The sequence below is a fragment of the Ambystoma mexicanum genome, chromosome 6p (genome assembly GCF_040938575.1).
Source record: "Ambystoma mexicanum isolate Mex_15411 chromosome 6p, UKY_AmexF1_1, whole genome shotgun sequence".
NCBI classification, from domain to species: Eukaryota; Metazoa; Chordata; class Amphibia; order Caudata; family Ambystomatidae; genus Ambystoma; species Ambystoma mexicanum.
In genome coordinates, this window is record NC_090935.1 from 1002029306 (window position 1) to 1003182738 (window position 1153433).

At 45.9% G+C, this 1153433-nt stretch overlaps 2 protein-coding genes and 1 long non-coding RNA gene across 13 annotated transcripts; 1 reads left to right on the forward strand and 2 right to left on the reverse strand.

Annotated features, from left to right (window-relative positions):
• Positions 1–161567: 161567 nt before the first annotated feature.
• On the reverse strand, positions 161568–731625 carry LOC138510139 (uncharacterized). Its single transcript, XR_011280325.1, has 5 exons — positions 731475–731625; positions 565684–565942; positions 515507–515573; positions 385502–385755; positions 161568–161803 (listed from the first exon to the last, which is right to left on the reverse strand). It is a non-coding gene; the product is annotated as an uncharacterized lncRNA (long non-coding RNA).
• On the reverse strand, positions 566493–597703 carry LOC138511093 (uncharacterized). The gene is made up of 4 exons (XM_069626584.1): positions 597391–597703; positions 596272–597189; positions 595337–595511; positions 566493–566612 (listed from the first exon to the last, which is right to left on the reverse strand). Exons 1-4 carry the CDS (start codon positions 597633–597635, stop codon positions 566493–566495), a joined length of 1458 nt encoding a protein of 485 aa, XP_069482685.1. The 5' UTR covers positions 597636–597703.
• A 72-nt stretch (positions 731626–731697) lies between the features above and the next one.
• On the forward strand, positions 731698–968241 carry CTXN3 (cortexin 3). 11 transcript variants are annotated; one of them, XM_069625611.1, is made up of 4 exons: positions 731715–734156; positions 743992–745341; positions 854809–854952; positions 967460–968241. In XM_069625611.1, exon 4 carries the CDS (start codon positions 967531–967533, stop codon positions 967795–967797), a length of 267 nt encoding a protein of 88 aa, XP_069481712.1. In that variant the 5' UTR covers positions 731715–734156; positions 743992–745341; positions 854809–854952; positions 967460–967530; the 3' UTR covers positions 967798–968241. The 11 variants fall into 11 exon arrangements, 9 of the variants coding, with proteins under 9 accessions (XP_069481712.1, XP_069481714.1, XP_069481719.1 ...); XM_069625610.1 differs by having other exon boundaries at positions 731716–734156; positions 854809–855070; XR_011280324.1 differs by lacking the exon at positions 743992–745341 and adding an exon at positions 789089–789237 and having other exon boundaries at positions 731789–734156; positions 854809–855070; positions 967460–967701.
• Positions 968242–1153433: the final 185192 nt, after the last annotated feature.

The window sequence follows — 1153433 nt, forward strand, 5'->3', positions numbered from 1 at the left end:
GTTGGTATACATAGAAAATATTTAATTCCATGTTGTTGTTTCTTTTTTTTCATGATAGGGTGTGGCAGGAAATCCTATGGTTAAGTCGGTTCTTGATAAAACAAAGCACTCTGTAGAGACGATGATTACCACGCTGGATCCGGGCATGGCTCCATACATCAGTAAGTGCGCAGAGGAAAGGACGATTTTAAAATCCTTGCAACTCTAATACATAAAGCTGAATGTATGTATGTGTATGTCTGTCCGGCTATACAAATCCACACCGTTGAGCCCACTGCTATCGAGTTTTGCATGGATTCCTCATTTGTCTGGGGCAAGATTGTAGTCTGTTTGGATGCAAAAAACTCACTCCGTAGACACCCTCATTTACTGATGCTCACTACGAATCACTACAGTAGGTTGTAGGAGGCAAAATTTGGAAAAATGTCTGAAGCAAAATGTTCGATGTGTTGGTTATTCCTTTGAAATGTATTACTAATGTATATAGTTCGAAAGTGTTTATTAAAGCATTTTTAAAGGGAATTTATCATGCCATTCGAAGTATGGGAAATGGCAAGGTTACAGTTTACTACGTTCTTTCATGAGAAGAGAACACAATGAATCGGTCTTTCTTGGACATTTTCTCTGCACAAAAAACGAGCATCACTTGGAAAAGCTCCATCGGATGCAAAGCGAAAATCTGTAACAAGAGCTTCTGAAACGCAACAACAAACAGCAGCAGGACTTGCCGACCAGAGGACTAGAGCAACTTTCTCCAGGGCAAATGAGATGCCAGAGCAAACTAAAGCAAGACTTGCTGACAAGAGAAACATCCTCCAGGGCACATGAGACACCACTCGATCAGGACACTGGCAATGCTGGGTACCCCAGCAATAGTCTCTGAAGTTCATTGCAGAAAAATTTTGTTAGTCTTGACCGTTGTACGGGTATTATGGATAGATGTGGATAGATGAGCACACTTTAGCCATCTGTTTTATGACTATCTTGGAATTTCAGAGTTTCCATTCAAGTTCAGAGATTACTTTGTACCTCTTCTGCTTTCCACTTGACAGATGCAACCTGCTGATAATGTGCATGTGAATACAGCTTGGACAAGGAAGATTAAGGGGATTGTAGCAAGTGCATAAATCTGTGGACACATTGCACACATTAGAAGTCTTCTCTTTATCACGCCAGAATATTTTTAGAAATGCTCATTAATGATGGGTAACCAGCACATAAGTGTTTCTTAGTGCTGCTGTATACGTTAAAAAGCACACAAAAGACATTGCAAACTATTGGTTGCAGGGACCTCATTCCAGAAAAGGTAGTGGGCAGTGGAAGTGACATCACACGCCCAATGACATCACATAAAGTTAAATTGCATGTTCTTTCACCCAGACACACCAGGAAGTGATGTCATGTGACCCTGATGACATCACAGGAAGTGGTATTCCTGAAAGGAAAAAATACATTAAGTGCCAAGTTAATACAAATACAAAAGGTTCTTGAAACTGACAAAATGGCATTTTAGTAATCAGTTAGGGTGTGGCCTTTATTTGCATGTCGTGCCGCCATGTATGGAAAGCCACACAGGCCAGTGGCACTACCTTCATATACCTGTACACAGTTACTGCCCTCCTATGCCATTTTAGCCTTTTAGTAGTCAAATGCAAGGTACAGGTACATATTCCAAGATGTTATTTCAAGTGCAGCCTCAAATGGCGAATTATGACAATGCTATGCAAGATGTTGCCTCATGACCGCTATAGTCCTCATTTGTAACCTGCTGTCTCTGAGGTCTCCAGCTGTGACCCTCAATGCTGCCTTAAATGCCTAGTTACTGTCATTTGATGGCAGGTAAAAGCCTCATATAACGATGATAGTCGTCAGATCGGAGGTATAGCGTCCAGCCCAAGTGCTAGCATCATACAGCCTCTCTTGTTATACTACTTATATGCTCAGCAACAATCCTCTTACACCAAGCATTGCCAATAGATTGTACCTGGTCCTAGAGTGCTGCACTGGCCACTCAAGCCAGGGTCTGGGAATGACATTAGCATACTTTTCTACTCAGATCTAACTTCATGCAAGGTCCTCATCCCCTTCTCCTTTCTCTGACTTGTTTCGCTATTTTTACCAAATCTCATGTCAACTTTAGTAGGAGTACCTTAATTTCCTAGACATGTACAAGAGAGAAATAACCGGCCTGTCTTTCGTCTTCGTCTTCTCCAGCTCAGCGGCAACGTGCTCGCCTTGGAAGCAAGCCGACACAGAGCAACACAGTTTCGATCCCTGGGTCCACGCTTGGAAACCTCTGGGTATTAAGCCCGTTATAAATAACATATCATAACTGCATGACTGCCAGACACAATGAAATAAACTGCATGTTTTGGGCTGAAGGATACCATAATTTATTTATTTGTTTATTTATACCGCGCCGAAGCCCGCAGGCATCAGGGCGTGAACAAAAAGACAGTCAAACAAAATTATGGCAGACTAATCGTTTACTTTAGCAGTTCTTTGTCACGATGGGTAAGTAATTTATTTAAACAGAAGTGTTTTCAATTTCTTCCTGAATATCAGGTAGTTGGATTCTAGTCTTAGGGGGTTTGGTAGTTCATTGCACTTAGTTGCCGTTTTTGTAGCGAAAGAATAACCAAGTCCATTTGCTTTTTTGCGCCAATATAATGGTTTGTTAGACAAGAATTCCCTCACTTCTTTTATTTTTTTAACTTTTATTTTAAATCAACGTACTGTGGCTACAGAACAACGTGAACAACAGGCAGATACCAGACAATTCGGTGACAGCGTATCATGAAGCAAGTTAGAATGCAATATGAAACAAGCACCAGCCTCCCTCACACCCTTCATAGACCACATCAATCCACTCGCCCCCTTCAGGATCAGACTGTTTTACAGTGATGAGAAGTGTTGCAATAAGGGGGGCTTGACCACAATCACTGGGCAAGTATCTGCAAAGTCAATAAATGGGGGCCAGACAGAGACATATACCGTCCTTCACACAGTGCTTTAATTTTCTGAGCAATCAGAATGTCCCAGATGTTAACCCACCACATCTGAACCACCGGGCATCCGATGGATTTTTAGTTTCGAGCTATGGTCGGTTTCGCCGCCAAGAGAAAGTGTCCATTTAGTGGGGCCAAGGGGCCAGTAAGGGGAACTGTCCAGAGTCTGTGTCACCCAGTATTACCACCCGTGGGTCCATGGGGAGTGCAACCCTGTAATGTCCTTTATTTTGGAGAGCATCTCCTTCCAGCCATGTACGGTAGGCGCACCACCGGGTCCCCTGTGAGACAAACCAGCTACAGACCAAAAAGGCAAGTACCCCTTTAGTCAAGACAGTACCTTAGATTGGAAGAAGAGTATTCACCTGGCTTATGTTCAGGTTGCATTTCCTGGGTTCCAGTGCCTCAGTCGTGGAGACAAGAGGGAGGACGTTTGGAGGACTTCTGCACTGCAGTTTGAAGATCAGCGACAATCAGTAGTTTCCAAATCAGTGGCACTTCGCGTTTTCAGCTACTGGTCAATAGCACCACAGCGGTTCTTGGACACCTTGTGGGCTACTCTTGCTTCTGGGATACAGCACTCTGAGCTGGCTCAGGCTTGGGTCGTCCTGCTTCGGGAGGGTCCTTAAGATCTTCCTGGAGCTCGGGTCTGGATTAGACGATGCACTCGTTCTGGAGGTTCTGACCCTTGGCACTCGTTCCAGCAGCAGCAAGGAAGTACAGCCAGCAGGGAAAAGGTTTCCAGGCAAGTTCATTTTGGGTCAGTTGGTCCCACCAACCCAAGGGAAGAAGTCACCCCTTCTCAGTTTCTCTAGTCAATGCGAAGTTGGAGCTTCAGCACTGCAGCAGGGCGTCACCGGGCAAACCAATGGTCCAGGAGAGTGCAGCAAGCTTCTCCAGTTTCTTTCTTCAGATTCTTTGTCCAGTGGTCGACTCTGCTTTCTGTCCAAGAGACCTCACCTTTTGTGCAGGTTTCTCCCATTCAGGCACAGCCTAGCTGTCACTCACACAGCGGGGTGGCTGTCCTCCAAGGACACGAATGTGGGGGAGGGAGGCACAACTTTGTCAATCGGGCATTAAACCTATAGTAATAATTTCAATGGTCAAAACCACTTAATTGTCTTGCTAACGTAAAAGTTGTTCAGGTGCAGAAGGGGAAAGTCTCAAGGCCATCCGAGACTTGGAAAAAAGATACACAAACAAAACCGGTTGTTGCCAACCGGTAACCCTTGTGTGCACTCCTAGAGGACATAAAGTCCCAAGTCGTTTCAAGGTGTTAAGTGATTCCCACGGACAAGGTATCACTTATACGCCTATATAGTGAAAGAATTCCTATATGGAAATTTCGGTAAACTGCAATCTCAACCACCATTTTTCAATACTGAGGGCCCGATTCACAGAAGCATTTTATGAAGGCGCAATCCCATAGGAAACGCTCTGTGAATCGGGCCCTAAATCTCAAATAGACTCAGAGATGTCAAACCATATTCACACATTAGCAATGAGTGTTTAGATATCGTCCTTAAAGAATACCATCAGTCATTAATGAATTTCAGAATTGGAATCAAATTAGCGTAGTGTTAAATACATATAGAAAATTCATGTAAAGACATAATTCATGTGAGGAAACAAAATGATTGTAAAGAAAAAACGGTTTACACATCCAAAGATAATTACATTTATATGTCATGTATAACCAGCCGTTCTAAAACATTCATATGATAGATTGTGTTACTTTAATCACACAATGTAATTTGGAAACATCTAACAATTAAACAATTGTAATCCTTTTATAGGCTCCACTTAAGATCACAGTTGCCAACGCGTTTCGGATTTTGAAAAATCGTTCTTCAGTGCTTGGGAGCTCTTAGTTCCATAACATTTTAACAGTAGCATTCTATTTTCACAACCACGTAAAGGGTAATAAGTAGACTAACTTAGTCCAGTTGTATACAGTATGTTCAATATGCAGCTATATAGACTCAGTATGGTGAAACGCTAACCTTGATTCCCCTTGTGTGTGGGACAGAGGTTGCTGCAGATCCCTGCGTGTCAAGGACATTGATATCAGTAATTCAAGAATGGTGTCAATTTGCTAACAGCTATATCTAGAATGTGGGCTAAACCAACTGATTAAGAAAATGTCTACTCACCCGGCTGTCGCATAGACTGCACTGGCCGGGGGACGATATGGTTCGGCTGCTACGTGAGTAGCTGTAAGCACTGCTGTGTTATTAAAGGAGAGTAAAAAAGATAATGAGGTAGCGTCCTCGAGCGGATTGTGCCGCAAGCAATCAAATATATTGATGACAGTGCCTAAAGAATTCCAAACATTGGCGCACACTGGGGCTATGCAGTAATCGTGCACACATTGTAAATAGCGAGTGACTGCAGTAGCGCGGTCACTTGGAGTCTAAATGAAGGAGCCCAATCAGGTCCGTGATACAAGCTATCTAATATCCAACTACTGTTGCCTAAAAGATTATATACACTTGCACACACTAATCTCGTGTGTGGATCTTGTACCTATTATGGATGGCAAGTGCCAGCATTAACGCGGTCACTCAGCGTCGTAGTGAGCATTCCCTGATGTAAAGACGTTAATCGTTGGTAAGAACAATGTACTTAACCGCCAGATTTCTGTCCTAGATCAGAGCCGACCATCTCCATGACCCACTCCCCGATTGCACATTGTCTATATGGTTTCCAAGGCACAGTCATGCATGTGTGTCGGTGCCACGCGTTACTATACACCATCTTGGTGTGGGAATGTAATGGTTGCTAAAGGTGACTGTTACTCAGTGTTAAAGTGGCGCCTGTTGCGCCTCCAAATCTCCACACTAGTGGTGCTACATAAAAGAACGTTGCTGATAAAGGTGTGTGAAAAAGATCTGGTCCCATGATCAATGGGAGATGCTGCCTGCGGAAAGTGAGGTGACGGTCGCCAAAAGCATTTGGCTAAGTAACCCACTACTGCAGCAGTACAGTGTGTCATAAATAACATGTTTCTAGATAACCGTCCTGCAATCTAGCAGACTTTGAGGAAAAATGAATGGCAGGCAGAAGTACATGCCAGCCGAATAAATTCGGTTGGGTGCCCCGCATTTGCCATTATTTAAAGAATGTTAAAAGTAATTTGAGTTGGATATGTGGCATAGCTGCCGAAAGATTCCGGTAAACTGCCCACATACCACTGTGATTAGATAGGGTTTCAATCATCGGTGTTACTTTTGTTAAATGATAGTTCAATTCAAACCCCATTTCGTACTCTTACCTGGTGTCAATCTAGTGCACCAAGGGAAGGGATTTACGCATGAGGTAGGGCATGTTTGCTGAATCAATCCAGCTTGGTGCCTCACTCATGCAGTGGGTAAAGGAAACTATGGTAACCCATGGCCGTAAGGTCCTGTATAGCCTCAGCTTGTAACCAGTAAAGACTAACCCATCATTCAGAGTGGACTTCGTACCAAACATGGTAATGTGAAGCAGTTATATCGTGACTCAACTGTCTTTGATCAAAAGGGCTATCCATGTTAGTGGTCTCAGTGTAAGTATTTACATTCCAAAAAGGAGATAAGACAACTCTCCTGATATAGTAGTACTCCCTCACATGGATGGAGCACCCAACTCTCTGATATAAATCCGCTCACAATCTGTTTTACTTCACTTTAAGAAGTAGAACATTGAGTTAAACCATTCCATCGTTCAAGCATTGCACAGTGAACCCTCATAGGTTTCCACCTATTTACACTCTTGCATCACCGGTTGTGTTCCCAAAGTGACAGAGCCAGGTTGAGTTCTACAAAACACATTAAATCAAATTTGCTATTCATTCCTCGCGGATGAAGTGAGTCAAGAAGGTCAATCCAAAGAATTTCCCTTTGCAACAGTCTCTTATGTAGGGCCCCACCTCCATTACCCAGTTTGACCTGTTCAAGAATCACACATTTAAGTTGTGCAACTTTGTGTCGCTTCAGTAAAGTGCATGGCAACAGGGGATTTCAGGTTCTTTGTGCGAATGTTAGACTTGTGTTCAATCCATCTTGTTTTTGCTTTTCTCATCATTATACCTACGTAGTAAAAACTACAAGGACACTTTAGTGCATATACTATGTTAGTTGAATCGCACGTACATGAATGTTTAAGCCAAATGGCTATCCCAGAGTGGGGATGTGTGATGCTATTACCTGTATTATGTTGCCACAGTGTTGACAATTGTGGCCGGGTTGTGTCCCCTTGTATTGAATGTTACATGCTTGGACAGTATGGTCTCCACTCTCACTAGACCATTCCGTAGTGCGTTACTGTTTCGGTAAGCAAAGGGGTGGCGGTTGATGAAACAATGGTTGTAGTTGTGGATCCATTTGCAACATGGGCCAATTCCTCTTAATGATATTCTTAATCTTGCGACTTTGAATAGAGTGTGTCGTCATGTAGACCAGTGCTTCACTCTGTTTTGGAGGTTTGGTGGTTAAAAGAGTCTTCCTGTCAATTGTTTCAACTTTTTCCGCAATATTTGATCTGAGGGTGGGACTATATGCCCTCGTCAGAAATTTCTTTTGCAGTGAGGTGGATTGTCTTACATTCCTCTGTCTCAGAGATATTTCATCTATATCTGAGGAATCGACTTGGGGGCATACTATCGATGGTGCGTTGTGGATGGGAGCTAGTAGCAAGGGCAAGCTGTTCCTATCTGTGGCTTTCGTGTAGATCCTTGTGGCCAAATTGTGGCCCTCACTGTAAATCTCCGCATCCAGAAAGTTGATGAATGACTTGCTGGTTTGAGTTGTGAATGTAATTATTGAGTGCATCCCGTTCATCATCACAAAGAAATCCTAAAGCTCCTCTGCGGGACCTGTCAAAATGCCAAGATGTCATCAATATAACGTACAAAGATTGAAAGGTATTGCATCCCTCTCGGCATGGTGACCACATGTTCATTCTCCAAATATAACATGTATGTATTGGCATACGTGGGTGCCATGGCGGCCCCCATGCTTGTGCCGGAAAGTTGTAAAAAATGTCTTGCAATTTGAAAAAGTTATTAATCAAAACTAATTTTAGCAATGTTAGCATGAAAAGCCTATCTCCCTGGCAGTTTTCAGATCGCAACAATAGCCATTAAACCGCTTTCAGGCCTGCTTTGTGTACTATGTTAGTATAGAGAGAGGTCACATCCATGGGGAACGTGTCTCTCCCATTAACAAATTGTGTTTCTTTAAGTCTTCGCAGGAAATGCATGGTGTCCTTGATGTAAGTAGCAGTGTTCTGGATCAGTGGCTGTAAAATCCTGTCCAGCTATTTGGCCAATGGTTCCAGTATGCTCTCTGTGGCCGCTATGATAGGGTGTCCTGGAGGTTTTGAGTCTCTTATGAATCTTGGGGATGATGTAGAATACCAGAGTGATGGGGGGTGTATTCTCGAGAAATGTACGAGATTTATCTGAGATAACTCCTCTGTTCAATGCTTCATCCAAAACCTCTTGGATCAGCGTCCGCACCTTCTCAGTGGGGTTAAATTGGATCTCTTTATACGTCTCTGTATCCATAAACTGTCGCACCATCTCCTCAAAATAGTCTAGTTTGTCCATAAGGACCAAGTCCCCTCCCTTGTATGCATGCTTGAAGATGATGTGAGTGTTGTCAAGCATATTTCTAAAGGTCCGTCTTTCCCTGCAGGTGAAATTGCTGTGTTTCTTTAAATTAAGAGATTTTCTTAAAACCCTCAAACACTGTTTTCTCAAAGACGGTAAGTACGTGATTCTTAATAGGCGGATTAAATGAGCTTTTGGGGTCCAGCTCGAGATATTCAGAGGGTTCCGCTAATGTGGACTCCTCCTCGAGGGAATCGAAGAAGACTTTTAACTTGAGCTTCCTCATAAGCTTGAAAATGTCGATCATCTCTCTCAGCAGGTTACTACTGTGTTCTACTGTGTTGAGGAACAAATGAGACCTTTTCTTAGTACCTGTAATTCTAAATGAGAGAGTGAGTAGAAGGAGATATTCACTACTAGGTCGTCTTCTTCCCAAGAGAAAGTAAAACACATGATTGAAACCCTATCTAATCACAGTGGAATGTGGGCACCTTACCGGAATCTTTTGGCAGCTATGCCACATATCCAACTCAAATTACTTAAAAAAAAAAAAAATGTTTAAATGGCAGGTGCGGGGCACCCGACCAAATTTATTCGGCTGGCATGCCCTTCTCCCTGCCATACATTTTTTCTCACAGTCCGCTAGATTGCAGTACTGTTATCTAGAAACAAGTTATTTATGACACACTTTACTGCGGCAGTAGTGGGTTACTTAGCCAAATGCGTTTGGCGACCGTAGCCTCACTTTCTGCAGACAGCATCTCCCATAGATCATGGGAACGGATCCTTTTCACACTCCTTTATGAGCAACATTCTTTTATTTAACATCACTAGTGTGGAGATTTAGAGGCGCAACAGGCATTGCTTTAACGCTGAGTAACGGTCACCCTCAGCAACCATTACATTCCCACACCAAGATGGTGTATAGTGATGGGTGACACGGACGTGCATGCGCGACGGTGCCATGGAAACCTTATAGACAATGTGAGATTGGGCTGTGCTTCATGGAGACGATCGGCTCCGATCTAGAACAGAATCTCGGCGGATAAGTACATTGGTCTTACCAACGATGAACGTGTATACTTCAGGGAATGCTTAGGCATGCTCACTAGGATGCTGAGTGACCGCGTTACAGCTGGCACTTGCCATCCATAATAGTTTAGTTTATTATTTGATAATGCGCTCCAAACCCTGGGGTAGCTGGGCGCAACGGTAACAAGAATATTTAAGCTTGGTTACATACATTAGTTACAGTACATGATTATTACAGTATTTACAGTACATATATACAAGATATGGGTACATAGCATCACAAAGAAAGGAAGAGAGATGGTCTATAGTACATGTTTCAGGAAAATCATGATAGTTACGTGCAGAAATCCAGGATGAAATGAAGGGGAACAGTTTAATGGGCATCATTGGTCCAGAGCCAAGTTATCCTGTTACATCTGAATCTAGAGTAGGGCTGATCAGATCTCAATGCAGTGGGAAGTGTATTCCAGGCACATGCAACTCTGACAGGGAAGCTAACTCCACCCGCTTTTGTTAGTCTAAATCTGGGAGTTTCTAGTGAGAGATGGTTAGAAGCTCTGGTGTGGTGACTAGAGGATTTTCTAGTCAGTCTAGCAGAAATATATGGGGGCGCAGTATTGTTCGGTCCTTTATAAGTGAGAGATACCGTCTTGAAGAGTATTCTATCACTATTTTTTAACCAGTGGTGGTCTTTCCTGATATCAGATATATGCTTTCTACGGGGTATGTCCAAGGCTGCTCTAAGAGCATTATTCTGCAATATTTGCATTTTGTTTATGATAGTTTTGTTGGCACCTGCATATAGGGTGTTGCAATAGTCCAGTTCAGACATTATTAAAGTATTGGCTAGTGTGATAAGGTTGGTTTTAGAGAGGTAGGGTCTACAGGCCCTAATCAATTTACAGGTATAGGCTGTAGAGGAAGCCAAAGAGCTGACTTGTTTTTTGAGAGATAGTGTGGAATCGAGGTAGAAACCAAGTGTTTTTACCTCGCTTACCACCTTGATTACATTACCATCTATATTAAAGGCAATGTAACTGGGGCTAAGTTTAAGGTTGGAGTCGGAACCCAGGATCAGTATCTCAGTTTTGTCGTCATTCAGGCAGAGGCAGCGAGAGGCCATCCATGCCTGAATGAGGAGGTAAATCTTATTTACTAGAGCTGCGTCTTCGACAAAGTTGCCAGATAATGCTATGAGGATCTGCGTGTCATCCGCATAGTTAGTATAGGTTCCCCCCCAATCTGTTAAGTTTGTCGAAGAGTGGCTTAGTGAAGATATTGTACATGTTGGGGAGACACATGAACCTTGTGGGACGTTACAGGTGATTTGTATTGGGTCCACTGAAGCTAAGGGGGAGAACACTCTCATCGTACAGTTAGCTAGGAAGGATTGTACCCATGCTATAGCTTCACTTGAGAAATGGGCGGCAGACGCTAGATGCTTGCATAACACTGCATGGTCCACCAGGTCGAAGGCCGCTGATAGTCGAGGAGGAGGAGCATAGCTGTTTTGCCTTTATCCTTCAACTCGTCGATTTGTGTCTTGAGGTCAGTTAAGGCCGTTTCAGTACCGTGTTGTGGTCTGAATCCAGATTGGCGTGATCCTAGTAGTTGGTTAGTCTCCAGATGGTTTTGGATCTGGAGGTAGGCTACTCTGTCAATAATTTTGAGGAGGAATGGGACCGTAGTAATGGGCCTATAAGTAGTTGGGATAGCTGGGTTGGGGGCCTGTTTTTATGGAGAGGCAGTACCCAGGATTCTTTAAGGTTAGTAGGCACAGTACTTGATTTAAAGGAGGCATTAACAGGTATAATAGCATTAATAGAATAAATAGGTACAAGATCCACACACAAGCTTAGTGTGTGCAAGTGTATGTAATCTTTTAGGCAACAGTAGTTGGATATTAGATAGCCTGTATCATGGACCTGTTTGGGATCCTTCATTTAGACTCTGAGTGACCGCGCTACTGCAGTTACTCGCTATTTACAATGCGTGAACGATTACTGCAGAAGCCCAGTGTGCGCCAGTGTTTGGAATTATTTAGACACCGTAATCAATATATTTGATTGCTTGCGGCACGATCTGCCAGAGGACGCTACCTCATTATCCTTTTTACTCTCCTTTAATAATACAGTGGTGATTACAGCTACTCATGGAGCAGCCGAACCATCTCCTCCCCCGGCCAGTACAGTCTATGTGGCAGCCAGATGAGTAGACATTTTCTTAATCTGTTGGTTTAGCCCACATTCTATATATAGCTGTTAGCAAATGGACACCATTCTTTGATTACTGATATTAATGTCCTTGACACGCAGGGATCTGCAGCAACCTCTGTCCCACACGAATAGCTGCATATTGAACATGCTGTATACAACTGGACTAAGCTAGTATACTTATTACCCTTTAGGTGGTTGTGAAAATAGAAAGCTACTGTTGGAATGTTAAGAGCTCCCAAGCCCTGAAGAGGGATTTTTCAAAATCAGAAACTCGTTGGCAACTGTGATTTTAAGTAGAGCCTATAAAAGGATTACCATTGTTTCATTGTTAGATGTTTCCAAATTACATTGTGTGATTAAAGTAACACAATCTATCATATGAAGGTTTTTAGAACGGTTGGGTATACACAACCTATAAATGTAATTACCTTTAGATGTGTAAAACGTGTTTTGTTTACATGAATTTTTTTTCTTAACATGAATTATTTCTTTACATCAATTTTTGATATATATTAACACTCTGCTAATTTGATTATAATTCTTAAATTCAATAATGACTGATGGTATTCTTTAAGGACGATATCTAATCACTCATTGCTAATGTATGAATATGGTTTGAAATCTCTGCTTTCAGAGTCTATTTGCGATTTAATATTGAAAAATTGTGGTTGAGATTGCAGTTTTGCCGAAATTTCCATAAAGGAATTCTGTCACTATATAGGCGTATAAGTGATACCTAGTCCGTGGGAATCACTTATCAACGACTTGGGACTTTATGTCCTTGAGGAGTGCACACACGGGTTACCAGTTGGCAAGAACAGGTTTTGTTTGTGTGTCCTCCAAGGACAGCCAGCCAGACAATCATCTATGGATGCATTCAGATAACCAAGGAGACTAAGGACAGGGAGTTTCAGGCACCTCCCTCGCTTCCTCCCCTGCCAGACACACTGGAGCCCGAGGCGGCCTTCAGCACTGAAGACCGCCAAAGGCAAAATGAACAAAAAGGTTAAACCTGGTTTGGCGCACAGAGTAAAACCAAAGAAAGACCTCACAAGCAAGAAATGGCAAAAAAGTAGACCGGGGCCATTTTGACAAAGTGGGCACCCATGGGTGCAATACTGCAGCTGAGATTCAGCCTGTGGTCAAAATGCACAATGGCAGGAAAATTAAACCACTGCAAGCAGCCATTAAATGTAGTGAGGGTAACATAAAAAAATGTTACATAAGTAAGTAGGAAAAGAGGCTGCTAAGTAACCCCCCCAGAACTTCTATATAAGATGGGGTGTACTGGACCTACATAGGAAAATAGTAATGTAAAGTCAATTTCACTTTACTACTCTTGGGAACAGTAGTTTACCCAAGAGAAGATATTTAAACCTTAAGAGAAATCCGAAGGACTTCTCTGTGACACTGCACTGAAGGTGCTGGGTGTCCCAATGCAAAAGGTGATGCCTCTGGAGTAAGTCAGACTACAAAACCAAAAGAAACAGAGTCCAAATCAGATCAAAAATACATGAGTGAGAAAAAGGTCTCACTCACTCAAAGATAATGTAAAGTCCTAAACTCCAGCAAAAGAGCTGGGGATCTCTAAGGTTGAAGGGAATTAGCACAGAAATTAGAATTCTCCCGAACAGACTCCCAATTACAAGAAACACTCCAAAGCTACACAGGAATCCCAAGAGACTAAGTAATTCCCAAGCCAACACATCAGCACAGAAGAAGAGTTTGCAGCAGGAGGGCTTCAGGATCTGCAGCCAAAAACCTGGTCACTGCATTCCTTGCCATGAAGACTGAAGACAGGACCATGGAAGGATTTCTGAAGCAAGGATCAACAGGGAAGGCTCCAGGCAAGAGTTTCTTCGTGGTTGGATGTGGTTCTGTGCTTTTGGTGCCCTTTTCAGGAGCCAGAAGAAGACTGAATATCGCTGGTCGGATTCTCGTTTTTTGGAAGGTCCAGCACTCTGGTCAGGGGACCTTTCGGACTTGATTCAAAGTCTCTGGAGGACCAGCAGAATGCCCACAAAGTTTCAGCAAGATTCGTAATTTGGAAGACTGCACTGCACAATGGCTCAAGGTCTCAGGGAATTGAGGTATTAGAGCCCCGCAAGGTCACAGCATGATGTGGGATGGCTCAAAATGCAGGTCTTCTTGAATCTAGTGGGTCTTGCCATGCTCACGATTGGCGTCATCCATTTTGGGATCCCTACGTCAATTGGAAGGAATGATAACAGCAGGTTCCGGTTACACAGCAAGCTCTACGGTCGCTGGAAATGGTCTCAGCCGGATTCTCATCCTCTTCGGTTTCAGTTCCAGTGGTCGACTACCTCTTTTGCTTCCAGGATCAGACTTTTATTCAGGAACCCAGCCAATCAAACAGCCATGCAACATTCAAATTGGGGTGGGGGTTGGTTTGACAGTCCTTTCAGGACAGTCAGCCACCCAGATTGAACTGGATGCTCGCAGTCAGGCTGGAAGACAAAGGGGTGCAAGATTTTGGACTCCTCCCTCGCTTCCTGCCTTCACAGAAACTCTGGAGCCTCGGCGGGGAATGCAAAGGATTCCTGCTGAAGATTAAATTGACACACAGGATTTCCTCTCCCTGGAGGTCAGGGGAAGGAACAAGAACGGACTAGGAACACTGAAATGGCGAAAAAAGAAGACCGGAGCAATTTTGGTAAAATTAGCACCCATGGAAACCGCTCATGGTAAAGGTGCACCAAATTAATAAAAAGGTTCACTGCCACCAGCCATTAAAGGAAAGATTGTCCTTGTAACATAAATGTTACATTTAGAATGAGAAGGGGGATACCCAGCATCTCCCCAGCATGCCACATACGGTGGGGGGTGCTGGTTGCGGTTGTATATGAATTGTTCGAACTACAATTGTTCGAATTACAATTTACCTTTGCACAATTGACCGAATTGTGAAGATCAATTGTTACATATATGTGGGGGGAAACCCCCTCAACCCCTGATTTTCTTTATATATATATGGTCAATTTGGACCCTTGACTTTCGGTCAATTCGGGCATTCGAACAATTTGGGTAATACCGCTGATTGCATCTAATAAAATGTAAACGGGATCCAAAGATCCTTTCTACCCTTGGGAACTGTCGTTCTCACAAGGTTAGCCAGAGAAGGTTAAAAGCCCCAAAGTTGTCAAAGAGGATACAATTAAAAAGCCACTATGGAGAGTCTTAAAAATGACACCCAAGAAAAGAGTGAAATATTCTGAGAGTGTGGAAAAAGGTTCCCACTCACTGAGTGTTAGGGAGAATTCTCAGAAATGTGCTAATTCCCTTCTACCAGGGACCTACAGCCCTTTTGCTGTACTTTAGGACTTTTCATTTTTAACCTGGAGAGAGTGAGACCTTTTTCCCACTCTCTCATGTATTTTTCTATGATTTGAACTCTGTTTCTTTTGGTTTTGGAGTCTGACAAACTCCATAGGCATCATCTTTTTACATTGTGGCACACAGCACCTTCAGCGCAGTGGCACAGGGAAGTCTTTCAAATGCATTCTCTTGGTTTCTTACATTTTGTAACTTTCTAGACCCAACACACACTATCTTACAATAGGGTGCTGGAGGGGTTACTTAGTATCCCCTTTGTCTAGCTTCACATGTTACATTTTTATGTTACCCTTTCTACAATTAATGGCTGGTGGCAGTGGTTAACTTTTTCCTACCATTGTGTGTTTTTACTGCGGGCTGCGTTCGCAGCTGCATTAAGGCACCCATGGGTGCCCATTTTGTCAAAATGGAACCCGGTCGTCTTTTTCCACCATTTCTTGTTGGAAAGGTCCTTCTTGAGATTTACTCTGTGCGCCAAACCAGGTTTGGTCCCTTTGTTCTTTGGTGGGATTCACTGCTCAAGCCCACCTCTGGCTACAGCTTGTCTAGCAGGGCAGGAAGTGAGGGAGGTACCAAAAACTCCCTGTGATTAATCCCCTTGGTTACAGAAATGCACCCAAAGATGATTTGCTGGCTGGCTGTCTGTGGCGGGCAGCCACCCTGCTATGTGATTGACAACTAGGCTGCGAATGAATGGGAGAAACATGCATAAAAGGCAAGGTATTTTGCTTGGAAGGCAGAGTCGACAATGGACGAAAGAATCCGAAGAAGAACTCCTGGACCATTGGTTTGCCCGGTGAAGCCCTCCTGCAGTGCTGAAGCTCCGAATTCGCCTCGACTAGAGAAGCCTTGCAAGGACGACTTCTCCCCTTGAGTTGGTGGGACCAAATAACTCCAAAGTAAGCCACCTGGACATCCTCTTGAAGCTGGTTGAATTTCCACTGCAGTCGCTGCTGGAAACCGTAGAGCCAGGCAGAGGAACACCAGATCGTGTGCTTTGCTTTTAAGTTGGCCAAGAGCTCCAGGAAGATCCTTCGGACTACCAGGAAGCAAGACTGACCGAACCCTAGCCACCTCAACAGAGTGCTGGACCCCAGATGCAAGGAACGCCCATCTCGACAGCCAAGAGTCTGCAGTGTTGCTATTTGCTGAGATGCAAGGAGCTGGAACCGCAAAGTGCAACTGAACATAAATTGGTCCTTTTCTGTCGCCGACCGTCCCGGTTCCAGTGCTAGAGTCCTCCAGACGTCCTTCCTCTTGTCCCCACGACTGAGGGCCAGGAACACAGGATGTGCAGAGCTGCACAGGAACAGAAGCCAGCTCGAACTGTTTTTCTTCTAACCAAAGGTACTGTAAAGTCTAAGAACTTACTCTTGTTGTGTAACCTCACTTGTTCTCAGTTGAGACTTGTCTTGATTGCTTCTGTAGAGTTGCCAACAGCTTCTTTACCTCACAAGCCTTAGCAGCTTGTGGCCCTGCTTTGATATCATCTTTTCTACAAAGACTTCTAAAGCATTATGCAAGACTTTAACTTACCTTCAAGAATTGCTTCAGCTCACCTACAGTTTTGCCCAATTGACTTTGGCCTGGCTCCCTGAATGACTCTTCTTCCCTCTGACATTGTGTTTTGTCTTCCTTCCAGGAAGGGGTTAACTTACTTTGCATTGGGGGTTACCAAAAGTACTTACCTGCTTCGGAATAATTGTGAGTTCTCTTGTTTTGTTCTAATAACATTTTCTTTGATATAGTATTGCCCTAAATTCAACAGTGACATATTAATGTCCACAGTGTCCTAGCTGTTTGTCACCTGAGGGTGAAGTGTCTGTGTGCTATCCAAAATGGGTACTTGCCGATTTAGTGAAACTAAGAGTGTTTATTTTGGAGTGTATTTGTGTGTTACTATTATATTGCCACTTCTGAAGAAGGCTTACTCAAACTGACTGTTAAATTAATAATTGTGTAATCAAGAAACCTTGTGTGTAAGAGTTTATTTGAATACCTGTCACTGTGAATCTCTGTGTAACTCCCCTACAGCTCACATTGACCCCTCTTGAGAAAAGCCTGGCTGCGCAACACGCTACCAACCTGTGTAGTACAGACTTATACCAAATGTTGGGTTCCTATTGCCCCTAGATCAGGGTTGTTGTAGTGCACCAAAGGGTACTACAAACAATCTTGCCTAACAGATCCAAAAAGTTAGCAAAGGCTGCTGACTTGTGGGTTGCCAACAAGGCCATTCATCAGGATTCTTGGGCCACTTACAAAAAGGATGAGGTGAAGCAGCACAAGAAAGGTGGAAAAGAGAATTCAAATTCCAACCACCCAAAAGAGGGCCACAAACAGAAGAAGGATAAACGCCATGGGAAACCAGGTCAGTCTATTGAAACCTTTTGGTGCTAAAAAAGAGGGAGGTCAGATGAAGCCCCCATTCCAAAGAACATTTGATAACTGTTATGCTTGTGAGTCAACTGACTATGAAAGAGGATCCCAGATGCAAGGGTAAACCTTCAGTGGTCCATACTGCTTCCTTCATCCCTGAGGGAGATGTTCATATGGCAAGTGGAAACTTTCATCTGTTGGCTGAAGACCCCATTGGAGTCTCAGACAGTGTTTCTTTAGTGTCCCTGGGTATGTGGGAACAACGTAATGTAGATGTGAATAACTCTTATTTCAGATAACACAAAAGATGATTACAAGGACAGTGTACTTGTGAATGGTCAGGAAACCCCTGCCATTAGAGACACTGGGGCCAGCATCACAGTTATTGAGATCACCTTTTTCAAACGTGAAGATGTTGCTAAGGCAACCAAAGGCCCCGCTAAGCTCGACGGAGGCCCTGTCCAGATGGTTCCAAGACTACCAGCTCTCATCCAGTGCAACAATATAACTGTAAGAATACCTGTCAGTGTACAAAATGAGGTGACTGGGACACTCCTGTTGGGGGATGACTTAACAGCTCTTGGAGTTGTATCAAGCACCCCCAGGCCTTCCAGTAAAAGGAAGCAGGAGCAGACTAGAGAGGCAACTTTAGATGATTCTCAATGGGTAGTTGCAGAAGTACCTATAACTCCCAGTCCACAGGAAGGACCTCCTTCTAATTCCAGGACAATGAAAGCGACAAAGTGGAAACCAAAGGTCTCAGGAAAGAAGAAGGGTATCGCACAAGTTCATAGGGCAAGGACATCCCCGAGAGGTCAGTCCAAGGACACACCTGTGACCCCCCTCCACCAGCTGAGGCTGAGTGGGAGGATCAACCAGAGAATGGGGAAGCAGCTACTGGTGAAACAGAGCTGAAAGAAACCATTCTCTATGTTGGATATCTGGATCCTAAAGACCATCCTGATCTGCAGACTTTGACCTTGGCTGAAGTCTGCCCTAGAGGGTCCACCTTCTGCAAGCAAAGGGTGTCCTACTCTTGAAGCACTTTGCTAACAGGCAGCTTCCCAGCTGGAAGGGCAAGAGCCAGGGAAGCACGGGTTGTACTGGGAGGATGGCCTCCTTTACAGTGAGCCTATTGAGTCTACCCAAGGGGACTACAGAAGACTTGTAGTACCTCGGGTGGTAAGACCTAATTTTCTACAGCTAACCCATGAGATTCCTCTAGCTGGTCACTTAAGTTTTAAGAAGACCAAGGAGAGGCTTTCTCTGTATTTCTAATGGCCCAAGATGGGGTCTGATGTAGATATATTCTGTAGAAGCTGTCACACTTGTCAGACTTCTGGCAAGAGTGGAGCCAAGAACGTGGCACCCTTGGTGTCTCTCCCAGTGGTGGGAGTTCCTTTGAGAGGGTAGGGATTGACATTGTTAGTCACCTAGACCCTCCCACATATTCAGGCAACTGATTTATATTGGTTCTGGTAGACCATGCTACCAGGTATCCTGAAGCCATACCTATGAGGACTGCTACTGCTCAGGCAGTGGCTAAGGCCCTCCTTTGTATTTTTACCAGGGTTGGTTTTCCTAAGGAGGTTATCTCGGACAGGGGGACCAATTTTATGTCACACTACATGCAGGCCATGTGGAAAAACTGTGGAGTGACCTACAAGTTTTCAACAGCTTTCCAGCCCCAGACGGATGGGTTGGTGGAGAGGTTTGACAGAACTATGAAGCGCATGATTGGTGATTTAGAGGAACCCCTCAGAAGAAAGTGGGACCTTCTACTGCCATACCTTAACTTTGCTTATAGAGATGTCCCTCAGGAAGGGGTTGGTTTCAGCCAGTCCCTTTGAGATCCTGTATGGTCATCCGGTTAGAGGTCCATTGGCCCTAATCAAGGAAGGGTTGGAGAGTGCTGCCTCCCTCGAGCCAGTGAGAGTCACAAACTATGTGTTAGGTCTCCGAAGGAGAATGACGCAAATGATGACAGACGCTTCTGATAACTTGAAAGCAGGTCAGGCTCTGGTTAAACATTGGCTTGACCAGAAGGCCAACCTGGTGGAGTTCACTCCAGACCAGCTAGTTCTAGTTATGGTACCTACAAGGCAGAGGGCCTTACAGGACAAATTGATTGGACCTTTCAAGGTTGTGGGCAAACTTGGAGAGTTAAATTATTTGGTGGACTTGGGCAATCCCAAGGAGGCCCCCAGGGTCATTCACACAAACCGCCTAAAGGCATATGTATCCAGACCAGAACTGGGAGCTTTGCTCCTAGCCTTTGACCAAGAGGAGGAGGAGAGCGAGCCTCTACCTGACCTCCTCAGGGGACAATCTTTAGATGGAAAGATAGGAGTTAATCTCTATTCGGATCTGACTCTGGAACAACAGGAGGAGTGCAAACCTCTGTTAAATCAGTTTGCCCCTCTGTTTTCACTATCACCAGGCTTGACCCCTTGGGGCCAGCTTGAGATTCTCATTGGTGACTGTCTCCCTGTCAAAAGTAGGGGTTACAGAATGTCAGACCATGTAAGAACCCACATAAAGGAAGAGGTCAAGAAGATGCTTGATCTTGGGGTAATGGAGCCCTCTACCAGTCCATGGGCTAGTCCAGTTGTACTACTGCCAAAAGCAGGATCCAAGGATTTGAGATTCTGTGTGGCCTATAGAGCTCTTAATGCAGTCACCACGACTGATGCCCATCCTTTACCTAGGACAGATGAGCTGGTGGCTGAGCTGGTGGACAAACTTGGTTCAGCCAAGTTCCTCAGTAAACTTGACCTAACATCAGGCTATTGGCAAATAACTCTGACAGACATGCCAAGGAGAAAACTGCATTTACAACCCCAGGAGGCCTCTGCCAGTTTAAGGTTATGCATTTTGAACTAAAGAATGCACCTGCTACATTCCAAGGATGGTGAATCATGTTTGGGATGGAGGACTTCTGCATGGCATATTTGGATGACATTGCAGTGTTCAGCCCTACTTGGTGGACAGAGCATATTGAGCACCTAGGATATGTTTTGCAGGCTCTTGAGCAGGCCAATCTGACCATAAAGGCAAGCAAATGTCAGATTGATCAGAGTAAAGTGGTCTACCTTGGACATGAGGTAGGAGGAGGTGAAATAAGGCCATTGCATAGCAAAGTACAAGCTGTACAAGACTGGGCCACCCCTACTACTCAAACCCAAGTGATGTTACTATAGGAACCTCATTGGTAAGTATGGGACCAAAGCTTCTCCCTTGAATGTGATCTCCTCACCCAAATTCCCCAAGAAGGTCAGGTGGAATGAGGACTGCACAAAGAAAGCCCTTTGTCAAGCTCCAGTCTTAAGAGCTCCTGACTACAACCAATCCTTTATTGTACAAACCGATGCTTCCAATACGGGTATAGGTGCAGTTCCGAGTCAGCTGGATGAGAAAGGCAGGGAACACCCAATCTGATTTGTCGGTAGGCAACTGAAGGACCCTGAAACAAGGTGGGCCACCATAGTCTTGTGGGGAGAGGGGATGAGTGTTGGGGAGAATTTTCAGAAATGTTAATGTTAAAGGATATTTGTACCGCGCACTTTCGCCACCGGAGTGGTCCCCATGCGCTTTGGCGGCTCCGAAAAGGGAGGAGGGTGAGTTGGTGGGAATAAGCCGGACAAGGTTCAAGAGAGCTGCAATGTGCCGTTGGCAACCTCTTCCCGGTTTACACTGTTCGCTGGGCTTGCAGTGTTTTCCGAATGGTAGCCGCTGTGGAATTGTTAGTGGGTTGGTTATTGGCATCGCTGTCTAGAAGTGATATGCTAAATGTCCACGTTCTCTCTGGGTGTGGTGCGTGAACATCTCTGCACCTCCTATCTAGATCTGGCACTGGCCGACATTCACTATCCCTTCCATGTATGACGCCCACCAATATTCACAACTGTGGCCAAATTCGGCCCCTGCCCGGTTTAAAAAAAATAAAATAAACACCTTTCTATATTTGAGGCAAGCTAGTGTTCGCGATCCCATCCAAATCTGGCCTCGATAGCATTGCCAATGCCGTCCAGACGCGGCATTGGTTAACAACTGCTCCTCTATCCAGATGTGGCAATGGTCGACATTCAAAATCCCATCCAGTTGTTCATGCAGGCTACTGTTCACAATCTTATCCAAGCGTGGCACATACCAAAACTCACAACTATGTCCAGGCGCCATCATTCATAACTCAGTCCGGGCCCTGTGCATTATAACGTCCACAACTCGGTCTGCATGTGGCAACTGCTAACACAATTCCATCCAAGTATAGCACTGGGTAGCGTTCATGGAGTGAGTGAGGTTGTTGGATGGAGTTGGGCAGGGATGCTAAAATCCATCCTCATGGGGTTGTCGCTTGTGTCATATTCCACCTAGTGTCGTCTTTCTTGTTATTGTTATTGTAGGAGTTTCTCTTAGTCGGTTCTGGGTGTTGTTTGTGCCACCTAAATTCTGTCAGCCTGTTTTTTGTGTTTCCTGTTTGATTGTTTAGTTTCAATTTGATTCTGTGGTGTTGAAGAGCCAGGTTTCTAGATGTTTTCTGAATTGTAGGTGGTCTTTGGCGTTACTTATTTCTTTCGGGATGTTGTTCCAGGTTTTTGCGGCCAGGTGGGAGAAAGAGGAGCCCCCTAATTTTTTCTTGACATATGGTTTTGGTTCTAGGCGGATTTCATTGCTTGATCTGAGGAGTCGCGTTGGCTTGTTTGTAGATTATTTTCTTTTGTGGTAATTCAGCTCCATGTCCGCTGATTGCCCTGTCTGTTATGCACATAGTTTTGAAGGTGATGCAATGTTTGACTGGCAGCCAATGTAGAATTTCTAGTGCTGGAGTGATGTGGTCTCTTCTGGATAGTTTGAGGAGTCTGGCTGCTGCATTTTGGATGCGTTGTAGTTTGTTCAGGAGGTATTCTGGCATCCTGGGGTAAAGACTGTTTGCGTAGTCAATTCTTGACATGATGTGGGCGTCGATTGTGTTTTGTGGGTGAAGGACAATAAAGGTAAGATTCTTCTTGTGTGAAGAAGGAAGAAGCATTTCTTCATAATTGCGTTCATTTGTGGTTCTAAAGTTAGGGTGTTGTCCATCAGGAAGCCCAGATTGTTTTCCTACCTTAGAAGGTGTGGACGCGGTTCACATTTCCGTCGGCCAGGGAATGTAGGTGTTGGTCTCTTGGTTTTTGGAAATAATCATGATTTCTGTCTTTCCTTGGTTGATTTTCAAGTTGTTGGCGTTCATCCAGTTAAAGACTTCTTTTAGACACTCAATTAGGGTTGAGTGATCGGCTTGAGTGTCTTCGATTTTGGAGATGATTTGAGTGTCGTCTGCGTAGTTGTAGCATGTAATTTTGTATTTATTGAAGATTATGAATGCTGGAGTCTGGTAGATCTTCAAGTATAGTGGTGATAGTGAGGATCCCTGTTGTACTTCAGTCGTTAACTCATGGAGTAGATTTGAAGGGTTTTATCCATACGGTTTCTGTTCGGTCTGCTAGGAATGATTTAATCCAGAGAAATTCCATGTCCTTTATGCCTATATCGTCCAATCTTTTAGTTAGGGTGTCATGGCTTACTGTGTTGAAGGCTGCAGAGAGATCGAGCAGAATCAGAGCTGAGGTTATGTTGGAGTCTGCGTCTGCGTTTGCTTTTAGGTCGTCCCAGATGGATAGAAGTGCCGATTCTGTTCCTCTTGTGGGTCTGAAACCAACTTGTGCTTGGTCTAGCAAGTGGTGGTTTTCTACACGTGCTAATTCCTCGCTCCCTTAAAGATCCCAAGCACTTTTGCTGGACTCTAGGACTTTTTAATTTCTTAACTGGAGAGAGTGAGACCTTTTTCCCAATCTCTCACATATTTTTATGTGATTTAAACACTGGGTTTCTTTTGGTTGTGGAGTCTGACAAACTCTATATGCATCATCTTTTTACATTGTGACACACAGCACCTTCAGTGCAGTGGCATAGGGAAGTCTTTCAGATTTCCCAAAGGTTTAAATACCTTCTCTTGGACAAACTACTGTTTCCAAGAGCAGTAAAATGAAATTGACTTTACTTACATTGTAACTTTCTAGACCCAGCACACATTATCTTACAAAAGGGTGCTTTAGGGGTTACTTAGTATCCCCTTTGTCTAGTTTCTCATGTAACATTTTTATGTTACCCTTTCTGCGATTAAATGGCTGGTGGCAGTGGTTTACTTTTACCTACCATTAGGGGATTTTACCGCAGACCGCCCTCTCTCTTTCCAGTAATTCTCCTCGGAATACTAGAGCTCGTACTGGTAGGGCATTATTTTAGCCATTGTGTGGTAAACAAACGAAAATAATTTATAGCGATGGTACTGGTATCTGTTCGCAGTGGGCTGCAAGCAACGAAGGTAGCTGACCAGAGCACAGAAACAAGTCACAGAATACTCAAAGAAATAAAGTGAGAGGAATGGAATAGAAAATCTGATGCTGTGTGTTGTGAAACGGTCTGTTTATACTTATTGAGGAAAGAGGCGTCCTGCCATTTCCATGGCGACATGTCATTAGCTGAAGCGCCGAGAATGTTGACACAAGACGTGCTTTGGCGTTGTGAAATGGGCAGTACGCGTCTAGTGATGTCAGGCTCAGGGGCGGGGGATATGATTTAGTGCCGCAAAGGCAGTCCACCCAGGGCGATGCGTCAACTGATAAGATTATCACAAGATGTTCATGCCCTGCTGCCTGATTTCAATTGTGTACAAAAGATGAAAATTCCAGTAAGGTGCATAGGAAATGTTTGTACGATCAGTCAACGTATGGTTAAAAGCACATGGCCGAACCATAGGGACGATAATATTTCTGACCGCACCATTCCTTTAAACTGGAAAGACTGGCAGTGGAGGGAGTCAATTTAATGTCGATGGTTCTTCACCGTAATTACGAGGCTGACTCCTTACCTGACCCGGTTTCAACCACACTGCTGGCGTGAAGGCGCATACTCCAGCCAGAGTCCCAACCGCGCCCCTACTATAAATGGCTCTCCATCTGGAGATTTCCGGGTCTTGAGCCTACGCACGATAGACCTACGCACGATAGACTCCTTTCTGAACACTGGCTAGGGTTGGGATACCAAGCACTGACAGATCTATTCCCTGAGGGCAAGTTAATCACTCCACAGACCTGGCGCTCTGGCCACTCTGGATTGGCATCGGAGATGCTGCAGTATTAGACTGCGGGCTGTGGTGCGCACTATGTGGTCATCGTACCCGGACGAGCCCCCAGATACGCCCGAAATACAGTACATAGCCAACTCTACTACTAGCCGGGGTGTAGTCTCCTCCCTATACAAATTACTGATAACCAAGTCTTCGGATCAGCCCCCCAGGGCACGGAATGAATGGGTGAAGGAGCTAGATCTCGAGATCACTGATTAGCTTTGGAGGAAAATCTGCACGCACACGCAGAGTCTCCCTTAATTCTAGGCTCCGTTGCATGCAGTACTTCCTGAATAGGCTATATTATACCCCATACAAATAGGCTACATTTGACCAAAACCAAGCTTACGCTTGCCTGAGGTGCCACTCTGAAAGCGCTGATAACATACATATGTTCTGGTCATGCAGGGCACTTAACACATTCTGGGGTGAGACCCTTAAGGCTTTATCTGAGATTGTTGGAAGCGCAGTTAATCCGGATCCGATTGGTGTATTATTTGGGATATGTGTAGAAGTCAACTGATGTCAGCCTTTGAGCAACTAAGAGCGATTCTATGCTTTTTTGGGCTAAATTGGAAAATAAAGAAAATTGATAAAGGTTGAAAGGCTGCACTCTGATTTCCTAATACTGAGGCTGATCAGTATCAGAAATTTTGCACAAAGAAAAAAAGGAAATGGAGATCAAGGAAATTGCGCCAGTGAACTATTTATTCAATATGCCGTTTTTTAAAAAATTTGGAATAATTGTATTTATATATGCAATTTCTTCAATTGCTTCAATTTTGAGTACATATGAAATTAAATTCCTTTTGGGTCCCTCTATTAAGTTGCATAGAGGAAATTTTTCATAAGAAATGCTGTTGGCAGATTAGATTCCTTTAGTTCCCTCTATTTCGTTGCATAGAGGAAATAGTGTTTGGTTTACTTTCAGGTTAAGAATTTGCTAAATTTTGTATTCATTTTAACTTGCAGTGTCCTCTACTATATAAACTGAGTTGTTACTGTCCTTTAGATTGGCAAAGTCCTTAAAAAATCCTCTTTACTCAATTTTTGTTGCACTTGGTCTTAGAAAGTCCTCTAATAATTTGGCAAAATTGTGCTGACTTTTAAATTCAGAGTCCTCACAGTCCTCAATTTTTGTTGCACTTGGTCTTAGAAAGTCCTCTAATAATTTGGTAAAATTGTGCCAGCTTTTAAAGTCCTCAACATGTGTTTCCCCGTTGAAGATTACAGCGGTTCTCCAGGAGGATGATGGATTTGAATCCCTAGGCTTTGAAACAGATTCTCACTAAGGGTTAGTGCTTTTCCTTGTATATGATGAAAGGGAAGTGGCCCCAATGCAATTGTAGTTATTCGTTTTTCCCGGGTTGTAAGCCCAGATAATTATTTTGTTTGTTTTCGATCCATTTGTCTGCATTGGAATGAGAAAGGCATGCTAACCAGGAAGGCATGCTAACCAGGAAGTCAACTTAATAGAGGAAACTAAAAATAATCTAATCTGTTTACAGCATTTTTTATGAAAAATGTCCTCTATGCAACTTAATAGAGGGACCCAAAAGGAATTTAATTTACTATGTACTCCAAATTGAAGACATTGCACATATAAATACAATTATTGCAAACTTAAACTGCATCTTGAATAAATAATTTACTGGCGCAATTTCCTTGATCTCCATTTCCTTTTTTTATTTTTTATTTGGGATATGGAATGGAGATGAGGTCAAGAAAAGGTCAACATTTCTAAATGTAAGCAGTATGGTTGCTAAGAAATGTATACTAGTGCACTGGAAACGCCCTTCCCCTCGCACATTCACTATGTGGCTGAATGCACTCACCTGGACTCAGACCTGCGAAGAGGAATACAACAACTCCCTCCCCATGCACTCTCGCCCTAAGAATGTTTGGACTGCCTTCTGTAGTTACCTCAACAAACCGTATGATGACAAAGCGGAACTCCCTAATTCGCCGCCCAAGCAAAACCGGTCCAGCTCTTGACAACATTAGTTCAAGACATGCTAGGCAAATATGCCCATATATGTCATTTATTGATATAAGAGAAGTCTATCTGTGTATGTAAACAAAAATTGGTTGCACTGTGTAACTGTTACTAACTTCTGCCAATAAATAAAAGGTCAAAAAAAAAGGGAAAAAAAGTCGATAGCCCGTCCCAACCATGCCTCTTCCGTTAACCATGACCAACGACCGTCCACACACATCAATTTTAACCATGGTTTAATTAAAACTAACGCCACACTTTAACAAGAAACGTCAGACTTCGCTCGAGACTGACTAGACTCCATGAGCCACCAGTCAGTACCATATTTAACACACTCTCCAAGAGAGACTGCCCACCTGACAAACCTAATGCCAAGAAAAAAGATAATGACCGAACTACCCCACTCACCCCTAAGATTGTCAGTCACACCTACAAAAAACTACTGAGCGAACTACCCACCTTATTACCTGCCAAAGAAGTAAGCCAGGGTAAACCCATGAACCCTCTGCCTAGCAACAATACCCCAGGCATTAAGGGCGTTTTAATCAACGCCAGATCCCTGGTAGCGCATGCAATCGAGATAGCCGATTTAATCTGGGCTAAAGACTATGGGCCTCATTACGACCCTGCCGGTCCGGAAAGAACGGTGGTGGTAAAACCGCTGCCACCGTTCTTTCCGGACCGGCTGATTGAGTCCTGCAGGCAGGAGGTGTCACTCCTGCCAGATGACCTGGCGGGTTTAACACCACCCGCTTGCAGGCGGACATGGAAACACCGGCTCTGTCATAGACGGAACTGGTGTTTCCATTGTCCCCATCCACATGGAGTCCTATGGGGCTCCATGGGAATGGGGACTTGCACAATTCCGCCTCCGGAATTCCCGGGTCACTGGGGTAGTAATGCCCCGGTGATTCTGGGAATCACAGAGACGGAATGGTAATACGGGTCCGGCGGTAACCTGGCGGTTTTTCCGGCTCGGTTACCGCCGGACTCGTAATGAGGCCCTATGACTTTCTAGCCATAACAGTCATGACAACACACAGCAGCAGGCCCTGCCCTTCTGCTTGCAGTCCCAGACAATTATACTATACTCAGATCAGACATGGTCAACTCTAGAGGAGGAGGAATAGCTCTCATAGCTAAATCCAATCTAGCCATGAGACTAGCCCCGTCACTAGATATTAAATCATGTGAATCTCTTACTGTTTTCTGACTCCCAAACACTCACTATTCATCTTGTCTATAGACCTCCAGGCCCCATTGGGACATTTCAGGAGGACATCTCCATAATCTTATCGGACAACATGAGAACTACCTCTCAAATCCTTTTATTGAGGGATCTCAACTTGGGCTTCAACGACCACAGCAGTATCTAATGTGCTGGCTTTACCCGAAGAGTGACTCTGCCCACACACAGCAAAGGAAGAATTCTAGATTGGGTGACAGATCTCAATTGCAATGCCGCAATCACCTCCATAACTCCCCAACTATGGACTGACCATTACATCTTATCCTTCACACTCTCAGCTAAAATTCTCACCACTAAAAATAACCTAGCAGCTCCTCCCATCATCACTAGGAACAAAAAGAACATCACCGCGGATAAGCTCCTACCACTCATAATACCCATCCTTAACTCTTTGCCAGACACCACTGACCCGCTACACTAGTAGACGAATATAACAGTACCATGACCAAAGCCTTAGATATTATCGCCCCACTAAAAATGTGAAAAAGTAAACCTAGAGTTCACCTGAACTCCTGGCTCACTCCACACCTCAAAACCTTGAGAGCCGAAAAAAGAAAATGTGAAGTCATCTGGAGGCACCTGCCCACTGATGAAAACAAAACTAACCGTATCAATATCTCAGCCCTCTATAAGAAAAAAGTAATACTTACCAAACAGGAAACGTAGAACAGGATTCTTCAAGCAAACTCGAGCACAAAGGAACTCTTTGTAATTCTAAAAGAGCTAGAAGCCCCTATTCCCCTGACAGACAACTGCCTGAAGGACAAACTAATATACAAAGTGCCTTATCTAATAAAATCACCCTTCTCCAGAACAAGATTGCTGAGAAAAAGCAAACCTACCTAACTCCGACTCACCGGCCAGTACCCCTAGGCATTCCTGTAAACCGTCACAGCGCTTCAGTTTTTCAAGAGTTTCTATCATCGAAGTTGAGAAAATCATTCTATCCTTAAAACCATCTAACTGTCAGGGAGACAAGTGCGCAGCCCAAATTATCAAAGATGCAGGGAGAGACCTTGCACCTTTATAACCAAGCTAATTAATGCCTCTTTTTCATCTGGCACCATCCCAAGAAATTTAAAGGAGTCTTGGCTCCTTCCCCCCTCCTCAAAAAACAATCACTAGATTAATCCATGCCCACTAACTACTGGCCTATCACGACAGTGCCATTCTTACTTAAAATTTTAGACTGGGTGGCCTATCTCCAGATACAGGAGTACTTGGAGTCCAAACAGCTCCTGGGAAGCCGCCAATCTGGCTTCAGGCACCAACACGGTGCTGAAACGGCACTGATCGATCTCAAAACCCAGATCATCGAACTTAAGGATAAAGGGAACACAGCCTTGCTACTTCTCCTTTATCTTTCGGCCGCCTTTGATCTGATGGACCATAAAGTACTATGCAATCACCTTGACTCAGCTGCTCACTTTTCACAGGATGCCATAGTATAGATGCAATCCTTTCTGAGCAACAAGACCTTGAGTCTTCTCGCCATCTGCGGCGGCAGACCCCATTCCTATTACATGTGGTGTGCCGCTAGGTTCCTGCATCTCACTGACAATGTACAATATATTTGGTAAGCCCTTATTCGATGATCTGGACCTTCTGGGTCTCACCTACACTAACTATGCAGATGATTCCCAGATCCTCATACCGCTTACCAGGGATTATGACAAGGATCTGGCCTTAGTAAATAAAATCTATCTCATCATCCAAGCATGGATGGCTGCCCACGGTCTATGCTTGAATGGTGACAAAACAGAGCTCCTCATCCTTGGAACAGCATTTAACCTCAACAAACCCGTCCACAAATACTCCTCCTTTAACATCGATGGCAACTTCATTAAAGTTGCAAAAGAGGTAAACACTCTAGGTTTCCACCCTCACTTTTGCTAAACAGGTCAATGCCATGGCCTCTTTATCCAAAGATAGCTGCACCATTCTGGACCGAGCCCTGATTTTGTCCAAGCTGGACTATTGCAATTCCTTGTACTTGGGCGCCAGCAAGCATATTTTTAACAAAATCCAAATTCTCCTGAACAATGCTCTGAGAACGGCACAGGGCATTGCTAGAAGGGAGCATATCTCTGAGGCAAGGAGACAGAACAAATGGCTGTCCATCAGCGACAAAATCCTGCTCAAAACGGTCTTGCTAACACACAAATGACTTAACAATGCAGCCCCTCGCTCCCTTGGGGAGAGAATTACTAGAAAATCTACCAACCGACCCACTAGGATTGGTAACTCAGATTGCCTAATTGTACCTAGGTTTAAATTATCTAAAGCCGGAGGGAATAGCTTCCTGGTCAAAGCTACGCAGTTATGGAACTCCCTCCCACCCCCCATGAGGGAGGATCAAACCTTCCTTAACGTCAGACAAAACACCATTAAACGGCTGAGAGAAAATGGCAACTAACCCACCCCTGTGCCTTGTCCTCCTCTGCTAGTATCCTATCATCACCCCCGATCTGACTGTATATAGCCATTGCAAACTCTTGAAAATATGTTGTATATCAACATTGTAAATTATGTAATTATATACCGTATGCTCCATATTGTATGCATGTATCTAGTACTCAGATCCATAATTGTATATCACTTATTAACTGTTGTACGTGCCTTTTTGTAACCTGTGTTACTATACGTTGAAAGTATTCATATATCCTTCTTCTGTACTCTGCGCCCCGATACCCCCGGGTCTGGTGCGTATTACAAATTAATAAACAAACAGGTTACTATAAGAACTTCATTGAGAACTATGGGACCATTGCTTCTCCCTTGAATGTGATCCCACCCACATTCCCCAAGAAGGTCATGAGGGATACACAAAGGCATTTGAAGGACTTAAAAAAGTCATTTATCAAGCTCCAGTCTTAAGAGCTCCAGACTCCAACCAATCCTTTATTGTTCAAACCAGATGCTTCCAAGACAGGTATAGGTGCAGTTCTGAGTCAGCTGGATGAGAAAGGCAAGGAACACCCAATCTGCTTTATCAGTAGGAAACTGAAGGACCGTGAAACAAGGTGGGCGACCATAGAACGTGAATGTTTTGCCATTGTGTGGTCTTTGAAGAAGTTTAGACCATACTTGTATGGATCTACTTTAGTAATTCAAGCAGGCCACTAACCCTTGAGATGGTTAATGCAGATGAAGTGGGAGAATCCTAAATTGTTAAGATGGTCTATCAGCCTTCAGGGATTTCATTTTACGATAGAACACAGGTCAGGGTGTAATCACCAAAATGCTGATGGTCTCTCCAGAAAGTATGACTGACTGGAGTAAGGAGATTCATCCAGGGGTGGATTAAATCCCCCTGTCCCTTAGTCTGGGGAGGGGAAGTGTTGGAGAGAATTCTCAGAAATGTGCTAATTCCTCTCTACCTTAGAGACCCCCAGCACTTTTGCTGGGCTCCAGGACTTTTTAATTTGTTACCTGGAAAGAGTGAGACCTTTTTGCCAGTCTCATGTATTTTTATGTGATTGAAACACGGTTTCTTTTGATTGTGGAGTGTGACAAACTCCGTAGGCATCACCCTTTTACATTGTGACACACAGCACCTTCCGTGCAGTGGCACAGGGACGTCTTTCCGATTTCCCAAAGGTTTAAATACCTTCTCTTGGATAAACTACTGTTTCCAAGAGCAGTAAAGTGAAATTAACTTTACTTACACTTGTAACTTTCTAGACCCAGCACACACTATCTTACAATAGGGTGCTGGAGGAGTTACTTAGTATCCCCTTTGTCTAGTTTCTCATGTAACATTTTTATGTTACCCTTTCTGCGATTAAATGGCTGGTGGCAGTGGTTTACTTTTACCTACCATTGGGAGTTTTTAACGCGGTCTGCATTCGCAGCTGCAGTAAAGCACCCTTGGGTGCCCATTTTGTCAAAATGGCTCCAGTCTTCTTTTTTCGGCATTTCTTTGTGGAAAGGTCCTTGAGACTTACTCTGCGTGCCAAACCAGGTTTGGTCCCTTTGTTCGATTGGCCTTGGCGGGATTCACAAGCGAATCCCGCCTCTGGCTCCAGTATGCCTGGCAGGGGCACGAAGTAAGGGAGGTGCCCGAAACTCCCTGTAATTAATCCCCTTCGTTACAGGAATGCACCCAAAGGTGTTTGGCCAGCTGGCCATCTGGCAAGGACAGCAGGAGAAACCTGCATAAAAGGCGAGGCTTTTTGGCTTGGAAGGCAGAGTCGACCACTGGAGGAAGGAATCTGAAGAAGAACATGAAAGAGACGCCTACTGCAACTCCTGGACCGTTGGTTTGCCCGGTGAAGCCCTGCTGTTGTGCTGAAGCTCCGAATTCGCCTCGACTAGAGAAGCCCTGCAAGGAGGACTTCTCCCCTTGAGTTGGTGGGACCAATCCACTCCAAAGTGAACTCGTCTGGACATCCTCTCGGAGCTGGCTGAACTTCCTTGCTGTTGCAGGAACCGAAGCGCCAAGGAGAGGAACACCAGATTCGGAGTGCATCACCTTTAAGTCAGATCAGAGCTGCTGGAAGATGCTCCGGACTCCAAGTAAGCAAGACTGACCAAGACTGAGCCACCTCAAGAGTGCTGGACCCCAGATGCGAGCAAAGTCCGAAGTGGTATCCGAGAGTCTGCAGAGGGGGTATTTGCTGAGACGTGAGGAGCTGAAACCACAAATTGCCACTGAATAGAAGTTGGTCCTTTTCTGTCGCTGATCGTCCCATTGCAGTGCTGGAGTCCTCCAGGGGTCCTCCCTCTTGTCCCCACGACTGAGGCTCAGGAACACAGGATCTGCAGAGCTGCACAGGACCGGAAGCCAGCTGGAACCATTTATTCTAACCAAAGGTACTGTACAGTCTAAGAGAACTTACCTCTTGTTGTGTAGCCTCACTTGTTCTCAGTCGAGACTTGTCTTGGTTGCTTCTGTAGAGTTTCTAACAGTTTCTTTCCCTCACAAGCCTAATCAGCTTGTGGCCCTACTTTAATTTCTTCTTTTCTGCAAAGACTTCTAAAACATTGTGCAAGACTTCTATTCACCTACAAAAAGTGCTTCAGCTCACTTAGACTTTTGCCCAATTGACATTGGCTGACCTGGCTTCCTGAATAACTCGTGTCCTCTGACAGTGTTTTGCCTGTCCTTCCAGGAAGGGGTTAATCTACTTTGCATTGGGGCTTCAGATGTACTTACCTGCTTCAGAACATTTGTGTGATCTCTTGTTTTATTCTATAACCCTTTTCTTTGATATGCTTCCACGTATTGCTCTAAATGCTACAGTGATTTATTAATGTCCACAGTGTCCTAGCTATTTAAGTCACCTGACGGTGTAGGAAGTGTCTGTGTGCCATCCCAAAAGGGTACTTGCTGATTTAGAGAAATTAAGAGTGTGTATTTTGGAGTGTATTTGTGTTACTATTATATTGCCCCTCTGAAGAAGGCTTACTCAAACTGACTGTTAAATAAATTAATATTGTTTAATGAAGAAACCTTGTGTGTAAGTGTTTATTTTAATACTCGTCACTGTGAAGCTCTTTGTAACTACCCTACTGCTCACATTGACCCCTCTTCAGATACGCATGGCTGCTCATCACGCTACCAACCTGTGTAGTACAGACTCAAAGGTTGGGTTCCTATTGCCAGGAGGTCAAGGTTGTTGTAGTGCACCCAAAGGGTACAGCTCGAAATCTTACCCATCGGACAAGTACTGGCTGTTTGAATGGTGCAGATCCTTACCTTTGGTGTGCTTGTACTTGCTTCTTGCACAGATTTTGGATAAGAAGGGGACCTCTGCAACCATTTCGTCAGATCATCTCTGGAGCCAATAATCGCTCAAAGAACAGCCTGCTGAAGAAGACTCCTGAAGTAGCCCAGCATCCCTTCCTTTGTCCGGCCCATTGAAGCTCTGTTTGACTACCTGATCTCTGAAGACCCTGAGGGGTGCTTAAGCCCTTGGACCAGTGGAACCAACTAGTCTCAACAACTTGTCAAGAATCTTGCCCTTTTGAGACTTCGGAAGTGGCCCTTGACTACTCGGTGGTTTATGGTCTTTCCATCTAAAACTTTCCAACGAAAGTTTTTGCATCGAAAACTCAATCATCGAAAATATTTGCATTGAATGCATTATTTTTTTGGGGGGTCCCCCCACAACTCCTTTTTTACCTTTAAAAAGCCACCACAATAAAAATTAACCCTTTACCCATCACATATATGCATTCGATGCATATAGTTTAGATGGAAAAGGTTTAGTCAGAAACCTTTTCAATGGAAACACTAGATACCCTACCCGGTTGACCTACCTGCTCTGTCGTGGGCTACCTCGCCAGAATCGCCACTCCGCGTTGGAATCCACAACTTCTGTGGTCGCCAGCTTGGGCCACAAGTCACCTTCTCCCTGAATTTCAGCAGGTCAGCCTCAAGGGATCATGTCCTGGAGCAGCTTGTTTGAACGTGACTGGAAGGACGCCTGTCGTCGCCTGTGTGCGCAGACTGTCACGGGAAATAGTCTTTCTCCAACTTGTGAAGTGTCCTGAGGAGGACTGAATCAGTGTTTCTTTCATTTCTTCATTGACCGAGGTTGCATCTTTCAGCTTCACCTGGCCGGAGTAATCCTCTGACCCGCAACACTTGGGCACCTCTCACTCTTTCGGTGAAAGATCGAGCCCCCATCGATGCCCAGACGATCCACATTCATCTGGGAGTCATGGGGATACGTAAAGGCATTGTATATGCCCCTCATCCCCATTCTTGGTAGCATAGAGAACAGCTAGGCTTATCTTAGGAGGGAGAGAGGGCCATAGGAAAGTACAAAGAACCTGTAGCATACAAATGGTTCAACAGAAACACTTACACCAAGAAGTATTATGAAAAATAGAAGTTTATTATAAATACAAGTAGGCTAAGGTAAATCTTGTGGGTTTTGTAATTGGTCATATAATCATAAACCCAGTATAAAAACACAACACAATGCTTAAGGTACAGAGACCAAAGCATGGTAAACCTTGTTCAGAATAACTAACAGTAATTCTAGGTAGGGCAGTCCCTAGTTCTAGGTAGGTCAGTCTCAATTATACATATTTAGAACAGAACTCGCCTTTTTAGGGAGGTAAAACCACAGGTTGCTTTTAGATTGTTTTCTGTAATTCAAGGGTAGTTGACCCTGTCATTCATGCAGTGACACTCAGTTAAGAAATCACATAGTAAACTGTCCCCGTTACCAGGATACTTTTCTGAATAGTGGAACACTAATTCATGGAGCAGTATGAACCTATCCTTCAGGATAATCCCCAGTTATACTAGGTGAATAAGACCTAATGTTATAATAAACTATTACAGTTGCTTTTCAGATTAGTGGAACACAGACTAAGGTAAGAATTAACTGTTTACACTATTTTAGGATTGCACAAAGCAAACCAATATAAGTAAAACCCACAGTACCTTTATTAAGAATGGCACACAGCTATTCAAGCTAGGTAAAACCCAAGGCAAACTTATTCTAGACAGGCTATACAGCAGGTCACGGGAAGCAAGACCCAGTTGGTAAACATATAGACTTATTTTCTGAAAGAAATAGTTAGGTGAAGCCAACAACATTACTTTTGGAAAGGTGGGGGAACCAATTCACAGGTGAGTAAAATAACCTTATATATACTTTTAAGAATGGCAAAACACACTCAAAGGATAGTAAGAACTTTTGTAACTACTCAGATTTCGGAGGGACATCTAACAAACCAACTCTTTTACAAGTAACATTTTAACGCTTTTTACATTTCTAGGCAAAACTCGAGTCTTTCCCTATTCTTGAAGCATGAGTGTTCTCAGTGACAGGAGGGGTTCACTAGTGCTCTAGTGGCCAACAGACAGGTCAGGATAGGCGCAGATGTAGGAAAAGCCAAGTTCCTGAGGAAAGCTCTTCAAAACAAGTACGTTTTTCTCTTTAGAGTTGTTGAAAGGTTCCAGGGACTTCAGAGAAGACGCCCTAGAGGAATTCCAGCATTGGGCCTGGGCGAACTGGGTGAGGGATCTCCCAATCACATGAATCTCCCAAAAGCTTCACTGAAATCACACAAGTGATACCCCATCCAACACAGTACCTCAGCAGAGAAGAGTAGTTTGAGCAGGAAGTCTTCTGGATCTGCAGCCGAAAACCCGGTCCTTCAATTCCTTATTGTTGTGATGGAAGAAAAGGGCACTGGAAGGGAATTTGCAGCAGGTTTCAACAGGGAAGGCTCGAGGTAAGAGTTTCTTCGAGGCTGGTCGTGGCTCTGTTGTTTTGGCACCCGTTTTCAGGAACCAGGATACAACTGAATATCGCGGTCAGATTCATCAATCTGGTGAGGGGACTTCAAGGACTCAAATCAAATCAAATCTCTGGGGGTGCAGCAGGATGCCCCCAAAGTTTCAGCGAGATTTGGAATTTGGAAGATCGTGCAACGCACAATGGCTTGAGGTCCCAGGGTAATGGTGTATTGCAGCACGGCAAGGTCGCAGCACGTCGTGGGATGGCTCAAAATGCAGAGCTTCTTGGATTGGTGCATCTCACCAGGCTCTCGGACGGGGTTGTTGTTTCCGGGACCCACAGGTCACTTTGAAGGAAGGGTAACAGCAGGCTCTGGTTACACAGCAGGCTCTCCGGTCGCTGGAAATCATCTGAGCTGGCTTTTCTTTATCTTCCAATTCGGATTTAGGTACAGTGGTCGACTTGTCAGTAGCTTCCAGGTTCAGAGTATTATCAGGAAATACAGCACAACTTCTGTAATCTCTCCCTGCAATTTACATAAAGGGGGCGGTCTAGCTGTCCAATCAGGAGAGCCAGCCCCCATTGAGACTGGGCTCCGTTCAGGCAAGGTAAAAGACCAAGGGCTGCAGTGGTTTGAACTCCTCCCTCTTTTCCTACCTTCTCAGAAACTCTGGGGCCTTGGCAGGGAATACAAAGGATTCCCACCAAAGACAAAGCTCCCACTGAGGTTGTTCCCACCTAGAATCATAGGGGAAGACCTCAAACTACAAGCAAACAAGATATGGTGAACAAAGGAGCCCATAATATTTGCAAAATGGTGGCCCTTCTGTGCATTACGGGGGCTGATTTAACAGACTGCGGGTAATAGGACTAAAATGACACCATAGCAAAACCCACTGCCATCAGCCATTCAGGTAAACTTGCAGTTGTAACAAAAATGCTACAGGTAAGTAAGCAAGGGGATACGTTGTATTTCACCCCCCCGCACCTCCCAGCACTCCACATAAGGTGGGGTGTGCTGGCTCACTACATAAACTGTAAAGGGGGTGAAATAATCCCTTTTTACCCCTTGGGAACAGTAGTTCACCCAAGTACATTAAAGATAAATTGCCAGGGATGCCCAATAGGGCAACCCACTCTAAGCCCAAATGTTATAGGGAACTGTAACTCTAACCATACACTATGGCGAGACCTGGAAAGGTCCCCCATAAAAAGATTAAAAGACTAGGTGAGCGGGGAAAACGATACCCACTTACCTAGGGACAAGGTAAAATAATTACCAAGTCCAAGCAAAAAGTTCTGGGGTAGTCACAAGTCAGGAAGATTTATCATAATTATGAAAATCTTACCCTACAGGCTTGGTCGCCAAGGTGTAAAGAGGGCTTTTCATCCTCTTTAAATTTATTTTAGTGAGCCCGCACACCACACCTTATGTAGAGTGCAGGAGAGATACAATATTTATCCCCTTTCTCTTTTATCAGTAACATTTTTGTTACAATTGCAAGTTTACTTGAATGCTGGTGGCAATGGTTTTATCTTAGTGACTTACCTGTCTTATTACTCGCAGGCAGTTAAATCAGCCTCGGTAATGCACAAAAGGTGCCAGCATTCTGCTAGATTGGTGGGCTCCTTTTTATGCCATTTTTCATTTGCTTGTTGTTCCTGAGGTCTTCCTCTGCCATTCTAGGTGAAAACGACTTTAGTTGAAGTTTTGTCTTGGTGGGAATTCTTGGTATTCCCTGTAGAGGCTCCTGAGTGTCTGTAGAAGGCAGGAAGCAAGGCAGGAGTCCAAAACTCTGCAGCACTTTGTTTCTCGCCTTGCATGAAAGGAACCATGTCCCAATTTGAGGGCAGGGGGGCTGGCTGTCCTGATTGGACAGCCAGACTGCTCATTTCTGTAAACTTCAGGGAGAGTTTGCAGAAGTTGTGCTGTAGTTCCTGATAAATGCTCAGATCCTGGAGGCTGCTGACAAGTCGACCACTGGAGTTGAATCCGAAGAGGAAGATTAAGGAAAGACGTCTGTAGCGATTTCCAGCGACCACAGAGCTTGCTTTGTAATTGGAGTCTGATGTAACCCTTCATTCCAATCGACATCGGAGTCCCTAAAACAAATACTCCTACCCAGAGGCTAGTGTGATCCACTAGTCTAAAGATAACCTGCATTTTGAGCCATCCCATGATGTGCTGCGACCATGCTGGGCTGCAATACCCTAATTCTCCAGCATGGGGTCTGGCATGGATTCACATGCTCATGAATATTCCCCGTCGTCAGGCTGGGAATCCTCGGTAAAGAAAAAACCAGTATCAGTTTCGTTTCTGATCTGTCTTTCGTAGCAATAACCAATCACTGGTCTCTGCGTCATACTGACCACAGCCAATGACTGCCCTCTACCTAAGCACCGCCTCTGGCAGCCATCTTCAGATTTTTACCGCACGTTCATGTGTTGGGATCCTCGTGCTATTGCTCTCGAGCGTTAGTCCTATTTTTTCACGTTTTTTCTCAAAAACTTCGTTTTTTCGGTCAAAAGAGCCTCAAGCTCCACCGACTCTCCATCCGATCAACGGGGACCTGTGTCGGATTCGTCTGCGCCCCTCAAGGGTGAAGATTCCGTCGAGCTACGCTTTTGGAGGATTCCAGAAGTTTCTCAGGCCCGGACATGGCCCAGGAGAAGGGAAGCTCGACGCCCGGAAAGCTGTTCAGGATCTGCCCTGGATGCCAGCTGCAGAACGTCTTTAAGGAGGACGAACACTCCTTTTGTCTCTACTGCTTACATGAGGACAAGACGCACGTGGAGAAGGACTGTGCGTTTTGCGGCAACATGTCGGAGCGGACCATGAAGGACCGCCATCAACGTCTCGCCAACTGGCTGGAAGGGAAGAGCCCGTCAGGCAAGAAGAAGAGGAAGAAATCCAAGCGGTCTTCTAAGACCTTTGAGGACGCCCCGGCGACGGGGGTCCAACACAAGACCAAGCACCGCGAGTCCGCTGGCACCGGGAGCGCCGAACGGTCGGGCTCTACGGGCGCCAGGCAGGGCGCACCCTCCCTGGCACCTTCAGCCACGAGCCAACACTCTGGGTCGGGTAAGAGGAAGGGCGAGAACCCGGCGAAGCTACTGGAGAGGCCCCGGTCGAGCTCGAAGGCCCCATCGGAGGGGGAGCGAGGCAGTGTCCCCCCCCCTCAAGGATAAGGCGGTGAGCGCACCTAAGGTGGTGAAGCCCTAATCCATCCGGCCAAGCCCTCTATCGATACTGTCGCGGCGGCCCTGGCTCAGCCTGTGGAGGCTACACCAGTGGTGGCGACCTCGGGGCTCGGAGTCTCCCTGCCACCTCAGAGGGAGTCCTCTTTTGTGCCCATCGATAGGACCCCCGTGAAACCCCCGGCGGGGAAGAAAAAGGGGGGGCAGGGCGTCGTCGTAGATTCGGCCTCAACCTCAGAGGAAGAGTTGATCGAGGTCTTAAGCCACGGCCTTGGCGTGGAAGAAGACCGGCCCGTCGGGATGGATCCCGACGCAGGTGACGACATCGTCGAGGGTACAGACGGGGCCCCTGATCGCCCGTCGGATTCCCCTCTGCCAGCGCCGCAAGACAACTCGGCGGCCATTTTGTTGGCTATACAGTCCTTATGCTCAGAGATAAGGACGAGACTACCGTTGCCGACGGAGGAACCTCTCCCGTCGGGGGATCCTGAACCGGGACCTTCTGGCGCTCCCCCGCACAAGAAAAGAAGGATTCACCCTCCACCTCCTTTTCAGCCGTCGCGCCCCGTCCAACCCTCCTCCCCGTCCACCCGAGGGGATGATACGGGGACTGACACGGCAGCGACGGGTACGGACGACGAGGTGTACGACGAGGATCTACCGTCGTCACCTCCCACCAGGGTTTCTCCTCCCGACGAGATTGGATCGTTCCACTCCATGATCGCCAGGGCATCCGAGCTTTTCCAACTCTGCCCTGAGGAGAAGAAAAAGGAAGGATTCCTTTATCAACGGCGCGAGGCCAAGAGGAAGACAGTCCTCGCGGTGCCTCTACTGGACGACATTTGGGATGAGGGCCTCGCCCTCCTCAAGAACCCTTCCACGACGCCAGCTAGAAGAGACCGGTACGAGAAGAAGTACCGGGTCCCGGACGCGACCCCCCTGTGCCTCCGGGCGCAGCCTACCCCGGACTCCGTCGTCTCCGCGGCGGCCAGGAAGAAAGCGGGGGGGGGTGCGGCCTCCACATCGACTTCCCCACCGGACGGCGAGGGAAAGAAATTGGACGCTATGGGACGCAGGGTCATCTCGTCGGCAGTTAAAGCGGCCAACGCCTTGGCTATCGTGGCCCGCTACGACAGGGAGCTATGGTACAAACTGGCTCCCCTGCTGGACTTTCTACCGGACGACAAGAGGGCGGATGCCCTGGAGATCCTACAGGAAGGCGAGGTGGCGTCTGACCACGCCATCACTATTGCGACGGACATCGCCGACACTGGGTTTCGCCAGTTGGGCAACGGCGTGTGCCTTAGGCGGCGTGGATGGCTCAAGGCTACGGACTTCCGTCAAGACGTACAGACCAGAGTCCTGGACATGCCGTTCGATGGGAACAACCTGTTTGGGAAAACAGTGGACGATTCCCTCCAGGCCATTAAAGTGGACACTGAGACGGCCCGGGCCCTTGGGGTTCTGCAGCAACGACGGACGCCCTTTTGGAGCAGCGGAGGCAAGGGTGCCTCCAAAGGTTCCGGCGGCGGTTTCTCCACCTACCGTCAAGCGGCCCGCTCGTCGTCTCAGGAGGCCTACAGAGGACGAGGCAAGTCCGGCAGACCCCGCCGTCGTCGCCAAGGAGGTCAAGGCGGCAAAGCCTCGTCGAAACAGGATTGAACCGGCCATGGGGTCGGGCCCCCACCGAAGCACCCCGGTGGGAGGCCGGCTGGCGAGCTTCGTCAGCGTGTGGGAGTCCATCTCCACCGACCGTTGGGTGCTGGACGCCTTAGCCCGGGGACAGGCGCTCGAGTTTCAAAGAAGGTGCCCGCGCGTCCCCCCCGTGGCCAGGAAAGAGCTTCACGTCCCTCAGCTTCTCCTGGAGGTAAAGGCGATGCTCAGGAAGGGCGTCATCGAACTCGTCCCAAAGAGGCTTCGGGGCTCCGGAGTTTACTCAAGATACTTCCTCGTGAAGAAGAAGACGGGAGGATGGCGCCCCATCCTAGACCTGCGACGTCTGAACAAATTCATCAAGGCGCAGAAGTTCCGGATGGTCACCCTCCAGCACGTCCTGGGTCAGCTGGAGGAAGGAGACTTCCTGTCGTCGTTGGATTTGGAGGATGCCTACTTCCATATTCCCATCCTAAAGGGGCACCGAAAATTCCTCAGGGTTGTGGTCCAAGGGCGTCACTACCAGTTCAAAGCCCTCCCCTTCGGACTACGGTCGGCACCCAGGGTATTTACCAAGTGCCTTGCACCGGTGGCGGCGCAGCTGCGCCGCGAGGGGATCCACGTCTACCCCTACCTGGACGACTGGCTCATCCGAGCCAAGACGAGGGAGCTCGCCGTGGAGCACACGGCGAGGACCGTCCAACTTCTCACAGACCTGGGATTCTCCGTGAACTACGCCAAGTCCCACCTGGTACCCGCGCAAAACGCACTGTTTCTGGGAGCAAAGCTCGACACAGTGTCCCTTCTGGCCTCCCCGTCGGAGGAAAGGACCAGGTCCATCCTGGGCAAGGTACAGCGGATGTTGGTTTCCGACGCGGCCAAGGTGAGGTCCATCAAGTCCCTCCTCGGAATGATGTCTTCTTGCATCTACCTCATTCCCATGTGCAGGCTCCGGATGCGCCCGTTGCAGGAGTTCCTGGATGCGCGCTGGATCCAAACGACGGGCGGCTTCGAGGAAAGGATCACTCTCGACGAGAGTTTCCGCCGAGCGGTCCGGTGGTGGGGCACCCGCGCGCATCTGACGGCGGGCATGGACTTCCAGACCCCAGACCACCAGGAGACAGTGACCACGGATGCCTCCCTGGAAGGGTGGGGAGCGCACACCGAAAATCTGCACGCGAGAGGCCTTTGGCTCCCGACGGAGAAGTCCCTCCATATCAACGTCCTGGAGCTCCGTGCAGTGTTCTGGGCCCTCAGGTCCTTCCTTCCGTCCCTCAAGGGCAAGGTGGTGAGGATCTTCACCGACAACACCACCACCATGTTTTACATCAGGAAACAGGGCGGAACCAGGTCCCCAGCACTGTCCAAGGAGGCGCAGGACCTGTGGCATTGGGCCGTCGCCCAAAGGATGTTTCTGGTGCCGTTTCATCTGGCAGGGATAAAAAACACCATCGCCGACTCACTCAGCAGGGAGCTGCGCTCGTGCCACGAGTGGGAACTACGGCAGGATCTAGTGGATCGCCTCTTCCGACGGTGGGGCACACCCCAGATCGACCTGTTCGCGACGGCGACGAACTCCAAGTGCCGGAGGTTCGCCAGCAGGTTTCCCCAGGCGAGGAGCATGGGCGATGCTTTCTCGTTCCCCTGGGAGGGCCTGTTCCTCTACGCGTTCCCTCCTTTGCCACTGCTAATCCAGCTCGTCAACCAGCTCAAGAGGTCACGGTGCAGGATGATCCTCGTCGCACCTGCGTGGCCGAGGCAGATATGGTTCCCGGACCTTCTGGACTTATCAGCGTCCCCGCCAATCAAGCTGCCGGTGGACGCGGATCTACTCTCCAGGGAAGGAGGCGCCATCCTCCACCACGACCCGAAATCGCTGAACTTGCAGGCCTGGCTCCTGCAGCACTAGAGTTTGGAGGATACGACATACCGGCCGACTGCAGAGAGGTTCTTGCAAAGGCCAGGGCATCCTCGACTCTTAAATGCTACGGACACAAATGGAAGAGGTTCTCTGTCTGGTGCCACGCACAGAAGATTAACCCTCTACGGATTACGGCTCCCCAGGTACTGCCGTACCTGCTGACGCTGGCCAAAGCTGGACTGGCACACGCGTCCATCAAGATTCATCTTGCTGCGATCTCCCGATACACCAGAACCACGGGCCGGACGTCCTTGTGGTCTCATCGTCTGGTGAAAGAGTTCATGAAGGGACTGTTCAGATCGTTCCCGCCGGTGAAGGCTCCGGCCCCGGCGTGGGAGCTCAACGTGGTGCTGACCAAGCTCATGGGACCTCCGTTCGAGCCTCTGCACTCGGCCCCGTTGAAGTTTCTGTCGTGGAAAACAGCGTTTCTTGTGGCCATCACCTCCGCACGACGGGTGGGAGAGATCCAGGCCCTTTCCTGCAAGGCCCCGTACTTGACTTTTCACGACACGAGGGTAGTGCTCAGGACGCACCTTTCCTTCATGCCCAAGGTACCGTCGGACTTCCATCTCAACGAACCCTTGGTGTTGCCTGTGTTCTTCCCGTCGCCTTCGTCGCCGGCTGAGAGGACTTTGCACTCGCTGGATGTGGCTAGAGCGCTGAAGTTCTACGTGGACTGCACGAAGTGTTTTCGGAAGACGTCACAACTCTTTGTGAATTTTGGACCTGTCAATCAGGGGAAGGCTCTCTCGAAGGCTTCCATTTCCAGATGGCTCTCCGGCTGTATCATGTACTGTCATCGGTTGGCAAACCGACCGCTGCCTGGCCGTCCGAGAGCCCATTCCACCAGAGCGATCGCAGCCACCACGGTGTTCCTTTCTGGTGTGCCCCTGCTGGACATATGCAGGGCTGCTACGTGGAGGTCGACGCACACCTTCACGAAATTCTACTGCGTCGATCGGGATTCCAGGGAGGAGTCCAGGGTCGGCCAAGCAGTGCTGCGCAACCTGTTCGCCTGAGGTGAGCCTGGTGAGGAGGTAAGGTGCTTAATGTTGGGTTTGATGTAATGCTTAATGTTGAGCCTTTGCCACCTCCCGTGGTTGTGCATGTGTGTACTGCTATGCATTCTTTATTCATGAGCATGTGAATCCATGCCAGACCCCATGCTGGAGAAGGAACAAGTTACTTACCTGTAACTGTTGTTCTCCAGCATGGGTCTGGCATGGATTCACATGCGAACCCTCCCGCCTACCCCTCTGCGGCTCTTCACTTGGTCATACTGCCACTTCACGTGCTTCCAAATCTGAAGATGGCTGCCAGAGGCGGTGCTTAGGTAGAGGGCAGTCATTGGCTGTGGTCAGTATGACGCAGAGACCAGTGATTGGTTATTGCTACGAAAGACAGATCAGAAACGAAACTGATACTGGTTTTTTCTTTACCGAGGATTCCCAGCCTGACGACGGGGAATATTCATGAGCATGTGAATCCATGCCAGACCCATGCTGGAGAACAGCAGTTACAGGTAAGTAACTTGTTCCTAACCTGGGACCTCGAGCGAGTGTGCAGTGCATGGTCTTCTGAAGTCTGAATCTGTCCAAAACGTTGGTGGACTTCTGCTGGATCTCCAGAAGCACAATTCGAATCCTTGAAGACCACAGAGTGCAGGACTAGATTAGTGAAGAGAATCTGACCAGCGATATTCGTCAGGTACCTGTAAAAGGGTGCCAAATCCACAGAGCCGCAAGAATCCATGAAGAAACCTTTGCTGGGAGTCTCCTCTGAAAACTGCTGCTGCAAGTTCCTACCCAGTGTCCAGTTCTTCTTTTGTGTCCAGACCTAGAATCCAGTGGCAGGGGCCTTTGCTGCTGCATCCTGAAGGCATCCACTTGGAATCTCTTCTTTTCTCCTAAGGTACTGTGTTGGCTTGGGTTATACGTACCTGAAGTGTTTCACTACTGTGAGGCTGAGTGGGTGATTTGTGTGGTTGGAAGTTTGCCCATACCACTTGCCCAGCCCGAATGCTGGAACACATATAAGGGAGCCTTCTGTGAAGTCCCTGAACACTGTAACTAACTCTGAAGCTAATACTTACTTGATTAAGAAGATATCCTCTGGAACCTTTACTTTTCTGCAATTGAACCTTATCTTGGCATTCCTACAGCTGGCTCCTAAACCATTAGGATTTGTGAGGGGTCAGTAATGTGAGGCGGACAACTGCTTGTAAATTTCTCAAAATATGCCATTTCATTAAAGAAAATATAGTTAGAAAATACATTGCTTGGCCTACTCTACCGAGGAATTCCCTACCCTAGGCTAAGGGGACATTCTCTAGCATGGGTTAACTGGCCCGCACACTAAACAAGCAATATACAAAGGAAATTATATAACACAATGTAAGAAACCATATTAACACATTATCATAATGGCTTTCTCCTCGCCCGGGTAAGATCCCTTCCCCAGGCTTTCACTTCAAAATGTTCAGCAAAAGAAAAGAAGGTTTTTAACCCAGTTCTTGAAAGTTCAAAGTCAAAACAAATGTTCAACAACAGAAATCCGCTGGTAACAATTCTGTGTTCCTGGGTGAAAAGATACCCGTCCAACTTCCAGAAAGAAAATAACACCAATGCTAATCTTGGTTATGATGATCAACTGTCTCTGTTTATGGATAAATTGCCACAGCTCAACATAAAGTGTGATATTCCTCAATCTCAATAATATACACTTCATTACAACTTCTTCGGTTAGAACTTTACATTTGGTATATTTGCCAGGATGTTTTCTCTCTACTGCTGCTTCTGTTTCCAACAACAACACTTCCACTGTTCGTACTATGAGAAAAGTCACTTTTGTCCCACAGTACGTTACTGCTTCAACCGCTTCAGTGTGACATCCGCTGACAATTCTATACACCACCAGAGCTCAAGTGTAACTAGTACTTCTTCAGTACTTGGAAACTATTTGATTTTAAGCAGACATTCAACCTCTTCAGGTAGGCAAGGCACTCCTTCCTTTTAATGGCTTTCTTAAAAGGGATAGCCTCTTTGCCTCTTCAGTCTAACTACCACAAACATGCTTCCGTTCACAAGACACCATTGCTTTTAGCTTCAGCAGTCTGTTGCACCACAGGTTGTCTTCTACTTCAAGATAGTCTTCACAAGCATCTGTCTTCCCTTGCCCAGCTCTGTTCCAACCTTTGCAGCAGGTATTAACCCAAGGAATTACCCAGAAACTTAAGTGCCACTCTCTTAGCTTCGGATAACAATGGGGTACTTGATTCTTATGTCACTTAATTGTTAACAGCTTTACAAGACTGATAGGTGGTTTTTTACTGCTTGGCAAACCAGATTTCACTTTGAAAATGTGAAGTCTACTGGCTTGGGTATTGCTTGTTCTTCTCTTCAAAGCTTTAGACTCTTTACTTCTGTAAATAGAATAAATGTCAATTCTGGATACAGTATAGACTTTAGTCTTCGAGATGAAAACACAATAGGGCATACACAACCTTTCTTTCAAACAGTTTCTAAGGTTTAATGTTGAATACTATCTTGCGTACATATATGCTGATAAAGAATGAAGTTCAGACTTCCTTTGGTAATGGCAACTAAGCACACACAATCTCCTTTTGTTATAGTTTTCACTCTGCTACTTGTAACTCGTATACAACCAAGGTTCTGTATTCGGTAACATTTAGAAAGCTTTCTCGCAGCTTAATTAGAGAAACATGGCCGCTTCGTTATACAGCAAGCAGTCTTGGATATACCAACAATGGGGTTTCAAGTGCTTTTGCTTCTCACACGAACAATGATCTTCAGCGTTATACGCGAGACCTACAATTCCATTGATGGGATGACTTCTGCTACAACAAACAGCTTTTCCTCGCATTAACTCTAATGCAAGTCAATTAGGAATTGGTTACAGTTACTGGCGAGGCTCACGCATTATACCTGAACGCTGTGCTTCACAAACCGGCTTAAGTGACACTGGTCCTATGGGTCGCACTGTTTCCCCGACTTACTCTGCTTCTTCTACTACTTCTGGCTTGATGTGGACCAACACCCTTCTCCAGCATGGGCGTCTTTGGTCCAGCCACCTGATGTGGGAGTTTCCTTTTCTGCTGAGGCCCTAGGCTTGCCTTCAGCTTCTGGCCTTAGTCTCCTGCACTTCTACAACTCTGCAATGACTGCAACATGGTTCACATGTGGAAAACACAGCCTCCTGCATGTCTTCTGATGCTCAACCTCTACAATTGAAAGTTTGACAGAAAAGGACTTTCTCAGAGCTTGCAGATGAAATCTGCTGTCTCCACACTCCGGTATCCCTTCTATTTTGTGTCTTTCTTGTGATTTGCCAGCCTATTGCGTTTCCTCTACTAGTGCTTCTACAGCCAGCCTTCCAGTCCGCAGTCCAGCTCCTTCTACTCCCTCTTTCCTGCTGGGCTCTTTTATGCCTCACAACTTGTGCAATAGGCTTCAGGTGTGAGCCATTAACTTCAATTGCTTGACTCCTGCAATGGCTACCAGGCCTAATTGCCTGACTACTGCATCTACATGCCTCTCCAGCCCCTTTCCTCGTCTCAGTCACTCTACGATTCTGGGACCTATAGTTTGTTCTACAAAAGTTGTTTTTTCAACTTCTACATTCTTTTTAAAGGTAAATGTTATTTCCTTAACATTTGTCACAGAGGGGTTGTGAGGTTTAACTTTCACAGAGCAAGATGGTGTCAAGACGACAACCTTTCCATGATCCTTTATCTTGCACCTTTGGGGTTGAGGAGGGTATTGTGCTTGGGACACCAATAAGGTTCTTGCTTTTGGTATAATGTGCTCTGAATTTATGATCTTGGAGTTCACAACCTTAGGTCTCATATAAGGTTGTGAGATATTACAATGACAATAAGCTATGATCTCCTTGACTTCAGTGGTAAGAGTCTCACTGTCAGCAGAAAAATACTGTGCCTTATCCCACGGGATGCCCTCACCGCCCTGGGCCCTGTCTCCTCCCAGGTGATCCTCCCGCAGTACACCACCCCCAGGGTTGGGGGATCAGGAAGCTTCTGCCTTCCCCTGGCCACCTGGGAGGAGATGTTAGATAGAGTTTCAGTGAGGGATCCGCAGGGTTCTTCACAGGTCCCTCTTCTGCCTCTGAGAAAACTCATGCTATAGACTAAGGACTTTGATGATAAGGATTCTGTCTGGGAATTATAACAACTATAAAAGTACTTACTTACAAGTTAGTGTTGTAACTGTAACATTTGGTAGTGCAAGCCACTACTATTTAAACAGCGGAACTTTCATTACTGTAATTTTGCCATAACAGTTGTGGGTACAAGCCACTACTATCCAAGCAGTCACATTTGAAGTGTATGTTGGTACTGTTTTATTCTTCTTAACTGAATGATTGTAAAAGCTTACCGAAATGGGTTACCTACCTTGGATAACAGATTGTCATTTTTAAAGTGTACCATTGGGGTTTGCTTTCCCCGATCTGTTTTATACGGATCTAAAACAATCTTGAAGTTAATACTTGTCTTACGAGTTGCTTGTAGCCCCTCTTAAAAGTATATGGTTTTATTTACCTTGAATAGCGGCTGCTCTTCTAAACTTGTAACACTGGGTTGTGCTTTCCCTGAATTGCATTAGTGCTATTCTAAAATAGATTTAAAAAGTCTTATTTTCCTTAGACACTGTATTGTAAACTTAAAAGTATGCTGGGTAGAACTAGCTATTCGTTAATGGATAGTTATGTACCAATAGGCCAATTACTAGTCTTGAAATACATTTCTTAAAGGGTAATTGGGTTTTGCTTTCCCTGAATTGCTTAGTGCATTCTAAAGTAGTTGTGTGCTCATACGTATCATAGAGTAGATTAAGGCCCCTCCAGAAAGTAGGAGTTACATTACTAGGTCCGAACTGTCTTCTACAAAGTAATTTCTGTTACAAAGTGTATACTTGTAACAGGGTTGGCTCTTTAAATGATTTCTGTAACTGTGTCACTGCATGATTGACCGGGTCCACTACCCTTCAAATGCTAATTGTATTCTAAAAGTATACCTAACCTGGTTTTACTGCCCAAGAATAGCCATTCTGAATGTGTTCTAGGTTTGACTCACTGTGTGCTGCTGATCGCTATTCTCAATAAGGTTATACTTTGGGTTGCAACCCATAAGTAATGAGATTTTTTTTAAATAATTGTTTCTATATGAGATGTTATAGTACTTACTTTATCTTGGCCTACTTGTATTTAAATACCCCTTTATTTTTTTACAATACATAGTGTTTCAGTGTTTCTTTGGACCAAATGTATGCTACAAGTTCTCTGTGCCAAGCCACAGCCCTCTATCCCGCCTAAGATAAGCCTGGCTGCTCTTTCCATGCTACCAACATTCTCAGATGGTGTAGCCTTATACTAAAAGTGGAGCTTATTTACTGTCTCAGATGTATGGTTTTATTAAGCTTTTAGTTGGACTTGAAAAACTGTCCTAACACTGTTGGCATGTGCTGGGATCTGTGTAGATTGGATTAAACTGATTATTGAGATACTTTGTGTCTAAAGGAAACCATCCAGTAGGTTTGGTTTAGCCAAAGAAAGTGCACTTATTGTATTTGCAATTTAAAACTAACACTATTGTCTAATTTAGGCATCGAGGACTACTCACTTGTCAATAGAGACCATGTGTGAATTCTGTAAAGAATTTGGCCTTCTTGATAAAGGAAGTAAGCTGGATTTGATACAAAGTTTGTGGGACAATAAAGTGTTGTTCCCCTCACCTATGACTACTCCTCACAGCAATGATAAGAGTGAAGATGAGGATGTTTTTGGCACCAGGCAAAATTCCTCTGAGAATGAAATAGAAGGTTCTGATGAAAAGGATGATGTTAGCTTAACCCCATCTCCTTCTCCTGTCACTCTCTTGCCCTCTGATATAACTAGTGGTATATTCGTGGTACTCAACCAAAGGAACATTCTAAAATATTGAACAAGAGTCTAACATATCTATGGAAAAGGATTATTTGGACTGTACTTATTTTTCAGGTTGTTTTAAGTCTGAATCTTCCAGGATTAATTGCTTGGGAGTGTGATATTGTTGTATAGCTGAAAACATTTGACTGCGCTTGTAAAGTTTGGTTTGAGTGAGAAAAATCAGATCCCCTGGGTTCTCATTAGGCTTACCAAGAGTGACTACAATGTGATCTTGAATATGAATGAGGTTGAAAGATGTAACTATAGTTTGGGGAGACAAGCTCTCGTTACTAGATAGGAGAAGACACCTTCTCCATATATAAACCCGTTAAGGGAACATCAGACAAAAGATAGGTCGGCAAGTCCTATCTCTGTGTATCCTGTAGGGCCTGTTACCAGTGAGTGTAGCAGAAAAGCTGTTACATTAGACTCAGCCGAGCCACCGTGTAAAAAGGTTGAGGCTCTTAACCTTGAAGCAAGAGAGGTCACCTTAGGGGACCCCTCCTCAGAGATAAAGGGCATTACCTGCCACTCTATATGGTACTTGGGTGAAAAACCCATAGCTTCAAATAGGGACCAAACCCCTAGGCCCACAAAACTAGAGGTCACTTCTGTGAACCCACCTTTAGTTAACTCTGAGGGGAAAATAGCCCCTTGAAAACCTACCTACAGCAGAAGTGGTTCAACCTGTAGACCTAAACTGTTGCTGTCCCATCCCTAATATGGTGTAATGCCATTAAAGAGTTCACTGAGCTGACCCAACCTTTAGTTGACCCTAAAGTAATTGGACTATCTGAAAATCCACATACAGTGGAGATAGTTAACATAGTTAATAAAAACCTAAGTGTTTCTATTAAACTGGTACTTTAGTGTTCTACCACTGTACATGTCACTGATGTGACTCCTCCTTCAGCTGAGGCTGAGGTGACTAAATTCCCTGAAACCTCACAGGCTGTGGAGGTGGTCGTTGAATCTCAAAACCTGGACTATCGCTCCCAACTTGTGGAGGCAATTCAGAGGGCTGACAAGCACTTAGTTGTTTCTGTCAGAAACTAAGAGTGGTGTCATGCCATTGACACAAAGACACTTGCAGTTAACTATTAAGTGGATGAACCAATTGAAAATCCACTTACAGTGGCGGTGATCTAGAGGGATGACCAGAACTTAGGTGTTCTTGGTCAACATAAAAGGACAGGGGGGTAAACCTGACCCAAAGGTAGGAATTTTGTTTTCTCCTTTATTGGTTCAGAGTGCCAATAAGGAAACTTGAGGCCTGAAAAGCTGACCTAGAAAAATAGTTTGTTTGTTTGTTTGTTTTATTTAGTATAGCGCTCCAGACCCAGGGGTAAATGGGCGCTTAAGGATAGGTTACATAATTACAGTAAATAATCAGTTATACAATTGTGGCGTTAAGATGCCAAATATAGAGTATACAGGCAGGCAGTAGGAGCATTTCAAGGTATGTACAATATATACAGTTGGTACAGATCTAAGACAATCATCTATTCAAGGTATGTACAGTAAACGCAAGTGGGACTGAGCTTAATTTATCTGGGGCTTTCCTTCTCTAGAAGCCAGCTAATGACTGATCTTCTGAACAGTTGGAAGGATTTGGTCAATTTAATACTCAGTGGCAAGGTGTTCCAGAGTTGAGGGGCAAGGACACTAAAGCTTGAGCCCCCCGCTCTTTTGGCGGAGAATCTGGGCACGGTGAGGCAGAGAGTATTGGATGATCTGGTGAGTCTTGTGTTAGGCTTGAGGGAGAGTTTGTTGGTGAGGTACTGGGGGGCAAGGTGATTTAGGGCTTTATAGGTGAGGCAGAGGGTTTTCAAGTCGATTTTTTGTTGGATAGATAACCATTTGCAAGCTAGTCTTATGTGTGAGATGTGCTCTCTCCTGGGAATGTTTAGAGCTGCTCTCAGCGCATTATTCTGGAGGATCTGAAGTTTCTTGATTATAGCTTGGTTGGCACCAAGGTAGAGGCTGTTGCAATAATCGAGCTTAGATTGTATGAGGGCCCTCGCCAGAATGAGGCAGCTGTTTGTAGATAGAAAGGGTTTACAAGCCCTAATTAATTTCCCCGTGTAGGCGGTAGCTGAGGCGGTCATATTAACTTGTTTGGAGAGGTTGGTATTGGCGTCTAGGTAGAAGCCTAGGGTTTTCACATGGTTTACAACTGGAATGATGTTGCCATCTATGATGAATTTGGAGTAGTCAGGGCTGAGTTTCTGTAGGTTATTGGGGGAGCCGACCAAGAGGAGCTCGGTCTTCTCATCATTCAGGCAGAGGCTGTGTATGGCCATCCATGCCTGAATGATGGCGAAGATTTCGTTGATCCTGGTGGCGTCAGTGTTGTAGTTGCCGGTGATGGTGAGGAGTATCTGGGTGTCATCCGCGTAGTTAGTGTAGGTGACACCCAGATGGTCCAATTTGTCAAAGAGGGGTTTGGTAAAGATATTGTAGAGGGTAGGGGAGACGCAGGACCCTTGTGGGACACCGCATGTGATGGGGATGGGGTCTGCTGCAGCCAAAGATGAAAAAACCCTCATGGTTCTGTTGGCTAGGAAAGATTGTATCCAAGTGACAGCAGAGTGTGAGAAGTGGGCAGCAGATGAAAGGTGGTTACAGAGTATTTTGTGGTCAACCAGGTCAAAGGCTGCTGAGAGGTCTAGGAGGAGTAGGATGGCTGTTTTGTTGTTGTCCTTGATGTCATCAATCTGGCTTTTGAGGTCAACGAGGGCTGTTTCTGTTCCGTGTTGAGGACGAAAGCCAGATTGATGCAGGCCTAACAGTTGATTGGTCTCCAGGTAATCTTGGATTTGCAGGTAGGCGACTCTGTCGAGGATTTTTAGCAGGAAAGGGACCGTAGTGATGGGTCTGTAATTGGTGGGTATGGCTGGGTCGAGAGATTGTTTTTTTAAGAGGGGCAGAACCCAGGACTGTTTCAGGTTGTTAGGTACAGAATTGGTTGAGAATGAAAGGTTTATTAGTTTGGAGATGAAGGGGGCTAGGTCTCGTGCAGCATCTTTGATGATCTGGGCGGGGCAGCTGTCCCCTTTACAATTAGACGGTTTGAGGGATGCTATGATTTTTTGGATTTCAGGAATAGTAACCGGTTTGAAAGTGAAGCCAGAGGTGTTATGGGTCGGGGTGGGTGCGCTAGGAGTGAGGGCATTGCTGTTGGCGAGTTGTTGTCTTTTGGTTTCAATTTTGTTTTGGAGACCAGTAATTTTATTGGCGAGGGCATTTTGGATACTGGTGCACCAAGGCTTGTCCTTCACGCAGGTATCGGTAGGAGGGTTAGGGTTTTCTAGTTCCTTCAGGATGGTGAAGAGTTCTTTAACCGACGATTGGGCATTATTTATTCTAGTATTGTAGGTTTCCTTTTTAGTGCGGATTATCTCTTTCTTATAGAAGGAAGAGATGGTTTTGAGATTAGATTTGTTTTCTGCAGTGGGGTTGGATTTCCATAAGGCTTCCATCTTGGCTTTCTTTTTTCTTATGGATTTGAGTTCTGGTGTGAACCAAGGGTTCAAGTGGGCTATGGGTTTACCTTTGCGTTCCTTTAGGGGAGCGACAGTATCAATGGCGCTGGTGAGGGCATCATTGTAGGTGTTGACTAGAAGGTTCAGGTCGGCAGTGGCAGGCAGTGTGTTTAGCGAAGGGAGGATCAGAGGTGTGAGGGTCTCTGCTGAGATATTGCGCTTGTTTCTAGACAGGCAGGCTGGTGCACAGGGGCTCTGTTTGGGGTTGGGATTATTTAGGTTGATTTCAAATGATATGAGGGAGTGGTCAGTCCATGCGAGTGGTTGTGGGGCTTTGCAGGTGATATTACAGTTGTGGGCTGCAATCCAATCTATGGTTCTACCTTTCTGGTGGGTGGGTAGTGTAACGACTTGAGTGAAGTCGTGCTCGGATAAGGCGTTGGCCAGGGAGGCAGCTGGAGAGTCGTTAGGGTCATTAAATCCTAAGTTGAAGTCTCCTAGAATGATATTTTGGGAGTGGGGTTTGGTGTTCTCTGCTATGAGAGTGGTAATGTCTTCCTCAAAGGATCCTGTGGGGCCTGGGGGTCTATATATTAGTTGCACAGTAATGGTACTCTTTGGGGTAGTTTGTACTTTGTAGGTGAGGTGCTCGCAGGACTTTAGCGGGGGGGAGGTGATGTGTCTGAAGTCGAGTGAGGATTTGAAAATGATAGCTACACCTCCTCCGCGAGCATTAGGTCTGTCTGCTCTGAGGATGGAGTAGTTGTCGGGGAGGGCCAGAGTGAGGTAGGGTCCTGCTGCTTCATGTAACCAAGTTTCTGTAGTGGCAAGGAAGTCGAGGTCTCCTGAGAGGATAATGTCAGCAATTTCGGTGGGGTGGGCTACTAGAGATCTAACATTGAGTAGTGCACCTTTTAGAGCAGTTGCGTTAGTGGTCATGGCACTATCCTTAGTGGTTGAAGTTTTAGTCATAGGTTTGGTAGGCAGTTTGCTAGAAGTGGTGGGGAGTCTAACGCCAAGTCTATTATTGCGGTCTTGGAAGGTGGGGTAAGTTGTGGGACAGTGATCTAATAGGTTGGGAAGGAGAAGGATGGAGGCAGTATGGTTGGCATTTGTTGAGTTGGTACTGTTAGGTAGGATGTTGGCTGGTGTGGCCTTACTTTTAGCGAAGAGTTGTTGGTGGGGGGTGTGTGAGAAAGGTGGAAGGGAGGGGAGGAAGGGTGTGGGGCAGGGGATGGGGTGGTGCCTAGGGCAGCCTAGTTTGGCTAGTCCATTGTTGTATGGTATGTAGCTGTTATTGCTACATGGAGTGTTATTGTTTAAGATACAGAAAGGGAACATGGTGAGTATGAGCCAATGGATCATAATTGGAATTGAGGAGAGCGTGGGTAGTTTGGTTGTTGGCGCAGTAGGATAGGCAGGGGCAAGATTTGAACTAGCTGGTGTGGTGCGGAGACGGGCAATTTTAATTAAAGCACAGCCGAGGTTATAGATTGAAGTTGCTGTTATAGTGCAGAAAGGGCAGTTTCAGTAATACCGCTACAGATGGCACAGGCTAAAATCGAAGTTGTAGCTAGGGTGCAAAAGGGCAGTTCAAATAAAGCCAACATAGGTAGGCACAGGCTAAATGCGAAGTTGTAGCTAGGGCAGTTCAAATGAAGCAAACACAGGTAGGCACAGGCTAAAATCGAAATTGTTGCTAGGTGCAAAAGGGCAGTTCAAATGAAGCAAACACAGGTAGGCACAGGCTAAAATCGAAATTGTTGCTAGGTGCAAAAGGGGAGAGGGAGCAGCCAAAGCTCCTGCTCTAAGAAGAGGGTCTGACAATGCCGTGACGTTGGCCTGAGCCGGATATATTGATGGGACAGGTTACCGTATTTTCTTTGATGCTGAAAAGATCATAACATATCGTGGTAGAGTCATATTTCACAGCGTGCAGAGGTAGTGCAAACAACAAATGAACTATATGAACTAGCATATAACTGGCTAGGCGCGGCAAGAGGCACCGGCCTGATCACAGGTGAGTAGCTATTTGGCGCGACACAATTCAGATGTGGTCTGAAAGCGACCATAAGGCTCAGCATCAATATGGACAAGTGTGAGTGACAGAAATTACGGGTGAATTGACCTGGCAAGTCTCCTGGCTCCGAGATCAGTAATGCTGTTCATGTCCACAGAGTGACGGTAGTCAGGATGGCGTGTAAACCGAAGGATAGTACCTGAGGTGTGCCGCAGGGACGTGCAGGCTGGATAGGGCAAGGCAGGGCCAGTTGTGTCCGTGTTGGTGCGTGAGGGCGCAGGAGTCAAGTATGATGGCGACGCCTGACCGCTGCGACCCGGGGCTCACAGGGGAGGAACAGGGCCTTTTCCCTCGGGCCTTCTCCCGAGGTGTCGGCTCCCGCCTATCGGTGCCGGGGATTGGGCAAAGAAAGACCAGGTTGCCTAGCAGCAGTATGCAGCCTCGTTTTCGGGCCGCGCTGCGCCCGCCATTTTAGGGTCAGGCCGCTTGCTTAGGACAAGATGGTGGATCTCCACCATGGATGAGCGCAGGTGCCCCGGTGGGGCTCTGGTGGCCAGCAAGGCTCGGATGGTGTCCCAAGTGGTGGTAAGAGTGGGCTGTTTATGCAGGCAGGCAGCTCACCAGTGATGTGGATTCCGTGGTTGCTGCATCAGGGGGTCAGGCAGCCCGAAGTGTAGTCCGAGGCTTCGTGCTTCGGTATGCTCGAGGGGACAGGGGAGGGCTCCAGCCCTCACACCCTTTCAGGTGAGCAGATTCCGCCGAGTGGGGCTCACTGGGGAGGAACAGGGCCTTTTCCCTCGGGCCTTCTCCCGAGGTGTCGGCTCCCGCCTATCGGTGCCGGGGATTGGGCAAAGAAAGACCAGGTTGCCTAGCAGCAGTATGCAGCCTCGTTTACGGGCCGCGCTGCGCCCGCCATTTTAGGGTCAGGCCGCTTGCTTAGGACAAGATGGTGGATCTCCACCATGGATGAGCGCAGGTGCCCCGGTGGGGCTCTGGTGGCCAGCAAGGCTCGGATGGTGTCCCAAGTGGTGGTAAGAGTGGGCTGTTTATGCAGGCAGGCAGCTCACCAGTGATGTGGATTCCGTGGTTGCTGCATCAGGGGGTCAGGCAGCCCGAAGTGTAGTCCGAGGCTTCGTGCTTCGGTATGCTCGAGGGGACAGGGGAGGGCTCCAGCCCTCACACCCTTTCAGGTGAGCAGATTCCGCCGAGTGGGGCTCACTGGGGAGGAACAGGGCCTTTTCCCTCGGGCCTTCTCCCGAGGTGTCGGCTCCCGCCTATCGGTGCCGGGGATTGGGCAAAGAAAGACCAGGTTGCCTAGCAGCAGTATGCAGCCTCGTTTTCGGGCCGCGCTGCGCCCGCCATTTTAGGGTCAGGCCGCTTGCTTAGGACAAGATGGTGGATCTCCACCATGGATGAGCGCAGGTGCCCCGGTGGGGCTCTGGTGGCCAGCAAGGCTCGGATGGTGTCCCAAGTGGTGGTAAGAGTGGGCTGTTTATGCAGGCAGGCAGCTCACCAGTGATGTGGATTCCGTGGTTGCTGCATCAGGGGGTCAGGCAGCCCGAAGTGTAGTCCGAGGCTTCGTGCTTCGGTATGCTCGAGGGGACAGGGGAGGGCTCCAGCCCTCACACCCTTTCAGGTGAGCAGATTCCGCCGAGTGGGATTATATTAGGTGGGACTATAAGAAGTCTAAACATAGCGTTCTTACTAGGCCTTCTAATAAAAAGCCTGTGACTCCCAACTACTCCTACAGTAGAGATGGAAAGGAAATCTGAAAGGGCTACGGTCTCTGCTTCAAGAGACAACTCTAAATCTGTGAGATCCTCTACAGAGGACCCTACTGTAAGTCCTAATGTTAGCAGGCCAACCTCTAACAAAGGCAACCCAAAAACTAGAATTAAAGGGAAATGGGAGCCTAAACCATGCAATACCATTTAAATTCCAGATATAAAGCCTTTGACCTGCACTGCTTCCGAGTAAGTGGTGGTTAGAAATAGTGGAAACCTCTCTAGGCCTTTTGGGGGCTGCTAAGTTCCCAAAGCTGGTGGAAAACCAGAAAACGTATAAACACCTTACCTTGAGACTGCTGGATCTTTTACTGGAGACCCAGTATTAAATCCTAGTGTTAGGAGGGAGACTTCTAACCAAGGTAAACTGAGATCTCAGAGGAAGTGGAAGCATGTACCATGCCTTGCCACTACTGCTCCAACTAAGATACCTGATACCCAACCTGCTGCAGAGGAAGAGGTGGTGAGTAATCATGGATACCCCTCTAGGTCAACGGGATTTCTTTATAAGAACTCATTTAAAAAGACTATTGCAGGTTCAGGAGCTGAAACCTCTCCTGCGGGACTGTTAATGCAGACCCCTTCTTTTCAAAAGAGGACATTGCCTTGCAGGTCCTATAGTTTGTTAATATACTTTCCAATTAATTACAAAAAGACTTGTGATGGGCTCCACAGTAGGTTTAGCCGCCTGCGACATGAGATCCATCCAGAAGACAATTCGATCTTCCTGTCCCTTCGTCTGTGAGGGACGGGTGTTGGGTAATATTTTCATATTCATGATAAATCTTCCTGACCTATGTCAACCCCAGAACTTTTTGCTTGGACTTGGTGATTATTTTCCCTTGTCCCTAGATGAAGGGGAATCTTTTTCCCATCTCACCTAGACTTTTACTCTTTTTACGGGTGACCCCTTAATGTCTCTCCATATTCTGTGATTTAACCCTTTAAGTGCCATGGGTATTCCCCCCCCCCCCAGTGCCAAGGCCTTTTTTGGTGATTTCGGTATGTGGTCATTCATTGGCTTGTAACTTTATTGTTAAATGAGATATCTCGGCCAAATTTGGCTACTTTTTTCCCCACATGTAGGCGGTCGTAACGCCACCCAGGAATCCTAGGTTGCTGTAGGGGGGGTGAGCGAAAATAAGCAAAAAGGGCGAAAATGTTGTGTTTTTTCAAACAATGCCAATAAAATGATGTACAAAGACGCCTGTGTTTTTTTCCTTGTAAGAGCTAGGAACAAATGGTTTGCTGTGCTGAATTCCCCAATTTCCTGGCTTTCAGGAATAGGTTAAGTGGAAACGAAAAAACATTATTTTGATGTGGTTATCAACTGTTTTGTGAGAGGTAGCCGATTTTGGCCATTTTTGCCAATTGGACATGCGTGGAAGGAATGGAAGAAAAGGGTAGGAAAGCCGAATTGGAGGACAGAAAGTCATATATTTCTCTGAAAATTACATAAAATTCCAAGTTTAGGATGAAGCTGATTTGCATAGGTCGGGCAACAACTAGGTAGGAGAAAATGCCATAGATTGGGGGAAAAGCTGAAAATGACCGACAAAAAGGTATGTGGTGGAAATTGTTGGCTTGGTACAGCAATGGCTTCTATGAATTTTGAGAAAAGCAATGCTCCGCTACATTCCCTCGACTCCTGCAGTTAGGAAAGCACACATTTTTTGTAGTGTTTTACAAAACAAGCAATACCACAAGCCAAACACTGAGCCATGGTACACAGGAGTTGTATGCTTACGGCCTGAACAGACGCATTTAGCATGTGTAAATCAGGGAAACCAATGTGGTGAGGAACAGCAGGCATACTTTTTTTGAAAGAGCACAGGCAGACCTTTTCAAGGTTAGGTGACTTGTGCAGGTTACAAAAGTGTATGGTGCCTAAAGCAGCGACTAAATGTAGGGCACATTTGGGAAATGAAAGGGTTGTGTGACAAAAGGCACCAGCAAATGGGTCAAAACGTAATGAAAACCACACAAGCACTACAAATGTTATACCTTCCCTCGTTCCCACAGGTGTCCCGATGAAAACGGTACCTCACATGTGTGGGTGCATCTACCTGGGCGCCAAGGGGAAAGCCTAAAACACAGGTAACCCCAAGTCTGTTTTGACACCTGAATTTCACACTTTCTCCAGATGGGCACACCATACAGATATGGGCCTCGGGTGTCCAAGCCACCAAGGAAATCAGGGAACCCCATGCATTTCCGAAAAGAGGACACACTTGGGAATCCACAAAGGTCTGCCTTGCGCAAATTTCCCCAGTTTTTATTAGCCGCAATCCCTGATAATCCATATTTGGTGGGGAAAAAACACAATGTTCACTTTGTCTCGGGTTCTGGGTAATAAATTCTGGGCCACTTCGCGCAAGTCAGACATTTGTGGATTCCCACGTGTGTCCTCTTTTGGGAAATGCATGGGGTTCCCTGTTTTCCTTGCTGGCTTCGACACCCTAGGCCCAAATCTGTAGGTTGCCCACATGAACAAAATGTTGTGTGGCGAAAGGCTTGCCGTTACCAGCGGGTTACCCTTTTCCTTTTGCGCCCCCGGTAGGTGCACCCACACATGTGAGGTACCGTTTTCGTCGAGACACCTGTGGGAACGCGAGAAGGTATGACATCTATTGTTGGCAACGTGTTTCGGTAAGTGGACACAGGGAAATGTCTCTGAAATTGGCTGGAAATTAAGACAATTCTCAGACATTTCGCTCTGGTCACCCACCGAAACGCACCGCCAACAACACATGGCCTACCTTCCCGCGTCCCCACGCGTGTCCCGATTTAAACAGTTGAAAGACACTGGCTGTGATCGTGCTAGAGCCACCACTCGCACACCTTCGGGCTTGGGTGGTCGGCGTGATCATCAAGCACCTTCGAGGTCTTGGATCGGACAAGGCGGATCGTTCTAGACATGCCCGCTCCAGGTCCCGGTCCTCGACGCCTTCGAGACCGTCGGAGCCTGTGAAGTCTTCAAAGAAGACATCGGCGCCAAGGTCGTCGAGGGACTCTCTCGAGGCTCCGCCTCCGAGGAAGCCGTTGACACCATCGGCGCCCAGGCTGTCGAAGGACACGCTCGGGGCTCTGCCCTCGAGGACTGTGTCGAAGCCGTCAGGGCCACGCTCGACGTCGACGCTGATTCCATCCTCGACGCCTTTCGAGACTGCTTTGTTGGAGGTACCCCTTGGCATGGTGGATGCCCCTAGAAAGGCTCTGGCCAAGTCTAAAAATGTCTTTGCCTCTTTTTCTGTGCCCCCATTTCAGCCTCTGGATTATATTTCTGAGGTGGAAGAAGGGTCTGAGGAAGGTTTCGTTCCTGAAGAGGTACCTGACAAGATTATGTCTGGTTATAGCCAGATTGAAGACCTACGTCAGTCGTTGCACAACGCCAGTGGTCTGGACAAATTTCTGGAGGAGGAGTTTGGTAGGCCTGAGCTTGGCACCCACGCCGAGTCCTCGTACTGGCGCCTTATGTCGAGGGTTACGGAATACTTGGGGTGGTCTGCGCCACCTGTGGATTTTCTGCAGGATGACCTGACGGATATCCTTGACCAAGGTCCACCAACTGACCCGGTATTGCCATTCGATATGGCCTTGCAGAGAATGGTGGCAGCGGCTTGGACTGCTCCGGAGAGTCTCCCGGCAGTGAGCAAGTCTTTGCCAAAAAAATATCATCCAGCCAGTAACGACCCCAGCTACTTGACTACGCACCCCACTCCAGAGAGTTTGGTGGTGCAGGCGGCTACGGCCCCGGCAAAACAGGCGTCATACCCTACCATCCCTCCTGATGGGGACAACAAACGTTTTGATGGCTGGGCGCAGAAAGTGTTTTCTTCAGTGGGTATGGCTTTACAGGCAGCCAACTTCGTGTGTGCCTTAGCACGTTTCACTCATACTCATTTCTTGCTCTTGTTCAGGATGGCAAGGATGCCAAGGATGCCATGTGTGAATACGTTCGGTCGGGTCTGGACATGGCAGATTGCGTCAGCCGGTCCATGGCGGCGAGCACCTTAATACGCAGATTTGCGTGGTTGTGGAAGTTGGGGTTTGCTCCTGATGTGCAAAGTCGGCTTCTCAACATGCCCTTTGATGGTGAACAACTTTTTGGCAGCAAGGCTGACGAGAGCCTTGAGAGGTTGCAGGCCTTCAAAGCTGCAGCGAAGTCGTTGAGTGCTGCAGTTCGCCAACCTCTGCCTTTTCGTCCTAGGGGACATCAGTGGAGGGGAGGTTCCTTTCGATATTACTCATCCTTTGGTAGATCGAGAGGAGCTGCAAGTCAAAGGGGCCACCGTAGGAGTACCACTGGTGGAAAACAAGGTACTCGAGGTGCCAAGGCCGCTCGGGCAGTTGCCTCTTTACCGTCAGGCAATGCCGCAGCCGCTTCAGCTCAGTCATGAGGCCATGTCCCATGGTTCGCCGGTTGGGGGAAGGCTGGCGCAGCCTCTTGTAGAATGGCGTGCCATTACTTCAGATGGGATGGTCCGATGACGTATTCCATATCGCTCCCTCCCTGCCTGCCCCGCTACAGAATTTCTTATGCAATTGCAGCTTATGTTTCCGCAAGGCTTTCTGTGGTCATACTTGCAGAAGATTGGTGCCACACGTTCTGGGGGAAAATACTACAACTGAGGCTACGGGCGTCCTGCGTCCTACTTATAACATCCGGTGACGTCGGCTCGACGGAGGCCCTCGAGGACAGCGTATTGAAGTCATTGACGCAGGACGCAGACGCCGAAAATTTTCCAGCACAGCTGTGGTGTTTACCTGTCTTAGATATGGAATTCGTCGTCAGACCATCCCATCGAAAGAACGTTACCAGGTCACAGAGTAACTTGTTCTTCTCACTTATCTCTAACATTTTTGTTACAATTGCATGTTTACTTGAATGGCTGGTGACAGTGGTTTTACCGAGTGGCTTTTTAGTTTTTACTCGCAGGCTGTTGAATCAGCCTTGGTAATGCACAAAAGGCCTTCCATTCTGCTGGAATGGTGGGCTCCTTTGTTTTTTGCCATTTCTCATTTGTTTGTTGTTTGAGGTCTTCCCCTGCCATTCTATGTGGGAACAACCTCGGTGTAAGTTTTGTCTTTGGCGGGAATCCTTTGTATTCCCCGCAGAGGCTCCTGAGTGAGAAGGCAGGAAATGATCACCTTTCCTGAAAGTAACCGGTTCCCAATGGGATGGGCTGGCTTTCCTAATTGGACAGCCAGACTGCCCTTTTCTGTAAACTGCAGGGAGAGATTACAGAAGTTGTGCTGTAGTTCCTGATAAATACTCCGAACCTAGAAGCTGCTAAGTCCACAACTGGTGCTGAAACCGAAGAGGAGGATGAAGAAAAGACGTCTGTAGCAATTTCCAGTGACCGGGGAGCCTGCTCTGTAACTGGAGCCTGATGTAACCCTTCCTTCCAATTGACCTGGGGGTCCCGAAAATGACGACTCCTACCGAGAGGCTGGTGAAATCCACTAGTCTCAAGAAGACCTGCATGAAGATCTGCATTTTGAGCCATCCCAAGATGTGCTGTGACCTTGATGGGCCCAATACCCTGGGACCTTGAGCCATTGTGCGATGCATGGCCTTCTTTGGTGGCCTCCTCCTGGCTCTCCAGAGACACGATTCAAATCCCTAAAGTCTCCTCATCAGAGTGCTGAACCGAGCGAGTGAAGAGAATCCGACCAGCAATATTCGTTCTTCATCTAGCTATGGAAAAAGGTGCCAAATCCAGGAGAAAGCATGAAGAGTCCATTGCTGAAAGCTTCCTCTGACGGCTGCTGCTGCAAGTTCCCATCCAGTGTCCAGTTCTTTCATCTCCAGGCAAGAATCCAGGGACCATGTCCTGTGCTGCTGCATCCTGCAGGCATCCACTCCGAAGCTCTTCATTACTCCTAAGGTACTGTGTGGGCCTGGGTACTACTTACCTTAAGTCTAGTGTGCATTCTGTGAGGCTGAGTGGTTGAACTTGAAAAGGCAAGGTACGATGCCAGTAATACAGTGGTCCGGCACTGTGAATGTGCTCAATTGAAGGTCTCTGTAAGGTATCCCGCCAAGAGAAATGAAAGTAGAAGATTGAGGAAAACAATTGTGTGAAGTGAATCAAAGTGGTCCTGCCACGGTTTAAGCCAAACCCATCGCACATTCGAAAGTCATCGATTCTGGTAGAAAGCCGTTCCGAGCATGAACGAGGGAAGTTCATGGCCTGAGCCCGAAAGAGGTAGACCTAAGTGTGAACGTTGTGATAAAAGGGCGTCTCAGCTTGAAGAGGGAGACCCATGATGAACATTGACAATGAGAACTTGTGCATGGGAAAATCCTAATAGGAATGGAACTTTGAGACTTTGTTTTTAATGACAGACCCTGTGCGGTAAGAGACTGTTATTGGAAAAGAGGCTTTGGCAGAAGGCCCTGGTGTCTGTGCTTTGAACTGTATCCTCGTGGCCGAGAAGCCAGTGTGTGCGAAGCTCGAACGTGCCGCCTTGCCCTGTGCAAAAACGTGGGGAAGGGCCGCCAACTGCTCAATTGTCTTGACATATTATTTCTTGAACACTTTTTTCGTTTTGCATACACCATTGTCCCACACCCGTTTTTATTTAGAAGTAAGGATTGGCAATAGGTTTATAAGTATAGGCCCTTTTGTTTTGATAGACTCGACTAGGACTGCGTTATTATTTTATGGTCGTAGCTTGCTCCCATCCCTAGATTTAAGTGTAGATAGGCGTTCAACCAACCCATTTAAAGTTCAGTAAACATCCTTGAACTGTGATCACTTGTCTGTCTTGACAGTTTGATACCATGCCTTCCTTACACCTGCCCCTACATCGATTCTATATTTCAGGACTAATGTTGGATAAGCTACAATCTTCCCATTAAGTATCCTCGGGACCCTGTGCTCAACCCTGTATCTACCTCTGGGAGCAATGTACATATCTTCGGTACTGTACAGGCCGAAGCCCACAGTTTATAGGGTTGTATCTGTGACATGTGTGGGACTCAGTCACTTTGAGAGATGCATCATAAGACAGACGGCAGACCTCCAGTAAGAGCCTTGTGGATTGCACTTCTGACACAAAGCCAAGTGGACTCCAAAGAGGGCAAATCTGAAAAGGTTTGGTTTCCAGAGTTTTATCACGGATTATATCCCGAGAGGATAGCTCAGCGGCAATGTGTTCGCCTGGGAAGCAAGACGACGCGAAGCAACACAGGTTCGATTCCCGGGTCTGCGCTTGGAAACCTCTCGGTATTTAAGCGTTTTATAAATACGCAACTAAGACAGGGCTGAGTGAGCGCTTTACAAAATATGCAAAATAAAATAAATAATAAAATAAAAAAATATAGAATTCAGGGACAGCTTGAATGTCACAAATGGCATATGTGACTTCCTTCTTTCTCTCTGGTGCAAAACAAAATGTTGTCTTTTAAAATAGTATGCATCTCTCCATGACATTACTCTTGTCAAAAGTTACCCAGAAATGGCAGTCCTGGCAAGTGGATTGGTTCTCCTTTGGCAAGTCGTGGGTGAGCATTGCAGGCATATTTCAACAGGTCACCATGGAGTTCCTCAGTTCAGGTCTACTGCTCTTCCCAACTCTTTGGACTACCTACATCTCACCTTCTTAAATCCATCTACCACTCTGCTGTTCGTACCCTCTGTCTCCTTACCTCGCGTGACTCCATCTCTACTTCTCTCTCTTACCTTGGCTGGCTTCCATTTCACTCCCAACTTAAATTTCACTTTCTCTGCCTTGTCTTCAAATCTCTCCATGGTCTTGCTCCCCCTTATCTCTCCTCCCTTCTCTCTTTCTACTCCCCCTCCCGTTCCCTTCGGTCCGCTGACCATTTCCTTCTCACTGTACCTCTGTCCCCCTGTGCCTCCTCCCATTTCTGCTCCTTCCAACTCCTAGCGCCTCTGCACTGGAACTCCCTTCCTCTTGCAATCCGCTCCACCTTCACCTCATTCCGCACGTCCCTTAAATCTCTCCTTCTCCATTCTCCTCCTTGAAACCCCTTGCCTCTTCTGCATACCCTTCCTCCTTATTCTTTCCCCTTGACTATCTCCCTCCCCTGCCTCCCCTCTCTCGCCCTTCCCCTTCCCTCCTCCTACTCATCACCACCCCTCCCCCACTATTCTCCCTATTGTTAAGCTGTGCGTCCCGAGGACGAGGCGTACCTGTATCTCCAGGAGTCTTGCGTGCCGAGGTAGCCAGGTCGTGGTAGGTGTAGACAGGTAGCTGATGAAGAGAAGTGACGCAAAGAACCGACCCCGGACCCGTCCTGTAATACAGGATTGAACAGGGGCCAGCTCCTGACGCCACGAATGACACTTCCCGATATTAACGTGGCATCAGAACAGTGCAAGCACTGATTGGGAAGGTCATAGATGTTACTGGCAAAGACTGGCAAAGTATCCCGGATGGCGAAGGTTCAAGGTAGCCAGTATGGGTAAGCAGAGAGTCCAAGGTACCAATGTAGGTAAGCAGAGAGTCCAAGGTACCAGTGCAGGTAAGCAGGGAGTTCAAGGTACCAATGTATGTAAGCAGAGAGTCCAAGGTACCAGTGCAGGTAAGCAGGGAGTCCAAGGTACCAATGCAGGATGATGAACAGGGATCCACGGAAGCCAGAGAAGCGGACCAGGACCACAGGAACCCCAGCAGGAGGCGGGCAACACGGGCAAAGGAAAAGGAGCGGGAAGGGGAACCAGGGGGAAGAGACCAGAGAACACAGGGGAACAGGTAAGGGCAGGAGGAAAGGCAGCCTGACTAGAGGAGGAGCAGAAGGACCCAGCCCAGGATCAGGACCAAATAACCCCAGAACCAGAGGAGCAGAGCGGAAGGGAACCAACCGCGTTGAGACGCGATGAAGAACAATTCCGAATCGCTTAAGTAGCGGTCCTGCGCGAAACCGAGGCTTGAACCGCGCTGCAATGCGCATGCGCGAATGGGTGTCGCCGCGCGAACGAGGCTCGAAACGCAAACTCGCTCGAACAGCTACACGAACGACACCCGTGCCCTACACGGGTCAGGACGGAGAAACATCGCCGGGGAAATGCGCCCAGAGCGGCGCGTCGTCTCCACAACCTGAGACGTGGGTACAACTGCCAGGAACCAGCACGTCCCCCAGAGCCCCGTCACCCCGCACAGGTAGGTGTTCTAACACCTATCCCCTTCAGTTAATTGCTCTTCTCACTGTTTTGTTGATTGATTCATATTGTCATTTTGCTTCCACAGTTATATTGTTTGTTTTTATGTATTAATTTGTTCCACTGTACAGTGCTTTGGTGTAAAGCGCTTTATAAATCAATAAATACAAATACAGTGTCCACAGTTCCTCCCAGAGGTGTGGTTGCCTGGAAGGGTCTATTGCTCACTAACAGGCTCCTCAGCGATCCCAAAACCCAGGAAGCTGATCTACGTAGGCCCTCCCTGTTCTTACATTTCTCCTCATCAGACTCCCACTCACTCATGCCCATTGGTCTGAGCTCGAACTCTTTTAAAATGACCCCTTTGATGCTACACCATTGATTCATTTCTCCTAACACCTTACCGCCACTGTTAAGTAAGGATTTGTAGAGTCCAACTGGTGTGGGACTTTACAAGACTTCTCTCTTGGTATTAGGTAACCCACTTTTTATTATAGACCTGCACTACTCAAGTTGGTAGAGTGACTGAGCAGCAAGGCTTATCTTAAGAGGGATAATGTGAACTGTACAATGAAATTAGTAAATATAGGTATCCAAGTAAACTCTTACAAACTTATAGTATAAATATTTATTTATATATACACAAGGATAATAAGACTATCTTTAAAAAGCAGCAACTAATAATATTAAATCAAACTTTAGGATTCAGTTCAACAAGAGCAATAAAGGAGGTGAGTAAACTTTTCTTATGCTAAACATGTTCCAGCACACTTCGTGACATCATTTGAGGTCAGTATTGGCACTTATTTGTCATCACCATTACAATATTGATTTTCAAGGAGGGAAAAGTTAGTCCGGTCAGAGCATACTTTGTAAGTAGTGTGAGAAACCAGAAGGTGTCTCACCCACCAGTACCCCCCACCCCCGTTTTTACAACACAAACACTTTCACACAGACAGCCCGCTATGGGAGAAAACAGATAATACCCGAGCAGTATACCTGAGGTGTCCCAATACAATGGTCAGGTAATATGACCATCACACACACACACACACACCTGACTTCCATTAAGCTTCCCCACATTGATAAAAGGGGAGCACGAGAGCACACTCTGAGCAAGGCAAAGAACATGTGGAAACAGCAGTTCTGAGACAGCAGCTGAACGAGAGACGAAAGATTGCAAAACAGAAGGGGATAGCAAGGAGGGAAATTTCCTTGAACCTTCCGACAAGGAACCGTTACTTTCAAGAGCCCTCAAAATTAGAAAGCGTAGTGTACAATGTCAGACAAATGAGATGTGGCTAAAAGGTGTAGATTTCAGAACATCGTATCAAGGTCTTTTTGTGGTCCATAACTTTGTCCATAATTAATGTTGTTGAATGCCCATAACAAGTTAAAGGTAGGCTGTTGAGAAAGCAATAACACAAACGATATAGCTTCACTTCCGGGAATGATTATGCGGCGGCCCCGCACATCCTCTGAGCAAGAGGACGCTGTGGAAGTTGTTCAGATTTCCTGGTTGTGCAATGAGCTCAGGTGGCAGGTCATTCTTGTTCTCGCTTTCCAAAGGCTAATTGTGGCTTCGGCTTTCCCAATCGGTCACATGTCATAAGAGTACACCCGGAGGCCATCGCTCTGCTGCTGCTATTAAAGAGGGACACGCCGACCTCAAGGGAAAGGGAAACTTGCATCGAGGGGCCCATTCACCCGTGGGCTATGCAGCTTGGTGGGGTAAGCTTTGTAATTTCTTGTGGCTTACCGTGCCGGTTTGGCATTTTGAAAACTTTGCATCTAAATTCGAAACTTGGTGCTTCTCCATGTACCACTGCAACTTGAGCACTCACCTGGCTGAAAAAACCCGTTTGCAGGGTTTAGGACCATTTTTGCTGCACTGCCTATTTGATTCACCTTGCGGTTTTGGCCTTTCAAGATGGCCGGACCGCATCACTGCAGGCATGCTTCTTCCTTTGTCGGGCCTGATTCCCCCTCCCATTGGTTGCCTTAAACTAGACCAGTCGCGGCATCCGGGAGGCGGGAGCCGGCCCTTGATGATGAAGGCCCACGAAGAAGGCCCCCGTCCGCTTCAGTACACTTCCCCACCCATCTCTGGAGCCCCGTGACATTGCTGTGTGCCCCCCACCCCCTCTGATCCCCTGTGACATTGTTGTGTGCCCCCACCCCCTTCTGGTCCCCCATAACATTGTTGTGTGCCCCCCATGCCTCTGGTCCACCACTGATATCCTTCCTTCCCCCCTACCCCTGTGTCCTTACCTTATCTCTTCTCCCTCCTCCCTCTTTCCCCTTCCTCCATTCCCACCCACCCCCCAATTAATTGCTGGAGTTGTCTAGTCTCAGGAAGGGTTCACCATCAATGACCTTTTCGCTAACGCTTGGATTGACTCTTGGACATATTGACTCTTGGGGCTTCACCCTCTCAACTCTGATGCTGGACCTTTCCTGGATCTCCCACTCATGTTAGCCCTGGATATTGCTGTGCCCATTGTCATCATGAATCCTTGCCTTCATTTTCTGTTTCCTTACAACATCATGTGCCTCACTGACCTCTGCATCTTTTTGCTCTCCCTTCTACTTCTTTTGCTTTTTCACTGCTCTCTTGATTCTCTTCTCCTTTCTCTTCCCCCTTCTCTCTCTCCTCCCCCTCCTACTTTTTTCTATGCACTTACTCTCTGAATGGTCCCTGGAACTAGTATGACAGTAACTTTGTTAGTCTCCCTCCCCCTCCTTACTTGTTATCCCCCCCACCCCCAGCACTATCTGAAATGTTGTCAGGCCTAGTACGATAGTCACTTGTTTTGTTCCACTTTCCCCTTTCTCCTCCCCTCTCCCCCACCTTGTGTAATTCTCCAGCTCTACCAGAAATGTCATAGGCCCTAGTACTGTAGTCGCCTCTCTGTTTCCCAAATTCTTTCCTATCTGTGTCTTAGCACTTGCACTGACATGTTTCATGGCCTAGTATGGTAGTTAATTGCACATTCTTGTTTATGGCCTGCAAGATTGTTTGTATTTTTCCCTTATTCCCTCCCTTGTCGTGAAGCGCTTTGAAACACATTGTGTATAGGCGCTATATAAATAAACATATCATATCATATCAAGACCAAGAAACCAGGCTGAAGAATCCTGCATTGCGTGTCGGAGATACCCGGGCCCTCCCAATAATCCTGGTGGGGAAAAGCAGCAGCCAATGTGCGATTGTCCTTGGCTCCAAGAACAAAGCAGCATCCGTGAAATCAACACAGCCGGTGATTGGGGAGACCATACAAACCGGTCTGTTGAAGCCAAGGTTGCAAGCAGCAACATTGTATGGCGAGCGCTGGAAAGAACATTGTTAAAACACGTGTGATAAAAGATGCAAGTAAAATTGAACTGCTGATGAGTGATTGAACTGTAAAAGCAAGATACAATACCTTTGACAGAGTGGTCCGACACCATGTGGGTGCTCTCGAAGGTCTCTGTAAGGTATTCAGGTGAGAAGTGGCATAAGTGAAAGTTAAAAGGGTTACATTAAGAAGAGAATAACGAATTGGGAATCAAAGTGGTCCTGCAACAGGTCGAGCAAAGTCCTGCGCACAGTCAAAAGTCTTTGATTTTGATAAAGTAAAGAAAGTCTGGGAAATTAGATAAATTTGGTCCGAGCCCGATGGAGGGAGACCAATCGAAGGTTTTGTGTTAAATCACCTGAGAAGTTGTACATGTGAAATCCTGAGAAGAAAGTAACTTTAATGTCTGTTGTGGTTCATCAGGCCCTCTGAAATAAGCGACTTTGAATGGCAAAGAGACTTTGGCACAGAAGGCCCCGATACTGAGGTTTTGAACTGCATCCTCGTGCTAGAGAAGCCAGAGAGTGTGCTAAGCTTGACTGTGCTGCCTTAATCCCATGCTGAAAACGTGGCGAAGGGAAGCCAACGGCTCAAATATCCTGACCTATCATTTCCTGAACACCTTTTCTTTTGCATAACATTGTTTCCAGCACTATTTGTTTTTAGAAGTAAGGATTGGCAATAGGTCTATTAGTATAGGCCCCTTTATTTTGACAAGACTCTACAAGGACTTTATTATTATTTGATGGTCGCAGCTTGCTCCCATCTTTAGATTTAGGATTAGATAGACGTTTTTCAAACCCAATTGAAGTTCAATAAACACCCTTGAATTGTGATCACTTGTGTCTGTCTTACTGTTTTATACCATGCCTTCCTTACAGTAGTATAACAGTTAGATTCTCCCAGAGGGATGTAGGCAGTCTTTTATCCCAGCAATAACAGTGTTCAACAATTAAAACCTGTGAGTGAACACGCACTACCAAAGCCAATAGGTTCTGAAGAGGAGCCTTTAGAGAGCCAGTTCAGCCAAAGTCAATGAGCCAGTTCAGCCAAAGTCAATGGGCCAGTTCAATTTTCTGATGCCCTCTTGTTAGAAAATGGTTTAAAATAGTAAGTAGTTCAGTAGAAAAATCACAGAAGCTCAGAAGGAGCCCCCTTGAAGAAGCACAAGCAGTGAGGCCATTGCAGGTGAGTTGAGGTCAACGCAAAAGGGTTTAACATTGTACTCCCAAGGCTAAGAAGCACGATAAATGGCAAAAGGTAGATGTACCGCAAGCACCACAGTACCTGAGAATCGAAGAATTGGTTCCAGCTGGATGCCTTACTGTTGCAGTGTAGCAGATCCGTGTTCCTGGTCCTTGGTAGTCGGGACGAAAGGGAGGACGTCTGGTGGGCTACTGCGGCAGCACTCGAGAGAGGGAGTCTGCAGCAATGGATTCTCCTGGAATCAGCAGCCTATTGTGGTTTCAGTGCCTTTTTCTCAGCACCAAAGACGAACCAACAGCTCTGGTTGGAAGTTACTTGATCCCTCGGTCCTGGACCCCAGGACAGGGGACTCTGGATGAAGATTTCCTGCTTCTGTAGGGGCCTCTGGATGCCCACAAAGTGTTGGTCGGATTCGCACTTCCGAAGACAATGCACTCGATGATGGGCAGGGGTCCCTGGGCATTGGGATTCTGCAGCTTTGGAAAGTCACAGCAAGTTGGGGGTTGTGCAAAAATGAAGTTTGTCTCGAGGCTAGTTGGTCCCACCAAGGGAGGAAGTCGTCCCTTTCGGGTCTTCCCAGTCGAAACGAAAACAGGGTCAGCACAGCTGCAGGGCTTCAAAAGGCACTTTGCGGTCCAGGAGGATGCTGCTGGCATCTCTTCATGTCTTCTTCGGATGTTGTCCTCCAGTGGTCGACTCTGCCTCTAGTCTCAAAAACCTCACCTTTTAAGCAAGTTCCCATTCATTCACAGCCCTAGGGCTGTTCATCACCCAGCAGGGTGGCTGTCGTTGCGGACAGCTAGCCGGCCAATCAGAACTGCTTTCACTTGGTTACACCTACAGACAAAGGACAGGGAAGTTTTGGGACCCTCCCTCACTTCCTGCCTTTCAAGACACACTGGATGGGCTTCAGTGCTGTAGCCTGCCAAAGGCAAAATGCACAAAGGACTCAAACCTGATTTAAACAGAGTAAAAGCCCCAAAGGAACTAACTGACAAGAAATGGGGAAAAAAGAAGACTGGCCATTTTGTAAAAATGGTCACCCTTGGGTGCTGTACTGCAGCTGAGGAATCAACCTGCAGATACATGGCACACAGGTAGTAAAAAAGAAACTGTCATGATCTCTGCTTCCAAAAGGTCAGGGTTTTCCCAACTCCCTTGGAAGCAGATCCATAACCCAGGTTCCGAGTGCCAACCAGTCCCAATTGGGACCTTTTGGACCCAGTCCTGGCGCCAGTGGCACCAGGCTCATAAATATGCCCAGTCCCAGCGCTGGAAGCGCCGGGCTCATAATGCTTGGGTGGACTTACCTGCAGCAGACCATGCTGCTTACTTGCCTGCCAGTTGAGCCTCTGATCCTCTTCTGTTTGGAACTACTTTTCCTGTTGGGTGGGGCAGGAGCCACTCCCTAGATTCAGAACACTGGAACTCTTCTGGAAAGCAGGAACTCTTTTCTTACCTAGGCGTGGCTGTGGAAGGAGACACCTAAGCACTACAGGAGGCTATTTAAACCACACCCGATGGATGAATCTTGCTTTGCGTTATTCTGCATCCTCTGCAGCAGAACGCTCATCGTGTCTTCTGCATCTGATCCTGGGCCTAAGGAAAAAGGCTTACCAGCCTGAATCCAGTCTTCAGCAACACCTATAAAGACAAGAAAGAACAGGTTAGCATTACGGTCTTCAGTGACAGCTCTTCACTTACCTGGTCCATCGGCTGTCACCAACGCCTCGCGCTGCATTCCGGCATCTGAAAGACAAAGGCTTACCTACTCTTCGTGCGCTCCGGAGGTCTTCACACTGCATTCCGGCATCTGAAAGACAAAAGCTTACCAACTCTTCGCACGCTCCGGAGGCCTTCGGCGCTGCATCCCGCATCTGAAAGACAAAACAAGGTGCGTTTAAAGACATTGGGGAACTTTAATACTCACGTGCCATTACTCCTTTCCACATCTAACCCAGTGGGTATTCCGGCACCCTACAGCCGCTCCGAACTTGTACCTGCAAAATAAAAAGACAGTTAGAGCGCATCGTGAAGCAGGCAACTAGCGCTTACTTACGTGCTTCCAGGCGCTTGTATTCATCACACGGGCTCCATCTTCAACTCACTTCAGCCCGTCATCCGCCATCGCCGGAACCCTGCAAAACAAGAAAACATCATTACTAAAGACTTTAAAGACATTAGAATTACTCGAAACTTACCGTTCGTGCAGTAAACGACGGACAGCAGTCCTCTGAAGTCAAGAGGCCTGCTCCCCTTATCCAGTGAAGAAACTGGTTACAGCACCCTGCCCCGAGGCAGATGGAGAGCACGGCGTTCACTTACCTAAGGTGAGAGCGTTAACCTTTGGGGTTCTACAGGAGAAGAGAAAGGGAAGAAGAGAGAGACATTCGAGTCAGACATACAGTGCACAGAGGTCTAGCCCAAAGAGCCAGCCGTGTGTTACACATCACCTTTGAAGATACGGTATACGCCCAGTCAAGACCGGCGCCTCTACGGGAATCAGGTGAGCGTTACAGAAACCACTGCCACCAGCCATTCTAGTAAGTTAGTGTAACAAAATGTTAAATGAGAAGTGAGATAAGGAGTTACTAGGTAACCCCCTATCACTCCACATAGGGTGGTGTGTGCTGGACTCAAAAAAGAAAAGGTAAGTAAGGCAACATTCAGGGGACTTCTCAGTGGCACTGCACAAAAGGTGTTGTGTGTTACTATACAAAAGGCAGATGCCTATAAAGTTTACCAGACTCCATTAAACAATAAGAAACCAAAGATCCTAGTCAGAAAAACACATGAGAGCGTAGGGGGAGAAAGTCCCACTCACTCAGGAGTAAAAATTAAAAAGACCGGAGTCCAGCAAAAGAGCTGGGGGTCTCTAAGGTTAAATTGGAATTGGCACAGAAATGAAAATTCTCCCTAACAGCCACAACATGAACATGAGAACTTAAGTGATGCATTTCCCTCACTGGCACTCATTGTGTTTCCAAGGAAGCAAGCCATTACTCTCTTCCCTTAATAATCTTTCCATCACGTCCTCTTGTACTGTTGTAATTTCTCCCACTGCTTAGATTCAGGCTTCCTCTGTCTGGCCTCATTACCAGCTCCTCTCCCATTCTAGCTTTACTTCTCCTCTCCCCTCTGGTCTTCCTGTCTTCAAGCTCCCCACAACCTCTCTTCTCCCCTCCGGTTGTTCTCTTTACTCTTAGACCTCCACCAACCTCTCTTGTTTCCTCCACATCCATCTATTCTTCCAGCCTCACCCCCTGTTTCTCTTTTCCACCACCAACTTCTCCTGCACCTATGACATCACATCTGCCAACACGGTTGCTGCTCTTCTACTCGAAGCACCCATACTTGTTCCGGGCACCTTCTGCATTATATAGGCCCCTGTCTCACCACTGGGGCAGAGCTACAGCAAAAGGTTTGCATATGTGTGGTATTATTGGGAGTGGGGGATAAGCTCAGTGAGTAACTCTTAGTTAAATCTGCTGTACCCCTTACTGGGCCAAGCCTACTAGAGGTTGGTCTGCCATCTTGCTTCCCTCATTGCCGGACATGCGCTTACTACTTAAAGGAATAGCTTCATCCCGGACCCTCTTTTGACAAACTCCTGTTCTTGTCCATGGTAAGGAGGGGGAGACCGAGGGATCCTCCCCTTGCCACGCAATCACATAGTTAGTGGTGGTGCCTAGTTCCTTGAGTAAATCACACACACACTGCAAAGGTCAAACAGAGGATATAGTTGCAGCTCTCAGTCCACCTTCTAGGGCTCTGGCTTCCTTGTGATGGTTGTCATCTGTATGCGTCTCCCCAGCTGCCCAAGTCCGTTTGACATTCCATAAAGAAGGCTCTAAAAATGACATATTTAAAAGGAAAAGATAATCAAGTTGAATTTTGATCAATCTGGTATAGTCAATCTAAATAGAAGCGAGTGAACTCTCTCTAATTAGTTTGCATTTACACAAGTAAGTCATACTGTACCTTTTTATACAACGTGGACATATCATAATTTGATACTTTTAAATGTGACTCCACAAGCCACCTGCAAGCAATTCAGCATTGACCACAGGCTGTCTTCATGTATCGGGTGACCATCACTTTTATTTTGAGATAACATCATTGATAGGCATTTGTTTAGTGCCTTCCAAATTATATAGTCAATCATGAACTTCAGCAGAAATGTATCAATATAGAAAAACAGTATGAAAAAACCTATCTGTATTTTAAGAATGTCAAACCAGAGAAAATGTAGTTGTGCAAAATTGTTCACAAAAGGGTATTATCACTAGGTGATTGTTTTCATTATTTTTGTGACTCTTTAGAAGCTATGTTTTTGATTGCTGTTTTTCAATATTGTATTACATTTGTATAAAGCTAATCAAATGTATTGATATTTTCAACATTAACAGGATTTATTTTGGTTATCTGTAGGTTGTGGGGAAAATTATTTAGTTTTCCTTATTTGTGGTTGTAAAATGTTAAGATGTATAATCTTCATTGAAAGTAAATGGTGAAGAGCAACATTTGTAAGTAAAGAAACGTTTATTACGCCTGCACCCAACAGGTGTGGATACACCTCCCAAATTAATAAAACATTCCACATTGCTAGGCCCTTAATTCTTATCCTTTCACCTAAACCGAACAGAAAAAATACTGCACATTTGTGTACAACTAGCTTATGATTGCTTCATGTTGCAGAGGGCATTCTTAAGACGACATCTTTAAATTATGGTTCATTAACTAAGACAGACTTGAAGAGTTATTGTATTGTACTGATATTTAATAAAGCGTGAGCAAGACCAGTTAAGGCATCAAGGCGCTAGAAGGAAGTGAGGAAGGGAGCACAGAGGAACACTAAAATAAAAAGGTTTTTAAACATTTGCAGAAGGAGAGAAAGTGAGAAATGTTGCGCATTTCAGCAGGAAGACAATTCCATAAGGTAGGAGCGAGCACAGAAAAAGATCTTCCTCCTGCACAAGTCTGAAGGAAGCGAGGAATACAGAGCCGAGAAAGATTGGCCGAACAGAGAGAGCCAATTTGGATTGCAGGAAATGCAGTCCAGCATTGTGAATGGCTTGATGGACGAGACAGAGAGCTTTAAACTTGATGCAGCTTTTCACAGGAAGCCAGTGGAGTTGGCAAAGATGCTCCTGTGAGTGAGCCAGTCTTGGAGCATTCAAAGTAAGATGAGCAGCCGAGTTCTGAAGAATCTGCAAACGTTGAAGCAGAAATTCAGGCTGGCGGAGGTAGATACTGTTACAGTAGTCAATAGACCCCATAATAGAGGCCGTAACAATTTTAGATCTAGAGTGAATCTGGAGAAAAGGGAGAACCTTTTTCAAAAGTTTGAGTTTGACAAAACCGGTTTGGCAAATTGCTGAGACTTGAGCTGATCTGGACTCAGAGGGCATGATTTTTATGCCTAGGCTTTTAACAGAGGCGGGTTCTGGGCATGGGCCGAGGCAGGGGGCAGAAATCAAATGTCCAGGATGAACTGGAACAGGCAGCACCAACCAACAAAACCTCGGTTTTGGCAACGTTGAGTTTAAGCCAGTTTTTTTTACATCCTGTCAGCAACTGCATAGAGAACATGTTTGAGTTCATGAGATGGGTCAGTGGATGGGGCATTAAGTCGAAAAATAATTTTTGTGTCATCTGCATAGGAAAAAAAGTGAATGCCGTGACTAGAGGTAAGTTTTGCAAGAGCCAGCATATAGAGATTAAACAGAAGAGGAGAGAGAGACGATCCCTGTATGACTCCAGAGTCCAAGGTGATGGGAGAAGAGGTAATAGGAGGAAAAGAGACAGTATGGACTTGGTTCTAGAGAAAAGATGAGAACCATTTAAGAGGGGTTCCAGAAATTCCAACCTCATGAAGACAGTGAAGAAGTATGTGATGGTCAACAGTGTCAAGGTCACAGAGAGGTCAAAGAGAATTAGAGCTCCAACCAAGAGGAGAAATCACAGCGTGTTTGAGTGAGTCAGGGATATATCCAGTCGAGAGAGAATTTTGAAGAGCGGAGGTGAGAAGGGGAACAAGTTTATGAGAAAGGGAATGTAAAATACAAAGTGGGATCGGGTCAGTGGGAGAGGCAGATTTAAGTTTGAGAAGCATAGTAGACACCATGGTATCCGTCACTGTTATAAGCTCAAAACTGTTAGCTGTAGACGGGGGTGAGAGAAGGGAGACCTCAAACAGGACGTTAGGAGCTTGTCTTTCAGCACATAACTGCTCTCTAATTTTACAGATCCTTTCCTTGAAGAAAGCAATTCGGTCACAATGAGTTTGTGTAAGCAGGGGGGAGGGGCAGATCTGAGTGCTAAGCTCCTTGGCCACCCGGAACAGTTCTCAATAAGAGCAAGTAGCATTCAGGTTGCGATCAGCAAAGTGTTGGGCTTTAGCATTTTTTATGGCACTTTGATAAACTTTACGTGCTGATCCAATTTAGCAGGGGGATCAAGAGAACAGTGACATCTACGTTCAGCTTGCCTGCTTCTTTGCTTCAATGTATGTAGTTCAGAGGAATACCAAGGGGCAGTTTTTTTTGGAACGAATGATGGAGAGCTTAGAAGGGGCTAGAGAATCTGCAGTGGATTGTAAAGCCTCAATCAAGGATTTATAAGGATTGTCAGTAAGAATACCGTGATGGGTGAGCGTTTCAATGGACATAGCAATGTTTTCAGGAGAAACATCAAGGCATTGGCGTTGGAACTTGTCTAGGGGGGTCGGCCTGGTTCTAGGTTGTGCAAGGGGAATGGAAAAAGGCACCAGAAAGTGATCAGACCAAAGCACTGGCAGTGGGGCAAAAAGAGAGAAGATCAGAAATATCTGAAAAAATTAGATCAAGCTGATTACCAGCCAAGTGGGGAGGGCTGTGGTTTGTAAGGTGCAGCCCACAATCAGTAAGAAACAAGGTCATTTTAGCAGCTTGCTGGTCAAAAGGATTGTTTGGATGGAGATCTGAAATCTCCCAGAATAATTAATCTGGGGTGTATCAGAGAAAGAGCAGCCATTAGTTGGGTGAAGCTGCTAAGAAGACCATTCATGGCATAGTAGGGCGGGCGATAGACAATAAGAAAGTGAAAAGACTGTTCAGGTTTATGATTCAGTTCAATAGTGGAGCAGCCCAAGGGTTTTTTAAACACAATGGCCACTCCACCACCATTTCTAGGAGTAGGCCGATCCAACTGGAGAATGTCAGACTGGGCGGGAAGCATTTGAACCATATCGGGCCCAGAGGCGGCATTAAACCAAGTCTCTGTATGGGATTGCACGCAGGTGACAGCGATCGGTCTTAGTTTTCTGGGCCCACGGCCCATAGTGGTCCCGGACGGGCACAGACTGGTTTGCCTTAAGCGTGCTGACGGCGTGCCCGCTGCGCTCATCTGCTGCGTGGGCGTTCTCTCTAGCACATTTATGCCAGAGGGAATCCACAACGAGGCATGTGTAACGCCGTAAATAACAATTGAATGAGGACTCATGCTGAAGGAAGCAGAGCCTTCAGGAGGGATAGATCACAACAAAAAAGAACACAGTAAAATTACAGTAGGTAAAATGTGGTCCGACAATCAGATGAGCGCAATAAAAGCAGTTAAAACAAATACATTTCATCGATCCTGCGAGTGGCTTTAAAGTGGCAGTCTCAGGGGTGCAGCCTCACCTCTCGAGTTATGTTCCTTAAAATGTAGAAAAGCCCAGCCCGATCACCTGTTGGCCGATAGCTTTAAATGCTTTGCGTTCTAGGACCTTTTTGTAGATTGCAAAGCCCACACTTGTGGTTAGTATTGGGGCTTGTGCCTGCTGAAGCCGTCCACAGAGCTGCAACCTGGTCGCTGCAAACATTTTCTGGACACTAATTCTCTAGCAGCAGCTATTTCTGTTTGGGGTGCATTTACTTGAACAAATGCAGGGTTGCACTTGCTTGAACAAATTCTGTTGCAACTTACTTTACCTGAGCCATTTGCTGTAAAATTGAAGAGCGTATATTCTATCCAAGAAGCGTCTGTCCACAGAGAAAACAATTTGAGGGAAGAGCTGGTTTCATACCCAGAATAAAAGTTCTCAAACTTATGGATTCACATGTCCTTGTCTTGTACTTGGTGGAAAAGTCTTGCTTGCAGTGTTGTAGCGTCCAATTACGTAACATAGGTACTTGCGTTATGGGTGGACCAATCGCAGTACCTCTTTTTAAAAAGTGTTTGTGGCAACACTGCAGGACGGCTATTCAAGAAGTGGGACTGTATTAAATATGCCACTAGCTAGAATATATCTCAATGAGTAACTAGTTCTTTTCTGAATTCTGAGCACATTTATTTTAGGTTTCACAGGTCATTCTTGTATAAAACTCTAAAATGGCCTATTGGAAAGTGAGACCAATTCTAAGAAAAAATTCTGAAGAGGGTCCGAGTTTCTTACAAATGGAGCTTTGCACTGGGATTGCCTTGTTGACTTAATAGAAGCCACTTTTGTAGTGATCTTTGCAATTGGAAAGGAGTCTCTACGATAAATTAGCAGCAGAATGTTCTCCCTTTGACTGGTGCAAGAGTAATGTATTTTTACATATTGCTGTTCAATTGGTTTTACAGGGTCTGGTGGGGAGCTTGACATTGTGGTGACGTCTAACAAAGAAGTGAAAGTTGCTGCTATTCGAGATGCTTTCCAGGAGGTTTTTGGCTTGGCAGTAATAAATGGAGAAGCCGGACAATCTAATATTGCACCACAGCCTGTGGGCTATGCTGCTGGACTGAAGGTGAGTTGGTACTTTGCAGTGAACAGGAGAAGGCTTCAAAACCACGTGCACAAGCTTTGTGGCATAGTATACGTTTTGATTAATCAAGAGTAATTGGATGGGTAGAACAGTTTGAAGACTTCTGAAAATGCTAGGTCAGATTGGTCTCCTTAATATTTTTGCAGTTTTAAAAGATATTGTCATATAGGTGCTAAAATGTTTGATGTAAATGGCCTTGATTAGGTTTGAGCATTACTTCATTACCCTGGTAGTCTCCTGAAATTTTCGTAAGTGTCTCTTAAATTTGTGTTATCTTATCAGACATTTGTTTTTCTGCTTACATCTGTTTGGAATTATGATTTTAGAAAATCAATGAATGTGCTACAGTTGCATGTAGTTCTTATTACCATAATCCCTTCCTAGCTAAAAGCCAGTACTTGTTTCAGAACTCTGTCATAGTAAGGCCAGGGAGAGGTTTTTGAAAAGCAGGCCCTGATCCACAGATTCTCAAAGGTGGAGGGGGAGGAGGGAAGTAAATGGTGCGTAAGGGAGAAGGCATTACAAGATGCATTGGATCCCTAAGCTCAGGCAAAGGTAGAAACAGAGGCAGTCCAGTCTCCAGGCCAAGTCTGCTCCTTGAGCCCCACAACAGATGTTCAGAACAAACTCTGAACATATTACCCACACCCATTTAGATTCACAATATAATCGAATTTCTTTTCTGCGGATATCCTGAAAAGACAGAGTGGATTGAGCTTTTAAGGGCTGCACATCGAGACCTTTATGTTAACGAGGTGGTTTCCCCAACAGAGCAGGGAACCATTGAGGATGTGGCTGTGGATCTAATGGAGAGGGACTGAGACCAGCAACTCCTCCGTTGATTAACCCCACTCCCTCCCTCTGCCTCTTCTCTTCCGTGCTTGCCTGTCTCTGTGCCTGCCTCTCCCTTTCACTCTGTTTCTGCTTCCTCGCGATCCCTTCGTTCAGGCCTGGCCATCCTTATTCCGGGCGAGGGGATGATTTTATTCTGTTGTCACTTGTATAGTTCACATCTGCCATTACTGTAGTGCATTCAGTTAGTCTGGTGGTGCATCACAGCACAGCCCCCGTAATGTGCCTGGTGTAGGAGTATAATGTGCCCTATAAGGGGGCATGCATGGGGGTTTGCATGACCTGCCTGTCTCTCCCTATGCCTGTACCTGTGTATCCACCTGTCTCTTCCCCTCTCTGCCTCTCTGTCCACTAATATATATGTATGTATATGCACCAACATGTGTTTACTCCCTCTGTCCCCACAGGCCATCCCCACCCCCTCTGGTCCCCCTGTGATGTTCCCTTGAGCCCCCCCTTCTCGCACACAGGTGTTGCCTTTTTTGCTCGATTCTTCTATCCTGCTCCCCATCCCCTTCCTCCAGCCTACTTGTGCAGGAGTCTGTCCTGATGCATTCTGGTTTCACCATCACCGTCTTGTGGCCAATGCTGGATTTTACTTTTATGGACTTCATTCATTCACGGTACGTCACCCTTTCTCAACTCTCATGCTGGATTTCCTTTGCATCGTGTACTCATGGTGGCCCTGAATCATGCTGTTCCCATCTTCATCTTGTATCCTGGCTGGCAACATTATGTGTTACTACTAACTTCTGCAATTGTATTTGCTCTCCCCTCTTTCTTCTCCACTCTTTTTGACTGCTTACTCTCTGTTGTCTCCTCCTCTCCCTCTCTCCTTTTCCCTATCTGCTCCCCTCATTCCTTACTTTCTTCTATGCACTTACTCGATTAGAATTGTCCCTGGACCTACTATGATAGCAATCTTGTCTCTTTCACTCCCCTTACTTGTTTTTTTTCCTCCCCAACCCCTCCAGCACTATCGGAAATGTTGTCAGGTCTAGTATGATAGTAGCTTGTTTTGTTCCTCCCCTCCCTTTTTGCACCCCTCTCCCTCACCTTTCTGTTTTTTTCCAGCTCTACCAGAAATGTTATCAGGCCTAGTACGGTAGTCACCTGTCTGTTTCCTTCACACTCTCTCCCTCCCTCCCTTCCTTATCTATGTCTTAGCTCTTGCACTATCTGAAATGTCACCAGGCCGAGTACGATAGTTAATTTCACATACTTACTGTTCTTTGCCTGTAAGAATGTCGTATTTTCTCTTGTTCCCTCCCTGGCCTTGAAGCGCTTTGAAACACATTGTGTATAGGCGCTATATAAATAAACTATCATATCATAGTCTCCCTTGCAGTAATAATTTGAGAACCATGGGCCATCAGCTAATAAAAGTTGAAACTGCCCAGATGGTTGCATCATATGTGTGTTCTGCTGATGCACGCAGTATATGTTGCTGCTTCCCCCACCCCCTTAACTGCACTCATTCTTCTATTATGAATATATAATGTATGTTGAAAGTGTTACTCTGTGGCACGGCTGAGTCAAGATGGTGGATGGCCACTCATCTCTGGCAAGCGTCCAAGTTTGTGGAGTACAAATAATTAAAATATTATGCGTAAATAGCTTTTCTTTACTTCAGTCATCTGGCCCATTTCCATTCCAGAACATATTACCAGTAGTGAATGCTTGAAGGACTCAACCGATTATGCCTGGTCTGCCACAAGTTAAACCGATTAAGAAGAAGTACCTAGATAATGACCTTTTGCTATCAAGGGCTAAATCCAGTGAGCTTTCTTTATGAAAAGCAAATGACTTCCATGCAGATTTCAGGAATAGGACTGTGTTTTATGAAAGCCAGATACATTGGTTATTCTCTGGTGTAATGAACATTAACTGCCTCAGCCTTCTTTTCTGCTTTGCTCTCTGATAATATTGCCCCCCCCCCCCTTCCACCAACCCAACCTTACTCTGGGGAGCTGGGGACCTTTTCAGTTCTCAACTTCCCCGATTGATGCAAAGATGGACATGGGCACTGTAGACACTGACAAATATTCTGAGTAGACCCATGACTAAGGGTACTTTTCCAATGTGAAATTCTGGCACATGTTTCTGGATAATGCCATGGGCTCCGTGGACCAAAATCCGGTGAAACCTTATATAACAAAAAGGGTGGCTTCTCTTTTGGCCACATGAAAAACCTCCCCAACTGCCATGCAGATGAAAGTCCTCGAAGAGCTGCACAATTCATCTGCAGTTGACTTGAAGAGTTGACTATCAATTCAGAGCTCCATTTGATGAGGTTGTGCAAATATCTTTGTACCCTTTGGCACATTCCTATGTTTGCCTGCTGTTATTGACAGTGACAAGGATCCCGATTCTTGGTCATCTGCCATACTTGACAAGGAAGCGAGGTAGGTCTGCTTCATATGAAAGTCTCAGCACTCCTCTCTCCATTATCAATAGGCAAACACTGATGTAGTGCACTCAAGAGGGAGTGTTAAGATTTTGAAGCAAAGGTTTGTAGACCCTCTTCTCTAGATAAATCTGCTTCTTGTCCTGCTCCTTGGTCATGTGGCCATGTTGGTTGGGGGCATGGCCTTGGAGGAAATGTCCTAACCAGTCTCCGGGTGACCCATCAAACCAAGAGTGATCATCCTGGCCCCCCATTTAGTTTCCTGGCTTAACTAATGACTGTGAAAGGTAAGTCAGATGCACCAGTTGTCAGAGGCCTTGGATTTTGGATCCGAGCAAATGTTTGGTTTGGACAATTAATGGTTCAAAACCTATTTGGCTAGGCTACTGGAGTATCTAGCTACCGCCAGTAATTTTTGTTTCTGTATGCTTTCCTACTAGTCGGATGGAATGGATGTGGAATAGGTAGCTGCACTTGTACTGATATATCCTATTCCTCTATACTGCCATCCTTGTTCCACATTTATGTACAGAATGATTTAGATGAAGAAAAGAAACTGGCCTGGGGAGTACTGACATGTGGATTGGGGCGCAGGTGGGTTTATGCAGGAGCCTAAGCCTACAGATAGCTTTTACTTTATGCTCTGCCAAAATTACCTGTTCTTCCGTACCCCGTCGTCAGGCTGGGAATCCTCGGTAAAGAAAAAATCAGTATCAGTTTCGTTTCTGATCTGTCTTTCGTAGTAGTAACCAATGAGATGACCCTGCGTCCCATAGCGTCCAATTTCTTTCCCTCGCCGTCCGGTGGGGAAGTCGATGTGGAGGCCGCACCCCCCCCCCCCCCCCCGCTTTCTTCCTGGCCGCCGCGGAGACGACAGAGTCCGGGGTAGGCTGCGCCCGGAGGCACAGGGGCCTCGTACCGGTCTCTTCTCGTACCGGTCTCTTCTAGCTGGCGTCGTGGAAGGGTTCTTGAGGAGGGCGAGGCCCTCATCCCAAATGTCGTCCAGTAGAGGCACCGCGAGGACAGTCTTCCTCTTGGCCTCGCGCCGTTGATAAAGGAATACTTCCTTTTTCTTCTCCTCAGGGCAGAGTTGGAAAAGCTCGGATGCCCTGGCGATCATGGAGTGGAACGATCCAATCTCGTCGGGCGGAGAAGCCCTGGTGGGAGGTGACGACGGTAGATCCTGGTCGTATACCTCGTCGTCCGTACCCGTCGCTGCCGTGTCAGTCCCCGTATCATCCCCTCGGGTGGACGGGGAGGAGGGCTGGACGGGGCGCGACGGCTGAAAAGGAGGTGGAGGGTGAATCCTTCTTTTCTTGGGCGGGGGAACACCAGAAGGTCCCGGTTCAGGATCCCCCGACGGGAGAGGTTCCTCCGTCGGCAACGGTAGTCTCGTCCTTATCTCTGAGCATAAGGACTGTATAGCCAACAAAATGGCCGCCGAGTTGTCTTGCGGCGCTGGCAGAGGGGAATCCGACGGGCAATCAGGGGCCCCGTCGGCACCCTCGACGATGTCGTCGTCACCTGCGTTGGGATCCATCCCGACGGGCCGGTCTTCTTCCACGCCAAGGCCGTGGCTTAAGACCTCGATCAGCTCTTCCTCCGAGGTTGAAGCCGAATCTACGACGACGCCCTGCCCCCCCTTTTTCTTCCCCGCCGGGGATTTCACGGGGGTCCCATCGATGGGCACAAAAGAGGACTCCCTCTGAGGTGGCAGGGAGACTCTGAGCCCCGAGGTCGCCACCACTGGTGTAGCCTCCACAGGCTGAGCCAGGGCCGCCGCGACAGTATCGATAGAGGGCTTGGCCGGATGGATTAAGGCCTTCACCACCTTAGGTGCGCTCACCGCCTTATCCTTGAGGGGGGGGGGGACACACTGCCTCGCTCCCCCTCCGATGGGGCCTTTGAGCTCGACCGGGGCCTCTCCAGGCGCTTCGCCGGGTGCTCGTGGCTGAAGGTGCCGGGGAGGGTGCGCCCTGCCTGGCGCCCGTAGAGCCCGACCGTTCGGCGCTCCCGGTGCCAGCGGACTCGCGGTACTTGGCCTTGTGTTGGACCCCCGTCGCCGGGGCGTCCTCAAAGGTCTTAGAAGACCGCTCGGATTTCTTCCTCTTCTTCTCGCCTGACGGGCTCTTCCCTTCCAGCCAGTTGGCGAGACGTTGATGGCGGTCCTTCATGGTCCGCTCCGACATATTGCTGCAAAACGCACAGTCCTTCTCCACGTGCGTCCTCATGTAAGCAGTAGAGACAAAAGGAGTGTTCGTCCTCCTTAAAGACGTTCTGCAGCTGGCATCCAGGGCAGACCCTGAACAGCTTTCCGGGCGTCGAGCTTCCCTTCTCCTGGGCCATGTCCGGGCCTGAGAAGCTTCTGGAGTCCTCCAAAGCGTAGCTCGACGAAATCTTCACCCTTGAGGGGCGCAGACGAATCCGACACGGGTCCCCGTTGATCAGATGGAGAGTCGGTGGAGCTTGAGGCTCTTTTGACCGAAAAAACAAAGTTTTTGAGCAAAAAACGTGAAAAAATAGCACTAACGCTCGAGAGCAATAGCACGAGGATCCCAACACATGAACGTGCGGTAAAAATCTGAAGATGGCTGCCAGAGGCGGTGCTTAGGTAGAGGGCAGTCATTGGCTGTGGTCAGTATGACGCAGAGACCAGTGATTGGTTACTACTACGAAAGACAGATCAGAAACAAAACTGATACTGATTTTTTCTTTACCGAGGATTCCCAGCTTGACGACTGGGAATATTCATGAGCATGTGAATCCATGCCAGACCCATGCTGGAGAACAACAGTTACAGGTAAGTAACTTGTTCCGAGCCCACTATAAACTGCATTGAGGGGCTTTTACTACTGCCTGTGCCTTAAGCTACATAATAACCCTGATGAAAGCCATACCTCTGGTATTTCCCTGATATTTCCCTGATATTCTCCATTATGTAACATGCTTCAGAGGACACAATATGGAAACTGCCCGTGTTCTTGTCTAGCCCTGAAGTTTATGATCAGGATTAATAATCTGGCTCATTCTTTCACTTATAAATTACATGGATCCCAATCACACTGATTGATGACCTTTGCTAGGGACATGTATGGGGCACTTTGAAATATCCTTACATCTTTGTTATGGGTTTCTATTAGTTAACTTATTACAGATGCTAATTCCACTTGACACTGTGAATTTGTATATTTCCTCCTAAACATGCTAGCTTTCTTGTTTCCCCTCCTGCTATATATCCCCAAGTCTACACTGCAGTGGATTCTCACAGTGCAAAATATTTTGACAAAATTAGAAAAATCTCAGCTGCAGTAGAGTTGAGGTAAACATATGGAGTACTTTCAGTGTATCACGCTTTACACAGACCTAGGAGTAGAAATAGGGAAAAGATTACACAAATCAAGAATTGCAGGGAAAGGAATTGAAGAGTGAACATAAGAAAGATGAAGATTAAAATCACCCAAGAGAATGAGTACATGACTGGAAACAAGAAAGCAGGACATCCAAATCGTCGCAAAAGGTGACTTTTTTGCTTAATGTTCTACTGTTGCAATTCACAAAGAATAAGGTTTCGTAAACGTAGTATAGGAGTACTCCAAGAAAAGGAAGGAAATTACAGAGACAGAATTGGGGACACACGAGAATTGATTAAAGAATACCAATACCACCACCACAACCAGACGGACAGGGGGTGTGTAGAAAAGATGTGGCAGAAGTAGAAAAGAAAGCAGGAATAGCTGTGTTAGACGGAGAACATCAAGTCATGGTAATACACAAGAAGTGAAGATCAAGGTACAGAAATGTGTTCAGAACTGAGTGAGGTTTGTTGCAAAGAAAACACATTCTAGAGGGCATGGTTAATTGGAGGAAAATGAGAAGAAGCGGGACACAAGATTATTGCGCATAGAAAAATAGGGAGTAGGAACGTGAGAAGAATAGGAAGGTGGAATTGAGAAAGTCATATTGACTGAGAAGACAGGAACGGAACTATGACACTGTTGTGATCGATCCCAGTGCCTATGGGGTGTGAGCAATGCTAATCCAAACTGGAAAAAGAAATGCACACTGTTGCATTATCATCTAAAGCATTAACCAAGATAGAACTGCATTAATAAGTCGCTGAAAGAGAAATGTTAATTCAGACTCTAGGCTGCCACAATTAGTAAATATATTCAAACCCAGGAACACTGGAAGTCAAATGCCATGATTAGCAAGCCTAGCACCTAAGCTGCAAAAGTTCAGTTTACAAAATGAACACATACCAGGGTGACTAAATCACCAAGCTGACTGCTTGTCGAGGCATACTTGTAAAGAAAGACACCAATGACTCGGGCCTGAAAGAAGAGTGCATTGTGGCCATAACTGGCAGAGGAGATCGAAGAATCGCACAAGGACCTACAAGCCAACATAATATTGCACAGAGTGGTAGAATTTATGGAAAATGAATGGTCAAAGAAAAATCACTTAGTCGGGTGATGGAGCTACTGGAAAGTGTCAGCAGAATTGTCAGCAATGGAATTGTCATGAGAGGGAACATGACGATTCCTAGCAAGAATTATATATGAGGCATGGACAGACGCACTGGAGCCAACAAGACAAAACGCTGGGTATGAGAACAATATTGGTGGCCTTTTAATTAGACTAATGGATACCTCCACTGTATACAAAGGTCATAAAAGGTTGGTGACCATTCCCGCTCCTCTCAAGAATGTAATTTGGCAAAATGAACCATAGACTCAAGTAGGAGTCGACCTCGTAGGACCAATTGATTACATACCAGAAGATCACAAATCTGCCACCACACATTGAAATAGAGTTGATATTTATGAGAACGATCACGACCAAGAAAATAGGTTTTTGGTGAGGTGTTTAGAAGATAAAGCAATCTTAAATACCTAGTAATCGACAACTGTGTGAAGTTTACATCTGAAGACATAGGGCCTGAAAAGAAATGACATAAAGCAGAAACAAGCCACAATCTACCATCCCCATGGGAACAGCAAGTTGAAAGAATGAAAACGTATCAAAAAGGAAAACTACAACCAGCATATTGCAGTGGATTGGACTGTGAAGTTGCTCTCGAGAGTGTTTGTGATCTGCCACTAGCTTAACAGTGTGAAAACTGTGTCCCCCTTCGTCATGGTGTGGAAAAGACAAGCCCACAACACATTGTCACCTGCCTGGATCGACACCAGAAATGGACATGAAACTAACAGAGAAGAAACCAGAGAAAGGGTGCATGACTTACAAAGGAAAATAAAATACATTCATGATGCGAGAAGAGCAGTGAAGACACATGGTCTACTAAGCTGAATTGGATTAAAATGAAACTGCCACACAATAACCGGGTGACTCAATTTCTCTATAGTGCCCCATTCAGATAAGCAGAGCAAGAGAACACTATGTGAAAACTGCCAATGGGAAAAAATGGATCATAGAGGAAATAGCATTATGTCAACATAATGGACTAGAGATTCCAAGACAACGGTGCCTTGGGCAAAAGGAATATTTTGGAAACAACGAAGTTTAAGAAAACGAAGATTCAGCGACCTGTATGCAAAACTCAAAGGCTGTTGAAAACAGACCCTCAGAAGCAAGAGACTCGAGACGCGGTCTGCACATATATCCCTGAAGAACGAAGAGTCATAGTTTCAACTATTCCTGAGACTGACACATGACAGAGGGAATACACAATGACTGACCTCGGAATAAAGTTTAAGGGTTTTACTAAGCAAAACTAAACAATAACTCTATTGCATGGAAATTGTTTCAGGATGGCTGTAACATAAAGGTTCTTGGAAAGTCCTTGAAAGCAGGATTATATATGAAGGATGGCAAATGAAAAGGCATATGGAGCGTACACAAATAAAAAGAAAAGGCATATGGAAAGTTCCAGACTGGAAGGTCTCTGGCTTAGTGATTTCTAGAGCTCCATTCTTATCCTTTCTTCTGGGGACCACAAAGGCTTTCCGCCTATTTTAGGATTTTAAGGCTTCCTCCCTTTGCCAAGTGTCCCAAAAGTTCTCTCCCCCTCTGTTGCACATCTCCTCTCCTGGCGATCAGCCACTCTTTCGCTTCACTGTAGCACACTTCTCTTTTGGGCTACTGGGTCTTTCCTCCCCCTCTGTGGAGCACACCCGTCCTCAGGAGGACAAGCGGCTCTCCTCTTCTGTCACATATGTCACATATCCCCTCTTCCGGTGATCAAAGTGACTCTCTTACTACTTTTCACCCCCCCCCTGTATTGAATCTGGGATCTCTTTCTACTGTACTGAAGGAGCTCTCTTCTCCCTTTCACTGGACCACGCCCCTCTTGTGGGGCTCAAGAGGCTCTTCTCCCCTTCACTGGAGCGCCCCCCTCTTCCCAAGGCTCAAGGGGCGTCCTTCCTCCCTAAAAAGTGCATGTGTCTTCTGGGCTCAAGAGATTCCCCTTCTCTGATGCTCTCCTGATTGATCAGCAAACTTCTCAGTCACCACCCAACACAGAGGCACTGTGATTCTTAGCCTCAGTTTTAAAACCTTCTGCCCCCTCCCCCCCCCCGCCATTGGTGAGGCAAGCTTGTAATTGTATTGGCTAATTGGTTTCCTATTCCAAGCCAGTGGAGGGAAATCTTTTATAAAGCTTTCTGCCATTTTGGATTTCTTTCAGTGCGTTTCTAGTGCCGGAGCTGGTGTGTCTGCTGCTCTGCTCTTGCCTTTCCTCCTGGCTGTCACTCTGCACAGAAGTTGGTTTTGTGGGTTTCTGGTTTTTAAATGTCCATCACAACGGACAGGAAAAAATACAGTAAGTTTCCCACCTGCGCAAAATCGTTTTTCCTTTGCAAAAGGGGAAGGAAGTATTTTTTTCCTTTAAATGATGCAGGGGAGAGAAACCACAATGCTTCACAAGCTGCTACGAGGGGCAGAGGAGGATTGGGCTATTAGGTTTTATCTTTCGAGGGCCCGCACTGTGGTCTAAGGGGCCCCTTTGGATGTGCTTCGGTTTCCCCATAGTATATATTTTTCTGAAACCGTGGAAGACATTCTGGTATCCCTTTAGGCTTCATATTTCTAAACCAGATGCCTCCTGGGAGATGCAATCCCGAATACTGTTTCTTTGCCCCCGATTGCTTTCTCGGGGGCTTTGGGAATAGTTCTGGGATGATCTGGTCTGTCCTACTCTGAGGGACAGTTGGCACTTTGACTTTGCTTGCAGTTCTTTCTCCGATCTCGGTCTTGTGACAGTCCAAGCAGGCCCACTGGAGGGGTGGGGGGAGAGTTCTGGAGAGGTACAAAGACTAAAGTTATTTATTTTTGTAACGAAAGTGGTAATGTAGTGATGCAACACCGAGTGGCAACAAGCAGCGACGTGAGAGAAGTCGCATGGGGCGGGCCTTAATAGGGCACGCCACGTACCAAAACGGCAGAACATGTGTAAAAGAAGCAGCAGGAAGTTCCCATCATCTCCCTTGTGTTATAAAATAATTTCAGATCAAATTAATACAATAAATAACACCCACTGTGGGAGAATCATTTATCAAGCCTGTATACACGATACACTGCTACACCTTTGCTTATAGTCTCCCATCCAAAATGTGCCCACCTCCCTCCGCACCTATTTATTGTGACCTCTTGTTTTCTGAAATCACCTGAGCATGTGCTATGGGAAGTGTTCTGCTCTGCTGCAACGCAGAGACTAAAATAGATTCTCATTGGAGCCGTGCGTGATTTCATTCTGTGTTATTACTGTTCCAGCTGGGATATTGGACATGTGAATTGCCTTTCGCTTTAGTAAGGATTTAGGAAAGTTTACGATTCCCTCAGATTTTGGCAGCGCCCTGCAACCGGTATGCAGCAGCATTATTCATTATCGCCACTAAGTGGCAGCAGTACGCCACGTTTTCAGCTCCGTGCCAAAAGCAGTTCATACATTGCGGTTTTACCGCGCGAAAAAGAATCAAACCGCCTTTTATTAAAAGTGCAGTGAGTCTTCACATTGCTTAGTCTTCACTCTCCCTAGGTGTTGACAGACCCCGGTTCAGAAACTTGTTTTCCCCTTCATAAATGTAAAACGGGGACACCCACTAATACATGGGACGGTGGGATTCCAGTGGGAAATGTCATTTGCAAGCTAAAACGCAGTCAGAAAATCAGTTTGGATGCTCTTCTTTTAGTACACCATTCAGCTTCCATGGAGCGATTTCAAATATTCCATGGTCGGCAGAAATATTGGCACCCCCATTCTCCTCACACCCCACCTCCTGCGCGTGCCACCGACGCTAGGCCCTCCTGCATAATACTGGCACAGGCAGAGAGCTATGTGGGTATGGTGCATACATATGTGGCATTGTAATAATAATCAGAGTTCGTCACTTCACGATGTTCGTGTTATAAATGAAGTTTATTGCAAAGGAAGTCCCCAGGAGGGCCAACCTTCAACAGACGTTCATCTTCGTGTATAGTTCTGGAATCCCCATTCCAGAACCATACACGAATCCATGACGTGGTGTACAACTTTATACATCATAAAGTTGGCTACATTATAACATCTCCTCCTCCACATTCATTTCATAATCAAACAAAAGAAAAGCATAACAGCCATGCATATAAATGAACTGTTTCAATAAAGAGAACATTTGATAATAAAAATGGTATAATGCTAAATAACCAAAAAGTAATATCACAACAACACTTTTAAAGGATATAAACAGCTGTGGCGACACTCTCAAAAGTGATTGCTTCAGTTTGACTCCATCAATGTTCAGTAATAGATAAAATCCTACTTGTAATTCCGCAAAATTCTCCTAGATCTCGAAGACATATAATTGTTCCCCAACATCTCTCCAGAAGACCTTTGAGTTGTCTACTCCGCTGCATCACCATCACTTGCAGGTATGACATCTGACATCTCTTGAAAACAATTGATTGTCCTTCAACATATCTCCAGTGGGACTTTGACTTACATTACTCCTCCCTTCCTTGCAAGTATGACATCATCACAAGACCACTTTTTGCCATCATCTAAAAGTACTGACATCCTTGAACATTCCATCACTCTTTGAGGAGCACAATATTTTGACTCTCCTTTCATTATTTTCTTGGGTTCCTTAACCCTAATCCAATCTCCTTTCTCAATCCTGCTTTCCAACACATGCTTTTGCTTATCATAATATTTCTTATATTCATCTTGTCTTTTCTTTACTTTCCTCACGATCTCCTCCAAATTAATTTCTTTATTCTTTTTTGATATCAGCTAAGCAGGTCTAAGTCTATTAGGGGCAATTCTCCCTCTCATAAGAGTGGAATGGTTCCGCCTCAGTCACAGAGTGTGGAGTGACCCTATACGTGTTGAGTGCTTCTTTGAGCGTCTCCTTCCATGGCAATTTATTAGCAATGGCCAATTGAATGATTCCCTTTTATAAACCGGTTCATCCTTTCTACTAAACCATTTCCCATGGGATAGAAATTGAACTCCATTATCAGATATTAGTTATTGTGGGTCACCTTCCCTGCTGAATGTTTCCTCTAAAAACGTCATGACTTTCATAGCCGTCACAGATCCTTCAATAACTCCACACTCCACCCACTTAGACATATAATCTACCAACACAATGAAATAAACTTTTTGAGGTTCAAGTGTCTCATAGGGGCCAGTTATGTCAATGGCCAACTTCGTCCAAACTGAACTAGGTATTCCTACAGTTTGCAGTGGCGTTTTCCGGGTCAATTTTCCTTTATCACTTACTGCGCACGCAGTACACTCTTTGACCAAAGCTTCTAACTCACTCCACATGTTGGGCCACCAGTAGGCTTCTCTCACCCTTCTCTTCGTTAAGCTTCTTCCCACATGGCCTTCATGGGCGATTTGCATAATTCTCTCTCTCAACACCACTGGTGGAATTATATGATCACCTTGGTAAATACATGTGTTGTCACAGGAGATCTCATCTTTTATCTTCTCCCACAACTTAATGTCTGGATCCACATCTTTCCAACCATTTCCAATTGCTCTCCTCAGGTGTTCTTGTTCTGCATCTTCCTTCATGGCCTTGACCCATTCCTCTGTCGAGAAACTGGGATGTATATGTGCTATAATACATTCCGCTCCTTGATCGTCTGTTAATTCATCGGTATTGTTATGATCAGTATCGCATGGTAACCGAGAAAAAGAGTCAGCCACAACATATGTTCTTCCTGGGGTATACTTTATTTTAACATTGTATTGCATGATGACTAGAGTCCACCTCCTAATTCGTGGAGATGTCAAATGTGGGTTTTTGGAATTCAATACATGTATGAGCGGATTATGATCAGTCTTGTGGTCTACAGGAATACCCCAAATGAGTCCTTTAAAATGTTCTAAAATCCATTTGACTCCTAAAGCCTCCTTTTCGATGGTTGAGTAGTTTCTTTTTGCCCCTCTCAAAGTTCTGGAGGCAAAAGCAATTGGAACCACTAATCCTCCCTGCACTTGCTCCAAAACACCCCCCAAACCTATGTTGCTGGCATCTACTGATGTCATAGACTTGGCGCTATAGTCAAACATTTTAAGGGTTGGTGCTCTATTTATCAAAGTTTTGATCATATTGAATTATTTTCTGCATTCTTCAGACCAGGAACATCTTGTACCTTTGCACATCAAATCCCTCATATGCTTTGTCTTGTCCGAGTAATGGTCCACAAATTTGAAATAATACTCCGTCAGACCCAAAAAACATCGGAGCTGGTCTTTATTGATCGGATCTGGAATTTTAAGAATGGTGTCCACTAATGCTTCCTTAGGTTTTATGCCATCAGCATTAATACAATGACCCAGGTAAGTTACTTCTTTCCTTTTTATTTTACATTTCTCAATCTTGAGTGTAAGGCATTTCTGTTGAATAACTTGTAGTACACCCAGCAATTTCACATCATGTTCATCTTCAGACATAGCAGATACCAGTATGTCGTCTTGAAAATAGTGTACCCGTTGAAAGCCATTAAACAGATAATGCATCACCCTTTAAAAGACAGCAGCTGCTGACGCTAGCCTGAATGGCATCCTTTTGTACCTAAATTTTCCTAATGGTGTAATGAAAGATGTGAGATGCCTAGATTCTTCATCCAGTACCACTTGATGATATGCAGAAGATAGGTCTAATGTTGTGAAAAACTTTGCCGGTTTCATTGTGGTGAGCATTTCCCCAATGTTTGGTAGTGGGTGGCGATCCACCCATATACTGCTGTTAAGGTCTCTCAAATCAACACACATCCTGATCGACCTATCTGGTTTTTGCACAATGACAATTGGGGATAACCATTCGGAACTCTCAATTGGTTCTATTATGTCTAGTTTACATAACTTTTCTAACTCATTTTGTAATGCTTCTCTAGTACCAATCGGTAAATTCCTTACCTTACTGGCTTTGCCACTCTTAAGTACGATGCGATGTTTGAATCCTTTTAAAATATCAATGTTATCATTGAATACTTTGGGAAAGCCTCTAGCCACATTTTCAGGGGTGTCGCAACTGTTTTCTGTTATGCTGAAAATGGGTACATTTTCACCAGGATGTATCCTAATTCTCAACGACGCTTGTTCCCACCAACTATGGAGAACCCATTTTCAGCCACATATAACCTGCAGTAAGTTTTCCTTCCTTCAAAGTCCAAATGTACCCATGTGTAACCTATAATGTTAATAGGTGTCTTGCCATAACCAGTCGCTCTTACTTTAGTTAATTGTAAGTCTTCCATCTTCCCTTTTAGAACATTCAGAAAAGTCTCCACATCCACCATTGTATATGGAGAACCAGTATCAACCATAACCTGCAATGTTATGCCATTGATAAACATAGGTACCCATGGACCAACAATGCATTCAGTTGGTGTAAAAGCCGGTATTTGTACTTCTTCCTCAAATCCATTGGTGATTGCCAGTAAACTGCTTGGACCACTTATCTCTTCCAAAGCCTTTATGCTTGTCATGTTGCCTCTTCCAAAGCAACCAGCATTCCTGTGTACATTGCTCATATAACATGAATTAAACCTGCCTATTCCCCTGCTGTTTCGACAAACTTTGCCGAAATGACCCACCTGGCCACATCTGTAGCATTCTGCTGAGAGTGCTGGACATTCCTTTTCTGCATTCATGTGTTTATACCAACCACACTTGTAGCATCTTCCCTGTATCCTGTTTGTAGTCTCTTTATCTTGTCTGGGACCCATACCAAAATCAGATTTGACTATTTTCTTTACAATAGCAATTAAAGCCTCCTCGTCTGTATTATATCCTCCATCATGGACATCTTGAACAGACTTTACTTCACCACACTCTGTTTTGTTCTGAACTTCTCTCATACATTTCTCACCCAGTTCCATTAATCTGGTTATTTCAACTGCTTGTTCTAGCGTCGGATCTTTCGCCTGCCATAAGCGCTGTTGAATTCGGGGATCTGCCACATGCAAAACCAGTTGATCCCTTAAATATTCGTCTGCCACTCCCGTAAAGTTGCATGATGAAATAAGACCCCTTAGTGCAGCTATATTTGTGTCAACACTTTCTCCCTTATATTGTTTCCTAGAGAAGAACCTATATCGTTCCAGAACAATGTTGGTCTTATTTCCAAAATGTTTGCTTAATTTTGCCATTGCAGTTTCATATTTTCTGACGCTGCCTGCAGAGTCTCCAGAGCCTTCCTCAGTATCTGTTAATTCAGGCAATGTCCTAAAAATCCTCAGCATTTCTGGACGCACACAATTAAGCAATGTGGCTTCCTTCAAGTCATCATTATATTTAGCCCCTCCAATTGCTCTTAAGTACACCTGGAAACTGTCCAGCCATTGTTCCCACGTGCAAATAGGATTCCCAAGGTGTGCCAAAAAATTGAACTGGGGCTGCAATGTTCTGCATGTTGCAGAATATATTTCTTGTCAATATTCACCCACTTTTATTAGTTCCTCTTGTTGTGGCATTAATATGATCACTTCCAGACAATTTGACAAACGTTGAATAATGCCTTGCAAATTATTGTTTTTATTTTTCCAATGTTAGTTCTGCATCTGAACTTGTAACTTTGTCATACACCGGGCCTTTAATTATGCATTTGTTATGGAAATGGATTAGTTCACTTCTCCATTGCACCCTTGTACGACACTTAGTTACACAACGTGCTTTCGTTTACACGGTAGGAATGGCAACGTATGTCTGGGGAAATGGATTCATTCACTTCTTCGTTGCGCTCGCGTACAACACTTAATCACACAAGGTGCTTTCATTTACACAGTAGGCATGGCAACATATGTCTGTCCACAAGATGGTGGCACGCAATCCACGTTATCCATGTGCATGACTCTAGTAATCACCCAGGGTGCATTCAATGTCCCAAAATGGCGGCACACATCTTACGCTTCAAGGTGCTTTACTCTAGCGCTGTGTCCGTTGGCCCTTGCGTCTCGTGCACCATCCGTAAGATGCAGCTTACAATAACTATACTGATTGAAGGAACCTTTTTTTTTTTTTTTATTGTTGATCAGCGCCGCACTCGCTATGTCCTTGGCTCCGTTCCTTGATGTACGCGTGGTGTCCAAAATATCACGTTTAACACCTCTCCATCAATGTTTGCATTGTGCCTTATTGAAAGCTCCTCATCGCCAATTGTAATAATAATCAGAGTTCGTCACTTCACAATGTTCGTATTATTGCAAAGGAAGTCCCCAGGAGGGCCAACCTTCAACAACCGTTCATCTTCGTGTATGGTTCTGGAATCACAATTCCAGAACCATACACGAATGCATGACGTGGTGTATAACTATATACATCATAAAGTTGGCTACATTATAACAGGAATTGTTTGGGTTTGAAAGCTCACGTGTCCTTGCAGAAAATCAATTCCTTTCTGATCCACTATTGCCAATCTGACGATGGGGAAAAAGGGAGGTGTCTATTCCGCTACAGGGTGGCACCATTTCTTGGGCATCATGGGAACGTGCAATGCCGAAGCCCTGTGCATGTTTGGCGTAATCGCATGAGACACTTTGTTTCTCATCTGCCCGCTTTTTGCTCTCTTCACTAAAGCGCAAGCTCGAGCAGCACCGCATAGAGAGCGGACATGTCCTGTCTCAGTTTGAAAGGGTTTCCTTCAGTTCTGACCGCTTTGCGCATTCCCAGCAGTTCAGCAAAGCAAATGCCAGAACAGCTGTCTTGTCTGTCCAGCACAGTCCTTTCCCTTGGACTCTTCTTTTCTTGTAAATTTGAGAGACTTGAAATATGGCATACCAGCAGAAGCCACCCTGTCACTGCTGAAGTTTTTGCATTGCACTTTTTCCTGAAACCTGTAGCAAACGCCAGTACATTGTTGTTGAACCGTCGCTGCTTGTTGATCCTACTGTGCTTTCTGACGCAGTATAGGAATTACTACACTGAGTAGCTTTTTCTAATGTCTAATGTCTAACGTCATTTTCTTTTCAGCGCGAGGCATTCCCTCCAGTTAAAGCACCCTGTAAGATATTCTTTCAAGATATTCTGAGTGTTAAGATTTAAATAATTCCACTGGATATCTACAAAGTGGAAGAGTGGTTACTTTGAAAAAGCAGCTTGCCTAAAGTATGTGGATGTGTCTCGCTTTCATTTTTTTATTTTTGCGGCCCTGGTGCAATTCCGTATCCAGAATGAGTATTTGGGTTTATATTCAAGGTTCTTGATCCTGTCATTGAGTGTTTACGTTTGACCCTACTGAATTAAGTTATTGTTTCACTAGCCCATCTGCCTGCATAGTTGTCCCTATATCTTGTCCAAAAATCCATAAAATGTCAATATGCTGTTATTATTCCGCTACAGGGTGGCACCATTTTTTGGGCATCATGGGAACGCGCAATGCCAAAGCCCGGTGCTTGTTTCAGGGAGCTTCCACTTAAGCTGAGAAATGAAGACCACTTTGTGAATTCAGGGTTTGGATTGGCTCACTCTCACATGTTCTTATTTCCAGATTTGACCACTTAAGTGTTTTTATAATAAACGTATGTATGAGTATCTCATTGACTTAGTATTGTGACGAAGAGTGGTTGATTCTTCAGATTGCTGTTCTTGCATGTTTTTGTGTGACCTGGAACATTCTGTCATTTTGCAGGGGGCCCAGGAAAGAATTGACAGCTTGCGTCGCACTGGAGTGATTCATGAGAAGCAGCCAGCCGTGTCTGTGGAGAACTTCATTGCGGAATTACTTCCTGACAAGTGAGGAACTTTCATACAATGTATATTAGCACATGGTAGCCATTGCTAGTTGTACTCTTGAACCACAATAGCCCTATTCATCCAATCACTCACAGATATACACTCAATTTACATCGCACATTTATTCTCAGTCTTGTACATAATGAGAAAAGTGTACAAAAAGGAAACCGAGCAAAGGAAGAGATGGCTGGTAGAGAGGTGCAAAGAGAAGTAGGCACGTGCAGTGTTATGTACACATTTAAATTCAATGCACACTAAGCGAAAGTGCTATCGATAAGGAATTTGAAGCCCGTGTATGTGAATCCAATATGTAAAAATGTGTGAGGGATAGGATAGCCCATAAGGAATGAGTAGGGATGTGGGCTGTTGTGAAGACCAACTTAGAAGTAGAATAGTTTAAGCTCCACAGAAAGGGTCTGTAGCTAAAGTTTGGCTGAGGAGAATGTGAGAGTTGAACAGATTAGTTTTATATTAAACGGAGGAATCCAACAAGATCTGGTATTGCGTGCTATTTTTTTCCTGAAATGAGATTCCTGAACGTTCGAGCTCCAGAGGAGACAGTAGTGAGAGAGGAAACTGGCTAGAAGGTGGTTTCATAAGCCAACAACCAAAGGCTGAATACAATCCGAAAAAGCAGCAAAAGAAAATTAGATCGTGTCACCCTCATAAAAATGACAAAATCCCAAATAAGTTAGAACAGAGTAAATAGAAATAAGGAGCAGGCCAAAAACTTACTTTGCTTGACTACATAACAAGACGAGCTTAAAGCAGAGAAAGTACCTTCCTAGGAAACCAGACCATATTGACCGGTAGGAATAATCACAGGTGAGCAACAAATGATGTAGAGAGGTCTAGCCTAGCACACTGTAGTGGCCAAGGACATGTCCTACTTGCAGAGTGAGTTTGGAAGGCATTGGTTATCAGAGCATTTTAAAAATCCCCCGTGCATGCAGAGGCCCACACCAAGTCCTGCGGTAAGGGGCAGTAGCAGGTGGTAGAGGGTAAGGCAGCAACATGTCTTCACTTCATTCCCAATGCCTTATGTTGGGAAATTGTGCTATCCTGGCTGTAGGCGCTTGCTTGAGTGACCCGCTTTACGCTATGCATCAATGGTTGCGCTGTTGCTGGTATCTTGTGTTTATTTCGCTATGGTCCAGGCCCCAGCTTGCTCAATTGTAGCCCCGAGCAACAGGACTCTGTACATTCATTTCTCTTGAGTTCTCATAAAGTGCCCAGCAGCTGGTGTTCTAAGGTAATACAAATCCAAAATCCCAAAGAAGTCCAGGCTATTTCCTGGAGGGCAAGCCTGGAAAAAACGTTATACCGGTCCCATTTAAGTCCTACTTGCTCATGTGGAGATTTGGAAGGCCCCATGATGAAGACAATCTTGGCATAAAGGAGGCTGTATCCGTGTTAGGACACCATTTCCCAAATATATTGACTGGAAAGCTGTTTGGTTTTCAGGCTGTTAAAAGGAGTTGGTTATGGTACACTATTTTAGGGTCTTCTACAGGATGCAAGAACACTGTATTTTATTCGCAGTCATGTTTGTTCCCGTGAGAACATACTGAATCCCATACAGCATAATGGCGGCACCAGAGCCAAACGCATTTATGCTGAAGGAGATAGTGCCACTGAGCGGGGAGGGGGGATCGGCGGTGTGGGGGTCGGGCTAAGGCCAGCAATACATTTCATGTCAGGGGTGATAACCTCAATTTTGAATACTTGTAGGGCATAGTACCCATCATTTTACCTGCACTGGGAAATAAATGGCTCATTAATATCAAATGTCTGTGAAACAAAATCTGTTTTGCCAATTACATTGGGTTCCTGCTTATACGTCCCTAGATACTGCTAATATTATGATGTTCACATGTGCCAGCCTTCCAGGGTTCCCATACAATTATGCACAAGTTCTGCTTAACATCTCTTGGAAAAGGGGTTGATCAATAATGTTGAAATAAATCAAGGGGCTGACTGCTATATCGGGATTGTTCGAGGAGAGAGACGTTGCTCACAGTGTTTGGCTGGCTTCAGGTTACTTATAACCCATACATTTCTTATTTTAAGAATTCAGGACCCGGCTCAGACGGTACAGCAAATTGCTGTCCCTGCTTCACCACGCTCTCGGTTAAGTTCCCATTGCAAGACCATTTCCCGATAGCAAAGCCATGCACTGGCCTAGAATGCAAATAACCATTGTCATCCCAATATCCACATTGGCCTGTATATTGATAGCACAATTGCCATTGTTCTCCCAGGTAAGTAAATCGCAGTTACCCATGTCAGAGCTTCCACATTGCTCCCAAGTCGGTACATTGTCAGAGATCCCATGGTCTTTCACTCCTCCCCCAAGTATGTAAAGCACCACTACTCATGTTAGCATCTGCACTGCTAAGGAAGTTTTTAAATTGCCTCCAGCATGGGATTTAAGTGGGCCAGGTCCCTTTTGGGTCATAGCCCAAGCAAAGCTCTCTGGACAGCTCAAAAAAGGACCTTCAGATTGGACCTTGCTTGGCATATATTTCAGTGCTCTGAAAGGCCACAAACCTAGAAGTGTTGCTTATCCCGATCAATCTTTTGAACCCCCGTTCTGTAATTAAAAGCATTAACACCTGTGTGATATTACAAAAGTGATACTACCCTTTGTTCCTAGTTGTGGAAGAGGGTTTTATGTGACTGACAAGTCGGGGCAAGTCATTCAGAATTTAAGTGCTTGGGTTTGGGAGTACAGATATTTTTTATTTTTTTTTACTTGATTTAATTGTTAAAAACAATTTTTACAAGATTGGTTCCCTTAAATAACAGGAGGATAGGATAAAACCATGAAAAAGAAAATCCTATTCGATTCTCATTCTCTTTTGAATGCAATGTACTTGGTGTCTCCAACAGAAGCAAACGGTGTGATCAGTGTGGGCTTTTACTATCCCTTTCTTATTGAGTTATTAATCCAGTATCTCGGAAAAAGCCCACCACTGCGATGACCCAAGTCGTCTTTTCTCCACTGATTAGTCGACACCACCATTCATCTTCATCGTAAGAATGTAAATTTCTGAACAAGGGTCCGAGATGTAATGTGTGAGAAGCCAACACCCCTGGACAATTCATCAGCAGGTGTTTGATGGTTTCCACCTCATCCCGGAGCTGACAGAATCTGCTAAATTTTTCTTCCGACTGTTCCCATCTTGATAAAACTTCCTTCGTGTGTATGATGTTCAACCGAATTCTCAGGAAACACTCTCGAACTTTCTTGTCAGGACATTTTGACAAGTAAGGTTTTAGAGAGTTGACTTTCGGCCAGATCAAAGGTAAATCGTGTATCAGTTTTGTAGTCGAAGCCTTGTCCAGCGTATCAATCCAGTCTCTTTCTATAATACGCTGTTTTACCTTTACAGGATTGTTGATGAGTTCCTCATTGGAACTACCCGCCCAGTGTAGCAAAGTTTGTATCCTTAGTGACCAATCAGACAACATTTTGCACGATCCTAACATTATTTCCTGATGTATTTCCTTCAGGATCAGCGGCGGAGAGGGTAACAAAGTTTTGCGATAAAGCATAATTTCATTTCGAGGAACCAATGGAACTCAAAGATTGAAGCGACAGCTCCCTCCTCCTCATTACGATTGGAAGAGACTGTGGGACATTAAGGACCTTTTTCCAATAGTCCCTCTACTCTTGCCCAGAAGTTCGTTGGAATGCTTGGTAGTGCTTCAGCTCCATAAGTCAAGCTGGGTACTACCATCGTTCTATAGAAGGTCAGTACTGGTAGTAGTGTGAAGCGCCCAACTTTGTTCGCCACTGCACACGACTGGGCTATGAGGAGACGAGTTCTCGTCATTGTTTTCTTGCATTGGGACTTCTTTAATAGTTTTATTTAAGATGATGCCAAGGTACTTGAAGTTGGTTACATTTTCCAGCTGTTTGTTATCCACTGACCAAACACATTTCTCCACAAACCGGGGCGTCTTTCCAAAAGTCATTACTTTAGTTTTATCAAGATTCATCTGAAGCTGATTTTCTTTGAGGTATGCATTAAGATTGTTGCTCTGCCTCTGTAGGCCTATAGGGGTGAGGTCCATGAGGGTAATGTTGTCTGCGTATAGAAGCCTTGATATTTTACTTGTTCCCAATGTCGGGGGGAAAGAGCGGACTCTATCCTCATAGTACTTGTAGTCCGCTATATAGGCGTTGTACAAAGCCGGGGCCAGTGGGCATCTTTGTTTAACCCCTCTGTCTGTCTTGATCCAAGAAGAAAGCCGACCCAAGTTGTTTAAGCGCACACACATTGAGGTTTCTGAATAGAGTGCCTTTATTGGATCCAAGATCTCAGAGGGACAGGCATGATGGTGTAATTTGGCCCACAGTAGCATTCTATCTACTTGGTCAAAGGCCTGTAACAGATCAATAAATGCCATGTATATTTTAGGCCGGCCCTCTGATACCTTTGCTTTCAGTGTGCTCATTGCCAGGATATTTGCAGTCGTCCCAATGTTTTTCACAAAGCCTCCCTGTAGTAGATCAAACAGGGCTGATGTAGATATCCAGGATTGTAGATTGTTTAAGACCAACACCCCAAAATGTTTTCCTATTGTGTCCAACAATGCTATGGGGCGATAATTCGAGGGGTTGTCTTTTGAGCCCTTTTTGGAAATTGGCACCACTATTGCCTTCTTCCACGACGGTGGAATCTCTGGGAGCTTGACACAGATCGTGAATACCTCTTTGATGAAAATGGACCAAGATTTCAGATTTTTTTTCAGGTCAAAGTTTGTAATGCCATCGGGGCCCGCTGCTCTAGAACCATTAAGCTTTTTGATTTTCCATTGGATCGTCTCAAGATCAGTTGGAATAGTCCAGGAGTTCTTTTGTCTGGTTGTCTGAAGATTTTTAGATGATGCTGGGACACCATAAAGATCACTGAAATGAGATACCCATCTTTGGTCACTTATTGAATTTTGCAAAGCTTGGTTCAGCACTTTGGAATCCCCCTTGATTAGGGACCAAAAGTCCTGCGCGTTCTTTCCACAAATGGTTCGTAGCATGGCCTCGGCATCATCTTGAGCACGCTGGAATTTCGATGTCCTTAGCCAGGATTTATAGTTATTAACCGCCAAAATTGCTTCTTCTTTTTTCTGTATAGACTTAAAAGTCGCTGCTGCACGTTTCAATTTTCTCACCCATTTTCTACGTTCAACTAGCTATGCGTTGAATACATGCTTGGTTGGGATTGCAGACGACAGCTTCTTTCCCTTCGTGGAGGCAAATATTGAGAGAACTGGGACATAATCTGCCGATACATTGACCCCGGTTGGTTTCGTACTTTTTTCCTCCATGTACAACTGTGTCAGCTGAACAATTGCGGTTTCAGGCAGCCTCAACCTTATACCACTTTGGTTGACTTCCAGGTTAGAAGTTGTGTAATAAGCTTCCAGTCTTGGTGAGGACCAGGTAAAGCTTAAAATATTATGGTCACTATACTTGGTCCTAGTCACCTCAAACGATTCCTTTACTGTTAAAAAGCTACGTGAAACCTGAATGTAGTTGATGATGGCAGTTTGATTTTTTCGCTCCCATGTGGGGATATGGTCTTCTTTAGAAACTGGTCGCTGTAGGAGATTATGTATGTCTCTCGACTTTATTAAGTTTGTCCATCTCCGGGCTCTCCCCATAGGAGACTTTAGTCCTTTAGTTAGATCGATATTCAAATCTCCCACCAGGATGATATTGTTGGAGTTGCTCGATGTTAAGTGATCATCAATTATAGTCTCCATTTGTGTGATATAATGATCACTGGTCACCCGTTTTGAGTTCCAGTATGTATTCACCAGCAGTATCTCAACCTGAGAGTCATTTCCCCTGCAATTTGGGGTGGGGCCTCATGCGATGGTTACTGCAAGTATAAACTCTGTTGTTTTAAGCACCTTTATCAGGTTGAGACCACTTCCCGATCTGATGGCAATAATGAGTCCTGATCTGGGTCTACCCTTATTTTCTTTAAATGCCGGTGAATGTATCAGTTGGTAGCCATCTAGGGTGGGTTTCTCCCTCAACCATGTTTCTTGTAGGCACAGCACATAAAAGCTTGTAAGATCAACATCTGACTTAGCTGTCAGGTGCTTAAAACCCTTGGTGTTCCACGAGCCTAGCTTTAAAGAAGCAGAATCACGTACCAAACTCGTCTTATCGTCCTCAAGTCTGTAATTAGTGCTTGTAATGGCTACTTTCTTCTTTGTTGTCCTCTACTGACTTCAAGCCTCGTTCAGCAAGGGTTGACCTACGTGACCTTAGATCGTCCAGTGGTGGTTCTACTAGTTGAAAAATTCGACGAGTAGATGGTACAAGATTCTTTTCTGCGTCCTTTGCAGTCTCTTTTCTGCCTCTTCCGGGGGCTATTTGCTGAGTGCTGCTTTTATGTGAGGGTACAAACTCCTTCTTGCCAGTACCAATTAAACCTCCCTCTTCATTACGTGATTCGTGCCTTCGTCTCCTTTGGTAGTCGGGCCTCTGGCATCCATAGTCTTGCCCCTTTGCCATGTGGCTTGTCAGATTCAGTGGCAACAACTCTTGCGGTGGTTTGTCCGTAATGATTCCTTCCGCAACATGAGATAATTCAAATCCCAGTTTGAGGAAGTTTTCCCTTGCCCTCCAGATCTGCTGTTGAATGTAGTTTGAATCTATATGGAGATAAGAGCTGTGCTTTCTTCCATTGGGGTTTGGCTCTAGGATGTTGATATCCTTTTTAATATTAATTTGCGAAAGGTGCATCTCGTTGAATAGTTTCGCTAAGGCCCTACGGTTCAGGGTCCAGCTGTCATGCTTTTCTTTAACCCTTTGGAGTTTGAAAGTTCTGGTGGTATTTTCTTTTTTTCTCCGAGCCAAAGAATCCTTCCGCGGCTGTCCCCCCCGTCAAGGCTCCACCATCATTCCTCCTATGATCGTGGACTCTAGATTTGTAGGGCACATTTTGTCCATCAGGGGAGGCTTTTGAAGCCTTTGTTCTCTCCTTTCGATCTCGTTCTTCGTTCAACACCCAACCTCTTATTTCTTGGAAGGCACTTGTGTTATCACTATAAAGCTTTTTCCTATTATTTTGTTGCGGGGTTTGCCGGCCATCCCTAGACTTGTGGGAGTTTTTCTCCTTACTGTATCTCTGCCCCTCGGAGACGCAAATAAGACCGGACCCCAGTGAGTGCACCATTGCCCTACGGATGTGCCGATTTGCACCAGGAACACACGGGTTAGCCACCCTAAAGGCTGCAAGGTGGGTGCTGCAAGCTGGAACACAACACCCTGCTTCATCCTGCTGGGGGCCTCCACCATCCCCGCTACTTGTCTACACCCAGTGAGACTGCCTGAATATAAGCCTGCTCTGCCCCCCCCCCCAACTCTCTTTGCCCACGGGTACTGTGAGGCCCGCGGTTTACGCGCTGGAACTAGCTTGCCTGTCACTCCTTTGCCACCCCAGCAGCTCCACATACTCGCGTGCGGGGGGTTCTCACACCACGTTTCTGGGACTCTCAGGGTGCTAAAGAAGGGGGAAGCACCTTACTTTCTCAACGCACGCAGATGAGGACAGTGTTACCCGATTATCCCAGGGAGGAACCCTACCTGCCTCACTAACGGCTCATCACCTTGCGAACCCAGGCATACTCCAAAGTGACACTGATCACACCGAACCTTCCGGACCTTCCCCAGCTTGCTCCACCTGTGACGACTGTGGCCACTGCGAGGCCCCAGCGAGGCTCACTACTGTACGGCCCACCAGGCTATGCGCTAGCCACTGCTGCTTCCTCATAAACGCCTTGTCATATACCAGCCCCCTCTATCAGGCTGTGACAACATCAGCCCCACCGAGCGCGATATACCTATACGCTGCCACTGCTGACCTCCTATCTTCCCCTCTACGAGGTCCCAGCCTCTGCTCGACACCTACCTCACCGAGTCGGTTGCGGTTCTCCTCCGTAGCAATGTCCAACAGAGCGCGAGGCGCTGGCAAGGTGGGGGCCATGGACAAGTTCACCAAGGCGGCCCCTAAGGGAGACCAGGCGTCCTCCTCTGCAGCGCAGGAGGAGGGCGACGACCTGCCGGACCCCCCGCAGCCTTTCATGAAAAGCTGGATGACATCAACGCGAATGTGGCTTCTATAAGGGCTACGCTTGACCAACACGGGCCAGTATTACCGAAGCGGAGCAGAGGGTGGGAACCAACGAGGACAATGTGCATACCCTACAAAACAGTTTCAGAGCTTGTCCGAGACATGAAACAGGTTAAAGCCAAATGTGACGACCTCGAATCGAGGTCGCGAAGAAATAACATTTGCATAATTGGGGTTCCCGAATCTGCGCTTAAGGGGCGCATTGAGCTTGCGGTCGAAAAACTCATCAAAGACCTCCTAGATGACCCTGATCTCTTGCCATTCTTCACGGTTGAAAGAGCTCATCGCTCATTAGCACCTCGGCCTAAGCCAGGAGACTTCCCCAGATCAATAATAGCAAAAATGCTCAGCTACAAGGACAGGGATCACATACTCCGATTGGCCAGGGAGAAAGGGGAATTAAGGCTGGATTCGCAAATAATCAGGATCTTCCCTGATTTTTCGGTGGGGGTGCAGATGGAGAGACGCCGATTCAGTGGGGTGAAGAAAATGATAAGAGATAGGAAAATCGAGTATGCAATGCTTTTCCCTGCCCGCCTAAAATTCACCCATCAAGCTCTACTTCTTTACGGTCCCTGACGAGGCTGTTAAGTTCATTGAGGTGCAGATCCCACTGGCAGATCCCCCCCCCCGAGGAACTGATGGGCAACGACTAGTACCGGACACATGGTCTCCTCTTGCGAACCCCCAATGGCAGCGGTGGGTGAGCCGAGGACTCCCCTGTGTGTCTAGGGGTCCCCCCTCATTGTCCCGCTGCGAGGCTCCATGGCCCTACACTAATATATTGGGAACACTGCTCCCTGGGGGGGGGGCTTGCCTGACAATGATGCCAAATGTGGGGCCCGTGCGCCGAGGACCGAGCTCCGCCATCATGTGATGGACCACGCCAATTCCATCTATGACCTTGATACTCTTGAGTATGTGTATCCTCGCTTTGCAACCTTACTTTCATCAGCCGATCTTCAGATTTATGTTATATTATCGAAACTTGTATTACTATTTGTGGGCAGAACGGCAGCGGCAGCCCCCGTTGCAGCTGCAATTCCCTTTGAGTCTAAATGTTTGTTTTAGCCCCGGTTGGGCGATTTCCCAGGCGTTGCCGAGTTGGGGATGGCACGCAGTTGTTCACTCTAAGGGTGGGTATCTACACACTGCTGGCTGGGACAGGGCGGTGAGGGTGGGGGGGTGAAGAAGTTGGGGTAGGTTATATACAAAATGGCGGGAAGGTTGAGACCAGTTCTAAAGGGAGGCACTCTTATGCCATTGCAGCACACATGGCGTCTGTCAGAGGCAGATCCTTTGCTTGGGGTGTCCCATAAATTGTCTGTATGGCGATCAAAATGATGACATGGAATGTTCGGGGGCTGACAAATTTCACAAAGTCTCATAGGATCGCGGCTTATGCACAAAGGCACGGGGTCAAGGTCCTCCTATTACAGGAGACACACGCTCTGAAACACTTATCGTCTAACATAGCACAGACCTGGGGTCTCAATAGATACTATACCCAATACTCCACTCAAGCTAGGGGAGTTCTGACCCTTATCCATAAGTCGGTAAACTTCATACTCCCCACATCTCACATCGACACGGAAGGCAGATATGTGATTCTACACTGCACTTTGGCTCACGAAGAATGCTTGCTGGTTAACTTGTACGTGCCCAATACTGACTCCCCCGAGTTTGACTATGTGACCGCCATTCTTATGAGATATCTAGATGTCCCCATCATATGGGGGGGACATGAATCTGATACTTGATAATGTCCTAGACAGAACAACGACCACTCGCAGTGCCACAACTCGAGCCGCCAAGCGACTCCTCATACACATGGACTCTCTGAATTTACACGATATATGGAGAACGCTCCACCCCCATGAAAGGGATTATACTTTCTATTCAACGGTACACGATAGCTCCTCAAGAATAGATCGGTTCCTCTTGTCTGGCAAATTTGTGGGTAGGGTCTCTAATGTCAGGATCCTCGCACGCACGCTATCTGACCATTCCCCTGTGCTCCTACAGATCCAACTCGGCAACACCAAAGTCGTCGCGACCCGCCTGGCGCTTTAAATCCGCCGCCCTATCTAACATTGTCTTCAAAGCTGAGACCCTAGCGGACATAACCACATTCTTTGAAAATAACAGGGCATCTGACACATCTGAAGGGATAAGATGGGAGGCATTTAAGGTTTACATCAGAGGGATGTGCATCTCTAGGGAAGCTGGAGTCCTGAAAGCTATAAGGCAAGCCCTAAACAATTCTGAAACTAAGCTTAAAGCCCTAGAACAGGAGCACCACTCCACTCCGACCCCAGTAACCCTAGCTGGGATCAGATCAGAACTGGAACAGTTTGAGTCACATGCCATGAGAGAGGTGCAATACTATGCTTGCCCTGTTGCTGCCCGTAAATATGGGGAGGGAGACAGACCGGGCAGAACCCTGGCCAGGCTGGTGTGTGCGGAGGGTGGTAAGACCCGTATTGATAGCATTATAGATGAGAATGGGCTGAGGCACTGGTCAGACCAGTCCATTCTAGACACCTTCGCTACCTTTTCTGCAAATCTATATGGTTCCCAGCCTGAACACTCAGCCCAGGACTTGGACGACCTGCTGGAAAGCATTCCTATGACCCTTATCTCCCAGGATACCAGGGAGCGACTGGACACTCCATTCACCTTGGATGAGATAGTCCAGGTGATATCAGACCTTCCCAAAAACAAGGTGCCTGGCCCGGATGGGCTCACTTCGGAGTTCTACCAGGAGCACGTGGCCATATTGGTGCCTGCTCTACACAGGGACTGGGCCGAATCACTTCGATTAAACATCCCCCCCCCCCTCCTTAAGGGAAGCCTTAATAACGGTCCTCCCCAAACCCGGAAAACCCCCGGATGAGTGGGGGTCCTACAGGCCCCTATCCCTTATTAACACTGACATGAAAATCTTTGCCAAGGTAATCGCAAACAGGTTCCTCCCTTTCATGTCCAACATGGTCCATGCGGACCAGAGTGGATTAATTCCCAGTCGATCCACGGCACTCGACATCCGCCGCCTATTTAATGTGATGTCCAGAATTGACTCGAACGCTGATGCTGTGGCGGTAACAGTAGATGCCCAAAAGGCTTTTGATATGGTCTCATGGCAATATCTATGGGGCGTGCTGGAGTAAATGGGAGTGGGGCCAAATATGATCTCTTACATAAAACTCTTATACATGGGTCCACTAGCTAGGGTCCTTGTAAACTCTGTTCCCTCCTCCCCCTTCACGCTACACTGTGGTACTCGCCAGGGATGCCCATTCTCCCCCCTACTTTTTGCACTCGCTATCGAACCCATGGCTGACCATGTAAGAGGGCGTCACATCAATAAAGGCATTCGGTTACTGGACACACCGGAAATCATCTCACTTTACGATGACGTTCTCTTGTATATTAGAAACCCCTCCACATATCTGGACCCGATCATCCGCGACATTACCAAAATAGGCACGCTCTCCGGTTTCACAATCAACTATTCTAAATCTGAAATTTTCCCTCTCACTATAGCAACTCAACAGCCGGCATGTGAGTACCCCCTACGCTGGTCCCCGGGTGGTGTCCGGTATCTCGGGGTACAAGTGTCGCTAACCAAACCTTCCCTATTGACGGACAACTATGAAGCTATGGCTCAGCTCGTCGTCTCCAAGGACCGGAACAACCCACGTAAGAACTCATTCATCAGCCAGTAGGACCACAGGGATGGCACCTCTGCGGAGCGGTTGTACCTGGAGATTGCAGCCAGTGAAGGCTCTGCCTGAAAGCCTGTGTCAAAATGATGCAGTTGTTCCAAGACTCTGAGGCTTGTATCCAACGGGCATCCAGGAATTCCTGCACCAGCCACATGTGTATCCTGCAGTGAGTGATCATCAGGATGCAGGATGACCGCATCCCCAGCAAAGACTTGTAATTGCGGACTGGAGTCACCTGGGCAGCAGAGCCGCTACCCTTTCTTCCGAGGGCCTGGCGGTGCAGGTTTGGGTGTCGAGTTTTGCTCCGAGATAGAGTGCCTGTCTTGATGGAACCAGTTGCGACTTTGGGAAGTTTATGGAGAAACCCAGTTGCTGCAGATGCTGGATTGTTGCTATGGTGTTGAATTCTGCCAGTGTGTAGGAGGGGGCTTTCACCAACCAGTCATCTAGATACAGCTATGGATGCTCCTCTGCCGCAGGTGTGCCACCACTGGTGCGAGGCATTTGGTAAACACCTGTGGAGCAGAACTCAGGCCGAAGGGAAGGGCCTTGAATAGATAGTGCACTCCCGCCACCACGATGCGTAGGTACTGCCGGTGGTTGATAGGGACGTGAAAAGTGTCCTCGAGGTTGAGGGCCATCAATAAATCTCCTTGCTGTAGCTGGGACGGAACCTGTTGTAGTGTCACCATACGGAATGTTTGTGCCTTAATGAATTTGTTGAGCACTCTTAGATCTAATATGGGCCTCCAACCCCGTGACTTTCTGTGCAGTGCCTTTTTTCTTACCAAGAAGTAGAAGGAGTAGACTCCTGTGTCCACTTCGTTCTTTACCACCTTCTCCACTGCCCCTTTTTGTAGCAGAGCCCGCACCTCTTGCAGCAGGAGGTGTTGCACCTTTTCTGGCTTGTGTGCAGGAGGAATATCTGGTGGAAATGCTACAAACTCCAGCGAGTGACCCTACTGGAGAAGAGATGGCACCCATTCGTCAATCATGATGTTCCAACATTCCTCGACGAATCTTGATAGTCGCACACCCACTGGGGTGCTGAAGCGCAGGGATCTGGCCCTGGGCTGGTCATGGTTGCTTGCTGGACTGGCTTCTAGATTGGAAAGAGCCACAGCAGCGCTGCGAACCCCTGTAGGGTTGGGACCTTTTTCTATAATGGTCCCCTGAGGAGTACAGTGTCTTGTAGGAAGACAAAGACTGGTATGTGGAGCGGTTGTCCTGCAAAGTTCTACCAACACCCTTAACCAGAGCAAAAGGACTGGTGCCTTTTATTGTAGCATGCCCATGGAACAAGTGGTTTCTGTGCCTGTTTTAATGGACTAAAGCTTCAGCCACCTTCTTCACGAACAGATCTTATCTGTCGAAGAGCATATCTATGACCCGGGATTGGACATCTGGTCAAAAGTCTGTGGCTGTGAGCCATCCTTGTCTGTGCAGGATTGCTCCATTCCTAAACTGGCGAAAACCAGTGTCGACGATGCCCACTGAGACCGTGATTGCATGTCTGAAGCCAATTCGCCCTCATGGAAGATGTCCATGGCTTCCTGTTTCTTGTCATCCGGCAGCAATTCAAGTATGGGACCCATCTTGTACCATCCGCTGTGATGAAATCTTCAAATTTGTCTGTGTGAGATGAATGTGTGCAAGCCATGTCATGCAAGTGGTCGGGATCTGTGTCCGTCCCTGTATCAGATAGTTGCTGGGGCCTTGACTGGCAGTCACCTCTCCGCAGAGGGGGTGGGGGAGCTTGGAATTTCATCCTCCCTGGATAGTCCAGGGAAATCTGCCTGGGGCCGTCTAGGCGGTACCGGAATTGGAGCTGGTGCAGGGAGCCTTTGTTGCAAAGTTGCCACCAGTGTGGTTAAGGTGGATAAAATGTCCAGTGACATGTCCCTCTGGGGGGGGGGGGCAATGATGCTGGCTGCATCCGAGGCAAGTCGTCCATAGCAGATGTGTGAGGGGTGGTAATACTGGCAGTCTGATTAGGCTTGCCTCACCCCGTTGAGAACTAGATTGACGTCCAGAAGATGGTGTCCTGCGTGATGGGGAAGATGGCAGTGACATGGCAGCCTCTTCCTCCCGTTCCTCTGCACTCGGAGGAAGAAAGACTTGGCTCGACTACAATGGTATCTTCAGGCAGTACAACCACTCAAGTTTAGGTATGATGCCCGTGGGGGTATCGGAGACATTTGTCACTATGGTGGTGGTGGTAATCATGTGAGAAACCCCAGTTTTTCCCATTGACAAGGGTATCCCAGTAGTCGATGTAGTTACTGTAGCGTGCCTGCTTGTTGCCGTGGTTTTGCCGTTGACTGTCTCGTCGGCGGGGTGCTGGTGGGCAGCGTCTATGGTCTCTGCATAGACGACCCGGAGGCAGTCCTGGGCATCAACGAGGACTTACTCTGCACTGATTTTGAAGACCATGTCGATGGGGTAGCTTTTGCTGCCGAAGATGAAGAGTGACTAGTAGACTTGGACGTGGACTTCGCTGATTTGGTAGTTTTCCTGGGGCGATGGAAAAGGCCTTGGCTGCTCTTCTCTATAGACACACCCTGGGCACTGTCCTTTGGTGAAGACCTGTCCTTTTGCGAGGGCCTGGGGTTCTATGTGATATTACCGCACTTTGAAGATCAAACACAAAAAAGACATATTTGTTTTGGTGTCACTTTCAAAATGACGTAATATCACATTGTGCCCTAACCCTTGCTCTGCGCTCGGTTTTACCCCCCGAACCCTGCTTTCACGCCCACCCTCCTGTCCCGCACCACACTTTCCCATCACACACTTGGACCATTCATTACATTTTAACTTGCGCCCGCACCCTCCCATTCCCACTACATACATTCACACACCTCTCTCTCACATACATGTACAAGCACATGAACACCCCCAAACACTTGCCTTACTTCCACGACATCCCTCGCCCGTCTGCGCCTGTCAGCACCTGCGTGCACTCGTGTGCGTCTCAGTGGGCAGCTGTCATTCCCAAAATGACACACACAGAGAGGAGGACAATGTTGACAGAGCAAGGTAAGTGCGGGTAGGGGTGAGGGGGTGAGTGGAGAATGGAGTTTGAGGTGGGTGAGAGGGGTTTTAGGATCGATTTTAGAAAGACTGGATTATCGATTTTATTTTTTCTTTTTAAATCCATCATTTTTTGGTTCGCTCTGTAGAAAACTGATTTCACCTAACGGATCTGGGCTCGTCGTCGGAAGCTTCCTTGTGCTTCCTCTTGCACGGGAAGAGTTGACCTGGTATCAGTAGAGTTAAGGGATTCACTAGCAAGGTCACTTTTTCACAAACTGTCCTAATCTGAATGTTCCCCTGGGGCAGTTGGTGTGGTGCTTTAGGTGGGGTCGGCGACATCTGTGTTTGGATTGGGAAACCGTGCATTAGGAAATGGGGTGAACATTTCTTTTGACGTCTATTATGATTTTCAAACTTACAATAAAAATGCAGAGATACTATTTGATATTACAACTTGAATGGCACCACAGTTCCTCTTCCTTGGCCCCTCCCATATTTATCAAGCCAGAGCCTTGTCCACTGCTCTGGAAACACTTACTGTGATGCCATACGTATTCCTCTACGCTTCTGCTCCTGGCAGGATTCCCAGTGATTTGCTACAGTTATTGATTCCACCAGCGGTTTAGTCTGCTAGCCGACACAGGTAACCTTCAGCTGTTCCTCCATGGATTCTTGTAACCCATAAACGTAAAGCATCTTTGATTGCTTCTTACCTAGTGTCTGTCTATTAATCCCAGAATGCTAGTCAAAGGTAACTTTGTCCAGAAATCGGCTTAAGACTCCTATTTTGCTTGCAATTGTGAATCTTTGCCCAATCTGTTCTCTTGAACAACCTCAGGGATCACTGCTATTAAATGATCGCTTGCAATGTTCAGTTGTGCGTTTTTACCCAGGTCTGTTACTCTTCAGTTTCTACATTCAACTAAGCATCTCACACTTAGGTTGGCAAAATGATTTGCATCAGTGGATTCATGTCTGCCCAAGACTGATTATAACACTGTGTTACAGTCTGTATTTCCTCTCTATAATGCTCTGCTTCTTGTGTTATGTTTGGGAAATCTTAAGACAAATGTCAACGGTCCCCTGTGATCTGTGAGGCATGTGCATTTAACAAATGTGTTCCATCCTCTGTGTTCTATTGGTAGAGGGGGACAAAAGAGGCTATCCACTCTCTCCCCCACCTTGGGGAATATGCCAGAGGACTTGAGAGTAAGTGCATAGCGACACCATTTGTGACTGAACGGGGGCTTATTGGGCCTGAACAGGCTTGTGAGCTAGTGCAGCCTGCTGGGTCTTTTTGGCGGGCAAAAAGAGTCAACTGTTTGCTCCCCTTTTGTTTCCTTGACTAACTGGGGGTAAAGTAAAGCAGGTTACGAAGCATAGGAGGTCAGCTGCTATGTATGCTGCAATGCTATCTTTTGGATTATATTTGGAATCTTTTAAGCTCCCCTTTTGAAATGAGATGACGCAGAATTTCAGTAATCCACCCCAACTTTGAAATGTCCTCAAAATGTCACACTTGACGCTGAAGAGGAGGATAAATACATGACAAAGATATCTGGGTGGTTCTTTATCAAATGCCTAAAAACATTCCTCACTTTGCTCCTAATATTCAGTTTCACCCAATAGTAATCATTTTACTCAGAGCACTGATGAAGCCTAGTGTCAGATTCCTGAGCAGACCGAGTCCTCAGGAACTCTGCACCTTTTACTACCTGTCTTGCTCAGATTCAGGCAGGAGTTTGGGCGTGCTTCAGCTCTGGTATGGTCTGGTCTGGCCTGGAATCTGGCTCGAAAATACTGGGTTGACATAGGGTGGCCACATGGCTGAGGGGCGTGGCTAACCGCCATGTAGGAGAGACATGTTCGGTGCAGCTCCGTGTGATACGTTTAACGATCCGCCGCCAACTACTGCTTTTTCCGACTACAAACACCTGAAAACCGCACACAAGCCGTGCGAAAGCCTGATCCGCCCGCTGTCGAAGTTTGGAAGTCCTGCGTCCCTCCGTTGGCCCGCAACGACGTGAAGAAAAGAACGCCATGCGGACACAGAAAATGGCGGCCATTGTGAGTCCCGGCCCGATGCTGTAAGCGGAGCACTGCGGCCGACCCAGAGGGAGCTCGCCGAGGGCCTGGGCACCCGACCAACGGTGATCCGTAGAGGGCTGCCTGCACCCGCGGGGCCCGGACCTGCACGCCCGAGCCCCAGGCCGTCGGTGGGGGAGTCGGAACGGCCTCGGAGGAAATCGGACTGAGGCGGCTGCGGTGGCCTCTGCTGGGATCTGCACTCCCAGAGCTATGAAGGAAAGCGGTAAGGAGTCGGAGGGGGGAGCGCCTGGCGCGGCCTTTACTACACTCCCACTGGACCCGAGGCAGGGGCCTCAAAGCCAAACTGTACCCAGCCACCTTGCCGAGCAGCTGAGGCGCCCACACTTCGCTGACATTGCCCGGTGGGCCGATGACCCATATCTCGTCGGCACCCTGAGCAAGGCATAAGGACAACTAGTGCTCGAACACGTCCACCGGGAGACAGGCCCCTTGGAGCGTGAAAGCTTCCCCCCACACTAGCCGGCCGAACCGGCCCCGACGACACACGCAGGACTACCCATTCCGGGCATCCCTCGCACGACAGCAAACCATCGGCACAACCAGAGGCTACAGACCGCACAGTGCCTGCCGAGGACTAGGGGGCCTCGCGGCGGGGACATGACCACCAAGGGCGCCCGAAGCAAACGCCGTCAAACCACCATGGAGTCCTTCGCGGCCGCCGGAGCGACTGGGCCCGAGGCGGCTCCCGCCCCTGGAGAGGCGCCGAGACGCCGGAGCCGGCCAACTCCCAGCTACTAGAGGCCATCATGACACTTCAGAAGACCATGGAGAACAAAATAGACGTGGTCGCCATTGACCTGAACTTACTGCGGCAGGATGTGTGCTCCATCGCCAGCAGAACGGACGCCCTGGAGATCCAAGTTCGGGACAACTCTGAAACCAAAACACAGCTTTTAAAGGAAGTGGACATTTTGGCGCAAAAGGTGAAGAACCTGGAAGACAGGGCCGATGAAGCCGAAGGACGGGCCCGCAGAAATAACATTAGAATCATCGGCCTGCCCGAGGGCATCAAGGGCAACGACCCCACTAATTACATCGAGGACCTCCTCATACACGAAATTGGGGCCGGGAAATTGTCACAGGGCTTTACCAAAGAAAGAGCCTACCACTCCCTAGCCAGGCGGCTCCCTCCGGGGAACCCACCCAGACCTATAATAGCCAAAGTCCTCAATTACAAGGACAGGGAAACCATCTTGGCCTTCTCCAGAATGGGTGGCTCTATACAGAGGGACGCTGCAAAGATCGCAATATACCCCGATTACACCCTGCAGATTCAAAGGAGTAGGGCCCAGTTCCACCACACCAAAGCCAGACTCAAGAACGCAGGCCTGCGCTATTTACTCCTCTACCCGGCTAGACTGAAAGTCCTGCGCAATAACAAGGCACACTTATTCGACACCGCCGCAGAGGCCTGCGAATGGATGGACAGAGAACAGATCCCAGACATTGAACTGAAGCAACACAGGCCCTAGCAGCCCGCAGCGATGGTTCCTTCCTCACTTCTCTTGTGCAGCACCCATTAAACACACAGCTACACGCCAGCAAAGGCGGTGACACCAATGGTACCGGAGCGGCACCAGACACGGCATACCTCTTGATAATATCCCCGGAGGCAACCCCTCCCCTACCCCCTGACTAGTTTGGGTGAGTTCACCCGCCAGTAGGGCACCAGAAGACCCAGGTCCGATGGGGCAGAAACGGGAAAGTCAGAACAAGGGTAACCTCGCTAGACGTGTTGTGTTTAAAGTTAAGTTAGACGTTATTATTCAGTTCTCCACACACCAGACCGGGACCACGCGCAACGGAATCGCCACCAGGCTGACCAAGTTTGTTAAAAACCTCAACCTCAGACTGCCCACAGCCCCACGACCACATCCAGACTATGGCTGACAAGATCAGAGTCATGTCCTGGAACGTCAGGGGACTAAATAGCTACATCAAACAGCGCCGCATCCACGCCTACATGAAACGCCACAGAGTTGGAATCGCCCTCCTTCAGGAGACCCACCTAAGCGCCCCCAAGCTAGCAGCGCTGGCCAAAGTCTGGAGAGGAACCCTGGTGGGCTCCTCGTACTCCACATACTCCAGAGGAGTCTTGATATGGATTGCCCCCTCCGTCCCTGTCTCGCTGACCCACACCAAAACGGACAACGAAGGCAGAATGGCCCTGGTACAGGGCACCATAGAAGGGCGCGATATACGCCGGATCTGAACCTATCCCCCGAATCATGATGCAACTGTCTTCTTCCGCTCGCTGTACACCCGGCTGTCCCCGAGTAACGAATGCATAACAATATGGGGAGGCGACAACAACTGCACCTTAGACCCTCGCATAGACAGATCGGATAGTAAGCATGGCGACCCCTCCCCACCCGCCAGAATACTGAATGCCCTCATGCAGCAATACGCCCTGAAAGACCTGTGGAGAGCACAAAACCCCGAAACCAGAGGCTACTCCTTTTACTCCCCCCCACATAAGGTTCACACCAGAATAGACTGTTTGTTCGTTAGTGAAGAGCATGCCGCCAGATTTGAGGACACGCAGTACCTGGCCAGAGTGCTATCGGACCACTCCCCCCTGATGACCTCATGGGCGATCACAGCCCCTAGACCCCCCCATCCCGACATGGAAACTGAGAAGCGAAGCGCTACTAGACAAAGCCTTTAACGAACAAATCAGGGAGAGCACCACACACTACTGGCAAACCAACATTGATAGTGTCCAACACATAAGTACAGCATGGGAAGCCTATAAAGTGGTAACAAGGGGGGGAAATGATAGCCGCTGCTGGAGGGGCCCTAAAACACATCACGTCCCAACTAGCGCACACCGAAGCCGAACTCCAAGCCCTCGAAGCAACACCATCCCTTGACACCATACCTCTCGCCGGCGTGAGCCACGAGCCGCCCATACTATTGCTAAAGTAAGCGCCCCCATCTTAATCAGTTGACATCTCCCGTGCTTTATCACGGTCCCTGCACCACCTGCAAAGTGGTTATGAGTACGCCTTACCCATTCCGAAAGAGGTATATGGCCCACGCTCAGCCTACTGTCTCTGCGCAACCTCTCCCAGACACTTGTGAATACCGCCCGCTGAACTTTATATCCCTGAATCTATGACTCCTGAAACATTTGTGTAACCTGCTATTGATTGTTGCTATTAGCCCATAAATGCCCAGCTATCGTCTAGTGCATTCCGCCCTTATGTGCAGTTGAACCCGATGCCAATATGCTTAATTATTCCCCCTACATGTAACCTACTTACTATGCCCCTCGCTATCTAAAATGTCCTAACCTGCGGTAATCAGATTAAGCAATTAAGGTATGCCCTTTCTGTATTCACGGCTTAGTGCTGCCCTAGTACGAGCACCTCCAGTGCACACTTTGAGTGCTAACCCCTAGCACCGCTAATCGCTGTACCCCGAGTCATTACGCACTTGTCACTCTGTACCTGTACAACGTACATTTACTCATTGCGTCCCTCGCTCACCTGTCTAACAACATTTAGGCGTTGGTAGCTATATGCACCCATTGTACCTTGCTCTGCACTTCTATGTCTTATAACGTTTAGTCTCTGCTTAGCACTTGCACCCAGGATGCTGCTTAGATCCTTTGTGTGACTACATTTGGTCTTTGTTAACCCCTGTACTCACTATGCCGGCCTAGGCCATTACATGTCGAATGTAACAGCTAATTAATATTAGACTTTGACAGACTCATCCTGTCGCTTTAGGCTGCTAGGTATTATCTGCTGTAATTTTTCCCGGTCTGCCCAGTGTAACTACTAGCTTCCTCCCTAGATTACGATGTATTGTGCCCTTAGATCACACCTGCACATCCTAGCCTCACATGCCTGTGCCTCAAAGTTTACACCTCGGCCTAACCTTCAACTCGCCTCCTACACACTGCTCACCATCTTTGCCCTATTTGGCCCACAGCTCTACCACACTACTGCCCGACACCTCACACCATTTTCAACCACAATGCACAAAACCATGCTGCCCACTCTGATTGCCAACCTACCGGGTGCACCTCCGTCATACGACACAACTCTGGCTAATCCATACCTAAATGCCCCTGCCCTGTGGCTACAACACTTCACCACCAAACCTACCCCGAACCAACCATGCCCCAGTAGCACTAGGAATGCCAGACTTGGCTCTCGCCTTTACAACAGCAACGCATCAAGTGCCTCGCATAAACATACACTGTCTCCTCAGACTACATTAACCTCACCGAACCTCCCGAAGCAACCTTGTGACACCTCTGTTAGAAACCAAAGACTAGCTTCCAGATGCCATCACTGGTCCTATCATACGAGCATTTCTAATATGGAAAAAACCAAAAACACCTCTTCTCCTCTGGCACCATCAACTGGCGTAACCCCCACTGATAACTCTCCCAACATTGTGACCAAACTCAAAGGTGCACTTATCAACGCACGCTCTGTCCCTGCCCACGCCTTAGACATCGCTGATTTCATCACGACAGAAAACCTAGACTTCTTAGCTATCACGGAAACCTGGCTGCACGCAGCCTCGGGGCCTGCCCTGACCTTAGCCATCCCTGACAACTACTCTCTTATTAGATGCGATAGGGACACTAACTAAAGGGGGCGGATTAGCATTTATTTTCAAGAGCTCACTCAATCTTAGAGTGGACAACACTCTGCAACTGCCATCTGCTGAACTACTTTCTATTAAATTACCGATCTCGCCCAATCACACAGCCTCAGTGCTTCTCATATACAGGCCACCCGGCCCCACCTCCACATTTGCTGAGGACATCTCATCCATTTTAGCCTCAAGCATTAAGCCAAAATCGCAAATCATCATACTCGGCGACTTCAATCTGGGATACAAGGACACGAATGACACCAAAGCCAACGACATAGCCACTGTTCTGTCTGACTTTAGTCTCACCCAACATGTGAACGAACCCACTCATATCAAGGGACGTACCCTTGATTGGGTCGCAGACATGAACTGTGCACTAAAGGTAACCTCTGTGACTCCCTGTGCTTGGTCGGATCACCACAAAATAATATTCTCCATTAACTCCAGCCCTCCCATTGACAACCCCAACATTGCACCACCCACCTTTACTAGAAACAAAAAGGATATTACAGTTGAGAAACTTCTCCCCCTCATCCTCCCGTTACTGAACCCAACCTCCCCCACTTGCTCAGACCCCACTGCCCTCGTTGATATTTACAACCGCGCCATGCTAAAAGCCCTTGACACTATTGCCCCTCTCAAACTACGCAAACAAAAACCTTGCAAACATCTTAATTCATGGTTCACCCCTCACCTACGCGAACTACGCAAAGCAAAAAGAAAAGCTGAGTCACATTGGAAAAGCTCACCTACTCTCGCCAATAGAAATAACCTTACAGCCGCCTCCATCACCTACAAAGAAGCTATCCTAACAGCCAAAAAAGAAGTGTACAACATCAGGATCACACAGGCACAATCCAACACCAAGGAACTCTTCAAGATCCTGAAGGAACTAGAGTCCCCAGTAGCTCCATTGGTTACATGCACCCCGGACGCTGAATGGTGTTCCAATATACAAAAAGCATTACTAAACAAAATTGCCTTGCTCCAAGTTAAAATCAATAGCAAAAAAAGCCTCCTCTCGGATTCAGCGGGTAACCCCCAGTTCTACAATGCCCCCGCTCCAAAACACTCATTCAAACCCTTCTCATTCTCACCCCTCTCCATCAAGGAAGTTGAAAACATCATTATGAAACTCAAGCCCTCCAACTGCCAAGGAGACGTCTGCCCCGCGCCGGTAGTAAAGGAAGCAGCTCATGACCTCGCTCCCTTCATTACCGCCTTTATCAATTCCTCATTCGAATCGGGCACAGTACCCGATACCCTTAAGGATGCATGGGTCATCCCCTTAATCAAAAAACCCAACCTTGACCCCAGCAATCCTACCAACTACAGGCCGATTACCACGGTGCCTTACCTACTTAAAATTCTGGATCGTGCAGCCTATCTCCAAATCCAGGATTACCTGGAGACCAACAACCTATTAGGGCTTAGACAATCTGGCTTCCGTCCAAGACATGGTACAGAGACAGCCCTGTTAGACTTAAAAACCCAAATCGAGGACTTGAAAGACAAGGGCAAACTAGCTCTCCTGCTCCTTCTTGACCTCTCTGCCGCATTTGATTTGGTCGACCACCAAATCCTCTGCCATCACCTCAAGATAGCCGCCCACTTCTCTGACACAGCTACCTCCTGGATCAGCTCCTTTCTGGCAAATAGATCTATGAGGGTCTTCTCCGCCTCTGCCGCAGCCGATCCAGCACATGTCCCTTGCGGAGTCCCACAAGGCTCCTGTGTATCGCCCACGTTGTACAACGGGTTTACTAAACCGCTCTTTGATATTCTTGACTATCTGGGTGTCTCTTACACAAATTATGCTGACGACACCCAGATACTCATCCCTATCACTGGTGACTATGTAACCGATGTCAACGCACTCAACTCAGTCTACTCAGTCATCCAGGCCTGGATGGCACACCACGGGCTTTGCCTCAACGATGAGAAAACTGAGTTACTCATCCTAGGCTCTCAGCCCAAACTCACTAAACTTGACCCTAAATATAATTCCTTCATTATCGATGGAAATGTCATTAAAGTCTCCAACGTCACGAAAACACTAGGAATCTATCTAGACTCCACGCTCTCTCTCAACAAACAAACCAATTCAGTAGCTGCAGCCTCATCGTACACTTGTAAACTCATCACAGCCTGTCGCCCCTTCCTCACTACTGACAATTGCCTGATCTTAGCCAGAACCCTCATCATGTCAAAAATTGACTATTGTAACGCCCTCTATTTAGGGACTAGTCAAAGAAATCTTGATAAACTTCAGGTTATCCAAAACAATGCCATCAGGGCTGCCCTCAATATACCCAGGCGTTCACACATTTCCTCTACTAGGCGCAACCTACACTGGTTACCCATTACACTCCGTATATCACTCAAAACACTTGTTCTAACACACAAAGCACAAAACAATGCTGCACCTGCTTACTTGTCCTTGCGCTTTACACAACATACAGCAGTTAGACCACTGAGATCAGCACAGGTGCACACATTAACCATCCCTAGCTTCAAGCTTCAGACAGCTAGGGGCTCGAGTTTCCCAGTCCTGGCTGCTAAGCTGTGGAATTCCCTGCCCAATGGCCTCAGGAATGTACCAGCCACCCAATCCTTCAAAAATAGAACTAAACGTTGGCTTCATGAACAAGATGCACTGACCTCCGCCTTGTAAGTCTCACAGCGGTCACCTGAAACCAGGCCTCCCACTGTACATACTGTATATTTGACCTCTCTGCCAGTCCTTGCATTATCTATGATCGCTGGTACTGTTCTTGCTTTAAATCTTGTATATATAATGTAATGTATTATTTGTACCTATCTTTGTAACACTCTTTGGCAACTACCTTTCTAAACATGCGCCCTGATGCCTTCGGGCAGGTTGCGCAATACAAATAAACAAATACTAAATACTAAATACACAGCCCATATGCACAAATTGATCGAACTCAAACAAACATGCCTGACACACTGGGAGACACTGGGGAAACTAAGCTATACCAAATATACTGAAAGGAACCACGCCCTAGGCGATCAACCTGGGAAACTACTCGCGTGGCGTTACAAGCGGGAAACTCCCAGGAACCCCATCTGCTCTATCCGTAACATAGATGGCCTGACCTTCCACACGCAAGTGGGGATCAATGCAGCGTTCAAGGAATATTATCAAACCCTCTATTCCGATCCCGCACCGCCCCCAGACTCCGCAATTGAAGATGTCCTGGACATCATCAGACTCCCATGCCTAGACGACCACCTCGCAGATCCCCTCGGAAGCCCCGTCACCCCAGACGAGGTCATGGCCACCATCAGATCTCTACCCTCTGGGAAAATGCCGGGACCAGACGGTCTCCCAGGCGAATTTTATAAAGCCTACGAGGACATACTAGCCCCCCTATTGTCCAAAGTATACAACGAGGCATACGAAAAAGGCCACCTCCCCGACTCCATGGCTGAAGCCACCATCCTCCCTTTACGTAAACCCGACAAAGATAGCACTGACTGCGGCTCATATCGTCCCTTGTCCATGCTAAACGTAGATAACAAAATCCTCACAGCACTACTGGCCAGAAGGCTTCAAGCAGCATCCCACACCTCATACACCAGGATCAAACGGGTTACGTGCAGGGCCGTTCCATCTCAGAGAACCTGTGCAGGCTGCACCACGTCATACACAGCACAAATAGTGTACCTGGCAAATACGCAGTTGCGTCCCTCAACGCTTCTAAGGCCTTTGATTCGGTCCGATGGAAATGGCTCTACGCCGCCCTATCCAAGATGGGGATCGGTCCGGCCTTCATGAATTGGGTCAAACTCGTCTACACCAATCCCACCGCCAGAGAGCGAACCAATAACACCTTTTCAGAAAAATGGAGCCTGGCCAGAGGCACCCGGCAAGGGTGCCCCCTATCCCCTTTTCTCTACATCTTAGCGATCGAACCAGTGGCGGCATACCTCAGGCAGGAGTACGGAGACGAGGGTATAATGATAAATGGGGTGAACCACCTCGTTTCCATGTACGCGGACGACATGCTCCTCTACTTAAAAGATCCCAAACACATCCTCCCCTACATTCTTGAAACCCTAGATGGGTTCCACAGATGCACCGGGATCCAGATCAATCACAGTAAGTCTTGCCTATTCCCCCTGGCTGCCCTCAGCGAGACCAAGAAAGAACACCTCCCCCCTCTAGCCCTCAAATGGGAACCCACCACATTTAAATACCTGGGCGTTATGATCCACCGCAACCCCGTAGCCGAACACGCACTAAACACCAGCAGGGCAAAGGAGGGCCTGGCTAAATCAATTGACTTCTGGTGCAAGCTGCCCCTCTCGATGGCTGGCAGGGCGGGACTCCTTAAAATGGTGGCACTCCCGCGCCTCCTACACTTCTTCACCAATGTCCCTTACAATATCCCGCAACAATTCTTCAGAGACCTGAATAAACTTTGTAGGAAACTTCTATGGCGGGAAGGAAGGCACAGAGTCGCCCTAGACATAACACAGAGACCGTACGATAAAGGAGGCCTAAAAACCCGTAACTTTGAGCTCTACTAATATAGCAGCCCAGCTCAAGCACGTGATTCAGTGGATGGCTGATGACGCCTCAACGGACACACGCCTCTTACAGCCCCCAGACGCACCCTGGTTGCTCAGGGACCTTCTCTGGGTCAAACCAGCGCCAAAAACGCATAATGCACACCTAATCCGCCTGGGCACCCAGGTCTGGAATCGGGCCTGCAAATCGGTCAAGCTGACTGACCCTTACACCCCACAAATCCCAATAGCTGCTATCATGTCCACCAGACCAGAGGACCGAAAGGCGATACGGAACATATGGGAACCCTCTGGCATCGCCACCCTGGGTGACCTGGTGGATGACCAGGGCATCCACACATTCCCTGAGCTGCATGAGTTGACAGGGGTCAGTTCCTTCTACACGGGGCGGTGTTGGAAAAGCTCAAGAAGCGATGGCCAGATGCAGAATCCCTCTGCGCCGCGCACGAGGCCATCGAAAACTTGCTGAGCGTTGCAGAAGGGGGGCACGAAACCTCGAGGCTCTATGAGATCCTAATTGACAACACCACACATGACGAACTCAAATGTAAAGGCAAATGGGAATCTGAACTAAACACGCAGTTTGGAGACACGGAATGGGGAACCATAACGCATTACCACAAAAGAGTTTCCAGGAATGCCCGATTCCAGCTTACTCAATTCTACATCATCCACAGAGCCTACCTTACCCCAGCTGTCATTTCAAGATTCAGCGGCACCGGTGTAGTGACGTGCCCCAAGTGCCAAGAACCCGCAGCCACACTGACCCACATGTTCTGGGCCTGCCCGGCCATACAGACCTTCTGGTCCCAGATTCAAGCTAGGGTAGCAGAAGAGGACATAACACTGGACGTGCAGTCCCCCAGGGCCTGCATATTGGGCTCATACCCGCGAGGCAAAAAGAACAAGCCCCTTAACAGACTCAAGGATTTAATGTACATCCTGGCAAAAAGACGTATCGCCATGGCCTGGAAGCGCCCTAGAGCCCCTAGCCTCACAACATGGTGGGAAGACCTCCGTAGATGGACCGTGACCGAAACCGGGGCCTGGGAGCTGGCGCACCGACAACAAAAAGTTGGCGACTCTGAGGACCTTTTACAATGGATAGCCCTCACAGCAGCTCTGTTCCGCCCTAAAGAAGACAGCTCCTCAGGCGAGGACCTGGACAGGCCAGGCTCACCTTAGCGCAAACAGTAGACAGCCCAATGTCCCGGTCTGGGTTTGCATTGGGGGGGAGAGCAGGAGGGGAGTTACTATTGACACATAACTGATTACTATGTTGATGATGCTGGTCGTATTGTATTTTAAAAAACAATAAATATATTTAAAAAAAAAAAAAAGGGTGGCCACATGGCTAGGCTCAACTGGACTGGCCTGTTGGGATGTAACTGGCTTAGGGTAGGGGGTGCATTCATGCCAAGGTGCCCCATACCATTTGGGAGATGCTAGTCTAGTCCTGCTTTTTTCTTTGCATTGTGGGAATGGCAATCATGAATTTATAGTGGAGAGATTCACATCTAAAAGTCCAAGAATGTAAAGTAGAAACCAGGACTGACAGGCTTCTTCTGTATGGATTGGGGTATTGAGCAAGTATGCTGCCGGTGGACTGCACCGGGCTAAATGATGTGTTATTTTATCTTCAGGACGAGGCTTTGGAGAGAGTGCAGACTGTGAAAAGCAGCTCAGAGAACAGGGTTGATCTGTGGGCAGGATTTTGTTAGGGGCATTACTGTGCTTGTCACAGGGATGGCTTATGGACAGGGGTTGTCTAGGTACAGCTGTGGGATGTGGCATGGGCAAAGCTCCTTGGCTGAGTGTAGTGAGGGCTGGGCAGAGATGTGCATGGAAACAGGCTCTGGATAAAGCTAGGTTTCAGGCATGTATGATCTGTGGAAATACCCGATTCGAGATTGGGGCTGGGCTGAGTCCTGAAACCATCTGTGACAGGGACATAGCTACTCTATGAACAGGCCTGGTTTGGGCTCTAAACCTGACCCTGGCCTTCGCCAGAATCTTGACTGGTCAGGTTACCAAACTTTTAACGGCTCTGGACAAGGGTGGGCTTTGGATTGTGGAGAGGTCTGGACTTTGGGCAAACTGCAGCTGGGTTTCGAACAAGGGTGGGCTCTTTCAAGATTGAGTCGGGGACAGAGCTAAAGATCGTCTGTCCTCTGGATAGTGTAGAGTGTCAGGCTGCTGACAGACCAGCGTCATGCTACATTGACTCACAGTAGTGCTGGATTTCTTAAAAAGCTGGGTTAGTTTGGACGTAAGACTGTAAGCCAGTCTGGGCTGTGAATTGGACAGCACTGGGGCCCTCATTACGAGTATGGCGGAGAAGTAGAGAATTGGCTGTAACGGAATTACTGCAACTTAATGCCTCCAACTTTCTGCTGAAAAATCAGCATAATCATTGGAATTACTGCCATGGAGTCGAACTCCGCCTACCGCCACTTGAAGTCCACCGGATCAAGTGGCAGTAACAGTAATTCTGTTTGCCGGTATTACAGTGGATTTACTGCCAGAAACCCACCAAGCACGTAATGAGGGCGTTGGTCCAGAACCAGAGAGCAGGGTTGGTTAGGTTGTGGGCAAAGATGTTTTTTAGGTAGGCCCTGGCTCTGAGCAGGGCTGGGTGGGAATGAGGGCTGGGGTGTGCTCTCAGCAGGATTGCCATTTTAACACGCTGCAGAAAGGGCAAATATTGGGTTGTGGGCATGGATGGACAGCTGTCCTAGTGAGAGGGCTACTCCGCGCCAGGAACAACTGCAGGCCTGCAGTGGATGGGTCTGGGCTAGGATCTGGAGCGGGCAATTAACCAACATTCTACTGAACATCAAGCAAATAATTATCTGTAGCAAACTCACTGTGTTCTACTCCACATTTTCTTTGATTTCAGAGACGGAAACAATTTTAATTTCATGCAGCCATTTGATAATTGTTGTCACATTATTGCAAGGCCCATTTGTCCTGACGTTCTTCATCCCAACGGCAGACCTAAAATGCAGAGTGCCTGATGATGGTAAGATCTGGCCTCGGTTCCATTTTCTAATGGTACATTTGGTATTGATGTTAAGAGCCAGGCAAATGCACGATTGCAAAAATGGCTTCGTGGATTGCACGGTATGATCATAGAGGGTTTCAAGACTGAATGGCTAATGCCATTGCTGTCATGTTTAATTGTAATACTTTCCTGTGGTAATGTGACGAGGGGTGTGAAGATGATTAGTAACTTTTAGTAAGTAGTCTGAACACGAGCACACTTAAGGGGTTCTCTAGCTGTGATTTGTTACAAAATGTTTTTAAAATCCTTTGTGGCCTCAGATGATGTGAATCAGATCAATCTGCCATTAGGCACAGGGCATATGGATGAGCAACCCTTCGGAGAAAGATTTGAAAAATCAAGCATGACTAGTTTAGATCTGCATTGCTCCAGAACAGGAGAATGATGCACTTGTTTGCCATGTAGCACACATTTCAGTAGCCCTCTTCAAAATGGCATCTCAGGAAGAGCTTTGTGGAAATCAATCTTGACAATATGCAAGTTGGATCCTGCATCTTCGATCCGATCACACTGCACTAAACTAGGAATCAATCATTGGAGTGATGCTTTTTTGCAACATCTAAGACTGGTCTTTGTGCTCTTGCAGGTGGTTTGACATTGGTTGCCTGATTGTCGATGATCCTACCCATGGAATTCATCTTGAGAGCTTCACGCAAGCCACTCCATTGCCTCTGGATTATGTACAGCAGGTCAGTAGCATGTCTTCCCTCTTTTCTGATACGTGTGCGTGGGTTTGCCTTCGTTTCAGTTCAGATGGTGTAAAGTAACTCTTTAATAGCTCTCAACACCTTCGTGTTCAAGAATATGAGAGCTCTGTGTGATATCCCAAGATAATATCCAGTTGAAAAACAACGTAGGCAAATGTGGGATCCTATAAGAACAGTGCAAACGTATTCATATACAAAGTGGGTACAATTTATGTTTTGGTTCTACTTGCAAACATAAGATTCGGATGGAAACCTTGCCCACCCCTTTCTATCCAATGTGCGCACCAATAAGTGCATTATATTCAAGGGAAGCAACCTCCGCACCCTCTGATCAGCTCTTTCTCCAGGGTGCTAAACTTTATCCTGCACCTCTTTAAATTCGGGGTAAACCCAATACTTTATCTGACTTCTGAGGTATGCACTGTTACAGTAAAATTACATTTTTTGTGGGGGGGTGGGGGGAGTCTGCTGTTCTCTTTATGGCACCCCTAAATGTCTTTGGTTTCCTAAAGTCTCTGGCTGTTTTGGTCAAAGTGGCTTCAACTAAAATCCCCCTGCCACCGTCATCTATTTTTACTATATATGGTCCGTTAGTAGTCCATGTGGTTCCTAGCACCCGGGTGCCTTTAAGCACACCATTTTGACCCTATATTGGTTTTTACCCTACCCTGGTTTTGTGGAGTAAGTTTGTTGCAGCTGTTATTTAGTTTTGGCTTCACCAGGGGTGCCATCAATGCTACTGCATTAGAAGTCCAATTATACCATTTGGTTACTATGTATTTTAGTTAAGTCCTACTCTCTGCCATTTTGTTTTTGGGCCATTTCATTGTTTGGAGAAACCACGAGGCAGGCATGCAGGCATAAAATGGTTGTTGTGCAAACATGAGCTCACTCTGAGGCCAGCCCTGCTCCCTCTGCAGTGGTTTCAACTGGTCCCTATTGTGTGGGAATGAATGGTGACTTTTAGGGCCAGCCTGATTGGCCAAAACCTTTTGCATGACTGCCTTTTGTGGATTTGAAGGGCTGGCTTCGGCTGGCCCACAAGTGAGTGGCTGTATCTAGGGGAGACCAGTAATACTGGAATACTGGAACACCAGCAAATTCCCAGCAGAGTTTTCCGCAAAGCAGTACTGCTGAAACTGCGGAGCCAAGTTTGGCCATATTGGCTTATTTTTGCATCAGCAGTATAAAATGTAGACATATTAACATTTAATTTTTTAATGTGCAAATATGTGTACTAAAATAGTAAACATGTTTAAGTCCAACATCCTTGTCCCATATGAACGTTTAATTCAAAGTAATGCATACACTATCCCCAGAGTAGGTGGCTGTTGCTATCAAAATTGTTCCAACTTACTCAATACTTCGTACTCAATAGTTGTACTAATATTAGAACTACCTTAGTTATTGAACTAGTTGAAAATGAGTCCACGGCAGAAAGCAAATGTTGCGTTAGCTGTGGTTCCAAGATCGCTGTTCCCTGGTCACTACTCTAAAGTGCACCATCGAAATGTGCAGGACCAGTTTTGTAGGTTGGGAAAGGTGAGAAGGGAATCAAAGTGCAGGTGCAAGTCATGTTGCTCCAAGGCTCTCAGCCTTCCAGTTGCCACAGAAAAGTATGCTGTAAATGAATAACTCTGCTTCCTGATCCAGGTCACAGTTTAAGTAACCGGTCCAAACAGCAGACAAACTGCTATGGTCAAGTCACCACTACAGTGTCGCAAATCCCCACAAATTCAGGTGCAGGGCGTGTGAGGAGTGCGTATTTAGGGCAAATAAGATTTTGATTCAATTAGCATTCTATTCGCTGTGCAATGCTGTTCAAAATGCCTGCTTTCCCACTTCTTCCCTTCCTTTTTCCCATTCGCTTAGTGCCTATTTTATGTGCAATGCTGATCAGAATGCTTGCTTCTCATTTCCCTTCCTTTTTCCCATTTGCTTAGTGCCTATTTGCTGTGCAATGCTGATCTGAATGCCTGCTTCCCACTTCTTCCCTTCCTTTTTCCCATTCGCTTAGTGCCTATTCGCTGTGCAATGCTGGTCGGAATGCCTGCGTCCCACTTCTTCCCTTCCTTTTTCCCATTCACTTAGTGCCTATTCGCTGTGCAATGCTGATCAGAATGCCTGCTTCCCACTTCTTCCCTTCCTTTTTTCCCATTCGCTTAGTGCATATTCGCTGTGCAATGCTGATCAGAATGCCTGCTTCCCACTTCTTCCCTTCCTTTTTCCCCATTCGCTTAGTGCCTATTCGCTGTGCAATGCTGGTCGGAATGCCTGCGTCCCACTTCTTCCCTTCCTTTTTCCCATTCGCTTAGTGCCTATTCGCTGTGCAATGCTGATCAGAATGCTTGCTTCCCACTTCTTCTGTTCCTTTTTCCCCATTTGCTTAGTGTGTATTCGCTGTGCAAGAATGTCTGCTTCCACTTCTTCCCTTCCTTTCTCCCAATTCGCTTAGTGCATTTTCGCTGTGCAGTGCTGATCAGAATGCCTGCTTCCCACTTCTTCCCTTCCTTTTTCCCTTTCGCTTAGTGCCTATTCGCTGTGCAATGCTGATCAGAATGCCTGTTTCCCACTTCTTCCCTTCCTTTTTCCCATTCGCTTAGTGCATATTCGTGTGCAATGCTGATCAGAATGCTTGCTTCCCAATTCTTCTATTCCTTTTTCCCATTCGCTTAGTGTCTATTCGCTGTGCAGTGCTGATCAGAATGCCTGCTTCCCACTTCTCTTCCTTTTTCACATTCGCTTAGTGCCTATTCGCTGTGCAATGCTGGTCAGAATGCCCGATTCCCACTTCTTCCCTTCCTTTTTCCCCATTAGCTTAGTGCATATTCGCTGTCCAATGCTGATCAGAATGCCTGCTTCCCACATCTTCCCTTCCTTTGTCCCCATTCACTTAGAGCCACTCCAATAGAGATTCTAAAATCCACAATCCCATAACTGAAAGATAGAAACAGTATGTAGGTCGATGTCTCGTCATGAGTCGGGTGTGGCCAGTATTCAGGCTAACTCCTATATACTGGTTTTCCATGTGTGGGTATTCCCAGAGGATGATCTCTGCCTGCTGGAAATCAGCAAGTCTCCTGGGAAAAGGCTGTTACTGAAATAAGAAAGCCTTCCTCAAGAAAAATGGATGGCTACAAAAGGAAGAGATTGTAGATGTTGGTTGCAGGAGGCAACATTGCACCTTTTTTATTGATGCATGCTTACGTTTTTACAGTTAACTTAACGTATTACCACCACCAAACTTGGCCATGCCTCCATATTGGCCAAGCAAGCGTCTTCTGTTTAGTCTTCAAATGCGCTCAAGAGTTGATAGTAAAATATGCCCCACTGCTGCATGTGCATGACATGTGCTGCCCACCCTCATAGTAATGTAGAGGAGGGGGGTCTGCTGAAGTGGTAAGTGGTTTAGAATCTAAGATCCCTAATCCCGAGCAGGGCATTTATTCTACAAACCAATCATTTTATAATGTAAGGAGAGGGTGTTTTACAAGGCCTGACTTGTCTTTTTAGCTCTCGCGCTGTGATTTCTGCTTCTCCAGATCAATCTGTATGCCTTGGGCCGGATTCCAAATATTGCACTGTGCCGCGTGAACATTTATTGTTTTGCTAAATTACACAACTGAATATTGCATACATTGGTGGTAGGTTTGTACCAGGTGGCATCTCTGTGATATTTCGTATTCTGAGATACTGGTCATCTCTGTGATATTTTTGGTGTTTCGATGTCTACAACAAGAAAGAGGAAACCATCTCACAAGTGGAATCTGTCGCCTGTTCACATTTACCACCACAATGTGCAAAGTTCACTTATGTAGTGTGGCACCACTGGAGCAAAATAACACAATTACAATTTTGCACAATGATCTGAACTGCAGAGGATGTGGCTGGCCACGTCTTTACAGCAGCCGCTTTCATTTTGGGCCTGCCCTGTTGTCGTTGGTTAATACTGCGACCGAGATGCACCACACAGCACTATTCATGCTCGTATTCTGCGGTTTGAATTTACAGCCATTCATTTATGGAAATAGTGGGCAATTCTATGAAACGTGTGTTTGAGTTATAACAATTCTTCCTCTTTAGATCCACCAATATATGTTCTTTATAACACAAGGTCTCTACCTTATTCCCCCAATAAAGCCCTGAGCCCAATGGCTTTCATTGGATTTTAGCCTTTTTTTGTTTTTGTAATTGTGCCAAATTGAATTTTGGTTACATTTGATTGGTGTGTGAAACGCGACTGATGGATATGTGATCAGAACTGTACAATTGTTATAACGTACGCAACTTGTGTTTCTTCATAGGCCCAGAATCTTACTCCTCAGGACTACAATCTGCGTTGGTCCGGTCTCTTGGTGACAGTGGGTGAAGTAATCGAAAGGAATTTGCCGCACGTGAACAAGACTGACTGGCACTTGGCTTTCACCGGCATGTCTCGCCGACAGATGATCTACAGCACAGCCAAAGCACTGGCAGGAATGTACAAACAGTGCCTGCCACCCAGGGCCTCATGAAAGGCGGCTAGCTGGCACACTACAGAGGACTCTGATCAGCTCCATGTCAAAGAACAGATTGCATCTTCAACTAACTTTTCTAGCTATCACCGGATAGGGTAGAAATGTGAAATCAAATTGTATAATATAACGTGTATATCAAAGGAAAGCTAAAGGTACCATTTCATAAATGGCCACATTTGTAATTTTGACGGTTTCAAAATTATTCTCCAAATTGTTTTGTACAGATTTAGTGCTTTCGTTCCAATTTATGTTGTCCTTTGTGGTTTACAGGAGACAATCGCTGGAAGGGCTAGTGGGTTGTATTCAACCCAACCTCTTGAAATATCTTAAGCATCCCTATCTTTTCTAGTTATCTGAAGGGGCACTCTGAGAGATCCTGTGCTGTCACCGAAGTATCGTCTTCATCCATGTGGCCAATGTGGTTCGACCTTTTCACAAAACCGTTCTAATTTGCAAGCCAAAGAAAGTAGATTTTGGGCCCACGCTTCCAAAGATTAAAGAACTAGCATAAAAGCAAATGCTCTAAAATCTGGCGAATCTGCCGAGAATACCGCAGTTCCTGCAATGCGTTTTTGTTGAAAGTGCTGTATATGCATGTATGATCCAACAGCGCGGATCGTGTATCCATGGTAGACCATATTCATGGAGCACATAAACTAGAGAGATTTTTGGACTGATTCCTCACAGCAATATTTAAACTGACCAACCTCAAAACATAGCATTGAGACAATCTTAATGGCCTTTGGTTTTTACCAGCAAATGTCTGATAAAAAAGGCTTTTTTAACTAGGGTGCAATGGGTCAGATAAAGTTGCCTTACATAGATATATGCTAATGCTTTGAGTGTTGTCCTTATTTCACTGTTATTTCTTCTGGATGGTTGAACTAACTGACAACGCCTGCCACTAGAATTTCTCACTAGAAGGAGCTTGCCATTGGATCTCTCTGCTGCCTAGAATGCCCCTCTTTAGCCGTCCTTTCTGTTTGCCAAACTATAAGTTAATTGGATAGTAGTTATTCACTTAAGTTAGGCTGCCATCCAACAAGCCTTTATTTGAAGTGCCAATTGCAAGGCACACTGAGACTGTCCTTTCACATGAGACTAGGGATTCGTTTAGGAGCATTTACCATACTCTTCATCCAGTTACCATAAACCTGTTGTGGGCATTACGTTCCTTACAGTAAATGTGGCCCCAGCCTTTACACATCTGGCTTTAATGTATGCAAGTCGCTTGGGAGAGATGTTTCTCTTCTTTCAGTTTTCATTAGTTTTTTTTTTTACATTTGGTAAGTGTAGAAAATGTAGCCCCTGCTCGCTTCCCATAAAAGCCCCCACTGATTGTAGAAGACACCTTTGATAATAGTCAGTTGAAATTGCCCAGAAATGAATGTCCATATTTCTCCAATGACCGCGATGTTGTGCACCAATAGCAACAAACACGGTTACTAGGAAAATCCAAAATGTGCCTTTTTCCTTCCGGCGTCTTTCCTGTGCCCTGCACTGGGAAAGGTGCAGTTTGCAGGTCTCTGGTGTCCATTTCCACAAAAGCAGCCTTGTTCGAAATTGGGGGACACAGTTATAGCAACCTGATGCGTGTGGCCATACATGTGGCGGTCTAAAGGTCGATGGTGAATCCGGCATGTCTGGGGCATTAACAGATGCAATAACACAAGTCCTGCACAGCCTGTATCTGGATTTTTAAGGGAAGGGACATGATACAAAGCAGCAACAGAAAGTAATTATTGCTTACTCTGGAAAAACGAGCACCAGTTTGCTATTGCCTTAAGTACGAACAGCTTATGCTGCTCAGCATTTCTATTTTCTACTAAGCTGTTTAATGATCTTTTGTAGGCTGTACTTTGTGTCCACCTTAATATATTTGTAGTCGGAGGAAACCGCTCGCCCTCATTCTCCCATAATCTATTTGGCAGTTTTGTCTACTTATGTAACTTGTAATTAAATAAATGTTTTTACAATACTTTTGTGACGTTTTTTGTAATGGTGTATATTTTTAGTGCATAAATGATTCTGAATATATTTTTTACATTTTTTCACATATCGGAATACATTTTAGGTATGGACATTTGCATGATTCAACATACATACAGCGGTTACAGTATTGTGCATGATGGATATTTGTCATTTCATGTCTAGTTAGTAGACGCAATATTGCCCACGTAAGAGCGGCAGCCCACCCAGGCGTCACAAGGTCTGGAGAGGGTAGGTAGGGTAGAGATATACAGGTCTTCACATTCCTGAACCCAAGTCCGTGCCGCCAGCCATTCTTTCATACTTGGGGGGGGGGGGGGAGGTTTGTCCTTCCATTTTAACAGGATAGTTCTCTTGGTGATCAAGCAGGCTATGTTCACGAAACGAAAGCACGCTGACTTTTACTGTGGATTGTCGGCCACATGTAAAAAGGGATCCCAATGGATTTTTTGTTCCAATGGGCTGCTCAGCACTTCTGATATTGGGTCTATAACTCTGTCCCAAAAATGCCTTATCCGGGGGCTTGACCAAAACATATGCAGGTGGTTAGCCGGGTGTAAGAGAGAATTCTCAAAATGTGCTAATTTCCCTTAACTTTTGAGACCCCCAGCAACTTTGCTGGATTTCTAGGATTTGATTTTTTTTACCTGGGAAGAGTGTGAGCCTTTTTTCCCACTCTTCCATGTATTTTGATGTGCGTTTTACTTTTGTGTTCTTTGGTTATGGAGTTTTAAAACAACTCCATAGGCATCATCTTTTTCTGTGTCACACAACACCTTCAGTGCAGTGGCACAGGGATGTCTTTCAGACTTCCCAAGGTTTAAATACCTTCTCTGGGACTCACTACTGTCTCCCAGAGCATGTAAAGTTAAATTGACTTTACTAGTTGCTTTAAATTTACACACCAAGCACACACTATCTTACAATAGAGTGCTGGAGGGGTTGCCTAGCTTTCCCTGAGTCAAAACACTCATATAACAGTTAAATGTTACCTTTTCCTACTTTAAATGGCTGGTGGTAGTGGTTTAGATCAAGCTACCATGATTTTTCCCGACCGCTAACAACAGTAGCTAAAAATCGGGTCAGCCATGTTGTTCAATATGGCGCCCAAGAGCTATCTGTAAATACAGACTCCGGTCATCTTTTTTCGCCATTTCTTTTAGGAAAAGTCCTTCTTGTGTTTTTCTCTGCGCGCCAAACAAGGTTTGGTCCCTTTGTTCGTTGGCCATTGGCGGGCTTCAGTGCTGAAGCCCTCCTCTGGTGCCTGAGGGAGGTGCCTGAAACTCCCTGTGCTTAGTCTCCTGGGAGACCTGAATGCACTCTGGCGTGATTGGCCGGCTGGCTGTCGGGCAAGGACAGACACCCTGCTGTGAGTGACAGCCAGGCTGGAATGAATGGGGGAAAACTGTTTAAAAGCAGGTCTGTGGGACTTGGAAAGCAGAGTCGACCACTGCAACGAAAGAACCGAAGACGAGCTTGAGGAGGAAGACTGCTGCAACTCCTGGACGACCGGTGAAGCCCTGCTGCAGGTCCGAATTGCCTGAAACTCCATCCACAGAGAAGCCCTTCAAGGTTAACTTCTTCCCTTGAGTTTGGTGGGAACAACCAACTCGCAAGCCACCTGGATACTGTCTCCATCTGGCCGAATTTTCATCAGAGTGCTGTTGAGAACCGGATAGGCAGAGGGAAGGAAACAAACTTGTGGACTTTAAGGCACTCGCACCTTAAAAACGACTTTTTGCCAAGCTTGTGGCCTCATCCCTGGGCAGTGCAGAACCTCCCAACGTCCTCCTTTTTGTCCCCACGACTGAAGCTCAGGAACAGCGAGACCTGCTCGAATTGCCAGGAACAAATGCCTCAGCTACAGCTTTTCTTCACTAACAAGGTACTTTGCAAACGCGGTCCGGGAAATCTTTTCGGCCACTGCCAAAGTTCGTGGAACGTTCCCAACTTCAAAGGCTTGTCCTTCCCTAAAGATTCGTCAAACTTTTCGCCTAGCCAAATTCTTCTAAATTCTGTGACAAAGACTAAACAGTTTACTACCAGAACTGTGCTATCCTATACCAAGACTCTGAACCATTGACTTTGGCCCAGGCCTGTGAACTGAATTAGCTGGTGTAGTTTACTGAAACCCTTTGCCCTGCTTATGGATGTATTTGGGCTGCCTATTCTTATAACCACGCCTTTCTACCCCTTTATTAAGTATCTGAAGTGCCATTTTGCTCCCACTTCAGGGGAGCTAAACTTGTTCAGTTACTTACCGGTTGTGTATTTGTAGTTTATTAGTGTATGATATTGAGCTGCTCTTGCTATTGTAATGTTAAGTGTTAGTTTGAATCGCTGTATTAGTTGGTCCTTTGTGTAACTTGTTCTACTGCTCACCGAACTCTTGAGATAAGTCTGGCTGCTGAGCCATCGCTACCACTTTACTGTGCAGTACAGGCTTGTACCAAAGGGAAATTGTGCTTACGCTTGTAGTCTTAATTACATGTAGTGTTCCCAAAGGGTACTGCAGGTGATTCTGCCCAACACATGGTGTACCGACGTCTGGGGCAGAAGTGTGACTCAGCATGGGCCATTTTGGACAGTCTGGCATGAGTATAAATAATATAGTCTGTTCAGTAGTTTCAATTGTATAAATTTAAATCTAAAGTTAATTGAGACTCTCTTGGTGTGCGTGCACATGTGGCCCCATTGATCGTCCGTGAGTTCAAAACCTAGTTCCCGGCACCATCCCTTCCCCCTGCGTGTGAGGTGGAGGGTGAAGTGGTGTCTAGCATCATCTTTTAAAGTATGGATATGATAGGTCTGCAGTCTCCAGAGTTTGCGATGTAGGCCAAGCAAGTGGTTTCTGCGGGCTCTGCTGGGTAGCACAGCCATCTAGCTGAGATGGCCGCCCGTATCCTGTAGTATTGAAGTTGATCCCCGCCTGCAGTCCCATGCCCAGGTTTCCAAGTGCAGGGTGTGATAAAATCACTGTCTGGAAAAATATCAACCAGTGTTCTGTAGCCGAGGTTTTCCCACCTTGTCTGGATTGCCCTGTCCCATGTTGGATTCAGCCCATGAAATTTCCACTGGGGCAGTCATCGGTAGAAGGGTTTTTTGTTCCCCGTGACAGTGAATATTGTGCGCCATACGCGTAACGTGGAGGCGACCGGGTCGATTTGACAGTCATCTCTGTAGTGTTGGTCGAGTATTAGCGATTTTCGATCAGAATCGGCTGCAGCTTGCAACTCTAACCTGACATGTGGAGGGGGTGATGTCATGGGATACCAGAACATGACAAATTCCTCTTGGGCAGCTAACCAGTACAATTCTAGATATGGGGCAGTAAATACCCCTTTGTCGTATGGGTATGTCATCTCAACCTACTTTTTACAACTGTACCGGAGTGCCATAGGAACTGGGCAAGTAATTTGTGTATTTTGGCCAAGTATGGTTTCCCTGGCCATATTCGGACATTAGTGAATGTGTATAGCATTTTTGGGAGTAGTGAATGTGTATAGCATCTTTTGGTCATCTTGGTCAGTGAGAGTCTAGCGGCTGGGGATAGTGGGAGGGACTTCTGAGTGCAGCATAGTTGTCCTGGAGTAGGGAAGCCCGGGACCTCGGCACCACCACTCCTAAATATTTAATTCGGTCAGGGGACCATTTTAAAGATGTAGCTCCTAGGCAGTCTTGGCTGTCATTTGTAAGCAGGAATATTTCCGATTTTGAAAAGTTGATTGTAAAGCCTGAGAATTTGCCAATTCGTATGATTTCTTAGACGTTGGTGCCAGATTGATTAGGGGGTCTCTGACATATAATATCACATTGTCCGCATATAGAAATATGATCTCTGGTGGATCAATTGGCCGGATTCCACACTGGCGGTGATGTTTCCTAATGTATTCCGCCATTGGCTCAATGGCCAGGGCAAAGAGAATAGGTTAGAAGGGGCATCCTTGTCGGGTTCCCCTTCCAAACTGGAGAGTCGTGGAGGTGCATGAGTTGACGAGAACCTTGGCAAGTGGTTGTGTATACACTAGTTTGATGTATTGTAGCATATTGGGTCCAAATCCCATCCTTTCCAAGAGTATGAATAGAAAATCCCAGGCCACCATATTGAAAGCCTTTTACACCCACTGCTTGTGCCCCCGGATCAATTCTGCCCATAATATTGAACAACCGCCAGATGTTAAGTGCAGTGGACCTCCCTGCAATGAACCCGGCCTGATCAGGATGGATCAGGTGTGGCATCAGCGGGAGCAGTCTGTTGGCCAAGACCTTAGCGTATATTTTAGTGTCACAATTAATGAGGAACAAGGGCCTGTATGAGGCGCATTCCTTGCTGGGTTTATCCGGTTTTAGCAGTATGGTGATTATGGCCTCCATTAGGGATTTCGTCAGAATTTGGAAACAAAGGGATTCCTCCCATACCAGCAGAAGAACGGGGGCCAATGCAGGTGCGTACTCCTGATAGAACTCGGCCGTCTGGACCTGGGGCCTTGCTTTTGGGCAAGATAGATATGACTGCCATGATCTCCTCAGTGGTAACTGAGAGTTCCAGTTCCTCCTTGGCTTGGGCGCTAAGGGAGGGCAGTGGGATGTCTTGCAGGACTGCATGAATAGCGGTTTTCCCTTTTGGTTGTGCTGCTGTATACAATGTCTGATAAAAGTCACGGAATACTGCCACCACGTCTGCGTTAGACGACTTACTATTCCCCTGTGCATCCAGGATGCAGTCCACCTGATCTCTGCCATGCTTGGATTGGACCACCGTCACCAGCGTCCTTCCCGGTCTATCCCCCTCACTATATTCCCTAGCAGCCGTCGGGTGGGAAAAGTACTGGGTTTCTCTTGTGGCGAGGCGTTCAAACCTTTCCAGCTCTGCACAGATTTGTGCTAGCACCTAAGGGTCAGAGGCTTGGGCATGCTCTTGTTCAAGGTTTTTGAGTGTGGATTCAGATTCCTCGATGTCCCTTCTAATGCACTGAACTACCACCGCTTCTCTAGATATCGGCATGCCCCTGATTATACACCTTGAAAGCCTGCCATCTAACGCTATTAGATGTAGTGTCTGGTGGATTGGTGGCAAAGTACTTGTTGTCGACCTTAATGTCTGCTCGAAAGACTGTAGCATGCAATGCGGTGGACTTTAACCTCCAGGTGCATCCGATCGGGTTATCCCTTAATTTTAGACTTAATAAGATTGGGGAGTGGTCGGATAGTGTGCGAGGTCCGATTTCAACCTCACGCAATTTGCCCATTAGCGAGCTAGAGATGAGGAAATGGTCTATCCGGGATGTAATGTCATGTACCAAAGAATAGAAGGTATGTTGTCATGATGAATGGTGGGTGGTCCGCCATGTGTCTCTTGTATGCCTGCATGAGGGATAACAGCTGACGGGCTCCCCGTGTTTGGGGGCGAGGGGCTTTGTTGGTCCTATCAAGTGTGCGATCTAGTATCGGGTTCATCTCGCCTCCCCATATTTGAGGTAACCCATAATACCCGGCTAGGAGTTCCTTCAGAAGATCGAAGAATTCTGGGGAATCAATGTTGGGGCAGTGGGTGTTTATAGGCATGGTCTCTAGGCCCTCCAGTATGCAATGTATCACAAAGTATCTCCCCTCTGTATCTACATGCGTCCGTTTCGCCACAAATTTCAAGGACTTGTGGACAGTTATCATGATGCCTCTGGATTGGGTGGAGTATGACATGAAGGATCTGTTTCCCTCCACGACAGGGCAATTTTGTGGCATATACTTTCTTTGGCATGGATTACTTGTAAGCATAATATGTAGCTTTTTGTCTGTGGACATAGGATAGGATTTTCTGAGATTTGGTGAAATTCCCAAGACTCCGGACATTCCAGCTCAATATCTTCACTTGTTTGTCATACCCCCTTTACTGGTTTAGGTCTCTCATGTATGTACTCATGCAACTTCTGTCAGCGTGATCTGCCTCACTTGGACCTTTGCACCCAATCGCCAGATTTTTATTAGTTTCTACCCAACTTCCCTTTTGTTTAGTGCAACCGGTGCCCTTATTACCTTCGGGGTCAAATTTGGACCCTGTAACCCCCCTCTTACCCCCCACCCTCACTGCCACCCCAACCCAGCAGTGTATTTTCCATTTCCGCTCCACCCCCCAAACATCCCCTTGTGCAAACAGGGCTAGTGGTAAAAAAAATAATTCACACAAGCAATTGCAAATGGGACCGCTGTTACAGCACGGCTTGTACCAACAAAGAAGACATTCACGTCATAATCATAGCAAGTGTCTAGGTGGCTTAAACTATAGTGGATTGCTATCAGCTCATATTACTGCAATGGTCATGGGCAATACATTTTAGCGCCGGTGCATAAGTGCATCAGCCTGTCACAATCTGCTTGTTCGATGGCAGGGCCGGTTAGCAGGATTTGTGCTTTGATGAATTTCAACGCTTCACTGGGCACAGTAAAACTTGCCCCAGAATTGTAGTTTGTCATGCCGGGAATAACATTGTGTATTGTATGTTTCCCTCACGAAGCATCTTTTTGACCCTGATAAATTGGTGGTGTTCTAGCTGTACTGGGATGGAGAAGTCCACGAATATTTGGATGGTTTGGGACCCCAGTCTTAATTCTTTCTTTTCCCAGGCAAATCGAAGGAGTGCATCTCTGTCCCGTTGCTAAATATTTTGGCTATTCTAGGCCTGTGGAAGTCTCCTGGTTTCAGCTTGGGTGAGAGCGCACTGTGTGCCCACTCCACAGCAAACAATGGGGAAAGGGCAGGGCAATCCAGCAGGTCCTTGAGGAGGTTTTCAAAAGCCAGTTCCATATTACCAGTCAACGTGTCTCCTGGAACGCCCACTGTCCTTATATTATTTCTCCGGGAGCGCGATTCAAGGTCATCGCACTTGCTTTGACTTGTTTCATGTCTTTGGTTAGGGTAGCTACTGTGTCCTGCAGTGTACAGATGTTGTCTTAGTTAGTGCCGATTCTGTCTTCTGCTTCAGTTATCTGGCCACCCTCTTGGGCTAGTTGGGTCAGCATTGAGGCCACACTTGCAGTAATGTCGTCCAATTTTTCGTGTACCGCCGCAAACCCCTTCGCCATCGCCTCCATCATGCCTGAGAGGTCTGGCACGTGTGGAGGATCTGGAGCTGAGGTGGCTGGTTCTGTTGGGGCTTGTCGCTGTTGCTCTGGATCATCTCACAGGGTCGCTTTTGTAAACTTGTCCATTGCGCCTGCCTTTTTCCCACCAACTGAACTTTTGGTCATCTCCGAGTGTAGTGGAGTGGAGCAAGAGTACAACTTACCCATGGTCTTGGTGATGTGGACCCCTTATGGTTCCCACCCCTCAACAAGGTTTGACCACAGCACTGGGGTGCCAAGCGCCCATCTCCTGTAGGGGAGGTAGGGGTGGTGCAGTGGTCCAGTGGTTCTTTGTGGTATCCAGGTCGTGGCCCTCCTTGCTCTTGGGAGCTCAGAGTTATCTCCGCATTATGCTTAGTCCGTGGTATCCTGGGGGAGGGGAGAGGTCCCCAATCCGCTGTGCTCTGGGGGTTGTGTTCTGCACTCGATTGGCTCAGTAGATATGAGTAGGCTCAGGGCTATAGCAGTTGCCTTCAGCGTGGGGGGGGGGATCACTCTACAATCAATATGTGCGTTTTACCTCCCACTAGCGGCTGTACGTTGAGGTATAAAAGAGTGTACCAGGTGTACAAGATATTCTGTATTCTTAGAGGGTCTGGTGTTAGTGTGCGCAGTTCATGGGTTTTATGCATCTCTATGGGAACCACCTCATGTTGGTTTGGCGATAGAGGTGCAGGCGGCCGTCCCTTTGACCTGTTGTGGTATTTGTGAAGTGTTTGATGGATCTGGCCAGGGTGCAGAGTCGACCCACCCCCTTCCCCCCGCCACACCGGGCCATAGGCTGGAGAGGATTCCGACCCATCTTCGATATGAGCAGGGTGGGGGGGGGCTGTTATGTGGATCTGTTGTGTACACCCCTGATGTGTAGTGGAGGGGCCAGTGTTCCTGTCTCCCACATGGGAGGTATCAACAGCGTGAGGAGCTCCTATATGGGGCAGCCCAGTGGAGGCAGCACCTGAGGATCGGATGGCTGCGATGTCGGGAGGGGGAGGGTCTCGCCGCCTGGGCAGCCTCTGTGCCATGTGTCGGCAGCTCTTCAGGTCTGCGGGGGGGGGGGAGCATTATATAGCTGGATTATTGTTCTCCCCACAGGCCTCTCAATGTGTTAAGGCTCCGCCAGGGTGTCGCCGATAGCACAGCTTTCTCCGGGGGGTGAGGGGCAGCCGCCACCTCAGCCACCCGCTGCAGCTATGGGTTGTTTTTCAGTATATCCGTGCAGCTCTAATTTGGAGCGGATGACGACAGGGCCCCAGTTCCGGGCTAGGTACGAGGATGGTCTCCCAGGTCAGGCCGGCGGCTCCTGCATCCCAAGACGTCCCAGTCAGCCACAGGGGGGTGGGGGGGTGAGAGGCGGATAAGGTTGTGGATGTGGCACTCTGGGATCGTTCACTGTCTCCACTGGGATACCAGTGCTTCCACTATGAGCACCGCAGGAGACTGTGGCCAGCCCGGCCCTTTCAGGAGATTGAGGCCTCTGCTGCACCCCTGCATAGTGTAGATTGTGCCCCCACCTTGTCCAGGCAGCTCTCAGCTAATCCCCAACAAAGGAGAATGGTATTGTTAGGGCCCCAGCATGGGCCAATCGCCAGAGGTGTCTGTCTGCAGTCGATGTCGCAGTGGTATTTCCCACGCACTGCTCCCAGGTCCGGAGGTAGTCCACTTGATCAGGCAGCCAGGAGTGGGTGGAGTATCCCGGTAGTGGAAGCGGCGCACAGGAGCCCAGTCGCACCCGCCAAATTTTCTGTGCTTTCGCTGTGATCATCACGGGCATCCTCCGCGGATTAGTATGTAGCAGGCAGACCCCAAAGGTGTGGAAGGAGGGTCCTGGGTGCCGGTTTGGTCTGCCCTGGGCTTCTGCTGCTCACGTGGGCGTGGGATTTTACTGTGCCTCCATTATCATCACCGCGCAGGCCCGCAGTGCGCAGTGGTCCCTCCTCCCCACTGGGTCGGCCTCCCGGCTCAGTCAGACGTATCTTAGTGGAGCGGGCCCACTCCAGCCGGGCACTCCTCAGCGGTTCAGCAGCCCCTACATGCCTTTTTTATAGTTTGTGAAGACTTAAATCTGCCACATTGTTATGCAGTATTCCGCTGTGTTACGGAGCGCAGTGGCTAAGCGGCCATGTTTGTTGGCTGTTCAACAGTGCTCCCCGGTTCAGAGCCATTTCCAGTAGATCTTCGCTTAATGAACTCGGTCCCCTTGGCCTTGCTGAGGGACGCGCAACACTCCCTTGTCCCACTCAAGTAAGGAGCTAAGTCGTCAGTCAGCAGGGGCCCTTGTTTCTGAGGATTAGTCAGGTGGGAGTCATAGGAAGCACCCTCCTAGTGGTCTCTTCATTTTTTACTTCTGAACTCATTTTCCATCACCAGTGGCTGCTCGCAATATTATTGTGGCGTTAGGAGAGAACGGCTGAATATCTGTGACCTTTGCTCTACTCAAGATGTTGTGCTGCATATCTCCATTATGAAATTGCCAGCCATTTTTGTTGCTATTAAAAGCCTTTCTACTGTTGCTGTGAAATGAAGAGGTGGTAATTTTAATTGAAGCATGGCTGCGCTGCTGTAATCAACCAGTAGGCACCCATTCGTACAATTTATGTCTCCTTGCTGTGATGTTGTTCCCACAAAATGATGCAGTTAATGTTTTTTCATCATTGCAACCGACTTCATCAGCAAGCAGACCTACATGCTGCTGAAGTGGAAGCTCAACTCCTTTGGCTTCCTCCCTTTTCAGCCAGAAAACCATTTAGTTTGTGAGCTTCCAAATGTGCATGGTGTAGGTCTGCAAGCTGAGGTTTATTTATTGGGCATTTGTAAGGCGCTTATACATCAAGAAAATGTGTTTTTCAAAGCGCCCACAGGGCAAAGGCAGGGGAACAAGGGAAAAGAGCAAGACAATGGAATATGCAAAATGCAAAAAACAGTCCTACTAGGCCTTGTAAATGTTTGGATTGTGCAAGTGCAGAGAGAGAGAGAGAACCGACAGGGGAGGAGGGTAAGTGCTAGAGGATGAGTTGGTATTTTCTTTTACTGTGGGACACAAGTTATCACATATGGAAGTGCTCTATACCTTTTGCCTCTTCCTCTGCTCCTCAAATTCTAGAAAAGGTTTGAGGTACCACAGAGGATCCTTGAACCTGGTAGCCCCCTTTTGACCCCACCAATTTTGATTTCGTGACCTCCTGTCACTCGCAATGAAGCATTTTTGGGACTCCCTACCGCTCCAGAAGAAGGTCTCCTCCATCACGGAGAGCCAATACCTCATCCTTGCCCTCTATATATCGGAATTAATTTGCCACATTTCTGTTCTTTGTATCTTACCTTGTTCTATTTGGAGTATAAGGTGAATTTTTTAGGTCCCATCTCGTATTAATATAGGCCAATAGAGCCTTTGGGAATTGAACTTTTTTTTTTCTTCTTAGTTCTTAGACAATACTGTTTAGAGCCACTTTGATTGGCTCCTGCAGCTTCTCCTTCCTATCAGGAAGTACGTCTTGCACTAAAAAGTTGTCCGGTCTGTCTAGCCTAAAGGTCTTTAAATCACAGGTACTATGCTCCTGCAGTCTTCAAGTGTGTTTCATGAAGACTCATGGTTCCTCAGACACAGCATTTGTTTTTCTCAAGGTCCATCCCAGTTCCTTAATAATCCAGCCACTAACTTTGAACCTTAATCTCTGATGCTGAGTGAATGCTTCATCATCTGGGTATTGGCCGGTCTCTTAAATGTTATGTATCAAGACTCTTCGCCAGTAAAAAAGCATCAAAGACTCCCAATCACCTATGGGGTGGTCTCTTGCATCATGAATGTTACAAGATGGATGGTTTGCCTATTTCAGAAGGAATACAAGCAGATGACTAAAGGGCCAAGGTGCCATGTGTTGCTTTCAACTGTGTCACCTTTGTTGCCCTCCGTAGAGCCGCGATGCAGGATTTTCTTCATGAATTTTGCTATGGCTAGCCCGTCGATCTTGTACAAGTCTGATGCTCATTTTGAACAGACTCTCTTGAAAAATGTGTTTGACCTCGTTTGTCATCTAGTTGCCTTCCCCTGTCAGAATGAATGTTTTTCAGTTTGGCTATGAGTCTGGAGAAAGAGTGACTGTGATCAATACCCTCATTTTTATAGTGGATGACCCCTGCTTAAAAGAAGTTCCGTTTTTTTCTTCTTCATCGTTACATTGTTAAACTGTTTCCATACGATTTCCCAACACCGGTGTGGGTATCATGTGCTGGGGTTTACATGTGAGGATCCCGCAGTAGTGGAGGAAATGCAATGGAATCGCCATTCGAATACCCACCGAATTAGTTGTTTTTTTACAGATTATGCCAGGTTTTTCTCGTTAAAGCAAACACCATGCACAGTGTATAAAAACCAATGTGGCCGTGGTGGGTGACATTTTCATAAGGGCCCACCATTGCTTTTTGTTTTGCGGTGTGCATCTGCCAACTGTGGAGAACACCTCAGGAATGTCTGCGTTTTTCAGGAAGAAAATCCATTATTCCACAAGTTGTGTCATTGGGGGAAGTTGAAGCAATAATAATTTTGCTTTGGGGAGAACGTAACGGGACAAAACGTGCATGCTGGAATAAATATACTACTCCTGAACCAGCGGATTATGAGCTGGGCAGGAGCCAAGTGCTTATTATGGCACTAAGAATATGCGGTAGAGCAGTGCGATGATTCAAATGAGTAATAGGGAATAAAGTCTTAGAAAAAGTTCAGTAACTTGCCTATGAGGGAATTATGGAAAATAGTGACATTTACTTACTTGCAACTTAGACAATTATTTGAAATTGATTTTGTCCTTCCATGTATTCCTCATCTTCAGATATCTTCGCTTCCAGCTTCATCTGCTTTGGAATATTTTTTTGGCAGAGGGCGCTGTGCGTCGGTACGGTCTTCTCAATGTCCCTTGAGGTCCTCCGTCTCAAGGTCAGCATCATCATGGGTATATAAAACGCGCACAGTCCCCGTTGACTTCAGTTCTGTTTTTCCATGATAGCTAACCCTTTGAAAATTATGATATGATAGTTTATTTGTATTGCGCTCGTACACAAGTGTTTCAGAGCGTGACAAGGTAAGGGAGGGGAACAGGGGAGAACACAACGATCTTAATAGGCCCGCTGTGCGTTGATGCGGTCTTCTAAATGTCCCTTGAGGTCCTCCGTCTCGAGTCCTCCGTCATCATGGGTATATAAAACACGCACAGTGCCCGTTGACTTCAGGTCTGTTTTTCCATGATAGCTAACCCTTTGAAAATTATGATATGATAGTTTATTTGTATCGCGCTCGTACACAAGTGTTTCAGAGCGTGACAAGGCAAGGGTGGGGAACAGGGGACAACACAACACCGATCTTAATAGGCCCAGTAAAATTGAGAATGCGCAAGTGCATGGGAAAAGGAAAGGGGGAAAGTGCATGGAAGGGAGAGAGAGAAAAGTGCAGAGGAGAACAGATAAATAATAATACATACAAATAAATAGATAATGGAGGCAATAAACAGTGGTAGTGCAGCCAACAAGTTGGTTAATGGCACGCTTTGGTTTCCTCAAACTACAACATATCGAAAAATGGCCTTGTCATCGGCTTCATCAACCCCGAAGACCGGGTTTCAGAAGTGTCATGACTGCAGCACCAAGATGTCTATTACAGATCCCCATGGGGAGTGTCTGTGGTGTCTCAGTGTCAAACACAGGACCGTAGACTGTGGGTCTTGCCAGTCCATGACAGGTAAGGCATTGAAGGAGCGTAAGGGGAAGTTAGCAGCAGGTAGGCACCCTACGAAATCCCCCTCAACTACACTGCCGAAAAGGTGCTCGTCAGATGAGTCGAAAGGCGACTCTCGAAGGAAAAGGTCCAAGATACACCTCTTCATCCTCATCGAGAAAGATGAAGGAAATGCGCTATAGGACTACTTCCACTTTCTCTGAATTCCCCACCCGAGAGGAAAATGGCCTGCCCAAGTAAGTCAGCTACTCCAGCCAAATGGGAGGTATTTAGGCAGAAAATGCTCAATCTTTGAGAAGGCGTCCCCGGCCCGCCTCGAAGGAGAAATCAAAAAGTCATGCTTCTGTCGTGCCGTCAAAAGCCAACAAGGAAAAGTCTAAGGACAAATCCTGCGCGCCCGTGAGCCCAGGAGACAAACCACTGACCCCTTGAGAACCGTCCAGGTCTTGACTCGACGACCGTACTAGGCCTCGTCCGTTGAAGATTCCACTGAGTCAGTGGTCGATTCTTTCGAGGACTCCATCACCTTTTGGCGTCGAAGCCTGTGATGCCAAAACAGTCAGTCATTGACGCCATCATCGTCAAAATCATCGATGCTGTTACTGTTGAAACCTTTGATTCCAGCGAAGGAATTGGAGAAGTCAAAGAAATCCTTTCTAGGAAGTGGTTTATAGAAGGTCTTGTCCCCCATTTATGAAGAACATGAACCATCTGACCAAGATACTCCGCCCTTCGGACTAGAGTTTGGAACTACTAATGGTCCTGAGGCCCTCATTTCGGTGGAATCCAGAATGAAGGACCTTTATGAAAATGTATAGTCAGCAAGTGGCATAGATACATCGCCAGAGCTGTAATTTGGCAGACCAGGCCCAGCAAAGCATGCAGATGCTTTATACAGACACTAATGTCTAGGGTGATTGCATTTTTGGGATGGGGCATGCCTGCTCCTCTATTTGAACAGGTCGACCTTTCCGATACTTTGGATAAGCGACCACAATAAGATGCTGTATTAGCTTTTCACATTGCCCTACATAACAGGGTTAAAGCAAATTGGGAGCCACCTGCTACACGTCCGGCTTTTAACAAGAACCTTACCAAGAAATGCAGGCCCTCAAGTAGTGATCCAGACTACTTATCTAGACACCCGACACCAGAAAGCCTATTAGTTCAAGCAGCTACTTCCATGTTCATGCAAGCGGCGTACCCTACCATACGGCCAGATAGGGACGATATGCGTTTTGACGCAATGGCGAAAATGTTGTTTTCTGCCGGAAGCATGGTGCTAAAATGAGCCAATGTCACTTGCAAAGGTCTTGTTCACCTTGTAGGACTGCATCTCCATGGCGGCTGAACAAATTTGCGAAGGGGAAGAGAGAGGCAGCATCCTGAACATTGTGAGAGACTGAAGGGAAGCAATGTGCGAGTCTCTCCAGTCAAGCTTGGACTCTGCAGACAGCATCAGCAAAGCCATGGCGGCGTGCACAGTGATATACAGGTTTGCATGGTTCAGGAAGTCTGGATTTGCACCGGATGTTTAGTGCAGACTGCTCAACATACCCTATGACGGCACTCAGCTGTTTGGCAGCAAGACTGACGAACGCCTGGAGAAGCTGCAGATCTCGAAGGCGACGGCCAAATCACTTGCTGCCGCTATCATACAGCCACAACCGTCAAATACCAGTGGACCAGTTTGGAGGGGTATGTCCTTTCATTACTACTACTCTTTTGGTAGTGTGAAAGGACTGCCAGTCAAAGGGGCTAAAGAAAGTTTGCTCGTGGTGGACGGCGGAGAGGTTCCAAGTCCGTCAAAGCAATGGCTTCTTTACCCTCATCTGCTGCTTCAACCACCTCAAAACCTCTCTGAGGCCTTAACCCACAAAACCCTGGTATAAGGCAGACTCTCGGCATCTGCAAGAATGGTGTGGCATTACTTCAGATGCGTTGGCATTGAAAACAGTAGCCTAGGGTTACCACCTCCCATTTTTAAGAAGAACTCAGGATCATCCACTGGGGAGCCACTCATTCAAAAATATGGATCCATTCCTTTTGCAGGAGATTGCGAGCCCACTAGAAAAAGGTGCTATAGAACCAGTACCTCTGACAGAGAAGAACACAGAATGGTACTCTCCCTGTTTTCTAGTCCCCAAGAAGGATGGGGGTTTGAAAGTCATCTTGGATTTTAGATGCGTAAACAAGTTTCTCAAAAAAGGACAAGTTCAGGATGGTCACCCTTTCTCAGATCCTTTAGGCCCTCCAGCTTCAGGATTGGATGGTGTCATTGGACCTTCAGGATGCTTACTTCCATGTGCCTATCCATCACAAGCACAGGCAGTACCTAAGGTTCGCCGTTGGCGGTTCACATGATCAATTTTGAGTTCTGCCATTCGGACTGACCTCCGCCCAAGGGCTTTTACCAAGTAGATGTAGGTGGTGGCAGCGAGTCTCAGGAGAGGGGGGTTCACGTCTACCTCTACATGGACGATTGACTGATCAGGGCCCGTTCCCCCTGAACAGGCCCCGGAGCATCTCAGCATGACCTGCCACTCTCTCCACAGACTAGGCTTCTCCCTCAATTACAAGAAGTACCACATCATACAATCTCAAAGGCTCCAGTTCATCGAAGCAGTCCTGGATGCATCCTTGGGAAAAGCCTCGCCACCTTAGGTGAGGGCCAACACATTCTGAAGATGGTCACCAAATTCCAGAGTGCCCAGCGTCTTCCAGCCCTTGACTTTTTGAGGTTGCTCGGCCTCATAGCATCCTGCATTTTGAGGCTCGTCTGAGAATGAGAACCATCCTATGGGCCTTCAGGATACAGTGGTCTCAATTCTTGGGCAAGATGCCAGATCTGCTTCAGATTCAGAGCAGGGTCACACAGAATCTCCTGTGGTGGGCCTGCCAGGACAACATTCTGAAGGGGGAACCTTTTTGGCAACCCTGGCCGGAGATCACAGTAATTACGGAGGCCTCACAGGGTGGGGAGCCCATGTAAATGATCTGCCCGTCAGTGGTCGATGCTTTCCAGGGAGTCCAAACTACACATCAACCTTTTGGTGCTAGCGCTGAAGGCCTGTTTGACATCTATACGGGGAAAGAATGTCCTGATAATGACGAACACAGTGGCCATGTGCTATCCCAACAAGAAAGGAGGTGTAGTGTCACTACCGCTATGCAGCGAGGAAATGCAGCTCTGGTTCTGGGCAATTCAAGAAGGAATCTCTCTATCAGCAGTTCACCTGGAGAACACGGCTTTGAACACAGTGTCAAATTCTTCACGCGCCACAAGCCCGTAGGCCTCGGGCGCAAAAGGGAAGAGGACAGATACGTCAAGAGACAGGGTCAAGCAGTAAAGAAGAGAGTGTTTAATCAGCCGAATTAAAGAAGAGTGTTTTGATGTCATTTTTGAAGATCAGAAGTGAGGCAGAGCGTTTGCACTCCAGGGGGAGAATATTCCACTCCTGAGGTGCACAGACTTCAAAACAAGTCCTGAGTCCTAGTCTTTCTTGTGGCAGTCCTTACACACATAAGGCCCTGCCGCCTCTTGACAGTTTAGCCAAACTACCTTTCCCAACATGCACTGGGTGATGGGGCTTATTTTTCCTCAGTCTTTCCTCCATGTTTGTTTTTTCTATAAAGACTCCTATATTCCCCCACCCTGTTTTATACGGACGGACGGACGGACGGAGGGAGATAGGGAGTTAACGAGGGACAGTTTGGGACTTTAAAAAGGAAAACTAAGACTTGTGATGAATATTACCAGTAAGTAATTTGGCCATTTACCTCTTGCCTATCTTTCTCATCACAGTCCTTACACATGAAGATGTACCCAGCATAAGCCAGGAATACAGTCATGCAGTAACCCACGCATCTGCTTCAATAGAGCATTATTCTAAATTTGTAAGTGATCATGGAAGACAACACTACTACACCAAGGTCACCTCAATGACCATCCTTCACCAGTAGTTCATAATGTTTGGTAAATATAGCTGTCGCCCATATGGCTGCTTGACAAATCTCCTACATAGAAGCCCTCTGAACTCTGTCCACAAAGCTGCCACCACCTGAGTGGACCTGTACTCGATCGAAGAGGGCAGTGTGGACTCCTTAGAGACTCATGTGGTTGCAAACTTGATCCATTTTCTCAATGTCAGGGGGGTGGGGGAACAGGCGAGTGCCCTGTTTGGCTATGCAGGTGGTTAATAGTTCTTGAAAGTACCCATTCTGTACCTACTAATAAGTGTGATGATCCCACTACACTGAGTCTCCTGGTAATATGGGGAGAATCATTTCTTGGGATTCATGAAAAGAGAACAACTTTGGGTCTGAAGGAGGCCGATAACATGAGGATTGCCCTGTTTGGGAAAGAAGAGGATGAAGGGTTCCTGAAACAACCCCTGAAACAAGAACCCCAAACACCCCAATTTATCTCCCTGAAGTTATGGCAACCAAGAATACCACCTTTGTGGAGAGACTCTTTAGGGACACGTTTTCCCAATGCTTAAATTGCGCTTTCTGCTACACCCTGAGAACCTGTGGTAGGGCCAAGGGGGAACCATAGATCTGGGCACAGCACATGTTATTTCGAAGCTCTAGAAGATCCTGATGAGCGCCCACTGACATTGGAGCATTGGGGGCCAGGTTCAATCTCCTGCAGAAGGCAAAACACACTCTGTGATCTTGGCAGAGTGCCTCTCGTAGGTAAGAAGAGAGGCAGGCTTCCTAGCTGCTTGCATGCAGATTGCCAACCCCTTTGGCCACCCCAGCTGTTGCAACTCTATCCGCTTTAGATCCATGCTAGTGGTTGGAGACACTCTGGTGGGTGGTTCTGAGAAGACACACAATAGGATTAGAAGGGGATGCAGGGGAATGACCATGGATCGTCTTGTGCCACCGGTAAGAGGAAAGGGTTCCAGGACCTCCTGGGCCAACCGTGAACTATTACCAAAACTGAGGCTCTCTGTCGACACCTTCTTGAGAATACTTGGAATAGTGGGAAATGTATATAGCTATTCCCTGGGCCAAGGTACTGAGAGGGTATCCATACTCTGTTTTCCGGGAGGGGAGCAGAGGTGTGAATATTGGAATTGATGGTCCTGATCAGAGGCAAAAAAGGTTGCCTGCTGGAGGCCTGAACAGTAGAGCTGGAGAGTGCCTGGACTCGGAGAGGGCTGAAGATGATGGAGGACTGTGGAGGAGAATATTATGCTGAGGTGGACTGCAAGCATTTTCTCCCTACCTAGAAGTTAGGCTGCTGAGAGTCTCTAAATATTGGCTTCCCTATCCATTTTGGAGGCTATGCAGGCTAATGGCTTGCACCTTGCGCCTACTGTACGATTTAGGTAAATGATTGATCTGATGTTGGTGCATACTAATATTTTGTGGTGTTGAATGGATGGGTGAAGTGTAACCGAGCCCCCTGCGCTGCTTTAAACTTACACTGATTTCAGTGAGCTGCCACCCCCCAGGTCCATCACCCAGAACCACCACACCCTCCCCTGCTTGCATAGGTCGTGATCACTGAGGGAGAGGGAGGACAGTGAAATCCCTTTCACTGGATTTGCAGGTTCTAGCCACTATTGGATGTCAAGGTCTACAAGATACAAGTCCCCCTACTGTCACGATGAGGGGAACTCAAAAGATTGGAGACTTAGGATTTAAAATGGTGATACACCCACAGGACAACCTGAGTTGTTGCTAACGCTTTCCCCTGCATCCCAACCATTCCAAGCTCACATGGACAGGCTGTGTTTTGGAGACATTGGAGCCCAGTTGTCCTGTTCTGGGGGCAACAAAACCTACCTCACTATAGTGTTAAAACTTGCTCCAATAAAGAGGAGTACCTGTGAGGGGGAAAGGTGGCACATGAAAACTTGTGCAGAATATTGCCACATCCTGATATGCCTTAAAAAGCAGTGGAAATTAGCGCATTATCTGGCTAGAGAAATACTTTGATATCCAATTTATGCAAATCGCCTCCCACCGCAGCTAAGATTTTTGTAAACAATGGGGAGTGGATGTGAACTGGATGGGTTGGCCCTGGTTAAGGAAGCATAGGTATTGGTAATATGTTGTCTGAACTGGTACATATGTAGATAGGTGTCCCTCCGATCTATAGAAGCTAACCAATTGCCTGGGTGGATAACAGGTATTCTGCACTGTTGTGTGTACAGAAATGGCCTGAATGTGCCTGATGCCTTCATAACGAAGAACAGGCTGGAATAGACTCCAGTCTCTGTTCCTGCATGGGTACAGGTGCAATTGCCTTCTTTATTAGTAAGAAGGGTTGGCAAGGACCCAGTCTGCTGCAGCGCTGGACCTTGAGTATTACGACTAGTTGGGTAGTATGTCAAGAGCGAGTAAATGATAAGTCTTGTCACTTCAGTTTGTTAAAAGGTTGTTGCTTTATTGGCATATAGTTGCCATGATCTTTGAGCACATATAGGGCCTGATCACATATAGAGTGCTGACACGTTTTTCGACCAGAAGGTCTTTGTCAAGGCAGGTCAGAATAGTACTTGGTTTTAAATCTTGATAGAAGTTACCAATTGTATTGGATGCTGGATATCAAACTGTCAGGCCTGTGAAGGATCCCTCATCTTTTCTCCGGAGGCCTCAAACTTTTCAGTTGGGTCCAGTAATGTGGCTTCCTCAGAAGTGACCAACGTTTGAGTTGGGTGTTTCACACACCAAGGGAATTACTCTCAGCACTGGAAAGGAATTCTACCTCAAATTCCATTAGGGGGAATGGCCTCCATATGAAGATGGGTAAGCATAGGTTTGTTTCCTTCCATTGCTTAGGAGCAGTGACCTTGCATCCTTGTGAATTGGCCGTCTCACTAGATCTCCAGCCACAAAATCCCCAAAGAGGTTGTCTTCTGGATCTACAGGGACTGCTTCTGGTAAGTGTAGCACCTCTGTAATGTACTGGAGGGCCCTTGTCAGTTGCTCTCACTGGAGATATCAGGCCTTCTTTTGAGGAGGATTAACCTGCTCTGAGGGCTTTGAGTCCTCTGCTGGATTTTGGAGTGTATCTTCTCAGGGCTGTCACCACTGCTGATGCAAAGTGCCTCAGGAACTGTATTTTATTCCATCATAATAAATGCAGACTGAGCAGCTGGGTATGGATGTTCCTGCCCCTGAGGTGGCACTGGGGAAATTGCACAGGGAGCTAGCTCTCATGATGGGCTGCACAAACGCCTTTTTTTCAGCAGTCTGCCCATACAGGAACAACAAGAAAGGACAGCGGCCATCCAAGCCTGGGGCAGGAAGCTCACCAGGACAAAAGCCAGAGCAGGCCCTGTCCCAGATGTGGGGAGCAGGAGTTAAGGGAGTGGTAGTTCCTAAAACCCTCCCATGTGCCACAAATGTCATCAATGGGTACTTCCCTTTGCCAATTAATGCCACCTGTCACTCTTTCTGGGCCATGTTTTCTTTTTCTGTTTCGGCACAACAACTCCCAGAAGGCATGTAGGATCAACCAATAAAACCTGGACCAGAGCCAAGAGAACGGAATCCAGAACAGCTTGAAAATGGACTGAATGTCCCTGCCAAACAGAAATGACACCCAACATCTGAGCTGCCAACCGCAGACGGGTGCAAGGCAAATGGTGGGGCAACAGAAAACCAACAGGTAGTAAATAGAGACTGCAGGGGCAAAGGAGAGACAAAGAACCCCTGCCCCCAATCGAATTTGTAACAAAACTCACCTCGACCTGAGGAAAGCCACAGGTAGCTCCTGGCTGCTACCACGCCACCCGAGACTACAAACACAACCGTGCTGGAAAAGGGGCATGGATTTACAGGGGTATTTAAAGCCCCACCTATGTAACCTGGAGATAAACTGGTACATATTGTTTGCTAGAGTCAGGTGGGCGCTGCAGCCATGGGAAGGGGGAGGAGGGAAGACCGAACCAGCAGCACTGAAGTATAAAAATAGACCAAAGGAGAGTTAAACTGTGAGTTTCAGGGGTGAGGTCAGGAGGTGTAAAGGTGGTTGGAGGGACCAGGTGTGTGGTGTTAGGAGGGGTGGGCTGAGTAAAAGGTGAGGGAGACCGAGGGAGACCAAGAAAGATAGAGGAGGGGAAGTGTAGGGGGAATGAGAGTGCATGTGGGGGAAGTGTGTGTATGGAGAGTGTGGAGAGACTGCAAGGCAGCAGTTTGAGTAGAGGTGTTGGCAGAGTGAAGTAGGAGGGGTGTGTAGTGAGAGGTGAGAAAGGTGGTGTAATGAGAGGTGGGCAGAGTGGTGTAGTAAGAGGTGGTGAAAGTGGTATAGTGACCAGTAAGAAGAGGTCAAGGAGAAAGTTGAGTGAGAAAGGGTATGTGAAGGCAAGAGGGGGTTGGAAGGTAGTGGAGATAGTTGGAGAAAGGAAGGACAAGTAAGATCAGGGGAGGAGAAGAAAGGTAGCAACTGAGGGTGAGACGGAACCAGAGTATCTGAGATTGGCACTTTTCCCATCAAGCCCCATTGGCAATCCTGGGGAGTGGTAAAATCGGGCATCTCTCAAAAATCCATCAAGGGAGACCGATAAGGCTGTTGCATTTAGGCCTTCCTTACTAGCTAGACCTAGATGGTAGTGTTCCCGATTATAGGCTTACAACACTGGAATTTAAGGACACCTGGGCTAGGAAGGTGAAGGCACACAGGAAAGGTGCCACCCTATAATGTACCCCCACCTCTCCAGCCCATTGCGTAGACGTTGAACATCTGCCTATCGTAACACCTTAATACCTGAACATTGAATAATCTGCACAATTCGTTGAAAATAAAAACCCTTGAACTCTCTTGGAGATTCTGCACATTCTTAAGGCCATCTTTCACACATGATGTCATCACAGGATCATCCAGGCCCCATTATATAGGCCACCCACGGCCCAAGGAGATGTTAGACCGCAGCACCTGGATTGCAAGGTTGAAGACCAGAACTACCATCAGATCACAGTTCTGGGATTTGCTTGCAGATGAGGATGTAATGATCCAGCTGAAATTTAAGGAATTGTTCAAGAGAAGTCTTGGCATAGAAATTCCTCCAGGCATCTGCAGAAGAATTGTTCCGGGGTCCAGTTTAGCATACAAAAGCGCACAAGACATGGGAGCAGAGATGGGGGGGGGGGGCTAACAGACTTGTGTGGCGGAAGTGAAGATCGCCCTCCTCAATCTGGGGAAACACACCCATGTAATCGAAGTGGGCCAACCCATTGCCCAACTAGTGTTGGAGAAGATCCTGGTCCCAGACATTGAGGTTGTGGAGCAGGAAGGGGCAGAGAAGACTAAGGTACAGTTCTGTGAGATAGCGGAGAACCCCAAAGAGACCAGAACTCAGGGTGATGAGACCCTGTATTTATGGGCATCACTGTGAGGTGTGAAGCAGGGCTTGAGTAAATGGAAGCAGAGCAAGAGGAAGCCCAGTTACCACTGCCAGGCCCCACAATGGTAGAACAGGCCGAACCCCAACCATGAGACCCCTGTGCCTACCTGAACAACATCTGGAGAAGAGACAGAATCGAACTCGGAGGGCACTGAGGAAATGTAGCCTCCTAGTGATCACCACAGGAGGAGAATAAAACTGCACTTCTCCCTCAGGAGGACCATTCTCATGCCTCATCTGGTGAGGTGAAGCATGGGCTTCAGGAAGGATTCCTTCAGATGCAGAAATAGAGCTGGGATGCCATCAGTAGGTCTGGCAGATGTTACAGACTCGGTTCAGATGGAAAGGAAGCCTTGAAGCCCCCTGATATTATAGGGGTATACTGGGGAAAATGTAGACCACAAGCACCTGCTCCCAGTCCTAGTCCAAGGAATATTGACCAACACCTTATTGGACCCAGGTAGAAAGAAAACAACCATTGATCCTGACCTAATATCCCCAGAAGATTTGCACCCGGGGCTCCTACCTCAAAGGACTGGTGTTCCCGGCAATGCCAAATTATATCCCCAGATGAAGGCGGATATTTGAGTGCTAGCACAATGCCTCAGAGCCCCCATGCTCAGTCTACCTGAAGAACTACTACTTGGGACAGACTTCCCCCTTTTCAGGAATGTCTGAGGAAGCTACAGAGTTGGGAGAAGTCTCCAAAACATTTTAACCTGCTGGTGATTTCAAAGAGAAGTGGAGAATGGGTAGAGGCATGTGACAGTGACGGCATCATGACCCTGTCAACAGGAGGCAGGGACCCCTCCCAAGCAGTGGTAGCATGCTCATAAGGACAAATATCTGCCCTGTGTCCGGTGAAGGGAGTGGAAACTCAGGAAGGGGGCCCAATACCTAAACCCCTGTTCAACAGTGTGCCACCAATGTCATCAATAATAGCACTCTTTGTCAGGCAATGCCTCCCGGTAATCTTTCTGGCCCATTCTCTTTTAGGACAACAACTCCCAGAAGGCACCTCGGAGCAACCAAGAAAACCCAGATTGACTAGGAATTTCCCTGCCAAACAGATATGAGACCTGCAAACCTCAGACAGATCCCAGGCAAATAATGTGGCAACAGAAAAGGAACAAAGTGAGGAGAGACTACAGAGAGAAATGAGATGGTTGAGGGTGTGGCGAGAGTGCAAGGTGGTATTGGGAGTATCGAAATGATGCAGAAAAAGGGGTGATGGTTGTGGTAAGAGGCAGAGAGTGTAGCAAAGGGTAGACAGAATAGGGGTTTAGTGAGAGGTAAGATAAGAGGTGGAGCAAGAGGTGAGGATGGGGTAGTGAGAGGTGAGGAGAGGGGTTTAATGAGAAGTCAGAAGAGGAGTGTAGTGAGAGGTGGTAAGAGTTGAGTAGTGACATGAGGGGGAGGAGAAAGGGGAGCGAGAGAGAATGTGTAAAGATTGGAAGGAGTAGGAAGGAAGAGGAGACCGTGGGAGAAAGGAAGGAGGTAGTAAGATCAGGGAGATGAGTGAAAGGGAGTGACTGAGGGTGATATTGAACAAGAGGATGTGAGATTACAGAGGAGTAGCTGACAATTCTTTGATTTGGGGGATATCTAGGCTATGTCGCGGTTTATTAGGTGGTCACACTCAACTTGGGAAGTTCCTCCCCACTCCGCCAAGCAAGGATGCACACACACACACAGCTCCTATACAGATTCAACTTGATTGAGGCCTCCAACCCGTCTTGCACCAACCCCAACAAATAACCTATGTACCACTAATAAGCTAGGAAACGGGCTGGTGAATAGTAAGATATATTTATTTAAGGTTTGACAAAGAAGACCAGGCACCAACATCAACCGCCAATGCTGTGGCACTACACAATATCACAAATCCAAATTACTTTCCATTTTTAAAACATAACAATTAGAATTTTGAAATATGCAGTCACAACTTACATCAAATAACCAAATTAACCAATAGAAAACAATCACAATGCAATGGAAACATCGTTTTGGCTTTATTTTGAGAAAGGCAATGTTTGGAAAAGGAACTCAAATGGGAAACCATTTTTTTTAGGCTTTTATTTGAAAGGCAAGGTTGGGGAAAGGAACTCAATGGGAAAATCGTTTTGGCTTTATTTTTTTAGAAAGGCATGGTTGGCAAAAGGAGCTCAATGGGAAAATCGTTTTTCAACACACATTCAAAGGACATGCAGTGATTTGGGATTCTGGTTTGGGAGCGCAGGAATAAATGGGAAATTTAATTTTTCAACACACATACAATTGAGATGTAATGCTTGGTAATTCTGGTTTGGGATACAAGGGAATACATGGGGAATTTAGTTTTGCACCTCTACATTCACTTGAATAGCAGCGTTTCAGGGTTACTTATTTTGGGATTATGGCCACCCCCCTTCGGTATAAAAGGCAGGGGTTTCAGAAACATAGTCACCCAAGTACTTTATTGTCTATACTGGCTCTAACATACTGCGCATGAACTTTGTTAGTTTCGAAATTCTAACAACACTCATCCTGTGATTTTCCATATGGGAATTAATTGATTCATCTTCAATTCAATGCGCTAAGGATCTACGCAGCTTCCCCCCTCCCCACAATTTAATGGGAAGGATAAAGGCGAACTGTTCCCAACACAATTCAATTTAAATGGATAGGGTGATTTTCTCTGGATTTAATTAAATGTGCCAAGGGTCTTCCCAGTACCACCTCCCTACCTGCTATGCGAGATGGAGATTAAGGCTGGCAGCCCCCTTTCACCCCACCCACACATTTGATGGCTTTGGGATATCTCTACTTACATGGGAGGCTTTAGTTACGTGGCATCCACGGAAACAGCAGGGCTTCTCTGAGGACAGGACAGATCTGGTCAAGGGCTTCAGTCAAGGATTTTCTCCTGCACCCAGACTTCCTCTGCTCCTCTGATGGGGGTCCCAGCTAGCTTCTATATTTCCCTGTCACTGTCTCCGTCTCCAATGAAAGGATTGAGGCCTCTCTGCTAGTTGTTCCTTGCAAGAGAGAGTCAGGGAGTAGACTATCTCCAGGAATAAAGTGAAAAAACCCTGTTCTGATGCAAAATTGACCTCTTCTAAGGCTGATGACACTCCTACATTATCATATTTCCCATGGTTACAAGTGGTTAACACTCTCCCTTCACCTCCCACCTAGACGCCCACTGGCTGCTGATAGGACCAGAAGTGGGGAGTTATGGGTTATGGAAGCTGAAGGAGGAGGAAAAATACGTCATCCCAAAATGATGGGTGGGTTTTACCTTTTTGGGTTCTGAAAACCCAACATGGCAGCTATGCTCATTTTTTCAGATAACGACATAAATCTACATATTTTCAAATTCTACATTTTATGGTGGAAATACAAATTATATTTCGGCACTCTCTCCCTGGGCAGAGCCACCATAGTTCACGGTTTGCTGCTGCCCCGAAATAGTTAAAAAGGGGACACTTCCCAATTCAAACATTAATTTCACGGTCTAAAACTTCACCAATTTTCCAGTTGCTCGTACTTGTGAAAATGCCAGAATCATAATTTTGATCATAACTAAAGTTATGTACATCACAGCAATGTCATTGTTACTTGGTCCAAACTGGTGTTTTATCCTCTTTACAATGAGTCTATGGTGAGCTCAGGGAAACAACAATGCTCTTTTTATTTAGGAAAATGTGTTCAATGTTAAACATATGGCAGTGCATTACATGAGAGGTAGTTTCATTTCTCCTTTTCCCCCCTCTAAGTTTCCATTTCTCCTTAAACATGTGACCAGGCCACTTGCTCGGGCCTGTGTTTTTTCTACCCTCTTCTCCCATGCTTCAAAAGGTCTTTGTTCAGTGCTAATGCACACTTTATTGAGGACCTGACCTTAAAGGCCATTTTTGTGGGTCATGTAATCTGTATTAACATAGTTCCAATCTCTCTTGCAACATTTCTTATATTGTTAACTGAAGCTCCAAGCCAGTTTCCTTGATAAACCCAGCCCAAAGGTTTGGGGGGGGGGGTCACAGTTCCAGATACCACCAGTTCAGTTACATGCACAATTCTGAGAAAAAGCATTTAAATTTAAGAAACATATTTACACATGACATTTTGTATTGCATCCAGGCTTGCTGCAAGAAATAAACTATTTCTTTACAAAATGCTTGAACAGAAATAAGTCCAGTCTTGGTATTTTTTACACAGATAGACCATAGTTACAAAACAATCCAGTGTTCACTGCCACAAAAACAAAAATGGGCCTTTCTCTTTACAGGCTGTCATTTTATATGATGAAAATTAAGTCTCTTTATTCCTGATAAATGCAATCTGTCATTCGACTTTAATTCTTAAATTTAAGGCAACATTCCCCCTTTTTAGCTTTCCAAATGTCCCGTGTTTAAAATGTATCTTTTCTTTCCCTGTGCACTGTTGCAGTTTTTAATCTGTCACATGGTCCTTTACATGAAGTTAGCATCTGCAAGGCCACATGTCTTTTTGGAATCCATTGGACAATGTTAGTAATATTTCAGTTCTGAGTCACACTTTTCTTCAGCTGAAGCCCTGTACATTTTAACGAAAGGGAGCGAGGCCCATTCTCACTCATTCATTAGGCCTCAAGTTGAAATCATTGTTGTTTTGTACTGGCTTTTATATTTCAATGGAACTCCACACTTAGCCAGCTTCACTTTCACAATGGGGCTTAGCATGGCCTCTGTCACTCCGGATGTCTTTTTACCCCACAAGCCCCCCCCCCCCCAACCCCCCCGGGTCTTTGACTCGGTTGACCTGTAGAAAAGAGCAAGGGAGAGTGGGGTTTTGGTTTTCTTTTTGCTTTGGCTCATTCCATGAATGTCCTTATTTGAGCATGTCTTCTCTTTTCCTGTCCCGAGGGAGCGGCTCTCTTGACTGAACTCCACTCTTTTCAGATTTTGGGGTTTTGGTCCTGTATCTCTCACTTTTTAGAAATTCCAACCTCCCCAGCTGTGAAGTTAAGGAGTTATTGAATCTGCCAAGAGTAAAATATAGGTTAATTATGTTATACAGTACATCTTTACATGGCAAATAGGAATACCAATTGATAACAAACAACAGTTTATACATTGTAACCAAATGTTAACATTGATTTCAGTTTACATACACAATTCAACAACATTATCTTTCTCTATTTTTGGTACATTCCTTGTAAGTATGAATAGTTTTATTCCCTCTAAATGTGATATTCTCCATCTGGGGTTCTCTTCTTTCCTTTCATTCTTCAGATGGTTCCTTGGCTCTACCCTCACTGGGTTCTTCAATCAGTCATAGTACCTGTCTGGGATGACAGCTCTTCAACTGATTGGTATGGACCCATTTCTCTTCTGTATGTTCTCCTTTGGGGATGCTGATCTCATAGGCAACAGGTGAGATTTAATTGACAATTTCAGAGGCACCATGCCAAAAGGAGAGAAACCTCTGCTCCTTGGTCTGGTTTCTTTAGAAATTGTACAGGTAGACTCTGTCTCCTACTTATTACTCCTTCTTGGTAGTTTTTAAGTCATAGTGGGCTTTCATTCCCTCCGCTGTCTTTTCTAAATTGCACTGAGCGTAAGCAAAAGCATGCTGGAGATGTTTCTGTAAATTCTCAATGTACTCATGGGTAGTGGACGCATTGATCAAGGTCTCTTCTTGAGTTCTTTAGAGCAGATGCTGAGTTTGCACCATTTTTCTTCCAGTCGTGAGCTCAAATGGAGACATTTTAGTTACAGAAGAGGGCGTGGACCTAATGGCCATTAGGACAAGTGGTGGTAGGATGTCCCAACTTAGTCCAGAGTCCACCACAAACTTCTTCAAGATGCCCACAGTTGTTTTATCGTGCTTCTCAACTCTCCCTGGGTGTTAGGCAATGTGGTGTTTTCTCATTGTCCCTAGTGTCTCCCACATCTTGGTCATCACCTCGCTGATAAAATTACTTCCGCAGTCCAACTCAGTCCTTTGGGGCAGGCTAAAACAAGTGAGGATGTGTTTGATCATTAGTGCGGCAGCTGTCTCCGCCTTATAATTCGGGGCCGGAAGACCTTCTACCCACTTGGTAAACCAGCATGTCACAGCCCACATGTACTTGTTTCCTCTAGAGAAGTGAATAACTGGCCCAATGCAATCGACTTGCAAATCTGACCAAGGCAGCAGCATTTCATTTTTCTGTAGGGGAGCTCTGTGTGTGTGAGAGAACTCTGCTGAAACTGAGCACACACAAGACACCCCTTGAAGTAGCTGTCGAGGTCCTGGCCCATGTGTGGCCAATATGCCACCTCGTGCAAGATTTCTAATGTGGAGCCCCGTGAATGGCTCCGGTTTTAGCCAAATGGTCAGCCAAGTAATTTCCCTGTTTGTCGGGTCCCTCTTTTTTGGAGTGGCCTCAGCTCTTTTTCCAATAGATTTTCATCTCCTTAGAGGTTACCAGATCATCAGTTGATTGGATTAATTTCCTGTGCTTAAGTGGTTTGTTATTCGCACACAGCATGTCTTGATTATTCCAGTTAATCAGGTGTTCCACAAACCCATTCCTGACATAATCAGAGTCCGTGATTATGACCAGTTCTTTGAATTGGTGTTTGCATGGCAGTGAGGATGGCTTGATGTACCACCATCAACTCTGCCACCTGACTACTTCAGGGACCTATTTTGTACCCAGCAGATGGCTCTGGGGCATCATTCACCTAGGCATTCCTAATGCCAGCCACTAATTATTTTTCCCTGTGATTATCAACATGGTAGGAGCACCCATCCACATAAACTGTGGGTATCCCCTGACACGTGTAGACATTGTGTGGGGAAGTAAAGTACACCCCTATATTGTCGTTGGTCCTTTGACTTTTGTCCTTGAGCACAGTCGTGCAAGTCAACCAATCCTTGCGCTAGAGGTCCCGTCTTGTTTTTTGCCATATCTGACAGCCACAGGAAAGCCTTGCATGGACAGAATCCAGGAAGTAAGTCTGGAATTACGTTCCCTGTTCGGATTAGGTTGCTTTGGAAGTATTGCAAGAGTTGGTGAGGAGTCTCCACTATGATGTAGTCCCCCTGCATGAATGGGCGGTAATTCTTCAACACCCACACAGTTGCCAGGGGTGCCTTTTCACAATTGTTGATTTTTTCCTCCACAGGGGACAGTCTTGCTCGCGTACGAGATTACTGTGTTGACCTGATTGTGCTTCTGATAAAATACTGCTGTTAAGCAAGTATCTGAGAATCCTGTCTCCAAGAACTCCTTATTCTTTATGGGGTAAGCCAAACAAGGGGCTTCGAAAAAATGCTTTTCCTTACTTGTTTTACTGCCTCAGATTGTTCCTGATCCCACTCCCACTTGACCCTGGCCTTTAATAAATGGACCAAGGGTGGTGTGACCTCGAAACATTCTACTATAATTAGTGAGTCCAGGAAGGCTTCTTAGTTCTCGCAGAGTAGTAGCGTCTTTCAATTTCAATAATACTTCAACCTTTTTTGCCTGGGGACTGAGACCCTCAGGGGTGATTTCGTGTCGTAAGAAGTTCATGCGAATCCTACACCACTGTGCCTTCTGAAAGGACAGTTTTACTGCGGCTTTCTGCAACTGGGTCAGAACATAGCATATTTATGCTATATGTTCCTCCACAGTCTAGCTCTTGATTACAACATCATCTACATAGGTCCGGTTTCCCTTTTCACCCAAATAGGGTATGGCCTGATGTAGAAAGATATTACATTCATGGCAGGAGTTTATGTATCCAAAGGGAGTTCAGATCCATGTGTATTGATGCTCCCGAAGGAAAAGGCCAGCTTGTATTGGTCTTCCCTACTCACGGGTTCTGTTCAGGAACCGTTGGGCAGGTCAATGGCGGGATACACCTTTGACCCTTGGATCTGGGCCAGTCCCTGATCGATGTAGGGAAGGGGCCATCTTGACATGTGCACCCGTTTATTTAACTCCCTTAGGTCTGTCCATTGGCCATTGGGGTTGAATATCCCCAGTACCGGGTTGTTAAAGGGACTGTGGATTGGACAAATTATCCCACAGGATTCAAAGATTATAATCTCCATGAGTGACTCCATAGACGCAAGAAATAACCTGTATTGTTTCACAAATACTGGAGCCATCTCAGGGTCTGTGGTTATGATGTTTGAATGCATCTCTGTGTGTCGAGAATCATATGAATCCACTGCAATGATATCCTGCGACACCAGTTTCAGCTTCTGTTTTTGCTCCTCGATCTCGCATGTATCCGAAAGATTGATTTGTTCTTCAAACATCTGCTTAAAGCCTGGAAAGACCTTGGGCTTGGAAATTTTGGCAGTATCCTCCAGTTGGATGGAGAGATCGCTTGTGAAGGTGTTGGCCTGGACGTGAGGTTTCAGGGATGGGAGGTAGTCACTGTTGACTCGCAATACCACCTCATCCTTCCTGATGTCACAGGCCACCTCTTCTCCACCATAAGGGCAGGAAGAGTACACCAAGGGATTCCCCCCCCCCTTGCCTGGTTGAAATCTTTTCTGGAGGGATAACGTCAGCAATATGGAAGCAGTCCTTTGGAATTGGTCCAATGATCTCAATACCTAAATCAATAGAATAATGTTGTGCATCAACTGACATTCTAATAAAGGTGCCTGTGCCCAAAGTGATACTATATTAAAATGTTGTTTGTTTTAGGTTAACTAGGGGTGTCGGATGTAAAGACAAACCTTGTTGTTGGAGATAATTCAAATTTATTTAGGCATACTGGTTTTTGAGGTTATGTCCTCGCTTAATTTTTAGAGGAATTGAAAATTGTTGCACCTGTCCTGGGATGGTAACCTCTTCTCTCACTTGAAGTTCAACCACATACGGGAGCAATTGCGCTGACTGTAATGCTTTATCTGTGTTGTCAAAGCCCATGGGGTTACCCCCCAGTTGGGACCAGGCCTTGTTAATAATTTGGTCCAAATTAAATGCGAATCGATTGAGGATGTCACTGCCTAAGTAAAAGGTGGAGGGGACATCTCTCACAACCCAACAATCATGTTCTATGTTGTTGTCGCCAATGGACATTTTTAGCATACATCTTCTAGGCAGGAGATGTTTGGAATTAGAAGTTTCCAGGCCCATTTCCCACTCATCAATCAATTTAAATGTGAGAATGGTCTGATTATTTTGGGAGTTTCCAGAAAAATTCTTCGCTGATGAAGCTTCTTCCGTTATTGAGGCATACTCTGACGAGAACAGGCTCCTTCCCCTCATGTGCCTGAATGGGGAAGACCAGCTGTTCACTCTTTATCTGGATGTCGGTCAAACTTTGAGCTGGTTTTTCATTTTGTCATCGAATTTGGGTTTTCCTCTGAATGTGGATTGGTATAAAACTACAGAGTATTCCATCCAGCGTGGAATGCCACTGAAAACTGGGAGGAAGGCTGATTTTCAAGAATTGACAAGGGTTCCCATCACCAGTTTGCACTCCTACAGAGATGATGGTGATGTCAGGGACTTGATTGTTCCTAAAATGGAATTCTATTTTGTCGGACCGTTGTTCAATCATGTGGCATGTGCAATTCAAACATAATTTGTACTTTGTTTTAATTTGATTTGCCAGTTAGTCTGAGTCCAGAGGACCTTGTTCACGCAGTGAATCAGGGGTGCTAACCTCCAAAGGAGGTAATTCCCCAGTAGACAAGCTGTGACCTCTGTAGTGACAACTATCACTGGGTGTTTCACCCTATGTTGCCCAATTTTGATCTCCAGATGCTCATTCCATTCGGCGGATATATCTTTCCCATCGAAGTTTTGGAGTTGTCCGGGAAGAGGTTTGATGGGAATTTGGTGAATCTTCCCCCTTCCTGAATTTAGTTGGTCGAAGGCCTTTTTAGACAAGAGGGTGGCTTGGGATCTTGTGTCCACCAGCGCTGATAATGCACGCTGACCCTGTACCTTGCTGGAAGCATTCCAATCTTCCTTCTCTCTCCTCAAGGGGGCAAAGAAAATGTGCATTCTGTGCCAGCTTGGCGGTTAACCTTTTTATATTGAACTCCGACACTGTGTGATTTCTGACAGTTTCCTGTGTTAGAGTCTGGAAATCTGTAAAAAAAAAAAAAAGAATTTTGCACCCAGAAACAGGTATATTTGGGAAGTCCCCTGAACCCGATTCTTTGCTGTCCCCCTTTTCCTGTAGACAGTTACCCAAACCTCTTTGGGGGGAGGGATACCGCTGTGATTGCTGGATCCTCTGGCTGACATTGTTTGGGTCTAAGAGCTTCTTGCTCTTGGATGGTTTCCATACTCATCCCGTTGACATCAGGGTCTTTTGGGACTCATTCTTCCTTGGGAGGGATCCCTCCATCTCTGAATCCCCCAGGGATTCTTTTCCTTCGAAAGTCATGATACCGATTTCCTCCACAAAGTGGGTTGTCTTTGACTTTTGATTTCTCCTACATACCCTTTGTTCTTTAGGTTCTAGCTTTTCGGGGATAGAAGATTTATGTTCGGGTTCAGAGGTTTTGTTCCGGTGTGAAAGAAAGCTTCCTCTAGGACTTTGCATCTCCCGTCCAGCCAAGCCCCTTCCTCTGGAACCTATTGGTTGTCAGAGGTTTCTTCGCATCATTGCTCCGGGGCACCAGACCCAGGTGTCGAGTTATTCTGGGCAGCAGTTTACAGTGGAGGGTTCTGCTGAGCCCTCAACATGCCACCCAGGTCTTCAGTTGTTGGACTTGTTGCTCCAGTTGTGACATTTTTTCTGGTTGGTAGGGAGGTCTTGATTCATACCTTTGCTGCTCCCGGAAAGGGTAGCTGTCCCTTCTTCCAGAGTAGCTCTGGTATTGGGAGTTTCCTTGATAACCTGCCATCCTAGGTCTCCCTTCTCGCGTATTTGGGAATCTAGTGTCCTGAATGTGGGGAGAGAGAGGAGGATTGCCCTGGTAATTGGGGTTTTAAGGGTATTTGGGAAAGAAATTTAGGTTGGGGGTGGAGTATTTCTTCCCTCCTGAGGGAAGTTTGGAGGAAGGTTTCCTGGGGCAGTACTTACCTGATTGAACCCTGCCAACCCCCTGTGCCGGGGGAGTCCATATATACCCCAGGATGGGTCTGTTACCCTTGTATCTTGGACTGATGTAGGTGGCAGGGTCAGATGGAGCATTGTACTGGTACCCTGCCTGGCTACCACCCGATTGGGTTAGTTCTGTGGGTCTCCTCTGTCTCTCATTCTGCTTGTTGGTGGGAGGAGTATTTTTAGGCCCCCCCATCTCCAGTCCAATGTGGGAGTATATTTAATCTCCGCTACCTTTAAAGCAGGAGGTGTGTATGATGGTTTGGGGTCTTTAGGGTTGGTTTTGTTTTCAGAGGGCTTTTGGACCTCATAAATCCGGGTGACCTGCTCTCTCTCACCCAATCCAGGTTCCTACGCTCATGGAAATCCCTTGCTAGTTGGGTCATAATGTATTTTGGGAGCGTATGGAAGTATGTGTTGATGAACTCCCGGCTATTGGTGTTCACCCGCCTAGAGGTCTGTGCAAATGCACATTTCAGCTCCTGCTTGAACTCTCTAGGCGCTTGGTCTTCCTCAGAGTGCAGGTTGTAGGCTTCCTTACAGGCATCCTGAGGGTTCCTATGAATGGAGAAGTGTTTCAGAATGACTGCCTTGTAGGTGGACCATTTTTGGTGATCTCGGTCCTCCAGCCTGGCAAGGAAGCTGGGGTATTCAGGGGAAAATATCCATTTGACAAACTCCATGGAGTTTCTATCATTCTTAATACCAAATGAAGTCCTCATTTGGTCATAAATCTCTGGATGCTCCCATGCTGAATATTTGGCATTCTTATGGTAGGGAGTCATAAAGCTCTTTATGGCCTTTATCTGCCGAATTGGGTCTGTCACCAGACCCCTCTTCTGTTTGGTCGACTTTCTTTTTCGCTGCACCTAAGTCCACTCACCCTCTGACTCGGATCTGCTGTTATTGATTGTCCATTCCCTGCCCTCTAGGTGCCCCGTACCTCTGTGAGACTGGGAAACCTCCCAGAATGATGGGGTCTGGACTCTTCTCCCCTGCAATGCTGTGGGCTCACAGTCATTTCCTTTGTACTCATCCTCTTCATCCCTCCTTCCAGGTATGGTGGGGAATTTCCCCCCACCTCCCTGAATTTGTGGAGGTTTTTAAGATGCTCTTTTGAGGCCTAAACTCTGGTCCTTCTCTTTCTGCAAAGTGGACCAGGTGGTCCCTTTGTAACTTCATTTTCTGCCAGTCCCACTCTCTGATCTTTTCATCATAGGAGCCCTCCTGGTCAGAAGTACCTGCCAGGGTATTGTGTAAACTCCCAGAGGCCACTGGTCCGGCCACCTTCCTTTGTACTTGGTAGAGATTAATATTCATCAATATCTCATTAGGACTGGCCTTCTGACTCAATTTGACCATGCCTGGGTGAGTCCAGCTGCCTCATGTTTCCCTGTTCTTGAGAAGCGGTAGATATGAAGTCGGCTACACTCTGCACATATGAGGCGGTGAGTTGGCTTTAGGTCCCTGGTAAAGAGGTCATCACTCCGTAATCGGTGTGTGCTTTTCCATACCCTGACTAGTCGAAGTACCTCAAAGCCTGTTTATACTTGGTTATTTCACTTTCCAACCTCTCACATTTGTTTTTCTCAGTGCCTATCTCTTGGTGATATGCAGAGGCCTGAGTTTTCAATTCTGACACCAGTGCTTGAGTGGCTTCTAGCACTTTATTTTGTGCCATTAATCTGTGTCTTAGTCCCTTGTTCTCTTCACAATAGGTCTGATTTTCCTTCTGTGAAGCTTGTATCGGATGCATATATTCAGATTGTTTGTTTTACCGGAGACTAATCTCCTCCACTTGTGCAATTTTGGCCTGTGTTGCCTGCTCTTTATCAACCTCTGCTTGCCCCACATGTTCCATTAATTTAGCATTTTCTAGCCTCATATTAGTCCATTCCTGAGAACATAACTCACTTTTCTCCACGTCCACCCTTAACTGACACACGTCCTGACACTAGGCACTATTCTCTTGACTCAATTTACTTTCTTCCCTCAACTGCTCTCTCTACTTTTTAAAGGTGTTGAGATCTTGGTGCATCTGATTGAATTTACCCTGAGAATGAACCTCCTTAATGATTAACTGGCTGTTTTCAGCTTTCAGTTGTTTAAACTGTGCTTGAAATGTGAAAATGTCCTCTAAGCAGGCTCTATTGTTAACAACCTGCTCATTTAATTTGTGTTGACTTGTGCTCAAATGTTCAACACATTCTTTATACTCCCCTTGCAGTGCAGAAAATTGAGCCTCTCACTCTGCATTTGCTTGCTGTTGTTTTGCTAAGTCATCTTTTAGCTGTTGAATAATATTTTCTAATTTTGACTGTACATTTTGGCTCTGTTGCGCTTTTGCTTCTAATTGTTTCAACTTCCTCTGGGCTTGATTCAAAAGCTCAGCCTGGTTTTGCACAGAGGCCCACACTATCCTGGTGTCTTTCTTCCATGATAAGCGTATGAAAATACATATATGCTTTATGCTGAGTCATTTTAGTTTACCCATCTTTGCTGGTCTGTGTCATGAAAAGGTTTGTCAGGGCCTGATGTAACACCCCATTATCCTGCTACATGTCAACATTTGCAGAGGTAACCTCCATCATCATTCTGACTTGCCACATCTTGTTCTACCCGTTCACCTTTAATAAATAATTCGGAAATGTGTTCTGCACCTTATATACTCTCTATGCAAGAGCAACATTCTCAACCCGGTTCCTGCTTAGTTTTCACTCACAATGACAACGCAACACAACTTTCTATCCACTGCAATGCGATTACACTCAATTGAATAGTCTTCTGCTATTGAACTGTCACAAGTGAAGACTCAACCAAAACCCTTCCAGGGGCCCCCAGCTTTGTTGTGGTTTATTAGGTGGTCACACCCAACTCGGGGATCCCGGACTTGTATATTTGTTACTCCTTGTCTGTATCTTGTAGTGCCCTCACGCCCTCGGGTTCATGGCTGCGCTATATAAATGTATTAAAGTAAAGTAAAGGGAGTTCCCCCCAAACCCCCAAGCTATGTGGCGCGCACCCAAATCTCACATATAGATTTAACTTGAGTGCAGCTTACAACCCATCTCGCACCAAACCCAACAAATACCCTATGTACCACTAATAAGCTAGGAACCAGGTCGGTGTATAGTAAAAATATATATTTATTTAAGGTTTGACAAAGAAGCCAATCAATCAACATCAAACACCAATGCTGTGGCACTACACAATATCACAACTCGAAATTACTTTCTGTTAATAAAACAATACAGGTAGAATTTTGTAGTATGCTGTCACAACTTACATCAGATTTATTTGCAAATTAACCAATAGAAAACCTTCACAATACAATGAAAAAATCGGTTTTTGGCTTATTTTGAGAAAGGCAATGTTTGAGAAAGAAACTCAATGGGGAAATCGTTTTGGCTTTATTTTTAGAAAGGCACGGTTGGGAAAAGGAACTCCATGGGGAAAATTGTTTTAGCTTTATTTTTAGAAAGGCAAGGTTGGGAAAAGGAACTCAATGGTAATATCATTTTTCAAAATGCTTTCAAAGGACGTGCAGTGCTTTGGGATTCTGGTTTGGGAGGCATTTCGTTATGCATCACTTGAATAGCAGTGTTTTAGGATTACTTATTTTGGGATTATGGACACACCCTTCGGTACAGAAGGTAGGGGTTTCAGAAAGATGGAGTCACCCAACTACTTTGTTTGCTATACCAGCTCTAACACACTGGGCATGAACTTGGTTACTTTTGAATTCTAACAACACTCGTCCCGTGATTTTCTATATGAGAATTCATTGATTTAACTTCAATTCAATGCGCTGACACAGCTCCGCCACCCTCACAATTTAATGGGAAGGATTAACATTGGGCTGTTCCCAACGCAATTCAATTTAAATGGATAGGGTGATTTTCTATAGTGGAACTAATTTTAATTGGATTTAATAAAATGTGCCAAGTCTCTTCCCACTACCACCCCCTACCCGCTATGCGAGATAGAGATAAAGGCTGGCAGTTTTCATCGCCCCACACATTTGATGGCTTTGGGATATTTCTACTTTGATGGAGGTCTTGGTTATCTGGCATCCACGGAAACAGCAAGGCTCCTCTAAGGACGTCAGATCTGGTCAAGGGCTTCAGTCAAGGATTTTCTCCTGCACACAGACTTCCTCTGATGGGGATCCCAGCTTGCTTCTAGATTTCCCTGTCACTGTCTCCAATGCAAGGATTGAGGCTTCTCTGCTAGTTAGTCTACTGCTGGACTCTTGCAAGGAACATCTCCAGGAATAAAGTGAAAAAGCCCTCTTCTGATGCAAAATTGATCTCTTATAGGGCTGATGACACTCTTACATTATCATAATTCCCACGGCAAGGATTGGTTAGCACTCTCCCTTCACCTCCTATCAAGACACCCACTGGCTGCTGATAGGTCCAGAGGTGGGTAGATATACCTTATGGAAGCTGAAGGAGGAGGAAAAATGCATCCTCCCAAAATGGCAGGTGGGTTTTACCTTTTTGGGTTCTGAAAATCTAACAACATGGCAGCTATGCTAATCTTTCAGATAACTACATACATCTATATATTTTCGAATTCTACATTTTATGGTAAGTCAGAAAATACACATTTTATTTTGGCATGTCCTTCCTGGGCGGATCCACCATTTTTCGCGGTTTTCTGCTGCACCAAAATAGCTAAAAATGGGACACTTCCCAATTCAAAGATTAATTTCACTAGCTAAAACGTCACTAATTTTCCAGTTCCTCAGACTTATGAAAATGCCAGAGTCATATTTTTGATCATAACTTAAGTTATGTACATCACAGAAATTTCATTTTTACATGGTCCCAACTGGATGTTTATCCTATTTAAAATGAGTTTGTGGGGAGCTGAGGGAAACGCACAATGCTTTTTCTATTTAGGAAAATGTGTTCAATGTTAAACAAATGGCAATGCATTATATGAGAGTTAGTTTCATTTCTCCTTTTTCCCCTCTAAGTTGCCATTTCTTCTTAAACATGTAACCAGGCCACCTGCTTGGGCCAATGTATATTCTACCCTCTTCTCCTGAGCTTCAAAGGGTCTTTGCTCAGAGATAATGCACACTTTATGGGCTACCTAACCTTAAAGGTAATTTATGTTGGTAATGTTATCTGTATCACCGTAGGTCCAATGTCTCATGCAACATTTCTTATATTTTTAACTGAAGCTCCAAGCCGGCTTTCCTTGATAAACCCACCCCAAAGGTCTGGGGGGGTCAGAGTTCCAGATACCACCAGTTCAGTTACATGCACAATTCTGAGAATAAATTTAAGAAACCTATTTACACTTGACATTTTGTATTGCATGCAGGCTTGCTGACAAGAAATAAACTCTTTCTTTACAGAATGCTTGAACAGAACTAAGTCCACTCTTCATGGTATTATTTACACAGATCGATCGTAGTTACATAAGAAACCAGTGTTCACTGCTACAAAAACAAAAATGGGCCTTTCTCTTTACAGGCTGTCATTTTATATGATGAAAATTAAGTCGCTTTATTCCTGATTAATGCAATCTGTCATTCGACTTTATTTCTTAAATTTAAGGCATCATTCCTCCTTTTTAGTTTCGAAATGCCCAGTGTTTAAAATGTATCATTTCCTTCCATGTGCACTGTTGCAGTTTTGAATGTGTCACATGTGCCTTTACACAAAGTCAGCATCTGCAAGGCCACATGTCTTTTTGGAATCCATTGCACAATGTTGGTAATATTTCTGTTCTGAGTTGCACTTTTCTTCAGCTGAAGGCCTGTACAGTGTAACGAAATGGACAGAGGCCCATTCTCGCTCAATCACTAGGCCTCATGTTGAAATCACTGTTTTGTACTGGTTTTTATATTTTAATGTAACGCCACACCTAGCTAGCTTCACTTTCACAATTGGGCTCTCATAATGGGGCCTAGCATGGCCTCTCCACCTCTGTTGCTCTGGGCCTGTCTGTTTTACCACACAGCTAGGGAAGTGGAAGACCATGGAAGATAAGAGAGGGATGCCCAATAATGTACCCCTCTCCCCTTCTCCAGCCCAGAGTGTTACATTGAACATCTGCTTATCTTAACATTGAACAACCTAATCATTGTAACATTGAATAATGGGCACAATTTATGTTTAAAAAAATATCCTTGAACTTCCTTAATGATTCTGCAAATTTGTAAGGCCATCCGTCACATCTAGCAACCCTACTTAGGTCTTTAAGAGATTGTCATAATGACTCTCTTCTAAGACTACGGAGCATGAGGTCTGCGGTGTGTGTGAGAGGCAGGAGCATGGAACCTGTGCTTGTTCTGCTACACACTGCAAAAATCCCAAAGCAGAACTCTGGCCTCTTCCTGCTCTGCTCCCAACCAGCGCATTGGCCCTACTTCGGTGGCTCCGGTTCACTTGGTCTACCTTGCAGTACCTGTACAATGAGGCACCTCTCCTCTACATCAATCTGCCTGGCAGTATCGTTCGATAAGATATAAAACTTGTTGAACCTAGCACTACCAACCTGGAAAAATAGAACAGCAAGAAATGCAAACAAATACTTAATTTTCTGTGTGGCAAGGGTCGAAGACCATATATGGAAGACAGAGAAAAAAACAGGATGGGGACGGGAGGGAGGATCCTTTATATTAACAAACAAGGAGAAGTCATTGTGGAAAAATAAGCCCCATTGCCCAGTGTGTGTTCGGAAGGGTAGTTGGTACTGATTAGAGAGGGGGATCTTATGTGTGTAAGGATTGTGATGAGGAAAAATGGCAAAGGGCTAATGAGGTGTTATCAATGTTCTTAGGATTCCATCAGCAAGAGGTAACATTACGCTTTCACAGCGAGAGAGGAACGACTAAATGAACAGCAAAAAGTCTGAATCCTACACCAAACGCAATGTATTGGACTGCATGTTTCATGAGTGAAAACTACTGCAACTGTGCTTATTTATTAGTTCAGTGGATCATCAGTAATCTCTGTGTAGCTTTTCTGAAGATAGAAATTTCACCAACTGGGCCTACAGTTCTAGCATAGGATAGTTGTATTCCCTGAGGCCATATAATGATATGGGCGGACATGTTATTAGTGGTCATTAGCGAGCAAGTGATGTGCAAATACTGATCCGGAATAGCCAAAAGCAAGCTTTCAATGAAAGCCTGGCCCCTTAAGATAATGTTTAAAGTGATAATGCTAAATGGCGCATTTTAGGACACAATGTTCAAAAGAAATTAATGCAAGTCAGAGGATTTACATGTAGTTCTGAAGGGGAACAGGTGAGATCCTCCTATGCTTTGGAGGCGGGACCTGCCACAGCTCACAGGAGTTTATCAGCATCAGAAAATCATGCATGTGCCCAGCTGAAAATTGTGCACCTGTGAGAAATTTTGGATGCACAGTAGACAAATGTTTGTATTACATCAATCGTATGGCATTGAAAATGGCACCAGTTTTTCTACAATGTTGCATTTTCAACTAACATCCATCTATTTCATTCAATTTGCCAATCCAAGAATCTTAGTGAGGCATCTAATATTAAAGTTAAAATCAAAATCGGTCTACGTGAAAAGAAAATGACTTCTCCCCTTCCAAATATACAGCCTTAGGATGTAACTCATCTGAATGGCAATGGTTAATATCGATACAATCAATACATTATTCGATTTCACACGAACTTTACAAACACCTACAAATATCTAAAATAACATAAACGAAAACGGTTCCATGTATTAAAATCGTGGCAAAAATTGCAGTTTGCAAAAAAATCGCGGCAATAAGGCCCTGGTTTTGCCGCCGCAATCCATGTAAAGGATGCAGGGGACACCCCCGCAATCTCCGGACCCATTATATCATGGAAGGGGAGCGGGGGACACCCCTGCACCCCCGCTCCCCTTAAATGGTATAATGGGGTACACCTTTAGCGGGTCAAACCACAACATTTTTTCCACTATTTTTTTGTGCTGACGACTTTTTTGCCGCGATTTTATTACTGAATGCCACGAAAACATCATAATTAATAGATCATTCCGTGTTTGAGAAAAGGGTCCTCATCTGGATTACCCTGGATAAATTACGGTAAAACCCTACGTTTTTCAAAATGTACAGGTGTGGGAGCCTACACTGAACCATGAGTAAATCCTCTACCAAGCCAGCATCCTATCGTTGTACCCTGCGAAAGTGGGTGAGGCTCAGATGTTGCCATATATGGTCATGGCATGTGCCTCCTTTGAAAAGTGATGGGTACAGTAGTAAGAGCCAGACACAGTGGGATGATTGACTGTTGTCTGTAATTGACTTCTAGTTGGTGAATGGCTACAACTTCAAGTTCATGAGTGGAGCCCCATCTGAGCTCCCAGTTTCCTTTGTTACCCAAGGGCCTGCCCTCATGCAGTACTTTGTCAATCCTGGGGACAAGTGCTGTTGAGTTGAAGAATCAACCTAAAGAGTTATGTGGAAACTTTGTCAGACTGCATCCTTTCAAGACCACTGAGGGCAAAGCAATATCATTCACCTTACCAAGAGAGGCTCTGCGTGATGCTCTCTTCCCTTGATCCAATGGGCACAGTTTAGACACCTACTCTAAGAACCTTTGCTTCCCAACAGCCTTGACGCTGCTCCAACATGCATCCTGCTTGAATCCGCACCACAGAACACTTCATTTACTAGATAGTCTGTAACTTGCAGTGATGTAATGCTGATAAAATGTGCTCCTCGAAAGTGGATCTATACATTCATTAAGGCAAAATGACTTACCCATTTTTAGTGTAAAAGGAAGTGGTATAGTGAGATGGAGTTGGAAGCAACAAATGAAGACTATAGGTCTTATGTGTCCTTTGGGTTCACCCCCTCCAACTTCTCCAAGTTCACCCATGCCAACTTTTTTGCTGAGCTGACCATGTCTTCAGAAGAAGGTGACATTGTCGAGGGAAAGGAGGGCCTCATATAGTTGGTGACCCACAGGACTGTGAAACACAGAGCTGAAGTAACCTGTGCCTTACTTTACTGCCAGTTCTCACACTATCGGGGAGGCTTTGAGCACCCAATGTTCCCCTGTTTCACCAACAATGGCAGCTGGGCTCTTGAATCACACCTTCCCCTGCTTATCTCCAAGCTGTAGATGGTAACAGGAGCATGGAACTGCAGGAAAGCCCAGCTCCATCCTAATAGTCTCTGAGCAACCTGCCCACCTCCCTGCTTTTCCTGTGACAGCGGTGACACCAGTGATGCAGGCAGTTTTGGGAGAGCACAGTAAGACAACTATATTCTGCTTCTTATTTAATGGAAATGGTATCAACATGTATCACTCTCACGCATTGCCAGTTAAGAGGATCCACGGATGCTGGTAAAGTATTGAGGAGGGACTAATGTATTCCAACCTTTGGAAGTGAGGCAAGTGACTAGGTACTAAATTAGAATGTGACAAGTAGCTGGGAACTTCGTGGCAATTCTTGGCAAATGTCCAAGTCTCTGGGCAGTTGTTGGTAGTCTGTGGGAATGTCGCCCATGCCTGGGTATTTTATGGCAATTGATGGTAATCAAGCATTTGATGGCAATCTATCACAATGGGCCAAGTACCTGTGCATTTAACTAAAATCCTTGGAACAGAGGTGTGTCTGGCCATTAGATGCCAATCTCTGGCAGTGGGTGGGTACTTGGATTTTTAATGGCAAACCTTGTTAATAGAAGAAGTATCATAGAATTTGAGGTTAATTGTTAGCAGTTGGGCAAATAGCTGGCCACGTGACGGATAGTAGGAATTCAGAGAGGCCTAATCAGCTCCCATTATTCGTTTACCTATGTTGGGGCCAGACGCATCCTACAGGGAAATAGCAGGTAGTGAGATACTGGCAACTGCACCCCTGCTGGCAGATTCACTGGTGACAGCAGAGCATCCAAGCTACATGGAAGTCAGGCAGGTATCTGACGTGACATGTGCACGCCTGACTCCCGGCCACTGCCTCCCTGAGTTCCTTAAGAGATCTGCAGCTGAATGAACAACAACAGTGGTAACATATAAAGGCAGAATACCATCTTTGCAAAAACTTCCAATCAGTCCAAAGCGGGCAGACCATGCAGCTACTTAGGATATGTTGTGTATGAACCTCTACTTCTTATTTTTCTTCAGGTTCACCGCCGATATTGACCAAGGTACTTGTTCTTTGGATGATCTTAATTCTATACCCTTCTTCTTTCCACCTGCTCTATCCACAGGGATGCTTTGTGCCATTTACCCTGGTGGGGGTAATCAACCTTTCTCCTTTCATTAGCTATGAGTGGGAAGGTACTCTCTGTACAGGACTAAGGTACCCTGCAGAGGTCCACCACTTGACTTAGCTTTGATTTAGTTTTATTTGAAAGATTTGTAACACGTTTAACACTAAGTGCTGCGTATCAGGGTTGTTAGGTGCTACTGGTCAGTGTTAGGAAAAACTTTCTTTTTGTAACATTTCCTCCATCGTTTTGTATGGAACCCCATACATTTTTGCTCTGGTTTTATCCTGTCCTGACTTTTTGAAGGGACATTAAGCAATCAGCTTAACTTCTCCTGCCATTACCTAATTTGTTATGGGGAAACTGATCAGTTCTTCAGACTATAGGGGAAACTTTGTTTCCCTTTTGAATTCTTGTATTTTAATATTGCACATGGCATCTTACAATGCAGTGCAATGGGGATACTTTTGTATCACCTTAACTTTTTAGACATGGGATTGTTGGTTACTTTTCTATGTGCCTGAAGACAAGCTGGTGGCAGCAGTTACATTTGTACAATTTTTGCATTATTTTCTAGTGGGCACATTTGCATTTATCACGTATGGCAACTAAACGGGGGTAGTGCACTAAAATGGCCATGAAATAAGATGTTCATTTGTTTTTAGGCCATATTGTAGTTTGGTCTTCTTCCAGCCTTCTTGGGTCAGGAAATCCATATAAGGTCATGCACTTGACGGGTAAAGCTGCTGCTTCTTTGCGAGCTAGTGAGCCTTTGTGTTTGTGTGTGTCCCAGGAAGGGGGGACATCACTGGACATCACTGGTGATTGAAAGTCTGCTACTGGGACGGATGTGTCCCTGATTGGACAACTACTCGCTGAATGGAGCAAATCCTTACCATCAGTCTGCTTGGGCTTGCTTTCAAACCAGAATTTGGATAAGAGTAGGACACCTTCCGCCATTTCCTCAGCTATACGTTGGAACCAGGAATCCCTCGAAGAAGAGCGGCCCGTTAATGACACACAGACAACTCCTGAAGGTGCCCAGCATCCACTCCAATGTCCAGTACGGTGAACCCCTCCTCCTTTGCCTGATCTGTGAAGACCCTCTGTGGTGCTTCAGCCCTTCGACTAGTGGGACCAACTAGTCTTGATGCCTCCTCTACGATCTCCAGCCCTTTAGAGCCTTTGGAAGTGTCCCTGGACTGCTCAGTGGACTGACCTGCTCTCTCTTGGGCTACTTCACCCGAACCATCGTCGTTCCAAGTTTGAGTCCGGAGGCTTGGTGGTCGCCAGCTTGTGCCACAAGTCGCCCTCACCCCAAAATCCAGCTTCCTATCTTCAAGGGAACCTGTCCTGGAAACAGCTTTGGTGACTGGAAGCATGCATTTTGTCACCTGCAAACTGTGATAGTCACTGAAACGTGCCTTCCTCCATCCTGTGAAGTGTCCTGAAGAGGTGTACATTATGAGATTCTGCATTTCTTTGCCGACAGATTGCATGTTGCAGTTGCACCCAAACAGAAGAATCTTTGAATCTGCATCCTAAGTAAGCATATCTGCGCCTGTGCCCCCTGTCCTGCATAGGATATCTTTCCGAACAAGCCCCTGTGTCTCATATCTCATTTCCACTCACCTCTTGTCGTCGAACCTGGGTCGGGTATACGGCCCCTGGATTTGCCTTGGGTCTGGAAGAAAGGAGAAAAGATGCATATCTGCTGGTAAATTGTTATTGAACTTTTAATTAGTTTGAAACTAATCACTGCCACAAGCCCATTGCATCCTTTCTGAAGGGAACTCATATCTGTGAGAAACCTTTGTGTTGGAAGCTGTGACTTTTGGGCACAAGGCCCCATTCATTTTAGGGTTTGGGCTTCTATAAGTTAGGATACTGTAATTGTGACTGGTTCCCATCATATTACTGCATTTGCATTAATTGCCTGCATTGTTTGGTTGTGTTACTTGATGAAGTATATTAATTGAACATGCTGGTGATTGTATATATGTGTATTATAGAGTTATGAATGATATTACTACCTGCTAGTTTCATTTTTTAGTGTGTGCTGAAAGCCTAATTAAATAACTGTATTTTAATAACTGATTGTCTAAACTGCATTATTGTGTATTATACTGTGTGGACTAATAGAGGGCCACAAACAACACTCGCACTCTCCTGAGACTAAAACTTGACCACTCTGCACTCTACCTTGACTGGGATTTGGCTAATCTCTGAGCTCCCTGATCACTATGACTAGAGTGGCCTCCTAAAATCTAATCTATCCTCCAGGCCAGATTCTAGAAATCCATCTCAACAGTCAGCAGTAGGAATTCTGTCTTTGATGGGTTGAGCGTCAGGTAAGCACTGGACATCCAGGACTGGATCAATGTGTGTGTGGATGTCTTTGATGGAGGATATCTTAAGGTAGAGCTGTGTGTCATCTTCATATCAGTGGATATAAATTGGTAAGTCAAGATTTGAGAAGTTGTCGGCGTATGGGCAGGAGCCCACTCACCCAAACAGCAGCAGGAGCAGCTGTTCGTCAGAGGAAGCACCACCATATGACCGGCGTGCCACATGCTACAATCTACTTTATTGCGGCCACTGTCTTTTGCTGGCATTTACAGGTAGCCCCTCAGCACCTTTCTGTTGGCTCCCCTGATGGTCAAAGCCCCTGTTTATTCTCTCTGTGTGTTTCCAAGTGTGCACCTGCATTGCTTATCGCTTCTGGCCACAGTGCGAGTGAGCTAAAATGGCCGCCACCTATCCCAGTAATGTTTTTTGAGATGGGTTGCCTAGCACCCACCCCGACGACGCCACATAGGCTGATCCGTTTGCCAGAGGTGGAAGCTGGCCCCCCACACCTAAAGCTCCCTAACCAAAGGCCAGATCCTGTCTGTGCCCATTGAGAAGTCGTCAGCTTAAGGGCAGGAGCCCCCTCGCCCAAACAGCAGCAGGAGCAGCTGTTTGTCGAAGGAAGCACCACCATATGATTGGCATGCTACAATCTACTTTATTGTGGCCACTACCTTCTGCTGGCATTTCCAGGTAGCCCCTCAGCACCTTTCCGCTGGCTCCCCTGATGATCATAGCCCCTGTTCATTCTCTCTGTGTGTTTCCACATGTGCACCTGCATTGCTTATCGGTGCTGGCCACAGCGCGAGCGAACTAAGTTGGCCGCCGCCTATCCAGTAATGTTTATTGAGCTGGGTTGTCTAGCAACCACCCCCGATGACGCCTCATAGGCTGATCTGATCGCTGGAGGTGGAAGCCGGCTCCCCACACCTAAGGCCCCTTAACTGAAGGTCAGATCCTGTCTGTGCCTGTCCGGGCCTAAGGGCCGTAGGCCCACTGACTTTGCCTGTCTACACGGTTTACCGTAAGCGAGCGCCCTGAACTGGTCTTTCCTGACATTTCCTATTATGCATTGTAAGTACTCCCGCACGACTTTGTGAAGTACATTATGTTCTATAGCATTTCGCTGTTATTTTTTAAATCCTAGCCACATATGCCACCATAATTAATGTCACACCCCTGTAACAAAGGTGATCATCTATGCTTGCATGCATACTATTTTCATTGCCGTATCTGCACGTATTAATACCTTTCATGGATCAACCTAATGTACGTCTCCATGCGAGTAACTTGACCGGATTATAGCAATGTTAGACCTGCATGCTGCCCTGCACGGCACTGCTTATCCTTCTGTACCTCCCCTTACAGTACACTAATACCTCTATCTACTAGGGGGTATCCTCTTCATGATGCATTATAGCCGTCCATGATTGCAGATATACTTAGCGGTGTCCGTTCATTTGGTCGAAAAAAAAAGATTGAATGACCATTTGGTCGAAACCAAATGGCAAAAAAAAAAATGGTCGAATTTTTTTATTTATTTATTTATATATTTTTTTGTTTTGTTTGGTTAAAAAAAAATAATATATAAAAAGGGGGGTTGGGGGGGAACCCCCCCAAAAAAAAAAAACATTTGACCATTTGGATTTCGACCATTTGGTTGTCGACCAAATGACTGGTAGCCATACTTACCGACTCTGCTTCTCGTTGCACCTTGATGTTGATGTACATACTGTACCTATTGGCCCCATACCCAGATCTTCTGCATATAGCTGCTCCTTAATGTGGATCTTGCTGCTCCTCTAATGCTGATATACGTAGTGCATTTGTACATATTTGCTCCATTACTGTGGTTCTAGTTGCTTTATTATCACCGATGCACATACTGCCTCCGATTATAATTGTACCTCAATGTGAACCTAGCTGCTCCAGTAATGCTGATCTATATACTACCGCAGAATATAATTGCGCCTGCTATATTGTGTGCAGCTACTTCATCACATGTAAGTAGCCTCTAAATATTATATGTCATATATTGCTATGACAGGCCAGACAGGGCCCTTACTGATGTTGCTGCTCCCAATACTACAACTGCTAGCCCAACCTAACTACTGCCAGGTGAAACGTCCACACACCAGTCCCAGTATGGATTTATCCATAGGAAAAGATATGCCCTGCACAGCGGGTGCCTATGCACAGATAGGAATAGGCCTCGCGAGCCTATGGTGTGACTGCCACCACCCCATCCCCTGTCCCACTCCTTTCCTTAATACTACGGCACCCTTCCCAGTCTCCCCATCCAACCTAATAGCCCCCCTATAAACAACACAGTAAGATTATACCACTATTCTACTGCCTACCCAATAACCACTCTCCCACCTGACAGTCTGAAAAGATCATACCATCTATCTGTGCAGACAGCCCAGAGATAATCCGTAGTACATTCACCCCTGGGCCACCCCACTCAGAAAACTGGGTCTCTTGACCTACAAACTACTCTATCCCTCCTCCATCTTCACGTCCTATTGTAGGACTTGTTAGAAGATTCAGGCTATCCTCACGTTCCCATCTACGTATCAACAAGCCACAAACGATAGTCAACCCCAATCAACAAAAGTCCAAGGCGCACAGCTACCCTAGCATAGCACCAGCTCTGCACCTCAACAACAATCTAGCTATCCCTGTTGAACCTTCCAGCCCTACCTTAAACCAACCTATGCCATACTTACCAGATGACACAAAACACCTTACAGATACTAACCCACTCACTAATTAGACCTTACTAAAAGGTGCACTTGTTACGCCAGATCTATCACCGCACATGCACTTGATATAGCAGATGTTATCAAAACAAATTACCTTGACTTCATAGCAGTCATCAAAACGTGGCTCCACGCTGCTTCTGGCCCTCATCTTTCCCTCGCCATTCTGGAAGGGTACTCCGTTTTCAGGAAGTATAGAACCACATCAAAAGGAGGTGGAGTAGCCTTATTAGCCAACGAAGCCCTGAACATAAGAATCTTTCCTGAACTCCTCTTTACCACAGGCAAAATCATCACACTAAAAATCTACCTCACTCATACTTGCACTCTCACGCTACACATTATCTATAGACCCCCGTCTCTACATTTGAAGACAACTTTACATCTCTCCTGGCACATAATATGAAACCACACTCCAAAGTCATTATTTTGGGCGACTTCAACTTAGGCCTGAATGACCCTCTGGATACCCATGCTGACCTACTGGCCAACTCTATGAAAGCCCAAGGCTTTACACAGAGTCTGCTCACCCACCCATGAAAAAGGACGTACCTTAGACTGGATAGCTGACACCAACTGTATCACTGGCATCCTCTCTAACACCCCTACGCCCTGGTCTGATCATAACACACTATTCTTGACCACTACTATTACCACTTAAACAACCAAACATCCCATATTAGCACTAGCAGCACTATCTAGAAATATGAAAAATATTAAACGAGACAACATGATACCACTCCTAAAACCTCTACTGGGCCCTTCGAACACTGATAAGGCCCCTACCATACTGGTCAGTAATTATAATAAAGTTATGTAGTCAGCCATTGAAATAGCAGCCCTGTTGAAAAGTAAAAAAGCCAAACTCTCCGCACATATCAATTTGTGGTTTAACCCTGAACTAAATACCATGCGTGCAAACAAAAGATCTGCAGAAAACACCTGGCTAAAATTGCCAACACAGGCAAACAAAGCCATCTCCCAGACACTAACTAATAACTACAAAAAATAAATCATCAGAGCAAAGAGTTAAGTATACTACCAAAGAATCTCTAACGCCCAGTCCAACTCCCGAAAATTATTTACAATTCTCAGAGAATTGGAATCACCTGCACCTACTCCAGACCACACCATCAAAAATGAACAATGGTGTCCTAATATCCAAAATGCCCAACAGCCAAGGTTTCTCTATTACAACATAAAATTGCTCTAAAAAAAATCTAAACTCCGCATCAATCCTTCTACCCCATTGGCACCTCCTCCTTTAGAACTACTGAAGGATAATAAATTTGCCTTCACGCCACTATCCATCTCAACACCATTAATATTATCAAAGGTCTGAAACCCCCTAGATGCAAGGGCGACAGCTGCCCTGCATCCCTAGTAAAAGAATGTGCGTCAGAACTTGCACCTTTTATCACAAGCCTGATCAATAGCTCATTTGCTACTAACACAAACCCGAAGGACTTAAAACATCTTGGGTTCTACCACTACTCAAAAAACCCACATTAGACCCAAACATCCGTACTAATTTCCACCCCATCACGACAGTACCGTTCTTACTAAAAAATTTGGACCATGCAGCTTACCTGCAGGTCCAAAAATTCTTGGAATTTAACAATCTCTTGGGCCTAACACAATCGGGCTTTAGACCAGGTCATGGAACAGAAACAGCCCTACTGGACTTGAAAACACAGATGGATCAATACAAAGACAAAGGCAACTTGTGGATCCTCCTATTTGTAGACCTCCATGCAACCTTTGATTTGGTCAATCACAACATATTGTGTCAACACCTTGAAACTGCAGCCCATTTCTCCCCTGAAGCTATCCAATGGATCAAATCCTTTCTCTCAAATCATACCATGAGGGTCTTCTATGACACCATAGCAGCCCCACCCATTGCTGTGACCTATGCCATACCACAAGGGTCCTGCTTCTCGCCTACACTTTAAAATGCATTAATTAAACTTCTATTTGACAAGCTAGACAAAATGGGTATCATGTTTACAAATTATGTGGATGATATACAAATACTCATCCCAATTACTGGGTGTTATGACACCGATTCTAAGTATCTAAATGAAATATACCTTGCTATCCAGGCCTGGATGGCTCTCAATGAATTGTCTTAATGATGACAAGACCAAGTTGATTATAGTCGGAAACAAAACTAAACTAAGCAATCTCCCACAAGAGTATAAATCATTTCACATTGATGGCAATACTATCAAGGTTGCCAACAAAATAAAAACCCTTAGGGTCTACATCGACTCCTCCCTCACCTTGAATAGACAGGTTAACACCATAGTATCATCGGCTGCCTATACTTCCAAATTTATAAGAGCTAGTAGACCCTTCCTATCACCAAACAATTCCATCACCTTGGCTAGAGCTTTGATACTTTCCAGGATCGATTATTGTAATTCACTGGAACTAGTATGAGAAATATCAAAAAATTACAAACTGTACAAAACAACGCTATCAGAACAGCTCTAAATAGCCCCATCAACGAAAATATCTCGTCCTCCAGGAGAAATATCCATTGGCTCCCCTTTCATGACAGGATCAAATTTTAAGTTCTCAAGCTCACACATAAATGCATCTAGAACAAGGCGCCTGCCTACCTCAGTAACTTGATTAGCAAACCTCAATCCAACAGACCCACTCGATTCTACTATACTAACTTGTTCTCCACCCCGATATATAGAAGGCAGAAAGCGGGAGGCTCAAGCTTTCCGGTTATTGCACCAAGACACTGGAACGCTCTCCCCTCTCAACTTAGAAATGACACTTCCTTCTGGTCATTTAGGAAAAACTTAAACGCCCTACTATTTAAGTCTGACCCCTCATTACAGACACCAGGCCTCTCAGCCGCCTTGCTAATGAATAGACTGCCACCAGGACATACACCAAGTTTACCTAGCCAGTGTAACTCTAGCTGCTCCTTGTTTGCAACTCTTGTATGTGTAACGATTATGTATGCCTACTGTGTAAATGTTTTGCAACAGTATTTCTTTGTGGAAACATTTGTAACCAGCGTCTCAAGTTTGCTTGTAACTCTTGGATGCGTAACGGATAATGATCCTGACTGTGCAGAAGTATTATTCCTACTGTGTAAATGTCTTGCAACAGTATTGTTTTTGGGAAAACTTTATAACCAGCATCTTAAGTTTGCCTGTAACTCTTGGATATGTAACAGATATATATCCCGACTGTGTAAAAGTATTGCAACTTTGTTTTTATGGAAAAAACTGTAACCATATTCTTAAGTATTAGCGCCTAGTTACCTTTGGGCTTTGCATGCTCTACAAATGTACAAATAAATAAATAAATGTTTTGTATTTCTTTTGCATTTATTGTGTTTATGTGGAGTGAAGAGGGTTCAAAGCAGTTCCTGTAAAGATTGATGATCACAGTGACTGACCACAAAGAGTAGCTGAAACTAAAACGCAGCTGCTGCCAGCCTAGTTCACAACAAACTTCCAAGGTGACAAATTCAAACAAGGAGGACAATTCGATGTTAGAAAAAAGCCTTCCTACCCTGGAAATCATAAAAGATAAGAGTAGCACACCAGAAGGTCGCAGTGGCAAATGGACTTCAGGTGAGGCCCCTCTCACCACAAAAGTAAAGTTTAAAGAAAAAAGGAAATCAGCAAAATGTTTAGAGGACCCATCCAGTTGGACTGTGAGAACCCAAACAATGAAAATCTGCCTAAAAAGCATTGCTATTCTACATTTTGTCTCTCTTCACCGATAGGCATTTTTCACCTGCAGTGTTGTATCCAAACCTAGGGGCTGTCAGCGTTGAGGCTGTGGAGGAGCAAAGCATCCTAGAGGGGAAATGTTTGAACAGAGATTTAGAATATTCAGGACGTTTATAATACAGTCCGTTGTGCACTTGATATGACATTTTCAAGACGTCTGTGTTTACAACAGAAGCCAATAGTTTTGTCAGAATAGTGATCGTACATGTGTGGAATGAGCATTCAAAGCAATTTGGGAAATAATTGCAGTAGAGAGGTAGTAATCTTGGGTTCACCTACATAGGAAGCTGTAAGAATGTAATGGGAAGCCAATTATGGCTCTAGCTATAGAAGCTAGAGAGGCATGTTGTTAAATTTGTTGCAATGGCTCAATTATTTTGCAAAGTCGTAGGTAGATGTGCTACTGATATAATTAGCGTGGGTATTAATGTTTAATTGTGAATCAATACAAATGTTTCACCTTTAGGCAGAATGGAAATATTCTGTGAATGATCAGAGCCTTTGCGATTGTTGACTCCATCAGTGATCATTATAAACTGTATTTGGGAAGTGTTTAGGAAAAGCCAGTCATCCACCTACCATAACGTGGTACAGCCAAACGATTAATCAAATGTTTTAGAGCACCCACTGTGTAGTTACCTGTGAATCTGAAGCAGGAAACAGGGCTAGGAGTTGTCTGCTGTTTCAAGATCTATTAAAATCATGAAAAGGTGTAGCAGTAAGTTCAGAAGTAAATGGGTTAATGGATATGCCTGTCGCACTCCTCATTCAAATTTTGATGTATTCATCACCACTCCTTTTAGTCCAACTGTGATAAACCAGTCTGAACGATAATTTAAAACATAGGTCTAGCATAATCAAGAGTGTATTTTGTTGGAATCCACACGCCAGAGCAATTCCACTCTTCTTTCCAAAAGTCCTGTCACAGTACTGCTGGTTGGGTACAAACTTAACTGTTTATCTCCCAACACTTTACTTCAACAAATTCCTGCAAATACCCCTTTATCCTGGATCTTGGCTAGAAAGTTAACTAGATGGCATAACTGGATTGAAGCAGGGTTTTAAAATAATAACATAATCATGAAGTTTTAGGATTATGCTGTACAATTCCTTGTTCTAAAGAATTACCAAAATGTATGAGATGGGATAGGAGATCCCTTTGTACACTTCTTCACTACTAAAGTCGGTCAGGGGTTGGCTGGGCATGAAGTAATATTTATGGTCTTTAGAAGCAGATGCAGATCTTTGGTTGTGACTTTCCAAATAGAGGCTGTTGGACAAGGTTGATGTTTTTGTGGGCCTAGAAATGGCAACTCAATTTCTTGAAGTTCATGAGCTGATAAAGGTTGTGGAGTTAGGGTGGCTAGTTCAATGTTTCACGAATGGTTTGAAGCCATTCCAAGGTAATCGGCTTAATAGGTACAACAATTGGCTCATTTTAAAACTTTGAAAAGCTCAGAATCTTTGTTTTCATGAATTTGAAGCAGTCTCCATAATCTTTGAACAGTATAGCTTTTTTTGCTTTCATAGTGGCTAGTTGATAGCTTAGTCTAATTTTCATACACATTACTTTATTCTCTAGGCTTTTATAAAACTAGCTCTGTTGGACTTTCCATAATGATTTACAGATGAATTTAGGATTGGAGGTGTACTGCGTGTGTTGCATAGTTGTAGACAACTGGAATGGAATGGTTGTAGAATGCGAGAGAAGATGGAACATTAAGGGAAGCACTTGGAAAGGGATGGTGGCAAGAGCAAGTTGATTGGGTGCCAAAGGTTGTACAAAGAAATGTCTTAAGGGTTACCTGTCTGAAGTACCATCTGTCATAGTGGTGACGAGTGGGAGCTGCACCCCATTGGAACCTTTACAAGTAATTTCCTGAAGTGGAACTGCACTCCTTATGGTGTAGTGACCTAAAGGATGCAAGTGTCAGCAAAGAACTCTGAACGACTTGCAGAAAGCTTCATGCAGGTGAGAGAACCTTAGCGTTGACAGTTCAGCCCTTTTAAGAAAAAAAGAAGAAATAAGTCATGCTGACACATCACGTGCATGCCATCCTTAAGCCGTTGCACCCCAGAGGAAAGAACCACACAACGTGCCTGTACGAGCAGATTGAAGCTCTCACGAGCTAACCCTCACCTCCAACAACAATAAAGTTGAATGCTGTGTATGCAAGGCTGCATTTGGCAAAAGCATTAAAGATATGGAGAAGACAATTCTAAATGAGTGTAGTGCTTGGAATCACATCCAAGAAACGCTATTGATCACTGCAAGCAGCAGTCAGTATTGTAACAGTTCTGGATTATAAATCACAATTTAATGCAACCCAAATTACGCTGCTATACTATGACATGTATTAGCAATCAAACTAAGGTCAGTGAAGGTAATTTCAGTGGTAAATACTTCTATTTGCTCAGCAGATCAGCGAATTTACATTGTGAACATGCAAAGTGTAAGAGACACGCCATGTTTCCGCATCACTCAAAATGAACTACCAATCCTTTGAAGGAGGTGGAAAAGAATGTATGAGACTAATGTGCAGTGAATGCAGGCCAGAAACAGTTTCAAAATATTTGTAATTTAAACAAAGCAGAAGCTCATGGACTAAATGAATATGAAAAATGCATACAAATGCTTGACAAACATGAAAAGAAAGTCGGCATAATTCTGGAGCACTATCACTTTGAACAAATAACTCAATGGGATGGGTAATCTGTGGAGCAATATGTGGCTGCACTATGAGGACTCGTATTGTCATGTGAGTTAGGGAACAACCTAGAAGAGAGATTAAGAGACAAGCACATGTTAGAATGTCATGAAAGCAAAGTGAGCAATGTGATGTGGACTAAAGGTAACCCAATTTTAGATTGAGTCATAAGAGCAGCCAAAGAAGTGTGCAAATGGGCTTGAAAAAATAGTTAATCTGGCAGGGAAACCAAAAGAGACTTCAAGCACATCTGAAGTTTTAGCAATGCAATGGAAACTGAGGTTTTAGAATAAAAGAATTCCGGCTAGGAAGAAATATTATATACATGAGAAACCTGAGAGAGGTGAAAGGAGGACATTTTATAGTGGTGACAGTCCCTTTCTCTTATCCAATAGTGATCAATGCCCTGCTTTGAAAATAATCTGCAAAAGATGTAATAGAAGCTGATATTCATCCAATTGTTGTTGCACTACCATAACATCAATGAAGTGCATAGAGGAATTATGCGAGGAGATGAATGAGTCAATGGGGGTCATTACGACATTGGAGGTAACCATGCCGCAATTTGCGGCATGGTTACCCCCTTACCTGCTACTGGGTCCGGGTTCCTTGAATGAGGAATTACCGGGCCATTCCAACCTTGTATGACCCGGTAATTCCTCATTTAAGGAACCCGGACCCGGTACATCCCCATTCCCATTCGAGCCCCCATAGGGCTCAATGGGAATAGGAAGGGAGCTAACAACGGGCATGTTAATAACAGGCCCATTGTTAGCTCCATGGTCTGCTAGCGGGACCCACTAAGGGTGCCTTGTTTTACCAGGTGCCCTTTGTGGGTCCCACGAGTAGACTCGTAATGGGGCGGTAAGGGGTTGACGGCTCCGGCACCGTTAACCCCTTACCATCAACCTTGTAATGACCCCCAATGTATAGAGAAGAAGATGTATTGTAAACAGAAAATAAAAACAATGTTTCTGAGAAAGCTGATGAAGATTTGGACATGAAGAAACCCCTGGCAGTGATTAAAATGGCAAAAGAGAATACACATATAGTCATAGGTTCTGGGGTCAAATACACACTGCTGCCTAAAAGAATATATGAAAGTGTTCAAAGAAGAATGGAAACTTTATCAAATTGACATCAATCTAGATTCTCACGGAGGAAAAAGATTTGATTGAGTCAGTTGGTTTTGGGTGGAATTAGAATTAAAAAAATCTCAACGCAGTGGGCAAAGTTTACATGTCTCTTAAAAGGCAATGCAACCTTTTCTCAGTTGGTCACACCAGAAAATAAAATTGGACCCAACCACTGATTAATCAGTATTTACATCTGAGGCAAGCAATAAACATCTCATAAAGAAGAGGATGGTGAGGTGAGCAGAAATGTGGATGCACATGGCATATTCAGAGAGCAACAGGTTTGCTTTTAAAGGATTTGCACATCGAATAAGAATTAAAGATCTTTCTGTGCCAGTATTATTTGGGATGACAAGTATGAGACTGAAAAGGCTTGTACCCAAGCTCCATCTCAAAAAAACGTTCAACAAAATAGGACGAGCACCATAACCAAAGATGCAAGTAATCAAGGTTTGAAAGCTGTGCTCATTCAGAAAGGAGAAGCTGGAGAACACATTATGCATCCAGGATACTAAAAGAAGCAGAAAAAAGACTCAGTGAAAACATTTCGACTGTTTTTTTCGGGCACTCAATTTCCGATACATTTGCATCATAAACCATTGAAGGAAATTATGGATAGCAAAGGTCTGGTGCCAAATACACAAAGGTCTGGACAGAGTGTCTTTCTGCAAGAAAATGGATAAACGATCTACAAGAGTACATTTGGAATTTTGAGTACCTTCCGGGTTGCAAAAATAAAGCAGCTGATTGTCTATCAATACTAACAAAAATTAGAAGAGGAACAAGAAGGTAATGAAGAGGAACATACTTTGTGAATAGAACATCAAATTATGTTAAAAGAAAGGTGGCAAGCGGCTATGATGGAAGATGAAGCATTCGGTGCTATTTAAATAATGGTTCAAGAAAGAAACTATGATAAAGAAGAACTACAAACTATGAATAAATACTGAAATTAAAAGATGAGTTACGCACAGAAAATGATCTGGTGCAGAGAGGTCATTGCATAATACCACTACATGGAGTTAGGAATACATTAATTAACTTGGCACATAAAGGTCATGAAGGCATGGCACATAAGAGTCACCAAGGAATGACACAATTGAAACAGAGGATTAGGCAAGATTATTGGTGGCCTGCCTGTGATGTTGAGATTGAACTGAAAATCAGGGATTGTGCCACATGTGAACAGAGTGAGAAAGCGTTCATGGCATGATCGAATCCTATGACCATGATGCACACTCCCAACATGCCCTGGCAAAGAGATGGTCTAGACATAGTAGGACCCATTAAAGGAAAAGCAACACAACAGCACTGAATTGTTTTCGTACATCTGCTCACAAGATGGGTGGAAGTGAGTATTTTAGACATTTGTACCAAAGATGTTTTTTTATTGTTTGCTTGTTAGGTGCTTATACAATAAAAAAATACTGTTTCAAAGCGCCCACAGGACAGTGAGGGAGCAAGGGTGGGAAATGCATGGAAACACAATATTTAAGAGCAGTGGGGGAAAAAGGTAGAAGGAACGAACCTACCATGCCTTGTGAGTATTCAGAACGTGCAAGTGCAGCAAGGAAGAGGGAGTAAGTGCTGGGGAGTCTGAGCTCATGGGTGAGCCACAGATGAAATGCTAGGGATTTTGAGTGCTACCCGGACTGGGGCTGTGGGATGTGTAAGTGCGAACCTCCAGGGTGCTTGGTGTGCAGATGCAAAATGTTTCTAGACAAGGCATTCAGGAGAGAAGGGTATCCCACTATAGTGCTTACGGACAACAGCGTACAATGGAAATGATCAGAAATGGAAAGGTACTACAAACTAATGGCATAAAACATTGCACGTGTTCCATATATCATCCCCTAACTAATGATATCGAGGAATGCTTTAACACATTCGTAGAGAATCAGATGTATACATCATTTATAGTGCCCACCCCCACAGTCCCAGCACACTAGAACAAAAAGAAAGCACTGTGTTTGTCACCTGATATCATTTCAATACCCCATTGAGAGACGTTTTGCACTCGGACAACAGTTTGGAATATACCCTCAAACTGATGTGGTAGACATGAGCCTGCTGACGCCACTGTACATAGAAAAACTATTAGTAAAGTCTGGCAAATATACAGTGATGTCACTAAAGAGAAAAGATAAGTGGACACGCTGAACTCGAAGTATGAATATCTAAAGAATGAAGTAAACATATATATGAATCACTACAAAAAGCTTAGTTGAGGGGACGTTATGGTTAAATTTCCCTAACAAAAACCTGTATACTTCACTAAAAAAAACTTTCCTCCTCCCCTTTATGCTTCAAATTCAAACCGAAAAACCCCTGAAATTCGACAGTTATGGTAAAGTAAGCCCCCAACCCTGCCACCACCCCTGTGCACTGCTAACACTAACACCCAGACCATGAAAGATGTCATCTCAAATGTCAATGACGACATCACTTGTTTAGCCCCCTTCTTTTCCTTCCATGCCATACATATATATGTGCATTCATTAAAAAAATTTCACTAAAGCAATGTTATACATCACAGTGCAACCAAACACCACTGCACATTCCCACATTATAGTAAGCTAAGCAACCATAACTCGCACCATCTACGTACATTACTAAGACTAACACCGAGGACATCAAAGATGACATCACAAATATCATTGATGACATCACTGATGGCATCACATGTGAAAATAATATTCCTAAAAAGTCCCTGCCTACAAGGGGTTCTTTTTATTATGTTGGTAGCAAGATGTCAGGTGTGATTGTGTAATGTTACACAACATGTTTTTACAGGTTTTTGTTAGGGCAACTTAACCATAACGTCCCCTCAACAAAGTTTTTTTTGTAGTGAATTTCACTGGTTTTTGGGAGGGCAACTTAACCATAACGTCCCCTTAACAAAGTTTCTTTTATAGGGAATTGTATAGGTTTTTGGAAGGTGGAACTTAAGCATGAAATTGTGGCAATGAAGTTGTTGAGCAGAATATACACTGTAATCATGTGATTTTGAGAGATATGTAGTATAATCTACGTACTTGACATACATTTAACATAGAACATACAGAACCCCCCCCTATTGATATTGGAAAGGGATGGACTGAGCGCCTGTTTGCGGACGGGGTTGGACAGGATCAACATTACCCAAAGAGGCGGGGGATAGCTGAAAATGTACTATTGTCTTACACAAAAAGTGTGCAACGTAGAAGAAGGACATAAAGGTATAATAAGTAGCAATAAGTGAATATGGAAACCTGAAGCTGGGAAAAGAAAACAACACATTTAATAACCATGTAGAATGAAGTGGATGGTACCATAAAAAAGAAAGGATGCCTCCAGCGTAATCACTTCACAGAAACTCGGCAGCCTGGAACGACAGTGGACGGACGCAGAAGGACGAAGGGAGATTACAGCAAAAGAGTGAGTGCAGGTCATTTTTTTTATATGGGTGAGGTTTGTTTTGTGGTATGTGGTGCACAAATAATAATTTCTTTCTGTTGTTTTGACTCAGAAATGGCTAGTACTCTGGAGTGGCTGGAGGAGTATTTCCCACATGAGGAAATGTCTGAAGACGGCGACAATAATGGTACACAGTGCTCTGCATATGCAAAATAGTGACCAGTATTTTAGAGGAATTCAATTTATGTATTTTTTTTTAACAGACCAGGAAAGAAAAGAAGAAAGGGCAACAAACGAGACAGAAGAAGACAGGATAAAAAGGATAGAGCAGAAAATGGACATATTGAACGACAATTTTTAAAGTTTACGGGAGTTTGTGGAGGACTGTGTGAGAGGAGAGGAAAAGTTTGTTATCATTTCCCACCTGCACCTGCCATGCTTCTCCATTCCCTGGTGAACCATCCCCAAACCAGGAAAATAGACGTTTTGACGAAATATCCATCCCTTCTTCCCCTCACAAATCTTCTCCTCATAACCAGCCCGTGTTGAATCCTAATTCCCCCATATTTGTTTCAGTGTCCGCTTCCCCCGCTATTTCTTCAGATTGATGTGTGTGTGTGTGTGTTTGAAATGTTTTTGTACAGTAGTTGTAGAGAAAGAGTTTGTGTGTAGAATTCTTTTTTTCAAAAAGACGTAAAATGTTTGCGAACAGCGCGCCTGTTCGACCTATCCGCAAGGAATAGAATGTGGGTGCTCTCTAATGTCAAGTAAGACGGATGTGATGTGTGGCTGCACCATCTGTTGAAATTGTGCGTACATAAACAGAAAGGGGTGTCCAAAGGATATACTACCTCGCCGTACCGCTTGGAAACGAGATAATATATGTTTGTAGAACACACCAGATGTCTGGAATGGGTGTAATTGAGGAAAATGGGAGTGTGTGCAGGACAGTATAGTGGTCCGTATCGGGCGCAGCCAAAATGGTGCCGTCCTTAGAAAAGGCGCGGTGGCCGGCAAGTTCGTAGGCAAACAAAATGGAGTTGTCCTAAGGACACTGGAACTGTCCGTACAGTGAACATAGCATGCGTGCACATGCGCAGTAGAAACCTAAGTATTGCGAACATCGCGCCTGTTCCTAACTGTCCATCTCACTTGTGTCGCACTTTGAAGTAGTTTGAGAACCCGAACACTGTCTGTAGGACACTTGTGCGCATGCGCACGTTTGATTCTTTGCATTTGCTGTCCAGGGGACTTTCATTACTGGGCCGGATGTGTTGAGGATGTCATCATGTGACCGCACCTATGCTGAGCATGGGGACTAATTTCCGCGGTTTGTGTGCTTCTGCAACAATACAAATGAACTTGTAGACACAAGGCAAAGTATTGTAGAGTGTAAAAATGTAATTTCACACATCCCAGACAATAGGGCACCTCAGGACTTGCTGTGTAAAATTTGTGTACCGCTTTGTAGGGATGAAGACGGTCATGAGGTACACTCCTGCACCCCTACAAAAGGCCACACCCCCGAGCGCATCTTCATTGTCCTTCTAGCTATAGCAGATTGAGGTGTGCTGCCTTTACTGCTGTAGTGACCAAAAGGAAACTAATCGGTATGGCTTCCATTGCTGCTGTTGGATCATTAGCCTCTGCACCACCCCCAAACCCGCCACCACCACCACCACCTCACCAAGGGCCTGCAGAGAGATATATGGGTGAGGATGTAGAGATCGAGGAAGAAGAGGAGGAAGAGAATGAAGTGGAGGAACACCGCACTAGGAGCACTCGGCGGGAGTCGTGGGTGTGGCGGTTGTTTTCCGTTTATGGGAAAGTACCAAAAGCATGTGCAAACCTGGTGAAGTGTAACCAGTGCGAGGTGGTGTTGAGTCGCGGGAGATTTGGAGCATACAGTTTTGGTACGACAACCATGAAGCGACACCTCACTTCGTTCCACACTGCGGACATTCGCAAGGTGGTGCCATGTGAAGAGCGTAGTCGTTTGAGTTCCTCCACAGCATCTTCGGTACATGATCCTCCCAACCCAAGAGACACTCCTGTTGGGGACCGCCTCGCTCCAGCTGCCTCACAAGCCATTCGCAATGCTGTTGACCCTTACCTTTCAAAGGTGAAAGTAGTGTGGGAGAGTTTTCGAAGTGCTTTTGAGGCTGCAGTCACCGAGCACCAGAAGATCTGCTCCTTACCTAAATAAAGCTCACCCTAAATCGTTCTCTGTTTAATTGCCTTTTTTTTATCCCTGTGGCTGGTGTCCCTTCCTTACCCTCCTTTCGCCTCTTCTCCTAGTGTGCCGTGTGCTGTTAAGCAATGAACGTAAAACCAACATAAATTACAGAAAAGGCTCTTTTCAGAGCCACCTTTCTCAGTATAACAATAGAACTATGAAGTGACGGTCGTAGACCCCTGCAGAGTTCTGAAATGTTCGCGGACAGTCGTAGAGGAAAAAAGGGAGGGTCCAAGTGGAGCAAACGCAATAAAGTGTACGTTGGGAGTAAGTGGCGGCTCTGAAAAGAGCCTTTCAGTGGTTTGTTGTGTGGATCAAAAACAGTGGAATGGGGAAAACGGATTGTCAGATAGGTTAGTGTGATTGCAAAAGAGTTTGCAATGCATTTTGTACATTGCGAATAAAAATGTGATTGCCAGCATATGTTCGGTGGACTCCATCTCTGCGGAAAATGAAAGTGCTGCAATACAAAATGTTTTCATTGTGGAAAGAGGACATGCCAACATCTCTTAAAAATGCACACACAGCCTTATTCACATTGCGTCTCGTTTTCTCCATTTGTGGACCAAACGCAGGACAACGCAGCCATATTTGTCTTTGGGCAATACGGGAAAAATGTATTTGACAATTTGGAAACATGTCCATGAGCGTCGCGAGTCCTTCCTTCATTGCAAATTGCAATGAAATTCAAGATACATGGCCTAAACTGTTTCCTCCACAATGAATGATCAGTATATCTGGAGGACGCTCGGTCAGTAAAGTAACACAGAGAGGTACCAAGTCCAGCCATCTCATGCCACGCATGCCATGCCAGTGCACTTCCGCATGAGGAAATCCGAGATTTGTAGATAAACTGCAGCTTTCTGCATGCACCTTCAACCAATGTATCCATGAGTCTCCCAAAATCCAGATAATCTGTTTTCGAGCATGGAAAGCCATGGCTGTGTGGTCTCCTGTGAAGGAGAAGACGGTCTTACTAAAGTACATAAGTCAGTACACAGCTACTGAACTTTATGGACCAGTCCCTAGCTCCGCTCATTCTCATTTACATGCGGTTCCACCCTTGAATCCCCGGTGGTGATATGTGCTGGCTGCTAACTACCGCTATGTTCACGGACAGGACATGTACAGGATCAGAGTGTGACAACGGTACATTAAAGTGCTATTCCCCTTTTTCCCCTTTAAGGTAGGCTCTGAAAAGAGCCGTTTTTTTTTTTTTTTTTTGGCCAGATACCATGAAGACATCTGGTATTTTATGTATTTTTTTGTATTTTTGTCCTTGCTTTACTCTTGCAAACATTACAGAACCTTCTCTAAAGCAAGCCTTACGTTCCAAAAGAACATTGCATTTCCCAAAGAAGATAGTGCAACACCATCTCCTTCAAAGTAATGCGCATTGCTTGGATCAATGTTATCGTGGCTACAAAAAAACATACCAACACGTAGCATGAATGCACGCATACCGCGATTGATGATACACCTCCCGATGCTTTGATCTCGACAGAAAACAGAAGTGTTGTTCCATTGTACTCTCGGGAGTAAAGCAGAAAAAAATACTTTCGTTGTTGGGAAGATGGTCAGGAGTGCTTCAACCAACTGTGCCAAATCTGCCAACAAAGTATGTGAGGTCACATATCCCAAATGGCAAGCACCGTAGTGCAAAATTACCACATGAGGAGTGGTCATTCTATGCATGTCTCTACAAACTTGCAGAATTGCCGCAGCATTGACATCAGTGTCAGCGCTCCACACCACCTCCACTCCTCGCACATCGAAATGGTGTGCCACATGCCTACTCTCGGCATAGTGTTGTAAGCCTTGCACAAAAATGTCTCCAAGTATCAAAACCCTGACCCTCTCCACCTGTGCCATCTTCAGTGTGCGCACCGTATTTCGACACAAAAGAGTAATGTGAACATCTGATTGGCTGATGCCTACAGTCTCCTATCCATGCAGGATTTGCTGTAGAAACCTGCATGTGACACGCCCTACCAGCGGACAAGCGTTGCCTACGTGCGGCACGTAACTCTTACCCAGTCCTACACCCTTTCTACAGCAGTACCAAAGTGAGTCCCTCATTAGACACAACTAAGCGGTCGCACAATCATCCACCAATCACATAGAACATTGCTAATTTTAACTCCGCCATCAACATTGCGCACTTCAAAATTACTGTCAATGATTCTGAATGGAAGTCCCATAGCAAAGCACCTACTTCACAAGCTACTGTGCAAGGATTGCAAATTTCTACGTACAGCTCCATGCATGTCCACATGCATCAGTATAGAGTACAGGTATGTGTATTTTAATCGGAGAACATGTGGAAGCCTTATGATTTAATTTAGACAAAATAATGCTGCTAAATGTCCATAGGGAATACATAACAACGCTCCCCCTTTAAAGTGCAAGATTGCCGATTTGTCATTCACAAATCGCACGACTGCTTACTGTCTTCCGCATAACCTGTACATACGTTGCAAACATGCCTATTTAGGGCAGACCTCAATTTTGTATGTGAGAATGTCGTAGTTGTGTACACTGTACGGCCTACAGTAATGCTACTTGCAATGTGATCGTATGAGAATAGTAAGCGCTCCCAATTGTAGTGGTGACATTTCCTTCTGAGGGTCTCCTGATTTTTCGATATCGTGCTTTTCACATTAACAAGTACAAAATGTTTCCCCATCTAGTACTATGCCCTATCGCTTACAAACCTCTCTCCTATGCATATTATACTTTGTAAACAACAAGGCATTTCCATACCCTTAAAAGTTTGTTATTTTGAAGGACTTTCAAGTACCATATTGCAAGTAATATGCAAAGACTGCACTGAGTGAAGTGAGATGTGCACGTGCACTGGGTTGAAATATGAAAGTTCAATGCTCTGATGAAAGAAGCACAAATAATGTCTGCAGTATCATCACTGCTGCAAACACAAAGTAATTGATTTTGTTTTTTTAATTCGCAGTGAAGACTACTCTCCTGAGAATTGACAGCATCTACACTGCAGATGACATATCCGAAGAAACCTGGTCATCTTGCACAAAAAAGTAAGTACAGTACAACCTTTATATTGTAACTACTCCTTAAAGAGGCTGCGTGGGTTATTTGTTTATTTTGGGCACCAAAGCAAGCATTGATTTGTAAACCATTCTACCTACAAATATCCATTTATCGAACAAAGAATAACAGGCAGAATGGCTGGCAAATCCCTGTGTGTTTGGTACTCAAATAACATAGGTAATCCTTAGATGGTTAGATTGTGAAAAGAAGTTGCTGTAGCAAGTTTTTGGCATTTCGGTTATTAATAATGGATCTCGTCACAAGTAGGCCACTTTGTACTCTCATCTGAAGCACATTGTAGTAGTATACAAACAGTAAAGTAGCCTTACCAAATCATTGTTAGAGTTCACTGTACGTTGACACACCATGACAAAGAGCTTCCCCATCAGACGTATGCACACATGCACACTGCACACATACATTGGACAACCGACCAAAGTATATTTTTTTTCTCAACAGACACCAAAGAATGCCTACCAAAAAGCAACTCCGTAGAAAGGAACGCAGAATTAGAGCAAATAAAAACAAAGCTGCCCAATGTAAGCATCCACCTGTTGTAGAGTTTGTAGAGAATCTTGGTACAAACCAGCTAATGCAGTTGGGTAACAAAAGTCTCAACTACCGAAACTTGTACCTCCTCCATCAAAAAGTGTCCCAAAACACAGAAATGTTGTCAAAAAACAGCTGCAAGTACAGCTAACAATGTTCCTAATAATCCTGATAGTGTAAGAAGAACCCATAGTAAAAAAAGTATTTTAGCAAAAAGGTTTCGTCACACAGTCCTTCAGAATCTACTAAGAAGACAACCAAAATCATCCTCACCCCTTAAAACGTACAGTAGAAAGGTAATTCTACAAGCACTCGTGGACAGTGCCATCCTTCTCAAAAGGAAGTTGTTCCTATTAGTGTTAAATAGGATGAAAGCACTAACAAAACTAAGTACCAAACTACAAAACAAACTCGGCAGTAAACGGAATGTGAACAAAAATAATTTCTTGCATGTTTGTGGTGGTGAATGGAGTCACACAACAACCAGAGAGCCATATTTTAATGAGGAAGCATACAAATAAAATCAAACAAACACAATTGCCATCCATAGCAGTGGACGAGGGTATGAGAAAATCAATACTACCATCATGGAACAAGAAACACTGCTTACAAAACTATCTCCTGAAAACTCAGAATTACCTCTCTATTCAGCAGCAGAACCACACCGTCCAGTATACAAATGGGGGTGCACATCAATGTGTACCATTCCAAACAAAGCTTTCAAATCTTTACGTCAGTTCCTCAAACAATATGTAAAAGGTAGAGACAAAAGTAAAATGAAAGTGCTGCAAAATATGGATTTTTGTGCAGTGCGGAAAGACACAGGACTAAAAGGACATTCATTAGCCTGCATTTCTGGGTTTATTTGCAAAAGTACCTTCCATGATATCAAAAGAATATCAGTACATCATTCCAATGTAAGAAATTTAGTGTATAAAATATACTTTGCAAAAAGTCCAGCTTCAGAATTAGGCGATTTAAATACCACTGTTCTGCATGGTACACCAAAATACTTACAAGAAGAAATGGACCGTATTCAGAAAAAGTATTTTGGAAGTGAGAGCCACGTAGAAAATGCAACAGTTTTAGAACACAGTAGCAACAATTCTGCACATAGCAACCTTCTATTACACACATACAGAAAAGAAATAGTAACATTTAAAAGGTCATGGGCTGAAGTACTAAATCATGTGTGTGTGTGTTGCCGCAGAACGTTTTACAAAAGGAACACAAAAAATGTGGACATAGCATACAAAAAAGAAAACAATGAAGACTCTAAATGGTTTGAATTAGCTTTGTACCTTTTAGCTGAAAACAAATATGAAATAACTGAACGTTTAATATGTTGCAGTTACTGTACTGCAAAATTAGACAACAACCACACTCCTTCACGTGCTATTACAAATAATTTGGAATAGTTTCCATTACCAAAAATCCTGCAACAGCTCCATTTGTATGAGAGCATAATAATTCAAACAGTTCACCCATTTCAAGCAATTATACGCCTTCATCCAAAAACAGCAAAGTTACCTTCCTCTGAATTGGTGAAAGGCATTCGTGGCAAAGTAGTTTACTTGCCATTAGATCTAACGGAAAATGTACACAGTCTAGGAGTGGAAGGTTCAATAGAGCATTCTTTAATAGTCTTGGTAAATGGAGTACCAACAAAGGACAAAAGAATTTGACAACAATTAGTGGACTTACACAAAGTTAGACAAGCATTGCAATATCTAAAAGACAATAATGAGTACTACAAGGAAATAAATATTGATGAAAGCTTAAGGCAAACAACTAAAATAATTCAAGGGCCATCAGAAACTGGACAATTCGAACTGCTGGATCCAGCTACAGTATCCACTCTTTTGGACCATTAAACAATTCATCCATTGCATTCCAATGAAAGCATAGATGATGCACTAGAAACTTACCAAATGCGACAAACCAAAGGGTCACCAATGAGTATTTGGGGAAAAAAGTATAGATGCACGTGTTTTTCCACTGCTATTTCCTACTGGCAAAGGTGGAAGATACGATGATAGACCCACTCAGATTGGGGCATCAGAATACCACTCATTACGAATATATTCGCAAGATCCCAGATTTAGACAAAATGTGGAATACATATTCCACCTACTCTATGAAAGTGAATTAGCAGCACTATTTTATGGAGTTGCACACATTCTTAAATCTGGAACGCACTTTCAAAATATGTCAGCTATGCAGTTAATACAAAAAGTACAAGAAAAAGATGAGTTTTTACAATCAAGTATAACAAATTTGTTTGCAAACATGCGTGGTACAAAGGAATACTGGTTCAGACGGCACAGAGACGTGCGTTGCATGATCAGAAACCTTGGACCACCAACTTGGTTTGTTACGCTAAGTTGTGCAGAATATGCATGGGAAGATTTACATGAGTTCCTACGCATAGCGAGAAGCAACAAAAACAACATAGATATATTAACACCTGGAGAACTTTGCTCTCTAGATCCAGTTAATGTTTCAAGATATTTCCATCATCGTTTCATTGCAATGCTACACTTTATTTGCAATAAAACTGTTCCTCCCCTTGGAGAAGTGCAACACTTATTTTGGAGAAAAGAATATCAAGCGAGAGGAGCACCACATATTCACATGCTGTTATGGATCAAAGGTGCACCGAAATTTGGGCACGACAGTGATAGCACTGTTTTGCAGTTTATCCAAGAATATGTCACATCTGAAATCCCTTCACAACAGACACATAGAGAGTTGCATGGGCATATTTTACAATTTCAAAGACACAAATGTGGCAAATATTGTCGCTGCAAATACAAAAACAAAGATAAATACTACACCAAATGGCACTTTGATTTCCCTAGACCAGTTACAGAAACAAGTGAAGTAAACAACTTCATTTCTTCAGTTCGACATAGTGTTAAAGGTAAATCACCTAAAAACATGTATTACATAAAAAGAAGGGAAGAATCAAAATATATCAATGATTACAATGCAATCATTGCCCTATTATGGAATGCAAACATAGATGTGCAATACATTGCAGACAATTCAACTGCTGTTGCACGATATGATACAGCCTACTTAACAAAAGCAGAAAAAACAGAGCTTCAAGACCTCTGGCATGACCTATCACAGAAATAGTACAGCCTAGGCATAAAAATGCTCTCTCATAGAGAATGTGGGGCCTATGAAGCAGCAGATCGTTTAACCGGCACTGCTTTGTATGGAAAATCAGACAACATAGTATGGCTCAGTCTTGGTCCTGCAAAATCTATAAAAAGAGTGCTAAAATCATATGAGGACATAGAAACAATTGCCAGAAATTATCGCAACAGCCAAGACATTCTAAAAAACAATTTACTGGACACATACTATCCGAACAGAAGTACCACTCTGGAAAGCATGTGTCTATACCACATAGCTCAAAACTTTGCATACAAAAATAATGTAAAACCCGATGAAAGCAAACGTAGATATAGAGTGACCGATTGTGAAGGGAGCTTAGTGAAACTTAACAAACGAAGCTTAATTAATCATGTGAAATTGTCATTAAAAACTCCTCAACACAAAGAACTATATTACATGTCTCTGTTACAACGTTTCAAACCATGGATTCCAGCCACCAAAACCAGCCGTGGCGCACAGTGGCGCAGCGACCCTGCAGCAGCGCCAGTTACACCCCCAAGAACGCCTCTCGCGCAGGGAAAAGCCATCAATATACCCAATCCAGCGCAAAGGGCTGCGCTAACCCTGTACCAGCACAGCAAGCGGGCTACGTGTATCACTGGGGTGCGCGGGAAGTACCTCACGCGATTGGCCCCGTGCGAGCAGGGTACGTGTATTTCAGGGGTGCGCGGGAAGTTCCACACGCGATTACATCAGGGTACGTGTATGTCGGGGTGCACGTGAAGTTCCACACGCGATATCAGCAGGGTACGTGTATTTCAGGGTGCAGGGGAAGTTACACACGCGATTTCCGCAGGGTACGTGTATATAAGGGGTGCGCGTGAAGTTCCACACGCGATATCAGCAGAGCACGTGTATTTCAGGGTGCAGGGAAAGTTACACACGCGATTTCTGCAGGGTACGTGTATTTCAGGGGTGCGCGGGAATTTCCACACGCGATTGGGCCCGTGCAAGCAGGGTACGCGTATCTCAGGGGTGCGTGGGAAGTTCCACACGCAATTCCATCAGGGAACATGTATTTCAGGGTGCGGGGGAAGTTCCACATGCGAAATCAGCAGGGTACGTGTATTCCAGGGGTGCGCGGGAAGTCCCACACGTGATTCCATCAGGGTACGTGTATTACAGGGGTGCGCAGGAATTTCCACACGCAACTGGGCCCGTGCGAGCAGGGTACGCGTATCTCATGGGTGTGCAGGAAGTTCCACACGTGATTCCATCAGGGTACGTGTATTTCGGGGTGCACGTGAAGTTCCACACGCGATATCAGCAGGGTACGAGTATTTCAGGGTGCAGGGGAAGTTACACATGTGATTACCGCAGGGTACGTGTATTTCAGGGGTGCGCGTGAAGTTCCACACGCGATATCAGCAGGGTACGTGTATTTCAGGGTGCAGGGGAAGTTACACACGCGATTACAGCAGGGTACGTGTATTTCAGGGGTGCGCGGGAATTTCCACACGCGATTGGGCCCGTGCGAGCAGGGTACGCGTATCTCAGGGGTGCGCGGGAAGTACCACACGCGATTCCATCAGGGTACGTGTATTTCAGGGTGCGGGGGAAGTTTCACACGCGAAATCAGCAGGGTACGTGTATTACAGGAGTGCGCGGGAAGTCCCACACGCGATTCCATCAGGGTACGTGTATTCCAGGGGTGCGCGGGAAGTTCCACACGCGATTCCATCAGGGTACGTCTATTACAGGGGTGCGCGGGGAGCACCACACGTGAATTGCACGTGTGAGTCCTCCGAGGTGTTCCCTCTACACCCTCCACGGCCCCTGCAGGTGGCTCACACCACAGGGGCCTACCCTGCACATGTCCTGCAGGCACACCATCCACCATGGCCATGACCCCCAGACAACCCACATGTCAACTTGCACTACTGCCCACCAAAGCATGTCCCCCTGCACCCCCAGTCACCAGGGGCACCCTCCACCAGGCCCCACCCATGTCTCCCACCACCCCCACCCCCCAGCAGTGCAGGGGCAGCCTCCACCAGGCCCCCACCCATGTCTCACACCACCCCCACTCCCCCAGTCACCAGGGGCAGCCTCCACCAGGCCCCCACCCATGTCTCACACCACCACCACCCCCCCAGTCACCAGGGGCAGCCTCCACCAGGCCCCCACCCATGTCTCACACCACCCCCACCCCCCAGCACTGTGGGGCACCCAACTCATGTTCCCCACCACTCCCACCCCTCAGCACTGTGGGGCACCTGCCAGCAGGCCCCACCCATGTCTCCCACCACCCCCACCCCCCAGCCACCAGGGGCAGCCTCCACCAGGCCCCCACCCATGTCTCCCACCACCCCCACCCCCCAGCAGTGCAGGGGCAGCCTCCACCAGGCCCCCACCCATGTCTCACACCACCCCCACCCCCCCAGTCACCAGGGGCAGCCTCCACCAGGCCCCCACCCATGTCTCACACCACCCCCACCCCCCAGCAGTGCAGGGGCAGCCTCCACCAGGCCCCCACCCATGTCTCACACCACCCCCACCCCCCAGCACTGTGGGGCACCTGCCAGCAGGCCCCCACCCATGTCCAACTCATGTTCCCCACCACCCCCACCCCCCATCAGTGCAGGGGCAGCCTCCACCAGGCCCCCACCCATGTCTCCCACCACCCCCACCCCTCAGCCACCAGGGGCAGCCTCCACCAGGCCCCCACCCATGTCTCCCACCACCCCCACCCCCCAGCAGTGCATGGGCAGCCTCCACCAGGCCCCCACCCATGTCTCCCACCACCCCCACCCCGCAGCACTGTGGGGCACCTGCCAGCAGGCCCCCACCCATGTCCAACCATGTTCCCCACCACCCCCACCCCCCAGCACAGTGGGGCACCTGCCAGCAGGCCCCCACCCATGTCCAACTCATGTTCCCCACCCCCCCACCCCCCAGCACTGTGGGGCACCTGCCAGCAGGCCCCACCCATGTCTCCCACCACCCCCACCCCCCCGCCACCGTGGGGCAGCCTCCACCAGGCCCCCACCCATGTCCAACTCATGTTCCCCACCACCCCCACCCCCCAGCCTGTGGGGCACCTGCCAGCAGGCCCCACCCATGTCTCCCACCACCCCCACCCCCTAGCAGTGCAGGGGCACCCACCAACACGCCCCCACCCATGTCTCACACCACCCCCACCCCCCAGCAGTGCAGGGGCAGCCTCCACCAGCCCCCCACCCATGTCTCCCACCACCCCCACCCCCCAGCACTGTGGGGCACCTGCCAGCAGGCCCCCACCCATGTGCAACTCATGTTCCCCAGCCAACATGTCATCACAATCTAGATCCCTGGTCCCTATGGTCAGCTTCCAAATGCAAAACACCCACCCGAGTATTGCATCCACCCACTCATAATTTACAATTACATCACAGAACACCAATTGCAAGTTCCGAAACAAACACATTTCCCTCACATACACCCAATGGGTGTCAGTGAATCTCAAAACACATATCATGAAATGCATGAAACCAATGAGATACCACACATTGTAGTTCACCAAAAATAATATGTATTAAAGGAAACATCAATAGAATAAAAAATGAAGAAACAGAAACGTGAATGTACAAAAATGAAAAGAAGCATGTCCGTCAAAAAAAGCAAAACCAAAAATAAAAATCCAAAGTAATGTCCAAAGTCAATGTCCACAAAACAAAATCCAATGGGAAATAAAAAAGAAAGCCATTGCTCCATGGTTAAAAATAGAAAAAAAAATACAATCCAACTGTCAACTATGTACATGGGAACAATCCAGGGTCCATTATCCCAACAAAATAAAGGAAACCTATCTAACTACACTAACTAATAAAATAAACTATATACAAAAATGTGGCCAATGTCCGAAAGGTCCAAATAAAATAAAAACAAAAATGAAACCTAACACTACCTAGAAACTATGTACAAGGGCAGCGGGCTAGTTTCACGGCTCACTTGTGGATGTTCCGGGCCAGGGCATCATCGAACTCCTCCTCAATGTCCCGGAGGCGGTCCTCCTCCATGGCCCCGAGGGTCCGCAGGGCCGTCGAGGTCTCCACCCCCAAAACCCTGCGGATTGCCTCGAGGCACTATGCCCGCCTCAGGTAGCCCTCCGCATGGAGTTCTCCGCCCTGACCATTGTGAGCCGTGCCTCTTCCGCCCGCTGCCGCTCCGCATCTATGGCGTGGCCCAACTGCTGCCACACGGAAGACACTCTCTGTCCTGGGTCCTCCTGCCCTCCGGCCGATGCCTGCCACTCCGATGTCAAAGGCCCCGAGCCTTCATGGCTCCCACCACGTTGCTGCTGCTGCTGTGCCTCTGCCCGTGCACTGCCTCCTGCTGCCTGCACATCCTCCGCCGGCTGGGGTGCAGTCGTAGATGTGGCCACCCCTGCTGGACGTCCGACTCCCGACTGTGGCAGGGATGCCTCCTCCACCAGCCTGGCCGCACCGTCAGAGGCAGCTCCACAGGACACCCAGGTGACTGATGGGTGGGAAGATGGCACAGAGGACGACTGGCGCGTAGGGGGTCCAGTTGAGGAGGGGGTCGGAGCAAGCCCCATCAGACGGAGGAATCCGGCCTGGGTGACCTGTCCCAGCAGGCTGACGTGGTCAACGAGCCATTCGAGATGACGTGCAGTCTCTCCATGAAAAGACTGCAGGTCACCTCGCATGGCCCGTTGACGCAACGCTACACCAGCCAGGACAGGCTCAACCCGGACCTGGATAGCCACGTCCGCAGGCAGAGGAAGGCCAGTTGACGTGAGCTCATCCCCTGCCTGAAAACGGGTCTGGACGTAGGCATCCCTGCTGGTGCAAGATGATGCAGGGACAGGATCGGGGACAGGATTGCACACAGGCACCTCCGCGGCGGCCTGTGCTGCCTCCTGTCCCTGGTCCTGCACTGCACTACTAGCACCAGTGAGATCCCCACCTCCAGACCCCGTCTCTGGTGCTTGCACGGCCTCCTCCTCCACCAAACCCCCCACCAACCTGGATGACTCCGTGCCATCTTCCCCTGTTGGGCCCTGTGGGGTCCCAGCTGCCCCTTCTGCTGCCGAGGAGTCCAACTCCAACCTCCGCCTCTTGGACCTCCCCCCGGCAGCTGCGGCCTGGGACGCGGCACCGGACTCCTCACTCCCCGACGAGATGACAACCTGGGAGGGGAGCCGGGCCTTGCCTCTCCGGCTGGCGGTCGGATCCCCGCCGCTGTGCTCCACAGCACCTTCTCCGCCCTCTTCATCAGTTGACGCTGCAGACAGGGAGAAACAAAACACAGGCATCAGGGCACTGTACAATGGACACATAAACACATGACAGTTGTACATGAGTGGCATTGGCAAACCTCAGACATGTCATCACAATCCCCAACACACATGTCATTACAACTCGCACACATGAGCCATACCACAGCCATATCGCAAATACTACCACCATCCATACACCTACAACAGCCAAAGGTGAGCCAGACATCACATGCAACACAGGAAGTGCACCACACATGTACACACACCACCACACTTGCATGCATGTGAACACCTCTGCCAAGTGTCGCACTGTTCAGACAGGCATCCATGTCACATCTGCCAATCAGGCTTCCACATACCGCTGTCACATGCATCCATGTTGCATCACTGTTGCACCCTTGTCAAATACACACACATGCACATGTACACAGTGCTGATACATGCAGCCGAAAACAACATACATGCGTGACATCAAGGACATGTCTACTTACATACACATTCATCCAAACATGTGTGCCCACACAACTGCATTTGGCATGCAAGCCTACACACACAAGCACCATCCATGTCTCACACGTTACAGCCCTCGCATGTGTCAGCCCCACGGCCCTGTACACCCCCACCCATACTCGACCCCATACAAACAGATGTGCAACCTGCACACTACTGAATAATCACCACACGCACTGCTCACAATCAGGATGCATGTACACTCACCGCTCGACTCCAGACGGGTCTGCTTCTCAAGGACCTGGACGTGGAGCGCTGGGGATATGCGTTCCAGGACCCTCATCTGTTCTTCCGACAAGTGGCCCCGGCGCCCCTTGGCATCCGCTGCCTTCAAGAGGCGCCGGGGCTTGTTCAGGGTCCTGGACCTGAAGTCCTCCCATCGCTTCCTGACATGTTGTAAGTCGCGGACTGCCACCCCCTCCGCGTTGATGGCAGTCACGATGTCAGTCCAGATCTGAGTCCGTCCTTCCTTGTCGGCGCGGGAACTTCCGAAGAGGGCATCATACTGCCCCAGGACTTGCTCCACCAGGACACCAACTTCGGTGGCACTGAAGCTGGTGCCCCTCTGCCTCTCTGGCCGGAGGTTGTCATTGGTCACAGATGGTGTTTGCCCCGACATGACAACCCCAGAGGCAGGAGTGGGTGGGCAACTGGGTCCTGGGGCTGGGCTGTGGAGCGATGGAATCCCAGTCGGGAGTCTTCGGTTCCAGCAGGGGTGGTCACAGCAACAGCACCCCTGGCTGATGTGCAGGCAGCAAATGGCAGTGCACATGGGCAGCAGGCAGTCAGGCAGCAGCAGATGGCAGGTGGGAGCTTGCTCGGGGTTCTGGGGGGCAGTAGTTCGGCCTTCTGGGAAGGAGCGTGGTCTTCCGTGTGCTTACGCGTGGCCAGCTTGATACGGAGTGATTTGGCACGTGAAAAATCTGCACGTCAGCGTGTAATTCGAGGAAAGGCCCTTAGCGCGTAAGCGCGTCTGCACGCATATGCATTTTCATTGTCAGAAGGCCCCTCAAGCGCAAGCGCCCCTGTGACGTGACGCGTACAGACGTGCATGGGCATTTCAGCGCGCGTGAAAAACTGCACGTCCGCGTGTAATACGAGGAAAGGGCCATGCGCGTAAGCGCGCGTGGAAACTGCACGTCCGCGTGTAATACAAGGAAAGGGCCCATGCGCGTAAGCGCGCGTGAAAAACTGCCTGTCCGCATGTAATACGAGGAAAGGGCCCATGCGCTTAAGTGACGTGACGCGCGCGTGTGTTTCCCTCAGCGCGGGTTAAAGGTGAGCGGGCCCAGCAGTTCGCTGTACGTGCCTTTCGTGGAGACCGACGTGTGTTGCTGCTTCCTGTTGTTTCGCGCGCCATCACAACTTCACAGCTATCAAGGACGTATCTCTTCTTTTGGCGGGGTTATTGGCTACGCGTGTTTTTCTGCATTGCGCTAGTCAGACGGTGAGTCGCACACGCTCTTTTTCCCACTGCGGGTGCCCCTGTGTATCGCACCCATTTTCGATGGCATCGTAGCCTGCGTGTCCCACGCATACGCGTTATTCGTGTTACTGTGTGCCACCGCGTACTGCGGGAGGTTGAATCCACGCACGTAGGCTGCAGGGTTGCGTGCACGGTTTTACTGCAGTTTTGGGGTGCCTGAGCGTTGCGTGACCCGTCACCACATCACCGGGGTCACATACAGCCTTGCAGGTGCAGGGGGACTGTTAACATCTTGCTTCCCACCCCCTTCACCCCAATTGCCCAGGTCAATTGTGGTGTACACCTCCCATTGGCACCACTCCATCTGTGCCAGCACTACTACATCTGTGCCATGGTTGGGAGGCCACCAAAGGTGAGGGGCGCCTCAGCTGGGCATACTCCTCGTGGCAGGCGTGGTCGGGGACGTGGCCGTGGTGACCAGGGAGTAGGGGGACTCCAGGGTGTCCAGGGCAGCCACAGAGGGGGAAGAGGCAGGGGTGCGCCACTTGAGCACAATGTTGTGCCATGTGTCGGTGCAGCCATGTCACCACCCCCTGTGGTTCCGGGGATGCAGCTCCTGCATCTGGCACTGACACCCATATGACCCGGCAGTCCGTTCCATCGACTGCCACGGGCCCAAGGGTAGTGGTAGCTGCAGGTGCAGCTGTGGACACCGCCACCCAGGCTCAGGGTCTGCCAGCGCAGGCTGCATTGGCACTTGAAGAGCCCTTGGTAGATCTCCAACAGGCCAGGGGGGAAACCATAGGGGCAGGCCGGGCTGCTCAGACCAAGACACGTGTCCCTGGGGCAGTCATGTCATCTTCTGCCCGAACAGCCGGGTGTTGGCAAGTGCAGGGGCAGATGCACCCAACAGCACCCCGGTTGTGAGTCTGCCAACCAGGACCGTTGCGGCCAACGACCCTGCCACAGCTGATGTTGCTGCGCAGGGTCCATTAGTGGGCACCCAGCTGCCACTGACACAAGTCAGGCCTTTGGTCATCCCTCCACCTGCCACTCCCTTGGCTCAATCCACCGAACCCACTGGCCATACTGGTCAGGGCGGCATTAGCCAGCCAGGGTCTGCGCCACAGTCCAAGAGGAGGAAGGTTGCACCTGCAGCACAGGCTGGGACCCCACACACAGCCACGACCTCCTGCACATCGAGGAAGAAGCCTTTCTGTAAGCAGGAACTGGACTTCCTCGTGGACTACGTGCGGGACCACAGCCGTGACATGCTAGTGGGTGCCAATAGTCAGACCACGGCTGCCCAACGTGACACCCACTGGAAGCATGTTGCGGAACATGTCAGTTCATTCGGCCATGAGGTGCGCACGGCGCAGGAGTGCAAAAAGCGTTGGAATGACATCAAGCGCAACACTAAGGCCAAGCGTGCCTCAAATTACAACTTGACTCTGGTGACTGGAGGTGGGCGTGCACCAGAGGAGGAAGAACTCACTCCGCATGAGGCTCTCGTTGCGGAGTTCATACCGCCTGAATTGGTCGAAGGAGTGGGAGAGAAGCTGGACTTTGATGCCCAGTCCAGTGAGTGTTGATACGTGTTTGTTGAGGATGTGTGTGTTTCACCTGTGGGATGTGTTGTGCATGATTGCTGCTACATGTGACGTGTACATGGTTCTGATGTGTAAGTAATGCAATGCTACCGTCATGCATGTCTCCTCTGCCTGCATGCGGGACTCCATGTAGGCATGCTCCCTTGCCCCTCCTCCGCCACTCTGCACCCCAGTTCCACCTTTGCACTGGTCTGCTTCAATCTTGCCAATGTGTACTTTCTTGTTCATGTGTCCTGTGTAGATGCTAACTTCCAGCGTAGAATCTGCCAGACATATGACGTGTGGTACAGCCTTAGTACTCGATGCAGGGTATCTCACTTGTACTGTGCATGGGTCAGATGTCCCACAGGGACATGAGTGCCCATTCATGCTCCATGTGCATTGCACGCATGCCCCTATGTGTCCTTGACTGGATGATCACTGTAATATAAGTCCTTAGTTACATACATTGCCTGCCATCTCATCAGCCTTCCCATGTCAACTGTGGCTCAGTCCTGCGTTGCACACATGTTTAGGCTCTGACAATCTGTGTGGCTCACAGGCCTCAGCCTGTTCAATGGCCAATGACTCTGTCCAACTCTTGTTGTGTCTTCTTCACACGTGGGCGGCCTCCGGAGTTTCCATCATGTGTCCTGCCCACTGTCCCAGCATCATTTGCAGTGTTGTAATTTGAATCACATCAAGCTGTTGATGCCAGTCAACACTGCCTGTCAATACACAGGTGTATGGTCAGCCTTTTGATACTAGTCATCCCTGCTTTGGTACTGGGGTGGAGGGGTGCTTGGCTTCTAGACATGGTACACATTGAATGCACAATGCACGTGATGTCTGAATTTGACATTGCACTGCCTTCACATTTCCTGGCACACACCATGTAGTGCTTGTACATGTAGGTAGTAAGTGGCGTACACATTTTCTGCACTGCATAGACCCACTTCCATGGAAACTGCCACCTTTCAACAGGTCTGATCACAGAAGCTATTCAACGTAGACCCAGCATGCATGCCAGGTCATATGTTGTGTGTCACATGTCTGCCGGATGCCTTTGCTGTCGGTGTGTGTGTGTGTCGTGTGCTTCTGACATGTGTATTGACCTTTTTCTCTCTATTTTTCAGGTGATGATGCAATGGAGGCAGAGGATGGTGTTGTCATGCCAGACACAGGGTTGGTATCGCCACATCAAACCGGCACTAATGGGGGTTGTGGAGTGGTAGGCCACGAAAACCCCCAAGTGCTGCAGTCCATCTTGTTTCTGGCTGCCTACGAGTCCAGCCTTGATGACGACTCTGACGTCCATGTTGAGTTGGATGAGCATCAAGTCCATGTGTCAGGGGTGAGTGATTCTGATGTGGACACTCCTCTGTCTGCGACACCTGCACTGAGGGATCAGACAGTCTTGGTTCCTCCGCCCGTGGTGGATCAGGATGCAGGGTCACCCTCCACACCAGTCACTGATGTGCCTGGGACATCACGTCGACGGGGGCATGTAGTCGTGCAGCCGCAGGCGGTGCCAACACAGCGAGGACCCCCGGTCCTTGGGTCCCGCAGGGGTCAAGCCCGGCAACGCGGTCGCCGCGCGCAACCGCTGTATACTGAGTGGGAGCAAGACATGACTGCCAATTCCGAACGGCAGGGGGCAGCAATGGAGAACATCGCTGAGAGCATGGAGCGTGTGGCCCGATCTGTGCTCCCCCCTGCTAGGCAGGTGCTTCTCCAGCAGCAGGCGGCATGGTCCACGGCCCGCTCACTCAGGCTGGGCATGGCGGCCTCAGACAGGGCACGCCAGGCTGAAATGTTGTCTCTACGTCAAGCAATTACTGCTCACGCAGAGGCGCACATGGATGCCCTGAGGGAGGAGTATGCTTCCCTCAGATCCACTCTGGGTGTCCTTATGATGTCCCAGAGGCAGCAGGCAGAGGAGAGGTTTGCACAGCTTGAGCGTACCATCTCGGCTGAGCTACAGGCTTGCCGGGGGGTGCAGCGGTTGTCCAGCCAGGCCTTGCAGGAGGAACTCTGTGTTACACGTGCTACCTTGCAAGAGGAAGCACGTGTATCACGGGAGGTTCTGCATGCAGACCTACGTCACATCGCCACACAGAACCAGGCTCACCCGTCCGGCAGACTTGCTGCCGACGAGGGGCAAGCTGCGGCTAGGCGTGGCCAGGCTACTGTGCCACGTCCTCCTTTCCAGGATGAGCCAGACTCGGACGACCATCTATCTCCCACATAGGTCGTGCTGTGCAGGCGTTGAGCCCATGGAGGATTTTTTTTTGGCTCAGCATCATCGCATGTGGATGTTGAGCAGCACCCTGTACCTCCCCCCTCCTGGGTGCCTCCCCTCCCCCCCGGGTCGTATGTGGCCATTTTTGATTTTTCTTTTAGTTTAGTTAGTTAAGTTTCTGTTTGATAGTTAGTTAAAATAGGTAATGTAGGTTTTCCATAGTTAGTGTAATTAGTTAATAGTTGATTTAGTTTAAAATTGCTAGTCTATTGTGCTTTCATGTGACGGTGCAGTGCTTTGTGGCTTTTGAAGGCATCCACTGTCTGTTCCAGCTGGGCCCTTCATGGTTGTCTTGTGTATGTGTTTGCTGCTTGGGTTCCTTGACTCACATATGCCACTCCTGCCTCCCTTATCCATGGGCTCGCAAGGATGGTTCGGTGTTACAGCATTTTACACAAGGGCTTTGGACTGTCATATCTGTGGCATGTCTGGTGCTGTGTGACTTGTGTTGACACCCCTAGTGAGGATGATTTGGGTGTCATTGTCCACTGTTCAGCTTTTGCTAGATGGGGTGTGTCATGATTAATGTGGACATTGATTGCTATGCATTGTGTAGTATGTTTCATATCTTTCCTGTACATGTGCCTGTTGCAATTCATGCTGTAGATAGTGTACCACACTTTGGAGGTGAAAGACGGACTGATGGCGTGATTTGTGATGTGACTCTCTGACATGGTCAAGTAATGAGATGCCTGATGAGACACACACAGATGACTTTGAAGCATTAATCATGTGTTTCATGCCCTTTCTGCAGGGGGATGAGCCTCCAGAGCACCTTTGCCAGCAGACATGGCCCATTGGACGACGGAATTCTGGACCCGTTTGTTGGTGCCCACATGCACATGTGTGCAGAAGCAGAGGCACAGTGATTGCAGACCCACATCCTAGAACTGCTGACATGTTCCAAGGAACTCCAGGCAAGGTGAGCATCACAGGGGGGCCACGACACAGCAAAGCTTGCACCAGGCGAGTTGCACATGCAGGCTTAGTCACAGCACTGAGGGTGAGCTTAGACGAATATTGGTGTTGAAGCACACAATGCAGCTCAGATGTGTTTGTGGACTGATGGCTGCTGATAGTAGGGTTGTCTGGGACACATGCAGGGGCAGTGGCACATACCCTCCGGTACACCAAGGTCCATTGAGCCACTTGTATCAACCATGTAGCCGTCCGAGACATGGAAAGGGGCAGCTCACAGGGACATACAGCAAGGGACATACTCGGGTGCAGTGCATGTCTTTTCCACGTACTTCATGATAAATGCACTGCCAACTTTGTTTCGGTCATGGTGGTACGCAACTTGCTCTGTGGTCATGGCTTGCTATATGGGTCTGTCTGCTTACCCAGGGAACATTGCATGTTGTGTGAATTGTGACACATTGGTGTTCCATTTGCCACGCACCCAGCAGCGGCTGCCTTACTACATTGACTGTATGACCCGTCACAGGGGTGATGTTATATATGGGTACGAAGCATCAACCACAGATTGTCTGTTTGTAGAGTAGTCTTTTGCTATGGGGCATGTTTGGTGTTGTGTTTTTGTGCAATTGGCACGTACAGTTTGTTGACTGTGTCTCTCTTTGCAGCATTGCAGTGCTCCTGTAACCGGACCTGAGAGAGCGCAGGCAGGAGGCCAGCACTCAAAACCAGAGCTAAGTGTCTTGTTGTTTTTCTTACGAACTGCTCTGCATAGGCTTGCTGGGGAGTGTACTGATGCATGGATGTATGTGTGGTTCAATTTGGTATGTTTTTTTCTCCCTAATCACCCGTGATCCTATGCAATTTTGAAACCTGTACCCTCTACCCGGTGTTCCTGCTTCCCGTGCCTATCCAAGCAACGTTCCCTGACCCTCTTTCCCCACTGGGGTTGCGGATGCCTGTGTAAGCCCCGAACTTGCAGGCGCCAAAACCCTAGAGGGGGTGGTTGGTTCGTACCACTCCTGAGCCTGGACTACAGAAGGCCATGACAATGATGTCCAAGTCTGTTTGGATTGTGTATGTGTTCATGCAGGTTGTACATTTTCGTGCATTCCCTAGTTTCATGTGTCATTCCTCCTCCCCTCTCCTGCCGCTCATTCCAGTCATCCAGTGTGTCAACACCTGTCCCGACTGCATATCCCTGAACCTCCTTCCCCACCAGGGTCTCAGGGTCCTGTGTGAGTCTGACCTTGCAGGCATCCGGGACATGGTGGGGGTGGTTGTTTCGTGACATCATTGTGGTAGTACTTGGCCTTTGTGAGGTACTGCTACGTCAAGTCATCTACTGGAGGGTGTTCGGGTTCGTTTTTATGCCTTGGATTTTGTGATTTTGGAAATGAGTGTGGATTCTGAGGTTTCAGGCATCTTTTTACACACAAGGTGGGAGATGGTGATGAAGGGTAAAGGTGATCCTGTGGCAAGGTGGAATTGAGGTTTGGAGGCTCCATGACCCAGGTGCAGTTGTTCAGTGGGTCATGGTCATTTGTGAGGGAGGGGGGGGTTGTTGTTGATAGTTGCCTTGCCCTGCAGTGTGATGGGAACTCTGACATAGTAATGGTGGTATCCTATGTACATGTTGTGTTCTGCTGATCAATGCCTGTTCATGTGTTGTGTTTTCCTTTCAGGTGCGAGGGGATAGTTGTGGTTTGACATGCTGGGGTGTACACATGGTGGATGTTCACATGTGATGTGTAGGGAACACTGATGGTCACTTGAGTGCACATGCATATGTGGAGTGCATGTCCTTGCAGAACCACACACTTGCACTCTGATGCACTACATGTACTCCCACCCTTGCATATCCACGTGTACACTGTTTGCCTTCTGGTGCCCACTGTGTCCCGGCAGCACATGTTCTGTGACCGATCATGGATCCAGTACATGCCTAATTTGATGTTTGACGTGGTCTGTCACTTAGATGTGATGCTCAGGGTGTGCATCACACACAATGGCTGTTCACTGTGCTGTGCGCTGAGCAGTGTGATGCAGGAGTAGGACACTGCACACATGAGCTGCAGTGTTGATTTTGCAATGCATAATGTGCATGTAGACAGGCATTCATTGTGATGTTACGTCTACGACTGTTGTAATGCATTTGGAAATGACTTATTTTGGGTGGGAGGTTGTTGGTCTGTCATTTCATCTGATTCCGGGTCAGGCAGCAGTGTCCGATGCCACTGTGCATTTAGGACATGGCAATGTGTACCTTATCGTTACTGCATTGGTGTATGGGTATTGCGTGCCATGTCATGTTGATGTTTGGGAGGGTTTGAGTGACATGACAGTGATGGCCATGGCCTGGTTTGCAGGTGTGTGTGATGCACACCTTGCATGTCCGTGTCATCCGCTTCTCAGAGCAACTAGCTGGGGGTAGATTTCTCTCCGCAGCAGGGCCCTCCCCCTGGAACAGACTTCCGGCCTGACTTGAACTTGAGGGGAATCATCTCCAGTTCTGGAAGCACCTCAAGACCTTCCTCTTTGCTTCTGCTTACTGTCTGCCTCTCCCTTGCAGAATTCTCCACTGGAACTGCACAGGAGCTGCAACTGGGCCACTCTCACCGACCTTGGTCACTGGCCCAGCCACTCTCCACTTGCACTGCCTCCCTGGCAACCCCTGCACTGCAGTAGTGTCTCTCTATCCCTACAGCCCTCCCTTCCCAGCACTTGTCTGCACTTACCTTTGTAGTTGCCACCAGGCGACCTATGTATTTTTTTGGGCTACTTCCCCTGTACTGGACTCCCCCCAACCCTTCCCCTTGCACTTTTCCCATTCCCCCTACCCCTGCACTTGCACGATCCCAATGACACCTGGCCTAGTAGTACCGTTCTCTGTGTTCCCTTGTTCCCCCCTCCCTGCCTCATTGCGCCTTGGAATACTTGTGTATGGCCCATATCATGTCATATGTCATATGTGTGCCTTTTGGTCACACAGGATAGCTTGTGTTTAAGTAGCTAGGGATGCAGACGATGTGGCACTTCCATGGCAACTTTCTCAGGGTGGTAGGGTTGTGACAGTTAACTGTCTCTTTGTCATCATCGATTGTCACCTGGTATGTGCCAGGCCTGTGTGCACTCCGCAGGGGTGGGAGTTGAGGTGAAAAATGTGGCCACAAGCTGGGTCCGGGCTTCCTCGCCACGTGCCCTGTCCCCTCCCATGGGCAGCGCCTGTGCCTGTGGTTGGGGATTTGGGGGCACCACCATGTCCACCGGGACACCCTGCCGTGTTGCAACATTGTGCAGGACACATGCTGCCACAATGATCCTGCACACTACTGGTGGTGCATAGAGTAGTTGCCCACCAGAGCGGTCAAGGGAGCGGAAACGTGACTTGAGCACTCCGAATGTGCGCTCCACTATGCCCCTGGTTGCAATATGGGCGGCGTTGTATCTTACCTGGGGTGGTGTGGTGGGGTTCCGGATTGGCGTCATCATGTGGTTGCTCAGAGGGTAGGCACTGTCCCCTGGGGAGGTGATAATAGTTGAGATTATTAGGGTTTGGATATTTGTCTGTGTGTGACTTGCATGCATGTGCAAGGGCATTTGTACTGACCTAGGAGCCATGTGTCGCCATGCTGCCCAGCTTCCAGGGCCCGGCTCAGGGCGGACATTCTGTATATGAAACTGTCATGGGTGGAGCCAGGGTAGTTTGCATAGACAGAGGTGATGATTCCCTTTGCATCACATACCACCTGTACATTGATGGAATGCCAGTGTTTGCGGTTTCGGTAAATGTGCTCAATGGCCCTAGGTGGACGTAGGGCCACATGGGTGCAATCTATGGCACCGAGCACTTTGGGGAAGTGTGCCACCCTGAAAAAATCCAGGACAACGGCCTGCCTTTCTGCGGGTGTTCTGGGCATGTATATGTGCCTGCGGACTGAGGGGCGCGCTGTCATGATTGCCAGTACCTGGTGTAGGCAGCGTGACTCCGTGGCCTGTGAGACCCCCCACTATGGCAGTGGTCCGCTGAAATGACCCAGTGGCCAAAAAATGCAGGACATTGAGCAGCTTCTCCAAGGGGCTCAATGCTTGGGAGCAAAGGGTGGGGGATGTGAGGTCATCTTCTCACTCCCTGACCAGGTCTAGGATGATATGTGGTGGAAACCTATACCTGCCATAGACCTGGTCGTCAGGCATCCCAAAAAGGCTTGTCCGTGGTGCGAAAATGCGTGCCCTGGCTATTCTCCTCCTCTTGCGGTGTCCCACGATCAGTGCAGCGACAAATGGGGCATTCATCGTAGCTGTATATACGCATTTGTTGTTTGCGCGCACTTTTATGCTGTGCGCGGGGACACTTCCGCCTGCCTTCGTGTGGCAGACGCGTTGACGCCTGTGCACGTCTTTTGCCGTGCGCGGGTTTCCCGTATTCGGATACGGTCCGAGTGTCATCGCGTGTGATCGGAGGGGAGTGAGCGTACACGCAACTGGCCTGGGTACGTGTGTTTCGGGGTGCGCGGGAAGTTCCACACACGATTAGCCTGGGTACGTGTGTTCCGGGGTGCCGGGAACTTTCACACGCGATTGGTGGCAATCCACGTGTGTTCTGTCATCACGTGCAATGAAGGAAACACCTGTGCGCGTCACGTCACAGACGCGCTCACGCGCTAAGGGTCTTTGGTCCAATGAAATCGCATATGCGTGCTGCCGTGCATACGCGCTAAGGCCTTTCCTCGTATTACACACGGACGTGCAGTTTTTAACGCGCGCTGAAATGCCCATGCATGTCTGTACGCGTCACGTCACAGGGGCGCTTGCGCTTCAGGGGCCTTCTGTCCAATGAAAATGCATATGCGTGCAGACGCGTTTACGCGCTAAGGGCCTTTCCTCGAATTACACGCTGACGTGCAGATTTTTCACGTGCCAAATCACTCCGTATCAAGCTGGCCACGCGTAAGCACACGGAAGACCACGCTCCTGCCCAGAAGGCCGAACTACTGCCCCCCAGAGCCCCGAGCACGCTCCCACCTGCCATCTGCTGCTGCCTGACTGCCTGCTGCCCACGTGCACAGCCATTTGCTGCCTGCACATCAGCCAGGGGTGCTGTTGCTGTGACCACCCCTGCTGGAACCGAAGACTCCCGACTGGGATTCCATCGCTCCACAGCCCAGCCCCAGGACCCAGTTGCCCACCCACTCCTGCCTCTGGGGTTGTCATGTCGGGGCAAACACCATCTGTGACCACTGACAACCCCCGGCCAGAGAGGCAGAGGGGCACCAGCTTCAGTGCCACCGAAGTTGGTGTCCTGGTGGAGCAAGCCCTGGGGCAGTATGATGCCCTCTTCGGAAGTTCCCGCGCCGACAAGGAAGGACGGACTCGGATCTGGACTGACATCGTGACTGCCATCAACGCGGAGGGGGTGGCAGTCCGCGACTTACAACATGTCAGGAAGCGCTGGGAGGACTTCAGGTCCAGGACCCTAAACAAGGCCCGGCGCCTCTTGAAGGCAGCGGATGCCAAGGGGCGCCGGGGCCACTTTTCGGAAGAACAGATGAGGGTTCTGGAACGCATATCCCCAGCGCTCCACGTCCAGGTCCTTGAGAAGCAGACCCGTCTGGAGTCGAGCGGTGAGTGTACATGCATCCTGATTGTGAGCAGTGCGTGTGGTGATTATTCAGTAGTGTGCAGGTTGCACATCTGTTTGTATGGGGTCGAGTATGGGTGGGGGTGTACAGGGCCGTGGGGCTGACGCATGCGAGGGCTGTAATGTGTGAGACATGGATGGTGCTTGTGTGTGTAGGCTTGCATGCCAAATGCAGTTGTGTGGGCACACATGTTTGGATGAATGTGTATGTAAGTAGACATGTCCGTGATGTCACGCATGTATGTTGTTTTCGGCTGCATGTATCAGCACTGTGTACATGTGCATGTATTTGACAAGGGTGCAACAGTGATGCAACATGGATGCATGTGACAGCGGTATGTGGAAGCCTGATTGGCAGATGTGACATGGATGCCCGTCTGAACAGTGTGACACTTGGCAGAGGTGTACACATGCATGCAAGTGTGGTGGTGTGTGTACATGTGTGGTGCACTTCCTGTGTTGCATGTGATGTCTGGCTCACCTTTGGCTGCTCATGCTGTTGTATGTGTATGGATGGTGGTGGCAGTTGCGATATGGCTATGGTATGGCTCATGTGTGCGAGTTGTAATGACATGTGTGTTGGGGATTGTGATGACATGTCTGAGGTTTGCCAATGCCACTCATGTACAACTGTCATGTGTGTATTGTACAGTGCCCTGATGCCTGTGTTTTGTTTCTCCCTGTCTGCAGCGTCAACTGATGAAGAGGGCGGAGAAGGTGCTGTGGAGCACAGCAGCGGGGATCCGACCGCCAGCCGGAGACGCAAGGCCCGGCTCCCCTCCCAGGTTGTCATCTCGTCGGGGAGTGAGGAGTCCGGTGCCGCGTCCCAGGCCGCAGCTGCCGGGGGGAGGTCCAAGAGGCAGAGGTTGGAGTTGGACTCCTCGGCAGCAGAAGGGGCAGCTGGGACCCCACAGGGCCCAACAGGGGAAGATGGCACGGAGTCATCCAGGTTGGTGGGGGGTTTGGTGGAGGAGGAGGCCGTGCAAGCACCAGAGACGGGGTCTGGAGGTGGGGATCCCACTGGTGCTAGTGGTGCAGTGCAGGACCAGGGACAGGAGGCAGCACAGGCCGCCGCGGAGGTGCCTGTGTGCAATCCTTTCCCCGATCCTGTCCCTGCATCATCTTGCACCAGCAGGGATGCCTATATCCAGACCCGTTTTCAGGCAGGGGATGAGCTCACGTCAACTGGCCTTCCTCTGCCTGCGGACGTGGCTATCCAGGTCCGGGTTGAGCCTGTCCTGGCTGGTGTGGCGTTGCGTCAATGGGCCATGCGAGGTGACCTGCAGTCTTTTCATGGAGAGACTGCACGTCATCTCGAATGGCTCGTTGACCACGTCAGCCTGCTGGGACAGGTCACCCAGGCCGGATTCCTCTGTCTGATGGGGCTTGCTCCGACCCCCTCCTCAACTGGACCCCCTACGCGCCAGTCGTCCTCTGTGCCATCTTCCCACCCATCAGTCACCTGGGTGCCCTGTGGAGCTGCCTCTGACGGTGCGGCCAGGCTGGTGGAGGAGGCATCCCTGCCACAGTCGGGAGTCGGACGTCCAGCAGGGGTGGCCACATCTATGACTGCACCCCAGCTGGCGGAAGATGTGCAGGCAGCAGGAGGCAGTGCACGGGCAGAGGCACAGCAGCAGCAGCAACGTGGTGGGAGCCATGAAGGCTCGGGGCCTTCGACATCGGAGGGGCAGGCATCGGCCGGAGGGCAGGAGGACCCAGGACAGAGAATGCCTTCCGTGTGGCAGCGGTTGGGCCACGCCATAGATGCGGAGCGGCAGCGGGCGGAAGAGGCACGGCTCACAATGGTCAGGGCGGAGAACTCCATGCGGAGGGCCCTGAGGCGGGCCGAGTGCCTCGAGGCAATCCGCAGGGGTTTGGAGGTGGAGACGTCGACGGCCCTGCGGACCCTCGGGGCCATGGAGGAGGACCGCCTCCGGGACATTGAGGAGGAGTTCGATGATGCCCTGGCCCGGTACATCCACAAGTGAGCCGTGAAACTAGCCCGCTGCCCTTGTACATAGTTTCTAGGTAGTGTTAGGTTTCATTTTTGTTTTTATTTTATTTGGACCTTTCGGACATTGGCCACATTTTTGTATATAGTTTATTTTATTAGTTAGTGTAGTTAGATAGGTTTCCTTTATTTTGTTGGGATGATGGACCCTGGATTGTTCCTATGTACATAGTTGACAGTTGGATTGTATTTTTTTTTCTATTTTTAACCATGGAGCAATGGCTTTCTTTTTTATTTCCCATTGGATTTTGTTTTGTGGACATTGACTTTGGACATTACTTTGGATTTTTATTTTTGGTTTTGCTTTTTTTGACGGACATGCTTCTTTTCATTTTTGTACATTCACGTTTCTGTTTCTTCATTTTTTATTCTATTGATGTTTCCTTTAATACATATTATTTTTGGTGAACTTCAGTGTGTGGTATCTCATTGGTTTCATGCATTTCATGATATGTGTTTTGAGATTCACTGACACCCATTGGGTGTATGTGAGGGAAATGTGTTTGTTTCGGAACTTGCAATTGGTGTTCTGTGATGTAATTGTAAATTATGAGTGGGTGGCTGAAATACACGTAGCCCGCTCCCCCAGGGCGGATCGCGTGAAAAAGTTCACGCGAACCCCTGATATACACGTAGCCCGCTCCCCCAGGCCCGATTGCGTGAAAAACTTCACGCGAACCCCTGAAATACACGTAGCCCGCTCCCCCAGGCCCGATCGCGTGAAAAAGTTCACACGCACCCCTGAAATACACGTAGCCCGCTCCCCCAGGCCCGATCGCGTGAAAAAGTTCACGCGAACCCCTGAAATACACGTAGCCCGCTCTCCCAGGCCCGATCGCGTGAAAAAGTTCACGCGCACCCCTGAAATACACGTAGCCCGCTCCCCCAGGGCCGATCGCGTGAAAAAGTTCACACGAACCCCTGAAATACACATAGCCCGCTCGCACAGGCCCAATTGCTGTATGTTGCCACTTTTGTAATGCGCAGGGACGCTACCGCCTGCCTTCGTGTGGCGGATGTGTTTCGGCTTGTGCGTGTCTTTGGCTGTGCGTGGCTTTGCCCTATTCGATTCCATGAATACGTGTGGTTCGAGTGCGTGTGGGCGTTCCGTCTGCTTCCCTGCAGTACATCCCCAGTTACGCCCTTATTTTCGCGCGTTGTTCCCCATTCCGCGCGTTATGCCCCGTGTCCCGCCCACTTTCTGGTGTATACGCCGAGGTTGTGCGCTTTCACTGTGCGCGTCGCGCACGCCTTTCGGGATGTTGCAGTGACTTGTGCGCCATGCACGGGTTTGGCGCACATCCCGGGGTGTACACGCGCAGGGACTTCCATGGATCGCACGCGTGCGCCTGTTTTTTTCCACTTGCGCCTGCTTGCGCCTGCGAAGATTTTCAGCGCACGTTTGTTCCATGAATCGGCCCCACAGTGTTCATGGAGTAAGGCAACAATTGGATGACTGTGCTGGAATGGTGAGAGTCACTATGAACTCACAAGAAGATCCATAAGAATTTCTAATGTACATACTATTAGTATTGGAAAACAAAAGCATACCTGGAAATGAAATCTTCCAAATTTCATATATGTGGAAACATACATGCACTCTCTGTAGCAAAGTGATACAGGAAGAAATCCCAAATGAGCGATTTGTGTATGTTTCCATTCCATTCCATTTCAGCAACTTGTACAAAATGCAAACCATGGCAGACTATGTAGTATTTGCAATTCAGACAATCGCTCCACCTTACTGATACAATCACATAGTGCCTACATAATACATATGCTTCTATGTTATAATGCAGATGGCACCAAAAACAACTGCAAACTGACTTGATTCACACATGGTCAAGTGTCACTTGGAAAGAAAACCTTTACAACAGTAGGAATAATCTACCATGCAGGAGCTACAAGCAATGCAGGTCTCTACACTGCATACATTAAAAAGAATTCTGGATGGTTTGAATGTAATGGTAGCATCATCACTCTAAAGCAGATGTTGCCAGCTAACCTAACAAATGCATATTTAATGTTCTTGAAGCCAACATTTACGAAATATTGTGTACTTCAAGATTGTCAGCAAATTATGTGAAAGACTACAAACAGTTAGAATACGCCCACAGGCATCTAACTACCCAACAGGATGGAAGAATGACACAAATAAATGATTATCACAGATCATTGGAAACAAATGCATAGGTAGAATACGCCTATAGGTATCTAACTGTTGTTAAAAATCGGCAGGAAGGCAACAAACAAAACATTAATGGGAAAGATGAAGGAAACAGGATATAACAACGACACAAATGAATGAGTATCACATATATTTAGGAACAAATGCACAGTTAGAATACGCCTACAGATATCTAACTGTTGTTAAAAATGGGCAGGAAGGCAACAAACATAACATTGATCTGAAAGATGTAGAAAACACTGAAAGGAAAAAATGAAGTAGTTGGTACCATAGGAAATGAAGGTTTTTTTTAATCCGACAAGGATTTTTTTCCCCAGACCCAAGGATTAGAAAAGCAAACACAGAAACCGAGCGCAATGTACAATACACTGGTTTGTAAACTAAATATGAGGGTAAAAAAATAAAGGTTAACCGTCTATTATGCAATGTAGTACATTTAAAAAAAAATGCAAACACTAACACACCTTTTTCTTTCATCACAGAAATGGAAAAAGTGATACTTCCGCCAAGTACGATAGCCAATTAAAAAAATGTATGTGGATTCTGAACAAAGTAAGGAGTAAGTATATTGGCAGGCATTTTCTACACATGGGAATCTACACGTCTCATCTATGGTACTAATATGCTGCAGTGCCTGTAGGCTGCCCTTCCATCTTCGGTGAGTAACCTACCACCTACGCCTTACAACCAAGGTACAAGGAGTATAGTTCCTATCCACAACCATCGCTGCATATGAAAACCATGGTCCTTGTAAATTAGCTGCTTATAAATTTACTTTTCGGACCATCGTGTGCAGCTATGAAGTTAAGACACTAGAGCATCAACACAACTAGCGCATTCTACCACACCCATATTGACTTGTAACTCCACTGATTATGACTTCAGTCTTGCGTGCATGGGCTTTAGCCATGCACCCAAGAGTGCAGGGTCTCCCCACAACCACCTCGGTGATGTGTGGTAGTGGGGGTTATTCTATAGGTGTGTTATCCTTCAGTACCTCTGCCCAGAGGCTTCCCTCCTAGCTGTATGTTGTAGATCATATATGGGATGGGTGTGCAGTGTCTTCCAAGTCTAGTACTTACCACTTTGTTCTTGGTATGCGGCGGTGGTTGTGGCCAGGGCCTACAGTCTTGGAAGTAAGGCCTTCGGCCTTCGGCCATGCATCCAAGACTCTAGGCCCTGGCCACAACCACCGTAGCATGTGCCACACATGGCGACGTACTAATGAATATAATAATAGCCAATGGAAAAAATAATGCATTCACGGCATGTTGTCAATTTCAATGTTCCCTAACACCTCACGTGTCCTTACAAATGTAACAACTCCCCCATGCACTGCACAGGCTGAAATACTGGCCTTATTGGACCCCTCATTTTCTGTGCGTACAAGGAGGCCATAGAACATACGTCATTGAGTAGGTATAAGTGTATTATTGGGTGCATGGCCATCGGCCCTGCACCCAAGAGTGCAGTGTCTCCCCACAACCACCTCAGTGATGTGTGGTAGTGGGGGTTATTCTGTAGGTGTGTTATCCTTCAGTGCGTCTGCCCAGAGTCTTCACTCCTAGCTGTATGTCTGTGGACCTTACATGGGGTGGGTGTGCAGTGTCTTCCACGTCTATACTTACCAATTTGTTCTTGGGTGCATGGCCTTTGGCCATGCACCCAAGACTGCACACACTCCTTACAACTTGCCAATTAAAATGCAACACTACAGGTGTATGCATGGGTGGCACATGCAGCAGTGGTTGTGGCCAGGGCCTACAGTCTTGAAAGTAAGGCCTTCGGACTTCGGCCGACGGCCATGCATCCAAGACTCTAGGCCCTGGCCACAACCACCGTAGCATGTGCCACCCATGGCGGCGTACTAATGAATATAATAATAGCCAATGGAAAAAATAATGCATTCACGGCATGTTGTCAATTTCAATGTTGCCTACCAATTCACAAATTTCCTGTCCGCTACATGGACTGAAGTGCTATCGTTATTACACCCCACATTTACTGTGCGTACAAGGTGTCCATAGAAATTACACCATGACGACCGAAGAACAAATGCATTGATCACCCATTTCTTACTGTCTGACCCTTTCCCAATGCTCTGTGACACAGCAAAATGGTTTCATGAAAAAATCATGTGTACGCTGGTTGTTGCTCCTCTTTCCACGGATCCAAGATGTCGGGCGCATCCAAACCATTTGACGCAGAACACGTCTCGCAGCAGCCAATGGGAAGAGAAGTTGCGTGTCCCCGTTCATGCCCGGTCATGCCAGCCCCTTAGCCAATCGGTATCTTGTTCGTCGACCGAACATGGAAGTGTGACCATGGAGCGAACATAGATATCACTATTTTTTTCAGACCTACTTTTTGATAATTATAAAGAAAAATACTGCACGGATGGTGACCAAATTTACAAAAGCACACTTTCTGGACCAAGCCCATGTACCTGCCGCAGATATCGTCAAAATCCATCCAGCGGTTTCACCTGTAGCCGTGCGCAAAGTTTTTCCCCCTTTCAGTCTATGGGAAAAAAAGAAGTTTTGGAACCCCCTATAACTTTGCCCCCACTGGCCCAAACATCTCCAAACTTTGCAAGAATTCAGAGTGACCCATATACTTTTTTTGTGAAGTTTGGTGAGGATTCGTCCAGGGGGAGCAGAGTTATAAGCTGCCCAAAAAGTGCTCTTCCTATGGAAACAGCAATTTAACCATAACTACATGGCCACTACCTTGGCCGTGTAATACGAAGAAAACCATATACACTAAGAAGATAAGTGACAAGAGATGCAATAAATGTATAAATGAAGAAACGCGAGGTAGTTGAGACGTATAGAAGCTTGCTAAAGAAGAAAATGGAACGCGAGCAAAGCAGCCATGCTAAGAAAATGGACGTCGGCATTGCATAATAGTAAGCAAGAACACTTTCCAATCATCGCTAGTTTATGCTTGCAGACCTGTTTTCTGAGTCTAGTTTCTACTGGAACGCTGCGGATTAACTCGCAACAAAATCGTCTGTCTTGGAATGAAAGTAACATTGGGGCTGCCTACTCTATAGCTTGGACTATTCTCGGGGGCTACATATCAGCTTTCTTGTTTTTCGAAATTCAATCTTCCCCTGTGGCTGTCTCTCTTACTATTGTGACTTATGAAAGATGCATTGAAGATATTACGATCAATACGTCCGCGAAATTGGCTCAAGGCCAATGCTGTAAATGGCTTAAATGGCATACATTTCAGGTTCAGGTTCAGTGTGCTCAATGGTGGGAACTGGTTCATGCATACAATACCAATAATACAACATTGCATTGGAAAATCATCAATGGTAATAAACCAATGACCAGAGACATTAATGGGGTCTCAGAACAGGCCTGGAAGGACTATGTTGAATTATGTCTTGCCGGAGGTGAAACTCCAAAAATTGCGATTGACAACATCTCACCTGATTGGCATTTTTTGAAAAACATAAACAATAATCACAGACTCATCGTGGACAGAAAATCATTTCGTGCCCCAGGTCCTGACGCCATTTGTAACCTATTATTAAAAACTGATTTGGGAAAATGGGCAACTGCCTTATGCTGGTTTTTCCATTGGATTAGCATGACCCAGAACATAAAACCATCTTGGCGGGACAGCATTATGGTCCCTGTCCATAAAAGAGGGAGTCACATTGACCCTGGCAGCTATCGGCTGTTGGCTATGTTGGATGCCCTGGCCCAGATCTTTACCAGGTCCTGTTAGAAAATTTAAGAGCCATCATTTCATATAATCTTTTTATTTTATTTGATTTGTATTTGGTTTACAAAGAAACCTTTACAATTATTTATCAAAATCAAAATACATAGAATAAAGGAAATAATAATTTCAATCGCTATTTCCATCAGCCGCCAACAAAGAAAACAATTTCCATCCCCGTACCACATCCTAAAAATGCACATACAAAAATCGGTATAAATTAAGACTAAGTTAAAAGAAGAACAGCAAAAACAAGTATACAAAACCACTTTAACATTAACAAATGTCTTAGTAAAACACTTGCAATACAAAAATGGTTGTAGCAAATACATATCTAAAAAAAGTCACAAAATTGGTGGGTAGTAAACTATACCACCAACATAAATGAAACATAAATCATCGGGGGAGAATAGTCATCATATCATATGTACTTGATAGATCACACCTTTAGATATAGACAAAAACTTGAAATACGAGCTGTGCAAGGTGTCATCCAGTTGATACGACCATGTCTTAGAACAAATACAAGCCTCCAGGATATTCCTAACCAAGTTTAAACTTAAAGATACATTCATACAGGTTAGATCTGACTCAATTTCATCAACAGATCTTCAATTTTAGACAAAAGTGTAGTTAGTGCCAATAAGAAGCATGACGCGCTAAGGTGGTGGGCTCTGGATCATAAATGCCCAACCCTTTGTAACAGTCCTGTTCGAAATAAGGACAATATACAACTAAATGTTTTAGTGTTTCCTGGTGGTCAGCTAAAAGGGAAAATCGACATAATGTCATATTCGATGACACTGCGGAATCACGATATTGAATCTGCTCTGAAGTAGAAAACTGGTTTAGTTTAAACCGCATCTATGTTCTCCTAGCTTTTTCACACGGAAACTTCTGTATGTAAATAGCCCGCTGAGATCTTTTTCTGGGAAATGATGCATATTCGAGATATATGTCTTATATGTGTGATTGATTTCGATAGTCTTAATCCAATCCGTTTCATATAGTTTAGCCTTTACGTTCGGGAGTCCTAGGGCAAGATCTTCAACTGTGGAATTTATCTGCACAAGAGTAGCCTTCATTTGTGTATCAAACAATACCATTGAAGACACATTGCGTTCCACCAATAGTTCATTGAGATCCTGATACATTGAGTTCCGAGGTGGAGCTAGCATTTTGGCATAGGCAGTTAACTTACGCCGTGCGAATCTTGAAGACAAGGATAACAGCCCTAGTTTGTGCTGTATAATAGAATTAGGGACGGCAAGCGCAAGGCCCAAAGTATGTTTCCATAGTTGACCTTGTATAGTGTTCAAGACATTGTCTACATTTCCCAGACATACATATCTAAACCAAACAATAAAGTCGGTTCCACCTTCAATTAATAAAAATCAATGATGGGTAATAGGGAGACTTTTCCATATTTTTTAAATATAATTCTCATTTGTGAGAGCAGGGGACAAGCCTAGGCCTTTAGACCCATGGTCCAAGATTTCAGAGAGTTGGAATCAGAGATGGAATAGCCATGATATCATATAGAATTAACACGTCAAATTTGTGCTCCATCTATATTCCAATGATATGCTTTAATGCGCTTTTTATTAGTGGACTTCATGATGTTAGACTTCAAAGAATTGGCTTGCAAGTTATGTATATTGGCAAAGTTTAAGAATGCGTTTAACTTATGCTGCAGGCCAAAGGGGGTCCTATCAAGAAGTAGGATATCATCTGCAAAGCACATGCAGTGCAGATGTAATTTGCCCAATCTCGCCGGATACATTGCTGAACCCGTCCATAAGATGTCCAGGTCACATAAGTACAGGTTAAACAATGTAGCAGCGAGATTGCAACCTTGCTTTACACCTGTTGCAGTTGGAATACAATGAGTAAGAACTCCCTCTTGATTTACCCGCACTTGAAAAGTGGTATTCATGTGTAGCAATGCCAAAAGCTGCACAAGTCGGCGAGGAAAGCCCAGGTTCAGCATCTTATACCTTAATCATTTTCTAACCACAGAATCAAACGCAGATGACAAATCTAGCGCTGACGTATATATGGCCCTGAGTTGGAAGATTTTGACATTGCAAGCAAATGAGCTATAACAGTAGCATTAAGAGAAGTGCTCATTTGCTTTCGAAAGCCAACTTGATATTTTGAGTAAACATCATGTTCGACAATAAAGTTCTTGAGAAGCATAAGAAGGAGACTAGCAAACACCTTGGCAACCAAATCCATAAGGGCTATTGGTCGAAAGCTGGCAGGATCGTGTGGATCTCCCTTCTTCTCTAACACTGCATCAAGATTGTCAAAAAAGTAATCGAGCGTAGATTTAGAAGAATTAAAATAAATACTTATTATTAGAAAAATAACCTGAGGAAAGTTAGACTAACAATACTCTATTACCAGTATTTCATCCACACAAGATACCAAAGATGATTGAGCGTACACTATACTATTGACTAATACTGCCAATCCACCAGAGGGATTGCCAGATGCTCCCTGAGCAGCAGGAAGACAGTAAGTAAGTAGTGAAGCTGTCTACTCCAAATGACTTGATGCTCATAGTTTCTTGGATGACTAGTATTATAGGTAACTCATCATTTGAGAGTGCTCCAAGCCAGCGTTTAAGATTCACATAGCCACAACAGTTCCATGATATAATTTTCAGTGGTAGCCAGCTACAGTTGTTTACTGGCTTTTGCAATTTCAGAAATTGTGGCTAGTAGAGGAGCAAGCCACGATAGACTTGCAGCATTAGCAGCCAATGGTGACAATTGCGGTATAACGTCGCTGGTAGGTTGGACAGTCTCGACTTTGCTAGTCGAATTTTCAGAAATTGGTGCTGCAATCGGCAATTGTAGATCTAGAAATTAATTTGCATCGTCCACCGACTGAAACAATCGAAGAGATAGACCTCGCATTGCAAAGTCAGCTCTGTGGTTCCGTAATAGTTTAATAATTATATTTGAGTAGGGGCCACATATCATCTGATAATTATTATGGTTAGATAGTCGAATCCATTCAATGTTGTCAGAGTGCAAGGTCCGGAGCAGGGGACTGTGTTTAAATGTATTAAATAAAAAGGATCGATTAATTCTTTGTTGACCATTTATCCCCCAGTCACTTGTCCATCCTAAAATATTCGGTACGTCCATAGAGACCTCAGTTTCCTCCTCAATGGAATTGAGATATACATGCAGAGGAAGTTGCACTGTAAAAGATGCTATAGCATTGCTAGAATTTGAGGCAACATAGTTGACACCTGAATGTTTAGACACAAGAACACCATTCGGACCGAAGTTGTTAGGCGGCATAACTTGAGTTGTTTCAACCAGCGGTTGATGACCACCTTGATGTGATTGTGGACCTAAAGATTGATGTAAGTTGTTAGGTGGCACAACCTGAGAAGTTTGAACCAACTTTATGTGGCCAACCTGGAGTAGTTGAGAGTCTGCTGTGGGGGATTATTAGGTAATTTAACCGCATTAGATCCTCCAGTGTTTACAGGAGCATATAATCGGATACATTTGCAATAACTGCGTTTGGTCAGAATTTACATTAGGATTTACTTTGAGTCACCGCTGCAGAAACAGGCAGAACAGAGGTAGGTGGAGTTCTGTGATTATCCTCTCTATTAGAGTGCAGGATGCCAGTACACATGGGGCCTCATTACGAGGTGGGAGGTAAGGGATTACCGGCACCGGTAAGGGCACTGGTGCCGGTAATCCCTTACCTCCCTACTACGAGTTCCCTTTGCGGGTCCTTCCTTAACGCCTAGTTTTTGAAGGCATGAAGGACAGGACCCGCAAAGGGACTCTAGAGCTAATAACGGTACCACAATTTGCGGTACCGTTCTTAGCACCTTCCCCATTCCCATTGAGCCCTCTGGGGGCTCAAATCGGAATGGGGAATGGCCCTCGTGAATGGGGAATTACCGGTTCCTCCGATCTCGGACGGAGTCGGAAGGTTTTTGGAGGCAGCCATGGAGCTATTAGTCCCATGGCTACCTCCAACCCCGTAATGAAGCCCATTATGTTTTTGGTTGGGAACTCACTTTTTTTAATTTTTTTTCTGCATTCCTTCCTGTTTATCTACCGCCAAAAGAGTTTTGGATTCTTCACTTAATTGATCAAGGTCGATAATTTTGGCATCCTTAGAAATGTGACGTAGATTGTTAATATTCGAAATTGTGACCTAGAATTCTAGTAACAGGTTGGTTTTTAGATTTTTTTTCTTGGGGCTTATTGTTTTTCCTAGCATTGTTCTTGCATTTCAAAGCTCTTGCATGCTCCCGCTTAAGCTTACAGGAATATAACCTCCCACTAGACTCAAGAGAATTGTTGGAATTACTAGAGTCATTACCGATAAACTCATTGATTTTGTCTATTTGAAGTTGTTCAATGATCTCGATAAGCGGCGACAGACTATTGGGCGCCTCACCTTGCACTATATGGGCAGAAAGTTGATTATCAACCTGGGTATTGTTATCCCTTGTCAGTCCATATTTCTTTGGCCGCTCGGAGTTAGAAATCTCTGAACATCATCCAGTTTAAGAGCCTTTAGATTTACTGCATCCAGCACAAGAGCAGCATATGTGTTACCCTCACCAACACACTCTACGTCATCACCGGAGACTGCTTGAGCATAGGTTCTTAAAACTAGAGGCCCAGGGCAAACGCGAGTGCGTTTGCGTGGATTACATGCTTTATTTGGTAGACTAAGCACCTGTAATTTTCCAATCAGAGAATCTAAGGTCATGATTTTATCCATCTGAAACTTTGCATGGGCAAACAAGAAGCCCTGCAGTTTGCTCAATTTAGTAGTTAGGTCACCAATCACTAGTTTGATGTTGTCAAGGTATAAGTGGGATTTTTCGTGGCCTTTATTGAGAAGATTCAAGATTCGAGTAATCACCGGAAAAGATAACGTTTCTGGGAAATTGCACGGATCAGGACCAAGACTATTAGTGTGGTTTGCAGAACCATTTTGACCATTAAACACAGGATGTGGCCTACTCTCCGGATCTTTGGGTAGGTTATGAGTATAGTCATGAACTCAGTGATCAGTTCTCAATTTGGAGCTATTGGTAGGTGAAGTGGGGGAACTCGTGGAAGGACGGTCAGCTGTAGATGCATGCAACCTACCATGACGCACACAATGACCCTGCGCATTTCCTCTCTGAAAACTATGAAAACAAATCTCTTCAACCTCAGATGGCAGAACTGAAACACAAGAAGAGTGCCCAAGAAAAACTCTGAAGCGCTAACTCCATTCTGCCTGAAGAGTCCGCACCAAAATTGAAACATCAGAATATACAGTTATTGAAGTGTTCCTCCTGACTCAATACAGCTGTCGAGTTTGGCAAAAGGTTAGAGGCCATAACACCAAGAGAGTGAGCAGGAAGAGAGTCGTACATTGGATGACCTGAAGATGCCAGCGATTTTACATTAATCTGTGCCAAGGTCAGGGAAGACTGAGAGCAGAATATGTCATTTGGTTCCACAGCAAGAGATTGAAGACTATACAGTGCAGTGTCAGAGTTCATGACACGGTCAGCAAGCATTGAGTGTTTGATCATTAATTGATGAGTAAAATCAGCCCGCACATCATCATTGGATTCGTGAAATTGTATGGGAGTGGTATTATTGAGGGTGGTTTGTAATCTTCCCTCATTAATACACTTCCCACTGCGCAGACTGCCCACCATGTTCGCAAGGGGTAACAGTGCCTCTCTAGTAAGTACATTAGCAACGCGTAGTCTGTCTACAAAATACTGCGAGTAAGGAAGAGTGTCTGCCTTTAAGTATACGTGAGAAGACCAGAGGATAAACAGAGGTGTTCATAAATAATAATGCCCACAGACACAAATGCAGGCAAGAAACTGCGTAACATTTCGTTTCACTCCTTGCAATAGGGCAGAGCTAGAAGACAAGACAGCACATTAATTGCTTTCCTTTGCACCCGCCCTTGAAGTAATCCAGCAAAAAAGATCAAGTTCCACAAGCAAATATACAGCAACCCCACCTGTTTAACAACGCAGCATAAACCCACACAGGCGAGAGATGAGTGGTGTTCTGCGGGCCGTGGAAAATGAGACCTATGGATTTATGCAGACTTTATGAAACCACCGTGACGTTAGAAGAATAATCCGCCCACCTGCACCCCCTTACCGCCAAACAGCCCAACAGCGGCACACTTTTGCACACCTCCGGCGCGCATGCGCAGTGTGCGCTCCCAGGGCTGAAATAGAATCCTGGGCGGCGGTGGGTGGGCCGGAGGGCATAGCTGCTATCAAACAAAGGGAGAATTAGGCATTTTGGCAGTAGGAAACACAGTCGCAGCCCAAGTCCCAGCACACGTCCCTAAGTCCCTAAACAGGTCGAGGTAACACTAACATAATAGTTACTCTTTGCAAAAAGCTGTCAGTTTATGAATGTTTCCATGTCCAGTGAACTTCTCCTCACAGACGGCAAGACCTGCAGCAACAGGTCAGTGGCACAGTCAAATAACATGCAAACAGCCAAACAGCGGCATACTTTCGCACATTTCCATATAATCAAATAGGGTTTCAGTTGGGCCTAAACACCACCACTAACTGCTTAGCCTTAGCCACTATTGTCCAACAGGCCTGGCTAATTCGTAAAACCGTGGTTAGGGGCAGGCTATGGAAGCTGCGCTCATGGAACATACCTCTTGGCCTGTTAAACATGATCATCTCCCTACACGAGCAGATTAGAGTCAGAGCACACACACACACACACACACACACTCTCTCTCTCTCTCTCTCTCCCTCTCCCTCTCCCTCTCTCTCCCTCTCTCTCTCTCTCTCTCTCTTTCTCTCTCTCTCTCTCTGCTCGTGGGTCAGATATGGTATTTTCTACTAGACATCTATCATAGATAGATAAAATGTACCTGTTTCAAGGTGGCTCCTTCCATTTATTGATCAAGGCCTTGCACAGCTTCACGGCTCAAAGCTTCACTCGCTACTGACAACTGTCTGGGCATTACAACATTTCCGTCCCATAATTCAAGGGGAGCAGGTAATTGTTGAAACAAATCACCAGCCTCTACAATTTTTGTAAAGTAAGAAGATCAGATCAGTGAATTTGGCCCAGTCAAGAATCACTTTGGGGACATTAGCACTTCAGGGATTTCCAGTAGAAGTGAGATATGCACAAAATAAAAAGAGCCCAGTTGCTCAAGGGCTAGTGGAATTACATGATTGTGCAGCTGCCTGTGCACCTGATAACACAGAGCTAGAGATGAGTTTAAATGATTTTGAGAAATCCCCACACAAGGCTTTCAACGAAAGAACATGTAAGGATTTACTGACTGTGTGGTTTAAATGCAATGGCATTCCAAGGGGGAGCATGAAGATAGGCCCCAAAGCAGTCAAGTTGCAGAATTGGCTGCCATTTATAAGGCAATATCTACAGCAGTAGAAAATAGACTTAAATAATTGTTTTAGTCACTTATTCTTATTATGTGTGAAATAGTTTTGTGGAGTATTTACCTGGCTAGAAGGTGAAAGGTATGCTAGCATATAGCAAGAATCCACTTAAACACGGCAAGAAGATTCAAGCTATAGGCAAACTTGTGTCAGAAAATGACCTGATAATCCATTGGAGGAAAATACGTGGTCATTTGAAAACACCAGGTGAGGATAAGGAAGGAGACAATAAGGCAGATCAATTAGCCAAAATTGGAGCTGTAATGGGAGAGTTATTGTCTATGGAACACCTGCTTGGTGAAATACAGGTGGATGCAATAACACACTCCAAAACACAGAAAACAGTTGAACAGCCTGTGGCACAATACAGTTTTTATGCTCCAGATCAAGAGTTGATTAAGGCACAAAAGGAGGATCTTAATCTAGGCCCATTTTACAACCATTTGGTAGATGCAGAACAAAATCCTCTGACTGAAGAGGACTGAAAAGGGAAAGGGGAATTGAGGGTGTTATTGAAAAACAAAAGAGAATTAGGTTACAAGATGGACTGATGATTAGAGAATCTGTGACAGGCCAAATCCAATGGGTAGTGCCTTTGTCATTTCAGGGATTGATGTTACATCATGCCCATGATGCCATAACTGCAGGCCACAGAGGTTCACAGAAAACATTGGAAATTTTAAAAGATTATGCCTATTGGCCACACATGTCCCAGGATGTTGAGCTCTACACCAGAGGGTGTTTAGTGTGTGCACAGTTTCAGCCTGCATCACCAGCTCATAGAACACCATTCATGAAAAGGGGTTGACACTCCCATGGTCCGATCTACAAGTAGATTTTATAGGGCCTGTGCAGAGATCAGCAAGGGGAAACAGGTACAGGTTAACAGTAATTTCTTTAATGTCTAAATGGGTGGAGTGGATTCCAGCTCCAGACTGTAGTGTGCAAACAGCGGCCACTTTACTTGTGAATCATATTTTTTCAAGATTTTATATATCTCAAAGAATAGAATCAGACTGTGGAAGTCATTTCACTAGTGCAGTAATGACACAAATGTGGCAGATCTTGGGCATGAAGAGGAAGCTACACATTTCTTACCGGCCCTCCTCTTCAGGGGCAGTGGTACGGTGTAACAGATCAATAGTTGACATGTTGAAAAATTGTGTAGCTGAAGCAGGATCTAGCTGGGATCTGGGACTTCCTTTGGTATTAATGGCTCTCAGGTCGATGCCATCTAAATCAGCAAATATCAGCCCCCACGAGATTTTAACAGGTAGGAAAATGGTTTTGCCTCAACACTTGCTCTACAGACAAAATGCACAAGTTCTTGTAAATGCATCCACAATCCATGTATATGTGAAAGAACTGAGAAAGCACTTGCAATATGCTTTTGCATTTGCACAGCAAAATTTGGAAAAGGCCACTGACTGGTCAAAGTCATATGGCGTTAGGAAGACATCTGTGAGAGAATTTGAGATAGGAGACCAGGTCTACAAATTCAACTTTAAGAAGGGTAAGCATAAAAACTCTACATTTCTTGCAGCCTGGCACAGGCCACATAGAATTGTAGATAAGGTTTCACCTATGGTCTACAGAATTGCTAGAAAGGAGGGAGAATTAACAGTGGAACAGTTTGACCATGGTCATCGGTTTAAGCCCTTCCAACCGAAAAAATTAGGTGAAAAGGCTAGAGCAAATTGAGACTAGCAGGGAGTGAAACGTGATTGCATGAAAATAAAGTGCTTATATATTAAATAGACTTTCCATAGCAGGTGAATAGGTGTAAATGGTTTGAAAATATCAAAATGGGGTTTAAAGGGATGAAAAGGGAAAATATATCTTTATAATGATATGTGGGAAAAACCCAAAGTATTTAGGAACTCAACAAATATAAATAGATAACTAAGAGAAAGGGGTATTGTAAATAGGTAAAGGATTAGTTAATTTGCATTATTTTATTAGCTGCTGTGTTGAGATTGGTTGTGTTTGAAACAGTTGCCTGAATAGGTGCCGTGTTATATTAGTTTGTTTAATTTATATTATTTTCAGATGGTCATGAAGCGATGTCCTTGCTGCATAATTTATGGTATTTTGTGTATAATGTGTATTTGTGTGCATAATTAATTTTGATTTCAGATATCCAAATGAAAAGGGAAAAGTAAAGGGATTGAGGTACTTGATTCTCAAGTTGCCTTTTTCTCTTTGCCTTCGAAATTAACTAATTATCCCGATAGCGCTCTGGGAGTTGGACTGCACCGGATCCCTGGAAGCCTGGGATGCCTGGAGCATGCCACTAGAATGGAGTCCCATGGAAGACCCCATGGACCGAAAAAAGAGGGTATAGATGATGACCCCATAAAGAAGTCCCATCTACAGAGGATGTGATTTCACTGTTAAACATATTTTATTTTTTTGACAAACATTGATTTTTGGATCAGACTGAGACCCCTAGCACAGTTGTATTTATTTATGGTTGCTTAGAAATTAATATTATCTTCTTTCAATGGTTTAAAATAAAAGATACAAAAAATTCCATTAAAAAAATCAAATAGGAGATCACCAATTAAAAGAAGATAGAGGTGATCAGAAGATTCAAATATAGGATTTAAAAAAATCTAACATATCACAAAATAATCTTTAAAAAAATAAAAACACAAGTGTTTCTAGGTGTGACAAGAGAAGGAGGGGGAAACAAAGGGAGGACAAAATAATGATCTCACTAGGCCTTGTGTCATTCAGATCACGCACGTGTGGGGAAGAGAGAAGGGGAGAAGTTCCAGCGGGTAGGGGAAGGTGGAAGGCAGTTAACTTACAAGTGCAGCCAGCGGGTGGCCCTTAAGTGCAGAGAGAAGGCACTGTAGGGTTGCAGATACAGACCCTTAAGTGCTGGGGAACCCGAGGCAGTGCAAGGGCAACTGGAAATGAAAGAGCCTGGGCACGAGTTCAGAGGGTGACCAGGTGACCAGTACGCAGAGCAGTCAGGTGCATCAGCAGTGCAGAGGAAAAGAGAATGCAGAAGCAAAAAGGAAGGTCTTGAGTTGCTTCCGGAACAGGATGTGGTTCTGCTCAAGTTTGAGAGAGGCAGGGAGACTATTCCAGAGGGGTGCCCCAGTCAAGGAGATAGATCTGTCCCCAACTCTCTGCTTGGAGAAGCTTCTGATCCTCAGAGTGTTGGAGGTGGATGAGCGGAGAGTGCGAGAAGGAAGATGTTTTGGAAGAAAAGTTTGGAAGTCGAGCAGTCCCAGGCCCCAGAAAGCATTGTGGATGATGCAGAGCGGCTTGAGGTTGATCCTTGCAGCCATGGGGAGCCACTGAAGAGATTTCAGAGCTGGAGAGATATGTTTCCTTTGGCTTGAGGCCAAGGACAAGTCTTGCAGTCCAGTTCTGGATAGGTTGTAAAGGTCAAAGAGTAGAGGCAGGAAGATTTAGAAAGAGGCTATTGCAGTAGTCTGGCCTAGAGAGGACCTTACTGGCATTAAGGCAGAGATCATTGGTGGCAAACCATTCCTGAATTGCGGCCAGACCATCTGGTATGAGAGAAGAAGCAGAGGTGGCTGAGGGGAGCCTCAAGGAGAGCTGAGTGTCATCTGCATAACAGTGAAAATTGGAACAGAAAGTAGTGATGCAGTGGGCAAGAGGTGCCAGGTAGAGGTTGGAGAGCCAGGGAGAGAGGTTAGACCTCTGGGGAACACTGCAAGTAGAGAGAGGGATAGAAGAGAGGAAAGACCCCAGTTGGACCTGAGAGGATTGGTCTGTGAGAAAGGAGGTCAGCCAGGCATGGGCCTGATCAGTAATACAAAGGTTGTCGCGGATATGATTGAGCAGGATGGCATGGTTGAATGTGTCTGAAGCAGAGGATAGATCGAGGAGAATGAGGACAGAAGGAAGATTAGAGTTAGGATTGGAGAGCAAGTCTTAACGGGTGTTCAGGAGATACGTTTCCGTGCTTCTGGCAGCTCTGAAGCCAAACTGGTGGTCATGGAGGCAACCAACATATTCAGTATGCAGATTAAGCTGGGAGATGGCCAGCTTTTCCAAGGAAGGGGGTGCACAAGAGAGTTCTTAAGGGGGAAGGGGAGTTCCAGTGGCAAGGGAGTGATTGCAGAAATCGGCCAAGGCTGGAGAAAGGGTGTCGATGTGGTCCTTGATTGTTCTGGATGAGCAGCAAAGAACTTGCTTTGACGAGACTTTCATAGATTGGACTTGTCTAGAAACATTGTCAGGGGTGAACAGGGGAAAGGAGGAAAAAGGAGGAGGAAAGCCAGCCTCAGGCAGACCTGGAGTGATTAGTGGAGGAGGAAGAGGAGTTAGAGGAAAAGAGGGTGGACAGGATGTCCTGAGTTTTATTAGTGAAATGAGAGGCCAAGGCCATGCAGAATGCCTGGGAGGGAACAGGAGAGGTAGAGACTGCAGCAGGATTGGCCAGCTCCTTGCATATTTTGAAAAGTTCAGCTGAGTTGTTAGATGCTGCCGAGGTGCTGGCTTTGATGTAGGCCCTCTTCATAGAGAGGGCAGAGGGTCTGTACTGCCTTTGGAACAGGCAGCAGGCTAGTTTGGCAGCGGGTGCGCCCAATGCCCTCCACTTCCCTTCCAACACCCTACACTTGTATTTAAGGGTGGCAAGGGCGGAATTGTACCAAGAGTTGCACTTGGATTTGGGCTTGAAACAGATCCTCATGACAGGGGCAAGGACATCCAGAGTGTTAGAGATAGAGAGGGGAACGTTAGAGAGGGCTGTGGCAGGGTGTGAGTCAGCCAAAGGTGCAGGAGGAGGAGAGAAAGTAGCAGCAAAAGCCTCAACTGACACACGCTTCATGTGTCGGATGACCTAGAAGGTATGTGGCAGTGCTGGTGTTGGCTTGACAAGTGGGGGAGAGAGAGAGGTGGGAAGAAAGGAGAAAGTGATCACTCCAAGAGAGAGGAGTGGTGGGAGGGTTAGAGAAGGGGACGTCCAAGGAGATCAGAACATCCAAGGTGTGCCCTGCAGACTGAGTCGGGCCAGAGGGAAGAATAGAAAGAGAGAGAGAGAGAATTGCAGAGGTTGCGAAAGAGTCCTAAAGAAGGGCTGGTAGCATCCAAGTGGATATTCAAGTCTCTGAGGAGGAGAAGCTGAGAGGTAGAGGCAAGGAGTGAGGAGGAGAGGTCAACCCACCAGAGAGGAAGAGGGCGACCTGGCCATTTGGCCTGTAGATAGTGACCACAGTGAGAGAGAGGTCAGGAGAGAAAGAGAGCCTGCAGACCAGGCATTCAATGGAGGAGTAGTGCTGCATTAGAATGATAGAAGCAGAGATCCACTCCAGGAAAGTCAAGGCTACACCCCTACGGGACGGTTGGTCCTGGGTTTGGAGAGGATCTTGTAGCCATCAGGAAGGAGAGTGTCGAAACTCGTGACAGAGCTGGCCGTGAACCAAGTCTGGGTGAGACCGAGTACATCCAAATCAAGCTCTTCCAGGAGACAGCAGATGTCAGAGGAGTGTTTGACAGCTGAGCGAGAGTTGAGAGTAACGATGTGGAGCAGGTTGCCACATTTGAAAGTCTTCCGGGGAGGGGTACAGGCCAGAGGTACACCTTGCGTTTTTGAGCACAGCACAATACAACACACCCAGATTTGACTTTCCTAGAAGGGGGAAAAAGGCTAGGTTTTCAATCACGGCACAATACAACACACCCAGATGCGACTTACCTGATCAGTCGCTGCAGGCTAGGTGCTACCGGAGCAGACACCGGCAGACACCACTGGAGCTGTCCTTAGCCTCTGGTCCTTAGCCGAGGGGGCTGCCACGGCAGGAGGTGGCTTGGGTGCTGTGGGTGGCTGATTTAAAGGGCCCACCAACCAATGGGAACGCGGTGGGTGGGGAGAACCAACAAACAAGGAAGCATCTGAGACAAAGGGAGGGGGGAGCGTGCACACATGCGCTGTGGCGTGAAAATACAACTTTTACAAATGTTATGTTATGTTATTTGGCATTTTTATAGCACTCTATATATCATTGGTATGACCTGAAAGCGCTGGTAGGTTGAACGCCCTCAGGGACCATGGTCCAGGTCAGTTGAGAGAGTAAGGTGGCGTAGGGTGCATGGGAGCACTGATTATGTGTGCAGCTGAAGCTACTGCGCGTTGGTAGCTGCATCCTAGCATTAGGTGTGGTGGTATTTGATATCAGTAGAATGTGTGCAGTCAGGGTGATGGTCACCAGGACTGGTCTTTGGCTGAGTTAGGCATGTTTAGGATGCTTATGTATGCAACTAGGCCAAATTCGAGGGGTATAGCTGCTTTTTATCAGAGTGTTGAGGAGTTCATGAGGTAGTGTTCTTATGTGAGCAGCTAGGCCGAATTGATCGAGTGGTGTAGCTGCATTCTAATTGTGTGTTGGTGTAGAGAAGAGAGTAAGCATAGCGATAGGAGAGGTGAGTGTATGGGAGGGTTTGTTCTAACAGGCTTGATATGATATGATATGATATGATATGGCATTTATAATGCGCCTATACACAAGTGTTTCAAGGCGCAACGCGGCGGAGGGAGGACAGACAGCGATCCTTCTAGGCCAGGTGTCATTCAGATCGCACAAGTGCATGGGAAGGGGGCAGGGAACAGTGCAGTACATGGAAATAGATAAACAGTAAGTAACGGCCAGCATGTGGCAAGTGCAAGGATAAGTGCAAACATCGGGTGTTAAGAGCTGGTAGGGGGGACTGTCCCCAAGTGCGGGGGTTGCCGGGAGGGCAGTGCAGGTGGGTGACGCTGGCGGAGGGGCCCTTGGGCCTGAGATCAGCGGGTGTCCAGGTAGCCAGTGCAGTTCCGATAGCAGCCAGGAGGTCAGCAGAGGAGAGGAGGAGAATAAGCAGAAGAAAAGAGAAAGGCTTTGAGGTGCTTTCAGAACCGGAGATGGTTCTCCTCAAGTTTAAGGGAGGCAGGGAGGCTGTTCCAGAGGGAGGCACCAGCTGAAGAAAGAGATCTACCACCAACTTGCTGCATGGAGAAGCGACTGACCTTGAGGGAGTTGGAGGCGGTTGAGCAGAGAGCTCAAGAAGGAAGGTATTTAGGGAGAGAGAGTTGAAGTTATTGAGGCCCCAAGCCCCAGGAGGCCTTGTGGACGACACAGAGGGTTTTGCACTTAATCCTCAAAACCACTGGGAGCCAGTGCAGAGATTTCAGTCCTGGAGAGATATGATCCCTGGGCTTGAGGCCAAGGACAAGTCTCGCAGTCCTGTTCTAGATAATTTGAAGAGGGCGGAGAGTAGAAGAAGGCAGATTTAGAAAGAGGCTGTTGCAATAGTCCAGCCTAGAGAGAACCAGATCTCTGGAGACAGTGAGCTTCTGGGGGAAGGAGAGCAAAGGAAGAATACCTCTGAGGAGGTGCAGCTGGTAGTGTGACTTCTTAGAGACATCGGAGATGTGAGGGGAGAAGGAGAGTGTGGAGTCGAAGATGACCCTGAGGTTTTCTGCCTTGCAGGTGGGAGCAGGAAGAGAGTCAAGAGAGGCCGGCCAGAGAGCTGCAGAAAAGGAGGAAGCGGGTGTGCCGATGAGGAGAATCTCAGTCTTACTGGCATTAAGGCAGAGATCATTGGATAGCAGACAGACTGTCAGAGATGAGGGAAGGAGAGGAGGAGGCCGAAGGTAGCCTAAAGATGAGCTGGGTGTCATCCGCATAGCACTGAAAGTTAGGGCAGAGAGCGGCGATGCAGTGGGCAAGGAGTGCCAGGTATTGGTCGAATAGCCAGGGAGAGAGGTTAGACACCTGGGGACACCACAGGTAGAGAAAAAGATAGCAGAGAGGAAGGACCCAAGTTGGACCTGGGAGGGTCGGTCAGAAAGGAAAGAAGTCAGCCATGCCAGAGCCTGACCAGTGATACCCAGGTTCTCATCGAGACGGTTGAGCAAGATGGCATGGTTGACAGTGTCAAAGGCAGAAGAGAGATCAAGCAGGATGAGGACGCAAGAGGTGTTGGCGTCAAGGTTGGAGAGCAGGTCTTCATGGATGTTCAATAGAGCAGTTTCCATGCTTCTGGCAGCTCTGCAGCCAGATTGATGATCATGAAGACAACCAACAGATTCAGTGTGGAGATTAAGCTGGGAGATGGCCAGTTTCTCCAGGTGCGTGCCCAGGAAGGGAGTGATGGAGATTGGGCAATAGTTAGCCGGACAAGAGGGGCCAGCAGAGGGTTTCTTAAGAAGAGGATGCACAAGGGAGTGCTTCAGGGGGGATGGGAAGACTCCAGTGGCAAAGGAGTTATTGCAGAAATCAGCCAGGGCAGGAGCCAGGGAGTCGATGTGGTCCTTGAAAGTTTTGGAGGAACAGGGGTGAACCTGTTTCGACGAAACTTTCATAGGTCAGACTTGTCTAGAAACCTTGTCTGCGGAGAAAAGTGGAAAGGCAGAGAAGGAGTGAGGAAAGGTGGCTCCAGAAGGACCAGAGGAAGAACAGGGAGTAGAGGGAGAGAGGGGATATGAGGAGAGTGAGGATAGAATGTCCTGAGTTTTAGAGATGAAGTGAGACGTCAGTGCTGTGCAGAGGGCCGGGGAAGGGGCAGGAGAGGTCGAGACTGTGGCAGCATTGGCCAGTTCCTTGCAGATTTTAAAGAGTTCAGCCGAGTTGTTAGATGCCGAAGAGACACGGCTTAGATATGAGCTCTCTTCTTGGTTAGGACAGAGAGCCGGTATTGCCTTCGGAGTAGACGGCAGGCCAGTTTGTCAGAGGATGTACATAAAGCACGCCATTTCCTCTCACCCACCCTGCACTTGCGTTTTAGGGTGACGAGGTCTGAGTCATACCATGAATTGCACTTGGCTTTGGGTTTCAGGCAGAACCTCATGACAGGGGCAAGGATATCAAGAGCATCAGATATAGCAGAGTGGGGCGTGGAGATGGCTATGTCAGGGTGAGAGTCAGCCAAAGGTGGTGGGGGGGCAGAGAAGGTGGCTAAAGCGCTTCATGGGTTGCATGACCGAGAAGGTAGGTGGCAATGATGTGAGTGGCTTGGCCTGAGGAGTAGGGAGGGTGAGGTGGGAGGAGAGGAGAAAGTGATCACTCCAGGAGAGAGGAGTGGAGAGAGGGACAGAGAGGGGAAGGTCTGAGGAGATCAGAACATCCAGAGTATGCCGTGCAGAGTGAGTTGGGCTAGAGGGGAGAATAGTGAGTGAGAGAGAGTCGCAGAGGTCACAAACTGTCCAGAGGGAGGACAAGAGGCATCCGGGTGGATGTTGAAGTCTCCAAGAAGGAGGAGTTGAGTGGTTGAGGCCAGGAGTGAGGAGGTGAGGTCCGCCCACTTAGAGAGGAAGGGTGAGATCAGACCAGGTGGCCGATAGATAGTATCCACAGTAAGTGAATGGCTAGGGGAGAGTTCCGGAATTAAGTTTTGCGTTTCCGATTGCCGCATTCAGAGTGAACTTATTAGTAATTTATTAGCCGTCTTCAGTGGCATTATTGCTCAGGATTTCTGAATATTTGTCATCAGGTAGCAAGGTTTCAGTAGTTTTAGATGGCCAAATTGGGCTTTACAGGTTTTCAGAATTTTGCTAAAGGCCATGTAGTTGTGGGTGTGTTGGATATGAGCGGGGAGAGAGTTCCACAGAGTAGGGGCTAAGGTTGAAAAAGCGGATCCTCCGATCCTGGCACAGTTGGAGGCTGGAATTGCTAGAAAGAGGTCAGTGTTTGATCTGAGGGTGCGTGATGGGAGCTAGGGTTTTATCTTTTCTTGTAGGTTTGTTGGGCCGGTCTTATGCACTGCACGGTGGGTAATGCCAGTGGAGAGTTCGAAGAGTGGGAGAGATGTGGTCTCTGTGTCCCAGGGCAAGGAGGTGTCTGGCGGTGGCTTTTTGGGCTCTTTATAGTTTGTTGAGTTGGTATGCCGGTGCTCCCAGGTATAAGGAGTTGGCATAGTCTAGTCTTGACATAACAATGGACATAACGGCAGTGAGTCTGTTTTGGTAGGAGAGGTAGGGGAAAACGTGTCTTAAAGTTTGAGGTGACAGGGACAACATTTTGAAACGTTATTGATCTGGCAGGAGAAGGTTAGGGCTGAGTCCATAGTACAGTCAAGGGTTTTGACTATATCGGAGGAAGGGGGAGGGAGGCCATGGGAGAGGTTGTGGGAGAAGGGCGGTATTGCTGCACACCTTGATTTTGGTTTTATTGCGGTTCAAAAGGAGGTGATTACAAGTCATCCATCTGTCAATATCACAGAGACAAGCTTCTAGGTCAGGACGAGGGTTGGTGTTAGTCTTGGGGATTCTTAGGATAATTTGGATATCGTCAGCGTAATTGTAGCAAGAGTGGTTGTGCGTGCAGATGATTCCTGGTAGAATGGTCAGATAGAGGTTGAAAAGGAGAGCAGAGAGGCATGCCCCCTGGGGTACTCCAGTGTTGACGGGCGAGCAGTTGAGAAAAAAGGGGGAAAGAAGACAGTTTTTTCCTGTTGCTGAGGAAGGAAGCAATCCATTTGAGTGCCGAGCCATAGATTCCTAGAGAGTGGAGGCGGCCAAGGAGGATAGAATGGTTAACGGTATCAAAGGCTGCAGAGAGATCGAGGAGTATCAGTGCTGTGCATTCCTCAGAATCTGCAGTGACCTTGAGATCATCCCAGATCGAGATCAGAGTGGTTTCAGTTCCATGTCGGGGTCTGAAGCCTGATTGTGCAGGGTCAAGGAGATTGTTAGATTCTAACAAGCTGTTGAGCTGGGAGTATGCAGACTGGTCAATGAGTTTCGCTAGAAATCTGGTGTTGGAGATCGGTCTGTAATTCTTGGATTCAAGTGGGTCGAGGGATCCCTTTTTTAGAAGTGGCTTGAAGTGCGCTGTTTTAAATGCTTCTGGGAAGAGGCCAGAATTGAGGGAGTCATTAAGTATAGCTCTTGCATGTTCACCTGCGCATGTATAGGAGCATATTTCTTTCAGAACAGAGTCGGGGCAAGGGTGAAGGGGTGTTCGGGAGGGTCTGCTGGCTGTTAATAGGTCCAGGAAATCATCTCTGGAGATGGGTTTGAAGGAGTCGACGGTTGGTCGAGTGGGTGTCGGGTTAATGGGATCAGGAGGGGTCAGTGTAGGGTAGGGTTTCAGCAGGGACAGTTTGGAGCGAAGAGTTGCCGTCCGGTCAAGTGCTATGTTGTAGAGATGTAGCAAGATGGAGTCGCAGAGTGATTGTGTGGGAGTGGATTGGGCGGAGGTGCAAGCAGGTTTTACAAATTCAGAGATTATCTTGTGCTGCTGCTGCCACAGTTCAGAATTTGTTTATTGCAATAGGCTTTTTTGGCCTTACGGATCTCAAAGTTGTAGTTGCACTGGTGGAGGGCAAACAAGGATCTGGTGGGGTTGGTTTTAGAAGTTCGCCATTTGCATTCAAGAGAGTTATTTTGTTTTTTGAGTGTCCTCAGGAGAGGAGTGAACCATTTGGGCGACAGTCCTTTGCGTGATGTTGCAGGGTGCGAGGGGGTGAGCAGAAATTAGAGATTCTTCAAGCCAGGAGTCAAATGATTTGATGGGGAAGGGTCTACCAAAGGACAGCGCTGCAGGGGGCGAAGTAGCAGGGCTTCAGCTAAGTCGGGGAGTACTTTGACTCTGTTCCAGCATATGTGGACATGTGCAGGGGCGGGGGCGAGTGTGGCCGCAGGAGGTTGGATTGGTGTGTGGATTAAAAAAGGGATGGCAAAGTGGTCTATCTAGATAAGTGGTTTGGGACTGGATATAGAGACCAGGTGATAGGAGCTGAAGATCGCATCAAGAGTGTGCCCACCTGAGTGGGTTGGACCAGTTGTATGTAGGGAGAGGTTAAGTGAGTCGAGATTGTCGACCAGCGGATGGGTCCTGCGGTTGTTGGGCATATCAAACCAGATATTGAAGTCTCCCAGGAGTGTAAGGGATGGGTGCATTACCTGAATGGTGGCAACAGAGTCGCAGAGATCATTGGCGAAATGTCTTTCGTATTCAGGGGGTCTGTAGATGAGTAGGAAGCTGTGGGTGAATGTTGATGGTAGAGATAGTTTTACCAGTAGGGATTCACAGGAGGAATGTCTGGGTTGCGATGAGTGGGACGGAGAAATGGGGTTTGTAGATGTTGCCACTCTGCCACCCCTGCAGGGTCTATTGTGGGGGATTAGCGAGTAGCCAGGGGCAAAGGCCTTGTGTAATACTGCCGCAAAATCATCAGAGAACCAGGTTTTGGTAATAGAAATGAGGTTGGGATTGTCAGAGGAAAGGCGGTCAAAGATGCTGTGTCTGTTACGTGCTACGGAGCGGGCATTAGACAGGGTGCATGTGAGGGGAGGTGGATTTTTTGGCGCTCTTCACGGGGGTGTTTGGGGAACATGGGTGCCGGACAATGAAGGGGCTGTGGGAGGGTCATTCTGGGTGGTGGAGACTGTGAGAGGGGGTTTTGAAGGGGGAATGGCTGCATGTGCACCTTGGGTGATGTGAGAGGGTAGTTAGGTTGGGTGGAGGGGAAAAGTAGGCAGGCGGTGGTAGGTATGTGAGAGGTCAGGGGGGAGTGTATGGGTGGTGAGTGAAGCACATGAGATGGGGGTTTAGGTGCATTGCTTGTGGTTCGAGTCTGGTGGGCACCGGCAGTTTAGGAGTGCTGGATGAGAAGTCAAGGGCGAAGGGGCCGAGAGTGGGAGAGAGGGGCGGAGAGGGACTGGAGGTAGGGGTGGGAAAAGCTGGTTGGTTGGTCCGATTGATAAGGGGTGAGGTGTGGACGGTCGAGGGAGAGGACTAGTCATTCTTTCTGCATTTTTTGGCATTTGGTGCCATAGGAGTGTTTCAGAGGGTAGAGGGATCAGGGGGGGGAGGAGGATGAAGCAACAGTTCTGGAGAGGGCGAGGTGAGCTACTTTCAGAGAAGGGAAGGGATATGAAGCGGGGGGTCTGTCAGCGGGGGTAGAGTAGGGGTTGAGGGGGAGGGAGGCATTGGAGGTTGGGTGAGAGGGTGGGGAGCTTCTTGATGGGCATAACAGTGGCATGTTAGTGGGGAGGGGGGAATAGGGAGGCACGGAAGGGATGGGAGGTAGAAAGAGAGGGTGAGGAGTTCCAGTGTGGGGAGAGGGATGGAGTGCTATTGGAGTGGGACTCGTGATGTTTGGAGCGCCAGAAAGCTCCCCTGGCTTGAGAGTTTGATATTGCGCGCAGTGAATGGATGGGGAGTGAGGGGATGCTATCATTGAATGCAAGAGGGATGATGGGTGGTGGTGTGTTTGGTTGGGTTGAGGGGTGCTCGTGAAGTTTGGAGTGCCAGAGAGCTCCTCTGGTTTATGAGTTTGACACTGCGGGGGGTATGGCCGGGTAGTGGGGTGTTGTTATCACTGGATGTACGAGGGATGATGGGCAGTGGTGTGTCTGGGTGGGTTAAGAAGCGCTCGTGAAGTTTGGAGCGCCAGAGAGCTCCTCTGGCTTGTGAGTTTGACATTACGCAGGGTGTATGGATGGGAGGAGAGCGGATGTTCTCAATAGATGTTAGAGGGAGGGTGGAGTTGTGTTCTGAAGGGCTGAGGAGAGGGGGATGAGCGTTTGAGGGGACTGGGGCATTACACGCCAGAGGGGTCCTCTGATCTCAGAATTGGGGGTGGGGAGATGGTGGAGTGGTGTGCAGGTGAGTTCCGGGTGGAGTGGAGTTTGGGGGATGGGTTCATGGGTTGTGGGCTGACATGAGATGTAGGGGTGGTTCAAGAAGTTGGTTGCAAGGGCGCGGGCCGTGCGCAGGGGAGGATGAATAATGGAGAGGGTAAAGTTTTAAGAGGCTGGGAATGAGGGGGGTAGGTGAGGAAGGTTTTGTTAATGTAGGGTCGCCATCCTGGGGGTTGTCAGGGGCAGCGCGTAGAGTCTGAGGGACCTGTGCCAGCTAATGCATTGGCCGTGTATGTGATACCAGTGTCTAGAGTTGGGATCAGGACAGAGATAAAGGTTCAAAGGGGCAACAGAAGTTGCAGGAATTCCAGGTGCACTAGCAGTGCCTAGATTTGGGATGTTTGGATAGAGGGGGAATGACCCAATGTGGGGAGAACCCTAGAAGTAATAGTGGTACCTAGACTAGAAGCACTTGGATAGCGTGGAAAAGCCTAACACAGGGACAACTGTAAATGGGGAAGCAAGTAATCTATGCTATCCCAAGTTGAAACAGTAGCGCTTAGATTTGGGATACCAGGGTGAAGGGAGGAAGGTAAAACACAGGGACAACAGAATTTACTAAGCGTGAGGTAATGCAATGCAATCAATTTTCAAAGTGTGAGTCAATGGGCCTCATTATGACCCTGGCGGTCCGGAAATAACAGTGGCGGTAAACCCGCCGCCACCGTTGTTTCCGGACCGCCTGATCCCGACCCCTGCAGGCGGGAGGTGATGTTCCCGCAGGTCTGACCTGGCGGGTTTAACACTGCCCGCCTCCAGGCGGACGAGGAAACACCGGCAGCATTACAAGATGCTGCCGGTGTTTCCATGATCCCGATTCCCATTGAGTCCCATAGGACTCAATGGGAATGGGGATTTACACCATTCCGCCTCCGTGATTCCCGGAAAACCGGGGTTGTAATGTCCCGGTAATTCCGGGAATCACGGAGGCGGAATGGTAATACGAGTCCGGCGGTAAACAGGCGGTTTTACCGCCGCGGTTACCGCCGGACTCGTAATGAGGCCCAATATATTGCTTCTATTTTTCTAAGTGTGCCACTCAGGCTAGTAAAGTCACAGTGCTATCACAGAGGGCACTTTCTAGGTTTGAGTGAATGCAATGCTAACAATTTACTATGTGTGAGTCAAATGCAATGCTAACAATTATTTAAGAGGGCTACACAGGCTAATAATTCACAGTATTATCTCAGTGTGGCATTTTCTAGGTCTGAGTTAATGCAATACTAACAATTATTCTAAGAGAGCAGCACAAACCTGTTCAGATGGTAGGTAGAATGGCGGGGCTACCGGAGTACAGGTATTGCTCTACTCCACAGCCAGGCCACACTTGCCTTGATAGTCGCTGCTGGTTGACGCTGGCCACTGGCTTCCCCTGCTGACACCTGCAGACACTTAGCCACAGGGGCTGCAAGGGGAGAAGGCTGCTTTGGGAAGGTGAGTTTTGAGTACCGATCTGGCCCATCAGGGGCCAGATCTGCTGCTCCAGATAGAACAGAGCGTACTAGGTGCTGCGCGGTGACTTCACCAGGCAAGGCAGATAGAAGTTTCCAATCATAGTCAGGGGGCGGGCTAGGAGGCGGGAGGAGGGAGGGAAAGGGAAGTGGAGATGCCGGGGAGAACGCAGTACACAGGCCCGGCCAGGGGCTACAAAAAACGGGCAAAGTAACAACAACAAAGGCCCAGGAGGGTCACTAGCAAAATGAACTCCCTTGCTGCTCCAGATGGAACGGAGCAAGCTAGTTGCTGCGCGGTGACTACACCAGGCAAAGTGACCACAACTAAGGCCCAGGAGGGTCGCTAGCAAATGTAACTTGCCTGCTGCTCCATGTGGAACGGAGCAAGCTAGGTGCTGAGTGGTGGCTACACCAGGCAAGGCAAATAGAAGTGGCCAATCATGGTCGGGAGGCGGGCTGGGAGGTGGGAAGAGGGAGGGAAAGGGAAGTGGAGATGCCAGGGAGAATGAAGTGTACAGGCCAGGCCAGGGGCTACAAAACAACAGGCAAAGTGACTTCAATATATACCCAGGAGGGTCGCTAGCAAATTTAAACTCACCTGCTGCTCCAGATGGAACGGAGCAAGCTAGGTGCTGCACGGTGACTACACCAGGTAAGGCAGATAGAAATGCCCAATCACGGTCGGGGGGCGGGCAGGAAGGCGGGAGGAGGGAGGGATACGGGAAAGGGAAGTGGCGATGCAGGGGAGAACGAAGTGCGCAGGCCGGGCCACGGGCTACAAAACCATGGGCAAAGTGACTACATCAAAGGCCCAGGAGGGAGGAGGGTCGCTAGCAAATTTAACTCACCTGCTGCTCCAGATGGAACAAAGCGTTCTAGGTGCTGCGCGGTATCTACACCATGCAAGGGAGATAGAAGTGGCCAATGACTGTTGGGGAGCAGGCTGGGAGGCGGGAGAAGGGAGGGAAAGGGAAGTGGAGATGCCAGGGAGACCGAAGTGTGCAGGCAGGACCAGGGGCTACAAAACAATGGGCAAAGTGACTACAACAAAGGCCCAGGAGGGTCGCTAGCAAATTTAACTCACCTGATGCTCCAGGTGGCACAGAGCAAGCTAGGTAATGCGCGGTGACTACACCAGGCAAAATGACAACAACAAAGGCCCAGGAGGGTTGCTAGCACATCTAATTCACATGCTGCTCCAGATGGAACGGAGCAAGCTAGGTGCTGTGCAGTGACTACACCAGGCAAGGCAGATAGAAGTGGCCAATCAGAGTCGGGGTGGGTTTGGAGGTGGGAGGAGGGGGGGAAAGGGAGGTGGAGATGCCGGAGAGAACAAAGTGCACAGGCCGGGCCAGGGGCTACAAAACAATGGGTAAAGTGACTACAACAAAGGCCCAGGAGGGTTGCTAGCAAATTTAACTCACCTGCTTCTCCAGACGGAACAGAGCAAGCTAGGTTCTGTGCGGTGACTGCCCCAGGCAAAGTGACTACAACAAAGGCCCAGGAGGGTCGCTAGCAATTTTAACTCACCTGCTGCTACAGATGGAATGGAGCAAGCTAAGTGCTGCGTGGTTGCTACACCAGACAAGGCAGATAGAAGTGGCCAATCACGGTCGGGGTGGGTTGGAAGCTGGAGGAGGGAGGGAAAGGGAAGTGGAGGATCCAGGGGAGAACAAAGTGCGCAGGCCGGGCCAGGGGCTACAAAAAAACGGGCAAAGTGACTACAACAAAGGCCCAGGAGGGTTGCTAGCAAATTTAACTCACCTGCTGCTCCAGATGGAACATAGCGAGCTAGATGCTGCGCGTTGACTACACCAGGCAAGGCAGATAGAAGTGGCCAATCATGGTTGGGGGGCAGGCCGGTAGGCGGGAGGAGGGAGGGAAAGGGAAGTGGAGATGCCAGGGAGAACGAAGTGCGCATGCCGGGCCTGGGGCTACAAAACAACAGGCAAAGTGACTACAACAAAGGCCCAGGAGGGTTGCTAGCAAATTTAACTCACCTGCTGCTCCAGATGGAAAAGAGCGAGCTAAGTGCTGCGCAGTGACTACACTAGGCAAGGCAGATAGAAGTGGCCAATCACGGTCGGGGCGGGCTGGAAAATGGGAGGAGGGAGGGAAATGGAAGTGGAGATGCCGGGGAGAACAAAGTGCGCAGGCCAGGCCAGGGGCTACAAAACAACTGGCAAAGTGACTACAACAAAAGCCCAGGAGGGTCGCTAGCAAAAATGCACAACTTACTGTACCCCGTAGCACCTGTACTCAACCCAGCACTGAAGAAGTTGATGTTGGCAATGACTGCTGATGGTGCAAATGGCCTGTGGGACAGAGGGAGCAAACACATGTTGGTGCATGCTTACCTGCTGTCTGAGCAGGGGTTCGGGCCCTAGGTCGTCCTGGAGTGAACAGGTACAAACAGGAATTTCTCTTTTCTTTGTCTGCCCTTCGCTTCGGACGCCCAAGCGAGAGACACCCTTGATCTAAGAGTTAAGAGCAGAAAGGAAGCAGCAGAACTAAGAAGGTGGGTAGTGATTAGGCCAGTCGACCGAGATCCACTTGCACCTGCTCCTCATTGCATGTTTGTTTTTTCCTGCACTGATTTTGGTTGTGTCCCAGCAGACAAAAAGTAGGGTGTGTAGGGAAATGTATTCTGAATTTCAAGAAGGGTAGCTCTACATTTCAGTATCCACATTTTAGCAAAGGTCTGAATTTTAACTAGGTCCAGAGGTGAGAGACTCATGTGTGTGACTCATGTGTGTGACTCATGTGCGAGACTCAGGATGAATCTAATATATGCCAATATTGGGAATGCACAGAACACGTGCTAGCAAAATTATCACTTTGCACCATGATACCACGGTTGTGGGCTGAGTTGCACTAAAATAAAATAGGCGCTGTATAAATAAACAACACCATACCCTACCATACCATACTAACATGAAACAAACATACTATTTTATCTTATCTATTTAACATATAACAGATTTCCATACTAACATTTAGTGCAAACCAGTCCATGCCGGTTCTATGAGCTTGGTAAGATTGATGGAAATGCGTTGTAGTTTGGAAATTAAATAAACTAAACGTACAGGCTTAAAGCTGCGTGTACTGTGTCTGAATGCGGGCGTGACTAATCAGAGGTGTTGAATGTGAGATACGTTCTGCTAAAGACATTGCATTGTTTAAAAAACCTTTCAGACCAGGAAAACAGCACTGAGATGTAGCTATTGCTTCCATTCCTAAGCAATCCAGAGTGACATGGTCAGGACATCCTTGGATTAGCTGATTGACTAAAAGGGAGGTGGTTTTGATGCCAGGTCTCCGAAAAAGGCTTACAGGGCCTGGGTTTTTTCCTCTCACTCACTAGCTCGGGAGCTGGCAGCTGTCTAAGGAGAGGTTCCAAGCGCTCTTTTCCTTTGACTGACTTCGGGAGAAGCGTGTGGCAGAAAGGATGGTAGAGGGTTCGTTCCAGGCCAAAGGGAGTGGACCAGATAAAGAGTTCTTCTGTCCGACAACTAGATTGGGGTCGCAGGCAGTTCAGGACACATTTAAAGAGGTTATCCTTGTTCATTTCAGATAATGTGAGGAGCGAGCTGATGTGTGAATGATTTGTGATTAGATAGTGTAGAGTGGTGTAAATCATGTCATTTGTAGGTGCTGCACAATGATATTTTAAATGTGTATGTATAACTGTGTTCATGTTTCTCTAAGTGATGTTACAAAACAACTCAGATGTGACAGAAGCCTGTGTTCTGCCAAGTTTTGTTGTGAGGTTCAAGGCCAATGTTGGCAGAACTCTGGTCAGTATAGCGAATAGAATGTTTTGAAACCCATTGCGGCAAAGGATTAGTTTATGTTTGAAATACAACGTGGATGCACATGTTATTCTGTGTAACTTGCATATTTCTAACTTCTGATAGAGAATAACAATGTGGAAAAAGATGAATTAGCCTCAATGTACTTATTCTGTGCTCAGCTTTATTGGAGTGGCATACAGAGAGATGCAGAATGTGTTTTAAAACATTAAAGCAAAGTTAGTCACTGTAAATTGTGTTGTTCTGAGAGGCTCTGAATGAATGTTCATGTTTCATTCACATGATAAATATATTCTGAGATGCAAGCCAAAAGGACATAATGTGGTATTGCAGATAAGATACCACGAAGGGGATAAGTTAATTGTTCAGTGTGTACTAAGTCCAGAATTTGCTTACCATTAGTGATTCCGGTATAAGAAAAATGATCAGGCGTTACTCTGAAGTTGGGCTCACCACTACACCACAAAGTACCAGAAATACCACTATATCTCAAAAATACCATGAAATACAAAACATATAGCCAAAAATATCTCTTACAGAGTAGTATTGATGAGTGGAGAAGGCGTGACCACACAAAAGTTACAGCCAGCCTATCAGAGCAATGCAAGGTACCCTTTAGATCGAGGTGGGTATAATTGTTGGCCATGAGCTACAGGGAATGGACCTAGAGGACGAGGCAGATTTCAAAACCATCAAGGAGGGTTTAATGGAGGACAACTATAGCAATGTTGGAACTGTGGGAGGACAGGACATATGGCCCACACATGTAGAAATAGAGGGGGCTTGCAGCTGAATTGGCAAGCTCCAAGAGGGGGGATGGGCTATTCTCCACAGTATAATACAGAACCGCAGGAATATTATGCCCAAGATCACATGCAGCATCAGACACGTGTGCTCCAAATGAAGCAAATGCAGCAGATCCTACTGCAGCCACAGCCACCACAAGGGTTACCACAGCAAGCGCCTATGCAAACACAACAAATAAAGACACTACAACAGCAGTCACTCTGACTCAACAGACAGTACCACAATGGAATGTGAATGCGGGAGTCCAACAAGTACCCACACCCAAGTTAGGGAGTTTGACAGTAGTGGGAGGGAATCCTTTTACGAGTACAGGGATGAATTTATATCCACAATAGGAAAGCCCACGGCATGACTTGATGTGTTCAGTACTATCTGTGACACTAGACCCACAAGAGGAACTAAGGGTCAGAGTAACAATAGGAGGCAAGACATTTTCGTTCTTTGTAGACACAAGAGAAACACGCTTTGTGTTCGAGAGGGAAAGAACCCAATGCCTGGCATTTCTATGAATGCGCAGGGATTCTCTGGGGCTACAAGTTTGGTTCCTTTTACTGACAAATTATCAATTTCAATAGAAGAACGTTATGTTCCTATACCACTATTATATTCATGGCAGACACCAGTTAATATATTAGGACATGAATTGATGACAAAACTTAACATGACAATCTCTTTCACTGACAAAAAGATAGCGTGTTCCACTCCAGTAATACACTACATAAATATAGGAAAATGTACATATATACATTCACAGGAAAAAAGGCATTGTAAGGTGTTCATCTAGACACAGGAGTATTTTTGTATGGAGTAAACATTTTGTTGACATGGCTTCCTAGATTGGTAGGTACATTTTTGTGAACACCTGATTAATTTTTTTTCAGGCCGGCAATACCTATGGATGATAAAGACGGACAGGTTATCACCGTACAACTAGAAGAAGCAGTGGTAAGAGAGGAAAGGGTTGTTGTTCATGGGACAGATGATGAGGGAAGAGGATGGAGAGCAGTAATAGCTGTTGGCGAAGTATACAGATGAACAGATTTGACAGATGAAGAATTATTCAGAGATTATTATACAGATCATGAATTAGTATTTTTCATAAGTCTCACTTATTGGATTAAAGTTGAAAATATGGAGATACCACAGAGAATGGCATTGGTGAAAAAGAAACTGTAATTTTCCCATGAAGATTTAGAAAAGGTGCCAAGCATCTTATTGACCAGTACTCCATATGACGTGGGTCTATTGAGTGGATCAGAAGCAGTTAAAATAAAACTTAAACCAGGAGTAATTTCTCCACAAGCAAAACAGTAACCCTGTGTCCAGAGAAGCAGATGAAGGCAAATTCAAAACCATTTCCGCTTTAATAAATCAGGGAATATTGGTGCCATCAGAATCCCCATGTAACACGGCTGTACACCCGTTGAAGTAAGCAGCAGGTAGGTTGTAGAGATTTACTGTGGATCTACGCACTCTAAACAATATTGTTGAAGCAGAGTTTCCGCTGGTTCCGAACCCAGCTACAATATTATATAATATCCCAGCTAAAGCTAAATAATTTACAGTCATTGGGCCTCATTACGACCCAGGCGGTAAGTTACCGCCTGGGCCGTGACTTTACCACCATGGCGTAAACTATGTTTACGCCATGGTGGTTGGCGGACTTACCGCCCCATTCCGACCTTGGCGGGGCGGTAAATCCCCAATCCCCATTTACCCTTCCCCATTCCCATTTTTGCCCCATAGGGCATAATGGGAGTGGGGAAGGCGTTAATTACGCCACCGTAAATTACGGTGGCGTAATTAACTCCATGGTCCCTTAGCGCCATGGATTTTAACACCTGCTAAAAGCAGGTGTTAAAAGCGCCATGGCGCTAAGGGACCTCGTAATTGGCGGTAAGGGGTCGGCGCAGCTAACGCTGGCGTAAACCCCTTACCGCCAGGGTCGTAATGAGGCCCATAGATTTAAAAAATGCTTTCTTTTCAATTCCCCTTCACGAAGACTCACAAGATTTGACTTAGTTTTTGCATAGGAATGAGCGCAGGAAACATACAAGATTACCTTTGGGGTACTGTGAGTCCCCATCTATCTTCAATAGGGTTCTTCATATGGACCTAGGTAACATAGAACTTGGGAGCACAATAATTCAGTACATAGATGATATATTAGTGTGCAGTGAGACAGAAAAAAGGTGCAGCGAAGACTCAGTTCGACTAATGACAATACTAGCAGAGAAAGGATACAAGGTAGATAAAGAGAAACTACAATATTGCCAGGAAGAGGTCATGTACATAGGACAATTAATCTCTCAAGCGGGAAGAAAGGTGACACTTGAGAGAGCAGAAGCGATCATGCTAACTTCAAAACCTGAGACAGTAAGGGAAATGCAACAACTTTTAGGCCTATGAAATTATTACAGGGCCTGGGTTTTTGATGACAGTGCATATATTTGACCACTTTTAAAAGGACTGAAGGAAGCACAGATAGGTAAAGGTAAAATAACATGTACAGATGAGATGACTGAAGGATCTGAAGAATTAAAAAGGGTGATTTGTAAGTATCCATTGTTAGGGATTCTGGATTATAATGAGGAGTTTTATTTATTCTCACATTCAAATGGAGACGTGATTACAGCAGTTCTCACGGAGAAGACAACATTAGGACATGGACATAAACCATTAGCCTATTATAGTGGAATTCTAGACCCAGTAATGAAAGGACATTATCCTTGTGAACAAGCGTTTTCTGCTGCTACTGCTTTCATGATTGAAAAGGCTGCAAGAATTACAATGGGGTGATCAATGACGTTATCTGTGGAACATTCCTTAGTTGCCATTTTGGAGAAACCTAAAAGTACATGGACTACGCAAAGAGCATCAGAGTACGATGTTAGATGTAGAGTAGTGAATCCAGCGACATTTATAGCAGAATCAGCAGGGAAGTGGGATTATGTACATGGCTACACAATGTATACTGAGTTCTATGATGATATTCTCCATGTTAGAGAAAATACTCTCGGTGGGAATTCTTTTTATTGATGGTTCTTCAGAAATTGACCAGACGGCAGGAGAAAGACATATGGGATCAGCAGTAGTGAAGATAAAAAAGAATGGTGAATTTGAAGTAGTGACAAGTGCAAGATTGTCTTCACATAGTTCAGCACACTCTGCAGAATTATTCGATTTTATCGCTGCAATCCAGAGATATCTGGATGAGGAAGTGACAGTGCACTCTGACTTGGCTTATGTTACATCAACCGTACATGCAGGAATGTCACTCTGGAAAAGGAGGGGTTTCCTCCATGCAGACAGCACACCAGTGTAACATGTGCTGCTATTGGATTAGCTCATTAAGGTACTTAAGCTCACATTGGCTATCACTGTGGTGAAATGCGCAGCCCATACTATGGGAAAGACATGGTTTCTCACAGTAATGAAGACCTAGATGTTGAAGCCAACAGGGCAGCACATGTTCCAAATATTTCTAATTTTGAAGTAGAAGATGTTAAACAAATATCAGAATGTCACGTGCTGATACAAGAAGGTTTTAATATGTTATCCAATGTACAGTTAATTGAGTTGCAAGGTTGAGCTCCACAGGAAGAACAGGTTTTATGAAAGAGACAGGAGTGTTCTTTATCCCCAACTGAAGCTATATGGAGACAAGCTAGTACTGGAAACACAGTTTTGCCTCTAGCATTATTGACGGTGCCGCTGGAGCAGCTTCACTATCCCATGCACGCAACTAGAGAGAGTCTTGCTGCCATGATCGCAGAAGATTGGTTTTCACCAAATTTGTTGGGACACGTTGCACAGTTTATAGTGAACTGCATTGTCTGCCAGAAGTTCACAACAGGGCACAACTTGCGAACATTAAGAGGAGCAATTCCTAGATAAAATGGTCCTTTTCAGCATCTGCATGTGGATTATGTGGATATGTTGCAAACATGCAATGGTTACAGATACATGTTAGTGGAAGTATGTCCCTTTTCCAGATGGATTGAGGCAGGTCCATGTATGCACCCTGATGCCACAAGTGCTGCCAGGTTTCTTGTGCATGAGGTGTTTCCTAGATGGGGTGTGTGCGAAGTCCTATGGTCTGATAATGGGCCACATTTTGTAAATGAATTGTTTGAACAAATAGCGCTTCTATTAGGCATAAAGCACACATTTTCGTCTGCTTATTGCCCACAGGCAAATGGTATTTGTGAGAGGCTAAAGAGAATCCTTAAAGAAAGGATAGCTAAGATCAAAATTACTTCGTAGAAGGGATGGCTACATTGCCTACCCCTTGCTCTGTTTGCCCTGACAAACCAGCCTGGCTCAGATCACCATCTAACTTCTCATGAGTTGGTGATTGGACGCCATCTGAGTACCCCTTGCTCTTATACTCATATAAATATGAATGCCCATAGTGTAGCAAAAATATTAGGGGATGAGATGCGTGATTATTTAACGAATATGACTGCTAGTGTTTCTTTTATTTTTCTCAACAGTTAAAAAATGAGAGGGAAGGGTTGAAGAAGATTGATAAAGATAGCCAAAAAATTGATCCTATAGACTTACTAAAGCAACATCTTTTGTACCTAGGGGACCAGGTGCTTGTAAAGAGTTTTGTACGCACTTGGAATAAGCCTCACTTTGAGGGACCGCACCTAGTAGAGGGGGTCACTCCCACTGCTGTAAAACTTGAAGGAAGAAGAGCTTGGCTGCACTTGAATGACATAAATATTTACTTTAAGTAGAGACCCTCACCCCTCCTGTGCCCACTGACAGTGAAGCAAAAGAAGAAATTCCGTGAATGCAGACGCGAATGGCTACTAGGAGCCAAAATAAAGCACAGATTAAATAAATAATTTGAACAGTTGTTTTTCCCAAGTTCCAGTTAGGTTAAAGAGACAATGCATTGACCAATAAAGAACACAAAGATTGCACACACCATTTTATGTTGCCTGAAATGTTACATGCATTTTTGTATGCTGTTTTCCTATAAATACTTTGATCTTATCCAGCTTTAATGAGACGACACGTTGATGTTGCCACATTTTGTGGAAATCCTAAAAACAGTCCTATCATTTGCAGAATCATTATTGCAATCATTTTTCAATTTCTGTCATAAAAATGTGTGGTTTATAAAAGTGACAGAAATTACACATTGACTTAAAGAAAATGGGAATTTTCCAATTTATATGAGACATGTTGCCAGCAAGAAGATCGATACATTCTTCTGCAATACTTCTTGTAACCTCATTCTGTACAATGTTTTGTCTTTTCTTTCTTATTATTATGTCATTTTGTCAAATAATGTTCTATGATACAGATGAAGTGTCTAGCAATGAGACATCTATTTTTATCCCAACAAAAGCATGAGTGATATTTTTCCTGATATTTCCAAGCAAATTATCCGATTTAAGAGAGATGCTCAAGAAGATCATGAGGATATAAACTCTTATCTTGATAATTCAGCCCATTTAAAGAATAACATGTGGTATCAGCACATGAAGGAGGTGGGTAGAAGGATGTCAGATGAGAGCTGTTATATGTGTTCTCTCATCCCTTATGCAATGAGCACAGCCAGAACATTTGTCGCAAGAGAAATACCTATACATGATGCAAGGTGTCTCAGCCATCTAGCAGTGTGCACAACAAGAGGACAGTTTGAAGGAAGATGGGCAACCCTACGATGTAAGTTGAAAGGACGTTGCCATATGAAGATGCATATATAAAAACAATGGAAAAAAACCCAGATTGGAAAAGCAGAATGCTCCTATATTCATTCAGTGGTATGACTGGAGAACAGATAAGGACTGTTGAACAAAAGAGACTGGGTTGTGCAGACACATAGGAAGCACCAGGATTTCCAGGATGCTGGGAGAGACCTCGGCTATTGATATAAGGATGAGTGGCCACCAGTGCAGGATTGGAAGATGGAATGTTAGCATACAGTACAAATCTATTGATGACAGCACCAGATAGTGCAAATAGTGAATGATGAATACCTGAAAGAATGGGCCAAGTATTTGAAATTATTAACATCGGTTGAAAATGAAGCAGGACCTCTACCCATACTGCCCATAGTTCTACTATTATCTGCATTGTACTTAGTTAGAGGTAGTTTGAGGTGTGCCTTCTTGATAAGGGGCAGCCAATGATGTTGCTAACCCCTAAATAAGCTATATGTATATATGTTCCCTTAACATTTCCCCAGCCTGATAGGTTTTTCCTATTTGCCACGTAGGATGACGTCATAGCTGACGTACATTGAGGCATGAAGCCTTTGTGTAACTGAAATGTGAGCTACGATTTGCTATGCTTGCCAGATTTCCCTACTTTATTGAACTGATAATAAAGCAATGCATTGCGATATTGTTTCAGCCTGTCTGCTTATTTGGGCCTAAAATCAGTTATTCTGGTAATCTCTTCCTGATATGCTCCAGGTGCTACTGCACAGTATCAAGCATTGGCGGCCAATATTGGAGAGTAAGGGTTGTCGATTATAAAAAGCATACACGGATGCTGGCCGTACAAGATAAAAAAAGAAGATGAACCAGTGGCAGATTGTGGGGTGTTGTTGTAAGCAAATTTGTCCATACATAACATTGTAAGTTATGTGTCTTAATGTTGTAGACACAAACAATGCAAGAATTGTTCTAAGTTTTGGTTCAAATGTTCGGTTTGTCTGTCCATTTCTGGCTGGTAGGCCGAAGAGTACCGTGCGTCTGTACTTAGAAGAGAAGTCAAGGCTTTCCAGAAGTGAGAAGTAAACTGAGACCCCCCATCAGACACGATGATAGATGAGAGACCGAATAGACAGAAGACATGTTGGAAATACAGGTCAGCCAAAGTGGGAGGAGAAAGGATGCCTGAACAAGGAATTAACAGAGCCATTTTGGACAAACTGTCCGCAACCACCCAAATAGTGTCCTGTTTCTGTAACATGAGAAGGTCTGTAATAAAATATATAGTAACCATATGTCATGGTTTGTGCAGTACCAGCATAGGTTGTACCAACCCCATGGTTTTGCCTCTACTGTTCTTACTTTGAGCGCAAATCACACATGTCATGACATAATCGATTGTATGTTGTCTCATTTTTGGCCACCAACACCAATGCTGAAGTAAGAACAAAGTCTTATTCTGGCCTGGATGTTCAGCGATTTTGGCATTGTGGGGCCATTGAAGTGCTTGTTGTCCGCTGTGTTCAGTGGGAAGAAACAAACGTCCCTGAATGAATGGCAAGCCATCATGATATATCACATCCTGCTCGTTAAGAGTGGTGGGATGTTGGGTTATCCTTTGCCTGATATCGGTCACGAGATCCAGGGATGAAGAGCAGAGAAAAACAAATTGTGATGCTTTTAGCTACAATTAAGGCTTCTCCTCCCGATTGGCGTGAAAGTGAGTCAGACTTGCCATGGCGGGTACCAGGATGATGTTTAATGATGAAGTCATAGTCAGAAACAAATAAGTGCCAACAGTCCTGGCACCTGTTGATGTATTTGAGGGACGCCATGTTTACGATGTTCCAATGATTGGAATAAATGCTGACCGGATGTTTGGCACCTATTAAGTGATGTCTCCAAGCCTGAAATGCATCTTTGATGGCTAAGAGTTTGGCGGAGGTTAATTTACGAGAGTGGAAAGCTCTGAAACATTTGTGTATGGGCGCGAAACAAATAAAATATCATATCATATCACTGGATGCAGGTGACAGGTAGTGAGCCACTAGTGTGATAGAATCGCTCCAAGAGCAAAGGAAGAGGCATATGCTTCAACTATAAATGGGGAATCAGGATCTGGATGACGCAAGATAGGGCCTGCGGTGAAGGCTGATTTTAACGAATCAAAGGCCTGTTGTTTTTCAGTGTACCAATCAAAAGACACATTCGGTCTAGTCAGTCTTGTCAAGGGTGCTGCTATAGTGGAGAACCCAAAAATGAAACACCTCTAAAAATGTGTGAAGTCAAGAAATGTTTGTAATGCTTTGGACCGGCCAATTCATAACTGCAGTGACTTTATTTATGCTCATGGAGAAACCTTTGGCCGACAGGTTGTAATCCATAAATTCTACTTCTGGGACATGAAACAAACATTTCTCCTATTTGGCAAACAATGCGTTTTGTCTCAGTAGTACTTCAGAAACATGGATGACATGCTCTGCATCAGAGGAAGAACAAATCAGTATGTCTTCCAGATAAACTGCAACATAAGCGTGTATGATGTTGTAAAAGATGGTATTCATACATTTCTGGAAGATTGCTGGGGTGTTGCACAAACCGAACGGCATAAAAAAATATCCATGAAAGCAATACCTGGTGCAAAAAGCAGTTTCCACTCATGCCCTCGTCGGATCCTCACCAATTTATAGGGTCTGCGTCGATCCAATTTAGTAAATATGGTGGAATGATTTAGCTGATCTAACAGGACCGAGATAAGACATATGGGATACCTGTTCTTGATGGTTGTCTGGTTGACCTGCCTGTAATCCACACAGGGCCCTAGATCTCCCTCCCTCTTAGGAAGAAAAAGATGGGGCTCGCAGCCGGTGACTGGGAAGGTCGAATATGAGCGTTGCATAAGGCCTTTTTGATGTAATCCTTCAGAACTAAGTCTTCTTTGGGAGTCAATGAGTACATCCAGCAGCATGCACTGGCGCAACATGGAATGAAATTGATCAGGCAATCATAGGGCCTCTGTGCGGGAAGAAGTTCAGACTGCCGTTTGACAAAGATGTCCAAGAAGGACATATACTCTGAGGGTATAGCATTCAGGACAGCCCCCACCAGATGCCCAACAGACAACAGAGCCTAAAACAGTGTGCATTCCCCTTCTGAAGACAGGTTTCCCCGACAAAAAGGGGACAAGAAGGCGAACGAGCGCCGTTCCCAGCCAATAAACTGATTGTGTCTAGTTAGCCATGGAATCCCTAGGATGATATGAAACTTAGGTGCTGCATTCAGGTGAAAGGAGATTAATTCCGAGTGATCCGGTAACAAGGTTAACAGAAGGTTTCTTGTTTGTTGTCTGAAAGGACCAGACACCAGGGTCGTACCATCTACCGCTCTGACAGGCTCTGGAGTAGTTTTATCCATCTAGGGTAAGGCAAAGAAAGAGGCAAACCCGATGTTAATGTAATTTCCTGTAGCTCTAGAGTCTAGTAGCACCAAGATGTGAACAGCATCATGACCAGGGACAGCAAGAAGAGCCTCCACACAGAAATGGTCAGTGGATTCCAAAGATCGGTTCTTGCTGTGTGTTTTGTGGATAAGGCTCATTCATGACCCTCTATCTCAGGAGGAGCCTTCTGAAAATCCATTGATTTCTTTTTTTTCTTAGGACATTCCTTTACAACAATAAAAACAGGCATTAGAAGAACAACGTCTTTCTCTTTTGACAGTGGCCTACAAACACTCCCTATATGCATTGGAGCAGATTCAGAAGATGTAGAAGTAGTAGGAGGGGATGCAAAGGGAAAAGGACCGAACCTTTGTGTTTCCCCTCGATGCTCAGACCTCCTAGAATCTACTTGTGGGGCTAAGTCAACCAGATCAGATGATTGAGTGGGCAAGGCCAGCAAAACAGCCAAATCGTCCTTCAGGACATCACTAAGGCCCTTACAAAAGATGGCAGCCTTCTTTTGTTCTGGCCAGGCTGCCTCCGCAACCAACTGATTGAAACGACTGAACTATTCAACAAGACCATATTTGCCCTGAGCTAACTCTAGCAATTAGAAGTCATGTGCTTGTACCTTGAAACGTGTCAAAAACCTTTGTCATTTCGGACACCAACAGGTCAAAATCATATAAAATGGGGCTATTCCCTTCTGGCAATGCTAAATGGAAGGGAGTAGGAACAAATCCGGTGTGTGGGGCTAAGTGTACTGGAACCGTATTTGGGGAACAGAGGGAGCATGGACGGCTGCAACCATGTCTTCAGTCCCGTCATCGGGGGTAACGGATGATGACCCGCCTGAATTAGATCCAGACAGTGATGTATGGCCGCATTGGCAGTGGTCATGTCATCCCTAAGCATGGAAATAGCCTGCATCAAGGGGTCTAGTCGATCCACAGCGGCATCCATATTGTTCAGGTGGGATAAGGTTGCTTCTCAAATTGTAACAAACATATCCCCGGTGAATAATACCACTTTCTTCCCTATGGACGAGCCAGAGGAGGAAAAAAGCACTCTTGCCAACCGATTAATCAAAAGGGACCCAAAACAGAAGTACCACCAGGGACAAGCCAGCTGCAAGAAAACAAACCAGGGTTAAACAATATACAGAGAAGGGAAGACAAAATAAGCACAAGGTACAGAAATGGACGCACCTCCACAGGCTGAACCTCCAGGAAACAGGGACCAATGGAGGAGTAAACTAGTCCCGAACAGAACGAGGCCGCAACTAAAGGCAGGGGTATCCCAGGTGTCACTAGGGTGCAAAAGTGAAGGGACAAGGAAAAATAGTAGGGGAAGCGTAGGTCCGTAGACAATTCTTGGATGGATCCAATAGTCAAGAATCTTAGTCTTTCTACTAACAGTCAAATTTGTGATAAGTTTATGCGATTCAGATTCAATCCTTTACCTCAAAAAGAGATCAAAGTTAGAGGGGGTTTGCTCAACCAGTCCTCTGTAACTTGTCGCTATTGTAGGGTTGTGGATTGTATTGAGACTTTGAAGCATGCTGCGATTAATTGGCCAGTATTATACTTTTAAAAGGATGAAATATTTTAGACATTTGATTTTTAGGACTAATTTTATTGATTATGATGCTTTGTGGTCTTACTTCTTGCATGGTCATTCTTATCAAGCAATATTTGCACTTTACGAGTTTATGAATGATATTAAACTGAATTTGGATGATGATTTGAAAAGATAGATGTATTTTATTCATTTTTTTGTTGGTGAAATCTTTTTATGTGACTGTTTTATTATCTTACTGTTTTTTCTTGTATTGTAATGATGTGTGAAAAGTTCACTTATTGAACTGTAACTACAATACAATTTTAATAAATACAAAAAATAAAAAAAAACAGTCAAGAATCAAATCCAATGCAAAGTACAATCCAGGGCAGCACACATGAAATCCAAAATGTTCAAAGCCATAGGCCCAAGAAAAAAAAAAGAAAAAGCATTCCAAAAGTGTTCCAGAAGCACCAAAATCCAAGGTAAATCCAGATACGAGGTATCCAGGCAAAGCAGAGGGTCGAGACACAAGATCCAGGAAGTCAAAGTTTACAGCAAATGGCTTTATACAGTTGAATGGCAGCATCCCATGCATCACGTGACCGAGAAGCGAGTCATATGATGTTGCGAATGCCGGTGACGTGTGACGTGAGAATGACGCTGTTGCGGGGCACCGGCCAGCGGCCAGCAAAGTTTTAGTGGTTTCCGTGACTGCAGGAGCAGCCTCCATGGAGAGCACACCTGGGGAAGGTGAGATGAAAGACAGAAACTTTGGGCCGCTGCATCTGCGACCAGGGAGGCAGCGAGGAGCACCGGTAAAGCAAGGTAACTGGTTTGAGGGCAGGTGCCAGGGAGCGTGTAACAAAATGCCTCTGGCGGTTTCCTCTCTACAGATCAGAATAACTGACGAGGATGGAATTAGGGATGACATGCTATGCTGCAGGATAGTATGCAATGCTCGCTTTATCAGAACCCCCAATTGCTATCAGCAAGAGGGAATCTACTATGATTATCTGGTTGGCAGCCCCACCACTCCAAGGCACTCTTATACACATCTCAAGCCCTTCACACATTGTAACATGACAACGCAATATCACCACCACACTTGCAACTACATGCATGAATGAATAAGGGAAGTTCTTGTCAATTCTTTCATTTACATTTTCTTCTGGTCAAAATGCTAAAGCCTATTCAATCATTCCAACAATCACTATTGCTCACTTGTGTTTTCATTTCCTTACATGTTGTGAGTTGACTCTGACCATTTTTGTCTCGCTGCCTTACCACACTCTTTTTCTTTCCCGCCCCGCAATATGCTTAAATTCAACGGGTCCCCACATCTGATCTGAGGTCGTAGTCGGGGAGCCAAAGCTCGGGCGGCCGGCCTCGGGCCCAAGGCTGTACGGGGGTTGCCTCAGCCCAGCGCCTCTGTCACGGCTGAGTGTGTGCGAAGCCCACCTGGTCACGAGGCCCACGCTTCAGGGCAAACCCGCACCAGCAGCCGTGGGACACCACAGACAGCCACACGCAGCACGACCAGGTTCCCTCAGGGTAGGGTGAAGGGATGCTGTGAGCGGGGTCACAATTTGCCTTACACAGACAACGCTCAGTGATTTAAAACCACTATGGTGGTGATGTGAACAGTATATATTATTTTTAAAAGCATGTTGGGTATGGCTAATCAGCTGAGCATGGGCAGGGCGATTTATGGCGAGTAAGACAGAGGGCTTGAGTTTCTCATGGCCATGCATTAGAAAGACATCCAGTCCTGTTTGCTTGGAATTCTGGGGCTTCCAAAAAACCACAAGTTCATGAATCCAATTGGAAAAATAGGACTGGATGGCCTTCTCCCGCATCGCCACAGGGATACATGGGAGCTCTGTAAGGGTGGAGTTGTACAGTAGTTCGTTTTGTTGAAGGTAACCACGATAGGGGAAACATTGGATGTGAGGGCACATTGCACGTCAGCCTGGGTTACGAATATCCATGACGAGTGCTGCACGTTGTTAACAAGATATGCTCGGGTGGACGTGCATTTCGAAATGCATATCCTAGAAATGTGAGGATCATTGCCTTGGGACATGGTTACTAGTCTGAAGCCTAAAGAAATGAGTTGTGATTTGCAATAACTGCAATAGAACAACGTGACGGGCGCCATGTGCAGCTAGTAGTTTAGTGGCTACTGCTTTCAAAATGTTGCAAAATAAGAGAGAGAAAGATGTTTGCTAGTGCAGAGGAGCCATCTAGCCTGGACAGACAAGAGGGAGGCTCGAGCGCTTCAGGAATATAACACTGCATGTGTTCAGCGAGGCAATATTCGTGTGGGCACTGTGTGGGGGAGAGGCAAGAGCCCTTCAGTAAAAGGACACCTGATGCCAGCCAGCATGCCCACACCGCAAGAGCTGGCAAGTGCTGCATCGGATAGCTGGGCGCAGTGAGTGGATAGCAACAACAGTGGTGGATCATTAGAGCAGGCACACATCCAACAGGCCGGGAGGCGGCCCACCAAAGGGAACACACGCAGAAAAACGGTGGGCAGCACATGCAAGGCCTTCAAATGATGATCCACTTTGGGCCCGCCCTTTTCATGGAAATCTTAGTGCGGTGTACAGTGACTTTGCACTAACTTTGCACTGGCGCAAAGTCAGTTTGCAGTGCACAAATACGTTTTGCGCCACTCTGTGAATCAGGGTGTTTGTTGGCAGTGCAAAGTAACTTTGCACCCTGTTCAAAATTCCATGAATCGGGCCCTTTGGCTTCTAAGTCCCTGGGTTGGGTTCAACTCTACTTGATTGTCACTTTCACCTATTTCCAAGAGCAGCCCTACCAAAAATGGTGCATTAAAATGGCGCAAAGTCTGGTGATCTTCATCACACGGTCTTCCTTCTTTTCAGTTTCTTAAAGCGAGGAGCAAAGTTCCTCTTGCATCTGCCCTTGCACCTTTCACATGTATGTCCTCATGTTAACTAGGGGTTTCCCTGGAGGAGGATAGCTGCAGACGCAGAGGCCGCGCAGCTATCCCCATCATACATATGTAAGTGTTGGCTGCGCTACCCAGTGCCCACCAATGCAATGACCCGCTGCAACCACGTCGGTGAAACATCATGAAACATTCACCTCGTCTTTGGTATACTAAAAAGTATTGCGTGATTTTATGGGTATGCAGCGTTTTGAGCGCTTAAACAATTTCTTGTCCCTGTCTCCCCATTGGAATCTGGAAAGTTACCCTCTTGGAAATGAAACTTGGCTCCTCCTCAAATTCTTCCCCTTCTCAGTGGATTGATCAAGAGACTCCCACTTTGGTAGAGAGAATCAATCTGGTATCTCCTCACTCTTATTGCTCCTCATTCATTGGGCCAGAGAAGACAAAAGGAAGGGTCCCTTTAAACACTGCAGAGGCCCATATATCAGCTACCTCTGTCTCATCAATGTCCAGACCTCTGAGATGTCTGCTACATTGAGTGGAATGAGCTGTCCCTGCTGAAGGCTACTTCTGTCCGATATTCTATGATGAGACCTGACACCTGTTTGTCTTTGAGGATTATGAAGGAATTATACCCTCCTGGAAGTAGACGAAGATATGGGCTTGCTTTGTAATGGAATGAAGTGCTTCTGTTCCTTGAAAAGCTTCTGCCCCTTTTTTGGTGCAGATTTCCAAAAGGCTTTGTTCCCCCGGAACAGCGTTTTCAGGACGGTTTTCTTTTTTGGCCGAGTGTGTACATCAGGCTCTGAAATCAATATAACTTTCTGGCTGCTATCATTTACCCTCCAAGCCAGTACCAGAACGCTGACTGTGTCGAAGGCCAAAGGCAAGAGCAGAACTACCTGCAATTCCAGGCCCTCTGGAAGAGCAGAGAATTCAAGCGCTTTCTCCTGCGGCCTGACTAGAGCCCTAACTGCTGCCAGAAGAGGCAGGGATGTACATACCTCATGGATTCGGGCCTCACAACCTTTTGTGCCAAACGGATTCCACTAGAATGTACACTAGGTGAGGAATCCTCTACTGGAAGGATCACTTTTCAGGTTTAATGAGGCATCATATTTTCACAGTAACTGGGCTAGTATCTTGGGACCCCAGAAGCGGATACTGCTTTGCCACAAACCTATGGAGAGCTTAATTCCAAACTGATCAATGCCAGTAAGCCTTTCCTCTCCATACCCAATTGCCTCACAATTGCCAAAGCCATCAGCCGGGCTAAGTTGGGCTACTGCAATGCCCTCTTTGCTGGCACTTCGGAACGCAATCTGATAATGTTACAAATCATCCAAAACAATACCCTCCGAGCTGCCCACGTACTTATCAAAAACGCTCATGTCTCAGAAGCCAGAACAGACGCCCATTGGCTGCCGATCCGAGAGCAGATCAACCTCAAAATCCTCTCCATCGTTCACAAGTGCCTCTCCGAAACTGCACCTGCCTATCTTTCTAAGCATGTGGAAAAATACACCCCCTCTCGCCCATTTAGGTCCTCACACGACAACTTGCTCAAAGTGCTCAGCTTCAATCGCCAATCTGCAGGAGGTTCAAGCTTCCCTATCATCGCCGCCAAGCTGTGGAACAATCTCTCCTTGTTCTTGAGAATGGAACCCTCCTATTGGTCCTTTAGGAGAAACTTGAAAACCTCTCTTTACGCCTAAGCTCCTCGGAGCCAAGGCACTATATTACTGCTGAACGTCCTGAATATACGCTTCCTACTTTCCCTGTACACCTCTTCGCCATTCCCTAATGTAACTAGTGCCTAGAGACCTGAGGGTTCAGTGTGCTACTACAAATGCATAAATAAATAAATAAATAAATGTTCTCAGTCCCACAATTCTTTCGAGATCACCTACTGGACTTCCTGATGCAGTATGATCATTATAATGTGGGTTGACAATACTTTCTACAACTTGAAGCCAAGGATGACCCTGGGACATTTACAGCTGGATACTCGGTATCCTCTCTCTCACTCTTTCACATCTATGGTCAGGGTTTCCTTATTGATATTAGGTGCAGAATAGAAAGGTAGAACTTTACGTGAGCGGCGCTTTCATTGGCAAAAAACACTTCCAGCACTTGTCTCCTTTACCATCTGTATGATTCCCAGATAAAAAGACTCTCCCCTGAGTATTGTCACAGGGTTCCAACAGGGATCAAGAAGGACAATCGGCCAGATGTCATATTTTGTATATTTTATTAAAGGTGTGCACAAGGTTGGACAGTGTAAAATAAATATGTGAGATCTTCGAAAAACTAAATAAGTGTCTGGATTGTTTCTCTTTAATAGGCTTTGGTCCTTATCTCCTGCGGAACCTCTCCTTGCCCAAAGTCTCTTCCGTGGCATGTGGATGACGAGGCTCACTCGGCCACACAGGCAAATGTCACATTTCAAACAGTTTAAGACAGTTTTCTTCATCCCTCTCTGGCATTGCAGGATTTAGGGAGACCCAAACCCTTCTTCTTCTTGCCCTGGTCTGGACGCATGTGTTCCAGGGTCTCCTACCCCACGTATCACTTTATTGTAGATTCATGTAAGCAGGCGAGCTGGTGGACATGGATTACAAAGAGGGATGAAGAAGGCTCCCTGGGGTGTCTCTGGACTTCCTTTTGGTCTTTCTTCCCCCACCTTTCTAAACATTAAACTCTCACTTCCCAACTCATACCTACTTCCCCATCTGGTCTTCCCTAAGGTCAACTGGGCCTGCCAAAACCTCCCTGCTCTTACTAGCTAGCTGTTCGCTGATGACTTTCCCTGCGTTTGATGTTCCTGTCCCGACTATCCTTTCTCCTTTTAATGTTATACCTGATGTCTCATCTGGGGAAGGGGATACTCGCATTACCATGTAGGGATTAGCAAAGGTTTGGGAGAGAAGTGGGCTGCCCCAGTAGACCAGGGGGTTGGGCTAGGTATAGTCTGTCCAGACTAACTTGTGGTGGGAAACTGTGATTGACCCCTGTCACATGACAGGGACCAAGATGAGGTGACCAGAGGATCCTCACTGTACCACACCCTGCCCAACATCCACTAGCTCAAGATGGCACCTGGCTCCCTGAGTCAACACCTTACCTGAATACCAAACCAGGCAAGGGACTTGTATTTTTGTATTTATTTGTTTTTTATAAAGCGCTTTACACCAAAGCGCTGCACATAAGAACAACAGTACAATAAAATGAAATTAACATTTGAAACACAGCATATATCTGCGGTTACAATAACCTTCATTAACCAGTCGAGAATAGGTAGGATCACAGAGAGACACAAAAAGATAAATTAAAAGTGATGGAACGAAGAGAGAGTGGGAGAGCATTCCAATGTAAAGGTGCCAAAAGAGAGAAAGAACAGAAGCGAGATTGAGCATAGGGAGGGCGAGGAACCATAAGAAGGAAATGAGAAGAAGAACGAAGTGAACGAGAAGGAGAATAAAATGAGATAAGAGAAGAGAGATAAAGAAGTGCAAGGCCATAGAGGGATTTAAAAACTTGACATAGAACATTACATTTTACACTATTATGAAAAGAGAGCCATCCTAGATCAGTCACAGAAGAAGAAATATAATCATGAGGAGCAAGAAGACAGAGAACATGAATACAGGCATTAAATCCAGATTTCAGAGGAGCAAGACGAGATAAAAGAAGTCCAAAGAGTGTGGAAGAACAGCTGAAAAGCCATGAGAAAATTAGGGCAGACACCAACAGTTGAGTTGCCTTAAAAGTCATGAAAGGACTGACGTTTTGATTGACTGGAATGGGCAGATAATGAAATATAGTGACTGAAGGAAAGATCTCAATCAAAATAAAGACCGAGATTACGGGCCACAGAAGAAGTAGGCAACTGGGATGGAGGAATTTATATGAATGAAGGGAGCGGAGAAGGAGAAATAGTGGTGGAAGGAAATAAAATAACCTCGCTTTTAGCAGCATTGAGAGCCAGGAAGTGGGCTGTCATCCAAGACTGAATGGCGGGGAGACAGGCGCTAAGCTTAAGGTGGATGTCATCAGTGAAGTGCGGAAAGGAAAGAAAGAGTTGTGTATCATCAGCATAAAAGTGATGAGAGAATCCAAAGGGAGAAATAACCCAGCAAGTGAGGAAGTATTAGTAGTGGAAGGCTTAGTAGCAAATCAGACATCTTTAGCAGTGAATAAGACCATGACCAATGAATGAGACAATAAACAGTGAATGATGCAAGGTGAGCAGTGACTAGGGGTCACTGACCAGTTTATGAGGCAGGATACTGAGTAAATGAGGCATGAGGCCAGATGAATGCCCAGAAGAATCAATTCTTGATAATGTCTATCTTCACTCAAAATGTGGCAGTGACCCTGAAGTTCTGAGATGTCTTTGACCCATTGCAAGAGAATGTGCAGAAAATTAAAACACCATTTGAAACACTGTAATCGTTCAAATGAAGAATCAGAATTCGATAGAATCAGGAAGATTGGTTATTATCTGTCAGGTTCAGGGGGGCCCAAGACCCTGTGGTCCTTCTTGACTCAGACATAGAGGTGACCTCCAGAGGAGGTCAACTATGCAATAGAACCAGACATATGTGGGGCAGCCGAGAGGCGCAACACCTTTCTGAGGAAAAGAACTTGACCCCAATGACCTCAAGCTCAGTTTTGAATCCAGGATCAGACATCTAGGTAGTATGCATATTATCTCTTGAATCTTCATGAGGAAATGTGTTGTGTCTCATACAAAAGTGAGAGTGGGCATCCAGAGAGAGAGAGAAGAAAGGAGAGAGCCGGTGTCCTAATGAGGAGGATCTCAGTCTTACTGCCATTAACGCAGAGATCATTGGTCGGCACACCATTCCTGAATTGTGGCCTGACAGTCTGGTATGAGAGAAGAAGCAGAGGTGGCTGAGGGGAGACTGAAAGAGAGCTGAGTGTCATCTGCATAACATTGAAAATTGGAGCAGAAAGTAGCGATGATGTGGGCTAGAGGTGCCAGGTAGTGGTTGAAGAGCCAGGCAGACAGGTTAGATCTCTGGGGAACACCAGAGAGAGATAGAAGAGAAGAAAGACCCCAGTTGGACCTGGGAGGGTCAGTCGGTGAGAAAGGAGGTCAACCAGACCAGGGTCTTATCAGTAATACCAAGGTTGTTGCAGAGACGATTGAGCAGGATGGCATGGTTGATTGTGTCAAAAGCAGTGGATAGATCGAGGATAATCAGGTCAGAAGGGAGATTAGAGTCAAGATTGGAGAGCAAGTCATCACGGGTGTTGAGGAGAGCAGTTTCCATGCTTTTGGCAGCTCTGAAGCCATATTGGTGGTCATGGACGCAACCAATAGCTTCAGTATGTAGATTAAGTTGGGAGATGGCCAGCTTTTCCAAGAGTTTGCCCAGGAAAGGAGTGATGGAGATCGGGCGATGGTTAGCCGAAGAGGAAGGATCGGCCGAGGGCTTCTTTAGAAGGCGGTGCACAAGAAAGTGCTTAAGGGGGAGGTGAAAGTTCGAGTGGCAAAGGAGTAATTGCTGAAATCGGCCAAGGCTGGACCAAGGTTGTCGATGTGGTCTTTGATTGTTCTGGATGAGCAGGAGAGAACCTGCTTTGACAAGACTTTGGTAGATCGGACTTGTCTAGAAACATCGTCTGGGGTGAACAGGGGAGAGAAGGAGAAAGGAGGAGAGACGGCCTCAGACAGGCCAGAAGTGGTAAAGGAGGAGGAAGAGGAGGTAGAGGAAGAGAGGGTGTACAGGATGTCCTAAGTTTTGGTAGTGAAATGAGGGGCCAAGGCCGTGCAGGGGGCCTGGGAGGGAACAGGTGAGGTCCGAGACTGCAGCAGGATTGGAAAGCTCCTTGCTGATTTTTAAAGGTTCGGTTGAGTTGTTAGATGCCACAGAGATGCGGGTTTGGATGTAGGTTCTCTTCTTTGAGAGGACACAGAGTCTGTATTGCCTTTTTTAGCAGGCGGCAGGCCTGTTTGTCAGGGGGTGCACCCAATGCCCTCCGCTTCCTCTCCGCCACCCTATACTTGCGTTTAAGGGGTGGCAAAGTCAGAATCGGACCAAGAGTTATACTTGGATTTCGGCCTCAAGCAGGTCCTCATGACAGGGGTGGCTCGTATTATGTTCAAGTGGCGTTGTCTTGTCTTGTTTACAAGTATAGTGCTGCTACCAAACTAAAAGATCTCTTACATGAGCAAAACGTGTCCTCTTTTATCCATAGAAGCCTACAGGCTTTCTTGCTGGGGGCCAAGCTATGGAATAAACATCCCTATGCCGTACAGACCACAGATGAATATGTGGGTCATGAACCTTCTCAGGGCCCAATTCTTTTAATTCTCTGGCTGGTAATTGGAAGAACAGCACATTGCACAATATTACCTTATATCAAGATAAGGAGGTGCACTTCTTTCCTGCATTACCTCTGTGTCACTGTTCCTCATTACAGCACTAACTTTGGAGGTAGCCTACGACCAGATAGGAACCTTTTTCTTTATATTACTTGCAAAAATGTACACATTTTTGCTTTTTGTGGTACTTTTTACTTGGAAGGCATAAAGGTTTCTTTTCCCCATAATTCTCTTGGAAAATGCTCCTGTCATCCATGACAGACACCTACAGAGCTGCTGGGTAGGCTTCTATTCTGCATATGAGCCTACATGTAGACCTCCAGCCGGGGTGGAGGATTTCCCTGTCACATTATCAATGCTTGTTTTCCTGGGCTGGATCCGGGCATAACCTTGTCAGGGGTTCTTTGATCATGAATATTATGAGGGAATCCTAATGTATGATTCTTCATCCATAATCCACCTGAGGTCCAGTTGAAGCTCTGGTCTGGTATTCTAAAAAGTAAAGCTTCATGGGATAGCAGGCGGGGTCTCTACTGTCCACCCTCCTTAGCCTACACATAGGGGCAGAATGCCAGAAGAGAGACAGTCGAAATCAAGCAGAGATAATACATTCCCTGAGGTGACTTGATACAACTAGGGATTAGAGTCACACAGCAGATGGTATAGTCGCAGAGATAGGGATCTCTGTTTACCATTTATCTATGACACCGGGAGACCATGGAGCAGCAACCCCGCCCACCCACACACATATAGCCGGGTTCCCTGCGCTAGCCGGGCTCCATGAAACACCTCCTCGTGGGTAAGGACAAGCTCGGGAAACACTAATTTCTAAATCTACTTCTTTTTTCTTACCATATTACAAAGAGACACAGTCCGCCAAATCAATTGCCAGGTTTCAGGCCACTCTGGTACAAATCAGGGTACAGAGTATTCCTTTAATATGTGCATGTTGGGCTTCCCTGGACCATACACCCTCATTCTGTGAGATCAGTTTAAAAAGGGGCGGCAACAGAGGGAAGGCTGAACAGGTACTTTCTTACAACCTTCCAATGCAGACTACAACTATACATCCGAGAAAATGTATAGAAGGCACACCTGGGGCAGCTTTAAATCTTGTTCCTCCTCGTCTCCATCTTCATCCAAACCTCTCACAGGGAAATTGGGACAAAGAAGGCTAAAATGTACAACTTTTTTGCAAAAAAGGAAGCAAAAGTACACATTTGATGAAGGAGCTATCTGAAGATGTTGCTGTTCTCAAAAGAAAGAAACGGCTTTCCATGACCGGTCCTCTCCCACCTCATCCATCTCCTCAACCAAGAGAGATGAAGAAGCCCTCAAAGTAAAACACTTGATCAGGGAAAAACGAGTGAGGGTCTTCTCTCACGAGATAACGATGATAGGCATCAAGCCAGCCACAGTCCCAGAGTTGGAAGAAGGCCGCAAAATCAGGAAGTAGGTGCTGACAACGTGTCAAGGATTTTCTTCCATAAAGTTCTGTATTTTATTGAAAATATCTGGAACCCCTGACTAGTGAAGACAAGTTCTGTTCATATGGATATTTACACCATGCTTTGAAGCTCCACCAGTCACTCCATGGCAGCAAACAAATCCTCCATTAGTAGACAAGCTTCTCCCTTAGAGTCATCAAATAAGCTTGAACCTGCATTGAAGGAATCATATGCTGTGAGCCCCCTTGCATTGCTATCTACTGTCTATGCCACCTGTACTGCAGAATCCCTCCTTATAGACTTTTCAGACTCATACAAAGTGATAGAACACGGCATGGCATGCTTTTCCCTCCTTAAGAACATGCAAAACCGAGTAGCGTTCTGTCAAATCCAGACAGGTCCACATACATGACTGGAAACCTGCACCCTCTAAAAAATATACAGCCAATAAGGATCAACTGTGCTGTGGAGAAGGTACCTCGTATCTTCAAAAATGACAAACACACAGATAACGTGAAGAAGAAATATAGGCCTCAAATAGAAGGCCAGAAACTCTAATTTCATCCACCCTCCTGTGTTCACTTCTTATCCTCCAGGGAAAAATTCTGATCTCAAGGCAGGACAGGCTACTCACCCTTTACAAAGCCCAATACTTCCCAAGAAAACCAACAGTGGACCTGGCTATGTTAAGAGGACTGTCTGGCCAATGGACTGAGGGGGTGGGGGATATACCACTTCAGGATGATCTGGGAGGGGCTCATCCAAGATCTACGTGTTCTGAATATTTGCAAATAGGGATAGACCTACAGTTCATCAATCATACTCCCTTTGACATGTTCCACAGCGATTCAGATTCCCCGCTATCCGGAACAGAAATCAGTTCTGATTCAGGGTATTCTGGGACCTTGAGAAGAAGGGCACAATAAAGGCAGTTCCACCACAGGAAGGCGGTTCCGGGGAGTAGTCCATCATTTTTGCCATTCCAAAGATGACAAGAGGTTTCAGACTGATTTTGCACCTCGAGGATATGAATACCTTAACAGTGACTGTCACTTCATAATGAACACTGTTCAACCTATTGCATCTTTCCTTGCCAAGAATGGCTTTTTCAGCATCTCTAGACTGGATGAATGCCTACCTTTATGTGCCTTTCTGGAGCGAGCATTCCAGATTTCTATGCTTTGCTACAGGGACATGTCGTTTCCTATTTGTAGTTCTTCAATTCGGCCTGAAAGCATCAACAATGATCTTCACAAAGGTAGTGGGACTAGTGATTGCACACCTTCATCAGGAGGGAACATCAGTCTAACCCATTGTGACAAAATGACTAGTGCTCTGCAGAGTGCAGGGTTGAATAGTGGCTACACTGCTTGCTCAGCTCCAGACTACTACTAAACCAGCAGTGATTCCAGTCATATAGGTGAAACAGGCCCAGCACCTAAGGTATACCTCCTTCACCTCTTTTGGTAGTGCAGGCTTTGGGTAAGCTATATTTTCATGAGGGGTGTGAGCTGATAACAGAAGCAACCCAACTAATCCAAGTTTTGTTAGGTTACGCCTGTTACATTGTTGCTCACACTTGTTGTAGGAGACATGGTTTAGTGAGCTTAATTTTATTGATCCCTTTACTCATCTTTTTGTTCCAACAAATGGGACATTTTTGTTTTTCTTAATATCCAGGAGTGAATTATAGATGATCCTCGAGCCTACTATCTAGTTGGTGAATAAAGCTATGTGAAACTCCCCTATGCAGTACCCATCTTGAGAACACTTTTCAGACAGGACTAATCCAGTATACTTGTCTGAAATCACCACCTATTTGATTTTTAAATATCTTTCCTAGAACTCATCCAGTGCGTTATTGGGTATTAGGGACAGTTTTTCTTCTGCTATCCCTTTTAGATAGGTGGCGCACCAACGGTAACCTAGGGAGAGCCTTGCCTGACAGGGTCAGGGTGTGCTTCCTTTTGAGGGACAGCTTGAGTGGTCTTTCCACAATGTTTTTGCATGATAATGTACATGTATGATGGTATGTTGAAGATAGTGCTCCACAGTCCGTTGTGATGTGTTGAACAGTTACGGGATGTAACCGTAGGAATGCAATTGTTTTCCCATTTGGATTTGTAATCATCTACCCTGTTTGTTTTCTATTGGCCTACAGCTGTTCACCCCAATGTTCCCTGGGGATGTGTAAGGTACAGAGCTCTCCTCTGCCTTGGTTGCCTTCTATCTTCAACTCTATGTCAGCGGACTTTGAAGCAGGCTGTACTCCAACAGCAGTCAAGTGAATCCTTCATGTCCTTGTAGGAGTATGAAGGTGAATCAAAGATTGAAGAGGTACTCCTTTACTTATAAGGCCAAGATGTCACAGGGGATTGGTCAAAAGCAAGCCTGCTGCATCGCTTCAATCCCTGTTGTTTTAACAAGTGACCCACTCCTTTTTACATCATACCCAGAATGTTTTTCCTGCAGGAAATGAGGGTGGGAGTAGAACGTTGTAAAGAGCCCTAACACTAATGAAGATGGTGGGACCCCTCTCTTTGTCTACCTCTACCACCACCCCTTCCATGTCTGCATACTTCAAAGGCACTCCAGTGGTCAACATTCTAGTGTATGTTTGGCTTTGTTATGTCAGTGCTGCCTTTGAGGCACCACTTCCAAGGAGATCTCCTGGGGATTGTGTTCCTGGGCCCAGTGAGGAAGGTATTGCCCTTCCTGTAAGGGGATAAAAAGGCTCTAGCCTGGCCATTGTTCCATATGGCAGCTGTGGAGACAGTCAGACCAGACAGTACTACACATCAGTCCTATCATAGCTGGACCCAGCCAACAGCGCTGACACTAGTGCGATATCAAATTGGTGTGGCTGCATGCGTGCTCCTAGCTGCCACCATGCCCCATGCTGGAATGGTATATATTTAAAGATTTACAGCCAGACAGGCTAAGAAATACTTGTTTTACATTTTCTTTTTTAATGTTGTAGTTTTATTCAAAACTTTTCATTTATCCATATAGCCATACAATTCCAAAATTTAGAATACCATGTTTTTTTTCAACATAAGCATTCTTTCATTAACCGTACTCTCCATACTATCTTATTTCATTTTCCTTACTACTTTAGATACTGCTATAAGTCCACCATTACAGATGTTTATGTACTCTTCATCATAATAATATGATTCCAAAATTGAATTATGACAGTAGTGAGAATCCTATTATTCCCTGAAGGTATTAGGTTCCATCTGTCCTGGCTATTGAGTTTGTTTCCAGATGTTGATATCATTTCTCAAAACCAGTTTCTTTTTTCAGCTAAGGCAGGGCAAATCATGATGATATGATAGATAGTTTCAAGCATCTGTTTGTTCTCACAAAATCGACAAAATGCTTCCTCTTTCGAGATTTGCCTGTTATTTGCCATGAGTTCACGTGTTGGTAGTTGATTCAATCGAAGTCTAATGAATTGATCCCTAATCTGCCTATCCGGAAATTGCTTCAGATACGCAGGTAAGTCATTAAGTGCACGGTTGTCCAATTCACAGTTCTGGTCCATCTGGTATCTTAATTTATCTGTTAGAGTACATATCTAATCATTTTTCTGTAGTCTTTGTTTAGCGCATTGAGGGCGATTCACAAGCATCTCCATTGTTATACTATTTGCTGCCATCACGCCATTCATGACGTTCTTCCATAATGCTAATGCCGTGTTAGCCACTGTTTTATTTCTTTGCTGGAATAGTTTATATGCTGGGATTTCGTCCTCATTAATCATCTTTCTATACAAGTCGATTTTTTTCCACTCGACTATTGATCTTAATGATTGGGTCGCGATCTCATGTCTGATTCTTTTGATCGGGAATGAATTCGATAACCCAAGGATTTTCCTCCAAAACAGGCCTTCTAAGATATCCCAAATTCATTGGTCGATATTTATCATAGACTCACTCCCGTAGCTAAGAATCGCAGTCACTTTTTGTCGATAAAATATGAGGATCGGTTGTAAGGAGTATTTTCCAAATTTTTCTATGTATAAATAGCCCTTGTCTCCCCAATTAAGCTGTTTTTGTTCTTAAGTGATTTATCCAGGGTGTTTCAACTTCTGTTTGATTCACTGGGACTCCCAGGTATTTGATTGCTTTTACCGTGGTCAATTTTTGTTCATTCATGTAAAATCGAAAGGGCTGTTGATTTCTTTTTTGTCCTTTTTTTGCTGAGAGTGGCATGATTCTTGTTTTGGCAGTGTTTATTTCTAAGCCATTTTCCAACATGTAAGTTTCCAACTCCCGTAGAATTCTTTGTAGCCCTAACTCTGTTTTGTCTAAGATGACAATGTCATCTGCATACATCAAGTGCTGAATCTGGTGGTTGTTTATTTTAGGTGGATTCGCCTTCTGAAAACGAGGAGGATCAGGGAGATCCATGGTATACAGCTTAAACAGTGTTGCTGCAAGAGGACAGCCCTGTTTAAGACCATTTTCCGCTTCAATGGGTGCCGACAATTGACCTTGTTGTGAGAGTCTAATTCTTAGAGTGGTATTGCTATATGGTTGCTTGATAGGTTCCAATAGCGTCAATGGACAATTCCACTTCTTTAGTTTTCCCAACAGTATTCTCCTATTTACCATATCAAAGGCCATATGCAGGTCTATGAATGCTGCATATGTAGTATGTTTGTTAACCAATGCCTCCTGTTTCAATAGATTCATGATCATTAGATTTACATGAATACCCGTACTCGTTGTGAATCCAGTCTGCCTGATATCAAATTGCTTGTTTTCCTTGATCCATATATTAAGTTTGTTAAGTAGAAGCATTGCAAAAATCTTCACAATCGGATCCAAAAGTGCGATTGGTCTGTAGTTTGTAGGTAGTTGCCTATCACCTGCTTTATATATTGGGATCAAAATTGCTGTTGTCCAAGTAATGGGTATTTGTTTCCCTTTCTCAATTGCAGAAAATAGATTAACGTAGAATTTAGCCCAATCCTCTGGATGTTTCTTTATGAGCATATTACTTAGGCCGTCTGGGTCTGGTGCCCTTGATGAATTGAGCTTCTTTATGATTGTTAAGATATCCTCCAATGTCCAGGAGTTTGTCCAGACAGTCGTTTCATTCTGCTCCATTCTGATGGAGTGATTTCTCGCTGTACATTTGTAGATGGCCTTAAAATGATTAATCCATGTAGATTCTGCAATCCCTTGGATTAGTTTATGGTGGTTATCCATTTGCAGATTTAATAGGTTCCACAATCCTCGCGTATTGTTGGTTTTCAAGAGGGCTAAGATTGCTTCTGCATCTTGTTGTAGGAGCAGTGCTTTTGCATTCTTTGTCCAATTTCTGTAACTTTGTTTTGCTTGTCGAATAGCATTCCATGAATTGTCCTCATTCTTTCTTTTTATTTCCGTGATCGTTCTCCGCAGTTCTTTTTTTTTTGTTTACTACTTGTAAGTTGTATGCATGGGTGTGGCTTTTCTTAAAGGACTCTTGTTTATGGCTCTTTCGTAAGAATGGTGAGAGTATCCATTCATAGTTTATTTGTTCCATGCCAAACACCGCAGAACTGGTGTATGTACTTACTAGTTTCTTCATTTGATTGTCGTTGATACGCAGTCGGATGACTGGGGAATTAGTTTCCATGTGAGGTAGATGAATTTCTCTACTTTCACAATACGGTGCTTTCCATGGAATGCTGATAATATGATGATCACTATTATCTGAGCTTGTATTGTCTTGGGCCTTTACTTTGGAGATTAAAGTTGGCGACATATAGATGTAGTCTAAAGTGGCTGAGACTTTTCCATTTGTCCAAGTCGTACTTTTTGGACTGCGGTTCAGTTGATTGGTACAGTAGAGCTGTCGCCATGTGGTTTCTTTATTCCATATTTTCGCTCTCGCTGAGAGTTGCGTTTTCTCAATCGCTAATCCTTGTTGGTCAAATAAATGTATATTAAGGTCACCACATAGGATTATTTCAGTATCGTCTGATTTCAGCACTACTTTATCTACGGCGGAGAATAAGGTATCAATGAATTCTTCCATTTGGATCACTGCCTGCTTCCAATATATATGAAATATTGCTAATCTCTGAGCCGGCACTTGCACCCGGATTCCAGATGTCATTTTAGCACTCAAGATTTCTACTATTGTTAATTGAATCCACGGTGAGATGTTAGTAGAATCTGCCACTTGGATATTTTCTTCCATTTTAATCAAAGTTAAGAGTACTGCTGATGGACGTCCTTTTTTACGGGATATAGCAGGATTCATGACCACTGTGTACCCGTCACATCCGGGCATAATGTCAATCCATGTTTCTTGTAAACATATAAAATTATATTTACAGAGATCATCCGTAGTTAAGCGAAATAGATGAGAAAATCCTCTGGTATTCCAAGTACACAGAGTCAGTGTAGTAGTAGATCTTTTAAATGATGTTTATGAATTGTTTTTTCTCATTGATGTCATTGTCCTATTTGAGGTTTCCTCCTCTCTCCAGAATGGCATGTTAGTAAAATGTACTCGTGTATATTTATTTATCACTCTTTCTGCTGAGCTGACCATTCTGCTTTTTATAGAGATCCCTGGGGAATGTGAACCAGCATTTCCCCCTCTCTGCTGTTTTATTGATCTCTTCACATAATGCTGATGTTCTCATGTTGGTTTCCTCGTATTTGTTGTTACAGCAGTACATGAGAACCCCAATTTCAAAAAAAGGTGTGCCTCATTCATAATCTTTCCAATATTCTCTGTATTAAGAAAATGTACGAGAATCACATCTGAATTCTTTTCATCCTTGAATTCCACCACTTTTATGTGTCCTGTGTCGACCCATCTAAGCGCGGGGATTGCGTGTATCAGTTACAAAGTATTTGTTCTATTTAATATCAGGTCATGTTGGTAGTTATCATTTTCCACTTGCTCAATTTTTAATTTTATGGTTTGTAGAGTATCCATAGGATTAAGAAACAAAGATTGCAGCAGTTTAGATCTATTACCTGTGTCTACACTATTTTCTGATTTGTTGGTTCTTTGACTCCTCTCCGAATATTGCGATGTAAAATCTTCGCTATCTGAAACTGATTCCACACTAAGTCTAGACGTCTCCAGCTCTAGATCAGAAATGTCTTCACAGCTAAGGTCTGTGTAGATGGACTCTATGGTGTAGCCTTCTTCATAACAGTCAACAATAATTAAAGATTGATCATTGGTAGAAGCTTGCGAGTCCCAGTTACTGTCTTGCTCTTCTTTAGAATAAGTAGAGAGGTTCAACAATGCTTCTTGACTAAGTGCATCTCTTCGCTGTCGCTCTTTGTTTGTATCAGTTGTCATATCATCCATCATAGTAATATCTATTTGTATCCTTTCGGTCATATTAGATTTTTGTGGCTCCACTGTCCTACTTAGCATTACATCTTTTTTTTATCCTTGTTGTGTATTTTTGTTCGCTTTAGGGGTTGTCAAATTGCATAGGAAGGCTCTAGACCAATTTATTTTCTTTTTCTTTGTTGATTTGGTATTTTTCTTCTGTGTTTGTTGTGAAATATTGGCGATGTTCTTATTGTTGTCAAAAATGGCAGAATTTTCCATTGGCTTTTCAGGTAAGGAAGTCAGAACCTCAGTGATTTCAGTCGCATTCCCACCTAGTTGGGTAGAGTCCAAGGTCAATGTGTCGAATCTACCCTGCCCAAGTTCTAACTGTGCATGCGCTATTGTTTGTGACACAGGTTCCTTTTGTCCAGTTACATTTTGCGATTTGACACTAGGCGGCAGGTGCCCCTTTGCTATGATTTCCATCATACCTGATGTCAATGTTGCCTTCTCTTCATGTTCTCTTCTCGCTATTTCAAATAGCCTGGACTGCCATTGGGAACTTGTTTCTGCCTCTTGATTCATTCGGTTGTGTATCATAGTTATAAAAGACTCCACAAAAATCTGTTTTGAGTGGATGAAAGCCAACAAAGTAGCTTGATCTTTTTGCGCATCGCGATTACTTCCTAGTAGCTTCATGAATGGTATCATCGCCTATGAGGTTATAGCTAACAGCAAGTTTTGTAAGTCTAACATAGTTGTGGGTATCGCTTCTGTTATTTTTGTCAGTGATACGTTTGGTTGGCATTGACAGAAGTACTTGTTCGAGGTATGATCTGTTGTTGGGGAGCTACCTCCAGGTTGCCTGCTATTATTTACTGTAGTGGATGTTTAATACTCCTTTGTCATCACGTCAGGGATTAAAACTCATGGTGTTGATGCTAACCAGGACGGCTCTCCCTTTATGTTTGTCTGCAGGTTAAATACTTTGTTTCTTTTAACCTGATTCGTCATCAAATCCTCAATTTCTGTAATGTCCATCGATAATCGAGGTTGCCTGTTGTTTTTTCTCTGGAAGCTCTTGTGTCCGACATCTCCTAGCAATTTGGCCTTTGTGTATGCCAGCTACCAACTTTTTTTGCCGCGATTGCTTTTTCCTTTTGTGATAGTTGCGGCTCACGTGTTTCTGTCTGGATCTTGTGTACATGATTTGGGAGATGGCCTGTCATTATTGAGTCTTTATCTGGATAGACCGGATCCTTACTAATCTCGGAATTAGTATTACTTTCCTGATTATTGTCATCCAAGGTGTTCACTGGTATCGATGTATCTCATTTTATAATCAATGCTTGTGAAGTCTCGGCTAGTATGTTTTCATCAGGATGACTAATTCCAGGGGACATCAGTTCAACTGTAGTACCAAGTTTGTTCTTAGATCTAGTTGGAAGTCTCGTCCCAATCGCCATCAATAGGGATGTTTACAAGCAAATTGTGCCAATTTCAAATATAACTTTTTCACTCCGCTTGTTGCCACCAAGTTGAGCAGACAGCAGCAGAGTGTCTTTTGTGATATAATGTGGCCCAACTCACCAGAAGGATCAAAGGCCTTAGACCCGCAGCCTCCTGCTTCTGATGGCCCACTCCCACCACACAGTTAATCGCACCCAGACACACTCTGCAGTGGTTAGCACGCAGCAGCAGAGTGTCTGTTGTGATATGGTATGGACCAACTCACCAGCAGGATCAAAGGACAAAGTCCTGCAGTCTCCTGCTACTGATGAAACACTCCCACCACCCAATTAATCCTCTAAATTTTGTCACTCAGGCACTGGGAGAGTTAAAGGAGCCACTCCCACAGTCTCCTCCTTTTATTTGATGGGTATCCAAGGTTACTACTATTTACCTTGGCTCATTTTCCGGATTAGATGAAAGAGGAGAGAAAAAAAAATAATAATAAAAATAAAAAAAGGAAAAAGTTAGTTGCCCCTGTTTCAAATTCCAGGTTATGCCCCAGGTAATGAACCTTTCCTGGAGTGCTCTTGCTGAGCGAAGGTCTTGCACTTTCTACCTGATCGTGCCGTAAAATGACTCACGCAGTCAATCTCCCACAGGCAGCAGCAGGGGGAGAACCGGGAGCGACCGCAGAGTTAGCAGGGGCGGAACACCGCTCCCATGTCTGCAGTCTCCTCGGCGTGCCCGACCTACAAGCTGCTACAAGCTTACTGAAACTGCACTGAATCTGCAACGGGGCCACTTACCTATCCCGGTCCGCGGCCCTGCCACTCTCCCCTGCACTGCCTCCCTGGCAACCCCTGCACGGTGGGACTGTCTCTGTATCCCTACAGCCCCTCCTCCCAGCACTTGTCTGCGCTTATCCTGCACTTGCCACCAGCTGGCCCTTATTATTTATCTTGTTCTACTAAACCTGTACTGCACTTCTCCTCTCCCTTTCCTCCTTGCACTTTTCCCTTCCACTCCACCCTGCACTTGCGCGATCTGAATGACACCTGGCCTAGTAGGATCGTTGTCTGTCTCCCCTTGTCCCTCCTCCCCTGCCTCGTCGCGCCTTGAAACACTTGTTTATAGGCGCGTTATAAATGCCATATCATATCATATCATATCACTCCGCGTGTGTCCCGGACCAGGAAAGGTAGGAGCATGGAGAAGGGAGTCAGGGATGGGGGGGTTAGGCTCACGGTGCACCGCAGCAGCCCGGCGGTGAAAGTCACAGCAGATGTACAGGGTGCCGATACCTGGAGCAAAGTTAAGTATATTGGCACCAGGAGGGCGACTTCTCATGGGCTTCCCAAGGAATCGTGCCTCACAGGGGCAAAAACAAGCGTACACACTTGCAATGTCAACGCCCAGCTTGTTCGCGCTTTAAAAGTTAACAGTTTGCAGTTGGTCACTACAACACGCAATTGTTGGACAACAATAGGTTTTCCTGGGATCCATGATCAACGAAGTTTTGAGTAGCGTCTTAGCATCAGCCCAGCAGGCCCAGCAGACCAGAGACTAGAGACTCTGCAACCCGACTCCGTGGCCCGCTCTGCGGCCAAGTCAGGGTTTTAAAGAGTCAGCTGATGCTATAGCAGCAATAGTGAACAGACTGCAGCTCATCTCAGGAAACAAGCATCCAACGCAGACAAGAGACTCTGCAACCCGACTCCGCGGCCCGCTCCGCGGCCAAGTCAGGGTTTTAAAGAGTCAGCTGATGCTGTAGCAGCAATAGTGAACAGACTGCAGCTCCTCTCAGGAAACAAGGATCCAACGCAGACAAGAGACTCTGCAAACCAACTCCACGGACCGCTCCGCGGCCAAGTTAGGGTTTTAAAGAGTCAGCTGATGCTGTAGCAGCAATAGTGAACAGACTGCAGCTCCTCTCAGGAAACAAGGATCCAACACAGACAAGAGACTCTGCAACCCGACTCTGCCTTTACATTTGAAAACAGAGATGCAGAAGATACAAAAGCCACCACTGCCTGCAGGAATGTGGTATTCCAGCAGCTGTCAGGAATGCCCATGTGGCATTTGAACCTGCCCTGTGCCACTATTTCTATAGATGTGAGGAGACTGGTACAGCAAAGGGCACATTGGTGCACTGTGCCTTTAGCATCAGGGACATCATGTACGGGTTGCCAGGGGTCGCAAATATGACCCCTGAGGTCTCCTTTGCTACCCCTAAAAAAACGAAAAATAAAAAGTAGTCTTTTTTTTTTCTTTTTTTTTTGCCATGTGGCTCTTTGCTTCTGGAGTGGCTGACTTTCTTGTCCAGGCATCCCAAAACACAAGTCTAACACTTTCACTAGTGACCCTAAATAAGAAATAATATGAATACCAAATAATTTGTCTTTCTGGAATTCTATACAATAATTGCTAGACTCATTAAAGGTTTATTTTAGGCACACTCCAGGGGGTGAGTCACTGATTTAGTCTGTTCTTAAACACCTCAACTCAGCCTTCCATCCTTCTGAGGTTAATAAATGAGTACCAACACAGGTTTGGTGATATTGGGTGTATATTTTTTCTATATAAAGGACTTAAGCGTAAGTGCTATATAATAACACATCATTATCATTTGGCCAAGGACGTCTGCTTGCATTCACAGTAAGTTGTTAATATGAGCCTATACACACTTATCTTAATGATAGATATGACGATCCATTCTTGTATGACATTTATATCACTTTATAGTGATATTGTAACCATATTTTTCGTAGTGTACTTAGGAACAATGCTATGTGATGCCACTTGCTGTTTTATCAAGGGGTGAAATGCTGTGTTCCATCACTTCCCGCGATATCACTTCGGGGTGGGTTAAATGACGTCACGTCCTGTGATGTCATCAGAGGTCAAGGGTCGTGTGATGTCATTTCCGCTACCCCTGGCAATTTGGTGAAATGACGTCCCTGTTTAGCATGGAGATTGATGAAGTGGGCGTGGTTTGCAGACATCCCTTTCAGAAGGAGAATGACCCACATACATTGATGCAATACAAATCAAAAAAGCTTGGCCTATCCTGTCCTCCTGAGATGGCATTCTGCCAAACTGATATATGGAGAACTAGTGTGTTCAGTCTAAGGACCCTGGTCTAACCTGGCAACAGAATGATTGATCAAGTTGCTGCAAGATCTGGTGTCTTCCTGCACTGGGACAAATCGAATGTAACACCTTACAATGACCTGGCATTCATAGGAGCAAGGTTTTGGAAATGAAGTGCCCAGTACTGCTCCTGCATAAACATGTGCAATGGCTCCACCAGCACTTGCCAGATCGTCTTCATCTCCAACGTACTCCAGGGAGACAATTACTGCAAGTGCAAGGTCACGTGACTTCCTGCGTGTTTCTAGTTCCATGAGGAGAAAGGCCCACCTCTGGTCACTAGGCTCATATTTCAACAGGAACTGGTCTCTGTGACATTGGCCTGCAGCTCCTTATTGGCAGTTCCCATTGTTTCTTCAGGTTTGTCGGTGCTGACTGGTCCCATCCCACATATGAAAGGGGTTTTCTCCACCCTCTCGCCCTTGGTCCTCACCAGAGAAGGAAGTCATCTGGATCGGGGGGGATATGGGGGGCAGTTCTGGGGGACTAGTCTTCTTATGGCCATTCACTCTGATTTGAGGCGCAGGGCCCTCTAACTGGAAAGAGGTGACTGCTACCTGGAGAGCTCTGGAAGCCTTTGCTCTCTCCTTGGTGGGAAGGGCAGTCTTGGTGCTGACAGACAATACAGAGTCCCTCTCCTAAATCGACAGGCAGGCCAGTGAAGGTCATATCTGTTGGAGGTCAAAGCAACAATCATATCTTCCTACGAAGAATTGCACCTCCTGTCTTGGAGAGCAAGTCACATAACGAAAATTGTCAACATGCAGGCAGACACTCTCAGAAGGCCCTTTCCCACTTTCCAGGACATTAGGTTGAATCCCCTTGTCGTTCCCCTGATTTTTCAACGGTTCTGTCAAAAATAGCTCAGTTACTTGAGCGCTCGCTGCTGCGATCTGTGCGTGATCTGCAGATCGCAGGTTCCGATCCCGACAAGGCCAGCTCAGCCTTTCATCCTTCCGAGGTCGATAAATGTGTAGCAACTTCGGTTGGGTGATATTGTATGTAAATATGTTCTTTGTAAAGCACGCTGGCAAACGCGCTATATAAATAACACATCATCATCAGCCGTGGATGGATTGATTTGCCTCCCAGGGGAACATGCTCGTGCCACCTGGGAGTGTGCTGGTGGATTCCATATCCGTTCCAGGTCTTCTTTATGTATTCATCCTGTTCCTCAGCTGAACATGTCCTCCTCAAGCTCAGACAGCAACCGGTAGACTTGATTAGAGGAATCCCCTTTTGGCCCAACAGGCCCTGGCTTCCGATCCTCATACAATTCTCTTGCCTTCTGTTGACGCCTCAACTGCCAAGTTGGCCTTTTTGTTTGGAGGTTCAGAGGCAGGGGCTCCAAAAATTAGACATTCCCATAGAGATGGCTCTTCATATACAGCAATCAGGCTGACCACGTGCCTTAAAGGCCTAGTCAAGAAGATTGGGATAGTTTGTTTCCTGGTGTTCCCCAGCGGCTTGCAATGCAACATCTCTTCTCCCATTCCTCCAGGATGCTGGTGGGCTGGCTGCTTCTAAATTCTTCATCGCCCACCTATAGGTCAGGAAACGGATACCTCTTTGGCATCGTCCCCAGGTCCTGTCATCTCTGCAAGGCCATCCCTTTGAGCCGATCTCTGACTGTGATCTCAGGTTTCTGACATTCACAGTTGCCAGAACGTTGGGGGAACTCAGCTCTCTTCTCTACTCCACTCCCTTCCTATATTTTATGGAAATTTCCGATGTGACTCTTCATTCAAACACGTGGTCATCTGGGAATTGCATATGGGCCAATACAATCGCAAGGAAGAGGCCTGACTAACTTTGGATTTGAAAAGAGGCGCTATAATCTACTTTAACAGTTCAGACTCATTTAGAGGTTCTTGGGATCTTTTCATGACCGCTGCGGTGTCAGCGCTGGGAAGAAAGCTTGTGCAGCATCTCCTATCATTGTTTGAGGTACACCATAAGCACAGCCTACACTTTACTTGATCTCCTTGCTCTATCGAACATCCAGGTCCATTCAACCAGAGGCATGGCGGCCTCCTGGGCAGAATTCCAGGGGGATTTGCATTCACAAGATTTCCAGGGCTGAAATTTGGGGCCCCCCTCATTCAACACTACTGCCTCCATGTAGATGAGGATTTATTCTACTCTTTGGAGAAGGGTGTTCTTGAGTAGGTTTCAAGGTGACTCACTCTTGATCTGCTTTATTACAAATTAAATCTCTTCTCTGTGTTCACATAGGGCATCATGGCTTTTCTTGGCAATGCAATATATGCCTACATTGTCCCTTTCAGCCAACATGGCCCCTTGCATTTGTGAGATGTTAGTCCAGTCCTTTTTTCTTCGCATTCTGTGACTTTTAGTCCTGTATTATAATTGGTAAAATATGGGACTGCAAGTTCCAAAATGCAAAGCAAAAACAAGCACTGGCAAAGCCAACAGTTTGGCTTTTTTTGTAGGCATGTGATAGGCATTTTCCAGGCAGGGCCATAATGGTACTACCTGACCATAAGAAGGCAACACCTGGAATATAGTGTGAGTATCTGGGCATATGATGTTGGTGCCTGGCAACTGTCTGTGCAATACAAATGCACAAGTCAAAACTATGTTGGCTATGCCAATGCTTGTTTTTAACAGGCGATCAGTGCAAGTGACAGATGCGAGGCAAGACATATTGCCTATCTATCAAGTGGTTGAGGGCACATTTGGTTAAGACATTTTTATTACCAAAGAAGCTTGTTTACGGCTGTAATTAAGCTATTGACTCTGAGAAGACTGCTTGTTAATAGCACTGGCAGTTTGAAGACAGCACAAAGTTGGATGTTACTGCTTGATAGAACTAGCTCAAAGAGATTCCAGGAAGATGTTTTGGGCAGTGAGTGTTAGGAAGTGGGCGGGAAAGGCCCCAGGGATTAGCATGTCAATGCGTAATAAATGGATGGGTAAAAAAAAAAAAACAACAACATCCACACGCTGTGTTTCCTTCCTCACATCCCATCTCCTTCCTACCTGTAATCCAATGTAATAGATTTGGTTTATAGGTGGCGCTAAAGTGGCATCTAACAGACAAAAATAGCAGGATTGGAGTAGCTTCTCCCACATGGAATTGGTCGTGCTGGTAGGTACGATATGGCAAAGGTAGGTCTTGGCTACTCCTCTAAAGTAAATTCTGAGATGAAGAAGGGTAGGTTTAAGAGTAATTAGAGCAATGAAGATTACTGGTGAGTAATTAAGGCATTCATTAATGGTCTCAGAGCACAGAAACATTTTATCTCACCCTCCTATGTACGTAATGTAATGGACCTTCCAGACGCAGAATACAGTGTCCTGGAGAGAATACCATTGAATCTTCTGTTCCCTATCGTTAATTTTAAGCCAGATTCTAAACTATTACAATTCACATTCATCAAAAGCCCTTTTAATCGCGTGCAAATTAGTTTTAATGAGCACATCGCAGTCAGTTTTAGCAGCAGCTGCTCCTTTCTCGATGAATCAAGTGAAATCGATCTCAATGCTGTGTGTGCGTGGTCAGGGTCTCGAAGGCTTGTCCTTTGCACGAGGACTTTATAACACAAATATCTTATGTAAAATGCACCTATCCTGTCATTAATTTCCTACAGCTAACATTGTATCTATTAAGAGTACGTGGAGGGTGAGGAGTGATGAGTGAAAAAACACATCTTGAAGACTTGTCTGAGGCCAAAACCAATTAAATGTTAAATGCTGACAGGGACATGACTCATTCGACGCGCGAGAACAGTTTATATCACTTCAGCAGATAAGGTCACAGCAATTAACACAAATTCGGAGGGGACCTCCCCACTAATAGGCAGTCTATCTAGTGGCCGTAAAGGGCCAGCGACTGGTCGTCCCAGCCGCTCTTAATAGATAAAGGAAGTGGAAGAACACATGTTACTGCCTCTTCACATTCAGACATATAGGAAGGGCTGGACACTGTTTTGCAATTATCCGAGACAGTGCTGTCTTATTTCCAGCTGCACCATTGCTGTGCTCCTCTGTCTGTGTGCCCTGTGGATCGAAAAATCCCGAGCAATGGATCAGATGCCAGCTCATCTCGCCGCACAAGATGACATGGTTTTCAGTTGGATAGCCAAAATAAGGCTTCCAAAAGCTCTACTTACCCAGTGTTGTATGGGCGGGGGCCTCCTGAGACCCTCGCCGGCACTCACACGCACTGACATATGCGTACCGCATGGACACACACGGGAAGCGTGTTGACTGCTCAGGTCCCCGGCAGCAACTGCCGAGTGGGACCGTCTTTATTAACTGAGCGCATGCGCGAGCCTCGTTATGGGCCGCGCATGCGTAATACAGCGTAATCACTACGCAACATCCCTCCTTTTTCCCCAAACAAGAAACAGTTCTAACATGTGCACACAACAATAGCACTTTAACAGTTCACGAACAGTCCTCCACCTGTTACGATGCAGTGTCCATGATAAAGTCTTGGAACCTCTGCGGTGGCTTGCACCCAGCCCGACTTGGGTACCTTCTGGACTCCTCTGGAGGTGTCTCTGGTGTCCCTGGGGCCTCTGGCGGTCCCTCGTCCCTTGGTGGAGATCCTGCCCTGGTCCAGTTCCAGGCACGTCATGCATCACGGGGGAAGGCGCCGCCTCGAACCGCTTGAAGAACGACACATTCAGCGTGACGGTGCCTCTGGCATTGGCCGTGGTGATCATGGACCCCTTGACATGGGTTACTCCCAGTGGCTGTGCTTCGTACGGGAGTGACAGCTTCCCCTCCGGCCTGCAGTTCCGGACCAGCACATTGTCCCCTACTGCAATCGCCTTCTCCGTCCGGCAGGTTCCGTCGGGAGCTCTCCCGCCCGTTGTGGACGGCCCTTTCTGCCCGCACTCGGTCATTGTCGATCACTCCCGGGCGGCGTCCCTCTACTTCGGGTAGTAGTCCTCTGGGAGCCCGTTTGAAAAGGGCCTCGGTTGGCACGACCCCGGTGGGCTGATGCGGAGTCGTACCGTACTCGCGCAGAAATTCAAAGAGGTTCCGGCGGAGATCCTCCCCTCCATTCAGCGATATTCGGAAAACTTTGTTCAGCGTCCGCATAAAGCGTTCCACCTCCCCATTTGCCCGGGACCAGAGTGGGGTGACCTTTCGGTGCTTGATCCCCCTTTCCTCACAGTACTGGGCAAACTGCTGCCCTTGGAACGGCAAGCCGTTATCTGAACAAATCTCGATGGGGAACCCTTGGGTGGCAAACATCTTCTCCAGGGCCAGAATGGTGTGATCGCTGGCCGTCGATTCCACCAACTCTACCTTGGGAAAGCATGACCACTGGTCTACCACTGCAAGAAAGTACATTCCTCGGCCTGTGGACCCAAAGTCAGCATGCACCGTCCCCCACGGTTGTTCGCTTCTTTCCATGGCCTGGATGGGTGGTCCTCTCTCCGCCGGGCTAGCTGCCTGTCACGGTATGCATGCCCGTACAAATTCGTCCACCCTGCTCTCCAGGTCCGGGAACCACACCTTTAACCTTAGGCGTGCCTTTGTCTTTGCCGTCCCTTGGTGACCTTTGCGAGCGGGCTGCAGCACCTTTCTTACCAGCGCTCGTGGGATGACGATTTGGCACCCCCTCAATAGGAGGCAGTCGTCGGCGACTGACAGCTCATGGCGTACCCTCTATAGTGCCTGGAGGGCTTTCCGTGCCCCATAATCCATTCTGGCATTGTTTATGAGCACTTCACGCCACTCTCCACTGTCCATGGCGTCCTTGATGACCAGGAACACCTCATCCACATTCAATGCATCCGCTATCTCTTGGCGCGCCAGGGCCACCGGCAATGCTGACTCCACCATGTGTTTCACCAACTCCATGCAGCCCGCTACCTCTGCAGAGGCTCGTGGGCACCCTGCCCCCGGGTGACGGGACAGATAGTCCGCTGGATTGTGCATGCCCGGGCGATACTGTAGCTTGACTCCATATTCCATGAGCGACAGCATCCATCTATCGATGCGCGGCGGGGGCTTGGACGAGGCCCCGGACATGATTGGAATCAGGGGCTTGTGGTCTGTTATGACAACTACGGGCTTTCCCAGGATGTAGATCCAGAAGTGCTTGCAGCCCCATAGGATGGCCAGGGCCTTGCGCGCAATTTGCGAATAGCGCTTTTCAGTCTCTGTTAGCGCCTTGCTGGCATAAGCGATGGGCCGCATGGTCCCCTATGGGTCAGCCTGCATGAGGACCGCACCCAACCCTACTGGGCTGGCAACTACCACTATTTCCAATTCCCTATCCGGATTAAAAAACACCATGGTGTCCTAACCCGACAGGGCGTTCTTGATCTCGGCGAACACCCTCTGTTCCTTCTCATTCCAGGCCCACGCCATGTCATTCCTAGTCAGAGCCCGCAGTGGTTCCGACAGCGAGGCCAGGTCACGAATAAATCGTCCACAATAATTGACCATACTGAGGAAGCTCCTTATCTCTGCCGGAGACTCTGGCGGGGCCGCCTCTCGAATGTCCCGTACCTTCTCCGGATCAGGTGAGATGCCCCCGGCATGGAACACAAACCCGAAAAATTCTATTCGGTCCTTCAGAAACTCACATTTCTTCCGGTGCAGGGTCAGCCCCAGGATTTTGAGTATTTCCAGTGTCCGCTCCAGACGCTTCAGATGTTCCGCTTCCGACTGTGCGAACACCAGAATGTCGTCCGACATGTTGATCACCCCTTTCAGCCCCGCCAGCGCCCCCCGGATGGCGTTCTGGAAGACTTCTGCTGCCAACGAGACCCCGAAGCTGAGCCTCTTGAACTGGTATAGTCCCTCGTGAGTCGTGAAGGTGCTAATATATTTCGACTCCGGGTGAAGTTCCAGTTGATGGTAGTCAGCCCTCAGGCCTAGCTTGGAGAAGACTCTCGCTCCCTATAGCTCACCGACAATGTCATCCAGGGTGGGCCTGAGGTGTCGCTCCCTTTTGATCGCAATGTTCGGCAGCCTCATGTCCACGCAGATGCGGACGGCTCCTGGCTGTTTGAGCTTTGGGGCAACAACAATTGGGGATACCCACGTGGTCGGGCCTTCAGCCCTCTCGATAATGTCTAAGTCGATGAGCGACTGAAGTTTCTGTTCCACCTGTGCCCTCAGGTGGAACGGTATTCGGCGGTGTTTGAGCGCTGTCGGTCTCACTGACCCGTCAATGTGGAGTCTGATGGGATCACCCTTCAGTTTTCCGACCCCTTGGAAGATGGTGTCAAAACGCTGCAGGAGGCGGTCTATGTCTGCGTGGTAAAAGGACAGCGTGAAATGTACTATATTGAGGGTTTCAGAGGCAGCACAGCTTAAGAGGGAGTGTGGGCTGACATTCGTCACGAAGAACCTCGCCTTGATCTTGCTCTGCCCATGAGACACCGGAGCCACAAACACTCCCTGGATCGGTAGCGGAGTTTCTCCCCCAAAAGCATATATCAGGGCCTTTGACTCAGACATCTCGGGAAGGTCTGGAAGAGCTTCATAGTGTTCTGTCGCTAACACGCAGACTGAAACGCCGGTGTCTATGAGGACGGGAGTGGGGAGCTCACTAATGTTCACTGTGCACGTCAGTTGTCGCTTCCTCTGGGACCAGTAGCAATGCTCGAGATGAAGAAGATTTCTTCTTCCTCTTCCTCTGCTATGTCCGATCCTGCATGCCTTGCTCAACCGATGACACACCCCTCACTCTCCAGGCGTTGCTCCCACTGATTCTCGCTGGCCCTCTCGACGCTGTCAGCGGAGTGGAGGCCCTGCACACCCTTGCATAGTGTCCAGGTGTACCACACCGGCCACAGACCCACGTCTTCACCGGGCATTCCACCACGTGCGGCAGGTCATACCTGCAATATTGGCATGACTGCGGAGTGCCAGTCGCAAGGGGACCATCCACCCTCCTAGGTGTCCATCGCGCCCTTCCTGGGGCAGAGCGTCCGATTGCAAAAGCTTCTTCACCCTTGCCAGGGTGCATGGCCGCATCCATCTTTGCCCCTCTGGACTCCGCCAGTTCATAAGCTCTTCCAGTGTCGAGAATTTGTTGTGGTGTCAGGCCCGGTTCCCTCAACACCTGCCTCCTCAGCTTCCCCGAGCTGCACCCCTGCAGCAGTTGGTTCCGTACCATCTCCTCCTCATTCACCCACCTGCAGGTGCTTGCTAGGTGCCTCAGCCATGCACAAAACTGGTCCAGCGACTCCCCTTCCTTTTGCCTCTCCGCACACATAACAAATCGGTCGAAATCGACATTCGCCATAGGAAGAAAATGGTCCAGGAGGCCCTCTTTTACTGCATCATACGTGACCACCTAGAGGTTGAGAGAGTCATACATTCTATGGACCTCAGTGCCCGCAGAGTACACCATGGTGGCAATCTTCGTGTCATCATCATCTTCCCCTGAAGCCCTGAAAAACATCTCCAGCTTCTTAACCCACAGAAGCCACTTCGGCCCCAGCTTGGATGGTGGGCCAGTAGTGTCAAATTCAGGCATGGGGGCAAGTGTGCTGTGCATTCTGCAATCCTAACAGGCACATGCACCTGGATGTGAGCAGACAGTGAAGTGGTGTAGTGGGTAAGTCTCTCGACTTTTATCCCGAGGGTGCGTGTTTGTGTTTGAATTCCGCCTTTAACAAATCAAATTAAAACCCACAAATGGTGTTAATGGTATTTCTGAGATCCGGTGAGTTATATTTTGCCATATCTCGGATCTGGGAAAATCCGGCCCAATGACCAGCACTGAACCAAGGGCAAACCAGTGCAAGTGCACCAGGAAGAGCAGCGGCATGATGTTCCTCCAAGGACACGCTTGCTTCTGAGCCACTTGCACCAGGTGCCCCAGCGGGTAGGAGTATCAAAAGGCCTAGGCTTAGCCTGGTGCACTCACTTCCGGCTTTTTGGACAGGTTACTGTAGATCAGGGGTCCCCAACTTTTTGTGGCCATAAGCAACATTTGCCTTTCTAAAGAAATGGTGACCAACAACCACACTTCAAAGGAACATATTGGCTTTTAGGGGTGTCAAAATGCTTGCAGCACATTTTAGAACTATGATAAACTTACTATTACATATAATAATTATAATAGTAACCTTTTTTCAATATAGCACTTTAATCTAAAGCGCTTTACAAAAGACATACATTACTATTACGTACATGTTCATTGAGAACATTTAAATGTTTAGTAATTAACAATAATCTACTCCAGGTGCAAATATTGTCTAGTCAAATTTGAAATGGCTCTTAACTTCATGTGAGATAAAGTTAGTGTTCACAATGATGATTTGGCAAGTAAGAGTGGCTTTTTCGAGGCATAAGAGGACATTATAAGTGTTCAAAAACATGTCAGGATTTAAAAATACGTACGTATGGAGAGAAATAGCTCTCCCTGGAAATATTTAAAACAAACTTCATCCGTGTATGTGCTATCACAAAAAAGGGAGTCCGAACTCATCTGAATCATTTACTAATGTATAATTGAATTATAATAAACACTAAAAAGACAAATTATTTTCAATTAATATTCTATGTGAGTCATCTTGATGTGTAAACATATAGGAAACAACATTAAAAGCTCATTTGATCACAATTGCAGTAACAAATAAAAGCTATGGATAAGAGCAAGCACATGATAAGATAAGTAATTAACGCATAAATACATCAAGTAAAAAAAGATTTAAAAACATGACAGGGTGTTTGAGGCTCGCCTCACAAACATGGGTCTCATTATAAGTACAGCAGTGTGGGTAAAAAAGGCAGTAATGCGGTGGTAATGAAGATTGCCCACGCTAACAGCTCAGGAAGTCTTAATTCTGTTAAAGACAGGAGGTTCGCATTATGCTTTATCTTTCAAACTGAACATTTGTGATTATTTCTAAACTTCTGAGAAAATCAAAATCAGAGAGGTTTAAAGTTCTTAACAAAATCATAACTTTCATCCCAAGAACTACATGTCCCATGGTCCTCTGGGGTCTGGTGGCCTTGACCTCTCCTTCTCCACCAATCCGTGTCTGTCCCCAGGTATAAGACCCAATCCCACTAGGTCCATTCCTCTTTCTTTGCTCTCCATGTCAATCCTCTGAACTTGAACTGTCTTATGTTAACCATGATCTTTCGATCGAAACAGTGAACTGCATCTCCCAAGCTGAGACGCCACAGTCCAACAGGACAACTCAAAACTCTATCCCTCCGTCACTCTCATTGGAATACCTTCAGGCCACCTTCTGGTAATCTCCTGCGAGAAAAGGAGAACACTTTATGAGGGTGGGAATGCGCCAAAGCTTAACATCATATACATTGCATATATAGTCAAGATTTGCCATTCTGGGTGGGATGTAATGCTCGCCTCCTTGTCTTTAATAGAATTAAGACTTCCTGAGCTGTTAGCATGGGCAATCTTCATTCTATGACAAGACAAGAGGCTCGCATTATGCTTGTTCAAAGCTTGCAACCACCCTATTTGTTATATCTGATACAGACTTAAAATAGAATGGCCCTCATTAGGACCCTGGCGCTAAGTGTTTAACTGCGCCGTAAAAGGCTGCGGCACCGTTAAACAATTAGTGCCTTACTACGAGGTCCCTTTGCGGAACCCGACCTGAACGGCTGGTCTAGACCAGCCGTTAAAGTAGGGACCCGCAAAGGGACCTTGGTGCTAAGTACGGTACCGCAATTTGCGGGACCGTACTTAGCGCCTTCCCCAGTCCCATTGAGCCCTACGGGGCAAAAATGGGAATGGGGAAGGGCCAATGTTCAATGGGGAATTACCGCCCCGCCAACCTTGGAATGGGGTGGTAATTCCCCATTGAACATTGGCAGACTCGTTACGATACCGGCATGGTTCCAATAGCGCCATGGTTTAGCGCCAGTATCGTAATGAGGGCCAATGTCTTAAAGGTCGACTCAGAGGGCCAATCTGGTGATTTCATTATGTCCTGAAGCGACACCCCCACAGAGAAAGCTCTAGAAGCCATAGCGCCTCTAGCTGAATGTGTTCCGAACACCGACAAGTCTATTCCTGCCCACTACATAACTTCTCTCCCCCATCTAGATATTGTCATTGTTGCTATGGCTTTATAAGGTTTGCTGTGCGCTATAAGCAGCTGGGTCACCCCGCTCAGTCTAAGCTGCGCTGTTACTTCTTCGTAATCCTTAATGCATTGAGCTACGCACAATTTCTTATTCTTCGTAAAATAAGGGTATGAGATGACTCGCAAATCTGTTTTTGTTCTTTTAGCGATGGTAAAAGCCACCCCCTCTGGGTAGAAGATCTTTCCATATATTTCTAATGCTTTCACGTCAGACACTCTCTGACACGATGCAAGGCACAACAACATTGCTAGCTTGCCTGATAACTGCGACCGAGAAAGAGCCTCATTATCTGGCCATCTCACGAAAAGGCGAAAAACATCTCGGACATCCCACAAAACTGCGTATATGGGTTCTGGCGGCCTTTTTAGCTTCATTCCTTTCAGGAGTCGAAGCACCATGGGGGGGTTCTCCCACCGAACATCCATCCACTTTATCGTGTCCTGCTGAATTTGTAGATCTGTATACACCCACTGTTCTAAAGGCACAGCCTCCTTGAAATCTGAACGCTAGGAAATGTAGTACCTGTAGTACAGGGGCTGAAACGGGATCCAAACTATATTCTGAACACCATTGGGCCCAACTGTTCCATGCAACACTATAGCTCCTAATGGTGGAAGGCACCCAGGAATCCCATATACAGTCCGCAGCGAGTTGCGAAATTCCTGGCAACTCCCATCTTCTCCTGAAACCCTGCAGGCTATCACCTGAAGCGTGCCTGCTGTGATCAGCGGGTGAACCTGACCGAAGGGCCCGAGAAGAAGGTCCAGCTGATGCGGAATTATGCTTGGAAAATCAGAGGAAAGTTCCATCGCTACTGGAAACCAGGCTTGCGATTTCCAGAAGGGCAGAACCATCACGATCTCCTCTCTGTCTCGGACCTTCGCCAGCGCACTCATTATCATAATGAATGGCGGGAAAGGCATAATGGATTGCTCCGCTCCACGGTTGCAGGAATACATCCGTACCCTCTGGCCCCGAGTCTATCCTCCAACTGAAGTATCTCTGTGTCTGTGCGTTCAGTCTGGACGCAAATACATCTATGTCTAGGGGACCCCATAATTCCTGTAACTCCTGAACACTTGCGGATGTAGCTTCCAATATCTGGATTCTACAAGATAGCGCGAGTTCCAATCTGCTACATCATTCAGAGTCCCTGGGAGATACTCTGCTGTGACTGCTATTCTGTTGCGGATGCAATAATGCCAGAAGTCTTTCACCAGCTCTGCTAACATCTTGGACCTCGTCCCGCCTAGCTTGTTTATATATCGTACGCCTGAGATGTTGTCCATCTTCAGCAGCACGCAGCATCTTATCTTGTCTTTCATGAAGGCGCGCACTGCAAAAGAACCTGCTAACAGTTTGAGGCAGTTTATGTGCAGTAGCAACTCCTCTTCCGACCACTTCCCTCCGGTTTGTATGTGCTCGCACCTGGCTCCCCAACCTGATCTGCTTGAATCCGACTCTATGACTGTGTCTGGAACGTCTCCAAATATTGATCTGCTGTTCCAGGCTTCCATATTCTGCAGCCACCAGTGCAGTTCTGTTAGGGCTTCGTGGTCTAGAGTCTGGAAGTGGAATCGACCGGACGCGTGACCCCTGTGGCGTCTGGTCCCGGCAAAAAATAAGTACAGGAAAAATCTTCCTTTTTGAGCATTGGGCTTTCTCCAAAGCTGAGTAGGTGCCCACAAACTGGGAAATTTCCTTTGCGAATGCCTCGCCGAATAAAAGGCCTTTGGCGCCGTCCCCTGCCTCGTAGGAGGCCAGATCGCTCAATTTACTGTCAATCTTCAACAGGACTCCTCTTCTTTTTTCCGAAGATAGAGCGCAGTTGGCGTTCCCCAGGAGACAAATGGCTCGTTGGGCCCAGTTGCCTAATGTGAGGGCGTCTACCGGCATTCCTGTGTCCTTCGCTTTCTCAGCCAGGTCACTTATTTTCGCTAATGGACCTGCAATATCCAGACACTTGTCATGGCACCCTCTCTAGGCTCGGTCGACACCTTTTCTTATGTCCCGCGCCACCTTCATCACAAAGGTGACCATCTTGTGGTCGAGGTCTGGTATCTCTGTCAGTTTCCTGGCACCTCTGGTCGTGGGCACTCTGATCTTATACGAGGCCGTACCTCTCTATCTAGAGGTTTTCTAATATGCTGCGCCATGTAGGCCGCCACTCTGGGCGAAGGCACCCACTCCGAAGACTTCGGGTGCCTGATGGCCTCCGGATCAAACATGTCGTTGGTGGTGTCCAGTCAATTAGTCGAAAAAAAACTGGTCGACTGCAATTTGGTCGACGCAATTTGGTCGAAAACCAAATGGTCGAATTTTTTTTTTTATTTATATATTTATTTTTCGGGTTTTCGTTTTGTAAAAAAAGGGGGTTTTAGAGAAAAAAAGGGGGTGGGAGGGTGGGGGGGACCCCCCCAAAAAAAATAAAAAAATGGGTTAAAATAAAAAAATAAAAAATTCGACCATTTGGTTTTCGACCAAATTGGTTCGACCATTTGTCTGGTCGACCAATTTTTTTCGACCAAATGTCTGGTAACCGTCGTTGGTGTTATCCACATCTTGGGGGTTGACACTCTCTTCGGTGTGTTTATCGGCGTCTTCGTCTTCTCCCCCTTCATCATCGGGCGCGTAGCCCTCGTCTTGGTCCCCTGAATTATTCACCCCTGGGGCAGAGGGTCTGTCCTGACATTCCTTCTTCTTTGCCAGGAAGGCTCTTTTCAGCCTAGCGACATGGTCGCTTTGTCCTTGGGGAGCAATATCCTCCCTTTCCGTAGTGCTCGGAGGGGTCAAAGAGTTCTTGCTCTTCCGAGCTGCTTTACGCCCCTTTGGTTCAACCCCATCTGTGCTGTGTCCAGCTGACGTTCCCTCTTCCGGGCTCTCTGCCCGTCTCTTTCTGGCTGCTAGCTGTTCCTGCTGCTATGCCATGATTGCCTCCAGCATTTCCAGCCTTTGCGTTATAGGCTGCACTCCTTGTGTGACTGCCTGCGTCAGGGAGTCACCAAGCACCTTTTTGAAACTTAATGACAAGTCTGTATCTGGCTGAGCGGGGTCCTCCACCCACTCTTCTTCGCTCCATTTTGGTGTAGTGGATGGTGTTTCTGTAGGGCTTTTGAATGCCATGTTCCTTGTGTTGGCAGAGCCAACTTTCGTGAAGTCAACTGTGAGGCTTTGCCCTTGTAATCTGTGTAGTATTGGGCTGTCAGCTTGTGCAGCCTCCGTTAGCCTCTTATCACTGTCAATGTAAACTATTTAAAGTCTTTCCCTTTTTTTTTTTTAAATTGCCTACTGAGGGCTTTCACTCGATCTTCGCTTGGCGTCTGTCTCATAAATATGAGCGCGAGCGTTCTAGAACTTCCAGGGGATGACGGAAAGCCTGCCAGGCAACTGCTCCCCTGGGTCCTATCGACTGCCGTGTTTGCCGGCGCAATGCCGTTTTCGAAGAGGAATGGGGCCGGGAGCCTGAAGTGAGCTGTGTTTACTCGAGGCTCCGGTCTACGCTTGCCCACAATGAAGGAATTCCTGTCAATATGAGCCCTACCTACAAGGTTCCCTCAGTGCTGGTAACGGCCCCTCAACGTTTTGGCAGGAGCGCACTCCCAACTCTGACGCACTACAAAAAACGTGGCTAATTCTTAATCATAATCAACATAACATGTTAAACACGTTTGCCATTAACCCTGTGCTTTTCATTGTGCTAGCAACACGCACTAAATAGGCTGATGTTATTTTTGAGATACATTGAATGCAAGGTACTTATCTGTAGTGGCAGCAAAAAGAAAGAGGAATGGACCTAGTGGGATTGGGTCTTATACCTGGGGACAGACACAGATTGGTGGAGAAGGAGAGGTCAAGGCCACCAGACCCCAGAGGGCCATGGGGCATGTAGTTCTTGGGATGAAAGTTATGATTTTGTTAAGAGCTTTAAACCTCTCTGATTTTGATTTTCTCAGAAGTTTAGATAAAATCACAAATGATCAGTTTGAAAGTTATCTTTTAAAGTGCTGGTATGGCAGTAAATAAAGATAGATAAAGCATAATGCAAACCTCCTGTCTTGTCATAGAATTGCATTACCAGCGCAATACTAGACCAGCGTACCATGTGTTTGGCGGTCAAGACGGGGATTTGCCTCCAGTGAAAATCTGGAAGTGAAACCGACACCTTACAAGCAAAAAATGGACAGAATTACTGGCGGTAATTGCTCCGAAATGCCCATGGAGTCCTGCGAACTCCATAAATATGGAATTACACTGTCCCACTACCACTTGCAATCCCACAGTAAGTCTGCGGGACCAAGTGGTGGTAACGGTAAGTGAGCTTGGCAATAATTTGACAGATTTACCACCAGATTTGCAATGAGGCCCTTTGAGTGGAAAATGGTGTATGAAGGCACATCTGAAGAGCACAGGCACAAGTTGGAGCATTTAAACTTTATAGTGCAATTTGGGTTTTAACTAAGGGCACATTTAGCATTTGTAATGGGAACTAATGCTTTTTTTAGTACACTAGACCAGTAACATTGGTAAAAATTGGAGCATTGAAAGAAAATACCACTTTACAAAGTAGATTGTGATTTTTACCCTTCATATTTGTAATAATTTATTGGTATTTTAATGAAAGGTTATTAACAACAAATTCATTGGATTTGAGTTAAAACAGAAGTTATGCACAATGTTAATTGTGGCATGCATTTCACTCATTTGGCCATCGTCCGCATGCCAAATGGTCAAAGTATCAATGCACATTTGTTCATCAGACCACTGCAGTGGGGATGGAACATGTGTGACGAATATTATGCGTGGTGGCATTTGGACGCTGCAGAGTCTGACATACAGTTTAAGTAACTGCTCCTGATTTGCTGCAGCTTCAAATGGTGCAGTGACTGCAGAAGCTTGTGAAGCTGGGTTTGGCCAGCTAGTGTGGATTCACTGCTGGGTGATTTAAGGGCTGTTTACAGCAGCATGTATTACATGAGGCTCCACATTCCTTAATCCTTCTGTTCTTTCCCTCCTCCGCCCGAAACGTCTCTCTTACAAATCATTCCTCCTCTTGTTTCCTTCTCTGTCATAGCTCTGGCAGGCATGTCTAAACTACAACTACTTCCCTCCCTGACTGGAGACCCAGAGCCTCTTATACAGCACTCAAATCAGATGCCCGGCACCCGATTGGATGGGGTGACTATGGACTCCTCTGCAGTGATCCCATTGGTGTGGAGGTTGGTAGTTCAGCCCCCTGGGGAGGGCATTCAAAAAGCCAGATGACCGTCTTGGACACTGAAATGGTATTTGGTGAGTGGGAGATCTCCATCTCTCCCCAGATAACTAGTTTTAATATTAGTCAAGATCTTTTAAACCTGTGGAATTGTTAAGGGCTGAGTCCTGTCTATTTCTCTCCCTTTGTGAAATTTCAAATTGGTGTTCCCAATATAAGACCAGCGGCAACTTGTGTTTTTCAGGAGAAGACCTTGCTGTTGGATGCAGAGGAGGAGTTTTCTTACTGCATTGTCCTGGTTGGGAAAATGTGGTGGGCACGTATGGTTACTTTTGTGGTGTGATGAATCTGGTTGTGTGTATCATTACTATCAATCCCTTCTGAGGAAAGGGGCTTTCTCAATACTTGTACCCCCTGTTTTAGGCTCCCCTATTTTACCTTTTCCTTCTCGAAATCTGGTTTGGGAAATTCCGGAACGGCTTTGTTTTTTGTTTGTTTTGGGAACCAGGAAATAATGATGATATATCCAAAACTCATTCATTTTATTTATTTATTTGATAATATGTATATAACAATAAAGTTTTACATATTTTTACTTAAATCATCACATCAAAGTTGCTAGCTTAGAATGTACACATCTCTGGCAGTATCTTGTTAAAAATATATATAACAACTTCATTACACACTTAATAGTATAAAATATCCAGGGATAAATGTTTTAAAATTGCTAAAACCAACACATAGAATTTCATTAAATAAAAAATTAGATTTACATCATTACCTTCCACAAGCTTCTCCCATACACTATGCATAGTACACATATTCATTGAGTTGTCATATTTCAGCAGATATTGGATGCGTATAGTTTGCACACTTTCACACTCACATATAATGTGGTATGCCGATTCGATCGCATCGGTGCCACAAAGACGACACAGTCTTTGTCCGCGAGGAATTCCCACTCGTGCTCCTAATATTTCTAAAACCTCACATACATTAAATTTGAACAACAGATACCATCGAATGGTGGAGCAATTAGGGTAGGACATCTGGTATTTAGGTTTCAGTGTCCTCTTTTGTATATATTCTATATATATTCCAGTATTCATTTTAGTGGCCAGATTTACTATTTTTTGTTCTCTATCTAATTCCCAAATTAATTTTTTCAATTTATTTTTTATCTGGGCTACAGAGTATAGCAGCCAGGTATAGGTCTCATTTTTGATCATTTGGAGGTAGTTTAATCTCCATCTGTCTATTGTTTTGAAATCTGTTTTACAATCAAGTCCCTTATATTGTTCCATCAATCGCACTATAAAGGTATCATTGTTGAGTCGTGTAAGCTTCGCATATAGTATGGCAGAGGACAGTTGTACTTTACTTCTTATACTTAATAAATCACATTCTAGCATCATGTATTCATATGGTACTACATTTGGCATTCGCAGCAGAATTCTTAACATCTTAGCTTCAAATTTGTCAATATTGTCCCCTAATTTGCTGCTCCAGATTTCTGCCCCATATATTAAACTTGAGACAATTTTAGCTGAATATAATTTTACAACTGTTGCAACAGAGTAGGTGCCTAAATTACCTATGAACCTACTCAGTGCCATAGTTGCTATCATACACTTTCTTTTTGTCTCTATCCAATGTGCCTTCCATGTTAACTTGTCGTCTATGATAACTCCTAAATATTTATATTCATGTACTATTTCGATCCATTGTTGGTTTAGTTTCCACCCTCCAGTAAATCTCTTCTTCTTAGCTACCTGCGTTTCGAACTTCATAATTTTAGACTTGCTAATATTTACAACAAGATTGTTAATGTTTGCATACTTTTCAAGTTCGTTAAGTTTTGCCTGTAGTCCCTTAGGTGTATGGTCTAGTAAAATGAGGTCATCAGCATATCCCAACCAACTTAGCATCAGTTTGCCTAGCTTAATGTCATTCATGTTAATGGAATTCACATTTTGCAGAAAATCGGCGAGGTAAAGATAAAATAGGGTGGCTGCTAAAGTACATCCCTGTTTTACCCCTCGTAGAGTCTGGATGTTTTCTGAGAGTTGTCCTTCCGCATCTAGTCGTATCCTGACCGAGGTATCTTTGTACAGTAGTTGGATCATGTAAAGAAGGCCACTTGGTATCTTCCATTGCTCTAATTTAGCCCACAATTTGCTACGTGCTATTGTATCGAATGCTGCAGAGAAATCTATGTATGCAGCATATACAGGCAGTCCTCGGTTTAGCCAGGAATATTCTACTGCATTAACCAAAATGGCTATGTTGTGGGCTGTGGATGACCCACATCTAAAGCCAGATTGGTATTCAGGCAGAATTCTACAGTTGGTTATCCACTTATTTAGCTCTTCTAACAAGACTTTACCGAAGATTTTACCTGGAATATCCAGCATCGCTAGTATCCTATAATTACTGGGTTCTTTGCGGTCTCCTTTTTTGTGTACCGTAAGTATTATACTTTTCTTCCATGAATTTGGGATCTTCCCATGTACTCCTATCCATTTAAAGACAATATATAATACCTTAGCCCATTTTGCAGGGGATTTCTGTAATAGGGCATTACAGGTGTTGTCTGGGCCAGCAACTCTGGACTTAGGAAGTTTGCTAATTATTTTATTTAGTGAGTCGACTGTATAATTACCTTTCCATTCAGTTTTTACTGGTTTATAGTCAGTTTCATCTTCTGCTAGTCTACCAATAGTATTAGTAACATGGGTGATCCACTTCTTTTCAGAAACACAATTAATCGGTATACACGTATCTTTTTTCTCATTAATGATGTCCCACATCATTTTACTGTTCTTAAGATTAGATGCATCGGCTAGCGAACGCCACATCTCTTCTTTTTTTGCTTTGAGATGGAATTTCAGCCATCTTCTATATGTTATCTTAAGGTGTCGTATTTTACTCGTTGCTTGTTCATCTTTCTCTTTAATACAGTCCCGTATATCTTTCCGTAAGGTTTTCTTTTTTTGTTGGATTGCTTTATCATGTTTCTTCTTCTTTCCTAAATTCCATCTTTCATTGGTGGACTTATATCTACGTTTATCGCTTATGGCTACTCTGACCTGTTCTGTTAATTGATTAAACATATCTAATAGATTATTGTTGCTATTATTGTGCAGTTCATTTGCTCTGACCATTTCAACAAACAAATCTAACAGGGGTTCAGCTGTATTATTACCCTTCTCGATATTTTTAGGGTTCCATCGTATTCTATTCCCTGCTATATTTGCTCGGATCTGCCCATTATTCTGATATTTTACATTCGAGGGAGTTCTGCTGGCAAGTAAAAGATACAGAGGAAGATGGTCACTTTCTTCTCTGTATCCAACAGCCATGTCTTTGACCATTGTCCTAGCTCTTTTATTTACTATCATGTAATCTATGGTGTTCATACATGATCCCATTATCCGTGTCACATTCATCTCCCAATCTCCTGGTGTATTACCATTCAATACTATTAATTCAAATTTATTTAACAGCTTTATCCAATCTTTAGTTTTTTTATCGGAGTTCTGGATTATGGGTTCTGACACCATTTCCTCTATGTATACCTCAGTTTTGTAGTTTAATCTTAATTTAGATCACCTACTATTATCAGTGGTATGTTATTGCCTACTTCTGTGAGAATTTTGGAAAGTGTGGCAATATTTTCTTTACTATATTTGGCCTCAGGGGGGTTATATATGTTTATTAAGACGAAGGTATCTGTGTCTAATATCTTACAAGATACCGTTACAGCTAGTATCATCTTGGTGGATTCGGGATGTCTGACACCTTCCCAGGGTTGTTTAATAGAAATTAAAAGCCCGCCTTTGGGTCTACCGCGCGCCCCTTGCGTGGCGGCGCAAGTGTAGTTGTTCCGGCCATCTATTTCGCAGTCAGAAGTCAACCATGTCTCTTGTAAGGCTATAATTGTGAAAGATTTTATATTCTCTAGCAGACCATCTTCACTATTGTAGTGCGAGTTACCTCGGGTGTTCCAAGACATTATAATGTCAGAAGCATCAGGAACTTTTTTCAAAGTGTGCTTTAAAAGCTGTCGGGAGCCACTGCCAGTATCCGCCATCAATCTCTTGATCAGCAGGTTTTGCTGGTTTAACACTTTCATTTTTTTCCTGAGTTTTTAATTGATCTTTAATTTTACATTGTTCTTTCATATTAATGCCTGGTTTTTTCTCTATATTATTTTCATTTTTAACTTTCGGCATCATTATTTCTTTACATATATATCCTATAGATTCAAAATGACGTCTGTGGCTAAATATGTAATCATGTATTATATCATCTTTACACCATAAGTTAGTTATGATTTTAGTAGCACTTACTACTTGATCGACAATTTTAATGTCTTCTGAAACAATCATCCTTAAGGGAACAATTGATGCACATATATGTAATATTTGATTTCGGTTTAGCACTATCATCTTATTTGAATCTATTTTCTCTATTTGTATTGCCTTAGTCCAAAACTCATTCATTTTGCTTTGGCCTGGTTGCACTATACACTCTAAGATCTTGGAGCCTTATCTCAGCTTGTCCTTCCTCAGGGCCTCGGGTCAGGGTGCCCATTGTCCCATCTACCCGGAAACAGATACTGGGGTTTTCATTGCAAGCACTGGGGGCAGATCATTGTGGGCTTGTCGAGAGGTGAGGAAGGGTGTGCAACCTTCTATGTGCATTGTTGGTAGGGTGGGAGGACTGTGGGGCAACCGCCATATGCCACCTAGCGTGTGGCTTCGCTTGGTACCCTATGTCTTCTAGACCACCCCAACTAGTTGGTCCAGCATGGCTACATCGGTTCTATGTGATATGTATAGGCCGAACACTGGCTTTAAATGCAGAAATATCACTTACTACAACCCCCTTTCCCCCCCGCAAGGTTATCCCTACTACACCCTCTACCCTCTTCCGCTCGTTGTGTTCTTAATCAAAACCCCATTTCCCCACCGACCTCCTACCCAGCACAATGCGCGCGCGTGCGCACACACACACTCTCTCTCTCTCTCTCTCTCTCTCTCTCTTTCTCTCTCTCTGTGAGGTCTCAGAGCGGTCTTTCTAAATCAGTATTTCTTGTCACCGTTTAAACAAAAAAAAACAATGATTTCACTTGGGACCCAATCCCCGGTTCTGATAATGCCATGAATCCAGGAATCCCCACTGACGCTGCAACACTTCTATTCTCTACCACACATGCACATTCATTTTCCAGACCAGGAAACCCACGCTTGTGTCTCCCCTTCAGATATACAGATACCACATGGACACCGCCATAAACCAGCTAGAAACATTCCATAACACAGAAATGAGGAGCTTCCCACCTGCACTTATCAATACCTCAGGATTCACAGCCACCTGTTGCTCCTGCTAAATTCCCCTCCCTTGCACAAGTGGCCACACAAATGGCAAATGATTTGATTTATAAGACACCTTTACATCACATATGACCGTGTGAAGCATCCTCCTCTTATGTAGGGCATAAAATGTTCTGCTAGGGATGGACTCGCTTTCTGAACTCCTTCATCAACCTATCTACCAATACCCTGGCCAAAGCCTTGGCTTCCACATATGTACAAACACAGGGCCATAGACTGTGCAGTCATCCTTTGGTTTACTTTATAATGGATCACCATCATCTGTTTCTACTTCCTGTTGGACATCAAAGTGCTCACATCCTTGCATTCACCATACTTTGGTAGCAATGACTGACCAATGTCCACATTTATGAGTTTAAAACATTCTGGAAGGAATGTGTTGCATCCAGATGTGGCCACAACTGCTCTATGGCTGTGCATATTTCCCTCTTAGCTAAACTGTCATCAAACGTCTTACTATTTGCCTGGCACGAGGTCAGCAAGGTGACCTAAATGCACAGAGCCTCGCCCAATCTTTATGTGCACTACAAGGAGCAATAGTAGTTTGCAAAAACATTTAGAATATCCCCTTGCTCAGATTGGGCCTTTCATCTCAAGAGTGTCCTTCATCCTGGTTATCCATCTCACCAAATTGTACCTGTGTAATACCAAAGTAATCTTTTCCTAAGATTCACAGCCTGATTTGTATCACCTATGCTGTTTTGTGATGATATGTTTATTAGCATTACTACTTTGGGGAACCATATGAGTTTGCTGTGTCCTTTTTTGTGGTCTTAGCCGCACTCGGACGAGTCTGTCATGCAATTAACTTCCGGGTCATGTCCGTCTCTAATGTTTGGGCTGCCACCAGTTTCCCAGGACTAAACATATCTTTCCATAATGTACATCAACTTTCCACCGAACCCTTGTTGATGGAAAAATATTCTTTGGTTTCTAGTTGGATATATTTTCCCACCTTGGGTTCAGCAAATAGTAAGTGGTGGGTATCCACTGCTCTCTAACTGTGGGTCTGCTCCTCTAAATAGACGCATGAGCATTCAATGTTCTAAGACCCATCTTAGCAAGGATCTTACCCCTCAGATATAATGCATCTCAACAGCCGTAAGAAACACATGTGGAAAAAGTACGACTGAACCTTGGAACAAAACAAATGTGTTGGGTAACACGTATCCACCCCACAACCCCAGACATCTATTATACCATACACTTCTATAAATGCAACAAATGTGCTAGGTGTATCAACTGGGTTCTTCCCCCAACATGCTTTTTATCTGGTGAGATATTCTTTGATTAACATCCCCATCCATCACCAAACCTGGGATCAACTGGTGCAGCTTGTTTAACAAAGCTGAATTCAAAGGTGGAGACATTTAATGATACAGACCATTCCAATCAGGCATTGTCCTAACATTACAGTGATGTAGTGGTCACTTGGGCCTCTTACTGCATTTTCTGCAAAGAAGGGCTGTCCCGTTTCCACCATTGTTCCCACCCCACAAGCTGATTCCTCATTTGATCAAACTTGATAGGGTGTTTATTTTATCTTGGCTATAGTATGTTCACCTAACAAAGGGCTTCTTTGTCCCCTGATGGGAATAGCTAAGTGAAAAATTACACATTGAATGTGTGTTCCACAGCATGTGGAAAAGGTATTTGATACCCTTCAATGGCGTTTGTATAGGAAGCTCTGTACACTATGACCTGTAAACTGTGGAGGTTTGCCAATGGAGTGATACAATCTTTCTTTGAATCAGGGAAAGGAATTGCTCTATGCCTTTGATGTGTATTTTATTTCTATAACCATAACCACTTCTAGAAAACAAATCATGATACCTGCTGATGTCAAGGGCATAAAGGTTGGTGAAGCAGAGGACAATAACATATTCTGACTCTATGCTTTATTATCCACCAATTAACATGAGATAACCCATCCATGCCCAGTCTCAGAAACTAAGGGGTCAACAAAACCATCAACATCGTTAGTTGAAGGCTACTGCAGGTCCATAATGCAAAGCACTGGAGTGGAATTGTGCCCCACAAAACAGGACTTATTATTAACAAAGCAGCCAAGTGAGAGGGGTATTGAAGTCCTACTCTAAAATACCATGGTCGTTGGTGCCATAGTCTACAGCAGTTTCTGTCAGGGTTGTATCCCCCTGAGAAGTTTATATAAAGAACTGCAATGAGTGGTTTATATTGCAGTTCCTTAAAATGCTCTCAGTCCAGGATCTTTCTGGGTTTGTCAGGGTGAAAGATATCTCTTGTCAGGAAAATGGAGACTGCTTGAATCACAAGCAAGAAATGCTTAAATAGTGCCTTGCTATTGCACATGGGCTGTGTGTTTCTTTAATTACCACAGAAAGGTGCAATGACCTTTTCTCCTGAGAGACAGAACCTGACAAATGACCCAGTGACACTGATTTCCTCATGAACATCGAATTTACGTGGAACTGCAAGGGCAAAAATGTACTTAAGGCCCAAACGCTGTCTTGTGACCAACTTTAAACTCACAGCAAGAAATGTTGAAAGCCCCTGCTGAAAATTAAACCTTTCTATTTTCATCTTAAAAATAGTACCTTGCTGCATTGAGATAAAGTACTGAACAGAACACTACAAATGAAAAGATATGGAGTCTGCAAAATGCAAAGCAGCGTTGTACTTAATCACTAATAACATCACTCCCTGAAACGTGACCCTCTTTCCACCCATCCCACTCTCAGCCCGGCGACAAAGAAACAAAAGATCTATACCGCTTCTGGGCCCTTCCTCCCCATCATTGATGTATCTCACTCAGACAACCGTTCACACCATAGCCGTATGACAGTATTGAAGAGATACAGCTGCCATCTATTGAACAAGTTGGCTGACTGCAACCTCAATGAACACTGATGACGCCACAACTGATATCATGACAAAGATACGTTAGACATGAAACACATAGGCATCCCTGCACAAAGTTATGCCGACATTTAGCTTCATTGCTGGTAGACAAGAAGAATATGCTTAAGACTAACATAGTTAGAGGACTGATACACATATACCTTTTGCTACAAGGAAACTGCAAGACGCACAAGAATACATATGAACTGCTTGCTGATGTTTAAACGCAACTAACATGGGTGGCCATGCAAATAATATGGAAGCCACAGGTACATTGGAATGAATGGGAGAAGCAGAACAAACTCAAGAACACAGAGAAAGGCTGACAGGCTGATCCTGCTGAAGCATGCAGACCAGGCTTCCAGCATGGCCACCGTGCATAGCCTCATCAAGGACACAGAGTAAAGGAGTGTTTCAAGTTAACAGAAGAGATAGGACACCTGCAGGAAATACAAGCTGAAAATCCTCATAATTGCAAGCAAGAGAAATCCATTTGCGTGGTCTCTACACCCGTGATCTGAACCTGCAATGCAAGACAGAGCCTATTCATTTGAGCCAGACTGAGGTGACTGTTCCCATCGAACTGTATGCTGGAGGATACAAAAGTAATATAGGCTAAAAATACGAATGTTCTGTCTCAAGGCCTAGGAGACCTGCAGTAACTTATGGTAACTTATTGGGAACATACAGCACCTTCAGTGTCATTCCCACTACCATGAATAGTTGCTCTCAGCCTGGCAACTGTCCAAAGCCCCAAGGCTGAGAAGACCCTTTCTGTCTAATCCCTAACCACCTTCAATGCTAAGCGTACACTTCGTTGCACTGGCTATTGACCTTACACTAACCTGTATCTTTGTATTCACAACACGTAGAGGCTGTCTCCGAAGGAGCCACCAGATATGGCTCACCCAGTAGTCACACTAACCCCTTACAGAATGTGTAAATAGCTCACCTCACTAACCAATCCCCACTCCGGTTCGTTTTGTGACAACATGTACTAACAAAACTGGATGACAGGCTCAAGATCAACGAGAGCGAGTGTGAAGAATGTTGCATTGTTCATTCTGCAATCCCTGTCATTGAATTGTTAATAAAGACAGTAAACTTTGTCCTGTGGCTGCGTCTTCCAGTCTTGGTGCAGGGGATTTCCAGGCCCAAGTTACTCTTGCATGTAGACAGGGAGACTGAGAATACTTCCCCTGCCACTATTACAAATGGTAGAGGTGTCGAACGGGAAATCTTATTATACCCTCTAGATAGTGTGCATATATATATTGGCCTAGGCCAAGTCGCTCTGCGAGGAAATTCGCGTTGCAAGGTCCTGACCTTTAATCTGTGCTAGCCGCCATTTTAGGTTAATCTGCCATTTTAGATTCTCTCTCTAAAGTCACCCTGTGTCCCAAAATGGTGGACAGTGTCGTTTTGAATGCAACATGGCCGTCTTGACCTCTGTGTACAAGCTAATATGTAAACTGCCTGCAGGACAAAGGTTAGGGTCATGTACTGAGACCTTGTCCTTCGTTGACCTGTGTATAAAGGATTACCTGTACCAATGAGACTAATCCATGAACGTATATCATGCACAATATTGTTTGAGCATCCAATATGAATATTGTACAAGGTTATGTGCAGAGGCTCAACGCGTAATCCGAAGACACACTGTTGCTATTGTAACTTGTTTGCGAATATGTTAAGGATAACCCCTAAATGTATAGCTGCATAAATTAGGGCACGAACTCGGCATGAACCCTAGATCCGGGATGTATTAACTTGTAGGTGGGCTGGACATCATGTTTTGGACTGTATAAAAGGTGCGACTATTTTAATGTACAGTCCCACTCACTGAGCACACCGAACAGGGCTGGAGTTCACTGTGTTGTGCTGAGGGCCTGATAGCTATCTGTTGGTTTGTCCTTTGGAACTGTTCAGTTATAGAATAAAGATCTGTGTATCTTTCTTTGTAACCCGCGTTTGGTGTATTTCCTTTTGGGTACTCAGCCTCGATATCTTCTTTTTGCTTTCACAGATGGCGGCCGAATAGGGACCCTCAAGATTGATGCCAGCTCGTTGAAGGTTGACGCTGCTATCGGACTGGGATCGGACGGTGTAAAGAAAAAAGGGGCCCTTTTCTGAATGAGAAGCGACACCTCAGCAGCGCTGCACGGACCGATCCCTGGAGGGTGAGCACGCGGTCCAAGTCGGCATCTTGAGGAGGGTCCACATATCGAGGCGGGCAGATTTGCCGAAATCACCAAACACAATTGTAAAATTCGTTAGAAAAACTTTGAAATCCGATTGGACCTCCTTAGGCTTGATCAGGTGAGTCGTGACCCGATTCTTAAGTATCCTGATAATTTGTTTTGGGGCATTGTTCTTGCAAGTACAATTATTGACCAGGTAACACCAGTATTCTGATATGCCTGGGAAATTGTCTGCCTGCTTCAGGGCGTTATTCCGCAGTGACAGACAATCTTTGGAATTTAGCTGTCTGGCGCCACAGGAGGGGTCGCCGGCTTGTACTATGTACTGAAAGCATGGCATCAGGGTCGGACTGGCCCCATCGGCCAATCGGCCCGTGGCCGGGCCGAAATGATGTGTTGTCCCTGGGGGCCGGTTTCTGCCCACACCTGGGCCGGTGTGAAAAAAAAATGTTTTACAAAATTTGAAAGCATGTTTTTATGCCATTGTCTCTGTTACATTCCATCTCGGTGTCCCCCCAAAATATTTTTTATGATTCCAAGATACACAGAGCACCGATTTTACTTAAACAGCACTTCCAATGGAAGCCTCCAAACTGCCCGGGGCTGCCTCCTAACAACATGCTGTGTAGAGTGCTGAAGAAAAGAAATGCTCACGTTGAACAAGACTTTCCCTGAAACAAAACACCGGGCTTGCCTTGCAGTCCTCTGCAGCCCCTGTGATCCCTCGTTTTCCAATTTGCAGCTTGCGAGGCCCCCGGGCTGTCATGAATAGGGATCACACAGGTGCTGTAGAGGACCTTTGCAAGGCGAGCTATACGTTTTGTTTTCATGAAAAGATGCTCAAATTTGAACATGACCTTTTTGTTTTTTCGTTTGACTCCATTCACATTAGGTGATCGGCGGCAACAACACAGACAGCAAGGCTCGTTGCTTTGCAATATTTCCCACCCCCAAGCAGACCCATGTAACTATTTTACTCAGCACCAGCACGTGCCTCTTCCTTGCTGTTGCAGCTCAGCACACTTTGCAAAAAGCTCCAGCAGCATGTGCTAGCGCCCGGGGTATAGCTTGTGCTGCTCTGCTCTGGCTGGGAAAAGGCTGGTGCATGGTCTCATTGTCCCAGAGTACTGTGGACTGTCGGACACGAATGCCTAGCAGCCAGTGCCCAGTAATTCTAGCGTGCATCCTGACTGCATGTTCAGTCCGGTAACAGCAGCAGACCCAGGGGAGTTCTTACCCTCGGCACACCAAACAAACTGGACTGGTGTGACTGGTGCTGGACTTGCACACAGCAGGTATGGAGAGCGTGGAATGGGAGGGGGCTGCGCTAAACGATTCTTCTGGAGTTTGACACTAAACCTAACAGTGTGACTAGTCTGTCCGTTGAGTACCCTTCCCCTGGTATGGTACTTCCGTTTTTTCCTTCCATGCACTCGTGCAGCCAGCTAAGGCAACGTTTTGTGTAGAATACATCAAAGGACTGACATTTACAACTGGTGAATTTCACCACTGCCCGTGTTAGGCGAGGTCACAGCATAGCTTGAAGTGGGTGTTAATTATATTTCATTGCAATGCAGAGGCCCACAGCGGGAGTAAATGTAAAGATTAGAATGCCTGAATCATTACTAGACATTCACCACAGAGGATCGTGCCACCCTGAGAGACAGTTCATTTCAGAAAATAATTTCAAAATTCAGCACTCCGCTACAAATGCAATACATATTTCTGGCCACAGGGTAAGCTCTTAATGAAAGGGAGTGATGGGGGCAAGTGGTTCTCCCTTCCAGGTCATTTTAGTTTACCAATTCCATGTCCCTCCCGTTTTTTTTAAAGGGGGGGTCTTACTGTGCTTAAGTATGCTCACAAGATTTAAAATGTGCACAATGGGCACTAAGTACATGGGCAACCTCACATTGGTAATAACATATGAAACAATTTCCAATTTTGGCCGTACATACCAAGTAATCGGTGTGCAGTGTCAATGTTGTTGGAGAGAAAATACCACTGGCTTTAAAGTCATATACATGAATGAACTGCATGTAATGCAGTGATTCTGGGCAGTTTCAGGGATCCACAGGGAGTTCTTTGAGTGTTCAGATTGATGACAAATGTAAATTAGGAAGCTTAAAAGGTAGCACAGCAGGTTGAGTAACTGTTGCTGAGATGTTATATGTTCAGTTCTACCTGGAGATTCTTGGGCATTTGGTTGTGAGTGCGATGCTTTCCCAATTTTGCCAAGCTCTAAAGCCTGAAAGTAGATGCACGCAGGCTTGACATGCTTGCCCCAGACCTGCAGATTAACTTAACTGGTCTGCTGTTAAATCTCTGTTACAAGTTTAAGGGCATCCACTACAGAATAATTGCTCATTTTACCATAGCCGATATGAAAGCTCAGTGGGTTGAGCGCTCGCTGCTGCGATGTATGTCTGATCCGCAGGTTGCAGGTTCGAATCCTAGCAAGGCCATCTCAGCCTTTCATTGTTCTGAGGTCGATAAATGAGTACCAACACAGGTTGGGTGATGTTGTATGCATATTTGTTCTATAAAAAAGAGCTTAAGTGTAAGTGCTATACAATAACATATCATTTGGCCATGGACCTCTACTTGCATTCACAGTAATTTGACAATATGATCTATACACACAGAAATTAATGATGCACATGGTGAGCCATTCTTGTATGAAATGTATATCACATTAGTGAAATCATAACCATATTTTTCGTAGTGTACTTAGGAACAATGCAATTTGATGCCACTTCCTGTTTTATGAAGGGGTGAAAGGTTGTGTTTCATCGCTTCCCGGGATGTCACTTTTGGGTGGGGTCAAATTACATCACTTCCGGTGATATCATCAGAGATCAAGGGTCGTGAGGCGAGGGGTGGTCCACTTTATTGAGGCGAGGGGTGGGCTACTTTTTCTTGGGTTTCCGGGCCTATTTCTTGTCCCAGTCCGACCCTGCATGGCATTGGTAGTATAGTATTTAATGATATTTGGCACAGACAAACTAGACATGCTCTCGAACTTCAGTGGCCAATCAATGGTAGTTTTGAAATCCCTCGTATTGAATACTTACAATTCATTTTATTAACGAAAAAGGCTAGACCTGCAGCATTTGACGTATTACAGAATTGGAAAGAAGAAGCTTTACAGCAGCTTAAGAGTAGAGAAAAACATGCGCGCCGTCATAAAACGAACGCCGAAAAAGCGTTGTTATATGACCAGGATAAACAGTCTGAGTCAGCTAGAAATATGGATAGGGCTTTCTCACTTGGTATCCAGAAAATCTATCCTTCTAAAGACTTTCATGTTTCCGACAAACTTATCGATAAATTGTTAAATGAACGAAGGCCTGGTGCCACTGCGCCACCTCTGTATGTTCCTCTTCCTGCTGCTTTGCCTCTTCCTGCTGTTATTACTCCTCCTGCTCCTATCGTTCCTCTTGTCGTTCCTCTTCCTCCAGTCGTTGGTCCTCCTTTTGTTGCTGCTCCTGTCCTGCTCCTCCACCTGCTCCCCCGCTCTTTCCTGTTGTACCTGCGACAACACCTCCGTTGAACATGCCTACTCTCTCTCTTCCAAGTGGTCCTGCACTGCTTGTAGTAGATCAGGGAGTGGGATCGAGGGTTGTCACTCGCAATACTGTACCTTCGGAGAAGAAACGTGAATTGATTGCATGGGCTAAGCATTGAATGGAGAGGGATGATCAAGCTAATGTTTTTGCCACACTTTCTAATATGGACAATTTTCCTGAGAAAAATGTTTTCATTGAAGGATTAGGGATCCATTTGTGTGTAATGTGGGACAGATTAAACAATTCAGATCTCCCACAAGGGTTGAGGGATCTGAACACCTTAGCGTTCTCTAGAGACACTGTGGAGAAAGTACAAGAGCATGTAGAGAGGGTATTTGGCTATAGAAAGGAGTTGGAAAGATTACAGAATGAGGATGAAGATGAAGATAGTATGTATGTGCAGAAACGGTTCTTTCCTTGTCGCAAATTGATATCTGAGGAAATTTGCATGAAGGACGCGATTAGATGGATCTTAGACTTGTCGATAACTCCAGTTGAAATATATGACACGTTTAGTCAGTGTACGCCAGAAATGCAGAGGAAAGTGATACAGGTAATGATAGACTACCTACAGGATAAGTGTGTAAAAAGAAAGATTAGTTGTCCTGCAGAGTTATTAAGTATTTACAAGAGAGCTTTCTCATTTGACACGTCTTCGGCTGCTTTAGCGGTCGATTTGGCTCTGTTGCTTAGTAAGCGTTCAAAGTTGCCTACTTCTCAGTTGCCTGTGAGAGAGGTTCCTCCGACACTTATCCCAAAAGTTGAGATCCCCGCTAATGTTGTAGCGGGTACAGCTGCTATGGAAATTCCTGCACATTATGTGTCTCAGTTCGTTCACGTCCCGTTCTCAAGACAGGAAGTGAACACCATTAAAAAATCTATTCCCGACATTAGGAAAAACCCGACAGGGTTCTATAAGGAAATAGAGTCTGTTTTGCAATCCTCAATATTCACTTTAAGTGATATTGATTTGTTATTTCCCGTACTCCTGCCCGTAGATTTGTGGAAACAGGATAGGACGTTAGATGACGTGCCAGGGTTAGGAGATACATGGGCTAACATAATTAGACTCAATGGTTAAAGGCCAGCTGGCGAAAGACTGCCTCAGGTGATACTAACTTTGCCTGACAGAATCGTTGCGAAATTAAAAACTATAATTCCTGAAAAGAAAATTGTTTGGGACAAGCTTACCGCCTGTGTCCAAGGGAAGTCTGAGGGTGCTACCGAGTTCTTTAATCGATTCGAACAAGTATTCTCGGATTTCAGTTGACAAGATTTAGGCACAGAGTCTGGGAAAAGGTTATTTGTAGACAAATTTGTGCGTGGTTTGTTGCCAGACATCCAGTCACACATTATGTCTTCCAGGAGCGCTTGGCAAGCAAAGTCTCAATCAGAAGTACTGCACATGGCTCAGTACTATGAGAATCGTGTCAATAATGAAAAGGAAAGAGTCGAAAAGAGAAAAGGTGATTTGAAGACAAAAGTATTGTTACAGCAAATTGTTAGAGGCCCTAGAGGGGGTAATGCACAAACTAGAGGTCAGTATGTTCCACAAGGAAATGTGCCCTTGGGTCCTGTAAACATTAACCAGTGTGCCTATTGTAGGCAAGAGGGTCATTGGCGTGCACAATGCCTGGTCCCTCGACAGAGGCCAAATAAGACATTTGGAAATATGGGAAGACGACCCAGAGGTCACCTGGGTGTAGGGGGCCCTAGTAGAGGTCAGTTTTCACAAGATTCACAGCAACCTTTTTCACAGGATAATCAGGCACCAGGTGTGGATACTAGAACCATATTCGATCATCCTTCTGCCGCTTAACTCTCCGAAAAACTTCCTTTCGACGATATTCTGTTTCGTTAGGATTGCCCGAAGCAGGGTTTGGAACCTACGCCTATTCCCATTAATCAGAAAGGTCCCTACTTTGAAATGTTAGTGGGAAATAGGAAACATCTGTTCTTGATAGATGCAGGGGCACAGAAGTGTTCCATTGATCATTCTCGGGTTCCAAACATTCCACTGTCAGGGCAAACCAATGTTTAAGTAGGGTTTTCTGGCATACCAGTTGTCTGTCCGGTTTCTTCTCCGGTACCTATTTCTTTGGGTCTGTTTACGGACCATTGTCCATTCCTTTTGACTTCCAATTGTGGAGAGAATTTGCTGGGGTTGAATCTGTTAAAGGAATTAAATGCGGTAATTCATTGTTCCTCTGATGGAGTGCGTTTGACGATTTCGCCACAGCAACATTCTGTCTCTCAATTCTTGATTAGACCTTTGCCGCCGGAATTTAGTGATGTTCCGGAGTGTTTATGGGCAGTTGATGACAATGATGTCGGCGTTTTACAAATTGAGCCTGTTAAGATTGTTTTGAAACATGGAGTGAAGCTGCCGCGCATTCCGCAGTATAAGATTCCAGCTGATGGTGAGCAAGCTTTGAAATGCATCGTCTCTGATTTTGTACATCGAGGGGTGATGAGGAAATTGCAGGTAGTTTATGCAATAGTCCGATTTTGCCCGTGTACAAAAAAGGCGATAATGCAATTCCTTTTCGTTTCATAATCGATTTACGTGCCATCAATAAGATCGTCGCTCCACAATTTCCAATTGTGCCTGATGTGACGATGATACTGACTATGATTCCGGTCTCAGCTACTCATTTTAGTGTTGTGGATCTAAAGAAAGCTTTCTTTAGTATTCCTATACACAAGGACAGTAGATACCTGTTCACTTTCACCTTAGGGGGATGCTCTTTCACATTTACTCGTGCACCGCAGGGTTACACAGAGAGTCCTAGCATCTACAGTAGGGCTCTGAAAGAACAACTCGATACCCTTGAGTTGCCCTCTACTTTTACACTGCTTCAATATGTTGATGATTTGCTTTTAGCTGCTGACTCAGAAAGTGCTTGTATGGAGGGCACTGTGTTGTTGCTTATTCACCTGGCTAAACATGGACATAAAGCTTTGCTTAAGAAATGTCAATATTGTTGTCAGGAGGTCGCCTATTTAGGCTACCTTCTGTCAAAGGAGGGAAGAAGTTTGACGCCTGAACTGATAAAACTAGCATGTCTGTCCCAAATACGCAGAAAGAAGTTAGAGCATTCATAGAAATGGCTTCTTACTGTAGGCAGGGGATCCCTAATTTCTCGTTAACGATTAAGCCAATGTTGGCTTTGACGAAGAAGGGCATTTCTTCGCCATTGCCGTGGAACATGGAGCACTAGCATGCATTTGATTTGCTCGAGACTGCATTATGCTTGGTACTGGTTTTGGGCACACCGAATTATGAAAAGGCCTTTGTGTTGTTTGTGCATGAATGTGATGGATGTGCTTTGGCTGTGTTAACGCAGGAACATGGAGGGAAGAATAGGCCATGCGGTTACTTTTCTTCCGCCCTTGATCCTGTAGCATGCGCTTTGCCAAGATGTTTGCGAGCTGTTGCTGCTGCTGCTGCGTCTGTAAAACAGAGTGAGGGAATGGTCCTAGGCCATGCTTTAACCCTGATGGTACCTCACTCTGTAAATGTTCTACTGAATAGAACTCAAACGCAACACCTCACTTCCACACGGTTGAAAAGATATGAATTGATCTTGTTTGCACCACACATACAAATTAAGAGGTGTTGTGTTCTTAATCCGGCTGAACTCTTACCTTTCCCGCAAGGTACTACTTGCAGTGACGAAGAGTCACATGACTGTCTTTACACTACTGAACAAGAGACAAAGGGTAGAATTGATCTAAAAGATACTCCGTTGAACAATCCGCAAGGGGGGCTGTTTTGCGATGGCTCCTGCTTCAAACTTCCGGATGGTACATCCACAGCTGCTTATGCAATCACTACGTTGAGCACGGTCGTGGAAACCAAGAGAATCACATATAACTCTGCGCAGGCCGCAGAGATTATAGCATTGACCCAAGCTTGCGAACTTTCTGAAGGGCTTACCATGAATATATACACTGACAGTCAGTATGCCTTTGGGGTGCTTCACAACTTTGGGAGACTTTGGTCAGAAAGAGGGTTCTTAACTTCACATGGTACAAAGATCCAGCATGGCTCCTTGATAGTACGGCTACTCTCAGCGCTTGCACTCCCTAATCAGTTAGCTATTGTAAAATGCGCAGCGCATCAAAAGATTGTAGATGATATAGGGAAAGGGAATGCTTTTGCTGATCAGAAAGCTAAACAGACTGCCACTGATCTCTCTTTAGACATATATACTTCAAGGGAAGCCACAAATGCCTGTACTATGGATGAGAGTATCAATTCTGTGAGGGATATCCAAGCCGATGCCACATTGGAAGAGTCTATAAAGTGGGCTGAGGGCTTGGGGAAACTTGATGATGATGGGTGTTGGGTGGACAGAGTTAAAGGGAAATGGCTACTTCCTGACGCATATATTATGATGATGGTTGTTATGGCTCATGGGCCCACACATATATGTGCCCGCAAGATTACAAAAATGTTGGAAAATGTATGGGTGAATGACAAAATCTCTAAGGTAGCTGAACCTTTTGTCCAAAACTGCATGATCTGTTTACAGCATAATGGGGGAAAGGGAACATCAACTCCCAGGGGAAGTTTTGGTCCACCTTCTGTCCCCTTCGAGGTTATACACTTTGATTTTATTGAAATGGAACAATGTAATAACTTGAAATACGTGTTAGCTGTCATTTGTGCTTTTAGCAAATGGGTTGAGGCTTTTCCTGTTAAAGACGCTACAGCCATGACTACTGCAAAGACTATGTTAAAAAATTATTTCACCAGTTCGGGCTACCAAGAGTCATCTGGTCGGACAATGGTCCACATTTTATCGCTGCTGTAATTCTGCAGATATGCGCAAGATTACAGATCGATAAACGGTTCCATTCGGCCAGACACGCTCAGAGTGCCGGACTAGTAGTAAGACACAATGGCATCATCAAAAACAAGCTTGCTAAAACGTGTGCCGGCACCAAATTAAAATGGCCGCACGCCTTACCGATCGTGTTGTTATCCATGCATACGACCCCTCAAACTAAGACTAGGCTCTCTCCCTTTGAGGTGGTTATGGGGAGGTCTGCTAATACCTGGAACCTTCCGAAAAATCGTTCACTGCGAAATGTGGAAAATGTACTTCTTTCAGATTACTGTAGCCAGTTGACTAAAAACTTGTATTTGATTTATCACCATGTGCGAGAGGCTTTACCAGTACGATACAAGGGCCCCGGTCACAGCACACGTCCCAGTGACTGGGTTCTCACAAAAGCATTTGAGCGATCCTCTTGCCTTGCACCTCAGTGGCGGGGCCCCTTCCAAGTCCTGCTGGGCATGCAGACGGTGGTGCGGGTGGCCGGCCGGAAAAATTGGATCCATGCGACCCACGCCAGGAAGATTCCACACCCCGTGCCATACGATGCAGAAGGAACAGAACCTCTCATCAGTACTGCAACTAACGATCCCGAAGCAGTAAACAGCATCAAGAGTGCGTCGGAGACCCTCCCTGAGCCCGTGGGGCCTGGGGAAACAGCCATTTTGCCTCCACACTCTCCAACAGTTTTGTTTCCGGAAGCTGTTGTTCCGGATCTTGCATCCTCTCCTGTTCTTGATACGTCACTTCCAACGGGAAGTGACGACACGTTGCTCTTAGATCAATCAGTACCAGGAAGCACGAGGTACGATCTGTGACCAAGGAAATAAACCTACTACACGGTTCGGCTGTGCGATCGAGGAAAATCAGCAAGGGCTTGCCTTTTTGGCCAGATCTATTGTCTACACGGGGATTCTGTTGGCTAGGGTTGTGGAAGGACTAAGAAGACGCTCAGCCTGGAGGTCGCCAGCTAAAAACATTGGCATGTTCATTCGAAGATTACAATGCCTGCCAACGCTACCGCTCATAAAGGACTAATAAGTGAACGTGTGACCAGCTGCGAAAAAGGACAGTCTGCAACATGGGCCCCGAAAAACGTATTGTTGTTTGTCGATAATGTTAATTGGTTTTATAATAGTCATTGTTTTAGGCTTCTGATATCTAGAGTAAGTACATCCGCTTGAGAATTTGTTACCGACTGAAAATGTACCTACTGGGTCTACTCCTTTTGTGCATCTGCACACCCTATCTCCTAGGGATTCTCAGCATAGACAGAGATATCACAATAATATGCTATTACTGATCATGAATGCTACACATGCCATCTTTAATAGGTCCAACTGTTGGGTTTGCTCACATTTACCGCAACATGGGGATAAGGGGCTAGGTTGGTATATTCATCCTTTACCTTTGACAACTGCATGTTATGCTTCTCTTAGAGCACTATTCTTTGGTCGCTGGAATGATAGCATCTCAGGGAACTTTGATGGGACTAATTTGAATCAGTTTCAGAAACGTGTTCTGACTCCCTTAGGATGCTCGCTTTTTGCAAATAGGAGTAAGCTCAATGTTGCTTCCATTAGGCCTTCCTCCTTCTTACACTGTTAACCATAGCCCTGATTCAGTTTCCTTCTGCATACATAGGAATGAATGGTACTCAGTCAATGGGTGATTTTAAAGGTTGCGCCAAAGTTGCGAATTTGACTCGGCAAGACAGACCTTTGTATGCAGGTGAACCTGTCTACTTCGTTTGCGGTAATGTAGCATTTCCATGGTTACCCAGGGATTGGCAGGGAACTTGTTATTTAGGGATCCTGTTACCCGGGGTATTCATAGCCAGCACTGTAGAGGTTTCAAAGTCTCGTCCGCGGTGGGACGAGAATGGTGACACTCCAGCACAAGTTCTGGGAGACGTAGCGACATTTTTTGTGCCATTTTGGGGACAAATAATGAACTCAGAGGATATCAGGAGACTAGCAAGAGTACTGGAGAGAACTATCAACCGGACCACTGACCTACTCTATAATATGACTGTAGAACAGAAAGCAATAAGGTTAGTAGCACTTCAGAACCGGATGGCATTAGATGTCATCCTGACTGAACGTGAAGGGGTATGTAAATTAGTGGGGTCCGCTTGCTGCGTTTTCGTGCTAGATTCCTCCCCAACTATCTTCAAGGCAATACAGAATCTGCATGTCCTTAGTTCAGAAGTGCATGTTCCCGAGGGAAACTGGGATCTTAGCGCTTGGTTCTGGTGCTTCTTGCGATCTTGGGGTTGGAAGGTACTTTCGGTCTTGCTGATCTTTTTGGGCATTCTGTTGTTCCTTTGTTGCTGTATACAGTGTCTTCCTGGTATATGTTCGATGCTAGGGGGATGTTGCGCTCAGGCGATGGGTACGTTAGGACGCAAGGTATACGCCCCAGACAAAAACGCCAATGAATATGTTCTGAAAGAAATTCTGGTAACCGATCTAATGGCAATTGATATCTTCGATGGTGATTCAGGGTGCGTGGACATTGAGACGTGGAATTGTTCGTAAAGTGATTAGAAGTAGTTTAGCGCTTGGCATAGGCCAAAAGGAGGGTTTGTCGAACAGGAAATCGTATTATACCCTCTAGATCGTGTGTATATATATATATATTGGCCTAGGCCAAGTCGCTCTGCGAGGAAATCCGCGTTGCAAGGTCGTGACCTTAAATCTGTGCTAGCCGCCATTTTAGGTTCATCCGCCATTTTAGATTCTCTCTCTAAAGTCACCCTGTGTCCCAAAATGGTGGACAGTGTCTTTGTGAATGCAACATGGCCGTCTTGACCTCTGTGTGCAAGCTAATATGTAAACTGGCTGCAGGCCAAATGTTAGGGTCATGTACTGAGACCTTGTCCTTCGTTGACCTGTGTATAAAGGATTACCTGTACCAACGAGACTAATCCATGAACGTATATCGTGCACAATACTGTTCGAGCATCCAATATGAACACTTGTTTTACTATATTGTATAAGGTTATGTGCAGAGGCTCAACATGTAATCCGAAGACACACTGTTGGTATTGTAACTTGTTTGCGACTATGTTAAGGATAACCCCTAAATGTATAGCTGCATAAATTAGGGCACAAACGCGGCATGAACCCTAGATCCGTGATGTATTAACTTGTAGGTGGGCTGGACATCATGTTTTGGCTGTATAAAAGGTGCAACTATTTTAATGTACAGTCCCACTCACTGAGCACACCGAACAGGGCTGGAGTTCGCTGTGTTGTACTGAGGGCCTGATAGCTATCTGTTGCTTTGTCCTTTGGAACTGTTCAGTTATAGAATAAAGATTTGTGTATCTTTCTTTGTAACCCACGTTTGGTGTATTTCCTTTGGGGTATTCAGCCTAGATATCTTCTTTTTGCTTTCACAGCAGAGGACAGTTGCTAAGACCCCTCTGCAATTAAGACCGTCTTTTAGCAGCCGCGTGCCTGAAGGGGTTCGTTGTGACCCACGATGACCGGATTTAAAACCACATGTGGATGTTGAGAAGGTCAAACACAAAAAAGGAAGGCTCAGGTTCGCTGGAGGGGATTGGAATAATAGGTTGCTAGGAAAAGAGGAGGAGATGAGGAGATCAATTGGAGTGTGTTCATACGCTAACGATGATCAAAAATTCCACATTTTGTTCATATTAATACTTATCGAATTATCCATTGATACTCATGATGTAAGCCATGTAGTTATACCACCCACTGCATTACAATTAATCGTGAACTATCTATGTACCTCACCTGTTTTATGCAGTACTTAGGTGATATACAGTCAAGAGATCGAGGTCTTTCCTTTTGCCCTGTTATTTACCAAAGATCCACTTCGGTACTGTAATGATCCATCTACGTACCTAAGTGCTACATTTCGTCACAACATCAATCCATTACACAGGAGGCATAGCGATCAACATATGATATATTGACACTATATTGTCACACATTTCCACATTCTTGCTCTTTATCAACATTGTCAATAATGTTCCTCCATTTGTTCTTCAACAATGATGAACAGTTTTTTACATTAGGTACTCCACATAGACTCCACTTACAGTTTTCTAGCCTAAGATGGCCGACCTTCTTTTTTCAGACTCGGGTCGACTATCCCCTTAGTCCATCATTTGTTGCCATGCACATACTCATAGACCAATTTAAACGCCATCTTGTGTTAGACCGCTCCCCTGTGAGCGTTTTCCAGATGAGATTGATTGCAGCAATACTCAGGTCTATGGTGACCATGGTAAGATTGTATATGGATCACGCGGTAATACTGCTCTGTTCGATATCTGTGTCTACGGGTGTTCAAACGCGATTACATCAGTATGTTTACTAGTGAGCTGACACGTCGGTTTTCATATAGTACTCTTCCACTGTGCATGCCAGAACCTAGAATCTATCAACGTTACTATAGATGATGGATTCTTTTTCTCATTGAATACGTTTTTGAATCGGTCACGCTACAGTGCAATGTTGCGAGTACTTATCACGTCACCTTAAAATCTGAACGTGGGCTGACGTTTACTTTTACACTACTGGTGATGGGTTTATTTCCTGATTTAGGAGTCCCCCGAGCTGCATATGTTACAATGCAACTTTATGGGTACCCATGCCCCCGGTTTTATAATCTAATGCACTTGCACACTAATCTCTCCCGCTCTACACTCGGGTTACGCTAACACTATGTTTTATTTCAGACACTCTCGTCTTTCACTAGACACGTGGAATTGTGGAATATTTTTATACCTGCTTAACATCTATGTAACCATTAAGACGGCAAGGTATATATTATTGGTCTATCTACACATTTTAGGATATCCTTTGATAAACTGTTGAAGTACAACTACAGGACTCGTGGAGTGGATTTGCTTCTACTATCACCGAGAAAACATAACTTTTCAGTAAGTTTTAAAAACTTTTTTTACCTTTAGAACTTTTCATTTATTTACATTAGTCATTGTAAGCCTTATTATATACTATACACAGACCACTGACATGAGCTGTATGTTTATGTTTCTAGAAATACCCGATCTGCTGCACTATGAGCAACGCAGTATATTCAGATGCATTACCGAGTACTAAGAATGGTAAGCATTTCTGACATCCTTCATGCATATACATTACTAAGTATGCATTCAAGATGCAAGGTTCCTATACTTATGCTTTTACATTCAGGGCTTGGTCTAGGATCACACCTAGTACGGAGAGAAGTGTGATAGAAGCAGGACGTCAATAAGATTACCCGTACGGACATTGACTGGAAGATACCTCACACTATTTAACAAGTCCAGAATTATAGAGATTGTTAAGCCCAATTGCACAGCTAACGCACGCCAAATTGCTGCTTAGACGGCCCTGGCTCAATTAGCTTTTTTTCCCGCCAAAGAAGTTCCCACAGTAAACTGATCAATCACAGTCTACAGGAATGAAACATGTAGGGATGTTAATTAACACAACAGTAAGATTTGTGTTAGATCACAATAAGATTCCTTGTGTTGTATAGACATTTATATCACCACATATCACCAGAGGCATTATGTCTATTGAAATCCTCTGTCATCTACAACAATTGAGGTTGTTTGCTGTTTTTGCTGTATCAACATATTGTGCTTCTCTTGTTTGTTAGTATACTGTTGTATAATTTTGTTCTTAACAATGTACTTTATGTTGTATGCACTTTACTAATATTTGTAAAACACCCCAGATGAGAGTTGCTGATTTATGAATATTTTGTCTTGTACTATGGTTTTTAGTGATTTTATTGTATTTTTTCACTAGCATTAAAACAATTTTGTAATATCAATTATATTGTGTTATAGGTTCACACAGTGACAGGTTTAATTTTCCGTGGACATTGTGTTCACCTACTAATTTGTGGTGAGGTATCACCTTCATATCCCGTCCTCTTTTCCTAGCAACCTATTATTCCAATCCCCTCCAGCGAACCTGAGCCTTCCATTTTTGTGTTTGATTACCTATACCAGGCTGCTATTTGTTCGCTGTCCAACTACCTGGTATGTTGATATTGAGAAGGTCATCAGGAGCCACCTTCTAGAAATTCCTGCCTGCTCCCCTTGGGACACCAAGCAGACCAGATGGTAGAGTTGCAGATTGTGGGAAAGGCAGTGCCCGAGTGCTTCAGCGATCTGCCGAGTATACGTATAGACTCAGCCATACTACAAATATTGGGAGGGCAAATTGTTGTTTGTCATTTGTTTTATGTCATTGTGAAGGATCCCTGTTCCCATGCGCTTTAGCTAGGTTACGGATGAAGAAAGAAAAAGAAAAAAAGTATACCTATTTCCTGGCAGTCAGCTTAGTTTACGGATGAACAGATGTATACCTGTGTCTAGGCGCTAGTATAGCGCCCTTAGGGTGCGGAAGGTGGTTTCTTAGTTTATCTCTTGTACATGTATTCCTATGCTTTGGTTTAGAAGAAGGACCACATATTTGTTGGAATGCGGTGTGTTGTGAAAGCAGGAGTACAGTTGTATATCATGTCATTTGTGTTGTGTTTTGGGAGATATTGTAAGACTTGAGAGTGCACTCAAAGTATTGGGATTTTCACCTTAAGCTTGTGATGTCACATATAAGGTTGTCGAATAGGACATGGTGCGTTTATGTGGGATCGAAGGCCCGTAGTGGAGCACATAAGTGATGGTAAGAGAAACGAAGGCAAAGAAAAAAAGGAGAGACACGTGAAGAATTGAGAAAAAAAAGACAATGGTTTTTAACTCGATGAGGTCATGTTCACATTGTCACTTTTGGGTTGGGCTCGAAGAGCACGTGAAGAATTGTGGCTTGGCCTTTAAGGGTGGAGAATACAGTATGGGTGGTGCGCGGTGCATGCTCCTGTTGATGATGGTGAGCCAGAGAGGCTGGTGGAATAATTCGAGAATTGTTAGGGTTTTGGACAATTGGATTAAGAACTGACAATAGTTGTGAAATATATAAACTGACAAAGTGTTGAAACATGTAAAAAATCCAGATTCGAGGTCAAGTAAATATCGGCAGTCAGAAAGTGACATGCCACCAGGGGGGATACACTGCTTAAGTATTTGTACAAGTCCCTTACGCGGTATGAAGACAAAATATGCAAGTATTGCATGGAATGCACTCGTGATACAGAGTTCAAAATGGCAACGCAAACTGTTACGCTCACCTGAGGATTTGTGATAACTGTCTTTAATGGGTGAATCTCCCTCCTCCCTCTGACCGATCCCCTTCCCACAGGGTCTTTCTCACCTTAGTTATTTGTAGGGTGAGCTATCTGTCCTGCGTTCCTTTTGCAGGGGCGCTTGATGTTCGTTGGCCGGCTGCCCGAGTTGCTTCACTGGTGCAGTGCGCCTTCCTTGGGCCCAGGCCTGCTGCGACCCCAAATCTGCTGATTGGCAGGTAGGTTTGTTAATTGTAAGTCTTTGTTCTGTTTGTGGTGGGATTCCATTAAATGTCTTTATCACCTTCTTTTCAGGTGCAAAGGTTTTACTGCTGGTGTGCCGGGTGGGGAGGCACGGTTTTAGGTAAGAGAAAGCGCGAAGCGCAGCCCCTTTATTGTCTTATAAAGCTAACCTGTGTTTTCTTCTTCATCTCCTTACAGGCCGCTGTGGTGGTGCGAGTGGATGAGAGCGCAATGAAAAACTGGCCCCCGGAATCCGTTAAGGTAAGTAAAGCGCTGTGCGGTTGTTGTATATTGAAAGCAAACCTGAATATGTCTCCTTTTCCTTTGCAGGATGTCGCCGTGGTGCTCCGGATGGAACCACAGCGTAGCGCGATGGAATTCAGGTGAGAATGATGGAATTCTATTATTATTCCATTTTTGCAGGATCTCAGGGTTCATTAAGGATCAAATCTTATCCTAAAGTTCACTTATTAATGTGGTAGTGAGTCCCAGTAGTTTTTTTACTTGGGATGATGGCAACAGGGTCCAGGGTACTGTTTTTTTTTTTTCTTCAACACCCATACGAGATAAGGCATCGGCCTTCCCATTCCGAACTCCCGGTCGGTATGTTATCACATAATTGTATTCTGCAATGAAATAAGCCCATCGTAATTGTCGTGATGATTGCGCTTTTGCTGACTTTAGGTATTGAAGGTTTCGGTGATCTGTGATTACTGTGATGGTATGTCTGGCACCTAATAGGTATTGCCGCCAGGCTTTGAAGGCCAATTATATTGCTAACAGTTCTTTGTCTGTAATTGCATAGTTAAGTTCTGGTGGTGAGAATTTACGTGTCCAAAAGGTCACGTGGTGTAATTGGCCTGTTTCTGCATCTCTTTGAGAGAGAACTGCTCCCATAGCTACGCTGGAAGCATCGGTTTCCATTACATAGGGGAGGTCTGGGCGAGGATATCGTAGTATTGGCGCAGAGGTGAATCTTTTCTTGAGTTCTTGAAAGGCTTGTTCCGCTTATTCAGTCCATTGGAAATTTTTGTTGTTTTTTCTCAATAACGATGTGATTGGTTGTACTATCTGTGAGAAATCAGGAATAAATCGGCGGTAAAACTTTGCAAAGCCGAGCATGCTTTAGATTCCTTTAAGTGAAGAAGGAGACGGCCAATTAAGGATGGCATCAACTTTGTGTATATCCATCTTGACCCCCTTTGGCGAGAGAACAAAACCGAGGAACTCAATTTAGGTGACATGGAAAGAGGATTTCTCGAGTTTAGAAAACAGTTTGTGCTGGTGAAGTTTTGCAAGGACTGAGCGAGCATGTTCAACATGATCTTTTTCAGAGGCGGAATACACCGGGATGTTGTCAATATAGACCAGGGCACAGACATCGATTAACTCCCGTAGTACATCATTCATAAACTATTGGAATGCTGCGGGAGCGTTGCACAGCCTGAAAGGCATTACCTGATATTCATACAGGCCACACTTGGTGCGAAATTCGGTTTTCCATTCATCCCCTTTCTTTACACATACAAGGTGGCATGCTCCCCTGAGGTCTAGTTTGGTGTAGATTTGGGCATCCTTGACTTGGTCCAAAAGTTCCGAGATAAAGGGCAAAGGGTAGCGGTTTTTTATTGTGATTTGGTTAAGTGCATGGTAATCGATACAAGTCCTCAAATCTCCTTCCTTTTTTGGCACAAAGAATAAGGGGAAGGCTGCCGGTGACTTTGACGGGCGGAAAAACCCATTATTCAGGTATTGATCCAGATAGGACTTCAAGTGGAGATTTTCAGTTTCCGTAAGTGTATAAATTCGACCACAAGGAACCTGTGCGCCAGGTATCAGGTCGATCTGACAGTCATAGGGCCTATGTGGCGGTAATGTGTTAGCCTGTTCCTTCTGAAAGACATCTTGATAATCTTGATACTCTCTTGGTAAGGTGTCTATTGGTTCCGCGATCCCCGACGCTATTCCTTGAGCGGATTTCAGGTTTGGCTGTGGTATAGCTTTTGGGTAGCAAGTGTGGGCGCATACGCTAGAAAAGGTCAGTCTCTTTGCACGCTAGCCTATGTGGGGATTGTGAGTTACTAACCATGGCATCCCTAAGATCAACCGGAACTGAGGAGCTTTGATGAGGTCAAACATGATTGCTTCTTGATGTCCATCCTGACATAGAAGGGTTAATTCTGTTGTGCATTGAGTTACTGGACCTGAAGCTATTTCTGTACCGTCAACAGTAGTTATCTTTTCAGTTGTTGGTTTTGTGCATAAGGAAGTCCCATTTCAGCTGCCAGATCTCGATCTATCTAATTACCAAGTGCTCCACTGTCTATATACGCCTCTATGGCATGCATCCACGACGGTCGTTGGTGATTGATCAGGTGTCCAGTCAACTGGTCGACTGCAATTTGGTCGACTGCAATTTGGTCGACACCATTTGGTCGAATGCCAAATGGTCGAATTTTTTTTTTTTATATATATATGTGTTTTGTGGGTTTTCGTGTGGGGAAAAAAAATAAAAAAGAAAAAAAAGGGGGTTGGGGGGGGACCCCCCCCAAAAAAAAAAAAAAAATGGGTAAAAAAAAAAAAAAAAAAAAAAATTCGACCATTTGGCATTCGACCAAATGGTGTCGACCAAATTGTCTGTCGACCAAATGTTTTCGACCATTTGACTGGTAACCGATTGATCAATGTTACTGGTAGGGCCAAATGTGAGGTCTGTGACTCATCCTACTCACTCGACAAGCGGACCTCTACGCTTGCCAGGCCTGGTAGTTTTCCGATTCCTTTCCATCATCTTCTTTCTCTGTAGCGCCTACTACCTTCCTTGGAGGTTTCACTGGGCATTCTTTGAGGTAGTGACCCGATTTATCACAGTATAGGCTATATAACTGTACCTGTCTCCTCTTGTCTCTTTCAACCTTGGTTAAAGGGGGTCGTACTCCTCCAATCTGCATGGGTTCTGTGGTATTTTCTGATGGACGTTGAACATTATCTTTTGAACGTACGTACATGGCACGGTTTTCGAGTCTACTTCGGTCTGTTCTTCGATCCTGTAATCTGTGGTCCAACTGAACTACCAGGTTGATAAACTCTGCACAGTCTTTAGGCGGGTCTACCACTTGAGCAAGGACATCCTTCAGTTCTCCTCGGATGCCCTTATGAAACAACCTGGTTCTTTTATCTTCTAGCCACCCCGCTTCTACAACCAGTCTATTAAAGGTGGCAATATAAGTCAGCAAATATTGATTTCCTTGGCGGAGGGACAGGAGTTTGTTATCAAGAGCTTGTCCATGCAAGTGTCGATCAAATAACTTTTCCATCTCCTGTAGAAAACCCCTGAAGTTCTGCAGTAATGGGTCATCCCGGCTCACTAAAGGTACCGACCAGTCTGCGGCACTTCCACTCAAATATGATAACATGAAGGGCACCCTTGCCTGGTCGTTTGGGAAAGCCCCAGGCCTACAAAGAAAATGGAGGCGGCACTGGTTCATGAATGTTGCGTACCTTCTGGGGTCTCCATTAAATCATTCTGGTGGTGCCAGTGGTACTGCTCCCGGCAACGCTATCTGTACTGGATTGACTGATGATGGTATAGCGACGGATGGGGCGAATCCGGGCAATGGAGCCTGCCCCGTCTGTGTTTGTAATAGCTGTTTGCTTAGTTCATCAGTATGGTCTTTTGTGACCATTAACTCTCATCTTAAGGCATTGGTTTCCTGCCGGGCTGCATGTACCTCGGCGCGTAATTGTCCCAAAAGCAAGGCTAACTGATCAGTTTCAGTTGTCTCCATGACACCCAGGTGGATAAGGTTTAAAGGCTTTGCATTCTGTTATGCTCACCTGATATCCCTGGGGGCGTCTGGAAGCCTCTGAGATCTGGAACCCCGGATGCGTAGTTGCCCAGTGCTGAATAATGAATCTGCAATTACAGAAGGGAGGATTTGTGATAACTCTCTCTGATGGGTGAATCTCCCACCTCCCTCTGACCGATCCCCTTCCCACAGGGTCAATCTCACCTTAGTTATTTGTAGGGTGAGCTATCCGTCCTGCGTTTCTTGTGCAGGGGCGCTTGACGTTTGTTGGCGGGCTGCCCGAGTTGCTTCACTGGTGCAGTGCGCCTTCCTTGGGCCCAGGCCTGGTGTGACCCCGAATCTGCTGATTGGCAGGTAGGTTTGTTAATTGTAAGTCTTTGTTCTGTTTGTGGTAGAATTCCCTTAAATGTCTTTATCACCTTCTTTTCAGGTGCGAAGGTTTTGCTTCTGGCGTGCCGGATGGAGAGGCATGGTTTTAGGTAAGAGAAAGCACGAAGCACAGCGCCTTTATTGTCTTTTCAAGCTAACCTGTGTTTTCTTCTTCTTCTCCAGCCGCTGTGGTGCTGCGAGTGGATGAGAGCGCGATGAAAAACTGGCCTCTGGAATCCGTTAAGGTAAGTAAAGCATTGTGCGGTTGTTGTATATTGAAAGCAAACCTGAATATGTCTCATTTTCCTCTGCAGGATGTCCTGAGGTGCTCCGGATGGAAGCGCAGCAAGCGTGATGGAATTCAGGTGAGACTGATGGAATTCGATGTTTTGGAACCGCGCGCGCTCTAATATTGTTTTTCCTTTTCTCGTTATTGCAGGTTGCGATGTTCGAGCAGCAGCTGTGGTAGCTGTTCGCCGGAAGTCTTTAAGCTAGTACTCACAGATGAGTGATGTTTCTTCTTCTCTCGGTTCCACAGATTGCAGCCCGGTTGAGATGCTGAGTGCTGGATGGTGTATTTGCAGGTAAGACAGAATAATCTTGTTCTTGCAGGACTACAGGAAGATGCTGAAGACCAGGAGCTGGACACGGTGAGCGTCACGCTGCTAGTTGCAGAACAACGCAAAGCATGTTCTGCAGCCTGGGAGTGGTTTATATAGCCCCTGTAAAATAGTACCAGGTAAAGTATTTCCAAGTCCCAGCCACACCCAAGAACCTAGACCGCATGGTTTGGTTCACATGAACTGAATCATGCGGTTGCTTCCATGTTGGATTTAAAGGCCCATGTACATAAATGGGACATAATTTGAACAGTCCCTCCTTACCACATATGAGCCTGGTGCCAAAGGCGCCAGGACTGGCTCCAGGAGCCCTTTTGCAGTGGTTTTAAGGCCCTCAGGGTGTTGGTGGGAGCCTGCTTGTGGCACAACTTGTGCCCCCTAACTGTGGTCATGACACAAACCAGATAGAACAATGGCTGCACAGTTTAGCGGCCAATACAGGTAACTTTCCAACTGGGAAACTGTTTGCAGTGGATAAACATGCACAGGAGTATGGACCCAAAATACGAACTGTGAAAAGAGAAATCAGAAAGAAGCTGAGAGCCATACACTTGGCAGGGTATGACCATAGTGAGCAGATTCATCTAGTAAGGTCAACTATTTGTAGTTACAAACGCTGGTTAAAGCACTGGAGACTGTCAATTAAAAACAAACAGTGGCAGAATATGATTGGTTTGCTTAAAAGAAGGGACCCCAGAAAGATCTGGTCGGCACTAGCACAGGAAAAACAGGACGTAAAGAAACAGATATTAAACCCAATCAAAGAACAGGTTTGATTAGACCACTTTAAGGAAAAAGGAGGGAAAAATTATAAGGGAACGCCCCATAATACTGCTCAGAGGGATGGCTGTTAAATATCACACAGGCTGCCACACAGGTAAAGTTTAAGAACTTAAGCAGCTTCAGAGTACCAGGCCCGAATGGCTTAGCCAGTATTGTTCTAAAATCCGACCGACGGTGGGCTGAGATTTTGGAGGTACTATTTGGGAAAGTATACCAGGCACAGACGATCCCGTTTTCATGGCAGCAATTGATCCTGCTGCCCGTCTTTAAAAAAGGAAACTGTATGCTCCCAGAAAATTATAGGCTGCTGTCCATATTGGGCGTGACGGGTAAGATATTCTCATCTTTTGTTTAGAGCATACTTCAGAGATGGGTAGAGGAAAGGAATATTATACAATTTGTCCAGACAGGGGTTTGACCGGCAAGCCCTACCACCCACAATCTTAGGATCCTGGATACACTCATAATTAGGGCAGCAGCTCAAGGAGGGGCCGCGTTTGATGGTATTGAACACGCCAAACTGTGGAGTAAATTGGAAGTGGGGGGGTGTCCCTCATGGTTGGTCTCTATACCAAAGGTATTGCATCACAACGCGGGGGCCAGAGTGAGACTGGATGATACATGCAATGTTTCAGCAAGGGTCACAAAAAGTAGAGGGGTTAAGCAGGGTTGTATTGTAGCCCCTATGCTCTATAACCTTTACATAGCGGATCTCACCCATAAACTCTTAACAACTGTTGGCTGCTGCCCCAGAATAGGAGGGGTCCCCATACCCTGCATGACATATGCTGACGATCTTGTGTTACTCAATCATACATACAGTGCTGTGAAGGAGATGTTTGAGAATTTGGTGAAATATGCGACTCTAAATGAGACGGGTGTTGAGAAACTGATAACAGCAGCAAGAGATCCCAGCAGGAGCTAGATAATTTATTTGAAAATATAAAGTTTGTGATAATCCAAAAGCAATTATGTGCACCCTGTCATTAAAACAACCTGACAAGTGAAATCAACTTTACATCTGTATCGCTTGTGTACCCACTGTTTTTGTCAACTGGACTTAACATTAGAATGCCTCTCTACTGTAGTTATCGATAGCCATACACTTCAAGTCATTGAAGTTCAACTTGCAACATTTTATACAAGAAAGATTACAGTGGCCCTCATTACGACCCTGGCGGAAAGTGACTGACCTGACCGCCATAGCGTAAATAGCGTTTCCGCCATCACACGACGGAGCAAAGTGCGGCCAATTCCGACCCATCGGGCACGAGCACTACGCCATGGCGGAAGTGCAAAGTCCGCGATGGCGGAAATGTCCCCAAAACGCCCCTCACCGCTGTCGTAAGGCGCCCTAGGTGCAATTCCGCCACCCATCTTAGCGGTCACCGTAATGAGCGGCAACCGGAAAGTACGGTGACCGTAAACATACGGAAACGGAAGTAAAAACATGGGCCCGGAACGGGAAACAGCACGCCGTACACCTATAAAATCAGAATTCCCACACAACCATTAAAAATACTACCCTGAGACACATCCCAACCCGTCATCCACCCCAGTGAAAGCAATAGAAATGGGAAAAGTAGCGAAAAAAGCGTGCGACCGCAAGCGGCAGGTCCACTTCTCCCGTGAGGAACTCACCGTGCTCACAGAGACCCTCCAGGAGAATGCTGCCGTCGTCTTCTCCACGCAAATGACCAGGACGGCACTTGCGAACAAGAAGGCTATATGGGCCCTGGTGGCACAGCGGGTAAGTGCGGTGGGGACCGCACCCCGCAACCCACAGCAATGCAGAAAGCGATGGGACGACCTGCGGATACGCGTACGGAGCATACTATCCGCCAATCGCAACATTGCCACAGCTACCGGGGGAGGATCGGAATCACCCATCAAGTTGACCCCCTGGGAAGAAATCTGTGCCTCCACCATTGGAATGGAGAGTATAGAGGGAGTCGGAGGGATGGAGAAAGGAGTGCAGACATCCGAAGAATCCGGTAGGTGGGCCAACTAATACAATGCCAAATCCACAATGTCCAATCATGTGAAGTACCATGTGTCCACATAGTGCAACAGTAACACATGTCCAGGAGAACGTCCACATACATTGGCCTGACAGCGCACTTTAAAACTCACATTAAATACATAAATAATTAAAAACCCTAAAAAGACCCTCTACACGTGCAGCAGGCACACCCTAACTGCAGGCTGCAAAACAACTGCATCCTCAATCCACACAAAAATGAAACCACCTCCAAGGCCCCGACCCAAATCACCCTCAGGTACCACCCCAATGCATGTGATACATTGCCATTCCAATTTCAACAGACCCATTAATAACGCTCGCCCTCCTTTACTCCACCACAGGGTCCGATTCAAACGACGAGCTCCAGGACACCCCTACCAGCACACCTGCAAAGAGGGCCAAGACCAACGGCCAAAGACCCTCCACCTCAGCTGCACGCATCAAGACACGGCAGCAGCACAAATCAAGTGGCAGCACACAGGAGGGAACATCAACAGGCACCCCAGCAGCCAGCATGCCCACAACAGCACCACCACAGGTCCCCCCAATGGATGCCACAGAAGGCACTGCCTCTGGTGGCAGCAGCACCATAGGTGACACTCCATTAATGGCAGCATGCTCCGACACAGAAGACGGGGATGTCGAAGTAAGATCCATCCATGACCTGTCTCAATCCCCCTGTTTGTTTCATCCCGTACACCATGAGGATACCACGCAGGGGCACCCACAAGACGACGACTGGCCATCCCCCACAAGCCCTGTGGCAAGGCAACATGAGGTGACCAGCCCCTCTGTGACACCACCGCAAATGGCCATGGCACAGCAGAGGCAACAGTCCCTCGACCAGGTCATCGTGCAACAGCAGCAACTGGCCACGCTCCTCAAGGACCATGCTGATGAATGTGGGGGTACTAAGGCAGCCATAGAAACAGCAACTGAGACGCTTAGGGCAGAAATGGAGAGAAGCACCGAGAGCCTGAGAGTACAAATGGAGAGAAGCACCGAGAGCCTGAGGGGGGAACTGCATGCGACGTCCAAAGACGTATGTGCTGAACTTGCCGCTGTGCGCCGTGTGCTCACTGAGCTCTCACAAACCCTTAGGGACATGCATGGACGTGAGCAGGCAGAGACATCATCCGTTGCAAGTTCCGTCCAGGGCAGGCCCCAACGTAGATCTGGGAGGAACCTGCGCTCCACAGGCAGGGGTGCCCCTGATACCCGGAGAGGGGGCTTGCAATAGCGTCTGCCCACTGACAATGAGCATCTTTGGACACTGGTGTTCGGGGGGGAGGTAGGAGGATGGAGGGGGGGTGTTGGGCTCACTTGGGTGGCGGGTCGATGGGGTGTGTAACATAATTTCACATATGCTATAAACATTGCACAATCATCCAATGAGATGTGTGGACATTGATCTTTGTGTACGAGGCCTTTATAGGCGTACAGTCCATATTGTGCATGTTCCAGACACACACAGTGCCACAAGTCCCGTGTCCATGTAACAGCCACCAGGCGTGAGTGCTAGAAGCATGCATCTATGAGATTCTGACGAATTTCACGGCCCTCCTGTGCCTCGCGGACTCCTTGAGGTGCTGCCACATCCCCACCCTCATCATGACCATCTTCAGGTGCTTGCAGTTCTGCGTCAGGGGGCATGGGCACATTTCTACGTACGCACATGTTGTGTAGCATGACACATGCCATGACCATCTTTGCCACCTTCACATGGCGGTACAGGAGTGCCCCGCCAGACCTGCTGAGGCAGCGGAAACGAGTCTTCAGTAGGCCGAATGCCTGTTCTATGACTACACGGGTACGTGAGTGGGCATGGTTGTAGTCCTCCTCATGCTGGTTCTGTGGGTTCCGGAGTGGTGTAAGGAGCCATCTCTTCAGTGGATACCCGGCATCACCTGTATGTGGACAATAAAGGATGTTTGTGGAATGACATTGCTACGTACGCACCCCCCCCCCTTCCTGCCAGGTCATTGCCGCATCACATACCCCACATTATCATGCATGAAATGAGACTCACCGAGTAGCCAGGATCTGTTCCCTGCGTGTCGCTCCATGTAGCGTGGTATTGTAGAGTTCCTCAAGACCATAGAATCATGGGTTGATCCAGGAAATCGGGCACAACAATGTGTAATGATCCTGTTGGAGTCACACACCATTTGTACATTAAGAAAATGAAATTGTTTTCGGTTGCGGTACTGGGCCTCCATGGCATGTGGGACGACCAATTCCACATGGGTGCAGTCGATGGCACCAATGCAACCCGGTATGCCGCCAAGTGCATGGAATCCCACTTTTGTGTTCGTAATTTCCTGCTCCGAGCGTGGTAGAGAGATGTAGCCGTCTGCGTGCTTCAGGAGGGCATCGAGCACTTGCAATAGTGTCCGTGAGAACAGTGGCTGTGAAATGCCATGCAACTGTCCGACTGTGTGCTGGTAGGTGCCTGTGGCCAGGAAGTGGAGTACAGACACCACCTTCAGTAGGGGTGGGATGGCGGTTGGGCTATCTATCATGCTGACAAGGTCAGCCTGTGTCATGTCCACAATGGCGGTTATGGTGTCCCGGTCCAAACGGTAGAGGGTGTGGATCTGCTCATCAGTGAGGTTGAACGGATGAGCTCGGAGGCGTGGGATTGCGGGCTGCCTGCGTGGTGGTAGTGGCTGTGCTGGTGGGCCTTGCTGGCCCTGCCTTGCCCTCCTCCTCCTCCTCCTGCGTCTCCTCTGTGCGGCCGGTTGTTGTAGTAGTTGGTGTTCGTCTTCTTCTTGAAGTTGGAGTACTTGCAGTGCTATCAGGTCCCCCAGGGCCAACATCGCTAGTCCTGCCGGTAGCATTTTGGAGTGGGTGTGGTTGTGGGAGGGGGTTGGGTGTGCAATTTATGTGTTTTCAGGCTGTATTGCCTCCATCTGTGGTGATTCATTCCACCTGTGCCAGCTGCAATCCCCTTTGGGCGAGCACCGTACCGAGGTTCACCGACGGGCGGGGCGTCCCATTTGTGAGTGAAGCCAGTTGCCATTTTCACACACTGCCGCACTACATTGATGATTTTGTGATTTCAAGTGGTCACAGATGCCTTTTCGACGTGATGTTGCAAATGTGGAATTCGAAGGACAGCGCTTTCGGTTTTCAGCTAGCGGCGAGGAGACGCCCACAGGTCTGACTGCAAATATAACGTTCTATTGTTTAATGTCCTTGGGACAGGGGCCATGGCGAGAATGCTATGATTGATATGAATAGTATGGGATGCGCAATAGCGTAGTGGACAAAAAGGCAGGACGTTCCCAAATACATGTTACTTCACAACACTAGAATTCCGGGCTGGAGAACAGTGGATTTTGCAGACTGCATTACGCACAGACTCCATGGAAGTTTCGAATGTGATGTGAGTAAATAATCAGGCGTTTTCATACCGGGATGAGGGAATGATGTATGGATGCATGGATGCATGGACAGATGATTTGATGGAGAGTTTGCCATGTACAGGGCTTTTTGGAATCTATCCACCTCCCCTGCGCTATGTCATGCAGAGCTGCCATAGTGGGACCATCGTCTTTCTGCCCTTGTTGAACCCTCCCTGTCTCGACACCCCTTCAGGCACTTGTGTCTATGCACGTTACTAATCCCATCTAATGGATTCTGTCTTCACAGACGCATGCACACAAACACTCGTTTGTAATGGTGTTTTCACCTCGATTTTTATGGTTGTGATTCGCAAGTGATTTTTGGGTGGGTATAATCCTTTTGAGTGGGCTAGCATGCATATGGCTGTGGATTTAGTGTGATCATTGAAGTGAGTTATACAAATGTAGTTCTGATGGCCATACTATTCTTTTTCATTTCATTTGGGTGACAGGTATCTCCTCCCCTTTTGCCGCTGCCATCTGTACGCCACTCCTGCAGATGGCTTTTACTCCCGACACCTGCTGCTTCGTGTCAATCAGTGGAGCACCATTACGATCTTATGGGACGATCGCCAATGGGCCACATGCCCTTACACAGTGCTAGTGGCTAGGAGCAACATATCGTCCTTTCTGCTGGACTAGTGCCTACCTAATGGGACGGCCCTGCGGTTCTAGGCGCTTCCGTGTTGCCTTTTTGGACGTGAATGTAGCCCCTGTGTACCATGAAGGAACAGGGCGTCACACAAGAAGAAGCTGGTCATTTATTGCGGATGCAGCCCACAATACTGGAATGTATTTTGGAGTCATGACCTAATGGCTGTATGGCCCTTGGTGGTTTTGTGGTGCAGTAAATTTCTATTCTGTTTTTGTTTGTCTCATTTTTCTGCTCATGTTGCTGTACTTGGACCTTCACATGCCTGTGCTGCATCAGTGCGGCAATGGTGCCATGGCAGATATGGATGCCCACTCACAAGGCACTTGGAGCCCCTGGATTCATTTGTTCGTTGGCATGCATGGGTGACTTGTACATTTCACTGGTTGCATTGTGTGACTTCATTGCACCTACGAGGAGTTGTGCAATGTGGCCAGGGAGTGGTGTACAGGCACTCAGTAGGGCCGTTTACGGTTGATTCGCGATGCCGTACTTCTCACCATGGCGGAATGGTACTTTCCGCCATGCTTGATGGCGTTAGGTACATGTCCGCTAGGGTCGGAATTCGCGTACCGTTGCGCCATGGTGGTAATTACGGTTTGGCATGGCGCGCGTGCGCGTACTTGGTGCAGTTAGCGTTGGCGTTCACTACGGTGTCGCTAATGGCATCGTACTTTACGGTGACGGGTCATAATCGCACCGAGCGCTATTCGATGGTGGTATTGCATTTCCGCCATCGTTTTTCGATTTCCGCCAGGGTCGTAATGAGGGCCAGTGTATTTTAATATCATATTGACAATGGTTTTAACAAGTTTGTGGTCACCATGGTTTTAAAGATGAAATCAATGAAAAGGAAGCAATTATGTTACCATGAAATGTGTGACTGATGTTATAATGAAATTGTGATTGGTTTTAAATAAGTACAGGAAAGTAGTGGACTTTATGTCCCAGCATTTTAGAGCATTTATTGTATTGTCATTTTAGAATTGGTTCGATTGTCTTTCCAAATATGTGCTGCAATGCATGACCACGTATTTACATGTCGCCTATAAAGGGAAAAAATGGAGTAACAGATTAGCTATATTGGAGTTATGGAAAATGTTTGAGGACAGGATAGAGGACCCACCCAAGAAAGAGTGGATGCTGAGCCAGTGTGATGTGGGGGGCAAAGATCCCACGGCTCCTCATCCCCCTGCTCAAACCACAGACCCCACAACAGACAGCCTGGGATTTTACCAGTTGGAGGAGTTAAAAGCAGCGGCAGGATATACCAATTCCATTTATGCAGCACCTGCATTTTGCAGCAAGGAAATGGTTAGTGACACGAAGCAGGCAAACAAGAGAATAGAGGCTATAAATGACTAACGTAAGGAGTGGAGCGGACTACAAGTGAAACTAGTGGGCGACAACAAATAGCTATTGTGACGTAGTGGGGATAATGAAGGGACCGTCCCGCCAGAAGAGTGGGTAGGAGGACAGATACTGCTCAAATTGGACAGAGGGAATGCAGCTGAGCATAGACGTATGGAGGAGGAAGTTCATAAATGCAAGGGGACAGATGAAGAGGACAGAGAATGGGCAGAGATAATGGAGGAGGTGAAGAGAAGAGAGGGGGAAGAGAAAGAGGAACAAGAGTGACTGAAAAGGGAGAAAGAGAAAGCAGAAGATAAGTAAAGGGAGGAAAGAGAGAGGAAAAGACAGAAGGAGATAGAAGAAAAAGCAATGAGAAAAGCAGAGGAAGAAAAGGAGAGGAAACTGGAAGTGAAGAGAGAGAAGAGGAAATTGGAAATCAAAAGGCTTGTTAAAGAGCATTGACACTAAGAAGAAGAAGAAAGGGATAGGAGACGGGAATGGGAAAGAGACAGGAGTAGAGAGAGAGACACCTTAGGGAGGTGGCAGATATCATGACAGGACCAACATGTCTAAATGACGATGAGGAAGAGGGGATACGATGAAGCATAGAGATACTGTATCAGAGCAGGAGGGATATTGCCTCTGCCCCTAAAAAAGCAGAAGGATAGCAGGGTTTCAATTGAGGGGGGAGAACAATTCACTGGACAGAGTAATGGGGAAACAACAGGGGAAATGCATGTTAAGGAGATATAATTTTGAAGATGAAGAAGACGACAGCGATTACAGCATCGGAACCATGGTGCCAGATGAGGACCTGGGGGAAAGTAATGATGATAAAAGGAGGAGGCCATGCCACCCCTCCAGGGAAGTAAGTCCAGGGAGAGAGAGACACTGTGGGGTGATGAGGTAGACACTGAGAAAAGTAAGCTAGAAGCCAAAGGACGCCTTGAGTGTCCTAAAGGCAGATCGCATAGTGCAGATGAATTTACTCCATGTGCAAAAGAGGCTGAGAGCCTTAATGGGACGGAAAAAAGTATGATGAGAGCGTTCACTGCCAACAAAGATGTAGGGAATTACGACGGGAGTAGAATTGACACAGTTCCCGTTGCTAGAAAAGAGTGGAGGATGAGCACAATATATACCCTTGCAGCAGATGGACAAAGATTATTTGAGGTGCAAGTTGCCCTCGTTGATCACAGGAGCGGGGAAATTGATATATGAGTTAGAACGAGTGACGGCAGGGACGACACTGGTAGTGGGCAACATGAAGAGTCTACTCTCAGCCATTCTTCAGGAGACAGATGATGATGTTTGGAAATGGGCAGGGTATCCCAGAGTGATGGGACAGAACACAGCATATGATGGTGCACCATTTAATAACTGCAGAACAGCCATATGGCAAGCACTGAGAGTGCAGTACCCAGACACATCTGACATAAGCACGATTAGGGCACAAGATATGCGTGAGGACGAAGACCCACTTCAATACATTCAGAAGATGCAAGAACATTGGTGTCTCTAGACAAGAGAGCTGTGGCATACAACAGTGGGGTTATTCTACCACATAGTAGGCCACGGGCTACCAGAGCAGGTACAGAAGCAACTAAAGATTAAAGAAGTTACTGGGGATGGAAGGGAAGCCATAGTCAAAAATTCAGCTGACTATTACATATTTTCCGGCTAATGCAGGAGAAAGTGAGAAAGACACACGAGGGTAGGAAGCAGGAGGAATCAAAATTAGCGCAGAAGATGCTATCGAAGTATACAATGGAAAGGGCGATGTTGACGAGCAGAGAGGAGTAGTGACTCAAAACGCAGCTGGCAGGGGAATGTTTTACAGGAAGAGGAGATGTCAATTATTGGCCATGGTGTAATGCTTTTGATTAAAACATTGTGCCTGTGTACAGTGCATGTTGTGTGCGCCCAGAACCATAATGGACATTTGCTCCAGGCCTCAGTGGAAGCTACACTTGATGCAAACTCTTCTCATATTATTCCGCTGGTAAACATGTTTTCACCACTGCCTATTGCTTATATTAACCTGCATTACTCCAAGGACACGTTGGAAACAAGATGCACACATAGGCTTGAATGATCCAGTGCCAGCTGGTACTTGACAACGTTATCATGGAATTGTCTAAAGCCGAAGAGAAGTTATGTTGTTGTTTTTCCTGATTTCTTGAGAAAGGGAAGAGTTCTGCATCTTGGAGTTACCATGGGTCACTCCGGCTGGTGGGCCCATGAGGACTGTCAATAGGTAAAGACTTGGAAAGCCAGAAAGTTCTGGAACATGCCATCATGCATTTGCCGATGGCTTAAAATGAGGGACACACGAGTAGTCAGACAGAAAGCTTCACTGGAGCATGGACACATCGCTTCAGGCCTGTTGATGCCAAAATCTTTCTGCATGACTGTTTGGGAGCTTTTCAGGGACTGATGGCGCGATGAGGGTGTGCCTTGCAGATGTGTCAGCAGTGATGTATTTTATCTAGATTTCTTATATTCATTTATTATTCTTGTTGCATTTATTCATTTATGTATGTTTTTTGTGAATAGGCTGCATAAGAGCCATTTTTACAGCCTAGCTGAGGTGTGTGTGTGAATACTTGCCCTCCATTGTCCAAGGGTTTTGTATTCTGTGTACTGGGGAGAAAAATAGAAATATGTCTGTGCACTCTGTGAAAAGCAAAGCATTTGATGCTTTGAGCAGAGTGCCTTGTGATGAAGAATTGCAGGCATCAAGGGATCTGTGTTTGAATGCTGATGGGCAAGATTAATAGCCATAGTCAATTTTTCTCTTCCCTTTACATGGGAGTCTGTGTTAATACATATTTTGTGTGTGCATTTTTCATGACTACATTCCAGTTGCAGTGAATACGTTATTGTAGATAGATCATTGTAATTTATTGTAAAGATGGATATTGATATTGATATTTTATTTGTATTGCGCTCCTACACAAGTGTTTCAGAGCACGAGGAGGCAAGCGAGGGAATTCAGAGTGACAATGGCTCACACATTAGAGGCAAGATGATTCAGGAAAATTGTCAGGAAAAGAACATTGAGTGCTTCTATCATGTAGCATGTACCCTCGAAGCGGAGGGTTTCATTGAGCGATTCAATGATTTGTTGAAAGAACAATAGCACAAATCAGGCAATGGCAGCCTGGCAGGCTGGCATGATCCTTTTTTTGATGCTGTGCAGATTTTTAATAATTGACCTTTGCCTGAGAATGAGACACTCTTGATGTGAATGGTAACACCCGCATTTCAAATGTAACCAAATTCAGTTTAAGAGACTCAGTTATACTGGGAGATAATTCCAGGTGCTTTAGCTCCATACCGTGTAACCCCAGAGTCTGCAGGGGTAGACTTGCATTCTCATCATAAGATCAGGTTAGAACCAAGAGGTATAATAGTAATTGGAACTGGGATTGGAGTACAGATTTCAGAAAAAACACATGGGATTGATTGCCCCTATATTTGGATTAGCATTAAACAGCATCCAAGTACTGGGAGGAGTAATAGATGCTGATTACCAAGGATAAATTAAAGTCATTTTAATAAACAGCGGAGACCAAGTGCTATCTATACATAAGAGAGACAGGATAGCCCAACTGATTGGCATACCTGTTAAATTGTCCATAATCAGAAAGGGGGAGCCCCCTACGGTGTTAACTACTCATGGGGATCATGGTTTTGGCTCATCAGTCAGCATGGCACCAAGTGTGCAGGTGTGGGTAGAAAAATCAAGTAGCCCGCCGGTATCCGCAGATGTCATACTATCAGGCAAGGACCAAGTAGTTTTGGTAATGGAGCCCGGCAAAGATAAATGGGACTATGGGCCTCATTACACGGATGGCGGTAAGGATTTACCGGTACCGGTAAAATACCGGTACCGGTAAATCCTTACCGCCTTACTACGAGGTCCCTTTGCGGGTTGGGGGTTTTAACGCCAGCTTTTTGCAGGCGTTAAAAACCAACCCGCAAAGGGACCCAGGGAGCTAATTACGGTACCGCAATTTGCGGTACCGTAATTAGCGCCTTCCCCATTCCCATTATGCCCTATGGGGCAAAAATGGGAATGGGGAAGGGCAATGGTGGAAGGGGGAATTACCGCCCCGCCAACCTTGGAATGGGGCGGTGATTCCCCTTTCCGCCAAGGCGGTGCCGGTATTTCACCGGCATGAACCATGGCGCTAATAGCGCCATGGTTCTCCGCCATCCGTGTAATGAGGCCCTATGTGTCAGCAGACAAATGTCTTTTCTGTGTTTGCCTTGTAGAACCTATACATGGCTGGTGTAATTGTGATACTAAATGGACTCAGTTTGGGAGGGTTAAGCAGCATACTACAGCAAGGTGTCATATCTGCGCAGTCGACCAATGTGAGTCGTCTGATGATGAGAAATGATGTCCAGAAGCCGCCCAACGCCGGCACCAACACATCAGCCACAACAGGCACAGAGAACTGGATTCATAAAGCATTGAGAATATGTGAGGTACGAGCTCAAGAAACCATGACGCTGTCTGGGCAGGAGATAGCATGGCAGAGGTATTCACCCAAACAGAGAACCTGTTGGCATATTTTGCATGCAAGGTTCTGAACATTTCACATTTATGTTTGAGTGACATGCATAATGCAGCAGACTTGTTGACCACATGTCTACTAGCAGTGCAAATGCCTGCTTCAATTTTGAGACAGATTTTTGGAGACGTCAAGCCCTGCAGAGGTGCGACCTCCTCAGCGCAACATGTAGATGATTTGACGCAAGAAGAATATCAAGAAGAAAAACTGCAGCAAATTCAAAAACAATCAAAGACTAGAGCCAGGCAAGAACAAAATGAAAAGTTAGATTAAACACACTTTTCTTACAGTAGGTAATCATCATGAATGTTTGGACTGATTCTGGCAATTCTATCCCTGCACAAACTTTGAGACACACTTTTGAAAACTTGTAGCGTCATCTGGACAAATGATAACACCTAAGGTGTTCTTTTATGTTTTTCCTTCTTTACATGGCACATAGCTACCCAATATTAACTTCAGGCGACACACCTGTTATTGTATTTCTCAGTAGCGCCAAAGTGTGATTTGTTTGGAAGGGACTGTTTGGCTCAGTACTACCACAGGAGAGCTTGACTAACACAACAAAGTAATAACAATGCATCTCAAAGGCTTTTTCAAGTGGTTCTGTGAACTCTATGGAGAATATAGAAGGCAGGCAGCATTACAGAGAATGGAAGTTGTGGTGAGATCCATTGTGTTGATATTCTTTACTTTCTGCTGACTATACCTCTTTACCCTCTTTGCATTACAAAAGGTTGTACTGTCTCATGCACATGCTTGGTACCTGTTAACACAACCCCTATTCCTGCTCTTACCAAAGCCATATCTGGGCGGGTGACCAGCGCTGCCGGAGAAGTAAAATTATTCAGGCAGAGCACTGATATAGATTTTGAACACGTAAATGCATGCATAGCTGATTCAGCCACGTATCTAACAACGTGTGGTATCAGCACATGACCAAGGTGGGAGAGCTGCTATGTGTGCTCTCGCATCCCCTTATGCCATGAGTACATCCAGAACATTCATAGCAACAGAAATTCCAACAGCCAGAGCACAATGCCGCATGCACCTATCGCTCTGCACAGCAAGAGGCTGATTCCAAGGAAGATGGGCTACACTAAGTTGGATGTCACAGAAGATGTTCTCCTATGAAGATAGCTATATCAAGACTCGGGAAATGATAGATGACTACTGGAGCACTGACAAGACAATAGAGTACGTTTCTGATGGCTCAAACAAAGGAGACACCAGAATAGTGACACAAAAGGAGTTGCAATGCCCAAAGACAAAGACAGGACAAAGAGAGATAGGAGGGTTGCCAGGATGCTGGGAAAGACATCAGCTACTAGTATACAGACAAATATTCAGAGGAGAAGGATCGAAGGAAGGGATGGTAGGTGCAAAGCACATTCACTCCTGACAAGTCCAGTAGAAGTGGTGCACAAAGTAAATGACGATTGCCTCAAGGAATGGGCAGAAAGTGAAAAACTGATCACTTGGGTGGAGAATGAAACAAGTCCCATGCCAATCAAACCACTTGAGAATGCTTAATTATGCTTCCAGAATGACGATCCAGTAAGGGTTGGAGAAACTAGGTGATGCAAATGGATATCAAAGTACCAGGCATTAGGGTCAGTAGTACAGTGCTAATAGATCACTACTGGGCATGCAGGTCCAAGGCATACATGCAACTCCCATCAAACTGGGGAGGGATATGCTCTCTGGTGCAACTGAACACACAAGCCCTGGTAGTGCCTCGAAAATACATACAAGTAGATGGATTCCCCAAAATGAACACCCACCAAAGGTGGAAAAGATCTGTGGAGCTAATAAAAGTAAAAAGAGGAAACTATGTGTTGACATGGATGGAAGATGCACTATACGTGATACCACCAGAACAGATTGTTCAGCAGGACAGAGACGTTCTTTGCATCAGTTATTCCAGGAGTTCAGGTCAACGTGAATGCCAAATGGCTACAGATCACCAGATGGGAATTGTTGCAGACAATAGAATCCACCGTCAAGGGGTTCAACACTATCAAAGAAGAGTTGAGAGCTGTCGGATTGACTATTTTACAGAACAGATATGTTCTGGATCTCCTCAAAGATATGGAAGAGGTGTTTGCACCAAACTCAGGCCTTCCTGCTGCATGTGTGTGTCTTCCCACGGTGGAGAGAATGGACATTAACAGAGGCAATCATAAAACTATCAGACATGCATGCTAAAATGGAGGCAGTGACAAACCCAATAGAAGAAGATGAAGATTGGCTGACATGCATATTTTCCTGCATACCATCATGGATGGCTAGTGGACTGAAAATGTTGGTAGCAGCCTTAGTGCAAGTATTATTTGCCTTCTGCATTATTAGAGTAGCTATAGCGCAATGCAAGAAGACTACCAAAAGGACAATAGGGATGAAAATATTATTGGATGTAGAGACAAAAATAGATGGAGAAACACAGACTCTCAACATCTTGCAATCACTCCTAGAGCAGTGTTCTCTGTTCCGGCCAGATACAAGGTTCTCCTTTTCCCTAGATCCACACAACTATTGGGGAAGATGGGTGTAGTGAGAACCCGATGGAGATTACTGTTATATGACCTGGAGCTTAGACGAGCAAGTGAAATATCATGGACATCTGGGAGGAGTGGCAAAAGTGTGAATCCCAAGGTTACACGGGAATAGAGACGGTTGTCAAGGAAGTGTGGTCGACTTGTCAACCAGTGGGTGGATTGTAGTGGGAGACCCAAACATGGCCCTCGTTACACGCATTCTGCTCTCAGCCCGGCGAAAGAAACGAGAGATGTACATCCCTTCAGTGCCCTTCCTCCCCATCACTGATGAATCGCAGGTGTGAGAAGCGCTACTCACTCAGACAACCGTTCAGACCATATCCGGATGAAAGTATTGAAGTGATACAGATGCCATCAATTGAAAAAGTTGACTGACTGCAACCTCGAAGAACACTGATGATGCCACAACTGACATCATGACATAGATGCATTAGACATGAAGGACATAGGCATCCCTGCACAGAGTTACACAGACATTTAGCTTTATTGCTGGTAGACACAAAGAATACACTTATGACTCATATAGTTAGAGGACTGATACACATATACCTTTTGCTATGCGGAAACCCCAAGACACACAAGAATACATATGTACTGCTTGCTGGCGCTTAAACGCAACTAACATGGGTGGCCATGCAAATACGATGGAAGCCACAGGTACATTGGAGTGAATGGGAGAAGCAGAACGAACTCAAGAACACAGAGAAAGGCTGACAGGCTGATCCTGCATAAGCATGTAGACCAGGCTTCTAGTGCGAGCGTGGCTACTGTGCACAGCCTCTCCAAGGACACCGGGAGAAGGAGGTTTTCAAGTTAACAGAAGAGATAGGACACTTGCAGGGAACACAAGCCAAAAATCCTCATAATTGCAAGCAAGAGAAATCCATTTCGTGGTCGCTACACACGTGATCTTAACCTACAAAACAGAGCCTATTCATTTGAGCCAGACTAAGGTGGCTGTTACGATTGAACTGAAGGCAGGAGGATACAAAAGAGATACAGGCTCATAGCCCAATGTTCTGTTTCAAGGCCTAGGAGATCGGAGATGGTAACTTATTGGGAACATGCAGCACCTTTGGGGTTGTTCCCACTACCTTGAATAGTTGCACTTGGCCTGGTAACTATCTAAAGCCCCATGGCTGAGAAGACCCTTTCTGTCCAAACCCTAACCACCATCCACGCTAAGCTTACACTTAGTTGTACTGGCCATCACCTTACATTAACCTGTAACTTTGTATTCACAACATTTAGAGGCGATTTCAGAAGGAACCACCAGATATGTGTCACCCAATAATCACACCACCCCCTCATAGAATGTGTATATAGCTCACCTCACTAACCAATCCCCACCCCTGTTAGATTTTTGGGATGTAACCTCATTTTATGACGTTGTGTACTAATACAACTAGACGGCAGGCTCATGATCAACGAGACTGAGTGTGGAGAATGTTGCATTGTTCATGCTGCAATCCCTGTTATTGAATTGTTAATAAAGACAGTAGACATTGTCCTATGGCTGGGTCTTCCGTTCTTGGTCAGGGGATTTCCAGGCCCCAGTTCCTCTTGCATGTATAAATGGAGACTGGTAATAGTTCCCCTGCCACTATTACAGTTTCTTTTTCCAACAGTTTGTAAAATCAATGGGCTATGTTGTTAAGAACATATATCTGATAAAAACTATCATACACTTGTAAATTCAAATAGAAGCCTATGGAAATACACTATATGTTATAGTATTTGTGAGACTTTGAAATAGATGGAATACATTACTGTTTATTTCCGCATTGGCCAAATATTATTTCCTGATATGGCTTCTGCAATGCTGGTTTTGCAAACTCTCCAGTCAATCTGGTACAAACTAAATTCTGTTCAGTTTGCCTATTTTTATTGAGGTAGAGTTCAAACTACAGTAGATTAATGTTTCAATTTGGAGGCATATGTGGCTCATTTATCTTACATCAAAGAAGCTCATTAAACTCCCTATACCAAGACCCATCTGTTCAAAGCCTCTGGGCTAATGAGAGGTCCCGACCCACATGGGTAGATTTCAGGAGAAAATATCCTTAAAAACGCATCTTTATATTCCACTTAGGCCTCTGCCATGACCCTTCTACAAAAATAAAATCTAAACTGGTCACATGCTAGGATCTTGGTATTTCCAGATCTGAGCTTCAAACGCAGCTAAATGCACTTACGTTGTCACCTCTTGACATCAGTTGTCAGCAACCATATTAATCATTAATTTCAAACAGCTCATATCAATGAAGACACAAAGGATTTGGTACCAACTTTCTCTCATGCAGAAAATCAAGCCCTTCATCCCAGAAAACAAGTTCAGATTTGCTGTCCAAGCCTTGGTCCTCTCCCACATGCATGGTGCCAATGCCCATTTGTACTGGCACTGGCAGTCATGCAATGTGTCGTGCATGCTACAGGATGGCTCACTCAAGGCCCCCAGCAAATTTGACCACATCACTCCGGCCCTCACTGAACTGCACTGGCTCCTTCTGCAATCCTGCATCATCTTCAAATCCTGCTGCAGCATCTACAAGGCTGGGATCCTGAAGTTCCCAAGCTACTTTAATGAGAAACTCGGCATCACTAGAGGCCTACGATCCACCAGAAGTAAGGAAATGTGCAGACATGAGCTCTGTCGGTGCATGAAGGAAAGGACCAGAAGACAAGCCTCAACATCAGACTCCCCACTTCGCTTCTACAGTTCATTCAAGGAATGGCTTGTCCCTAACACATAGGTCCACACACCCTCTACTCCACACTCTACTTGAGTATGCGTGATCTGCTTCCCACTGTTTCTTCCTCTGGTTACTGGTAGATCCCTTGCTGCCAAGTGGCCTACCCTCCACCTCCCCTGTTGTTAGCCCACGCACCCTTGTTTCTCTGCTTCCCTCACTGTATTCTTCCCCCTATGAATGTAAAGCACTACCGAAGCTAGGTCTGCACAAAAATACCCTAATGATAATAATAACAATTAGTAAAAGGCATAGTTGGACACAAGGTCTCATAATTGAAGGAAATCAATCTCATTTAAAGTTTACACCAGGAATACATTTATAAATATTGTTTGACATAACTCCACATCGATATGGCATAGTATCAAAAGACTAGGGACCTCATTACAAGTATGGCGGTAAGTGGTAACATTGGTGGTAACCATGTTGCCACCAACTTTACCACTACACCAAATTATGACCTACAGAAACACTGCAGTAATTCCCCCAGTAAAGGGGGAAAGAAACCCATTTCCTCCACATTACAAGTCCAAAATCAGCAAAATCACCTCCAAAAATCGGCGGCAATTCAGCAGAAAACACAGCACAGTAACCTCCACAAAAAAGCTGGAGGTAAATACATGCAGGTGTCACAAATCAAGGCACAGGTGCACTAGAACCACTCAGGAGGAGTTAAAAGGGCCACACCTACCCCAAACACACATCAAAGCAACATGCAGCCACAATTAGACATTGCTTACGGGCTCCACAACCTGCTACTATACATACAGCAATGGCAGCTTGCTGGAAGGAGGCAAGGAAGGAGACAGGCACCACAAAGGTGCAGGAGATGCATACTGCAGAGGGCACAAGTACCACGTGTCCGGCCATCCCCATGGACAATGACAGACAGACAATTAGGGACCCTTTACCGAGTGGGTGCCCCACCATCACCAAACTACTCACCCTGATACAGGCAAAACTGCAGAGTGCCATTGTCATCAGAACTGCCACCCTCCCCTGCTGTAGCATGTGGCAGTCCTACACTTCTGTGGCAAGGGTGAATTCCAACACACAGTTGGGATGCTTCATGGGATTCACAGCCCACTTTCTCCATGGTGCTAGACCAAGTCCTGGATGCGCTCATGAAGCATGCCAATCTGCACATCTCCATGCCCATCACCCAGGTGCAGGTGCATGCAGCAAAGGCACCTTTCCACAACATTGCCCATTTCCCCAATGACATAGCAGCATTGTATTGCACACATATGGCTTTGGTATGCCCAGGCAACAGAACAGGCATACCGTAACAGGAAATAGCACCATTCCATTAATGTCCAAATGACCTGCGATGCCAACCTCGCAATCAGCCACTGCTGTGCCTGATACCCTAGGCCCACACTTGACTCGATGATACTATCCCTACCTGCATACAGGGAGGGCACAAAGGACAGCCCACCTGGGTTGTGGGTAAGTAGCACTAAGACCTGGCTGCCAAAATCAGCGACACACACCTGGGTTATGTAAGCATTAGCAAAATGAAACAACTACAAGACCCATGATACAACAACAGAAATGGGCAGAACAGGCCCAGAACCCTGATTTACCCACCCAAGGACACAGACCTGAACCATGTGAAGACACAGGGCATCCAGCCATGCAATGCAGCACAACACAATCAGGGCAACGTACGACCCATGAAAACATTGCCATGGACCCAACATGGCATACTGCAACACCATAGCTGAACAGTGCATTGCTAGTGCCATAGTATTGACAAATACCTCATGATTGCCGGCTCCCTGAACGTGAATGACTGCAAGTGAACCATGTAGACCAAGTCCCATCAACCTCGATGCACACAGGGTGCACCATGTACAACAACTGAGTCATGCACATAGGGGTAGACACATCAGGACCCACAAAATGCCATGTCTCACACAGTCCATTCATGTTTTGCAGTTAATGCTGGATATCCGCAGTTGCCATGGCTGATGAACCCTGTGAGAAACCCTGCTACACCAGAGGAGATAGCCTACAATGAGGCGCAAAAGGGGCCTTCACCACCCAGGCGTTGCACTCATGTACAGCCCAGAGAAAGTTGGCAAAATTGTAGTAGTATGCATAATGCTGCACAACATGTGCAGATGTAGGAGTATTCAAATGTCTGCAGATGAGGACCATAAACTCCATAGCTCAGATAAGGAAGATGATGAAGGTGTGAATAGGGCACCACAGGACATACCTGGGGATGTGAGGAAAGGACGAATAGTCTGCCTGTACCTCATGAACAATTTCTTTTGACTTGGGACACATGCAGCCCATACACGCAATGAATGCACATGTCTCAATTGCATAGAATAAAAAACATAAATATAATTATAATTCAACAGTGTTTATTTCTGGAAACAAGGAACCCCCAGCCCCAACACCAACTCCCACCCCCACCCCTAGCCCCAAAAACAACTCCCACCTCCACCCCAGCACCAAGAACTACTCCCACCTCCAGCCCCAAAAACTACAACCACCCCCACCGCCATCCCCAACAACACCCATCCCCCACCCCAGCCACAAGAACTACTCCCACATCCTACCCCCAGCAACAACTCTCACCCCCCACCCCCAACCCCAAGAACTATTCCCACTAGCGCTTGCGCTTTTCCCCCTTGTCGGCAGGTTTTGCAGCATGTGATGCACACTGTTGTGAGTGCCTGGGCGGGTTGCTCGTCAATGACCCATCAGTAGGGGCAGCAAACTGTGAACTTTCTTGCACGCTCCCCCATAGGTGGTCCATGCTATGATGTATGGCTCTTGCCATGGACTCGTGGGACAAGGACAGCTGTTCGGCCAGCTACCGCACCCTCTGGCTTGTGAGGCACAGGCTGGCATTGCAAGACGCTGTGTTCCTGCACAGATGGTATATGGACCTTGTTAACCATCTAGATGCCCCCTGAATGCAATCATACATTGTCTGAGAATACCCCAATTGTTTCTGGACTATGGCGCAAATCTCTGCCTGCCTCTGATCCAGCCAGTCAAGACGGTCCCTGATGGCTTGGATTGTGGAGTCACGCACTGCCTGTGGTGTATGTCCACTGTCATGGTCATCATGGTGCTCTGGATGGCAAGTATTTTCGGCCTGCTCATTGAAGGACTCCTCTGCATAGCATAGAGCATTTTGGGATGTCCAGTGGGAAGGTGGTGTGTGCAGTGGGGAAAAGCTGCACAGGGGGAAGATTCTGGTGAAAAATGTTGGACAGGGAATGTAGCTGGCTAGATGTGGGGGATCCAAACTCAGACTGCATGTCTGCAATGCTTGCAGTGGCCTGTTCAGATTGCAGGCTGTCATCCCCACTCTGCCTCACGTGTGTGCCCACAGTCGGACCAGCTGTGGTGGTGTCTTGGCCTGTTGCTGGTGCTGCTGATTCCACGATTGAGGTCTGTGGAGGCCCTGTGGTCTTGTCTGTCTGGACGTTCAGTGTGCCCGTGGATGACCTGCTGACGTGGTGCCTCTTATTGGGTGGCACTCTACCACTACCCGAATTGCCTTGGCCTGGCTGCTTGCTGGCAGTGGTTCGTGCAGGTGTGGTGGTATGCCAGCCTCCTTGGTTGTTTCCTGGGTGTCTGTTGGGGCAAACTGATATGTGTATTACCACTTTGGTGCAGAGGTGCACAGCGAATCAACATTAACTGTCACTTGTACTATGTCATAACTGGGTGTGGGGCCTCCTGGGTAGGTCTAGCATCATTTGTCAGCCACTGTGTGTATGGCATGCATTGCATCTGGCAGGCCAGGTGTGGGGTGGCTGACTTGCTTGAGTCGTGCATCCCTGTGATGGGTTGTCCTGTCCAGAAGTGCGTCTGAACTGTTGGCGACAGGTTTCTAGTGGTGCAGTCATATGCTTGCAGTGCATTTAGTTGTGTGTGAGTCAGGTGGCCATGATGTCGGGCATGTATTTCTCAATGTGTCTCTACATGGAGCGTTGCAGTCGAGGGGTTAGTGGGTCTGATACAACTATCCACTGATGTGCATCCATGGGCATGGGCATGTCAAATGGTTGCATGAGGGCTATGTCGCCTGTGCATGGGTGTCCACTGTCCTGGCAAGGGGTGGTTGTGATGTGAAATGTGGACGTGTTTTGTACCTTCTGAGATGTGTTATAATGGAGATTGTTGTCTATGTCGTCCCCCCCAGCTCATGCCTGCTTGTCATGCAAGGGGGGTCCTGTCCGCATTGACTCATGTCGTTGTGGCCTGATGCCTCACATGGATGGTGTATGCTTGCTGCGGTTCATGTCGCTTGTTTACATGGCAATCTGAGTGTTTGTGAATGCCTGCTGGGTTGTCCATGCATGGGACCATATTTTGCTGTGGTAATCACCAGATCAACGGGACTGCTGGCTATTAACTGCCCACTTCGTTGATCCCGACCATATGCAGGATGCCACTGACCATGTCCTCCCACTGTGTCAGTTGCAGTGGTTCCACTGTCCCACTTCCAGTGGCAACTTTTCCCAGTGGTGGAGGGATGTGAGGCTCCTGACCCTGGCCTTGAGGTCATTCCGGTCAAGTGGCACAGCGAGTAGAGCGCTCGCTTTGACATCCGTGCAGAGCTTGCTAACGCAGGTTCGAATCCCGGCGGGGCCAAACTCAGCCTTTCATCCTTCCGAGGTCGATAAATGAGCACCACACACCGTGGGTAATAATAAGCAGCGCTCAGATACCTGAGGGTTCGTAGCGCTATATAAATGCCAAATTATTATTATTATTATTATTATTCCACTGCTTTTTCATATCGTCCACCTCACATTGAACGTGGCCTCTGGCCACCACCTTGGGCCTCATTACAAGTTTGCCGGTCTGGAAACAACAATGCTGGTAAGCTTACCGGCACTGTTGTTTCCGGACTGGTAAACTACGAGTCTGCTGGCGGGTGCCGTTTTGCCCGCCAGGTCTGACCCTGGCGGGCGGAGCGGCACATGCCAGCAGACTTTCACAGAAGCACCAGCATGGTTATGATTGGTGCTGGTGCTTCCGTGGTCCCCATTCCTGTGGAGCCCTGTGGGACTGCACGGGAATGGGGATCAACATTTTAATGGCGCCTGACTTAACAGACAGCCGGGGCTGTAATGTCCCGGTTATTCCGGCAAGTCAGGCGCTGGTAAATCATTACGGGTCTGGCAGCTACCTACTGGTTTTTCCGGCACGGTTTCCGCCGGACTCGTAATGAAGCCCCTGACCCTGATTTCAGCCCATATGCAGTATTTGCACTCTTGGCTGGTCTTTCGGTTTTGTGCCCCATAGAGCTCCTCAGAGTGGGTGACCACTTGCTCTGCTTAAGCTGCGAGCTCCTGCTCCGAGAATTTAGACTTGCGCAGCCTCATATCAGGCCCCTTGACTTTGCCCTTTCTCCTGACATGTTTGGGATTTCCTAGGCATCTGGATTGAACTCCTCTGTTGGGATATAGAATGGACTGTGATTTTCAAAATGGCCACCACAGTGCTTCCTTATATAGTGATAAAGAATTTCCACCAGTAGAATTTCCGCTGACCAGCATGGCGGTAATGGAAATTCCACCTGTTTTTGGTACAAATTAAGCAATGTACTGGTTGCACAGCAGAAACTCTGCTATGCAGAATTACTGTTACTGCCAATGCGTGCCCGCCAGGTTGTAACCTGGCCGAAATTCTGCTATTACATGTGGTGGTTATGCTAATTCCATGATAGCAGAGTTACTGCCTATTTTGGTACAGACTCGTAATGAGGCCATAGTTTTGTTGCAACTGTGAGAGTCACCTCTTTTGAATGAGTCTAAATACAATATGTATATGATTATTAATAATTGATAACATTATACATATTAATAAATGATATTTTATTCCATACATTCATACTACATATTCCTGAGTTCACGAGGACTATGGCATCACAGAAATTCATATTTCATCGATGTGTCATGTTCCTACAATGGGATATGGAAGAAATATTAATTTGAGTTCACAATTGTCCAGATCATATAGCCTACTCCCTGTCAGATGTTTAGAAATATGATCAACCTATGAAAATGAAGGGTGCATATTCTATGGGAGGGCCTCCCTGTTAAGCAAGCCATATGACAAAATAAAAAGTTTGAGATCACGATGACATAGTGAGAATATAACAAAACATACATTTGTGGCTGAAGGGATGAAGCAATGTTCAATTCAAAGGATTATGATGCAAGACCGCTATCCATGCATGTTGTAGCTATAGGTCACACCACAACCAAAATCGCAATGGCCCTCATTACACTTTTTGTAACACAGCCGGGATACCAGCAAACGGAATTAGCATTCCCACTGTCTGATATCACGGTATTACCAGGATATTACAGGCAGAAGGCATGCTGGTAATTCCCCATTCCCAAAGTACTCCATAGGGGAATTTCCTGAATTTTCGGCACCGGTATTACTGGTGCTGGTAATTCTGGCAGAGTTTTGCTGGTGGGGGCCTGATTTACCCCCAGCTCTTGGCTGGAGGAAAATAAGTGACCCCTGCCAGCAAACCTGTATATTTTCCTGGTGCCAGTAACAGAATTAGCGGCACTTTTACCTGCACGTTTCCTGAACCTGGAAAACTGTAATGAGACCTAATGGGTTTAATCTTGTATAGCACTGCATTAATGTTAACATACAATCTCTGAATAGTTACAAAATGACACCTAAAGTGTGCTATGCTTGACATAATCTCATCAGATGTTAAAAAGTATCTCATCAAAATATGTTGCTTGGCAAAGCTTAATAACATTATTCTTTCATCAATTGACAGAAAAAGTGCAATGTGCATACATTAAATGGACAATGTTTTCACAATTTTCACAATATATGGAGAAGGTCTATTTAAATCCTTCTTAGCTATGTCTAAAACAGTGCTGTTTAAGTTGAGACAATGCTGGAATGTTCTTGTTGTCTTCATAACCATTGAGCTGAAACTGTTCTAATTTAATTAGGCATTAAATCACTAGTTTTTTCTGCAACAACATATTGAAGTGCTATGTCGTCTTCAGGACTGGATAGGACCATCTAAAACAAAAAATAAACCAACATGTATTTAAAAAGTGTGTGAGCTATATCTACTCAATATATTGATGCACACCTTACCCCACTAATTTTAGTGGAGACTGGCATGTGTAAAAGATATCCCATGGTATGAAGTTGCCACAGAAAACAAAAATGTGAGATGGTGTTAAATAAATCATGAAAACCAGGGCTAAAATAACCTATTTGACTCGAGTAAGTGTGCAAAAAACACTCATATACCTAAATTTCACTGGAGATAATTCAGCTTTTTCACCTGTGAAAATCATAGATATTTAAAAAGAGACATCTGGGGATGAAAGGGAACTTAGCTCTGACACTACCGTTCCATAGGAAATAATGCCAAAGTGAATTACCCTAATTCCTTACTCATAATATCGAATAGTAGTGGGAAAGGACACGATTTGCGAAGTATTTCGCTTTTTATTAGAGTCATAAAACAATATTCCAATGTTGAATGGATTAAACCCTACACTGTGCATTCTAAATTGATAGCACAGTGTCCCTAAACACACTTCCCCATCCCACTCCAGCCACTGACTCTTGCACTGACACATCCCTTGCTAACCTTCACCTCTCCATCTCCAACACTCTGGACATCCTTGCCCCTTCCATGAAGATTCGCATTGCGCCTTGAAACACTTGTGTATAGGCACGTTATAAATGCCATATCATATCTTTGAAGCCTGCCTCCAAGCGCAACACCGGGTATGATTCTGACCTAGCCTCTCTGAAACGAAAGTGAAGAGCTGCTGAGTGGAAGGGGCAGACTTCGAGCACATCCTCTGACAAACTAGTCTGCCACGTACTCCAAAGGCAATACAGACTCTCCATTCACTCGAAGAAGAATGCCTGTTTCCAAGCCCACATCTCTGGGGCCACTAACAACATGGCTGAATGACTCGCCCAAAACCCCCTCTGGCAAACCCATTGGCCAGGTGGATTCAGGACTCGGGCCTCTAGAGCCTGGCATCCTCTTCAAAAGCCCTCATGGGGCCAGTTCTGGCGCCTATGGCGCCAGGCTCATACACCATGAACAACAATGTGCTTGGGAACTACTTTATTGTATTGTCAGCCAACATGGAGGCATCCACATAGCTTGGTTCCTAAGAACCAAGCTATGCGGTCTAGTGTTTTGGTTGTGGCAGGCCTGGAACTACTTTTCCTATTACTACTTTACCTGGGCTATATAAACCACACCCTGACTGCAGAACATGCTTCGTGTTACTTTGCAGCTTGCAACGTGACGCCCACCGTATCCATCTATTCCCTCGAACCTCGGAGAAGCAGAACCTGCAAGGAGACAAAAGGAACATCATTAGCAGCAGCATCTTACTTGCAGTCTTCATCTTTAAACACTCGCAGCTACCTCGAATCTGCACGCCTCCCGGACAGAACGACCTGAAAGAGGAAGATAGAGGCAACACTAAAGAAAGCTGTAGAGACATTTACAAATTACGAACTGCTCAAAAGGCTTCCCTGGCTGGTCGTCTCTCGGCTGGCACCACTCCGGACATTCCACTCGCGCTGAAGAACACCGCGACCGACAAGGAAGGAAAACATAGGTTAGCAAAGGCAAGCATACCAGCGAGTAACCCAGCTGGGTGGCGTCCCTGTGTATACCAGGTGAGCGTAACACTGAATTGTTCAAAATCTGCAAGGAACTCACCAATCCTACTGCAGTCTCCACTTCTCCTCAGCATCCCAAACCGTCTGCACTGCATTGGCTTCTCACTTCATAACCAAAACTCAGGGCATTCGATCCTCGCTCTCCTCTACACTCCTCCCTTCTCCCTCACCTGCTCTCAGGCCTCCCTTGGCCTCTCTCCCCTTCCCTCTGACTCTCCTTCTTCTCACCCATATCACCAGATGAGGTCTCTAGACAAGTCCTCTCTATCAAAGTCTTCTCCAAACAGGTGGTCTCCTGCTCCTCCAGAACCATAAAGGCAACATTACCTCCCTTGCTCCAGCTTTGGCTGATTTCTGCATTTGCTCCTTTGCCACTGGCTTTTCCCCCCACTCCTCAAGCGCTCCCTTGGGCACCCTCTCCTCAAAGAGCCTTCTGCCAATCACTTCTGACCAGCTAACTATCACCCTAACTCCATTGTCCCCTTCCTGGGAAAACTCTTGGAGAAGCTGGTCACCTCCTAGGTGAACCACCACACTGAATCTGTGGTTGTCTCCATGACCACCAGTCTGGCTTCAGAGCATGCAGAAGCATGGAAACTACATTCCTGAACACCTGTGAAGACTTGCTCTCAAATCTCGATTCCAACTCTCCCTCCATTCACATCCTTTTGACCTTTCCTCTGCCTTTGATATGGTCAATCATGCTACCCTTAATAACCATCTCTGTGATACCCTTGACATCAGGAACCTGGCACTGGACTGGTTGACCTCCTTTCTCTCTGACCGACCATTCCAGTTTCAACTGGGCTTTTTTTTCTCCTCCATCACACTCTCCACCTGCAGAGTCCCTCAGGGTTCTATCCTCTTGCCGTGGCTATTCAACATCTACTTTGCCCCTCTAGACCATTTCATCTCCGTCTTCTCTCCCCGCTTACAGTGCTATGCGGATGACACGCAGCTCTCCTGCAAGCTTCCCTCCACTGTCTCCTCTTCTTCCTCTCTCATTCCCAGCTGTCTGACTGCTATTCAGGCATGGTGTGCTGCTAATGACCTCTGCCCTAGTGCCAGTAAGACTGAGAACCTTCACATTGGGACCCCGATTCCCCCCTTCCCTCCTACTCTCTGGCTGCCCTCCATGGGCCCCCCTCACCCTTCTGTGAGGCAAAAAACCTTGGTATCATCTTCAATTCCCCTCTCTTCTTCTCTCCTCACATCACAGACTTTGCCAAGAAGCCCCACTTCCAGCTGCACCACCTCAGAGGCATTCTCCCTTTCCTCACCTTCCCCCAGAAGCTCAATGTCTCCAGAGCTCTGGTCCTTTGTAGGCTGGACTACTGAAACAGCCTCTTTCTCAATCTGCCGAAATCCTCCCTTCACCCCCTTCAACTAATCCAGAATAGGACTGCAATACGTATCCTTGGCCTCGAGCCCAAGGTTCACATCTCTCTGGTCCCAAAAGCTCATCACTGGTTTCTGGTTGCTGCAAGGATCAAGTTCAAGATCCTCTGCATCATTCACAAGGCTTTCTGGGGCCTGGAACCCTACTACACCCAACTCTCTCTCCCTAAACACCTCCCTGCTAGAGCCCTTTGGTCTTCTAGCTCCAACTCTCTGCAGATCAGATGTTTTTTCAAGCAGAGAGTGGGAGTAGATCTCTCTCTTCTGCAGGTGCCTCCCTCTGGAATGGCCTCCCTGCCCCTGTCAGACTTGAGCCAGATCTCCTTAAGTTCTGGAAGCTTCTCAAGACCCTCCTTTTCTCTTCCGCCTTTCCCTCCTCTGCTAATTCCCCACTCTTCCTTATTCTGACTGGTTGCCTGGTTCCTTCTGATTCATACAGGGCACCAGGCCCTCCTCGACCAGTCTACCCCTGCACTTGGTCTACCCTGACCCCCCCAACCTGCACTTGCCCTACCGGGGTCCATCCCCCTGCACTAGCCTGGCTGGGCCTGCACTCCTTGGACCCACCCAGCCCTGTTCCTTGCACTTAGCACGTGGACCTTCTTTCCCCTGCACTCTCCTGGCACTTGTCCATCTGTCCTCCTCTTAGCACTCACATAACCCTTAGGCCTTTTTCCCCTCCCCCCAGATTTTGCGCACTCGCCACCCCTACCTGCACTTTCTTTCCCTCCTTAACATTAGGGTATTCCGCTCTGACCGTCACTTCTCCTCCCCTACCCACCACACTTCTTGTTACTGCACTTGCACGATCCGAATGACACAAGGCGTAGTAGGATCGTTTTTGATTTTCTTCATCCCTGTTCCCTCCTCCCCCCCTTTGTCTTTTTGCGCCTCGAAACACCATTTGCTATACAGGCACATTACAAATGTCCAATACAAAAATCCATAAAATTGCCTAAAGAGTCTGAAGCACCTCCTCTCTGCTATTATTCTACTTCCATGCGTATGCTAGAAAACCACATCCATGCATAGTTGGAATTAATTTCAAATGTGTTTTATATTTGTATATTTTCTATACAACCAACCTCTTATACCTATACTTGCTATTGATAAAGTAAAGAATAAACTATTTTAATTTGCTATGTAAAGTAGTTGAATACACTGGTCGATGAGTGGTGATGTAAATATGGACGTACATTGTGTTGTTTAGAAATTACATTGTTCTATTAGAATTAGATTCCGAAGATTAGTTTACCTATTGTGTGACTGCATGTGTGGTGCTCTGTTTCTTAGTGAGATGTTTACAGGCAATCCAATTGTTATATCTGTGTGCCAACTATTAATGTGTATATATGTTATATGGTGGTGACTTCCCCAGCATAAAGTTAAGGGGCATACTTTCAAGTGATTTTATTAATTTAAAATGTGTATATAGAGCGAACCAGGCAAAAACGCATTACAGCGCTGTACAAGTTTCCATATATAATAGATAAAATAAAAACAAACAATAAAAACTGCATAAAATCAGGGAATTAAATAGTAAAAGATTCATAAAATCAGATCATAAAACAGTTTAAATAACAAAATTCTGTAACTAAGCTTTAAGTGTTTTCCTAAATCACAAATAATCAGGAATCTTGCTGAGAGCAAGTGGCAAAGCATTCTCGTAGGAACCTGCTGCACCAGAAAAAGCACATTTTCATGGAAAACACATGGTTAAATGTATGGACTTCTAGTCGGAGTGACTCCCGACTTTGGAGTCTGTGGAGACCTTTGGATGTCCCAGAAATCTTTAAATTGTTTGCTAATAGCTTATAATAATACTAAGGAATATGCTCAAATGTATATGCTCCTTGGATCAATCATACCACAGTGTGAAAACCACTTTCAATGGAGCCAAGGAGGAATGAGGAATACCTGGAAAAATAGAACTTCCAAAGTCAATTCGAGATAAAAACCAACGATTGTACTAAAGTCTGAAAAGGAGATGGTGCTACAAAGGATCTCACAGATTTTAGGGAATACAGATGGTAATTGGCAGAGTTCACAATGGCGATAATGAGGTACCAAAGTCTGTCTGGAATCCAACGTAAAACCCAATGATTTAACAGTGTGTGGAAATTCTGTGATGACATCTAAACTTTTTGTGTTCACAAAGCAATTCGAGAAAGTGGATTGACAAGTGGAATGAGAAATCAAAAGAAACGCAAAAGTTTGATTCTTAGTACAGCCTGTTTCTTGTCCTTGAATTGTGGGATGGGATTGCATGTCAGCGGGCGTCAATTAGAGGTACCCACTTAGTGAGGAACACCTATAACATAATAAAAAATCTATACACTTTTAGTAAAGATCCCTCCTCTGGATTCTTTCGTGGCCTCTGCGACTTTCTCTCTCTCTTTCTATTTTCCCCTCTGGCCCGACTCACTCTGCAGGGCACACTCTGGATGTTCTGATCTCCTCAGACCTCCCCCTCTCTATCCGCCTCACCACTCCTCTCTCCTGGAGTGATCACTTTCTCCTTTCCTCCCATCTCTCCCTCTCTACCCCTCATGCCAAGCCAACTCCAACACTGCCACCTACCTTCTCGGTCATCTGATCCATGAAGCGTGTGTTAGTTGAGGCTTTTGCCTCCACTTTCTCTCCCCCTCCTCCTCCTTTGGCTGACTCACATTCTGACACAGCCCTTTCCATGCTCCACTCTTCTATCTCTGGTATGTTCGATGTTTTTGCCCCTGTCATGAGGATCCGCCTGAAGCCCAAAGCCAAGTGCAACTCCTGGTATGACTCTGACCTCGTCACCCTTAAACGCAAGTGCAGGGTGGCTGAGAGCAAATGACTAGCTTCTTGCGTATCCTCTGAAAAACTGGCCTGCCACCCGCTCCAAAGACAATACCGGCTTTCTGTTCGCACTAAGAAGAGAGCCCATATCCAAGCCTGCGTCTCTGCGGCATCTAACAACCCGGCCAAACTCTTTCAAATCTGCAAGGAGCTGGCCAATCCTGCTGCACTCTCTACCTCTCCTGTCCCCTCCCAGGCCCTCTGCACAGCACTGGCTTCTCATTTCATTTCTAAAACCCAGGACATCCTGTTCACCCTCTCACCCTCTCCTCCTCCTCCCCCTACTCTCTCCTCTACCTCTGGCCCCCCCTGTAGGCACCTCTCCTCATCATTCTCTTTCTTTCCTCTGTTCTCCCCTGACGAGGTTTCTAGACAAGTCTGATCTATGAAAGTCTTGTCAAAACAGGTTCTTTCCTGTTCTTCCAAAACCATCAAGGACCACATAGACACCCTCACTCCTGCCCTGGCTGACTTCTGCAACCTCTCTTTCGCCACTGGAACCTTCCCTTCCTCCCTGAAGAACTATCTTTTGCAGGGCTGCCACAAGATGTGGTGATGCCCTGGGCAAAACATTTGGTGAGGCCCCCTTACAATATTTTGCACTGGGCCAGCGGCAGCACGTAAGCAAACAGGAGACTCGAGAAAACTGTCCTTGAGTTTGAGTGCAGATTCCCAAATATGGTTTATTACTACAACTGCAAATCAAATACAGCAAAGTTAGATTTCTCTACTGAAGAAAGGTTTATGGCAGACTAACTATGGTATCATATGCATAAATATATATAGGATGACATAAGCTCTCTGCTCTGCCACCTCCAACTCTCTGCGGGTCAGTCACTTTTTCAAGCAAAGATTTGGGGGCAGATCTCTTTCTTCGGCTGGGGCCTCCCTCTGGAAACAGCCTCCCTGCCTATCTGAAGCTTGAGCAGAACCATCTTCGGTTCCAGAAGCAACTCAAGACCTTTCTCTTTGCTTTGGCCTTCTCTCTTCTTCTCCCTTGCTGACCACCTGCCTGATCCATGCACTGCTTACCGTCTGAATTCGTGCCCAGGTCCATGCCTGTCCAGTTACAATCCCGCACTGCCTCTTGGCTCCTCTGCAATTGTGGTCTGTATCTGTAACCCTACAGTCCCCTCTCTTGCACTTATTCTCCACCCGTTGGCTGCACTTATGAGTACCCACACTTGCCACCTGTTGGCTGCAGTCTTGTTTCTCCTTTCTTCCTGTACTTCTCCATCCTACCACACCCTCTGCACTTCTCCCCTCACCCCTTCCCTGCTCTTGCACGATCTGAATGACACAAGGCCTAGTAAGATCAGTGTTTTTTCCTCCTTTTTTGTTTCCCCTCCTTGCCTTGTCGCGCCTAGAAACACTTGTGTACAGGCGTGTTATAAATGCCATATCATATCATTAAGGAGCCACCTGCCCCTATGTGAGCATTAAAACACACATGATACATGGTGATAAATGATGTACAGTGGAGGTTGGTACATTTCTGAACTTGAGGCTTAAATGTTTGTGCCAATTATGCAGGATCAACAGAGCACAGTAAGGGAGGCTAAACCAAACAAGTGTTGCTTGAGGGGGGTTCTCACTCTCAAGAAAATGTTTGAAACATTGGGTGAACATTATCCATTTTACAGCACTTTCTTTGCAGAATTGGGTAGAAATCCATACAGTTTGCAGTTGGTTTTCTATGAAAGCACATGGAAAATCCCAATAGCTGCAAATCACAAACCGTGCACAAAAACTTTTTCCAATACATTTCATGCCACTTTTCCACACAACATATGCTAGTTTAAAAATATATTCATGCTTGTTGTTCTCATGTATGTGCATGCAGGCTGCGTCGATATGTGCCATTATTACCATGTACGGACTCCCAGCCAGTAGAAATGCCATGCCACAGAAACTCCCAGCCAGAAAAATGCCATGCCACAGAAAGTATGTCCAGGCTGACTGTGCACCATTAGTGTTATTACTGACTATATTGGCCTAAATTCAATGTGGGCCAATTTAGCCGATTAGTAGGATTGCTTTAACCTTGATGTATAGTCATGTGCATCAAGGGTAAAGCAAAAAGAGCATTGGCAATGCTAACAGTTTGGGCTTTCGTGTAGGCATGGGAAAGGCACTTTGTATTGGCATTAGCTGGCCGTTGATAGTGCCAGGTGCAAAATGGTTTGAGTACCTGAGCAGCTAATAACAGTGGCTGGAAAATGCAGCATACTTATACACAAGTCAAAACTGTTGGCTTTTCCAATGCTTGTTTTTAACAGTACTTCAGCTAAAGACAAGCATGGTGCTTTTAAATCGAGTGGCCGAAGGTAGACCTGATCAAGACATTTTTATTACACCAGTTCTGTGTTTACAACTGCAATGAAGTCATTAACTCTCAGAAGACTCCTTTGAGAAAACACTTTCAGTCACATTGAGGGCAAAGATTGATGGCAAGGCTTGTTTAAAGCTAGCTCAGAGTTGCAATGAGGAGGTGTTTTGGGTGGGGAGGGCAGAAACTGGATGAGAATTTCCATAGGGATTAGCATGGCCATGAGAAGTCAATGTGTGGGCAGATAACTAAACAACATCTGCAAGCTTTGTGTCCCTCCTCATATGCCATTTCTTCCTATCTGTACTCAATCCTTTCATTGCAACGGATCTTCCCAGATCCAGGATCTCGCAAAACATTACTCGCCAGATCTCAGATACAGCTCCACAATCTGGGAAATCTATGTGCACTTTTTGTTTATTTTAGAATGCTGTGGTGTGTTCGTGCTTTAAACTATGTTGGGCAGGGATTCGAATCGTGGTTGCTAGGTTACAAAGTGAGACATTTCCCCATAAAACCACTTGAGGGTCTGAGCGGGAGCCCTGTGAAATCACTTGTCAATGTTGCACTGTACGGGAAAAATGGAAGTGCTTTTTTTTAGGTTTGAAAGGGGTGCAGATTTTGAACTTTGCTAATGATAAATCCTCTGAGGGGAAGAGGCAAATGTTCATGAGGTGACTAAAAAACCTTACCTACACCCTCCTCCTGTCACTGGACCCTCTTTCACTCGGTAGGAGGGATGCCCCAGAAAAAAGTCTATTTCCACCTCTGTATGTTCGCTAAAGCAATAGTTTTGGCTGATTGGCGGCACACCGAATAACCCAAACAAAAAGAAAGCTGTGCAGTGGCACAACACCATTGAGCAGATCGTTAAGGAGTGGCATCAGTTTCAAACATGCAGAACACAAAAACCTATCCATGCGATATCAACAGACTCACTTTGATAAAACCAAAGTCTTAACCTCTGGTCTCAGCTTTTAGATAGCCCACCTCTCCAGAGATTAGCATAGTATTGTGAAAGTAAACAGCCTCTGAATTGGGCTGAAAGGTACGACTAGTGGCCAAAGGGAAGGTGCAATAGCTATTTGGCTTCCTAGTTGGGCTCAGGGAATTCGGAGAGAAGTGGGAGCAGGGCTGGCTGAAGATTTGTCAGTGCTGGTGGGGGCCCATTTCCTTTTGATGTTTGGGGGCGACCCTTGTCTTACTAATTGGAAAAATAGTCCAAGGCACCTGTGGAGTGCTTAAATCAATAATTAAGTCAAAATAATGCAGCAAAAGGGCCAGATGCCATCCCTCAGTGGGGAGACCGACAGCGTAATGGGTTAATTGGCCCCACTCACTATCTGCTTTCAAAGCTATCACCCAGCCCCTGCCGGGCTGACCAACAGAGCATTGCCAGATGGAACAAGACACAGGGGGTCATTACGACCCTGGCGGTAGGGGGTTAACGGGGCCGGTAGAGCTGCCGGCCCCGTTAACCCTCTACCGCCTTATTACGAGTCTCCTCGTAATCAGGGTAACCATGCTGCTATTAGCGGCATGGCTACCCCCTTACAGGGTACTGTTCCGGGTTCCTTGAATGAGGAATTACCGGCCCATTCCGACCTTGGATGGCCCAGTAATTCCTCCTTCAAGGAACCCGGACCCGGTACATCCCCATTCCCATTCGAGCCTCCATAGGGCTTAATGGGAATGGGGAGAATGCTAACAACTGGCCCGTTAATAACGGACCCGTTGTTAGCATGCTGGGCTGGTCGCGGGACCCGCTAAGACCTACAGTCCCCCTACCTGCACTTTTGAACACCTGCTGTCTGCACTTACACTTGCACCTGCTACCTGATGGCCGCACTTTTTCTTATTGTTTTGATTCCATGTACAGAACTGCCTCCTTCCCTCTCCCCTGGCACTTTCCCCCCTCCCCTCTGCCCTGCACTTGCGCTATCTCAATTTCATTTGGCCTAGTAAGATTGCTGTCTCTGTCCTCCCTCTGTTCCCCCTTCCTTGCCTTCTTGCCCCTTGAAACACTTGTGTATAGGCGCGTTTCAAATGCCATATCATATCATATCATACACTCTCCTGGGCTTTCTAGCACGATGAGTGAGTCTTCCTGGCTCAGATTCTCCACAGGAAAGTCTTAAATATTTTCTGTGGTGCGTTTTTCCAGTCACACCAGAATCCTGATTATCTCTCACTGCTAGCATTTCCCTTTCCCAATCTGTTTAGCTTGAAGTCTTTAGGCTTCTTGGCCCTAGTAGTCTCTGGCCCTAGGTTAACACTGCTCTCCCCTTTTCTGGCAGTTGTACTGTGGATGACCAAAGCTCGGACCCTATAGTTTTCTCAGTCTGGCCTTTTAGCACCCCTTTGCCCGCTTGGCCTGGCCATTGCTGGTTTCTTGCTTAGGACATCTCTGTCAACTTGGTCCATCCCCAACCTCTCCCTGCCTCCAATGATCTCCTGATTCCTCTCTCCACGTTTCTCCTCTAGCCTTCTCCCAATTCAACACTTGTCCTTCTGTCCCAGCTCTAACCCTGTCCTTTCCCGGATATTTCTTCCTCCGCTTTGGTTTGCACTAATCCAATTTCGTCCTCTCCATCTTCTGTCTGCTGTCAACCTCTCTCCAAATTCTTCGCGCTGACCTTGTCTCTTTCCCATTTTATACTTGGGTTCAGTTTGGGATTGGGGTAATAAGGGCCATATTTGAGACACCTGTGCCCTGTTGGTGGAGTCAACTCAAGATTGGATGGTGGCCAATGGACACTCACCCTACCCATGTGTTCCTAGTAGTGTTTGCATATTTTATTTCCACCCCACAGCTCTGCAGATAGAGGCTTCAAATGTGGGACCCATGATGGTGTCCTAATGCTGCCTGGTCTCACCCTTGTTCCCTTGGGGCTGTGCAAGAGTTGTCGACTCCCCATAATCACTTTCTCTGATACCCAAATCTGCCTGCCCGTGCTCTGTGCCTCGTGCTATTGCAAATACTTGGTAAAATAATGGCCTCCTTCTAACCTGCAGACCGTGCTCTCTTGGAATCTCTCTGTCCCGAGTCCTGTATTATATTTGCAGTGAGGGTTCACAATTGTGATTTCTGTTTGTGGTTTTCCAGGGGTCGAAACTGGGATTTGTTCACCAGGAGCAAAAAGCAGCTCCTGGGTATCAGGCAAAATCAGTTAGGCAGGAGCGACCCGTGGGGAACCAGGAGCTGGTACGTAGTGCACAGCAAATCTAACTTTGCACAAGATGCAAACTTTAACTTTGTGTCCATTTTATATTATCCAATATGCTCCAAATGTCCCTGCAGTGAGTTCTTTATTCTCCTCTATCTACATTCCCAAATATACACCGTTAATATCACATAGCTTGGGTTGCATGGCACCACTTGCCACAGGAGTCGAACGTAGCTCCTGGTAGTTGCTGGTTTCAAGCTAACCAGGCTCCCCTTTGCTATAACCTATAACTAAATAGCTCCCAGCTGCTGCCAATTTTGAACCCTGGTTTTCAGTGGCAGAGGTTCTTATTATCAGGGCTCAAGTCCAGGGTACACTCCGACCACCAACTTTTATCAGAGGGTGGACCCCCAGCTAAAATCAGAAACGTTAAATGTCAGCTTTGAGTTTATGAATTAAAGCCGACGGGATCGAACTGCAGTCGGCACTTCACCGCTGCACTATATAACATGATCAAAAATAACAAACAACTAAAGGTGAAATGTCCCATTTCGGTACTGCAAGTTCCAGGGAAAACATTTATTGGTTCTTGGAGTTTAAAACATGCACTCCTTTTAATGTTTTCAAAAACACTATTACAAGAAAATATCCTCTCTTGGTTTTGCATGTGTGTTGATTTTATGAAAGGCAAAGGGCATTCGTCTCGTGCAATTTGGGTTGTTATGCAAAGCCAATTTAATGAAATGTGCATATTTCACCTTGATATGCTAAATTCTGGCGACTTCACATCCCATTGCGTTTGTTGATGAGTCCCCCCAATTTTTAGGACTTGACCCCTGCTTATTATAACAGTGTCTGGTGGGATTTGGGTGTACAGAGTGATATGGTTTGGAATGGGTCACCTTCTCCAAGTCAAATATTACAATAAGTATTGTATTCAAATACTATAGCTAGTCATTTTTTCGCATTTTTTGTGAAGAATAGTGTACGAAGACTATTCAACGTGCTGAATACCCATGGATTACCAACAGAAAACTAAACAAATACTTGCGTCCTAGTCGTCTAGCCGTCCTTTATCGCTGAAAAGCACATTACCCATACTGTCTAGTGCTGAGAAGACTAGAAAAGGATGACCTAGGCGTTAGAAAGGAAACATGTTTTGCAGCACAGCACTGGCATATTTACGAGGCTCTTTGAGCATGAACATCTGTTTAACTGCTCAATACTGTAATCCCATGGGACACTTTGAGCATGAACATGTGCTTTACAGTGCAGTTCTGGTATGTTATGGGCACTTCCAGCATGGAATCGTGCGTTGCTGCTTAATAGTCATATTTGGGGGCATTTTGAGCATGAACATGTACTTTACACTGCAGTGCTGATATATTGTGGGGCAGTTTGAGCATGGAAATGTCTTTTACTGTTTAATACGATCCTACTTTCGGGCACTTTGAGCATGAACATGTACTTTACAATGGAGTGCTGTTATATTTAATGCTTTCAGCATGAAAATGCATTTTCTGCTCAATGCGGTAACATTTTGGGGGCCTTTGAGCATGAAAATGTGTTTAACTGGAAGATTCTGGCACATTGTGCTGCACTATTGTAGAATCAGGTCTCATGATAGTTTTCGGCACAAGCCCAATAGCGGCATATTTTGTGCCACTTTTGCATGATTTTTTTTTTTTTTAATGGGCAATGCTGACATGTTGTGTGAGGTTTGAGCACGCGCATTTGTGTTGGCATATGGCAATGCTCCCGTCAGGTCTTGTGATATTCTTTAGGCACAAGCATCATGCAAATGTGTTTTGCAATAGTACAGGCTGGCATGCATTGTTGAGACAAGCCTCGTCATGTCTGTTTTTAGCCTTGCCTAGTGTGATAGGCGGCACCACTGGCATTGTTGCAGCCCTCGTGTTCTACCTTGGACCTCGTGAGCCTTAAAACAAAGCAACCTTGGTAAATATTGTTGCAATAGGCCCCATGACATTTCCCCGAGAAGAGCCAAAATGAAAATATGTTGTAAAATGCCCCTGTGTGCTGTTGGTCTCTTGACACCTCTTGACATTTTACTTGTGCTGCCATAGAGATCAGACTGAATGGATTGTTATCCACTTCTTCCGGCGTCGGCATTTGTGCTTTAAAATGAACCATGTCATTCCTTTATATTACACATTTTCTCTGGGCGAGTAACGACCAAATTCCCTTAATTTGGTTCAGTCTCTCTTGCTGGGCATGCTCACTCAGGCCGAAAAGGGGGAGACAATTATGCCCCTACGTTTTTGGAATTCACAAGCCCCCACTGGTCTTTCCCTTCACCTGGAGTCTGCTGCTTTGAATTGATGTTAAAATCCTCGGAACCCACTGTGTCTTCGTACAGTTTTCTTACAGGGATGGATAGAATGTCACGTTGATGGACCTGTGGAAACCATATTGAGGCCCCCATATACAAAGTGTGCAAACGAGAGGAGACTCACTTCCTCCCTAGATGTTAAAACAGGGCATGCAAGGCAACCTGCCGACCCGTGGTGTATACAAATTGGGAATAAAGCCAGCATACGCCTACTGTCCCTTCTTTGAGGGAGAGTCCAACACCAGGCAGGGGGTTGAAAAAGCTATGTTTCCTGGTGCTCCACTTCACTTTTTTCACTGCAGCAGTGCCAGAGGGCCGCAGCTGCCTGTGCACTATCGCGCACTGTGGCCTGCACCCCTGTCCTGCCTCATCGTACTTCCATCACGCAAACAGGCCCTGCCACTGGCCTGCCTGACTGTGCCCAACCACACGGCTAGGGTGAGGTGCAGTGCTAGAGTCATGTCTGCAGAAGCATGCCCAAGTCTGCACCCAACACCCGCAGCCTCCTGCAAGTCACACCCCTCATCCATGGAAGTGAACCTTATCTGAACCTCGTGCTAGCAGAAGCAAGTCTCTCTCTCTCTCTGACACACACACACAAGCAAGCCAGCTTCCTCCCATTAGTGGCAGTGAACCTGACCAGGCCTCTTTGCCACAGAAACAAGCTCACAGACACATACAGACAGCATTGGGCCCTGAGCCCCTCCACCCAAAGTGCAAATCCAGCATGCATCGAGCTGCCCACTATTACAATAAACACCATTGAGCAACATCAGAACTCCTGCAAGGTAGAGCCGATGGTAGAGAGAGAAGGAACATGAAGCAAGCAGACGATTGCAATTCTGCCTGCGCACGCCTCTACATTAAAACACAAGCACCTCTGCAGTCCCACGCAAGGTCCTCCCCAATCCCAATATGAAGTCTGCACAATGACAATACTGAGTGGGCAGACTAAAAACTCTTGAAGGCAGTCCTACCTCATAGCTGACAGGGATAACCAAGAGCTGGTAAACAGCTTCAAAGATGTCCAACGAGGAAAGTATGAGGGTCGGCACAATGAAGCACCCGCCATCACACAGTGGGCGTTCTAAAAGATTCAATCTGTCTTCATCATAGAGCAGGTGGACCGACTGGACTGAATACTTCAAGGACTTCAAGAAAGGCCTAGGCCAGGGATCTGCAACTTGTGGCTCTGAATATGATTTTGACTACTACTCCCATCAACTCAGGCCATGATAGTCAATAGTGAGGGATCTGGGGAGTCGCAGTCCAAAACATCTGGAGAGACATGGGTCGTAGAACTCTGGGCAGGGCAAAAGTGGTGCGACACTGCAAATGGAGGTATTTGTTGACATGATGGCAAGTAAGTGAAAGCAGTCATCAAAACACTAACTCTAAAGGACACCACTAATAGCAGTCCCTCATAGTAGCACTGAACAAGATATTAATTTCCCAACCCAACAGTGAGTAGGAGCACTATATCTTTAAACAATGCTGTTAAGAAAAGGGTGAAACAATGGGCAGAGTGGCACTCAACTCTCGAGACTAGTGGCACACTATGCATTTAGCTCTATTCAAATAACGGAACGATCAGTCTTAAGGCGATTGTTGGCTGACTCTCATCATCCTTCGGGAAACAACTTCACTACTGTAAAGAGACATCCTTGATCTGGCAAGAATCAGTGAGACACTTAAAATGCCAACATAGAAGAACCAAAGCGAATGACAAGAAACAGGTAGCAGCGATGCGGCCACAGATGAAACCGCAGACAAATGACTAGAACCGCGTCAGAATCTGCCTGCTTGATAACAGCCTAACCTAGGTAGAGCAGCTATGATCCTGCTGAGGGGTGGCATTACCGCATGCCAGCAAGATGGACCGCTATTGGACAAATCCGCAAGAAATGCAGGAGTGAAAACCATTGCCATTCTGTGAGCACAGGCAGCAGACCACAGATTTCTCCTCACACAAACTCCAGACCAGACAACATATATGCTATATGGGGGAACGCTGAAGCAAGGGGGCATAAAAGGAGAAGTTTATTCTGACATGCCCCACAAGCTGAAGGCTGCAGTCATGACTCTCACCAACTGTCACTATTTCAGACCGGCATGATGGTTGGAATGTTGAGGACCCACCTAGCATACCTCACATCATGACATGACAAACGCTGCTGGAGAAGACCCTCCATCCTACCTGACTGTCTCCAGAGGCCCCCTTCAGTGACTATATGTACCTCACACCATATGGCCAAGGAAGAAATGCCAGCCCCGAAGTGGAAATGGACATCCAATTACATTTCTGACTGACAAAGGCATCACAGTCGATATCATGGGCACTGTTGGGTTATGGACAATAGGTACACAACAAGGTCTCAAAGGAAAAGCCATATATCAGCGGGGCGCCTCCAGGCCCCTCCGATACATCAGCAAATTTAAGAGTGTAGTCCAGTACAGAGACAGACGAACCAGGACAAACATCAATTTCCTGAAAGGGGTCTCCTCAGTTTCTGCACCATTCTCAAAATAAATCTATTAGAGGTCAAATACAAATGTACTTGATTTTTTTTATATTTTGGAGTTATTAGTAATGTGTGATAGTTACGAACTTTACACATTTCGTCACCAATTCATAAAACAAACAATTCATAGATGCATTTGTTGTTCACTTGTTAGGCGCTTAAACAGTAAGTCAATTCTGTTTCAAAGCGCCCACACGACATCAGGAAGGGGCCATGGGAATGCGACACATTAAATACATAGAGCTATTAAATACAGTGGAGGGGGGGAAAGGATGAACCTACTATGCCTTGTGAGTATTCAGAACGTGCAAGTGCAGTAGGAAAGGGGAAGTGGGGGGAAGTGCTGGGGTGCCCATGCTCTTGGGTGAGTAAAAGATGAAGTGCACGGTATGGTAAGTGCAAGCCTCCAGACAGAGGTTCTACTGAGCCAAGTGCTCAGGATAGACAGAAGGTGGGGGCGATTCAGTGTGGGAGGTCAGGGCCTGGAGGATGCATAAGGGCCCTGGACACCAATCAAAGCAACTGTGAAATTAGCAGAGGAGAGAAGGGGGGAAGGAGGAGGTAAGGAGGAAAGTCTGAGGAGCTTCTGGATTTTAAGAAAATCCTGCTCAAGACGCAGAGCGGGAGGGGGAGCTGAGGAAAGCGAACCACCTCCTGCCCTCTTTTAGCGAAACGCTTTTACTAAAGAGTTGGTGCCAGAGGAACGTAGAGGTCTAGAGGGGGAATATTTAGTAATTGAGAGTTGCAGATAGTATGGTCCCCTGTCCCAGACAGCCTTGTGGATGATACAGAGGGATTTTAATTTAATCCGGGAAGCAACCGGGAGGCAGTGAAGATTTTTTAGGGCATGCGAGAAGCAGTCCCTGGGCTTGAGGCCAAGGATAAGTCCCCACCTGCCCTATTCTGGATTAGCTGGAGGGGTCGCAGAGTGGAAGAAGGTAGATTCAGGAGGAGGCTATTGCAAAAGTCAAGCCTAGAGAGAACCAGGGCTCGGGTAGCATTGAGCTTCTGGGGGAAGGCGAGACAAGATTAGACTTCCTTTGAGAAGGAAGAGCTGAAAGTCTGACTTCTTGGCAATGTCCTGAGTGTGAGGTTGGAAGGAAAGAGAAGAGTTGAAGATGACTCCAAGGTTTCTGGCTGAGCCCATGGAGGAAGGACAGAGAGAAGGAAAGAAGGCGGGAGCTGGATCCCAATGGGAAGGATCTCTGTTTTTCTGACATTGAGGCCGAGATCATTGGAAGTGCACCAGGCCAGGATGGCAGATAGACAGTTTGGGATGAAGGAAGGTGCAAGAGGGTGAGTAGGAAGTTTGAAAAAGAGTTGTGTGTTGTCTGCATAACACTGGAAGTTGGGGGAGGAGGAGATGAAGAGTGCCAGCTGAGTAAAGTAGAAATCAAAGATCCAGGGGGAGAGGAGAGCGCTCTGTGGGACACCACATGAGAAGAAGGAAGTAGGAGAGAAGAAGTTGACCAGGATGACTTGGGAGGAGCAGCCATTTAGGAAGGAGGTCAGATAGTCCAATGCCTGATCTGAGATACCAAGGGTGTCATGGAGCCTTTGTATGAGGATGGAGTGGTGAGCTTGTCAAAAGCAGAGGAGAGATCAAGTAGGGTGAGGACAGCTGGGGTGTTGGAATCGATGGATGCAATCAGGTCTTCACGGGTGTTCAGAAGAGCAGTTTCCATACCTCTGGATGCTCGTAATCCAGCTTCATGGGCGTGAAGGCCACCAACAAGTTCAGTGTGAGAGTTGAGTTGGGGCAAGGTCAACTTCTCCGGCAGTTTCCCCAGGAAGGGGGTGGTGGAGATAAGGCAGTAGTTGGCTGGGTAAGTAGGGTCTGTTGAGGGTTTTTAAGGAGGGGGCACACAGGGAGTGCTTGAGGGAGAAGAGGAAATAAGCAGTGTCAAAAGAGTGGTTGCAAAGGTCAGCAAGTGCAGGGGCAAGAGAGCCAATGTTGTCCTTGACGGTTTTGGATGAGTGCATTATTAACAAAAAATACCAATACTCATAAGATTCCAGTACATACAGAACTAGCATTAAAACCGTGTAATTTCTCAATATGTATACCTAGATTTTTGGTCACAGTTAGCCACATTCTGTAAAGTGCTAAATTGAAGCTTTTGCTCTTGGTGTTTGAACAGTACTTTGAAACGGCAGCACCTTTTAATTGTCACCACATCATGAACACATTCCCCCAAAGGGCAAATGTATACTGCTCCTGAGTTAGCACATTCCGTCAACACATGCTTGGCAGACTCTAATACCTTACATATCCGGCAATGCCTTTTGTCTAATGGTATCTTTAGTGCAAGTCCGATTACAGCCAATATGGAGAGACGATTAATACGAAACAAGAGGATGAATCTACGTAGGTTCTGAGAAGGGCATAGGACCAAATACGGTTGCGGCTTCTGATAAGTATATAACATTTGCGAGACATGAGTATAAGATTTCAATGTTGCCAAATGGGAAAACTTAGAACACCAGTCCCATTGTTTTAACTTTTGTTCAAATGTCTTCTTTGGCTCATAGTAGTCTGCTTTCCAATTTGGGCTCCAGTGAATAGTTGCAAATAATTCCAACACTGCACGCTCATGCTTCGCAGGCCCCCTCCCTCTGCTGCATCTCCAATCCCAATGTTTGCAACAGAGGACATTTGGGATTGGTCATGGCCTTAATATAAAGTAACCCACTGTCTCCATGGAGATAAGACCTAATTCAAGTCGTAGTATTTCCATGGACACACACACAGGGAGACAGAGCATTTCTTTCCAAAAACTGCCCCTCTATTTTGCGAAGCCATGTCAAATCAAAGATTGAGAGACATTCCAGCCCATATAAAGTCGCCAGACTAAAGCACTGCTTATATAGGCGAACTGTGCCCTCAAGCGTAAAACCTCCAGTTCGTCCAGAGAATTTAGCTATGAGTGCCATTAACTGGGACGCTTTTCTAGCGTGGGTATTAATACATTCCAGGTAACCTTGTTGCACCTCCAACTCCACTCCCAAGTACCTATAGCAGTCTACGCATTCCTCCTTACTGCCCATTATTAGTAATCTGGGTTTCCTTATTTTACCATTATTAAACAGGATCACCTGGGGTTTATTCCTGTTTATTGCTGGGTGATTTGCTTCAGCGTACTTTCACAGTTCTTTGGTTGATTTTGTTAGGCCTAGGAAAGTATGATCCAGGATCACAAGGTCGTCTGCATATGCTAGGCATACTAGGTGTCGAGACTCGATTTTAGGGGGACAATTAGCGACCTTGGACAAACACTGAGGCAAGTCAACCAGGTATAGGTTGAAGAGTATGGTAGGGGGGTCAGGACACAGCCCTGATTAACCCCTCTCGTAATGGGGATAGCAGTCATCAGCTCCCCCCCTCCATCCAACCTGACCTGAACTGTGTCATCCCTGTGAAAGAGTTTTAAAAAGTGCAAGATTTAATCAGGACATCCAAGAGCCTCTAGTTTCAGCCATCCTTTTGATCTGCATACAGTATCAAAGGCTGCTTGGATATTGACAAAGAGCGCGTGTAACCCAGGATTATTTTTAGTTTTTGCTATCTCCGTCAATAAATCCATCAGCCTTAAATGTGGGTAGTGGATGACCCAGGCCTGAATCCCATTTGAAAGCGATCCAGTAACCTGTTGTCTCTGCCCATTTCTGGAGTTTGCGTAAGATGAACGAAGGGAACAACTTCCCTGTTACATCGAACATAGACAAAAGTTTATAGTTACCGGGCATTGTGCGCTCCCTTTTTTAAAGACCAGTATTAAAATCGCTGTCTTTCATGACAAGGGGATTTTACCGGAGCTTAATACCTTATCAAACAAGATGTTTATAATGACAGCCCAGGTCTTAGGGTCGTGCTTTAATGCTTTAAGACTACACTTGCTAAGCCATTTGGGACCGGAGATTTTGAGGCCTTTAGCCTTCCAATGTTTTACAATATATCAGATCGATCAATCTGTAAGTTAGTTTTATAGTTGACCCCCTTACACATGGGTGTATTCTCTGGCTTTTCATTGGCTGAATTGTCTTTTAACTATCCCATCCCTTGGGTCTTGCTCACAGGGTTTAAGATATTGTTATTTGTATTCCATTTCACCTCACCCAGTACGTTCCATATGTTCCTGGTATTTCCGAAGTTCAAGGCAACTAGCATTTGTTGCCATCCAGCACATCTGTGCGATGACCACCACCATCAAACCCAGTTTCTAAATCTGTTTTCAATGGACCTTACTGACTGTGCTAGAATCACAGCCACCATTCCTAGTCCTACGAACTTCCCTACGCATTTGCCTCTTTTTGTATCTTATAGTTGTATCATACGTTATAGTTCTCTGGTCTTCACGTATAATATGGGAGGACCTATGTATTGCAACCTCACTAGAAAGCTGCTGGAACCAGTTCTCAATACCATCCAGGTCTAATGATTTTATTTAAGAGTACAAACAAGTTCTGGCTTCACCAATACACCAGTTAGGTCTCACCACATTTTGGGCTGACCATATAATGCGGTTTCCTGCATGATTTGATTCAATTACACCAATTTCACGATGGGCATTTATCTCCCTATTAAAAAACCAAGCGAAATGGTGACTGTGGCATGGTCATAAACTTATTTGGTTCTACAGCCATGCTTAGAATAATTTGTAAGCAAGGAGGATTAACAAAATAAAATCCAGTTTGGCCTTGTTTTTCCCCAAGGACCAGGTGTACTTCCCAGGGCAGTCACCCATTATATGTCCATTCAATGTACTTAAAACCTAATCCTCCTAATAGTTTATCCAATTCTTTCCCTGTGCATTCGATTTATTCTGCCAAATGTTACTTTTACTGTTGGCATTTCCAAGCTTTGCAATTTCATTGGATCACATGCAATGAGCATTAAAGCCACCCCCAAGTACAACAAAATAATAATTTCAGCTTGTTGACGTGGTATGGATGGGATGGCGAGGCAATCTGCATAATGACATTTGGCCAATGCCACCTTGCCAGTGTTTTATTCTTTATGGTGGGGAGTAGCAACATGACTTTTTCTTCTACTTGAAAAGTGTTTAGCTTGGCTTCTCTATAGTGGCTTTAGACATAGATATTTTAAGAGGAGAATCAGAGAATGTGTGGTTTGTGCGGGAATTGTGAGTGTAAGGAGACAATTAAGCACTTGATGCTCTCTTGTCAAGCTACTAGACATGCTAAGTGTCATCACTTTAGTCATATTAGAGACTTTTGCTTCTCAGAAAGCGACAATATTCTTTGGTTGGATTTAATGCTGGGTAACAGAATTTCTAAACTGCTCCATTTATATTGGATAATTTTAGATGTGCTTAAAATGTAAGATATACAAATTTAAATATGATATGCCAACAGTTTTAATATGAATGCTTGTAAAGTAATAATTTTTTATTGTGTTTTTTTTCTTTAGCTTTTTTCCGCTTTTGAATGTTTGAGTCGTATTGTGATTGGTTGATTTTGGAGATATATGTTTGTTTTAATGTATAGTGGAAAAATGAAACCAAATCACTAATATAAAAATAAAAAATAAAAATAGCAGGCTTTCTCCTGGTGGGCCTGGGATGGGTTTTTACCAGCCTGCATACCATCTCCATGTATTTTTGTGTATTTTGTACCATGGGCTAATTGCTGGTCTATAAATTCTCAGGTCCTTGCTAATCTTCTCTAATGATATCGAGAACATCCCATGGGTTCCGGCAATACACCAGCTCAACAGAGAGAATCTCATAGATGATTGGGGCATAATCCTTACAGCAAGAAGAACCTATGTAAATTAATTGTCTCTGTTAATTCCATCCTCTGCAACCAGTTTTCTGTGGATGCACTGCAGCGTTTGGTTAAACTTCTCCATCAGCCCATCAGTCTGAGGATGATACACAAACGTTCTGAAGGTCTTGATTTACATGAGGTTTTTCATTCCACCCATCAGCTTAGACATGAAACTGCTGCCCTGCTCTGTGAGTATTTCTTTAGAGAAGCTGAATTGTGTGAAGAATAGAATGAGCACCTTGAGTATAGCTTTCCTGTTGTTGCTCCTCAGGAGAACGGAAAAGCCTCCAGATATCTGGTGACATAGTTGTGGATTACTAGGATTCTGTAGTTCACTGCCCTGAATGGCTCCAAGGGTCCAGTGATATCCATGCAGATTCGATAGAATGGAATCTCTATGCTAGGTAATGGTTGGATGGGAGCTCTGGGCACATCTTCCAGTGAAGATTTCTGGCAGATGGAGCAGACAGTGCAGAACTGTTTAATGTGAGCATGCACTCTCCAGGGCAGTAGAATTGACTATGTTCTTCTTCATCTTCTCTAGGCCCAGGTGTCCAGTTGTCAGATTGTAGTGCGCTAATTCCCTTACCACTTTCCGGAATGTCTTCAGTACCAGGCGCTGGTTGTAACTGATGCCTTCCCCTCTTTGATTTACATCTACTCAATATGTGTGTCCTTTACTGCCGATCAAAAGGGGGGTCTTCAGGATTGCGCTCTCAGGTTTGGAGACCAAGCTCTTTCGACCTTGATCCTGAAGGGGTTCTGTTCTTTGGGGTTCTGTGAACTCCACGGATGCAGGGTGGAGGCCTCCTAGTGTATGGGAGTCTTCTCTCTGGGCTGCAGTCATTTCCTAAAACCTGGCATTGCCCTCTCGGTATCATCAATATCTTCCACTTCTTTGATCTCTGGAATCAGTAATCTTTCATAAAACAGTTGGGCTATAGGCTGACTGGGTTTTATGATGTAGGCAAGATTTTACATGTTAAAGAAGACATCCTTCACCTACCTTTGGTAGTCTCTGTCAATGACTCTGGCTTCTGTGTTATATTTGTGTTATATCTATGCAACTGTTCTCACTCTTTTGTTCCTCAGGTTTCATCTATTGCCCATTCATGTAATTTCCGTTTATTTAAAATTCGTGAAGCTCAATCATCTCTACCTTTTAATGCTACTAAACATTTGGTTTCTTGCATTATTCTTTTGCATATTCACTATTGTTCTTCTCCTTTTCTTGGCTTATCCGCTTATAAATTTGCCCTACTCTGATCTATTTGTAATGCCTCTATTCGCCTGAGATGTCATCTTTCTAATCAGTACTCTTCATTCTGTTCGGTGGTTAGCCCACAATTCTCGTATTCAATTTAATTTTGAATGTATTGTATTCAAATGTCTGTATGAATGGCTCCTTTGAATCTTTATACTCTCATTTCTTGGTATCAGCCTTCAGCTTTCATTACCTGCTATTTGCTCCATGTCCTCCTTGTGGTCAATCATGCTTTTGTTACTTTTCTCTTTTGGCACCTAATCTATGCAATACTCTCCAGGTTTCTATCCGGTCTCTCACTTCCTTTTCTTCTTTCTTCCTCTCAAAACATATTCCCTCACTTCTTCATAAAGCTGATATTATCATTATTATTGTTGCATTTATTTTTCACAGTTTTATATTTTTTGATTCAGCACTTTGGCGATAAGCGCTATATAATCAAAATTAAATGCGAATAAAAATACTCATAAGTGAATTTTTACCTACCTTGTTCTTTCCGCGGCACAATGTCATAAAGGTGCAAGTCCTTAAAGGGCCTCTTAAGCTCCGTCAGGTCCTCTGTAGATCTGTAATTTTGGCCCATGAAAAATACTGTCAATCCCAAGGTTCATATGTGCATGGTCTGGAGCTTCCTGTTTTCATGTCTGTAGCACTGCAGCCCTGCTGCTCACCACCGTCGCTCTCTCGCTGGTGGGTTGTGTGCACCCTCCTCTGCTGCAGGACATCTGGGCTTGGTAGTCCTGTAAGAGAAAACAAAGGAACACAAGCCAGAACAGGGCATTGCAGGTATTCAATGATTACAGTCAGGTCTAAGGGACAGAGACTGGGGCCTTCCCAACGTCGTTACCCTGCCTCTAGGGCAGGACTGGCTCTGGCAAACAGACTAGTAGGCCTCCTGCCCCAGGTTGAGCAAGGTCCCCATCCCCATTTGACAGGGTCAGATCCCTGAACCTGTCACAATATAAGAATAAGCCACGGCAGTGGTGAAACATTGTTTTTTCTTCAATAAAATGTTTTTTTAAAGAACAGTACGAGTGAGATGTGCTCAATTGTTGCGAGAGGTAGCCTTTAATGCAGTAGGTATATGGTAACTGTAGATCAGAATGCCTCTCGCTTGCAGCCTAATATACGCAGCTGATTTTAGTTGTATGTATAAATTATAGGGTGGTGATAACCGCTCTAAAGTTAAGGTTAGTCGGACTCCCATGGGAACCTCTTAAAATTCTATTGTTAATAACTTTTAATTTGAGTAACGGATTTGGCCGAAATTTCTAAAGTGATTAATGACTCGCCCCCCCCAGACTGCAAAGTTTCGTAAAGATTCATAAAAAAATTAAAGTTATTAAGATGAAAAAACATTTTTTTCCAGGGTTGCGGCCTACTTCCCATTCTTTTTCCCATAGACAAACAAGGTCTATATTTGCCAAAGCATGCAGCCCAAACCGCTGGATGGATTTGGACCAGGTCCAAAACAACTTGGGCAGGAAGTGTTCAAAAGCGTACTGTTTGTGGTTTGGGGTTATTCCGTGCAGTAGTTATATTTAAATGATTGACGGAGAAGAGGATGCCCCTTTCTAAAAAATTTATCTCGGGTAAATTACCAGAAACTGGAGTTTTGTGCAGTGAAACGGTCGCCATCTTGTTTTTCTCTCGATGTTAGAGATAGCTGAGGTTATGGGAAAATGAAGCGTAGGAAAAAAGCCATTTGCAGGTAAAAAAAGATGCAAATGCGATCAGGCTAAAGGTGGGGGGTGGCTAGAGGGCACCAAGTGAAATTTGGGAGTTAGAGGGAGTCTGGGGCTTGAGTTTGCAACGTGAAGCTTTCTGTAGCCTCGGCAAATACCAACATCATCACAGAAACAGCATGTGTTGTGGGGGGAAAGGGAGAGAGCAAGGGAGGTGAGGAGGCCATCTGGGGTGTGGGGGGAAAACATTTTGTTTGGTCGTGGTTTTTCCCGATAACTGTGGTTATAAAGGACTACAAACAGCTGAGGGTATGTGTAGTTTCCGTAACCTGATTTTGGGGGGTGGGAATCACTGGCCATGTTCAGTGACATGATAGCCATCCAGGTCTCCCATCCATGCAGTAACCAAGACAGACCCTGCTTAGTTTGAAAGTGTGGAAGAAGCCAACCCCTTCAAGCCATGTTGTTTGATAAATAAACCAAACTTACAAAACCACTTAGAGAAATGGGTTGCCCCTTTCATTGCTTTGAAGCTACGCAGGGTCAGTCCTGGTTACTGCATGGATGGGCGACTGAATGGGCATCCACATAATTATTTTTTTTTAAACCGTGCTTCTATCAGTCCTTGAAAGTTTTGCACTCAGAGAGCATTTTTTTGTTTTTTGTTGAATTGCATTCTGGTATTTGTAGTCTCCCAGTCGATAGTTAAAAAAGCCCCGATAGTTTTACAGCTACAGTGGGTTTTACCATCCATGCAGTAACTGAGACCAACCTTGCTTAGCTTCAAAGTGAGGAAGGGGTCAGCCCTCTCGGGCCATGTTGCCTAATAAATTAACCCACCTACCAAGACCACCTAGAAAAAATGGCATAAGGGGGCTGGATCCTTCCTCACTTAGAAGTAAAGAAGGGTTGATCCTGGTTACTTCAAGGATGGGAGACAGTCCACAGTCCTGAATGCTGTGTGTTTTCCTAGTTTTAAATATCTCATAACATACAGCATCCATATTATTCTTTTTAAACCGTGCTACTGTCAGTCCTTGAAAGTTTTGCAATCAGAGACCAGTTTTTTTCCTTTTGCTGAATTGCATTCCGGTATTTGTAGTCTCCCAGTCAAGATGGGGGAATAATGGCACAATTGTACACTTTTTTCCTAACATAGTTCTAGAAGGATTTATATATTTGAGTGACACTACAGTATGTGTACTTTTCAAGTTAACTTTATAAAGCAGAGTATTGTTGAAAGCTGGGCATGGGGTTGAGGAGGGGAAATGACGAGAGGGCAAGTAAGTCAAGAGTATTTGCCCATGATGTGGCAAGAGAGTTTGCAATCCTGGACACTGGTGCAATTATTTTCTGCTGATTGTGCTTGCTTTTCAGCAGGGCACAAGTAAAGGACACATGTGGGTAGACAGCGTAACTTTTCTTCAGAGGGTGGACACAATCCCTTGAGTTCTTTTGAGGTTGTCAAGCTTGCTCAAGTATTTGGCTACCAGGGGTTTACTCAGGTTGTCATGTTCCCATTGCAGACGCTTACCCATAAAACCACAAGCAATTGTTTTGTATTGGGATTGAGTTTTCCATGGAATATTTCACAACAGATTACTGGGTTTAAAAGGTGAGCATCTTTTATACTTTGCCAACATATTTATTGGAAGATTTCCTCTCTCGTGTTATTTTTCTGGTGTTCATTTTCTTTTTTTAAAGTCCAATGCTATTTTGTCTTGCGAGCTTTCTTCTAAGGAGGTCAATTTAAATACATTTGTATATTTCACTTTAAAATATATGTTCAGTTATACTGTGCGTATATTCATGGGTGCCAGCTTCTGATTTTCGCTATGGGTCAAAAGTATCTGGATATACAAATCTTATTCTTGCAGCTGGTCATTTATTTCCCTTTTCCGTGCTACTTAAATGTGGTTAGTTGGGGTTGTGTGATGTATCACAACCGTCACCAAGAGTCCAGCTAAACAACAAAGGGCTTGTAGCACGCTGCTTAACCAAAGTGTGTGTTCCTCTGCAAATCACTTAATCTCACTGCGCATTGACTACAAATATTGTGAGTTCTCCAAGCCTGCAATCTTTTATACATAATAAAAACATATTTTGATATTTTTACAGCTACAGTGGGTTTCCCATTCATGCAGTAACCAGGACTGGCCCTGCTTAGTTTCAAAGCAAGAAAGGGGCTAGCTCCCTCAGGCCATGTTGTCTTTTAAATAAGCCCACCTTACAAGACCACTTAGAGCAACATGGCCTGAGGAGGCAGGATCCTTCCTCACTTTGAAACTAAGTAGGGTCAGTCCCGGTTACTGCATGGATGGGAGACAGTCCATAGTCCCGAATGCCAGTGTGCTTTCCTAATTTTAAATATCTCATAACAACGGCATCCGCATTATTGATTTTAAACCATGCTACTGTCAGTCCTTGAAAGTTTTGCACTCAGACAATTTCATTGCCTTTTGCTGAATTACAGTCTGGTATTTGTAGTCTCCTAGTCAAAAAGTCTAGATGGGGGGAATAATGGCACAATTGTACAGATTTCCCTAACATAGTTCTATAAGGATGTATATATTTGAGTGACAATGTGGTATGTGTACCTTTCAAGTTATCTTTATAAAGCAGAGTATTGTTGAAAGCCAGACATGGGGGTGAGGAGGGGAAATGATGAGAGGGCAAGTAAGTCATGAGTATTTGCCCATGATGTGGCAAAAGAGTTTGCAATCCTGGACACTGGTCCTGGACACGGGTGCAGTTTTTTCCAGATTGTGGGTGCTTTTCAGGGCACCAGTAAAAGACACATGTGGGTGGACAGCGTAACTTTTTTTTCGAGAGGGCGGCCACAATACCTTGTTTTATTTTAGGTTGATAAGCTTGCTCAAGTATTTGGCTATCAGGATTTCTACCCAGGTTTTCATGTTCCCAGTGCAGATGCTTACTCACAAGACCACAAGCACTTGTTTCATATTGAGATTTTGTTTTCCCTGGAATATTTCACTACTGATGGCTGGGTTTAAAAGGTGAGCACTGTTTATACTTTGCCAGCATATTTATTGCAATATTTCTTCTCTCATGTTATTTTTCTAGTGCTCATTACTTTTTTTTTTAAATTCAATGCTATTTTGTCTTGCACATTTTCTTCTAGGGGAAAGGTAAATTACACTACATTTGTATATTTCACTTTAAGATATATGTTCACTTACTGTGTCTATATTCATGGGTGCCAGCTTTTGATTTTCGCTTTGAGGGCAGAAAGTACCTGGCCATATGTTATTCTTGCAGCCATTCATTTTTTCCCCGTTTCCGTGATGCTTGAATGTGGTTAGTTGGGGTTGTGCGATGTATCACAACAGTCACCAAGAGACCGGCCATAAAACAGGCAGCTTGGAGCACGCTGCTTAACCAAAGTGTGTGGTACAAGGCAAATAATTTAATCTCACTGCACATTGCCTAAAAACATTGTGAGTTCTCAAAGCCTGCACTCTTTTCTACATAACAATACCACTGTCAAAACAGGACAAAATCAGTTTCTGATTGATGCACATCTTTGAGAGATGGGTTGCAAGAGTTTCAAAATATAGAGTGGCCGTGCCCACCGTCCATGGCTGAAGACCATGGCTGGTGGTTTGGTAGTGTTCGGCCGTGCCCACCAGCTATGGCTGAAGACTATTAGTGGTTTGGAAGCGTTCTAAAAATGTATGGAGTAACAAAAGCCTTTAAATTCAAGGAAAAAACAGTAGTTGCAGGGACGTTAAGGTGAGAACTTAAATGCAACAAAACCCGTGAAATTCAACCAAAGCCACCTCAACCTCGTGCCCCCTGTTGCGTTGTACAGTCTTTGACAACAATGATGACATAACAGATCACATCACTGATGAGATCACCAATTACGTGTTGTATTAGAACACTGATGACATTACAAATCACATCACTGATGCCATCACTGGTGATAACATTAATTACATTGTATGTAACTGATTAAATAAATAATGGAATTAGACATAACATAATTTATACATCAGCTCATGGAAACTTGGATTACCTTAATAACAATTTAGGCTGTTGACTTGACCATGAGAAAAAAAGGCTGGGGTCTCTGGCCAACACCAAAGGCCATAGCTAGTGGTCGGTTAGTGTTTAAAAATACCAATGTGCATGGTTAAAAGTCATGCCTAGTAGCCCATCACTATTTTAATATATATGGTGGGCAACGTTGAAAGATGTAGTCAATACCATGGCTAAAGATATGATGTGATATGATAAGTCATTTATAATGCGCCTGTACACAAGTGTTTCTAGACGCGACAAGACAAGGGAAAGAAGACAGAGGGAGGACAAGACAAATGATCATATTAGGCCATGTGTCATTTAGATCGTGCAAGTGCGAGAACGAGAAGTACAAGGGGAAAGGGAGGGGGGAAGTGCAAGGGAGAGGGGAGGGGATAGCAGGGAGGACAAACACAACGTTCTGACTATGTCAATAGGCGATTTAGAATGTGCAAGTGCTAAAACCATGAAAAGGGGATGGGGGAGGAAGGGAAGTGCAGGGGGGTGAAGGTGAGAGGAACAATACATGAAACACGTAAAAAGTGCAGGACAAGTAGGCAAACTGCAATATGGAAAACCAGACATGTAATTAAGTCAGCCAGGAAGATTGACTGCAGACTGGAAAAGCCTCACCTCATAATATGAGGGGCTACATCAGTCATGCAGGTAAGAAAACAGCAAAGGAGCACAGCAAAGAGCAAAGGAGAGGGTGCACAGGCATGGAGGCCACGTCCAAGGAGCAAGGGGCTAAATCAAGTATACAGGTAAGTGGGCACATTGTAAAAATGTAATGTCAGCCACAGGGTGAGAGGGACTAGATCAGCTATGTAAGACAAAGGGTACAAGCTAACAGTGGGCTGCATCAGCTAGGGTGAGGGACTAAATCAGGCGTGCAGGTACAAGTAAAATAGTACTGTTAGGGGTGAGGATGAGGGAGAGGAGGGAGAAAGGATGCAGGGCAGAGAGTGAAAACTTGTGTTAGAGGCGGGAGCGAGGAGACGAGCGGGGTGGGAGCATTAGGGAGAAGGGCCAGTGGGTAAGGTTGGGAGGGTAACAACAAAGCAGCAGGTTCAATAGGAATTAAAATGGGCAGGCGCAGTAGGAATTAGAGCAGCAACAAGAATGTGCACAAAAGAAACAATACTTCACAATAAAAAAACAATGGGGAGACCGAGGGGAGAATCCACACCCAGGCCCAGGAATGAAGTAAAAGTCAGAGTTTTGTACCACAAGATAGTAGCATAGACAAATGGAGGAAGTGTACGGCTACATGTGACAGGGAGCAATGCCACAAGACAGGGCAGGGTACAAGAATGAATCTACAAATAATGTGGCATCAATACAAAAGTGCCAAAGTAGACAGCAAAACACTGGTGCTAGTAGGTGGAAGGCATGGGTGGCAATGTAGTAGAAAAATCACAGCACCATGAGGGCAGACATCAATAACCTACATACAGCAGCAGCGGCCGTGCGAAGGGCAGTAACGGGATGACATATGGTGAATGGAAACACCATTTGTGGATTGGCACTTAGAGAAGAGTGCTTCCAGGGTGGAACGGCGAGATGGGAACTTGAAGATTGCACCAGGAATTGGTGCACTAGATGAAAGTGTCATGGCTGTTTATCTAGTGTCATGGCCATAGGTAGTGCCCATTAATATGTTAGAATATACAGCCGGCACAGCCAAAGGCCGTGGTCACTGACTAGTATTGTGTTGAAGACCATGGCTAGTGGCTGGTTAGTGTATATAATATATAGTGGGCACGGCCAAAGCTCATAGCTAGTGTCTGGTTAGTCTTGTATAATACACAGTGGGCACGGCTGAAGGCCATTGCTTATTGTATTTTATTATTTTAAAATATAAAGTGGACATTGCCAAAAGATGTACAAATTGCTCAAGGTCAAAGGCCATGGCTAGTGCCCATTTATATGTTAGAATATATAGTGGGCACAGCCAAAGATTGTGGCCACTGGCCAGCATTGTACTAAAGTCCATGGCTAGTGCCTGATCAGTGAATATAATATACAGTGGACACGGTTGAAAGCTATATCCACTGGTGAAGGCCAAAATCTATGGTTGGTAGCCTGTTAGAGTTTTAAAATATTCAGTGCACATGGGTGAAAGTTGTGATCACTGAAGGCCATGCTTAATTCCAGTTACTGTTGTGATGTAATTAGTGATGTCATCAGTGATGTGATCTGTGATGTCATTATTGTGGTCATAGGCTGCGCAACGGGGGTGTGAAGTTAAGGTGGCTTTAGCTGAATTTTGGGGGTTTTGTTGCACTAAATTCTCACCTTAACGTGCCTGCAACTAAAGTTTTTTCCTTGAATTTCAAAGGTTCTGTTACATCGTATTGCTCACCTTAACGTCCCTGCAACTAACGTTTTTTTCCCTTATATATATATGGAAAAAAAACGTTAGTTGCATATATATATATATTCAGTGAAGAAACCTTGGTTAAGAGGTTAAGAGAGAGTTAAGGTGATCAGATTTAACACAACAAAACACCTGAAATCCATCAATTGCATTTCAAGCAAGTCCACCTTAAGTATGCGCCCCTTGTTGTGCAGCATTTGACCACAATGATGACAGCACAGGCGACATGACTAGTGACATCACTAATAACATCATACATGACATCAACGATGAGATCAATAATTACATCAAAGTGACATTACTGATTAAATGAGTTCCAATATTTTTGTTGACCTCTTTTGATACATATTTTATTTTAGTACTCTTAACAATAATAACAGCATGACATGGAACAATACACTGATACTGAAGTATGATATGATTACGTCTGAAGCATTTATTTGTAGCACTTATCAACTTATAAACTTTAAAATAAAAATATGTAACGTTAAATAAATGGTTTGAATTGCATGTGTTAGTAAACAATTACAATACTTCTTTGCAGGGAAAGTACCTAATTGTGGTAAATCTATTTCAGTTATTTCAAACATAATATATTAAGTATATGCAGTAGTAAAAAAAAAAGAATAGATCAGTAGCAACATGTTTAATAGCAAGTGTTATGAAAATAATCAAATGTCCACTTTTAAATTTACAATTCTCCTTACTGTAATGACATTACATGAACACATTATTTTCTAAATGACAAGTTTTATGAAAAAAGAATCACATACAAAAGAATGTATGTGCCCGTGTGCATTGTGGTTATATATAATCTAAGAATTCGAAGTTTGGTTAATATGCAAAAAATTCAGTTACTTATGCTACATAATTTGATACTGTGCATTACATTTAAAGACACAATCGAAGAATACATTGTACTGTGTACGTGGCAAATATGTACATATATGTTATGTTAAAAAAACAGTTGTCATATTTCAAAATGTAATTGATCAATTGGGTGAGTGCTCTCAAGGAGGGCTTTTTGGTTGCCTGCTCCTGCATGCTACTCTGCATAACTACTACTTTCTTTCCTGGATCGCTATGTGTGTGAAATACACACAAGGACCCTTTAAGAAAAGACTTGAACTGTGTAGATCACGCCGCCTTCTAGCGTGCCTACTTCAACAGGCACGCGCGTGCAATCGCACATGCGCAATCGGGTGAGTGCTCTCGAGGAGTGCTGTTTGGCTGCCTGCTCCTTCATGTTACCCTGCATAACTACTACTTCCATTCCTGGATCTCTACGTGTGTGAAATACACACAAGGACCCTTTAAGAAAAGACTTGGTACGTGTGAGCTACATTGGCGTGGATAAACACTCTTTGGAAAATGCTCGTAAGCGTATTAACACTGTTTTTTCATTACTTAATTTACAGAACTGTGTAGGCCATGCCCCCTTTGTAGCGTGCCTACTTCAACAGGCATGCGCGAGCAATCGCGCGTGTGCAATTGGGTTAGTGATCTCGAGGAGTGCTGTTTGGCTGTTTGCTGGCTTGGTGTCACGGCACAGCTCACTGCCAGCAGCATATCCTCTCATTAAACACACCTTGTTCTAGATAAGCACGACCATTGGCGCTCGCTCACACATTGCTTCTAGAACTCGTGGATAGAGAGGCGATCTCTTCTAACAGCTGTACGGCAAGGTACAAACTAACGACTACTATGCTGTTGCACGCAGCGAAACTAACAAGAGCGGAGGAACGTGAACTCAGTGATGTGGACACACAAAATGTCAATCAACTACAGAGTGACATGAAGCATAGAATGAAACGATAAAAAACTCTAACGATGGACGTTAGACAACTATGGAGTGCGAATGCCTCCTTAAAACAGCGTCAATTAAATGACAATGCTGGTACTGGAAATTAACCCACATTGATCCTCGTGAATAATCTTGGTGGAGGGGTTATAAATGAGCATGTTGATGTAGTGAATGCCCCAATTTCTGATGCTGAATTACTGACTGTTAACACCCAAAGCGGCTCAAATAATGCTATTATAGCTTCAAAGCGTAGTGGTAATTGCTTAACAACTTTGAAGGTACAATCAACAAACGCTAATAGAAATGGGTTAAAACCCAGTACGACCAAAACCCCCTCCCTGACAAAGGTCTTGTTTCATGCTGCTGACAACACAGATTGATTGCCCCATGTTGTATTCACAAGTAGTATCCAAAGACCATATCCATAACCACAAAAAACCAACAGTACCTAGTGACCAACACCCACTAAGAGAAGAAAAGGAAAATACAAAACATATGCAACAGGATACTAGTCAAGGGCATGAAGCTAGCATTGTATTTGAAACTCAAATTGATATGCTGCTGGTAAGAACTGAATTAAATCTGTCCCACTCTCCAATTTTCTATCCAACCCAGAGAAATTCTTTGATAGACACATCGACATCCTCGCCAGAATCATTTGCAAAACCCACGCCAAGACCATCTTTTGGGTTAAGACCTCCTACTTTATTATCTCAAGAGATCACTTTGAATGCTATAAATAATGGCTTATTTGCAATAACAAAACCATATGAAACACTTGTCTGTAAAATATCAGTACAAGAAAATATTTGCAGACTATTGGGTTCAAAGATTGATTGGATAGCCCACGAAATGAATCAGGATAGAAATCAACTAAACACACATTCGAAAAATGTAATAACTAAGACTCGAGTAATGGAACAGTATTCGAAATGCTCAAACTATGTGGGTCTGCAAACAGATGAAGCATGGTTGTCGACAGAAGTCTTGAATATTCCCCATATATCTATGGTAGACAACTTGAGTCAAGAATCAAATCAAAACTCAACTAGACAGCAATTATTGCTTGAATCCGAAGAGATTATACAGGATAAATGCAATATAATTGCGCCTGTTACTTCCCAAGGAGAGGAACCATTGTACAAAGTCTTTAGAGCGCAGAAGGGCGCAAGAGGAAATTGAAAGTGCCTGAGGTTAGATTCTCACACAAAAAAACAAAAACAACAAGCAGCCAAACAAAATAGATCCAATAATGCCAACACATTTATAGACCATTTGACAATCCCTGTAGAGCACCAAACTAAAGAAATCTAATGCAGAACTAAGTAAGGGCAGAATTTAGTTAAAAACAATATAGTGATGGATCTAAAAAGCAATGAAACAAATATGTGAAAGAGGAGGAATTAATTCATTTATCGACATATTCATTATCATCCTACCCACATAAATCAATGAAGAGGAGGAACCTACTGAGGGTGACGACATAAGAATTAACAACTATGCATTAGACGATCTAAAAATCACTGTCCCGAGTGACTACGATAAAAGCCAGTTTCTTCCGTTAGAGGAGAAACGGAAATTGTTAAAAGCCTCTATAGTAAGAAAAATATCAGAAAAAAATGAAGTCAATTTTCAAATGTCTAACTTTCCCTCAGAAAAAGCCCCAAGAAACAATGATTTAAGGCATTCAGATATTCTGATTGTAACAATGAATAATCGACATAGAGGCGATCCCTTCCTGAATAGTACCACATTTATGACAGGATTTAAAACATTTCCAAAGTTGCAGTTAATCAGATCCTGTGATATTGAAACTTTACATTTCCAAAATAATCGTGACATGGATACAGTCATTTTAACGATTCCATCCATGATTATTAAGGATCTAATATGGAAGGAAAAGCAACGCTTAGGTGAAGCAGGACTCCAGTTAGAGATAAAAGAGATAGCAGTGGCTAGGAAAGAGATTGACAAGCCACACAGTGAGCGTAACTATCACAATGGAGACGATATATATTAAATTCTAGAGGTGACTCAAGTAAATTGGCTAGAACCATACATTTTGAATCAGGTATAACCATCTAGTCAACCACTCGGAATGGGCATGACTAGCGAAGGTAATTCATGAAACAAACACTCAAGACAAAAAATAACAACAAAAGCAAGATAAAGTACGAACTAAGTTGGTGAGCTGCAATACTCAAGGCCATAAGCACCTACTTAATCCATCTAATACAAATCCCTTCGAAATCGCGAAATCATTGCCTTAGAAGAAACCTGGCTGCTGACGGAATCAACCCTTCCCGGTTATGAGTTAGTATTGATTCCAGCAGTGCACTAGGGAAAGAGAAGACCGTCAGCAGGACTATTTACAGCTGCTAAGCTTGATGTGAATAGCAAGCTGACAGCCTAGGCCTCGCCTCATCCATGTCTACAATCAAGATTAGCATTTAGAAACCAATAAAATGTTTTAACATCTCAAATAACGATTCTAAATCTATACTGGAATCCTGCAATGGTATCGGATACACACTTTCTACATCGGACCACCGATATGCTTGACTTGATGGCTCAGGATAGTGACATAGATATGCCTTTGATAGTTGGAGACCTAAATCTGAAATGTATCGGAGTCATAAATTCCGGGCTATTAATCTGAGCAAAATTATGGTTAGATTTAATGAAGACAAGAGGAATCAAAATGTTAAATGGCTCATCAGATAGAGACACACCACAAAAACATACATGGACAAGAGAATCATCGTGAGCAATTCTGGAGTATGCTTTTGTATCAGAACAGTTGCTGTTCAGAGTGAAAGACTCTGCAATACTCTCTACTATGGCTAGTGACCACGATATGATTGAGATCTCATGGTCAATCTCTTATGACAAAAACAGCGAGTCATATAATACTTCTATAGAAACCCATGGGAGAGATAGAACTAGATGGTCTTCATTCAATTTGAGGAAATTGAATGTACTCCTGTCCGATGATATACAGAATGCTGATGTGAACCAACAGCGAACCAATATTGACACTTCAGATGTTTGAGCAAGTTCATGAGAATAGATGTCGAGCACAGATAGTGACCCCATTGTCCAGAATTAAAAAAAATGAAAAAAGAAGGGCTGTAAGAAAGATTATGCGTTCAAAGCCTGATAATATGCTCGAGTTGCTAACTAACCTTCGCACTAAGTACAAAAACTACTTACGCTATCATTGAGAACAAGTAAAACAAGCAGCAGGTAAAAAAATGTGGAATGCTTTAATCTCTACATCCAGCACTGAAATATGGAGGTTGTTAAAACATCTCCTTCTGATGCCCTTGCCTCTACTACACTCAATACCATCAATGAGACCAGCTGGATAGCCCATTTCCCGAGGGTATTTGCCAAGAATGATGATGATGTTGCCCTGTTGTCAAGGGATGACACAAGCTTGAACACAATTACCTTCAACCATGATGACATAGTAACACTAATTAAGCGATTGAGCCTGCCGAGGAATCCAGGCCCAGATGGGCTAACAAATCTTACCTTAAAAGCTAAACCTGATGAATGGGCAGGGATTCAGTATTTAATTTTTCAGAAAGTTATCTTGACAGGTGTCATTCCACCTTCATGGCGGACCTCAGTCCTCATTACGCTGTTCAGAAGGGGCAATAAGAACAATCCTACTAACTATCAGCCTATTGCCCTTCTTGACATCCCAGCAAAAATCTTTGCATGACTATTCCTGGCACAGCTGACAGAATGCCTGAGAGCTAGTGAGATAATGGATTTTAGGCAATCAGGTTTTGTATCAGGCTTGGGAACAGGAGTAAACCTGATAACCCTAACAGCACTAAAATATCAGGCTGTGAAGTGTAATCAGAATATCTACTTAGCATTTGACCTTATTTCTAGAAATGTACTGTGGCAGAAATTGAAAACTGCAAATTGTCCTCCAGTCCTCAGCTACCTACTAAGACCTCAGTCAGAGTTAAACTTCATCAAGAGGGGATGTTAAGAGAAGAGATACCAACTTTCAGGGGTTTGAAACAAGGTTGTGTTCTAGCTGTGATACTATTTAACCTATACATCCATGATATAGGAGAAGCACTAGAAACCCCACGTTCATTCCCTCCAAAGATAGGAAATACGAGAATCTCACGCCTACTCTTTGCAGATAACTTAGTGGTCATCAACCAAACGCCAATAGGGTTGCAAAGGCATTTGAAATCCTTTGGAATTTACGCAGTGAAAAATCAACTCTCAATTCCGCTAAATCAAACATCTTAGTACTCCCAAACACAAGAAAAAACACAACCAGTAAAGTATAAATGGTGGGTGGGCAACGGCAAGTTGGAAATTGTTCAAGAATATAAGCACCTTGGAGTAAATATTAACACCAGTATAGGAGAAATACCATACAAAAAAGATGTGTTAAACAAGATGCTTAATTTAACATCTCAAGCAAAGGTCTTATCTCGGGAGTATTGTAAATTCTCATGTAAACCGATGTTCATTTTTTATGTGCAAAAAGTGATACCAGTAGTCACCTATGGTGCCCACTCTAAAAAGCCATCGGCGCAACCTAAATGGGATTATTTTGAGGGAAAATTTGGGAAATTTGTCCTGGGCCTCCCGGGAAGTACACCAATCCAAGTGATAAGATATGAACTTAGCCTAACATCAATACAAACGGTGGTAGATTGGCAGGCGTTGTCTTTAAATAGGAAAGGCCTGTTACAAGTAGATCACAAAAAACACTAATCCCAATAGTAGCAGGTGCTATAACCTCTAGACATGATCATTTTTTTAACTTCTGGAAAAACCACTGTGTATCAGTAATGACTAAGTTTGAGATTGAAGAAAAGCAGTTGTTAGAGAATCCAGATGGTGCAAAGCGGAAATTATACCAATCAGAACAGATTAATTTACGGGAGTCATGCCAAAAATATACAATAATGAAAATTGGTTGCTTTACTCTTAAAGCAAGGAAACAACTTCCAAAATATCAAAATTTCCTGACCCTGACTATCGCAAGGCCTTGTTAAGAATCCATTTGATTCATGGCCCACAAAGTCGGTACTAGCAATGAGGTCACAGGACCATGAACAAAATAACACATGCCGCTTTGTAATGATGTTTTGGTGAGAGATACTCTAGAGTACCTGTTTACCGAATTTACAGCTTTCCTACAACTTAGAAAAGATTGTTTTTATAAATATTTTGGAGTTTTTAGATCAATTTCTTAAGCTAAAATATGGGCATTTAATGCTGACTACATATCACTGAATATAGATGCTGTATGCTTTTTAAATAATTTTAAACTTTTGTGAATTAAAAATGTACTGGACTGAAAATGATTAGTCTCGTTAGAATCTTAACATGGTTTTAATTGTTTTAAAAAGATGTTATTTTTTTAACCATATGGGATTTTAATTGGAATGTAATGAATTTGTTTATATATAATGAAATTATATATTGTGATGTGATTTGATATCTATTTTCAAAAGGTTGAAATGCTTTTACCCAAACCCAATAAACTATAATTGAATTATCAATTAATCAAACCAGTGACATCAGTGATGTCATGCATGCTGTAATTAGTGATGCCATTAGGCATGTCATTAGTGATGTCATCAGTGTGGTGACACGCTGTGCAACAGGGGGTGCAGAGTTAAGGTGGACTTGCTCAAAATGCGATTGCTGAATTTCAGGGGTTTTGTTGTGTTAAATCAGATCACCTAACCTCTCTTCACCAAGGTTTTGTTCACTGAATTTCACATGTTTTGTTGCTATGTATTTTTCACGTTAAACCTCATCACCTTGATCCTTTCCTAATTAAAGTCTTTTCACTGAATTTCAAGGGTTTTGGTATACTATAGTTTCTTCAGGGCCAACTAGCCATGGCCTTTGGCTGTTGCCACTGTACATGTTACACTAATAGGTTTCTTTGGGGCCCACTAGCCATGGCCTTCCGTCGTGGACACTGTACATGTTGCATCAATTGGTTTCTTTGCGGCCCTCTACCATGGCCACTGTACACTGTACACGTTGCACCAATAGGTTTCTTCAGGCACACTAGCCATGGCCTTCAGCTGTGGCCACTGTACATGTTGTACCAATAGGTTTCTTTGGAGCCCACTAGCCATGGCCTTCGGCTGTGGGTACTGTGCATGTTGAACTAATAGGTTTCTTTGGGACCCACTAGCCATGGCCTTCTGTCGTGGACACTGTACATGTTACATCAATAGGTTTCTTTGGGGCCCTCTAACCATGGCCTTTGGCCATGACCACTGTACACGTTGCACCAGTGGGTTTCTTCAGGCACACTAGCCATGGCCATCAGCTGTGGCCACTGTACATGTTGCACCAATAGGTTTATTTGGGGCCCACTAGCCATGGCCTTCAGCTGTGGCCACTGTACATGTTGTACCAATAGGTTTCTTTGGAGCCCACTAGCCATGGCCTTCGGCTGTGGGTACTGTGCATGTTGAACTAATAGGTTTCTTTGGGACCCACTAGCCATGGCCTTCTGTCGTGGACACTGTACATGTTACATCAATAGGTTTCTTTGGGGCCCTCTAACCATGGCCTTTGGCCATGACCACTGTACACGTTGCACCAGTGGGTTTCTTCAGGCACACTAGCCATGGCCATCAGCTGTGGCCACTGTACATGTTGCACCAATAGGTTTCTTTGGGGCCCACTAGCCATGGCCTTCGGCAGTGGACACTGCACATGTTACACCAATAGGTTTCTTCTAAGCCCACTAGCCATGGCCTTCTACTGTGGACACTGTACATGTTGCACCAATGGGTTTCTTCATGACCCACTACCCATGGCCATGTTGCACCTGTAGGTTTCTTTGGGGCCCGCTTACCATGGCCACTGTACACGTTGCACCAATAGGTTTCTTTTGATCCCTCTAAATATGGCCTTTGGCACAGAGACCCATTTCCCCATGCCTAGGCAATGCGATCACGGCCGGTGTAAAATTACCTTTATTTTTCAGTCCCCATTCCTGTGGGATTCCCCCGATATTCCCTCGATAATGGCAACCAACTACACATACAGTGGCATTGAACTACCCATGCTCACGGGATTCCCCAGATATTCCCCTGATAACGCTCGGAAATCCCAAACTCTTCCCTGTCCTCACAGGCACTCACCAAGTGCCCCCCTCCTCTTTCCATGATCCCCCCCAGGAGTCGCAATTGCTTTTTTCCTCCCTGTCCCTCTCCTAACTATTATCCCCTATCAATGTTTGGCTCGTGTGATGCATTTTCTTCTCTGAGGTGGACTTGATTGAAATGCGAGTGCTGAATTTAAGGGGTTTTGTTGCGTAAAATTTGATCACCTTAACTCCCTCTCAACAAACTTTTTTAACTGAATTTCAAGGGTTTTGCTATATCCTAATTTCCTCAGGGCCCACTATCCATGGCCTTCTGCCGTGGCCACTGTACATTTTGTACCAATAGTTTTCTTTTGGGCCCAGTAGCCATGGCCTAGTATCCTTTAATGTTTTTTCTTTTTGTTGAAAGGATCACTGCGCCGCTTCACGCGGTGCAGATACTTTTTTTTTTCTTCCACGCAGGGGTTTACATGGATGTTTCATGTTTGCTGTCCCTGCAGCACTTTTCTGGGCACCCGAGTAAAGCCATTTCAATCCTTAGGTGTGTGCATTTAAACAATCATTTTCTAAAGGCTTATAATGTCTTATAATCAGATTTATTGAAAAATGTACCACTAGAAGCGGTTAGCGGCAGAAATAAACCTTGGATAGAGGTTATTTTTAAAAATGTCTTACAAAATCGTTCATGAAAATGAAACTGGGTAGAGGTTACCTAAGTTTTTATTTGTTTATCTAATGTAATTCAAAGGCTTTGAAACATTTGAGTGTCTGCAGTGGTAGATGGAAAATGGAGGGCAATGAATATCTACAATAAGTTTATAGACAAACGGCTCTGACGGTTGGCACAAGTCTGACGCACTCGGAAAAGATTAGCAGAGCCCCAGTTATACACGTGCACACCAGGCACTGCATTTAGTTCCTGAAGAGATGACAGAGAGAAATGAGTATGACTGTAATTATGTAAACAACCTGTTTATTCGTTTACGTTGCTTGCAGGAAGCCGGTCCAGTAGGATGTTGACATAATCCAGACGTGAAGTTGGGAAGGCCTGGACTACAGGTTGGGCGCCTCTATGTGGGACATGCCTGATAGAGTGGGCTAATTTAAATTACAGAGCGCCCTTCACGGAAGCAGGAAAATGGTGAATAAATGCTTGCTAGTCCTTCCATTTGGCAGATGAGCCATAGGTAGTCATGAAATATGTTTAACGCGAACAAAGTTTTATTTGCCAAAACTGTGAATGAACCCTAAATCCATACTGGTACAACGTTAAATCCATCCTGGTACAACGTACGCAGCAAAGTATTTGTATTGAAAACCATTATTTTTCTATTGTAGAAATTTGCACTACTGGAAAGAACACTTTGCCGATACTAAGACACCCTGCAAACTCTCCAGTTTTGCCAAACGTGCACCGCGCTTGGTAGGTTCCAGAAATGTGCTGCAGTAACCAAGGTGCTGATGTCAAGATCGCCAAACGAGAAACAACGGGGTTGGCTCCCGCTTGGCCCATGTTCAGCTGGGATTTGCAATAATATCCTATGCAGACTAATGGATGCAGGGCTTCCTTTATGCGCTCTGTCTGGATCCACATGCTCTCATGTCTCTGCTCAAAAAGCTACCATTAATACAGTGGTTGTGCTAACTCCAGACCCACGTGTAACCCTTCAGGTAATTCAGGGTCGGATATATGTCATAGGGTATTATGTCCATGCAAGAGAGGGCCAGTGTGGTGTCTGTGTAGAAGAATTGTAAACATCTTTCATTCCTAGCGTTCGTAAAAGAAAATGAAGGTGATGCTTTTAATTATGAACCTTAACATGTGTGTAATTCCCGTATTTGCTTATATGTGGGGGTGTTCATGTGTTATCATTTTTGCCAGGCATTTGTTCGGTATATATGTGTATGGTGGAGGGAACGTGGCAATATTTCATAAATGTGGGTTTGTACATTAAACCAGTGGGGGAACTTTGCTGAAAATGTTGGGGTGGAAATGAAGGAAATGGGCGGGGTGGAGGATCGGCGGATGGTGGCTCCGAGAGATAACACTAAACTACTGCATCACAAGAGTCCCTTGTCCTGGTGGTGTATCTTTACAATTCCATTCTAAAGACACACCAGTCTTCTGAAACGTATACAGAGTGGGCTTTTAGAATTCACTGTATTGATGGATGTACCTCCAACCCAGACGTTCAAGGCCGAGAACTGCATGCCCCCGCAAGACTTGCTGACTGATAATGATGCCAGTACAAAATCTCATGACAGCCACTAACACAGTAAGAAAGGGCTAGAATGGCTGCCTCAAAATGCCCAGTCTACTCAATTAATAACACATACCATGCTTGCTTTAGCAAGATGCCCAGAATAAAGTCATGTCAAAGTAAGGGCTAGAATGGCTGCCCCAAAAAGGACAACCCAGCCATGTAATATTTCAAATTTGCCTTCTCGATGCCCATACACAAATACCATGTCTGCCAAGCGCCTCTCGCGCACACATATACATACATACACACACCAAATTCATACCCATTCACCATGGACGGCATCAGGGCTTTTCAACCTTTTCAAATGAAAGAGGCATCGGGCCTCAGAGGTGCCCTCCAGCACATGCCCCAATGTTGCCAGTCAGTAGTCATGTAACACTGCAATATATTGATTTTTCTCTATTTTCGTTCTGGGGCTTAAAGTGTACACTTTGCAGCGCTCGCATTACAAGCTGCGTTTTCTCTTACCACGGCATACACAGAAGTGTTATCACCTCACTGCCTTCTAACCCTGTTTCCTCCACATCAACCACTTGCTGACAAAGAAGGTTTTAGAGCTCCTCAGTGGGTATTTAGAGATTAAGCTCTATGCTGGCTGGCCGCCTCGTGATAACTGGCGGCTATTAACCTTATCTTTTCTGCCATTGTAATGTATGCACCCCATGGGTGCCTCAGGCTGTTTTCACTCTAATCAGTGAGCCCCCAACCATCATATTGAAAATGGGCCCCCACACATCGTCAGTCGGACCTGCCATTCACCCAGTGCCACATTACATCCACAAACTTCATTCCACTCAGAACATACAAACAATGCATTATTTATAATTCAGACACAAAAGTCAACACACATATGCTTGCACACAGTCACTCACACATACATACACCCAGCACCTCCATTGACATGCACAGTGTGAACACACAATTAATATGTACATACACAATAACCCATGCAAACACTGTCGCAACAGCCATTGAGCATACCAGGCTTTATCCCCCCTTCCCGAAAATTATGGGCTATGTTGACAGGACCTGGTTGAACTACAAAGCCATGGCAGGACAGGACCTTACAATATACAGTGCTTGGGGTGGTTGCACTTTTAACAAAGGCCTGGCAATTAGTAATAATTTAACACATTTCATTTCTAGCACCTGAATTTGTATGCATACATATTTAGGCAATTGAAATCATGATGGGTGACTTGGTACTTGCACGTCAATGGAGTGAGCAGGGAATGAGAGACAGAAGACAGCTCATTCTCACAGCCGTTCTTAAGTGTGTGTTCTGACACAGAGAGTCAACAGCTTTTAACATTTAATTTAATCTGACTAGAACAGTGTCATTAGAATATGTTAACAGTTAGATGCATGCACCCACAAAGTTGGCCCCACTCCTGGCGACTCCCGCAGTCTCTAAAAGACACATGATGCTTATTTACAGACGTCAGGGGGCAAATGCAACTAATAATAATGATTTATTATTTTTATATTGCTTTCGCCAAAGCACTGAACAGAGAATATATTTATATAAAAGTATCATCCAATCAAAGTTGGTACTCATTTTTCAACCTCAGAAGGATAAAGGGCTAAATTGGATTTAGGATTTTAATTTGTGAACTGCAGATTGCACTCAGGTTATAGCAGTGAGTGCTCGAACCGCTGCGCTGTTGTACCAGCTAGCCAGCAGGGACATGTTTTCTTACAATGACATGGTTCTTTTTAACCGGCATTAAGGCAAAGCCAACAGGAGCATGTTCTTACGTGGGGATGCGCAGAGCCCGGCCAGCATGACAATGTTTCGTTATAATATTATTACTGGCCTCATGGGCAAAGCAAACATGAGTATTTTCTAATGTGTGCATACTGGCAAATATAGGTGCAGCAGAAGGGACATGTTTGGGCACAATCAGTTTGAAAATGTTTTTTTGAACATGCATAGTATTGCCATACAGTGGGTAAAAGCATTCTGAAAATGTGTTTGAAAATGCTACTGTGCATTTTTGATGACTTGGCCTCTAATCGACTTTTTTTATGTCTCACCCTACAAAACCGATTGTAAACTGTCTGACTTTTTACCTAATGTGTCCTGTAAAATTCACCATTTTAATCCCCTATTGCAAACATTTTCTTGGGGGAGATCCCCTCTGGACCCACCTTAGTTGATTTGCTCTCTCTCGCTATGCTCAGTAGCTCCTACGGATTCGGGTGGGGGAAGAACAAGCCCAGTTCCCTCTTCGGGCTCACCTTAGTGTGAGCCCTACGACATTGGCTCGAGGCCCCACTTGATACACAATCCTGGCTATGCCCCTGGTGAGTGTGGGTGAAAGATGCATTTCATTGGTCAAAGGAAGGTGTAATATCTATTCAGCCTCCTGGGCTCAGGGTGGGGATCAACAGCGCAATAGGTTCACTCATTGCCAGCTTTTAGAACTGCCATCAGCACCATCAATAGTGTGCGGCTGGCCCGCTCCTGCCTGCATTCTTCTTTTCCCCTCATTTAAAGCACTAGAGTGCGGTGTACATACTTTGCAAAGATATTGTCCCAGCTTTAAAAATTCTTGAATCTATGTTAAAGGAATGGTTCGGTCAAAATGTTTTATTGCCCCTACGGGTCGGTCATGTGTTTTTAAGCCTAAGTCGCGCGATTTTAGAAAAATTTCCTATGGACCTTACCCGAGTTTTCGTCCATTAAACACATGCGAAAACAGGCACCAGGGAGCTGCCATTTTGTGATAATCCTATCATTTCCCCCATCACCCAGGCTGACCTGCTTTTGCGGCACTAAATCATATCCCCCGCCCCTGAGCCTGCCATCAGCAGACGCGTACCGCCCATTTCACAACGCCAAAGCACGTCTCGTGTCAACATTCGCTGCGCTTCAGCTAATGACGTGTCTCCATGGAAATGGCAGGACGCCTCTTTCCTCAATAAGTATAAACAGACCGTTTCACAACACACAGCAGCAGATTTCCGATTCCATTCCTCTCTCTGTGCTACTTTGAGTATTCTGTGACTCGTTTCTGTGCTCTGGTCAGCTACCTTCATTGCTTCTAGCCGTGTGAACAGATACCAGTACCACCGCTATCAATTATTTTAGTTAGTGCAACACACAATGGATACAATAATGCCCTACATGTACGAGCCCGAGTATACCGAGGAGGAACTACTGGAAAGGGAAACATGTGAAAACGATGGGTCTTCGGACGGCAGTTGGGAGGACGATTCAACAGCTGAAGAGCCTGGACCTAGTCGCATGGTTGGTGTTTCCACCAGGTGCACATGCAATCGGTGCAAGCTAATGCCAACCGAGGAGGAGAACTGCTGCTGCTGTGAAAACTCGGGATGCGTGGCCTACATTTCGGAAGGCGAGCCACGACCGCAATGCATCACCGAGCTGCCAGACTTCAGGGCAGCCAGCCTCACACGGTCCGTGTTGAGGATAATGATGGTGCTTATGCACAAACTTCGCACAACTGTTCATCCTTGTAATCCGAGTAATGAGTAGGTATACTCTGCTTGTGATGCCACTCCTATTTCATGGTCTTCTACTATATCCAAAATCACATCTACATATCATTGTAATGCATGAAAGTCGTTCAATAGTGTGCAGTGTCTAGATAGCATTTGTCCGAGCAGAATGCCATTAGTTACAAGAATTGTCATTGACAACAAACGTTTATTAAACTTATCTTGGTCATTTAAAAACAGTTTGTTTCATTCCTTTTCACAGGTGGTACCGGCTGGTGGCCTATTGTTCCATTACACGGTGGCTTCACGGGAGGCTTGGACAACGCGTTCGAAGAGTGATACCCGCCTGTGCCGTTCGTGCCATAAGAGAAGTGTTCCCGAGTGACAGCGGTCAGTACAGGGGATTTTCTCTCGCTGTGCTGCAACCTGAACTGTACAATGTGTAAAGTTTTGTATTTTTGTGTCATCAAAATAAGCTACAAAATAAAACACCACATATATTTTAACAACGGTTGTTTTGATTTTTTTAAATCAATCAAGTGTGTCTCCATTCAAGGATGGACGTCAGACACCTGTGCTCGGAATGGGTGAAGTTCAGGTCGCTGTGAAGCGGGGTGGTCACTATCTAAGCTAACATAATATATTAGCAATAATGCATGCACTAAATAACACCTGTTCAAAGTCTTTTCAGTCGGTTATGTCTCTATAAAAGTCACACATATATCAATACTATCAATTAACATTGGATTATGCAGGCCTTAGGTCAAGGGTCTTGAACACTATAATAAGCTGTTTGAAGTGTGGGTCTGTGCTCACAAGAATCTATGATATGTGGCATTTGTTATTGATAGGCAACGATATACTGCAGTAGGGGTCTAATGTTAGTTGGGGAGCTGCTAGGTGGGCATCATGGCGTGGTCAGTGGTCTGGCACATGAAGAGAATACCTTGCAGGGACACAGGGTCAGAATGGCAGTAACTTTCCACTGGCGAGGGTGTGTGGGCAAGGACACGTTTGTGGAGATGAACGAGCCATGTGCTTGGTTCAGGCCGGTTCACATGCAGGACCGTGATCTCAGAGAGTGATGTGTTACATTTATTAGCTGTTGCAAATACCTCTGGAGTTTCCCAATCAGAGTGGGAACGAGGCTGTGGGCCGTGTGCGCTGCGCGCTGTACTATCGCAGTGGTACTATCGCAGTGAGGCCTGGTCACCAAAATGGAGTGGAAAGGGGGCACAAAAATGGATGCCCCGTGTCCTGCTCAGTGTTCCCATCTACGCAAATGTCATGCAAAGTTAACATCACATAAGGGCAAGGGACGGGCGCAAACGGCCAAGGTGCCAAACAGCATGTACACTTCAAAAAGTATCCCACGCCCAGGGGCCATCGCTCACATGGCCTCCTCAGACCCTGTGTCTCCAGGCAGGCCTCCCCTGAGGCAGGCCGCCCCCTTGCAATAAACATAATACCACGACATACACACGTAATTCATTCACAAACACACCCCTGTTTCTAATACTTTATAAACCACTTGATATGTCTCATGAGAACATCTTTGTGCTTTGCAAGTTAACTCCTGAACCTTCTACCTGAGAAGCACTGAGATCTATGCTAATCTGCTCGTCGCCGTGCTATCTGTGACCGCTTTGAGCAAACTTGTCAGTGTGCTACCTGTGGCCATCTACCTGTTCTCCTGCAACATACTGCTCGACCTGCTGAATCCAACTGTTTGTTGGTCAAGGTAAGGCCATGTATCCTAGTCATATTTCGGTCATTTTTACATTTCAATCTATTTGCTATTACAATACCCAATAGACCTATAGTCATTGGTCTCATTGCTATTGACTTGAGTTTCAATTGTTATGCTATCAATAGATCTATTTATTTTCATCTGTGTCAATTGTCATCGATTTGCATCCTTCGGGGGTCCAGTCTATAATGTAAGCATGGTTCCTTTTCGTGCAAGACAAAACAGAAATTTCTGTAACTTATTCAAATACTAAGCCGCACATGAAGAACTGGTATAGTTCCGGCGACCAAAACAAACCTTGCATTGAGCATGGTATGGTTCATTTACTTTTTTATGACATTTTTATTCATCAAGGTTTTATAATAATCTTGATATTTACTTTTCAGAATTTTCAACAATGCCTGCCCGTCCGATTAGCGGTTGCCCTTCGAAGACCCATGCTAAATCTCAAGGCACTACAATGCATGTATTCCCGAAAACTGTTGATCGAATAAGAGAATGGGTCAGACATTACGGATATCCATTGGATGAGCTGGAAAGTAGAGTCCAACAAGTCTTTGAGGACAAGAGGGGTGTTTGATACCGCATCTGCAGCCGGCACTTTCCCTCGAACATGTACACCACATCTTGGGTAACAAAGAAGAATAAACGGCGATCGACACGAAAATTGCTCACAAACGCTATTCCCACTCTATTCATCCACAATCCGCCACTGGTGAGTCAAGTGTCCGTTTTTAGCTTTAGGCCTTGCAGTAGTGTGTAGGTAGCCGAATGGATTCATTGATATTTTAGGTGTTGTTTCCAATTTGTAATACTTTCGACATTGATATGAGTGTATAGCTTTTTGAATAATGACATTTATCAATATATTATTTTTAGATTTCATAACCCACAAACGAAATCTATATATGGGCACAGGGAACTGTGCTATATTGCACATTACTCAAGTATTCTGTCTCCTTACATGGCAATTTTAAATATTTGCATTTCATTATCAAACAATAATTTACCTTTACAACTTCTTGACTATCCCTTGAATCTGAAGCAAGAACATTCTCCTTCCGTCACGTGCTTGCAGTTATCAACCACTCCTAGCGCGTATCAGGTAATCATACTTGGCTATTCCGCTACAGACTTGTTTTATGCATGTCAAGTAATAGTTTGTATGTATCGTGTGATTATTTTACCAATTGTTTGGTTAGTGCTTTCCAATTGATATACACCTTAGTTGTCGTCCCCTGGTGTTTGTTTTCAGTTATAATTAGTGTTATCCATACTAATGCAAGTACTGTCTTTCAGGGAGATGCTGAAGCGTCCACCACATTGACAACAGCCCTAGATGTTCTTCAGCAGCCCGATGTATGGATACTGACAGCTCAACTGACTGTGATCATCAGGACTGGAACACTTGTCGTTTGATTGTTTGTTTCATTTGTGGTTAGCCGTTGATATGTACCTGTGCGGTCGACCCCAAGCGTGTGTTGTGTTTTCAATATTGTAATCCTTACTAATGCAAATACTATGTTTCAGGCAGTTGTTGATTCGTCAACCCATGCACTTGATGCGGAGCCTGACATTCAAGAAATTCCGGTGGAAGCGGGACCATGCGGATACGAATCGGTGCAACAGCTTTCGGAAGTGCGCACCACATTGACAACAGCCCTAGATATTCTTCAGCAGCATGAGGTATGGATACTGACAGCTCCATCGTGTGTGATCATATAACCTGATTCCATTTGCTATTCTTTCTTCCCTATTGACGCAAGTACTGTGTTTCAGGGAGATGATGGAGCTTCCACTACAATCACAAGATCCCATTCAGATGATGCAGATGTAAAGGAATCGGAGAAATAAGTTGATTAAATCTGATCATTTTTAAATATTCCTTGATTCTTTTAGACAATGCAACATTTGTGGTTATCTCTTTATATGTACCTGTGCCGTCGACCCCAGTGTGTTATGTTTACGATATTGAAAACCATACTAACGCAAGTACTGTGTTTCAGGGAGTTGCTGATGCCTCCTCTTCAATACAATCATTCGTGGCAGTCCATGTAGAGCCAGAGGTATGGATACTGACATCTCCTTCGAACTAGGTCATCAGAGCGCGAATACTTGTCGTTTGATTGTTCCACACAATGTTTAAATCATGTTTGGTTATTGAGATGTACACGTGGGTTCGTCCTCACGTGCGTTTTATGCTAACAATATTTTGATACACAGTAATGAAAATACTATGTTTCAGGGAGTCGATGGAGCCTCATTCCATGCTGTCTATGCGGATACAGAAAATATAGTCGTTGCAGCGCAAGTGGAAGGGGAGACATGCGGATACGTATCGGAGTAACAGCGTGCAGATGTTGAAGGTCGAGTCAAAAAAGTTGCAAAGAAAAGAAACAAAAATAAGGTTAGTTACAAACAGTTCATAACTTTAGAATTTTTTTTGTGCTGGGGACTATTTTATGTTTTTTTCCAGTCAATTGTACTATACTTTATCTTGTGTTTAAACTGAACATCCCTTTTCCAATCTGTCCTCTAGTTACCCGTGGGTCTACGAACTATACATACACAGACAGTGAAGCGAATGAGAGATGTTGCTTGCCAGACCATTTACACTATGGAGGAACTATTAATTCAGACGCGGCATGTTGAGACTCGGGATGCTCATGTCCAATGGCCAGAACATGAAATGAATGTGTCCGGAGAATCCAGCAAAGTTGTATTGGACCATTGCTACAGTACGACCGCACCGCCGCAACAACATGATACTGGATGTATTGAAGATAGCTCTGAAGTAGTCGCATATCAATCCACACAACCTACACCCGCCAAAAAATTGCCACCAAAAAAGCTGTCGACATTGTTGTGTTCTCCCATCAATGTTGAGGTAGCAGATGTTGAAATGACAGAGAATGAACCAGCAGCAGCATTCACCGACGCATCAGAACTTGATAGCAGTGATATTTCTTTCAAATGTGGTGATATGTCCTCAACGTCACAGGCCGAAACAACTTTGACGCAGGATGACAGTCTAATGAAAGAGGGCAAATACATAGTATTCGACAGTTGTTTGATGGATATTATAAGTATGCTGAAATGTGGGCATTCCGTCAGAGGGAAAGTCTGTGGGAAGCCATTGATTCATGTGACTCATCAAAAACAAGGCAGTAACGTCACAATACATGCCGCCTGTAGATTACATCATACGTTCTCATGGTCTGCACAACCGATGCTGGGGGAACTGCCAGCAGGCAATCTACTGTGTGCAGCTGCATCACTTTTTAGTGGCTCCAGTTTTAGAAAGTTAGAGTCTTTCTTTCAGTTTGTGGGACTCCATTTCATTTCTAAAACGCAGTACTACAAATACCAACATGATTATCTGTTTCCGGCCATTAGTGATGCTTGGAAAATTGAACAATTGTCTCTAGCAAGTACATTCGAAGGCAAACGATTCAGGCTAGCTGGCGATGGAAAGTGCAACAGCCCTGGATTTTCTGCCAAGTACTGCACCTACCACTTTCAGGACATGGATAGTAAGAAAATTGTGAGTTCGGTGGTCGTGCAGGTAACACAATGTACATCCTCAGTGGCCATGGAGAAACTAGGATTTATAAAATCAGTGGAGTATCTACAATCGAGGGGAATGCACATCGACCTCATAGCCATGGACAGACACGTTTCAATTGCCAAGACAATGAGAGAGCAGTTCCCACATATTAAACATCAATTTGACGTGTGGCATCTTGCTAAATCAATCAATAAGAAAATCTCGGCTGCAGGGAAAAAAAAAGGTTTGGAAAGTATTTCAGAGTGGTCCCAGTCTATCAGCAACCATCTTTGGTGGAGCTCCAAAACTTGTGAAGGGTCAGTGGAAATACTACTTGAAAAATGGCGGTCACTGATGCACCACTGTACCAACGTGCACCGCTGGTCAGAAAACCTACATTTCCACCAATGTGAACATGGCCCTTTATCCCCAGTGGAGGCACGGAAGAAGAAGTGGTTGAATCCATCTTCACCGACACACAAAGCCATTGAGAAGATTGTTTTCGATAAAACTCTATCAAGAGATTTGAGGGGACTGACAGAATTCTGTCACACAGGAGGTTTGGAGGTGTTGCACAATATGTGCCTAAAGTACAGGCCAAAGCGCTTGCATTTCAGCATACAGGGCATGAAACATAGGACTCTACTTGCCGTCTTGGCCCATAAGGAGAATCTCGGCCGTGAACAATCTAGGACTAAGGGTAATGTAAGGATGCCTCGCTCCACTAAGGCCTTTTCAAAAAGAAGTAAGCAATGGGTGATCAAACCAGTCTATGAGGAAATGGAGTTCGACTTTGTGAAAAGCCTTATTGTTGCTGTATTAGAGAAGCACAGATATGGAATTTTGAACGTTTCTGTGCAGAGCACTGATCCATTGCCACCCAACAGTGCCACTGTGCCATGTCCACCCAAAGGAGAGCTGATTGTGAAGTACAAATCTCAGTTTAAATAATTGTAATAAGATTGTCTTTTTGTAAATAAATTTTATTGTACAGTGTGCATACAAAGTACGCTAACTCTAAACCCTACCTTCACCATCCTGGGTGCCGAACTACCTGGGTGTCATCTTTGAATTCTCTCTCTATTCACCTCATATTGCTGACCTTGTCTATGTGTGTATGTATATATTTTTGTTGATGTAACTAATTTTCATAATCTCTTATAAATGCTGGGCACTGTTAACGAGGGGAGGCTTGCGTATTGCAAATAATAAAACAAACAAACAATAAATCTCACTTTCAACTCAACTCCTCGGGTACTTTATCCTTTCCCTGACCTTCCCCAAAAAATTAAAAGTCTCAATAGTTATGGTTCTTTGGGATTTCAAAGCTCGCAGACAACGAGGACAAAATTGGGGCCTTAGAACGCGCCAAGCGAGCCGTTGCAGATGGGAGAGAAGCCAGTTCACATTTGCACATTGAGGCGCACTACATAGATGGATTCGAAACTTCAAGATCTCACAGATGGCTTTACTACGGGATGTTGCAAAGAAAGAAGGTATGCTCATTTCTAGTGAAGGTCAGCGGCTTTGATTTTTCAGCTCGCGCGCTGAAGAGGCCCACAACTCGCACTGGCAGTATAAGGTTCTATTGTTTTTTGACCTTGAGAGACAGGGACCATGCAGAAAGAACTTCATTTGAAGGGGAGGTTGGGGGGTGCAATAACGTAAGAGACGATAAGGCAGAAAATTCTTAAACTAGACCGAGTTTCGTGTTAGTTCAGTATACGAAAAATCGTTGTCAAGAGCACAGTGGGATTTACGGACTGCATTACGCAGAGACACAATGGAAATTGCAAATATAATGTAAGTAACTCTTTAGACGCTTTTATACCGTTATAATTTTATGAAGTATTAATGAATGGATGCATGAATAAATTAATGAATGAAGAGCTTTGAAAAGGTTTGTGGGATCGTCCTTGTAGCGGGCACATGGGCATGCAGGTCCACATTCCACACGCATGTAGACAAAAAGTCGTTTCTCATTGTGTACTAACCTCGATTTATTTTGTTAGTTTTCGCATTGATTTTAGAGCAGAACATACTCCATTGCACTATCCTTGAAAGCAAATAGTTTCAGCTCGTCCGTAATAAATAAAATGAATAATATTAATAAAGATCGGCTGGCGAGACTAATTATAAATTTTATGTTTTCAAAATAGGTATTTCCTTCCCTTTTGCCCCTGCCACGAGTTTCAGACACCGGCAGACGGTTTCTTCAGCCGCCAGCTGCAGCTTAATGTAAACAACTGCACCATTCTGATTATCTTATGGGACGATCGCCAAGGGCCCATATGCCCTTACGCGGTACTAGCGGCTAGAAGCAACATATCAACCTTTACGCTGGCCTAGTGCCTACTTGATGGAACAGCCTTGCGATTCAACGTGCGACAAAAGTGCTTCTTTGAACGAAAACCAATACCCTGTGTACCATAAAGGAACAGCGCGTGACTCACAATAAAATTTTACGGATTTGCGGATAGAGATAAAAGAAAATAAATGACTTTCGGAGTTCATATGGCAATTGCAGAATATTCTATAAACATTTAATGTCAAATAATTGTACTTTACCAAATGTACCGTGTTGCTGTTTCATTTTAAAGTACAGTTTCATATTCGAATTGTGGCGCGCTGTGTTGTGAGTTGATCTGTGTTGGTTTCCGGGTTCTGTGTGAAGTCGCGTAGAAGACGACTGTGCGCGTTTGCCTACGCAGCACAGTAACGTCACAGAGAGAGGCGGGGAATATGAATGTTTTGATAATGTCAGGCTCAGGGGCGGGGGATATGATTTAGTGCCGCAAAAGCAGGTCAGCCAGGGCGATGGGCGAAATGATAGGATTATCACAAAATGGCAGCTGCCTGGTGCCTGTTTTCGCGTGCGTTTAATGGATGAAAACTCGGGTAAGGCCCATAGGAAATTTTTCTAAAATCAAGCAACTTAGGCTTAAAAACACATGGCCGACCCGTAGGGGCAATAAAATTTTCGACCGAACCATTCCTTTAAGGATTTCAATCAGGCACACACTCAGGTCTCGCCTAGCATGTAGTGCGCAATGAAATACCTATTTATTATGTCTATAGGTTCAATATTCTGAGTGATATACCACTCATATCACACCCTTCTCAAAATACCCCCCAGGTCACAGTGGACCTGGAATCAGGCTAGTTTGTAAACGTAAAGATTTATTTATTTATTTAATATTCAAATCATACATACATTTTAATATATATATATATATATATATATATAGGGCTCAATGGGAATGGGGGGGGTGCAAATAACGGGCTAGTGTATGCCAAGCCCGTTATTTGCACCCTGGTCTCTTAACGGGTCCCATCCATAACGCTTGGTCAGACCAGGCGTTAAGGAAGGGACTCGCTAAGGGACCTCGTAGTAGGGCGGTAAGGCATTACCGGCACCAGTCTCCTTACCGGTGCCCGGTATCCCTTACCGCCCTACTCGGAATGAGGGCCAATGTCTACAGTTTTAATGTAATCTTCCCTCCCCAAACAAGAGAAAAAACCGTTTAGGAAATTGACACTTTTAAAGTGACAGGTATAAATTGCTTTGTGACACAATGCAAAGTGGGCAAAAATGCTTAAGTTGATAGAAATTCTTATGAGAGCAACACTAAACAGGTCCTAACAAACATGAGCTACAAGATAAGCAACAGTACACACTTTAGAGCGGAATGGGAGTGTGGAAATACTTTGAATGAGAAAAAGACACGTGGGAAACTTTTGCAAAATGTAAATTCACGGCAAAATTTCACTATGCGATTTCTGATATAAATGGGTCAAATACACTGTTCCGCAATGCGGTTTTTGGTTGTGGATGTAGCTAAGGGCCTTAGGTATCAGTGATAGTTGAAAATACGTTTCTATCTATAAAATTGAAGAAGTTATGAAAGTTATACTAAGAGGGGTTTTTGAAAAATAGGTGCGCAAATGAAAACAGGTATTCGGTTTTAAAATTGACAGATTGGTTTTATTCCACTATGTTAATGACTATGAAAAAGAGAATGCCACACATGAATCTCCACAGTTACTCACGGCCGCTTGTAACTCTTCACGTGTGATATTCTAGATTTCTTTCTGTATGGGAATTACTTTATTTAACCCAAATCACTAATGGTTTATAGTTTAATGAGACACATGAGAAAACCTCAGCACAAGAATGGTTCTGACAATATTAGGGTTCTGAAGTTAAAGACGGGATGGGTTGAGATTAGGATAAGACAAGGCAAATATACTATGGGTCACTGCTATTCCTGTTGATACTTACCGTCCCTTGTACTTAAGATTGGACCGTCAGAGTTAAGGTCATTGGATCGGGTCTACCGGCAGCAGGGCCCCTCTGGATGGATCAGTCAGCTGTGCGGTTCTGGTCAATTTGGACGGCACCTCAACTGAATTTGGAATGGATTGGCCCTTCTGGTCACTGGACACGGCAGATTAGCAGGATGCAAGTTTCAGCAGGCAAGCCTTAATGGTAGCAAGCCAGACTGGATCAGAATTAAATTCTCTTAAGTTTGAGATGGTTGAATTTGGGCCTAGCTAACAAGAGTTCAGCAAATGCTGGGCCTTGGTTTTTGCAAAGAAGTCTGGAATCAGAACAAAGCGCTTTGGTTCCTTATGTAGTAAGAACTCCCGTCAAATCTTCAACTGTCTAGCATGAGTTCACATTTATAAGTATGTATTTTTCACTTATCTACTTATTTTGGCTACCATGTTAAATATCATAAAGTTCCGAGGCAAAATAAGTAATTTCCATGCAAAATCAGGCCCGATTTTTTATTTGTTACTTCCTAAGTGAGCAAATGGCCAGTCCTTTGAAGTTCACTGAGAAACCTCCTCCAAATCCTGCCCCTCCTTTGGGAGGATGGGTGTCCAAGCCTTCCTTTGTCCTTGGGTCAGCCAAAGATGCATGGCTAATGAGGTTTTTGTTCTAAATATGTGGGAACCTCTAGCACCCATTAAGCCTTCCTGGGAGCATCTTAATGTCAACATGGGGTGTCATCTTTCCCAGGCTGGGCACTGTCCAATCAGAATTAACCAGTTAACTTCGACTGGGTTACTTTAAGATTCACCTACTATCTTTCATTTAAAAGATATAAAATGAACAGAGTTTATAATGTATTTTGACAATTAAAGGAATTAAGCCCTTCACAAAAAACATGCGTCAAACAGGCGAATTTTGCAATTCTTCTGAGAAAAAAACATGTTTAAACTGGGTTTTTACATCTAACTTTCTTATGCAGCATACATACATTTAACTCAGCATTATCCTGTCTTTGAGTGCTGGGATTCGTTTTACATGAAATACATTTCTAGCTGCTGTCAGTCAGTGAGTCCCGGTTTCTTCTGACTGTATTGGTTGATCTGTGGTTTCAGCACACTTTTAATTTCAATAGTTCACTTGAAAAATGACTGAATTTAGCACCAAAACAGCACTTTGAAGGTTGCAATTGATTGGGGAAGCTGCATTTTAAAGGCATTTTTGGTTTTAAGCCCACTTCTGTGGCCTTGCTTCATGTGACATGTAACAGCACCCACTGCCGTTCTTCTGCAGTGAGTTCTGTTTTTACACCAACTTTGACTGTGTGTTGCAGGGGTGTGCAGCCTTTTGTGATTTATGAACCATGCACTGTTTTGCAGATTTGGTGCATACAGGGGTTAGCGCATCCATTTTTGGCAGTTTCTTTCCCCCATTCGCAAAGGGGTGTAGTGGGGCGCATTGGCATGGGTAAAAATATCCCAAAAAACCCCCCTTACTTCGGCGTGACTTCCAGTCATGGGGAAGTCGGGCACGTGGGATTTTTCCTTTTGCCCATGTGAAGAAATCCGGTTGCTTCTCCTGTCAGCGATTGATACGACCCGCTCTCCTCACTGGTTCTGGTTGGAAGTGTAGAGCTACACTCCGGATCTCTTGGGTTTTTCCTCTCGGTACCCGAGGAGGTCCTCCTTGGGGATTAGGTGTATTTGGTGCAATACTAGAAAACAGAACATAGCACAGTTATGAACATTGTCTCACTACTGTTCCCCGGGGGATTTCAGCAGTGGGATAGATGCATGCATTTAATAGCAATTGACAATATTCCCCGCATATATTCAATGATAATTCACTAATTTCCTTGCATGTAATCAATGAACATTTAATAATTTTCTAGATGTCCGGATTTTCCCCCCTTTGGGTTTCCGGTAGGCTCTTCTATTTGCCATAAAGTATGCCTGGGATGGCAACTCTTTAGATAGTTTATGTGGACCCACTTGTCTTCCCCTTCTGTCAAATTTCCATTGGGGATGAGGATTCTGTAGGCGACTGGTGAGATTCTGTCCACAATTTAAAAGGACCCCACCAGCTTGGCAGGAATTTGCGCTCTTTGGCTTGGTTCCTTTGGAAAAATTGCACAAGTAGACCCTGTCTCCTACTTGATATTCCTTTTTAGTTGTCTTAAGGTCATAGTGGGTCTTCATACTGTCTGCAGATCTTTCTAGATTCCGTTGAGCATACGCAAAAGCATATGTTTGTATGAAGGTATTTTCTCAGATTCTCAACATACTCACGAGTTGTGGAGGCATTTATCAAAGTCTGCTCTTGGGTTCTATAGAACAGATGCTGGGGTAGCACCATCCTTCGTCCAGTCATCAGCTCAAATTGAGACATTTTTGTTACAGAAGAAGGGGTAGATATGATGGCCATCAGGACAAGGGGTAATCGAATATCCCAACTTGGCCCAGAGTCTGCCACAAACTTTTTTAATATGCCCACAATAGTTTTATTGTACCTCTCAACTCCACCATTAGAGGACAGCGGTATGCAATGGGTAATTTCCTTTTTACCCCAAGTATCTCCCACATCTTTGTCATCACTTCGCTGGTGAAGTGCCTACCTCGGTCTGACTCAATCCTTTGGTGTAGTCCAAAACGTGAGAAGATGTGATTGATCATCAGGGCAGCTGCTGTTTCTGCCTTGTAATTTGGGGACAGGAGACATCCCACCCATTTAGTGAACAAGCATGTTACGGTTAACATGTACTTGTTCCCCCTAGAGGAGCGAATCACAGGCCCAATGAAATCGACTTGCAAATCTGACCAAGGCAGTGTCATCCCCCTCTTTTGGAGGGGAGCACGGTGTGTGAGTGATGTTGGCTGAAATTGTGCACACACAAGACACCCCTTCAAGTATTGGTCGAGGTCCTGCCCCATGTGTGGCCAGTATGCAACTTCTCGCAAGATTTCTAATGTCGTATGAAACCCCCGATGACCAGCTGTGGCTGCATCATGGGCGTGGCTTAGCATCAGGCTTCGGAATGAGGTAGGGACCACCCACTGGTCACAGCCAGATATGGATCTCCTCACCAACAAACCGTCTGGGATTCAGAACATTTTTGGACATTTCATCCACACTCTGAGGTCCTCTTTCCCAATGCAATCGGTTTCCGTCAGGGGAAAGTTCTCAGGGTCCTCAATGTGTTGATAAAACATACCAATTATTGGATCACCTTTTTGAGTCGTGATTAAATCAGCATCTGGGGTCTCCTGACTTCACTGGGCAGTTGAGAGTTCATTGTGAGTATTTGCCTGGGACCCAGTGATAGCAGTGACCTGGATTTCCCTCAACAGGGACTCGATCTCAAGTAGATCCCCTTGGATGGCTCCGGGTTTGGCCAGCTGATCAGCTAGGTCATTTCCAGTTTTGTCTGGTCCCTCTACTTTAGAATGACCCTTGATCTTTTTCCAGTAGATGGTCATCTCGCTAGAGGTGACCAGATCATCAATATTCTGTATTAGTTTTCCATGTTTTAGTGGTTTGTTATTAGCACATAGCATGCCTCTGGTTTTCCAATTAACCAGGTGCTCCACAAACCCGTTCCGGACATAATCTGAATCAGGGATTATGACCAGTGTGTGTAGTTGGTGTTGGACAGCAGTTAGGATGGCTTGATGCACAGCCATCAGCTCTGCCACTTGACTACCACAGGGACCGATTTTGTACTCAGCAGAGGGTTCTGGGGCATGAGTCACCCATGCATTCCCCATGCCGGCCACTAGTTCCTTTTCCCCGTTGTCAACATAGTAGGAGCACCCATCCACATAGACAGTGGGCATTCCCTCACACTTGTCTTCTTCATAGACTTTGTGTGGGGAATTGAGGTATGCCTCCATGTTGTCCTTGATTTTAAGACTTTCGTCCTCGAGACAGTTTTCTCTGGGCAATCATGCAAGTCAGCTAAACTCTTCTTGTTTTGGCCATGTCTGACCTCCACAGGAAAGCCTTGCATTGACAGAATCCAAGAAGTAATTCGGGAATTACTCACATTTCTGGGCTGGATTCTGTCACTTTGAAGATATTGCAGAGGCTGGTGTGGAGTCTCCACTATGATATGTTCCCCCTGGATGAACGGGCGGTAATTCTTCAATGCCCACACCGCATAGGAGATTACTTTATTGACCTTGTCATGCTTTTGGTATAATACTGCTGTCAAGCATGTATTTGAGAACCCTGTCTCCAAGAAGAACTCCTTGTTTTTGACAGGGTAAGCTAAGAAAGGCACTTGTGAAAGGCTTCTTTTGAGTTGTCTTAGTGCCTCGGCTTGTTCTGGACCCCATTCCCACTTGACCCCCCCTTCAACAGATGGATCAGGGGTCTTGAAATCTCTGCGTAATCCTCAATGAACTTTCTGCTGTAATTAGTCAGTCCAAAGTGGCTCTTCAGCTCACACAGAGTTGTGGGGTCTTTTAGTTTCAGGAGTTCTTCTACTTTCTTTTCCTGGGGACAGAGACCCTCAGGAGTTATCTCATGCCCCAAGAAATTGACACGGGTCTTGCACCACTGTGCCTTTTGGAAAGATAGTTTTGCTCCGGCAGCCCTCAACTGTGTCAGAACATAACGGATCCCCGCTATGTTATCCTCCACAGTTGAGCTTTTGATCAGAACATCATCTACATAGGCCAGGTTACCCCTTTCACCCAAGTCGGGCATGGCCTTATGCAAGAGGATATTAAATTCATTGCCAGAGTTGATGTAACTGAAGGGAGGCCAGGTCCATGTGTACGGCTGCCCCCCAAAGGAAAAGGCCAGCTTGTATTGGTCCTCCCTACTGACAGGTATGGTGCAGTACCCATTGGTCAGGTCAATGGCATTGTATACCTTTGACCCCTGGATCTGGGCCAGCCCTTGGTCAATGTAGGGAAGAGGCCATTGGGAAGTGTGTACCTGTGTGGTTAGCTCCCTCAGGTCAGCACAGAGTCTCCACTGGCCATTTGGTTTCAAAATCCCCAGGACCGGATTATTGAAGGTGCTGTCGACTGGACAAATTATCCAACAGGACTCAAGGTTTTCAATTATTTCTATGAGGGACTCCATGGATGCGAGAGGCAAGCGGTATTGCTTAACAAACACTGGAGTCATACCAGGGTCCGTGGGAATGGTTGTTGTATGGATTTCGCTGCAACCACAGTCATGTGAGTCCACCGCAAAGAGATCCTGAAAATATAAGAGAACTTGTTTCAACTTTAGCTTTTGCTCCAGAGTCTCACAGGCATCAGCTGGGTTGACTCTCTCTTCAACCATTTGCCTGAAGCCCGGAAAGACTTCTGGTTTTGCTATCTCAGCGACCTCTTCCAGCTGGGTGAAGAAGTCCCTGGTTAAAGTACTGACTTGAACTGAAGGCAGTCCTGGTGGACTTGAAAGATCACCTCATCCCTTCTGAAGTCACAGGTCACCTCTTCCTTACCATAAAGCAGGAAGAGTGCACCAGAAAATTCCCCCCATGCCGGGTGAAGATCCTGTCTGGTTTTGTGTCATTGTCACCATCACTGTCAAAACAGTCATTGTGGATGGATCCGATCAGTTCATTGCCTAAATCTATGGAAAAATGTCGGTTATCAACCACCATTCCAATAATGGTGCCTGCGCCCAGAGTGATATTCCTAAGGTCGCTGTTATCCACCACTATTTGAATGGTGTTGTGTTCTGTATTGACTAGTGGTGTTGGGTTTACCCCAAACCCTTGCTGTTGGAGATGGGTGTTGAGGTGAACATATGCGTCAGGATTTTGCAGTTTCTGTCCTCTTTTAATTTTTACTTTAAGTGGGAATAGTTAGGTCCGTTCTGGGATGGTGACTTCTTCTCCAATTTGAACTTCAACTGCATATGGCAGCAGTTGAGCTGACCGAAATGCTTTCTCTGGATTATCAAAGTCCATGGGATTACCCGCTAATCGGGACCAGGCTTTGAAGTTTATCAGGTCCAAACAAATGGCAAAGCGATTGAGAACGTCACTGCCTAAATAAAATGCAGCAGGGACATCTCGCACAACCCAACAGTTATGTACTGTACTTATGATGCCTATGGAAATTTTGAGCATACACCTGCTAGGCAGGAGATGTTTGGAATTGGGAGTTTCCAGATCGATTTCCCATTTGTCTATTAATTTAAATGTGGGAATGGCTGGATCTTTTGGGAGTTTTTTCGGAACATGGCTTTGCTGATGAAGCTCATACCGTTGTTCACGCACACTCAGGCGAGAACAGAGTCCTTACCCTCATTTAACTGAATAGGGATGAACAACTGTTCTCCAATGTTCTCAATGTCATCCAAGCTTTGAGCTGGTTTCTCATTATTTTGGGCTATGGAAGTGGAATTTTCTGATTGTGAATTGGTATAGAATTTCAGAGTATTTGCTTCCAGTGTGGAATGCCACTTGAGACTGGAAGGAAGTTTGATTTTCAGAAATAGAGAGGAATTCCCATCACCGGTTTGTTGTCCTAGTGCAATTACTGTCACGTCAGGGATTTTGTTGTTTTGAAAGTAGAACTTAATTTGGTCAGGTTTTTGTTCAACCATGTGGCATGTGCCATTTAAACTAACATGGTTGACACTATGTTTTAATCTTATTGGTCGGTTAGTCTAAATTAGTCTAAATACACAATTTATTAGGGTAGACAATCTACGCAAGATGTCATTCCCCAGTAAACATGGTGTGCCCTCTGGAGTCACAACTATGACCAGGTGTTTCACCTTGTGTTGGCCAATTTTTATTTCCAAATCCGCAGTCCCCTCGACAGGAATTTCATTCCCATCAAAGTTCTGAAGTTGTCCAGGAAGAGGGGTGAGAGGGATCTGGTACCTCTCCCCCCCTTACTGAATTCAGCTGATCAAAGGCCCTCTTTGACAGAAGGGTGGCTTGGGATCCAGTGTCCACCAGTGCCAAAAATGTACACTGCCCTTATATCTGGACCAGGGCATGAAATCTTCCTTCCTTATCCTCAATGGGGCAAAGATAATGTGCATTTTGGGCCAATTGGTGGGTTAATTTCTTGACTCTTGATTCTGACACAGGGGTAGTTTGGGCAGGATTCGGTGTGGGAGTTTTGGAATCTGTAAGAAATATATGGCAGTTGGATATTGGGGGAGTTTTGGGCTCCCCTGGCTCTGATTCTGCCCCCCCCTTTTGGCGGCAGTCCCCAAAATAAACTTGGGCAAGGTGATTTTCGATGGGCGGTTCTAACTCAGTCCCCACATTTACCCAGTCTTGATTAGGATCTCTATGGACCCATTTTTCTTTGGGAGGAGTTCCCCCATCCCTGAAGGAGAAGATCTTTTTCCCAGAGTCCTCTGAGGACCCCTCTCCTTCAAATTGGAGGACACTAACCTCCTCCAGCAAATAGGTCTTTTTAGGTCCTTTATTTCTCCTAACCGCCCTATGTTCCTTGGGTTGCAGACTTTCGGGGGCAGGAGATTTGGGTTCTGGTTCCTGGTTTTCCAGGGGCTTTTCCCAAGTGGGGAAGGAAGCTTCCTCTGAGGCTTTACACCCCCCCCCCCCGTGCCTCCTCCCTTAGAACTGGTGGGTTATCAGGGTTCTCTCCCCGTCATTGCTCTGAAGTAACAGCCCTTGATTTGAGGGGTTCTGGGCCGCCATGTTCATCTGAGGGTTCTGCTGAGCCCTCAACATGCGACCCAGATCCTGTGACAAGTTCTGGACCTGGCGCTCCAGTTTGGATACCCGACCCGCTCTGGCTGGTATGGGGGTCTCTGGTCCATGCTAGGTGGATCACGCGAAGGGTAACTGTCCCTTCTCCCATAATACCCTTGGTTGGGATAGTTCTGGTAACCCCCTACCCTTGGCCTCCCCTCTCCCGGATTGGGCTGTCTGGGCTAGGGAAAGTGGGGAAAGAAAGGAGGGTTGTTTTGTGGGTTCAAGTTTGGGGGGTACAGGGGAAAGAAGCTCAACCCGGCATTTGGGGCATTACTGCCCTCCTGGGGAAAGTTAGGAGGGAAGTTTACTGGGGTGGTGCCTACCTGGTTGGATCCCCTCCCCCTTGGGCTGGGGGAATCCACACATACCCCAGGATGGGTTTGTTGCCCTTGTAACCGGGGCTAATATAATCAGGGGAGTTAGGGGTCCCATTTGTGGGGTTACCTCCCTGACTACCTGTTTGGGATTGGCCCGAGGACCTTCTGGTTCTTTGGTTAGAAGATGGATTCTGTACATGAATATTTTTAGGCCCCCCAATTTCCATATCTAAAATGGGGGCAACCTTCACCTCCGCCACCTTTGCAGCAGCAGAGGTATTGGCTGGTTTGGGGGTTTTATTTGTATTTTTATTCTCTACCGGTTTGTGTACTTCATAATTACGGGTCGCCTGTTCAATGACTCAGTCTAGTGATCTCTTTTCTTGAAAGTCCCTCACCAGCTGGGTCATGATGTATTTGGGAAGTGCATGAAAGAAGGTTTTAATGAACTCCCTACTGTCTGTGCGCACCTTGGTGGAGGTCTGCTCAAAGGCACGTTTTAGTTCTTGCACAAATTCTTGTGGGGTCTGGTCTTTCCCACACTGCAGATTGTAGGCCGCCTTGCGGGCCTCTTGGGGGTTCCTATATACAGAAAAATGTTTTAAGATGGCCGCCCTGTAGTTGGACCATCTTGAGTGGTTCTGATCCTCCAGCCCCACAAAGAAGCTGGAGTACTCAGGGGAAAATGTCCATTTGACATATTGGATGCAACTCTGGCTATCTTTCAGATGGAAAGTATCCATCATCTGCTCGTATAACTCAAGGGGAGTTATGACGCTCCTAATGGCCTTGATCTGTTTCAGGGGATCTTTTAGTAGAGCCCTCTTAATTCTGTTGGCCTTTTTGGTCTTAGTCACGTGAGTCCACTCATCCTGTGACTCAGAGGCACTGCTACAGGAGGTGACTATCTGATTCTCTAGGCTCTCCCTGATTCTTCGAGGTTGAGAATGGCTTGCAGAATGTAGGGGCCTAGTTTCTTGATGCCTGTGGTGCTCAGAAGAGTCCTCTGACTCTCCCCAGCTCCATGGATTGGCAGAGTACCCCCCCTTCCCACTGCCCAGCTGGGATAAGGTCTTTAGGATACTCTTTGTGGGCTTGCTTTCCTGGAGTTCCCCACCAAGTTTGACAGACTGATCCTTTGGAAGGCGGTATTTTTGAGGATCCAATTCCCCGATTCTCCCCTCACAGGAGTCTTCCTGATCAGAGAGGCTAGTCCTAACATTTGGGAATCTGTACAGAGACGCGCGCCCATCCATTTTTGGAAGGTGCTGATCTGTCAGTCCCATGTTGCCAATTCTGCTGAAGTCTACCACCCCCATGGCCCTTGGTTCATATGATCCGTGGAAATGAAGCGGGCAGGGTCCATGGTACTGAAGGAGTTAGAGTCCCTGATTACAGGGGTCCTGATGTTATGCTTAGGGGTTTCTCTGGCTCTTCCTACGTCTTCTCTTTCAGCCCCTATTCCCTGTGACATGCCGAAGTCTGACTCTTTTGCTCCTCTATTAAGGTCGTACTGGTCTCAATGATTTGCTCTTGCATGGCTATCTGTTTGTGGAGCCTATCATTCTTTTCTCAGAGAGCCTCATTGTTTCTCTGTGCATCCTGCCTAGATTGGAAATACTGGGCCAATTTTTGCTGCAGGAGACTCTCCTTCTGAGTTTTATCAATATTGGTCTGGGTGTTCTTTTCCAGAGCATCCTCCACCCGCTTAGTGTGCTCTAGTAGCTTCTCATATTCGGTTTTAACTTCACTAAGCTCCTGGAGGGCCAGCTTTCTTTCCTCTAACTTAGTTTTTAATTGGCTCACTTCCTGGCCTAAGGCATCCCTCTCCTGACTTAGAGGGCCACTCTGTTCAGCCAGGTTGTCCCTCTTTTTTTAAATAAGCTGGACTTCTGGCACTTCTCATCAAATTCTGTTTGAGATTCTAAATCTTTAAGAATTAATTTAACTCTGTTCATACATTGTCCAAATGTGACACCTCACTTGGGCTATCCGGGGCCCGCAGATCCCCAACACACATCCAAACAAAATTCTAAAAAGAAAAAGAAAACCTGCCTCTGCTCTGCTTTTGAATGCTGGACTGCAACTCAAGTTAATACCTAGCTAGCTAACCTCGCGCTCACTCACCAACAGACAGAAACCAGGAAGCTCAATGAGCTTCCTAGTTCCTGTCTGTGCCGCACAAGCGCGAAGCCAGAAAGCGGCGCTCAGAGGCTCTACCATGAGGAAGTGCAGCAGTGCTGACAGCATGATGACAGCGCCGGTGTAGTACCCTGCACCACCCAGTCCAGCACCCTGGGCCAGCCAGGGTGAAGCACTGAGTCGTGTTGGTCATCCGGCTCCGAACATGCTTCACTGTGGCCACCTACAATCATCAATTTTGTAATGAGATAGCGCGAGCCTGGCTGGGAAACCCGCTGTCAAATTACATAAATGATGATTGCGATGCCCCCAGTCCCCTGCCAAAAGATAGGGCGGACAAAAAGCCATGCCACAATATTTGGGGGGACAAAGCCCCCTGTCCCCCCCTATAATTACGCCCATGCATGAAACATTCAGAGATGGTCTTTCTTCTCTCGTTTGTGTTCCCTTAGTGTCCCATATGGAGTTTCAGGAATTAGCAGCTATTGGTATAGTCTCATGGCAGGGGAGATTAGGTGATCTCTGTGGAGATTTTTGTCACACCGACAGCAGGCCCCCCTCTGGGGACAACGGATGGTATGGTGCTGTCTAGAGAGGAAGCACACGCTTTTTTTCTTCCAAGGAGAGATCTGAGGACAGGCTGTGGAGGGTGCCTGTAGCCTTCATCCTGTACCGTTTTAAATTCTGGCAAGCCTTTCCGGCTTGTATGACAGTTTTCTCCCTCTGAGGTAGCTGTGACTGCAGAGTGAAGCCATCCAGAAGCTAAGCACATAGAAAGAGCCCAATTTAATGAGCGGCCTGCTTTAGACTTACCTTAGTTTGTGTGGATGTAAGTGCAATGCCCATTTGTGGCGGATTTGAATCTTTATTGGGATACCGAGAAGTACAGCACTGGTGAAGGATCCTAGAGTAGCAGAGGCAAAGGCAATAGTCACTGACATGTGGTTGACGTGTGTGTGGAGAGAGGAAGGAAGCCACCTCAGTTTTCGCACAGCAGAGAAAAACAAACTAGGAAAGCCCTTCATGTGGTAAGCCTGGGTTCATCCATATATCCTCCAGGGGAAAGGTAAAATAAGCTGTGGGTCTTTAATACCAAAAAAAAAGAAGAAGAGTATTGGATGCTTGCACATCGGGTGCTCATATTGCCCATGTAGTTTAAATAAGGGAAAACCTGGCAATCGTGAGGAAATAACAGACGCTCGTCTGACTAAACGTTTTGCGGACTTGTTTTCTTGTGACTGAGCATTCTTCGTGCGAGTTTATACTATTCTGATGTACTTTAAGAAATAATAATAACCCTAGTTCCAAACGGGCTAAAGTCAAGACTGCAGATAATCCCACATATCTGCTAAATGTAGTAACTGTACATACCATGTGAGTCGGCCCGAGGGGAACAGTCAGTTTCGACTATAGTGCAACATTTCAGAGAGAAGTAAAGACACTTTCTGTGTCCGTCCAGCAGAGACAAATATAGAACGGTTTGTTTTTTTCATTTTCCCCTCTTTTCTGGTTTGATGATTCTTTGGGGGTCTTATGTGAACCGTATTTCCGATGCCTGTTTCTTCCTAATTACTAATTCAAAGCCTATAGCCATCTGGAACGAGACCTCTTGTAAAGGGGCCTCATTACAACCCTGGCGTTGGACCATGGTGCTATTAGCACCATGGTCCATGCCGGATTCCGCCATGGTGGATAGCGGATTTACCCCCCATTCCAAGGTTGGAGGGGCGGTTAATCCCCATTCACCATGGCCCCTTCCCCATTCCCATTTTTGGCCCATAGGGCTCAATGGGAATGGGGAAGGCGCTAATTACGGCACCGTAAATTACGGTGCCGTAATTAGCACCAAGGTCCCTTAGCGGGATGGACTTTAACGCCTGCAAAAAGCAGGCGTTAAAGTGTGAATCTGACGTTAAGGGTTTAACGGCGCGCAGCCTTTTCCGGCGCCGTTAACGCCTTAACGCCAGGGTTGTAATGAGGCCCAATGTGTCATTTGTTCACTGGCATAGACAATTAGAACCCAATCCCCTTTCATGAAAGGGAAGAGATCTGCTGCCTGGTTTGAGGGATAGATTGAGGGGTTTGGCACCAGTGGAAGAGAAAGTAAAGGTGCCAACTCCTATTGGCAGAGACTGATTTCCTTTGGCACTGATAATGGCTGGACAGTTTTGTACGGGATAATGGTCCATTACAGGAATGCACCAGCTGTCAGTGCTCCACAGCGTCTTCCTATTGCTTCAGTGGGCAAGGGTTTCTTTTGTCATTCATGCCTGGCTCACATGGTTACGCACCTGCCTGGGTTTTTATAGTTACAGTGTCCAGTGTGGCTGTGTCCTTCTTGTTACGTTTATGTTTATGTGAATGGAAAATTATGGGCCTCATTACGACACAGGAGGAATGGGTTTAAAGGCGCTGTTAAACCCATTACGCCCTATTACGAGGTCCCCTTACGAGGTTTTAACAGACGTCCTTAGCGATTCCCGCGAGGGGACCAGGGAGCTAACAACGGGCCCGTTATTAATGGGCCCGTTGTTAGCTCCCTCCCCATTCCCATTGAGCCCTATGAGGGCTCAAATGGGAATGGGGATGGTCCGGGTTACCTGAATGGGGAAATACCAGGCCCTTCAAAGTCTGAATGGCCCGGTATTTCCCCATTCAGGGACCACGGACCCGAGTTTGGAGGCAGCCATGCCCTTATTAAGGGCATGGCTGCCTCCAAACTCGTAATGAGGCCCTATGTGTTTGAGGTAGACTGCATCTACCATAGGGGAGTGTTCGATTGGTTTCACAGGAAGCCTGTAACATGTAACAATTGAGTTCAAAGAACACTGTTCTACATAGTGGAGTCAGTTCCTTCTTTAACCTAAATGGTGTGTGCTTTTTGGTGAAGTGATAACAGTTTAGGAACATGAATGTGAACATGACACTTTGGGCAAGCTGTGAGCCTTATTTACCACCCATCTACAAAGGATTTTGGACTCATTGGGCCTCATTACGAGTATGGAGGTAGCGGCATGGCTACCCCCATACTGGGTACTGGGTCTGGGTTACTGGAATGGGGAAATACCGGGCCATTCCGACCTTGGAGGGCTCGGTAATTCCCTTTCCTGGAACCCGGACCTGTTAATGACAGGCCCGTTGTTAGCATCCTGGTCTGCTTGCGGGTCCCGCTAAGGAAGCCTGGTTTTACCAGGCGTCCTTAGCGGGACCCGCAAGCAGATCTCGTAATGAGGCGGTAGAGGGTTAACGGCGCTGGCAGCTCTACTGGCGCCGTTAACCCTCTACCGCCTTCCTCGTAATGAGGCCCATTGTATTTTTGTGCAAGTGGCGCTACTTGGACATTAAATTACTATTTGTGTGGCCCTCGTTATAGATACCAAATTCTACATTACTGAATTCTAGTTTATGTAAAAGACGCCTCCTTTCAGGGTGCGCTACAGTAGCAGGAAGGTCTTAGTAGACCATGAATGCAAGATTCATAATGTCTGCTGTTTTAATGCAGGTTACTGTGCTGCTACCATTATATGTATATATTTAATATTATAAACAATGATATTTCCACCAGCAGTCACTGTAGTGCTTATGTGTGTTGCCACTAACTATTTCCTCTGCATGATATATTTGTAGTAATAGTCTATCGGTCCCTCACTTTTAAGAGTGGTATTGATTTCAGAAGCAGTGAACATCGCTGGTGGTTGATCACACCGGACTCCTCGTTTATAAATTGCACGCATGTGCACGGTAAGGTGTGTGTGTCCATCCCCATGTTTACCTAGAGGTCGCTGGTTAAGCATATATCCTCACAGGTGGTTTACATGCATTACTAATCTAGGGCAGATATACCTCACACATTTGGAGGCGCTGTTGAGATCCGGGGAAGTACACAAACCTAATAGGCATCTCCTGTTTACCAAACACAAGAGTCTGTATTTTATATATATTGGCTAATCTATCACAAGTGGGAATATGGCGCATGACTAAATGCTACATTGGGTGCACGGTGAAGGGCTCAGTCCTGAGGTTTGTTTCTTAGTGGGAGATGTCACCTTACATATCACTACTAATGAAATCTTGGCTATGACCAGCCCCTTGCAACCCCCTCAATGGAAAGGTAAAAAGTGTGGGGCGCATCCCAGGTCAGGACACCAAATATTATATGCTGTGTTATGGTTGTAATTCTCTTACAGGTAAAGCCCTGCCCTCTGAGTTTCAAGGTGGGGGGGAACCTTGATCATTTACCACATGGACCGGAATATCTCAGGGCTCTGAACCTACTACGTCGACCAAAGATGCCGTAGTCATTGCAGCCGCTCTGGAAGAGGCTGTTAGAGTGGCAATGGAGCAACAGCCTACACCATATTTCATGTCTGAACATGGAACCTACACCAGACTACGACTGTTTTCTGGAGGGAAGCCTGTTCCAAAAGGAGAGGAGGCCTATGAGCTATAGGGTGACCTCACCAAGTTTAGGTTGCAAGACTGGAAGGTGTTGGATCAGGAGAAGAGAAGGCGAGTACTAGAGTCTCTAAGGGGGCCCGCACTGCAAACGGTACAGTCAGTTCATGCTTTGTGCCCCGATCCTACTTCCCAGCAAGTGATGGGAGATTTGGAGGGCGCTTTTGGAACCACCGAGCCAGGAGAAGACCTGATGATGAAGTTCCATGCCACCACCCTTCGGTCAGGAGAGAAAATCTCTGATTATGTGGTGAGGATTGAACAGATCCTGCATCTGGCTCACCAACAAGGAGGGTTGGAGACCTCGAAGTTGAACCGCTGTCACCTGAAGCAAAAATCACAAGGGGTAGGGATGCAGTGATTCTGCTACTGCAATTGAGACTGCGGGAGAAGCTGGATAATCCACCCTCCTGTGAAGAGATGTTGAGGTCCATTCAGGCTCTAGAAGAGGAAACCAGCGATATCATTGTGCAGATTAATCCAGTGCAAGGCCAGACCCCTACACCCGACATCACAACCTCTTAGCAGAGGCAGATGGAAGAGCTACAGCAGCTAGTCCGGAAGCTTCAAATGAAGCTGGCAGGCTGGGAGAACCCATTGCGTAACTAGGAAAGGGTTTGAGGTGCCTATCCACGATCCCGGGAGCAAGAGAATTAGGCATACCGATGGCGCAAGAGCCCAGAGAGTTTCCCTCACAGTTTTCTGCACCTTACCACTATGGAGATTTTGCCATTGATGTGGGACTGACGATCATTCAACTCACCTGTGCGAGAGAGACCAAACTATGCACAGGTAGATGCTCGTTTTGAAGCTCTTAAACCCACACTCGCAAGGGCTTTGTCAGTAAATGCCCAGGAGACTCTAGAGGAAAAGCAGCAAGAACCTTGTCAGCAGGAGTAAACTCAACTAAAATGAACCCAGACAACTTGGCAGTGATGATGAATTCGGGACTCAATCCCATTGGACTTCATCTAAGGCTCAGGTAGATCCAGCATTTGATCATCTCCAATCAGCCCTTGAGCTTTGTAACACCAAGACTGTGCTGCCAACAAACTGTTCCCGGCTGAGAACTTAAGCACATACTCACCATGGCCTCCCAGCTGGCCTCATTGGACCCACCATGCCTGTCCCAGTTGACCTTGAAGGGTGAAGAACCACAGCATTATTGGACAGTGGCTCTCAGGTCAGCATAGTGTACGAGCCTCACTATCACCAGCATATGTCGCATCTGCCGTTGGAACCTCTGGAAGGGCTGAATTTGATGGGAGTTGGAGATGCTGCCTGTAGATACCTTGGATATGTCTGCATAAGAATTCATCTAACTCAAGAGTGGAGTGAACACCATATTGAACACTTTGGTGTTGGTGTGCACCACGAAGAACCCGAATCCTGGGGTACCGCTGGTCATGGGCACCAACTTTGCACTGTTTGGTATCTTAGCCAAGCTAACACGGAGATGGATGGCTCACAGTTTGCCAGAACTATGAAGATGCACCCAGCATGCCAACAGGCCTACCTCAAGAGAGGCATGGAGAAGCATGATCGACCTGAAGGGCCCATGGGAGACGTGATCATCACCAATCATGGTCAAGTCGAAATACCAACTGGCAAGACTGTGATGGTGCCTGGCAATGTAAACCTCAGAGAACATGACAGTTACAGAAGGTTGGTGATGGAGGCTCCCGAGGGTAAAGGCATGCCTGGAGGTCTGTTGGTGCAGCGCCCTCCAGTAACTGACAATGGCCAAGGGCTGAAGAACATCAAGTTCTATAACCAACATTACCAACAAGATCATACACATCCCAGGGGGCCTGAAGATTGTGAAGTTCTATCTCACCGATGTGGCACAGATCATCTATCCTCCCTTTGATGTCCAGAAAATCAACTTTGGAGACTCGCGTTTGTCAGAACGAGAAATATATAATCTACGAAACCATTTGATGCTGCGAGCCGACGTTTTTTCCACGACAGATTGGGATCTGAGGGAAACTCGGGGAGTGGAGCACCACATCCAACTAAATGATGACACCCCATTCAGAGAAAGGTCACAGAGATTAACTCCTGCTGATGTGGAGTACATCTGGCAGCATCTCAAGGAACTGTTAAATTCCGGAATCATACTGGAGTCCAGAAGTCCCTATGCTTCACCTAAAGTGGTAGCTCTGAAGAAGAAGAATGATGTGCGGCTGTGCTTTGACTATAGGCATCTTGTTACGCTCACCTGGTCTCTGCGGGGGCGTTGGTGCACAGTTGGAGCCCTCCCAAGAGTTAACTCCCTCAGATCGCTTCTCTCCCCCAAGTGCTGCGTTTTCGTGGACTCGGAATGCTGGAACTGTTCCTGAGAGAAGATGAGAGGCAGTGAGGATAGCGTGATGGTGTCATGGTTCCCCTCGACCCTTTCGTGCCAAAATGTAGTACACAGGAGTTTGCCCATGCAAGCTCTCCTGTTTTTATGTAAGAATGAGCTCTCCGTCCTGCTTTCCTTCAGCAGGGGTGCTGTGGATGGACCTAGTTGCGCCACTGGTCCAAATTGAGGAGGTCCAGGCCGGCTGTGACCATTCCATCTTGAAGGTAAGTGTTTATATGTTTATTGTCCGTATTCTTTATGTTACTTCTTCCCCAAAGATTATTGTTCATAACCATGTATTGTTCTCTCTTCCCCTTGGTGATGAAGATGGCTCAGGAGTGCGTAATGGTGAAAAGTCTATTCCGGATGACCCACTGGTGGTAAGTGGACAGTTCTAGAAGTTGCGCCAAGTTCGTGAGTTGCGCTTCTTTAACATGTTAAAGTCTATGTGATTGCTCACCTTGTGTTTCTTATTCCCTTTGCAGATGCAGCTGATCGGTGTTAGCTGGTGAGCGATTTCCAAACTCCTGCAGGCTGCCGGAGATGAAGATCCGCGTGGGTGCTATGCTCGAAGTTGGCCGCTCGAAGATGGCCCTGTGTTGCCGGGAGTTCAGGACAGTTAAGGATGTTGAGCGGCACCCGCGGAGGATTCGGGAAGACAGGTAAAATGAATGCGGCTGCTGCAGAGTCGGAAGAGATAACGGTGCTTCTTTGGGCAGTGGCGTGACTGAATCCAGGTAAGATGCACACGGCGACTGCAGAGTGGAAATCTGATGGCAGAGCTTCCAGTGATGATGAGACTTTAAGGTAAGATGCGTGCGAAGGCTGCAGAGTGGAAAGCTGATGGCAGTGCTTTCAGCAATGGTGTGACTGCATCCAGGTAAGGTACTGGAGGTTTCCGAAGACTGAAGATACACATGCTGGACCAGGTAAGATGCTGGAGGGATCCGGAGACGGAAGACGCACGTGCTGAACCAGGTAAGGGTCTTCTGGATGGCGGTAAGCGTTACGCTGCTCTTAGACTAATGCGAAGCGCCAGTATGTGGGTGGGCGGCTTATATAGCCTGGCCCCGCCTTGTGGCCCCACCTTGCTCCTCCTCCTGTCTTCTGCACGTGCCTTGCCTGGTACTAATAGGGCCCTCTGTGTTCTGTGTGCTAAGCACACTTTGTAATGAGCTTGGTGCCATAGGCGCCAAGACTGGGTCCATTGGGATCCTGTAAGAAGTGAAGTACTGGGCCCTTGCCCAGTAGCCATGACACACCTGAATTGCAGAATAGTCCCTGACCAATTTACTACATCTCGAGTAGACAAAGCCCTAGATTGTCTGGCCAGAAGCAATTGGTGTTTGATCCTATATCTTAGGTGTGGATATTATCAGATTCCGATACTGCCAGAAGACAAAGAGAAGACTGTGTTCATTTGCCCACTCGGGTTTTACCAATTTACTCAAATGCCTCAAGGGATTTCGGGAGCTCCAGCCACTTTTCTGCGATTGATTAAATAAACTGTGGGAGATATGAATTTATTGGAGGTCCTGGTCTATGCTGATGAGGGTAGCATTTTTTGGGGACACCCTGTAAGAGCATCACCATAGACTGTAAAAGGTGTTAGATTGACTCCGGCAGCAAAGGGACCTTCTGGTGTCCCTAGAGAAATGTCAGTTTTGCCGAACCAACATGAAGAATATTGGCCATGTGGTATCAGCAGAAGGGGTTAGTGTGGACATCGCCAAGATGGAAGCTTTCAGGTCCTGGCCCAGACCACAGAACCTGCAGGAGATACAGAGCTTCCTGGGGCTTTGCAACTATTATAAAAGATTTGTGCCTGTGTTTGCCAATATAGCCTGGCTGCTCACAGAACTGACCAAGGTCTATCCGCCTCCACAGAAGACTGTGACTAGTAGTGGAACCAACTTCAAAGCACTATATCACCCTAACGAAAATGGTGGGCTGCACTGGAGTGATGAGTGCAACAAAGCATTCGCTCAGTTGAAGAAAACCCACTTAAAAGTGCCTGTTTTGACCTTTGCAGATCCTCAACTGCCCTATATTCTGCATATAGATGCCAACTATGATGGACTGGGTGCAGTGCTATATCAGGAACAACAGGGCGTTATCAGAACTGTAGCGTTTGCCAGCGGTCGACTAAGCCCATCCAAAATACACTATCAAACTCACAAGCTGGAGTTCCTGGCCCTCAAGTGGGTGAATGAAAAGCGACATGATTACCTCTACGGAGCACAATTCACTGTACGGATAGACAACAATTCGCTGACCTACATCCTCAAATCTGCCAAATTGGATGCCACAGGCCATCTCTGGCTGGCAGCCTTGTCATCTTACCATTTCCCATTGGGGTACTGCCCAGGAATTAACAATATTGACGCTAACACCCTATCCAGAAGGCCACCTTCCAGCAAGAGAGAGTGCTCTATATACCAAGAGATGGCGTCTGTGGCTACACTGAGCGCTATTTTCCTGAATGAAACTCTCTGACATGCTGAACCAACTCATCTTATCGACTGCCTTAGAGGAACTGCTAATGGAGTCCCTGTAAATTATTGTGATGCCACCAGTCTGATGGCCTCAGAATTACCGCATTGACCTGGGCTGATTTAAGACAAGCACAATTGAAGGACTCCGATTTACGTGAGGTGCTTAAGGCAAAAGAAAATGGAGTCGAGGGACCACCAACCAATCTCAATGTGGACGGTCAACAGAGATATGGCAAAGAGTGGGAATCTCTAGTATTAAAAGGTGGTGTGCTATTCAAAGAGAGCCTAGATCAAGGGCGACTCATTCACTGTCTGGTGCTTCCTCGTTCTCTCCATCTAGTGGCACTAAGAGCCCTACATGATCAACATGGGCATCTGGGAAGTGAATGTACACTGGATTTAATCCGAAGTCCTTTCTACTGGCTCCGATTGGACCCTGAGGTAGAGGACTACTGCCAGATTTGTGCCTGTTGCATCGCTCATCCATCCGGCTGTAGCACTTCAACACCTACAGAGCTCTGGACTGATGGATTTAGTCTGTGTTGATTTCTTGAGCATTGAATTAGACAGCAGTGGGACCCAAAACATATCAGTGGTGGCTGACCACTTTACCAGCTATGCCCAAGCATTTCCAATGAAAGACCAGAAGGCCACTGCAATAGCCAAAGTACTATCAGACAAATTCTTCCTACATTATGGCTGGCCAGCACGGCTACATTCAGATCAAGGCCCGATTTTGAATCCAGGCTGATTAAAGAACGCAGGCAATTTATTGGGGTGTGGAAGACAAGGACCTCCCTGTACCACCCTCAAGGTGATGTGCATGCTGAGCCTTTCAATCAGACTCTGCTGAGCATTCTGGGCACTCTGACTGCCAAAGAAAAATCCTGATGGAGTCAGCATGTGTCAACATTAGTATTCATCTACAATTGAACAACAAGAATGACAGCACTGGCTTCACCCCCTACCACCTAATCTTTGGGAGAGTCACCAGATTCCCCATAGATTTGTGTTTTGGGGTCTCTTCGGATGGTACTGGAGTTGAGAACTACAGTAAATAAATTAAGGACCTTCAGGACAGCTAAGCCAGGCTTTCCAAATATCTCAAGCAGCTGCTGAACACCATGCTAATGAAAACAAGAGAGGATGTAATGGCAAAGTCAGGTTCCAAAACTTGCAGCCAGGCGATCGGGTGATCAAAAGAAGTCTAGGAAAAAGGGGCGTCACAAGTTAGGGGATGGCTGGGTATCTTTGCCCTATCTCATTGATAGTCAGTTACCTGGACTGCCCATGTTCAAGGTGAGAGAAGAGGGGTACCCTCGATATGTGAAGATTCTTCACCGGAATCACCTCCTGCCCATAGCAGATGAAGTAGAAATGGACCCTGACGCTACTGAAGTTTCTCTTTCCCCCAGAAAGATGGTTACTAGGAGTAAGTCAGATGGGTTTGGCTGCAAGAACAACTCTAAATCCACAAAGCTGAGTACTGTACCGTCTGTAGTCTGCCATTCAAAGAGAAAAGAACATTTATGTGGATGGAGAGTCACTGAACCAAGAAGGGACTATGGGTCCCTGAGGGATTCAGACAAGCCAAGAAGTGCCTGTAACTGTTAATACAGAACAGTCTCCTTTTTCTCATGAGGATCACGCAGACAGCGCGGATCCCGTCGCTACAGACAGACCTTCAGTTCCACTGGAGAGTTTGGGTTCAGGATCAGAATACCCCGTTGAGGCGCCTTGTGAACCCAGGAGAACGTATCGGGAGGTCAAACCTGTCAGAAAGCTTGGTTATGCTGCCCCTGGTGAACAATATGAGACTATCAAATGGGGATTTCTTCTACAGGTTTCTCTATGTGCAAATTCAGACATGCATTCCCAAGTTCCCACTAGTCAGCCATGGTGGGATACCCCTCTGGTATGCAGTGAAACTTTAAATCGTCATCTCTACCCCACGGGAAGCCTAAAAACCTTAGGGACAAGGTGGTGTATTTATTAAGAGGGGGAGGTGGATGTAACCCTTCAGGTAATTCAGGGTTGGATATGATATGATATGATATGGCATTTATAACGCACCTATACACAAGTGTTTGTACACATGGGATATTATGTCCATGCAAGAAAGGGCCAGTGTGGGCTCTGTGTAGAAGGATTGTAAACATCTTTCATCCCTAGCATTCATAAAAGAAAAAAAGAAAATGAAGAAGGTGATGCTTTCAATTATTAACCATAACATGTGTGCAATTCCCATATTGGTTTATATGTGGGGGTGTTCATGTGTTGTCTTTTTTGCCAGGCATGTGTTCCATATATATGTGTATGGTGGTGGGAACGTACACTATTTAATAAATGGGGGTTTGTACATTAAACATTAAGAGATGGGCTTTCTTCGCTCGTTTGTGTTCCCCTTGTGTCCCATGTGGAGTTTCACGAAATGGCAGCTATTGGCACAGTCTCATGGCAGTGGAGACTGGGTGATTTCTGCAGAAATGTTTGTCACACCAACAGCAGACCCCCCTCTGGGGACAGCAGATGGTATGGCCCTTTCTAGAGAGGAAGCCCACATTTTATTTTTCCAAGGAGTGATCTGAGGGAACAGGCTGTGTAGGGTGCCTGTAGCCTTCATCCCATGCCGTTTTAAATTCTGGCATGCCTTTCTGGCCTGTATGACAGTTTTCTTCCTCTCAGGGAGCTGTGACTGCACAGTGAAGCCATCCAGAAGCTAAGCACATAGAAAGAGCGGACGCCATCTCGGGGTCAATAGCCCGATTTAATGAGAGGCCTGCCTTAGGCTTACCTTAGTTTGTGTGGATGTAAGCACCATCCTCATTTTTGGGGTATGTGGGTCCATATTGGGGTACCGAGAAGTACAGCACTGCTGAAGGATCGGAGAGTGGCAGAGGCACAGGCAATACTCACTGACAGGTGTGTTGCCGTGTGTTAGGAGAAAGAGGAAGGCAACCACTGCCATTTTCGCACAGCAGAGGAAAGCAAACTAGTAAAACCCTTCATGTGGTAAGCTTGGGTTCAATAATATATACTCCTGGGCGAAGGTGAGAGAAGCTGTGGATCTTTCATGTTAAGTCTGATGTGGCAGGATGGTATGCTATGCTATGTTCGGCTATGCTATGTGTCACCTTCCCGGGGGGCTCTACTATGATCCAATACATGGATGACCTACTATTAGCACCAACTTCCTTACAAGACTCCCTTGCCAACTCCAAAGTGCTGCTCACTGCCCTAGCAGCAAAGGGTCACAAAGTGAACAAAGCTAAATTGCAGCTTTGCCAACCAACTCATTCCTAAGACACGACATTTCCCACAGTGCTAGGCGCCTTGCCCCCTCTCGATTGTCCTGACACTTACTATGACCCATGACCGCCACTAAAAGGCAGCTATGCTCCTTTTTAGGAATTCGTGATTTTTGTCACCCCTGGAACCTTGAATATGCCTGCACATTTGCACCTATGCAAAAGATGCTACATGACTCCCAACCTGACAAACTTGCATGGTCACCTGCCGCTTCCACAGCCTTCGTCAAGATCAAGACTGCCCTCTCCATTGCTCCCACCCTTGCCCTTCCTGACTACTCTAAGTTGTTGACCTAGTTCTGTGATGAGAAAGAGGGGCATGCCTTAGTCATATTCACACAGAAGCACTGGAACCCATAACGCCAGGTAGCCCATTTTAACTCACAGTTAGACCCTGTTGCTTCCACGTTTCACAAATTTCTCAGAGCGGCAGCTACTGCTGCCCATCTCCTTATAAAAGCTGACAACATCGCCCTAGCACACCACATAAACATAGCAGTACCACACTCTGTATTACTACTGCCCCTCCGGGGTAAAACACAACACCTATCTGCTGCATGTCTCACCAAATATGAAAACTGCTCTTCTCTGCCGCCATCATCACTCACATCAGATGCACCCCACTCAATCCTGCCTCCCTCCTACCCACACCTGATGATGGTCACCTGCTTGACTGCCTTGCTGCGGTTGACGTATCATTACCAACAACCGACCTCAAGGATATCCCCATCCCCAATGCAGACCTCATTCTCTTTGTTGACGGGTCTTGTCTTAGAGATTCAACAGGAAGTCTCCAAGCAGGCTTTGCCGTTTGCACCTCCTTTGAAGTAGTAGATGCTTTTCAGCTCCCATCAGTAGGATCAGCACAAGTTTCTGACTTCATTGCCCTCACCCAGGCTTGCACGATCGCCACACAATGCACAACCACTGTGTACACTGATTCACGTGACACTTTTGGTATCTCACACAACTACGGAAGCCTCTGGAAACAGAGAGGTAACCTCACTGGGCAAGGTACTCCCATTCTAAATGCACCCTATGTGGAAGCCCTGCTTAATATGATTATGCTACCCACTTAGTTGGCAATTGTGAAATTGAAAGCCCACGCTCGATTTTCTGACAGCACCTCACAGGGTAATGCGCTGGCTGATGGCCATGCAGAAAATGCGGCCCTCCATGGCCCCCAGGATCCCGATTATGTGCTGCTGTTTCTCCTCTCATTTTAAAACCCCCTAGCATCTCTTTCCATCCTGGCAGACCTCCAAGAAATGCCCCCAGGCCAAGAAACAGGGCTGCGAAAATCACTAATGTGTGTGTTGCTCTGATCGCCTATGGCATCATAACAAGGGCCGGTTAGTGGCCCCACTCTCATTGTTACCATATCTAGCACGTGTTGCTCACTCTGTCTCCAATTCAAGCAAAAGAAAGATACCTGCAGAGGTCCAGAGATATTGGTTTGCACCTAGGTTTCCCTCCATTGCTCAGAAATACTGTGCCAACTGTTCAACATGTCTCATGTTCAACCCTGGGAAGCATGTGAAACCCACTCCAGGAGCAAATGAAGTCTCTTATGGTCCCTTTGTGAATCTCCAAATAGACTTCATTAGCAAATCAAAGTGCGCCTCCTTTGAGTACGTCCTGGTCATCATTGGCACATTTTCTGGATGGACTGAGGCCTACCCTGGCCTACCCTTGTAAATATGCTGATTCCATTACAGTGGCCAAGAAACTGCTCAAAGAGTTAATCCCACGTTTTGGCCTTCCAGTTTCAATAAACTCTGACAGAGGCACCCATTTCACTGGACAAATTGTACAAAACATTTGCAATGCCTTAGGAATCCTTCAGAGATTTCATTGTAGTTTTCACCCACACTTGGCAGGGGCAGGCGAACGCCGAAACCTCTACGTGAAGCTCTGCCTGGCCAAGGTCTGCCAGGAAACAGGCATAAGGTGGCCTGATGCACGCCCTCTTGTACTGATGGATATCCAAAACACAGTTAATAGAGTACCCAACCTCTCCCCCCACAAGATACTCATGGGGAGGCCCATGAGAATGCCACTCACTCCGCCACCTTCTCCTGAACTCTGTGATTTACAACTGAATGATGATATTGTTGTGTCATATTGCAAAAGACTAATGCTCGTTGTCAGTTCCCACTTCCAGCAAATCCAAGGAGCTCTGCCTCGACCGCTGAAACGATGTGCCACAGCCTCCTGCCGGGTGACTGGGTGGTCGTGAAAGTGCATCAGTGAATACCATCCCTGCATCCTGGCTGGAAGGGTCAGTTCCAGGTCCTGCTGTCAAAGTACACCACAGTACGCTGTAGAGGTCATGACTGCTGGGTCCACGCCAGCTAGTGTGTGAAAACAGCAACGCCCATCAATGATGAAAAACAGCAAGAAGTCCAGGACAAAGACAACCCGCCATCCTCCAGCACCAAAGACACAGCAAAGCTGCAATCTGCAGGGGTACAGGAGAAAGAGACCCCTCTTCAGCTGCCCACTGGGGCCCAGCATCTAAAACCCCAGTGACTCTGCATCCAGCACTCCTCGACGATGAAGTTCCGCTGCCTGTCCTGTGGTACAACTTGTGGAGTATGGCCACCATCTCACCTGACATCATCAGGTGAACCATTGCTCTCAAAAGTTGCTACATGAGTCTCCTATGAATGGCCCATTGCTCTCAAAGGTTTTTTCCACCAAGCAGCTACAATAATGCTGCGCATCTGAAGTATAGGTGCATAAGTTATCCATACCAAGGAGGTTTGGGGGCTGCTGCATGTGCCCAGCGCCTCAGCTGATTTCATCCAGCTCTACGCTTATGTTATCATCATTCTTGCAGGGATCCTGAACTTTTGCAGCATCCTCTCTCCTGTCTACTGGGTACTGTAACGACTGGCACACTTTGGAACATTTAGGAATAAGGCCTCAACCTCTGTAGGTTTGGACTTCTAAAGCTAGGAATAATGCTGCATTATTGAATCTGTAGTGTGTACAACATGTTGCTGTTCCTTACCATGGTATTTGCTCTGCCGCACCCTACATCCACCATCCTACATCCAGGCAATAACACCTTCCTCAACTTCTCTTGGGCCTATGCTGATCTAATGAATGCCTCTAATTGCTATATATGCTGCCACATTCCTATTTACGCCAGTGGGGGGATTCCCTTCATCCCAGTCCCAAAATGACCCATCTTTTTCCCCCAGGATTCTTCTACCACAGCTATGCCAATACTTTACCTCCCAAGATACCGACCGAAATTTGTTCCACACGCTCTGATCTCTTTTACTGTGATAGGCATGCTGCCTTCAATAGGTATCACACCAGCAACCTTAACAGAAATGCTTAACAGAAATGCTACTACCACCACCTATAACAACACAGCTGCCAATAATATAGGGCAATTTCAAAGTAATAGTGGCAAAATAGCATTGTACACTGACCAAGTGTTACATTTGCTTTGTGGGTCTAGCACATATCAATGGCTACCAGCTAACTGTACTGGTCAGTGCACCATTAGGTTCATTCACCCAACAATATGCCAGGTGTCTTTTTTTCAGAAAGCTCACTACACACCCCGGCGGTCCAAACAAGGCGTCTGGACATGGTTCAAAGGCCTCATAGGGTTCCTGATCCCGAGCATTGGCAGTACAACCAACATGGCTGATCTTCATGCCCTATCACTCCTCCTCGAACAGGTAGCCAATAACACTGCCAAAGGAATAAAGATATTTAAAAGCAAAAGAAGTGGCACTCAGAACTATGGTCCTCCAGAATATAATGGCGCTCAATTATTTGCTAGCTGCCCAGGGATATGAATGCTGCACCTGGGTCCCTGATAACTCCTCAAAGGTGGAGGACGTCATAAAACACCTCCAAGGGGTTGGTGCCACATAACACAGTATAAATAAAGGTTATGCCGGCTCACTGTTAACTTGTATTCAAAACACTTTTGGTTCACTGGGCTCTCCCATTCTACATGTTATTTTAATAATTGTTGTCATAAATGCTGCCTTTGCAATGATAGTTTTTCTTATTCGCTGCCTTCTGTCATGCTTTGCTAAACAGGTTGGTCACTTGCTCGCTGTGGCCAGGCTGCTGCCACTCAAAATAGAGACACCACTGCTTAAGGAGGATGCCTCCAAAGGTGCCTCCAATGAACGGGAGATGATAGATGTGTTGGGACAAATGTCAGATGCCGAATGGTATGAATCTTTGAATTAGGACCTTAGAGGCTGACAATCTACTGTCTAGCATCCTTTCAGTGACGATCCCTGTGCCCATCCACCCTATCCCTAGGTCAAATGTGTACTTGGGCACACTTTGATTAATGCCATGCCCCAATCCTGCTCCCTGTGGTCTACGCCCTGTCTCATGGATGACCAAAATGGGGGGTTGATGTGGTAGGATGCTATGCTATGTTATACTATGTAATGGTGTGATACATTAGGCTCCCTCCAATACATTTATACCTCAGATCTTCATCCTTGTCTCTCCTTCTGATAGATTATTTTCCCTCTGCCTCCCTCTGCACTCAGCTCCTCTGACATGCCCAAAACCCTGCCTGGTGCTGATGAGACCAAGACCCCGTAACACATCAGACCTTCTCTTCTGTTTGCTCTCTACAAGTATAGCATTAGCACCATATATGGGTGATAACAGTAGGCTTTCCACGAATACTGCTTATCCATATTACAACACAATGTACCTGCGCGGCTTCGTCACAAGGTCACAAGTAAGATGCTGACAGTTATTGCCAAATGTCTGCAAATGTCCTGCCAAGTAACACCCCCATTATGAAAATGCTATAATATATTAGTGATTGCTGATGATGTGCTATAAAACCTGCACTCTAAGGGAGGCCCCTTCAGATAGCTATGTGTGCTGACTGCCTGGACACTTGTCCTGCTGTATTTTCCTGCTTATCAGCTGCTCACTCTGTATGCTGTGTATTTGCTATCTAATACAAAAAGCTTGGATTACCATCAGACTGTGTCTAATCTCTTTATTTGATGCAAGCAGAGGACGGCCATGGGGGCCTTTGGGAAGGGGCCTGATCTTGGCTACCACAAGTCTTAATACCAAAAACAATAAAAGAAGAAGAGTATTGGATGCTTGCACATCGGGTGCTCATATTGCCCATGTCGTCTAAACAAGGGAAAACCTGGCAATCGTGAGGAAATAACAGGCGCTCGTCTGACTAAACGTTTTTCTGACTGTTGTTTTCTTGTGACTGAGGATTCTTCATGCAAGTTTATACTAATTCTGATGTACTTTAAGAAATAATAATAACCCCTAATTCCGAACGGGGTTAAAGTCAAGATTTGCAGGTAATCCCATGCATCTGCTAAATTTAGTAACTTCAAATACCATGTGAGTCCACCTGAGGGGAACAGTAGCCAGTTTTGACTATCGTGTGGCATTTCAGAGAAAAGAAAAGACACTTTCTGTGTCTGTCCAGCAGAGACAATTATAGAACTGTTTTTCTTTTTTTACTTTTTCCCTCTTTTCCAGTTTGAATCATTCTTTGGGCATCTCATGTGAACAGTATTTCCTCTGCCTGTTTCTTCCTAATTCAGAGTGCGTAGCCAGCTGGAAAGAGACCTCTTGTAAAGGTGACATTAATTCACTAGCATAGAGAATTAGCACCCAGACCCCCTTCAGAGAAGGAGCAACTCTGCTGCCTGTTTCGTGGGATCGCTGGAGGGCCTTGGCACCTGTGAATCGTAAAGTGGAAGAGAAAGGAAAGGTGCCAACTCCTATTGGCAGAGACTGATTTCCTTTGGCACTGATAATGGCTGGACAGTTTTGTACGGGATAATGGTGCATTACAGGAATGCACCAGCTGTCAGTGCTCCACAGCGTCTTCCTATTGCCTCAGTGGGCCAGGGTTTCTTTTGTCATTCATGCCTGGCTCACATGGTTACGCACCTGCCTGGGTCGCTATAGTTACAGTGCCCAGTCTGGCTGGTCGTTCCTCTTAGGTTTATGTGAATGGAACATTACGTGTTTGAGGTAAACTGCAGCTACCATTGGGGCGTATTCGTTTGTTTTCACAGGAAGCCTGTGAACAATGACAGTTGAGTTCAAAGAGTGGAGCCGTCTCCTTCTTTAACTTACACGGTATGTGCATTCTGGTAAAGTGATAACAATTTAGGAACAGGAATGTGTACATAACACTATGGGCAAGACGTCAGCCTTATTTACCGCCCATCTACAAAAGATTTTGGACTTATTGTATTGTTGTGCAAGAGGCGGTACTTAGACATAGGGCCTCATTACGAGGCTGGCGGCAGCCGTGCCCTTTTTAAGGGCACGGCTGCCGCCGGTAATGACATTTTACGGAGTCCATGGAATGGGCAATTACTGGGTCATGCCGACCTTGACGGACCCGGCAATTGGCCATTCCATGGACCCGGTAAAAATTAATCCACATTCCCATTTGAGCCCCATAGGGCTCGAGTGGGAATCGGGAGGGAGCTAATAATGAGCCCGTTGTTAGCTCCCTGGTCCCCTCGAGGGACCCGGACATAGGGCAGAGTGGGTTTAACGGCACCGGCACCATTACCGGTGCCGTTAAACCCATTCCGCCAGCCTCGTATTGAGGCCCATAGACTTGTTATAGATACCAAATTCTACATTACTGAATTCTTGTATATGTAAAAGACCCCTCCTTCAAAAGGCGCTCCAGTAGCTGGAAGGTCTTAGTAGACCATTAATGCAAAATACATAATGTCCGCTGTTTTAAGGGTGGTTACTGTGCTGCTACCAGTATATGTATATATTTAATATTTATTGTAAAGAATGGTATTTTCACCAGAGTGTTGCAGTCACTGTAGTGCTTATGTGTGCTGCCACTAACCATTTCCTCTGCAGGATATATTTGGAGTAATAATCTATCGGTCCCTCCCTTTTAAGAGTGGTATTGATTTCATAACCAGTGAACATCGCTGGTGGTTGACCACACTAGACTCCCCACTCATAAATCACGTGCAAGGTGTGTGTCCATCACCATGTTTACCTTGGTCGGGTATCGCTGACCCATTTCTATTGGCACCCCCTCCATTTGCATAGTTCTCTGTTGGCCCCTCTTTCTATGCCTGTCTCAGCCTTCCATGTCTCATTCTCATTTGTGTCACTTTCTATTTATCTCTCTTCACACTCCCCGCCGTCCCCGCTCCAATCATGATTTTGCCCCCTCTTTCACTTTCTGTGTAAGTTTCTTTATTTGATTGTGGGGGTTCGAAGCATGGCACGCTGAAAGTTCACAGTTCGTGAAATATGTTAATTAATCATATACTTTATTTGCCCTCATTTGGTGCCAGTATTCTGATGTACAAAAGGTGGCATGCTTTCAGGGCAAGGTGGGTCAAAAGGAACACTGATACTAAACAAATAACTATGATGTATGTGTGAACGGGGATCCTGACAGTGTAAAAAAAAATGTAAAAGCACTGCTCCCTGAGTCCAAAATTGTGCATGCACTGTGAGAACTCCGTGAGATCTTCCTAATTGGCATATAGAGTACTGCTGCACAACATATGTGTTTATTTATGGCAAATGACTATCTTGTCACTGTATCCTGCACAGGTGCTGCCACAATTCCAGATGGAGAAGGTGAAGAGGAGGAAGAAGAGAAGCATGACAACTCTTAGGAGTCTGATGAAGGATACAGAGCAACACCTGTGCAAGTCCAAGGCAACGCAAGCACACTAAATGGTCCAAGAGGAACTCAATGCAAGCACACCAGATGGTACAGGAGGAACCCAATGCAAGCACTCCAGATGGCAGGAGGAACTCAATGAAAGCACACCACATGGTCCAGGAGGAACCCAATGCAAGCACTCCAGATGGTCCAGGAGGAACTCAATGCAAGCACACAACGTGTTTCAGGAGGAACTCAACGCTAGCACACCACGTGGTCCAGGAGGAACTCAATGCAAGCACTCCAGATGGTCCAGGAGGAATTCAACGCAAACACACCAATGGTCCAGGAGGAACTCAATGCAAGCACGCCAGATGATCCAGGAAGCAATGCAAGCACACCACATGGTCCAGTAGGGACTCAATGCAAGCACTCCAGATGGTCCAGGAGGATCCCAATGCAAACACTCCAGATGGCAGGAGGAACTCAATGAAAGCACACCACATGGTCCAGGAGGAACCCAATGCAAGCACTCCAGATGGTCCAGGAGGAACTCAATGCAAGCACACCACGTGTTTCAGGAGGAACTCAATGCTAGCACACCACGTGGTTCAGGAGGAACTCAATGCAAGCACTCCAGATTGTCCAGGAGGAATTCAACGCAAGCACACCAGATGGTCCAGGAGGAACCCAATTCAAGCACTCCATATGGTCCTGGCAGAACTCAATCCAAGCACACCAGATGGTCCAGGAGAAACTCAATGCAAGCACGCCAGATGATCCAGGAGGAACGCAATGTAAGCACACCACATGGTCCAGTAGGAACTCAATGCAAGCACACCTCATGGTCCAGGAGGAACTCAATGCAAGCACTCCAGATGGTCCAGGAGGCAATCAATGCAAGCACACCACATGGTTCAAGAGGAACGCAATGCAAGCACTCCAGATTTCCCAGATGGAACTTGCCAAGGAGCATCCATGTGGGTGAGGCCATGGAGAGGGTGGTCTCTTCAATGAATAAGGTAGCAGTGGCCATGCCCAACATAACTGTTCAGGGGACGAACAACATGCTGTCAGCATGTAGACCACAATATGTCTGGCTACTTCCAACCTAGCACACAGCTCTAGTGCTGGTGAGGCTGTTGTTAGACAAGTAGTGCCTTTGCAGTCATGCACCGCATTCTTGAGCACCAAGAACAACAGATGTGACTGTGCTCCCTCTGCCACCAGGTCCTCTTCCTCACCTGCGGTCTTATCTGTGTTGGCATGTGGTGATGAAGAGTGATGGGAAACCAGCCCTGCAAATGTATGGTGCTGCTGGAGTGTGTATTGGGGCAGAATAAAGGGTAAGGTGAGTGTTTTTGGGGTGATGGGCTAGGGTGCCTGTCAGGGAGTTGAGCATCTGGGATAATTTTGGCAGGAGTAAGCTTACTGGTGATGTGGGTCTGATAGGAATCTGGGGTGTTCTTGGAGGCTGTTGCGTTAGAGTGTGGATTTGGGGTGTTTTGATGCAGTCAGCGTTAGCGAGTAGGAGAAATGGTTGGCGCCCTGATTTCAAGCTCATATTATAATACACATTTTTGCATACATTTGTGCCGCCATTTTGGAACTTTTTATCCTGTGTCCAAACTAATTTCAATCAGTAACTTGTGCATTTTCAAATCACACACAATCTAAGCTGTGTTACCTTTTTTGGACTAAGTGAAAATATTATGCTGAGATGGTACAAAGCATTAGCTCTCAAAGTTCCCTAGACATCTTCATCAGATGGTGGCCTCAGAGCAAAGAGGTAGCAAAGAAACCCACACTGGCCAATTCTTTCTCATAGAAAGAAAATTGACTTTTCACTTTGAACGTGCAGGAGTACCCATGGAATGCAGGCCTGGAAGGGCCCATGACCTAGAGAGGCATACATCTGCCGTCGTAGGATGGCACACATTTAATACTGATTCATAGTCCTGGGAAGCACACTTCAAGAAGGCACACATTATTCATACAAACACGGTTGCACATAACGTGTTCACAAAACTAGGGACAAACAGTCCGTAAATGGGACCCAGTAGGTTTGAAAAACGATCCATGTTGGTCTAGAAACACATTGAAATAAAGGATTTAAAAGGCACAATTTGACGTCAGGATGTGCTGCTTTGTGCATTACCAATTAAAACATTGTATATTGTTTTTAATGTATTTGAAATGTTATAGGTCAGTACAGCATGTGCACCCTTAAAACTAGTCAAAATTCTTAAGTTCATTAAATAAAGGAAAGAGCTATTCGAGTACATTTTCAAACTGTTCCACAACAAATAAACTCATGCAGTCCCCCAGGTTGTAAAGATTTGAGAAAGAAAACCCAAATAGGTGCTCTTCTTTTCTCTTCATCTGTGTGCATGGTTTGATAAACACCTGAAAATGTATTTGGCTCCCTACGTGTCCCTGCTTGCTAAATTGGGTTCTCGGTTATGCTTGATTTCTAGTTTAAGCCCAAGGTCTCAGACCTATGACCATTTCATCGTTATTTGATTTTTCTTTTTGTTTCACCTGTGTGCACTTTTTCACATGGGCATTTGATTCTATATACACAGGTTTAATTAAACATGACGCATAGTGTCTGAATGTATTTTTATTTGGGATGCTGAAATATTCTATTCTCCCCGGGTGACATTGACACGAGCATTTCCATAAACATGGAAATGCTCCATGTTTATGTATGAACACAAAAGTCTGCCTCCTCCATTGAAAATACATTGGCTCACATGACATAATTAGATGCATAATTTATTCTTCTGAAGATATGCACCAGAGGCTGCTTGTTAACTCTGCCCACAACACTGCACTGTATTGCAGAGGGATTTGCTTTTAAAGTGAAAAAAAAAACATTTAATTACCAATGACGTTTAAATTCAACTTGAAAAATACGAAGATGCTTCCGTGGGAATTGCAACCGTCTGATTTGAAGGAAGTATAGACGCCGTATAAAACGTGCCCCTATTCCATGCAGCACTTTTTGGTCATATAGCCAATTCACACATAAAACACATACCAAACATAACAGACATTCACATAGAACAGACAACCCATGCATTGGGCATCGCCCTTATAGCTACACAAGCCAGTGCGCTCAGCCACAACCTTAAATGCCAGCCAATTTACATGTAAGCACACAAACACCCCCAACATAACCAACATTCACATACAAAAAACAACCAACACATTGGGCCTCACCCTTACGGGTACAAGAAGCCAGTCCACTCAATCCACTCATCTGCACCCCAACACACAAAGGCGCCAGTTTCTCCTGGTTCTGGACCTACCCTATCCCTCTACCCTCACTAACCAACCCCGTCCTCTTGCTTGTAGAGCCACGAGCCACGTGAGTGCCTGGAGAGTGCCCCAGGGTGGTAGCGGTGCGTGGTATAAGTCAACATAACAGCCGGTCCTGGGAATGGAGTTGAGATCCAACCATCACTTTGGCTGTAGCAACCAATATATAATTCAGCCTTTCATTTTGGGCAGGGCCTACATCCACCTTTTTGGTGGCTTTCAACGTATGAGGGATTAGCAAAGATTTTCACACTGTATACCGATTCATAATCATGCTTCATTTTATGCATGCGCTGGTTTCAGCATGTGTTGATTTTTTTGTTTGGAGTGCCTACCTATAATGGCAGTGAATGGCCACGTGTGGTAGTATATTTGCTGCATGTTTTTGCAGTTACCAAAACCCACAACATAAGGGCTTAATTAGAAAGCATGTGAGTGACAGGTATTGTACAAATTGGCCCGCTGAAGTGACAGTCAAATTCCAAGTCTCTCTTCAGACCGTAGTCACGAGCACCGCCTATTCTAAGTCGTGGTATGTTGAAGTTAGTCCCACACCAGCAATCAGGGTGCAACAGTGAATTAAAATGTGCACTTTAACTATGTAAAGACCAATTGTTGCACCGTTTGATAGGAAGTGAAAGGGGCTTTATTACATTGGTACAGCACACACCACCTCATGGGTCTGTTGGTATTGATGTTAGCATTTCATGTAGTTACTGTCAATGAGACAGTGAAGTACTGTGATTGCCATTGTATGGCTGACTGCCATCCAGTAACGCCCATGTATCCTTAGTTGTTTAAGCAATATGGTTTATATTCACAAAAAGTATCTATGTGTAATAGGGCTGCAAAACAAATATGACTTATACTTAGTCCTTGTCCGGGGCAAGAACTCCCACACTGCAAGGAGGATGTGCTATAGACTTAACATTAGCACCATTCTAAATGCCGGCCAGTACAAGGAATTTCCACTGGTTGATGCGCTCGCAGTATCTTCCAGGGCCATTTTCAAACCGGTTCCAACCAGCCAAAAGATGTGCATGTTGTTTACCTCAAGATGTATGTAAAGCCCTCTCAAATAGAAGCCTGGTCCCCAGGGCAGTGGTCTGTGGGCCCCAAACACTGCAGAGGTAGATTTGTGGGCAGTCGCTCATTTTCACAGTGTGACTTATAGAGAAATAATGCCTGCCATTGGTGCAGGTGTACCATAGAACGAAAATGACTGAGAAAATATAAGCTGTACAACTGATTTGGGTTGAAATGAAAACTGTTCAGTAAAATGTTGATTCAAAAGGACAGCAATTGTCATCTATGGACCCTCATTCTGTTCAACGGACTGCATGGAGTTCTATGGGCCGGAAATGTCCAGTACACAAGCTTTGATGCCGAGCCCATGCCCCCTATCCTGTTGGCCAGACTTTTCAGTTGTAACAGTTGTAACATTTTCCAATGAGTATTTCTCACTCTCCCTATCCCTATAATTGAGGAAGTTTCCAGCCCCCTACCCCCAGGAACAGACCGCCCACCTGTGCCTAACTGCAGGAGGCCAGTTGGACAGATTCTGGAACCAACATTTATTTATTGAATTTCATGAACACTGAAAACATCAGGTGCTGTCATTAATTGTTCATTTTATTATATCATTTTAATGTTAGGAGTGTTGTTCAGTGTTTATTATTTAGTTAGCACTGCATTGTCTACTTATTGTGCATAGGTTTGCTTTTTCTACAGCAATAGCCATAGTACTATCCTGGTGGCTCCCCCGCCACCACATCCGCTTGGTCTGTCCCTTTCGTTATTTCAGCCCAAGCCACTGCACTTGGGGTGTGGCTTTTCCTTGGTGACATTCTGAAGAGACTCTTCATCAGCCTGCTGACAGACCTACCTGAGGCCTGATCCCCATTGGCTGGGGACCTGTCCCCTTGACAGACCTTGAACACTTCTCTGTGATGCCATGCTGTTGGCCAACCTGCCACTAGTGGGACCTCTGCAGGTGCTGTGGTCCCTGCCTTCATGTAGGCACCCTGCTTCATGTTGGAGCTGCTCCCAGCTTCTAGCAATCTATTCTTGTGTGTATCCTGCAGGCCCTGCCTTTACCCGCTCCTCCAGTGTGTTGGGGTTGAGGTCCATCATTCCAACTGTGATTTCCCCTTCGCTTTGATTCTGTCTGTTACAGCTGCATTTACCCATCTTATGTACATATACCCATGCCATCATTGACGTACTTTGCTTAACCCTGGTGTAGTAACCTCTGCCGTTACTATGTGGCACTAGCTCGCTTTTCCATTGACTCCCATTGTGTGATTTACTTCTGTTATCTAGTTTAGATGCAGTACCTCTAACCACACCGAGAGGTCCCTCCCTTTTGCCATTGAAGTTCTGTATGCGTGTGTTTCTGATGATCTGAACACTTTTTGGTTATTTTAAACAGTTAATGTCCGAATTATTATTCACTGCTCCTGCACAGGATTGTGGGCTGGCTTGGCCACATTGGTTTTGAGAGGAGGGAGGCTAGTGCAGGAGACCTGAAAGTTTCATGTTAAAAGTGTTCATAAGTAAAGAAAGGAGAACAAGTCTGAAAATGTTATGCTGTACCTGGTTTAATTAAAAGACCTTTAGCATTCATTTTGTGTTGTAAAATAGGCTTTGCACTGTAAAGCACAAATTAAAAAACAGTGTTTAGTATCCATGCTGTGAATATAGATGAAAATCTGTCCGCTCTGGTCCACTTTTATACCTTGTGCTGTTAGTGCAAACCTGCCCCTAAAAGCTGTGCTGATTTCTATGGAACTCTCCTGCTGGTTTTTTCTGGAGTTCAGAATATATTTTAGCATTTCTTTAATTGACCTGGAATGTACATTCTGGTAAGGGTTCCTGCCATTCAGTAATTGCTCCCACATTCTCCATCTGCTGGCCATACCCCATTTTGTCAAGAGCTCAGGTATGGGATCACAGTTAATTCTTATATAGCTTTCCCTACAACTAAAATGGTGGAGGTATGACATCATCATTATCCTTGAAACCTCTGGTTGTTCCATGTATCCATGTGGATACAGTTCACACCTTGTGCATACGTAAATCTCTGACAGCCCCTGCCGACCCCTGAAATTGTGCAGTAGCTGCTCCTGCCCTGGTTTCATTATTGAGCCTTTGCACAAAGCTTTCCAAGGAATTCGTTTACCAAGTAAGGGGCCAGAGTTACTGCTAATTTGAAATTGCATTGCTACTGGACTGCCCATCCTACCCCCAGCCAACCCTATCTCTTTCACTATCAACATGCATCTTTCACCTTCATGCAGCCACTGGGGCACCCCTCTCACCCTTTCTCTTTGCTGCTCCTCATCACGAAGAAATCCCTGCAGGGTTTCGGCAGCATCCTGCAACCAAAGCTATGGGGCTGCTGCAACACCAGGTGAGGGCGGGCTGGGAGAGTATCATTCAATGTTGCCTTGCGGCTGTGTGCAATGTGCTAAAGGAGTTTGTATCTTGTGGGAGATACTGGGGCAGACTTCTTTGAGAAAATACCAGGGAGTCTTCCCCCCCATCTGCTGATTCTCTGAGGCGTGCCTGACAAACGCCATTTGTTGTCCTAATGAGTGTTGCCCAGTTTTGAATCTCTATGGACCTGGAGGAGGGGGCCGGGGGGCGGTGAATGCAGATTTCTATTTGGGGTCTTTTTTGTGAAAACTAAATCTGATGTAAATCTATAGTGAGACATCTAGAGAGATTTACACTATTTTGAACAATGGTCCGTATTATGTGCGGTGACTAACAAAGTCTAACCTAGAATGAAACCATTCCTGCATTACCAAACAAAGATACGTATATGTATGTAGCAACAATGTAGTATTACGGAGTACATTTGTACCAGCAAAGTGGGAAACTGTAAGGTACTTAGACTATTAGGACAAATATAAGAATGGAAGTATGGGATTTCGTTAACATTTCACCTGGAAGAGTCAACAACGTTGAAATGATGTCATTTTAATGAAATGGGATGTGCATTAAAATTCCCTTCTCAACAGTCGAGCAGGTAGATGTACTTAACAGATCACTTTAATGAACTTAGATAAGGTTAGGTATTTCTCATAGACATCGACATTTTAGACAACAGCCCAGTACTGCCCCTCAGGGAGATTCCTAGACATCGGAGGTTCCATTTTCAGTAGGAATCGTATTTAACTTCATGATACGTATTGAGGATTTCATACCGAGCATCCCGAATTGAGTTACGCGTGTAACATCAACAAGTTATGTGGTAAATAGCGGCCATTTTGAAATCAGCCGAGATTCAGTCGGCAGACCAGTCAGACACGAGAGGACACAGGGAACTGGTAGGCCTCATTAAACAGTTAGAATCTGTGAGATCTTGATATTCTGGAACACTGGTAATACATTGTTTTCAGGAAACCAGGGGAAATTCTGTGAATTAAGCACAATTTATTTTACACCAACAGGCTCTATTTTTGATTGTGGATGGCATTACGGGTACCACAACATCGGTAAAAACATTACAAAGTTGAATAAGTGTGGGTCATCAACACAAGAGAATTCCTTGTTTGGTAGAAGAAAAGAAAGAGAAAGGAAGACACATTCTCCACTAGAGGTCATGATACTAAGGGATTTGGTAACTAAGAAGGACAACTAGTTTTGAATAGACCAAGTAGCTTACATTTTTATTTTTTTACTCATTAGAGATTACTGGATTTTCTGGCAAACTTTATCAGCTATTATATCACTCTCTGAACATAGTCCTCACAGTTTGGAGTGGGCTCAACAGACTGACACCAGGTGAATATTAACGAAAAATCATGATAGATATTGATTACCTAACGTATGTATAGAGTAAGGTTATGTAAGGATGTTCACACTAAATAAGTATACTCTCTGTTTTCTTTGCAAGTTTTGGAAAGCAACAAGCAAATTGACGCATGAAAAAGTATCAATAATAGCCCCTGAAGAAGGGAAGGAATTTCCTGAAACGTGTAGAGCATGTGATTTTTTGTATTGATGATTTATGAATTGTTAATGTAGGAATTTTTTATTTATTTTGCAAAACGACTAGACATATAAATGGATACATAAAAGAATCAGGAATTACTGCTTTCTTGTGAACAATCATAATTACTGCTCTATAAGTTGTGCAAGAAAGTGACTACAGAAAGAAATTGATATAGATGGTCTAAAATATTAATTGGACTACATTACAATTTGGTGTGCAGGGGACGTGAGTATTCCAAAAGGTTGTGGACACTTGATCTATCCAGTGTAGGGTCTCGAATACATTTAAAATCTCCTCCCCAAATGAAAGCACAATTCCTGTATGGACCAATCTTGGGGTATAATGAGCAAAAATAGGCTGCTGTATCGTGGTTCGGGGCATATGTATTGAGAATACACATTTCATGTTTCTCCAGGGAGCTATGTACTAGGACCATCCTACCTTCTCTGTCAGTGACCGTGTTGAGCACTCTAAATGGCACTGTCAGCGCCACCCAGATAAGTACCCCTCTAGCGTATGCCGAATACGGTGATCCTAGTGTTTTGCCGCTCCATTGTTTGGCGAGGGTGCAATGTTTCTCCTGAGTGAGGTGCGGTTCCTGTAGGAGCGCTATGTCAACCATTTTGTCAATCATGTATGTCATTATCCTGTTCCTCTTAATGTAACTATTAAGGACCCTGAAGTTCCAGGTAATTATCTTAAGTTCCTCCGTCATGCTGAGACTCAGTGGTGTGCCCCGCTGGGCTCTTGTCTATTGTGTGTGTGTTGCGCATGCTTGTATAGGCTGACCCCCAATTAACCCCCATCCCCACTTCCCCCCAACCCCCAACTATTGCCCAGCTATGTACCCCATGCTCAGGCATTCCCATTTTTCATTCCCGAGCCTGCTAACCTTGTCTTCGGGCTCCTGCTTCTGCATCAGTAGTTATGCCAAAGAATGCTTTTGGCGCGGATCTGATATTGGTCTGCTTAATCTGGTGCTGGTTGTGTTGTACCTATTGTGTCATCTGCAAGGGGCTCTCTTCACTCAACCTCTGTATCATTTAACCATGCCTCAGCATTTGACAGCAGGCATGTCTCATCCATCCACTTATGTGCCTCCCCTGGGGCATCAGAGAATAGGGCTCAGCCATTGTGTATGACCTTCAATTTAGCTGGGCACAACAGCATGTATTTAAGGTTAGGTTTGCTTAGTCTACGTTTCACTGAGGTGTAGTGCTTCCTCAGTTTTTGTACCTGTAAAGTATAATCTGTCTATGCTGTGATCTTGGCTGATGCTCGTTGTATCTTGCCACCCTTCCTGAAATATTCTAGGATCTTTTCTCTGTCCTTGTTTTTCAGGATCTGGGCTAAAAGCCGCGGTGGGGCCCATGGCGGTGGTTTTCTAGCCAGGGACCTGTGTGCTCGTTCAACTGTGAATCCCTGGGTGAGGATGCCCGGGCCCACTTCCTGCAGGAACATGTTTTCAACAAAGTTCGTGAGGTTAGACAGTTCTGTCCCTTTCGGAAGTCCCACTCTACGGACGTTGTTTTCTTCTTGCTCGCCCTTCTGCATCTTCCACTCTGCTTTCCAGATTCTTCATTTGCTGTTGTAGGATCAACATATCTGCGGCTTCACTGTTAAGGCACAGCATATTTTCCGCCACCTGTTTCTCTAATTTTCCAGTTCTTTCAGTGAGTGCCCTGACATCTTGTCTAAGCAGGTTTGCATCTATACTGATGCCATCCATTTTGGTCTCCAAAGCGATCTTCAGTGCTGCTATGGCTGCAAGTACTTGTTGATCTCCGCTCGTCTGCTCCATGTCGCTGCGGTTTGGTAGGGTGGCGCAGTCACTGCATCCCCTGTGTCTGTCACATTAACATACGTGTCCAATGTGGGTTGTTTGGCTCTGTTTTTGTGGGCCTTGGAAGGCATGTGGATGCGCTTGCTGTTCTCTTGCGGCTCACTTCCAGTTAGGTGTAATGTCTCATCTGGTTCAGTGGCGAGTCCCTGAATAGGCTAGTACCACATTACTCAGGGTTGGGCCTTAGTCGTCCCTCGGCTCGATGTTCCTGCCACTGGCGCTACTTCGTTATGTATATGTGGCACCTCTCTGCCTCCAGTTAGGCATTGCTTTCCCTCCACTGTTGGTCATGCAATGACTGTATAGTCGCGCAGTAGTTATCATGTCTTACTGCCAGTCATCACAGCATAGTACTAAAGGCAGTTTCCACTCATTTTCATACAGAGTTTTGGGTGTAGGCCTCCATGCATGACGGGCTGCCAGCACGTTATTTATTCCTCCGCATTCTGTTGGGTTCACGTTCTGCCTGGTGTTTGTTGTGGGTGCTTTCCGTGGGGTCCCTCTGTGATACCTTCCTCTTTTCGCTTATGCCTACCCCATGCTCTCTCCAGCCCCTCTCTCCTCTGCATAGCAGAGGCTTCCTTTCTTAGTTCATTCTTTACACCATTACCTCCTTTTGGGGGCTGTGTACCCCTCTCCTCCCTCTGGGATACCGCCTCATTTCCTCCTTTTCGCTCCAATTGCTTAAACTGTCATGAACTCAGCACAGCCCCTCCGTGTCTTGCAGCTTAGACTCACTCAGAGTCTGGTTCGCACAATAGGGTTTCTCCTTACACACTGTGGCGTTGCCCCGTGAGGGGATACGCACGCGGCGGCGTGACGTTGCACGTCGCCGCGTGCGCCTTAAATAAACGGGGCGTTCCCGGCCGCGTCAGAGCGACCGGGGAGCCCGAAGCGTGCAGACGTGTCCGAGTCGAGTCTGTGTGCGGATGGGCTCGCGAGCACGCAGTGGGGGCACCCAGAGACCCCCAACAGTGGCGACGAGGATGGGATGCCCGGGCCCGGCGGTGAGCGCGATCCCGGACAATTTTTCATATTACGATTGAAACATCCGCGGATGTTTCACATCACGCCGAGGCCGCGGACCACACGCGGCTGGCGGCCATCTTGCCCACGAGGTGGAGGATCTTCCAACAGCTCCGGTTTGGAGCAGGAAGGCCATCCAAGCCTAATTTTTGGATTTACTGACTGCGGGCAGTACAACCCGCAGGCCCATGCCAGAATTTTGACATTTTGGCAAATTTTCAGGCGATGACGTCGTGTTGTAGCTGGAAGATGGACTGAGGTGGCTGGGCCTTCTCAGCCCATTCCGTTTCAAAGCTAAATTTTTGGGAACATTTATCCACGGATCCTTTTCAGGACCCTCTTCAACCCCTTCATCATCATCACGTGGGGGATGACGCTCCAGTTTCTGCGGCCCACGTGGACACAAGGCGCCTCGAGGTACTATCCTTCAACCCTTTCATCATCACGTGGGTGGTGGCAGTGTGGGGAAAGGTGCAAGTTGCGGCCCTTAGGAGTGGAACAAGGGTGTCTGTGCGCTTGCGCCTATGAGTGATCCTGGTGCCCTGGAGGGTGCGACTGCCACGGCCTCGGAGGATTCGCAGGATGAAGGCCTAGTAGACCTGTTCCAGCAGAACCCCCCACAGCAAATCCCGCGTCCGACGACGTCTGGACTGCCTGCGCAACTGGTGGGTGCCGCTCCCCCTCCGATCCAACCACCACCCCTGGCCATGGCCCAAGCCAGGGCGCAAGCGGCCCTACAGCCGATTCCGGAGTTTGATGCTACGGGCCCCCCCTCCAGCCTGGGGCCCCGATGGAGGAGATGGATTGGACGGCTGGACATGTACTTTCGGGCCGCCCAGGTCACGGACAATGACAGCAAGGTGGCCACGATGCTGTACTCCGCAGGAGCGACCGTGCAGGAGATCTTTGAATCATTAACTCCAACGGACAACTCCTATGATCAAGCCAAAGCCGCCCTCCTCGCGCACTTCATCCCCCTTGCCAACGTGGACTTTGAAAGGTTCGTCATGCTGTCGGCCAAACAGAAGGAAGAGGAGACGCTTGACACCTTCTATGGCCGCCTGCGCCGCCTGTCACAAGGGTGTGCGTGGGGGGATGCGGAGGACATGATAAGGACCATGTTGATCCAGGCATGCTCATCAGGCAAGCTGAGGCGACAAGTCCTAAGAGAGCCCGGACTCACTCTGCCCAGGATCCTGGAGCTCGGGAGGTGCCATGAGGTGGCGGAGGCTCGAGCCAACAAAATGGAGGCCGGATCCCGCGCTGCGAGACCGGAGGAGGTGTGCGCCGTCTGGCGGGGCGGCAGAGGAGTGCGAAAACCCGGCATACCTCCCAGAGACAGAGCGGGGAAGCTGGTAGAGTCGTGCCAGAAGTGCGGATATGACCTCCCCCACTCATCGGAGTGCATGGCAAAAGGAAAGATTTGCGGACACTGTGGTGTGCCTGACCACTTCTCGAGGGTGTGCAGGGCGACTCTGCCTGTACTTATTCCGAGAGGACAACCCCGTCTATGGGCCCCGCGGCAATACCGCCCGCCGAATGTAGCTCAGGTGGAACAAGTGGAACCAGAGGAGGCGCTGGCGGAAGAAGTGGATGAGGAGGATGAGGAGAACATCTTCTTCGTCTCCAGCATGGAGGTCCTCAAGGGAAGGAGCAGAAGACAGCCGAGATGTATCGTGGAGGTAAACTGCTCGCCGGTCCCAGTGCTAGTCGACACGGGAGCCTCTGTCAATGTCATGGCGAGAGGACATTACGCTGCGCTCAACCCAACCCCGAGGCTGGCGACGCCAAGAGCCCGCATCTTCGCATTTGGTGGGCGGGAGCCCCTGCCACTCGACGGGGCGTTCGTCGCCAAGGTGGAACACGACGGGTCGAAGATCAGGGCCCGCTTCTATGTGACCCCGGTGAGCAGCAACACCCTGCTCAGCTGTGCGGCAGCGGAGGCCCTTGGCATAGTCAGCTTCGCCTATTCAGTATACTTGGAGGACATCAACGACCTGCTGGACAAGTATGCTGACATCTTCAAAGGGATCGGGAGGATGAACGGCGACCCCGTGAGGCTCCACATTGACGAGTCGGTACAGCCCATAGCCTTGAAGCACAGGCGAATTCCATTTCATTTAAGGGACCAGGTGGACAGGGAACTCGATAACCTGGTGAACCTGGACGTAATTGAAAAGGTGGAGGGCCCCACACCATGGGTATCCCCCATTGTCGTAGCGAGGAAACCTAAACAACCGGACTCCGTCCGAATCTGTGTGGACATGCGATTGCCCAACAAGGCCATTAGGAGAGAACGACACCTGACCCCGACGATCGATGACATCATTGCTGAAGTGCAAGGGGCCCGGTTCTTCTCGAAGTTGGACTTACGAGCTGGGTATCACCAAGTTGTTCTCCACCCAGAGTCCCGTTATATAACGACTTTCACCACCCACAGGGGACTCTATAGATACAAGCGTCTGAGCTTCGGAGTGTCGTCTGCAGCCGAGGTATTTCAGAACTTAATCCGAGGCGCTCTCGCGGACCTGGAGGGCGTCCTGAACATTAGCGACGACATTCTGGTCTTTGCGAGGACCGAACCAGACCACTTGAAACGCCTAGCCAAGACCCTCGAGAGGCTGCAGTCGCTGGGGCTCACCCTCCACAAGGACAAGTGTGAGTTCCTCCGCCCGACCATTGAGTTTTTTGGTTTCATCTTCAAGGAGGGCGGGGTATCTCCTGACCCCAAGAAGGTCCAAGACATCAAGACGGCACGCCCCCCTGAGTCCGCATCAGAGGTGCGGAGCTTCCTGGGAATGGTGACGTACTGTGGGCGCTTCATCAGGAATCTCGCCTCGAGGTCGGAACCTCTGAGGGCCCTGACGAAAAAGGATACCATCTGGCAGTGGGGCCCGTTAGAACAGTCGGCATTCGAGGACATCAAGGGTGCCCTGACAGCAGATGACACCGTGGCTTTCTTTGACCCCGCCCTGGAGTCGGAGATTGTTGTGGACGCCAGCCCGTTTGGCCTCGGGGCGGTCCTCACCCAGGTGGGCAGAGATGGGGGAATAAGGCCCGTGGCATATGCGAGCAAGGCCCTCTCCGAGACCGAGCAGAGGTACTCACAGATTGAACGGGAGGCCCTGGCGGTTCTGTGGGGCTGCCGGCATTTTCGGCTCTATGTACTGGGGAGACCCGTGACAGTGGTAACAGACCACAAACCACTGATTCCGATCATGGCCGGATCCTCCTCCAAACCACCAGCCAGGATCGAGCGATGGATGCTGGCCCTCCTGGAATATGGCGTCACCTTAATCTACAGGCCGGGGGACAATAATGCGGCTGACTACCTGTCCAGGCATCCGGTGGGCAGGGGCGGACCCGCACAAGAGTCGTGTGCAGAGGAAGCCGATGATCATGTCAGCATGGTGGTCGAGAGCGCCACCCCCAATGCAATGCCGCTACCCGAGCTGGAGAGCGCGGCAGCCAATGATGAATGCTTCCGCATCCTGAGGAGCTCGATGCAGTCGGGGTCCTGGAAGGCCGTGCTGGAGCTGGTGGCAGGGCGCACTCAAGAAGCCAAGGTGACCCTCGAGCAACTTTGGAAGGTGAAGGATGAACTGTCCTTCACGGAGTCGGGCCTGCTGCTGCGGGGTGATCGCCTGGTGGTGCCGGGCTCCAAGGTCCACGAAGTTATCAACCTGGCACACCAGGGACACCAAGGGGCCGCCAAAACGAAGGCGAGGCTGAGGCTGAAGGTGTGGTTCCCCGAGCTGGAGAGAAAAGTGGACGACTTTGTAGCGGCCTGCGTATGGTGCCAGGCGGCTTCCCCAGTACAGCGGGAGCCCGAAATTGAAGTAATGCCACGGGGGACCCGCCCGTGGGAGGTCGTACATGCGGACTTCGGATCCACGGCCGTGGGTACTCACTTCCTAGCCATCGTCGATGAGTACTCGCGATACCCGGAGGTGGAATTCGTCGAGTCGGTGGCGTTTGAGCACGTGGTGGGCGCTGTGGAGAAAATCTTTGCCACCCATGGGTTCCCCGTGACCCTGTGCTCGGACAATGGATCCCCATTCCAAAGCGCGAGGTTCTCGGAGTTCCTCGAGAGCTGTGGAGTGGCCCACCGGAAGGTGTCCCCGTTGTGGCCCCGCGCGAACGGGGATGCAGAGAGGCTGATGAGGACATTAAACAAAACGTTCCGGATAGCCCAGGGACAAGACCAGCCTCTCCAGCGGGCGCTATACCAGTTCCTAAGAGTGTACCGCACCACCCCACACGCCTCGACTGGGGTGGCCCCGGCTGAGGCTCTATTCCGTAGGTGCCCCCGAGGTCTCCTCCCGGAGGTGCAGGAAAAGGTACCCGGCGTAATAGACGACCAACGGGTGGAAGCGGAGCGACAGGCAAGGACACATCAGGAAAACCTACGGCGGGGTCTTCGTCCGCAGCGGCTGGAACCGGGCGACGAAGTGCTGATTAGGAATCGGCATCCCCATGGGAAACTCTCGCTTCCATATGAACCCGAGCCGCTGGACGTAGTGGCAGTGAAGGGATCGATGGTAACGGCCTCGGACGGGAAGTCGGCCGTCACCCGAAATGTGAGTTTCTTCAAGAAACTAGGGGACTCTCGGACTGAACTCCCGCCTGACCCGGATGAGACTGTCCTCCCGGATGAAGATACCCCCCGGGGGGAATTCTTGGGGTTACCAGAACGAGACACTGGAGCGGCGGGGAGTCCGGCGGCTGAGGTAGGTGGGAGGTACCCCCAGAGGGCTGGGCGAGGGAGACCTGCCTACCTCGGAGACTACGTGCTGGGGCCGATTGACTGTGTTCCGGAGTGAAGGGGATCTGGGAGGCTGATAATAAAAGGGGGCATGGGTCTTGTAAGTTCACAAATGATATTGTGTGCAGTGATATGTTTGACGTGTCTGTTTGTTATTGTTCCTCCCGGAAAAAGGAGGAGTGTGGCGTTGCCCCGTGAGGGGATACGCACGCGGCGGCGTGACGTTGCACGTCGCCGCGTGCGCCTTAAATAAACGGGGCGTTCCCGGCCGCGTCAGAGCGACCGGGGAGCCCGAAGCGTGCAGACGTGTCCGAGTCGAGTCTGTGTGCGGATGGGCTCGCGAGCACGCAGTGGGGGCACCCAGAGACCCCCAACACACACTTGGTCTAATATTGCACTCCGCGCTGCGATGTGGAGTGCGGCTGCCTTCTTGTCTGCCTTCTTGTCCACCTCCGTGTTACCGTCCCTCCAGACAGTGCAGTGGTGGAGCTTGCTGTAGTCGCCACACTCGCCTCTACACACGTCCCTCTGAGCCATGTTGAGGGATGATGTTAGCAGCCCCGCCTCACCAGCAGCTTCCTGGCAGAGTTGCTGCTGATTCGGGGGCGGAGCAAAGTGTAGCTGCTGCGTCCGCCGCCGTCTTGTTTGCCGGTCCGTCATACGGGAGGTATTCTTGTCGGTGAGCCCGTTCTCCGCTACGCCTCCTCCTTTCCTCTTGATGTCACGCTTTGCAGCTCCCAGGGAATACATCAATTGTGCCGTACGTTTACAGGTTAAAGCGCTGCCAGGATTCGCTTCTTTGTGTAGGAGTATACTGGATCATGCAGGAGCAGTTGGAAGTGTGTCCTTACAGCATGGGCGTTGGCCACGCCCCACAGCACGTGAGCAAGTTGAGATTTGAGACGGCACTCCGCCTGCTAACCAACACACCAAAGAAGCTGCAATGGGTCCCTGTGTCTTGATATCTCAAGCAGACATTTCTCTATCCAAAGATTATTTCCTCCCCTAACTCTTACCACTTAGCTAAGTGGTAAGGGGAGGAAATAATACCATAAGCTTATGGCTGAATCATAAGCTTGTGGTAATCAGTGGAGCCTCCAGATGGCCCTTCCCTCATCTACCTATTCCCAGATCTAAGTTGCACAAGGGGCAGACTGTATCTATTTGAGAGCAAACATGAGAGAGAGACAGAGAGAGAGAGAGAGATAGAGAGAGGGAGGAATAGAGAAACACAGAGTCTGGCAGTGGCAATGTGAGAAAGTGAAAGGGGGCATGTCTGCAAGAAGCCAGTTCTACGAACTTGGAGACGAGAGCAGGTTGTTTTGCTTTCTGGGGATTTTTCCCGTTCTTCTACAACTTCTAATACTTTGCAATGAATGCAGTGCCTTTTCATGCCTTGCTGTGCCCTGTTAAGATTAGCTATATGTGTTTCCAGGTTTAGCTGTGTCTCTCACCAAGCTTCTCTCTGAAGTCTCTGTCTGCTTTCCACAGGAACACACTTGAATTCTATGCCCTAACACACAGCATACATACCTGCTAAGCCACCCACAAATGGTAATTGGACACACGTCCCACCAGCTATCAAATATCAGAACACTACCAACTATGGCCAATTTACATACCACAGCGCAGGCCAATTCAATCTAGCACCATAGACACTCGAGGCTCTCGTTTGGACACAGAGGCCTCTCTGCTCTCTGAAAAGAACATAGCAAAGCCACATCAGATTGTGCGTAAGCAAAGCTATGTCACCTTTTCTCCTCTTCCCCCAATAACTTAACCCACCCCATTCTCTTTCAGATCTGCTGAAGCACCTAGACAGCATGCAAATGGCAGTGCAGCACAGTATACATCTCAATAAAATAGCATAAGATACAAAGGGAAGGTGGACAACACATGTGAACAAATCAAAAACAAACCAAAAAACTAGAAATAATGAGGAGCAAAAAGAGAAAGCAGTAAAGGTTTAGTAGCAGAAAAGAGGAAATTATTATAAGATAAGGAACAAAGGGACGAAGACACCAAACTGAATTCATTGATTAAGATGAAACTATCATGGAGAAAAGAACTAAAGAAAACCAAAGTGGCTAAACTAGAAGGTCAGCTCGAACCCAGCTGAATCAGCACAGAAGATGATCCTCATTCCAGCAGAAAAGATGCACAGAAACCAGGCACAATTCCGAAACCTGAGGTGAATGAAGAAACTCGAGAGAGGCAGTCCTGGAAAAAGAAAGGGTCTGGGCCCAGAAGAGAAAATGGAGATTTGCCACTCGAAGTGTCAGCCCCCATCACTAGAGTGAAGTTACTGTATCACTGAAGCCCTCAACCTGGGAGTCCTCGCAGTCTGAAACCCTCAACCTGGCAGTCAGCACAATCTCAAACCCTCAATCCTATTGACAGATCAAAGTCAGTCAGAGCAGGTGAAGCAATCATGAGTCAGAACAATCTAGAATGCCTAACACTGAATGTCAGAAAAAGAAACAAGTGCCAACATCTGTCAAGAAATGGAGAAGCCCAGAACTGGTGGAGGGCTGAGGTTTGATGATGGGCTGCGAAGTAAAAGCGGGGAGAATAGTACATTGAAAGACCCGCTAGTGGTATGCAAGAGAAGTGCAAACTGATAACTGAAAGAATTGACAGCTGCCACTAGCGAAAGGATTGTAAAGGAGATTTCTAGGTAATTCATTGATGCAACGGTCTAAAAGAAAGCCAACTATCCCTGTATACATAATTCACTTAGCATGTCTGTGCAGTGGTTGCTGAGCATGTGTGCTGAAATCGTTACTGGGGACGCAGCGGAAATGTTCTTCTGGGAAAGGAAAAATTATCATTGAAGGGCCGTTGGAACCTAAGAAAATGATTGATGTCACAAGCATGCCATCCTCACATTCAAACTCTGAAGCTGTTTGAATAAGTGTAAATGGTTCATGTTACAAACATTTTATTTGTATGATGAGTGTTGTGAAAAATTAAATGAGCACCCAGCATGGTGTAGAATATGCACTTAATGTTTAGGGGCCGTTTCATGGAACAAATTTGCGCCGTAAATGGTGGTGCAAGGTGGCGCAAGCGTGAAAAATCAAGCGCACGTGCACGCGTGCGATTCATGGAAGGCCCTGCGCTTGTTTCCCCCGGGAAGTGCACAAAATCCGTGCGTGGCGCACACAGGCGCACACGTCATTGCAACATCCAGAACGCCGTGCACGAGGCGCACAGTGAAAGCGCACAACGTTAGCGCACACACCAAAAAGGGGGCGGAACACAGGGCGTAACACACGGAATGGGGAACAACACGTGAAAATAAGGGCGTAACTGGGGATGTGCTGCTGGGAAGTACACGGAACACCCACACGCACGCGAACCACACGTATTCATGGAATCAAATAGGGGAAACCCACGCATGGCCAAAGACACGCACAGGCCTAAACACGTCCGCCACACGAAGGCAGGCAGTAGCGTCCTTGCGCATTACAAAAGTGTGCGCAAACAAAAAACACATATATACAGCTACGATGAATGTCCCATTCTGTGGCCCCCTAGGAGAAATGACGTGTCACGCAACACACAGGCATCCCATAAAAGCAAGAAAAAGAGATAAGCGACCCCTGTTGCCCACGTGCGTGTAAAAAACCACACGCAGTACGCTGTGGCAGCCAGGAGCCCAAAAAATATGTACGCGATCAACACACAGGCTAGTATGCCCGTAAAAAAAGGGGTACGTGACAAACATGGACAACCGTAGTGGGAAAAATAGCGTGTGCGACTCACCGTCTGCCTTGCGTGTAGAAGAACAACATGTAGCCAACACCCACCCGCTATGAAGTAATCGCATGTGAACCCCAACACCTGGAAAACACACACACCTCTTCCCACGAAAAACATGTACAGAGCGATGGAAACCCACGTGGGACCTTCAACCGTGCCAGGGGAACACCGCGCGTGTCACGTCACAGACGCGCTTACGCGCTAAGGGCCTTACCTCGAAATACATGGTGACATGCAGTTTTTTCACGTGCCAAATCACTCTGTATCAAGCTGGCCACGCGACCACGCTCCTGCCCAGAAGGCAATTTTACTGCCCCCCAGAGCCCCGAGCCCGCTCCCACCTGCCATCTGCTGCTGCCTGCCTGCCTGCTGGCCACATGCCCTGCTGTTTGGTGCCTGCACATCAGCCATCTCCAGGGGTCCAGTTGCTGTGACCACCCCTGCTGGAACAGAAGACTACCGACTGAAGTTCCATCGCTCACAGCCCAGCACCAGGACCCAGTTGCCCACCCACACCTGCCTCAGGGGTTGCCATGTCGGGGGAAACACCATCGGAGACCACTGGCAACCCCCAGCCAGAGAGGCAGAGGGCTACCAGCTTCAGTGCCGCAGAAGTTGGTATCCTGGTGGAGCAAGTCATGGTGAATTATGATGCCCTCTTTGGAAGTTCACGAGCCGACAATGAAGGACGGAACAGGATCTGGAAGGACATCGTGGCTGCCATCAACGTGGAGGTGGTGGCAGCCTGTGACATGCAACACGTCCGGAAGCGCTGCGTGGACTTCAGGTCCAGGACCCTCAGCAAGGCCGGGTCCGCCTTACCAACATCCAGATGAGGGTTCTGGAACGCATACACCCAGCGCTCCGCCTCCAGGTCCTTCAGAGGCAGACCCGTCCGGAGTCGAGCGGTAAGTGTCATTGCGTACTGATTGGAGGCAGTGCATGTTGAGGTGTGCCAGGAGTGTGCAGGTTGGACATACGTCTTGAAAGGCCCATGTATGGATGTGTATGGACAGGGACATGATCCTGCCGCATGTGAGTCCAGTCATGTGTGAGGTACATCAAAGGTGTATGTGTTTAAATGCATGATGGCCAAATGCATGTCTAGGTGCACACATGTATACATTTCTGCATATGTACTGTGGCATGGTGTGGTGTGACACATGGATGCTGGTTCCACCTTCATGTATGTGCACAATGTACATGTGCGTGTGTGTGTATTTGCCACTGTGATACACTATGGACGCATGTGACACCCACATGTAGGAGGCTGATTGGCAGATGTGACATGGATGCCGATGATTTCACTGCGACAGATGGTGGAGATGTACAGATGCATGTATGTCTGGTGGCGTGTGTGCATGTGTTTGGCACTCCCCGTGTTTCATGTGACGTCAGGCTCACCTTCGGATGCTCATGCTGTCGTATGTGTATGGATGGTGCTGCTTGCTGCAACATTCCTGTTAATTTTCGCATGTGTGTGGGTTCAAATGATATGTGTGTTGGGGAGTGTGATGCCATGTGTGAAGTATGACACTGCCAATCATGTGCAACTGTCATGTGTGTATCAAACCATTGTACAGCGCCCTGATGCCTGTGTTCTGTCTCTCCCTGTCTGCAGCGTCAACTGATGAAGAGGGCAGAGACGGTGCTGTGGGGCACAGCGGCAGGGATCTCACCACCAGCCAGAGACGCAAGGCCCAGCTCCCCTCCCATGTTGTCATCTCATTGGGGAGTGAGGGGTCTCGTGCCACATCTGCGGCCGCAGCTGCCGAGGATAAGTCTAAGAGGCGGAGATCAGAGGTGGACTCCTTGGCAGCAGAAGGGGCAGCTGAGACCCCACAGGGGCCTATGGAGGAAGATGGCCCGGAGTCATCCAGGTTGTTGGGGGGGTTTGGTTGAGGAGGAGGCCGTGCAAGGCCCACGCACAGGGTCTGGAGGGGGGATTCCACTGGTGCTAGTGATGCAGTCCAGGGGCATGGACAGGAGGCAGCACAGGCAGCCGCGGAGGTGCCTGTGTGTAATCCTGTCCCCGATCCTGTGACTGCATCATCCCGCACCAGCAGGGATGCCTTCGTCAGACCCGTTTTCAGGAAGGGGATGCGCAAACAACAACTGGCCTTCCTCTCCCTGCGGACGTGTCAATCCGGGACCGTGATGAGCCTGTCCTGGCTGGGGTGGCATTGCGTCAACGTGGCATTCGGGAAGACGTGCAGGGTTCCCGTGTGGACAATGCATGTTTTTTCGGATGCCTCGTTGACCGCGTCGACCTACTAGGACGGGTCACCAGTTCTGTGTTCCTCCATGTGCTGGACCTTCTACCGACCCCTTCCTCAACTGAACCCCCTATGTGCCAGTGGACCTCCGTGCCATCTTCCAGGCCATGTAACACCTGGCCAGCCTGTGGAGCTGCCCCTGACCCAGCGGCCAGGCTGGTGGAGAACACATCCCTGCCACAATCGGGAGTCGGAGGACCAGCAGCGGTGGCCACCCCAACAACTGGACCCCAGCAGGAGGAGGACGTGCAGGCATCGACAGGCAGGGCACGTGCACAGCAGCAGCAGGCTCAAGGTGGGAGCGATGATGGCTCGGGGCCATCTACATCACAGGGGCAGGCATCGGCCAGAGGGCAGGAGGACCCTGGATTGGGAGTGTCTTCCGTGTGGCAGCGGTTGGGCCGTCAAATAGATGCGGAGTGGCGGCGGCCTGAAGAGGCACAGCTCACTATGGTCAGGGCAGAGAACTCCATGCGCAGGGCGTTGAGGCGGGCTGAGTGCCTCGAGGAAATTCGCAGGGAGTTGGAGGTGGACATGGCTTTATCCCTGCGAGTCCTCAGGGCCAGGGAAGAGGCCCGCCTCCAGGACATTGAAGAGGAGTTCAATGATGCCCTGGCCCGGGACATCAACAAGTGAGCCGTTGGACTTGCCCGTCGCCTTTGTAAATAGTTCTGTAGGTGTAAGTTTCCTTTCTATTTTTTTTTCCTTTGTGGTGCATGGACTCTGCCCCACCTTTTTTTATATAGTTATTTATTAGGTAGGCTTTTTGGTAGATTTCCTTTGGATTGTTGGGCTCATGGACCCTGGATTTTTACATTGTATATAGTTCTGGACTGGATTTGACTTCATTGATTTTTTTTTACCATGGAGCAGTGGTTTTCTTATTTTTTAAACTTTGGATTTGGTTTAATGGACGAACGCTTTGGAGCCATTTTAATTTGGATTTCATTGGATTCAGCATTCACATTTTTTTATTCATTTTGGACATGCAGGCTTTGTTTATTATTTTTTTTCTTGTGTGATTTTCTTTCATTACTTCAATTTTGTATATAACACATTTTTATTTCATATTTCATTTGCGTGGTATTCTCTCATTGGTTTCGTGCATGTCACGATGTGGGTTTTCTCATTCATGTGCCCCCATTGTGTGTGTCTGATGGACATGTATTGATGTGCATATTTGTCATTTGGGATCTATCATGACATGGGGATTTCAAAATGCAGAGGATGGAATGCTTGGTTGGGTGTTTGGACTGGGGTGGCGTGGGGTGGGATTTGGGTGGCCATAAGGGCCATGAGTGTGGATCGTAATGACGTGTTGGGTGGGGAGACATGAGTCAGGGCCTGCTGGCAGGTGCCCGTCACTGGGTGTGGGGTGGGGGGACATGAGTCTGCGCCTGCTGGCAGGTGCCCATCACTGGGGGTGGGGTGTGGGGACATGAGTCAGGGCCTGCTGGCAGGTGCCCGTCACTGGGGGTGGGGTGGGGGGACATGAGTCGGGGCTCACAAGTGCACTCACAAGTGCATGGTGCCATGTGGGCCACCTGCAGGGCATGGTGAGGGTTGTAGTGTAGTCCCCTGTGGTGTGGGCTGCCTGCAGGGCATGGGGAGGGAGGAAACTGCACACCCGGGATGGCCCACAATGCCAAATCGCGTGTAAAACTTCCTGTGCACCCCCGAAATACACGTACCCCACTCGCACAAGGCCTGTCGTGTGTGAAACTTCCCGCCCACCTTCTAAATACACATACCCCGCTCGCAAAAGGCATGTTGTATGTGAGACTTCCCTCGCACCCCCGAAATACACGTACCCCACTCGCACAATGCCTGTCGCATGTGAAACTTCCCACACACCCCCGAAATACACGTACCCTGCTCGCACAACGCCTGTCGCATGTGAAACTTCGCACGCACCCCTGAAATACACGTAGCCCGCTCGCACAAGGCCTGTCGCGTGTGAGACTTCCTGCGCAACCCCGAAATACACGTACCCCGCCCGCACAAGGCCTGTCACGTGTTAAACTTCCCGCGCACCCCCGAAATACACGTACCCCGCTCGCACAAGGCCTGTCGCATGTGAAACTTACCGCGCCCCCGAAATACACGTACCCCGCACGCACAAGGCCTGTCGCGTATGAAACTTCCTGCGCACCCCCGAAATACGCACAGGCAGCCCATCCACCCTTTCCATGCCCTGCAGGCAGCCCATTGACCCTCCCCATGCCCCGCAGGCAGCCCATCCACCCTGAAAAGCCCACAAAAAATGTCCCCACAGGTTGCAGTCTATAGATGATCAGGTATCTAAATTACCTATACACACCTCATTTTCACTGCACAAAAAAGCAAGTAAATGAACAACCAAATGATATTAAACCAAGGAGAATGCCAAAGTAAAGGATCACTACTTTCTGGGTGGGCTAATTCGTAATTCCAGGTGGTGTCCAGAATTTTTTTATGTGTTCAAAATAACATTTTGTACGTAAATGGTGGCACACTCAATGCCATTAACAAGAACATATCATTCAGTTTTTTCACTCAGCTGAACATAAATTCTAACTAGAGACTTCAAAATACTTTTCTTCATTTATTATAAAACATAAAATAGTCTTTTGTACATGAGCCTCAACAGGCCGTACTACTAAATCCCTTTTCCTTCCACATATAACTATTTTCTAGTGTGGGTAGTACATTAAATCTAAAGCGCAGGATAGAACGCGTGAATCTCCATGTGGGGCATTCGTGCAGATATGAAACAGGGCTAAATGCTTTTCGATGGCCCAAGGCTAAGCCCTGATATCTTTTACAAGTAACAGGTTTGTCGCACGTCAAGGAACAGTCATGTTGCCATAAATCCTTTTTACTCTGCTTTACATTTTCAGTCAAATGTTCCAAAAGAGGAGACATTTTTTTCTAATTGCGCCTTACATAATTGAACAAAATAATTTGCATCCTTAGACATTTTCAAATCAAGGGCACCATAGATGGAATATGATGGGGATGGATACATATATCACATTGCTGAGCTTTCTTCCATAACACTTTCTTCCTTCGATACCAGGCCTAATTCAAACCGTATAACAGTCGTCAGAACCGACTGTGGTAGGCCCAGAGTCCATCTCCATATTAACCCTTTGATATGTTCCACGCTATAGTCGCTCAGCTGTTGATATATCTCCAAACCATAGTAAATTGCTGGGACGACCTTCGCCTCATAAAATTTAATAGCCGGTTCAATGAGAATTTTCCATATCGACTATGCACATGTTTCATCTGGCACAGCATTTGTTTTGCTTTTCCAATTATGTGGTCAATCAGTGACTGTTTCCCCTGCCTAAAATATATTTGGAAGCCCAAGTATTTTATGTTTGAAACTTCTTCAATTTTCAGTCCATTCATCCACCAGTTGGATTTCAACCCTCTCCTACCTGCCTTAAATATCACCATCGTTGTCTTTGTGGTGTTCATCATTAATGCATTAGCCGCTGCATATTGTCCAAATGAATTGAGGAGGCATGATATATACCTTAGTACAGTCTAGTAATAAAATATCATCAGCAAATGTAAACCAGTGCACTCTACTAACAAAGTCCAGTGGGGACACAAATGCAGCACTGGCAAGGGCCTTTCCCAAATCTGACAAATAAAGATTGAATAAAACGAGGGCCAAAACACAGCCCTGCCGCAACCCATTGGCCGTTGGAATTCAACAGGATACATTATATTTCTGGCTCACCCTGACCCCCACAGTGGTATTAGTGTGAAGGTGGATCAGAATGCTAAGCAAATGGTCAGATATTCCCCACTTGTTTAGCTTAATCCATAATAAGTTTCGATGCACCCTATCAAAACTGATCTAAAGATTGATGCTCACTGCATAGATTTCAGACCTTCTTTTCTGCCAGGCTAGCTGTTGTAGATGATCAATTAGCAAACTTGCTGTTGTTGTTTCCACGCCCGTTCTGAAGCCAATTTGATTAGGTTTTAAAACTCCAGTTTCTTCTACCCATGCTCTTAACTCTCCTAATACCAAAGATGGGAACATTTTGGAGTCTGCATCTAACAGGGCAATGGGTCGATAATTTAAAGGATCTCGCCTGTTTCCCTTTTTTGGATATAGGTACAATAGTAGACGTAGACCAAGTAAATGGTAATACCTTACCATGGAGAATTGTCTTAAACAGGAAATATAAAGGAGTTGCCCAGTGAGTAGGATCCGTTTTAAATATTATGTTGCAGAGCCCATTGGGCCCAGGGGCCGAGACTGACTGCACTTCCTAATTAATAACTTGATGTCTAAGCAGTCACATTTAAAGTCCCACTCCCCTTGTATGCTAATTGGATCAGCAAGCTTAGACTGAGCGAGTATAGCTGCTCAAAATGGGCAATTCCATTTTTCTCTAGAATGGGATTCTCTTGCGTGCAGGACTTGAAATTATTTTTTGACTTTACCAGCTTTCAAAAATGTTTATCCGACTTTAAATGTATAGGTTTTAAGATAGCCTCACCTTGCTCCTGATACATGAGAGTGCGTACCGTTTTTAGTTTGTTCTTATATTTTTGCTTGTATCGATTTAACCAGATTTGCCTTTCCCCCCTCTTTACAACCACCTTTCCTCAGATAGCGAGTTTTCCTGCTCATTTCCCTTTTGATAACCTGTACTTCGGGAACATAACCACAAAAGTAGGGAAGCCCTTCTGGATTAATGTACTCTGTACAATATCAGGAAATAAATTCAGTTTGCATAATTTACTTTATTCACATCTCTGAAATTCCTCCTAATTATTTCGAAAAATCTACATAAACCTAGTGACAGCCCGATGATTCCAAGTTAAACTTTTTTTGACCTTATTGATTTTCACGGTAGGTACCACACACACATCATCTTAAAAGCATTCAAACTGAAATCGCCCATAGAACAGTAGTGACTCGGAGGGCCATCACACACTTTACATTGGGCCTCATTCCGAGTACGGCGCTACCCAATGGCGCTATTAACGCCTTGGTTGACACCGTACCCGGACCGGCAGCGCCTTGGTGGATGGCGGAATTACCGCCCCATTCCAAGGTTGGCGGGGCGGTAATTCCCCAAACCCCATTTACCCTTCCCCATTCCCATTCTTGCCCCATAGGGCATAATGGGAGTGGGGAAGGCGTTAATTACGCCACCGTAAATTACGGTGGCGTAATTAACATCAAGGTCCCTTAGCGCCATGGTTATGGTTTTTAACACCTGCTAAAAGCAGGTGTTAAAACCTCCATGGCGCAAAGGGAACTCGGAGTATGGCGGTAAGGGATTACCGCCACCGCTCTCGTTAGCGGTGGCCCCTATCCCATACCGCCATACTCGGAATGAGGCCCATTGACTGAAAGAGTGAAACAATTCACTCGACACAAAAATGAAACAAATTCTAGAACTCTGTTTCCCACGTCTCTATGTCATAGCTCGATCTATATCCCCATTCACATTCCCATTAAGCGGTGCCATATCCCATTGCTGAAAATGTTCTGCCCATACGTGATCCATTTTGCTGTTTTTCTCACTTTATTCTGGGGCAGCCTGTAGGTCCTTTCTTTCCAAACAGTCTGTATTATAATCATCCGCTATGATCACATGTTTCGCCCCATGGTTATTTAACCACTCACACAATACCTTCTCTAGTTTGTCCAAGTGCTCCAACTGGTTTATCTCTAAGTAGTTACAGTGTACATTCACCACCAGAACGGGACCTAACTTATTCCAAGGATCAATCTGTACCGCTAATAAACAAGGGGGGGTGATCATATCATATTTTCACTTCCCAGGCCCAAGCAGAGTTCAGAGCCACCAATAAGCCACCCCTAGGACTCCGCAATTGCCCCCCACCCCAAAGACGTTTGTTGACAAACAAAAAATCTGTTCAGTGTGGCTTCAGTTGTCAGAAATGTCTCATGGAGCAATATCAAGTCTGCACCCCCAGGTTTTGTAATGGCATTAGCATCCTGAGTGAGCTGAGTAAAACCATGCACATTTCAAGACATTAGGTTAAAGCCAGATTTAGGATTATTTGCTGTTAGAGTCTCTGTTATCTATGACCAAGCCTTTACCAGGGATTAACTTGGTACCCCATCGGTCATGGTTACCCTTCCCTATGAAATATTTTGACCAGTACAAGCAATAAGAATTGTATTTATCAAACTTGCTTTCCCATACTTACTGAAGGCATTAATAAAATCCTCATGAGGGAATAAAATAAAACCCCTTTGCCTTAATTCATCAACAAAGGAAAGAATATGTCTCTGCACAAACGGTGATGGATAGAGGGTATATCCATCACCGCAATGTCCAGCCTATCCTCTTGTATCAGTTCTACCCGAGAGATATCCCTTGTTGAAATTATTCTCAATGCAGGTATTTCGTATAGCAGGGATAAGATAGTGCTCTGATTCATAATAATTTTATCCTCATTTGCAAACACATATTCTATGATGTAACAGGCAAGCACAAATATTATTATAGTTATTTTGTTCCTTTCTCTTCATTACCCTATCTATAGTGTGCATTATTGGGCTACTGCAAGTAGGGCCACTATAATTGCAGCAAAGAGTCACTGCATTGAACCATAACCCCTCTGACCTCCTTCAAGGCCAGTGCTGTGTTGCTGAGTAATTCTGCTGAGGTGACCCAATAAACAGGTGCAGCATTTTCCATAGGTTTCTCCGTCCCCATAGTTGAAACCTCTGTCACACTTTCTTCACAGATATGTGAAGGTCTGTGCAGTGCTGATGACACCATAAAGTTAGTCGAGCACGCACCGTTCGCCACCGCACCACTTTCCCCAATTTTACTCCCAAAGTTCTCAAGTACATTTGTAGATTTTTTTTTATCAACGACTTCTGAAAAATGAGTGCAATCGTCCTTTGATGTGGTTGCTTCTTCCGACTAACTGGGTAGAGATAAAGTACAGATACATCTTAAAGAAGTACTTTTATTAATCTCTCGTCTTTTAACGTTCTTGGACTTCCTAGTTTGCTGTACTACAATTGTGTCCCTTTCCTTTTACGGCCCTTTGTTTTTGCAGAGACCACAGGTTCAATTTGTGGTTCAGTTGGTTCGTTGAAATTCTCATTTTCACACGGTAGTGTGGCGAGCCTACAAAACATCTCCATAGTTGAATGTGAGAGAGGAGTATTAACTTCGTCAGGCCCCTCTTGATCCTCCAAAAACAACACAGAGGCTGTTGGACTTCCATAGTTGGGAGGAGAGGGCGGTTCTTACACTCTAATGCATACATGTGCAGTCATTTCATTTTTTAAGTCCACCAGCAGAATAGTGCGTGCTTGGAGTTCCTTAATGATATTTTCGGCCGTTTTTAGGTCATTTTTGGTGTAAGGTTCCTTGAGTTCACACATATTTTGAGCGCCTTTCTGCATCGAATTTTTAACATATGTGAAGATTACAGAATGTGCTCTTACTTCCTCTTTCAACATTTCAAACAGTTGAACAAAACTAAGAGCTACCAAAGTGGCAGGGCTTGCCTCCTCTCTGGGACTTACATTTTGTGAGCACTCCCCGGCGTGTGATCAGCGGGAGGATTCCAAAGATACTTCTAATAAATCCGCCTAGTTAGAAGGTAAAATTGCTGGAGTAGCCGATAGAGCGCTAGCCATAGAGTCAATCACATGCTCATTTGGAGGCAATATGCCACCCTTACCAGAATTGTGGCTCACGTCACATGCACCAATAGCTACTTCGCAATCATTATGGGGGATTGGTGAAGATGCCAGCCTATGCCTCCCAAACTAGAGCTGTGTTTCCTGCGGAAGAAATCTGTTATCTTCCTTTGAATTGAGGTGGATGCTAGAGTAAAATCATGCAGCGGGGCACTTGCAATCTGCCCTTTGTATTTATTGCCATCGTGTTTTTATTTTGGGGAAATTGACGTTACAAAACCGAATGCTGACTGCGGTGGAACAGTAAGTAGGAAGGGGGAGGGCTTGGCAGAGGGGAAAATGGCTTTATGATTGGAGGGGAACGGAGGGAGGGGACCAGGAGGCGGGAATGGGGGGAGTGACAGGTGATCTTCGGTTGTCCCCTGGGAAATGGAAGATGGGAGCTGGGCTGGGGGAGGGGCATGTTGGGGTCAGCCAGGGGTCAGCGGTTCAGGGGTGCCCCCACAAATAGGAAGGGTTATGGGGGTGGGTGAGCAGGTTGTGAGAGAGATCCATTTTGGAACTACCATTGCCCAAAGAACAAAGGGCAATGGGAGGTTGAAATAGATGCATTTCACCCTTTGCACAGATAATCTCAGCAACGACTGGGGTGGCTGAAGCAAATTCGTACAGGACAGCGCCACCTTGATCCACATAGAAAGAGACATGGACACAGAGCGAGACAGAAAACTACACAGTGACAGAGAGTGAACGAGAGTGCATAGAAAGTGAGAGAGGATGTGGGGATGAGAGCACTGGATAGGAGTATGATATAGTGGCTGTAGCTGCTTATCATTATTTCCCTTTTTTCAACTCTTATTGGATTTCCAAGATTTCTCATTCTGCCTTCTTCACTCTGTGATGCAGTCTGAAGCTGTGACGCACTTGTTTTCATAGGTTCAATTGTTTGGAGCAGTTTACACTGTAAGTCATTGCCCCATACCTCTGGTATTTGGGATGCACTGACCCTGAAGCTAAAAGACTGTTTGGGTTTAGGAGAGAGTGAAGGGCCGAAGACCTGCAGGGCCCTGGGGGGAGGGAAGGCACAGGGGAGGAGGCGTATGGTTATTTTGCTTCGTGGGTGCCTGTACTCGTTTGCATTACTTCTGTGTTTATGTATTCATTGATTGGGCATTTCCGTTTGCTGTTGCCTTTAATGGTTGGGAGCACTTTTCCCTATTCCACTTGCCAGGACTAAAACAGCTCAGGTGATGCCCCCCCATATCTTGAGGGATACTAATGTCCCTCTCCTGTGCCATTACCGGCTAGCGCCATGCCTGGAACGCCTCCCAATATCACCTGGAGCAGGAAAAGGAAGGTTGCATGAAAGTCACCTGGATAATCTTCATTATAGAATCCCTGAAAATCTATACATTCTGTTATCTACCTGAGATTTCAACTGACTGGCCATTGCTGTCAAGTCCCTGATTTCATGTCTGACCTCTACAATGCACAATACCTCGATGCTGGGACTTGTGGGCTCATATTTACAATGAGATAAACAAACCTATGAGCACTCTAAAGGAGTGTGCCATTGACTGAAGGTGTCTCACATGTCACCTGCCCTCTTGAAAGGTTTTGGAATCAGATCTGCGTAACCTACGAGATTGACGCTGGTCTTTTGGAGGCAGCAGGAGACCTGCCAGATTTCTAGCTTCTAGAAACATGTGAGGATAAATTGGAAGATATCATATTTGAATCCCTTGACATGGTTCGAACCTGCGTCATGAAATACTAGTGTTAAAGAGCATTCACCTCACAGAGCCATCTTGCAAGTACAGAGTTCAGGTAGTTGTGTTTGTCCAGATCTGACTATCTTGTTCTTCACCCTCATGCATTTATATTCTGTTTGCTTAACATATTTCTACCGGGGTTTATACAGTTGCCAAGCTGGCTTATTGTGAGTTGGGTACTCTTCAAGTAATTTCTTCAAACTAGAGCATTTTTGAAAATCACTCATTGAACCCATTTCTACCAATTAGATCTGAGATAATATGCTGTCAAGTCCCTAAATTGCTGACTCGTCTCGAACCCCAGCGTCACCCCTTAAATGAAGTGTGTGATTCTGGGCAATTCAGTGTATCCTTCTGTGCCTCATCCTTAGAGTGTATTCTACACAATCCGGTAAGAGCAGTGTTAGGCGCATGCACAAACAGCAGACATCTCAAGGTTTTTGACTTTCAGACGTAGGCAGGTCTGATTGCATCCATTTTGTAAAATGTACAAATCCCACATAACGCAGTTGTTTTCAGGCCCTGGCCTCATAATATACTGTAGACTACATGCAGCGTAGTTGGACAGAAAAATAAGGCATGTGAATTTATTTCAATAACAGGATCTGCATGACCCTCAATGTAATGTAGGTCTGCGTACTCTGAGCAAAATACAGAAAGCATTTCATCTGAGAAATGAAACAGGCCCCTGAGAAGGCATGATCCTGCAACCTCCTCCCTCCCTCTCTGTCTCTCTCGTTCTCTCTCTATCTCTCTCTCTCTCCCCCACCCCCTATCGTTCTCTCTCTCTCTCTCTCTCTCTCTCTCTCTCTCTCTCTCTCTCTCTCTCTCTCTCTCTCTCTCTCTTTCTTTCTCTCTCTCTCTCTCAGTTTCTGTCTCATTGTTTCTGAGATGTGGTAAACTTGGTTTTTTTTCTCCCCTCGCAGGATTCTCTAACTTAGGTGGCCTCTGTACCTAATACTCATTTACTGTTCTGAAATGTGGTAAACTTGGGCTTGCCGCTCACGTCCTGCCTGCGTGCTTCTCGTATTGTCTGTCTTCCCGCCCCCACACTCCCTCCTACTCCATGGTGTTCTCTATCTCGCCTAGCTTCTCTAACTGCTTCTCTATTGACTATCCTGCTCTCCTCACTAAATCTGGTAGGATAAAGTTTAAAAAGGACATCCTGGTCTCCAAACCAGCCTCCCTATCGCTGACACCTACACTAGTGCCTGCTCTAAGCAAACTCTCACTGACATCCTCTTTTTCGTGCCTTCACCTGACCTATGGACCCTTCATATGGTCTCTGTGCTCTCTCCTTTTTCCTCTTCTCCCATTAATGGTGGCACCCGTTGGGATGTCCTCTTGGCCCCATTCCGCTCCTCTAAGGCCATCATTAATGTCTACGCTAATGGGACCGTCTTGGTCCAAGGCCCTCAGGCCAACCTTCACCTCTTTGATAGACGCTTCCCTCGCCTCATCAACTTCCTTTCCTCCCCTGCTGTCCCCCCCCTGTCTTCGGCTACCTTGCCTCTACCCTCCCTCCCTGCCCCCTCTCGCACTCCCTCTTCACCTCCTTCTTCTACACCTCTGCAGGGCGTACCTCTGATCTGTACCCCTCCCTGGAAGTCCTTCAAGGATGGCAACCTTCTCCACTTTGCCACTCTTAACTCTCGCTCTGCCATCAAGCATTCCTCCGATATCTGTCGCCTTCTTGAGGAACTGGACCTTGACGTCCTCGGTCTCACTGAGACATGGTTCACAGCCAGCTCTGTCACAAGCTTTGACACACTCCTACCTGAAGGTTACAAGATACTCTCTGTGCCCAGGCCCAACTGTGCAGGGGGGGGGTGTTGCCCTTATCTTCCCTGAGTGGATTCCTGCCACTGTCACTCCTACGCAGACCTACTCCTCTTTTGAATGTCTTGTCTGCCGACTCTCTCTCTCTCCTAGCCATTCCCTTACCGTGGCTACTATCTATCGGCCACCTGGTCAAATTTCCTCCTTCCTCTCTGAGTGGGCTGACCTCTCCTCCTCACTTCAACATCCACCTAGATGCCTCCTGTCCCCCCACTGGACTCTTTCGTGACCTCTGCGACTCTCTCTCACTCTCTATTCTCCTGTCTGGGCCTACTCATTCTGCAGGGCACACTCTTAATGCTCTGATCTCTTCTGACCTTCCCCTCTCTGTCCCTCTCTCCACTCCTCTCTCCTGGAGTGATCACTTTCTCCTATCCTCCCACCTCACCCTCCCTACCCCACAGGCAAAGCCTCCCTCATCATTGCCACCCACCTTCTCGGTCATCCGACCCATGAAGCGCGTGTCAGATGCAGCTTTCGCTGCCACCTTCTCGCCCCCCCCCTTCGGCTGACTCCCACCCTGACACAGCCCTCTCCTTGCTCCACTCTGCTATATCTGATACTCTTGATATCCTTGCCCCTGTCATGAAAATCCACCTGAAGCCCAAAGCCAAATGTAACTCCTGGTATGATTCGGATCTCGTCACCCTAAAACGCAAGTGCAGGGTGGCAGAGAGGAAATGGCGTGCTTCATGTTCATCCTCTGACAAACTGGCCTGCCGCCTGCTCCAAAGGCAATACCGTCTCTCTGTTCTCACCAAGAAGAGAGCTCTTATCCAAGCCTGCATCTCTGCGGCATCTAACAACTCGGCTGAACTCTTTAAAATCTGCAAGGAGCTTGCCAACCCTGCTGCCGTCTCTACCTCTCCTGTCCCCTCCCAGGCCCTCTGCACTGCACTGGCCTCCCACTTCATCTCGAAAACTCAGGACATCCTGTCCTCACTCTCCTCCTATCACCTCCCCCCCTCTCTTCCCTGCTCTTCCTCTGGCCCTTCTGCAGCCACCCCTCCTCCCTCCTTCTCTGCCTTTCCCCTTTTTTCTGCTGACGAGGTTTCCAGACAAGTCCGACCTATGAAAGTCACCCCTATTCCTCCAAAACTATCAAGGACCACATTGACTCCCTGGCTCCTGCCCTGGCTGACTTTTGCAACCACTCCTTCGCCTCTGGAGTCTTCCCATCCCCCCTCAAGCACTCCCTTGTGCACCCTCTCCTTAAGAAACCCTCTGCCGACCCCTCCTGTCCGGCTAACTATCGCCCAATCTCCATCACTCCCTTCCTGGGCAAGCTCCTGGAGAAACTGGCCATCTCCCAGCTTAACCTCCATGCTGAAGCTGTTGATTGTCTCCATGACCATCAATCTGGCTTCAGAGCGGCCAGAAGCACGGAAACTGCTCTCCTGAACATCCGTGAGGACCTGCTCTTGAACCTCGACTCCAACACTCCGTGTGTTCTCATTCTGCTCGATCTCTCTTCTGCCTTTGACACTGTCAACCATGCCATCCTGCTCAACCGTCTCCGTGATAACCTGGGTATCACTGGTCAGGCTCTGGCGTGGCTGACCTCTTTCCTTTCCAATCGACCCTCCCAGGTCCAACTTGGGTCCTTCCTCTCTGACATCTTTTTCTCCACCTGTGGCGTTCCCCAGGGATCTAATCTCTCTGCCTGGCTGTTCAACCAGTATCTGCCACTCCTTGCCCACCGCATCGCCGCCCTCTACCCCAACTTTCAGTGCTATGCGGACGATACCCAGCTCATTTTCAGGCTACCCTCGGCTTCCTCCTCTCCCTCCCTCATCTCTGACTGTCTGTCTGCTATCCAGGAATGGTGTGCTGCCAATGACCTCTGCCTTAATGCTAGTAAGACTGAGATCCTACTCATCGGCACACCCACTCCCTCCTTCCCTGCAGCTCTCTGGCCGGCCTCTCTTGGCCCTCTTCCTGCTCCTACCTGCAAGGCAAAAAACCTCGGGGTCATCTTCGACTCCACACTCTCCTTCTCTCCTCATATATCTGACGTCTCTAAGAAGTCACATTACCAGCTGCACCTCCTCAGAGGTATTCTTCCCTTCCTCTCCTTCCCCCAGAAGCTCACTGTCTCCCGAGCCCTGGTTCTCTCGAAGCTGGACTACTGTAACAGCCTCTATCTTAATCTGCCTGCCTCCACTCTCCGCCCTCTGCAACTCATCCAGAACAGAACTGCGAGACTTGTCCTTGGCCTCAAGCCCAGGGACCGTATCTCTCCAGGACTGAAATCTCTACACTGGCTCCCAGTGGCTGCGAGGATTAAGTTCAAAACCCTCTGCATTGTCCACAAGGCCTTCTGGGGCCTGGGGCCTAAATACCTTCAACTCTCTCTTCCTAAATATCTTCCTTCCCGAGCCCTATGCTCATCCGTCTCCAACTCCCTCAGCAACGAGCTGGGGGTAGATCTCTCTCCGCGGCAGGGGCCTCCCTCTGGAACAGCCTTCCTGCCGCACTGAAACTTGAGGAGAACCATCTCTGGTTCCGGAAACACCTCAAAACCTTCCTCTTTACTTCTGCTTTCTCTCTCCCTCTCCCCTGCTAAATTCTTCACCAATACTGCACTGATTCTGCAACTGGGCCACTCTCACCAACCTCGGTCCTGGGCCCAGTCACTCTTCACTTGCACTGCCTCCCTAGCAACCCCTGCACTGCGGGACTGTCTCTGTATCACTACAGCCCCCCCCCCCCAGCACTTGTCTGCACTTACCTTGCACTTGCCACCAGCTGGCCCTATTTATTTATTATTTTATTTCTATTCTACTTATTTGTACTGCACTCCCCCCATTCCCCCCTTCCCCTTGCACTTTTTCCCTTCCCCCTACCCCTGCACTTGCGCGGTCTGAATGACACCTGGCCTAGTAGGATCGTTGTCTGTCTTCCCCTTGTTCCCCCCTCCCTGCCTCGTCGCGCCTTGAAACACTTGTGCATAGGCGCGTTACAAATGCCTTATCATATCATATCATATCATGTGTCAAATTCTACAACGCAATACATCAAAAATAACGTGCACAAAGAGTCTTGTCAGAGAACATTTGTGGTGGCCACGTATGGATAGAGGAATTGGCAAATTGGCAGCTATGTCATGGGATGTAGTCAGTGTAGTGAGAGTAAAACATCTTAATCACTACGACGCCACCGCTGGCACCCTCCAAAGTACAGCCAGAGCCCTGGGTAAGGGTCGCTATGGACATAATAGGGCCATTTCATAGAGTGAAGGCAGGGAGGAGGCATGCATTAGTGTTAATGGATTATTACAGTCATTGGCCTGAGGTGCAGTCTGTGAGGGAAATTACAATAGAATTGGTGATTACGTTTCTGCAGAGTATTTTCCAGAGGAAAGGCATACCAAGGGAAATTGTCACCGACAATGGAACACAATTCGTGTCAGTCGAAATGTTATCATTTCTGAATGAAAACGGATCTAAATATATAACCACGCCTTTATATCACTCTCAAGTCAATGGTTTAAGGGATGTTTAACAGGGTGGTTAAAAATAAATACAGTGCAATTGTGCAGAGAGTCATGTTGGAGCTGGAGGAAGAAATTGATGCAATGATGTATGCTTACAGAGTAAGGAAACATCCCAGCACAGGAAAGTCACCCTTGGAATTGATGGGAGGAAGGCATTTTAGAGATGCAAGGTGCCCAGGTTGGATGGAAAGTATCTTGAAGGAGAAAAGGAGCAGTGGGAGCATACATGTAGATAACAAGGAAGTGGAGAAAAGGAAAAAGAAAATGAAGGCAGGTGTGATAGAAGAAAGGGGATGGAGTATGTTGGTGTCACAGAAGGTGACATTGGTCAAAATCAAGTTGCCATATATTGAATATAAAGAGGAGTCGAGGAGTCTATATTTAGCAAACCTATCAACGTGTCAAAGGTTACCAGAGCTGTTATCATGACAAGAAAGAGACACTAGTGGAGTTTGGGTAAGGAAACTAAGCTTAAAGGGTCTGTGTAAGCTCCTTTGAACGAAGGGAGATGTGTTGTGTTCTTAGTAGGCTGGTTAAATGGACTATTGTTTGGTGAAAGTTCCTTGTTGAACTAATTCATCTAAATAAAAAAATAAAAAATAACTAGGTAGTAATACCTATGTCCCCTTCTACAATGTTAAACCCTCCTCCCCCCTCTGTGCATTGAACCAATATATTCTATTCTCAAGCTAACCCACCTAACATTATTGACAGGACTAAAACATCAGAAAATGCAAGATACACTACAAGTGGTTCTATTTTTAGTACTTAGAAGAAGAAGATCGCCTGGAGTCCAAGGATCAGTCTAGAGAAGCAAAGCCAGCACTCTAGTCTCTCACGGTGTAAAATTGGTCCTGAGGGTTTCAACCATCCAGGACGGGAATTCAAACAGGGTTCAGCTGGTAAGCCAAAGGAGAACTGTCCTCAGAGAAGGAAAGCGGTCTGCCAGTTGCCGGCCGAGCAGATGAGAGCCAGAAGGTCGTAAGTGGAGGCGAGAAAGAACCCAAACCCAGACAAGGATGGAAGGACTGCTTGGGCTATTGAAGAGGCAATCCTCCAGGTATCCCAGAGACCGGCAAGGCACCTGAGAAGGAGGACTTGAAGCCAGGGAGAGCAGACAATCGCAGAGCTGCAGCAGACTCAGGCCGTTCACTGAATGCTACCGGAGCCTCAGGGAAGAGAGCAGCTGCTCAGGAAACACTGGTACCTGCAGAGACGAGATAAACAACCACGCATGTTTCCCGAGAGGTGCTGGAGGCCTGGGGGAGCGAGGGAGCGAATACAGATGCTCCAATAGGTGGGTCTGGGACCCTGGGAACTAAGATTGTTGAGTCTGGAACCTACACCCGATCTGAGAGAATTGCTTGGCAGTAGAGTCAACCAAGCCGTTCTAAATACTGCGATCATGGGAACCACACCCAAAGTGATAAGAGGGTCTGGAACCCTGAGAATTGACATAGCGATTCTGGGACCACTGCCAAAGCCATGAGAAGAGGACTTCTTGGCAGGAGAGTAAACAAAGTGGTTCTGAACATTCCGAATCTGGGACCCACGCCCAAAGTGATAAGAGGGTCTGGGACCCTCTAAAAGAATATCGCAGGTCTGGGACCCACATTCGAAGAGAGAGACTCACTTGGCAAGAGAGTGAACCAAGCCGTTGGAGATACTGCAAGCCTGAGACCCACACCCAAAGTGATAAGAGGGTCTGGGGCCCTGTGAAAGAATATTGCGAGTCTGGGAACCGCATCCGAAGAGATAGAATTGCGTGGCAGGAGAGTGAACCAAGCCGTTCTAAATACTCTAAGGCTGGGACCTGCACCCAAACTGAAAAGAGGGTCTAGGACCTTCCAAATGAATATATTGGACCTGCCCCCAAAATAAGAGAAGAATAATCAATCTAGGAATCCTACACTTGGCAAAGGAAGTGCACCAAGTTGTTGGGATAAAGCAAGGTGGATTTAAGAAACCCATTTCTGTGGATTATTCAGAGACATTTGCTTGAGAGAATATAGGCCTGAGAGGTCCCAAGGAAAGGAACATAGAACAAATAGGAATCTCGGCGGAAATGATCACAACCCTAGCCTTGGACTTCTACAATTGTGAACATTTCTTTATTTCTCTAAAATGTAAAACTAATAGGAATCTAGGGGAAAAGGATCACAGCCCTGGCCTTGGATTTCTACCCATGCGAACATGTCTTTATTTCTCCAAAACGTAAAACCAATAGAAATCTAGGGAAATCTAGGATCACAACCCTATCCTTGGAACTTGACATTTCAGAATTATTATTTTTATTTCTGGAGTTTTGACAACCCGAGAGACTGGAAACTTTCCTGTCAGTTTGTGTCATGACCAAGAGGAGGGGTACCAACACGCCCCTCCTGAACCACAGAAGCCAAATGTGTGCAACCCCTTCCACCATGATTGCCACAGGTTCCTGGTTCTAGAGTTATAGATAACCACGAGACAGCCAGTGGGAGGAAGAGGGATTAGAGAGAAGCTGTGGAGAGTTAAGGGGTTTAGGAAAACCAGAAAGAGGGTTAGGGAAACAAAATTGGATATGACGGGGGAGTATAGGGAAAAATACCTTACAATGAACAGCTACTCTTAATTGTGACTCCTCACGCTCACCTGAACACTTCCTGACCAACTCAAAACTGTTAATACCTCCTAATTCACAAGCAACCTACAACCTGTCATGCATGCCCTTTGACCTGAGCACCTGCGCACATTGGGGTGCTAGAACTTCAACTAACAAGGTTGACTTGTTTTCACCCTCATGGAAAACATAACATGACACTCATGGATAACATAGATATGACATAATACTTCTGAAATGGTGAAACATGGCTGGTAACATAATTGGATGATACAAAACATGTACATAGAGACAGCTAAACAATGAAACTAGCATCATGTGTTCACTAAGCACATCAATTCAGACATAATTTCAGTACAGCCCTAAGAAGCGTCTAGCCCCACTTGCTCACTTCACACATTAATTCAGACATAATGCAGTTCACCTCTATGAAGCATCTATCACCACTTATTAACTTCACACTTGAATTCAACCATAATTGTAGTTCCTGATTCTTATCACATTGAAGTTTGTGCAGGTTGTACTCCTCTGAAGCTCGGGAGCCTTGCGATGTGCCCTGAGCGTAAGTTGCTGTGCAAAATATCACAGTCCCCAGTTCACTGCCGCTACCCGGGTTGAAGATTTCACAGCCGCATCTCCTCTATAATCATGTATGGTCATCATGAACTGCAAAAGGTGATGTTCATTAGTAATAATTCCAAGCCTCGAGATTGAGGCATTCAAGAGTCCATACTTGATAGGATTCAAGTCAGCCACATGGTTGCCACGGTTCCAGGGCTCACATGGAATCAATAATGTTGCAGTAGGTACATGACAATTGAAAAGTTCTGGCCTAGACTCTAATGTTTGGGCTAGCTCATGTCGAGAAGCTGAGTAGCATTAACACGAGGCAGACACAAAGTTGGATATTTAAGCAGGCTTTGCTAGTACTATTTACAATACTGGTGCAAAATGAGAAAGGCAACATAAAGGTTTCAACAATAAGCCGATGACTTCTCCATGGAACGCAACAAACATTTATCTCTTTGTCTGGTTTTCTTCACCTGTACAGGATCCTCCCACTTCTTTCCTGCTTGCTGGAGCTGGAGACTCTGGTATTCTACTTATCAAATTTGTGGATGATGAGACTCCCAGCACAGATCCCATGCCCCTGTGTGCTGGCATGATAGGCCTGAATAAGGGGCAAGTGTAGGACTGGGGTACAGTTGGCAACCTCCAGAGCTCCCATCAGGTACCTGTCAACCTCCACTTATCTGTAACTTTTATTTGGCTCCTCTCGCCACATCCCTATCTCAGGATCCTGGCTCTATGCCCAAAGCCTTGTTCTCATCTTCCTCCTCCACGATTCACAATGGCTTGAGACGTGAGGAGATTTCTCTGACCTCTTCTATTAGTTCATCTCCAAAGAACCACCTCTCCTCCTTTTCCTTCTCAGCACCTCCACCGCGAGGAGGCTGCATCATCTGTGCTGCGCTTAACGCCACTGGACCAAATGCCATGGTTCTAAAGTCTACAGTATGTCTCCAGTTAGTTAACTGAATATTACTCTTTTTCCTTGATATCTCACTATAAACTATGATACCAGAAAATGATAAGCCTGGTCGCCTGGTGCCTCCCTTAAAGGGGCAGGCATTGTCCTAATAAGTGCAATGTGGCAAACCCCTGCCATAGTTCTGGGGCAAGGTGGGCTGGTCCAGGGGATGCTCCATTTACCTCCTCCAGGGACAGCATCACACTGTAGCTGGTGCACCCAGCTGCTGTGAACACTTAGTCCAATAACGGGTCTATGTCCCTATATCGACATGTTTTTTTCAAGAAATTGTTTTGAAAAAACGAATTGCATTTTTTTTTTTATTTGGGGGGGGGGTCTCCTCCCCAAACCCACCTTCCCTATATTATAAATCCACCCTCAACCCCCCAACCCATTGAAGCCGCTTATCCCATCCCCCCAAGTACTTCAATGAGTTTTTTCAAAGTTATTTTGTCGAAAAGAATTATTTCAAGAAAACTGTTGGGGATGAATGAACGCAAGGCATAGGCAGGGAACTTTGTTACACTCATCAGTTAGGGTTTAAGCCTCATATTGGTTTAGGGGGAGATTTTCCAGATAGACCAAAAGCAGCACAATGAAGTGGACTGTACATTACGGTTGGGAACCCCGACCACAGCGAGCAGGATCAACACCCATGCGCTGTGGTCCTGGAGACTCCAGTGCTGGATTGGGGAACTATGGTACCTGACAAGACTACCACTCGTAGCATGCTGGGTAATGGTGAAGCCAGGATGTACACAGTTAGCGGCCACAGTCATTTCAGGAGGGGGAGAAGCAATAGCGAAAAGGAGTTATGTTATGTTATGGAAATGTATTGCTTGCACGTTCACCAAAGGTATCTTGGCGCGAGGACAGCAGGGGAGAGTGAAATCAGAAAAGTAGAGTCTTGAGAGAGCCCCTAAAAGCCAGATGGTTCTCATTTTCCCTAAGGGCTGGTGGCAGCTTCTTCCACAGTTTACCAGCTGCCGCGAGAATGCCCGGCCACCAGCTCTAACCCGACGGAAGCTGGGGATAACTTGCAGATTAACATTGCTGGACTGTAGGGTACAATCAGGGATATAATGTAGAAATGTATCCTGTAGATAGTCCACACCTTGATGTTAATAGGCAAAGTGAACTAGACCAAGAGATTTACATTTCGATCCGTTTGGACACAGGGAGACAGTGCAGGGCTCTCAGCATCGGGATGATAAAGGAGTGTATGAAATACCAATAGATGTTTGAAAAGCCCATGAAGGACTTCAACGATCTGAGAGACATGGGAAGAGGCCACTCTAGAACAGCTTTACCTTGCTGTTACTCATTTGTAGGCCCCACGCCCATGAAGTCAGCAAAAACTAGAGGAATTCCACTTGGTTGGCATGAAATATGCACTTTTCTAGCTTAACATATACGCCATTCTCCTTTATTCTTTATAGAACCATTCAAACATGTTGGTCATGTAGACTGGATGTGGAGGAATAGATTAGGATATCATCCAGATAGCACACAGGGGTCATAGCAAAGGCCTGTGTCAAGGACTCAAAGAGCTCTTAACTCCTTGAAACAGGTCTTTTCTCGGCTTCACAGAGCACATCCCAATCTTGGTAGTTAGGAATCCTGATGATGATTGGGTGCAAAGGAGCAACTGGCAAATGTTTAATCAACAAGGATTGGTGAGCTTGTTCAACCATAACATGTTGATGGGCAGAGGATCATCCAGGATTCTGCATTTGAATATTTTAATGTACTCTTTCATCTTCTCTTCAATGTTAGTCGATTGGGGAAGGCCTCTCGTGTGTATTGTTCCACCTAGATCTCCCTTCTAGGTTCTCCCACTTGACTCCCATTTGAAATTTGACAACATCTTTCCTTAGCTGTGCAAAGTTGTCCTAAACTATGGAGATATAGCCCTTCACCCAGGCACTGTTTTGCACAGTTTTTCGTTTTGTAAAACTGACATGTCCATTTTGCAAGCTGGGGAGTCTATTTACTGCCCCCTGCTATCCACATTCTCCTTCAACGAGAACAGCAGTGCCATAACGGTAGACATCTGCATATTGCTCTCTGTCCCTTTGTAGGTGGGATCTCTGTGGCAGGGCTTTTCTGGAGCGTGGATACTAAGGCATCAGTGAGGCTTGTTTTGTTATTGTTCCCCATGAATATATGGGAGAGGACAATGTGTATGGGAAACTAATGGGGTAGATTTTACCACCGAGGAAAGCAGAAGCAGATTCCGGATAATCAGCCCGAAAACGTCCTACAGAGTCGGCCCATGCAAGAAGCAGAACTACCCTAGTCAGTATAGTTCGGCTGAAATAGAACTATAAGTTACTGCTCAGGACTCCATAGCTACCCAACATGCTCATGCATTGTGCATCTTCCCCAATCATCACCACCACGCTTATCCAGCAGGCTCACACATGGTAATGCCGTCAGGTCAGGTGCAGATGACCTAATGGGAAAAAAGCAAGGTGGGGCCACTCCAAGCTTGGCCCCAGGCCATTTCTCACAGGGTATAAAAGATCCAGCAGGAGGAGCTGTCATAGATACAGAATCCCCTCAGCTCACTGTGGTACTATTCTCAATATTTTGAGTTCTGCGCACCTCCGGGGCAGAGGTCAGTTCCTCATACCCCAGCTCCAAGCCACCCCCTATTTGCAGTGCACAAGGATTACGACGGGCTGTGTTCTGAGCAGCAGGCAGACACAGCTGCCACACTCCCAAGGGGCAGAGTCAGACACCCAGTGGCACTGAATCTCTTGTCCAGGGGCTATCCACGCTGGCACAGCTTTGGGCCTCCCACCTACGGCAACTGAGGACGACCAGACTCAAATGTAAGGCCCTTCAGCCAACAATGCAGCCGCAGGTCCCCTATGGGCAGCTTGATGTGATCCTAGGTCTCCACGCCTCAGACGCAGAAGGAGCGAGGTGTGCTGTGTGGGGATGAGCAGGCCACACCCCCCAACTGTCCCGAAAGGTCAGCAGTGGTCACCTAGGCACACACTTCATCAGGTGGGTTCAGTCAAACCTCCAACAGGAGGTTATATTGCGGTTCAGACATCCTCTGTTGTAGTTATTTATAAAAAATGTTGTGCCTGGTGGATATCTTTGCTAAGCATTGGCCATCTTGAAAGCTGCACTGTAGCATCCCCCTCTCTTCTTTTTATACTGCCTTGCCCGCAGCTTTGCTGAGATGTCGTCGCTTGTCGTATACTGGCACTATACATGTAGGCCGTATCCCCACACAACCTACACCTCTGTTGTCCCCTAATCACCAGAAAGGCTGCCCCTAGTAAAGCACCTAAGCCATTCAGTTTCAAATGCAAGCTAATAACATTGACCCCAAAGGTACATATGAATTAGAAACTACTCTATTCGGCTGAGTTTAAATCTTTGTGACGTTGCTGCTCTTGGGACCTACCTCCTAACTACATGTGTAGACTGTTTAGACCAGCATCATTTGCATATTGTCTCCCACCTTCTGTAATGGCATGTCAGGCTGAAAATTGATGGTCTGGATGGTTGCCCAGAAAACTGCCAGTAGTTTAAATTCATTCCAAACATTTCAGCCATCACTCTTCAGTGTTGCAATAAGTAGTAGAGGATTTGCACAATGTTACGCCCACTGCTTCCAGTCTTAGTCCCGCACCCTTTTGATGTGCTTTGATATAAACTTAATATAAATTTGATATAAAAAGTATATGAAAAATGTTTGCTATTGATTTTATATCAAATGTATATTGGCTATAAAGTGTTTTTTATTCATATTAGTTTTGATATAAAGTGAATATACATTTTATATAAAATCTCTATATAAATGGGAGCGGTAGGGAGCAGCGCTCACTGATGTTGTTCAGTAGAGTGCTGTGAGCGAAGTGAGCTCTGAAGACAGGGACTGTGAATCTAGGGTTTCACAGAGTGATGCACTGATGATGTCACAGAGGGTTTTCGCCCTGGGATGATAGGAAACAGATATACATTTTATATCAAATGAATAAGTCCCCCAAAGTTTTTGATAGCAATTTTATTGAACCCCAATCATTTTTATATAAACTTTATAGGTAGCATACAAATTATATCAAGCAATTTTGATATCTTTTTAAGATAAACATGTATGTACAAATATACAAAATATTATTTGATATATACATTTATACAAAAATCAATATTAAAAAGCATTTTTGATAGGGAATTGTATATAAAAATAATTTTTGGTATGGAATTCTATATAAAAATAATATTAAAAATAATATTTCCATATAGAAATTTATATACAAAAATACGATTTTTTTAATATAAATTATTCATTTAAATGTATTATTTAACTTCTCCGAAAATGTTAATATCAAAACATTTGGATATCAATTTTGATATAAAAGTATATACCAATCTTATATGAACTGGCTTTGATACCGAGTGTAAATAATGAAAAGCAGTTTGCTTTATAATTAAAGTGTGCTTCCCAGAGCCTGTACAAAAGTCAAATTATTGTTTCTAAGGGGTCTACAGCATATCATGCGCAGCATACATGTGTCCCTCTGCGACACCCAAAGAGCTTTGAATCAACACTGCAGGGGCTTTATACTACAACAAGGCCTGCGGAATCCTAGAAATGTGGTGACTCATAGAGAGGTATTCTAGCCGCATCAGCAGAAAGCACAGTTGGGGTTTATATTTAGAGCACTGGAATACAGTGTGTTTGTGCCAGCTGTATGAATAAACCATGTGAATACACATGATCAATATTTACCAACTAAATCTAACGGTCGTTAGCAAGGCTATTTTTAACTTTTGACTGAAGGTCGGCACAGGAAGCAGTTGCAAGCTGAACTTATATTGTCTAGTGTGCAGGAAATACCATGCTCTGCTGCTGTTGATAACAAAACTGGCATTGGTCCCAGGAAGCATCTGCAGCTGAACCTATTTTTAGATTCTGCTATAACACATAGGAAGCAGTATGCATAAAATAGAATGTTCTGCTTCTTTTGATAAAGAAAATGGCATTTGTTCCAGGAAGCATCTGCAGGGGTGAGGTTATTTTTAGATGTTGTTATAACACATAGCAAGCAGTATGCATGAAATATAATACACTGCTTCTGTTGATAAGAACCCCATTTCTGTAAGCTAAACAGAAATACATACATCTGTGCATTGATGATAATTAAAAAACATTGAGCTTTCAACCCTATAAAAGGGGTTATATGACTGCAGCAGGGGTAGGGTCATCCCCAGTGTCAAAACGCCTGCCTGATGAACCCTTGTAGTGGCAACTAATTGACTTGGAAGAAATGATTGCAGCTCTGCCCAGGGTGCCTTGCTTCTCAGCTGGATTTGATTGTGTGTTTGCAAACACTGGGAGAACTCCTGCAAAGCCTGCTGATTGGAATCTGAGCTTGCTGTTTATTCAGCGTTTTATTTCAACAACAGCAAAAAGGTGAGTTTGCAGGATATCTCAATACTTTAATGTATTGTTTGTGGTTTTTACAATTTCTGAGGTTTTATTCAAGCTTGATAAGGCTTTTTCTCGCTGTATTTATCGATAGGCAGGCCTTTTTGAGATAGGCATGAGGCAGGCCCTTTTTGAGACAGTCCTTATTTGAGACAGGCTGTGCATTTTTAAAGTAAACAGCTATGTGCTTTTAATGACATGTTTGTAAATGTATAGTTTGCTTAGAATGCTCTGTGGTTTTGCATGTTGACTAGGATAACGCATAGATGGGTGTGTGTGTGATATCACATTGACATAGAGCTTATGTTCCAGAACTGTTTTTGAGATTTTGACTACAACGCTTTGGAAGAAGTTGAAAATGTGCAAAGTGTTTTGTAAGTATTTATTGTTTATACCGCCGTTACACAATTATTCAAACACTTCAATATTAAAGCTTGGAACCCGCAGCCCTTATTGCCATTCCAAACATTAAATTAAACATTAAATAAACCCTGACTGACCTTTTGGGGTACTTTGACATTGTGTGATGCGACATATTTGCACACGCACAATGCCTTGTCTCAGCTTCACAACGCTGATAAAGTTGACAAAATATTTCAAATGCGTGCAATCAGAAGTTAGTATTTTGGTATTTGAGTATTTCAGTTTTCGCTAAAGCTCACATATGTTGCGCAAACGCTATAGCCAGAGATTGATTTTGTACAAACCGTTGGCATGACAGATTATTAAGGGTGGCAAGTGTCAGGGTGCTATATAGGGCTTGATATGTTTGGGGATGTGTTATGTATTGATCGACTGTGTCATTGCATGTTTTAGGTACTTCCAAGTAGGGGCTACATTTTATTTTATTCTACATGTAGAATGGCACAAGGAAAAACAAAATGTGTCTAATCTCTGTCTACAAGGGAAGCGCAGAGTGTTGACACACATCTTTACATGTGAAAACTGCAAGGTCTGCTTTAAACACAATTGCATGGGAGACGTATGCTACGACTTTTAAAATACGGTTTTAAGTTTTGCAGTGTTTTATACAATCTTGACATGCCCCAAGATGTAGTGGATTCAAATTTATGCCAAAGATCACACCTTTGATGAAGTGGTGTAGCCGCAATACTTTTATATAAACGGATTCAAATTTCAATTTCTTAGGGACCTGTTTGTTACATTGGATTTAATATGTTGATGCTGACATTGCAACACGCTGTGAGTTGCTACAGTTGTAACATTGTTGGTGAATATTGTAATGCACTGCTGCTCGCTGTGTAAAAGACGACCTATCCTGATTATATTTTTCTGTTTTTTATAGAAATTTTTCCAACAACTGGATGTTACAGCAGGCTGCCCATGAAAAAACTGCCTGCGGGACTCAGCATTCGATGCCCACTGGATTTATGAACATTTCTATACATGATTCCACAATTTCTGGACTTTTGAGGGCCCAAAAATTGTGTTTGGGGGCCCAACAAACCATCATGGTCTCTGTGCTGTTCCAGCACTGTGTGTGGCATACGGCCTCTTGCAACCAACATACTTAGAAGCCATGGATCTAGGAATACCCATCAATGTGTCTGATGGGGTCACGCAATCATCAAGGCTGGATATTCGTGGCAAGGATTTGTGAATGTGTCACCAGAAGGGGCTCGTTCTCAGGGGGCTTCAAGCCATAAAGGCTTGGGGTTGCCACCAACAATGGAAAATGGCTTTTGGGCTAGTTTCAGGAGCCCCAGTAACAATGGTTATGGAAATGTCTCAAGAAAAAAGCAGGGTTTTTGGACCCCATCGCTATCTGCAAGCACAAGGTATAGAGGGGGTGATGGTGCCCATTGCTTCGCCATCGCCTGGGGTTATACACAAGAGGGGCTGCTGCTACAAAAATATCAGTCACAGGGTGCTACAGATTGTGGTTCTGATCTCCAGAACTGGCACTACAGAATGTGAAGCATTGTTTCGAGGGCCTGAGGATGGATAATCTTTGTTGTTGATCATAAGGGCCGCTGGATTGCCTAGGGTCCCCAGCACGTGGAGTTGTCTTTCCTTAAGTTTTTGATTCATCAAAGGGCCTGAGGAACGCCTGGGGGTCCCAAAGAGTGGAGTTGTTCTTTTCTTTGATCCCTCAAGGGCCATGGAATGGCTGGGAGCACCGACAAGCAGAGTTGTTAATTTTTTTCATGAAAGGGACCGATGTATGCCTGGGGGGCCCTGATGAGCAGAGTTGTTCTTTTGATTTATCAATGAGCCTCAATAACAGGTGTTATGGGGTGTCTGACAAATGGTAACCCATCATTTTCTACAGGGGTGATGGCATGGGGCGTTATATGTTGGATGATTAATTATAATGTCTAAAGATATGTTGTGTGTGATATACAATGCATGGGTTTTATACATTTTTAAGGGGTGTATAGTATCATGTTTTTATTCCCTGCTTTTAGATATGCTAGAGTAGACCATGCATTGAATATACGTGCCCAGATACAGCAGTGTTTGTTTTACCAAACCCTAGAATGTTGAAAGGCTAACCACTTGCTGTGATTTAACCTCTCCTGGGGCGCTCGCATGTAGATATATGTACATGGTTTGTTAGTGCTCAAGTATTTGTTGTTATGGATGCCAGGCTAAAACATACATTTGTGTGTGTGTGTGTGCTGGCAGGGCCTTCCAGCTGTGACAAGAGTTTTTTGTCAGAAAATGTGAAATCACATGTCCCTGATAATATTATCTGGCTCTACAGCGGATGGCAACCTCTTTATACCACTTTGCAATAGCAGTTTAAACACTTGCAGTTTGTAGAGGGTATGCCCAACAGTCTCAATGACGATCATTTACACCCGCCTAACAGGGTGAATATGATCATCGTGGATGATTTGATGACCGAGGGGAGCCAGAACGCTGAGTTAGAAAAAGCCTTCACTCAATACTCCCACCACTGCAATCTAAGCATTTGTTACATTGTGCAGAACTTGTTCAACAAGGGCAAGAGTAACAGATCTATAATGCTAAATGCTAGTTACATAGTGTTTTTTAAAAACCCTATGATAAACAACAACAGGCCATGATGGCCCACCAGATGCATCCATCCAAAATGCGTTACTTTATGGAGGCTTTTGAAGACGTGACCAGTAAGCCCTACAGATATCTCCTGGTTGATTTAAGAACAACCACTCTAGAGCATTATCGATTGGGCATCGATATATTCCCGCCAGTGTTACTTGCTGTGTATATTCCTAAAAAGATATCTAAAAAATAACATTAATCGCATTACAGCGCCAGTAGCTGGTCGTGCTTTCACCATGTCGACACACATATGGAGAAACAGCAAGCTGCTCAAAATGCTTGTATACATCACCTCTCAACAAAGCAAGGCCATTATAGCCGCAACCTCTGACCATCTGGTAGCCAGTATTTCGGAGATTGCTCAGAACACTTTAAAGGGACACGTGCCCCTAATATACCCTCAAATAAGTGTGTTGAAAAAGAAGGCCATCAAGAAGCTGTTCAATAAGCAATTTTCGCTAAAGGGCTAATAAAAAAGCAGTCTCTCAGGCTGCTAAATTCATAGGGTCTTTGATAGGCATAGTCCTACCGCTAATCACCAGCTTGCTTGGGTCAGTGATGGAGCACACCCATAAAATGTATTTGGTGGGCAAGCGTCAGTTAGAAAGCCTGACGACTCCCAAACTGTGCCAGATTGGGATTTACTAAAGGTTGTTACCATGCATCTCGACTCAGAAATGATGGATGTTTTAAACAGACCTGATTTAGCGGTGCACGATAAAACAGCCTTATATATGAATATTCTGCATAAATACTTAAACTGTGCCAGATTGGGATATACTAAAGGTTGTTACTATGCGTCTCGACTCAGAAATGATGGATGTTTTAAACAGTCCTCATTTAGCGGTGCACGATAAAGTGGCCTTATATATGAATACTCTGCATAAATACTTAAAGCAGGCCCAACACGCCGATGCAGAGAAAAACAAACTAACTTTATAAATGCCGCCCGAATAATCTAGCGATGTGACGGCTCCACCAGAGGAAGATCTGGTTGTGGCTGATGTGGTGAAGACTCTTAGCAAACGCTATCAACCTGGCATTGAACTATTGTTACATAATATGAAACTTGCAAAGATGTGGCCATGCGGACCGATAAGGGAGAGTTTATCTACAGAGGCAGGGTTGCTAGGGGCTCGAACTTGCACAATCTAGTACGGGGTGTTACAAATTATCACCCTGCTTATATAATAAATGCTGCCATCGGCTGGAATGAGTTTATGCATGCGGTCACTGATTTAAATATTCCGACTTCCATAGTGGGTAATTTTGGCCAATGACATGTTCTGCAGCGGCAAAAAATTGGTGCTTCCTCAACTCCTCGCCAACAACACAGCACTTTAGTCACCCCTATAAACAGTCCCCTCTACCGCAGCCCCGACAAGTAATGGAATACCAGCTGGTTTAAGGAATCTTTACCCACCCCCGTCGTGCATGACTCTGTAACGTCCAGGCAGGGTCGAGGAAGTGACAGACCTATATGATAATCTGAACAATGCGGGGGGGCTCATCCTTGAATGTATATGTTCTTATTTGCTATATTGTGGTATACAAAAAATTATTTCTGTATTAAATATGTCTTTTTTTAATTAATAAATGTTTTCAATTCATAAAATCGACTGGTTCTTTATTATGTTGTGTTATTAATTATTTATAATAACGCACGATGCATGATGAATTTTTTTTAAATAAAAAGTTATATTATTGATACATGTTCCACTGGATAGACGACTCGCATTTACATTTTTGACACACTGTGAACATTTTGCGACATCCATACACATTAAGTAACGTCTTATTAATGAATCTGGCCACCATGTGATTGTTTTGATTGTGATTGCTCGAATACATTTTCAAAATAGCTGACAGCGATCTCCATTCAGACATTTGACTGATAAAAAATATACTTTGCTGACCACAGGTCGCGGCTCTAGAGACTTGAACCGGCACAGTGGTATAACGTAAATACTTTGCAAGGCTTTTCACATAGTCCATTAAAAGTCCAGCATATAAGGGATGTTTTGCTTTGGCAGGGATCAGGACACTGTCCTTATGCAGTGCTGCATAGTTCCTGTTACAGTGTTTAAAGTCAGAGGGATTTCAGTCATATGCCCCGGTCATCAATACTGTTTCAACAATACCCATAATGATTATTTTTTTAAGCTGGCTCAGGAACCGGTTGTTTTCACTGGTGCCCCGGCTACCGGTAGGAGTGCTGAAGACTTTAAGGGAGACCCTTTCCACAGGACACTTAATGTTAGATATCTGCAGCACCTCTGCATGCAGCAGTCTAATGGTCGGTGAGACGCTTACACGTTTGACGAATAAACTAGCTGATATGACGACTAGCTTGTATTGTTCAGCGTCTCTGCTCATAAGACAAAAGCGTCTGTGCTTCTGGATAGTTTCACTTCAAGGTCAATGCCGTTGGTCAATAGTTTATCCTGGAAGAAAAGGTCAGCGTGTAGATGGCCTAGTAAATCAAATACTCTACTGGTTCTGGCGTGAAGGGCTCTCTTAGCGAACCCAATGTTATCACTGTCCAGAGCAGTGTTGTCGAAATGCCCCACATTGTCACGATAAAATAAACCTGCCGAGAGCTGCTTATCCAGGACATCATGGCCATAATTTGGTAGGCTCTCTATATAGGCCCGGTACACGTACATATTATTGCTCTGCGTTATCATTCGATCACCCAACATCACATCCACCTGGCTGAATATGGTGGCTTTCGCGTAGTCGATCATTCCAACTCATGCTGTCCTCACAAAGTTGGTCCCTTCTGCCTTTGTTATTTTACAGGTAAGATGCAGCAGCACGTCGCCCAAATCCAGATACATGTCGGTCGACTCCAATACAAAGAACTCTATGGGGGCTAGCAGTGATAGAGCCGCCAGAGGTGAGACCCCCATGTAGAAACTCTTAACAATGTTTGTTTGGGTCAGGGTTATGGTGAAGAGGTCAAGCCCCGATTTCACACATTCCCCAGAGGCTTGGTGTAAGAAGGCTATTGTTTTTTTTTAAAGATATCCCCACCCTTGTGTCTTCTAGTGATAACAGGCTTCTTCTTCTTACTCGGCTGTTCGCTTTAGGCTTGTGAAAAACCAGAGGGTGTTTCACAACCTAGTCCTGGGAGATCCCATACTCAGGTGGCCAGGGAAGGGCCATTGCTTTTCGATCCCGACTCTGGGAGTAGACAAGCGAGCGAGGATCACTGGGGTAAGGGTTCCTTGGGGAGTGGGGGAGAAGCACCCAATGGTGAGACATGGTATCTCACTTTTTCCACAACAGATCTAACCCCTATCCCTGCTTATTTTATGGGAAACTACAGCTCCCATAATTCCTCCCCATGTTACATTGACAACACTACTGAGCCGAGGAAGATGAGGAATAAGGTCAAGCCGATTACCTCCACTGACTTACAATGGCTCTGTCCCTGTAATGAGGTCAGGCAGAGTCAGGCACATAATCCTAACCACATACAATTGCCACTTGTCAACATGCCTGTTCAGGCAAATAAAAAATGCCCAGCACAGGCACACAGTGAGCGAGGCTGGGTACGAGAAGGAACAGCTCTTTCGGTGCTGATGCGAGCCATGCGATGGAAGTCGGAAGGCCAAGGGGCTGATCTGTAGTTACAAATATCGAGAGAGAGCCAGGTGAGAATCCCACACTTTCAGGAAGTCGTAAGCGTTCCGAGAGTGAAACCGAGTAAGCGGAAGAAAGAAACCTTCAAAGTACTAGAAAGCGGCCTGTGACCCTCCCGGGTGAACGACGGAGTTGAGGAGGAGAAGAGGAGGCATTGAAAATTACCTTGGTTGCTGCAGGAAGAGCGCTGATGAAAGAAGACTGAACACAACCGGTGAGTTATCGAATGCAACAAATGTCCGGTGGGTGTGAAAAGAAAAAGTAACTCTAACTCGAATGTTGAAGGTTGCGCATGTGCCAATAAAACGCATAGTGAAAAGGACAATTGCTGAACTGTATACAAAGTAACAAAGTGGTCCTGCGAGGCAAAATCACACATTTGAAAGTCTCTGTGAAGGGTCCTGAGTTGATTGGGAATCAAAGGCAAGAAAGCAACCGCGATCCAGAAAGAAAGAAAGTTGAATGAATGTAAAGCAAAGTATGTGAGCTCTGAATCTGCTAAAAGGGCAAAGTATATGAACTTTAAAAGAGGCCAAGAAGGCAAACTACAGAAAATATGAAACTACAAATACCAAGAAGTATTGGTGTTACCCATGAATTTTAGAAAAGGCCAAGAAGGCCAACCAAAGCGGATAATAAACTCCAAGTACCAAGAGGCATTGGTGTTATAAGAGGAGGAGGATTGTGGATTGTAGAATTTACACATGAACTTTGGAAAAGGCCAAGAAGGCAAACCAAAGAGGATAAGAAACTGCAAGTACCAAGAGGCACTGGTGTTATAAGAGGAGGAAGATTGTGGATTGTAAAATTATTGAAAGAGAGGTTGAAGTGTTCATGCAGAGGTCTATGTAAAATCCTTGCATTTTCGAAAGTCTTCGACAGGGAAAATACACCTGAGACAAAAACATGGGGAAGAGAACCCCCAGAAAAGAAAGACAGGCTCGAGCCCGGCAAAGGGAAGCCTGGGCAGAACTATGTGATAAAGTGAACGACAGGCTCCAGCCCGATAGATGGAAGCCTGCACAGAACTATGTGATAAATGAAGAAAGTGAATGTGACAAGAGAGGCATGCTCGCCTGGCGGAGGGAAGCCTGTGCTGAATTGTGGGAAAGTAAAGGTCAAAAGTGGAACTGTATATTTATGACCAGGTGGACGAGGCCTAAGGAAGTGATTGAACTACTAGAAGCTTGAAGCCCAAGCCTGAACTGTTAAAAGTGTACCAGTAAACGAAAGGTGTGCATGACTGAAAGAACTGTGCCATCCACCTGTACTTTTTAGAAAGCTCTCTAGACCCTGTGCTGCTGAACGTGGGGAAGGGAGCCATTCTGACATTTCTTTTGCGACTCTATTTTCCTTTTGTACACATTTGTCATTGTTAGAAGGAGGGCAAGGTTAGTTTGTTTTAGTATAGGCCTTTTTATTTTTTGAATAGACTGACTAGGACTGTTTACTATTTATATAATGGTCTAGATTATTCCCTTTCTAGAGTTGGGGCCAGTTAGGAATTCTACCAACCCAACCAAAATGCCAAATATAGGTTTTTGAAACTTGTATCCATTGTGTCTGTGTTTACTATTGATACCATGCCTTCCTTAATATGATGTTAGATGTGGGATACGATTCAATTGATAAAAGCTGAAGGCCCCATGTTAATTATTGTCTTACCACCAGTCGAGCTAAACTAATTGTCAATGTTGAAGCCTGAGACCAAGCCCATACCATAAAGAAGGCCCTTTTCTTACAAGCTCACATCCCCATGAGAGACCAAAAACAGGTTTTTCAGTTGCAACTGTTACTTGATACTTTACCCATTTCCCATTATCATTTACAACAATAGGACCGTATAGCCCAGAACATAAGATCACTCCATACTTTTATTAGACCTAGTGTCCTGGAATCCATCCTTAAAGGGAATCCTTCCTCGTAGGTAGTTCCCCTTCCACCTCTGCCTTAACGGTAACAAATCTAACCTCTCAATACGCTATACTCCAATCTGGTTCAGATACCGAAGAATAATTTTTGAAATCACTCCCCAAGAAGAGGAAGTTGAATCCATCTTTTTCCCCTCTGAGTCAGGAGAAAAGTCAGACAGAACCTTGATGCCCCATAGAAATATGGCATCTGTTCAAGACGCATTAGCCCAATTAGCGGCCCTTCAGATGCATGCAGAAACCCGTCTCCAGTCAGGTTTGGAACAATTGATTGCCATTCATGCCAAAACTCTGTCACCTCAAAGTATTCTACAACCATACCTAGAAGGTGAGGACTTGGGGAATTTTTTCTCAACTTCGAACAATTAGCAGTACATTTTGGGTGGGATGATAATTAAAAAATCTGTTACCTAGGACCATTACTCAAAGGTAAACTACAAACATTGTATCAATTTCTAAATCTCCAAGGGGACACTACGTGTGCATATATCAAGGAGGGCTCTTACAAAGAGTGGGACAAACGAGCAATTTTTATAAACAAAAATGAAGGAACATTAGACTGAACCCTGCAGAAACTCCTTTAGAGTTGGGGGAACAAATCAAAAACACTACTTCTCTATGGACTGCTAAAAACTTTACCTGAACTGATAAAGATGTTGACCATAGAACAATTAATTAACTCTCTACCTCCCTGCAGAAAGCAGTCTTACAATTGAACAAGCCTACCTCTACTTTGGCCATTGAAACAGCACAAAACTCTTCAGATACCAACAAACATTTTCACTCTCTACATACATTTGATGAGAGAAAAGATCATAAAGGTTCCTCCCGTCCAACACTGTTCGCATCAGAACGAGGGGGAAATCTTCCCAAGACTAAAGAATGGATAGAAAAGGATAGAGAAAACCAGATTTTTATACTCTGGGATGTAATTGGGCTTGTTGTATTTGGTTTACAATTTCGTTGTTCCGTTTAATCTCCACGGTTCTAAGCAGCGGGGTGTAGCTATCCCCCATCATTTGATACTCCACGATATGGCTGTAAAGCAGTAAGCTATAATAAACCCTGTTAATGTTGGCGCAGGTATTGTCCACGGTTCTTCATTTCCAATGTACTGCATGATTCCCAATCTGTTGCACAGTCTTCCCGCAGTTGAAAACCTAACAGATGCGTCCAGACCCTGTAAAAAAACATTCAGCTAGTGCGGGCCTAGCTGTAACATTGTATCACCGTGCTCAGGCATGATTTATACAGCTTTTCTGGTGACTCTGACACGTTCCTGTATATTTGGGTAATGCCCCTCAGGGAACCTGCCCAGCCAGAGCCTCAGAGGGTTTGTTCCTTTTATGATAAACGTGGCTTGCCCTGCGGCTAAATTGTCCCCCGATCGGACGTACTGAACTTCAGTGAGCACCACCGTCCATTTCCCTTGCAAATTTACGGGTTTGGTCAGCTTCACAGTAAAGTTGGATATATTGTTCCCTGGGAATGTCTCGGCTGAAGAGTTGCTGGGGAGTATAATATAGAAAGATGCAGACTCCATGCCGCCCTCTTGCACATCTGTGGCCTCTAGGGATCCGGCTGGGTACCATAGCCATTTGACTAGATACTGTTTCCTGGCTCCACAACCTTTACTCTTTATGACTTTTTCGATTCTATAAACCCGCTGTTGGTCTTTACTGACTTTCTGGATCTCCTCCCTGTAGAAAAACAGTTTCAACACCCTCGCCTGAATAATCAGTTAGTGTGCATATATAGATGCCCTCCCTTTGAGTCACTCCATCTGCGGCGTTACATCAGCAGGGGTGGTTTTAATAGATCTATGTTGCGTGTTGTACATATTTATAAAAGCGGGTAACACGTTCACATATCCACATGTCTATGGGTGTTTTTAGCCATGAAAAATTGCCAGAGTCGTGTTTTAAAAGTTGTATAATAGGCTTTAACTTCGGAGTGTGTTATGAAGTGATGCAACATGTGTTGCTTTAGTAGACTCTGTAGCGGCTTATTTGAAAACTCCTTACCGGCGCCCACCTGTAGTTTAGCGGGGGCTCAGCCTTTGTTAAATATGCGTTTATAAGCCATCACCACGCTGTGACCCATCTTGTTCTTACAGCCTCAACATAGGCGTATTTTGAAAGAACGTTGATGACGGCTAGAATGTAGCGGAACCCATCTTTGTCTTCGCGTAACTGGCTCAAATCCATAATATCTGCCTGCCATTGTTGGTCCACGGTCGATACCACGGTCATTCGTCATTTAAAATGTTTTCAGGCCGGCTTATGTAGCATGTAGGCCTCCTCCCCTGAAAGCCACGTCTTTACTGCTCCCCGTGACACCTTCTCACCATTGGTTAGCAGTTTACAGAACAGCCTCTGAACCCTGCCATAACTACCAACACATCTTTCATCATAATATATATATATTTTTCGGTTTCATAAGCTTTGTTTCTACAAAAAAGTCCTAAAAGCGCACATACCTTTGCACGTCATAAAATACATAAAATAGCAAAAAACACATAAAACACATGACCCAACATGTTAAGATAAAATGCAGACTCCAGTTTCAAGATTAATTAATATCACAGTCCTTGCTATTTTCTCATCCGTATTCTCCAGACCCACTTCAGATATTAGCTGATGGAACACACTGCTGGAATATTGGCTGCATTTAGGCAAATTACTATTGCCCCTTCCTTGGATCTACACCCAAGTCCCTGGAAGAGTGGTTTTAGAAAACGCCTCCTCAGGGGCAATGCCGCAGGACACAACATAATCAAATGCTTCAAATCCTCTGTTTTGTTCCTGCATAGGATACAAGTAGGTGACACATCAGTGTCCCATCTATGTATCGTCTCAGAGACCTTTGAAGCTTGGGGCTGATATAATCCAGTAAAGGGTCATACCCCTCCTTCGTCTTGATTGCAAGATAGCATGCTAGGGATTCAGAAGACATAGCTTTGACCAAAGTAACCTGCTATGTCTTAGCTAATGCAGCGGCTTTAACTTGGTTTTACAATGTGCAGCAATGGCATGCAAGTCATTCCAATAACCACAGAGAGCCAAATCCATCATGCTCCTCTACATGGGTTGCCCACTTCAAGTTTATGCGGCCTTGATGGGATAAAACATCCTGCAGTGCTTCTCTATATTTAAGTAGATTTTTATTGGACCACAGCAGGGCCAAGCAGCAAAAAGGGCGCAATTGAAAGACTCTATTCCCTGCATGCCCTTCTCGAGATTCACTGGCAGGCTCAGGGAGTAGATTGGCAATCCCAGTAAATTCTTCAAATGCTTGTTTTTAGCGATTGCCAGGGTGTGTATGTTCATCTGCCCCCATAACTCTGCTCCGTACATCACAGCTTACCGTGTCTGAGCTATGAATGCTTTGAGGGAAACACACACTATCCCATTTCCATGCTCTGCAGTGAACCTAGCAAGTGCACCACTATACCTCACCAGTGTCTACCTGGCCTTCTCATGCTGCATCGCCCAGCAACAAGTTGCCATTATTTCTACCCTCAGACAATCATATATGACCACTTGTTCAATTACCCCATCCAGGCCCAATTTCAGTCCCTTTTGCTTCCTCCTGCCATTAGTATTGAAAATCATGGCTTCTGTCTTCCCGACATTCAGTGCCAAGCCATTCCTTTTACAGAATGCATTGAATATGTCAAGCTGTTTGCAGACGCCCGCGTGTGTCAAAGATAACAAAACCGCTTCACCAGCAAACAGCAGGGCCGGTATCCTGTGCCCCTCCAATGTCGGTGCATCTGTCTCAACTGCCAGCAATTCATTAATCACGCCATTAATAAAAAAAAAAAGCTTTAGAGCCAGAACACATCCCTGACGGACACCCATAATTATTCTGATACTATCAGAGGTTCTCATGTCAGTGCCCCATCTAACCACTGCTGTATTACCTTCATATAGGCTGTGTATTGCAGTCAGAAAGGGCCTGGGATACCCTGCTTCCTCAGCAACTCCCAGAGACGCTCCCTAGGCACAGTGTCAAAAGCAGTACACAGGTCCACGAAGACTGAATACACACTAACTTTTCTCGGGACTGCATATTTGTCGCACACCAACCTTAGTTGAAGACTTTGGTCTAGTGTTCAGTCCTTCCGCAAACCCCGCCTGTCAATGATTAATTATTGTCCTGCTACTATCCCAGGAGTCTTAGTGTGCTAGCAATGCCCTAGCAAAAATATTCCCCCCTGCATCCAGCAGTGGAATGGGCCTATAATTCAATGGGTCATCTCTAGGGCCTTTTTTATAAATTGGGACCAACTCTGCTCTTCTCCAGGACTCTGGTACCACATTTATGCTCAGGATTACTTTAAATAACCTGGTTAGATATGGGACCCAAACTGCAATCTCGTTCCTGTAAAAGTCTATAGGTACCCCATCTAGACCAGGTGCTTTGCCCAGCTTCTGGCACAGAAATGCTTTACCCACCTCCCTCACTTGTTGACGTCAGTGGAGGGTAACTTGTGGCAGATCCGCTCATGGTGCACACCTCACCAGGGTTATTCATACCAGGCGTGGCCCCCTTTGCCCCATAGAGACTGCTGTAATGTTCAATCCAAGCTTGCTCTGTGATGCAGGCTTGCAGCATATTAGGTCCTTTGCTCTTCCCCGCCTCCGTTAAGCTCCAAATCCCCTTTGAGTCCCCTTTATCCATGTCATGCAGCAACTCTTTCAAAATGCTCTCATGCCAGTCCCTTTTTTTCCCCATTAAAACCCTGCAGTAATCTGCTCTAGCAAGCCTTAGTACAACGGCAGGTATTCGTTGTCTCACTTCTTTAATCAACCTGCCCTTGGTCAGCCTGCAATCTTTGTCATACCAAGGGTTTAAAACCCTTGTGGATTTGTGTGCTACTTTAAACATTTTCGAAAAGTGCGGCCCCACCTTCCCTATCAGATTCTCATGTATTGTTACTGTGGCAACCCCATCTAGGGGGTCAACTGAGGCAAGTTCATCCAAAAATGGAACAATGTCTTGATAAAACGATGGCAAGGTTACTACAAGGTCAAGTTTACGCAAACTAAGTCCTCCGCTGTAATGGCCCTGCCCATGCCTCTGGCCTCTCTCTCATCTACTGTTACCCAAAAAGCCTCACTCACCTCCAAAAGCAAGCAGTGATGGTCACTGTCAACCCTTTTGTAAATGCAAAAGGAATTTACGTACCTCTAGGCCTCAATGGTCATCAAATTGTAATCAATATTACTATTAGTTCAGTTGTTATCAAACGTTGGGGCAGCTGGGATATCCCCCAAGAATCGACCATTACAAGCCCCTAGGTTGGCCGATATCAAGGCAATAGTAACCTCTTCTGCAAGCCTATGTTGCCTACTTGGAAAGCTTACGTTAAGGGTCCCAAGCCCCCTGCAACTGTCCTCCTCCTCCAGGGTATCGACTATACTATGCAGGGGCTCATACTGGAGGTCCCCCACCACCAGGATCTTCCCAAGCCCCTGCACTGACAGCCTCCATGCCAAGGTGATTTCTGCTATTGCTCCTACGAGCCCTGCACCCCTCCCCGGAATTATCCTGTTCTAGATGTTCAACAACAGGATCTCAGAATTATCACTAAACTTGATATGTAACTCCAGGAGATCTAGTGAACCAGTATCTATCTGCGCAACAGGTTTATCCAAGGCAGTATTCACCCATATCAACAGGCGCCCGTTCGGACGGCCCTTCTCACCCTTGCATGCCGTAATGGCAAATGTGGCATAACCTTGAATATTAGGTGGCACCAGAGCCCATGTTTCTTGTAAACAAATCATCCCAAAGTCTTGGATGAAAGAAAGTCAATCATTATCAAGCATCTGTTTATTGACCCCAACAATGTTCCATAATAAGACCCGCACCCTGGGCCCTAACTGGGTTGGACTTGCACATTGGTGCTGATTTAGCGTGTCCACCCCCCGGCCCTGCTCCTGTTCACCATCCAAAGGGACATGACTCTATCCCTGCACAGGGTGCCCAATCCATCACCTCCTGGGGGCCATGCCATGACTCCCACTAAGCTGGACCAGTCCCTTTTGAATCCGTCAGGTAATCACAGGCATTCATGGGCACCCTCCATGAGACTTAGCTGCCAGTTCTTACTTGGTTGCAAGCTTGCTGTCCCAAATAATCCTCTTCTGGCCCTTTAAAAGATGTACCTTTGGGGCCCTGATCGCCCCCCCCCCCCTACTTCCTCCAGCCAAGGGAACATCCCAGGCAGGCGGAAGCATCTTTAGCCAATTTCTAATCTACTTGGAGGCAGCGACATCTTCTCCATTTCCAGCACCCCTGAACCAAAAGGGAGTCTTTAAGATGGATTTTTATTGAGTCTCTCCCATGGGGGCCAATTAGCCTCATACAGGAACAAAGTCACTGTGAATCACAGAAAGACACTCTCCCTTGGCTCTCAGCCAATGTGTGACTTTGTTAATGAGACCCTAACCCCGCTCATATTTACTATCCTGAGACTTGGGCACATTTGTTAGGTAAAACATATCCATCCTATGTGTGCCATCATATTTAGTCCCCAGGGGAGAGATTTTTCTCACTGGCGCTGCAACCAAAGGGCTACTTCCCGCCCCCTACTAGAGTGTAGTAGGCACCATTTTTCGGCCGCACATTCTCCGGGTGGCTAAGCCCTTAAGTGCCACTTGTCCTAATAAGCACAACATTTCTTCTGCCTGGGGGTCCTGAGGTCAGTGCCCCCGCGCCACCAGTTGCCAACATGGGGACTGGAACTTGCAGTGCCAGACCCTCAACAATCTTAGCTAACCTAATCAAATCACTTCTTAAATCTTCATTCTCCTTCAGGATTAAGGTTATAATTTCCATAGCACACCTACAGCCCTCACACCCACTCAGCCTTTCCTGTGGAAACTCCAGCGATGTAAGGAGCAAAGGGGTGACATCAGTAGTGGGCAGGGTACTTAGTATCTGATATTTATTACTAAGAGTAAGCCCAGGAGTGTAGGTAATGGTGGAGGGTCATCCACTCTCACAGGTGGGATTACTCCTCCTCCCCCCCTCCACTACCATCACTCTACTTGGGTTTTACTCGTAAGGAATGCAGGTTGCCCTCCACTGGTACATTGTATAGCGTCCCTTCATTACCCACTTGTTGATTGGGAATTTGATAACGTGGGAGCATATTGCCCACATCCACAAGTGTTGCCAGACTTACTTTACGGGAGCCCAGGCTTTCCTTAGCTAGTGATTTCATCTCAGTAATGCTGAGCTTACAATTAGGAACAAACCTAACTCTATTAATCCTGGGGACCCCCTCCTTACCAACTGTATCAATAGTGTCATCACCAGCCAATACACTACAATTAGAGGTCATCCTTTTAGCCCAGGGCCCCTCCTTGCCACCTAAAGGCCCTCCACTGGGTGGGTCAATATCTTTTAAGAACCCGGCTATCTCCTCAATCATTGCATTGGCTACCTCAATGCGTTCCACACATTTTGTGGTGCACTTTCTGACGGAGCAGTTTTGTAGAGGACTCACCCCTTTTCTTTTACTCATTCTGCCAGTGGGTATTAAGTAGTCGCTACAGGGGAGGGTGGCTGCAGCAGAGCCTATTCATGCAGCAGTCACAGGGAAAAAAAAACTCTGCCTAAGTATTTTGGGCCCCCAACGTAAGCAATCAGGTCTGTATAGGTAGCAGTACTGCTACCTGCATTCACTTCAATCTCCCCTCTAAGAAAATGTAAAATGTTAAAAACAATCTAATGTATTTTCAACAGCTTCAGGCCACATATGTTCACCCTTAACCGCTCAACATAAAGATGCAACCAGGTTTTATAAACAAGAGATTTTTTATTAACATTTTAAACATGTATTTTTATTCAAAATGTATTTGCATTAAAATACTAGAACAATCGGTCCTGCTATAGGCTCTGTAGTACATGATATTAATGCACAGATACATTTCACGCCACCGCCTCGATAAGCAAACATGTAGACATTCCATTAGGCGGTCAATTCGATATTCTTTATCCCCACCCAATCGGGAATTGTTTTCTCAATGATGTTTCTAACAGCCGTCGGACAGGCGTCTAAACTGCATCATTTTCAAAAGGGGTTTATTCGTTGATTATATATCCCATAATGTTTTAGACATGCATTGCTCAGTCCCTACACCAAGCCTTATTTGTGTCAGCAGCTCTGTCTAGCGCAGCAATTCTACTAGATGTTTAGGGCTCAAGATGTAACATATTTTATGTAGCGAATTATCCACGTAAGATATTTCCAAACATTTGCAAGCATCCTGCTGGGGATCATCAATTTTATGCCCGTAGCACCATAAGTAAAAGTGTTGTTTTAAACACGCCTCAGCCATTCTGGTTGTAAACCCCTGGATGGCCTGAATATCAGCCCGAGAGAGAGCTGGTGTGCCCGTATCAGTCTCTGTTAGCGAGATACATTCCATACACAGACAGACTGTTATCCCCCTGGCTTCCAATTAATTTTGAGCAGTATGCGCAGTGAATAAAAACATTGGGCCGCATTACGGGTCTGGCGGTAACCCTGCCAGTGCTACCGGCGGGTTGCCACCAGACCCGTAAAGGTTACAGGTGCCTGACTTCCCGGTGCCACCGGCTCATTACGATGCTTCTGGGGAGGGTTTGCCTACCATGACTGCTGCGCCTGGCAGAGTCAGACCTGTCAGGCACAGCAGCTCTGGCAGGCAAACACATAGTTTGCTGCACAGAAACAAGGGTGCCAGTGACCTTACCAGCACCCTTGTTTCCGGACCAGCAACAATGCAATGAGGCCCATTGTCTTTAAGGTTTCCATACATGCGCGATAGTCAGGATCCACCGGGTTTTCTATTTGGTTTGAGCAGCAAACACAATAACTATTGCTAGTCTCTGGTACAGCTTGATGCTTAGCACCTCCACGCACAGGCCCCTGTTTTTCATCAAGGCACCCAGAGACTAGACCAGTCTCGGACGCCATCAACGCCTGCAAAACCCTGGATTCACAGTTCCGGTCTTTGGAGCCCCATTGGCCGTGGCTGGTTGCTCCAAAACTACATTGTCGTTGTCCCAAAACTCTGGGTTCATAGTAAGCCATTAAATCCTGGGCATCTTCCATCCCATCATACACCGTAAAACAATCTGAAATATGACTATCGTATGCGGCTTCCATGGAGTGTTTTCTGCTAATCGTAACTGTTGCTGTTCATAATCGTCATTTCATGGAGATCCCCCAGAAAGTTGAAAAAGCTCTGTGTTTTGCTGGCCTACCACAAAGGCAATATCTGGATTGTAAGCCCTTTCCCCCACACCATCATAGCCTTAGGGCTGTCCCTTTAAATCAAAATGTATAATAAAATATTCTTGGGATTCCTAAAATATATAAAATGTACATAACATTTTTTGGGGTTCAATAAAATTGCTAGCAAAAACTTTGGGGGGCTTATCAATTTTATATAAAATGTATATCTGCTTCCTATCATCCCAGAGCGGAACCCCTCTGTGACATCATCACTGCATCACTCTGCGAAACCCAAGATTCACAGTCCCTGTTTTCAGAGCTCACTTCGCTCTCGCACAAGACCGAACAGCATTGGCGAGTGCCGCTCCATTGATATATAGATTTTATATAAAATGTATATTCACTTCATATCAAAACTGATATAAATTAGAAAACACTTTAAAGCCAATACATATTTGATATAAAATCGCTAGCAACATATTTTTATATCTTTTTTATATCAGATTTATATTAAGTATATTTCAAAGAACATCAACAGGGGGCGGGACTAAGACCGGAAATAGGGAGCGTGACCGCCTGTCAAAATGTAACATTGTGCAAAAAGGGGCCCCTTCTACTACTGCAATAGGCTATTTAAACATCTAGGATTTGCCCAGACCACCTTAAAGTCCCCTAATGTTTTTTGCTCGAAATATGCCTCACTAAGCCTTTATCGGTTCATTTTTTATCTATGTTAATTGCTATATTATCTCTACCAGAAAATCATTGTAAAGTGTTCTGGCACTTTTGAGGTCCTGCTAGCTTCTATATAAAACGTAGAATAAAATAAAATAGTGGATTCTGGTACGGCTTTGTTCACTAGGCATAATGCAATCTGGCCTTACTATGCTCACTAAGGACGAGAAAGTTCTTCACTGCTGTACTAACTATCCATAACAGAAACTGACATTGATCTGCAAAAACGACATAGTGGAACCTGGAAAGCTGTTCTTAATGGGATCTGGTGATTGTAGTGCAGTTTACCCATTCTCTGAACAATCGCGTACAAAATACCTAAAATTAGAGTAAAAAACGTTCATTCAAAAGCAACACATCCTGCACGGGAAAACTATAAATCCCATGGCAAAAACGAGTATCAGGCACAAAAAAGCCAATTTTGGAACCGTGCGCTTGGTTAGACTTAATGTTAGGAAGGCAGCAGGTTACTGGATGATGTGAGTGCCTTCCCCAGGCACTACATGGTAAGGCAGAACTAAGGTGGATTGTCCAGTCTCAGTGCGCCAACACAATAATCAATCAAATACTGGTTGAGTTGCAGATTTATTGCAAAGTACAATTGAACAGCCTGACACGTGTTTCGAGCAGTCCTAGCTCTTCCTCTGAGGCTTATAAATGAGGACGAGTTGACGTGGTCATATCGGGTAGGTTTTGGAATTACTGAATATATTTCTTTGCAGTTGCGTCAATTAATATGAGACCCTCCTTGCTCGAGGGGTCTACCGGACGGCGTGGCTTGGCTGGTTCCTGGCATTCCAAAACCTACCCGATATGACCATGTCAACACGTCCTCATTTATAAGCCTCAGAGGAAGAGCTAGGACTGCTTGAAACACGTGTCAGGCTGTTCAATTGTACTTTGCAATAAATCTGCAACTCAAGCAGTATTTGATTGATTATTGTGTTGACCAGTGAGACTGGACAACCCACCTTAGTTCTACCATTCCCATGGTCCTTTAGGGATTTTCTTCCATTGTATAGTTTCATATTAATTTCTATTTCGATTGTTGTCCCTTGTCTAACACATTGTCCTTCACCTGTTTCATATCCAACTCACTCTGATTATCGAATAGTCCATGTTCTTTCAAATAGGTCTGGATGGCGTCCTTATTCCCTATACTCCAATACACAGGTCCTCACAGTTGTCTTGCCTCCTAGCCTGTATTCCCTATTCGCTGCTTGCCTCTCTTTGTATTTTATTCCTAGGGACTATGTCCTGACCATTCCTCCTCTCTAACTCACAAATTGTTCCCCACCCTCTGGCCTCCTCACTCGTCTAGTCACATTTGGTGGAGAAAAAGTCAGTGTGCACTGTCTGTGGAAGACCCGCGTGCCCTGCACACTCGATGTGTTTGTCAGAACAAACTTTCTTTTTAAGAAATTTAACAAAATAATAATACGAGGTTTACAAAACACTTTTGGGCGCGTGTGATTCACACATAAGTAATTTATATACGCACAGTTTCAGAATACAATTAGAAATATTTTAATCTATAAGCATAGGACATAATCAGTTGTCTGCAATATTTCAATCATATTGTGAAATACAGATAAGTCCATATACACTCAAATATCTAAAAGCATGAGCTCTGCGCATCTCGGGACATAAATCCCTTCGTCGGGAGCATTATTTCATGTGAATTTAATTTTTCATATTAAATTTTCAAATTTCAGTCTCCATAAATCTGTATAACAAAGTGAGAAACAAATTGTGAACAGAGTGCGTATTAGTTATTGTACCAATGATGATGACTATTGTAAACTGAACAGTCCACTGGCAAAGTAGCTCTCATGTGTGCCCCCTGGACACCCCTCAGTTTGGGTAAGGTGGAATCCCTTAGTTGAGTGTGGGAGGCAGAAGCCTGCCACTAGTGTTTTCTTAGGGTTTCCATCCTAGGGTAAAAATAAATGAAAAAAAATGTTCTATTGTATCCCTTCAAACATGTTAAAGCGTTAAGGTTGGCCAGAATGCAAGCCCTGCCTGGGTTTCCAGGCAAGGCTATTATGGTAGTAAAATTGCATAGCAGGTTCATTCATGCGCTAGGCATCCTCTAGTAGTTTGGGGCTGCACTGGCTGTAGTCGTTTGTACGGGTCAGCTGGTCCTCCCGGACCACTATCTACATGTATTAGAAGATAGTAAAGAAGCACTAGAGGGAACTTCTCCTGCTGGTGTTTTACGCGTGATTATGTGATGCTTACCTCGCATTGTGTGCTCTCAGAAGTGTGGCTATTGATGCGGTATGCAGTGCGACTCCGGGTACCTATGGTTCGTGTGGAGGCTAAGTAGTGCTTGTGCATGTTTGTCAGCGCAGTGACGTCACATGTAAACAAATGATGTCAACGCGCAGCGACTTCCCGAGCACCTGGAAAGTATCGGTCACCCAATAAAGTGTCTTCTCTCTCATTGTGAACGGGACCATGTGAAAAGGTATCCCGAGTTCCCGGAAAATATGGTTGTACACTCAAGTGTCTTTTTTGTAATTGTGGACGGGCCATGTATAAAGGTCTATATGGAAATATTTCTGGGAATAGGTCCATAAGTAAAAGCATATGATGGGATATGGGGAAAACATCAAGGGGTGTCCAAAAGGCACCCATGATCACATTCGAGGTCACCTATTTTAATCTAGCATGCCTCTGCTGGAAAAAGTGAGGTGTACAGACTCAATCATAAAAGGGTGTTATTAGTATAAGCCTTTAGTGACCTCTAGGAAGCCAAAAACGGATACTCAGTATCTGTTACTACTCACAGGTACTCAGAGTCCCAGAGTTTCTCACCAGCACTCTTTCTCTTGCCGCAACAGCAGGGGTCAAGTCCTAAAAGTTAAAGTGAGCAGACTGATCAACAAATGCAATGGGACGTGACATCGCCGGAAATTAGCATATCAAGGAGAAATATGCACATTTCATTAAATGGGCTTTGCAAAATCAACCAAATTGCACAGGAAGAATGGCATTTGCCTTTCATAAAGTCAACACACTCATAAAACCAATAGACTATATTTTCTTCTAAAAGTGTTTTTGAAGAGAACCAATACACATGTTTAACCTGGAACTTGCAGTACCGAATTGTGACATTTCACCTTTAGTTGTTTGCGTTTTTTCATCAGCTTATGTAGTGCATTGGTCAAGTGTTCAGCCTGCCAACCTTAAGACTGTTGTTCGATTCCCAAAGTCGGCTTTAGTTCATAACTTCAAAGAGGACATTCAATGTTTCTCATTTAGCAAGGGGGACTGAGTCCACAGAGAACCAATATACATGTTTAACCTGGAACTTGAAAAAAGTGGGTGCACTCCTCCACCTGCGTGTAGTGTACCCTCGACTTGAGCCCTGCGCAACAGACTCCCTTACCTTTCCTCAGGAGTCAGGTCCCTGAGATTATCGCCTGCTCTTTGTTTTTCTCCGCAATAGGCCCCTCCTTGACCGATATTGTTCACAACATCTTTGCCACAGGGGTTAGGTCATGGTGCCTTGCATCTTCTCTCTGTGACCAGGCTCATCTTCTCAAAGTCTTCCATAATCGTCCTTAAACGCTGTTGCAGCTTTTTCAGTGTCTCTCATACCTTTCCAGCCCACATCTTTTAGATGGATCTTTTATTTGTTGTTTTTCCTCCATAGTGTTATGTCTTTAACTGGGTGTGCGCATGCGCGAGCCTCGTTATGGCCACGCATGCGCGTTTGAAATAAAGACGGTCTGTGTGGCAGATGCCGCCGGGACCTTGGAACGAACGGACATGTGTTCACTGTTGTCAGAGTGTGCATGCGTGCGGATGCTAGTACGGGGCGGCCCGAGGCACGGGGGACACCATCACATTGGCAACGAGGCGGGACACGGGGAGAGAAACGCTTGGCACGTACAAACGTGTCGCCATGGGTATTTCATCCTCTCGTGTGTTACGAACCTCACACGTGTGATGGCGGCCATTTTGTTTTTGGTATTGACGGTAGTTGCGGCCCACGAGGGTGCTTGTGCGCTGCCTGAATACTGAGGTGAACCCCTCCTCAATTTTTGGACACTCTGCAGTTCTCCCAAGAAAAGGGGACTGCACTTCTGCCTGTACAAACAGGTTGTGGGAGAGAGGAAGCCACAGCACATCATCACAGCATCTCAGCCCAAGAGTTCGGGTACGTCGAATCAGAATCTAGCCAGGTTTGCGGCCTCTAATACGGATTGAGGTGCCTGTGCGACCTGTGAAGATGGCGGACAGCGACGGAGAGGCTCTTGCGGCAGCGAGTGTGGTGAGAAGGCAGCATGGCTCCTTACAACCCATGCAAGAATTTGATACCTCAGGCCCACCCTCAAAACTGGGCCTGAGATGGCTTTTATGGATCAAAAAACTTGATATGTTTTTTGCGGCCACTTCGGAAATGGACGATGATGCCAATGTGGCGACACTGCTATACTCAGCGAGGACAGAAGTATTACGCATTTATGAATCCTTCACCTTACCGGTGGTGACTTACGATGCTGTCAAAACTGCACTTAAGGACCATTCTATTCCTTTATCCAACATTGACTTTGACAGGTTTGCCATGTGCGGATAAAAGCAGCATGAGGACAAATCATTGGATCAATTTTGTGCACGCTTAAGAAAGCTAGCCACCACGTGCAGATGGACGGACGCAGAAGTAATGGTCCGCCATCAACTAATTCAAGGTTGCAGCTCAGGTAAGCTGCAGAGACAGGTCCTGAGGGAGCCGGGCATGTCTCTAGCACAGACTTTGGACAGTGGAAGGGTGTACAAACTGGCCGAAAGTAGAGGGGCCAAGATGCATGCTGCCGTACGCCCAGGCAAGCATGAGGACGCTTTTGCCACAGGGAGACAACCTCAGGCAAAACCGAGAGCCAGAAGAGACAGGAACTGACAACACCGCAAGGTGGTTCTGCCATTTGTCAATATTGTGGGTATGACTTGCCACATTCAGAAGACTGTCCAACTAAATCAAGGGTCTGCGGGAGATGCAACAGGCCAGGGCACTATACCCTGAGAAATGCCAGACTTGGCTCGCGACTCACGCACGCCTCCCATCACTCTGTGCATCTTAACAAACAGTCTCTGACCTCCACAGCATCCACACACTTGAAAAACCCATCATCACCTCACCCCAACCTCCCTAACACTAGCAATATTAAGGGTGCATTAATCAATGGCAGATCACTCATGCCTCACGCTCTAGAAGTGGCTGACCTTATTCTTACGCTCGACCTCGACTTTATGGCTATCACCGAAACTTGGCTTCACGCAGCCTCTGGCCCACTACTCTCCCTTGCCATCCCTCCAGGTTACAACATTATCAGACACAATCGTAACTCTAACCAGTCCAAAGGTGGTGGCATTGCCATCATCCATAAAAATGCTCTAAACTTCCACCTCTCCTCTGTGCATCACTTTTCCTCTATGGAAGCACTGACAGCCAAACTAGCCGTCACTCCTAACCACTCTATCACCTTCCATCTACTTTACCGGCCACTTGGGCCGCTATCCACCTTCGCTGAGGACCTCTCCAACATCATCACTCATAACACCAAAACCAAATCCCAAGCCTCAATATTAGGGGACTTTAACCTGGGCCTCACTGATCCCAATGACACTGCTGACATGACTATTGATAATATGCTTATGAATGCAGGATTCATACAGCTTATCAACCAACCTACCGACGTTAAGGGCAGAACCCTCGACTGGCTAGCCTCCCACAATTGTCCTATCCATATCATCTCTAACCAACAGTATGCATGGACCGACCACAACTTAATTACATTTAACATTCAGTCCATACTTGCCAGCCTCTCTCCTACCATTGCACCGGCTACTGCCACCCGCAATAAATGTGACATCACTTGCAACAGACTCCTCCCCCTCCTCCCGTCTCTCAATGACCAGGTTTGCTCATGCTCAGACCCCACGGCTATGGTTGACACCTTTAACCTCGCTATGCAAAAAGCCTTAGATATCATCGCCCCATCCAAATTGAGAAAACCTAAACCTCGAGCCCACCTGAACTCTTGGTTCACACCCCAGCTCAGAACCCTGCGCAAAGAAAAATGAATCACGGAATCACATTGGAAAAGCAACCAGTCCGCAGCCAACAAATCGTGCCTCCTCCTGGCCACCCTTAACTACAAGGAAGCCATATTCCAGGCTAAAAAAGACACTTACAATAAACGTATCGAACAAGCCAAATCCAACACCAAAGAATTGTTTAGAATCCTAAAAAGAACTTGAAACCCCTTTCACTGCACCAGACACTTGCCTCAAAGATAGCACTTGGTGTACCAAAATCCAAGAGGCTCTCCTCGGCAAGATTGCCACCCTCCAAATTAAAATCAATAACAAACAATCAAGCCTACAATCCAACCCACAACCCAACCCTATCTCCACCCTAAACCACCCCATCCCAGACTCTCTGACTGCTTTTAGCTTCTCTCCACTCTCCATTTCCGAAGTGGAAAAGATCATCACCAGCCTTAAACCGACCAATTGCCAAGGCGACCTCTGCCCGGCAGCTATAATCAAGGAAGCAGCGCATGACCTAGCGCCATTCATTACTACGCTCATCAACTCTTCCTTTAGCTCTGGGATCGTACCTGACAATCTAAAGGACGAGTGGGTCATCCCCCTATTGAAAAAACCTACCCTGGACGCTAGTATACCCACATACTACAGGCCAATCACCACGGTCCCGTTTTTACTAAGAATCCTCGAATGTGCAGCATATCTACAAATTCAAGATTATCTTGAATCTAACAAACTCTTGGGACTTAGGCAATCTGGGTTCCAGCCACGTCACAGCACTGAAACTGCCCTCATAGATTTAAAAACACAGATTGAAGATCTAAAAGACAAAGGCAAACTTGCTCTCTTACTCCTCTTGGACCATTCGGCAGCCTTTGATCTCGTCAATCATGAAATCCTCTGCCACCACCTTAAATCAGCTGCACACTTCTCCGATAAAGCTACAACCTGGATTAGCTTCTTTTTAGACAATAGATCTATGCGCGTGTTCTCTCCACTAGCAGCCGCCCTACCTGCACCTGTCTCCTGTGGCCTGCCACAAGGATCTTGTGTTTCACCCACGTTGTATAGCTTGTTCACCAAACCTCTCTTCGATATCTTGTACTATCTGGGTGTCACTTACACCAACTACGCCGACGACACCCAGATACTAATCCCTATCTCAGGTGACTACACGGCTGGCTCCCTCGCTATCAATGTCATCTACCAGGTCATCCATGCGTGGATGGCTCAACACGGACTCTGTCTTAATGCTGAAAAGACTGAGCTCCTTATTCTTCGCCACAAAAACTTACCAAACTCGACCCTGCATTCAAGTCCTTCATCATCGATGGGAATATTATCCCAACCGCCAAGGACACAAAAACTCTAGGGATCTACATTGACTCGACCCTATCCCTGACCAGACAAACTAACTCAGTCTCTTCCACAGCGGCATATACCTTCAAGCTTATTACAGCCTGTCGCCCTTTCCTCTCCGCAACCAATTGTGTCACCCTGGCTAGAACTCTTGTATTATCCAAGATTGATTACTGCAATGCACTGTACGTAGGCACCAATTGCTGCAACCTAAACAAGTTGCAAATTGTCCAAAACAATGCTATTAGAGCTTCCCTCAACATTCCCAGGCGCCAACACATATCCGACACCAGACGCAATATTCGCTGGCTCTCAGTCCCACACAGTATCTCCCTGAAAACCCTGGCTCTTACCCACAAATGCCTTCATAACCAAGCTCCCTGCTACCTGGCTAACCGATTTGCCCTCCACAACTCCATTAGATCCAGCAGAATGGCTCATTTAAACTGCCTTGAGGTTCCACGTTTCAATCTCCAAAGATCAGGTGGAATTAGCTTCCCTATCTTGGCAGCTAAACTCTGGAACACGCTTCCTAAAGAGCTTAGAGCAGAACCCTCAGTCCCGAGATTCAACCACCTTACGAAAACCTGGCTGGCCACCCAGGACATTTAGCTCTGGGTTCTCTGCTTAATTTGTACATGTATATATAATCTGCTTGTCCTCTCATTGCTATTAACATACCTGTAAATTCTGTATTATACTTGTAAACTTTGTAATTATGGTTCTGTCTGTTTTTCCTATGTTGTAACTAAGTGATGCACCTGGTTGCCCCTGGGCCTGGTGGCTATACAAATAAATAAAAATACAAATACTATGCCAGGATGTGTAGAGCTGCTGCCCCGGTTGCCACGCAGAGAGGGCCCGCCAGGCTAAGCAGTGGGTTTAGGAGACAACGCAATATCGCTGCAGTAGAGCAGGATACCCAGAGGCTCAACATCGCAGAAGAGGAGGAGGAGGATGAAGAAGTCTTCTTCATCTCGAATTTGGCGACAGGGACCAAGAAACGCAGACAACCGACGTGCGTTGTGGACATTCAAGGGGTTCCTACACAGGTGCTAATTGACACTGGGGCCTCGGTGTGTGTGCTGGCCACTAAACATTATGAGGCCATCCCAGGTCCTCCTCCACTGGACAAGTCAAGAGCCAAAATTTTCATGTTCGAGGGTGACACTCCCTTGCCCATAAAAGGGGTGTTTGTGGCTCCCGTATCCCGAGGAGACAAGGCAATTAAAGCAAGGTTTTTCATCACAGATGTCAGCCCACGGTCCCTGTTGAGTTGTGCAGCCTCGGAGGCGTTGGACCTTGTTCATTTTGCGCTTGCGGTCTATCAAGGAGACATTACTTCATTTTTGGAGAGGTTTGCGGATACCTTCCAAGGGATTGGCAGACTGAAAGCAGAGCCAGTGCGACTGCATATGGACGAAACCATTCGCCCGACAGCGCTGAAGCACCAACGTATTCTGTACCACCTTCGTTCCCAGGTCGAAGATGAGCTCAAAGCACTCATCAGCATGGACATCATCGAAAGGTTGGAGGGGCCGACTCCATGGGTCTCGCCTATAGTTGTGGCGCTGAAGCCCAAACAACCGGGCAAGTGACGGTTCTGTGTGGACATGCGGTTGCCCAATGCAGCCATTAAGCATGAACGCCACCTGACGCCCACGCTAGATGACGTTATCGGCGAACTGCAGGGAGCCAGGATATTCTCCAAGCTGGATCTGAGGGCAGGATACCACCAACTGGAGCTGCACACAGACTTGAGGTACATTACCACCTTTACCACACACGAGGGTCTGTACCAATTCAAGCGCCTTAGCTTCGGGATCTCCTCCGCTGCGGAGGTCTTTCAAAATGCCATCGGGGGCGCTCTGGCAGGCCTCAAGGGAGTGATAAATATGAGTGACGATATTTTGGTCTTCGCCACATCGCATGGCGAGCAGATGAAGCGTTTGGAGGCAACCCTGCAGAGACTGAAAGACCTTGGGCTCACTTTACATCGTGAGAAATGCATATTCTTCAAGGACCGCATTGGGTTCTTTGGTTTCGTGTTTCACGAGAACGGGGTGTCCCCGGATCCGGAAAAAGTCAGGGATATCCGCGACGCTGCAGCCCCGAGTCACCGATAGAAGTCCGCAGTTTTCTGGGGATGGTTAATTATTGCGGCCGATTCATCAAGGGTCTGGCATCTCTCTCTGAACCCCTCTGGGCCCTGACAAAGAACAACGCTGTCTGGATGTGGGACAAAAGAGAACAAGAGGCTTTTCTTGCGATCAAGAGGGCGCTGTCCGACCAGGATGACACGGTTGTGTACTTTGACCCCACGGCCGAATCCGAGATTGTGGTGGATGCGAGCCCGGTGGGCCTGGGGGCAGTCCTAATGCAAGTGGATGCGAGAGGCAAAATGCTACCCATAGCATATGCGAGCAAAGGCCTCACTGAGACAGAGAGACGCTACTCTCAGATTGAGAGGAAGGCCCTGGCTATACTGTGGGGCTGCAGACACTTTAGGTTGTACATTCTGGGGAAACCAGTGACTGTTATAACGGATCACAAGCCACTTCTGCCCATCCTAGCGGGCACGTCTTCAAAGCCACCTTCCCGGATAGAGCGGTGGATGCTCGCCCTTATCGAATATGGGGTCAAATTGGTATACTGCCCGGGGACGACCAATCCGGCAGACTACCTGTCCCGCCACCGCAACAAGGAAAGGGAAGATGGACATGGGGAAGTGGTGGAGTGCCAGGAATTCATCCACAACATTGTCGGGTGTGCCATGCTGGTGGCACTGGACAGAAATGTAGTGGCACAGGAGTTGGCGAACGACGAGGTATTCAAGATCATCCAAGCTGCGATTAGGAGTGGGGAATGGAGAGATATCCTACAGAACAACACAAGGAGGGAAGACAGAGCCCAGAGGGATCTCCAGGCACTATGGAAAATTCGTGATGAACTCTCCATCTCTGAGGATGGTTTGCTGCTCTGAGGGAGGCAAATTGTTGTACTACGGTCACTGAGGGCTCGTGTCCTGGAGCTGGCCCACACTGGACAACATGGTGTGGCAAAAACAAAGGCGAGACTGCGACCAAAATTATGGTTTCCGGATCTGGAGGGCCTTGTGGAGGCGCACGTGAAAGGATGTTTGCCGTGCCAGGCAGCAAGTCCCCTGGAAAGAGTGCCACCGATCAACTCCATGGAGCGGAGTGAGAAGCCATGGGGTACGGTCCATGCTGACTTTGGGTCGACTGGAAGGGGCATGTACTTCTTAGTGGTAGAGGACCAGTGGTCGAGATATCCGGAGGTGGAGCTCGTGGATTCAACGGCCAGTGACCATACTATCCTGGTGTTAGAAAAAATGTTTACCACACATGGCCTCCCGGAAGTTCTCTGCTCGGACAATGGACCAGCATTTACTGGAAACCAATTTTCACAGTATCTGAGAGAAAAGGGTATACAGCACCGGAAGATGTCACCACTCTGGCCCCGGGTGAATGGAGAGGCCGAAAGGCTTATGAGAATGCTCAACAAGGTATTTCGCATTGCAGCAAACAGTGGAGGGGAATTGAAGAGGAATCTTTTCGAGTTTCTCAGAGAATACAGGACGACCACTCACTAGTCCACCGGAGTGGCCCCAGCAGAGGCTCTGTTTGGGCGATGTCCGAGAGGGCTCCTCCCGGAAGTGTAAGGGCGTGACCCAGGGGTTATAAACAATGACAGAGTGAGGAAAGAGCGTGAGGCCCACAATGAGAAGGAGAGCGGAAGGAGAAGGCTGCAAGACAAGGAGATAGTGGTGGGAGACTCAGTGCTGGTACGCAACCGCAGGCTCGAAGGAAAGTTGTCTTTGCCTTATGAGCCACAACCGTGGGCTGTCACACATGTCAAGGGGTCCATGATTACCGCAGCGAGCGAAAGAGGAACTATCACCCGCAACCAATAATTTTTCGAGAATATCGACATCCGGCCCGGAGATGCTGAGCCGGTGGGGCCCTCACGACACGGGAACGGTGCTGAGCCCTCTGAAGAGGACCCGTCCGTGGATCCGCCACGGGCAGTCGGGACCCCGCCACCAAGTCCGAGAGTGGAGTGGCGGTATCCTCCGCGACAAGGACGCAACTTACCTGTTCGGCTCAAGGACTACGTCCTGGACTCAGGAGACTGAACAGGTGACTGCCTTAGGCCAATAAACTGCTGTTAAGAAAAGTTAATGTTTGTTATTTGAGCCTGTTCAAGTGGTGCGTTATTGCACTATTTTGTTTAAAGAAAAAAAGGGATGTTAGATCTTTAACTGGGTGTGCGCATGCGCGAGCCTCGTTATGGCCACGCATGCGCGTTTGAAATAAAGACGGTCCGTGCGGCAGATGCCGCCGGGACCTTCGAACGAACGGACGTGTGTTCACTGTTGTCAGAGTGTGCATGCGTGCGGATGCTAGTACGGGACGGCCCGAGGCACGGGGGACATCATCACACATAGGTGGAAGCTACTATTTCCACCTCCATTTCAAAGAGCTTGGATGATTTGTCTCTCACAGCCCTCCTCCTGTGGATTCCATTTTGATTTTCCCAAATGGAGGTCACACAGTCAAGATCTCGTTCCTTGAAGCCTTTGCCTTGGTGAGCACTGTCCCCCACAGGCGTACAACAGCACCCTGTCTGCTTCCACACAGTTTCAGATGAACCAAGTATGGCTCACATTCTTGCTGCAGAGCTAGCTTCCTGGTCATGACATGGCAGGCACTATCATCCCTTAAAACTCAGGTTGATCTTGTCGCAATACTGTTATTCCAGAGACATGCTCGTTTCTTAGAGGCATTTTATCGGACAGGACAAAAAGTCCATCAAAAGAACCAGGTTCCAAAATGTCAGGGTCACTTGGTTACAGAATGTTGTGCTAACTGGGCATAATTGAGTCTGGAACTGCAATGCTAATTGGACATAGTGGTACTGCTATGTTAACTTGACATGATAGAATGTGATTTTATTGTTCTAAATGTCCCTGTGTAATCTGACCAACCCTTTCTGTGTTAACTAAGTATAGCACGACCTGGCCTTACTGTGCTAAGTGGCCGTAATGGAAATTGGCACCAAGGTGCTAACCAGGCATAATGGATTCTGGCACTACACTGCTAAAAGGACATAAGGGTATCTGCTCGGAAAGTGCCAACTGCGGGTAATGGAATCACGCTTTGCTGCCTTAATTGGGCATAATGGAATCTGACACTACTATGCTAAAAAGGCACAACAAAATGTGAACATGCTGTGCTTACTCGGCATAATGGAGTACTTTAGCAATGGGGTGCTGGTGGCAATACCTACAATGCTGTGAGGACTTGTGCTTTTGGTGGCTAGAGCTGGAAATGCTGGGAGTACCTGAGCTTTTGATGACACTCATGGCCATACAATAACAACGTTTGGCATGTGATGTGAGTACTACAGCATATCACATGCCAATACTTGGCAAATTAAGGTACTCACAGTACATGTGATAACAATAGCTGGCAAAGGTTATAAGGACCTGGCCATTTCATGCCAATGCCTATTGGCACAGACTGAAGCATCAACAAAGGATGCATACAAAAAGATGCTTTATTATAGACAAAACTAGTGTTGGGGTAAGGCCAATGGTAACCAGGCCTTCATTAACAGTGAAGAAGGTTCAAGGGAAACAAATAAGCATACAAGCAGTTTGATGGTGATGTGTTACAATTAAATAGGATCTTCTCTCGAGATCCAAAACAGGGTGCGAGGCAGGGACGTCTCTATGGGAGGGCAAACGGGGTCAGTGCCCCGGCCCCCAACCTGGTGGCCCTGGAGGGGGCCCCCACAGATCCTGGAGTGGGGCCAGGCCACCCACATGTTAATTTGTTGGTTGGGTTGGGCTGGAGAGTGAACCAACAACACGTGCCTGTCCTGCACATGTGCCTGCCCTGCAGGCTGCAGCAGGAGGCACGGCTCCTACGGTGACTTTAAATTAAAGTTAAAACAATTGCAAAGCAACGCAACCTTATTGAGCAAGTGAGTTGGATTCGATTCTACTACTCTAGACTGTGCTCTGCTCTGCTAGTGCCCCCACCGGCCCTGCTTTTACAGATTTGAACACGTGGTCACTCACTCTAGTGCCAGTGTGTATGGCTTCAACAGAACACTTTTTTTTTATGACAGGAAAAAAAACAATTTTAATGGATGGGGCTCCTGGTGTCCTGGCTCTGCCTCTGCCCGCCCCACAACAAATGAACCAATGAAAGTCAGTTGCCATGCAGTAAGAAGCTTCTGTGACCAATCGGTTGATTCAAATTTGTGGGCGTGTCTTGAAGGCACTTTCCTTGCAACACAGTCAGCCTCTGCACGAGGCCCCATGTGCTGCTCTTTTCGAGGCCTATAAGGTTGGCGCCGACAGCCTTTCTGCCACCCCCCCCCCCCGGCCCAGTGTGCCTCTCTGGCCCTGACTAGGGGGGGAGTCCTGATTCGTTACCCGGAGGCTCAGAGCTGTGCTGCCTGCGGCACCCGGCCGGCACTGTTAAGTACTACAATTTGCCTTATTTTCTTCTTTGTTCCTTCTGTGCACTGTTCCGAGCAGGAGCAAAGCAGCAGTGAATTTGGACTAGCCTAGCCAGGGGAGCCGACTTATGAATTTCCTGGGGGGGGGCCCAAATACAGGAAGTGATATCACTGCCAGTTATATGACCGCAAATTTGCATGTAGTCGCCAACTTGGTGCAACGGCGCGCGGGGGGCGGGTGTTGGCGCGCGCAGCGCAGAACAGTGGAAACATTGGCTAGCATGCACTGCATATACTAAAGTCAAGAAAGAAGGAGATTTCACCCTTCGAGTTGCATTCCAGTAAGACATCACTGCCCCTACTCCACTGCTCTATAATCGTCCAGCAACACAACTAGGATGGGAGAATTAAATGCTTGCTAAACAGAAGGTACAGCTGCAAGGTGGAGTACCACCACCACCACCAAAAAAAGAAGTTCCCAATTCAAGGAAAACAAGAAGTAAAGACGTTTCCCGATTAAAAACTACCAAGCAAGACGTGTGTGGTGCCATAGTTCAGTAAAACATCAACAATTCAAACTTACAATAGTGCTGCTGTAGATTGGCCAGCCACAAGTGAAATTTGCTAATATGTTACCTCTGGGTAACCAGATAGAGTTAGGGATGTAGCTTAATCTTAAACCTTTCGGTGGACACATCAGATATGCTGCTGAAGTATAATGCAATCCTGGCTGAAGTATAATGCAATCCTGGCTGAAGTATAATGTAATCAAGTGTGGTTTCAGACTTGGGGGAGGGGGGGGGAGAGTGTTAACTGCTTTTAACATTGTACTTTACCAGAAATTCTAGTAAAGTAGTGTACAATGTTAAAAAGCAGCTACCCAGACTCACCCTGCACCCAGGTGATGTTTGGGACTGATGGAAGCACTCGCGTCTAAATTTTGTAGCCATGGTTGTCTCCATGTTTTAAAAACTCCCACTTTCCGGGTTTTCAACATTCATTTGAAACACCCCTTATTCAAAAAATGAAGGAGTCAGTAAAAAAGCCAATGCTGAAAAGCCTATTTCGCACAAGTAGCAAGACCAAACGGGTAAGAGCGACTGTATAGCAGACCATGCCAATGTAGGATACTCCAGGATTACCTTCAGTCAAAATTCACCCACTGCAATGTTCCTAAATTCAGATTGCAGAGTAGTGTCCGACTGAACCTCAATCAGCTCTTCCTGGGCATCAAATGGATGATGCACCACCTCCTCTGCCAGAAAAGTCTGCATCACCCAGTCATTGATGCCAGCATTTACTTCAGGGAAGTATTCATCAAAGCTGGACCTTAATGTTGCTAGGTGGCTTGCCCAGCTCCAACTGTTCTTTTGCAAAGGTCTAGCTTCCTCTTGAAGGCAAATACTTTTTTATTCATTCTTTCCTGTGTTCCCATGTCCACATGAATGCCCCCAAAGGTGGGATTGGGAGTTTCTGGGGTGGTGAGGTCTAGTGGTCTTAGTTTCCTTTATAAAATACACAAATCACATAGTATGTCAACCAGACAATGTATCATTGTGCACAGCTTAAAGGGGGCCACCTGACCCAAAGCAGCACACCAGGAGATGTATTTTGGAACAATCAACATTGTAAACACACCTCTAGTTTAGATTGTAAAGAGTGCTTGTGCTGCAATTACAAGCACCCAGTTAATAAAGTCCAGACTTAAAACACTTGATCAGCATTCAGTGAGGAAAATAACCTTATGAAAATAAAATGCAGCTTTGCATAAAATTACAGAGAATTTTGGGATTATCAGGCACTGGCAAGCGGGCTCTGCTGTTGCTGTGGGAGAAGTGCGACTTGCAATGGCGACAAATTTAAGGTTAATAGCTGCCGTTTATCACAAGATGGCAGGCCAGCATAGATCTTAGCCACTGAATGCCCACTGAACAGTTATAAACCCTTCTATGTCAGCAAGAGGCTTATGTAGAGGAACCAGTGATAGAAAGCAATGAGGTAATTATACTGTACCATATCCCGTGGGAGGTGATGCCCCCCCAAGACTCAGTGAAGGCCCCTCGTGTCAAAAGGTTGAAACGTCCTGCCATCTCAGTCCCCACAGTCCTAACTTCTCCCCTGCTTAGAGTGGAAGCAGTCTGTGGTACACAGCTTGTAATGCAAATCGCACATTTTAAGCGTCAGGACAAAAAACAGAGAACTGAATACAGTGCTGAGGTAAATGGGTTCTGACTGGCAACACTGGTAATACCGTATAGAGGCACATTATCGCACTGCCCAACTATAAGTTTGAGGGCAAAGGTGGGGGAAAATCCTCCAGCAAGAAGCTGGAGGTATTTCCTCCACCATACCACCCAAAATAGAACAATTTGGGATATTACCACCAGCAAAATTACTACCAGCAGTAATACCACTGAAACCCACCATGGAGTCCTATGGACTCCAATTAATGGGGACTAACACTGCCTACCACCACTTGTAATCCTGCAGTAATACCGCCAGACCAAGTGGCAGTAATGGTAGTACAGTTTGGTGGTATCTCGGCAGATTTACAGGCCACACAGAGACATCACCTCTCTCCATGTTGTCTTTTATTGTAAAGTGGATTACCAGGTTTCAGACCTGTAAGATACCCCTGTCTCCTCAGGTGACTCAGACCCCACCATTCCATCCTGCATAAACTTGATGCCCCCAGGCTGTTCTTCTAGTCTACTTTTATTCTACCCATGTAGATCCAGGAACGCCATACTCGTGTTACTTTCATGGATTATTTTACTTCCTGTTCCTTAAAGCCAGGGGTCTTAAACATGTGGCTCTCCAGATGTTTTGGACTACGACTCCTATGATCCATCACCATTAACTATGCTGGCTGGGGCTGATGAGCATTGTAGTCCAACATATCTGCAGAGCTAAAGGTTGCAGAACCCGGTGTCCAAGCAGAGGCCTGAAACTCCATACTGCCACAAGCACCTTATCATTTGACTCTGGCTCTGAAATAGAGACTTTATGCCGGCCCTTTACCCACAAACACTGGTTGTTAATATTATACCTTGGAGCTGCACGTGTTAATAGCACTAGTGCAAGAAACGTTCAGGACATGCAGTAAAAAGACTTCTGTGGGTCTTATGCGGCCTATGAGTTCACAGGGTTTGGTTGACCAGGGAATAGCACACGAGGCATGGAGTTGGGACAGGATGGCAGGTTAGCTGCTGGCAACCTTTCAGGTGGCAACCGTAAACCCATGAAGAGGGAGTGGAGATGTGCAGTGCTTCTTTGCCCCATGATTCTCTGATTTGTCAGAGCTACATTTTCAAAGCCTCTCTCTGAATGGAGCATGAGTGCATTCATCTCTCAGTTGACTCACACAGTTATTGTTCTGTCTGCGTCTTTCATTTGTTATAAAACAGCACCCAAGGTTGGTGGCTCTCAGGGGGTAGGGAGCCTGGGACGCTCCAAGGACAATGAACTGGCAGCCAGGGGGTTTTAGCAACGCGCTACTTTTGTAAACAAAATGAACCCCCAAAAAAATCATTTTTTTGTGACTGCACCAATAAATCATCAAGAATCGATGACTGGGAGAGAGGCTGCAGGAGAGCGATTCCCCCTTATTTGTATGGTACAGTAGCACAGATAGGAGAAAGAGGTTGGTTGGCTCTCGACTTACATCTACCTGTTCAGTAGCACACCTGGAAGTGGGTAGTTGAACTGGCTTTGGGGTCCCCGTTTCTCTGTGATAGCATACTCTTGCGGGCATACTTTTTTAATGAACATTTAATTGCAACTGCATGTGTCTACCAAGTGCTTAATTTGTAAAACAGTAGGTGCCTGTGCCCAAACACTTGGGCAGTTCCTCACTATAGCTGCCACCCAGGGTCGGACTGGGACAAGAAATAGGCCCAGTCACCCAAAAAAAAGTGGCCCACCCCTCGCCTCAAAAAAGTGGCCCACCCCTCGCCTCACGACACTTGACCTCTGATGATATCACCGGAAGTGATGTAATTTGACTCCACACCAAAGTGACATCCCGGGAAGCGATGAAACACAACCTTTCACCCCTTGACAAAATAGGAAGTGGTATCAAATAGCATTGTTCCTAAGTAAACTACATTACGAAAAATATGGTTATGATTTCACTAAGGTGATATACATTTCATACAAGAATGGATCACAATACGTATCATTAATATCTGTGTGTAGAGATCCATATTATCAAAATACTGTGACTCCAAGCAGACGTCCAAGGCCACATGATAATATGGTATTATATAGCACTTATGCTTAAGCTCTTTTTTATAGAACAAATATGCATACAATATCACCCAACCTGTGTTGGTACTCATATTTACCCAAGAAGGATGAAAGGTTTTTGAAGAATAGAAAATGAAAAAATAAATTTGAAAAAAAAATGAATTTTTCCCAAAAATGTTTTTCAAACTGGCCAAAGCATGGCCTGAAACCGGCCCTTACTCCCCAGGGACCATTTCAGTCCGGCCAGGGGCCAATCCGGCCCTGCTGCCACCACCCATAGTGAAACAGAGGCCGGGCCTTTGTGGGGCCTCAGGCTCCATTAGGAGCCTATTCATGATGACAAAAAAAGCACACACCTTCTTTTGCCGAGATGACCATCCTCAAGGCAAAAGAAGGTGTGAGCTTTTTCTTTTGTCTTTATAAATAGGCTCCTAATGGAGCCTGAGACCTCACAAAGGCCCGGCCTCTGTCGCACTAAGCATGTGTGGCAGGGGCCGTGGATCGGGCTGCTGCTTGTTAATGAAGCAACAGCCCGACACTTTGGTCATTTATCCTTTTTTTTTCTTTTATTTTCAAACTGTGGATGCGCGCCCCTCCCCCCAATGAGGCGGCGGCCCACCAGAGGGGCGCATCCCACAGTTTGAATACCGCTGCGCCTAAACCCTCCCCCCCAGGTCCATACACCAAAATGAGTCTTAGAGGCGAAGGCTTAATAATAGCACATTTTCGCGATTATACCCGGCCGGAGAGAAGTGATGCAGTATCGATGGAAAGGGCCATCGATGCTACATCACTTCTCTCCGGCGGAGGGGGGGGGCCGCATTGATTTTGCCGGGGGGCTCGGCCCCGGAGCCCCCCGTACTCGGCGCCCCTGAGCCTAGCCATACTATCATTAAGCTGACAGAAGTGTATACACGTATACAAATGAAGCTTTCAAAAAAACTCATTGGGGTGGGCTGCCGTTTTGATATGAATCACTGTGCACCCCTTCTCGTGCACCTCTTTGCGTGCCTGGTTTGTTGTGTGACCCTATTTATTATCTAGCCCCTGTGACGTGTCACAGGCCTGGGAGAGATCCCACTCGCTGAGAATGTGTGTGTCGTACTCTTTCTTAGTTGTTTGAATTGCAGGGGTGGTGGACTACACTGGAATAAAATTGTTGGGCTGCGGACAATGAATATTACAAGCAAGCAATTTCTCCTGTCCTTTGAAGTTGTGTACTTCGTATTGCGGCCCCTGTTTAAACATGCCAGACAGGGTGAGGCAGGAGGCACCTATATGGCACGTCGTTTGTAGGTGACCAAAACAAAGGCAGCTGAACCGCCGCTTGAGGGCTTCCTGGGACGTCCAGCGAACTGCCATTTGCAAGGAAACGGCTGAATTGGCAGGCGAACGCGCCAGCGAAGAGGGCATGGCGGGCGCCGCCCCTTAGTGGGGGCTGCCCAGCCGACCTCCTCCCCCCCACGACTCCAACAGGCCAGGGGGCAGGGAGGGGGGAGGAACAGATAGCCCTCCCCCAGAAGTGAGGAACGGGAGCGCGCCAAAGGCAAGGGGTGGGCCAGGAAACCAAGAGAGAAACATGCCCCACAAAGACACAGGCTGTACAAGACACAGCACAGTCTCCCTCGGTTTCCTGCCTCGTCGGATTATCGTTTTTGTTTCCCACCCACCATCCCAAAAAACGAAATGTTTGTAATGACTTGTCTTTTGTTTTACAGGTCGCCCAGCGGAGTTACATTGCGATCCCTTTAACGAAGCACTGACAGACCCATAGGGGAATGATCAGCCAACAGATTAGTTGTACAGCGCCTCAAGAGTAATAGGCTCGGGGGATGCCCTGGGAAAAAGGGGAGGGATGTAGGGGACTTGGGAGCCAATTCCAAGCCCAAAATTGCGGTGGGGGGGCGAATAACAAACTCAGAAACAAGGCCATCAAGGGAAGTCGGTCGGGGGGACAAGAGGAGACTATGGGGGGGGGCAGGTAACGGTGACTAAATAACAGCAAGGGGAAGTCTTCACGGAAGGAGGAGGGCAGGAAGGGGAGGTAGGTGGGGGATCCAAGACAGGGGCGGCAAGGCGAATAGAGGGAACAGGGGGGAGGAAGCCAGTTCCAAGGCAAGGGAGGGGGGCAAGGACCAAAACTTGGGGGACTGGAGACGGGGTACGGAAGAACTGTGCTGGGAAGGCGGCCTATGGGGGGGAATGAAGGACCTGGGGAGCGGAGGAGCAAGCTTGGGATAGGAAGGATGGAGAAGGGATAGGGCACCCGTTAGAGACATTACGCGGGCAGGGGGGGCACTGGGTCAGGCTTCACAGGGAGGCCCTGGGGGAGAGGGAACTGGGGAAGTTCTTAGGGGCTCGGCAAGACAGAAGGGAAACATAGGGGGCGGCATAGCATAGATAGGAGTGGGCTTCCAGTACAAGCGGCAATTGGGGGATCCTGGGGGGGGCAGAGGAGAGTAGAAAGGACAAAATAATAGACGGCGTCGCAAAGCGACGACCATATAGGCAGGCAGAAAGGGGGGCCGACATCGGAGGTCGGTGTCGGCCTCAACAACGGATGTGCGATATGTGTAACGTTGGGGCACTTGTGGTGGTGCCGGTATAGGAACCTGAACACTAGCGAGGCACCGCGTGGCTGCCGGTTTTATCTAGGACACAGGGGAAGTGTCAGGGGGAAGGGGGGGCAGGGCATTCCCAACCAAGACCTAGTGAAAATCGGGGGACATTGACAACACGGTCATGGGAACTTTACAAACGGCCGGGGGTAGAGAGAGGTTATTAGCAAGGGCCGGGCTCAACCCGAGGCGTCCATCGGACGAAGACGGTAAGGGAGAGGGGGGGAGGGCAAGGGATACCTAGGTAGCCGCACACAGAGTAGCGTACCTGTGGTGGTGAATTACGGATTGCCTGTAAGATAACTCCAAGACTTTATGCAAAATAAAGCTGCTGTGGCATTTTAATCTTCCAACTTTACAAACGTGTTCGAGTGGTTCTTTCCAACGTACGATGTATGACACATGTATGCCGGGTCGCAAGAGGAGTGGAGAGGGAAGTAGGAGGGGGGGCAGAGCTTGGAGGAGGGGGAGGACAAGGCACTGGGATGCCCACGCTAAGGCAGGAACGCGGAGAGGGGAGGACATTTTTCTTGCAACGGCCTGACTAGCGCTCCGATAATGAATTAACAGACTCCGGCGGTGCGTGCATTAAGAGTATTCCGACCGGTGCTCTACGCAGTGCTCAGTAAAGATCCCTGCAGTGGGTGGCTATATGCCTCATAATGGATGGTGTGAAAGTCAAGATTAATGGTTGGGTGTGTAGTTATATATTCAGTTGTGCGCTGTGGTACACTATTGGGTGTGTAGTAATATATGCCAGGGTGTGCTCCACTTTACTTCTGTATCCGGGGTGATATATTTCAGGGTGTGCTGTAATTTCCTCCTGCAATTACATTAAAATATTCCAGGGTGTGCTGCTATACACCCCTGTGTGCCAGGTAATATATTTCAGTGAGCACTGCAACTCGCCCGCACGCTCGCGCGTGTATCTGTGTGTATGTATTTCTGGGTGTGTAATACACAACTGGATGTGTGGCAAGGAATACTGTGATCCACTCGTTTGTGCGTGGTAATATTGTACACAGTGTGCTGCAATAGGATTTCGTGTGTGGTGATAATTTCAGGACATGCTGCGATACACTCAGGGGTGTTTGGTAATATAATTGAGGGTGTGCAGCAATACACCGCAAGGGATGTGGTAATATATTCCAGGGTATGCTATCATGCACTGCTGAGTGTTTGGTGATATATTCCAGGGCATGCTGTGATAGAAAGCTACATAGATACTGCCAGCGGGTTTCAATGAAAGACTGATTTTAATGTAACTTTGCTTAGCATGCACTGAATGTTATGTATGCATGAATATAGGTTTCTTGTGTAGCGCTTAATGCAGTGGTGGGCTGGCCTGCAGGCAACTCTGGAGATTTTCCAGTTGGCTGCTGCACCATGTACCTCTTTGGGCGGCCAGCCTGGTTTTCTGCTCCTCTTGCCCACTCACCCATGGAGCCTTCCCCTATCTCTCTACATTTCCCACATCCCTACGAAGTCTGAAATTAGTGATAAAGCTTAAAGTATGCTATTGATCAATCTTAACAAATGGTCTAAGTCCGTTGAGTCTGTTGCTGTACAATTAAATTGTAATCTCTATACAAGAACATGTGCTTTCAAATTCACTATGTGGACCCATTTGTTCCAAATGTACTTGTGGGAGAAACACATAAACCCTACTTGGAGGGATTGCACTTGCTTGCACGGTGTGACATGGGGGCCTTCATGAGGAGCACATTTCCGGGGTCACTTTTGGGTCCCAGGCCATATAGGCCACTTCACAAGCTGTGTGGGAAGAGCAGGAGGGTGGGGGATAGTAAGAGAGGGGAGAAAGAGGAAGAGGAGTGGGTGTCACTGAAAAGGTGCAGGCTCTGATAGTGAGTTAGAGCTTGGGTCAGGTGCCCGTGAAGCGTGGGGAACAGGGCCACGCTCACAGGCATTCGGGTCTCCCCCTCTCGCAGCCAGGCATGCCGTGGTCCCTGGCTCTCTTCCAGAGGATGACTTTGACCTGTGTGGCAGAGGGCTGGAATGAGCGACGGCAAGAGAGAGCCACGGGCACTGCCTGCTGCACGCCCCTTTCCATTTCCCTAGGCAGGGGCTTCTCTAGGTGCCAGGTCCCGAGACCCCACCCTAGGCTGCTTGGGTGACTGCATTGCAACTGTCTCCTCCAGGTGCTGCTTTGTACTGTATTTATTTGGTCGGCTGATCAGGCACTTCCACTGAGACGCATCAGAGAGCAAACGTGCAGAAAGTGGGGGCTGTTTCTTGCCAGGATGCCTTTGCAAAGGTCCAATGACTACATTGGCGCGGGGGGGGGGGGCTCGGTAGTAGAGGGGAAATGACTTGGTGCCAATAAAGGAGACATTTGGTGAACATGCGACAGTTCACCATCTGTTGTGTTACATGAACGCAATGTGCATACATCAACTTGGTTCAGCGCTTGCACTGCTTTGCAGCCATGTTACAGGCATTGGGGGTGGTGCTCTTATACAAACTCGGGTTTCCTCCGTCCTAAAGCGGTGATCAATGGTAGAGGACCCAAGCCCAGGTGGGCCATACCTCGACATCCTGCAACCTCCTTTGCAGGAGAGGAGAGCTTTTTAGGTGAGTGCTGAGAAGGGCCGTGGTACACATGATTTTTTTCTGTATTGCCCGATTTTGGCCTTGTGTGGTCTGACCTATTAACCGTTTGTGCGGAAAGGGATGGCCCTTGAATTGGATTAAATTTAGACGGGTAGCCAGCAGAAGACTGTTCATGTGGCTGTTGTGTGCTAAAATAAATACCTTTCAGACTGTTCAAAAATGCTACAGAATTGGCCATACATGTGACATTGCAAAATAATGCATTACAACATTGATGCAATGCACATTGCATAACATTTGTTCCGCAGGGGAAGGATCTTACCGCATGGAGGGTGGATGTGCTCGTGGTGGCAACAAAGCTGCCATCGCAATAGTGTTACGGGCTGTTCGGTGGGATACCCATAGTACTATAGTATTCCTGTCTTGGTCAGAGCAAAGAAGAAGGATTCCCCGAGGTCTTCTATTGGCAGTGACAACATTTTACTTCCCGGAAGATCCGATCACGTAGTGTGAGCTGCTGATCCTGGCTCAAGGTTGCATTTAATGCCTGTGATTATCCCGTAAGCGGGTGGCAATAACTGTGCTGATGAGACTCCTTCCATCAGTCGACTTAGGCTCTAGGTTATTGAGTTCCGTGTTTTGCATCATTTTTGGGTCCTGCGTAGACACTTGTCAAGCAATTTGAGGCGATTTAGCTTGTCAGTTATTTTGAATTATAGTTCATACAGGAAAAAAAGTTCATGTTGAACTGTTAGGTTTTCATTTTGTTTAATAAATGCTTGCTTAATATCCTTTTCCTTTATTTTCTTTCAACATTAATATATTATTCGAAACAAAAACAAAGTGAAATGTCCTTAATATAGCATCCTCTTGGGGAAACAGATCACAGACATGTTTATATTTTAACAACTAGATAATCCATTTAAAGCTTAGAGGAGTATCTGTTGAATTGGACTTGAGATATGTAATCCCTTCATTTTTCACATTGGGAGGGTGCATGGGTGTCGCGGGGGGGCAACATGGGTTTGGAGGGCGGTGGGAGTAGGACATGGGTTTCGGGGGGTGACATGGGTTTCGGGGCGGGGGCCAAGGCTGTCTGTGCCCGGGCCCCCAAAACTGTTAAGATAGCCCTGGTACAAGGTACACAAAGGAGGGATATCAAAGTATATTAGGCATTAATATCTTTTAATAAGTGCATAATAAACAAAACGCAGAAGCAATACATCCTGTGTAATATTATTCTTGAGTAAGAATGTTTTGAGTAATTTCTGCATTTTGTGTGTTTGGTGTACTATGTGTACACATATATTTTAGTAGGTACCTATTTGGGCGTGCCTGTCAGCCCAACGTGATAGCTGGAAGCACTATAGCCCATGGAAGATTGAGAGAAGCACATACGGTGTGCAGCATTGCATTAACCGGCAATATGCTTCCTGTTTAACCACATAGGTACCACAAAAAAACATTGTTGCGCATATTGTCGGAACAGTGCCTTATGGTTTTCTTTGGGCACAGCCAGCATGAAAATGCACCGCCCACGCTCCTGTCTACTGCTGCTGACTCAGCAGGTATTGCAGCAATTCATATGTGCCCATAAAGAACCAATTGCAAATGATAGAGCTCCTCACGATTTCCTTTTATCATTTTTTCGGTAAAATGCTCCATGGACCCGCGCCCCCCTGCCCCTCCTCCCCGCCTCTTCCTCCCCTACACACACACACACCCACGAACCAGCTGCTCCAGCACCACAAGGCTTCTGAGGGTTGTGTTATTTTCCTTTGTCTCTCAAGTCCCCAGTCTTGACATAGGTCTGACCGTTTGTTTTAAACTGCTCTGTTTGATCTTTGACTTCTCGCGCGAAGCACAGCACGTGGCTGCGATTCTCTGGCCTGGCTGCGTCACGAAGGCTGGATTTGTATATATCCCGCGTGACATGTGCTTACATTGAGCGGAAGTGCTGGTATCCAGACCCCAGATACATTTTCCACAGGGGGCTGACTCCAGAATAAGCCCTCCTGGCATTTCCTTTGGACCTGAGCGAGTGCAGAAGTTATGAAACACGTCCAGGGCCTCGGGGGACGGAAAACGGAAACACGGGTCTAAATTTAGGATTGCGATACTCCTGGTATGTGATAGTAGGCTTTATTTCTTTTCTCAAATCAGACCTGGCAGAAAGTTGCACTTTATCATCAGCCGCTTCAGCAGTATGACCCTAGTTCCTCTACTACAGGCAGAACTAGGAAATAGGGACCCATGCAGGGTATAGCTGTTATCATTACCCGATTTCATGGTACTCAATGTACTGATCTCCGAAGTTAGCACTGCCGGCATTCACGCATGTGCCGAGCAGGCTGGTCCCCTGCCAGTCCAGGAGCGCGCATATAGCATGCGAGCTGGCCTCTCTGCCTGATGCACCCCTATTCGCGAAGCAGTGTAACTTAAATGTATAATAAGCTGGGCGAGTTACGACATTATCACCCCTTCACGTGGCTACAGGGGCCTGCACTCTCTTTGAAACCCTCTGCAATTCACAAAAGAGGATGGTATGGAGACTTCATTTCTATGAACAAAGGTAGTTTAGTTGGCTAATGCCCAGGGTCGGAGTGGGGCATAAAATTGTCTCGGGCGCCAATGAAAAAGTGGCCCACAGTTGCAAATGGGTATTCATTCCTTTTGTGACAGACTGTTTGAATAGTACCCAGGGGGGTGGGGAGGGGGTTGATAAAATGTGATGCAAATTGTACATTTTACAGAATATTTATTCAGCAACACTGGTCAAAACTACTAGCCGCATAGTGAAGTAACTCATCAAACTGGCCCACATTGGCAAAAAAAGTGCCCCACTTTGACCCAAAAAACGGGCACACACAATCATTCTGTGTTTTTGGTTCGGCCATGGGCCTATTGCCCTATAGGCCAGTCCGAGCCTGCTGGTGCCCCAACTCCACCCAAAGGACCCTTGCGCCTAGTGGTGAAATGGAGGCACAGTGACCCAAAGGACCCATGCGCCTAGTGGTGAAATGGAGGCACAGTGACCCAAAGGACCCTTGCGCCTAGTGGTGAAATGGAGGCACAGTGACCCAAAGGACCCATGCGCCTAGTGGTGAAATGGAGGCACAGTGACCCAAAGGACCCATGCGCGTAGTGGTGAAATGGAGGCACAGTGACCCAAAGGACCCATGCGCCTACTGGTGAAATGGAGGCACAGTGACCCAAAGGACCCATGCGCCTAGTGGTGAAATGGAGGCACAGTGACCCAAAGGACCCTTGCGCCTAGTGGTGAAATGGAGGCACAGTGACCCAAAGGACCCATGCGCCTAGTGGTGAAATGGAGGCACAGTGACCCAAAGGACCCTTGCGCCTAGTGGTGAAATGGAGGCACAGTGACCCAAAGGACCCTTGCGCCTAGTGGTGAAATGGAGGCACAGTGACAAATCTCTGCTTAAAGACTGTTGTGTGCATTGTGCATTAAATAACATATTGCACACACATTAGGAGTTTACAGATAAGTATATTCAATGAATTCATCTTTTTTTTAAAGTGCTTAAAACAAGATACTAGTCTCTGGATTTCAAATCTGTGTTTCTCTGCATTGTCTGGCTTCCATGACAAAGGCTTTGCCCCTGAGCTATCCCCCGGCCCATTAAGAGCCTCATTTAGAGATTGACGGTGTGCTAAAAAAGAATAAGTGGCGGTAGAGGGCTTACCCTCTCTCTGCCTGCACTGCCAAATGTATCTGTAAAAAGCACCAGGTTTTGTGTGCAAGAAAGTTCCTCCACACAAACCCATCACTGCATGTGATAGCCACCTTGGAGTCCAATGGGCTCCAGAATGGGGAAAACTGAAGGGTCTGCATGACTGAATCCCGTGGCCCCTGCCCGCTGACGCGCGTGGTGATGGGATCTGAGCTTATATGATGCCCTTGGTGGTCACCTAAACACCAAAAAGAGAGTCACTGCCGAATATTTATTCTTTTTGAATAAAGCAAGGTGCCAACAAGATGACAAAGGCTTTATCAACGAAAAGCTCCTGAAAAGGAGAAAAAGAACCCATAATTAGTCAAGCCAGTGTCATAGTAGATGAGTTCGTCTCTGTGGGCGGCCGTGGATGTATCTATCGCAGGGCAGAGTTGCGCTGGAGCAGGTGGCTGGGGGTAGCCTAGTGCGTATGGGGGAGACTGGGTTGTGCTTTCTCGTGCTTTCAGGTGTTTCTTATGGTCCTGTTCTTCCTTTGGCTCCTTATGGGCACAGGAACGCACAGGTGGTAATTTCATCAATTAGCACCATGCTGACTTTTCTTCTGCATGCAAAACCTTGCAGTGCTAAAATAGTGACAACAAAGTTTCTTCCTGTGGTACAAGGAAGAGATGTCTTTTTTATATGAAAACCTTTTTTGTTTATAACACATATCCTGAAGTACCCGTATAAAAGCATGTCAATAATGCTCTTATAGGCTAGTTGTGACATCACTACTGGCCAGTAATACATACAATGACATCACTGCCACACTAATCAGTTATTACACTTCCATTGTGACTTGACAATGCCTGCCGCTTGAGGCAGCAGAGAGCAGAATTTCAGCAGTCACTGCAGCACTTAATTACAGCCCTGACAAGCTTTTCAAATCCCCTTCTTGTCCAACAGCTTGCGGGGCCACTTCTTTTAATGGCTAATGAATGAACTGTCTACGGTGGAATGTTTCTTTTGGGCTCTCTTGGAGTGCTTAGATGGGAGCAAGAATCGATGTGCTCATTATTACTTCTTTCAAAGCACAAATGCATTTTATGAAACTGCTTTTCTGCAGCACATTAGAGTCAGAATATTAGTTGTGTTTAAGCCAAAGCGGTTTCACACTGGTTATCTGTATCAACGACTGAAGGATCTCTTCCATTAGATAGAGCAAGAGGCCCGGATGTAAAGTGCAGGACGGTGCGCGGCCATGCGTCACGCGGAATGAAACACGCCTCTGAGCGCATAAAAAGGATGTTGCCGGTCACCTCGGATTTCTGTGACCTTACCAAGGAAAGTCCAGAAATAAACACGCACTCTGTTGTTATGTCTCTATGGGGGAAGTGAGTAGAGTTATGACTGTGCACTCCCTCTCTCTTTCATCCTATTCAGCTCACCCTCTGTGGCAGGCAATGCTGATTTTAGAATTATACTTGTTGCTTGGTCTCCCTTAGTGCCCCTTTCCGTACCACGCATTTAACTTGAATAGTTCTAACTCTTTATTACCCAAAACTCTATCTCTTTATATCTAATTAAGGAAGGTAACAATATTGTTCTTAGCGAGTCGGGCAATTTATGGAAAAGGTAATAATGATCGAACATGATTTTTATAAGTTACGTGGATTCTCCTTAAGTAACAACAGCTGCTAATTGAAAGACACTCATTTTGGTAATAACAGGAAGGTGACATTTTAAGGGAGCTCTGCAGGTATTATTTGGAGGTTATGCACAGACCGCTGCAGCAGGCACGTTTTCAGCTGTGCTGTCTAACTTCATTTGGAAACTTTCATCTGCCTGCGAGCATACACAGGTCTGCAGCAGGCACATTAGCTCCTAGGCTATTTGACTGGGATTGGAACTTGCAGGCACAACAAGGACCTCTGCAGCAGACACATTCACCTCCTCTGTTAACTTGCGGGGATTGGCCCCAGAGAGGTTGGGCCTATGACCTTCATGTTACCTGTTATCATACATGCTCCCTGTACTGCTTATCCAGTTCTGTTTTTTGTCTTTGCATTCTGGGGATTTTCGTTTTGCTTTTCCAATTAAAATTCCGGGACTAAAACCCAGAGAATGCAAACAATAAATAGACGTCTGGGAGTGCAGACCCCCCAATGACAAGGAGTATGTTAGCCATGTAGGCATTACACTCAGTTCTCCAGCATGAGACATGAACCTTAAAAAAAGACAATTTTCCTGTCTTGATTCTCTAAAATTCTCCTCCAGCTCAAGGTCTTTCATTTAGAATGTACATGTTAGAGTTATATAGAGATAGCCATCATGTTCGCCACAGGCAGGGCAAGTAACAGCCCGTCAGTACAAGTCTAAGGTAGGCCCGAATGAAGCGAAGGCCTTCACAAGGGCTCAGGGCTGTTGCTGGCTCTCCCCACCCCCTGATCAGGGGGTTTAAGTTAACATCACCTAGGTCTTTCTTCTGGGGTGCTAATCACGTTTAACTAGGGAAATAGGCCCCACACGTAACGTAATGGAATCAGACTTGACAAGGTGGAATGATCTGAGATTGAGCCTCTGGCGCAGGGTTCACGCTATTAAAATGACATCCACTCCTAGAATCAATTACGTGCTGAACATGATTCCACTACACATCAGAAAAGGCGTTTTTAAGAGAATGGAGAGTTTGATTCAATCCTTTCTATGGGAAGGAAAGCAGCCGCGTTTGAAATTGGGGAAGCTGCAACTGTCTCAGGTGAGGGGTGGTCTGGGTGTCCCGGACTTTGAAAACTATCATCTGGCGTTTGGTGCTAGACACCTTGTTCCATTCATTGAGAACTCATGTGATGTTTGGACTCAGACGGAGACGAGTAAATCCTCCCCTCTCCCTCCGAGAACTATCCTTACCTCAATAGATGGAGCAGGCTGCAAATCTTCTCCGCCGACAGCTTTTGTCAGAGCATGTTGGAGAGCACTTGTGAGAAAGAGCAAACAGGATATAGTAGGACATTCCATCACCTCTATTTGGCTGAATCCTGACATTAAGGTGATTGGGAAGGTACTTCTATGGACGAACTGGTTGTTAGGGGGCATTCAATGTCTAGAAGACCTAATGGATGGACGGAAATGGCTTAGCTTCACCCAGTTATGTACAAGTATAGACCTCCAGGGTTGCGTTATGGGGGAATACAGAAAGTTAAAGAAGGCTTTAATGAACAAAACCCCTGCTGTCAACACTGGATGGCATACCTGGCTGAAGGATTACAAAGCAGAGGGTCACATGGCTTCAAGAGTGTACAAACAGTTGAATCAATGTAAGGAGCAACATTTTGAACTTTTGGACAAATGGTCAGGTGTACTAGACTCTGAAATGGGTGAGAATAGGTGGATGAACATATGTAGTAATGTGGCGTTAACATCTCTAAATCTAGGCGAAAGAAGCCGTCAGATCAAGATATTGAATAGGGTTTTTTGGACACCTGAAAGGCTTCATACAAGGGGTCTTATTGATTCGGAAGTGTGCTGGAGATGCAGACATTCTGAAACATTGAACACATGATTTGGGAATGCTATGAGCTTAGAGATTTCTGGAGGAAAGTGTAATTGAACATGAATGAGATTCTCATGATTGATGTTGAATTTGACTTTGTAAGTGTGATTCTGGGCGAAGATGATTTGGTGGCTGATCTGACTTACCCTCAAAGATGTTGGTTTTACAGGCCATCTAATGCTGCCAAAAAAATAATTCTCAGAAAACGGAAAGATGTGGGGAGACAACAATTTGCAGAATGGATTTCTGATCTAGGACAGGTGGCCAGAATGGAGACAATTATTCTCTGCCGATGCAAAAAGATGAATTTTTTTGATCTTATCTAGGGGAGGTTCCTAGATCTGGTTACCTAAAAGGCCTTATTATTTTCTTCTGCGTCTATATTGTCCTTCAATCTACTGTGATGTTTTTGATGTGCTTTGTACTTGTGGTTTTTGTTTTTATTGTTTTGATATTATATGAATATGTATTTTTGATTTAATGCTTGTTAAATTAATAAAAATGTGAAAAAAGACGCCTTGGCAGCAGCCTATATGATGGCATGATGCTGGGTTTTATACTGCAGTCGGCTGCCACCTGCATGGTTTCTTGGCGCTCTAGTGGATCTCCAAGAGGGAATGTCGTGTCATGGAGGAGTAGTATTGACCTAACTATAGCATTCTGAAATAGTTCTTTCTGACTTTATGTTCATGGGCACTTCTGTCAGTTCTTCAGTAAGCTCTTCTCTCAGTATCAGCACGGGGCTAATGACAAAACATGCATTAGCAAAGGCAATATGTGTTATGTGTCATGTATGAAGTGGGCCATTAAATGCCCCAACAATGCCATCCGAACCCTGGTGTAGGCATCCTATGTAGAGATTGGCCATACATGTGCAGTACTTGCCATCCCATGTTAGCTATAATGCCATCATATGCCTGGTATAGTTACCATATCTATAATATGGGCTCCCAGGTTGCACCAAAATGCCACCTGCAGCCTCAAACACTGCTATAATTCTATAATGTACCTGGTATGTCACCATATGTTAGGTATAGCCTTGTAGGTGCTGCCATCACATGCTAAGTGTGTCCTCACATCCGACTTCTCAGTGGGGATGTCTCTCTATTGCATAAGCCTCACAATAGTGTCCCAAGTTTCAATTTTGCACATTGAGCACTTGAAACATCCAGAAATGGGCCACAGACCCATCAATTGAGTGACTTAATAAAGTTATTGGACCCATTAGTTCACAATCTGACCTTGTTTTTCCAAAGTGTGGGTACATTCTATGTTTCTGCAATTCATAAGTAGAATATGGGTATTTTAATATGACAACATCTAAATAATTGCATATTATATGTTCATCAGGCAAGTCAAGCATTACGTTTTGTCTCCTCAAAATTTGTGATGCAGAACCATAAGGCTGCTAACTGCTTTCTTTATTTAGAATTGTTGGTTTACTGTCTATTATTATTATTATTAGATTATTATAATACATGGCCAACTGCAACATCTGTATAAAAGCCTGGAAATAATGTTCTTATTGCAGGCTAGTTGTGACATCACGACTGACCTGCAATAGAAAATGACATCACAAGTGCTTTGTAATCAGTTATTATACTTCGGTTGTGATGTCACAATACCTGCTGCTTGAGCCAGCAGAGGGAATTGCAGCTGTCACTGCAGCACTTGATTAAAGCCCTGAAAAGCTTTTCAAATTTCCTGCTGGCAGAATAGTATTCTGTGCCACTTTACAGACATTAATTGACAGGGATGGTAGAATGCTTAACTTGTGCACTGACGGAGTTTAACACGTGAGCAAGAATCTGCATGTTTCTTGGGAGAGGCTGAGGCAAGCATGGATTGAAGAGCTGGGCAGAAATAAATAAAGGAGTGGAGGGGCTGTGGAGAGTGGCGACAAGGGCTAAAATGGATTTAAATGTATGCTATACTCACCAGAGAATTGTAGGTCGCCTCTAGTGGACTCCGGTGCGGATGTGTGGATTGGGTATGCTTGATACCGAAACGTGCTGGGGCTGTGGTCGAGAAAGGGGTTCACTGCTGCACATGCTATAGGACTGTACTAGGGTCGCTGACTTCTGGAAGGATGTGCTTGATAGGTTGGATACAATCTTGGGGGTGGCATTCCCGAGATCTTCATCTGCTGTGGTTCTACCCAAATGGCACGTGACTCGTCATGCTGGATTGATAAAGTACTGATAGTGGTGACCAAGCAAATCCTGAGAGTGGAAAACGAGAAGAAAAACGCTAGTTGAGGGTTGGCTGTCTAGATGTGCAGACTCTTTCAAACTTTGAAAAGCATATGTTGTTAAAACAAATACCGGAGGAGATTTATCTGGAATTATGTGGGCCTTTCAATGAGATGTATGGTTGCACATGACTTTGGAGCAATTTATGAGTTGAATGTGTGTGTTGATCTATTTGGTGGTTTCTTGTGTACAGACATGTGTGTTCGTTTGTGATTTGTCTTGTTTAGTCTATGTAGTCTGTGTTTGTATATTATATCTTGTTGACCCATGGGCACTGGGTATTTTGTTATAGCAGCTTGAGATGATTTAATGGATATGTTCACGATGGAAATACATGACAATATAGGAAAATATTTGTGTGTTGAATTCAAATCGGTATAATTTTGGAACCCATGTGCTATTGGATTATTTGTTCTTCATGAAAATCTAAATAAAGTTTTGAAAAAAAGAATCTGCATGTTATTACTTATTTTAAAGCACAAAATGAAAACATTTTTGATACATTTTATTTATTGCTTGAACTTATTTTCGAAACATACTAGCAGCTATATTTTTGCGTTTTAAAATCCAAACAGATTCTATATTGATTACATGGATCGGAAAATGGAAGATCTCTTACATTATATTGAGCAAGAGACGTGGTATTAAAGGGAATGGCAGTGTGTGGCCATGTATTATAAGGAATAAAATACCCTGTACCATACATAAAAAGAATATTGCAAGTCACTTTGGAATTCTGTGACCCTATAAAGGAACTCTGTGTTTGGCCTCATTCCTCTCTTTGGTCACACAACTTCTCGGTGACTTGCAATATCCTGTAACATACCCAAAAAATAGTCCATGGGTACCCCGCTGCGAAAACAAACAAGGCCCTTTGACCAGTTCTTTGGGATGGTACCCACTTGAGAGTCCATAGCCACACTTTAGCTCACTGTACCTTTCACAGAGGGGAAATAGCCTTTTGCATGTCAGTCTTTGTCCCGCCCACATGGGCAGTGCAGCACCGAAATGCTGTGGAAATTCCCTTCTGAATAAGAGTACCAACAGCAACTCCATACACGTGTTTCATCCTTGTTGGGCCTCATCGGTGAGGTGGAGCTGTGCCTTTCTGAGCACAGTGAGCAAGGGGTCCACGTCTGGATGACCCTAGGAAACTTAGGGTGACTAACCCTAAGTCCCTTAAATAATCAAAAATAGTCCAGGGCACCCCTTTGCGAGAACAAACACGGCCTATTGACCTGTTTTTTGGGATGGTACCCACTTGAGAGTCTGTAGCCACACTTTAGCCCACTGTACCTTTCACAGAAGGGAAATATCTATTTGCATATCAGTCTTTGTCGCGCCCACATGGGCAGTCCAGCACCGAGAGGCTATGGCAATTCCCTTCAGAACAAGAGTACCAACAGCAACCACATGCACGTGTTTCAGCCTTGTTGGGCCTCATCAGTGAGGTGGAGTTGTGCCTCTCTGAGCACAGTGAGCAAGGGTTCCACAACTGGATCACCCTAGGAAACCTAGGGTGACTAAACCCAAGTCCCTTAAATAATCAAAAAATAGTCCATGGGCGCCCCTCTGCGAGAACGAACACGGCCCATTGACCTGTTCTTTGGGATGGTACCCACTCGAGAGTCCGCAGCCACACTTTAGCTCACTATACCTTTCACAGATGGAAATTACCCATTTGCATATCAGTCTTTGTCCCACCCACATGGGCAGTCCAGCACTGAAATGCTATGGCAATTCCCTTCTGAACAAGAGTACCAACAGCAAACACATACACATGTTTCAGCCTTGTTGGGCTTCATCAGTGAGGTGGAGCTGTGCCTCTCTTAGCGCAGTGAGCAAGGGGTTCACGTCTGGATGACCCTAGGCAACTTAGTGTGCCTAAACCTAAGTCCCTTAAATAATCAAAAATAGGCCAAGGGCGCTCCTCTGTGAGAACCAACACGGCCTATTGACCTGTCTTTTGGGATGGTACCCACTCGAGAGTCCGCAGCCACACTTTAGCCCACTGTACCTTTCACAGATGGGAAATATCTATTTGCATATCAGTCTTTGTCGCGCCCACATGGGCAGTCCAGCACCAAAATGCTATGGCAATTCATTTCTGAACAAGAGTATCAACAGCAACCCCATACACGTGTTTCAGCCTTTTTGGGCCTCATCAGTGAGGTGGAGCTCTGCCTCTCTGAGCACAGTGAGCACGGGGTCCACAACTGGATAACCCTAGGAAACCTAGGGTGACTAGACCTAAGTCCCTTAAATAATAAAAAAAATAGTCCATGGGCGCCCCTTTGCGAGAACAAACACAGCCCATTGACCTGTTCTTTGGGATGGTACCCACTTGAGAGTCCATAGCCACACTTTAGCTCACTTTACCTTTCACAGATGGAAATTACCCATTTGCCTATCAGTCTTTGTCCCGCCCACATGGGCAGTCCAGCACCGAAATGCTATGGCAATTCCCTTCTGAACAAGAGTACCAAAAGCAACCCCATGCATGTGTTTCAGCCTTGTTGGGCCTCATCAGTGAGGTGGACCTGTACCTCTCTTAGCATAGTGAGCAAGGGGTCCAAGCCTGGATGACCCTAGGAAACTTAGGGTGACTAAACCTAAGTCCCTTAAATAATCAAAAAATAGTTCAAGGGTGCCCCTCTGCGAGAATGAACACGTACACGAGTTAAGAGACAAAGGGAAAACAGCCCTCCTCTTACTGCTTGACTGTCATAGCCACTGGTCAAGGGCCATTACCTTTATGCCCTACAGGGTCCAAATGGACCTAGTCCTGGTGCCTTTGGCACCAGGCTCATTTGAAAGTGTGCTCTGCGCACAGTGTGCCTAAGGCACGTGCATCCAGGCCGGGCGTGGCCATACAAAAGCATTGGAAGCACGTGCAGAAGTCGGAGGGAGTGTTAAGGTGGGGCCACAAGGTGGGGCTTATGGGGAGTGGCTGGGGTCAGGCTATATAAACCTGCCCCACCCTCATGCTGGCGCTTCGCGTTAGTCTGCTGTGTGCAGCGTAATGCTTACCGCTGTCTACAGCTTCTTACCTGCTTCTAGCTCTGCAGGCTTCTCTTCAGTCTTTGGAACTCCATCTTCAGCACGCACCTAACTGACTCAGGTACACCATAGCTCGAAGCGCAGCTAACCTGATCTCCACTCTGCAGCTACAGCGCGCATCTTACCTGAGTAGAGCCATGCCATCACTCAAAGCGCAGCTAACCTGATCTCCACTCTGCGGCTACAGTGCACATCTTACTTGAGTTCAGCCACGCCATCGCTCGAAGCACCGCTTACCTGATTCCAACTCTGCAGCTTCCACGTGCATCTTACCTGTCTCTGCAAATCCAACGCCTGCAGCGCCTCGCATCATTAACAGTTCCGAACGCCCAACAGCACGGGAGACATCTTCCGGCTCAGCATCCTCATGGATCCATCCATCTGGCAGCCGACAGGTCCTCAGATAACCGCTCGCCATCAAGCGCCGTCAGGCCGAACCTGCAAGGGAAACAGAACGCACAAGGTTAGCAACTGCATAAACTTTTTAACGCTTGGCCGCGCAATAAGCAAACCTTGCGCACCATCCGGAAACCCAACTTACCTTCTAGTGGGGTCTTCCAAAATTCCCTCTAGCAACGATTGAACTCGCTTCCATCACTGCGACTCTGCGTGGCCATCTTCACATCTATAGGGGAGAGAAAGGACATTACAACATTACGGACAATAATCATTGGGGAAAAGTCAATACAAAAGGACAGGGACAATAATCACTGCTACAAAAACTTACCTTCAAGGTGGATTGGTCACAGCCGGACTGGGCCACCACGCACATGGACCAGTGACGCAACTTGGTCCAGCAACGGCACCACTGCTGAGAGAAAGCAGGACGGAGAGCTCATCCTTACAAAACAACAGGTGAGATCATATGGGAAAAAGCATGCTCAGCTCACTCTGTAACTAAGGGTTCGAGGGGGATCGCAATTAAAACTGCAGCATTTTCATTGCCTCTTACCTACTCCAAAGGGTATTGTCAGCAACCAGAGCAGTCCACACTATCGCAGCTGGGCGTGAAGCCTGAACCAGAGGAGTCCAGTCCAGCAAGGGCTCCAACCGTGCCCCAACGCCCCCGCAGAGACCAGCTGAGCGTAACATTGACTTGTCTGCTGCATTCAACCTTTTGGATCACAAGGTCTTATGCAGTCACCTAGACTCAGCTGCCCACTTCTCTAAAGAGGCCATACTATGGATTGAGTCTTTCCTGAGTGATAGGACTATGAGGGTCTTCTCCCCCTCTGCAGCAGCAGACCCTATCCTATCATGTTCAGGGTACCCCAGGGCTCTTGTGTTTCCCCTAAATTATACAACATATTCAATAAGCCCCTTTTCGATGATCTGGACCATCTGGGTATCACCTACACTAATTATGCAGATGATACTCAGATTCTCCTCCCACTTTCTGGGGATTATGACAAGGATTTGGCCTTGGTGAACAGAGTGTATCTCATCATCCAGGCATGCATGGCGACCCATGGACTCTGCGTGAATGATGATAAAACTGAGCTCATCATCCTGGGTACCCCGACCAACCTCAATAAACTAGGTCAGGAGTATTCATCCTTTATTATAGACGGCAACCTCATCAAGGTGGACAAGGAAGTGAAGACCCTGTGGATTTACCTAGATTCCACTCTCTCCTTCGCCAAACAAGTGAATTCCCTGGCCTCTGCCACCACTTACACTTGTAAGATCATCAGAATGGGCAAACCTTTCCTTTCCGATGACAGTTGCATGATCCTAGCCAGAGCCCTTATACTCTCTAGGCTAGACTATTGCAGTGCCTTGTACATCGGCACCAATAAATCAATCATCCAGAGGATACAGGTCCTCCAAAACAATGCCCTAAGAGCGGCCCTCGGTGTGGGAAGAAGATCACACATATCTGCGACTAGGCGCCATAATAACTGGCTTTCAACCTACAATAAAATCCAGCTGAAAACTACATCTCTTACAAATAAAGCACTGAACAATGCCACCCCTAGCTACCTCACAGATAGATTCAGTAGGAGAACATCAACTAGACCCACGAGACTAACCAACACCAATTTCCTCACCATCCCAAGATTCAAGCTCTCTTAAGTTGGTGGAAGTAGTTTCCCCGTCAAAGTGGCCCAACTATGGAACTCCATACCACACCACATTAGAGAAGACCAACCCTACCTGAACTTCAGACTTAACCACATTATCTAGCTCAAATCCACAGTCCACAGATCAGTAAGACCCGCTCATGCATGACCTACACTCCTACATTGTAATCATATGTGTCATGATGCCTACCCCCGGGGCACCAGACCAGGTCTAGCAACCCCGGAAGCAGGCATCAAGTTATTTTGAGCAAGCCCAAAAACCCCTGCTAGGGGCTGTTTGGGTGCGGTCCTGGTGTCCATGGCGCCAGGCTCATATGGAGAGTCAGTCTTGGCGCCATAGGCTCCAGGCTCATAGAGTAGAACTTACCTGATGCAGACCACGCTGCAAGCTTACCTGATGCAGACCATGCTGCAGAGCTCCAAGCCAAATGAGGCTTGCAAGGGACTCTTTTACGTAGGGACTATTTTTTACTTGGGTGGGGCTGGGGAGGAATACTTACCTGAGACTACTTTGGAGGCTATTTAAACCACACCTGAAGAGCAGCACACGCTTCGCATTATTCTGCATCCAGCAGGGTAACGCTCACCGTGTCTGCAAGCCTGTATCCAGTCTTCTGCCACGCCCGCCTCGAGTCTGCAGCTCCTAGAAAAAGGGAGGAACAGAAGGAGAAGAAGTTAGAATAAGAGCAAAACCTTCGATCCTTACCTGAATTCCGGATCCACCGCACCTTCGAGATGGAAGAAAGAAGCATTTTACGCGTGCCGCCTCACCTGCTGCAGCACCGCGCTGAACTCTCCGGCCTCCGCAGCATCCTCACGATCCACCTGCATGTTCCCGCCACACTCTGGCACCTAAGGGGAACACAAGAACTGCAAAGGTGAGCCAAGGGAAGAAACAGAGGCAATAGTAACTACCCCCCATAGACTTACCTGATTACCACCAGGGGTACTATTCCTCTTCACGGGTCGGCACAGTCTCCATTGCATCCTCGCCGTACCCCGGCCCCTAAGGGGAACAAAAGGACAACAAGGTGAGACGAAGGGACAAACAAGGGGAACTCTTCTCACCACAATAGACTTACCTAATTTTACCGCCGGAGGCATTATTCCCCAAACTTCATATTTTCTCTCCACACTTGAATAAGGGAGCAAGCAACAGGTTACATTCTGGCCATATTTTATTGACCGGTGTAGGATGAGCCAAATCCTTACCGGAACTTCGTCAGCTACCACGAGGAACTCTTCGCTGGGGTCAAGCTGCAAACTGCAAGGAATCGGACAAGAGTGAAAGTCAGACATGTGAACTGTTACGAACTACATACTTTTCGAAGTCAATATTGTTCTGGAACTCACCAATTCCTTCGAGCCAGTGAAGCAACTGGTTATCAACGTGCCCCTGCGCTCAATGCAGGATGGAGAGCTCATCTTTTCAAACCATCAGGTGAGACTATAAGAGGGGACATCAAAGGTGATCTGTGGGGAGAACAGCGGGGGTGGGGGGATTTACGCTCAACCCCACCGGTGCTTAATTCCCTTTCTCCATTTACAGAAGAATATTCCTACGGGCCAAGCAAACGAAGCTGGGTGGGCCAGTCCAGTCCGTCATCTCGGCCCTACGCGTCACACTGGTGGAGACCGCAGCTGTCCAGTTCAGATTGACGCCTCTGTGGGAGCCAGGTGAGCGTAACAATATGATCCAGTTTTTGTATATAGATTGTTTATTTTCTCCATGTTGTTATCGCTTGATTTATCTATTTCCTGTATGTGTATCTCTCTTGCTTATATTTTGTAACCTTGTACCTAAGCCTCGCATATCCTGTAACTGCTGCGCCTTGATACCCTTGGGTCTGAAGCGCATTAAAATGATTAAACAAACAAGGAAACATACGGCCCATTGTCCTGTTCTTTGGGATGGTACCCACTTGAGAGTCCACAGCCACATTTTAGCTCACTGTACCTTTCACAGATGGGAAATATCCATTTGCATATCAGTCTTTGTCCCTCCCACATGGGCAGTCCAGTACAGAAATGCTATGGCAATTCCCTTCTGAACAAAAGTACCAACAGTAACCCCATACACATGTTTCAGCCTTGTTGGGCCTCATCAGAGAGGTGGAGCTGTGCCTCTCTGAGCACAGTGAGCAACGGGTCCACATCTGGATGACCCTAGGAAACTTAGGGTGACTAAACCTAAGTCCCATAAATAATACAAAACATTGTCCATGTCTTTTGGTTCCTTATAACATATGTTTCCCATACATTATTGCCTATGGAAAAAGAAATGATATGCGCAGTGAAGAAAGTGCCTTGGGTCACCACACCCTAATCACCCTGGTCGTTACCCACATAATCTGTCCAGTTCCTTGCCTGCAACATCAGCATCCCCTCTAGCGCTCTATATTCACTTTTAAAATATGGAGACCTTATGTGTTCATAGCTAACCACATATATTTGTGTGGGCGTAGCATCATCTTATGTATAGGACTAACATTGTTTAATTCAGCTCTGCCGAGAAATGATGTGCATATTGCATTCACTAATGGTTCATCCTACACACAGGTTGTGCAACAGCACCTATACGTTCACTCTTTTAACAAATGTACAAGCTTGATGCAGAGCAAAAGAACAGCAAACACAACAGTAAAGGGCTAAAATCCAAGTTTTTTGCACTCATATGTGAAAGTTCTAAATACCCCATACATTACTTGTCCTGAGGCTCAAGGATGCAGCATGAGAGTGTATGGATCCTTCCCATTGTTTTAGTTTATAAAATAGAACTGTAGAAAGCTCCAGGAAGTTAATATTCATGTACTGTGACATAGCATTCTTTAACCAATTAAAGCCCCTCGCTGGGGGGCATTAACATTTCAGGTAATGCCCCAGGCCCATTCGCTCGGGCCTTAACACAGGCCCCGGGGCATTACCTGAATCAATAATGCCCCCCCAGCGAGGGGCTTATTGCTATTAGTACCCTGGCCCATTGGACTGGGGTACTAATAGTTTTTCAAAGTTTCACAACTTAAAACCAAATAAAAGATGGCCCCCATGGATCGGGTGAGAAGGGACTAAATAGTCCCTTCTCACTTTCCAGGGTGAGGAGTCATGCAGCGGGACGCCCCAGGAACAGTAGTGTTCCTGGCGTAGGAGAATGAAAAAGAAGGTAAGTGGGATTTGGGGTGGGAGGGTGCGCAAGCTGTGGAAAAGGACGTAGCTGGGAAGGAGCCATGAGGGAAGGGGGTGTACTTACCCGGTAACCTGCCCGGGAAGATGACGGCCTCCAACACTGAGGAGGTTCGGAGCAGCGAGATTACTGTATGGTTCATTGGCTGGGAGGCCTATGCCACACTGCCACTGGGTACTAATAAATCATAAGCCATTAGCTGATTATTATGATATGCAGTAATAAAAAGAATATTAAATAGTTCACAATTAATAATGGGCAGGACAAAAGGAAGGACAACCAGGGTAAGTTGAAAACAAAGGCCCTCCTTCTCAAGGGCCCAGAATGGCGCTAATGATTAGCCTGACCAATATTACGTTGAGCAGTTGGTCTATTTCCTCGCAATTCTGGTCCCTTTCTTCACTCATGGAAAACTCATGGAAAACAGGATTAGTGCTTGCATGCGGGTACTCTTCTTTTTACAGGCCCTTTATTGCCTGCGTGCACCAACTCCACGTTCATATCTGCTGCGTGCAATGCTCAGATCATGAGCATATCGCAAATGTACATTGGTGGCTGCCATCGGAATCTCTCCACCTCCGCCAGGTATTTTGATGGATTACAGATGGCTTTAGCTGGAGCAGCAACATTAGGAACTATCTGCAAACATGAATGCTTAGTGCGAAGCATTAACGCATTCAGTGTCTCTGCATGTGGCAGTGCATAAACACTTGTTTAGTGCAATTCCATTCTGTAATACCTGAAACGCACAGCCAGTTTGCTTAGCAGTTTTCTATGACTCAAATTGAAAGTAGAATTTCCCTGTACGACTAAACACAACTTTTGGTTTGTTCCACTCTTTCTGCCTTTGCTTACCATTAATCCTTGACAGGACTTCAAATTGTCCTTACCTGCTCGCGTGGTTGACTAATAAATGAATGTGTTTATTGTTATGACCTCTGAAACTGCCCCTCATTTGTGCATACATTATCCGCTGCTTGGGGTTGTGTCCCTTTGTAATGCTCATCAGTTCCCTGAATCTGTCTTTGGGTTCATTTTTATGTCTTTCTAGAGAGAGCCTTTGCTCCACGGAAGACGTCTTGAAGGTACACATGAAACAGGCCTTAGAGTCAATCCGCTACTCTGTGGAAATGTTTAACTTGTTGCTGGAGTTGCCAAATGCTATTTTTTTTTGTTTGCGATACATTTATTTTCACATTTTCCATAAACACAACAAACAATTACATAATGCCTAAATCATATACATATTAAAAGCAACAATATGAACAAAGCAAATGACAGAAAGCATGCAGCCCCCTCGCATCAATCAATTACCCAGAGTAAACAAAAAGGGAGGAAAGACAACACACAGACCACAAACACATACACACACACAACCAACAACCCAAACAATCCACAACCCCCAATCCCGTAGACACACAGTTTCAACCACCCAGACTAACTGAAAGATTAAACATATCAAGGCTTACTACTGCATGATAGAAATACGCCAGTCACAAGCTCAAAGTTACAATTGTATTTATTAGACAAGCAGCTGCTTGGCTCTCAACACCCCACAATCTGTGCAAGCAGACACCGTGAGATGAGAGACCCCTGAACATTCCAAAAGTACACATATTTATACAAATTCTTCACAGCCTTGGACACATCGTCCAATCCCTCTTCACATAATACATAACCTAGGGTTCGTGACCTAACTACATAACTAATTCACACTCAAACATCTTTGCATAGTTTGCTGTTTTCCTTTAAACAATTCACATGTTTTCCAAATACAAGACACAAGGTAACATTCCTCATTTTACTCACTTATATTTGTCTACCATTTGTTCTTGAGTTCAAAGTCAGTTAGTTCCAAGGAGAGAAAACAATGATTTCTGCAGAAGAGCACCTTCAGCTATTCATTATTTTACTTTGCTGTTTGAACAGTGAAGGCACGGTTGGGACAGATGGTATCTAAATTACTGATTAGCACAGCTTTTTGTCTAGCTTCAAGGTTCTTCAGTGTAGGCTAAACAAGCCACCTTAGCAATTTCGACAGTCTTATCTACGTTAACACCATAAAGCAGCACAAAGTTCATCTTGCTCAGTTGAAGCTGAAAACACAAATTCTGAACATGGTGCAGAAAGCAGGAAGCAATCAAAATGACAGACAAATCAAAATGGTGGCGTAGCAAGTCTGTTTCAGGTTCATTCATTGCGATATTACAGTGCGATGCAAATGTGCTTAGGCCAATATTTACTAACAGGCGGTATTATGTCAAATACATTTTCACAAACCCTCCGTTTGGCCTAAGCCAAGAGCATTACTCAAACATTAGCATCATCCGAAAACCACATATCATCATCAGAACATCCCGAATCGCTATCTTCATAAACATTGATTGCCATGAATTCCTTTATGGTGACATCCCGCATTACCAAGACATTAGTAATTTTTCCCATCATGTGTGTTTTAGGTTCTAGTTTACCAACTGCTTGTGCACAACTCCCCGCTATCATGGAACAAATGACAGGAAGACAATGTATGCAACAACAGCAAAACAGTGCAATGCCAAGCATCACCATCAGAACTGCAAATATTTTCCAGCCCCAAGTTCGTAACAGGTCCCAGAACCGTGTGCCAATATTCCAGTTTCCCTCTGGAACGTGTACTTCAGTGCTCAAGGTGTGCAATTTCATTATTGCTTTAAATATGGTGGGGGAGGAATCGGGTCCAGAAACGCAACACACGGATCTCACCATTTTGCACACTCCACCACGCTCAGCTAGAATGATGTCTAGCACCATCTTATTTTGAAGAGCCACTAATCTAATAGCCTTTTGCTCTTATATAGGATGTCAGTAGTTACATTGATGGTTTTCTCTAAAGCCCTGGCCAATTTTCTAATATCTTGGGAGTTTATTATTTGTCCCCAGAATAGTACAAAGGATTTAGCAAGTTCACCCAGAATCTGTAAGGCAGTGTCACCATCCTCATCCCGCCTGGGACGAGTTCTAGAGACTTCGGCAGTGGTGGCGACATATACACCTGGTAAGAGTATCCCTAAATAACAAGTACCCTTCCAGAATCTTGGCAACCATGGATATGCTTCCTTACCACAAACAAAATAAACGGGATCCCGAAACATACAGAGGTCTATCCTCACTGCTCACTGGTTAGTACAGCAGTATTCATACATCCCTCAAATGTACCCATTGGCTGGGAACCCTCGCTTTGTATACAAAACGGGACAGAGTGCGGACTATGGTTAATGCTATAGGAAGGAGGCATGGCATCCTTTTTACCTACGGGAGCCATTTTGGAGGTAATCATGGTTTGGTAGGGTCTGGAGAGTCTATCAGAAGGCCTAGTGGAAGCAACATTTAGCTTGCTCCTATTTGCAAACATGGAACACCCAAGAGGTACCAAAACCTGTCTTTCAAACTCATTGAACTTTGTACCATCAAAATTTCCAGCGACACTGTCATTCCATCTGCCAAAGAATAATGCCCTTAGTGAAGCATAACAAGCAGTAGTTAGAGGGAGTGGATGTATATACCAGCCCAATCCCCTTCCCCCATGTTGTGGCAGATGTGAGCAGACTCAACAATTGATCTTATTTAAAATGGCATTTGTGGCGTTCATAATCACAAAGAGGGTGTTGTTTTGATTACCCCTTCTATGTCTGAGGTCTCGAGGACGAAGAGTATGCAAATGCACAGATGGAGGAGACACAGTGGAGACACTTGCAGTTGGCAATAGAGTATTAAGTGGATGCACACTCTCTAAGTACCATAATACAGGTATCAACGTGATTGCAATACAAGCTGTTATTGTGATCAATATCCATTTGGTCCTAAGGGACCATGGCCCTTGATGGACAGGCCCATCATCAGAAAAACAGTCAGTGTCCTCATTAGTACGAGCGGCCCCACACACAGGCATAGTTTCTCAGTGTCCGCTAAGCCTCACTGTAAGGCTCTTTTAGGTGGCACTTCACCACATGGCCAATCTTGTTTGAAGTAGCTTTGCGAGTCCCTGTCTCTTATCACATGCAGCAGAGGAATGACGAGGGACTGGATCAACGTTGGTTTCTTGTGGGTTTCTTGCGGTTGCAGAATCCTAGTTGCACTTTCCTACTCTATTACAAAATGTAATGTCAGGCCCTAAATCTAAATCTTGTTTCGTGGTCGCAGATTGTACCTTGAAACACCACGTACAGAATGGTCAGCAAACAGTGAGTTGTCGCTCTCTGAAGAGGATGAAGAAACAACATCAGTTGATGGTGAAGAAAAAACTGCAGTGTCCCTAGGCCCCACAGGCTCAGGAAGCAATTTGGTAGCACACTTGGTATCCTCGGTTTTGCTCAAAGCTGGCTCACTTGGAGCGTCGGGATCATCAATTTCCTTCTCATCCCATTTGTCAAAGGGCAAAGGAAGAGGAACTCTTTTCACATGCATCGCGTGGATCCAGTGTCGCTTGCCACTCACTCGTACTGCTGTTTGCGTAGCCAAAAGAATATGGTAGGGCCCCTTCCAGCAAGATGAAAGACAGGTGTCCCTCTCAAAATTCTTCACCAAACCCACTCGCCAGGTCGAAGTCGGTGACCTGGACCCTCATATTTTACAGGGAGGGCTGCTCATACCGTGGCGAATCAAACGCAAGTTTTGAGTCAACTGATCACAATAGTCAGACAAAAGCAGTTATTCAATGTCCCTCAATCGTTTTGGTCTCAGTGCATTCCATACATTGGCTGGTCTCCCCATGACAGTCTCACGGGGGGAGAGCCCTGTTTTTGACTGTTGTGCGGTCATCCGCATCGATAGTAAGGCTATTGGCAACGCATCCAGCCATTTCAGTTTGCTGTGTGCACACACCTTGGTAAGTTTATTTTTCAAAATACCATTGTGGCGTTCCACCAGGCCGGCACTGTCTGGCTGAGTGGAAACGTTTATCGATCTGTAATCCCGCACATACTTGCAGGATGACTGCAGCGATAAAGTGTGGGCCATTGTCGGACCAAATTACTCTCGGCAAGCCAAACCTAGGAAAATATTCCTTAAGCATGGTCTTTGCTGTTGACATTGCTGTGGCGTCTTTCAGTGGGAAAACCTCAACCCATTTGCTAAAGGCACAAATTACCACAAATACGCATTTGAAGTTCTGGCAATGTTCCATCTCAATGAAATCCAAATGAATCACTTCAAATGGCATGGAGGGAGGACCAAAACTGCCCTTCGGTGTCAGTGTTCCCTTGCCAATGTTATGTTGTAAACATATCATGCAACTCTGGACCAAGCGTTCAGCGGCTTTCTGGTTATTAGCTTTATGCCAGGCGGGATCTAACGGTTGACAAATCTTTTTATCACATATGTGTGTTGGGCCATGAACCATGGTGACTATAGCAGTGACATAGGCGTTAGGAAGCATCCGTATTTGTTTCTCATTGTCCACCCAACAACAATCATCGTCTAACCCGCTGGACCCTCAACCCACTGTTTGATTTCTTCTGGGGTAGTAGCTTCAGCCTGAATTTCTTTTACACATATCCCTTCCTCCATCTTGCAAGTATCAGTAACCCATCTTGCTGAATCGAGCGCATACATTTTCGAGTGCAGATCAGTAGCAGTCTGTTTGGCTATTCTTTCAGCAAAAGCATTTCCTTTTCCCACATCGTCCGTCACTTTGTGGTGTGCGGCACACTTTATTATTGCTAGTCGTGTAGGAAGCACAAGTGCTGACAGCAACCAGACTATCAGAGTGCCATGTTGAATTTTTGTTACATGTGATGTCAAGAATCCCCTCTCAGCCCATAGTCGGCCAAAATTGTGAACCACCCCTAAGGCGTACTGGCTGTTTGTAAATATGTTTGCACTAAGCCCTTCCGAAATTTCACAAGCTCTAGTTGATGCAATAATCTCTGTAGCTTGCGCAGAATTATGCAGAATTAGTTTGCTCTCTACAACAGTGTTTAATGTGGTGATTGCATAAGCAGCGGTGGATGTACCAACTGGTAGTTTAAAACAGGAGCCATCACAAAACAGTTCCCCTTGCAGACTTTTTAAGGGCGTATCAGTCAAATCAATTCTACCCATAGTTTCTTGTTCTGTAACATAAAGGCAATCATGTGACATATTGTCACTGCAGTCTGCCTCTTGTGGAAAAGTCAATAATTCAGCCGGATTCAATGAACAACATCTCTTAATTTGGATGTGTGGTACAAATAGAATCAGCTCGTACCTTGTTAGTCGGGCTGATGTGAAATGTTGAGTCTGCGTTCTGTTTAATAGAACGTCTACGGAGTGGGGTACCATCACAGTTAAAGAGTGACCAAAAACCATACCCTCACTGTGTTTTACGGATGCAGCAGCAGCAGCTACAGCTCTCAAACATCTTGGCAAAGCGCATGCAAGAGGGTCTAACGTAGTGGAAAAAGAGCTGCACAGCCTATTCTTGCCCCCAGGTTCCTGTGTCAAAACAGCCAGCGTACACCCGTCACGTTCATGCACATACAAAACAAAGCCCTTTTCGTGATTTGGTGTGCCCAAAACTGGTGCTGAACACAACGCAGCCTTAAGCAAATCAAAAGTGTTATGGCAATCCATGTTCCACCGTAAAGGCAAAGAAATGTCCTTCTTTGTCAGTGCCAAAATAGGTTTTATCAACAGCGAAAAGTTTCCACTGTCTACAATATGAAGCCATGCCAATTAAAGCTCTACCCTCCTTCTGTGTATTTGGAACAGACATATCAGAGATGCTTTGTATCCGTTCAGGTGTCAGCCTTCGTCCCTCCTTTGAAAGGAGATAGCCAAGATAAGCAACCTCTTGTCGATAATACTGAAATCTCTTCAACAAAGCCTTAAGCCCATGCTCTGCTAAATGAATGAGCAGCAACACAGTGCCCTCCTTGCAAGCATCTTCAGAATCAGCAGATAGAAGTAGATTGTCTACGTATACCAACAACGTGCATGTGTAAGGTAATTCAAGCATATCAAGCTGTTCTTTCGACGCTCTACTGTAAATACTTGGACTCTCAGTATGCAGCACACGCGTGAACGTGAACGAGCGTCCCCGAGGGTGAACGCAAACAAATATCTGCTGTCAACATGCACAGGAATATTAAAGAAAGCTTTTTTCAAATCCACGACACTAAAATGTTTAGTCGTGGCTGGAATCATAGTCAGAATAGTGGTGACATCGGGCACAATCGGAAACTGTGGAGCAACCACCTTATTAATTGTGCGCAAATCAATAATAAAACGGAAAGGAATGCGTTATGCCCTTCTTTGTAGACTGGTTAAATCGGGCTATTACACACACTCCCCACAATTTCTTCAATTACACCTCGGTGCATGAAATCTGAAATAATACTTTTCAAGGCCTGTTCACCTTCGACAGAAATCTTATACTGCGGAATACGCCGCAATTTAACACTTGGTTTCCAAACAATTTTAACTCGCTCAACCTGTAAAATTCCAACGTCATTATCATTCACTGCCCATAAACATGTGGGAACCTTTTTCAACTCAGTTGGCAAAGGCATAGACAAAAATTGTGAAACGGAAGATTGTTGGGGTGAAATCGTCAAGTACACCACATCTGGAGAACAGTAAATCACAGCATTCAATTTCTTCAATAAATTCAATCTCAACAAATTTTCGCCACAATTTGTCATCAATAGAAATGGAAAAGAATCAGTGAATGGTCCCAGTGAAATTGGTACCGCCCGAGAGACTGGACTAACCACTGGTGTACAAGAGAACCCTATAGAAATGTTGGCCTGCCCTGACAGTGGAATATCTGGAACCCGCGGATGATCAATAGAACACTCTGTGCCCCTGTATCTATTAAAAAGACATACTCCCTATTCCCCACCTTCATTTCAACGTAGGGCCCTTTCTGATCAGCGGGAATAGGTATTGGTTCCAGACCCTGCTTTGGGCTGTCCTAATGGAACAGTATATCGTCAGTTATAAAATCTTCAGAAAAATAGGCATTCGAAGAATTAACAAAAATATTCAAACTATTAAGATTCTGTTGCTGATTATCTTGTGGTGGTGCCTGTTGGTTCTGTGCAAACTGATTTCTACCAGGACCCCCTATCCCAGGACAGGACGGCCTCTGGATCATCTACCCATGGTGCCATATGTACTATTCGATCTTTGCTGAAGGAGCAGGCATTGTGCTTGCCAATGACCTTCCTGTTACAATATGCACACTGGATTATGTGTACGGGACCCCCTTGTGCGCTACCCTGTGGTGTAAATTGGCCTCTGGGCTGTGTACTCCCACCTCTAGCTCCTCTAGCTATTTGCTGCAATAAGACTCTAGTCTTCAAGTCTCCCTTCTTCTTTTCCACCTTATCCTTCTCTGTATTAACCCTGTGTTCATAATACTGGGCCATATGTAACTCTTCGGATTGTGATTTCGCTTGCCATGCACTCTCAGAAGTCATAATCTGTGATTGTATTTCAGGCAACAACCCACACACAAACTTGTCAACACACAACCTCTTTCCTGGCTCTGTACTTAAATATTGACCACTAAAATCTGAAAATACTTGCTCAAATATGTTAAAATACTCTGTTGCACTCTCTGACTTCCCTTGCATGCAAGCCGTAGGTTTATCCCATATAATTCTCTTTTCAGGTACCAGAGTTTTTAATTTAGTCACTATCAGTATCACCTGTGGCGGTTTCTCGCAGGCTTCCCTTTCCCCATCTGCTTGTACTAAGGCATCCCATGTATCTGCCTGATCCTCTACATTTCTAATCTGCTTCCATGAATCAGCAGGAAGGATCACAGGAAACAACGAATCTATATCACCCATCGTGAAAACTGACGAATGCAGGACAGATTCCATTTCTTTGTAAAATCCTGTTGGACTCTTCCTAATATCTGGAATTGATTGCCTAATGATATTCACTTCCTGTCTAGAAAACGGGACATGGACAAACTGTGAGATATAATGTGCTGGAATGGTGGAGGCAGGTGTTCCTGCTACAGCGTCAGCAGGAATCTCTACTTTTGGAACAAATGTCTGAGGAACCTCCCTCATTGGCAATTGTCAAGAAGGCAAATCTGAACGTCTATTAAGCAGTAAGGCCAAATCAAGTGACAAGTCAATGCAGTATCGGGTGAGAATGCTCTTTTATAAATAACCATCAAATCTGCGGGACAACATACCTTTTTTTCATACATTCATCCTGTAAATACTCAACTCTCACCTTTACTTTACTTTACGTCATTTATACCGTGCAGCCTTGAACCCGTGGGCGTTAGGGCGCAGACAAGACACGAACATCAACAAAAAAAACACCTAAAGAAGGATCATAATGAAGGGCAAGGCGCATACATCAATTCAGGGCAAGGAACGAGCGTTAGAGCGGGATCTATGCGAAGAGCCAGGTCTTCAATTTCTTCTTGAAGCTAGTGAGCAGTGTGTGACCTCGCAGGTCTGATGGAAGAGCATTCCAGGCTGCTGGAGCCGCTGTAGAGAAGGCTCCCTTTTCCATGTTTTGAGATTTGCTCCTAGGAATGTTCATTAGGTTTAGTAAGCTAGATCTCAGGGGGCGGCTATTTGATTTGTTCGATATTAGACTTGGAAGGTAGTTCGGCATTAGCCCGAGCCTGCATTTCACGGTTATTGTTAGTAGCCAAAACTGGATTCGGGATGCCACGGGAAGCCAGTGCAAAGATCTTCTTGCTTGAGAAACATGATTGCTGCGGGTCAGTCCAACTACTATTCGAACAGCCCCGTTGTGCACAACTTGGAGCCTATTAATGATATTCTTGCTACATCCAATACCTGTAACACTTTCCTTTGCATTACCGGAGCATACTGACTAAACGTGTCATGCACTTCAATGGGAGAAATTGAAAAATCCGAAATCCATCTGAGAGCGTCTCCTGTGCAAATACGCATTCCTTCACTCATTGGTTTCAATGGAGAAAGAAATTGCTTCTGCACATATGAAGCCTGTCGTCCATTTTCATCCATCTCATCTTTCTGTAACCGATCTAGATCCCTTTTAAACTCAAATACCTTCAGTACATGCTCATATACTTTCACCACAGTGTCCCTTGAGCGGGCAAGGACATTCAAATCCCGCAACCCCTGTGGGACATTCATGTCTGTCAAATCACTCCATATATCAACTAAATACATTCCCATCCGTTCTATCAAAATATTCTGTTCAGGAATACCTTGGTCAGAAATCGCAACCAAAGTAGCCGATTCATCACCTTCTTCTATGTACTTTTCAGGCCATGTATACAATTATTTCTTCCTCTCTTTAATTATCGTATTACGAGTCACTATTCTTGAATCAGCTCCTGCCCCTTCAACCACTACAGGTGGAGCAGAACCACCTGGCAAAGAGAGTTCATGCAACTCTTGATAGTAGGCGGCAGAGGAAATACCACTGCCGGTGCAGACGAAATTATGGGAATGGCAACTGTCGGCATGGGTGCAGATGGAGGAACAAGAACAAGAGGAACAAAAACGGGAGGAGGCACATAAGGAGGCGGTGCAGTGACCTTGTGATTGTCTTTTTTTAATATCATGATTTTGTAGCTGAATTAATTCTACGCTCATTCAATAATTTATTGATTAACTCATCTGATGCATGCAAATCCTGAGATGGGTATAACTTTTGCACATCTAGTTGGAAAGTCCTGTCCATACCTCTAATGAATTCTGACTGTTTCTGCTGATCATGCAACAATGCTTTCTCAGCATTCATCATGTGTCTACGCACATGCTTTTCTCTACTTTTGAGTCGCTGCATAGCTTCCTTTCTCCAATCTCTAACGGCATCAAATGCTGCAGGCCTAGCCTTTTTTTCTCAACAATACAGATTCTAAATGCTCTAGGTGGCAATTTCAAAACTACCATAAACTGGCCACTGAAGTTCGGGGACATGTCTGGTCTGTCTGTGCCAAATAGAATTGAATACGCTAGCTCCCAGGCCATACTTACAATACATTTCATATTCCGGCGACCCTTCTGGTGGCACTGGTTGACTATGTTCTATAATTGTCTTCTGTGGTGGAAAAATACTGCAAAACAGGCTGACAATTTCCCAGGCATATCGAAATCACTGTTTTACCTGACTATGTTTGTATTTGTATTTGTATTTCTTTATTTTGTATAGCGCGCCGGGCCCAGGGGCATCTGGGCGCTTTGTTTATGTTTTTTATTTTTTTTGGTTACAGGCATGTGATACAGTGTAAAGTACAGCATATAATACACAATGAAAATAATAATTACAATTACAAAATGTACAATGAGGTAAATGACAGGCATGTGATACAGTTAACGGTCTGTAGTATAATACATGAGGATAATAATAAACATTACAAGATATACAGTAAAATGAATGAAAATGAGGAATATGGTTTGATGATTGTACAAGAGGGTTCAGAACATATACAAGAACAAGTTGTCGCAGATGTAGATGTCGACGTAGGCGCCGACTAAGCAGTCGGAGGATTGATAGTAGCTGTTAACCACAGTTTGGTTTTGAGTTTAAAGGAGTGGAATGAAGTGAGGATTCAGATCTCAGCAGGTTGGGCATAGAATTCCATAGTTTAGAAGCTAGTGTAGACAAGCTAGACCCCTTCCCCGCTTTTTGTAGTTTGAATCTAGGTAAAGTAAGGCAGTTTGATTGAGCCGATCTAAGTGGACAGAGTGAAGTGTGAGGTGTGATGCAGCTTGCCAGGTAGAGAGGTGCCTGGATATTGAGACATTTATGTGTGAGGGCCAATGCTCTCACAACACTTACAACCAAACAAATATCAGGACTTTTATGAATCATGGCACATCTCACCTGATTTCAACCAACAAAAGGTCCAAATGGACATCAATCATTGTGGCTGGCGCTTTTGTCAAACAAGCCTTGATACGGGGACCCTCATCATGATGCCCTTTAAATGCTGCACAGCGTCCAGGGATCGGGTGTGCAGTACTGCGGAGGAATCGCGTCTCACTTTGCAGTGTGCCCTGTCACTCTACGATTCCGGTCCGGTGGCCTCGTCTTTGTCCAAGCGATGTGGCATCAATCCTGAAGGTCTCTATTCGGGTGCCATCTGAAAGATAAAAAATATAAAGGCTTACTACCACATAATAGAAATATGCCAGTCACATGGTCAAAATTACAATTATATTTATTAGACAAGCAGCTGCTTGGTTCTCAACACCCCGCAATGTGTGCAAGCAGACACCATGAGATGAGAGACTCCTGAACATTCCAAAAGTACACATATTTATACAAATTCTTCACAGCCTTGGACACATCGTCTAACCCCTCTTCATGTATTATATAACCTAGGGTTCGTGACCTAACTACATAACTAATTCACACTCAAACTTCTTTGCATAGTTTGCTGTTTTCCATCAAACAATTCACATGTTTTCCAAATACAAGACACAAGGTAACATTCCTCATTTTACTTGCTTATATTTGTCTACCATTTGTTCTTGAGCTTAAAGTCAGTTAGTTCCAAAGAGAGAAAACAAGGATTTCTGCAGAAGAGCACGTTCAGCTATTTATTATTTTACCTTGCTGTTTGAACGGTGAAAGCACTGTTGGGACAGATGGTATCTAAATTACTGATTAGCACAGCTTTTTGTCTAGCTTCAAGGTTCTTCATTGTAGGATAAACAAGCCACTTTAGCAATTTCAACATTCTTATCTATGTTAACATCATAAAGCAGCACAAAGTTCATCTTGCTCTCTTGAAGCCGAAAACACAAATTCTGAACATGGAACAGAAAGCAGGAAGCAATCAAAATGGCAGACACATCAAAAGGGCGGCATAGCTAGCCTGTTTCAGGTTCATTCATTGCGATATTACAGTGCAATGCGAATGTGCTTAGGCCAATATTTACTATCAGGCGGTATTATGTCAAATACATTTTCACATAACCATAAAGCTCATTGAAAGACGGCCAAAACTCAAGATATTTTGCAGTCACATCCTGCTTAGTAAACAAAACCCTCTCAAAACTAGACAATGTTTACACCCAATTAACTTGTACACCCAAACATCCACCTGTGTTTTATTCTGTGTCTTTGACACCTTCATAGTTTGTTTAACAGCCACTTTCAATGATCTATCTATACAATGGATATGTTCTCGAGCTACTGTGCATCTATCAGCATTCGATAGTAACACAGACGACAATGGAAAATAAGGAAATGACATATGTGAGAAACCTGAGGGTGTTCTCTCCTCTACTCCCTGTGGATCCTTTACACGGGGGGGGGGCAGGGATGGGCCAACACTTTTGTATCCCAACCCTGCTGGTGGACAAGCGAGGGAGGATCACCTGAGTGGAGGGTCCTTAGGGATTGGGGGGGAAATGCCCCTGGGTGAGACACAGTATTCCATACATCATGGGAACGACCTTTGCCACCTTTCCTCTATGTTTATGGGTTATTGGAAAAACCCAGTATCATTTTTCCTCCTTCGGGTTTACAAAATGTTAGGACTCAAACAGAACAGAAGGGAGCAATATCTACATCCCTATCCCAGAAACCATTCTGGAAGCAGAATAAAAGTGCAGTCACCAAGAGGATCATACACTTCCCATTGTAGATCCCAATTTGGCAGTTCCCCTCTACTCCCACAAAATTTCCAGAAGAAGATGAGTCATTTAAGGGTGGGACATGGTATCCTCCTTCCCTAACACTGACTTACCCTCCCTTCCCTCAGCCTTCATGGGCTACTTCCATTCATGCCCTATTCTTCCCCGTAAGTACCACACAAGTACTGAAAAGAGGAAGAAGCAACTAGGAGCAATATACACTTCCTATTACAAACACCGCTCTAGTACTGAGACAAAGAAGATGGGTATGAAGACATCAACTATTGAAGGTCAGGCATATCCCATTGATTGGGTTAATTATGGTCAGGCAAGACAAGCCAATGACTCACACCAGAAGCCTCTTAATAGGGCTCAGGTGTATAAAGGGAGGAGACCCAAGAAATCAAAGGAAGTATAACAGCTGTGGTGAATCGAGACTAGGAGGTCTGAAAGTCGGCAACCATCCCGGATGACCTGCAGGAACTGTAGCGAACGAGTCGTGTGGTGGTTGCAGGACCAGGAGTCCTCGTACCAGAAGGCAGGCAGATGGAGCTTCCAAACAGCTGAGAAGCAGAAGGGATTCAATCTGCATCCAGTTTGGATTGTGGCATGTGCAGAGAAGTGCCTGGTGCGTATGTGGACCCCAGGTGGTCTGCTTCCTGGCTACAGAGAAGGTGAGCGGGAGGAGCAGGAACAGCCGCTGCGGAGACGAGAAGAGCCAGTGAGGGTCAGAGGCCCTTGGAAGACAGGAGCACTCTGAGGAGAACACAAGCAAGTAACAGCCCACAAATACTAAATGATTATGAACTATTTTGAATACTGAACTGAATGGAAAGTACGGTTTGAATGGAACTACATTATATTGCATACCAAACCAAATGGCAAAGTGCTATATGAGTACATTCACTAAATATTGATTACTGAACACATTTTTGAAGTTAAACAGACATATTGAATGTCAAACTGTATGTGATTAGCACTGTGAGCAAAACGAAAGCATATGGAGAATTGTACAATCACTTGAGTATTCTAACAATCAATGTGAGAAAGAACCGTAAGTCTACGGTGAAGCAAAAGACTGATGCAGAAGTGTGTTATACAAAACGAAGAAAATACAAGCGCGAGAAGTCTGAAGCCCGAGGCAGAAGAGACTGTAAAGGGGCCAAACAAGGCTAAGGGAACTTATGGTTGCACTACCTGTGATGGGTAGACCATGTGGTCTGACAACAGTGTCTAGAAAAGGAGGTTCCATACTGCAAAGATTACAAACATTACAAATCAAGTCAAGAAAAATTGTGCGACCTATGATGGGTGGAACGTGTGGTCTGACAACTGGGCCTAGACCAGGGAGCCCTAAACGGCGGCATGTGCAGAGAAGTTCCTGATGAGTACAAAGAACCCAGTTGGTCTGCTTCCTGGCTACAGAGAAGGTGAGTGGGAGGAGCAGGAACTTCCGCCGAAGTGAGAGGCGAAGAGCTGGTGAGTGGCAGAGGACAAAGGAAGACCGAAGCGCTCCAAGGGAACCGCAGGCAAGTATAGGCCCACAACTCTAAATTTATATGAACTATATTGAATACCGAACTGAATGGAGAGTGCTATTTGAGTACAATCACGAAATATTGAATACCGTACGTACATTTTGAGTTAAACAGACATATCAAATGTCAAACTGTATGTGAGCAGCGCTGTAAGCAAAGAGAAAGCAAATGGAGAATTAAAAAATCACTTGAGTATTCTAACCATCAATGTGAGAAAGAACCATAAGTCTATGGTAAAGCAAAAGAATGATGCAGAAGAGTGTTCTGCAAAACAAAGAGAATACAAGTGTGAGAAGTCAGAAGCCTGGGGCAGAAAATCCTATGAAGGGGCCAAACAAGGGTAAGAGAACTTCTGGTTGCGTGACCTGTGATGGGTGGACAGTGTGCTCTGACCACAGTGCCTAGACCAGGAAGTTCCCCACTGTGAAGATTACAAACGTTACAAACGAAGTCAAGGAAAAACATAAGGGTTCCTGGTTGCACAACCTGTAATGGGTAGACCGTGTGGTCTGACAACTGTGCCTAGACCAGGGAGCCTTAACCCCTTAAGTGCTAAGGATGAGGTATCTTGTCCTTGACACTATGATTGCAGTGCCAAGGATGAGATAGCTTGTCCTTTTTGGCACCTCGTTTTGTGCGATCCCTGCGAAGCAGGCATCGCGCAAAACTTAAATCCAACCCACAGGCTATTTCCCTCCTCACGGCCTGGGGGACGGATTTCTTTTAGTTTCACGTCGGCGTGACCACTCGTCAGGTGCACAGATTCAACAGTGGACACCAAAGGGAATGTGGTACTGTGCAACTGATAGTTGGCCTACCGAAGGTAGTGCTGGGGAATGTTGCGAGTTGCAACACTGGTCCACTTATTTCAAAGGTTTCCATTGTTTGATAATCTTGCGGCAGTTGTCGAAGCTCCTCAGAGTGGTATGTAGTAGGTGGGATGGTGTCAGAGGTGGGTACATGGGTGTTAGTGGAGTGCAAGAAACTGCATGATCTGCAATGTCGCATTATTACAGAGGTTGGAGAATGAAGAGGGCATTGCAAGCAAACTCCTGTGCTATGGTAATGCAGGACACTGATGTCGACCGGACGGCAAATCACAAAAGCAATCATTGAGCTTTCAGATCACTACGGCCAAATGCTACAAAGTCTGAAGCAAAACACAGCACTGAAAAGAGTCCCAGCCGGGATGGCCCCCTGCTGATTTCCTGGAGATTAAAAGCAGTAATAGGTGAATAACGGCCCTTAGTGTTATGATTTGCAGTATTCCTTCAGGAAATCAATGGCGAGCGGTGTGCCTTCTTGTCTACTTCCTGGCAGTGGACTTGTGATGATTTGTTATCAGTACTATTTTTGAGCAGATAGGCATTGTCATCTATTCAGTGTATTCATGTATGTATTGCTGATTTGTAAAGTATCAACCGCAATGTGCCGATTTCTCTGTTATATCCGAAAGGTAGGGGTGGTTGTGGGACTGGGATGACATAGACAAGGGGTGGTAAAGAGATGATAGCTGCGTCACAGTTCCTAGAGCATTCAGGCCAGAATAAGTGCCAGGGAGCAAGAGATATGGAGAGGAGCGAGGCTCTGCTAGTGCAGGGGAGGCAATTAACACCATCTGGTAGAAGTGAGGCGGCAAGGGGAAGCCATGCGCTGGGTGTCCGGGAGGTCAAGGCGAATCCTGGCCACACAGTTTGCAATGTTTAACAGAACTCAAGTGCTACAGCGAGGGTTTGACTCGCGGGTATGCCTGTTTGAAAATGTAACCTTTTTTGCAGCTTTCTGAAGTTTTGAGGATTTTCCTCCATCTTGTTGTTCATGGGTAGGCTGTTCCAAAGGTCTAATAACCCAACAAACCCAAAGGAGCGCGCATCTAGTCTCTTTTTCTTAAAAGTGGACAGGGAAAGCCTACTAGCTATGCACGATCTCCGTTCCCTCTGCAGGATATACCTCTTGATGAAAGACTTAAGGTAGATGAGGACCATATCACGAAGAACCTAGTGCATGATTCGTAAGGATTAGAAGACCCTCCTTTCCTTCAGTGGGAGCTAATACAAAGCTTTCAAGGCTGGCGTGATGCAGGCAATGGGTTTCTTTTGTAGAATGAACTCTGCTGCCTTGTATTGAATGAGCTGCACGAGTTGTATTTGATGGTTGGGTAGCCCAAGACACATGCTAGTACAAAACGCAAGTCCAGCCAGTATCGTAACTCCTAACACTTCGACCTTCCGCTGTGTGTTGAGCAAAGGAAGGATATGTTTGAAGTAGTGACAGGATTTAGGTACCTCTTTAAAATGTCTGTCTGATGAAGGACATTTTGTGATCAAAGAAGAAACACATTTTTTTTGCTCCAATCATAGGTGTTTGATGGGGGTCCATGTGCCCGGGAAGATGATTTAAATTTTTGACGCATTCATGAAGAGGCGATTGTAAATCATCCGGTCTTGTAGCATGCCTATGCATGGGGAGATGTTATGGTCTGTGTCTGAAGGTTTAGTATTCTGAATTTAATATCAGCATAGAGTTGGAAAGACTCCGCAAACGAGCCCAGGGATTCCACCTATGGATTATGGGGATAGTACTGAGCCCTGTACAGAGTGCCCCCCATCTGATTGTAGCAGTTCCAACTTGCATGAGCAAAGATATCTGTTTAAGAGCAGTGCCTTCGATGCCCATTGTGTCTGCAGCAGGATTTGATGAGTGGCACTGCCAAAAGCAGCAGAGAGTTCAACAAGAAGAGCAGGGGCATTAGAGCCCAGGGTGGACCGAAGCCCTTACCTATCGTGTCACAGGACTGTTTCAGTGCTGTGAAAGGGTCAAATGCCAGACTGGTTACTGTGCAGAAGTTTATTCAATTTGCTGTAACCCAAGAGTTGATGAGCAGCGACTTTCTCCAGTATTTTTCCTATGGAAGGATTTTCGAAATCTGGTGGAAATTCGTCTGTAAATTGGGATCTTCAGACATTTGTCTGAGATAGTGTCAGACTTCAAATCCTTTGGGAGAACACTGATGTTAAGTGAACTGTTGATGAGAACTTCTTTTGATGATGCCAGGGTGGTGATGCCCTCATTAATTGTGGCTGCAAGCCATGGAAGAGTTTGCTCCAATGAATCATTTAGCTTGGCAACTGTCTTCATGATTTCTCCCAAGGAGATAGATTTGAAACATTGGAAAGTGCTGTAGCATGGCAGCGTGGTGCAAGCAGGGTGGTCACATCTGGGTTGGGAAGCAATGATGATGGAAACAGCAGTCATCACATTGTGAAAGACAAGTTGTCAGCAGATTTCTCGAGGGCAAGAGAGAAGGAGCCACATTCTGCAGGAGACATTTGTTATTTTGTATTTTGTATTTGTATTTTATAAAATATACGAAGCGCTTTTCGCCAAAGGCACTGTACAATAAAAGAATCAAAGAAACAGTACAATCATAAATGAAACAGATGAATACAGGTTTACATCAACAGGGAAACGGAAATAAGTTTGTTTATTCTTTTAAGAAACAAGATTCAAGAGGATAAAGTTTAAGATTAGTTTGGAAAATAGAAAGAGATGAAGAAGAATGAAGCGAAAGGGGTGGACATTCCAATGCTTAGGAGGTAAAGGAGAAAAGAAACAAAAACGAGACGAGGAACAAGGTGGTTTAGGAACAGTCAAAAGAAGTAGGTTCTGAGATCTCAAGCAGCGCAAGGGAACATAGAACTAAAGTAAAGAAGAAAGATAGAGGGGGGCCAAGCCATGAGTAGACTTAAAAACAATCAAGAGAAAATGATGCAAAAGACGAGATTCAAAGGGAAGTCATGAGATTGAGAGTAAAGAAGAAGTGATAGAGGAATGGGGAGGTAAAGAAAAAAGAAGACAAACAGAAGAATTATAGATAGAACAAAGAGGGAAAAGATGACAAGCAGGAAGACTACGTAAAAACGATGAGCAGTAATCAATATAAGTGAAAACCAGGGGAAAAAAACAGATTTAGTGGCATGAAAATATTGGCACGAGCACGACGATTGTTAAACAGAGCACAGCGACAGGAGCTGTCATGTCCCATAAGAGACGGTGGTCTCTGTGGCACTGTTAGTCACATTTCCGTGATTCCTCCATTTTGTCCCCCAAGATGGTGGGGATCAACTACAGCAGCCTTCCAGTCTTGCAGCATACAGTGGTCCCCATGGCTCCGCCCACTGTGCAGAGACTGGCATATCAGACCAGTGTTGCCAACCTAGCGACTTTCTCGCTATATTTAGCGAGAAAGTACGCCCCCCTAGCGACTTTTTCATAAAAAAGCGGCTAGCGAGAAATCTAGCTACTTTTTTCAATTGGTTTGGAGACTTGCTCATTTATGCAAGTTTCCAAACCAATTGAAAAAAGTGCTGTCATTCGCCCGTTTTCTAACGGGAGTAATGTAAAAACACACTAATAACTTGAAAGGGAGGTGTTAAAAGGGGAGGGGGCCACAGTAAAACACACTGATAACTTAAAAGGGAGGTGTTAAAGGGGAGGGGGCCGCAGTAAAAGCCATAAATCGCAGGGGGAAAGAGGAGGTAATTATGCAAATTAGGCAGTGACGTCATCTAGCTACTTCTGGCGACTTCTAGGGGAGCCAATAGCTACTTTCTTCACTGAGGAGTTGGCAACACTGTATCAGACGTCTCAGACAACGCTCAGGCGCGTTGCTACTCTATCATACCAGCGCTCCATAAGTTTGTTACTAGGTTCTCTTATTGTTAACTATCTAATATCGTCTGTGTCTCCTAATCCCTCTCCCTCTCCCTCCTTCTATTAGAAACAATTAGCAGCCCACAACCCGAACCGCGTCTCTTTCCGAGTCGTGTCTACGCTCGTACGTGAAAGTGAAACCAATCTCTCTCCGGTACGTGCATTGCCTCCACAATACGTTCTACTTTGCAGGGCTTTTCATGTTGAATTGTCCACGGCACATAATATCTCCTCCTCCATGTTTATAAATGAAGCCAAAATCTTTCATCGGCTACGACTGCCAAGAGCTAACCTTCACAGGGTTTCTTATGGAATCTGCACACCTGGTAAACATCACGTGTAGTAGAGTTGCGTTTCTGCATCTTCCCACATAAACATCTAATAGCCTTTGCATCTGGCGGCATTCTTTCTTTTGTGACAGCATCAACAGGGTGAAACATTGCTTAGGAATGATCAAACGCCAAGGGATTTGCCTTCCACTTTGAGGGTATTACACCTTTCTTCTTGTTCCTATGTCACAATCATATCTCTCATAGCTACTACTTCTCCCTGCTTATATCTTACCTTTTCCCCATCTTTTGTGCAAGAAGTGCTGTTTCCCTTGAACAACGCTGAGACTACACGACAGAAAGAACAGGCGACATCCAGGAGCTGACAGGGTTTTCTTTCCCTGGAGTGCTCATTCCATCCTGGCTATTAAAGCCTTAAAATAGGAAAAGGTTCACCAGGAGGCTTCTCATATACTACAAAGATGCGGCGCCGGGACAGGTTGGTGGATTTGTACTTCATTATTGATTCTAGTGGCAAAGACTCACTTTTGTATAACTACGCATTGCATTATTACAGGAACGAGCAATGGAGGCAATATGGAGGGAAAAAGAAAGAGAAGGATCAAAGATGACGCCCAGATTGCACGCAGAAAGAGAAAAGGAAAGAGTAGATGGAGGAAAGGAAAGAGAAGGAGTAGAAGGGTGGGAGAAATAGTAGAGGGGTGAAATAACAGAACCTCTGTTTTTGAGGGATTTAAATGTAAGAAGTGAGAAGACATCCAATTCTGGACAGCTAGAAGACAATTTGAAACAGTGGATTGTAGGTCAGAATCAAAAGAAGAAAAATAAATAAAGATATGTTTCTCATCAGTGTAAAGGTGAAAGGAAAGGTTAAAAGAAGAAATAAGTACAGGAAGAGGAGCAATGTAGAGAGATAAAAGGAGGGGACCCAACACCAAACCTGGCAGGACACCATAAAGAAGACAGAGTTAAGGAGAAGAATGTCCAGCCAAGGTAACAGAGTAAGTCTGTTGCGTGAGATAAGAATGGAACCAATTAAGAACAGACCCAGACATACCCAGGGTGAAAAGAGAGGAGACAAGGAGGGAATGATCCACAGTATAAAAAGCTGCAGATAAGTTGGGAAGAATGAGGATAGAAAAAGGCTTAGATTGATGAGCTGTGAGTAGGGAATAAAAAACATGAAGAAGTGCAATTTCAGTAGAGTGAGAGGGACAAAAGCCAGACTGCAAGGGGGAAGAAAAGAGTGAAGACTGAGATAAGGGGTTACCTGGGAGAAGGTAGCCCGTTCAAGAACTTTGAAGAGAAAGGCTAAGAGAGAAATAGTTAAAAGAGCAGAAGTATCAAGGTCTCTAAGAAGGGAAATCGACAACAAAGAGTACAGTGATGAAGCAGAAGGAGAAGAAGAAGAGGGAAGATTAGATACTTTAGATGTAAAGTAGTTAGCGAAATCAGACAAAGAAAGAGAAGAGAAGGCAGAAGGATCCGGAGCTTTAGGAGCGTGAATATTGTCTAGAAGCTGATAGAGACACCAAGCGTAATGAGATAGAAAAAGTGTGATTTCAGAAAGATGGGATTTCTTTTTTGTGAGTAGGGCAGAATCAAAGGAAGAGTGTAACATTGAAATTGAAGTAGGATGAGAGGAAAAATGAGAGATTTTCCAAAGCCGTTCGGCTTCAAGCACATTAGAATGGAGAGAAATAAGGCTTGATATAAGCCAACGTTGGGAAGTTTTGTGAGTAGGTGAAAAAGAATGTAGAGGGAAAGTGGAGTCAAAGGCAGATTGTAAGGAAGAGTGAAGAGTACTAGCAGCTAAATCAGCAGAAAGGGAGGAAAAGGACAACATTGGAGGAAGAGAAGAACTCAAAGAAGAGAGAAAAAAAAGGAGAGACAAAGGAGGAGATTTATGGTGCATAAACATGGTAGAACTGGGAACAGGAGGGACAGAAGAAGAAAGAGAAAAAGAAAGCAGTAGGTGTTCAGAGGCATAGAAAGGAGAAGAAGAAACGGAAGAGAGAGACGAAGAAGAGGAAAAAATTAAGTCAAGGTGAACCCTGGGGGTCCTTAAATCAGTAACAAGTCTTGCATGGATGGGATGCAGAATAACTCTTGCACAAATAATAAAACTGACTCAGGAAATTGGCAAAAGGTCTCTTCCGACTGTTTTATTATCAATTGTCTAAAATAGGGAGTTACAATGGACACCAACGGACGTTCACTCGAGCTCTCAAATGTTTTGCATAAAAACACATTTATTTACTAAAAACTCATCATACCTGATGCCATATTACGTGGCAAACAAGAAAAACCTATGGGGGGTTGTGATACGTTCAAAGGGAACATCTAGGTATACTTTCTATATAGGGGCAGGTTTCGATTTGGTCTCTACAGTCAGGTGGACAACTTATGCCCACCCCTAGTTCAAGTAATCTTCAACAGTTATTAAGTACACAATATATCATTGGCTCTCAAACTATAAGGCCCTTCGTTATATCGCCCTCTATAATTGCTTGGCACGTTTGTACCCTTCTGGAACATTCGTCTCACTAGCAGCACGTAAGTTGGTATCCCAGGTGTCAGTGGGTGGACTTTGAACATGTCTCCCCACCCAATTAGCCCAACATCTCTCATTTCTCATGCCTTCTGCCATTCAGATTGTCTTTGAACTTGGCCTTGCAAAGTATCCTTGCTCCTGGGAATAAAAGGGAGTACAGACACATGCTATCTCAAGTCTAGATCAGCATGCCCACCTCTTATTTCCATCCTTGGCTCACGTGACAGGAGACTGTTTTTTTGCAGCATTTCATTGTCTTCAATTAATAAACTTAGCACTCATGGTGTTCTTTCTTTGTACCTTAACATGAGATAATTCAGCATCTCATGGTTTCTGTTCTTTATAGATAGGTAACCAATTCCTAGTTACTTTATCCTTTGACACCAGGCCAGACAGTTCTTCCAGGCCTTCCATGCTTTAACCTTCATGTTGCTGCGTCACAGTTTTATGATCCTTCCTTCTCCGTGGGTCTGAGCTTACTAAATATGTGACACCGATGTCCAGCTTCTATATAATGGCGGCACATCCTTCAGTCTATTCACTATATATAGCTAGCCTTTAAGATTACTTAGTCCACTTGCGTTGCTGCATCTGTACAGTTATGAAATGGCTTGTATTTTCTGCAGTGCTCTTCACACATGCAATCTTCATTCTGCATATGAAAGTTTACTCGATTCTTCATTTCGTCATCAGATTTCATAAAATCTATACATCCTCTTCTTTTGCCACTCTTCTCAGTATGTTACGCTTGCTTCTAGTGATGTCACCAACTTCTCTTCCTCTCATCTTCATATTCCTTCAGTGATCTCCTCCAAGAGATTGTCATCTCCACAGGGATACATCAGATAGTGTTTTCTCAATGGATACCTTTTATCAAAGGCTCTCCGTGGAATCGGCACCATCACTGGTGTTGTGCATGTCGTGATTTCTAGCTTCTAGCATATAGGAAGGATGGGGGTGGAACTTCCTGCAGAGGCATTCAGCTGCTCCTCTACAAAGGCAAGAGCCAGACTGATGAGAAGAAGGAGAAGTAAGAAAGTGCAAATGATAAGAATCACCAAGAGAGAGTAATAACGGAAGTGATGAATTATTAGCAGGGAAGTTGAAATCCCCAAGGAGAAAACAAGGAGACAAAGACGGGAGAAGATAAGACAAAAGAAGATCAAGATGTTCAAGGAAATCCGAAGATAGGCCAGGGGGCGGTAGACAACAAGAGCAGAAACGGAAGGGATTGGAGAAAGAAGAATAATGATATCCAAAGGAAGGAAAGCTAGGAAGATAAGAGTGAGAAGATAGAAGAGTCCAAGAGGAATTAAAGAGAATTCTGTTGACCCCCCCCAGCGCCTGCCTGGGCAGGGGGCATGGGAGAAAGAGGTAGAAGCAGTGTGAAGAAAGGCTGGAACTACAGAGTTATACAGAGTGATCCAAGTCTACATAAAACAGGAAACGAAGATTAGAACAAAGAAAAAAATCAAGAATTGGATGTGATATATTGCATGCAGAACGATAATTTAGAACAGCAAAATGGAATTGTGGAGAAGCATCAGAGGAAATAGGAGGGCAAGACAAGTTAGAGGCATAATGTGGACCGACAGAATATAGCACTAGAGAAGTGCGATGGGTTATCCTAGATGGGATAGTACAAGACACAAGGAAAGAGAAAAAGATAGAGAGGAAAAAAATAGGCGAATAAATGACTGGTCGGCACATGATCTGCCACAAACAGAAATAAAATAGTGGAAATCAAAGCCTTTCAAGAGGGATCACCCATAGAATAGGGCACCCAAAGCTACAGATGTCCAAGGGGATCCTAAGGAATAGCAGTCATGTGGAAACACGAGACTGCACCAGTCACCAGACACATGATGTGAAACCCACAGCAGCAACAGTAAATGGCGATGGAATGGCCATAGAAAGTGAACTTAAAGGTCCAAAAGTAATGGAACGAGGTTGGTGACTGATGATGGTAAAATAACAGCTTGGATACCAGTAAATCTACAGAAAAACTGTGACAAAAAAGCAGAGAGTGAAAGTTCCAGTGCCCTAATCCAAAGTCCAAGCGCAAACAGCAGCGGTAGCAGACACATATTCGCTTGTGATGATAGGAGACACCAGGCCGCCTCCTGGTGCTGACTACCTCAAAAGAGGTGAGTGGAAAGGTTAACAATGCCGCCCCAGCAGTTTAGCTCCAAAGATGGAAAAAAAGGACCAAGCCCGAAAAGCAAAGCAAGGCTACACTAGAGACTCGAAAGCAATTTGCTTGCAGTCACCCCTAGTGACCCTCCTCCCAAAAAGAAATCTTGACCAAAACCCGAGCTAACAACTGCTTAGGATCGGGAGAAAAGGGAGGGTGGCAGGGTGAGCACAGATGAAAAGAAATGATGGAAAAAGTACAAGGCTCGGACCAAAAGCAGGAGACTTCTCCAAAGGAGGAAAATGCAGCAGCTGGGCAGGACCCAGAACACAAGAATGGCACTCCAAGCGGAAGAAAACAACAATAGTGTGATGTCCATGGGTATTCAGTTTTTCCAGCGGCATGTATGGTGGATAATGCAGCTGATCTGCAAGCGACGCCAGGGGTAGTATCTGGGGTATTAGCTAGCCTGCAGCCACAACGGAGGTATAAAACGGGGGCCTCGACCCAGGGATGGGGGTGCCTTGGTTGCTGCACCCGATCGCCGCACAAGGAAATACTAGACAGGTGTTGAGGCTCTCCAACGCTGCGAGGACGCCGTCAGGATGCAGGAAGGAGCCGGCAGACAGTGTTAGAGGAGCGGACCCATCAGCGTAGGGAGGGCATCAAGCAGCGCTGAGCAGACAGCCACTTCCAACGGCTCTCCTCTGCTTTGCTCCGCTCAGAACTGCTCAGTGTAGTGGTAATCTTAAAGATATCAGATGCAGGCATGTGAAATGCTGTTTTGTAGCAAGGCATTCTTCTTCCTGTTGATGGCCAACCGGTAACCTCTTTGGTGCTTACTGCCCTGTCTTTCTGAGTTGTGCACCATTTGATTCCAACTTGCAGCTGGCCCTTTTGATGAGCACTAGCTACGCAATCGAACCATTTGATTTTTTGTTTTGGTTGGGAATTTTCATGGTTTCACAATGACATGTGGCAGGGTCCGAGAGCCCTGCTGATCTTCTGCTTGAGGCACTGTAGATTTGTGTCTGTGTGTGAGCTTTTCATTGCCCACCAAGGATGTATATGTTTCTTTAAGTTTGTGGGTTTTATCAGTTTCATGAGTTACAAAGGGTTGGGGTTTCCCCTGTCTTGCGTGGTAGGCCCAGCTATCCTGGCATCACTGGAAAGTGTGGTCAGGCGAAGGAGAGAGTCAGTTGAAGTGAAAGGAAATACTCCGGGGGCTGTGAGAGAGATTTTGAAGGAGAGGATGGCGTGGCCTCCCTTGTGAGTTGGAGTCAAGGGTAGGAGTGTGAGGTTCAGGCCCTCGGCGTATTCCAGGAGGAAGATAGTTGAGGAGTTGTAAGGGCTATCCATTCAGATATTCAGGTCCCCCATGAACAGAATTTTGTATCTACTTGTAAAATGCTTTAATAATATAAGACTTGCTTTTGATATGTGTAATGTCAGCCGAAATGCAATCCATCCATTGATGCAATACAAGACACTTTGTTTTAGCCAGCACACTCTAATGTATGTATTTCTTTATTTCTCCATCACTGATTGGCCTAAGATCTAACTAACACCACTCCTCCAATCTCTCTCCTATCTTGAGCCAGACGCAAACTGCGCTGCCCACGCTAACGGTTTTGACCATGTCCTGCAGAGTGATTACTCAATGCCATCCCCAAACATGCTATTGTGAGCCTTAAACTTGCACACACTTGTGCCTGCTTCATTAGCAGGGATTTGGTAGTTATTCTATGTTAGGTAATGTTGATTTATACAGTGCACCACTGCCACCCAGGGGCAGTCACCAAGTTCTCCAGTGTAGATGTTTGCAAAACCCATACCAGGAACCGCCTTGGATGAGAACAGTGATGCAGACCCACCAGCTGAACATTGCAGTTTTGAAGTTCAGATGTATTGGAACCTCACAGAAATACAGCTTCAAGGTTGGCATCTGCGTTTTAAATATTTGTAAGTGCTTCCCTTTTGAGGTTGAAGTTCTGTGACATAAACAACAACTCTCGAAGTGTATGTTATAATATTTAAGGAAGGATTGCATTTGAGCATCAGGTGGTCACCTAACAGGAGTCCTTTCTTGTTTTCTTTAGGTAGTAAGTGCTTCCATGTTAGGTGAGCAGTCGTTGCAATAACTCCACGACAGAAAACCATCCCTCGTTTCTTTCAAAATCTTCATTGGACCAGCTCAGAAAAGAGTGGAAAACATGTTGGAGGAGCTTCCTAATGGTTTGGTGCCTTGAGGGCCATTCAAGGGATAAAAGGCTAACACTGCTTCCTAAAATCCATATTAGGAACTGCTTGAGATGAGAACAGTGATGCAGACCAGACCCACTGGCTGAACATTGCAGTTTTTCAGTTTAGATGTATTGGAACCTCACAGAAATGCAGTTTCAAGATTGGCGGTGCGCTTTATATTTATTTCTCTACCTCCTTTCTCTCCCCCTATGCTTTTCCAGTTTCTTCTTCCCGCTTTCCCCTTATTCCTTCTTTCACCCCCCTACACCTTTCACTGCACGAGTTGTCCTGATTCACTATAGTTTCACCATCACCGACCTGTTGCTAACGCTTGGATTTGACACATGGACACATTGACTTTGGTGCATCACCTTCTCAACTCTCACGCTGGACCTCCCCTGGATTTCGTACTCAGGCTGGCCCTAAACCATGCTGTGCCCTTCGTCTTCTTGATTCCTTCCTACATTCTGCTGCCTGCAACATTATGTGCTTTACTGACCTCTGCAACTGTTTTCGGTCTCCCCTCTGTTTCTCTGCTCTTTTCATTGTTTTATTCTCTGTTCTCTCCTCTTCTCCCGCCCTCCCTTACTTTTTTCTACGCACTTATTCTATCAGAATTGTCCCTAGACCTAGTATGATAACAACAATTGTTTGAATCCTCCCCCTTCTCATACTTGTTCTCCTCCCCTCCTCCAGCACTATCTTAAATGTCGTCAGGCAGAGGCATTGCTGGGGGGGGGGCAAGAGGGATATAGCCGCAGGTCTTTTGGTTGTAGCCCCAGATAGAATCTAAGGGGCTACAACCAAAAGGCTAGCTAGCCCCGAGTTCCGACAGTCCCCACATTAGCGTAGCCCAAGATCTTTTCCTGGCTCTACCAGAAATGTCCTCAGGCCTAGTATGGTAGTCGCCTGTCTGTTTCCCATTTCCTTCCTATCTGTGTCTTAGCTCTTGCACTATCTTAAATGTTGCCAGGCCGAGTATGATAGTTATTTCACATTCTTGATGTTCATGGCCTGTAAGAATGTCATTGTAATTTTCCCTTGTTTCCTCCCTTGCCCTGAAGCGCTTTGAAACACATTGTGTATAGGCGCTATATAAATAAACTATCATATCATATCATACCTGACTTGAGAAATGGAGCATCCATGGGAGCTAATTTGGAAGCTCTTGTTCAATGCTTTTTATAAAATTGTGAACAGTTCATCGATTTCCACAACATCCCAAACATTACGACGAAGCCCCGACAACCAACAATGATACCTCCAACCTAACAATCGAACTCAATGAAGAAGAAGCCATCGCTTATCTTCATCCGTGCATCATCACAGCAGAAGCCTCAGGATTGATCAGCCCTGTTATCAACCTATAGGACTGCTTCAATGAAGAAGCAGCCGTCGCCGTTCTTCATACTACCAACATCAATGCGGAAACACCACAAACGGACAACTACAAACCTGAACAACGAATAACCACAAAACAAAATCACACCCAGAGAATCCACTGTAACCTAATAAATGCAAGGTCAATGTCCAAACATTCAACCGAAATGTACGACCTCCTATCAGAAGGAGGCATAGACATCCTATTTGTAACCGGCTAGATGACAACTACAAGACCACCCTCAACAACTGCCTGCCTGAAAACTTCAAATGCATCCAAGCAAACGGGAAATCCAAAAGAGGGGGGGACTAGCGATCATCCACAAGGAGCAACTGGTCATCAAAATGGAAGATCCACTAAACATTGATAAATGTGAATCCTTAAAACATGGCAAAGGGTATCCTGACTTATCATTTGTGAACCCTTCTTTCTTTCTTGTGAATCCTATCACACAAATCCCATCCCACACTCTTTTTGGTATTTAGTTGTAAGGTTTGGCAATAGTTTTTATTTTTAGCATAGGCCCTTTTATTTTGACAAGATGCCATTAGGACTGCCTTATTTTGACAGTAAACCCCAAAACAAACGGGAAATTCATACTGATATACAGACCACCACCCTACGATGCGACTTTCATAGACGCCTTCACAGAAGCAATCACCATCCTAGCCATCAAGTACAACCATCTGATCATCCTCAGAGATTTCAACATCTGGTTCAACGAAGAAACCACAACCACACAAAAATCCTTAACTGCCCAACTAGCAGCCATGAACCTACAACAACTAGTCAAAGGAGCAACACACGCAACAGGGCACACACTTGATGCAATCTTCGCCAACAAGCATCTCATCACCACGGCACCCCCATTTCAAATACTCTGGAGCAACCACTTCATCATTCCATTCATAATCACAACGACAGCTCCAACAAAGAAGCAACAAGAAAAACCACTGATCATGATGAAAAGAAATTGGAGAACCATAAAAAACTCGAACCTAACCGAGCTCCTGGAACTCAGCAACCCACAAGCAACAACCATGGAGGAAGCTGGCCTAGACAAGAAAGTTACCCTACTCCATACCTAGATCGCAACAACTCTAGATGACATTGCCAAAAAAAAGCCCTTCACCCCATCACGTAAGAAAACAACAGCAAAATGGTTCACCCCACTACTCAGTGCCTTGAAAAGAAAAAAACAAAAACTAGAATCTGAATGGAGCACCAACAACACCACTGTAAACAAATTGAAATTCCTGCAACAGATCCGCTCATATAAAAAAGAAATACAAAAAGCGAAGAGGAAACACTACGACAACTGAATCTTCAGAGCACCAAATGCCCAAAAAGAACTGTCAAAAATCATAAACGAAATAAAAAACCCACCGGGCTGCAACAACACGCCATTCCATCGATGAAACTTTGCGATGACCTAGGGGACCACTTCAAAAACAAAATAACTTCCATCCAACACACCATTCAAAACAGAGCAAGCGATCACACCTCAAATCCCATCGACACCGACGAGGAACATCCAAACAAGCTACGAAGCTTCCCAGAAATATCAGTGGAGACTTTCGTCAAACTGGTAAACCAAAGCAACAAATCAGGCTCTCCTGAAGACCCCTGCCCCCCGGATATATACAAAACAATTCTCAAACAAGGAACCTCCATGGAATAACACAGGAATCTCCTCAACCTCTCAATCTCAACAGGTAAAGTACCATAGGCCTTCAAATCGTCTTACATCAAGCCGCTACTCAAAGACACAAAAGGAAACGTAGAGGACTTATCCAACTACAGACCCATTTCCAACATACCCTACATCGCCAAATTGCTAGAAACGTGCGTCTACAAAATAACCCAAGAATTCATAGAAGAGCACTGCCTACTAGACCAGGCACAAGTTGGTTTCAGACCAATGAGAGGAACAGAATCAGCTCTCCTCTCAATATGGGACGACCTAAAACGAACGCAGACTCGGACAACAGCACAGCCCTGATTCTCCTTGATCTATCCGCAGCTTTCGACACAGTCAACCACAACATCCTCATAAAGAGATTAGAAGAACCAGGAATAACAGACACCACCCTACTATGGATCAAATCCTTCCTAACAAACAGAACCGAAACCGTATGGATGAAACCTTTTAAGTCCAAACCTAGAGACTCCACGTGCGGAGTACCACAAGGATCATCTTTCTCCCCACTTCTATTCAACATCTACATGTACCTAATAATCAAACTCATCAAAAAACACGGCCTCACATGTTACAACTACGCCGACGATACTCAAATAATCTTCAACATACAAGACACCCGAGAAGAAAACACTACACTAGAGAATTGCCTTTGTGATATATTCAAATGGATGAACCTCAAGCACCTCAAAATCAACCCAGGCAAAACAGAGATAATGATTGTTTCAAAAAAGGGAGGAGACATCAGCTACATCCCCTGGCCAAGAGAGCTCAGCACCACATCAGCACCATCATCAACTGTAAAAAACCTAGGGGTCCTGATGGATAACAACCTCACTCTAGATCCACAAGTAAACGCTCTTCTCAAGAAATATTTCTTCCTCCTGCGAGCAGCAAAAAGGATCCTACCATTCCTGTTGTTCGCCAACAAAACACTTACCATCATCGCTCTGATCATGTCCAGAGTAGATTACGCCAATAGCCTATACCTGGGCATCCCCGAACGACTTCTAAAAAAACTACAACGCATACAAAATGCAGCAGCCAGACTCCTTCTCAAAGTACCCAGAAGAGAACACATCACACCCGCGCTAAATATACTACACTGGCTACCATTAAAACAGCAAATAAAGTTCAAGTCCATGTGCATCATGCACAGAGCAATACACAAACATGCGCAGAATTCCTAAGCGATAAACTACGCCTACATCAACCAACAAGAACACTGAGATCAAGCACCGACATCCGCCTGAACCAAAACCCTATAACAGAAGAAAACTCGGAGGATCCTCTTTCTCTCACCATGCACTGAAAACCTGGAATGACCTACCTAAGAATATACGGAACACAACAAACCACCTAGCATTCAGGAAACTCCTCAAATCATGGCTCTTCACAGTGTAACCACAACAGCGACGCACTAGAATGCCCACCCCGTTAAACAACAATGAAAATAACACCGACCTCGGTCACTTCCAAAATGGACATACACAGAACCCAAAGAACGGACCCCACGACAGACCATAAGATATTATGGGAAATAGCCACAAAAGGAGGCCACCATAGACTGATCACAGACCGAGACGAAAGCCCTTAAACGACTCACCCACTGCCTCCCGGCCGTACCATATCCAAATCCCCAGCAGACACATTTAGATAAAACGTTTGTGAGAGGAGACCACAACACTAGCTCCAGCACCCAAGGAGGAGAATAGACACCCAGCCCACATTAATCAATACATCAGCATTAGAACACCTACAGAGCTCGCTAGAATAGAACGGCGAGGAGCAATTAGAACACTTACAGAGCGCGTTAGAACAGCGCAGGGAGCGCCTCACACAAACCTAAAACCCTGCCAGGCGTAACCCCTTGCCCAACCTGATGAGATGGGGAGGATTGGTGAGCGCCACACTCGGACAGAGCTCTGAATGTTAAACTTCATAGAACCCACTAACAAAAAACTCAGCACTTCTGCAGACTTATCTCACTCAAAAAGCTCACACAACCATCTCTCGCACAACAACCCGCACGCACTTCACAACACTGCAACAACACATAAACTGCACCAACAGCACACGAGGACTGACATCGATCCGATACTCGCACCCAAGCTCAGCACCCGGTGTATACCGAGTTGAAGCTGCCAACAGAACACCACTCCTCTCACTGTCCTACTTCTGCTTCACCTACTAACCCATCCCACCTTCTCGTTTGCAGACCCGCCAGAGCACCTGGGGACCAACTCCATTGGTGACGGCGCGCGGTACAAATACCTTTAACATTTAACAAGGACTTTACTTTTGAATCATTGCACTGTCATTCTAAAATATACTACATTTTAAACAAGCTGCTGAATTGAAATGTGAGCCACTATTAATAGAGCAACACTAGGGGGGCTTGAATTTTTGCATTTCTATCATGTGATTTATTTAGGACTACATGCTCCATAATGAATTTGGCAGAGAAATGAGAGGGGAAAGAGGGAAAAGAAAATGCACCGATCGTCTCGGTGGTCCGAACATTGAGGATTTGACCCATGGAAGGATTACCCCCAGCTGTACCGCTGGTGGATGACATCATCTCCCAAAGCTGCAGCGTCGTGTAAAGAATGTGTTTTTTGTAATGGTATTACCAAAAAACAGTCAACCACATAAAAAGCACGTATGCTTTGCTTTTGTTACATTTCAGCAAATTAAGTAGTATTGTTGTGCTCCCTACACAGCAGTTGACACAGCATGGGGGGAGGCTGATGGCAGTCTCAAAAATGAACACATAGTAAGTAAAAAAGAGTCACTGTGCACTGGAGTGTTCAGATGCTGCAATTCTGCCCTCTCCCTTCGACGGCAACCAAAAAGCATTCAAGCCCCCTGTCGTGACTCATGGGTTGATGTCTCAGGGCGGGGTGTACTTTCTCACAAGCTATGCTCAGGGGTCAAGTCCTAAAAAAAGTCTACAGAAATTAGCATATCAATGTGCTCTATGAAAGAAGTGGGGGGATGGCATCCACCCGCCTGTACCCTCCACTTGATCCCATGATTCTAATATCTCTGGGGTGCTCAGCAGCTATGGGATCGTGTGTTAACCTCCTGCAATGCACCTGGTAATGCAATGAGGTTTGGTGCCCTCTGGCCTCTTTCAAGATGTTGATTTGCACGCTTCAGGTGGGACATTTCTGCCTACCCAGGAGACAGAGACCAAGTGGCCCTGATTATTAAGCTGCAAAGACTTGACAGTTGTACTCAACATGGTACCATATGAAAGAATTAAACCTCAGATGTTCGAGCACCTTGTGACCCCCTAATGCTACAATGTCAGGCTTTTTTAAAGCACCCCTTTCAAAGACTGCATTTATGCTTTGTGTAGTGCATATTATGTGCTACTTGACCCCGATGACCTCTCCAGTTTTCTAGTACTGTACAATACCTAAAATCATTGGCCCAGAGATGAGTGCAAAGCTGAAAGAGCCTTTTCTGACATTGGATATACCATTAAAGAAATACAGCAATGGCTCGTAACTTTCAGAATTTCCATCACACTGTCTGCCATGCACTTCTAGACTGGGGGTGTGGGGAGCGTACCCACACAGGAGGATAATTATGCATCAAAATATGTAAGTGCTATCAGGAGTGGTATAATATATTGTAGGATGTAGTGGGTCAATTATCCGCACTGCTGAAGGTTTCCTAAAATCTTACATATTGTGACCATTTGATGCTGTGTCAGTTAGTAATGATACGTGCTCTATGGAACCCTCCATGGAACATTCTTTTCACAAAATATAAACACACACCTATGCACTTCAGTACATGTACTAGATCAAAAAGCACACCCACACTCATGTTCAGTGCAAACTTACTCAGGCAGCATGGTATGCAGTACAAGAGGGTAGGCGGAGTCAACATTAAGTACTTTTGTTGGGGGAATCTGAGGTTATACTGAATGTGGAAGTTAGGGGGCGGGCTTAATTGCAGACCCATCGAATTTGGCAACTGGGGAACTCTTTATTCGGAGTCAATGGTGGTTAGTTGGAGAGATGTGCTTTAATGCCCTTTCAGGAGTGGGGGCTAAGTATGATAAGAGGGGGAATGTCATTCCAGACTCAAAGCCATATCCTTGAGGAGGCTTGTTTGCTGGCCATTGACCTCTCATTCTTAATTTCCAGTCTGGCAGTGTCATAACTCCTTGTGGTCATAGCTGCCAGGTGGTGCCATGCCATATACGGCACCTTCTGTGACATCTTCTGTCAAGGTTTGTTTTGCACATGGCTTGCTGCGACTTTTGGGCCCATATCTCTCCTGCTTCACTCAATGTATTGACAAACTCACCCAACTAATTGACTCTCTTCCTCCCCATCATCACCTCATTGTCATTGCTGACTTTAACCTCCCCTTTCTTTCCACTCCTCTATCCACTGACTTTATCTCTTGTCTTCTTACCCACTGGCTCTCTTCTGTCCATTCTCTGCCCACCCATTTAAATAGGAACTACCTTGACCGTATTATCACCTCCTCTCAACTCTCCGCCTATAATAGCTCCACTGCTCTTTCTCCCTCTGATAATTCAATCATCTTTGCCTCAATCTCTACTCCTACTTCCAGCCCTCTCTCTCCCGATACCACTTCCATTACCAAGCGAAAGTTTCCCAACTCTGAATTCCCTATCTACCTGTCTGAGCTACATCACACCCTCTCCTCGAATGCAAAATGCTCTGTTCCATCCACAGATCAAGCCTTCACTAACTTTAATGCTGCTCTTAACACTCCTGTCTCCTCTTGCATCCCACTTACTACAGTCACTCCTAAACATTCCCCTCCATGGCCATGGTTTACACCTACCATCTGACCCTGAAACCAATCATGAGGAAAAACCTTTGCACTTGGAAAAGATCTAGACACTCCTCGGATCTCTAACTGACTGTTCTTCAAAATAACTCCTCGGATCCCGGCTCTGCCAAACGTGACTTCTATCTCTCATTTCGTCTCAAACCTCTCAACATAATGGCCTCCAAAAATCTCTCAACTCAATTCTTTCACCTCCTAAATCCTCCTCCATCTCGTCTACTCTTTCTGCTAACGATCTAGCTCTTTATTCTGCTTCGAACATTTATAACATTCAAAATACCCTCGCAAAGTAGCTTCTATCCCATCCACCTGCTCATGTTTCTCCACCACCTCTACCTTCTTTTCCTGTGACAATGTTTTCCTGTGTACCCACTAACCAAGATGAGATTCTCAACCTTCTCTTCAGGGCTAACACTTAATTTGCCCCAATTGACCCTTTATCCCCAAAGATAGTGAAACTCATGGCTCCCATTGTTGCTCCATATTTTACTTCCCTCTTCAACTCCTCTCTTGACAGTGCCACTTTTCCATCATCTTAGAAGTCAGCTAATGTCATCCCTATCCTTAAGAAACCTGGCCCATATCCTAGCTGTCCTGCCAACTTTCATCTTGTATCTCTTGTACCTCATTATTCCAAAATCCTAGAGCCGGCAGTTTTACTGAGTTTCTTGACACACACAACCTCCAGGAGCCACTTTAATCTGGCTTCTGACCTCTGCACTGAGTCAGCTCTCCTCAATGTGAGCAACTACATCGATTCCGCTCGTTATGCTAACTGTTCACCTATTCTTATTCTTCTCAACCTCTCTGCTGCCTTCGATACTGGCACCCGTTCTGACCATATCTCAACACTGTCTGTCCTAGGCATCAGAGACAATTCCCTCACTTGTTTTGATTCATATCTCACCCCCAGACACTTCCAGGTGTCCTGGAACAGCCTTACCTCCCCACTCACACCCCTTACTGTTGGTGTTACCCAAGGGTGAGTCCTAGGTCCACTTCTCTTCACTCTATATACCTCTGCTCTTGGAACCTTGATCTCCTCCTAGGACTTCTCTTATTCACTATTTGCTGATGACACTCAGATCTTCTTCTTCTTCCCTCCTTATCTGATGAGCTACTAAAAATGTCTAACTGTCTTTCTGTTATCAAATACTGGATGGCATCTCACTCGCTCATGCTCAACTCCACTCAGACTGAAGTTCTCTACTTCCCATCTAAACAGTCTATCTCTTCCCCTCTCCGATTCTTCTCTCCTGACTACCTTCCCTACTCTGCTTCTGTTCACAACCTTGGCATCGTCTTTGACCCATCTTACAACTTCACCCTTTCCAACTCCAAATCTGCCACTGCGGCCAGACTTAATCTCCTCAAAATCTGAAAAATTAGACATCTTCTTCCTATCAACACATCAACACTGCTAAGTGCCTAATCTCCACTTTAGTACTTTAGCCCATCATCAGTTAGGCTGGTTACCTATGAGACAAAGGGCAAAGAATAAACTCATCTCAAAAACTATATTCAGACTTGCCCCACCATACCTATCGACCCACCTCACTCCCTACTCTCCCCCTCGCTCCCTAAGATCATCCTTAGCTCACTTCCTTGCCACCTCTCATGTCCTCTGTGCTCCTTCTTGTTTCCCCTCTGCTCCTCTCCTCGCTCCCTTACTCTGGAATGCTCTTCCTCTCCCTCTCTGCACTACTCCCACTCTATCTGTATTTAAATGCAACCTCTTAGCTCTCCTCCTTTCCTTTGCATTCTACACCACCACATCTCCCTGTCATCCTTTCCCCCTACCTCTCGACTATGCCATGACATGTATCCCTCACCCCTTCATTCCAAAATGTAGCACTTCCTCTGCTATGCTGTTTCAATATCACACTCTGCTGTCCTTGTCTCTGATTCATGTTTCTACCTCAGCTGCATCATCTGGTCTTTTATCGACATCCTCTCACCCATTGTTAATGGCAATGATCCTCCACTCTGTAAATCAATGTTAAAAAGATTTGTAAGCACATTTGCCAAAAATGTTTTCCCCTGTAGTTTTCATCAAATAAATAAATACATAAATATTGTGGAAGGGCATATGTACAGTTCTCTGCTGCGTCCAAGCCTTTTTTTGCACTTTATAAATCCCATTGAAACACACATGAACAATAAAAGAAATGTGCTAAAGGTGTCATCCTTGACACGTAATTACTTGGCAGCTATGTGTGTTCCAAATACTGATAGGTTAAGATTGTATGGCAAGAGGTAGTCACCAATTTTGGCTGGGAAGATATGAACATAGCCAACTCATTCACATGGTGGGAAGAAAGGAAAGAATTAAGGGGGAGGAGTTTTCCGATCGTTGTAGAGTGCGTGATTTTGTGTTCAGTGGAACTTTGTATTTTGCCATATGCAGTTCGTTAACATGTTTCAGATGAAATAACAGTTTATGGAGAGGATGTTATTGAGAAAGCATTTCCTCTTGTAAAGAGGTAATTAGGGCGTTCCTCGGTGGCCAGTGCATGGGTGTATACAAGCCCGCTTAACACTTCTTATTAACTAGTCCTATCCCCTCTCTGACGCTTCAAATCAAGATGATGTACGGTTATATTGGCTGGAACCAATTGGCACACAGAGGAAGTACGCAACTGCATAATGCATATTGCTCCTTTCAATGCAAGAACATGGTTTATATAGCTTTGTTTTCCTCCCGGGCTCCTGCAGCTGTCAGCAACTGTCCAGAAGGCTCTTCGGCGTGACCTGTGTCAGTGGTGTGTGTGTTGCGTGTTAGACCTTTGAATATAAATGTGCAGATGGTTACTCTTCCTGGGTTTCAAAGAAGCTTGGCTTCCGTGTGGGCAGAACAGTCAAGCTGTGCCAGTCATTCCTTGAACGCCCCATTTTGGCTTACTGCACAAAAACCCAGACTCATTTAAAAGTGGAAAAGGTCGCTTTAATGTGACAGGCCAAAGCTTACAATCATAACGCATAACTGGCTCCATGGCCTAACAAACTAAATGGCTATTTAAACAGTCAATTAACATAACTTAAACATTTCCCATTTTCCCCCAACAATTAAATAATTAAATAACCCATTTCCTCCCTAATGATCCCTTGGATCCTACCGAATCCTTGCCCCTTTTCCAGGCGTCCCGCTTTTTCCCCAGGGGCCATGCCCCTCCAGGCTCAATACCTGATCCACCGGGGTGACCTGCTTGTGCAAGCAGCGCCACCCCCTCCTTTCCCGTGTCATTCCCCCATTGTGCTTCCCCCCCCCCACATCAAAAGGGGCCATGCCCCCGGCACCCCGTACACCTTTGACCCCTTTCAACTCCCCTCTACACCAAACTCCTCTCACCTGGGACCTGCAGCCAGCCTGACCTGCCACATCAGCAACAATATTACACATAACTTCCCCGATGCCCTGACCTGTCACTCCAAGCTACCAACCCCCCACTTAACCGACCCCAACCCTGAACCCCCTTCTTCCTCATCCTCCCCTGCTCAATGACCCCCCCTATACAAAAAATTTCGCTAAACAAATGAAGGGGTGGGAGGGAGGGACAATTGACAAGTCCTAACCGTCGCCTGCCTCCCGAACCTTCCCTGAGCCCTTAAATACCCCGGGACCAGGCGCTCTACCCCTAACGGCCACTCGCTGGCCGTGTGCAGCGCCAAAATATTCCCCGGGGGGAAACGCTTCGCGTTCCCCCCGGGGCCCCCCTTTTGGCTTACTGCACAAAAACCCAGACTCATTTAAAAGTGGAAAAGGTCGCTTTAATGTGACAGGCCAAAGCTTACAATCATAACGCATAACTGGCTCCATGGCCTAACAAACTAAATGGCTATTTAAACAGTCAATTAACATAACTTAAACATTTCCCATTTTCCCCCAACAATTAAATAATTAAATAACCCATTTCCTCCCTAATGATCCCTTGGATCCTACCGAATCCTTGCCCCTTTTCCAGGCGTCCCGCTTTTTCCCCAGGGGCCATGCCCCTCCAGGCTCAATACCTGATCCACCGGGGTGACCTGCTTGTGCAAGCAGCGCCACCCCCTCCTTTCCCGTGTCATTCCCCCATTGTGCTTCCCCCCCCCCACATCAAAAGGGGCCATGCCCCCGGCACCAGAAAAACCCTCCCCTGAGGAGTTCTTTCTGCCCCAAACCCCCCCCCCCTCTTTTTACCTCAAACTCTTTACCCAATCTCCCAGCCATGAACTCAAATCCGCCAGGTAGTAACTGTTCCCGTATATGGACAAATGTACCCCATCCCCTCTAAAAACCAGAAACCCCTCATATGTTATCTCCTTATGGTCCATGACCCTCACTTTCACTGACGCACAAAATTTCTCCATTTCTCTATTTATCCCCTTCCTAGCCCGCTCAATCGCTCCCTCATTCCTTGCCCCCCTCCAAACTCTTCTCGGCAACAACTTTGTCCATACTACCACCGCTTGAGGCCAGATATCCCTAACCCAACCTAAGTCCCTCTTCATCTTTCTCAGCAGAGCCACCCCCGTATCCCTAACCAGGTCATTTTCCCCAGCATGCAGCATCACCACCTGAGGAACCCCATATCGCTCTCTCATTCCTGCCAGTATGGGCAGCAGCTGATCCCATCTCAGGCCACCCACACCATGCCACCTCACCACCACTTCTTTATAACTGCACCCCAGTTGTCTGCCAAACACCCTTTTCTCCGCCTCTTTGCCAGCCCATTTCACAATTGAATGTCCCACAATCCAAACTTGCGCCAACTCCCCCTTTCCTTGCACAGCATCTGAAACAAAAATTACACAAATTACTGACAAGTCATCTTTTTATACAAAACAAAACAACTCGCCCCTCCAACTCCTCCACCAACTGTCTTCATTAATCCCTCTTCCCAAAATCCCTAACGTAACCCTTGTATTTTCCCGATCTCCAACGCCCCAAGCTTTTCAAACGTTCTTCAGAAAAACCCAACCTGCTGCCCTCAGATGCTGCGCCCATCCTAAAAGAATGAGTCCCAAACTCCTCCCCCTGTTCTCCTACCCTGCCCAGCGCCTTACGCAATACTCCCAAAACCTGCGCTGCTGAAACCGGGGATCCATCCGCATGCTGGAAAACCAGACCAGAGTTAAACCCGCAGCGCTCCTTCCATACTTTGCCCACCTTAATTGGACATAGACCTTCGCTCCCTCGACCCAGCCGGACCCAAGAGCCCTTTCCCTTCTGATCCGTCTTTGACTTTTTAATCTTGATGTCTAGCCCTTCTTCTGTGATCTGCACATCATCCCACTGCAGCCCCCCTAGCCCCCCTTTTCCCCCTACCAACTCAGAAACCCTAAATGCCCCAAAGAATAACCATGTAAAGCAAGCTGCAAACAATTCCACTTCCCATACCGACCAGCAAACTCCCCCCAAAACCTCAATCAAACTCTGCAGTAATGCAGCCGATATCGGCCTCCTCCTATCTTTGTCCCTCTTACTCTCCCTTGCCCATCCTTCCAACATCCTACATGCCATCTCCCCCCCACTTGGTTGAAAACCCCAAAACCATTTTCCGTAAAAGGAGATCCCTGCTAGTTTTCCTGTTATCGTTGCCCTTGACCAGCCCCTGTCAATGCACCTCAGTATGAAGTTAGTCACATCATCCCTCCTCCGCTCTTCCGCATCCCATCTGCCCCTCCAACTCCTAGCACCTCCTCTAATAAACTCCTCCCAGGCCCTCCTGTATGACTTCCTGGATGCCGCGGCCAATGAACCCTCCACCAGTGCCAGCGCTCTCATCCTCCTATCTTCCACAGCTCCTTCGGAATCTGCCGCCCCTCCCGATCTGCCTCTGGAGCCAATCCACGGAATCTCTGCCATTGAAAACGAGATAATGCATCAGCGATGCCATTATCCTTCCCTGGCACATGTGTTGCTTTAAACACCACATTCCATTCCATGCAACGCAAGACAAATTCTCTCATCAATCTTGCCACCCTCTGATCCCTCGCTGACTGCCTGTTCACCACATGGACCACGCACTCATAGTCTACATTGAAATTCACCTTCTTATTTCGCAGCTCCTTCCCCCACAACTCCAATGCAACCAGCAATGGAAAAAACTCCAGGAACGCTATGCTCCTCCCTTCCTTCAACCACCTCTCCGGCCATTTTTCGGCACACCATTTTCCTCCCCAAAACACTCCAAAACCACCAGCCCCCGCTGCATCCGAGAGAATCTGAACTTCCCAAGTCACTGGATCTCCCTGCAACCACATAGACGTTCCATTGAAACTCTCCAAAAAACGCAACCAAATCCTGCAGTCCTCCCGCACTGCCCCCGATATTCTTATCCTATGATGTGGGCACTTCGCCCCCGCCATGGACCTTGCCATATTTCTGCAAAACGTCCTCCCCGGGGCCACCACCTTACATGCAAAGTTCAGATGCCCCACCAGCCTCTGCATCTCTACCAGCATCATTTTCTTGGCCCCTACTGTTTTCTCCAACAGCGCCACCAATTTGCTCACCTTGTCGTGCGGCAAGCGTGAGGTCATGGCCACTGAATCCAACTCAATTCCCAGAAATGTTAACACCACTGCCGGCCCTTCCGTCTTGTCTTCGGCTAATGGTACCCCCAACTCCTCCATCAAGTCTTGAAACCATTTTAGCATTCTTCTGCAATCCTCCTCCCTCTCTGCCCCGCTAATAAACAGAAAATCATCCAGATAGTGCAACACACTTTCCCACCCCGAGCTGAATGAGAAAACCCACTGTAAAAAAGAGCTAAATCTTTCAAACAGCGCACAGGATATTGCACACCCCATAGGCAATGCTTTGTCTATGTAAATATGGTTCTCAAACTGCAACCCCAACAACCAAAAATCCTCTGGGTGCACTGGCAATAATCTAAATGCCGCTTTTATGTCACACTTAGCCATGAAGGCCCCTCGCCCTTCTTTCCTTATTAACTCCACCGCCTGGTCTACACTCGCGTACACTACCCCACACTCTTCCGGGGCAATGAAGTCATTAACTGACATACCCTCCGGCCAAGACAAGTGATGAATCAGTCTGAACTCCCCCGGGGCTTTCTTGGGTACCACCCCCAGTGGAGATATTACTAGGTCACCCGGTACTTCATCAAACGGACCCACCATCCTGCCCGCTTCCAATTCCTTGCTCAATTTTTTCCTTACCACTTCCATATTCTCTCTTGCTGACTTCAGATTTTCCGCCCATCTCCGCACCCTTGGACCCTGGTAACCTAATCTAAACCCCTGCCCAAAACCCTCACTCAAAATCTTAGCCCCTTCCCTATCCGGGTAAAATTGCAACCACTCCTCCAGCGACTCCAATTTAATTGGAGTAAAAGCTTTTCCCCCCAACCCCTCTACCTGTCCCTCTCCCCCTTCCCCTGTCTCCTTGTTGGAAACACTGCGTGAGCGGGTGTTTCCCCCCGCACTTGCTGCACTCATGCTTATACCTACACATTGTTCTTGCACAGTTCTCCTTATTGTACCCCCAGCATGCTGCTGTGGATTGGCCCCTGCCTCCTCCCCCCGCCCCTTCATGGGCGGGGCGACCAAGAAAGGGCCGGAAAGGCACTGGCAGCCCGCTCGCCGTGTGTAATGTCGGGGCAGGCCTCGTTGGGGCCATCCATTGCAGCCACAAATCCATATCTATCTCCCCCCAGACCGCCTGACTGTCCTCCGCCATTCTTGCTCTAAATTCTTCGTCATATCTTACCCAAGCAAAGCCCCCAAAGCTCGTGAAGGCCTTCCTTATTACATCCATGTATTTCAGTAAAGCCACGCAATGCTCCGGGAATTTTTCGCAATACACGCTGGCATAAATAATAAACGCCGACGTCCAATTTTCAATGGTCACCGGGACCCTCGGGCGTGAAGCCAACTCTCTCTCTTCCTCCTTGGACCCCTCTTTCGCTCTCACCTCCCTATGCAACAACTTGAAGACATCCACAAATTCACCTCCTTGTATCTTCTCCCTGGTTGCTGCCATCAAATGTGCCCCCAATGGCTTTGTTATCCCCATGTATGGCAATTTCTTCTCCTTCCCCTTTATCTCCCCCTCTTTATCTTTTCCCGCTTGCATCTCGAGCCCCACTGGCTCCACCACCTTGTCCGTTTGGACCTCCACCGAGCAACTGTTCTTTCCAACCCCTTCAGCACCCACAGCCTGCACCCCTACTTCCTTCATCCCACCTTGTAGAACCCCCAGCTCATCCTCCAACCTTCTATTTGTGACCCCTCTCTGCCATGCAGCTGACCATACCCTTTCCCTCTCACCTCTTTCCACGCCCGCCATCTGCGGCCTGGTCTCCACACCGCTGCTCCTCCTCTCCCTTCTCAGAGGGCTCCTGCTGCGGGGACAAAACATGTCAGCACAATCGCCCAGCCAATAATTTCCTTGACCCGCTACGCCCCGACCCCCCTGTACTTCCCTTTCCCCGCCCCACCTTGAACTTCTTCTCTCCTCCGCCCTTCCCCTTTCCGCCCCGCAATCCTCAAAATCCCATTGCCCCCCGTATTCATCCCAACCAACTTCATCGCCCCTTAAATACCATTGGGGATGCGGGCTCCTGCCCGAGGTTAAATGCAGATCTTCCTCCGAGCCCGGGGCGTCCGCCCCGCCACTCATCTGACGTCTTCCCGGCGAGGCTGTGGCAACCTCTGCCTGGTCCTCTTCTCTTGGGTGAGGCGTTCCGACCTCCACCCTGACATCCTCGTTGCTAGGGGCCGTGCTGTGCCCTCTAGGCTCTCCTTGCTTTGACTGAGGAGGGGCCGTACCAAAACCCTCAACCTCCATCTGCACAGCGGGGGCTGCGCAGCGCCCTCCGCCCCCACTCCTCCTATCCGGGGGGGCCGTTCCGCGCCCCACCCTACCCTCAAATGACGGGGACCTCTCCCTCCTTCTCCCACCCGCACTCTTCTGTAGGTATTTACCCCCTTTTCCTCTCTGCCCCGCCACACCCACCTGTCCTCCACCCCTGCCCCCACTATTGCTCCTTCGGGCTCTACCTTCCTTAGCACTCCCTTCTACCCTGGGGCTATCATACCCTTCTCCCCTTTCTGGCTGAACCCCTGAACTCATTACACCCCCTTCTGCCCTCCTGTCTATCTCCCTCCTCATCTTCCTACCTCTAGATTCCCAAATCTCCCCTTTTCCTGCCGCAGGGGTGCAGGCTACCACCGCTGCCAATGCACCGTCTGCCGCCGCTCTGCGCTGCGGCCGGCCCCCACCGCTCCCTTCTTCTCCCGTAACTTCCCCTACCGCACTTTCCAATTGGGCTGTGGTTGCCCTGCTAATGATTTCCAGAGCCTTCCTCAAAGCCCCCGCATCCACCAGCCCCTTCTTGCTCGCTCCCCGGCCTGTCATTGTGCACACTAAAATGTGTGTGCCCCGCCAATACAACCCTCAAAAAACTTGCCCTAAATAATCTATGCCCCCGAGCCGGGACCTACCCTTGGAATAGCCCTTACCCCCTTTGTAACCTCCTGTGCTAAAAAAGGGGAGCAAAAGCGCCCCAAAGGCGAAACCCACAAAAAAAAAAAAAAAAAAAACCCCACCCAAACCTAATATGCAACCTGAGAATAGCCTACTAATATAGTCAATCACTAATGTGCCCCACTTTAGAAAAACCTTCCTTAACTGAATGTATATATATATATATATATATTTTTTTTTTTTTTTTTTTTTTTATACTGCTTCCCTACCGAAAAATGGAAATTAATAAATCAGCAAAAATTTTCTTTTTTTTTTTTTTTTTTTTTTTAATATTTTTCCCCTTGCCCCCCTAACCCTTAACACCCTGCCCTCCCTTTCCCCAACCCTATTCCCCAAAGCAGAAGCCCTAACACTCACTAAAGCAACCCAAGTTAGCACTTGCTAACAGGCAGAGCACTGCCACCTATCTGCGTCAGGCCCACACCGCACTCTCAGTTAACTGGACGCGGCTCCTTTAACACCGCCGCCCAGCCCCTTATCTGCGCGAGCGTTGTTGACAAACGCCCACGCACGCGGAGCTAAACTCTCGGAGCGAAGCGGGCGGAGAAAAGGAAATTCCCCGCTTACCCGCTCCCGCGGATCAGCTGTGGCTCCGCTCCCACTTCGGCCCAACCGTCGACCCAAAATGAGAGGCGGCCGGCGCGGAGCCTCACCAGCCTTTCCCTCGCTCGCGTACCGCCCACCTAAGGACCCCAGCAACTAACTACACCGGTAAGTCGAGAGGGGTGTCTTATCTACGGCACCCCTCCTACCCTGCTACCCAAAACTATAATTCCCTTTTTTTTTTTTTTTTTTTTTTTTTAAAATTACCCACCCTCCTTAACACTTCCTCAATCCCCCACCTCACCTGCACTAACCAAACAGCTAGGCCCAAAGACACGGGGAAGGCTCGGGAGCAGGCAACGGGACCTGTGCAATTGACAAGTCCTAACCGTCGCCTGCCTCCCGAACCTTCCCTGAGCCCTTAAATACCCCGGGACCAGGCGCTCTACCCCTAACGGCCACTCGCTGGCCGTGTGCAGCGCCAAAATATTCCCCGGGGGGAAACGCTTCGCGTTCCCCCCGGGGCCCCCCTTTGCATGTGGTAGTTTACAGACTCGTGCATTGCAGAGCGAAATGAAATACACTCGGAGATGTTGATTTGACATTTGGAGGTGTTAATTAGAATTTATTTCCTAACAGACTCCGAGGAACGATTTTTTTGCAGCACCTGAAGCACAGATCATCTTCGCAAATAAAATCATGAAACCACAGGTACATTTATCTCTATGAGTAATGGCTTAATTGGGATTAGTGCTGTAAGGAAGCCATGGTATCAAGAATAGACAGACACAAGTGATCCCAGTTCCAGGGTGTTTATTAAATTGTTTATGCAGGTTGGAAAAACACCTAATCTAAATCTAAATCTAAAATGGGAGCAAGCTACGACCGTCAAATCAAAATAAGGCAATCCTAATGGCGTCTTGTCAAAATAAAAGGGCCTATGCTAAAAATAAAAACTATTGCCAAACCTTACAACTAAATACCAAAAAGAGGGTGGGATAGGATTCACAAGAAAGAAAGAAGTGTTCACAAATTATGTCAGGATGGGGTAGCCGGGACCTTCCTTCGCCACGTTTTGAGCACCGGACAAGGTGTAACTCCTGAGCACAGCACAAGCTCGAGCTTTCCCCAGCACGAGACAACAGTTCAGCTCTCAAATATCAGGATGGTTGGTGGTTACATTTCTTTTCTAAAAGAAGTCTCTTGCCACAGAGAAACAGATGTGTTCGAAACAATAAACAAAAGTTCCTTTCCACATGTACGTTGGGTGATGGGTTTTCACCCCTGGGCCACCCACTTCCGGGACCAGACCCCTCTCAAATCTCAGCCTCCCTCCGTCGGGTTCACTACGGCTTTTCACTAATCAATGTTTCCAGTTACATTCAGAATTCTTAATGTCTTTTTAAACAGTTCACTGTGGACTTCCCTCGGTCGCGTTCACCTTTGTCAACACACTGTTCATCGGGACTTTAGACTTCACCCCTTTTCGTTGGCATCCCTCCCTCGGGTTTCCCCTTGCCAACTTTTGCTAATCACACATTTTCTTCTACTTTCTTACGATGAAGGATTCACTTCCTTCAATGTTACAGCCTTCTGCTGGTCAAAGACGTTAGACTGTACAGATTTTACTAGACCTCTGTTGAACCACTTTGAGCCCTTTCTCACCCTGTTCCCAAGGTCTTCTGGTAATGGTAGTTTAAACCCTAGGGTGTTCGCCCAGAGTTTCTCGAGTGAGCACCCACATGGTGCCAGACTCCTCTGCAGCGCAGCTGGTTTTCCTCTCTTGTTTTGACAGTTCTTTGTACTTTTCTTAATTTGCCACTGTGTGACTTCCATTCAACATGGTTCAGTTTCTTATTGGTTCTCCCCTCGACTCACTGGCTCTGATGAACCGCTCGACTTTACTTGTATCGGGAGTCAAGATCAGTACCATGGTAGCGGTAGCAGTCGTCTCACTCTGTCCTGCTTATCAGCGGAGGCATGCTTTGTGTACCATTGACATCTGCTGCAACACACTTGGCCTATTGTTCTCGGTCTTACAATTCCTTCTGTGGAGGTTTCACAGACATGGCTTGGAAAGGGCAAAGTCACTTCTCTCCTTGTCACTCTCTCGGTTTGCGCCGTCTTTCTCCTGCTCTGTAACTACCGTGCTGAGTTAGCTCTATCGTCATGCGGTCTGCCTGCTCATATTGTGCTTATGTGCTCCACCTTTTATCCATGTGGGGAAGGCAGAGGGCCCGTCAGGTGTGTGTGATTCAGGTCAAGCCTGACTCAGCCTGATCCTTGTGTTGGGACATGTCAGGTAAACGGCTCTGGTGTTAGTCCGTTGTCTTTGTTTATTATTTTTGTTTATTATTTCATACTGTGTGAATGTATTCATGTCGAAAAGGGGGGCAGTAGAGTTTCTGAGTATCCTAATTAGCAGGATGGGGAACAGGTGTTAAAAGAAGAGGGATACCTCGTCTCACCCATCAGTGTCCCACTTCCACTCCCTGAGGACCCCCCATCCACGTGATCCTCCCTTAGTGGTCTACCCCCAGGAACGAGATCCAATAGTGATGGCTGTGTCCTAGCCACCAGGATGACAGATCCCCGGGGACTAGTCAGGGAGACACCTCCAGGTTTCTCGCAGTGCCCATCCTTACAGGGTTGGTGTTAAGAAATATTATGCAGCTCCTTTCAAACTCAATCATCTTCTCTATACAGAATTGAAAGGGTTACAAAATATTTAATAACACCTGCTCTAGTACAATGCAAGACAGCACAGTAATCTATGATACTGTAAGCAGAGGGTTGGGGCGTGGCTACGTAGCCATGAAGTGAGGACGTTGTCCCTGGAGCTTGTGTTGATCCGAAATGATTTGCGCCTCAGCCGGGTACCACAGTAAGCTGCTTTCGACTGACAATTGCTTCGGGTGGGCCGCCTGGTCAGTATACGAGGTAGTACCATCAGATAACAACAAGATCCCAAGAGCACAAATGTGGGACAAGAGTGGGCCTTGAAAGCAATAGAAACAGCAGGGACTCCTCCAATTATGGCATCCAAGCCCCACAAGAACAAGGCAAAGCAGCCCACGATAGACATGTTTGCTAAGCCCACAAATGCACCTAAGGGCACTGTGTCAGCGACTCAAACAACACGTGAGGAACAAGCCCCGGTGGAAGGGGACCAGCAGGTTCTCGATGCTATAGCAGCTTTGAAGATCGCATTGGAAATGAAGATGGATGCTATCAGTTTAGACGTAAACCTCCTAAAACAGGATGTGAGGTCACTGGCAGAGCACACAGGAGCTTTGGAAAAAGAGATGGCTGACAACACAAGCAACCTTAAAGATACTTCAAGAGAAGTTGAGTACTGCAGCAACAAGTGCAGAATCTCAAAGACAGAGTGTAAAATGCGGAAGGACGGGCTAGCACAATAACATACAAATCATCAGGTTACCAGGAGGAGAGGAAGGCACAAATCCTACCAACTATATAGAAAACATGCTGTAACAGGAAGTTGGACCTGACACCCTCACTCAAGGTTTCACTGTCGAGAAGGCGAATCGATCCATGTTGAGGAAACCACCGCCAGGGCCTCACCTCGTCCCATAATAGCCCAGATATTAAATTACAAAGATAGAGAAAAGATACTCGAACACTTCCGCAGCGGAGGAATGTTTCAGCGTGCATCAGCTAGCATGACTGCATACCCGTACTAACCTTGCAGGTGCAAAAACAGAGTATGCACTTCACATCCGTGCTAGAGGTGAATCTTAAATACATGCTGCTATATCCGGCCAGACTGAAAATCATACACGAAGGCCGAGCCATCTTTTTTGACACACATGAGGAAGTGCATAAGTGGGTGGACACCGAAAACTTGCCAACCGGAGTGGACAACCAGACGAGGCAACACTGTAAGAAACAGACGAGCACAGCCTGCAGACTATATGTGAACAAGTCTATGGAACATATGTGATACAGGCACTGAAACTTTTCAGCATGCCGGAGGTGGCGAGCAGTGGCCACGCAGGTATACACTGCGAGGGAGCATCCTCCACCTAAAATTGGATTTATTTCTCGTATACTAGCGGTTACGTATCCGCCTGCTGCACTCCAAGCGCCAGAGCAAGCAACTGGGGTGGAAGTGAGAAGTGGCAATGCCTGAGCACAAGGTATTGAGCTAATCAATTGTTAGGGGGGGTGTGGGTGTAGTTAGTTGGGAGTTAGCCAATGGATCCACAAAGGACATATATAATATGGACAACAGACTGTTGAAGCATGTCGGAATCTTTATGAGCGATGGGGGAACTTAAAATAATGTCCTGGAATGTCAGGGCCCTGAACAGTTATATCAAGCGTAATAGAATTATGTTCTATCTTGGACGCCAAGAAGTTGACATAGCACTCCTCCAGGAAACACATCTCATAAGAGAGAAACAAACTGCACGGGAAAAAAAATGGTATGGCACAACGCTAAGCTCGTCATACTCAGCATATGCTAGAGGCGTATTAATATGGTTTGCACCATCTGTCCCTTTCAGAGCCCTCAAGACCTTCAAAGATAAAGACGGCAGAATGATCGTAGTACAGGGGCAGGTGTAGGGTCGAGATATTTGTATCATAAACACTTACGCACCAAATCAAGATACAGCAGCCTATTTCCGTTCTGTATACCCCAGAATCAGCCCATACAGAGACGGCACTTTAATATGAGAGGGGATTCTAACTGTACGCTTGACCTGGCTATGGACAGATCTGACAACAAGTATGTGCACCCAGTCCCCCCAGCTAAGGCTCTGAATACATTTTTATGGGCATTCAAACTAGCAGATATATGGCAGACACTACACCGCCAGTACCGGGGATATTCACATTACACTGCCCCACAAGACCTATACACTAGACTGGATTATGTTTTTACAGGGGAAGAGACCCCTGGCGAATTTAGTGGTGCAGACTATTAAGCATGTATATTACAGACCATGCCCCCTTGGCAGTCATATGGCAGAACTTCCCCCCTAGGGCACGCATCCTGACATGGAAGCTACGGGGCGAATCCCTGAAAGACACAGTGTTCCGAGAACACCTCAGAGAAGGAGTGAAAGAATACTTCGAACATAGTACAGGAAGTGTAAGATCAGCGGGTACACTATGGAAAGCCTTTAAAGTAGTAATCAGAGGGACAGCGATAGCTAAACTAAAGGGCTACAAGTCACGATAGGAAGGGACCTACATAAGGCAGAAGCTAGTTTGGAAGCCATGGAATGGTCAGGGAACATGTCTGGGGATCGAGCCCAGGAAATCGCTGTCTGCAACAGGAATGTATAGAACACTAGAGATGATTAGGCATGCTCAGTTACAAGAAATATGTAAAAAGACAACATGCCAAAGGAGACAAGCCAGGACGCTTGCTAGCCTGGCTCTTTAAGAGTGAATCCAAGCGGGATATGATACGATCGATGGTACGGCGTGAAGGGAGAGGAGTGTGTGACACAGGAAGGCATAAATAAACGTTTTCATGATTACTACAGGGAGCTGTATGCAGACATCGATAACTCAGTTATCCGAGATAGAGGAGGTGCTTTCACAGATAGAACTCCCGACATTAGACGCTGAAGCTGCAGACAGGTTGGAAGCCCCCCTAACCATAGAGGAATAAGAACACACCATAGTAGGGTTACCGACTAGTAAAGCCCCCGGGACAGACAGATTGCCGGTGAATTATATAAAGAATTTATGGCAGATGTCTTCCCCCACTGCTAGCTATGATGAATGAAGCGTTAGACACAGGCACTCTGCCATTGTCACTGAGAGAGTCCATTATTATTACACTACTAAAGCCTAATAAGCCAGACACTGATTGTAGGTCGTACAGACCCCTTTCACTGCTCAACCAAGATGGGAAGATTCTCACAGCGTTATTCTCAGGATCTATGGGTGAACCCTTTGTGGCAATGCAGGCCCCGCCCTCTGACTCCTCACCTGATTCTTCTGAGGATTCACCTGAAGACACATTCTTCTTCTTTCTTTGACTTGGTGCTGACTTCTTCTTTCCCTTCTTCTTGAAGAGATAAGGGCGAGCTCCACCGTAGGTCACTTTGCCTTATAAGCAATATTCCAGGCAGTGGGGACTCCGGGAGCTTACCCCAATCCAGGGAATAGCCATTGGACTGAAAAACCCTGGGGTCCTTGTAAGGGGTAGGCAGGATCGGATTGGAGGTTTGTAGGATGAGATGAGGCACCAAAATTCAACAAAGGCCTGGCTAGAATTCACAAGGCAAGTTCTCTGGGTGTGATAGAGACCCAGTTCTTTCCAAAGGAAAAGGAGTAAGGAACTCTTGGTACAAGAAGGCACCTTGCTGGGAGTCTGAGGCAATAAGAAAGTACTGTAGGCACTGTAAAGGACAGAGGAGTGGTCGGCGACCGTAATACGGCTCAGGGTGAATGTTGGAGACAATGCAGTCGATGGAAAAGGCAGTGGGCGTGAACAAGAACTGTCAGTAATAGCGGTAACAGTGATGAGATGCTGTCAGAAGGAGGCAGCAACAGAAGCGCGAAGCTGCACGGGGTGAAAGGAAGGTAGAAGAGGGTTCCATAAAGGAACAGAAAGAAAGCAAAAAGCAAGCAAAAGCATGCAGAGAGGATCGATACTTCGAGTGTCTCACCTAGCTGGATAGCAAGGGTTGCAATGCCCTGAGGCGATGCACTGACGCCGGTATATGCACTGCAGTGGCCATGTTGGAGGAGCACTAGACCGCTGGACATGTTCCGATCGAAACGTGTCAGGACTTCAATGGAGTCTCCAATGATTCCATACTTTCCACTGCCATAGCGTGACAGTATGACCCCTTCTCAACAGGGTTCCCACAGGCTTTCCCAGATGGAATCTGTGGAATTTACGTATCAGCCGGGGAGCTTGAATGTTACGTACAGGTTCCCATGATGTTTCTGATTCTGGATAGCCTCTCCAATGGACCAATTACTGCAATCATCCCCTTCTGTACTGGGAATCAATCAGTCAGGATACCTCGTACTCATTGGACGCCTTGTCTGGTGTGTTTCTGGGTCTTCTTATCTTCCATGAATAAGGATCTGGCAAATATGCCTTGAGGAGAGATGTATGGATGAACCTTTTGCAGACGATGTGGGCATTTCAAATGGAACACCACAGGATTGATCTTTGCTTCGATGAGATAGGGCCTGATGAAATGAGGGGAGAATTTCCCTGGCTGAACCCACCTAGGGAGGAATTTCGTAGACAGCCAAACTCTAGAACCCACGTCCCACTGGGGATTCTGTCTTCTTCCCTTATCAGTCCACCTCTTGTAGGTTTGTCTGCTTGTCTGAAGATTAAGCTCAGCTTCCTTGTGTGTGTTTTTGATGTTTTCCAAAAGCTGATCCACTGTTGGCACTCTTGAGGAGGACAGACCTGCAGTTGGGATATGCCGCAGATGAAATCCATATGTGCAAAAGAACAGACTCATGCCTATGGCAGGGTGTTTGCTGTTGTTGTACCCAAACTCGGCCAGAGGAAGGAGACCTGATCAGTCACTTTGTTCTCGATTGCAAAAGCACCTTAAATATTGCTCCAAGGTGGCGTTGAGTCTCTCGGTTTGTCCGTTACTCTCAGGGTAATATCCTGATGAGAGAGCCGGATGGATGTTCAACTGTTTGCAAAGGGTTGCCCAGAATGTTGAGGTGAATTGTGTTCCTCTGTCTGAAACAATGGTAAGAGGGAGTCTATGGAATCTGGCTGCGTCTCTCATGAACACGTTGGTTGTAACCGAAGCCGAGGGCAGAGCTTGGAGGGGGGAAAAATAGGCTAGTGTGCTGAATGAGTCTACTGTTACCATGATGGCCGAGAACCCCTGTGAAGGAGGAAGGTCGACTATGAAGTCCGTCGAAACGTGTTGCCATCGTCCAGATGGGGGTAGCTCCTGCTGTAAGAGTCCCAGCAGTTGTAGCGACATAATTTCTTGTATCCTTGTTCATAGTTGGCCACCAAAAATGATGAGACGTCAAGTCTAGAGTGGCTGCCCGGCCCTTATGGTCTGCTGTGGGAAGATCGTGACACCAAGAAATCGCCTGAGTTGGCAGCTCCTTAGAGGGTAGGTACAATGCAACATTTCTGAAGAGTAAACCCTTCCTTGACTCCAATGGTAGGTTAGTATCAGGTAGGTTAGTATCGGGTGCATGAGTACTGATGGTCTGTTTGACCTGTTGGAGAAAGTTGTTCACTATTCCGACAAACCTCTTCCCTACTAGGTTCCTCTCATGCCCCTACTACTGACCAGTATCCTCTCTAAGGCTGCAGGATAAGGAGTCGGTCAGAACGTTCTCCCGACCTGGTAGATATGTAATGGTGAAATCAAATTGCAAGAAATAGTAAGCCCATCTGGCATGTCTGGCATTACGACATTCCATTTGTTGCAGGATGCAGAGGTTGCAATGGTCTGTGCGAACCTGGAAAGGAAAGGATGCTCCATGGAGGAGGTGGCGCCATTCCTTACATGCTTGTCGGATAGCGAGGAGTTCTTCTTCAAGATCTGAATAGTTTTTCTCACTAGGGTTGAGGGTTCGGGAGTAGTAGGCGATGGGATGTTCAAAGCCGTCTTCCTTCTTCTGTAATAATGTGGCTCCTCCGGAGGCATCTGTTTCTAGAACAAACGGACAGGACTGATACAGCTGTCGTAGAATGGGGGCTGATACAAAGGCCTCCATGAGATCACGGAAAGCGCCTTCCACCTTGATTTCCCATTCAAACCTTACTGCTTTCTTGAGAAGCGATGTAATTGGTGGAACTGTCTTGGAAACGTTTGGAAGGAATTTCTGATAAAAGTTTGCCAACCCCAGGGACCATTGCACATCCTTAACGGATCGTGGAGCCGGCCATTGTAAGATGTCCTTAGTCTTGTTGGGATCCATTTGGACTCCTGCAGAGAGGATAAACCCTAAATAAGGGACGGTAGAAGCCTCAAAAGTGTATTTCTCAGGTTTGGCTAACAACTGATGTTTACTCAAACATAGGAGGACCTCAGAGACATGTCTACGATGTTCCGATAGACTGTTTGAGAAGACCAGGGTGTCATCTAGGTAGACTACCACCAAAGAGAAAAGGAGATAAAAGAATATCTTATCCATGAACTGTTGGAATTGGGCTGGGGCAGTCACAAGACCAAAAAGCAGGACTTGGTATTTGAAGTGGCCTAGAGGTGTCCGGAAGGCCGTCTTCCACTCGTCGCTTGCTCGAATTCTCCAAAGGTGGTAAGCTCCATGTAAATCCAATTTTGTGAAAATACCAGCCCCCTGAACTGCTTCAAGGATGTCCTTTATGAGAGGCATGGGGTGTTTATCCCCGAGGGTGAGACTGTTAAGTCTGTGGTAATCTATGCAGGGGCAGAGTTCTGTTGTTCCCTTCTCAGGGATGAAGAAAAGAGATGCACCCACAGAGGAGGTGGACTCCCGAATTAGTCCATTCTGGAGGTTACTTTCCAGATACTCCTTGAGTGCCCTTTTCTCAGGTAAAGACAACAGGAACATCCTTCCGCAGGGAACAGTGGAGTCGGGTTGGAGTTCAATTATGCAATACTCTTTGCGATGTGGCGGTAACTTCCTAGGTAAAACATCCTCAAAGACATCTCTGTATTTGTGGTACTGGGGTGGAACAGAATTCACCATCAAAGTCTGGAGGGAGACAGTAATACCCACCTGGGGCTTTTCATAGCCCAGGTTCAGGCAGTGACCAAGACAATACTGGGATTGGAAGTGAACATAATTTACTGGCCAGTCAATACACGGATTATGTCGTCTAAGCCATGGAATGCCCAGGATGATTGGAAAGTGGGCAGCTCGTATGAGATCAAACATGATGTACTCCTGATGTGACATCATGACTAAGTGTAAACGCAACGTTTCCTGAATGATGGGTCTGGACATCAATGGTGTTCCGTCCACTCCTTCTACAGGTATTGGCTTGGTCTTGTCTTGTCGCGGGATACGATGATCCTTTGCTCAGGTGTCATCCATAAAATGACCGGCAGCACCACAGTCGAGCATGGCAAGGGCTTTGAGGGGTTGGCCTTGTTCCGTCTTCAAAAAAATAGTAAACACTATTAGACGGTTGTCCATGCCAGAATCTTGAGGTTGTGTAGAGTCGCAGGGACTGGTCTGTCTTTCACCTTCCTTGTCCCTGGTCAAGGTTGGTGTTAGGCAGAATTGCATGCAGTACCCTCTGGGACTACCAAACACAATTAGGACTACAGGTGTAAGCAGGAACAACCTTTGGTATAAGTCTGTACCACACAGTTTGTTGGTAGCGAGCTGAGCAACCAGGCTTATCTTAAGAGTGAATGTGAGCAGCACAAGTAGCTACACAGAGGACTTTCAATCACAGTGGTTCAAGTAGACACTTATACTCAAGGTTTCTTGGTAAAACACTTATTAATGTATTATACAATCATTTAGAAAACATTTCACTAGAAGAAGACAACTTAATATTATATACCAATACACTTCAATACAAACGTTTTTGAGACAGTTTGAGCTCCCCTGAAATAGGGGCAAAATGGCAAATCAGTTACTTAGCAGTGAGCAAAAAGGACAAAAAGTAAGTAGAATAGATTACATATACAGGCCAAAGTCAATGGGCTCGTGTTCTGGATAGAAAAGAGCAGTTCTGGTATCAAACGGTAAAGTCTTTGCAAAAGTTCTCAGAAGTAATTTAGATGAAAAATAATCATTTGTGGGGTCACAAGCTGATTAGGCCTGCAAGTTGGGAAAGCTTCACAAACTTTCACTTCGAGAGTGGCATTCTCTCAATCGGTTTGGCACAGTACCTTTATATGAAGAAACAAATGTTGTTGAAGACGTGGTTCCTGGCAGTTCCTGCCGATCTGGCTGTTCCTGAGCCTCAGTCATGGGGACAAGAGGGAGGACATCAGGGGACTCATGCACTGCACGGGACCGTTGAAGAAAGCAAACAAAATGGAGTCACTTCAGTTCCAGTAGCTGTAGATTCAAGAACACAATCTGGTTTCCCTCTCCCTGGTTAATCCTAACCAGCCTTGAGAATGGTATCCAGGTGTCTTATGAGTTGATTGGTCCCACCAACTCAAAGGAAGAAGCCGACCTTGAAGGAGCTTCTCTGTCAAATGGAGTTTAGCAATTCGGACCTGCAGCAGGGCTTCACCGGGCAAACCAACGGTCCAGGAGTTGCAGCAGCCGTCCTCTTCCAGCTCATCTCCGGTTCTTTCGTTCCAGTGGTCGACTCTGCTCTCCACTCTAAGAGAGTTGCATTTTAAACAGTTCTCTCCCTTTCATTCCAGCCTAGCTGTCACTCACCCAGCAGAGTGGCTGTCCTTGCCGGACAGTCAGCCAGCCAATCACGCCAGAGTGCAGATGGGTCTCCTAGGACACTAAGCACAGGGAGTTTCAGGCACCTCCCTCACTTCCTGCCCACCCCAGGCACTCAGACGCCAAGGGCGGACTTCAGTCCTGAAGGCACACGAACAAAGGGACCTAACCTGGTTTGGCGTGAAGAGACAAACACTAGAAGGACCTTTCCAAAAAGAAATGGTGAAAAAAGAAGACCGGGATCCGTTTAAACAAAGGGGTTTAAGGTGCCAGCTTGAAAAACATGGCTTCCGTGATTTTTAGCTACCGTTGTTCGTGGTCGGGAAAAATCATGGTCGTTCGTTGTAAAACCACTGCCACCAGCCTTTTCAATAGGAAAGGGTAGCATTTGACTGCTACATGAGTGTTTAGACACAGGGGATACCATGTAACCCCTCCAGCACTCCATTGTAAGATGGTGTGCGCTGGGTCTAGGAATTTGGAAAAGACTAGTAAAGCTAATTTCACTTTACATTCTCTGGGAAACAGTAGTTGATCCCAGAGAAGCTATTTAAACCTTGGGGAAGTCTAAAAGACATCCATGTGTCAATGCACTGAGGGTGCTGTGTAACACACATGAAAAGATTATGCCTATGGAGTTATCTAAAACTCCATAATCAAAGAACACAAGTGAAAAACACTCATCAAAATACATGAAAGATTGGGAAAAAAAGGTTCACACTCTTTCCAGGTAAAGAAATCAAGTACTCAAAATCCAGCAAAGTTGCTGGGGTCTCTAAGGTGAGGGGAATTAGCGCATTTATGAGAATTCTCCCTAACACTGGTCCTCCCCAGACTAAGGGACAGGAGGATTTAATCCACCCCTGGATGAATCTCCTTACTCCAGTCGGTCAAACATTCTGCAGAGACCATCAGCATTTTGAAGATTACACCCTGACCTGTGTTCAATGGTAAAATCATACCCCTGTAGGCTGATTGACCATCTTAACAATTTAGGATTCTCCCCCTTCATCTGCATTAACCTTCTCAAGGGTTGGTGGTCAGTCTGAATCACAAAAGTAGATCCATACAAGTATGGTCTAAACTTCTTCAGTGACCACACAATAGAAAAACATTCTCTTTCAATGGTTGCCCACCTTGATTCTGGTTTCTTCAGCTTTCTGTCAATGAAGCAGATGGGGTGCTCCCTTCCTTTCTCATCCAGCTGACTTAGAACTGCACCTATACCTGTATTGAAGCATCTGTTTGCACAATGAAGGTTTGGCTGTAGCAGCTCTTACGAACAGAGCTTGACAAAGGGCTTTCTTAAGTCCTTCAAATGCCTTAGTGCACTCCTCATTACACCTGACCTTTTTAGGAAATCTGGGTGAGGAGACCACATTTAAGGGAGAAGCTATGGACCCACAGTTCTCAATGAAGTTCCTATAATAACCAGTGAGACTTAAGAAGGCTCTCACTTGGGTTTGAGTAGTAGGGGTGGCCCATTCTTGTACAGCTTGTACTTTGCTAGGCAATGGCCTTATTTCACCTCCTTTTAAATAAAACAGTTGAGCAAGGAAATAGGACCCACATGAAGAGATACACTAGTCATTTTTGCACATGTAATTGTATATTGTTTTATGTACGTTGTATATATTTTATGGAATCTCCTATGTTTTTGTGTTTAAAGATGTATTTGCAATCTAAGCTCTGATGTATTACATTTTAATCATATGCAGCAGTCATTGGCACCATTTGTTCCGTCCATTGATTGTCAGGAGTAGTGTATCTCTTCCTGTGGGTTCCCATTTCCTTGCTCAACTGTTTTATTTAAATGTTCATCCACCTGGATAGAGCAGGGACGTAACCAGGCGCCCTTATTTCACCTCCTCCTACCTCATGTCCAAGGTAGATCACTTTGCTCTGACCAATTTGACATTTACTTGCCTTTATGGTCAGATGGGCCTGCTCAAGAGCCTACAAAACATATCCTAAGTGGTCAACATGTTCTTTCCAAGTAGGGCTGAACACTGCTATGTCATCCAAGTATGCCATGCAGAAGTCCTCCATCCCATTCAGAACTTGATTAACCAACCTTTGGAATGTTGCAGGTGCATTCTTTAGTCAAAAAGGCATTACCTTAAACTAGTAGAGGCCTGGTGGGGTTGAAAATGCAGTTTTCCCATGGGCATGGTCTGTCGGGGCTATTTGCCAATAGCCTGACTGTTAGGTCAAATGTACTGAGGTACTTGGCTGAACCAAGTTTTTCCACCAGATCATCTGTCCTGGGTAAAGGATGGGCATCAGTCTTTGTGACTGCATTTAGAGCTCTATAGTCCACACAGAATCTCAACTCTTTGGGTCCTGCCTTTGGTACTAGTAGAACTGGACTAGACCAGGGACTGGTAGAGAGTTCTATCACCCCAAGATCAAGCATCTTGTTGACCTCTTCCTTTATGTGGGTTCTGACATTATCTGACATCCTGTAACCTCTGCTTTTAACAGGAAAACAATCACCAGTGATAAATCATGCTGGCCCCAAGGGGTCAAGCCTGGTGATAGTGAAAACAGGGAGGCAAACTGATTTAACAGAAACTTGCACCCTCCTGTTGTTCCAGTGTCAGGTTAGAAGAGAGATTAACTCCTTCTATTTTCTCATCTAAAGGTTGTCCCCTGAGGAGATCAGGTAGAGGTTCACTCTCTTCCTCCTCTTGAATTGAAGCTAGAAGCAAAGCTCCCACTTCTGGTCTGGTGACATAAGCTTTTAGACGGTTGGTGTGAAAGACCCTGGGGGCCTCCTTATTATTGCCTAAGTGTACTAGATAGTTGACCTATCCAAGTTTTCCCACAGCCTTGAAGGGTCCTATCCATTTGTCCTGTAAGGCCCTCTGCCTTGTAAGAACCATAACTAAAACGTGCTGGTCCTGAGTAAACTCAACCATGTTGGCCTTCTAGTCATGCCAATGTTCCACCAGAGCCTGGCCTACTTTTAAGTTATCAGATGCTTCTGTCATCATGTGTGTCATTCTCCTCCGGAGACCTAACACATAGTCAGTGACTCTCAGTGGTTGGGAGAAGGAGTCCTCTCCAACCCCTCCTTAATTAGGGCCAATGGACCTCTAACTGAATGACTATAGAGAAGCTCAAAGGGACTAAATCCAACTCCCTACTGAGGGACTTCTCTATAAGCAAATAGAAGGCATGGCAGTAGAAGGTCCCACTTTCTTCTAAGGGGTTCCTCCAATGCACCTATCATGCTCTTCATAGTACGGTTAAACCTCTCTACCAATCCATTCATCTGTGGATGCTAGGCAGTTGAGAACTTGTAAGTCACTCCACAGTTTTTCCACATGGCCTGCATGTAGTGGGACATAAAATCTGATCCCCTGTCAGAGATGTCTTCCTTAGGAAAACCTACCCTGGTAAAAATAATACCAAGTAGGGCCTTAGCAACAGCCTGAGCTGTAACAGTCCTCATAGGTATGGCTTCAGGATACCTAGTAGCATGGTCTACTACAACCAATATAAATCAATTGCTTGAAGAGGTTGGGGGTCTAAGGGACAATATTGATTCCTATCCTCTCAAAAGGGACTCCCACCACTGGGAGGGGCACCAAAGGTGCCACCTTCTTGGCTCCACCCTTGCTAGAGGTCTAACAGGTGTGACAGCTCCTACATAATTTATCCTCATCAGACCCCAATTTAGGCCAGTAGAAATATAGAGAAAGCCTTTCCTTGGTCTTCTTGAAACTTAAGTGACCAGCCAAAGGAATCTCGTGGGCTAACTGAAGGAACTGGTGTCTTGTCTCTAGAGGCACTACAAGTCTTCTGTAGTCCCCTGGGATAGACTCTGTTGGCTCACTGTAGAAGAGGCCATCTTCCCAGTACAACCTATGCTTCCCTGGCACCTGCCCATCTAGCTGGGAAGCTGCCTGTTGGTGAAGACCCTCAAGAGTAGGACACTCTCTCTGGCCTCTGCTGAAGTCTGCCCTAAAGGGACCACCTTCTGCCAGTAAAGGCTGCAGCTCAGGATGATCTTTAGGATCCAGATCTCCAACAGGGGTCAGGTCTTCTTCCAGCTCTGAATCCTCAGCAGCTGATTCAACCTTTCCTGGTTGTTCCTCACACTCACCCTCAGCTGGTGGAGTAGTCACAGGTGTGACTTTCGACAGTCCTCTCAGGGATGTCCTTCTTGGTAGAAAAGGAGTGGTTTCTGGCTTTTTCCTTGAAACCTTGGGTTTCCCCTTTGTCTCATTCTTCTTTGAAATAGCAGTTAGTAGCTCCCCTGGGCTAGGTGTTATAGATTCTTCTGTAACATCCTCTGGAGAGCCATCTATGGTACTCTCCCTGGCCCTCCTGGTCTGCTCCTGTTTCATTTTGTTGGGAGGCCTGGTGTTGCATGATACAACTCCAAGAGTTTTTAAGTCATTCCCCAACAGGTCTCTCCGAGGCACCTCACTTTGCACAATAACAGGTATCTTGACAGTCATGTTGTTGCACTGGATGAGAGCTGGTAGTCTAGGAAGCATTTGGACAGGGCCTCCAGCAAGTTTAGTGAGGCTTTTGGGTGCCTTAGCAACATCCTCAGCCTTGAAGAAAGATGCATCCACTACAGTAATGCTAGCCCCAGTGTCTCTAATGGCAGGGGTCTCCTGACCATTTACAAGAACACTGTCCTTGTAATATTCTTTTGTGTTATCTGAAATCAAATTATAGACATCTATATTCTGCTGTTCCCACGGACCCAGGGACACTAAAGAAACACTGGCAGAGACTACAATGGGGTCTTCAGCCAGTACTTCAAAGTTGCCACTTGTCACATGTACTTCTTCCTCTGGGGAGAAGGCTAAGGAATCAGTGTGGATCCCTGAAGGTTTCCCTTTGCATCTGGGATCCCCTTTCACATGGTCAGTAGACCCACAAGCATAACATTTTCCAAATGTTTTAACAAATGGGGGTCTCTGCTGACCTCCCCCTGGTTTGGCACCAGAGGTTTCAGTAGCCTGATTCGGTTTTCCATGTGGCTTACCCTTCTTATGTTTGGGGCCCTCCTTTGGATTGGATGTATTAGAATTCTCTTTGCCATCTTTCTTTTGCTGCTTCCCATCATGCTTCCCATCATCCTTCTTCTGAGTTGCCCCAGAATCCTTGTGAGTAGCCCTGTTGGTAACCCACAAGTCAGCAGCATTTGCTAACTTATTTGGATCAATTTCCTTAGAGTCAGCCAAGTGCTGTCTCAGCTCAGGAGAGCAGACATCCAAAATAGATTCTAACAAAAATAGATTTCTCATTCCTTCAAAAGTGTTAACTCTGTAACCCTTTACCCAACCATCTAAGATTTTCAAACATTCACACACCCAGGTAGCCCAAGGGGTACCATCATGCTTTTTGAGGGTCCTAAACCTCTTACGGTACTGGGAAGGAGTTTTCCCAAATCTAGCTATCAAAGCTAGCTTTATATTTTCATACTCCAATCTTTCAAGTTCCCCCACCTCCATTACAGCATCAGTTGCAACTTTGGGAAGCATAGACAAAAGCCAAGGAATTAACTGATTCCCTGTGAAACCCTGAATCCCATAGTTATATTCAAAAGCAGCCAACCAATCTTAAATTTCAAGTCTCACCTCATACATACTCACAGCTTCTTTAGGCATGCAAGGCCCCTTGGGACTGGAAGACCTAGAAGACTGTGGGAGAGAACCATTTTCAAGAGACAAAGGGCCTCATTCCGAGGCTGATGGTAAGGGCTTAACGTCGCTGGTAAGGGTGCCGGTGCTGTTAACCCCCTACCGCCGCATTACGAGGTCATTTAGCGGGTCCCGCTAAGGGCGGCTGGTTTTACCAGGCGCCCTTAGTGGGAGCCGCTAAAGGACCAGGGAGCTAATAACGGGTCCGTTATTAACGGGCCTGTTGTTAGCTCCCTCCCCATTCCCATTGAGCCCGATGGGGGCTCAAATGGGAATGGGGATGGGTAAATTGAATGAGGAATTACCGGGTCCTCCAAGGTTGGAATGGTAATTCCTCATTCAAGGAACCCGGACCCGAGTTTGGAGGCAGCCATGCCGCAAATAGCGGCATGGCTACCTCCAAACTCGTAATGACCCCCAATGTCTTCATTTCAAGTTCATGATTCATTTCCATTTCTCTGAGCCTGAGTTCTTGATGTTTGCTTTCAGCTTGCATTTGGAGCCTTTTAAATTCTAACTCAAGTCTCAACTTTTCAAGAGAGACAAATTCTGGGCTCAGTACTGGACCTGGTAGGGTCCCTGTGGCTATAGGTTGAGGGCCTAGAGCAGGTTGAGGTAAAGAGGGCCTCTCTTCCTGAGACTCCTCTGACTCTTCTAACTCATTAATATCATTAGAGTTGGACTCTACATCATCATCATCATCCTCATCAACACTATCCACATTTGCTGGCAGGGTAGGGGTTATAGCTCTACCTCCCAGTCGTTGATGATTCAACAATTTCTCAATCAATTCATTTTTCTTGCCTTTAACAGAGAGAGACCTGACTTTACACATATCTTTCAGTTGATCTACTGTGAGAATGATCAGGGCTTCTAGTTTGAAGTTATCCATATTTGGCATTATAAGACAATTGCTTTTGTAGTGATGCTTAGCCTTGTGAAGGTTATTTGAACAAAAGTAAGAGCAGTACTCTCAATGTAATAACTATACTTTATTCTCACTGCTGCCAACCAGCTTCAGCAGCCAAGTTCTCAAAGGCGGAAACATATGCCTGGATGTCAAGAAAAAGGGGAGGTTGATGGGGTCCTAGGGTGTCAGCGCTATTCCCTGCTATGTTTACTGTCACAAGTACTAAAATCTGATAAATTAAATACAAGGAATCAATTTCCATTAAGTATAGAGCAGAATTAACAGCTGTTCAAAGAGGTTTTAATGATTCCATGTGGTATGGACAGTACAGCCGACATGTGTTTCGACCTCCACTGGGTCGTCCTCAAGGCCAGTCTAAATAAGAGTTAGAGTCCCAGGTTTAATTAGTCAATACAGGTTCCTAAAGATTAGATGTCACGAGTAGGTGCTTGTCAAGGTCAAGAAACGTGTTTGGCATTCACTGGGAAAATCCCATGCACTGGATGTCAGAAGCCCCTTGTCGGATGTCTAGTAGGCTCTCATAAGATGAAAACTGAACCTCAGGTCTCTCGAACCGGTTTCCGAAAATGTTGCACAAACAGGGTATAGTCGCTCAATGCGTGATCCGTGTTGGTTACAAGAGGAGTAGCCCAGGCCAGGGCATTCCCCACCAGGTTGGATATAAGAAAGCCTACCCTGGTTCTCTCATGCTCGTAGGCCCGCAGGCAAATTGTATAATATACCAGCCAGGCATCGAAGAACTCCTTTAATTTTCTAGGGTTGCCATCGTATTTGTCACAAGGTAAGGACAAAGGTGGAAGATCACCTCTCTGATCGTACCTATAATTCACCTGCTGACGCAAAGGCACGTTTTCAGCCCTCAAATTCTGTACCTCAACGTTGAGACCCGGAAGGGCGGCAACGAGTTCTTGGTATTGTTCCAAACTTGCCATAGTAATGTCTTGGCATTGCAAACTCTCAGGATCAACGGGTAAACCCTTGGTGGCAATGCAAGCCTCTCCCTCTAACTCCTCACCTGGTTCTTCTGAGGATTCACCTGAAGACACGTTCTTCTTTCTTCAACTTGGTGCCGACATCTTTTCTCCCTCTTTCTGCAGATATTGAGGGCCAGCTCCCCCAGAGGCCACTTTGCCTTATAAGCAATTTGCCAGGCAGTGGGGACTCCGGGGAGCCAACCCCAGTCCAGGGAAAAGCCGTAAGGCAGAAAAACCCTGGGGTCCTTGTAAGCTCTACGCAGGATCGGATTTGAGGTTTGTAGGATGAGGTGAGGCACCAAAAGGAATTCAACGAAGGCCTGGCTGGAATTCACAAGGCAAGTGCTCTGGGTGTGAGAGAGAGCCAGTTGTTTCCAAAGCAAAAGGAGTAAGGAACTCTTGGTACCAGAATGCACCTTGCGGGAGTCTGAGTCAATAAGAAAGTACTGTAGGCACTGTAAAGGACAGAGGAGCGGTCTGGGACCTTAATATGGCTCAGGGTGAATGTTGTGGAGAAAGCAGTACACTGAAGGCAGAGGGAGGGAACAAGAGCTGTCAGCAATAATGGGAACATCGAAGAGACACTGTCAGAAGGAGGCAGCAACAGAAGGGCAAAGCCGCGCATGAGTGAAAGGAAGGTAGCAAAAGAGTTCCGTAAAGGAACGGAAAGAAAGCAAAAAGCAAGCAAAAGCATGCAGAGGAGTGATACTTCAAGCATCTCACCTAGCTGGATATCAAGGTTTGCAACTCCCCGAGACGATGCACTAACGCCGGTATATGCGGTGGCCATGTTGGAGGAGCACTAGACCACTGGACACGTTCTGATCGCATTGTGTCGGGACTTCAATAGAGTCTCCAATGATTCCATACTTTCCACGGCCGTATCGTGACAGTTATTAGCTAATAGGCTCAAGCCAGCAAAATCAAAGCTCATACACCCAGACCAGTCTGGATGAGTATCAGACAGGAATATAACATGGAACCTTAGGAGGTCACACATATCATAGACTATACCCAAGGAAGCCAACATCGTTTAGCTGTGGACTCGCTGGACGCAGTCAAGGCATTCGATTATGTCAGATGACCATGGCTTCTGGCAATGTTGAAGAGCTTTGGTATAAGGTCCACGTACATTAAATGGGTACGGCTGTTATATAGCAATCCAGTGGCGCAAGTCAAGACGGGCACCTACATCTCAGAGCAATGGCAGTTAAGTAAAGGCACACAGCAAGGCTGCCCATGGTCCCCTATGTTATTTATTTTAGCTTTGGAACCATTAGCGGTATATCTCCAGAAAGAATATCAAGATGCAGGTATAATTATACAGGACAGTAGGAACTTGATATCTTTATATGCTGATGATATGCTTCTATACTTACAACACACAGAAACAAACTTACAGTATGTACTGGATGTGTTCGAGAGGTACGCTGATTTGTCTGGTATCACGATCAATGCACAGAAGTCATGTTTGTTCCCCTTGGGGGGGAATAGAGGGAAACCAGCGATCACATTACCGGTGCTCCCGATAAAGTGGGTGGTGTGCATGTTCAGATACCTGAGGGTAGACATTTTCCACAACCCTAAAACGGAACACGTACAGAATCTGTTAAAAGCAGTAGAGAGTATTGAGAAATCTCTGGCCTTCTGGACTAAGTTGCCACTTTCATTAATGAGAAGGAATGCCCTATTGAAGATGGTAGTGCTCCCGAGACTGCTGCATTACTTCACCAAAGTCCCGTATGACATTCCTATAGCCTTTTTTAGGAAACTCGATACTATATGTCGAGAATTCCTATGGCATAACTCGAGAAGCAGGTTAGCACTGACGAAATTGCACAGCCCGTACGATCAAGGGGGTATAAAAATGCCAAATTTCTAAGCATATTTTGTAGTGAGCCAACTCCAATTCGTCACAAACTGGCTGTCAGATGACCAGACCCAAGACACTCAACTGCTACAGGCAGCATGTGCTCCATTCTTCCTCAAAGAGGTGATATGGACTGTAGTGACGCGAGACCCACGATGCCCGTTATTGCTGCAGCTGAGTAGGAAAATATGGCATAGAGCTTGCTGCTTTTTATGGAAAGAGACACATTATTCCCCCCAGATTCCACTGATGGCACTGAAGCCGGGGATGCACAATTCAGACTGAATGTGAGAAAGTATTGGGAACCCATGGGGGTGGCGACGGTGGGAGATGTGTTGCGGGAGGGGAGACCGATTAATTTCCATGTGCTCACCCTAGAAACAGGTGTGATGATGGCCCAACATATTATTCACACCACACTTATCACACGACTTAAGCAGAGGTGACCAGGGACAGACAGGGTACTGCAGGAGGATCAACCAATAGAAATACTCTATGACATATCAGAGGGTGGGCATGCTGTATTGAGAATATACGAGACGTTGATGTTGAGACCCGGGGATAAGCAGGGCTGACCAGGAGTAACTGGGAAACAGATTTTCAGGAACAATTGACGGAGGAAAGCTGGACCAAGGCACTAGCTTATCATAAGAAAGTGTCCAGAAATGCTAAGCTGCAGGTGATTCAATTATATGTAAATCACAGGGCATATCTAACCCCGTAAAAAATAGACAAAATCAGTCTGGCACGGGAACAATACTGCCCGAAATGTGGACTGATTAATGCAGACCTAGTGCACAGGTTCTGGGCTTGTACGAAGATCAGACAATACTGAGAAGAGATAGCCCAGGCCTTGGCCAAAGCAGGTATAACATTAGATGTTAAATCCTCCACTGCCTGCTTGCTTGGTAGCTTTGTGAAACCAAAATAAACTAGACATGTTAGTAAGTTGAAAGATCTCGCATATGTCCTGAGGAAAAGGAGGAGAGCCCTGGGGTGGAAAGCACATAAAGGCTCAGAGATGCGTCAGTGGTGGAATGACCTCCAGAAATGGACATTGGCAGAAACCGCAGTGTGGCAAGAAGCAGCCCGTCTGGGCCAAAGTGAACAAAATATAGGTTTAGACGCCTGGAAGCATATGCTACAGGAATTGGCGACTTCTTTGCATACTGGAACCAATGGGGAGGAGCAAGCACAGGGGCAACCGGTGGACTAGAGAACATTTGATATAACGAGTAGAGACTGTTGCATGTTATTGTGATTGATGATAAGAGTAGAATAGGCTGAGAACAGGGTGGGGGGAGTTGGGAGGACTACGGGAGGAACAGACATTATCATTCAGGTTTTGTCATGTGAAGAATATTAAGTCTGTACATTATACCGTTGTTAAAAAAAACAATTAAAGTGTTTTTTTTTAATGCAAAGGGTTCCAGATTGCCACTGCAAGCAGCAAATGTTTTAGTGCCTGGGTATGCAGTAAATGGCGCTACTCCAGTCATGACGCTACTCCAGTCATGTCAAACATCCTTGTACTGTCCCTCCCCCCCTAACAGCATCACACAATGATCAAAACTAATTGATCTGCACTCTCATGAGTGGTACACAAGTCTTTTATAATGAGCCAGGTAGAAGCTGTGCTAGTTTCAAGGCGAAGGGCCCCCAAGGCAAGAATGCCAAAAAGCACACCGGATGGGTGCGGTAGGTGATGGAATGGGGCTTTGGGTTGTCATGACAATTGTGCATATTAGAGATAAACATTACGATCTGTTTTTTTTTAAGGTTCTTCTTGTAATGCCTGTTAGAATGGAGTGCCTGACCACCTTGCCTCCTGATCAAGACTTGCTGGTGATAGAATCATGTACGGCTAGCACTGTCTTCGCCAACAAGCTTGCAAACAATGGCAGCAGATATGTTTTAAAATTCATAAATGCTCTTAGGATGCCTGTGTATTCAGAACTGTGTATGTGCACAGACATACTTACCCTGAGACCTTACTAAAGCACTGTGCAGCTCTGGTCCTTGAACACCAATGGCCCAAAGGAGTGGATGTTGCAGCCATTTTATACTCACATTTAAACTCTGAGTCTGTCTGAATCAGTATAAATGGGTCAATGTTACACATATTGTGATGTCATTTGGGGTGTTGTGACAGAGACCGCGCAAGAATCACTCAGAGTTTCTAGGACGGTGCAAGGGTATTTATTTACATTTTAGGGGACCCTAGGGCCGTCCCTCTCTCTTGCATCTCCCTTGGTACATCTTCCCTAACCCAGGCTTCCGTAACACCTGGTTAATGCTACTGAATGGTAACAGCTAGTGTCTAATCACTCTCTTAGGCTAGATGTGTCTCCCTAAATGCAGGCTCACTTAACTCCCTCAGAGACTTTCTAACTGTCCCTGCTCTAACCAGTCGTTAGTGTTCTAATGAGAGATTGGGATAGTACCTTGCGCTTACGCAGTTGGATTCAGGCTGATACACTCATGCACATGTTCACCTCTTCTCCTCTCTCAATAGCTCACTCCGCATTATTCCTACCACCACTGTTCTGCCCCTCGATGTTTCACTCCTTCTAGTTCCTGCATTCAGCCTTTGATGTCACTTCACTTCACTCCTCCTCCTCTGCACTGCTACTCCCCTCCTCCACACTAGCACTCCCCTCATCTACAGCACTATTCTCCCCTACACACTACTGCTCTGTTCCTTCACACCACTACTCCCCTAACACTGTCCTCTGCCACTACTACTCTGTTCCTCCCACGACTACTCACCTCTTCCTCCACACTAATACTCCCCTCCTCCACACTACGACTCCCCTCCTCCCACTGCTAATGTCCCCCTCACACTACTACTCTCCCCTCCTATGACTACTCTCCTCCCCCTCCCCTTCTTCTCAAACACACTCCTTTTGCCTGTACCATTCAGTTCACCTTCACTCCTTACACTAAACTCTACTCACTTGTCTCCCAAACAAGCACACTTAGTCTGCAGAACCACTATCACTCCTAAGCTTATACTTCACCCTCTCCACAAATCTCTTCCACAAGCCGCTGCTCCCTCCTTCATCTATCTGGTCTCTTGGTCTACTTCCAACTGCACTGCTGACCTCAGCCAAATAACCCACCACTTCCTGGACACGCTACTGGCTGTCTCTAACCAATGCTGGCACTCTTTCCCCACCAACGAGGTGTTACAATGTCTCAAAGGCATATAGAACTGGTTAAGCCCCACTCCCTCTCTCTGCACTGGTCTGCTGTGGATCCACAATGACGCCTCAGCAAGTACAACATTCGGTTGTATACAAATTGTTCGTTTTACAACTGTTCGAATTACAATTGACATTTTCACAATTGACCGAATTGTGAAGGTCAATTGTAACATATATGCGGGAGGAAATCCCCCTCAACTCCCCACCCAACGCAAAACCCCCCCAAAACCCCATATATATATATATGGGGTATATATATATATATATATTACCAAATCGGGATATATATGTATATATTACACTGCCACGATAGTTATGGTTAAATTGCTGTTTCCATAGGAAGAGCACTTTTTGGGCTGCTTATAACTTCGCTCCCCCTGGACGAATCCGCACCAAACTTTGCAAAAAAAGTATATGGCCCACTCTGAATTTTTTGCAAAGTTTGGTGAGGATTCGTGCAGGGGGGGGAAAAGTTATAGGGGGGGTCCCAAAATTTTTGTTTTTCCCATAGACTGAATGGTAACAAAATTTTGCTCGCGCCTACAGCCCAAACCGCTGGACGGATTTTCACCAAATTTGAACCAGGAGCAGCGTCTTGGTCCCGAAAGCGTGCTTTTGCAAATTTGGTGAAAATCCGTCCAGTAGTTTTTTTTAAAATGACCAAAAAGTAGGGCAAAAAAATTAGTGATATCTGTGTTCGGTCCGCGGATGGACTTCCCTGTTCGCTCCGCGGACAGGACAGTGATTGGGCCAGCAGTTTGCGTGATGTCTGCGGACATCTGACGTGCTCTCTCATTGGATGCGGTGAAAGCGTGCAGTGCGTCTGGCTTCAGAGACGCCGCCATCTTTCTTTACCGCATGAGAGGCTTTGTCAGGTCAGCAGGAGCGTGTCTGTCTCCTGTTCCTCCCACCCCCGCTCATGCCCCGTGTCTGACCCACCCCCCGCTCATGCCCCGTGTGTCCTTTCTGTCCCCCCACCCCCTCTCATGCCCCGTGTGTACTTCCTGTACCCCACTCATGCTCCGTGTGTCCCCTGTTCCTCCAGCCCCCCGCTCACGCCATCGCACACGGTGGCCAGCGGAGGACCGAGGAGCGGGATCTGCCGCACAAACTCATGTCCGTGCGGCATATCCGTGTTTTTGTTTGTCCCCCCATGCCCCGTGTCTCCCTGCTGTTGCCCCCCACCCCCTGCCCCATGTCTCTCTCCTGTTACCCCCCACCCCCCTCTCATGCCCCGTGTCTCTCTCCTGTGACCCGCTGCCACCCTCTCATGCCAGGTGTCTCTCTCCTGTTACCCCCCACTGCCTCTCATGCCCCGTGTCTCTCTCCTGTTGCCCCCCACCCCCGATCATGCCCCGTGTCTCCCTGCTGTTTCCCCCCACCCCCCTCTCATGCCCCGTGTCTCTCTCCTGTTGCCCCCCACCCCCCAGTCATGCCCCGTGTCTCCCTTCTGTTGCCCCCCACCCCCGGTCATGCCCCATGTCTCTCTGCTGTTGCCCCCCACCCCCGGTCATGCCCCGTGTCTCTCTCCTGTTACACCCCACCGCCTCTCATGCCCCGTGTCTCCCTCGTGTTCCCCCCACTCCCCGCTCATGCCCCGTGTCTCTCTCTTGTTGCCACCCTCCCCCCAGTCATGCCCCGTGTCTCCCTGCTGTTGCCCCCCAACCCCCTCTCATGCCTCGTGTGTCTCTCCTGTTACCCCCCTCTCATGCCCCTTGTCTCTCTCCTGTTCCCCCCACCCCCCGGTCATGCCCCGTGCCTCCCTGCTGTTGCCCCCCGCTCATGCCCCTTGTCTCTCTCCTGTTACCCCCCACCCCCCGCTCATGCCCTGTGTCTCCCTGCTGTTCCCCCCCCACCCCCCGCTCATGCCCCGTGTCTCTCTCCTGTTGCCCCCACCCCCCGGTCATGCCCCGTGTCTCTCTTCTGTTACCCCCCACACCCCTCTCATGCCCCGTGTCTCCCTCGTTTTCCCCCCCGCCCCCCGCTCATGCCCCGTGTCTCCCTGCTGTTGCCCCCACCCCGCGCTCATGCCCCGTGTCTGTCTCCTGTTACCCCCAGCCCCCCCTCATGCCCAGTGTCTCTCTCCTGTTGCCCCCCACCCCCGGTCATGTCCTGTGTCTCCCTTCTGTTGCCCCCCACCCCCCGGTCATGTCCCGTGTCTCCCTGCTGTTGCCCTCCCACCCCCCTCTCATACCCCGTGTCTCTCTCCTGTTACCCCCCACCCCCCACTCATGCCCCGTGTCTCCCTGCTGTTGCCCCCCACCCCCGCTCATGCCCCGTGTCTCCCTGCTGTTGCCCTCCACCCCCCGCTCATGCCGTGTCTCCCTCCTTTTCTCCCCCACCCCCCGCTCATGCCGCGGTGTTTTCCCTGTTCCCCCCACCCCACGCTCATGCCCCGTGTTTCACCTGTTGCCCCCACCCCACGCTCATGCCCCGTGTCTCCCCCATTCATTAATGTTATTTGTGATGTCATCTTTGATGTCCTGGGTGCTAGTCTTAGCAATGCACATAGGTGGTGCGAGTTATGGTTGCTTAGCTTACTATAATGGGGGAATGTGCAGTGGTGTTTGGTTGCACTGTGAAGTGTAACATGCCTTTAGTGAAATATTTTTAGTAAACGTACATATAGATGTATGGCAGGGAAGGTAAAGAAAGGGGCTAAACAAGTGATGTTGGCATTGATGTCATCATCGACATTTGAGAAGACATCTTTCATGGTCTGGGTGTTAGTTTTAGCAGTGCACAGGGGTGGTGGAAAGGTTGGGGGCTTAAGGTACCACAACTGTCGAATTTCAGGGGTTTTTCGGTTTTAATTTGAAGCATAAGGGGGAGGGGGAAAGTTTTTTTTTAGTGAAGTGTGCAGGTTTTTGTTGGGGCAACTTAACCATAATGTCCCCTCAACAAAGTTTTTTTTTTGTAGTGAATTGCACTGGTTTTTGGGAGAAAAACTGAACCCTAACGTCCCCTTATGAAAGTGTGGTGGGTGGGGAGATGTACAGGTTTTTGGAAGCTGGAACTGAAGCATGAAATTGTGGCAATGAAGTTGGAGAGCAGAATATGCATGGTAATGATGTGATGTTCAGAGAAATGTATTGTAATCTATGCACTTGCCATACATTTAACATAGAACATTCAGAACCCCCTCCCTATTGACTTTAGAAAGGGACGGACTGAGCGCCTGTTTGCGGACGGGGCGGACAGGATCAACATTACCCAAAGAGGCGCGGGGTATATGAAAATGTACTATTGTCTTGCACAAAAAGTGTCAAACTGTGAAGAAGGGCATAAAGATATTGTAAGTAGGAATAAGTAATTGTAGAAACCTCAAGGTAGGAAATGGAAAGGACAAATTTAGTAACCATGTAGAATAAAGTGGATGGTACAAAAAAAAAGAAAGGATGCCACCACTGTAATCATCTCACAGAAATTCGGCAGCCTGGAACGATAGTGGACGGACACATTTGGAAGAAGGGTGAATACAGCAAAAGAGTGAGTGCAGGTCATTTTTTTGAAGTGGGTGTGGTTTTTTTTTGGTATGTGGTGCAGAAATAATAATGTCTTTCTGTTGTTTTGACCCAGAAATGGCTAGTACTTTGGAGTGGCTGGAGGAGTATTTTCCGAAGGAGGAAATGTCTGAAGACAGTGACAACAACGGTACGCATTGGGCTGCATACGGAGAATAGTGACCAGTATTTTGTAGGCATTTAAATTGTGGTATTTTTTTTTTCAACAGACCAGGAAAAAAAAGAGGAAAGGGCAACAGACGAGGTGGAAGAAGACAGAATAAAAAGGAGGGGAAAATTGATGTTTTGAACGACAATTTTCAAAGTTTACAGGAGTTTGTTGAGGACGTTGTGAGAGGGAAAGTTCGGTACCATTGCCCCACCTGACCTGCCCTGCTTCTCTATTCCCTAGTGACCCATCCCCAAACCTGCAACAGGAAAATAGATGATTCGATGAAGTATCCATCCCTTCTTCCCCTCACAAATCTTCCCCTCATAACCAGCCTGTGTTAAATCCAAATTCCCCTACATTTGTTTCCGTGTCTGCTTCCCCTGCTGTTTCTTTAGATTGATGCGTGTTTTTGTGTGTATAGTAAAATGTTTTGTAAAGAGGTTGTAGAGATAGAGAGTGTGTGTTCATTTTTTTTTTTAAAGACGTAAAATGTTCGCGAACAGCGCACCTGTTCGACCTATCCGCAAGCAATGGAATGTGGGTGCTGGCTAATGGCAAGTAAGACTGATGTGATGTGTGACTTCAACATCTTTTCACAATGTCCGCACATAAACAGAAAGGGGTGTCCAAAGTATATTCTAACTCAGCGTACCGTTTGGCAACGTGATAATACATGGTAGTAGAACACACAAGATGTCTGGGATGGGTGTAAAGGAGTAGAAAGGGAGTGTGTGAAGGACAGAATAGCGGTTCGTATTGGACGCAGTCAAAATGGTGCCATCCGTAGAACAGACACGGTGGGCGGCAAAGTCGTAGGCAAACAAAATGGAGGTGTCCTAAGGACACTGGAACTGTCCGTACAGTGAACATAGCATGGGAGTACATGCTCAGTACAAACAAAAGTATTGCCAACATTGCGCCAGTTCCTAACTGTCCATCTCACTTGTGTCGCACTTTTGAAGTACTTTGAGCATGCGTATGTGTGAATCTTTGCATTTGCTGTCCAGGGGACTTTCATCTTGTGACCGCACCTACGCTGAACGTGGGGACTAGTTTCCGCGGTTTGTATGCCTCCTCAACACAGAAAATGAACGTTTAGACACACGGCAAAGTATTGTGGAGTGGAAAAATGTAATTTCACACATACCAAACAATAGGCCGTCTCAAGAGTTGCTGAGTAAAATTGAGTGTACCCTTTGTAAGGATGAACACGGTGATGAGGCACACCCCTGCACCCCTTCAAAAGGGCACACCCCCGGAGCGCATCTTCATTGTCCTTCGAGCTCTAGCAGATAGAGGTTCATTGCCTTTACTGCTGCAGTGACGAAAAGGAAACAAATTACTATGGCTTCCATGGCTGCTCTTGGGTTATTAGCCTCTGCACCTCCCCCAAACCCACCACCATCACCACCTCACCAAGGGCCTGCAGAGAGATATTTGGTAGAGGATGTAGAAATTGAGGAAGAAGAGGAGGAAGAGAATTAAGTGGAGGAACTCTGCACTAGGAGCACTCGCCGAGAGTCATGGGTTTTGTGGTTGTTTTCCGTTTATGGGAATGTACCAAAAGCACGTGCGAACCAGGTGAAGTGTGACCAGTGCGATGTGGTGTTGAGTCGCAGGAGAGTTGGAGCGTACAGTTTTGGTACGACAACCATGAAGTGCCACCTCACTTCGTTCCACACTGCGGACATTCGCAAGGTGGTGGCATGTGAAGAGCGTAGTCGTTTGAGTTCCTCCAAGGCATCCTCGGAATCCGATCCTCCCACCACAAGAGACACTCCTGTGGGGGAGCGCCTCCCTCCAGCTGCTTCACAAGCCATTCGCAATGCTGTGGACCCTTACCTTTCGAAGGTGACAGTAGTGTGCACGTATTGTGACGCAGTACTCTGCAGGGGGGAGAGTCTTCGAAGTGCTTTTGAGGCTGCAGTCTGCAAGCACCAGAAGATTTGCTCCTTACCTAAATAAAGATCACCCTTAATATTTATCTGTTCAGTTGCCCTTTCTTATCCCTGTGGCTGGTGTCCCTTCCTTACCCTCCTCTCGCCTCTTCTCCTAGTGTGTGGAGTGCTGTTATTCAATGAACGTAAAAACAACAAAAATGACAGAAAAGGCTCTTTTCAGAGCCGCCTTTCTCAGTATAACAACAGAAGTATGAAGTGAAGGCCGTAGAGCCCTGCGGGGGCCAGCAAAAGTTTGCGGACAACTGTAGAGGGCAAAAAGGGAGGGTGCAAGCAGAGCAAACACAATAAAGTGTACGTTGGGAGTAAGTGGCGGCTCTAAAAAGAGCCTTTTGGTGGTGTGTTGTATGGGTGAAAAAGGAGTGGATTGGGTGAAACGGATTGTCAGATAGGTTAGAGTGATTGCAAAAGAGGGCGCAATGTATTTTGTATATTGAGAAGAAACATCTGATTGCCCGCATATGTGAGGTGGACTTCATCTCTGCGGAAAATGAAATTGCTGCGAAACAAAATGTTCTCATTGTGGAAAGAGGACATACCAACATCTCTTAAAAAGGCACACACAGCCTTATTCACATTGCGTCTCACTTTCTCCATTTGTGGACCAAATGCAGAAGAACGCAATCATATTTGTCTTTGGGCAATACGGGAAAAAAGTATTTGACAATTTGGAAACATGTCCATGAGCTGTGCGAGTCCTTCCGTCATGGCAAATTGTAAAGAAATTCCAGATACATGGCCTAAACTGTTTCTGCCACAATGAATGATGAGTATATCTGGAGGACGCTCTCTCTGTAAGGTAACACAAAGCGGTACCAAGTGCTGCCATCTGATGCCGCGCACGCCATGCCAGTGCACTTCTGCATGTGGAAATCCGAGATTTGTGGATAAACTGCAGCTTTCGGCATGCACCTTCAACCAATGTATCCATGAGTCTCCCACAATCCAGACAATCTGTTTTCGACCGTGGAAAGCCATGGCTGTGTGGTGTTCTGTGAGGGAGAAGACGGTCATACTAAAGTACGTTGGTCAGAACACACCTACTGAACTTTATGGAACAATCCCTAGCTTTGCTCTTTCTCATTTACATGTGGCTCCACCCTTCAGTCCCCGGTGGTGATATGTGCTGGCAATTAACTACCGCCATGTTCGCGGACATGTAGAGGAGCAGAGCGTGACGACGGTACAGTAAACTACTAATCCCCTTTTTCCCCTGTAAGGTAGCCTCTGAGAAGAGCTTTTTTTTGTATTTTTGGCCATATATCGAACAGACATGTGGTATTTTATGCATTTATTTGTAGTTTTATCCTTGTTTTAGTCTTGCAAACATTACAGAACCTTCTCTAAAGCATGCCTTATGTTCCAAAAGAACATCGCATTTCCCAAAGAGGATAGGGCAAAGCCATCTCTTTCAAAGTAATGCGCATTGCTGGGAGCAATGTTATCGTGGCTACAAAAAAACATACCAACTCGCAGCATGAATGCACGCATGCTGCAATTGATGATGCACCTCCCGATGCTTTGATCTGGACAGAAAACAGAATTGTTGGTCCATTGAATTCTGGGGAGTAAAGCAGAAAAAATAACTTTGGCTGTTCGGAAGATGGTCATGATTGCTTCAACCAACTGTGCCAAATCTGCCAACAGAGTACGTGAAGTCAGGTATCCCAAGTGGCAAGCACCGTAGTGCATAATTACCACATGAGGAGTGGTCATTCTATGGATGTCTCTGCACACTTGCAGAATTGCAGCAGCATTGGCATCAGTGTCAGCACTCCAGACCACCTCCACTCAGCGCACATCGAAATGGTGTGCCACATGCCTACTGTCGACATAGTGCCGTAAGCCTTGCAGAAAAATGTCTCCGAGCAGCAAAACCCTGACCCTCTGCACCTCTGCCATTTTCAGTGTGTACACCGTCTTTCTACACAAAAGAGTAAAGTGAACATCTGATTGGCTGATGGCTACAGTCATGTTTCCATGCAGGATTAGCTGTAGAAACCCGTATGTGACATGCCCTACCAGCGGACAAGCGTTGCTTGCGTGCGGCATGTAACTCTTACCCAGTCCTTCCACCCTTTCTAAGGCAGTGCCAAAGTGAGTCCATGATTGGACACAACTAAGCGGGCTCACAATCAGCCACCAATCACATGGAACCTCGCTAATTTTAACTCCGTCATCAACATTGCGCTCTTCAAAATTACTGTTGACTATTTTTAATAGAAAATCGCATACCATTGCAAAGCACCTACTTCACAAGCTACTGTGCAAGGAGTGCCAATTTCTACATACAGCTCCATGCATGACCACATGCATCAGTATAGAGTACAGGTATTTTCATTCTAATCAGAGTACATGTGGAAGACTTATAATTTAAAGTACACAAAATAATGCCGTTAAATTTCCATAGGAAGCACATAACAACGCTCCCCCTTGTAAAGTGCAAGATTGCCGATTCGCCATTAACAAAGTGCACGACTGCTTACTTTCTTCTGCATAACCTGTACATATGTTGCAAGCATGCTATTTGGACATAGCTCTCAAACATTTTTGTGTGAAGTGCGGGTGAAATGAGCTGCTTTTGTTTTTGGCGGGTGACACGGCCATTGGAAACAATGGCCGTGCAGGAGGCTTGGCGGGTGAGTCTGCCCTTTACAAGGTGTGTGAGTTGAGAAGTATAATTTAGGGCAGACCTTAAATTGTATGTGAAAATGTTGCAATTCTGTCCTCTGTACTGCCAACAGTAATGCTACTTGCAATGTAATCGTATGAGAATAGTAATCGCTCCCGATGTGGTGCTGACATGTCCTTCGGAGGGACTCCTGATTTTTGGACATTGTGCTTTTCATTAAGAAGTACAAAATGTTTTCCCATCTACTACGTTGCCCTATCGCTTACAAACCTCTCTTCTATGCATACTGCACTTGGTAAAGGACAAGGCATTTCCAAACCCCTAAAGAAAGATAGATATTTTGAAGGACTTTGAAGTACCATATTGAAAGTAGTATAAAAAGAGTGAGCAGAGAGAAGTGAAATGTGCACGTGGATTGGGTTGAAACATGAATGTTGAATCGTATGACGAAGGAAGTGCAAGTAAAGGCTTCAGTATCATGACGGCTGCAAACACACAAAGTAATTGATGTCGTTTTTTTAATTCACAGTGAAGCCTACTCTCCTGAGAATCAACAACATCTACACTGCAGACGACATATCAGAAGAAACCTTGGCATCGTGCAACAAAAAGTAAGTACAGTACAACCTTCATATTGTAACTTCTCCTTAATGTGGCTGCGTGGGTTATTTGTTTATTTTGGGCACCAAAGGATGCATTCATTTGTAAACTATTCAGCCTACAAATATCCATTTATAGGACAAAGAGTAACAGGTGGAATGGCTGACAAATGGCTGTGTGGTTGGTACTGAATTGACATAGAAAATCCGTAGAAGTTTAGATTGTGAAAATAATTGGCGGTAGCAAGTTCTCGCCATTTTGGTTATTAATAATGGTTCTCGGCACAAGTAGGGCACTGTGTACTCTCATTTAAAGCACATTGTACTACTATACAAACAGTAAAGTGGGCTCACCAAATGATAGTTAGAGGTCACTGTGCGTTGACACACTGTGTCAAAGAGTTTCCCCATCACACTTAGGCACACATGCACACAGCACACATACATTGGACAACAAACCAAAGAGTATTTTTTTTCTAAACAGACTCCAAAGAATGCCTACCAAAAAGCAGCTCCGTAGAAAGGAACGCAGAATTAGAGCAAATAAAAATAAAGGTACCCAATGCAAGCATCCAGCTGTTGTAGAGTTAGGGGAGAATCTTGGTACAAACCACCTAATGCAATTGGGTAACATAATAAAAGAAGTCTCAACTACCGAAACTGTACGTCCTCCATAAAAAAGTATGACAAAACACAGAAATGTTGGCAAAGAAACGGCTGCCAGTAGAGCTAACAATGTTCCTAATAATCCTGATAGTGCAAGAAGAACCCATAGTAAAAAAAATATTTTAGCAAAAATGTTTCGTCACAGAGTCCTTCAGAATCTACTAAGAAGAGGACCAAAGGCATCCTCACCCCTTAAAACGTACCGTAGAAAGTTAATTCTGCAAGCACTCGTGAACAGTGCAATCCTTCTCAAAAGGAAGTTGTTCATATTAGTGATAAAAAGGATGACAGCACTAACAAAATTAAATACCAAACTACAAATGAAACTGAGCAATAAACAGAATGTGAACAAAAATAATTTTTTGCATGTTTGTGGTGGTGAATGGAGTCACACAACAACCACAGAGCCATAGTTCAATGAGGAAGCATACAAACAATATCAAACAAACACAATTGCCATCCATAGTGGTGGATGTGGGTATGAGAAAATCAATACTACCATCATGGAACAAGAAACACTGCTTACAAACCTGTCTTCTGAAAACTCTGAATTACCTCTCAATTCAGCAGAACCACACCGTCCAGTATACAAATGGTTGTGCACATCAATGTGTGCCATTCCAAATAAAGCTTTCAAATCTTTACGTGTGTTTCTCAATCAATATGTAAAAGGTAAAGGCAAAAGTAAAATCAAAGTGCTGCAAAATATGGATATTTATGTAGTGCGAAAACACACAGGACTAAAAGGACATTCACTAGCCTGCATTTCTGGGCCTATTTGCAAAAGTACCTTCCATGATATCAAAAGATTATCAGTACATCATTCTAGAGTAAGAAATTTAGTGTATAAAATGTATTGTGCAAAAAGTCCAGCTTCAGAATTAGGCAATTTAAATATCACTCTTCTGCATGGTACACCCAAATACTTACAAGAGGAAATGGACCATATTCAGAAAAAGTATTTTGGAAGTGAGAGCCACGTAGAAAATGCAACAGTTTTAGAGCATAGTAGCGGCAATTCTGCACAGAGCAACCTTCTATTACGCACATACAGAAAAGAAATACTAACATTTAAAAGGTCATCGGCTGAAGTACCAAACCATGTGTGTGTATGTTGCTGCAGAACGTTTTACAAAAGGAACACAAAAAATGTGGGCATAGCATACAAAATAGAAAACAATTAAGACTCTAACAGGGTAATTCATTGAATTTCGCACAAAAGTGGCACACGCGGCTGGCGCAGAGTGTGCGCGTGCGAATGTCTGCTCCAGCCGCGTGCGCTAAAATCGATTTCCACGCACAGCGTATTCATGGATTTTAGCCTCCAAAACCAGCCGTGGCGCAGAGTGGCGCAGCGACCCTGCAGCAGCACCAATTACGCCCCCAAGAACGCCCTCGCACAAGGAAAAGCCATCAAAATTCCCATTTCAGCGCAAAGGCTGCGCTAACCCTGGACCAGTTTACAGGGCTGCCAAACAGCAAACGCCAAGCGGGGAACGTGTATTACTGGGGTGCGCGTGAAGTTTCACACGCGAAAGGGCCTGTGCGAATGGGGTACGTGTATTACTGGGGTTTGCGGGAAGTTTCACAACCAATTTCAGCAGGGTACGTGTATTGCGGGGTTCGCGGGAACTTTCACATGCGAAAGGGCCTGTGCGAGTGGGGTACGTGTATTACAGGGGTGCGCGGGAAGTTTCACACACGATTGGCCTAGGTATGTGTATTTCAGGGGTGCGCGGGAAGTTTCACACGCGATTGGCCTGGGTACGTGTATTTCAGGGGTGCGCGGGAAGTTTCACATGCGATTGGGCTGGGTATGTGTATTTCAGGGGTGCGTGGGAAGTTTCACACGAGATTGGCCTGGGTACGTGTATTTCAGGGGTGCGTGGGAAGTTTCACACGTGATTGGCCTCGGTACGTGTATTTCAGGGGTGCGCGAGAAGTTTCACACGTGATTGGGCTGGGTACGTGTATTTCAGGGGTGCGTGGGAAGTTTCACACGCGATTGGGCTGGGTAGGTGCATTTCAGGGGTGCGCGGGAAGTTTCACACGCGATTGGCCTGGGTACATGTATTTCAGGGGTTCACGGGAAGTTTCACACGCGATTGGCCTGGGTACGTGTATTTCAGGGGTGCGTGGGAAGTTTCACACGCAATTGGCCTGGGTACGTGTATTTCAGGGGTGCGCGGGAAGTTTCACATGCGATTGGGCTGGGTACGTGTATTTCAGGGGTGCGCAGGAAGTTTCACACGCGATTGGAGTAGGGTACATGTATTACTGGGCAGCGCATGAGGTTTTACACGCGATTTTGCTGTCAGAGCGGGGAACGGGTATTTCGGGGGTGCGCGGGGAGTCCTACACGTGAATTGGCAGTGTGGGTCCTCACAGGTGTCCCCTCTACCCCCTCCACGGCCCCTGCAGGCAGCCCACACCACAGGGGACTATCCTGCACCCCTGGTCATGTCCCACAGGCAGCCCATCCACCATGGGCATGCCCCCGAGCCAAGCCACATGTCACGTTGCAATATGTTCACCAACTCATGTCTCCCAGCACCCCCACCCCCCAGCAGTGAGGGGCACCTGCCAGCAGGCCCCCACTCATGTCCCACACATGTCCCCCTGCACCCCCACCCCCCAGCAGTCAGGGGCACCTGACAGCAGGCCCCCACACATGTCCCCCTGCACCCCCACCCCCCGCAGTCAGAGGCACCTGCCAGTAGGCCCCCACACATGTCCCACACATGTCCACCTGCACCCCCACCCCCCAGCAGTCAGGGGCACCTGCCAGCAGGCCCCCACACATGTCCCACACATGTCCCCCTGCACCCCCACCCCCCAGCAGTCAGGGGCACCTGCCAGCAGGCCCCCACACATGTCCCACACGTGTCCCCTGCACCCCGACCCCCCAGCAGACAGGGGCACCTGCCAGCAGGCCCCCACACATGTCCCACACGTGTCCCCCTGCACCCCCACCCCCAGCAGTCAGGGGCACCTGCCAGCAGGCCCCCACTCATGTCCCACACATGTCCCCCTGAACCCCCACCCCCCAGCAGTGCAGGGCACCTGCCAGCAGGCCCCCACACATGTCCCCCAGCACCCTCACCCCCCAGCAGTCAGGGGTACCTGGCAGCAGGCCCCCACACATGTCCCCCAGCACCCCCACCCCCAGCAGTCAGTGGCACCTGCCAGCAGGCCCCCACTCATGTCCCACACATGTCCCCCTGCACCCCCACCCCCCAGCAGTGCAGGGCACATGCCAGCAGGCCCCCACACATGTCCCCCAGCACCCCCACCCCCCAGCAGTCAGGGGCACCTGCCAGCAGGCCCCCACTCATGTCCTCCTGCACCCCCACACCCCAGCAGTGCAGGGCACCTGCCAGCAGGCCCCCACTCATGTCCCACTCATGTTCCCCAGCACCCCCACCCCCCCATCATTGACAGGCACCTGCCAGCAGGCCCTGACACATGTCCCCCAGCCAACATGTCATCACAATCCAGATCCCTGGCTCTTATTGCCACACAAATCCCACCCCACAGCACCCCAGTCCAAACACCCAACCAAGCTTTACATCCACTCCAAATTGAAATCCCCATTACATGATAAATCACAAATAAGCAGTGTGCGCATGAGTACAAGTCTGTCCAACCCACACAATGGCAACACATGACTGAGAAAACCCACATTGTGACATGAGTGAAACCAATGAGAGAAGACCACACACTGAAGTAAGAAACGAAAATGTATTCAAGTCAAAATGAAGGGAATGAAATAAAAACACACAATAATGCCAATAATAATGAAAATGCAGCATGTCCCAAAAAATGATAAATAAAAAAAATGAGAATCCAAATTAATCCAAATGAAAATGTGTCCAAAGTCAGCGTCCAAGAAACCAAATCCAACGGGAAAGAAAAGTGTAATATCCATTGCTCCATGGTGAAGAAAAATAAAGATGAAGGAGAAAAATCCACTGTTAAACTATGTACAAATAGCAAATCCAGGCTCCTTGAGCCCAACAACATAAATGAAACCTACAATGAAACCTACCTAATTACTAACTATATACAAAAATGCGGGGCATAGTCCATGCGCCCCAAATGAAAGAAAAAAGAAATGAAACTTAACACTAATGAACTATATACAATGGCGGTGGGCAAGTCCAACGGCTCACTTGTTGATGCCATGGGCCAGGGCATCATCGAATTCCTGTTCAATGTCTTGGAGGCAGGCCTGTTCTCTGGCCCCGAGGTCTCACAGGGATAACGCCATGTCCACCTCCAACTCCCTGTGAATTCCCCCGAGTTCTCTGCCCTGACCATCGTGAGCCTTGCCTCCTCCGCCCGCCGCCGCTCCGCACCTATCTGCTGGCCAACCGCTGCCACACGGAAGACACTCCCATTCCAGGGTCCTCCTGCCCTCTGGCTGATGCCTGCCCCTCTGATGTAGATTGCCCCGAGCCATGATGCCTCCCACGTTGAGCCTGCTGCTGCCTCCGACGCAACTGCCTCTGCCAGCACAACGGCATCCAGGCTGATGGAATCCACCGACGCCGTCGTGCACATGCCCTGCTCGATGATGCTGGCACATCCTCCATCTGCTGGGGTCCAGTTGCTGTGGTGTCCACCCCTGCTGGACCTCCGACTCCCGACTGTGGCAGGGATGGGATCCCCCCGAGCTGGCTGCGTTGGTCAGGGCAGGTCCACAGGGGGGCCTGGTGGCATCTGGGCCGGAAGACGGCATGGAGAACGACTGCCGCATAGTCTCCACAGAGGAGGAGAGGGCCGCCAGTGTGGCCGACACATGTACAAAACCCCCGACCATGGACACTCCCAACTGGGCCACGTTGGCAGGCTGCTCTTCGTGATGGCGTGCGTGCTCCCCCCAGGAAGCACACACGTCATCATGAATGTCACGCGTGCGCAACGCAACACCAATCAGGACCTTCTCCATATGGCCAGGGGTCCCCTCGTCCGCAGGTAGAGGAGTGTCAGATGACATGGACATCCCCCCTACCTGCGGACGGGCCTGCAATGGGGCATCCCTGCTGGTGCATGGTGGTGCAGTCACAGGGTCAGGGACAGTGACATGCACAGGCCCCTCCGCGGCGACCTGTGCTGCCTCCTGCCCCTGCCCCTGGACTGCACCACTTGCACCAGTGGTACCACCCCCACCAGGCCCCATGTGCGACTCAGTAGCGGCCTCCTCCTCCTCTGTGGAAACCACCAACCTGGATGGCTCCACATCATCTTCTGCCATTGCAAGCCCCTGTGGGGGCTCACCCACCTCTTCCGCTGCAGCCGTAGTGGCAGACGCAGCACCAGTCCCCTCACTCCCGGACGATGGTAAATTCTGGGAGGGTGAGTGGGCCTTGCGTCGCCGGCCGGTGGGAGCATCCCCGCCGCTTTGCTCCACAGCGCCGTCTCCGCCCTCTTCATCACTTGTCGCTGTGTAGAGGGAGACATAGAACACAAGCATCAGGGTACTGTTCAAAGGTCCCCTAGACAGGAAGCAATAGCAGATGAGTGGCACTGTCAAACATCACTTCCATCATGTCCCTCCACAACACATGGGTCAGTGCAGGCAAAACACATGCATTAACAGGCAGGGCGCATGCTATGAACATTAGCATACATGTCCAAGGGACTCTTGAAACATACAATGCTGGTTTGAAACTCACATGCATCATGGGTCATGCCTATCACATGCACACACTGCACCGTAGTTTCATCCATCTGGCCTCGTACACCCCAGACACAGTGGATACAAGGATGAGCAGGCTGCATCAGTGAATCTGAACATTTTCACAGACATGTGTCATGCATCCATGGCATTCACAATTCACAGACACACGCAAGTCAGACACACAGACATGGACAACATACATGTCCATGACCGCAACACCCATCTCTCACACCCCATCCATGTCCAATAACAGAGACAGGCATGCATTAATGTGTGCATTCCACATGCTGCTCTGCATGTTGCATTGTAACACATGCACCTACCATGTGATTCACACATTACTGGTCTCACATGCATGACCATGATGTCCCTGCACACACACATACGTACATGGCCTATGTCAGACATACAGGCAAGTATCAGACAACCAGCACCCTGCAACATGCCCTGTCTCACACAGCAATGCTTGGCCACTTACCGCTCAACTCCGGACAGATCTGCCTCTGAAGGATCTGGGCATGGAGCGCTGGGCCTATGCGTTCCAGGACCCTCATCTGGATGGTACTCATGCTGCCCCGGCCATGTCTCCACGAGGCGCCGGGCCTTTACGAGGGTCCTGGACCTCAAGTCCACCCAGCGCCAGCCCCAGCGCCAGTGGGGGTCGCCAGTGGTCTCAGATGGTGTTTGCCCCGACATGGCAACCCCCGAGGCAGGCGTGGGTGGGCAACTGTGTCCTGGGGCTGGGCTGTGGAGCGATGGTATCCCAGTCGGGAGTGTTCTGTTCCAGCAGGGGTGGACACAGCAACTGGACCCCTGCAGATGGCTGATGTGCAGGCACCAAATAGCAGGACACGTGGGCAGCAGGCAGGCAGGCAGCAGCAGATGGCAGGTGGGAGCGTGCTCGGGGCTCTTGGGGGCAGGAAAATGGTCTTCAGGGCAGGAGCGTGGTCTTCCGTGTTTTTTCGCGTGGCCAGCTTGATACGGAGTGATTTGGCATGTGAAAAAATTGCACATCAGCATGTAATTCGAGGAAAGGGCCTTAGCGCGTAAGTGAGTCAGCACATGCACGCGATTCCATTGGACCAAGACGGAGTCATCTAGGTTGGTGGGGGGTTTGGTCAAGGAGGAGGCCACGCAAGGGACAGAGATGGGGTCTGGAGGTGGGGATTCCACTGGTGCAAGTGGTGCAGTGCAGGGGCAGGGACAGGAGGCAGCACAGGCCGCCGCGGTGGTGCCTGTGTGTAATCCTGTGACTGCATCATCCCGCACTAGCAGGGATGCCTACATCCAGACCCGTTTTCAGGGAGGGGATCCGCTTACAACAACTGGCCTTCCTCTCGCTGCGGATGTGGCTATCCGGGACCGGGTTGAGCCTCTCCTGGGTGGGGTGTCCTTATGTCAACGGGACATGCGAGGTGACCTGCAGTCTTTTCATGGGGAGACTGCACGTCATCTCGAATGGCTCGTTGACCACATCAGCCTACTGGGACAGGTCACCCAGGCTGGATTCCTCTGTTTGCTGAATCTTGCTTCGACCTCCTCCTCACCCGAACCCCCTATGCGCCAGTCGTCCTCCATGCCATCTTCCCACCCATGTATCACCTGGTGACCCTGTGGAGCTGCCTCTGACCGTGCGGCCAGGCTGGTGGAGGACACATCCCTGCCACAGTCGGGAGTCGGACGTCCAGCAGGGCTGGCCACCTCAACAACTGCACCCCAGCCGGAGGAGGATGTGCAGGCAGCAGGAGCCAGGGCACGGGCACAGGCACAGCAGCAGCAGCAACAAGGTGGGAGCCATGATGGCTCAGGGCCTTCGACATCAGAGGGGCAGGCATCGGCCGGAGGGCAGGAGGACCCAGGACGGGAAGTGTCTTCCGTGTGGCAGCGGTTAGGCCATGCTATAGATGCGGAGCGGCAGCGGGCGGAAGAGGCACGGCTCACGATGGTCAGGGTGGAGAACTCCATGCAAAGGGCTCTGAGGCGGGCCGAGTGCCTTGAGGCAATTCGCAGGGACCTGGAGGTCCGGATGTCATCGTCCCTGCGAACCCTCGGCTCCTTAGAAGAGGACCGCCTCCGGGACATCGAGCAGGAGTTCGATGATGCCCTGGCCTGGGAAATCAGGAAGTGAGCCGTCGGACTAGCCCGCTGCCATTGTATATAGTTAATTAGTGTTAGGTTTCCTTTTGGTTTTCATTTCATTTGGCGTGCTTGGACAATGCCCCACCTTTTTGTATATAGTTGTTCATTAGGTAGGGTTTTTGTAGGTTTCCTTTCAATGGTTGAGCTCATGGACCCTGGATTTGTACTTTGTATATAGTTCTACACTGGATTTCACTTCAGTTTCTTTATTACCATAGATCAATGGATGTGTCTTATTTTTACACTTTGGATTTGGTTGGACGGACAGACTCTTTGGACCCATTTGCTTTTGGATTGATTTGGATTCTGCTTTCACACATTTTTTTGAATATTTTGGACATGCAGCTTTTTCTTCATTATTTCCATTATTGTGTGATTTTTTTTATTCATTTGTTTAATTATTGAATACACATTTATTATATACTTTACTGATGTGTACTTATCTCATTTGTTTTGTGCATGTCACAATGTTGATCTTTTCACAATCATGTGTCACCATTGCGTGGGTCTGAGGGACAATGATTCATGTCCATGCTGGTTATGTATTTTCTATCATGACTTTGGGAATTCAATGTGGGGTGTTTGGACTGGTGGCATGGGTCTGGAGTGTGATGACCTGTCGGGGGGGACATGTGTGGGGGCCTGCTGGCAGGTGCCCATGACTGCTGTGGGTGGGAGTGCAGGGGGACATGTGTGGGGGCCTGCTGGCAGGTGCCTGTCAATGATGGGGGGTGGGGGTGCTGGGGGACATGAGTGGGGGCCTGCTGGCAGGTGCCCCTGACTGCTGGGGGGTGGGGGTGCAGGGGGACATGTGTGGGACATGAGTGGAGGCCTGCTGGCAGGTGCCCCTGACTGCTGGGGGGTGGGGGTGCTGGGGGACATGTGTGGGGGCCTGCTGGCAGTGCCCTGCACTGCTGGGGAGTGGGGGTGGCGGGGGATATGTGTGGGGGGCCTGCTGGCAGGTGCCCCTGACTGCTGGGGGGTGGGGGTGCTGGGGGACATGAGTGGGACATGAGTGGGGGCCTGCTGGCAGGTGCCCTGCACTGCTGGGGGGTGGGGGTGCTGGGGGACATGTGTGGGGGCCTGCTGGCAGTGCCCTGCACTGCTGGGGAGTGGGGGTGACGGGGGATATGTGTGGGGGGCCTGCTGGCAGGTGCCCCTGACTGCTGGGGGGTGGGGGTGCAGGGGGTCATGCTTGGTGATCAGTAGTGCAAGGTGACATGTGGCTTGGCTGGGGGGCATGCCCATGGTGGATGGGCTGCCTGCGGGACATGACCAGGGGTGCAGGGTAGTCCCCTCTGGTGTGGGCTGCCTGCAGGGGCCGTGGAGGGTGTAGAGGGAACACCTGGGAGGACCCACTCTGCCAATTCACGTGTAGGACTCCCCGGCACCCTCGAAATACACGTACCTTGCTGAAATTGCGTGTGAGACTTCCCGCGAACCCCAGGAATACATGTACCCCACTCGCACAGGGCCAATCGCGTATGAAACTCCACGCGAACCCCAGTTATACACGTACTCCACTCACACAGGGCCTATCGCGTGTGTAACTCCACGCGTACCCCAGAAATACACGTACCCCACTCGCACAGGCCCTTTCGCGTGTGAAACTTCCCGCGCACTCCAGAAATACACATTCCCCACTCGCACAGGGCCAATCGCGTGTGAAACTTCACACGAACCCCAGAAATACACGTACCCGGATCCAATCGCGTGTCAGACTTCACGCGAACCCCAGTTATACAAGTACCACGCTCGCCCAAGGCCTATCGCGTGTGAAACTTCCCATGCACCCCCGAAATACACACACACACGCTATTTTTCACACAGCGGGTGTCGGTGTTTGTCGCGTACCCCTTTGCAGGTCATTTGTCCTAGAGGGACACAGTATGGGACATTCATCATAGCTGTATGTATGTGCTTTTTGTTAGTGCACATTTTTTTCATGCGCAGGGACGCTAGCGCCTGCCTTCATGTGGCGGACGTGTTTAGGCCTGTGCACGTCTTTGCCCATGCGCTGGTTTGCCCTATTCGATTCCATGAATACGTATTGTAGGCGAGCGTGTGGGCGTTCCGCGCACTTGCCTCCGGTACTTCCCCCGTGACGCCCACATTTTCACACGTTGTTCCCCATTCCGCGTGTCACGCCCCGTGTTACGCCTACTTTTGTTGTGTGCGCCGCGCTATGTGCGCTTTCGCTGTGCACTTAGCGCACGCTGTTTGAAGGCGTGTGCGCCAGCGTGCGCCGAACAGGATTTCAGCGCACCTCCATGGATTTCCACACGCACGGACTTCCATGAATCACTGTGCACGGGTTTCGCTGCGATTTCCGCACTGGCACTGTGATTCGCACTCTTTCGCACGCTTGCGCTGAAAATTTCAGTGCACATTAATTCCATGAATCGGCCTGTAAATGGTTTGAACTAGCTTTGTACCTTTTAGCTGAAAGCAAATATGAAGTAACTGAATGCCTAATATGTTGCAGTTACTGTACTGCAAAATTAGACAACAACCACACGCCTTCACGTGCAATTACACATAATTTGGAATTGTTTCCATTACCAAAAGTCCTGCAGCAGCTCAATTTGTATGAGAGCATAATAATTCAAACAGTTCACCCATTTCAAGCAATAATACGCCTTCATCCAAAAACAGCAAATGTACCTCCCTTTGAATTGGTGAAAGGCATTTGTGGCAAAGTAGTGTACTTGCCATTAGATCTAACGGAAAATGTCCACACTCTAGGAGTGGAACGTTCAATAGAGCATTCTTTAATAGTCTTGGTAAATGGCGTACCAACAAAGGACAAAAAAATTTGGCAACAATTAGTAGACTTACACAAAGTTACACAAGCATTGCAATATCTAAAAGACAACAATGAGTACTACAAGGAAATAAATATTGATGAAAGCTTAAGGCAAACAACTGAAATAATTCAAGAGCCATCAGAAAATGGACAATTTGAACTTCTGGATCCAGCTACAGTATCCATTCTCTTAGACCATTACACAATTCATCCATTGCATTCCAATGAAAGTATAGATGATGCACTAGAAAATTACCAAATGCGACAAACCAAAGGTTCACCAATGAGTATTTGGGAAAAAAGCATAGAAGCACGTGCTTTTCCAATGCTATTTCCTACTGGCAAAGGTGGGAGGTACAATGATAGACCCACTCAGATTGGGGCATCAGAATACCGTTCATTACGAATGTATTCTGAAAATCCTAGATTTAGACAAAATGTGGAATACATATTCCACGTACTCTATGAAAGTGAATTAGTAGCACTATATTATGGAGTGGCACACATTCTTAAATCTGGAACGCACTTTCAAAATATGTCAGCTACGCAGTTAATACAAAAAGTACAAGAAAAAGTATAAACAAATTTGTTTGCAAAGGAATACTGGTTTAGACGGCACAGAAACATGCGTTGCATGATCAGAAACCTTGGACCACCAACTTGGTTTGTTACGCTAAGTTGTGCAGAATACGCATGGGAAGATTTGCATGAGTTCCTACGCATAGCAAACACCAACAAAAACAACATAGATATATTAACACCTGGAGAACTTTGCTCTCTAGATCCAGTTAATGTTTCAAGATATTTCCATCATCGTTTCATTGAAATGCTACACTTTATTTGCAATAAAAGTGTTCCTCCCCTTGGAGAAGTGCAACACTTCTTTTGGAGAAAAGAATATCAAGCCAGAGGAGCACCACATATTCACATGCTGTTATGGATCAAAGGTGCACCGAAATTTGGGCAAGACAGTGATAGCACTGTTTTGCAGTTTATCCAAAAATATGTCACATGTGAAATCCCTTCACAACAGAGTCATAGTGAGTTGCATGGGCAGATTTTACAATTTCAAAGACACAAATGTGGCAAATATTGTCGCTGTAAATACAAAAACAAAGATAAATACTACACCAAATGTTGCTTTGGTTTCCCCAGACCAGTTACAGAAACAGGTGAAGTAATCAACTTCATGTCTTCAGTTCGACATAGTGTTAAAGGTAAATCACCTAAAAACACGTATTACATAAAAAGAAGGGAAGAATCAAAATATATCAATGATTACAATGCAATCATTGCCCTATTATGGAATGCAAACATAGATTTGTAGTACATTGCAGACAATTCAACTGCTCTTGCACGATATGTTATGGCCTACTTAACAAAAGCAGAAAAAACAGAGCTTCAAGACCTCTGGGGTGACCTAGCATCAGACAAAACATTATCACTGAAATTGTACAGCCTAGGCATAAAAATGCTCTCTCATAGAGAATGTGGGGCCTATGAAGCAGCAGATCGTTTAACCGGCACTGCTTTGTACGGAAAATCAGACAACATAGTATGGCTCAATCTTGGTCCTGCAAAATCTAGAAAAAGAGTGCTAAAATCATATGAGGACATAGAAACTATTGCCAGAAATGATCCCAACAGCCAAGACATTCTGAAAAACAATTTACTGGACACATACTATCCGAACAGGAGTACCACTCTGGAAAGCATGTGTCTGTACCACATAGCTCAAAACTTTGCATACAAAAATAATGTACAACCTGATGAAATAAACGTAAATATAGAGTGACCGATTGTGAAGGGAGCTTAGTGAAACTTAACAAACAAAGCTTAATTAATCATGTGAAGTTGTCATTAAAAACTCCTCAACAGAAAGAACTATATTACATGTCTCTTTTAAAACTTTTCAAACCATGGAGAAAAGAGGAAGACATACTAGATAATTATGAGTGCTATGAAGATGCTTTCAAAGCAAATGAAAGCACTATCACCGATGTGAACTTTACGCAGTACAAAATAATGTTACACAATGAGCAGCAACAAGAAGAAGAAATTCAGGCCCAACTAGATAAAGACTCTTCCGACAGTAGTCAACCTTCTGTAACAGGAAGTCAAGAACCATTAGGACAACCACTGATAGCAAATGAGGCTGAAGTTGCTGTGGCAGAAGTAGAAAACACCATGTATCAGTATCAAGAAGATACAGAGGACTTAACAGTGCAACAAGGAAAACTTAACAAAGATCAGCGCACCATTTTTGAAGAGGTAACAAAACAAATTGTGCATGGCATACAGCACGAAAATAAAGAATGTACCTGCCAAAATTTCAAACCTATACTGCTGTACGTCAGTGGGGAAGCTGGATCAGGGAAAACATTTCTAATCAAAATTATTAGCAAGTTCTTGCAGCAATTGACAAACAACAAACTGTCAGCTGTTGTAACAGCCACCACAGGTTTAGCTGCCTACAACATAGGCGGTGTGACTTTACACCGATTGCTACTGCTTCTAGTAGAGCATCAAAATAAATTAGACTACTGCAAACTTTCTGCAGAAGCAGCAATATTATTGAAGCAAATGAAAATGCTACTGATAGATGAAGTGAGCATGGTCTCCAATCTAATGTTGGCTTTGATTCATCTCAGATTGCAAGAAGTACTTAAAAGTAATAAGGAAGAACTCTTTGCTGGGAAACACATTATAGTTTTTGGAGATCTTCTACAATTGGCACCAGTAAAAGGTGAACCGATTTTAAAACCTTAGGCCACAAACTCTGCCGGAAAATTGTTGGTAACATAGGTAATGATAACCTTTGGCAACATTTCCAATACAGAGAATTAACTGAGAACATGCGGCAATCTGCAGATCTCACTTATGCCAACATCTTAAAAAGTATTAGAGTAGGTGTATTATCGCAAGAAGCGCAAGCTGTATTGAAAAAGCAGCATATACATGCACTTTATGGCGATAATACATGCGCAACTGATGTTATGGAACAAATAGTGCACAAAAATGTCAATTGTATGGCCTTAATGCCAACTCTTGCAAGCTGTTTCAAATGCAATGAAACAATGCTAAAGAAAGAAATGCAAGCAATAATAGAAATTAGGGCCACAGACAAACTTGACGTACATGGTTTCACAGTACCCATGTGTGAGCAAGCCACAGCAAGACTAAATAGTTTAGAACATTCAATCTGCAACACAGCTGGGTTGGAAAAAGTATTGAAATTATCATTAAATTGTAGAGTAATGCTTAAACGTAACCTTGATGTTGAGCAAGGGCTAGTTAATGGAGCACTGGGCACAGTTGTTGGCTTTCAATCATACCCACGTGATAACAGTATTCAGTTTATAAATATTTGCTTTGATAAAGTTTCAGAAGTAAAAAGGATAGGGCGCTCAATGGCTCGATTCCTTCTCTTCAAAGACATGTATGTACGTAGAGAGCAATTTTCTCTAACTCTTGCATATGCAGTTACCATTCATAAATCCCAAGGTCTTACCTTAGATAATGCATTGATAGATATAGGAAAGACATGGGGCCTCATTACGACCCAGGCGTTAAGGGGTTAACGGCGCCGTAAAAGGTGTCGGCACCGTTAAACCCTTAACGCCTGATTACGAGGTCCCTTTGCGGGTTGCACTTTATTTAACGCCTGCTTTTAGCAGGCGTTAAAAAACCAACCCGCAAAGGGACCCAGGAGCTAATTACGGCACCGTAATTTACGGTGCCATAATTAGCGCCTTCGCCATTCCCATTGAGCCCTATGGGGCAAAAATGGGAATGGGGAAGGGCCATGGCGGCATGGGGAATTACCGCCCCGCCAACCTCGGAATGGGGTGGTAATTCCCCATTCTGCCATGGCAGACACCGGCATGGACCATGGTGCTAATAGCACCATGGTCCTCCGCCTGGGTCGTAATGAGGCCCATTGTTTAAGGAAGGCATGATCTACGTAGCATTATCACGCTTACGTACACTTGACGATCTTTTGTTAATTAATTTTGATTCAAGTAAAGTCAAAGCTGATATTCCTTGCATTCTAGAATACAATAGATTGTGTTCACTTTACACCCCTCATCTGAAACAATACCCTGTTCCAGATAAAGTGAAACGTGGTAAAAGAGAAGTAAATGAAACAGAAATGCAACAGAATGAAACAGGAAATTCTGCAAAAAAAAAGAAAAGAAGCTAAAGTTTCATCAATTGCCGCAAACATAGAAGAACCTATTAGGGAATGTGAACCAGGCACGTCGGCAAAGAAGCAACGGAAAAATCGAAAAATGCACTCGGGTACAGAACTACCTGGCCCATTTAAATTTACAAATGAAAGTGGGGTAAGTTGCTATGCAAATGTAGCAATGAATATTCTATTTCAATTGGCACCAATTGTTAACAATTTTTACCTGCACAGCACAGACCAGTTGTGTTTGCAAATGTCAGTACTGCATAGAAAGGCAACAAGCAATCCTGACAACACATACAGTGTTTATGGAGTAAGGCAACAATTGGACGACTGTGCTGGAATGGTGAGATTCACTGTGAACTCACAAGAAGATCCAGAAGAGTTTCTAATGTACATACTATTAGTATTGGAAAACAAAAGTATACCTGTAAATGAAATGTTCCAAATTTCATACATGTGGAAACATACTTGCACTTTCTGTAACAAAATGATACAGGAAGAAATCCCAAATGAGCGATTTGTGTATATTTCCATACCAAATTGTGAGAGCATTCCTTTTCAGCAACTTGTACAAAATGCAAACCATGGCAGATTATGTAGTATTTGTCATTCAGACAATCGCTCTACCTTACTGATACAATCACATAGTGACTACATAATACTTATGCTTCTACGTTATAATGTAGATGGCACCAAAAACAACTGTAAACTAACTGGATTTACACAGGGTCAAGTGTCTCTTGGAAAGAAAACCTTTACAACAGTAGGAATAATCTACCATGCAGGAGCTACAACCAATGCAGGCCACTACACTGCATACATTAAAAAGAATTGTGGATGGTTTGAATGTAATGATAACACCATTACTCGAAAGCAGAGGTTGCCAGCTAACCTAACAAGTGCGTATTTAATGTTCTTGAAGCCAAAATTTACAAAATAATGTGCACTTCAAAATTGTGAACAAAGTAAGTGAAAGACTACAAACAGAATATGCCCACAGGTATTTAACTACCCAACAGGATGGAAAAATGACACTAATAAATGATTATCACAGATTGTTGGAAACCAATGTACAGGCAGAATACGCCTATACGTAGCCAACTGTAGTTGAAAATGGGCAGGAAGGCTACAAAGAAAACATTAATGGGAAAGATACAGGAAACAGGATGTGTAAACGACCCAAATGAATGAGTATCACAAATATGTAGGAACACATGCACAATTAGAATACGCCTACAGGTATCTAACTACTCAACAGGATGGAAGAATGACACAAATAAATGATTATCACAGATCGTTGGAAACAAGTTCACAGGTCGAATATACCTATAGGTATCTAAGTGTTGTTAAAAATCGGTAGGAAGGCAACAAAGAAAACATTAATGGGAAAGATGAAGGAAACAGGATGTAACGACGACACAAATGAATGAGTATTGGAAATCTGTAGGAACAAATGCACAGTTTGAATATGCCTACAGGTATCTAACTGTTGATAGAAATGGGCAGTAAGGCAACAAACATAACATTGATCAGAAAAATGAAGAAAGCACTGAAAGGAAAAAATGAAGTACTTAGTTGCATAAGAAATGAAGGTTTTTTTTAATCCGACAAGGATTTCTTTTCTCAGACCCAAGGATTAGAATAGCAAACACAGAAACTGAGCGTAATGCACAGAACACTGGTTTGTAAAGTAAAAATGAAAATTAACTGTCTATTAAGCAATGTGGTAAATGTGGAAAATCTGCAGACATTAACACACCTTTTTCTTTCATCACAGAAATGGGAAAAGTGATACTTCCGCCAATTACGAAAACCAAACAGAAAAAAATGTTGTGTATTCTGAACAAAGTAAGGAGTAAGAATATTGGCAGGCATTTTCTATACATGGGAATGTACTCGCCTATTGTGTGGTAGTAATATGCTGCAGTGCCTGTAGGCTGGCCTTTCGTCTGTGGTTTGTAACCTACCATCTATGCCTTACAAACAAGTTGCAAGGAGTACAAGTCCTATCCACAACCAGCATTGCATATGTGAAACATGGCCCTTGTAAAGTAGCTGCTTATAAAGTTACTTTTCGGACCATCGTCTGCAGCCATGAAGTAAAGAAACTATGGCATGAAAACAACGACCAGAATCCACCACACCCATATTAACTTGCAACTCCACTGCTTATGACTTCAGTATTGCATGCATGAGCTTTAGCCATGCACCCAAGACTGCAGGGTGTCCCCAACAACCACCTTGGTGATGTGTGGTAGTAGGGGTTATTCTATAGGTGTGTTATCCTGCTGCACCTCTGCCCAGAGGCTTCCCTCCTAGGTGTGTCTGTAGATCTTACATGGGATGGGTGTGCAGTGTTTCCAAGTGTAGTACTTACCACTTTCTTGTTGGGGGCATAGGCTACAACCATGGACCCAACACTGCACATACTCCCCACAACTTCCAAATGAAAATGCAACACAAGGGCTGTATGCATGTTTGTCACATGCAGCGGTGATTGTGGCCAGGGCCTAGATTCTTGGAAGTAAGGCCTTCGGCCGACGGCCATGCATCCGAGACTCTAGGCCCTGGCCACAACCACCATAGCATGTGCCAACCATGGCAGCGTACTAATGAAGATAATAATAGGCATTGGAAACACTAAGTATGTATAAGTGTATTATTGGGTCCATGGCCTTCGGCCTTGCACCCAAGAGTCCAGGATGTCCACACAACCACCTCTTTGTTTTTGGGTGCATGGCCATGCACCCAACACTGCACGCACTCTCCACAACTTGCCAATGAAAATGCAACACAAGGGGTGTATGCATGGTTGGCACATGCTACGGTGGTTGTGGCCAGGGCCTAGAGTGTTGGAAGTAAGGCCTTCGGCCTTCGGCCGATGGCCATGCATCCAACACTCTAGGCCCTGGCCACAACCACCGTAGCATGTGCCAACCATGGCACCGTACTAATGAATATAATAATAGGCATTGGAAACAGTAATGTATTCACAGCATGTAGACAATTTCAATTTCCCTAACACCAGATGTGTCTGTACAAATTTAACAACTCCCCCGTGCAATACACGGCCTCAAATACTGCTCTTATTGGACCCCTCCTTTTCTGTTCTTACATGGAGGCCGTAGAACATATGTCATTAAGTAGGTATAAGTGTACTGTGTGTACAAGGTGTCCAGACACATTAGATCATGACGACCGATCCCCAAAACAAGTGCATTATTCACCCATATGTGAACACTATAGCCCCTGCCCACTACCACCGTAGCATGTGCCACCCATGGCGGCGTACTAATGATTGTAATAATAGGCATTACGAAAAACAATACGGGCACGGCATGTTGTCATTTTCAATGTTGCCTACCTATAACCGTGTGCTTTCAAGAGTTACAAATTTCCTATCCACTACATGCAGTGAAGTGTTACAAATTTCCTGCCCACTATATGGACTGGAGTGCTATCGTTATTATCCTCCACGTTTACTGTACGTACAAGGTATCCATAGAAATTACATCATGACGGCCGAGGAACAAATGCATAGATCACCCATTTCTTACTGTGTAAACCTTTCCCAATGCTCTGTGCCACAATGAAAAAAGCATGTGTACACTGTTTGTTATTCTGCTTTCCACGGATCCAAGATGTCGGGCGCATCCAAACCATCTGACGCAGAAGACGGCTCGCAGCAGCCAATGGGCAGAGATGTTGCGTGTACGGGGTCATGACGGCAGTCCCTTAGCCAATCGGTTTCTTGTTCGTCGACAGAACAGGGAAGTGTGACCCCGGAGCGAACATAGATATCACTAATTATTTCAGACCTACTTTTTCATAATTATAAATGAATGTACTGCATGTATGGTGACAAAATGTACAAAAGCATGCTTTCTGGACCAAGCCCCTGTACCTGCCGCAGATTTTGTCAAAATCCGTCCAGCGGTTTCACCTGTATCCGTGCGCAAAGTTTTTCCCCCATTCAGTCTATGGGAAAAAAAGACATTTTGGTACCCCCCCTATAACTCTCCTCCCCCTGGACGATTTCTCACCAAACTTTACAAAAAAAATTCAGAGTGGCCCATATACTTTTTTTTTGCAAAGTTTGGTGCGGATTCGTCCAGGGGGAGCAGAGTTATAAGCAGCCCAAAAACTGCTCTTTCTATGGAAACAGCAACTTAACCATAACTACATGGCCACTACCGTGGCCATGTAATATATGCGGTCAATTGTGAAAAGGTCAATTGTGACTCTTTAAAATCGGTCCATTGTTCATTCGAACAATTGTAAACGAACAATTTGGGTAATACCCAACATTCCAGTCTGCATTAGAGGATCTGTGGCAGTCTTTTTCCTCAATAGGGATAGTCTATGGCGTTCTGGAGGGTTGCTGTTGCTGACAGGGATCTTGGTCTCTGTCATTTCTCTGAGGTATTTGTAGGACGCTGGCTGGGCGCCCATGTTCTTTCAACCTTATTATTTACACAAGCATTTAAGGCCTGAGGCAAGGCGGGAGACTATGACATGCAAGCATATCGGGAAAAGAGAGTCATTTTCTTGCGCCACCAGGTTTGGGGAGAGAGAGAGAGAGAGAGAGAGAGAGAGAAAGAGAAAGAGAGAGAGAGAGAGAGAGAGAGAGAGAGAGAGAGAGAGAGATCCCCAACTACTACAACGAGTATAGCTACAGTACTTTAACTTTAAAAAACATTGGTAATGTGGTCAAGTAACTAGAACTACTAAAAAAGGAAAAATGCTTTTATAGTTATATGGTGTAAACTGGAGATGAAAAAGCAACCTTTTGTGTTAGTAGTGTAAAATCAGGGATGACTTTAGAAATCGTTGCTGTGGGGTGGTACAAGCAAATTACGTGGACACTGATGGCAATGTACAGGGTATTTACAAATCTAAATACATTTCAAATACATGTGCTAATAAATGTACAATATAATTTATGGTTCTACGTTCATCCATCCCCAGTTTTCCTTTCACAGTATTTTTTTTGTTTTTGATTTCTCTTTGCTGTCAGAAGGGAACCAATGGAGCTTAATGACAAGTCTGCTTGCAGTCCTGGACTTAAGGTGTGGAGAGCTTTGTTACAAAAGGACAGGGTCTAAAGTGTAACATCCTGCTGGGCATCAGTGACAACTTTCACCTCTTTCTCTGGCACCTCTTGCCTGGTATCAAAGGTGTGAAGCTTCACGCAAAGATGAAGCCGTATTGAATGACTCAGCAGTGACTACGCCCAGCTAAACGTGACAGGGTTTCGGCATGGAAAATGAGAACATGCTCAGCATATAAGAAGAGGTAAAGCAGTCCTGCCGCCATAACCCCCACGGCACAAAAACGATACCTTCTGTCCTGCTCCAACCAACCACAAAACAAAAACGACATTTGACATTCCAACTTTGTCAGATATAAGACAGTGAGATGTAATGGTTTGCCCAGGATCACACATTTTAGTTAAGAGGTAAAGTATCGACTTGAGCCAAGTTTGCACTTTAGACACAATCTTCTAAGCAGCAGCTGACAGAAATGTGTCAATGTATGGCTTTAAAGAGATTTTAAAGAGAGCGCTTACATTAGGCAAAAAGAGTATTATTGGAACTGTATTCCATGTAGTTATATCCAGAAACAAGCATGCAACATATTATTAATCATGATCTGAAGAACATGTAAGTTTGTACAAAAAGACGAACTATGTTTTGTACCTCTTAAACCACAGACCTCATGAAAAGTAAGTAGACAGTTTATAAAAAAAGGGGGGTTACTTTGGGACTCATGTTATCTTAGAACAAGGCACACATTTTATTTGTTTATTTTCAGGAAGAACCATGCTTTTTTGATCGCAAAAGAAAGTACCATAAATAAGATATCATATTTGACGGGAAGCAGTTTATTTTTTATTTCATTGTTTAAAGGGCTGACCTAGCCCAAGAGCAGCAGAGCGCTGTACAAGATTTGGGTAGCCAGTATTTGAGCTGGTATCTTTTAACAGTGGTGCAAGAGTAGTGTTCTGTGCGTCCATTGGTATTAGTCCATGGTCCGGTGCTGTTGAAGAAGCAGCGCTTCGAGAGATCTGCAAAATTGGAGAATTGTGGGGCCATTCCGGGTCTATAATGGGGTCGAGTCAGTCCCAAAGGTATGGTGTGTGCAAGAGAAGGAATGTTTTTGGGTCCTCTCTTTGCAGAGTATTTGTTATTTAAGCTGCACGAGAGCCGGTGCCACCAGATATATGGAGCTTAGCTGCCAGGTGCGCTGGTGTGCTGCGTGTGATGGATTTGTAGATGAAGCATGCTGTCTTGAACAGTATCCTGCCTGGAGAAGAAGCCAATGTAGTTCATATAGGGTGGGGATGTTTGAGTTACATTTCCAAGCACCCGTGAAAAGGTGTGCTGCAGTGTGGTGGACTGCTTTTAGGGGAGCCAAGTGAGTGGCTGAGAGCAGCGAGCTTCTTACAATGGGGTAAATTCACGTGACATTCAGACCAGGTTGCGGTGAGGAGTAAATGGAAAAGTCACTGGGGGCAATACATGGGTGTACTTACATTTGGTAGTTAAATGCAGCTGTGGCAGGGCGGATTCTAGCTACAAATACCCCACCAAATTCTTATCACCTGATGTTAACACTTTCACAGATACTGGCCCATTGTCTGCATACTGCTGCTTCTGCATTTAAATGTGCAGCCGAACAATGAGACATTTCAAAACGTATTTGCAAAGCCCTCTGCTCTGCAGGGCCCCTTGCTAAACGATGATGATTCTGGAGGTGTAGGTGCCAAGTATATGGGGGCACCTGTCCCCACACTGCTTGAACAACAGGGGCAGGAGTGTCTTTTTGCCCCTGTTGTGATCTGTTTGTTTTCATACGCGTTTAAATAGTTTCATTGTAGCGCCATGAAACTATTCAAACGCTTAAAAAAAGAGCAACAGAATTGAACAGAATCGTATTGAGCGCTGGGCGGCAGGGCTTGTGGTCCTCTCCTGCAAGATGCAGGCAGGCTGGCAGCCTGCCAGGCAGGCAGGCAGGCAGGCAGGCTGACGTGCTAGCAGGCATTTTGCAAGATTAGCAAGTGCTGCTCAGTTCAAAGGGTGAAGGCTCATTCCTCATCACCTCAGCCTTGATTGTGGGGCAGTGGACAAGCCATGCTCGCTGTTCTTTTTGCTATTTCTTGCGTTTTTTTCTTTCATTTCTTTTTTTTTTCTAGCTGTGATATTTTGCATTTTACTGTATTTCCATTCTTACTTTCCTGACTTTGTTTTTCTTTCTGAATCTTTTTTTTCCAGCCAGCTCACCTGTCAACTGCCTTTTTCTTTGCCTCTTTCATCTGCCTCCCACTCCGTCTGCCGCCCCCATGATGCTGCTGCTGTCCCCCCCCCCTCTCTCTCACTCTCTCTCTCTCTCTTAAGCGGTAAGTTAGCCCCATTGTAGTCTCTCCCAGGTTACATGTCCACTGAGTCACATTCCAATAAGTTAGCCCTGCACGCGCAGCCAGAAGGTCGAGCGGCCTAACAGACTGGCCCCGAGGAATGGAAGAGAGGGAAATACGAAGAAGAGGGGAAGGGAGGAAAGAGGGCGAAGGCGGGAGAGAAAGGCAGGGAGCGTGCTAGAGATAGAAATGTGGAGAGTGTAGGAGGTGATGGCGTGGTGGGAGAGAGAGCGCGTGGGTCACTGGACTTAGGAACGCGTGAGCAAAGAAGAAAGAATGATGGACGCATCGGGATTGATGTGTGGAGAGAGAGAAGGAGGGATGGAGACTGATGCAGTGCGAATTGGAGAGATGGAAGGAGCAAAAGGAAAGATGGAAGGAGCAAAAGGAAACCAAATTAAGCATGTGAGGGATGGAGAGAAGGAGTGACAAATGGGAAACGATAGAGGGAGAGTTGGTACAGGGTAGGCAGTGGGAGGATGGAGGGATATTGGAAAGAGGAGCGAGAAGGGACGGGTTCAGTAATTGTGTAGACACGCAAAGTGGACTTCATGGTGCAGCAGGTACTATGCCCCGAAAAATTCACACGCAGACACAAACCCATAAAAACAAACGGCATAAAACAGAAAAATAATCCATACCTCTGCACAGGCCGCAAGGATCAAGGAAGGGAGTTGCCACCCTCCAACCGGTGCAGCAGAAACACAAGCCCTTTGAAACTGAGGTCCTCCTTGTTACAAGGCTGAGAACAAATGGCAACCAATGATTGTGTTGCTCACCCCAACTTCCGAATGACAGCCAGAAATTCTTGTCAGTCTTCCAGGGACAGCGTCAGTACTTTTCCATCTTTTCAGTTGAAATGGGCCCTGAGCCTCTGGAGGCCCCCTGAGAAGCTGCCCCATGTTGGCAGTCTTATGGAGCAGCAACATGCTCCATTAATTCGGGAAATGAAACATGTGCTTTGCAGTGCAAATGTTACCGGCTGCCTTTGCTGGTGCTTTCAGGCCATCACCTCTCTCAGGCTTCTTGCAGTATGTTATGTTATGTTGAAAACATTTACATTTATACAGCGTAACTTCCAACCAAAGGCATCATGGCGCTTAAGACAAACCGGAAGTGACGGAACAACGAATTCCAGCATTACTAAAACAAAAAGTTAAATGATCTGTGATTTCACGAAGTGTGACCGGAAGCCAATTCCAGGTTTGAGCTGCGGCAATGGAAAAGGCTTGGCCGCCTATCCTAGCTCGACAAACTCTAGGCACTGTGATCTGAAAGTCACAAGCAGAGCAAAGCGGTCGAGCAGGCACATAGCGACAGAACTTTGACTGCAAATAATCGGCACCTTGATTATTAAAAACACGGTGGACCAAACATATTGCCTTAAACTCCACTCGATGTTGTACCGGGAGCCAATGAAGGCTCCGTAGCCCAAGTGAGACTTGATCACAAGGGGAGAGCCCAATGACTGCTCGTGCTGCCGTATTTTGTAGGACCTGCAATCTATCCAGCAGAAAGGCTGGCTGATGCAAATAGAGAGCATTGCAATGGTCCAGTGTGCTCAGAATCAGCGAGGCCACCACAGGTGCCCGTAAAGGCATGGGAAGAAACAGGAGCACTTTATACAAAATCCCGAGTTTATAGTGGCCTTGCTGGCAAACTGAACTAACCTGTGCCTCCCAGGTTCTTCACTACTACCAGCAGCTGAGGAAAAGGGCCTGGGGAAGGAGGCCAGAAATCAGGTGTCGAGCGGGACACTAGATAGATGGAGGGCCGGTAATCAAAACCTCTGTTTTTTCACCATTAGGATTTAACCAATTCTGGTACATCCAATCCCCAACAGCCTCTAAACGGTTATTCAGATTGGCAGCCCCAGAAGGATTGTTCAGTTTGCGGGGAACTGCATACATATGACAATGAAGACCAATGACTGAATAGGATGGGAACGGGGCTGGACATATATGTAGAAAATATTAGGTGAGAGTGACGACCCTTGAGGGGCACCCACAAGCGAGCGTAGAAGGATGTGACGTGAAAGGGCGCAAAGAAATACTATCCAGCAACCTTCTTATCACCCTGTTGCATTGTTACTCCACTTTCTTCTACATTAGCACCCTGCTGTCAAAGAGTGATTAATAGCATTTCAGTGGACATTTTGTGTTCCAGCTCCCCGCTGGCTGGCCGTCCAAGATAATCTGCAGCTATTAAACCCCTCACAGCATTCTTTTGACTGCATTATAATTTAAGCAACCCTCGGGTGCTTTGGACTGTTTTTCCGAACTGTAGGCATGGGGGCCCCAAAACATCATTTTGAAATGGAAACCCACAAGCCCTGAAAGATTTTCAGACAGCCCTGTAGTTGCCTACTGCTTATATTCACTTCTCCGAACCCTCCAGCCCTTACACCCCATAGCCACTGGTTTTACTCCGATTTATGCAGGAAAACTCAGGAACAGTTTACATTCTGAGCAGGTGGTCCTGTGCTTTAGATCAAATCACAGAACATTAGCATAGACATTAACGTCATTGTTTGCTGTCTCAGCTGTGAGACTGTGACTTGAATGGGCATGCATTATGGCCTACCTCACTGCCCTCTTTTGGGCAGATTTTGGGTCGTTAGCATTTGTTGATTTGAAATTGTCATTCTGACGTACAGCACCTTTTGGACATGGGCTCCATTATGAATGAGTTCATCAGATAGCAACTGTACATGAGACCATAGAAACATTGCCTGCTATAGTGGTCATTTCAATAAACTGTGGTTTACATTCAGAATGCTTTGTTAGTACTAGTCTCCAGAAAGACATGCAAAGCATTATGCTGTGCTCCTTTAGAAACGTTACAACATAATCCCAAATTTTAACCAACAACTTTAAGGTGTTTACAGTTTATTGGTGCAAATCGTGCTAACCTTTGCAGAATTAGGGTTAAGGATTCGGTAAGTGCAAAATTTGAAAAAATCTCGCCCTGTGCTGAAAATCAAAAGTCGGCACCCCAAGCAGAGCTGCGAGGCCTCCAGCAGCGAGGCTGCGTGTTGGGCTGTGGGGCAGGATGTCAGGCAGATGCTTTCTGGCTCTACCAATGCAAAAGGGTGTTTTTTTCTTCTTTTTTCAACAGTGAGCGGGAAATCTAAGTCAGGCTCCAGCCTGCCCACTGGTCCGAGCTGGCCAGAGGCCCTCCTGCCGGGCCCAGGCTCCTTGTTTTTGCTCTATCAGCTGTTCATTACCCATTGTTATGTCCAATTAAGTCTATTTGAATGAATGTGTTATCTTCCCAAAGAGTTGTTCTTGGAGTATCAGTGGAGCTTCACTGATTTTAACAAACATAGGCTGTACAGGAAATAAAGTGGCAGTATCGGATTTACCACCATTTTATCGCCATATTGTGAAGTTGGAGCGGTAGGTGGCGGAAAAACCTCCATCACTTATCTGGAGGTTTTGTCCTCCAGAAACATTGAGGATTCACTATGGGTGGAATGACTTCCTGCACTAAACGCTCTAACCCACAACGGATTGCCGGGGCACGCCAAAATGGGCACTAACCTCGCCTCCCCCACCACTCGCAATTTGCCAGATGTATCCCCAACATGAGAGGCAGTAACAATAAATGAGGTTGGTGATATTTTCTTTAGAAATACTGTCATACTTGTAATCAGGGCCAACGAGTTTTCCTTCACTTGCATTTGACATTGTACTAAGGAGAACAGAAAAGGTGAATGTTTAATCCACACAAAGCCTTTTCACCATCTTCCAGATGTGCATTGCCTGTGGTGCTCTCCACCCTCTTGAGCAGGGTCAGAGATGATATTGTCTGCTGATTAAGTTGTCACCTTTGGGATCAGGAAAACTGGGCTTGAATCTCAGCTTCTACCGCCTGACCATTATATGATCCTGGGTAAAGCACTGTACCTCACAGTGCCTTATTTTCCATACTTTGGGATCGCTTAGCATTTTTTCAGTTAAGTGTGGGCTATAGAAATAATATCATTCAAACGTAGTTAACAAGGCCATTGTGTTGTTGCCAAGAAGCCACCTGCGACATGCTGTGCATGTCACAAATGAGTCATACTGGACAGGTCAGATGGGCACACGCAGTGAGAATTAGACACCCGAGCAGAGCTTCGGGCCTCCATCAAATGACATCAGACGGGAACAAGGGAACCATCCGAAAATGCAGATGTAGAGCTTGCAGGAATTCATCCAGGATGGCAATACGCATATGGGGCAATGTGGCACCTTGTGGGTGGCCACCCACCAACATACAGACATCTTAATCCAGGTTTAACAGATCTAAAAAGATACGAGAGGCTTGATTTCGTTTAGACATAAAGCAGGCCCGAGGGCCAGCGTCTGATGGCAAGAGTCAAGGTTTTGGCATATGCCGGTAAAACCATCTCTAAGAATGAAGCTTCAATCATTCGTATTGTCCATCTCCATTCCAAATACGAGTCTAGATAATTCCATGTTGAGCCATCACAGATAGCATATATACCGAATGCCTAGACTGCATGCGGGAATATGCTAAGGACGTATAAATGGTTTCTCCTTCTACGCTGTAACAGTCAATAGGTCGATATTTGGCAATGAGTGGCTCCAATGTTTAGCTGACGAAAATCAACCAATGGTAAGTCCTGGAACTGGACTAAGCACATGTGTGACATCTGAGATCTGAGTAAGCGCTGCCCTCCCCCTAGGAGGCAACCCTATTTTATTTATAGCCACCCTTCTTCCTGCTGAGCTTTTTTTTTGTTGCTCATCTGTTGCCCATCTGTCAGGAAACTTGTATCCACAATGATTCCCTCGGAAATTCTGCACAACTCAGTCAGTTCCATTTTTCTTAAAAAACGGATCGTTGGATATTTCCTTTGTGGTGGGTCTGTAGTAAAACATAATAATAAAAAGAACATTCCCTTGTACATCAACACATGTCGGCCACGCCTTCTGCGGCCTAGTTGACATTTGCTCTGCCTTAAGTCCAGACAATGCCCAAGGTGAGGTGAAGGCACATCCTCTTTGGGACTAAGAGTGAGACACCCTTTTTGGAGTGGATGTTCACTACAGAGGGGCTTCATGGAGCCGTTAAGTTTACTGACATGTTCTATGCAAGTGCAAAAGCGGGCTACTCCAGGGACAGCGGAGTGTTATCACCTTACCGTAAACAATATTATCTGCAGTGAGACAGAGGAAAAGGGGCGAGAAGTTCCACAAAACATGCATCAGAAAAGAGAAGGCCTGGGCACCCTCCTATGATATGACATGGCATTCATAACGCGCCTATACAGTGTATACAAGTGTTTCAAGATGTCCGACACCACAGCAATCTCACTCTGAGCAAAACTAAGGCCGTAAATTGGGATGTAATGGCATGTTTTGCCAGTGAAGAAAAGATGCACCTTAGTAAGGCAGATGGGCTTGATGGTCTACAATCAGTACTTTTGAAGAGTGCCCTAGGACAAGCTGGGGCCCATTTTGAAATAAAAAAGAGAAATGTGTTCCTAGCAGTGTACCCATACAATATGCAAGGCAGGTGTTACCTGATTAAACATGCAACCGTGGATGAATATAGAGTCTTGATTTAATGTCAGTGGGAAGACAAGATGGCTGCTAGAGCTGAAATCACCACTACCTTAGCCTGTGAGGTCAGGACTAGGAAGAAACACCAGTTCTCCTTAAATCTGTGGGATTTTTATGGCAGGCACAGGTAAGGGCAGGCCTTACACAATATATATAGCAAAAACGGAACTATCCAGTTCATCAGTGCTACCCGCTGCCAGCAAATAACTTTAGCATTAACATGTCCCCTTCATAGGGCCCCATTCCTAAAAATGTGAAACTTTGAAAGGGACCTCTTTCTAAAGAGAGATTATTGGGATGCACATCCGTAGTGCATTTTGTAACCCAATCTATGATCTGCCTTTCTTTAGGAAAATCATGTGGTGATGAAAAGGCCTTCAGATAACTAAGTCCATTTGTTGTTTTCAGAAACCAGACACAGTACTCAAATCTCGGGTGAGGTTAGCTCGATAAATCTTCAATAGCAGCACTGCGGAGTGAACATAGGAATGCAAAGCACACAATTAAAAAGCAATCCAGTCACTTTGTTACCCTGCCTTTGTGTTAGGAATCTACCTGCCTGCTACCCACCAGCACTGTATGCACTCATTCATAAACTTTGCTCATAGCGTAACTACCACGTTAAAACCCATAAATGGCCATGGCATTCATTTACCTGTTTTACTGCTGCAGGCTTGGACCAAACTACTTTCATGTTCCATTCCAGGTTTTGGGTTAAACCAGCTGATGCATTCTGGTAGGCGCATGCTGTCCAGATTCAAAGGGCTGGGAGAGGCATACTAAATACATGCAGTTCCAACACGCTGCTACAAGCTGGAGAGAGCCTGATTGCATTTCCCTGTTACAAGCTCCTGCAGGCTAGGCTTCTAAGAGAGGAAGAGGCCTCAATTACAATACACTGATGCAAGCTACTGAAGCCTGGAATGGGCTTAATTGGACTCAGCTGCCTCAGGCTGCAATCAGCTCCACCCTGTTGGCTGTGAACTGGGAGGGCTTTATAAGCTCACTCTGAGGTTTAGCAAGTACAAAGTTTTCTATCAACTGCCTTTACCCAGAGTCCCTGCTTTATGCAGTATTTCAACCTTTCCATGCCATCTTGCTTTTGGCTACTGAATCCTACCTGCTGTAGCTGATTTTCATATTCTATCCTGTTTGCTGTTAAAGCTAATCCTTTTTCTGAAGGACTTTATGCAGCCTTTCTGGCTTTCCTCAAAATCTTGTTTTGCTGTGAGCAGCCCCCCCCCTTCCCGGCTCACAGACTCACCTTGTTTCTGGCAAAGCTGTACCCCCCCCCCATTTCCCTTTGCAATTTAAGTTGTATCCATTATATTTCTGTCCATAGTTTAAGTACCAGTTCTTTAGTGCACTGAGTTTCATGAACCACACATTCACTGAGTTAGCAGCAACCTCTTGTCTTGTCAGTGACCGACTGCCTTTCCTATTACTAATACTTTATGTTTCATGATATTCCTAGAACGCTAGGTTTTTAAGTTTATATATGGCAACTTCCCATGCCTAAATCCCTGATACCTCTTCTTATTCTTGGTCCATGATTTCCTCTATGCCAACAATCATGTGTGTCTTCTCAGTAGTGCTTGTATAGATTCTGTCTACAGCCTCGGTTTACAGATTCTGCTCTTTGCTTCTTTTCTCTGCCTATCCTGTACTCAGTTATTTCTATCCACTCTGATTTTCCGTCTTGATTACACACTGGTCCACTTTTGTGTCTCAGCTCTGTATCCATATACAGTGTGACCCCCTGGGCTGTTCTCTGTTAAGATAAGGGAAAGAATTCCATAGCTTTAGTCTAGTGCATTGGATTCTTACCTGTCAGTATATGGTGTCCAGCTTTACCCTTACACTGAGTACAACCATCTCATCACGCGTCCTACCCATGACATCGCTGCATGATTGTTGTTAGGAATAATCTGCTGGTACTGATCCCAAGAGCTTTCCCTTATCTCCCTGGAGACGCCCTATCATATTCCAGCACACCCTTTATTCTGATCAATCTGTGTTACCCAGCATATTGCCTGCCTTCTCTTTCTCTATGTGTCACTTTGCTTTTAGCAAGTTACTGCCCCTTCAGTTCCTGTGGCTACCTGTCTCCACAAAGATCAGTCTGGTATGCACCCTGTTTCTGTTATATGCTAAGTTATATTCTAAGTCACCCCAAAACTACAGTGTGTACTCCGACATATATCTATTGCCCTGTGAGCTGCTGACACCCTTTGCAGTGATTTTTATAGCTTCTTGAGATATTGATTTCAAAACAATGAGTGGAGGATTCTGTGACAACACTAAGGAGGATTTCACTCCTTCCAATTAACACAAAGCTCTTTTATGAGGAGACAAGCAGATCTAGTCTCTCAAGGTCACTTCTCCCATCTTCTGGAGATACCAATACAGATGTGCATCCCTAATTCAATTAAGACTCACACTTTCTTATCTTCATTTGTTTCGGGCCGCTTCAGTTAGTAATATACAATTATAGTTTTGGCAGTGTTGGCAAGGTTGTGGATATTTGTGCCATTGCAGCAGAAAGCAAGCTTGCAGTAAGTGCCACCTTAGTGTGCCACATGTCACTTCTTTATCCTGACTGCAAGCATGTAACTTCAAAATGGAGCTGTCTAAACTAATCTAGGCCTCTTGTTGAATGTAAAGACAAAGTTCTACTTGAATATATTATACTATTTTTGTTTTCAATTTAATCCACTTACAATTACATTTGCCAATCGACATTTTTCAGGTAATCATTTACATGTATTTGCATTTTTCCTCCAAATTAGTCTGAGCAACTTGTTGGTCCTCCAACAGGTGAGTATCAAGCAGCATTACACAAATAGATAGTTTGCCGTTGGTTCTTTGTGAGTCCTCACACATGCTGCATTAAATGAGTGCAGCAAGCCTATTGGTGTTTTTTGAACTAATGCGTCAATTTCATTTGATTCACTGTGGAGACTGCTAGTCATGCTATCAGTTTTTTTGCTTTGTCTGAGATTTGTCTAAAACATGGTTCCGTGGGGCCAACAATTGGTGAAGCTATTCCATCTGACTTCAAACCTTTACTAACCAATTATCCTTATTCTTGTGGTGGAAGAGACATAGCATTTTTTAAATTACTGATTCTATTGTTATCTGCATAATTAAGCTCACTTTAGCATTTCACCGAATACCAACTAAGTGGATTATTACTGCTCACTGAGACAATCAAGAAGAAATACAGGCAAAAGCCAATATTAGGGCAGAGCACTGGAAATTCGGAAGAAAATTAATAATCCATGCTCTGTTGAATTGCTATGTCCTCGGCGGTCTCTGTCCTCTGTGGTTTCCTGAACTGAAATAAGGAAGTGGCTTGCTGCCCTCTAATGCAACATGTGTGAGGACTCACCAAGAACCTACGACAAACTATCTGTGTGTGGAATTCTGCTTGAATTTGGTGGAGGAGTCAAAGAAGGATAGAAGCTGAAGTGTGTTAACCCAAACGAGGACAGAGGTTAGAAGAAAGGGTGGTGGCATGTGAAAGGGTGTGGGACTGGACACTGTCAAGGTGGAGTAGGGACCCCTCCCGACCATGGCATGGGGCTTTGCAGGGGGAAAATCAGATCCAGTTGTGTCCTAGAGGTGGGGTGTGGGAGTTGGATGGGGGCATCCCTGAAACACCCTCACTTGCCTTGAATGTAAATGTGGGTACCACCCTCTGTCACACAATGCCTCCCAGTACTGTTTCTAGATATAGTTCTCTTTTATCTTTTTCAGTACAGCAAATCGCAGAATGCATCTGTGGGCAACCAAGAAAACCTGGACCGGGCCCAGAGGAATGGAATTGAAAACAGGAACGGAATGGGCTGGAATTTTTGTTGCCAGACAGCTCTCCAAGTAGGCTCCTCATTGGACCCACTCTGAATCGTAAATAACTGTTTTCATATTGTAGGTGTTTAATGCATTCCTGTACATAATCATCTCTATTCAGCACAAATATAGCAACTCCTTTATCTGCTTTTCTTAAAATGATGTAGTCAATGTTGAAGGGGCTTTGTATTAATGATAATTCTTTTGCTGTGATTCAGGAAAGGCTTGTTTGTTTCTTTTTCTAATTCCAAAACCTTTCTTTCAATAACTTGTGATGCTAGGGAGTATGTGTGGGTGTGTGTGTGTGTGCGTGTGTGTGGGTGTGTGTGGAGGAGGATAGAAAAGGGAGAATGTTCTCAAATCTGTGGGGTTTTCAGTCAATATAATATTTCTTGTTGTCCCAAAAGTCCATAATTCAGATATTATTTAATGAACTATTCAAATTCTAACCTAAACTCAAAAGGGTGACCCACTTAAGTAGCTACATAACCTAAGCCTTTATTTAAGGCTTCTTGTGCATCTATAAGTTGATATTGTGACACGTCCGTCTACCAATGTTTTCCACTCCATTTTGTTAATTGCTGCTCGTCACAGTTTTCTCTGTTTTGGCCTCTACCCAAAAAAAAGCCATGCGTGCCGTGGATTTATTTCACTCAACTGTCCTCTATTAGTCAAATTACCATTCCTTTATGGACCTTCCTGCTATATCGAGTTGGAGTACCTCTGCTTGTTTATTTTCATTGCTGCTGCAATATTCACTTGGGCTGTTCTGAGATGTTTCTGAATCAAACTCTATGATTCGTCTTTTGAGTGTTGTCATTTCATATAGTTTTCTCATATGATTTTTACCCATTCCTTGCAAATGGGAATGCCATTTCATGTGCAAAATTAGCTCAGACTTTTCACGTGTTTAAATCTGTCTTAAATTCTTCCATCTGTGACTTAATTTCTGCTAGTTTCTTCGTATATTTCTCAACTGATACAGTGTTCTTAACTGTTTCCTTTTTGGCTAAATCCATTTCTAATTTCTGTGCTGTTTCTTTAGCTGTTTCTATAATAAAAATAACCCAATCTCTTTCGCACGTGTTGGTGCTGTAATTCTACCTTACCCTGAACTTTTCTTTGAATAAGAACAGGCATGGTTTGTTGTGCACCACTCGGCCTTGTGGCAAAACTTTGTTCTTTAAATATCCTCATACTATATAATATAAGGCCAGATATATGCTTGTCCGAAGCCATCCTGCCCACTTTGCCTGTTATCACCACTAGAGGGAGCTGTTGCCTTATGCATACAACAATACGACTTCAAGTTCATCTTCCAGGTGAACAAAATGCGTATTTCAACAATGATAACATACAATTATCTGAAGAAAAGGCCCAAGACAGGGATACTACTTTAACAGAATACTTCAAGTTGCATACACTAAGAAAATATATACATTTAGAAAAACATATAAATAGAAATTCATTTGATTAAGCACTACTTCTCTAACAAAATAAAATGTGTTCCATGTACTTATGTATTATGTAATTATTCATTGTAATATTTTGTATGTATTATTATATTAAGAATATTCTTCATGTTATAAACTTAATTTGACTTCAATGAAACACTTGTGTACAGGCACGTTATAAATGCCACATCATATCATATCTTATCATATCAATGTACTTTATTTTATGATCTTATGTCTACTCCGAATCATGCTCCACATGAATTGTATTACTCTGACATCGCCCAACGTTATATATTTGAGTCCAAAACCCGTAAGTGGAATCCAAGACAGTGAGGAGCTGATAGAACAATTGGCTGTATGTACTATGTTGAATGTTCAATGGATTCTGTGACATTTTGTTTGAGGTTAATACACCTCCACGTAAAAGGAGCAAGATCCTTTTCACCACAGGATATATTTACACTCTGAAAATGTCTTCCTTTCCGCACATTAGCCTGTGTACACATGCTTTTCCACTAGTTCCAACATAATTGCTCCATGGAATTCTGTTCTAATAAGTTTCTTCCTGAGTTGTTTCATTTCATGCCAATTGTTTGCAATGGAAATTGCACTTTCTCTTGTTTCATCTCATAACAATGAAACCATTTCTACTAGCTCTTTAGCGTAATCATTGCTGAACATGAAACACCTTTCATCAGCGATTGTGAATGCTTTTACAATTCACTCAACCAAAAAGAAAGAACATTGAAAATACTTTCCATTTTAATGTATTACAAGAAACATCCTTGTGACACTGAGGCCATGAATAAATGAGGACTCTGGGGAAACAAAATCCTTATGCACTAATATCCATTAGAAGTAAAATATTGATTTTAAAAATCTGTCTACGATACTGTTTAGGCAGGCCAATGTGTCTCACATGAATTTCTGTTTATTTTTAATACCCTTATTTCTTACAAACATAATACTTAAAAAGATACAATCCTGTTATACATTATTGTAAAAAACATATTCACCAGTTCTTACATATGACCGTAAAAAAAACAATCAGTTCCCACTCTTGTTTGTATTAATGAACACATTTGCATTCCTTACTTCAATAAACATGTGTCATCTAAAAATATCAAGCAAGGCACATCTTTTTTAAATGCCATTTAATGCCCATGTGAACAACATATACAAATATGCATTGCACAACATTATGCTCATCATGTTTATGTTCCTCTAATCAAGTTTGCAATTCTCTTCAGGAGCAGAAATTAGCAAACATGCCTGCAGGCGATTGTTTCACCAGAGGTGTAAACATTGTAATTTTTAGACTTTTCATAATAGCTCAAGTTGGTAGTATCTTCTGTGTGTAAACAAAACAATATCATATGTCTTAAATTCCTTATTTGTAATTGCATTATAGCAAAAAGGGCTGAGCAGTTATTATTACCTGAATGTCTATATGTAACTTCATTTGTCAATATTATCTTTCCTGATACACCATATCTGTCAGAAATACAGAAAGGTTGCCATAGTAATCAGAATGACTCTAAAAGGGATGCAAAAAAAGTAACGTCAATCACCTGTGGGTTGAAACGTGAACAGGTGGCTTATCTTGGAGATTTTACTACCAATATCAAATTCTGTACATGCAATGATAATGCTCATATTCTGCAAGCTTTATGTAACAGTGGGTTTGTGTTCTTCTTTGCCCAACAATGATTTGATTCTCTCTCAGTAACGGGAAAGGAAGGTTGGCTCTAACTGTATAAAAATATCCATCTTTGGATTCACAAAAACACTCCTCTTTATAGCAATTCTTACCTTGTAATAAAGGGATATTCAACTTGTGCCTATTGATAGCACAAAAATGCCGCCCCGCACGTCTTTGCTTTCCTTATAAAGTGCATAACAACATCGGCCTCAAAGTGTTGACGTCAGACACTCATGTGAGCAAAATGATGGATTCTATGTCATTACATCGACAACAGTTAGTTTGTGGTTTTCTACTTCAATGCCTGCAAGTCGACTTGTTTTTAATGGGGGGGTTAAATGGGGTGTAAAGTAGTCCAGAGGATCTCTGGTTTGCACCACAAATCACAGCTTAACAGAGTACCCTGGACCCACCAAACCCTCCCAAGGCAATGACGGAGACTCAGCCATGGAGCAAAGCAGAACTGTCTTTTATTTTCCAAAACAGACAGCATTCATACAGGAAACAACAAAACCTCCAGCAATCACAGCTCCTGAGCACTTGTCATGAGCTTTTATCCCATTATAACATCACAATTCAGACCACTTCCGCAAAAACATAAGAGTAAGCTCTATTGGGTAGCACGGGTAGTATCAGCTATAGGTGTCCCCTATATGAGTGGCCTAACTGGTCCTTCCATGTCAGGTGGGTCAGCCCGAGACTGCCCCAAAAATTATCTATTACATTGTTGCAGGGTCGCAGGGCTACCATTGGTTCTTGCCCCATTGCACACCACCCTAGGATTTGTGTGCCCTGATTGCCTGGAGTGGGTCTCCCCAGGTCTGGGACCCTGCTCTGTTCACAGTGCTCAGTGTACCTTCTCAAGGTAAGGAGAAAGATTGTGTGTCCCATTTGTTGCCACTGGTATAGCCACCTAGCCTGGGAGAGTGCCTGTAGGTTGCAATGTTCGTTGGGCAACACATGTAATAATTCTGTCTGTCATCGCTAGGAACCACTTTTCTTCCCACCACGGGTAAATGGCTACTGTTCGGCTTGGCTGAGGCATGTGGGTGAGGACTGCAAAACGGAGCTATTCGGTCTGCAATTTGTGAGGATTTATGATTTTATTTTGCGGGTGCTCCCTGCCCTGGGAGTCAGGAATGTTCCACCCCCCCTTGTCCTTGGCTGTGAGCACTGGCCCTATGCTTTGTGCTGCATCTCTTCGTACCTCATTCTGAGGCCTGTGGATTCATGTGAATTCACTAGTCAGTCTGTGGTTTCCCTACATATATGTTCTATTATTCTCCTTAGGGGTTAGTAGTATTTGACTCTTCCAGGTTCCATATACGGTATAACATCGTTTCATCGACGGTTGAAATTTCAATGGGTTTTTTTACTGAAAAAACTAATCGAAATATATAGGGTTCTGGGAAAGTGTATATAAGGGGTGTGGGTCCCGGGGAAAGTTACAAAACAATAGGGGATGGGGGCTTGGGTGAACATCCCAAAAATTAAAAAATAGCGATTACGAGGAGGTTTTTAGGTAAACAATACTCGTAAAAAAATTCTGACCGTCAATGAAATGACATAGAACCCCTTATACGTCCCTCTAGTTCCATATGGTTAGCTGCAATTAAGCGATTGTAAGCTGGCTCTATGTGACTTATTGCTTTCTTGCATTTCTGCGCTTGGCTAGTGAAAAGAGAAAGGCTTCTGACAGTATGTACATGTAGTATGTACATGTATCTGTCCTCTATCTACATTACTGTGTATGCATGTTCTTCATATGTGCACGTGTCTGTCTGTGTAACATCATGCAGGGATGCAAGTTTACTTTGTGGCTAACATTACCATGTCATGATGTCACTAATGACGTCAGCACTGCTGGATTTTTATCATTAGTCAATCTGGTCCAGTGATGGAGCACCTGGATCCACAAAGGTATCAGCTAGATAGGGTTTTAAAGGTTGTCTGAGCAGATATCTGCTCACATACATGGAATGCACCGGTCCACCTGAGGGTTGACCAAAAAGTAACTCACATCTATAATTTCTTGTTATTTGGGAAGTCACGTGACTAGGGGATTTCGAGGGCCATTCTAGGGACCCTCTCTTCAGTCCCCGCTCTGGTCAACCTGTCGACCACTTCTCCAAACCTATTCACCTTTGCTCTTGGCAGTCAACGTTTCGCTTGATCATCTAATCCACATGTCATCTAACAGCAGTCTCCTTCTGGGTTGCACCACACCTATTTACTCCTATAGTCCTATAGTTGTTGGGATATTCTAACACTACTCCAGTCGGGAACAGTGGGTACCCTGTTATTTGAGTCCTCAGGGTATTTTGAGCTTCTATTATCTTATCTTCATCGGAAGTTGTTTCTACTAATACTTTAATTCCTACCATTTACTCTGCAGTTTTTGGCATTGTGTGATGCATATTCTGATCACACACAGTGTCAGTAGCACCAGTATTAGTGTTGCTAGCAATACCTTCAGTCTGTTCTCCATCCATGTAGGTATCCATGAGAATATATATGACAGCCAATCTTCATCTTTTCTTGCACCCTTTGCTTCTTCCTCCATTTTGGCATGCATTCATGACAATCTAGTAACTGCCTCAGTCAGTGTCCCGCTTGCTTCATCATTTGCTGGAACTAACGTACAGCAAGATAATCCGATCTTGCCTCAATCTCCTCCTTGCAATGCTGTGAGGAGGTCCAGGACATACCTGGTCTGGAGTGCCATCAAACTTACTGCTCAGAGCTCTTCCTTGAGGACGTTGAAGTCGTTTACTGTTGAGTTTATTGTTTGCATCAGCTCCCACCTCGTAATCTGGAGCCATTTTGCATGTTTGTATGTCTGTACTGCTGGAACTGCTGTTGCGAAGAACATCTTTGTCCTGCTGAACAACTGGTGCTCAGGTGGTATGTTGGCCAGAGAATCTTCTGATGCTGAGAATATGTAGTTCCCCCTTTTCACCCTCGTTAATTCTACTGACCTCTTCTTTCTTCTGGCATTGTCCATTTTAGGGAAGTCTTCTGTTTTGATGTCTTTCTTTGGACCTACTTATGCTGGCGTGTTGATGTGTGCCAGTGAACATATTCCTCCCTAGTTGGATGGCAGCTTCTCCTATGACTTGGATCCACAGGCCCAATAATGATCCATTAATGCTGCTGTCCCAACTTTCATGCATGGAACCTCTACTGTCTGCTTACATTCTGTGTTTTCTCCAACTTTTACTGCTCCATCCTTCTGGAAACATAATGCCGCCTTCTTCAGGGGTATTATGGGCATTGTCCAGCTTTAGTCTCCACCCAGGTCAGTAACTTCGCACTCGCTTCCCATTCCTTTAGGCATTTGTAATTTTCTTCTTGAATTGTACAAACAGGAACTGTTGGGAGCGTTTGTGTCTTGCTCACTACTACTCCTTCTTTCCACCCTTCAGCTGTGTAAACCTGGCCATATACAAGCATCTGTGGTCTTGCCCATCATCATGGCTCTCCTCCTATTTTTACCCACCCGTTCTTCGGACATGGCCATTCTTTCAATGTTATTGTTTTCGTCTCCCCTTTCTGTGGGACGTCAGTGATATATTGTTTAGCTTGGTCTTTTTTCCAATAATTGTCCATCATGTTTAGTGTCTTTATATAGCTATCTTCATAGTTAAATGTTGCTTTGGGCATCCATCTTAAGGTTGCTGTTTGCCCTTGGAATCTTCCTTGGGTGGTAAATATCGCAAAATACATAAGGCACTGTGCTCTTGCTGCTGGTATTTCAGTTGCCACAAATGTTCTGGAGGTCCTCATGGTGTAGGGGTTAAGAGAGCAGACATAGCTCTCCCCAGTGGTTTGTTTACCTACTTTAGACATGTGCTTGTACCACATGTTATTGGATAGTAGAGCGGTATCAACGAGATAGTGATCAACCCCTCCTACATCTACATCAGCACTGCGTCTACCTTTTCTTACTGATCTTTCAGTGTTTACCTCCCCACCTGACATGGTAGCCATACCTGCCGGAATCGGTGTTGTGTTATTAGGGATCTGATATTTATTTCCTATAACAAAAGACACTCACCAAAAAATAAGGCAAAGATACCAAACAAAAAGAAGACACAATACACCATTAGCACACTTTTAATAATTGCATTCATTACTTACTGCACTTCAGAACCTTGTGCAGATTTGAAGATATTGATGAACCACCTGAAATGTGCTAGAAATGCATTATTGTGGTGTTTCGCGCCTTGAAACACTTGTGTATAGGCGCGTTACAAATGCCATATCATATCATATCATGTTAGTAATTATTATTTTTAAGCTCTGCAGTCATGAGGTTGGGCTAGTGCAATAAGAAATTACTATTCCCACACAATGCATATTCTAGGGTCACGTAGTACTGCAAGTACCAATGGATTTCCTCTATTCATTTGTGGGTATGTTTGGGACAAATAGGCCAGAAAACACGAAAAAACGAACTTGGAGAGGGTCTTCATGTACGGTTGGAATTTCTAACAAAAAGGGCAAATTGGCCTTGGAAGGTCACAGGGTGAGGATCTTCGGGAAGCATGGCACAATGGAGCAATAACAGCTGCAACTTTCACGATGAATGCTGTAAGTGTGCGAAAAGAAAAATAGTAAACAAACAGTGTATCCTCACTCTGGATGTTTAGGTAATTCTTTCCCTATCTCTTTTCCTCTGGAGCAAGTTATCATGGATTGGCCTCTCCTGGGCGTTCTTGTGGAACGTTGGTGCTTTCGCTGTCCTTGCTAGGAGAGTAATTCCATGCTTTTTTACTTTGGAGCCTCACTGCTCGATCTGTTACTTTCTCAACGATGTGCAGGCCCGTGAACCTTGGCTTAAACCATTTTCTGTTGAATTCTCTCAGCAGGACAGCCTCTCCAGGATAAAGTGGCGGTTGCTTTAATCGTTCCCTGTATGCTTCTGAATTGTTGCTTTCTTCTTTACCTTTGGGCATCTCCCGTTTTCTCTGCAGTTGGCAAGAAATAAAAGAGGCACTAGCCATCAAGGAAGCAGTGTACTCATACATTTTGTGTCCCAAAACATCAGGCATTTTTTCTGCATCTTTCAATGCCCTAGTGGGAGGAGCCAGGGGAAGTCGCATGTGCCTCCCGGTTACTACCTCATGTGGGGTTAAATGGTGGTCGGGCACTGATTTGTTGCGCTAGGCGAATAAAACCAACGGTAGACAATGTAGCCAGCTCTTATTCATAATTTTCTTTATCTTGGCTATGCTTTCTTTGAGTAGTCCGTTGAGGCGCTCACACATCCCGTTCGCTTACAGGTGACACGCGCAAGAGAATTTGTGTTGTACAACTAGCAGGGTTGTGATGCGATGAAACATCTCATTGGCAGAGTGAGGGCCGTTGTCAGACCGCAGGACCTCGCACATGCCCCACTGTGGGAAACATTCCCGAACCAGGGATATTGCTGCCATAATGGCATCAGATGGAAACAGGGACCGGCTTCGCTCCACCGAGAAAAGGGGCACACAACTACCATCATGTAGCAGTAGCCCTGGCGTACTTGGAGCATGTCAACATAATCGACATGAAGGTGTTGGAATGGACCCATTGGGTGAGGTATGGCTCGTCTCACTATCCTTAGTGTATGGCCTGCTGTAAATTGCTTCCAAAAAAGGCAATTAATCATACATTCTGCCACATGTTGCATAAGTTTGGGACAAAACCAGTCTTCTCCAATATGAGCAGCAAGTACACCCTTCCCCATATGGGTTGGATGGTGAAGTTGTGTCAGTGCTGTGTACAATAAAGATAATGGTATCACTATCTTTCCTGTTTTTTTCTTGTCGCCATAGGGCGTCTGTTGGGTAATGGAGCATCCCCTTCTCAACCACAATTCCTTCTCTTCCCTGGGTGCAGCTCCCTGCAATTCCATGATCTGCATTACTGGTAATGCGTTGTACCCCTCCTTCAACACCATTGTTCGTACATAATTGTTAGGCAGAAACCTGCGCAGTTCCCTCTGGGACCACTGCAAAAGATTTAAGACTACAGGTGGTTGACAGTAAACCCAATTGGTAGCAGTCTGTACCACCCAGATTTACCTGGTAGTTGTGGCTGAGCAGTCAGACTTCTCTCAAGAAGAGTTAGGCAGTATAGAGAGTATTCACAATAGGTCAAAAGAACACAGTAGAACAAGCAAACACTGACCAGACCTTGGTGTAAAAGAGATATAATTATTTATTTAAAAACACATCTAGTTAAACACACAGGCACTAATATCAAGCAGTTCAAAAACATGGTCACTAAAATATATACACTCCCTTCAATGATTATACGACAAGTCTTAAGTAAAGCAACACTTATTTTCAGACAGCGGTGAGCGCTTAACGAAGATGGCACTCTAATCAATCGGTTAAGAGGGAGAGAAAGGCAGAGCAAAGATAGAAACATATCCCAACACTTTCGGAAGAACACAGTAGGAGAAGAAGGCAGGTTAAAACCGTAAAGTCAAAGTCAAAAAGGCCCGACCCACTTTAAGAGGCTCCGGTCGAAATGTGTCCAAGGTCACACGGTTGAAAGTGCCCAAAAGTCTCCTAAAAGGTTAAGAAAGAGTTGGACCAAAAGAAAGGGACCAGTTAGATGGTCAAGGCGGCCAGCCCAGTCCAGAAGGTTAAGGGGTTATTGTTACCTTGTAGCAATCTTTAGAAAGGGAGGCCTGGCGGACACGGTACCTTAAAATGGTGAGAACGCTCCAGTGGGGGCAGTTGTTCCTGGCAGCGGGTGCAAGTCGGTGCTTCGTCCGGGGGAAGAGAGGATCTCGTTGTGGAAGAAAACAGGAGTCCGTTGCACTGCCAGGGAAGAAACCAGCTGCAGAGTTCTCAATTAAAAGGAGCAGTCCTTTTATTCGCGGTCCAGTGGTAAGTGGCTATCCGGTTGCCGGGGTGCTTGGCACGGCAATTCGACCACGAGACGTCCTGGGATGCGAGAAAAGAAGGTAAACTGGTTGTGCCCACCAGTCAAGGGAAGAAGACTCTCCAGCAGGGAGATCTCCTCTGTCGTTGGGAAGTGGTGAGTAAGTTCAGCAGGGCTCCACCGGTGGTGTCGTCATAGCAGGTCGGCTCAGCTTCTCCCTCATTGGATTTTCAGGTCCTGTGGCGACTTCTGAAGTTCCAGTCCCCAAAGCCCTGCTTTTATGCAAAAAAACTCCATTCATTCAGCCTAGCTGTCAATCAAACATGCTAAGTGGTGAGCCGGGTGGCTCACCACTTGGGCCAATCACGCAAGAGTGTGACTTGGGTTGGCAAGGCAACTTAGACCAAGGTGCCTAAACCCCCTCCCACACCCCTTGTGGTACCCAGACAGAGTGGCACCACTTTGGAGAGCTTCTGTGTAGAAGCCCGCCAAAAGTAGAACAAAGGGCTCGACCTTTGGTTTGGAGTTACAGAGGCGAACACAAACGCCATTTTAAAACCGAGTTTTGGCAGAAAATACCAACCGGAGAATTAGTATTAATTAAATAAACCGGCGGTATGTTAGAGGCTATGTTAAAAAAAGTATTAGCCTCGAACAATGGGAAAATCCCATAGAGATATATTTGCGGTTGAATATAAAAAGTAGAATCCACTGCCACCAGCCAAAACTCGACGAGGGGGGACGGGACAGTGCCCCCTCTACAACAGACCCAGGGGCAGTCGAATTGTCCCTACCAGTACGTCCACAATATGATGGTTTGTACTGGTTCTGTTAGTAATTTGGGACTAGTGAAGTCAATGGTGACTTTACATGCCCTGGGAGACGGTAGTCAGTCCCAGGGTATGGAGTCTATGGTGGGGGGGTCGCTATGACACCCCTGTGTTACTGCACGGAGGGTGCTGTGTAACACACATAGAAAAAAACACATGAGACCCTATGGAGTAAAAGACCCCATAGCCCATAAAACACATTAACATTCAAAGGAACACCACAAATCATGTCCAAGAGTGGGAGAAAAAGAGTCTCACTCTTGGCAGGAGAAAAAAAACAAACTCCAGAAATCCAGCAAAGCTGCTGGGGGACTCACTAGGTTAGGAAATTCAGCCTAAACAGAGAATTCTCCCTAACAATAATTACGCATTTGGGATGGGGTGTCCATTTCTAAGATGTCATTAAAATATGCCCCACGTTTTGCTTCTGCATCTGCTGCCTGGTTACCCCTGGAGATGGGATCCCCCCGTGTGGGCCTGACACTTCGCAATTGCTATGCGCAGTGGTAGTTGGAGTGCTTCTATCAGTCTGCCCAATAGGAGCACGTGCTGCACTGGTGACCTGTCGGCGCATCTAAAACCCCTCCTCAGCCAATGTGACATCCCAGAATGCACTGTGGATGTCACATAGGCTGAATCTGAATATATTGTCACTTCCTTGTTTTTACTTCGCTCTAGCACCAGTATTAGAGCTACCAACTCAGCAGATTGTGCTGAAAAATGTGATGTAATCGTGCACTTACTACCATCTAACTTGTTCCATCCTCCTTTAACTTCACTACTGCCGTCCTAGTATGCCCTTCTCCTGTGGTCTGGCCTATTGTGGAACACCTGTCAATGTAAAGTACTTCTCCCGCCTCAAGTGCGTCCTCTTTTACCTTTGGGATGTCATCATGGCTTTCTATGTTTGTGGTGCAGTCGCATACAGTCATCCTCCTCTATAGGTTCGGCGACGAATATCGCTGGGTTCATAAATTGGCATCTCACTACCTTGATAGCTGGATTTGATACTATTATCTCATATCCAGAAGCCCTCTGTGTTTTCAGTGTACTTTTGACTCTAGTATTGTGAAGAGAGCATGCGCCACAAAGAGAGTGGCGCTGCATCCCATGGTAATACCAGCTGATTTCTCCACTGTGAATGCGGCAGCTGTTAGTGCCTGTTCATACGAATAGTATCCTCCCATTACTGGGTCGAATTTCCCACTGTAATGTGCTAATGGTTTATGGCCCATGGTTGTTTTGTACGTCAGTACTGCGGTCATTACTACTCTGTTGGAGTGTGAGAACAAGTAAAATTCCCATTGATAGTCTGGGATCCCTAACACTGGAGCCGTGTCTATGGCCGTTTTCGGCTCTTCAAATGCCTCAGTCATTTCTTCTGTCCATTGTAATGTACAGTTCCCTCTTTCAGTGCATTCAACAAGGGTCTTGTGTATGTGTTGTAGTCGAACACCCATGCCCTGCAGTAGTTACATAGTCCTGGAAATTTCTACATTTGTCTGATGGTTGTGGGTTTTGGGTCTTACGAATTGTCTCTGCCCTTTGTGGTGTCACTTTCCACCCCTCTTCTGAGATCAGTTGCCCAATGAATAATTCTTCTTCCTGGCAATATTGTAGTTTGGCCTTGTCTACTTTGTACCCTTTTTCTGCTAATACGGTCAACATGTGCACTGAGTCATTTCTACATTGTGCTTCTGTTTTGCTACAAATCAACATATCATCTACATATTGTATAACAACACTCTCGGCCTGCACCCTAAATCCATCTGGAGGACCCTGTTAAATATAGACAGGGACTCGCAGTACCGTTGAGGAAGACAAGTGTTTCCCCTTATTGTTTCTGTATATGAATGAAGTCAAATATTGTGAGGCTGGATGGAGTGGTATAGAGAAGAAGGCGTTCTTCAAATATATAACCGTAAAATGGGTAGCTTCCGCAGGAATGCTACACAAAATTGTCGCTGGATCCAAAACCAAAGGAAATTCTGCCTCAACAATATGGTTTAAAGGGCATAGGTCCTGTATAAAATGCCACAACCCCCCGTTGCCTTTTTCACAGGGTACACTGCCGTGTCACACGCTGTTTCTGATGGTACTAAAATGCCTTGCCTAACTAGGGCCGCAAAGGTTTTGTAAATACCCTCATCTGCCTCTCCCGACAGAGGGTATTGCCTTGCTCTTGGTAAAATGGCTCCTGGCTTGAGTTTTATTTTCACCAATCCTATCCCCTTGAGAAGCCCCATGTCATAGGGACTTGTGGTCCATAAAACACTGGGGACCTTGGCAAAGTCCTCTATGAGAAATGATGGCGGTGCTGGCAGCACCATCGGCATTCTCTGCGGTACCTCTCTGTAGTGTATCTTTACCGAGTATGCAATACTGATGTCGAACACTGCCTTGTGATCTGAGCGGTTGTCTTTGAAAAGCTCTTCATCAGTGACTCTAGTCAACCTGTGCCCTTCTGCCACTGTGATCACTGTTCTCCATGCTCGTCGAGTGTCATCTGTCCCATGCAGTGTTATTCTGTCCTCCCCTCTATTACTGCATCTAGCTCTAGTGGGATCGCCGCCCCCACTTTCTCGTCTAATGGTAGTTCTGTTCTGAATATGTACTCATTTGGAATGCGGCATAGCTTTCCCTGTATTTTTGTGAGCCATGCTATTATTACTTCAGCTACGTATCGGAATAACTCTTCATCTGCTGGCACCCCCTCTGTACCATGCGTCTGCAGTAGGCTTGAATAATTTCCCTCACGTTTTGGAGGTGAATCCCTGGTGTGGAACACACTATCCCTTGGTCAGTGAATGTGAACCCTTATGGCCCTTTAATTGAGGTAACACATCGTATGATGGATGGGATGCAGAATAACTTTTACAACAAATAATAAGACTGACTCAGGAAGTTGGCAAAATGTCTCTTTCAACTGTTTTATTTTCATTTGTCTAAAACAGGGAGTTACAACGGACATCAATAGGCGTTGCACAGTATAGTCTCAACGCATCTCATAAAAAAGCATTCTTATCTAGCAAAAAATCATCATACATGACATCATACTATGTGGCAAACAAGAAAAACCTATGTGGGATTGTGGATGGCTCAAGGGGAACAGCTAAGTACACTTTCTATAAGGGGTTGGGTTGTGATAGGATATCTATTGTCAGGAGGACAACTTATGCCCACCTCTAGTGCAAGTCATCTTCATCAGTTATAAGATACACAGTATATCATTGGCTCTCAAACTATAAGGACCTTCGTTATATGGCCTTCTACAATTGGTTGGCACGCTTGTACCCTTCTAGAATATTCGATTCACTAGCAACACGTAAGTTGGTACCCCAGGTGCCACTGCGTGAACTTGACCATATCCCCCCACCCAATTAGCCTTACATCCTTCACTGCACATGCTGTCTGCCATTCAAATTGTCACTCTCACTTCTTGTGATGTCACCAGCGTCTCTTTCTCTTATTTTCTTATTACTTCGGGGACTTCTTCCAGGAGATTGTCATCTCTCTGGGGGCACATTAGATATGGTTTTCTTAATGGATACTTCATCTCAAAAACTCTCAGCGGAATAGTCACAGTTACTGGTATCATGATTGTCACACTTCTGGTTTCCAGCATACAGGTAGCAGAGAGGCGGGACTTCCTGTAGAGGCATTTGGCTGCTCCTCTACACTCCCCCGTCTGGTTGATACATCAACCACACCTTCATCGATTTTCCCATCAAGACATCCTCTTTTGAAGAAGTGCTTCTTTGGGGTCCAGATCTTCACTACTCCCCTCAGGGATTCTGCTGATTTCATGTGTGCATCAACACTCCAGGTTATATAGCTACATTGTCAATTCGGATTGCAGTAGACCCATCGGCTCAGGTACTTCTTATGATTATTCAGATACAGGAACTTTGTTCCCTCAGGTGCTACGATGCTTCTAGGTACTTTCTGATTTCTTTATCTGTCAATTTCTTGGGTTTAAACACTGATTCAACATTGATCATGATCTTCATTCCTACAGCCTTCTTTGCTGACTTCTTGAAATGTGTGATTATTATCCTAATCATACAGAACCCGAACATTATCATTACCAAGATTGCTCCAAGAAACTTGAAGATACTCGCCATCCAATGTGGAATCCACGAGAAGATAGATGCAAACTAACTGTCATCTGCAATGTCTTCTGTCTCATCTTCCATCTTGCGGTGCAAGTTCGTCTGCAACATTATGGCCTCTGTCAAGGTCCCATTCTCGTCATCGTGAGAAGGTATGAACGTGCAACAAAATGGCCCGACTTTGGCAAAAACTCCTCCTTCCATTGCTGTGATCATACCAAGGACATATCTGTTCTGGAGAGTCATCAGTCTTATGGCTCTCAATTGTTCTCTGATAGCATTGAATCCCTTTATGGTAGTGTTCATCATCTGCAGGAGCTCCCAGTGAGTGATTCGCAACCACTTTTCATTTGCCATTGTCTGGATCTCAGGCATAAAGATAGTCGTGAAGATTGAAGCAGTTTTGCTGAACAGCCTATGCTCATACGGAGTAGCATCAAAGGCTTCTATTGATTTTGCTGAAAAATAGTTCTCTCTACTTGTTCGGTTGAGAAAGTCAAGTGATCTTCTCCTTCTCAAATGGGCATCCGCCTTAGGAAATTCACCAATGTTCAGGTCGCTTTGAGGAATCACTAACGCTGGAACATGAATAATCACTAAGGAGCACGTTCCTCCCCAATCTTTGGGCAGCTTCATGTAAGCTCTGGATCCACAAGCCCAATACCAATCCATCAAGACAGCTGTTCCTGTTCCCATTTTAGAGACACCAACTGTCGTCTTGCAACCTATGTTAGTTCCCACATGCTTTTTTCCTTCTCTTCGGAAACATAATGTCGCATTTGTCAATGGGGTCACCATCATTGGACCTGATTCATCTTCCACCCATGTCAGCAGCCTAGCATATTCGGCCCATGACTTTGAGCACTCATCATTCACTTTTTGCACTTCTCGCACACATTCTAACTTCAATAAATGAGCTGCACGGGACATCAGTCCTTCTTCCGATCCTTTCTTGGTTTTCACTCATCCATAGACTAGCGTCTGAGATCGTTCCGAACATCCAGTCACCCAAGGTGTTTCCGATTTATCAGGACAGTCCATCCTCTTCATCTCTTTTATGACCACTTCATCCTGTCCTGCCCGACGATACGTGAGCATCTTGCTTTCCCATGCAGGCACCTTTTCCATCTGCGTGGTCTTGATATAATCATCTTGAAATGGAAATGACTATTTTGATCTCCATCGTAGAGTGGCCCAACTTCCTTGGAATTGTCCTCGAGTCATACATGCAGCAAGGTGAACAAGAAATCTAGCATCATGTTCTGGAATTTCTTTGGCAATAAAAGTTTGAGCAGCATTCATGGCATAAGGGATGAGAGCACAAATGTAACAACTCTCGTTGGATGTTCTCTCTCCCACCTGTTTCATGTGCTAGTACCACATGTTATGACCCAAATGTGCTGTGCTATCTGGATAATTATTTATCCCATCATTGTCTTCCTCTGCACTTCTCCTGTATCTCCCCTTCAACTTGTCAGCAACCCATGGAAATAACTAAAGCAGCTCTGTTCTGGGGGATAGCACGAAGGGTCTTGGCTCTTTGGTAATAAGGAAATCTACATCAGTTTCTGGAGTGGGGAGGATCAAAGGGACATCTGCTTTCTTTGGATCAGCAAAATAATAAAAAAATGAATCAAGAGAAACAGAAAGGCAGAAAGCATTACTGTAAATACGTATATCATAAGCCAACATATTAATCCCCACCACTTATGCCACTCGGGAATTGGCTGCTCTTGTTTATTCTCCACCATCGTATTAGTTTCAGTATTCCTCATGTTCGCAGTACTCAATTAAGGAAGGAAAAACACCTTTTAAACAGGCAATTATGATAGGTCTGGTAGTTGCAGGATTTCCTCTACTATCGCTATAAGCAGCCTTCTTATCACAGGGCCATTCTTAGGATCATGTAAAAAAGTGTGAATGTCCACATCTCTTCTGACAAGGGCAGGATAAGCTTGAACAATAAACACAAAGACAGCAAGTCGAAGTCTATGGGCATCTCCGTTGGTCAAGACCATAGAGCTAATCAAACAGTTATGCAGTAAGAAATTAAACAGGATACTGCTCACGTTTCCAGTTACCAAATCCAAACTCAAAATCCAGTTCAGACATATTTGTGATACATCAACAACTTTCTAAAGTTCATTTTTCAAAGATTCCTGTGACTCAAGTAAATAATTGCACCCCTGCTGTAATATCTATAAAGAGTGTCCAAGGAGAGCCAAAGTCCAAATGCAAATCTGCATTTATTATTAGCTAGTTGATTTATCGTGCTTCTTTGTCATTGATTGAGTCTGCACACGCTGACATTCTTCTTCTTGTCTTGCTTCTGAATCGATGGCTGGGGGTGCTGCCGCCTCGCCGGTATATAGCTTAACGTCGTTGAGATGAATCTACGCTCGTCTGCCTTGGACTTTTACCCCTGAGGGAGTAACATTCTCAACTATAAAAGGACCATCGAACCTTGTCTCGTGCCACTTCCTAGTGAAGTTTTTGATCAGCACGGTATCGCCAGGAAATAGTCTTGGAGCTGATAATAATTCTGAAGATCTGGTTTCTGAATGGTTTTCACCTGTGTTCTGAGACGGACCCCCCCTGGTGCTTGAGTTGATCTGAAATGACAGAGGTATTAGCGGTCATACATGTCAAATATGTACATAACTAATTTCCTAACATTTCTGCTGTACTCTGGGCATCACTTCTACTCCTTGATGGAGGAGTCAGAGGCATTCTCATTCGCCTTCCTGTCGCTAGTTCATGGGGTGTGAGGTGGTGATCAGAGTTGGGCTGATTAATCAAGGAATATAATGATAAGGGCAGGCAATGCAGCCATCCCTTCTTCAGCGTTAACTTGATCTTGGCAATTCTCTCTTTAAGGAGGCCATCGATTCTCTCACATATCCGTTTCTCTTGCGGGTGATAAGCAGAGGAAAACCTGTGCTTAATGCTCAACAATAATCCTATTTGTTCAAATACTTAATTAACAAAATGTGGCCCATTATCGTATCTCAGCACCTCACACACACCCCATCTTGGGAAGACTTCACGTACTAAATTGTTTGCAGAGTATGCCCAGTGGTAAAGTTTTGAGATACGATGCAGTATACTACATCAAATGCAACGTGTTCTAACAAATTTGGTACAAACCAGTCTTCTGCAATTGTTGCAGCAAGACTTTCCCTAGTTACATGCACAGGGTAGTGCAGCTGTTCAAGTGCTATCCTTAGTAATGCAACTGGCATCACCGGTTTTCCAGTGCTGCCCTGTCGCCATAATGCTTCAGTGGGGGATAAACAACACCCCCTTCGTTTCCATAATTCCTGCTCTTCATGTGGTGCACTTCCTTGAATCTCCATTTATTGCTTTCTCGGAAATGATTAAATCCTTCTGTCACTATCATAATCATGACTACTTTCTCCTTTATATCTGGAGTATCAAAACTTGAAATGTCTGGAGAATACACAACCCTTTTTGCTTCTGCATCTGTGGCTTCATTGCTGCAAGAAATAAAAATCTGTGCGCTTAGTATGAGCAGTGCATTTAACGACTGCTATGGCTACTGGGAGTTGTAGTGCATTAATAAGCTTGTCCAATAAGGATGCGTGCTGCACTGGAGTGCCGTCTGCACGGAGGTAGCCCCTCCTTTCCCAATATGAGAGCCCTGCATGTACGGTTGACGTCACATAGGCGGAGTCACTGTACACTGTCACTTCCTTGTCTGCATGATTCTTGAGCGCTACAATGAGCGCTACTAATTCTGCCGCTTGCGCCTAAAAGTGAGACAGTAGTCTTGCACTTGCTACAACCTCAAACTCACCATTTGCTCTATGACTTATCACAGCTGCGCCAGAATGTCTTTCTCCACTAGTTTGATCAATCAATAAAGAGAATTTCCCCTCCTGACAGTGCATTTTCCTTCTCACGCGGTATATCATTATTAAACTCTACATAATTCACGCAGTCATGCACATGCTCGCCTTCAGCTATTGGCTCCACTACAAATGTGGTGGGATTCACTATTTTACATTTGACAATTTTAATTGCTGGGGTTGAGATCATTAGTTCAGAAACAGAACCTCTCTGTGATGTCAATGTGCCTTTTGATTTTTCTAAATGGCAAACAAAGCATGTTCTACAAAAAGCATCATAGAACAGCCCATTACAATACTTGTGGTTTTGTCTATTGCGAAAGTTGCGGCTGCCAATGACTGTTCACAAGGAAAGTGTTCTTTCATTACTGGGTCTAGAATCCCACTCTAATATGTTTGGGGTTTTTACCCCAATGTATTTCTTTGTGTAAGCACTGCAGTCATGACTGTCCCATTTGTGCGAGAGAATAAGAAAAACTCCTCAGCATAAATGGCAATGCCTAAAACAGGAGCTGTGCAAATGCCCTTTTTTAACTCTTCAAACCCTTCCTCCATTTCCTCAGTCCATTCTATTTTCTCCTTGTTTATCTGTGCTTTCTTTAGAGCCTGCAAAAGCGGTCTTGTCTATGAAATATAGTCAAACACCCATGCTCTTACATAGTTACATAGTCCCAAAAACGGGTGCATCTGTTTTACCGTGTGCGGTTTTGCACTCTTCAGGATCAGCTCAGCTCTTTCAGGTGTCACTTTCTTTCCCTCATGTGAAATCAACTGTCCTATATGCAACATTTCTTCCTTACAATACTGTATTGCAACATTTCTTCCTTACAATACTGTAACTTCTCTTTGTCCACCTTGTATCCCTTGTCTGCTAGAATAGTCATCAACTGAATTGAGTCTTGTCTGCACTCATCTTCTGTCATGCTACAAATCAAAATGTCCTCTACGTACTGTATCACAGTTCTTTTTAAATCAATATTACCTAGGTCGATCTGTAGGACTCTGTTAAAAATCAATGGAGACTCACCATGTCCTTTAGGCAGCCTAGTATGTTTCAGACGAGTCTGGAAAAATGTAAATGAAGTCAAGTCTTGTGAGTCCGTAGGCAACGGGATTGAGAAAAACGCATTTTTCAAATCAATCATTGTGAAATATTGTGCTTCTACTGGGATACTGCATAGTATCATCGCAGGATTACGAACTAGAGGAAACTCTGGATCTACAATCTGGTTAATCGGTCTCATATCTTGTATAAATCTCCATGACCCTCCCTTTGATTTCTTTACAGGGTACACAGCAGTGTTGCACAATGATTCTGACATTACCAGAATATCTTGTTCCATCAGTGCTGAAATAGTTTTAATTACTCCTGCTCTCCTTTCTTCCTCTTCCTTTCGTCTCTGTAGTCTTTTGTCCCTTCATTTCTGTGCTTCCTCCTCTTCTCGCTTGCTGTCTTGTCTGTACCGTTCTTCCATTGCTCCCTGCCTGTTGTCATACTTTCTTTGCTCCTCTGCCCTTTCCTCTTTCCTTTGTTGCTCTTCCTGATACATCTGTTCCCGCCGCTGTCTGCTCTTTCTTTTGAATTCATCTTCCTTTAATCTTTTTTCTTGTTCCCTGTCTTTTCTATCTTGTTCGTCCTTGTCCTCTTTTCGCCTAACTTCCTCGATGCGCTTTCCATCTGGCTTGAGTAATATCTGCCCTCCCATCCATTCACTCTGTACGAACGTTACCTCGTCATTTTTATCCTTTTCTCCCTTCCATCTCATGATCTCTCTTTCTAGTTCTGTCAGTATATTCTATCGCTCACTTTTCTCTTCCTTGTCTTGTATGATAATTTCCCTAGATAGACAATATGACTTCTTGACTTTCACTCAAATTTCTTACACATATGTCGGTCTTCGACACCCTTTTTTCAACCACAAATACATAAACAGACAGACTAGTTGACTCTTTACATTAAATCATTAAATCATGGTGATCGCCCTCATCATAAACCCTGATTATGTTATGTTATGTTATGTTACTTTGCATTTATATAGCGCCTTATGTACCATTGGTATGGTCTGAAGGCGCTGGTAGGTTGAACGCCCTTGGGAACCGAAGCTCAGGTCAGTAGAGAGAGTCAAAGGTGCGTGCGAACACCAGATATGTGTGCAGCTGGAGTGGTTTCATGAAATAGCTGCTTCTTAGCGGTAGGTGTGGTGGTTGAGAGGTCAATAGTATGTGTTCGTTCTGGCAGGATTTATCCAGACCAATTGTGGCTGCGTTGGGCCTGAGGAGAACGCCTGGCTGGGGAGTGTGTAACCAGCAGTGTTTAGTTAGAGTGATGGGGGGTTTGAGGCAGATGTTGGTATAAGAACAGCTATACCGAATGGTGTCATAGTATCGCTGTGTTCAATTTGAGCGGTGGTGTAAAGAAGAGAGTAAGCATGGAGATGTGGATACGGTGGTTTACTGTAGGTGCTTGAGATCGCGCCCACTCCAATAGTTCCATGAACTTCATCCGTTCCATGTACTCCGACTGTTCCATGCATTATGACCGTTTCAGACACTCAGACTGTTCCTTTCAAAACTCGTTCAGACATTCCATGTCCTCCAAAACATTCCATGTACGTCACGCCATTCTGTGCACTCCCATCCGTTACATGCACTCCCAGCAGTTCCACCCACTCCCAGCCATTCCACCCACTCCCATTCATTCCACCCACTCCCATCCGTTCCACCCACTCCCATCCATTCCACCCACTCCCATCCATTCCACCCACTCCCATCCATTCCACCCACTCCCATCCATTCCGCCCACTCCCATCCGTTCCATGCACTCCCATCCATTCCATGCACTCCCATCCTTTCCATGCACTCCCATCCGTTCCATGCACCCCCATCCGTTCCATGTCATACAACCATTTAATGCACTCTATCATTTTATGCACTGCTCCTTTCATTCGTTCTAGCCACGTAATCCTTTCTGCATGCATCATCCATACAGAAACGTCATCTTCACACTGCTCGTTTCATTTGTTCTACCCATGTTATCCTTACTCCAGGCATCACCATCCACATACGTCATCTTCACACGTTCCATTCACTTAACTAATTGCACCCATTACAGAGTTTAACTTATCTCCTTATGTGGACCTGTGCTGCACGTATCCTATTTTACTCTGATCCGAGTGTGAGACAAGTTCTTCTAAAACCCCTTGGGTTAGGAATCTCAGGCACTTCTCTCTCTCGTTACACAAAATAAATCTCCTGTTACTTTCTCATTACTTTATTTACTTCCTGTTACTTTCCTGTTACGTTCTGAATTACCACAATCCCATTATCTCAGTTTGCCATTCTCCTTAGTCTACTCACCATTCGATTGTCTTGCTCGAGGCCTTCAGTATTGTCACCTCCTCCAATCGACAACTTTTGCCTTCCGTCTGGAAAGCGCCTGTGCATACCAGGTAGGGATTTCATCAAAGAGGGGCCCTGCCGACCGTCTTCATTTTTATTGCACAAATTCTATATCGGCTGCTCTCCACAGGAAACCCTGTTATCTTCCAGCTAGATGGCGAAGGATGTACAATCGTCCGAAACTCTGGAGTATGCAGGTCGATGGGTCTTATTTCCAAACCATCCGACATGCTACCAAGTGAACCCTTATGGTCCTTTAAATGAGTTAACACATTGTACGATGGATGGGATACAGAATAACTCTTACACCAAATAATAAGACCGACTCAGGAAGTTGGCAAACTGTCTCTCTCAACTGTTTTATTTTCAATTCTCTAAAACGGGGAGGTACAGTGGACATCAACAGACGTCACACAGCACAGTCTCAACGCATTTGATAAAAAAGCATTCTCATATAGCAAAAAATCATCATACGTGACGTCTTACTACGTGGCAAACAAGAAAAACCTATGTGGGATTGTGGTTGGCTTAAGGACAACATCCAAGTATACTTTCTATGAGGGGTTTGGTTGTGATAGGATATCTACTGTCAGGTGACAACTTATGTCCACCCCTAGTGCAAGTCATCTTTATCAGTTATAAGATACATAGTATATCATTGGCTCTCAAACGATATGACCCTGCGTTATATGGCCTTCTACAATTGGTTGGCATGTGTGTACCCTTCTAGAATATTCGATTGATTTGATTTGATTTGATTTGTTTATTTGTATTGCACTCCCAGCCCGGAGGGATCTGTGTGCATTTCTTACAACATAGTTGCAAGAGGTACTGAAATATACAGGCTACATAGATTACATGATATACTTATATGTACAGCAGTGTTTTACAGAATGTTACACATGTTACAATGTGTGTGAAAGCATAAGTTACTGCAATCTTATATTTACAGTTTTTACAAAGGTATGCAGTGAGCATAGCTGTGGGATGCTGCCTTAGCTGCAAGATAAGGCTTTACACAGTGTGGGTGAGGAGGTATTCCATTAGTTTACAGGTTACAGGCTGGTTACCACATGAGTTAAGGTTGCTGAGTTGAGAGCCAGATTTTGGTGTTACTTTTGAATGGGTGGAAGGCTGGTTCGGATCTTAGTGAGAGGGGTAGTGAATTCCATAACTTGGCTGCAAGTACTGGGAAACTATTCCCTCCTGCCTTTTGTCATTTGAAGTTTGGGATTTTGAGGGAGTGTGCCTGGGTTGATCTCATGGGTCGGTCTGATGTATGCCGTGCAATGTTTTTTGTCAGTTATGGAGGAGCTAAATTGACCAGGCATTTGTGTGTTAGAGAGTTTTGTGGGCTATCCTTTGCTTGATTGAAAGCCAGCTGTGATTCTGTCTCACCTCCAAGATGTGGTGGGATCTGGGAATATTTAGGGCTGCCCTTATGGTGCTGTTTTGAAGGACTTGCCTTTTTTCAGGTTTCATTGATTAGTTCCAAGATAGAGTGCGCTGCAGTAGTCTAACTTGGAGAGTACTAACACTCTGGCTATGGTAATGCAGTTGGGTGTAGTGAGAAATGGTCTGCTGGCTGTAATGAACTTGCACGTATAGGCAGTGGATGAGGCTGCTGCATTGACCTGTCTCGTTAGTTTTAGTGAGGTGTCAATGTATATGCCAAGAGTTTTCACCTCTTTGGAGACATTGATGGGATTGCCATTGATGGTGAAGGTGTCAAACTGCTTGCTGAGTTTGTTGAGCTTGAGATTCGAGCCTAGCAGGAGAAGCTCTGTCTTTTCGTCATTGAGACAGAGTCCATGTTCTGCCATCCAGGCTTGGATGATGCTATAGATCTCATTGAGCATTTGGTGTCGGTATCATAGTCGCCAGTGACGAGTATGAGTATCTGGGTGTCATCTGCATAGTTAGTGGAGGTGACACCCAGACAGTCAAGGTCGTCGAACACGCAGGAGCCTTGTGGGACGCTGCATGTGACTGGTTCAGGGTTAGCTGATGCTGTGTGCGAGAATACTCTCATCATCCTATTGTCTAGAAAGGATTAGATCCACGTTGTGGCTTTATGAGAGAAATGTGCTAAGGTCCTCAGATGAGCACAAAGGTTATTATGGTCTACTAAGTCTAACGCTGCCGACAGATCGAGAAGTAGGAGGAGAGCTAAATTACCTTTATATTTGATCTCCTCTATTTGTGTCTTTAAATCAATGAGGGCTGTTTCTGTCCCATGTCTTGGCCTGAAGCCAGATTGCCTGAGGCCAAGGTGGTTGTTGATTTCTTAATGTTCCTGGATTTGCAGGTAAGCTGCTCTATCAATAATAATTTTTAACATAAAAAGGACCGTAGTGATTGGTCTATAGTCAGTGGGTATGGCAGTGTCTAGGGAGGGTTTTTTTAAATAGCTAGAGGACCCAGGCGTCTTTGAGGTTATTTGGTTCTATGCCTGATTCGAAGGATGTATTAATGAGGGACGTAATAAATGGTGCAAGTTCTTTGGCCACCTATTTAATGATGGGTGCCGAGCAAATGTCGTCCTTGATGCAAGTGACTGGTGGAGATGCTGGTGATTCTAGTTCTCATAGTACATTGAAGAGTTCCTTCATATTTGATTTGGCTTGTGTGATGCATGTGTTATAAGTTTCTCTTTTGGATTGTAAAATTGCTTCTTTGTAGATTAGTGAGGCAGATTGGAAGTTCTCTTTATTGATGGGTGCCAGAGCATTTCTGTGTTTCTTTTGGTTTTCCGCAATGATCTGAGATGTGGGGTGAATTTAGTTGAGGAAGTGGTTTAGCTTTGCGTAGTTTGAGTGGGGCGATGGTGTTTAGGGCGTTGAGTAATGTTTTGTTGTACAAGTCTACTAAGATTGTGGGGTCTGAGTGTTTAGTGTTAGTGGCATCGAAAAGCGGCTGCAGTAATGGGAGCAGCTTTTCCACTGTTATGTTGCGAGAGTTCCTGGTGTGAGTAGGGGGAGCGACGATGGGGGCGGTACTGTTCTGGTTACTGTTGTCCTTTAAAGTGAACGTGATCAAATGGTGGTCTGTCCAGGCACAAGGCATATTGGACACGATGTCTATGTTGCAATTAAGGTCCATGATCCAATCAAGAGTCCTGCCTTTGATATGGGTAGGTTCTGTGATTCGATGACTGAAAACTAGTTCATAGATGGAACTGGCAGGAGTAGTAGCTTTCGTGTCTTTGGCATCTTGGAAAACCAAGTTAAGATCGCCAAGTAAGATAATTTGGGATCCTGGCTTGGTGTTGTTAGACAGTAGAAGAATGATGTCTTCTTCAAATCTGGAGACCTGGCCTGGCGGTCTGTAGACAAGGTGAATGGTAATGGTATGGGAGTCCGATAAGGGTAGTTTGACAGTTAGAAGTTTTGCTGAGAGGACGGTTTGGTTGCAGTTAGTAAGACCTAATGCATTTTAGAGATGAATGCGACATCTCCTCCTTTGGCTTGATTAAGGTCTCTATCTAGTCGAATGATTGAGTATTTGTCAGGGATGGCTAGTGAGAGTGTGGGTCTGGCAGCGGCGTGGAGCCACGTTTCGGTAACTGCTAGGAAGTCAAGGTCTAGAGACGTTATGACGTCGGAGATGTCGAGGGCGTGGGCTGGCAAGGATCTGGCGTTGATCAATTCACCCTTGATTAAGGTTGGCAAAATGTTGGCAATGCTAGTGGCAGCGGGAGTGTGGTGATGTCCGGAACGTGGAATGCTATTTTTAGATGGGGGTCGGGAGTGCGTGAATCTCGAGTCTAGTCTTTTGTTTCTTGATTTGATTGGGCAGGGAAGATTGAAGAGAGACGCGAGTCTGGCACCTAGTCTTTCATTTCTTGATTTGAATAGGCAAGGTTTGTTGGGTGTAGTTTTTTTAGTGAAGTGTTAGATCCAAAGGTATGGTGCATTGAGATAGGGATTGTTGGGGCATTCTGGTGTGTTAAAGGGGGGCTTGGAGGCTGTTAATGCGTATTGTGGTAGGAATAAGCTAGGTGGTATGTGTGCGTGGGGTAGTAATCTATTCTGTGTGGCAAGCAACCTACTAGTTGAGATAGGCATTGTCCTCTTGGTAGTGGTCAAAAGCATGTGGGGACACCTGGTGTCGCTGTTGTTAGGTGGCAAGTGGGTTAGTATGGCTGACGAAAGTTGGTCAGGTGGTGGGTGGAGAACGGTGATGATGTAGGTGGTAATGAGTAAGAAAATGATCATGGTTCGAGCAGGGCAAGTCTAGTTGTTGTGTTAGATGAGCGTGACAATCTGTAAGCATTGGTGCGAAGTTACTGTAGCTACTTCTATGCAGGATTGGCGATGTGGATGTGGGCAGGGTGCTATGGGCGCTTAAGCCCAGATTGAAAGTTGCTAGTAGTGCTACAGGCACGCTGTATGGCACATGGGTCTGAAGATAGTGGTGCTATGGACATGCAGTTTACCAGATGTAAAGCTGTGGGTGTGCAGATTGGTAAAAGGGAGTGCTAGGGCACACATTAGATTCACTAGCAGCACATAAACTGGTAACCCAGGTGCCAGTGAGTGGACTTGACCGTGTCTCCCCACCCAATTATCCCTACATCTCTCATCGCTCAAATTAGCTTTGAACTTGTCCTTGCTAAGTATCACTGCTCCTGAGAATAAAAAGGGAGCATGAGTAAATTCTTATCGCAGTTCTGGTCTGTGCACCCCAATTCCTATTTCCATCCATGGCTCACGTGATAGGAGACCGTATTTCGTCCTGTTTTGCAGCATTTAATTGTCTTGAATTTATATACTTGGCACGCATGGTGTTCTCTCTTTGCAGCTTAACAAGGTATGCCTCGGTATCTCACGTTCACTGTTCTTCAAGGACTGATAATCAGTTTTGGCTGCTTCAGCCTTTGACACCAGGCCAGACAGCCTTCCTTAGTTTTTCCTTCGAGCTTCAGCTTATTTCTTTGCTGTGACACACGCATAGATATCAATCCTTCTTTCTCCGTGGGTTTGAGCTTACTAAAATTGTGACATCGAACATCCAGATTCTTCTATATAATGGCGGCACCGCCTGCAGTCTATTTCACTACATATAGCCAGCCTTATGATTATTTAGTCTCCTTGCGTTGCTGCATCTGTACAGTTATAAAATTACTTGCATTTTCTGCAGTGCCCTTCACATCTGCAATCTTCATTGCACATATGAAAGTTTACTCAATCCTTTACTTTGTCATCAGATTCTATCAGGATTATGTATCCTCTCCTTCAGTCTCTCTTCTCAGTGCGTCACTCTCACTTCTTGTGACGTCACCAGCTTCTCTTTCTCTCATTTTCATATTCCTTCAGGGACTTCTTCCAGGAGATTGTTGTCTCTCCGTGGGGTACATTAGATATAGTTTTCTTAGTGGATACTTCGTCTCGAAAAATCTCAGCAGAATAGTCACAGTCACTGGTATCATGTTTGGCACAACTTCTGGTTTCAGTACAGGTAGCAGAGGGGCAGGACTTCCTATAGAGGCACTCAGCTGCCCTTCTACAAATGAGACGGCCATGTTCAGTTTGCTCATGATGTCTGCCCCCATTATTTTTACTGGTGTCTGTCGGGAATACAATAAGGTTAAAGCTAAGTCATGCTCCCGTATAGAGAGTGTAAGATTGTCGGTAAAAGGAAACAAATATGTCACCCCATAAAATCCCTGTGCATTCATGGTATCGCCTGATATTGGATAACTTCCCTCCGTGATACAGGACCTAGTCACTCCTGTGTCTATGAGAGAGGAAAAGGTGTTGTCACCTATTGTCACCCCTATACATGGTTCCTCTGCCGGATTAGGTGTAATCGATAGGATGGAACACATCAGGTCTGTCTGTTGGCTGTCCTGTTGTGGGTATAATGGCATTCCATTCCCTGTGAATGGGTTACCCCCACCACAGTTGCCCCTCTCAATTTTCTACTGGGAGTCATTCCCATAGAGCCAGTGCATGGCAGTGTCCCATTGTGGGGATGTACTATGTACTGTGACTGCGTGTTATTCTGCATATGCGATGTGTATGGTGTCGATGAGTACTGCTGTGTGGACGCCTGCATCTGGGGTGTCTTTGCCATGGGTTGGTATGCCTGTGGGTATGCGTTTGAGGACTGCACCTGTCGTTGTGTTTGGTTCTGAGCATAGTACTCTGTCTGTTCTCCTTGATATCTTGGCTGGTATTGCATCCCCCCATTATGTTGTAAACCCCCTCTACTTCTACATACCCTGGAAATGTGTCCTATCTGTCCACACACACAACACTGGTCTGGTTCCCTCATTTGCTTCAAATATTCTCCTAAAAATCCTTCTGGGCCTTATTGTATTGGGTGCCTATACCCTCGACCCCTTAGTGGGCCCCCTCTTCCTCTGAATCCGTGCTGTGCATCGCCCCACCCCATAAAACCTCCCCCCATGGGCGGCAGTCCATACTGTACATGCAGTGCGCTCTGCCCTTCTACACTTGTCAGCATTGCCCCTTCCATTGCATATTTGGACAATTTCTTCAGCACTAACTTTGCCTCTTCTTGCTCCCTTTTCTCTGTCTTTTTCCTCACCTTTTCTTGTATTAGCATACAATAGTAGAACAAATGAACCGTGATTGGGGAGGCTGGATAGCCAATAGACTCACACAATACTTATCACAAAATATAAATGTATTCTGTACAACCAATATTCATAGACACATTAAATGCACTTGAAAAATAGAAATCACTACCTAAGAAACCAAAAAACATCACTCAACCAATATTCCTTCACACATACACAGGCACACCAACAAATGTCCACTCGCACACTGACATATAGAAACAACAGGAAAGTCAGAACAACGTAAAGACCTTCTTATTGCTCAACGCAGGGTATTTATACAATTGTACATATAGTCAAAATTAGATCTAACATTTATGTCCACATGTAATTCATGTCGACTTGTCACGTCTACATATGTTTCGGTCAAGTTCCAGCAACAAATGATGGCCACATAGTACAACAGGACCTTCTTCAGGACAGATACAAGCGTGGTTACTGCCATACTTCAATTTTAGCTGTGTAGAAGGAGAGTGAAAAAAGAAGAATTCTTTTTGGTTTCCGATTCCCTCAACTCACCACTTGGTGAGTATAGTATAAGTTCCACGGAAGTAAATCCCAAATGCTTGAGGTTGCTGGAATCCTCAGTCAACTCAAACTGGGTAAAATGTAGGTGGTCACCTCAGATCTTTAACTACTGGGTCGAAAGAAAGTGCCTTGATGAATAATCACTTCATCCTGCCAGGGCAAGCAGCCTCTGGATGCATATCAGGAACGCCGGAGGGTGCAAATTGTGCGGTGGAAAATTAAATTCCTGATGTCAGTCACAATGAGTTTCAATTGGAGAATGACTTCAGACCCTTGGTGTCTGAGTCTAATACCCCTAATACTCCTGTCCACTCGTACGTGAATGTAGAGTTTTACAAGGCAGGACCCGGCATCAACTTTTCGTTGAAAGGGGTATTCAATCACTCTCGATACTGCCTTGGAAGCTTAGTCTACTCAATACTGCACCTCCCTGCTGCGTTTCCTCTATGTCAATCACGCTTCTGCAGTCCCCTCTCACAGAGGACCCGGTGAATTCAGTTTTATTTAAATCAAAAGAATAGATTCTTATCATGGGGAAACTCTTTTCACAATTTCATTCAATTTATTCATTTGCTTCCTTGCATTTCTTTGGTTGGACTAAAACTGATTGTTTTGATTTTTTTGTATTTTTTGATTTTTTGGATTTGTTTTTGATTTTTGTTGACTTGACAATAATTGATGTCTATGAATCTATATTGAAAATATCTGTTTCAAGATTCATTCACTTACTTTACAACTTTGAAAGTCCATTTAGGATATGAGAGGTTTTTTCCACATAAGGACAAGCCATGATCACTAATTCCATCCAAGCGCTGTGTATAGCGAATAAATGTAATTTAATTAAATGTTTTAATATACAATTATTTTCCTTTTACAATTGGAAATCCGCTCATATGCCGACAATTAATCATCAGTAAATTCATATTAATCAAACATCTAAACAAAACAGAATTTATGTGAGAACAAATAACTTGCACAGTGTGAACAACCCGATCGGAATTCACAGTAAGAACGGGTATCTAATCCCGATCCAAAATTGAGGACACGGCGAATAGCTGATTTCTAATATGTAAATTTGTAACATTGCACATTTTTCTAAAAAAGCCACTAAGCGCATGAATATATGTTTTTTGTCATAATACAAACCAATGAATCAAGCAGACTAATGTAGAGTCTTTTCTTGTTCACTTTATTTTTTGAAGTAAACGAAGGCTTATATTATTATCCCTCCTCATGAACCATTGATGAAAATGGGGTAGCACATGTTGAGGTCATGAATATTGTTTAAAACCAGCTAATTATAGCTAGTGATGTTATTCTAATTTGAAGAAATACGAAGAAAAATAAAGAAATTTTGTTTTGGAGCGCCTGTCAACATTGTTTGTATCTTTAAACTGTATTTATGAGCTCTGTGCAGCCCTTAGAGCAACAAACAACAAATAAAGGCAGCACCAACCAATTAGTCCACAAGTAAAAACAAATACTTTTACCAATCACTTGCCGCAGTTTGTCATATTAGGCTGCAAGTTTGAGATTCCCGGTGTTACCTCTGTCTGGCAGTGTAGCTGCCCTATTGTATATCCTGCTTCGGTCTCACTCTCCTTGCTATTCCCTCTCCACGTTATCATCACAACGTGCTAAACCCAACTTTACTCTCACTTCTCTCACAGCGCGCTCTTCCTCTTCCCTGCGCTATCGCTCCCTTACAAGCCACTCTACTTCTAACTTCCTCTTCTCCTTCTTTATCTGTACTTGCTTTTCCTTTTCTTCTTCTGCCCTTTTCCTTGCCATCTCATCGATCTCTCTCTACCTCTGCATCTCACGCTGTTCGTGCTCTTGCCCTTCTGCCTTATGTTTCTCCCTTTGCACTCTCTTGCATTCTTCTTTTTCCTCCTTCTCTCATCTCTCTACCTCTTTCATTATCTCTGCCCATTCTTTACATCCCTTTGCTTTCTCAGCCAGTCCTTGCGCTTCTCCCACTGACTTCCCATCTAATTTAAGCAATATTTGTCCCCCTACCCACTTGTTCTATGCTATATTCTGCAGGCTTCTTGTGTCGCCTCTTTTCTCAAGTCGCGCTTCTTCACGCATGCGTGGGTCTCACTGCTCTCTCATTTTTCCACTCTTGTGCTTTCGGTTTCCGTGGCCGCTTGTCCTGCATTGTTCTGCCTCTCCCTTCTGCTCTATGCTGCAGGTGCAAATACTGGATTTGTGTACCCTACAACTGCTCTCAATTCCCTCGCTGGGTATAACCCCTGAACCCCCGCTGTTGTGCCTTCTCTTTCATGTTCAGGAGGAGGAGGGGTGGGAGCTTAAGGGTTTTTGCCTGCGGCCTCCTGCTGGTTCAGCATACAATGATGCCATGCCACATCCCCTCCATCGTCCTGGAACATTTTCCATAGTTCTAATACAGCCATTCACATATTCAATTTGTTCCCCTTGTTAACCTTGTGAATATGCGCGTCTGATGGTTGCTGCTCACATTTGGAGAAGCTGCCACCTTTTGGCCATGGCTTAGGCAGTCTGCCCTCTGTGGTCTGTGTCCATTCTGCACTATATTTATGAATTATGTCCTTATATCGTGGAACGGACCGGGATACTTATTTAACCGCCTCAAAAATGCCACAACTTTTTTCAGCATCGATCATCAAAAAAAGTGTTCTGCACCTCCTTGTGCTCTTTGAGTCCTATACCCAAACCTCACTGGTGACGTCACCTCAATAATGTGTAGGTGAAGGACACAGAATCCCCACTTCCCGCCCCTTACAACATTACCCAAAACAATTCTGAATTACACTGAGACCTCGACAAATACAAACAACATATATCCACGGCTGTCTTCCTGCCTAACAGGGGATTCCAATATTTCACGTGCTCAATCTGTACCTACAGTAGCGCCTGGAAGATAAAACACCTCCGCGAAATTTAACCAGAAGACCACCATCCGTAATTCAAGCTAGCTTCAGTTGCTAAGCCCTATACACAGGCATGCCATCATCTATGACCCGAGCTACAATGCCCAACTCACAGGAAATGCAATATGTACATAACTTTGGTCATTTGTTCCCTCAAGTTGATCGTCTAGGCCACCTGCCGCAACTAATCACCTCAAGATTGAATGCTCTCTAACCACAGATAACTAACGTCCACCTCCACTTCGTACCACCCAATACTTAACAATACTCAACAATACTTAACACCACCCCTCATCTAACAATTATTCTCCACTTCCCTTATTTGCCATATGGCTGAGTCAATACTTACACTCTGGGATCTGCTGATGCTGCTCGGCTACCAGCTCTCCCCAAATCTGCCACTCCACTCTTCTGGTCAGCTGGGCGTCCAACAGACCTTGGGCAGGATTTTCTCCAAGGCGGCTCCACACGGCCTCTTCACAGGGTGCACTCTCCGTGTGGCCCTAGTTTTCCATGGGTCACCTCACAACCCTCCAGGCATTGCGACGGAAGAGGTGGCTCTGTGCCGATCCAACGTAGCTACCCTCCTCTGCTACTAATTTGTAAAGTAGTCCAGAGGATCTCGGGTTCACACCACAAATCACACTTTAGCAGAGTACCCTGGGCCCACCGAATCCTCCCGTGGCAATGGCGGAGGACTCAGCAATGGAGCAAAGCAGAACTGTCTTTTATTTTCCAAAGCAAACAGGGATCATACAGGAAATAACACAATCTCCAGCAATCACAGCTGCTGACCCCTTATCATGAGCTGTTATCCCGTTATGACATCACAATTCATAACCCTCCCCCAAAAACCTAAGAGTAAGCTGTATTGGGTAGCTCGGGTACTATCACCTATAGGTGTCCCCTACATGAGTGGCCTAACTCATGTCATATGGGCTTTCCTGAGATTGCCCCAAAAACGATACATTACATTGTTGCACGGTCACAGGACTAACATTGATTCTTGCCCCATTACACACCACCCTAGGATTTGTGTGCCCTGATTGGCTGAAGTGGGGCTCCCCAAGCCTGGGACCCTGCTCTGTTCACAGCACTCAGTGTACCTTCTCAAGGTAATGAGAAAGATTGTGTGTCCCAATTGTTGGCACTTGTATAGCCACCTAGCCTGGGACAGTGCCTGCAGGTTGCAATGCTCGTTGGGCAACTCATGTAACAATTCTGTCGGTGTTCGCTGGGAACCGCTTCTCTTCCCACCATGGGGAAATGGCTATTGTTCGGCTTGGCTGAGTCACGTGGGTGAGGACTGCAAAACTGAGCTTTTCGGTCTGAAATGAGTGAGAATTTATTATGTTATTTTACAGGTGGCTCCCTGTCCCACGAGCCAGGAATGTTCCACCCGCAGTGGCCTTGTGCTTCGTGCTGCAGAGTCTGCATCTCTTTGTCCCTCATTCTGAGCCCTGTGGCTTCATGTGAATTCACTACAGTCATTTTATGGTTTATCTACATATATATTCTATTATTCTCCTTAGGGGTTCGTAGTATTCGGCTCTTGCAGGTTCCTTAGATGTCCCTGTAGTTCCATATGATGAGTTACAGTGAACCGATTGCAAGCTTGCTCAGTGTGACTTTTTGCTTTCTTGCGTTTCTGCGTTTGGCTAGTGAAAAGAAAGGCTTCTGACAGTATGTACATGGATCTGTCCTCTATCTACAGAACTGTGTATGCATGTTCTTCATGTGTGCATGTGTCTGTCTGTGTAACTTCGTGCAGGGATGCAAGTTTACTTCGTGGCTAATGTTACTATGTTGTGATGTCACTAATGGCTTCAGCACGGCTGGATTTTTATCATTAGTCTGTCTGGTGCAGTGATGGGGCACCTGCAACTGCAAAGATATCAGCTGGGTAGGGTTTGAACGGTGTCTGAGTGAATATCTGCTCACATACGTGGAATGCACCGGTCCACCTGAGGGTTGGCCAAACAGTGACTGGCATCTATAATTTCTCGTCCTTCGGCTAGTCATATGAACAGGAGGCACGAGGGCCATTCCAGGGATCCGCTCTTCAGGGGAGTCCCTCCCTTACATCCTTCCCTGGCTCCTCTCCTACCCTTTTCCCCAAAATACACATAGACACATACACACAGACACATGCACACTATATAAAAAAACGAAATAAAAAGTTGCCTTACAAGTGTCAAACTAAAACACCACAAACTAACTGCAGCTGATGTAATCACTGTAAACGTTACTGATGTCATGCTGTGTGTGATGGCCATATTTCACAATGGCTTCCAGAAAAAGGTTATGCTAAATTACCTTCTTTACAAAGAATTAAGGATATGTGCCTGGGCATTCGACAGAAGAAATAATTTGTATCTTCCAAATGGTGGTCACTGAAGAGATAGGATAGGAAATAGTGTGCAGTACACAACCTTAACCAATTAAACATTTGCATCTGCCTCAGAACTCTCAAGCTCTGGCCATAAATGCAATATCAAGGTCACATGACCAGAGACATTTTTTCAGTGCCGCCACTTTTCCAGCAAAGTACATCTTTGCAGCTTTGAAAACCGGTTCATGGGAGCTGCATATGTGGCCATATATGTTGCGTATTGTAGGCTGTCATTGTTTGGCAAGTACTATGATACCTCTACTGAATCATTCCAGTATGCTCCCCCCAATTTCTATCAAAGGAGCCACTCTCCCTGTTCCAACAAATGCTGCAGTCCATGACCTGTGCACGCTAACTGTCGCTGACACCACTTCTTGTCAGTGACATAACTTCTTGTCTGTGACATCAATTCCTGAAGTGGTCTTAATTTTGCACAACCTCCAGCAAAATGCCACAAGAGACTCCTCTGGGAACATAAAACATGAAGAAATCACCTCATCAAAGCAAACACAGCAGCTAAATCACAGAGACCAATCACTGATTGACTAGGCTATCAGGTTACGAGAGTGTGTTGCATCTTATCTGAACTCCCCAGGGGCATCCCAGATAAAGACAGAATAGTAAAGGGCAAAGACCAGCGCTGACCTGCCTCTTTGCATTTTCGCCTATAACCCTTTGCTTTTGCCTACCTACATGCTGCATCTGTGAGTACCCCTAGGTTGCTAATTACTGTGCTATCCACACTGCGGTACTCACCTACAATGCACTTGCTCCTGCTGCTCCTCCAACTCACCTCTGCCTACGCGTTCTCCAATCATGCTACAAATTCCTCCTTTCCTATCTCTTATAAAATTCACGTCTCGAAACGCCCACTGCTCCATGTCTTTTGCACATCCTACTTCTAACAAGGTCACCAAGCAAACCGCATCTTCTCTAACACCAATCCACCTTGCCTCTCTTCTTCTGAGACTCAACTTCTCTACTCTTCCTTACCACATCAACTGAACATTGCACTCTAGAATCCTCAGTCTGTATGGGACAAAACTTCCTTTATCAATGACTACTTTCAGGCCAGCTCTCCTCCCCTAGATCTCCTTGCTATCACTGAAACCTGGATTTCTCCATCTGACTCTGCCACCCTGGTAGCCCTAAACAACTTCAAATAATCCTTTGTTCACTCTCCTGTCGGACACCTACTCTCTCCCTGCCTCTCCGCCTCACAAATCTCCAATGCAACTACCTTGACTACCTCTTTTGAATTCACCATCTCTATTACACCTCCTCACTTGGTTCACATCATTCCATTCTATCACCCTCCTGGTCCCCCTGGACCATTCTTTCACTAAACATTACCTTGTTCTCTTAGGTGACTTTAGCTTTTCCTCTCCAACCACTGGACTTCTATCTTTTCTTAGAGACCCTGGTCTCCACTCTATACATAACCTACCAACCCACACCAGGGGTAACTTTTAGGATCTCTTATTCATCTCATCCTCGCTCGCAGACATTAATACTACTGTCACACCATCCCAATCAGATCACTCTGTTTCCACCACCATCTCCTTTCCACCCTCTGACCTCTCCTGATCACTTGCCTCAACTATTACTAAAAGTACATGTAAACCTTCTGCCATTCCTCCCTTTCCCTGGCCTACAGTTCTCACTCACCTCTCTCTGAAATCCACTACCACGAACCCCCATGGCAGACATGGCCTGCGCACTGAGCTCTGAAAGCATCCCAAGTAAGGGGGCCATCCACCGATAACAGCAGACAATCATTCCTACCAATACGATCACTCTCCACTTTACATCAACAAACAATAGAACACAGCCACACCCCTCGATCAATTCGGCCTAGCTGCACATATACCTACATAGCTCATAGAACACCTCAACAGTTTAGTAGAACGCAGCTATCCCCCACGAATAAATAATCTTTTACACATCCCCCACGGCAGCCCAAATGCAGACTCGGAGACCACCCTCCTTGCTGCGCACATAACACTGATCTCTCACATCCACCACACCACACTTATCTTTAGAATGCAGCCAACCCACGCAAACCACTCTGGCCGATCACATACCAAGTGCACCCAAGAACTATATGCTACACTACCCTCTCAACTGATACAGACCATGTTCCCCGAGGGAGTTCAACCCTCAGCGCTTTGAGGTGATACCAATGGTACATAATGCGCTATACAAATGCACTATAACATAACACAACATAACATATGCTGTCTCCGCAATGACATGCATTGGCTGCTCAAATGGCAGTGTATCCACTCGCATGAGGACCTTATAGTCTACCTCTCTGCCCTGAACTCTCTTCAGTTCTCTCTTGATAGAGCAAAAAGGAAATTCTACTTTACCCTCATCAACTCTCACTACAACCATCCTTGCCAGCTACAGGGCACCCTAAACGCACTCCTCAGTCCTCCTAATCCTATGACTATCAAGTCCACTCTCACAGCTAATGGCCTAGCTGAATATCTTGAGGTGAGACTTTGTTGCAGTTTTAGAGATGAAAGTGAAGAAGGTGTGAGAAGAGTCACAGATGATGCCAAGGTTTCTAGCTGAAGAGTGTCAGGTGAGAACTGGCTAGGCAGGGGAGGAGATAAGAGAGAGTGGGCCTCATTACAAGCTTGAGGGTCTGGTAGTAACGGCGCCGGTAAGCTACTGGCACCATTACTACCGGACCGGCAAACTACGAGTTCTGCTCGCAGGTGCCTTTCCGCCTGCCAGGTCTGACCAGGTCTGACCTGGCAGGCGTACCGGCACCCGCGAGCAGAGCATGTCGGATGCACCAGCACAATTCACGAATGGTGCTGGTGCATCCGACCTCCCCATTCCCATTGAGCCATATGGGGCTCAATGGGAATGGTGAGTAATTATCACTGGCACCCGGCAATGGCGATGTACCGGGTCTGCCGGGGCTGGAACGCCCCGGTTCATCCCCATTGCCGGGCGCCGGTAGAAAAACGACTCCGGCGGCAGGAAGGAAGAGCACCTCTGTTTTGTAAGAGTTTACCATCAGAGTGCAAAGCCATCCAATATTTAATGCAAGAGAGACAGTTTGACATTTTGATAGAGAGATCAGAGGAGAGTTCAGGAAAAGAGAGGACGATTTGGGTATTGTCCACAAAGGTTGGAGTGTTTAGCAGAGACAATGAAGTTGGAGACATTCCTCAGAGCAGTTTCTGTGTAGTGACAGGAGTGGAAACCTGCTTGTAGGGGGTCTCAAAGGTTGTGGATGTCTAGGAAAATGCTAAAACGGTTGAACACTACCCTTTCTGGCACTTTATAGTAGTGCAGAAGGAGAGACACAGTGCAAATGTTTGCTGGCAGGTTTGGGTCAGCCCCTTTCTTTTTTAGAAAAGGCATGACCATGGCCAGTGGAGTCGAAGGACAGGTTGAAAGAGTTCAGCGAGTAGAGAGGCCACTAAAGGTGCAATAGGCTTGACTAGCTGAAGAGCAAGAGGATCTGATTGCCCAAAATAGGGGTTAACCTTCATCAGGAGAGATAGTGCTTCTTCAATGTTGGTGTGACTAAAGTGGAAGATAGAGGCAGAGAATGATGGTAGAGTAGACAGAGGGTATAGTGTAGGATAAAGAAGGGTGAGGAAGGTCAGGAGAGAGTCTAATCTCCTAAATATTAGGAAAACCAGGCACCTCCTTCCTTTCAACACCGCCAAGCATCTCTTAACCACTCTTGTCGTCTCTAAACTGGACAACTGTGCCAGCATCTACTTTGGTCTACCCAAATATGGTTCCTGTGCTCTCAAAAAGATCAGTAACTTCGATACCAGGACTCTCTTTGAACTCCATCACTTCATATCTACTTCTTCTTACCATTACCAGGCTGGATGGCTGACAATGCAAAACAGGGCCAGATTTAAATTTATTTTCCTGGTTTACAAATCTATCCACGGTAAGGCACCACCGTATCTATCCTCCTCCTTTAGCCAACTCTACAAGCCTTCTCGTACTCTATGCTCTTCCTCCTTGACTACCCTTGTGACACATCGCCCTCCCTGTGCTTCCTCTCACTTCCGCTCTTTCTCTCTTCTTGCTGCACTTGCATGGAATTCTTGTCCCACGGACATCAGAGAAACAGTCCAAACTGATTTGTTCAAAGCCAAATTGAAAGCCTAAATCCTCGCCTCGGAGTTATTCTCTTCTGAGTTATTCTCTTGAGCTACCTCTCATTTGCCTTTGAGCTATCATTTCTCCCTCGCTTCTAACCCGCCTCTATCCTTCACTTTCTCTGCCTTCACTCTAAGACTTCTTCCATCATGGTCTCATCCCTAAAATAGCCGGCTGGACTACCTACCTATGTTTAAAGATGTCTAATGTTGATTATCCTTAATCTATGTAAATCCATCCATGCATTGTCCCCAGTGACTGTTCCATTTACTCCCCGCCAAAACCTGTCAGAATGTCACTTGAACTCAACCGATTGTAAGTAGCTCACTGCTTCCCAACAAATCCGATATCTATTGTACATTTCTGCGCTCAAAAGAGCATTGTTCTACCCTGCACATAAATTAATAATAAAAGAATTGAATATAGAATATTTAAACTCAAAAAAAAGAAATTGTGAGGCCAATAGGGCGGCTCTATGAAGGAAAAAATTGTTCCATATGGTTCCACACTGTTGGAGGCGTCTGATATGAAGGTGGTTCTTTATTTATTTTGAGCACACTCGCAGACTGACAGTAGAAACAAATAATTAAAGTGCAGCGGTGTATCACAATATGTAGCCTATCGTATTGGGAACAACACTTTGCCTGGTGGCCAAGATTTGAATTGCCGATTATATTTGCAATCCCTCTTTTCAGGCGCTGCATGATGCTTCTGTGTGCAGAATTGAAATGTTTATTGTTGTCTTAGGGGTAACCATTACAGAACACTGGGCATGAGCTACAGGTACCATGTAGGTTGTGAGTGGATATATCTTCCTGATAGGCCATAATGTGTGTGTAATTCTAGCTGTTGTGTCTCAGCATTTCTGAAGTCTCATTGATCACTTGTATGACCATACGGTTGCAACACTCCACACCACTCCAAACGTCCTGGTCTACCTGAACCTTCCTCTGTCCTTGGGTTGGCTTAGACTACCAGATTGCGTGAAGTGGGGGGCACCAATGGGACTTATCCTGCTAGCCAGCTCTGCACCTCCTCCACCCCACTGGGGAATGTAGCTGAAAGATCTGTGTTGGAGAGTAGTCAAAAGATAATGTACGTAACAGCACAGCCTCTTTATGGCGTACTGTAGCAGATTTAAGACACTTCACACTCCAGACCAGGCCTCTTCCCACTGGCAAGTAATGTGGCGCACAATAAAAACGCTTTTTATCTGTATTGATTTCGGATTCTACTTTGACTAGGCACCCGACCCATCTCACACCCACCTTGACAAATACCCCGTGTTGCAATGGACCACAAACCAGGCCGGTGTGTGACAATGAAATATTTATTTATTTTTAAAATTCTAATGCAAAATTAACCAAATCAAATGTAGGGCAGCAATCACCAGTGTGGTGATAATATACAGCAAAATGTTATGATACAATTAATTTAACTTTCTGACATCAGATACCTAAATTTTAAATGGAGATGAAAGTAAGATCACTTTTTGTCACACTCATAGATGGTGCTTATGTTATGCACTCCCCCTGCAACACTCCCCCAAACACCTGCTGACTAAATTCTGTGTGGATTGAAGAGAGTAGCAAGGAGTCAGAAATAAGAAGGAAAAATCGGTTTTTAAATTTGATCTACCACCCCAGAATGGGAGGCCAAAACGAACATGAAAACCTTGAAAAGGTGCAAAATGGCATACTCGAAGTTCACTGGATATTTAGAGGTCAGTTTACATTAGCGGTAGAATAGATAGGACAGGAATTTGTGTGGCTGTACTAAAGAGGCAAGGAAGCTTAAAAGATACTGGGCAGGGTATTAAGGTGACGTGAACACAGTTAGAAAATCGACTTTGGGACGGAAAACAATGCAGCAAATATCACACGTGGCAGAATTGTAATTTCTTATTTGACAAAGACTTCAAACAAGCGAACAACTAAAAATATAGGCTAACAGTCAAAATCGGAAATCGGTTCTTATGATGGGGAACAAAGACACATAGCAGCTAGGATAATGCAGTGAAAGGATGACTCTTTATGGGGTGACAGTATGAATTTTTCTATAAGAAATGAAAATCAGATTTTTTTAAGGAAAGCAATTACACGGGCAAAATCGGTTTTGATCGTACAATGACATGTTTTACTGAGACTATATTTTAATGGCTAGATTATTAAAGAAAGACACTGCACACAAGGGGGTTAATTTGCAATTTTAACTAGCTTGCGCCGCGTACCTCCTTATGGGGGAATTAATTAATTTATCTCAAAAACGTTACTAAGGACTTACACAGAGAACAGGAAGAATTTAGGAAAGAAATATGCTAACAGGGATAGAGTAACATGGATGCTTCTAAGGACAGGATAAACAGAGGATACCAACACTTTGGGATATGATTTAGGGTTTTTCATTGGGTTTTAATAGGAGTTGACCAAATGCAAGGTAAAATAGCAGGGTATGCAGTTTTTTGGTACTGGGAAAAGTGATACTTACAAAATGCACTTTGGGTAATTTGGACAGCGAGCTGGGTCTCTGGACAGCGAGGCAAGGATCTGGTCACCAGACAGCAGCTGGGCTCTCTTTTATGGGAACAGCTGGGAAAAAGGGGTCTGGTGCCTGGATTCTCCTAAAGGGGATCAGCAGCCTCTACTCTTTTCTCCCTGGATTAGAGGGTATGCCAGGATCCAGAGGGGTGGTTCTGGTTATGTGGTTCTGGATATGTGGTTCTGGATAGGGGGTTCTGCCTGGATCTAGATGGATGGTGCTGCCTGAATCTGGATCAGGGGTTTGTTTCTGGATCTGGATTTGGGTCTGAGTCAGCAGGTCAGGAGATCAGTCAGTCAGGAAACTGAGCCAGTTCAGTCAGTATAGCCAGTTTAGTCCCTTATGTTTCCCTGCCTCCTACTTAAATAGGCGGAATGACATCAGAGACTTTTACAATATGGGAAGAAGTAATCTGGACATACCCCTTAAATCGGATAGGCCAGGCTATTAGTGTTGCCTCCTTCCTCCGAGCTGACTGGTTTGAAGGAAGTGACCTGACTCCTTTTGTCCCACAAGCCTAATTTTTCACAAAAGGAGTTATGGAATACAACTTTATATTTACAATAGTCACCATCATACAAATCAGATAGGCAGATCCCACATTTCACAAGGAATATGCCGGTTCGAACACCAATTCTGTGTGATGCTGCTTCGCCTTAGGGCACAATTTTGCTGTTTTCAGGAAAAACACAACACCTAAAATTCTTCAACTGGCTAGATATATGCATACTAGCATTTGGCATATTTTCATCAAGTATTATGTCTGTGCCATTTATGATTCAAAATTAAATACATTTTTTTCTGTCATTCCAGTTCACCATGGGCTAAGACAACGCACCTAGTCTCATTCTGTGTGTCTACAAATCCCATGTAAACTGTCATAATATTACATTACTGCTTATTCAGGGTATTGAAAGAAATGTCTTAATGTAAAAAGTTCATTAAAGTCGATGGAGGGCATTTGTCACTGTATGAGCGGTCGTTCAAATCTCCACAGCCAACCTGCCCCCTATGTCTCAGTCTGAACAACAGGGTTTCCATGGCGCCCTTTGATCCCAGGCAGTTGAAGCTTAGGAGGGGTGTCAAAGGAAATCACCACTCTCTGTGAGAGGGTTAGTTCCCCTTAGGTCCATTGTCCCTTGCTGTAGAAATGCCGGCCAGTCTGATGAGGTCGCAAATTTCCACACTTTAGCCCTTTCATATTTATGGACGGGATTACTATCGCATGTGGGGCTGGTATCTTTGAAGTACCTGCCTAGGCCAAACTGGTTCTGCTGGTTACAAATGTCTTTTTTTCTTTCTTTCAACAGAAACCAAGTCTTTTAGGAATAGGTATAATATAAATTTAAACCAAACCCCGTCTCCACACATATAATACTGTTTCTCTGCGAGTAATGGTATTATTCACATTTAGTTTTAAAAATGTAATTTCCCTGCTTTGCAAAAGCGGGTTTAAACATGTTCTTTTTATCTCCTGTCCATTTCACAAAATGCAGTTTCTTAGGCATTCATTTTCGGAAAGGCTATTACAGACCAGGTCAGTTTCTGGGCACAGAAATATGCTTGCAAATAGTTTCTTTGTAACTGACACAAAGCCAGAGAGAAAGCCACGCTGTAGCTTTCCTTTTGAAGTACTTTGCGTGTGTTGATTTATTTCAAAAGTGAATCCTCGCCGTGCAGATTTGAACAAGATTCTCTGCTCTTCATGGACTTTAGTTTAGGAAAACAATGCCGTTCTACAGGGCTTGTCTTATTTAATAGCATTCAAATGCAATACACAGTCAGGGCTATGTTGAATAAAACACATGTTGTTCTGTTTAAAATGAAAAGAGGCAGCAGTGCGATGCCATCTGGGAGGCAGGTCATTTTCTGGTGCAGCCTGGAGTTTTTGATGTGACAGAAGAGAAATGCACAGTCATTCTGACTTGAAGTTACTCTCTCTGGATTCACGTGAAGAAAACACAATGCAGCCCTTCTTGGGGTGGTTATGTTTAAATCTCGCCCCATATGTGCTTAGCAAACAAAAGCACAGCCATTTTTGGATGACTGCTAAAATGCAGTTTTGTGATCCAGGGAATTTCTGTTTGGGATGGTAAATGTACCCCACATAATCCCCCCCTGCTCTCCTGTGACTTCTTATTGAGGGAGAGTAGTGCAAAGTGGGGTTCATATGGTGGAGTTCTTCTTCATCAGGGAGCAGCATGCCAAGATCTCCTTCCATCTTTCTGTTGGAGGGTATGGAGCTGAACCCCCTTTCCTTCCTTCCCTTTCTTTCCAGGTCCACGGCGAGGTTCTCACCAGCTAGGATCTAATGGAGTTAATTATCTAATAGGAGATAGATAAAAAACAGGTTTTAGGATATTTAACTAGCAATCTTCCTGGAAGAGTTACAAAGGAGGAACAATGCATACAGTTACAATTTTCTGTGGTATTTGAACAATAGCATCAAACAAATTACTCAACAATGCAAGGACATAATTGGACTTTTTAAAACACATTTTTTTCATTTTTCCAACAACAATTAAGAAAAATAATCCCTGTTATATAGATATACCCATGGACCTACATATTCCCTTCTGTTTTTTTCTTTCTCTTTCTTCTTATTCTTCAGAGGTCTCCTCTGTTTGATTTTCCTTTGGCTCATCAATCAGCTGCAAAGTGTGTCTGGGCTACAACTTTTTAACTGATTGATGTGGACCCATTTCTCTTCTGACAGCTCTCCTTTGGGGATGCGGATTCTGTGGGCAACAGGTGAGCTTTTGTCTACAATTTCAAAGGGACCACGCCAGGAGGGGAGGAATTTCTGCTCCTTAGTCTGGTTCCTTTGAACAATGAGTTTTCATCCCCTCTGCCGATTTCTACAGATTCCGCTGAGCGTACGCAAATGCATGCTGAAGGTGTCTTCTCAGATTCCCAACATATTCATGTGTTGTGGAGGCATTTATCAGTGTCTGCTCTTGTGTTCTATAAAGTAGATGCTGAAGTAGCACCATTTTACCTCCAGTCATAGCTCAAATGGAGACATTTTGGTCGCAGAAGATGGTGTAGATCTGATGGCCATCAGGACAAGCGGTAATTGGATGTCCCAACTTAGCCCAGAATCTGCCACAAACCTCTTGAGAATGCTCACAATGGTTTTATTATACCTCTCAACTCACCCAATAGAGGATGGCAGTATGCAATATGGAGTTTCCTTTTTACCCCAAGTATCTCCCACATCTTTGTCATCACTTCGCTGGTGAAGTGACTTCCTCAGTCTGATTCATTCCTTTGGGGAAGGCCAAAATGCAAGACAATGTGGTGTATCATCAGGGCAGCTGCTGTTTCTGCCTTGCAATTTGGAGCCGGGAGACATTCCACCCATTTGGTAAACAAGCATCTTACTGTTTTGATGTACTTGTTCCCCCTAAAGGAGCGAATCACGGGCCCAATGAAATCTACTTGTAAATCTGACCAAGGCAGTGTCATCCCCCTCTTCTGGAGGGGAGCTCAGTGTGTGAGTGAACTTGGCTGAAAGTGTGCACACACAAAACACCCCTTCAAATATTGGTCGAGGTCCTGCCCCATGTGTGGCCAGTATTCAACCTCCCACAAGATTTCTAGAGTAGTATGAAACCCCTGTTGACTGGCTGTGTCCGCATCATGGGCGTGACCTAGCATCAGGCTTCGGAATGAGGTAGGTACCACCCACTGGTCACATCCAGACATGGATCTCCTTACCAACAAACCGTCTTGGATTCGGAACATTTTGTGAAACTTCATCAACACCCTGAGGTCCTCTTTTCCAATGTGATCGGTTTACGTCAGAGGAAAGTTCACCCGGTCCTCAATGTGTTGGTACAATTTCACAATAATCGGATCCTCTTTTTGTGCCGTGATTAAATCAGCATCTGGGGTCTCCTTGCTCCACTGTACAGTTGAGAGTTCATTATGAGCATTTGTCTGGGACCTGGTGACAGCAGTGACTTGGATTTCCCCCAGCAGGGACTCGATCTCAAGGAGATCCCCCTGGATGGCTCAGGTTTTGGCCAACTGATTAGCCAGGACATTTCCAGTTTTGTCTGGTCCCTCTATTCTGGAATGACCCTTAATCTTTTTCCAATAGATGGTCATCCCAGTAGAAGTGACCAGATCATCAATATTTTGTATGAGTTTGCCATGTTTAAGTGGTTCATTATTGCCACACAGCATGCCTCTGGTTCAGTTGATCAGGTGCTGCACGAACCCATTCCGGACATAATCTGAATGGGTGATTATGACCAGTTCATGGAGTCAGTGTTGCACAGCAGTGAGGATGGCCTGATGAACTGCCATCAACTCCGCCCCCTGTCTACTGAGGGGACCAATTTTGTACCCACGGAGGGTTCCGGGGCAACATTCACCCAGGCATTCCCAACACCGGCCACCAGTTCCTTTTCCCTGTTGTTGTCATCATGGTAGTAGCACCCGTCCACATATACTTTGGGCATCCCCTGGTACGTGTCTTCTTCATAGACCTTGTGCAGGGAATTCAGATACGCCTCCATGTTGTCTTGGGTTTTGAGACTTTCGATCTCGAGACAGTTTTCTCTGGCACAATCATACGAGTCAGCCAATCCATGCGCGATGGGACTCTTCTTGTTTTGGCCATATCTGACCTCCACAGGAAAGCCTTAAATGGACAGAATCCAGGAAGTAATTTTGGAATTACTCACATTTCCTGCCTGCATTCTGTCACTTTGGAGGTATTGCAAAGGCTGGTGCGGAGTCTCCACTATGATGTGCTCCCCCTGAATGAACGGGTGGTCATTTTTCAATGCCCACACCGTTGTCAGGAGTACCTTCTCACAGTCATTGAATTTTTCCTCCACAGAGGATAAAAGCTTGCTTGCATAGGAGCTGACTTTATTGGCCTTGTCATGCTTTTGATATAATACTGCTGTTAAGTATGTATTTGAGAACCCTGTCTCCAAGAAGAACTCCTTGTTTTTGACAGGGTAAGCTAGACAAGGCGCTTGTGAGAGGCTTCTTTTGAGTTGTTTTACTGCCTCGGCTTGTTCTGGACCCCACTCCCACTTGACCCCCCTTCAACAGATGGACCAGGGGTCTTGTGACTTCTGCGTAATCCTCAATGAACTTACTGCTGTGATTAGTCAGTCCAAGAAGGCTCCTTAATTCACGCAGAAATGTGGGGTCTTTCAGTTTTAGTAGTGCTTCCACTTTCTTCGCCTGGGGACAGAGGCCCTCAGGGGTGATTTCATGTCTCAAGAAATTGACACGGGTCCTACACCACTGTGCCATATGGAAGCACAGTTTTGCTCCGGCAAACCCTCAACTGGGTCAGAACATAGCGGATTTCCGCTATGTGTTCCTCCACAGTTGAGCTTTTAATCAGGATATCATCCACATAGACCTGGTTACCCCTTTCACCCAAGTCGGGCATGGCCTTGTGTGTAAAGATGTTGAATTAATTGCCAGAGTTTATGTATCCGAAGGGAGTCTGGGTCCATGTGTACTGCTGCCCCCCGAAGGTAAAGGCCAGCTTGTACTGGTCTTCTTTACTGACGGGTACTGTCCAGTATCCATTTGGCAAGTTAATGACGGTGCACACTTTCACCCCTGGATCTGGGCTAGTCCCATGTCAATGTGGGGAAGAAACCATCGGGACATGTGGACTCGTTTGGTCTGCTCCCTAAGGTCTGCGCAAAGTCTCCATTGGCCATTTGGTTTTAAAATCCCCAGTACCGGATTATTGAAGGTACTGTAGACTGGACGAATTATCCCATGGGACCCTAGGTTTTTTATAATTTCTGTAAGGGAATCCATAGACGCGAGAGGCAAGTGATATTGCTTCACGAATACGGGAGTTATTCCAGGGTCCATGGGAATTGAGGTAGTATGTATCTCGGTGCGACCACAGTCGTACATGTCCACAGCAACGATATCATGAAAATCTAAAAACACCTCACCTGTTTCAATTTTTGCTTTGGTTCCTCTGTCTCACAGGCATCAGCGAGGTTGACCCGTTCTTCAACCATCTGTCTGAAGCATGGAAATACTTCGGGTTTCGCGATATCAGCTGCCTCTTCCTGCTGTGTGGAGAGGTCTCTGGTGAGGGTGCTGACCTGGACAGAGGGTATCAGGTAGGAGAGGCAGTCATTGTGGACCTGGAATATCACCTCATCCTTCCTGATTTCACAGGTCACCTCTTCCCCCCCCGTAAGGGCAGGAAGAGTACACCAGGAAATTCCCCCCTTGCCGGGTGAAGATCCTTTCTAGCGGTATGTCATCGTCACAGTCATAGCAGTCATTGGGGATTGGTCCTATAATTTCATTCCCTAAATCCAGGGAAAAATGTTGGTCATCAACCGCCATTACAATAAAGGTGCCTGTGCCCAGAGTGATACTCCTAGGGTTGCTGTTATCCACCACTATTGGAATGGTGTTGCGTTCTGCGTTGACTAATGGTGTTGGGTTTAAACCCAACCCCGGCTGTTGAAGATGGGCATTGAGGTGTACATAGGCTTCCGGATTTTGTAATTCTTAAGTTTTAAGTCAAGTGGGAATTGTTGTGTCTGTCCTGGGACGGTGACCTCCTCTCCAATTTGAACTTCAATCGCATACGGCGGCAATTGAGCTGACCAAAATGCCTTTTCAGAATCATCAAAGCCCATGGGGTTGCCCCCCTCTTGGGACCAGGCATTGTAATTTATGAGGTCCAAATTAATTGCAAACCGATTGAGAATGTCACTGCCTAAATAGAATGCAGCAGGGACATCTTGCACGACCCAATAATTATGCTCTATGCTTTTATCACTTATGGACATTTTTAGCACACACCTGCTAGGTAGGAGATGTTTGGAATTTCCAGGCCCATTTCCCACTTATCCATCAATTTAAATGTGGGAATGGTCTTATCTTTAGGGAGTTTCCTGAACAACACTTCGCTGATTAAGCTTTTTCCATTATTCAGGCACACTCTGGCGAGAACAGGCTCCCTCCCCTCATTTAACTGAATAGGGTGGAACAGCTGTTCTCTCATCTTCTGAATGTCAGCCAAGATTTGAGCTGGTTTTTCATCACTTTTGACTACAGGACTTGGATTTTCAGATTGGGGATTTCCTTCCAGTGTGGAATGCCACTTGAAACTGGAAGGAAGGTTGATTTTCAGGAACGGCGAGGGGTTCCCATCACCAGTTTGTTGTCCTACAGCAATTACTGTAATGTCAGGTGTTTTATTGTTTTGGAGATGGAACTCAATTTGATCAGATTTTTGTTCAACCAGGTGGCATGTGCCATTTAAACTGACATAGTTGATGCTTTGTTTTAATTTTATTGGCCGGTTAGCCTGTGTCCAGAGGACCTTGTTCACACAGCCTATTAGGGGAGACAACCTCCGAAGGATGTCATTCCCTAAAGACAGGGGGTTCCCTTTGGAGTCACGACTATGACCCGGTGTTTCACCTTATGTCGCCCAATTTTAATTTCTAGATCCGCGGTCCCCTCGATAGGATTTTCATTCCCGTCAAAGTTCTGGAGTTGTCCAGGAGGAGGGATGAGAGGGATCTGGTGTCTCTCCCCCTTCCTGAATTTAGCTGCTCAAAGGCCCTGTTGGACAGAAGAGTGGCTTGGGATCCAGTGTCCACCAGTACCAAAAATGCACATTGCCCTTGCACTTGGACAGGGGCGTAGAATCGACCTTCTTTCTCTTCCAATGGGCAAAGGTAATGGGCATTTTGGGCAAGCTGGGCGGTTAATTTCTTTATTTTGGACTCCGACACGTTGAGCTTTTGGACACTTTTTGGTGTCGGAGTCTGGGAATCTGTTTAGAAAATTTGGCATCCTGAAATATGTGGGATTTTCGGAATCCCCTTTTTCCCTTAGCGCTGTGCTGTCCCCCTTTACCTGGTGGCAGTCACTAGAATCAGTTTGTGGGGAGGATTCCTCTGTGGTCATTATGTTCGCTGGAAAACAATTCTGGGGTGTCATGGATGGGTGATTCTGAACCAGTCCCCACACCTACCCAGTTTGGGTTCTGGTCTCTTGGGACTCATTTTTCTTTGGGAAGAATCCCCCCGTCCCTGAAGGAGAAGACTGTCTTCCCATAATCCTCCAAGGATTCTTCCCCTTCAAACTGGAGGACACTGACTTCCTCCACAAAATGGGCCTTTTTGGTCTCTTTGTTTCTCCTACCCACCCTCTATTCCCTCGGTTGCAGATTTTCAGGGGTAGGAGATTTTAGTTTGGGTTCCGGGGTGTCTAGGGGTGTTTCACAGGTGAGGAAGGAAGATTCCCCTAGGGCTTTGCACCTCCCCTTCCTCCCGTGCCTCCTCCTCTGGAACCTATAGGTTATCAGGGTTCTCTTCCCGTCATTGTTCCGGGGTGCCAGACCCTTGGTTTGAGGTATTCTGAGCCGCCCCGTGCATCTGAGGGTTCTGCTGAGCCCTCAACATTCGACTCAGATCCTGAGTTAGGTTCTGGACCTGGCGCTCCAGTTGGGACACCAGCTCTGGCTGGTATGGGGGTCTTGAATCAAATCTGGTTGCTCTCGGGAAGGGTAACTGTCCCTTCTCCTGGAGTAACCTGGGTACTGGGGGCTCCCCTGGTAGCCCTCCACCCTTGGCGGACCTTCTCCCGGATATGGTGGTCTGTACTCCTGAAAGCAGGGGGAGTAAGGAGGGTTGTCCTGGATGTTGGGGTTTGGAAGGTACGGGGGGAAGAAACTTAACCCAGAATTTGAAGGATTACTGCCCTACTGAGGGAAGTTAGGAGGGATGTTCCCTGTGTCCGTACTCACCTGATTGGATCCCCCCTTGGGCCGGGGGAGTCCACACGTACCCCAGGATGGGTCTGTTGCCCTTATACCTGGGACTGATGTAATTGGCAGAGTTAGGGGGCACATTTGTAGGGTAGCCTGCCTGACTACCACCTCTATGTGATTGATCACAGGGTCTTCTTTGCCTCTGATTTGGTTGGTTTTGGGAAGGTGTATTTTTAGGCCCCCCATTTCTAGGTCCAAAATGGGGGCAACCTTTACCTCCGCCACCTTGGCAGCAGCAGGGGTGTTGGTTGGTTTGGGGTTTTTGGTTAGGTTTTTGTTTTCTACAGGTTTTTGGACCTCATAGATCCGAGTAGCCTGCTTTATTACCCAGTCCAGGGTCCTGTCATCATGAAAGCTGTGTCATGATGTATTTTGGGAGTGCTTGAAAATAGGTGTTTATAAATTCCCTACTATTGATGCGCACCCGCCTAGCAGTTTGCGCAAATGCCAGTTTTAGCTCCAGTACAAATTCTCTTGGTACCTGATCCTCTCCACACTGCAGATTGTAGGCTGCCTTGCGGGCCTCCTGGGGGTTTCGGTGTGTGGAGAAGTGCTTCAAGATGGCCGCCTTGTGGGTGGACCACCTTGAATGTTCTGGTCTTCCAGCCCAGCAAAGAAGCTGGAGTACTCTGGAGAGAACATCCATTTGGCAAATTCTATGCAATTCTGTTTTTTTAATGTCAAAAGAGGTCATCATCTGTTCATATAGCTCCAGATGCTCCGAGACAGAATATTTGGCATTTTTGTGGTACAAGGTCAAGAAACTCCTAATAGCTTTAATTTGTTTAATGGGGTCTTTCACCAGAGCTCTCTTTTGTTTATTGGCCTTCTTTTGCCGCTTCACCTGAGTCCATTCGCCCTCAGACTCAAAACTGCTGGTATTTGAGGTCCACTCATTATCCTCTATGCGCTCCCTAATTCTTTGAGCTTGTGAGCTTCTCCCAGAATGATGGGGCTTAGTCTCATCTCCCCTGTTGTGTCTTGGGCTCTCTGGGTCACTCCCCCTTGACTCCCTCTTTCGCACAGGAGAGTAGTCTTCTGACTCCACCCTGCTTCCAGGGTTGGTGGAGAATCCCCCCACTGCCCTGATTGGGTGGAGGTTTTCAGAATACTCTTTTTGGGCTCAATTCATGCTCTTTTTTCGCTGCAAAGCGAACCAAATGGTCCCTTTGTAGATGATGTTACAGCAGGTCTAGCTCCCTGATTGTCTCCTCATAGGAGTCTTCCTGGTTAGATACATCAAACATGACATTTTCTAACCTGAACAGGGATGCCTGTCCATCAGTCTCTGATGGGCGCTGTCTGTCAGCTCAATTTTGCTAGGCCTATTGAAGTCTGGTCGCCTCATGGTTTCTGAGTCATGTGAACCTGTAGACAGGAAGTGAGCATTGTATTGGGTATACAAGGGGTTAAATGGGTTTGAGGTCCTTGGTACAGAGGGCATCACACTTTGATCAGGGGTGGCCCTGTCCCTCTCTACTTGTTCAGGGTCCCTAAAGTTTTGATTCAGCCTAGCATACTCTTTTTCTAACTTTCCAAGATTTCCCTTTTCAGCCCCTGCCTCTTGAGAGTAGGCAAAGACCTGAGTATTTTGCTCTGCTATCAGGGCTTGGCTGGCCTCTATTGCCTTCTCTTGGGCTGCTACTTGGCTCTGGAGTCCACTGTTCTCATCGCAAAGTGCCTTGTTGTCTTTTTGTGCTGCCTGTATTGCCTGGGAACACTGAGACAATTTTTGTTGCAGGAGGCACATTTCCTGACTCTGCACATGTTTGGCTTTGGTGGTCTCTTCTAGAGCACCTTCTACTTGTCTCATGTGCCGCAATACATTTTCATATTCAGTTTTTAGGTCAGTCAGTTCCAGAAGGTCTGACTCTCTTTTCTGTAGGTCTGTTTTGAATTTGCACACTTCTTGGTATAGGGCATCTTTTTCCTGATACAGAGTGCCAACCTGTTCAGCCAGGTCATCCCTCTGTTGCTTTATTGCACCTAATTTCTGGCGTTCTTGTTCAAAATCTGTTTGGGAATGGACTCTTTTAATGATTAACTCCTTATTCTCCTTGTCCAATTTCTCAATCTGCTTTTGTAGAGCACCCATGTCCTCTAAGCAGATTCTATTCTATGTTACTTTTATTTTAATTTCTGTTGATTATCTTTCAGTGAATCAACCTTCTCCTGACACTCTTTTTCTTAATGTAGCTAATTGGGCCTCTTGTTCTGAGTTGGTTTGTTGCTCTACTGCCAACTCCTCTTTCAACAGTTTGATGTGGTTTTCAAATTCTACCTCTGAATTTTGGCTCTTTTGCAATTTTTCTTCCACCTTTAAATCACTCTGGATTTGGTTTATGAGCTCAGACTGATTTTGCGCAAAGGTTGCACTTTCTCTATACTTTTCTTCTAAGACTATCAGATGCAGATATATGTACGCAGTAAGTTGGACCAACTTAAACTGCTCATCTTTGATACTCATATAAAACACAGTCAGGGCTTGATGCAATAGGCCACTGTCCCGCCACACATCCATGTTTACGGAGGTGACCTGTTGATCTTGCTCTGCCCATTCCCCTCTAATGGATAGTTTGGACAGAAGGTGCTGTGCAGTGAAAGGATGACTCTTTATGGGGTGACAGTATGGGTTTCTCTATAGGAAATGAAAATCAGATTTTTTTAAGGAAAGAAATTACACAGTCAAAATCGGTTTTGATAGTACAATGACAGGTTCTACTGAGACTATATTTTAATGGCTAGATTATTAAAGAAGGACTGCACGCAGGGGCTTAATTTGCAATTTTAACCAGCTCGTACCACATACCTCCTTATGGGGGAATTAATTAATTTATCTCAAAAACGGTACTAAGGACTTACACAGATAACAGAAAGAATTTAGGAAAGAACTATGCTAACAGGGATATAATAACAGGGATGCTTCTAAGGAAATGATAAGCAGAAGGTACTAACACTTTGGGGTATGATTTAGGGTTTTTATGGGGTTTTAATAGGATTTGGACCAAATGCAGGGTAAAAGAGAGGGGTATGCATTTCTTTGGTACTGGGGAAGGTGATACTTACAAAATGCACTTTAGTTGGGTAATTTGGACAGCTGGCCGGTCTCTGGACAGCGAGGCAAGGATCTGGTCACTGGACAGCGGCTGGGCTCTCCTTTATGGCAACAGCTGGGCAAAAGGGGTCTGGTCCCTGGATTCGCGGCCTCTCCTCTTTTCACCCTGGATTAGAGGGTATGCCGGGATCCAGAGGGGTGGATCGGGATATGTGGTTCAGGATAGGTAGTTCTGGATAGGTGGTCCTGCCTAGATCGAGACGGATGGTTCTGCCTGGATCTGGATCAGGGGTTTGTCTCTGGATCTGGATTTGGGTCTGAGTCAGCAGGTCAGCAGAGCAGGCAGTCAGTCAGTTCAGTCAGTGCAGCCAGTTTAGTCCCTTATGTTTCCCTGCCTCCTACTTATATAGGCAGAATAACATCAGAGACTTTTACAATATGGGTGGAAGTAGTCTCGACATATCCCTTGAATCGGAGAGGCCAGGCTATTAGTGTCGCCTCCTCCCTCCGAGCTTACTGGTTTGAAGGAAATGAACTCCCCTTAGGTGTATGCATTTTATGGCTCCTTTTGTCCCACAAGCCTAATTTTTCACAAAAAGGAGTTATGGAATACAACTTTATATTAACAATAGTCACCATAATACAAATCAGATAGGCAGATCCCATATTTCACAAGGAATATGCCGGTTCGAACGCCAATTCTGTGCGATGCTGCTTGGCTAAGGGCACAGAACACCTAAAATTCTGCAACTGGCTACATACATGCATCCTAGCATTGTGTTTTATGTCTACGCCCATTTATGATTCACACCGAAATACATTTTTTCTGTTATTCCAGTTCACCATGGGCTAAGGGCACCCAGTCTCATTCTGTGTGTCTAAAAATCCCATGAAAACGGTCATAATATTACATTACTGCTTATTCAGGGAATTGAAAGAAATGTCTTAATGTTAAAAGTTCTTTAAAGTTTATGGAGGGCTTTTGTCACTGTATGGGCGGTCCTTCAAATCTCCCCAGCCAACCTGCCCCCTCTGTGTCAGTCTGAAAACAGGGTTTCCATGGCGCCCTTTGATCCCAGGCAGTTGAAGCTGAGGAGGGGTGTCAAAGGAAATTACCCCTCTTTGTGACAGGGCTAGTTCCCCTTGGGTCCATTGTCCCTTGCTGTAGAAATACCGGGCAGTCTGACGAGGTAGCACATTTCCACACTTTGGCCCTTTCATATTTGTGTAGGGGATTCCTTTCCCATGTGGGGCTGGTACCTTTGAAGTGCCTGCCTACGCCAAACTGATTCTGCTGATTACAAACATTTTTTTCTTTCTTTCAACAGAAACCAAGTCTTTTGGAAATAAGCATAATTTGCATTTAAACCAAAACCCATCCCCACACATATAATACTGTTTCTGTGCGAGTTATGGTATTATTCACATTTAGTTTTTAAAATGTAATTTCCCTGCTTTGCAAAAGCGGGTTTACGCGTGTTCTTTTTGTCTCCTGTTCATTTCACAAAATGCGGTTTCTTTGGCATTAATTTTCTGAAAGGCTTTTACAGATCTGGTCAGTTTCTGGGCACAGAAATATGCTTGCAAATAGTTTCTTTGTAACTAACACAAGGCCAGAAAGAAAGCCACACTGTAGCATTTTGAATTACTTTGCGTGTGTTGATTTATTTCAAAAGTGAATCCTCGCCATGCGGATTTTAACAAGATTCTCTGCTCTTCATGAACTTTAGTTGAGCATAACAATGCCGTTCTACAGAGCTTGTCTTATTTAATAGCATTCAAATGCAATACACAGACAGGTTTATGTTGAATAAAACACATTTTGTGCTGTTTAAACCGAAAAAGGCACCAGTGCGATGCCATCTGGAAGACAGGTCATTTTCCGGTGCCGCCTGGTGTTTTTGAAGTGACAGAAGAGAAATGCACAGCCATTCTGACTTGAAGTTATTCTCTCTGGATTCACGTGAAGAAAACACAATTAAGCCTTTCTTGGGGTGGCTATGTTTTAATCTCACCCCATATGTGCTTAGCAAACAAAAGCACAGCCATTTTTGGATGACTGCTAAAATGCAGTTTTGTGATGCAGGGAATTTCTGTTGGGGCTGGTAAATGTACCCCACAGTACTTAGTTGCTAGCTTCCTGCATGGAGACAAAGGACCAAATGGCATTGCCTATTGCGTCCCAGGTTCTTTGATTCATTTGTGTAACTGCTGCTTGGACATGTTTCCGACTACATAGGGTACACATAAACAACGTCATAAGTTTCCTCCACCCATGTCTATTATTTCCTGGGAAGACATGGGAAATCCCATGTACCTGGGCTGTTGGTGATACAATAATTTGCACTCGACAATAGCTATCCAAGAAAGGTTCTGTCCTCTAAAGAATATCTGCATTTTGAGTTTGGCAAAATACTGGTTTGGCATTCCAACAATGTTGGTTTAATTCTTTATGTTATTTTATTTTACAGCACCAACTGAACCTTTTTCTATCATAATGCTATTCTCTTGTCAATAGACTTTGCTTAAGTGTTGGACTCATACTAAGCCCCTTTGTTTATACTTAATGGAGCCCATGTGAGTCCTACATATTAACATCAACCAACACCTCCTTTATTCTAATTATATGCAACCTACCACCCTTGCTGAACCTAAATATATGCTTTTACTTTGGACCATTAGAAAAGACCAGCTGTGACCACTAGCCTGCTAAACCATTACCCAGAGTATGCATGCCTGCAATATTGTGCCCCCCACATCAATCGACCCACCCCTTTTACCTGTATGCTGGAAACCAGAGTATGAGACGTATACAGAACAGCTGAATCGAAAGAAACGAGCAGCATATGGACTCAGTACAGTACCAGTGAAAAGGCCAGTACTTAAGAGAATATGGGAGCCAAGGTACCCATTGAGAAAACCTTATCTGCATACAAAGAAATATGATGGCCCTATGAATGAGATTCCTGAAGAAGCAGAACCAATAAACGGCAAGGATGAATGGTAGTATTACTAGCCATTGCCAAGTATAAGTTATCTGGAGCTGAAGATGAAGTACATAAAACGATGCAGTGATCAGAGAATGTGGATAATTTATAAGGCATCAAGAAAGCAATAAGGATAAGTGACATCGTGGGCTCAAGGTGAATAAACGTATGGCACAGAAACAGATGAAGATATTAAATAATTTTACACGTGTACAGATGCAGAAGAAACACAAGCAACAAAGTAATTGTGAGGTTAGGTCTAAGCTTATAGTAAAATATGGGAATGCCCCAACGACATACTACGCCCAATCAAACAACTTTATTCAAACACCACCATTGCAATAAGACTTACAAGAGAAGGCCATACAACACCAAAAATAAAAGCCGAAAATGGTCTAAAACAAGGATGCCCTCTTGCAGCCACATTGTATAATCTCTTTACTGCAGACATCGAGACCCATCTACAGTCCGATGCTCTCAACCCCCCAAAGATCAACTCAACTCCGGTAACATGTCATGATGCCTACCTCCAAGGAGCCAGGTCCGACCCAGCGACCCCAGAGGGAGGCATCATTTCCCCCAGGGGAGTGCCAGCGGGCCCAAGCTGGTGCCCTTTGGACGCAGTCCTGGCGCCTTAGGCGCCAGGCTCATGTTGGACCTCTGTCCTGGCGCCTTAGGCGCCAGGTTCATAAAGCTAGACATGTGTTCAAGTGTTTTAATGTGCACTTACCTGATGCAGACAATGCTGCCACATCCAGGCCCTCTTGAGGCCTGAATGGAACTACTTTACCTGTGGGACTACTTTCCACCCTGGTGTGGTCGGGGAAGGATACATACCTGATCGGAGGAAGGATACACACTTGGGACTTCTTCCAAAGCTATTTAAACCACACCCGATCAGCAACTCACGCTTCGCGTTGTTCTGCTCCTCGCAGCTGGACGCTCACCGTGTTAGCTCTTGCATCTGGACTTCAGCCACGCCTGTCAGCATCCTGGGTCACCTGCAAAGGGAGACAAGAGACCTTACCAGCTAAATCTGCACCACAGAGACATCACCGACGATCCTGAAAGGGAAGACATTATTTTTAAAAGCATTTCGTTACGATCGCTGCAGCGCTGCATTTCACTCACGATTCCTGGGTTCCTCCATCTTCAGCAGCGATCATCCGGATACACAGCCACTTCCCAGAGCCTAGAGAAAAAGACAAGAATAAGAGGTGAGAGAAGGAAGGGAATAAGACTTACCTGCTGGGTCATTCCCATTTCATTTCGGGTCTTGCCGCTTCCAGGCATATTCCGGACCCCGGCCCCTATGGGGAAAAAAGACAAAGACATTGAATGAGCGTATGCAAAGACAGTTCCCGAGCGCTCATCCAGAACTAACCTGCCATTACTGGAACTGGAACTGCACGTTTCACTTCGGGTCGGTGCCATATCTCCGGCATTCCGAACCCCGGCCCCTAAGGGGAAAAAAGACATAAGCATTAGCGCTTGCTGCAAAAAGACAATGAACATTATTATTAAGCTTGGACTTTTGAACTTGCAACAGAACTTTTACAGAGCCTTACCTGAATAGTTAAGCTTACCTGAACTCCCATCAATCCTCAATCCAGTGAAGTAACTGGGTTTCAACGCGCCCCTCATCAGAAGCAGGATGGAGAGCTCATCCTTCCTGACCCTAAGGTGAGACTTCACGGGGAATCGTGGAAGGGTATCGTGGAGGGTTGGAAGAGAGTGGGAGGCTTGAGCATAACTCAGTCAGTAGGTAATACTCCCTTTTCACGCACAGGGGAATATTCCTGCGAGCCGGAGAAGCCAGAGTAGAGGGCCCTTCCTGTCCATCTTCAGAGTCCTGCGCTTCACCATTGAAGAAGCATCAGCACTCGAAGCCAGACCTGCACCTCCGTGGGAATCAGGTGAGCGTTACAGAACGCGAAGCCTACCCACAATTTCCCACCCGGGCGCTATGGAGACTTCCGAGACTGACCAGCTGGCCCAGCTTTTGGGGGAATTACGGGCAGAGGTGCACTCAGCCCGCCAGGAGACTAACGCTCTCAAAAGAGAACTGATTTTATCCAAGGAAAGAACAGATGATCTAGCCAAAATGTCATTACAGGCCCAGGCAGGTCACACTCCTTTACCTAATTCCCGTGACATTTCCACATCAATGGGTTTGAGTAACCCGGTACAAATGAATCTACCTGGACACATGACTTTGGCCCCGCCTGAACGTTTTGCGGGGGATCCCAAGAAATATGCCGTCTTTATGAACCAATGTCGTTTACACTTTCTATGCAGACCTGGAGCCTTCCCTAACGACCAGACCAAGGTAGCCTTTATACTATCTTACCTCAGTGGCAGTGCTGCCGATTGGTCTATTCCATTGGTAAATCAGGATGATTCCATTCTCCAGAATTTTCAGGGCTTCCAGGCCAGCATGGAAAGATTGTTCGCTCGACACTCTCAAGGACAGGCCCTTGATAACGAACTGCTATCCTTACGACAAGGTAATCAGGATCTTCTGTCCTACATAGCCACCTTTAACAGACTGGTTGTGGAAACTGGATGGCCAGAAAGCAAAAAGATCACATTGTTTCATCGAGGCCTGCGCGGAGAGCTTAAGGATGTTCTAGCTCAGATAGTAAATCCACCCCAGGTCTGCGCAGACTACATTGACTTGGTGGTTCAACTTGATCACAGACTTCAAATTAGAAAAGCAGATCGGTTCGAGTATGAAAACCGAGCACCGATCAAAACCCACGCTAACTCCAAGAGTACCGACGTATCTGAACCTATGCAAATCGGTGGTGTTAAAGGACCATTAACGCAGAAAGAACGAGAGAGAAGGTGGCAAATGCAACTTTGTCTGTATTGCGGGACTTCCGGTCACTTTCTTCGAAATTGTCCAGTTAAACCACTTAAGAAGGTGGTTGGAGCTACTGATAACAAATTAGTGACACCTGATTCGGGAAATGACCTAGCCCGGCAAGCGTAGGGGTCCGCTTGCCGAGCTTGAAAACTAACTCTTTGACCTCGCATTTTGTCATGCCAATGGTGCTCGTGGACCCAAAACAGCCTCAGCAGTTGCATGCTATAAAAGCATACATCGACAGTGGAGCTATTGGAAATTACATAGACCGTGAATTGGCTTCCAGGATTAAGCTTCCTCTCCGCCCGAAAGTAACCCAAGATGTCATTACTACAGTAGATGGAACCGAAATAGCCTCAGGGCCTGTAACGCATTCCACTGTTGAAGTGACACTGGTGGGTCAGGATGGACATCGGGAAGCAATCGTGTTTGATGTGATCAAGGCCCCACAATTTCAAGTAATTCTTGGAATTCCTTGGTTGGAAACACATAATCCCAGAATTGACTGGCGAGCAAAGAAGATAAGTTTTCCTGATTGTGAACCAACTTGTTATCCAAGAAATCCAGCTATGGGTCTAGCCTCAGCAACTTCCACCCCTGTACAGCTACCGTCAGAATACCAAGAATTCCAAGACGTTTTTCAGAAAGAACAGGCTAACGCGTTACCTCCCCATCGGTCTTATGATTGCCAAATCGATCTGGTACCCAATGCTCAACTACCTTGTAGTAGGATTTATGCTCTTACGGAACCGGAGAACCTGCATTTGCGTCAGTATTTAAATCAGTACCTAGCCAATGGTTTTATTCACCCGTCCAAGTCTCCTGTCTCTTCAGCTCTGTTCTTCGTGCCGAAAAAAGAAGGTGACCTTAGAACGTGTATAAACTATCGCGCCCTAAATCAAATAACGATTAAGAATCGTTATCCTCTGCCCTTGATCCCTGAGCTTATCGACCAGGTGAAAGACGCTTGTGTGTACACCAAGTCAGATCTCCGAGGAGCTTATCACCTGGTGCGCATCAAAGAAGGCGACGAACGGAAGACTGCATTCCGCACCAAGTTTGGGCTCTTCGAATATCAGGTGATGCCCTTCGGTTTGTGCAATGCACCTGCCGCCTTTCAGTACTTTATGAATGATGTTCTTTGGGAACTTATCGATGTCTGTGTCATTGTTTACATTGACGACATCCTGGTGTACTCTCCTTCAGAATCTGATCACAGAAAACATGTTAGGGCAGTTCTTGAGAAACTGCGCCAGCACAGATTATTTGCAAAACTCGAAAAATGCGTTTTTCATACCACAGAAGTTGAGTTTCTCGGATTCATCCTGACACCTCAAGGAGTCCGAATGGACTCGCGAAAGGTGGACGCCATCCTCAAATGGCCATCTCCAAGCTCGGTGAAGGGAGTTCAGAGCATGCTCGGCTTTGCCAATTTCTATCGAAGATTCATCCCGGAATTTTCCCGAACAGTCCAACCCATCACCGCTCTCCTAAAGAAAAACAAACGCTTCGAATGGACTCTTGAGGCCGAACAAGCCTTCCAGGACCTGAAAACCAAATTCACCTCTGCACCTGTATTGAAGCACCCGCACCCAGATCTCCCGTACATAGTGGAAACCGATGCATCCAGTTCGGCCATGGGAGCTGTCTTGTCGCAAAGAGACCCAAAAACTAACCAACTACACCCAGTGGCCTTTTGGTCCAGAAAATGTTCTCCTCCTGAAATCAACTACGCAATTATCGATAAAGAGTTACTGGCCATCAAATCTGCTTTCAAGGCTTGGCGTCACTACCTTCTCGGGGCAAGACACACCATCACCGTAATTACGGACCACAGAAACTTACAGTATTTAAAAACGGCCAAAGCTCAATCTTCACGACAACTCCGATGGGCTCTATTCTTTGCGGAATTTGATTTTGTAATTACCTATCGCCCTGGCTGCAAGAATGGAAAAGCGGACGCCTTATCCCGGATTGGCATGGAAGAACCTAATTCGAGCTTAGAACCTGTGCCCATCATACCTGAGCAAAGAATCTTAGGCTTAACTTCATTGCAAACTATTGAGGATATCCAAACGCAAGTAAAACAACTTCTAGACTCTTCAACCTTACTGGAATGGAGTCAAAAGGGTCCTCATTACACCGTTAAGGATGACTTACCCTACTTCCAGGAGCGGTTGTTTCTGCCAAGTAAAGAATTGCAAGAACTTGTTATTGCCCAACATCATGAATCTTCAATGGAAGGACACCCTGGTATCGCTAAAACAGAGGAAAAAATCAAACGCCACTTCTGGTGGCCTTCTTGGAGAAAAGACAAAGTCTTTTGTACTGTCTTGTGGAATTTGCGCCCAAAACAAGGCTCAAAAGAAGAGGACAGCCGGCCTACTTTAACCCTTGGATATTCCACCGGCGCCATGGCACACCCTGTCAATGGACTTTATAACAGATCTGCCTCCTTGTGCTGGTTACAACACAATCCTTGTAATTGTGGACCTATTCTCCAAAATGGCCCACTTTATCCCTTTAAAGGGTTTGCCTTCAGCTTCCACCTTGGCCAAGGAATTCCTGGAGAATATAGTTCGCATACATGGTTTCCCTTCCATATTAGTCTCGGATCGTGGAAGTCAATTTATCTCACATTTTTGGAAGAAGTGTTGCCAACTAGCACAAATAGATGTGCGGTTATCCACCAGCCACCACCCCCAGACCGACGGACAAACCGAGAGAACCAATCAGACTCTCGAGCAATATCTTCGGTGCATGTTACACCAATCCGAGTTAAATTGGAAAGACATCCTTTGGATCGCAGAATATGCATACAACAATTCAGTGCATTCTGGAACTGGACAAACCCCCTTTTATACTTTGCATGGTCACCATCCTCGGACCTCTGACCTAGATCCACCTCTGACCCTGGAAATGCCCGCAGTAAATCATCTGCATTCCACAATAACCCGAGCCTTCAAAGAAGCTGCAACTCATTTACAGCAAGCCAAGAAAAAGTATAAAGAAAACGCTGATTTGCACTGAAGTAAAACTCCTCCTTACCAAGTAGGAGACCAGGTATGGCTAGCAACTAAACATTTACCCCTCAAGGGCCCGCAAACGTTCAATCCCAGATTCATAGGACCTTATCCCATCAAAGCTATAATCAACCCAGTGGCCTTTAAACTGGATCTACCGTCCAACATGCGTATTCATCCAGTTTTTCATGCATCACTTTTGAAGCCAGTGCAACCAGGAACCCGATTGTCCAAGCCTCCAGATCCAGTTCAAATTGAAGGGGAATTAGAATTCGAAGTTAAAGACATTTTAGACTCCAAGGTGGTAAAGTCGAAACTCTTCTATCTTGTTGACTGGAAGTGATATGGACCTCAGGAGAGATCGTGGGAGCCTAGTAACCATGTCCACGCACCTCGATTAGTACAAAGGTTTCACTGGAGATTTCCGAACAAGCCCAAACCCCCGGAGGGAAGAACCTTGGGAGGGGCCTTGAGGGGGGGGTACTGTCATGATGCCTACCTCCAAGAAGCCAGGTCCGACCCAGCAACCCCAGAGGCAGGCATCATTTCCCCCAGCGGAGTGCCAGCGGGCCCAAGCTGGGGCCCTTTGGGCGCAGACCTGGCGCCTTAGGCGCCAGGCTCATGTTGGACCTCTGTCCTGGCGCCTTAGGCGCCAGGCTCATAAAGCTAGACATGTGTTCAAGTGTTTTAATGTGCACTTACCTGATGCAGACCATGCTGCCACATCCAGGCCCTCTTGAGGCCTGAATGGAACTACTTTACCTGTGGGACTACTTTCCACCCGGGTGTGGTCGGGGAAGGATACATACCTGATCGGAGGAAGGATACACACTTGGGACTTCTTCCAAAGCTATTTAAACCACACCCGATCAGCAACTCACGCTTCGCGTTGTTCTGCTCCTCGCAGCTGGACGCTCACCGCGTCAGCTCCTGCATCTGGACTTCAGCCACGCCTGTCAGCATCCTGGGTCACCTGCAAAGGGAGACAAGAGACCTTACCAGCTAAATCTGCACCACAGAGACATCACCGACGATCCTGAAAGGGAAGACATTATTTTTAAAAGCATTTCGTTACGATCGCTGCAGCGCTGCATTTCATTCACCATTCCTGGGTTCCTCCATCTTCAGCAGCGATCATCCGGATACACAGCCACTTCCCAGAGCCTAGAGAAAAAGACAAGAATAAGAGGTGAGAGAAGGAAGGGAATAAGACTTACCTGTTGGGTCATTCCCATTTCATTTCGGGTCTTGCCGCTTCCAGGCATTTTCCGGGCCCCGGCCCCTATGGGGAAAAAAGACAAAGACATTGAATGAGCGTATGCAAAGACAGTTCCCGAGCGCTCATCCAGAACTAACCTGCCATTTACTGGAACTGGAACTGCACGTTTCACTTCGGGTCGTTGCCATATCTCCGGCATTCCGAACCCCGGCCCCTAAGGGGAAAAAAGACATAAGCATTAGCGCTTGCTGCAAAAAGACAATGAACATTATTATTAAGCTTGGACTTTTGAACTTGCAACAGAACTTTTACAGAGCCTTACCTGAATACTCAAGCTTACCTGAACTCCCATCAATCCTCAATCCAGTGAAGTAACTGGGTTTCAACGCGCCCCTGCATCAGAAGCAGGATTGAGAGCTCATCCTTCCTGACCCTAAGGTGAGACTTCACGGGGAATCGTGGAAGGGTATCGCGGAGGGTTGGAAGAGAGTGGGAGGCTTGAGCATAACTCAGTCAGTAGGTAATACTCCCTTTTCACGCACAGGGGAATATTCCTGCGAGCCGGAGAAGCCAGAGTAGAGGGCCCTTCCTGTCCCATCTTCAGAGTCCTGCGCTTCACCATTGAAGAAGCATCAGCACTCGAAGCCAGACCTGCGCCTCCGTGGGAATCAGGTGAGCGTTACATAACAATCATGACATATGCGGACAACATCATTCTCCTGGACAAGACACGATCAGGTCCACAAAACAGCCTCAGCCAACTAAGCCTTTATATGAATCTTAACGAACTCACCATCAATACAAAAAAGACAAAAATCATGCAACTGACCAGACCGACCAATAACAACCGGAAACAACTGAAAATCCATTTAAATGACAATCGGCTTGAAGAAGTAACAACATTCAAATACTTGGGCATCCACATAAACCAATCCAAATCCGAAAAAGAGTGGACTCTGAAACTGGAACAACGGACTCAATCTCTAGCAAGACAAGGTTGTATGATCCAGCGCAAATTCGGCAAATATTCTTTCAAACCAATAACCACATATTACAAGCAAAAGGTGATTCCGACAATAGTCTATGGAACAGAAGCCATAATACATGCAACGGACTATAGCTGGACAAAGCTAGAAGCCCTCTTTTGGCGTAAGATCTTACAGTTGCCACCTTCTTTTCCAATGCCTAGAATCAGACACGATGTAGCACTACAGTCCATCAGTTCAATTGTCTTATGGAAACAACTAGACCTATACCGCAAGCTCCTCACTGATGAGAAAACACCAGCAATTCAAATCTTGAAGTTCCACGACGGAGCAATGAACAACACAATTCTCGCTAAGTGGAAAAGCAATCTGGATCAATTCATGTAAACAGAAGAAATCTCACACGAAATGCTTACGATGCGACCTCAACACGCAAAAATAAAAATAATGGAAAATGACTGGATAAAGACCCTTGAAGAAAAAACAAAATACTCCCTCAACCTACAATGTGACAGACATTCGATCCATTAACGAATTACCAGCCTACCTGACCATCTTTCTGATGTATCTGAGTCAGGAAATGACATGGAGCAGGAACCAAGCTGACTCAGGTAAGTGTAAAAAGGAACAGGCTTTATTCTTCTTGGTTACATAGCATAGTCATGAAAGGTAGGAGAGTAAGTAATAAGCCTCTGCCCTGGTTCCCAGTCTATCTCCAAGTCCCAACCGACACTCTCTAGAATCCTCAGGCCGCCCACACTCTAAGCTCCACTTCAACATTCTATGAGGCCCCTGCATACACTCAGCCATTCACCACAATCATGCCAGGATACCACACATCCCCCTCCTTAACAAACTAAGAAACAGAATATCCTCACCATCATGTTAGGATCACAATTAAAACAAACAAAAACACCTTCTACCCCGGCCTGCCACACCGCGGTCTCTGTGCTGCCACCACTGAGCGCATACCTTGCTGCATGGACAATAAAAACTAAACTACCATCATAAACCCTCCTAACCTACCACCTTTTGCCAGAACTGCCACTCCTGGCCTCAAGTCTGCCACACTTGAGCACTAACCATGTCCCAAGCGAGACCAGCATACCTTCCAAATATAGTGTAACCAACACGTACACAATTGGCCTAAACAAAATCCTAACATGTCAACAACAACAATCTTACAGTATCCAAAGTCAACCACGCCTTATCCCTTCTCCCCTAAAGAAAACATAGAAAAGGATGAAAAATTTGAAGCAAAAGGACTAACTAGACAAAGACCACATGAACCACAAACGCAACCATAGAAAGAAAGAAAATGGTGCGTTGACCCAAACACGGTAAAAACCATGCAAGATAACAGTAACACAACCGTAAATATTGGAAAAAACGGTATACATATGGTGAAAATAAAAATGCTGGAATTCTTCTTAAAACACAACAAAAAAAATGTTTGTCATGCTAAATTCCACAGCTCCCAGTAAAATGTAATAAACATTTGATGTTAAAAATTTTAAACAATTAAAATTTGTCAGTGCATGGTTAAACTGGTCCTCCACCGACCACAACTACAACCCAAAAAGAATTAACCACAGTCAAAAAATCTAACACTGACCTACAAACTGTGTGCCACTCCAAAAACCTATTAGACACAAAAATCAACTGGCGTGCAAAACAACTGAATTTACCCTGCACCACCTGGCACTGCAGACAACATTCTAGGAGTCTAACTACTCCTAACAGACACCACCATGTGCGGTCACCTTAAACGCACATACCTACAAAATGGGCCTCCTGCCCAAAACTCCCATGCAAAATGCATATACATGACCCCCAAACTACAAAAAATGGGGCCCTTGCCCTGGTGTCTACTTATCTACCCTACTAAAGGGTTAACCTCAACTGGAGCACTACTATCACAAGTGTCCAACCTCCAAAAAAATTCTGAGGTTACTACAAAAGGTTTTCCAAAGGCAAAACACACCCGGCCGGCATGTGAAAGCCTCCCCAACAAAATACATCTAACTCCTAACACATGTATAACAACCACTCCCCTACAAACGTGTAGCCATTCACACGTACACAACAATCACGCTGACATGTTTCCTCATGTTCACACCCATATGTCACATGCTCACAATTACTACAACCTTGCACTCAATTGCAAACTCCAAACTTACATGTCCACACAACATGCAACTCTACTCACAATTGTGCATTTTAAAAACCTACATCTCCTAAAACAGGAATGTGTTGCACCACCAGCCATGGTGGTGATCAGCCACCATGCTGGGGGCGCAAATCTCCACAAAAATAAAAAATGATTTGTGATTCCCAACTCACAATGTGAACATTCTCCAAAATTCTACAAAATTTAACAACATCCCTGCAAATTGCATAATCTGCTAAATGAAATTCTGTGGACATATGGTCAAAACTTCGGTAGTCCATACTTCAACACCATTTAAAATGTAGACATCATTAGTAAAGAAAGCTTCTACCTGCTTTCAAAGTTCTGCGAATAATCAATAAAGAGTGCATCAATAAAAAACATTTTCCTTTGCTTTTTTTTTTTTTCAATACCCCAAAATAACCCATGGGCAAATCATATGCCCAATTGCAGTGCAAAATTATGCTTATATGCAATTACCAGTTATAGCGTCCAACAATGACCCACAGTACACATATAACACATGCTCACCAAATCTGCATATAAATCATGGAAACTAAATTCCAGTTGTAACTTCTAGAAGTCTGCACAAACATTTTCTCATAACATTTCTAGTAGTGCAGCACGCTGTATTTATGCCCTCCTGAAAGCAAAATGTTGGTAATCAAAAAGAACATTTCAAAACCACATTGCTAAATCACTGCTGCCATAATCACCTTTATCTCTTAAATGTAAATTAACTCCACAACATGCGTTGATGTCCTGCTCCACTCAACACCAGTTAGCCAGATTTAATTTAAACACATTCATTAAACTTTGACAGCACAAAACTGTGCTTTGCTTCAATAAAAGGAAACGGAACGCCATCTGTTCCTGATGATTGCGAACTTCTCTCTCCAAAGAGTGTCATTTAATCTTTATTGCCGCGGTAAAGGTCAAAATGATCAAAGTACCTTGCATTTCACACTTCTCCAGGCAGTCCGCTGCAGCTTCATGCAAGCGTTTATTTCCTTAAGACCTTCCGACGCATGTTTAATAATGCAGAGGCATCTCCCCACGCCTTGCCACTTCAAACGCTCATTTCTCCTGCGGGTATGTCATCACGCTTGTCTACGACACCAATCTGGCAATCACTTCCCTGTTGAACGTCATCACGCTCCACACACGTTGCGAGGACCATTCCTCGAATGCAGGCCTCCGGCAATCACTAACAGCTCCGGGGATCCAACTTAAAGGAACAACTGCGCAGGGCAATTTCCATGCGTTTCAGCCCAACGGCAACGGCTGGAACGCAGGGGGGGCATGATTGGGTGCACGCCACCCACGGCCCCCAAGGACCCTCCACACCTGCCCAAATCATGCATTTCATGCAGTACCTTAATGCTCGCTGTTCCTCCACAGGACTACAGGTCCCATAAGTCCTTGCACTACAGGAGCGCAACGGCGCTCGGATATCCAGCACCTCAAACACAGCTCACTTGTGGCTAATTCCTTCTGCCACACGGCCACCAAGCTTCATCAAGGCCTGACACTCCTCCTGCCCCAAGGATGGGCTACAGGCTTCATCCACAGCCTGTCTGATGCCACAGTCACTTATTACTTTGACACCAACTATGCTGCACAACGCCATCTCGACAGCACTTCTCCCAGTTGGTGCACGGACATCTAGCTTTCTCCTTTCTCCTTCTCCTTCGCTTCGCTCTCCCACTTTGCTCCGGGTTCTTTTAGCTTAATCCTCGTCGCCAAAATGATGTATCTGAGTCAGGAAATGACATGGAGCAGGAACCAGGCTGACTCAGGTAAGTGTAAAAAGGAACAGGCTTTATTCTTCTTGGTTACATAGCATAGTCATGAAAGGTAGGAGTGTAAGTAATAAGCCTCTGCCCTGGTTCCCAGTCTATCTCCAAGTCCCAACCGACATTCTCTAGAATCCTCAGGCCGCCCACACTCCAAGCTCCACTTCAACATTCTATGAGGCCCCTGCATACACTCAGCCATTCACCACAAGCATACCAGGATACCACACTTTCCTAATGCCAAAATCTGTGCAATATATCTGAAAGTCCGAACGAACACCATACCAACACGCTTCTATCTAGCGAAAACCAGACAAATCGCTCCAGCAGAACATTTTTGCCGCTTCTGTTCAGACACTCAAAAATCTGAAACACTGTTCCACCTACTAATGGAATGCAACGATCTCTCAGAACAAAGATGTAGATTCGGCAGCCACTATAAGATCAGAGAGCAATTAATGGAGACAGAAGAAAGATGGATGGAGATGCTCAACGGCAAATTGCAAAAACTGATCTTGACAATATGACAATTTTTACAAGAAATTCTAAGTCTTGGCAAACCTGTAATAAGTTAAAAACAAACATTGGAAACCTGGAGACAAATGAAAAGTTTAAAAATTAAACTATACCATTTAAAAAATAAAAAAAAAAGTAAAATAGATTGCGGCAAGCGCCAACGTATACATGCATAGGAATGAGAGAATTATGGATGTTTCCACTAAACGTATTAAAGCAGGTTGGACATTAGCAAAAAGGCCTCAGTTCAGTGTGTCACAGTTAAAAAAGCAGGCATTGAATTACAGAAGCAGAGCTCATAAGGTGAGGTTGGATGAACCCCAAGAAGCCAAGATCTTATCAAACTGGAGTAAACTGACTTTGGATACAAAATCGTATGAAAGAACAAACCTCCAGTCCAGAAGGAGTGAACATAACATGGAAGACGTCAGAGGTCTATTGGAATAAAATATTAAATACACAAAAAGACTTGATTTTAGGGTCTCTAGTCATATGGAAGCATGAAGTTGGATGAACGAGATGATCACACCTACGCATGGGGCAGACTGTGCTTCTCACTCAGTAATTTTCTCAGAGCTAAGAACACTCTCAAGGACGAAGTTCAAAGGCCTAATTGACAGCAGACCACTGAGGTGATGATGGATTGATATGCTAATTGGTGGGAAGCTAAAGTTAAGGCAACCTCACCAGCATCTGGACAGCCAGCCTGCAGGCTGCTAACGTAGGTGGAAAAGCACTGAAGATGGATAGAGTGGCAACCTATTATAGAGGACCTGCGTATTCAGGGGTCCATTAGTGTGTAAACCAATGGACGTCATGTATTTAGTGACATTCGTAGTGGTCATTTTTAGAGGAGGGCTTAGTTGCCCATCTGATGTTAAGTAACCAATCACATAGTTACACTTTTTTTTAGACTAGTATGAATCATATACTTAGATATTCACTTAGAGCCATTCACTCTCTCTGTTAGGTTTTTGTAGTTTGCCACGTAGGATGATATCGGTAACACGTAGGTTAGATTTGTCAACTTCCTGAGTCGGCTCTATTATTTGGTGTATGAGTAAGATCTGCATCCCCATCCATCTCAAGGGGGCTGGACTATCTAGTTCACTTGGGAGCGTGATGACGTTCAACAGGGAAGCTCCCCATAGATAGTGGCTGGCATAAAACCAAACAAGTGTCTTGCAAGACCAGGTATGATGGGTCCCTTACTTTCAGATAGAATCTCCTCCCACGTCTACACGAAGCGGATCGATCGGAAGGTTGAAGAGGCAATAAAAAGGCGGACGATCCCGAGAGTCGGAAGATGAAAAGATGATATCGGTGAGTAAAAACCTGAGCCGGCTGGCAAAAGCATGGGGGATGAGTGAAGAAAAAAGAGAGTAATGGAGGCAGGCGGGATAAAATATAACGTGAGAGTACATGTATAATATTTGTGGGGAATGAGATATTGACTCGAGTGTGGCCGAGCAATGAGATAAATCGTGAGAGATGCCACAATAAGAGAAAACGCTCTGGCCTGTGTTTTTTATGACGTAACAGAAGAAGTTTGAACCCATAATTCCATAGCGGAATATTAGGGGACAATCCCGGTTAAAGACGGGATCGAAGGGGTAACTTAAACACCAGTCAGAGTATTTTTAGAGGGCTAACGAGTATTAAGAAGAGAATTATAGGAAGTCTATGTAACCGGTTGAGTTTGTCTGTTTGTTTTATGTGGATTTTGTGTATGGTGATGTCATCAGCTGAAAAAATTATTTGAATATTTAGAATTGAATCTGATGTTTGTTTTTAGAAAGATTAAAGTAATAATTGTGATTAGTGGGATTGGAGCTTGCGATGATTGCTTCTCGCTCATATTATGTTATTTTTCAGAAACGTATTTTTAAAATCTGTGATTGAAAAATAAAATGAAGTGACATACTAAACTAAGGGTAAATGAGTTAAAGAATGGAGGATATTACTCCACTTGTGCATCTCTGTAAGCAATTACCGAAACATGCACCTATGCTTTAACAGTATAGTGCGGAATGGGTTAAGGGAACCGCCAATAAAGGTTTTATGCCGTGGCCACGGGGAGGCTCGCTATCGAAGGCAGTCCTGCAGCATATGATGACATATCTGCATGCAGCATACACAGGAAAGAAGTTAGGAAAGCGATTAGCTAGCTCAGAACTTTGGAAGATGTACCAACAGGAGAAGGAGGAAGAACCTCCTATAGATTGGATACTTAATATATGCAGAGGGGGGGTGAGGAGCCTTGTGCTCCACCCGCCCCAGCTGAAACAGGAAACGAGAGTCAGAAAGACGATGGGTTATATCCATTGAGGGAGATTAAAGCAACAACAGGATATAGTAACCCGGCATATGAGTCACCTGTGCAAAGCAGTGACGAAAGCCCAGAGAAAAATGCTGAGAAATATGTAATCTCTAAGGTCCCAAGGGACAAAGAGAGATGCAATAAGGAAAGGAGTGATCGAGCGAGTACATCTCTAGATATAGGAAGAGAGATAAAATGATGGAAAGGAGAAAGAGACAAAACTGATGAGGTAGCGCTTTTTCAGAATTAATGGATGGGTGGTCAGATTTTATTAAAACTCGATGGTAAGAACATTGAGGATGTAAGACAATGGGAAGATCAAAACAAACAAGACAAAGAAGATAAGGAAAGAGAGGAACGATTGAAAGACGAAGGAGCAAAAAGAAAGGATAGGCAGAGAAGAGAGCAATGGTATCAAGAAGAACAGTTGAGAAAACAAGAGAGAGCAGAAGAGCAAAGAAAACGTGATAATAGACAGAGAGCGTTCGATGAGCAGGAAAGAATAGAACAAAAAAGAATAGAAGAAGAGGAACAGAACATAAGGGATACAAGAATACAAAGGCGAAAAGATGAGGAGATACGCAGGGCAAGTGAGAGAAGGGATATGAAGAAAAAGAGGAAGACAGAGTAAAAGAAGAAACGAGGAAACAAAGAGAATTTGATGATGATATAGAACGTAAAAGAAGGCAGAGAGCACGCAACCTCGATTGCCTGGAAAAGAAGATAAGAGACCCTGAGCCAGAAGTAGCTTGGGATGATATAGAGGAATTCTCCCAGAGTATCAGTCATTACCAGGACCGTCTAGAGTAAATCTAGAAGATGAGTTTGACTCGAGGAGCATTGGAGAAGCGATTGATAAAGTATATCATGAAATGAAAGCCCATAAAGAGTTAAAGGGGAAGGGAAAAAATGATTGACTCAAGAGTTCTCAGTTGTATGACACAGAGGGAGCCTCATGTAGTACGAGGCCAAAGGAGCTGTCTCTAGATAGACTGACTCTGAGCAGAAATGATAATGAAAGTAGTTGCACAAGTTGGGCACAGGAAATGTCGGACGAAGATAGAGACACCTTCCATGGGTAAGGAAGAAGGGACGTATGTGGCCCTCTGGGATGTTTTTCAATGTAGAAGGAAGTCAGATGGTCAGATTTAAACACACCTGTAACCAGGGCCCCAGAGCCACTGACACAGTCAGATCGACTTAAGTGGCAATTCCTTAGTGAAAGAGGAGAATCACCACCTTATGTCAGAAGATTAAGATCACTGCCTGGTAGGAGGCGATGTGGTAATATCGTTCCTGCATTGGACAGACAAATTATGAGAGATGAGAATGAGTTTGGGGCTTCGCAGTTTCCCTTGTTGGAAAAAGGAGGGGCCAGACCACAATATTTATATCGTGGCCTCAGATGGATAAGGATAACTTAAGGTGTAAGCTCCCGAGCTTAACTTCGGGCACTGGGAAATGGATACATGAATTAGAGAAAATGATGGGAGGTAACACGTTAGCCATAGGGAACATTAAAGGTCTCCTCATCGCCATACTTTGTGAGAGAGCTGATGACGTGTGGACAAGGGCAGGATACCCTGGTGTGACTATAGTTTACACTGCTCACGATGGAGCACCATTCAATAACTGCAGGGCAGCGGTCTGGAAGGCACTTAGAGTACTATATCCAGACACGTCCGATATGGGAGTTATAATGACGAAAAAGATGAAGGACTGAGATGATCCATTGCTTTACATTCAAAATGTTCAGGAATCTTGGGCTTTGGAAACAGTTTGAGTCTTGGGCAAAATCTATACCAGTATTTTATCATATATTATGCCAGGGGCTACCAGAACCTGTACAGAAGAAGCTTAAGAAATGAGTGGGTATTGAAGCCAAACCATGGTCAGAGATTCAGCTGACCATTGCACACTATTGCAGGCTCTAGCAGGAGAAGAATCGCAAACGAGATGATGTCCGGAAAGGTGAAAAGGCAAAGTTAGTGCAGAAAAAGCTGTCTAAATATGCCATTGAAGGGGTGATGTTGACACGTGTAGGTGGACCTATTCCACAGCAGAATGCAAGCATGCCACAGGTGAATAACCAGAGGCAGTTTGACCAGAGTAATAACGGGTTTACTCCACGTGGAAGGGGTGGATTTCGAGGAAAAGGTTTTCAGAATAATCAAGGAAATTGGCAAAATAATCGTGGAGGTTTTCAGAATAATCAAGGTGGGTTTCAATACATGCAGAATAACGGTCAGAACATACAGTATGGGCAGGTTAGGTGGCCACCCCAATGTTGGACATGCGGGATGACAGGGCATTTTCCTCGCATGTGTAGGAGTCAAGGGTGTGTGCAAAACGACCAATTTTCAAGAGGGGGGATTTTAAACCCGCCTGCATATTCGCAGCAGTATAATGATGGGTTTGCTCAGAATCAAACGATGCAACAGCAGCAAGCGCCGAGAGTACAGCAAGGTTTGCAGACACAGCAGGTAGCAGTGGCTCCACCACAAGTGCAGTCGCAGCATTCACTCATGCAGATTCAACATAGTACAAGTACAGGGCAGTTACGACATCTAGCATAGGGAGTATCACAGTTAGTGGAGGGAATCCGTTTTCAGGTAACGGAATGAGTCTGTGGCCACAATAGGACAGCTCACTGGGTGAGGTGTTCAGTCCTATCCGTGATGCTGAATCCTCATGAGGACCCAAGGGTAGATGTTAGGCAGAAACCTGTGCAGTTTCCTCTGGGACCACTGCAAAAAGTTTAAGTCTACAGGAGTTAGCAGTAAACTCAATTGGTAGCAGTCTGCACCACCCAGATTTACCTGGTAGCTGTGGCTGAGCAGTCAGACTTCTCTCAAGACGAGTTAGGCCGTATTTGGAGTATACAAGATAGGGCAATTTACACAGTAGAACAAGCTGACACTGATCAGAGCTTGGGTGTAAAGATATATAATTATTTATTTAAAAACACATCTATGAAAAACACACTGACACTAATATGGCAAACAACTTCAATCACAGTTACTATAAGTATATATCAATCCCCTACAATATTTCGACAAGTCTAGGTTCAACGGCACCACTTATTTGCAGACAGAGGTGAATGCTTTAACCTAGATGGCACTCTAGTATTCGTTAGAAAGGGAGAGAAAAAGGCAGGGTATGAAACCAACTCAGTACCAACACTTTTATGAAACAAATGCAAGGCAAGCAAGGCAGGGTCTACCATAAATCACAAAGTTCAGAGGCCAGGCCCACTCGGAGAGAGGCCAGGCGGTATGTCCCAAAAGTACCACAGTGGAAATGCACTTCAAGTCTTTGTAGCAAAATGTCACAGAAAGGTTGGACCAGTTTAGAACAAACGTTTAAGAAGGTCTGGAGGTGACCCAATGGAAAGGTAAGGATTTAAGACACCTCACGCTAACCGTTTCAAGGGAAGCCAGGCGGACACAGTACCTTGAGAGTGAAGAGACAGCTCCGGCGGGGGCAGTTGTTCCTGGTGGTGGATGCAAGTCGGGGCTTTGCCAGAAGATGAGATGATCTCGTCGTCGAGGAAAGTTGAAGATCGTTGCACCACCAGGGAATAGACCAGCCGCGGAGTGCTCAGTCACAAGGCACCACCTTTTGGTCGCGGTACAGTGGTTAGTGGCTATCCGGTTGCTGGGGTGCTCAGCACGGGCAATTCGACCACTAGACATCCTGGAAGCAAAGAAAAAGCAAGGGACTGGTTGTTCCCACCAGTCAGGGGAAGAAGACTCTACAGCAGGGAGATCTCCTCTGTCGTTGGGAAGTGGTGAGTCGGTTCAGCAGGGCTCCACCGGAGGTGTCATCGTTGCAGATCAGCTCAGCTTTACCCTCGTCGGATTCTTAGGTCCTGTGGCGACTTCTGAAGTTCCAGTCCCAAAAGCCCTGCTTTTATGCAGAAAACCCCCATTCATTCAGCCTAGCTGTCAATCAAACATGCTAAGTGGTGAGCGGGGCGGCTCACCACTCGGGCCAATCACACCAGAGTGCGACTTGAGTTGGCAAGGCAACTCAGTCCAGGGTGCCTAAACCCCCTCCCACAACCCCTGTGGTACCCAGACAGAATGGCACCACTCTGGAGGGCTTCTGTGCAGAAGCCCGCCAAAAGTGGAACAAAGGGCTCAACCTTTGGTTCGGAGTTACAGAGGCAAACACATACGCCATTTTAAAAACTGAGTTCTGGCAGAAAATACCAACTGGTGGATTTATTTAAGACAAATAAACCGGCGGTATGTTAGAGACTAATGGGAAAAAGTATTAGCCTCGAACAATGGGAAGAATCCCATAGGAATATATTTGCGGTCGAATAGAAAAAGTAGTATCCACTGCCACCAGCCAAAACTCGATGAGGGGAGACGGGACAGTGCCCCCTCGAACAACAGACCCAGGGGTAATCGAATTACCCCTACCAGTACGTCCACAATAGGATGGTTTGTACTAGTTCTGTTAGTAAATTTAGGTCTAGTAAAGCCAATGGTGACTTTACATGCCCTGGGAGACAGTAGTCAATCCCAGGGTATGGAGTCTATGGTGGGGATCCTCTAGGACACCCCAGTGTTACGGCACGGAGGGTGCGGTGTAACACACATAGCAAAACACATGAGGCCCTATGGAGTAAAAGACCCCGGGACTCATTATGACCCAGGCGGTAAGTTACCGCCTGGGTCGTGCCCTTACCACCATGGTGTAAACTACATTTACACCATGGTGGATGGCGGATTTACCGCCCCATTCCAAGGTGAGTGGGGCGGTAAATCCCTATTTCCCATTTTACCCTTCCCCATTCCCATTTTTGCCCCATAGGGCATAATGGGAGGGGGGAAGGCGCTAATTACGCCACCGTAAATTACGGTGGCGTAATTAGCACCATGGTCTCTTAGCGCCATGGATTTTAACGCCTGCAAAAAGCAGGCGTTAAACTCACCATGGCGCAAAGGGACCTTGGCATCAGGCGTTAAGGGTTGGCGCCGTTTACGGCGCCGTTAACCCCTTAACACCTGATTCGTAATGAGGCCCCCATAGCCCATAGAACTCATTGACATTCAAAGAAATCAACCACAATCATGTCCAAGAGTGGGAGGAAAAGAGTCTCACTCTTGGCAGGATGAAAAAAACAAACTCCAGAAATCCAGCAAAGCTGCTGGGGGACTCACTAGGTTAGGAAATTCAGCCTAAACAGAGAATTCTCCCTAACAGTAGACGTCCCTATAGGGTGCAAAAAACACAAACAATAGTTTTTAGTAGACATGGGTGCAACGCGGTCATGTATACGTGAGGGAACGTTTTTAATTTCTGGCACCGCCATGAATACTCAGCGCTTTTCAGGAGCTACAAGTCGAGTTCCTTTCACCCAAGAGTTACCAGTTTCTATAGGAGAATATGACATGAAGGTGCCTTTGCTATACTCTAGGCAGACACCTGTCAATATATTGGGTCGAGATTTGATGACAAAGTTCAATATGACCATCTCATTTACCGATGAAGACATAGTGTGCTCAACTCCATTATGGAGTGCTTGTTCTATTGGCATATCTGCCAGGCCTAGCAGGCAAGGCAATGAGAATACCTGATGAATTTCTGTTTAGACTAAAGAAGGGCAAGTATTTCCCTTGGAATTACAAGCAGCGATAGTGCGAGGTGAAATGGCTTTGCTTGATGGGAACGATGACAAAGGCAGACAATGGTGTGCAGTGATTGCTATTGGAGAAGGTTACAGATTAACTGACGCCACCAATGAGGATATGTTTGGCGATCACCTATCTGATGACCAAGTAGTATTTGAGATGAGTATTACTTATTGGGTGAGAGCAATCAAACGAGAGGTACCTCAAAAAATGATGTTGGCACAGCAAAGTCCTGAGTATTTTGAGGAAGATATGGCAAAAGTACCAGCTTCATTATGGACTACAGGCCCCTACGATGTAGGCCTATTGAAGGGGGTTGGAGAAGTGAAGATTAAACTGAAACCAGGAGCATTTTTATCTCGGGCACGACAGTATCCCAAGTCTCGAGAGGCAGATGAAGGTATTTTCAAAACAATTTCTGCCATGATGGAGCAGGGCATCTTAGTGATGTCAGAGTCACTGTGTAATATCGCAATTTATCCTGTGAAAAAAGGGAACGGGGGGTCATGGCGTTTAATCCAAGACCTTCGTCCAATAAACCAGATTGTGAAGGCCGAGTTCCCTCTAGTCCCGAACCTGTCTACAATTCTATGTTATATACCTGTTGGAGCACGATATTTCACTGTGATTGATTTGAAAAATGCATTTTTCTCAATACCATTGCACAAAGACTCACAGGATCTGACGTCATTTAGGTTCAGACAAACGTGACTGAAAAGCACTCGGCTGCCCCAGGGGTATTGTGAGTCTTCATCGATTTTCAATAGAGTCCTGCAGATGGACTTGAACAATATTGATTTGGAAAGTGTTGTTCTGCAATACGTAGATGACATATGAGTTTGCAGTATTACAGCGGAGTACAGACGCAATTCTGTCCAGCAGATGATAATACTTGCTGACAAAGGATATAAGGTTGACAAGGAAAAGTTACAGTATTGTCAACAAGAAGTGTTGTACATAAGCCAATTGATTTCACATGAAGGAAAGAAGGTTACTCCTGAGAGGGCCGAGGCTATTTTGAAAACCACAAAACCAAACACACGATAAAACACATGCAGAGGTTTTTGGGATTATGCAATTACGTCAGAGCATGGGTCTTTGATTACAGTTCATATATAAGGCCTTTACTACAGGCTTTAAAGAAAGCACAGGTGACACAGGAGAAAATCGCGTGGACTGAGAAAATGGAAGAAGCATTTGAGGAGCTGAAAAAATCAATTTGTACAGCTCCAGTTTTAGGGATTCCTAATTATGCTGCGGAATGCTTTTGATTCTCGCACACAGATGGCACTGTTATGACAGCAGTCCTCACGCAGAGAACCACGTTGGGGTACAAGCCCCTTGCCTATTATAGTGGGATTTTAGACCCAGTAATGAGAGGTCACTTCCCGTGTGAACAGTCTTTGACTGCCGCCACATTCACCAAAGAGAAAGCTGTAAGCATAGTGATGGGATGTTCCATGACGTTATTTGTAGAGCATGCACTATTTGCTATTCTAGAGAAACCTAAGTGTACATTGACTTCTCAAAGACCTTCTGCCTACGAGGTAGTTATATCAAATCCAGCGATTAAAATGGTTTGATGCAGAGTAGTGAATCCTACCATGTTTGTAGCCGAACCACTGGCAGAGGATGAGCATGCGCAAGACTGTGCAAACTATGAAGAGTTCTATGATGAAATCCCAAGAGTAAAAGAAAATGCCTTGCCAGGTGGAGAAATTGTTTTTATTGACAGTTCTTCGAGAATCGATCAAAATGCTGGTCAGAGATATACAGGTGCCGCTGTGGTAAAATACACAGCCAATGGGGAGTTTCAGACATTGGTAAGTGCACGACTACCATCTCACTATTCAGCATAAGCTGCACAGTTAATGTCGCTGATTGTTTTGCGCTCAAGAATCATGCCGACCAGGAAGTAACAGTGTACAGCGACTCTGCCTATGTGACGTCATCAGTGCAGCGCAGGGTTAGCACATTGGAAAAGGAGGGGCTACCTCCGAGCAGATGGCATGCCAGTGCAACAGACAGCCTTCTTGCATAGGCTTATCAAGGCACTACAACTCCCAGTGGCCATAGCGGTCGTTAAATGGGCAGCTCACACTAAAAAGACAGACTTTATTTCACTCAGGAACCAAACAGCAGATGATGAAGCGAAAATTACTGCATGTTCAGAGAATATAATGTCCTTTGAATCACTTGATGTAAAAGAAAAAATGGTTGTGTTGATGAATGTGGTTGAAAAATATAGTGATTTGTCAAAAACGCAGCTTATGGAGGTTCAGGGGGAAGCACCTCAAGATGAGAAAGATTTGGGGATACGAAGAGGGTGTTCTTTAATCCCCTCTGAAGCATTGTGGCAACAGGTCAGCAGTGGTAAACCAGTGATGCCTGTAGCCTTACTGAGGGTGGCACTGGAACAGCTACACTACCCTGCGCACACAACTAGGGAGAACCTTGCTGCAACGATTGCTGAAGATTGGTTTGTACCAATTCTGTTAGAGCACGTTGCCTTCTTCATGACGAACTGTATAATTTGTCAAAGATTCATGGCTGGGTGTACACTGCACACAGTTAGGGGGGTTATTCCAAGACCCATTGGTTGGCCCCTTTCAGCATTTGCATATCGACTAAGTCGATATGATTCAAGTATGTAATGGATACAGATACATGACTGTTGTGGTGTGTCCCTTTTCAAGCTGGATTGAGGCAGGTCCCTGTACGCATCCAGACTACAAATGTGCAGCTACATTGTTGGTGTGGGAAGTGTTTCCTAGATGGGGAGTATGCGAGGTGATAAGGTCAGACAATAGTCCGCATTTTATGCACCAAACATTTGAGCAGATCAGCTTGTTGCTTGGTATAAAACAGAAATTTTCCTCAGCTTGTCATCTGCAAGGAAATGGGATCTGTGAGAGGCTCAATGGCTTGCTTAAGGAAAGGATAGCCAAGTTGAAGCTTACTCTGAAGAACAGGTGGTTGCATTGCCTTCCACTGGCATTATATGCTTTGAGGAACCAACCAGGTTCGGACCACCATCTCACACCTCACAAAATTGTGACTGGGAGGCAGATGAGAACACCCCTAATGCCTCCATCCAGAGTTAAAAGTGATGCTCAGTCAACTGCAGATTTGTTCGGCATGGAAATGCATGATTATTTGAACTGTATGACTTCCAGTATGTCTGTCATTTCAGGACAGCTGCAGAGACAAGGGTACAGGGCAGTACAGAACTCAGAAGGAGATGCTTCAACAAATCAACCTCAAGAATTACGTCTTCCCCAATTATTCGCAGGAGATGAGGTCCTAATTCGGAACCACACGAGAAAAAGGTGGGATGAACCTCATTTCAACGGACCATTTATCATAGAAGATGTCACACCGTCTGCTATGAAAGTGCAGGGCAGGCGTGCTTGGAGTTTTATTGGAGACGTCAATATTTTTAATGGAAAAACCTCTCTGACCCCCGCACTCCACCAAGATGCAAGTACAAACATTGGGGAAGAACCACAGCACGTGCAGATGGGATTTATGACAAGGAAGAAGGACACAGAAGCTGACAAATAAGAAAGACTAAAAGTGTTGGACTGTGGCTTTTTTCGAGACACTCCTTTTTGCTGGCTTTGAAAAGGTTAAGGGAGGCAAATTCGAACACTCTGTGCAAATCTGTCGCAGGGTTAAGGGAAGATCTATATTCTTAAAGCCACAGTAGCTTATTGACTTTGGACTGGGGCATGCTTAAGCCTTGATAAGAAGAGAGATGCCAGACTCTGATTGTGGCTTTGATAACTGGAAGAGAGTACAGTATCCTGATTCGTTCCATACCAAGTTCTTGTTCGGATCTGCCCATGGTGTTATCCAATGACAACGTTTCAAGGATTATATTTGAAGTTTTTCTCTATGTGCTGCGCTCATATCCAGCGACTGTGGGGAGAACTTCTAATATATGTAGATTTTTGCAAGATCCTAAAAATGGCCCGATTGTAAGGAGACTACTTGCAGCAATTATCAAGCAAGTGTTGCAGTTACCCGAGTATACTGGGGATAGCACAAATGCCCCTGTCACCTGAGGCTGTACACAGACTTGTTGGAAGTTTTTTTTTCACCTGATTGAAGAATAGCCACATATTGTTGGCAGACACACGGATATGCTCACATTTCTAAGGGATACCAGTAACACTGAAAATCTGAGTGAGATATTGGAGAGAATAATTATCAAAGTAACCCTATATTCTGAGAGAACCCACAGGACGGTGGTGTGAAACTTTCCTTTGAGGGACAGATCGAGATGTTTGCTGGCAAAAACAGACTTTTTGTTTCATGCTGAAAGAGCTTTACTGTGTCGTCTGGCTTAAAGCAGACGACACAGTGACTGGGAGTTGGCATATAATGTGGAACTGATTTAGATATACTGAGAGCAGCTTTCTTCTTGCTCGAGACATTTATATTTCACATGGTTAAAATCTAGTTCCAGAAGAATAAAGATCGAGAGTTCATTCCTGTTATTCAGCAAGCAGACCAGTGGATCAAGGACGAAGGTGCCAAGGTAGGACAGCAACTTCCAGGACGAATGTGTAATGCTGATGTATTAAAGAATTACTTTTTCCTTCCTTTGGCAATAAACAATGGATAGTACTAGTAGTAACCTTGTGATCCGGACATAGAAAGACATTCACGTTGTCCACGGAATAGGTGTTGTACATCAACATACCTTTGGCTTATTTGTGGATGTATTCTGTTTATAATCATACTGCTCTCACTCACAGTCCGCACATCCTCCTACCTTGATATACATGGGGCTAAGACTCCAGTGAATCTTCCTTAGCAAAAGGAAGTAGCAATTGTGGCTACTACGAGACACCCAGGGCCCTATGTAGTTATTCCTGTTCCAAAGAAAGATGACCAATTACCTGAGTTTGAAATAAGCACCATTAGCAATCATTCACATGCAAGAAAGGTTGTAGAAAGTTTGGTTGCACACAAGAAGCATGTCTGGCAAAATGGGCAAGATAAGACGGTGCCAGACAATGTGCCTATACAAGTGATGCATGCAATTACACCTGCTCCTGTAATGAAGAACCCAAAGGTAACTCCTAGAAGACAGACATATATGGAGTTTATGCAAGACATTTTTATGCCTCGATAGGCAGCTGAGCAAAGGAAGCTCTCTGAAATTTCTCCTATCAGGGAAACATTAACAGGTGTACCTCGTCCACTGACAGATGTGCCTATGATTTATCCAGAAAGAAGGAGTTATGCTGGTACACTTCATGACATGATTCTGGAAGGTCAAATGAGGAGAATAAGAACTAAAAGAAACACTCAAGAAGATGATTTCGAGCGAAATGAGTACTTGGACAGTACAGCACATTTGGGAAATAACCTTTGGTACCAGCATATGAAAGAAGTAGTAAGAAGGACCTCGAATGAGGAGTGCTTTGTGTGTGCACTCATGCCGTACAGTAAGTCTAAAATCTTTATAGCTATCGAAATAGACATCCAGACAGCTCATTGTCTTTCACACATAGCATTCTGCAAGACCAGAGGCCAGTTCATGGGTCGAGATGCCTACCTCAAATGGGCAACTGAATGGACAGACCCAGATGAAGATGACTATGTGCAAAATACCAAGACAAGAAACAGAGCCCACACCCAGAATCATGTGATCAGATATGAGACGCCTGGAGTAAAAGGAGCTGGAATCAGATGGGAGGTGAATAAGAAATTGGAGGTTGCAGAAAAATCTGCAGAGGGCGCTCGAAGATGGAAGAATAGAGGTCAAATGCAGATCTGGGGATCTGTGTTATCACCCGATGGATGGGAAGAAGGAGTGGTAGTTTGCAGGGCCTGGATGATCATTTGATGCTATAAACCAGCCATTGACATTGTGCAGAATGGCTGCAAGCCATTCTGGCCAAGGCTTGCTAAATTACTGACTTCGGTTGAAGACAGAGTAGGACCTCTACCGATTGTACCCTTGGAAAGTTCAAAGCTGTGCTTCAGAAATAATGGCACAAGAAAAGTTGGAGAAAATAAGAATTGTGGTTGAATCTTTGATGTTCCATGAATGGGACACGGTACAGCAGTGATCATGGATCATTATCGGGCTTGTGCAGCTAGAGCCTATATCAGATTGCCTGCAGATTGGGGAAGAATATGCACAGTGGTGAATGTCCATGTTCCAGCTTTAGTGATTCCAAAGGATGATTTACACATTGACAATTTCCCAAAAGCAGATACTCACCTGAGGAAGAAGAGATCTGTGGAGCTGATGAAGAGGATGAAGAGAGAGAACTATTTTTCAGCTAAGTCAATAGAAGCTTTCGATGCCATTCCATATGAGCACAGACTGTTTAGTCAGACCTCATCTGTGTTTACGTTGATCTTCATGCCGGTTGTTCAGGATGGAGCAAACCCCAAGTGGCTACAAATCACCAGGTGGGAATTGCTGCAGACAATTAACACTACAATAAAAGGATTCAATGCAATCAGAGAAGAGATGAGAGTCATACGATTGATGACTCTATAGAACAGATATGTCCTAGACATGATGACAGCAATGGATGGAGGTGTTTGTGCAAGAATCGGAGAATCATGTTGCACATTCATACCTTCTCATGATGACGAGAATGGAACATTGACAGAGGCCATAGACATAATGACAAAACTCCAAGGCCAGAAGATAGAGGAAGTAGAAGACATTGCTGATGACAGCTGGTTTGGATCACTCTTCTCTTGGGTCCCACAATGGATGGCAGACATTTTAAAGTGCCTTGGAGCCCTGATAGTGATGATATTGCTTGGATTTTGTGTGATCAAGATAATAATCTCACAATGCAAGAAGACAGCAAAGAAAGCCATAGGAATGAAGATTATGATCGATGTCGAATCAGGATGGAAGCCCAAAGACCTGACAGATGAAGAGATCAGAGACTTTGTGAAAGCCAGTATCCATGCACCTGAGGGGACAAAGTTCCTGGATCCGAAGAATCATAAGAGAAATGTGGAAGATGGATCTACTGCAGTCCAAGTGGACAGTGCCAATTTATGACATGGAATAAGGATGAACATGTGAAAACAGCAGGATGCCTAAAGGGGGTAATAAAAATATGGGTGCCAAAGAGGTTGTTCTTCAGGCCAAGTTGCCTGGATGTGAAGGATGATGTGGGAGTGGTCGATGAATTGCCCAGAGGGGGGAGTGTAATGAAGGAGCCAAGTACCCCCCTCAATCGACCCGCCCTTTTTACCTGTATACTGGAAACCAGAGTATGAGACGTATACAGAACAACTGAATCGACAAAGAGCAGAATATGGACTCAGTCCAGTACCAATGAAAGGGCCAGTACCTAAGAGAATATGGGAGCCAAGGTACCCATTCAGAAAACCTTATCTGCATACAAAGAAATATGATGGCCATCTGAATGAGATTCCTGAAGAAGCAGAACCAATAAACGGCAAGGATGAATGGTAGTATCACTAGCCATTGCCAAGTATTTATTATATGGAGCTGGAGATGAAGTACATAAAAGGATGCAGTGATCAGAGAATTCAGATATTCTATAAGGCATCAAGAAAGCAATAAGGAAAAGTGACATCTTGGGCTCAGGGTGAAGAAAATTATGCCACAGAAACAGATGAAGATATTAAATCATTTTACACAAATATAGATTCAGAAGAAACTCAAGCAGCAAAGTAATCGTGAAGCTAGCTCTAAGCTTATAGTAAAATAGATTGCTGCAAGTGCCAACGTATACATACATAGGAATGAGAGAATTATGGATGTTTCCACTAAATGTATTAAAGCAGGTTGGACATTAGCAAAAAGGCCTCAGTTCAGTGGGTCGCAGTTAAAAAACAGATATTGAATTACAGAAGCGGAGCTCAGAAAGGCAAGGTTGGATGAGCCCCAAGAAGCCATGGTCTTATCAAACTGGAGTAAACTGATTTTGGATACAAAATCGTGTGAAAGAACAAACTTCCAGTCCAGAAGGAGTGAACATAACAAGGAAGACATCAGAGGTCTATTGGAATAAAATATTAAATACACAAAAGGCTTGATTTTATGGTCGCTAATCACATGGAAGCATGAAGTTGGATGAACGAGATGATCACACCTACGCATGAGCAGACTGTGCTTCTCACTCCATAATTTTCTCAGAGCTAAGAACACTCTCAATGAAGAAGTTCAAAGGCCTAATTGACAGCAGACCACTCAGGTGTTGATGGATTGATATGCTAATTGGTGGGAAGCTAAAGTTAAGGCAACCTCACCAGCATCTGGACCGCCAGCCTGCAGGCTGCTAATGTAGGTGGAAAAGTACTGAAGATGGATAGAGTGCCAACCAATTATAGAGGACCTGCATATTCAGGGGTCCTATAGTGTGTAAACCAATGGGACGTTGTGTATTTAGTGACGTTCATAGTGGTCATTTTTAGAGGAGGGCTTAGTTGCCCACCTGATAAGTAACCAATCACATAGTTACACTTTTTTAGACTAGTATGGATCACATACTTAGATATTTACTTAGAGCCAATCACTCCCTCTGTTAGTTTTGTGTAGTTTGCCACGTAGGATGACGTCGGTAACACGTATGTTAGACGTCAGTGATGACACATTTTGATTATAAAAGTACAGTTTGAATATCTAGCGTTTGCATTGATGTTCGTTATGCTCCCTGTTTATGATAATTGACATTAAAACAGTCTTCCTTTTGTCAACTTCCTGAGTTGGCTCTATTATTTGGTGTATGTGTAAGATCTGCATCCCCATCCATCTGAAGGGTAATTGCTGCTCATCAAAGGGGCTGGACTATTCTGTTCAATATAATGGCCAGTATGTCAGCTTGCATCATCGGTCATTTGTCTCTCCATGTTACTTCTGACCCAAGTTCTCCAGAGCTTCTGTACCAATCCAGCTGCCCTTTTTTACCTCCATCTTTGACCGATCACCAAAGCTATGCATGTGGTGGCTTGGTGGGCAGAACTTCTACGTAGAGGAACTGGGTTTTGCACAAACCCAGAACTTGCACTCAAACATCTGGACCAAGCCACAGAGCGCAAGTTCTGGGTTTGATCAAGACCCAGTTTGGCAGAACTTGTTCATACAGGGACTGGGTCTTGGTCAAACCCAGGACTTGCGCTCTCTAGCTTGGTCCAGATGTTTGGGCACTTCCTGCGCCATGTCCCCGCCCCATATCAGCTGGTGATGTCATGTACATTGTCCTTCATCCAGCATACCCAGCTCTCTCTCACCACCAGGTTCAGTTAGCTCGAATCGACCATCATCAACCAAATCACCACTGATGCGTTCCTACATGGTTATGCCTATGTTGGTGTGTCTTCATCTGTGTCTGGAAATCTCGAACTGACCAGACAACAAGAGCCCCTCCCCAGTTTAGTCCCCTTCGCAGAGAGACGTAGCCAGGATTGTCTAACAAGTGGGGCCTGAAGCTAATGTAGTTGGGCCCACCACAGTGACATTAACATCTGTAAATGTGCACACAGCACGGCTGAGTGAGCATTCACAGATGTTGGGTGGGCCTTGCCCACTCAGGTCCTACCCTTTCTACGCCTGGTTTGAACCAGTTTGCCAGCAGTTCCTGAAGACTGCTGGTGATTGTATCAGCTAAAGGAACCTTCAGACATGGCAACAGTAGATCTCACGCTTTAAGTGTGGTCTCTAATGTACCAGTTAAGGCCACAAAGACATTACAAAATATTGGCGTCGTGAGGGACAGGTCAGCCTGTATTACGTCTTCAGGAAACGGCATTAACCTTTTAAAATTATAAATTTGACAAAGATAGCATATAAAAGTCTGCATATTTGTGCTTACGTGTTGATGACTTGCTTGTTTATAAGTGCTACTACATACCTTTTGACACAAGGAGCTCATATCGCGATACAACTTTTTTTCTGTAACTAGATACACTATTACGTGCTAGGAAATGAGTGGGCTTTTCTCCAGCAGAGCCCCAATTTTGATTGATGGTTGACTCTGGGTTCTCACACCTGTTGTTGATGAAATAGACTTTCAGAGAGGTGGGTGTTTGCTTAATCGGGAGGTCAGTTTACCTCCCTTAGCACATGTCTCCCCGTGCCGCCATGCCACATCGCCCCCACCTCGCCCCCAGACATGCTACCAATTAGCCGGGTCTGCCTGAAGGTCACTAAACTTGATCAATGCAGCGCGCGCTGAGTGAGAGGGGCTCTAATTGGCATTAAACAGCAGATAACTGACAGCACGAGGAGTCAGTCAGAGACACAACGCTAGATTCCCAGCTGTGCGGGTGCGGGGCGTGGGCAGGAGTGACGGCTTGCGCTCCCTGTGAATGGCAATGTCTCAGTGAGCAGGATTCACAGTCCGCTGGAGCAGAGCCAGGCGGGGCACCTCAGACGTGGCCACGTCTTGAGTCGCACCTGCTGCTGCTCCGCTGACTGATAGCGACTTCACCATACAATGCGTGCGCCCGCAAACTCGCCGTTAAGGTGACAGGCAGCCCCACTGAACGTACCGCAGGCCGGATTCAAGAGAAGAAAGTCACCAAGTTCCGGACTTATTCAAGGTACAGTATATGCAGGGGGAAAGTGCTTGACACCCCGTTCCCTATTGGTTATCGTGCATAGTATATGTATGGCATGTATGTGAATGCATTTTGGCATGCATGCCTGAGGTGTAATGGTCTAGTAGTAATCGGCTTGCCACAGCATCATGGAACATTTGACTGCCTTCGCAAACGCCGCTGGGGCTAAGTATGAACAAGAATTAATAGAATCATATTTATTATTAATTTAAAAGACTGTAATCTGGGTCTGGTTGGTTCACCGAGATAACACTTCTAAACTCGCGGACCCTCCAATCAACACATCCCTTTTATGTTTACAGCTTTCTCACAAACAATATATATGAGAACATAATCGATAGGCTGAATTTCGGTGGTGATAAATTGCATCTATTTTTGAGCACTCTGAGATCCGCACTGGAGTTGACTCCTGGAGTGTACTCTTTGGCGGTTCGACGAGTCAAGACCTGCGTTTATTTTAAGCACTACGCCCAATGGCTCCGTGTGACAGCAACCTTTTTTGTAAAACGCCGTTCCTTCTTTATTGTGTTTAAACCTATAATGCCTTCCCCGTTGTTCAATGAGTTTGTACGTCGACTTTATTGAAGTAGACGTTATGGAGAAAGACGTTTTCCATGTTTTCACGTGCGACCTTTCCGTAGTATCGAGAGGGCGGGAAGTACACCACCCAAAACCCATCCATCCGCGTGCCAATTTCATTGTATCATCAACTGTAACTAATTCCTCCTTTCTTCTTAAAGAAAAGTTCACAACGCATGCCACGCCGAGGCTGTGACATTTCATTAGCTTGGTTTACAGTCGGGGTTTCTTTCTTAAGCTCTGTCCATGACAGAATCAAAGTGTCTTCAAGCTGTGACAAAGCCAATAGGCTGGTATATATAGGCGATATATATATAGGCTTTCTACAGGCATCTGTGAGGTATTGGCGTCATACGGCCAGGCAGTACCATTGTTTGCCATTGCTTTGTGTGGTGTTACAGGGAATAATTGTGATCTGAGGTACGAGAAACTTGAGTTGTAATCGCTTATCCTCTTCTTAAGCAAAGTGTGTGATCCTGGGTAAACCAATATTTTCCTCTTTGCCTCGTTAAAGAAACTCAAACTCAAGTTGTTTAGGTACAGTATTCTGGCACCCTATGAATGCCGAACACTGACTGGAGGAGTGAGGTAGAACGGTATGTGGGTGTAGGGCTGGAAGAGGATAGATAGTGTTGGGGCAGCTGGGGGTTCCCAAGCAACACCTCGTCATGAAATCGTCCCCTGAGCTGTGGCGTATAGCAGCGTGAGCTTGGTACTTCTGCTTACATTTACATGTGTCAGCTGTTACACTATACTGCACCTATGACAGTCCAAGGGATCGTACACCAAAATGGCGCTGAGGTGGACATACATAAACAGAGAGCCCGATTCATGGAAATATCAGCACGGTGCTAAGTGACTTTGCAATGCCAACAAACTGCCTGATTCACAGAGCGGTTCAAAGGGTATTTTTGCAGTGCAAAGTCACTGCACGCGCTAAAAATTACATGATTCAGGCCCAGAGCTTGTTTACACGTTTTAGCGCTTTAATGTCCTCTTATAGCCTCCTCAAATGGAGCCCTGTAGTGTGCAGGACGCATCTTTTTGCCGATGCGTTAGGTATATCAAAGCTTCAAGCTCCAGAGAGTGCACACGTGTGTATTGTTTCAGTGAATATGTCTGGTTCTATCTAGTGATGCGTTAGTAGTGAATGTAAATAATATAATGCTTTCTAGTTGGTTATAAATGTCAATTTTATTTTTGTGTGGCATATGGTCACCCCAAAACCAAGAGCGGTCTTACCGGGTATAGTAAGTCACATTTTTTTAGGGGTATCATTTTCCAAAATGTTTCCATGTTTTATAATTTAGCTTGGTTGGAGGGATAGCGCAAGTGTAGAGCATTTGTCTTGGGGACAAACATGGGTTCGATACCCTGATCTGGGTGACTTGGCCTGTGATCCTCCTGAGGTTGAAACTTTGAGCGCCACACGTGGGCAATAATGGTGACACTGATTATTTCAGTGCTTATAAACTGGAAGAAACCAGTATGAAGTGTTATGTAAATCGTAATTATGTTAGTGTGAATATAATTTATAAGGTGCACTACAACCGCCGGAGTGGTCCCCTGGCGCTCTAGCAGATCTGAAAAGGATGGAGTGTGGGGTGGGTTAATAGGGCATAGCAGGAAGAGGTAGAGGGAGAGTTGTGATGTCCTGTTGACAGCTTCAGTTCGGTTTGCACCGTTCACTGAGGTTGGGTTGCGATTTACGGCTTGGCAGATTCCCATGTGCTGTTGTGCGGGACTATGTGTGTTTTGTTTTGTTGCAGTGTAGTGAAGTGCTTGCGGATTGCTGTGCAGAGAAGGGGTTGCGTTTGTTTAGTTTTTGAGAGGTGTATGTGGAACTTGAGATTTTAGGGTGTTTGGGTTAGTGGGGCTTTTCTTACCTTGTTGGTTCTGACTTCGGTGCTCATCGTCTCTGCCTGTGCTGTGTGCTGGGTGTTTGTAGCAGGCCATTCGCCGGGTTCTGCTCATGGTGGTGGCTTTCCTCTCTAACTGTCTAGCGGTCTGTGGTCATGAGGTGGTGAACTCCTCCCCCCATCCCTGGGTGGAGATGGGTATGTTTGAAGGGTTTGCTCTTAGGTTGCCACAGGTGTGCCTACACTTGCATGTAATTTTCCCTCCAGTTGCGTACCCCCAACCTTTTGCTGCTATTTAAACACCATAGTCTGACTTTTGCCATTGGAGCACAGCCTTCAAATGCACTCCACTGGGCTTTCGCTCACTTTGTTATGGGGAAACTGACATGCCCTTAAAGACAGTCAATACTGGCAGACTTTGTTTCCCTTTGTCCTTTCCTATGTTGCAACCTTTCTGCAACATGTTGCAAGTGCACAAAGTACCTTACAGTACAGTGCTCTTGGGTCTTTCTTTCGTTTCCAAAGGCCCTAGACTCCCTCAAAGGATTTTTTAGGAGAAGTGCAGATGTACCTTGGACAGGGCTGGTGGACGCTTATCTTTCACATATTTTTCACCCTTTCTTGACATGCAAACAGTGTTTGCCGCGTTTGGCACAGGAAGGTGGCCTGGCTCCAAAATGGCGCAAAGTTCTTTGTCCTGTCCTTTGGCCATCTTGTACCTTTACCTTCCCCAGGTCGAGCAGACCTGGGTCAGTCCTTATTTGGTCATGCATTTCCCTGCAAAATGCCAAGCTTTCCTGGGCTTCTGCATGCCTTGTGTGTGTGCCTCCAGGATGTGGGCTGGACTGTCTAGTTCCAATAAACATCCTGGGTGCCAGAGAGTCTGGTGCGCTGGGAATGACTGGGACCACTGTGGTCCGTGATTGGTCCACGTCTGGTGTACCTGTATGTGAGCAGATCTCACATAGGGTCCTCTTCATTTTCGTGCGAAGGAGATTCTGGATAAGAGAAGGCTCCAAGCACCCATACCAGGTTGATCTCTTGAGTTTTCACCAAACCTAGGATAGGATCCAAGTATCCTGAAACTAAGAAGCCAAGTCCAGGAACCGCTGGTGACCCACTGGAAGGTTTGGCACCCTGAGCCCGCTGTTGTCCTGCTGGACCCCCATTGCATCTGATCGAACCAGAAGGTCTGCAAAGGCGCTTCGACCCATTTGAATAGTGGCACTAGCTATTCACGGCACCTTCATCTGAACCTGCAAGCAAGCCTCTTCAGAAGTGTTCCTGGGCCAACAAGCAAACTGACCAGCTTGCGCAGGACCTTTACTCTGAAACAGCCACCGTTTCGAGTTGACACTTGAAACTTGGAAGATTGTAAGCTCTTTGTACACGGCACTCTCACACCGAATCTCTTACATTTAGCATTCCCAGGTCTGCAATGAAGAGAGAGCGCCCGAACCGGAGTACACACAGTCATTGTGTCGCCCAGCCGTGGTGACGAACCTTGCAGGTGCCTTGCTGCTGTGCCCTTCTGTGCCCTGAAACCTGCTGCAGTGAAACTGGCCTGATCCCTTCACCAGGAGCAGATAAATCACCACTGTCCTGCAACGGAATCATCGTTGTATCTCAGCTGCAAAAAGCCACAGAGCTGCACAATTGCCACATTTGAACCAGCAACCAAAGTGTACTCGACTGCCGAAGTTTGGTTCGGAGTGTGCTGGGAGTTGGTGAGTACTCACAACCCTTACCGGTGCCCCCTAGTGCATCCATCCACTTTTACGCACGGGTGTCCCTTGAGGGCCACTCACCTTTCCACAGGTAGCCTGTGCTACTTCCTGATTCCAAACTCCTGGAACCTCTCCTGCCCTTTTGGGGAGACCCTCCTCAAAAATGGGAACCTATTGTTCATTGCCTCACCCACCTTTCTGAGCTGCTACAGCCCCTGCCAGAGACCCCATTTTCGCTCCTCTGCACCCTTGCGTGCACCTACATCTAAAATTATTTTGGAGCGATATGCTCCACTCTTCGTAGGGACTGGACTGCCTTTTAGTTAGGGATTGATTGTTGAACTGCCCAAAGTCTATTTGCTCTGCTTGCCTCCTTTCCTTCTAGGTTGTGGACTCATCCTTGTGTATTAACCCTTTAGGCCACTCGGTATTGTATATATGTGTTATAGTAGTGTTGTATTGGTTTGAAGTATTACTGCTGATAATTGCTATGTGTTTGATTTCAAAGGTCTTGAATACCTTTTATGTATTTTTAATACATACACCTGACTGGGAGTGATTTGTAGGGTCTTTTGCTGTGTGTGCTCATTGAGGGCTTTCAGTCACCCTTGCTGCTCCTGAGACCCTAGTCTTGACCGCTGCCAATGATACCTTGATTGGTCTGGCTTGTCCAGAAGGTTACCCTGTTCCAAGAAACTAGGCTGGCTTTCTGAACCTCTGCCCACCAGGTGAGAGTTCAGAAATCCATCTTAACACCTCCCCCCAGGCCGTTGGTGTGGAATCCCACCCCTCTGGAAGGTGCTTTAGGGCCTCCTGGAGTGCCATTTAATTGGCTATTGTTCTTCTGTCTGCAGCTATACTGCACGTCCCTGGGGTGATGGCTAGAGTGGGGTTATTGTCTGGGAGTGGGTCTTTTTCGGTGTCCCTCCCTGGCTTCTTCCTTCCGTGTGTGCTTGCTGTGGTATGTTCTGTTTCCAGTGGTGTCTGTCATTCCTAGTTATTCCTGTCTGATTCTGTTGTGAAAAGCCAGGTTTTAAGTAGTCTTCTGAATTTTGGGTGATCCTTCATAGTGCACATTTCTTTCGAGAGGGTGTTCCAAGTTTTTGCTGCAAGGTGGGAGAATGATGACCCCATCAAGTTTTTTATTGTGTAAGGTTTTGGTTCCAGGTGAATGTCGTTGCTTGATCTAAGTGGTCTTGTCGGTCGGTAGATCGTTATTATCTTTTGTAGGAATTCTGCTCCTTGGCCATGGATTGCTCTGTGCGTTATGCACATTGTTTTGAATGGATTTGTTGTTCGATCGCAGCCAATGTAGCATTTTTAGCACTGGGGTGGTGTGTTCCCTTTGGGTTAGTCTGAGGAGAAGTGTGTCTGTTGCATTTTGCATGCGTTGCAGTTTCTTTAGCAGGCATTCCAGCATTCCGAGGTATAGGCTATTGGCATTGTCTATTATGGACATTATGAGGGAGATGGTGGTAAGTGTTTTATGGGTGAAGAAGAGGATTGGTAGCAGGAGGAAGAAGCATTTCTTGGTTATTGCATGTACGTGTAGTTCCAGTGTTAGTTTGTCCAAGGATTTTTGCTGTTTTCAACAGCATCTATGCTGTTCTTAGTTCTGTGGGCTTTGGGATGTAGTGGTTGTTTTCCTGGTTTTTGGGTATAACCATTATTTCTGTTTTGCCTGGGTTGAGTTTGAGGCTGTTTGTGTTCATCCATCAGAGATGTCTTGTAGAAAGTCTTGCAGCGTTGAGTTTTCTTCTTGTGTATCTTCGATTTTGTATATGATTTGCGTGTCATCTGTGTAGATGCAGCACGTAAAGCTGTGTCTTTTTATGCACTTGATTAATAGGCTCAGGTAGATATTGAAGAGCAGTGGGGATAGGGACGATCCCTGTGGTACTCTACAGTTGGTTTGCCTTGGAGTGGATTTAAAAGATTTAATGCAAATGGTTTCCATTCTGTCGGTTAGGAATGATTTAATCCAGAGTAGGGCTAAATCAGAGATTCCTATTCCTTCTAGTCTTTTGATGAGGATGTCGTGGCTGACTATGTCGAATGCTGCAGAGAGGTCCAGCAGTATCAGAGCTGAGTTTGTATCCGTCTGCCTTTATCTTTAGATCGTTCCAGATTGAGAGGAGTGCCGCCTCGGTCCCCCTCTTAGGCCTAAAGCCGACTTGTGCCTGGTCTAGCAGCTAGTGTATTTCTCTGTGTTTCTGTGTTAGTCTGTATGCGTAGGTTTCAAGTAGTTTTGCAGGGTAGGGAATGTTTGAGATAGGTCTGTAGTTAGAGAGATCTCCCACATTGCCTGCCGTGTCCTTGAGGAGTGGTTTGATGTACGCCGATTTGAACAATCGCGGAACTTTCCCTGTTGTGAGCAATAGATTAAAGAGGTTTCTGAAGCATTCCAGCAGTGTGCCCTGTGCGAGGATTGTCTTGTAGATATCTGGAGGGCAGGGGTCCACAGGTGAGCTTGCTTTGTTGCTATTTCGTACCAGCTTGAAGAATATCTCTACTGGTATTTGGGGAAGCTTTGGAGTTTTTGCTGCCATTTCACGGTTGGAGGTGTGGGTTGAGTGTTTTAATTGACTGGTCTGCTTTGTATGATTCGGTGGATGCCACTGATTTTATTTTTGAAGTGGTCTGCAAGGTTGTTGCATAGTTTCAGTGAGGGTTCCGGAGTGTTGTTATAACCAAGTGGGTTCTTCATTTAGTTTATGATGCTGAATAATTCTTTTTAGGTGTGGCTGGCTTTTTTGATTCGGTTGTCATATTATTTCTTTTTAGCTTTTTGAATTTCCTTTTTGTATGTTCAGATTTGTCGTTAATATTGTGATCTTTTTACCTGGTTGTATTTTTTCCTCCATTCTAGTTCCAGTTTATTGCTGTCTCTTTTCAGGACACCGAGGAGGAGAGTAACCATTTTGCCATTGCTCTCTTTCTTGATGGGGTGAAAGGCTTTTCCTGGGAGATGCTGTCGATTGTTTTGGTGAACCATTTATGAAGTAGGTCTGTTTTTCCATCGAGGTCAGCTTCATCCAGGTTAGTGGTTGATGGTTTTGTGAGTTCAAGTTGTTCTATGAAGTTGCTACCTTTGATGGTCTTCCAGTTTCGTTTCATGATGGTTGGAAATTTTTTGTTGTCGGCTGGCTGCTTTAGTAGGTAGCATGATCACAAATGGGATGAGGTGGTCCCTCTAGAGCACCTGTATTGGTGGTGCAATGGTCATAAGGTTTTTGTTGGTGAAGATTGCATCAAGTGTTTGTCCCGCTGTATGTGTTGCTCCTTTTCACTAATTGGTATAGTTTCATTGTCTTGAGTTGCTCGACCAGCGATTTTTACGAGTTTGTGTTTTTTTCTTCAAACCAGATGCTGAAGTCCCCGAGGATTATCATGTGTTCATGTTCAATGGCTAGTTTGGTGATGGCTTCTGTGAAGGTGTTGATGAGTGCTGTGTCGTATGTTGGTGGTCTGTAAACCAGAATTAATTAGAGGTTTGTTTTGGGGTTCACTGTTGGGTGGAGGATTAGGGATTCACAGTTTTTGATGTTAAGTGGTTCCTCTGCTTTTATTTTCAGATGCTCCTTGTATGCAATTGCAAGTCCTCCTCCTCTTTTTCTTTCCTGTTTACCTGTAAGCACTTGAAGTTGTCAGGAAGGCAGCTGTGTAGTGTGATTTTGTAGTTGTCGTCTAGCTATGTTTCAGTAATGAAGAGAATGTCGATACCATCGTCTCATAGTAGGTCATAGATATTGGTGGCATGTTTTTATATCTATCTTGCATTGATTAGGTTGCAGTGGATACTTTCAGCATGGTTTAGTTTAGTTTTTAATATTAGCATTGTCTCTCAGTTGTTAGGTTGGTCTGCTTCCATGTTGCTCTCAGTATGTGATGGTTTTTCAGTGCTCATCATTAAGTAGGTTTGCTAGGTTAATTATTGTGTTGCTTATTTCTTTGAGTTCCTCTTCTAAATTTTGTTGTATTTGATGCAGGTGTTTTTTTGATATATGGAGTAAGGGTGTCAATTTTGTCGTTCCTGCTTCTCGCTGTTTATGTTCTTTTTCTGTGTGGTTCCCATTACGTTTTTGGTTTGTCTAGCGACGTTGGTAGTGTTGAGTTCTTCTGGTGGGTTGTCAGTTGCAAGGTACATTGTACGGTATAGAGACTTTTCTCATGACGTTTGTTCTGTTGCCTATCGTTAACTAACTTCGTTGACTGTTATTGCCATTGAATGTCAGACAATAACACCATAGTATGTAAACCTGTAAGCAAGATATCCGCCTGCATGTGCATTGCGTTGTGACCATCACAAAAAATGTCGGCAATGGTACCAAAGGTATTATCACATGAGAATACTGCCATTCTAGAAAGAAGTCCGTGGGGACTTGTGAATGGTAACCAAGTAACACTCAATCAGGCAGAAAGTTCCCAATTACCACTGGTTGTAACTGTAATCTCATTTAGCCATATTAGCACTAATCATACCGCAAAACTCTTAATGACGGCCAAAGTATTCATCAGGTTAGAATGGTAGGCAGGGTGTTCTAGGTTGCAGCAGCAAAAGTGTCTAAAACTTGCTACCAAACACACATGCGTCATCTTTTGCTGACACCTTAAGGCATGGGCTTTTCCCCAATAAACCGCTGCCCTAGGTTGCTTTTAGAATGCACAGATTCCAAACATTTTATCCAGAGGCATCTCCTTGCGTAAAAATATTGTTGGCAGGTCCAAAGTGCAAGATCTGTTTATATTTTCTATTTAAAACAGCCATCGACCTTTCATTTTAAAGAGCTTCATGACACTTAGAGGGGTTAAACCCACTGTTTGAAGACAACTTCCCTAGAGGAGTGCATCAAGAGTCACTCGTTTGGTATTCAAACACTGCATAAAAAAAGCACCCTGTACTTATGATTTCATTAATACTGCAAGTGGCATCCTAGGGAGGTCAAAGCACTTTCTAATGGAACCATGCAAAGGAACATATGGTAACTATATACATTATCTTTCAGAGCCAAACCTTCGGATAGAAGAACAAATGACTTGCCTCATGGTAATGTTCTTTCTGATGGATGCTTCTCCCACGGATTCCCCATCCAAGATATAATTATGCTTTAAAGGGAACATATTTCATTATTGTAGAGATTCTTTCACAGATCTCCATTTTAGTGGAGTAGAGAGGACTACAAAACTTCACTAGCCCAATGCACACGCTATGAAAGGACGCAGCAAAACCACTGTTAGGTTATAGAGATATGGAGTTGAAGCTCCTACACACAAGGAGGACCGCCTTATTTTATTCTACCAGAAATGCAAAAGAATAAATTAATTCCATAAGTTTAATAAAAGGGTTCTCATAACCGCAAGACAATGTGCGTTCAACTAATTTTGGGGGAATCCACAATCTTATTTATTTATTTATTGTATTTGTGTAACACCCACAGCTGGGGGTATCACAGCATTTATACAGTAGAAGGAACAGAGATGCAGTTATGCAAGAATACAGTTATGCATTATGTCATTATTCATATTTGTTAAAAAGCAATGTTTTTACAAGCTTTCTGAAAGTCTGTTATGAGCGCTAGTTTCTGATGTTGGGTGGTAGTGAGTCCCAGAGGGGGTGTGCTGTGACACAGAAGCTCCCACCTCCTGCTCTTTTGCATTTGAATCTCGGTGTGAGCAGGTTGAGATTGGCTGCAGATGATAGTGGGCGCACATGGGCGCACATGCTGTTTCGGGGTTATGTGGTTATTGACGTATAGGGGAGCCTTTTTGTAGACACATCTATGTGCAACTAGAAATGTTGCAAAAACGCCTTGAGAAAGAGACAACAGTGGTGACTGTGGCTGATATGAAATCACATATAAATAATGCCTTCTTTCTATATAGCACTCTCTTCCACTTTTTCTCTGGGTTTATAAAACAACAAATAACAGGTTCAAATAAAAACAAAACTATCATTGAATGCAGGAATAGTCTTGTATAATCTTCAACCTACTGATATTTGAAGCCGGTACATTAACCTACTGAACTATGTTTCCGTATAATAAAAAAAAAATATATATATATAAATCCTATTTTAATCGAGCATTAAGGTTAATCTGACAAAAAAGTTAAGTGTACAAAAAGTGGGAATAAACGTTAGGGTACAAACACTCACTGTACACCACTACAAATTCAACCATGAAACTCTAAGTATAAACACACACTCCAGACCACTACAAATAAAACCTCAACCATCACTTCGATTATGGTATTGATGTAACCTGCCTCATACATGAAGTGAGTTTGAAGATTTTTTTGTGGTGGTCTGGAGTGTGTGTTTATACTTAGAGTTTCGTGGTTGAATTTGTAGTCCTGTACAGTGAGTGTTTGGACCTTAACCTTGTTATTCCCACTCTTTGTATACTTTGACTTTTGTTAGATTAGCCTTAACTCTTGATTTAAAAAAAAAGGTTTTTATCCATCTATAATTTCAGTGGGTTTATGGTGGGGAGTACAGTGCATAGCATGTGATTGTGTGTAGTATAACTGAATTTAGTATGAGTGTTTGCCATGCAACTGTATTAGTGTATGACATTATAACAAAAGAGCCATACGTTTTACATTTAGTCCGTATACGCAATCGTTTTTAGATGTATAGTAGCATACATATATACGAAATGTACGTCTTCTACATGTACTTTGTAGATTTTGTATAGAAGTGTACATTGATTATGAGCATTTGTTTAACAGTGTGTGTTGTAATAGCATGTCGCTAAGTGTGTGTGGCATAAGAACATGTTGCATAACAGTATGTGGCATAAGTGTGTGCTGTAAGCATGTGTGTCGTAGGAGCATTTGTGGTAAGATTTTGTGTTGTGTGTGTCAGTGGAGTGTGTGTCGTAGGAATGTGTGTCACGGGAGCATGTGTCATGGAAGCATGTGTCACGGGAGCGTGTGTCATAACCGTATGTGTCATAAGAGCGTGTGTCGTAGGAGCGTTTGTCAGAGGAGCATGTGTTTTAGGAGCGTATCGTACAAGCGCATGTCATCTGAGCTACAACCATGCGTAGTAAGAGTTTGTGTCGTTGGAGCATGTGTCCTAGGAGCGTGAGTTGTAACAGTGTGTATCATAGCAGCGCATGTTGTAGGAGCATGTGTTGTAGAAGCGCATATCGTAGGAGCACATATTGTAGGAACGTGCATAGGAAGAATGTGTGTCGATGTAGTATGTGTCATAAGAGCACTTATCATAGGCACGTGTTTCATAACAGTGTGTGTCATAAGAGCATTTGTCACAGGAGCATTTGTCGCAGGAGCGCGTGCCAGCATGTACTTGTATGCAAATGAAATCTCCTGAAAAATCACACCAAAGTCAGCCTTGACTTTACTGTGTTTTCAAGAGATTTTAATTGCATAATGTGCGAACTGTGAAACTCTTGCACCTGGTTGTACAGTTCAAATTGTCTGTACATTTTCTATAGAAGCTGTTCCAAGAGGACACAGACCTTCAGATAATATTGCAAAAGTTGTTCCCAGAGCAAGTGTGGTTGCACATGGAGATTGATAGCATTTTATATAGAAGGAGTACATTGATTCTGATCCTTTGTAATGTACATATTCTATATGTTCATGCATATTTTGTATAGAAGCTGTTGCCGGAATGAGTGTTGGAGGAACACTTGTCATAGACGTGCATGTCATAGAAGTGCATGTCATAGAACTGTGCGTAGTAAGAGTGTGTGTCATTGGAGTGTGTGTCATATTTGCCTTATGATGATTGTCATAAGTCTGTGCACCCCACTGTGTACAGCCTCTGTTCTGAAGCGTTGGCAGCCTCTTTGTACATTTTGTATAAAAGATGCTTAGTCATCTCAACTACTGAAAACTGACATCAAAGTGTGCCCTGACTTTGATGTCACTTTTCAGGAGATGTCAATTGCATAATGTACAAACAGTGAAATTGTAGAATGAATGCACTATCAACCTATCATATCAAATGTAACAGGAAGTACAGGCTCAGAGAATTTTATCTACATGAGGAGCTCTAACAAGCTGACCAAGGTTATGCCATTTTACTGAACCAGGCCCTTTTTGCGTTTCACCACTATCTGTGAGAAACCAGGTGTCTCACCCGCTAGTCCCAGCAAATCTCTCCCTCAGGTGGCCAGAGCACGGCGCTCGCCTTTGGGTCCAGAACCTGGGGTGGACCAGTGCGGGAGGATCACCTGGGTGAGGGGTCATCGGGGAGTGGGATGCTGACATGGTATCCCTCCCCCTGCAACACCTTTACCCCGCCTTTCCCAGCACTTTCACATAGACAGCCTGCTCTGAGAGAAAACAGACCCACACCCAGTGCAGTGTATCTGACATGGCCTGGTACTATAGTCAGGCAATTACTGACAATCACTCCCACCTGACTTCCATTAGACTTCCCCATGCGGATAAAAGGTGGAGCACTAAATCACACTGTGAGTGAGGCAAAACACACAAAGGGGTACAGCAGTTTGAAGTCAGCAGCTAAACGAGGGAGCAAGACGGCAAACCAAGAAGGGTTCGTAAGAAGGGAAATACCCATGACCTTTACGGCCAGACACCATTACTTTCAAGAAACCTTTGAAGCAGAAAGCATAAGGCCAGGAAACCAGACTAAATAATCCTGCATTTTTGTCAGAGATACCGAAGGCTCTCCTGTATATTTGGCGAACATGGGGAGGAGCTACAGCAACCGCTGTGGTATCATCCTTGGCTCCAAGAACAAAGAATTACCAAAAAGAGCAACACAACCGATGAGTTGCGGAGACCAATGCAAGACCGATCTGTGTTGAACTCAAGGTTGAAAGCGGCAATATTGTATAATGAGTGCTGGAACAAACATTGTTAAACCTGTGTGATGAAAGACGTGAGTAAAGCTAGACTGCTGATGAATGTTTGAACTTGAGAAGGAAAGATACGATAACGTTGACAGAGCGGTTCGGCATTGTGGATGTGCTTATTGAAATGTCTCTGTAAGGTATCCTGCCAAGAGAAACAAAAGTAGAAGATTGATGAGAATAATTGTGTGAAGTTAATCAAAGTGGTCTTGCGACGGTTTAAGCAAAACTCATCACACATTCGAAAGTCTTCTATTTTGATATCAAGATGATCCGAGCCCGAACAAGGGAGATCCATATCATGAGGATACGAGCCCGAACAAGCGAGATCCAATCAAGGGGATCCAAGCCCAAATGAGGGAGATCCATGGTCCGAGCCCGAACCAGGGAGACCAAGTGTGAATATTGTAATAAGAAGGGGATCTCGGCCTTTGGAGGGAGACCCATGGTGAACATTGAAAGCGAGAACTTGTGCATGTGAAAATCCGGATAGGAATGGAACTTTGAGACTTTGTTTGTTACGGCAGACCTTCTGCAGTAAGAGACTGTTATTGGAAAGAGGCTTTGGCAGAAGGCCCCGATGTCTGTGCATTGAACTGTATCCTCGTGGCCAAGAAGCCAGAGTGTGTGTGAAGCTCTAACGTGCCGCCTTGCCCCGTGCCGAAAACGTGGGAAGGGAAGTCAACTGCTCAACCCTCCTGACATATTATTTCTTTAACACTTTTCTTTTGCATACATCATTTCCCACCCTATTTTGTATTTAGAAGTAAGGATTGGCAATAGGCTTATTAGTATAGGCCCTTGTATATGACAGAGACCTGACCAGGACTGCATTATTATTATTTGATGGTCATAGCTTGCTCCCACCCCTTGCTTTAGGTTTACATAGGCGTTCAACCAACCCATTTGAAGTTCAATAAACACCCTTGAACTGTGATCACTTGTGTCTGTCTTCACTGTTTGATACCATGCCTTCCTTACTTATCTTAACACCAACACGTACACCATTCTCTTACATTAGGCCTAATGTCTAAGTCTACGAGGACAGGGCCTGCTTTCTGCTGCTTTAGAGTTACTTCCGGACATTTACGTGATAGGTTTTGCTATTTACAAAACTAGGCCCCTTTCTGAATGTTCGGCCATTTACTGAAATCAAACTAGAGTCCTGCTTCTCTTCGGAGAAAACCATGATGCCAAAGCCTGTTGTCGCGGTTTATTATACTGTCTTAAACAAGCCAGGGACCCCCTTCCCTTACAATGGATGTCGCACACAATAAAAACGCTTTTATTTCTACAATTGAGGACCTTTTTGAGAAGGCTGCCAACCACCTTGCACACAATCCCAACATATACCCAGTGCCCCAACGGACTAGAAACCAGGCCGGTGTGTATTAAGAAGTTATTGATACATTTATAATTTATGTCAAATTAGAATAAACAGCTTACATCAGCCCTCAATAATGTGGCAACACAAAACAAAATAACCTTTTGTAAGTAGCACACTGAGAACTCAAGAATATACTGTGACAGAAATTTCCTTTGGCATCTCCCACCACTACAATCGGAGAACAGTTCAAAGCGCACAAGGAAAATGAATGTCAACAAAGTTATGCTTTTCCAACCAGCAACCCTCACCCTCCAAACATTGATTTAACTTGATTCCTTTGAATGCAAGGCAGTGGCAAGGAGTGGGGAACACAAAGGAAAATCATTTTTTGTGTGGTGCTCACAGAAACAATATGGGAGACAGAAAGGAAAGGGGAAAATTTGTTTTGCAACACAATGGTAAAATGGGTTTTTAGATGCATTTATCACAACTGCTATGTGGAAGAATAGAAAGAAATGAAATTCATTTTTCTTACACTTAAAAGGACAGGCCGGGCTGTAGGGAATCTTAGTCAGCACACAATGGGAAAAAAGATTTGGGGTGACTTGATCACAAAGCAATAAAAGAGATGCAATGGGAAAAATGTGTTTTGCCACACCCGACAATAACACACAGGGCTTTACATTTATTATCAGAACAGGATGGGGACATTGATTTTGGGATGTTTAGCACAAGGGCAATGGTAGAAAGAAAATGCAAATGGGAATTCATTTTTCAGAGCACAAGGAACACAGTGACAATTTTGTTTTTTATACCCTATGCACACACGTGGAAGCAGGGCTTGGGGTTCAATTTTTTGACAAATATTTGACTATACCGGCTAACACACGGGGAAAAGATTGTTGGTTTTGAATTGCACCAATACAGAGCACCTGGATTCAATGGGGGAATTAATTGATTTACTTTGATAAATATAGTAAGGAGCAACACAGGCCAATGGGGAATTTTTCAAGGGGACAATATCTAAACTACACAGGCAAACAGGGGATGGGATTTTTCAATGGGGAATTATCTAAGGCAGTTCTGAAAGAATATAGGGCTTATACAATGTATGGCTTGGGGTATATCTGCTTACAGGAGAGGTCTGGCCTGGGCGTCAAAACGTCAAGGCACACCGCTGGGACAGCCAAAGGGGGTCAATCAACGTCTCTGCTGAGTCCTCTAAGGGGTCCCAAGTCAGCTTTTCTGTCTCCTTTACACCCCAAGATTAGGCATCCTCTGCTGGGATGTTTCTCCAGATTTTGGCAGTAGATCACCTCATGGAATTATTGGGAAAAATCCTGGTCTTTGGCAAGTTGGCTGAGTTATAGGGCAGATGACATCACTAATGTGTCATGATTCTTGCAAAAGGGATTGGCTAATGCTCACTACCAAACTCCCCTTGCGTGCTGATAGGACACAGGGATTTGGGAGTGCTTTGGGACTCTAAGGGATGAGAGATCGTCATCATCTCACTTTGACAGGTGTGCTCAGTCGTGTATTTAAACTCAAAATCTCACTACATGGCAAGTACCCTTAATTTTGACATCTGGACATATATGAATGCATTTTTAAAAACTGAATTTCACTGCGAATCACATAACACTAGTCAGATGTCTGTAGGTCACTCCTGTGCAGAGCTACAGTTTTTCTTCATTTACTCCAAAGTCATATCAGGGAAAAATATGCCATTTTACAGGCGTCATATTAATGATTGCAGGCATGCTTTTACACATTCACCACTTTGCGAATCCCGGGAAGGCCCAAATCACATTTTCATTTATAACTTCAGTTGTGTTTATCCCACCAAAATCGTTTTAGAATGGTGAGAAGAAGTTAACTTTCACCTTTAATAAAAGTTTAGAATTACTATTTTGTGCAATTTACCAATTTGTCCAATTTACACTCCTTTACTCAGAGCTCCCAGCTTTTTTTTAAGTTTCACTTCTGCTAAGTTACAGCATATGACGCACGCACAGGCATCTGTGTTTACACTAGCTCAGCCCTTCAAGAGCTAATGACCACTAATGCACTTTTCTATGGGTTTATGAGTTTGTGTGACCTGGAGTTCACAAAGGCTGGAGAACAGACGTGCCTTTATCAGATCCACCCTGTGAATTTGATCTCAAAGCATCTTATTTCTTGTATTCATAAGGGAAGGCATTGATGTTTGAAGTTACAGGCCAGGGCTAGGTCTTCAGGACACCCAAGGGAAAGAATGCAGTTTCACATCTTGAAGAAATACCCATACTTCTACCCGAAATAGAACTTCCATACTCTACTCATACTCACCATGCCTACCAATTACTGTGACAATCTGTAATTTTTGCAGTCTGTGCACAATCCAAATTTAAATGTGATTTTTGCCGCTTGTGTATAATCTGCCCATTTACACTGTTCTCTAAGATTGTACTGCATAATCTGGACTTAGATAACCCATTCATTTGCTTCTTGACCACTGCCGTATCTTCATTGATCCATAGCCTGCACTATATATCCTGAATCTAGGTGCCCCCTTTGATTACGCACATTGCATTCTGCTGCATATTTACTGCCTTTCAGCCTCAACTCTAAATTTCAAATCTAGGTGCTCTATTGTTTGTGCACACTGTATAGTGCCCTATGTTCTTTAGCCTGCACAATATACTTCGCATTTATGTGCCCCACTGACTATGGGTACTGCACATTGCCGCATAGTACTGCATAAAGCCTTAGGCAAATTACCCATCCTTCACCACATTAACACCAGTATGCCCCCACTAGTCCCTAACCAGACTCTTTACATAACACTCCTTGTTCTGAGCACCACGTTCTACATCATGGCACTTACTACCCTGCCTATAGGACACTGCCAACCGTGAGATCTACAACCCTACCCAATCCATCTACCACGTCTCCCTTGGACATGGTAGATGCCTTAAACCAACTCCCATACAAGCCATGCCCAACCACGGATAGAAATCTACGTCTCAGAGTGAGACTAGCTAAAATTCACAAGCCTCTCACGAGGTCACTAAACACATCCCCTAATTCTAGGACCCCTAGTACACCCTTCGTCCCCCATTGCGGCCCAAAGCCTTCTAAAATAAGATCAACTAAGTACAGCAAACCTAAAAACCCACTTGCCCCCCTGCCTACCATACCAACATCTTTTAGCCCCCAGATAAAAGGCGCATTAATAAACTCTAGATCGCTGGTAGCACATGCCACAGAAGTTGCTGATCTGATCCTGAAAGAGGATCTAGACTTTCTTGCCATTACTGAAACTTGGCTACACCCTGCTGCAGGCCCTATGATCATGCTAGCAGTCCCCGAAGGGTATTCCATCCTGAGACATGACAGACCTAATGCTAGAGGAGGAGGTATTGCTTTTATTTACAAATGCGGTCTCGCCATGAGACCTGCTACCCAGATCGACCTCCAGTTGTGCGAATCACTATCAATCAAAGTTCCTTTAACTAATGCCCAAACATTAAACATCCATTTGATATACCGCCCGCCAGGCCCTCCAGGATCCTTCGTGGATGACATCAACTCCATCCTAACTAATAATCTCAAAAGTTCCTCACAAGTACTCCTTCTTGGAGACCTGGATATGGGCTTCAATGACAAATTGGACCAGCTTGCCACAACCACAGCTAACACCCTATCAGAACTTGAATTTACTCAAAGAAGCAACACTGCCACCCATGAGAAAGGCAGAATCCTTGACTGGGTTGCAGACCACAACTGCCAGGCCAATATCCTATCCATCTCTCCATTAGTCTGGACAGACCATCACTTCGTGTCCTTTTTGCCCTCCACCAATAAACCTGCACCGACCACGGCCGTCAGGGCTCCACCTACACTAACCAGAAATAAAAATAGCATTACCGTGGATAAACTTATCCCAATGCTACTCCCCTCTCTCAATTCTCTCCATGACAACACTGACCCTTAGAGATTGGTCAAAGAATTTAATAAAATCATGACCACTTCCTTGGATCAGATTGCACCTGCGAAACTAAGACCAAGTAAGCAAAAAACCCATCTGAACAATTGGTATACACCTCTCTTAAAAAATTTAAGACAACAGAAAAGAAACTGCAAGGCTACTTGGCTTAAACATCCCTCTGAAGCCAAGAAACGCAATCTTACTAAAATTGTCTCCCTATATAAAAAATTAATTTGCCTAGCAAAACGGACATCCTTTGACTCACGCATATCCAATGCCAAATCCAACATAAAGGAACTGTTCACCATTCTTAAAGAAATAGAGACTCCAATAGCACCACCTGACACTTGCACAAAAGATAAAAAATGGTGTGAGGATATCCAATTTGCCCTAGCTAACAAAATAGCCACTCTACAAAATAAAATTTCATGCAAAAGAACTGGCTTAAATTATCCTCCTGCCCCCAGTACCACTGATAAGGATAGCAGAGAGGAATCCACGCGATTCAATTTCACCAAGGTCTCCATCAGTGAAGTGTAAAGAATCATTCTGTCCCTTAAACCTTCGAATTGTCAGGGAGACCTGTGCCCTGCACAGCTTATCAAGGATGCTACCCGTGATCTATATCCATTCATCACCAAACTCGTTAATGCGTCCTTCACGATGGGCATCATTCCCACTAACCTCAAACAATCATGGGTACTCCCACTTTTAAAAAAAACCTACCCTCAACCCATCCACACCCACTAATTATAGACCTATTACCGCTGTGCCCTTCCTTCTAAAAATCTTGGATAAGGTAGCATACACTCAAATTCAAAAGTATCTGGAACAATAACATCTGTTAGGAGCTAGGCAATCAAGTTTCCGTCCCCAGCACGGCACAGAAACTGCCCTCATCGATTTGAAGACCCACATCGACAAGCTCAAAGACAGTGGGAAATCAGTACTACTCCTCCTCCTAGATCTCTCAGCTGACTTAGATTGAGTCAACCACACCATCCTCTGCAACCATCTAAATACTGCAGCACACTTCTCTGAGGAAGTAGTGACCTGGATTAGATCCTTTCTAAATGGCAGAACAATGAGGGTCTTCTCGCCACTAGCTGCCGCAGACCCCATACCCATTATCTGCGGCGTGCCCCAGGGATCATGTGTCTCGCCTACACTCTACAATATCTTCACAAAGCCCCTATTCGATGATCTGGATCATCTCGGTATCACCTACACTAATTATGCAGATGATACCCAGATCCTCCTCCCGCTTTCTGGGGATTATGAAGAGGATTTGGCCTTGGTGAATAGAGTGTATATCATCATCCAGGCATGGATGGCCACACACGGTCTATGCCAGAATGATGATAAAACTGAACTCATTATCCTAGGTACCAACCCTAACTTAAAAAAACTAGGTCCCAAATACCATACCATAAAAGTAGAGCACAAGGTAAAAACACTTGCAGGGTAATTCATAGAATTTCGCACAAAAGTGGCGCACGCGGCTGGCGCACAGTGTCCCCGTGCGATACACTGTGCCAGCCACGTGCGATAAAATCCATTTCATCGCACAGCGTATTCATGGATTCCAGCCTCCAAAACCAGCCGTGGCGCAGAGTGGCACAGCGACCCTGCAGCAGCGCCAGTTACGCCCCCAAGAACGCCCTCGCACAAGGAAAACCCTTCAAAATTCCCAATTCATCGCAAAGGGCTGCGCTAACCCTGGACCAGTTCACAGGGCTGTCAAACAGCAAACGCCAAGCAGGGAACGTGTATTTCAGTGGTTCGCGGGAAGTATCACACGTGATTGTCCTGGGTACGTGTACATCAGGGGTGCGCGTGAAGTAACACACGCGATTCCATCATGGCACATGTATTCCAGGGGTGCGCGGGAAGTATCACATGCAAAATCAGCAGGGTACGTGTATTTCAGGGGTGCGCGGGAACTATCACATGCGATTCTATCAGGGCACGTGTATTCCAGGGGTGCGCGGGAAGTATCACACGCAAAATCAGCAGGGTACGTGTATTTCAGGGGTGCGCGGGAAGTATCGTACGCGATTCCATCAGGGTACGTGTATTCCAGGGGTGCGCGGGAACTATCACACGCAAAATCAGCAGGGTACGTGTATCTCAGGGGTGCGCGGGAACTATCACACGCGATTCCATCAGGGTACGTGTATTCCAGGGGTGCGCGGGAAGTATCACACGCGATTCCATCAGGGCACGTGTATTTCAGGGGTGCGCGGGGAGCACTACACATAAATTGGCCATGTGGGTCCTCCCAGGTGTTCCCTCTACACCCTCCACGGCCCCTGCAGCCAGCCCACAACACAGGGGACCACCCTGCACCCCTGCCCATGTCCCGCAGGCAGCCCATCCTCCATGGCCATGCCCCCCAGCCAAGCCACATGCCACCTTGCACTACTGATCAACAATGCATGTCTCCCAGCACCCTCACCCCCCAGCACTGTGGGGCACCTGCCAGCAGGCCCCCACACATGTCCAACTCATGTCTCCCAGCACCCCCACCCCCCAGCATCCAAGGGCACCCTCCACCAGGCCCCCACTCATGTCTCCCTGCACCCCCACCCCCTAGCACTGTGGGGCACCCTCCACCAGGCCCCCACTCATGTCTCCCAGCATCCCCACCCCCCAGCATCCAGGGGCACCCTCCACCAGGCCCCCACTCATGCCTCCCTGCACCCCCACCCCCCACCAGTCAGGGGCACCCTCCACCAGGCCCCCACTCATGTCCAACTCATGTCTCCCAGCACCCCCACCCCCCAGCATCCAGGGGCACCCTCCACCAGGCCCCCACTCATGTCTCCCAGCACCCCCAACCCCCAGCACTGTGGGGCACCCTCCACCAGGCCCCCACTCATGTCTCCCTGCACCCCCACCCCCCAGCACTGTGGTGCACCCTCCACCAGGCCCCCACTCATGTCTCCCTGCACCCCCACCCCCCAGCACTGTGGGGCACCCTCCGCCAGGCCCCCACTCATGTCCCCCTGCACCCCCACCCTCCACCAGTCAGGGGCACCCTCCACCAGGCCCTCACTCATGTCTCCCAGCACCCCACCCCCCAGCATCCAGGGGCACCCTCCACCAGGCCCCACTCATTCCTCCCTGCACCCCCACCCCCCACCAGTCAGGGGCACCCTCCACCAGGCCCCCACTCATGTCTCCCTGCACCCCCACCCCCCTGCATCCAGGGGCACCCTCCACCAGGCCCCCACTCATGTCTCCCAGCACCCCCAGCATCCAGGGCACCCTCCACCAGGCCCCCACTCATGCCTCCCTGCACCCCCACCCCCCACCAGTCAGGGGCACCCTCCACCAGGTCCCCACTCATGTCTCCCTGCACCCCCACCCCCCTGCATCCAGGGGCACCCTCCACCAGGCCCCCACTCATGTCCCCCTGCACCCCCACCCCCTGCATCCAGGGGCACCCTCCACCAGGCCCCCACACAAGTCCCCCAGCCAACATGTCATCACAATCTAGATCCCTGGCCCTTATGGTCAGCCTCCAAATGCCAAACACCCACCCGAGTATTGAATCCACCCACTTAGAAATGGCAATAACATGATAGTACCCCAATTGCAAGTTTGGAAATGAACACATGTCCCAAACATACACACAATGGGTGTCAGTGAATGTCAAAACCCATATCATGATATGCATGAAACCAATGAGATGATACTACACATTGAAGTTTGATGAAAAAATATGTATTAAAAGCAACATAAATTGAATCAAAAATAAACAAACAAAAATGGGAATTAAAAAAAAAAAAAAACAGCATGTCTGTGAAATAATGCAAAACCACAAATCATAATCCAAAGGAAAGGTGTCCAAAGTCACAGTCCACAAAAGTAAATCCAATGGAAAATTAAAATCGAAAACCATTGCTCCATGGGTAAATCATAAAAAAAAATGAAAATCCAACAGTCAACTATATACAGATAAACAATCCAGGGTCCATGATCCCAACAGAAGAAATGAAACCTATCTAACAACACTACCTAATAAAAAAAACTATATACAAAAATGTGGCCCATTGTCCAAAAGGTCCAAAAAAAATGCAAAACCAAAGGAAACCTAACACTAACTACAGAACTATTTACAAGGGCAGCGGGCTAGTCCGACGGCTCACTTCGGGATGTTCCGGGCCAGGGCATCATCGAACTCCTTCTCAATGTCCCGGAGGCGGTCCTCCCCCATGGCCCTGAGGGTCCGCAGGGCCGTCGACATGTTCACCTCCAACTCCCTGCGGATTGCCTCGAGGCACTCGGCCCGCCTCAGGGCCCTTCGCATGGAGTTCTCCGCCCTGACCATCGTGAGCCGTGCCTCTTCCGCCTGCTGCCGCTCCGCATCTATGGCGTGACCCAACCGCTGCCACATGGAAGACACTTCCCGTCCTGGGTCCTCCTGCCCTCCGGCCGATGCCTGCCCCTCCGATGTCGAAGGCCCCGAGCCATCATGGCTCCCACCTCGTTGCTGCTGCTGCTGTGCCTCTGCCCGAGCCCTGCCTCCTGCTGCCTGCACATCCTCCATGGCTGGGGTGCAGTCGTTGATGTGGCCACCCCTGCTGGACATCCGACTCCCGACTGTGGCAGGGATGCCTCCTCCACCAGCCTGGCCGCACCGTCAGAGGCAGCTCCACAGGGCACCCAGGTGACTAATGGGTGGGAAGATGGCACGGAGGACGACTGGCGCATAGGGGGTTCAGTTGAGGAGGGGGTCGGAGCAAGCCCCATCAAAAGGAGGAATCCGGCCTGGGTGACCTGTCCCAGTAGGCCGACGCGGTCAACGAGCTATTTGAGATGACGTGCAGTCTCCTCATGAAAAGACTGCAGGTCACCTCGCATGGCCCGTTGACGCAACGCCACACCAGTCAGGACAGGCTCAACCTGGACCCGGATAGCCACGTCTGCAGGCAGAGGAAGGCCAGTTGTTGTGAGCTCATCCCCTGCCTGAAAACGGGTCTGGACGTAGGCATCCCTGCTGGTGCAAGATGATGCAGTGACAGGATCAGGGACAGGATTGCACACAGGCTCCTCCGCGGCGGCCTGTCCTGCCTCCTGTCCCTGGTCCTGCACTGCACCACTAGCACCAGTGGAATCCCCACCTCCAGACCCCGTCTCTGTTGCTTCCACGACCTCCTCCTCCACCAAACCCCCCACCAACCTGGATGACTCCGTGCCATCTTCCCCTGTTGGGCCCTGTGGGGTCCCAGCTGCCCCTTCTGCTGCGTAGGAGTCCAACTCCGACCTCTGCCTCTTGGACCTCCCCCTGGCAGCTGCGGCCTGGGACACGGCACCAGACTCCTCACTCCCTGACGAGATCGCAACCTGGGAGGGGAGCTGGGCCTTGCGCCTCCGGCTGGTGGGTGCGATCCCCGCCGCTGTGCTCCACAGCACCTTCTCCGCCCTCTTCATCAGTTGATGCTGCAGACAGGGAGAAATAAAACACAGGCATCAGGGCACTGTACAATAAACACACACACACATGACAGTTGTACATGAGGGGCATTGGCAAACCTCAGACATGGCATCACAATCCCCAACACACATGTCATTTCAACTTGCACACATGAGCCATACCACAGCTATATCGCAACTGCCAGCACCATCCATACACATACAACAGCATGAGCAGGCAAAGGTGAGCCAGAAATTACATGCAACACAGGGAGTGCACTACACATGCACACACACCACCACCCTTGCATGCATGTGTACACCTCTGCCAACTGTCGCAGTGTTCAGATGGGCATCCATGTCACATCTGCCAATCAAGCTTCCACATCCCGCTGTCACATGCATCCATGTTGTATCACTGTTGCACCCTTGTCAAATACACACACATGAACATGTACACAGTGCTGATACATGCAGCTGAAAACAACATACATGTGTGACATCACGAACATGCCTACTTACATACACATTCATCCAAACATGTGTGCCCACACAACTGCATTTGGCATGCACCCCTACACACACAAGCACCATCCATGTCTCACACATGACAGCCCTCGCATGTGTTAGCCTCACGGCCCTGTACACCCCCACCCATACTCGGCCCCATATAAACAGATGTGCCACCTGCACACTACTGGCACATCACCACACGCACATCTTACAATCATGATGCATGTACACTTACCGCTCGACTCCAGACGGGTCTGCCTCTCAAGGACCTGGACGTGGAGCGCTGGGGATATGCGTTCCAGGACCCTCATCTGATCGTCCGACAAGTGGCCCTGGCGCCCCTTAGCATCCGCTGCCTTCAAGAAGCGCCGGGCCTTGTTGAGGGTCCTGGACCTGAAGTCCTCCCAGCGCTTCTTGACATGTTGGAAGTCGCGGACTGCCACCCCCTCCGCGTTGATGGCAGTCACGATGTCCGTCCAGATCCGAGTCCGTCCTTCATTGTCGGCGCGCAAATTTCCGAAGAGGGCATCATACTGCCCCAGGACTTGCTCCACCAGGACACCAACTTCGGTGGCAGTGAAGCTGGTGACCCTCTGCCTCTCTAGCCGGCGGTTGTCAGTGGTGCCAGTTGTTGCAATGCCCGACATGACAACCCCAGAGGCAGGAGTGGGTGGGCAACTGGGTCCTGGGGCTGGGCTGTGGAGCGATGGAATCCCAGTCGGGAGTCTTCGGTTCCAGCAGGGGTGGTCACAGCAACAGCACCCCTGGCTGATGTGCAGGCAGCAAATGGCAGGGCACGTGGGCAGCAGGCAATCAGGCAGCAGCAGATGGCAGGTGGGAGCATGCTCGGGGCTCTGGGGGGCAGCAATTTGGCCTTCTGGGCAGGAGCGTGGTCTTCCGTGTGCTTACGCGTGGCCAGCTTGATACGGAGTGAATTGGCACGTGAAAATCCAGCACGTCTGCGTGTAATTCGAGGAAAGGGCCTTAACGCGTAAGCGCGTCAGCACACGTACGCAAATTCATTGGCCCAAAGGCCAACAGCGCGTATGCGCGTCTGTGACGTGCGTGCGCGGGCATTTCCCTGTACACGGGTGCATGTTCCAATGACTGCACGTCAGAGTTTCAGTGCGTGTAATTGGAGGATGGGGCTTTAGCGCGTACACGCGGAAGTGACGCTGGAGGTGTGAGCATGTTTAAAAGGTACGTGTAGAACGCCATTTCCTTGTACGTGCTTTTCGTGGAGAGCGAGTGGGTGAAATCTGTACTTCTTGTCGGTTCACACGCGATTTACTTCACGTTGTTCCAAGTTCGTACTCCCTGTTACCTCTGACAGCTTTTTCTCTTCTTGTCTTTTTCCTGGGCTTGTTTGCTCAAACAGCGTTCACTTCTCCTGTTGTCCTGTCTCCTCAGACAGCGTACAATTCTTCTTTTGGTGGGGGTGTTGCCAACGTGCACACGCGCGTATTTTACACGTGATTTTTCCTGGCAGATGGTGAGTTGCGCACGTATTTGACATCTGTGCTTGCCCCGTGTGTTGCCTACCCCTTCAGAGGTCAGTCTAGGCTGCGTGTGACACGCATACGTTCATTTTTGTGTTTCTGGGTGCCACAGCGTAGTGCAGGTTATTTTTTCCACACACGTGGTCTAGGAGGGGTTGCGTGCACATTATCTCCATGTTTCGGGGTGCCTGTGCGTTGCGTGACCCGTCATCTTCCCCCAGGGGTCACATACAGCCTTGCTAGAGCACTAGGGTACGAATTCCATCTAGTACCCTACCCCTTTCACCCCCAATTGCCCAGGACAATAGTTTACTGCAACTCCCATACGCACAACAACATCAGTGCCATGGTTGGGAGGCGAGCACGCGGTAAGGGTGGCAAAGGTGGGCGAGCCACAAGAGGTGGCCGTGGTGGATTCGGTAGGGGACGTGGCCAGGACTTGCAGGGTGCCCCTAGCCCCCATGTGTGGGTGACCAGTCAGGGACACCCATGCCCCCCCCCGGTTGAGGGAAACGTGGCTGACACCATCCCTGCTCAGCCCTTGTTGGACCAGCCCATTGTGGCACCAGACCTGGCGCTGGGTGACTCCATGGCTGACTTCCAGGTCAGCAGGTCTAGGCCACGTGTGGCGGTGCACGTTGGTGTCACCAGCCCACGTGGATATGGGGCAGCTATGTCATCTGCTGCCCCGAGTAGGCAGGGTGGGGAGGCTGCAGGGGCAGCTGCGGCTCCATCCACCCCAGCTCTGAGTGTCCCAGCCAGGACAGTGTCGGTCCTAGTCCATCCTGCGGACGTTCCCCCTGACCACATCACACTTCAGCTAATGCCTGCACTAACTCCCATGGTGAGTGTTCATTCCCACACTCCTAGTCCACAGTCCACCGGGGCTCCTGCCCCTAATGTCCAGAGCGGCGTAGGACACTCCTTATCACCACCACCTTCCAAGCAGAAGAGGAAGAGTGCTCGTCCAGTACAGGCTGATGCCCCAGACACGGCTACACAGTCTGGCCCACCAAGGAAGCCCTGCTTCAATCGGGTCGAACTTGATGCACTTGTGGAGTATGTGTCCGCACATGACAGCGAAATGGTGATTACTGCTGGATGCAAGACCACACCTGCACAACGTCAGGCACACTGGCAGACCATTGCGGAACTCATAAGTGCCCTTGGATTCATGATTGCTACAAGCGCTGGAATGACCTTAAGCGCAGGGCAAAGAAAAAGCTGGCCTCAAGTCATGCCGCAACTCTAGTGACTGGAGGTGGGTCTCCGGCAGAGGACATAGAACTCACTCCACATGAGTATGTTGCTGGGACCTACGTCACAGAGGAACAGATCCAAGGCTTGGGAGACCTGCCAGATTACGAGGCATTGTCCGGTGAGTGCACATGCATGTGTGTGTCATCCATGTGCATGGCGTGTGTGAGTGCTTCAGGTTGAGTGCCAGGTGAGGGGGTGTGTGCCTGAGTGGTTTGGGTCAACCATGTGCTTCATCCAAAACATTCTGCGCACCAGGATTTGGGTGTTGCAGTATCCCTTCTGGCAACAGTAGACATTCGGCCCAACCTCACGCCAGTTGCCCTTGAATTGTCATCTTGCCACAACATAGTTGCATGTTATTCTGTGTTCATTCAGGCTGATTGTCTGCATTCCACCACTTTCACTAGGCATTTATGTGTGACATGGCTAGGGTACATGCCATCTGTGTGATGGCATGTGTCATGTATGTGTATTGGACATGCCAATCACAGGCCAATGTGTGATGGCACTGCTAGGCAGCATGCCGCAAATTTGTTGGTCTTCCATCTTGGTGTCATCAATATGTGCCATTTGCCTCCACCTTCATACGCAGTGACAGTGCATGCATGGGAGGGTTATAGTCATGTGGGACATGTGTCAATTAAGTACTGTTTCTGTTGCTTCTCAGCCCTAATTGTGTTCCATGTTGCTAATGCCTGTTCCCATTTCTTTTCTTTCATGTCTTTGCAGGGGATGACGCACTTGATACTGCTGGGGTTGTGGAGATGGTGCAGACCCAGGAGGGGTCTCAGGCCCGACCAGGCACCAGAGAGGGATGTGGTGTGATGGTGGGTGAGAACCCACACTTGCTGCAGGCCGTCTTCTCAAGGGGTGTCTCTGGGTGCAACTCCCCCGAGCTCTATTGAGGTGTCGATTCGGATGATGAGACCTATGTGCCGTCGCAGGTAAGCGTCTCTGGGAGGGATTCTGTACTGTCCAACCCACCAGCACCAGGGGTAGAACCCTCAATGGGGATGTCAGTGTTGGTAGGTCAGCCTTTGGTGGTTACGGATGCAGGGTCACACTCCGTTACATCTGATCCTGTTCCTGGGCCAGCAGATCAGAGCGGGAATGCAGTCCTGCAGCCTCAGGCAGTGGCGGCACAGCAAGGCGCAGTTCGCCTTGCCCCAGACAGGTGTGGTGCCCGCCGACGCGGTGGCCGTACGACACCTGGCAATACCGCATGGGAGCAATCCATATACGGTATGGCAAACCAACAGGCAGCATCAACTGAGATGATGGCTCAGGCCATGGATAGGGTGGCCACTTCCATTGTCCCCCAAGAAAGGCTAATTGAACAACTACAGCAGGCAACAGACTCCATTAGCCAGTCACACAGGGAGGACATGTTGGCGTCCAACAGGGACAGGCGGGCGGCACTGGAGACTCTGCGGGAAGCCATTTCCATTGAGTCCCAGGGCCACAGGGAAGCCCTGAGGGTGGAATTCCATCAGCTCAGGGCAACTCTGGTTGAGCTTGAGGCTTCAGCTAACACGAGGACAGAACAGCAGCTGGAGTGGCTCACACTTACGCTCTCAGCTGAGATGCAGGCAACTAGGGCGGAGGTCCAGGCATCCCGTGAGTTGTTGCATGGGGACCTCCGCACAATTATCCTCCAGAACCAGACCTTCCACGCCCGCATGCTTGCTGCCATGGAGGACCAGACTAGGGCTTTGCGTGGGCTGCCTCCCATAGTGCCACCACCTCCTGATGCAGCTGCAGAGGGTGAGGAGAGCGACAGCAGCGATTCTCCCACAATAGGGTAGCCGTGCAGGCCATGAGCCCATGGAGGTGTTTTTTTTTTGCAAGATCCACACAGGTGGGTTTTGGTATGCACCCTGTCCTCGGACCTCCTGGGTGGCCTCCCCCAGCCCCCCCCCCCCCGGCCCATTAATGGCCATTTCTGATTTTTTAAATTTTTTTATTTTTGATTTTTTGGACAGTGTGTTGCCTTGTGTGGCTCCCGTGGGCATACACTGTATTGTGGCTGGGCACATGCAGGCTTGTCCTGAATTTGGGTCAGATGCTTGGGTTTGTGTGACACACACCCCTCCTGCTTCCCGTTTCCATGGGCTTGCAAAGGGTGTGCCCAAGTGACATTGACTTACACAGTGACGTTGGACTCCCATTTGATGTGTGGGCAGTCTGTAGTCAATACTGTGTATACATTCCTAGTGCATATTGTTGTTGTATTGTACACTGCATGGTGTATTGATATGTGCCTCTGCATCCATCTCATCCTCCTAATTTGCAGGTCCATTTCTCATGTCTTCACAAGGCGGTCTACTTTTGGACTGGAGTCCATGTTGTAAGCAGTGCACCTACACTCTTGCGTGGTGCTAACACTGTATACTTGGAAGTGTTCGAAGTGCTGCCATTATCAGGTAGTGAGGCTACCCATTTTTTAAGTCTGTACTGTCATGTTTATGGTAGGTTGGAGGTTGTGTAGGTGATTGGTATTCTTGGTAAGTATTTGGCAATGTGTGTTGTTGGTCCTGCATTACTGTGAGCATTTCATGTGTGGCCAGTTTCCATTAGGGACACTGTAGTTGGTGACACTTGGGGCATGTTGTGGGGATTAATTTGTTTGCTCTCACATTGCATGACATGCCATGGTGTGTTGTGTGGCCGTGCCGGGGAGGGGTTGGGTGACATGGCACTGTTCTCATGTTGTATTTTGCAAGTGGGTATTTATTTTTGCTGCTTGGAAGTGTGTCTTTTGGTGACACTGCATTGGTGGTGTTTGTGTAGGTAGGGATGCACACATTGTGACACTTCCAGATGAACAATCTCAGGCTGCTATGGTTCTGACAGTTGACTGTCCCTTTGTTCATCATAATTGTCAGATTGAGTCATCATTGATTGTCAGATGGTATGTGCCAGGGCTGTGTGCACTCCACAGGGGTGTGCTTTCTATGTGAAGTAATTAGCCACCAGCTGCGTACGGGCTGCCTCACCCCGTGCCCTTTCCCCTCCCATGCGCAGCGGGCGTGCATGTGGTTGGGGATGTGGGGGCACCACCATGTCCACAGCCAGGCCCCGGTGTGTTGCAACATTGTGCAGGACACATGCTGCCACTATGATCCTGCACACTACTGGGGGAGCATATAACAGCTGCCCGCCAGAACGGTCAAGGGAGCGAAAGCGTGACTTGTGCACTCCGAATGTGCGCTCCACTATGCCCCGTGTTGCAATATGGGCTGTGTTGTATCTTACCTCGGGAGGCGTGATGGAGTTCCGAATTGGCGTCATCAGGTGTGTGCTCATCATGAGGGTAGGCACTGTCCCCTGGGGAGGTGGTGATGGGGATCATTAGTGGGGTATTGACATTACTCTGTATCTGTTATGCATGTGTGTGCTGTGGCATTTCTACTCACCAAGCAGCCATGCATTGCCATGCCGCCCAGCTTCCATGTCCTGTTCTAGGGTTGACATCCTGTAAATGAAGCTGTCGTGGGTGGACCCTGGATAGTTGGCATATACTGAGGTGATGATTCCCTTGGCATCACATACTACCTGGACGTTGATGGAATGCCAGTGCTTGCGGTTTCTATAGATGTGCTCAGATGCCCTGGGGGGACGTAGAGCCACATGGGTGCAATCAATGGCACCTAGCACTTTGGGGAATTGTGCCACCCTGTAGAAATCCTGGCTGACAGCCTGCCTTTCTGCAGGTGTTCTGGGCAGGTATATGTGCCTGCGGACTGATGGGCGTGCAGTGATGATGGCCAACACCTGGTGTAGGCACCATGACTGCGTGGCCTGTGACAACCCCCCCCCACTATGGCACTTGTCCGCTGAAATGATCCGGTAGCCAAGAAGTGCAGTACATTGAGGACCTTCTCCAGGGGGCTGAGTGCTTGGGAGCACAGGGTGGGTGATGTGAGGTCATCCTCCCACTCACTGACCAGGTTGAGTATTATGTGTGGTGGAAACCTGTACCTCCCACACACCTGGTCATCTGGCATACCAAATAGGCTGGTTCTGAATGTGAAGATTCTGGCCCTGACTATCCTTCTCTTCCTCCTGTGGTATCCCACGGACACTCGTGCTAGGAACGGTATATTCATCCTGGCGTCTGAGCTTGTTTGTTGTTTGCGCACTCTTTTATGCTGCGTGGGACGTGCGCCTGCTTCATGCTGGCGTACGTGTTTCAGGATTGGTCCTTTTATTTTTTGGCGCGTTGTAGGCGAGTGTGTAAATCTCCCCGCCCACCCCAGGAATACACGTAACACGCTCTCCCAGGCCCAGTCGCAAGTAAATAATCCCGCCCACCCCTGGAATACACTTACCCCACTCTCACAGGCACAGTCGCGTGTGTAACTTCACGCGGACCCCGAAATACACGTACCCTGCAAATTCGCGTGTGAAACTTCCCGCGCACCCCGAAATACACGTACCCTGCTGAAATCGTGTGTGGAACTTCCCGCGAACTCCGTAATACACGTACCCTGCTGATATCGCGTGTCAGACTACATGCGCAACCCTGATATACACGTACACAGGCGAATCGCACTGCTGGGGGGTGGGGGGGTGTGGTAGGAAGGAGTGGGGGCCTGGTGGAGGGTGCCCCACAGTGCTGGGGGGTGGGGGTGCAGGGAGACATGATTGGGGGCCTGGTGGAGGGTGTTCCTGGATGCAGGGGGGTGGGGGTGCTGGGAGACATGAGTGGGGGCTTGGTGGAGGGTGCCCCTGGATGCAGGGGGGTGGGGGTGCTGGGAGACATGAGTGGGGGCCTGGTGGAGGGTGCCCCTGGATGCAGGGGGGTGGGGGTGCTGGGAGACATGAGTGGGGGCCTGGTGGAGGGTGCCCCTGGATGCAGGGGGGTGGGGGTGCTGGGAGACATGAGTGGGGGCCTGGTGGAGGGTGCCCCTGGATGCAGGGGGGGTGCTGTGAGACATGAGTGGGGGCCTGGTGGAGGGTGCCCCACAGTGCTGGGGGGTGGGGGTGCAGGGGGACATGAGTGGGGGCCTGGTGGAGGGTGCCCCTGGATGCTGGGGGGTGGGGGTGCAAGGAGACATGAGTTGGACATGAGTGGGGGCCTGGTGGAGGGTGCCCCTGACTGGTGGGGGGTGGGGTTGCTGGGAGACATGAGTGGGGGCCTGGTGGAGGGTGCCCCTGGATGCAGGGGGTGGGGGTGCAGGGAGACATGAGTGGGGGCCTGGTGGAGGGTGCCCCTGGATGCTGGGGGGTGGGGGTGCCAGGAGACATGAGTTGGACATGAGTGGGGACCTGGTGGAGGGTGCCCCTGACTGGTGGGGGGTGGGAGTGCAGGGAGACATGAGTGGGGGCCTGGTGGAGGGTGCCCCACAGTGCTGGGGGTGGGGGTGCAGGGGGACATGAGTGGGGGCCTGGTGGAGGGTGCTCCTGGATGCTGCGGGGTGGGGGTGCAAGGAGACATGAGTTGGACATGAGTGGGGGCCTGGTGGAGGGTGCCCCACAGTGCTGGGGGGTTGGGGTGCAGGGAGACATGAGTGGGGGCCTGGTGGAGGGTGCCCCTGGATGCAGGGGGTGGGGGTGCTGGAAGACATGAGTGGGGGCCTGGTGGAGGGTGCCCCTGGATGCAGGGGGGTGGGGGTGCTGGGACACATGAGTGGGGGCCTGGTGGAGGGTGCCCCTGGATGCAGGGGGGTGGGGGTGCTGCGAGACATGAGTGGGGGCCTGGTGGAGGGTGCCCCTGGATGCAGGGGGGTGGGGGTGCTGGGAGACATGAGTGGGGCCTGGTGGAGGGTGCCCCTGGATGCAGGGGGGTGGGGGTGTGGGGAGACATGAGTGGGGGCCTGGTGGAGGGTACCCCTGACTGATGGGGGTGGGGGTGCTGGGAGACATGAGTGGGGGCCTGGTGGAGGGTGCCCCTGGATGCAGGAGGTTGGGGGTGCAGGGAGACATGAGTGGGGGCCTGGTGGAGTGTGCCTCTGGATGCTGGGGGGTGGGGGTTTTGGGAGACATGAGTTGGACATGAGAGGGGGCCTGGTGGAGGGTGCCCCTGACTGGTGGGGGGTGGGGGTGCAAGGAGACATGAGTGGGGGCCTGGTGGAGGGTGCCCCACAGTGCTGGGGGGTGGGGGTGCAGGGAGACATGAGTGGGGGCCTGGTGGAGGGTGCCTCACAGTGCTGGGGGTGGGGGTGCAGGGGGACATGAGTGGGGGCTTGGTGGTGGGTGCCCCTGGATGCTGAGGGGTGGGGGTGCTGGGAGACATGAGTGGGGGCCTGGTAGAGGGTGCCCCTGGATGCAGGGGGGTGGGGGTGCTGGGAGACATGAGTGGGGGCCTGGTGGAGGGTGCCCCTGGATGCAGGGGGGTGGGGGTGCAGGGAGACATGAGTGGGGGCCTGGTGGAGGGTGCCCCTGGATGCAGGGGGTGGGGGTGCTGGGAGACATGAGTGGGGGCCTGGTGGAGGGTGTCCCTGGATGCAGGGTGGGTGGGGGTGCTGGGAGACATGATTGGGGGCCTGGTGGAGGGTACCCCTGACTGGTGGGGCGTGGGGGTGCTGGGAGACATGAGTGGGGGCCTGGTGGAGTGTGCCCCTGGATGCAGGGGGTGGGGGTGCAGGGAGACATGAGTGGTGGCCTGGTGGAGGGTGCCCCTGGATGCTTGGGGGTGGGGGTGCAAGGAGACATGAATTGGACATGAGTGGGGCCTGGTGGAGGGTGCCCCACAGTGCTAGGGGATGGGGGTGCAGGGGGACATGAGTGGGGGCCTGGTGGAGGGTGCCCCTGGATGCAGGGGGATGGGGGTGCTGGGAGACATGAGTGGGGGCCTGGAGGAGCATGCCCCACAGTGCTGGGGGGTTGGGGTGCAGGGAGACATGAGTGGGGGCCTGGTGGAGGGTGCCCCTGGATGCAGGGGGGTGGGGGTGTTGGGAGACATGTGTTGGTGGGCAGTAGTGCAAGGTGACATGTGAGTTGGCTGGGGGGCATGGCCATGGTGGATGGGCTGCCTGCGGGACATGTGCAGGGGTGCAGGGTAGTCCCCTGTGGTGTGGGCCGCCTGCAGGGGCCGTGGAGGGTGTAGAGGGAACAGCTGGGAGGACCCACACAGCCAATTCACGTGTGGGACTCCCCGGCACCCCAGAAATACACATAGGCTGCTGGATTCGCGTGTGGAATTTGCCGTGCACCCGGAGTACACGTACCCTGCTGAAATTGCGTGTGGAACTTCACGCGCACACCGAAATACACGTACCCTGCTAATTCGCTTGTGAAACTTCCCCCGCACACCAAAATACACGTACCCTGCTAATTCGCATGTGAAACTTCCCGCGCACCCCGAAATACACGTACCCTGCTAATTCGCATGTGAAACTTCCCCCGCACACCGAAATACACGTACCCTGCTAATTCGCATGTGAAAATTCCCACGCACCCTGAAATACACGCACCCAGGGCAATCGCGTGTGGAACTTCCCGTGAACCCCGTAATACACGTACCCTGCAAATTTGCGTGTGAAACTTCCCACGCACCCTGAAATACACGGACCCAGGGCAATCGCGTGTGGGACTTCCCGTGAACCCCGTAATACACGTACCCTGAAAATTCACGTGTGAAACTTCCCGCGAACCCCATAATACATGCGCACACTATTTTTCACACAGCGGGTGTCCGTGTTTGTCGGTACCCCTTTGCACCTCATTTGTCCTAGAGGGCCGCTGTATGGACCATTCATCATAGCTGTATATGGGCGCTTTTTGTTCGCGCACATTTTGGCGCACATTTATTTCAGGCACAGGAACGCTACCGCCTGCTTTCTTGTGGGGTACTTGTTTGGCCCTGTGCACGTCTTTCACCGTGCGCTGGTTTGCGCTATTCGATTCCATGAATACGGGTTGTAGGCGAGCATGTGGGCGTTCCGTGCACTTGCCTCCTGTACTTCCACCGTGACGCCCATATTTTCACGCGTTGTTCCCCATTCCGAGTGTTACGCCCCGTGTTAGGCCTACTTTTGTGATGTGCGCCACGCTATGTGCGATTTCGCAGTGGCCGTGGTGCACGCCGTTGGATGACCTGTGCGCCGGCGTGCGCTGCACACTTTTTCAGCGCACATCCAATGTTTTTCTCGCGCACGGACTTCCATAAATCGATGTGCGCTGGTTTCCCTGCGATTTTCGCAGTTGCACTGCGATTTTCGCACTTTTACTGCGAATCGCACATTTTGGCACCTCTGCGCAGGAATTTTCGGCGCACATTAATTCCATGAATCGACTGTTTCTACCTCGACTCCCACCTATCATTCACTATACAGGTCAACTCTTAGCATCCTCAACACCCTACATGTGCAAACTGATTCACACTGGCAAGCCATTCCTCTCTGAAAACAGCTCTATTACTCTAGCCAGAGCCCTCATCCTGTCAAGCCTGGACTACTGTAATGCCCTCTACTTAGGATCATCCAAAGCCATCATTAAAAGAATCCAAATCCTACAAAATAATGCCCTTCGAGCAGCCGTAGGCATCTCTAGAAGAGACCATATTTCCGAGACCAGCCGACAGAATAACTGGCTCCCAACCCACAACAGTCATCCTAAAAACTTTATCGCTGACATACAAATCCCTCAACAATGCCGCACCCATTTACCTGGCTGAGAGATATAACAAGCAAACTTACACTAGACCAGTAAGACTTGCCAACAAAGATCGTCTGACTATACCTAGCTTCAAACGGTCCACAATTGGAGGTAACAGCTTCCCGGTGAAAGCGTCCAAATTATGGAACACCTTGCCTCCCAGCCTAAGAACAGACCAATCTTACCACAAGTTTAGAGCCAATACCATCACATGGCTAAAATCCAACAACCAGCACTCCTAACCACTTGCCTACTGCTATGACCACAACAGCACGTAATTAACGCTCCTCTAGTCTCTATTTTGTATATATATCCCTGTGTCCATATACTCTCGTACTCCATACCATGCTTGTAAATATGCCATCTCTGTATATAACTTTTTTACTTGTATGTATCCTGTATAATTTTGTGTAACCAAGCCTCGCATATACTTGTAACTGCTGCGCCCTGTTACCCCCGGGTATGATGCGCATTACAAATAATAAACAAACAAACAAACAAACAAACAAACAAATGGCAAGCAGTGCAAGACTTTTCAAACTTAGCTGCAAATTGCCTTTTAACTCACATTTTACTTTTAAATACACTGTTTAGAATGCTGCACAATGTTTCAGTGTATAGATATATAAGTGTCCTGCATAGTTAGAAGAACATCATAATCATACTTTTAGTGGCTTTGGTGAACCTTTTGATTTACAGATTGTCACTTTGGAGGAAAAACGAAATTTTATTTATTCCACCCATAAAAGAAACTCAATTTTTCCAGCAGCTGCTTGACCCCAGTTCAGCATCCCATTATAGACTCTGTGCATTGTTGTTTCATATGTGATGGGCTCGTGATAGACAGAAACCAAGTTTCCATTTGGAAAGTCTTGCAAACATTAGCCTTGGAGGGAAAAACACAATTACATATTTTTATTTGCCATGCAAAAATGCTTTGTTTCACCATGGTGGCTTGAAACCCAATTCTGGCATTTTCATTTAAGATTCTGGGTACTGCTGTTTCTGGGAATGTCATTGCAGCTCTCCAAGAATTTATCAAACATTGCCACGTGTCTTTCCTTTATGCCAGAGGTTTGCATCTTTAGCATCTTGAGGTGTTTAGGCTCAATTTTACTCCTTTTTGCTTTGATTTCATAGGCCTTATGTTGTACATAATCTCTGTACAGGCCTAGGAATTTGGTGAGTCCTCATAACTGACTCTGGCCTCTTGATTTCGCGCATCCAGGGGCTATTTCACGCCACACTGTGGTGGAGGGCCAGGACACGCATTAACTATTGTGTTGAGAAATAGAACAGGACTGTTCCTTCTCATGAAGCTGTTCCCAGGACATTTGCGCATTCCACAAAGTATTTGTTTCTGTACTTGGTGCAGAGCAGACAAACACAAGAGGTACTAAAAGGGCATTTTTTCAATATGAACAAAGACCTTGTGTAGAGTTGATGCCAGAACAATAAAACCAGGCAGTGGTTCCGCTGCCCTCTATTGCGTCTTAGGACTGTTGGGTACATGGTACGGGTGGCTTAGAAACACACATAAACATGAAGAATCAGTTCAAGAGCGGTGCTTTAGTTCCACTTCTTATGAGGCCACCTGCTTCCCAAGAGATATGGGGTCCTGGCCGGAAGACTGTGTGCCAGAGACATCAACCTGTTACAACAAGATAGTTGCAAAACGTATGTTACAGCTTGTGGGGCTACAAGGCCTGAGAACGAGGGGTTTGTCAAGATGGCCGGTTCCATGTGAGAGAAGTTCACTGTTTCAAGTTTGTTGCCACAAGGGATTATTTTCAATTGCAAATATGGCAGGGGGATGCACCCACTATGTCACAAGAATTGTACTAACCAACAAAAGGTGATAATGTTTGTTGTGTTTAGGTACTCAAATAGGTAGGTGCCAATGGGGATGAGGAAAATAATACACCTGATATTTTGTATTGTATCTTAATCTTGTGGATTTTCCTTTAAATTCTGTAATCCAATCTAGGCACATCAAGTGTTTAGTTTTTCAGTTCCAAGGAGCTGACTGACTCTCCCAACTGTTTACTTGCATGTATTAAAGCTGTTTTCTTTGCAACCCTTGGCTCTCAACTGTGTTTCCTAGGTTTTCGTTTTTTGGGTGTAAACCACATTTTTGGCGACCCTGACATGATCTCTAGCCCTCCAAGGGAAGCCAAGGGTTCTCCTGCCGCACTTCCTGGACTGTGGTGCCCCTCCCCGTGAGAGCAGTTTCTCTGCACAACCAACAGAGAGGTTAGCAGATGCTGTGTTTGTCCTAACGTCTGTCTGATCCCTGGAGGGGGGCTGCCAAGCTGGGTGGTGCAGGCAGTTCGAGGGGGGATACAACATTGTGTGGGCTCAGAGCACATAGTAAGTTGAGAGCACGATTTGTGTGAAAATATGCAATTTTTCCTTTTTCTGTTTTTCTTTTGCTATTTTCTTGGTTGATAAGCCAAATGGTGATTTTGATATTTTTGTGAATTAATGAGCAGGATGGGAATGCTCCTCTGAGAGGAAAGACAATGTTCAGAGATAAGGGGGACAGAGGAAAAATCTACATTATTGTGTATAGACATGTGTCTTTTTTGGTGCGTAAGCGCAGGTGTGAACATTGTGCAAATATAAATGTTTTATTGCAAGAGCTAATATATGATAGTGTATAAATGCAAGTACTTCTTTTCCTCTTTTTCTTCTTCTCTCTTCTATCTCTTTCCCTGTCCCTGCAGGTGTTAGTAATATTGTATATAAAAGTGTTTTTGATGTCGGCTTTGCCAACCAGAGTTTAGATGGCTATTGTTGGTCATTATGTATGTAGGCGACGCTAGCAGTTGTGTAACTGCCAGAGTGTGGTTGGAAGGCACTGTTGGTGATGAGGTAAAAGACAAAGGCAGCTGATGTTGTACATTGGTGGCAGATGTGAAAAGAACAATCCCTTGATGGAGGGGGAGCATTGAAGGTAGCTGGGATTTGAAGTTTTGTGGTTTGAGAACGGCCACCAGAGCTAACAAGACCTTATTTTTGAAGTTGCTGTTGATCAAAGGTATTGTGATAATGTGCAACACACCATTAGAGCTTATGTGTAAAGAATTACCACAGTATAAGGAAAACATCTTAAAGTATAAAGGGGACTGGGTTCAAGGAACTGTAGAGAAAATGTTTCCACCATAGCCCGAAGAGGGCACAGCTGATAAAAGTATATTGTGGGGAAATGGCAATTTCTATGTAAAGTTTCATTTGCAATGTAGTACATTACTTTTAATTTCCCCACTGTATTCAATGTATTGCACAACTTCATTCTCCAAAGTATTGGGGGAGTTTTATTTTTACCAAATGCATTTTCCTCTGTGTCCCCTGCACTGTGTGGGTGGGGTGTTGTGGACCCAAGCCATGATCCGTCAACAAAGAACCAGTTATATCTGTTGCTCAGCTGCAGCCTGGATCCCCTTTCAACTGTTCCCCACTCTATAATTAATCTCCTGCATTGCTTTGCAGTTCCAGCTCCCCTAAAAAGCGAGCAAAACGGTAGATTTGTTTTTCTCCATCCAAAATATGCTTGCATTATATTTCTGTCAAGTGCCCTGTGTTTGTATTTTGTCCTGTATTCACTGTGCTTGGGCCCCACATTGCCTGATCACTATATTTTGTACTTGATTCTGGGCCACGACAGTAAGCCTGCCAACTCACATTGTCAAAAAACCTGTTCTGCCACCTAGGGCTGACTCTTTACTCTGCTCTCCTGAGACAGTGACAGTTGATGGGAGGGGGCTCTGGCAGGCCCACCCTGTAATTATCCTGAGTCATCAAGCTAGTCCCTGCTCTGGGAACCTCCTCCTTTCCCTATTTCAACAAATAACCTCCCCAACTGTGCTCCACTGTATCCTACAATTAACTTCCACATCTCTGGGCTCAACTACCCTGACCTGGGAATCACACAACATGTCCTAGCAGCAGCCAAACAAACACTCCTGGGTGGGGAGATGGCTAACCCTGGAGGGGGTTGGAACAACACTGTGTGTCCTGGCAACAGCCAAACAAAGACTCCTTGTTGAGGGGGGCTTTCCCTGGAAGTGTCCCTGGAAACCCTTGCCCAAATACACACTTGCCTGAGTGGGAGGCCGGCCCTGCAGTGGGCAGGAACAACAGTCTTATATAAGCTTATGGAGAAAGGACCGAGGGCTCCTTTTTTTCCTTGGCTGCTGGTGTGGTATGGGGGCAGATGCTGCAGAAGCCCTTGTGGTAGTTACCCCTCCCCCTGTCTGGCCTTCACCTTCTCCCCTGGTTCCTTTCCTCCCCAACCCTGGTCCCCTTTTTCACCAGTGGGTTTCTTGATCTCTGTCTCTTCTTCCCCTGCTTTCCTCTCCCCTCTCTCCTGGCTTCTCAGCCTCTGCCCCCTCCTGCCTGCCTCTCTCCACCTCCTTGTCCCTCACTGCTTCTCTGTCCCCCTTGTGTCAATGTGTCTGTCCTCAAGTGTCTGTCCCCAAGTGTGTCTGTCCCCAAATGTGTCTCTCTGCACCGGTCTCAGGTTCCATGTCAGTGGGTGTGCCTAGCTATACCAGGGCATCAAATGTATCCTGCTGGCAATGAGTTTACTCCTCTTCCTGTATTACATCTGTTCCTGGTTTATTCAAACACTTTGGTACCTTCATTGTGTTCCCACTTTTCTATGTCACCTGCCTGTTATTACCAGAGGGGGCACCCAGTTTGTCTGCATACACAATTCACCCCCACCGGGTCTGTTGACTCCCTGGTCCAAAACTGTGGCTCTGACTGGGGTCTCCCACACGGCCTCTGCCCTTTTGGACTGCTTCCCACTTCCAAAACTGGAACATTTGCATACCTATTTGTTGTCATCTTATAAGGGAAAGCAATTGAAAAATCATCTGAGTATTTTAGATTTATGGAAAAGGTTTGTAGAAGAAGGGAATGTTCACAGGAATCAGAGGGACGTGTATGCCGTCACAAGTACACAAGCTGTCGGCCTTCCGCCCCCTTATGGGTGATTCCCATTACAGCCGATGTAAAATACACAAACCCCAAGTTTTCTACCCTGGAGGGAGGGAAGGCGAAGCCAGGAAAGTCACAGGGTGCCCCGGGAGTCAGCAATCTTAACCATCAGGTGCAGGGTGTGCCGGCAGGTACAGGAAGTATTAAAGGAAGCAGTGCAAGAATTAAGGGAAACATTGCAGAGTTGGAGCAAAAACCAGGAGCACAACACACCTGAAAGGACCAACAAGTGTAGAGCGGAACAGATATATTTTTTTAAAGACTGCGAGGCGGTCCAAGTCCCCCCAATAAGGACAGGCGAGAGTGAGAATGAGACCCATACAAACAAGGACAGAGGGTCGTCAGAGTGGGATTCGTTGTATGCTGGAGCAGATCAGATGAAGACGACAGTGAGTGAGAGTCAGATGTCTCAGAGGAACAAACGCCTTGGAGCAACAGGCTTTGACTGCGGGTTGGCCGATTAGCTTTAGGTAAGAACAAGAAACAAAGGAAAGCATTTCAATCTAGAAAGCGAGGAACACAGTTTCCGCTGCTGCAGAACGGAGTGAGAGCGCTGCAGTATGCGCCCTCTGTTAAGGATTCTAAAGGGGCGTCACAATCCAGACCAGGACTCTTGATACTGGCCAAGAATGCAGCACACAATTAAAACACTTTTACTTTATTTATTACGAATTCTGTTGAGAAGGCACCCAAACCGTCTCCCACTCCCCTTTACAAATACTCCGGGTCACAATGGACCATGAACCAAGCCGGTGTGTAATAACACAATATTTATTTATTTTTTAAAAGTCCAATGAAAATCACACACATTTTATATAGGGCAGCAACCACCAGTATAGGGATAATTACACTGTAAAATGATAGAACACACTTAGTTTGACTTTTTAACATAAGAAACCCAATGCACAATTGGATAAAAGCAAGATTATTTTTCAGGTGTTTTTTTCTGATAGGACCACAGTTAATGGTTCCCCCTGCAACACTCCCTCAAACCCCTGTTAACCGAATTGTGGGTGGGTAGAAAGGCGTAGCAAGGAGTCAGGTATACTAGGCAACAAACAGAATGCAAATCCCACCTTCTGCCTCTGAATGGGAGGCAAAATCGGATTGAAATATTTGAAATTGTACAAAATAGCACTCAGAATTACTAAATCCTTTTTTTATATGTGCGGTTGAATAAATGATGTATAAATGAGTATAGCAGTATCAGAGATGTAAGAACACTAGCAAACTACAAGGTAATGTACTAACAGCGGGCATACAGTTCAGAAAATAGACGTGGGAAGGAAAAACACAGTGCAGCCAAATTGCGCGTGGAGAAATTGCATTTGCTTATTTTCATATGTTTAAAATGACAAAGCTTGAAAAATGGGTTAAACAGACAAAATCGGAATGCGGTTTTGGTGCTAACGGACAAAGGCACATCAAAGGTATAATATGGAAATGAAAGGGTAACTCTGGAGGGATGACTGTATGCGATTCTTAAAGGGAAGTGAAAAATCGTTTTTTAAAATGAAAGAAGTTACGATGGGAAAATCGGTTTAAAAGTAAAATGACAGGTTTTACAGATACTATATTTTAGTGGCTATCAAAGAGGAATGCCGCCCACAACACAGGTTACTTTGCAAGTGTAACCCCTTCATGTTTTGTGTCTCTTTAGATGGGAATTTAATTAATTTATTTCAAATAGTGCTAAGGATTTATACAGCAGGCTGAAATAATGGGGAAGGATGGCGCTAACACATGGATATTACTAAGGATTTTCCTAAGAACAGGGTACACAGAGGATTCTGACAATTTTAAGGATTTTGCTAAGGCAGTTATAGGATTTCTATGGGGTTGTACATAATCCAAGGGAATAAAGCAAGGGATGCAATTTTTGGTTACTAGGGAGGGGAAATCCTTACAACAAATACTTGAGTGGGGTAGCTTGGATAGCTAACTGGGTCTCTGGATAGGGTACAGGAGTCTGGTCACTGCGCAGCAGCTATGCTCTCCTCTAGGGACTCAGTGAGGCAACCAGGGTTTGGTCTCAGTAGATAGCAAGGTGCATCAGCTGGCCAAAGCTGGTCTGGTCACAGGATGAACCCAAAAAGGGTACCATTGCCTTTCCCCCTTTCTCCCTGAATTATTGGGATATTTGTGGGGTATAATTCTGGATGATGGCACTGCCTGGATAAATCAGCTAGCTCTGGCCTGGCTTATGGAATCTGGAATTTTGCAGGGTAAATATGGAATGTCTGGATCTCTGGAGGCGCTGGAGTTGGAAAGTCAGAAGTGAGTGTGTGTCTGTCCAGAGCACCCTATGCCTCCCATTTATATAAGGCGCATGACATCAGAGTATTTTTTAGTATGTGGGCTGAACTAAGCTAGGCCTACCTCTAAATCTGATAGGTCAAGCTGTACTGTCACCTCCTCCCAGGAAGCAGATTGGACTGAAGGAGGTGACTCAGTTTTATGGTGTGTGCTTTTATGATGTACAGGGCCATCCCACACAGTTACCTTTGCCAAAATCGGTTATGACACAGAAATGCATGTTTTTACAGTTGTTGTGCTTTTGAAAATCACATAGGCAGATTCCATATTTTGCACAGATCCTGTCATTCCAACTCCCAAGTTTGTACGATGTTGTTTAGTCCTTCTAATGATCTTTTGCAATTTCTATGGGAACTTTCTCCCTAAAAATCTACAAATCGGTACACTGAAGCCTATCAATGTGCAATATATTTGCACCTAACTTTTATAACCGAGTCATGTACAATTTATTCAGAAATGTCATTTTTCTGGCATTTGCCTTCCCCCCATGCTAGAGAGGTCCACATCGTCTTGTTTTAAAGGCGCGAAAATTACATTCAAACTGTTAAAATTTCACACTACTGCATTTTCGGGTTGCAGAAATAAAAGTTTAAAGAAGAAAAGTCTTTTGACCCAGGTGGGCCGGCTTTGTCCCCAAAGAGGGATGGTCTGTCCACCCCCCAAGCCAAATGTCTCTCTCTGGCCCACTGGCCCACTGGCCCAGAGGTTGCCATAACGACTTCTTTGATCCTGACAGTTGCAGCTAAGGAGAGTTGTCACCAGGAATTCACACCTATTTGTCCTGGCAGTCCATTGTCTCATGCTGGAGCAATGCCAAGTAGTCTGATGAAATAGTGAAATCCCCTACCTTGCCCCTTTTAATGTTCCCAGGGGCTGGTCCACTTGGGGAAAGTGATTCTGTTCCCAGGAGAGGCAGGGCAACTTTGATGTGCCTGCCTTGCAAAAACCTGGTTGACAGCAAGTTCTGGAGTCTTCAAACAGGTTTTAATTTTTTTTTCTTCTTTCACAAAAGCCAAGTATTTTTGGGACTAATATCATATACATTTTAGAGCAAACAGCATCTACAATCACATTTCTGTGCAAGCACAGGTCATCATTTTAACATTTACTGTTAAAAGCACCATTTCACACGTGGGCTAATTCTTCATGGATGTCACTTTAACAGATGCGATTTATCCTCACATGCATATTCTGAATATTATTTATAGCCCTTGTCAATTTCTACTACACAAAAATCTGTCCAACATACGGGTTCTCTGAAACTGACATCAAACAACAGTAGAGAGAGATCTTTTCTGGAGAGCTTGGACGGTGTTAGATTGTTGCAAAGGGAAAACATTTGCCGTGCGGCTGGAGAGAATTTCTCTGCTATGTTACAGATTTTACTTGACATATCATGCCTTTCAGGGAGGACTGCCCTCTTTTGCTGGTGTACCACCTGAATATGGATGAACATGGGTGTGTCTTACCGGAACCAAACTGTGTTATGTTGAAAAGATGGAAAGGGCATCTGTGCCGAGCCATTTTAACACAGAATATTTTCTTTTCCAGTGGGAAGTTTTAAGATGGCAGCATAGCAGCACTGCACTAGGCTGCTTTTGAATTCTTCTTTTTGGTACACATGAAGAAAAATAACTTGCAGCAATTCTCGGGATGTGCTGTTTTATCTCGCCCCATATGTGTCCAACAAAAACAGTAGAGCCATTATTTTGGTGACTGCAAAACGCAGTTTTGATGCAAGGCAGTAGTGCTCAACAGAGCGAGTGCATCCATTCTGCTGGTGACTGCTGAAGTCCAGTTTGGTGAAGTTGGGGAGTTCTGCTGGGCTGGTAAATGTATCCCACACCTCGCTCCAAATGGATTGGGACAATTTAATATGTACCTTGCCCCCCATCACAGCAGGAGTGGGCAATTGGATATATGCCCTGGAAAAACACACAGCAGGGGTCATGTTAGTGGTAAGGGATATGAAGTGCTTGCTCGCCTCCCTGCTCAAGGAGCAGGCAGATGCAATTTGGAGAAAGGCAGGGTTCAAGGGAGTCACGCTGTGCGGAACTGCACATGATTCCGCTGCCTTTAACAACTGTCGAGCACTGATGTGGAAGGATTTGAGGGATATAAACCCATATAGGGCAAATATGAACTCTATTATGACCCACAGGATGTAGGCAGGTGAGGACCCCGCAGCTTACATACAACAGATACAAGAGATGTGGTGATCAGAGACCGGGCATGGAAGAAAAACATACCCATTTTCTATCACCTGTTAAGTAAGGGCCCCCCAACAGAAGTACAGGTGGATCTGAGTAAGGTGGTAGGGATAGAAGCAAAATGATGGCCAGAGATAAGGCACACATAGTACACTATTGTTGACAGAAGCAGGAGAAGAATAAGGATCGGGCAGAACAGACGCAGAGGGCAAAAGCAAAGTTGGTGCAGCAGAAGTTAGCAAATAGGAACATGGAGAGTGCAGTAACAATCCGCACCACAGACGGACAACCCAAGCCCAGGCCCATACAGGGAGGGGCAATGTGACTTAAAATGGACATGGGTGGTCTTCAGAGAGGACAATAAGGGGGAGGGTTCACAGGGACAAGATCACGGGTGGTGCAGTAATGTTGGTCATGTGGGAGGATGGATCCTTTTACGCGAGAATGCAGGTGCAGGTAACCAGAGCCTTTAACCCTAATGCTGAAGCATATTACCCCACCTATCACCCCTACCTTCAGCAATATGCCCCGCCCCTTATGTTCTGGGCCCTAAACCACAGGCACACCCTCAACAAGTGCAACCCCAACAAATGAAGCCCGAAGCACAGACTTTCCCCCCAGGCATCTGCTCTGGTGTGGGACAAGAACACTATGCCACGAGGCACAGTGATACTTTGCAGAGGGGCGAGCATGTTGGGGGGGGCAATCCTTTCCCGCTCCCAGGGTCCGGCACCACTACCCAATAGGACAGCCCACAGAGAACTTTAGCCAGCCCAGAACTATCAGTAACTGCCAACTCGGAAGAGGAACCCTAAGTGGGAGTGAGGATAGGGAATAGAAATTCTTTTTTTTCTGGTCAACACAGGATATATATAACATGGACCGTAGCTGTGAGGATGGAAAGAAACATATTCACTAAATCAAATACGAAAATATAAATGTATTTCAAAATATAAAACTCAAATGAATAATACTGTATTAACAAAACAAGCCTCTCCATTGCATATTTCAATTCTCAAATGAATTCAATTCCATACAGTTTCACTCCATCTGTCATTCATACTCACTCAGTCATATAAGGCATTCACTATCTCACAATGTCTACTAGTTACATATACTTTCTAACCTTATAACCACAAACAACTATCCAACTCCTTCTTAACCCCGTTTTTTAATACAAATGTTAATCTCTGTTCTATGAGAGATTGAACTCGTCAACACGTGTTTCAGTTGGCTTTACTCTGGCTTCCAATATGGCCCTCTATTTATCAACCTTCTTCAGGACTCCGGTGGGGCACAACTAGTGCTTCACCATTTAGATATATGGAGTAGTAGACACCATCTACAAAATGAAACAGTAAAAAACTCATTACCCATTGGGTTCTGACCATCCTCATTACTTTTACATACAGCCTCAAATGAATTGGCCATGTAATATTTTCATAATCACATAAAGTTGCACTCACTTCCACCTCAAATTGTGGGGGTAGTGCGAAATAAGTGGAACCAATCCTCAGTGCTCTAGTGACTCGACAATTATGCAGCAGAGCCTGTTAAACAAAGACAAAGGGTGAAACACCTGCCTCTCCTTTTAAATTGGATCAAATAAAATTGAGTCAAACTAGGCTTAGGTATTGGAAGTGTTCTCCTCCCACTAACCTATTAATTTAATTACAGATGTGTCACTTGTGCTAGCCTCAAAGGCCATCAGTGACCCGGAATGCCCAATGTTTTCAATCCATTGAGTCATGATCATTGCAGGTAACTCTCTCAACAACAGTAATGGCCTCTGTCCATCAACTGTGGGACACGTGATGAAATGCTGAAAACTTTCCATGTATACACAGCTGAAATGTAAACACACAGGGCAGGAGTACCAATAACCGCTCCTACCCGTGTCATTTAGGCCATCGTTCGAATAGCATCTTTTACAACCCTGCCGTGTTGCAAGCTGGGATATATAGTTCTGCTAGTCAGCATGTATCTACGTGGAATGGGGATCTATTGATGGCTCTAGCCACATTACAGGCATATTAGTATTCAGATGTGTTCCTTATTTTTGAATTCCACATAGGCAATAGGCAATTCTGTCTGTTTTTAATGGATACATCGATTTCATCACTGCAGAAGGTATACAGCCGATCTAAAGAGAACAGCGACACTGGCTCTAGACCGTCTCGCTCCTCATCCTAACTCATCTACAACTCCTCTTTAAGCCAAGTCCTAGTGTAAATCTCATGATGCAGAAGATATTGTGACTAAGCAAATGCATGAGGCCATCAAGAAGAGCAATTACTGACAGGATAATTTGAACAAGGCAGAAAGATCTAGCCTGAAGCAACTGTGTGATAAATGTGAGATAACTTTCAAGCCCGCAGACAAAGGCGGGGCGGCATTGTTGTGATGGAGACTACTAGAAAATATGAAGAAGAATGCCTATGGTTACTGGCAGATACATTATCATATAAGAAACTTGACCAAGATCCTACGATAAGACTACAAGAGGAGATTACTAGTTTGATGAACCATGCCATGAATGAAGAAGAGGGTAATTTTCTTGTGAAAATCCATCCAAAAAGAGCTACCTTTTACATATTGCGCAAGGTGCATAAAATAAAAGCAATCCTCGTGGGAGACCCATTTTTTTCTGTGATAGACTCGCTACTGGAGCCACTGTACATATATACAGAATTTCTCCTCAAACCCTTTGTACTGAGAATGCCAGCATATTTGAAAGATACCACGGATATGATCAAGATCACGAAGCACATCAGTATTTTTCCAACCGACATCCTAGTCACCATAGATGTCGAGTCCTTATATACATCTATTCCACAGATGGAATGCTTGGACGTGTTAGCGGGTTGTTCGGACCAGCAAGAGATACCACATATCCCACCCACTGGATTCATCCTATAATGTGCAAGACTTGCAATGGCTGAGAACTTTTTTCTCTTTAAAAAACAATTGTTTAAACAACTAAAGGGAGTCAGTATGGGGGCCACATTTGCACCAGATGTGGTCAACCTGTATATGGCAAATTCTGAAGATTTGTTAATTCTCGGTAACAACAATGCCCTTAAGAAAAAGGTAGAATTTGTAGACCATTTAATTTTGTGGAAACGATACATCGATGATGTGTTTATGTTCTGGAGAGGTATTGTCACAACATTGATTATATTTTTCAAATGGGTCAATAAATGTGATTGCAATATAAAATTTACAATTGAGTGGAGTATGGAGCAAGTACGTTTCTTGGATCTAATCATCCATAAAACCAATGATGAACTACAAACAACACTGTATAGAAAACCTACCGATAGAAATTCTTTGCTTCACTACTCCAGTTTCCATCCGGTAGGACTAAAACAAAACTTACCTTATGGCCAATTTTCAAGAATACGGAGGAATTGCTCAGAAAAATTGGAATTTGAATCACATGCAAGCCAATTGAAAGACACACTTATTGAGAGGGGCTATCCAAAATAACTGGTGAGAGACAACTACAAAAGAGCTGCCAACATGCACAGAGGTGTGCCTGACCTCTAGAGAAAAGTCAGTGAACAACAGATTAATCTGTGTGACCACTTATAATCCGATCAGCAATAACATCAAAAAAATTATTAAGAATTGGCATCTTGTTAAACATCCTGGAAGTTTATCTCAAAAACAGATGTTTGCGTTTAGATGCAATAGCAACCTCAGACAAAAATTGGTCCACACCTACAGGGACACAGAGAATGAACAGACAGTATTGAATCAGTGGGGTCTGCCCCCTTGTAACCAGACATCACAAATGTGGCAATTGTGCGGCATGTCCGTACACTGAAACTAGACATCTATTTCACCTCAGATCTATAAAATGGCAACTAAAGCATCACACTAGCCTCACTAAAAATGTTATCTATGTTATTGTATGCCCCTGCAACTTGATATATGTGGGAAAAACCACTAGACAAGTTTGACAGAGGATTTCGCAGCATAGATCATGTATCAGAAACAGGGTAGCGGACAAACCACCAGTGGACCACTATGCTAAATATGGAAACACAGATAAAGATCTTAAGTGGTTCATTTTACAGGTAATAAAACCTCAAGCATGTGGCGGAGACATAGCCACCGTTCTCCATAAAAATTGAACAAAGATGGATCTATTCCCTAGACACAGTACGTCAGGGGTTGAATGTTTCTGTGGAATGGATCACGTTGATTTGTGTGCATTGATGGAAGGATCCAGATATATATGAGATTCCCAGTTCTGCATCATGCGATTTACACTAGGACTTGGTTTAAAGAGGAATTGTAGTTGAGTTTGGATGAGGAGCGAGACGGACTAGAGCCACTGTTGCTGTCCTCTTTAGATCGACTGTATACCTTCTGCAGCGATGAAATCGATTTATCCATTAAAAACAGACAGAATTGCCTATGTGGAATTCAAAAATAAGGAACAAATTAGAATACTAATATGCCTGTAATGTGGCCAGAGCCATCAATAGATCTCCATTCCACAGAGATATGTGCTGACAACCATAACTATATATCCCAGCCTGCACCACGGCAGTGTTGTATAAGATGCGATTCGAACGATGGCAAAAATTAAAAATGTGGAAAATTAATTCATTTGATCGGCTCTGTATGTAATGGCACTGAGAAGTATTGTAAAATCTTCTGGGCTGGACACCAGAATTCGGCTTGCATGCGGCAAGTGTCCCGCACTGTAGGGCTGATAGAGGGCTATTTCAGTCCCCTGTCTATGCCCATGGTTTCAGTACACTTCCCGGGCTGGGAAGAGGCAGATTGTGATACCCCCTGAACAGTCAGCAGTCAGACAGGGTCTACAAGTAGCGGTGAGAAGCACATAGGTAAGTGCAGAGCGTTTGTGTAGTAGCATGCGTGTCAGTTAACATGCAGTAAACTAAGCTATTAGGTATAGAGCAGTGGACAAGTATGTCAGTGAGCGACCACACATGCGTGGTTTGGGCTCATGGTGTCATGATATGAACGTTCCTAAGAGAAAGTTTTTTGTTGGATCAACAGGGTGCCTAGATGGGTGTAAATGCCAAATACCTGGCCAGTATATTGAAAAACCTGGGATGAATGGCAAGACATTAATTTGGAGACACAAGAGGGTTTCGCCACTATATATTAAAAAATAAAAAGATGCCATGGGACTATAGGGGTCGAATTGACCGGTGTAGGGTATATTGGTACCTAATGGCCCCACTAAAATGAGGGAGCTCATGTGGAGCCCTACTAGAGGAACAACATTAAGTGCCTAAATACACAGGTAAGAGCGGTTATTGATACTCCCACCATGTGCGTTTACGTTTCAGCTGTGTATACGTGGAAAGTTTTCAGCATTTCATCACATGTCCCACAATTAAAGGACAGAGGCCGTTACTGTTGTTGGGAGAGTTACCAGCAATGACCATGACTCAATGGATTGAAAATATTGGCCATTCTGGGTCACTGATGGCCTTTTGAGGATAAGACAAGTATGTGACACATCTGTAATTAATAGGCTAGTGGTAGGAGTAAACTTCCAATACCTAAGCCTAGTTTGATTCGATTTGATCCAATTTAAAAGGAGAGGCAGGTTTTTCACTCTCTGCCTTTGTTTAACAGGCTCTGCTGCATAATTGTCGAGTCACTGGAGCACTGAGGATTGGTTCCACTTGTTGTGTACTACCCCCACGATTTGAGGTTGAGCTGAGTGCAACTTTATGTGATTATGAAAAAATGACATGCCCAATTCATTTGAGGTTGTATGTAAAAGTAATGAGGGTGGTCAGAACCTAATGGGTAATGAGGTTTTTACTGTTTACTGTGTCTCCTACTCCATATATCAAAATGGGGAAGCACTAGTTGTGCCCCACCGGAGTCCTGAAGAAGGTTGGAAAAATAGAGGGCCATATTGGAAACCCGAAGAAAGCCAACTGAAACGTGTCGATGAGTTCAATCTCCCATAGAACAGAGATTAACATGTGTATCAAAAAACAGGGTTAAGAAGGAGTTGGATTGTTTATTGTTATGCGGTTAGAAAGTATATGTGACTAGTAGTAGTAGCGTCCATGTAGTTATGGTTAAGTTGGTGTTTCCATAGGAAGAGCATTTTTTGGCTTATAACTTCGCTCCCTCTGGACGAATCCTCACCAAACTTTGCAAAAAAAGTATATGGCCCACTCTTTTTTGCAAAGTTTGGTGAGGATTCGTCCAGGGGGGGAAAAGTTATAGGAGGGGTTCCAAAACTTTTTTTTTCCTATAGACATATTGTGAAAAAACTTTGCGCATTGCCACAGGCCAAACCGCTGGACGGATTTACACCAAATTTGTGGCAGGAGCGGGGGCTTGGTCCCGAAAGCGTGCTTTTGCAAATTTGGTGTAAATCCGTCCAGTAGTTTTTTTATAAAATGACCAAAACTTAAGGCAAAAAAATTAGTGATATCTGTGTTCGCTTCGCAGACGGACTTCCCTGTTCGCTCCGCGGACAGCACCCCGATTGGCCCATGGCCTTGCGTCATGTCCGCAGACATGCAACGTGTTCGCTGATTGGACGGCGAGGGGCGTGGAGCGCATCAGATTTTCTGTGGCGCCCGCCATCTTGTATTCGCCGTCCACCGCGTACAGCGCGGTGAAACGTGGATAAAAAATTGTATTTAGTGCCGTGTGTTGGTGTGTAAGAGTGTTTGGGGAGGGTGGGGGAGTATGAGATAGGTTCAATGTTTTGTTTTTTTATGTGCTAGATGTTTTTGTTGCGTTTGATTTGTCCGCGGAGAACACAGCTGTTCTGACATTTTGTAAATAAACTAAATGGTGGGGTGTTTAGAGGACGGAGTATGTGTCATTTTTGTTCGCAAGGAAGGTAAAAATGAGCTATGAACACTCGCGGTGTACTTAATTGTTCGTAAATACACAAACTGGGGGTGTCCTCAGGACGCTGTCCGTATTGTAATCTGTCTAGTTGAATGTGTTCTAAGAACACTTGCGGTGTCCCGAAATGCAATTACACAAAATGGGGGTGTTCTGAGAACGTTGTTTGTATTGTTCGTTGTCAGTGTGAAAGTGTTTTAAGACCACTCATTTTGTCCGCTAATAGTACAATTTCCTATGGGCGTCAACCGACTTTTTGTCCACTAAAGAAACGATAAATCCGGCTGGAGTGCGCCTGTGATGCTGGAAATGCATCTGAGGGACAGGGCCTCTGAATCCTTGTCCTTTTTCTGTTTTTACCGTGTGTTCTGTTATGTTTTCTGCCCCGAAGTCCATGTGGGACTCCTGGCAGTGCAGCTCTCTCTTTTGGTTTGGTGAACAGACCCATGGGATACCCTTATGGCGCCCGTGGGTAGGGGTGCAACCCTGCGCCCCTAGTGTATGTTTTTGGGCACCTGTGGGTGGCCCCAGAGCAGGGTATGGGCTGGTGGCAGCTCCGCGCTGAATATGACAGGTGCTCCGGGTGTCCTCCATCTTGGGATACCCAGGCCCTGCCATTGGGATCTGTTGATTCCTGATGGGAAACAAGATGGCCCCTGTGGCCTCTTGCTTTCTATTGCCTGTTATCTTGTTTTCCCAAAGTCCTGGGAAGCCCTGTCTCTGGCCCTTCCCCCTGACTGGCTGTTGGGTGGAAGTTCCATGTATGGTATTGTTGTGAAGGCCCAGCTAGACTGACTGGAGCCTTCCCAGTGACTGTATGTTGTGGGTACCTCCTGTGGGTGGGGCCTGGGTGAATGGAGTGTGTGACCAATATACACTTCTTGTTGTGGTTGTCTGGTTTCTGGCATGAGAGACAAAGACTGAGACAGCCCTGCCCGAAACTGGCCTGAATACAGTGTGTAGTGTTGAATGGCTGGGTACTTGTCCCAATCCACATTTCTTGTTGTGAGTGTCTGGAAGGGAGGAGTGTGGCCTGAATGCACTGTGTGCCTGATTGGCTGACTGACTGCATGAATGCCCTGCAGTATGATTGGCTGCTGAGTGTGTGCCAGCAGCGTGGATGAGAGAGAGGATAGTATATCTGGGGACCTCTCACCACTGGAAAAGTGTTCAGAAGGGACCTTTGGTTGAGAAGCGACCATTGTGCTCTTACAGCAGCCAGGGAGCTGAGTCTCCACTCTACGAGTAACTGGAACTGCTGATCCTCGACGTCCAGCTGGAAGAAGAAGACTTGCTGTGGCATTTGCTTCGACCGATCTGAAGGCTGACGAGATAGTCGAGGGCTGACCCGAGAGAGGACCTGGTAAGGCGCCCTCTTCCCGTGCTCCGAGGGACCATCGAGCACCGCTCCATCTTCGCCAAAGCGCCCTGGAAGACAGACCCTCGAAAGGCTGTCGACCCGAGACGGGACCGCCGAGGAGATCGAAGTAAAGCACCCGGACATCGACGCCGTCGAAAGTCCATTGCCGTCGACCAGGGTTCCCAGGTTTGTGTAACCGCTGGAGGCCCGTCGAAGTTGTGTTGCCCAGCCATGGGAACCACTTGACGCCGTGCCACCGACGACCGGAGCCGTCCGCTCCTTTGCCTAAGAACCTTCAATCGAAGGACTCTCTCGACCGCATCGTCGACCGCTTATCCTGCCGGAGAAAGTCGAGGCTGACCAACGCGCCGAGGAGAAACCTGCCGGTGGGTTTCCCGCCACCCGACGACCTCAAAGACTCGGACGACTCGACGCCCTTGCTGGGCTCCCGTCTCTACAATCTTTGCGGTCCAGAACTATTGTCATTGAGGTGCCCCGCACACCTCCGCCTTGCAGGACGCCGACGCCCCGACGCCGACGAGCACCGCTCGGACGAAGCTGCCGCCTCTTCGACATCGTTCTACCTCGTTTGTCGACGGACGTTCGATGCCCCGTGCCTCCCGCCTAAAAGGGAAGGCATTCAAGAAGGGCCGTCGATTCCCCGTCGCCGAACAGCGAGTCCCTCGACGTTTGTCGACGCCTTCGAGGAGCTCGACTCCACCAGGTACATTGGGGGGGTAAAAACATTATAGGAGAGAATAAGACTTGCAGAGCAATATATGGACTGGGCTTGTGCTATATCTTTCTTTACAGGTTGCCCAGGTGGGGGGATCTCCACACAGAACTGTGCCCAGTGGTAGGGGCCAGTATCCTGCCTATTGCTCAACCATCTTATTTTCTCTCCTCTCTCTATTGCTGGTTTCACTCTATTGGTCTGTGTGGCATTGTACAGTATTGTTCATGCACTTCAATGAGATCTAGGGTGGTACCACTTTAGGATTGTAAATATTTGTCATTGTAGATTTTGCCGGAGTACAAAGTGAGTTATCATGATGAATGTACATAACCTTAACTATTGATTATATAAAGACTGTGTTCTAACCAATACAGAGTGTGGATATTCCTTTTGTGGGGGCTTGGGGATACACTGTACTTAAGAACCAGCCTGCATCACCTCCTGAGAAGCTAGGCCTTGATTGCTCGACCATTGCTACCGAATAGAGAATCTTGGCTGGGGTCTCCTGTGCCTCTCCTCCACCATATAGGGAGCGGAAGTACAGACACCCCCCACCGGTCGTAGAGGCCCGTCTCTCACAGCGCCGACATTATGTGATAATCCTATGACTGGCGCTATTGACCTGGCTGACTTGCTTTTGCGACACTAAATCATATCTCCCGCCCCTAAGCCTGATATTATCAAAGCATTCATATTCCCCGCCTCTCTCCGTGACGTTACAGGGTGCGTCATCAAACGTGCCCAGTCCTCTGCAGTCCTAAGTGACTTTACACAGAACCCAGAAGACAACACATATTATGTCACAACACAGCGCGCCACAATTCGGAATATGAAACAGTGATTTAAAAGCAAACAGCAAGATTGTAAATTTTGTAAAGTACATTTGACATCAAATGTTTAGAGAATATTCAGCAATTTGCATTTGTCTTTGTTGTCGATCCGGAAAAGTTCATGTTGAGGCACGCGATGTTCCTTTGCGGTACAGAGGGTGTTAGATCAGCTTACAACTCAATGCGCCAAAATTCGGAATATTAAACTGTGGTTTAAAAGTAAACAGCAGGATTGTACATTTGGTAAAGTACATTTATTTCACATTAAATGTTTAGTGAATATTCAGCGATTTGCTATTGTCTCTGCTGTCGATCAGCAAAAGTTTATTTTGAGCCACGCGTTGTTCCTTTGCGGTAGATAGGCTGTTGGTTTATGATAAAAGCAGTAAATGGTTGCTCTGATAATCGGTAGGTTGCTCCAACAACAAGCCATTAGACCACCCTATTGGTTGGTATGTTGTTTGTAGCCGCTAGTACTGCGTAAGGGCATATTGGTCCTTGGCGATTGTCCCATAAAATGGTGAGGGTCATGAAGTTGCATATTTGGACCTGCACCTGGCAGTTGAAGACCCCATCCGCTGGAGTCTGTAAATCGTGACATAGGCAAAATGGGGCCACATACCGGTTTTAAAAAACATAAATTAGTCTCACCAGCCGATCTTCATTAAAAATCATCATTTTATTTATTAGGGCGTGAAACTATTTGCTATCGAAGATAGTGCAACGGAGTATGTTAATAATAAAATAATAATATTTTCCCATTCATATAGCGCTAAGAACCGTGAGGTATCTAAGCGGTGCTTATTATTAACCACGGTGTGTGGTGCTCATTTATCGACCACGGAAGGATGAAAGGCTGAGTTTGGCCTTGCCGGGATTCGAACTTGCGTTAGCAAGGTGTGCACGGATGTCAAAGCGAGCGTTGTACTCGCTGTGCCACTTGACAGGCTACAGTGAAGTGGCACAGCGAGTAGAGCGCTTGACCGCCTATAGACCGGTTAAATTATTTCTATGAACCCACCCTGTGTCGTCTGCCTTTTTCAGAGCCCTCTAAACGACAGGGGATCAATTCGGCGGTGATAGTGCGCGGTAGAAAACAGTATGCCACTTTCAACGAACAAGTTCAACTTGAGCGGTCTTTAATGCTACGCTATTGTAATTATATTTGGTATAAAATAATCTAAAGGGTTACTTACAGTACAATTGCAATTTCCATTGTCTACGAGTAGTGCAGTCCCAAAATACGACTCTGCGTGTGCAAACGATCTTTCGCATAGTGATATAATATATAAAAGTGGTTTCATTTCAGAAATGTCATCCTTATCTTCTCTTACGTTTTAGCAACACTCCTTCAAGAGAAGTCTTTCATCACAATCTCTGTCTGTCAAGGTCAAAACACAATACAACCTTATAGTCTGCTTCGTGAGCCTCTCCGGGGCCCAAGAAAAAAATGGAAGCAGCTGACCTTCACTGTGAACGAGCATAAATTCTTACTTTGCAACATTCTGTGTAAAGCCATCTGTGAGAAGTTGGTTTTTGCACGCCATGTTTGTATATTGTTTGCGTGATATTAAAAAAAGTTTGTTTAAGGGACGTTATGGTTCTGAGTACAGCCGAAAGACCCCTGAAAATCGCAAGTTATGGTAAGCTATGAAAAATAACTCGCGCCACCACCGTGCACTGCTAAGACTAACACCCAGGACATCAAAGATGACATTGCAAATGTCATTGATGAAATCACTGATGACATCACATGTGTATGTACTTTTCATGGAATTTGTGTACTAGGGATTTTTATTATAATGTTGCTAAAAAAGTGTCAAGGATATTGCAATAAATATCATACCGTTATTAGTGCTTTGAACGATGCATTGATATAAATAGCATTGTATTATGGGATTCTATCTAGTATACTGAACTACTAATGGAGAAACATAGCATTGTGTGCAGAGTACAAGATGAAAGTATAATATTTGTAATGTTAATATGTTGAATAATGAAATGATTGTCCTGAAATGTTCGAAAATTCACAAAATGGGGGTGTTCTGAGGACGTTATTCGTATTGTGTGATTGCTTAGCTGTATGTAATGAGGGAATGGCACAGAGAGTAACGTGGACACCGTCCGCGGACACCGCGGCTGTTCGTGGACAGGGCATGCTACATTCGGGGTTTTCCAGGAAATCCAACATGGAAAGAAGACTGTACGGATCAGCCAATCAGATGTCGAGGTTGTGGATTTGTGTTGAAAGAGACTGTGTGTAGTGAAGATGGCAGAAGTGGAGAAAGTCAGGGTGTTGGTGCTCGGAGATATGTTTGTGCATGGTTTACAACAGTACGCTCAATGCAGGCATGTTGCAAAGAACTTTGATGTGAAAAGAGTGGAGGTGGTGTGGAGCACTGTGCCTGATTGCAATGTACAGGGAATTGTACAAGTTTGTGAGGGTATGGCCACGATGAACAGTCCGCATGTGGTAGTTTTGCACTATGGTGCTTTCCATTTGGGCAACGTCAGTGCCCCTACTTTGTTGGCTGATTTGGAACGCTTGGTTCAAGCCGTAATGAAGATCCTTCCAAATGCGAAATTTTTTCTGGATTACTACCTAGGGCAATATGGGACAATAGTTCAGTTTTTTGTCCTCAGCAAAACATTGCTAGGTGTGTCATCAACCGAGGCATGTGTGCCTTCATGCTTAGAGCTGGTATGTTCTTCTGTAATAATGAGTATATTGATGCCAGTAATGCAGTTAATTTTAAAGAAGATGGCATTTCTTTATCTTTTACGGGAAATGCCTTTCTATTTTGGAATGTAAGGGTTGCTTTGGAGAAGGTTATGTGAAGATTTTAGGAGTAAAGTAAGAAAAAAAAACAAGAAAAAAAATACAATAACAGGTGTCTGTCAAGCATCTGTAAAAAAAACAAAAAAAACTGCTCTTTTTAGAGCCAACTTCAAAGGGGAAATGGGGCACACTATTTAAATTTACATTTACCACGCTCAGATTTTCGATATGTCCGCGGACATGGCGGTAGTCAGCGGACATGAAAATCACTACGAGGGGGTTAGTATGTTCTATGTTACATGGATATGAAGTCAGGGATATTATGGTTAAGTTGTGCTACTAAAACCTATGAAATTCAGCGAAATAACTTTGTTAAAGGGACGTTATGGTTAAGTTGCGCTACTAAAAACCTATGAAATTCAGTGAAAAAACTTTGTTAAAGGGACGTTGTGGTTCAAAGTAAAACCGAAAAACCCCTGAAATTCGGCAGTTATGGTAACATAAGCAACCATAACTCGCACCACCGTGCACTGCTAACACTAACACCCAGGACATCAAAGATGACATCACAAACGTCTATCCTTGGCACTCTTTGCTTTAAGAAACCATCCAGCCTCTGACAATCATTTAACACTACATGAGAGAGTTACTGGCAGAAGTATGCATACAGATGTCATACCCACATGCACAGAATCTGATGCCCATAGAGCTGTGCAGGTTCTGGGGGATGAGTTTCAGGTGAACCTTTAGGGACCTAATAAAATCTATCAGATTTATATCTCACCAGATTGAGCCACGCCACCAACTATCGCAGAATGACTTGTCACAGCAGCAACAGAAACAACAGCTCTTCCTGGGTAATTGAGTGTTTATCTGCAAGTTTGTACAGAAATGGAAAGAACTGTGCTTCACTGGACCCCACAAAGTGATCCATGCCATGCCGAGAACTGTCTAGGTGGCTGGCCAAAAGCCATGGGTACACCTGAGCGACATCCAGAGAAACACCAGCTCCCTGTGCAACCTCTTCCCCCCCCATCAGCAGGAGCAGGACTAGGGCGAAATGGAGAAAAGGGGAGTATTCATGCGTTCACCTTTATGAACAAAATACAGCCATTTGGGCACAATGATAAGACTTCATTGCAGACACAAGAAGATCAAGATTTAATTAAAAGATGTATGCCTTATGTTGTTTAGCTCTTTTGTCTTCTCTTTCTCCCTCGCTTTCCCTCCCTCTCTCTGCTTCTCTCTCTCACTCTCTCACTCTCTCCCTCTCTCTCTCTCTCTCTTCATGGTCGAGGTTATATGGTTTCTTTTTGGGAAATGAGGGTATAGTGGCAATAACATTAAAGCTGCATCAGAAAATATTAGTGTCTCTATGATTAGAGTGACGAGGGATATCACTAACCCAAATGTTCTTCCAGATGGATCTAGTGATGTGCATCGTCATGCAGACAACAAGTTGTGGTATAGACATATGAGTGATTGGAAGGGAGAAATCGAGCAAGCCCTGTCTTGTTTGCTCATTGATCCCCCATGTGACAGCCATACCCAGACTGTTTATACCACATGAAATAACAACAATGGAAGCATAATGTTTAGCGCACCTAGCCTTATGCAGTGTTTGAAGTATGGTCGAGGGACACTCAATAAACAGAGTTGGTGGCAGCTGACACTTCTATATATGAGGACACCTATGTGAAGATCAAGGGATTCAAAAGAGGAAGTGAATATGAACAAAATGGTTCTAAAGCTTCCAGGAAGGGAGGGGGGCTGACTTTGGGGAGAAAGGAGTTAGGAAGAATGAGGATGTTTTCACAGCACCACCCACTGGCCAGAGTCCTATTGGTATAGGTTGGGGCCAGCCACAGTGTGGCAGAGTGAGGTTGCAGATGGAAGGAGCATTTTTCTTCAAAGATAAATGGGTTGAAGGCTTCATTAAGTTTAGAGAAGGAGGGATGGTGGGGACTGCCTAAAGCGTTGGTATCAGAAATTAATGGAACGTGTCCTTATAGTTGGAATAAGTATTTTAAAAGTTGGACATGGCTTGACCAGTTCAAACCTACTAAAGTAACGGACAATTTTCAATTCGTCCTTTGTAACCGAGGCAGTGGGAATGTATATTGTATTCTGCGATATGTAAATGTGTGCTTTGTACTGATGTGCCTTTATGTTATTGGTACCGAAATGAAGCTGACTGAACTGAACTGTATTTTTGGAGAAAAATAAGAACTGTGGCAAGACTGTTGGCATCCTTACCTACAAGCTGCCACTGCAATCCTAATGGACATATATTGAATCTGCAAGTGAATGGCCTATGACCAGTTACCACCATCCTGGGGAGGTGTATGTTTGTCGGCAACCCTGCAATTCCTGATGCTGGTGGTCCCAGGCAACAATCTTACAGCCATCCGTGAGCATCCCATGGCAAAAGTGGTTCACAAGATGCATCCGCAGGCCTGTTGGCCGTGGGGCCTGTTGGCCGTGGGGCCTGCAGTGCCACCTGCGAGGCAACTACCTATCAGAAGAATCCAGAAAACAATTAGAAGAGATAACAGACGAATTTTGACCTTTCAGCAAGGCACACACTTTCTTTGCTTAAATCTTTGTACCAGTGATACAAACAACCAATGCAAAATAGCTCCAGATCACCAGGTAGGAGCTCATACAGATGGCCAACAAAACTTAAAAGGGCCTAAACACCATCAAGGAGGAGCTCAGAACAAATAGAATAGTGACTGTTCAGAATAGGTACATGTTGGACGTCCTCACTGCCATGGAATGAGGAATTTACGCCGAGATGGGTACATCTTGCTGTACCTACCTACCTCTAAATGATGCTGACAATTGATCACTTACCCAAGCAATAGATGCATTACATAATTTGCGCACCACCATGAAAAGGAAGGGTGGGGGCACGACAAACAACTGGTTGACATCATATTCTTTTTTCTTTTCTTGGGTACCCTCCTGGATGAATAGTGTTTTAAAATTACTGATACCAGTGATGGTGTTGATACGTGTGCTCTTTTGCAGCTGTCACCTGATCATGGGATGCTGTAAGAAAACCGTTGGTAAGGTTATGCCTATGATGCTACTTTGATTGCAAGCTATTAAAGACACAACTCTCTGGTGATGTCAAGCCTGAAAAGCATCACATGGTTAGAGTAGAATTCCCAATTGGGCCACCAGGCACACTTTTTTTACTGCCCACATGACGCTGAGAATTATATAGAGACATATGTCGACTGTGCAGGAGATGAGGATTGCTTTTCCTTGCCATGCAGCCCAGAAGAGTATACAGGGGAGCCCAGAAATGTTAGAAATGTGTGGATGCCAATTGATAAGATAAAAGATAAGAGTAGAGTAGTTGATAAATTAACTAAAGGGGGAATGTACAAATGGGGATGTACTATCAACACACCAAACATAACAGGAAGTGCAGGCTCTGAGAATTTTATCAACATGAGAAGCTTGTTGTGTTGTTACTCACTGTTCATTTAGCACTGTTGTCTTTCATTTGTTTAAGATGCTAAACTTATGGTGTGTGCTTCTTTCACATTCATTGTGCATAGTTACTGCCCCTCTCTCCTTGTACATAGTTGATATAATTCCTAGAACCTGTGACATCAGGATCTTAGCCAGTTGGAATTGTTATGGCTTGAGATTGAGAAGTTCCAGAACAGTTGAGTGAACACCCGCAAGGGGTGAACCACAGTCGTACCTGTATGCCTAAATAAACCCTTTCAATGTTTTCCTGAATGTGTCCTTGGAGTCATTCTGTTGGACCATCAACTTCATAATAGAGCTCTGACGAGCTGACCGACATTCGGCCATTTTACTGAACCAGGCCCTTTTTGGGTTTCACTACTATCTTATCACCACCAAGTATACCATTCTGTTAAATTAGGCCTAATGTCTAACACTTCGAGGACAGGGTCTGCTGTCTGCTGCTTTAAAGGTAGCTACTGACATTTAGGTAATGGGTTTTGCCATTCACAACATTAGCCCCATTTCAGAACTTTCTGCCATTTACTGAAATCAAACTGCAGTCCTGCTTCTCTTCAGAGAAAACCATGATGCCAGAGCCCGTGGTGGAGTGGCAGGACATGCATTAGCTATTGTGTAGAGAATTAGACCCTGACTGTTTCTTCTCATGAAGCTGTTCGCAGGACATTTGAGCATTCCATAAAGTAATAGTTTCTGTCCTAGGCGCAGAGCAGACAAACACAAGAGTTACTAAAAGGGCACTTTTTCAATATGAACAAAGACCTTGTGAAGAAATATGCCAGAACACTAAAACCAGGCAGTGGTTCTACTGCCCTCTATAGAGCCTTAGGACTGGCGGGGACATGGTAGGGAGTCTTAGAAACACACATCAATATGAATAATTAGTTCTACTAGAGCAGTGCTTTAGTTCCACTTCTTATGAGACAACCTGCTTCCCAAGAGATATGGGGTCCTAGCTGGAACACTGCGCCGGAGACATCAACCTGTTACATTACGATAGTTGCAAAAAGTATCTTACAGCTTGCGGGGCTACAAGGCCTGAGAACGAGGGGGTTGGCAAGATGAGAGATTCCATGGGAGAGAAGCTCACTGTTTCAAGTCTGTTGCCACTGGGGGGTAGTTTCACTTTTTTGGCTGATTATGTAATTAGGGCATCTGCAAGAGAATTCACTCACTACATCACTAGGATTTTACAAACCAATAAAATGTGATAATGTATGTTGTGTTTAGGTACTCGTATAGGTGGGAGCCAATGGCAATAAAAGAATTATGATACACATTATATTTTGTATTATATTTTAATCTTGTGTTTTTTTCCTTTTAAATTCTGTAACCCAATGTGGGCGGTTTGACTTTTCAGTTTTTCAGTTCCACAGAGCTCACTGACAGTCCTGGCTATTTATTTGCATGCATTAAAGATGTTTCTCTTGTAACCCATGCCTCTCATTATTGTTTCCTTGGACTTATTTTTTGGGGATCTAAACCACAAAATACACACGCCTTTTTGTACAATTCGTATGCAAGATGAACAATCATTAAATCTCCTGAAAATCACATGAAAGTCAAAGTGTGCATATTGAACATATTCTACATGTACATGTATATTTTGTATAGAAACTATTCCCAGAACAACTGTGCATGGACACAACACCTTTCGGATATTCCTGCTGCAGAGCAGCTCTGAGCACATATGTGTTCAGAGTATGTGTCCTAGGTGTTAGTATCGTAGGAGAGTGCATAGTAAGAATGTGCCATTGGAGCGTGTGTTATAGGAGCATGTATCATAGGCACGCGTATCATAGAGTGTTTCAGAGGAGCGTGTGTCTTGGGAGCACATGTCGTATGAGCGTGTGCAGTAAGAGTGTTCATTGTAGTAGCATGTGTCATAGGAGCATGTGTTGTAAGAGCGTGTTTCATAAGCGTGTGTGTCCCAGGTACATGTATCATAGGAGCTTGTGTCCTAGAAGTACATGTCAGTCCATACTTGTATGCAATTCACATCACCTGAAAACGGACATCAAAGTCAGCCTGGACTTTGAAGTGAGTTTTCTGGAGATGTAAATTTTGTAATGTATAAAATGTGAAATACATATCCCATTTTGTGTAGTTCATATTGTCTGTAAATTGTCTATAGGAGAAGTTCCCAGAGCAAATGTGCTTGGTCATGAACACCCTTCAGACATTCCTGCAGAAGCTGTTTCCAGACCAAATGTGCTTGGGCAAGGACATGCACATATTCTAAATGTACATTTTGTATACAAGCTGTTAATTGATTCTGAGTTTGTGTAATGCACATATTCTACACATGCATGCACACTTTGTATAGAAACTGCACATTGATTCTCAGCATTTGTAATATACATAGACTAAATGTACATGTACATTTTGTACCAATGCTGTTCCCAGAGCAACTGTGCTTGGACAGGGAAATACTATGGATATGTCTGCTGCTGAGCAGCCCAGAGAACCAGCATGTGTCGTAGGAGCATTCGTAGCAAGACTGTTGGTCATTGAGCAAGTGTCACTGGAGCATGTGTCATTGCAGCATGTGTCTTAGGAGCGTGTGTCGTAGCAGCATGTGTCGTAGGAGCATTTGTTGTGGGAGTTTGTGTCATAGGAGCGTGTGTCATAACAATAACAGTGTGTGTCGTCGGAGGCTGTGTCATAGGAATGTTTGTATCTCAGGCGTATGTGTCATAGCAGCATTTATCATAAGAGCACATGTCTTTGGAACATGTATCATAGGGGCATGTGTCGTAGGAGCACATGTCATAGTACCACGTGTCGTAGGAGCGCATGTTGTAGGAGAATATGCAGTAAGAGTGTCTGCTGTTGGAGCGTGTAAAAGTGAACTCTAACTTTGATGTGAGTTTTCAATATGTAAAAGTAGATAAATGTGTTGTTTGTACTTGTATGCAATTTGCATCTCCTGGATCTCACATCAAAGTCAGTCCCCGGTGTCTGCGCAGTGGCAGGTATGCACGGAAAGCTGTTAACTGTGAGCTGTCGGTCTAGGTGTCTTTGGTCCTCCTCGCCATATAGGTTTTCCTTGTCTGACAGTCGCAGTGTTCTAGTGAAGAATGTATTATGCCCATCTCCCATTTTGATAATTTTTTGTGGTGGTGCTACAGCTTTTCTGAGCATATTGTCATATTAATGGGAGATCAGCTCATGAGCCTGTATACTTTGAAGAGGCACTACAAAGCACCAGAGTAGCGGTTGGGGTAAGCCCTCCCCAAGGCTGGTTCCGGCAATAACATGACCTTTCAGGGCAGTGCTCCTAGGGTGGCTGATCATCTCCATTCAGATGTAGTGGATCCGGGATTATGATTTTGCACTCCATATGAGAAGATGCACAGGACTTGCAAGTCTGCGTCTTTAAAACAGATAATGTCTGGAAGCTAGAGCATCAAGTGTTTGCGGGAGGGAGTCTGGGGTGGGGGGGCTTAATGAGGACTTATGTTCACAAGTAAGTCTGACGGCATTGCAGTTATTCCAAGTTTTCCCTTTTACTTCCCAATTCCCCTAAAGCAGTGGTATTTAGACTTTTTCATACCGAACACCCCCTTGAGTAAAAATATTGCACCCACCTCCCAGGGGGCCCAAAGCATGTCCGGGGGGGCCCCAGGCCCTTTAAAATATAAGATTTTACACTTCTTATATTCTCTTTTAAAAGCAGTTCCTCTTTTTAAAAATGTTTTATTATAAATGGTATCTTTCCTTTTTTAAAGAGTCTGTTTTCCCCACCCCGGTTTGGAGACCACTGCTCTAAAGGTAGACAAGGAGGCATGATATTGATGCAGATGACCTGGTCAAGTTGGAACGACTCAAGTTTGCTCATTTTGCTTTACTATTAATGACTTGTATGGTCACTTGCATATTCATTTATTGATAATGCTTGTGTACTTCTTCAACAAGCACCACACCCTGTAGTGCATGCTTGTAGCTTACAGGGTCGTGCTTCCAGAAGAGGGGTCTTCAGTGTCCTCAAGTGCTTACTCCTAGGATGAATGCTGTATCACTGCTGGCAAAACAATGCGACAAGGAGCGACACATCTCTGTAAGCAGCAAACCCTTCTGGGTGTGTAAAACAATGCGTTGGCATCACCCCAGGCCACCTACCAGCCAATCATGGGCCTATTCGATGATCACTGAATGGTACTTGGTAGCAGTGGAGTGCACAGCAGATGGTATCCATCGACATTGAATAGGGTTGGCTCTGAGCTTTGTTGCACATAGGAACCAAATGTAGGCAATGTGGTGATGTTGCCACCTCGGTTATTCTGCTGCTCCCTTGTGTAGTGACTCATTAGCATAAGGTTGATAACTTTGCAAAAATGCTGCATTCAAGTGGCTATTTTATGTCACAAGTTTGAGGGCCTTTTTATGGAGGTAGCCCAACGCACACGAGCACCTGGTAATGACACAAGGGTGTTGCCTTGATGCAGAGCTAGCGCAGGAGCGCTTTATTGTGTGGTTGGTGACTCAGTGGTCCTGAGTCGAAGGCAAGACCCTCAAATGAGGGTAAATGTTGCCTAGGTGATGGTCAGCTAGTAAAGGCTGTAACACTATAAGAGCTTGTCTGGGATCCCTGCTTATGGCTTCTTGTTACAGGTTGTCTTTCTCGGCTGTGTGTACACGCTATCCAATTCTTATACTTTGTCCATCACAACTGCAATGGTCTTGGAAGGCCTTTATTTGTCAGAAAGTTGGCTTATTGTAAACCTGTTAGGGTGTCACCAGAAGTCTGTGGAAAGGAAGGGGCTCTGGGGCAGCGGTGATCGGTTGGAGATTTTGGTATCCCAGGCTAGGTTGCATGTGTCCCAGCAGTGCTGCATGCAAGTGCCTGCTTGAGAGGATGGGCTGATGGCATGTCATGAGGTGGATGTTGGCACAAAACAAGGCACTGCCATGCACTTTACATTAACTATTTAGGTGTCAATGAAGACCATCCCATAATTACAAAAATATTCTTTTTATTTTTCAAGAGAACCTAGCTTATTATCAAATGTGGCCACAGTATCTCGAGTCATACAGCTTGACTTGCATCATTGTTCACAAAACCACATATTCTGTCAAACACACACCATTTTTCAGACAAGATACCAGCTGACTACACACCATAAATAATGCCAACTGAAGCATAGGCGGCAGGGTTGGGCAGGATTGGTATACACAAAAATCCTTCTGGAAAAAATAGTAAAAACAAGTTAAAAAAACAGAATTGGTAGTGGGATGCTGCAGTCTGTTGGAAGCAATTAATCAAACTGCCACACATTAGTGCAAAGGTTACCTATTAAACATCAAGCCTCCAGGGAAGAACAATGCTGCATCATTCCAGCTGGAAATTAGTCAGATCTTCTTGAGTTAATTTCCTATTGGTAAATGGCTTACTCGTGTTTCGGCTGCATTAGCTCTTAGTCTACGTGCCAAGGCTTCTTCAGGGCAGAAAAGTGATGAATAGCTCCTGCTGAAACTTGGAGGCACTCTTAACAACGGTCATATCTATAGAACGGGGCTTCAGGGTGCCTAGACAAGGACCGAAGACCAACGGGAAGTCGTTTACAAAGTGCATGTAGATGCACTTGTGATGGATTACATGCATTGAGTTTGCCGGATGTCACCGCCATCAATCTGATGCCAGCCTGACGGTAAATGAATATATTATACTTAGAGCCTGTTCACTGATTGAGGCCTTCAACTTCTTTATTCGTTAATGGTGCACGACTAAGACTGTGCACAACAACTAAAGATCTCAGTTTTACTGTGCCATCGTGTCGGTGAGATGTACAATTATAACGTTCACAATGTTCGGGTATCTGTAAATTGCCCGCAAGGTGCTGCACAGGAAGAACAGGGTCACGAAGCGTGCCATGAGCAAGAGGAAGGCGGCATCGGTGGCAAGAGAACCTGAGAAAGATTGTCTGCAACCCCAGAGTCATTAGGAAATAATAGCCAGTTTAGTCAATGAGATATACTGCCACTTCACTCCCTGGAGTACTAATCTTGAATGCACAGGCATGCTAAATACATCGGAATTCCGAGTAGAGAATTTCCAGTGAATTGTCATTTTGTGCATTTCAGTCACTTTGATGATTTTTCTTAAATGTATTCCTTGAGGGGTCTGCCAAATTAATACAGGTGATGTTTTTCCAAACTGGAGTCATAAACTGCCAAAGAAATGTGCCTTTTTTTCAATTCAATGGCGGCTGATACCGACCTTGCCCATTGGGTGGGTATAATTCAGAACCCAGAGACCTGGTAAGTATGTCTTCAAAGCGCCCTCTGTGCCTCTCGTCACATGTGACACATGATCTTCCCCATCCTATTTATTATGCCGCTGCAGTGTCATCGCATTCCAGCGTCGAGCCACATATTGGCATCTACCAAGAACTCTTCAATCGGTAGTGACTTCCGTCAAGAGGTGTTGCCGCAAGTGTCGCTGACGCTCTCGAAGCTCTGCTTGCCATACAATGAATGCATAGATCTATGGCTTTGGCATTCATTGTATAGCCTACCCAAGCTGCATCCCATGAACGTCTGGGACTGTTCATAGACTTAAGGGTTTTTTGGCTTCATTGTGTCCTCTTATCTGATAATAAAGATTACCCCTACTATCTGCGCAGGGAGTATTAATTCTATTAAAGACTAGGAGGCAAGCATTATGCTTCAACTTCCTTAATTACCACTCTTCAGCAGTTTCAACAAACGTATAACAAACAACAACTTTTGAAATGAGCAAAGTGACTTTCTCTTCAAACTACAACTCCCATAGTCTCTGTAGTCCTCTCCAGCTCAGCTATGACCACATCCTGTCCCTGAGCTCCTCCTCTCTTTTACATGCTCTTATTGTTCTTATAAACCATAACTTTGACTCGCCAACAGTGCGAAATCTTCATCCATCCAAACTGTCTGATGAAAACTTCTCCAGCTGCTAATTCTCATCTTGGCCAGCTGTTGCCTCACTCAACTATTCTTCTGCTCCTCTCCTAGGAAGAATGGAAATCAGAACATCAGGGTGGCGTCCATGCATTGTTCTCATATCATTATGCATTACAATGTACAGTACATATGATTAACAATACATGCTTGGACGGGAATTTAATGCTCGCCTCCTAGTCTTTAATAGAATACTCCCTGCGCAGATAGCAGGGGTAATCTTTATTCTATGGCAAGACTGGAGGTGTGCATTATGCTTGTTCAAAGCTTCCCCAATGCTGTGGCTGTTACATTTTCTGAATGCTTCAAATAGAATTCCCTAATTGTGCAATCATTTGCCCAATCTGCTGCTAACATGATCTCTTGTAATGATGCTCCTGCCATAAATGCTTTGGAGGCCATTGCCCCGCTTACAGAGTGAGCTCCATACTTCATCAGGTCAATCCCTGCTGCTTGAATTATTTCTCCAACCCATCTGGCAATAGTCGCTGTCTTTACTGCGTGGAAGGGTCTCCTACGTGCTATCAGCAATTGGGTGGTACTCGCTGCTCTGTACTCTGCTGTCCTAGCCTCATACTCTTTGATGCAGCTTGCTACACACCATTTAGTATTATTCTGAAAATACGGGTAATGGACTGAAGAAGTCCCTGTCTTAGTCCTCCTTACTATGGAGAAAGTTACTCCGTCAGGCCCAAAGGTCCTTCTATTAGTCTCCAATGCTCTGATATCTGAAACTCTTTTACAGGATATGAGACAAAGCAGCATCGCTATCTTTCCTGACAGCTGCTTCAGAGATAAATATTTGTACGATGGCCAGCTCTCTATCAACCTCAAAACTGTGGTAACGTCCCATAGGGTATTGTACTTAGGCTCTGGTGGCACTGCAAATCTAGCTCCTCTATTGAGCCGTACTACTGCCGGGTGTTCCCCAGCGAAATTGCTGATCTGTATACACCTACGGTGCAGAAAGCTTTCCCGTCTTGCAGGAGCTGTGCGAGAAAATTCAGTATAGCCACTACAGGCGCTGAAATGGGATGAAGACTTCTCCCTTTACACCAATTGGACCATTTGGCCCAAGCCGCGTCGTAGCTCCTCCTAGTGGAAGGAGCCCAGGATTCTGCAATGAGTTCTGCAGCTTGCATCGAAATGCCTGGCAGTTCCCAGCGTCTCCTGATATCCTACACGCGATGAGCGGGAGTGTCCCCCTCACTCTCAGAGGATGATATAACCCAGCTGGGTCCATGAGCAGTCGTTCTCTGTCTGGCAGGACTCTCGGAAGGTCTATTGTCAGTTCCATCAGTGTTAGGAACCACACTTGTGACTTCCACAATCTCTGCTCTCTCCCTCCGACATTTCGCTAGAACTCTGCTCAACATCGAGAAGGGGGGGAACGCGTAATTGAGGTCGCTCAACCAGACTTGTAGGAAGGCGTCCGTCCCTAGAGCCCCTGGGTCCAATCTCCAGCTGAAGTAATTGTCAGTCTGGGCATTGAGGCGAGACGCAAAGAGATCCATGCAAGCTGGACCCCCGCTCTGATCTTGCATATGAAATACTGTCGGATCCAGTTACCAGTCATTGGAATCCGTGAGGTAGCAGGAGTTCCCGTCAGCTATCACGTTCAGTGACCCGGGCAGGTACTCTGCTGTCACTGACGTTCCTGTTTGCAGACACGCATGCCAAAAATCCTTCGCTAACTCGGCTAGCATTTTGGATCTTGTCCCTCCTAGGTGATTTATGTATCGCACTGCTGAGATGTTGTCCATCTTCAACAGGACGCATGAATTTACCCTGTCCTTCATGAATGCCTTGATTGAGAAGGAGCCTGCTAGCAACTCGAGACAGTTTATGTGCAGGTGGAGTTCTTCCTCGCTCCATTTGCCTCCTGTCTGCAACTCTCTGCATCTCGCTCCCCAGCCTAGTCGGCTGACATCTGATTCTATGATCAAATCTGGTCGGTCCCCGAAAATGGCACGTCCATTCCAGGCGTCCAAATTCTGCAACCATCATTCTAGTTCTGTGATGGACTCTGGATCCAGAGGTATCTGCTGATGATACTTCAATCCCTGTTGCAAATCTTTTATTTTCAATCTCTGTAATGCTCGATAATGCAAAGGGCCTGGAAAAATGGCTTGAATGGAAGCTGCAAGCAGCCCCACAATCCTTGCGAGCACTGTCAGTGAGACTACCTGCTGCCTTAAGCATGCCTTGATCTCTATCTTGATATCTCGAATCTTCCTCGCTGGCAGTTCTAGCATAGCTTTCTTCGTGTCCAATCTGAACCCCAGAAAGTCTAGTCTCTGCGCAGGCTTGGTATCTGACTTCTCTGTGTTCACTAGGAACCCTAATGACTGTTTCAGGGCCTGTACCCAATTGGTCTGATATTCTAGTGTTTCCCGGTCCTCTGCTAGCAGCAGTAGGTAGTCTAGATATATAATCAGCCTGATTCACTTCTCTCGTATCGCTGCTGCCACTGGTTTCATCTGTTTGGTGAAAGCCGAGGGCGCTGATACAAGACCAAAGGGCATTGTCCTGAATTGCCAGAGCTGTTCACTCCAGCAAAAAACTAGGAATGGTCTGTATTGCTTCTGCACTGGAATTGTCAGATACGCATCTTTCAGATCCAGTCTCGTTAACCAGTCTCCCTCTCTCAGGCAATCTCTTAGTTGATGGATTCCTTCCATCTTGAAGTGATGGTACACAATCCATCCGTTTAATTCTTTCAAATTTATCACAGGACTGAATTTTTCCTTTCTGTGTACCAGAAACATGTTGCTTATAAAGCTGGGAGTCTCTGCGCATTTATGTATGGCTCTCTTCTGCGCTAGTTGGGACACTGTAACGCTCACCTGGCTCCCACGGAGGCGCTGACCCGGTCTGGATTGCTGTGACCTCTTCAAGCGTGATGCGCAGGATACAAACCACCGACTGAACTGGACCCCCAAATCTGGCTTGTCTGGCCCGTAGAAAAATCTTTCTGTAGGTGGAGAAATGGGGTTAACTGTCTGCAGAGTATTGTGATTGCTTCCCACCTCCCCTTTGCTCTTCTCTGACCACTTCCGAAATCCCCAATCAAGGCTCACCTTAATGTTTGAATAGATGAGCTCTCCATCCTGCTTCTGGTGCAGGGGCGCGTATTTGACCAGTTGCTTCACTGGTTTCGGAAGGCGAAATGCCGTAAGTATGCAGTTTAAAAAGTTCCAGAGTAGAGTCTTCTCTTTGTTTGCTTTTCTTAACCTGCGATCTGTCCTTATTTTCAGGTGCAGAGTGGAAGTGATGCTTCGAGGGATATTGCCGGAGATAAACTCAGGTGAGTTCGTGATAAAATGATCCCTTTAAAAGTCTTTGAATCCCTCTAGTAATGTCTTTCTTTTTTCCCCTTAGGGGCCGGGGTGCGGTACCAGGCCAAGAAGTGGCGCCAACCCGAAATGAGGAGTGGTTCCGTCAAACATGGCCAGGTAAGTCTTGTGACGGAAAATCAGGCTTTCCTCATTTGTTCCTCCTGCTCACCTTTTGTCTCTTCTTCTCCCCTGCAGGTGCAGAGATGTGGCAGAATGCCGAGAAGGTCGCGGTGGATAGTGAAGAGCCCACGAGGCAGGTGAGTGATGCGCGGCACTGCAATAAGTAGCGCAATGCTTTTTAAAGAATGTCTATCTTCAGGATCGCTGGCGTGATGGTTCCGGACACAGGTAGGAAGTTAGATTAAGTTCTTGGTTTTCACCTTTTCTCTTCCCTTCCTTCCTTTCAGGTATACCAAGATCGAGGCGGGCGTGGCTGGAGGCAAGATGCAGGAGCAGGCACGGTGAGCGTTCAGCTTCTAGATGCATAGCAAAGCGAAGCACGTGTGGCAGTCCGGGCGTGGTTTAAATAGCCTTGGAAGAAGTTCCAGGTAAGTATTCTTCCACGGTCTCCACCCAAGTAAAATAGTTCCTTTGATAAAATAGTCCCTCCTAAGCCTCATTTGGCTTGAGGCTTCATGCAGCATGGTCTGCGTCAGGTAAGTGCACCAAACACCCTCTTTTATGAGCCTGGCACCCATGGCGCCAGGACTGATGTCCAACATGAGCCTGGCGCCAAAGGCGCCAGGACAAAGTCCAAAGAGCCCCTATTAGGGGCCACTGGGCTTTTACCCGAGGGCATGATGCCTGCTCCAGGGGGTGCTGGGCCTGTCCTGGTTCTCCGGGGGTAGGCATCATGACAGACACCACGGAGTCTAGGCATTCCTGTTCTGTGGCTACCAAGCGCTGCTGGTGGGGCACACAGACTTCAACTGGCGGTTCTATAAACTCTATCTGCAGACCTTTTATGGTTTGTGAGATCCAGGCATCGCTGGAAAGTGCGCGCCAGTTTTCCCAGAACATACTGGTCCTCCCTCCCACTGTAGGGTAGGCCATAGCTCTTACCTGGTGTAAATCCTTGTCCTCGGCCGAAACCACTCCCTCTGTGACCTATGGGGGTACGGCCCCTTGCCGGGAAGAACGCGTCCTGCTGCCTGTTCTCCCAACTCTGTGCTCTGTGATTGGGGGGCCTTCTCCCTCCTTGATGCCGATCGGTCGTGTGACCCCTGAAACGACCGGTCCCAGCAAAAACTCTGTTCGGGAATATTTTCCTGATGGAGGCCTGAGCTTTATCCAAGGATGTGTAGGTGCTGACGAAGCAGCCCATCTCCTTCCCGAAAGTTTCTCCAAACAGTAGACCTTGAGCCACTTCCCCGGCTTCATAGGATCGCTCAACTTCGGGTCTATCTTGAGCAGGAGTCCGCTTCTCCTCTCCGAAGCAATAGCACAGTTGGCATTCCCCAGTAGGCAGACTGCTCTTTGCGCCCACCCTGCTAAGGCTTCTGGAACTACTTCTTCCCCCGTATCTCTCGCTCTTTCAGCAAGGTCCATGATCTTAGCGAGGGGCCCAGCTAGATCCAGTAACTTCTCCTTGCAACTTTTCCAAGACCTGTCAATACCCTTGCGTGGGTCTTTGCTGGTTTTGGACACAAAGGTCCGCATTTTAGGGTCTAATTCAGGGGTCTCTGCTACTTTTCCGGGCAGATCTGGTCGAGGGCATTCTGCCCAAAGGTGTTGTCTCACTTCCTTGTCTAAGGCTTTCCTCAGCTGTACCGTCATGTACCGTGCTACTCTGGGTGAGGTCTGCCAGTCTGACGACCTTGGGTTTCGGATGCTATCCGGGTCAAACATGTCCTCTTGATCTTCCTCGAGGTGTTTTTCCTTGCGGGCTCCCTTAGCACCACTGGGCTTAGCCCATTCTTTGTCGACTGGCTTGTCTCCCTCTTGTGGGGAGAGGTCGCCCTCTGTTGGCTCCTCTTCCGAGCCTGGGTATTCTTCTCCCTCTTTGTCTTCCCCGGGAGAGGGGGCTGTGAGGTCTAGCACCACTAGACGCTGCAAATATCCTTCTTTAAGCTATGCGAAGGCGTCTGCAACCTCCGGGGGCCTTTTCTTTCACCCCATCCGCAGGGCCCTGGGGGGTCATCAGAGGCTTTCCTATTTCAGGCTTGAATACTCCCCTTAGACCTTGTTCCAGAGGGTCCGGTGGGCGTGCGCTCAGTCCTATTGGTGCTGTCTCTGGGCTGGTTCAGCATAGTTTCCAGCCTTTCTTGAAGGGGGTGCACCCCTTGTGCCACTGCATTAGCAAACTCCCCAGCACCTCCTTGAAGCTGGCAGCTAGGTCTGAAGGCTGCTCCTCTTCGCTCCATTCAAATTCTGACTTTATGAGAAGGGTGCTGTGTGCCTATATACCTGAATCAGGTGTCTTTGAACACCCACTTCGCTAACTAGATGCTCCAAATACTAATCAATCCTTTTTTTTTATATGCTTGTGGCTGCACCAGACTTGTGATGGATTCTTGTGCCTGTGATGGCTTGCAGTTCAAACTTGCCTACTTGATAATGCTTGTGCTGCGTATTTAGCGTGGTGCATCTAGTGAGCCACGTGTATCTCTGAGTCTTATAAAGTCTATAGGGAGGCTTATAAAGTCTATGGAGACCTCTGTGGAGGGTCTCTGTATGGACCGCTTTTCGCAGTGTGCAATTACTAGAGCTCCCGTGATGCCGCTATGCTTAGCGAGGGAGTTTTATCACCGCCGGGCCGGCTTCTTTACTCGCGATGCCTCTGCAATGCTACACGGCTAGAGTGTTGTGCGCTCCGGACACGCCTACCCGAAGGTGGGGGATGGAGTACTACGGCGCTCTTTGCTTTCACTTAATGCACCAGCCACGCCCACCCGAGGGTGGGGGCCGGAGCGCCTCAGCGCTGTCTGCTCTTGCCCTGGGGCTCCAGCCACGCCTCCCCGAAGGTGGGGTTGTAGCGCAGCAACCGTACCTCGCTCTCCCGAGAGAGCCTGACAGCTCCATGGTGACTCGGGGACCCCTGAGGTGTCGGGTATGCGGCACGGGGTCCACTCTACCGCGGGCTGATCGGGTACTCACCTAGTTCGTGCTGGCGTCGTGGCGCGTTTAATATTCCTTAATGACCGCTGCGCTTAGAATGCTCGACTCGCAAGCTATATTTGCTAGCTTTCGGATAGCGTCTGTCGAGCGCACTACACTGTAGTATGCAGTATAATATTCTATATCGTAGATGTCTCTAGTAATGAGACAAATCTTCCATACATAACGTTCCTTAAGCACTGATCTAAAAGCGTGTTATGCCTATTCTTTTTTCAATATACAGAGAGGTAACAAAAATGTGACTTATCTGCTTGAAGAGCAATAAAAGAAGAGGAGGAGCTCAGGGGCAGGATGTGGTCATAGGTGAGCTGGTGAGGACTACAGAGACTATGGGATTTGTATTTTGAAGAGAAAGTCACTTTGCTCATTTTAAAAGTTGTTGTTTGTTATAAGTTTGTTGAAACTGCTGAAGAGTGGTAATAAAGGAAGTTGAAGCATAATGCTCGCCTCCAGTCTTGCCATAGAATTGCAATATTCATCCATCTCTAAAGAAGTCGCGTGACACATTGGCGGTTTAATTGGTGGAATGAAGGCACCTTTTCCATGCCCTCCGTGACTAGCCTCCCACCCTACTTGATGAACAGAAATGTTTTTGTTCTGGCGCCTTCTTCCGCTTCTGCTTTATGCACAACTGGGCATGTCCTTTATATATTACACTACTAACATCTAAATTGCACCGTTATGCACATAAGGCGTTCTTATTGGATACGGTGCGGCAAATGTGTCCTGTGTGAATTTTGAGCTTGTCGGTTCCCAGTATGTGTTCCATGCAAAATTGCGACTTGGTTAGGTTGGGGACTACTACAGGCGTAACAAACGTTTCTTTTTCCATTGTGAGTCCCACACGGGCGGTCCCACTGGTCCATTATTGCCCGGCTTCTTGACATTGATTCAGGTGGCAATTTCGATATTTAATTTGAAAACTTTTTCACGAGTGACAGGCATAACGCTCACTCCTATGCAAGGTTCAGCACCACACTACGCCCTTTTAAAATTAGGCTTTCCCTGTTAACTTTGTAGTGCAGAGTGTTAAAGCTAAGTTTAGAGCTTTCCAAAATGGTAAACACCCTGCATTTTGAAAACGGGCACTTACTTATTTGGCCCCAAACTTGTTGGCTAAAAGCCAGTTTTCCCACGCCCAATTTGTTGGTGGTAACAAAGTTTTGACAGGTGCTTTACAGGATAGGCAATGGGCCGGAACAAGACCGAGCTCTGACGAAGTTTGTCTGGTCGGAGCGCTGCTCGTCCTAAAGCACTGGGTCTTGCCCATGAAGCTGGCAGATCTGCGGCCTCGCTTCAGAATAAAACGTAGAAACACCCAAAACCCCGCATACAATTTAGCAGCTGTCCAAATGTGTGCGTGTTTTGCAATGTGCAGACTTTTTAAGTTAATGGGAGTATGGTTACCTATGGAAAAAAGCAGAGTCTAACTTCAGTTACTCGCTCAAAAGGGGTTCTTGCTAAATTGGGCATGTTTTAAATTGTGGGCATACTGCTCTTTGCTTTTATGCATATCGCCATCCTTGGCTTCTATGAAGAGATACTGTATTGTGAATTTGCCTGGGGCCAAGCCCCGCTCACCAGGAGCAGAGGGTATCCCAAGGACATTGTTTTTCCTTTGCCAGCACTGGTTTAATAAAAATATGCCCATTGTACTACAGAACATATCTCCCCTTTTCCAGGCAGTAGGCTTTAGTCTTCTGCTGCCTTTTTGTCAGTGATCCTGGCTCATTCGAAAGCATACTTTAATGGGTGCAACAAGGGCAAGCCATAATCCTGTAGCGGGTGACTAGTGGTAGAGGGGGGTGGCTGCCATTGCAGAAGTGCAGCCTGCAGGTTCCCTTAAACTCGTTTTGCTCGTGTAGTGCGTTTGGTTTCTGATTGGCACTTCAGCTCTAAAAACAGGGAGCCAGTGAGACGGGGATTTACCATTCCATAGACAGTGCGCGCTATAAGTATCTGGGGTGGTAATGCGGGACCAGCAGCTTGCAGTGACACATGCTTATTTATTAGTCATTTGTATAGCGCACATAGCCTGGAGGCATCTAGGCGCTTTTTGCTTTAGAGGGTTGGTTACAGTGGTTGTTTGCACAGGAAATGGGTCAGAGACATAGCATGTTTAGCTTGCATGCTTTATAGGTTAGAGACGTTGCTTACATAGGTTACATGCAAAGTTTACATGAGCCATAGATGTTAGTTACATAAGACGCATCATATATTCGGATGATGCCTATAAGTGCATGGGTTTCAGGCCTTTGGTTGTCTTGTGACGATGAAGGTAGCGGTTATATGTGGGGTGTTGGCTGGATTGTAGAACAAAGGTGCAGGTAGATATATAGTCATAAAGTTACCAGGAGTCTTGGGAGAAGAGCCAGGTTTGAGGCCTTTGCGGAAGGACCAAAGGGATGGGTCTGATCTCAAGGCCAGGAGCATGGAGTTCAATCACCGGGAAGCTGGAGCCTCCAGCTTTTTGCCATTTAAACCTAGGGATGGCAATGTGGCAAGAGTAGGCTGAACGGGTGGGCCTGTTGGGCTGGAATTAAGAGATGTCTGGCTAGGTAGATTGTTGCGCTATTAGACATTTGTGAGTTAATGAGATTTTTTTAATTTGTGATCTCGAACTGGCAGCCAGTCGATGTTGCGTCTAGCGTTCTGTTATTTTTTTTTATTTTTATTTTTTTAAGAGATTTTGAGGGCATCTCTGACTGCATTGTTCGGAAGTATTTGAAGTTTGTTGTTGTTTCGGGCGTTGGAGCCTACAAAGTGGGAGTTGCATTAGTCAATCCTTGATAGGATAAGGGGTCTGGTGAGGATGATGCAGTTGTCTGTGGTCAAGAAAGGTCTACTGGTGATGATCAGTTTGGCAGTGTAAGCCGCTGCTGAGGCTATGGCGTTTACTTGCTTTGTCAGGGAAAGTGATGAATCTAGCTAAACTCTAGGGTTTTTACCTCTTTTGCAACTGTGAAAATGTTAGTCAGTGGTGAAGAATTTGTAGGATTGGGGTAGATTATTTAACCTTGATTGACTGGCAATGATGAGTAGTTCTGTTTTTTCATCATTAAGACAAAGCTTGTGTTGCGCCATCCAAGCTTGAATGGTGAGGTAGATTTTATTCGGTAAATTGGAGTCGGTGTCATAGTTTCGATGATTGGTAGGAGTATTTGGGTGTCGTCCGCATAATTGTTAAACTTGGCTCCCAGTTTGTTTAGGATGTAGAATAGTGGCTTTGTAAACACGTTGTACAGAGTTGGTGAGACACATGAGCCTTCGGGAACTCCACGCGAGACTGAGGCCGGTGAGGCTGCTGCAGAGGTGGAAAAAACTCATCGTGCAGTTAGATAGGAAGGATTCAATCCAATTTATGGAATTGGTCGAGAAGTGGGCAGTTAGGGCGAGGTGTTGGCAGAGTATATTGTGGTTAACTAAGTTGAAAGCTGCAGAGAGGTCAAGTAGGAGGAGAATCGCCAAGTCCCCCTTTCTTTAATTTGGTCCATTTGAATTTTGAGGTCCAAGAGGGTGGTTTCGGTTCAGTGACTAGGGTGGAAGCCAGACTGGCATAGGCCTAGGAGGCTGGGGGATTCCAGACATTTTTGGATCTGTAGTTATGCAACTCTCGAGTATTTTAAGAAGGAAGTGTATCGTTGGGAGGGGCTGGTAATTGGTGGGAACGTTTGGGTCCAGTGCAGGTTTTTTGAGCAGTGGGAGTACCCAAGATTCTTTAAGATGTTCTGGTACCTTGGAGGAGGAGGAGGATTAAGCTCATTAGCGCAGTCTTTGATGAGAGTCAGGGCAAATATCAGCTTAACATCTAGAGGGCTTCAGTCCCTTAGTTATTTTTGTAGTTTCAGCAGGGGAGACGGGTGTATTGGAAACTAGGAGGGGTGGTGAGTGACGAGGGGGGTAGAACTGGTGGTTGGGTGACTAGGGTGAGTTTAGATTTTTGTAGCTTTCATTTTTACTTTGGAACAGAGTGATTTTGTTAGATGGCATTTGTGATGTTTATGAGCCCTAAATTATCCTTGATACAGTGGTTGGGAGTTGGGGTGGGTGCTTCAAGCTGCTGTAGTATGGAAAAGAGCTCTCCTGTGCCCGAATGAGCTTTTTCAATTCTCGTATTGTAGGAATTGCCCATTGATTGGATGGTGGCTTCCTTATAGTCCATGTCTAGGGAATTGAAACATAGTTTGTTTACGTCCAAATGTATTTTTTTCCCAACACGCTCGGCAGTACTTTTAGCTGAACATGTTTGCGGCTACCAAGAATTAGTGTGAGCTATAGGTTTGAGTTATGTGGCAATACTTCTTACACTATGTGGTCTAGCGTGACGGTGAGTGCCTATGCAGCACAAGGAGAGTTCCTTTTAGATAATATTGAGTTTGCCCTTAGTTTTAATAGGTTGCAGGACCAGGTGCCAATGTTTCTGCTACACCCCAGTAGCCACAATGCTCATCTGTCAGGTGGTGCTGTACACATTTATATCAGTAAAAAACCTTGGATGCACTCTCGACTCTGACCTAACTCTCTCGCTCCAAGTCAACAACGTCTCTAAGTCCTGCCACTACCACCTGAAAATTCGTAGGCGCATTTTTCCATACCTCTCCTTTCCCAACAGACTCACCGCGGGGCAATCAACTGTAATGTCAAGACTAGACTATGCTAACTCCCTCTACCTCAGAGTCCATGCGTACCACCTGACTAAACTACAAACAGCACAAAATGCTGGAGCCAAACTGCTACTAGCACTTAGCCCAAGAGACCACACCTCCCCAGCTGTCAAAACCCTGCACTGGTAGGCCGAAGGGTTACTTTCAAAACCTTATGCATCTTGCACTGAGCAATGCACAAAACCGGTCCTCAATATCTTCAGGACAAACTGAGACCCTACCATCCACCACGCACTGTAAGTTCAAGCTCTACCCAACTCCTAGTGATACCAAAAACCAACTCAGTCAGGTTAGGTGAATCATCATTCTCAGCCCTGGCCCCCACTCTGTGGAACTCACTTCCACCCCACATCCGACTCACCGAAGACCTCATGTCTTTCCGCAAATTACTGAAAACATGGCTCTTCCCCTAAAAATCGACAAACAGTATAAACAGTGACAATAAACAATAACCCAAGATTGCTGAATCAAAAATAACAATCCAGCATCGAGACCCGATCGAGAAAAATGGTAAACTAAAACTGCCAGTGTAAATTAAAACGAATAAACCGAACAGAACAAATGAAGTGGATGAAAAGAATTAAGTGGATGAAACGAATAAAACCGACACAATGGGTGAAACGAATGCAGCGTATGAAACGGATGAAATGAATGCAGTGGGTGAAACGGATGAAGCAAATTAATCGGATGAAAGGGATGAAGTGGATGGAACGGATGAAGTGGATGTAACAGATGGAACGGATGGAACGGCCTTACTGAAAACCGCGATATCACACTACCACGCGTACTCTCTCCTACACACCACCACTCAACTAGAACACATGGATACTATGACACATTCGGTATAGCTGTTCTCATACTAACACCCGCCACTTACTCCTCATCATCCTAATTAAATACAGCTAGCTGAGCACACACTGCTAGCCTAAGCGTCTCCTCAGGCCTAACTCAGCCAGAAATCAGTCTGGGTGTCAACCCTCCAGAATGAACACATATTCCTGACCTCCGAACCACCACACATACCGCTAAGAAGCAGCTATCCTGCAAGTGCCACACCAGCTGCTCACATATCCGGTGCACACACACACCTTATGACTCTCTCTCTCTCTACTGACATCAACTACGGTTCCCGAGGGCGTTCAACCTACCAGTGCTTTGAGATCATACCACTGATACATAAGGTGCTATATAAATGCAAAGTAATATAACATAACATAAGTAAATTGCGTAATGTTCTAACTGGGAAACTGATACGCATCTTTGTACAGTTTTTCTGAAAGATGCATATTCAGTCAGCGCATGTTTCATATATAGATGAATCTTAAAAAGTTAACATCCCAAAATTGGCAAGCTCACATTTCCCAACGTTTTTTTCACTGCAACAATTTATGATATCTAGGTGCCGGCCAAAAATCTTGAAAATCCAAGCAGGCAATTTTCAGATATTAGGGCCACATTTATTTTTCCTATGTGAAAACCCTATCTTAAAAGCTGCACAACATGCGAACAAAGCAACGTTTTTTAAAAATCCCAAAGCCATCCTTGAAAAATTCTGAAATGTTCCATATTGGGCAGCTACATCGAAAATTGTACTGTGGAATATTTTCAGATTTCTTTCATGGAAGGGTTCAAGACTTAAGAAAAGTTATTTTCTGAAACACTATAGACAATTTGTCTTTACCTTAACTATCCCATGTGGTAGTGCTATGGCATTATAAATGTTTATGCATGTACATGTATATTCAGTGAAAATGTCTTTGTTAAAGAGACATTAATGTGAAAATGTAATGCAACAAAACCCTTGAAATTCGGCAGACAATTCAGGCAAAGCCACCTTAACTACTCACCCCCTGTTTCACAGTGTATGACCACAATGATGACATCAGAGATTCCATCGTTGATGACATCACTGATAGCATCACTAATTACATCACTGATGGCCTCAGACATAACCTCATATATGACTTGACTGATAAAAGCACTGACTACATTAATTACATGTTCAACTTTTAGTGTTATTTTCTTTTACAGAGGCACGTCAATGTGAGAGGTCAACACTATTACTGGACCGCACGAATAGGAAACTGAGTACGGATAAAGGAATTACAACTCGTCTGATTTTGACGTATGGACAATCTTCCAAATACATCAAAGGCATTATACGCAAACATTGGAATACATTGGTACTGGACCCAGACCTAAGACACTCATTGGGTGAATACCCTAATTTTGCCTTTTGCAAATGTCCATCCATCAAGGACAAATTAGTAAGTAGCTTTATGCCACCTGACACTGTTTCCCAGCCATCCACTTGGTTAAGCTGTAGGAAGGATGGTTTCTGCAAATGCAGGAAATGTAAGATATGTGAATATGCGGAGGAGTGCAGCACATATTTACATCCTATACTCAAGAGACCAATTTCCATTATGGACAGGATAACTTGTGACTCGGAGTATATTGTGTATGCACTCAAATGCACTTGCAACAAATGGTACATAGGCAGTACCAAGTGCAAACTAAAGATACGCATACAGCAACATATCAGAGCGATCAGAAATCAAGATTATACATATCGTATCGCTAAACATTTCTGGGAGAAACATCAGGGGAAATTATGTGACTTCTCATTTATAGGACTGCAGCAGGTAAAGATTGGACCTAGGGGAGGAGATAGAGAGAAACTGTTAAGACAACGAGAAACTAAAGTCATTATCGATTTCGAAAGCAAGTTTCCATTGGGACATAATATCGATGAGGAACTTTATACTTTTTTGGGTGAATAACATACACAGGCACTACATCGCCTACCTCTTACATTGTGAAATCAGAAAAATGACTATTCACTGTATTTTTGTTAAGCGTTCCCTGAGTATTCTCTTACTTAAGAGGGTTTTTCAGCCAGATGGACATCACTGGCATGATCGTTTTTTAATTTTGTACAGACACAAGTCATCCAACCCCTATACACAGTCATTTGGCACTGTTCTGCGTGTTGACTCCATATGTTGGAAATGGTAATGATTGTGCATACATGGATATCACTGTTGATCAGTTATAGTTGCTAGTAACCACAGCAAGACTTTGCATATACTGTGGAGGACAGCATCATAATATTCATCTAATATGTACAGGGGCATTGGGTCCTGGAAATGGGGCATCGAAGAGATGTAAGATATTAATCTTGAGATTAACGTAGACCCATTGGAGTAAGCCAAATTTGTCTTAAGAGACCTAGAATTAACGGATGGGCTTTTATCCTAGCACTAGTCACTTTAGTAAATTGTGTCCACGATTTTTATGTATGTAGCGATAAATGGGAACATCATGCGGTTATAAAATAGATATTCAATGCACTGTGCATGATATTATATCATTTTGGCACCCATAGACATTGAAGGGATGCACTATACACTTTACGTCACAGATTTAATGTGATGTGAGAGGGACCTGCGTTGCCAAACAAAACTAATACGGAACGCACTATGCACTTAATTTCGGCAACGAAAACACATCGAGGGGATGCACCATGCATTCCGTTTTAGAAATTTAATACGATGTGTGAAGGGTTCGCACTGCTTATTGTGGACACTACTAACACAACCATTATGGTTGTATTGTAGGATGGTAACAAAGATTCCAACGGGATTCGATTCAATAGGTGTAACAACCCAGCACCCAGAGGCCCAATGCCGATACTTTGGCTTACGGACCGATGACTGATTCAATCATCTAGCCCGAACATTATGTTGAGTAAATAAACCACTCCAAAATGGCGGGCAGTTCAAACAGGCACTTGGTATTGAATCAACAAGTATAGTCCTACTTTTATCTTTACTGTTATTCCTAAGGGGAAGGAGTTAAATACTGTGTTCTGGGAAACCGAATTCATGTGAACAAGCTACAAGCCGTAGCGAAACGCGTCATCATCTAGGTTTACCTTTGTGTGGCTGGCTGTGGGAGGAGGTTTCCACATGGAACTTTTTAACTTTTGTATTCAATAAAGAAGAAATGTTAACTCAACAACATTGCAGCTGGCTTCTTGATGAACTCTGAGATATCTTTTTCACAACACTCCGGGAGTGCGGCTCAGGATTGCGCCGTTCTGGTGCAAAAAACGGCGATATATATATATATATTTATATATATATATATATAAATATATATATATATATGTACTTAAAAAAATACATATATATATATATATATTTATTTAAGTACATTTTATTCTGCTGTAATTTCTTTAATTTAGTGTATGGTCCACAATTTGAAGTACATGCAAACATATGAGTACACCAAAAAAAAGTATTGTACATAAAGATTCATGTCCTTTGGCATGTCATCTGTTGGAGTGGAACACAAAGTCATAATTCAGAAAGAAATAACAAAGTAATATAAATCCAATTACGTCTCTAAAATTAAATCTTCAATTTCTAAGCTTCATTACTTTGGTATATATGTAATTATGTAATATGAATAATTGATTTAGAATATCCATGCTTAGAAGCCTTTGGCCATGGCCACTAGTCATAGCCTTCAGCCTTGGCCACTGACCATGTTGCACCAATAGCTTTATATGGGGCACACTAGCCATGGCTTTCAGCCATTACAAGTGGCAATTGCATTTGGCCGTGGCCGCTGTACATGTTGCACCAATATGTTTCTTTGGGGCCCACTAGCCATGGGCTTGGGACATTCCCAGTGGCCATCGCCTTTGGCCTTGGCCACAGCACATATTGCACTAATAGGTGTCTTTGGTAGCCATGGCCACTAATTACATCACACATTACATTACTGATGACATCTCTGATTGCATCACTGATGACATCATTGATGTTTTTGGTTTGATTAATTATATTTGAAATAGGACAACTATTTTCTGTTACATAGCATGCACATATTCCATACTAACACAGTACATTGTATTCTGTCCTTGTTTCTTTAAATGTAGTGTACAGTGCACAATCATAGATGCATACCAAGATTATTACAATGAAGAATAGTATATAAGCATTTCGTACTTTGAAATGTAATCTGTTATAATGAAATACAAATTCACAATTTATTTTCAAAAGAAATGACTAAAAAATATCAGTAATACAATTTTCATGTCTATAATTAAATATTTACTTTCTAATCTTCATTTTTTGTATAAATGTACTTATGTAGTATAAGTAAATTATTTGTTTTTGTATATTAGCCAAACATTGAATGTTTAGATTCTGTACTGTCACAATGCACTCAGGCACACACTTTATACTATACGTGTGTGTTTTTGTTTTTTTAAATAAACTTATAATTTAGAAAATAATGTGTTCAGATAATTTTTATTACAGTAGGGAGAATTGTACATTTAAATGTGTACATTTACCATTTTCATAACACATATTATTAAACATGTTTCTAGTTCTAACTATTCTTATTTATTTTTACTACTACATATACGTATTACATTATGTTTAATTTATCTGAATCCGGTACTTTCCCTGCAATGAAGTTTTGTGATTGCCAACAAATAGATGACATTCAAACCATTTCTATAAAGTTACATCTTTTTATTTTAAATTGCATATGTTGATAAGTACTATAACTGTATGATCCACATGTAATCATATGATACTTCTGTATCAGTGTGTTGTTCCATGTTATGTTGTTATTATTGTGAAGTGTAATAAAATAAAATATGTAAAAGAGATCAACAAAGATATTGTAACTTCTATGACCAATAATGTCATATATTTTGTAATTATTGATCTTATCAGTAATGTCTTGTCTGATGTCATTAGAAATGCCATCAGTGATGTCATCATTGTGGGTATATGCTGCGCAACAAGGGCTGCATAGCTAATATGCACTTGCTTGAAATGCGAGTGCTGAATTTGAGGGGTTTTGTTGCGTTAAATCTGATCACCTTAACTCTCTCTTAACAAATGTGTTTGCACTGTATTGCAAAGATTTTGTTATACTATAGTTTCCTCAGGGCCCACTAGTTATGCCTTTGGCCGTGGCCACTATACATGTTGCACCAATAGTTTTCTTTTGGGCCCACTAGCCATGGCCAGTGGCCATGACCGAACATGTTGCATAGTTTCTTGTGGACTCATTAGCTATGGCCTTCGGCCCGGGCCTCTGTACGTGTTGCACCAATAGCTTTCTTTTGGGCCCACTAGCCATGTCCACTGGCCATGTCTTTTGTTTTTCTGTTGTCGCCCCGAGTGGGACCAGTATGCCCAGACCTGGGTGCCATGCCTGCTAGGCCTATAGACCCAAGCTACTCCTCCCTGATGAAGACCAACAAGGCCGAAACATGTTTGGGGTTGCATGTGATCTCATGCAGAAGGGATGTGATAAAACAGCTAAGGCTGGACTGCCTCTTTTGGGTGGGACCAAACCTGATTTGCATGTGGTATTTCCCCTATTGTAATGGCTTGACAGGCGAAGAACGATTGTCTGGAGGGTTGCCCAGAGCAATGCCAGAGATTAAGATGAATTCAAAACCTACCAGGCATCACCTCTTTTGTTTTGCTCTAGTTACCCTGAGTGGGACGGGTACGCCCAGATGTGGGTCCCGTGCCTGCTAGGCCTAGAGACCAAAGCTACTTCTCACTGACGAGGCCCAACAAGGCCGAAACATGTTTGGGGATGAATGTGGTCTCATGCAGAAGGGATGTGACAAAGCAGTTTGAGCTGTACTGCCCCTTTTGGGGTGGGACGGAAGGTAAATCCCCTTTTAACGCACACTACAGAGTGAAAACAACCTTTTAGGGAAATAGGCCAGGAGATAGCTTGCAAGGATAACAAGGCTTTAATTGTACAGAATAAAAAAAATCAGCAAAGGACTCTGCTGCTCGAGAGCTCTCTGGTTAGTCCTGGTACAAACAAGAGCTTAAAAGGCCTTGTGGCATCATTTATTTATTTGGATTTATAAAGCGCCCAGCGGTCCTGAGGCATTGTGGCGCTGTTAACAGCACATTCAACTTAGTACAGGTTAGCAGCCAGTAGTTCCATGGTTACAAGGGAACGTGGCGCTGTTAACAGCATATTCAACTTAGTACAGGTTAGCAGCCAGTAGTTCCATGGTTACAATGGAACAGTTGGGAGGAGAGGCAAGCAAGGCAATCGAGAGTTAGTTGAACAACCTTGTTTTCAGTGATTTCCTGAAGGTAGAGTGGGATTGTTCGCTTCTCAGATTGAGCGGTAGCGAGTTCCTTGCTTTGGGGGCTAGAAATTCAAAGCTGGATCCACCAGCTTTCACTCTGTTAAATGCTGGGATTGAGAGTTGGTGTGAGTATTTGTTGTGTTTTGGCCTGTTGGTTGGTGCTTGGTGTATTCTTTCTACTAGGTATGCTGGTGCAGTTTGGGTGATGCATCTGTGTGTGATTGTAAGAGCTTTAAATGTTATGCGTTCTTTGACTGGGAGCCAATGGGCATCCCTTCTTGCCTGGGTGATGTGGTCTCTCTTGGCAATGCTGAGAGCCGCTCTGAGGGCATTGTTTTGTGCTACTTGCAAGCGATTGATGTTATGTGTAGAAGTGCCGAGGAGCAGGATGTTGCAGTAATCTAGTTTTTAACATATTGTGGCTCTGGCAATATCATCACATACAGTACATATCCGCAACATTGATTGACAGTATGATAAACATATGCCTGCTCCCTAGGGGATGCAAGGCTATCATTGGTTAGTACATCGCCATCCGTCTGGCTCCACATGGGGCGGCTGGGCTCGTCTCTGCAGCTGGTTGAAGGTCAGGACACTCGCAAAGTACAATGTTGCTTCTAAACTAGCATGCTAAGCCTACATACTATATCACTGTGGCATGCACCTGGGTGGCTTTGGGAATTGGTGCCAGGGGGAAGGGAGGATAAATTACTGTCACGCTGACCCACTCATTCAGAGCTTCGTTGATACCGCACCTCCCACACTCAAGGTCTCCACCCCGGGTTTGATCTTTAATTTATCCCTATCTGTAACTCGTGTTACAAAGTTTGTATGTTATGCTGGAAGAAAAACGGTTGTGCATGCTTAGATCTTTTATGGACACTTGATTTGTGTTGGGACAGGAGGGTTGCTTGCTTATCAGGGAATGCAGAGGTGTGGGGTTTGGGTCAGTGGCATGGGGCTGACTCTGGCCTGGCTGGGTGGGGGTTAGAGTCCTGCTGGCAGCTTAGTGGTGATGAATGGACGCTGCACGGAGCCTGGTGTTGTCTCACGCTCTTGCAGGGCACATTCCTCTGAACAATACTAAATGATTGCAACAGTAAAGGGACATGGGGGAAGTGAACTTCTGTGAGAACTGGCAGTGTGTATTCGCTCTGCCATGAGGGTGTTGAGCCTAGTGAAATCATTCCATGGAGCTTGGAATGTGCAACGCAGACACACAGGCCTATGTTTTCGCCATGACTACAAAATGGCATTTCCTTCTATCTTTCTATGTGCCTGCTAATGCCATGCATATGTTGGTCGCGCAATATTGCTTTTGCACTGAGTCCCAAAGTGCGGTTCTCTATAGAACACTACACTACCTCGTAGGGGATTCGCCTCACCTGAAAGCGGTTGGGGGGTGGGATATACTAATTTCCATCCCAACATTCCCCCCTTTTGTTACTTCTACAGTAACAAATTCTCCTCCCCTGTATTTATGCTCATTGGCCTTCCTTTCTGCTTCCTCCCATGCCAGCGTTCCTTTTATTGGCATCCCGGCCCTACACACATGTCTTAAGCTTTCTCCTGCTTGTGTGTACTGCTCAGGTGGACATGTCATGTATATGCATCCCCCACGCCCAGCCAGGTCGACCCACACGTCTTTGTAAGTTTTGGGGCAGGGGGGAGGAACAATGGTTGTGTGGTATAGGTTATCTACTATATCTCCAACAGGGATTGGGACCATGTGGTAAATGGGGCGGTCAGTTTGGTCAGTCTGTATTTCTACTTTTGTATTACGAGGTACTTTAGTATTCCCAATAGTAACCATCATCATTGCGCTATTAGGCACAGCTTTGGCACAACACCAGAGACCCAATTGGCATGTGCAGAAGATCACCAGGATAACCACGATGATGGGTACCAACATTTTCACCAATGTTCTGAGCCTCGATGGGACCCATCCGAAGGACATGGTAAACCAATCTTCTTCTTGAACCGCAGCTTCTTTCTTCATGTTTACCCCTAGTTCATGTACTTCTGCAATGCTGTGTGACAATATCCATTTTTCTGTCTCTTCAGAAGGTACGAAAGTGCAACATGTACTCCCGAACATTTTGAAAACATCTCCTTCCATGGCTGTCAGAAGATCCATTACGTACCGGTTCTGCATTGTCATTAGTCCTAGGGCTCTCAGTTCCACTAATGACATTAAACCCCTCTTCACTATCATTAGCCAGCTGGATCAACTCCCACCTCACAATCCAGAGCAATTTTGCATTGGCTCCTGTTTGAATGCTCGGTGCTAGAGATGTGAAAAATGTCTTTGCTGAATTATAGAGCTTATATTCATCAAGTATCTGCGCAAGCAATTCAGACGAGTCTTCTGATAGGTAATTCGAGGATATTTTTTTCCTTCGCAGCTGGTCATAGGTCCCTTTCTCAGAGAGGATGTGAAAGTTTGTTGGTGGCATTATGTGTCATGCTTTGAATGTTGGGGGCACGGTGGGTGCTACAAGCAGGGGTCCCTCACCAGGTGATCTTCTGGTACTACTAGCAGGGCAGAGTGCAGCATAGCTAGTGAACAGTAGCTCATCCAAGAAGGCGGGAGGTGCAAGTGCGCTTGCTGGGCGAAGATCCAGTAATAGTCCATCAGCGCAGCAGTACCTTTCATGAGGTCGGGTATTATGACTGTTCGGTTGCATTGTTCGTTCGACCCGACGGAAACAGTCCCTTCATTGTAAAAACAAAGTTCAGATGATTTTTCTTGGTGTACTTTTACCAGTTTCTCAAGAGCTGCAATCCACGTTAGTTTGGCGATGTGTTCTGCCCATACTTGTGCGCATGTCTGCTCGACGAATGCTGCAATTTTCTTAGGTAACCCTAAAAGTCCTTCGGCCTTGCATGCATTGTTAAATGGGATATCATATCGTGCCTCCTTTATTGTATATATTGGCCTAAGCCCAGTCACTCTGTGAAGAAAACCGCATTGCAAAGTTCCGATCTTAGATCGACTTCGCTGCCATTTTAGGTTTGTCCGCCATTTTGATTTCTATTCTAAAGTGATTCTGTGTTCTAAAATGGTGGACAGTGTTTCCCGCTTGTAACTGAGCCGTCCTGAACCTTGTACGAAAGTTAATGTTCAAACTGTCTGTTGGCCGAATGTTTGGGTTGAGTAAAGAGACCATGTCCCATGTCTGACTTGTAGACAGAGGATTGTCTGCGCCAATATGTCCAATGCGGACATGCATCGACTACAATGTTATATAAATACTGAACGTGGACACTAGCTGAACTGCATTGTATAGGACATGTGTTAAGGCTTATTGTTAAATCCAAGAATACAATGTTGCCATTGTAACTTGTTTCTATGTAAACTGAAGATGATCCACATGCATATAGTTGGTCAAGCCAGAAGTGAACTCGGCACAAACTCTAGACCATGTATTATTAACCTGTAGAGGGGCTGGACATTGTAATTGGAAATGTATAAAATGTGCAACTGTTTAGACGTCCAGTACCTCTCACTTCTCACACCGAAAGGGCTGGTATTCGCTGTGATGTACTGAGGGCCAGATAGCTATCTGATACTTTGTTTCTTTATAAACTGTACAGTTTTAGAATAAAGATCTGTGAATCTTTATAAGCCTGTGTTTGGTGTATTTCCTTTTGGGGTACTCAGCCTCGATATTTCCTTTAGCTTTTACAGCATGTGTTGTCTCTTGCCACTCGTTATTGACATATCTCACCCGTCCATTACTAGATGTGGTTCTTTCAGACAGTTGGTGTTATTGGAGCTGGTTTTGCATTTTTAGGGCTCAGGATCAATGAGTTCTAGATGAACATTGCGTGCCTGGGAAGTGCATTTGATCCCAGATAGCGCAAGATGAATTAGGCATTGGGTCTCTATCATGGGTCCTTCTTGTGGTGCTAAGACCTTGGGTGCACAAGATGCGTGCGGTATTAAGGAACAGATGTAGCAACTCCCATTAGTCGTTAGCCTTCCCATTGCACTCATGTCAGAGTACCAACTGTTCCAGTGTTCAGGATGATGAATATCTTCTACTGCATCTAGTCCTAAACCATGATATGCATCATATTCATGTTAGCGCACTTGCCTTTTCTTTCTTCTATTACGTATTGTGTGCCTTCTCACGATTGTACTCCTGCTGCCAATAACATTTACATTGCTGCTCCCATTACATCGAGTTTTTTGCATGCAGCATTAGTACTTGAAACATTTTATTATCACATACAGTGGCTTGGGAGCCACTACTATTTGCAGTGGTTACATTATACATTGGTTCTGCTTCCATTATAGTGTTTGGTTTTGAGACCTTGGATGGTACACTTTCATTCATCCTTTCATTCGGGTTTGGGCATGGGCCGGAACTTAGCATTCTGACAGGGGAGGAAGTGGGGGTCGGGGTGGATTTAGTTACTGTGGAGCATTTAGGGGTTAAACTAGCAACAGTGGACGGTACTTCAGTTTCATTCAAAAGGGACACAGTGACATTGAAGGGTAATGGGAAGGGAAAAGGGAGAGAGAGATAGAGAGTTTTAATTCACGTATCTGATGCTGTATCAGCAATGCATGTTTTCTTACTTTTAGCACACGCACTTCATATAATCAGCAAGAAGCTACGCAAGTTGAGGTAGTGTTGTTTTCTTCATTTTGGACACTTTGTGTTGCATCCAGTGGGGCCCTGCAAAGGTCTGAGAGGTGTATCCAATATCTCAACCCCTTCACCTTCACTGCTAAGGAGGTGGAAAACACCACTTCGTAGGGCCCATGGAACCTGGGATTGTTCCATATTTGCATGAAACTTCAAACATGGACCAGCGTTCCCAGCAACAATGGTTGTGCGGGTGTGGTGTCAGTTTGTGGGACAGTTGTCATTTGTGCTTCTGTGTGTGGCGGAGCCATTTGTTTTGCGATGCATCTTATCGCACGTATCAGTTCGGACAGATATTGTTTAAACACTTCCCCAGGATTGTTGCTGCTCTGTGAGCATCTGATGCTTGCTCTCCTCACAGGTGATAGGGGTATCTGCATGTGCCTCCCAGTCACTATTCTGTGGGGGGACAGGTGGTAGTTTTTACTGGGCTGTGTGTGCAGATGGAACAGGGCCAGGGGCAGGCAATACACCCAATTCTTTTTTAGGGTGTTACATAGTTTGGAGAGTCTGCTTTTAAGGAGGCCGTTGATCCTTTCTACCATTCCATTTGCTTGTGGGTGGTAAATGGAACTCATGCAATGTTTTATTCCTAAAAGGGTTGTTATATCTTTGAACAGCTCATTGAAAAAATGGGTGCATTGTCTGATTTTAAGACGTCACACACTCCCCAGCAGGGGAAAACCTCTCTGACGAGGGATTTTGCAGCACACTTGGCATCTGTGTGGGCACAAGGACAAGCCTCAACCCACCTCGAGAATGGACACCCCACCACAATCAGATATCATGCCCCATTGGAACGTTCTCCCATGTCTGTGCAGTCAATGTGCAGCCCACGGAAGGGACCTGCAGAGTGGTGCAAAGTCCCTCTCAGGGCTCTTAGTGTCATGCCTGTACTAAAAACCTGGCAGGTTATACATTGGATCATGATTGTTGAGAGGTCTTCCTGTACATTTGGGATAAACCAGTCTTTTGAATGTCTGCTGCAATGTGTTGTTTAGAGGTATGCGATGGGTAATGCAATTGCCCGAACACTGATGCAATAATTCCACTGCCTTTTCTACTTTTCCTGAGCTTTTTTGTCTCCATAAGAGGTCAGTGGGTGACTGTACGCACCCAAGTTTGAGCCATATGTCCTGTTCTTCTGGGGAACTCTACACTGCAGCTAAATTATTTGTGCGATCGGGAGAGCTGTGTATGCTCCTGTGTCTGCATTGGCGCTTACTGTGGTTACAACATAATCAGCAGTTGTGGGCGCTGGGAGATCTGCTGTAGCTTGTGCTGCCGCAACGGCGGCTGCATTTCCCAGCATGATTTCGTCTGTATTGTGTGTATGTGGTGCACGTTTGACGATCGCCCCCACAGAGGGCTCTGCAACGGTGGAAATCAATATGTTCAGCTGGGCGGCATACTGTACTGGTGAGCCATCTGCTCTTCTGAACCCCCTCCTTCTCCACCGTGACAGATCTGCATGCACCGTGGTGGTGAGATAGGCAGAGTCTGAATAGATGGTGGCATAGTACACCTTAGAGGCCTGCAGGGCTTCTATGAGCGCTTCCAGTTCAGCTGCCTGTGCTGAATAATGTGTCCTCATTACCATTGCTAAATATTCTCCCTACTCCAGGCGTGCCACTGTTGCTCCAACATGCCTTTCCCCTGTTTCCTGATCAATTGATGCTGACCCGTCAGCGAAGAGGATCTCTCCCCGTTCTAGGGGGCTATCTTTGGGTTTGGGGATATCGTCATCTTTCCCTTCGTAAGATGCAGTCATGCTGTTGCAAATCTTCGGCTGTGCATGGCTGTGTTAGGAACGTGGCAGGATTTTCTGTTTTGCACCTTTCAACATGGATGTGGGGGCTCAACAGTATTATTTCATATGCTTATGCTCATTGTGTGGTGAGTGTGGACTTTGACCGGTCTAGAATTGTGAAAAGTGAATGCTCCACATTTAATGTTACTGAGCAACCCATAACAATTGTGGAGCTCTTTTCAATTGCAAAGGCTGCTGTTGCAAGAGCTGGTTCGCAGGCAAACTGTCCCTGCATGACAGACTCGAGTGTGCCACTATTATAGGCCAGTGGTTTATGGCCCATTGTGCTTTTCTGTGTGAGTACAGCAGTCATGATTGTACCATTTGTGTGTGAGAAAATGTAAAACTCCTGTGTGTAATCTGGGGTGGCGAGGACAGGTGCAGTCGTAATCACTTCTTTTAAACCATTGAACCTTGCCACCATCTCTAGTGCCCGTTCTATCTTGTAGCTCTCTCTTTGTGCTTCTTTGAGGCCCTGTAGGAGTGGTCTTGTGTATGCTGCATGATCTAGAACCCATGCTCTACAATAGTTGCATAACCCTAGGAATGTGTGCATATCTTTTACTGTGAGTGGTTTGGGAGTGGCACGCACTGCTGCTGCTCTGTCAGGGGTTATTCTTTTTCCGTCCTTAGAAATAGGTTGCCCTAGATAAAACACCTCCAGTTGCCAGTATTGGAGTTTTGCCCTGTCCACTTTGTACCCTTTGCTTGCTAGCAGCTGCAGTAATGCAATAGAGTCCCTTTGACAGCCTTGCTCACTGTCACTACAGACCAGTAGGTCATCTACATATTGAATTATCATCATGGGTACTTGGATGTTCCGTAGGTCTTCATGTAATATCCTACTAAAGATGCAGGGACTTTCGCAGTACCCCTGGGGTAAGTGACGATGTTCCTATCCTTTTCCACCCAGGGTGAAGGCTGTAAGGTACTTTGACTGGGTGAAGAGGTACTGAGAAGAATGCATTCTTCAAATCCACCACAGTGAAATGGGTAGCTTTTTTAGGGATGCTGCACAAAATGAATGCCGGGTTAGGGACAAATGGAAACTCTTTCTGTACTATGTCATTAATCCTGGATCATCCTCTAACTGCCCCTGTTGCCTTTTTAATAGGGTATATAGGTGTATTGCATGATGAGGTGGAGGGTACTATGATACCTTGGTGCAACAGGGCCTGCAATGTTTCTTGAATCCCTTTCTCCACCTCCGTGGACAGCGGGTACTGTTTCAGCATCTGAAATATTGCTCCTGGTTTAAGTGTGATTTTTACAGTGGTCACCTCTTTCAGAATCCCTACATCGTGTGGGTTTGTTGTCCATAAATGTGTGGGGACGTATTGCAAGTCAGCCTGGCTGAATGGGGGTTGAGCCACTAGAGCCATCAGGGGGCTTTGAACTTTCCTATATTACACCATGATCACACAGGGTATACAGATCTCGAGGATGATTTCCCCATCATTATTATTATCCTCGATAATTCATCGGACAATTGTCGCAGGGGCACATTGGTATTAATGCAGAGTACAGTGCGTGATTGGCCCCCATGAGGATCAGTACCCAGCACTACAATCCTTTTTGCAGACAACACCAGGCCTTCCAAATCTAATGACAGGATTGTGCCAGCCAGCAACCAGCTCGGGGAGTACTACAGGTCAAACAATTAAGTCAGTGGGTACTCTCCACTCCTTTCTGGTGATCTGGGGGACCGCTCGGGTGAGTACCTTGCTGCCATAAACAAACATGTCAGGGTTGGCAGGGATACCCCTCACTGAGTATGTATCACCAGCATTACTCTTAGGGAGCACATGCCAGGTGTGGCACAGACGATACCTCTGTCTGTAAATTAAATCGTCATGTTCAACTTGCTGAACAGATCCCTACCGAGTAAGTTGACAGGAGAACTCTGAGTAAAGGAGGGGGGCTCGTACAACATTCCCTCCCACCTTGAAGTCTAGATCTTTTGTCTAAGGAACCGTTAAAACAGCCCCAGAGAACCCATGCGTGTCAAGAATTATTCCTGATAGTGGGAAGTTGCCTTCACTGATGCACAACGTCTCTGCTCCTGAGTCCACCATAAAGATGAATTGGTTATTCCCTATCTCTGTCCCCACAAACGGTTCCTCTTCTGGATTTAGGGTCATTGACAGGACTGGACATGCAAGCACTCTCTTTGGGCTGTCCTAGTCAGTGTATGTTTTATTTGTACGCGGGGCCACCGCACGTGACCGTAGCCCCGCCTTTCTGAGCTCCGCCCCACGCATCGCCCTTCAGTCCTTTTCTCCACACGGTCAGGGTCGGATGCACTTGCATCACATGGAATATTTTTCTTTTTGTTCCCTTGTCCTTCATTCCTACTCCCGATCCACTGTCATCTTTCTTCCTTCTATGCCGGAGCATCAGGGATTTGTGTCCTGTTCATCGTGCAAACATTGTTTCGCAAGGGCGGATCCCCACTCTTTGCCTGGAGTGCTTAGGCCCGGAACATGGTTGGGACTAGTGCTTCTACTGCGACTCCCTCTCTGTCCGGACAATACAAGGTCGGCTTGTCAGGTGGGAGGAGGTGTTTCAACGTGTTCCTTCACCACATTTACAGCAGTTCATTGAAGAAAAAAGGAAACGGCTGGTAAGTTTGTTCCTTTTTAAGGCACCCCAGCCAGGGGAATCCTTCTGGGTCCGGGAGGGGCTCAAGCAGCTCTATTACCAGGGATCTCCCTGAGGTGTCCCGAAAGGTATCTAACTGGTGCCACATGATTTCCTCCGAAAACCCTTGCAAAGGGGCTGCCAAAACCGGATCTTCATCCGTGGTTTGCCTTTTGGGGGCTAAAGTTAGGTGCAGTACTTCTGGGGCTGTTGTCACCGGGGTCAGCCCTGAGGTTTCCACATCTGGAACTAATGTACTGAGTCTCAGCCCAAGGTCCCTCTCAAGGTGACTAAACAAAGGGTTATCGCTGAGGTTCCCCTTCTTAGGGCTATATTTAAGACCAGCTGGATTCAGGGGCCCCCTGTGAGGGTTCTGGTTTCAGGGGGTTACTATATGCCTTCCCACACTCAGACATGTAGGGAAACCAATCCGGATGAAAGGGCAAAGAAGCTGGTTAAGCACCTTAAGTCTTCGAGTACCGGCTCCGCCGACTTACCTTCACTTGGGGCTAATTCATCAGCAGTCTCTAAGGTGTCTCAGAAACACTCTAGATCTGCTAGCACCAGCTCTGCCGAGGTTCCTTGTCATAAGGCTAAAATGGAACATAAGACCCCTCACTCCCCTGTGGTGACCACAGCCTCACTTACACCTGTGACACAGTTCGCCTCAGGGGTTAACAAAATGGCACACCAACCCCTGCGATTCACAGTGGCCATTTTGACTACCTCTCTTACACCAATGTTCAGCACGGCTGGTACTGAGGGGCCTGTTTTTGGGGCAGAGCAGCCTTTTCCATGTTGTGTGGGTAATTAGAACCCGTTCCACCATCCAATGGATTGGCGTGCTCGGGCTCTGCTGCTGCAGTCTTGCTCCGTCCTATTGCTCCTTTGATTTACGTGGACCCAGTTGGTGGAGGGCCATACTGGCAACCACCCTCTTTGTGATCCTGGGGGTATGCCCCTTCCGAGTAGCCTCTACCAGCTCCAGCACCTAGATCTTCGTCTGAGGATGCATTTTTTGGCAAGTTTCAGACACTTATGCATTCTGATCCCATGAAGGCGTACTTTAAGGATTTATTTGAGGAAATGTATCCTAAGCCGCGTGAGCCGGCCCCTGCTCTGGCAATCACTATGCAGGTCCTGGTAGTGCCACCTCCTACACCACTTCCTGTGGGGCCTCCTCCTCCACTGCCTCCTCTGCCTCCACTTTCCTCTGTGGAAAAGACTTGTGTTGCGCATTCAACCGTGCCTTTGGTGCCTGAGGCGGCACATGCAGCGGATCAGACTTTTGCTCTCGCCTCATTGGATGAGGTCAAGGCAGAGCAGGACAGCGATTACCCACCCTGCTCTATTAGAGGCTTTCACGAATGGGTTGTGGATATGATGGCATTGCTAGACATGCCAATACCTGAGCCCCCGGCTCTACAAGAAGGGGTACTTTCTGGAGCCTTTACTCTGCCGACACAGGAGCGCACTGGCCTGTTCCTTTAGAGGGACATCCTGGCCGAGGGCTGTAAGCTCTGGGAAAAACCTCATTCTGGGCAACACCTAAACAAGAAAATTGATGCTCGCTACAAGCTACATGCATCTGAGGATATTTCCTTGTCTACATGTCCACTCTTGTCTGCATGTTCAGGGTGCAAAGTGCATTTAACATGGACACTTTCATCACTTAAAGCAGCCCCACGTGTACTCTGGGTTGCGGCTGCTATTCACTGGGTTACCTTGCACGTGCTGACTCACTAGGAGTGGCAGGGTGTGGCAGGCAAGCCAGGCCTAGTGGGTGTGCCCACGCTCACAGCTATATAAGCTGCTTCAATCCACGAGGCAGACGCTTCGTGTTAGTCTGCACATCCATGTAGCGCAATGCTCACCGCCGCCTGGGATCTGAACTTACCTTGGAAATCCTGCTTCCTACCTCCATACTTACCATCGGGGGAATCAGCTCTCACCTGTGCACGTCTTCTTCCCATCTTCCGGAGCACCGAACTGTTCATCTTGGCACCGCAGCTCACCTTCAAACCTTCCGGAGCACCATACTCTTCATATTGACACTACCGCTCACCTTCACGACTTCGGGGACGCTGAATTCTTCTTCTTGACACCGCAGCACTATGCGCTGCGTCCGCGACCGCAGCACCTGCAAGAAAAAAGCAAGGTCAGACATTAAAAAGACTTTGAGTTTAAGGTCACGCTCCCATACCATCTCGCGCTTTCCCTTAAACCATCACTCATCTGTTGTCGGACATTGCGGTTTCATCTATCTTCCTCCCGGCCGCGTTCTGCACCTCCACAGCTGCTGTTGAGCCGCAATTCCATCTATTGGGAAGAAATCAGAAGAGAAAACGTTATTCAGGAAATAACAACAAAATCAAGAGCAATAATACAAAACAGAAAGCGGAATGGGGAAAAAACAGAAAGAGGGAACGGCAAGAGACATTGAGAACCAATCAAGAGAAGAATAGTCGCAGCTGGACTGGACTGTTACTCACCAGGGATCAGTGAAGGAACTAGATCCCATCAACAAGCGCCTATGCCAGAAGCAAAGCAGCATGACGGAGAGCTCACCATCCATAAATACCAGGTGAGCCTCATGGGCCGGTACATGCCCACAGAAATCACACTGTGGGTAGAAGGGTTTGAGAGGTACCATAGTCACCGAGCAGCGCACTCACCTTTTCTCATATCCACGCAGGAGCAGAGTCACCAATTGTCGCAGTCCACAGCCTATCCGCAGTGGGAGAGATTCGACGGGGGTGATCACATTCCTGGGAGGGCTGCAACCGTGCCCCAACGCCTCCGCAGAGACCAGGTGAGCGTAAAAGAACGCAAAGCCTCAACAACTCTCTACCTGGTCGTTATGGAAACTTCTGAGACAGACCAATTGATCCAATTACTAGGGGAATTACGGGCTAAAGTACATGCTTCAAGGCAGGAGACCTGTGCATTAAGGAGGGATCTTATTGTAACTCGAGAAAGAACTGGTGAGTTGGCAAGAAAGATGATACAGGCACATGCAGGACAGGTTCCCTTGCCTGGGATAGCCCACTCTTCCATGTCACAGCAATCAGCACCGGTTCAGGTGGTTCTTCCAGGGGCAGTGCAGTGCCTCTAGCCCCGCCCAAAAGTTTCTTTGGTGATCCAAACAGGTTCGCCATATTCATGAACAAACGCCGCCTTTATTTCTTATGCAGACCAGGAGCCTTTCCTAATGATCAAGGCAAAGTTGCATTCGTACTCTCATATCTAGGAGGCAATGCAGCAGACTGGTCAATAACATTGGTAAAGCAAGAGGATCGTTTACTTCAGAACTTTGGGGATTTTCAGCATGAGATGGCGAAATGATTTGCCCAACATACACAAGGACAAGCTCTGGACAATGAATTGTTGTCACTTAGACGATAGGGAAACCAAGATCGGTTGACCTACATTGCGACCTTCAATTGTCTCATAGCCCAAACCAACTGGCCGAGGAAAAGAGAACTACACTGACCAAGATTTGGCTATCCAAATAGGCCTTCCTCTCCACCAGAAGTGGAAATCTGAAAACGTCACTGCAGTGGATGGTTCCCAACTATCATCTGGGCTGGTGACACAGAGAAAGTCAAGCTTCTGTTGCAGGATGGACATCAAGAGGACATTGCCTTTGATCTCATCAGTGCTCCTCAGTTCCAGATGATATTGGGAATGCCTTGGCTGGAGACACATAACCCTAGGATCGACTGGCAAAAACGAGTTCTGACCTTTCCTCAAGACTGTGCCGACACCTGTTACAACAAAGACATCATTAACCTGAAACCAAAGAATGGAATCGTGCTAGGCCTCACTGGCTCTTTACCACTTGAAAACCAGGACTACCAGGATGTCTTCCAAAAGGAGCAAGCCAACATTCTACCCACGCACAGACCCTACAATTGCCAAATAGACCTTGTGCCCAGAGCCCAAATTCCCTGCAGCCAAATTTACGCTTTAACAGAGCAGGAAAATCAACATCTTAGAACTTACCTGGGTCAGTATTTGGCAAATGTCTTTATCCGCCCATCCAAGTCCCCTGCTTCATCGCCCCTTTTCTTCATGCCAAAGAAGGACCAGGACTTAAGAACCTGTATTGACTACAGAGTAATCAATCAGATCACAGTTAAAAAACGATACCCCTTACCACTTGTACCAGAGCTCCTGGATCAGGTGAAACACGCTCAGATTTACACAAAGTTGGATTTACGAAGGGCCTACCATCTTGTAAGAGTCCAAAAAGGAGACGGGTAGAAGACAGACTTCCGTACAAAGTATGGCCTCTTCAAATATCAGGTCATGCCCTTCGGGTTATGTAACGCCCCCGCGGCGTTCCAATTCTTCATGAATGACGTACTCTGTGAATTATCGGATGTTTGTGCACTTGTCTACATAGATGACATTCTCATCTACTCAAATTCCAAGGAAGAACATGTCAGTCCCGTCCGGGCAGTCTTAGAGAAGCTTCGACAACACCAGTTGTATGCCAAGCTGGAAAAATGTTTCTTCCATGTAACCAAGGTCGAATTTCTCAGTTTCATGCTCACACCACAGGGCGTAGATATGGACACACGAAAAGTGGACGCGATCCTCCAATGGCCCTCACCAACATCCACAAAAGGAGTACAAAGTGTGCTCGGATTCGCCAATTTCTATCGTCGATTTATCCCTAGGTTTACGCAAATTGTACACCCTATTACCTCCCTGCTGAGAAAGAAACAGAAATTCCATTGGTCCACAGAAGCTGAGGAAGCCTTCCGGAAACTGAAACTAGCATTTACCACAGCACCAGTTCGCAAACACCCTCGACCAGACCTGCCATACGTGGTTGAAACAGATGCTTCAAATATGGCGATGGGAGCGGTATTGTCCCAACGGGGCACAAAAAGAGGACAGTTACATCCCATCGCATTCTGGTCCCGCACATTTTCTGCCCCCGAATTAAACTACGCGATCACAGACAGGGAATTACTGTCGATTAAGGCAGCATTCAAGGCATGGAGACACTATCTTCTTGGGGCAAGACACATGGTCACCGTCATCACAGACCATCGTAGCTTACAATACTTAAAGACTGCCAAAGCCCAGTCCTCGCGCCAACTTCATTGGGCTCTCTTTTTCACAGAATACGACTTTATTATCATCTACAGACCAGGAGCACAGAATGGAAAGGCAGACGCACTATCACGCATGAGTGAAGAAAAAGAGACTTTTACAACAGCTGATCCCGTGGCCATCATTCCCGAAGAACGAATCCAAACCAAGATCGTCAGCACCACATGTGTAGATGATTTAACAACCAGTTTGCAGTCCCAGATGACTCAGTCTACACAGTAGGAATGGCTTTTAAAGGGAGACCAATAGACCATCGAAAACAATCTACCATATTTTTAAGGACGCTTATATATCCAGGACAAGAAACTACAGAACCAAATCATTACAAACTATCATGATTCATTAATAAAAGGACATCCAGCAATAGCCAAACTAGGCTAAAATAAAGCAAAACTACTGGTGGACAACTAAGAGAAAAGATATTGCCCAGTTTATTGCAACTTGTGGTGTTTGCGCACAACATAAGGCTCGGAAGCAAAACCCTGCTGGTTTACTGCATCCCTTGATGATACCACCAGCACCTTAGCATACTCTGTCAATTGACTTTATCACGGATCTTCTCCCCTGCAATGGTTATACCACCATCTTGGTTATTGTGGATTTATTCTCCAAAATGGCCCATTTCATCCCTCTGAAAGGACTCCCAACTGCATTGACTATCGCTACTGTGTTTTTAGAACAAATCATCCGATTACATGGATTCCCATCGATATTAACATCAGATCGCAGAACTCAATTTGTTTCCGCCATTTTGGAGAAGGTGCTCTGCAATCACCAAGATTGACCTCCGGTTGTCCACAAGCCATCACCCTCAAACTGATGGGCAAACCGAACAAACTAATCAGACGTTGGAGCAGTATTTAAGGTGTATGCTGCAGCACTCCGAGAAAAGAAGGCATCCACGGATGTCAGTGTTTGATCCACTTAATACTTTGGAAAGGCCAGCTATAAACACCTTGCATAAAACCATCACCGAGGTTCTTGCGGAAGCAACAGAACATTTGATTAACACTATGTGGGCCTCGCCATCAGTTTTTTGCAGAAATGTCTTTCTTGACCTGAGCTCCCGGGCTGATGCCCAATTTAGCCAGGCAGTTCTTAAGAATTTGTTTCAATAAGGGAAATTTCCATTCACCCGTAATACCTATGGTCAGTGCTTGGGAATCTCCCACAAATATGGAGGAAAGGGGACGGGACATAGGAGTATGACAAAGTTACTCACTGTAGTGACTACTTTACTCCTAATCCATTCCTCTATATGCCCGCCCACCGTCCCCTCTAATAAGTATCCTCTATTATTGCTAAATGGTCCTGGCGATAGAAAAGGAATAAACAGCGATGCACGGGGAGGAGCTCAGGGAGGATGGGCTACGGTCACGTGTGGTGGCCCCACGTAAAAATAAAAGAAGGACAAACAAGTAAATGTTTTGATACTTTAAAGTGCTCCAGTCCCGCCCTGCAGGATGGAATTTCCTACAAGTATGAAGGAAAGGGGACTTTGGACTAGGAGTAAAAATGTCACTGCAGTGAGTAACTCTGTCAGTATTCCTCGTCCCCTCTTTGGGACCCTACATTCTCGTATCCCAAACTGTCTGTTTCCTCATCCCGCTCTATGTGGATGGTTCTTATGGGCACATTGTCTATTCTGAACAGGAAGTCACCTGACTTCCATTCATCCCTGGGTGGCTGTTGGGTTGCCCCCGCCGGCAACATTAGAGTCCCTGCCACCCTCTTTGCCTCAGATGCTGCCCATAATCTTGCACGTTTGGTGCGTGTGGAGGCTAGGGCTACTTCTATGTCTCTTGCGCTCACACCTGTGTGGGCCGATACCTCAGGGGGTGAGACGTATGGTGGGGGTGGGGCTGTACCTGCTGTGGCCACCATAGTGCCCACCGACACATGTCAGTGTAAAAGTATATTTCACATAATGCCGCCTGATAACGAACATTGGCCTAAGCACATTCGCATCGCACTGAAAATCGCATTTGAATGAACCTGAATAAGGCTGACTACGCTGCCATTTTAAAGTCATGCGCCATTTTGATTAGCTCCTGCTTACTGTCTTATGTTAAACGCAGAAAAAAATGAACTTTGTACTGTGTCAACGTAGATAAACATGTTGAGGCTGCCGAAAGTGGATTGTTTGTCCTGCACTAAGAAACCTTGGAGCTAAACTAGAGTTGAAGTGAACAGTAATTAAGATGTTGTCTATATCAATAGCTGTTGATCACGGAAAAAACATCCAAAGGGTACAATTTGAAGATAGGTATCAATGGAATTTATTAAACCTGATACATTTTTAATATGACTTAAATCATGATTTAATCTGCACTTACTGCGAAAATTTACATAGCAGAAAAAAACTTTTAAGAACACATCTATAAAATAAAATCCATGCTATTCAAACGTGCACCCATTCATCCACAAACATCCGTTAGTCATCAATTCACTCATCCAAAACACCAATGAGTATAAAATGTAAAATCTATAAAAAATCATGACATATAATTCAGCAAATAGATTATTTATAGAAAAAATGTGAAATCAATATGCATAGCCACAATAGATAATAAAGGTGGCCAAGAAGTTGAGATGGGTCCCCAGAGTCTTCAACCACAACCTCATCACAAGTTTCTTCATACTGCGAGGCGTTGGGAGCCAGATAGCTATCTGACCAATGAACTGTACATGTACTTTTGAACTCATGACTGGCGTATTTCATTTTTGTGGTATTAAGCCTCAATATTCATTTTGTTCTTTCAGATGGCGCCTGAATAGAGACCCTCTAGATTGATGTCACATCGCTAGACAAAGACGAGGCTACCGGACTGGTATCAGAGAGTGAAGGGGCCCCTGCAAAGTGAGACGCGATTCCTCCGCAGTACTGCACGACCCTATCCCTGGACGGTGAGCATCGTTTAGGAGGGCATCTTGACGTGGGTCCCCATATCGAGGCCTGTTTATCGAAATTACCAGCCACAACGATCCTTTAAAATCCAATCGGATCCCTTTGTTTTGAAATCAGGTGAGTCATGCACCGATTCCTAAGAATCCTGATATTGGTTGCAGCTTTGTAATTGCAAATGCAAACGACACCAGGTAACACCAGTGATCTGATATGCCTGGGAAATTGTCATCCTGTTTCAGAGTATTATTCCGCAGAGATAGACAATCTTTGGGACAAGGCCAACCGGCGCCACTCGATGGGTCGCCAGCTTATTTAATATATTATAAGTACGGCCTAGGAGTTATCGTATTTAATGATATTTGGCACGGACAGACTATACATGTTTCCGAACTTCAGTGGCCAGTCTATGGTAGTTTTGAAATTGCCCACCTAGAGCATTTAGAATCTGTATTGTTGAGGAAAAAGGCTAGGCCTGCAGCATTTGATGCATAAAGATTGAAGAAGGGAAGCTATGAAGCAACTCAGAAGTAAAGAAAAGCATGCATGTAGACACATGACGAATGCTGAGAAAGTACCATTTCATGATCAGCAGAGACAGTCAGAATCTATTAGGGGTATGGATAGGGCTTTCCAACTTGATGTGCAAATGATATATCCATTTTAGGATTTTCATACGTCAGATGAGTTAATTAATACAATATTCCCAAACAGACTATTTTGATAGAACGGATGGGAACGAATTTAGCTGACATATGGAGTGATTTGATGGACATGAATGTCCCACAGGGGTTGAGGGATTTGAATGTCCTTGTCCGCTCAAGGGACACTGTGGAGAAAGTATGAGCATGTAGAGAAGGTATTTGAGTTTAAGAGGGAGCTAGATCGGTTACAGAAAGATGAAATGGATGGGAAGCTTCATATGTGCAGAAACGATTTCTTTCTCCATTCAAACCAATGACTGAAGAAATGCGCATTTGCACAAGAGATGCTCTTAGATGGATTTCGTATGTTTCAATTTCTCCCATTGAAGTGCACGACACGTTTAGTCAGTATGCTCCGGCAAGGCAAAGGAAAGTGTTACAGGTGATGGTAGAGTATCTACACAATTAATTTATGAAGAGAAAGGTTTGTTGTCGCGCAGATTTAATGGTCATTTATAAGAGAGCATTTTCGCCCGATACTGCTTTGACTACTTTGTAACTTGATTTAGCCTTTTTGCTTAATAGACATTCAGATTTGCCTACTTTACAATTGCCGATGAGGGAGGCTCCTCCGACATTTGTTCCGAAAGTAGAAATTCCAGATAATGCCACAGCAGGAACACCTGCCACTACTATTAAAGCACATTATGTCTCACAGTTCGTTCATGTCCCATTTTCTAGACAAGAAGTGAATACCATTAGACAATTCCAGATATTAGGAAGAATTAAACAGGATTTTATAAAGAAATTGAATCTGTTTTGCATTCATCAGTTTTCACGCTGGGTGATATAGATGTGTTGTTTCCCGTGATCCTACCTGCTGATTTATGGACGCAGATTAGAACTGTAGATGATCAGGCATGGATGGGTGATACATCGGATGCTTTAGTACGAACAGATGGGGAAGTTAATGCTGGTAAGAAACCGCCACAAGTGATACTGATGTTGCCAGACAAAATAGTGACTAAATTAAAAACTCTGGTTCCTGATAAAAGAATCATATGGGATAAATTTACAGCTTGCATACAACTGAAGTCAGAGGGTGAAACTGAGTATTTTCATAGGTTCTAGCAAGTGTTTTCAGATTTTAGTGGTCAAGACTCAAGTACAGAGTCAAGAAAAAGGTTGTTTGTAGACAAGTTTGTGCGTGGATTCTTGCCTGAAATCCAATCACAGATTATGACTTGAGAGTGCTTGGCAAGCGAAATCACAATCTACAGTATTACATATGTGTCAGTACTATGAGAATAGGGTTAATACAGAGAAGGAGAAGGTGGAAAAGAGGAGGGGAGACTTGAAAACTAGAGTGCTATTGCAGCAAATGGCTAGAGAAGCTAGAGGTGGGAATACACAGTTTAGAGGCCAGTTTACACCACAGGGAAGCGCACAACTGGGTCCTGTACACATGAACCAATGTGCATATTGTAGACAGGAAGGTCATTGGCAAGCACAATGCCCGATCCTGCAGCAGAGATCGAATAGCACATATGGCGCCATGGGTAGATGATGCAGAGGCCGTCCTGGGATAGGGGGTCCTGGTAGAAGTCAGTTTGCACAGAATCAACAGGCTCCTTCACATGATAATCAGCAACAAAGTATTAATAGTGGGAACATTTTCGATAATCCTTCGACTGTCTTTTTTTCTGAGAATCTTACATTTGACGATATACTGTTCTGTTAGGACAGCCCGAAGCAGAGTCTGGAACTGGTACCTATTCCCATTGATCAGAAAGGGCCCTACATTGAAATGAAGGTGGGGAATAGGGAGCATCTATTTTTGATAGATACAGGAGCACAGAAGTGTTCTATTGATCATTCACAGGTTCCAGATATTCCACTGTCAGGGCAGAACAGCATTTCTGTAGGGTTCTCTGGTACGCCAGTGGTAAATCCGGTCTCTCGGCCGGTATCAATTTCACTGGGACCATTCACTGATTCTTATCCATTTCTTTTGACGACAAATTGTGGCAAAAATGTGTTGGGATTAAATTTATTAAAGAAGTTGAATGCTGTGATTTACTGTTCCCCGGATGGAATGCATTTAATGATTTCGCCTCAACAAACTTCTGTTCCACAATTTTTGTCTAGGCCTTTATCAACTGAATTGAATAGGGTTCTGACATGTCTATGGGCAGTTAATGATAATGATATTGGCATTTTACAAATTGAACAAGTTACAAATGTGTTGAAACCAGGTGTTCCACAATATAAGATTTCGGTTGAAGGTGAACAGGCTTTGAAGAGTATTATTTCTGATATTGATAATTGCAGGAGTGTGTGTAATAGTCAGATTCTACAAGTTTATAAGAAAGGGGATAATGCGATTTCCTTTTGTTTCATTAATGACTTGCACGCCATTAATAAGGTTGTTGCTCCCCAGTTTCCGATTGTACCTGATGTTTCTACAATATTGACTATGATTCCAGCCTCGGCTATGCATTTTAGTGTTGTGTATTTGAAAAACGCGTTTTTCAGTACATGTTGAAAGCAGATATTTGTTCGCATTCACCCTAGGGGAGACGCTCATTTACATTTACTTGTGTGCCACAAGTGTACACTGAGAGTCCAAGCATCTATAGTAGTGCGTTGAAAGAACAGCTTGATATGCTTGAGTTACCCTCTACTTGCACATTGTTGCAGTACGTTGACAATCTACTTCTAGCTGCTGATTCTGAAGTTGCTTGCAAAGAAGGCACTGTGTTGCTGCTTATTCATCTAGCAGACCATGGGCATAAGGCTTCATTGAAAAAGTTTCAGTATTGTGAACAGGAAGTCGCCTATTTAGGCTATCTCCTGTCAAAAGAGGGAAGAAGACTGACACCTGAACGGATACAAAGCATCTCTAATATGTCTGTCCCAAATACACAGAACGAGGTCAGAGCGTTAATAGGCATGGCTTGATATTTTAGACAGTGGATCCCGAATTTTTCATTAATGATAAAACCCATGTTGGCATTGACAAAGAAGGGCATTTCCTTGCCTTTACCGTGGAGTATGGATTGCCAGAACGCTTTTGATCTGCTCAAGGCTGCATTGTGTTCAGCAACGGTTTTGGGCACACCAAATTACGAAAAGATCTTTGTGTTGGATGTGCATGAATGTGATGGATGCCCTTGGCTGTTTTAACACAGGAACATGCTGGCAAGAATAGACTGTGCGGTTATTTTTCTTCCACGTTACACCCTGTTGCATGCGCTTTGCCGAGGTGTTTGAGAGCAGTAGCTGCTGCCGCTGCATCCGTGAAACAAAGTGAGGGTATGGTTTTAGGTCATTCTTTAACCATGATGGTAACCCACTCCATAGACGTTCTCTTAAACAGAATGCAAAATCTCACATCGTTTCGGCTAAGAAGGTACGAGCTGATTTTATTTGCTCCGCATATCCAAAATAAGAGATGTTGCTCATTAAATCTGGCTGAACTATTGCCTCTTCCGCAAGAAAGAGACTGTAGTGACAAAATGTCACATGATTGCCTCTATACCACAGAACAAGAAACTAAGGGCAGAATTGATTTAAGTGATACACCCTTAAATAATCCACAACGGGAGCTGTTTTGTGATGGTTCCTACTTTAAACTTCCGGATTGTACATCCACTGCTGCTTACACAATCACCACATTAAGCACTATTGTGGAAACAAAACGAATTCTGCATAATTCTGCGCAGGCCGCATAGATTATTGCGTTAACCAGAGCCTGTGAACTTTCTGAAGGGTTTAGTGTGAAAATATACACAGACAGCCAATATGCCTTCGGGGTAGTCCACAACTTTGGTCGACTATGGGCTGAGAGAGGTTTCTTGACCTCGCATGGAACAAAAATCACCATGGCACTCTAATAGTTCAGCTACTTTCAGCACTTGTGTTTCCTACACAGTTAGCAATAATGAGGTGTGCCGCACACCAGAAAGTGACGGACGAAGTAGGAAAAGGAAACGCCTTTGCTGACAGAATAGCCAAACAGACTGCCACTGATTTGCAATCAAAGATCTATGTGTTAGATCCAACAAAAGGGGTCACTGTCACTTGTATGATAGACGAAGGGATTTGCTGTATAAAAGAAATTCAGGCTGAAGCTACTCCAGAAGAAATCAAACAGTGAGCTGAGGGTCCAGTGGGTCTAGATGATGAGGGTTGTTGGGTGGATAATGAAAAGAAAAGATGGATGCTACCCAATGCCTATGTTACTGCTATGGTGCCGATGGCTCATGGTCCAACACATATATGTGCTAAAAAGATTTCCAAACAGTTAGATCCTGTCTGGTATAACACTAATATTCAGAAAACTGCTGATTGTTTTGTCCATAGTTGCAGGATATGCTTGCAACATAACATTGGAAAAGGAACACTGACACTGATGGGTAGTTTTGGTCCCACCTCCATGCCCTTTGAGGTGATTCATTTTGATTTTATTGAGATGGAACGTTGTCAAGACTATAAGTATGTTTTAGTCGTCATCTGTGCTTTCAGTAAATGGGTTGAGGCTTTTCCTCTAAAAGATGCCACAACAATATCAACGGCAAAGGCCATGCTGAAGGAATACTTTCCTAGGTTTGGTTTGCCGAGGGTAATTTGGTCTGATAATGGTCCACATTTTGTCGCTGCTGCTATCCTGCAAGTTTGTGTGGGATTACTGATTGATAAACGGTTCCACTCGGCCAGACACGCTCAGAGTGCCGGTCTACTGGATATAACGGAATCTTAAAGAACAAAATCGCAAAAGTGTGCACATAGTAATTTGAAATGGCCTGACGCTTTGCCAATAGCCTTATTATCAATGCGGACTACCGCACTATCAAAGACAGGGCTCTCCCCCTATGAGATTGTCATGGGGAGACCAGCCAATATATGGAATGTTCTAAAACCCAAGCAGTTGAAAGAAATCCAGTATCTGCTTTTGTTCGACTATTGTGGCCAGTTGACTCAAAACTAGTATTTGATTCATCAACACATGCGAGCAGCCCTCCCTATAAAATACGAGGGTCCAGGTCATCGACTCCGACCTGGTCAGTGGGTCCTACTGAAGAATTGTGAAAGGGGCTTCTGTCTTGCACCACGTTGGAGGGGACCACATAAAATCCTTTTGGCCACACAGACCGCTGTATGAGTAACTGGGAAGAAACACTGGATTCACGCGACACATGTGAAGAGGATTCCTTTTCGTCTGCCCTACGACGGAGGGGAGGAGAAGGGAATTGGTGATCTTAATGCTCACAATGAGCCTGCTCTAATCGACCCAGAGGTTGTCACGGAAATCCTTCCTGAGCCCGTGGGGCCTGGGGAGATTGTTGCTTTTTCTTGAAATTCTTCTTCACCGAACGATCGATCTTGCTTCTGCATCTTCATTTTCTTCAGGAAACGACGACGCTTTGTTCACCGACCATTCCGTACCTGGAGTCTCAAGGTAAGATCTGTGACCACAGAATTGGATTTAGATTTAGAGTTGCTGACATTACATTAATGTAAATAGGATAGGAAAGTGCAGCTAGGCTGTGCCCACAAGAAACCCACAAGAAACCACTGTTGAGCGAGTCCCTCATCATTCCTCTGCTGCATATAAATAAGAGGCAGGAACCGGCAAAGTTACCTTCAATCAACATAGGCCACGTGGTCAGGTGCCACCCACGGATGAACTAAAAAAGCCTAACAGTGAGGCTTCTTAACGGACACTGAGAAACTATGCCTATTTTACAGGCCACTCATACAAAAAAGGATGCTGGTCACTGATGATAAATCTGCTCGTCAAGGGTCATGGTCACCTAGGACCAAATGGACACTGGTCACAATAACAGCTTTTTTATCATTGGAATGACATTTGGATTTTGGTATTTGGAAAATGCACATCCACTTGATGTCTTGTTACCGACTGCAAGTATCCCCACTGTGTCTCCACCTTACGTGCATTTACACGCTCTTCATCCTCGAGAACTCCAACACAAAGGGGGCTATTATAATAACACTCTTTTAATGATTATGAATGCAACCCATGCCATTCTAATTGCTGGGTGTGTTCGCATTTCCCACAACATGGGGAAAAGGGACTGGGCTGGTATATACATCCACTCCCTTTAACTACTGCTTGCTATGCTTCGCTTAGGGCATTAAACTTTGGCTGATGGAACGATAGTGTCACTGGGAATTTTAATGGGACTAACCTTAACGAATTTGAAAAGCAAGTTTTAACATCTCTAGGATGTTCTTTGTTTGCAAATAGGAGCAAGCTAAATATTGCTTCTATTAGGCCTTCTGACAGACTTTCCAGACCTTTTCAATCATTGATTACCTTTAAAATGGCTCCTGTAGGTAATAGGGATGCCATGCCTCCTTTCTATACCATCAACCTCCGTCCCATTCTGCATACAAAGAAAGGGTTCCCAACGAATGGGTACATTTGAGGGATGTACGAATACTGCCATACTAACCAGTGAGGATAGACCTCTTTATGTAGGAGATCCTGTTTACTTCATTTGCAGTGATGAGGCATATCTGTGGTTACCCAGAGATTGAGAGGGTACTTGTTATTTGGTATTTTGTTGCCAGGAATATATGTCACCACCACTGCTGAAGTCTCTAAAAACCATCCCAGGTAGAATGAGAATGGTGGCACTCCTTCACAGATTCTGGGTGATGTTGCCAAATCCTTTGTGCTGTTTTGGGGAAAAATAATAAACTCCCAGGAAGTTAGAAAATTGGCATGAGTGTTAGAGAAAACCATCAATGAGACCACTGACATCCTGTATAACATGACGCTAGAGCAAAAGGCTTTTAGATTAGTGGCTCTCCAAAATAGGATGGTGCTAGACATCATTCTAGCTGAGCATGGTGGGATCTGCATGTTGCGTCTTTGTACCCGATTTCTCCCCCACATATTAAAGGCAATTAAGAATTTACATGTCTTAAGTACCGAAGTATATGTTCCAGAGGGAAACTGGGATATTAGTACATGGTTCTGGGACTTGTTGCGATCTTGGGGTTGGAAAATCTTTGCAGGCTTAATGGTAATTCTTGGCATTATACTGTTCTGCTGTTATTGCATACAATGTCTGCCTGTCATTTGTTCTATGATAGGAGGAAGTTGTGCACAGGCAATAGGTACACTAGAACCTAAGACACATATGCCATGAAATTTCTAATGCCTTAGTGATGCAGGATATTACCATCATGGAGTTAATGGTTTCGAAGACAGCGATTCAGGATGTTCTTACGATGATACATGGTTTTCGGATAAAGGCTGATGTTTGAATAAATGCTCTTGGTTTAGGCCAAAAAGAGGGTTTGCAAAAGTAGATTTCACATAATACCGCCTGATAATGAACATTGGCCTAAGCACATTCACACCGCACTGAAAATCACATTTGAATGAACCTGAGTAAGGCTGACTACACCGCCATTTTAAAGTCATCCGCCATTTTGATTAACTCCTGCTTTCTGTCTAATGTTAGACTTTGTGTTTTTGGCTCCAGCAGAGAAAAATGAACTTGGAACTGTGTCTGCTGGTACACACTGAGAGGCGTTGGGAGCCAGATAGCTATCTGACCAATAAACTGCACATGTACTTTTGAACTCGTGACTGGCGTATTTCATTTTTGGTGGTATTAAGCCTCAATATTTCTTTTGCTCTTTCATCAGGTTTGTATAACCTTTTGCTGGGCGCGTTGCTAATGGGTACATTGCCTTTTTTGTCTCTTCACTTTTCCCAATCTCCTCTGTACTCGTCTTCTTATTACTGTCGGGTATCGCCCCATCCCCTTTTGAGTACTCTGTTTATTCAAACATTCTCCAGAGGGCCAATATTTCCCTTCTATTCTGCAATGGTTTCCCCTTATACTTTGCAAACAAGTAAGTGTACATATGGTCCAGAGCACATCTGTTATAAGACCCATGTTCTGGCCAGGAGTGGGGCATTTCCTCCCCTTTAATCGGTCACCCATTGGTTGTGGTACTTTTGCATTTTCTCACAATACAGGGGCATGGCCTTACATATATGGTTTAGTGTGTGTCTGACCCCATGGTCGTGCCTGCAGTGTATCTTGGGTTAGGACTATGCCTGTACTACTGTGCCATAGCCAAAACAAGAATTAATCTAAAACTGTTAATTCATATACACCTCAGTCTTGTCTTTAGTACATGTCAATGAAATCAATTCATTCAGAGAAAAATCATCAGTTCCCTCATCCCCCTCCCATGTTCCCCACTAGAGCTTCGTTATACACTCCCCACATGCTCTCCGGATGCGCTTGCACACATCACACACAACCCTCCTGGGCCTCCTCCTTACACATTAAAATACACCAACAAAACAAACTAAAATAACAAGCTAAAACAATAACCACTACTTTTCCCAAGCTCTCTAATTATATGGAGCTCCTATATTTCTCCTTATATTTTTCTCCCACACTGGTTGAGAGAGTGCATGTGGCGTCACCCTCTCCCCTTACTCGGGAGTTGGGGGTCCAGTATTCCTTTTTCCTTATCTTCAATATCCTTTAAAAGTTAATAAAAAATCACCACAATCCGCAAACCAAAACACACTTTCGCTTTCATTCACTGCGTGTTCACCCTATTCACATTGGTCCACATACCCAACCCTACTTTGTTATCCCCTGCAAGCTATACTCACGTGTTCACGTGCTTCCAAAAGCCTCTGTTCATGGGGATCCACAACAGGCCTGGGCCTCTCCTTGGGACCGCATTCCGCTCCAACGAGCAGGCAGGATTCTTCAAATACGGCACCCACAAGGCCACTTCAGCATATGCGTTTTGGGACAGGTCACCGTAGGTGGGCACGGCCCTTTTGGAGAGGCCGTCTGGATACCTCTGCAGGTACGGGGATGATGGAATCATATCGAAAGGGTCACCAAAGGCAAATCCCCTTTTAACGCACACTACAGAGTGAATACAACCCACTAGGGAAATTGGCCAGGCGATAGATAACAAGGCTTTAATTGTACAGAATACAAAATATCAGCAAAGGACTCTGCTGCTCGAAAGCGCTCTGGTTAATCTTGGTACAAAAAAGAGCTTAAAAGGCCCTGTGGCATCATCATATACAGCACAAATAAGCGCCACTAATTGGCAATACCATATACATGGGCCTGCTCCATAGGGGATGCCAGGCTATCATTGGTAAGTACATCGCTATCAGTCAGGCTCCATGTGGGTCAGCTGGGCTCATCTCTGCAGCTGATTGAATGTCAGGACACTCGCAAAGTACAATGTTGCTTCTACACTAGCATGCTAAGCCTACATATTATATCACTGTGGCATGCACATAGATAGGCGGCTTGGGGAATTGGTGCCAGGGGGAAGGGAGGTTAAAATACAGTCACGCTGACCCACACATTCAGAGCTTCGTTGATACCGCACCACCTGCACTCAAGGTCTCCACCCTGGGTTTTATCTTTAATGTATTCCTCCCTGTACCTTGTGTAACAAATGATGTATTTTATGCTGGAAGAAAAACAGTTGCACATGCTTAGATCTTTTATGGACACTTGATTTGTGTTGGGACAGGAGGATTGCTTGCTTATCAGGGAATGCAGATGTGTGGGGTCGGGTCAGTGGTGTGGGGCTGACTCTGGCCTGGCTGGGTGGGGGTTAGAGGCCTGCTGGCAGCTTAGTGGTGATGAATGGATGCGCTGAGCCTGGTGTTGTCTCACGCTCTTGCAGGGCACATTCCTCTGAATGATACTAAATAATTTCAACAGTAAAGGGACATGGGGGGAAGGGAACTTCTGTGAGTACTGGTGGTGTGTATTCGCTCTGCCGTGAGGGTGTTGGACCTAGTGAAATTCTTCCGTGGAGCTCGGAGGGTGCAGCGCAGTCACACAAGCCTATGTTTTCGCCATGACTACAAAATGGTGTTTCTTTCTATGTGCCTCCTAATGCCATGCATCTGTTGGTCGCACAATATTGCTTTCACACCGAGTTCCATAGTGCAGTTCTTTCCCCCCTGCTGCAATATCTCGTAGGGGATTCGCTTCATCTGAAAGCACTTAGGGGGGTGGGCTATACTAATTTCCATTCCAACAGAACCAACTCTGATTTGTATACAGTCTTTCCCCCTTTGTAATGGCTTGGAAGGTGAAGAACAATGGTCTGGAGGGTTGCCCTGAGCAATGCCATAGGGTAAGATTAGTTCTAAACCTTCCAGCTGTCACCTCTTTTGTTTTGCTGTAGTCACTCCGAGTGGGACGGGTATGCCCAGATGTGGGTCCCGTGCCTGCTATGCCTGGAGACCCAAGCTACTTCTCACTGATGAGGCCCAACAAGGCCGAAACATGTTAGGGGATGCATGTGGTTTCGTGCAGAAGGGATGTGACAAAGCAGTTTGGGCTGGACTGCCCCTTTTGGGGTGGGACCAATCTAATTTGCATATGGTCTTTCCCCTTTTGTAATGGCTTGGGAGGCGTAGAACGATGGTCTGGAGGGTTGCCCAGAGCAATGCCAGAGGTTAAGATTAATTCTAAACCTTCCAGCCATCAACTCTTTTGTTTTGCCACTGGTCATGTCAAACCATTAATTGTAACCAAACACCCATTTCCCCCTGGATATAGGCACTGCAGATTTTAAACCTTTTTTTTCTAATCCCCTATTTCTGCGATCATTTCACAGTAATCATTTCCAATAACAAGAATTCCTGCGATAAAGTGGTGGTTTGATGAATCCCGCGATAACGGGCCATAGTATGCAGTGTTCACAGTGAAAAATAAACACAGTCTGACCTGCGAGTATGTCGTAAGAGCGTTTAATTGTAATTTTGAGCGCTGCTTGCCATGCTAGCATGGCAAGCTATGCTCACAATCAAAAGTAAACACTTGCAAGCATGGCAGGTGAGGTTTACAATGGATCCCTATGGGGTCAGCCTTCTTTAAGATGGTGTAAAAAGCTGACGGACCCCATAGGATCTCCAGCATTTGCGCTGGCATGAAAATCCATGCCGACACACATTTTTTAGCATATGTATGGCAGACGGGAAGGAGGTGGGAGAAACACAAGTTGCGTTCTATCCCTCCTCCTATCCACCATACTAATTATTGAAATTTGCGGTAACGTTAATGGAAGGGGTAAAAGCTTTATTCTAGTATAACCCAGGCAGTGCCCCACCCGGTGGCCAACCCGGGCGGGCCAGAAGAAGAAAAGGTCCTGGGCTGCGTGTGCGATGCGGCTTAGGTGAAAATAACACCACGGCCTAGGCCGTGTGTTCGCCGTGACCCAAACTGGAGCGTGGCCTGGTGGCTACAGGCTGCCTGGGGCCAGTCCGGGTAGCCAAGAGGTTGGGGAAGACCTGGGGCACGTGCGTGGTGCGGCCCGGGTGAAGAGTATGGCCGTGCGGGAGTAGCAAGATGGCCAGCACCGCTGGGGGGCCTGCAGGCACTCCGCTCTCCCTGGGGCCAGACCAGGAGAGCGGGAGAAAGCAGGAACTCACCTGGAGCTCAGGGCGATGTGTGCCGGCTGGGCGCTGACGCTGCCCATGTGGGCAGAGTCCAATGAGGACTTTCCCCACCTGGGAAACACTGTAACGGAGGAAATGTAACCCTGCACATTCTAGCAGGGAGAGCATGGGCTCATAAGGTTGGGGCGTGGCCTGCGCGCATGCTGTGAAGACAGGCTCCTGCAGAGCTCCGTCCGTGATCCTTCCATATGACAAGAATATCGCGGTAACGGGTCGGTAATCCAGGACCGGACCGGACAGAACGGAAGGGGAACCGCTTCCCGACACTCTCCCTGACTCCCGGCCCGAATCGGAGAAGCAAAGCCAGAAAACGGGAAGCCCAAACTCGAGCCCCTGGGGCCCGCAAGATGGCGGCGCCCGTTGCGTGCCAAGACTAGAGCTGCGACCAAGTGTGACATACTGCAGGGCGAGACGCACGCTGGTACCGAGGCCACCGGGGCTAACTGATCTCGCTCCGGCTGCGCATCTACCCTGGTAACTGCGTGGAAGTGCAGAGAAGTCTGGGATTCCACCCTCCGGGCCTACGGAGCGATCGAGGTGGAAGCGGAGAAATCCGCCCCGAGCCGGGAAGAGTGCAGCAGGTGAGGAGGAGGGAGCGGACCCTGCCTGATAGACCCGTGGTTCCTCCATCGAAGCTCCCAGAAAAGGAGCGGACAATAAGCCCCTGGCAACGGAGGGCCGGGAAACACCGAACCCTGCAGGCAATCCAGCAATGACATAGATGGTGGACCCCTCCCACCCCTCCAAATCCCAAATAAGCTTCTGAGAGAACGCCATCTTGGATACGAAACTCACGAGCCGAGAGCCTGCAGACCGGCCCTAGGGAAGCTCCTTCCTAGACACAGTAGCAAAGGCGGGCCGAGACCCTGAAACCGGAGGGCAGCCGGGGCCTACACCCGGCCGTATCGACGGTCCGAACAGTGACAGCACCCCACTCAAACTGCCCTTGATCCGAGAGAGGGGTGTTCGCGAAACATCAGCCGAAAAGAGGGGGCTACTAGGACGATCTACACAGTGCGCGGAAACGAACCCGCAGCCCCCCAAAAATGTCTCCCCCCAAGGGCAAGCTGAAACTGGTCACCATGGATTCCTTCACGACAGTTAGACCCCAGAGACAGTCGCAACAAGACCCAGAACCTGTCGAGGAACTGCCCCAACAAGGAGAGGATTTCAAACATGCGCAAGTCCTCCAAGCAATAGCGGCCCTCCGCACATTACTCGAAGGAAGACTGGAAGAGGTGAAATCGGACATTCAGCTTATGCGTCAAGACGCCCGCAACCTCACGGAAAGGGTCACAGTGGCAGAGACCACCCTCCAGGAAAACGTAGAGGACACCCGAGTCCTGAAGAGGATGGTCTAGGATCTGGAACAGAAAGTGATCAGGCTGGAGGCCCGCTCCGAGGAGGCCGAAGGGCGGGCCCGCCGAAACAATATCCGCATACTAGGGGTCCCTGAGGACTCGGAGGGCCCAGACCCGACAGACTTTATCGAAACGCTGTTGCTACAGGAAATTGGACCGGGTAACCTCTCCCAAGGGTTCTCTGTGGAAAGGGCCCACAGATCCCTCCAGAAACGTCCTCCACCCGGATCCCATCCACGCCCAATTATAGCTAAGATCTTAAATTTCTGAGATCGAGAAACCATATTGAGATACTCCAGAGAAGGAGGGGAGATAAAGAGGAATGATGCAACAATAGTTATATATCCCGACTATATATATATTTTTTTGTTTTTGTTTTATTGGTTAAACAAAGTTAAACCTTTAACATTCCTTTAACAATCCCTCCTCAAAGAGGCGGAGGCCCCCCAAATTAGGCTCAAGTTCAAAATCCCTAAATGATCGCCCCTAGGCCAGAATCTCCAGTTGTTTGGGTGACGTCCACCTCAGACTCCCCCTTCTCCTGCTCCAGTTTTAAGGATTCAACAAATTTCAATGCGTCCAAAGTACGGCCCACTTTCTCAGCTGTGATGAGCCTTTCCCAATACTCTTCTTCGTTCTCCTCCGAGATCAGGCTTGTATAATTTCCCATGTACATCAGGAGATTCAATATCAGGTTCGGACAAGTTAGCATCACATGCCTTATAGTTTCCAGTTGGTTCTTCTTTCTGCAAAATCTACAGTATGCTAGTGATTTGTCAATTTGCCTTCTTCGCCACCTTATTTCTCTCGAGTGCCAGATGTTAAATCTACAGCGCATAAGCAGATCTCGGTAGTGCTGTGAGGGAAATTTCATCAAATATGGAGGTAACATGTTCAGAGCTTTGCGTTCCCAGATGACATTATGACATAGGTCTCATGTTAATTTCTTTTCCTGTGTTTCCTCCCAGTCTTTTTCCCGATTTGTTCTTTTAGCCTTATCTGGGTTATTTTTCAGAGTGTCTTCAGAGATCCCGAGGTATTTTAAAGTTTCTTCACATCTCATTTTCCAGTCTTGGAGAATTGAATCACTACTGGAAACCCCTGGCTTTGCTAGGATTCTGAATGGCACGGGTGGATTGTCCAAAATACACTTTCTATAAAGGGATAGTGATTTCCACGTCGTGATTGAAGTGATGGATTGCAGTCTTAGTTCCGATCTTATAAGTTCCAAGGGTAGCGAATTTGGAAGGCGCAAGATCTTTCGCCAGAAATAGGCTTCGCATAGGTTCCAAACCTTCCATTTTAGGGCTATAAGGGCCTCGGCTCCATATGTAATGACGGCCACTACCTTTTGCTTATAGAAGGTTGTAATCGGCAACAGAGAAAATTTCCCATATCTACGATGTAGAAGTAGCCCTTGGTTAACCAGACTTTTTAGTTTTTCTCTGATCAGGGTATAATGGGCCTGCTCATTGCAGTTCCTATTAATTCTTATCCCGAGGTAGATCGTAGTATCGACTACTGCCAGTTTTTCTTTTTCCATGACCAAGTCTGTATTTTCTCTGCTAGTTTCTTTCCGCGGCTTGATTTCATAGTCAAAATCATAGATTTTTTTGCATTTACTTTCATGTCATTGGCTTTAATCAATCATGCACTGAAGGCCTATCGGCGTCTGGTCTATGAACACTGCGTCATCCGCATATAGCATCCATGGTATCTCTATGCCATTTACCTTCGGTGGGAAGGCCCGGATCTGATCTTGTGAAGACTTCATATCAGCCATATAGAGTTTGAAGAGAAAAGGGGCGAGGGCACATCCCTGCTTGATGCCTCGGGATGTCTTGATCCGCCTTGATAAACCTCCATTTGCAGTAATTTGAACCTGGATCGAGGTATCGGTATACAGTGCCTGGATTGCCTCCAATAGGTCCACAGGGCATTCCCAATTCCTCAGTTTTGCCCACAGCTGTTCTCTATTTATTCCATCGAACACCTGTTCGAGATCTATAAAGGCCAAGTAGATTGTTGTTTTTCCTTTTAAGGCCTTTGCTTTTAATATATTGATCAGGAACAAGTTAAGGCAGGTGCCCACTCCACTCACGAAAGCAGTTTGTCTCTCGTTCAAGATTACGGCTTGAGCTGCCCAGTTCTTTAAATCCCGTAAGAGGATGGAGGCGAAGAGCTTGCCAATGGAGTCTAGTAGCGCAATCGGCCTGTAATTTCTAGAATTGCCGCGGTCACCTTTTTTAAAAAATAGGCACGATGTAGGCCTCCGTCCACGTAGTTGGAATTTGTTTGGTTCTCGCTACTTGTTTGAAAACTGCGTAAATTAGGTCTGACCAGCCTTCCATGTTTTCTTTCAACATTTTGTTGGAGACGCCGTCTGGACCGGCAGCCCTGGAAGAGCTTAATTTTTTGATCAGTATTTGAATGTCTTCTCTATCGAAGTTAAATGACCAGGTGGCGTTTCCTGTTCTTTTATCAACTACATTTTCCTAATTTTTCCCTTTGAACAGGGCACTATAGTGGTCGAACCAGTTTTTCTCAGAGACTTGGTTGATACCTATGGCCGATTGATTAGAATCTCTGTTGTTAATTAGATCCCAGGTACTTTTTGTATTATTTGTTTGCTGCCATCGTTTGTTCCGCGTCTCTTTGAGTTCTTTGGTATCTGGTTGATTGCAGCCAATTCGTGTAGGTTTGTCGGCATTTTCTTTCCAATTCGCATTTGTCTAGGCTATGAGACTTTTTTTATACGCCTGAGGTCAGCTCTGTATCTTTTTCGTCTGGCAACTACAAATTCATTAAAGGCGTGTTTCCTTTTGACCTGCTTCAGTTTAGATGAATCGCACTTAACCTCATAAGCTTTAAACAGCCATTTATAATCGACCACCTCCTCGCCCTTTACTACGGCTTCCTGGGAATTTTTCGCCAGTGTTGGTATAATCTGATCTTTAAGTCGCAGCCTGTTTCTTCCCCACAATATCTCTGTTTCCATCACTTTTCCTCCCTTTGAGAAAGCTCTTGAATCCCATGCAAGCTCAGTTTCCAGAAGAGAGTGGTCACTATTAGCTTGCTTGATGACTCAAAATGATTTTATCCAGGCAAGCGTATCTCTTCCCACAAAACAATAGTCCAAGCATTTTCTCAATTTTCCACTATGCCAAGTGTCGGCCTCCATGAGGTCGCCATTTGTTTGGCTGTTTAACATCATCATATCCCGTATACCCATTTCCTTCATCCATTGGCTTTCTTTTCCTGTAAGATTTTCAATCTCTTTAATTTCGCCCCCTTTGTCTAGGAGCATGATGTTTAAATCACCATTCAGCAATATGAGCCGATCTTCTTCCTCCGTCATGGACTTGTCAATGGCATTCGTGATAGATTTTAAGTATGACCCTGGGTTTGGCATATTTTCCCTCCAGTATGTATTAATCAATAGCAAGTTGGTCATCTCCTCCTGATTTTATGTTGTAGAGGCTATTTTCAATATTTGAACGTAAGGATTTGGTGCTTCACGCTTGAGTATTTGTAAGTGGCTATCGATTTTTTTTAATACCAAGAGGCCCGCAAACGGTCGGCCTTTCAGTCCCTTTTTTGCCGGATTGAAGTAGACTTCATACCCTTCACATATTGGAGGTTCACACAGCCATGATTCTTGGATGCAAATGAGATCATATTTGGTCAAGAAAGAGCTTTCCATCCAGAACAGGTGATGAAATCCTCTGGTATTCCATGAGGCACAGCGAACGGATCCATTTCCAACTTCCTTGTTCTATTGTTTTTTTTTTGAGTTGCGATCATTTGCCATGGGGGGCCAATCATTTGGTTTATTTTCAGGTTTGTTATCATTTATTTTACCCTTCCTTGGGTTTTGTGAATTATCTATCGTAAACCTCAAAGATTTTAGTTTTTCAACATTTTCTTTGGTGCTGTATGAATGGGCTTCAGGGTTTTTATTTCCTTCTTTTTCGTTTTCTTTTGGAGTCTTCCTCTTCTTTTCCTCTTTTTCTTGACCATTTTTTTCTCTCTTTTTTCCCATAGATTCTTTTTCCGTGCAGGATGAGACCTCATTATTAGCACGTCTTCTGTCCTTTGGTGATATATTAATACTATCAGGCTTAATGTCATCCTCTAATTCCGTCAGACGAAAGCCCTTTTTTCGTAGGATGTCAGTAGCCTTCACAAATTTCTGCTTGATGTCATTTGAATTAAGATGCAATATAACTTGGTCCATTCTCTGTTCTCTTGGGAATTCCACAACTTTAATGTCCTCAGTAGATATCATGCGTAGAGCTGATGTTTGGTTACAAAGCGAGACTACATAGCTCCTATTGAGCAAAGCCCTTCTTGGTCCATTGAGTGTCGTCTCTAATTTCAAATAGCATTCTTTTGATGGGGCTTTCCTCGAAGGAGGGACGGACGCTTTTATTCCTTTGTTAATCGTCTTTGTTTCTTTAATTCTATTATTACCATCCTGTTTTAGATGAAAGCTTTCAAGTTGAAATCGTACCCTCCTTTCTTTGGTAGCTAGCTCCTGTCTTTTTTGTTCTAAGGTTTTGAAGTTAGCAGGATTGTCATCAGCCTCATTGACTTCCTCCCTTTCCGATGAGTCGGATCTGCTTTTTGTCCCCTTTAAGGTTTTCGGCAGGATATCTCGTTGGGGTTTCTTGCGATCAGAGGGATTAGGGCTCCTCTCCACCATCTCCCAGTTGTCCATAGTTTTCCATTCTGATGGGCTGATGCTTTGCCACTCTTCGTCCTCCCTATTTTCTTCCATAATGTCAATCACGTCACTTAGATCTTCTCGTTGGTCTGACTCATCTCTATTATCCTCCAAGGAGGGAGGAGGGTTTTTCCCCCCTCCCACATCCTTTGCATTTGTGCCCTCCAAAATGTTCGTGTCTCCCATTGCCAGTTCTCTCCTCGGCTTCTTTGCCTGTTGGAGGTTTTCCCTTCTTGGGGGCGTTCTTAGATGCCTTAAGAATGCGCTGGAACCATTTATCTTCCGTTTTAAGCCTTCATTTTTTGTTTTTTTGCCATTTTCGTTTGGTTTTTTCTTCTGCTCATTTCCCTTTTCTGAGGACAGGTCCTTGGATGTCCCACCACTAAAGATAGCGAAATTGGATTTTTCTGATTGAATTTTTGAGTCACGACTTCCCACCCCCTTACAACCGGGAGAGATCAATATAACCTCTTTGGTCATTAGCTCAGTTTGAATGGGTTGATTTGGTTTATTTTGACTCAATTTCATGGGGCCTTTCCCTCGACACGGATTTTCAACCATGCTTACCTCATCTTTTTTCTGTTTGCATAAATTTCGCATCCACTTGCAATCTTCCAGAACCGCCTCCATCAATAAGGACGTATCATTAGCATCTCTCCTTGCCAGATCAGTGAGGCGATTTTGCCATGTATGGGATTTTTCGGCTTCTTTGTCCATTCGTACATTCAAATTCCGCAAGGACAAATCCGTTTGTATATTTGCCTCTTTAATTTGTATGTTAGTAGTAGTCATCTCTTTCACAGAGTCATTTATCATCTCATACAATTTTAGGTATGGTGCCAGTGTGATGTTCAATGAGGTCATGATCACTTGCGGGAGGTGTTTCATATCCTTTTCTCTATCAGTTTGGTAAGCGTCTTTAATTAGGTGTATAATTTGATCTTTCGTAAAGATTTCAGAACACTGCTTTTGGTCATCCAACAAGGGCGTCTGAGTCATTTTCGTTATCATTTGGGGTTCTACAGATTGTCCTTGTGGTTTTAAGCTTGACGGTCTATCTTCGAGGCATGGATTTCTCCTCTCAATTAAAGATCTTTGTGACAGGGTCATTGACCTGAAGTCTCTTTGGGTTTTTGTTGCGAGGACCTCGGCCCCCACGGCCTCCAACTCCAGGGAGCTCCCTTTAGTTTGCTCCTTTTCCAGTTCAGCCATTTTCTCGCTTATTATCGAGAAACTCCTCCTTTTTTCTCTCTCTATTTTCCCCGTCAAGAGAGTGGGGTCTTGCATAATTTTGTTAGCTAAACTTGAATTACTCAAATTAGCTAATGGCAACATTGTCTTTCCTTCACTGCCTGTAGTTTTTGACAGAGTTTCACTTCCAAAATCCCACAGGGTTTTCTTTTCTAGTCTGGCCTTTGGAGGGAGCGTCCCCTTAGGGTAAGGCATCGCCGGCATATCTTTGTGTTGGGTCCGAGGAGGAGATTCTTGGTCAGTTAGGTCATTTGAGAGCAGGGCATTTTCCCCCAGCTGGGTATTATTTTAGGGGCTCTTTTCCTTGAGCCACTGACATCTGTTATCTTCCCTGTATGGCTGGAAGATATCGCTTATCGTTGTCGTTTCCTCCATGGCTCTTAGATGTTGTTTTTTTATTTTCTATTTCCTTGTTGGAATCCGGCAAGGCTTTCTCCCATAATTCCGAGTCATTTATGTCCCATTGGTCCTCCTTTTCCCACACAGACTCAATCAGTAGAGATCTGTTTGTGGTTTCCTTTAAGGTCAGAGTAGGGGAGTTCAATGCCACATCCAGACTAGAATTTTCATCCAACATGTTTTCGCACATGTGCGCTATAGGTGTAGTTCCATAGGTGACTAGATCATTAGTCGGCATGTTTACAGAATCATTTCCCCTTCTTGGGGAAATTAAAGATGGGATCGGACAACACAAGTCTCTCCAAGTATCAAGGTTGCTAGGTTGGTCTAGTATTTCCGTCGTCTTTTCAAGGCTCAGATTGATCAGGAGAACTGGGGCTTTCTCGAGTAACACCCCTACCGTCTGGTTTTGTTCAACTATACTTTTTTCTTTATCTCCTGGGGGCGCAGTATTGATCGTTTTGCTGGAATCTCCTTCACCAGCAATTAGATCTAACTTCTTGACCTGATCGGCATCCTCCTCATGCAAGCTTGGTGTTTCAAAGGGTGGAGGGAGGTGACTCACGGGCTCTTCGAGAGTGGAAACTGTACAGGCCATAGGTTGAACAGGTGATTTTGGAGCTAACCGCCCAGGGTCTTCAATACCCAAACTCGACATTTTTTCGCTACCCGTATCGGTCGCGGGGGCCCCCACAGACAAGCTTTTACGCTTCTTGGTGCAAAAGGGTAAGCGAGATTGTTTCAGCATCGGCATGTTTTGTGCGCGCTCCGGGCTTCCATTCACTTCCGGGAGTGATGCAAATTTTTGCCTTACCTGCAGGCGAGTTCGCACGGCTGTTCCCGATGCATCCGTATGTACAACCGTAGGTTTCATCCTGTAGTGCAGCTCCTCAGTATAAGCTTTATTTCCTCAAATCTCAGCTCAGCCTATCGTGGCTGCTGGCTTATGCAGTATAGTACTTACACAGCGAGCAGCCCAGCAGCCAAACAGCACAACAGCAGGATACTCCGTGTATTCGATGCCCTTTGCGCGCTCGGGCTTAGCGCCGCAAGGGTGCTTGGGAAGTCTCTTTATAGCACTTCCTGGAGGCGGTGACCGGGGGCGGGAAAGGGGCGGAGCCAAAACCCGCACTTCTCACTCCGTCAATGTCCGTTCAATGCACAGCACCTCGCTCTCCTCCCACTACAACAGCTGATAGTGGGAATGTAGGTGCAGCCACAGCACAACAGCAGGATACTCCGTGTATTCGATGCCCTTTGCGCGCTCGGGCTTAGCGCCGCAAGGGTGCTTGGGAAGTCTCTTTATAGCACTTCCTGGAGGCGGTGACCGGGGGCGGGAAAGGGGCGGAGCCAAAACCCGCACTTCTCACTCCGTCAATGTCCGTTCAATGCACAGCACCTCGCTCTCCTCCCACTACAACAGCTGATAGTGGGAATGTAGGTGCAGCCACAGCACAACAGCAGGATACTCCATGTATTCGATGCCCTTTGCGCGCTCGGGCTTAGCCGACTATACCCCTGCAGTGCAACGAGCAAGGAACTCCTTTATCCCGATAAAAGCCCGCCTAAGGAATCTTAATTTAAAGTACATGCTGCTCTACCCATCACGCCTCAAGGTTCTCTATAATGGAAAAGCGATATTTCTAGAGACTCCGGCCGCGGCCAACATGTGGCTTGAACATAACAACCTGGCAGATGATGGAACAGGACCTTCAAAGTCGGACCGGGGCTGATTGGGAACCTGCCAGAAAGAGGAGGAAACGGGTACTTTCCACATAACGACCGACCCCAACCAAGCACCATCCAATGCAAGCCTTCAGTAAAGTAAGCTATGCAAGTAAGCTATATCGGACGAGAGCTCAAAGGACCAAACGAGTGAAGTTAGGCAACACACCCCACTGAAAACTGTGAGCAGCCTGCCCACACACAACCCGATCCGGAAGGCCAGGAGTGGCCTGGAAGGCTCGGGACCCCCCTGAGCGTTGCAAGTTGGGAGCAACTGCTAGGGACTGTTCATCTTGTTTTGTTTGTTTTTCCCCATTCAAGGCAATGGGAGTTACTCAAGTTACTGAATCTCCTGCGAGAGAAATGAGCGATGCTGGAGAAGGTGGATGGGAGGGGAGACGGCATGGACCAGGGGACGCCGCTGAAGTCACTGGTAGGTGCCGGACTGATTCATTGACAACTCGATTGATTCGACATGGCACCTAATACTAAAATAAAGATAATGGCTTGGAATGTGAGGGGCCTGGGAACCTACTTACGCTGGAATAGAATCAAGTCTTACTTGAACAGGAAAAGAGTGCAGATAGCGCTGCTGCAGGAGACGCACTGCACGGCGGACTCCCTGGCTAGACTGGGAGAACACTGGGGGGGCAGGGCGTGGGCACTACCTACTCTAAATACACAAGAGGTGTGTACACTTGGATTCATCCCCAACTCCCTTTCCACCTAACCAGGTCTGAGACAGACCCTGTGGGCAGGTTTGTAATTCTCTGGGGCCGCTTGGAACAGGATGAAATATGCATAGTGAACTCTTACCTCCCCAATACTAACATTCCAGCACACTTGAACTCCATGTATGCTAAAATCGCACCTTACAGACATGGTATTTTCTTATGAGGGGGGGACTTTAATTGTGTCCATGATGCGAGCCTCGACAGGTCCCAGCCCCACCCGAAAGGGCCCTCAGCGGCAACCACAGCCTTGTCCTTATTGTCAGATAGGTTGAACCTGGCTGACGTCTGCAGAGAGCGCCATTCTGATTCTCGGGGGTACTCATACTTCTCCTCCCCTCATGATCTTCACACGAGGTTAGACTACATCTTCGTAGACAAAGAACACCTGTCACAAATAGAAGAAGCGCAATATTTGGGAAGGACCATATCAGACCACTCACCGCTCTTAATAGATTGGAATCAAACTGGCCCCAGACCTCCTATCCCTATGTGGAGAATGCCGATAGACGCCTTAAGTGATCCGGTGTTCAGGGAAGAACTCCATGAATTTATAGATAGTTTTATTGAGAGGAATACGGGAAGCGTTGCCCGCCTGAGCACGATGTGGGACGCTCTCAAAGTAGTGGCGAGGGGGGAAATCATCGCAAAAGCAGGGGGCATCAGGAAACAATTGAGGGGTGAATTAGATCAGTCGGAACGACAGATTGAGCAGCTCGAATCCACCCCGGTGAATACTCACCAAAGAGAAGATAACCTTAAGGAACTTAGAGTTAAATGAGCCCAGGCTTGGGAAAGACTAGCCAAGTTTGATTATGCCACCAAAACAAACAGAACGCACAGGGAAGCCGATAGACCTAGCAGAATGCTGGCCTGGTTGTGTAGGAAAGAACACCCCAAGCACACGATTACCATGATACAGACTGAAGAAGGTAAGGTAGTACAGACACAGCAAGATATAAACGAAACCTTTAAGGGCTTCTACGAACACCTTTACTCTCACAGGGATCAGGTTCCCCGAGACCAAATCATAGACACCCTGGAGGAAATGGGGCTCCCCAAATTGACCCCTGAACAGGCTGAAGCCCTTGACGCAGATATCACAGCGGAAGATATAGCAGAGGCAATCAAGTCACTGACCAATGCTAAGACCCCCGGGAGTGACGGACTGCCCACTGAGTTTTATAAGGCACATGAGACCTCACTAACACCCTTGTTACATGAGGTCTTCCAGGAGGCACATGAGAGAGGGATACTTCCTGACAGCATGAGGGAAACCTTGTTAATTCCAATCATTAAGCCAAATAAGCCCGCCGACAAATGTGACTCCTACCACCCAATAGCCATGCTTAACTGCGATGTGAAAATATTGACCAAGGTATTAGCAGACAGACTGGCTGAAATTATAGGGGACGTGGTACACGAGGATCAGTGTGGCTTCATACCAAGCCGGAACACGACCATGAACCTACGTAGAGTGCAACAGGTTATTGCCCAGACAGATGCCAATACGGAGACTTATGCGCTGCTGTCCCTGGATGCTATTAAGGCGTTCGATTCTATATTTTGGGAGTGGCTATTGGAGGTTCTTCTGAGTTTCGGCTTTGGCCCTGGGTTCATTAGATGGATCAAGATACTTTATAACAGACCTACGGCCAGAGTAAAAACAGGGAAACACATATCTGAAGCCTGGGACATACGCAGGGGCACTAGGCAGGGATGCCCGCTCTCCCCCATGCTTTACGTACTGGGACTGGAGCCCATTGCCATATACTTCCGAAAACAATTCTTTGATGCCGGGATACGGCTGGGGGGTATTGACCATATTATTTCTCTTTACGCAGACGACGTACTATTGTATGTCAGAGACCCACAAAATAACATGCCCACGATGTTAGACGTCCTAGACAACTTTGCAAGGTTCTCTGGTACACAATTTAGTAGGGCAAAGTCCTGCCTCTTCCCTCTGGCAGGCCTCAAGGGGAAAGACATAGCAGAACTTCCTGCGGTAGGAATACACTGGGAGCTGACCTCATTTAAGTATTTAGGTATACACATAATGCATACCCCTACATTAATGCATGAACACAACACGAAGACTGCGATCCCAGCCTTGAGAAAATCCATGCAATTTTGGGCGAAACTCCCCCTATCCATGATGGGAAGAGCTGCCATAATTAAAATGATTGTCCTTCCCAGATTCTTGCACGGGTTCCAGAACATACATTTTTACATTAATGCGCCTTTTTTCCGCCTGCTAGAAAGGATAACCCGGGACTTCTTGTAGGGGTCAGGGAGACGCAAAATAGCATTATCCACCCTGATGCTACCGTAGACCCAAGGGGGAATCCAACTCCCGAACTTCGAAAAGTACTACCTTGCAACACAGCTTAGTTTTGTCACTAAATGGCTAGCAGATGAAGCCACATCCGAGACCCCCTTCCTGCAGACCCTAGTATCCCCGTTGCATATGAAAGAACTCATCTGGGCCCCCTCCCACCTAATGCGAAATGCCCCTTCCATGGCTATCCTGGGGCAAAAAGTATGGCGCAGGGCATTAACCCTCGCCTGCTCTAAGCTCCACTACTCCCCGGACATACCACTACTCTCGGACCTATGTGGCTCCGTCGCAGATTTGCACCACCTCAGGCACTGGGAAAGGAACGGGATATACTCATGGGGGGACCTGATGCGGATGGGGTCTTTAAAGACTTTGAAACACTTCAGGAAGTAGATGGAGTCCATACGGGCCAGTTCCTGTGGTATCAGAAGATGAGAACCACAGCAAGAACCAAATGGTCGTCATGGCCGGAAGAACCGGAACCAAACCCCCTGATCACACTACTTTATGCTCTGGGCGAGGGCTGGAAGCCGGTGTCCCAGATCTACGCCCACCTGAGCGACGTCCCCAACCCACGGGGTCCCGCTTTGAGAGACAAATGGGAAGCAGACATGGGCCGGGAACTGTGAGATGGAGAATGGGAAAGGGCCTTGACATTCCCCAAGTCTGTCTCCAGGAACCACAGATTCAACCAAATACAACTCAACCTGCTACAACGAACATACCTAACTCCATCCAGGCTGGCAAAAATCAATAATACGCTGCCCTCTAACTGCACATGGTGTGGACAGAGCAATACGGACTTGATCCACGTGTTCTGTAAGTGCATTAGGACACAATCCCTGTGGACCGCCATACAGCAGACAAGCGACAATCTGGGGGTGACTAGATACAAATGGACCCCGGAGGAATGCCTGCTCGGCACATACACCACACCGGCCAAACTCAAGCACCTCACCAGATTAATGGACATTATCTGTATACTGGCAAAGAGGACCATGGCAATGTCTTGGAAGAAAACGACTGGGCCCCAACAGAAAAGCTGGCACTCTGAACTGAAACGCTGGGTACGAGCAGAAACAACGGCTTGGGAGGACAGTGTGGCCAGATACACAGATGACTCTAGTATGACCCTTGTGGCCTGGAAAGAACTCACCGACTCCCTGTTTTACCCCTCAGATGACAAGCCCCCATGAACTGGTATGAACCCACTGAAACAGAACCATGAACTGAATTGACAAGACCTGTGACCACCACGCTGTCACCCCACGGGGCTTTCACAGGCATGGGCCCCCTCCTTTTTCCCCCCCTCCAGACCATCAGGATCCCCCCCCACACTGCTCCACCAAGCAACTTCACCTTAATAGCAAACACTGGGAGATAGTTGAATGTTGTAATGTTAATGTGTAAAATGTTAAAAGTTTTATTCTGAAATGCTCATTATCCTAGAAATGCGGACATGCCTGGTGTCCTGTAAATGTACTAAATAACAAATGCCAATAAACAAATTTGAAAATAAATGGGCTCATAAGCTCAAACTAACATTTAGGGCTGCCAGAGCCCTATCAAAATTAAAACACAGCCACAGAGGTAATGGGGACCTTAACTGCTGGGCTGCCAGCAGGCAGCATAGGCACACAAGCCCCAACAAGCATTTAGGGCTGGCAGAGCCCCAACCAAATAGCACCACTACCATGGAGGAAAGCTAAACAATGGGTTTATGAAGCCCAGAAGCAACAGCATCACCACAGAAGGATTAAGAGCGTCCAAAGCCTCATTTAATCACAAAGGAGCGCTATATGGATTCAAAGCGCTCCATCCAATGAGGACTGGGGCTTGCAAAGCCCTAAAAATGAACAGGGCTGCCATAGCCACAGACAAGATACCCATGGCGCACCCGTGGCAGAGCGGGACAGACAGAATCCAGGACTGACCTGATGACAGAGGACAAAAAGTTACTGTGTGTTGGGTGACATGTTATGTGACCATGATTACTAGGAAAGGGAAAGGTTTTGGGTTAGAGCAGACTGCAGCTGCTAGGGGGTTTAAGAGGGTGTACAGCAGGCATGGGTTGTGATCGAGTGGAAGGTTGGGGAAGAAAGGATGCTGCCCACAGGGAGTGTGCATAGGAACTTACTTTAAGTTTGTTCATTGATGGGTTTGTGCAAAGAGTAGCTATTTGATAAATGCATTATTAAACCTTGAAGGGGAGAACTAAATTGGGGTAAGGGGATGATATGAAGAAAGGGGATGTGTTTTCTTGTTTTAAAGTTTACAAGATTTTTATATAAAAGCCCACAAGGGCACCAAAACTCCCCCTCTGGTGTACTGTGCCAATTAACGTATTAACACCGTATTGTGCCCATCTCCTGAATTTACATCTTTTATTTGGAGGTTGCTTAACGCCCCACCAGAGGAGCTGGTCTGGGAGGGTGGGGAAGTATCCATGGGAGCTGTCTCTACTCCGGGGAAAGGACGAGCACACCCTTTCCCGGATCAGGGCCAGAAAACCAGGGAATATCAGTGAGTCCATTCCTGGCCCGCAGTATTTATAATACTAGGCTTCACGGGCCAGGAAAATAAAATCAGGGGCTACAATAGGCTTTCACCCCTTCCATTAATGTTATGGCTCCCCAATGGAACATGAGCCCCCTTGTGTTTTCATAAATCAATCCTGTGGCAGACATTCATGTTCTAAGAAACTACATGTGCTTCCTAAGCTCTGTGGCGGGTCAGAAGAAGAACACAAACTCTGATTTTCCATTTTACTCTAGTTATATGTAACGGAAAGGTGGAGACTCCTGACTTTCCCTAAACTATGGGTGTTTAACAAACTAAGGTGCTTGTCAGTCATCGATGTAAGTCTTAAATCAGATTCAGTCCACTGTCCAAAGCGAACCTATTCTGACCCTACGACTATTGTAAGAACTAAAGTACAGGAGTATGACACCCATCTCCTGTTATATGGGTTCTCCACAAGTTCAGTTATATGGAATTCGTAAATATCTTTTTTTTTATCACTCTCATCAAGTTGTACAGTTCCGATACTGGATGATTCTACAGGTGCAATATGTATCTTCACCTGCTTTCTCCTCTTTCTCTTTTGCTCTTCTTCTCCCTTAGTTCTTTCTCTTCTGCTATAGAATGTTTCAATACTTTTCACTTTACTTTTTCAAAAGTTCTTCCAGTCTCTTATTATTAACTTTTCATCCTAAACAACACAAGCTGTACAGTTCCAATATTCTTTCTCACTTCCTTTTACCAAATTTCTTTAGACTGTGATGAGGTAGAGAGTTCCAGTAATGATCCTAACTCTCTTGTGGTGCTTTGGGCATAGTAGGGGATAGTTGTATAGAGCGGGCACCCAGTGTGGGTGTAAGATGTTGTAGGGGGCCTTTGAGCAATATGTGAAGAATAGAGAAGCCATTTTGTCTTTAGGCCCGTGTTAGGGAAGTATTTCTCGCAGACAGTTCCTAAGAAAAGAGCTGCAGACATTTGTGTGACAAGCAGTATGTATTTCTTGAACATTCAGCAGAAACAGTGTGCTGAAATGTTGTATGGCTGAAGTTTCCCAGGAGAACGCAGCCCCAGTGAAGTCACTGTAAGAGACACTTTTGAGGGCAATGATCTAGACACCTGGGTGCATCAGGAGAGTTTGCAGAGAAATAAAAATTGAATAAGGTTAATTAAACTCCAGCCATGGTGTGGTATAGTTTTTTCAGACTACACTTGGCAGTAAGGCGTGAGAAGAGAGCTGGGGGGCCACAGCATTGGGGTTGGGCCTATCGGGCACGGGACAAGGAACCAGTCAGCGTGGAGCGTTTCAGTGTCCTTGGGATGCAACATTGTACAGTGTCCTCGCTGATGTCCGCAGGGCACACAGTTGATCCGACTCGGTATGAATGTCTCGCCCCTTGCCATCTCAAGCTGTGTTGTACATTGGACATTGCCAACCAATGGCAAACACGTATTTTTGACCGATCAGAACAATCACGTAATTGAGCGGCGGTGTGGGAAGGTTTGCGACATCACGACGGGTGTCAATGGAAGTGTGACCAAAAAGTGTATTACCCAATTAGGATCATTCAACATATATTTGGATATAGGGGACTGACTAGTCCCATCAATTAGCTCCTGTGACCTGCCTTAAAAATGTAAATAGAATGTTGTATGGTAATTTGGCTAATTATGTATAAAATGTTCAGACACAGAGGGCAGCAATGACAGCTCACTTCATTCAGTTCCACAGGGCTGTCTGAACCGTGCTTCCCAGCTGTGTGGGTCCAATAAATGTGTGTTTCTTCTTGCTTGGTGTATGCTCCGTTTCTTTTGAATTACTTTAATACTCCTTGGGTTACTTTTGGTGTCTGTCTCCTGGTCCAATTTGGATCTTTCTCCCTAACCACCTTTGCCTTGCTTGTACTTGCAGCTTTCACCCTAGCCACTGTTGCCTTGTTTGTACTTGCAGCATTCACCCTAGCCGCCTTATCCTTGCTTGTGCTTGCAGCTTCCACCCTAGCCACCTTAGCCTTGCTTGTACTTGCAGCTTCCACCCTAGCCACCTTAGCCTTGCTTGTACTTGCAGCTTCCACCCTAGCCACCGTAGCCTTGCTTGTACTTGCAGCTTTCACCCTAGCCACTGTAGCCTTGTTTGTACTTGTAGCATTCACCCTATGCTTGATGTTCTTGCAAATTTCAGGATAAACTCTAGAGGTTCGCTGATGGCAAATACATCCTTGTACACTGGGTTATTTTGAGGTTAGTATGATTTGTTATACCCCTGCAAAGTAATCTGTGGATGCTGGATAAAGCAGCTGCCACTTCAAGTTGCATCTATGTGACTAGTGGCAATTCAATTGGTTTTGTTGTGGCATTTTCGGACAGCCAAATACCACATGCATGTAATATGAATGTTAGATGAACTTTGCCTATTCTGTGATATTAAACTCTTCACAACCAATCCGAATTATCTGAATAATTAGGCAATGAAGACCTGTGTGGCAGGCCATTTCTATTAGTAATGACCCACAACTTAAGGAAACTGTTAAATCAAAGTGCGGGCCAGTACATCACCAAGGCCAGCACACATCTACCAGCCTGCATGGCCGCCCCCAAGTTCTTTAGCATCATTAGCCCTCCCGCCAAAAATGTGCGGTGTGATAATGTTCTTTCAAAGAGGGATTTGCTTGGAGAAGCACAAAATAAACAACATTAAAAAAAGAAGATTGCCGCAATGAACAAAGTAAAGAGAGCTTAGGAGAGAGCCATTTTCCTATGTTCATAATATAATACAGGACAGACGGTGTGGCCGGGGGAGGGTGGCAGAGGAGCCAGAAGACTGGCAAGAAAAGGGAGCTGCAGGGGCCTGTGTTCGAGCACAAGGCCTCCACTGCCAGCACCAGCGATGAAGCAAATGGGTGTCATGAGTCCATTCCATTGGCATAAGGTGCCATAACTACTCTGCAGAATGGACTACCCCTTTTTTACAACAGTTCAACCGTGCCTGCATCCACAGCCACACACACAACCACCAAGTACACGCCCACAAATTAAAAGAAACACCCACACATGCCATCACACTCGCCCATTCACTTTTGACCAGTAAACCTATTTATACAACAGAAACCATTTTAAACAAGGAGGACCTCGTGGTTTTCCAATATTGGTTGGTTCTTTTTTTGTGTCCATTATTGCTAAGCATGCATGCGTGTGACTCGTCATTCCAATGGTGTTTCTTCTCTTTTTTAGCTGTGTGTAAAAGATGGCAAAAGCGTTGGCAACATAGTGCTGTTGTGTAGGTTTCAGATGTGTAAGGAGACGCCAGTACTTTGGTACACTGTTGTCCTCGCGTTGAGTATACATACACGTCGAATTTGCCAGGCTGTACCATTGTGATTGTCTTAAAGTCCCCATCGCATAAAGCCTAAAACACCCCTGGTCCCTCCTCGCCCTCCGAGGACAGACTGAAAGTCTGAACTCCTACCCAGAAATGATTTTCCTTTCTCTCCTCGTCCCCTCCCTCCGCCACCCTCTCTCTCCCCCCACTCCCTCGCGTGGACACGCGTGTGCTCTGACATTCCATTGCCTGACCCTCGCGCCTCCCTGCTGTGCTTCGGCCGGAGCTGTGGCCCCCCCAGGGGTTTGGAATCAGAGGACAAAGTGTAACTTAAGAAGTGGGTACTCTGTACCATTACTTCCTTAGTATCCTTTAAAGTACAGATTTAGATTGTGCTTATGTGCACATCCATACTTCTGCACCTTGCCTCTCCCAACATGTGCTACAGGTCATGTGTGCGTGCTGGCTGAAGAAAACGCCAGGTACTATGCTCTGAAATGTATGTCTGCATCACACCGGCCAGAAAGGAAATATACATAATGTCGCCTCCACAACTCAGACTGCCGAAAATTCCGACCTCCTTTACACTACATATATACTTGGGAGTGGGGCATGGGATATAATACAAGTATGGGGGAGCTTCGTGGGTCGCATTTTCGGCTGTCGGATTTCTGCGGGTCGAAGAAATTACATAGATTCGCCAGAATGATTAAAACATTAGACAACTACACTGCAGGGTTTTCTTGCTACCATGTACAGTATATTGTGTTACTACCAGTGAGCCAAGTGGGTGGGAGCGGTTTGGAGTGGTGCTCCTCTACTTTTTTTCCTTTTTCAATTTTACTGGTCCTATACTTTCATTTTAAAAAAAAAAAACTTACGGAATGGTTTAGTCGTAAAATTGAAGTGTAGGAAGAAGTTGAAACTTGCACTTCAGTGCACTGCACTGAACATTCCCTTAAATAGCAGGTGTGCTTGATTGCGCGTGGGTGAGGTGTGGCGATGGGGGTTGTGGGGAGCAGGGGCAGGCCAGCAGGGAACATTGATCCACTACTTCTCTTCATGCACTTCCACCACTGGTTACTACTCTGCTTTGTGCTTGGAAGAAGAGTGTACATTGGGTACACAAGTTACAGGGGATCAACTGTCAATTATAAAACGAATAGACACGCTGGTCCTTTATTCTAAGGAGCAACTACCATCGGGCATACGCTGAGCAAAGCCGTTGCTCGAATAATCCTGCCACTGGCCGCCAATGATGTACAGTAAACTGGCTCCAGGCAGAGGAGCACTAGCAAGGAGGTGAGAGGTGTGGCATGTCTGGCTGTGATGTTACTCGAGTGGAAGAGTTGTACCTTCCTCTGGGGCGGGGGCAAGTCCCATTCAGGGGGGGATACGGAGCGGCACTGAGCAATCTGTTTATCAGTTCTGGCCAATGAAGACGACCTAAAGGACGATTCGATTTCTTCTAGCCACGCCCCTTGGTGGGCTTCCTTCCACCAAACAAGCAGAGAGTTCTGTACCAGGGCGGGAAGAAATTGCCAAAGAAAAACACAGAAGCGCGTGGCTGACTTGCTAAACATTTGCTTGCCGCGTTTTTGTGTTGGCTGAATTCACACCCGATGAGCAAACATCCAGGCAGCACCCCACTCCGTAGCGGGGGCATCCTAACGCCATTCACCTCCCCCCCCACTGCACGCCCACCACCCAACCAACCGGTAGCCCCGGTATCGTGTAGGCCGGCACCTCCCCCCAGCCGCTCCCCCCCCCGGTCCCCCCCTCACCCTCTCTCCCGTGCCGGCCTTCCCTCCTCCCCATTCCCTGTGCACGCAATAATAGGCGGAGACAAGTTGTGCGATTGGAAGTGTTAATGCCACAGCAGCTTTATTTTGCATAAAGTCTTGGAGTTATCTTACATACGATCCGTAATTCACCACACCACAGGTTCTTCTACTCCGTGTGAGGTTACCTAGGGTCGCCCCCGCCCCCCTCTCCGTCGGCGTCGTGCGGACGCCTCTGGGGTACCCCGGCCCTGTCTATCTTCTCTCTACCCCGTGTTCATCTGTCGTTGATTGCCACTTGCCCCCATCCATATCGTTTAGTTCTCCTCTTAACTTTGGTCCATAGACCCAAAATGCAGCTCTGCCCGCCCCCTCCCCTCTCTGGGTCCCCCAGGTCCCCTTCTATCTAACGCAGGCCGCCCCTTGGCGCCTTGCGACTGGCAAGTTCCTATACAGACACCACCGACAGTGTCCCAACATCACATACATACACCGGGCCGGCCCCGACCTCCGGTGCCGACCCACCACCACTTTCTCCCTGCCTAAAAAGTCATCGTCCAGCGATGCCCATATGTACTAGTGTCCCATACTACTTTGACTCACAGTCCCAACTTCTTATCTAACACAGCCTCTACTCGAGACCCTCATCCCCCAATTCCTTCCCCCCCCCCCGGGGGGGCTTCCCCTTGTATACCTTTGTTGTATTTTTGACCTTCGTTCTTTTGATCCCCCCCCCGGCCCTCTCTTTTGGGTTTGGAATGGTTTCCAAGACCCCTATCTCCCTCCCCTTTTCCCAGGGCCTCCCCTGAGTCTAGTACTCCTGGGGCACCGTAAGGTCTAATCTGTTGGCTGTGCATTCCCCTATGGGCCTGACAGCGCTTTGCTACAGGGATCGCAATGTAACTCCGCCGGGCGACCTGAAAAGGAAGCAAATTCATTACAACACATTTCTTCATAAAGGGAGGGCGGGTGGGAAAATGCTTCTTCTTGTGCCACACGTGGGAGGGGGGCAGGAAGCCGGAGGAAGAGATCGTTCCTGGGACGATCCTACCCTTTTGTAGGGTCTTCCCCCCCCCCGGCTTCCTGTCCCCCCCCCAACAATCCCAGGTACCCCCAGCCACTTCCGGGGCGGCCCCCTCCCCCTCGGCCCCCCCCTCCCCGCGGTCGTGAGTTGACCCCTCCCCCCGTGCCCCCGTGTGCCGCCAGGCAGCTGAGGCTCAGGGGGGGGGAGGGGGGCGAGTCTCTGGCCCGGCAGCCCCCACTAAGGGGCGGCGCCCGCCATGCCGCGTCCCGCGGCGCATTCGCCCGCCGTAGCGGGGGCATCCTAACGCCATTCACCTCCCCCCCCACTGCACGCCCACCACCCAACCAACCTGTAGCCCCGGTATCGTGTAGGCCGGCACCTCCCCCCAGCCGCTCCCCCCCCCGGTCCCCCCCTCACCCTCTCTCCCGTGCCGGCCTTCCCTCCTCCCCATTCCCTGTGCACGCAATAATAGGCGGAGACAAGTTGTGCGATTGGAAGTGTTAATGCCACAGCAGCTTTATTTTGCATAAAGTCTTGGAGTTATCTTACATACGATCCGTAATTCACCACACCACAGGTTCTTCTACTCCGTGTGAGGTTACCTAGGGTCGCCCCCGCCCCCCTCTCCGTCGGCGTCGTGCGGACGCCTCTGGGGTACCCCGGCCCTGTCTATCTTCTCTCTACCCCGTGTTCATCTGTCGTTGATTGCCACTTGCCCCCATCCATATCGTTTAGTTCTCCTCTTAACTTTGGTCCATAGACCCAAAATGCAGCTCTGCCCGCCCCCTCCCCTCTCTGGGTCCCCCAGGTCCCCTTCTATCTAACGCAGGCCGCCCCTTGGCGCCTTGCGACTGGCAAGTTCCTATACAGACACCACCGACAGTGTCCCAACATCACATACATACACCGGGCCGGCCCCGACCTCCGGTGCCGACCCACCACCACTTTCTCCCTGCCTAAAAAGTCATCGTCCAGCGATGCCCATATGTACTAGTGTCCCATACTACTTTGACTCACAGTCCCAACTTCTTATCAAACACAGCCTCTACTCGAGACCCTCATCCCCCAATTCCTTCCCCCCCCCCCGGGGGGGCTTCCCCTTGTATACCTTTGTTGTATTTTTGACCTTCGTTCTTTTGACCCCCCCCCCGGCCCTCTCTTTTGGGTTTGGAATGGTTTCCAAGACCCCTATCTCCCTCCCCTTTTCCCAGGGCCTCCCCTGAGTCTAGTACTCCTGGGGCACCGTAAGGTCTAATCTGTTGGCTGTGCATTCCCCTATGGGCCTGACAGCGCTTTGCTACAGGGATCGCAATGTAACTCCTCCAAGACTCTCTGCGGGCTGCCGGCGGCAGAGAGTTCCCCCATTTTTTTTTTTTTTTTTTTTCTTTTTTTTTTCTCCTTCTTCTTCTTTTCCTTCCTGCATCTCCTACCCTCACCCGTGCCATCGTGGCCAGTACTCGCCGAATGCAGACATGTTTGAGTATGGGTAGAGGAGACCGATTGGTAGGAAGGATAAAGTTACACATACCCTAGCGAGTCAATGTTTGTGGGAGGTGAAAAAGAACTATGCCCACGGAAAACCCCTACATGGTTTTATATTCACGCACCAACTTCTAAGCGCTTTGGAAGAGGCTGGCGTTTGGGCTGGTCACTTCTATAACCCCCATGTTTGCCACGTGGGGATCCGAGACCTGCACAGGATCAATTGCTGATACTTACCGGCCGATGTCATAACCCATAGCGGTCCCCTGGAAACGTGGCTCCTTACAAGAAACGTCTCGTCTGCCATAACACAAATGTGGCACTAAGCCATACCTCTGTCCTTGGTTGCTATTTACCTCCGCTATTACCCGTCCCAGAATGCCCACTGCGAAATTGCCCGTGGCCCGTTTCACCCAATCGCCATGAGTAATGTTGCTACAACTGTGCTCATCTATTGAATTGCCACCATTCTGTCAGGACCTGTCGCCACATGAGACGTGAACCCAGGGAAACGCAGAACCGGGTTTCGCTCTTGGTATGCACCGAAACATAACACAGCTGTCGCTGGTGCACCCACCACAGCCCCACCCCCGCTCTGGTTTCCCAGGCAACACTGTGTATTCATCGCCGATTGACTGTGCCCCACAAGGGGTTTCCTCCGCGGAAACCCGAACAACATTATTCATTCATTTTTTTTTTTTTTTTTTTTTTTATTTTTTTTTTTAACGTGCTCACACATTCCACGGGCATCGCGGCGCTGTTACCGGATTTATATATTTGTTTTCTACTTCTTAGTTGCGTATTTATAGCGCGCTTAAACACCCAGAGTTTTCTACGCGCGGACCGGAGATGGGACCTGTGTTGCTTCATGTCGTCTTGCTCCCAAGGCGCGCGCGTTGCCGCTGAGCTATCCTCCCATGCGGACCCTTGTTGCTTTGCGTGGTCTTGCTTCCAAGACCATCACGTTGACCCTGCGCTATCATCGTCCTACAAGAAGGCCCTCACATCCAAAACACAGCTGCTGCATTTGTATGTATATTGCAGCTACAAAAGTTTCAAATAGACATATCTACCCGGGTGTTTAAATGCGCTACGACCTGCCGGTCGGAGCCCACTGGTCCTCCTTTCGCAAGCACTGGTAACTTGCCGCTGCAGAAGGCGAACGGCAACATCCACCAAAATATATAACCAGTTGGTAACCGAAAAACATGCACGTCTAAGGAAGCATTGGCGACTCTCTTGCCATGTAAACGCACATATTAGTTAAAGTGCTACCTCCATGCACGTCTAAGGAAGCATTGGCGACTCTCTTGCCATGTAAACGCACATATTAGTTAAAGTGCTACCTCCTGTTGCACTTCCCCGCAGGCATCCAGTGCACCCGACCCCTCTGTCTGTCCCGTAGACCGATGAAACCAGACAAGCAACTCTAGCCCCAAACGGATGTCAAACATCAGAATGCTACCTGAAAGTGAGTGCTAACTGATGTGCGTGCCGTAACGTACACCGCGGCTCCATTCCTCCTCTTTAAGTCGTAATTACTTCGTAACATACCAATTAAGGAAAACATATCCTCAGCAAGTACTCGGTACCTATGCTTCCGTCTGTCAAACTTATATCGTACGGGAGAGAAAAGCCCCCTTGCATAGATAGGCCTTCCGTATAAATGTCGATCGCACACCCTACACCAAGCATTAGCCACATTACTGCGCACAAAGCCGCACCCCAGATGCAATGCGCAAAGCAGCGCTACCGTGGGGATGATCCCGGTGTGGCCCCCCTGTTCACCCCGCCGGACGTCCCACCCCGAGACCATGCCCTATTCCCCCATTAACATAGAATGTATGCAAATTATACGACAGCACAACAACTGCTTTTGGCGCATTGCCCTCTGGTCGAGCCTGTAACCTAACCCATGCAGAGTGTGCATACCCCGGTAGACCAGTAACACCACTTCATGTCTCCAAGGCCATCCACTGAAAGCATTCCCTAGGCCCCAACCCAGTGCAATACCTCACCGGCCTTCGTAAAAGGCCCAGTACAAACTGCTTTATTTATTTACGAGCGTACCGCAAAGCCTAAACCCCTCATCAACCGGCACACACTCCACTTTCCGTTACCTTCCTAAAAAGGTGCACTCCCACAATGACCATCAAATGCAAAACAAAAGCTTCTTACGTTCAACTGTGGAACCCCCTTAAACACTTAATTTAATGAAAACGTGTCAATCTGGTTGCAGGCCCTGAACCCGGTCTCCAGACCCGCAAGCACCGACTTTGCCGGTGTGCCACTGTAGCCCTCATTCCGCGTGGCTGCCCTCCCGAAGCAGCCCAGCTACTTCTACCACCATAAATGATCGGTTTGCCACCCGTTACCACACCACCTTCAACTACTTTCGAAATGTAAACGAAATACCAACGCGATAAAAGCAGCCCAACATCAGAATACTTAACATTCGGCTTGCGTTTCTCAAACAATCTGTATTGGGCCTGAAACCCCACTGATCCACCTAAAAGCATCCAGCACAACTTGGAACGGATACCGCGACCCATTGCCTCTCATCCAGAAAACAGTACGTAACGCAACCATCTGGGAAGCAAAGAGACAAACAATGTCTCAGCAACGATGCAATGAAGGCAAGCCCCTACACCTCCCTCGCACCGAGCTGCGGGCACATCAGAGCATTTTTGCGCAGCACAACCAACGTCTTAAATCTTGAATAAACCCACTGGTTGAAAATGCCAAACGCATACGCTGCGCCCCAGTCGTCCATCCGACTAATTCCACCTCTTCCATCCGAAGCCATCCACGCTAACAACATGGTCCAAATTAAAACAAAGTCCCTACCTCACGCCGGCCGCCAAACCACGCACTTGCAGCGTGTGGACAGCCCAGGGAACACAAAGACACTACCCGAACCTTCCACTCTCTTGCTCCCCGACTACTTGTGTTTTCCAATTGCGACGGCTGCACACACACCATGAGAACCTTGGCTTCCAGCACCTCCTAGCTGTGCTATCAGGCCAGGCCTCTCCCTCACTGTCCCCTTCTTTCTCCCCCACCGTACCGCAAGCCGCCACTCCTTACCCGACAGGTACCGCAACCCCAATCCTGGAACACTGTCATTCTCAGCCATGAACACTGGAACCTCCACTCCGGAAAGCCAGCAACCACGATCTCCATCATGCAAACAAGAAACAGGAACAAAACAAAACTCTTTCCAGTGTCGGCGGGCATCCTTCTGCTGCATGCTTCTTCTTGTGCCACACGTGGGAGGGGGGCAGGAAGCCGGAGGAAGAGATCGTTCCTGGGACGATCCTACCCTTTTGTAGGGTCTTCCCCCCCCCCGCTTCCTGTCCCCCGCCCCCAACAATCCCAGGTACCCCCAGCCACTTCCGGGGCGGCCCCCTCCCCCTCGGCCCCCCCCTCCCCGCGGTCGTGAGTTGACCCCTCCCCCCGTGCCCCGTGTGCCGCCAGGCAGCTGAGGCTCAGGGGGGGGGAGGGGGGCGAGTCTCTGGCCCGGCAGCCCCCACTAAGGGGCGGCGCCCGCCATGCCGCGTCCCGCGGCGCATTCGCCCGCCGAAACCTGTGAAGATGCACGGAATTACAAAATATCGCCACATGCGCAGACATTTATTTCAATTTGTGTGCCGTCGTTTTTGGCAGGGTGAATTGAAAAACGGCATTCGGAGATATGCTGAGAAATTCGTCTATTTCGTTTCACCCGTCGTAATTTTGCCCAGTCTTACCCAGGGCTGGGCTGGCCTACAGGGGACTCTGGAGATTTCCCGGGGGTCCTCTGCACCCTGGGCCTCTTTTGTGTGGTTGGCGATTTAATTTTATTTACAAATGTTCACAAGGAAAAGGGTTTGGACATTACACAAATTTAGGAGATTACACAAGTTTGCCGATTACGCAAAGGTGTAATGTGGGGCCACTTTGAAAATTGTTTCCAGGGCCTCTTTGGGTTCCCAACCCACCCCTGGTGTTGCCCCTACTCAGTACCTCTGGTTCATACCTTACATTTAGGTCACTAATAGGAATCTTGTGCATGATAACTTCAAAGCACAGGCTAGCCCCAAAGGTGGAGTCAGGCAAGCGTGCCCATCTGTCTGTTAGGGCATATGGGGAAGGAAAAGAACTGCCAACTGCCCACAATAGGGTCTGCCTCGCCCCTTTGGCAAGCCAGGATCGATCGGTAACTGGTAAGCACGCCACACAGCTGGGTCCCAGAGAGGCTGTTGTCACCTTTGAGCTCTCAAACGAGCCCCACTCACAATACAGGGTTGACCGCGTCGAACTGGGGCATACAATTGCCTCGGGCACCAATGAAATAGTGTCCCACAATTGCAAATGGCAAGTCATTCCTTTTGTGATGCATGGTGAATAACTCATCGAACTGGCCCGCATGGGCTAAAAAAGTGTCCCACTTTGACCCTCAAAAACAGGCCCACACTAGCATTTTGTGTTTTTGGTTCGGGCATTGTCCTATTGCCCTATATATTGCCCTATAGGCCAGTAGGAGCCTGCAGGGAGGAGGCGGGAGCACTAGAGGCTAAACTGGAATCCGAGCCTGGTGTAATGTCACCTCCTAATCAGAAAATGCATGTGCGCATGCTGAAACAGAGCATAACAATGTGGGCCATAAAACACTGATGGGAGGGAGGGGGTACTATTAGCAGGGACTTTTGTCCCTTTAGAAAAGTGAATGGGAGGGAGTGATCAGAAGTGAGAAGGGTGCATAATGTTGCATGCTTTATGAAATAATGTCTATGGCTTTAAAACCCAAAGGGGATTTGTTAGGCTCACATTCATCTACATGATGCTATTGTGACTTAAGCCATACTCCCATTGCTCAGCATATTTCTATGACAATGTGTATAGTGTAGGGTTAGTTTACTATGAAAGGCTAGTTTATTATGTAATGTGGTTTGCTTCCAAGGCATTGCTATAAATAATTATTTAAGCACATGAAATGTAAAGCAAAACCTTAATAAATATCTATATGAACTAAACCTGGAAAGATGTGCACGGTCGCTTAAATAGTCCACATCCCAGTTTCACCATTTAACCAAGTGGGTTATCCTGAGCAAATCAGTTAATTACACTGTGCCTTTTCTGCAGCTCTGCAAGTGACTTGTATTCACTTCAAAGCTTATGTTAATGTATCATGGTATTATAATGGAAAAGCCTAATGACTATAGAGTTGCTCCACATATAACTATAGTGCAATTAAGGTATTTTGCACAACAAAGTTATTTGTCACTTGGCTTATTTATGGAAACTTATTCTAAAGTCAATTCCATGGTGCCTCCAAGTATCAAAGACTGATGATGCACATTTCAATGTCCTTTTCTGTGAAGTCACTTCTGTTGGTGCAATCCATATAATAATTAGGAAGTTTGCATGTATTTTGCCTCAGAGAGCTTGGACAGAGCTCTAATAGAAGAGTTCCATGCATCTTGTTGTGTGTTAAAATGTTGTGTGTGAAAATGCCAACTATTGTTACCAAAAATGTAGATTGGGGCAGCGGTGGGCAGTTTAGGAGTGCTAATGAGACCATGTGGTCTCATTAGCACTCCGCATTTCGGTGCTCACCCTCCACCCCCACACTCTTACAATGCTGGATACTCCCCTGCTTAGTTTAGTAAGGGAAGCAGTTTTTGGCGACCTGTAACCTGAACCATGACACTCATTTACTCATTTGCAGCAAACCGTCCTTAAAAAGTGTCTGCAAAACTTGAACTACTTTTGCCAGTTTGGTGAAGATTATTTTTGGCGGCAGGGGAAGGGCTCTTAAACGTGTGCTTTTAACACACAATCCCATACGGTTCCTTCTGCGCACAGAGAGCAAAAACGGCTTAACAAAAGTTCACCATGTTTGGATGGCGTATAGCACTCAGCTTCATTTCACGGAATTTGCAGAGTACGACAGTTTTGGGTCACAGGTTTTCTCAGCTGGACTCTTTCCACTCTACTTGGGGTGGGCCCACCTTTCGCCAACTTCATTTTGAAATGAGGATGGTGGTGCTTTAGTAGCATCTGAAAAGTGGCAAGACTAATTTTAGAGGCGTGGTAGAGCTGTGGCTTGCCACAGAGAATGCACCATTCGTTATTGTTTGTGTGTCTTCATACATTTGGCCTTAATGTGTACTGTGAGCTCTGCTCACATTGTCCACGTGTGACACGCGCCCTCACTAGGGTCAGCCAGCAGCCCAGCCCCCAACAAGCATACACAAACACAATTAAAAATTATAAAAAAACAAAAAAAAGTACCCCTGCTCTGCTTTCAAATGCCATCCGGGCCACGTCTCATGCTATCACCGACCAAACCTCGCACTCACGCACCTCCTTACGCAGGGCCTCCCACAGCCCTGACTGTGATGATTGTGGCCCCTCTGGACCTCCAGACAGAAACCAGCAAATGGCCCCTGGAAGTGCTGCTGCTAGTGAGGCAGCACAGGCGCCAGGCCCTGCAACACCCAGTTCAGCACCCTGGCTGCTGACTGAGTCAGGCCAGACAGGGTGAGGGACCTGAAATACGCAGATGGTAGTTTTGGAGGGGATTCCTTACAGGACACTTCAAGTATCAAATCTGGTAATGCATCAAGAATTTAATAGCCTTGAAAAAGACATCATGTCGAAACACGTGTTGGTCGGCCTTTTGCACAAGAAAATAAACTGGTTTAACGAGCCCACTTAAAACTATATGACTTTTAACTCAAGCATTACTAAAACCGAATAATCTTTTGTAAACCATGCTGTAGAGCTGCAATTATCAAGTGCGAAGCGTGGAGGTTTTCTTCTTTCTATTGGAATTAAGTTTGGGAATGTTATGTTGTGTCACTGGGTGCATGGCAGGCCGGCTGAAGATGTGTTGGGGGCCGAATTGAATTAAAAAAATATGCCACCAGTCTTATAAAAGTTATAAAAGAGCGTCAGCAATGGACTCTTGTGGTGTAGTAGGATTTAGGTTGTTTGACTGAGGTACAAAATCACGGCGGAATTGACCTTAGTCATTTTAGCTGCAAATACGTTTTACCTCGGTACAAAAAACCAAACCCATGTCCCCCAAACCGCCAGTACACCCATAACCCCCTACTTACCTTTTCTCCATCCGCCGCCTCTCCTGTAACCTGCAGCATCAGATCCATCCATCTAACGCGGGTCGGATCTGATGCTGCAAGTTCCCCTTTTCTTCTTTTTTTGTTGGCTCCCCTGCCACCAATGCTGAGGAAGCGGGGGACAGCCCTGCAACCGCCAAAGCCAAAAATACAGAACATGGGGTGCGGGGGACACCCCCACAGCCCCAGCTCTTCATGTTCGATATCTTCGGTTTCGAACTAATGGTGGTGACCAAATTCAGTCAAATCTATCATTCGACCAAATTCTTTAAAACTATTTGGCCGAAACAATCCCTAAAAGCCACCATCCACCCTCCCTCCACCCCACCCCTGTCCACCCCAACATTTTCAGCAAAGTTACTCCACTGAGTCAGGGAGGCTTTAATTTCAATTGTACACGCTCCGTTCCTGTACAATGGATTGCTATGGTGTCGGCCTAACTTATGCTGGTGATGGTGGGGATCTCGAGCATCTGCTTCCGCATGAAAATCCATGCCTGCGCAGAAGCTGGAGCATTTGTATGCCGGAGAGGAATGGAGCGGCGGAAACGCATGTTGCGCCCCGCCCCACCTCTGTGCCGTACACATGCTTTAAAATGAGCCATGGTGTGAATGCAAGGTGCTAAAGCCTGACTCTGGGCTTTTACACGTTCCATTCACTTTCACTTCACAGCTCCATTGAAAATGAGCTACTTATAGGTTACACTGGCAGAAGTTACAGCGATTCATTAACAGACCTATGGCTGAATCCCAATAAGACAGACCTATGTTTGCAGCTAGTAATATGTCTCGACAGCCAATGCCACCAAATCAAGGAACATAGCACAACTTCTGCCAAGGGATGTGTGGTTGACTTTGTGGTTGTGTCGGGTATGTGTCCGCGGAAATGTGACTTTAATGTTGTGCACTCAAAATAACTCCAGCTGCCAAAATAAAGTACTGTTCTTAAATTGCGCCGTTCATTGTATGTGTGATGTGAGACGTCTGAAAGTGAAAATGTATGCCCGGAAATGAATTATATGGACTAACCAGGTGGGTGGGCAAGTGTGTGGGAAAAATGATTTGATGTGTAAGAAAAAGGATTTTGCCACTTTCAATGCAGTCTGAGACTTATTGTGGTGGTGAATGTTTGGCTGGGGATGCTCAGGTGTAAGTGTGCTTTCTTAGTGAACCAGACATAACCTCTGCTCATTGTTCAGACAGGCGTGCATTCAGATGCGATTCACTCTGAAGCTTAGTGACTACCATTAGCAGGTATAAATTGCGCCGTACGCACTCAAAATATATGCCAGCCTTAATTTACACCCGAAAAGAACTTTCTCAGTGAGTCGGTCGAAAGGTTTATACATTGCTGCACGGGCACATTTTAGGAAGTGCATTCATTAATTGCTGAGACTGAATACCCGTGGTTACTGAACAGTGCCCATTATTGTCTGGAGAATGATTACAAACACAATGGCAGAAAATGTGTGCTACGACATATGAAAAAGCACATGACGTTTCTCAGGACAAGACATTTCTGCAGGAGACCCAGGTGAGCTTACACACAGGTACACACAGGTACGGAAAGGAAAAGATATTCAATGATCTGTATGAGTGCTAGCCTGCTTTGGTAGCAATTGTCCCACTGTCATCTCTATGGCATGCGCCCAGTTTTATCTCCTGGAAATAAGTGAAAGTTGAATGATGTAACACCATTCATTACATAATAGCTCAGCGGGCCGTGGAATCCACACAGACACTTGCACCGATATGCTCACTCTCTCCTCTACAACAACAAACAATAGAACGCAGCTACACCCCTTGATCAATTCGGCCTAGCCGCACATATAACAACATAACCTTCATGAACACCTCAACAGTCTTTAGAACGAAGCTATACCCACCACAGTAAGAAAGGGCTAAATTGGCTTTAAACCAAGTATGATATGCGTTATTACTTGGCTAGAGTGGCATTTGGAGTAGCCAGTCTAGCACTTTCTTACTTTGGCATGGTGTTCTTTTCCCCAGAAAAAAACTTCATCATGCCACAGTGCGAAAGGGCTAGACTGGCTGACCACAAAGGCCATTCTAGCCAAGTAATAACACAAATCATACTTGGTTTTAAGTGCTGCTCACTTCAAATGGTGTAGAGGAGGTCTCAAATAAATTCTGCATGCGAGTCGCCCATTTCGAAGTACCAAGAACATTCACGCCGAGATATGTGACATATGATGAGCAACTAAACCAGCAGAGAGCCACATTAGGGCTCTGCCCAGTGTCCATCAGAAGAGCAATACCTATTGAAGTACCAATAACCAGACAACCATGGACAGTAAGGTATCCATTGAGAAAACCCTACCAGCAAATGACACGAAATGAAGATTGCTTAATCACTGTCCCAGAAGAAACTCAAAAGGCCTTAATTGAAGACGAATGGTGATGTCATGAGGGCCCAGACAGACTCAAAGATGAAAGAAATGACAATCAAAAGATGACACACAGAGACGAAACGTCATGATTAAGGATATGAACTTAGAAGGAGAGACGATGTTGAAATATAAGGAAACTTAAACTGTAAAGCAGGCTGAAGCTATTCAACCAGCTAACGTCTGTACATATGCTTGTAACCGCAAGAAGCTAAGAAAACAGTGCGGCTTGCTATGCTTAGTGGAAGAATAGAGCGGCAAGCGCCACCTATATATCTACCTCAACAAAGCACACTATATAAGTGTGAGTTCACTTTACACAAAAGCAGAATCAACTCACGTTACTACATGACAAACAGGACAGGATTCGTACTCCAGCTAAAGCGAAAAGAGGCGGCGGAATCGAAACTCAGCAAGAACAGCTTGTGCCTGGGAAGTCGAGGTCAGACCAAGAGAGGGAGGCGGACAGTAGCTTCGGAGAATCGGCACTTAAGAACAGAGCAGCCTGAACCGTGAAGGTCGAGATAAGGAGGCCCAGGCAGGTGGCAAGCCGAATAAAGAATTAAATGCACAAATAGAAGGAAAACCAAGCAGATTCACGGTGTGCTAGCATGTGACCAGCCAAGCGAGAAGAGGCACCTACGCCTGGCTATCTCCCAAACAGAAGATACCATTACTTTTCCTGACAAGAAGCTACAGTTTCGAGGCCGACCACAGCCAACTAAATGACACACAGCCCTAAAGTACTGATTGATGGAAGGGAGGCCGGGTGAATCTTGGGGCATCCTGCACCTGGTTGACCATTCTGCGTGCTGCTAATTAAAGTGGAGATTTATGCATGGGGTTGAAGCCAACCCAATCATAGTGGACCAAATAATCTAGGGTCCTATAGATTGTAGAACCAATGGGACGTCGTACTTTTAGTGACATTCACCGTAGTCATTTTTTGAAGGAAGGGCTTAGACGGCCACCTAATGATGTTTATCCAATCCTCACACTCCGTTACAATATACAGATATAGCACCTATATTAAAGTTACCTTTTCCAACCAATAGAATTGCATGACAAACGTTTGAGTGTTACACAGCAATGATGACGAATTTTGGGTATAACTGTTACTGTTTGCATGAAGTTGTTGGGAGCTCAAGCGAGACGGGCTATCGCATCACTGTTGATTTCTATGTTTCCCTGTTTTTTTGTACTTGTCATTAAACTGACTCCCCTTAGCCAAACCACTGAGTTGTCCTTATTGATTGGTGTTGGAGTAACCCCATCCACCTGAAGGTGCAGCTATCTCGTCTTAAAGTACTACAGAGCAAGCTCTGACTCTATGGGTCGGTCAGGGGTCTCTCGCTCTCATAGTACACTTGGTAGCAGAGGATGGTTGGTGACCATCGATTATTGATTATTGATTAAAATAAGACACGTATTGACCGTCGACATAAAGTAACTCTAGTTTTCCGGCAATATCACAAGTCCTTTGCCATTCGGCTGAGTAGACCGTGAAGCTTCCCGTCGACAATGGTAGTTTAAATAAGAGACTGCAGTCGGGGCTTGATGGGACCCGTTTTCCCAACACATCCCTTCCCATTCCTATGCCAGCTGATCGGGCGAAAATCCGAGGGAGGCGGTAACGAAGGCGGTGATCCCGAGGGTCCAGAGACGAACAATGAGAACGGTGAGTGAAGCAAAACATTGAGTGCTTTGGCAAACAGTGTACGCCTTAAGAACAAGTAAAGGGAAAAGGTAACGGAGGAAGGAGGAAAAATAAAATATTCAGAAGAGAAGACTGTATATATATATATATATATATATATATACATATATATATATATAAATATATATATAATATATAGGGATAATAACTTGAGAATAATTGAATAAATAAAGGTTACTGGGGTGGACACCCGAGAAGAGAGGTTACCAGGGCGGACACCTGAGAAGTGAGAGGATTTGCATTATTCCTGCGCTTTAATATAGCGGCCAGAAGAAACGAGTCCCACATAATGGGGAACAATTAGACTACTACAACGTCTAAAGAGGTCGAGAAAGGGGCTTGTTTAGACTCCATGAAGGGGTAATGATTAGAGGCAGAGATATCTGTGTCCAGCTGGTGTCCGTCTAGTCTGTTAAGTGTCTGTCTTACATGTTTTGTTGTGACGTCATATGTGAAATGTTTGTTAAGAGAACTGATTACATTTTTTAGCACGATTCGATAGCTGAGACAGAATCGCACATGAATTGATGTTTTTTGAGCAAATTGGTAATATAAACATTTTAGTGGAAAATTTGGATTGGAGCTTGCAGTGTTTGGTGCTCGATCATATTGTCACAAGGTGTTTAAACCACACAAAAGCATTAACAAGTGTTATATAAGAGGAAAGGGGACAGATTTAAACGTGGAAGACATAACCCCATTAGCACACTTATGCAAGCAGTTGCCAAAACATGCACCCAAGCTAAAAAGTTATAGTACCGAGTGGGTTAAAGGTACTGCCCACAAGATGTTTATGCCATGGCAACAAAATGGGTCTTTATCTAAAGCCATCTTACAACATATGACCACATATTTGCATGCTACATATACAGGCAAGAAGCTAGAAAAACGCCTTGCTGTTCTAGAACTTTGGAAGATGTATGAACAGATAAAGGAGGAAGAGCCGCCAGCAGATTGAATACTAAATGTATGCACAGAGGGAGGTGAGACACCTATTGCGCCACCTGCCCGCCTGAAACGAAAACCGAAGAAAGTAAGGACGAGAGATTATACCCGTTAAGGGAGCTTAAAGCAGCCATGCAGTACAGCAACCCCACATATGAGTCACCTACATATAGTAGTGATGAAAATCAAGGGAAGGATAAGGACAAGAATCTTACCTCCGCAGTCCCAAAGGACAAAGGGAGACGCGATGATGAAAGAAAGAATCAGGCACAGACAAGTGCATCTCTCAACAAGGAGAGAGAGGGAAAGAAATGGAAAGGAAGTAAAGACAGAACTGATGAGACAGCATTTGCAAAAGAAGAGTGGATGGGAGGACAAATCTTATTAAAACTCGATGGGAAAGGAAGTGATGACGTGAGACCAAAGGAGAGGTTAGATGAGGCACAAAGAAAGGAGAAAGAGGAGGAGTTAAGAGACGAAAGGATAAGAAGGAAAGATAGACTAAGGCGAGAACAGATATATCACGAAGAGCAAGAAAAACAGCTTGATCGCAACCCGAGAGCAGCCTATGATCAAGACGGACAGAAACAGCAAAGGTTAGAAGAAGAGCAAAGGTATACGTGAAAAAAGGATAAGGAGATGAAGAGATGAGGAAATTCATAGGGCAGATGAACATAGAAATGAAAAGAGAAGGGAAGAAGATAGAGTCAGAGAAGAGGAGAGGAAGCGCAAAGAATTTGATGACGATATCGAACGTAAACGGAGACAGAGGGCACGCGATCTCGAATATTTGGAGAGGGAAGTCAAAAAACCCGATCCAGTTGTAGACTGGGAAGACATTGAAGAATTCTTTCCTGCATACGATTCAGTACCAAGCACATCTAGGGCAAATATTGAAGATGACTTTGACACCAGACGCATCGGGGAAACGATCGATAGAGTATATGATGAAATGGGGCTAGAACAAATACCCCAAGGAGACGGCACAAAAGACGACTCCCCAGGGAAAGAGGGATACGATGGTCAGACACTAGCGAGTCCGCACCAAGAGGGCATCAGAGTCAGCCGCACAGTCTGACCGACATGAAGGAGTACCTCATGGTCAGAGGGGGGTGTCGTCACCACCCTATGTAGACAGACCAAGGACATTGCCAGATAGACGGTGATGCAGGAATATCACCCCTGCGATAGACAGGAGAACTATGAGAGAAGAGAAAGAGGGCTGCACATTCCAATTTCCGCTACTAGAAAAGGGGGGAGCAAGACCACAGTATATCCCATGGCCACACATGGATCAAGAAAACTTGAAAAACAAGTTTCCAATGCTGACATCGGGAGCCAGAAAGTAAATACACGAGCTAGAAAAAATGACAGGAGGAAACATGTTAGCTATAGGGGACATTAAAGGTCTCCTGATCGCCATACTTGGTGAGAGCAGATGATGTGTGGACATAGGCAGGGTACCCTGGTGTAACCACAATCAATACCGCGCATGACGGAGCACCATTTAACAATTGCAGAGCAGCAGTATGGAAAGCGCTATGAGTGCTTTAGGCAGACACTCTGATATGGGAGCTATAATGACTCTAAAAATGAAGGAGTCAGAAGATCTGTTAATTTATATACAGAATTTCCAAGATGCATGCGTGCTCGAAATGCATGAATCTTGGACGAAATCAATGCCTGTGTTTTACCATATAGTGTGCCAAGGGTTGCCAGAAACAGTGCAGAAACAACTCAAGAAATTGGTAGGGATTGAGGCTAAGCCTTAGGCTGAAATACAGTTGACTATCGCACAGTACTGTAGACTGTTGCAAGAAAATAACTCCAAAAAGGAGGCAATTCAAAAGGGTGAGGAAGCGAAGCTGGTGCAAAAGAAATTATCAAAGTATGCTCTTGAAGGAGCTATGTTAACTAACACTGCTGAACAAAACATGTAACAGGTGGCTAATCCACAACAGAATAACCAGGGTAACGTAGGGTTTTACCCACGGGGAAGAGGATTTAGAGGAAGAGGATGGCAGAGCAATCAGGGAGGTTTCCAAAATAATCAAGGAGGCTTTCAAAATGTGCAAAATGGTAACCCAGATATGTCAAATGGACAAATCATTCGACCACCGGCAGTATGTTGGCTGTGCCGAATGACAGGGCATTTGGCTCGCACGTGCAGAAGTCAAGGCAGGATGCAGAACGGCCAAGGAATGGGAGCAGGCATGGCGAATCCACCTGCAGTTTTTCAACAGGGCGTTGCACAGAATCTCACGGTGCAGCAACAAGCGCCAGGAGCGCAACAAGGGGCGCAACTACAAAACATGGGGAATTTTCCACAAGGACAATCCCAACAGGCACCACCGCAACCACCACAGACCCAGAACCCTGGAAGGGGAAGCAACACTAGGAATGGGGTAAATCCACAAGTGCACAATGGGCCAAACCTATATATAAACTAGGACAGCTCACTGGGAACCCTGATGTGCTCTATCCTATCAGTGACACCAGACCCTCATAGGGAACCTAGGGTGGATGTCGTTATAGGGGGTAAAGAAAATTCCTTCCTAGTGGACACAGGTGCAACACACTCGTGCATACGTGAAGGAAAGTTTTCCTTGTCTGGCAAGGCCATAGATACTCAGAGCTCACAGTCGAGTTCACTTTACAGACGCACTCCCTGTCTCCATAGGAGAGTGTGAAATGAATGTACCTTTATTATATTCACTTCAGACCCAAGTAAACATTTTGGGTCGAGACTTAATGACAAAGTTGAACATGACAATTTCGTTCACGGAGGAGGGCAAAGTATGCTCCACTCCAAGAATGCACTATTCAAATGTATGGGAAATTATTAGAGCATACTCAGGACAAAAAGCCATGAGGGCCATACCAACTTTGACATGCGTTTGCTTATGGCAGGATTGCCAGGCCTACAGACAGAACCATGAGAACCCCTGATCAGTTTTTATTTAGACCACGGATATATATGCATGAGGAGGAGGGACAAGTATTTCCCTTGACGATGCACACAGCAGCACTGCGAGGGAAAGTAGCGTTGGTTGATGGGTACGATGATGAAGGCAGACAATGGTGCGCGATTATCGCCATCGAAGAGGGGTATCAAGTGACTGATGTCACCGATCACGATCTGTTTGAAGAACAATCAGACACGGGAGAAACAATGGTGGAAGTGAGTCTCATCTTTTGGGTAAAAATGATCAAAAGAGAAGTGCCTCAGAGAATGATGTTGACGCTAAAGCGTCCAGAGTATTTTGATGATGATATAGCTCAAGTGCCTGTCTCAGTATGGACTACAGGACCCTATGACTTAGGCATCTTGCAGGGGGTGGGAGAAGTGAAAAATAAACTAAAACCATGAGCAATTTCCAGGAGCAATTTCACTGAGAGTCCGACAATATCCCATGTCCAGAGAGGCAGATGAAGGGATTTTTGAAACAATTTCTGCTATGATGGACCAGGGCATCTTAGTGACATCACCATGTAATACAGCAGTTTATCCTGTCAAGAAATCAAAGGGGGGGTCTTGGCGTTTAATCCAGGATTTAAGGCCAATAAATGACATTGTTGAGGCCGAGTTCCCTCTAGTCCCTAACCTATCTATAATTCTATGTAATATAACCGTTGAGGCAAAATATTTCACGGTGATTGACTTAAAAAATGCCTTTTTCTCAATCCGGTTAAACCGTAACTAAGATGTGACGTCATTCACGTTCAGACAAATGCGTCTGAAAAGCACGAGGCTGCCACAGGGGTACTGTGAGTCTCCATCTATTTTCAACAGAGTCCTGCAGATGATTGAAGCAATATTGCATTAGAAAGTATTGTCTTGAGGTATGTGGATGACATCCTAATCTGCAGCACCACAGAAGAACAATGTAGGCATGATTCTGTTCAGCAACTGACTATACTGGCTGAGAAGGGTTATAAGGTTGAAAAGGAAAAGTTACAATATTGTCAACAGGAAGTGCTGTACATAGGCCAGCTAATCTCACATGAAGGCAAGAAGGTGACCCCAGAAAGGGCTGAAGCCATACTGAACACGGCTAAGCCACACACGATAAAGCAAATGCAGAGCTTTCCATTCCCAATTATGCAGAGGAATTTTACCTGTTTTCGCACACAGATGGCAGCGTTATGATAGCAGTGCCTGCTCAAAGAACCTTGCTGGGGTACAAGCCCTTAGCATATTACAGTGGGAACCTGGACCCAGTAATGAAAGGCCACTTCCTATGCTAACAAAGTTTAGCTGCTGCAGCGTTCGCCATGGAGAAAGTGACAACCATTGTAATGGGATGTTTCATGATGTTATACGTTGAGCACTCATTATTTTCCATTTTAGAGAAACCAAAGGGCACATTGACATCTCAGAGAGCTTCTGCCTATGAAGTGATCATATCAAACCCATCTATTAAAATAGTCCGATGTAAGATAGTGAACCCAGCTATGTTTATAGCACAGCCGGTCACTGAAGGAGAGCCGATACATGACTGCACGAATTATGAAGAATTCTATGATGAAATCCCCAGGGTAAAAGAAAATGCCTTGGCAGGAGGAGAGATCGTCTTTATTTACGGGTCTTCGAAGATCAATGAGACACTACACCAGACTCAGCTCAAGGTCTACGTTTTCCACTCATCTTCCCTGGAGACACCGTCTTGGTGAGGAATCACACAAGGAAAAAGTGGGATGAGCCAAGGTTTAACGGACCATTCACAGTTGAAGACGTGACTCCATCCGCAGTCAAGCTGCAAGGAAGAAGAGCTTGGATCTTCCTGGGTGATATCAAGCCATACATCGGAAGAACTGCCCTGCCTGCACCCCACCGCGAAGAGACTACAGACGACGGGGAATAACCACAGCACGTGCAGACAAGATCTATGACGAGGAAGAAGGACGCATGACCAGCAAAGTAAAGACAAAGACGTTTTGCAAGTTGTGACTTAACCTGAACACTTCTTCTAAGCAAAAAAGGGGATAAGGACATAAAAAACAGACACTCTGTGCATCCTAGTTGCAGGGTGAAGAAGAAAATTGCGCGTATAAGCCACAACATGTTGTGCTGACTTGAACTTTTGAACGAAGACACCCTCAAGCCCTGAGGAGAAAAGGACCATTACAAACTTTGATCAAGGATATTTACATTGGGAATAGATACAGCATCCCGATTCATCCAAAACCGAGACTTTGGGCCTCATTACACGGTAGGCGGTAACCATGGCGCTATTAGCACCATGGTTGCCGCCGGTACCGTACCGAGTCCGCCTTGGTGGATGGCGGAATTACCGCCCTACTCCAAGGTGAGCAGGGGCGGTAATTCCCCAATCCCCATTTACCCTTCCCCATTCCCATTTTTGCCCCATAGGGCATAATGGGAATGGGGAAGGTGCTAATTGCGGTACCGTAATTAGCTCCGAGGTCCCTTTGCGGGTCCCGTCCTTAATGCCTGGAAAAACCAGGCGTTAAGGGAGGACCCGCAAAGGGACCTCGTAGTAAGGTGGTAAGGGTTTACCGGTACCGGTGCCCTTACCGGTAAACCCTTACCGCCTACCGTGTAATGAGGCCCTTTGTTTGGAAGCACCTATGGTGTCCCATTATAGAGACATCACAAAGGACGTGGTTATATATTTCAACCTAGTGTTAACATCATACCCGTCACTGGTAGGGAGGCTCACCAGTGTCACAGACTTTCTCCAAGATCCTGAAAATGAAAAAATAATAAGACAACTGCTTACTGTCATTACTGAACAATTTATTGTACTCCCTGAGTACAGTGAGGAAGAATCCAATGCTTCCACCACAGGCAGAAATAGATGAACTCATCAATACACTTTTCTTTCGCATAATCAAAGACTGTCCATCTATTATCAGGAGAACAACTGATATATTAACATTCCTTCGAGATCCTGCAAACACTAAACATTTGAGCTATCTTTTAAATGAAGTCATTATTTTGGTCGCACTCCACGCGACCGGTCAGTGCAGGCATTGTTTACGTCAAGGAAAGAACATAATCCTGAATCTCAACAAGGACTGGACAAATGTCCCTTTCACCAAAAGACAGTAGATTTGCATACCACATCTTCTTTCACCTCATTGAGAACTTTCCAGAGCTAGTGGGAAGAGCAACCGATGTTGACGTACTTACATTTCTCAGAGATCCAATAAAGAATGCTCAGCTAAACATTCTCTTGCATGCCATTGTAGCCCAAATTAAAAATTCTAATCTCCATCGAATCTTTAGGAGATCCTAAAGAAACCTTCCGCCGAGGGACAGATCGAGGGAGCAGAGTCAAGAACCTTATTTGTTGCAATTGTCCTCTTTTCCCTATTTTTTCATACTGACCAGTGTCCAACATGTCCTCAGGACTGAAGCAGATTCGAGGAGTGGACTGGGAACTTTCAACATGCACAGTAAAGATGACCCATAGAAATATTATTTTAATCTATTTTTCTCATAGTTTAGCAAAGGAACTGTATCCTGTATTAAGAGACAATCGTCACTCGCAAGAGGGTGGACACTTGTGAAGCACCTGACGCTTTTGACGCAGAACTTGAAGAACGACATTGGGTGGGGAAACAATAGCATTGACATTTGGTGAATGATCGAGGTGGGGGCCCAGAGCAGTACCCTGGTCCTCCCACAAGCAGAGAGGCACCCCCGTTTTTCTGGAAGAAAATGCTGTTGCCTTACATATTGAACTACAATGTATTTATGCATTGTATTCATCATTATTTTACTGTCATTTACGATCAGAACTGCATTTTTTATTGGTGCTCGAAGCGTTCCGATTTCAGTGCACCCACCTGATGATACACGCATGAAACCCACAAAAGCACCCAGACCTTATATAGTCATTCCAGTCTCTAGAAAATCTGATGGTAGAGTAAATGAACTTGAAATGAACGTGATAAATAGTGATATGCACAGACTTATGGTAACAAATGAGCAGGAAAGCCAGAGACAGGGTCGGCATAAAATGAATGAAGGCAAAACACTGACAACTACAAGCACACACACACTGAGTGACCACAGAACCTCAAACGAAAACAGCAGAGAAGATGAGACTACCTACCGAAAAAACTTTCACAGGAGATAGTGAGAAAAAATGAGAAGAATTAAGAGAAAGGCCAACAGAAGCAGTCATATCGGAAGCCCTCAAGAAAACAGAAGTGGCCTCAGAAAAACTCTCTGCAAGGACACAAATGTTAGTAGACCTATTTCCACACATAGCGAGAGCAAGAAAACGACAAGAGGAACTGAAGAACAAAACAATGACAGAGGCTGTATTACCCAGCACGTATATTCCAACACACTGGATAAGTACCAGGCCTACTATACAGCCATATACCGGACCAGTGTTAGGCTGGTTAGCATGGGCACTTGCACGCAGCAGAGAGAAGATGCATGAGGACCAGGAAAGAGCAGCCAGACTCTTGTCCACTCAAATGGCGCAGATGAAGAAGCCTGCACCATGGACCAGGATACCTGAGAACCCTCCAGCAAGAAAAAGCCATACAGGGGCACTCAGAGATGTAGTTATAACAAACTACAGGAAAACATTAAGAATCAAGAGAAGCCTACATGAAGATAATAATGAACTAAACAATTACCTGGACAGCACAGCACATCTAGGGAACAACATTTGGTACCAGCACATGAAAGAAGTTGGAAGACGAAACTCATAAGGGGAATGCTTCATTTGTGCACTTCTAACCTACAGCATGGGGAAATCCAAGATCTTCGTGGCTGTAGAAATTGATGTCCCGACAGCACACTGTCTGTCACGCGTAGGAATGTGCAACACCAGAGGCTAGTTCATGGGAAGTGATGCCTCATTGATATGGGCAACTGAAACGGATTATCCCGATGAAGATGATTATGTTCAGGACACTAAGACGAGAAATAGAGCCCATACAAGGAATCACATCAGGTACGAGAAACCTGAAGTTAAAGGAGTGGGAATAAGATGGGAAGTAAACCCAAGACTAAATGTCCAAGGAAAAACTCCAGAAGAAGCTCAAATTTGGAAAAACAGAGGCTGAATACAGATTTGGGGAACAGTGCTTTCACGAAACAGATGGGAAGAAGGAGTAGTGATCTGCCGAGCATGGATGGTCCTTGGAGCCTCCAAGGAAGCAATAGAAAAACTCACAGAGACTGTGCAAACCACTATGGCCAAAGCTTACAAGATTAGTGACATGGGTCAAAGACATAGGAGGACCCTTGCAGATAGTGCCACTAGAAAGACCGAAATTGTGCTTCAGGAACAATGGCATAAGGAAGATGGGAGAGAATCAGAACTGCGCACTAATTTTTGAAGCTCCAGGAATGACTCATGGGACTGCAGTAATCATGGATCATCATTGGGCATGTGGATCCAAAGCATACATCAGACTGCCGAAAAACTGGGGAGGCACATGCACAATAGTGAATGTCCACGTTCCAGCACTAGTGATCCCGAAAAATGACCTAAATATTGATAGTTTCCCGAAAGCAGATGCTCACCTGAGGAAGAAGAGATCTTTGGAACTGACAACTCGAGTTAAGAGAGAAAATTATTTCTCTGACAAATCAGAAGAAGCATTTCATGCAATCCCATATGAACACATGTTGTTCAGCCTCACCTCATCAGTGTTCGCAACAATTCTCATGCCAAGATTCCTAGTTGGAGCAAATACTAAATGGATGCAGATAACCAGATGGGAGTTACTACAAACCATCAACTCGACAATAAAAGGATTCAACGCGATCAAGGAAGAGTTAAGAGCCATCTCACTGATGACTCTCCCGAACAGATATGTACTTGACATGATCACAGCTATGGATGGAGGAGTTTGTGCAAAAATTGGAGAATCATGTTGCACATTTATACCTTCTCACGACGAGGAAAATGGAACTTTAACAGAAGTTATAGGTATGCTGACAAACCTGCACAACCAGATGATCAATGAAACCGACGAAGTTGATGATGACAGCTTGTTTGGATCACTTTTATCATGGGTTCCGCAATGGATGGCGGATGCATTCAAGTTCCTAGGAGCCCAACTAGTAATGATATTCCTAGGGTTTTGTGGTATCAAGATAATAATCTCGCAATGCCAGAAAACTGCAAAGAAAGCCATAGGGATGAAGATCATGATTGATGTCAAACCAGGATGCAAGCCCAGAGATCTAACTGATGATGAAATAAGAGACTTTGTGAAGGCCTGCAAGCATGCGCCAGAAGGTACGAAGTTTCTGTATCCCAGGAAACGCAGAAATTATGAAGGAAAATGGATCTATTGCAGCCCAAATGGACAATGTCAGCTATTGACATGGAACAAAGACAAACATGTAAAGACAGCAGGAAGCCTGAAAGGAGCGATAAAAATATGGACTCCAAAGAGAAACTCCTTCAAACCATCATGTACAAACCCAGAAGATGAAGAAGAAATGGATACAGAAGAACCAAGTAAGATGAATCCAAAAGAGGAAGCAGAAGTGGTCGATAAACCAACCAGAGGAGGGAGTGTAGAGGATGTCCCAAATAAAGCCTGCACTCCAGTCGCCCATTTCGAAGTACCAAGAACATTCACGCTGAGATATGTGACGTATGATGAGCAAATAAACCAGCACAGAGACGCATTAAGGCTCTGCCCAGTGCCTATCAGAAGAGCAATACCTATTGAAGTACCAATAACCAGACAACCATGGACAGTAAGGTATCCATTGAGAAAACCCTATCAGCAAATGACACAAAATGAAGATTGCTTAAACACTGTCCCAGAAGAAACTCAACAGGCCTTAATATAAGACGAATGGTGACGTCACAAGGGCCCAGACAGACTCACAGATGAAAGAAACGACAATGAAAAGATGACACACAGACACGAATGAATAAGGACATCGTGAACTTACAAGGAGAGACAATGTTGAAATATAAGGAAACTTAAAAACTGTAAAGCAGGATGAAGCTATTCTACCAGCTAACGTCTGTACATATGCTTGTAACCGCAAGAAGCTAAGAAAACAGTGCGGCTTACTATGCTTAGTAAAAGAATAGAGCGGCAAGCGCCATCTATATATCTACCTCAACAAAGCACACTATATAAGTGCAAGTCTACTTTACACAAAAGCAGAATTAACTCAAGTTACTAGAGGTCAAACAGGACAGGATTCGTACTCCAGCTAAAGCGAAAAGAGACGGTGGAATCGAAACTCATCAAGAGCAGCTCATGCCTGGGAAGTCGAGGTCAGACCAAGAGAAGCAGGCGGACAGTAGCTTCGGAGAATCAAAACTTAAGAACAGAGCAGCCAGCCCTGTGAAGGTCGAGATAAGGAGGTCCAGGCAGGTGGCACGATGAATAAAAAATTAAATGCACAAATAGAAGGGAAACCAAGCAGATTCACAGTGTGCTAGCATGGTACCAGCCAAGCGAGAAGAGGCATCTGCGCATGGCTATCTCCCAAACATAAGATACCATAACTTTTCCTGACAAGAAGCTACCGTTTCGAGGGCGACCACAGCCAACTAATTGACACATAGCACTAAAGTACTGATTGATGGAAGGGAAGCCGGGTGAATCTTGGGGCATCCTGCACCTAGTTGAACATTCTGCATGCTGCTTACTAAAGTGGAGATTTATGCATGGGGCTGAAGCCAACCCAATCATAGTGGACCAAATAATCTAGGGTCCTATAGATAGTAGAACCAATGGGACGTCGTACTTTTAGTGACGTCCACCGTAGTCATTTTTTGAAGGAAGGGCTTGGACGGCCACCTAATGATGCTTAGCCAATCTTCACACTCTGTTACCATATACAGATATAGCACCTATATTTAAGTTACCTTTTCCAACCAATAGAATTGCATGACAAACTTTTGAGTGTTACACGTCAATGATGACGAATTTTGGGTATAACTGTTACTGTTTGCATGAAGTCGTTGGGAGTTGAAGCGAGACGGGCTATCGCATCACTGTTGATTTCCATGTTTCCCCGTTTTTTGTACTTGTCATTAAACTGACTCCCCTTTGCCAAACCATTGAGTTGTCCTTATTGATTGGTGTTCGAGTAAGAAATCCAACACCCCATCCACCTCAAGGTGTAGCTATCTCATCTTAAAGTACTACAGAGCAAGCTCTGATCTATCGGCCGGTCAGGGGTCTCTCGCTCTCGTAGTACAATGGGAAGGGAGCCTGATTACCTGACCTTTGATTGGAGACGATGGGGGGCCAAATCTGCTTTGCGGGTGCGGGAGTAGCAGGGGATCCTATAGTGGAATGCTGCAAAGAAAAATCAGCAGGTTAGGTGACTGTTGCCGAGATGTTATTAGACCTTCCTGTAAATCACATGGCTTTTTTCCTATTCCTGCTGCAAAATATACTGTAACATATTGTTTTGACCTGGGGATGGGTACAGCTCCCTCTCGTCACTCAGCTTGGGAAGCTCTGCCCTATGGCAAAAATCAAAAGCTGCCACCTATTAAAATATGCTCGGTAAGTGGACATATTTGTAAAGAAAAATATACACATTTTGTTCAATGGTTCTCTACTTTTAGAAGAAAGTGCACAACACAAATGATAATTTGCCTTTAAAAAAAAATATCAAGCAGGAAAAATCATCCAAGAGAGAAGAATCTCCAATAACTATGCTGGCAAAGTATAAAAGGTGCCCATCTTTTAAACCCAACAATGTATAGTGAATTATTACAAGGAAAACAAAATCCACACAGGAGCTGTGCTCTTCAATTACACTTTTATGTGGCTTTGTGGGTTATCGCCTGCACAGGAAACATTGTAACCTGGGGTGAAATTCTAGTAGCCAAACACTTAAGCAAGCAAACTATTTTTAATGCTAGCCTCAAAAACACCCATCAGGGGTTCTGACTGCCCCTTGAAAAAAGGGGCCAGACGCTGTGCACCCACATGTATCCTCGACTTGTGCCCTGAAAATCAACACAGGGCCAGAACCAGCAAAAATAACCCCTCCAGTCTGCAGGATTGCAACCTCTCTTGCCACATCCTGGGCAAATTGTCAATACTCACTCGCCCTCTCGCCCTTTTCACTCTTGCCCCCATGTTTGGCTTTCATCAATACTCTATTAGATAAACCTTAGTAAGTACTCATACACATATCTAAATCCTCATAGAAATATGCTAGGCAAAATGTTTTGAATTGTGCCATTATCCCCTCCCCCCTACCTTGACTGAAAGACTAAAAATTCCAGAATGCAATTCAGCAGGAGGCCAAACATGGCCTGTTGATATTGAAAATGTACTTTGAAGACTTAAAGACTCATAACAAAATGTAAGACGTGAAAAGGTTACCTGCTTGTGTTTCAATGTTTGACAAAGGCATGCGTCATACATAATGTGAGGCAAATGTCTCATTCTACCTGAAATAAATGCTTTCTTGATGTGTTAAATATGAACATGTGAAAATAAGCCAGCTAGTTGAAAACAGTTTTGTCGATATGTTTAATTCTCCTATAGGAGGGCACAGATTTTAGGCTGCTAACTGGTGCTTTGCGTATGCTTTCAAAATAGAAATCTTCCTTTGCAGTTCTTAACATGAAATCGTTAAGAGCGATTTTCCCAAAACAGTGGTATCTTTATTGGGCCATAACTTGTAAATCACTGACACTTTAAATGCTTTGATTGAAGAAAGAAAGTCATAAGCAGTGCTTAGCCGCTGGGAGGGTGGGTTATCTGTCTCGAGAGTGTCGCAGCAGGAGGTTGAGAGGTGACACGTTGCCTCACTAGGACCAAAAGGGAGCCAAGCCTCGTTCATGGAGGTAGGGCAGCCCCTTTTGAAAAAAAATAATTCTTTATATGCTAAAAGCAGGCAGCCAGTGTCTGCGGGCCCCTGATCAGCCGCACAGTCTGCCGATGCCTCAGACCGACTTCGCTACCCGGACAACGAGGGTGGTGAGCAGGAACTGCTCGGTATCCTCTTTGTCCTGCCAGCGGGACACCTTTCCGTTTCGGCACCTTCATTGTCAATGAGTGTGCCGAACGGGAGAGGTGTCCTGCTGCAAAATGTCCCGGTCTGACTCTGAAAAGAGCCACTTGGGGAACAAGCTCCCCCCACCTACCCTCTTCGCTACACCACTGTTGTTAGTAATTCACGCCTTACACTCCAGGGTATTTTGCTGCCATTTGAAATCTAAAAAGGAGCATGAAACGGAATTAACATTTCCACCATGCATTCTTCCTCTGATTTTAAATGGCACACACTTATACGGCTGAATGAAATTTCCATACAGACATAAAAGGAATGGGTTCTCATGGAATCTGCCAGTTTTTAGCACCTGGTTAAAGCAGGTGGATTCCAAGGTAATCCATTGTAATCTATGACTGCAAAGTTTTATTTGTGGACGTCATTTACAAGTTTTACTCTTTCATCTAAAACTCACTTTTTTCCACATTGAAAATTGCATGCAGGGGTCACAGTAGCAAGGTCCCCTGCATTCAAATTGTTTTAGCAGAGGCCTCCCCATGCGTTTCCCCCTAGTATTCACAATAACTCAGGCTTCTATTAAATGGTCAATCCTTGACCATGATGCACTTGGTCATGCATCGCAGAGCAGATGTTAGAACCATGGTTTCTCTACATGCTGTTCCAAGAGCTCTGCGAGAGAGCCAGAAAGCACCTACAAATGTTGCATTGTGTATCTGTGAAATGTGCTATGGCCCAATATTGCTGTGACAAAATCAATTTAAATTGCATTTTTATTATTCTGTGTAATTAAGATTACCCAAATAAGATTAGTGCAGGGGGTCTTGATTCTATTAATGACCCCGAGGGGGGCACTATGGTTCCATGAAAATCCAGGCCAGCGCAAATGCTGGTGCATTTGTATGGTGGAGAGGAGGGAAGGTGGCGGAATGCAAGTTACGTTCCGCCCCTCCTCTCCGCCATACAAATGATTGAAAATAGAGCATGATGTTAATGTTAATGTTTACGCTTTCCATTAACGTTACACCAGAAATGTAATTTGGAGGTTGCTAGGAGTCACAGCTGCGACCCTGGCTGTTTGCTTGCGACCCCTAGCCAAGCCCTTGCTACCCCTGGGCATCCTCCAATGGGAATGCTGAATGGGGGCATGGCTAAATTCGAGGCATGAGCAGCATGCTTCTTTGGGCTCCATTTTGTTAGCAGGCCCAGCAGCAGAAACGCATGGCCACACGTGTGAAGAAGTGGTGGCGCCCCTATCTTAAAAAAAGTATCATCGAGGGGTAAGGTACACAAACTTCCCTATCCATCCTTTCTTAACATGTTTATTTTTCACATCCAGACAGAATTTGCCTTTTTAATGCCCCTATTAGCAAACTGTCTTGTTTGTTCCCCTATAGCTAACTGCGATGGGCAGCAATGGTTCGTTTAGCTCGGTGGCAGCGAGGGGATTGAGCATGAGACCAACAACCCCTGGCAGCGTGTAATGAATGCAGGTTAATAGGTTGAGGTCTGTCATCATAGCAGCTCGATAACCATGCATCTGTCAATTTGTACCACTAAACAATATGCCTGCTCATTCCTTAGCTTCTACCTTTCCCCAAGTAAGGTGCTGCATGAGACTTGTCTTTTTTTTGGCATAAAAAGGCAGCAGATTTATTTTCACAAAAATCATAAAGCATTGCACACATTAGTGAAAATAGTTCTGAAGATGTAGCGACTGCTTCGTGTCCAATAACCTGCTTCCCCCTTTATTTGCACAAAGTCCACAGTAGGCCCATCTCTCCCAACCCTTCGTGTCTGAGCCCCACCTGCCCTTGCAGGTGTTCATGGGTGGGGAGAGCGCCGTTTCTACTGGGGGAAGCTGAGCCCTTATTGTTACCACCAGACGCCCCTGCCACTTAGGCTCCCAAGAGGCGCTGGTCCGAGAAGAGTGAAGACCCTTCCGGCTTTCTCATGGCTCAATCGGAGTCTGTCTCTTGTGCTTGGTCGCCCAAACACCGCCACGCCACAGGTGGGTTACCGTCCACCGTGGCTCCCCCCTTTCCTTTTTTACAATTCCAAGAGCTTCGTGCACACATTCCAATAAAAAAGTTCCATCCCCATTGCCGACAAATGTACTCCATGGAATTATTTCCGACCATATGATCTCGGTCTCCCCCAGCTGTGGTGACAACTCCTGCAATTAAGAAAACACAAGGGGGGGTGGTCCTGGCTGACGTAGTCAAAGCTAATTGCAGATGATTGGACTGCAAATAAAATTTGCTATATATCTACTCCTTTGTTAAAATACTCATTGATATGAATACAAAGGAACAGTGGGAAAGTACCAAGGAGTAAGGATATATACCAAAAACACTTAGTTAGTATAAGACTGGGAGTGTTTTTTATTTACTCTCCTCCGTCAAGAATTCATTTTTAAACCAAACACAGGATGCAGTACATTTTTAAAGCAAACAAAAGTTACCTGGACCTATGAATGGTACAAGCATTGCATTGTATAATGTTTTCATTACATATTGTTTCTTCACATATTTAGACATGTACAAAGCAAACACATATTGATGCCAAGCTCAACAAAACATTTTTGTTGCTCTAATACAGAACCTTGGATGGGTCTGACAAAAGCCAGGCTAGAGGGTGACCAAAATAGATCGACGTCACTGACATAAATCAAAACAAATTGGAAAGCAGGGACCTGTTACCCCCCGGGGGGGAATGGTCCCAGGACGTTTCGGCTAGACAGTGGATCACAGCCTTCTTCATGGAACCAAGGTAATGGAAACCCCTGTGGAAAAGGAAGGGGTGCCATGGTTAACACACCTAATGTAATGGCAGGACATGGTATACAAGAACACTCCACATATAGAATTTAATAAAATCCATACAAAAAGGACACGCTGATTAAAACAGAAAAACTCTGGTAGCCTCATATTGTTGGTCAAGTACTGACCTTAACCAGGACGAATTCCTGGGTGGTGGCCAGATGGCTAAAATTGCTATATGCAGTGGGTAACTCAGGTGGAAAAAGTAGTAGCTGTTTCAAACCCGGAAGAGCTGGAAAACAAATATGCGAGAAATTTGGGTTCTAGCATCAATGGGCCCCCTGTGGTATAGCATGGGGCCAAATTGTTGGAAAATAGGGGTATAATCATGGAAATTACCTGGAGAAGCAAAGGGGTGGCCTCGGTGCTCAAGCAGTGCAACTGGGAAAAGGTCCAAATTGCCAGCTTGGGAAACTGGTGGCAAGCGGTGAGCAGGGACGGCTAAGATCTGCAAGGAAGAGAGTGCCGGGATCAGCTTAGGTCTGACACATAGATTGCGAAAGCAAGACACAGGCGCCAGAACTCCCGGGTGTAGAGGGGAGAGCACTAGTCACCTGGAAAGATACAGTGGCAAAGGGGAGGTAAACATACCTGGACCGTATGAGCTACGGCGTTCGCGTGTGATCGTGAGCACGGTGGGACACAGAGTGAAGCTGTGTGCACCGTGCTCTGCGACGCTTGCTCAGAAGTAGCTAATTTCCTGCGCATGTGTAGCGGGTGCTGGTTGACTGCGCATGCGCGTAAGGAGTACGGCGCATGCCCCGAGGTAGCAAATGCTATTTTGCACGCATGCGTATAGGACGCTGGTTGCCTGCGCGAACGGATTGGAGGTAGTGTCCCCATGCCCAGGTGACCGCAAAACCAGGTGGAGAAAGTGAGCAGAACAACGGCTCTCATGTCACCGGGGACAGGTATTAGACTTGCCGCTGGGGTTCTATTTCATTGAGTCCTGAAGCAATGGATTGGAGTTTATACATCCACCAGCTTTCTTTAAAATTCAAAGAGTTGGCAATGTTGCTGGTATTGTTTACTTTATCCGCGACCCACCAGATAAAGCTGTCTGGACCATGTTGCATTTCAAGAAAGTGTGGAACTAGTGGGGCCGTCACAGTTTTGCAACGTATTCTTGAGCGATGTTCCCCAATTCTTTTTTGTACTGGTCTCGATGTCAGACCTAAGCTGATCCCGGCACTCTCTTCCTTGCAGATCTTAGCCGTCCCTGCTCACCGCTTGCCACCAGTTTCCCAAGCTGGCAATTTGGACCTTTTCCCAGTTGCACTGCTTGAGCACCGAGGCCACCCCTTTGCTTCTCCAGGTAATTTCCATGATTATACCCCTATTTTCCAACAATTTGGCCCCATGCTATACCACAGGGGGCCCATTGATGCTAGAACCCAAATTTCTCGCATATTTGTTTTCCAGCTCTTCCGGGTTTGAAACAGCTACTACTTTTTCCACCTGAGTTACCCACTGCATATAGCAATTTTAGCCATCTGGCCACCACCCAGGAATTCGTCCTGGTTAAGGTCAGTACTTGACCAACAATATGAGGCTACCAGAGTTTTTCTGTTTTAATCAGCGTGTCCTTTTTGTATGGATTTTATTAAATTCTATATGTGGAGTGTTCTTGTATACCATGTGCTGCCATTACATTAGGTGTGTTAACCATGGCACCCCTTCCTTTTCCACAGGGGTTTTCATTACCTTGGTTCCATGAAGAAGGCTGTGATCCACTGTCTAGCCGAAACGTCCTGGGACCATTCCCCCCCGGGGGGTAACAGGTCCCTGCTTTCCAATTTGTTTTGATTTATGTCAGTGACGTCGATCTATTTTGGTCACCCTCTAGCCTGGCTTTTGTCAGACCCATCCAAGGTTCTGTGTTAGAGCAACAAAAATGTTTTGTTGAGCTTGGCATCAATATGTGTTTGCTTTGTACATGTCTAAATATGTGAAGAAACAATATGTAATGAAAACATTATACAATGCAATGCTTGTACCATTCATAGGTCCAGGTAACTTTTGTTTGCTTTAAAAATGTACTGCATCCTGTGTTTGGTTTAAAAATGAATTCTTGACGGAGGAGAGTAAATAAAAAACACTCCCTGTCTTATACTAACTAAGTGTTTGTGGTATATATCCTTACTCCTTGGTACTTTCCCACTGTTCCTTTGTATTCATATCAATGAGTATTTTAACAAAGGAGTAGATATATAGCAAATTTTATTTGCAGTCCAATCATCTGCAATTAGCTTTGACTACGTCAGCCAGGACCACCCCCCTTGTGTTTTCTCGTTCATGATAGCCCTTAGTCCTGTGCTTTGTTTTGGGCTTTCCCTTTCGTATATTCATTTAACTCCTGCAATTAAAACATCATCTCCGTCATCAACACCCCCCCCTCCCATGCTTGTCAAATCATTACCGCTTAGATGAATGATCAAGGCCTCTGGCTTTTGCTAATTACCCAGCAACTTGCGAATATGCCCATGCAGCTGGGCCCATCTCATCCCGGGCACCCCGTGCCACCATATCCTGTACTCGCCAGCTGTCAACTCCTCCTGCGCCGTGGTCCGGCTTGCCCCGGCCCTTGACACAAAGGAATGCCCAACCACCCAGACAGACCCCCTTTGTGCTGCTGCTAGTGGGAAGGAGACGAGAAGGCGGCAGGTTAACTCTACATTTTTTCAGGTCTGATGTACCTTTTAAAACACCCCAACGTCCACCTCCCTATTTGCTTAATTTCCTCAGACCCCAAGCCCCCGGCTGCCGTAGAGGTGGCTGCCCCTATACTAAAAGAATGTGTCCCGAAAACCCCCTCTGTTAACCGCATTTTATCCAACGCCATGACCCTTTTAAACTGAAAGCGGCTCAAGGCGGACCCATCCCTGTGAAGTAGCAGCGGAAACCCCTTGTCAGAAGGCAGCCTCTGTTGGAGATAGTTGACCTTCTTAGGCAAATGTTTACCTGAACCTCGGAAACCTGGACATCTCCTAATCAAAGAAACCCGGATACCTTGCCATCCTTGTTCTCTGGTACTAGCTTGCTCACCCTGAAAGCCCCAAAGAAAGCTACAGTGAAGGCTGCTGTGAACAAAACCCTCTCTGAATCATTATGGCATGCCACCTTCAAGCATTTAATCAAGCCATGCAGTTTCACAATGTCAATGGGTCGCCTTTCATCTGGTTTCTTCACCACCTGCATTGCCCAGCCTCTCATAGCCATTACAATGTTATGCTCTTTAGTGGGGTCAACCTCCCCACGCAGCTTAGAATAATGTGCTATCGCTACCAAGTGGTACGCCATCCAAGCTCTGATTTTCGCAGACCGACAGCACCATCCCACAAAGGCCCTTCTTGGTAAATCCTTCTGCCCTTCCGACAGAATTTCGTTTTGAAATGCCAAGAGCCACTCCCAGCAGTCCTTGTACCTCCTTGCCGTGCCAGGTGCTAGTGCTGTGTGAATCAGAGAACTCGGATCACCCCAATCATGCCCATCACCTCGCTTGATTCTGGATAGTTCCCCCGGAACTTCTCCCACTGTAAACGCGAGAGAGAGTCACCGGCTATGTTTTTGACCCTCGGAATATGTCGAGCCCTGACCTCGATGTTCAATGTAAGCACGCTCTTGGTGAGTTCTATAAGCAGTTTTACCACCCTTGAATTGCTGGACGACCCATGATTGATGATCTGGACCACCGCCAGATTGTCTGACCATAGCGACACCTTTTTGTTCTTCAACTGCTCCCCCCACATTTTAAATACTACCACAATGGGAAACAGCTCAAGCAACATGATGTGCCTGGTGATCCCCTTCTGATGCCACTCTGTTGGCCAGGCCTAACCGCACCAATTATCCAAAATTGGCCCAAAACCGTGAGCCCCTGAAGAATCTGTGAATAGCTTGAGCCTATCGCTGCTGGCCCACTCTCCCCTCTATAGCAATACACCATTGAACTCATTCAAAAAATGTTCCCACATCAAGAAATCCTCCCTTACTTCAGGTCCTAGCTGGCCATGTTGGGAAGCATGCTGCAATCCCACTGTTTTAAGCTCTATACCTCTTGCAAACACTTTCCCTGCGGGGATGACTTTTCCAGCAAAATGTAGGTTACCTGCCAAGGACTGAAGCTCCCTCAGGGTTGCCTTGTTCCTACCCTTCAACACCTTGATTGTTTCTTTCAACCTCTGTACCTTGTCATAGGGCAGCCTGCAGTCGCCCTTGACTGAGTCAATCTCGATCCCCAGAAATGTCAAGGTTATGACCGGACCCACTGTCTTACCTCTGTTAGCGGGACCCCCATAACATCCATCAATCCCTGAAATGTGCTCATGAGTGCTCTGCACTCCCCGGTCCCATCTTTGCCAATGAACAAGGTCATCAAGATAGTGCAAGACCCCGCCCTTTTGCACCTTTTGCCTTAATGCAAACTCCAAGAAGGTGCTGAATGCTTCAAAATATGAACATGAAATAGCACAACCCATTGGCAAACATTTATCATAGAAATACTCGTCCTGTACCTTGAAACCCAGCAAATGGTGACTCTCCTTGTGAATAGGTAACAACCGGAAGGCAGACTCTATGTCGGCCTTCCCCATTAGGGCACCCTTCCCTGCTGATCTTACCATCTGTATAGCATCGTCCAAAGAGGAATAATGTACCTGGCATAGCTCCTCTGCAATGCCATCATTCACGAATTCCCCTTCCGGGAAGGAGAGGTGGTGAATCAAGCGATACTGCCCCTCCTCCTTCTTGGGCACCAACCCCAATGGTGACACCACAAAATTCTCCATAGAGGGGCATGAGAAAGGCCCCGCAATGCTTCCCAATTTGATTTCCTTTCCCACTTTCTGTGCCACCACCTCTGGCATTCCCAATGCCGACTGCAAGTTGGTTGCTTCCCAGCCAGCCCTTTTCCCTGAGAAGGGGATCCTGAAACCCCATCTGAAACCTTCCCATAGTAATTTGGCATCTGCATTGTTGTGGTATACATTTAAAAAAGGAATCAATGCCTGCAGTTTAACTGGTGTGGGTAAACATGTTTTAATTACACTCTGTATTTCCTTTGGCTCGGCCAACCCTGGCCTGTGTGGTTAGTCTTCATTCACTCTTTGCTTTCTCTTTGAGTTTGGCGCTGCTCTTATGTTTCCCTTCACTTGAAGCAGAGCTGCGGGCTCCTGCGCTTCCACCCTTTGCATGCCTAAATTGACACGCCCTGCCAAAGGGGCAGTCCCCATCAGCAAACTTCCAGCAATCTGCTTGCTCCCCCTGGTAGCTGGACCGGCTGTTCCAGGAGGAGTGCCCACAAAAGGACCCCCTCCTCCGATGAGAACAGCCCCCTCTGCCTCTCCATACTTGAGTCTTTTCCCCTTGAGCCTTGTCCCCAGGTTCTCTGGCGGGGACCATCTTATCTATGTATCCCCCAACATCAACCTCATCCCAGGACATAGCAGGCCATACTTGCATTTTGAGCCTAAAACCCCAGCCATACTCCAACCATCCCTCACCCCCATACTTCAGGTATAGGTTGTGGATATATTGCTCATTTGCAATCATTGCCAAAGCATCCTGTGGGAACTTCTCTAGCATAATGGACATATACATTCTAAAGGCCTTAATCCAGTTGTGAATGGTAGGTTCCACCTTGACCCTCTCCTTTTCCCTCTTCTCCTTCTCCGATTTCCCTCTTCTCCTTCTCTGATAAGTCCCTTAAGCCTTCCCCTAAAGCTACCATCCCCACCAAATCCATGATTTCAATAAACTCTTTCCTCCAAAGCTTTTCCTTAGTGGCCCATGGGATGGGCCATACCAAGGAGTTAACTGCCACCTGGACTGCAGCAAAGCCAGGCATTGGCCTCCCATACTGGGTGACATTATCCCAAAAACCTCCTTGGCCCAGATTGATTGCCGCAGCTGGCTGTGTCCCCTGGTTGTCCCCACTAATGGGGTTGACCCCGGGCCCTGACAACCCTTGTTCCCACCAGACCGGCCCCTGCTGTGTTCCTGTTGGAGTTGCCCCTACCTGTGGCAACTGGCTAGCCCCCCCTACAGGGCCTGCTCTGGGTAAAGCCACAGCCTGAAATCCCCCTGCTGGAATTGCCCCCCCAAGGCAACTGGCCAACCCCCTCTACAGGGCCTGCGCTGCGCAAGGCAAATGCATGGCCCACCCTGCCCATGAACCCCCTGCAGCCCGATTCATCCCTTGATGGTGTACAATTCCTGCATCCCTTTCCAATTGATTAAAAGCATTGACATTACCACTTAATACTTGACCATTTCCCCCTTTATCCCATGCTTTCATGCACTGCTTGAACATACCTTTAACCATCTGTAGGGATGTGGGTCCATCCGCAGCTACTACAACCGGTCTGGTTACGGGAGTGCTGGGCAAACTGCCACGGTTCCCGGGAGCCTCAGCAGGTGCCGGCGCCTTTAAGGCTACAACCTCCTGCGCCCTCCCTTTTCCTCTGGGTTTCTTGCTGGTCTTGGCTTACTGTTTGCTTGCCTTGGCCCTCTCAGTCATGGTTCTCTTTCTTTTTGCTGCTTGCACCTCCTCCTCCCCGCATTGCTCCTCTTCTTCTTCTTCCCCATCTTCCCATGCTTGTATCTCCCTTAATCCTTCCTCATTGGAGTTGTCCTGGAACATAAAAGGAGAGTCCACCCTTTGGCTGGGACCCGCTGCTTCCGGGTCCTGCTGAAGGACCAATGTATTCATCCAATTAGGCCCATGCGTAGCAGTCGCCAGGCTTGCCATGGCCAAAAATGCCTCCAGATCAATCACTGCAGTGCTGTTCTACACACCTTTTTTCAGTCAGGCTTCAGCGTTACACAGCAGATCCAAATGCAACTGTGCTTTAGTGAATGTCGCTCAAACAGTTGCCGCTCTTTTCCCCGGAAATCCCGCTGTAGCTGACTTCCAAGCGTTCACCCTCGTAAAGCTACTTAGCCCGAGTGGCCTGCTGCCGTAAAAGTACTTGATGATGCTCAGCTGTTTCACCCAGGCGGCCTGCAGTAATAAGTGTTCCCAAATGTACCGCCGCTTTTACAATGTTTCACCCCTTGGCGGCAAAGTGCTTTCTCCAGGCGGCCCGGTGCAGGCACAGGTTTCCACAAACGCGTGCTGATACATCCCCTTGTGGCCCCGTTCAGGCATGCATCCTCTGCTTAAATGTCGTGCTTTGTTGTGCCTTACCCAGGAAACCGTGCCTTTTTCTGTGCCGCTCCCAAAGTCTCAGCTGCCCGCCGACTGCTCTGCTGCTCCGGTTCCTTCCGGCTTCTCCCTCGATCCTGTTTTATCCTCTCTCCGGTGCCGCTGTTCCTGCTGTCGTCCTGCTGTCCTCCGTTCGCCAGCACCAGGCTCTTTGTTATTCCGCTGTCCGGTGCACTCACAGCATGTCTCCTTCTCCTTGGTGTTCCGCGCAGCAACGGCTGCTCTTCCTCATGCATGACGGCCCCAGGCTCCAGTACCGCGGCTTTGCTCTGCGATCGTCTCCCTGGTGAGCCGGCTTCTCCTCAGCTTCCTTGTCCCCTCAAATGACCAGAAGCACCTCGTGACACGACGACGAGAACAACATGAAAAATCCTTCTTCTTCTGTGGCAGGCGTCCTTCTGCAGGGGCTGGATGCTTCCTGCAGCAGGATGCTCGCCGGTTATAAAGGGCATCACGTGCCCCTTTCTTTTGTTTGCCCTTCGTAGGGTTTCGGGTGTTTTGCTGTGCTTTTGCCAGAGTCTTCCCCATTACCCAGGGGTGGCGGAGGAGGAGGAGGACCCTGCCCGAGTTATCGGGGTGCTTCCTCCATTTTGTATGTTTTCCATCATCACCTGCATAGCCGTCTATAGCCCGGCAGGCTGAGTCCCAATTTCTCTGAAAGGTACACTCAACTAACCCGTCTGAGACCTGCAGCTCGCAGCGCTTCCGCAGAGCTCAGGAGCAGTGCAGAGGACATTGGGCCATGTCGGGCAGTTGTGTTATCATCTCTTCCTGTAAACTCTGTTTTCGGAAACGTCTGTCTGAACGAGTCAATGGCAGAAGGCAGTAGCCCCTTCCAAGGAAGTAAACCGACTCCATTTGGCGCGCTTCTCTGGTGGTTGGTGTGCGATGAAGCACGTCAAAGACCAGTGTGTTTATTTTCCATTGACCCTGGAAAGTGAATGGAAGAGAAGATAGAACACATCCAGTGAGTGATGAGCATACACTGAAATCCCTTCATTTCCCATCTGGGACCACTCCGTGGCTCCCTGTTATGCTGGTAATGGTGTTATGTCTAAATTGCTACTTGTGTATTCCCAGCTGTACACAAAGCAGGGCCAACATGAACCGCCTGACTCATACACTGCATATAAAGCAAACATATCGGGGACGCAGCCAGAGCTGGCACGGGTGGCGCACAGGGGCAGCACATTAGAGTTAGTCTCTCAGGGTGAAGGTGTGCAATTTGGGCCTTCTGTTTTGCAGACATTGCACACAAAGTAACATTATTCTTGGATGGGAGTCTGAGCTTGCAGGGACAGTTGTCTGCAGTTCTGTGCAATGTTTTGATGTTTTTATTGCCATCGCTGACTACATGGTCATATAGCAAGAGGCAGAAATGCTAGCATTCTCCCGCTTGAAATTGTTCCCTTTTTCATCATTAATACGAATCCGCAGAGTTCTGTGCTGTTTTAAATTCTAATCATTATTGGATATAATATGAGACAACACATGTCTCATGCAACTTTTTACAGTGATCTTTAGGGCTGAAAGCCTATATAATGCAATCAATTACTGTGAGAATAAGTTGCTGTACAAAGCCTGCATCAATTATCAAAGTGGGGCAATGACCCTCTTTTCCTAACATGCTGCATGCACGAAAGTAGAGTCCTTGGCAAGGTTCCCTCAGTGTTGCACATTGTGTCAGTACCATGGTGGCTCACTGTATGGGCATTCGGTGGGCTCACCCGTGTGAAGGGGGGAGCAGACATGTAGAGAGGCAGTTGCCGATAGGGGGAAATGGGGAGGCTACCCAGATTCCGCTTATTTTTGTGGGAGTCTTTTCTAGTGTTAAAACGAAGGAGGTCTGGTGGTCTTCTAAATGTTAAGCTGAAACCAGGGGAATGGCCTTAAAAAAAATTGAAATCTCTTGTTTCCGTACAATTTACGCAACTGGGTTATAGGATTACCTGTTTCGAAGATTCAGGTCATGATGTGAACTTTTCTTCGCTTTTTCATCTGTGTCTTGGTATCCTTTCTAGTAAACCTTGACCCTTGCAGCTCACTTTGTCTGTTCAGTCAGTGACTGAGGCAGCTTAGCCGTGGGCATATGTTTAACAAATGACCTAAATACCTCTCTATGTCACGACAGTTTAAATGTGTGCACCTGTGCAGTCAGCTGGATGTTAAAGCAATGTATTCTGCTTGTGTGCCTCTCAGCCTGTCCCTCAAGTTTATACGGGTGATGCGAAAGTATGGACACGTTTAATGATCTGTCCCTCATTACATAATTACTCCTCAAAATCTGTTTCTGCTTGATGCTTACCTGGGTGATGTAACATGTTTAACCCTCTGAGCCACTTGCGTCACTGTGAATTGCACACCAGTACATATCATTGTTGGTTACTTCCCCACTGGTATTGTTGGCAAAATTAAGAGGTTCAGAATTTAAGAGCCCCTTACTCCTAAGTGTTCTATTGCTAAATGTGACGTCTCCTGCCTACTGGATAATACCAAAGAATTATTGGCGAAAGTTCTCTTGGTCTCTGTTATGCAACATTGACTTATAGGTAAAGGAATACCACACTTATACCCTAAACATGATACAGAAAACTCACGGTTTAAGGGTCATGCTTCTTAAGATAATGGGCCTCATCGCGAGTTGGGCGGTAGCCCTTAAATGCGGCGGTAACGCTATTACTGCCGCATTTAAGGGTCCGCCCAAACATGAGTATGGCGGGTTTACCCCCAGATCAGAGCTCGGGGTAAGCATGCTGAAATAATGCTGATTTTTCGTCGCAATTACCGCACAGCAATACCGGCAGCAGTTATTGCACCCTAAATTCACCATTGGGGAATGGGGAATTACGTTAACTGCTCAATCCGTGATCCGGCAGTCACATGGCTGGTAACGCAAATACAGTTGGGCGGTATCCCGGTCGGGATACCGCCCAATTCGTGACGAGGCCTAATGTATTAAAACAAGTGTCGCTTTCAGGTTTTCACCCCTGATGCCGTACTTCGAGCCCCTGTGGCTGTAACACAAGGCGGCATCTCTGCTCATCGCCAGGCACTCAGCTCATATGACTATTAATGCTGCTCCGCTTGAGTCAGTAATGGGGGCGGCTAACACCTGCCTTTATATTCCCACTGTTGACCTAAATAAAAGTGTGGCATTCAGGAATCGATATAAACATCTACCTGGCAGTGCCTACTTTACTGCCTAAAAGAAACTCAATACTAATCGGGTCAAAACTCCCAACAAAGAAAAAAAGACAGTAACAAGTAGGACTTAATTTGGCCCTTTGACACCCACAATGAAAAAGTGATGTGTTCTGATAAGAGGCACAAGCAGCAGCTTCCAGGAAGAGGTCCTCTGCCACTGTGCTGCCGGATGTGAAGAGTGCTTATGCCATACAAATGTGTCTTTTCATTTACAGCAATTTCTAGCTGCAAATAATATTTCGTTTACAAGAAAAATGCCTGTATTGTAATATTAAACAGTATTTCTTACTCACCTAAAAATCAACCGGTTGGGATTAAGAACTTTGTTGTTACTCCCAAAATACCTATTTACTTCCAATTACCCAAAACAGGGAGCAAAGTACTCTGGTCTTACATTGTTATCCGGAGCCCTGGCTGCATTACGTGGGTTTACGTATGTGCGGAACACCTCCATGATGTGCCACCATGTTGTGGCTCTTAGCTAGAAAGTACAGAGACACCCCTTCCCTCTTCCTCTGGAAATATGCTACACTCCAAACACTGACAACAGCACTTGCATGTATACTGCTTTTCTCTCTGTGAAACCTCCAGCCCCTAGAACACTAATTATGCAACTAACTACATCTCAGAACCTGGCATGTGTTTTACCCCTTTAACACAGTTGCACTTTTGGACTTCAGTATCTGTAAATGCATAGGAATCCCGAAGCAGTGAAAAACACACCTGCATTGTTTTTCACTGAACACATAGCTATGTGTCTCATCCACTGAATGTACAGGTTTTTAGACATAGCCGAGGTGTTGCTAGGGGGTGCAGGGGGCTATAGCTCCGGGTCTTTTGGTTGTAGCCCTGGAAAGAAGCTTAGGGGCTACAAACAAAAGGCTTGCTTGCCCCAAGTCCCGACAGTCCCAACATTAGTGTAGCCCCAGATCTTTTCCAGACCTAGCAACAGCCCCGCACATAGAAAATGCTGGGCTACCCCACACCATTGCCCCCCATAAAAACCCATCAAAACGCCTTGCCCCAGCACTGATCACCACTGTCAGATAGTTACCACACACACACACACTGCAGCCTCTAAGCCTCCATTGGTATCTGCCCCCATGGCGGATGCCGGTGCTCGCCGCCTCATTGTTGCTGGGCAAGATGGAACGTGAGCCCGCCCTCGCCGCCTCCTTGGCAGTCACCTCCGCTTGGATCAATGTGGGGGCTCCTGCCCGCAGAGCAGCTGGCGGTGGCCATTTTCACCACGCGGCCAGCTCCTCCTTGCCTGCTCTTCCTCTGCGAATTGTCAGTTTGGGGGTTTCGATAGGTGCCCCCATCCCACCTTCCCACACAAGGATCACCATTTCAATCTGGACGTCGTCTCCGTTGCTAGGATCATTTCAGGATTGTGCCGGGCGACGGTAGGAGCTCCTGAGATCTTGGCTCACATCGGTTGCCTGTCGGCCATGGCCCCGTATGTGCTAACTTTTAAAGTTTAAAACTAAGTAAATAAGGAATAGGACGAAATTACCGTGATTAATTTACCGACCCCACCAAAAGACCTAAAAAATACCATAAAAAGTTCGAACTACCAAAAGTTCAAACTTTTTGTGGTATGTGTTTAGGTCTTTTGGTGGGGTCGGTCTAAAAAAAAAAAAGGCTGCAGGAGGCTGCGGTAGTGTCTCCCGCAACACCCCGCTCACTATGCAGCTGCCCAGAAAAAAAATAAAATTAAAGAAAAAGCACCCTGCGGTGCCGGTTCCCGATCATGGAAGTAAAAGGAAACCGGCGCCGCAGGGACACAGCATGTCGCAATGACAGGTAAGTGGGGTGTGGGTATGTTGGGGGTGTGGGTGGCGGTATGTTGGTGTGTGGGTGGGGATGTGTTGTGGGTGGGGGTGTATGTTGGTATGGTTTTGGTGTTGATTTGCAATTTAAATGTTCACATGGGAAATGTACGAATATTTTGTATTGCGTACATTTCCCAGGCAAACATTTCCATCGCAGGTAATTTACCTGCGGACAAATAGCGCAGATCTGTAAATACACTGCTCTCTGAGTGAGAAATGTGACAGGTTCTTGCCGTCTGAGCCTGGGCGTCACAGCACCTCAGAGTGCTGCCTGTTGCCTCAAAGTGGGAGGGCTTTAGCCCTCCAAGCCCCAGCATGGCGACGCCCATGGCCTCATGCCCCCGTATACATTACCTTGTTTAGAATTCACCCAGATTTTTTTCCCCCCTTCGGAATTTCTGAAGCCTTGCTATAGGAGACCTCATTTCACAACTTCGCAAAAATATAGTCGATTACTTTGATTATTAACACACTTTACTTATCTCTCTTCTGTAGCTGCTTGGTCCGTTCACAATGGTGTATTTCTATACTATTTTATAGTATGTTTTCACCACGGCACCACACAGTTAAAACAGAAAACCAAATCTATTGCAAGCTGACCTTAACCTAGAAAGAGATGCCATAGTTGTATTTCTGGTTTTGGGGCTTGTGCATGCTACAAATTATTTTCCTATTCCTAGCAGGGACAGGTTTTTCGCTGGAAAGGATGTTTTCTCGGATTCTGTCACGGGTGAGAGAAGGTTCCCCAACTCACACAGGAAACAGAAAACTGAGCATTGGGATTTCTAGCTTGGGGGCACTGCCCTGCTGTGCTTTGCACTAAGGCATACTTTACAACCAGAGGCGTTGCTAGGGGGTGGCTAAGGGGGCTATAGCCCCAGGTCTTTTGGTTGTAGCCCCGGATAGAATCTCAGGAGCTACAACCAAAAGGCTAGCTAGCCCCTAGTCCCAACAGTTGCGACATTAGCTTAGCCCTGGGTCTTTTCCAGACCCAGCAACACCCCTGTTTACAGCCTTGCGATGAGGATGCCCTCCTGCACAACATTCCGTCAGTCAAATCACCAGAAATGTCTGTTGATTCCACAAGGTCATGTGATTTGGAGTTTCCTCCAACTAATCCAAGCAGGGCTGCTTCTCGTGCTAAATGATACCGCTGAGAATGGCCTTGAGGAGTGGTATCATTGTTTGCATATTAAATGCAGTGGTCTTCAAGACTTCCAGCCTTCAGAATAGTCCGGTAGTGAATATAGAAGGGACGGCCTCCTGCCCTGCTTCTACAGAACACGAAGGTTCTCAGAAGCAAGGCATCGCTCCTTGGAGAGATTGTGTTTCTTCATGTTTAATAAGCTGCAATATAATGAATAACCGAGGCCATTTTAAATAGAATGGGCCTGCAAAGAGCTAGACATTTCACTCTCTTTTTCTATTGGTAACCAATGCAAGTAGGCAACAGAGGGGAATGTGCCCTATGAGGATGTTGTGCTATAAGTCTGAGTGCAGTATTTTGAAGCCTTTCATCTGTTTATGATGCATCCTTGGGAGATCCATGTAAGGGCCGTTAGTGTAATCTACCTACGGTTGCACGAGTGCCAGTACTACCTGTATTCGATATAGGGACCAATATGTGAAAAAAGCCAGGGCGGGCCTTTCCCTAACACTATTGTGTTTGGAAACTAGATAGAAACGGCCAAATCTGTGACGGCTGCGCCCCTTCAAAGGAAAAGTTTCTTTTCACTAAACCTGATGCCTTGAGCTAACTTAACAGGGGCAGGCATTAGTCACTTAAGGACACATTGAACCTTGGGGTCTTTAGTCTAAACCCTTTGGGCAGTCTATCTGGATCTCCCATTCAGTTAGAGCCCTCTGCTAATTCAGGAGAATCTCTATGCCCTTAGCTTTCCATCTCTTATTGGCTGCTCTTAGGCACCTCCTCCTTCTGGTCACGCCACCATATGTCATTTCTTGGGTCACCTTCCCTCTCGCCTCCTTGATCATGCTCTTCCTTTTCTCCTTGAAGTTTCAATGATCTAGAGATGGCCTGTCCGGCCCTCCGCTCTTCCTCACACTCTCTCTCTCTTGATCTTAACTTCACCACCGCTCTTTGCTCTCACCACCTCCTCCTCTTTTGTTTCTTTCTCCTTCCTATGCCTCCGCCCTTAATTCTCACACTACCTCCTCTGTTGTAGTTCTTCCTCTGCTTGCGCTTCCAATTCTCTCTCTGCCTCCTCCTTTATGCTTCTTATACTCTCAGTCACCTCCATGCTCAAATTTCTTCTCACCACCTCTTGCTCACTCCTTTCTTCCTTCCTCTCCTTCACTACTATTTCCTTTTCCTTGTCCTATGCTAATAACCTCTCAATTCTTCACCCCTTTGATTGTGAATTCTCCTTCTGCCTTCTCCTATCTCCCCTTCCTCCTCTGTTGTAACTTTCCTTTCACCTATGTATGCACACTCCTTTCTCCCGCCTGTAGTTCTTTTGACTTCTGCACCTTCTATCCTTGCAGTACCGATATACATTCCTCTCTGCCTCCTAATCCTCGCGCCCACGCTTTCCAGCAACTTCCATCCCCTTTTGTTCCGATGTGGGATGGGCCACAGGGCATCTAATTGTTCAATAGGCTTAATTTGTAAGAAGCTTGAGAGCATGCATTGTGATTAGGGATTGGGTCAGCAAATGACAGTTTGCTAATGTGTGATCAACCGGCTGCAGAGCGGGTCACAAAACCACTAGCTGAGGCCATTTTGCCTACGGCTTCCATACTGGTTTCATGGCTGTAGCTGCTGCCTGTCCACTACAAGCACCCCTCTTTTACAAACAAGTACAATGTTATCTTCCAGATCTGCATGGAGCCTTGTGAAGTTAAGCTGGCTTCTCAAACTTTGAGCGTGGTTTACACACGTTTGCATTCTTTCAATAGGGCTCTTCATTCTCGCAGAGCAGTGCTTACGTTGAAAATGCAGAATGTCGGTATTTGAGTTTGTTTTAAAGGTTCTTTCCACAATGGAGATTGGTCAAGATAGTCCTTCTCAAGAATACATGCACACTGAACTGGGTGACCGACCCAGCCCTTTAAGACAAGGTAGCAATACTTAGAGATGGTAGGCGATGCAGAATATACTCAAACATCAATAATAAAACTGACTCAGGAAGTTGGCAAAGTTTAGCTTTTTTAATATCGATTATCAAAAACAGGGAGCACAACGGACATCATCTGACGTCGCAAAGCACGATCTCAACAAACTTTAGAAAAAACATGACTCTTACAATCAAAATTTGTCATCATTGACGTTTACCTACTGTTAAGAATTTCTATCAGGCACACACCCGGGTTTCACCGAGCAAGTAATGCACAAGTGAAATACTTATTTATTATGTCTATAGTTTCAATATTCTGAGTGATATACCACTAATATCACACCCGTCTCAAAATACCCACCAGGTCACAATAGACCAGGAATCAGGCTGGTTGGTAAAGGAAAATATTTATTTATTTATTTAAATACAAATCAAACACAAATTAATATATGGGGTAGCAATCCCCAATGTGGTGACAATACAATCAGAAAATAAGTAAGGCAATTTAATTCACTTTAAAGAAGCACAGAAGATAAAACACAGGGAAAAGACAGTTTTGGTTTGTGAACAGATATCACTTAGGTTAAGATTTCCCCCTGAAAAGTTCTTAATTCACAATTGAGCTGTTCTACACAGATGTCAGTAAGCAGCAGGCATTTAGGAAAGAACAACAGAATACAGTGTTTGAATATAATCTTCCCTCCCAAAACAAGAGAGAAAAGGCGTTTTTGGAACTTTGACACTTTTAAAATGACAGTTGAAAATGGCTTGGAAAAACAATGAAAAATGTGCAAAAATGCTTAAATTGATATAAATTCATTCCTATGGGAGCAACACTAAACAGGTTCTAACAAACATAAGCTACAAGATGAGCAACAGAACACACTTTAAATCAGAATGGGTAGTGTGGAAATACTTTGAATGGGAAAAGACACGGGTAAAACCTTTGCAAAAATGCAAATTCGTGCCTAATTTTCACTATGCGATTTTTAATAAAAACAGGTGAAATATACTGTTTTTAGTTGTGGATGGAGCTACAAGTCTTAGGTTTCAGTGAGAGTTGAAATTAAGTTTCTATCTATAAAATTGAAGAAGTTATACAAGTTTCAATGAAAGGTGTTTTTGAAAATAAAGATGCGAAAATGAAAAACAGAAATCAGTTATTACAATGACAATTATGCTCGAAACTAGGGTATTCAGGCTGGTTACCAGTTTTAAACACAGTAAGCCCCAGAGTGGTCTGCGGAAACGAACCCCAGCACCTCCGGACTCAGTCGGATTACCCGTGGGATGATTTTAAGTGTTTGGGATTTTACAAGACTAAAGGATTTTAAAGAAATGATCACTAGCACAAGAAATCAAAGTAAGGTTTCAGACTGGTGTGCCACTATTATAAGTTCTTAAGTTAAAGAGAGGATGGGTTGAGATTGGGACAGGATAAGGGAAATATACTATGGGTTTCTATGATTCCTGTTGATTCTTACAGTCCACTGTAATTTAAGATTGGACCGTCAGGGTTCTGGTCATCCGGATCAGGTCTACAGGCAGCTGGGCACTTCTGGAAGGATGGTCAGCTGGGCGGTTCTGGTCAATTGGACTGGCACCTCAACTTGGTTTGGATTGGCCCTTCTGGTCACTGGACACTGTAGTTTGGCGGGATGGCGAGTTCAGTAGGCAAGCCTTAATGGTAGCAAGCTAGACTGGGTCAGAATGATTTTTCCTGAAGTTTGGGGTGGTTCAAGATTTGAGTCTAGCTGAAAAAGAGTTCAGCAAATGCTGAGGCCTGGGTTTGGCAAAGTAGTCTGGAATCAGGACAAGAAGAAACATTTTGGAACAGGATAAAGAAGTCAGGAACAAAGCATGGCGCCGAAATCAGGATGTAGTCAGGAATCAGTGTGTGTCTGTGTGTTGTGAGGTTCCCATATTTATCATGCCAAGTGACATCACTCAGTTTATGGTAGGGGCAGAATTACAGTCCACACCCACTCGGCTGTGATAGGTCAAAGGCACTTGCCTATTTCTGGTTGGAAGCCAGAAAGAGTAGTCATATTTTATGATGTGATTTAGGAACTCCCACAGTGATTTGGACCAAAACTTAACTTTTATACAAATACACATTTCTATAATTATGCCCTCTAATAAAATTGGACACATGCATTACATATTTTACAAGTTATCTTTACATTCAATTCCCATCTCAGTGAGAGCTGGCTTTGTCGTTCTGTGGAATTTTGTCAATTTTAATCATAACGGTTTGGCCTAACAATTCCTAATTCAGTACATATCTGGGCAATTACCCCTAAGAAATGGGTATACAATATTATATTTGCAGCATCAATAGTTTTGCCACAATCAGTGTTTTGGTGTATATTTGGTTCCTTATGCAGTACAGGGTTCACTCACGTCTTCAAAGAAAGAGCATAAAGTTAGATTTACAACTTCTAACTTTTAGATTTATCCTCCTTCTTGTGGCAAAGCTAAAAGTCTTTAAAGCTTAATAACAAATAGGCATTTAAACACCAAAAGTTCTTGGCAGTTTTTTTTTTACTTTCATTCAACTGGCAACAGCTGTCAAATTCCTTCAGGGTGGGATCCTCTGCCCTTAAGAGGGAGGATGTTTCCGGCCCCTCCCCTGTGGGGATCAGTATGCAGCCTGCCATTGTCCTTGGCTGGGCCACAGACAAAAGTCTGATGAGTTCTTTATTGTAAATATGCGAGAACCTCCAGCATCAATTAAGCATTCCTGCTAGCAGTGGATTGTCAACCTGAAGTGTCATCTTTCCCTGGCTGAGAACTGTCAGGCAGAATTGTAATTACTCAAGACTGGGTTTTAACCTGAAGTTACCTACATCTTCATTAAAACAGATAAAATGAACACAGTTTATAGGGGATTTTGACATTTAAAGAATTAAGCCTTTCCACAAAAACATACTTTTAAACAGGCGATTTTGCACTTTCTTCAGGGAAAAAGCACATTTAAACTGAGTCTTTACATCAGCTTTTCCTTCAGTGCTGGGATTTGTTTGTCAGTTTGGAGCTATGTATCCAGCCTTTTGTTTGTAGTTTCTGCCTGCACAGTTGAAATTGTTACATGTTGCCATTTGTAGCTACATTTCTCCCTTGGAAATGGAACCAAATGTTATTGAGCAGGTTTTTCATAAGATACATTTCTTAGCTGCTGTCAGTCAATGAGGCCTGGCTCCTCTGGGCCATACTGGATGATCTGTAACCCTTTTACTCCCAAGGATTCACTGGAAAATAAATGGATCTAGCACCAAAAACAGCACTTTGAAGGTTGCAAAGCTACCTTCTTAAAAGGCATTTTCGATTTTCAGGACAATTCATGTTGGAATCTGACAGCACCCGCTGGTATGCTCCTGCAGTGAGATTTCTGTCTTTACCCCAACTTTGACTGTATGTGGCAGGTTGTGCAGCCTTTTGCGGTTGTGACTCAATGCAGTTTTGCATTTTTTTGCGTGCACAGTGCTTAGCGCATCAATTTTTGGCTGTTTCTTTACCCATTTGTAAATTGAGGCAGTGGGGCACATTTGGATGGGTTAAAATATCCCACAGAAACACCCCCCACCCCAGACTTCGGCTTGACTTCCAGTCGTGGGGAAGTCGGGCACGTGGGATTTTTCTTTCTGTCCAGGTGAAGAACATTGATTCTTCAGGTGTAAGTTCTTCTCCCGTTAGCGAATGATGCGTCACGCTCTCCTCGCCGGCTCTCGTTGAAATAGGAACGATACCCCTCTCTTCTCTCATGCTTTTTGTTCCTATGTGGAGCGACACTCCGGATCTCTGTGTTTTTTCCTCCCGGGTCTCTGAGGAGGTCCTCCTTAGTTATTAGGTACACTTAGTGCCAATGCTAGGAAACAGAACATAACCCCTTTATGGACATTTTCCCACTACCGTTCCCAAGGGGATTTCAGCAGTGGGATAGACGCATGCATTTTATGACAATTTACAATAGTCCCCGCATGTATTCAATGACAATTTAACAATGTTCTAGGTGTCCAGATTCTCTCCCTCTGGGTTTCTGGTAGGCTCTTCTATTTGCCACAAAGTGTGCTTGGGATGGCAACTCTTTAGCTGGTTGATGTGGACCCACTTGTCTTCCCCTTCTGTCAAATTTCCCTTGGGGATGCAGATTCTGTAGGTGAGGCCTGGGATGGTGACCTCTACTCCATTTCTGAAATTCCATTTCCTACCGTAGCACTAGTGCTGACCGTCAGGCTTTCTTTAGGACTGCCAGGACCCTGAGATTTACTCTCCAGTTGGGACCAGGCTTGGCAATAACTGGGGTCCAAATTAATCTCGAGTTGGTTGAGGAGGTGACTGCTCATATAAAAGGCGGAAGGAACACCTTGCATGACCCAAAAAAGTATGTACTATGCTTTTGTCATCCTTAGAATCTTTTATCATACAACGGCTAAGCAGAAGATGTTTGGAGTGCAGAATTTCCAGGCCCCATATCTATGGCTGTACTGACTCTACGGCGAGTAGGGTCTGGTCTTTTGGGAGTTTCTTGAATAATACTTCACTGATGAAGTTTTCTTCACTATTCAAGTCAACTCAGGCAAGGACAGACTCCTTCCCATCATTTAACTGAATCGGGAGGAAGAGCTGTTCGCCCTTCTTCAGAATGCCAGCTACACGTAGCGCTGGTTTGATATCAATTTTGGCTATGGAGCGGGGATTTTCTGATTGTGAATTAGTATAACATTTTAGAGTATTTCCTTCCAGTGTGGAATGCCACTTGAGACTGGAAGGAAGGTTGATTTGCAGAAATAGAGAGGAGTTCCCATCACCAGTTTGTTGTCCCACAGCTATGATGGTAATGTCGGGTATGTCATTGTTTTGAAGGTAGAACTTAATTTGGTCTGGTTTTTGTTCAACCATGTGGCATGTGCCATTTAGACTAACATGGTTGACACTCTGTTTTAATTTGATTGGCCTGTGAGTCTGTGTCCAGAGTACCTTATTCACACAGTCTATTAGGGGAGACAACCTACGGAGGATGTCATTCCCCAATAGACAGAGGGTTCCCTCTGGCGCCACGACTATGACCGGGTGCTTCATCCTGTGTCGCCCAATTTGAATTTCCATCTTTGCAGACCCTTCAACAGGAATTTCCTTCCCGTCAAAGTTCTGGAGTTGTCCAGGAAGAGGGGTGAGAGGTATCTGGTATCTCTCCCCCCTTCCTGAATTCAGTTGAACAAAGACTCTCTTTGACAGGAGAGTGGCTTGGGATCCAGTGTCCACCAGTGCCAAAAAATGTACATTGCTCTTGTACTTGGACCAGGGCATACAATCTTCCCTCCTTCTCCTCAAGGGGGCAAAGATAATGTGCATTTTGGGCCAGTTGGTGGGTTAGTTTCTTGATTCTTGCTTCTGACACAGGGGTGGTTTGGGCAGGATTCTGCGCAGGAACTTGGGGATCTGTAAGAAAAATATGGCAGTTGGATATCAGGGAAGTTTTGGGCTCCCTTGGTTCTGGTTCTGGGCCACCTCCCCTCCCCCCTTTTTGGAGGCAGTCACCAGAATACTTTTGGGCTAAGTGGTTTTCCAAGCAATCATTCTGGGATTCAATGATGGGTGGTTCTAACTCAGTCCCCACATTTACCAAGCCTTTATTAGGTTCGCTTGGGACCCATTTGTCTTTGGGGGGACTTCCACCATCCCTGAAGGAGAAGATCCTTTTCCCAGAGTCCTCTGAGGACCCCTCTCCTTCAAATTGGAGGACACTAACCTCCTCCACAAATTGGGTCTTTTTAGGTCCTTTATTTCTCCTACCCGCCCTCTGTTCCTTAGGTTTCAGACTTTTGGGGGCAGGAGATTTTATTTCCGGTTCCTGGGTTTCCAGGGGCTTTTCACAAGTGGGGAAGGAAGCTTCCTCTAAGGCTTTACACCCCCTTTCCCCCTGTGCCTCCACCTTTGGAACCGGTGGGTTATCGGGGTTCTCTCCCCGTCATTGCTCTGGAGTACCAGACCCTTGGTTTGTGGAGGTCTGAGCTGCTATGTTCATCTGAGGGTTCTGCTGAGCCCTCAACATGCAACCCAGATCCTGAGACAAGTTCTGGATCTGGCGCTCCAGTTGGGACACCTGCTCTGGCTGGTACGGGGGTCTCTGGTCCACCCTAGGTGGATCACGGGAAGGGTAACTGTCCCTTCTCCAATGATACCCTGGGTTGGGATAGTTCTGGTAACCCTCCACCCTTGGCCTCCCCTCTCCCGGATTGGGCTGTCTGGGCTCAGGAAAGAGGGGAAAGAAAGGAGGGTTGTTTTGTGGGTTGACGTTTTGCGGGTACCAGGGAAAGGAGCTCAACCCAGCATTTGGGGATTACTGCCCTCCTAGGGAAAATTAGAAGGGATGTTTCCTGGGTTGGTAGCTACGTGGGTGGATCCCCCCCTTGGGCTGGGGGAGTCCACACATACCCCAGGATGAGTTTGTTGCCCTTGTATCAGGGGCTTATGTAGTCCGGGGAGCTAAGGGTCCCATTTGTGGGATTACCTCCCTGACTACCTGTCTGGGATTGGCCCGAGGGCCTTCTGGTTCTTTGGTTGGGAAAATTCTGTATAGGTATATTTTTAGGCCCCCGCATCTCCAGATCTAACATGGGGGCAACCTTCACCTCCGCCACCTTAGCAGCAGCAGGGGTGTTGGCTGGTTTGGGGTTTTCATGATTTCTGGCCTTACCCCAACTTTGACTGTGTGTGGCAGGTTGTGCAGCCTTTTGTGGTTGTGACCCAACGCAGTTTTGCAGCTTTTTGCACGCACAGTGGTTAGCGCATCAATTTTTGGCTGTTTTTTTCCCCATTTGTAAATTGAGGCAGTGGGGCACATTTGGATGGATTAAAATATCCCACACTACGTGACAAACTACAAAACCTACTTGGAATGGTGATAGGCTTACAGGGAACATCTAGGTATACGTTCCATACTGGTCAGGGAAGGTGATTGGGTATCTAACATCAGGTGGGCAACTAAGCCCTCCCCTAGTGCAGGTCATTTTGAACGCCATCAAATACACAACGTCACATTGGTTACACATACTATTTGTCTCTCAATTACGTGTCCTTCTATAATTAGATGGCACCCTTGTACCCCTCTGTAATATTCCACATGCATAAGCAGCACGCAGGCTGGCACCCAGGTGCTTGGTGGGCTGGTCATAACCATTGCTTCCCACCAATTAGCCCACTATCTATCATCACTCTGCTGTCTGCCAGTCAAATAGCCCTTTGAAGTTTGGCCTTGGATTTGTTTTTCATGCCTGGGAATTAGAGGGAGTATTGGCATCCCTTGCCTCCCAGTTTTGACTCAGCTCAGTCCAGGGTCTATTTTCATCCAACCATGTGTCTGCAGACCAGGATTACAAGCCTTTTGCTGTATTAAGCTCTATTAAATGAAGAACCTCTGATGTCTTTAAGGTATCTCCATTTCACTGCACCCAGAATTTGTTCTTTTCACACGTTAATTGTAACTTCTGTAAGAACATTCTGACTCACAGTGGCCTTGACTGTTTGGTGCTAGGCCAACCAAACCCTTCCTTGGTTCACCTTCACGATTAAGTTTCCAATTTCTAACTGCGACACACTGGAACATCCTCTCTGCTCATGGTGTCCAGCTTTGCTAAAATGCATTATGGAATATCTGTAGTCCATTAATTCCTATATGTGTACGTTGGCGCATCACCGCAATCTAATCACTATATAGCCAGCCTTAAAGAATACTTGTCTACTTGCATTGCTGCAACAGTACAATTGTAAAATTACTTAATATCCTCTTTTTTTTCTGTAGCATGAACATCTTCATTCTGAGCCCGAAATGTTGTTCATCTTCAACAACTCCGACTTTGATTCTATAGAATGCTTATACTCTTATCTCTGCTTGTAAGTGTGTTAGTTCTGCTCTGCATGACGTCACCAATCTGCATTTTCCTCGTCTTTCCCACTTCCTTGGGGATCTCATTCAAATGGCCATCATATTGTCGTGAATGCATGTATGGCTTTCTCAGGGGAATCCTTGCTTCCATGATCCTCTTTGGTATAGGTATTCTTACTGGCACTGTACCTGTCTCACACTCTGGCTCCCAACATATAGGCAACATGGGGAGGTGCTTTGGGTGGGGGTACTTGGCTCACCTTTACAACACCAAATGGGAATAATTATACATCTGTGAATTATTTTTCCATTAGCTCCATAATACGCATGTAATGTAATCCATGCAGCATTTCTGTTAACCTATGCAAAGTCAAACAGTCACATGCCATGGGCTTTGCTGCTCTCCTTATGATTAATACACGTCTGCAGCCCAATAAAAAAATCTGTGTAGACAACCTTACTTCCCACTTTCACTTCCACAACATTCACCAATATCCTGTCAAACACTTTCACCATTTCCCTCATCTTTTACTCCACACCTTGGTCAACCAACTCTATCATCCCCTCATCAACCTCTTGCAGTCATGCCCCACCTAACAGCCGTCTCATCTCCAATATCTCTCTCCCTTTCTCTCTCCCATTTGTTCCCTGCTCAGTCATCCAGCTTCTCGTCTTTGCCCTCTTTCACCTCCATCCTCCCACTTTCATGTTTCCCTCACCCCTTGCACTCCCCTCTTGTACTCGCCCTACTTGCCCCCACCCCTTTGCTTTGCTCTCCTATAGGATGTCAGACAAATCCAGCAAGCCTGCCAAGAGGGGGCTCTATAGCAATGTAATAGCCTCTTTCCTGCATACGCCAGCCATAGTCCTGCACTTCGCCCAACAATAGTGCACACCCTCTTACAAAATGCCCACTTCATCCGCCTTTAAACTCCCTCCTCCCCCTTTTCACCTTACATCCTGGCTCCACCCACCCTATTGCAACAACATGAATTACCCCTTCCCCACACTTCCCCACCTTGTTTGTGGCACCCTCCTTCCAACCCCCCAGCCCTCTCACTCAGCCCTCCTCCCCCAGCACATGGCCCAGCTGCTAAACACGACTGCCAATCATGCCCACTGCCAACCTGCCATCCACTATTTGACATCCCACCCTGCCGTCCCTTCCTCTTTGCCCTATACTATGGCCTCCCAACCCCAAATCCCTGCTCAGCCTTCAAGAGGACCCCTCTCCCCTCGATCACCCAGAACCCTAAATATGACACTCCTTGTAAACTCTTTCAAGCCAGATCCCATTCCCATTCTCTGCTGCACTCTTGAAATGTCCCTCTCCTCACCTAGACTAGCCTCCATCTATGGTCACACCCGCCCTTCATAACTACCAACCTTCAGACCCCTCCATTTCGAGAAAATGACCACCAGGCCCATGCAATAGCAGAACACTCCCTTATGTCTCTGACGTATTACACTTCGTTGGTCCAACTACTTACACGCCTCCTACCTGTGATGATAAGGCAGCGCTATTTTCCCTCATTAGGAATAGAAATGGAAGAGTACCAGAGAAGAGGAGTCATTCATCAAATCATGGCAGATCATGGCCAAGGGAGTTGAAAGGCTAAGAGAGCCACGCAGAGCTCCCAGGCAGGGAAAACAGCGAACCTATGCACTGCCAATGGAAAGTATACTGCCAAGACTGCCTCCCCTACAAACAGCCTAGATGGCTGGGAATACATACTGTGAGGAGGACCTCAGGGAGGTTTCCTAGATTGGAGTAAGTGACAAGCAAGTAGAAGCTCACAAGTTGCGGAGAGAGGATGCACAGCTGGATGGGGAAGCATAGAAGAGAATAATTTCCTGAAGTCCCTCAATCACTGAGTTGTTGATGAACACTGAGCTCCCTGAGAGAGCCAACAGCAGGATACTACGAACATACGCTGGTGAATGGAAAAGTTCTAGAGGAAAGTGAAGAAGTGGAGGAAGACTGGAGAGGTGGTAGAGTTGTTAAGGAGGTCTCAAAATTCAAAATAGACCCAGAGGGATTAGATTCAGTTCAAACTGCACTCACTGACGAAGAAGACAAAATCCAGCTTTATTATCATAAAAACAAAGACAGGACAGCATATAAGCACTCAAATCTCGTCGCTCTCAACATGTTAATAAAAAACAATTGTTTAAATACTACAAATGTGTCATCAATGACATCATAACATAATCTCAGTTTACAAAACATACAGGGGTCGCAGATACGTTAGTGAGTTTGGCTACATATAGATTCCATAGGGGTTAAACATTTAATTGGATTACATGTATCTGATGACTCCACCTGGAACCACCCCTATATTGATAATGGTAAAACATTCATAATCTCTATGAAAAGTGATTGGTTGGCATAATACTTAATGGGCATCATAACTCAAAGGATTTTGATAGTTTGGATCTCTGCTAACCAACTCTGGACACTTGACAGGTCTTCAAGATATGAGCCAGATGGGGAGTAGGGGCAGAGAGGCCCATGGACTGTTCTTCCTTCAATTAAAAGTTACCATCCCCTCAGGCCATGAGACTGGGCAATTCCTTTGTATTTGGCCTTTTGTGGCACCTTGCATCTATGTCGCGTTTATGGAGTACTGCAGGTGTATTATTTATGTTGGCTTTAATGAATAGTCAGTATTCTCCAATGATGGATCACGTGCTAAAAGACCATGGGCCTCATTACGACTCAGGCGGTAAGGGTTTTACGGCGGCGTAAACAGCGCCGACCCTTACCGCCTGAGTACGAGGTCCCTTAGCGCCATGGCGGACTTAACACCTGCTTTGAGCAGGTGTTAAAATCCATGGCGCTAAGGGACCATGGAGTTAATTACGCCACCGTAATTTACGGTGGCGTAATTAACGCCTTCCCCACTCCCATTATGCCCTATGGGGCAAAAATGGGAATGGGGAAGGGTAAATGGGGATTGGGGACTTACCGCCCCGCCAAGGTCGGAATGGGGCGGTAAGTCCGCCAACCACCATGGCGTAAACGTAGTTTACGCCATGGTGGTAAAGTCACGGCCCAGGCGGTAACTTACCGCCTGGGTCGTAATGAGGCCCCATGTATGAAATTGAATTACCTCCGATTTATTGTGGTTTTATTTAATATTAACTTGTGTTGTGTTTTCTGTTGCCTCCAAGGGCACTCTTAAGTTATTCTTCATTGAGTCTTTTGGCTTGCTGTTTTACAGCACTTCGTTAACAAAGACTGGTTGTACTCTTATGAAACTTTAAGTAATCTGGGAGTATATTTCTTGCATCTTGGGAATTGCTATCTTGTGCCTTTGTTCTGTCCTTCCTATGTCAAACTAGAAATTATATCGTGCCTCTCATTGCTATGAATATATGTATATTGGCCTACGCCAAGCTGCTAACAAGCTGCTTATAAACTACATGTGAATAAACTCGCATTGCAAGGTCCTGACCTTAGAAACCATGTAAACTGTCATTTTGGGTCAAGCCGCCATTTTAGGTTTTCTTGCTCTATAAAGTCACCATGTGAGCTAAAATGGTAGCCTATGTTATTCAGAACAGAACTTGATGTCATGACCTCTGTACAGCTAATGTATAACTTGCCTGCAGGCCACTTGTTAGGGTCATGAGCTGAGACCTTGTCCTTCTGCTGACCTGTGTGCAATGGATTACCTGTATCACCGAAACTGATCTATAATTGAATGAGAACACCTGCTTAACTACATTGTATAAATTAAGTCCGGCATTGTAATGTTAGGCCTAGAGCATACATTATTACCATTTCTTCTTGTTAATGTATAAACCTAAAATGAACTAGATTTGACCTGGCAAGGGACCCTAGAGCAGTAACTTATTTATGGAATGGTTAACCTGCAGAAAGGCTGGACAACAGGCTGGAGAAATGTATAAAAGCCTGACTGTTTCAATGAATATTTGCACTCACTGAGCACACCGAACCACGCCGGAGTTCGCTGTGTTGTACTGAGGGTCGATAGCTATCTAAATTTTGTTCTGTTCTTTTGTAACTGGATTCAGTATAAAATAAAAGTACTTTGTATGTTCCTTTGTAACCTGTGTTTGGTGTGTTTCCTTTTTGGTTACCCTGCCTCATATTATTTCCCTGTTTTCACAGTTGGCGCCCAGAATAGGGACCCTCAAGATTGATGCCGGATTATTGAAGGTTGACGCACGCTATAGGACCGGGATCGGACGGTGTGACATAACGGGCCCGACTGAACGAGACACGACACCTCAACAGCGCTGCACGATCCGTTCCCTGGACGATAGCCGTGTGGTCTGAGACGGCATCTTGACGAGGGTCAATTTTTTGAGGCGGGCAGATTTGCCGAAATCACCATACACAAGGTAAAATTCGTTAGGTAAGTCCTTTGTAAACCGATCGGTCCTCCTTAGGTTTGGTCAGGTGAGTCGTTACCCGACTCTTAATTCAACCATGACAATTTGAATTTGGCGCATTGTATCTGCAGACACAATTATTGACCAGGTAACACCGAGTATTTGAGAAATGCCTGGGAAATCGTCTAGCTGCTTTAGGGCATTATTCCGCAGCGATAGACAATCTTTGGAATTTAGCCGTCCGGCACCACAGGAGGGGTCGCCGGCATGTACTATGTACTGTAAGCATGGCATTGGAAGTGTAGTATTTAATAAAATTTGGCACAGACAAACCAGACATGCCTCCGAACTTCAGTGGCCAGTCAATGGTAGTTTTGAGATCCCTCGTATTGAATATTTAGAGTCAGTCTTGTTAAAAAAGAAGGCCAGACCTGCAACGTTTGATGTTTTGCAAAATTGGAAAAGAGAAGCGTTGCAACAGCTTAAAAGTAGGGAAAAACATGTGCGCCGTCATAAAACAAATGCTGAAAAGGCGTTGTTATATGATCAGGACAAACAGTCTGAGTCGGTTAGGAATATGGACAGGGCTTTCTCACTCGGTATTCAGAAAATCTATCCTTCTAAAGATCTTCATGTTTCTGATGAGTTTATCGACAAATTGTTAAATGAACGAAGGCCTGGTGCCTCTGCACCACCTCCGTATTTTCCTCTTCCTCCTGCTGTACCTCTTCCTGCTGTTATTCCTACTCTTCCTGCTCAACCTGTTGTTCCTATTCCTCCGGTTGTTGTTCCTCCACCTGCTCCTCTGCCTCTTCCCATTGCACCAGTAATAGTACCTCCATTGAATTTGCCTGCACCCTCACTCCCAAGTAGTTCTGTACCGCTTGTAGTTGATCAGGGTGCGGGGTCGAGGATTGTTACTCGTAATACTGTTCCTACTGAAAAGAAACAGGATTTGTTTGCATGGGCTAAGCATTGTATGGAGAGAGATGATCGAGCTAATGTTCTTGCCACACTTTCTAATATGGATAATTTTCCTGAGAAAAATGTTTTCATTGAAGGTTTAGGGATTCATTTATGTGTAATGTGGGGTAAATTAAATAATGCAGACCTCCCACAAGGGTTGAGGGACCTGAATACTTTAGCGTTTTCAAGAGACACTGTGGAGAAAGTACATGAGCATGTTGAGAGGATATTTGAGTATAGAAAGGAGTTGGAAAGGTTACGGAATGAGGATGACGAAGAAGAAAGTATGTATGTACAGAAACAATTTCTTCCGTGTCGTAAATCGACATCTGAGGAGGTGCGAATTTGTACAAAAGATGCGATTAGATGGATTTCAGACATATCGATAACTCCAGTTGAGGTATATGACACATACAGTCAATATACGCTAGAAATGCCGAGGAAAGTGATACAGGTAATGGTAGAGTACCTGCAGGATGAATGTTTAAAGAGAAAGGTTAGTTGTCCCACAGAGTTATTGAGCATTTATAAGAGAGCTTTTTCACTTGACACTTCTTCAACTGCTTTAGCGCTCGACTTAGCTCTGTTGCTTAGTAAGCGTTCGGAGTTGCCTACATCTCAGTTGCCTATGAGAGAGGTTCCTCCGACATTTGTCCCAAAGGTTGAGATTCCTGCTAATGCTGCAGCAGGTACACCTGCTGTGGACATTCCTGCACATTATGTATCGCAGTTTGTTCACGTCCCGTTTTCACGACAGGAAGTGAATACTATTAGACAAACTATTCCTGACATTAGGAAAAATCCGACAGGGTTCTATAAAGAGATAGAGTCCGTTTTGCAGTCCTCAGTATTTACCCTAGGCGACATTGATTTGCTATTCCCTGTACTCCTGCCTGTAGATTTGTGGAAACAAGTTAGAACTATAGACGATGTACCAGGGTTGGGAGATACATGGGCTAACATAGTTAGGCTTGATGGGGAAAGGCCAGCTGGTGAGAGACCACCTCAGGTGATACTAAATTTGCCTGACAGAATCATTGAAAAACTGAAAACTATAATCCCCGAAAAGAGAATTATTTGGGACAAGCTTACGGCCTGTGTCCAAGGAAAATCTGAGGGTGCTACTGAGTTCTTTAATCGGTTCGAACAGGTATTCTCGGATTTCAGTGGACAAGACTTAGGCACAGAGTCTGGGAAAAGATTATTTGTGGACAAATTTGTACGTGGATTGCTGCCTGACATCCAGTCACAAATGATGTCTTCTGAGAGCGCTTGGCAGGCGAAATCCCAATCAGAAGTACTGCACATGGCTCAGTACTACGAGAACCGTGTCAATAATGAAAAAGATAGAGTCGAGAAGAGAAAAGGTGATTTGAAGACTAAAGTATTGTTACAGCAAATTGTTAGAGGCCCCAGGGGGGGTAGTTCGCAGATTAGAGGTCAGTATGTTCCACAAGGCAATGTGCCCTTGGGTTCCGTGAATATTAACCAGTGTGCCTATTGTCGCCAGGAGGGTCATTGGCGTGCACAATGCTCCGTCCTTCGACAGAGGTCGAATAACACATTTGGAAATATGGGTAGACGATCCAGAGGTCGCCCGGGTGTAGGGGGCCCTGGTAGAGGCCAGTTTTCGCAGAATCCCCAACAACCTTTTTCACAGGATAATCAGACTTCGAGTGTGGATATAGAAACATATTTGATCATCCTTCTGCTGCATATCTATCTGAAGAGCTTCCTTTTTATGATATTTTGTTTCATTAGGATTGCCCGAAGCAGGGTTTGGAACCTACACCTATTCCCGTTAATAAGAAAGGTCCCTACGTTGAAATGGTAGTGGGAAATAGGAAACATCAATTTTTGATAGACACTGGAGCACAGAAGTGCTCCATTGATCATTCTCGGGTTCCAAACATTCCACTGTCAGGGCAAACCAATGTTTCTGTAGGGTTTTCTGGCACACCAGTTGTTTGTCCGGTTTCTTCACCGGTACCTATTTCTTTGGGTCCCTTTATGGACCACTGTCTATTTCTCTTGACTTCGAATTGTGGAGAGAATTTGCTGGGGTTGAATCTGTTGAAGGAATTAAATGTGGTAATTCATTGTTCTTCTGATGGAGTGCGTTTGACGATTTCACCACAGCAATGTTCTGTTTCGCAATTCTTGACTAGACCTTTGCCGCCAGAATTCAGTAATGTACCAGAGTGTTTGTGGGCAGTTGATGACAATGATGTCGGTGTTTTGCAGATTGAGCCTGTTAAAATAATTTTGAAACATGGAATTAAGCTGCCCCGTATTCCACAGTATAGGATCTCAGTTGAAGGCAAGCGAGCTTTGAAGAGCATTGTTTCCGATTTTGTGCATCGTGGGGTGATTGAGGAGATTGCAGGAAGTTTGTGCAATAGTCCGATTTTACCCGTGTACAAAAAAGGTGATAATGCAATTCCATTTCGTTTTATAATTGATTAACGTGCCATTAATAAAGTCATCGCTCCGCAATTTCCTATTGTGCCTGATGTGACGACAATATTAACCATGATTCCAGCTACGGCTACTCACTTCAGTGTTGTGGACCTAAAGAATGCTTTCTTCAGTATTCCTATACATGAGGATAGTAGATACTTGTTCGCGTTCACCTTAGGGGGACGCTCATTCACATTTACTCGTGCACCTCAAGGTTATACTGAGAGTCCTAGTATTTATAGTAGGGCTTTGAAAGAGCAGCTTGATACCCTTGGATTGCCCCCTACTTGTACGTTGCTTCAATGTGTTGATGATTTGCTTTTAGCCGCTGACTCTGAGAGCTCTTGTAAAGAGGGCACTGTGTTGTTGCTCATCCATCTAGCTAAGCATGGTCAGAAAGCTTCGCTTAAAAAGTTTCAATATTGTTGCCAGGAGGTCGCCTATTTAGGCTATCTCCTGTCAAAGGAGGGAAGAAGATTGACACCTGAAAGAATAAAACACATTTCTGGCATGTCTGTCCCAATGTCATGATCCGCCCCTGGAAGCTATGGCACGATTGGAAAGCACTGCCACGGAGAACCTGACAGTAACGGCCTAGCCCTCAACCAATATGGCCGCCATCGCTATTTAAACCAGCCCCGCCCACTTACCTGCGCGTTGTATCTGTGAGTTCTATCGATACGCTCGCTCGGCTACTCCTCCGAGTAGCCTCCCCCCCCAGCCTCCTTCCGTTTTCTACCTGCCCTGCATACCACTTGTCCAGCCTACGATTTACCTTGCTTCCTTCATTCTCCGGCGTCTGCCGCTCTTCATTCCACTCTGTTTTCTTACCTTCGGCGCCTTGCCGTTCCGACTCGCGGTATCCTCCGCCACTCTCGCGCCTCCTTGCGTTCACCTCTATTAACCTCGGGGTACTGCCTATCCTTTGGGTTCGGGACTATCCATAGCTTCTAGTCTCTTCCTCTCTTTCTTATCGTTCTGCTTTCATCGCTCTCCTGAATCATTTACGGATCCTTCTGTGACTTCTCACAGATGGTTTATTATTCCCGCCAGTTTGCTTCCTATGGGATCCTGAGAAGATAAGAGTCACCCCAGAACTTTACCGGTCTGCCTATTGCAACTATACTCGACTCGAGTATCCTTCCTGGAACTGCCTGCAGGGTTTTTTGTGCCATCCATCGGCTTTTTCCCTGTCTTTTTGGGGCTTGGCTCCTCGGGGCCCCCCTCAAGACAGGTCCCATTCCCTGTCGAGGTGGCCTCCGAGGGAGCCAGGCCTTACTTGCATGACAGGAAGTCAAAGGAGAAACCATCTAAAGAACTTTCCAAGGTACTACGGAAGAAGTCATCCAGTGTCCCAGGATCTTCAGGTGAGGAGCAGGGGGCGGAAGGTGATCAGCGTGACACCCAAATACACAAAAAGAAGTTAGAGCCTTGATAAGTATGGCTTCTTACTGTAGGTTATGGATCCCAAACTTCTCACTAGTGATAAAACCGATGTTGGCCTTGACGAAGAAGGGTATTTCTTCGCCATTGCCATGGAATACGGAGCATCAACATTCATTCGAGTTGCTCAAGACTGCATTATGTTCGGCGCCAGTTTTGGGCACACCGAACTATGAGAAGGCCTTTGTGTTGTTTGTGCATGAATGTGATGGATGTGCTTTGGCTGTATTAACACAGGAACATGGAGGGAAGAATAGGCCATGCGGTTACTACTCTTCCGCCCTTGATCCTGTTGCATGCGCTTTGCCAAGATGTTTGCGCGCTGTCGCTGCTGCATCTGTAAAACAGAGTGAGGGAATGGTCCTAGGCCATGATTTAACCCTGATGGTGCCTCACTCTGTAGATATTCTATTCAACAAAACCCAAACGCAACACCTCAATTCCGCACGACTGACAAGATATGAATTAATCTTGTTTGCTCTCCACATTCAAATTAGGAGGTGCTGCGTTCTTAATCCGGCTGAACTCCTACCTTTCCCGCAAAATACTGTTTGCGGTGATGAAGAGTCACATGACTGCCTGTATACTACTGAACAAGATACAAAGGCAGAGTTGATTTGAGGGACACTCCTTTGGATAACCCACAAGGGGAGCTGTTTTGTGATGGCTCCTGCTTCAAACTACTGGATGGTACATCCACAGCTGCTTATGCAGTCACTACATTGAGTACGGTTGTGGAGACCAAGAGAATAACGCATAACTCCTCGCAGGCCGCAGAGATTATAGCATTGACTCGAGCTTGTGAGCTTTCCGAAGGGCTAACAGTAAACATATATACTGATAGCCAGTATTCCTTTGGGGTGGCTCACAACTTTGGGAGACTTTGGTCAGGGGGAGGGTTTTTAACTTCGCATGGCACCAAGATCCAACATGGCTCCCTGATAGTACAATTGCTTTCAGCGCTTGCACTCCCTAGTCAGTTAGCAATCATTAAGTGCGCAGCACATCGCAAGATTAAAGATGATGTAGGGAAAGGGAATGCTTTCGTTGATCAAATAGCTAGACAAACTGCCTCTGATCTCTTCACGGAGATGTATGTTTCAAGGGAGACTATAGATGCCTATGCAATGGATGAGGGTGTTGGGTCTGTACGGGATATCCAAGCCGATGCCACATTAGAAGAATCCAAGAGGTGGGCTGAGGGCTTGGGGAAACTCGATGATGATGGGTGTTGGGTGGACATGGTTGAAGGGAAATGGTTGCTTCCTAATGCCTATATAGTAATGATGGTTACCATGGCACACGGTCCCACACATGTGTGCGCTCAACAGATCATGAGAATGTTAGAGAAAGTCTGGGTAAATGATAAGATTTCAAAAATTGCCCAGCATTATGTCCAAAATTGCATGATTTGCCTACAACACAATGTGGGAAAGGGGACAGCAACTCCAAGAGGTAGCTTTGGGCCTCCTTCTGTCCCGTTTGAAGTGATTCACTTTGACTTTATTGAAATGGAGCGATGTAACAATCTAAAATATGTCCTTGTGGTCATTTGCACCTTTAGTAAGTGGGTCGAGGCTTTCCCTGTTAAAGACGCTACAGCCATGACCACTGCAAAGACCATGTTAAAGGAATTCTTCCCACGGTTCGGTTTGCCGAGAGTTATCTGGTCGGATAATGGTCCGCATTTTATCGCTGCTGTAATTCTACAGATATGTACAGCATTGCAAATTGACAAACGATTCCATTCGGCCAGACATGCTCAGAGCGCCGGATTAGTGGAAAGACACAATGGTATCATAAAAAACAAGCTCGCTAAGACGTGTGCCGGCACCAAACTAAAATGGCCGGACGCCTTACCGATCGTGTTACTTTCAATGCGGACAACTCCTCAAACTAAGACTGGGCTCTCTCCCTTTGAGGTGGTAATGGGGAGACCTGCTAATATTTGGGGTTTGCCCAAAAGCTGCGCATTGCGCGATGTAGAAAATGTACTTCTCTCCGACTATTGTAACCAATTGACTAAAAACCTGTTTTCAATTTATCACCAGGTGCGAGAGGCATTGCCGGTGAGGTACGAGGGCCCCGGTCACAGTCTACGATCAGGGGATTGGATCCTTGTTAAATCCTTCGATAGAGCGTCTTGCCTCGCACCACGTTGGAGGGGCCCCTGCCAGGTGCTCCTGGTCACTCAGACTGCGGTGTGGGTAGGAGGACGTCACCACTGGATCCACGGCAGACACACCAAACGGATCCCACACCCAGTGGCAAACGATACAGAAGACGCAGAACCCCTTTCCGACATTGAAACCAACGTACGCGAAACGGCAGACGGTGGAGAGAGAGTATCGGAGGCCATTCCGGAAGTTGTAAGGCCCGACAAAACGGCCATCTTGCCTCCTTGCTCTCCCACTGCATCGTTTGTGGATCATCCATCTTCTGATCCAACTTCCGTTCACTCGCCACCTCATGTGGGAAGTGACGACATCCTGTCTGCTGATTCTTTTGCACCGGAAACTGTGAAGCATAATCTCCGCCCAAGGAGATAGGTTTGCAATACGGCTCTTGCTGTACAATTGAAAGAATTTGAGGGCTTGCCTTTTTTTGACCCATTTGCATAAAGGTTTCTGCTGGCTAACTGTTGTGGGAAAAGACATTAAGAAGACGCGTGACCGGAGTCGCCAGCAAACGAACAATTGGTGTTTCTCGATTGAAGACGACAATGCCCGCATCTGCTACAGTTCGTACTGAACTTTTGGACAAAAATGTGACTAGGAGAGACAATGAGAAGATATGTATGGGGGCCCCGAAAACGTTTTGTTGTCTACTGGTGATAATCACGGGACTTTTAGTAACTGTTGGTTGTGGGTTTTGGTATTTGGAGAGAATGTACCCTTTGAATGATTTCCTACCTGTTGAAAATATAACTGTTGTTCCCACTCCTTCTGTGCAACTACATACCTTGTCACCTAGAGATCTTTTGCATAGACGGAATTATCAAAATAACACTCTACTTCTAATTATGAATGCTACCCATGCAATCTTTAACAGAACCAATTGTTGGATCTGCTCGCATTTACCGCAACATGGGGATAAGGGGCTAGGTTGGTATATTCACCTTTTACCTTTGACAACTGCTTGTTATGCTTCACTTAGAGCACTGTTCTTTGGCCGATGGAACGATAGCATCTTGGGGAACTTTGATGGCACTAATTTGAACAGTTTTGAGAAATGTGTTCTGACTCCCCTGGGATGCTCGCTTTTCGCAAATAGGAGTAAGCTCAATATTGCTTCTATTAGGCCTTCTGATAGACTGTCTCGTCCTTTCCAATCTTTGATTTCCTTTAAAATGGCTCCGATAGGCAACAAGGATGCCGTGCCTCCTTCTTATACTGTTAACCATAGCCCCGATTCAGTTTATTTCTGCATCCAGAGGAATGGCACCCAGTCAATGGGAGATTTTAAAGGTTGTGCCAACGTTGCAAATTTGACTGGGGAAGACAGACCTTTGTATGTAGGCGAACCTATCTATTTTGTTTGCGGTAATGTAGCATTTCCATGGTTGCCCAGGGATTGGCAGGGAACTTGTTATTTAGGAATCCTGTTACCTGGGGTGTTTATAGCAAGTACTGTAGAGGTTTCGAAGGCTCGTCCACGGCGGGACGAGAATGGCGACACTCCAGCACAGGTTTTAGGAGATGTAGCAAAATCATTCCTTCCATTCTTTGGGCAGATAGCGAATTCCGAGGATATCAGGAAACTAGCGAGAGTACTGGAGAGAACCATCAACCGGACCACAGATATACTCTATAATATGACTTTAGAGCAGAAAGCGATCAGATTGGTAGCGCTTCAGAACCGGATGGCATTAGATGTCATTCTGGCTGAACGTGGTGGAGTATGTAAACTAGTGGGGTCCGCTTGCTTTGTTTTCGTAACGGATTCCTCCCCAACTATTTTTAAGGCAATACAGAATCTGCACATTCTTAGTTCAGAAGTGCATGTTCCCGAGGGAAATTGGGATCTTAGCGCTTGGTTCTGGGACTTCTTGCGGTCTTGGGGTTGGAAAGTGCTTTCAGTCTTGCTGATTATTTTGGGAATTCTGCTATTTCTTTGTTGTTGTATCCAATGTCTACCAAGTATATGTTCAATGCTAGGGGGATGTTGCGCTCAGGCGATAGGTACAATAGGACATAAAGTGTATGCCCCGGATAAAACCTCTAAGGAGTATGTACTGAAAGAGATCTTAGTAAAAGATCTAATGGCGATAGATATTTCTGACAGCTATTCAGGGTGTATGGACGATGACACATGGAGTTATTTGCAGGGAGATCAGAAGTAGTTTAGCACTTGGCATAGGCCAAAAGGAGGGTTTGTCAAACTAGAAATTATATCGTGCCTCTCATATATGTATATTGGCCTACGCCAAGCTGCTAACAAGCTGCTTATAAACTACATGTGAATAAACTTGCATTGCAAGGTCCTGACCTTAGAAACCATGTAAACTGTCATTTTGGGTCAAGCCGCCATTTTAGGTTTTCTTGCTCTATAAAGTCACCATGTGAGCTAAAATGGTAGCCTATGTTATTCAGAACAGAACTTGATGTCATGACCTCTGTACAGCTAATGTATAACTTGCCTGCAGGCCACTTGTTAGGGTCATGAGCTGAGACCTTGTCCTTCTGCTGACCTGTGTGCAATGGATTACCTGTATCACCGAAACTGATCTATAATTGAATGAGAACACCTGCTTAACTACATTGTATAAATTAAGTCCCGCATTGTAATGTTAGGCCTAGAGCATACATTATTACCATTTCTTCTTGTTAATGTATAAACCTAAAATGAACTAGATTTGACCTGGCAAGGGACCCTAGAGCAGTAACTTATTTATCGAATGGTTAACCTGCAGAAAGGCTGGACAACAGGCTGGAGAAATGTATAAAAGCCTGACGGTTTCAATTAATATTTGCACTCACTGAGCACACCGAACCACGCCGGAGTTCGCTGTGTTGTACTGAGGGTCGATAGCTACCTAAATTTTGTTCTGTTCTTTTGTAACTGGATTCAGTATAAAATAAAGTACTTTGTATGTTCCTTTGTAACCTGTGTTTGGTGTGTTTCCTTTTTGGTTACCCTGCCTCATATTATTTCCTTGTTTTCACACCTATCCTTCCTTATTTCACTGTAACCTTGGCACAAGTTGTTAGCAACTCTCTGAGCTCTGCATGGATACATATTTGCGTGGATTCAGCTCTTTCAGTTTTTCTGCGGACATGATGCCTTTGCTCATTCAAAACCCTGCTGTGGCTTTCATTTTTAAGAAGATGGCTGCCCAATTACACTCTTGTTTCTGTGTTAGCAAGCTACATTCGCATGTAGTCCATGTTGCAGTCACCTTATACATTTGTCCTGCTAGTGTTCTTCATGTCTGTGCATGCTATGTTAATATTCTTCATGTCTAAGGGCATATATTACCTATTGTACATGTTCTTCATGTGGAGTGCATGTCTGCTTCATGTCTAATGCATGTGCTTTTTACTGTTACGTTAGTTTGAATGCTTTTGCCATCTTCAGCTCAAATTGTCTCCACGTCCTGCTGTACCTGCAAGAGATAAGGTCAGTATGGTTGTCTCAGTGAGTAACGTCTCTCACCTTTGCGGTATTGGTGCGGGGCAGGGGCAGAAGCTAGGGATGATGTATTTTTCTGCCACCCAACAGAGTAAAGAAATCTGAAGATTGAGAATTCAGCTTTGACACTCAGCGGCAATAGCACACTGAATCTGCTGTGTGGAAAATGGCCAAGAAGCACTGAATATTTGAAGTTTTGGTGCCAACAACCCAAAAGGATGCACAGAAGTGCTGACAAGAATAAGAGAACCATGAAGTATTCATTACAGGTTAGGCTTTGCGGTTCTAACATTCTGAGAGCACACAGCAGGTGGTGCTGTCAAGCAAAATAAAACCAAGAGAACATTTCCCACATCCATCAGTCAGGTTTCAGACCATTGAGCAGCTCTGAATAGATGCTCCTGAACATGAGAGAGGATATTCTCAAACCTCTGGATGAAAATAAAGCATCAGTCCTCATAATCATAGACCTATAAATCCCCCAGAAGACTGAATCAGGATTCCCCTTTTACAACACACACAAAAGATGGGAATTAGACAGACCACGCTTAGGTGACTGATATCATTCCTCCAGGCACACACAAAACAGGTTAGAAGTGGCCGCTTCCTGTCCTCCACATGCACACTCATACACAGAGCCCCCACCTATTTACCTCTCTTCAAGGCTATTTGTGCATATCTATGTCTGGTATTTATGAAGCATAGACCTAGCTAGGACACATCGGATCCATGTACAATGTGGTAGATTACACCAGGAGGGTCATTTGCCAGGCTGGCCGCATGGTGTGCATCAATGGGTCCGTGTGTAAAGTTTCTTAATACCGAATGGGACCTCTAGCATCGGTAGTTGAGTCATACAACCGATTATTCCAACTATATGCCCACGACACACATTGCCATATAGCTCATAAGGAAATAACTCTATAAAGGCATCACTACATGCCTGACAGAAAATGAAGACTGAATGGCACGTACTAATGAGTGAACAAGGTGAAATACTCTTTATAAGAACCAGTGTATGGAAAACTTTAGGCAAGCCCCCAGTGAGTGAAGCAAAAAAGTTAATGTTATCTTCGACTAAGAAATGTCCTTCACTCCGAAGGTCAACACACTAACTTGAAAGCCACATTCCCAGATGCGGTTCCTGAAAGAAATGCTTTCTCATGTGGAAATTCATCAGAAAGTGGGGGCGGTCTAGGTCCTCCTTATGTCTTGACTGCACTGCTGCACCAGTCCATAGCTAGGTTTACTGGCGACAGTGATTCACCAACTCCACCTTCTTCAAAACAACGATACCAGGGGTCAAATATTTGATCAAACCACTACTCTGACTCCCTGACTCAACTACTCTGACTCCTGGTCGAGGAAAGAAACGCATCCAAGGTCCTTTGCATCACCAAGCGGCCATACTGCGACAATTCACCTAAACACCTATCAAATAGATTGGGAAAATACATGACTACAAGGCGAGATCCTAGGGTCAACTAAACATATGCCTGACCTCTGATAAACAAACGGTGATACTTAGGGAATATGGTAGCCCTGTCAGGCTCAACATTGCGGAATGGTCTGCCTTTGTCCCTGAGGAAGAAAGAGACCAACTCAAATTCCAGAAGAGCTCTTTAGATCGAACTCCTCCAAGCAGCAATCAATTACTAGAAAATGGCAGGCTAACCTACCTGATGCCCTTAGAAAGGCAATATGCAATAACATGTACTTACTAAACCGAAAGGGGACAAATGCCTTACCCGCTTAAACTGCATTCTCCTCTCACCCACCCTGTTCTCCTATACTATGGCTGCTCTCAAGCCAGTTTTGTTCACAATAAGCATAATAAAAATAAATGAAAAACAAGCACTGATACTGATGAGGTAGATCCTGACAATGGTGGTCTCTAAGGATGCTGACTGGTGAGTGCAAGCAACAATAAAACCTGATATGGGGGTTTAAAGACGGATGTTTGCTGAGTGCACGTGTGTTGATGGTCACCAGCAGGTACTAGAACACATACTTTAAAAAACCCAAGTGGTGGGGTTGTAGGATGTTTTATAGTTATCGAGTCCTGTCATCTAATGATATATCAATGGAACTTCGAGCAAACAACTTGCATTGTGTGTCAGTGCTGAATTTCAAGCGCGTCAGTTCGAGCTGGACTTGGGAGGACAGGGCACTCCTTGAATAAATCCTTCATCCACTAAAAGACGTGTTTGAGTATCTTGCATTGGCGTCGAGCATGGCCTGTGAACCCACAGTGAACAGGACAATGTATTAGGGGTAGTTTGCAAGAGACAAACCTAAGAACGCATCTTTTAGTTCTGCTCTGCATATAATCGCACAACTTCCATGAAGAATCTGTGCAGAACGGGGGGAAACCACTCAGCAACAAGCTCCCTGGTAAGAGCAGATCAGGGTGGCACAGTAAATGCAATCGCCTGGCTCGAATGCCTCGGGTGTGCATGAACTCAGGCAGAGGCGTTGCTAGGGGGGGGGCTGAGGGGGCTATAGCCCCGGGTCTTTTGGTTGTAGCCCCGGATAGAAGCTCAGGGGTTACAACCAAAAAGGCTAGCTAGCCCCCAGTCCCGACAGTCCCAAAATTCGCATAGCCCCTGATCTTTTCCAGACCTAGCAACACCCCTGAACTCAGGTGTCATGGAAATTGAGTGTGCGCCTCCAAGCAGCACGTGCAGGCTGTGCAAGTGCCACGATACCTGGACAGCATAGGCCCTGGACAGCATAGGCCCACACCTGCAGCCTGAGTGTGTAGGTGCCAATCTGCCTAGTGTGTGGATTGAGTGTTACTTGGAGACATCACAGTGACATACTTGTAAAACGGACTGTCTCACTCACAAATGAACGCAGCCACTGCTGGGAATTGTACTCTGGGACCTCAGAACACAAGTCAGAGGCAAGACAGTGAGGTTTTGTGAGAGGCTGTGCATGGTTCAGAGTACGATACCTTTGTGGACGAGCATGTGTAATTGTAATCTTTTGTTTTTTTGCATTTTAAGTTGGCCATACATTAGACTAACAATAAAAATGGTGACTATACCATCAAAAATGGAAACTCCAGAAAACGAATTTAGCCACCACAAAAGAGATATAATTGAATAGAATAACATCAAAATTGGAAACTCGCGTATCCTCATCTATCTATCCACCACCCTAGCTACTGGCTCAACGTGCACAATGTGTCCATCCCACAACCATTCCTGCAAGTGCCAGGAGAGCCAATTATTCAGTGGGATTTGGGTTAGGGCTATACATAGCTTTAGGGATGATCAAAAGTGTCAGCTCTGCGTCGTTGCCTAAATAATGAAGAGCTAAGGGTCTGTGGCCACCTCCCTGATCCCCAGGCTGCAGGTGAAACTGACACAGACACAGGGAGTCCCTCAAGATATGAGACAGCCCTTGAGAAAGGTCAAGCTAGTTTCGGCAATAAAATAAGCGTTGCACGAGGAAGGTCTACATTTCTCTTTAGGAAGCAGATTGAGGGTGGATCGGGTGGCTAATACCTGACGGCTCTTAGTGGATGTATTTACACGTGTACATTTAATGGGGTACAAGAAGCATATTTACTTGATCGGCTGATGTTTCACCTCCCTGATCCTGCCATTCAGGAGAGACTCTGGCAAGTCGAAGACACCATTTTACAGGACATAATGAATATGGCTAAGACTACAGAAAGGTCCAATCTTAGTTTGAAACTAGTTCAGTCTAATGAGGGAAGGGGGCAGGGAAGAAGAGGTAACGGCTGTTGGCCACGATTAGGACAAGGTTAACCACATGTCAGCTATGCCAAAAGTTATCATGCCAGTAAAAGGGTAATAATAATAATAATAATAATAATTATAATAATAATAATAATAATAACAACAATAATAATAATTATTATTATTATACAAATAGCATCTCTCCAAGTTCATTTGGTGTGTCTGGTGCAGTGATGCCAATCTAGATAAAGGAGTGCCCAATTCTGAAAGCAGAATGCTTAAGATGTGGCTCCAAAGGGCACTATACATGAATGTGCAGGGAAGTTAAGTGAGGCAGAATACACATGTTTGCAGAGGAAGTTCAAAGAACAGAAGATGAAGAATCAAAGTTTCTTTCAACAATTGAGGAGAAGCAAGACAAGGCGATTTATGGCACTGCTAGTGTAGATTGTATCAAATGTTCGATGTTGCTGCAGGGCTCTTTTGGGGGACGTTTGGTGGAAAGGTAAAGGGTCTAATCAAAATGCACATCAACCTTAGGGCCTTCACCAAGAACCCCATCAAAGTAATAAAGGGCGACTCCAGTTGTGTGTGTGTGTTCAACAACCCAGGGGAAGAGCCTTGAAGACCAGTGTCCTGATGTTTGACTGCGTGATTCTTAAAGGCATGGCACAATGTAGCACACACAACATGCACCCTATACCCAAAGGAGTCGAGGAAAAACTTGGAAGGATCCCCAACTCATGTGAGAGAGTGACATTATAGAGTCTAAATAGAGCACTGACTCATTGACTCTGGGGGTGACATTCCACAAACCAAATAGTTTGATTTAAATGTGTGTTGATTGCAAGATTTAATGGCATATGTATGGGTGGATAACCGGCCACTGCAAAATCGAACCCAAATTTTGGTAACCATGAGACCGGCCCGGTACTTCACTGCACTTGAAATGTCCTCAACGTACCATAACATAGGGCTACACGAGCCACCTCTCCATCTCACCACCACTGCAACACCGTGGAGCGTGTACACGTCTTGCCGCATGCCATCTGGACTGGCGTCTGCACCAGGAGTGTTTTCAGAGGTTGATGCAGGAGTTGATTGTTGGTAGTCCACCAGCAATCTATTTTTTCCAGGATGATTTTTTCTCATCCCTTAAGATCATGAGGAAGGACACCATGGCTGCCTACTTTGGGGTTTGGATAACATCAAAAAGGGGATTCACATTAAAACTAGGAAAGAGGCCCATCAAGTCGGCAACGGTTGTGTATTTAGACCACACTCTAGTGATGCGATTTGACCCAAAAAGGTTTTGCCCAACATGCTCCTCTGCAGCCAGTTGCATTATTTCCTTGTATTGATAGAATATTGATCTACGATCATCCACAATTTTGCCAAGTCAAATCCCACGGGAGGATTTTTAAAGAAAGGGGCGCATTTTGAGGAGAGCGATATTTACCAAGAAGAATTCTGCATATTAAAGACTTCTGTAAATTTAGCATCCACCTTACAATTGTTTGACTTAAAGGAAAAGAATGTCTTACAATACCCGATGGTGAGGCAGTGTGCTACCACAAAATCAGCCAGGCAAGGTTGTAACAACAGCATTTGTGCACGTGACCAGAAGCAACTTATAAACAATTGGGAGAAAATCAGCAATAGTTTATTGGTGAATAAAGCATTTTAGGAGCATGGTGTGAGGTTTACTCATGATTGCCAAGAGCTAAAGAATAACCCCATGTATCCATTTTTATTGTTATTCATCAGTGTTACCAGATGGATGGTCGACCTTATGGAGCAGAACCTATGACTCGGAATAGAGTATGTACGGGGGACAGGAATGTGGTATCGAATTGCCTTGTAAGATTGATCAAAGAAGTGCCCAGGCAGGGCAGGCAGTGTGAAGAGTGGACATTAAGTAAACAGTGGCTGTGTAGCAGTCATGGTGATGGTGAGGCCAACAACATCTGTTAGGGCCTATTGAAAGGGCAGAGGAACAATTCTGCTAGAATAACAAAGTGCAAGGAAGTGTTGTCTGAACTTGCTCACAGTGAGTGGGGAACAGTGTGCGGTAGCAGAGTGTTGCCCCCAGTTGAGCTAAGGGAGAGAATTAGAAGAACAGTGCCAGTCTGACCCTGCTGACTGGGCCTGCTGTTTTTCTGCTTTCCTCAGTGTGGTAGCCGCAGGTCCGACAAACTGCAGGAAGGAAGGCTCTCACTCACACAGGGAGCCGAACTGGTGGGGAGAGGGATAGTGGTGATGAGACAGGTAGGGGTAGGTGAGAGAAAGACAGGTAGTGCATTTGTGCACAAGATGGGGGCTGGGAGGGGCACCCTACACTGCAAGGTGGTGGGTTACCAAAAGGGTGGGGGACGGGGGTGACAGGATGCTAGCTTATTTTGTTTTCTTTTTTGGGTTGAGGGAGGGTCTAGAAGACACGTGAAGTAGATTGGGGAGGGTGGCATGACTTTGGGTATATTTCTTCCCCCTGGGTGCTTGGGAGGGAGAGAGAAGTAGTCAAGAGAGGTTGGGTTGAGGATGTGACACTGCATTCTGTTTACATAGTCCACACCTGCCTCCTCTCTCCTCCCCGTGCAATGCTGGTACAGAGAAACAGTGCATGGAGTACAGAAGGCTAGGGGCATACATAGCATAACATTAAAAGTGGGTACTTATCAACTCTGAAGTGTATTCCACTTCAGGTTCAACCCAAGCTTTGCTCTCAGTGTTTATCAGACGTCATTTGGAACCCTGTGATGGTATATATCCCTGTAACCAGTGCATTAAATGGGCCGGTCCTACCCGGCCCTCAATACCTTTACTTCTTATTTTAGAGCATTTGAGTACCTGCACTTCTCAACGCCTGAAAGAGAGTAGCAATACTGAACTATGTTATGAGGTGAAAATGAAAGCTTTTCATTTCACTTTATCTAAACTTAAAGGACCAGGCTTCTGCAGACTTTGCCGCAGAAAGCAGCACCCTCTTCCTCCACCTATTTCCACCACCAACAGCAGTGGTCGAAGTGGGCGGGAGCGGTGCTCCTCTACTTCTTTTAATTAGATTTTACTGTTCCTATACTTTTACTTGAAAAAGAAACCGTTCCGAAACGGTTTCGTTTTAAAATAAAAGTGTAGGAGGAAGTTGAAACTTGCACTTTCCGTGCACTGCACTGGACATTCCCGTAAACAGCAGGCACGTGTGCTTTAGGGTTTGTATTTTGCATGGGAAGCGAAATGGCGATGGGGTTTGTGGGGAGTGGTGCAGACCAGTAGGGAACATAGTTCCACTACTTCTTTTCGTACACTTAGACCACTGACAGACAGTGCTCATAATGTCTCCTTCAGGGCCCTCCCTGCAGAACAAAAGGGAAAACAAACAAACATGCATCTACTGTGCTTTCGGCACACTACGCGCAGACAACTGTTTCGCTGAGTGGGCTTCACCTGTTGAAAACAGCGGATGTCCACATTGGTGCTCTCCAATCACTTGCACACCCAAATTGTATTGTATAAACAATCAAATGTTTGAATTTTTGTAAATCTATTTAAAAAAATACCAAGTGATACTTAATTTCAGTCAAAAGGAAAGATTTACTTCATCATATTCAGTTATCACAATTCATTAATCATAATCAAACCTCAAGTTAATAAAGTAATTTTCGAGAATCAATCATACTCCTTCCTATGAGTTACTGTAATTGAATTCATCAACAAAAGTATTCGTCAGTCTTCAAACGAGTTTTTACATATGAATAGATGAACAATCTCAGTGATGTTACAATCCCTTGTGTATTGCTCTACGCATTTCGGGAAAATATTTCCCTTCCTCGGGAGCCGTCTGTTCAGTTCTTTGTGCTCTTTATTCATATTTACAGTAGATAATTAATAACAATCATATAGTGTTTCTCCTCCTGTTTATCCATTCACTTTTACAACATCAATAGTCTGTCATGTACCGCCTTTATAATCACATGGATGATTCCAATTTGCATAAGTTCGCTCAGCATCTTCCTCATATTCGATTTCCTAATATAGATCCAAGTTCTTGCTAAAAAATCAAAATCAGAAATTTGCTGTAAAGACTTACAACCTCTATAATAGCGTATCCATATCTAATATGTAGATAACAACTAATTCAGATGATAAGTAAAAAATACAGATATGTCATGTCTGTAAAGAAATGCATCTGTAATTGATACATAGTTCCTTCACTTAAAAGTGTGATGAGTATCGCTTGGTCCACTCGAGATCATGGAGACACCCAAGGCCGGTATCCCTGCCGTTATAGATACATCAACAGGAGAGGGTGTCTAAGTAAAACTGGTTGTGTAAAAAAATGGAGCCTATCTCCAACTGTAAAAATCTGTTAATTAAAAAATGGTAGCAAAATGGCGCCCTGACACAGAGAATGGGCTTCACCTGTTACCATTGGTGTCGTTCGATGGAACAGGAGATTTGGAAAGCCTGGGAAATAACTTTTTAAAGATGTTTCTTTGTTATTAGCAGTGCCTATTCTAATATCTAAATGTTTGTAGAGTTGTGATGGAAAATGTTCGACTGAAAATCACACACAACTCAAGTTACCTACCAATTTCGTATTAGGCAGTGAAAGCGAGCAATGATAAAACTCCCTTTCCAAAGCTTAGTTTACAGCAGTGATATCTTCTAGTTTGATACGCAAAAAAATAAGTCCCATTTAATATAGTTATTCAAACTTTCGTAACACAATGCTAACAACAAACTGGAGGTTTGTGTGAAAGGATCTCAGATACACTGCTTTATCAAAGGGTGTGCTCCTTGGCACATCATTTAATCTCACTGGGCATTGCCTGGAAATAACAGGGTGTACCTAAAAGGGACCTGCACCAAAGGTGCTGTGCTGAAACGCCGGCCGCGAAAGCACAGAGATGCAATGTCCGACTTTGTAGCTTGGCGGGTACCTACACTTATTTTTTTCCATTTAAAGCACTGCCTGCAGCTGATAGCTACATATCAGTCTACATATCGTAGTACTAATGGGAAGTTTCCAATCTGTGACAACGGCTGCTGTGAAGAGATTTTTTTTTTTTACACAATTTTTAATAGGGACAGAATTCCATAAACAATTGAACCAGAAAATAGACTATAGTTTTTCTCTGAGGAACGGGGAGCCTTCCTTAAGAAAATGAATATCGATCACGAGTGTACACCACTATTCCACCCAAAGTCAAATGGGCTTATTGAGAGGATAACTGACATAATCAAGTGTTGATCGTCTCTAGTGCTGGCTACTAAACTAAAGCAATGTGATATTTTCGAGAACCCTATGAATGCATATGAATTTACACAAAATTCTGGTACAGGCATAAAAACATATTTTTCAATGAGATGTAGAATGCCAGTGAACAAAGTCAATCCATTATGGGTGCCGAGTAAAGAGAGGATGAAGATTGGTATGAATGAACTCTTACAAAATTCAAAGGGTAATCAAAGGTAATGCAAAGAAAACTATGGCGCGAGACGAGACTTGGTCTAACAAGTATAGGATGCTGCAAAGGTGATGTGGTCAGGGTCAAGAAACCAAGGCATGCAAACAAAGATGTTCTCCCCAGCAAGTCAAGCCAAGGTGTTTCCAGCCACAAACTCACAGTGCCAGCGAAAGTGCGAGGAGGTGGGCTCCTTCTGGCACATGTAGCAGGAGTGAGAGAAGTCTCACGCCTATTGGAAAGAGTTCCTGGGATGGATCAAGGGGCTTGAAGGGGTACCTAGGGAGTTGGATCCAACGTTAGTGTTTTTTGGGTTGCAAGGGGAAGAGGGGCAGGGGGAACCCCTCCAGCACATGACTCACTTTCTGCCGCTGGTCGCGTGATCAGGCCTGACAATTCACTAGAAAAGAGAGAACCTTTCAAACGAAAAGGAGTGGGTACTTAAGGGAAGCGAGATTTATGAAATGGCGAGGCTATCACGTGTGTTGCAAGGCAGAACGTGTGACATGGAATGGGGCTGGAAAACGTTCAGGGAAAAGTGCCTAGAATATTAAAGGATAATGAAGGTGGGGGGAGGAAAGTAAAGGGAATATAACTGAGCATGTACTGAAGTATTCTCCGGTAGGTGAGAGGTGTTGGAGGTAGGGGGGAAGAAAGCAGAGGGGATACAACTGTGCATTCTCTGGCAGGGGGTGTTGGAGGTAGAGGGGAGGAATGCAGAGGGGATAAAACGGAGCATGTACTGAAGTATTCTCCGGCAGGTGGGAGGTGTTGGAGGGAGGGGGATGAAAACAGAGGGGATAAAACTGAGCATTCTCAGGCAGGTAGGAGGTGTTGGAGGTAGAGGGGAGGAAAGCAGAGGGGATACAACTGTGCATTCTCAGCCAGGTAGGAGGTGTTGGAGATAGGGGGAAGAAAGCAGAGGGGATACAACTGTGCATTCTCAGGCAGGTAGGAGGTGTTGGAGGTAGAGGGGAGGAAAGCAGAGGGGATAAAACGGAGCATGTACTGAAGTATTCTCCGGCAGGTGGGAGGTGTTGGAGGGAGGGGGATGAAAGCAGAGGGGATAAAACTGAGCATTCTCAGGCAGGTGGGAGGTGTTGGAGGTAGAGGGGATGAAAGCAGAGGGGATAAAACTGAGCATTCTCAGGCAGGTGGGGGATGTTGGAGGTAGGGCGGAGGTAAGCAGAGGGGATACAACTGTGCATTCTCAGGCAGGTAGGAGGTGTTGGAGGTAGAGGGGAGGAAAGCAGAGGGGATACAACTGCATTCTCAGGCAGGTAGGAGGTGTTGGAGGTAGAGGGGAGGAAAGCAGAGGGGATACAACTGTGCATTCTCAGCCAGGTAGGAGGTGTTGGAGATAGAGGGGAGGAAAGCAGAGGGGATACAACTGTGCATTCTCAGGCAGGTAGGAGGTGTTGGAGGAAGAGGGGAGGAAAGCAGAGGGGATAAAACGGAGCATGTACTGAAGTATTCTCCGGCAGGTGGGAGGTGTTGGAGGGAGGGGGATGAAAGCAGAGGGGATAAAACTGAGCATTCTCAGGCAGGTGGGAGGTGTTGGAGGAAGAGGGGAGGAAAGCAGAGGGGATAAAACGGAGCATGTACTGAAGTATTCTCCGGCAGGTGGGAGGTGTTGGAGGGAGGGGGATGAAAGCAGAGGGGATAAAACTGAGCATTCCCAGGCAGGTGGGAGGCGTTGGAGGTGGGGGGAGGTAAGCAGAGGGGATAAAACAGAGCATTCTCAGGCCGGTGAGAGGTGTTGGGGGGACTTGTTGGGGAAAATGGGGAGGAAATAGTGCAATAATTCAATGAAATGTGTAAAGTTTTGAAAAACCTCAATATAAATATGTTATACACAACAAAAGATCTTCCCACATACAGCGCACCTGAAAACACGATTGAAGCAAGTGGCGACAGTGCCACTCTGGAGGGAAGGAGGAAATGGAGGTGACAAGTGGAATAGCAAGTGGTCAGAGGGAGTTTCCAAAGTGGCACAGAACCAATAAGTGGCCGTGACGTGTAAAGTTCTCATTAATTGCAAGCTGCAATATTCTGCGTTGGGGTGAACACCTGTCTGTAGATTATGTTTTGCAGCGCCTTGGTGTAAGGCGCTCAATAAATCAATCAATCAATCAATTATGTTGGGGGGGGGGGTGTTATTAAGTTTTGATCTTATTTAGGCCATGTAATCACAGGCCATATCAGTGCAACTCCGGTCTGTTGAAGGCTAAGAAACAAGTTACGATACATGCGAGTGCCAGAATTCCAGGACTAAGAGGAAGGTCGCTCCTTGCATAAAGCCTTCATTCACTAAAAAGACGCGCCGCCCGTTTTCTTCCTGGGTTACACATGTTGGATCAGTCAATGGTCAGAAACAATGAAAATTCCCATTGAAACAAACAGTGATTCTATAATATGTGACCAGCAGTGAAACTCTCTCTCTCTCGCAGATGATTTACTAACACATTTCCCTTATGTTTTCAGAAATCGAAATTCGGGCACCGGATTCTTGCTTTTGATGAAAGGGGCAAAGAATAAGAAAAACACATTTCCATATGTCTTTCCTACTTCCTTGGACGATGCCTCCGGAGACGCTGGCTGCCACTTTATTTCCACCAGACGAGACTGCCCACGACTACAGCATGACCCTGGAACAAAAGACCACCTTTATCTTCGTGATGCTCCTCTTCATCGTTCTGGGGGTCCTCGTGGTCAGGTGCTTTAGGATTCTCCTGGATCCGTACAGAAGCATGCCCACGTCCACCTGGGCCGATGGACTTGAGGGGCTGGAGAAAGGTCAATTTGATTATGCCTTGGCTTAGGTGACGAAACACTCAGGCTTACAAAATCATACAGCGGACCCACATCGCTAAGCCTTTTAACATGAATGGATTTGTATGTTAATGGGGTGTATAGCCACACTCCAAGCCACAAAGATGCAAATGGAAAATTGGCTACATTCTAAAACATCAGGTGAATGGAGTATGAATAAGACTTTTAAATGTTAAAAAGACACATTGAAATGCATTGTTTTAATTATTAAAGTTCCAACTGCTTACATTAATAAACATGGCCATGTACTCTTTAAATGATTGTTGTTGCCTAAACATATGCTGTTTTAGTTACCGATACGACAATGATCATTATATATAAGGTAGAAGAGTCAGGGCATGTCACTGAAAACAAGGCTGAATGAGTTGTATGCAAATGTACATGAAGGAAAACAATTAACTTCAACAATAAATAACAAATATTAGCAAGGCCAACTGATCCGGCTCATTTTATGTTCACGTGCTGTGTAGCGTATAGAGATATGGTTGCAATATATGGTTGCGGCCATGTAATTATGATATCTACGATACGGTTGCGGCATCTAACAATTCAGCCAAACTCTTTAAAATCTGCAAGGAGCTGGCCAACCCTGATGCAGTCTCCAACCCTCCTCTCGCCTCCCAGGCTCTTTGCAATGTCCTTGCCTCTCACTTTATCTATAAAACCCAGGACATCTTGTCCACCCTCTCTTCCTCTCCCCATCCTCCTCCCTCTCCTTCTTGGCTTGCTGACCCTCCCCCAGCTACCCACCTCCCCCTTTCTCCTGCTTTCCTCTTTTCTCCCCCGATGAGGTAGCTAGACAAGTCCGATTTATGAAAACCCCATCAAAACAGGTCCATCCCTGTTCCTCTAAAACCAATAAGGACCACATTGACACCCTTGCTCCGGCCCTTGACGATTTCTGCAACCTCTCCTTTGCCTCGGGCTCTTTCTCCTCCCCTCCCCTCTTAAGCACTCCCTTGTGCATCCTCTCCTCAAGAAACCCACAGCTGATTTCTCATGTCCGGCAACTATCGCCCAATTTCCATTACTCCCTTTTTGGGTAAGTTCCTGGAAAAGTTGGCCATCTCTCAGCTCAATCTTCATTCCGACTTTGTTGGCTCCCTCCATGACCACAAATCTGGCTTCAGAGCTGCCAGAAGCATGGAAACTGCTCTCCTGAACATCCGTGAAGACCTGCTCTCCAACCTCGATTCTAACATTTCCTCTGTCCTCATTCTACTTGATCTCTCTTCTGCGCTCGACACGGTCAACCATACCACCCTGCTCAATCGTATCTGTGACAATCTGGGTATCACTGATCAGGCTCTGGCCTGGATGACCTGTTTCCTTTATGATCAACCCTCCCAGGTACAACGTGGGCCCTTCCTATCTCCCTCTCCACCTGTTGTGTCCCCCAAGGGGCCTAACCTCTCGCCCTTGCTTTTCAACCAGTACCTGGCAACTCTTGCCTACCACATTTCCATTTCCTGCTCAAATTTCCAGTGCTATGCTGACGACACCCAACTCATTTTCAGGCTTCATTCAGCCACCTCTGCTCCTTCCATCATCTCTGATTGTCTAATCGCCATTCAAAATTGGTGTGCTGCCAATGATGTTTGTCTTAATGCCAACAAGACTGAGATGCTCCTCATTGGTACACCTTCTCCATCCTTTCATCTCACTCTCTGGCCGGCCTCCCTCGGCCCTCCTCCTCCCACCACCTGCGAGGCTAAGAACCTAGGGGTTATCTTTGACTCCACACTTTCCTTCTCCACACACATCTTCGATGTCTCCAAAAAGTCAAACTTTTTACTGCACCTCCTTAGAGGTAGTCTGCCTTTTCTCTCCTTCACTCAAAAGCTCACTGTCTCCCAAACTCTGGTTCACTCCAGGCTGGATTACTGTAACAGCCTCTTTCTAAATCTACATGCCTCCAATCTCCATCCTTTACAACTAATCCAGAACAGGACTGCGAGACTTGTCCTTTGCCTCACGCCCTGGGATCGTATCTCTCCAATCCTGAAATCCCTTCATTGTCTCCCATTGGATGCAAGGATTACATTTAAAACCCTCTGCATTGTCCACAAGGCTTTCTGGAGCTTGGGTCCAAAATACCTACAACTATCCCTCCGTAAATACATCCCCTCTAGAGCCCTTTGCTCTTCTACTTCTAACTCCCTCAGGGTTAGTCGTTTTGCAAAGAAACAAGCTGGGGTAATCTCTCTCTTCGGGTTTGGCATCCCTTTGGAACACCCTCCCGGCCACCTTGAAACCTGGGGAGAACCATCTCCGGTTCCAGAAGCACCTCAAAACCTGCCTCTGCCTTTGGCCCCTTCTCCCCTGTTGATCTGTTTTCTCTCTTGGCATCATGCACCTGGCCACCCTCTGTCATTCGGGCTGAGGTACCTGCTCATCCTGCCACCCTCCTGCACTGCCTCCTGGCCACCCCCTGCACTGGGGCTCTGTATCTGTGCCCATACAGTACCCCTCCCACTTATCTTCTGCACTTATCAGATATACCTTATCTGACTAAACTATCACCTGCCACTTGCTGGCTGCACTACCATGGTTTATCGCCTTTATTTATTTATGTATTTATTTTATTTCATATTTATTCTGTTCTTTCCTCTGTTCTGCACTTTCCACTCCCCCCCTTCCATGAACTTACCCCCTTTTACCTTTTCCATGCACTTGCACTTTCTTAATGTCACTGAGCCTAGTAAGATCGCTGTTTTCTTTTATTTTTGTTCTCCCGTGTTCTCCTCCCTTTTTGCCTGGTCGGGCTCTGAAACAATTGTGTACGAGCGCGATATAAATAAAATATCATATATCTTAACGGTGGAGAGAATGTAGTTTGGGATGTGCTTTGTGTATTGCTGCTTGCATGGGTTTTTGAGTGCATTTTGGGGTTTTTGGGTGTATGATTTCAGTATGTATGGTTGTATGAGAGAATCTATGTATAGTTTGAATATTGAATAAAAGGTGTGTGAGTGTTGCATTGAATGAATGGCACCATTCCCCAAGTAAATCCATGATATGGTCAAGTACTGCACCTACATATTACACACAAGTTTAATATGCCCTTATGATGCAGCCACTCCGACAGTGTACCAGTTATTAGCACCCGGGAGGTGACGTCCAGAGGTCTTCCAGACAATTAGGGAGATCAAAATGCTGGCGTTACTCCCCGGTATACCCCGCTCGCCAAGTACCCTCTTGAGTGGGACAACACCCTTCTACCTCCCGGCCATCCTTTTGCCCCATGCCATGCTCCACCACACTTCTCCATCTACACCTGTCGGCCATGCATACACAAAATGTACCTGCTGGCTGCCCCAACACTACGCATGTCTATGCCGTTCTTGCATCACCCCTCACCCGCTCCTGGCAACCCTCCAAACGGCTCAACTAAGCCCAATCAAAAAGGTAGACAGAAGTTGAAGTAATTCCCGTCTCCGATTGTCTATGGTGGCCGTTTAATATTGCAACCTGTTTAAAGTTGTGAAATGGCAGTGGCACTGTTTCACAACTCCAAAACCCCACGTTTTGCCCCCCAGATGGTTTGGCAGGATGTTAACAGCTACAACCGCCTTGGTGAGCTATATTATCCGCTGGTCACGGATCCTGATCCTGGGCCATGACCAGCTCAGGGGTTATTGATTAAATTACATCATATGCAGAAGTAAGGCCTTGGCACTGCTGTTTCATGCCAGAGGTGAATAGTTGATTAGTGGCTTGTGCCGAAAATCAATTATTTAGCCTCCCAGCATCACCCAGATCAGATGTGGCAATCAAAGTACGCACCAAATAAATAATGTTGTGTTGCAAAGACTATATAACTCTTTTCATAGGAAATTGAAAATAATTTTTCTCTATAACTTTAGATCTCGCCCACAAAAGTTAACCAAATTTAGCATGTAACTGATCCAGCCAGATGAAAGTATGTATGCCAAACTTGATGAAGTTCTATGATCGTATGCATGTAGAAAAAGAAGGCTCTAAAAGGATTATTTCTTAGCATTGTGTTTTCCATAGACCCTCAAAAAATGTGGTTGCAGGATTTATACCTCAGAATCGCCCACTCAAATTTTTGCAGTTTTCGACATACATAGGGTTCATCCTGAAGTGGTGGTGGTGCCCTATGAAAAAGAAAATTTAATTTAATTGTACATGCGCACCGAGTGTGATACAATACAATATGCCCAGCATATGACACCTAGATAAACAAAACCGAAATTTCAGGGTGAGAGGTCACACTACTTCAACATTTAAACACATACCATATACATGTTTTAGCTGAATGTATTTAATGACATCTGAATAATATTGGTGGGGATGGAGCACCCAGGGATATTTAAAAACACAATACAAATAGGTATAATCCAGTAGAGCACAATGGATCTCAATGGAATTAACAACAACAAAAAAAACTGCTACTATTGGTCAATCATTTCAATTGTGCAGTTACAAAAATGAACATAAACCCAATTTTATGAACATATACACAAAAAGCACAACAACAATGCTTGAACTGTGCACTGTTCAGATGGTATTATCGTCGACACTAATGGTGTTTCGGCCTAGAAGAGCTGTAAGGTGCAGCTTTGTGGGCAGGCATTCATCAGGACGTGTGATGGAAAGGATGGTTGTCCCGGGATCTCTATCTATAGATAACAATAAATAAAAATGGAGTGTGGTGAGTGGAGTAGTGACCTCGAATATAAAATGATAATTCAGTGAGCTCCCTAAGGATGCTTAGTTTGAAAAGGAAAAGAAAAAACTCCCTCATGGAGGAGCCTAATTCTTACCAAAGACTTATCCAGTACAGGGGTAAGCAAGAATATCCATCATGAGTATAGATATCTGGAAGGCATTAAATGTGCCGTTGAGGAGACAAGTGTGTACCTGTAACGACATGAGAGGATCTGTAAGGGTTCTATACAGATCCTGGTACCACGCATAGATAAATGGAAAACATAGGTAAAATCTTACCTCAGGCGGTAGGTGGTGTCATCTATGGTGGTAATGGTGGAGACATCCACATTAGATGGTGGCTGCTAAATCAGATTGTGACAATACCTGTGTACGGCAAGCGCACATAGGTAAGATTACGATGTGACTCAAGCACGTGTCAAAAATGAGCAGAAAGTCTCTATTTTCGTTAAGATAATAAATGAGCTTGGCCAGAAGTACTCAACTCAGGAGGCGTACTAGACATTCCCGAGCTAGTGGCCCAAGCAGAGGCACAATTGTATATCACTTACTTCCAGAAATTGAAGAGTTTGTCTGGGCTCTGCGGCGCGGCGTTCCTGGACACGAAAGCTGCCAAGAAAATGAAACTGTGGCCATGACAACCACGGGTAATCAAACCACTGGGTGATGCTGATTGGTTGAGCGGTGGCTCTCCCCTGGTAGGGCGTCATATGACGTGTAGCCAATCAGCATCCGCCACGGGAGCCCGGGGGGGGGGCGGACCCGCGGCCGTGTCAGCCTGAAGCACGAAGGAAAAAGTGCTGCGGGGAGAGAAAGGTACGTGCTAAAGGCACATCTGCTTTGGAACTAAATTAGCCCCAGCATGCAACAGCTCGAGTGTCAAGTATGCCTTTCTGCAGAGGCAAAACGCCCAAGGCGCAGGTCGTATAAATTCCAAAAATATATTGTAGATAGCCCGAATAAAGAAAATGAAATAAATGAACGTGCATATGTTCTGAAATATTGCACATGTATGGTGGAGACAAATCAATTCGAAATTCACATAGAGCGTGGACCCAGCTATTATGTTAGTAGCAATTATGTTAGCAGCAAGCCCCCTACTATGCATACTGTGGAATCAGGCACAAGTAGCTTTGAAATAAATGCAGCACTGATACAAACTAACATTGAGAGGACATTGTATTAAGCACAGAAACACATGTAGCATTGATAAAAACGAAGCAGTAGCATATATATATATATATATATATATATATATATAGGCTGGGAGGATAGCTCAAGGGCAACACGTTTGTCTTGGAAGCAAGACAACGCATAGCAACACAGGCCGGAAGCTCTCACTTAGAAACTGCTCTCTGTTATTAAGCGCGATATAAAAGAAGAATTATAATCATAATTATACATAACATTCAAGCAAAGATAGTATTAAGCATTTCAAGACGTAGTTTTGAAATAAATGAAGCATTGACACAAATTAATATTAAAAGTAACATAGACTTAAGCACAGAAACATAAGTAGCATTGATAAAAACGAAGCACTAGTATATACACAGCATCTGAGCATAGTATTTGGCATTGCAAGATGTGTAGCACTGAAAGGCACACAGCGTTGACACACTTAAAAGAAACTCGGCATTTCAGGAAGTACGCGTACCATTGTTACACACTTAGCGGTGAAACAAACGCAAAATTGATAGAAACAAACTTTGAAAGAATGTAGCATTTAGCGCAGGAATACATTCAGCACTGAACCACACAAACAACGCATGTCTTGTCATCAACAAACAGTCGTGCACACCCATGGAGGAGGTACAACTGTGACTGTTTATTCAGGCGCTCACCTGGTTCTGTAAGAAAAGTGGGTAGGGTTGATTAGAGAGAGGGTAGAGGTTGTGCTCATCTGTTGATGCGTGCAGACACTGGCATCTGTGCGTGCAAGCTTTCTAGGTGTGCTTTGTTATGTGCACTGAGCTTGCTGTGCCCGGAAGGATGGCGCCCAGTGTCTGGGTTGTTTGTTGTCTGCAGGTATTGGGTTTGTATTATGATTAGAGAGGGGTGTGTGGTTTGCGTGAATTTGGTGGGTTGTTTCAAATAACTGATTCGCTCTCACACAGTATACTGTATATATTTGTATAGACAAACTGTACATTATGTAATGCTCTTGTATCCTTGGCTATTGAAGCTCCACTAGGACCTGGGCTGATCACAAGTGTACTGTCAATTCCTTTGTAAATACTGAATATGCCTGACTTGTAACTTTGTAAATTTGTTATTATTTGTATTATGACTTTGCATCTTTGTAAATTTGTTATTTGTATTGTGTTCTGTAACCTACTATGTATCCAAGTATAAGCCCCCAGATACCCTTGGGTTAGGTGCGCTATATAAGTAAATAAACTAAACTAAACTAAACTAAACTAGCCTCCCGTCTGCTTAGAGAAAATATGTTCCTTCATTGGAACAGGAAGTACATCAATTGTAACACTTGCAGATGGCACAGGGAAGGGCAGAGATGGACTGAGACTAGCTTACTCAATGCAGGTCTGCAGATCTATGCTAGTTTCTCCATCATGTACAGCAACTTTGTGGGTGGCCAGCAAACCTATATCTCTGACACTGTCATTCAGAAGCACCTCTGCAAAATCTTTAAGTATCTGAGAGTTTGGAACCAGCACATTACTGATGCTCAAGATGGTATAACGTCCTTTCATCGTGGGATGTTTTTTTCGTGGTTTTTTTACAGCATATTCTTTTATGAAAAAAACTCATCGCATTTTTTAGGGGGGTTGGAATAATATATATTTGGGGTGTGGTTGTTCGGGAAAAAATAAAAGCGGATGGGGGTTCGATGCGATGAGTTTTTCGTTGAAAAATCAGCAGTAAAAAACCCAGCGAAAAAACATCCTGCGATGAAATGACATAGAACCCTCAAGACCACTGCCATAATTTCTTTTTAGAATGGACGGGTGGCCTCTGTGCGATGGGTGATCGCATTTGTCAGATTCATTATGGCAGCCCTGTGTCTCCTAGTCTCCTCGTAGAGCCCGTCTTTAAATGCTATGCTATCAGAATGTGCTTGTGCATTCATGCACTGCACTCTTCTCCAGAGGCCTCGCACATTGTTGCTCATTGCTCTCATGAGCTTAGCTTGCTGATCTGCAGTCTCTATATGATGTTTTTTAAGATCAGGCAGAATCATTTCACAGTCTTCTTCCTTGTGAGGTGAGTAGGAGACTTGGCTGGCTGGAGGTGAGCCGGTGTGGGTTGGAGTGGCCTCAAAAATGCCATTGTTTGAAGCTTTATTCCTGGATGGAGAGATGATGAGGGCTGGAATAGGGATTTATTTGGGTTGTGCCCACCTCCCAATTCTCTCGACATGATCAAAATCACTGAAAAAACAGTGCTTTGACGAAATGACTCCACATCCCTGGATGTGAGAGATTGCTCAGTTCCTTGGACATCAACTTCACGCAGTAGTACTGCATTGCAATGGTTTTGCCCCAACGTGTCTCCTTGTACCCCAACAACTTCGGCCACCTCTGCGACTTCGGAAAGTGCTGGGGCAATGCAGTGCAGAGGACCAGGTAAGGCCGGAGAAGAGTTTTCCAGGCCTCTTCCCCTCTGCAGTCTTCTTTTCTGTATGAGATAGGGTACAAATTGGACAAAACATTAGGTAATGGAAACAGGAAGACAGTGGCTCAAGGAGGGAGACCAAACATACCCATCATCTACCTCCCGCTTCTACTTCCATTGGGTTAACTCTGTGCCTCCTAGGTCTATTAGAGCCAGCAGTTTGCTCTATAGTGGACAAGTCCAGCTTGCTGGAGAGCCACCACTTGTTGCACGAGTGGATTCCTTGAAATGTGCATATTTTCCCTAATTCGTGTTTTCATGTAATTCTAGCGTTTTTTTAGATCATCGACATCACTTTCTTTCTGAGGTGGCCAATGTAAGTAGATTGTTGATACTGGCGATTTGTCTGGCAGCCGATTTGCTATTAAGTGTGCCTAAGTTGATGTATTTTTTAGGATTGATGGTCTTGGCAGGGGACAGCGGGATCAGACGAACCATGGTGGCGTTAGGGTAGCTCGGAGCTGACTTGACATGCAGATAAAAGCGTGTGTTGTGTTGGGGTGTCAAACAGATGGTAGTGTGGCATGCAGACTGGGTTGAGCCTCAGAGTCCTGGGTCTGAGGAGGGTGTGCCCCGAGACCCCTGACTGGCCCATAGAGTCAGAGTTTGCTCAGAAGCACTTTAAGACAAGATAGCAGCACCCGTGAGATGGATGGGGGTGCTGATTTATTACTCCAACACCAATCAATAAGGACAACTCAAACGGTTTGGCAAAGGGAGTCCGTTTAATGACAAGTACAAAAAACAGGGAGTTATGAATATCAGCAATGGTGCGATCATCCTTCTCGCTTCAACTCCAACGAACTTCATAAAAATGATATCATTTATACTGAAAACTCATCATCATCGACGTGTAACACTCAAAAGTTAACATGCAATTCTATTGGTTAAGAAAAGGTAACTTTATTATAGATATTATATCTGTATACGGTAACGGAGTGAGGGGATTGGGTAAACACTGTCAGGTGGGCATCTAAGCCCTAACTTTAAAATGACTACTGCAGACGTCACTAAAAGTACAACGTCCTATTGGTTCCACTAACTATAGGACCCTAGATTATTTGGTCCATTGTGATTGGGTTGGCACCAACCCCATGCATACTTTTCCACTTTGCTTAGCAGCACGCAGAATGGTCGGACAGGTGCAAGGTGCCCCTTAGTTACCCAGCCTTCCTCCAGTCATTTCTATAATAAATCATTACTGTAGTAGCCATGTGTCAATTATTTCACTGTGGTTGGCCTCGAGACTGCATCTTCTGTCTGGAAAAGTTCTGATATCTTTGCCTGGCCTTGTGCCATGTGTAGGTGTGAGCTCTCGCTTCGTCTTGCTCGGCTGGTCACATGCTTCGGACACCGTGAATTTGCCTCTTCTTCCATCAATTAGTGTATTTGATTCTCGTTTCACCCACCATCTGCCTTCGTCTTCTTATCTCGACCTTTCAGAGGCAGGATATTCTGTTCTTATTTTTAATTAAATGTAGCTACTGTTCGTCTCTTGTATTGGTATGACCTTGGCTTTCCTGGCACAGGTTGCCTCGGCTGAGTTTCGTTTCAGCCGTCTCTTCTCGTTTTTGCTAAATATGAAACTTTTCTCGTGTTGCCTTTAGTAACCTGGGTTGATTCTGCTTCTTGTGCAAAGTAGAAATATAGTTATGATAAGGTGCTTCGTTTGAGGTAGATTATGTATAGTGGCGCTTGCCGCACTATTCTTCTACTAAGCATAGCAAGCCGCACTGTTTTCTTAGCTTTCTTGCGGTTCCAAGAATATTTACAGGTGTACACTGGTCGAATATCTTCATCTTGCTTACAGTTTAAGCTTCTTATATTTTGACATCGTTCTCTCACTTTAAGCTCACGATATCCTTGTTCATGGCGTTTAATCTCTTTGCGTCATTCTCTGGTCGTCATTTCTTCTACCTGTGAGTTCGTCCGGCCCTTCGTGACATCACCATTCGTCTTCTATTAAGGCCTTTCGGTTTCTTCAGGGACTGTAGACAAACGATCTTCATTTCGTTTCATTTGTTGATATGGTTTTCTCAATGGGTACCTTACTGTCCATGGTTTTCTTGGCACTGGTACGTCAATAGGTGCTGTTCTTCTAATAGGCACTGGGCAGAACCCTGCCGCAGCTCTCTGCTGGTTTATTTGCTCATCATACGTCACATATTTATTTTATTTATTTATTTTTGGATTTGTAGAGCGCGCTACAGCCCACAGGCATCGAGGCGCTATGAGAAGACGGGTTACATACATGCGGCCCGAAGTGTGTTACTTATTACAGATTGTTTCGTTACCTGAGGCAATTTGAAGTGGTATTACTTGGATGCATACACAGAAATACATACATGTGGGTGAGAAACCCTTTCAAAGAGCCTTGTTTTGATAGCTTTGCCGAAAGCTGAGTGAGAGTCAATTGATCGGATCTGATATCGGAGGGTGTTCCAGAAGGAGGTGGCCATGGTGGGGAAGCTGGTGCCACCCTGGCGTACTCTTTGTGTGCGAGGAACAGTAATTTGGTTAGAGTAAGCTCTTCTAGAGGGTCTAGATGGTGTGTGTCTGATGATTCTTTGCGCCAGGTAGGGAAGGGCAAGGTGGAGAGGGGCAAGGTCATGGAGACATTTGTGTGTCAAGGCGAGGACTTTAAAGACAATCCTTTCTTTGACCGGGAGCCAGTGAATGTGTCTTCGTACCCCAGAAATGTGGTCCCTACGTGAAATGCCTGTTGCAGCCCTTAGGGCAGTGTTCTCAGCTAAAGTTTGGCAAGATTCTTATGGGAGGTCCCGACAAAAAGGGCATTACAGTAGTCGAGCCTCAAGCCAATAAGTGCCCTAGCAATGGTGAGGCAATTCTCTTGGGACAGGAATGGTTTGGCTGTATTAAGCAGTTTGGAATGATAAGCTGCGGACGATGCAATAGCACTAACCTGTCTATCCATAGTCAAGTTAGGTGCAAGGTAAACACCCAATGTCTTGATGACTTGAGAGGTGGAGATTGGAATGTTATCTACGGTGAAAGAGCAGTATTGTTTGTCCAGTTTACCCAGCGTGGAGGGGGAACCAATAAGCAGATGTTCAGTTTTCTCACTGTTGAGACATAACCAGTTTTCAGCCATCCAGGATTGGATCGTGAAGTAAACGGAATTGAGGGTGTTCATGTCCGTTGAATAATCTCCCGAGAGAGGGATAAGCACCTGAGTGTCATCTGCATAGTTGGTGTATGAGATGCCCAGGGCGTCCAATATTCTGAACAGAGGCCTCGTGAAGAGGTTGTAGAGGGTGGGTGCTATGCATGAGCCCTATAGGGCCCCACATTTAATGAGACTAGGGTTGGCATTTGAGGTTTCTGAAAAAACCTTCATCACTCTTTCCTGTAGGAATGAAGTGATCCATGCACAAGCTCTGGGGGAGAAATAGGCTGCAGATGAGAGGTGGTGGCAGAGGGTTTTGTGGTCCATCAGATCAAAGGCAGCGTAGAGGTCTAACAGGAGGACGAGCCCTGGTTTGCCAGCGTCTCTATGGTCATCAATTTGATTTTTTAGGTCAATCAGTGCCGTTTGAGTGCCATGTGAGGGCCAGAACCCAGACTGGCGAAGACCAAGAAGGTGGTTGTCTTCGATACATTTCTGGACTTGCAGGTAGGCTGCTTTGTCAAGAAATTTCAGCAGGAAGGGGACAGTGGTAATAGGCCTATAGTTCCCAGGGACCAGTGGTCCAGGGATGTTTTTTTTTTTAGGAGTGGTCGGACCCACGCTTCCTTCAGTCCAGTCGGCACATGGCCAGATTGGAAGGATGAATTAGTGAAGGCAGTGATAAATGGGGCAACGGATGAGGCGGAGTCTTTGATGACCTGATCCGGGCAGGCGTCGCCCATACAGTTAGAGGGCTTGATGGTTTTGATGAGAGCAATGACTTCGGGTTCGCTCATATCAGTGAAATCAAAAATAGTGGTCTGTTTGGGCGTTGAGACTGGGGCGGGAGGGATGGGACTATTCGTCAGCAGATTGGTCAATGCTTTTTGGTGGGCTAGTATTTTGGTGTGCAGGGAGTCCAGTTTGTCTAGCATGGCTGCTTGAATTTTGTTGCTCCACATTTCTTCCTTCAGGAGTGTAGGAGGCGGGGGTGCAGGCGTTTCCAATTCTCAAAAGATGGCAAAGATTTCTTTAGTGCTAGATTTTGCATTTTCTATCCTGGCAGTGAAGGAGGTGGCTTTGGCCTGAATGATAGCCAATTTATAGTCTTTAGATATAGACTTGAAGGCAGCTTTGGTGTTGTCATTAGGGTTGTGCTTCCATATAGCAAGTGCCGCCCTTTTTCTGGACCGGAATTCCATGAGCTCCATGGTGAACCATGAATTGGTATGTTTAGCTTTCTTGGCTTTTTTGAGAGAGAGCGGAGCAATTGCATCTACCGCATGGGAGATTACTTTGTTTAAAGCCGTTACCAAGAGCTCCGGGTCATTGGTAAAAGGGGGCAGGAGGGCCGGTTCCATGAGGTAGGGGGCTAGTGCCTCCTTGGTGAGCTTCCTTGGGCTTCTTGAGACAGCTGCTGGAAGTGGGATGGTAGACTTACTTGTCCCTTTAGATGTTGTGATGTCAAATTTAATGCAGAAGTGGTCAGACCCTGGAATGGGAGAAATTTCCGATATGACGAGACCACAGTTGTGGGAGGATACCCAGTCAAGCGTGCAACCTTTGATGTGGGTCGGCTTAGAGATGGCTTGGTTAAACCCTAGTGTAGTTAAGGCTTTTAGCAAGGTGGAGGCATTGACATCTTTAGGGTCATTGAGACCTAAATTAAGGTCACCTAAGAGCAGGACTTTGGATGATTTTTTAAGTTTGTCAGACAGTGCATGGATGAGGTCATCATGAAAGTCAGTGGAGGGGCCAGGCGGGCAGTAGACCAGGTGCATGGCGATCGTACAGTTGGGAGAGAGCTGAAGTTTGAGAGAGAGGTAGTCTGCGTTCTGATCCAGTTCCCCAGGTGCCTTTCTGATGGTGAGCATGTCTCTAGATATAACAGCTACGCCCCCACCCCTTTGACCCGTCCAGTCTTGTCAGAGTATGGTGTAACCAATTGGGACTGCAAGGGAGAGGGCAGGACCAGAGGTGTCGTTTAACCAGGTTTCACAAAGAAAGAGTAGGTCAAGATTGCCATTGATTATGAGGTAATGAACATCAAGGGTGTGTGCTGGTACGGAGCGAGCGTTGACAAGGGCACATATCAATGGGGCATCCGAAATGGCAGAGGGAGAGGCGGAAGGGGGGGCGCCGCATGCGTGGGTTCAGGGGAGGCAGCTGGCGGGCCTGAGTGACTGGTGGCAAAACTAACATCATATGCTAAAAGAGACATATGGGCAACATGCATGGCGCTAGATACATCACAAGTCAGTATATGCATATGGGCAACAGGCATGGCCCTAGATACATCACAAGGCAGTATAGGCATAAGGGCAACAGGCATGGCGCTAGACACATCACAAGGCAGTATATGCATATGGGCAACAGGCATGGCGCTAGATACATCACAAGGCAGTATAGGCATATGGGCAACAGGCATGGCGCTTGACACATCACAAGGCAGTATAGGCATATGGGCAACAGGCATGGCGCTTGACACATCACAAAGCAGTATAGGCATATGGGCAACAGGCATGGCACTCGAGACATCACAAGGCAGTATAGGCATATGGGCAACAGGCATGGTGCTCAATACATCACAAGGCAGTGTAGGCATACAGGGAACTGGCATAGCATTAGGGTAGGACACAGCACGCGGCAGTATTGGCAAGTGAGCTTCCACTGTAAGGTCGGGGCTAGAGGCTCCACTGTGAGCAAGTGGTGGTGGGTAGGTGGTATTAGACCTTGTAGCTAGTGCTGTAGGGGGCATGCACCTGGAGGTAGGAAGAGAACTGGCAGTATGCTGGGGCTTACCTACAACCAGGGATCCTTGGCTGGTAGCTGCGCTGATGGCAGAGAACAAATGCGGACACGTGACAGGATAGATAGTCTTTGTTATTGTTTTTGTTGGTCGACTGCAGTCCATAGCGCACGCGCACCTTTGAGGCGACTTGGCGGTAGTAGGTGCAGCCGAAATCACGGGATGCATCAGATTTGCGAATGCCAGAGGCGTACTTGCGACTTCAGGACTGGATGCTGGCCCTGGGCGAGCGGAGCATCGGGTTCCCTGGCACAGTGCTGATCCTAGGTATGTAAGTGATTCTTGTTGGTTTCTCTGGGATATTATGTTACAGGTGGCGGTTGTCACGCTGGGGGTGCCGCGGAGGCCCTTACCCCTAGCAAGGTGGTGGATTGTAGCAACCGACAGCTCCGAGCAGCAGAGAGGGGATCTGGCCTTTCCTCCCGGTCTTCCCTCGTCGGCTTCGCCTTCCGGCTCGCCTCTCCTCCATTTAAAGCAAGAGGGGAGGGGCAGCGAAGGTGTTGGAATGAATCCTGGCACTGATTCAGGAATACATTGTTTGGTGTTGTCATGTTATGGCGGCAGCCATCTTAGGGGTCTCGTGGCCCGTAATGGAGCGTGCCTGGGATTTTATGCACTCCGGTGCATCGTGGTGGATTCCAGCAGCTTATTGTGGGCATCCATGTATTGATCCTCGCAGCGGAGCTGCAGAGGGTGGATCTGGCCTTTCTTCCTGGCATTCCCTCGTCGACTACATATCTTGGTGTGTACGTTACTGGTACTTCAAAATGGACGAGTGGAGTGCAGGCTTTATTTGGTACCTCCTCTACAAGGGGGTGAGATTGTGGAGAAAGGCCTTACATGATAGGATTATGTAGTCAAAGACCAATACGTTTTTTTTTATTTTGACACGAGTCGGGTGCATGGAGACCTTTGTAGGCAAACATTCCATCTGGAGCCACTGTTTACAGGGGAGCATTCCGAGACAATGAACTGTAACTGTAACGAGGTGATCTGTGCACTAGGGCGGTGCATAATGAAAAGACTATCAGTAGATTAAAATTTCGAGGCACAGTTTAAATAGGGGATAGCAAAGGCCATGACAGGGTTACACTTCACCATTAGCTTTTTAGCCTTTTGCATAGGAACCTTAGTGTTGCACGAAACCAGGTAGATGATAGTAAAACAGCATTTAATACGTGCTCGGTTGTGGTGTTCATGGTGTTCTGGATGCACACTATTACTTGTAGGGTTGGGTGGGTTCACCCCCGTTCTAGAGCTCCTGTACGGGGGCTAACCCCTATGGTGACCTCCATTATAGTGTCCATGTTTTAGAACAAACCGTGTATCAACAGTGCAAGGTCCTCATAAGCTCCTGAACGGCAATGGGTAGGCGACCACTTCTCCCCTTGGCATGCGCAGATGGCAAATAAGAAATAGAGCATGGGCAAACTGCTAAATGAGTTCGCATATAACACACAAGGTCTCGGGAGGATAGCTCAGGGGCAACCTGCTCACCTTGGAAGCAAGACGACACAGAGCAACACAGGTTCGATCGCTGGGTCCGCGCTTAGAACCCTCTGGGCATTAAGCGCGTTATAAATAACCAATTGCAATTACGCAAAGAGTATGCACATACTCAAGGGGCTATCAACCTATATACAGTAGAGTTGCAGTGGGTCCCCGCAAGTTCAATGTTTCGCTAGGCACATAGACTTCAATGAGTGTCTTGCAGATACTGCACAAGGTAAACATTTCACCCAGAGCTGCACACTTGAGGGAATCAGTGCCCGCTGATCGGGGGCAAGGGTCCACAAGGGAGAATGAGGAGGGGAATTTCTGTGAGCTGGCAGGTTTTGTAAAGACTCACTACTCTGCGTTAGGAAAGCGTGTTTGGTCATCAGGTATCCCAGTGGCACACCAATCGGGGCCAACAAGAGCAGTGGGAGGCAGTGTGGAGAAGCCGGCAGCAACAGCTAACCAGATGACAACAGCAGCAGCCATGATGGGTGAGAAGAGCTGGCATAGTAAACGTGAGAATCAGCAAATCGTGCTCACACAAGTCTTCATCCAGATTTGGAAACATGAAAGGGGCTGCCTCCACTGGCTAGGAGGTGAGGGTCTGCAGGGGGAGAAGCAGAGATTTGCTGTGAGCTGGCAGGTTCTGTTTAAAGGAGGCTCTTAGGATGGTGTGCTGTAAGCAGTGGCATAAAACAAAATGTGGGGCCCCCCTGCGAGCCATGCAGAGGGGGCTGCCCAACTCGGCAACAAATCATGGGTCGCGCCACACTCTGTGCCGGGCTAGATTGTCACGCTTACGCAATACGCATGAACGTGCTGCTGAATGGGTATGCCGCACACTGCACTAGGAGAAAGATATAAATATGTGTTTTAATGCAATATACAGCACACGTTCTGAGATAAATTGGCAATAAAGCCAGAGTGTTTGCAATTGTTTTGTAGGGTAACACAATCCAATACATGCAAGTCACCAACAGTGCACAGGAACATTAATGCTTTGCTACTAAAAATGCCATGCCACAATGAATACATGTCCAACTGGCTGCACAATGTAGACCAGTGTAAACACGCAATAACATTACAGTAAAGCATGCCATGCCACATTTAGAGATACCTAGACTGGTTGCACCAAAATGCCAGTCGAAGCAATGACACTCATCAAGACGAGAGCACACATTAAAGCCTGCGTCTCCGCGGCCTCTAACAACACGGCCAAACTCTTTAAAATCTGCAAGGAACTGGTCAATCCTGCTGCAGTCTATACCTCTCCTGTTCCCTCCCTGGCCCTCTGTACAGCTCTGGCCTCTCACTTCTCTGCTAAATCTCAGGTCATCCTGTCCTCTATCTCCTCTTCTCCTGTCCTCTATCTCCTCTTCCTCTCTCAGCCCCCTTTGGCCATCTCTACCTCTCCTCCTCCTTTTTCCTCTTTCTCTCTGACAACACCTGACAAGGTTTCTAGACAAGTCCGATCTATGAAAGTGTTGTCCAAACAGGTGCTCCCCTGCTCTTCCAGAACCATCAAGCTCCATATTGACACCCTCGCTCCAGCTTTGGCCGATTTCTGTACTCACTCTTTCGCCACTGGAACGTTCCCCTCTCCCCTTAAGCACTCCCTTGTACACCCACTCCTCAAGAAGACGTCTGCTGATCCTACCTACCTGGCAAACTATCACCCAAACTCCATCACCCCTTTCCTGTGCAAACTCTTGGAAAAGCTTGCCATCTCCCAGCTTACTCTCTACACTGAATCTGTTGGATGCCTCCATGACCATCAGTCTGGCTTCAGAGCTGCCAGAGGCATGGAAACTGCTCTCCTGAACACCCACGAAGATCTGCTCCCTAACCTTGATTCCAGCATTCCTTCTGTCCTCATCCTTCTTCCTTCCTCCGCTTTCGACGGGGTCAACATCGCCATCCTGATCAATCGACTCTGTGAGAACCTGGGCATCACGGATCAGACCCTGACCTCCTTCCACTTGGACCGCCCCTCCCCTCCCAGGTCCATCTTGGTCCGATTTTCTCTGCCACCTCTCACTACATGTGGCATTCCCTAGGGCTCTATCCTCTCACCCTGGTTTTTCAACCTCTACTTGGCCATTTTGGCCCCCCTGATCTCTACCTTCTCCTCTAACTTTCAGTGTTATGCGGATGACTCAGCTTTCCTTCAGGCTCCCCTCAGCCTCCTCTCTTCTCTTGCTCATTCCTGACTGTCTATCCACGATTCAGGATTGGTGTGCCTCCAACGATCTCTGCCTTAATGCCAGTAAGACAGAGATCCTTCTCATTGGGACCCCTGCCCCAGTGTTTCCTCTCTCACTATGGTCAGAGTGCCTCACACACAAGTACTGCCTCATACATAAGTACTGGGACGAGGAAGAATAGGGCTAGGAGTACGCAAGACATTAAACACAAGTAGTGGCACAACACCATTGAGTTGACTGGGCTCCAGCACCCCCCCCACTTAAATTTTGGGCTATGTTGACTCGACCTGGCTGACCTTTAGAGCAGTTGCCGGACAGAACAGGACACAGATGTTAAATGGCAACTGGTTTTTGCTGTTAACAAGAACCCAGCAATTACCAACATAAAGCATTTCACTGTTAGTACCTGCATTCAAATGCCACATTGTTTAGGCAATTGAAATCATGATGTGGGTTTAGTACTTGCATGCCAGCGGAGTGATTGGGAGGGTAGAGAGGGAACAGGAGACTTAAAGGAGAGAGTTAACTGCTTGCAACATTCCGCACTAAAATAGTCTCATTAAAATGCGCAAATAAGTTAGATGCCCCCACACAACTTAGTTTCCCCCTACCCACCGCCCGTGAAGTTAGCACCTCTCCCAACATTTGAAGGGTTAGCCCTCCTGAAATGTAGGTTTTGTTGTGCCCCTCTACACAAGCACACACACAATTCACCATATACACACCCAGCCATCCATACATTTAAGTGTGCAACCTTTCACCATACAGGTACACTCAGGCAGCCACCTGTACATTTAAGTGTGCACCCTCTCACCATACAGTCACACACCCAGGCACCCACCTATACATTTAAGTGTGCACCCTTTCACCATACACTCACACCGCCAGCCACCTATACATTTAAGTGTGCACCCTTTCACTGTACACGCACACATGCACACCCAGCCACCCATACATTTGTGTGCACCCTTTCACCATACACTCACACAGGCAGCCACCTATACATTTAAGTGTGCATCCTTTCACCATGCAGGCACACCCAGGCAGCCACCCACACATTTAAGTGTGCACCCTTTCACTGTACACGCACACATGCACACCCAGCCACCCATACGTTTGTGTGCACCCTTTCACCATACACACACAGGCAGCCGCGTATACATTTGAGTGTGCAGCCTTTCACCATACACTCACACACGCACACGTCATGGGGTTGAGGGGAGCCCTATTACTTCAAAGTTAAATTGGGGCTCATTATGGGTCCAGTGGTAACCGTGCCGGTGCTACCGGCGGGTTGCTCCCGGACCCGTAAAAAATTACTGGCACCTGACTTCCCGGTGCCACTGGGCTATCCAGTCCGGCAGCTAGGAATGGAGACACGGAAGCACCTGCACCGTTGTTAACGGTGCCAGTGCTTCCGTGACTGGTCTGCCTACCGTGGCTGCTATGCCTGGCAGGGTCAGACCTGTCGGGCACGGCGGCCCCAGCAGGAAGACCTGTAATATGCGGGTCCGGAAACAACGGTGCCGGTAACTTTACTAGCACCGTTGTTTCCGGACTGGCATGGTCAGAATGAGCCCCATTGTTTCTTTTTTAAGTCACTCTTACTTCATTAAGAAATTATTTCAGTTAAGGACCGAACCATAACCAAAATAATTTCTTTATCAAGGCAGAGTGACTTCAAAAACAAACTATTTCTTTTTGAAGTCATAGGGCTCCACCCCGCCCCATGACATGGAGGCCTCCAGCCTAGGACCTTCCATGTCATGGGGTGGTAGGAGCCCTCGGACTTCAAAAAGAACGTTTCTTTTTGTAGTCACTCTGCCTTCATAAAGAAATGATTTCTGTTACACAAATCATTTCTTTATGAATGCAGAGAGAATTCCAAAAGAAACTTTAAAAAAAAATGTTTTTCTATATATATATATATATATATATATTTTTTAAGTGGGGCCCCCTCCCAGGACATGTGCTGGCAGGGACCCCCGCACCGCAGGGGCTGCAGGGGCCCCTGTTACGATAGTGGCTGTCAGAATCAATCTAAAATGCAGGACCACAATTTGTAGTTAACAATTGGTTTATTAAGGGGATTCTTACATTCATGGTCAAAATATTGAACAAACCTTTGAAAACTCTATAAACGAGATAAGCCATGATGTATTTCGAAAGGGACTGGGGTCCTTCCCAGAATGTCCTCCCTCTACAGATGGGAATTACCTAAACTTGTGGCTCTGGAGATAACTCCAATGTCCCTTGAGTAGATCACATGTCCCTGAGTCAAGCATAAAGGTCTTGGGGAATCAAATAAGTGTGGAATGCAAAAACAAATGCCCGGGTCTTTTTTCGTTCTTTTTTGGCAGGTTTTTTTGCAGCTTGTATGGTGGGGACCCAAGGCTCAGACATGAGCCCTAGGAAGGGTGTCCATGGGCCTCAGGCCTTACGGGGTAGTTAACGATTAGAACTGTGCAGGATCCTTTGACTGAGATGTCTTTCACAGAGATCCAGAGTCTCAAGAAAACAGAAGTCCACCTTATGCTTTCTACTCCCTATTCACTAGGCCTCTTGACACCTCCCTATCATAGGGTGTGGGGCCTCTCCCCACCAACCCATTTTTACTGTGTTCCTCAACATCTCGCCCTTTTCTCGCATCTACAGGGACCCCTCCTAGCCCCTCTATCTACTGTTGCTGCTTGTGTTGCCAGATGCTATTTCCTACACCCCTCTCATGATCACCATGATCATCTTTGTGTTGTTAGGGTTTCTCTTTCTCTCTCCTTATCTCTTTCTTTCTCCTTTCCCTCCCTCCCTCTCTCCCTCTCTCTCTCTCTCCCTACCCTTTAGTCTCCTTCCTCCACTCACTGAACCTCCTTTCTTCCTCTGAACAATCCTCACCCACCGCGTACGATCTATTGATGTTCGACCTCTCCTGTTACCCTCCTCCTCTCTTCTTTTAAGGTTCTTTCTTTCCTCGGCTCCTCCCTGACACCCTCCTTCTTCCTTCTTTTCTCCTTTCTATCTACCTCTCTCTGGTGTCTGGGCTCGTGCTCCTTCGCCTGTCTTCAGCCTTCTCCAAAGGCACACCCTCTAGCTCTCCAAACACTCACAGCAACACCAAGAGACTTCAGTCTTTTATAGATCTCTCGGGTCCATGAGTGATGTCATATACCTCTCTCATGAGGATCACTTGTGGGTACAGAATTATGGGCCATTCAGATTGGTCACTGATAAAGGGAACTACAGTTCTTCCAGGGGTGCAGGATTGCACTCGTCTCCTCCCAGCAATTTTAGAGGCTGACGGTTAGTATGGAACCCGCGAACTTGGGTCTGGACCTTGCCAGCAACGTATTGCGAAGTGGATGGCTGGCATGCTGACTGCATACCACTGTGCCGTTACTGTGCTTTTCTTCCACAAAACGTGCAGACAGTTTCTCAACCGCCGCGAGCAGCTGCCAGGTATTAGTGTGTGCGGGCTGTGACTTCCGCTGGTACTCCTCTTCACCTTAAAGTGCCCCGTTGTCTGGCTCATTTAAAATATTCTGTTTCTGCAAATGGGCTTGGGATGTAGACTTTGCGTCATCATTATGGGGCATTTATTCCTCTGAGGAGTTCTGCACTTTACTGAAAACCATATCTTTTGAAGTTTCAATGCACTCCATGTGGCGAGCCCCTGCCTCCCAACTGTGGTGTGCTGGGGTAGCAAGGGAACCCAGTCAGTTCACAGAAAAACTCAGTCAACCAAACCACAGCGGTAATAGATGCTCCAATTGAACATGAGCAAGAAAGACCATCAACGTTCCCCATACTCCACAATGCCCTCTGCTAAAAAGTGACGATGCCCTAGCACTGTACTGCAGCATGTAAGGCTCATTGCCAGTCAGTGTGTTAGCAAAGCAAGTTGTGGCTTGTTTATAGGCATTCGCTATATAGTCGTCATTGCCATCATTTGCTCTATTATTCACATCATGTAAGAGTTATGACTTTCACATACCAACTATTGCCAGAAAAGATCAGCTCTCCATACCATTGCCAGGTGTTGAAACCAAAGGGTCCAGTACTTGCACCATTACATGGGATTGCCCTCAATCAAATAACTGATCACATGATCATAAAAATGCCCTTTAATCACGCCCCTGGGGGCCACAAAAAGGAGGTCAGTTGCAATTCTTGTGCGTTTATCACTTGCTTGCATTTTGTAATCCCACCACGGCACAGGCACATTACTGTGCCCTTGAGCTCTTTCTCCTCTCTGCTTCTGACTCCCCTTGCAGCAAAGAGGGGCACCCAGGCGTGGCCTATTTGTATATGCCCCTTTAGTACTGTAAAGACATTGGAGTTGCCATTGGTTTACAATCAACTTGCTAAAGGACAGTTGGTGGCAGTTCTCAGCTAGTATCCAGGTAACAGATGGTGTGAGGTTAGAGGGGGAGATGGTGTGTTGGGGTGGCCAAGAGTGATTCTTAGGGACAACGAGGAAGGAAACAATAATGTATCAATTAAAGCCAAGCATATTGAACCAATTGGGAAGTATTACCTTCTGGACATACAATTGAAACAGGAAAAAAGATACATTAGCAAAAACTGTTTTCTAAATTAAAGAAGGCCAAATCATCAGACAGGCAGTAGGGAGTATTCAAAAATTCAACAAAAAACGAGAGGTTATCTATTCACTCTAACTAGTGCAGTAATAGTCAGCGTATGTGTCCTTGAGGAAACTCCCCACGTATATACTGCTTTCAAATTATAACATATCATTAATTAAAAAAAGCAAAATTGCTTTATTTAAAAAAAAATCCGTAAAAATTCAGAAAAGTGCAATGAGGTTAGTAAATGTGTGACACATACTTACTAACAAATGATCTTTTACATTGATAGTCCTGCTCTCAGAGACAGAGTTGTCTAATCAATCAAGTCTCTTTCTGCAATCACCAACTCTGTCAAAGCATCTACTGAGCCCTACCCGCAGTGGGGGTTATTTCCTCATCTCAATGACATCAAATATCATCTATATAAACATGTCTCAGCAGTCGACACATTGAGGCTCATTACGAGTTTGCCGGTATGCGGTAAAAGTGCCATTTATACCATTTACCCGTTTTTTTACTGGTGCGGACAAGCATGACTTTACCATTACACAGTTGACGGAATTATCGATGCCAGTATCACCTCATCCAGAATTACAGGCACTAGTAATACCGGCAACAAAAATACTGGCTGGGCCGAATACCTGCGCCGGTAATACCAGCATAATGGTATCACTGGCATATTACGAGATTGGATTTGCCGATAATACTGGTTGAGATTTGTGATAATACCGGCAGAACCAAGGCAGAGATGACAACACCTCAGAGCAACCGGTAAATGGACACACGTGAAGGAAATAAGGCCATAGGTGCACCGAGTCCGCCCAGGTGCACCCTATGCACACAGGAAGAGTACAAAAGGGGCACACCTTCCCCAAAAACACTTCCCAACACAACCATGCTGCCAGACATTGCTGCAAACATGGCGCCGAAGGCGCTGCATGGCAATCTACAGCTGCACAGGCTGGAGTACCAGCAGAGGCAACAGGAGGCAAGGGAGAGAAAAAGGAGGAGGATGAAGGGGATGCAGGTGGCAAGGTGGAGACATGCAGTGATCCCATGCACAAGCGCCACACCCTGGGCCCTTACTGACAGGCAGATACTAACCCTGTACCACCTACACAGGGAAACCATACTTGACCTCTTGACCCACATCCAGGAGGAATTTGGGAGCAGGATCAGCATAAGGTCAGCCATACCACCGCTGGTAAAGCTCGTGTTAGTCCTGCACTTCCTGGCCAGTGGCACGTTCCAGCACTCACTGAGCCAGCTGCACAGCATTTCGAAGTCTGCCTTCTCTAGAGACAGTCCAGGTGCATTGCTGTCAGAGGACTGTGTGCCTGTTGGGGAGGGACGAACATGCTGTTAGTCTTCTGGGAGTTATGTCTTCAGGCTTGCATTACTCTCATGCTACATTGTGTGTGTCCTGCTCTTGTCATGCAGCTTATTTCGTCTTTTGGCTCCAATGAATGCTTCTACATGTGGATGGTGGGAGTGCACATTGACTTTTGGTCTTCCAAGGTGGCTTGTTGTTTTGTGTGTGGTGGGCCTATGCGACCTATCCTGTTCTCCCTTGGCACACATGGGTGCATGGCTACATCTATCCGCATCCCCTGGCATGTGTGTTTCATCTGGCCATTTACTGTGACTGACACGTGTTGGACCTGTTCTCTTGTCCATTAAGTGTTTCTCTGCCTGGGAATGCATGTATTTGGACTGAACATTTGCATTTACATGGGGTTTGTTGTACTTACCACCATCACCTTGGGTCCCAACTCCTGCCTCTGCTGTCCCGACTCCCTCTATTCCCTCCAGGTGCAGGATGAAGCTGGACCTCTCCTCCCAGTGCAGGATGTTGAGGGGTCCCACCATTCCTCCTCCTGTGACAGCAGATTCCCTCCTGTGTATTGAGACCCTCAGGGCAGGTCATCCCACCACTTCTGGGTATCCATCTGTGTCCCTGCGTTCCCACGGCCTTGACTCTTTCTGCACTTCCTTTCAAATGGCTGTCTTCCCTTCTGGCTGGTCCTTCTGCGGCCAGCCCCAAAAAGTGCCTCAGCATCATACACCACAGTGTTGACCAGTGCAGTCAGCTCTTCCTCTGAGTACTTCGGTTCCCTCAGGCGGACATTCGGGACCTGTGTCTTTTTGCTCTCAGACATGTTTCCTCTTTGGTTCTCTTTGTTTTATTCTCTTCCCACGCTCTTGTATTTCTCTCTGCCTTTCTACCTTTTCTTCTTTCTTACTTCGCCTCTCCCTTATTTTATCTTTCTGTCCCTCTTTCTTTTAGGATTTCTTCCTGTCTTTCTGTTTTTCCCTTTTTGTCTCTCCTTTTTTGCTATCTTTCTAGTTATCTATTCTTGAGGTCCCCGTTCTTCCATTGTTTGTCTCTATTTCTTTCTGCTTGTCATTTTTTCTTCTTTTAATCTTTCTGCCTTGTCCATGTCTTTTTTGATTTGTTCCCCCTCGGGTCTCGAGCCTTTTCACCCCTCTGGGAATCCCTCTTTGAGCCCCTGGACATTTATGATTCACTGCCCAGCGATTTCCCCGGGCACATATAATCAAAATTTTGTCCAAGTTAACAAGTATTAAATAATGTGGTGCATTAAACCCACTTCATCTTCTGTTGTGTTCAGTTTGTGATTCAAGGCTGGCAGTGACGACAGAGGGATTGGCAGTGTTGGTACACATAGGAGGAACTGTTTTATATCAATTTGCTGCCCCCTCTGCAATATAGCAAGGATTTGTGAGTTGCTCCTTGAATGAGCACCCAGTTGAAATGGGAAGTATCTTTCTGATCAGGTGATTATAAAAGGAAGAGAGATAAGGATACCTCGAATTCACAGGCTCAAGAGAGACGGAAAGGGTACAAGCTATAGTTCCATATTGGAGCATTAAGGGTTCCTAAGGACAGAGCCTGTTAGAAGAGCATGTATCAAACTCCATAGGGGATAATAAAAAGAGCGAATACACCCACAAAGGCAGTGGGGAAAGATGTACGTAAAGGGGTATATTTATGTATATATATATATATATATATATATATATATATATATCAGTGAAAGAAACATTGTTAAAGGGACGTTATGCTTAAGTTGCGCTACTAAAAACCTATCAAATTCAGTTAAAAAACGATGATAAAGGAACGTTATGATTAAGGTGTCCTAATAAAAATGTATCAAATTCAGTGCAAAAATGTTGTTAAAGGGACGTTATGGTTCAGCTACCCTAATAAAAAGCTATCACATTCAGTGCAAAAATTTTCTTTAAGGAACATTATAGTTACTTTGCACTAATAACAACCTATCCCTATTGTGGTTACTAGTAAAACCGAAAACCCCCAGAAATTTGCCAGTTATGGTAAGCTAAGCAACCATAACTCGAGCCACCACTGTGCACTGCAAGGACTACAACCCATGACATCAAAGATGACATCACAAATGTTATTGATGACATCACTGATTACATCACATGTCTTGCTCCCTCTTTTTTTGTGCACTGACTGACATATGTAGGGCAGGTGGTGTTCTTCTGTAACAGCCAGGAACGAAAAATGCAAAACGTACTATGTTTGTAGACCTTGGGCCTCATTACACGGTATGCGGTAACCATGGCGCTATTAGCGCCATGGTTGCCGCCGGTATTTTACTGTGTCCGCCTTGGTTGTTGGTGGAATTACCGCCCTACTCCAAGGTGAGCGAGGGCGGTAATTCCCTATTCACCAAGGCACTTCCCCATTCCCATTTTTGCCCCCATAGGGCTCAATGGAAATGGGGAAGGAGCTAATTACGGTACCGCAAATTGCGGTACCGTAATTAGCACCAAGGTCCCTTTGCGGGCCTGTTCCTTAACGGCTGCTAAAACCAGCCATTGAGGTCGGGTCCGGCAAAGGGACCTCATAGTAAGGCGATAAGGGTTTACCGGTACCAGTGCCCTTACTGGTACCGGTAATCCCTTACCGCATTCCGTGTAATGAGGCCTCTTATCTTTCTTATATGTTGTTACACTGCTTTCCTTTGTGTGCATGCACATCATATGATATATATACATAGGGGAAGAACAAAGCCTGAAACACAGCAATCATTTCCGTGCATTAAGTTAATTAGTGAGGTTATGAACACTGTCTGGTAACAGTGCTGGTTTTTTGCTTACTTTACTTTCCCCGTACATATTCGTATTTGTATGCGTTGTAGTCTCGTAAGTAAGTGAGGCATTGTTAGGTACTTATTCCATATTTCACAACATCCAAAACTCTGAAACGAAAGCATTCATCATTTTACTATCCAACATGGAAGGTCTTGAATATTGCACCTTTATGGCGCATGCTACAGAGAATGCCTACTGCGTTCATGTACTGGAAAGAACTCAGTAATGCAATGGTGTTTATAGCAATGCAGCGCTTAATGAAGTATTTGACGCATGATAGTGCTTCCAATGATTTCTGACATTTTTCTGCCAACATTATAATGACAATCCCGTGTGGATGCAATGCATGAAAACAAAATGCACATGTGATGTCATCAGTGATGTCATCAATAACATTTGTGACGTCATCTTTGATGTCATGGGTGGTAATCCTTGCAGTGCGCAGTGGTGGCGTGAATTATGGTTGCTTAGCTTACCATAAGTGGTGAATTTCTGGGGGTTTTCGGTTTTACTAGTAACCACAATAGGGATAGGTAGTTATTAGTGCAAAGTAAATATGATGTTCCTTAAAGAAAGCTTTTGCACTGAATGTGATAGCTTTTTATTAGGGCAGCTGAAGTTTTATTAACTTCCCTTTAACGTTTTTTCACTAAATTAGGGCACCATAACCATAACATCCCTTTAGCAAAGTGTTTCCACTGAATTTCATAGCTTTTTACCAGGATACCCTTAGTTTGTATTGATGTACCATACATCATACTGAACCCGCTTGCCCCATGTTAATGGGCAGATTGGTCGCAGAGTATGCGTCTGTTCGCGGACATCAGGTAGCATCCAACCTGCTCAGAAAGGGAGGGGTTCTCTTACATAGTGGTACCATGTAGCAAAGTCAAGGGACATATACAAACAGCACCATGTACGTAAATTGCAAGGGAAAATGGAGTAGGTCTGCCAACTCAGTACTTATAAAAGAAACAGAGTAAAGGCATAGGGATACACCATAATGGAATGCACCAACAAGAGAAGTAACGTCTGCCTTGAACAATCTTACTACACTGCTGCTTTACATAGAAACGAAGAACAAACTGCTAGACCAAGGACTGCAAAGTGCTGAGAGCAGAACGTAACATCAATGTGGTAAGTACAGTAAAGTCTGTCTTATAATTGCACAGTGCGTGCAGTGTACAATAGTAGAAAAGCATGATTTTTTTTTTACGCAGCAATGGCAAGCACCCGAGAGTGGCTGGAAGAGAATTTCCCTAATGATGAAATGAGTGACGACAGTAACACCATATATTTTGATATATACTGAAAGCCTTCTTGTATCCTTTGCACCCTGATACCTTCGGGTCTGGCGCACATTATAAATAAACAAACAAACAAGCACCGCAGTGTGGAAAGTAAAACAAATAATATATATTACTTCATGTACACAAAACACATATTTTTTCTTCAACAGAACATACTGGAATGCAAAGGAATGCACTACAAGAGGCACCTCTTCCACAACAGCATACGGCCACAGGAAGTGAAGGAAACGCTGCAACCACTAAACTGGACAGCTTAGACGCTAAAATGGACGAATTGCTGAACAATTTTGCCGCCTTAAACGATTTCGTACAAGGACATATATTGGAGAAAATAAGATGCTACTGCCCCACCTGCAGGTGTACCCCTTCCCAATTTCCCAGCAGCCATCCCCACAAATTCTGGGTCATATCAGACATTACGATGAGACCTCAATCACTTCCTCCCCTCACAACCAACTTCTACAAATCCACAATTCCCCCGTATATGTATCAGTTTCTGCTACCCCTTCCCTTTCCTAATAGTATCTATGAATGTGTGGAAATAAAGGTTCATATATAAATTGTTGCTGAGTGTACATGTGATTTTTCCTTTGTTTTCAAGGTCCCGTTATGACTCTGCAGGGCACAGTACTCATGGGGATGACCGCAAGTAAGGAAAATGGAAGTGTCTACGGACACCACACCTGCCCAGCCTACCCGCAAACACAATGGAGGCTTCCGTAGGATGCCACTACGAGCCACATGTCCGCATCTTGTGAACCACATGCAATTAGGTGTGCAAATGTATGCTTGTCAGTTGCACAACTACACGCATGCGTATCTCTTCCTCTGTGTCCTGGTAACACCGCCCCTGTGCAAGATATTCAAAGAAACCTCTGACATACTTTTAGTAGTTCGAGGCGGCCATCCACGTCCTGCGGTCAGTTTTGCACCTCAACATCCCACCTGCTGTACCCTACAAACACCTAGCTTGTTCCAGAATGTTCAGCGCACGTGTGTAGCACTGTGAATTAGTCTCGGGATCCCAACAGTATTCACAGGACACATATGCACATGCGCACAAAGTAATCCGCCCAAAACGCGTCCTGCGAACAGCCATCCCAATAGAGAACATTTTCAACGTCACCATGGGACTGCATCTATGCTGCGCATGGGCCCTTATTTGTCGGACATGATGAGGGGACCTGGACATTGAAAAAGTACTATTTTCTGCAATGTATGGAGTGTAACTATGAAAGTGCAACCTTAGAGAGGTCCTAAACCCTGCCCTTGTACATGTAATTCTTTTTGGGAAAGATTTAGGGAAGCTTTCTGGTTCCAAGTGCTCCACAGAAGCCCTATAAAAGGCCACACCCCAGAGGTCAAGTTCTCTGCATTCTGTGTTTGGCTTTCCGGAGCAGAGCAGCGGTGCACATTGCTTCATGCTCAAATTGCTTTGTGCTTCTGTGGATTAAAGTGCTCCTAAATTTGGGGTGGACAGTGATGCAACTGTTTTGCAGTTCATTCACAAATATCTCACTTGCGACATTCCTTCAGAAAGTACACATAGTGACCTACATGCACACATTTTGCAGTTTCAAAGATACAAGTGTGGCAAGTATTGTCGGCGCAAATACTAGACCAAATGCCACTTTGGTTTCCCTAGACCTGTTTCAGCAACAGGCCAAGTGAACAGCTTCATGTTTTCGGTTCGACACAGTGTGAAAGGTAAATCTCCTAAGAACACATAATGCATAAAAAGAACCGAAGCATCAAAGTACATCAATGATTACAATGCAATAATTGCCCTCCTATGGAATGCAAATGTAGATGCATAGTACATTGCAGACAATTCTGCTGCAGGTGCACAATATGTCACAACCTACTAAACCAAAGTAGAGAAAACAGAGCTGAAAGACCTCTGGGATGGCATATCATCTGACAAAACACTGGCACAGAAATTGTACAGCTTTGCCCCATAGAGAATGCGGCAGCTATGAAGCAGCCAACCGTTTAAACGGCACCGCCTTATATGGGAAATCTGAAAACATAGTGTGGCTAAGCCTTGGTCCTGCTGCATCCAGAAAAACAGTTCTGAAATCGTACGAAGACATAGACAATAGCCAAAAACTATCCCAAAAGCCAGGACATTTTGAAAAACAACTTATTGGACACATACTACCCAAACAGGAGTATTACCACGTGCCTGTACCAGATAGCCCAAAACTTCTCATACAAACATAACATTATACCAGATGAGAAAAAAGGTATCTACAGAGTTGAATGTTGTGAAGGCAGCCTTGTAAAACTTACCAAACACAGCCTGATAAATCATATGAAATTATCATTAAAAACTCCTCAACACAAAGAACTGTACTACATGACTCTACTGCAACTCTTCAAACCATGGAGAAAAGAAGAGTTATTAGCCACCCACGCCTCCTATGAAGATGCTTTCAATGCAAGTGAAAGTACCATAACAGATATAAACTATACAGGGTACAAAACAATATTGGACAATGAACGCCAACAAGAAGAAAATTTTCAAGCACAACTAAGGGGGTAATTAATAGAATTCAGCGCACAAGTGGCGCACGCGGCTGGCACACAGTGTGCACGTGCGACAGTCTGCGCCAGCCCTGTGTGCCAAAACCCATTTCGGCGCACAGCGTATTCATGGATTTTAACATCCCTAAGCAACTGTGGCGCACAGTGGCGCAGCGACCTTGCAGCAGCGCCAGTAACGCCCCCAACGCTGCCCCGTGCGCCATGAACAGCGCACAAATCCAGTACATGGCGCACAGGCCAGTGGACCAGCAGACAGCCCCCCCAACCACGAAAACACGTGTAAAACGCCCTGAGCACCCCTCAGAATTCATGTACCCCGATCGCGCTAGGCCAATCGCGTGTAAAACTCCCCGCGTACCCCTTGGAATACACGTACCCCGCTCGCGCTAGGCCAATCGCATGTAAAACTCCCAGCGCACCCCTCGGAATACACGACCCCGCTCATTCGTGGGAAGTTTCACATGCGATAGGCCTAGCGTGAGCGGGGTACATGTATTACTGGGGTTCGTGGGGAGTTTCACACGTGGTAGGCCCTGTGCGAGCGGGGCACGTGTATTACTGGGGTTCAGGGTAAGTTTCATATGCAATAGGCCTTGGGCGAGCGGGGCACGTGTATTACTGGGGTTTGGGGGGAGTTTCACACGCGATAGGCCTTGGGCGAGCAGGGCACATGTATTACTGGGGTTCGTGGGAAGTTTCACACACGATAGGCCTTGTGCGAGCGGGGCACGTGTATTACTGGAGTTCGCGGGGAGTTTCACACGCGGTAGGCCCTGTGCAAGCGGGGCACGTGTATTTCTGGGGTGCCCAAACGAATTGGCAGTGTGTGTCCTCCCAGGTGTGCCCTCACACCCCTCCCCAGGGCCTACAGGCAGACCACAACACAGGGGAACACACTGCACCCCTGGCCATGCCCCACAGGCAGCCCATTCACCCTGGTGAAGCTCCCCAGCCAGCCCACATGTCACCATGCACAAGTGAGCACTGACTCATGTCCCTACCCACCCAGCAGTGAAGGGCACCTGCCAGCAGGCCCCTACTCATGTCCTCCCATACCCAGCAGTGAAGGGCACCTGCCAGCAGGCCCCCACTCATGTCCCACCACCCACCCACCCAGCCGTGAAGGGCACCTGCCAGCAGGCCCCTACTCATGTCCCTGGCAGTGAAGGGCACTGTCATGATGCCTGCCCCCGGAAGACCAGACCAGGCCCAGCAGCCCCGGAAGCAGGCATCATGCCACTTGGAGCATGCCCAAAAGCCCCGTTAGGGGCTGTTTGGGTACAGTCCTGGCGCCTATGGCGCCAGGCTCATAAAGATAAAGTCAGTCCTGGCGCCATGGGTGCCAGGCTCATTATTGATAACTTACCTGAAGCAGACCATGCTGCATATTCACCTGAGGCAGACCATGCTGCATGAAGACTCAAGCCAAATGAGGCTTAGGAGGGACTATTTTACTGAAGGGACTATTTTGTTACTTGGGTGGGGCTGTAGAAGAATACTTACCTGGATCTTCTTCCAAGGCTATTTAAACCACGCCCGGACAGCCACACGTGCTTCGCGTTATTCTGCTTGCTGCAGCGTAACGCTCACCGTGTTTTCAGCAGCTCCAGTCTTCAGCCACGCCCGCTTCAGTCCTGGGACTCCTGAAACAAAAAGACAAAAAGGATAAAGGTTAGAACAGGAGTTTTAACTTAAATCCTTACCTGAATCCTGATCCATTTCGCCACGGAGCTGAAAGACAGAAGTCTTTGAAGCATCGCTTCGCATTTCTACGGCGCCGCGCTGATCTCACCTGCTTGGCGGTACTTCAGCATTCCATCATGCTCTTTCCATCTCGCGGCCGCCCTCCGACACCTAAGGAGACAAAGACAGCAAGGTGAGCAAGGGGACTCTCTAAGGCCATACAAGCTACCCCCAAGGACTACCTGATTTACCACGGGAGGTACTCCCCTCATTTCGGGTCGGCGCAGTCAACTCTGCTTCATCGCCGTACCCCAGCCCCTAAGGGGAGAAAGCAAGGACAATACCAGTTACCCCCCACAAAACTTACCTGATTTACCACGGGGGTCTCACCTCATCTCGGGTCGGCACAGTCAACTCTGCTTCATCGCCGTACCCCGGCCCCTAAGAGGAAAAACACAATAGACTTACCTGAATCTAACCGAGTGCCATTTGGAAATCTTCGAGTGGATTAATCGGCAACCTGCAAGGAATCGGACAGAGTGAAGAGCAGACATTTGAACTCTTATGAACAATTGGACTTTAGAGTCAATACTGGAACTCACCAATTCCTCTACGCCAGTGAAGTAACTGGTCATCAACGCGCCCCTGCGGTCGATGCAGGATGGAGAGCTCATCCTTCCAAACCATCAGGTGAGACTAAGGAGGGGACATCAAGAGTGATCAGTGGGAAGATAACGGGAGTGGGGAAGGTGGGTTGTCACTCAATTCCACGGGTGGTTAATTCCTCTTCTCCTTTGCAGAAGAATATTCTTGCGAGCCAGGCAAACTAGGCTGAGCGGGCCAGTCCAGTCAGTCATCTCGGAGCTACACGTCACGCTGGTGGACATAACAGCAGCCCAGTTCCGGTCGACGCCCCCGTGGGAACCAGGTGAGCGTAACAGGCACCTGCCAGCATGCCCCCACTAATGTCCCCCACCCACCCAGCTGTGAAGGCCACCTGCCAGCAGGCCCCCACTGATGTCCCACCCACCCACCCAGCAGTGAAGGGCACCTGCCAGCAGGCCCCTACTCATGTCTCCCCACCCACCCAGCAGTGAAGGGCACCTGCCAGCAGGCCCCTACTCATGTCCCCCCCAACACGTCAACATGACCCACAATCATGGCCCTCATGGCCACCCAAATCCCACCGCACGCCACCCTTGCCCAAATAACCAACCAAGCATAACATACACCCCACATTGAAATGGCCATTACATGAAACAACCCAAATGGCATGTATGTACATCAACACATGTCCGTCACACACACACACAATGGGTGCCAGTGAATGTGAAAACCCACATCGTGACATGCATGAAACCAATGAGAGAATACCACACATTGAAGCACGGGAAAAAATGTATTGAACAAAAAATGTGGAGAAACAAATTTAAACACCAAACAATGGACATACGGAAAACAATGCAGAATATCACATAATGATAAAAAAAGGAAATCAGAATCCAAAATATATGAAATCAAAAATGTCTCCAAAGTCTCCCTCCAACAAAGCATATCCAAACAGAAATGAAAAAGTAAAATCCATTGCTCCGTGAAAAAATCAAAAAAGAAAATGCCGACAAATCCACACTCCAACTATTTACAAGGATGAAATCCTGGGTCCATGAGCCCAAATGTCCACATGAAACCTACAAAAATACACTAACTAATGAAGAACTATATACAAAAATGTGGGGTATTGTCCAAGCGCCCCAAAACAAAATGAAAACAAAAATGAAACCTAACACTAACTAACTAACTATTTACAATGGCAGCGGGCTAGTCCGAAGGCTCACTTTTTGATGTCCCGGGTCAGGGCATCATCGAACTCCCGTTCAATGTCCTGGAGGCGATCTTCTTCCATGGCCCAGAGGGTTCGCAGGGACGATGACATGTTGACCTCCAACTCCCTGCGAATTGCCTCGAGGCACTCGGCCCGCCTCAGTGCCCTCCGCATGGAGTTCTCCGCCCTGACCATTGTGAGCCGTGCCTCTTCCGCCCGTTGCCGCTCCGCTACCATGTCGTGGCACAACCACTGCCACACAGAAGACACTTGTAATCCTGGGTCCTCATGCCCTCTGGCCGATGCCTGCCCCTCCGATGTTGAAGGCCCTAAGCCATCATTGCTCCCACCATGTTGCTGCTGCTGCTGTACCTGTGCCTGCGCCCTGCTCTTGCTGCCTGCACGTCCTCCTCTGGCTGGGGTGCAGCTGTCGTGGTGGCCACCCCTGCTGGACGTCCGACTCCCAACTGTGGCAGGGATGTGCCCTCCACCAGCCTGGCCACTGGGTCAGAGGCAGCTCCACAGGCTACCCAGGTGATACATGGGAGGGAAGATGGCATGGAGGACGACTGGCACGTAGGGGGTTCAGGTGAGGAGGGGGTTGCAAGAAGGTCCAGCACACAGAGGAATCCAGCACTGGTGACCCGTCCCAGTAGGCCAACACGGTCAAAGAGGCATCCGAGATGACATGCAGTGTCTTCACGAAAACACTGCAGGTCACCTCGCATGCCCCGTTGACGCAACGCTATCCAGCCAGGACAGGCTCAACCCGGTCCACGATAGCCACGTCCACAGGGAGAGGAAGGCCAGTTGTTGTGCACCCATCCCCTCCCTGAAAACGGGTCTGGACGTAGGCATCCCTGCGGGTGCCGGATGATGCAGTCACAGGATCAGGGACAGGATTACACACAGGCACCTCTGCAGCGGCCTGTGCTGCCTCCTGTCCCTGCCCCTGCACTGCACCACTAGCACCAGTGGAATCCCCACCTCCAGACCCTGTGTGTGTCCCTTCCACGGCCTCCTCCTCCTCCAAACCCCCCACCAACCTGGATGACTCCATGCCATCTTCCTCGATCGGACCCTGTGGGGTCTCAGCTGCCCCTTCTGCTGCCGAGGAGTCCATCTCCAACCTCCGCCTCTTGGACCTACCCTCGGCAGCTGCGGCCTGGGACGTGGCACCAGACTTCTCACTCCCTGAAGAGATGACAATCTGGGAGGGGAGCAGGGCCTTGCGTCTCCGGCTGGTGGTGCAATCCCTGCCGCTTTGCTCCACAGCACCCTCTCCGCCCTCTTCATCAGTTGACGCTGCAGACAGGGAGAGATAGAACACAGGCATCAGGGCACTGTACAATGGACTGATACACACATGACAGTTGTACATGAGTGGCATTGTCAAACTTCAGACATGGCATCACATTCCCTAACACACATGTCATTTCTACTCACACACATGAGCAATTTCACAGCAATATTGCACCAGGCAGCACCATCCATACACATACGACAGCATCAGCATCAGAAGGTGAGCCTGACATCACATTAAACACGGGGAGTGCACAACACATGCACACACACCAACACACTTACATGCATGTGTACATGTCCACCAACTGTCACAGTGATGAGATCGCCACCCATGTCACATCTGGCATTCAGCCTTCTACATGTCAGTGCCACATGCATCCATGTTGCATCACAGTTGCACACTTGTCAAATACACACACATGCACACAGTGCAGATACATGCAGCTGGAACCACCATCCATGTGTGACACCACAACCATGTCAACGTACATACACAGCAATGCAAACTTGTGTGCTCCCACACCTGCATTTGGCCTGCATGCTTACCAACACATACACCATCCATGTGTCTCCCACATGAGAGGACTCACATGTATCAGCCTCACGCCCCTGTACATACACATCCATACATGGCCCTACAAAAACACATGTATAACCTGCACACTACTGGCACACCACAACACGCACAGCATCCAATCAGTATGCATGTACATTTACCGCTCTACTCCAGACGGGTCTGCCTCTCAAGGACCTGGACGTGGAGCGCTTGGCGTATGCATTCCAGGACCCTCATTTGGTGGTCTGACAGCTGGCCCCAGTGCCCCTTGGCATCTGCTGCCTTCAAGAGGCACTGGGCCTTGTCGAGGGTCCTGGACCTGAAGTCCTCCCAGCGCTTCCGGACATGTTTGATGTCGCGGACTGCCACCCCCTCCTCGTTGATGGCAGTCACAATGTCCATCCAGATCCTGGTCCGTCCTTCATTGTCGGTGCGCAAAATTCCAAAGAGGGCATCATACTGCCCCAGGACTTGCTTCACTAGGACACCAACTTCCCTGGCACTGAAGCTGGTGGCCCTCTGCCTCTCTGGCTGGGGGTTGCCAGTGGTGCCAGATGGTGTTGTGCCCGACATGGCAACCCCAGAGGCAGGTGTGGGTGGGCAACTGGGTCCTGGGGCTGGGCTGTGGAGCAATGATTTCCCAGTCGGGAGTTGTTACGCTCACCTGGCTCCCACAGAGGCTTCGATCTGAACTGGACAGCTGCGGTCTCCACCAATGTGACGCAGAGGGCCGAGATGACGGACTGGATCGGCCCACCAAGCTTCGTTTGCTTGGCCCGTAGGAATATTCTTCTGCAAATGGAGAAAGGGAATTAACCACCCGTGGAGTTGAGCGTAAATCCCCCCACCCCCGCTGTTCTCCCCACAGATCACCTTTGATGTCCCCTCTTATAGTCTCACCTGATGGTTTGAAAAGATGAGCTCTCCATCCTGCGTTGAGCGCAGGGGCGCGTTGATAACCAGTTGCTTCATTGGCTCGAAGGAATTGGTGAGTTCCAGAACAATATTGACTCTGAAAAGTATGTAGTTCGTAAGAGTTCACATGTCTGACTTTCACTCTTGTCCGATTCCTTGCAGTTTGCAGCTTGACCCCAGCGAAGAGTTCCTCGTGGTAGCTGACGAAGTTCAGGTAAGGATTTGGCTTATCCTACACAGTTCAATAAAATAAGGCCAGAATGTAACTTGTTGCTTGCTCCCTTATTCAGGTGTGGAGAGAAAATATGAAGTTCGGGGAATTATGCCTCCGGCGGTAAAATTAGGTAAGTCTATGGGGGTAGTTACTATTGCCTCTGTTTATTTCCTTGGCTCACCTTTGCTATTCTTGTGTTCCCCTTAGGTGCCAGAATGTGGCGGGAACGTGCAGAAGGATGCAGTGGATCGTGAGGATGCTGCGAAGCCCGGTGAGTTCAGCGCGGTGCTGCAGCAGGCGAGGTGGTGGCGTAAAATGCTTCTTTCTCCCAGCTCGAAGGTGCGGTGGATCCGGAATTCAGGTAAGGATCGAAGATTTGCTCTTATTCTAACCTTTTCTCCTTCTGTTCCTCCCTTTTTCTAGGAGCTGCAGACTCGAGGCGGGCGTGGCAGAAGACTGGATGCAGGCTTGCAGACACGGTGAGCATTACGCTGCTGGATGCAGAATAACGTGAAGCGTGTGCTGCTCTACGGGCGTGGTTTAAATAGCCTCCAAAGTAGTCCCAGGTAACTATTCCTCCCCAGCCCCAACCAAGTAAAAAAAATAGTCCCTAGGTAAAATAGTCCCTTCCAAGCCTCATTTGGCTTGGAGCTCTGCAGCATTGTCTGCATCAGGTAAGTTCTACTCTATGAGCCTGGCACCTATGGCGCCAGGACTGACTCTCCATATATGCCTGGCGCCATATGCGCCAGGACCGCACCCCAACAGCCCCTGGCAGGGGTTTTTGGGCTTGCTCAAAATAACTTGATGCCTGATTCTGGGGTTGCTGGACCTGGTTTGGTTCCCCGGGGGTAGGCATCATGACAGCACTCCCCCCCAAGGCCCCTCCTTAAGTCGTTCTTCCCTGTGGTTTTGGTTTGTCTGGGAAATTTCGGTGGAATCTTTTCACCAATCGAGGTGCATGCACGTGGTCACTAGGTTCCCAAGACCTTTCCTGTGGTCCATAACCTTTCCAGTCGATTAAATAAAAAAGTTTTGACTTCACCATCTTGGAGTCCAGGATGTTCTTAACTTCAAATTCGGGTTCCCCGTCTATAAGGATGGGGTCTGGTGGCTTGGTTAGTCTTGTCCCTGGTTACACTGGCTTCAAAAGTGACACATGAAAGACGGGGTGAATTCGCATATTAGCAGGTAAGTCCAACTTGACGGCCACCTTGTTGATAATGGCCTTAATAGAGTAAGGTCCCAAATATCTAGGGTTAAAGGTCCGCGTTCCCTTGAGAGGTATGTGTTTTGTGGCCAACCATACTTGGTCCCCTATGTGTTACTGTGGAGTATCACTTCTATGCCGATCAGCATCTTTCTTATATTTCTCCTTCGCTTGTTTTAAATGTGCAGTTGCCTCCTTAAAGGCTTGTGTAATCGTAGCGTGTAGATGGTCCACTGCGGGCATTTCTAAGTGTTGGGGTGAATCAAGGTCTGAGGTTCGAGGATGATGCCCATATAGGGTATAAAAGGGGCTTTGTCCAGTTCCAGAATGTACTGAATTATTGTATGCATATTCGGCAATCCAAAGAATGTCCTTCCAATTACTCTCAGTCTGATGTAACATACAACGCAGGTATTGTTCAAGAGTCTGGTTGGTCCTCTCCGTTTGACCATCGGTCTGGGGGTGGTGACTAGTCGATAATCTCACGTCGATTTGCGCCAATTGACAACATTTCTTCCAAAAATGTGAAATGAATTGACTGCCCCAGTCAGAGACCAACACGGACGGAAATCCATGTATGCGAACAATATTTTCGAGGAATTCTTTGGCCAGGATTGAGGCTGAAGGTAGTCCTTTTAAAGGAATAAAGTGGGCCATCTTGGAAAAAAGATCCACAATAACTAGAATGGTGTTAAACCCATTACAAGGAGATAGATCAGTAACAAAATCTAACGATAAGGTGTGCCATGGTGTAGGCGGAATGTCTAAAGCTTGTAAGAGTCCAGCTGGTTTTTTCTTTTGACTTTTGTTTTGGGCGCAAATGCCACAAGACTTCACAAATGATTTAATATCCTTTCGCCAGGTGGGCCACCAGAATTGTCTTTTAATTTTAGCTTCAGTTTTTGCAATACATGGGTGCCCCTCCATTAGGGTATCATGATAACGGGAAATGACTAGCTCTTGTAGTTTCTTGTGTGGCAGAAACAGTCGCCCTTGGTAATAAGGCAGATCATTGGTGACAGAGTAGTCCAGGCCTTTCTTTACCCAGTCCTGCAGGGCTGTAGGATCAAAGAGTTGCTGAATCTTTACCTGAATGTCCTCTAGTGTCTGTAGAGTAGTCATGCCAAGGATCCTTTGTTCGTAAATTATAGGTACTGGTTCTGGGTTCACTTCTGTCTCTCCCATCCCTATTCGGGATAAGGCATCTGCTTTACCATTCTTACAACCTGGTCGATAGGTAATCACAAAATCAAACTCGGCAAAGAACAATGCCCATCGGAGTTGACGTGATGATTGGGCCTTGGCTGTTTTTAAATACTGTAAGTTCCGGTGATCGGTGATCACAGTAATGGTATGCCTGGCACCGAGAAGATAGTGCCGCCAAGCCTTGAAGGCGGATTTAATGGCTAATAACTCCTTGTCGGTAACCGCATAGTTTAACTCGGGTGCTGAGAACTTTCTGGACCAAAATGCTACTGGGTGAAGCTGGCCAGTTTCAGGGTCCTTTTGAGACAGGACAGCTCCCATGGTTAGACTGGATGCATCAGTTTCCACTATATATGGAAGTTCAGGGCGCGGGTGCTTTAACACAGGTGCAGACATGAATTTCGCTTTCAGCTCTTGGAAGGCTTTTTCAGCGTCTTCAGTCCATATAAAGCGTTTATTTTTTCGCAAGAGTGCTGTGATAGGATGTACGACATGTGAAAAATCTGGGCTGAATCTGCGGTAGAAATTGGCAAAGCCGAGCATGCTTTGTACTCCTTTAACTGAACTTGGTGATGGCCACTCAAGGATTGCGTCCACCTTTCGTGAGTTCATTCGGACTCCCTTTGGGGTCAGGAAAAACCCAAGGAATTCAACTTCTGTGGCATGAAAAACACATTTTTCTAGTTTTGCATATAGTTTGTGCTGGCGCAATTTCTCAAAGACTGCTCGGACGTGCTTCACATGGTCAGATTCTGAAGAGGAGTATACTAGAATATCATCGATATACACGACAACACAAACGTCAATGAGTTCACGAAGGACATCGTTCATGAAGTATTGGAAGGCTGCTGGTGCATTGCACAACCCGAAAGGCATCACCTGGTATTCGAATAACCCATACTTAGTGCGGAAAGCAGTCTTCCATTCGTCGCCCTCTTTTACACGTACCAGATGTTATGCCTCCCGGAGATCTAATTTAGTGTATATACAAGCGTCCTTCACTTGATCTAGTAGTTCAGGGATCAGAGGCAATGGGTATCGGTTCTTAACAGTTATCTGGATCAATGCGCGGTAGTCTATGCACGTTCTGAGGTCACCTTCCTTTTTGGGCACGAAGAACAAAGCTGAAGATGCAGGGGACTTGGTTGGGTGAATAAAGCCATTGGCAAGGTACTGGTCTAAATATTATCGTAGGTGAAGGTTCTCAGGTTCCGTAAGGGCATAGATCCTGCTACAAGGGGGTTGTGCACCGGTTATGAGATCGATTTGACAATCGTACGATCTGTGAGGAGGTAAGGTGTTTGCCTTTTCCTTTTGGAAGACATCCTGGAATTCTTGGTATTCTGGAGGTAGTTGCATGACTGCTGTGGTTACTGTGGCCAGGCCTGCGTTCTGATTTTTCTTTGGGTTACAGGTTTGTGCACAATCCGGGAAGGTTATTCTCTTCTCTCGCCAATCAATACAAGGATTATGTGTTTCCAACCAAGGTATCCCCAGTATTATTTGGAACTGTGGGGCTTTGATTAGATCAAACACAATAGTCTCTCGATGCCCATCCTGACCCAATAGTGTCATCTCTGCGGTAGAATGAGTTACAGGCCCAGAGGCAATTTCAGTTGCATCGACTGTGGTGATGACATCTGAGGTGGTTTTTTGGCAGAGAGGTAGATTCATCCTGGAAGCCAATTCATAGTCCACATAGTTTCCTGTGGCCCCGCTATCAATGTATGCCCTTACTGCATGCATACGCGATGGCTGCCCTGGGTCTACGAGGACCATTGGTATGATGAAATGCGAGGTCTGAGTATCCTTCTTCAAGCTCGGCAAGCGGACCTCTACACTTGTCGGGCGTGGTCGTTTCCCGAGTCAGACTCCATATGGCTTTTATCAGCAGCTCCTACCACATTCTTGGGTGGTTTTACAGGGCAATCCGGTAGTAAATGCCCAGAAGTTCCACAATATAGACACAATTGCATTTGTCGTCTCCTTTCTCTTTCCTTCTGGGTTAGGAGTCCTTTAACCCCTCTGATTTGCATGGGTTCTGAAGCATCTGCTCCTTTGGGGTTAGCATGGGTTTTGATCAACACCCGATTCTCAAACTTGGCTCGATCAGCCTTTCTGTTCTGAAGTTTGTGATCTAACTGGACCACTAAGTCTATATATTCATCGCAGTCTTGAGGTGGGTTCACGACTTGAGCCAAGACATCCTTGAGTTCTCCTCAAAGCCCTCGATGAAATAACGTGATTCGTTTTACCTCAGGCCATCCAGTTTCCAAAATCAACCTATTAAAGGTTGTGATGTAGGATAGAAGGTCCTGGGTACCCTGTCGCAGGGACAAAAGTTTGTTATCCAGGGCCTGTCCTAGGGAGTGCAGAGCAAATAGTCTTTCCATGCTAGTTTGAAAGCCCTGAAAATCCTGAAGAATTGGGTCATCCTGAGTGACTAGTGGAATTGACCAATCAGCTGCACTGCCGCTGAGATATGACAATACAAAGGCTACCTTGGCTTGATCGTTTGGGAAGGCTCCAGGTCTGCATGAAAAGTGCAGGCGGCATTAGTTCATAAACACGGCGAACCTTTTGGGATCTCCGGCAAAGCGTTCGGGTGGAGCTAATGGAATATTTCCTGGTAGGTTTATTTTCACAGGGTTACTCGATAACACAGGAGCTGGATTTCCCCCGGAACCAGGTAGGGGTGCTTGTCCAGCCTGGCTTTGCAATAGTTGCCTAGCAAGGTCATCAGTTCGCTCCTTTGACACAATCAGCTCTCTTAAGAGCATTGGTTTCTTGACGGGCGGAATGCACTTCAGCCCTCAGTTCCCCTAGTAATTGGGCCAATTGATCAGACTCTGAGGTATCCATAACGCCCGGGTGGGAATTTGTGGGTAGTCTTCGCGTTCTGTTACGCTCACCTGGCTCCCACAGAGGCGTCGATCTGAACTGGACAGCTGCGGTCTCCACCAATGTGACGCATAGGGCCGAGATGACGGACTGGACCGGCCCACCTAGCTTTGTTTGCTTGGTCCGTAGGAATATTCTTCTTCAAATGGAGAAAGGGAATTAACCACCCGTGGAGTTGAGCGTAAATCCCCCCACCCCCGCTGTTCTCCCCACAGATCACCTTTGATGTCCCCTCTTATAGTCTCACCTGATGGTTTGAAAAGATGAGCTCTCCATCCTGCGTTGGGCGCAGGGGTGCGTTGATAACCAGTTGCTTTACTGGCTCAAAGGAATTGGTGAGTTCCAGAACAATATTGACTCCGAAAAGTATGTAGTTCGTAAGAGTTCACATGTCTGACTTTCACTCTTGTCCGATTCCTTGCAGTTTGGATCTTGACCCCAGCGAAGAGTTCCTTGTGGTAGCTGACGAAGTTCAGGTAAGGATTTGGCTTATCCTACACAGTACAATAAAATAAGGCCAGAATGTAACTTGTTGCTTGCTCCCTTATTCAGGTGTTGAGAGAAAATATGAAGTTCGGGGAATTATGCCTCCGGCGGTAAAATTAGGTAAATCTATGGGGGTAGTTACTATTGCCTCTGTTTATTTCCTTGGCTCACCTTTGCTATTCTTGTGTTCCCCTTAGGTGCCAGAATGCGGCGGGAACGTGCAGACGGATGCAGTGGATCGTGAGGATGTTGCGAAGGCCGGTGAGTTCAGCGCGGCGCTGCAGCAGGCGAGGCGGCGTGCGTAAAATGCTTCTTTCTCCCAGCTCGAAGGCGCGGTGGATCCAGAATTCAGGTAAGGATCGAAGATTTGCTCTTATTCTAACCTTTTCTCCTTCTGTTCCTCGTTCCTCCCTTTTTCTAGGAGCTGCAGACTCGAGGCGGGCGTGGCAGAAGACTGGATGCAGGCTTGCAGACACGGTGAGCGTTACGCTGCTGGATGCAGAATAACGCGATGCGTGTGCTGCTCTTCGGGCGTCGTTTAAATAGCCACCAAAGTAGTCCCAGGTAAGTATTCCTCCCCATCCGAGTAAAAAAAATAGTCCCTAGGTAAAATAGTCCCTTCCAACCCTCATTTGGCATGGAGCTCTGCAGCATTGTCTGCATCAGGTAAGTTCTACTCTATGAGCCTGGTACCTATGGCGCCAGGACTGACTCTCCATATGAGCCTGGCGCCATAGGCGCCAGGACCGCACCCAAACAGCCCCTAGCAGGGGTTTTTGGGCTTGCTCAAAATAACTTGATGCCTGCTGGACCTGGTCTGGTTCCCCGGGGGTAGGCATCATGACAAGAGTCTTCGGTTCCAGCAGGGGTGGTCACAGCAACTGTACCCCTGGCTGACGTGCAGGCAGCAAATAGCAGGGCACGTGGGCAGCAGGCAGGCAGGCAGCAGCAGATGGCAGGTGGGAGCGTGCTCGGGGCTCTTGGGGGCAGTAATTCGGCCTTCTGGGTAGGAGCGTGGTCTTCCATGTGTTGTCGCGTGGCCAGCTTGATACGGAGTGATTTGGCACGTGAAAAAATTGCATGTCGGCATGTAATTCGAGGAAAGGCCCTTAGCGCGTAAGCGCGTCTGTGACGTTACGCGCACTGGTGTTTCCCTCATGACGGGTGCATAGTGAATCAGCACGTGAAGACACAGCATGTACGCAAATTCATTGTACCAACTGCCCTTTAGCGCGTAAGCGCGTCTGTGACGTGACGCGCAAGGGCGTTTCCCTCAACACGGGTGCATGTTCATTGTACACGTACAAAAACTGCACGTCTGAGTGTCAGCTCGTGTAATTGGAGGAAAGGGCCTTAGCGCGTACACTCGTAAGTGACGTTGTACGTGTGGGATGGTTGAAAAGGTACGTGTAGGACGCCATTTTCTTGTACGTGCTTTTCGTGGAGAGCGAGTGGGTGAATTTTGTACTTCTAGTTGGTTCACATGCGATTACTTCACAACGGTTCAAGTTTGTACTCCCTGTTACCTCTGCACGTTATTTTTTCAGGCATATGGTGAGTCGCGCACGTATTTACCAACTTTGCTTGCCCCGTGTGTCGCGTACCCCTTCAGAGGTCAGTGTAGGCTGCGTGTATTATGCGTACGCTTATTTTTGTGTTTCTGGTTGCCACAGCGTAGTGCGGGTTCATTTTTCCACGCACGTGGTCTACGAGGGGTTGCGTGCATGTTCATTTTTGTTTTTGGGGTGCCTGTGCATTGCGTGACCCGTCATCTTCCCCCAGGGGTCACAGACAGCCTTGCTAGAGCACTAGGGTACGAATTCCATCTAGTACCCTACCCCTTTTGCCCCCAATTGCCCAGGACAATTGTTTACTGCTACTCCCATATGCACAACAACATCAGTGCCATGGTTGGGAGGCGACCAAGCGGTAAGGGAGGCAAAGGTGGCTGACCTCCAAAAGGTGGGCGTGGTGGGCGCGGTAGGGGATGTGGCCAGGATTTACAGGGTGCCCCTAGACCCCCGTGTGTGGAGGACCAATCAGGGACACCCATGCCCCCCCTGGTTGTGGGAAACGTAGCTGACACCATCGCAGCTCAGCCCTTGTTGGACCAGCCCATTTTGGCACCTGAACCGGCACAGGATGACTCCCAGGCTGACTTCCAGGTCAGCAAGTCTAAGCCACGTGTGGCGGTGCAAGTTGCTGTCACCAGGCCACGTGGATCTGGGGCAGCAATGTCATCTGCTGCCCTAGTAGGCAGGGTGGCGAGGCTGCAGGTGCAGCTGCAGCTCTATCCACCCCAGCTCTGAGTCTCCCATCCAGGACAGTGTCAGTCCAGGTCCATCAAACCGACGTTGGCCCTGCCAACATCACCCTGCAGCCAATGCCAGCACCAAGACCTATGGTCATTGTGCATTTGCACACTCCTAGTACCCAGTCCACCGGCGCTTGTGCCCCTACTGACCAGAGTGGCGTAAGCCACTCAGGATCCGCACCACCTTTGGAAAAGAAGAAGAAGGGTGCTCTTGCACTACAGGCTGAGACCCCAGACACGGCTACATACTCCGGCACGTCAAGGAAGCCTAGCTTTAATGACGCCGAACTTGATGCACTTGTGGCCTATGTGTCGGCACATAGCCGCAAAATGGTGGTGACTGCAGGGTGCAAGACCACACCTGGTCAACGTAAGGCACACTGGCAGACCATCGCGGACATCATTAGTGCCCTTGGATTTGTGAGGCGCACAGCTGATGATTGCCACAAGCGGTGGAATGACCTGAAACCAGTGCAAAGAACAAGTTGGCCTCCAATCATGCCTCTACTCTGGTGACTGGCGGTGGGTCTCCACCAGAGGACAACCAACTCACTGAACATGAGTCTGTTGCTGGAGCCTTCGTCATAGAGGAACAGATCCAAGGCGTGGAAGACCTACCAGATCTTGAAGCATTGTCAGGTGAGTGCCCATGCATGTGTGTGTAATCCATGTGTATGTTGTTTGGGTGACGGGTACTGATTGAGTGCCAGGTGAGGGTGTGTACTCCTGAGTGGTATGGGTCACCCATGTGCTTCCTCCAAAACATTCACCGGCCTTGAATTTGGGTATGACAGTATCCCTTCTGCCCACAGTAGCCAATTAGCGCAACATTACTGCAGTTGCCCTTGAACTGTCATCTTCCAACAACATTGTTCAGATTTTTTCAGGGTTCATTGACGCTGATTGTTTCAATTCTCACATTTTTGCAACGCATTTATCAGCCCTAATGCCACATATGTGACATGCTTCTTTCATTGATTACACCCCACATTGGCCCACATTTGTTACCTTGTTATGTGAATGATTAGACCATTTAGGCTGATTGAGTATTGGCCTGCTCACATTAATTTTTAGGGCCAGTTTGAATGTGGTACATGATAGTTGTTTCCTGTCATGTTGAAGTGACCAACCATTGATGTGTACATCTGCCTGCCATCACTGTATTATTGTACACTGGATGTGTTGCAGTGTGTGGCACATGCGTATTTTGTCACACTATGTAGCATTTTTCATCTCATCATGTGCATCTCACATGGATGGGTGACAGTACTCATTCACTGACATATGGCTGTACTTGTCAAATGTACCATGGCTATGCTGCGTCATGTGTCATGTATGTGTATTGGACATGCCACTCACAGGCTAATGTGTGATGCCAGTGCTACCCAGCATGCAGCAAATGTGTTGCTTTTCCATCTTGGTGTCCTCAGTGTCTGTTTTTTGCCTCCCCTTCCAACTCATTGACAGTGCATGCATGCCAGGGTTATAGTCATGTGGGACATGTGTAAATCATGTACTGGATCTCTGGCTTGTCAGGCCTATGTGTGTGCTATGGTGCTCATGCCTGTTTCCATTTTTTGTCTTTCATGTTTTTGCAGGTGATGACGCACTTGATGCTGTTGCGGTTGAGGAGATGGTGCAGACCCAGGAGGAATCTCAGGCACGACCGGGCACCAGTGGGGGACGTCGTGTGGTCGTGGGTGAAAACCCAATCTTACTGCAGACCATAATATCCAGGGGTGTCTCTCGGTGCACCTCCCCAGACCTCTATTCAGGTGCTGAATCGGATGATGAGACTTATGTGCAGTCGCAGGTGAGTGTTTATGGCAGGGATTCTGATCTGTCCAACCCACCTGCACCAGGGGTAGAACCCTCTATGGGGAAGTCAGTGTTGGTAAGTTCGCCTTTGGCGGTTACGGATGCAGGGTCACACTCCACAACATCTGATCCTGTTCCTGGGCCAGCAGATCAGAGGGGGAATGCAGTCCTGCAGCCTCAGGCAGTGCCAGCACAGCAAGGTGCAGATTGCCTTGCCCCGAACAGGTGTGGTGCCCGCCAACGCGGTGGCCGTACGCCACCAGGCAATACTGTATGGGAAAACTCCATTTACAGTATAGCAGCCCAACAGGGAGCATTGGTTGAAATGATGGCTCAGGCAATGGAGAGGGTGGCCACTTCCATTCTCCCCCCTGAAAGGCAGATGGAGCAACAACAGCAGGCAACAGACTCCATTTGCCAATCACACAGGGAAGACATGTTGGCGTCCAACAGGGACTGACAGGCGGCACTGGAGACTCTGCGCAATGCCATATCTATAGAGTTACAGGGCCACAGGGAAGCCCTGAGGGTAGAACTCCATAACCTCAGGGAGACTCTGGGTGAACTTGAGGCTTTCCGAAATTTAAGGTCAGAACAGCAGCTGGAGCAGCTCACACATTCGCTCTCAGCTGAGCTGCAGGCAACTCGGGAGGAGATCCGGGCATCATGGGAGGCCATGCGTGCAGAAATGCAGGCAACCCGTCACGTGCTGCATGGGGATCTCCGTACTATCATCCTCCAGAACGAGACCTTCCACATCTGCATGCTTGCTGCCATGGAGGACCATACCAGAGCTTTGCGTGGGCTGCCTCCCATAGCACCACCACCTCCTGATGCAGCAGCAGAGGGTGATGAGAGCGACAGCAGCACTACTCCCACACTAGCGCAGCCATGCAGGCCATGAGCCCATGGAGGCATTTGTTTTTCTTGCAACATCCACGCAGGTGGCTGTTGGTGTGCAACCTGTCCTCGAACCTCCTGGGTGCCCCCCCGGCCCCCACATGGCTATTTTTGATTGATTTTTTTTTTAACAGTGTGTCGCCTTGTGTGGCTCCCGTGGGCATCCACTGTGTATTCCGGCTGGGCACATGCAGGCTTTTCCTGTGTTTGTGTTAGATGCTTGGGTTCCTGACACACACACCCCTCCTGCTTCCCGTTTCCATGCGCTTGCAAAGGGTGTGACCAAGTGACAGTGACTTACACAGTGACATTGGTCTCCCATGAGCTGTGTGGGCAGTCTGTAGTCATAACTGTGTGTACATCCCTAGTGGGGTTTGTTTTTGTATTGAACACTGCATGGTGTATTGATATGTGCTTGTGCATCCATGTCTTTCTCCTTATTCGCAGGTACCTTCATGTCTTCACAAGGCTGTCTCCTTTGCAGATGCAGTTCATGTTGTGTGCAGTAAACTGACACATTTGCCTGACAGCAACACTCTGCAGTTGGTAGGGGTGGATGTGCTGGATTATTCAGGTTGTAAGACTTGCACTACTTTGAGTTTGTACTGTCATATTTTAGCAATGTTTCATGCTATGTTGCTGCATTGTGTTGCTGGTAAGTATTTGGTCATGTGTGCTGTTTGTTATTGATTACTGGGAGCATATTGTCTGTGGCCTCTTTCCATTTGGGACAGTGCACTTTGTGACACTTGTGTCATGTGTTGTGCATTCCTTTGTTTGCTTTGACATTGCATGACATGCCATGGCATGTTGGGTGGAGGACATGGGGAGGAGTTGGGTGACATGGCGCTATTTTCATGTTGTATTTTGCAAGGGGGTAGTCATTCATGCAGCATAAATGTGTGTCTTTTTGTGACACAGCATTGGTTGTCTTTCGGTAGGTAGGGATGCACACAATGTAACACTTCCAGGTGACCAATCTCAGGCTGGTATGGTTGTGACAGTTGACTGTCCCTTATGTCATCATCATTGATTGTCAGCTGGTATGTGCCAGGGCTTTGTGCACTCCACAGGGGTGTGATTTTAGGTGAAGTAATTAGCCACAAGCTGGGTACGAGCTGCCTCACCACGTGCCCTTTCCCCTCCCATGCGCAGCGGGCGTGCATGTGGTTGAGGATGTGGGGGCACCACCATGTCCAACGGCAGGCCCCGGCGGGTTGCAACGTTGTGCAGGACACATGCTGCCACTATGATCCTGCACACTACTGGGGGCGCGTATAGCAGCTGCCCTCCAGAGCAGTCAAGGGAGCGAAAGCGTGACTTGAGCACTCCGAATGTGCGCTCCACTATGCCCCGGGTTGCAGTATGGGCTGTGTTGTGTCTTACCTTGGGTGGTGTGGTGGGGTTCCGAATTGGCGTCATCATGTGGGTGCTCAGAGGGTAGGCACTGTCCCCTGGGGAGGTGATGATGGGTATCATTAGTGGGGTTGTGACATTACTCAGTATCTGACATGCATGCATGTGCAGCGGCATTTATACTCACCAAGCAGCCATGTATCGCCATGCCGCCCAGCTTCTAGGTCCCGGTTTAGGGTTGACATTCTGTAGATGAAACTGTCATGGGTGGATCCTGGATAGTTGGCATATACTGAGGTGATGATTCCCTTGGCATCACATACTACCTGCACGTTGATGGAATGCCAGTGCTTGCGGTTTCTATAGATGTGCTCAGTTGCCCTGGGAGGACGTAGAGCCACATGGGTGCAATCAATGGCACCTAGCACTTTGGGGAAGTGTGCCACCCCATAAAATCCTGGACGGCAGCCTGCCTTTCTGCAGGTGTTCTGGGCAGGTATATGTGCCTGCGGACTGATGGGCGTGCAGTCATGATGGCCAACACCTGGTGCAGGCAGCGTGACTGCGTGGCCTGTGACAACCCCCCCACTATGGCACTTGTCCGCTGAAATGAACCAGTGGCCAAGAAGTGCAGTACATTGAGCACCTTTTCCAAGGGGCTCAGTGCTTGGGAGCACAGGGTGGGTGATGTGAGGTCATCCTCCCACTCACTCACCAGGTCGAGTCCCACGACCACTGCTGCGAGGAACGGTATATTCATCGTAGCTCTGAGCTTGCTTGTTGTTTGCGTGCACTTTTATGTTGCGCAGGTCCGCGTACGCCTGCTTCCTGCTGGTGTACTTGTTTCCGGATTAGCGCGTCTTTTTTGGCACACGAGTTTGCCCTGTTCGATTCCATGAATATGTGTTGTAGGTGCGCGTGTGAGCGTTCTGCGCATTTGCCTCCTGTACTTCCCCCGTAATGCCCACATGTTCACGCGTTGTTCCCCATTCTGTGTGTTACGCCCCGTGTTACGCCTACTTTTGTTGTGTGCGCCGCGCCATGTGCGCTTTCGCTGTGCGCGTAGCGCATGCCATTTGATGACGTGTGCGCCCGCGTGAGCCACTCAGAATTTTAACGCACATCCCAGAATTTACATGCGCACGGACTTCCATGAATCGAGGTGCGCGGATTTCGCACGCTTGCACTGCGATTTTCGCACTTGCGCTGCGATTTGCACGCTTTCACATGCTTGCGCAGAAATTTTTGGCGCACATTTATTCCATGAATCGCCCTGTAAATGTAGACACTCCTGAGAGCGGTGAACCTTCTGTGACAGGAAGCCAAGATGCACTTGGACAGCCACTCATTGCAAATGAGGCAGAATTAGCCATGGCAGAAGTAAGTACCACCATTTGTTAGTATGAGCAATCTGCAGAAGAGTTTGCTGTACTTAAATCCCAACTAAACAATGAGCAGCGTACAATTTTTCTAGACGTAAGTAAAGAAATTGAACATGGTATATAGCACGAAACTAAAACTTGTACCTTTGAAAACTACAAACCTGTACTTCTATATGTAAGTAGCGAAGCTGGTTCAGGAAAAACATTCTTAATAAAAATGATCAGTAAATTCCTCCAACAATTAACAAACAACAACCTTTCAGCTGTTGTAACCGCCCCCACAGGTTTAGCTGCCTCCAACATAGGCGGTGTCACTTTACACCGATGCTACTGCTTCCAGTAGAACACCAAAACAAATTAGAGTATTACAAACTTTCAGCAGAAGCTGCTATGGAGCTATGCAGAGTTTTGAAAAAAAGGAAAATGCTCCTAATAGATGAGGTGAGCATGGTTGCCAACCTAATGTTAGATTTGATTCACCTCAAGTTGCAAGAAGTCCTAATAATAGACTACGAAGAACTCTTTGGAGGAAAACATGTCATTGTTTTCGGAGATCTGCTTCAATTAACACCAGTGAAAGGTGAACCTGTCTTTAAAACCCTAGAAAACAAACTGTGCCGTAAAAGTCTTGCAAGCATCGGGAATGTAAATCTCTGGCAACATTTCCAATACAGAGAACTAACTGAAAACATGCATCGGTCTGCAGACCTCACCTATGCCAACATTTTAAAAAAACATGCGGATTGGTGTACTATCAAAGGAAGTGCAGTCTACCGTAAATACCAGACGCATCCATGAGCTGTACGGGCATAACACATGTGCTACTGATGCCATGGAACAATTAGCTCACAAATATGGCAACTGTATGTCCTTAATGCCAACTCTAGCAAGTTGTGCACAATTTAATGCAACAATACTTAAAAAAATAAATGCAACCACTAGTGGAAATGCACTCCATAGACAAACTGGATGTACACAGTATGACAATACCTATGTGTCAACAAGCCATATCACTACTAAATACCTTAGAAAACTCTATCTCCAACACAGCTGGTTTGGAGAAAATGTTAACATTATGTGTTAACTGTAGAGTAATGCTAAAACGTAACCTTGACGTAGAGCAATGTTTAGTGAATGGATTACTTCGAACAGTTGTTGGCTTCCAGACATGCCCACGTGACAACAGCATTCAGTTTGTCAACATCCAGTTTGACAAACTTTCAGAAGTTAAAAGGATAGGACGCACAACAGCTTGATTCCGTCTTTTCAAAAACATGTATGTACGCAGAGAACAGTTTTCTCTGTCGCTAGCTTATGCAATGACTATTCATAAATTGCAAAGTCTAACCTTAGATCAAGTATTAATTGATATTGGCAGCACAGTCTCTAAAGAAGGCATGAGCTACGTAGCACTGTCACGCCTATGTGCACTTGGACTATATCTAGTAAATTTTGATGCAAGTGCAGTCGGCGCTGACATTCCTTCCATCATAGAGTACAATAGGCTACGTGCAGTCTACACACCCCATCTAAAAATGTACCCTGTTCCTCAAAAACGGAAAGGTTTCAAAAGAAAACTCATTCAATTGGAAGTTCTACATGATTTCCCAACAGTACCACCAAAGAAATTAAAATCAGCTCATACTGCATCAACTACCAAAAACACAGAAAATTTGGACTGAAAAGGACAACACATACCCAACTCCACACACAAAGAAAAGTACCTCTTCAAAGAAAGCACGTGCACATCCATCAAAGTACTGAAACACAGAACTACCTGGTCCCTTCACATTTTCCAATACAACTGGTTTAAATTGATATGCAAATGTAGCAATGAATGTTCTATTCCAAATGCCAGCAATTGTTGAAGACATTTATTTAAAAGGCTCAGACCAATTGTGTTTACACATGCTAATCCTTCACAGAAATGCAGTAAATAATCCTGACAACACTTACAGTGTCTCAGGAATAAGGCAGGAATTGGACTACTGTGCTGGAATGGCGAAATTCACGTTAAACAGACAAGAAGATCCACAGGAATTTCTAATGTACTTAGTACACATCCCAGAAAGCAAAAACATACCCATAAATGACATTTTTCAGATTTCCTACATGTGGAAACATGCATGCACTCTGTGCAACCCTGTCATTCAGGAACAAGTCCCTAATAAGTTCTTTGTCTATGTATCAATACCTAACTGTGAATCCATTTCATTTCAACAACTGGTGAAAAATGCAAACCATAGCATATTGTGTACTTCTTGCCATTCCGATAATCGTTTCACGTTACATATACAATCACATAGTCAATATGTAATAGTAATGCTTTTAAGATACAATACAGGTGGAATCAAAAATAACTGCAAACTTACTACCTTCACACACGGACAGGTATCACTTGGCAAGAAAACATTCACAACAGTAGCCATAATCAACCACAAAGGCGACACAACCAGTGCAGGCCATTATACTGCATTCATTAGAAAACAATGCTCATGGTGGGAATGCAATGATACTTCCATTATTCCAAAGCAGAGATTACCTGCAAATCTTATAAATGCCTACTTAATATTCTTGAAGCCAAAATGTACTCATTGAGGTACAAAATTAGAATACCCTTACTCCCCAACACCCACTAGTACCTACGTAATTGCAGAAAAAAAGCAATTACATTCTACACTGTGGAAGTAGAACAATTTAGCATACAGTAAGTATCCAACAAATACCTCAATGTGTCTGTTTTACAGTGTTTCCCCTATGAACCCAATGATTGCACTCAGAGAAACAATAAGTGTACAAAAATTACAGTAATAGTGTTTCCTACATGATACGTAAAAGAAAAACTACTAATTATGAGGGTTCAAAACTATCCTCAGTAACCTTTAAAACTACCAACTATGCAAATGCATCACCACCTGTCTAACAATGCCCATACAAATTCCATTAATATGCAAAAATCAGTACGTAAACCCATAGTGGTGCACCACCACTTCAAAATGTGGATAGATGTGAAACTACCAACAGGAGTGCACGAGATTCTAAACGTACCCAGCATACGCCAACTGATATCTAACTATAACCGGAATACTGCAATATTACTTGCAGTATTGAAGCAGGCCAACTCAACCTTCAGCAACCACTGTGCTACAAACATATCCTCAAACACTTCCAAAGTATGAACAGTTACAGTACGCCAACAGGTACGTAACGGCCCTCACAATTCTGCCGTAGCATAGTGAATGGCACAATACTTGCAAAACATCACCAGCAACCAAATGCATAAAGAAACAGTGCTCACAAAAGGAAGCAGGTAACCAGTCACAATACACCAACTGCTATATGACTGCAACCATAATACCGACACGTACAAAACAGAAATCGTAAACCATTGCAATTCCTCCTACTACAACACTGCACCTTAAACGTTGCTATAATGAGTGCAAATGTTACTATAATTGACTGTTCAACGTAACAGCAAATAAATGTGGACATTTTTTTTTTAATCCAGCATGGATTTCTTTTTTCCCTACAGACCCAAATATTATGCAAAGAAACACAGGAACTGCGCACATTGCACAGTACACTTGTTTAAAGCATTGTACTTATGAAGTACTCATTATGAGGTTCCACAAAGTGTAAAAATGTCTGCAATGTAATGAACTGCAAAATTATGACATACATGCTCTAACATATTATGTTCTCTTTTTCTACAGATAATGAAGCACGATTACTGCAACATTTCACATCCCATACACAAAAAACTGCACAGGCCCTCCACAATAGAAACAGTAAGTATGAAATTATTGGTATCATACTTCTTCATAATCTGAAAAGGGTAATGTGTCCACATATTTCTGCAATCCACATACGAATGCCACAATGTTCAATGTAAAACTATATTACACTGTGCTGCTTGTGCCCCCGGCCTACACGCTTCACTACACACCGTACAGTGTATGGGCTCCAGCCATGCACTCACTATTTTAGACCCGGGCCACAACTTCCACAACACAGTACAACCATACATAGAAACATCTATCCACTCACAACAGAAAAAAAACACATAACACAGCCACCTACCCCTTAGGCACTTCAGTTCACATTTTATTACATTACTTCCACACAATTGACAACCTCTTTGCTGACTACCCTCTTCACCTAAGCCTGTAATAAGTGGCCACATTCAATGGACTATAGTACACTACCCGACCCAATAATGTGCACATTCACACCAGCCCAAACAGAAAAATGCATCCACATGCCTTATGTTACAGTCCCATGTGCTGTAAGACTTACCTCCTCGCATGCCACTGGCACCTTTTAGGGCATTAGTTCATCTTTGGTGTTATGTACACCATTTCCCTGGAAGGTATAGAACACAGAATAGAGTGCAGCACTTGGTGCACAACTCGGCAACCATATTGTAAAGTCTACGGTACGCCCTAACATTTCAAACTTCTGCTTCTCTTTTTTAATGTGTAATGGAGACATAATTTGAAAACAATACCCCGCGTACAATGTTTGAATAGGGTGTTAAGTAATTTGTTTTGTTTGATGAACGCGAGCCCAAATATATTCGTGCTACAAGACACCAAACTGTGTAAGAAGGCCCTGCAACCAATGTATGTGGAGCCATCACACACACAATCTGCCATCGTACACCGTTGCTTCGTAAGGCACTGCACATATAAATAGTACATAGGGCCTGTACATTTACATTTATGTATTTTGTCATCTGTGCATTCAGTGCAGCATGTGTAAGGTACCATCATCTCTCCATGTACGTTATATTAACTTCAACGTAACCACACTACTGACATTCAAAAATGCACAGTGAAATCGAAACACGTTGCCGCCAGAATTTTTTTTTGTAGCCGCATGGTCATCGGAAAGCAAAACCTAACATACCTCTCTGTCAACAGGAGAAATGCTCATTGTAAAACAGCCTTGAGGGGGAAACATGGTTTGCTCCAAGGGCAGACATTGTATGAAATGTAAAAAAAATCAAAGATAACGTAAAGTCTAGTTGCTTTGCACATGTTCTGCAAAGTTAGTCTGCAATTGTTCAATACGCTGCACAGAGCAATTTTCTGTCCACCCAGTATAAACATGGAATTGGCAGAACTTATGTAAGAACAACTTTACGATGCATGTGTAGTGGGATAAAAATGTAGTAGTGTACAGTTATATATGCATAATTATGAAGTTACCAGACCATAGACTTTGTCCGTATGCACTGTATGGGGGTTTGTAACAGCAGTGGTCACGCTGTGTTACAGTGCCATGTCTACACCGTTCTACGTAAATGGCAGATATGAGCGTTCTTTGTTTTGTTGACACGTTTCTCCAGCCCATAAAAATTAATCCATAAAGCACAACACTGAAAGTAAATGCACTTCGTGCACTGAAACAGCACACCATTTGCTCAATCGTGTGCTACTAGATCGCCTGTATTGTCCTTACAATGACCTTTCAAATACTTAAGAGTTGTACATGCCTTCATTATATTAAAATTAATAACGCCCAGAGGTCCATATAGCACTCGACCGGCACACAAACGACAACAGGTAATATTGAAGTGTTGCATGTTTTGGCAAAACAGCTCCTGCATAGTCCTGCAATTGGAGGGGACCCCCATGAAGATTTCTTTTTTTTATGTTTCTTTGGACACACACACATAGAATGTGCCATGGGTCTGACGACACTCGCTGCCATCTTTTGTGAAAAGCAAACACATAAAAGGAGTGTGTGGGCAACGTTTGAAAGACGATTCACATGTGGGTAGCCATAGCAGGAGAGTGGCACCTACAAAACAGAGAGCAAGGCAGTGGGTGAACATATGATGCTACTCAATAACACACAGTAGATCAACCAAAAGGTCCATAACCCAGCCACCTAGTGCCCATTTACGACATACTTCCCGCAGACCCTTGTCCTTTACGATGCCACTGATAACGGCTACTTAAATGTATTCTTATTCCTGTTTGTTGGCAGATATCTTGCACTTTACTGCTCATGCCACACCTTTCACATGCCAAGAGACGGCCGGTGGAGCAATCATTGCAAGATTACCATAAGCGGTGTGTTTTTGCTCATTCTTAGCTGGGACGACTGCTATGGGCCTGTATGTCCATTTGCGTTTCCGGCAATAAGAAGCAACCTGCAAACCTTTATAATGTAAGGCATCACCGAGACAACAGCTAGTACCTTTCCTAAACTACAAAGAAAGTGTGTTCTCCCACATGAACCACCAAGCAATCCTTTTCTACTTTGCCAGATGACAAAATAAGTGCATAAAAGCACAGACGGCATTCTACGCTGGAATTTATCCGCAAAATGAAAAAAGCAGTGGTTGCAGGCATTTGACACTTTCTTGTGAACATTGTATGAAAAATAAAACCACTTGCAACAGTATATAGTGTTGTCCATAAATTATTCACATGTTCTCTGAGCAACTACTGTATACAAGAACACAGCGACCGTACGCTCTGTGTGCGCATGTCCGCTTTAGCTTCTGTTTATGTTGCTGGTTTCCGGACCTAGCTCCTCGCATGACAGGTTGGGCTACACTGGGCATGCACGTTATAAAAATACCTGCAGTGCACGGTTTGAGCAACTACTGTCAACAACTAATGTCAGCTATGAAGGTGAGTGTGGTGATCTTGTGGCGCACCCACACGTAAAGTTAGTGCAAGGGATGCACACATAACAATAGCACAGAATGGCAACGCCGACCACGTTGTTTGCGCATCTCAAAAAGTACAAAAAAGAAAGCTAGCAGTACATACTTGCCAACCCTACCGATTCATGCAGTATACTACCGTATTTCAAGCAGTCCTACCGCCTACAGATTTTGCTGTCCAAACCTACCGATTTATGGCTGCAGCAGGCCTGGCTGCCTGAGGCCCAGTGGGAGCAAAGAACAGCATCCTCCAGTGTATGGTGGGCATGTTAAATGGCCCATTAATTTGATTGATGTGCTGCTTGCCCTTGCATGACCCATGAAACAGACACACTGTCTCTGCACTGAGCACCGTGAGGTAAAGTGTTAAGTTCTCGCCTGCGGTTTGTATAGTTGGAGAAAGGATTTCAGTGCAAGTGTGACAGTCTCTAGTTAGTCTGGAAAATGGCACTGCTGTTGCTGCTTGGTTACTCCCATACAACTAAATCTAAGGACAACTAAGTAAACAGTAGAATCTCCAAATCTCAAAGAATATCGGGGTGGTTTCAAAGGTACTGTGGCCGTGTGGGGCTGCCTGAATAATTATCTTCTTGCTCCACGTAATAAAGCTGCATTTCTCCTTGTTGAAAGCATTATTGTATTTCAGAATTTACTCATCTCCATGAATGCTGGTGCTACGGCTAATTCCATGCCCTCAAGTGACCATACTTTGCCTTCTATCCACATATTGCTATATTTGAAGACTTACAATTACCAGTTTTTTGGCGTGACAGATGTCATAAATTATGCTGCAGTTCAATATCTGCGAGAACCTGTTGCTCGTGTTGACAGATTCATAGATATGGCAGCGCCACTACACAAGTTATTATTACTGCATCAGACATTGGCATTATACATTCCATTTAGTATTGTACAGTTTATAGCAACCTGTTTTCGGTAGCTTTATTGACAGGCAAAAAGAAGGCAACAGAGAGGGTATTGAGGGTGAGTTAAACTCATGGGCTTTCATTCCCAATGCGTGTCCAAATCCCTGCCCACGCTTTGTAATAGCTATTGTAATTACCTGCTAGCAAGAATATATAGACTGCTATAATGTTGGATTTTTGACAAAGTTTACATTCACAGTCGATTTTTCCAGCCCCCCCAAAAATGTAAAAGTGAAGTAGCAATGCTTATGTTTTGGGACAGATTTCTGTACATGACAGAGCGGTATAAAATGCATTTGAAAAGTAGATTTGGCTTGCGACGTGGAAAGCGATAGAATGCTAGTACCACATAAACACATTTTTTAACAAGTCTAAAAATATTCCAGATACCTGGTTACGTAATGTCAGATAGCATTTTTCTTTCAACTCCTCTTACTTTTTAATCAGAACTTGGAGCCCAATTCATTGACATTTTGCAGGGTTCAAAGTGTCTTTGCACTGCTTAAAAATGACTTTGCACTGCGGACACAAACCCTGAATCATGAAACTGTGCAAAGTGTATTTTTGCAGTGTAAAGTCAGTGCAAAGTCATTTAGTACTGCAAAAAAAAACACGTCCACTGACTTTGAACTGTGCAAATAATCCATGAATCGGGTCCTTGGTGTGTTGTGGTGTTTGTTTAATGTCACTCTCACTATTGTGAAGCTTTCTCTGACACTTTTCCCATGCTCTCTCCTTTTCAGTAGCTCAGCAGGTAAGGATTTGTACATGAGTTGGACATGACAGAGCACATGTTGTTGTTTCCTTTAAAAAAAACATAGACCAGAAAAGTAAAATGGCAACGGCAAACGAGAAAAGCAAGCTTTACTATTTGTTTTTAAACACTTTCCTAATGCAATGGCTCCCATCTACAGGGAACAGTAACAAAGATTCTGTCTTTTAAACCAATTTCTAAAAATTGTTTCATATAGAATACAATAGCGTTGAAGTCTGCAACCTTTGGCGCTCCAGATGTTTTTGACTACAGCTCTCATATGCCTTAGCTATCACTGTCAATGCAGAGGGATATTGGGATTTGTAGTCCAAAACATCTGGAGATCCAAAAGTTCAAGACTCCTGTACCAGCTCCGGCCACAAACATCCTGTGCATCTCAGAGCTGCCTGTCTGAGCTCTTCCATGCATACTGTTTGTTCAGAGCTCCGAACCAGTGCTCTGTCTCACTACATCATTAGGCCTTTCAACTCTTTCAGTTCAAAGAAGCCCTGAGCCGAGGAGGTTGGGGGGCAGCAACTGTTCCATTTTCACAGCCGGCAGTCTCATAACAACCATTATATTTCTCTCTATATTACTTTCATTGTGGGACTTTAAATTTGCACTTTGCAGTGCTCGTCTTACAAGCTGCATTTGCTGGAGCCTTTGCATCTGTCACTTCCCTTTGTGTATACAGAAGTGTTATCACCCCATTGCCTTTTCACGCTGCCATACTTAAAAAAAGTATTTGGCAATTTGTGTGTCAAAAGTAGTGACGTCATCAGGGCCTTTCCACTCTTTCAGTAGAAAGTGGCCATGAGGCACAGGGAGGCCTGCAGCAACTACCTCATGTTGCAAGTCAGCAGTGTAATAAAGCAACAGTATATTTCCCTCTATATTACTTTTATTCTGGGGCTTTAAATGTGCGCTTTACAGCGCTCCCGTTACAATCTGCATTCTCCTGTGCGCCCATCACTTAACTTGGGGTATACAGATTTGTTATCACCTCATTGTATGTTTGAAGAGGAAAATATATCTTAATGAGGATGAAGCTGGTCACAGTGCTCACAGCTCACACATTTGGAACATTTCTTTCACATATTGGGTCAGAGGACAGGCAGTCCTTTCCTGCAATCTCTTCAAGGCCATATGTCAAGTGAAGTTATTTCCTCATTTCATGTGATGTTGTAAGTTCAAAGTTCTTGTGACATAATTTCCTGTGATGTCATCTCCTGTTATTTCTTCGGGTCAGCTGATGTGACATCATTTCCTGGGATCTCATCAGTATGCTAATTACTATTTTTGAAATGTTAAGATTCCTGCTGATTTTTGGTCACAGAATGTTGGCATGTATGAGATAGCCAACCGTCCTGTATTTTGCAGGACTTACCCGCATAGATGGGTTTGTCCGGTGATTTGCTGGCAATGTTTGCGGACCTCTAAACATGCCGTTTTTGCCTTCAACCCCTGCCTGCGTAAAAGCTTTTGTGCCCTGAGCTCACACTTCTGTGTGATAATTGAACACCAAAGAAGAAAGGCGGTAGGGGAGCTCTCTGAGGATTTGCAGCATTTGAAGATGTTGCTGTGTGTAAACATAGCACTGCAATGGCAGCATATAAACATCAATTGGGGCCAGAGGATGATATTAGCATGGACAGTTGTCCCTTAAGAAATGTGCAATTGTCAGAGTGAAGTGTACATTTTTTCTCCCACCGTAGTGTATCTAGTACAGCTGTACCTTCCATTTTGGATGGGGGAGAAAAAAATAACAGCATACTGATTTGGCTGAACATATTTCTATGATCAATTATGTAGCGCAAGGTCATTCTAAAGTGCTCCTTTTCTTATAAAAGGATATGTTTTCTTTCCAAAGCATGTCTGTAAAACAACCATTGTATACACATGGATGTGAAGTACGCCTTCAATTATATGTGGGTAGCTGTGTACATTAGCCATATTTCAAATGTGTGAGGGTAAGGAACTCGTTTGATGTTGCAATATCTTCACTCCCTAAGCAAAGGGTGTGATCAGGGGAAAACCATACCAAACGCAGCTAGTGACATGTCACTCCGTAAACGGCAACAGGTGTAATAAAGTACACCATATTCAACTGCACGCATTCCAGGTCACCTCTGGTGCTCTACCAAGTCTAAAATATCCTCTATGACCATTCTGTAAAGGTGAACACCCATAGGATAGATGCAGATTTGAAATGGTGTACAATGGAGCAACCTATGGTTATAACAACTTACCCAAACAAGAAAAGGAAAAGAAAATGCACTCCATAAACCTATTTGTGGAATCCATACACCAGTATGACAATGTTTGCATGCATGGCTGCATGACGTTGGGGTGGGTGTGGCCAAGCCAAGCCTCTTGGGTGCATGCAGAGGCCTACGGCCTACGGCCATGCACCCAAGAGGCTAGGTCTTGGCCACAACCACTGCAATGCAATGCAGGCAGGCATGGGAACATGTGGCCACTTACCACAAATCACAAAGCACAACCCCCGGCACCCCTACCCACTTACAATCACATACTATTATTTTACTTCCAACCAAACCACAAAATCCTGGGAACATTGTCCCTGCATCCCCGACTGTCATAAGTACTGATCACCAATACATCAGAATACAATAAACTACTCAGTCGTCTGACCAATGGGCACAAACCAAACACATAATCCATCCACTGGAACCCTATCCACTTCTATGCACACAGTATTGCAACACTTCACCCAGTGGACACACTACAGGACTAATGATTCCATCACCTCCAGGCATGGACTGAAAACTGTAGGACGTGCTAACTAACAATCACCACAGCCATGTAACCAACAATGTGTACACTGCACACAAACGACACACACAAGCTAACAGTGTCAGACATACTTGCAACCAGTAAGCATACTCTGTGGTGCAAGGGCTCCGCCCATGCACCCAAGGCGCTAGCTGCTTACCACAGTCAACACAGCACACAACACCCAAAGGAAATATCCTGATATCATCTGCAATGCCACCTCTGGTGCTCTACCAAGTCTAAAATGTCCTCCACAACCAATCTGTAATGGTGACCACCCATAGGAGAGATGCTTATTTGAAAGGTTGCACAATGGAGCAACGTATGGTTATAACAACTTACCCAAACGAGCAAAGGAAATAAAAAACACTCCACAAACCTATTTTTGGAATCCATATACCAGTATGACAATGCTTGCATGCATGGCTGCATGACGTTGGGGTGGGTGTGGCCAAGGCCTAGCCTCTTGGGTGCATGCAGAGGCCTACGGCCTCCGGCCATGCACCCAAGAGGCTAGGCCTTGGCCACAACCACCGCAACGCAATGCAGCCATGCATGAGAACATGTGGCCACTTACCACAACCTACAAATGTAACGCAGGTACCAGCACCCCTACCTAACCCTGCAACATAATACAGCCATGTAGGCAAACATGTAGCCACTTACCAGAAACCAAAAACATAGCACAACCTCCGGCACCCTTACCCACTTGCGATCACATACTTTTATTTTACTTCCAACCAAACCACACAATCTTAGGAACATTGCCCCTGCATCCCGACTGTACTAAGTATTGATAACCAATACATTATAATACAGTAAAGTACACAGTCATCTGACCAATGGGCACAACCCAAACACATACTCAATCCACTGCAACCGCCTCCATTTCTAAACAGACAGCATTGCAACACTTCACCCAGTGTACACACTCCAGGACTATTGACTCCTTCACCTCCAGACATGGACCAAAAACTGTAGGACATGCCAACAATCACCACAGCCATGCAACCAACAATGTGTACACTGCGCACAAATGACACACACAAGGCAACAGTGTGAAACATGCTTGCAAACAGTGGGCATACTATTCGGTGCAAGGGCTCCTCCCATGCACCAAAGCCACTAGGTGCTTACCACAGCCAACACAGCACACTACACGCAATGGAAATATCCTGATATCATCTGCAATGACCTCCCCATCCCCAATTCAGACTCCCTGCAGTCACCACAGAAGCTAGTCACCTGACGAGCTATCTGTGAATTGCTGCAATACTCGCAGACACCGCTCCCACCCCACCGTCTTCTTCCACCTAAATAGATATATCATATGAAACACTTTTCACTCCACCACACTTTTCATCCCCTCTTCCCACCACCAGATGCCGCAAACCATGTTTTCCCACCCCTTTAGGCGCCACACTATCCTCTGATACAACAATTGTGACGCACATCACGCTTCCCTCCAGCCAACCACCGGGTGCATCCAGTGTTCGCCGACATCACGCCACACTCCAAGCCAAAGAGACTTTTGACCGCAGAGCCAACAGGGAAATGGGACCACGGAGCGGAGCCAGATATCACTATTTTGATGAGACATCATTTTCGACTGTTTCTAAAGAAAGTACTGGAAGGATTTTCACCAAATTTACAAAAGCACGCTTTCGGAACCAACCTGCCGCTCCTGGCCCAAATTTGGTGAAAATCCGTCCAGCGGTTTGGCCTGTAGGCGTGCACAAAGTTTTGTCCATTCAGTCTATGGAAAAAGAAAATGTGGGACCCCTCTATAACGTTGCCCCCCCTCCACGAAAAATACAGAGTGGCCATATATTTTTCTTGCAAAGTTTTATGCGAATTTGTCCAGGGGAAGCAAAGTTATAAGCTGGTCAAAAAGCCTTCTTCCTATGAGATGAGCAACATAATCTTAACTACATGGCTGCTACCACGGGCCGTGTAAAATATATATATATATATCCCAATTAGCCCACTCTGCCTTGTCCAAGTGCCTACTGCACCTGCGCAGCATTGCCCAGAACTACCACCAAGCGTTATCTAATATCTGAACCTGCTTGCATCTCTCACTGGACCCCGCACCTATACTACCAACTATGACATCCAGGATGACATCATTCCATAGAGTTACCTTGGCCATAGCCTCATTCCTACCTTAGAAAAAAAGAGGGATGAGGTGCGCACTGCAATTCCTGGCCAATATACTACCTTAAAAAAGAAAAATAATAAATGGGTTAAATCCCAAAGTGTCCAATTCACTGGGTTAGATCCCAATTGTTGCATAAATATTCACAGGGTTAGATCCCTTCTGCTGCATTGGTATTGCTGTTCTCCTTCTTCAAATATTCACAGGGCTGGATCCCTTATGCTGCATTTGGGCTGCTGTTCTCCTCCTCCTAGCGCTTTCGTGTCCCAACACTCTTCAGGGAGGCTGTGTTGCCTTTCACTTCAGGTGAATCCAATTAAATTGCTAATGCAGTCTCTAAGAATGTGTCGGTTGCTGGTCTTCTGAATTGAAAAAACTCTCTCAGTACAACTACCAGAAGCCTTTGAGACTAATCAGTAACACCTGCAAATGAAACACAGCCTTCCTGAAGATTATTTGAGATAAGAAAGCGCTAGAAGGAGAACAACTACAGATAACAGAACTGCAGCTGAAGAGATTTAACCCTGGTAATACTGAGCAACTTCTTTTGGGATTTAACCCAGATATATTTAATTTTTAGCCACAGATTAATTGACCAGGACTTGGAGTGCGCGCCTCGCCTTCCTTTTTCTTTACCTACTGTCATGGGAGTTCCAGGTTCCAGATGCAGCAGCAGGGGGGTGACTGTGCCCCACTTTGGAGAATCACATTGATGGTTCTCTCCCCTCCCCCAAGTTTGGGCAGGACTTGTGCTATTGGAGGGGTGTCGGTTGCTGGTCTTCTGAATTGAAAAAACTCTCTCACTACAACTACCAGAAGCCTTTGAGACTAATCAGTAACACCTGCAAATGAAACACAGCCTTCCTGAAGATTATTTGAGATAAGAAAGCGCTAGAAGGAGAACAACTACAGATAACAGAACTGCAGCTGAAGGGATTTAACCCTAGAAATACTGAGCAACTTGTTTTGGGATTTAACCCAGATATATTTAATTTTTAGCCACAGATTAATTGAGCAGGACTTGGAGTGCGCGGCGCGCCTTCCTTTTTCTTTACCTACTGTCATGGGAGTTCCAGGTTCCAGATGCAGCGGCACCGGGGTGACTGTGCCCCACTTTGGAGAATCACATTGATGGTTCTCTCCCCTCCCCCAAGTTTGGGCAGGACTTGTGCTATTGGAGGGGTGTCGGTTGCTGGTCTTCTGAATTGAAAAAACTCTCTCAATACAACTACCAGAAGCCTTTGAGACTAATTAGTAACACCTGGAAATGAAACACAGCCTTCCTGAAGATTATTTGAGATAAGAAAGTGCTAGAGGGAGAACAACTACAGATAACAGAACTGCAGCTGAAGGGATTTAACCCTGGTAATACTGAGCAACTTGTTTTGGGATTTAACCCAGATATATTTAATTTTTAGCCACAGATTAATTGACCAGGACTTGGAGTGCGAGCCTCGCCTTCCTTTTTCTTTACCTACTGTCATGGGAGTTCCAGGTTCCAGATGCAGGGGTACGGGGTGACTGTGCCCCACTTTGGAGAATCACATTGATGGTTCTCTCCCCTCCCCCAAGTTTGGGCAGGACTTGTGCTATTGGAGGGGTGTCGGTTGCTGGTCTTCTGAATTGAGAAAAACTCTCTCACTACAACTACCAGAAGCCTTTGAGACTAATTAGTAACACCTGCAAATGAAACACAGCCGTCCTGAAGATTATTTGAGATAAGAAAGCGCTAGAAGGAGAACAACTACAGATAACACAACTGCAGCTGAAGGGATTTAACCCTGGTAATACTGAGCAACTTGTTTTGGGATTTAACCCAGATATATTTAATTTTTAGCCACAGATTAATTGACCAGGCCTTGGAGTGCGCGCCTCGCCTTCCTTTTTCTTTACCTACTGTCATGGGAGTTCCAGGTTCCAGATGCAGCGGCACCGGGGTGACTGTGCCCCACTTTGGAGAATCACATTGATGGTTCTCTCCCCTCCCCCAAGTTTGGGCAGGACTTGTGCTATTGGAGGGGTGTCGGTTGCTTGTCTTCTGAATTGAGAAAAACTCTCTCACTACAACTACCAGAAGCCTTTGAGACTAATTAGTAACACCTGCAAATGAAACACAGCCTTCCTGAAGATTATTTGAGATAAGAAAGCGCTAGAAGGAGAACAACTACAGATAACACAACTGCAGCTGAAGGGATTTAACCCTGGTAATACTGAGCAACTTGTTTTGGGATTTAACCCAGATATATTTAATTTTTAGCCACAGATTAATTGACCAGGCCTTGGAGTGCGCGCCTCGCCTTCCTTTTTCTTTACCTACTGTCATGGGAGTTCCAGGTTCCAGATGCAGCGGCACCGGGGTGACTGTGCCCCACTTTGGAGAATCACATTGATGGTTCTCTCCCCTCCCCCAAGTTTGGGCAGGACTTGTGCTATTGGAGGGGTGTCGGTTGCTGGTCTTCTGAATTGAAAAAACTCTCTCAATACAACTACCAGAAGCCTTTGAGACTAATTAGTAACACCTGGAAATGAAACACAGCCTTCCTGAAGATTATTTGAGATAAGAAAGTGCTAGAGGGAGAACAACTACAGATAACAGAACTGCAGCTGAAGGGATTTAACCCTGGTAATACTGAGCAACTTGTTTTGGGATTTAACCCAGATATATTTAATTTTTAGCCACAGATTAATTGACCAGGACTTGGAGTGCGAGCCTCGCCTTCCTTTTTCTTTACCTACTGTCATGGGAGTTCCAGGTTCCAGATGCAGGGGTACGGGGTGACTGTGCCCCACTTTGGAGAATCACATTGATGGTTCTCTCCCCTCCCCCAAGTTTGGGCAGGACTTGTGCTATTGGAGGGGTGTCGGTTGCTGGTCTTCTGAATTGAGAAAAACTCTCTCACTACAACTACCAGAAGCCTTTGAGACTAATTAGTAACACCTGCAAATGAAACACAGCCTTCCTGAAGATTATTTGAGATAAGAAAGCGCTAGAAGGAGAACAACTACAGATAACACAACTGCAGCTGAAGGGATTTAACCCTGGTAATACTGAGCAACTTGTTTTGGGATTTAACCCAGATATATTTAATTTTTAGCCACAGATTAATTGACCAGGCCTTGGAGTGCGCGCCTCGCCTTCCTTTTTCTTTACCTACTGTCATGGGAGTTCCAGGTTCCAGATGCAGCGGCACCGGGGTGACTGTGCCCCACTTTGGAGAATCACATTGATGGTTCTCTCCCCTCCCCCAAGTTTGGGCAGGACTTGTGCTATTGGAGGGGTGTCGGTTGCTTGTCTTCTGAATTGAGAAAAACTCTCTCACTACAACTACCAGAAGCCTTTGAGACTAATTAGTAACACCTGCAAATGAAACACAGCCTTCCTGAAGATTATTTGAGATAAGAAAGCGCTAGAAGGAGAACAACTACAGATAACAGAACTGCAGCTGAAGGGATTTCACCCTGGTAATACTGAGCAACTTGCTTTGGGATTTAACCCAGATATATTTAATATTTGGCAACAGATTAATTGACCAGGACTTGGAGTGCGCGCCTCGCCTTCCTTTTTCTTTACCTACTGTCATGGGAGTTCCGGGCTCCAGAGGCAGCGGCACCGGGGTGACTGTGCCCCACTTTGGAGAATCACATTGATGGTTCTCTCCCCTCCCCCAAATTTGGGCAGGACTTGTGCTATTGGAGGGGTGTCGGTTGCTGGTCTTCTGAATTGAAAAAACTCTCTCACTACAACTACCAGAAGCCTTTGAGACTAATCAGTAACACCTGCAAATAAAACACAGCCTTCCTGAAGATTATTTGAGATAAGAAAGCGCTAAAAGGAGAACAACTACAGATAACAGCTCTGCAGCTTAAGGGATTTAACCCTGGTAATACTGAGCAACTTGTTTTGGGATTTAACCCAGATATATTTAATTTTTAGCAACAGATTAATTGACCAGGACTTGGAGTGCGCGCCTCGCCTTCCTTATTCTTTACCTACTGTCATGGGTGTTCCAGGCTCCAGAGGCAGCGGCACCGGGGTGACTGTGCCCCGCTGTCATGATGGCTGCTCCCGGGGAGCCAGGCCAGGCCCAGCATCCCCAGAAGCAGACCTATCACCCACATCACCGGATCCAGCAGACCGCTACTGGGGCCCTTTGGTCCACGTCCTGGCACCTTTGGCGCCAGGCTCATAAAAGGCTTCAGTCCTGGCGCCATAGGCGCCAGGCTCATTTGGTCAAAACATGTCATAATGCTTGGGTGGATTTACCTGAGGCAGACCATGCTGCTTACTCATCCAGAGCAATCCAGTCTGGCTGAGGTCTCCAGCCATTTAGGCTGGGAGGAACTATTTTTCCTCTTCAGGAACTCTTTTTCTTACCTGGGTGGGGCCGGAGGAAGGATACTCACCTGAAGCACTCCTCTGCTATTTAAACCACGCCCGAAGGAATTCACGTGCTTCCCGTTATTCTGCATCAGCAGCAGGACGCTCACCGAGTCGGCTCCTGCATCCTGGCTCCTGACACGCCCGCAGCTCCTGGAACACCTGAAAGAAAAAAGGAGAGAAAAGACAAGCATCCAAAGCTTTACTCACCGGAATCCTGCACTCAGGAAACCTTCTTCCGACAATCCTGCAAAAGAAAAGCACAAGGTTAGCAGCGCACCACAACGCTCGCCGCAGCGCCGCTTTCTCTTACCTTATCGTGGCCGCGCCACGTGCAGAAACGGCTACAAAGCTTGCCGCACCTCGGCACCTGCAAAAAGGGGAAAGACACGATTAGAAGTGCTCCGCTTCAACCGGTGCCACACCTATTCCACTTACCTTTACGAGGCCTTACCACGAACAACAGCGGTTTCGACGCCGGCAGCGAATCGGCTCCTGCAAAAGGGGAGAAGGTGAGCATCGGACATGATACAGGAGGGAATACTCACCTAAGGACTTACCAGATTTTGGTTGAACTCAATCCTCCATTCGGGTCAGAAGGGCCTTTCTGCCTTTTCTAGACCCCGGCCCCGAAGGGGAAAAGACATTTAATATAATCTAAAGACTACATACTTACAGCAATCCTGAAGTCGGATCGAACAGCCAGAGGAATCGCGCCCACTAAATACCCCAGTGAAGTAACTGGAATCAACGCGCCCCTGCACCAGAAGCAGGAAGGAGGGCTCATCCTTACAGAAAATAAGGTGAGAGCCCACAAAAACCGAACTAGCGACAAAGGGATTTAGAAGGGGGAGATAGGGGGAGCAGATACTCTTTCCAGCAGATATTAACTCCCTCTTTCCCACCTACAGAAAAAATATCCTACGAGCCAGACAGACGAGATTCGGGGGAGGGCCAGTCCAGTCCATCTTCCGGGCCCTGCGCTTTACTGTAGAAGAATTGGTAGCAGTCCAGAACGGGTCAGCGCCTCTGTGGGAATCAGGTGAGCGTTACAGAACGCGAAGCCTACCAATAACCTCCTACCCAGGCGCTATGGAAACTTCTGAGACAGACCAACTGGCTCAGCTATTAGGGGAGCTACGGGCCGAAGTTCATGCTGCCCGCCAGAAGACAAACGCCCTCAGGAGGGAATTGATAGTGTCCAAGGAACGAACTGATGATCTTGCCAGACAGCTGTTACAGAGTCAAGCGGGGCAGACACCTTTACCCAATTCAGGGGGGAATTTCACCCCTGTGCCTGCAACTAATCCAGTTCAAATCAACCTACCCGGAAATGTGCCATTGGCACCACCTGAACGTTTTGCAGGAGATCCCAAACGATTCGCAGTATTTATGAATCAATGTCGATTGCACTTTCTCTGCAGGCCGGGGGCCTTCCCGAATGACCAGACCAAGGTAGCTTTTGTACTTTCGTACCTCAGTGGCAGTGCAGCTGGCTGGTCAATTCCATTGGTTACCCAAGATGATCCAATCCTTCGGAATTTTCAAGCCTTCCAGACTAGTATGGAAAGACTGTTTGCAAGACACTCCCAGGGGCAGGCCCTGGACAATGAACTCCTATCCCTACGACAAGGTAATCTGGACCTTTTGGCCTACATTGCAACCTTCAATAGGCTAGTTGTAGAAACAAGATGGCCCGAGGACAAAAGAATCACGCTATTCCATCGAGGTCTTCGTGGTGAACTTAAAGACGTCCCTGCCCAGGTTGTAAATCCACCCCAGGACTGTTCGGAATATATTGACTTGGTGGTCCAATTGGATCACAGGCTTCAAAATAGGAAAGCAGATCGATCCAGGTTTGAAACTCGGGTTTTCGCGAAAATCCAGAGTAACTCCAAGGGCCTCGACGCCACTGAACCTATGCAAATTGGGGTGGTAAAAGGCCCCTTGACCCAAAAGGAGCATGACAGAAGACGGCAAATGCAACTGTGTCTCTACTGTGGGTCGGCAGGGCATTTTCTTCGAGATTGTCCGGTGAAACCTCCCAAGAAGACAGTAGGCGCCTCTGATAAAAATCCTGTAGAGTCTAAGCCGGGAAACAACCTCGCCCGACAAGCGTAGAGGTCCGCTTGCCGAGCTTGAAAACCAATTCTTTGACCTTGCACTTCATTATGCCAATGGTTCTCGTAAATCCGAAGCAGCCAGAACGATTGCATGCAATTCAGGTGTACATCGACAGTGGGGCTATAGGAAACTACGTGGATCACGAGTTGGCTTCCAGGATGAATCTGCCTCTTTGCCCAAAAACCATCAAGGATGTCATCACCACAGTGGATGGAACCGAGATCGCCTCTGGGCCGGTAACCCACTCAACTACCGAAGTGACATTGTTAGGTCAAGATGGGCATCGGGAGGCAATAGTGTTTGACGTGATCAAGGCCCCGCAATTTCAAGTAATTCTGGGAATTCCTTGGCTGGAAACACACAATCCTCAAATTGATTGGCGAGCAAAGACGATAACTTTTGCAGAGTGTTCACAAACCTGCTACCTACGAGCTTCGGGAACTGGCCTAGCTACAGTAACGGCTGACTGCTTGCAATTACCGCCGGAATACCGAGAATTTCAGGACGTTTTTCAAAAGGAGCAAGCCAATACCCTACCGCCCCACAGGTCATATGATTGTCAGATAGATTTAATACCCGGAGCAACTCCTCCCTGCAGCAGGATTTATGCCCTCACCGAGCCCGAGAATCTTCATTTACGTCAGTATCTGGACCAGTACCTGGCCAATGGTTTTATTCGCCCGTCAAAGCCCCCTGCATCCTCGGCATTATTCTTCGTACCAAAAAAAGAAGGTGACCTCAGAACCTGCATAGATTCCCGTGCTTTGAATCGGATAACAGTCAAAAACAGATATCCACTACCTCTGATCCCAGAGTTTCTTGACCAGGTGAAGGACGCCTGCATATACACCAAGTTAGATCTCCGAGGGGCTTACCATTTGGTGCGGGTCAAGGAAGGCGACGAATGGAAGACGGCGTTCCGCACCAAATATGGGTTGTTTGAGTACCAAGTGATGCCTTTCGGACTGTGCAATGCACCGGCTGCCTTCCAATATTTTATGAATGATGTCCTCAGGGAGCTCATTGACGTTTGTGTTGTCGTGTACATAGATGACATTCTCGTATACTCCTCTTCGGAAGCTGATCATCGAAATCATGTCAGAGCAGTACTTGAAAAATTACGTCAACACAAATTATTTGCAAAACTTGAAAAATGTGTTTTCCATGCCACCGAAGTCGAATTTCTGGGTTTTATCCTGACACCTAAAGGAGTCCAAATGGACTCACGAAAAGTGGACGCTATCCTCAAATGGCCATCACCCAGTTCCGTAAAAGGTGTTCAGAGCATGTTAGGTTTCGCCAATTTTTATCGCCGATTCATTCCGGAGTTTTCACGAGTGGTGCAACCCATCACGGCACTCTTAAGAAAGAATAAACGTTTTGAATGGTCCAAAGAAGCTGAGCAAGTCTTTCAAGAACTAAAAGAGAAGTTTACTTCTGCACCTATATTGAAACACCCACGTCCGGACCTCCCTTACATCGTCGAAACTGACGCGTCCAGCTTAGCTATGGGAGCCGTTCTCTCTCAAAGAGACCCAGAAACCAACCAATTACATCCCGTTGCGTTCTGGTCCCAGAAATTCTCGGCTCCCGAGATAAACTACGCCATCACTGACAAGGAACTGCTGGCAATTAAATCCGCCTTTAAGGCCTGGCGTCATTATCTCCTTGGAGCAAGACACACCATCACGGTGATTACTGATCATAGGAATTTACAGTATCTGAAAATCGCCAGGGAACAATCATCTCGACAGCTCTGTTGGGCCCTGTTCTTTGCCGAATTCGACTTTGTAATCACTTACCGCCCTGGCTGTAAGAATGGTAAAGCAGATGCCCTTTCTCGAATTGGAATGGGGGACGTTATCGGTAACACTGAACCGGTACCAATAATTCCTGAGCAAAGAATCTTAGGCATGACTTCTTCGCAATCACTTGAAGACATCCAGGACAGAGTTAAACAACTCTTAAATTCAACTGATTTGCAGAACTGGATACAAAAAGGAACTGATTTTACCTTAACCAATGGCCTACCTTATTTCCGAGGTCGACTGTTTCTTCCACACTCTGAACTCCAAAAGCAAGTTATTACCTGCTATCACGACTCATTGATAGAAGGACATCCTGGCATAGCCAAAACAGAAGAAAAAGTGAAAAGACAATTCTGGTGGCCTTCGTGGAGAAAAGATATAAAAGAATTTGTGATGTCCTGTGGTGTGTGCGCACAAAACAAGGGTCAAAAGAAAAGACCGGCTGGTCTTCTTCAACCGTTAGGCATTCCACCATCTCCCTGGCACACCCTTTCTATGGATTTTATCACTGACTTACCCCCCTGCTCTGGGTACAACACCATCCTCGTTATTGTAGATCTATTTTCCAAAATGGCACATTTCATTCCGTTAAAAGGTTGACCTTCAGCTTCAGTACTAGCCAGAGAATTCCTTGAAAATATTGTCCGGTTACACGGATTCCCGTCGGTGCTCATCTCCGACAGAGGGAGTCAATGTATTTCCCATTTCTGGCGTAGTTGCTGTCAGTTGGCCCAAATTGATGTAAGACTCTCAACCAGCCACCACCCCCAAACCGATGGTCAAACTGAGAGAACGAACCAGACTCTCGAACAATATTTACGATGCATGCTGCAACAGTCAGAAAGCAACTGGAAAGACATTCTTTGGATAGCTGAATATGCATACAACAATTCAGTTCACTCAGGAATGGGGCAGAGTCCCTTCTACACAGTATATGGAATCCACCCTCGAACCTCCAACCTCGATCCTCCTCAGGATCTCGGAACACCCGCCATGGATCTGCTGCACACTACTATTACCCAAGCCTTCAAGGAAGCAACGGCACACTTACAGCAAGCCAAGGAAAGATACAAGAGAGGTGCAGATCAACACCGGAGCGAGACACCTCAATACCAGGTTGGGGACCAAGTCTGGTTGTCCACCAAACACTTATCACTCAAAGGACCTCGCACTTTTAATCCGAAGTATCTGGGGCCATATCCTATTACTGCTATAATTAATCCGGTGGCTGTTAAACTAGAATTACCAACTCATATGCGAATACATCCAGTGTTTCATGTATCAGTTTTTAAACCTATGCAACCTGGAACCAGACTAACTAAACCTCCGGGACCCATTCAAGTGGATGGAGAACCTGAATTCGAAGTAAAGAACATTTTGGACTCTAAGGTCATTAGGTCAAAGCTGTTCTACCTAATTGACTGGAAAGGTTATGGTCCTCAGGAGAGATCATGGGAACCCTGTGACCACGTCCATGCTCCTCGGCTGATTAAGACATTTCATCAGACCTTTCCAAATAAACCAAAACCCCCTGGGAAGACAATCTTGGGAGGGGCCTTGAGGGGGGGTGCTGTCATGATGGCTGCTCCCGGGGAGCCAGGCCAGGCCCAGCATCCCCGGAAGCAGACCTATCACCCACATCACCGGATCCAGCAGACCGCTACTGGGGCCTTTTGGACCACGTTCTGGCGCCTTTGGCGCCAGGCTCATAAAAGGCTTCAGTCCTGGCGCCATAGGCGCCAGGCTCATTTGGTCAAAACATGTCATAATGCTTGGGTGGACTTACCTGAGGCAGACCATGCTGCTTACTCACCCAGAGCAATCCAGTCTGGCTGAGGTCTCCAGCCATTTAGGCTGGGAGGAACTATTTTTCCTCTTCAGGAACTCTTTTTCTTACCTGGGTGGGGCCGGAGGAAGGATACTCACCTGAAGCACTCCTCTGCTATTTAAACCACGCCCGAAGGAATTCACGTGCTTCGCGTTATTCTGCATCAGCAGCAGGACGCTCACCGAGTCGGCTCCTGCATCCTGGCTCCTGACACGCCCGCAGCTCCTGGAACACCTGAAAGACAAAAGGAGAGAAAAGACAAGCATCCAAAGCTTTACTCACCGGAATCCTGCACTCGGGAAACCTTCTTCCGACAATCCTGCAAAAGAAAAGCACAAGGTTAGCAGCGCACCACAACGCTCGCCGCAGCGCTGCTTTCTCTTACCTTATCGTGGCCGCGCCACGTGCAGAAACGGCTACAAAGCTTGCCGCACCTCGGCACCTGCAAAAAGGGCAAAGACACGATTAGAAGCGCTCCGCTTCACCCAGTGCCACACCTATTCCACTTACCTTTACGAGGCCTTACCACGAACAACAGCGGTTTCGACGCCGGCAGCGAATTGGCTCCTGCAAAAGGGGAGAAGGTGAGCATCGGACTTGATACAGGAGGGAATACTGACCTAAGGAATTACCAGATTTTGGTTGAACTCAATCCTCCATTCGGGTCAGAAGGGCCTTTCTGCCTTTTCTAGACCCCGGCCCCGAAGGGGAAAAGACATTTAATATAATCTAAAGACTACATACTTACGGCAATCCTGAAGTGGGATCGAACAGCCAGAGGAATCGCGCCCACTAAATACCCCAGTGAAGTAACTGGAATCAACGCGCCCCTGCACCAGAAGCAGGAAGGAGGGCTCATCCTTACAGAAAATAAGGTGAGAGCCCACAAAAACCGAACTAGCGACAAGGGGATTTAGAAGGGGGAGATAGGGGGGAGCAGATACTCTTTCCAGCAGATATTAACTCCCTCTTTCCCATCTACAGAAAAATTATCCTACGAGCCAGACAGACGAGATTCGGGGGAGGGCCAGTCCAGTCCATCTTCCGGGCTCTGCGCTTTACTGTAGAAGAATTGGTAGCAGTCCAGAACGGGTCAGCGCCTCTGTGGGAATCAGGTGAGCGTTACACCCACTTTGGAGAATCACATTGATGGTTCTCTCCCCTCCCCCAAGTTTGGGCAGGACTTGGCTATTGGAGGGGTGTCGGTTGCTGGTCTTCTGAATTGAAAAAAACTCTCACTACAACTACCAGAAGCCTTTGAGACTAATTAGTAACACCTGCAAATGAAACACAGCCTTCCTGAAGATTATTTGAGATATGAAAGCGCTAGAAGGAGAACAACTACAGATAACAGAACTGCAGCTGAAGGGATTTAACCCTGGTAATACTGAGCAACTTGTTTTGGGATTTAACCCAGATATATTTAATTTTTAGCCACAGATTAATTGACCAGGACTTGGAGTGCGCGCCTCGCCTTCCTTTTTCTTTACCTACTGTCATGGGAGTTCCAGGCTCCAGAGGCAGCGGCACCGGGGGGACTGTGCCCCACTTTGGAGAATCACATTGATGGTTCTCTCCCCTCCCCCAAGTTTGGGCAGGACTTGTGCTATTGGAGGGGTGTCGGTTGCTGGTCTTCTGAATTGAAAAAAACTCTCTCACTACAACTACCAGAAGCCTTTGAGACTAATTAGTAACACCTACAAATGAAACACAGCCTTCCTGAAGATTATTTGAGATAAGAAAGCGCTAGAAGGAGAACAACTACAGATAACAGAACTGCAGCTGAAGGGATTTCACCCTGGTAATACTGAGCAACTTGTTTTGGGATTTAACCCAGATATATTTAATTTTTGGCAACAGATTCATTGACCAGGACTTGGAGTGCGCGCCTCGCCTTCCTTTTTCTTTACCTACTGTCATGGGAGTTCCAGGCTCCAGAGGCAGCGGCACCGGAGTGACTGTGCCCCACTTTGGAGAATCACATTGATGGTTCTCTCCCCTCCCCCAAATTTGGGCAGGACTTGTGCTATTGGAGGGGTGTCGGTTGCTGGTCTTCTGAATTGAAAAAACTCTCTCACTACAACTACCAGAAGCCTTTGAGACTAATCAGTAACACCTGCAAATAAAACACAGCCTTCCTGAAGATTATTTGAAATAAGAAAGTGCTAGAAGGAGAACAACTACAGATAACAGAACTGCAGTTTAAGGGATTTATCCCTGGTAATACTGAGCAACTTGTTTTGGGATTTAACCCAGATATATTTAATTTTTAGCAACAGATTAATTGACCAGGACTTGGAGTGCGCGCCTCGTCTTCCTTTTTCGTTACCTACTGTCATGGGTGTTCCAGGCTCCAGAGGCAGCGGCACCGGGGTGACTGTGCCCCACTTTGGAGAATCACATTGATGGTTCTCTCCCCTCCCCCAAATTTGGGCAGGACTTGTGCTATTGGAGGGGTGTCGGTTGCTGGTCTTCTGAATTGAAAAAACTCTCTCACTACAACTACCAGAAGCCTTTGAGACTAATCAGTAACACCTGCAAATAAAACACAGCCTTCCTGAAGATTATTTGAGATAAGAAAGCGCTAGAAGGAGAACAACTACAGATAACAGAACTGCAGCTGAAGGGATTTCACCCTGGTAATACTGAGCAACTTGTTTTGGGATTTAACCCAGATATATTTAATTTTTGGCAACAGATTAATTGACCAGGACTTGGAGTGCGCGCCTCGCCTTCCTTTTTCATTCCTACCTTAGTCCACACAAATTAGAGTGGAAGTCGAGTCTTTAGCGACCAATCACACCTTTAGGCATCCTGCCTGCTGACAGACTCCAGCCACTGCCTTCTTTCGTTAGCGTGGGCCACTATGTATTGGCAATACACACCTTACATTGCTAACTACATCACACCCTGCCTTATTCTCAAGCTACTATCCCTGACTTGGTCACTTACCTTATACCTTAGTACTTCAGAGTTAACAATTACCAAGACCCAAACCCACCTAATGCTTCCATGCACTACCCACCTTGAGTACATCATGCCTTCTAATCTAAATGAACAAATGCACATCTCTGCCATGCCTAATATCATGCAGACCTATTCCAATTCAGCATGGGCCTCATCACCACCCACTGCCAACCCCTACCTCAATCACCAGCCCTCTGGCTAGAACACTTTGCTACTAAACCTACTCCCAACCAACCATGCACCGTGCATATTAGAAACCTTAGACTTGGCTCCAGATTCCTGCATGCCTCCCACCGCCACACCTGCACTACCCATGCACTCTACCCCTGCACAAACCTTTTCCAAGAGCCCTCGCCACTCCATTACCCACCATAACCAAAAACACCAAACCTAATGCTAGTACTTCCTCTCCACATAAAACCATGATCAAGGGGGCATTGATTAATGCCAGGTCCCTTACTGCTCACACGCTTGACATGGCCGATCTGATCATAACACATGACCTCAACAGACTCCATCAGCGGAGTTACTCTCAGTGAAACTAGCCATATCACCTAACCAAACCATCACACTTCACCTTATTTACAGGCCTCCCGGTCCTATATCTACATTTGCAGAAAACATATCCTACATCCTTGCTGACAATACAAAAACTAAATTGCAAATTATCTTATTAGGTGACTTCAACCTTAGTCTCCAAGATCCTAATGATGCCATAGCACGTGATTTACTAGCGTACTATCTAACTTAGGCTTTATGCAACGTATCACTGAACCAACACACATCAAGGGCAGAACCCTTGATTGGTTAGCAGACCTAAACTGCGAAATCAATATTGAGTCTAACCAACCCTGTGCTTGGACTGACCACCACTTAATTACCTTTAGCATCCTAGTAAAACATGTTTGCGTTACGCAAGACATTGCGCCCGCAATTTGCACAAGAAATAAGATAGACATAACATGCAAAAAACTGCTCCCACTTCTCCTTCCAACTCTCAACGAACACTCCTCCTCTTGCACGGATCCCACTTTGTTGGTAGACACGTTCAATCAGACTATGCTAAAAGCTCATGACATTATTGCACCTATCAAATCTAGGAAACCCAAACCACGTGCCCACCTCAACTCTTGGTTCACACCGCAGTTGAGAGTTCTACGTAAAGAAAAACGTAACCTAGAAGCTCGCTGGAAAAGCAATCCCTCTGAAATGCACAAAGCTAGCCTCGCCTTAGCCACCTTGAACTACAAAGATGCCATCCTCAGGCCAAAAAAGACACTTACAAAGAGCGAATCCTACAAGCCAAATCAAACACTAAAGAGTTGTTTAAGATCGTAAAAGAATTGGAGTCCCTGGTCACCCCACTCGATACGTGTACTAAAGATAGTACCTGGTGTGCCAATATTCAGAAGGCGCTCCTCAGTAAAATAGCTACACTCCAAGCCAAAATGAATGCAAAAAAATCTGCCTCCAGATTGACCCCGCAATACAAGTCCCAGCATGATAGATCTAAACCTAGCATTCACACTCATAAACCTTTCAGCTTCTTGCCCCTCTCTACTACTCAAGTTGAAAATATCATCAAAAATCTCAAACCCTCCAACTGCCAGGGTGATTTATGTCCAGCCCCCCATTATCAAGGAGGCCTCACATAACTTAGCCCCATTCATCACCACCTTTATAAACTCATAATTTAGCACAGGTATTGTCCCAGATAACTTGAAGGATGCGTGGGTCATCCTGCTTCTTTAAAAACCTACATTAGATGCAAGCATACCTACAAACGACAAGCCTATCACCACTGTGCCTTTAATGCTAAAAATCTTGGATCGAGCAGCCTACCTGCAGATCCAAGACTATCTGGAACCTAACAAACTCTTGGGCCTTAGACAATCTGGCTTCCGTCCCCGTTACGGTACCGACACTGCCCTTATTGACCTAAAAACCCAGATTGAAGACCTAAAAGACAAGGGCACGTTGGCCCTTCTACTCCTTCTTGATTTATCAGCAGCTTTTGACCTGGTAAATCACCAAATCCTCTGTCGACACCTCAAATTAGCTGCCCACTTCTCAGACAAAGCTACTGCATGTATCAGTTCATTCCTGGATAACAGATCCATGAGGGTCTTCTCCCCCACTGCTGCTGCTGAACCTTCACCAGTTCCCTGCTGGGTACCACAAGGATTGTGCGTTTCCCCTACACTCTACAATGTGTTTACGAAACCACTGTTCAATATCTTGGATTATCTGGGTGTCAACTACACGAATTACGCGGATGACACCCAGATAATCATCCCCATTACCGGTGACCACACAGCTGACACACTTGCCGTAAATACTATCTACCAAGTCATCCAAGCCTGGGTGGCTCAACACAAACTCTATCTCAATGATGGAAAGACAGCGCTTCTCATCTTGGGCTCTCACCAGCGACTCAACAAACTAGACCCCTCTTTCAAATAATTTGTCATTGATGGTAACATCATTAAAGTTACAAACGACACCAAAACATTAGGTATATATCTCGACTCCACCCTATCCCTTTCTAGACAAACTAACGCAGTATCCTCGGCCGCAGCTTACACCTGCAAGCTCATCACAGCCTGCCGACCCTTCCTCACACCTGCCAACTGTACTACCCTAACCAGGACCCTGGTTATGTCCAAAATCGATTACTGTAATGCCGTCTATATAAGCACAAACCAATGCAATCTCAACAAATTACAGATTAATCAAAATAATGCCATTAGAGCTGCATTAAACATCCCCAGGAACCATTACATTTCTGATACCAGGCAGAGCCTTCGTTGGCTTCCAGTATCACAAAGAGTCTCACTCAGAACACTTGCTTTGACGCACAAATGCCTCGCTAACCAAGCACCCATCTACCTGTCCTGCAGATTTGCTTACCATACGTCTAACAGACCTATCAGAACTGCCCAGGCCAATTGCCTCTCCATTCCTCCCTTTAAGCTACAAAGATCGGATGGGGTTAGCTTGCTGCGAAACTATGGAACTCACTTCCAAACCCTCTTACAGCTGAACCTTTGTTTCTTGCTTTCAAGAGCAAAGCCAAAGTATGGCTGTCTGCCCAAGACCTTTCCTGCCACTAACATGCCCTTTAGCCATACCTGTGCTCTCTGCCTCATTGTATAAATTTGCTTGTGTATATACCCTGTAAATTTACTGTTTTCACATTTACTTGTACATACTTTGTGCTTGGTGATTGGCCCTGCTTATCACCGCCCTTCTGCTCGTCAGACTATAGAATCTGATATGACTGTATATTATGTTTCTTCCTTATACTGTATATTACCCTGTATATTATGTTTATGTCAATCTGTCATGTAACCTAAATAATGTGCCCGGATACCCCAGGGCCAGGTGCGCTATATAAATAAATAAAATACAAATAAATACAAATACAAATATTGAGAGAGAGAGAGAAAGGAAGCTGAACATTGTCAGCTGGTAGGCGGCACTCCATAAATTCAAAACATTCACTTCAACCCCAAAGATCTCAGTTTAACGTCCTTTATTTGGTATACAGTGGACAGGGTAGAGCAGAGAAAGAGACAACTACGTGTTTCACCCTGGCGGGCTTCGTCATTGGAAGTGCATGTATGTAAAGGGTATAATATGAGTGTGTAAAAGATAACGTGTTTAAAACAAACAATAAAAAATAAGGAAAAATAGCGTAAATAAATAAATAACTATTTTTTTCCTCACACTTTTTGACAAAGGATTGACATCGACCAAAAGGCTAGAACTAGCCGAAATCAAAATAGAAGTAAAAAAGACAGTTTGAAGATACTAAAAAACCAAGAACTATATCAAAATAATTAACGGAAAGTGTAAACGAAGGAGCTAGAAAAATAGTGGCAAATACATTTTGTTTTAAACAAAAATAATAAACAAAGGTAGGGAAGATATTCTGATCTTCTGGAATATGAGTGGTGATTGATGGTGCCTACTCAAATATATTGAAATTATATATTTAATAAATGCAGAGGTAAGAGAAAAATCGGAGTAAGTATTGACAGTCTGAATTGGCTTGTCGTAATGGAAGAAACACCTCTCACACACCTATGCAGAACACTACCAAGCTATACAGCCAAGATTATGCAGTACCATTCCAATTGACTTAAGGGTACGACCAATACAACATTTATGCCCCGGCCTCCAGGAGGCTTGTTGTCAAAATATGGTATTACGTAACCTGATGACATATTTATATGCCACGCACAAGGGAAAGAAGCTAGAGAAAAGATTGGCAGTACTAGAGCTTTGGAAAATGTATCAGAACGAGAAAAAAGACCCAGTCTATAGGGAGTGGATGATTAATCAGCATAAAGAGGAAGACGTAACAACTTCAGCTCCTCTTTCCCCTCCCGAGTAACAAGACGTAGAAGATAAAGAGAAGGGATTTTCCCCTCTAAGGAATTGAAAGCAGCAGCGGGGTATATTAATCCACCATACAAACCCCCTGCTTATACGAGTGAAGAGACTGAGGAAGAGAGTAAAAGAGAACGCAAATATATACAGACATGCGATGAAAGTAAACAGCGTGATGGGAAAAAGGATAGACAGAATAAACAGATACAGATAGAGGAAGAGGCAGAGAAACAAAGAAGATTAACAGATATATCTAAGAGTACAGCAATAGTACAGAATGAATGGATTGGAGGACAAATATTGCTCAAACTAGATGATAAAGGTATTAGTGAAGTTTGAGAAAGAGAGTAAAAGAAGGAGCAAGATAAGAAAGTGAAAGAAAAGAAAGAAGAGAGGCTATACAAACAGGAAAGAAACAGGAGTGTAAGCAAAGGGAATATCAAAGAAAATATGAGGCAAAAAGAGAGAAGGAGAGGCTAGAAGAAGAGAAACAAGACGAAATAGAAGCCCAAAGATGGAAAGCAGGTAGGTTACAAAGAAGGCGAGAGGAAGAGAAATTAAGGGAAATAGGGAGAAGAGAGGAAGAAATTACCAGAAGTAGGGGATTTAAAGATGATGAGATTGAATATTTATGCCATAGAAACATGATACCCATAGAAACCAAAGAGCGAACCGAAGAGGAGAGAGGGTCCTAACCATGCCCTGGAGGGTAGCAAGGACCATAAGATATGCCAACACGGAGAGAAGATACAGAAAGCATAGGAACAAGAATAGGGAAATGATATAGACAAATGGAGGATAAATAAGGTTATAGAACTCAAGAGGTCGAAGAAGGAGCATCCTTTAGAGGAACAGGAGGAAGCCTGGATGACGTCAGAGTAGGCGATCATAGAACTATATCCTCAAGTGAGTTAGATTTTGAGGAAGAAGACAATAGTCATACAGGTTGGGGAATAATAATGTCAGACGAGGAAAGGAAACAAAATAAGAAGAAGGTGCATATGGATTTTCAAGAGAATCAAGCGTAGATAAAGGGGTACAATGGTCAGATCTAGAGGACTCTATAAGAAAAACACGGAAACCAATACCATATAATGAACAAGTACAATTGCACAGTACAGGGGTTGCGTCCCCACCCTATGTTAGTAGACTAAGCGCATTGCAAGGGAGAAAACGAGCAGGCAATGATAATGCTGCCTGGGAGAAAAGGAGCGTGGGTAGGTATGACAAAGGATCAGGGTTTTCACAGTCACCAATATTAGCGAAAGGAGGGGGTTGACCACAATATATACCATGGCTACAGATAAGGATAATTTAAAATGCATACTGCCGAGTTTGACTTCCTGTGCGGGAAAATGGATTAAGGAATTAGGAAAAAGAACGTCAGGAATGACGTTAGCTATAGACGATATAAACGGTGTATTATCAGCTATGCCACGGGTGAGATCTGATGACATTTGGAAGCGAGCAGGGCATCCAAAAGTAACTGTGCAAAACACAGCGCACGATGGAGCGCCATTTAATTACTGTGGAGCAGCCCTATGGTGAGCGTTTAGAGTACACTATCCAGATACATCGGGTATTGGGGCGATGATGACTAGGAAAAAGAGAGAGGATGAAGACCTCATTGCTTTTATTCAGGATATTCAGGACAGATGGAGTGCAGAGACGCACAAACCGCGGAATAAAACAGTAGTGTTAATTTACCACATACTATGTCATGGACTGGCAGAACCAGTACAATGGCAGTTAAAGGAACAGGTGGGAATGGACCATTACTTTCCATGGCTCTGCTTCAGACTAGATAGTTGGTCTCTGTTATTTAGCAGTAGATACACAGCAGTTACCTGCCATTTAACTTCTGGATTTATTTCATGAGTAGATGGTTCTTTATGTAGCGGTAGTTATCAAATTTCTATGATACTCCAAGCATCATGAATTGGCTTTCTTTCATGGTTTTCTGTATTTGTTACTTTTCCAGTTTATCCAGTCAATTTGGTTGCTTTTGTATCAATATTCATTTCTTTTCTTTTCTGTTGAAATCTGTTTCGATTCAACTTTATAAATATGCATTTACTGATGTAAATAAATATCATTGGATATGCCAAACATTTGTTGACATTATGATTGTTTTCTTATTTTGTCTTGATTTATTTCTAAAATATGAAACATTATAGGGTTGTAACCTCATAATTTCTATCTGAAGGTACAGGAAGCCCAGTCTTCCACCAGTTTAAAATCAGTTTTAAATAATTCCCAGTGGACACCTGTCTATGCTGATTGGGAATGGAAGCAAAACCATGGTCAGAGATGGAATTGGCAATCGTGCATTATTGCAGAATGCTGAAGGAGAAAGACAAGAAGAAAGTTGAGGGTAGAAAGCAAGAGGAGGCATAGTTGGTGCAGAAAACATTGTTGAAGTTCACCATAGAAGGAGCAGTATTAACAAGCAACTAGGAAAGCACGACACAAGTGATGCACTCCCTAAAATAATATAGCCAATGGATTCAAGGGTAAGCAAGATTCTTTTGAAAGCAGATACAGATCTCGAAACACTGGTTGCTAACCACTTGAAAACTAAAAAAATCACTAGAAAGAATGGATTGCATAAAAAGCATTGGAGGAATGCGTAGTGCATCTTTGGCAAACTCGCTCTCAGTGTATGATAAGAAACTGGGGTTTGTTCCAAAATAGATTAAGACAGTCCCAGAGTGGAGGGCGAGACAACATTTCCCAAGGGTTTATTTAAACCTAGTGCATACTGGAGAGGTTCTCACTAAATGGAGGAAGAGGGAGGATGCTCAAAAATGGTATGCTGTTTGTAAAGACCCTCGGAAGCAGACATTAAGACATTTACTGATGGGGTGCCAGGTTACTTGGGATACAAGAGTAACTCTTCTACAAAGATTTGTGGATAGAGAGGATGGTATTTTGGCAGATTTGTTTTGGGACAGATTGATTGCTGGCCATGAGACAGCGCTCATGATAAAAGTGATACAAGTTCTTCAAAAATGTAATGTTATTACATAAGATTGACTTTCCCTTTGTTCTTCCTGTTTTCTTTTTCGTGTTCTGGTATTTTTGTTCTATGACCTCTACAATATTCCCTGCTTAGTTTGGATGGTAAATTCTGTGGCTTGGTTGGGTTGTGGGGTAGTCTTCTTTGTTTTAATGAGTACATTATGTTTGTGTAAAGATGGTAATTGATAGTAATATGTACATGTTCTTTTATTTGAAGTTATGTAAAAACACGAATGTGGTTAAGTCACAATAAAAAAATAAAAAATAATAATATAGTCAATGCCCAAGATCAGAGTGGGTATAATTATATACCAAGATGCACAGGGAATGGACCTCGAGGAGGAGGATGAGGAGGATTTCAAAACCCTAAAGGACGTGGAGGATTTAATGGCAGACAGCCCTTGACATGTTGGAATTGTGGAAAAATAGGACATGTAGTTAGAATATGCAGAAGTAGAGGAGGTATGCAACAACAGAATTGACAATCTCCAAGAGGGGGGGACAGGATATGCTCCACAATACAATACAGATTCAAAAGGATATTATGCCCAAGATCACACACAGAATCAGGAATAGGTGCCACAACCACAGCAGTTTCAGCAAGTGCCAATACAGACACAATTGCCACAATCGCAGCAATTTCAACAAGTACCAATGCAGACACAATCATTTTTTTAAATTTTGTCATATTTGTATAGCACCCAACAGCCCGTGGGCATCGTGGCACTGTTACAGAGATAGGTAAGCTCCTTAGTTACAATGGTACATACATTGAATGTCGTAGCTATTACAGCGTTAGGATACTTAGTTACAGTGGTAAAGGACATAACACATTAAGTGTGTACAGTTCGTTTGGTTACAGGGAACCTCATTACGCAAAAGTAGGTAAAAAACGAAGGCGCAGAGGTTAGTGGAACAGCCAGGTTTTGAGGGCTTTGCGGAATGCAATGTGGGAGGGTTCATTTCTGGGGGAAAGTGGCAGGGCATTCCATTGTCTGGCAGCAATGAAGGGGAAGCTGGCACCCCCTTCCTTAGCACGTTTGACTCTGCGGATGATTAGTTAGTGGAAATATGGTGTTCTAGTGGGTCTGGAAGAACCCGCTCTAACTACTTTCAAGGAAAAATAGGTGGGGCTGTGTGAGTGATACACTTCTGCATGATAGCAAGAGTTTTAAATAATACGTGTTCTTTGATGGCTGGCCAGTGGGCTTCACGTCTGGCTGCAGAGATGTGTTCTCTTTTGGGAATGTTGAGAGCAGCTCGAAGTGCGTTGTTTTGGATTATTTGGAGTTTCATTAGGTTTTTTGAGGAGGTGCCAGCAAAAAGGGGCAGCAACAGCAAACACCTATGAAAATGTAACAGGCACCCACTCAACAAATACAATATATACCAAGGCAGGTGCATTACAATGGCAGATGGACACTGGAGCTACACAAATAAAAAAAAACAAATTAGGAAGTGTGACTGTGGTGGGAGGGAATCCTTTTACAGGCATGGGAATGCCTTTATACCCACAATAGGATAGCTCACATGATTACTTGATGTGTTCAGACATCAGACCCCCAATAGTAACCAAGGGTCAAAGTGACGATAGAAGGCAAGCCATTTTAATTTCTTGCAGACACTGGAGCAACTCATTCCTAATATCCCTGAATGCTCAGGGATCTACTGGGGCGATGAGTTTAGTTCCATTTACAGATGAATTAACCATTTCTTTAGTGGAACACAACATATCTATGCCATTGCTATTGTAAGGAACTCAGCGCCAAGATGCTCTAGGGCGTATGTGCGCTCTACAAGAACGTTTAACATAACATAACATGGTGGCAACAGCAAAAAGCCAGACACAAGTGTTCACTGTTCAGGGGTGTTTATTAAACTGTATATATGGGTGAGAAAAACACCTAACCTAAATCTAAAATGGGAACAAGCTACAACCATCAAATAATATTAAGGCAGTCCTAGTGGTGTCTTGTGAAATAAAAAGGGCCTATACTAAAAAAGAAATATTGCCAATCCTTACCGCCAAGTTACAAAAAATAGTGTTAGATAATGTTCAAGAGAAAAGAAAAAAGTGTTCAAAAAATGCTAAAACAGGATGATATAGCTGGGGTCTCCCTTCCCCACGTTTCTTAGCACGGGACAAGGCGGGAATTCTGAACACAATACACAACTGGGCTTCTCCAACATGAGATTACAGTTCTTTTCAGTGATATCAGGACATTCTGTGGCCAAGTCTCTTTCTACAAAGTCTCTTGCCTCCAAGGGCTTTATGTGTCAAATAAAATAACAAACTAAAAGTTCCTTTCCGTAATCTTTTATGTTTGGTGATGACTCTTCACCCCTGGATCCCCCTCAACTGGGCTCCTATCCTTTTGACAATGTTAACCTCCCTCTGTTGGGTTCACTACGGCCTTTCACTCTTTATATTTTACATGCAATGTTCATGAGTCTCAATGTCTTTTTAAACAATCATTTGCTGTGGACATCCCTCAGCCGGGTTCACTCTTGTAAACACAATGTTCACGGGGTTATTATGCTTCACCCTGACCTGTAGGCATCCCTCATCCGGGTTCACATTTACCAGATACACCATTCACTTTTCTTTATCACAATGCGGGATTCACTTCCCTTAGCTTTTCTCTTGACAACATGCCAAAGACTTTTGATGGTACAAAGGGTTTAACTCGACCCTTGTATGACCACTTTGACCTCTTAGGTCGGACTCTCCAAGGGCCTCCTGATATTTGTATTTTCAACAAAAGGAGACCAGTCAGAGTATTTCGAATGAGCACCCACATGGTGCCGGACCACTCTGCAGCTGGTCTTTTCCCAGGCTTTCTTAGACGTTCAGTAACACACAAGTTCTTTGTTCACAAGTTCTTTCAATTCATATCATGTTGCCATTTGCAAACTTTGCTCAACACAGTCCGGTTTACTATCGGATCTCCCTCCCACTCACCGGCTGTGCTGAACTCCTTGGCGTTTCTTGTCTCTGGAGTCAAGAATGGTACCACGGTATCAACCGCATCTCCCCACCTTGGTTAGCAGTGCAGGAGGGCCCCGTGCAGCATTAACATCTGTAACACCACGCGCCCGCTGTAGTTCCCGGTCTTATAATTCCTGTCACAGAGGCTTTGCTGGTCCATGTCTAAAAGGGCTAGGGCACTACCCTCCTTGTCATTGTTTCAGGTCTCGTCGCCTTTCTCCTCCGTTTGAACTGCCATCCTGGAATAGGTGCTTCCTAGTGCGTTTGGTCTTGCTCAAAGTGTGCTCTTGTGCTTTGCCTTTTATCCCAGTGGTGAAGGGAAAGGGCCGTCAGGTGTGTGTAGTTATTGTCAATAGCCTCACTCTGCCTGACCTTTGTGTTGGGACATGTCAGGTAAACAGCTCTGTTGTTATTCCATTGTTTTTCACGGTTTAAGAAAGTGTTTGTTTCGGAAAAGGGGGTTGAGCTTCTAAATATACTACGGGGTAAAATGGGGAAAAGGTGTTAAAGAGAAGGGGGTTACAAGTCTCACCCGTTGGCGTCCCACTTCCACTCCCTAAAGACCCCCCATCCAGGTGATCCTCCCCCACTGGTCCACCCCCAGAAACTGGATACAATAGTGGTGGCCGTGTCCTGGCCACCTGGATGACAGATCTCCGGGGACTAGCGGATGTGACATTTTCAGGTTTCTCACACTATACTCTAAACAGACACCGATGAGCATACTAGGACGTAATTTAATGACAAAACTTAGCATTACAATATCTTTTACTGACGAAGGCATAGTGTGTTCAACCCCAGGGATATATTATTTACATGTGAGGGAATTTATAGTAGCCTTTGTAGGAAAGAAAGAAAGAAAGCCTTATGGGAAGTCCCTCTATACGAAGAAGTGTTCTTATATGGAGTGAACATTTTATTATCATGGTTACCCAAATTGACAGATGCAATTATAAGGATGCCTGATACATTTTTGTTCAGGCCAGAAATTCCCATGGATGATGAGAAAGGAAAAGTTACTCCTCTGGAAATAGAAGCAGCATTTGTAAGAGAAGAAAGGGAATTGCTTCATGGGTCACAACCTGTCATGCCTCTTCCGCAGAAGGAACATTAGAAGCCTACATTCCAGCGAAATAGAATTAGGTGAAGTATCACCCGCCCATACAGCTCTTTACATGAGCAAAGCAAATAGTCTAGATATACAGTATTAGTTTTGTTGTACAACTGTCTTAACTCGTGTTATTTAATTATTTATAGATGTTGAAAGACATGCCTTGAAGCACCACTATCACACCAAGAAACGAATACTGCTCCTGATGAAAGGATTCTCATCCCGAAACGTGTTGAGTTCACTATTCCTAAATACTTTTGTTATTAATACTATGTATTGTGAATTTTGATACTCATTAAAAAACTGATTTTGATCAGTGCAACCTAGAAATTATTATTGTACCAATATAAGTAATTTAAACATAGTTGCTAATAATAATTATGCAGTGTTGACTGAGAGATTCCTCAGTATTAATGGTGTGCATGGGACAGGAGTGTCCTCCAATTGTGGACACTACTTTTTCATTTCCATTGTGTAGTGGTGACTTTCTGTGCCAAAATCACTTTGTTTCTCCCGTGCACCCTGAATTTATACATTGACTGAAGCTTTTTGATCTAAGTCCATACTCTTTAATCAATACAAGAAGGTGTGCATCGTAGCTTAGTACTATTTCTGTATGTACATACCTTCTCATGATGCAGAAAATGGAACCTCATCTGAAGCAATAACTACATTAACGGACCTGCACACAAAGATGATGGAGGAAGTAAATGACAGTGAAGATGATGATTGGTTTATATCTCTGTTTTCATGGATTCCAACTTGGCTGGCAAACACTTTCAAGATGCTTGGAGCAATATTAGTGTTTGTATCGTTAGGATTCTATCTCATAAGGATCATCGTGGGACAATGCAAGAAGATAGCCAAGAAAGCTATTGGAATAAAGATAATGGTTGATATTGATGCTGGAACAATTGAGCAAACTGAAGTCAGCACTCGAGAGCTCATAAAGAAAAGTACCCTTGCACCTCCAGGAACTAAGTATCATTATTCCAAGGATCGGAAGAAGTATGTGGGACGATGAATGTTCTGTTCACAAACAGCAGATTCCCAATTCATGACCTGGAGTGTGGATGAACATATAAAAATGCTGGGAACCAGAGGGGGTGACAAAGATATGGGTTCCGAAGAAAAGATAATATGAAGAAATGGTAGAAGAAGACATAGCAGGAGTGGCAGAAGAAGAGTTTGATCGAGAACTCAAACAGAGGGGGGAATGTAGAGCAGGGGTACATGTCTTCTCCTTAGTCCCCACCCCCTTGCCACCATCATATTGGGATGACAGATGGAGAGCCATGATGAGGAACCCATGACTGATTCCTTGCAATGATCCTGCACCTGGTCAAGTATATGAGAGACGATATTCACTCAGACAACCCTTCAGAGTATACCCGCAATCTGACATACTGCAGGAAAGTTACAAAGAAGGATGCACTTTGCCGAGCTGTCCAAATGCAGCCATGAACAGAATGGATGTACGTTAAAACAAAGTTCGATGACAGTGAAAGAATATCGTAAAGAAGATATAAGAACCTATGCTGAAACGATATGAAAATACTCGAGAATAATGATGTAACTGAAGCACTAAGGAAAATATGTACTCTATAAATGCAGTACTTATGAACACAAAGAAGAATGAAGTGACTCACTGGTCAATAATTGTAAATACGCTGAAATGCAAGGTAGAAAGAATGCACAGAAGTTTGCTTATGAGAGGTATATATTCAACGTTTAGGACGATCAACAGAAGAAAATGGACGACGGCTTATGTCAATCAACCCAGCTACCTCAAAATATGAGCCCAGGATCTTTAAGTGAAACGATGATGAAGAAGCTGTTTTCCCTTGCAAAATAGGGGAGTACATTGGCTTGGAACCAAGTAAGCTATTTCGAGAGATGGAGGAAAAGCACAAATGGAGTTTATGAGCAGACCATGTGCAAGGACATATTTCCCAAAGATTAGGAGGAACAAGAAGATTTATGGATATCAAATATTGGACAATTAAAAGGGCATGAATATGGCATGAATATGAGATAGAGTGAGCAAGTCTCTAATGGCCAAGAGGAGCAACTGCACCCAGCATAATTGAATCAAATGGTGTTTAATAAACTGTTGAAATGGACAAATTCATGGTCTTGTAACACATGATGAAGAACTTGCAAACAAGGGCTATTCATTAAGTCTGGAGCTAAGATAATGGTATACCTATACTCCCTTGAATGGCTTGAGACAGTGCAGACTGGCAAGGTCAGCCTTCAAACAGAAAACACTGGCACAAGGCCTACCGATGAGAGAGGGTAGACTAATTGGGAAAACAAGGCGAAAGCTGACATATCTCCAATACATGGGTTTCATTTCTATGTACGTGCTGCTAGCAAGCCGAATGTCCAAGGTTGGATTTGGGTTGCCAACCAATTAGAAAAGCCTGCCATGCACTAGTACATACAATGTTGCAAAGTATTATTCAGCTGCCACATTTTCTGCTATGACGAGTGTATGATACCACCTGTATAGAAGTAGCTCAGGGCGTGTCCTACAGATAAGGGGCCACCAATGAGAAACTCATATTTATGTGTTCTGTATGTAGACATGTTCCCCAAATCCAACCCCACCCCTCAATAGGTTTTGCGATTTGCCAGGCAGGAGGACGTCATAGATGACTCATCTAGCATTATCTAAACTGAGTAAAATCGAAAAGCTATTGTGATCCTGCATGAATGGATTTGATGAGTGTTTATTTGCCCTGCTTTACTTCATTGAGATTAAAACAGTATTATACCATCTCCTTTGAGTCTGTCGGTTATTTGGTCTGAGATATTTTATTGGTAATTCCATCTAGCATACAGATGCTTCAAGGTGCTAGAGCATAACCTCAGTTGAATTTCGCAAGAAGTAACACTGTACTAATCACATGAATTATTTTCTGATAGAAGGTTATCATTCCAAGGTGGACAGTCTGGTGCACTCCTATTTTACTCTCCAAAATACCCCTATGAGAGAGGGAAAGGGGACATATAGCACCAATGAGTGTTCATGTCTGCTCTGCATTAAATCACAGAGCATTTTGGGAAGTTAACAATGATCGCAGATCATCTATATTTGATAAACAAGTCTGTGATAAAAGGGTTGTATCTGTGAATCAGTAAATACATAACAGACACACAGCTTGGTTCTCACATCACTGTTCACAACACTCACTCTAACATTAAAATGTTTGTAACCATGAACCGAACATACTCATTTCGACATATTACGTTTTTGGATGTGAGGATAAAATGGCTGCAACATCAGCTACTCCAGTGGCATTTGAGGGCACCTGTGTTTCTTGTTTCTGAAAAATTTTAGATGAGGAAGTGCTTGGTCTCAGTCTGAGCATGCCCAGTCCCCAATACAGAAACATATTTAGGGAATCATATCTATAGACCAGAACAGACAGCCTACCCTACAAGAGACACGGTGGGATGCATTGACCCACTAGGCTGCCCTGCGACATCACTGTGTGCTGGTGGCACCAGAACCAACAAAATGGCTGCAAAAAGCCCTCTGCACGCTAAACCTCTGAGAATTGTGCTGTGAAACCAGAAAGTTGGCTGCCAATCTACTTTGCCTGTGTCAGTGGTGGAACAGGAGACCACACTGCTGAAACCTGTCATTGGGCTGCCCACAGAGTACAAATGGAAACTTCATGAAAGGCAGTGCTCTATTGCAAGGAAACCCAGAAGTGCTCTGAAATCCATTTTTCATTGGTTGCTGAAAATACAAAATAATGGTTCCCAAACATCGAAAAGATCCAACATCCTTGCTGGGTGTTACCCGTCACTTTATTTAAAGAATCCACATAAGCACACAATGTCAGGAGAAGCAGAATTCATCATAGAATATCCACATTAAAAAGTGTGCTTGTCTGTGAAAAATCTGTGAAATATGGGCGCAGTACCGTCGGCCACCTGTATGAAAGCTGTCATTTAATTACACTGGCAGTTTAAACTTGTGCAAGAAAATCAAATGGTTGAAATGAAGTCACTTGCCATCAAAAGCAATATAGGTTGCCACTATTCAATCTCTATGTTAAAAAAGACTGGAATTAGAGATCTGTTTGCCTATTGTTGAAAATGTAAGTTCATTTTATCAAAGACAATTTTAAACAAATTGAGTTAAAGTAACCTCTGATGCCAGCCACAGAACTTCAAAGCAAATTCCACAGCGTGCCCCAAAATAAAGGTACCTTCCTTCTGCTCTCTGCCCCAGGAACTCTCAGTCAGATGTTAATAAAAAGGGGAGGGGATTTTGCTCTGCTGCCCCTGAGAGAGACAAAGGGTTTCCTAGGCTGAAAAGAATATGCAGATGCGAGTGTCAACAAAAACTGCTGCCAGAAACAAAGGGGCAGGGATTGCTCTTGACCCACCAGAACTTTGGAGGCAGGACAGACAGCTATGTGTATTCTTAAAGCACAAGAAAGTATATTTTTGAAAGGGACTGACAGAGGACTGCAAAATTGTAAAAATGTGTAAAATGACAGTATTGTTAATATGAAACATTCCAGTCATGTTGTAAAACTACTCAGAACTCTGTGCGATGTTCAGGGACAAGACTACATATTTTGTGGTTTTGTAGCATTTGTCGTGATGCCAGAAACATGAAACTTCACATGATTATGCCCAGATGTCATGCGCACATATGTGTAAAAATGTGGACAAATCTGACATTGGGTACCGGACCAAAAGTGTGAAAAATTGCCAAATCTAGACCCAAGCTCTCACTGAGACGGGGCCGGGAGGAATACCTGCTCCACCAAATCTGTGATATTAATATGCTATTGCTAGCAAGTTTGTAAAATTGTAAATATATCTTGTATGAAAAATAGATTTCATGTGCAGAAACAAAGGGGAGGTACTCCCTGGATTACAAAATACAGCGTCATCATGACACCATGTTTCCTTTGCAAATCGGGGGAGAGGAAAGACCCTTACCAATAGAATCCCTAGGGGTCTGCCTATTATAATTCAGCCTACCCAACCCTTTAGAAAATACATAAATAGAGATAGCTTAGGACCTAGAGAGAGACACAGATTCACCCATCAACTGATTGCTGGCAGAGCACTTTGCAAGAGAAGTCCATATCCAAAACTCCAGACTCCTGACTCCAGAACTTTAAAAGCAGAAAGGCCCATTTCCAAAGCTGAACTCTTCTCAGCTTGGCCTTTTAAAATCCTGAAACCAGATTTTACCCCAGACCTCCAAGGGGAACAGAAAAAAGAACAGCCTGGATGAGCTGTGCTGCTTTCTTGCTCCAAACTATTGCCAGAATCCAAAGATCCAGCCCAGTAGAGCTGTGACCAGATAGCTGCGAACCAGAACCAACCCGTCAGATCCAGTCCAATTCCGCTGTGCAGTGTCCAGAGTGCCGTGCTGAGTGCAGAACCAGAGCGCCTTGAGTCCAGTCCGGTGTGCTAGCAGAATTCCAGTCTAGAAATCTTTGACCAGATCCCTGACTGGTCCATTCCAAACAGTGGCAGTGAGTATCCATAGCATAGGATTGTCTCTAGCATATGTATTATCCATAAGTCATCCCTATCCAAACCCACTCTCTTACATCCAGGACTGCATTGTAGAAAATATGTTGTCTTACCTGAATCTTTCTCTCATCCCTATAGTCCTTTGGTAATAGTAGTGCTAAAATCACCTTTGCGCTAATATATTTGCTGAAGAAAGGCAAGCATCTCGGCGGGCAAAAACCTGATCGGAGACGTCCTGATCTGGTGGCTGTGCCCTTGGGTAGTTTGTATCTTCCTAGTCTCCCCTATCTTAAGGAAACCTTGTTTGTTAAGTTTAAAAACTGCATCTTTCTTTTACAATTTGCCAATTTAGACTCTTTCTAAAAAAAAAAAATCGACCTCCACAAAAACCTTCATAACTTTGTTACTGTGTATGCTAGAAACGAAATGTAAGTGTCAAATTGAAGCTAACATCCTCAGCTTTCCAATAAATCCAAACTCTTTCTAGTTATTCCGCAATTGCGCTTACCGGGCGCGGAAAAGTTTGCTGCTAATTTTTCGTTTGGCTCAAATCTATCACTTGTGAAACAGCTGTACATTGCATCTGACATCAGAATTAAGTTTTCAACCTGCTAGTTCCTCAATAATCATTGATAGTGTTTATCTGAAACTATATAAAGCGGCTCCCACTAGTATTGAATCCATTTTATTGAATCAAATCCATTTTTAGTGTTTTTTTTACCATTCATTCAAAGCCACATTCAAAACCATTTTGACAAGTTGCAATCATTCCTGTTTTTCTCTGTGTTTACTGGGGAGAATTTGGGATTGATACTGTATTTGTTGAGTGTGTATTCCTGAAACCTGTTTTCTCTCCTTCCATCTCCTTATACTACATATTGGGGGGATTGAGTAGTGTGCAGGGGGAAAGAGTGATCAATTGCATTTTGATTGAACCCACACAAAAGTATTATTTCTATGCTGCATTATTTTTCCTACCAATACTCTGTGTGATTAAAGAGATTTATTGTGCCATCACCCCATTGGTGATCATTGTATAAATATTAAATAGTGTGATATATATATTGTGAAATACATAAAATAAATCCTTTTAACTTTGCAAAACAGCCTGCTTCCTGGTTCAGTGTGACCGGGGGGATTAAAAGAGAGGGGCGTGATATAAGGGTACATCATTCAGAAATAAAAGAACTTATAGACATAAATAAATAATTAAGGGTTCCAGCTGTGCATCACATGCTAGACATTGATTTAGGTGGAGTGCCGGGTTGAAATCACTTACTAGATTGGGGGCTCGTCACGAGATTTCTGAATTAGACATACCACTTGTGACAGTCTAATACAGTGTGCGAACTAACGGGGTACATAAACCTGGTTGGGCTACCACACTGTGTTACACTGTGAAAAGCACCCCTCAATAGGAACGCTCTAAGGAATTGGTCTGTTTTGCAAAAATAAAATAAACTTCTGTAAGTCAGGAAGGAAATTAATATTTCCAGAATGGCGACCTTGGTAGAGATCAATATGGCTAAAGAACACCTAATGCATACATTATTTGTAAGGGGTGAATGGACAGAGCAGGATCAGAATGTGTGGTTGCAGGCAATCACAGAACAGACCACTGCAAGATCATGTTCCATTACATGTGGCCCTGAGTGAACTGTATATGGCCCCTAAGGTAAAGGAAGAGCAAAGCAAGATTGCCAAAATAGCAGCATATTTGTACCTCCATATTGGAGTAACACAGGACAAATATGCTGAGGGCCAAGATCTGGCAAACAAGCAACTGCAGGCATTAGAAAAGGCCCAAACTGATCTGGACTCTGCAGAGCAAAGCCTACAGAGGAGCTAGGAATCAGAAAATGAAAGTAGGCAGTACCTAACCAAAATAAAAGAAGACATGGGTATCCTGCAGCAGGAGAAGGTAGAGCAGGATACCAGAATGCTGGCCTTGCAGAAGGAGTACCAAGAAAGTTTGGACTATCTACTGCAGAGCCAAAAAAAGCTGGAACAGCAAATACATTTTAAATGGGCATGCGCAGAGCAGGTAGTCACCCTGCAAAGCCGCCTAGACAAAGAAAAAGAAGAGAATAATAAACTAATTTAGAAAGACCTGGACACCCAGGCAGAATTTGATGAAGAGCGCCAGAAAGCTGGTGCGCTCCAAAGAAAGAGGGACGACCTGGCTGCACAGAGGCATACTCGTGCTCAAGGAAGGGACACCTTAGGCCAGGAAGTCGGTTATTCAAAAGAGAAGATAGAAGAAAATCACCTGGCCCTACAGGGACTGGGTGACCTCCAAAAAGACCATGGAAAATTGTTAGAGCACACCAGGAGGGTGGAAGATGCTCTAGCAAGGAAGGACCAGGCAAGTATGGACAGGACTCAGGAGGTAACCCTCCTGCAGCAAAAACTGACGCAGTACTCTAAAACGACACAGGAAGCACAGAGAGACAATGAGGCTCTCTGTGAGAAAAATGACAGGCTCCACAGACAGGTAGCTATGCAAGAGCAATTGATAGAAACTAGCAAGGCCTTAATAGAGGAACAGAAAGCTCAGGTGCTTGCATGGCAACAGAGAGCAGGGGCTGAGAGAGATGAGGTTTGCTGGGAAAGGGAAACACCTGAGCATAACCTCAGGAACCCTAGTACCAGAGGCCTTCATCTCTTCCAATCCCTGGATTCTGCCACCCCCATGTCCACTGGCGCACATGGGCCAAGGGCCAGGGGGATGGCAGACTTCAATCCAATGAGGAACATGGGGCTCATGGATCAGCGCCTCCCAGGAAAGGATGGGTGGGCATCTGGGTATGGGTTCCCAAGTACTGTAAAATTTAGCGGGGAACTCCATGAGAGTAGGCCCAATAAGGGCATCCTGAAAACCTCTACCCACCTAGGACAGTGTGGGGTGGGGTATTCATCGAATCCAGGGAGCAAGGACGAATCAGAAGACTCCTCTGAGCATCCCAGGACTCAGGAAACTAGGGCCACACATTCTGCCAGCCATTCCCAGGCTTGCAGAATGCAAAAACCTGCCTGCACAGAATCAGAATAATCCCATGCCCAGAAGGCCCTAGGGCCAGTCACAAACAGGGAGCCAGGGAGGCAACCCCACAAATGGGACACCTAACTCCCCTGACTACATCAGCCCCAGCTATAAGGGGAATAGACCCATCCTGGGTTATGTGTGGACTCCTCCAGCCCAAGGGGGGGATCCAACCAAACAGCAGCTAACCCAAGGAACTTCCCTCCTCATTTCCCACAGGAGGGCAGTAATCCCCCAAATACTGGACAGAATTTCTTCCCCAAGTACCCGCAAAACGTTCAACCCCAAAACAATCCATCCTTCTTTCCCCAATTTCCTGAGCCCAGGCAACCTAATCCAGGAGAGGGGAGGCCAAGGCCAAACTTCACTAACCTTGGGTATTTTGGGAGAAGGGATAGCTACCCATCCCGGGATCAGCCCAGGGGAGACAACAGAACCCTGTATCAGCCTGAGCGGGTGTCACAACTAGAGCGGCAGGTCGAAAACATGGCACAGATTCTGGGTCGCATGCTGAGGGCTCAACAGAACCCTCAGATGAGCATGCCAGCGCAGAATGCCTCAATCTCCGGACCTGGTGCTCCAGAGCAATGATGGGGGAAGAACCCCGACAATCCACCGGTACCCAGGGAGGAGGCACAAGAGGAATGGGGGTGTAAAGCCTTGGAGGAAGCTTCCTTCCCCACTTGTCAAAAGCCCCTGGAAACCCAGGAACCGGAACAAAAATCTCCTGCCCCTGAAAGTCTGCAACCCAAGGAGCAGATGGGGGGGTGGGAGAAATAAAGAACCCAAAAAGACCCCATTTTGAGGAGGAGGTACAAATCTTCCAGTTTGAAGGAGAGGGGTCCTCAGAGGATTCTGGGAAAAGGATCTTCTCCTTCAGAGATGGGGGAACTCCTCCCAAAGACAAATGGGTCCCAAAGGATCCAAATCCAGACTGGATAGATGTGGGGACTGAGCTAGCGCCACCCATCATCCAACCCCAGAATCAATAGCAGGAAAATCCCCTGGTTCAAACCCATCCTGGTAACTGCCTCCAAAAAGAGGGGGGGGGGCAGCCCAGAACCAGAACCAGGGGAACCCAAAACGTCCCCCATATCTAGCTGTTACCTTTTCTTTTCAGATTCCCAAGACTCTCAACATAATTCTGCCCAAATCTCTTCTCTATCAGTGTCCAAAACCAAGAAACTAACCTACCAGTTGTCCAAAAATATACATTATCTGTGCCCCCTTGAGGAGAAGGAGGGAAGATACTATGCCCCGGTCCAGATACAGGGGCAGTGTACCATTTTGGCACTGGTGGACACTGGATCCTAAGCAACCCTTTTGTCAAAAAGGGCCTTTGATAAACTGAATTTGGGAAGGGGGAGAATTACCAAATTCTTCTCACCCCTCTTCCTGGACAACTTCAGAACTTCGACAGGAAGGAAATTCCAGTCGAGGGGACTGCAGATTTAGATATTAAAATTGGGCGACACAAGGTGAAGCACCTGGTCATAGTTGTTACTCCAGTGGGCACCCCTTGTTTACTAGGGAATGACCTCCTGCGAAGGTTGTCACCCCTAATAGATTGTGTAAACAAGGTCCTCTGGACCCAGACTACCCGACCAATAAAATTGAAACAGAGTGTCAACCATGTTAGTTTAAACGGCACATGCCACATGGTTGAGCAAAAATCTGACCAAGTAGAATTTCACTTCCAGAACAATCAAATCCCAGACGTGACAGTAATAGCAGTAGGACAACAAACTGGTAATGGGGGTCCTCTCTATTTCTGAAAATCAACCTTCAAACACTCTGAAAATCTTTACAACTTCACAATCAGAAAATCTCACTCCCATAGTCCAGAAAGATGAAAAATCAGCTCAAAGCCTGGCTGATATTCAGCAAAGTGGAGAGCAGTTGTTCATCCCTATTCAGTTAAATGGAGGGAAGGACTCTGTTCTCGCCCGAATGTGTGTGAACAACGGTAAGAGCTTCATCAGTGAGGACATGTTCCGCAAACTCCCAAAAGATCTAGCCATTCCCACATTTAAAATGAAAGACAAATGGGAAATGGGTCTAGAAACACCCAATTCCAAACCTCTCCTGCCAAGCAGGTGTATGCTCAAAATCTCCATAGGCAACAAGAGCATAGTCCATAATTGTTGGGTCGTGCGAGACGTCACTGCCGCCTTTTACTTAGGCAGTGACATTCTCAATCGCTTTGCCATTAGTTTGGACCTGATAAACTTCAAAACTTGGTCCCGATTAGCAGATAATCCCATGGGCTTTGATGACCCAGAGAAAGCATTTAGGTCAGCTCAACTGCTGCCTTATGCAGTTGAAATTCAGATTGGAGAGGAAGTCACCATCCCAGAAAGGACCTGACAATTCTCTCTGGAAGTGAAAGTTAAAAGAGGACAGAAATTGAAAAACCCTGACGCCTATGTTCATCTGAATGCTTATTTCCAACAGCAAGGGTTGGGGGTGAACCCAATACCACTAGTCAATATAGTACATGACACCATTCCAATAGAGGTGGATAACAGCGACTTAAAGATTACCATTCTAGCCGCAGGCACCATTATTGGAATGGCGGTTGATGACCGACATTTTTCCATAGATTTAGGCAATGAACTGTTAGGACCAATCCCGAAGGACTGTTTTGACAGTGATAGTGATGACAACACAACAAAAGACAAGATCTTTACCCGGCATGGGGGGAATTTCCTGGTGTACACTTCCTGCCCTTATGGTAAGGAAGATGTGACCTGTGACTTCAGGAGGGATGAGGTGATTTTCCAAGACCGCAAGGACTGCCTTCCCCACCTGAAGCCACCAGTCCAAATCAGCACTTTGACCAGGGACTTCTCCACCCAGCTGGAGAAGGCTGCTGAGATAGCAAAACCAAAAGTCTTTCCAGGTACTTATGGTAAGGAAGATGTGACTTGTGACTTCAGAAGGGATGAGGTGATTTTCCAAGACTGCGAGGACTGCGTTCCCCACCTGAAGCTACCAGTCCAAATCAGCACTTTGACCAGGGACTTCTCCACCCATCTGGAGGAGGCTGCTGGGATAGCAAAACCAGAAGTCTTTCCAAGTGGAAGAGAGAGTCAACCTAGCTGATGCCTGTGAGACTCTGGAGCAGAAGCAAAAATTGAAACAAGTTTTCTTGGATTTTCAAGATCTCTTTGCGGTGGGCTCATATGACTGTGGTCGAACCGACATCCACACAACAACAATTCCCACGGACCCTGGCATGACTCCAGTGTTTGTGAAGCAATATCGCTTGCCTCTCGCATCAATGGAGCCCCTTACTGATATAATTAAGAACCTTGAGTCCTGTGGGATAATCCGTCCAGTCCACAACACCTACAATAATCCGGTGCTGGGGATTTTGAAGCCAAACGGCCAGTGGAGTCTCTGCGCCGACCTAAGGAAGCTCAACAAACGGGTCCAGACTTCCTGATGGCCTCTTCCCTACATAGACCAAGGGTTGGCCAGATCCAGGGGCCACAGGTATTCACTGCAATAGACCTGACCAATGGGTACTGGAGTGTACCTGTCAGTAGGGAGGACCAATACAAGCTGGCCTTCACCCTTGGGGGCCAGCAGTACACATGGACCCGGACTCCCTTCGGATACATCAACTCTGGCAATTAATTCAACATCTTTCTACATAAGGCCATGCCCGTCCTGGTTGAAAGGGGTAACCTTGCCTATGTGGCTGATGTTTTAGTCAAAAGCTCAACTGTGGAGGAACACATAGCGGAGATCCTTTATGTTCTGGCACAGTTGAGGGCTGCCAGAGCAAAACTTTCCTTTCAAAAGGCACAGTAGTGCAGAACCTGTGTCAATTTCTTGGGGCGTGAGATTACTTCTCAGGGTCTCTGTCCCCAGGAAAAGAAAGTGGAAGCCCTCCAGAAATAAAAAGACCCCACAACTCTGCGGGAGACACCTTGGACTAACTCATTACAGCAGAAAGTTCATTGAGGATTACGCAGAGATCACAAGACCCCTGATCCATCTTTTGAAGGGGGGGGTCAAGTGGGAGTGGTGTCCAGAACAAGCTGAGGCAGTAAGACAACTCAAAAGAAGCCTCTCACAAGCGCCTTGCCTAGCTTAACCTGTCAAAAACAAGGAGTTCTTCTTGGAGACAGGGTTCTCAAATACATGCTTGACTGCAGTATCATACCAAAAGCATGACAAGGTCAATAAAGTAATCTCCTATGCGAGTAAAACTTTATCCTCTGTGGAGGAACAATTCAACGATTGTGAGAAGGCACTCCTGGCAACGGTGTGGGCATTGAAGAATTACCGCCCATTTATCCAGGGGGAACACATCATACTGGAGACTCCACACCAGCCTCTGCAATATCTCTAAAGTGACAGAATCCGGGCCGGAAATGTAAGTAATTCCCGAATTACTTCCTGGATTCTGTCAATGCAAGGCTTTCCTGTGGAGGTCAGATATGGCCAAAACAAGAAGAGTCCCCTCGCGCAAGGTCTGGCTGACTTGCATGATTGTGCCAGAGAAAACTGTCGCGAGGACGAAAGTCTAAAAATCAAGGACAACATGGAGGCATATCTTAATTCCCCACACAAAGTCTTTGAAGAAGACAAGTGTGATGGATGCTCTTACCATGTTGACAACAATGGGGAAAAAGAACTTGTGGCCGGCGTAGGGAATGCATGGGTGAATGAGGCCCCAGAACCCTCTGCTGGGTACAAGATTGGTCCCTGAAGGAGTCAAGTGGCAGAGTTGATGGCTGTGCATCAAGCCATCCTCACTGCTGTCCAACATCAACTCCACTGGTCATAATCACAGATTCGGATTATGTACGGAACAGTTTGTGGAGCACCTGGTTAACTGGAAAACCAGAGGCATGTTATGTGCTAATAACAAACCATTGAAACACGGGAAATGAATTCAAAACATTGAATGGGATGACCATTTACTGGAAAAAGATCAAGGGTCATTCTAAAGAAGTGGGACCAGACAAAACTGGAAATGACCTAGCTGATCAGCTGGCCAAAACTGGAGCCATCCAAGGGGATCTACTTGAGATCGAGTCCCTGTTGGGGAAATCCAGGTCACTGCTATCACTAGACAAATGCTCACAATGAACTCTCAACTGCGCAATGGAGTAAGGAGACCCCAGATGCTGATTTGATTACAGCTCTAAAAGGGGATCCAATTATTGGTAAATTTTAGCAACACATTGAGGACCCTGAGAACTTTCCCCTGACGGATACCGATTACATAGGGAAAGAGGACCTCAGAGTGTTGATGAAATGTCCAAAAATGTTCCGAATCCAAGACGGTTTGTTGGTAAGGAGATCCCTAGCTGGCCATGATCAGTGGGTGGTCCCTACTTCATTCCGAAGCCTGATGTTAAGTGAAGCCCATGATGCTGCCACAGCCGGTCATAGGGGGTTTCATACAACACTTGAAATCTTAAGAGAGCTTGCATACTGGCCACACATGGGGCAGGACCTCAACCAATACTTGAAGGGGTGTCTTGTGTGTGCACAATTTCAGCCAACATCCCTCACACACCGTGCGCCTCTCCAAAAGAAGGGGATGACACTGCCTTGGTCAGATTTGCAAGTCAATTTTATCGGGCCCGTGATTCGCGCCTCTCAGGGGGAATAAGTACATGTTGACCGTGACATGCTTGTTCACTAAATGGGTGGAATGTCTCCCGGCCCCAAATTGCAAGGCAGAAACAGCAGCTGCCCTGATGATCAACCACATCTTCTTGCGTTTTGGACTACCACAAAGGATCGAGTCAGACCGAGGTAGCCACTTCACTAGTGAAGTAATTGTCATGATGCCCGCTCCCGGGGAGCCGGTTCAAGCCCTGCGTCCCCGAAAGTGGACATCCAGTCCCCAAGGAAAGACCCAGCAACCCCATATAGGGGCCCTTTGGACAGTATCCTGGCGCCTATGGCGCCAGGCTCATAAAAGACATCAGTCCTGGTGCCATAGGCACCAGGCTCATTATGGGAGTGCTTGGGTGCACTTACCTGATGCAGACCATGCTGCAGGATCCCGGCCTCTTTGAGGCCTGAAAGGAACTACTTTACCTGTGGGACTAATTTACCATCCGGGCGTGGTCGGGGAAGGATACATACCTGATTGGAGGAAGGATACATACCTTGAACTTCTTCCAAGGCTATTTAAACCCCACCCGAACAGCCACACGTGCACCTGCAAAGGAAGAGAAGAAGAGAACAGAAGAAGGAAAAGTCCTTACCTGCTAAATCCGCATCCCGGAGACATCTCGCCGACAATCCTGAAAAGGAAGACTTTTATTTAAAAGCTCATCGCGTCAATCGCTGCAACGCCGCATTCCACTCACCTTTACAGGGAGCCTCCATGTTCAGCAGCGATCATCCGGATTCGCAGTCACGCCCCAGCGCCTAGGGAGAAAAAGGCAAGAACAAAAGGTGAGAGAGAGAAGGGAATAAGGAAAGCTAAATCTCCATGTTAAGACTTACCTGTTGATTCTTTCCCTCTTCATTTCGGGTCCGCGCCGCATCCTGGCATTTCTGGACCCTGGCCCCTAAGGGGAAAAAGAGACATCAGCGTAAATGAGCGAATGAAAAGACATTACCAAAAAACGCTCATTAAAGACTTAACTGATTTCTACAAGGATTTCACCTCTCATCTTGGGTCGGTGCCTGTTCCCCAGCATTCCGTACCCCGGCCTCTATGGGGAAAAAGACACTAGCATTAGTACATTAATGCATGGACACAAGGGGAACCTCTTATCAAAAAACTTACCTGGAAGCCAAGCAAGTTTGGTTCTCACCAATCCGAAAATCCAGTGAAGTAACTGGATACCAACGCGCCCCTGCATCAGAAGCAGGATGGAGAGCTCGTCCTTCCAGACCCTAAGGTGAGACGCTACGGGGAATCACAGAAGGGTTTCGAGGAGGGTGAGAGGGGAAAGTGGGAGACCGATTGCATTACCCCGCAGACAGTTAATCCCCTATTTTTGCCTACAGAAGGATACTTCTGCGAGCCAGACAAGCCAGATTTGGGGGCCCGGTCCAGTCCGTCTTCCGAACCCTGCGCATCACCTTAGAAGAGGTCACAGCAGTGCGAACCAGGCCAGCGCCTCCATGGGAGTCAGGTGAGCGTTACAGAACGCGAAGCCTTCCTACAAATTCCCACCCAGGCGCTATGGAAAGTTCTGAGACTGATCAGTTGGCCCAATTACTGGGGGAATTACGGGTCGAAGTACATGCCGCTCGTCAAGAGACTAATGCCCTCAGGAGGGAATTAATAATATCAAAGGAAAGAACTGATGACCTGGCCAGACAGCTTTTGCAAGGTCAAGCTGGGCAAACTCCTCTACCTGGTTCCGGAGGGAACCCCGCTCCTGTGGTTTCCAGTAACCCTGTGCAGATTAATCTACCCAGAAACATGCCGCTGGCCCCACCCGAACGCTTTGCTGGGGACCCCAAATGATTCGCCGTATTCATGAATCAGTGTCGTTTGCACTTCCTGTGCAGACCTGAGGCCTTCCCTAATGATCAGACCAAAGTAGCCTTTGTATTGTCATATCTCAGCGGCTGCGCTGCCGATTGGTCAGTTCCACTGGTTACTCAAGATGACCCGATTCTCCGTGATTTTCAAGGGTTTCAAGCAAGCATGGAAAGGTTATTTGCTCGACACTCTCAGGGGCAGGCTCTGGATGACAAACTTCTATCCCTGAGACAGGGCAATCAGGATCTCCTATCCTATATTGCAACCTTTAATAGACTAATTGTGGAAACGGGATGGCCAGAGGATAAAAGAGTCACGTTGTTTTATCGAGGCCTACGCGGAGAACTTAAAGATGTCTTGGCCCAAGTTGTAAATCCGCCCCAAGAATGCACAGAGTATATAGACTTAGTGGTCCAATTGGATCACAGACTTCAAAACAGAAAAGCAGATCGGTCCAGGTTTGAGACCCGGGTGTTGGTCAAGACCCATGCTAATCCCAATGGAGTTGATGTCTCTGAGCCTATGCAAATTGGAGGGGTTAAAGGACCCTTAACTCAAAAGGAACGTGAAAGGAGGCGGCAGTTAAAATTATGTCTTTATTGTGGGAATTCTGGACACTTTCTACGAGATTGCCCGGCAAAACCGCCCCGAAAGGCGGTAGGAGCCGCTGATAAAAACCATGAAGACTCTGTTTCGGGAAACGACTCTGCCCGACAAGCGTAGGGGTCCGCTTGCCGAGCTTGAAAACTAACTCTCAGACCTCGCATTTCATTGTGCCAATGGTTCTCGTAGATCCAGAACAGCCTAAGCGGTTGCATGCAATAAAGGCATACATCGATGGTGGGGCTATTGGAAACTATGTGGATCGTGAATTGGTCTCTAGGATTAACCTCCCTCTCCGTCCTAAAACCAGCAAAGATGTCATCACCACAGTCGATGGAACTGAAATTGCCTCAGGACCGGTAACACATTCCACTACTGAGGTGACTCTTATTGGTCCCGACGGCCATCGGGAGGGTGTTGTGTTTGATGTAATCAAGGCTCCACAGTTTCAGGTTATTCTTGGAATCCCTTGGTTAGAGACACATAATCCTCAAATTGATTGGCGAGCTAAGAAAATAACCTTCCCGGATTGTACACAAACCTGCTACCCAGAAAACCTGAAGATTAATCTAGCATCTGTAACCTCTGCCTCCATGCAACTACCTCTGGAATACCAAGACTTTCAGGACGTCTTCCAAAAGGAACAGGCCAACACGTTACCTCCTCACAGATCGTACGATTGCCAAATCGATCTGGTGCCCGGTGCACAACCCCCTTGTAGCAGGATTTATGCCCTTACCGAACGTGAGAACCTGCATTTGAGACAATATTTGGATCAATACCTAGCTAATGGTTTTATTCGCCCGTCAAAGTCCCCGGCATCCTCGGCTTTGTTCTTCGTGCCCAAAAAAGAAGGCGACCTTAGAACTTGTATCGATTACCGCGCATTGAACCAGATAACGGTTAAAAACCGTTATCCTCTGCCTCTGATCCCTGAACTCCTTGACCAGGTGAAGGACGCTTGCATATACACCAAGTTAGATCTCCGGGGGGGCTTATCATCTGGTACGAGTTAAAGAAGGCGACGAATGGAAAACTGCCTTCCGTACTAAATACGGATTATTCGAGTACCAGGTAATGCCTTTCGGATTGTGTAATGCGCCGGCTGCGTTCCAATATTTCATGAATCATGTCCTTCGGGAACTCATCGATGTTTGTGTTGTCGTATATATCGATGACATTCTGGTGTACTCCTCTTCGGAATCTGATCACAGAAAACACGTCAGGGCAGTACTTGAAAAACTGCGCCAACACAAACTATTTGCTAAATTGGAGAAATGTGTTTTCCATACCACAGAAGTCGAGTTTCTAGGTTTCATCCTGACACCCAAAGGAGTCCAAATGGACTCAAGAAAAGTGGATGCCATCCTCAAATGGCCATCACCTAGCTCTGTAAAAGGGGTTCAAAGTATGCTCGGCTTTGCCAATTTCTATCGCAGGTTTATCCCGGAATTTTCACGCGTGGTACAACCCATTACTGCACTCTTGAGGAAAAATAAACGTTTTGAATGGTCTGAAGAAGCCGAGCAGGCCTTTCAGGATTTAAAAGCTAAGTTTACCTCCGCACCTATATTGAAACACCCGCGTCCAGATCTCCCTTATGTCGTCGAGACTGACGCATCCAGCCTAGCCATGGGAGCTGTCCTGTCCCAAAGAGATCCCGAAACCAACCAACTGCATCCCGTAGCATTTTGGTCCAAAATATTCTCGGCATCCGAGGTTAATTATGCAATCACTGACAAAGAACTGTTAGCCATTAAGTCTGCTTTTAAAGCCTGGCGGCACTATCTGCTTGGCGCTCGACATACCATCACAGTGATCACTGATCACCGGAATTTACAGTATTTGAAAACCGCCAAGGCTCAGTCATCACGGCAGCTCTGATGGGCTTTGTTTTTCGCTGAATTTGATTTCGTGATTACCTATCGACCTGGCTGCAAGAATGGCAAAGCAGACGCCTTATCCCGAATTGGAATGGGAGAATCTGATACAAACTCAGAACCAGTACCAATAATTCCCGAACAGAGGATTCTAGGCATGACTTTGTTACAGACGCTTGAAGACATTCAAGCCAGAGTGAAACAACTCCTGGACCCTACAACCTTACAGGATTGGATACAAAAGGGATCAGACTTTACCATAGATAATGGTTTACCTTATTTCCAAGGACGCTTATTCCTGCCACATAAGGAATTACACGAACTAGTTATTTCCGGTTATCATGATACATTAATAGAGGGACACCCCGGTATTGCCAAGACAGAGGAAAAGGTGAAACGACAATTTTGGTGGCCCTCTTGGCGAAAAGATGTTAAATCTTTTGTGATGTCCTGTGGTGTTTGCGCCCAAAATAAAAGTCAAAAGAAAAGACCAGCCGGTCTCCTTCAACCTCTAGACATACCGCCAGCACCCTGGCACACCATATCAATGGATTTTATTACGGACCTGCCTCCTTGTTCGGGGTACAATACTATTCTGGTAATTGTGGATTTGTTTTCCAAAATGGCCCACTTTATTCCTTTGAAAGGTTTACCTTCAGCTTCTGTCCTAGCCAAAGAATTCCTCGAAAATATTGTTTGGCTACATGGATTCCCATTTATACTAATCTCTGACCGGGGAAGCCAATTCATTTCCCACTTCTGGCGCAAATGTTGTCAAATGGCACAGATCGACGTAAGATTATCGACCAGTCACCACCCTCAGACCGATGGTCAGACCGAGAGGACAAATCAGACCCTTGAGCAGTACTTACGGTGTATGTTACAGCAATCTGAAAGCAACTGGAAAGACATTCTTTGGATAGCCGAATACGCATATAATAATTCGGTACACTATGGAACTGGCCACAGTCCTTTTTATACTTTGTTTGGGCATCACCCTCGAACCTCAAACCTTGACTCACCTCAGAACCTCGGAATGCCTGCAGTAGAACATCTGCATTCTACAATTACCCAAGCCTTCAAAGAGGCAACTACGCATTTACAACAAGCCAAGAGAAAATACAAGGAGAATGCTGATCTACATCGGAGTGAAGCACCTCAGTATCAGATTGGGGATCAAGTGTGGTTAGCTACCAGACATTTACCACTCAAAGGGCCTCGAACTTTTAACCCAAAATATCTGGGACCTTATTCTATTACGGCAATAATTAACCCAGTGGCTGTTAAACTTGATTTACCAGCTAGTATGCAAATTCACCCTGTTTTTCATGTGTCACTTCTGAAACCAGTGGTAGCCGGAACCCGACTACTCAAACCTCCAGAACCTATTCTAATAGATGGGGAGCCCGAATTCGAAGTGAAGAACATTTTAGACTCAAAAATGTTTAGGTCAAAACTGTTCTACCTAATTGATTGGAAGGGGTACGGACCTCAGGGGAGGTTGTGGGAACCCAGCGACCATGTGCATGCACCTCGATTAGTCAGGAAATTCCACCGACTCTTCCCAGACAAACCAAAACCCCCAGAGGGAACGACCTTGGGAGGGGCCTTGGGGGGGAGTGCTGTCATGATGCCTGCTCCTGGGGAGCCGGTTCAAGCCCTGCGTCCCCGAAAGCGGACATCCAGTCCCCAAGGAAAGACCCAGCAACCCCATATAGGGGCCCTTTGGACAGTGTCCTGGCGCCTATGGCGCCAGGCTCATAAAAGACATCAGTCCTGGCGCCATAGGCGCCAGGCTCATTAGGGGAGTGCTTGGGTGCACTTGCCTGATGCAGACCATGCTGCAGGATCCCAGCCTCCTTGAGGCCTGAAAGGAACTGCTTTACCTGTGGGACTAATTTACCATCTGGGCGTGGTCGGGGAAGGATACATACCTGATTGGAGGAAGGATACATACCTGGAACTTCTTCCAAGGCTATTTAAACCCCACCCGAACAGCCACACGTGCTTCGCGTTGTTCTGCATCTAGCAGCTGGACGCTCACCGTGTCTGCTCCTGCATCCTGACTTCTGCCACGCCTGCCAGCATCCTGGATCACCTGCAAAGGAAGAGAAGAAGAGAACAGAAGAAGGAAAAGTCCTTACCTGCTAAATCCGCATCCCGGAGACATCTTGCGACAATCCTGAAAAGGAAGACTTTTATTTAAAAGCTCATTGCGTCGATCGCTGCAGCGCCGCATTCCACTCACCTTTACAGGGCGCCTCCATGTTCAGCAGCGATCATCCGGATTCGCAGTCACGCTCCAGCGCCTAGGGAGAAAAAGGCAAGAAGAAAAGGTGAGAGAGAGAAGGGAGTAAGGAAAGCTAAATCTCCATGTTAAGACTTACCTGTTGATTCATTCCCTCTTCATTTCGGGTCCGCGCCGCATCCTGGCATTTCCGGACCCCGGCCCCTAAGGGGAAAAAGAGACATCAGCGTAAATGAGCGAATGAAAAGACATTACCAAAAAACGCTAATTTAAGACTTACCTGATTTCTACAAGGATTTCACCTCTCATCTCGGGTTGGTGCCTGTTCCCCGGCATTCCGTACCCCGGCCCCTATGGGGAAAAAGACACTAGCATTAGTACATTAATGCATGGACACAAGGGGAACCTCTTATCAAAAAACTTATCTGGAAGCCAAGCAAGTTTGGTTCTCACCAATCCGAAAATCCAGTGAAGTAACTTGATACCAACGCGCCCCTGCATCAGAAGCAGGATGGAGAGCTCGTCCTTCCAGACCCTAAGGTGAGACGCTACGGGGAATCACAGAAGGGTTTCGAGGAAGGTGAGAGGGGAAAGTGGGAGGCCGATTGCATTACCCCGCAGACAGTTAATCCCCTATTTTTGCCTACAGAAGGATACTTCTGCGAGCCAGACAAGCCAGATTTGGGGGCCCGGTCCAGTCCATCTTCCGAACCCTGCACATCATCTTAGAAGAGGTCACAGCAGCGCGAACCAGGCCAGCGCCTCCGTGGGAGTCAGGTGAGCGTTACAGTAATGACAAAGATGTGGGAGATACTTGCGGTCAAAAGGAATTTACACATTTCCTACCTGCTAGCCTCTAGTGGTGCAGTGGAGAGATACAACAAGACAATTGTGAGCATGTTAAAAAAGTTTGTGGGGGCTGGCCACCAGGGGGCGCACGGATGAGTCCTAACTCCGTGTGAGCTCCGTGGCCGTAGGCACTTAAGGTGACTTGAGCCCCCACCTGGTGACCGCCCAACTCAAAATTGACGAGAAGCCGGTGGAAGATCCTCCCACCCCACACTGGCAAAAACCCGATAGAAATCGGAGTCCGGAAGGCTGAGAAACTCGCCTTTCCAGAAGAGCCCGTGTTTAGCAGCTCCGCGGTGCACTCGACTCCTGTTAAGCCTGTGCAACAGTTGGTGGCGAGCCCCGGACCTGCGGAGCTGAGTGGAGCCCGCTTCGCCTCTCCCCCCATGTGGACAGCCTCCTCCTACCTTGGGACTCGCAGAGACGCCGACACTGCAGCCAGCGCTGTGCCGCCTGTGTCTGCGCTGAGAGAAGCGCCAGCTGAGGCACGGAATAAGCCTGCCAAAGAAGAAAAGGTGGGCGGCCGCCCCCTCCCACCACCCACAGGGCGCGCTGGGTGCGCGATCAACCCATGCCGCTACTGAACCCCCGGCGGCCTTTCCTGTGGACTGCACATCAGCACACCGGCGCCTCTGCCCCCCCAACGGGGGCCGCGTGATACACGGGCGGCCTTGCTGGTACGGAGCCGGCGGCCCGCGCCTGAAAGAGAAAGCGTGGGGGTGGAGGAGGAGCACACATGCCCAGAGGACCCTTTAGCCCTCCAAGAGCCTTCCAAAACACTAAAGTAGTGTAATAAGGACGAAAATTGCCCTATTAATCAGGGGAAAAGAGAGGAGAGGGAACGAGGGCAGAGGAAAAAGAAAGGAAGGAGGAGGAACAAAGACACCAGAAGACATATGCTCCTACCTCTGAGGCCCCAAATGCTCACAATTGAGCAAATGCTACACCCATTGAATACTGTGCATCAAGGCCAACAACAGTGAGAACACAAGCCTCTGAATCGCCCTGCTACAACTCCAGGAACACCACAGGGTACTCAGGGATGTCACCAGGCTCCGACTTGCTCGGTGAATCATTACTCACCTTAACCAGCATCCGAGTGTACTGAACACAAACACCACACTCCGGACCACTGCCTTCCCTTCCCCTGGTCAGGTACCGGTGTAAAACACAACAAAGCCAGAAGACCTCATTCGCACGCTTCGTGGGGCACCTCACCACACAGGCCCCCAAAATACCTAGGACCAACTGCCCACTCGACCACACAAAGTCCCACAGAAGCCCAGGCGCCCAGCCTTTCCCCAGGCAACACCATAACCAGGGATGGAAGTGCGTCCACCAGCTACAGCTGATACCCTGAAGCAAACCCAAGCAAGCTACCGGCCCCAACAGGGTACCCAGGGTCACCCCACCCACGACCCACAGATCCAGACAGGTGACCACACCGAAGGCCCTGTAGCACCCGTGGGAGAGAGCGCCCCACCCCATTTCTGCACCCTTTAATTGCCAAGCAGAAATGGCTCTACGCAAGGCCCCAACTAACAAGAAGCACGAGGCCGCCTGGCACGAACACTAGCCCCCAACTCCCACAGGACAAAGGCATTTGCACAGGGCTCAGACCTGAGGACCAGCCCTCTGCACCTGAGAGAATTGTTAGTGACCGCACTACACCAACGTGCCCCACGCATTCCCCCTCCACCACCAAGGGACACGGAGACCCTGGGCCCCACCCCTCACCTGGAATCATTCTGACGATATCTGAGAGCACTGCAGTGCAGAGGGTTGGGCCCCCGACTCAGGGGCATGTGCCTCCTCTACCACCACATGGACACTAGGGTGAAACTGGCCAAATTTGCCTACTCTTCGACCCCATCAACTCCCGACAACGGGAACATTGAGACAATGGAATCCACAGAAACAGGTGCAGCTGCCACCAAAGGCGACATTGCGGCCTTGTTCCACGAGATAAAAAATATGGGAGCTAATCTAGGCGGCAAAATAGATAAAATAACACAGAGAATAGACAACATAGAAGAGAGGCTAGAAGGAGTCGAGAATAATCAAGCCTCCATAGGCACCCTCGAGACTCAAATGGACCTTAGAATATGAGAGATTGAGAAGAGAGAGGAGGAATTTAGACTCAAAATGGATGACTTAGAAAATCGCGAGAGGAGAAACAATCTACGCTTTTTTGGTATTCCAGAACACAAAGGTGAAACGGAGGACGACCTCAAAAACACAATTCATGATATTGTCAAAATTCTGGTGGCAGACAAGAATGTTGATGAGCCTAAAACTGAGAGAATACACAGAGCCGGTGGGCCGCCTGGCGGGCCAAGATCAGTCCTCGCAAGATTCCATCGATATCAAGACAGCCAGAATACTGGAAAAGGCTAGATCTGGCGGCCCCCTTGCCCTTGGGGGTTCCCAGATAACCATCTTTCAGGACCTATCCTTGCTCACTCTGGCGCTGAGACGCCTATGCAGCCCTCTAACGAAATGGCTCAAAGATCAGGGCACCCGATACAGGTGGGGATACCCCTTCTCCCTCACCTTCGAACATGGAAGCAGAAGTATCCAGCTGCGATCCGAAGAAGAAATCCGTGACTGCATAGCTGACCTCCTTGGTGCGGGTCCAGGGGAGGGAGAACATGAAGCGCCCAAACGGAATAGTCAGCGCTGAGAACTCCAGGGACCAAGGAGAAAAAAAGTGAAAGGCTCAAGGAAGTACAGAAGGGACAACAACACTCCAGAAAGCGACAAATGACCTCGCCCTCCCTGTGGCCCGCACCTGGAAGGCCCAGGACCCTGTGTCGTAACATAGACATTCCGACACAGTCTAGGCGAACCATAAGGGTCCAGAGCGGACCGCGACTCGCAGGCGAGACCTTTCGTAAGGGGAGGAACGACATAGCTGCCTGATGGTGGACCTCGAAAACTGCATGTATCACAATATTTCTTTTTGTTCCAAAATATGTTATGTAGAGTTATAAAAGTTGGGAAGGGGGAGTGAACGGGCTCAAAACGTTATAAGTGGACTTATATGTGCAAAAGGACCATGCAGTAACGGTTCCGACCAGTGGTACGACACCGGACTCAGTTTCCATCCATTCTGACTCGGACGCCATCAAGTCAACATGCAAGCCCTCAATAATAGGAGGAATGATGAATAAAATGAACAGAGGGCAGGGGATACCGCGTTGTATCCCCCTATGGGGAGGAGGGGATGGGAAAATAAAGACGCCAAAGATTAAGACGGTCTGGCACACTCAACAGAACACTCCGATCCCGGTGACACCCAGCGACAAAAGATGGGACCTAGCAGATAAACCAAGAACACACCACAATGGCAAATAACATCAAGACAAGCGACAGTCCAACCACAATCAAAATAGGGACAGTGAACGTCAAGGGACTTAACTCCCCCACTACACGGTCACTCGTGCTGAGGGAATTCAAAAGGGCAAAGCTCGACATACACTTCTTGCAAGAAACTAAATACATTAATGGAGAAGAAAGAAGGATCCTAAACACCCATACAGGCACCGAACATTGGGGCTCGAGCCCGCTCAGAAAGGCTGGCGTAGGCATCCTGATCTCAAGAAGGATACTATTCGAAGTACAGAAAACCTGGGCAGATGTGAGTTGCAGAGCGCTGGTGCTCGTCGGTAGGATACAGGGCACTGCCATCACACTTTCCTCTATATACGCACCCAACTCCGGCCACTCCAGGTTCCTACAACACATGGTCCCTAAAGTAATGCTTGAAGCACAAGGCGAAGTAATCATGGGAGGTGACCTAAACATGTGGGCCGACCCAACCCTGGACAGACAAGCCAGAAACCCACTGGCGAATACCCCACCAGAAGCCGGCCGCTCAATTATAGTCAATATGATGGACAGCTACAAATTAACAGATGCTTGGCGCCACATGAACCCGCAAGAAACGACATTCACATTTTACTCAGCGCCACACGCCACATATACGAGAATCGACTATCTCTACCTCACACCAGAGCTGACAGAGGCGATGTCTGCATCCGATATATCCCCTATAACATGGTCAGATCACGATATGGTCACGGTCACCCTCGATCATATTGCACTCCCCAACAGAACCTCGAAGTGGCGCTGCAATGAAATGCTCCAGAAAGATGCGATATTCAGTGAACATCTTGAGAAGGAGTTTGAACAATACTTCGAGCTCAATAACACAGGTGAAGTCTCGATAAACACAGTATGGAAGGCGGGAAAAGCCACTTGGAGAGGAGTCCTAATCCAAGGAGCAGCACGTAAAAGAGAGTGACAACTCGAAGAAAACAGGCTAAGGACCAAAATAACACAATTAGACCACAGCGCTCAATCCCCCGGTCCCGACAGAGACCGAAAAATAGAGGAGGCCGCCAGCAACAGAGAGGAACAGCAGCAGCTGGAAATCGACCAGACCATCCGAAAACTCCAGTATTTAAAACAGAAACAATATGAGAAAGGGGACAAAGCCGACGCGCTATTTGCCGCCAGACTTCGTGGCCAACGCAAAGAGAGATGGGTGTCACCTATACACAAAGAAACGGAACCCCACATGGACCGCCCATGCGACATTCCTGAAGCCTTCGCTAACTTCTATGAGAATTTGTACACCTCGGACACCCCGACAGACGAGAGTGCAATCACAGAATACATGGACATGATAACCATCCCTAGCCTACCTCGCGACACAGCACAAGCTCTTGATGCCCCTATCATGGGTGAAGAAATAGCAAACGCAATCAAAAGACTCCCAACAGGGAAGGACCGCGGCAATGATGGTTACACAGCAGGATTCTACAAAACCTTTAGCGACACCCTCCTCCCAGTAATGGTTGGCCTCTTCAATCACATCCTCCAAACTGGCATCGCCCCCGCATCCTTCTCCGAAGCCCTGATCACGGTCATCCCGAAAGAAGGAAAAGACCCCACCCAATGCACCTCTTACTGTCCCATTTCCCTTCTAAACACGGACGCCAAAATCTACACAAGGGTCCTCAGTGCACGACTGGAGACGCACATGCCCGCTATAATCCACAATGACCAGGTGGGATTCATACTTGGAAGACAGGGGGCAGACTCAACCCGCAAGACCCTCCACCTCATACACAAAGCCAAGAAGATGTCAAACTCACCGGCACTATTCTCAATTGATGCAGAAAAAGCGTTCAATAGGGTCGAATGGCGTTTCCTGGAAACTACACTAAAGAAAATAGGCCTTGGCCCTACTCTCCGACGCGGAATCAAAGCTGTATACACCTCACCCCGAGCTGCTGTAGCAGTCAACTCCCAATACTCCCGCTGGTTTAACTTAAGCAGAGGAACGCGACAAGGGTGCCCCCTCTCCACAATACTATTTGCGCTATCATTGGAACCACTAGCGCAAATGCTGCAAGCCAACGAAGGCGTTGAAGGACTCCACGTGTGTGGAAAAGAATATAAATTGGCCTTGTATGCAGACGATATCCTGCTCCACGTGCAGAACCCGATGACATCAATCCCAGAATCACTCCGCCTCATTGAACAATATGGCACCCTGTCAGGCTTCAAAATCAATAAAGCTAAATTAATCCTCTTTCCGTTACAGGAACCCACCACCAGCCAAAGAGCAGAACTCTAGCAACTCAGCCTCATCATAGGGGGCCCCACACTCCGATACCTAGGCATCAACTTGACGAGAGACATTGCCGATATATACAAGGCCAACTTCCCCCAACTCCTCGTCACCTTCAAAGCAGACCTTGCAAAATGGCAACCCCTCACGATCTCATAGATGGGACGCCTGAACGCCATTAAGATGGTTAGTCTACCACACTTCCTATACCCTTTTCAAGTACTTCCCGTCACAGTCACAGACACATTTTTCAAACAGGTGAAAAGGGCAATAATGGGATTCTTGTGGGAAGGGAAGAAGCCTAGAATACCCTACGAAACTCTCATATTACCAAAGGATCAAGGTGTGGTAGGCCTCCCCGACATTGAACGATACTATCAGGCAGCACAGTTGAGAGTCCTTATCCCCCACCTCAGAGACAGAAAAGATCTGCAGTGGGTCCACCTGGACAACGATGACCTGACCCCTGCAACGCTATCCGAATGGCTATGGGTCCCCAGACCGCAACTCACATGAAAATTGCGAAACCACCCTATACTGGGAATCATATGGAATATATGGAAAGAAGAGAAAGGGATGGTGGTAGTGACCACTTGGCCATCCCCCTTGAGCCACCTATGGGCCCCTGGGGTCAGAGAGGAAATCCCGGAAAATCCGAGATATCAAACCTGGTTTGACGCAGGATTCGAAAGGGTTGGACAACTATGGAGAGATGACAAATTTATATCAATCACAGACCTGGAAGACGCCCTCCAACTGCACCCTATTCTGATTTTCCTCTACCTCTGCCTGAAGGAAGTCCTAACCAGACGCGAGTGGAAGACCAAGATACAGAGTGTCATGATGCCTACCCCCAGGCATCCGGGCCAAGCCCATCAGCCCCGGGAGCAGGCATCCAAGTGCTTACTAAAAGCCCAGCAGCACCGACTAGGGACCGTCTGGGTACAGTCCTGGCGCCATTGGCGCCAGGCTCATAGAGGAAATCAGTCCTGGCGCCATAGGCGCCAGGCTCATGTACATTACTTATCTCATGCAGACCATGCTGCAATGGTGTCAAGCCAACGCGAGGCCTGAATGGGACTACTTTGCTCCAGGGACTATTTTTTACTCGGTTGTGGTTCTGAGGGAACTTCTTACCTGGGACTACTTTGAAGGCTGTTTAAACCACGCCCGAACAGCAGCACATGATTCGCGTTATTCTGCATCCAGCAGCGTAACGCTCACCGTGCCTGCAGTCAGCATCCAGTCTTCAGCCACGCCCGTCTCGAACCCAGAGCTCCTAGCAAAATAGGAAGGAAGGAAGGAAAGGTTAGAACACAGACATTATTTCAATCCTTACCTGATTCCGGATCCATCACGTCTTCGAACTTGAAAAGGACATTATTTCTGCACGCGGCGGATCGCCAGCTGCAGCGCCGCGCCATACTCACAAGTCCTCAGAGCATTTTTCGATCCGGCGCTGCCTCCATCATTTTCTTTGCCGAACTCCAGCATCTAGGGGACAAAAGAAACAGAAGGTGAGCCAAGAGAGCCAACAAATACAGTCTCTTTTTACCACCATAGACTTACCTGATTTACCACCGGAGGCATTATTCTTTAACAACCCGCAACTTCTTACGCCGCACCCGTAAGGAGAGAGAAAACAACAAGTTAAATACACGCATCTTACCAGACAGTGTTGTCTAATACAGACTCTTACCTGAACGCCATCAGCTGCCACAAGACAATCTTCTCTTGGAGCCAGCTGCAACACAAGAAGGGAATGGTATAAGAGTGAACATCGGACATATTGAACTCTTTGAACTTTATACTTACGGGTTCTCGCCAGGAACCTCGAAGTCAATATTCATCTGTAACTCTTCCAACGCCTTCGAACCAGAGAAGTAACTGGTATCTATGCACCCCTGCATTCCACGCAGGATGGAGAGCTCATCATTTAAAAGCATAAGTTGAGATTACTGAAAGTGAATATCGGAGGTGATTAGTGGGGAGAACAGTGGGGTGCCATTACTAGAATCCACGGGTGGCTAAATCCCTTTCTCCACTTGCAGGAGAATACTTCTACGGGTCAAGCAGACGAGATTAGGCGGTCCAGTCAAGTCTGTCATCACTGCACTACGCTTCACGTTGGAGGAGGCCGCAGCTCTCTGGGTCCGATCGACGCCCCTGTGGGAGCCAGGTGAGCATAACACAGAGAGAACTCACTCCCTTTGAGAGAATCCTTGATACAACCTCTACGAACAAAGGCCTGATCGCACTGATGTACAGTACCCTGATCACCAAAGGCCCAAACCCGAACCATCGCCTCAAGGTGGAATGGGAAAAGAACTTCAACAGAGAATTTGATCAACAGGCATGGGACACAATCTGCAAAACTCTGTCCTGAATATCTATCGCTACACAATACAAACTACATGCCATAAAACGACTTCACAGATGGCAGTACGATCCCTACAGACTATTGAAAATGTACCAGACCAACAGCCTGAAATGCTGGAGACAATGTGGAGCCGAGGCCAACTATTGGCACATGTGGTGGGACTGTCCCAAAGTCTGTATATACTGGAAGAAAGTGCTCGGATGGATTAAAGTGTCAGGCTCACTCCTGGATTCCGTCAATTTCACCCCTCTTCCCTGAGTGCCCCTCACACCCTCCTGCTCACCTGTGGTCTCCTCGTCCGATGCGAGTCTGAATCTCTTTATTCTCAATGCCTCCTCTCTGGAGTGTGGAGGAGGTCTGCCTCGAGAGGAAGCCACCCTGCCCCTCTAACACGGGGCCAAGGGGGCCCCCGTACCGGGGCAGACCGGTTAAGGGGAAAAAGCCGATAGGCGCAAAAAACCCCTTCTTTGTTGAAGATGGCAGCAGGATACAAGGTGGAACTGTGTAACTTGATCCAGCTGATAAGGAAATCCACAGAAAGTAGTGTAAGGCGACTGCTCCAGGGGAGAAACAACAGTACAAAGATGGGGTGACTAAGGAAATGAGCTGGGGGGAAGGAACCAGGAGAACAGGGGAGAGAGAGAGAGAGAGCCAAAGTGGAGCAGAGAAAAAGCTCCAACAGAGCGAGGCGTGCCAAGAGCGAATTGATAGTCAGCAAGCAAACGGGAGAAAAAGGAAAGGGAGCGGCGGAGGCCGCAAAGGAAAGGACTGAAGCGTACCAACCCGGAAGCCTAACGCGAAAAGGTTGCAACGCGCTTGCTTCCGGGTTGGCGCTCGTTAAAAGGACGTCGCTGGTCGGAAGGGCTAGAAAACTAGACCGCTGCCGAGGAAAGCACGGGCGGCGTGATGGGTAAATCAATGGCCACTCCACCGCCAGCGTCTCCACAGCTGCCAGCGACCGCCGTGCGTGACATAAAGAGATAGACGGCATTGAGCGGGAACCATCCCCCCTCCTGACTCTATTCGACCTGGAAGAAGAGGAATATGAACTAAGTAGAATAAAGGGACTTGCTTCCCCACTCCTACTTGCCGCAAGGGCCGGTCTGGTTATCAAATGGAAATCTCCACGTCTTCCAACCAAAAAAGAATGGACTGCCATTGCAACAAATATATACACGATGGAAAAAATCACAGCAGGCCTCCATGAAAAGGCAGCCCGCCACGAGGAAACCTGGTGTGAATTTGCCAATATACACATCCCAAGCCAAAGACAAACAACCCCGGAAGACCCAGAACCGTCATAATAAAAGATGAATACGAGACCCGGCTGCCATCCTACAGCATAGAGGCAACCAGGCCTGTCGCACCGAACGAACGCATGCAAGCCAACCGAGATCGACATCCCATCTCGCGCTAACCACAGATTAGGACGTCGCTGGTCGGAAGGGCTAGAAAACTAGACCGCTGCCGAGGAAAGCGCGGGCGGCGTGACGGCTAAATCAATGGCCGCTCCACCGCCAGCGTCTCCACAGCTGCCAGCGACCGCCGTGCGTGACAGTATACCCCCCTCCAGACCCGAACCCTCTGGGTTTCCCTGGGTGTGTCCGGTGAAAACGCCTGACAAGCCTAGGCGCATGTACATACGACCTGGGCTCCCAGGAGTCCTCTGAACTGGGATAGTTCTTCCACGACACCAGGTATTCCAACCTGCCCTTACGATATCTGGAATCTAAGATGGCAGACACCTCATATTCTTCAGGTATAAACTTGGGATTACTCAATAACCCTGTAGTCTTACCAACCGGGGTGTCTGGATCAACTGGGCAGAGAAGGGAGGAGTGAAAGACCGGGTGCACCCGATACATGGATTTGGGAAGTTGCAATTTGAAAGCCACTGGGTTAATCCTCTTGATTATCTTGAAGGGTCCTATAAATCGGGGGGTTAGTTTGGTCGAATGTACCCACCTAGGCAAGTATCTAGTAGATAACCAGACCCGATCGCCCTCCTTCCAATCAGGACAGGGTAAACATGCTCGATCAGATAGGTTCTTATACCTGCTTCTAGCCGAAGCTAAACTCCGTTGAGCTGTGGTGTGGGCTGTAGTTATTTGATCCAGGGTGGATTCGATGGTGGGTCTATTAGTAGGTGAGGAAAAAACTGGGAGAATACTGCGAGGGTGGTAGCCATAAGAACAGAAAAAAGGGCTGAGTCCCGTTGCCGAGTGCACAGCGTTATTATACGCAAATTCGGCGGTGGGCAGAAGGTTCACCCAATTGTCCTGATTTTTATTGACATAACACCTGAGGTATTGCTCGAGAGTGGCATTAAGCCGCTCCGTCTGACCGTTGGTCTGAGGATGGAAGCCTGATGACAAAGCCCTCTCTATCCCTAACCGTTGACACAGGGCACCCCAAAATCGAGATGTATACTCACTACCCCGGTCAGAAATAATCTTGTCAGGAAGTCCGTGGAGCCTAAAAATGTCCCTGAGAAAAACATCAGCCATCTCGGTGGCCGACGGCACTCCCCGCAGCGCGGAAAAATGGGCCAGCTTGGTGAATGTGTCAATCGTAACCATGAGACAAGTCGACCCCTGGGATCTGGGCAGGTCTACTATAAAGTCAGTGGAAATTTGGGACCATGGCCGGCTTGGCAAGTCCGGCTGCATAAGCAACCCGTAGGGTTTGTGGGTGGAGTTCTTATTCTGGGCGCAAACAACACACGATTTACAGTGTTGCCTTACATCATGGGAGAGTGAAGGCCAAAAAAAAGATCGAGAAATTAGCTCTAAGGTACCTCGGACTCCCCTATGCCCTGCGGTTACATGGTTGTGACCCCATTCCAGAACCTTAAGTTGTAAGGACTTAGAGGGGACGTACAAACGCTGCCCCACCAGTAAAAGACCCTCAGACCAATGGATTTGAGAACGTAAGTCCCCGGGTACTGTGGTTGCCAAATCAGGTTTGGTTACTGTCTTAATCTCTTGCAGAAACGAGGAAACTATCCCCACGATTCTGTTTCGGGGAAACATAGGGTGGCTAACGGAGGGAGTGTGGTAGTCTGCAGACCGACATCTAGACAGGGCGTCCGCCAAGCTGTTTTGGGTGCCAGGAATGTAGGTAATGGTAAAGTCATACTGGCTGAAGAAATGCGCCCGGCGAGCCTGCCTTGAATTGACACATTCCATATTACGGAGAATATTCAGATTCTTATGGTCAGTATGTAATGTAAACAGATGCGTTCCGCCTTGTAGCAGGTGTCTCCACTCTTCACAGGCCACCTTGAGAGCCAAACGTTCTTTTTCTATAACAGAGTAGTTCTGTTGACTTGTGGAAAGAGTCTTGGAAAGATATGCTACAGGATGTTCCTTGCCATCCTTCAGTTGAAGGAGTACCGCACCTAAGGCGCTCGCAGAGGCGTCGGCCTCGACTATAAAAGGCTGGTCTTGATCTGGTTGAGATAGAATAGGAGCGGAGCAGAATCTCCTTTTGAGATCAATAAAAGCTTGATTAGCTGGTTTCGACCAGAGAAAAGGTTTGGCATCTTTTTTAAGTAGAGAGGTAATGGGCAGCACAATCTGCGAAAATTGGCTGATGAACTTCCTGTAGAAGTTGGCTAGACCCAGGAACCGTTGAACATCTTTCAAAGAGGTGGGTGTGGGCCAGTCCAGGATGGCAGATACTTTCCTCGGGTCCATGGTGATGCCTTCCTGGGAAAGAATGTATCCCAAATATGCAACGGAAGACCTATTGAAGAGGCACTGCTCGGGTTTAACTAATAGATGTTGCGACTGTAAACGATGTAGGACCGTATGGAGATGTAATGTATGTTCAGAGGTGGACTTCGAAAAAACTAAAATGTCATCTAGGTATACTATGACACTGAGGTATAGCAGATCAGAAAACAGGCGATCCATAAAACGCAGGAAAATGGCACGAGCGTTAACCAAGCCAAATGGCATCACTCGATACTCAAAAAGGCCAAACGGAGTCCGGAAAGCAGTCTTCCATTCGTCCCCATCCTTTATTCGGAGAAGGTGGTAGGCACTCCGGAGGTCTAACTTAGAGAAGGAGGTAGAACCCTGGACAGCTTCCAATATGTCTGTTATCAAAGGCATTGGGTAGCGGTCACGAACCGTGACCTTGTTCAAACCCCGATAGTCAATGCATGGCCTTAACTCAGAGGAATCCCTCTTAGGTATGAAGAATAGAGAGGCTCCAGCCGGAGATTTGGAGGGACGAATGAGGCCATTGGTCAGATGAGAGTCCAAATAATTGCGAAGAGTCCTCTTCTCCAGTAGAGACAAAGAAAACATGCGGCTAAACGGAACCAGGGCATCTGGCACCAGCTCAATGGCACAGTCTTCCGGCCTATGTGGAGGTAGATCTAAGACATGATTGTCTTTAAAGACTTCTTTGAATTCGGCCAACTCCGGGGGAACCTTACAAATCTCATTTACTCCTTCTTGTTGGGGAGTAAGGACTTGGACCAATTCTTCTGAAGAATGAAATAAACAATTCTGTTTACAGTATGGGGAGGTAAAGGCTATGGTGTTCTGCGCCCAATCGATGAGCGGATTATGCCTCCTCAGCCAGGGAATCCCAAGGATTACTGGGAAATGGGCTGCTCGAATCAAGTCGAATTGTATCTGTTCCGAATGCTGGAAAATGCGGACCTTCAAGGATACTGTGGAATGGGTAATAGGCCCCGACGAAAGCGGGGAACCATCTACTCCTTCTACCTTCTGGAACTCTTCCCGTTTTAGCAGAGGGAGTCCTTGTTGGTACGCCCACATGGTATCCATAAATACCCCAGCGGCACCACAATCCACCAAAGCCATGGTGGTAAGTACTTCTGTCGGAGTTTCCAACTGGATAGGAACCGCCATGAGGCGAGAGTCCAACGTGGTTGGGTGTGAAGGTACCGTCACAGTGACATAGGGACTAGCGCTCTGACCTCGGTTACTCGTCCCCTTTAGTTCCGAGGTTGTTCGTTTCCCGACCGTCTAGGCGGGACTTCTGGACAGTTCCGAAGTAGGTGGGCGCCTGATCCACAATACATGCAGCGGCCAGCATCCCTCCGACGTCTTCTCTCTTCAGGTGTCAAGGGGGATCTAGCGGACCCCACTTGCATCGGTTCTTCCTTGTTACTGGAGTGAGGCAGGGAGGGCAATGAGTGGGCACTTGGTAGAAAGGGGAAAGGGCTTTTTGCTTCTTCCTTTCCGCCTTGCGTTCACTGAGGCGATAGTCAATCTGGGTAACAATGGAGAATAAATCAGACAGGGAGGTGGGGCGGGCTATCCTTGCCAGTTCGTCCTTTATCTCCTCTTTGAAACCTCGACGGAATATTGTGTACTGGGCCCGTTCTGGCCATCCAGCCTCTGAAGCCAAACGTTTAAAAGTGGAGATATATGTTAGCAAATCACTGGAACCTTGATGCACATCCAAGAGTTCTTCCGCAGCAACATGTATTATCTCAGGTTTTTCAAAAGTCTGGCGCAGTAAGGTCAAAAAGCCCTCATAGTCTCTGATGATAGGATTATTGTTGGTCACTAGAGGGGCGGCCCAAGCTTAGGCATTCCCTGTCAAGTTGGATACCATAAATCCCACTTTGGTGTGATCATTGAGAAACAACTGAGGTCTAAAGGCGAAATAAATGGAGCAGGCTTCCAGAAATTCCTTGAGGCGCTTCGGAGTTCCGTCAAACTTGCCCGAGGATAGAGCCATAGGAGGTAAGTCGGAATCCCTAGGTTCCCGAGTAGAGACCATCTGCCTCAAGACTGCGTTATCGACCTTCACGTTCTGTAATTCTACGTTCATGGCCTGGACTGCGGCTACTAGTTCTTGTATTTGTTCGGGGGTGGCCATTTTCCTTTTTTGGCGTTGCAAACTGTCAGGCTCCTGGATTCCGTCAATTTCACCCCTCTTCCCTGAGTGCCCCTCACACCCTCCTGCTCACCTGTGGTCTCCTCGTCCGATGCGAGTCCGAATCTCTTTATTCTCAATGCCTCCTCTCTGGAGTGTGGATGAGGTCTGCCTCGAGAGGAAGCCACCCTGCCCCTCTAACACGGGGCTAAGGGGGCCCCCGTACCGGGGAAGACCGGTTAAGGGGAAAAAGCCGATAGGCGCAAAAAAAACCTTCTTTGTTGAAGATGGCAGCAGGATACAAGGTGGAACTGTGTAACTTGATCCAGCTGATAAGGAAATCCACAGAAAGTAGTGTAAGGTGACTGCTCCAGGGGAGAAACAACAGTACAAAGATGGGGTGACTAAGGAAATGAGCTGAGGGGGAAGGAACCAGGAGAACAGGGGAGAGAGAGAGAGAGAGCCAAAGTGGAGCAGAGAAAAAGCTCCAACAGAGCGAGGCGTGCCAAGAGCGAATTGATAGTCAGCAAGCAAACGGGAGGAAAAGGAAAGGGAGCGGCGGAGGCCACGAAGGAAAGGACTGAAGCGTACCAACCCGGAAGCCTAATGCGAAAAGGTTGCAACGCGCTTGCTTCCGGGTTGGCGCTCGTTAAAAGGACGTCGCTGGTCGGAAGGGCTAGAAAACTAGACCGCTGCCGAGGAAAGCGCGGGCGGCGTGACGGCTAAATCAATGGCCGCTCCACCGCCAGCGTCTCCACAGCTGCCAGCGACCGCCGTGCGTGACATAAAGAGATAGACGGCATTGAGCGGGAACCATCCCCCCTCCTGACTCTATTCGACCTGGAAGAAGAGGAATATGAACTAAGTAGAATAAAGGGACTTGCTTCCCCACTCCTACTTGTCGCAAGGGCCGGTCTGGTTATCAAATGGAAATCTCCACGTCTTCCAACCAAAAAAGAATGCACTGCCATTGCAACAAATATATACACGATGGAAAAAATCACAGCAGGCCTCCATGAAAAGGCAGCCCGCCACGAGGAAACCTGGTGTGAATTTACCAATATACACATCCCAAGCCAAAGACAAACAACCCCGGAAGACCCAGAACCGTCATAATCAAAGATGAATACGAGACCCGGCCGCCATCCTACAGCATAGAGGTAACCAGGCCTGTCGCACCGAACGAACGCATGCAAGCCAACCGAGATCGACATCCCATCTCGCGCTAACCACAGATTAAATTGTCACCGACAAAATGGACAAACTTGTCAGACCGTCTTGGGGAGGGAGGAGAGGGAGGCAGCAAGAACACTTTACCCATAAGGGCGAGGGGGTTCACCATTGTTAGTAACATTACCCTTGTTTAATTTCAATAACATTTTGATGTACCTATGTGACTGCAACATGAGTGTACCTATGCATATAACCCTTGTCGTTTCAAATCAATAAAACGTAAATTTAAAAAAAAAAAATGTTTGTGGCAGATTCTGGGACAAGTTGGGATATTCGATTACCCCTTGTCCTGATGGCCATCAGATCTACCCCTTCACCTGCAACTAAAATTTCACCGTTTGAGCTGATTACTGGACGCAGGATGGTGCTTCCCCAGCATCTGCTCTACAGGACCCAAGAGCAGACATTGATCAATGCCTCCACAACTCATGAGTAGGTTGAAAATCTGAGAAAACACCTTCAACATGCTTTTGCTTATGCTCAGCGAAATCTAGAGAGATCTGCAGACAGCAGACAGACCCACTATGACTTAAAGACTACTAGAAAAGAATACCACAATACCGTGTAGGAGACCGGGTCTACTTATACAATTTCCAAAGGAACCAGGCCAAACAGCGCACATTTTTGCCTAGCTGGAGGGGTCCTTTTGAAATTGTAGACAAAATCTCACCAGTCGCCTACAAAATCCATATCCCCAAAGGCAGTTTGGCAGAGGGTGAAGATAAGTGGATCCATATTAACCAACTGAAGTGTTGCCATCCTAGGCACACTATGCAGCAACTAGAGGATTCTCCTGGAACCCCAGGGGGTCACTCCAGCTCCCGTGAATTCCAACTAGAAAAATGATTCCATCTATAAAATCAATAAATTGCCAATAGATTTTTTTTTCCTGATTTATCAAACTGTATGTCCGCCCCACTACATAAATAGTGGTGGAGAAATGTCTACAAATATGCTTTTGCTTTGTCATCCTAGAATTGGAAACCATGGAGACCAAAACCAAGGAGGACTGCCCAGAGACCGGAAGGAAAGATCCAAGGGGCCTGGGGTATCGCTCCATACTCTCATCAGGAATTGGCGAGGAGAACCGGTCGATTCACCACCGATGGGAGAAGGTGATGAATTTTGACATTTGGACCATAAAGAAAAGAAACTGATCATCCCAATCTCGCGACTTCCCTTGACAGACGGTCAAAGCCAAATTGCGAGGGGGGGCTTGTGGGATGCATTGACCCACTAGGCTGCCCTGCGACATCACTGTGTGCTGGTGGCACCAGAACCAACAAAATGGCTGCAAAAAGCCCTATCTGTGCTAAACCTCTGAGAATTGCGTTGTGAAACCAGAAAGTTGGCTGCCAATCTACTTTGCCTGTGTCAGTGGTGGAACAGGAGACCACACTGCTGAAACCTGTCATTAGGCTGCCCACAGAGTACAAATGGAAACTTCATGAAAGGCAGTGCTCTATTGCAAGGAAACCCAGAATGCTCTGAAATCCATTTTTCCTTGGTTGCTGAAACTACAAAATAATGGTTCCCAAACATCAGAAAAGATCCAACATCCTTGCTGGGTGTTACCCGTCACTTTATTTAAAGAATCCACATAAGCACACAATGTCAGGAGAAGCAGAATTCATCATAGAATATCCACATTAAAAAGTGTGCTTGTCTGTGAAAAATCTGTCAAATATGGGCGCAGTACCGTCGGCCACCTGTATGAAAGCTGTCATTTAATTACACTGGCAGTTTAAACATGTGCAAGAAAATCAAATGGTTGAAATGAAGTGACTTCCCATCAAAAGCAATATAGGTCGCCACTATTCTATCTTTATGTTTAAAAAGACTGGAATTAGAGATCAGTTTGCCTATTGTTGAAAATGTAAGTTTATTTTATCAAAGACAATTTTAAACAAATTGAGTTAAAGTAACCTCTGATGCCAGCCACAGAACTTCAAAGTAAATTCCACAGCGTGCCACAAACAAAAGGTACCTTCCTTCTGCTCTCTGCCCCAGGAACTCTCAGTCAGATGTTAATGAAAAGGGGAGAGGATTTTGCTCTGCTGCCCCTGAGAGAGACAAAGGGTTTCCTTGGCTGAAAAGAATATGCAGATGCAACTGTCAACAGAAACTCCTGCCAGAAACAAAGGGGCAGGGATTGATCTTGACCCACCAAAACATTGGAGGCGGGACAGACAGCTATGTGTATTCTTAGAGCACAAGAAAGTATATTTTTGAAAGGGACTGACAGAGGACTGTGCAAAATTGTAACAATGTGTAAAATTACAGTATTATTAATATGAAAATTCCAGTCACGTTGTAAAACTACTCAGAACTCTGTGCGATGTTCAGGGACAAGACTACACAATTTGTGGTTTTGTAGCAATTGTGGTGATGCCAGAAATATGAAACTTCACATGATTATGCCCAGATGTCATGTGCACATATATGTGTAAAAATGTGGACAAATCTGACGTTTGGTACCGGACCAAAAGTGGGAAAAAATGCCAAATCTAGACCCAAGCTCTCAGCGAGAAGGGCTGTGAGGAATACCTGCTCCACCAAATCTGTGATACCAATATGCTGTTGCTAGCAAGTTTGTAAAATTGTAAATATATCTTGTATGAAAGATAGATTTAATGTGCAGAAACAAAGGGGAGGTACTCCCTGGATTACAAAATACAGCGTCATCATGACACCATGTTTCCTTCTCAAATCAGGGGAGAAGAAAGACCCTAACCAATAGAATCCCTAGGGGTGTGCCTAGTATAATTCAGCCTACCCACCCCTTTAGAAAATACATAAATAGAGATAGCTTAGGACCTAGAGTGGCACACAGATTCACCCATCAACTGATTGCTGGCGCAGCACTTTGCGAGAGAAATCCATATCCAAGACTCCGGACTCCTGACTCCAGATCTTTGAAAGCAGAAAGGCCCATTTCCAAAACTGAACCCTTCTCAGCTTGGCCTTTTAAAATCCTGAAACCAGATTTTACCCCAGACCTCCAAGGGGAACAGAAAAAAGAACAGCCTGGCTGAGCTGTGCTGCTTTCTTGCTCCAAACTATTGCCAGAATCCAAAGATCCAACCCAGTAAAGCTGCGACCAGATAGCTGCGAACCAGAACCAACCCATCAGATCCAGTCCAATTCTGCCGTGCAGTATCCAGAGTGCCGTGCTGAGTGCAGAACCAGAGCGCCTTGAGTCCAGTCCGGTGTGCTAGCAGAATTCCAGTCTAGAAATCTTTGACCAGATCCCTGACGGGTCCATTCCAAACAGTGGTAGTGAGTATCCATAGCATAGGATTGTCTCTAGCATATGTATTATCCATAAGTCATCCCTATCCAAACCCACTCTCTTACATCCAGAACTGCATTGTAGAAAATCTGTTGTCTTACCTGAATCTTTCTCTCATCCCTATAGTCCTTTGGTAATAGTCGTGTTAAAATCATCTTTGCGCTAATATATTTGCTGAAGAAAGGCAAGCATCTCGGCGGGCAAAATCCTGATCGGAGACGTCCTGATCTGGTGACTGCGCCGTTGGGTAGTTTGTATCTTCCTTGTCTCCCCTAGCATAAGGAACCTTGTTTGTTAAGTTTAAAAAGTGCATCTTTCTTTTACAATTTGCCAATTTTGACTCTTTCTAAAAGAAAATCGACCTCCACAAAAACCTTCATAACTTCGTTACCATGTATGCTGGAAATGTAAGTGTCAAATTGAAGCTAACATCCTCAGCTTTCCAATGAACCCAAAACTTCTAGTTATTCCGCAATCACGCTTACCGCGCCCGGAAAAGTTTGCCACAAATGTTTCGTTTGGCTCTAATCTATCATGTGTGAAAGAGCTGTACATTGCATCTGACCTCAGAATTAAGTTTTCAACCTGCTAGTTCCTCAATAATCATTGATAGTGTTTATCTGAAACTATACAAAGCGGCTCCCACTAGTATTGAATCCATTTTAGTGAATCAAATCCATTTTCAGTGGGTTTTTTTTAACCATTAATTCAAAGACACATTCAAAACCATTTTGACAAGTTGCAATCATTCCTGTTTTTCTCTGTGTTTGCTGGGGGGAAATTGGGATTGATACTGTATTTGTTGAGTGTGTATTCCTGAAACCTGTTTTCTCTCCTTCCATCTCGTTATACTGCATATTGGGGGGATTGAGTAGTGTGCAGGGGGAAAGAGTGATCACTTGCATTTTGATTGAACCCACACAAAAGTATTATTTCTATGCTGCATTATTTTTCCTACCAATACTCTGTGTGATTAAAGAGATTTATTGTGACATCACCCCATTGGTGATCATTGTGTAAATATTAAATAGTGTGATATATATATATTTTGCGAAATACATAAGATAAATCCTTTTAACTTTGCAAAACAGCCTGCTTCCTGGTTCAGTGTGACCGGGGGGATTCAAAGAGAGGGGCGTGATAAAAGGGTACATCATTCAGAAATAAAAGAATTTATAGACATAAATAAATAATTAATGGTTCCAGCTGTGCATCACACGCTAGGCATTGACTTAGGCGGAGTGCCGGGTTGAAATCACTTACTACACCCAACAAAGAAGGAAAATTTACAGAAAGGAATGTACGTCTTACAAACGTTAGCCTGACCAGTAATAAACTGATGAAGCATTTTAAACAAAACCGGCTTCTGATATGTGGTATAGGGCACACAGTTCCTCAGCCACTACATCCTCCTCATTGTTCAGGCCTCAGGGGTTATTTCTGCAAAATAGAGCAGGCCCATGCTTATCTAACAGAGCTGACACTAGCATCTATTATTAGTGCTGTCTTGCAGCTAGTGTAAATCATGGTGTGGCAGTGTAGAAAGGGTTTTTGGCCTAGTGGATGTACTATTCTAGGCAACCTCTTTGATTACTTTATGTGTTTAAGTGTGGGGACAGTATGCACACTCGTTAGAGCTACATACACAAATAATTTCAGTGTGCTGTTTTATGGACATGGGACACATCAGACAAAAACAGATATCTATGCTGTTACATAGAGGAGCAGCACATAGATGCCTAAAAAACAGGATGGTGACTTGGGCAGTGCACAAATCATTGCTGCAGACATATCACTGCATTTATTTGCCACAGACTATGGTCTACACAGTGACACAATGAACCCTGCTTTCCTAATCAAGTTGCAAAGTCACATTGAGGAGCCATCTGGCAGTTGTTGGTGTGAGCGGATGCATTTAGTCCACTACCAAAGCAGCCACTAGACCACTTGGGCAATAAAATGCCAGTTAACTTTCTCAGGCATGCAGCATATGTAACTAAAGAGTATTATTGTAGCAAAAGAGAACATCTCTCAAACTCAAAATCTAAAGGGTTAGTGTTCTCAACAGAGGCTTGCCTAAAATTCCCAGACTGAATGAATAAGTGGAAAACAAGATTATTAGAAAAACTTTGCCTAACACATGAAGAAATGTATCAGACAAACAATTTAATTTATTACAGATTTAGTACACATGGTTTAAAAACCGAGGACAAATTCTTCAAGAGGGAAGGAATTTTTCAAAATTAAGACAATGTAGTACATACAATTTGAGTGAGGTTAGTACGTGTATAGGTGCAGTTATTATAGGCCAATCACATTCTGGGGAGTAGCCGATAAAGATATAGAACAACAACTCTGTCAGGCTGGCTTATAGGTGTCTAAAGCCACTTGTGATAGTCGACGTATGTTTTGGCGTGTGCCACCGGATCAGGTAATATCACTATTGACTGTCTAAACTGGTATAGCCGTCTTCAGGACATACACTAGTGTGGTAATGATGTTGTTATATCAAATATTCTGTATTTTTATGGAAATATCAGTTTTCCAACACACTCTAAAAAACAAACAAATACATACTAATCAGAAATTAAAAACATATAAAATGGGCAATCAACTCAAAGCAATGGCCACTATGGGACACTAACCTGGGTAGTTTTTTGGAAATGAGTAGGAGACAAAAAGGACTCCACGATTGTGCGTCACAGAAGTCAGGTGAAGGGGTGTTAATATCTTTGGTCACCCATTTTCAAGTTGTATAACTGGCATGTATTTTGGCCTGAAAGTTATAACATGGTATATTTAATGTATAGTCAAAGATATGGTAAATCATATCTATTGTCCCATAATTTTTAGCACTCACCTCATAATTTGTAGAGATGAGCAGAATTATTGGTATTGAATTTCAAAATTCATTTAATTTTCTCCAAGTCACCTCTGCGATATTTCTCTATCAAGGCTAATAGAAGAGAGAATAAACCAGGAGGGGTGAGGTCAGTTGAATTGTAATGAGTCCATAGGTATCTTGTTACGGTGATGTTAGTTCAGATATGAATATAGATTAGAGAGGCTTATTATTTCATGTCGTGGTCGTGAATCTGTTCCAGTAATTTTAAAAGGTTTTGCCGCGGGGTGGTGTTGTTCTCACGGATAGAGGCCACACTGGGGATAGTATGGCAACACAGGAGGTTCTAAGGTGAAAAATATACACGGGACCTTAATTAATGTATCTATTCTTAGCGCGGACATGACTCGTTAGTCAATAGGGTAGGTGAGCGAGCATGAAAAGGTGCTTGTTTTTTACCTTAATCTGTCATAACGCAGAGGAAATAATCCTGTCTCATGAACCGGCAGTTACTCCACTCGAATCTCTTCTTCTTCTTCTTCTCAATTATCGGAGGCGTGGGCAGACACACGCAGGCGCTTCCCCATCCTAAAGGATGATGTGCACCAGACCCACCAATCAATACTTAGCTCACATAAACTCACAACTCCTCCCACCGCCCCGTCTGCCTCACAAAATCCAACATCACACTGCTCCTCCTCCTGCCTCTCACCCCGTCAACTCCCAGCAAAGCCCTCCCACTCAGCTCAGCCACACCCAGTGCAGTCAACCGAACCCTCATCAATTCTCTCTCTTCAACATGTCTCTCACACCTAAGTAAAAAATGTCCCACAGTCTCAGGCACCCCACACACCGCACAGTCCCTCGACTCACGCTTCCCCACTCGAAACAGACAGTCATTCAGCCCCACATGCCCTTTCCTCAACCGATTCAGCATCACCTCCTCCCCCCTCCTCCATTCCAGACTCCCCGCATCCACCTTCACTGACACTTTCCCATGAACACCAAACATCCACCTGCCCTTCACCCCACTCACCCACCTCTCCTGCCACTCCTCCATGACCCGTCTCACCATCACAGCCTTCACCTCATCCACACTCAAAGGCAACCTCACAACAACTGCTCCCCTCTTCAAACCCTCACCTGCCGCCAGATCCACCAACTCATTACCCAAAATGCCACTGTGACTGGGGACCCACGCCAACTCCAAATCCATTCCCCCACGCACACACCGATCAATCTTCCTCCTGATATCCAAAATCACATCCTTCCTATCACCATCCCTGCCACAATCGCCTGCAACCCACTCAATGAATCCGAGAACACCACCACCTTCTCATACCCCAACTCGCACACCCTATCAATCGCCAATGCAATCGCCACCAACTCAGCCGTACAAATAGACACATCATTCGTCAGTCGCCCCACTTTATACTCCCCAGTGCTTTCCAAATAATACGCCATACCCACTCTCCCAGACACAGAATCTTTCGAACCATCCGTGAACACCTTGCATCCTTCCTTCCTTGCCACATACGCCTGACCCAAAGCCTTGATCTCACCCCGCAAACCCCGCTTCTTCGACACCACACTCGCCAACTCTAAACACACCTTTGGAGACCCCATCATCCACAACGGCCATCTCACCAAATCCATACCCGTCACAGCCAACAACTCGCCTACACCCCACTTCACCCCTTTCTCCCACATATGAAACCCCAAAGTGCCCCCCTTCCTCCTCCACCGGTCCCTATAGTAGTCAAACCTCCAATTATACTTCAAACATTCACGCACCGGATGAGCCACACTCTTTGCACTGCACTTCACCCACCACCTCATATTCAACGCATCCCTCCTCAACCCCAACCGCATCTCCCCCACAAGCACCTGCACCGCATTCACTGGAGAGGACCTCATCACACCCGAACACACCCTCAATGCCCTCGCCTGCACCCTATCCAACCGCAACTTCTGACTCGCTGTGAAACCCACTGCCACCTGACATCCAAAATCCATCACACTCAAAATCAACCCCTTATACAACATTCGTAAACACTTCTGCTGGCACCCCACTCTTTCCCAGACACCGCCCGCAACAAATTCAACCTACGTTTACACTTATCCACCACACCATCCACCTGCAAATTCCAGTTCAACTTCCTATCCAAAATCACCCCAAGTACCGAAACTCTTCTACGCTCTTTACCCTCACACCTTTCAAAACCAAGTCCAACTCCTGCTGCACCCTTCTCCTCGAGAAAACCATATTCATACTTTTATCCACAGACACCAAAAAGCCCCATTTCCCACACCACTCCTCCATACGCACTATTGCAGCTTGCAGCCGGCTCTGCACCAACAACAAACTCCACCCTCTTACCCATACCACACCATCATCTGCAAAGAAATCCACCTGACACCCGATTCCCGCTAAAGCCCGAATCAACCCATCCACCATCACATTAAACAGCATTGCACTAATCACACTCCCCTGGGGTGTCCCATTCTCCATCTTCCAAACCTCAGACATCACCCCCCTCACTCTCACCTGAAAGGTCATATCAGCCAAAAACGCCCTAATCCACCGAAACATCCTCCCCTTCACACCCATCTCCAACAGTCTTATCAACAACCCGCTCTTCCATACCATATCATACGTTTTCTCCAAATCCAAAAAGAACGTCCCCCACCAACTCCCCATCACACAACGCCTCCTCCACACCAGTCAGCAACCTTACTAACGGTTCAGCCACCGACCGATTCCTCATAAACCCACTCTGGAAATCCCTCAAACGCCCATTCGACTCCAAATAAAACCCCAATCGCTCAACCACCATCCGTTCCATAACCTTACACATCACAACAGTCAGCGCAATCGGCCTATACGACTTACACTCCGTAGGAACCTTGCCACCCTTCAAAATCGCCACCACAATCACTCTCTTCCACAACTTCGGCAAAACTCCACTCTTCCAGATCTCATTGAACAGAGCCAATACATCCAACTTACATTCCACTGGCAACTTCTCCAAAAATACATACATGACCCCATCCACCCCTAGGCTAGACCACTTCCCCTTCCGAATCGCCCCATCCAACTCCACCATAGAAAATGGAACCTCGTACTGCTCCTCCCAAGGCCCAACATCCGCCAACAACTCCCGCATCTCCTCCTCAACCACACCCATACCTAGCCTCACCACTTCTGGAAAATTCCCTGAACTGTGCACCTCCGCAAAATACTCCCCCAACAAATTTGCCTTCTCCCCTTCCTCACTGACCACCTCTTCTCCTTTCAACAACACAGACATACCACCCTGCGGCCTCATCAATCCGGACATCCGCTTGAACTGTTTCCAAACCTCACCCACACCAGAATCACTCCCCAGAGACCCACAATAGCCCCTCCAATATCCACGCTTTCTTTCCCTAATCATCCTCTGCACCACCGCCTTAGCCTTCTTATATGCCACCAGATCCACCAACATTCCCGATCTCACCGCCCTCGCCATAGCCTTCTTCCGCACCGCCACTGCTCTTGAACATTCCACCGACCACCAAGGAACCTCGACCTTCCCACCCTTCCCCTTCTCAATCTCCGGAATTGCTGCCACAGACGCTGCTCTCATTCCCTGCACCAGATGCTCATTCCATTCATCCACCCCCCCATCCCTTCCCCAAGGAACAATCAATTCCCGACACACTCCCTTATACACCTCCCAATCAGCCTACCTAAAATTCAACCAACTCCCAGACATACGTGGCCTGATCCCTACCTCACCCCTCACAGTCACCAAAATAGCAGAATGATCGCTCCCCATGTCCCCATCCTCCCGCACCTCCCAATCACATTCTCCCGCAATCGCAGCAGACACCCAGGTCAAATCCAAACACGACAACTTCCCAGTCCTCACATCCAACCGCGTACCCGAACCATCGTTCAGCAATACCAGACTCAATTCATCCGCCATGTCCTCCAACAGTTCCCCATTCGCATCTGTCCGATTACTACCCCACAACGTGTTGGCACTGTTAAAATCACCACACAAAACACAAGGCCCCACATGTCCCCTTATCACTCCAGACAGCACACCCACTTCCACCACCTCACACGGATTATAATAATTCTACACCAATACTTCCGATCCCCCTACTCGAATCCCCGCCCCAATCGCCTCCACTGCTCCATCCACCACAATCTCCCTTGCAACCAGCCCCTTCCGAACTGCTAGAGCCACACCCCCCCCTCTCCCCTCCAACCTATCCTTACGAAACAACTCAAAACCCGGAATCACAAACCTCAGATCACCCCTTAACCACCTCTCCTGAATACAAACCACGTCAACATTCAATTCCCCACACAACACCGCTTTCAACTCCTGTCCATTCCTCAACAAACTCCTCGCATTCCACTGCAAAATCCTCATGCCGACACCCCACTCTGCTTCCGCACTTTAGCAACCATCCTAAACACATCCTGTTCCACCACATCCACAGCACTCAAAAACCTCCTCCCCGCTTCCACCACTCCTTTCGTAAGATCTGACACACTGGGCCTCATTACGACTCAGGCGGTAAGGGGTTTACGGCAGCGTAAACAGCGCCGACCCTTACCGCCTGATTCCGAGGTCCCTTAGCGCCATGGAGGTTTTAACACCTGCTTTTAGCAGGTGTTAAAATCCATGGCGCTAAGGGACCTTGATGTTAATTACGCCACCGTAATTAACGCCTTCCCCACTCCCATTATGCCCTATGGGGCAAAAATGGGAATGGGGAAGGGTAAATGGGGATTGGGGACTTACCGCCCCGCCAACCTCGGAATGGGGCGGTAAGTCCGCCAACCACCATGGCGTAAACATAGTTTACGCCATGGTGGTAAAGGTACGACCCAGGCGGTAACTTACCGCCTGGGTCGTAATGAGGCCCACTGACAGACAAATTCCCCTGCAGCTCCAGCACACTCACTATGAAGCACATAAACTCAGTTTTCGGGACAACCACCATTTCTACGCCTTTCACCTCACCCACCACTTTCTTTCTTCCCACAGCCTCATCCACCACCGGCTCTTTCGCACTCACCTCACTCACTACCCGTACCGGTTTCATCTTTGCTACAGCCTCTGCATAAGACAAACCTTCCGCCGCCCTCACCTGCACTACCTCTCTCGCCACCCTGTGACTCTCACACCCCCTAAACGCGGTAGAATGCCCCCCCCACAATTCACACACTTCTCCGGGGTCTCCACCTTGCATTCCTTAATATCGTGATCTCCACCACACCTCCCAGAGTGTCTCTCATTCCTGCATACTCTCGCCACATGTCCAAACTGCTGACACTTATAACATCTCAAAGGCAAAGCTACATAAACTTTCACACGGAACCTCTGGTATCCCAACTCCACCACTTCCGGACACTCCGTCCTCGCAAACCTCACTGCCACAGTCGTAGACACCACATCCCCATGTGCATCTCTCCTCCCCAACCTCCACGCCTCCACCACCCCCACATCCGGCAGCTGCTCCTCCACCTCAGACATATTCACAGACACTGGCACTCCATAGAGCACCCCCTTACACAACACACCACTTTGATCAAACACTCGCACCACATGGCTACGCAGACAACGCACCTCCAGAATCTTAGCCTTGCTACCAGCATCCGTCCCTCCACCAACAACTGGCCCCCAGCCACCACTAGCACCCGAGTAACATCCCCCACAGCCGCCTCCACCCATCTAACAATTTCCAACGGATTCACCCCCAGAAACGTCTTCTCTCGACTCTCAGGCTTCAACACCACCTTCCACACACTGTCACCCTGCATCTTCTCCTCCCCAGACACACCGCTCTCTGAGGCTTCCAGCCCTTTCAAAACGTGCTTTTCCTGAGTCACCGTTCCAGAGTGGCCCCGGTCCAGCCCCCCTCCATCATCTCTCCGTGGAGACCTGCTACGATGGCGCTCTTCCCTTTCCTCTTTCCCCCCCTCCACAGGTGTAGACTTCACAGTCGGCGTTCTCTCCCTCTTCACCTCCTCCTCCACCCCTCTCTTCTTTCCAACCTTCCCTTTCCCCTTACCCATTCTTACCACCTCCTCCAAGCACACTCACTCTTTGCATCCACCTCAAGAGTCCGCTCCACCTCCTCGAGCACAGCACCCTGCTCCCAGTCATCGCTCCGCCCTGCCTGGGTCCGCCTCCCACTCGAATCTCGGACGCTGCAAAAAGAGAGACACGGTAGTCTAACGTTTGCATAGTCACATGATCCGGACAGAGCATATACTGGTGTTTGCAGCAACACTAAGAAGGGACTTAATCTTTAGATGCCGCCATCGTGAGTGTATGGAGGTTGTTTAATATGTCTGATATGTATAATACATATAGGATGAAAATGAGAAACAGGCCATTTATATAGTATGATGCATATTCTGCAGAGTATGTGCCAAGGTAAAAAAATATATAATTTTCCTTGGTATTTAAGCCAAAATAAGGGGAAAGTCCTTGTCTCATCGGTCGCATCCGTCTTGACTAGAGTGATCATAGTATTTTATAAACCTGGGCTCAGTGAGCCTCTGGGTTATCAGGGGAAAACATAATCCCAGGCTATATAGGTGATGGTAATAGCGGGACAGCCATGTGGATATTATTGGCAATCTATCACAGTTCTCTTCCTATTAGTATATTTATTGGTTGTTTACAGAAACAATCCCCATTAAATTGCGGAGTTTAATCCTTGTTTGACCGTATTTAAATTAGAAATCCATTTTTGTTCACATTTGCGTAAGAGGAGGTCTCTGTCTCCTCCTCTTGGTGGTTGTGGTATAATCTAGATAATGAACCAAAACAGATCAGAAGGTGCATGTTGTTTTTTGATAAAGTGGGCAACAGTGGGTTTGTTGTCCACTTTATTTTTTCTACAGGATCTGTGTTCACAGATTCTTTGTTGCATGGGGCATTTCGTCTTGCCTATATAAAGCAGTTTGCAGGGGCTTTGGATACCATATATTGCCCATTGTGTGTTACAATTGGAGAATGCTGACAACTTCCAAATTAGACCATATAGGTCGATCATTTTGATGTTCTTAGAGGGGAGACCAACATGTCACCCATTTGTGGTGGCCCTCTACATGTGGGAGGGATCACAGTGTGTTTTGGCTGGTTGTATTATCCGTTTTTTATCGGATACGTGCAAACTAATGTATCTCTCAAATTGGCCTTTTGAAGGCAAATCTTGGTATGGATGGTTCAAAGTCTGCCGTCATGACAATATGCCAATTGCGTAAAATACTTTTCCTTAGACTATGGCTTATAGGTGTAAAAGTAGAGACACAAGTGATCTTATTAAGGTTTGTCTTTTTTGAAGGATTTAGGCAGGTGTTATGGTCTATATGTTTTGCTCTTCTGTTTGCTCTTTGAACTATTTTAGAAGGATAACCTCTGTCACGTAGACAATCCTTTAAGATTTTAGAGTACAGTTACGTCTGATTCTCAAGAATTGACCTATAGGGAGGTTTTTTTTAAGACTAGAGGGATGGAAGCTTTCAAATTTAGATTTTGAGTTTGAGAGACTGGGTAACTACTGTTCTCTTTTATTACAGTTTCCTGACCCCCGCAGGTTTTTCTCCCCTCTGAAACAGGGTCCACCTTTCTATATACTGACTAAAGAGTATTATACAAAAAAAGGTTTTGGTGTGTCAACGACATGAAAATAAAGAACAGTTTGAAACCTTTTCAGTGTGACATGTTTTTATATATCCATGCTACTATACTGAGTCAGCCCCACCTGCAGTATGGAATGTGTATGATATAATGTTAGTGGAGGTTCCTGGAATGTGGAAGGCTGAGGGTGGTGACAGTTGAAGAAGGACTGGAAGAAGAAATACTGCAGTCCTGCGATCTGTGCTCTTTTAATATAATAAATACTTCAAATCTAATCCAAGGAGTTGGTACCTTCATAATAGTGGCGACAAGCTGCTACTGCATCATGACTGCAGGGAAGGCAGTGGCAGAGCGGATGTCACGATCCATGCCCCTGACCCCCTCAGGTATAACAGCCCCCTGGCAGCAGTGGGGCTAAAGCACTTCACACTGGTCCCAAGGGCCTTAAAGCTCCATCAGAAACATACATGCAGTCAGTCATGGCGCCTTTGGCGCCAGGCTCATTATCAGGAATAAAGCGATACCAGTTTTGGACCTTAATCCAACATGGAGGCCTATTACACAGTTCAGTTCTTTAGAACCAAGCCATGCGGTCTAGTGTTTTGGGTGTGGCCGGGACTGGAACTACTTGGCCTGGAACTACTTTACCTGGGCTATTTAAACCACACCCAAACAGCAAAACACGCTTTGCGTTATTCTGCACTCCTGCAGCGTAACACTCACTGTGTCCAGCTCCTCCTCATCTGCTTCTCCGACTGCCTGATCCTGAAGCCCTAGATCCGGATTCCATTAATAACTTGGAAGAACAAGAACAGCATTAGCGAGCACTTACCTGTGAAGTAACCGGTCTTGAATCCATCCTGCGCTTCGCTTACCTCGCCCATCTCCGGAGTTCGCCGCAACCTGCAAAGGTAAAGAAACAAGGACAGCATTAATAACAATTCTTACCTGGGCAAGCAGCGAGTCCTGGCAGCACCCTGCGCTTCTCTTACCTCGCCCATCTCCGGGTTTCACCGCAACCTGCAAGGGAGAAGGAACAAGGTCAGCATTAACAAAGCACTTATCTGGGCAAGCAGCGCTTCGATTGCTCATCACTCCGGAATATCACTGCAACCTGCGCAAAGAGAAGAGAACACAGGTTAGCAATTAACACCAATTACCAGCGCAGCGCTCCGCACATCAATAACTCACTGTGGTCTTCACCATCGGTGCGGCATCTCCGAGATCGCAACCATCCCTGTTGAAAACAAAAAAGAGACATTGTTAGGGAACAGCTTAGTGGCGCAAGACGCCAAGAAGACAGAGAAAACAGAGGGAAAGAATAAAGACGGAAAAGACATTATAACTCACCTGGAAGATAGCAAGCAGAGTCGGAGTCACAGCCGGTCTGGACCCGACATAAGGGCACACGGAACAGTGAAGCAGCCAGGTCCACAAAACGCCCACACCAACCACGCGCCCCTGCACAGAGACACAGGATGGAGAGTTCAACGCACAAAGACCTAAGGTGCTACCCAACGTCTGGCACCTAACCAAGCAGAAAGGGGTCCGGGATAGTGCTTAGACCTCCATCCAGTATCGTGTGGCGCCCCTGTGGATACCACGTGAGTGTAACAGCGGGCTTGCATTTCGTGTCGATGCTGTGTACATGAAGCTGCGTGCTTAGCTTGTGATGAAACAGCTGAGATCACCCCCGAGCAGTAGCTGTCCAGCACATGGTGTGGGGAAGGCTGGATGTGGCCTGGACTACAACCGGCATCTTGAGTAGCAAAGAGGAGAGACGCCTGCCCGCCAACGCTTGGTAGAGGTAAGCAGGGATGAAGTGGGGCGCAGGAGGAGACTGGACATTTTTGACATTGTTGGTAAGAGAGTGCAGGGCAGAGACAGCGTCCAAAAGGGTGCTAAAGGGTCGTGGCCATATGGCTACAGGCATGAGCGAACACTCGTGACTAATCATCTTCCAATCGGCTGAACCACTAAGGCTGTCGTAGAGGAAAGGTTCACACTGCATGCACAAAGACCCGTTGCAATTGCTGTGGCAACTCAAACTCTTGCATGCTGCGGCTTCAGCTGAGACAGCTATGCAGTGCGTGGGAATGCACGCCTTTAGCACTGTTGCCAAGGAACCAGGCAACAACCACTATTCAGTGTGCAGAAGTGCAATGCACAGCCTCATCTTACTCGTCACATTGGGAAACAGCCTGCAGTAAATTCTGTACTTTTTTTTTTTTAAAAGGGATGGAAAGTTAACAAAAGATTAAATATATATTGCACAAGACAACGTAGAAAGAGTGTGAACTGCAATAACAGGTGCAAAGAGACATTTACAGAAATCATCAGGCACCAAACCCAAGGTGCAACATGGCAAACATTCCAGGTCCTACACTCTTCCTCCCTCAAGCAGCTGGGGAACCAGTTATAAGGTGGAAGGACTGGAAGGAGGACTTCCTGAAATTCATGTTAGTAGTATATTGCCCGAATTATACAGTGGAGCGCAAAGATGTGCTTCTATATCATTGCTTGGGACATGGAAGCCAAGAGACTCGCAAAAGGTTGCCGCAACTCACAAGTGAGGATGGCACAGTGATATGCTTGCAGAGTTGGACAAGCATTATGAAGACAAAGAAAATAAAGTGCTGGCTAGATTCACAACTAGAGAGCAGAAACAAAGTGATAATATTGAGGAGTTTCTAACGGTGTTGAGGGGGTTGGCAGTCAAGTGCCAGTTCAAGCCATGTTGTCGGGAGGAACAAGTGAGAGACCAAGTAATCATTATGTGCTCTGAGGATAAAGTGCGTGAGGAACTATGAAGAGAGAAGGACCCAAATGTGGACAGAGCAATAGAAATTGCCAGACAGGTGGAACACGCCAATTCGTGCATTAAGGAGTTGTGCAAGGATGGCACGAAGAAAATAGAGGCATCGTCAGAGAACAGACTTGTGCGTAAAGACAACAGAGACAAATGCTTTTCTAAAATGTTGTTTAAAGGTCCAGGGAACAAAGACACAGACTGGAGGAGTACGAGTGTCACAGATACAGACTGAAGAAACAGAGCAATAGGAAGAGGGAATGTGACCAACAGGAAGGATTTGCGTTGAAATAGGCAAACCAACTAACAAGTAAAAAGCTGCTATGGATGTGGTAGCACAGATCACTTAGCCATGGATAAGGACTTTACTGCAACGTTTGTGGAGTGTAGATTGTGTGGGAAGAGGGGCCAGCTAGCTAGGTGCTATAGGCTGAGGAGTGCACACTTCAGGGTAATTGATGAAAATGTGGCTAACAAAGATGAAGTATTTGATGGGCTTGAAGTTGTATGAGAGGTGAACACAGTGAGTGAGTTGAAGGTAAAAAAGCCCAAAGCTGTGATGGAGGTGAATGGTGTGAGTGTTGAGATGCTTGTTGACAGTGGCACAGATTATACATTCATTAGTAGGAAGAGTTGGGAAGAAGAACTGTCAAGGTGTGTGTTGAGGGAGGCGAGGATTAGTGCGAATGCGTTGGAGAAAAACCTAGTGTGATAATTGGGGAACTCAATGCCAATCTTCAGAGGGAAAAGCACAAGTAGTAAGGCTTTAATGACAAGTTTTGGAGGCAATTCGTTGTCATGGAGCTGTCAAGCCTCTCTTGGTGTAAAATTGGATCCCAACACCAATAAATAAGTTCAAGTTGAAGGAAGCAATGAGGTGTCTGTGATTACCATGCTACATCCCCGCCCAAGACTAATTTCACAACCTTACCTTCCCATCGGCTGACGTACCGCATTTCTGCTATTGTGATTTCTCTAATGATCTGCTCCTCCATAGTAGTATATATTGTGGCCCATGGTCATGTCCAATCTCCCTTTGACTTTGCTGAGCTCTGTGTTGTGCCCTATGGTCGCCATTCGACCATATCTTATCTAGGTTGAGCTCTGTGTTGTGCCCTATGGTCGCCATTCGACCACATCTTACCTAGGTTGAGCTTTGTGTTGTGCCTTATGGTCGCCATTCGACCACATTTAACCTAAACTGAGCTTTGTGTTGTGCCCTATGGTCGCCATTCGACCACATCTTACCTAGGTTGAGCTTTGTGTTGTGCCTTATGGTCGCCATTCGACCACATTTAACCTAAACTGAGCTCTGTGTTGTGCCCTATGGTCGCCATTCGACCACATCTTACCTAGGTTGAGCTTTGTGTTGTGCCCTATGGTCGCCATTCGACCACATCTTACCTAGATTGAGCTTTGTGTTGTGCCCTATGGTCGCCATTCGACCACATCTTACCTAGGTTGAGCTTTGTGTTGTGCCTTATGGTCGCCATTCGACCACATTTAACTTAAACTGAGCTTTGTGTTGTGCCCTATGGTCGCCATTCGACCACATCTTACCTAGGTTGAGCTCTGTGTTGTGCCTTATGGTCACCATTCGACCACATTTAACCTAGGTTGAGCTTTGTGTTGTGCCTTATGGTCGCCATTCGACCACATTTAACCTAAACTGAGCTTTGTGCTGTGCCCTATGGTCGCCATTCGACCACATCTAACCTATGCTGAGCCTTAAATTGGACCTTGTTGCGCCCTAGGCATGCTTCATTAGTGAATGCTAACCTACTTATGCCTCGTTAGCGAATGCCTCACCTAGTCCAGCTGTGCCTTGCTACTAAATTGCCCATCTGTGCCTTGTTAGTGAACGCCCCACCTAGCCTATATGTGCCCCGCCACTGAACGCCCATATGCACCTTGCCATTGAACATCCATTTGTGCCGTGTTAGTGAACGCCCCACCCTGCCTATAGTCCTAAGCACCCACGTGCATATATTTGGACCCACTAAAAATGCTGCATCCATTATTGCACTACAGCACTATAGCTGCTACTCTAAGTTTTATCACCATGACCCAAGACCACCTTACGGCATCTCCTGCCTTGATACCAGACCCGGCCTTACATACGCTGCCCAACATAGTGACTAATAACCCTACCAACTCTCCACCAAATAATATTAGCACCAGAGGTGAAACCCTCACCTCCCTCCCACGCACCTTACTACACAGAAATCTTACACTTCGCGCAAGACTCACACAACTTTATGAACCACCTAGAAGAACCTTACCATCAACCAACCTAAAAACAAATTACCCACATAAACCACACCAGACGGTAACAACAAATATCACTACAATCAAAACACAAAAGTCCAAAACTTCAGATACCAACTCAACTACCCCTAGCCAAGCAAACATGCCCAAAGAGACGCTAGTACTCAAAGGAGCACTCCTGAATGCGAGATCCCTTGTCGCCCATGCCCTCGACATAGCCGACCTCATTACAGAACACAATCTGGACTTCCTGGCAGTAACCGAGACCTGGCTACATAACGCAGCTGGACCATCTCTAATGCTAGCCATTCCAGAAGGCTACACCATAACAAGACAAGATAGGGATGGCACACGAGGTGGCGGAATTGCCATCATTTCCAAATTGAGCCTCTCTCTCAGAACATCCCCTCCTCAAACACTACAATCCTGTGAAAATATCTCGGTCAAATTCCAGATAAATAACATACAAACCCTCACCATCCACCTAATTTATGGACCCCAGGTCCTCTCGGTACCTTCGACGAGGACTTGCATAGCCTGATCACCAACAACCTTAAACCTACCTCCCAGCTTCTATTATTAGGAGATTTTAACCTTGGCTTTAATGACCCCACGGACAAACAAGCCTCAGACATAGCCAATACCATCAATGCATCAGGCCTGTCTCAGAAAGTCAACAGACCCACTCACTCCAAAGGGAGAATACTAGACTGGATAGCAGATTACAACTGCACAGCCTCCATCACTTCCATCTCTCCCCAATCATGGACAGATCACTCTCTTGTAACCTTTAACCTATCTACAGCCAGACCCTCTCCGACGGTCCCATTGCTAGCCCCGCCTTGTCTAGCCAGAAACAAAAAGAGTATTACAGCGGAAAAAGTCATCCCTGCCATCCTACCCACGTTAAACGCTCTATCGGACAATCTAGACCCTAGTACTCTAGTTGAAGAATATAACAAAATTATGCTCAACACACTGGACAAAATCGCCCCGCTCAAACTTAGAAAAAGCAAACCCAAAGCGCACCTTAACAAATGGTTCACTCCCCAATTGAGAGATTTACGACTCCTAAAAAGAAAAAGTGAAAACTCCTGGAGACTATGTCCCTCTATCGAAAATAAAGCAAAACTATCCTCCATCTCCTCTCACTTCAAAAAAGAAGTGAACCTTGCCAAAAAGAACTCCTATGATGAACGTATCACCAACTCTAATTCTAGCATGAGAGAACTCTTCGCCATACTGAAGGAATTAGAGTCACCAATAGCCATACCAGACTTAGTTACCAAGGATAAGACCTGGTGCACAGATATTCAAAATGCGCTAGCAAATAAAATCAATACACTTCAAACCAAAATACAACAAAAAAAAGATATGCTCAACCTTCAGCACTACCCTAACACCTCTACATATAGTATCCCACCAGAGGCAAACAACAAATTTCAATTCTCCAAAAGATCCCCACTAGAAGTAGAAAAAATCATTCTCTCACTCAAACCTTCTAACTGCAAGGGTGATATCTGCCCAGCACAGATAATAAAAGACGCTGCCAGAGACCTCTCACCATTTATCTCTAAATTAATCAATGCCTCCTTCACATCAGGCACTATCCCAGCCAATTTAAAACATTCCTGGGTGCTCCCACTTCTCAAAAAACAGACCTTAGACCCACTTATCCCAACCAACTACCGCCCTATTACCAGTGTGCCATTCCTCCTCAAAATATTGGACAAAGCTGCCTATATTCAGATACAAAAACACCTTGACCTGTATAAGCTCCTAGGAGCAAGACAATCTGGTTTCCGTCCACTTCATGGAACAGAAACCGCCTTAATTGATTTAAAGACGCAGGTCGACGAGCTGAGGGATGGAGGAGGAACAGCACTCCTGCTCCTACTTGATCTCTCTGCAGCATTCGACTTGGTCGATCACAAGGTACTCTGCAAACACCTGGATTCTGCTGCCCATTTCTCTCCTGAGGCCATCAAATGGCTCGAATCCTTCCTCAGCGAAAGAACAATGAGAGTTTTTTCCCCATCGGCCGCAGCTGACCCTACCCCTATATTATGTGGCGTTCCCCAGGGCTCCTGTGTCTCGCCTACCCTATACAATATCTTCACCAAGCCCTTGTTCGATGATCTAGACCTTCTGGGTATCACCTACACTAACTATGCAGATGATACACAGATTCTCCTCCCGCTTTCTGGGGATCATAGGAAGGACTCGGAATTGGTGAATAGGGTATATCTCGTTATTCAAGCATGGATGGCCACACATGGCTTGTGCTTGAATGACGACAAGACGGAGTTGATAATCCTGGGAACACATATGAACACCAAAAAATTAGGTCAGGAATTCTCCTCCTTCAATATTGATGGAAATCCTATCAGGGTCTCCAAGGAAGTAAAAACCCTCGGTTTCTACTTGGATTCCACACTATCTTTCGACAAACAACTAAAATCCTTGGCCTCTACCACCGCATACACCTGCAAACTGATAAGAGCAGGCAAGCCCTTCCTCTCTAATGACAGTTGCATGATCTTGGCTAGAGCACTTATCCTCTCCAGGATCGACTACTGTAATGCCCTTTACAGTGGTGCCAACAAATCTACCATACAGAAACTTCAAACGCTCCAAAATAATGCTTTGCGAGCAGCGCTTGGCATAAACAAAAGAACACACATCTCCACCATTAGACGCCAACACAAATGGTTATCTACAAACCACAAAATTCAATTAAAAATTATCTCCCTGACACATAAAGCTCTTAACAACGCCGCCCCAAGCTACCTCACGAACAAAATGCAAAAAAAAACCTCTATTAGACCTACCAGAGCTACCAATACTAACTGTCTGGTAGTACCTAGATTTAAACTTACCACGGTCGGTGGGAATAGTTTCCCTGTGAAGGCGGCCAAAACCTGGAATCTATTACCCAACAATCTAAGAGCAGACCAGCCGTACTCACTATTCAGAAGGAATGCTATCCAATATCTTATCTCCAACGACCACTAGATTTAGGCTTATAATATTCCCAGACTTGACACTTGTCCCTCTCCTCCTTCCCACGATATGTTATGCGTACCATCCTCTATGTAACTCATCGACCTGCACGATGATGGTCCTGCACATTTGTATACATTTGTATACTATTACTGTAACTTGTATAATTTGTATAATTTGTATAATTTGCACAACTTGTATATTATCTATAATATCCATTACTGTATCTTGTATAATATGTATAACTTTCACTGTATCCTGTATAATCTGTAACAATGTAAGTTTCGCATTATCCTACCTGCTGCGCCCTTCTACCTACGGGTCTGGAGCGCATTAGAAATAAAACAAACAAACAAACAAACAAACAGTGAGGCAGATGTATCTAAGTGGGCTCCAAAGGTTTTTAGTGATAGAATAGGTTGTACTCAAGGATTTTTACACAGGAATAAATTTAAGAAAGAGATAGTACCCGCTGTGCCCAAACCTAGATCTTTGCCCATGTCTTACAAGAAGGAGGTTGAGGTAGAACTAGAGCACATGGTGAGGGAAGGCATTATTGAAAAGAGACAGGCTTCAGAATTGATGAGCCCCATTGTGGCGGTAAAGAAGGCTAATGGATTTATTAGACTATGTATTGATCTAAGAGAGGTCAATAAGAATGTGATCACGGAAAGGATCCCCCTACCAGAAATTGATGAGTTAATTTTGGATTTGGCAGGCTCCAGGGTTTACTCATTGTTAGATCTCACATTGGCATATCATCAGGTACGGATGCATCCTGCGTCCTATGACATACTCACCTTCATTACGCATGTGGGATTGTTCAGGAGCATTCAAATGCCCTTTGGCCTGATTACGGTGGCTAGGGTATTTCAGAGAGTTATGCACAACATATTTAGAGACTTGAGTGGAGTAAAGTACTATCAGGATGATATATTGGTGCAGGATAGGAGCAGAGAAGACCATGACACTCGGTTGAGAGAGGTTTTGAAAAGACTTGATGTTTCGGGACTGACACTGGAGAAATGCAAGTTTGGAAGTCATCTGTAGATTATCTAGGATATAATTTGTCAGAGAAAGGGGTGACCCCAAAACATAGCACAATTAAAGCCTTCATAGAGATGGCCGCTCCGAAAGATAGAGCTGAACTTTCATATTTTCCAGGGATGATAGAGTATTATGCCAGGTTTATTAGAGGTTTGTCCAGAAAGACGGTGGCAATGAGATGGCTCACCAGAAAGGGGTGCAGTTTCACTGGTCGGAAAGATGTGAGGCGGAATTTGGGCAGGTGAAACATGACATTACACATGCGCCGTAACTTCAGGGGTGCAGGGAGTGCGCCAAGACAATAGTTTTCACAGATGCCTCTAAATTTGGTTTGGGGGCTGTACTCACCCAGAAGGGTGGCCCAAGAACATGTACCATAGCATATGCCTCTAGAGCGCTCAAGGAGGTAGAAATGAGCTATTCAGTGATTGAGCAGCAGGCGCTAGCAGTTCAGGGTTTAATTGTATGGCAGATCATTTGTGATACAGACTGATCACAAACCCCTTGTCCGAATTTTCAACAGGAAGGGAATTGATGGGGTTTCCAGGAGGGCTGATGATGTGAAGGACATTTCTGTAGTTGAGGAAAGTCTGCAAGAGAGTGAGTGGTTAAAGGAGTGTCAGGAGGGTGATGTTGATCAACAGGTCAAAGGTTGGATACAGAATAAGTGAAATATGGGAATTCAGGCCACGAGTGATGCCCTAAAGGATTACAAAACTCAGTTTGGAAGGGGAATTTGTTTGTCGAGGTTAGAGGTTCCTTGTTCTGAGTTGTTTGAGGGAGAAGGTAGTGGAGTTGGGTCATAAATCCTACATGGGAATATGTAGGACCATGTTCCGGATCAGATTGGACTTTTGGTGGCCGCACATGGACGAGTTTATTGAAGCGTGAGTCAAAGGATGTGCACAGTGTGGTGATTGCGACAATGTTTTAGTGACAAAGGTTTTACCAATGGTGATTCTGTAGGTGCCCAAAGTGCCTTGGGACTCCATTGCTGTGGATTTACTTGGGCCTTTACATTTTAGAGTTGCCGGAGATAGCTATGTGATAGTTGTCATGGATTTGCTTTCTAAATGGCCGGAAGTGGGTGTGGTTAAAGACATCACATCCAGAAATGTGATTAAGTTTCTGGAAAATGTGTTTTGGAGAGAAGGTTGGCCCACATAAATGGTTAGTGACAATAGACATCAAGTTGTGGAGTGGTGCACAAGAAAACTGCGTTATATCATCCCCAAAGCAATGGGTGCATGGAACGTTTCAATAGGACTGTCATGGATGGAATTCGATTGTTGGTTTGGAATGGAGGTGATTGGCAAAAGGAGATGATTTGGAGGGTGTCCCAGTATAGAGTCACTCCCCATCCCGCAAGTGGTGTGTTTCCTTTTGAACTCATGAGGGGTCGAAAACCCAATACTTTGCTTATGCCAGGATGGATGTCTCATTCAAGGATGGTGAAGTTAGAAGGGTTTGTGAAAGGTTGAATGAGTGTGGGGAGTCATCCAAGAGTTGGTATAATGCAAAGTATGGGTGCAAATTTAGTGAGATTTGTGTGGGCGATATAGTCAAAATAGGAGGGTCAGAAAAAGTGATTCTAAGTTTTCTTCAGCGGGCATTGGAGAGTTGAGTGCAGGACCCATTCCAGGGACTGGACCGAAACCGGGGACCGAAACTACTCAGGCAAATCTACCACTATGCTGAGGTAGGTGGCTCCACTAGGTGGTTAGGGTGTGCAGCAACGCCTTGTAGCCCAGACTCTCTGAAGCTGCTTCGACTGCAGGTCTGTGTCTGCCCTGTCCTGGCAAACACTGTACCTGTAGACCACTAACCGTCCAAAAGACTGTAAATGCTTCCTGTAAGTCTGCCATCCTTGCTAGGTTGTATTCATTTTGATCTTTCATAGCTTCAGGGCATGCCTCAACCTGGCTCCTCCAACCCCTACAGTGAATATATTAAGTCATTATTTCCTTTGTTGTAAGAGTATCAGATTTAATCTTAAGATCGTCTAATAGGTGAAATACCTGATATTGATCACCAACAAATAACAGAGGATCTTGTTCTTAATTTGTCTAACAAGACTATATCTCAAGAGGAAAGACTTCTTCTCAATAAGGGTTTATCCTTTGCACCCACATGTAACTTCAGTCCAGTGGACGTACAAATCGACTTATTCAAATGTATCAGAAAATTGAAGCTAAAAAAATTCTTTGCAACCAAAGCACCGGGTGATTTCATACCTAAAGAGGCAAGAGTACCGATTAGTGACAAGTCGATTCAGGACATTGAAGATACGTATACATTGCGCTCATTGATTGAGGATGATCAATATCAGGTATTTCCCCTATTAGACGATCTTAAGATTAAATCTGATACTCTTACAACAAAGGAAATAATGACATAAAATTACCTTTATATTTGATGGCGCAGAGTCCTGTATTCTCATTGATTCTTTACTGTGTCTGGGACGGTTAGGCTTTTTTTACCGTCTTTATACAGTCGACCTGCGACATCTTGGATCGGATTTCTAATAGCTATATAAGAAATTTCATTCAAGCTCTTATTCAAGTTACAGTACTTTTGTACTAATAACCTATGGGATTGTAAGGAGTCGCCTTACAGAGCAAAGTTCTTTAAAGCCACAGAATTTTGAGAATATATTAAGTGTTCACGTTTATAAAAAGGTTCACACTTCCAAAACTGAATTGGCAAAGACAAGATAAATAAAACATGTTGCTTAGCCAAAAACCAGAGAAATATCTTGACATTATTGGGTTCACCTGTAAAGTCTCTACCCCTTCGCTGAACTTCATTAAGAGTTACACAGCACCTTCAAAGGAATAAGCTCCAACAAAGACACCATCTCCACATCGATCAAACGATCAAGCTCATAGCGATGAAGCACAGGCAGGTACCATTTCACATGTGGCACATGGCTAAAGAAGAACATGCAAAAGGCTAGCACCATAGAATAAGTATAGAGCCCAATGCCAAGGGTTTCACCCCTAGTGGTTATGAAAAGCACCAGGTTAGCTCTGCATCAGCTCCGACATGCACCTACCATATAGTAATTTGCAATACTAGGCACATTATAACAACAGTTGAGGACCTGATTGCAAACCTTAAAGGAGCCACTACCTTCTTGAAACTAGATTTGAGGCATGCCTACCACCAGTAGAAACAGAGCAAGTTATCACTTAAGGACTTTTTCCATGCATGTGGGGCTTCAAATATAACCACACCTGAACGTTGGGACCTTGACTGCCATAGAGGTCTTCCAAGACATGACACACTGCACAATAAGTGGCCTTGAGAGAGTCATCAGTATGAGTGACAACATACAGGTACATTAGCATATGGAGGAGAAACACCTTCCAAGGCATAAAGCAGTAGCACAGAAACTGAAAGATTGTAATCTAATCCTTCACTTATTGGGGTGTATGTTTGGCAAAGACAGCCTGGGGGTCATTGGACATGTCTTCTTTTTTGAAAGCATCATAGCCAGATGGAAGAAAGTCAAAGACATTGAGGAAGCATCTCTGTCATAATCTGTCTTTGAATTGTGGAGCTTTCTGGGCAAGGCCACATTTTGCGAAAGATTCTTTCAAAAGCTGTTAACAGAACCTCTCCTAGAGTTGACTAAGATTTTCATTGAGTGGGGCTAGAGCGAATGCCAACAGGAAACTGCAGATGACCAATGAGCTCCTCATGGGCAACACAGCAATGGCAGACTTTAAAATGGCCACCCAGGATGGCAGTCAGATAATCAGCTTTCGTGATCCGATGCCAAGCTCCTGGTGAGTATCCCCTTTATATCAATAGGTTTGGCAGACCACCCATCTCTAAGAATAATTGTATATGGTACTGTTTGTCCTCAGCAACTTTTCTTTTAAGTTTGGATACAATTGATGAGGACCACTCAGTTCTAACTTTAAACATTTTGTTGGGCCAAGTTTCTTGGGTTTTTAGCTTGGGGGTCTAGGTCTATTTTTTGGGGGACATGGATTGGTTATTGATTCCTGCTGTTGGTGTAACTATTGGGCAATTACTTGGCAGGGCTTTTAATTTCTTCCCATTAGTCTACCTTATTCACAATGTTGGTCTCTCTGCAAGGCCATTTTGTGTAGATTTGTTGCATTAATTAGCAGGCAGGTGGGCGGACACTCTTTGTCGTGATCTCTATGTCCAAATGAAGATGCTTTTCTTGGGACTCCATGAGGAGGCTAAATGTGTAAGCCATGAGGTTCTGGCCAGTGTATGAATTGCTGATGGTACCTGGCAGTCCCGCTGATCTCATGTCTCGGGGACTGACATTTCTCTGAGGAGCTGTTTTTGCAGGAATTAGGAGGGGAACATGGAGGGCATTTTGCTTTCCATTCAGACTTCCGAGTTTGGATGGGGCTGCAGCTTTCAGGTGGGGTGGTAGGCCTGTGAAGCAGTGAATACGAGGGAGGTTCGTTTTGTTCTTGTTGCGCTAAGTGGCGACATGAACAGCTATTTTAGAAGTGTTTACTGGTATGGGATTTCCTCATCTGTGTGACTTTGGCATTCTTAGGTGAAGGCTTGGTCTGCATACACAGTTTATGGCTGTTATCCATGTAGTTTTGGACTATGACTTATTTCCTTTCAATAGAGAGGGTGAACTACAGCCGTCCCAGTGCTTAATTTGTAATAAAATAAGTGTCAGGGCCCAAATATTTTCTAGCACACCTGGAACACATCAAGGTGGGTAACTTCTAGCCCCCTATTGCCACCACTGACAGCTGTGCCCCACAGTGTCAGCATATTTAGGGTTAAAGCTGCAGCTCCCACTGGCTATTGTGGGAGATGGATGCACTACGCATGGCAGATGAGCAATGTTCACATGCCAGTCAACATAAAATAACATAACATACTAGTTCAAGGCAAATGTTTGGCTGATTCTTTAAACATATGAGCATAGTTAACATTTTGCTTGGATTCTATAGGTGGAACATGGTGACCATCGTGGAACATGGTGACCATCTATTCACAGTATCCACAGAAAAAAAGAGCAAACACTCTTTCCTCCTATGGTAAATTGATTGACAAATGCAGGAAAAAAAATTCTTGAACTGATGAACTTGCCTTTCAAACACTGCAGCAAAATATGTGTGTATAGTTAGGCACTCATGAGAGACACCCCTCTTAAATCATGACCTTTTGTGCTTGGCCTTGCCCAAGTGTTGGTGCTGCTGGCTGGTGACTGTCCTCTTGTTGTCCACCCCTTCCTACTGTGGTAAGGTTACTTGTTGTTGCAGTAGTGGAGCTGCACCAATGTTACTCAGTATGACTGGAGTAGTGTGTAGTCATGGCCAATACAAGCAGCCAGCAATGTCACCTTCCAACTCATTGTTATCCATTAAAATGGATATCTAGCATGTGTCCTGCCCACGTGTCATCAGGTTCATGAATAACAATGAGCCGCCCAGGATAAAGAAATGTGTCCCAGTGCACACTGTTGTTACTGAATGAGAGTTACAATGATAAAGTTGCCAGCGCACCACATCATAATCAGACTTAATCTGAGAAAATAAGTGCATGGGACTGAACCCTGGCAACCCCCCACAACCACACACACAAATTAAGCACTCAGCACTCCTTCAAGGTTTGGGAGGGTGGGGGAGTGGGGAGGATAGAAGCCAGTTTCCATTGATTGTGGCAAGTGGATGACGATGCTGGAGATATTGATCATGCCCTGATGGTGTGGAATGCTTGTGGGTCACATTGAGGCTCGAATGCGGAGTTCCCTTGTCCTGGGGGTCATGGGCACAGGTGGCAAGGCCCCCAGGGTGTGCTTGGCTCTAGCTGCAGCAGTCCCATTGTGCCCACAGATACTTGGATCTTCTGGGGACAGGCAGAGATGGAAGTTTGAGCCCCTCTACTCGTGGCTGTGCGGGTGCAGGAGATCGGGTTTGCAGAGGGCATTTTTGGAACAAGAGTGGGAGGGTGGTATTTGCTCATGGTACTGATGGGTTTGTAATGCTAAGTGCGAGTGTACTTATTTGTTATTTTGTTATCGTTGTGCCACTGCAACCAGTGGGAACGTAAGCACTCTGCTAGTCCAACTGCATCACAGATATCGTTATTTGTTATTACTGGAGGTTGTGAGATATACATGATAATCTTAGTTCTCTTGAGGCCCAACTGCTGAGTAGTCTGGATGGATCTTTGTCAATGGGGACAGCCTCACCACTTGGGGGGGGTGCATTTAGTGCAAGGGGCAGTCACACCTCCTGGGGAAGGTGGACCATGTGTTGCGGCATTCCACCACCTATGGAGGGTGAACCTTATGCTCTGGGGCCCTCTGCCACCGACAGGATTCTCTCTGTTGACCCCCACTCCTTGCCCCATGGACATTCCTGGTGATCTCATTCCCAGCATTTTCCCTTTACCCTTAGGCCTCTTGACAGCCCACTTTTCAATGACATGTGGAGCTAGGTGAGATGAGCAAAAACATGTAAGAAAATATGGACTTGTTCTTGGTTCCTTCAATCATTGCCAGTTTTGTTTAGATTCTCACACTCTTATTGATTGTTACTAATAGTTATATTGGCTCGCTTTGCTGTTTCATGTTGTTAGTGTGGGAACCCTTTGGGATTCAGGTCTTTGTCTGTTGCCTTATTTTTTCCTGCCTGCAGGATAGCAGTGGGTCCTATGTCAGCAGACTGGTTTTGCTGTGCGGCTTCTATTGTTTACTTTGAGGGCTGCTTCCCTTGGTTGACGCATGTGGTAGAACACTACATCTCTTACCCCTTTCAGTTTGGCTGCAAGGAAGCGCACACTGGACCATGTTACTCAGGACTTCCCTGGTTAAAAGCACTTGGTTGACTTTGATCCTAGAATTGACTTCTATCTTAAATGCTTACCCCTCCTTCTCTCTGTGCCTTTTCCTGTCCTTTTCTTCATCACACCTACACATGACCCAATTCATCACCCACACCCCTCTTTGGGGAGTTCCACAGCACCTCCTGAATATGCATTTGCTTTTTGGACCTTGCCCCAATGACACTATTGCATTCTTTTCCTTCCTCCTGATTTCCTCCCTTCTTTTGGTCGAAGCCCACAAAATGTCATTAGCCCGAGGAATCTGCATTATCCCTCTCTTTCTTCTCCCCGCTGTGCCCTTAGCCCCTTTGCCCACCCTCTCCCAATAGCAGTTAACAACAGGTGGTCATCTCCTCAGAGTCCCCATTTTTAGTCCGCTCCTGCAGCTGCAAGAGGGATATCACAGCCAACATATCTCCACATAAATGTTAGGCGTCACTATTCTATTTGTATAAATATAAAACAATTGAAATGACAGCATTATAAGGATTTATGTAAAATAAAGACACAGATATAAAAGTACAACTTTTATGGAAAATTAAATGGAAATGTCAGTAAAAAGGTGTTCAATGTAATGTATTTTAGTGGTACATGGTGTAGTGCTCCCTCTAAATGTTATAACAGTTTTACATTACCTGTTTTTATGTAGATATTGGTTCTTGGGGGAAAAATAAAACATGTAAACAAAGCCACCATTTGACTAATTACTGATTAACCAGATTGGCCACTTCGCCAAACGGCAGACTTTGTACGTGCCCCTCCCAGAAGGGAGACAGTAGATCGCTTGAGGAAATCCTTTCAGAATACTGTCACCCCTCAGGAGACATTGCATAATGGGGCAGCCCGACAGTGTATATATGTAAAAATGCCTGACAAAATCCAGTGAGAAGGCTGAGGGGATTGGTTACGGTAGGACTGCTTCCTTCAGCCAGTTCTGTCAGCCCTTAAAAGACCTGTTTGTTGCCTTTGTGCCCCTCTCCAGTTTTGTCCCTTAGGCGAAAGGGTCCTTTTCGGCCGCATTTGCCACTCTGTTTAGAATAAAAAATAATAGAAATATACCTTAACATAGAAGGAACATTCTGCTGTGGCGTCTGCGGGAGCACTGCTGCAGATGTCTGTCCCCCCTTGGAGCAGTAATTGGCCCCATCTATCCAGAGCCCATGAGGCAGAGGAGTGCAGTTTTACATGGTACAAAAACTTGGCGGCTGCCCCCCCAGAGGCCTGAAGCCCTCTGTAAAATGTTCAACCTATTGGTGTCATGGTATGCTGGGTATGCCTGCTCACTCTGCACTCAAGCTGTGGGTTTCCAACCTCTAAGTTAGCAAGAGCAGCTTGTAGTTAATGGCCAATAGGTAAGAGCTCGAGAGCTAATGGGCAGCGATGTCCATGACTATGAGAATTTGTACCAAGTTTTGTTTGGGCAGTCTGTTTGCTCTTTATATAAAAAATGAATAGTTATTTGGTTAAATTTCCTAATTCTCGAATTCGAGATGGCTATCTCCGCTTTAGGTTAAACATTTGGCCAACCCATGAAGTTTTATATAAAAGAAAGATCATAACAGTAGCAGAGTTGCAATGTCGATATTGTAAAATAATGCCGGAAACCTTGAAACATTTATGTACAGAATGCTCCCCGTTGTTATCAAAGAGAATCGTTCATTTTAAACATCTGTTCGATGAATATCAATTTGTAACCAACGCAAAATTGTGGGAGTTATTATATCACACCAACAGGAAATCTATAAGATATGCCATTCTTAATTTTTTAGTATAAATTAGGGTTACAGTAAAATTCTGAGATTTTATCCAAACTATAAGTGTTACAGATAATTAAAATTCGAGAAAATTAGTACATCATGGTTATTTAGGTGATTTATGTTCCATTTTAAACAGTTTTTTCTAATTTTACATCGTAATTGAAATGATGTGTGTTATAACATGTCTACATGTATAACTTTTTAGTTTAATGGAAGTTTTATTGTTTTACATTTATTCTTTTGATTTTTAAATTGTTATGCTTTGGACTATTGTACAGTCTTATTTCTATGTGCATGTTGAAAGATCAAGATTTATCTTGATCAAATCAACTTAATAAAAACATTTTTTTAAAAAGGAATAGCATATGTATTTACCATGATTTTATTCATTTCAAACACATCTTTATTTCATGATTTTTTTATTAGTAGCGGCCTCCTAAAAATTGTCAAGCACATCAGAATGTACAAAAACCAATCAAGAGATTCAATGTGAAGGTTCGCCCTGCATGCTACCCACCAGCGCCCTTTAATCTGGTGTGTTGCTTGAAACAGCAACAACACTCAGAGGCTGAAAAATGGGATCAAAGCTTTGATTTCACGAAGTTCATGTCAACGCAGATTTGCAGAGATAGGCAATCACATTGGCTGATAGAGCAAATACCTTCCTTCCCATAGTGTTAGCACCTAACTGCACACCTGAAATGGCGGACATAAATTCAGGACAGTTTTTAAAATCTCTTACGACAGTCTCAGCCACTGGAGTCACTGCATCCTTCACAATTGCACCATCTGCAAAGCAAATCTGTTTAATAAAATAATTAGCAACTTAAAGGATGCCCCTGTAACAGCATTTGCATTTCAGGGTTTAGTCTTCCTTTGGGAACATTCTTTTCATAACGTGTGTGTATTATTGCAAAATGCGGCTCCATGTCACTCTTTTTTCCCACTGTAAATTGGGCACCATAGATTAAAGATGTACATTTTCTTTTTACGCTGGAAGAAAAAGAAATTGGTTTCCCACTCTGGATAGAAATGGTATACCTTTTGCCTTTTGTTGGATGGTGTGCCTGCATCCAGGATATTAACAAGGGTAGTTTATTTGTTTCTTTTGGGCTGCATGTGCAAAAACAATGTGAGGAGTATTTCAATCAATGTGTTATATGATTTTAATAACATTCAGCATATGCCATGTTCTGCTTCGTCAAGAAATAAAATCCACTGCCAGTTTAGCATATGCCCAATTCATGCACATTGCTCCCATGCCAGGTCACAGATTTCAGTCAAGGAAAAGTAAAGCAAAGCCTACTTTGTTGACTACCCTTAAAAGCTTTTGTGTCAAAATAATTGGCACGATTGAAAAAATGAACACTTGAAAAAAAGTGTAAATCACAGGGCTAAATAACATCCATTTTCATAGCAATGACTTGAAACATGCACAAATCATACCAACCAGGCAATACATGATTCGTTATATTAACATTTTGAGCAAAGAGAGTATGGTTGTAGTGAGGGTTGATTTATTGATAATGGGTGGTGACCTGCCCCTGCCTGCCCTTTATGAAGGATGCAGTATCACAGAGAACCGCTCACAGGATCGCTACCTCTCCCTGCAGGAATGATGCAGGGCATTTAGTGCATGTGCAAGCACAGACCACACTTTAGCTGCCGCGCATGGGAAGGAAGAGAGCAGCCAATGACGGATCCTGTGGGTGTGACCAGGCCATGGTCAGGGGAGCACTGCAGGTTAAGGTAACATGTCTCAGCTGAGGGCCTTGCTCACTACACATCATGCTGTTAGATAAATAAGGACTGCCATCCAGTAGTTCCAAGGTGCTACTCTCTGCACCCCACATGATGTGAAGAATAGGAGAGCCCTGACAGAACCCTCTCCTCTTACTGTGTGTTTGGTGTACTGGGAATTGAATAAAGAAAACAAAATAGTACCACGTGGGCATATTGCTGTGCTGAAGGGGGAGTGAACAGGGGCCTGACTATGGTGACAGTATCTGGGAGCCAGCCCCAGGAGAACAACACCTCTGTGCTCCTGCACCAGGGAAGAGGAGCCTGGATGTTGTCTGTGTGCTTGCGCACTGAGGAGGTGAAAAAAATGTATAAAGCATGATGATCACTGCTGCGGCCCCAGACCCATCTCCCCCACAGCACTTCCATACATTTATTATAAGAAATAATCAAAAGTCAGCATAACTGACCAACCCCATTGCTACTGTCGACCTGGCCCCCCCAGTACACCCGCATTTCTGCCCAGAGAGAAAAGAAAGAAAATTAATAAAGCATAATGTCTGCAACTGGACTAAAGTATCTTGCCCTGCAGTTTCACAGTCACCTAACTAGGGCATCTGTTTGGCTGTCTTGTGAATGCCTAGAAGACTTGTTTCAGTTGATCAGGTAGAACTTTGACTTGACTCCACTATAAGAAGTAAAGCCACTAACCCAGCCTCATCAAACTTCGACAGGCTCATAAAACAACCACAAGAGACTCAGCCCTCATTTCCGAAAGAGGTAAACGCTGCAGCCTCAGCACTCAATGCCTTGGCTGTTCTCTTCCCTAATGCCAAGGCAAGAAAAGAAGCCAGGTCTAAGCCAGGGCTACGCTTCAAGCAAGTAGAAACTAGCAGGACACTGGACCAATTCATACAGCCCCATAGAGTATTGCGCACAGGCATTGTGGAGACTTTTAATGCAATTCAGCATCTCAGGTCTACTCAACAGTGATCGCACCAGAAGCATCCTGCAGGACAGTGCAACTATACATGCTGCAGATGGACATGTAAGCCTGTTAATGGGTTCCAATTTTTATTTTTGCCTAGGGCCTTCCTATTATTTTCTCTGGTTTACAAGGTGTTTTTTTACTACATCCACCTCTTACACAGGGAAATAATGTAATGCTAGGGTATCATTAATACTAGAAGATAAAGGAAACTCAAGAAGATTCGGCTGTTACATTTGCTATTCTTAAATGCCTTAAGTCTGGGCAGAGGCATAGCCAGGATTGTCTAGGAAGTGGGGCCTGAGGCTAATGTAGTAGGGCCCACTGCAGTGAGATTACCATCTGTAAATGCCCACATAGTGCTAAACAACTAAAAACATGATTGTTCAACAAGTACTAAACGTCCTTCACAAGCTTCTCCCTCTAAGCCTGTAACCCTCCTAGGACATTAGATTACTGCTATGCCATAGGATAGCCTATATGTATATATGCCTGTTCTGTTTCTGCAACTTAAAATGTATGTAACCCTGACATGAAAACGAAGATATATGTAACCTACGCCATGATACCCAAGCGTTTGGGCGCATAACCAAATGCAATAAATAAATAAATAAAAACTGAGTGTGCATTTACAGATTTTGTGTGGGTCTTGACCACACAGGCCCTACCCTGTCTATGCCTTTGAGTCTGGGATTAATGCCTGTGACTTTTTTTTTAGACTGCAGAATCGTAATGAGAAACGGACAGAATACATTGTATTCTCATGATATACCTTGCCAAAGTTAAAGTTTTTTATTGAAGAACATTGTTTATTTATATGAAAGGTACCTTCTATTAAACCTTTGCTTTTGGGGTACATTTACCAGCCCAGCAGAAATCCCCTGCATCACAAAACTACATGTTAGCAATTACACAAATAATGGTTGTGCTGTGTCTGCTGAGCACATATTCCCCTGCATCACAAAACTGGATTTTAGCAGTTACAAAAATAATGGCTGCGCTGTGTCTGCTGAGCACATATGTGGCGAGATGGAGGATAGGCGCCCCGAGAATGGCTGCACTTATTTCTTCATGTGAATCCAAAAAGAGGAATTCAAAGGCAGCCTGGCTCAGCGCTGCAGTGCTGTGATTTGCAATAACATAAAACTGCAATGGAAAATGTTCTGTGTTTAAAATGACCTTGCACTGGTGCTATTTCCATCTCTAAACATGAAACAGTTTGGTTCCAGTAAAACACAGCCATGCCCATCTATATTCCGGATTGAACTTCATCAAACGAGGACCATTCCTCCCTGAACGGCATTGTTGTGTCAAGTAAAATCTGTGAAGAGCATAGAAATTAATTTCAGTCCGCACGTCCAGCATTCACTTTTGCAACAAATTAACACATGCCAAGCCCTTCAAAAGAAGCTCTCTCTCTCCCTTTGCTTGGTGTCAGTTTCAAAGAACCCATTTCTTGAACATATCCTTGTGTACAGAAATTGACCAGGGCTATGAAAACTTTCAGATAGAAAAATGCGAGAAAAACTGCATTTAGTTAAATAAACATAAAAATAAAATGCACCCGTGTTACTTTGCCTTGCAGGGAAATGAAATGACATTATGGAAGCTAAATGGGAAAGAATATTGTCAAATGCCCAGAAACACAACTGTATATTTGGGGAGGAAAAGCTGCAAAAATATAGGCATATTTAACTCTGTCTTATTTTATTTTTCCTCACAAAAAGAACTTCAAAAGCCTAGCTGAGGCACACATTCCTGTTAGACCAGTTTGGCTGAAAGACCAAATGTGGCACCTACCTGTTCTTTGGGCTGACATGTGTGATAAGTACAAGGTGCCTCAGACTGCATGGCAGAGATGCTCCCAAGAACAAAGGGGGATTCCAACCCATGTGTTTGCCTCAGAAGTGTGAAATCCTGTGCATTCAAACTGAAGGACTTCAAAGGAGAAGCCATGGCAACCTCTGTGCACAGTTGACCAGGGAAAGACATTTGGCTGGGGGGTTGGAAAGACGGCCCAATTTTGGGAACAAAGCCAGCCCATTTTATTTAAAATAATTTTTATATTAAGACATTTATTTCAGTAATCTGAATAAGCAGTAATGTGAAATTATGATTGTTTTTAATGTAACTTTTTTATCAGCAAGATGATACTATTTGGGTCTTCCTAGCATGTGGGGGGTGCAAATGGCATTAAAGAGGCATTTCTGAGGAAAGCATACATGACACACATGTAAACTTTTATGGAAATATGCCCAACACTGTTATGCTTATGTGTAGCCTTTTTAGATTTTTAGGGGAAATGTTTTCCATAGAAATGGCAAAAGATGGCCAGAAGGAAAATACAGCATTGTACAAACTTGGGGTTTGGAATGCCATATTCCTTGTAAAATATGGGGTCTGCCTATCTGATTTGCAGGAGGATAATAATTGTAAATATAATGGTTTTGTTTCGTAACTGATTTTGGCAAAAGTAACTGTGGTGTAACAAAGCACATCATTAAACACACACCCTAAAACGGATGTCACTTCCCTGGGTCCAATCTGCTTACAGGGAGGTGGCGACATCCACAGCCTGACCTTTCCTATTTTAAAGGTATGTCCAGGTTATTTTCCGCCCACATAGTAAAAAATGCTCCAGATCCAGGCAGAACCTCCTATCCAGGCAGAACCCCTATCCAGAATTAAACCCTACAAAAATCCCAAGGATTCAGGGAGAAAGGGGGAAAGGCTGCTGACCCGTTGGGAGAATCCAGTGGCCAGACCTGTCCTTACCCAGCTGATGCACCCCAGTGTCCACTGTGACCAGGCCCTGGTTGCCCTGCTGTTCGCTTAAAGGAGAGCCCAGCTGCTGCGCAGTGACCAGATCCTTGTCCCGCTGCCCAGGGACCCGGTTATCTGTCCAAACTACCCAATTCAAGTGGATTTTGTAAATATTACCCTCCCCAGTAACCAAAAAGCTGCATACACTGTTCTGTTACCTTGCATTCTGTCCAACTCTATAAAAATCCTATAAGTAGCCTAGTAAATTCTTACATTGTCAGAATCCTGTGTGCATCCTGTCCTTAGGAGAATCTGTGTTAGTCTCCATGTGTTATTGCAATTCTTTCCAAATCATTTCAGTCCGTTGTGTAAGTCCTTAGTACTATTTTGAATAATTTAATGAATTTCCCCTAGAGATGAAAGCGGCGTGAAAAGGTTAACCTTGTAAATTAACCTCCTTGCGTACCGTGTCTTTCTTTAAATATCTAGCCATTAAACTATAGCTGCAGTAGAACCAATCATTTTGCTAACAAAACCGAGTTTGCCGGTGAAAGTCTTTCCCTTTTAAAATCCGATTTTCCTTCCCTATAAAGAATCCTATACTTTCACCCAAAAAGCATCACCCTTTCACTTTAGTTTAATACCTGTTATGTGCCTTGGTACCTCATCAGTAAAACCGATTTTCGATTCTGTCTGTTTAGTTCATTTCTGAAGCTGTTTGCTTGTTGTAAACCCGTGAAAAATTGTAATTTTGCCACGTGTGATTCTTGCTGCACTGTTTTTCCTTCCCAAAGTCGATTTTCTAACCTGTATGCAAGTTGTTTAGTGCCCTGCCTTGTAGCTTGTACTTTTTCTTTTTTCTGTAGTCCAGCCACACAAATTCCTGTCTTATCCATTCAACCGCACATGTAAAAAACCTATTCAGTAATTCCGAATGCCATTTTGCTCATTTTTCAAGGGTTTTCAATCTGATTTTGGCCTCCCATTCAGGGGTGGTAGGTCAATTTTCCAATCAGATGTTTGCCTATTATACCTAGCTCCTTGCTACTCCTCTCCACCCACACAAAGCTTGATTAACAGGGGGTTGAGGGAGTGTGGTGGGGGGAATGCATAACAGTGATGCCATTTAAAAGTATTACCCAAAAAGTAATCTTGCTTTCATTCCTTTTTGCATTGATGTGTCTGATGTTAGAAAGTTAAATTAACTGTATCCTATCATTTTACTGTGTAGTTATCACCACACTGGTGATTGCTGCCCTATCTTGAATCTGATTGATTTTTATTTGAATTTAAAAATAAATATTGTATTATTACACACCAGCCTGGTTCATGGTCCATTGTGACACGGGGTGTACGTCAAGGGGGGGTGGGGTGAGACGGGTTGGCTGCCTTCTCAAAGCTGAATCTGAAATGAATAAACTTGAAAGCGTTTTTATTGTGCGCTACATCCCTGGCCAGCAGAAGGAGTCCCGGTCTGGAGTGTGCTGTGTCTTTAAATCCGTAACATGCTGTAGCTAGCATTTATTTTCGTTTATGCCCATTTGATCGTAGGCCAATTTGTTTGAGGACCAGTTGCTCTTTTTTTTTGGACACATTTTGCTGGAAAAATAGATGGGGGATGGGTTGAGGTGTATATTAAGGTGGGAGGGAGTGTGGGGTTGTGTGGGGTCACTCCCTGCTTTTTTTGCGGTGAAATGTATAAAAAACAATTCAAGCAAATGGGACTCGAGCAATCATTGTGAAACCCTAGTATCTACGCTGCCCAAGAACTCAGGTAGGGTCTTTGAGCGGTGAACCCATATCTTGTTACCCACCTTCCCAGCAGGTTGTTATCCAGTAGCATTGCATATCACACCATTCAATGCATTTTACCTTCGGTTTTCTCACATGTAAACGGTTACATGTCTTAATAACGAATAATAAATGTCAACATTTATCAATAACTAATTACAAATAATGGAGCCACGAACAGCAAAATGCATTGCGGCCAATGTAAAGTGTCCAAATAATGGAAATGAGACGACGACACATGTATCTAACGAAACCGTAGTGTGCCCTGACAAAATAGAGGAAATAGAATATTTACACAGCCTAGAATTTCATTTACAATTCTAAATAAAGCAAAAAAGACTGACCCAGGAGTGTGCAGAAAGCAAATATTTCTGATTAGCATTGAAAAGCAAATCCAATTAAATCCAAGTGAGAATCTGGAACACCAAAAAATAAACCCAAAATCCACATCCAGGAACCAAGTCATGAAGAAAACCACAAACATGTTGACAAAAACACAAGATAAGGAAAGAAATCCAAACAGAAACCAAAAGTCCACTCAGCAGAAAAAGCCAAAATCCACAGTCAAGAACCAAGTTATGAAGAAAGCCATAAAAATAATGAAAACATCCTAAGATAAACAAAGAAATCCAACCGTAAAAATGAAGTCCAGTGTGCCAAACAACCCAAAGTCCACATCCAGGAACTGAGGCAGAAAGAAATCCATTAAAAAAAGTTGAAAAAATCCCATGTTAAGCGAAGAAATCCAACCGAATCCAGGTACCCAAAATTGAAGAAATCCAGCAACCAGCAGATGAAAAACCATGGGTCGGAATACATTGCAAAAGGCCATGGAAAGAGTGACACCTACTGGCTGAAAATGATATTGCTGTTTTAAAGTTTGAGAAGTTTATATATAGATCCTTTATAAAACAAATTATAATGCACAGTCCATTGTTAGTTATTTAAAATTTTGTTATTTCAGTTATTCTACATATTTTTTTTTCATTGCAATAAATTCACTGAAAATGATGTCGACAGTTTGTTGTGTCCTTATTAACACTGTACCATTTAAACATGTGAAACTCACAGGTCGGAAACCACCATGTTGTGCTAATCTTATCTGTTGATCCATCACCCTAAATTCAACTTCCCTCGTAGCAGTAAATCAGTAAATCAGTAAATCAGATCAACTGCCCCTCAAGAGGACATCACTAAATGCTTACGCCCCTTGTCACAACACCAGTCCACGTCTGATTTGAATGTCCTCTATTGACGTGACTCCATTGAAATGTCAAGACGCTTCTTCATTCGATAAGTATCAACAAACCATTTCTGATCAGATGCCATTGGAGTTTCTTCTTCCTTCTTTTTTTTGTGTCAGTCTATTTCATTCAGAGCCTCCACAACTTCTTTCTGCTCTGTTCAGCTATCTACCATGTACGGCATACTGGTCACTACCTCAAATGAATAAACTGTTTTAAGGCTTTATAGTTAAAACTGTTTTATATAATTTACAGATCTCTTTACTAAACCATTTAAAATGTTTATATTTACATTGCCTGTTGTTTGCATGTGCCAATGCGAAATTTCAAAGTTTGGGCCTATTCCTTTTGTCTTTGCACTATGGGTTTTATGAAAAATGTCTGTCTCTTCTCATAATTATATTTAACATTGCATTTTTAACGAAAACCTCATTGCGTTAATTTAGTCAATTTAGTTAATTTAGTCAAATTATACATTTTTTACTTTTTCTCCTACAGTTGCTTTTATACTTCTTCAGTACTCAAGAATTATGTCAACAATTCAGCCCTACCTATACGAGCCAGAGTATACAGAAGAGGAAATGCTTGAGAGAGATAGAAGGCGAAAAGATGGCCAATGTACTATGAGTCGTGACGATCAATCACAGGATCCTATTCGCATGGAAGGCATTTCCACTTGGTGTATCTGCCTTCTATGTGAGATAATGCCAACCTTACTCGAGAACTGCTGTTGATGAGAACAATTCTGGCTGCTTGGCCTACATAGCCAAAGAAGAACCTCCAGCATTATGCGTGACCCAGCTGCATGACTGTAGGGCAGCCTGCCTTACAAGATCTATGTTGAGAATGATGATGGTCCTGATGCACGAACTCAGAGCAAAAGTTTGCCCTCGTTCTCCAAATAATTTGTATGTTTTGTGTTTAAACATTTTATTTGTGACAATCTTGTACTGTAGCCGTGTATGTCATTCTCCAACTAAATTGTGAGTGCGATGGGTGACTGATGATAAAAATGTTCATATATTTGAACAAAGCTATAGTTCTTACTTCAAGCCAAAATATTCAACATTGTATTTAACAACGTAGCATTCACATTTCTTATCCTTTTAAACTAAAAAAACATTTACATATGTTGCTCACTTTTATTGTTCGAAAGGGCATACACATTTCTAGAAAAACCTTACTTTAAAAGAATTGTACTGTCAGTACTTTACTCACAAAGGTACTTTTTTCAAACATAGTAATCCCTTGCATTTTAGATGATAGTCTGAATAAGATAAATGCAAATATTGGATTAATCCAACAAAACATTTTCTGTATTTTTTCTACAGACAGTACAGGCTTGTGGCATATCGAGCATTGACATGGTGGATTCATGAAAGACTTGGATTCCGCGTTCGATGAGTAATATCTATCTGTGCGGCTCAAGCCATTCTTGAACGATTCCCTAGTGACTCTGGAAACTACAAGGGATTTATCCAGACATCACCTCAACCACAACAGTAACATTTGTAGTTGGTATATCCCATCAGCCTTTCCTTTACAAAAGTAGCACTGTACTAAAAAATTTAAATTTCAACAAAGAATATATGTATTAAATAATTTTGCATTGGATTTTTTCAAATTATTTCAACAATTTAGTATGTATTTCATTTAAAGTTTTCAGGTTTCCTCTCAAATCTCAAGTTTTCATCAACAGCATACATCAGGCCACATACACTGCAGTGAACATAAAAAATAATCTGTACTTGCATTAAAAGGGTGAATGAAAATCATATTCTTTTCATTTATTCACATCTTACTTTTTGCCTTCAATGCGGTAATATGACAATTGAATAAAAGTAATTTCGAAGACACCAACACCTCCAAATATAATTTACAAAAATGTATGCCATTCCATCTACATCAAGAAACATTACTGTTACTGAAATCAATAATTTTTAAATATCATTCATACTAGATCACAATGTAACAAAAAAGTTATCCCTTATCAATCCACTCACTTATTCAAAGTCTTTAGGGTTTTTATATTTTTATTTTTGAGCCAGCAGGTCCAACACAGTGTAAGTGAGTTTACAACTCAACATGTTGTAGTGTCTATCGCCAATTGTCCATCTAGGACTTACTGTCTCATAACTCCCCTTAAAGGCCCCATCTCTGCAATCATAATATCTCTGTGTCCTTTGACGAGGTTCCGTGCCTTTTGCGATTGCCTCATCCACCACCCCCTCCAGTATCAATGGCAGTTGTCACCTGTGACCATGCACTAACAAGGAGACTGGGAGGATGGGATGTCACAAGGTGCTAAATACCATGTAGAATTCAAAGGAATCTTGCCTGTAGGGACCATTGTGCACATGGCCAACGCAGGGTTGGTTTCTCCATATTTCCCCTCTGAAGACCCCATCCCTGCAATCAACATATCTCTCTGTCCTTTGACTAGGTTCTGGGCTTTTTGCGTTTGCTACATCCACATCCACCCACCCTCCAGTATCAATGGCAGTTGTCACCTGCCACCGTGCACTTTCAGTGGGGCTGGGTCGATTGGAAGGCACAAGGTGCCGAATACCATGTACACCACAAAGTGTTGCATGGGGGACATTGTCCATATGGGCACTGCAAAACCGGTGTCTCCATACTCCCCTTTGAAGACCCCTTCCCTGCAATCAGCATATCTATGCGTCCTTTGACGAGGTTCTGGGCCCATTGTGCTCACCTCATCCACATCCATCCCCTTCTAGTATCAATGGCAGTTGTCACCTGTGACCATGCGCTCGCAAGGGGACTGGCAGGATGGGAAGGCACAGGGTGCTGAATAGCATGTAGAAGTGAAAGTAGTCTTGCCTCTAGGAACCATTGTCCATGTTGCTGGTTGGATGGGAAGGCACAAGGTGCTGAATATCATGTACAGCACAAAGGGGTCTTTTGCATCGGGGCCATTGGCCACATGGTCACTACAGACCTGGTATCTTGATACTCCCCTTTGAAGACCCCCTCCTTGTAATCAACATATCTCTGTGTCCTTTGATGAGGTTCTGGGCCTATTGCACTCGTCTCATCCACATCCATCCCCCCTCCAATATTAATGGCAGTTGTCACCTGTAACTGTTTGCTGCCAAGGGGGCTGGGTGGATGGGAAGGCACGAGATGCCGAATACCATGTACACTATAAAGGGGTCTTTAGCACGAGGGCCATTGGCCACATGGCCACTGAAGATCCGGTGTCTCCATATTCCCCTTTGAAGACCCCGCCAGTGCAATAAACATGTGTATGTGACCATTCACGAGACCCTGTGCTCTTCCACTCGCTTCATCCTTATGGGCCTATGCCCTTATCAAAGGCCCTAATCACAAGAGAGCATGCGCTTGCAATAGTTGGTTGTGGATGCCCACATTGTTCTTTGAAATGTGATGTTATCAAACCCTCACTGACATCAAACTTTAAGCATACCCAAATATGGCTATTTATTTTTATTTTTTTATGCATTGGGTATTTATAATGCACCTATACAGCAAAAGGTGTTTCAAGGCTCCAGAAGCCAAAAAGGGGATGGGGGTCAGGGATGGAGAATAACAAAAACGGTCCTACTAGGCCTTCTGTCATTTGGATCGTGCAAGTGCAGTAACAAGAAGTGCAGGGGAGTCGGGTTGGGGGGGCAAGTCAGGACGCAATGCGTTAATGCTAATATGGGAATGGAAGAGTGGAGAGCATGCAAGTGCTGGGGGGATTGCAAGGGGGAGAGGGCCCCTGGGCAAGGCGAGGGCTAAGGGGAGGCCAGGTGGGCAAGTGCCAGGGGAAAGCAGGGAGTGCAGGGACTGAGGGCCCACGTGCTGAGTGCGAGGACGGGGCTCGATCGGGCTCCGTAGGGGTGTAGACCCCACCAGGCTAGTACGGGGGAGGGAGCCCAGTAGGGCAAGTGCAGATTTTGGGGGTCAGGGAGGAATGAAGTACTGGGGTAGACTAGGCAAGGAGGGCCTCGTGCCCTGTGTGACTCAAAAGGAACCAGGCATCCAGTCAAAATACGTCAGAAGGGGACATTAGCAGGGGAGGGAGAGATGGAAAGAAGAAGAGAAAAGGAAGGTCTTGAGAAGCTTCTGGAACTTAAGGAGGTCCGGCTGAAGCATGAGAGGGGCAGGAATGCCGTTCTAGACTGAGGCTTCTGCGAAAGAGAGAGATCTACCCCCCACTCTCTGCTTGGACAAGCGTCTGATCTACAGAGAGTTGGAGCTAGAAGATCGAAGGGCTCTCGCAGGGAGGTATTTAGGGAAAGAGAGTTGGAGGTAGCGGGGTCCTAGTCCCCAGAAAGTCTTGTGGATGAATCAGATGATCTTGAACTCGATCCTTTCAACAACTGGGAGCCATTTGAGAGATTTTAGGGCTGGAGAGATGTGGTCCTCCAGGCTTGAGGCCAAGGATAAGTTTCACAGTCCATTTTGGATTAGCTGAATGGGGCGGAGGGAGGATTTAGGCATATTGAGAAGAGGCTGTTACAGTAGTCCAGCTTAGAGAGGGCCAGAGCTCTGGAGACAATGGGCCTCATTACAACCCTATTTGTTTTCCAGAGCCTGGCAATGGGGAATTACCGGGGCATTACAGCCCCGGCAGTCCCAGTAATTCCCCATAGCCAGGCGCCAGGAAAAATTACTCCCCATTCCCATTCGATGTCCCATAAGACTCAACGGGAATGGGGAGGATGGATGCACCTGCAATGTGTCCAAGGTCTGCGAGTGGGTGCCTTTCCGCCCACCAAGTCAGACCTAGCGGGCGGAAAGGCACCCGCTCACAGAACTTGGAGCATACCAGTCCGGTAACAACAGTGCCAGTAGCTTTAGCTTACCGGCACCGTTGTTACAGGACCAGCATACTCATAATGAGGCCCAATGAGTTTCTGGGGGAAGGTGATGAAAGTGAGTAACGTCATGCCTCTCAAAACCAAAACAAGACCATCTAAAATTAGGGCCAGTCTGTTCACATGACAAATTTACATACACACCCACTTTTCTAAGCATTTATAAACTCCTTCAAACTTAGCAAGAAAACATCCCTGCTGTTTTCTATGGATATCATCATCGCACTGCTTCCTATCCTCGTTGCTGAATCCTCTCGTCCAATTTTTCCTATTGCAGGTAATAGAACTCTTGGTTATTACTGTGTTCTCGTGTTTAACTTGTTACTTATATAGTGCTTTTTACTCAATTTCCATCTGATTTTTATGTTCATGTATCTGAATGACTTCACCATTATCAACCTTTCAAAGTATTATTAGCTCTTGAATTAACACATCAAATGACAGTGGCCTTCATTACGACCCTGGCGGAAATCGAAAAACGATGGCGGAAATGCAATACCGCCATCGAATAGCGCTCGGTGCGATTAGGACCCGTCACCGTAAAGTACGATGCCATTAGCGACACCGTAGCGAACGCCAACGCTAACTGCACCAAGTACGCGCACGCGCGCCATGCCAAACCGTAATTACCACCATGGCGCAACGGTACGCAAATTCCGACCCTAGCGGACATGTACCTAATGCCATCAAGCATGGCGGAAAGTACCATTCCGCCATGGTGAGAAGTACGGCATCGCGAATCAACCGTAAACGGCCCTACTGAGTGCCTGTACACCACTAACTGGCCACATTGCACAACTCCTCGTAGGTGCAATGAAGTCACACTATGCAACCAGTGAAATGAACAAGTCACCCATGCATGCCAACAAACAAATGAATCCAGGGGCTCCAAGTGCCTTGTGAGTGGGCATCCATATCTGCCATGGCACCATTGCCGCACTGATGCAGCACAGGCATTTGAAGGTCCAAGTACAGCAACATGAGCAGAAAAATGAGACAAACAAAAACAGAATAGACATTTAATGCACCACAAAACCACCAAGGGCCATACAGCCATTAGGTCATGAACTCCTAAATACATTCCAGTATTGTGGGCTGCATCCGCAAGAAATGACCAGCTTCTGCTTGTGTGACGCCCTGTTCCATCATGGTACACAGGGGCTACATTCACGTCCAAAAAGGCAACACGGAAGCGCCTAGAACCGCAGGGCCGTCCCATCAGGTAGGCACTAGTCCAGCAGAAAGGACGATATGTTGCTCCTAGCCACTAGCACTGCGTAAGGGCATGTGGCCCATTGGCGATCGTCCCATAAGATCGTAATGGTGCTCCACTGATTGACACGAAGCAGCAGGTGTCGGGAGTAAAAGCCATCTGCAGGAGTGGCATACAGATGGCAGCGGCAAAAGGGGAGGAGATACCTGTCACCCAAATGAAATGAAAAAGAATAGTATGGCCATCAGAACTACAATTGTATAACTCACTTCAATGATCACACTAAATCTACAGCCATATGCATGCTAGCCCACTCAAAAGGAATATACCCACCCAAAAATCACTTGCGAATCACAACCATAAAAATCGAGGTGAAAACAGCATTACAAACGAGTGTTTGTGTGCATGCGTCTGTGAAGACAGAATCCATCAGATGGGATTAGTAACGTGCATAGACACAAGTGCCTGAAGGCGCGTCGAGACAGGGAGGGTTCAACAAGGGCAGAAAGACGATGGTCCCACTATGGCAGCTCTGCATGACATAGCGCAGGGGAGGTGGATAGATTCCAAAAAGCCCTGTACATGGCAAACTCTCCATCAAATCATCTGTCCATGCATCCATACATCATTCCCTCATCCCGGTATGAAAACGCCTGATTATTTACTCACATCACATTTGAAACTTCCATTGAGTCTGTGCGTAATGCAGTCTGCAAAATCCACTGTTCTCCAGCCCGGAATTCTAGTGTTGTGAAGTAACATGTATTTGGGAACGTCCTGCCTTTTTGTCCACTACGCTATTGCACATCCCATACTATCCATATCAATCATAGCATACTCGCCATGGCCCCTGTCCCAAGGACATTAAACAATAGAACGTTATATTTGCAGTCAGACCTGTGGGCGTCTCCTCGCCGCTAGCTGAAAACCGAAAGTGCTGTCCTTCGAATTCCTCATTTGCAACATCACGTCAAAAAGGCATCTGTGACCGCATGAAATCACAAAATCATCCATGTAGTGCGGCAGTGTGTGTAAATGGCAACTGGCTTCACTCACAAATGGGACGCCCCGCCCGTCGGTGAACCTCGGTACGGTGCTCGCCCAAAGGGGATTGCAGCTGGCACAGGTGGAATGAATCACCACAGGTGGAGGCTATACAGCCTGAAAACACATAAATTGCACACCCAACTCCCTCCCACAACCACACCCACTCCAAAATGCTACCGGCAGGACTAGCGATGTTGGCCCTGGGGGACCTGGTAGCACTGCAAGTACTCCAACTTCAAGAAGAAGACGAACACCAACTACTACAACAACCGGCCGCACAGAGGAGACGCAGGAGGAGGAGGAGGGCAAGGCAGGGCCAGCAAGGCCCACCAGCACAGCCACTACCACCACGCAGGCAGCCCGCAATCCCACGCCTCCGAGCTCATCCGTTCAACCTCACTGATGAGCAGATCCACACCCTCTACCGTTTGGACCGGGACACCATAACCGCCATTGTGGACATGACACAGGCTGACCTTGTCAGCATGATAGATAGCCCAACCGCCATCCCACCCCTACTGAAGGTGGTGTCTGTACTCCACTTCCTGGCCACAGGCACCTACCAGCACACATTCGGACAGTTGCATGGCATTTCACAGCCACTGTTCTCACGGACACTATTGCAAGTGCTCGATGCCCTCCTGAAGCACGCAGACGACTACATCTCTCTACCACGCTCGGAGCAGGAAATTACAAACACAAAAGTGGGATTCCATGCACTTGGCGGCATACCGGGTTGCATTGGTGCCATCGACTGCACCCATGTGGAATTGGTCGTCCCACATGCCATGGAGGCCCAGTACCGCAACCGAAAACAATTTCATTCTCTTAATGTACAAATGGTGTGTGACTCCAACAGGATCATTACACATTGTTGTGCCCGATTTCCTGGATCAACCCATGATTCTATGGTCTTGAGGAACTCTACAATACCACGCTACATGGAGCGACACGCAGGGAACAGATCCTGGCTACTCGGTGAGTCTCATTTCATGCATGATAATGTGGGGTATGTGATGCGGCAATGACCTGGCAGGAAGGGGGGGGGGTGCGTACGTAGCAATGTCATTCCACAAACGTCCTTTATTGTCCACATACAGGTGATGCCGGGTATCCACTGAAGAGATGGCTCCTTACACCACTCCGGAACCCACAGAACCAGCATGAGGAGGACTACAACCATGGCCACTCACGTACCCGTGTAGTCATAGAACAGGCATTCGGCCTACTGAAGACTCGTTTCCGCTGCCTCAGCAGGTCTGGCGGGGCACTCCTGTACCGCCATGAGAAGGTTGCAAAGATGGTCATGGCATGTGTCATGCTACACAACATGTGCGTACGTAGAAATGTGCCCATGCCCCCTGACGCAGAACTGCAAGCACCTGAAGATGGTCATGATGAGGGTGGGGATGTGGCAGCACCTCAAGGAGTCCGCGAGGCACAGGAGGGCCGTGACATTCGTCAGATGCTCATAGATTCATGCTTCTAGCACTCACGCCTGGTGGCTGATACATGGACACGGGACTTGTGGCACTGTGTGTGTCTGGAACATGCACAATATGGACTGTACGCCTATAAAGGCCTCGTACACAAAGATCAATGTCCACACATCTCATTGGATGATTGTGAAATGTTTATAGCATATGTGAAATTATGTTACACACCCCATCGACCCGCCACCCAAGTAAGCCCAACACACCCCCTCCACCCTCCTACCTCCCCCCCGAACACCAGTGTCCGTAGATGCTCATTGTCAGTGGGCAGACGCTATTGCAAGCCCCCTCTCCGGGTATCAGGGGCACTCCTGCCTGTGGAGCGCAGGTTCCTCCTAGATCTACGTTGGGGGCTGCCCTGGACGGAACTTGCAACGGATGATGTCTCTGCCTGCTCACGTCCATGCATGTCCCTAAGGGTTTGTGAGAGCTCAGTGAGCACACGGCGCACAGCGGCAAGTTCAGCACATACGTCTTTGGACGTCGCATGCAGTTCCCCCCTCAGGCTCTCGGTGCTTCTCTCCATTTGTACTCTCAGGCTCTCGGTGCTTCTCTCCATTTCTGCCCTAAGCGTCTCAGTTGATGTTTCTATGGCTGCCTTAGTACCCCCACATTCATCAGCATGGTCCTTGAGGAGCGTGGCCAGTTGCTGCTGTTGCACGATCACCTGGTCGAGGGACTGTTGCCTCTGCTGTGCCATGGCCATTTGCGGTGGTGTCACAGAGGAGCTGGTCACCTCATGTTGCCTTGCCACAGGGCTTGTGGGGGATGGCCAGTCGGCGTCTTGTGGGTGCCCCTGCGTGGTATCCTCATGGTGTACGGGATGAAACAAACAGGGGGATTGAGACAGGTCATGGATGGATCTTACTTCGACATCCCTGTCTTCTGTGTCGGAGCATGCTGCCATTAATGGGGTGTCACCTATGGTGCTGCTGCCACCAGAGGCAGTGCCTTCTGTGGCATCCATTGGGGGGACCTGTGGTGGTGCTGTTGTGGGCATGCTGGCTGCTGGGGTGCCTGTTGATGTTCCCTCCTGTGTGCTGCCACTTGATTTGTGCTGCTTCCGTGTCTTGATGCGTGCAGCTGAGGTGGAGGGTCTTTGGCCGTTGGTCTTGGCCCTCTTTGCAGGTGTGTTGGTAGGGGTGTCCTGAAGCTCGTCGTTTGAATCGGACCCTGTGGTGGAGTAAAGGAGGGCGAGCGTTATTAATGGGTCTGTGGAAATTGGAATGGCAATGTATCACATGCATTGGGGTGGTACCTGAGGGTGATTTGGGTCGGGGCCTTGGAGGTGGTTTCATTTTTGTGTGGATTGAGGATGCAGTTGTTTTGCAGCCTGCAGTTAGGGTGTGCCTGCTGCACGTGTAGAGGGTGTTTTTAGGGTTTTTAATTATTTATGTATTTAATGTGAGTTTTAAAGTGCGCTGTCAGGCCAATGTATGTGGACGTTCTCCTGGACATGTGTTACTGTTGCACTATGTGGACACATGGTACTTCACATGATTGGACATTGTGGATTTGGCATTGTATTAGTTGGCCCACCTACCGGATTCTTCGGATGTCTGCACTCCTTTCTCCATCCCTCCGACTCCCTCTATACTCTCCATTCCAATGGTGGAGGCACAGATTTCTTCCCAGGGGGTCAACTTGATGGGTGATTCCGATCCTCCCCCGGTAGCTGTGGCAATGTTGCGATTGGCGGATAGTATGCTCCGTACGCGTATCCGCAGGTCGTCCCATCGCTTTCTGCATTGCAGTGGGTTGCGGGGTGTGGTCCCCACCGCACTTACCCGCTGTGCCACCAGGGCCCATATGGCCTTCTTGTTCGCAAGTGCCGTCCTGGTCATTTGCGTGGAGAAGACGACGGCAGCATTCTCCTGGAGGGTCTCTGTAAGCACGGTGAGTTCCTCACGGGAGAAGTGGACCTGCCGCTTGCGGTCGCACGCTTTTTTCGCTACTTTTCCCATTTCTATTGCTTTCACTGGGGTGGATGACGGGTTGGGATGTGTCTCAGGGTAGTATTTTTAATGGTTGTGTGGGAATTCTGATTTTATAGGTGTACGGCGTGCTGTTTCCCGTTCCGGGCCCATGTTTTTACTTCCGTTTCCGTATGTTTACGGTCACCGTACTTTCCGGTTGCCGCTCATTACGGTGACCGCTAAGATGGGTGGCGGAATTGCACCTAGGGCGCCGTACGACGGCGGTGAGGCGCGTTTTGGGGACATTTCCGCCATCGCGGACTTTGCACTTCCGCCATGGCGTAGTGCTCGTGCCCGATGGGTCGGAATTGGCCGCACTTTGCTCCGTCGTGCGATGGCGGAAACGCTATTTACACTATGGCGGTCAGGTCAGTCACTTTCCGCCAGGGTCGTAATGAGGGCCAGTCTATTATTGAAGAATTTAATCTTTTAATCATCCCTTTTATATTTTGGTGGCTCCAAGGATCAATGTACCATTAATGTGTTTTGCGGTGTGACAGACCATTGACTTTAAAGTATGTTGTTCGCCTGTCTGGTCAGACTGTGTTACAGGGCAGTTACCAAACTGTACAGCACTTTGTGTAGATTATTGTTGGATGAATTAATCACTGTCATACATAATTAATTACATTTTCTAAGAATTTCTTCTAGATCTTTGGGACTATCAAACAATGCCTTCATGTATCGTTTTGTGGTGCCTTAATATCAATCATGTCAAAACTCTGGGTACACTTATGCATATTTTCCCAAAGGATCTGTCATTTATAAGAACATGTGTGGATTTCCAGTATCCGAGATTGACTGCAGAGCCAAGGATGTCTTCGGAGGGCATTAGGGCAATTGATTCTGCGTCTGCAGCATGCACTTCTCAGACAATATGTATGAACCATCAAAGTTCACCCAGTGGCGTAACACAACATTTTGGGGCCATGCTGAGGCCCCCCCCAACTCGGAAACAAATCACAGGTCGCGCCACTCTCTGCTGGGCCGGCATAGATTACCACGCATGCGCAATACGCACAAACGTGCTGCTTAAGGGGCATGCCGCACACTGCACTAGGAGAAAGATATAAATATATGTTTTAATGCAATATACAGCACACTTTCTGAGAAAAATTGGCTAAAAAGCCAGGGTGTTTGCAATTGTTTTGTAGGGTAACAACAATTCAATACATGCAAGACACCAACAATGCACAGGAACATTAATGCGTTGCTATTAAGAATGCCATGCCACAATGAAAACATATCCAACTGGCTGCACAATGTAGACCAGTGTAGACACGTCATAACATTACAGTATACCATGCCAGGCCACATTTAGACATACCTAGACTGGTTGCACCAAAATGCCACTTGAAGCAATAACACTCATAAAGAAGAGAGCACACATTGAAGCCTGCATCTCTTTGGCCTCTAACAACAAGTATTGCCTCATACACAAGTACTGGGACGAGGAAGAAGAGGAATAATAGGGCTAGGAGTAATGAAGGTTACAAATAAGTAATCAAGGCATTGGTACTTGTAGTGGCGCAACACAATTGAGCTGACTGGGCTTCAGCACTCGCCCCCTCCCCCAGTGAAATTTTGGGCTGTGTTGATTCGACCTGCCTGACCTACAGAGCAGTTGCCAGAAATAACAGGACACAGATGTTAAATGGCACCTGGGTTTCGGTGTTAACAAGGGCCCAGCAATTACTAACGTAAAGCAATTCACTGTTAGTACTTGCATTCAAATGTCAAATTTTGTAGGCAATTGAAATTGTGATGTGGGTTTAGTACTTGCATGCTAGGAGAGTGATTCGAAGGGTACAGAAGGGAGCAGGCGACTGCTCATTCTCACTGCTTGTAACATTGAAGCTGCACTAGAATAGCCTCATTAAAATGTGTTAAAAAGTTAGATGCCCCCACACAAATAGGTTTGTCCTCCCCACCACCCGTGAAGTTAGCGCCTCTCCCAACATTTGAAAGGTTAGCCCCCCGAAATGTAGGTTTTGTTGCACCCCAACACAAGAACACACCATTCACCATATATACACATGGACACCCAGCTATCCATACATTTAAGTGTGCACCCTTTCACCATACAGGCACACACACCCAGGCACACACCCATACATTTAAGTGTGCACCCTTTCATTATACACTCACACAGGCAGCCCCCATACATTTAAGTGTACACCCTTTCACCATACATGCACACATGCAGACCCAGCCACCTATACATTTGTGTGCACCCTTTCACCATACACTCACACGTCATGGGTTTGAGGGGAGACCTATTACTTCAAAAAGAAATTGTTTCTTTTTGAAGTCACTCTGACTTCATAAAGAAATTATTTCTGTTAAAGACCGAACCTCTCACAGGACATGCGGTGGCGGGCCCCCTGCACCGCAGGGGTTGCGGAGGCCCCCGTTACGCCAGTGAGTTCACCAAAAAGCGCCACCCCAGACTCCTTTGTAAATTACTTCCCAATGCTGTTCCAACTGTATTTCAGCACACACTGAGTCAGGTAAGTAGTGAATGATGAAAGATTAATCTATGCGCATATAGTCACAGTTGTATATATATATATATATATATATATATATATATATATATATTTAAAATAATTATATAATTATAACACGATTTATTGAATTTCTGTGTCAATAGGTAATGAGAGGAATTGATTTCAGTTTTGTGTAATAATGGTCTATATATTTAATTGACAATGTATCTATATTTTTAAAATGTACACATGTTTTTAAATTCTAGACTTTGTCCATGATTAAATCCATAATTTTGGGAAACACAACATGTTCCTTGCAATGTGAGCATTTCTAAAAACTTAAATTGCACTATATGAACATTGTTTATTTTACAAAATGTGGTGATTACATTGTCATTATGTAGACCACACAGATGGAAGTCCAGACCGTTACCACCGAGGAAATGACAGAGACCTCAAATATAAAAATGGTTAGCCCTACTGACATGCACGTAAACAGATTTATAGTGTGTTAACGTGTCAATTTTGTATTCATATTATATATCTTTTCTATTGACAATTAAAATGTAGGATATTATCATATTATCTATTCTCTTTTCAATGTTCTTTATTTCACTATACTTCTGCTCCAACATTACAATTGTGAAACAAAAAATGGAGATATACGGGGATGCAGAAACTTTGGCAACATACTCTTCTTTTATTTCAACCAATCAGGCGGATGAGGTATGACACGAGTTACTTTATTGAATGATATTAATGATTGTTGATCTCTTTCCACTATGGGCTCATTTAAATCGTTTCTGGATATGCCTACTAATGTTGTGAAAGATCTATACCCAGTTTCCTTCAATCCTTTGAACAAAGAAAGCTTGCCAATGAGAACGCAACCCACAGTTAAAGAAGACAGGTCATGGCTTATGAAACCCCTAGTCGAGAAATTGGGTTTACAAAACGTGGACCCTCACAGATCTGTTGTGGTTTTGTAAATATTGGACACCTTTATGACAGTGGATTTGTTTACGATATCATGCTTTTTCAGGAAACAATGTTGGTGGAACCTTTTGAATTAGAAAGTTACAAGTTTCATTATGTGATAGTAAAGAAGGGCTTGGCGGGGAGACCATATAGGGGTTTATGTGATCATAAGATAAATGCTGTATCTTCATTAGACAACATATGAAAATTAATTGTTAGCCATTAGCCTTAAAATCATAACAATTATGACTATAAGGAATTCTTAATCATAAATATATATTTCAATCCACAAAAACATGATTTAGATCTGCTACATAAACATATGGATCACATATTATGCAGTTGACTTAACAATAGTCACCAGAATAATGTTTTAGTATTAGGTGATTTCAATTGTAGATGTGCAGATTTTGTGATAGATAATAAGTTGTATTCTCCACAGTAAAATGTTAAGGAAAAATCCCCAATTAACAATGCTCTGTGATGGTCACAATTCATGGAATATTGGGGCTTTAGTCTGGTTTTCCGGTTGAGAATTGCACTTTGGTCAAAACTGTGACTTGGAGAAGCAGAGCATTACGCTCTTGGATTGATCATATGTTTGCTTAAAGTACTATCCTGCCATATTGTATGAATTATAATATTCATTTTGCGAATTAAAGTGATCATGCGATTTTAAATACTCAGCTGATGCTACAGAATGTTCAAGTCTATAATAAGCCACAGGAGCCATGTGTAGCCCCAGTGTCCCATAATAGAAGGGTCCTATAATAGAAGGGGATTTGTAATAAATTGGAATGAAAACACAGTCATGAAGTTTACAAGGGCTTTAGCTAAAGTGATAGAAGGAAATGTGAACCTCAAAGCTCATTCAGGATTCACTTTAAAAATAAGATGTGTTAATACAAATGGAGGGTAAGGGGAAACCGAATATGAAATCTCGAACCACACATAGATTTTACCAGAATATAATGAACGCTAAGAAAGAAAAGAGAACTTTACTGAGGATGCTAACTAAAACAAACAACTCCCATTCTGCTGATTATAAAAACAAAAAGAAGATCTTAAAGATTTATAAAGATAAAATAAACTTCATAAAAGCAGAAACCTATCAAGCGGATAGTCAGGCTATGCTGAAAGCATTGGGAACAGAAAATGTGCAAAGGTTTTGGGAGTTGACAAACTCTCTCCAAACATCCAATAAAATACATGTCAATATGAAACCTGAAAAGGAATGGGTCGATTATTATTCAAAGAATTTGATGTGCCTAGTTCTCAGACTTATGAGAGTATAAAAGGAAGGGAGATCTGGAATATAAATGGGCTGATTTCTTCTCGATCATAAAAATCGAAAATGTTCTGAAGAAACTGAACCCTTCACGGGCACAGGTACCTGATTAATGGACTCCTGTCACTATGAAATATAATATGGAATTATGGGTGCACTGGAGGTTCCTGCTACAAATGTTCTTCCCCCTTATCATGTTAAGCATTTATTTTGCCAATCTTTAAAAATGGTGACAGGATGAAACTAAAAACTATCATTCAAAAGCCATTTTAGCAGCACCTAGTAAAGTGTTCGCTAGATGTATTCTAGAAGAAATAAACTGGTCGGTTGCTGATTTAAACATTCTTTAGAATTTCCAGGTGGGCTTCCGATCTGGAACGTGTACATCACTGAATGGTGTGAAATTGCCCCATTTAAATGCTCAATCCAAAATTCCGGGGACTCTGCCAATTTATATAGCAAGCTTGGATTTATCAAACGCATTTGATAGAGTGGAGAGAACATGCTTATGGTGAAAGCTACGTAGATGGTATTTGCCTGAAAAGATGATTGGTCTTATTGTTCTGCTACATACACAAACACAAACTCGAGTGTGGCTAAATAAGCAGGGGCACGTAACAAGGGCCATGAATACTTTGGTAGGCCTTCGCCAAGGCTGCCTGCTTGACCCCTACACATTAATCTTTATTTAGCTGATATGGGAGAGCTATGGGCACAAGCAAATGTATTACCTGTGAAGTGGGGTCTAATGAGGCTGCATTGGTTAGCCTGCGCACATGACAATTCCCTCTTTGACCCCACTCCTTTGGGTCCGCAGCAAAAACTGGGCCTTTTTGAAATTATACGATGGAGAACAATTTGGTGAAAGGTTCCAAATCTAAGGTGCTAATTTATTCCAACAAAAGAACTCCCAAAAGATTTCAATGGGCGATAGGGGACCAACATCTGGATATTATCAAAAATCTAAAATATCTGGGATTTTATCTCAATCAATCCCCGGCAATTTTGGTGGTGAAGGAAATGTTGAGAATGAAAGCAGCACCTTTGATTTCTCAAATAAGACGTGTTCTAAATGGTATCGAGTGATTTTATCGAAAATGTTTTGTCGATGAATTGTTTAACCGAAACAAATCCATCTAAAAAATACTGAATGGGCTAAAGAAAAAATATATATTGGGGTGGGTAAGGGGTTGAAATGGGTAGGGAGGGGTTAGGGAAGGAAGCGGGTCAGGGTGGGGTTAAAACATAGGGAAATGTATTTTGGGGGACCCCAAATAAAAAAAAGAATTCAGTGATTTTTTTCAGCAAATTATTGTTGGTAATAAAAATCAATCGAAAAAATATATTTGCTAAAATCACAGTGAACCATTCTGAATACCTAATGCAAATTCTCAATTGCAATGCAACAGCCTCTATTACATGACCATGCTGAAGTGACATGATTCCTAGATGCTTCCAGCAGTGCCAGAAAATGAGAAACAAAAACAACAGAAATATAGACGCGCCAGAGGGGATCGGTCCAGGTGCAGCGGGGGGTTTAACAGCATCTCGTAGGAGAGACATTTTCCCTGGATGACCAAGTACCGCAGTGTTTACATTTATTTGAGAGACAGCACATGTTAAGTTACCACACGTTCCAGCTGCCGAAGAGAAGCAGCCTACACCACATGACTGTAAGGTTGACCTGCAGCCTGCTATGAAGTAGTGTGAGTTCCAAAGATATTTTTGATTCAATTCCTGACCACATTCCATGCTTCTTTTTTTCTGCCCTGAAGAAGGCTGTTTGTGAACCAGACAGTCATTTTCACACTGTTGGCTGAAACTCGAGTTAAATGAGGTGCGGAGGGTTCATCATTGACAGCGCTTGCTGGAATTGTATACCAGATAGGGGAGCGGGTCAGATTGTTCATCTCCCAATTCAGTTATTGTTTTGTATTTGTTGTTTAAACACTTGCATGTGGGTATGCGTTTGACACATGTGTTAGTATGAATGTTGATGTGGGATGGTGGTTGGTTGTAGTACCTCTCACAAGATAAATTGTATACTGGGGTTGATTTCCTTGGGCTGGTTGGTAGAATGTAAAAAAAATAGCACTATCGGCTAAATAATAAACCCGGTTACAACAACGATTGCTCTGGAAATTAAGAAAAATGTTTTAGAAAATTATAAGGCATTATCTCCAAAGTGTTTTTTAAATTACATGATGGGAGTTTTCAATAATGTAGATAGTGATTCGACAGAACTAATTAGGCCAGGCCCACATCCCGAGGAGGAATAACAACTGAACGAGAGCAGGGGAGGATGATGCAGGGCAATTATACGGGAAACACTGGATCAGTGGATGCCATGTGCCCCAGCAATCTGGAAGGTGTTGAGTGGCCCGGCAAGGGGACAAGTAGGAGGGGTAAAAATCAGGATTATAAATTGTTATCGTGGAATGTATCGGGACTGGCTAACCCAGATTGGAGCTCATACATTTGCGAGTTCCAAATAATATTATTGCAGGAGACATGGGCATTCAAACCCATTCTGCTCCAGGAGTAAGTAACTTATACCACTCTGGCTGTAAAAGGCCCGAAAGGAAGAACAAATCGGGGTTGCTTCAAATGCAGGTTGATGTCAATATAGTTTGGATGGTGGCTGAATGTAGTACTAATTCTCCCAATCTCCAATTTCCGCCAATAATCACCAGAGAGCGAGAAGTACTTCTGCTGTTCAATATCTATAACAGGCCACAAGGCCCCCAGGGAATGACCATGCTGAATAGACTCCAAGAAACTCATTAGTCTGAGGAATTCCTCCACCACAGGTAGTAGTTACACCGTAGTGGCAGGGTACATGAACCTCCAAATATAACCATTAAGGGAAAATGATGGCCTCTGGGAAGACCAAGATATGGCTTGGGACATACCCTGTCTGATAGTGGCCCCCTCTAAAAGAACCCATCGACTGGTAATAGAGTCAGCCTACTTACTATTTAATCTAAGTTTGAGGGCATGCAATGGACGGTTACCTAAAATCAACCTGCCAATTTGATGATCAAAGGTTGCAATGGGTCCTCCCACATCGAACATATTTTCATTTCTGGTGATAAATGGGGTAGGGTCAGCGATATTGAGGTCTGTGTGAGACCAGAGAGTGACCACTACCCCTTAACAATGGGTGAGGTAGGAATAAGGCTGGCTACAGATTCAGCATCAGCTTTTAACACGAAACAATGTATTACCATAGAGGGCCATGCCCGTAAATCGGTCAAATGGCCCACTATTATCGAGCAGGACACCAAGTCAATCATTTACAGCACCATCATGGAAAATCTGGCTGCAATATGCAATGTCGAGTGTACCGATATTGGCAACTTGCAAGAGTTCGGGAAACTTGGTACTAACCTGATCCCCCATATTTCACTACCAGTATACCAGTATAAACTATAAAGAATAAGACATTAACTAAAGTAAGCTGGTATTACGAAGCTTGGGCTAAAAAGAGGACAGTGTCCTGTGTCAGATGTAATTCAGTGGTGGATAAAGCCAGGATGCACCTTTTAAGATATGAGTACAAGAACCTAATTTCATTTTTTTCTAAAGGACTTTTTGGAAGATCAGTGGCACACCCTTGCTAAAGCATTAGAAGATGGTGATGGTAATAATGCTCTATTTTGGCAAATGATTCCTGCCAGAGAGTTTAATGGTGATCAAACCTTGTTTCATATCTGCAGCTGTTTGGCAGTCTCACTTCTCTAGCCTACACAAAATCCTGCAAGCCCGAGGGCTGATGATATTAAAAAGTATTGATTATACAGTCTCTGTCCATGATACCCATCTTATAACAACTCAAGAAGTGTTAATGGCTTTGAGATCCCAATCTAGTGGAAAAGCTGAGGGCCCGGATTTAATACCAATTGACCTCTATAAAGATGAAGAAGAAATATGGGCTCAGATATTATGTATGATCTTTAATGCAGCAATTGTATCAGGCACAGTCCCCAAATCCTGGCAAAAGGCGGTAATAATACCTACATATAAAAAGGGAGGCAGGGATTCCCCAGATAATTACCGGCCAATATCCCTGCTTGATAGCGTGGGAAAAACCTTTTGGAAAGTGATTCTTAGTCACCTTCAAGAATGGGCAGATCCAAATTATATGAACAGTGACCTCCAGGCAGGCTTTCAGAAGAATAGTGGGACCTAAGATCACTGCTATCTGCTGTTCTTAATGATTCTGGAATACACTGTGCTGCAGAAAATGAGGCTGTATGCTGTATTTCTGGATCTGAGAACGGCATTTGATTCTGTATCAAGGGACAGTTTATGGCATATGTTAACAACCTGAAATGCTCCCCCCACCCCACAGAGTTTCTGCTATAAAGCTGCTCTATTAGGAGAATCAAGCCACTGTGCGCCATGACACCGGGGTTGAGCAGGCAGAACCCTTTATTGTCAACAAGGGTGTCAGACATCCAGGAGAGTATAGACGCAGAGGCAAGGGACTGCTATGATTGTCCAAAGATGGAGGCAGAGCGATATCCAGCATTATTTTATGCTGATGATGCTTTCATCTTGGCTACAACGCCCCAAGGCCTAAAAAAGACATTGGAAGTTGTTATGTTCAAAAGCAATGAATTACATCTCGTTTTAAATGGTTTATAGTGATATTTTCGAATTCAATCATTTCGAATGCATTAATTTCGAATCAATAATGTCGAAAAAAAATGTCGAATTTATTTATTTATTTATTTTAATGGGAGGGTTCCCTCTCCAACCCCCAGAAAACATCTAAAATAAAAAAATAAATATTCAACATTTTTTTTTTCGACATTATTTTTTTCGAAATTAATGCATTCGAAATTATTGATTCGACATTTTAACTGCACACCGTATTAAATACAGAGAAAACCAAGGTTATGGTTTTCAAGCCGGAATATATAAAATATAGCCCTCTATCAATCGAAGTGAATAATACG

Bases quoted from the DNA above. Each gene is read 5' to 3' on its own strand.
- CTXN3 (XM_069625611.1), top strand. From the start codon at position 967,531: ATGTCTTTCCTACTTCCTTGGACGATGCCTCCGGAGACGCTGGCTGCC.
- LOC138511093 (XM_069626584.1), bottom strand. From the start codon at position 597,635: ATGGAGGTTGAGGGTTTTGGTACGGCCCCTCCTCAGTCAAAGCAAGGA. The intron at 597,190-597,390 runs GTATTTAAGGGG...TTGTCCCCGCAG, and splicing joins AGGAGCCCGCATCCCCAATG to CAGGAGCCCTCTGAGAAGGG. The intron at 595,512-596,271 runs GTGCGGGGGGAA...TCTGTTTATTAG, and splicing joins TATAAGCATGAGTGCAGCAA to CGGGGCAGAGAGGGAGGAGG.